The sequence below is a fragment of the Delphinapterus leucas genome, chromosome 12 (assembly GCF_059928025.1).
Source record: "Delphinapterus leucas isolate spDelLeu-1000000601 "Yukka" chromosome 12, BTC_Dleu_Yukka2, whole genome shotgun sequence".
In the NCBI taxonomy this organism is placed as follows: domain Eukaryota; kingdom Metazoa; phylum Chordata; class Mammalia; order Artiodactyla; family Monodontidae; genus Delphinapterus; species Delphinapterus leucas.
This window is the reverse complement of record NC_143140.1, coordinates 15,965,344-17,118,776: the sequence shown is the minus strand read 5'-3', so window position 1 is coordinate 17,118,776 and position 1,153,433 is coordinate 15,965,344. Positions and strand designations below refer to the sequence as shown.

Below are 1,153,433 nucleotides of genomic sequence, written 5' to 3'. Positions count from 1 at the left end.
CTGTTTTTAAGTGTAAGTTGTACAAATTTATTTAATTTTTTACAACGTACACTTAATTATTTTGCTTTGCCACAATACATGTATGTAATTTTGGGAGCTCTGTTTTTAAGTGTAAGTTGTACAAAATATTTGACATTGACAATGTTGGGCTTCAGAACACCTGAGTTTTAAGTCGTGCCATTAATTATTTGTGACTTTATAACTTAAAGTCTCAAGATTGGGATAAATTTCCTCCGAATTGTTTTCCACCTCCAAAAATCCTATGATTTGGTTAGCATTTCTCAAAATATAGTTTGAGAAACACTGGTCCTCAAGATGTTTCTTCAAAATAAAAAATTTAGTATCTAAATAACTTTGGGAGATCCTGTAAAACTCTCCCCATCTTCATCTTATCCCTTAAAGATTCCTTATAGATGTGATCATATTAAAAGCCATGAGAAATTTTATAAAGAAGGAAGAGAGGAAAAACATGATTAGCTTTGCTTGGTTCACCATTTCCTAAATGAATTTGGCCTAAGAAGTCTTTCACTAAACTCTACCTTTTGATTGTCCATGGAACATACGTTGAGAAACATTGTTCAATATATTAGCAAATATGTTGAGAGTAGAAAATTATTCTCAAGAAAGTGAAGTTGTTAAAAGTTGGAAGGAGGTAGACATTTATAGGTAATGTGTAAATAAATGGGGAAAGATCTAGCATTTTTTGAACCAAAGTCAGTGCTAATCAAGTTAAACTGTCTCAAGTGGATATCTTGATGAAGTATTAAACTATTAATTGGGATCACACACACCTGAAACTGGAAGGACTGGCTGGGAAGGGAGGAGAATTTCTATGAGATAACCCAGCCACTTTCTACTCTGCGGTTAGCAGTTAGCTAAGCTCTGTGGTTTGACTGACCCCCTGTACATAATACCTTCAGACCATATAAAGCCAGATGCAAGTCAGACTTTCTAAACTCAGTAAAAGCCTTAGCAGATATTAGTTTTCTAGGGCTACTGCAACAAAATGCCACAAACTGGGTGAATTAAAACAACAGAAATTTATTGTCACAATTCTGGATACTAGAAGTCTAAATCAAGGTGTTGATAGGGCCATGCTCCCTCTGAAACCAGTAGGGGAATATAAAATGCCTCCCCCTAGCTTCTGGTGGTTCGACAGCAACCTTTGAGGTTTCTTGGCTTGTAGTTCCATCACTCTAGTCCTCCATCTTCACATGGTGATCTCTCTGTGTCTCTTTCTTCACAAGGCTGTAAGGACATATTGAATAAGGGACCCATCTTACTCCCATATGACCTCATCTTTAATTATATTTACAACAATTCTATTACCAAATGGGCTTACATTCTAAGACCTGGGTGTTTAGACTTCAATATATCTTTTGGGGAGACACAATTCAATCTATAACAAGACTCTAGGACTTGCTCATAAAGGTCTTAGATCTTCTTATGAAAGGTTTTCCCAAGACCTCTAGTCTTTTACTTATGGTATTTATTGTCTTCTAAGCCTATTTATATATAATTATATTGCAAGTTATTGACTTAGACTCTCATCTAGATTATGATGCACCTTACATTCTACTGATTGTGAGAGCAACTAAGTTTACCACCTTTTTGTTCACTAAGCAATAAAGCACCTTATATTTTCCATATTGACTTTCTACACCTAGAAATTATGAAAAGACTTGAAGGGAGTAGCAAGAAAGGACATGGAATGCCTTTGCTTTTGCTATGCGCTTAAGTAACCATCTTCTGAATTATATTAAACTGGGAATGTTCGGATGAGAGATAAAGCTTGTGCTGCAAAGCTTCAATAAGGACCCAAAGAGAAGAGAAAAATTCAAAAAGCTTTCTAAACCTGTGATTTTATGCTGAGTCACAGGATGTAAACATCTAGCCTATCATAGCCAACATTACTGAAATGAACAATTGAGCACAGAGCACCAGGACAGGAATGATTACCACAGAGCAAATGCAGAACTGGCACCGCCCTTTTGCTCTGAATGCACTTTTGCCATTTGTTTTAGTCTTGTATTGCTGCATAACAAATCACCACAAACTCTGTGGCTAAAAGCAACACAAACATCTTATCTCACAGTTTCTGTTGGTCAGGAATCCAGGAAAGGCATAGCTGTATTCTTTGCTCAGGACTTCACTAGGTTGAAATCCAGATGTCAGCCAGGGCTACAGTCCTCACCTACAGGATCCTCTTCTAAGTTCATTAGTTGTTGGCAGAATTCATTTCCTTATAGTTGTAGGGTTGATAGCCCAATTTCCTGATAGCTGTTAGTTAGGGATGATTCCCACCTCCCAGAGGTCACCCCTGTTCCTTACCATGTGGCCACCATTGGCACTTCACAACATAGGTGTTTACTTTCTTCCAAGCCATTCAGAGCACTTCTCTCTGACTCCCTACTCTTTAGCCAGTCAACGAAAACCCTCTGCTTTTACTGGGCTCACATGATTAGGTCAGGTCCGCTCAGCATAGTCTTCCTTTTGCCATATAACATAACCTAATCTTGAGTGTGATATCTCATAACACTCAGAGGCTCCACCCACACTCAGAGGTGAGGGGGCACACCTCTTTTAATTATACTTTGCAGATGCTGTATTTTTTACAAATTGAGGATTTGTGGCCATCCTGCATCAAGCAAGTCTATTGGCACCATTTTTCCAACAGCATTTGCTCACTTTGTGTCTCTGTGTCACATTTTGGTAATTCTCACAGTATTTCAAAACTTTTTCAATATTATTTTATTTGTTATGGTATCTGTGGTCAGTGATTTTTGGTGTTACTATTGTTATAAGTTTTGGGGTACCATGAACAACACCCATATAAAATGGTGAACTTAATTGATAAATGTTGTGTGTTCTGACTGCTTCACCAACTGGCCATTCCTTCATCTCTCTCCCTCTCCTCAGGCCTCCCTCTTCCCTAAGCCACAGTAAAATTGAAATTAAGTTAATTAATAACACTACAATAGCCTCTAAGTGTTCAAGTGAAAGAAAAATCCCACATTTCTTATTTTAAATCAAAACCTAGAGAAGATTAACCTTAGTGAGGAAGGCAGGTCAAAAACTGAGACGGGCAGAAAACTAGGCCTCTCATGCCAAACAGACAACTTGTGGATACACAGGAAAAGTTCTTGAAGGAAATTAAAAGTTCTACTCCAGTGAACTCATGAATGATAAGAAAGCAAAACAGCCTTCTTGCTGATATGGAGAAAGTTTTAGTGGTCTGGATAGAAGATCAAACCAGCCACAACATTCCCTTAAGCTGAAGCCAAAACTAGTGCAATGCCCTAATTCTCTCCTGAGAGAGAAGGCTGAGAGAGATTAGGAAGCTGCAGAAGAAAAGTCTGAAGGCAGCAGAGGCTGGTCCATGTGGTTTAAGGAAAGAAGCCATCTCCATCACACAAAAATGCAAGGTGAAGCAGCAAGTGTTCATCTAGAAGTTACAGCAAATTATCCAGAAGATCTAGCTAAGATTATTAATGGTGGCTACACGAAGCAACAGATTTTCAATGTAAATGAAACAGCCTTCTATTGGAAGAAGATGCCAACTAGGACTCTCATAGCTAGAGAGGAGAAGTTAATGCCTGGCTTCAAAACTTCAAAGGACAGGCTGACTCTCTGATTAGGGGTTAATGCAGCTGGTGACTTTAAGCGGAAGCCAATGCTCATTTACCATTCCAAAAATCCTAGGGCCCTTAATTATGCTAAATCTACTCTGCCTATGCTCTATAAATGAACAACAAAGCCTGAATGACAGCACATCTGTTTACAACATGATTTACTGAATATTTTAGCTCACTGTTGAAACCTACTGCTCACAGAAAAAGATTTCTTTCAAAATATTACTGCTCATTGACAATGCACTTGGCCCCAAGAATTCTGATAGATATACAGTGAGATTAATGTTGTTACCAGGCCTGTGAACTCAAATCCATTCTGCAGCCCATGAATCAGGAAGTAATTTCCTAGATAGCCTCATCCAGCAGAAGGCAGACAGCAGAAACAAGAAGAACTACAATCCTGCAGCCCATGGAACAAAAACCACATACACACAAAGATAGACAAGATGAAAAGGCAGAGGGCTATGTACCAGATTAAGGAAAAAGATAACACCCCAGAAAAACAACTAAATGAAGTCGAGATAGGCAACCTTCCAGAAAATGAATTTAGAATAACGATAGTGGAGATGATCCAGGACCTAAGAAAAAGAATGGAGGCAAAGATCAAGAAGATGCAAGAAATGTATAACAAAGACCTAGAAGAATTGAAGAACAAACAAACAGAGATGAACAATACAATAACTGAAATGAAAACTACATTAGAAGGAATCAATAGCAGACTAACTGAGGCACAAGAACAGATAAGTGACCTGGAAGACAGAATGGAGGAATTCACTGCTGCAGAACAGAATAAAGAAAAAAGAATGAAAATAAATGAAGACAGACTAAGAGACCTCTGGGACAACATTAAACACAACAACATTCGTGTTATAGTGGTACCAGAAGGATAAGAGAGAGAGAAAGGACCCAAGAAAATATTTGAAGACATTATAGTCGAAAACTTCCCTAACATGGGAAAGGAAATAGCCACCCAACTCCAGGAACTGGAGAGAGTCCCATACAGGATAAACCCAAGGAGAAACATGCAGAGACACATAATAATCAAATTGGCAAAAGTTAAAGACAAAGAAAAATTATCGAAAGCAGCAAGGGGAAAATGATAGATAACATACAAGGGAATTTCCATAAGGTTAACAGCTGATTTCTCAACAGAAACTCTACAAGCCAGAAGGAAGTGGCATGATATACTTAAAGTGATGAAAGGGAAGAACCTACAACAAAGATTACTCTACCCGGCAAGGATCTCATTCAGATTTGATGGAGAAATCAAAAGCTTTACAGACAAGCAAAAGCTAAGAGAATTCAGCACCACCAAACCAGCTCCACAACAAATGCTAAAGGAACTTCTCTAAGTGGGAAACACAAGAGAAGAAAAGGACCTACATAAACAAACCCCAAACAATTAAGAAAATGGTCATAGGAACATACATATCGATAATTACCTTAAATGTGAGTGGATTAAATGCTCCAACCACAAGACACAGGCTTGCTGAATGGATACAAAAACAAGACTCATCTATATGCTGTCTACAAGAGACCCACTTCAGACCTAGGGACACATACAGACTGAAAGTGAGGGGATGGAAAAAGATAATCCATGCAAATGGAAATCAAAAGAAAGCTGGAGTAGCAATACTCATATCAGATAAAATAGACTTTAAAATAAAGAATGTTACAGGAGACAAAGAAGGACTCTACATAATGATCAAGGGATCAATCCAAGAAGATATAATAATTATAAATATATATGCACCCAACATAGGAGCACCTCAATACATAAGGCAACTGCTAACAGCTATAAAAGAGGAAATTGACAGTAAACAATAATAGTGGGGAGCTTTAACACCTCATTTACACCAATGGACAGATCACCCATAATGAAAATAAATAAGGAAACACTAACTCTAAATGACACAATAGACCAGATAGATTTAATTGATATTTATAGGGCATTCCATCCAAAAACAGCAGATTACACTTTCTTCTCGAGTGCTCATGGAACATTCTTCAGGATAGATCACATCTTGGCTCACAAATCAAGCCTCAGTAAATTTAAGAAAATTGAAATCATATCAAGGATCTTTTCTGACCACAATGCTATGAGATTAGAAATGAATTACAGGGGAAAAACGTAAAAAAAATACAAACACATGGAGGCTAAATATTACCTTACTAAATAACCAAGAGAACACTGAAGAAATCAAAGAGGAAATCAAAAAATACCTAGAGACAAATGATAATGAAAACACGATGATCCAAAACCTATGGGATGCAGCAAAAGCAGTTCTAAGAGGGAAGTTTATAGCTATACAAGACTACCTCAAGAAACAAGAAAAATTGCAAATAAACAATCTAATCTTACACCTAAAGGAACTAGAGAAAGAAGAGCAAACAAAACCCAAAGTTAGCAGAAGGAAAGAAATCATAAAGATTACAGCAGAAATAAATGAAATAGAAACAAAGAAAACAATAGCAAACATCAATAAAACTAAAAGCTGGTTCTATGAGAAGATAAAATTGATAAACCATTAGCCAGACTCATTAAGAAAAAGAGGGAGAGGACTCAAATAAATAAAATTAGAAATGAAAAAGGAGTAGTTACAACAGACACTGCAGAAATACAAAGCATTCTAAGAGACTACTACAAGCAACTCTATGCCAATAAAATGGACAACCTGGAAGAAATGGACAAATTCTTACAAAGGTACAACCTTCCAAGACTGAACCAGGAAGAAATAGAAAATATGAACAGACAAATCACAAGTAATTAAATTGAAACTGTGATTAAAAATCTTCCAACAAACAAAAGTCGAGGACCAGATGGCTTCACATGTGAATTCTATCAAACATTTATAGAAGAGCTAACACCCATCCTTCTCAAACTCTTCCAAAAAATTGCAGAGTAAGGAACACTCCCACACTCATTCTATGAGGCCACCATCACCCTGATACCAAAACCAGACAAAGATACTACAAAGAAAGAAAATTACAGACCAATATCACTGATGAATATAGTTGCAAAAATCCTCAACAAGATACTAGCAACCAGAATCCAACAACACATTAAAAGGATCATACACCATGGTCAAGTGAGATTTACCCCAGGGATGCAAGGATTTTTCAATATATGCAAATCAATCAATGTGATACACCATAAAATGACAGGAAACAATATTTTATGCATGTACACATTATCTATGATAAACTTCTTATATCTAGGAATAAATATTTGTTATTTACAGTGTGCTTCTATACTATCTCTTGATCCATGAAATACCACCACCAAAGTTCTCAGCTAAATGGACTTTACATTCTGCTAGTTCAAAATTCCATCTTCCAGACTCTAGACCCCTTCCTCCCACCCAAGGCCCTGACATTCACAAAAGTTGAAAGTAGAAGTTTACCAGTCCTAGGACTCAAAACCAATGAGCACAAGCCCTGTAATTTGGACTTTGAAACAAAAATATCACATCAGAGTCAGAAAAAGTATTAGGTGCTACAAAAGACAAATGTTGGCAAGGATGTGGAGAAAAGGGAACTCTTGTACACTGTTGGTGGGAATGTAAATTGGTGTAACCACTGTGGAAAACAGTATGGAGTTTTCTTAAAAAACTAAAAATAGAACTACCATATGACCCAGCAATTCCACTCTTGGGTATTTATCCAAAAAAAAAGGAAAACACTAATTCGAAAAGATACATGCACCTCAATATTCATAGCAGCACTATTACAATACACAAGATATGGAAGCAATCTAAGTGTCCATTGACATACGAATGAATAAATAAAATGTGGTATATTACACAATAGAATATTACTGAGCCGTAAAAAGAATGAAATTTTGCGAGTTGCAGCAACATGAATGGATTTGGAGGGCATTATGCTAAGAGAAATGAGTCAGACAGAAAAATACATATAATGTATAATATCATTTATATGTGGAATCTAAAACATACAACAAACTAGTGAATATAACAAAAAAGAAACAGACTCACAGATTTAGAGAACAAACTAGTGGTTATCAGTGGGGAGAGGGAAGGGGGAGGGGCAAAATAGGGAAAGGGGATTAAGAGGCACAAGCTATTATGTATAAAGTAAATAAGTAACAAGGATATATAGTACAACACAGGGAATATACTCAATATTGTATAACTATTAAAGGAATATAACCTCTAAAAATTTGAATCACTCTGTTGTACACCAGAAATTTATATAATATTGTACATCAACCATACCATACCATAAAAAAAAAGCATTAGGTGCTGCATACCAAGTTCTGAAAACATATCAGAAGAAAATACAATTCCTCCTATTAATAAAGATAGTGATACAAATAAACATGCTTTATTATGTATTTTAACATTACATTTTGTTTATGTCAGCAGTTGCTATGTGATTAAAACAAGGTTTTGGAACACCATTCTGATTTGCATTATTCTGAGACAGAGGTTCTAGAATACTACCCAAAACATTTTCCCACAAAACCAGTCTTACCTACAAGCACAGTGGGGTATCCAAAGAAGAAGTGAAAATATGGTGAAAAGGTAAAAGTTCATGTATTTGGACTTGTGTTGGCTAGCTGACATTTTATTTGTGATAAAAACTTACTAAGCGTATTAAATCAAGATGGAGATTGAAGGAAACATGCTTTAATTTACTTATTAGATAGACTTGGTTTCATTTGGAATCTATTTGGCTGCAGTTAATAGAATACACAATTCATGGTGGCTTAAACTGTAAGGATATTTACTATTTACCCTACAACTCATTGGCCAAAAGTCTCTCCCATTCCAACCAAGCTGCTTAAATTTCATCCATTTTTAAATGTATTTCCTAGATGTTATTTTGGAAAAATTAAAAAGGGTGGAGGTTTTGCTACTAAATGTCACTGTCAAATTGAGGCTTCTTGTTCATACTAAAAGAATGAATAGGGGTACCCACCTGCCTGAATGATTTACTTTTCACAGATTGAAAAGAGGTTGGCTTCTTGAATTTGCTCCCAAACATTTGTTCCCTACACTCTGAACAGCTTTTAATGGAGGCAGGGCTATGGGAAAAGAAACTGCAAGATAGCCCTGGTTCCTGCCAAGAGTTAATTTAGGACAAGCTTCTGGCTCCATCCTCCAAATCAACTCTAGAGAAATTATAGATGCTTGAGGGGAACACAGATTGCACCAATTAATAACAAATAAAAAGTTAAGAAAACCCAGAGACTGAAGCCCAACATAAACTGACTTGTGTGAGAGTTGGGTAGCTGAAGCCCAGGGGCCAGTAATGAAAGAATAGGCAGGAGGAAAGCCTTTTAAATTCTGCTCTTGCCTTACTCCAATTTGTCTTGAGAGACTCTGAGCAATCGCTGAGGCCATTTGTGATCACCAAGAGGAAATATCAGAGCAGCACACAAACCCAGATGGGGTAAAGAAGTTTGTAAAAAACATAGCACCACACATCCTAAATTCTTCAAAGCCCAGGGTTGTGGATTATAATCCAGGAGGCTGTCTCCTCTGATGCTGCTTCTCCCCATGGGCTTCAAGATAAGTTCCTGACTAGACAGTGGGTAAGAGGATGGAGCAAGCAAGAATTATCAGCTAGGGCTCTGTAGTTCCTGGTCTCCTCCCCTCCCCTCTCCCTAGTCTGTTGCTACTGGCACTGACTAGGGACTTACCCTCATCCCCTCCCCAACATTCATTACCATAAAGAACAGCTGGTAGTCCCAGAGGAGCAAGGACACACAGGCTCAAATGGAAAACAAGGCATCTGAGAAGTATAACATCTATTTTTTTAAGTGAACAAACTGGAAAGAGATCTTCCTCTACCACTCAAAGAAGAATTACTGGAACAAACAAATCAAGATTTTAAATTAGACATGATAGATATTCTTTAGGAGATAAAGGAAGAGTAAAATGAAACAAGGAAAGAAAAAAAATTTTAAACAGCCCAATGGAAATATTACACATGAAGATAAAGTAGTCAAAATAAAGAATGTAGTGGATTGGGGTAATAGGAGGCAAATACTTTAAAGATGAATTATAAGAAAACTTAGTTAAGGCAATCCCCCAAAAAGGATAAAATGAGAAAAACTGAGACATGAAAGGCTAAAGTAGAAGTAGCAACATCCACATAGCCTTAAAAGGAAATTTTAAAATGAAAAGATTAGAACTTCCAATTTTTAACTGGAAGAAATAATGGAGATAAATGTCTTAGTATCAAAGAAAGATGAAAGACCTCATATTGAAAGGGGCAATTCTGTGCAAACAGAAGAAACCAGAAAACCACACATTGATATGCAAATGAAATTAGGATATTAAAAACAGATAAAACTTTTAGAGATTCCAGTAAGAGCAGATCACCTACAAAGGAGCAAGATTCATATTGACATCAAATTTCTCAATAGAAGCGAATAGTAATGTCATTTCTTAAAGTATTGGAGCAAAAGATTTGAACCTGGAATTTTATATTGTCAAAATGTCATTCAAAATATTTTAGTGTTGGTGTTCCTGTTTCAATGTCAGCATCTTGGTGGCATAATACATCCCTCCTTTTTTCCCCCTTCTTAACAACTAATTCTGCATCCATCCATGAATAAAAGTACATCTGTGGTAGTTGTAGGATACAGCACCTTGTGGCAAGAGACCCAGGAGGAGTCTTACTCACCTGTGCATCAGGCAATAAACAGACTGACCCCAGTCGGGACTGCATGTGGAACCAGCAGGAGCTTGCAAACTAACCAGAGCCTCTCTTAGTCATGGCCAGGAAAAATTAGAAGAGTGGTGATTTTGGTAGACACCCCTAGATGAAAGAGCTTTTGTAGAAGTCCAGCCTTCCAGAGGGGAGATACCACCATTCCACTGGAGAAAAATATATGAGTTTGGATGCATTGGAGAGAGAAAAAGGAACTTAGCCAAAGGCAGTGCAGTGTGGGGCTGAACCAGCCAGAGGAACCCCATCCTACAGGAGAAAGGGAGAGTGGTGACTGAGTGTGCAGCTACCCAGCTGTGCAGGACAATGTTGGAGAAACCTGTTTCTCTCTCCCAGCAGCACCCAGAGAGTTGAGGTGGGAACTCCATAATGAAGGGAAGGGAGGAGATAAGGAAAGGAGCAGATAAGAATGTCAAAAGGCATTAAAAGGACACGGTTTCTGCTAACTCCAGCAGGAAGCCCACCCACAAGCCACTGAGCAAATCTCACACAAGGATCCCCCTACCTAACCTGTGGGCATCCCCGATGACCCAAGTGCTAAAACCACATCTCCTTCCCCACTGTTCTGCCAGCTCCTTCTGCAGCTCCTGAGTACAAAGGCCATAGTGAGTTCCAGTAAACAGGGAGTCATTTCTGGAAACAGGCCAAGATCTGTGGACAAGGGAGAATCCACAAGCTTTGAGATATAGTGCCCTGTTCCAGAATACAAAAGAGATTTACAGCACCAGACTGGAAAGTTGTAAGAACCAGAGAAAACATACATGCCTAGGAATTCTGCCACAGCAGAGAGAAGACATACAGAGCAAATATATCCATGCAACGTTGGAGAAAGTACCAGATACAAGAAGGACGAATGAAAAATATCTTCCACCCAAAGACAGCAAGTAAAGATTTCAGGAGGTATCTGCTGCTTCAAATGAGAAGACACCTGTGCAAAACTCCAAGGAACATGAAGAAACGAGGAAACATATCATCACCAAAAGATAACAATAATCCTCTAATAACTGAATTCAGAGCTGTGGAGTTTTGAGATTTAGTTGATAAAGAATCAAAATAGGGCTTCCCTGGTGGCACAGTGGTTGAGAGTCCGCCTGCCGATGCAGGGGACACGGGTTCGTGCCCCGGTCTGGGAAGATCCCACATGCCACAGAGCGGCTGGGCCCATGAGCCATGGCCACTGAGCCTGTGTGTCCGGAGTCTGTGCTACACAGGGGACGAGGCCACAACAGTGAGGGTCCCACATACCGCAAAAAAAAGAAAAGAAAAGAAAAAAAGAATCAAAATAGCTGTTTTAAGGAAACTCAAAGAGCTATAAGAAAACACAAAGACAAAGAAATCAGAGAAGCAATTCATGAACAAAATGAGAAATTTCACAAAGAGATGGAAATAATTTTAAAAAAAGAACCAAACAGAAATTTTGGAGCTTAAAAATTCAGTGAATAAAATTTTTAAATGCAACAGAAATAATCTATAGCAGAATCAACCTAACAGAAGATAGAATCAGTGAGTTAGAGGATAGAAACTTTGAAATAACCCAGGCAGAGAAAAACAAAGAAAAAATAATGAAAAAGAGCAAAGAAAGTCAATATGATCCCATAAAAGATACAAATATTTGAATAGTTGGAATTCCACAAAAAGAAGAGGGGGAAAAGGGCACAGTGAGTCTATTTAATGAAATAATGCCTGGGAACTTCCCAAACCTGGGGAGAGCTATGGATGTCAGTGTTCATGAAGCTAATAGATCACTCCATTATTTCAATGAAAAGCTACCTTCTTGGGTTTCCCTGGTGGCGCAGTGGTTAAGAATCCACCTACCAATGCAGGGAATATGGGTTTGAGCCCTGGTCTGGGAAGATCCCACATGCCACGGAGCATCTAAGCCCATGCACCACAACTACTGAGGCTGCGCTCTACAGCCTGTGAGCCACAACTACTGAGCCCATGTGCCACAACTACTAAAGTCCACCCACTTAGAGCCCATGCTCTGCGATAGAGAAACCACCACAATGAGAAGACTGAGCACCTCAACAAAGAGTAGCCCACATTCACGCAGCAACAAAGACACAACACAGCCAAAAATAAATAAATAAAATAAATTAATTTTTTTAAAAAACTACCTTTTCCAGTACATATGATAATGAAACTGTTAAAATCAAAAACAAAGAGAGAATCCTAAAAGAAGCAAGAGAATAAAAGAAGCAAGAGAATAAAAGACGGGAGAAATAAACAATAATACAATAACAGTAGGGAACTTCAATACCTCACTTTCTTCAATAGATAGATCATCTAGACAGAAAATCAACAAGGAAACATTGGACTTAAACTATACCTTAGACCAAATGGACATAATAGACATGTACAGAACATTCCATCCAACAACAGAAAAATATACATTCTTCTTAAATGAGCCAGGGACATTCTCCAGGATGTATCATATGATAGGCTACAAAACCAGTTTTAGCAAATTCAAGAAAGTTGAAATCATACCAAGTATATTTTCCAACCACAATGGTATGAACCTAGAAATCAACAAGAAGAAAACTGGACATTTTTCAAGCATGTGGAAACTAAACAACACACTCCTGAACAACCAGTAGATGAAAGAAGATATCTAAAAGGAAATCGAAAATATATCAAAACAAATGAAAATGGAAACAACACACAAAAACCTATGGAATGTTTAAAAAGGAGTTCTTAGAATCTCATAAGATAAATACATATATTAAGAAAATAGAAATATCTCAAATAAACAACCTAACTTTGCACTCAAAGAACTAGGAAAAGGAGAAGAAAATGAAGATCAAAGTTAGCAGAGAGAAGGAATTAACAAAGATGAGAGAGGAAATTAATAAAATAGAGACCAGAAAAACAATAGATAAGATCGACTAAACTAAGAGCTGGGTTTTTGTAAAAGATAAAATTGACAAAACTTTAGTTAGAATAGCTAATAAATAAAGAGAGAAGGCTCAAATAAATAAAATCAGAAATGAAAGATACCATAGACATATATAGGATCATAGGTGTCTACTATAAATAATTTATTCCAATAAGTCGGATAACCTGAAAGAAATGGATAAATTCCTAGAAACATACAACCTAACAAGACTGAATCATGAAGAAATAAAAAATCTAGACAGACCAATAACAAGTAAGGAGATTGAATCAGTAATCATTTATCTCCAAACACAGAAAATCCCAGGACAAGACGGCTTCACTGATGAATTCTACAAAACATTTAAAGAAGAATTAACACCAATCCTTCTCAAACTCTTCCAAAATTTGAACCAATCTCAATTTGAACCAAAATTTGAACCAATCTCAGTTTGAACCAATCTCACTCCCAAACTCATTTTTTGAAGACAGCATTACCCTATTATCAAAGCCAGTTAAAGACACTACAAGACAAAAAACTACAGACCAGTAAACCCTGATTAATATAGACGCAAAAATTCGTAACAAGATATTGACAAACAGAATTCAACAGCACATTACAGAGATTATACACTATGATCAGGAGAGATTCATTCCTGAGATGCAAGGATTGTTCAACATATGCAAATCAATAAGTGTGATATACCACATTAACAAAATGAAGGATAAAAATCACATAATCATCTCAATAAATGCAGAAAAAGCATCTGACAAAATTCAACATCCTTTCATGATAAAAACCCTCAACAAATTGGGTATAGAAGGAACATACCTTCACATAATAAAAGCCGTATATGATAAACACACGGCTAACATTATATTCAACAGTGAAAGTTTGAAATCTTTTCCTCTGAGATCAAGAACAACTCGAGGTGGCCTATTCTCACAACTCTTATTCAACATTGGACTGAAAGTCCTGGGCAGAGCAATCAGGCAAGGAAAAGGAATAAAATACATCCAAATCAGAAAGAAAGAAGTGAAATTGCCTTTGTTTGGAGATGACATAATCTTATTTATAGAAAACCCTAAAAATCAACCCCAAAAAGTATTAGAACTAAAACACAAATTCAGTAAGTTGCATAATACAAAATCAACATACAAAACTCAGTTGCATTTCTACACACTAACAATAAACTATCTGAAAAAGAAACCAAGAAAACATCCCACTTACAACAGCATCAAAAACAATATAATTCTAAGAATAAAACTTAAAACACTAATTTGAAAAGATACATACACCCCAGTCTTCATAGCAGCATTATTTGCAATAGCCAAGATATGGAAACAACCTAAGTGTCCACTTACAGAAGAAAGGATAAAGAAAATTGGAGATACATATATATGTGAAATATTATTTAGCCATAAAAAAGAAGAAAATCTTGCCATTTATGACAATATGGATGAACCTTGAGGGCATTACACTCAGTGAAATGTCAGACAGAAAGAGAAATACTGTATGCTCTCACTTATATGTGAAATCTTAAAAAGTTGAACTCACAGACAAAATAGATTGGTGGTTGTCAGAGGGCTGGAGTTGGGAGAAATGGAGAGTTGTTGATCAAACTTTCACTTATAAGATGAATAAGTTCTGAGAACCTATCATTTGTACAGCATGGTGACTATCATTAACAATACTGTACTGTATGCTTGAGAGTTGCCAAGAGTAAATCTTAAATGTTCTCACCACACAACAAAAAAAAGGTAACTATGTGAGGTGATGGATGTAAAAGTATCCTTCTTCTAGTAATCATTTCAAAAAATAAATGAGTCAAATCATCATGTTGTATATTTAAACAATAATATTTATCAATTATATCTCAATAAAGTTGGAAAAACAAAACAAGACAAAATCATTCAATATAAGTTTTCCTGGGGCCTTTAAATTTTCTAGGTCAGTGTTTTATCCCCCTAGATTGTCTTAGTTACTTCCATTGGTTGTAGCTGTGTTTTAGTAACATGAAGCTATATATTTCTTTTTTTGCACTGTTTTAGTTTTGAATTTTAAAATAATTGTTTACACTCTTTTACTATTTTCTGGAACAACTTCTATTAATGCAGAATTTAATAATTCACTGAAAGTTTGGTATAACTCACATACTCTATTTGGGCTTGTTTTTTCTTTCCCATTTTTTTTTTTTTTTTTGAGGCATGGAGGAGTGGGGCAGAAGGAACATCTTTGACTATATTTTCAGATTCTTTAACTTAATGCTCTTTGGTTTATTCCAGTTTTCTATTTCTTCTTGCAGCTATTTTGACATCTTAAATTTTTCTAGCAATTTAACATTTTTATCTAGGTTCTCAAGTATATTAATATATAATTGTTCATAAAATTTTTTACTTCCAAAGTTTCTATAGTCTCCATTTTTCATTCTGGATTTTATTTGCATAACTTTTTTTTCTTAAGTCTTGCTAGAAGTTGGTCAACCTTACTAATCTGCTTAAAGAATCAGCTTTTGGTTTTATTACTTTTCTCATTATTTAATATTTGTTCTCTATTTTACTGATTTTTATTGCTGTCTTTATTATTTCTTTCTTTCTTTCTCCTTTAAGTTTACTCTGTGGCTCCTTCCTCAATGTCTTGAGTCAAATGGTTCACTAATTTATTTTTAATCTTTTTTTGTTTCCTAATAAATGTATTTAAAGTTAAATCTCCTTTTAACTCTTTTAATTATATCTCACAGAGTTTGAAAACAGGGTTTTCATTATCAATCAATTCTAAATATTTCTTGATTTTCTCTTTAACGCAAGGATAATTTGGGAACATATATTTCCAAACAGATGAGATTTTAAAATAGCTATTTGTTTGTTATTAGTCTCTAATTTTATGTTATTATTTTAGAAGATTCAGTATGTAGAATATTGTACTGTGGAATGTGTTCAATATTCCATTATGGCTGAATATAAGATTTAACTTTTTAAATGTTTATTGTATACTTGTAAATGTTGAATATTCTGTTAGGTGAAAAGTTCTCTATGTATCTAACAGCTGGAGCTTATTATTTATATTGTTTAGGTCATAGATATTACTGCATATTTTTTCCCTGCTTGACATGTAAACATCTGAGAGGGTCTGTTAAAATCTACAGTTAAAATTGCTGATTACTCAATTTCCCCTTATAGTACACTCATTTGTTGATTGATGTATTTCTCAATTATTCTAGGGGTCTTTTATAAGTAACATTTTTCTTTGTCCCTTGTGATAGTTTTATCTTACATTTTTTAGATATTATGTTTACCATCCCATCTTTCTTATGTCATACTTATCTGTATATCTGTCTCATCCTTTCCTTTTCAATTTTTCTGTACCTTATTGTTCTTCATACAATTCTTATAGACAAAAATAAAGTATTTTTTTCACTAACATTTTTAGGATCATATTTTATTTTCTTTAGATAGTTTGCCTTTTGTTGCAATCTGTTGCATATTGGCTGAGTGAAGCTTTTCCCATAAATTTTGCACATGCATATGCACTAAATTGATTGGCTGTCTATCAGTGACAGGCGAGAAGATGTTCCACTGAATGTTCAGTTGTTCCCAGGGGCTTCCTGGGCTGTTGCCAGGATTCTGTAGTCTGTAATCTTGTTGGTTATCCCTTTGTAAATGTACATATAACTCAATCAAAATAAATATATAGTATTTTTAAAATTCAACCTAGGAGTCCTGCCTTTTTATTTGGTAACTTTAACCATTTCCATTTATTGTAATTATTGTTATATTAGGTCTTTATTCTATTATCTTGTCTCATATTTTCTGTTTACTTTTCTTTCACAGCGTTCTCTCTCTTTTTTTTTTTTTCTTTTTTCCTGCTTTCCTGTTTTTAATCAGATTGGTCAAGTCTTCTTCTTCTGGTTAAAAAAATTATATATTTTATTTTTATTCTGACATTGATTTTCCTTAACATAAGACTCATCCTCATATTTATTAATTCCTATTAAACTTAAACTTACCACTACATTTATCTTCCCCTGTTGGTGCTTGTTAAGTACTCATGAACTCAGATCTATTTGATTTTCAATCTCTTTTCTTCTGTATCTTTCTCCAGATGTAAATATTTTCTAGAATTTTAATTTTTTATATTTTTTATTTTTGGCTGCTTTGGGTCTTCGATGCTGCACATGGGCTTTCTCTACTTTCAGCGAAAAGGGGCTCCTCTTCGTTGCAATGCACAGACTTCTCATTGCCGTGGCTTCTCTTGTTGCAGCACACAGGTTCTAGACATGTGGGCTTCAGTAGTAACAGCATGCAGGCTCAGTAGTTTTGGCACGTGGGCCCTAGAGCGTGCAGGCTTCAGTAGTTGCGATGCATGGGCTCAGTAGTTGTGACGCGTGGGCTTAGTTGCTCCGTGGCATGTGGGATCTTCCAGGACCAGGGATCAAACCTGTGTCCCCTGCATTGGCAGGTGGATTCTTAACCACTGCACCACCAGAGAAGTCCCTAGAATTTTAGTTCCTTGTTTTAATGATTATATTTTCTCTTTTTCTTTTCTTGGTTTTAGTTTTTTTTTTTAGATGACTCTTACTTCCCTTATTTCTTGTAACAACTCCTGTATTTTTTTTCTCTTTCATTTGAGAACTTCTTAAAATGTTTGCAGTGGAAATCTTTAGATGGAAAATTTTTTCAGACTTTTGTGACAGAGCTTTTTTAAGATACAAAATATTTTGATTGAGATGTAACTGACATATAATGTTGTGCAAGTTAAAGGTGTACTATGTGTTGATTTTATATATTACATTTTGAGATTAGATTATCACCATAGTAGCATTAGCTAACACCTCTATCACTTCACATAATTATGATTTCTTTTTTTGTGGTGATAACAATTAAGATCTAGTCTCCTAGCTACTTTGAAGTTTATAATGTAATAATGTTGGCTATAATTACTACACTGTGCATTAGGTTTTCAGAACTTAGTTATCTACTAATTGTTAAGTTTATACCCTTAAACAACATCTCCCCAATTCCTCCAACCTCAGCGCCTGGCAATCATCATCCTACTCTGTTTCTATTAAGTCATTTTTTTTTGACTCCACATATCATACAGTATTTGTTTTTCTCTAACTCACTTATTTCACTTAGCATAATGCCCTCAAGGTCCATCCATGTTGTCACAAGTGGCAAGATTTCCTTCGTTTTCAAGGTTGAATAATATTCCATTGTGTATATATATACCACTTCTCCTTCATCCATTCATCCACTGTTGGATGCTTAGCTTGTTTCTGTGTATTGGCTATTGTGAATAATGTTGTAATAAACAAGGGAGTGAAGATATCTTTTCAATTTTTCATTTCCTTTGGATATATACCAAGAACTGGGATTGCTGGATCATGTGGTAGTTTTTTGTTTTTTTTTTTTTTTTGAGGAAACTCCAACTGTTTTCCATAGTGGCTCAATCAATTCACATTCCCACCAACAGTGTACAAGTTTTACCTTTTCTCCACACTCTTGCCAACACTTGTTGGCTCTTGTCTTTTTGATGAGAGCCATTCTAACAGGTGTGAGGTTATATCTCTTTTTGGTTTTATTTACATTTACCTGATGATTAGTGATGCTGAGCACCTTTTCATGCGCCTGTTGGCTATTTGTTCATCTTCTTTGGAAAAATGTCTATTCAGATACTTTGCCCATTTTTTAACTGAATTGTTTGGGGATTTTTCCTATTGATCTGTAGTTCTTCATATACTTTGTGTATTAACCCCTATCACATATATGGTTTGCAAATATTTTCACCTTTTTATTTTTTTGATTTTTTCTTCTGCTGTGCAGGAACATTTTATATTGATGTAATTCCATTTGTTTATTTTTGCTTTTGTTGCTCATGCTGTTGGTGGCATATCCCAAAAACCATCACCAAGACCAAATTCAAGTAGCTTTTTCCCTATTTTCCTCTAGGAGTTTTTATGGTATCAAGACTTATGTTTAAGTCTCTAATCCATTTGATTAATTTTTGTGAGTGGTGTAAGACAGGGGTCTGATTTCATTTTATTGCATGTAGCTGTCCGATTTTCCCAACCCAATTTATTGAAGAGACTGTCCTTTCACCAGTGAGTATTCTTGGCTCCCTTGTCGAATATTTATTAACTGTACATGTAGGGGTTATTTCTGGGCTCTCTATTCTATTTCATTGATGTATGTGTCTGTTATTATGGCAGGACCATACTCTTTTAATTACTATAGCTTTGTAATATAGCTTGAAATCAGCCACTGGCTGTGCTCCATTTTGGTGAGCTTTTTGTCCAGTCTCCCTGGTCAGGCAAGGCCTCCAGCTATACCCCATGGTTGGATGGGGCTGGAGGCTGTGCTTCATGTTTGGGTGGGGTTGCTCTTCAGGCTCCCTGGTCAGATAGGGGCACAGGCTGTGCCCTGGAATTGGCCATTGTCACGGGCTGGGCTACATCTCTGGGTGTGCTCAGCAATCAAGTAGGGCTGTAGGCTGGGCTCTACAGCAGGGCAATACTACAGGCTTTGTTCCAAGGCTACTCAGTCACTATTCAGTTTCCCTGGTCAGGCATGGCCAGAGTTTATGCTCCACAGTTGGGCAGAGTTGATGACTAAGTTTTCTGCCTGAGTGGTGTTGTAGGATAGGCTCCATGGCTGCCAGAATCTCTGGCCAGCCTTTCTGGTCAGATGGGACTGGGGACTATGCTCAGCAGTTGGGTGGGGCTGCTAAATTACTACCCTGTACAAATGGGGTCATAGAATGGGCTCCACAGCCAGTATGACCCATTGGCTGAGAGCCCAAACAGGCTGAATCAAGCTCCTTGAATCAAGTTCCTTGGACAGACAGGGCCACTATCTCAGCTCTGCAGATGGGCAGAGCCACTGACAGGAATCTATGCTCAGGCACCACTGCCAGCAGGAACGTAATCTACCAAGATCTGTAGGCTGATTGCTATAGGCTCCTCCTCACTTCTCTACCTCTGTCTAATCTCCAGTGGTCCAGCCCAACCACTTCCCTCAGTGGTCCCTGTGAGGCCAGACCCAAGTGAGTTTCCCAGAAAGCATGCAGGGGAAACTGAATGTCCACTTTAGGATCCTTTTACCCTCAGAGAAACCACAAGCCCAGGGAGGGCTTCTCCATGTGGAGCTGGTCCATCCTGCAGGAGGAACAGTGCAGTCAAAGTGAAAATGCTCTTATTACCCTTCCTAATGCAGACCTTGGTCTCTGTGGTCCATGGTACTTCAGTCTCATCCCCAGGCTCTGGAATTTTCACAAAGGTGTCGGGCATGGACAGTTGCTAGTTCATCTTTCTGTGAAGGAGACTGAAGTTGAAAACCACCTGTTCTACCATTTTGCTGAAGTCCTATGCTTTGCTAATTTAAGAATATCATAAAATTATTGAAAATACCAGTAGCCATTCATATCTGTAGGCAAATCATACAGCTATATTGTTTTGATTTGATGGACATTGAAATGACATTATATAAGAAATATCACCTCAACAACTGTGTAATTCTAGGTAAGTGGAATAACTAATTTTAAGCATTTTGTTACACAGAAGGATAGCATACAGCTAACATATATAAGTGAAAGGATTGGTTTGTTATACTCATTCCACTTATTCCAACACCATCCATTTTCCATGGGGTAAAATCCAAGGAAAAGAAATGTGGAAGGGTAACTGAGAGGTGTAGGCTTTGTTCCCAGCAAGACTGGATGCTACAGCAAGGTCAGCAGTCCTGACTAGGTCCCTGGAGTGACAATCCTGCTGACTTTGCTGTAGACTGACCCTGCTCATGTTCCAGAAATATTAATCCACTAAAATGCATTCATCACCTTCTACCAAAATAGCTACTGGGGGCCAAGATGTGCTTAATGTCAGGACTTTTTTTTTTATCCTACTCAGTCTGAGTAATTCTGGTTTTTAAGGAAAAGAGAAGGCAGTTTTCTAAGAAGTCATTCCATAACAAAGAAGCTTTATAAGTCCCTTCACTCCATCCAGAAAAAAAAGTGGGGCCTGTACTTAGATTAAGTATCAGACCACATCCTGTATCACATGGAGTGGTATGGAGTAGTGCTTGATCACTGGCACTGAATGGTAACTCTTTGGAAAAGAGTCTTATTCATTTGTCCTTTTGGGAGGGAGTAATTAAAAATCTAATGAAGGTAATTCTTCAAGAAAGAAGGCCAAAACCAATCTATCCTGCCAGGCACACAAAGATGAATTTCTCATCCACCCTCTATCCACCCTCTAGACACACACACACACACACACACACACACACACACACACACACACACACACTAGACCACAGAGGCTGTACCAGAGCACGCTGCTGGCACAGTCCCAAAGCCACACAGCACAGAGCCCAGAAGGCACCAAGGTTTGGGACTGCTAAACCACATCTCAGGATTTTCTAGTTTATTCTCCAGTTTCTTTCTGCCTTTCAGGTGGAGGCCAAGGGAAGAGCACTCTTTAGTTGGATGATGTTTCTCACTAGGAGCACCATTGCCAGGACAAATCAACTCTACCCCTCACCTGGGTAGGAAAAAAATATATTTTTCCCTAAAGCTTATAAGGAGTTTGTGTTCCCTTGTAAAAAGATGAGGCAAGAATTAGAAAATCCTAATAAAATGAATCAATGGCAATCTTAAACCATTGTAAACCGATTTCATTCTCATTTCCTCAAATTTGTTTTTACAAAGATCAATACAATTTTTACATAAATCTTAAAATCCATACATTTATATGGCAGGAAGAAGTCCAAATCAGGATATTTTATAAATAAGTAAGCTGCAGGAAGACTCATAACAAGTTCCCGTTTTGGGGGGCAGAGCCAGGACTTGAACCCACATGTTCTAACCACCAGTCCAGAATTTTTCCCACTCAGCTACTTTGCTTTTCTGATAATGATGCATATGCATATTCTGAAGATAAGTTTTTAAAGGAAATCTCATTAAAGTCATCATGTTTTAATTCACAAAGAAATAATTTTGTTGAGCAATTAGAACACATCTGTGTCTCCCTATAAAATCATCTATGGTGTTTACAGATTTACTTAAATAAACACCGAGGAATAAATGAAGTTAACTAATCAGAATTTCCTGCCTGGGATTTGTACTGTATAAGCCAATATTTTTTCTTTTATTTAGAGAAAATTCAATTTAATGCTTATTAAGATTTAGAAGCATAAGAAAGATGAAAATTTATTTTCTTATATGGTAAAGGTAATATGTTATAGAGAAAGTAGAAAAGACCTGTTATCTAATCAAATTGATTACCTATGTCCAGAGACCTTCCATCTAAGTTAGACAGTATATAGCATCTTCATTTGTCATGTTGCTATCACAATCCACAATGATGCCACTGTAAATGTTTTTTCAACTACTCTGTTCACTAAGCATTGTCATTGTTTTGTTTATTCATTGTGGTGGATTTAAAAAGAGGAGGGGTAAAATATCTGCATCTATAAATGAAGCATTAGCCTTCCACTGTCTTCTACTTCAAATTCTTCTGTTAGCACACTTACCAAACCTAGTGCCAGTGCCAAGATAATAAACAGATAAAAGAAAAGCAATGGCCTGTGCCTGGAAAGGAGAGCAGAAACAATGTATTCTTTGACTTAGAGGCATGAGTTCTGATTAAAACAAATGATTTTTTAAAAATCTTCTAGTTTAGCACAAATTTCCCAGTATGCTTCGATTAGCCAACTTATGTCATCAACTAGAATCTAAATTAAAGGAAAATTCCTGTATTGACTAGACAGCTGTCTATTCAATAATGAAAGCTGTTGGAAATTGCCTCCTATCTCATATTCCCTGTAAGCTCTTCCTATAAATAACTGAGCTATAATCAGCTCATCAATTGACATGCTTCACAATGGCTTAAAAGGATGCCTTATTTTTTCTAAAGAAATGTTTTAACGTGTCTGTTTATATGCATGTACCATACTCTCTCTGCTCTTTCTTGTTTCCTCTTACAAAGAGCTCACAAAATTAGAGAGACCCCTTGAGACCATCAGTCCTCCAACTATGCCACTTGACTGTTGAGAAAACTGAGATAAAGGAGTCTTAAACCTGGTCCTTTTTTTGTTCCCTGATGTTATATTGCTTTTACCCATTCTCATAACCACAATAATTTGTGGTCATCCAGCAGTAACGTAATAGGAACCGTAATAAAAATATAGCTCAAGTTTCATTACCCTACAAAAAATTAGACTTAAGCAGTTCCAGCGCTTAACCAAATGCTCCAATTCTAAATAAATATTTAATAATAAAATTTTAAATACACAAAATATTTGGATGTCTCCTTATAGCTAATTGATATTGCATGTAATTCATTTGTTTATTTATTCAACCACCACTTTTTGAGTACCAGGTATTGTTCTAGGAGTTGGCAACCTTACTATGAACAAGAAAGTAGAACACTAAGGTAAGTAAATTAATAAAGGAATTTGTATCATTTCATCTAATGACAAAGACCACATAGAAATAAAGTAACAATGCAACAGAAAGGGATTGCTTCAGAGATGTGGAAGAGAGAAGTCGCTGTGGGGGGCAGGGAAGGGCTGGGCAGTGCAGGCTGAGTGAGGGCAGGAGCCGGGCCAGACCCAGAGCCAGGACTGGAGTCGTGGTCACAGCCAGAGCAGGTTGCACAGCATGTCAGGAGGTGAGCACTTCCAAGCTTGCAGCATGCGGGAACTTTCCTGACCAGGGCTCGAACCTGTGGACCCTGCAGTGGAAGTGCGGAGTCTTAATCACTGGACCACCAGGAAAGCCCCTTAAAACAGGGGGCTATTATTATTATTCAGGTATAAATATATATACATAAAAGTGCACAGACAAGTCCTTCCCATCAGGAAGCTTGGACAACCCTCTTAGATAGGGTTCCTTAGATAGCCTCAGCCACCAGAGGACACAGAGCAGAAGCAAGAAAATCTACAATCCTGCAGCCTGTGGAATGAAAACCACATTCACAGAAAGACAGACAAAATGAAAAGGCAGAGGGCTATGTACCAGATGAAGGAACAAGATAAAACCCCAGAAAAACAACTAAATGAAGTGGAGATAGGCAACCTTTCAGAAGAAGAATTCAGAATAATGATAGTGAAGATGATCCAGTACGTCAGGAAAAGAATGGAGGCAAAGATCAAGAAGATGCAAGAAATGTTTAACAAAGACCTACAAGAATTAAAGAACAAACAAACAGAGATGAACAATACAATAACTGAAATGAAAAATACACTAGAAGGAATCAATAGCAGAATAACTGAGGCAGAGGAACAGATAAGGGACCTGGAAGACAGAATGGTGGAATTCACTGCCACAGTACAGAATAAAGAAAAAAGAATGAAAAGAAATGAACACAGCCTAAGAGACATCTGGGACAACATTAAACACACCAGCATTCACATTAAAGGGTCCCAGAAGGAGAAAAGAGAGAGAAAGGACCCGAGAATATATTTGAAGAGATTATAGTCGAAAACTTCCCTAACGTGGGAAAGGAAATAGCCACCCAAGTCCAGGAACCTAAGAGAGTCCCAGGCAGGATAAACCTAAGGAGAAACAGGCAGAGACACATAGTAATCAAACTGACAAAAATCAAAGAAAAATTATTAAAAGCAATAAGGGAAAAATGACAAATAACATACAAGGGAACTCCCATAAGGTTAACAGCTGATTTCTCAGCAGAAACTCTACAAGCCAGGAGGGAGTGGCACGATATATTTGAAGTGATGAAAGGGAAGAACCTACAACAAAGATTACTCTACCCAGCAAGGATCTCATTCAGATTCGACAGAGAAATCAAAAGCTTTACAGACAAGAAAAAGCTAAGAGAATTCAGCACCACCAAAACAGCTCTACAACAAATGTTAAAGGAACTTCTCTAAGTGACAAACACAAGAGAAGAAAAGGACCTACAAAAACAAACCCAAAACAATTAAGAAAATGGTAATAGGCCTCAACTTAATAAAGGCCATATATGACAAGCCCACAGCAAGCATCATACTCAATGGTGAAAAACTGAAAGCATTTCCACTAAGATCAGAAACAAGACAAGGATGTCCACTCTAGCCACATTTATTCAACATAGTTTTAAAAGTCCTACCCACAGCAATCAGAGAAGAAAAAGAAATAAAAGAAATAAAAATTGGAAGAGAAGAAGTAAAACAGTCACTGTTTTCTGATGACATGATACTATAAATAGAAAATCCTAAAGATGTCACCAGAAAACTACTAGAACTAATCAATGAATTTGGTAAGGTTGCAGGATACAAAATTAATGCACAGAAATTCTGGCTTTCCTATACACCAACAATGAAAAATCAGAAAGAGAAATTAAAGAAACACTCTGTTTTACCATTGCAAAAAGAATAAAATACCTAGGAATAAACCTGCCTAAAGAGGTAAAAGGCTTATACTCAGAAAACTATAAAACACTTATGAAAGAAATCAAAGATGACACAAACAGATGGAGAGACATACCATGTTCTTGGATTGGAAGAATCAGTATTGTGAAAATGACTATACTACCCAAAACAATCTACAGAGTCAATGCAATCCCTATCAAATTACCAATGGCATTTTTTACAGAACTAGAACAAAAAATCTTAACATTTGTACAGAGACACAAAAGACCCTGAATAGCCAAAGCAATCTTGAAAAAGAAAAACGAGGCTGGAGGAATCAGACTCCCTGACTTCAGACTATACTACAAAGCTACAGTAATCAAGACAATATGGTACTGGCACAAAAACAGAAATATAGATCAATGGAACAAGACAGAATGCCCAAAGATAAACCCACACACCTATGGTCAACTAATCTATGACAAAGGAGGCAAGGATATACAATGGAGAAAACACAGTCTCTTCAATAAGTGGTGCTTGGAAAACTGGACAGCTACATGTAAAAGAATGAAATTAGAACACTCCCTAACACCATACACAAAAATAAAGTCAAAATGGATTAGAGACCTAAATATAAGACTGGACACTATAAAACTCTTAGAGGAAAACATAGGAAGAACATATGTTTGACATAAATCACAGCAAGACCTTTTGTGACCCACCTCCTAGAGTAATGGAAATAAAAATAAACAAATGGGACATAATGAAACTTCAAAGCTTTTGCACAGCAAAGGAAACTATAAACAAGATGAAAAGACAACCCTCAGAATGGGAGAAAATATTTGCAAACGAATCAACAGACAAAGGATTAATCTCCAAAATATATTAACAGCTCATGCAGCTCAATATTAAAAAAACAAACAACCCAATCAAAAAATGGTCAGAAGATCTAAATAGACATTTCTCCAAAGAAGACATACAGATGGCCAAGAAGCACATGAAAAGCTGCTCAACATCACCAATTATTAGAGAAATGCAAACCAAAATTACAATGAGGTATCACCTCACACCAGTTAAAATGGGTATCATCAGAAAAGCTACAAACAACAAATGCTGGAGAGGGTGTGGAGAAAAGGGAACCTCTTGCACTGTTGGTGGGAATGTAAATTGGTGCAGCCACTGTGAAGAACAGTATGGAGGTTCCTTAAAAAACTAAAAATAGAGCCATCATATGATCCAGCAATCCTACTTCTGGGCATATACCCTGAGAAAACCATAATTCAAAAACACACATGCACCCCAATGTTCATTGCAGCGCTATTTACAATAACCAGGTCATGGAAGCAACCTAAATGCCCATCGACAGACGAATGGATAAAGAAGATGTGGCACATATATACAATGGAATATTACTCAGCCACAAAAAGGAACGAAACTGAGTTATTTATAGAGACGTGGATGGATCTAGAGACTGTCATACAGAGTGAAGTAAGTCCAAAAGAGAAAAACAAATATCGTATATTACTGTATATATGTGGAATCTAGAAAAACGGTACAAATGAACCAGTTTGCAGGGCAGAGATAGAGACACAGATGTAGAGGACAAACATATGGACACCAAGGGAGAAAGCGGGGGTGGGAGGGTGGTGGTGTGATGAATTGGGAGATTGGGCTTGACATGTATGCACTAACATGTATGAAAAAGACAACTAATAAGAACCTGCTGTATAAATAAATTAATTAATAAAATAAAACTCAAAAAAAAAAAAAAAGAGTTGTAGAGGATGGGACAACCTCAGATTGAATGGACAGGGAAAGCCTTTCAGAGAAATGACATTGAGCCCAGACCTGAATGATAAAATGCAGGCAAGATGAGCATTCCAGAAGAGGCAGCAGGGCAGAGTGACCTGTGAGACGGTACACATGCCCTTCTCTCTAAGGAGCTCTTCTCCAAACTGCCGAATGTGAGGCAAACTCTCTACCTCCAGGCCTGCTTCTGGGCAAAATTAGATGTAGGCAAAATTTGTCTTGGGAGTCTGAAGTCCTTCTACCCATCCTTCTGTTCCCTCTTTACCCTTTATTTATGCCTAAGGTTGTATCCCCAAATCACTCATGGTCACCATCCTCTTCCCACCACCCAGCAAGCCCTGCAGGTAAAGTTATATTACTATGCAGGGCTTTGCAAACTACTCCACTGAAAACCGCACTGCAGAGGGGTGTGAACTCATGCACATGGGGCTCTGCATGTGCCTGATCTGTGCTGTATCCATCAAGGCATATATGGAAAACATAATTAACAGATCAGGCTCTCCAGAAATGTAGAGTCTGACTAGGAAGACTCAGTGCACAAATAACCATCAGAGGATCCTCAAGAAGATGTGCCTTAATCATGTGGTAGAGACCAACTACATGGTTAAGTCACATTAATGGGATCTCCTAAAAAGGAAACATCACCACAGATACGCAGTGGCTGTATTAACTTAAACACATTAATTTGACCATGTGTTTTTCAGTTGTGCCTTCCTTCCTCAAAGATGAGAATCACATCTAATATGTCTAACTTATCACATCTAATAAGTTACATAATAACTTTAAGCTCCTCTTAGCATTTTAAACATCCCGGAGGCTCTTATTTCTTACTAACTAAATAATTTTGAGAAAAATTCTAACTTGCCATCATAAAGGTTATCCAAGAACTTCCTTAGTTTCATATAAGAGCCATAATTGATCTTATTATCTCATTATCATTATTATCCCATTTTACAGAGATGGGAACTAAGACTTAGAGAAATCTGGTAATGGCCCAAGATAAAGGGCAGACACAGATTTTGTTCTGAGCTTGTTTTTCATACCAAACTGAAGCATGACTTATTGCAACTTCTCTTTCTAGGTATAATATATGCAGTGTTAGTTAACATAACATCAGATAACCTCTAAAAGCAGTTGCTAAGTGTGAGTTGGGGAAAACACATTATAAGATTGAACCAAGAAGAATTAGGATGAGACCTCAGAGGCAGAGAGTCAGAGCTACAAAGACTTGCAGACAGCATACACAGCTCATAACGCAGCCTGAAGAGGCCGATTTTATAATTTTCCAACTTACTTTAAAGCATTATTGAAATTATCAACCATACCAACTGAAGGGTTACCAAACAAGGTTACAATGGGTTGTGTAACCACTAACAAGACACTTAATTGCCTCCAGAGTTTCATTATAGAATGCGCAAGGTGGACTGATTGATCACCGAATTCAATTTTAGCTCCATAATTGTATGATCAATCAGTTTAGCACAACTGAATGCAATACTGTTCCCCTTAAAAAAAAAAGGTAGAAAATAAGTGGGAACTGCGTTTTTCAAATGCATTAAATGTACCAGAAGTTGATAAACCAATAAGTGAGTCATAAATACTTGTGATGCTAGGATTACACATGATCTACTTTTCCTTCTCTTTCTTCTTATTCTTTCTCCTCATCATTTTCTTTGTTTTCTATATTTTAATAATAGACACATTACTTTTATAATACTAACATGTTTTTAAAAATACAGGCTTTGTTGATGAGTATGTGTGGCAATAAGGGTAAGACCCCTCCCCCCCAAGATCCATTGTTCTTTGAGCCTCATGAAAGACCAGAGTTACCGGAGGTGCCCACTTTTACCAGGAAGGCTGTTCACCTCAAGTCCAATTTCCTCTCTGGCTTTTTAAGACAAGCTCGCTAGTTGCACAATTTCAAAGCTATCTGAGTTATTCCTGCTTAAAAAAAAAAAAAAAAAAAAAAAACACATACTGGAAAACGCAATAATTAATAAACATGGGGGTAAAATGTTTACACAGAAAGCATTAAGTGAAACTATCAAAACCGGCTGTTTGGGGAGGGGGTTGAGGAGGAAGAGAAGCTGATGGTGTCATTGCTTTCCCTGCAGGAGGTCAAGGGCTCCGAACAGCGCAATGTGAACCATGTGAACTGCGCACTCCAAGCAGAGCATTTAAACTTGTTTACAAGTGCCTGGTAAGGAACTGGACTTTGAAAGAGCCTTTGATGAAACTTGGCTTGCCTTTCTCAGGTCTGAGAGAGTGGCATCTGGGGCTTGTTTACACGGATTGGGAAAAGGAGCTATTTACATTTCAAATACATATTTGCTTTTGAGAGAATCAACTTCAGATGGTTTGGAGGTTTCATTTGGAGACCCAGCCAAAGAAGCACTCCCGTCCCTCAGTTTTGACTGGCACAAGACAGTGGTGTTTCCATAGGTGTCCCAGGGTCACACAAGGCACCAAATATCATGCAAGGGACAACTGCACACAACCAAGAATTGTTCCACCCAAAATGCCAATGTCCTGAGTAAAATAAACCAGTCACAAGAAGACAAATACTTATGATTCCACTTATATGAGATGCCTAGAGAAGTTAAATCCATAGAGACAGAAAGCAGAATTGTGGTTGCCAGATGGTAAAAATACAGAAGAATAAGGAATTATTATTTAATAGATACAGAGTTTAAGTTTTGCAGAATGAAGAGTTCTGGAGGTGGACAGTGGTGACAGTTGTACAACCATGTAAATGTATTCAATACCACTGAGCTGTACACTTAGAAATGGTTAAGATGGTAAATTTATGCTACATATATTTTACCGCAATTAAAAATAATTGTTAAAAATGCAGTGGCACCTCCAACTGAGATACATTAAATCCCAGCCCAATCCTGAATCTGCCAAATTGAACGTCAAAGTCAAAGAAGAGGCTCCGTTCTCTTGATCACTCAGCACTGACCAGGGGTAGAGTTCTAGCAGCTCACCCCATGCAGGACCCAGGGCCAAAGAGGCTAACATCCCATGAAATACAAACAATAACGATCCAATGCAACTCACATCCTGTGAGATATATGAAGAGACTTCATTCCATTTGGTTTAAGAACTCAGAGAACACCTCATTTGGTTCCAAATGTGATGGCCTGTATAAAACTTCTTTTTAAATTGTAAAACAGTATATAAATAAGGTATTGTACTTCTTATTCAGTACAGACTCTCTATCCTGTTCCTCGGAATTAAGACATTCTACCATGAACAGAATTGGAAGGGCTTTATCTAGAAGGGCCTAAGTTTCTCAGGACACAGTAGTTACTGTACATTAAAGAGGAGAAAACACATTCACTTTGCATGATAGCATGCACTATCAAAAATGTAGACCTTTACACATTAGTAAGGAAAATATGACATGCCTACAGGAAAATAGGAAGGTACTTGAACAAGCAATTTCTAAAGATATACAACTGGGCAGACAAATGTATGGAAATGTGTTCAATTTCATTAGTAATCCAAAAAGTGCTAATTAAATAATTAAGATATTTAGGTTTACTGACAAGATTAGAAATGATGTGACTGGACTAGTGACCCTCTTCTTCAGATGAAAACAGAGAATAAACTTGTTGACTAAGAAAAGTCTTTGTTGAAACTGTCGTCTCACAGATTACCTTTGTATCTGCAAAAAAAGAGACAGAAAAGGGCATGTAGATACTTTCTTACTCCTGCAGTCCCTAAAGTATGTTGATCTGGAGACAGGAATAAATATAATACTGTTCTGCACACACAGACAAACAGCCTGCAAATTATAAGACAAAAAAATAATTTTATCTTCTTTAGGAGTTTAGACTATCCAGTGCTTGAGAATTAAAGCTTAACATTGGGAGACATGGGAGTACTTGCTGGGTTTCACAGGAGTAATGGAGAGACAATCAGGCCACCCCCACCCACCGTCCATCACAAAAGACGCAAGGCTGGAGAAAGGGTCTCCCCACCCACCCTTGACCCACTGAGAGAGACTTGTGCTCCAAACCTTCTCAGGAAGAAGGCCTTAACCTCTTTCTAACTACTTGCAGTTTGAACTTTAGAGAAAGTCTTACAAAGTACATTATTTTACTTTCCCCTTCCTTTGATTAAATTCCCTTTTTCAAATTGCCTGGGCCCTTTAATAAAGTTGCAAATAGCTAGTTCGTTAGGGTTTGTGGAGACTGAGGCACAGGATATACAAAAACGGTCTCCACTGAAGGCTTTGGGGGTTAGGTATGGGGGTCAGCAGCCTGTCAAAGGGATCGTGTCCTAAAGGTCCAGCCAATGGCAGACAGTAGGGAGGCCCAACTGACATTGCAAATTTCCTCTTGGCAGGGACTAGAGCCTCTTCATTCCTGTACCTTCCTCAGTGTTAGACCCAAAGCCTTATCTGTAAGCATGGCTCAGTTCTTCCTCAGGCCCACTTTGGTGGTAACTATGAAGTGACATTTTCCTTTAAATAACGTAAAAAACGAATCTTGTTTTCCTCCGGATGTTTCCCTTCTAACTAGGACTTTAGTAAATCACTTTATTAACTAAAATACTCAGTGATGGAGGCAGAGTCAAGATGATGGTGTGGGAAGATGCAGAGTTAGCGTCTCCCCACAACTAGGGTGCCTGCCAGCCACTGATGGGGGACTCTAATGCCCAAGGAGATGGGAGGAACCCCAAAGTGAACCGGTAGGACATAGGGGGACCAAGAGGGAGGAGAAATGGAGGTCAGACAGGATCGGCATCCCAAGGCCAGGGGGATCAGGAGAGGCTGGTGGGAGGGACTCTCTGGGAAGAGCGGGAGAGAAGCAGAGGGTGATCGCCTGCCCCACTCGGGCCGGGGAGCCTGCTGAGCTCCCAAGCTGGTACCCACCCCCGCCCCAAAGCCCCATCCAGGCCGTGTAGGTACTGGGGGCATAGGAGGGAGGCGGGGGAGATCAGGAGAGGCAGGCAGGAGGGGCCCTCCAGGAGGAGTGGGAGAGGAGTGGAGGGTGATTGTCCCACCCACTCTGGCCCAGGGAACCTGCTGAGCTCCCAGGCTGATCCCCTGCCCTCCAAAGCCACCTCCAGGCTCCATAGGTCCTTGGGGGCATAGGTGGGAGGCTGGGGAGATCAGGAGAGGAAGGGCGGAGGGGCCCTCCCAGACCGGAGGAGCAGAAGAGGAGAGGAAAGCATTTGCCCCACCCACTCGAGCCCAGGAAGCCTGCTGGGCTCCCAGGTGAGGTCCCCTGCCCTCGGAGACCAGAGGCGGAAGGCACACCTGGGCCCCTTCTGTTCCTTGAGCCTAAGCCTCACCCTCCACAGCCCCCAGGGCCTTTTCCAGCCCTGTGGGTCATGAGCATTGGCCCCACCCACTGCCCAAATCTTGCCCTCGCTTAGGCCCTGCCCTCCACAGCCAAGGCCTTCCTCCGCCTTTTATTCTTTTCTTTTCCCTCCTCCTTTCTTTTTTACTATTGTACTCATGTACCTTCTGGTTGTTGATTCATCTATATTTTTATTTTTATATTCTTCCTAACATATCTGTTAGTTTCCTAGTCTAATTTTATTTTCTTACTTTGTTATTGTTCTCCTTTTTCTTTTTTTTGGCTGCCCCAGGCAGCTTGTGGGATCTTGGTTCACAAGCCCAGGACGGAGCCAAAGCTCCTGCAGTGGGAACCCCGAGTCTGAACCACTGGACTAATAGAGAACCTCAGATCCCAGGGAATATTCATCAGAGTGAGGTCTCACAGACTTCCTTATCTCAGCACCAAGACCCAGCTCTACCTAATAGTCTACAAATGCCAGTGTTGGAAGCCTCAGGCCAAAGAACCAGTAAGACAGGAACACAATCCTCCTCAAAAAAAAAAAAAAATGAGACAGCAAAAATATGTATCACAGATGAAGGAACAAGGTAAAATTCTACAAGACCAAATAAATGAAGAGGGAATAGGCAATCTACCTGAAAAAGAATTCAGAGTAATGATAGTAAAGCTGAACCAGAATCTCAGAAATAGAATGGAGGCACGGATTGAGAAAATACAAGAAATGTTTAACAACTATCTAGAGGAACTAAAGAACAAACAAACAGAGATGAACAACACAATAACTGAAATGAAAAATATGCTACAAGGAATCAGTAACAGAATAACTGAGGCAGAGGAATGGATAAGTGACCTGGAAGACAAAATGGTGGAAATAACAGCTAAGGAGCAGTATAAAGAAAAAAGAATCATAAGAATTGAAGACAATCTCAGAGACTTCTGGGACAACACTTAATGCACCAACATTCGACTTATAGGGGTCCCAGAAGAAGAAGAGAAAAGAAAGGGTCTGAGGAAATATTTGAAGAGATTATAGTGGAAAACTTCCCTAACATGGGAAAGGAAATAGTCACCCAAGTCCAGGAAGCACACAGAGTCCCATACGGGAAAAAACTTAGGAAAAACACACCAAGACACATATTAATCAAACTAATAAAAATTAAATTCAAAGAAAAAAATATTAAAAGCAGCAAGGGAAAAACAAAAAATAACATACAAAGGAATCCCCATAAGGTTATCAGCTGATTTTTCAGCAGAAACTCTGAAGGCCAGAAGGGAGTGGAAGGATATACTTAAAGTGATGAAAGAGAAAAACCTACAACCAAGATTACTCTATCCAGCAAGGATCTCATTCAGATTTGATGGAGAAGTCAAATGCTTTTCAGACAAGCAAAAGCTAACAGAATTCAGCACCACCAAACCAGCTTTACAGCAAATGCTAAAGAAACTTCTCTAAGCAGGAAACACAAGAAAACAAAAAGACCCACAAAAACAAACCCAAAACATTAAGAAAATGGTAATAAGAACATACATGTCAATAATAACCTTGAATGTAAATGGATTAAATGCCCCAACCAAAAGACACAGACTGGCTGACTGGATACAAAGACAAGAACCATATATATACTGTCTACAAAAGACCCACTTCAGACCTAGGGACACACACAGACTGACAATGAGGGGATAGAAAAAGATATTCCATGCAAATGGAAATCAATAGAAAGCTGGAGTATCAATGCTCATAACAGATAAAATCGATTTTAAAATAAAGACTGTTACAAGAGATAAGGAGGGACACTACATAATGATCAAAGGATCAATCCAAGAAGATATAACAACTATAAATGATTATGCACCCAAACATAGGAGCACCTCAATACATAACGCAAATCCTAACAACCATGAAAGGAGAAATCAACAGTAACACAATAATAGTAGGGGATTTTAACACCCCACTTACACCAATGGACAGATCATCCAAACAGAAAATAAATAAGGGAACACAAGCTTTAAATGACATAATAGTCCAGAGAGACCTAATTGATATTTATAGAACATTCCAACCAAAAGTGGCAGAATACACTTTCTCCTCAAGTGCACGTGGAATATTCTCCAGGATAGATCACATCCTGGGTCACAAATCAAGTCTTGGAAAATTTAAGAAACTTGAAATCATACCAAGCATCTTTTCTGACCACAATGCTATGAAATTGGAAATCAATAACAGGAAAAAAAACTGTAAAAAACACAAATACATGGAGGTTAAACAGTGCACTAATAAATAACCAATAGATCACTGAAGAAATCAAAGAACAAATTAAAAAAAAAACATAGAAACAAATGACAATGAAAACACGATGACCCAAAACCTATGGGATGCAGCAAAAGCAGTTCTAAGAGGGAAGTTTACAGCAATCCAATCTCACCTCAAGAAACAAAAAAATGTCTCAAATAAACAAACTAACCCTACAATTAAAACAACTAGAGAAACAAGAACAAAGAAAACCCAGTCAGTAGAAAGAAAGAAATCACAAAGATCACAGCAGAAATAAATGAAATATAAACAAAGAAAACAATAGCAAAGATCAGTAAAGCTAAAAGCTGGTTCTTTGAGAAGATAAAAAAATTGATAAACCTTTAGCCAGACTCATGAAGAAAAAAAGGGAGAGGATGCAAATCAATAAAATTAGAAATGAAAAACAGGAAATCACAACTGACACTGCAGAAATACAAAGGATTATAAGAGACTACTACAAACAACTATATGCCAATAAAATGGACAACCACAAAGAAATGGGCAAATTCTTGGAAAGGTACAATTTTCCAAGACTGAACCAGGAAGATTTAGAAAATATAAACAAACCTATCACAAGTAATTAATTTAAACCATAATTAAAAATCTTCCAACAAACAAAAGTACAGGACCAGATGGCTTCACAGGTGACTTTTATCAAATATTTAGAGTAGAGCTAACACCCATCTTTCTCAAACTCTTCAAAAAAATTGCAGAGGGAGAAACATTCCCAAATTCATTCTACAAAACCAACATCACCCTGATACCAAAAGCAGAAAAAGATATCACAAAAAAAGAAAATTATAGACCAATATCACTGATGAATATGGATGCAAAAATCCTCAGCAATATATTAGCAAACAGAATCCTACAGCACATTAAAATAATAATACACCATGATCAACTGGGATTTATCCCAGAGATGCAAGGATTCTTCAACATATGCAAGTCACCCAAGGTAATACACCACATTAACAAATTAAGGAATAAAAACCACATGATCATTTCAATAGATGCAGAAAAAGCTTTTGACGAAATTCAACACCATTTATGATAAATTTCTCTAGAAAGTGGGCAAAAAGGGAAACTACCTCAACATAATAAAGGTCATATATGACAAATCCACAGCAAACAACATAGTCAATGGTGAAAAACTGAAAGCATTTCCTCTAAGATCAGGAGCAAGACAAGGATATTAACTCTTGCCACTCTTAATCAACATAGTTTTGGAAGTCCTAGTCACAGCCATCAGAGAAGAAAAAGAAATAAAAGGAATCGAAATTGGAAAAGAAGAAGTAAAACTGTCACTGTTTGCAGATGACATGATACTATACATCGATAATCCTAAAGATGCCACCAGAAAACTACTAGAGCTCATCAATGAATTTGGTAAAGTTGCAGTTTTCAAAATTAATGCACAGAACTTGCTAGCATTCCTATACACTAACAATGAAAGATCAGAAAGAGAAATTAAGGAAACAATCCCATTCACCATTGCAACAAAAAGAATAAAATACCTAGGAATAAACCTACCTGAGGAGGTAAAAGACCTGTACTCAGAAAACTATAAGACATTGATTAAAGAAATCAAAGATGACACAAACAGATGGAGAGATATACCATGTTCTTGGATTGGAAGAATCAATATTGTGAAAATGACTATACTACCCAAAACAATCTACAGATTCGATGCAAGCCCTATCAAATTACCAATGGCATTTTTTACAGAACTAGAACAAAAAAATCTTAAAATTTGTATGGAGACCAAAAGACCCCAGATAGCCAAAGCAATTTTGAGGGAGAAAAACGGAGCTGGAGGAATCAGATTCCCTGACTTCAGACTATACTACAAAGCTACAGTAATCAAGACAATATGGTACTGGCTCAAAAACAGAAATATAGATCAATGGAACAGGATAGACAACCCAGAGATAAACCCACGCACCTATGGTCAACTAATCTATGACAAAGGAGGCAAAGATATACAATGGAGAAAACACAGTCTCTTCAATAAGTCGTGCTGTGAAAACTGGGCAGCTACATGTAAAAGAATGAAATTAGAACAGTCCTTAACACCACACACAAAAATAAACTCCAAATGGATTAAAGACCTAAATGTAAGACCGGACACTATAAAACTCTTAGAGGAAAACATAGGAAAAACACTCTTTGACATAAATCACAACAAGATCTTTTGTGACCCACCTCCTAGAGTAATGGAAATAAAAATAAACAAATGGGACTTAATTAAACTTAAAAGCTTTTGCACTGCAAAGGAAACCATAAACAAGACAAAAAGGCAACCCTTAGAATGGGAGAAAATATTTGCCAATGAAACAACAGACAAAGGATTAATCTCCAAATGTACAAACAGTTCATGGAGCTCAGTATCAAAAAAACAAAAATTCCAGTTAAGAAATGGGCAGAATACCTAAATACACATTTCACCAAGGAAGACATGCAGATGGCCAAGAGGCACATGAAAAGATGCTCAGCAACACTAATTATTAGAGAAATGCAAATCAAAACTACAATGAGGTATCATCTCATGCTGGTCAGAATGGCCATTATCAAAAAATCTAGAAACAATAAATGCTGGAAAGGGTGTGGTGAAAAGGGAACCATCCTGCACTGTTGGTGGGAAGGTAAATTGATACACACAGTATGGAGGTTCCTTAAGCAACTAAAAATTGAACTACCATATGACCCAGCAATCCCACTACTGGGCATATACCCTGAGAAAACCATAATTCAAAAAGAGTCATGTACCACAATGTTGATTCAGCACTATTTACAATAGCCAGGACATGGAACCAACCTAAATGTCCATCAACAAATGTATGGATAAAGAAGATGTGGCACATATATACAATGGAATATTACTCAGCTGTAAAAAGAAACGAAATTGAGTTATTTGTAGTGAGGTGGATGGACATAGTGTCTATCATACAGAGTGAAGTAAGTCAGAAAGAGAGAAACAAATACTGTATGCTAATGCATATATATGGAATCTAAAAAAAAAAATGGTACTGATGAACCTAGTTGCAGGGCAGGAATAAAGAGGCAGACGTAGAGAATGGACTTGAGGACATGGGGTGGGAGGGTGAAGCTGGGGCAAAGTGAGAGTTACATCATCATATATACACTACCAAATGTAAAATAGTTGGCTGGTGGGAAGCAGCTGAATAGCACAGGGAGGTCGGCTCAGTGCTTTGCGATGACCTAGAGAGGTGGGATAGGGAGGGTGGGAGGGAGGGGATATGGGGACATGTGTGTGCATATGGCTGATTCACTTTGTTGTGAAACAGAATCTAACACAGTATTGTGAAGCAATTATACTCCAATAAAGATCTATTTTTAAAAAAAATACTCAGTGATGAGTTACAAATGGCCCTGGGTACAGAAGTGGGAAAATCCCTTGAGACAAAAACATCCCATCCCCATTTCTTCTGGAGTGAATTGCATGCTGCCCAGTTTCGGCCAAGATACTTCACAGCACTTATGGATTGTAAGGCTGCAATTCATTAGGAGATGGCTGGGAATTTATGTCTATCTGGATTCTGGTCAAGTTCTAAAAGCCAAGTGCTGACAGTGGGTGAGACACTTCATGCCCAGCTCTCCTGGAATGAAAGAAAACAGCTGTGTCTAAAGAAAACAGGTGGACATCATTAACATGATAGCCAAATATTCATTGGATAAAAAGTAACTTCTCTCCTTTCACAGGAGGCAGGAGATGAGTCTGTCAGGGAATGCTCTTTAAATTAGGGCTTAGAAATTTGGAGAAATTGCAAAATTCTCTTCATTACTACAACCTCTCTAGATTCCACAAGACCATTTAACAATGACACATCTAGTGGCTTCGGTGTCATCTGGTTTTGAGAAATACATGGAATCCCCTGATGTAATACTTTCCTTTATTTAAAATGTTAGCTATTTGTCAAGAGCGCTGTCTTAGCACCAGATGTCTAGAATTACCTTCAGGATGGATCATATCTCAGGCCAGGAGGGCATCATTCAACTACTGAGAGGGAAAACAGACACGCATTCCAATTGTACATCAGAAGAGCTCAGGCATGCTAACAATCTTCCATGACATCTGTTATAACCACTCCACTGCCACCTCATAAATGTTTCTCCTTTGACCCCCTAGGCGATGTGCCCTAACCCCATCGACAGCCTTAGGGCAGAGAGAAGGGGATGAAGAGTGTTCCTAAGTCTACAATCGCAACTGCTCTGCAGGATTTGGGGGTCTCACTGAGCCTGGCACCTATCCATTCTCATTACTGAAAATGTCTCAAAAATATGTCCTCTGTCCCTGCCACCTCCCTGGCCAGCATTATTGGAATAGCCTCCAAAAAGTTCTGTATCCACTCTAAATCAACCCACATACCACCTTTGCCCATATTTGTAAAAAGAAAAAAATGTACACAGTTCATTTTGACACTCTCCAGCTCAATAATAAATAATGTATTAACTAATTAATTCAATAGACAACAACAATAAAAACACTACTTATAAAGTCCAAGTGCCTCACCACAATACCCAGTTGAGCCCCAGCCTTTGTTTCCTAAAAGCCTGCCCACAAGATACTAGGGTTGGATCACCGCACGGAACTCATTTCAATGCAGCTGAGCACAGACACAGTTTGGCCTGGACAGCATGAAGTGGGATTGGGTCTCTTTAGGCACTGGTGGGCTATTGCCTCAGTAAAGGTGAGGGTCTTCAGCAAACCCGGCCTTGAGCAAAATGAGGGGTGAATAAGAAGCAACATGAGGAAGGCTGTGAGCCACTTGGGCAAGAATGTGGGGTTTCCAGTTTGAAATCAAACTGGGGATGGGCTGAGACAAATGAGAGGTGAGCCCTCAGAGGCAGCCTCAAGAACAACTGCCGAACTTGACCTTAAACTTGTGCGTCCGAGGGAACCTGCAGTGGGACGAGGGGGTTGTGCCATAGGTGTGTCAGCAGAAGCCAGTGAGCCTCAAAGGCAGGATGCGGTGAGGATTCAGTTATAGGTTAGAATCGATTCTCACCCAGTCCTTTAGCCTGTTGTGTATCTCAGCCAGGTCTGCAAGGCAGCAGGGTTCTACGTGTGCTGCTGAGAACCCTCATGTTTTGGATCTAAGTCTTTAGTGCCAGAACTAAGTCAGCAGCCCTGGACTGGCTGCACAGAATGTCATTTTGCATTTTGAAGAAGGGAGCTGTAGCATGACCAACCACAGTTTGTCAATATGTCTGCAGTCACCCACTAGCAAGGGCTAGCAAGTGGATTTTGAACGTAATTACACATGAGAAAGAAGCCTTCCCCAGGAGGCGGGTTTTACAAGCCTAAGTAATTCCGCATGAAGAGGCAGTGGAAACAGCCCCTGGAGCACAGGACCAAAATGTCCGCACACAAGGGAAGGTGGTGGGGCTGCCACCACCGCAAATTTCTAAACTTTGCTAGAAGACAGCAATATCTTAGGTACCACTTTCTACGAGTGGAAATAAGATGGATTTTTTTCCCTCAAACAAACCTGGTGAGAAATTTCTCCCAGTTGACCTTATGTTCATTCATTGTTGTTTCTGGACAGCTGGTATTAATTGGTATCCTGGAGAAACTAAAACCAAGTTTTTGTTACTGTTGTTTGGTTGGTTGGTTAGTTGGTATTGTTTTCTTTTGTTTCATCTATACTCCTTGCATCAGACACTATTGGGTTTCTTCCACAACCTTTGTCCACACTACCCACTGGGTTCTGAGAACAAAATTTCGCCTAGGTTACTTGCTAAAGTTGTTAAGGGCAGTGCTATAAGGCTGTGTTGACCCGTTGGACTCGTTTTGCAAGGGAAGTTTGTCAGAGACTTGGCATCGGATTTTCCAAAGCCCTGAACCAACTGTACTCATTCATGTGAGTGACACATAAGGTCTAGGTGTCTACGCGGGGGCCAAGAACCTCTGAGGAGGAGTCAGATGAGAAATGGGAAGGACGGTAGTTTCTTTATACTTTTAACTCACAAAGCCAGGAGAATCTAATTTTGGACTTTAATGTCTTTTGATATGGGTCTTTAATTTCAGGGAATTTTATAATTGCAGGAGTTTAAATTCAGATTTTGGACATCTCTACATGGTTGTGGAAAGAACAAAATTAATACCTGCTTTAGAGGCAAAGCCTTTATTATTGGATTTATTTAAAAGTCTTATTTAATCCCCCTGAAAGCTCGATAGATGATGATGGACCACACAGCTGGATATAGGTTAAAAAGGGAATAAGAAGAGGAAATGATTTTCACCCTTGGACACAAAGTTGTCTGTTTATTTAGTTAATATATATTTTAACCCACTTCTGTACCTTCTGGGTCAAAACTTTATATTGCCCACCAGTGGTCCCAGAATAAAACCTAAAAGAACAGCAGTTGGTCCTAAGGGGTGGCTAGGTGAAGGTGGAATCAGGACTGCCCTGAAAGACAGCAGACTGTCTCAGTTAAGGGGGATAGCTATGCCCCCAGTGGACCCTGAGCTCAATGGCTAAGCCCACTAATGAAGAGAACACAAAGCAAAGGGATGCTAGAAGGGGCATTTCCTCCATACTCCTGTTTCCTCCCAGGTGGAGGCAGCACCACTGGGAGGACACTTCTGACCCCTCGCTGCCCCTTCCATCTCTCAAAGCAAGGGAGATGCAGTGACTTACAGCAGCTTGGGGGAGCATGCCCAGCTCAGTCCTTTCCTCCTCCTAAAACATAAGCCATCTGTGGACATCATCCATTGTGCTGGTCCTACAGGAATCAGTTAGCAGAGCTTTTGGATCTCACAGTAAACTAGAATCTGGAATGTAGTCATTATCGGAAATGAAGATGCAGTCTTGGTTCGTCCTCTGTTTATTTCTGTTTGTTCACCACTGAGACAGGGAGGAGGCAGCACTATTTACTGAGATTCCCACAACCTCTCTAACACAGCCTGCCTGCTAGAGCCACGCTTGTTGTTGATTCCACTCTCAGCTTCCAGTTCTTCAAGATACAACAGCCCCATAAGTCCCTCCCTAAGTATCCCTACCCCCAGTACCCTGCCTAACTGCCACTCCAGCATTCGTATTAATGCAGACCTATTTCACATGGCTTTATCTTATTTTCCCAGGATGTCTAGCTCCTGAGCAACTGAAATCCTGCTTACATTTATTTGTAATTCCTCTATCTTTGTGGCACCCAACATAATGGATGCATGTTGAAAGTACGTGATCAATTATTTTTAAATAAATGAGTACTGTCTTTGCAATTCTCTGACATCTAAACCATGCTGAGAGGTTTCCTTTCTATTTGAACAGAGTACAGTAATTTCAGAAATCTGAATGTTTGGGCTACAAAAGGCAGAATTTCTTAGGAGTGTATTGCTCTTTGTAACATGTATAAATTGTGTGTGGAAAACCAAAGCCATTATATATTTCCACAAACTGAACCTCAGAAAAATGTTGGTGTTCATTAAGTACTTGTCAACTGAGCACCTACTATATGCCTAGCCCCATTCTAAGTAAAGGGGACACAAAGAAGGCAATTAGAGCCTGGCTCTCAGGGAGATCACCCTTGAGATGAATGAGCTCTCAAAGTGTGGCCCAAAGAGGTCTCATCAGAATCCCCTGCTGTTGAGCACTGAGACTCCCAGGTCTCAGGCCCTACTGGATCAGGATTTCTGTGAGCAGACCCAGTAATCTCTTACTAACCGAGTTCCCCGGGGTTCTCAGGCACACGGAGAACCCCTGCCAAAGACCGAGACAGGGACCAGTAAGTGCTGTGACTGAGGGATGAGCCCAGTACTGACCTAGATGGCACTTGAGGAGAGGCAGAGGATCTTCTGGAGAAAAGTGATGTCTGAGCAGAGGTTGATAATGCACGATGAGTTAATTGAACGACAAAAGGGGGTACGTAGTTCCAGCAATCAGTAGAGTTTGTGTTGTTTTTTTTTTTTTAATTTTAGTCTGCAATGTTTCCTACTCAGAATAAATTCACCCAGCAGGACATTGTTGCTGGGACTGTTGTGACAGTTCCATTTAATTCTCACAACAACCCCTCAAAACAAGCAGAGCTAATATTTTAAAACCTATTTTATACATAAAGAAACAGAAGCGAGTAGTTTGTGTACAATCATACACCTGAAAAAATGCCAAAGCTGGGATGGGAACAGAGCTACCCCTGTTCTGATTTCAATACCTGTGACTTGTATTTCTCCATGGCATGCTATCCCTTACGGAATGTATACCAACTTCAAAACACACGTTACCATCCAGTCTCCCCCTCCCATTAAGGATTCAAAGGGATTTATACATGCTAGGTTATCTTTGATGTCCACCCAAGCACTAAAATTCCACAGATCTGTGAAAAAGTTTAAACCTTGTTAAAGTAAGAATTAAGGTCACCACTAACAGATTCATTCATGCGACACTGCCCTTAGTTTTCAAGCATGTGTTTATTTTCAGGCGAAAGCCATGGTCGAATTGGGAAACACCAGCTGGAAAAAACATCAAAAATTAATGTTATGATTCAAATAAGAATGCAAAGATAAAAGGAAAAGGCCACCATGACTGAATATTGTGACATGACAGGATGTCATATGAATATTATTCAAATACCTGTAAATTTTTAAAAGGAAACTTGTAGAATGGGTTCTGGTTTTGGAATCATTTGCTGGAATTAAGACACATCCTTTATTATTTTGACCTTTTTCAATCTGACAAATGAATAGCGTAGAAGACACACCCAGGTCTGTCTTTCAAAGAGCATTGGTATTTACATCAGGTGTGAATATTTTTAATTTGTGTCCACTTTTAATTTTTAATAATTTTATTTGTTTCAATAAAGTGATCTTAAGGTTGGGGGTGGGAGGAAGAAAGCAGGATAAGGCATATCATTCAGTATGCTTTCAACTAAAGTATCCTCCTCCTAACTTTGAAAATCACCAGCATTGACCCCTGGGCTGGATACGGGTCCTGCCCCTTCCGAGGCGCATAGTCCTGCGGTGGATGGATCCTGGAAGGAAATCAGTGTTCTGCTGGGTAGGCAGCATTGTTCGTTCTTGTTTTGCAGTGAGACCATTAAGAGAAGGAGAATACTGGAAGCAATTCAAGATATACTTTCTTCCTGAGCTCTTAGATTCACACACCATGTCTTACACAGTCTTTACGTGACTTCATAACCATCGGCACTTCAGACGTGGTACAAGGTTCTAGTCAAATGAAATGATGGAAGGAAGATACTTTTGGCATCTTCAGTAGGTTAATTCTCTATTTTGTGGGACTATTTCATGCACTGCAGGCCATTTAACATCCCTGATCTTCCTTGTTTAAATTCCAGAGCTTCTCCCATCCCAAAGACAGCTTAAAAATGCTTCTTCACACTTAGTCCCTCCTGTTTTGTCAAGAATGATAATTACCAGTGCCCTGCTTAGTTGTGAAACAGAAAGTTATGCTCATCCCTGAATTGCTACAAGGGAAGTATATATTTATCCATGAGTGCCAACTTTTTTCCATTAAAACCAACAAAGCACTGTGAGAGTTGGCTATGGAATTTGGAATACACCTGACTGACAATAGGGGCTGGGCTGAACAGAAGCAGTAGGATGGGGAAGCTACACCTGGCTGGCAGAACTAACAAATCTTGTTCTGGTTTATGGCGTGGGAGAACAGGTCCTAAACTCTGCCAGTTCTCTTTGTTTTCCTTTTCTGCAACTGTTCTGTCTCTTGAATTGAGCCCTGGGTTATACTGATGAAAGATTCTACTTTATGAAAATGAAATCATATTGTCTTTAAATATTTGAAATCTGGTCATGATTAGAGATAAGACATTTCTCTATGGCTCCAATGAATTGGACCAGGATATGTGGGTAAAAGCTATAAGGAGATCATTTTCTAGCAGTCAGAGTTTTCTAAAGATGGAATGATAAGCCTTGGGTAAGAATGGGGGTGTAGGTTTGGCAACCTGTGTCAGACAGAGTTAAAGAATTTTGGACTAGATGATCTTTAAGGTGCTAGGGGCCTTCTGGCCCAGTGATTAAGTGGCTTAATGAAAAACTTGCTTTGGGGAACCAGTTCTCACTTCCCACTCCCTGGTCCCGTACTTCACAGTGGATTTCATCAGAGTTCTTCAGTCCGAATCCAAAAGATAATGCTAATTTATATCACCTTAAAGAACTAGTACAAAGATAGAAATAGACCCACAGACATAGAAAGCAAACTTAATGGTTACCAAAGCGGAAGGGGGGGGATAAATTAGGAGTTTGGGATAAACATATACACACTATTATATATAAAATAGATAACCAACAAGGGCCTACTGTATAGCACAGGGAACTCTACTCAATATTTTGTAATAACCTATAAGGGAAAAGAATCTGAAAAAGAATATATATATGTGTATATATGTGTGTGTGTGCATATATATATATATAAAACTGAATCACGGTGCTGCACACCTGAAACTAACACAACATTATAAATCAACTATACTTCAATAAAATAGTAAAATAAAGAACAAGGACATTGTAGTTGTCTACAAATTTTTTAGCTGTATAAAGAGAAAGGGGTGCTTAGAATGTCTTGCTCGTATTTAACTAGTGCTCAAGCAACTTTCACTACTACATGATAAATACATAACTGAATAATATGTTAAGAAAACTTTTCACAAATCAAATCCAAATTTGTTCAAATACTCTGTCTAGTGCAGACTTTGGGAACCCATCCAAAAGTCTTCTGAATCACATGCAGCTCCAAAGTGTCTGTCTTTTACAGTCTTCAGTAATTTTTGGCATCTCTGGTCAATTATTAAAAGCATCACTTCATATATTTGGAACACTCCAGTAAAAAGTTAGATATTTCACATTTCAATATATCTTTCTGTCCTACACACACATAGATGCGTAGATATATGTGATATTTCTTCTAAAATGATTAAGTGACTTTTTAGTGCTCCAGTTAGAAAAATATGACATAAAAATCATGCTTCTCTGGGATAGTTTTACTAACTACTTACAAATTGATTTATCCCTTTTCTGTTTAAGAGGAATAGATCTTAAATAATATTCTCTTTCCTAAGGACTCACACATCACAGAAGAAAAATATAATAAGTGTTTTCAGGAAAAGTAGATGAGATTCATGTTACCAAGGCCAAGTATTTATTATTTAGTGAAACTGAGAAATATTTTTAGATACCAATTTACTTGATCAACACTTCAACTATAAAAAAATATATCTGGAAGTTTCATCTATTTCAAAAAATGGCATTTGTCAAAAAAGTTTCACCTTTAATAAAAATCTATTACATAATGCTTCAAAAATACTCCTACTGAATTCATCATTTAAAAAGAAATCAAAAATAAACCAGTCACAAAAAGACAAAAACTATATGATTCCACCTACATGAGGTACTAAGAGCAGTCATATTCATAGAGACAGAGACTAGAACGGTGGTTTCCAGGGGCTGGAGGAACAGGGGAATGAGGAGTTCTTGTTTAATGGATAGTTTCAGTCTCGCAAAATGAGAAGAGTTCTGGAGATTTCAACACTACTCAACTGTACACTTAAAGATGTTTCAAATGGTAAATATTATGTGTATTTTACCACAATTAATAATTTATAAATTTAAAAAAAGAAAGAAATCCATTTCTAACCCTGTCTGCTGAAAAGGTCTAGAAGCCAAGCCATCCCCAGTCAGGGCACATCTGACACACAGATCTTGCTTTCTAAATGCCACTTCCAGCTAAAAGAAGAGAGGCTGAATCCAGGGAAAGTGACAAGTTGAATCTGAAACATATTATTAAGCAAGGTAGGGCTCAAAAACTGATAAGAACATATCAGAAGGACATAGGAGCCAGCCTAACAGGGTTCCCAGTGCCCAAACTTTAAATAATTTTTTAGCACCAACATGAATCATGAAAGCCATGGATTATAGCACATCAAATAAAAAAAATCCATGACTTCATACCAATACCAAAACAAACAACAAATTAATGAAGAGACTATGTTCTTTAAAGTAGAAAGCGAACTAACAAATGTACAGGGAATAATAGAGCTAGAATGTTACTTTTTTTGCAATCTTTAAACCAACAACTGGTTCAGGCAAGAACCATCACTGGATGCTAAAATCATTGGTTGCAACTTTGTGTGGAACAGATTATTTGCACAATCTTAAAATATCTCCCCACAGACAATATATTAATTGCAAAGGGAGCAAATTATAATTTCATAATGGAAAAATCTGGAAGATACCACCCTAACCTAATGATCAAATATCATTAATAAAAAAACATAATGGAAAAGAATCTGAAAAAGAATATATATATTGTATATATGTAAAACTGAATCACTTTGCTGTACACCAGAAACTAACACATTTTTTTCATAATGAAGAGCATACAGTTTTATTTCATTTTGTTTTACTTAAGAAAAACTGTTCCCATCACCAGAATAATTTTTATTATGATTTTTAATAGATATTTATAAATCAACTATACTTCAATAAAAAATAAATAAAATAAATCTTGAAAGAATAATAATATGACAAGCTGACATTAGGTACTTCCTGTATAATGCAGTGAGGACACAGCACCATTTACATAGTAGTACCGCTGCAAAGGATGCATAACCTGAATAAAAATGCAGGTCAGACAAACCCAAACTGAGGGATATTCTGGAAAATCACTGGCCTGTCTTCTCCCGAAATGTCAGTCATAAATGACCAAAAAAAAGCAGAAAATATTCCACATTAAAGGAGATATGGCATGCTACAAATGATAATACTGGCACAGTGGCAAATTTTGAATAAGGCTATATTTAGATAATATAATGATTTTAACTTTTCTTAATTTGATTATACTTATTTTTTTAGAACTATCGTTGACTTTAGGGGGAAGTACAGAATGAAGACTGAGCTTTAAAATATTGATAAAGCTTCAAATTGTTTTATTTACTTCAATGCACAAGTTCTATTTTGAATAATTGTAGGGAAATGACTTTTGTTCTGAAAATTTTCCCCAGCTTTACTGAGATATGACTGACAAATAAAAATTATACAGATTTAAAATAAAATGATTATATACATATATATACATTGTGAAATAATTATATAATCAAGATAATTAACATATCCATCACCTCACATAGTTACCATTATCTTTTGTGGTGAGAACATTTGAGACATACTCTCAGCAAATTTCAAGTCAGAACAATACATTCCGTTTTGAAATTTTTTTAAAAATTAAGATATCTAACAGGAAAAAAAACAAGAAAATAACAGAATTAAACGTTCTCTTTCTCTCTTTCTTTCTTTCGTCAGTTTACATCATTGTTTCTCAAATGGCGATTATGGTTATGTAAAGAATTCCTTGTTCTGGGAATTTCCTGGTGGTCCAGTGATTAGGACTCCGTGCTCTCACTGTTGAGGGCCTGGCTGTGCACAGCACAGCCAAAAAAAAAAAAAAAAAAAGAACTCCTTGTCCTTAGGAGGCCAAGAAAATAAGTAAACATAAAACATATACATACATACATATTGAGAGAAGAGAGAAAGAAAATGGGCGAAATGTTAACAAATGGTGAATTTACAATGAAGGGTATGCACGAATTCATTGTTCTATTCTTGCAAGGTTTGAAATTTTTTCAAAATAAGAAGTTTAAAAGTCTAAAATCTGATAACAAAGTCACAAGACTTGATACAAGGCTCAAGCTGCTCATTTCTAAAATACGACTTCAAAATCAGTACAACTTTAGGTGGACTTTCTAAGAGCACTTTAAGAATATGAACACCGCTTCTTGTTACTTTTTAATTATTAAAAGTTTATCTTGAAAAAATAACTATAACTTTATTATTTAGAGCAAATACTATATAATCTTTAGGCTGTCCTTCTGTATAAAATTCAAATTTTATAGTTCCAGTTTTGTGGAACCCCAGTTATACCTGTAATGTGAGCTAACTAACTAATGGTTTTTGACTATATTCGTGTTGTTATATTTCAGGAAATATGACAGAAACAAAAGTATATCTAAATAAAGATAAAGAGATACTACAGATTCCATAATGTTCTGAAAACTTAACTCCAAAGGGCATTCTATATAATAACTACATGTGATGTTATACGTGCCAAAAGAAAATTCAAATAATCACCCAACTCTTTCAAAAAGACCAAGCACTGGGAATCACAAATTTAGTTCAGTGTTCTGCCCAGGGTATGCCCTCCACATGTGTGCACCAGGGCTTCTCCACCTCAGTGCTGTGGATGTTTTGGGCCAGATAATTCTTTGCTGTGGAGGACTGTTTTATATGCTATAAGATGTTTAGCTGCATCCCTGGCCTCCACCCACTAGATGCCAGTAGCACATACCCTCCACCCTTCCTAGTTATGACAACCAAACACATCTCCAGGCATTGCCAAGCGTCCTCTGGGAAGGAAGACAAAAAAAATCACTCTATTTGAGAGCTAATGATATAGACTGACTACAAAAAAAGAAAAGAAAGACAAGTGTTTGTTTGCTAATTCTCGACGATTTTCTTGGTTTTACCTAGAAAAATCCTGATTTTTTAAAATTTCAAAACACAATGTACTGCAGACTTGAAATTTGCCAAGAGAGTATATCTCAAGTGTTCCCACCACAAAAGAAAAAAAAGTAGTAACTATGTGAGGCGATGGTATGTTTTGTTTTGTTTTGTTCACGGTCCTTTTTTTTTAACATCTTTATTGGAGTATAATTGCTTTACAATGTTGTGTTAGTTTCTGCTGTATAACAAAGTGAATCAGCTATATGAATACATATATCCCCATATCCCCTCCCTCTTGCATCTCCCTCCCACCCTCCCTATTGCACCCCTCTAGGTGGTCACGAAGCACCGAGCTGATCTCCACGTGCTATGCGGCTGCTTCCCACTAGCTAGAGGTGATGGTATGTTAATTAGCTTGACTGTGTAATCATTTCATAATGTGTATGCATATCAAAACATCACCTTAAATATATATCATTGTACACCTTTAAATATATACATTTATCACTTTAAATGTATATATATTTGTCACAGTTTTTGTTTATCGACCATACCTCAATAAATCTGGGGGAAATTTTTCAGAACAAAAGTCAGATTTCTACAATTATTCAAAGTAGAATTTGTACATTGAAGTAAATGAAAACAATTTGAAGCTTTACAATCTTCCTAAAGCCCAGCCCTCATTCCATACTTCCCCTAATCAAAATTCAACAATAATTTCTACCAAAATAAGTTTAAAATCCTAGTCTTGTATTTGAGACTCAACACAATTTCATACCAACCTAACTCTCTAGGCTTATCCTGAAAAGCACCTGCTTGATCAAATCATCCTAGAAGGGGCACTCAGATGCCATATTCAATCCCAAATCCCCAAACCAGTAACTTTGCAGCGTGAAATGGTACTTCTTCTCCTCTGGGTGGTGTAGGTAGCCCTGCAATTCCAGCAAGGGATAAAAATAATTACAGAGATGGTGAAGAAATTAATCACATAGTATTGATTTGGAGAGGTGGAATAAGTACTGGTATTCATAAGTTTTGTAACCATTGTATTACTTTGTGTATATCTCATTATTTAAAGATTTTTTTTTAAATACCAAACATGATCTGATACACCTAGTATGTGAAAATTTTAAATTTGGTTTACAATATTTATTAGATACTTATAAACCTACTGTAAATTTATATTTATAAGATAGCTTGTGCTTTTTAAATGTATATCTTGCACATGGAAATTGTAGCATGTGCTATTTAGAAAGGGATATCTCATTTGGGAAATGGGACTGAAAGATTCCCTTTCCTAGATAATAGAAATGGAAATATTTGCTCTAAAGTGGAAGACATTCTTTAATTTGGGCTTAGTCTACTGTAGAGTTTCTCATAATTGAAATGTGTAGAGCAAACTCTATTCCTTACTTTTTCCACATAAAAAGTAAAGAAACTTCATAAAGTAGATGGGTAATAAAATTAGAATTAATGCACTCCGAGCAAAACATTTTATTTTACTTGCATTGGAGCACTAATTTCATTTCCAAAGTTCCAATTATTGAGAATAATTCACAATATTTCCCACTCTGATATCATTCACAAGCTCTGGGAACTAAAGAAGACAAATATAAATCTGACAAAGACTCTTTCCTAGAACTTGAAAAGCATACATTCAGTACAATGAAAAGAGACATAAGGGACTTTCCTGGTGGCACAGTGGTTAAGAATCCGCCTGCCAATGCAGGGGACACAGGTTCGAGCCCTGGTCCGGGAAGATCCCACATGCCACGGAGCAACTAAGCCCTTGCGCCACAACTACTGAGCCCACGAGCCACAACCACTGAAGCCCACGTGCCTAGAGCCCGTGCTCTGCAACTAGAAAAGCCACGGTAATGATAAGCCTGTGAACCGCAATGAAGAGCAGCCCTAGCCCTTGCCGCAACTAGAGAAAGCCGGAGCACAGCAACGAAGACCCAATGCAGCAAAAAATAAATAAATAAATTTATTTTTTAAAAAAAACACAGAATCATGTTATTTAAAAAAAAGAGACACAGCTGGAGAAGAATGAGATATGATTTCTCCCTTAATTATTCTGATATAACTGACTTTCCTCATTTGGAAAGTGCATAATGGTCAGTACCCTAATGTACAATGACTTGCATATTATGGAAATTGCTCTTCATAAAAAATTTAAATAATCAAATATAGAATTTGGAAAATATGCACTTGATTATGTTTGCCTTGATAACAGCCTATGCACCTTTTTTCTCCTTAATGCATGGAACTAAGAGGCACATTATTTGTCTCCAGAAGCAACATCTAGAAGCAGTATGATTTATCGTAATTACTATAGGATTGTAACCATCCTTCAAAAGGCAAGTATTCTATTTCAAATGCTCATCTTATGACCCTGGTTGAATAGTTCTATATTCGGTTGTAATATTAGGGAGTCTACATGGCATAAGAAGGGCCATCTCTGCAGGTGTGAGCTCACTAACCTCTTCAATCATCTACAACATCTCACAATCCTATAGAAGGCAAAATGAACACTTAGGGCAAACTTGGAGGAGAAAATGAATAACAAGGAGAAGCATAAGAGAAGGGCAGAGTCAGAAAAGGAAAGGGGAAGTCCCACGCATGTTTTGTGGATTATTTTATGGTAACACCTGGAAGAATCCACTGCTTCAGGGCATCTCTGCCCAGCCACGGTCCCCACCCACCACGTCACTTTGATACTACCCATTAATGCATTTTATTGAGCACTTCGTTTTAGATAATATTCCTGCAGGTACCAACTATAAAGGAAACAAACCCTCATCTAAGCCTCTCTGTTACACCGCTTCCCTTAGGATGTCAGTCGGTGAGCCAAACACTATCGTTATCTAAACATTTCCAATCTTCTATGGAAAACATAACCTCCCTTATTCATACCTGATTCCAACTTCTGCTCATATCCTGAATGTAAGGTACATCCATAGATTTCCAATATCCTCTTTATAATTCCAGCTTACAGAAGCCTTAATGGAAATGAAGACTAACTGTTGCCCTGTCACATTCCTATTACCTTAAAAACCCAGAAACCCACCTAGTCTGCTAAGTAGACACTAGTTGATCGGTGGTAGGTAGAAGGAAAAAAGCACAGTAGAATCAGTGGATTGGCAAGTCCAAATAAAAGTCAGAGGGAAGAATATGGAAAGCATTTGAGCCAAGAATTTTGGAGATGGAAACACCAAATGACGATACTAGATTCAAAAACAAAGTCAGAAATACACGTAAGACCACAGCAGAGGTCTCCAGAGCACCCTAAGGTTGACTGTGAAAGGCAATGGCGGCTAACTCACATCAGTTCTGCGTGCCATGTGTTGTCACTCATGCAGATCTCACAGGTGTCTTTACTTAGGTAGAATTCACCATAAAAAAATTGTTTGGTATTCTGATATTATTCATTCTCCTCACATTTCTTGCTCATGAAAGTCAACCTTCTATGATTGTTATTTCAAAAAGCTAAAGTTCTTGCCTCCCATATTCATTGCTGGAAATTATAAGGCTAGTCTCTTCTCCTTCAGCATATCGCCCAAAACCAACTAGGAGAATGAAGAACAGAGAGTTAAGCTCCACTTTTAATAAAATTCAGAGACTTTTATAATTCCAAAACATGGTACATGAGAATGGGCTGCCAAATACATTGAAAGTCAGAGGTATGGGAAGACACCCAGCGACGAAGTATTTAGCTAAAGATCTCAAACAAGGCTGTCAGAGCACAGGTCTCCAGGGCCAGTAGGACAACCTGAGACGGTGTGAAACCTGTGTCCAAGAGAAACAGGGAAGGTAGGGGTAAACCAGGAATTAGTCACATTTTTAGGAAGCTTTCAAAAAGCAAGGCAGAGTAGAGCACATTATGGACAGTGTTGTCCATAAGAAATGGATTAGACAAAACTGTGACTAGAACACTGGAGAGAACCAAGAAATCCATTCTCTAGCATCTCCCTCATTCTTCCTCTTTAGTGAAGTCCTAGTTTATGTCTCCTCTGTTTGGGAGAACAGCCAACTGTCTAGAATCTCCTGGTCTCAGAGATTTGAGAAGGGACCTATTGGCCCATATTTGCCCAATCAGCTGTGAAAGCAAAGACATGTTGTGTGAACTTGGCTGTCCCCACTATCACTTGAATGGGGGCTGGGTGTTGGCAGGGAAAAGGGGGCAAAGGGCAAGGGTTACCAAAGAAAGGGAAGTACTGTGAGCTGGGCAGTCAACCACGGGGATGTGCACCACAAGTCCACACACATATGTAGCTTTTTCTGCTTCTCCAACTTCCTCTTTTTCTCTCCCCACCCCTTGCTTCTACTGACACCCACTTACTTCAAGACTCTCATACTTGCCACACTCTCTGACCCATCATACACGCCTTAAGTAAAACGCTTTATGTTGGGGATGAATTTACCTGTCTCAGACCTCTTTTACCAAGGGTCCTGCCTCACTTTCTGCACCTAGAAGCAACTTGTTTGGCTATAACAACACAGTAAGTTAATACACGGTCCTTCTGGGATGACCTTTCAGAGGACTTTCTGGATATAATACTTTATTTCTCTATTCCATTAACAAGTATTTAAGGTACACAGTTTTCTACACCCCTCAAATCGTGCCATGTGGAAAAAGTGACATCAGCAAGTGAGTTTGACAAAGAATTCATAAGGATACTTGTAGGGCCAAAATGTTATAAATTTTAAAGTATATATGTATAAATAATTTTTACTGAAAATATCTATCATAGTGCTATATAAATTCCATTATTAAAGTGAAAGAATAAGACTTCAAAGTAGTAAAACATGTATTATTAACTACAGAAAAAATGGTTTCCATAGAAAAAGAAACTAAAACAATACAAATCGCACAGAGGAAAGAGTTTGAGCAAATCAAAGCCAGATGACGAGAGCTAAATACTGAAGAAAGAAGGAATGGCACACAGATGGTTCAGAGCAGAACAGAATTAGCAAAACAAAATTCAGGAACACAGAGACCAAATTTATCCTGCTCCCAAATTTTCAGGAAAGCTAACTAGTTGGAAAGATGTCCATCCTGAACTGCAAACCAGCCAACTAGGGCACTGATATAACTCAGTGGCAAAGAATGTGGGCACTAGAGTCATAGTGTTGGCTTTGAAGAAGCTGTATAACATTGGGAAATTACACAGTAACCCTAAATTCATCTTTAAACCCAGGACAATAGTAGTACATTTGATTGCTGTGTGGATTAAGAGGTAATACGTGTAAAGCATTTGCTTTACCTTTAGTTAAGTACTAAATAATATTTCAATAAACATTAGCTGTATTACTTGAAAATAGTATTAATTAGTCAAATTTAGGAAATGACACTCCAGTTCACATTATTCTTGAGTACGTACCAGAGTGATCTTTTCATTAAACTCCAGTTTTTACTATGGATTGCTCTCCCAAACAAGAGTAACTTCCATGTATGCGATCACACCAGAACCTAAGGGATTGTGAATAAAATCTGGGTCCGTAGGGCTCTGTGGAAGTCAGGTGAATGCTAGCAGGGGGCAGGGTGGTGTAGAAGTTAGGAGCCCACGCTCTGGAACCAGCTTGCTAGAATGTGAGCTAGGCTCTCCACCTACTATAATGTGATGTATACTAAACTCTATTTTGTCAGGGTCTTCATCTGTAGAGTGCACCTATCTTACAAGGCATATGGAAGGATTACCTGCCGTAAAACATAGGCGAGTAATCGATGTTAACTGCTGCTCGGGACACGGGCTGCCCCAGGCAGCTCCCTGCTGGAGCGAGGCCAGGAACATGGACAGTGCCACACAATGGTTTGTCTTTTCACAGGAACACGTGACGTCAATAATCTGTGATTACTAAGTAATCGTCATCAACATCTTGGCGTCTCTTTCCCAGGAGATAAAGTGCACTGGGGAGGAGAACATGGAATGTCTAGATATTTCTGTTCAATGCCTCTTTGTTTGGAACTGAGATGACATCTTTTGTTCACATCTGACTAACAATAAAGAGGACTTTGCCCTTCAGTGTACCATACAAAGAGAAAGGGTAACGATTTGATGTCACACACACACACACACACTCACACACACACACTCTGAAGCACTCACCTTGTCACACCCTCGGGCTTGGCTGTGGCGCTAGCAGGAGAATCTTTCTATGTCTGGTCCTTCACCCAATGACCCACACAGCTCAGGGTCCCAGAGTCCTTGAAAATATTCCTCTTTCCACACAGGGCTGCAGACTACACAGTTAATGTCTTATACTGTTTAGCACTGTCTTGGGTAGAAAATAAAGAGCTAGTAGAAACCTTTAGTGACTTGTCTCTGTTTCCCAGTATCCTGCAACTTCTGTCTCATTGAAGAGGAACACTTGGCCAAGAAAATGGGATCCTCCCTACTTGGGTCAGTGTCAAAACAACTTGGACTCAGGAAACTGTAGTTTTAGCCCTCACACCGACTTCAACGCTGTGACTTTGGGGGCATCATTTAATCTCTCAGAACCAATTTTTGGTTTCCTCACCTGAAAACAGTTGGGTGAGGCAGTCAGCTCTGAGTTGATAGTAAGTAAAGATAAATCACCTACATGATCTTCTCGGCCTAATAATTGAGAGATTTGAGAGAACTTTGTCAAGGGCGAAGCTCTGAGGGTAGCTCTCTGCAGCATTTTGTGTGGGAAGAAAACCCCACCGTCCCCTCTTTCCTCATGTCCTATTCTGAGTGAGAGAACTCCATCAGCCTTCTCAGTGGCAACGAACAAGGACTCTGGTGCGGAGGGAGGGCTAGTCCTGTGACCCTGACATTCAAATTCCTGCTTTCAGTGTCTCATCTATGAAGGTTACCACTTCCACACGGCCTCACAGGGAGGCATGGCTCTCACCTGAAGGTTTAACTCTTCCTTAAATTCCCTTCAACTGAAATAAGGCCAAAACGTTTATAAACCACTAATATCTAAGAGAGAACAGGAGGAGAATAAATGGGCAACTAGATACTCCAGTTTATGTGGTATAATTCACGCATCTTCAGCCCCCTCCCTGCCTCCCAGCCTTCCCCTCAAGCATGTCCAAACACCCCCAAGTCCAGCCCAGGAAAACACTACCCAAAGAAAGGCAGGAGCCCCCTCCTGCACCTCCTGATTTCTGTCTTGCTGTCTGAGGACCCACAACTTGCCCAGATTACGGCCCAGGGGATGACTGCCACCTTTGAGGAGACGCAACCCTCCTCTAGGACTTTCCTCACCAGGAAAATTTTCTCAGAGACAAGCATGCACTTTAGGGAAAGGAAGAAGAGAGGGGGTGGTCCCCGTAGAGGGAAGGTCCCTCCATTACCATATCAGACCCAGTAATGCACTTCCCTATTAGACAATCCTCCCAGACGAGGATTCTCATAAGACATTTTTATACAGATAAGCTAGTCCAGAACAAAGAAGAGTATGGTGGGGTCTGGTGCTCTAAGCAAAGACAGGCTTTGAGAAGCCGACCAGGCAACCAAACCTCCACTAGCAAGTCCATTTTGCTGTCTTTTCAGTTATATTTGTTCTTCTCCAACGGTGATTATAAAAGAAGAAACATTGAAAGGAAAAAACATACTTCAAGCACAAAGCAAAACTAGGCAGGAAAAGATCGTAATAAATATACGTTAGAGGATTAATGGAGACCCTTTCATTCCATTAGGAGATTAAAATTCCACAGATTCTAGGTCAAGCTTTACTTATGGTAACAGTATCTCTTTCTGAACTGTCAAAAGACTAATGAGCTCTCAGGTTTTGAAAATCAGGATTTACTTTTATAAAATCAAAACGGAGCTCCCAGTCTGGATATGCTTTTCACTCTAAAAACAAAAAATTTTTCTCCATAAATTATGTACATACCAAAATAAGCATCCTTCTATGGTAATAGAAGTAAAAAAAATTTTAATACCTTTATTATCTGTTTGCACAGAAAGGAGAAAAAGCTCTCAGATCTCATTTCATTTTCTGTACATAAAAAGAATTTTTTAATTGGGCAGCAATTTGGGGGAGGTTTCCCTTTGCTCCGATCCTCTTCTGCCCCCTAGTGGCAGCATATTTTATGTAAATTTTTTCCAGCTTTATGGAGGCACTGATAAATACAAACTGCGTGTATTTGAGGCAGCGGTCCCCAAACTTTTGGGCACCAGGGACAGGTTTCGTGGAACACAATTTTTCCGCGGGTGGGATGGTCCAGGAGGAGTGGCGGATGAAGCTTCACTCCCTCACCTGCTGTTCATCTCCCGCTGTGTGGCCCGGTTCCTAACAGGTCACGGACCGGTACCGGTCCTCGGCCCCAGGGGTTGGGGACCCCTGATTTAAGGTGTGCATTCTGATGATTTGATATATGTATACATTGTGAAGTAATTACCATAGCCAACTTATTATAGTTACCTTCTTTTTTTGGGGGTGGTGGGAACACAAGATCTACTGTCTTAGCAAACATCAAGTATACAGTACAATATTAACTATAGTCACCATGCTGTATATTAGATTCCCAGAAATTATTTATCTTACAACTGAAAGGTTGTACCCTTTGACTAACATCTCCCCATTTTCCCAACCCCCAGCCCCTGGAAACCACTGTTCCACTCTCTGGTGCTATGAGTTTTGGGGGGAGTTTTTGTTTTTGTTTTGTTTTGGTTTTTGCCTTTAGGAATATTTGGTGGTTATATTTCCACCATTAGAGTAACTCTACTGTATTTTATGCCTATTATAAACCTTACAATCAACTTGATAAACACATTTGACTGTGTGATAAACTGCATGGTTATTTCAGAATTTAAATACTGTGTTTTAACCTACAACAGCTCTACCCAAAATACTTTCCCTGGAAAACCACCAGAGAGAAATATTCTATGAAAAGGACATTAATGTGCTGGTCTAAAAGTTTGGAAAGTGGAGAATATCATGTCCTCCTTCTAGAATTTAAAATATGCATTACCATGTTAAAGATCCATTCCACAGTAGTGACGGTTTTTGTGATTTTCTAAACTTTGCCATTGAACACTTTTTTCACATTAGACCTGCTGGCGTTCTGTAAATTCACCTTGGGAAGTGTTGGCATGTAGGCATTGTTCCCAACCCATTGTTTTCTCCTGAGAATGGCTAAAAATTTCCTTCCTTGTTATTCTTCTTCCTTTATCACACTTATTATTCCCCATCATACTGACTTCAGTTATTTCATCTGATTATATCAGGTTGGCAAGGTGATGTACACTCCAACCTAAGACTCCAGCAGGCTCTCAAAACCAAATCTTGGGACCCTGTTCAGCCGTAAGAGGGAATGAACATTGATACACGTGACAACTTGGATGGTCTGAAGGGCATTATGCTGAATGGAAAAAAGAAACCTCAAAAGGCCACATACGGTATGATTCCATTTGTATTACACTCTCAAGGTGACAATTATAGAGATAGTTGCCAGGAATTAAGGGAAGAGAAAAAGGCTGTCACAGTAAAGCAGTGGGGAGAGTTCCTTCGTGGTGATGAAAGGGACTTGTATTTTGATTACAATAGTGGTTATTCAGTTCTACAGGTCTTAGTCCCTTTGGGCTGCTCTAACGAAATACCACTGATTGGGTGGCTTATAAACAGCAAACATTTATTTTTCATAGTTCTGGAGGCTGGGAAGTCCGAGATCAAGGCACCCGTAGATTTGGTGGCTGGTAAGAGCCTGCTTCCTGGTTCATAGATGGCAGGTTTTTCTCTGTAACTTCACAGGGGGGATGAGGGTAAGGGAGCTCTCTCGGACTTCTGAGATAAGGGCGCTAATCCCATTCGTAAGGGCTCTGTCCTCCAGTCTAATCACCTCCCACAGGTACCACCTCCAAATACCTTGGGGGTTAGGTTTCATCACAGGAATCCTGCGGGGACAAATTCAGACCATATACGTGCGATAAGATGTCCTAGATTTATACACAAAGACATATAACAAAATGAATGCATGTGAAACGATCATGAAAACAAAGTCTGTACCCTAGTTAATTGTGTCGTGCCCATCAGCATCCTGGCTTCCAAAGTGCACTACAGTCACTTAAGATGTTACCGCAGGGGAAGCAAGGGGAGGGGCATATAGGACCTCTGTGTACTATTTTACAACTTCTTGAGAGTCTATCATTATTTCAAAATTAAAAGGTTTTTTTCATCAAATCCTATGGTCCACACCAAGGAGTTTGCTATATGAATTCTGTAGGAGAGCAGAATATGACACCCCAACATATGTCTCTTTGGCATATTAATTATTTTAAGCTGGTTATTTTCTAAGAAACAGTAAACATGGAGAAGACCCTGATAACGGAGTATAAGTTACCCTTTTGTAAGAAACGTTTACATTTATTTGTAAGGGTATCATCCTCTATACCAGAAAGAGGTGGATGACCAAATCTCTAGAAATGCTTATCAATGGAGAAAGCAACTGACTTAAATCTGCATAACAACTTTACCCTTGTTTACTGTGTTTTTCCTGGTCACCTCCCATAGCTGTCCCCACCTTTAACATCCTCTTTTTTTTTTTTTTTTTTTTTTGCGGTACGGGGGCCTCTCACCGTTGTGGCCTCTCCCGTTGCGGAGCACAGGCTCTGGATGTGCAGGCTCAGCGGCCATGGCTCACGGGCCCAGCCGCTCCGCGGCATGTGGGATCTTCCCGGACCGGGGCACGAACCCACGTCTCCTGCATCGGAAGGCGGACTCTCAACCCCTGCGCCACCAGGGAAGCCCTCAACATCCTGTTTTGTCTCTAGCTGAGGTTGGTATTTAAGGTGAGGGTTTCAGCAATTTTGGTGAGTTAGTGAGTTTTCCTGGGTCTCTCCCATGTACACATGCCATTAAACTTTTGTTTCACTTTCTCCTATTAATCTGTTTCATGTCAATATAATTCTTAGACCAGACAGAAGAACCTAGAATGGTAGAGGGAAATTTCTTCCTCTCCAGCAATTCCTTTGAGTTTTCTAAGTTCCTCTAGATTACAAACAAAAGCAAAAGCAAGAGCAGAGCATTGTATAGGAAAAATTAGGTAATGTTTTGTTATTCTTTGCATTGGCAGATTAGTTGAGGGTCATAACTATATGTTGTTTCTCTTCACTGAGAATTCAATGAGATAAAATGACCCAAGTGGAATACTTGACAAACACACACACACACACACACACACACACACACACACTTTCTCTTTCTCCAGTCTTTCTTCTTTGTCTCAATAAATGCCTCTGCTTCATCTCACAGATTGTTTTAATTTTTATTTTTTTATTGAAGTACAGTTGATTTACAATGTTTCAGGTGTACAACAAAGTGATTCAGATATATATATATGTAATATATATATATTTTTTTCAGATTCTTTTCTGTTGTAGGTTATTACAAGATATTGAATAAATTTCCCTGTGCTATACAGTAGCTCCTTGTTGTTTATCTATTTTGTATATAGTCGTGTGTATCTGTTAATCCCAAACTCCTAACTTACCTCCTCCATCCTAGTTTTTGACTCATCTTTTCCTCACTTCCCACATTTAATCTATTCTGAAGTCTTCCTGATACTGTCTCCAAAATACCTCAAGTCTGCATTTTAAAAATATACTGAGGGAGGGCTTCCCTGGTGACGCAGTGGTTGAGAGTCCGCCTGCCGATGCAGGGAAACGGGTTCGTGCCCCGGTCCGGGAAGATCCCACATGCCGCGGAGTGGCTGGGCCCGTGAGCCATGGCCGCTGAGCCTGCGTGTCCGGAGCCTGTGCTCCGCAACGGGAAAGGCCACAGCAGTGAGAGGCCCGCGTACCGCAAAAACAACAAAAAAAGGACATCTATAGATGGAACAATTCCCACAGAGCACCTGCTGAACACTAGCAGAGGACCTCAGACACCTAAATGGACAAGAAAGATTTCCACATAACTGGGTCGAATGAAAGAAAGAAGAAGGGAAAAGGAAGAGGAGAGGAAGCGGGACAGGACCTGCACCCCCAGCGGGGAGCTGAAGGTGAGGAGAGGTTTCCGCATGTGGGGAAGCCCCCTCACCAGTGGGGAAATCAGCTGGGACAGAAGGGGAGTTTCAGGGGCTCACAGGAGACCTCAGCAAACAGTCTGTGGCAGGCAGGGCAGAGCTGAAATCTCTCCTCACGGCTGGCAAGCCTCAGAGTTACACCTCCACTGAAAGCTTCCTAAATTCAGCACCTGCAAAACATCTGAAAGGACAAGTGCTCCTTTAGCTGGGACGGGTCTGGCTTTAACAGCTGTGGGCTTTGTGGGCACGTACACATGGGGGTGGGGCCAGGCCAGAGTCTGAGCTGCCTCCACAGCTCCCACAGCAGGTCCACGTGCATGACTGCTGCAGTCCTGGGACGTGATCTCAGTGGATCTGCACTGGTGGCCTGGTGAAAACAATACCTGAGAGTCACCAGCGCCAATTGCCAGTGTACCCACAGTTAAGGTGGGACCAAGAGCAGAGCCAACAACAGTGTACTTTGTGAGCCCACACAACGGGTGAAAGGGAACACAACAGAGCACATTCACAGCTGAACATCTCCAGAGGAAGAATACTCAGTGGCTTCTCTCCCAGTGGGAAGGCCCCAGTCCCACATACCTCACATCAGAGACCAGAAACACAGCTAAGAAACAGATCTGGAGGCCTCTGCTCCAACAACTAGGGAGCAGACCCTGCCCCTCACAGAGCAGTGACAACCACAAAGCAAAGGGGAAGCCCTGCTCAATATCCAGGCAGGCTCTGATCACCACAACAGCAATCAAACCCCCTATCAAGAAGATAATGCCACAAGCCTCTGGACCAACCTCACCCAGCAGGGGGCAGACACCAGAAGCAAGAGGAACTATGATCCTGCAGCCTATGGAAAGGAGACCACAAACACAGTAAGTTAGACAAAATGAGGCAACAAAGAAATATGTTGCAGACAAAGGAGCAAGATAAAAACTTACAAAAACAACTAAATGAAGAGGAGATAGGCAACCTAACTGAAAAAGAATTTGGAGTAATGATAGTAAAGATGATCCAAGATCTTGGAAAAAGAATGGAGGCACAGATTGAGAAGGTAAAAGAAATGTTAAACAAAGATCTAGAAGAACTAAAGAACAAAAAAACACAGATGAACAATACAATAACTGAAATGAAAAATACACTACAAGGAATCAATAGCAGAATAACTGAGAGAGAAGAACAGATAAGTAACCTAGAAGACAGAATGGTGGAATTCACTGCCACAGGACGGAATAAAGAAAAAAGAATGAAAAGAAATGAGGGCAGTCTTGGAGACTTCTGGAACAACATGAAATGCACCAACATTCCAATTATAGGGTTCCCAGAAGAAGAAGAAGAAGAAGAGAAAGGGCCTGAGAAAATATTTGAAGAGATTATAGTCAAAAACTTCCCTAACATGAAAAGGAAATAGTCACCCAAGTCCAGGAAGTGCAGAGAGTCCCATAGAGGATAAACCCAAGGAGGAACATGCTGAGACACATATTAATCAAACTAACAAAAATTAATTACAAAGAAAATTATTAAAAGCAACAAGGGGAAAGCAACAAATAATATACAAGGGATTTCCCATAAGGTTATCAGCTGATTTTTCAGCAGAAACTCTGCAGGCCAGAAGGGAGTGGCATAATATATTTAAAATGATGAAAGGGAAAAACCTACAACCAAGAATACTCTACCCAGTGAGACTCTCATTCAGACACACATTCAGAGAAATCAAAATCTTTACAGACAAGCAAAAGATAAGAAAATTCAGCACCACCAGAACACCATTGCAACAAATGCTAAAGGAACTTCTCTAGGCAGGGGGGAAAAAAAGAGGCCACAACTAGAAACAAGAAAATCACTAATGGGAATGCTCGCTGGTAAAGGCAAACATACAGTAAAAGCAGGAAATATGATATCAAATATGATATCAAAACCAGCAACTGTGAAAAGAGGAGAGTACAAATGCAGTAAATGTGAATTACATTTGAAATTAAGAGACCAGCAACTTAAAACAAGCTTGTATATATATAGACTGCTTTATCAAAATCTCATGGGAACTGCAAACCAAAAAACTACAGTAGCTACACACACAGAAAATGCAAGCCAAACACAACACTAAAGATGGTCATCAAAGCACAAGAGGAGAGAACAAAAGAGGAAGGGAAGAAAAAAGAGCTACAAAAAAAAAAAAACAATTAAGAAAATGGCAAAATGAACTTACATATTGATAATTACCTTAAATGTAAATGGACTAAATACTCCAATCAAAAGACACAGACTAGGGGCTTCCCTGGTGGCGCAGTGGTTGAGAGTCCGCCTGCCGATGCAGGGGACATGGGTTCGTGCCCCGGTGCGGGAAGATCCCACATGCCGCGAAGCGGCTGGGCCCATGAGCCATGGCTGCTGAGCCTGCGTGTCCAGAGCCTGTGCTGCACAGCGGGAGAGGCCACAACTGTGAGAGGCCCGCGTACCGCAAAAAAAAAAAAAAAAAAAAAACACAGACTGGCTGAATGGATATAAAAACAAGACACATATAAATGCTGTCCACAAGAGACCCACATCAGACCTAGGGACACATATAGACTGAAAGTGAGGGGATGGAAAAAGATATTCCATGCAAATGGAAATCAAAAGAAAGCTGGAGTAACAATACTCATATCAGACAAAATAGACTGTAAAATAAAGATTGTTAAAAGAGACAAGGAAGGACACTACATACTGATCGTGGGATGAATCCAAGAAGAAGATATAACAATTGTAAATATATATGCAACCAACATAGGAGCACCTCAATATATAAGGCAAATGCTAACAGTCATAAAAGGGGAAATCAACATTAACACAATAAGAGTAGGGGACTTTAACACCCCACTTACACCAATGGACAGATCATCCAAACAGAAAATTAATAAGGAAACACAAGCCTTAAATGACACACTAGACCAGATGGACTTAATTGATATCTATAGGACATTCCATCCAAAAGCAGCAGAATACACTTTCTTCTCAAGTGCACATGGAACATCCTCCTGGACAGATCACATCTTGAGTCACAAATCAAGCCTTGGTAAATTTAAGAAAATTGAAATCATATCAAGCAACTTTTCCAACAACAACACTATGAGATAAGAAGTCAATTACAGAAAAAAACTGTAAAAAACACATACACATGGAGGTTAAACAATATGTTACTAAATAATCAATGGATCACTAAAGAAAGCAAAGAGGAAATCATAAAATACCTAGAGACAAATGACAATGAAAACACGAGGACAAAACTTATGGGAAGCAGCAAAAGCAGTTCTAAGAGAGAAGTTTATAGCAATACACTCTTACTTCAAGAAACAAGAAAAATCTCAAATAAACAACCTAACCTTACACCTAAAGCAACAAGAGAAAGAAGAACACAGGAAACTCAAAGTTGGTAGAAGGAAAGAAATCATAAAGATCAGAGCAGAAATAAATGAAATAGAGATGAAGAAAACAATAACAAAGATCAATCAAACTAAAAACTGGTTCTTTGAGAAGATAAACAAAATTGATAAAACTTTGGCCAGACTCATCAAGATACAAGAAGGAGAGGACTCAAATCAATAAAATTAGAAATGAAAAAGGAGAAGTTACAACTGTCACCACAGAAATACAAAGGATCATAAGAGACTACTACAAGCAACTATACACCAGTAAAATGGACAATCTAGAAGAAATGGACAAATACTTAGAAAGGTACAACCTTTGAAGACTAAACCAGGAAGAAATAGAAAATATGAACAGACCAATCACAAGTACTTAAATTGAAACTGTGATTAAGAAACTTCCAACAAATAAAAGTCCAGGGCCAGGTGGCCTTCTCTAAATTCTTTCAAACATTTAGAGAAGAGTTAACACTTATCCTTCTGAAACTCTTCCAAAAAACTGCAGAGAGAAGAACACTCCCAAGCTCATTTTATGAGGCCACCATAACCCTGATACCAAAACCAGACAAAGATATCACAAAAAAAGAAAATTACAGGCCAATATCACTGATGAACACAGATGCAAAAATCCTCTAAAAAATACTAGCAAACTGAATCCAACAACACATTAAAAGGATCATACACCATGATCAAGTGGGATTTATCCTAGGGATGCAAAGGTTCTTCAGTATACACAAATCAATCAATCAATGTGATACACCACATTAACACACAAAGAATAAAGATCATATGATCATCTCATTAGATGCAGAAAAAGCTTTTGACAGCATTCAATATGCATTTATGATTAAAATGTCTCCAGAAAGTGAGAATAGAGGGAACCTACCTCAACATAATAAAGGCCATATACAACAAACCCATAGCAAATATCATTCTCAATGGTGAAAAACTGAAAGCATTTCCTCTAAGATCAGGAACAAGACAAGGATGTCCACTCTTGCCACTATAATTCAACATAGTTCTGGAAGTCCTAGCCATGGCAAGCAGAGAAGAAAAATAAATAAAAGTAATCCAAATTGGAAAAGAAGAAGTAAAACTGTCACTCTTTGCAGATGACATGATACTCTACACAGAAAACCCTAAAAATGCTACCAGAAAACTACTAGACCTCATCAATGAATTTGGTAAAGTTGCAGGATACAAAATTAATACACAGAAATGTCTTGCATTCCTATATACTAACAATGAAAGATCAGAAAGAGAAATCAAGGAAACAATCCCATTTACCATCACATCAAAAAGAATAAAATACCTAGGAATAAACCTGTCTAAGGAAGCAAAAGACCTGTACTCAGAAAAGTATAAGATACTGATGAGGACTTCCCTGGTGGTGCAGTGGTTGAGAGTCCTCCTGCCGATGCAGGGGACGCGGGTTCATGCCTCGGTCCAGGAAGATCCCACATGCTGGGCCTGTGAGCCATGGCCGCTGGGCCTGCGCGTCTGGAGCCTGTGCTCTGCAACGCGAGAGGCCACAGCAGTGAGAGGCCCATGTACCACAAAAAAAAAAAAAAAGATACTGATGAAAGAAATCAAAGATGACACAAACAGATGGAGCGATATAAAATGTTCTTGAATTGGAAGAATCAATGTTGTGAAAATGACTATACTACCCAAAGCAATCTACAGATTCAATGCAATCCCTATCAAATTACCAATGGCATTTTTCACAGGATTAGAACAAAAATTTTACAATTTGTATGGAAACACAAATAGCCAAACCAATCTTGAGAAAGAAAAACGGAGATAGAGGAATCAGGCTCCCCAACTTCACACTATACTACAAAGCTACAGTCATCAAAACAGTATCATACTGGCACAAAAACAGAAATATAGCTCAAATGGAACAGGATGAAAGTCCACGTACCTATGTTCACCTAACCTATAACAAAGGAGGAAAGAATATACAATGGAGAAAAGACAGTCTCTTCAATAAGTGGTGCTGGGAAAGCTGGACAGCTACATGTAAACAAATGAAATTAGAACACTCCCTAACACCATACACAAAAATAAACTCAAAATGGATTAAAGGCCCAAATGTAAGGCCAGATACTATGAAACTTTTCGAGGAAAACATAAGCAGAACACTCTTTGACATAAACCGCAGCAAGATCTTTTTCAATCCACCTCCTAGAGTAATAAAAATAAAAACAAAAATAAACAAATGGGATATAATTAAACTTAAAAGGTTTTGCACAGCAAAGGAAACCATAAACAAAACAACAAGACAACTCTCTCAGAATGGGAGAAAATATTTGCAAATGAAGCAACCGACAAGGGATTAATCTCCAAAATATACAAACAACTTATAGAGCTCAATATCAAAAAAAACAAACAACCCAATCAAAAAATGGGTGGACGATATAAATAGACATTTCTCCAAAGAAGACACAGATGACTAAAAAGCACATGGAAAGCTACTCAACATCACTGATCATTAGGGAAATGCAAATCAAAACTAGAATCACCTCACACTGGTCAGAATGGTCATCATCAAAAAATCTACAAACAATAAATGCTGGAGAGGGTGTGGATTAAAGGGAACCCTCTTGCAGTGCTGGTGGGAATGTAAATTGATACAGCCACTATGGAGAACAGTATGAAGGTCCCTTAAAAAACTAAAATTAGAACTACCATATGACCCAGTAATCCCAGTACTGGGCATATACCCAGAGAAAAACATAATTCAAAAAGACACATGCACCCCAATGTTCATTGCAGCACTATTTACAATAGCCAGGACATGGAAGCAACCTAAATGTCCATTAACAGAGGAATGGATAAAGAAGGTGTGGTACATATATACAATGGAATATTACTCGGCCATAAAAAGGAATGAAATTGGGTCTTTTGTAGAGACATGGATGGACCTAGAGACTGTCATACAGAGTGAAGTAAGTCAGAAAAAGAAAAACAAATATCATATATTAACTCATATATGTGGAATCTGAAAAACATGGTATAGATGATCTTATTTACAAAGGAGAAATAGAGACACAGACGTAGAGAATTAAACGTATGGATACCAAGGGGGAAAGGGGGTCGGTGGGATGAACTGGGAGATTGGGATTGATATATATACACTACCGATACTTTGTATAAAATAGACAACTAATGAGAACCTACTGTATAACACAGGGAACTCTACTCAGTGCTCTGTGGTGACCTAAATGGGAAGGAAATTCAAAAAATAAGGGGATATATGTATATGTATAGCTGAATCACTTTGCTGTACAATAGAGACTAACACAATATTGTAAAGCAACTATATTCCAGTAAAAAAAAATTTTTAAAGAGCGAAAATAAAATATCTGTAGTGTTTGGGAATCAGCTGAAATTCTCCGAATCCCCTAACTGAAATTTAATAAGGGACACAATGTTTATGCTCAGAACAATTCCATATTTCTCCATCTCCTGCATTTCTTTCTTTCCAACCTTTCCCCCTTTACTTCCTCTAACTCTAGTCCTATATCTTTCATGTGGAGACATTCTTAATTGCAGGTACTTCAAATTCTATCATTCAGTTAAACATTTGTGAATACTTAGAGAGTTAAAAGTAGTGTTAGGGGCTGTGAGAGATAAAGCATGAGTGTGATATCATCCAAAGTGTCAAAAAAACCCTGCTCACCTCTGAAACCAGTAGACGAACGCTTGCTTGCCTCTTTCCAGCTTGTAGACTGTTGGCAATCTTTGGCATTCCTAGGCTTGCAGCCGTGTAACTCAAATCTCTGCCCTTGTCATTACGTGGCGTCCTCCCTGTGTGCCTCTGTCTTCACGTAGCTGTCTTCTCATTATGCAACAACCCTATTTCCAAATAAGGTCACATTCTAAAGTACCGAGGGTTAGGACGTCCACATATCTTTTGCGGAACATCATTCAATCTGTAACAGGGGCTCAACTAGAAAACCTCTTAACCCCTACTATTTTTACCAATTTAAAAAGTGTCAGTCCCTAATGATCATGCGCCTTGCTTAACAACTCTAGGGACCATGTAGTCACCAGCATCTGAGTTAGGGATGTTCTATTTGATTCCCCTTGATATTGTGCCAAAGTCTACCCACTTGTAACAATTCTACAACATAAGCTTGAAGCTGGCAACCTCTGGGAAACTGGAAGAAAAGTGTTAGAGTCTACATGGTTTCTTTCACCAGCTATGTGTCCCCCGCATCCGTTCATCTTTCATCCTGACACCCTTGTGGCTTCTCTGCCCCATATGGACTCCAGTTGGTCTTCCTTCTTAAACTGTGACATTGGTAACCGGGCAAAACACCCTGAAACGTGTAGGCTCTACTGAAGCGAATCACCTCCCTTGTTGAGAAACTGGAGGCATTTCTTCTCTCTTGCCACTGACTCATACTTTGTTTAGCCATCAGGGCTTTTTCACGTGTTCTGCCAGTTAATGTCTCCCTCATCCTAAACTCATGCCGTTGTCTAAACTTCGAGAAGATTGAGGTAACAAAAGGGAATAAAAGCCAGCTACCAATCAGAGCAGAGAATCTTCCAAAGTCCTCTCATCACTCCTCCACCCTGGGGACGTGACCTCAGAGCAGAACAGACGGAAGAGAGAAAGCTCTGACTGCCAGCTCATGGGAGAAAAAGAGGAAGCTGAACGCAAAAGGAGAGCTATAGTACTTGCTAATTCCTGAGGGGGAGTCCCTGACAGACAAAGTGGAGATGGTGGGAACGTCAGAATGGAGAACAGAGATGAAAGGCTGCAGAAGAAGAGGGAGATGCCCTAAAGAGAGCCTCGGGGATCCAGCCACGAGTTGCTCCGCCAGCACAGGAAGTGTCCTCGTGGGGACAATGCAAAGTCTGGGAGGTGGTGCCTCTCCTTCCTGTACAGCCTGATGGGACAACGTAACTAGATCAAGGGGCACAATTCCCCCATATCTGAATCTCCATAATCTGGATTCGACACTGGTAATCTTGAATACATTGTTACTTGAACCTTCTTCGAGGCCCCATTTTGAATCGCCTTAGCAGAAATGATGACCAAGCAGGAGCAGAAAGGAGAAGAGAACCCATCAATCCCAGCCAAGCACTCCCTCCGGTCCACTGTGAGCATCAGAAATGATATCAGAGCAGGCTGTGGGCTTCAGAGGGACCCACCCAGAGGCAACAACTCGGCTGGAGAATCCTCTTCCTTCCTACCCAAAGTTATGCATGTAAATACAGCCAAAGCTATCCACTGACACATACAGACGTAGAGTCACGACCATAACTTATTAAGCACCTCATACATACCAGATATTGCAAAACCTGCCCAAGATCACACTCTTGGTACAGGTGCTGGGGTCTCTGGGAATGCAATACATAGCATCCTTCATCGCCATTTGGTGGGGACAAAAGTCAGCCGATGAAGGAACAAAAATATCCACTCTATCCCTGATAAAGTTCAAGTTGGAGGACACAGCTTGGTGCAAGAATCGAGTGGACTTGCCCAAGGAAGACCATTTCTGGCTGGACTTCCTCCCCCATCCCAGGCAGGACTGGGCCCTGCAAGACGTGGTCAGTGCAAGGGAACCAAGCAGGGTGTCCGTGTGGGACCCCAGATGGAGAAGCGGTGGGCTGCATCCACTGTGGCCGGTGCACTCTTCCTAACATGACAGATCAGAAAGATCTCTGTCTCCTTTGGGGTGGAGTGAGTTTAGGGAAAGAGAGAACCTGAGAACATTTAGGGAAAATTCCACCCCACAAACACCAGAGGGGAAGAGAGTCTCCCCTCTGACAAGAGGCAAAGCCAAGATTGGAGCCCAGGTCTGCCTGGCACCAAAGCCCATGCTCTTAACCACTGTGTATCTATATCTGAATGTGTCTAACAAACTACTTCAGGGAGGGCTACCAGGAGTCCATTTGCTTGAAGATTTGGGGGAGATGAGAGAAAGAGATTGTGTATGTCAGAAGGAAGGTACGTTGGGAGGAGAGTATGGTGTCTGTACCTCACGGCGTGCAGCCCAGCCGCCTGGACTTACGTTTGAGCCAGAGAGTGAGAAAGAGAGGCAGCTACAAGCAGACATTGAAAGAACAGCTTCTACTGAACACTCTGTGAGCTCAGCGCCACAAGCAGACCCTCTCTGTCCAAGGGACAAAGTATAGCACAGAGTCAGGGAGAAAAACTCCCCACTTCAGTGTGGAAATGAGTGTAGCTTTGGAGCAATGAGGACTCCAGAGAACACAGCTCCTCTTTGGTTCAGTGACAGAAGTGGCAGGGGCAATGGAGGCGTGCTGGGCACCAGGGCCAACACCACCATGCTCACAGCCCCTGAACTGCAGAGAAGATGGCGACACCAGGTGTACCAGTAAGGAAGAAGTTGGCTGAATATAATAGAATTAACTTACTTTAAAACTTGTGTATTAGTTTTCTATTGCTGTGCAGCCAATTACCATAAACTTTAGTGGCTTCAAACAGCACACATTTGTTCTCAGCTTCTGTGAGTCAAGAGTCTGGGCACTTAGCAGGACTCACTGTCTAGTCTCACATGGCTATAATCAAAGCATCAGCTGGGGCTGCAATCTCTACTAAGGCTCAACTGGAGAAGGACCCACTTCTGTGTGTAGAACTCAGGTCCTTACAGCTATAGAGGCTTCATTCTCTTGCTGGCTGGAGGCTGGAGGTTGCCCTCAGCTCCTAAAAGCTGCTCTCAGTTCCTTGGTGTCTGGGCCTCCCACCATCACAGCCCACAACATGGCAGCTCACATCTTCAGAAAAGGCAGGAGAGACTCCAGCTAAAGGGGCACTACCGTCTCATAGACATCCTGTCGCCTTTGCCATATTCTGTTGGCTTGAAGCAAGTCACAAGTCACATTCACACTAAAGGGTAGAAGGTCCACAATGGCATGAAAACCACTACATATTCCGGTGGTTCCCAGCCTGAAATGATTATCAATGAGGGGGAGTTCAACAATCCGATTCAGAACCTAATCCTACACCTACTGAATTAGGATTTCCTAGAAGACCAAGGTTTTTTGGTTAAACCAAGTCCTTTAGGGGAGTCTGATAATCATTCAAGTTTGGAAACTACTGTTATAGACATTTTCAAAAAAATAGTTACTACATCTTTCCCCAGTCTCCAACCTAAGTTTCCTAGGGTTGAGATAACAGATTTGTTAATATCTGCCCAGTGATTCCAATGACTTTTTGTTTAAGGATGTCATTAAATTAATCATATTAAATTAACTGACATTACCAGGTGATGTAGAAGTGCCCATCCAGCATCATTTAGCCAAGGAGTTTCACAACCTCGGAACTATTGATATTTTGCCCCTGTTGATACTTGGCCTTTGCTGTGGGTGTGCACCGTAGGATGTCTAGCAGAATTCTTGGTCTCTACCCACTAGATGCCAGTAGCACTACCTCCAGCTGTGACAACGAAAGCTACCTCCAATCACTGCCAAGTGTCACCTGGGGTCAAAATCAGCCCCAACTGAGAACCACCATACTATCCTTAACATTTCACAGAAGCTCAGAAAGTTCATGGCAGGAAAAGTGTTAACAGTAGAAAATCAAGAAAATATACCTGAAAGGTTAGGCTGTGGTTACAAGAGTCCATGCCTCCATTCTCCTGGGTACACAAACTGTGCATTCTATATTTCTGTACAATTTCCAGAAGTTGAGTGGGCCCCTCACCTCACATGTTTCATTTGTGTATCATTTACCTCTCCACCAAACCCACTCCAACACCAAACACAAAGAATGAGGAAGGAGGGTCTTCCCTGGTGGTCCAGTGGTTAAGAATCTGCGCTGCCAATGCAGGGGGCGTGGGTTCAATCCCTGGTCGGGGAACTAGGATCCCACATGCCGCGTGGCCAAAAGATAAAAAAAATAATAATAATAGGGGAAATAATAGGTGTGGCGTATACGGAAACTCTGTAGTATTTTCACAACATTTCTGTAAATCTAAATCTATTCTGAAATTTAAAGCTTCTTTAAAAAACACAAAAGTGAGGCAGCGGCTGGTGGTCAAGCTTCTCTCCTCTCACTCATGTCAAACTCTTGAACACAATAATCCCTCCTCAAACCCACCCTCAGACATCCCATGCCTCACCATTAAATAGGTTTAGGTAAAGGAGATGTGCTACAGATGTGATTTAAGCTAAAATAAGAACAACACTGGCAGTAATCGATGGAAATTTTCATTTTTATTGATAAACCATGATTTCCTATTTAACAGATCATCAAGTACAATTAACAACAACACTTTAACATTTAAAATTTAAACATTCAGAATCACCCTGGTTCAATATACAAAGCTTTAGTTTCTGGGAAAATGATGTTTTATTTCAACAGTATCCTTCTTATATGCAAAACAGCTTCTCAAAATAGAAGATTTGTGAATAAAATCTTATAAAGCTTCCTGTGTACAAAAGAAATCAACTCTACTGTATCAACTGCACCTTAGTAAAAGTCCAAAACATAAAGGCTTGAAGGACCAGAACAGAGCCACATTCTATTAAATCTATCAAAGACAAATCTTAATGATCTATAAATGGAACATGGAACTATCCTATACCACGGATTCAATACCCTGGCAGAAGAGTGGTAAACCGTGGCCTCGTGACAACATGGACAGAATTATTCTTAAATATGTAGTAACATATATATCAATATCATCCCTATTACAAAGACACACACATACCAATGTGTAAATGTCCTGTGAAGTGCGAAACTCGGAAATCATCTAGGAAATATGTTTTCCTGTATTACAACCACTGAAATGAAATGGCAACATTTTAGTGAATGATGCAATGTGGCACTGTCTTTTGACGAGGCACGTGAAAACACAACTCAATGGCTAGAAATAGTTTTGAAACAAGCCTACTCACAACCAATATACACTTAATTACAAATGTATATTTACTGTTTAGTTTCCTAAAGAAAGTGGTATAACGGTTCTTTATTCAAAGTAGTGATAAAAAAAAAATTGTACCTCGAATTACTCCCAATACAACTTAAGATATTTAACATTAACACGAATATCATTTGAATAGATGATAGGAAATTTTTAAGTTCTTAAAGGTGCTATGCTTTACTGGAACTTGAAAAAAAAATCAGAATATTCTTCTGTCTAACAGAAGACTCTACTGAGACTACGTAAAGTCCTGAATCTTATCCAAGAGTCAGTCCACTTACTGTGTCTCAGATTTTAGAAGCGCAAGTAAATGATGCAGCCAAGAAGATGTAATGGCACCTGGACCCATGGGAGCCACTTGATGAACACCAAATTAAGTACTGTCCTTACGTTAAGGAACCTTGTCAAGGAGGTATTTACAACATATTTTTATAGAAAACAGTATTAAACTTCAATGAAGCAAATTAGAAAAAGTGAGGCTGTTAAAAAGAACTCCAGATTACATGCTGGAAGGCTAATAATGGCTCCTTTAAAGAATGACGAAGAAACATCATAGCTCCAATTGTCATAGGACAGCCAGAAATGCTGAATGATATCAAATTGAATTATATCAAAATAATTGAATTGTATCAAAATAAAGATAACTAGCATTATATTGCCAGAATATTTATAACTAAATTTAACATAAAAAGAAATTACAGTTAAATACAACTTTTAAAAAAAATAATGACACCCAGACTCAAAAAAAATGGGAGCAGGGGGAATTACGCTATGTACGATTCTGAAAATTCCCACGTGTGGAACACAGCATTGCATATATAAGTAACAAACTGTTAGGCAATAAGCGTATATCTGGATTTTATATTAACACAATGCTCCACAGATTATAATATAACCAAAATACTAAACCAAAGATGTTATTGTTAGAATATTTTAAAAAAACATAAAGTATAATAGGACCACACAATAAAAGGAAGCATTTCATTGACCCAGCGTATTTTAATGGGCTTTAACTTCTTTTTTAGAATTATAACTGAAGGCAATAAGATGGTGAAACCAAATATAATAGCGTTGCTCTGTCCTTGAAGTACGTGGCTACTAGTTATTCCTAAAGTTCCGTGTCTGGAATCATTGGCCAGTCAAAACTGGAAGTCACACATGCTGCTGTCTTAATGAGGTTCCCACTCAGTGGAAAAGAAGTGGGGACTTTAAATTAGTTCATATCAGAAAGTGAAATTGATGGCATTCTAAAGGGAAAGTTTCAACATCAGCAAACTTAAAGGTAAAAAGAGATTTTTAGTATTATTACTCGTAGCATGTGAAGAAAAAAAGTCGATACTGTCAATTATTACTACTATGTGTCCTCCTTTCCCCCTAATGCCTGTGGCTTTTTCGTCCCTTTTAATCCAAGCGCACTGCTGCAGCAGAGCCAGCGCTCTGAGAGGCGTGACAGAGGAAGACGCCTGCGTCCGCAATGCCCCATGCACCTCCAGCTGCGCTGACCCTCTCCCCCTTCCTTCTTCTCTTCTTCCTCAATCCCTTCCTTCTCCTCTCTTTTAATACATTTATAATAAAAAGAGATGCATTACAACATGAGTTACAAGGTGAATTTTTCATCTGAAATAATTCACAAAAACTATTAGAGTTCTAGTTTTTAAATGAGGAAATATGGTTTAAAAAAGCTACAAACATGGTTTAAAAAACCTACAAACTGTCTTCCAATAGCTTTCCATTCTGGTGTTTCCTAAAATATTACACTAGAAGTCCGGTATGAACAGAATATAAGCTACGGAATATAAACTATTTACGGTTAGTCTGAGGCTCTCTGGGCAGCGAGGGGGTATCCCTTGCCAACACACTCCTCCAACTTCGTTCTAAGATACTTTCATCTCCAAACAAGTCCTAAGCATATAAAAGCCGAAACCCCGCACAGGAAAGCCCAAACCCGAGTTCCTTTTTCAGATCGGATTGTTTCAAAGGTGTAACACAATGAAAAACTTTTCCCCACTTGAAAGTAAATACAAGAAAATTATGTGTTTGATATTCAACTGCTCTCTCTCCATAGACCACCCTCTGAGGATCTATTTTCTACATTTAGGTTTCAAGCTTTAAAAACCTGAATGTTAGTCATTCCTACCTTTGTGTCCAAAATATCCATAAGCATTCCATGAACATCCACTCCACTGTAATTTAAGTTTACTAAAATAAAAACATTCTTTTTAAAATTTACTTTAAAATATATTATTTGCATACTTTATTTTTGGATTTATTTTTAAACAGTTGAAAATACTGCAATGCAGCTTCTTTGGAGCCCATGGTGATTACGTTTCTACATCCCCTTGAGAGAAATGCGGAGTTCAGGAGTGAAATTAAACCAATTTTTAGATTTAGTAAAAAATCTTTAAATTTTTTGGATATATCTAAAATATTTCAATGTATTTCAAATGAAAAGAAGAAAGGAAGAAGGGGAGGGAAGGCAGGATGAAACAAAGGTGAGAAAAGAGGAAAAACAGGGAAGGGGGAAGAAAGGAATCTTTCCTTACAACTTCACCCAGATAAATGAATATTATCCTTCCGAATACAGGGTAACCCATGACACAGGGGCTCAAAATTCAAGAATCTTCTATAAGATTCAGAGCAAGCGTTAGATGTCACTGGACAGCTGCTGGTCTGACACTCAGACACCTGAATCTAGAAGGTTCCACAGGACCCTGGCCAACACCGTACAGTACTTCACATCTCTCTGATCCCTGTCAAACCCCAGCTTCTTTCCCAGACCATGGGGAGGTCCAGTCTGCTACACCTCATACAGGATTTTGTTGTGCCCCTGGCTTAGCATCCCCCATGACTCACATGTGCCTCCTGGTCTAGGATCTTCTGGTCCAAGTCACGTAAGGCACGTGTTGCAATGCCCTCTGACCCCCAGCCTGAACAGAGCCCACATGTGGGGCTGAGGACGCAGAGGAGGGCACCCGGGGCCTCTCTTGGTACTTCCCAGCAACCTCAACCTCTGAGCCGCCGGCAACACAGCGAAGCCGGTCTCTCTCTGCTTCTCTCCAGAGGGAAAACAGAGGAAGAGTAAGGGCTGGGGTGTGTGACTACATCTGGAGTGGAACAACACCATTTCCCTTTAAAAGAAAAAAAATCACCACCTCCATCCTAAAGAAAGAAATTATATCTGATTAAGAAGGATGTACTGAGACCACTGGGATGGGTGGTGTAGGTGGAGGGTTAGGGCGGATACAGAAGGGACAGAACAAGCTCCTCCCATGGGTTTGTTTCCTCCCAGTTCCCAGGAAATCCATCGTTAATACTAAAGTAGACACTGATGTATAGCAGTGCTTAAGAACCCAGGCTCATTTCCTCTAGAAAATGAAAAGAATCATCTAAAATAACACATTTATTCTGGAGAAAATAACACCTCCAAAAGAATCCTAAAAGATTTTAAGAGGGGGAAATAAAAGAATACAGCTGCAATAATTCTGATTTTTTGTTCCACACAGAAGTCAGGGGAAGAACTCCATGCAGCTACACATACAAGGACCAGTTGTACACCCCCATCCCATCCCATAAAAAGAAAAACATTAATTTTCAAAACAGAGGCAATATTTGCTTATGAAAACAAGACAATCACATGTGACTTCTAGAAATGAAAGTGTTACGCGGAGTCTTTAAAAAAATAAATCACAGCCAACACTGCAAAGAGAACAGAAGCATGAAGCAGACAAGGAGACAGGCGTTAGGGTGAGAAAGGGAGGCCGAGGCCGCGCTGTCACAGGGGCCGCAGGCATGTGCGTCCCCACAGAGGTCACAGGAGGACAGCTGTGCTCTGGAGTTGTAGCTTCTCACCGCTTGCCGCCCTGTTCAAAGAAGCAGATGTTGGTTTACATGCCTCCTTTGTTTAGAAGCATTTACTTTGCCAAAACTTAAGAGCATTTCGATACACTTTTCTGAGTTTTCCGTTCTTCACATAATTATATTTTTCTTTACAAGAAACAACTGAAATACTCAAGAGGGGCCCAAACTACCAAGTCCAAGAGAGAAACAATGCTTTGAGTCCAGTTTCTGTACCTCCAGCAGCTGGCCAGCATTAAAAGAGAGAAAATAGACCACAGCTGCATGCCGCAGTTCAACCGCAACCTGAAACTCTTCCTGGAACAGGAAAGACTGTAAATTGAGGATGTTTTAACCCCCTTGAGAATTTATTTTAGGGTGACATTTTCTATGCATTCAAGTAAGGTTCTACTCATTGGAACTACTGAAGAGAAATATTTACCATGGACTTCATTTTAAAATGCAGAAGTGTGAAGAGAACTCTACCTATGTGATGCCTTGTTTCAGTGTTTTAAAACGTTAAGCTCTCTAAAACTATTCAACTTGGGTAAATTTTATAGTACGAGCTAATATTTTTTAAAAACTATATAAAGCACCAATAGCACTACAGTAACCTTACTATAAAGCATAAATGATTTTTATTTTTACAATTTTTAAAAATTGTAAAAAATTTGTAAAAAATACAATTGTATTTTTTTACAAAAAATTGTAAAAAATACAATTTCTATTTTCAAATTTCTTCACAATTTTTCATTGACTTTTTTAATATTTTAAGTACGTTTTCTAACTCTAGGGTTCTTCAAAATGGGTTGGTTGGTTTATTCTGACCTTTCCCATGTTTTCATTTTAAATGCACCCCCTCATACATAGGTTGTCTTCCACAAAAAAATCTCAGAGACTGAATCTTTTTTGCTTTTCAAATGTTTAAAATGTTCTCCATACACCTAAGAAACATAAATTGGAGAATGTTTCAACAATCATGTAACGAAGTTGGATAACTAGGTACTGTCACTGAGTCTCCACAGTGGATCTTATCCTTCCACCAGAAAAAAAGTGCTGCATCAGTGTGTCCCCAAAATGTCCCACAAGAACTGGGGGTGAACTCCAACAGGAGGCAAAAGATGAGAGGAACTGGCTTGTTGACTTAGAAGGAGAGCTGGTGCTACCGTTGTCTTGCATGAATACTCCACCAAACACTCCCAACCACGAGGACAGGTTCCGCGTACTTTAAAGTGTAATTATCTACAACTACCTACGACATGAAAATGTTAATGATTCTCATGTGTTCTGATGATTCTGAGCCCCAGGAGTGCTTATTCAGGATGAATGTGATGACAAGTAGAAACATTAGCCTGAAGATCACACACCGACAAAAAGTCACTCTGTGATTGAACAGAGATTCGTCCTGATCAACTTAGATGATCTCCGGACTAGATCTCTACTTTCACATCCTAAATTTCTAACATTTTATAAAGTAAAAAATTACCAGTAAAGTCAAAGAAGCTCAAGTTATTTTCCAAACAGACTATAGTTTTCTTGAAATGATCAAAAAAAATCTGTTACAATAAATAAATTTTAGCAAAACAAGACTCCCTCAGTGAAGAAACAGCTAAACCCAACTGAGGCTCATCCACTGCAGACGCTGTTCATGTTCTCTCCTGAAGAAGCCCTGTTTTAAAACCAGAACCTGATAGAGTGGGTGCTTGGAATAGGAGCAGAACCTTGGAAATTGAACAAGGTGCCACTTTTTCTTTGTAAAGTTTGTAGCTGGGAGTTAAAAACCTAAAATATTATGAGCAAAAACATCATTTTTTAATATTTTAATATATTTTTAATATATGCTAAATGCTACCATGTGATTATTTTTTTGTAAATTATCAATTGTCTTCGTTTAAACGTAAAGCTCACCTTCTGCTCCGCCACCTCTTTCACTACCCCAAACAACACCCGCCCCCCACAAAGCCAATCCAGCAGACGACCACTCTGAATGAAGGAATGAATGAATGAGTGAATGAATGAATGAATGCCTGGTGTAACTCCCAAAGTCTCACGAACCCCAGGACACACTTACTTGGTTCATAGTAATCCATTATGGACACTGAAGCATCTTGTGTATTTGACACTCTAAAGTTTCTCACAGAAGGAATATCAACACAGAACTGGGTTTCATTTACCTTGAAAAATACAAAAGACTTTTAAGGGTGTGGCAAATTATGTGTTCAAGAGAAAGTAAAAGACATTTCTATCTCTTATCCTTTTATCAAACAGCTATAGAAATGAACACTTAGGGAGCGTTTCTACACACCCGGTACTGGGGTAAGCACTGTATAGAAATTACATCATTTATCTTGTAAAACAGTCCTTGCATGATCGGTATTGTCCTTACTTCCATTTTACTGAAATGGATACTGAGAATTAGAGTGGTGAAGTAAGCAGAGCCCAGAAGTGCATGTCCCTGGCCCTGGTGCTTCACCAAAATCCCCCGTCTCAGCTTTGCACCCCATCCTGGTTGCTACTACTGACTCACACCAGCCCCCTTCTCTGGAGAATCACCCTCAGCTCATGCGAGTCACCTCATCCAGTAAGTGAAGTAACCTCAGAGTGGGAGGTGTGGCCCACAACCAATAACTGACTGATATGGGCACACAAGGCCAGCCTCCTTGCCTCCAGGAAGGACACTTAATGCCAATCTGGCAAATAATACTGGTTAAGGAATCTGAAATTGATAAATTCCTTTAAACATTCCATTACATACCAATTAGCAGTAAGTGAAAAGACAAATTAGTCAGTCAAAATGTAATGGACACTCCAAACCTAATTACATTATTTTAAAAAACCTTAAATGTATTTTTCAAACCCCAAATTAGGCCCATGGCTATCAAACAGTATTTAATATATGAAAATCACTGAACAGCAAAAGAATCTAGAAACTTTGAATTAGTTTTAACAGCTTTTTAACCAAAGTGGTTTTTGAAGTCTTAAAACAAAAAGAACATTAAGGAACTAGATTTTTCAAAGTAGATTCACTGCTGAAACAATATGATTGATTCACACTTGGCAAAACTGGAATAAGAAACATACATATTCCCCCCATGTAACATGAAATCCTAAGAACACTTAGAATTCAATTTTGATTCCACATATGAATTTCATATAGATGTCAGGAGAATAAACTTACATACCAGCAGTTTTGAGACATAACAAGTAGAGTCTTAAATTCCACACTAACCTTTCTCTCACATATTTTATGCACCTTATTCTTGGATCAGTAGCTTTCACACAGTAATGGGAAGAGTACATGAAAATTACATAATAATTTTGTGTAAGGACCAAACCTCTGAGAATATTCTATGATTTAAGCACCTAACTTTTCAATGCAGGAATATTAACCCTTTAGGGATATATTAAAAGCCTTTTTTTATGAAAGCATTTTAAAACATGTAATTAAAGCTTTCACCGTCAGCATTTTTTTTTTCATCAGCAGCATTTACACAAACATGTTTAGCAATTCCCTGAAGCTAAGGAGTTCTCCAGTTGACATCTGGACTGCATTTTGGAAATTATATCACAGCAATTCTCTTTGTTGAACATCTGGTATGAAATAATAATTTTGTTATCAAGACTTTCATCAGGCTCACCATTCATAGTAATTCTCCTTAAACTAATTTTATAATAATGTCTTTTTAGTGAGGACAACAGAGAGTTGCCATGTGAAAGCTGTTCAGGGACACAAAAAGCCAAAATAATGACGTAAAGAAAACGTTTAAAGTAAAGGTAAATTTGAACACAATAAATAGTGGCTTTGTCAGTGGTTACCAATGCGAAACTTAGGTTTTACTACTTACAGAGTCTAAGTAGAGGTTGAGTTTTCCATGGTCGTGTTCTACTTTTTTCACGGTCTCACTCAGGGAAATGGCATCTGAGGACACGGTAAAACCACTGAGGAGGTTAATTTCCATAAGGGCCATGCCACTTCTACCTGGGCCTAGAAACCTAAATCAAAGAGGAGAGGATAGAAGAGAACCCTTTAGGAAAAACCTAAAGCTGTTGGCAAACTATCTTCATATAAATATTAAAACCGCCAAGTGTTATTCCAAATATTTACCGTTTCCTTGAAATAAAAAATTACTACAGAAAACTGTAAAAAGGTAATCCTTTCCTTACAGGTCTGAAATTCTTATAACTTTCAACCACATGAGGAATAGAACAACGGGTCCATTTGTCAGTCAGCATGAAATGCCTGCAATGCAGCAGACCTGGGCCCCTGGGTTTAAGAAAGGCAAACTTTGCCCCTTCGGTGGGCAAATCTGTTTTCTAGTGGCTGATACCAAACGACATTGCATTTTTCATTTTCCCAAAAGCTGATGGCACTAAGCTCTCCAACTCAAAGCTAGGAAACGAAAAAGAGGCATCGCTTGACCGCTTAGCAGGAGACAGCGGCCAAGTCATCAACAACCTCTTCTTCATCGGGTTTTAGAAAAAAGAAGACCAGTAGGCAAGGTCCTTCCCTTTCTTCTCCCACATACTTGGAGCACATTTTGTGTTTGCTTTAGCCACCTCGGGAGAATGACAAGCCTTGGAAAGCTTTATCACACTGCTCGTTCTTTAACCCTGTTGTACACGTCGTGAATATCAAAGCATCTGGGCACCAACAACATTTTGTCTCCTTTAAACTAATTATTTTTCTAAAATCAATAGATGGCAAGAGCTTTTTGTTTGGATCTGAAACAGCCCAATGTCAGTATGGAAAGGAGTTTGTCTCCAACATGAAAGTCTCTTAGCATCGTTCAGTTGGTTCCTGTTGTCCTTTAAATGGCAAAAGCAACAAGGGCACGTAGAAAATCTTGCTTTTTTTGGGGGGGGGGGGTTACGCGGGCCTCTCACTGTTGTGGCCTCTCCCGCTGCGGAGCACAGGCTCCGGACGCACCGGCTCAGCGGCCATGGCTCACGGGCCCAGCCGCTCCGCGGCACGTGGGATCCTCCCGGACCGGGGCACGAACCGGGGTCCCCTGCATCGGCAGGCGGACTCTCAACCACTGCGCCACCAGGGAAGCCCAAAATCTTGCTTTTTAAAGTAGCAAACTGATGCCTGCCAAACGCGATTGAAAAGCCACACAGTACAAGTGCAGACTGCAGTGGGCTCGGTGATCCCGGGCAGCTGAAACCATCTGCTGGTGAGGCACTCAGCCAGAAGAGATGCTATTGAAAACCAATACGGGCATTAAAACTAGAGGGGTTTTAGAGATGAGAAAAACAGCCCACCTGCTTAGATATGATGACTTTAGTGCCTCATCAGAAGTGCTTTGGTTGACCTGGTCTTTCCACCAGCCAGGGCAGAATTTGTTAAATTACTAGGCCACAGAGAAACGTTTTCTGAGGTGAGTAAGGGCTTGGACCCTACTGATGATAATAAAGTACCTGAAACACCAGCTATTCTTTTTATAAAGTGCCACTGAAAGAATTCATTTAAAATGTAGTTTGTATTTCATAGCAGATTTTTCTCAGAAAACTAGTAGCAACATCTAAATCCTTTTTATAAAGCCCCCAACCCTGACATTAAAACACTTCCCTTCTCCAGGTCCTCCAAAAAAAGAAAGAAAGAAAAAGATATAGATGTCCTCTACCTAGCAAAGTCTATTGCCTGTCTGATTCCCTGATGCTGGATTAAGATTTGGAATCCTGCATCTTTACATGAGCCCCTATAAACAGTGAAACCCCATTATGGTCTGAATCTCAGTTTCACCTCATTTTCCTCCTCTGTGTCTTTACCTGACCTCCCTAAGAGGTAAAATCCTTCTCATTGCTCCATAAGGCTATTCTTCTTTGCCCTTTTCAAAAGTAGAATTTTAGACTTGTTATAAGCAGCTATTTGCAGGAAACCACTCTCACAAGGAAACCCCTTTTCCTGCCACATTAGCAAAGCTACATTGTAACTAACCTTAAACCAGGTGCCCCCGTGCTCTACTCATCTCCAGCCCAAGCACACTTTTCAAATCTTTTGATCACACAATACCTTGCCTAACCTGTTGGTTCTTTCTGTAGATCAAAAAAGTAGAAATGAAGAATAAGTAATTAACAGATGACCAGATCTCTTCCCCAGCTTCCCCTTTAGTAATTATATACACAAACTGTGTGAACAAGGTAACATCTAAAGAAAGATCACAAGAAGTCCACAAGCCTGCAAACGGGGGCCGGGGGGGGGGGATGGCAATGGCTCTGACCCCCCATCTCAACGATTAACTGAGATTACTCCCTTTTTTCCCTTTAAAAACTGTCACAGCTGGACTGAATCTTCAGAGTTGATCTCAGGACATGAGTCCACCTTCTCCCCAGATTGCCGGCTTTCCTGATTAAAGCATCTTTCCTTTCTACCAACAACTGCCTCTCAGTTATTGACTTTCAAGCGGCAAGCAGCCAGACCTCAGTTCGGTAACGTTGTTTTCAGGATTTATTTTTACTAATTTCTGTCTCCTCTTCCAAATAGTAAGTTCTGTGAAGACAAGGTTGTGTCTTTTTGGCTAACCATTATATTCCAGATCCTGACACTGTGTCTGGCACATAATGGAGACTAAACCAATATTTACTGAGCGAATGAATGACTGAAGGAGTAAATGAGAAAAGCAGGGATAACGATAGCCCTTACTTTACAGAGTAATTCTAAGGATTAAATAAGACATGTGTGCAAGTCATTGATACAATGCCTGGCATGTAAGTTTGTGATAAATGTAGGTGGTTGTTGTTTAAATAATAATAACCTGATGTTGTTATTCTGGAACAGAGCCCAGTTGCAATCTTAGTAAAGTATAATGGGAGTCCTACTTTCTTCTCAGCTGAAAAGGAAGCTACTGCAGAGATTCTAATATCCCCAAGTTGCTGGTTCAAAATGCCCAAACAGGTGAGGAAAGGGGCAAACACATTGACAATTTATACCAAAATCAGGAACAGGAAGGCCCTGAGACTTCCCTGGTGGTCCAGTGGGTAAGACTCCACACTCCCAATGCAGGAGGCCCAGGTTCAATCCCTGGTCGGGGAACTAGATCCCACATGCATGCCGCAACTAAGAAGTTCACATGCTGCAACCAAGAAGTCCGCATGCTGCAACTAAGAGCCCACATGCCTCAAAGAAGATCCCGCATGCCGCAACTAAGACCTGGCGTGGCCAAAATAAATAATATTTTTAAAAATACTTTCCAAAAAACAAAAGGAACAAAAAGGCCCAAGATAGGAGGGATGGTAGCAGCAATGGAGGAGACTGGGTTCAGGCAATGGCTAAGAAGGTTGACCATCTGGAGAAACACCTACAGATGACCTTGGGAGGATCTGGCAGCTCAGGGCCACATCAGTGACCTCCAGCCCAACAACAGCCCAAGGTCAACCAGACGCTACGGGATATTTAAAAAGGGCAGGCAGCAGCTCCCCAATATCAGTGCATCTTGCAGTAACACCCAGCTGAACACCAAATCATGCAGAGCTAAGAGGGGAGATTGACAAGGAAGAAATTTTAGTCTCTTGCTTCAAGAACTTTCTGAAGGACTTGCTCTCAAACTTATGTGTGCATTAGAATAAGCAAGAAAGCTGAAGGCGGCTTCACAGACCCTGAATCTATGAAGTCAGTAGTCTTGAAACGGATACCTTTTTCTTATGACTTAACAAGATCCTCAGATGCTCTGGACACAGAGCAAATTTAATAGCCACCTTATTAAGTACTCCCAGAAGCTGTTAAGTGCCTAATTATCCAATGCAAGGATCTTCTAAACTGGAATATTTTCACTGTGTCTAAAAAAAAAACTATGCTCGTCACTGAACTTGCACACGCTTATGAAGTTTTGAGTTAAGTGCACAAAACTAAACGTTAAATATGAACCTGGAATAATTACTTCACAGAAAAATGAGCAACAAAAAGAAATAATCAACTTTGCAGTATTAAACATGATTCGTTAAAGTTTTTCTAAATTAAACCTGAGTTTTATTAAACTTTTATATTCAAACTTGTTATAAATACAAGGAAAACTTGTAAGTAAGTTGGGCATGCTGAGAAATGCTTAAATACAATCAGCAGTATTTCTAGTTTGTAATCTGAAGTGTAATGCATAACTGAAATCTTTGTTAAATGTAACGCCTTACATTGATATAGTTCAATAACTATACAGAGTTATATTGAATATAATTAAATATATAAACAACCATATATATTTAATTAAATCTTCAAATCTAATTTTTCAGGAGAAGGAGAAAAAGGAGGGACTTAGATACTAACCTTGTGCACACATTCAAATTCAAGTGATTGATATCATCTTTATCATCTTTTACAGCAATGTCTAAATCAAAGGCTTCTTGATCTTGGATAGATCTTTGGATTATGGAAGATCTGGAATCTTTCACATTATAAATAACATTAAGCTGTAATAAATAACAAATAAGCATAAATAATAAGTTACTAGCAATAAATTGCCTTCATTATGTATCCTAAATATTAGGTAATGATTCTCTTTGGGATAAACCCAACTAGATTGGTAATCTTCAACCTAAAAAAGAATTAGTTTTACTAGCTAACGAAGTATCATTAACAAATATAATTATAAAAGTTTATAAACGATGATGTTTAAAATTGAGAAAATTGTTAGGTAATATTCCAAGTATCAGAGACCATCGTGGACAATATTCATGTGCATTTTTTTTTCAAATAATGTAAAACATTCCCTTGAGGGAAAAAGTTAAACTATTGCCAAGTTTCCTGAAAGCATCCACTAATTTCTAAGCTCTGCTGCCCAACTGGAGTTATTTTTCACAAACTGGAACTATCAGTAAGATAAATCAAAATGTTTTCACCCAAGAGCCTTGGTGGAACAAAAACCTATTCAACTGCTAAGGCTTCTTTTTCGATCACACCATGTTTTTCAAAGAGGATGAAATAAATGATGGATTTCAAGTCAACTGGGTCTTTTTCAGCATATACTCTGTGCCCACCACCAATGTGAATGGCGCTGTGGGGACCCTGAGGAGGTGTGAGGACCAGTGTTTCCCTCGAAGGGACCCTAATATCAGAAGCTTGGGAATGTCCTCTAAATTTCCTAGGCCTGCCTCATGTCAAGTCGAATGGGATCTATTTAAATTCTTCACCCCTTCCGCTTTTTTTGATACTAAGGTTCATAAACCTTACTATTATATGTAATACTGTATTTTTCTTTGCTAATACTTAAATCTCACACACACATACACACACACACACACACACACACACACACATGCCCCTCTGACCTAAACGTGTAGTATCCACTGTGGATTTACATACTTAAAAAAAAAATCCTCTCTCTAAGCCTTCATCTTTCAAATCATCTTTCAAACCTAAGAGTTCCAACTTTTTATTCTGCCACACCTACATCATATAATCCTTCCTCCCCTTGATCATTCTGGAATATCTCAGTCTGGACATTCTCCAACTTTTTCTTAAACTACAATTAAAAGTGTAGAGTGTTCTTGGAGCAGCTGAAGAACGGTTCCATCGATTGGAGAGATAGTCTCCGTGATTTTCATTACCCCCTTTCCCGTGGCACGCATTTTCCTTTAGAGACCAATCTCATCACAGAACAAACACGACTACTAGATTTGTCCCCTGGGTCATAATTAATATTCATCTATAACTAAGTGTTAGCATTTATATTTGGTCCACAACAGAGTTGAACTGCTCACTCAGAGAACGTCAAGAAATCTTGCAGTTTATTTCCAATAGCTTTGCTTTTTATCATTTATTGCAAACCTGAGAGTTTTCCTTGCCCTCCTTTTTCCAGAGCACTTACAAAAATATCAACTAAAGGAAATGTCAATACCTATTTCTGGGTGACCAGCTTTTTTGCAAACTTTTTCTCCATTACAAGAAGTACCTATTGGTCCCTACGTTTCATTTTCTGCATGTTAATGCAACATAGGACTGGTGAACATTCTGACCACTAGGTACCATATTTACTGCTGTGTCCTTCAAATCTCAAATAAAAATCATCTGACTTCAGTAACTTATCTACATTTGGTTTATCAAGAATGAGTTCCAACCAATTTGGTGGTTTAAGTACATAAAATTTTTCAATCGTATCTAAAATATCTTATGTATTTACTTTTGGATTTACTCTTCACATAAAAAGACAGCTTGAGGGTGAGAATTTTCACATGGTCTTTGTTAGTAAAGACCAATACAAAGGGACTTCCCTGGCGGTCCGGTAGTTAAGCCTTCGCCTTCCAACACAGGGGGTACGGGTTTGATCCCTGGTTGGGGAGTTAAGATCTCACGTGCCTCATGATCAAAAAGCCAAAACATAAAATAGAAGCAATATTGTAACAAATTCAACAAAGACTTTTTTTTAAAAAAAAAAAAGACCGATACAAATTATTCACTCTTGTCTTTCTATCCTTTTCATTGAATACTGTTCTTTTTAACTGTGATTTTTCCTTGATTTTAAAAAACATTTACTGTGTTTTGAGTATCGTACAAAATAATCTTCACATTATTTCTAAGTTTCCAAATTATACCTGACCATGTACCCTTCACATTGTGCCTTAGAAAGTACATCTGTTCTCTCAACTAGAATAGTTGTACTGGTTTTTGAAAAAGTACTTTTTCTCTATAATAGCCTTTTTTTTTTAACTTTCTCAGTAAATCTTTCAGGGTTTGTTTGGTTTGTTTTTTCTAACCAAGCACATAATCTTTTTTAGTACTATCACGTATTATTTTGCATCCCAATAACATGGTTTTAGGTCCCCATGATTTTCATGTATTATTAAGCATAATAACGTCCATTCAGTATTTTATATACTACTTCCATGTTATTGTATCCCAACTACACCATAAAGGGTAGATTTCTTTAGATTTTCTTCCTAGAGCAGAGCACTGAACATCTCATGCTCTAATTGTTTTATTTACTATAATATAAAATTTTACAGCAAAGGGACACATTTCCTATCTTCAAGTCAATTACTTATAATACCATGTTGACCTTTATATTGTTAAATGAATATTAAGAAATGGTAAGTAAAATGCTATATGGTTATCAGGTCACAGTAGAAACTCTACCCAGTATTACAATTTCTAAGCTGTATTTTTACAAAAAAAGGTGGGAGTTCCCAACAATTCACATGAATCATATTGGAGGATTTTAATCCTTACTTCAAAAAGCATATAATACTCAAGAAATATTATCAAACTATAGATTATCAAACTATATAGTTGCTGTCTACTCACTAGTTAGTAACATCTCCGACACTCTTTGTTAAAGATAGTGATTTACCTTGTCTAAGTCATAGAAATAAATCATTACGAATTTTATATCATCTAAGTTAAAGATTTAGCAGTGCCCCAAACCAAAGAATTAGTATAGCAAGTCCTATTTAACAAAACAAAAATAAACATTATTACATACCTGACAAATAGCAAATCCAAAACCGCTTGCAGAAATATTAACTGCAGTTGGCTGTACCACAGCAAGCTGAATAAAGGCGGAAAAAGGTGAATAAGGCTAATTGTCCATATCTACGTCCTTCCAGCCGGCACGAGAGACCGCTGTTATCCCTCACTGGGAGTGTAAGCTGTGTGCGCTGTGAAGTTCTAAGAACTTTACATGCCTCACATGTCAAAAGTTATGGGTCAACCAGATAAGGGGGGTGAAGGCTGAGGAAGTACACGTTAGTGCTGTGGACAGGTCTGCCCTTCTGTAGGGGCTGTAGCATGAAAGACAAGAAATGGAAGTCATTCCTCCCTCCTCAAGCCTCCCTCAGCATCCAAGTCGCTGGCCTTCCTGAGAACACAATGGCACACCATCACTGACTGGAACCAACACTCCTTCTTTTTCCTTTGCCATCAACCCTCTCCCTCAGGTTCTAGCCTTAAAGTTACCGCTTTCACCCATTACCCTCAACTTCCTACAAAGTTAACCAAGGGAAAAAAGTTAGGGTTTAGCATAGCCCTTCATTCCATTTTAAAGAAAGAGTTCTACTACTGGTTCTATCAATTCACCTAAGAGGACATGTGGTGCAGCCTAAAGGAACATGGTCTTCGAAATCATGGGTTCAAATCCTAGCTCTACTGTTACTAGCACCATGATCTTGGGAGAGTTAGCTAAACTCTCTTAGCCTCAGTTTTATAATATGTACAGTGGGGATAAAGGTACTTGGTCTGAGAAGTAAATGCAATAAATAGCACATGTAAAGAAATCTGGCACAGGGCCTGCAAAGAATAGGAGCTCAACGGGTATTCATTCCTCTCCCAGTAAGACAGGGCCCACGTTTCCTCCTTTTCCAAATCTGTCCAAAGTTCTCAACCCCTCCTCCCTTCCCCAGCTCGGCAAATTCAACCAAAGGAGGGTACTCCTTCCTGCCAGCACAGAGCTCTGGGAACAAGTCTTTGTTGAAGTCAACAGAAAGGAAATAAAGCAGTACTCCAGCAGAAGGAAGCATCTACACAGACATTCGGAGAGGCACGCCCTTGTCCACACCTCAGCCGTCTGGAGGAGAAAGCGGTTCTGTGGGCTAATCACAAAATTCACAGGACTCAGTGAACCGGACCCCACCACGGTCACTTGGATATTTGTCTCTTCTGTGTTCATTAGGGCTGCAAACTCAGACAGGGCCTTCAAGGCCACAATGGTGTCCTGTTGGGAAAAGAAAAAGATGTGTGCACATAAGGCTATATTAAGGCCGCCAAAGAGTAAAGGATACCACGTTTAGGATACCACTGCATACTCATCCACCTTCCTTGGGAGTGGAACTCTCCTCGATTCACCTTTGAATCTGCTTGACCTGGAGTCCAGGGAAGACTCAGAAAACATCTGCTGACTAGAACTGAGCTCCTATTGTACCGGGTACCAGAGACGACAAACGGCTAGTGAGACAGGGAACTAATTTATCCCACATGGGTATCAGATACGATGTTTATATCAAAGATGAGGAAAAATTAAAATTAGTAACTTAAACCTTTGATTTAAGTTACTAAACTTTTTAACTGCCGTGTAATTTTATGAAGTCATGAAATAAAGCAACCACATATATAGAGAGAGAGAGAGATTTAATTTTACGAATAGTTTTACATATATAATTATTTTTATAAAGAAATTTAAAGTGCTCACCACTCACCTGGGTAGAGGCAAAACCTCCCAAGCTATTTCTCTGCCTGCTTAGCCACCTCATAATCGGGATTCCCTCAGAAATCTGATGCTGCAGGAAGTGTGAGAGCAGTGCATAGGCCGCAACTTCAATATCCAGGGAGCTTGGTTGCCAGGATTCAGAAAGTCTGGACACTGGTGACACCCAGAATTGCATGTCTCCTGCGGGAGAAAAGTAGTAATGGTCTGGCCAAATACAGAAAAATTACACTTGATACCATTAAACATTCCTACACTGGTCCAAGTTCTCCTTGACTAGCATAAAAGTATACATATTTCTATGTATAAAAATAAATGAGGGACCCTGGCCACCCTAACAACCTTCCTAGAGATATTCCTGCTAGCCCCCAGATGAACATGCTATGTGGTACCCCCCCCCATTCTCTCAAATATTACTATTTAGATGATGACTGCACTTCAGTGGAATGTGAAATAACTACCACTCAGCCAAGCAGAGAAGCAGAAATGTCAAGGACTACTTCAGCCTCGATGCAGTAATCTTCTAGTCCCCAGCACTGCAACAGGTAAAAAGGATGTAAGCTAACTTACTGCTAATAATAACACACTCTTTTTTACAGTCTCAGAAGTCTCTAAGCACTTTCCATAATCACCCCTTCTTGAATTAACAGAGCTTTAAATAAACTGACATGACCTAAAACTCTTTCTGCCCACCCAGCCCTTCTGCCACACAGAGGCCATTTGGAAAGTAATAACACCTGTACTTTTTGTCCTGTTGTAGCCCATAAGCAGCTGTATGATTAAAAAATCACAGTGCCCATTCCAAAACTGTAAAAAAAATCATACAGCTCACTAACAGCATTTTTTGACATTTGCATTTCTGTTAGCATTTTAATTCACATTTTCGAACACCTACGACGTGGTAAGTAAGCCCTGCACCTTATCTCATTTAATCCTCACAGCAACCCTAAAGCAGCTGTTACTTCCATTTTAAGACAGGGAAACTGAAGCTCCTAAAGGTAACTAATGGAACCAGAATTTGAGCCCAAGTCTCTCCAAAAACCAAGGCCTTCATGATCACTCAAGGCCACCAAACCAGAAATGGCATCAGACAATTCAAAGGGTAACTGACACATGGCAGAACATATCTAAAAGAAGGAAAAACCCAAGGCCCCAAGTTCTCTAGAAAACTCTTGGGGAGAGTAGCAGCAGAATGGCCATGTCAACCCTTCCTGATCTTACTTGCATCTCATTTTCATCCCATTCAGAAGACATAAATGTAATCAACTTCGCACCTGGTGTAGAAAACTTTCTCATACCATTTACACATTTCATAACGCAGAACGGGTTGCACACGTTACCTTCTTGTTCTGCTCTCCAAGTCAGCATATTCAAAGCGTCCTTGGCTTTAGGGCTTCTCACAGATGACAGAGCATAAGTTACAAGAGCCAGGGTGTAATTGTCTGAAATTCCTCTATCGAATTCGGACTCCAAAAAGTTGATAGACTCCTGCACATCACTATTAGGCTGGAAAGAAAAAATATATATTTTACTATTCAGAATAACCTGTCACCAACATATTTAAATAAAAAGTATTTTCAAACATTCATTCAAAAACCATTTCAGTGTCTATTAAGCACCGCCTTTGTCCTAGGCAATGGGAATCACCCCTGATCACTGACGTTTAATGATCTGCCATGTATTTTAAAAATAACATTGCTTTTCAGGTTCTACAAGCAAACAGGCACCCCGTAGAGGGAATAAAAAATAAGAAGTGCAGCTTTTGCTAGTGTTTTTCCCATTGGCTATCACGAACTAAGATGAGGGCATAAAATATAGCCTGAGAAAGATACCTCTCTTATATGACCTCAGGTGTTGAAGCTCTAAATTGAGGGGAAAGTATATATTCTCAGCTCTTGGGATGTGGCCACAGATGCAAAGCAGAAGAGTACTCAAATTCGAGACTTCAGATGTGATGGAATATTGCAAAATCCTTTAAGTTTCCAGACATGTATTTGACCCATCAACACCTACCTTCCTTGTGATTTTCCACCCATTATTTATTAAAGATTAAATACCTGATACTTTTTATATCCCAGGAGAGAAGTCACAATATAAGCCGTAAGGGTTACTGGACTTTTATTGCCACCTTGAAGCTCGCTGTGGATCACTCTTCCTGGCTCCCAAAATTCACCATTGGATTTTTGATGTCCTTTGAGCCAAGTATATGCTCTGTGTAACACATTCTGGTCAATATCTATGTAAGGATCAGCTTCGAGGAAACATCTTAAAACAAAAGCTGACAACCTTGGTGAAAAGGGGGGAAAAATTACATAAAATACACTTTATACAGTCCTCCAAATTACACTGAGCAATAAAACACCAGCAATAACAACCCTTTTCCCCCATCAGAAGATTCACCAAAGGGCCAATCACTGAAGATAGAACAAAAGGAAGAAAGACGGCAAAGAGACAACAAAGTGAACAACTCAGCTGGGCCAGTGGGCACGGCTTCCCCTTGGGTGTGGCTGGGAAATTCCAGGTCAACTCACAAAAGAGCAGAGTTGGTAAGAACTTGGAAATCATCTAATCCCGCCTCTTGATTTTAAAGGTTGAGAATTCGAAACTCAGAGAGAGTTAAATAAACTGTCCAAGGTTATTCATCTTTGGACTGTTCCGGGTATTTACCAAGGAAGATCTCATCACACACTTAGCTCAACCCTAAAGCAGTGGATGAAGTATGTTTAGTTCACAATCAAACTGTCGTGCTTTTGAGTAGAAGAACTGGATATTTTCTCTCCTATAGGACAGGAATCAGCAAATTACAGCCTGTAGGCCAAATCTGTCTGTGCCAAACACAGCCCACAGTCTGTTTATATGTGCCTCTCCCCACTGCACAGCCCCCAACCTCCACCTAAGAACAGTTTTTAAACAGAGAAAAATAGTGAGGGTGGGGACTTCCCCAGTGGTGCAGTGGTTAAGAATCTGCTTGCCAATGCAAGGGACATGGGTTCGATCCCTGGCGCAGGAAGATCCCACATGCCGCAGAGCAACTAAGCCCGTGAGCCACAGCTACTGAGCCTGCGCTCTAGAGCCCATGAGCCACAACTACTGAGCCCGTGTGCCACAACTACTGAAGCCCACACGCCTAGAGCCCATGCTCCGCAACAAGAGAAGCCACTGCAATGAGAAGCCCGCGCACCGCAACGAAGAGTAGCCCCAGCTCGCCACAACTAGAGAAAGCCCGCGTGCAGCAACGAAGACCCAACGCAGCCAAAAATAAATAAATACATTTATTTTTTTAAAAAAAGAAAGAAAGAAAGAAAGGGTGGAGGGAAAAAGGGAAAATATGCAACAGAGCCTCTATGGGGCCTGCAATGCCTAACATATTTACTATCTGACCCTTTAAAGAAAAAGTATGTCAATGTCTGCTACAGAACATTAAATACTGAGGTGAAAAGAACATCAGGCAATAAAACACTGAAACCTTTCTATTTATGGATCTACATCCTGACTCGTGCCAAAAGAAAATATGAAGCAGATCTGTTTCATCCTATAAAAGATTTAGTGTGGCAAACATTACTAATATTCAATATGATGCAGTTCTCTTTCACTTTGGGTACGCAGAAGAATTCACTTCCTTGCCCACTTGAAGTTAGGCATGGCCATGGGGCCAGCTCCCGTCATGGTAAAGTGATAAGAAATCTTATACCGGGCTGAAGCTTCTAACTGCCACTGCTAGATACTCCAGCCCTCTGTCCCCAGGCTGCAGCAAGCCTAGAGGCTCAGGGTGAGTTGGTGGCTGAAACAAAGACTGCAGAGCCCCCTGCTGAGCCACAGTGGAAGTGCAGCATGAGCACAACCTTTGTTAATAAACCACTGAGATTTAGAGGGTTGTTACCACGGCACACCTTATCTAACCCTACTGACACAATTAGCCAATCTTTTTCTGAGCGAAAAATGAACTGAAGATAATACAAGGAGAGAGTAATCATCCAAAATCAGCCATGTGGAGATTTCATTCTGGAGGAAACTCTGGAGGTTCATTACTTAACCTCATCACTGTTTTTTCACAAAAAATAACCTTAAAGAAACTACATTGGGGCTTCCCTGGTGGCGCAGTGGTTGAGAATCTGCCTGCTAATGCAGGGGACACGGGTTCGAGCCCTGGTCTGGGAGGATCCCATATGCCGCGGAGCAACTGGGTCCGTGAGCCACGGCCGCTGAGCCTGCGCGTCAGCTACTGAGCCTGTGCGTCTGGAGCCTGTGCTCTGCAACAAGAGAGGCCGTGATAATGAGAGGCCCGCGCACCGCAATGAAGAGTGGCTCCCGCTCGCCGCAACTAGAGAAAGCCCTCGCACAGAAATGAAGACCCAACACAGCAAAAATAAATAAATTAATAAACTCCTATCCCCAACATCTTCAAAAAAAAAAAAAAAACAAGAAACCACATTGACTGTATTAATACAAAATTAGTGTTGATTGTGTCCGATTAAAAAAAGACCTATGTCGGGCTTCCCTGGTGGCGCAGTGGTTCAGAGTCCACCTGCCGATGTAGGGGACGCGGGTTCGTGCCCGGGTCCGGGAAGATCCCACATGCCGCGGAGTGGCTGGGCCCGTGAGCCATGGCCGCTGAGCCTGCGCGTCCGGAGCCTGTGCTCCGCAACGGGAGAGGCCACAGCAGTGAGAGGCCCGTGTACGGCAAAAAAAAAAAAAAAAAAGACCTATGTCACAATACTCCATATTTCTAACCAATTTTTCTTACCAGCTGCACCATCATATTTTATTGCTGCTTTTCCCACCAAAAAAGAGGGGGATTTATGACTTATCTTTTCTAAATAAAAACGTCTGATGTACTAGTGTTTTAAAACCATATTTAAAAAGGAGAATCTCTTTTAAAGCCAGGCTATGGAAAAAGCAGCCTCCAAGCTGATACAGAGACACATCTGTCAATTTCATGGCCATCGTGACCTAGTTAGAGCCCATTCGGTGACATGGATTTGTTCCATTAGCAAAAACACTTACCAAGTGCTCCCAGAAGGGTCATCATTCCCAAAAGCACTGAAAGAGCCATCTTCCCTCTGATAGAGAAGTTCTCTCTGGTAACCTGAAGACACCAAAATAGACAGATAATCAACGTAATCAAGTTGCAATGAATGGAAGTTTCTAATCATGACTTCATATTGAGGAAACATGGGCAGAGAATGGGAAAGAAGACATGAAATCAACTAACGTTGAATATTTTCTATATCATGTGCTGTGGGAGATTAAGAACATCAGGACTTTTCAAGTAGAATGCATAAAATAAGAACCGCGATAGCCCCAAACTGGAATAAAGTCAGAAGAATACCATCACACAGACAACAATTCTATCCATTCAAAAGCAAGTAAATTAAAAAGCGGAGTATTTAACTCTGTAGTGTAAACTACAATGGTTTCAATGCTTAGTCATCTAAAATTGTTTGCTACCTAAGAAAAATACTAGCTACAGTATCATAATTAAAATTTAAAGCTAAAACGAGAAGTAAAAATACTTTCTACTCTTAGACCACCAGCAGAAGGGAGAAAATTGCTAAATAATCTAACACAGTGGCTCTAGAATTTTTTGGTCATGACCAACTGAGGTAAACCCCCAAACTGACCTGTCCGCCCAAACGTCAACTCTAAGTTCTCACTAAATAAAAAGACCATGTTGGTGGTAATGAAGTCTCAGTATAGAACTAAATTGGGGAGGGCTTATGGCTCACAGATCTGCTTTAATAAAAGCAGATGTTTCATATTTGCAAATAAATGGTTGCAAATAGAGGCAGATGTTTCATATTTGCAAAGCAATGCGTGCAGGTCTCAAAGTCCAGTGACTGAGAAATCATAGGCCAAACACTGAAAGAGTCACCAGACAAGCCCAACAAACCAACTCGCTAAAAATGATATTAGCCATAATTTATCAATAAAAAGTAAGCAGAAGCAGAAGCCAGAAACATTTCCAACTCAAGGCTTTATCAGTGATCCTCTGATAACCAAGAATTCTTCCTGAAAACTACAGGATTCTACTACAGGAGGGGAGGGCACACAAAATGAACCCAGCAGCATGGCCATGTAGTGCCTGGCAAACATACTCACTGGTGAAATGTTGAATTCAATCCCCAATAAACTCTAGTAACAAAAACATTTTACTTTATGAATACCACATTTTAGAAGCATCAATAACTATAATTAATTATTCATATTTGACTAAGAAAATATGAGTATTAGTCATTTAAAATTCGTGAATTTGCTCTTGCCAGGTCCCAAACTTTTCTCATTGAGCCTTTCCACAAGAAACCCCAGCCAGATCTGAGTATCTGATTTAAGCTACAGTAAGACAAAATGCATAAAAAAACAAGACACTGTTTCACGGTGATCTTTAAGACCTATGGTAAAAGAGATGTAAACAGCATTTAAGTGATGAGAGAGTTTTCTTAATTTGAAGAAGGGAGCGTTAGGTTATACTCTTTAAGTTTAAAACTGAAATATTACAGCATGGTAACTAACCAGCCAACTTTTATCCAACTGTGACTAGGTGTCAGGAACTGGTCAAAGCCCTTTTCGGGTATTGACTCAGGTAATTCCACAACTCTATGATGTAGAGGCTGTCTGCTTTTTAGAGATGAAGAGAACTGAACTTGGAATATATCACGTGCAAGGTCACACAGCTCATAGGAACTGAAATTAGGCATTAGCCAAGGTCAATCTGTCTCCAAAGCTGCTGCTTCCTACTAATTCATAGAGCCCTTTCAATGATTAATATATGAAAAGTTCTTCACACAGTACCTTTTACATTCTCTCAGTAAACAACAGATATCACTCCGTAACTCAGGTGTAGAAAAAGACTTTCTAACCACCAAACTTTTAAGAAAAGATAACTGACTACAAAAAAATTGTTTCAAACCTTTCCATGGCAAAACACTATAAACAAAGTTGAAAAACAGATGACAAATTAAAGGAAAATATTTGCAACATATAAGATGGATAAATGGCTAATCCTCCTAACATTAATACTATACAAGTCTATGTATATGTTTTTATACATTAATACTATATATCTTCACATACAGATTATATAAAGAATTTTTTTAATTTAGAGGAAAAGATAAAAACTCCTATAGAGAAAAAATGGACAAAAGACAAGTACAGACATTTCACAAAAAACAAAGAGAGAAAGACAGACCTTAAGACAGGAAGAAATGTTCAACTTCATAATAGGTGAAATGCAAATGAAAACTACATATTGAGATACCATTTCTTACCCATCACTTTAGCAAAGATTCAAAAGCTTGACCATTCATCCTGTTGGGGAGGCTGTAAGGAAACCAGTACTCATCCATTGCTAGAGGGAATTCCAAATGGTACAACTCCTGTGCAGTAGAATGTCTATACCTTTTGACCCAGTAATCCTACTTCTTCTAAGGATATATCTGAAGATATACCTCCAACAACACAAAAATATATATGCAGAAGACTACTGATTGCAGCGTTATTTGTAATTGCAAAAACATTGCAAACTACCTAAATGCCACCAAATTGGAGACGGGTTGAATAAACTGTGGTACATGTGTACAATGGAGTACTATGCAGCTGTGGAAAAGAATGAGGACTCTCTCTGAACTGATGAAGAGCAATTTCCTGAATATACTGTTAAGTGAAAAAGGCAAAGTCTAAAATAGCACACATAGTGTACTACCCTTTGTGTAAGAAAAAGAGAAAATAAAAAAACATACGTTAATTTCTGCTAAGAGAGAAAAAGAAAGAGAGAGAGAGAGAAGCTAAACAAGAAAGTAACGCAGAACGTTACCCCCAGAGGGTAGGGAGAAGGGATCCGAGAGGGAAAGATACCCCTTTGCATACACCTTTTAGAATAAGTTTGACTTTTGGAAGCATGTTAATGTTTTACATATTCAAAAAGTAAAATAAACAAGAATGGAAAAAATTCAATGACAGGCACTATTAACACAACCTTAGTTCACTCTAACATGTTTTAGTTAACCTTGAAGAAAACTGAACATATCATCTCTTCCTTTGTCAGAGCTGGTCAAGGATCACAGAGAAGCAGAGTAATTTTCTAATATTCACAAAGGAAGTGAGCAAAAGAGGCCAAGACATTCTCCCTCAATTTCCAATTCAGGAGTAAATCTACCAGGTAGCAGAGCTGACGTGTGAACTCAATCTGATATAGGAGGAAGGGAAGGGAAGGGGAGGGGAGAGGAGGGGAGGGGAGGGGAGGGGAGGGGACGGGAGGTGAGGGAAGCTCCAGGTCCCCCCATCACTAGAGGAGGTACTTCTGTGGGAAGATGGACCAACCTCAGGTGAGGACCAAGTGCCTCCAAGGCCCTGAATCATATCAACAATGGCAGTTCCAAGTATGAGTTATTGTAAAACCTTCAGAGAGATGAGATCATGGAGATGAGATCAGTGTTTATGGAAATTACCCTTCAGGTGGCTGCCCTCCAAGAGTTGCCATTAATATCAACAATTAGCACAGTTCTTCCATCAGGAGCAACGAGCCCAGAGAAGGGGACTTGCAGACACAGTCTCCAGGTATGGAGTACATTTCCTGAGCTGGTTTAGATGAAACTGAAAATCCAAACCTCCAGCTCTGCTCCCTAGGCAAAACAGGAGGGAACCCAAACCAAGTAGGTCTCCTGTGAGGTGTCCTTCCTTGTCTTAAGCCAGACATGCATCATTAGAGAACCCTCGGCTGCATCATGATAGATGAGATAGGCAAAAAGATGGTTTTCTCCAAAAGTTTATGAGGAAATTAGAGTACTGCCTTCAAGTTCATAGTCTTATGAATAGCTCCTGAGTTACAAAGTAACAGCATAATCAGAATTAACAGACACTTCTAAAATTTAAAATAATGATTCATGAAATGTTGTTTATAAAGAGTCGGACAAGATACATACTTAGTGGGTGGTGAATTTTCTTTGAAATAGCCATGAATGGAAAATATTTACAATTTATCATAATAAAGGGGCAAGTAGCACTCATAGAAACACATAGAAAACTAACATTCTAAACATAATTTGACTTAGTTTACCACAAGTGTCAAAATTGCATACAAATAAATTAAGTAAAATTGGCTGCCCAGTCACTTTCTCTGGTTAAAAGCTGATAAAAATATTCTCTGTACTAAAAGAAGAGTGTTTGTTATCAACTTCCTTACTCCCTCTGACATGAATGGAAAGTGAGGACTTCACCAACGTTTTCTCTTTTAGCATCTTCACTATTGCCTCTAGCCATTCTTGTGATGGCCAAATGCAGCATCAGAATTCTGAAACCTACTTTTTTCCTGTTTTTATTCCAATAGAGAAAATATAATGTGTTTTCAGCTAAGTTTGGTCTGAGTCTCACTTGAAAAACTGAGCCACATGCACTGCAATTTAAATATTTGAGAAAAACAAGTGGTTTAAAATCTCCAGGTAACAGGTCTGGGATTTCCAGTCCTTGTCAAAAACAGTTTCCATGTTACGGTTCTATTTTTCTTTTTGACGGTGAAAGACACTTCATTCAATGATGTAGCTATTGTTTTGACCAGAAAAACAGTAAGTTAGGTTACTGGGCTCCTGGGCCAAGCATGATTTAAGGAAAACCATGTGCTGTTCACAACTGACATTTAAGTAATATAAATCATGACTTGTGCCAAAGCCACTTTAATTCCTTAAAAAATAAAAACAATTACAGTATATTTGAAAAAAAAAAAACTTTGGCAAATGTGATAGCAAAAGAAAAAACAGAGTCTCTGAAATGAGACACTGATTTCATAATGAAAATCATTACACTGAGAAGTTTTTGTCCACTACTTTGAAATATAATTTAGTCCCGCATGTGAAAAGATACATTTTGAGGAGCTCATTGGACTGATTCCCATCAGCCATTTCACCAGCTCAAAAGGTAACACGTTGAAACCTCAGGTCACATTTCCTAGCTCATGAAAACGTGCCAAAGCCAGGGAGAAACTTTGGTGTTTAGAGAAAAAACCATGCATCGTGGAAACAGAGGAGAGATCTTCTAGACCCGATCTCCACATTAGGACGATCAACCTACAGCCCAAAGAAGTTAATATTGATACGAATGCATTCACCCATTCTTCACTTACTGAGGGGCCCATATGGTGATCCCATGGAGAAGGGATTCAACACAGTCCCCTCTGTCAGGGCGCTTACCTTCTAGGGCAGGAGACAGTCAGATAACAGAAAAACAAGAACATTTTAAATACTGTTAAGTGTGGTGAGGAATATACGATGGAATAATTTAAGTGAGAGCTGCTAAAAGGTCAGGGAAGGCCACTTTGAGGAAAACACCACCTGGATGATGAGAAGGAACCAGCCCTGGGAAGATCTGGGGGGAGAGTATCCAGCAAGCAGGACAGGTGGAAAGGCCCTCAGCGCCATGGAGCTGAGAGCACGCCAGACGCAGGCTGACAGAGCCCTGAGGGGGCGGCTTCAGGTGAGGTGACAGATGGGGCCTGGCATTCACTCAGGGCTTTGCAGGCCCAGGCAAGGAACCCACTGGAGAATTTAAGGAAGTGATGTGATGATTCTGACATTATCAAAAGATCCCTTTTATTATAAAATATGCAGAGACTATATTGAAGGAGGGTGAGTATATCGGCAAAGGGTCTATTTAGGAAGCTGCTGCAGTAGCCAGGCCAGCAATGGCAGGTCAGGGTAGATCCATCAGCCTGGGATGGAGAGAGTGGGGAAGTGTCACACTTGTTTTTAGAGATAGAATGGACAGAATTTACTTGCTGACTTTAGACCCTATCTCCCTAGTTAGATGCCACTAACTATATTACAGCTGACAGTTCCTGGGCGTTTACTATGCATTAAAATACCTCATTTAGTCTTCAAAACAGCCCTAAGAAGTGGCTACTTATTTACCCATGTCTTATGGGTGGAAAGAAGAGGCTGGGGAAACCAGCCCAGAGCAGGAGGCAGGGTTCAGAGCCCAGGCTTCATGGTCTCCACCGCCGGTGCTGTAACCACGGCTCTACCTCTCCCCTGGTGGGAATCGCCCACCTCACGGCTGCAGTGCTCTTCATTCTGCCACAAAGCTTTTTCTGCCCTCTGGCTGCCCTGTGCCTTCTAACAACCAGCAAATGTGACGAAGGCTCCCAAGCAATGCAGGGCTGCTTTGAAATTGCACTGTGGCACCTACCTCGCCAGGATGGGCCGGGGGACCAGCGCTCCTTTTAAAGAAAACAGATACTGAGGATTTGGACTGTTCATTTTTTAGGGCATCTACTAACCCAGAGCAAAGTGTCTAGGACAGAAACTCAAATTATTTTTAAGGCATGAATTATTGTTCCTTAAACGGTTCAAACTATAAAATTTATTCTGTCTCTTTAAAGCATTGATATTTGATTAGCCAACAATATAGTTCATAAAGCATATAAAATATGCAATCAATGGCATTTTCTAAAATATTTTACTTTATTTTATTAAAATATCCCAAAGGATGTGCATCAAGTTATAAAGCACCAGTCTAGGTCCTACATACTCCCTACCTGAAACTAGCCAACCTAAATTTCAAATACAAGTCAGAATCTTGTCTTAAAAAGGTGCTGAATTAAACTGTGAAAATATTTTTTACTCATCTCTTTAAATATATGGCAGTGTGCAAAGATCTCACCTGATTTTAGCGTGGCACACACCATACCAAACAGAGCCCCTGGTACCACTGCTTAAACTTAATTATAACCAAACCTGGAAAAAGCAGCTCTTGTATTTACATACTTAAAATATGACTGATTCGCTTTAATAATCGGTAGATTTTATCAAGCAAGCATAGTTCACAGTTCATGAAGACCATTCCAGGAAGAGGACATGCAAAGATGCATTATATGAAGACATGAGTACCTGGAAATCACAGGGGAAGTATCTTAGTATATAAGTACCATTTTTCTTGAAAAATTAATAACGTATGTTTTCTACGAATATGATAAAACATCTGATTTTTTACCATTCTCTTTAAATAAATTAATAGCTAAACTGAAAAATAAATGACCGATTCACAAACACACGAATAATTTTTAATGGGCATCTCAGTATAGAAAGTACTGATTGCTAGATCTTTGAGAATTTCCTAGAGGACTTAAGGACCTGGGCCTGAGATGTCATAAATGCCTGCAGGGCCTGGCTCTAATCCGAGGGAAACTATACCACTATCTCCTACACAGCAGAACTCGGGTCACACCCAGCCCTGATCCCAACACTGGCCTCCCACACAGCAGGCGAGTCCTGACTCACAGCTCCCTTACTTGCACTCAGCCCTTGTCTGCCAGCCTAGCCCAGGGGGCACTCAGGACACTGACTGCAGCTCAGCCCCTTGGACCCAACATCTTACAGCTCCCTCTGGTCTAACCTGACACCCAGATTCTAACGTCTGGTTTCTCCTTCCCTACAGGACCCATGGTCCTCTCTTACTATTTTATCAGAACACCCATTGAGACCTCTTGCACCTTGGTCACACTGAAGCATCTTGGCCCAATTCCGACTCCTCCTACATCCTCCCCTATTGCTTCCAACAACCTAAGAACGTTGCAAAGTAACGCTATCTCGTGGCGTTCTGAGCATGGACTACAGAGTCAGACCACCAGGGGAACCATGGGTAAGTTATTTAGCCTCCCTGTGCCTCAGTTTCCTCACCTGCAAAAGGGAAATAATAACAGCACACCTAGCTCCAAGGGTTTTTGTGAGAATTAAATGAAAACATTTGTACAACAATAGGGTTAGTTATTATCATTATTACATAGAATTTAGTTTAGGATAATGAGGGAACCTAGAAAAAAAGCCCACGTTAAAATAATGTCTTTACTAAGTCTTCTCATTCTTAACTGTGGAAAAGTTAGCCAAACCACTAACAGCTTGCCTCTATTGGCATTTAACCCATTCGTTGTAAAAATAAATAAATAAAACAAAATTAAAAGTTAGGGTGGAAGGTGTTGATTCGATTTGTAGATTATACTGAACAAGCATTTTCCTATTATATTGCCTGAACCGTTCTAATCTTTATCAGTTTGATGGAGAGCAGGTACCCCAGACTGTGCAGAATGATAAACTCAGCCACACAGAGATCTTGCTAGAGGTCCCCTAATGGAAGCACAAAGCTTCCAAACTGTGACTTTGGGTGGCTGGCTTTTGGAGTATTCGAGGAAATCAAGTCTACATTATTATTATTAAAAATGCCTCACAACTGTCCATTTTCTCCGAAGTATGGACACAGATAGAGCATGGACTCTGGGGCCAGAGAGTGAGTTCAAATCCCAGCTCTGCCATCACTTGCTATGTGACCCTAGCAAGTTAGGTACCTTTTCTGTGCCTGAGTTGCTTCATCTGTAAAAATAGGAGGATGATAAGCATATACTGATTGCGACCAGTAAGTGAGATATTATGGGAGGTGCTTAGAACATTGCCTGCCTCACAGTAAGCAGCCACCGATGTTATCTGTTGTTATTAGCAACTTGTAGACACAGAGCCTGGCGTCTGCAAACAGTATCAGCCTCTCCAGGAGCCAGGGCAGAGTCCTCACCGGTGTGGCGTTTCCCGAGTGGCCAGCAGGGGCCCCCATACACACCCTTCTCTCCTAACCCCCCAACTACTTGAAATGTTAAACGCGCTGAGAAGGTCCCCACCACAGGAAGCCTCGTGTGTTTACCAGTGGACTTTCTCCACTGAACAGGGACTTCTCTGGGAGGAAAGGCCTGACTTCCTGCTTCCTCAGCACTGGAAGTGACCCTGACCCTAAGAGATGCTCTAGAAATGTGGAATGAATACTCATTCCTTCAGATCTTTAAGTGGCTTTAAATTTCCAATCCCTTAGGAAAATACAAACCCCTCCAGGAACAAAATTCTTAAACATCTTAGCAGCAATCAGTGAGCCCTGAGCTGAGGACGAGTGGCGACAACGTCCCACTGCTCACACATCTAGCACATGCCACACCATCTAGTGCCACAATCACAGAGCAAAGACAAAATCTGTCTATGTTGAAATACGGTCTAGAGTCAACTCTGACCGAAAAAAAAAAAAAGAAAAGAATAAATGTATTTTTACAAATAAAAGTATGTTTCTAAAATGCTTACCTTGCCTCATAAATGAAAGGGCTTTTTCTTTTAAATTCTCAGTCAGTTGTTTCTTTTTAGTCAGGTAATCCAAAACGTAAATATTTGGAGCAAAATTTATCATGTTCTGTTCGCCACAGCCATAAGGCATTCGAATCAGTGAGGCTAAGCCACTGATGGAAGAACCAAGAATATCTCCTGAAAGCACAAGATATTCATTACATTCAGCAAATCCTCAGTAACTGTACCTCCTGGTGGCAGAGAGGTGTCCTCTGAGAGCAGAAAGCATCTGAAGCAATATTACTATTCCACTGCGTGGAGCATAGTATTTATAGAAACTTTACATCAAGCTTTTAGGAAGACTGGTCAAATAAATGACAATACAGTGGTACTGAACTTGTAGATTATGTGACAAATTAGGAGACTCTTAGCTCAAAGATACAGTACAGATAAGCAAAAACCAAGTTTAAAATAAAATTTCGGAACAAAAATGTCAGGAATTGCATTAGGAAACCATCGTTCTTACATGGGAAAGAAATGTTTTATTATTAATATTCTTCACATAAATAGAACTTTATTTTGATTTCCTTACTAATACACTACAAATTCTTGAGAAATGATGCTTTTCAGGGCAGGGTTGTGGTATTTTTCAATGTGCTCTATTTGTCAACAACAAAGTAGAACTAACAAGGATAAGCATTTCAATAAATCTCAGGATCAAAAGGGTTAAAAATATCCTTCAAAGTTAGTAATATAAAGTGAAACAAAACACACGCTTACCCACATTCCTCTAACCACAGTCTAACACCATAACTCAAGAAAATAAGTAAGAATTTAGAAATGTAAAGGCTGAGTTCTAATTCTGACCTCACTATGGTTGAACTGTAGAGGGAAGAATATTCGTCAATGTGGTTTATTTTAGAAACTTACACCATTCCAAGCCCAAATACCTAGTAAAAATCTGCTCCCAAAAAGATGAATCCAAAAAAGAGAGGAAGATCTTCAGGTGGCTAGGCTGCAGCCATGCTAGCGTATGATGTCTCAAACTTTAGATATTAACACAGAGAAATAAATACCACTGCGGGTTATGTTTTTTATTTTTATTACTACTGTAGGTTATGTTTTTAATATTCAAAGTGAACATCAACTTAGACTCTCAAAATCCAAAGAAGCAAGCTAATATTCACACATCTGGGCTACCAAATAGGTTTTTTTTAAATATATAAATACCATATAAAAATAACACTTGAGGGGCTTCCCTGGTGGCGCAGTGGTTGGGAGTCCGCCTGCCGATGCAGGGGACGCGGGTTCGTGCCCCGGTCCTGGCACTGTGGGAGATTCTTAGGCAGAATGTATTCCCCTAAATAGAAAGCTTATTTAATTCTTTTTAAGAATTATATCTAAGTCTCCCAAAAAACGTCCTCTCTAGAGGAACTGGTTGTTTGAGGTTGTAATAAAAAGCATTACACTTGCAAGGGAGATTTAAAAGAACCTCTGAAAAAGTGCCTTAGGTCCTGACACCTCAAAGATCTAAACTATTGGGTTGGCCAAAAAGTTTCATAACATCTTATAGAGAAACCCTAACGAACCTTTTGGCCAACCCGATATTTAGATGTCATTCATCTAAATATTTCTTTCAGTTATTTGCAAAGCACAACCACATAAATAAACCATTTGTGTGGAAGCTCTGTCTAATAGTTGAAAGGACTTTGGGGTTACCAGAAGGTGACTAGGAGAGGGTGACTTAGTCAGTGAGTAGCTTCAAACTGTAAAGGGTACTTGTGTCTGCACAGGGAACTGCTAGAGGCAGTGGCCCTCAACCTCTGGTTACCAGAAGCACTCGTGGAACCTTTTCAAAACATACATGCCCTAGCCACAGCCCAAGAGATTCTGACTGAGTAGCTCGAGAGTGGATCCCAGATATTTGTGTATTTCCAAAGCTCCACGGAAGGGATATTCACCAGTGGTCGAGAGCCACAGAGGCAGAACAACCATACGACAGTGTGGTCTGGCTACTCAAAAGAGTGGTCTGCACAACAGCAGCATCGGCATCACCTGGGAGCTTGTTAGAAATGCAGAATCCAAGGCCCCACCCCAGGCCTACCAAGCCAGAATCTGCCTTCACACAAGCTCCCCAGGTGATTCACGTGCACCTTGAAGACAGAAGAACTGGTCCAGGACGCACATCTCACTTGCCTTCCCACAGTAATCAGTGGTTGGCACCAACTAAAAACTTTTCGCAACTTCTTCTCATTAGGATTAAATAAGAAAATGCACCTAAATAAGGACCTAATTATAGCACAGGGAACTATATTCAATATCTTGTAATAAACTATAAACTATTTTGTAATAAACTACTCTCTTTCAGAAAAGAATCTGAAAGAGAATATATATACCTATATGTATAACTGAATCACTTCGCTGTATACCTGAAACAATGTAAACCAACGATACTTCAACTTTAAAAAGTAATTAAGAAAAGAAAATATACCTACAAATAAATGAAAAATATATAGTATCATATACAAATAAACCAGTAGCGACGGTGATACGATCTGTTCTTACCAACTGCGGTGATCTGAACTCTCTCACTACCACTCACTATATGAGGAGGAAAGGAGAAACTCAAAGTTTTCAGGGGAGTTTGTAGCTTGCTGTCAGTCAAGTCTAATAAGACGGATTGTGAATATGATTTTTCTATTCCTTCAGCCTGTTGATAAAAAGGAACACAATTAACATGGTCCTTACAGAGAACTACATGCAGATAATAAGTCAATCACCTGGCCTGTATATGGTTAGGTAAGTACCTACAGTGTCTTGATTATTGCTTCAAATCTGTTAACAAATGTTTCCTTTCTCATTAAATTAGTCAAAACATTTCATAGAATGGCAATGGAAATGATAAAGGACAAGATGAAAAGGCCATGAGAAACCCTCTGAGGTAGGTCCTTTTATTATCCAAAGACAGAGGTTAAGTACCTTGTGCAAAGGCACCCTTGACAAAGGTGGGATGAAACCCAGAGCTGTCTTACTCCGGAACGCAAGTGCTTATCTACTGTGCTGAGTTGTCTTTTTGTGCATACTGTCTTCTCTGAAAAAACCTACCAAATCTCTTCTACCTGTACTGAGGAATTCCAAAATTCAAACTCTACGTATCAACTTGGCATGATTTAATAGGATCCCAATGTCACACAGGCTGTAAATGTAACTTGCCTTATAGTCGTACTATAAATTTAAAGAAGATGTTGGCAATTACCTTTAAAAACATACGTGATATATTTTTACATTCAGATGAGAAAACCATTAGGCATTACCAGGAGGGTGGAAAAGATGACCTAGTCAGTCTTGAAAACAAATTTAACCAAGAGAAAAACCACCTTCTGTTTCCTTTTCAATTATATATTTCCATTCTATTTATTTAGACTTCAAGTATTTACCTTCACTAAAATCCTCTGGGTGACAGCATCGGAAGCAGCAGGTGAAACAGCTGTGACTGTGATGGGCATTTCCCCCAGATGTGTTGGCCTGACCGGGAAAAGAACAGTTGCCCCATCCTCACTGGGAACCAGAACTGTCTGCTGGTGCCCTGTGACATTTATTTCATTCGAAGCCATTAGAATATCAAACACGTCACTTTTCTCAATGATTACCTTAACCTGGAAGAAAAAATCATCAAAGGTCTTGTATAATAAATTGCTCCCCAGTAAAATGTTGCTCTAAGTGCAGATAAATCTATGAGGCCTGAAACTAGAGAAAAATAAGACAGAAAGGTTCAGCCAAGGAGAGGGTGAAAGGGTGTCAGGAAAAACCTAGTTTCTTTCCTATGCTTTCTCCACCTACCTCAAGACATGTGGGGAAATGGCATTCTTCAGTTCCATTTCTAACATTAAACTCCCACTAACATTAAATTCTCTCATTTGTCAAAGCTGAGTGGTAAGGGTGTACCCAAAAAGGTTATTTCATGCCATGGTACTGCCACCAGCCTGACTCATCTAAGTCATCCTGGGACACTAGTCCCATCAGAAAAGCCTGAGGCAAACAGGATGAAATGTTATTACATTCATTGAGAGCCTCTGCTAAAATTATTCCAAGAAAAGTATGACTCAGACACTAGTCCTGAAACACATGTCGGTTGTAAACTTTCATAAAATGTGTCAAAGTTGCCAGGCTCATCAAGAATCCCATTTCTCTGGGTCTTAGATTTTATGAATTGTTTTCCCATTTATTTTCTCATCTGTTTCTCAAAATATTTCCTACCTGACAGATGAGTAAACTGCAATTAAGTTATTTGCTGGTAAGTGGAGGACCTGGACATTGAATGTGGGTCTCCTGACTTTTGCTCTTTACACTGGACCATGTTGAAAAGATTAAAAAGTAAAATTAGGGCTTCCCTGGTGGCGCAGTGGTTGAGAGTCCACCTGCCGATGCAGGGGACATGGGTTCTTGCCGCGGTCCGGGAAGATCCCACGTGCCGCGGAGCGGCTGGGCCCGTGAGCCACGGCCGCTGGGCCTGCACGTCCGGAGCCTGTGCTCCGCAACGGGAGAGGCCACAACAGTGAGAGGCCCGCGTACCGCAAAAAAAATAAAGATTAAAAAAAAAGGAAAATAAGAAAGTTTACTCTCTAGACATAGTGCTTAAAGAGATTATGGCATTTTCAGGTAATAAGGTTAATTACAATCCCTCCCTACTCCCATTTCGTTAACACTACTGCAGGCACAGCACAAACAGTGGGCCTACCCCTGCCTTACAGGGAACTGACTTGGCTAAGGAGACACCGGGCCGTGACTCAAAAGACAAAGCCTTGAAAACAGAATATAAACACAGGGATAAGCACAACGGCATGGGTGAGATTCCTCAGGAAAGACACCTTAGTTTCAAAGCGGGTCTTGAAAGGAATCCATTCTTGCCACCTGCAGTGGGTACAGAACAGCAGTGAGAAGCGGCAACACATTGTAGATGTGGGAGGAGAGTAGGGGGAAAATGCAGGGGGGCGGGCAGGAAAGAGGAAGACATGCCACAGAGATGAAGTTGCATGACTAAAGCAGAGAACCCGTGCTAGAAATTAAGGCAAGGATGCTTGGGCATGCTAGCAATATCCTTCGACATTAACAAGCAGAAGAAATTGTGGGCAAAGTATGGCTATTGTCAATCTCCCAGAAATGTATAGAACGCTTAGATGCCCAAACACTACGTAACCCAATCCCCGCATGTTTTCTTCATTTTGTCCTGAAGTATAAATGATGACTAGTATATTACCTCAGTGGCATCTTTCAAATAATTGAATATGGTTACTTCCAAAGCAAATTCTTCACCTCTGATAACAGAGTAGGGAAGATTCAAAAAAATGAAAAACGGTTGGAAGGACTGGAGCTGAAAAGAATACAATGGATACAGATTTTGTTCAAGTCCAAGTGCTTCACGCTTTACGCAATTAAAAGCAAATCTCACAAAACCTGTGATGCTTATGACTAACTTCACATAGAAATGTCCACTTGCCTACCAACAGAAAGCAAACAGCAACCTACCCCAAACGAACGGGGGCACACTGATTTATGTTATTTAACACAGTAACCACTACATTTTATGAAATGGCTACTAGGAACCAGGGACTTTACACAAATTATTTCATTTAGTCATTACACCTATGTAGGCAGGTGTTTTGATCCTATTTTACAGAAAAGAAATCTGAAGCTCAGACATCTCTGTAACCGGTACAAGTTCACACTGCTGCAAAGTGTAGGAGCCTGAACTGGATCCCAGCATGTCTGAGGCCACAGCTAAGTCTCTCTTCCTCTACTCTGCCATGTTGATTCTACCATTCTTCTTCTAAAGCCACTGGCCGAATGAAACAGCATCTGTTTTAGACTCATGTGAAAAGTCTAAATGATGGTTTGCCTGCTACCCTGTAATATATAGATACACATACTCGTGCTTCCTCATTGGTCACCCAACTCTGACAGCATCGGCGGAGCTTCTCACTGACAGCAGTTAATCCCCGCTTAGAGGTTTATCTGGACATTTGTGGAAGTGTCAGACTGTCACCATAGGGTGCTCTTGGCACTTAGTGGGTGAAGGTCTGCGTGCTCAGGACAGTCCCAGAAAAGGAAGAATTGTTCCGTGTCCCTCATGATTCTTGAATGTTCCTTCATGTAGATAAAGTGCCTGCTTATAATGACCTGGGCTTACAACTAATTCCAACATATATATAAACCCAAAACACCTGTCAATGTACAACTATTTTGTAAATCAAGAGGAAACTACACTTTGTTTTGGAACTTCATCAAAACTTGTTCACTATTTCAAAACTTTACATCACCTCAGGCAGCACCACTCAAGGTTTTTGAGTTGCGAAAACAATACACGTATATCAAACTGGATGTACAACTGTTACACACAGGGTGATTCTATGCACGGTGTAAATATTCACATATGTTACTATGCCTTCTAGTGCAACTAGGCCTGGTCACTTACATACTGAAATATTATTTTATTGTACATTACTTTCCTTTGATTTCTCCTCACTATTTCACTTAGGGCATCTTATTGATTTTTTAAAAATTGAGTGTGCAGCTATATTATATTTTCTATGCATTTCATTTTGCATAGATGGTAGAGGGATGAAAAGCACAGCTGTTATAAAAAGCTGGCTTCAGGTATGACAGAGGTGAAAGCTACTGGTCTAAGACCAGTCATGGTCATTACATTCCCCTTGTCAGTGACGGGTTTAGGAAGCGACATGAGATGTAATTTGACCAAAGAGGTGTGAAGAAATGTTTGCTAGGGGACATTTTGAGAAGTTCTGCTTGTCCTTAAAGAGGGATGCACGGAAATATTCTCTCTGTTCTTGGCCTCTGGAAGGGGTTGGACTCAGTCAATAATAAACTTTGTATCCAAATCTTAATACAGAGCTAGCATGTTTAGCAGTTTAATACAGCTCACATTCTAAAGTGTAAAACAGATGAAAAACAAGAAGGAAACGCCAAGGAATCTCTATACTGTGATCTGCGTCATCAGCAATCACTTTTTTTAAATCCGTCGAGGAGCTGACACTGTCTTTGCTTCGCGGCACTGTACCATTTATCAGCAGCCCTTTAATACACTACCTCCACTGGAGTAATTGTTAGTCCAAGACCTAAATCCTCAGAGATCACAAAAGCAGTTGCAACCCAAGAAGTGATAGAATCAGGTACAGTAACTTCGAATTCTTGGTAAGTCCTGGAACTGAAGCCAAGATAAACATAAAAGTCACAGAACCGAGAACTGACACATTGCAAAATTGGCCAACATAACCGAAAACCATGGTTAGGAAGAATTTTAATTTTCCAAATCATTTACATATCGAAATTTTTTTAAAGGTTTAAGCCTAAAACAGTAGACCCCAAGTTCTCAAGGAATAGGTCATAACAAGGTCATAACACTGCAGACTGATCCATATTCCAATAAAATCTTTCTACAATGTTTATACCTTCAGAATAAACATCATTTTTCATAAATTTTGTATAGATAATAAATATACTTTTTCAAACTTAACTCCAACTTGTTTCTCTCAATATGCATAAAAGTTTCCCTCTGTATCCTAGTCTACGCTGTTATTTGTTTTTTGAGGTTTGACTTATTTCGAGTTTCTGTAAATAGTTGACTCACGATATGTGTAGATTTCATGATTTACCTGCTCAGTCATCACGCCAGGTAGCACAGAGTTTGTCAGCTAAGCTGAATTCCTTTCAACACCCACACCCCTTATTCCTGTGGCTCACAGGGATGTTTTATGAGGAGCCACAAGGCAGGGGGAATAATCATGAGCGCTTCCCATCCCAAGGCAACAAAGGAATTCTCAGCAATCTTTCCCCAGTGAGAACCACAGGACTTCAGGGAAGTTAAAATCACCCTTCATTAGCAAAAGGCCAGTCTTCTCCATGATGGTACTCTTACTGCCACAATTCACATGCAGCTTTATTAAGTACTATATTTAAATACAATAAATATCGTTCTAAAAAAAAACTCTTGGTCCATTCAGTTCTTTACCACTCTATGTTTGTACTTAAGCATCAGAAACAGGGCAAAACTTACTTAAAACTAAGGCCACACAAAATATATATGGGCAAAGAACTTTATAAACTTTTACCCCATGCTGGTGTCTAGCCAAATCCAAGTCTCTGGAAAATGCTTTCTGACACGTGGACTGCTACCTGAAGAGAAGTCATGAAAATCTACCAAGTATCCTTCATTTTCCTCCAAAAACGCTATACGGTCATCTAAAAATAAACACAGACAACTGTCAGGAAAAAGTCACTGTAGACAATGTTCATAAACCCAGTCCACAGAATCACAGCACCTCTCAGCTGACGGGGCCTTTAGAGTTTGTCTTGTCCAATCTTCTCGTTTTACAGAGGCACCTGAGACCCACAGAAGTCACGTGACTTACCCTAGTCACGTGGCCACTATGAAAGAGCCAGAAAAAAAAAAAAAGTTTGATGGCCCTAGAACCAATACCTGAAAAACTACAGTTCAGCTGCTAAAAAATAACCTAAATCACATTTTTAAAGTTATCTCCAATTCTGCTACTCTCCTCTTCTTAGATCCCCAGTGCTGATTGCCTTTGGCTACACCATCCACAAGACGCTAAAATCATCCAGTTTATTAGCTTCTTTCTTATAAAAGAGGCAGGCTGACATATAGACATACCTATCTCTATTCTTTCAACTTTTCTATAAGCTTAAATTATTTCAAAATAAAGTGTAAAAAAAAATTATACTGTAGAAGGTACCAAAGATACCAAGATGAAAGTGATGAGCTCCACCCATTGTCTATAGAGGAGGTGGACAAATACATGCTAAGAGTGATAGCGCACATAGGCCAAATGTCCACCGTGCAGAGAACAGGTGATTTTACAGCCTCTGCACAGTGGACAGGGTACGGCTAGGGGAGAAAACCCATTCTGCGCTGTCTTCTACATTCCATTTCCTTACGCCTCCGCATAAAGAGTATCTCATACAAGAGAAAAAAAATAAGCTAAGTACCAAGGCATGTCCGGAATATGACAATGTGTGTTAGGGAAGAGTGGCATAAAATGAGAAGAGAACAAACGCTTGGGTCCAGATTTTTAAAATATCAGTTATCCCACGCTGAAGGATTTGGACTTGATCGTTTAAGTAATGATGGCCTACTGAAGGTTTTGAAACGAATTAGAAGCACGATCTAACCCATGTTTTATAATGGTAACTCTGGTCTCAGTGCGAACAGTGGTTTAGAGCTGGGGGAATGAGGCAGGAGAAACAGGGGGCTCCCGCAGCACCCAAGGAGGCATGCTGATGAGCGAGAGGAGAGGAAGGACAGCCTTGAGAAACGACCCTGCTCTGCCTCCCAGCTGGATGGCCTCTGTGTGCACCCACGGGCAGGCTGTACCTCAGCATACTCCTCTGTGTGCTGGCTTGCCCCACTAGACCAAGCTGTAATCTCCATTGCCTCCTACACGTCAGGCATGCAATTAATATCATCTACTGAATAATGAATGAACAAACTGGATCTGAGGGATAAGACAATAGGTAATTGCAGACTTGTGAGTGCCAAACATGTGCTACGTATTTTACATCCTTTTGGATGTAAACTCCTAACAACCCTGTAATATAGGTAATATTATTATTCCTCTAATTCAGGGAGAAACCTGAGGTTTAGGGACCTTAATGAATTTTCTCAGGATCACAAAGCCAGAATTCAAAGTCAGAAGTATTTAATGGCAAGTTCCTTTCTTAACCACTCTGCTGTTCCACATCTGACAGAGAGAGGAAAGAATTAAAGATGAGTTCCAGGTTTCTGATGCAGACATGTGGGTAGATGATAATTTCATTAACAGAGATGTGGAATCATATCAACTCAAGAGCTCATATATCAGCCAAATCATATTAGGGAAAAGTGATGCTTTGTGACATATCAAAGTTAAGGTTATTTTGGGGGCACCAGGGTGCAGAAACAGGGGTAAGGTAAACAGTCAGGATGTTCCAGAGTTGAGTTTAATGGGAAAGGTGTCATGCAAGGACAAGGAACTAGAGAAGAATTCAATCACTTGAAGGTTTCTAGCAACATAATATGCTAGTAAGAGTATCAGGCTTCTTCTGTTACAGTGAGAAGGTAGAAGGGTCTCAGAAAAGGTAAAGATTACAATAAGTATTACTAACAATAGAATGAGTGGGAACATGTGACAGAAACGGGGAATTCATGGATAGAAACTATGATAGTTCTGTGGCCTTTCAAGATGATTTCGTATGATTTTACCTGAAAGAAAAGAGAACAACTTCTAGAATTAATCATCCTCATTTATACATTTCCTTCAGTCAAAATGTTTTACGACTTCTTCCTAAAAGCACACTTCTTTTAATTAGTTGGGTGGTCAACTCTATTTAGCAATCCAGGGAACTAGGATGTACAGATGTGACTCTGCCCGCAAAGAACTCAGATTGAGGAGACAAGTGCGTGCGTGCGTGCGTGCGTGTGTATGTGTGTGTGTGTATTGACAGCACACTTTATGACATCTGGGCTATTTTCTAGGTGAACAATAAAAAGCTAGAGAACAAAAATGTTTCAAAACTACATTGTCCCTTTTAACTGATTCCAAAATAACACCACAGTTTACAACACAAATTGGAGGCATAAGATCTTCCAATATGTCCAAAAATATAACCATGTCAAAAAATTACAGAGAGCAAATGGAAAGCATTCATTACAAAGATCTAGACAGGAGGTGAAAAACACTCCATGTCATGGTCCAGATGTACTTTCAAGTACATTAAACTGCGAACACTGTAGGATAAGAGAACAGAAAATGAAAATTACAATATTCATGTTCAGCCAGAAAGTATTCATACTTACATAAGTAACGATAAACACTTGAGATGAAAGACTTAGTTACTTTAAAAGCACTTTGTCAGATTTCACTTACAAACATCAATGAAATCCTTCACAAGGTTTGCATCTGTCAACACCCAGAGGCCACACTCCTAGAAAGAATAATTTTAATTTTCTTTTAAAATAAAAGTTTAAATGTCCTCTAAATTGTCAGACTCCCATACTCCTAACTCACCCTTGCTCATCTGTTTTTGTGTAGCATGTGAAAGTAGTTCCCTTTTTTTTTTAACTCCTGCTCATTTTTGAGCGTTTAGGTACATACATGAGTATACATTCTCTCTCTCATACCCAGACACAGACATACACACACACACACACACACACACACACACACACATACACACATACTCTCTCTCTCACATGAAAAAAGAGACATTTCCAGGTCAAGGAAAGTGATATAAAAGAAAGAAATTATAATGACAAATTCCATTATTTCTCTAATGGTGAATTTATTCATTTGCTTTTAAAACTAGAAGGGTGACTATCTTTCCATTTCAAATTACACTTATATAACACACTTAATAAAAGGTTAAATTAAATAAATTGAATAAGAGGCTAACATTTCAAAATTTAGATAATTAATTCTGAAATTAACTTTGCAGCAGTAAAATATATTAATATCTTTTCAAATTATATAGCAAACTAAACATACCTGAAAGACTGCAAAAGAATTCATGAACATGCCTAAATAATATCCTGTGTTATAAAGTTCCAGTTCATGGACCACCTAAGGAAAGATAAAATATACGGAATGAATGCACTCGTATCAACGTGTTCTGCCCTCTCAACAGTTCTGATATATACCTTAGGTAAGAGACAGCCCATATGCTTATCAAATTTGAAAATGACACAAATGGAGGAATAATGAATATGCAAGTGCCATGTTCATAATTCAATCAGCCAAAATTACACTTCTTTTTTAAACTTATTTTTATTCTGTTCAGCATTCCAGAATGCCTAAGAAGTGTGGGCTTGTTGACAAGACCAACACGTAGAGATCAGCATTAAAAATGACTCATACTTTTGACAAAGATAAATGGGTTCAATTGGATAGCTAACGTAAGTTCTAAAAAAATGTCAGTTAGGGACTTCCCTCGTGGCACAGTGGTTAAGAATCCGCCTACCAATGCAGGGGACACAGGTTTGAGCCTTGGTCCAGGAAGATCCCACATGCCATGCAGCACCTAAGCCCGTGTGCCACAGCTACTGAGCCTGCACTCTAGAGCCCATGAGCCACAACTACTGAGCCTGCGTGCCACAACTACTGAAGCCCTCGCACCTAGAGCCCGTGCTCCACCACAAGAGAAGCCACCGCAATGAGAAGTCCACGCACCACAACGAAAAGTAGCCCCCGCTCGCTGCAACTAGAGAAACCCCGCACACAGCAACGAAGACCCAATGCAGCCAAAAATAAATAAATAAATTCATTTTTTTTAAGTCAGTTAACTAAATTCTTTAAAATAACACAAAGAGACAACTCACAAAAGAGGAAACGCAAATTATGAATAAGCAGAAAAATATTCAACCTTATTGATAATCAAAGTGATGCAAATTACATCAATGAGATAGCTCTTCAATAACGAGATATTTGCATGTATCTGATTAGCAATGCTACTTTTTAAGAACAGTACTCATTGCTAGCAAGAGTGAGTAAAACAGGCTAAAAGAGTGAGTAAAATTGGTACATATAAACACAGAATAAGAATATGACCCAGCAATTCCAATCCTACATATATACCCAAAAGAACTGAAAACAGGGACTCAAAGAGATATCTGTACACCAGTGTTCATTGCAGCATTAGTTACAATAGCCAAAAGGTAGAAACAACCTAAGCATCATCAATAGAAGAATAAACAAACAAAATGTGGCATATATACACAATGGAATATTATTCAGCCATAAGAAGAAATAAAGTTCTGATACATGCTGCAACATGGATGCACCTTGAAAACATTGTGCTCAGTGAAATAAGGCAAACACAAAAGGACAAATATTGTATGATTCCACTTATATGAAATATCTAGAATAAGCAAATTCAGAAAATCAGAAGTAGATTAGCGGTTACCAGGGTTGCTAATGGAAGGGGGTGATGGAAAGTTATTGCTTCATGGTCACAGAGTCTCTGTTTAGAGTGATGAAAGTTTTGGAAATGACAGTTATGATGGTTGTACAATATTATGAATGTAATTAATGCCACTGAACTGTACTTCTGAAAATGGTTAAAGAGGCAAATTTTATGTTATATATATTTTACTATGGTAAAAAAAAGTTAAGATATTATATGCTTTTTGGTAACTATTTTGATACATTTCCCTTATTTGCATTAGCATTAAGACTGACAGACTAAGACAAAGACAGGGGGAAAATTACTAAAGGTTCTAAGTGTAAGTTTAAAAACACACCAAGTTTAAAATTAAACACCCAAACCACTGCTTCTGCTATACTAACAACACCACTGCTACATCCATGTTAAGTAAACATGGTGCTAGAACAAGTACCAAGGAGAAAATAACGGAATGAGAAAACAGAAAATTTCATAATATCTCAACAAGCTAGCCAATATAGTTAGCTCAACTATAGACAACGGAGCCAGAGCCAGATAGGATGGAGAGAAAAGGTTTTCGTTCCATAACTCCAACTCTGCCACAGAACACCAATATGTGCAAGATGTCCTTCTGCTGACACTCAGGTGCAAATCTATGGAATTATCTAGGAAGAAGCATCTCTTGCATAAAGAAGTCCTCCTTTTCTCACTGGCTCAGTGAAAGGCACTGTCAAAGCTGCAGCAAGAGAAGTCTGGTATCTGAAAATTAGTCCTGGAAGATCTAGGACACTTAAATTATTCCAAGGCATTCAAGAGTCTCTGGGTATCACCTATAAATTTAACAAGAATGAACGAAACCAAAACAGTCTATTACCATAGGCTCTTGACTCCCTCCTCCAGAGCCAACTCTGGAGAAACAATAAAAGCAAGCAAGAAACTTGGATGAGTAGAACAAGAAAGCCCGCAGGAGAGGGAAGGGTATCTCGATTTGGAGTGCTGGAGGAAGCAGATGGCAGAAAGCTGCTACAAATAGCAGTCAGGTGACGGTTGGAGGGAGGTTTTTAAATTCTGCTCGTGCTTCTCTTCAGAAGGTAGCCTCAGGACAATCATTCCTTGCAATTTCACTGCCAAAACCAGCAGCCAGCAGGCAGGCAGTGTGGCCAGGATAATACCAGGTGAGCACCTCTGCCCTTCTGGTGTGAGAGGGTGAGGAAACGTGAACAGACCTCTGGCCTTCAAGCACTCACTCTTCCTCCTCTACTCCTCCAAACTCTCAGAGCTGGGGTCATCACCTCAGGAGACCACGGCTTCCTGGGCTGCTTTTCCCTAAGAGCTTAAAAGTGAACTGCTGAGTGGAAGGGGACAGCACACTGGGAGGATCAAGAGTAGTTCTCAAGTCCCTGAAGTTCAACCTCTCGCCTCTCTTTAAATTCACAAGACATACATAGATTGGAACCTGGTGTTCAGCCTTCCCCAACAGACATTATCAGAGTAGCAGCCAAATCAACTAGCCATCCAATGAGTATAATTTCCGTAAAAGACATCCAACTGGACAACGTACAACGTGTGAAGCAGAATACTGAAAAGTCAGCTCAAGAATTTAAAATAAACATAGTAAATATAGGTAAGATAAAATATTAGCAATATAAAACAAGAAAAAATATAAGAACCAAATGAAAATAATACACATTAAAAGTATAACAGCTGATATAAAAGTAGGATATCCATCAAAGTAGGATAGATACAGCTGATGAATAATCAGTGAGCAGAAAGAGTCAACTGAGGAACTCTCCCAAAGAAATAAATAAAAGACAAAAGAGACAAAAAACAAAAAGCTAAGAGATACAGAGAAAAAAAGTAGAAGTGCCAATCTCTGAAAAGGAGAAGAAATGGAGAGAAAAGAACTATAGGAAGAAATAATGGATGTAAATTTCCAGAATCAAAAAATGAAGGGAGAGTATATATTGAAAGGGCAATTCATCATGACAAAGAACAAAAATTCTGTACAACAGCAACATGATCTGGCCAGGGTTGGGGAAGGAGGTGCAGACAGGGAGACACAAAAAGAATGCATAAGAATATGAGAGCACACTAAAATGCTTGCCTTCTCAGATGAAGATACAAATATTGATAATCTTAAGAAATCAATAAGGATAAATAAATATAAGCACAATTCATGAGTTAAGGGCATCTATCATGGAAATAAAAATAGAATCTGTAACTTCCAAAACCACAGAAAGAATAAAAAGAAACAAAAAGGAACTAGTCTAAATTTTAAAATATGAAATAAAAAAGCAGAAATAAGTCTTAATTAGAGCAAGGACTGATTTGTAAATGGGTTAAATAAGCTTATTAAAAGACACTATCAGATTAGATTAAAAAAAACAAAAGCAAAATATAATAATATGCTATCTACAAGATATAGGTAAAACAAAAACTTACAAAAGGTTGAAAATAAAAAGATGGAAAAATATACCAGCCAAGTATATTTGAATCAAAAGAAAGCTGGGATAGCAATCTTAATATCTGACAAAATTTAATGTAAACGTACAGTGAGATATAGAGACAGAGACAAAGAGAGCATGTGTGTGTGTGTATTTGTGTGTGTACACATATATATAGAAGGAAAAATGAAATAATATATTTATTAAGATATTTAGCAAGCTGTAAAATGAAGGATGCTATATTCACTTAAATCAAATGCAAAATGCTACAGACTTTTTAGAATATAATGTGAATTTAAGTGAAGGCAAGAGAAAAAAAGTGACCAATTGGTTTTAAAGGAGTTTTTTTAAAAAAGGAATGAGAAAAATTTGCTGCATAGACTGAAGAAAAATGTATAATTTTTCTCAAATGGATTGATTTTACAACAAGATGACCAAATTAGCCTATACATATATATCTTTCTTTCTGACGTGTTGTTAATCACTGTAGTTAATCAATCAGTGGATGTGGGTTATACAGTCTAGATTTCACTGACAAGTACATATAAAGAACTTACAGAGATTGGTTAAAAATGGCAGAGTAGAAAGACGTGCGCTCACCCCCTCTTGTGAGAGCACCAGAATCACAAGTAACTGCTGAACAATCATTGACAGGAAGACACTGGAACTCACCAAGAAAGATACCCCACATCCAAAGACAAAGGAGAAGCCACAATGAGATGGTAGGAGGGGCACAATCAAAATAAAATCAAATCCCATGACTGCTGGGTGGGTGACTCACAAACTGGAGAACAGTTATATCACAGAAGTCCACCCACTGGAGTGAAGGTTCTGAGCCACACATTCGGCTTCGCAACCTGGGGATCCAGCAATGGGAGGAGGAATTCCCAGAGAGTCAGACTTTGAAGGCTAGCGGGATTTGATTGCAGGAATTCAACAGGACTGGGGGAAACAGCGACTCCATTCTTGGAGGGCACACACAAAGTAGTGTGCACATCAGGACCCAGGGGGAAGGAACAGTGACCCCATAGGAGACTGAATGAGACCTACCTGCAAATGTTGGAGGGTCTCCTGCAAAGGCGGGGGATGGCTGTGGCTCACCGCTGGGACAAGGACACTGGCAGCAGAAGTTCTGGGAAGTACTCCTTGGCAAGGGTCCTCGCAGAGTCCACCATTAACCCCACCAAAGAGCCTGTAGCCTCCAGTGCTGGGTCACCCAGATCAAACAACCAATGGTGAGGAAACTCAGCCCCACCCATCAGCAGACAAGCAGGTTAAAGTTTTATTGAGCTCTGCCCAACAGAGCAACACCAAGCTCTAGCTACCACCAGGTGCTCCCATCAGGAAGCCTGCACAACCCTCTTAGATAGCCTCATCCACCAGACAGCAGACAGCAGAAGCAAGAATAACTACAATCTTGCAGCCTGTCAGGAGGAACTACAGTCCTGCAGCCTGTGGAATGAAAACGATATTCACAGAAAGACAGACAAAATGAAAAGAAAGAGGACAGTGTACCAGATGAAGGAACAAGATAAAACCCCAGAAAACAACTAAATGAAGTGGAGATAGGCAACCTTCCAGAAAGAATTCAGAATAATGATAGTGAAGATGATCCAGGATCTCAGAAAAAGAATGGAGGCAAAAACTGAGAAGATGCAAGAAATGTTTAACAAAGACCGAGAAGAATTAAAGAACAAACACCTAGAAGAATTAAAGAACAAACAAACAGAGATGAACAATACAATAACTGAATTGAAAAATGCACTAGAAGGAATCAATAGCAGAATAACTGCGGCAGAAGAACAGATAAGTGACCTGGAAGACAGAATGGTGGAAATCACTGGAGCAGAACAGAATAAAGAAAAATAATGAAAAGAAATGAAGACAGACTAAGAGACAACATTAGACGCACCAACATTTGCATTATATGGGTCCCAGAAGGAGAATAGAGAGAGAAAGGACCCAAGAAAATATCTGAAGAGATTATAGTCAAAAACTTCCCTAACATGGGAAAGGAAATAGCCACCCAAGTCCAGGAAGCACAGAGAGTCCCAGGCAGGGTAAACCCAAGAAGAAACATGCCAAGACACAGGGTAATCAAACTGACAAAAATCAAAGACAAAGAAAAGTTATTAAAAGCAACAAGGGAAAAATGACAAATAACATACAAGAGAACTCCCATAAGGTTAACAGCTGATTTCTCAACAGAAACTCTACAAGCCAGAAGGGCGTGGCATGATATATTTAAAGTGATGAAAGGGAAGAACCTACAACCAAGACTACTCTACCCAGCAAAGATCTCATTCAGATTCAACAGAGAAATCAAAAGCTTTACAGGCAAGCAAAAGCTAAGAGAGTTCAGCACCACCAAACCAGCTCAAAAAATGCTAAAGGAACAACAAATGCTAAAGGAACTTCTCTAAGTGGGAAACACAAGAGAAGAAAAGGACCTACAAAAACAAACCCAAAACAAGTAAGAAAATGGTAATAGGAACATACATATCAATAATTACCTTAAATGCGAATGGATTACATGTTCCAACCAAAAGACACAGGCTCCTAAATGGATACAAAAACAAGACCCTTATATATGCTGTCTACAAGAGACCCACTTCAAACCTAGGGACAAATACAGACTGAAAGTGAGGGGATGGAAAAAGATATTCCATGCAAATGGAAATCACAAGAAAGCTGGAGTACCAATACTCATACCAGACAAAATAGACTTTAAAATAAAGAATGTTACAAGAGACAAGGAAGGACACTACATAATGATCAAGGGATCAATCCAAGAAGAAGATATAACAATTATAAATATATATACACCCAACATAGGAGCACCTCAATACATAAGGCAAATGCTAACAGCTATAAAAAAGGAAATCAACAGTAACATAGTAATACTGGGGGATTTTAACACCTCATTTACACCAATGGACAGATCATCCAGACAGAAAATTAATAAGGAAACACAAGCTCTAAATGACACAACAGACCAGATAGATTTAGTTGATATTTATAGGACATTCAATCTGAAAACAGCAGATTACATTTTCTTCTCAAGTGCACACAGAACATTCTCCAGGATAGATCACACCTTGGGTCACAAATCAAGCCTCAGTAAATTTAAGAAAATTGAAATCATATAAAGCATCTTTTTCAACCACAACGCTATGAGATTAGAAATAAATTACAGGGAAAACAATGTAAAAAACACAAACACATGAAAGCTAAACAATACGTAACTAAATAAGCAAGAGATCACTGAAGAAATCAAAGAGGAAATTAAAAAATACCTAGAAACAAATAACAATGAAAACACTATGGTCCAAAATCTATGGGAGGCAGCAAAAGCAGTTCTAAAAGGGAAGATTACAGCGATACAATCCTACCTCAAGAAACAAGAAAAATCTCCAATAAACAATCTAACCTTACACCTAAAGGAACTAGAGAAAGAAGAACAAACAAAACCCAAAGTTAGTAGAAGGAAAGAAATCATAAAGATCAGAGCAGAAATAAGTGAAATAGAAACAAAGAAAACAATAGCAAAGATCAATAACACTAAAAGATTGTTCTTTGAGAAGATAAACAAAATATATAAACCTTTAGCCAGACTTATCAGAAAAAGAGGGAGAGGATTCAAATCAAAAAATCAGAAATGAAAAAGGAGAAGTTACAACAGACACCACAGAAATACAAAGCATCATAAGAGACGACTACAAGCAACTCTATGCCAATAAAATGGACAACCTGGAAGAAATGGACAAATTCTTAGAAAGGTATAACCTTCCAAGACTGAACCAGGAAGAAATAGAAAATATGAACAGACCAATCACAAGTAATGAAATTGACACTGTGATTAAAAATCTTCCAGCAAACAAAAGTCCAGGACCAGATGGCTTCACAGGTGAATTCTATCAAACATTTAGAGAAGAGCTAACACCCATCTTTCTCAAACTCTTCCAAAAACTTGCAGAGGAAAAAAAACAGAAGAAAAAAAATTGCAGAGGAAGGAACACTCCCAAACGCATTCTATGAGGCCACCATCACCTTGATACTAAACCAGACAAAGATACCACAAAAAAAGAAAATTACAGACCAATATCGCTGATGAATATAGATGCAAAAATCCTCAACAAAATACTAGGAAACAGAATCCAACAACACATTAAAAGGATCATACATCATGATCAAGTGGGATTTTTCCCAGGGATGCAAGGATTCTTCCATATACGCCAATCCATCAATGTGATACACCATTTCAATTAACAAATTGAAAAATAAAAACCATATGATCATCTCAATAGATGCAGAAAAGCTTTTAACAAAATTCAACACCCATTTATGATAAAAACTCTCCAGGAAGTGGGCAAAGAGGGAAGCTACCTCAACATAATAAAGCCCATATATGACAGACCCACAGCAAACATCATTCTCAATGGTGAAGAACTGAAAGCATTTCATCTAAGATCAGGAACAAGACAAGGATGTCCACTCTCACCACTATTACTCAACAAAGTTTTGGAAGTCCTAGCCACGGCAATCAGAGAAGAAAAAGAAATAAAAGGAATCCAAACTGGAAAAGAAGAAGTAAAACTGTCACTGTTTGCAGATGACGTGATACTATACCTAGAGAATCCTAAAGATGCCACCAGAAAACTACTAGACCCTATCAATGAATTTGGTAAAGGTGCAGCATACAAAATTAATGCACAGAAATCTCTTGCATTCCTATACACTAAAAACAAAAGATCAGAAAGAGAAATTAAGGAAATAATCCCATTCCCCATTGCAACAGAAAGAATAAAATACCTAGAAATAAACCTACCTGAGGAGGTAAAAGACCTGTACTCAGAAAACTATAAGACACTGATGAAAGAAATCAAAGATGACACAAACAGATGGAGAGATACACCATGTTGTTGGACTGGAAGAATAAATGTTGTGAAAATGACTATACTACCCAAAGCAATCTACAGATTCAATGCAATCCCTATCAAATTACCAATGGCATTTTTTACAGAACTAGAACAAAAAATCTTAAAATTTGTATGGAGACACAAAAGACTCCGAATAGCCAAGGCAATCTTGAGGGAAAAAAAATGGAGCTGGATGAATCAGACTCCCTGAGTTCAGAATATACTATAAAGCTACAATAATGAACACAATATGGTACTGGCACAAAAACAGAAATATAGATGAATGGAACAGCATAGAAAAGTCCAGAGACAAACCCACGCATCTATGGTCAACTAATCTATGACAAAGGAGGTAAGGATATACAATGGAGAAAAGACAGTCTCTTCAATAAGTCGTGCTGGGAAAACTGGACAGCTACATGTAAAAGCATGAAATTAGAGCATTCCCTGACACCATACACAAAAATATACTCAAAATAGATTAAAGCCCTAAATGTAAGACCAGACACTATAAGACTCTTAGAGGAAAACATAAGAACACTCTTTGACATAAGTCACAGGAAGACCTTTTTTGACCTACCTCCTAGAGTAACGGAAATATAAAATAAACAAATGGGACCTAATGAAACTTAAAAGATTTTGCACAGCAAAGGAAACTATAAACAAGATGAAAAGACAACCCTCAGAATGGGAGAAAATATTTGCAAATGAATCAATGGACAAAGGATTAATCTCCAAAATATATAAACAGCTCATGTAGCTACATATTAAAAAAACAAACAACCCAATCAAAAAATGGGCAGAAGACCTAAATAGACAATTCTCCAAAGACGACATACAGATGGCCAAGAAGCACATGAAAAGCTGCTCAACATCACTAATTATTAGAGAAATGCAAATCAAAACTACAATGAGGTATCACCTCACACCAGTTAGAATGGCCATCATCAGAAAATCTACAAACAACAAATGCTGGAGAGGGTGTGGAGAAAAGGGAACCCTCTTGCACAGTTGGTAGGAATGTAAATTGATATAGCCACTATGGAGAACAGTATGGAGGTTCCTAATAAACTGAAAATAGAATTACCATATGACCCAGCAATCCCACTCCTGGGCATATACCCAGAGAAAACAGTAATTCAAAAAGACACATGCTGGGAGGCAGACGCAAGAGGGAGGAGATATGGGGACATATGTATACATATAGCTGATTCACTTTGTAATACAGCAGAAACTAATACAACATTGTAAAGAAATTATACTCCAATAAAGATGTTAAAAAAAAAAGACACATGCACCCCAATGTTCATTGCAGCACTATTTACAATAGCCAGGTCATAGAAGCAATGTAAATGCCCATCGACAGACGAATGGATAAAGAAGATGTGGTACATGTATACAATGGAATATTAGCCACAAAAAGGAACAAAATTGGATCATTTGTAGAGACATGGATGGACCTAGAGACTGTCATACAGAGTTAAGTTAGTCAGAAGGAGAAAAACAAATGTCACATATTAACGCATATACGTGGAATCTAGAAAAATGGTACAGATGAACCGGTGTGCAAGGCAGAAATAGAGACACAGATGTAGAGAACAAACATGTGGACACCAAGGGGGGAAAGCGGGGGGTTGGGAGGGAGGGATGAATTGGGAGATTAGGATTGACATATATACACTAATATGTGTAAAATAGGTAACTAATAAGGACCTGCTGTATAAAAATAAAATGAAATTCAAAACAAAAGAGCTTACAAATAAAAATGAAATGACTAAGGAATAGGTGATTAGTTTATATAACACTAGATGTTCATATATTTCTTGGTTTGTAAGTTTTCTGCAGGTTAACATGATTTTTCACTCCCTCAATATACTGCAAATTCCTGATTCAATGGGGACTGTAATTATTTATAACCATTATGTACAACCAAAATAGAAAGTACTTCATAATTACCTAAAGCTCTCTCCAATGTCATTCAGAATTGTGCAAGTCCATCTCCTAGTACTTTCCCAAGAGTCTTCAGTTAAAATACAGTATGAAAATGAGGGAAGACTCTAAGTGGCATTTCTCATGTAAGACAGCAAAGACACTTGACCACAATAGCCTCTTTCCAACATTAACAACTGGAATGCAGATCCTTTTCATTCAGAAGTTTTACTGATTTACTGACTTATACTTGAAAAGGAACTAATGAAATTTCCTTTAGATACCTGAAGTAACACAAAGTTTCTTTTTTTTTTTTTTTTTTGCGGTATGCGAGCCTTTCACTGTTGTGGCCTCTCCCATTGCGGAGCACAGGCTCCAGACGCACAGGCTCAGCGGCCATGGCTCACGGGCCCAGCCACTCCGCGGCATGTGGGATCTTCCCGGACCGGGACACGAACCCGTGTCCCCTGCCTTGGCAGGCGGACTCTCAACCACTGCGCCACCAGGGAAGCCCCCACTTTTTTTCTCTTTTAATGTGTATTTTTGTAATGAAAAAATAGCTAAACTCACATTTTCCATTGTAATATCGTTTGAGACATTCATCAGATTCACACTTTTGTCGACAGCTACAATTCCAACTATTGAGTTTGGCTGCGTCACAGTGATCCTAAGAGAGACTCTCTCAGATGGTTCAGCATCGGCTTTACTCCAAAATAGCTGTATCTAAGAAAGGGAGAAAACAGGATTGATACATTACACTTTTTCAAAGCATTTCTTACGTCTTACCAATAGCAGATCAATGACAAAATCTAGCAAAGATTCTACATTTACCTTGGCCCGGGGACCATTCTAAAACCATACACAAGCCTTCTCCAGGGAAAGGAGTGAAAAGAAACCTCAGCCCCACAGTGTCGGCCAGTCATGGAACCTCTCACTGGGGCATAAATCAGAGTTTTCCTTCACTTCTCTACCCTTTCTCCACCTCCCACCCCACAGCCGCCAGCCAGTGCTGAAGTGAAGACACTGTCTGGCGTACGTGAGGAGGGCCAGTATTCAAGAGGGGGGACAGGAAAGAGGAAAGAAGCTGCCAGTGCCTGCACACTGGCCTCCTGGACTCAGAAGTGAGTGCGTGCAAGTGAGAGCCCCGGGGACTCCCAGAACTGGCTGGGCTGCGCAGGGGTGTCTTTCCCCAGGACGAGGCCATCAGACCAACACCAGTCAGGCCCCATGCTCTGTGCCTCCGTGGCTGCCTGAACTTCCTCTGTCATTACACTCAGCAAAGCACAGTCCTACCTGTACTTCTTAAAGAGCAACCATCCTCTCATCCCGGCTGAACCCAATGGCTTTGTTACAAGGCCTCTTCCTACTAGGAATGTTCATCTTGCCCAGCTCTGTTTCAACAGTCCCTCGCCCCAGTGACTGTACCACCTGATCAAGATGGCCTTCATGTCCCCCTCAGCTTGCCTGAACTTTAGAAACAGGCTTCTTCCTGACATTAAGCACCTAATTTCCCTTTTCTTAAAAAATTTGCAATTGTTAATGTTTTCTCTGTCCCTTTGAGATGTAAATCTTCTCCCGGCTTCCAGCCAGTTTTACTAGCAGGAATGTCTCTCTCAAAGACCTGGGAGCCATCCTTTTGAAGTATAATCATCAAGAAAGAGCCCTGATTGATCTCCCAGTCTCTGTAGATGAATAGAAGCCTAACTTATAAACTCCAGTTACCAAACCACATGGCCTAATCACGCTGACCAACCCCTCCCCCAGGGTCTCCCAGTACTTTTCCATTAACTCACACCAGTGCTTAAAAACCCTCCTGCCTTTTGTTTCAGTGGAGTTGAGTTCAGTCTCTCTCCCCTATTGCAAATGTCTTGAACAAAGTCTTCCTTGCCTGTTTAGCTTGTCTGATGCCATCTTTCTTTCACATGCCTCTTGAGCCATTGTATCTAGTTTACTCTTCTCCACTTATATCTTAAACAAGTTAAACAGAAAGAATACCTTTCCTTACCCCTTGTTTAAGGTAACTCACAGTTTGCATCATATGCAAACTTTGCACTTCTCATTCTTTTTTCTGCACGTCAGTGACCCCCTGGCTCCAACCTGCACTTCTGTGTGGATGATTTCTAAAACTACATCTCTTGCCCCTTCCACATCTCATTCATTTATTCCACAGTCATTACTGAACATCAACGAAGATTCATTAATGTTCTTGTGTTGAAACATATTTTATTTCCAAATATGCAGTTTCTTTCAGAGTAAATGTGGTAAACATTATCATATAAAAATGGAAGACTTATCTTTGCAAACACAACTGAAACTAATTTCTTATCTCTCATATCTAAGAAATTTCTTGGAAGTTATTTATACAGTCTGCTTCCTCAAAGCCTTTACACAGCAACTTTTTTTAGAACCTGCTCTCACTTTCAGAGATGTCTGCCTCTATGTTTAAGCCTTACTCCTACTTTAAAATTCACCTTTCTCAGACAAATACCGTATGCTAACACATATATATGGAATTTAAGAAAAAAAAATGTCATGAAGAACCTAGGGGTAAGACAGGAATAAAGACACAGACCTACTAGAGAACGGACTTGAGGATATGGGGAGGGGGAAGGGTGAGCTGTGACAAAGCGAGAGAGAGGCATGGACATATATACACTACCAAACGTAAGGTAGATAGCTAGTGGGAAGCAGCTGCATGGCACAGGGATATCGGCTTGGTGCTTTGTGACCGCCTGGAGGGGTGGGATAGGGAGGGTGGGAGGGAGGGAGACGCAAGAGGGAAGAGATATGGGAACATATGTATATGTATAACTGATTCACTTTGTTATAAAGCAGAAACTAACACACCATTGTAAAGCAATTATACTCCAATAAAGATGTTAAAAAAAAAATTCACCTTTCTCAGGGAATTAATGGAGTCACTAGAAGTCAAAAACTGTGCTCTGAAACTGACAGAATACAGCACTGCCTTTTAAAAAATTCTTTTCATAAGACAGAAAATAGAAGTCTGTATTATATTTTGACAGTCAAAGTTAGAGTTAACAGTTCTCTATAAAAAAGGCATGGATGACAACTGTTACTTCTTAAAATTTTAACAAATTCAGGGGGAAAATGCTACCAGAAGAACTGTATTCTACAAATCACTACTTTAAAATAATGATTATTGGGGACGTCCCTGGTGGCGCAGTGGATAAGACTCTGCGCTCCCAATGCAGGGGGCCCGGGTTCGATCCCTGGTCAGGAAACTAGACCCCACATGCATGCTGCAACTAAGAGTTTGCATGCCACAACTAAACAGCCCATGTGCTGCAACTAAGAAGCCAGTGAGCCACAACTAATGAGCCCTGGAGCTGCAACCAAGGAGCCCACCTGCCACAACTAAGACCCGGCGCAACCAAATAAATATTAAAAATAATAGTAATAATAATAATGATTATTTTGCTTCAGAGGTCCTGAGACGGCAGCAGCCTTTAGTGAGAACAATGGCTCATTTTAATATGTATGAGATAATTGAGCTCCACCTGTCAATCTTGCAATCTGGTTACTTCTCAGAATTGGGGCCCAGGAGTGTTTCCTACACAAGCTACACACCTTAGGTTACAAAAATCACTGCTGTGTGTGGAGACAAAACTCCACAGAGATCTCCACACGCAAAGCAGCCAAGCTCATTGTAAATTTGTCCTGGGTTAGTTTCCAGACTGATGAAATGGATAAACCAAAGCCCAGCTCTGCTTCCACACATCACTGCAGATGCCTCACTCCCTCCTACACCCCTCACTTCACTCCCACACAAATAACAACACCACACATATATTGCCATTGGAATTCCATGCCAGAGCAATATTGACTCCCCCATTTGGGAAATCCTGAAAGAGCTTGGATTTGAATTAAAGTCTTAAAGCCAAGAACCATGACTTACAAAGAAGACGCACAGTGTCCAATAATTCCACAGGTGAAAACAGATACACAGTAATTAAATATGAAGAGGTTTATCCATAGTTCTAGAAATGAATATAAATTTCTAACCAATTTGGTTTCATGACACTTTTCTAAAGAAATATTACATTTCTCAGACTTTGCTAATATGAAGTTTTCTTTTAAACATCGTTACCTTAAATCTTACCTTATTTTTAAAAACAAGCTGAACAGGAACTTTCAGAACATCATTTATAATTTCCCCATCATCTTCAATATAATACACAATGATACAGGCTTTTGGAGCCCAAGAATTTTCTGGTGTTAAGGAAAAAGTTGTTGCATTTTGCTTGCCTACAGCCACTAGCTGTCCCCTGGACACTACCTGAAAAGAAGAGTACATGAGTTTTATTTTATGTTAAAGCTAGTGAGAATCTCAATGGCAGCTATGTTTATCATAATTTTAAGCATACATGCAAATTCTTGACTTAAAGCAACTTCAAATCCTTTTTGAACACACACACACACAAAAGTAAACCTCCCTGACCAACACAGAGAGTACACACTGGTAATTAGAAAAGGATAAGATAAAGCAACCGTGACTGAGCCAACAGCAGCTTGATGGTCAAGAATCTATTTCTGAGTGGAAGGAATGCAGAGCACCACTGAGAGAGCTAGATTAGCAAAACTACAATTTATGGGGAGCATTTTTATTTGTTTTTGTTTTCCTTATGTTTTATAATTTTCTATAATGAACATACGTGGCTTATCTCATAGAATTTTAAATTTTAAACATAATGCAAGATTTCATTATTCATCTTAAACTGGAAATGCAAATATGGGTGAAGAAAGAAAAAAAGAGTTTGATTTCAATATGAAAAGGACAGCTTAAAAAGGCGTGAGGCTGATTTGTAGCAACATGGATGGACCTAGTATGATAATATACTAAGTGAAGTAAGTCAGAAAGAGAAATTCAAATACCATATGATATCACTTATATGTGGAATCTAAAATACGACACGAACTTATCTACAAAACAGAAACAGACTCACAGACACAGAGAACAGACTTGTGGTTGTCAGTGGGGAAGGTAGAGGAGGGATGAATTGGGATTAGCAGATGCAAACTATATATATATAGGATGGATAAACAACAATGTCCCACTATATATAGCACAGGGAACTATATTCAATGTCCTATAATAATCCATTGTGGTAAAGGAAAAAAATGTAAAATTTTGCAAAGTAAATTTATATATAACTTAGATATAAAAAACTCTGTAAGAGGGACTTCCCTGGTGGCACAGTTGTTAAGAATCCGCCTGCCAATCCAGGGGACACGGGTTCAAGCCCTTGTCCGGGAAGATCTCACATGCTGCGGAGCTACTAAGCCCGTGCGCCACAACCACTGAGCCTGCGCTCTAGAGCCTGTGAGCCACAACTTCTGAGCCTGTGTGCCACAACTACTGAAGCCTGCGCACCTAGAGCCCATGCTCCGCAACAAGAGAAGCCACCGCAATGAGAAGCCCATGCACCGCAACGAAGTGTAGCCCTTGCTCGCTGCAACTAGAGAAAGCCCGTGCCCAGCAACAAAGACCCAACGCAGCCAAAAATAAATAAATTTATAAAAGAAGAAAAAGAAAACTCTGTAAGAACGTATGTAAATATTACATATTGTGCATGTATAACATACAATACATTAAAATATAATAGTTTCTTTTAAGTGTGAGGCTGAATTTTAAAAATCAGTAAGTTCAGTTTCAAATTAAGGTAGACATTATTTCAGACGATTCTACAATATATCATAAATTTAGATTCTGTAAGAGATTACCATATAGCTAAACTCCTTCAACTGCTTGTTGCCACTAAGCACCAACTCAAAAGGTGATCCCACCTAGAAAAAAAATATTTTAATTAATATATACGTATCAGTGGCAAGACAGTCCAATTATAATTAACAAGTGATTGTAATCATTACCTTTATATTTTCATCTCTTGTTTTTAGCTGGATGTACGTTTTACTAGGAGACTTAAACATATCATGAACAGCCATGCTACTCACAGTATCAAGAAAAGAGGCCTACAACAAAAGAAAAGGCAACCATAAAGTTTCATCTTTAGAAACACCTTGATAAAGGATGTTACCTGCTGGACAATCAGTGAAAGGCAAATTCACTTTCACTTTTCTTCACGCAGGAAACAATACATTCCCCAGACATTGCCTCTTCATCATTTTACAGCTTATACTATAAAGAAGGTGATAGCTGTAAACGTGTAAAATGGTCTTCATCATCATAATCTAAGAGGAAAAAAGTATGGACGGTCCTAACTTAATTCCAAAACAAAGGTGTATTATCAGGAAACACTGAGAAGAAAGAAGGAAATGGAAAAGGAATCCTTTCCCCCACAATACAGAACTCAACTATAAGCAAGAAATCATATCAGCTCACTCAATCTGCCACTGGTGAGAGAAAAACTCAGAGGCCACACTGACAGGGCTGAGTGACCACGAGAAAGGGGGCCTCAGTCCAGCAAAGGAGTGTAAATGTAAAAAACATATTCCCCTTTGGTCTCAGCTCCTGCCAAAACACCATTTCAAATGACTGAAAATCACCTAGACTGGGAGTTTGGGGGCTTCTCCGTCATCTCTTCGGATCACTATTTTACTTTGCTCTTCAAAATGAATTTACAAGGAAGCATTCAGTCTAATTCTCAGCTACTATCATTAAATCACTTTTTAACCCTTTCCCCCCTTCTTTTAAAATAAAAATGTGTCCACTTCCTGTGTACCAAAGTGACCTCCCAACAGGTTGAGTGCCTACCACAAGATGACAATTTTAAGGTTGCTGCGGTAACATAATGATGGGAAACAGATGGCACCTTCAACTGTAGCTCGCTGGAATCGTCCAGGATTGGGAATTCAATCTTGAAGATTCCATTTGGGGGGACAGTATGATTTACGATCTGGACAGCCCCTATGTCCTGATTTCTACCATCCCATCTGTTCCAGTACTCGGTATAGCTTCTCTGCGTCACCGTCATGACTACATTATTTCTTCTTTCTTCAGGAGTCAGTTGATTGCCATCAGAACGGGTTACCTTCACCTAATTGTCAAAAGAAAACATTTTGAAATCAGGCAAACAAGAGAAGCAAAGGATTCAAGTTTCGTTGAATCCAGTTTCCATCTGTGCTGTTCCCATGAAACTGAACTCTCAAAAATCATTGGCAGCCCCCTAACCTCCAGGTTCCGTGGTCTCTCTGGGCGGCCTCCCCTCCCGTCTGGCTGTTATGCCTCCTGTTGCCTTCCACGGCTCCACAATCACCTCTTTCACTGCATACCCCTCTTCCTACATCCTCTCGGTGTCCTTTTTTATCCCACTTCCCTCTCCCTAAATGTGGGAATTTGTCAAAGCCTCATTATCATTTACCCTCAAAGGTCTCAGCACTCCTGCTACCATCCTGATCTGGCTCTGGAGCTCATACTCAACACCTCCAACCCCCTGCAGGAAATTTCTACTTGTACATCCCTGTCATCTCAAATTCAGTACATCTAAAGGTGAGAAACCGCCTCGCCTTTCCTATTTTTGCTAATCCCACAATTCCGTCAGACTTAACATCTCTGAATTTCCCTTCCCTCTCCCCACCTTCCAAATCCAATGCACACCAAGTCTTACATCTCTTACATGCTCTCCACCCAGAGTCAGCTGCGCAAGCCTCCTGCTGGCCTCGTTCCCGGGCTGCTGCCCCACTCCTGCACACAGACCCCACCAGTCCCCCTGGAACGCTGCTTTCGCCACACCCCTCCCACGTTCATAAGGACCAAGATCTTCACTGCTTAGAGCATGTGAGACACGGAGGACCCTCTGCAATCCCCAAGCTTCGCCTCCTGCTTTCTCTCTGACCTTTCCTGGACACGAGCTCTCTGCTGTCACTGCCCTGGTCCAGTCACTGTCACCTGAAGGCACCCTGGCTTGCCAACCAAAGCTCTCGCCTTGTGTAGACGTCTCAGCTCATCTCGTTCCCCACCCACACGTCCCAACACTGAAAATGCTGCAGATCTTGTAACAAATAACCTAAATCTTCTGCTTCTCCATAAAGCATCCCTGAGTGACCCCCATCCCTGTCCTACAGCCAGTTCCTCCTCCCGGAACTCTCTTTGTTTCCCTCTATTCATTTGCAAGTTACCATTTGCAGATTCCTGGGGGTTTTCTTAACTACCTTTTCAAACTGTCTAAATTATAAGATTATTAAAATCAGAAGCTATCTAAAACTTTTTTTTCTCACTAGATCACTGGTTTATTGTAAAAAAGATATTGAGCGAGATGGAAGAGATGTTTAGGGCGAGGTATCAGGACAGGACCCTCTCTGAGCGCATCCCTGCCCCCCAAATCTCCACATAGCCACCAACCTAGAAACTCTAAAACTTCTCTTGATCTATTCAACAAGAAGTGACCCTCCTTTCTTTAAAGCAGGGGCCAGAGACTATGACAGGCAGGGAGGCCAAATCCAGTCTCTTTGGAAGGAAGTTTTTATTGGAACGTGACCACCCTCGCTTGGTTACCAAGGGGCTGTGGCCGCTTTCATGCTACAACGTCAGAGTCACACAGTTGTGACTCAGACCATATGGCCCTCAAAGCTAAAAATATATACTATCTAGCCCTTTGCAGACAAAGTTTGCCAACACCTGTTTTAAATCCCTACAGGAATGTGTTCATGACACTGATTTATCCTGCCTTGAATTACAGTTATGTGTATATTTTCTTGTCACCATCACAAACACTGTGACTCCAGGGTAGAGACTGGGTCCTTCTTAGGTCTGTAAGCCCCACTTATTGACTCAGTCAATAAATGTTAATTCAGTATTCTCTCAAAAAATTGAGTAGATTAGTTGATACTTTTTAATGCTACATCTTTGCTAGGACTAAAATCAGTCATTATAAAAATCAAATTGAAATTGAAATTTTTTGACTACCATCTAATTCCTTCAATTAATTTATAAAAACTTCAACGTCGCAATTCAAATCTAACTTGAATTACTTATTAAATATATTTTGAGGAAAAATTTTTTGGAAACTACTTTTTTAAATAAATTAGATAAAGGTCATTTGGAAACAATTCTGTGTGCCTCATATATCTAAAGGGGAAAAGTAATCTACCCACCTTGGGCTTAAATTTTTTAAAAAGCATTGCAAGTACTATTTCCCATTCTGTTTCACTAAACTGAACTTACTGCTTTAGACAATTAATAAATATGCCAACTTACAGTGGCTGTGAAGTTGAGAGATGGCTTTAAGACAGTAGCATAATCAAAAAATTCAATGATGTAATCGTGTTGCTTGAAAAATACATTGGAGCTTGCATTTCTTGAGATACCTGTTTTGGAAATTGCACCATTTAGAAAGTAAAAGTAATATATCACCAACAGCTTCTATCCACCAAATCTCTCCATCTGAGCTACTTCCCAAAGGGGTTAGGGTATCAGGACACAGAAGCCTCTTTGGCTTGGCCACAAAGAGGACCATACATGTCCTCTGCGGATCCCTTCTGAGCACCATTAGTGTCCCCCAATCAATGACATGTGCACCAGAGATCAGGCCACTGACAGAATAGTCTTTTTGCACTTTCGGGGATTGGTGAAAGCCATTAAAAAACAGCCACCGAAAGATCCAAGTAATTAACCTTTATTTTATTATTAAAAGAGAAAACTGTCTAGGAGCAGGTGAGATTTCAGAAGATGTTATTTAAAAAAAAAAAAAAAAAAGGAGGATGGTTAGTCAGCTGAAAAGGTAGCCCTTCCATATAGTTTTCAGTTTGGAAAAAAAAAAATAGAGATGGAAAAAATTATAAATACCTATCACAGGTGGTTGAGGTACATCCTTTCAAAGAAAATAAGTTTCCCCTTCATTACGAAAACATTCTGCAAGCTAGACTAATAGTCATGACAATCTCAGCATTAACTAGCATCCTTAGGCAACAGTGCCCTCAAATGAACTTACCGATTATAATAAGAGATGACAGAGCAGCACAACAGAAATAGCTTTACCTTCACTTCAAAGTCTACAAACCTGTAAGTGATTCTGTCACTGTGGCTAAAATTTCTACCGGCCCAGGAGAAGACAGATTCATGTGTTCAGAAAGGCCATCCGAAAAATCCATTACCTTTTTCATCTCTTCATCGTTAAAAGAGAAGTTTGCAGATCCATTTATCTGTTTTGTTAAAAAAATTTTCAATGTCATTCTTCACTTCGGCACTTCAAATTTTAGAAATAAAACCCAAACTAAGTCACAACAATACAATGGTTCTGTTTCCACTTTAATCATTTTTTTAAAAAAGGGTAAATTCTCATTTGTTCAATGATAGAAAGCTCTTGATTTTCTCATGCTCAACTTTTGGTTAATTCAGTATAAAATCTTATTTCTAGAGAAAGTACACTTACAGTTTTTCCCCATTACAAGTTATAAGATATTTGCAAAAGTTACCTTAAATGTTTTTGTAATATTTTTCTTCACACCCCAAAAGGATAAAGGTAAAAATGTAAGTGTTAGGTCTCCTTTCACTGGCTTCCCATATGTATACCTGAAAAATAATACACGAGGCCTAACTTAAAAGAATTGTATTAAAAACATACTCTTACTACAAATTTCTAAAACTAAAACATAGTTAGGAATGTGCTTAATAAATGGTGTCCTTGATATTAAGTCTCCAAAATGAGAAGACTTTTAACTACAATACCTCAAAAACGGTTCATAATACACACTTTACCCAGCCTCTGGAGACTCCACAGAAAATCTGATCATAATTGGAAGTGACAGTTTCCCATCAAAAGATTTTTAAAAGGTTATGAAAATCTTTTATTCTTAGAAATCTGGACTGGCCCATTAACTGCATGCCCAGGAGACTTTGTAGCTTTTGAATATTTTTAAATGTTAGTTGAAATTGCATTTGCCGTGGCGAATTTTATTTATTTTAATGAGGTGGGAATAGTGAGCAGACGTTCACATCAAAGCTAATAAACAAATGCAGATTTTTATTCATCTCAGTTAAAGATTTCAAAACTAAAATGAGCGTGTTAACCTTATTCTCCAGGAAATTTCCAGTAATCTTCTGCACATTAACTATGCCTTCATGGGACAGATGGCTACTAGCAAAAGTAACCAAAATTGTTATCATCTACTCACAGAGATGACCATAATAGCTAATACAAATAAATATTTAAAATCATATCTATAACTTAATAACAACCATCCAAGTGATAAGACAACAGAATTCATCTCTCAAAGTACACCCAAAGAACAACTGGATTTCAAGTCCTACTCTTTACCCCCAATTCCATGACAAGACCAAAACTATTGCCCATACACCTTAATTTGGTTCACTCAAAGTAACAGGCTTTTGATTGCGTACGGAGGACTCTGCTTTGCTACACACAGCTTGAAACTGAAATCTTAGGAGTTACGTTGCTTATCCATTTGTTCTTTTCAATAAGCATTTATTGGAAGCCCACTCCATGACTGGCACTGTGCTAGGCACCCAGGTGCGGTAGTAACCATGACACAGACACAACCTCAAAAGGGTGGAACAGCCATGTTTTTAGTGCTTTGAGAGCTATAAGGATAGAGGGTTAGGGGCAAGCAGCCACGCCTTGAAATTGCCTATGTAAAGGCCTCTTGGTCAGAAAAAGCATTCTGCATTCTTGGAAGCACAAGTAAGATCTGGCAGGAGACTTTGGGAGGGTAGATGAGGGGCTGGGTGAGGTGTTTCAAAAGACATGAAGCTAGAAAAGAACTCTGTAAGATACACTAAAAATTTTGAACTTCACCCTCAAGGCAATGGTCTGAAAGAAGAAGGCAGAAGGGGGTGTGGAGGGGGTGGTTAGGATGAGGTGGAGAAGAAAGAGAGAAGGCGGAGAAGGCCAACAAGAAGAGGAAACAACAAGACGTCTGGATCCAAAGTAAAGGGAAGATTGGATGTGGTAAAAATAGAGGCAGGAAAAAGTTTTAAGAAACTACAACCGTAGCTGAAGAGGTGACATTCCTGAATCAAGGAGGTGGCGGTGGAGAAAGGTAGATGGATTATTTGAGAGATATTAAGGAGAGAGACCCAACAGCACTGGAGGTTGACTGGCTATGGGGATTGAGGGAGTCAGACAAGCACAGCTGACTTCAGCTAAAGAGAGTGTGCTGCAGTCCACCCAAGAGAGGGATGCAGAGAACCAGGTTTGGGGAAGACGACTGATTAAAATATCTGTGGGAGGGCTTCCCTGGTGGCGCAGTGGTTGAGGGTCCGCCTGCCGATGCGGGGGACGCGGGTTCGCGCCCCGGCCCTGGAAGATCCCACATGCAAAAAAAAAATATATATATATATATATATCTGTGGGATATCCAGTGGGCAATGTCCAGTGGGCAGCGAGACATGGGGATCTGACTGTAAAGCTAGAAATGTGGGCTGGCGATACGGATTTAGGTTTCATCAAATTATAAACAGCAGAAACCCTGGCCATGGAGAAGAAAACTCCGAGTAAATGTGTAAAAAGAGAAAAGAGAGCCAAAGATGGAACTCTAAGAACAAGAACGTTTACAATGTGATCAGAAGAGAGTTGTCTGCAAAGAGTCTCAAAGGAGCAGCCTAAGGGAAAGGAGAAAAACCAGAAAGGAAATGGGAGAGGACAGCAATGTCCGATGCTGCAAAGGGAGAAAAAAGTTGTAAAAGCCTAAGAAAGTACACACAAGGCGAGGCAAGAAGGAGGTCTTTGTGCCGTGGTGAAAGCAGTTTCCATATCACGGTGAGCGAGAAAGGAAGAACGCAGGGGGCTAAAGAACGAACAGGATGTGAAGAAGGGGAAAAGGCAGCTCCAACTCTTCAAAGAGGCGAGAGACAGGGCAGCAGCTAGGAGGAGGCATGAAGGTCAGGGAGGGTTCGTTTCCTTTAATGACAGAAACGTTTGAACGCAGAGATAAAGAGCAAAAGGTTAAAGATACCAAATGGAAGAAATCAAGACACAGGTAGAGGGGAAGTGGGCCTGGGATTCTCCCGACAGAAGAGTGAATCCAAGGCCCAACTGGAAGGATCAGCCTGAAGGGAGGAGAGACATAGACAGACCCTCACCATCATCACTTCCATCTTCTCCAGGACACGGTATTTATAGAATAGGTCTCCACCGATTTTTAGAGACTGATAAGAGACCTTGCTAGTCAAAAGATTTCCTGAATCTGTTGCAAAGTTGTAAATTATATCCACAATCTGAATTTAAAAAGACCCTCCTGGGACTTCCCTGCTGGCGCAGTGGTTGAGAGTCCGCCTGCCAATGCAGGGGACACGCGTTCGTGCCCCGGTCCGGGAAGATCCCACATGCCGCGGAGCGGCTGGGCCCGTGAGCCATGGCCGCTGAGCCTGCGCGTCCGGAGCCTGTGCTCCGCAACGGGAGAGGCCACAACAGTGAGAGGCCCGCGTACCGCAAAAAAAAACAAAAAAAAACAAAAAAAAGACCCTCCTGAAATGCACTGATAGGCCCAGAACTCATGAACGCTGGGGTGGAGGAGGCCTCTGGGGAAAGGGCCTCGGCCCTGTCGGGATCTGCTCATCTGAATTCACGCTGCCCTGGGACAGAACCGCCTTACTTTGCTCCCAAAGCGGACATCATCCCTAGGCAACTGAAACCTGAAGGAAGAAGATTTAATAGGAAGGAAATACTCGGAACGGACTACAGGCAGACCTCGTTTTATTGTGCTTTGCACAGTAAACACACAGATACTGTGTTTTTTACAAATTGAAGGTTTGTGGCAATCTTGCGATGAGCAAGTCTATTGATGCCCTTTTTCCAAGAGCATTTGCTCACTTCATGTCTCTGTAACACATTTTGGTAATTCTCACAATATTTCAAGCTTTTTCATTACTATTATATTTGCTGTGGTGATCTGTGATCAGCAATCTTTGAGTTTACTATTGCAAAAAAAAATCACAGTTCACTAAAGGCTCAGATGGTGGTGAGCCTTTTTTAGGAATAAAGTATTTTCTAATCATTGTAGGTACATTGGTTTTTTAGACATAACTCTACTGAAGCCGAGCAGGACCCTGTGGGACTCCCGGGCACAAAAGCCTTTCTGTGTTCCCTTCACTGAGTTCCAAAGGACAGGTTCAAACAGTTGCTAATCAGGGAAGGGAGGGGCTGCAGAGACAAGGGAGGAGCCGCCAAGAAACAATAGTGCAGCCTTGGGGCAGGGTCCTGGTTCCCCGCACCCCCCCCCCACCCCCACCCCCCCCCAAAGTATACAAATAACAGTATCTTTGAGCTCTTCTGCAGAACTAAAACCCCCAGCAAATGGAAGATGTTAAGTACTCGATGAAGCACGCTTCATTCCAGAGAAGGTCACAGTTCACCCATCATCACCTGGTGCCAGATGACCCCTGCATTGAAGGAATGCAAGCCCTGCATGCACCCTGATCCTTTTCAGCAACCCCGCCCCTTGACTATAAAACTCCTCACAAACGCCCCTGGGTTCGGACACACAGTTCTGAGGGCATTAGCCCACTTGACCCCCTTTGCCTGGCAAAGGAATAAAGCTATTCTTTTTTACTTCACCCATAACTCTGTCTCCGAGAATTAATTTCGGTGCCGGGGCACAGAGGCCGGATTCGGCTTTACTATTGCACACTTAATAGACTACAATCTAGAATAAAATAACTTCTATACACATTGGGAAACCGAAAAAACTTCACGTGACTCTCTTTACTGCAATATTTTCTTTATTGCAGTGGCCTGGGACTGAACCCACAATCTCCAAGGTATGCCTGTACTATGAGAACTAGCCATGTCTGAGAACTTTAATTGGCAACAATTGTCTCACTACCTAGAACAGACAAACCAAACGCTTAGATGGGCTTTCTGATGTGTCTAGGCTAACGTCCCCAGTCACTTAATCAAACACTCTAGGTGTCAAGGTGAAGGTATCTCATAGGTGTGATTAAAGTCTATAGTCGGTTGGTTTTAAGTAGAGGAGATTATCCTAGATCATCTGATCAGCCTGATCTAATCAGTTGAAAAGCCTTAACGCAGAGCTGAGAATTCCCTAAAGAGGAAGAAATCCTGCCTGTGAACAGAAACGTCAGCCTGTACCTGAGAGCTCTAGCTGCCCTTCCTGACAACCTGCCTTACAGATTTTGGATTTCCCTAGTTAGTCCCCCCAGTCAAATAAGCCAACTCCTTGCAGTAAATCTCTTAATATATGCCTCCTGCTGCTTCTACTTCTCTGGCTATAGCTCGACTGATACACATACTAAAGAAAATGACGAGAATACAACCTGTGGAGCCCTAAAGAACTGCCTGGGGACCGTCACAATTGCCATGTCATTCTCAGCCATTAGCATCTCAAAGGGGCTCCACAAATGAGAATCAGGATGACACTGCGGGGTTGGTGGGAAGAGGTTGTCAATGTTGTTGCTTCAAGGGATCCACACCCCCTGAAAATGTACAATAAATTCCCTAGATGACAATAAATTTCCTAGAGAGTTACCAAAGTTTAAGAACCACTGTTTTAACTGGTTGTGCTAAATCCCTGGCACACCCCTGAAAACTAAAAACAGAAAAAAAGAAGGTATCAATTTTCAACCTAATCCATGTGGACACTGATGGTTTATGCGGATTTGAAGTCACTAAGTTTTATAAGCGTTAGTCAAAGAACTCAAAATAAAACGCAGACAGAATGCCTGACCTTCAGCTAAGATCAAGGGCAGGAAAATAATTATGACAAAGCGGGCATTTATGTGTTTTCCAAACCATAAATTCAGCCACAGAACCCAGATTCACATGGTAAGCTACCTCTTAGTTGAACTAACTTGGTATACAAATGGTAGACACATTTTTGCCTTTATGTCACATGGGTGTCACATGATTTGTTTGCCAAAAGAATCTAAAGCAGGAGTCCTCAGACGTTTTGGTGCGTGGACTCACTGCCCATTGACTGCCACTGCCACAAACCCTCACCAGGAGAGGAATGTTGCGATGAGTGGTGAAATGGGGTCCAGTTTTTACCAGCTATTACAAATAAATTCTGAAGCTAAATAAATTTCACAAACAGCACAGATATTGACACATCAAAAATAAATGCTACAGGGCCTCCCTGGTGGCACAGTGGTTGAGAGTCCGCCTGCCAAGGCAGGGGACACGGGTTCGTGGCCCGGTCCGGGAAGATCCCACATGCCGCGGAGCGGCTGGGCCCGTGAGCCATGGCCGCTGAGCCTGCGCGTCCGGAGCCTGTGCTCCGCGACGGGAGAGGCCACAGCAGTGAGAGGCCCGCGTACCGAAAAAATTAATTAATTAATTAATTTTAAAAAATAAATGCTACAAGGCACACCCATCCTGGGGAAGGAAAGGCAAGCACCTCTCCATAAGGGCTGCGGAGGTCACGGGGAGCGTGCTGAGGTTTACTGGGGCCCACAGCAAGACCTTCTCTGGTTGGAAGAGGCGCAAGTGACACCAAGGAGGGACAGCTGAGCAGGGAAAGGGCACCGCGATGCTCCACGAGGTCCTGGCCCCTTAGAGGATTAGGTTGGCACCCAGCCCGCACACAGGCTGCTTTCCTGAGGAGGCCTAGTCACCCAGGCCAACTCCAGCCCACTGACAGGTCCCGGCCGAGGAGGGACGTGCGTCACAGGTGTCACCGCATCCAAGTCCTAGCAAACCCCGGGGGATGGGGAGGGATAAAAAATTTTTTTTTAAAATTTAAAATGCTACAAGAAATCGGTCCTGGAATTACTTGAGGGCACTCCCAGCCTATACGTTTGAGAGCCAGTGGTCTGGAACTCTGAAGACGCTTTTTGCCTCAGCAAAACAAAATGCTGTGATGTTCGAGCCATTGGATCAAAATCATGAAAGCCACCAGACAGCAGTTACACGGGGCGGGGCTGGAAGTCCCCTGTATCCAAAAGCTGAAATGGATGATGAATGTAGATCACTGACTCATCTGTGAATTGCAATAAAGCAACCAAACCCCTCCCCCAAGTCTCAACCTCCATTATAGACAGCTGAATGAGGACTAAATAAAGCTTTTTTTTCAATCTGGCACAATCTATCAGGTAAATCCCTTGAGTAGCCTTAGAAAGACACTAGCCTATGGGGAATATTTTAGGACTGGATCAGCTTGGAAGCAGAGACATGGGTGCAAAGACCTGTGCAGACATGTTCCGTGCTTAATTATTTATTATAAACATTTGTTTCCTGCCCATTGGGGTATTTTAATAAACAACATATTGTGCTAATGTTCTGGAGTATATAATGAGCTCTTTGTCATACAGTTTCAGAACAGTTTAAGGTCATAGAAAGCAATATGATACTTACTTTGCTGTGACGGTACCATTTAAACTCACAGAATTTAAAGAACAGTATAATGGTGTCTGCAAAGTGACTTCAAATTTTGGTAATACTGGAAAAGAAAAGCAAGGATATTTTAAACAATCCATTTACCTCTCATTTTACAACTTAACAAACTAGAGAACAGAACTGCTTTAAAGGAGTTGATAAATGGTACCATTGGCACTTAGATTCACTAGGCTCCAAGTACACATTAACACATAGATAAAAGTACTTCATTCCACTCAAAATCAGAAACCCTACAAGGCTGGTAACTAGACAGCGATGGGGATGGGGGAGTTGCTATGGACACTCGGGTCTGTGAAGCCTCCCACCGGTAGAATCTAAACTGTATCCACATGCAAAGCCATCTGAGTGCTAGAAGGCCAGGGTTTTCACTCACCCGTCACCCACCAGTGTGCACTTACTGCTTGTTAAAATACTTCCATATCACTCGGTAAATAGCTACTTCTGAGCAGCCCCTTCCCTAGGACTTTTTTCCAATTTGGTTACGAAAAGCACATCCTGAGACCCCAAGACTCTCCTTTTTCTTCAGGGTGACACACATGCAGTCACAGAGAATCCATGTCCTTTGAGACCATCAAAGGTAAATGTGGTGACAGTCTAACACGATGGATTACTACGAAGTTGTGTCCTAGGATTTCTAGTTAATAACTAAGATATGGCTACAAAGTAATGATGCTTTTCTTGTGCAACAGGTACTGGTTCCCGAAGGTAACCCTAAAATTAGAAACCCCTACTTTGGTTGGCTTTATATAATTAGGCTATGAAATATTTTATAAATAGTAATATTATTTAATATAAAACACCTCACTGGAGTAAAAAAAAATTTCATTTCCTTCCAATCTATAGAAATATTCCTCTTCTCTAACTTCACTGACCAATGAAATAGATCCGTCTCATAACAAGGCATCTCACCATTCAGTTAACGCAAGAGAAGAATCAAGACGACCAATAAGTCAGCAGAACAGGACAGACCTCCAGCTCCAGGCTAAAGACCCTTGGAGTGCCAAGATGCTCTGAGGCCCGAGACCACTCCAGGACTCTGACCCTCCTCCAATGTCCTGGCCACTCAGAGGTGGAATTTTCTTAGACCAAGGAAATTTAAATGTCCCCTCCTCAAACATCACAGGTTGGCAATCAATTGCCCCTCCACTACATACCCCCTTCAACAACATACAGCCACCCAGCACCGCCTCTGTGTGAAATAAAAACAGCCTATAGAAGCCTCAGCCACCTCTGATTTACTCCTCTAGATCGGGGCTGTCCAAAAGAAACAAAATCTGAGCCACATGGTGTAGTTTTAAATTTCTAGTAGCCACATTTAAAAAGGAAAAAGAAGCAGGTGAAATTAATTTTTGTAATATTTTTACCTAAAGCCATATATCCAAAATATTATCATTTCAATATGTAATCAATATAAGTAATTATTATTAATGAGCTATTTTTCTTTCTTTTTTTATACCGTCTTCAAAATTTCGCATTCTACATGCTTAGAGCACATCTCCATTTAGACCAGCCACACTTCAAGTGTTCAGCAGCCAACGTGGTGAGTGACCCTGAACCGGACAACACAGCTCCAGATGGGGGAGTCAGTAAACAATGACCAGCATGAGCTAAGAATGGGTTTTGCATTTCCAATTGGTTGGAAACCATCAAAAGAAGACTACTTCACGACATGGGAAAATTATATGAAATCCAAATTTCCACATCCATAAATAAAACTGCATTGGATCACAACCACTTTCACTTACATATTATCTACGGCTGCTTCGTGCTACAACCGCAAAGTTGAGTAGTTAAGACAGAGCCGTGTGGCCCACAGAGCATAAAGTTTACTATCTGGCAATTCACAGGAAAAAGCTTTGCTGCTCCCTGTTCTAGGTGATCATGAGGCTGAGCTGTGACAGTGCTGTATGGGATTCATGGACCAGAGCCACAAAGGTGCAAGCAAACGACTTTCCAGAGAATTTCTACTGCCTGAATGAGACACAATCTCAAAAAGTAACACAAATCAGATGAAAACGCTTGTGTGCAACCTCAAAGCAGCTGTTCAAAGTACAACTAATTGTGGGGTCCTATGCCTTCACTCTCCGATTTCCTTCCTCTCCATCCACCAACAAAACACTGGGGTCGCACATTGCTTACATCTACGTGTTTCCAAATGCGATATTACAAATGGGGCACCTGCAGGAAGAGGATTTACCCAAGTTAAACCCTGTCTTCACCAGTGCTGACCAAATGAAAGATATGGGAAATGACTGTGGTTATGCTTTAAAAAAAAAACACCGTACAAAATTTTAAATATGTTATGATCACAGCAAAGTAGAAAAACAGAATAACTATACATACAAAGAGCAGGATAATGGGACTACAGCCAATCTTATTCCTACTTTACTCTTTATAAAGAAAAAATGTTCAGACCTATAGGAAATACTAGGATTTTACCTGGTAAAAATCCACTGGGATTTTTACTTTAAATAATACATCTCTTAGAAATTTCTCTTATCTCTGTGGAAAGTAATAAATGTGTTTTCCATCAAAATAAGTTGAAGAACTCTTACCATATTCTGAAACCTGAAATGACTGATAATATGTCTGGTCCTATTGGGAAGAAGAAGAAAAAGACAAGAAAATATATGAGTTCTTATTTAATTACTTTGCTTGCTTGCTTACCTCACAAAAACATTTAGAAAACATTTTTAATTACATTTATAATTATTTAACGAACGAAACAATTTGTTTTAACTCCGTAGAAGTTTATTTTCAGTTATCTGCAACATGCAGTCTGTGAATTTCATGAGTTTTTCTTAACAATCCACTAACATAACAAGGTGACCTGTCTCTTTAATTCACTGCAGGTCATTGAAACAAACCGCTTAACCTGACTTCCCTCATTTGTGAAATGAGAACAAGATTAAATTGGGTAATTTAGGAGTTTATCAAGCAAGGGTAACACATGTCAAACTAACAGGAAATGACTTCAAATTTGGTTTGTCTATCCCTATCAAAGCAAACCAATGAAGAATATATAAAAGAGTCAAGAATGCAAAATCACCATGGACCACCACCCTTTATCTTCCTAATTCCTTGAAGTATTTTCTACTGTAACCCTTAAATCAGTACACTCTACCCTATTTTTTTTTTTTTTTTTTTTTTGCGGTACGCGGGCCTCTCACTGTTGTGGCCTCTCCCGTTGCAGAGCACAGGCTCCGGACGCGCAGGCTCAGCGGCCATGGCTCACGGGCCCAGCCGCTCTGTGGCATGTGGGATCTTCCCGGACCGGGGCACGAACCCGCGCCCCCTGCATCGGCAGGCGGACTCTCAACCACTGCGCCACCAGGGAAGCCCACTCTACCCTATTTTAACAGATACTGTTAATTATTTCCTTTTCCAGTGTCAACAAGAAAACGTGTGGCCTAGAATATCTTTTTTTCTCCAACTCCTCATATTTCTATTTCTCCATTCCTAGTCATACGTAACACATTAAATAGAACCACTTCAAGATAGCTAAGAAATTCCACCAATGAAATGTGTATTCCAATTCTGATTCCCTAAGTTTATCAAAGCAAATACACAGATGCAGCTACAAGATATTGGCTTTTTTTTTTAAATCATATTTGTTTAACCTAAAGTAACTGTACATCACCTAAACTAACATGATAGTATAAATCAACTATACCTCGATAAAAAGTAAATAAAATTTTAATAAATAAACTGTACACCAGCAAACTATTTTTTAATCCTAAAAGAAGGATACAGTTCATTTCAAAGTATAAGACAAATATAACTACTTATATGCCAACAAAATAATTGTCTAAAACCTGGCTTCAGTGTTGGCATTTAAAGTAGATCCCAAAGAACTTGTGTTGATCAGTCTTTAAGAATCTCCACATTTGTCACTTCTATCTTAAAGTGTTTTCATGTCATATAAAGGAATGTTATAAATTACATGTCTTTGATTCATTTATAAGTTCTGATTTGTCATCCTCAAAAATTAAATCAAGAAGGCAATCTACCTTTAGTACCTGTTTTACTGATAACATAAGAATTCTAGTCGTGGGACTTCCCTGGTGGTCCAGTGGTTAAGAATCTGCCTTCCAATGCAGGGGACGCAGGTTCAATCCCTGGTCGGGGAGCTAAGATCCCACATGACACAGGGCAAGTAAGCCCACGCACCGCAACTACTGAGCCTGCGTGCTCTGGAGCCCACGCATGACAACAAAAAGATGTCGCAACTAAGACCCGACGTAACCCAATGAATAAATACATAAAAATAAAATAAATATTAAAAAAAGAATTCTAGTCTTTAAATTACTTTTTGCTTCACAAGTGAGGTAAGGCACAGGTAAGGCTGTGGAATAAGCAATTTAACAACGATGATGTCTGTTCCTCAAGTTAAGTTCATATAGCAAACACCAAGTGAGTACTACATGTAAAACACCACGTGAGGCTCTGTAAAGGTTAACTACAGTTCTCAGCACCAGAAGTTCAGTCTAGAGATGGAGCAGACACATTCCAGTGCAATACTGCAAGGCTGACAGTGCCCTGGAGTTTCATGCACTGTGCTTCTTCTCTCACTCTCCCCTATACTTGACTTACACACACTTCCACCTCTGCCCATCTTCCAAGACTTGGCTCAAATATTACTGCTTCTCTGGATCCCCAATCTAAAAGTAATCTCTATGCCTCCATGCACTGTAGTCCTCCTTTCTTTGTCACTTTTCACCCTGTATCCTGAATATTTAGGTACATGGCTTATCTTGCTGTAAGTTCTTTGAGAGCCAGGTCCATGTTACACCGTGTTTTTATCCTTCATAGTTTATCTCTTGAGTTGCCAACCTAAAAGACTGCCTGATACCAAAAAAGTTCTCAAATAACATGTATTAGACTGAATAAAAAGTGCTAGCTTTGGCAAACGTGGAAAATCAACTAATTTGTTTGGGCCTCCTTTCAACAGCCTTGAAACCAACTTTTAGGCAATTATTTAACAAACAAGTAGTTACATTAGTTTACATTTGAAATAAAATTCTCCCTTCCTGCCTCCTACATTACCAGTCATCCCTGACAATTCCTGGATTTTCCATCTCTCTGGTTAGTCTCCTCCCCTTCATTCAGTCTGTAAACACTGTCACATCTTCTGTTCTCCTGGTACTCTTATCTTTCTGACTTGTTGCGTTAACGGTCCTTTCTTTTCTGATCTTGAAGTGTTGGCCCTTCTCATCCTGAACCCAATGCTCTTGATAAGTGAGCTCATCAAGGCTCATGGTGTTAACTGTCATCTCCACGCTAAACACTCCTAAACCTTTATCTCTGGCCATCCCTCAAGCTGGAGATTCAGACTCAAATCCACCTTCGGGACACCTCCACCAGAACATCCTGGACTCCTTTATCTGGGTTCAGCCTCCACCAGGGACCTTTTCTTGATCGCCTCTCCCCGTGCTGGGTTAGAGCCCCTTCTCTCCCATAATACCCTGTGTATAACTCTATCACTTTACTTAACACAGTATACTATAATTATCTGCTTTGTGCCCATCACCGGAAACAGACTATGAAGTCATTGGGGGCACAGCACCTAATTCAGCATGCCTTCAAGGTTTGTTGAATGAATGTATGTATTAATGAATGAACGCATTGAATTTTGTCCCCGGGCTGGTTCTGATACCGGAGGCTCATCAGATTAGCCTCAGTTATTGTACAGCATCTCCTGCAAGAAATTGAAATAACCTTCAGACTACCCTGAGGAGGCACAGCCATTTGTCAAGTGACCCATGGTTTAAGTTAATTAAGTAAGGAGGCCATTGGACTGATGGGGCTCTCATGCCGTGGGTGCCCTACGTAAACAAACCAGGATCTAAGCCTGTGAATGCCTCACGGCTATGAAATCAAAATGCTAAGGACAACCAATCAGAAACAGTCACCTAGGCTTTAAGCTATGGTCAATCTATGATTTCCTTTCTTTGCTTCCACCTTTTCTCTATAAAGTCTCTCCACCTCTCGTCTGAGGGGACTCTCCAACCACTTCCAGTTTGGCACTGCCAATTCCAATCGATTTCTCCTCAAATAAACTCAAATTTTTTAATATGCTTCAGTATATCTTTTGAGATTTTGAGGTTTCCAGCGTGGTCGTTGGGAGACTGTAAGGTTTTTGAGAAAGCAGGATAAAAAAGCCCGTGAAGAGATCAAGGTTTTGGTCTTAGATATGAAGAATTACATCTTTTCTGTAAAAGAAAAGGATAAGCATGAGATGGGTGCAGACAAGGTAGATCTGTAAATGTGGCAGAGAAATTTAAAGAAACTCCTATCTGATGACATGTGTTTTCTTTACAAAGTAGAAAGGGAGGTTATCTACCAAGAGTGAGGATGGAGAAACCAGAATCTCCCCAGAAGACAGCATTTTCCTGAATCCCTTCCCTCATTAGAAAGAATCACAAATATTCTGGTACCCATCAAGACTGGAGCTAAACATCCGAAGAACTGAAGTTGTTCTATACCCGATAATTACTCATAGTGAGAGGGCTTGGGAAGAATGGATCTAACCAACAACCAAGACACAGACTATATTGTCTGTGACACAGGGCTCCAGGTGGAAGGAGCCTGGTGCAGGCATCCTATACCACAAGAACATTCACACCCTAAGAAGTTTCACCATTTGCACCAAATACATTATGCTGTACAAGGGACAAACTGGTTTCCTTAGTAGAAAAGTACGAACTAGAAGCATGCTCTCTTTAAAAACAAACAAAAATCACTCATTTAACCCTCTCTGTTGCTACTGAAAGTGCAAAGAATTGAGGTCTTCAAAGACATGCAACATGACCAGCCTTCTTGGGCACCAAACTCAAGCAAGAGGAAAAAGCAGAAGTGTAGCTACAGCTTTGTACTGAATGGGAAAGGCACCCTTGAGGCAAAATAATTCCATTTGCTGCTCATTTCTCCTTTTCTTACTCCACCCAGCGCCTCAGTACTCATTTCAGGCTCCACCTTGGTACCCAGTGTGCTGCCGCCAGCAGTTGGAGTCCAGTGAGTTACAGATCTCCTCTATGTCACTGACAAGTAAGCATCGTACAGGACTACACACACATCACATGAGTATCAAGTTGCTGCCTTTGAGGTTGTACAATAATAAGATAAAATAATTGGGTCCACTGCATAAAGGGTATCCAGGACCTCTCTGCACTTTCTGTGAATCTACCTCAAACAAAAATTTCTTTAAAAAATTAATCTTCTTACAGATTCACAGACATAGAAAGCAAACTTATTGTTACCAAAGGGGAAAATGGGGGGGGGATAAATTAGGAGTTCATGATTAACAGATACACACTACTATATATAAAATAGATAAACAACAAGGATCTACTATATAGCACAGGGAAATATATTCAATATTTTGTAATAGCCTATAATGGAAAAGAATCTGCAAAAATGGATATATACGTATACATAACTGAATCACTATGCTGACACCTGAAACAAACACAGCATTGTAAATCAACTATACTTCAATTTAAAAAAAAGAGATGCAACTCTAAAAAAAAAAATTAAAGTCATAGAATTAAAAAAAAATTAATCTTATGGCTCATAATACCAAGATCATAGAGTCTGCCAGGTGACAGCGAGCTAATCCTTAGTAAATACACTAATGAATACTACATAGTTCCCTACCAGGCAACGCATATGCTGTAACATGAGTCTCCTAGGCTCAAACCCTCAATTCAAAGTCCTGGCTGTTGTGTTCAGAATCTGAGACATTTTGAAAACAATGCAATGTATGAGGGAGTGACACGTGTGGCACCCGAAAATCATGTGACAGAGGTGGGCACCCTCCCCACCAATGCATCCAGACAGCCCTGTTGGCATCTATGTTCAACCAAAAAAGTGACTGCCTTAAAACAGCAATTGCAGCACATATTAAATAATTTAACGTTATAGAGCTGAAAAGTATCAGGAAATCTAGCTTCTAGCCCTGACCCTACCATAACACCACCTGAGCCCAACCAGGTCACTAAGAGTCTTCCTCCATCAAAGGAGGAGATGAGTCTGGGTTACCACTAAGATCCTCTCCAGCCCCAAAACCCTGTGAGATGCGCTGACGGACTTCTCAGACTCCCCATTTCACTGATGATCAGGACACGCTAAAATCCGATCCCAAAGTTTTCTGACTGAAGAGAGGGGTCGGTAAGGGACATGTGAAAGGAAGGGCAGCCCTAGGGTAGCTTCTGGAGAGAAAGAACAAGACAAGGAACTCCTGACATATATTAGCTTGGAGCCAGAATTTAATTAAATGTGCGCCCCCAGGGACTGACAATTAGCAGATCAAACGACCTAATAAAGTCACAGGAATAATACGGCACAAAACTTGTGCGTGCATCTTGAATTTCACAAGAGACCAGGATATTCAGTTCTTGACTGAAATCTTTTTTAATCTTCAAAGTCAGAAAGTCCAGAATATTAATCCAAAAGGGCTGTTTCCTACTGGCTCACAGGTGCACCAAGTACACAGCTATATATTGCACGTAACCTCAGAATGAAAATATAGGAACATATCTCTACTAAGTTGTAGTCTCATATAGAAGACTGGGACTATAGGTCATAGAGCATCACAAAGGATAATGACCAGTAGCAACAGTCTAGGAGAAACCGTTCAATCACTCCGTTCACTCATTCTTTCACCCCACAAGCATAACTGAGTTCCTACAACAGGACAGAATAAATGTGGAAATTAATCACACAGAACTCTTGTCTTACGGACGCACCCCAAGTGCCCATCAACAGATGACTGGCTTAAGAAGATGTGATACGTGTGTGTGTGTGTGTGTGTGTGTATAAAACGGAATACTACTTAGCTGTAAAAAAGAACGAAATTTTGCCACTTTCAGTAAAGTGGATGGACCTAGAGAATATTATGCTTAGTGAACTAGGCCAGAGAAAGATAAATACTATGATATCACTCGTATGTGGAATCTGAAAAATAATACAAATGAATCTATATACAAAACAGAAACACACTCACAGACATAGAAAACAAACTTATGGCTACCAAAGGGGAAAGGTGGAGGGAGGAGGGATAAATTAGGAGTATGGGATTAACAGACACAAACTACTACATACAAAATAGACAAACAGGGCTTCCCTGATGGCGCAGTGGTTGAGAGTCCGCCTCCCAATGCAGGGGACATGGGTTCGTGCCCTGGTCCAGGAAGATCCCACATGCCGCGGAGCGGCTGGGCCCGTGAGCCGTGGCCGCTGAGCCTGCGCGTCCAGAGCCTGTGCTCCACAGCGGGAGAGGCCACAGCAGTGAGAGGCCCACGTACCGCACCAAAAAAGAAATAATAATAGACAAGCAACAAGGATTTACTGTATATCACAGGAAATTTTACCCAATAACTTGAAATAACCTATAATGGAATATAATCTGAAAAAAAGACAAATCACTATGCTGCACACCTGAAATTAACACAATATTATAAATCAACTATACTTCAATTAAAAAAAAAGAACTTGAGTCTTCCAGGAACTCACAGTCTAACAAGTAAGGCAGTCATATTCTGTTAAGCTACACTAATCACAGTTTGGAAAGATGAAACAAATTCTGGAAATTGATGGCGGTGATGTTTGTACAACAATGTGAATGTACTTGATGCTACTGAACTACACACTTAAAAATGGCTAAGACGGTAAATTTCATGTATACCTTAACACACCAAAAAAAAGGAAAGAAAAGCCTACACGGATCAGTAAGTGCTGTAGAGGTGCTGGGTAGAAGGACCTATGGAAGAACGGAGAATGAAGTGCTAGCCTCCACCAGCTGACATGCTCTAAAAAATCCAAATTCTAAAACTAACTCCTCCTTCCTTTCTTCACTGCACATGCAAGCAAGAACTTACGGTCTTTCCCCCCAAAAGCAGCCTTCTTTCAAGCAGAGGCTAGCAAAAGGATTTTGGAAGCCACATCCACATTCCAGAGAAGATGGACTGTTTGCTGACCTGACACAGGTGGCTCCATGCTCTGTTCAGCCGTCATCACCAGCTAGGGGATCACCAGATGCCACTTGTGGAGCGTTCCAAGCTCAAGAACTGTCCAAACGAATGTGTGCTCTTTTGCAAAGGACGATGGCTTCAGAAAAACCCTGACAGCAGAAGCAAACTGACCAGGGAACAGCTGAGCAGAAAGATAGATAAGGAGCATCTGAAAGGCTATAAAAAGCCACGCAGTGCCCCTCTACCTGACGTTCCACAACAACTAGCTCAGGAGAAGGGAGACGTCATCGTTACAAACAAAGGAACAATTCAGTGCAGACTGCCTATGAACTACACAACAATTTTACACCCACATACTAGCACACAGGGCTCCAAAAAGGTGATCTCAGGCCTCGGGGCTATCACGCTTTCTACCTTCTATTTCTTGTCTGCCAGCCCAACACTGGCCTAAGATCAAAACAAGGGCTGAGAAACTGTGGTCAGTTGCAGCCAGAAGAGGCTGAGAGGTCGTCTGGTTCAGGGGTTCCTACGCAGGCTGTGTATCCAGGTCTCCAAAAGGGCTGCTGTAAAAATTGAGACAGTGACCCCAAATCTGCTTTAGAAAGTCTAGGCTGCCAGGGGGCCGTGCGGAGCTACTCACCTAGAGGGGTCAAGTAAGTAGCCCCGTCTCACCACCAGGGAGTTCCAAGAACGAATCAGGGGGCGTGCCTTTTCCACTACCCACCACCGCCTCTCACTGGAAGAGACAGAACCCGAAGATGCCTAGCTGTGGGCACACAGCAGCACTTCTCAAATCGTGGTCCTGAAAACAAATAGGATTTCCTAGAGTGCTAATGTAAAATGCAAACTCCTGGGTCGCTGCCTGCGATACTGACTTGCCGTCTGGGGGCGGGGCGCTGGGCTGCGCAACTTGAACGACAGCTGCCATCGCTGGGTTCCCAGGCACACGGGTGCGTGGGAACCACGGCTAAGTCCCAGCAGTGGGAGCTGTACCAGCCACTCTGGGAGGAAAGACACGCTGTCTGCTCCCAAGGAAGGAAGGTGCAGGGCTGCGATATCCAGAAGCTGGGCTCTCTCAGTGCTCTTCCTTCGGGTCCTCAGAGGAATGTGGCACCGATGCTTGAGTCGCCCAGAGACCTGAAACTCTGGGCCAGCCGAGGCTGCCCAAGGGAGAGGGCAGTGTGGTAAGATCCCTCCTGCCTCCTGGGAGCCTGGTGCTCAGACACCAGCGCCAGCCTCCCTTTTAAAGAACCTCTAAAACTGCCTTCTAGTAACCTGGAATACAATTTATCATCAAAGATGCCAGAAAATTTGCAACTAAATCCGGAATATACACACAACAGAAGATGCGTCAGCCTTAAAAAGGGAAGGAAATTCTGACGCATGCTATAACCTGGATGAGCCTTGAAGACGTTAAACTAAGTGGAATAAAGTCACAAAAAGACATACACTCTATGAGTCCACTTCTATGAGGTACTTAGAGTAGTCAAAATCATACAGACAGAAAGTAGAACGATGGGTGCCGGGGACGTGAGGGCAGGGCTGGAAGGAGGGAAATGCGCAGTTATTGCTTCATGGGTACAGAGTTTCCGTTTTGCAAGATGACAAGAGTTCTGGAGATACCACTGAACTGTACCCTTTAAAATAGTTAAGACAGTAAATCTCCTGTTATGTATATTTTGCCACAATTTTAAAAAATAGGGAGAAAAAAAAAAACATTTGCAACTATTTGGGAGAACCAAGGATACCAGTCAAGAGATAAAGGCAACTAGAGAAATACTACAAAAAACAAAAATACAAGCGATGCCTGACTTTTAAAACAAATCATCTCCCCAAGGTGTATTTGTAAGATGATTATCAACTTAGAGCACATTCCCCCACTTGACCTATAATGTACATGATGTATCACAACTCGGTAAAACACGTGTCTGTGGAGGGGTATATTATGGCTAAAATAAACCCCTTCCCTCTGCGGGGAGGGTCTGGTGCTCCAGAAAGTTAAGGACTCTGATTACCTGCACGTCACTACAAATCAAATCCCTGGTAAGTCCTGTATACATTGTCCTTCAGTAGTAATACGAAAATCAGGCCATATTTTTTCTAGAGACTAAATGGGATTTCAAAACAGTCTCCTGAAAATAATTATTTTCCCCTCCCTAAAATTTATACTAAGCATGGTCACTGCCTTGGGAAAATAAAACTATGGTCTATAATGGTGGATAGTTTAAATGATAAATATATTTCCTCCATAATAATTATTCACAGCTAAAAGGAAAAGAGTTTAATAATAAGCAATACAGAGTCCTTGAATGCTGTGCAGGAGTCAAGGAAAGATAAACCAGAGACCAAGGCTGGATCCAGTTTGCTTGTCATAACATTTCTTTGACTATACTGACCTCTGGTGGCCATTGGAGGAGTCTTTTTTTTTTTTTTTAATAACGGGGCTTATTTTCCCTTAGTTGTGTGCCTTCACATTGTATCACCTAGGGGGGCTCCTTTTACAATGTATATGTATATTAAATCATCACGTTGTACACTTTAAATATCTTACAATTTTATTTGTCAATTATATCTCAGTAAAGCTGGAAGGAAAAAACATGATATCACCACTAATAGGTTCCTGATCAATATGCCTGTCTTCAAAAAGATAAAGATGTTTATAGAATGTGGAAAAGGGGACATTATATTTAGTTCAAGACCAATGACTATGGTACAGCTTTCACGCATTCATTTAACAAGTACTGACTTCTACCTTGTGCAAAGAACCGCGCTAAGTCTCCAAGACACAGGGGAACAAGACTCTGCCTACAGACCTCATACGGACTCTGCATATCAGGTCCTGCCAATCAAGCGACAGCAATGGACCAAGAGAAGTACAGTGTGCTACGCTAACTTCCAGAGGCGCTAGGCCATCAAAGATAATGCCTGAGGACAAAAGCAAGGAGCTAGAAAAACAGCAGAAAAACAGGGTTCCAGGCAGAGGGAGCAGCCTGCGTGGAAGGCTCTGGGACAGGACGGACTGGTGAGTTTAAGAAACTTAAGGAATGATACATCTAAAGCATAGAGTTCAAGGATAAGGGTGGCCCTTAACAAGGCCAAAGAGGTGGGCAACGACCAGATTTTGTGAGTGTTTTTTTTAATTTTTCAAGCACTTGAATTTCCTCAAGAGCATTTATCTTTTTTTCCTATTAAAGCAATCGGACAGGTCAAGTCCACAAACAACTACATGAGAAATCCGGTAATTCTTTCACCCTACAGTCTCACATCTCCCAGCCTTTCTCCACTATTCTAGTCTCCTCTCTCCCCTGGTACATATTCTGTGTACCACTCACTGAACAAAGGAATCCCAGAGAGGCTGCTACCCACAAGGCTGAGACCTGGTCACTGTGCAGAGGTGGCCTCAGAATGGGCCAGCGATGGACATCTGACCCAGTGACCCATCCGCAGGCTGCCAGCCACCCATGCAGAGGCTTGCTTGTAGTACTCTGAGGACATGGTTATTAGGCTAAGCCAGTGCGCTCAGTCCAGATCTGGACCAGAGAACACCCTAGAGGCTGGAGAGAAGCGAGGGGAATGGGGCCGACCACAAGGACAGAGGAAGCCGCTGGCCCCAAAGCACAGGCGCTCATGCTGACAACAGACCATCTTTATCCCCAGGCGGCCTGAGTGAGACTCGCTCCTTGGAGGCACCTGACAGGCCTCACTGACTGAGCGCCTCACAAGTCCTCTGCTATTGCACCACCTCGTGTTCTTCTGTCACCCTTGTGTCACTTAACTTTGTCATAATTGTCATCTCCCCACAATAGTCTTTGAAGACAGAGATCAGATGTTAGGCTTCCTGGTATCCTATCACCGCACTATAAGCCCTCAACACATATTTAATGGAGGATGCTAGATGGATGGATGGACGGGTGGACGGATGAATGGATAGATGGATGGGTGGACAAACAGCTGATTCCTGGGGAAATGATAATGAAACCAAAACGTGGGAACAGAGAATAAAGTCCTAACTCCTTAAAATTCACAACATGACTCGTAATCTGCACCTCCCAGCATCCTCGACGTGCTCCAGTCCCTCCGTTCTCCCCAGCCCCCAGACCCCGGGGCTCTCCTCCACCTTCCCTGCCTCGACACAAGCCCTCCTCTCTCCTACGTCTCACCAACACCTACTCTGTCCGCCTTTTCTACAAGCTCCAATGTCTGGTCCCCCCGGCGTTCATCACCCCCGCTCTCAGCCCCCATAACTCCTTGTACGCTGTCTCACTTCCTCTGTGGCACAAACTCTCCACGAGCCCAGCGTGATCCTCGTCTTCATGCAGACGCTCAAAAAACATGTGCTAAGGGGACCTAGTTCTGCTTTTAAAATGTGGCCCCCGAAAATGCTAACTAAAGGAAAAATTTTTAAGTTTTAATTTATTAGGTACTTGGTACTTTTATCTTACCTCAGGCCACCCTCTAATGAATGACTAAGTGGCTCTCGAAGGAGGAGGGAGAGGACATTTTTCGAAGGGGACATTTGGTGACATCTGGAGACATCTCTGGTTGTCACGACTTGGAGGGAGGGGACAGCTGCTACTGGCATTTAGTGGGTTAAGGTCAGAGATGCTGCTAAACGTCCCACAGTGCACAGGACATCCCCGCAACAAAGAATTTTTTACCGTAATGTCAAAAGTGAGAAGCCCTGTTCTAATAGAATTTTTAAAGCTCTCATGTATATACATTTTAATAAATTCCAAAAAAAAAAACTTAGAAATATTCAATGAATCTTCAAACACCACAGAGTGATGCACCAGAGAAAACCCGAGGCAGAGACACGGAGGGCGTTCTAGTGCCCCTGCCCTGTTAGACCTCGGAGCCATGGGAGTTGGCAGCAAATACAAGAAGTAAGCGGGGGAGCTGGGCAGAACGAAGCATAGGGGAGCAGAAGACTGATGTAGCTGTTACGGTCACTAGAGTTTTGGTTTTGTTTTTGCTTTTGCTTTTAACATCTTTATTGGAGTATAATTGCTTTACAATGGTGTGTTAGTTTCTGCTGTATAACAAAGTGAACCAGCTATACATATATCCCCATATCTCTTTCCTCTTGCGTCTCCCTCCCACCCTCCCTATCCCACCCCTCTAGGTGGTCACAAAGCACCGAGCTGATCTCCCTGTGCTACGCGGCTGCTTCCCACTAGCTATCTATTTTACATTTGGTAGTGTGTATATGTCCATGCCACTCTGCCACTTTGTCCCAGCTTACCCTTCCCCCTCCCCATGTCCTCAAGTCCATTCTCTACATCTGTGTCTTTATTCCTGCCCCGCCCCTAGGTTCGTCAGAACCATTTTTTTTTTTTTAGATTCCATATATATGTGTTAGCATATGGTATTTGTTTTTCTCTTTCTGACTTACTTCACTCTTTATGACAGACTCTAGGTCCATCCACCCTACTACAAATAACCCAATTTCATTTCTTTTTATGGCTGAGTAATATTCCACTGTATATATGTGCCACATCTTCTTTATCCATTCATCTGTTGATGGACGTTTAGGTTGCTTCCATGTCCTGGCTATTGTACATAGAGCTGCAATGAACATTGTGGTACATGACTCTTTTTGAATTATGGTTTTCTCAGGGTATATGCCCAGTATTGGGACTGCTGGATCATATGGTAATTCTATTTTTAGTTTTTTAAGGAACTCCATACTGTTCTCCATAGTGGCTGTATCAATTTACACTCCCACCAACAGTGCAAGAGGCTTCCCTTTTTTCCACACCCTCTCCAGCATTTATTGTTTGTAGATTTTTTGATGATGGCCATTCTGACCAGCGTGAGGTGATACCTCATTGTGGTTTTGATTTGCATTTCTCTAATGATTAGCGATGTGAGCATTCTTTCATGTGTTTGTTGGCTGCATGAGCTGCTTGTATATTTGGGAGATTAATCCTATGTCCGTTGATTCGTTTGCAAATATTTTCTCCCATTTTGAGGGTTGTGTTTTCATCTTGTTTATGGTTTCCTTTGCTGTGCAAAAGCTTTTAAGTTTTATTAGGTCCCATTTGTTTATTTTTGGTTTTATTTCCATTACTCTAGGAGGTGGGTCAAAAAGCATCTTGCTGTGATTTATGTCATAGAGTTTTCTGCCTATGTTTTCCTCTAAGAGTTTTATAGTGTCTGGCCTTATGAAATTAGAACACTCCCTAACACCATATACTAAAATAAACTCAAAATGGATTAAAGACCTAAAGGTCACTAGAGTTTTTAAAACAAAGATAAAGTAGGTTAGACCAATCTCTCATCAGAAGTCATTACTCTGAGACATAAGATTTGCCAAATAATTGCTATGTACTCATTACTTAGTTTTAAAATACTCAATGTGTGCAATAACTAAATACAATAAATATTTAATCAGCTTTATACTAAAATGTGAAATGTCTTAACCTTCAAACGTTACATTATATAAAAAGACAACAATGATTAGAACTCTAATATGTTATAACACAGGCTAACCCATTGCTAACAAAAGTAAATTAAAAATAAAACCACTTAAATTATCTAGATACTCAGATTAACGTTTTTCTGTTCACTAAATAAATGACTTCAGAGATATTTTCCCCACCGGACCTATTTAAAACATTTTAACATTCCCCCTCAAAATGTATTTATACTCACATTCACTTGAACTTGGATGGACCAGTCACCAAGCATTGGATGGGAAGATAACTGGAAAGTTTTGGAAACGACTCCAAGGTCACTTTGTTCTGACAACCACTGTTGGATCAAATTTGACTTGGGATCCTACAACGAAAACCATGCATGTTAACGACATAAAACCCCCTGTCTGATGTGGATCCAACCTGGTTACGAATACAGCCCTGCAGTACTCCCAGGCGCATGCAAAGTGTGGGACAGAGGGAGTTCTTGGAAAATGTCAGCTCTATACTACCAAAGATGATGAATAAAAATTACTTCTTTTCTCATATTCTCCTGAGAGCATCTTTACTCTGCTCCACCTTTTAAATCTTGGCACGTACTTCCTACAACGTGTACCTCACCAAACCTATGCTGCTGCTGGTGGTGCTGCTGAGAGAAAACCCCGCTGTAGGGATAACAGGCCCCTGTAACAAAGGCACTCTGCCGTATCACCACCACTCACACGTCACTCAGTCACTATGATTCCCCTACAGCACAGGGTTAGCCTCCCATTACAGCTGAGGAAACGGGCGCCCAGAGGGGTTAGGTAAGCCCTCAACCACAAACAGCTGGTCCAATATCACAGCACCAACACATGATGGAGCTCAGGATTCAAACCCACGTGTCTTTTGACTCAACAAAAGTTGTGTCACAGGGGTGCTTAACCAAGGGGATGCATGAAGAACACCTGAGTCTTCCCAGGCTCTCCCAGAGCACGCTGCCTCCATCCAATCCCATCCCAGCCCTGTCAACTCTGTCCCTCTAACATCTCACGTCCAGCCACCATTTTCTAACTATCGCAACTAGCCTCTCTCCTCCAGTCTTGCCCCTCCAACACATCTTCCCCACTGCCAAACGCAAACCTGTGGTTGAGGCAAAGTGGCTGAAGCACCAGACACCGTTCCTGGCAAATTACAAGCAATGAGTAAACACTCGCTATGACCAGTATATCAGACCACCAGGTGACAATGACTTCTGTTTGCCAACAGAATGAGGTCTACACTCCTCTGTGTAGCTTACAAGACTTAGCTGACCCCATCTACATTTCTACGCACATCTTCCTCCAAACAGACAGACTTGTTTGCAGTTCGCCCCAAACGCCCATGCACCTAGGCCTCTACCATTGCTGCATGGAAGACCCTTCCTTCCTTGTCCAGATGGTGAAATAAGCTCCAACTTCCTGCCTTCTACACATGCCTCCAAGAGGCAGGAGTGGCCACTCCCTGGAGAAACCCCAATGCGCCTGGAGTTTCCCCCCTAACATATACTACTGTTTAAGGTTATCATTTGTTATCTGGGTTTTTTGGTGTTTTTTGTCATTGTTACTTTTTTTTTTTTTTTTTTTTTTCAGTACGCGGGCCTCTCACCGCTGTGGCCTCTCCCGTTGCGGAGCACAGGCTCTGGACACGCAGGCTCAGCGGCCATGGCTCACGGGCCCAGCCGCTCCGCGGCATGTGGGATCCTCCCGGACCGGGGCACGAACCCACGTCCCCTGCATCGGCAGGTGGACTCTCAACCACTGCGCCACCAGGGAAGCCCCACTGTTACTTTTTGGTTTTGGTGTTTCTTTGTTCCCTGGATTATGAACTCTGGGATCAAATTTTTTCCCTGATTCTTTTTTTTTTTGAATTTTATTTTATTTATTTTTTTACACAGCAGGTTCTTATTAGTTATCCATTTTATACATATTAGTGTATACATGTCCATCCCAGTCTCCCAGTTCATCCCACCACCATCCCTGATTCCTAATCTCTATCCTCTGACTCAAGGTAGCGGGTTGGCCTGGTTATTAGAAGCCAGAGGAAACCTCCCTCCGCAAGCGGGGGAGACTGTGTAAGTCGGGGTAAGTACAGTCCTGAGAACTGAGTAGGAAGTGGTCTAGGAAGGCAGAAACTAATTGTTAAAACCAAAGACCGGGGGGCTACCCTGGTGGCGCAGTGGTTAAGAATCCGCCTGCCAATGCAGCGCACACGGGTTCCATCCCTGATCCGGGAAGATCCCACATGCCGCGGAGCAACTAAGCCCGTGCACCACAACTACTGAGCCTGCGCTCTAGAGCCCGTGAGCCACAACTACGGAACCTGAAAGCCACAACTACTGAGCCCATGCACCTACAGCCCGTGCTCCGCAACAAGAGAAGCCACCGCAATGAGAAGCCCGCGCGCCGCAACAAAGAGTAGCCCCCGCTCGCCTCAACTAGAGAAAGCCCGCGTGCAGCAACTAAGACCCAACTCAGCCAAAAATAAATAAATAAATTTTTTAAAAAACCAAAGACCACAAGTGGGTCAAGAATAAGCGGGTCACCATCCTTGGCAAGCCCTGGGGCAGGCAGTGCAGTCAGAGCTGGCTCTCCTGCCCCTGTCAAGACTGGGATGGCTACGGAGCTCAAAGGACCAAAAACAAATGAAGAAATACAAAGAGCTAATAAATATATGCTGTCTAAGAATTAAGGGAATGCAAATGAAAACAATGAAAGGCCATTTTTCTTCCATCACACTGACAAAAATAAAAAATGATAATAATAATTCCCAGTGTCACTTAAAATGTAGGGAGAGAAATGTACATAGTCCGCCGATGTATTATTTTGGTGAAGGTACACATTTCTCCCACAACCCTACAAACAAAGGAAATCCAAACTGAAGTCTTCGACGACCTGGAGGATATGCAGGGCTGGGAGTGAATGAGATAAATCCCTCGTTTCCCAAGCCTGTCTTGGACCTGGGCATATCACCCACAAGGAAGAGACAGAGAATGTAGAAATGCCAGAAGTCCTTACAGAGCACATGAGGATTTGAACAGGGGACGCACGGTGGCATCACAGCAGAGCCCAGCATTTGCGTGTGGTCACCTGCTACTGGGATGCACACAGGACAGCCAAGTATGATATGAACAGTGCCCCTGTCACAGCCTGAACAGCCACATGGCTGGAGACACTGGGAAGGTGGCCCCTCGTGCTCTTTGAGTCACCTCTACACAGCCTGGGCTCTATATCAGGTGCCTGTGACAGCCACCTCAAGCAATAAACTCCCTGGCTGGAGAAGGCAAATATTTCTGCCAGTCCCCAGAGTCCTGGATTATGCACAAGGTGTGTGCCTAGCATGTAGAATTAAAGACATCGAATCACTTAAATGAGGTGCCACCACTGCTCCAGGCCAAAGTGTCAGAGCACAGGCACAGGGCAGACCCCAAGCGAGCAGCTGTGCCCACAAGATCACTCACCTATACCAGGAGCAACAACTTCTCAGGAAGGGCAGCCAGGGTAGAAAACAGCGTGCCAGCTGACATCACACGTTGGAGACACTTACTTCCGTAGTGTAAGGACAGACTGGCTGCAGAAAGCCAGAATTAGGGGAAGAGGTTTATTCCACCATAAAAAGGTCCCTGAAGCCCCTTTGCTTCCTGAGAAGGTCAGTTACTGGGTCAGGGAAAACACCCAATGATCCAAAAAAAAACACTGAACATGTCTGAACATGCTATGATGATCAATATTTTAGCCACATCCTACAGTCAGTCATTCTTGGCTGGGCAAGATGGGCCCCAAAAAGCAGGCCTCCTGTAGTTCCCAGATGCCTTCTCCACACTTGCCTGCAGGTGGTGCTGTGCTAGAGAGTACAATTTCGTGCAAGTCAGGGGCTCTCGTTACACTACAGTCCCACTTTTCTCTGGGAAGTTTTTCTAAGAAACCACCCGTCCCATACTGAAAGATGTAGAAAAAGAAAACATCACAGTCTGGTGAACCCTGGCCCAAAGGGCTCTTTTCAGATGGAGGAGTACAGGGTGTGGGCATTCACATCAATGCTCTGACCCATGAGTACTGTGGTGAGTACGGCACCCACATGTGCCTTCACTCACTGGTCCCAAACACAGTGGGTTCCGAGTAGAACTCTCCTGCCCTGGCCAAGGGGACCACCCAGCCGCCATGCCAGCGGGATCCCTCAGGACCAGAAACAGCAAGAGGAAGGGCTCTCTGTGCACTTCTGGGAAAGCCAAATGTGACAGGCGAAGTCCAAAATCGGAGAGAGGAACCCAAAGAATCCACAAATCACAATCAGCAGGGTTCATTCTGGGTTAACGCTTACAACAGACAATTGATCCAGGGCTGATTTTTATTCGCCTGAGACGGAAAGAGGCAGATCGATTGTAAACAACCAGACACAGGCAGACAGTCACTTCTAAATCCTCCATTTACACATAGCATCTAGTAAGTTCTCAGTATTTGTGGATAAATGTTGAAGGACCGTATGAATGGCATCCCTAAACTGCTCAGAGAGTTACATGAATTTAGAAATGCTATTCACTATGGCGACCTGCTTTATTCCAACACAGCAAAGGCAGATGTTCACAGAGCTGCTGACTCTGAAATAATACCAGTTCCATTCAAGAAACATGCCAACCAATGTGATATTTGCTATAAACGCATCTTGGCTTGAAGTTATATGTACACATGTTTGCTTGATTTTTGTTTGTGTGTTTGTTTAGCCCATAACAACAACAAAAACTAAGAATAGGAAGATACTGAACTAAAAAGCCTAAATTTGCCTTCCATTCTGTTATTCCTCAGAAAATTTTTTTTTCCTGTGCCACATCTTTTTTTTTTTAACATCTTTATTGGAGTATAATTGCTTTACAATGGTGTGTTAGTTTCTGCTGTATAACAAAGTGAATCAACTATACATATACATACATCCCCATATCTCCTCCCTCTTGCGTCTCCCTCCCACCCTCCCTATCCCACCCCTCTAGGTGGTCACAAAGCACCAAGCTGATCTCCCTGTGCTATGTGGCTGCTTCCCACCAGCTATCTATTTTACATTTGGTAGTGTATGTATGTCCATGCCAACCAATGTCCTGGGACTGAGGGGATTTTCCAGTACTAAAATCAAGAGAGTCTCAGCAAACTGGTCACCCTATCTCTATGTCATTGGTCAAAGGTCTAATACTCTCCTCAGCTTAAACGTAGAAAACCAGGTCCAGCCAGATGTCAGTTGCCTCCAGCTTGGCCCTCACTGGAAGCACTCAGTCTGCCAACCATGCTGCCTCCAGAGCCCAGAGTACTCAGGCAGAGCAGGCCAAAAGATTTCCTGCCAGAGGGGTTCCTAGTACAACAATAGCTAATGTTTAGTGAGCATGTTCTATGTGCCAGGCACAGTTCTAAATGCTTTACTTGAATCATATCACATAATCCTCACAAAAACCTTTACAAGGTATTATTTTTACACATTTTACAAATAAGGAAACCGAGGCTCAGAGAGGTTGATTAATTTCCTCAAGGTCACAGAGCTAGCACCTATTCTTCTTAGAGCAGAGAGTGATCCTTTTAAAATGTTAACTCAGATCACATCATGCCTCTCCTCAGAATTCTCCAGTGAATTTTCATTTCACTCACAGTAAAATCCAAAGTCCATATCATAGCCGAGAAAATCCTGTATAGCCCTCATCCAGCTGACCTACCTGTACCTGACCTTATCTCCCTAATATCTGTCACCTCACTTCCTGGGCAACAGTGCACTGCAAGCTTGTTCCCCCAATGCACCTAACAAGTTCCCACCTCAGGGCCTTTGCATATGCTATTCCCTCTGTTTGTGGAGGCTCATTCTTTTATTTCCTATAGGTCTCTGTTCAAATAGGACTTCTCTAACAACCCTATAGAAAACAGCAAACACAAACACTCTGTCTCTCTCTCTCTCACACACACACACACACACACACACACACACACATACACACACACACACACTCTTTTTTTATATATCTGTATGTTTATTTATTGTCTGTCCACTACCCACTGGAATGAAAAGTCGATTTAAGCAGGGACTCACCTTCTGTATCGAGGACACAGAAGTTTAATAAATGTTCGACAAATGAATTAATCAATGAAGAAGCCAGGACCGGAACCCAAGCAGGCTTGACTCTGGAGCCTAAGCCCTTAACCCAGTGCTGTACCATCCCCCTTCCTAGAGAAACCATCCCACTTTGGGAGGGAAGCTTAGCCACGTGAATCCTAAGACATCCCAGTACCAACAATGTGAGCAGAACTTCCAAGAGAGCTTCAGTGAGACGGCTTTGAACCCCCAGCTTTATTTCTGTCTGGCACTCACCTTAATTAGAATGTTTAAAGAGGTTTTGTAAGGCTTAAAATCTGAGAAGAGTGTAACAACACGAAACTTCACTTCTTGCTTTGGTTTATACAGGGGCTTGTCTGTTTGAATGAAGACAGTCATTCTCTTGGTCTCAAATGATAAGCGCGTACTATTCGAGAATAAAATCTCATCCTGGGCACGTCCAGTGACACGGAGCTCATAAATCTCATCACCACTGTTCAGAGGTAGCTGGGGGAAAAAGAGACATCAGATGTATCAAAGTCTCATTGTTTTACCTCAAAAATGTTTGTAACTGTAAGTGAGAATTGAAATTTTAAATACATAGCATTATCAAAAGTAATCGCGACGTTGAAAAATGCATCCCTCCTCCTAACCACCAAAATTAAACAATTTGTTTTCTCTCTTTCGACATCCTGGAGTTTGCTCTCCAGTTAAACCACAGGGTTCCTGGACTGCAGGAACCACGTCCCACAGCTCTGTCAGCAATCACCTTGTCACTTCCTATCCCAAGCACAAACTCTTCCGCACTGACAGTCACTGTGGGTCACAATACCCTTCTCCTCCGTGCCTCGGGTGAAAGGCACATTTGCACAGGCTTTGTTTTCTTGCCATACCCTCTCCAGGACCTCTCACCTGTTCTAGGATGCACTCTCTTCCTGCATCTTGTGCATCGTGTCACAGTCCTGGTAAGTTTGATGGCGCCGTTGTTTTACTGTTTCTATCACTAGTGGAAATCCTCCCTTCTAGCATGAACAGACCAGAAGCCACACTCAGCCTACACACACCGTGTCATTCTACCCCACAACAATCCTTCCGGTGGGTGCTCTAACTAATACCAGCTTACACACCAGGAACCTGGGGCTTGGAAGAGTAAAGGAAGTTGCTCCAGGTCACTGGCTGAGATTCAAACCCGGGATGAACTATATACTACTCTAACAAGAGTAGTATAAATATGTGATGGTTTTAAAATATGTCCAAAATTTCTCTGACCCTCCTCCCTTCAAAAGTCAGAGCCCCTCTCCTGGGCATATACCCAGAGAAAACCACGATTCACAAAGACACACGCACCCCAATGTTCATTGCAGCACTATTTACTATAGCCAGGTCATAGAAGCAACCTAAATGCCCAGCGACAGATGAACGGATAAAGAAGATGTGGCACGTATATACAGTGGAATATTACTCAGCCATAAAAAGTAAAAAAAAATTGGGTCATTTGTAGAGATGTGCATGGACCTAGAGACTGTCATAAAGAGTGAAGTAAGTCAGAAAGAGAAAAACAAATATCGTATATTAACACATACATGTGGAATCTGAAAAAATTGGTATAGATGATCTTATTTACAAAGCAGAAATAGAGACAGATGTAGAGAACAAATGTGTGGATCCCAAGGGGGAAAGGGCGGAGGTGGGATGAATTGGGAGATGGGGATTGACATATATACACTGTTGATACTATGTATAAAATAGATAACCAATGAGAACCTACTGTATAGCACAGGAAACCCTACTCAGTGCTCTATGGTGACCTAAATGGGAAGGAAATCTAAAAAAGAGGATATATGTATACGTACAGCTGAGTCACTTTGCTGTACAGTAGAAACTAACACAACATTGTAAAGCAACTATACTCCAATAAAAATTAATTTAAAAAGAAAAAAAAAGGTAGAGCATAATTTCCCAGCGACTCGCCTCTCAAGAGTAGAATGAGGCTGTGTCATTAACAGGATAGCTTCTGCCTGGTTCTCTCTTTCTTGGATTCCTCACTCTTGGGGACGTCAGCTGCCATGTGATAAGGACACTCAAGAGGCCTGTGAGAGGCCTGCAGTGGGAGGAACAGAAGTCAATAGCCACCACCCACCTGCCAGCCACGTGAAGAGCAATCTTACTGAGGACCCCCAGGCCTGGTGAAGCCTTCAGATGACATCGGCAGCTCAGAACTGCTCGACGACATGGCTCGCAAATTCCTGACCCACAGAAACTGTGGGAAATAATAAAAGTTTATGGTTGCTTCACACCAGAGTTTGGGGATAACAGGTTCCACAAGAATCGATCACTAGCACACCTGAATTTTAGTTCATTTTCATATTCATAAACCTGAGATTCTGAAACTAATGTTCTGCCTCCTTTTTTTGCAAATAGGAGTTGTCCACAGAGAGCTCCAAGGAGATTTTCCAGAAATAGCAGCCACCAAAAAGCCAGCAACATGGATAAGAATATGAAGGAAACGTAACAAACCACCAATACAGTGGTTAGCAGGAAATAGGGAGAAGAATACTGGTGTTTGCAATTTACTTGGAAATACATTTTAAAAATAAGCTCAATTAATGGACGGAGAGATGATTAGATGCATAAATATGCAATTGAGCAAGTGTGGTAAAATGTTAACAGTAGATTCTAAGTGGTGGTTATAGGAGTGTTCCCTATGAAACTCTTTCAGGTTTTTTGGATATTTGATACTTTCATAATAAACTGTTAGGAGAAACAATCAGTAACATCACCTTCAAATGACCTCTAGTACTGATGTTTGCTTTCCTTTAATAAATAAACATTCACTGAGCACCTTCGAGCTCCAGGTTGCTCTAGGTGCTTGGGATTCAACATGAACCAAAGATGTACGCCCTAGAGGGCTGAGAATCTAGCCTGGAACTTGCATCCTTATATTCTATTCTCTCAAATGATGCTTCAGTCCTCAGATTCTTTTAAACAGAGTCCTTAATACCGCAAGCAGGAAAATATATATGCCAGGAACCAGCATATCATTTGCTTGTATACAGCACAGATTTATAAATAGTTCATGCTTAAAAAATATATTAGATGGAATTTCTCTCTATGATTTGGATATCGTTGGATCATTTTTAGTGGCACAGAGGCCCCAGAACAGAGAGTAGATTGAAGACTGACATCAAATTAATGATGCAGAGGTCTGAAACTAAAGAGACCTATTAACCACGAGGAGGTCAAAGAGTTAGAAAATTAGAATTAACACAAAAGTGTCCAAAACATTTTACTCTGTCCCCCACTCCATCCTCCTTCAGGGAGTTGACACAAGAGGAGATGGTACTGACTATCTTTCTGCTCCTTTCACTTACCCTAATTCTAGTTTTCAACACTCCCCTGTTAGAAACCCCACCTCTCCCAATGTAAAATTTAGGTGATTTGGGATCCTCAGAGCCTCGGTGCTAATCCTAGAGCTGGAAAGTCTAGGGTGACGATATGGACTTGTCAGAGTGGACCTGGTGCGCCCCCATGAACGATGAGGCATCGCCGCACGGCTTAGGGTGTCACCATGGACTCTGGCTGTCAGTAGAGACCTTGGTCATCCATTGGGAACAGTAGAGGGACATAATGAGAAGGAGACTGGAGAAAATACTGGGGATGTTAAGCAACCTTTATGAAAGATTCTCTCTGTGCCAGACCTGCAGTGGGTTGTAACCTGCTTCCCACAGTGGAGAGGACCCAGAAGGTAATATAAGCTCCTGAATCTCTGCTGGTAAATTGCTTCCCACCTTCTTGGGGGACACAATTACCAAAAAGGATTCCCAGAATTAGTAATAAAGGGGTTCCCTAATGAGAGACTTCCTTATGTCTTACATAAGAACCAATTATTTAGCCACAGAGGTTTTGGATCCTACGTGTTGAACTGAGGTCACGGGGCTGGGAAAAGATGTAGTTCCCATATACAGACACTGTCCAGCAGCAGAATAAGAGTCTGGGGGTATACGATACCCAGGGCTTAGATCAACAAAATATCAACGAGCATCTGAGTTGAGCACGGTTGATTCTCAGTTAGGCTAAGTCTATTTTGTGTATACATAAACGCAAACTCTCCGGGTAGATGATAGAGGCATGTTCAGAAAGGCTCTTGATGGACAATAAATGGATTCCTTATTCTAATTCGGGCCGTCTGAAACCATCTTCTCTGAAAGATCAACTGTCTTAAGGAAACAAACAACACAATAGTATTTATCCTACTTTATTTCACTAATAACTCCAGTTACCAAAAGTAATGGTAATTTCAAATAACTTTCAAAATAAAACTGAGAAATTTAAGATGATAGTTTCTATTTTAAAATATATTAGTAATTAAACTTTAAAAGCATTCTAATTTTATTAGGAGGTTTGGATTAACATATATACACTACTATACATAAAATGGACAATCAACAAGGACCTACTGTATAGGACAGGGAACTATACTCAATATTCTGTAATAACCTATATGGGAAAAGAATCTAAAAAAGAATAGATATATGTATAACTGATTCACTTTGCTGTATACCTAAAACTAACACAGCATTGTAAATCAACTATATTCCAATATAAAATTTTAAAAAATTTTTTAGGCATGCTAATTTTAAAAACCACTCCCTCGTTTTAAGTTGGATTTACTTACAAAGAGAATAAAAAGAAACTTTTTCTAGCACGTTTTGTACAATCAATAATCTTTATGTTAAGTGTAAATTCTGTTTTTTATTTACTTCTTATTGAAGGCTGATTTTACTGTATCAAAAACAGAAACAATGAGCTAGTCAGATATTAAAAACATATTTGTTTTAATACAGCCAATATATTCATATTTTATAGCAAAACTTCAGGAGGACGTTAAAAAATAATTTAAAATATTACATCTACAAGCATCAGAATGCAAGAGCACTTGGAAAGATGGGTCTATTTTCATTGAACACTCATAAAAATGCAGAACCTTCTATTTTTGCCAAGAGTTATTAAATTTTCCCAGACACTTTATGACTAAGCCTTTAAAATTTTGTTTTACTAAAAAGGGATCTAGTCCTAAATATAACTCCTGGTAAATCTTTCAATAAATAATTGCTATATCTACATACAATAGAAATGGCATAATATTAAAGACAAATATAAGACGTTGGGATTAGTATTCCACATGGTTAAGACTTTAAGGCTAATAGTAGCCAAATTTGTAGCTAATTGGGACAAGTACAGCTTATAGGCACATTACGGGAATCAGCCAGAGTGCCCTCGTCCGCCCACATGCGTCCGCCCACATGCCTGCCCCTTCCAGACTTGCTACACTCCAGGCCATGCCACTGCAGACGTCTTTGAGGAAAGCAGACAGTTATTATGCATTGAGCTGTGATTCCTGAACTGAAATCTCAACCCCTTCTGCTATCAGACAATTATATTACACAGGATTTATTTTAATCTTCTCACTGTAATACTTTTTCAACAGAGTTATGGACACAGACACCGGTGGGCCAGCACCTAATGTCTGAGGTCACATTAATGCAGCCTAACATCTTATTGTCACTAAGATTGGGTTTTTTTCCCCACGTCTGTCTGCTCAGGGCTTCCCTCCCCCCAACCCCACTTTCTATTATTACAACAGTATATTTGTTAGTAAGGTAAGTACAAACATAATAATAAGTAAGAAACAGGGACTTCCCTGGTGGTCCAGTGGCTAAGACTCCGTGCTCCCAATGCAAAGGGACTGGGTTTGATCCCTGGTCACGGAACTAGATCCCACATGCCACAACTAAAGATCCCACATGCCACAACTAAAGATCCCACATGCCGCAACTAAAAGATCCCACGCTGGGACTTCCCTGGTGGTCCAGTGGTAAAGAATCCGCCTTCCAATGAAGGGGATGCAGGTTCAATCCCTGGTCAGGGATCCCACATGCCACGGGGCAACTAAGCCCATGTGCCACAACTAGAGAGAGAAAACCCACATGCCACAACTAGAGAGAAGCCTGTGCGCCACAACAAAAGATCCTGCATGCCACAATGAAGATCCCGCGTGCCTCAACTAAGACCCAATGCAGCCAAAAATTTTTTAAAGATTAAATAAAATAAATATCAAAAAATAAAATAAAAAGACACTGGAAGAACACAGTTAATTTTTTAAAAAATAAAAAATAAATAAAAGATCCCGCATGCTGCAGCTAGGACCCGATGCAGCCAAGTAAATAAATCAATATTTTTTAAAAATAGGTAAGAAACATAATAGTTATAGAATGTAAGTAATTTTTATAAAGGACAGTTTGGGAGCACTATATTCTCTAAGAACCCCAAAATGAATGTGGTTTCTGAATGTGCTTGATAAGTAACCTTCAAGAGTTAACGGGGAACCTGGCTCATCGGGAAATGTCAACCTTACATAAGTGTCAGGGTCAAAGTCATCAGTCATCTAGTCCCAGAAAAGTACACCAAATTGTCCTCTTGGTGGATGCTATGTTCTATTCGACTGTATATTAAATGTGTGAAGCTCCAAAACAAAACAGTAATAAAAGCACAAACTTCCAAATTAAAGCCATGAGACACAGGACTAGTTCACAAACAATATTTAATAAACAGGTTTTATGAGTCTCTCAACAAAATAATAACCCTTTCCACTTCTGTAGCAGATGCTACAGCGTGTTCACATCTCATTTCACCTCCAAGGTAACCCCTATGAAACAGACTATACCTTTATCCCCTCCTCCAGGACCGGGACCATGGTGAGGTGAGCCAGGCACTTGTCTCAACTGCAAAATTTAAGAGCGTGCCAAAAAAACTCAGTAATCAACAGTTAAAGTTTTTGAATATTTTCAATAGTTTTAAATAGCAAACGTGATGCAAAAATTAAATTATGAAACAAAAGATCAAAATTTTAAACAAAGACAGGGTCAGTATCAATTACTGTTGTTTTATTTTGCCTCAGGGTACAGTTCAGCTCAGTGAAGCACTGCCCTTTTCCAGAACAAAGAAACTGGGATGGAGCATTAAGTACACACCCAAGACTGGAAGGCTTGTTAAGGCAGAAGCGGGACCAAACCCGCCCAGGTACCTATGTTAACAGTCCAGGCCAGTCCCCCTCAGTGAAGTTCTCCATTTTACGAGAGGAAAATCTCCACTGTGAGTTTGAAGAGGCTAATATCCAAGCTCCCTGAAGTAATATTATTCTTAAATAATCTGAAGGTGGAACTGAACTCCATCAAACTCACAAGGAATGTAAATTAATATAAAAGCCAATAAAATACTAATTCATTTATTTCACGGACGCAATGTATATTTCTGAAACCAAATCTTTTAATAAATACTTACGGGTGGAAGAGTAAGTGTCTTGAAAGAGCCTAAAAGGAAAACGGGGAAGAAAACAGTCATAATTCAAATACAGTGATATAATACAAAACTTGTAAGACTCTCTTAATAGTCTTTCAGATGTAGAGGGAATCAGACTTACAGAATCACAAACTTATTTAGCCAAACCTAAACAATTTTATTAAATCCCAGAACACCTGAGAGATTATTACGTATCCTTGTGCCAAAGAATTAAGACTTAAAAGGCGATCAGTGGGTAAACCTCTCCCAAAAAATTAGTTACATTCTGCTTCTCTTTTCCATGTGTAAGTTGCTACTGCTCTTGTTACCCTTTTAAGGCTGTACATGTTTGAGGGACACTCCATACAGTGTACAGAGGGAAGCTGAGGTTCATTTCTAATGTTCATTTCTCATACACTCATGATAAAGGGAAAAAAGGAAGGCATTAGTCACATCAGGGGTTGGCTGGGACTCGTAACTGACCATTGGTATTAAAATGATGCAGACATTTTTCATGTTAAGTTCCTAAAAAAGACTGCTAATTTAACCCATGCCAATTTCTCATCAACTCTATTTATTGCAAGGGAAAAAATGTTTCAAGTTAAAAATAAAAGAGTACTTATTCAAAGTTCCCATTTAAGGGACATGAATTCAGAGGTGGTGACAGGCCCTCGGTTCCTTCATTCATTGAAGAAACACTTATAAGGGTACCACAGTGAACAAGACAGACATGGTCCCTCTCCTCCTGGAGGCCACATGTGCCCACCCCATGGGAACAGACAGGTACGGTATGGAGCGGGGGTTAAGCAAGTGGCCTCTGCAATCAGACCACATAGGTTCTATCCCAAATCAGCCACATACTAGTCCTGTCCTTGAACATGTTACCTGATTCTCCAGGTTCAATTTTTTCACCCACAAAATGAAGGCAATCACACAAGGTGGCTGTAAGGAATAAGTAAGCCAATCCCTGTAAACGGTACAGAACAGTGGCTGGCATGTAGGAAACACTTGATAAATATGTCATTACACTGCCAGAAAGCTTGAAGAGTCACCCACTGGCATGTCAGTGTGCCTCTATGGCAGTGGGCTTCAGATGTTTACGATGGAGTACTCAATCAACACGAATATTGGTGCATGGTACCATGTCAAGTTAGATTTATAAAGTTATATACATGCACTTTCTCAACCAAAATATAAATATTAGAAAACCTGACTTTCTTAGTTTTTCTCAATAAAATAATGGAAATAAAAGTTAGTATATTTTCTACCTACTCCCTTATAAATGGTCTTGTGACTCCCAGATGTGTGCACCCCACTTTGACCACTGCCCCAATGGGCCTCAGTGAACTACAAGTATGTTCTCAGAAGCAGATAAGCAACTCATCAAGTCACTGATCACACAGCACAGATCAGTTTATCTAATAGCTGTCACCCTAGGAAGCAAGGAGCAGTGCTCTTCAATAATTAGGACACAGGACAAAGAATGTCTTGAAAAGGTGAAGGAGGAAGAACAATTGAACAGATATAGGTCCACACGGAACGGCTGCAATAGGGGCGGGGGAGGGCACTTCAGAGGGGCCACGGGAGGCGCCTAGAGGAAATGATGCAGTCTAGGGCTGTAGGATAAGGAAAAACGAGCCAGGTGAGAATGCAGGGGACCAGTTTCCAGGCAGAGCAGCAACAAGTGCAAAGGCATGGAGTCTACTGAAGAGAAGAGCTGTGTGAGACACGACCAGAGGCAGGGGAGGCAGTAGAGATGAGGCTGGACCAGACCACAAAAGGCCTTTCAGACAGGCGAGCCCTCACCAGAATGGTCTGGGTCACACTGTTATCCCCACATTCTGATTGAGTATTTGTCCCGGATCTTTTTTTGGTTTAGCAAAATATTAATATGAGATGGGTTTAACCTGCACAAGATTTAACTTTGAAATTGTATAATCATGCTTTGAGAACATCTCCATTTGTGGGAAGAAACTTCTGTTCAGCATATTCTATACTGAATTGAAGGGAAATTGAGAAGCCCCATAATGGTGCAGCAACTAAACTTGATGAAACACTCAAAAGAACCATAAATAGAGACAACTAACAAGTTCTGTCTTGTAAAAATATTTGTTGAGAAGAGGCATAGGCAGACCCTGCAAAATATTTGGGCTGAAACACATAAACAGTTCAATATGGGAAAAAATTGAAATTGAGAATACCCTCCACACATCAGAATTTTCTCTGATTTTACCGGGTAGCTCAGCACTTGTGGACAGAGTGTTTTCTCAGCTAAAAATATTATGGTCACTGTATACCAACAATGAACAAGTGGAACCTGAAGTTAAATTACAAGGTCCGCTTACATTAGCACCAAAAAAAAAGAAATAGGCATAAATCTAACAAAACGTGTACAAGATCTAGATGAGGAAAACTACAAAACTCTGATAAGTGAAATCAAAGAGCTAAATAAATGGAGAGATATTCAATGTTCATAAATAGAGAAACTTAGTTGTCAATACATCAGTTCTTCGCAACTCGATCTTTAGATTCAATGCAATCCTAAATCCTAATCAAAACCCCAGCAAGTTATTTCATGGATGTCAACAAACTGATTCTAAAGTTTACCTGGAGAAGCAAAAGACCCAGAATAGCTAACGTAATACTGAAGGAGAACAAAGTTGGAAGGATAATGCTACCTGACTTCAAGACTTACTAGAAAGCTACAGTAATCAAGACCATGTGATACTGGCAAAAGAACAGACAAATATATCAATGGAACAGAATAGACAGCCCAGAAATAGATGCTATAAATACTGTCAACTGATCTCTGACAGGCAGAACATAGGGTAATTTTAGGGCAGTGAAAATACTCTGTGTGATATTATGATGATGGACATATGTCATTACACATTCATCAGAACCCACAGAATTCACAACACCTAGAGTGAACCCTCACATGAACCATGAACTCTGGGTGATTATGATGCATCATTGCAGGTTCATCCTTGGTTAAAAAAAAAAAAAAAAAGTGCCATTCTTGCGGGTGATGTTGATAATAGGGAAGGCTATCCATGCATGTGGACAGGGAAAACATGGGAAATCTGAAAAAAATATTTTTAATTATTTGAACGTTCAAGTTGAACATTATTATGATAATGGTCAGATAACTTGAACATTCAAATAAATAATGGACTATAACCTACTGAATAAAATAAGAGTATGAGTTTGTGCTGATATATAATTTAATAGATGACTAAATGAAGGAGAAGAAAAAGGGGTTTTTTTTACAATTTTTAATGTATTTTATTGAAGTAGAGTTGATTTACAATGTTGTGTTAGTTTCTGCTGTACAGCAAACAGATTCACTTCTACATATATATATATATATATATTCAGAAAAAGTTATTCTTTACCATAGAATTCCAATAAATAAACGTATAGGGAATGATGGAATTAGAAAATTCCACAACAATAATGGTAATAACTGATTCAGGCGAATAATCATCAAACTTGTGTGTACAAGTGGACTGAGTGAGACTCATAAGAAATAATAAACCATTGCTGTTTGAAGCTACTAAGTGTTGGGAGGTTCATTCATAGCAAAAGATAACTGGAACACGTTTGAAATAAAAAAGATTAACTAGCAATATTAAGTATTATTATCCTTATTTTACAAATGAGAACCTGAATCACAGAGCTATTAAGTGACTTCCCCAGGGTCACACAGGAAAGAAGTAACGGAGCTAAGATTCTAAGCCACTGCCTCTCAGTAGAAGAACGGCAGCTGTACTTTTGTTCTTGCATTCTACCCACCTTTGATTATTATAAAAGTTGCACAGCCTGTGTAGCCTCTTTGTGTATGTTGACACCCTTATTGCCTCAGTCACACAGGTTCAACATCGCAATCCCCTTGGACTCCGGGCTCTCCTCAGCTCTAGGTTAGTCATCACCAGAACCTAGATCCTTCTTCCACAATGTTTCTCCCAGCCCTCAGTTACACTATAGGCGCTGCAATGGTGGAGCTAATTGAAACAATTCGTGTTATACAAGAACTTCTGGAAAGGATATAAAAGCTAGAAAATTTCTTAACTCTTTTTATCAGTTCTTCACACTACACCGTTTTCATACATTTGAAGCTAATTTCAAGATCGGAAAAACCCATCTTCAAAGGAAACAAGAACCACACGTGTCTACGGTCGGGTTCCCTGGGAAGCCGACTCGGACACGGTGATTCAAGCGCAGGACGAGAGCCTGGGACCAGCACCTAGAGAAGGGGAGGGATGCAGAGGCAGGACTGGGGATGAGGGGAGGGGAAGAGCCTCAACACAGGCTCGAGCCGCGTCCACGGGGCGCCCTCAGAAGCAGCGCTGACCCCTGAGACTTGTCCTGAGTTGGGGGGAGGGGCTGGACCTCCACCCAAGGAGGAGTTCCCCTGGGGCAGGGTGAGTCTCCCTAGCGATGCAGCCCCCAGGAAGCTGGCTTGGAGGGCGGTGGGCTGCAACATTCCCAGCAGCTTCAGGGAATGAGTCTTCATCCCCGACAGGCTGGTTCCGGGTGGTAGAGCATGGTACCCACCACAACGTCGCACAGTGGAATAAAATGAGAAATACTAAACTGCAGGGAGCTGGGCCCCAGCAAAACAGCGCCCTCGATTATTGAGAGTCACTGATTTTTTGTGACTTTAGGATAAACCATCGGGCTTGACTATTTTCTCAGCCCAGTGACTGGAGGAAACAATGTGCTTCCTTTGGGCCTGACATACTGGCTACCTCCCATCACCGGCAATCTCACCAAGACTAAAGGCTGCGTGTGTGTCTGTGTGTCTCTGTGTGTGTGTCTGCGTGTGTGTCTGTGTGTGTCTGTCTGTGAGTCTGTGTGTGTGTTGGGGAAGGGGGCGTAATTTATTTTTATCTAAGTGACACTAAGCAAGGAGAAAGTAAAAAACAGCTTCGAGTCTCCAATCCAAATAAACCTAGTAGGTTGATCAACTGAAGGGCGAGCATTTCAGCGATTCAAAGCCAGCTACCCAGATGTGAAGTGCGGAGATCCCATTCACAGAACTTCTATTTTTAATGGGACTCTTCATAGAGTCAAAGCTTTGAGGGGTTTTCTCATTAAAGAGAAATTGGAAGAGGGGGTAGACTGCATGCCTGGGTCTCACTGCTCTGACATGTGACCGTGTCCATCACAGACCCAAGAAACACACAGCTGCCCCCAGAAGCTGGGGTGCAGGAGCAGAGAGGCTCCCACAAACCCCTAATTTTTGCTGGATTCAGGGGGTGACTCAAAGGATGTGCAGAGAGATCCAATTTAAAGTCCACTCACTTGTCTCACGTGTCCTTATTAAAAGGTCGACTTGAAGTACTTGACATTTTTTGCAACTTGTCTTCCCTCTAAATTGACAAGGGCAGCTTGGAATTTCCTAGGCACTTAGTAAAGTCTTATTTGAACGCCCTAACATTCTAGCAGTAATTTACGGCACCAAAATATAAAATCGGGGGCAGGGTGGTAGGAGTGCAGATGAGAAATAGTCATCTCATTCTCAGTGGTTGCTAGGTTGGGGATGAAATCGATTGTATTTGCAAATTGTTGTGAACATTTTTTTCTCCCTTTTGCCGGAGCTCCTGGCTCTACGCAGACAAGGGAAATAGTCACCACCTCTTCAAATGCTGCACGACATTCTTAATCACTGACTAAAGACGCACTCTGTTCTGTGAAGTCCTTCTCAATGTTACTGCAGATAATCTCTGTAAAACTCAGATCATTTTTGTGTATAACCAGAGAAAGTAGATCTTAAAATTCCTGCAGTGCTTTCTCCTTCCCAATGCCACCAAATCCACTCAAAAGAAACCTTGTTTTAAAGCTTCACACTTGGCACAGGCCTGAGAGCTGGCCGTCATTTGATTTACAAATAGAGTCAAAGCTATTTTTAAATTGTGTAATAAGCATACACAAAAACTAACCTTTCCTTAACTTTTTAAACACACTCCATAATGCCATATGCTGCCTCTTCTGACATCTGTGCTCACCAGACAGCTCTGCAGAAAATCCCTGAAGGGAAGGAGAGTGTGTAATTGGAAATCCAACTAGGTCCAGAAGTATTCTCTATCGGGAAAAAAAAGGATTTTCCACCATATATGTACCTGGCTTAGTATTTACTGGTTAATTACTTTTGGCAACTCTCTGCTGTTCGGTAATGTACAATAATGAACTTAAGGAAATCACTTTTGCAACTAAAAGTTTCGACCTCTTTACCAAGTTATTAAATATTCTTTCATCAATACCCTCATTATTCAGCATTTTCTTCGATCACAGATGGACAAAGTGGGGAATGGGGTTTCCACCACAGATCCATGGAAGACAAAACCTTAAAATATGTTTCTGCTTCGTGGTTTAATGTCATTTTTAAGCCAAGGAACTCTTCAGTGAATTTAATCCATACAGAAAACATAAGTATTTCAAACAAACCAAAACAAAAAAGTTTCCTTTGGTCCCTACATACTCCTTTAAGTTTTTTCTCTCCTGCTTCCCCTTGCTTACAAATATCTCAATAAATAACAGTTTCATAAAAACGTTTTGTTCCATTTAGACCACTGAGTATAAAATAGGTCAAATGAAAACCCACTAAAAGTAAAATAAATAAAATGGTACAATATAAACTAAATGTTAGGGCTTCCCTGGTGGCGCAGTGGTTGGGAGTCCGCCTGCCGATGCAGGGGTCACGAGTTCGTGCCCCGGTCCGGGAGGATCCCACATGCCGCGGAGCGGCTGGGCCCGTGAGCCATGGTCGCTGAGCCTGCGCGTCCGGAGCCTGTGCTCCGCAACGGGAGAGGCCACAGCAGTGAGAGGCCCGCGTACCGCAAAAAGTAAAATAAATACGATACAATAAAAATAAAATAAATAAAAATTTAAAAAGAGTGGGCTACACTTTCTGATTATATTTCCTCACCACCTATTTATTACTGAAAACTTGGCTCCCAACAATCAACTGAAAAGCATTCAGTTGAGGATCTCCAGTGCCCTTTTTCCTGTCCTCTTCTCTTCTCTGACCTTCTGGGACACTACATACTGTCAAGACCTAACTTCCTGGTCTTCTTCCTTCCCTTGGCTTCTGAGACGTCTCAGCGTCTCCAATCCATCCCTGCTTCGGTTGCTCACGGGCCAGGAGCTTCAATGACTTCTTTCCCTCCTCGCAAGCTCCTGTCATCAGGCTTGTTCTTTCCATAAGCGCTGCCTCCTGTACATCCCACGCCTTCCCACCAAGACTTCGAATACTGTCTGCCTCTATGAAAACAACGCCTTCAACTCTACCCCTAGTTACAATTTCAAACTCATCTGCTGCGTATCTCCACCTGGGTGCCTCCCCACACTTACATCTAAAGCAGAATGTAACATCTTTTCAGAAAACACACACACACACACACACACACACACACACACACACACACACGAAGCTCTGTCTCCTTCTCTTGTCTGCCACTCCCAGCCCTGGGCTCTTTTCCTCTGGCACACCCTTCCCTTCTCTCGTATGTGAAGTAACTGTTCCCACAAAATGCCAAATACATCAGCAGAGGTGGACCACTCATGAATGGACATCTGTACAGCTCTGGGTGTAAAAGGTACCAGTACCAGGCACAGGGTCACACAAAAGCAGCACTATTTACCAACCACACTGAATTTTCGACACAAACAAGAAATAAAAACTCTCCAGCCTCTGCACTTTTAACATTATACTTATCCTTCTGAAACCTCTGAACCTTCTCTAATGCCTTCCTTCCTCTTCTGTCACACCCCCCCATTCATTCATGTGTCACATACCGCAAATAATCAATAGATAATAAATTAATGGGGGGAAACGTCATCCGGGAAACAAGGAGTTCCAGCATTGTAAATCCTTCTTAACAACATAATGGATCAAACAGCAACCCCGCCCAGATTCTTACAGGATCTGATTTCTGCTCCCACCACAAGCCCTCAGTGACTCATTCCCCTTTAGAAGAGCAGCGGTACATGTTTAGCTTGGAGTTTGAAGAATCGGTCTGTTCACTTTCAACTTCACTCCATCACTGATTGATAATCAAACCCCAAGACCTGTTTCTCCACTGCTTTACATTAACACCAACGTTTAGAGCTAGGGGCCACTTGAAAGGCAAATACGGAAATCTGGGCGGGACCTTCAGCTGTCTTGAATCATCACAGAACTTGCAAAGGCTTGCCTCTCACCCTCAGGTTTTCCGGTGCTTGGTCGGAACAATCCATGAGAGTCCTTCTAACCGAAGGGCAGTTGTTCTCACAGCTGAGAATCACTTGTGATGACTGCTTAAAATAAAGTTTAGATTCCCAGACCTTACCCATGTCTAGAGAGGGTGACCATGAATCTGCATTTTGAATAAGTATGACTCACATTTTGAGAAACACAGCAACAGAATTTAGTTTTAGAAAAGATCTGAGGTGCCTAGCCACCCACTCCCACCCCTTGCAGAACGATTAGTCCATAAAGAGCAACTCCACCTTGAGCTGAAACAAGAAACTGGCACAAAAATGCAGGTAAGCATTTCTAAACTCCTTAGTTAGCCTTATTTTCTTCCGTATCAGATAAAGCAACATTCGCAAATATACCCTAAGCCTCACACAGAGTTCCCCATATGTTCGGAGAGTTTCCTAGAGTGTAACGGAAGTAGCTTCGGCTGCAAATGTGGGTGCCTGTGATCTGTTTCCAGCTCTACCACCAAAAGGCGTTTCACCCTGGGCAAGTCACCAGACACCACCCCTCAGTCTCCTCAGCCATAAACTAGCTGATTGATTTGGCTTATCTCTGAGACCCCGACCAGCTCCAAAATTCTACGAAGCCCAAACTAAATTAGGAGGAGAGCTGGCATTGCAACTTGCAACTCTCAGATCCAGATTAGATTTCATGAGATCCAGCTCTGAACTACCACAAGCAAACGAGAAAATGATTTTCAAGGAAGACTGATACCACACTGCATCAATATCGCAAACAAAAAGTATTTCATGCTCTTTCAGGCAGTGGAAAACCTTCAACTTCAGAACCATCCGTACCAACAGAACCAACTTCACATTCAGGCTATACCATTTAATGTGTTATCCCAGGAAAACTATTCTCTCTTAGCCTCAGTTTTCTTATCTCTAAAATGAAGATAATAGTGCATTCCTCCAAGGGTTATTGAAGTTAAAAATTGTGCATAAAGTCCCTGGCACTATAAGGACACTCAAAATTTAATATGTTACGTTCCTTCCCATCCCCTCCTAGTGAGGTGCCTTTTATAGAGTCCCCAGTTCGAGATCATCCCAACAGGTGACTAAGAATTGCCTCTGACATAACTGTCGGCATCATCTTCTAATGACAACAGGTACCAATTTCTTGAGTAAAGTCCTATGGGCTTAAGTGCTTTAAACGTTACCTCATTTCACCCTCACATTAACCGTATAACTGTACAAGGCGGAAACCACTGCTCTTCAGATGATTAAACTGAAGCCTGGTGAGAAGGTGACAGCCCACAGACACACAACCACTGATGGAAGGGCATCAGGTAGCCTGGCTTCAGAGCCCACGCTCACCGTGACTACACTCTGGCCCTTTATCCTCAGGTCCCACCTTCTTACTAATATATACTACACACAATACCAAAGACATGTGAAAGAAGAACCTACACCCTTTAAAAATAATTCTCATGTCACTGCAAGTTCAAAATGAGCTCTACTGGCACAGCTGCCCGTGCAGACCTTCCCTGGGAGACCTGCACGCAGAGCATACTAATTCATCTACGCTCATAAAAACCAGTTACTGATTTTGATCTACAAGCCATGAAATGTATGTCAGGAGCTTTGTTTCCACCAGAAAGCCATCCAAACTGAATTGGATGAGTTTTTTAAGTTCTTCAGCTAATATTTCCAATTATGAAATACTGACTTCCCATCCTTGCTGAATCAAGATAGAAAATAAAGTACCCCCATAGTCAATGGGAGAGAGATAAAAAGACAATAAAGACAAAGAAGAATGTTTCATTCTTAAAGAATAGAAGGTAAACACCCTATTAGCTCTCCAAGATTTTAGGGCAAGAAGAAAAGGCAAGTTATACAAGGATACAGACATACACATAGAGTTCACCTCACCCAAACCCTTCAGTGGAAAGATGGAAGCAGGCTCGGCGCCATAAATAAATAAGAAGAGCCTCCAGGCCAGGAGATGCCCTGCCTTGCACCCAAGTTTGCAGCTGAGATTTTCTGTTTAGGTTTTTTTCTTTTTTTCTTTTTTTTTTTTTTTTGCCGGGGGTGGGGGGGAGAATTTTTTTTTACATTATATTGAAATGCAAATCAAAACTACAATGAGGTATCACCTCACACCAGTCAGAATGGCCATCATCAAAAAAGATATTGAAGTATTGTTGATTAACAATGTTGTGTTAGTTTCAGGTGTACAGCCAAGTGACTCAGTTATACATATACAGGTATCTATTCTTTTTCAAATTCTTTCCCCACTTAAGTTATTACAGAATGTTGAGCAGAGTTCCCTGTGCTATCAAAAAGTCTACAAGCAATAAATGTTGGAGAGGTTGTGGAGAAAAGGAAACCTTCCTACACTGCTGGTGGGAATGTAAATTGGTGCAGCCACTATGGAGAACAGTATGGTGGTTCCTTAGGTTTTTATCTTATATCAGGTATATGTGAAACCAGCGACAAAGAATTCATCAGTGGAGGAAAGGGGTGTATTCTTTATTATTTGAAGTACATTTCATTCAGGAAAAACAATGAAAGTTTACAAATGAACATTTCAAATTGTAAAAAGAGATCGGGAAATAAAGCAGAAATTATGGTTTCCAGGATATCAGAAATGATTCAATTCCTTCACACACTTTAAAAGATGAGAAGAGGGCTTCCCTGGTGGCGCAGTAGTTGAGAGTCCGCCTGCCGATGCAGGGGACATGGGTTCGTGCCCCGGTCCAGGAAGATCCCACATGCCACGGAGCGGCTGGGCCTGTAGAGCCATGGCCGCTGAGCCCGCGTGTCCGGAGCCTGTGCTCCGCAATGGGAGAGGCCCGCGTACCACAAAAAAAAAAAAAAGATGAGAAGATAGGTCTCATTTATGACCTGTGAATTCCAATGTTCTACAGTTTTTTTCTTGATTTGGCATGGAACTCCAGGGCACCATCACAGTAAAGGAAGAGGTAAACGCCAGGAAGCTAAGAAATAAGGGGACAGACTCACTCTCCAACCAACAGACAGTCTGACTTGATTTCAAACGCCAGTAGATGCTCCATCTTCTCTGGTAATTACTACCTGCTGAATTTTGTCAATTACATTTACTTAACTAACTCTTCTGTACAACGGAAGATAAGATTCACCATAGAAGATGAAGAGAGTGGTGTTCGTAACAATGACAAGTACACTTCAGTATCTGAATGTCACCACTAAAAACGCGTTAATATACCCTTAGGGAACTCCTCAAAGTTTATTAGAAACACTTTTTCTCAAGGGCTATTGTTCACCCAAAAATAAATAAATAAAAATTAATTGATCCCAATAAATATAAAATTAATATATTTAAACATGAATAAACTAACTGTCATGCAATCCATGCTACTGGCCTCAAGGATGGGAATGTAAACAAAATTTTTCCCATATCTGCCAAACAAATAAATGAACTTTTCCTTGAGGACAAGCCATACTTTTCTGCCTTTATTAAGGAAGGTATATGCTGCAATTCTAATGCTTTAGCTATTACTATTTCTGACACAAATTAAGCTAGAAAGGCATTCTGGTTATGGTGAAACACCGCCCTGCCCCAGGAATTTCTAAGAACAGCAGGACTGCTAGAAACAGCCACTCAGAAACAATCCCCCTCCTTACCCAGCTCTGCTAGCAGGCAGACCTTTATTAAAACCAATCTTTCCTTGGCAGGACCTCTTGGAGTCCATCATAAGAAAATGATGAAATAATCAGACCTAAAATGTATTTATTTGCTTGTGTTTATGTGGCAAGGAAAAAGTGAATCCTAGGAAGATCCAGACCCCACTAATTTAGAAAGTCCTCCTTTATCTACATATTGTTACACCTGGAGAAATCAGATAAAGCAAAGGATGTAAGGACAGGGAGGGAGAAATGTCTTGGTCCTTAAGTCCTAACTTTACAGGAAGCATCTGCTCTGAGAACAATGACCCACAGCCCCTGATAACAAAGTTAACATTCTCCTTTGAAAGAGGGAGAAGGGTTGCAATGGTATTTTCAATGAAACTGTATGTCAACTGCGTCCAAAACAGCCCCTAAAAGTAGTGCATTTTCTCTCTTTCTTTTTCAAAGATCCATTAAGCTCCCAGGATAGTGTCGTCTGACCCACTTCAGCCTTACCCAAAAGCATGACGAACTTTCCTCCCAAAGGCAAAATCTAAGAATAAAGTTTAAAACCAAGCCACAGTAACAAGCACCTCAGTGTTCGTACTATTTGCAGAAAAAAAGAAACAAGACTGACGAAGGAGACTGCAGAAAAGACAACATAGGAGAAATTCTAGAATAAGCACACGCAAATGTCCGAGCAAAGCCCAAGTATTTATCAAGATCATCCTTGTTATTCTGGACCTTTGCATTGTAGTAAAACTGTCACACTAGTAGAGCCAAAATGATAATTCTTAATGAATAAATAATGAATGTGGAACTACCTTAAGTGTGGTCTGCTGTGACTTAGTATTTCAATATTTTCTTTAGCCATTATCACAAGACCAAGATTCATTCATTTTCAGAATAAGTAGTTCAATAATAAAAGTAAGAGATCTGCCCCCATGTAAAAAGGAAATGATGCTTCCTGCATCTTCTTCAATAGTATTCCTATTTACAATATTAACAGCTACTGTTTATTGAGTGCCTAATAGGTACTAGATACTGATTTTAACTTTATAACTGCCCTGGGAAGTACATTATCCCCGTTTTATAGATGAGGAAATTGAAGCCCAGAGCATTTAAGTAACCTGCCCAAGATCACACAGCTAGTGCTAAGACGCAGTCTCAGATCTTAAGCGCTAACTGCATTGCTTCTCCAGGGAAACAAGGCCTCCCGCTTTCCTGACACTACTCCTATGAAAGACAAAGTGGCCTGGCCCCTGCACACATCACCTCTTCCTGACTCCAAACTTACCCACCCAGTCAGTCAACTTCCCAACGGAGAAAGAACCTCGGATGTAGATAAACTTTGATTTTATCTCATTTCATGATGGTGTTAATTTCTCTATGCTGGTAAAGGATAAACATTTATATAATGAGCTACTGTGGAATCTCATCCACCCTTCATTTTGTGCCCTTAAATGATTCTTTTAAAGGATAACTCAACATTATAGGAAGTTATGCCTCAATTTCTGGCCTCTGACTGAACATCTAAACATGCTTCTAGTTAACAGTGTTTACAGTTGGGTGGTAGGATTACAGGTAGGATTTTGGTTTATTCCCTTTACTTCCAGTATTTGCCAGGTTGCTAGCACTGAGTATATATTACTCTTTCAATTAGAAAAATATTAAATGTTCATTTTAATGTGAAAGAAAGTTTACCTATTTAACTATTTACCCCCCAAATTATTCTGCCCTTAGTATTGAAAAAGAAGACATTCACTGACCCAATTTAATCCTGGGCCTGGTTAGAACCCAAATTTAAAACAAGATATGTGGGTTCTTTTACAAATGCCTCCGACTTCTTTTACATTATTTTTCTCTTTTTTCCTGTTACTTAAAAAACTAAAAAATATTCCATAAAACTAGATTTTAACTTTAGTTCTTCTTTTCCTACCCACAGGCCTACTTAGTAAAATCCTCTGCATCCAGTAAATATGGTCATACCTGGTTTGCATAAACCATACGTGAATATGGTTTTGTGCCAGACTGTTAACTACGCCCATTTCCTCTTCTGGGCACACACTGTCCTACATGCCCAGCCTCCTGTGCAGCTAAACGTGGCCATCAGAGGAGGGAGGAATGATATGAGCCACGTCCAGGCCTGGCCCATAAAGACCTCCCACAGGAGACACTCCACGCTCTTCCCCTGCAGATTAGAAGCCACGTACTGGTGACGACAGAGCCACAAAGGGGAAAGAACCCGGGCCTCACAATCTCCACCTGGAAGAGCATCCCAGGAACATCATTTTGGACTCCACATGAGTAAGAAATAAAAGGGTATTGTGTAAGCCACTGAAAATGGGGGGCTTCTCCACTACATCACATAGCACGTGGCTTTATTAACATACTCCAATTATTACTGCAGATGAGTTAAGACTCTGCTGTTATCTTACCTTTTTCAAAGACTCCTTCTGCTTCCAGGACAGAGACGGCAAGGTTCGCGGCTATCTTGACCAGCTCCGCCTTCACAGTGACCTGTGAGGGGCTGTGTTCCAGAAGCTCCACCCCAATGGTCACATTTCCCCCCGGCCTGATGATCCCAGGGGCTGTCACCAGAAACTTGGGCCTAAAGAGTTCCCAACAACAAGGGAAAAACAAAGTTTCTTACCGTCACATCTCCATTCTTTTGAGATCCTCAAATTTCATAGGCTCCCTATACTGTGCCAGTTGCAACTGTTCCAATTAATATTGCCTCACTGCTCCATTTAGCAACTGCACTGAAATGCTATTGAAACAACAATAATCCCCATAAATCCATTTTTTATCCAGTTTTATTGAGATATAATTGATTTGACCTTCATGCACCATGAGATGATTATCACAATAAGTTTAGTGAACATTCAACATCTCATATAGATACGAAATTAAAGAAATAGAAAAAATACATATTTTTCCTTGTGGTCAGAACTCTAAGGATTTACTCTCTTCATGACTTTCATATATAACATACAGCAGTGTTCATTATATTTATCACGTTTTAGTGATACATTCCCATAAGTCAATTTTAATGCGGTAATCCATGCACTGTTAGAGGACTGGCCTGTGTTATTATTTCCATTTTATAAACCACAAATGGCACAGGATGGCTTACACTGGGACACGCAGAAGTTATTGGCAAAGTATCAATACAAGCCTCTAAACTCCTTTACAGAAGACATCATCCCAGCGTAATTTTTTGTTCTTGGCTTAAAGACACACCACACACACACACATACACACACACACACACACACACACACACACACACGGATTTTGCTTGTTTCTTATTGAAACCTTTATGTTTGGGCATCTACCCAAGAAAACATCATCTAATCAACACCACTGATTAAAATATACCGTCTGAAATTAAACTATCAGTGCTGACATTTCCAGGTAGAGCAGAGCATAAAAATCGCTGAAACAGCACTTTCCCTGCCCAAGCTAGGGATTAGGGCTCAAGGGCAAAAACCTCTGGGGGGAAGCGGGGGAGTGCTTTCCACTACTTAGGTGTCTCACTCGTTATCTTCCCACGATGTCTGCACCTAAACCCATACTTCAGCTACCTTGTCATTGCCTTGTCATTGCCAAAGTTGAGGCATCTTGTTTAGAAAAAATATATATATATATGTCTTTAAAAGAAAAAGTCACATTATTTGGGAGCTAAAAGTTGAGAAGAACGCAGAGGCAACGTGGACTAAAAATAAAATGCTGTCTTTAGAAAGTAGTTACGGCCAGAGGCGCTTAAACAACCTCGCGGGTGGAGAGAGCAACTGTCCCGCGAAGAACCGAGGGGAAGCGATGCATGATCAAATCTCCAGGCCGGGGTCCGGCTGGGGATCGCCGCCGCCCCGCGCCCGCCGCCCCGCGCCCGCCGTCCCGCGCTCCTACCTGGGGGCGGCGGCCAGCGCCGCGCTCCACACGCAGAAGAGGCGGGCGGCGGTCCCGAGCCGCGGGCCCCGCATCTCGGCGGCGTCTGCCCGGCGACCGCGGGCTCCGGAGGAAATTCGCGGGCAGCGCGGGGTGTGGCCTTCCACCTCCTCCCGGATCTCCCCGACTCCAGGCTTAGCAGTTTGCACTGGGCGCGCCTGCGAGCGGAGCGAGGGCTCTACATTGAGCCGGATCGCGGCGGCGCCACCCCTCCCGCCGCATCGCAATGGCGCTGCTCGGCGCCCCGGGCCGCACCGCAAACCCCGGGCGGCAGCCCTGCTGCCCTGGCCACCCGGCTCCTCGGGCTGTTTATGCTAGCGCTGTACCGCCCGTGCCCGGGGTGCATGAACAGGCCCATCCTTGTACGGAGATGTTCATAGCAACCTTGTGAGGTGGAAAAAAATCAGTCATTGTCGTCCAGACGATGAGTCAGAATTTTAGAGAAACGGCAAACACGCACACACACACGCCAAACAGGGGTGTATTTTCTGGTAGTTGTTCAATATATACGAATGAATAGGCACAAGAGAAAAACTTCTTTCCCTTGAAACAAAAACTCACGTATATCGTTTACCTCTCCAGGAAAAATGTGGTTTCTCCGTTTAAAAAAAGAAAAGGAATGGGCTTCCCTGGTGGCGCAGTGGTTGAGAGTCTGCCTGCCGATGCAGGGGACACGGGTTCGTGCCCCGGTCCGGGAGGATCTCACATGCTGCGGAGCGGCTGGGCCCGTGAGCCATGGCCGTTGAGCCTGCGCGTCTGGAGCCTGTGCTCCGCAACGGGAGAGGCCGCAACAGTGAGAGGCCCGCGTACCGCCAAAAAAAAAAAAAAGAAGAGGAGGAAAATTCTGGCACATGCGGAAGTTAGGTGTTGCTCCTCAGAACTCTGAGAAACAACTGTCGGGGGAGATGCTTTATGCTGTGGGCTATCGCTAAGCACTTCTGCTACAGAAGGTATTCATTAGCACTGTGAAGCCTGGAGCAATTTGTGTAAACACGTTAGAATTCGGGTGGCTCTCCTATCCTTAGGAAGACCAGCGGCCCAGGGTGCCCAGCAGTTGCTGAGCTCCAGCTCCTGCGTCCTGGCTTGTCTGTAGCTCCTTCCCCACTGATTGGTGCTGTCACCATGTTCAGATGACTCAGGTTTCACCATGGCTACACCATAAAACAGGGAACTGCCAGCAACTGTTGGAAAACAGGCACATTCAGTCCCTAACAGCTTAAAGTTTCTAATTCATGGAGAAAAGTTTTGGATGGTCACATTTTAATACGGGACAAAATGCAAAAAGAAAAGAGGTCAGCCAAGGGTGTCTCCTCACAAAGCTATGTGCTAAATAAGGGGGAAAGTAGCACCTAGACCAACTGTGGTTTTGGAGTCCAGGAACTCGCTTTCCTCCCTTTCCTGTTCCACCCTTTTTCACCCTGCTGAACAGCTAGCAGACGTCCCTATGTCCTCCTGTCTCCTCCGCACTCCTATCTTTAGTGGCCGACTTCCTGTGCAGGCAGGGCTTGGGTAAAGTGAAAAGGGTCCAAGTGGGTCTTTGGGTGCACATCCTGTGTCCCTGACACAGCTGTTACTGCCTGTCTGGTCTCCTCACCTCTGTTGTTCAGGGTCAAGTGTGGGCTCTGTCAAAGTCTAAATCAGCGCGTCTCTAACTCTAATGTGTATGAGAATCACAGTGAAATGCAGGTGCTGATTCAGCAGGTCCAGGACAGGGGCTGAAATTCTGCCTCATGTCAACATACTGTGGGCCACAGAGGGTCTACAGGTAAACTCTCTCTTTGATGAGAAAAGGAAGTTGGAAACCTGGAGAAAATTCTTTCCAAGCTTCACTTCGTAAGATAGATCAATAAATTCAGGTTTATTCTAGAGGCAGGAAAATGTAAAAAGCACTCCAAAAGATTAGTTGATAATGTTGCATTCCAAGAAGTCTTCTAGAAAGGTTTAGAACCACCTAGTTGTTTCGTAAAATGACATCTGTGCAGATTTTAAATTGATGCAGCCTCCCTGTTTATGCCTTCCTTCTCGCAATACACAAGAAAAACTTAACCATGTAGATTTGCACAGAGATGAGGCACAGAGTAGCCACTCAGGAAAACTGCTTAAAAGGATTAATAAAAAATCTCCTGGGCTTCCCTGGTGGCGCAGTGGTTGAGAGTCCGCCTGCCAATGCAGGGGACACGGATTCGTGCCCCCGTCCGGGAGGATCCCACATGCCGCGGAGCGGCTGGGCCCGTGAGCCATGGCCGCTGAGCCTGCGCGTCCGGAGCCTGTGCTCTGCAGCGGGAGAGACCACAACAGTGAGAGGCCCGCGTACCGCAAAAAAAAAAAAAAAAAAATCTTCTTCCTAGATTTTTTTTTTAAGTAAGAAAAACTTAAAGTTGTCTGATAGTAACAATAAGAGATGGGGTTAAATAAATTATGGTATGCCTATGCAACAGAATACTGTGAAGCAATTTAAAATTACGTTCTTGAATTGGAGACTTTATTATTTTGTTTGTTTTGGAGACTATTTAATTATCTAAAGATAAATATTCCTGATGCTGGTGGGGGGAGTCTTTTATAAAACAGAATTTAAATGATTCCATTTTTATAAAAATAAATTGTGTTTATGTATACATATACATTATAGATATATGCATTGAAGGAAAACTGGAAGGGTATTCAGCAAAATGTTATCAGTATCCAGGTAATTACCTGGATTTGCCAAGTTTTCTACAATGAACATATATATAATAATTTTTCTTTTAAAAAGAAAACAATAAAAATGATATTGTTTTAGCAAGTAGTCTTTAAGGGAGCATCTTAGAAACTCTTTGGAATAAAATTCATGAGTTTTGATACAAAAAAATTATATATGTTCCCCCTATGAAAACTGAATGGCCTTTGGCATAAGAACCCTACACTGTTCCCGTGTCCCTTCTGGACATGTCTTAGGGTGTGGTTCATTGAGAAAAGAGGAATCTGTAGGAGATAGATCCTATGCGATTGTGGGAGCAGCCATTGACTCTGCACCTAGAGTTGAGTCTAAGTCACTCTAAGACAGCCAGGGCAGAAAAGCTACATGTGGACCAGAACAAGGAAGCAAGAGGGCAAGAGACATGGAACCCATGTCTCTATTAACACCTCCAACTCGGACGTCATGGGCAACCTGCAGGAGAAGCCGGCTGCATATGCACTTAGCCCAGGATTCAGAAAAGCTCAAGGAGGAGATCCCCTGAGAACTGGAGGGGCTACGGGACCCACTGCCGCCCCACACCCACAAGTCAACTAACACAGCAGCAGCAATCTGGGCTAGTGGCCAACGCCTAGAGCCCTGCACTGACCTTCAGAGAGTGAAAAATATGACTTCGGTTTCACTGCTGGCTTCCAAATTCATATAAAGTATCTCTTGTGGCCAACACTAACTCATAACCATACAGGGAGGGGAATTCTAGGAAATTTAGCTTCATCTTAGATAAGTCGGCACAGTACAAAGCTACCAAAGTCCATGCGTCATCAACTAGGCCTCTGTATATACCCCTTTTAACCATACTTAACGTCAACAAAAAACAGAAAAATCATGCTTTCCCCAACATGAAGCAATTATCCCTCATCTAACGGAAAACAAACTTTCCTGTCTGCAAAAGAGTATATAAAATCCCTCAAGTATCTTTGAACGTTATTCGTGCCTCTTTTCCACCCTCTGTTCTCAGATCAGTGAGGCTGGTTTTGGGAGAAGCATTGAGAGAAACATTACTTGCTGATTTAGAGCACAGTCCGTATCCTCAAGTCTGTTGTTTGATTTTTTACACATTCAAACTGTATAAAATTTCAGAAATATTATGTATGAAATGAACGTCTACTTAAATTTATCATCTATTTGAGACCTATTTAGACAGAGTCCTGCACAGAACGCCAGAATCTTTTTTACCCAGAACAGAGGAGGAAACCCCTGTCCACTGGAAGACAAGGAATGATACTGAAATTAACTAGGAATAATAATAACAAGGCTTGTCCTTAACTTTCTGTATGAGTGTCCAAAATTTAAAATTAGAATTCTCTGTCCAACCAAATTATCAAACAAGAATGACGATAGAATTAAAATGTTTTCAGAAATGGAACGCCTCAGAAACTTTGCCTTCAACAAACTCTTTTTAGGAAGTTACTTTTGGAGGACATATTTAGCAAACAAATGAAATAATCCAAGAAAAAGGAAGACATGAGATTCAGGAAAAAGTATATATAACCCCAGAGAGCAATGAAGACAGAAGTTCCAACAGGAAGAATTCCAGGAATAAGGCCTCAAGGGGAAAAAAGGACCTTAGTAGAAAAGATAAATGTAATGGAAAACTGGGGGAGAAAATTGAGACTATGGTAATATAAAATTGTGTAATGAAGGGAAGGAAATTTAGAAACTCTAGAGAAAAGAAAAATAAATAGATTTAAAAAAGGGACTTCCTTGGTGGTGCAGTGGTTAAGAATCCGCCTGCCAATGTTCCAACAGGAAGAATTCCAGGAATAAGGCCTCGAAGGGAAAAAAGGACCTTAGTAGAAAAGATAAATGTAATGGAAAACTGGAGGAGAAAATTGAGACTATGGTAATATAAAATTGTGTAATGAAGGGAAGGAAATTTAGAAACTCTAGAGAAAAGAAAACTAAATAGATAGATTAAAAAAAGGGACTTCCTTGGTGGTGCAGTGGTTAAGAATCTGCCTGCCAATGCAGGGGACATGGGTTCGAGCTCTGGTCCAGGAAGATCCCACGTGCTGCAGGGCAACTGAACCCATGCGTCACAACTACTGAGCCTGGGCTCTAGAGCCAGCAAGCCACAACTACTGAGCCTGCGCTCTAGAGCTCGTGACCCACAACTACTGAGCTCGTGCACCACAACTACTGAAGCCCGTGCACCTAGAGCCCGTGCTACACAACAAGAGAAGCCACCGCAATGAGAAGCCCACGCACCACAATGAAGAGTAGCCCCCGCTCGCCACAACTAGAAAAAGCCTGCGGACAGAAACGAAGACCCAACGCAGCCAACAGTAAATAAATGAACAAATGTTTTTTTAAAATAGATAAAAATGGAAGTGTAACCATAATTCATTAGTTGGCTCTGTAGTGAACAATAATTATATAATGTTGACGTAAGCATGGTTTACTTATTTATAACTGATAGAATCAATCTCGTTAAAGGGAAAGTATTCAACTCTATCCTGTCTTTCCTACATGAACTGTATCACTGGTAAGCAAATAGTAGGTACGGGGAAATGTCTCTTTTTAGAAGTTTTCCAGCTAGTAAAATGTAAAATAAATGTTAGAATCAGAATAGCACCATATCACAACCCTTGGTGAATTAATAGATCTAGACCAGTGCTGTCCAATAGAACTTTCTGTAAGGATGGAAGTGTTCCATATCCACCCTAATACAGTAGCCATGGGCAACATGAGGCTGTTGAGTACTGGACATGTGGTCAGTACATCCAAGACACTGAATTTGTTATTATTTCATTTGAATTAACTTAAATTTAAATAGCAACATGTGACTACCATATTGGATTATGCAGACCGAAACAATGATCATAAAGGACTGCTAGGAAACATACAGATACTCTAAGTCTCCTTAGAGAAGAACCCAGAACCACCTAAAAGACTGAACCTGAATCTGATTCAAATTTGCAAGGAGGGCTTCCCTGGTGGCGCAGTGGTTGAGAGTCCGCCTGCCGATGCAGGGGACACGGGTTTGTGCCCCGGTCTGGGAAGATCCCACATGCCGCAGAGCACGTCCGGAGCCTGTGCTCCACAACAGGAGAGGCCACAACAGTGAGAGGCCCACATACTGCAAAATAAAAAATTTTAAAAATTAAAAAATTTGCAAGGAAATACAGTATAGGAAAAAAAATAAAAGGACAAAAAAAATGCAAGGAAATTAATAAATGCATATTAAATACCACAGGGATGTATTAGCAAAATCTAGACTGTGGAATACTTTATCCAGCAATCAAATTTCTTCAACAACTAAATTGCAAGGAAAAATAAAGAGAATTGAAAGAAACTACAGGTATTTTTTCTTTAAATTGGGTTATAATTGCTTTACAATGTTGTGTTAGTTTCTGCTGTACAACGAAGTGAATCAGCTATATGTACACATATATCCCCTCCCTCTTGGACCTCCGTCCCACCACACCCCCCACCCCACCCATCTAGGTCATCACAGAGGACCAAGCTGAGCTCCCTGTGCTATACAGCTGGTCCCCACTAGATATCAATTTTACACATGGGAATGTAGTCAATCCTGATCTCCCAATTCATCCCAACCTCCCTTCAACCCCTGTATCTACACATCCATTTTCTACATCTCCATCTCTATTCCTGCCTTGCAAGTAGGTTCATCTCCACCATTTTTCTAGATTTCACATATATGCATTAATATATGATATTTGTTTTCTTCTTTCTGACCTACTTCACTGTGTATGAGAGACTCTGGGTCCACCCACATCTCTACAAATGACCCAATTTCTTTCCTTTTTATGGCTGAGTAATATTCCATTGTATATATGTGCCACATCTTCTTTATCCATTCATCTGTCGATGGACATTGAGGTCATTTCCATAACCTGGCTATTGTAAATAGAGCTGCAATGAACATTGCAGTACATGTGTCTTTTTGAATTATGGTTTTCTCAGGGTATATGCCCACTAGTGGGATTGCTGGGTCATATGCTTGTTCTATTTTTGGTTTTTTAAGGAGACTCCATACTGTTCTCCACAGTGGCTGTATCAGTTTACATTCCCACAAACAATGCAAGAGGGTTCCCTTAGCCCCACACCCTCGCCAGCTTTATTGTTTCTAGATTTTGTGATAATGGCCATTCTGACCAGTGTGAAGTGCTACCTCATTGTAGTTTTGATTTGCATTTCTCCAATAATTAGTGATGTTGAGCATCTTTTCATGTGCCTCTTGACCATATGTATGTCTTCTTTGGATAAATGTCTATTTAGGTCTTCTGCCCATTTTGGGGTTGGGTTGTTTGTTTTTTTGATATTGGGCTACCTGAGCTGCTTGTATATTTTAGAGATTAATCCTTTGTCAGTTGCTTTGCTTTGTCAGTTTGCAAATATTTTCTCCCTTTCTGAGGGTTTTCTTTTCATCTTGTTTATGGTTTCCTTTGCTGTGCAAAAGCTTTTAAGTTTCATTAGGTCCCATTTGTTTATTTTTGTTTTTATTTCCATTACTCCAGGAGGTGGGTCAAAAAGGATCTTGCTGTGATTTATGTCATAGTGTGTTCTGCCTGTGTTTTCCTCTAAGAGTTTTATACTGTCTAGCCTTACATTTAGGTCTTTAATCCATTTTGAGTTTATTTTTTGTGTATGGTGTAAGGGAGTGTTCTAATTTCATTCTTTTACATGTAGCTATACAGTTTTCCCAGCACCACTTGTTGAAGAGACAGTCTTTTCTCCATTTTATATTCTTGCCTCCTTTTTCATAGATTAGATGACCATAGATGTGTGGGTTTATCTCTGGGCTTTCTATCCTGTTCCGTTGATCTATATTTCTGTGTTAGTGCCAGTACCATACTATCTTGATTACTGTAGCTTTGTAGTACAGTCTGAAGTCTGGGAGCCAGATTCCTCCAGCTCTGTTTTTTCTTTCTCAAGATTGCTTTTGCTATTTGGGCTATTTTGTGTTTCCATACAAATTATAAAATTCTTGTTCTAATTCTGTGAAAAATGGCATTGGTAATTTGATAGGGATTGCGTTGAATCTGTAGATTGCTTTGGGTAGTAGAATCATTTTCACAATATTTATTCTTCCAATCCAACAACACAGTATATCTCTCCATCTGATTGTGTCATCTTTGATTTCTTTCATGAGTGTTTTATAATTTTCTGAGTACAGGTCTTTTGCCTCCTTAAGTAGGTTTATTCCCAGGTATTTTATTCTTTTTGTTGCAATTGTAAATGGTGTTTCCTTAATTTCTGTTTCTGATCTTTTGTTGTTAGTGTATAGGAATGCAAGAGATTTCTGTGCATTAATTTTGAATCCTGCAACTTTACCAGATTCATAGATTAGCTCTAATAGTTTTCTGGTGGCATCTTTAAGATTTTCTACAAATAGTATCATGTCATCTGCAAACAGTTATGGTTTTACTTCTTCTTTTCCAATTTGTATTCCTTTTATTTCTTTTTCTTCTCTGCTTGCCGTGGCTAGGACTTCCAGAGCTATGTTGAATAATAGTGGAGAGAATGGACATCCTTGTCTAGTTCCTGATCTTAGAGGAAATGCGTTCAGTTTTTCACCATTGAAAATGATGTTTGCTGTTGGTCTGTCATATAAGGCCTTTATTTTGTTGAGGTAGGTTCCTTCTATGCCCACTTTCTGGAGAGGTTTTATCATAAATGGGTGTTGACTTTTGTCAAACTCTTTTTCTGCATCTTTTCAGATGATCATATGGATTTTATTCTTTAGTTTGTTAATATGGTGAATCACATTGATTGACTTGTGTATATACTGGGATAAATCCCACTTGATCATGGTGTATGATCCTTTTAATATGTTGTTGGATTCTGTTTGCTAGTATTTTGTTGAGGATTTTTGCATCTATATTTATCAATGATATTGGTCTGTAATTTTCTTTTGGGGGGATATCTTTGTCTGGTTTTGGTATCAGGGTGATGGTGGCCTCATAGAACAAGTTTGGCAGTGTTCCTCGATCTGCAGTTTTTTGGAAGAGTTTGAGAAGGATAGGTGTTAGCATTTCTCTAAATGTTTGATAGAATTTGCCTGTGAAGCCATCTGGTCCTGGACTTTTGTTTGTTGGAAGATTTTTAATTACAGTTTCAATTTCATTACTTGTGGTTTGTCTGTTCATATTTTCTATTTCTTCCTGGTTCAATTTGCCCATTTCTTCCAGGTTGTCCATTTTATTGGCATATAGTTGCTTGTAGTAATCTCTTATGATCCTTTGTATTTCTGTGGTGATGATTGTAATTTCTCCTTTTTCATTTCTAATTTTATTGATTTGAATCCTCTCCACTTTTTCTTGATGAATCTGGCCAAAGGTTTATCAATTTTCTTTATCTTCTCAAAGAACTAACTTTTAGTTGTATTGATCTTTGCTATTGTTTTCTTCATTTCTATTTCATTTATTTCTGTTCTGATCTTTATGACTTCTTTTCTTCCACTAACTTTGGGTTTCCATTGTTGTTCTTCTTTCTCTAGTTGCTTTAGGTACAATGTTAGATTGTTTATTTAAGATTTTTCTTGTTTCTTGAGGTGAGATTGAATTGCTATAAACTTCCCTCTTAGAACTGCTTTTGCTGCATCTCATAGGTTTTGGGTTGTTGTGTTTTCACTGTCATTTGTTTCTATGTATTTCTTTATTTCCTGTTTGATTTCTTGAGTGATTTCTTGGTTATTTAGTAGTGCACTGTTTAGCGTCCATGTGTTTGTGTTTTTTACAGTTCTTTTTCCTGTAATGGATTTCTAATCTCATGGTGTTGTTGTTGGAAAAGTTGCTTGATATGACTTCAATTTTCTTAAATTTTCCAAGGCTTGATTTGTGACCCAGGATGTGATCTATCCAGGAGAATGTTCCGTGTGCACTTGAGAAAAAAAGTGTATTCTGCTGCTTTCAGGTAGAATGTCCTATAAATATCAATTAAGTCTACCTGGTCTATTGTGTCATTTAAAGCTTGTGTTTCCTTATTTATTTTCTGTCTGGATGACCTGTCCATTGGTGTAAGTGGGATGTTAAAATCCCCCACTATTATTGTGTTACTGTCAATTTCCCCTTTTATGGCTGTTAGCATTTGCCTTATGTATTGAGGTGCTCCCATAGTGGGTGCATAAATATTTATAATTGTTATTTCTTCTTCTTGGATTGATCCCTTGATCATTATGCAGTGTTCTTCCTTGTCTCTTGTCACATTCTTCATTTTAAAGTCTATTTTATCTGATATGACTATTGCTACTCCAGATTTCTTATGATTTCCATTTGCATGGAACATCTTTTTCCACCCCCTCACTTTCAGTCTGTATGCGTCCCTAGGTCTGAAGTGGGTCTCTTGTAGACAGCATATATACAGGTCTTGTTTTTGTATCCATTCAGCCAGTCTGTGTCTTTTGGTTGGAGCATTTAATCCATTTACATTCAAGTTGATTATCAATATGTATGTTCCTATTACCATTGTCTTAATTGTTTTGTGTTTGTTCTGTGGGTCTTTTTCTTCTCTTGTGTTTCCCACTGAGAGAAGTTCCTTTAGCATTTGTTGTAATGCTGGTTTGTGGTGCTGAATTCTCATAGCTTTTGCTTGTCTGTAAAGCTTTTGATTTCTCCGTCAAATCTGAATGAGATCCTTGCTGGGTAGAGTAATCCTGGTGGTAGATTTTTCCCTTTCATCACTTTAAATACATCCTGCCACTCCCTTCTAGCCTGCAGAGTTTTGCTGAAAAATCAGCTGATAACCTTATGCGGATTCTGCTGTGTGTTATTTTTTGCTTTTCCCTTGCTGCTTTTAATATTTTTTCTTTGAATTTAATTTCTGTTAGTTTGATTAATATGTGTCTCAGCATGTTTCTCCTTGGGTTTATCCCGTATGGGACTTTCTGTGCTTCCTGGACTTGGGTGGCTATTGCCTTTCCCATGTTAGAGAAATTTTCGACTATAATCTCTTCAAATGTTTTCTCAGACCCTTTTTGTTTCTCTTCTTCCTCTGGGACCCTTATAATTTGAATGTTGGCACATTTAATGTTGTCCCAGAGGTCTCTGACACAGTCCTCATTTATTTTCATTCCTTTTTCTTTATTCTGTTCCACGGCAGTGAATTCCACCATTCTGTCTTCCAGGTCACTTATCTTCTGCCTCAGTTATTCTGCTACTGATTCCTTCTACTGTATTTTTCATTTCAGTTATTGTGTTGTTCTTATTCTTCTGCCTCAGTTATTCTGCTACTGATTCCTTCTACTGCATTTTTCATTTCAGTTATTGTGTTGTTCTTATTCTTATTCTTCTGCCTCAGTTATTCTGCTACTGATTCCTTCTACTGCATTTTTCATTTCAGTTATTGTGTTGTTCTTATTCTTATTCTTCTGCCTCAGTTATTCTGCTACTGATTCCTTCTACTGCATTTTTCATTTCAGTTATTGTGTTGTTCCTATTCTTATTCTTCTGCCTCAGTTATTCTGCTACTGATTCCTTCTACTGCATTTTTCATTTCAGTTATTGTGTTGTTCCTATTCTTATTCTTCTGCCTCAGTTATTCTGCTACTGATTCCTTCTACTACATTTTTCATTTCAGTTATTGTGTTGTTCATCACTGGTTGTTTGTTCTTTAGTTCTTCTGGGTCTTTGTTAAACATTTCTTGTATTTTCTCAATCTGTGCCTCCATTTGATTTCTGAGATTTTTGATCATCTTTACTATCATTACTCTGAATTTTTTCTGGTAGGTTGCTTATTTCCTCTCCATTTATTTAGTCCTTTGGGTTTTTACCTTGCTCCTTCATCTCTACCATATATTTTGTCATCTAATTTTTTTTGATGGGTGGAGCTGTGTTCCTGTCTCACTGCTTGTTTGGCCGAAGGCGTCCAGCACTAGAAGTTGCAGGCAGTTGGGTGGAGTCGGGTCTTGGTGCAGAGACGAGGAGAGCTCACACATTCATATTCCCTGGGGCCTGAAGTTCTCTGCTAGTCCAGTGGCTTTAGACTAAGCGTTCCCACCACAGGAGCTCAAGCCTCATCCCCAGCCTTTCTTTCTTTTCCTTTGTGCTTCGTGTAGTTTCACTTGTCCACAGGGTACTGCGTGCAGAGGCCTTGACCCCAGCACTTGAAGACCAGAGTTCCTGGTGAGACATGGCTGTACCAACACTGCAGCGGGGGGACCGTGTCTGAAACTATAGGTTTAAAGAGACTTAAAAGACAACAATTAGTAGCATTGTTGGCTCCTGATCCAAACAGAACCCTGGATTGTTCCATTTCTAAACAGTTGAAATTGTGCATGCTGATTGGGTGTTTGATGATATTAAAGAATTTTTATTAATTCTTTAGGCTGGAGTTATACTTTTTGAAAGGGTTTTTATCTTTTAGAGATACATACTGAAATAATTGTGGGTAAAATTTATGATGTCTGGGATTTGCTTCAAAACAATACAGGAGGGTCTTCCCTGGTGGCACAGTGGTTGAGAGTCCGCCTGCCGATGCAGGAGACACGGGTTTGTGCCCCGGTCCGGGAAGATCCCACATGCTGCGGAGCAGCTGGGCCATTGAGCCTGCGCATCCAGAGCCTGTGCTCCGCAACGGAAGAGGCCACAACAGTGAGAGGCCTGCGTACCGCAAAAAAAATAATAATAATACAGGAACCAGTTCAGACCCATTAGGATAGCTATTATCAAATGAATAAATAAATAAACCACAGAAAATAATAAGCATTAGAAAGGGTGTGGAGAAATTGAAACTCTTGTGTATTGCTGGTAGGAATGTTAAATGGTGCAGCCATGGTGAAAAGCTGCATGGCAGTTCCTCAAAAAATTAAACATAGAATTACCATATGATTCAGCAATTCCACGTTTGGGTACACACCCAAAACAACTGAAAGCAGGGGCTCAAACATATATTTGTACACCCTTGTTCGTAGAAACCTTATTCATAATAGCCAAAAGGGGAATGCAATGTAAGTGTTCCTTGATGAATTAATGGATAAACAAAATGTGACATATTTGTACAACTGGGATATTATTCAGAAAGGAAATTCTGACATGTGCTGCAACATGTTTGAACCTTGGCAGCATTATGCTAAGTGGAATAAACAAGTCACAACAGGACAAATATTGTGTGATTCCACTTATTTGAGGTACCCAGAGTAGTCAAATTCATAGAGATAGAAAGTACATTTTACTGGTGGTTGCCAGGGGCTGGGGAGAGTGGGGCATGGAGATTTATTGTTTAATGGGTAGGGAGTTTCAGTTTGAGAAGATTCAAAACTTCTAGAGATGGATGGTGGTGATGGTTACACAACAGTATGAAAGTATTTAATGCCACAGGACTGTACACTTAAAAGTGGTTAAAGTGGCAAATTTTATGTTATGTATATTTTACTATAAATAATAATAAAATTCAACACCCATTTATGATAAAAACTCTGCACAAAGTGGGCTTAGAGGGAACCTACCTCAACATAATAAAGGCCATATACAGCAAACATCATTCTCAATGCTGAAAAACTGAAAGCATTTCCTCTAAGATCAGGAACAAGACAAGGATGCCCACTCTCACCACTATTATTCAACATAGTTTTGGAAGTCCTAGCCACGGCAATCAGAGAAGAAAATGAAATAAAAGGAATACAAATTGGAAAAGAAGAAGTAAAACCATAACTGTTTGCTGATGACTTGATACTACACGTAGAAAATCTTAAAGGTGCCACCAGAAAACTACTAGAACTAATCTATGAATTTGGTAAGGTTTCAGGATACCCTTCAAGTTTTCCTTCAGGATACAAAATTAATGCACAGAAATCTCTTGCATTCCTATACACTAAGAACAAAAGATCAGAAAGAGAAATTAAGGAAACAATCCCATTTACCATCGCAACAAAAAGAATAAAATACCTAGGAATAAACCTACCTAAGGAGGCAAAAAACCTGTACTCAGAAAACTATAAAATACTGGTGAAAGAAATCAAAGATGACATAAACAGTTAGAGAGATATACCATGCTCCTGGATTGGAAGAATCAATATTATGGAAATGAGGTATCACCTCACACTGGTCAGAATAGCCATCATCAAAAAATCTAGAAACAATAAATGCTGGAGAGAGTGTAAAGAAAAGGGAACCCTCTCGCACTGTTGGTGGGAATGTAAGTTGATACAGCCACTGTGGAGAACAGTAGGCCATTTCCTTAAAAAACCTAAAATAGAGCTACCATATGACCCAGAAATCCCACTACTGGGCATATACCCTGAGAAAACCATAATTCAAAAAATACATGTACCACAGTGCTCATTGCAGCACTGTTTACAATAACCAGGACATGGAAGCAACCTAAGTGTCCATCAACAGATGAATGGATAAAGAAGATGTGGCACATGTATACAATGGAATATTACTCAGCTATAAAGAGGAACGAAATTGAGTCATTTGTAATGAGGTGGATGGACCTGGAGTCTGTCATACAGAGTGAAGTAAGTCAGAAAGAGAAAAACAAATATCATATGTTAACGCATATATATGGAATCTAAAAGAACTGTACTGATGGACCTAGTGACAGGGCAGGAATAAAGACGCAGACGTAGAGGACAGACTTGAGGACACAGGGGAGGAAGGGGAAGCTGGGACAAAGTGAGAGAATAGCATTAACATATATACACTCCCAAATGTGAAATGGTTGGCTAGTGGGAAGCAGCCGCATAGCACAGGGAGATCAGCTCAGTGCTTTGTGACCACCTAGAGGGGTGGGATAGGGAGGGTGGGAGGGAGGCTCAAGAGGGAGGGGATATGGGGATATAGGTATGCATATAGCTGATTCACTTTGTTGTACAGCGGAAACTAACACAACATTGTAAAGCAATTATACTCCAATAAAGATGTGAAAATTTTTTTAAATAATAAATTGCATTATCTAATGCATTCCTGACGGTATAAAAAATACAATTAACTTTTGTATGTTGATCTTGGATTCACCAACCCTGCAAAACTCTTACTAGTTCCAAGAGTCTTCTGGAGAATCTCTTGAATTTTCCATTAAAAGTTGTTCCCCCTACACCTGAAACTAACACAACATGGTAAATCAACTATATTTCAATTTTAAAAAGTATTTTTAAGTTGGCCCTCCATATCTGCAAGTTCTGCACCCACATATTCAACCAACCACAGATTGAAAATACTGGAAAACATTTTCCAGAAAGTTCCAAAACACAAAACATGAATTTGCCAGGAACTGGCAACTACTTAATAGGAAGTACATTGTATTTACAACTATGTACATAATATTTACATTGTATTGGGTATTGTAAGTAATCTAGGAGCGATTTAATGTGTATAAGGGCGGATGTACATAGGTTATATGCAAATACTATGCCAGTTTATATAAGGGCATCCCCAGATTTTGATATGGGGGTGCCTGGAACCAATCCCCAATGGAACCGAGGGACAATTATAATTAGTTTCCATCAAGCAACCACAGGGACATGAAAAAGTAGCGTTTAACTGACTTGATGGTGACAGCATCAGAGCCTTGAAACAGGTTTAGAATAGTATAGGCAAGAAGTTCAGGTGCTAGTAGTAGAGCCTGATCAGTAATGTGGTGATAGGACTAACAAGGCAGAGCTGGAATTCTGAGTAAGGATACAAGCTGGAACACCCCAGGGGGCGTGCTAGCACTAGAGCCACATGTAGGGTCTGAAAATGGAGCTGAGGCGGAGTGGGGAAGGTAGCACGAGGTCTGGAGTAACTCAGGCGTCAGAGGCAGTAACTGAACCAGACAAAAACATCACTCCCGTGAAGGTCATTTAATGCAGACAGGTTTGAGCAAAAACTAGATTTTGTCAAATCTGAAGAAACATGGGGACAAAGTTGCTTTGTTTTGGTTGAGACACTGAGCGCCAGTAGGCACTACCACTTCAGAGCAGGAAAGAGTACAATGAGAGAGAAAAGACCTGGATCCCCACCAGCGGTGGAGCCCTGAATGCCAATTTAGACTGAAACTTTTTGACTTCTCATAACCACTGAAAAAGGAGGTAATTTTGTCGAGTTATGTCTCTCCAGGGACTGTAGTTAATAAACCCTTCTTTTTGTAAATTCCCATCACCACTTCTGGGTTCTTTGGTGTTTTTTGTTGTTGTTTGTTTATAAATTTATTTATTTATTTTGACTGCATTGGGTCTTCGTTGCTGTGCGCGGGCTTTCTCTAGTTGCAGCAAGCGGGGGCTACTCTTCGTTGCGGTGCACAGACTTCTCACTGCGGTGGCTTCTCTTTGTTGTGGAGCATGAGCTCTAGGCGTGCGGGCTTCAGTAGTTGTGGCTCGTGGGCTCAGTAGTTGTGGTGCGTGGGCTCAGTAGTTGTGGCTCACGGGCTCTAGAGCGCAGGCTCAGTAGTTGTGTCGCATGGGCTTAGTTGCTCCGTGGCATGTGGGATCTTCCCGGACCAGGGCTCGAACCCTTGTCCCCTAAATTGGCAGGCAGATTCTTAACCACTGCACCACCAAGGAAGTCCTCTTTGGTGTTTTTTGTTTTTGTTTTGTTTTGTTTTGTTTTTTGCGGTACGCGGGCCTCCCACTGCTGTGGCCTCTCCCGTTGCGGAGCACAGGCTCCGGACGCGCAGGCTCAGCGGCCATGGCTCACGGGCCCAGCCACTCCGCGGCATGTGGGATCTTCCCGGACCGGGGCATGAACCCGTGTCCCCTGCATCGGCAGGCGGACTCTGAACCACTGCGCCACCAGGGAAGCCCTCTTTGGTGTTTTTTAAGTTTGCTTTACAGGACTCAAAATTTTAGAGTGTGACCCCTCTGAGTTCTAGATGTCTATTTAAGAGGGCCCTAGGGTCACATCACGATAGTATGGAAATAACTCTTTTACCTGGAATAGGATGCTTAGTCTTTTGTGTTTGAAGGCCTAAAAGCAGAAATGAGGAGGAATGGTAATTGGGGTGATAGGTCCATAAGGCGACAGAGGCTTGAATTCATCCAGCTTGCATTCTGAATCCAGGAAAAGCCTACTTGCCCCTCTGGCCAGAGAAGAAGCCAGACAGACATTGAGTACTGTCCAGTTTCCCAGGGCGATGTCACTCTGCATCAGCCTGCCACCTAATGGTCATAACAATTGATGCAACATATTACTGGTATCACCACATGATCTGAATAGTATGACCTCATCTTTTTCTGTGCCTCAGAGTAAATGCTTTCTGGGTCAAACCGAGGAGGCGAGGAAAGTAAACGTTCCTGTTACAAAGTGACAATGGCAAAAAAATTACTGATAAAAATTCTTATGAAAAGATAAGAAATGTAATTCTTCTATTTGTTATAATTAGGAGTGTACCTAAGACAAGTGTTTCAATGTCACTTGCTTAAACTTCATAGAAATGGACCATCAAAAGCCTCAGCTTGGGGCTTCCCTGGTGGCGCAGTGGTTGGGAGTCCGCCTGCCGATGCAGGGGACACGGGTTCGTGCCCCGGTCCGGGAAGAACCCACATGCCGCGGAGCGGCTGGGCCCGTGAGCCATGGCCGCTGAGCCTGCGCGTCCGGAGCCCGTGCTCCGCAACAGGAGAGGCCACAACAGTGAGAGGACCGCATACCGCAAAAAAAAAAAAAAAAAAAAGAGTGGAAGAGGAAAATGCACATTAAGGGGGCATCTCTCCTCTCCATGATCTAAGGGGGAAAGAAAGGAAGCAAATAAACATTCCTGGGACACTACAATGCTCCAGGAATGTTGCCATCTTGTATGTTATTTAAAGTTTGAATAAAAACTTGTGAATTGGTCAAGATCCCCTACACCATCTATATCCTTGAGTAAATTGCTTACATCTCCAAGCCTCAAGATCCTTGTCTGTCAAGTGGATATAATACCTTGGAGGGGGGCCATAAGGATTAAATGAGAAAAAGAACCTAGCACAGAATAAACTGTAGTAGCTATAAAATTGAAGACAGCTGTTAATCCCATTCTACAGGGGATAAAAATATCAGTTGTAAATTCTTGTAAGCTCACTACAACTTTTTTAAAAAGCCAAGAAGAATACATCAAAAATCTACAGTTAGAGCCATATCCAGAAACTAACATCTGTTGTTCCATTGATTACTATGGAAAATAAAATGAAATGCTAGTGAGTTTCCAAAGTCTATTTTCAGGTGACCCAGATTGTTGGTTTTCACACATATTGGGTTTATAATGAACTATTAGAAAGGAAAAGATTTATATTTTCTCTGCCTTTCCCCAGCTCCTGTCAGAAAGTTTTAAAGGTTTCTAAAGTTTGAGGAGATAATTGCTAGTGTGATCTTGTTACCTCAGGATACCTGAAACTATCTCCAGCAATTCCATTCACTCCCAAGTAAGGATCCAGTTATAGAAATGCAGAGTTTCCTTAGACAACACTAAAGTCCCAAGTATTTATCTGTACTAAATGCTTTGGCACTACTTTCATAACGTTTTGAACTTATGCAGGGTCTGAATGATTAAATCGTTAATTAATTAATTAATATACATCAACCCTGGTTAGGAGACAGCAGACTGCACTGATTCCCTCATTTGAAACGGGGTAAAGAACTTAAGAGACCCCCTTATGTGTAGGAGTGGGTCTGAACAGCACGAGCAGTTTTGCCTAGACTGAAGGATAGTTTCCAGAAATACATCTCGATAAAAAGTTGTCAATCCCCAAAAATATATACGACACGGGAAGTTTAGTGATAACAATATGCATTATGTTTTATGGTCTTCACTAAATGAAATCCTTATTTTTTAAAGTAGTTTGTTGCTTCCAAACAAATAAAATGTGTATTTTTAAAAAACACAAGAAATCTGTTCCTTAATAACTCAATTTTCAATCTGTTATGTACATAGGTCCAAAGATCACCAACAACACTGACAATACCTTCCACATTACCATTTAAAACACAGAAATTAAGGAGTAATAAGCCATAGGGTTGCAGACCCTTCACTTAAAAAAAATTCTATTTGTCAAGAGACATTGTTGCTTCAAGGGACAGGAAATATCATGGCCAAGACATCAACTGTAAGCCAGAAAGTAAGATGCTTTGATAGAACCCCCTTGAATCTATTGTAAATCAGACATTTCCCTTGAGTTCTCATTATTCCTGAAGAGAGCTACAACATGGCTTCTCCAAAATGGATACTGGGCCTAAAGCATTTTTAGAAAATTATATTTTCAAAACGTCTTTTGACATGCACTAAAAGTCCTAGAAACAGACACCATTGAAAAGAATTGAAAAGCCTTAACTCTGCATTGGCCAGAGGTTTTTTTAACCCTAGCAGTTAATATAAAATCAGATAAATTATACAAAAAGAAAACTGTCATCTGAAATGTGTGAGGGATTCCAAAAGAACATAATGCCTGTCTATCCCTTGTAGGCATTATATTTTAAAACATTAAATTGAACTGTCAGTATGTAAAATATAGTAGAATCTTAAGGTCTTTCCATCCAATAGGATCTTTTGTGTGTGTTCTCTTTCAAACATGAAGATGAAACTAAACCTATATCCAAAAGGCATGTACTTCACACATCATGATCCTGTCAGAATGTGAAAATTCTACAACATAAATGGTCTGGTTTCTTTAACAAAGAACACCCCTTGTTTGTGTTCTTAATTTTTTTATTTAAGTATCGTTGATTTAAAATACTGTGTTAGTTTCAGGTGTACAACATAGTAACTCAGTGTACTTTTTTGTAAATTATATATTCCATTATAGGTTATTACAAGATATGGGGTGTAATTCCCTGTGCTATACAGTAAAGCCTTGATTTTATGTATGATAGTTTATATTTGTTAATCCCATACTCCTAATTTGTCCCTCCCCACCTCTCCACCCCAATCCTGTTTGGTAACGATGTTCGTTTTCTATGTCCGTGAGTCTGTTTCTATTTTGTTTATAGCTTCATTTGTATTATTTTTTGAAGATTCCACATATAAGTGATATAAGTGATACAGTGTTTGTCTTTCTCTGTCTGACTTATTTCACTAACCACAGTATTCTCTGGGTCCATCCATGTTGCTGCAAACGGCAATATTTCATTCTTTCATATGGCTGAGTAATATTCCATTATATATAATGGAATATATATGTGGCATATACGTATAGGTATATACGTATATGCCACATATTCTTAAGCCAATTGTCTGTTGATGGGCACTTAGGTTGCTTCCGTGTCTTGGCTATTGTAAATAGTGCTGCTATGAACACTCAGGTGCATGTATCTTTTCTAAATAGGGTTTTTGTTTTTTTCAGATATATACCCATATATATCTGGGTAGAATTGCTGGATCCACCAGCAATTTTAGATTCTATTCCCATGTAGGTCTTTACAGAGTACTGAGTAGAGTTCCCTGTGCTATACAGTAGGTCCTGGTTGATTATCTATTTTATATATGGTAGTATGTATGTTTCAATCCCAATCTCCCAATTTATTCCTGCCCCACCCCCACCCCCTTGGTAACCATAGTTTGTTTTCTACATCTGTGACTCTATTTCTATTTTGTAAATAGGTTCATTTGTACCATTTTTTAAGATGCCACATATAAGTGATATCATATGTTACTTGTCTTTCTCTGTCTGACTTACTTCACTTAGTATGATAATCTCTAGGTCCATCCATGTTGCTGCAAATCGCATTATTTTGTTCTTTTTTAATTTTTTTTTTAAGTAAAAGCATTTTTTTCTTGGCTGCACTGCACAGCTTGGGGGATCTTAGTTCCCTGACCAAGGATTGAACTTGGGCCCATGGCAGTGAAAGTGCAGAGTCCTAACCACTGGACCGCCAGGGAAGTCCCATATTATTTGTAGACTTTTTGATGATAGCCATGCTGATTGGTGTGAGGCGATACCTCATTGTAGTTTTGATTTGCGTTTTTCTAATAATTAATAATGATGAGCATCTTTTCATGTACCTGTTGGCCATCTGTATGTCTTCTTTGGAAAAATGTCTATTTAGGTCTTCTGCCTATTTTGTGATTGGGTTGTTTGGTTTTTTGATATTGAGCTGTATGAGTTCTTTGTATATTTTGGATCTTAATCCCTTGTCTGTTGCATCGTTTGCAAATATTTTCTCCCACTCCATTAGGTTGTTTCATCTTGTTTATGGTTTCCTTTGCTGTGCAAAAGCTTAACTTTGATTAGATCCCATTTGTTTATTTTGGGGGTTTTTTGCCTTGGGAAACTGATCCAAAAAAATATTGCTACAATTTATGTCAATGAGTGTTCTGCCTCTGTTCTCTTCTAGGAGTTTTATGGAGTCATGTGTTACATTTACGTCTTTAAACAAGTTTGAGTTTATTTTTGTATATGGTGTGAGGGAGTGTTCTAATTTCATTGATTTCCATGTAGCTGTCCAGCTTTCCCAGCACCACTTGTTGAAGAGACTGTCTTTTCCCCACTGTATATTCTTGCTTCCTTTGTCTTAGATTAACTGACCATAGGTGCGTGAATTTATTTCCGGGCTCTCTATTCTGTGCCATTGATCTATGGAGACAACCAATTTTAGTTTAACCTATTTGGGAAAAAGACAACTGGGAGAATTTATATATGGATGAGTATTAGATGATATTATTATTGGAATACTGTGCTTTTGGTGTGATAATGGCATCATTATTTTTTTAATGGTTTTTTTGTTTGTTTTGGTTTTTTGGGGTTTTTTCAATAAATTTATTTATTTATTTATTTTTGACCACATTGGGTCTTCATTGTGGTGTGCAGGCTTCTCATTGCAGTGGCTTCTCTTGTTGTGGATCACGGGCTCTAAGCACGTGGGCTTCAGTAGTTGTGGCATGCAGGCTCAGTAGTCGTGGCACACGGGCTTAGTTGCTCCGTGGCATGTGGGATCTTCCCAGACCAGGGCTCAAACTCGTGTCCTGTGCATTGGCAGGCAGATTCTTAACCACTGCACCGCCAGGGAAGTCCCAGCATCATCATTTTTTAAGCTTTTACCTGAAATGTACGAAATGATGTCTGGTAATTGGTTTAAAATAGTCTGGTGATGGCTATGGAGTAAGGGGGGAACCAGGGTGACACAAGTTAGTTGAATGGGAGATAGATGAAACAAACATGGCAAAATACTGATAGTCATCAGAATCAAGTTAATTGTCAATAGTAGTTTATTATTCTATTCTCTCTACTTTCATGCATGTTTGAAATTTTTCATAAAGAAACATTTATTCTAAGGCATGTACTTTGAAATGTTTTTTAAGGATTGTTCTGATCTGTTTCCCTCATGACCAAAGGGCATAACAAAGTAGATTAGAACGTAGGCTGGGTTTTCAGTTTAGGACTACCTGCTGCACAGCCATGAAGGGGGACTGTATGGGGACGACTGAGCCTTAGCTAAGCAGTAACTGGAATTCATTTTCAAGCTTAATGTATTGGCAGTCTAATCCAAAAGTAGAGTAATTTCCTTAAACCTGCATCATAGCACTCAATTTATACATTCCCTTGCTTAAGTAATCAGAAAAAAGCCAACAATGACTCAGACACGACTGAAGCTAGCCTTGAAAGTCTCTTCCAAGCTTTACAAAGGTAGGATAGCGTTCATTTTTTTAAACCTGCATCAAAGCATTTTATTTACTCATTCCTATGCCTAAGTAATCAGAAAATGCCAATAAGGAAAACGATGACTGAAACACAATGAAAGCTCTCAGAAGTAATGAGGTCAGCAGCCAGGAACCCTACCCCAGTCCAAACGTGCACCACTTTTGGACAGCCCGCCAAGTGCAGACTGAGTTTTGTTTTCAAAATTGTCCTTCCCGGGCCATTTGGTGTGTTTTAAGACGAAATGTCATCAAAAGCTCTTTTATCCTTGTTTTTTGGCATCCTGTGTCTACCTGCCTTCTAACCCTCTTGGAGTTCCCTTTGCCAGCCCCTTGGACTTGATGGAATCTGGCCTCCTCAGTGCTAACCCTATGCGCTCTCTAGCACACCAATTACCCCTCATCCTCAGACCCTTCCCCTTGATGGTGGGTTCAGATAATGCACTAACACCCAAGCCAAGAAAACTTTAGCACCCTGTGAATGAAGAATTACATAGGTGATCTACTGGATAGCAGCATGGAAAGAACATGGGATTTGGAGTAAGACAGACATACATTCTCTCTACAACCATACCACCCCGAACACCCTTGATCTTGAAAGCTGAGCCGGGTCAGGCCCAGACAGGCAACAGACACATTCTAATCTTTGTGCTTAAGCAATGTCACTCTCTCTGAGTTCAGCTTTCCTTAGTTATGAAGTGAGAATAATGATACCTAGACCTATAGATGCTTTCAGGATTAAATAATATGCATTAGTGCTTACCATGGTGCCTGACACATAACAGGTACTGAGTCCAGTGTATCCTATTACATTGGATCAAAGTGGTAATGGGGGGGGTTACCACATGAGTTGCAGCACACAAGCACTGTTGGTGCAGAGATATTCTAGGAGGTTAATAACCTTAGTTTTTGACCTTAATCTGATCATCTCTTCTCCCTCAGATAAGTCCTCCCTACAGCTCCACCTTGCAGTCCCAATAAAAGACCGTGTCTTCCTATCAACTCACTGATACTCTTCTCCACAGAAAGCGTTGTATGGGGTCCACCTCTGCGGACATCACTGTGGCTTAGCTGTCAGCTTGGCTACTTGAGAGACAATAGTGTGACAATGAAACAATAGACTATTGGGATTTTTTTTTCAAATAAACACAAATTAATGTAAAAGAGAACACAAGTTTTAACAGATTAAATGCCTTTTCTCCAATTCTCTATCCCTCAAAATACTTTTGGAACTTTCTTTGTAAAACTCTAGTAAGAGCCATTTCTTCACTCCTTCATACAATCTCGTTATTTTATAGCCACATCTTGTAAGTTAAAACTGTGACCTACTTTGACTGCTTTCATTTATATGTAAGGATGTCACTACATAGCATTATTAATTATGTCTCTTGATGTTGGTTTTTACTTGGAGTTGGAGGGATTAATCAATCACTAAAACTCTGAGTTTCAGTTTTGCTTTAGTTGTTTGGATTTTTGTCCTTTGGTGCTTGCTTGTTTGTAGACAAACCAAAAGGGGTCTATTGATGGAGACTGGTAACACCTCACCAACTGATGTAACCAGTTCTGATGGAATTTTTTAAACACAGAAAGGATTAAATTTTAATATTGTGTTTTATTAGCATTCTAACTAGTGAGTTGTAAGATTGCGATTTTTATTCCTGAGCAACTCAATTAGAAAGATAAGCCCAACATAACTGCATTTTTCTTTTTACTTAAATTACTGGTACAGAAAACAACTATAAATGTGTCCTATTAAAAAGAATACCTGAGGGTTTCTCTGGTGGCGCAGTGGTTGAGAATCTGCCTGCTAATGCAGGGGACACGAGTTCGAGCCCTGGTCTGGGAAGATCCCACATGCCGCGGAGCAACTAGGTCCGTGAGCCACAACTATTGAGACTGCGCGTCTGGAGCCTGTGCTCCGCGACAAGAGAAGCCATGATAGAGAAAGGCCGTGATAGAGAGTGGCCCCCGCTTGCCACAACTAGAGAAAGCCCTCGCACAGAAACGAAGACCCAACACAGCAAAAATAAATTAATTAATTAATAACTCCTACCCCCAACATCTAAAAAAAAGAATACCTGGGACTTCCCTGGTGGCGCAGTGGTTAAGAATCCACCTGCCAATGCAGGGGACAGTGGTTCAAGCCCTGGTCTGGGAAGATCCTACATGCCACGGAGCAACTAAGCCCACGAGTCACAACTACTGAGTCCACAAGCCGCAACTACTGAAGCCCACGCACCTAGAGCCCGTGTTCCGCAACAAGAGAAGCCACTGCAATGAGAATCCCACACACCTCAATGAAGAGTAGCCCCCGCTTGCTGCAACTAGAGAAAGCCCACGAACAGCAACAAAGACCCAACGCAGCCAAAAAAAAAAAGAAAACCTAAAGAATGAAAATTCAGCTATCCCTCTACAAAAGGATTGATCAGAGCTTCTCTAAAAAGCAGCAAATTCTCATGTGTCATCTTAAATATGGTTGAATTTATATAAAACTTTTAGGAATACAACCATCAGAAAAATAAGTTGCTTCTGTGTTAATTAGCAGGTTATAGTGATGTTGTAACATTTTCTACTATCCAGATCCCATTATCTCAGATTATTTTTTCTGTTATAAAACAACAACAATTAGTTTCTAAGCCAGTATATCCTTCATTAGTCAGGAAATAGGAACGGATATGTGGAGAGAATTCTGACCGAGAGGGATTATCAGGAGGACTGACTCAACAGCACTGTGGCTTCAAGTACTAGTTAGAAGAACAGATTTGAACCTTAATCTTCTAATCTGCCTGAGTCATTCAATTTTGAGTTGCTTTGCACGCAGTTTTAGCTTAGTTCTGAAGGTCATCCTGTTTCTTCTTCTTCTTGTGTGATTTTCCCAGTTGATTCACTGTCTGCTTCACTGATAATTCACAACATTTGCAAAAATTGATGTATTTTAAATTCCCTGAAGTTGAAGAGATAAAACTACGACATATCTTCTAAATTTTTCAGTGTATTTAAATTTTACGTATCGGTCTTTTCCAGGCTTTTCACAGAGGCAAAAGTACTTATATCTCTTTTTTAAGTGACTGCTTTTTCAGCTTCTCTATAGCAAATCAGTGAAAGGAAACTGACAAAGAAAATGCCATATAATTTATAATCAGCAACTAACTTTACATATCATATACCTATCATTGAAATGACTTCCAAGACTAAGCCAAATTGTACTCAAAAGTTTTAAGATGCAAGGGTAACACAGGAGATGTAGAAAATCAAGAAAATTATGAAGAAGCACCATCCTCGGGTTTGAATTCTAGAAAAGGCAATAAATCTGAATTGTAATAGTGGCTCTCACTGATCTTGGACAAATCATTTCATTCAATTGCCATGCACTAGTTAAAATAGTTATAATTCCCACGTGTCTGTGGGTATATTACAATAATTACTCAATTGTTAGGTTGAAAAGCACTGAGGAAATTTAAACTCTGCTATAAAAATAATTGAGTGCACGCTTTCACGTAAACATGACGAAAAACTGTTCACATTTACCTGCCTTATTTTGTTTATATTTCGATCACTGCCCGAGGACATCTGTCAGTACAGCCGCCTGAAGTAAACAGGATATGGGAAAGTACGCCCAGACTGTTCGTTTTTGAAATTCCTTTCTAAAAATATTATCACTCATCCTCTCGAATACATTAATCATATACCACTGGCTCTCTAGAACATATAAATTAAAAATATGTCCTCTAACTTTCATAATTGTTAGAGAAATATTTATACTTCCCTTGGACAGTAATTAAGAAATATTTCCTTCAAGGTACATTTTACTTATAAACTCCTTGGAGGCAGAAATCATGTTTATTCATCTCATACACTCTCATAGCACCCAGGACAGGCCCTCACACATAATACGAAGCTCCGTAAATATTTCTTAAGCTGTTCTGTCTGCTTAGAGCTAGAATGGGAGATAAGTAAGTCAAGGTCCCTGTTCTCAAGGAATGACTCACACACTATAAACCGTCTTAGATAACACTATGTGCTATAATAAAGGTATGGACAACACACACGAGAGCAAGAAAAAAGGAGAGATTGTCAAGAGATCTTTAAAAAAATGTGACATTTTAGTCTAAGGACAAATAAGAACTCACCATGCACAAAAGAAGCAAACAAGGAAAACATGGTGTGCAGTCCAATGTGTAAAGCACCAAGCGGGTGCAGGAAGTGTGGAAGATAAATGGATACTGGTGCCAGTCTGTAAGGATCTTGTGTTCTCCACCAAAGAATTTGCATTTTATCTTCTAGACAAGTAGTCTCCAAAGTGGGGTGCACTCACTCCGGAGCATATGCAAACCAATTCAGGAAAAAACCAGAACATCTATTTGTATTTATATTTTCTCATCCTTTTTAATTTTGAGTGTTTGTTGAGTGTAATGTGTGTATGTGTGTGTGTGTCTGTGTGTGTGTGTAATTTATAAAGAAAAAGACACAAGTTGGGTCCATATTCAGAATTTTTACTGATGGAGTACACAATCAAAAACGTGAAGACCCAGGCAATAAGCTACCATTGAAGGGTTTTTAAAAGGGGTAACAGTATCAGACCTATATTATGCAGAGATAGCACTAAGGTACATGTAGATGATACTTAACCAGGGAATGGAGAAATATTTTTTCCAGCTTTGTTGAGACATTGACATACAACTTATGTAAGCTTTTAAGGTATACAATGTGATGATTTAACATATGTATATATTACAAAATGATACCACAGTAAGGTTAGTTAACACCTCCGTCCCCTCGTATAATTGTCTCTCTGTGTGCACGAGTGTGGTGATGACATTTAAGATTTCCTCTCTTAACTTTCAAATACATAATACAGTGTTGTTAATTATAGTCACCATGCTATACATTAGATCCCTTGAACTTATTGATCTTGTAACTGGGAGTTTGTACCCTTTGACTGACATCGTTCCCATTTTCCTCACCCCACCCCCAGCCCTTGGCAACAAGCATCCTACTCTCTATTTCCGAGTTCAGCTTTTTTAGATTTCACATATAAGTGAGAACATACAATGTTTGTCTTTCTCTGTCTGACATTTTACTTAGCATAATGTCCTCGAGGTCCATCTATGTTGTCACAAGAGGCAAAATTTCCTTTTTTATATAGGTGAATGATATTCCATCATATTTTCTTCATCCATTCATTTGTTAATGGACACTTAGGTTGTTTCCATATCTCGGCTACTGTGAACAATGCCGCAGTGAACATGGGAGTGCAGGTATTTCTTTGAGATCCTGACTCCACTTCCTTCAGATATATATCCAGAAGTGGAACTGCTGGATCATATGGTAGTTCTATTTTTAATTTCTTGAGGAACCTCCATATTGTTTTCCATAGTGGCTGCACCAATTTACATTCCCACCAACAGTGCACAAGGGTCCCCTTTTCTCCACAGCTTCACCAACATTTGCTAACTTTTGTCTTTTTGATAATAGCCATTCTAACAGGTGTGAGGTGATACCTCATGATTTTGATTTGCATTTCCCTGATGATTAGTGATGCTGAGCATCTTTTCATGTACCTGTTTGGCCATTCATATGTCTTCTTTGGAAAAGAAGTCTATTCAAGTCCTTCACCCATTTTTTAATCAGACCATTTGGTTTTTATCTAGTTGAATTCTATGCGTTCCTTTAGGTATGTTAGGATATTAACCCCTTATCAGACAGATGGTTTGCAAATATTTTCTCCCATTCTTTTTATTCTGATGATTGTTTCTTTTGCTATGCAGAAGCTTTTTAGTTTGACGTAGCTCCACTTAGTTTTTATTTTGTTGCTTGTGCTTTCAGTGTCATATCCAAAAAATCATTGCCATGACCAATGTCAAGGAGCTTTTTTCCTATGTTTTCTTCTAAGGGGTTTTACAATTTCAGGTCTCCGATTTAAGTCTTTAATGCATTTTGAGTTGATTTTTGTAAATGATATAAGATAGAGGTCCGATTTCACACTTCTACATGTAGTTGTCCAGTTTTCCCAACACCAGTTATTGAAGACGCTAACCTTGACCCAGTGAATATTATTGGCACCCTTGTCAAATATTAGTTGACCTTATAAGTGTGGGTATTTCTGGGCTCTCAATTCTGTTCCATTGGTCTATGTAACCATTTTTATGCCAGTACTGTTTCAATTACTATAGCTTTGTAATAAAGTTTGAAATCAGAATTGTGATGCCTGTATTATAAGGAAAATATATTAGAGAGAAACCTTAGACTTAATAGAAATTTTCCTACCAATCCTATCCTTTTAAAATATTTTTACACTCTTTCTTAAATAATTACATTAGGTAGTTGTTTTAAGTCAGGCTGATCTGTGGTACTTAAAGTTTTAGTGTTTCTCCTTTGCAAAACTCTATTTTCTGAGCAAATATTTTGACTAATATTCTATATAAGTTACAAAGATAATTTGAGGAAAAAAATGATCAGTGGAATTTAACTCACAGAATTCTATGAGGAAAAGGTCTCCAAATGGTGAAATGTTTCTTCATACAAAATAATATGACACAATTTAAAGAAAATAGTTGCTAAATCCTAGAGATTCAAAACCATAAAATGACAAAGAATTCTGAAATTAATCCGAAAAAATCAACTCTCTGATGATCAACTGTCAAGTTTGGCGAAAAAAAATAAATTAAAACATTGAAAAAAATATCTCAATAACCATTATATCTCAATAATCATTATCATTTGTGATTATAACTATTTACTTTAGAGGAAAATCTGGGATAAAGGATGATTTTATAGGGCCACACTGTTCATCCAAAAATTCCTTTACCGACTTTATTTCTAAATTTAGTGATTCAAATATTTGTCTCTCCATTGAGTTTTTTAATCCCTATATATTCCTACCTACTTGAAATTCTCACCTTGGTAGTTTCACCATGGCCAACATGATAAGGCACTGTGAAACATGATAAGCACAGTGAAAGAAACATGGTTAGGAACTTCTCAGCTCACAGAGATAAATGAGACTTGGTACCAGCTCCTAGGACACCTACAGTCATAAAAAGGAACTAAAACAGCTGCACAGCCAACTACTAACCATGTAATTCCAGATAGAATGTGATGCGTGTTTTAAAAGAGGTATAAGGAAAATCAAAAGGGAGTTCCTCTACACTGTTGGTGGGAATGTAAACTGGTACAGCCACTATGGAGAACAGTATGGAGATTCCTTAAAAAAGTAAAAATACAGCTACCATATGACCCAGCAATTCCACTCCTGGGCATATGTCCGGGAAAAACCATAATTTGAAAAGATACATGCATTGCAGCACTGTTTACAATAGCCAAGACATGGAAGCAATCTAAATGTCCATCGACAAATGAATGAATAAAGAAGATGTGGTATATAAATACAATTGAATACTACTCAGCCACAAAAAAAAATGAAATAATGCCAATTGCAGCAACATGGATGGACCTAGGGATTATCATACCAGGTGAAGTAAGTCAGAAAGAGAAAGATAAACATTATATGCTATCACTTATATGTGAAATCTAAAATATGACGCAAGTGAAGTTAGTTACAAAACAGAAACAGACTCACAGATATAGAAAATAAATTTATCGTTGCAAAGAGGAAAGGGGGTGGGGGGAGGGATAAATTGGGATTCTGGGATTAGCAGGTACAAACTTCTATATATAAAACAGATAAACAACAAGGGAACTATATTCAATATCCTGTAATAAACCGTAATGGAAAAGAATATGAAAAAGAATATGTGTGTGTGTGTGTGTGTGTGTGTGTGTATAACTGAATCACTTTGCTGTACACCAGAAACTAGCACAACATTGCAAATGAACTATATTTCAAAATAAATAAAGTTCTTAAGATGGGTGAGCTCATTTTCCAAAACAAACTTAATAAAAATGATAATAGCTAACACATATTGAGACTACCCATCATATACCATGATTTGCATGCATTATCTTATTTATTCCTCATAATAACTCTATGAGTTGTTTACCAATAATAGTTGTTTCTATTATAATCTTCATTTTATAGAGGAAATAAACAGCTAGATTCTTTTGAACTAGGCACTGCTCAGAAGACACTCTTTTCCCATGTAAACACAGGATTTGGGGGAAAAAAAATAAGTCCTCACATGGTCTACAACTGTGCTGTCCAAAATGGTAGCCCAAGCCACGTGTGGTCATTAAACACTTGAAATGTGACTGGTCTTAATGAAGATGTGCTGTAAGTATAAAATACACACCAGGTTTTGAAGAATTAGCACTGAAAAAAAGAATGTAACATATCTTATTAAGTGTTTTATACTGATTAGATGTTGAATTGGTAACATTTTTGGTATATTGGGTTAAAGAATGTATATTATAGAGTTAATTTCACCTTTTTTTTGTTTCTTAAGTTTTTAATGAGGCTACTAGAAAATGTTAAATTACATATATGTCTTGAGTTATATTTCTATTGAACAGTACTGGTTTAGAGTGTTGTTAAAGAAAGGAATTACTAACCAAAAAATAAATAACATCAACAACAATCTTCTATGGTAGTGAGCAGGAATTAAATGCCAGAAATAAGGAAGAAAAAGGTGTTATCTTACACTTTTCTTTTTTAATCCTCTTGAGAAGATTATAAAAGAAAACAATAACAAAAAATTGGGCCTGGGGCTTCCCTGGTGGCGCAGTGGTTGAGAGTCCGCCTGCCGATGCAGGGGACATGGGTTCGTGCCCTGGTCCGGGAGGATCCCACGTGCCGCGGAGCGGCTGGGCCTGTGAGCCATGGCCGCTGGGCCTGTGCGTCCAGAACCTGTGCTCCGCAACGGGAGAGGCCACAGCAGTGAGAGGCCCGCGTACCGCAAAAAAAAAAAAAAAAATTGGGCCTGGAATCAATGTAACAAGAAGTACACCCAGCACCCATCTTGGTTTCTAATATCATTCACCTTGGAGAAATGGCAGGAGCAGAGACTATACAGGATGAGCTGGGACAGCTTGTAATACCAGAAAGTAAGGTAGTGCTCAAAAAACACAGCAGGGGCATATAAAAGGGGCACAGGAGCCAACTGAAAGAGCTCCCAATTACCAAAGCTGGAACGATTTGAGTAATAAAATAAATAACAAAGTGTTGGATTATAACCCAAAGTATAAGATAAATAACCATGAGTCCATACTAATACAAATAAATGATTGAATAAATAAACAAATGGGGGTGGGAGGGAGGGAGAGATTGGGAGTTCAGGATTGTCATGTACACACTGCTATATTCAAAACAGATAACCATGGGAGTTCCCTGGAGGTCCGGTGATTAGGACTCTGTGCTTTCACTGCCATGACCCAGGTTCAATTCCTGGTCGGGGAACTAAGATCCTGCAAGCCGCACATCATAGCCAAAAAAACCCGATAACCAACAAGGACCTACTGTATAGCACAGGGAACTCTGCTCAATCCTCTGTAATAACCTAAATGGGAAAAGAATTTGCAAAAGAAGAGATACATGTATATGTATAACTGAATCACTTTGCTGTACACCTGAAACTAACCCAATATTGTTAATAAACTATACTCCAATAGTAAATAAAAATGTAAAAATACATAAATAAGAGTCCCTAATTTTAAAAAATATATAAAATAAACAAATGGTGGGAAACAGACACTTCTCCCATACAAAACAATTCTGCCCCTCAAACCGGTGAAGCATAAAGTCCCTACCCCTCAAGTAGAGGCTGCACATACTGAGTGAAAAGAATGGAACGGGAGGGGGAAAAAAAGAGGAACTTGAGGAAAAACCTGACAAACACCATCTCAGGCATGTGATGAAGTTTAACACCACCAGCGATAACCATCGGTGATAAGTTATGTTGACAGCATATTCCCTTGAAATTATGTGGTGAGGATGGCACTTTACCTCTGTGGTCTTTAACCCCATAACCCCAGTCTAATTATAATAAAAACATCGAACAAAGTCAAATCGGGAGCCTTTCTACAAAACCTACCAGTACTCTACAAAACTTTCAAGATCAGTAAAAACAAGGAAGGTCTGAGAAACTGTCAGTCTACAGGAGTCCAATGAGACACAATGCCTAAATACAATATAATGTGGCATCCTGGATGGAATCCTGGGACAGAAAAAGAACATTAGGTAAAAACTAAATAAATCTGAATATAAAGTATGAACTTCCATTAACAATCTATCAGGGCTTCCCTGGCCGCGCAGTGGTTAAGAATCCACCTGCTAATGCAGGGGTCACAGGTTCGAGCCCTGGTCCAGGAAGATCCCGCATGCCGTGGAGCAACTAAGCCCGTGCACCACAACTACTGAGCCCATGAGTCACAACTACTGAAGCCTGCGCGCCTAGAGCCCGTGCTCCGCAACAAGAGAAGCCACCACAACGAGGAGGCTGCGCACCGCAACGAAGAGTAGCCCCCGCTCAGTGCAACTAGAGAAAGCCCACGTGCAGCAACAAAGACCCAATGCAGCCAAAAATAAATAAATTTATAAAGAAAAAAAACAAAACAATAATCTATCAGGGACTTCCCTGGTGGCACAGTGGTTAGCAATCCGCCTGCCAGTGCAAGGGACATGGGTTCGAGCCCTGGACTGGGAAGATCCCACACGCCACAGAGCAACTGGGCCCATGCACCGCAACTACTGAGCCCGCATGCCACAACTACTGAAGCCCATGCCTAGAGCTCGTGCTCTGCAACAAGAGAAGCCACCGCAATGAGAAGCCCACGCACCACAAAAAAGAGTAGCCCCAGCTCGCAGCAATTAGAGAAAGCCCGCGTGCAGCAATGAAGACCCAATGCAGTCAAAAATAAATAAATAAATGTATTTTTAAAAAATCTATTAATATTGGCTAATTAGTTGTGATCAATGTATCATACTAATGTAAGACCTCAGCAACAGGTCAAACAAGGCAAAGGGTATGAAAAACTCTCTGGACTATCTCTACAACTTTTCTGTAAACTTAAAACTTCTAAAATAAAAAGTGTGGGTTGTTTGTTTTTTTTAAAGGACCTCCTGTGGTTTGAAATATTTCAAGTCTGTTGGAATCTTTATTCCCTGGTTCAAGTCTTTTATAACCTTGCTATTCAAACTGTGGTCACCTGTGAGCTTCCTAACAATACAGAATCTCAGGCCCATCCCAGATATACTAGCCAGGGTCCACCAGAGAAACAGAACCAATAGTGTGTGTGTGTGCGTGCAGGACATAATAAGAATTATAAGGAAATGGCTAGAAAGAATTATAAGGAAATGGCTTGTGCAATTATGAAGGCTGGCCAGCCTAAATCTGCGTGTAGCCTGGCAGCCTAGAGACCCATGGTGCAAATGAAGTCTGAAAGCAATCTGCTAGACAATCCCGCCCCCCCGCCCCCGTGCTCAGAGGGTAGGTCTTCTATTCAGGCCTTAGATTAATGGAATAAGGTCTACTCACATTACAGAGGGCAATCTGCTTTACCCAGAGTTCACCAATTTAAAGGTTAACCTCATCCAAAAGCACCCTCCAAGTAGATACATAAAATTAACTGTCACCAAATACTGTTATCACTTATATGTGGAATCTAAAGAATAAAACAAATGAATATAACAAAACAGAAGTAGACTCACAGATATAGAGAACAAACTAGTGGTTCCCAGTGGGAAGAGGGAAGGGCAGAGGGACAAGATAGAGGTAGGGGTTAAGAGATACTAACTACTCTGTATAATATAAATAAGCTACAAGGATACATTGTACAGCATAGGGAATATAAGCAATATTTTATAATAACTTTAAATGGAGTATAATCTATAAAAATTTTGAATCACTATGTTGTATACGTGAAACTAATATATTGTAAATCAATTAAACCTCAATTTTTTTAGAAATCAATGTAATTTATATTAACAAATAAAAACCAAACTATTTTTTTTAAATTTTTAATTAATTGTCATACCACACCTGATAAACCTGAACGTGAATTTTAAAAGGAACTGCCTGGTGATTTCCTACATTCAAGTTTAAGGGGCATTGCTCTACAAGATTCCTGAAGGGCCAGAATCCTCCTCGGACAGTTTAAATCTCATACAGGATAATTTCAGTAACTCAGAATCAAGGCTTGATTTGTCCTCCTTGTAACGTGATGACCTTACTAGCATTTACCGATCTGGAGGTTAGGGATGCCTCCAGCAGTCGCTGCCACCCTCCCCTCCGGACAAGGCTGACCCTCTCATTTGTTCCCACCTGGACCTCACCAAGCCTCTGACCTGGCTGATTTAACTGTTGACTTGTGGGTTCCTTCCCTGCTGCAATGAACTCCCCAAGGGCACCTACCATCTCCAGTTCTTTATGACCCACAGAGAACTGCCTGTGGTCGGAAGAGGTATGTCCCACTCCCACCCCCTCCCCGCAAGGCAAGCTAGTGCATTTTCCTAGCGCTTCTACCTTAGAGTCAGCAAATGCCAGGAGAGCCTGTTCGATTTAGACCTGTGGAGACATACGTCACATGATTCTACAGGGTGAACCATATGAAACTGCTGATACTGGGTTATTTTGACCTACGAAGTAGGCAATTACATAGGACTCAACAATATGTTTCTATTGCCTGGTTTTCCGCCTCAAAGGGTATCCTAGAGACAATATGCTGTCACGGGCAGATAGTACCAGGGTTGCTAATATTCACGGCAATTTACTACTATAACTGAACGTCAAATACAAAACATCCACTCCAAGTTCGGTCCAAGCCCTCCCCTCAATTATGCACGATTTAAGCCCCTGCCGCCCGCCTCAAGGTTCCCAGTCACCCCTGCTCCCTGAGCTCCTTGTAAAGGGAGCGCCAGGGAGGGGAACGCTGTTCCTTAGAACACCAGCGACCCGGCGGGCCAGCTACCTAGGCGCCAACCGCGCCGCAGCAAGCCCAGACGCCCGAAGCCCGCCGTCCCCCCTACTACCGGTTGCCGAGTTGCCGGAACCCAAGATGGCGGCAGGGGCGGAGTCTGCGTAACTGCCCCTGGGCGGGGCCCGAGGCAAGACGTGGCCGAGGGGCGGTGCCAGGCCGGGGGCGGTGCCAGCGGCCCAGCTCGGCCTGGCCACCGCGGCCCGGGGGGTCTTCGGCTGTTCAGTCTGAGTTTTCTTTTCCGCTGGGTGGTCGGCGCTGCCGCTCCTTGGAGGCGTCATGAAGTCCCCGGTTCCGGATCTTGCCCCGAGCGACGGCGAGGAGGGCGAGGACCGCACGCCGCTCTTGCAGCGCGCCCCGCGGGCGGAAACCGGTGAGCAGCTGAGAGAACCAGGGTCTTCGGGCGGGAGGCGGTCCCAAGGTAGAGGGTGTCCAGAGCTGCTTAAGCTCGAGGGGACTAAGAACGCGGAGCCCATTTAGGACCCCACTCAGCCCCCGCCTTCTCGGGTGCCCAGAAGCAGCTCTGGGGCCCAGGAGGCGGGCTGGACCGTGAGGCCGGGCCGGGTCGGGCGGAGGCTCGGGCGGGACTTCTGCAGGGGCAGCCCCAGGGACCTCGGCAGGTGCAGCCCCGGGGGCCTCGGCAGGTGCAGCAGGCGGGCCCGGGCGGGGAGCTGCTGGGCGCTGGCGGCGCTGGGCTCCCGGCGATTTTCGGTAGTTTTGAGCCGGGGTCCCTGTGGAAGAACGAACTTGGGGAGAATCTTGACATCAATGGGCAGAGGGCGGAGGGGAGGACCCCGTAGAAGAGCGAACTGGGGAGAAATCTGCAATTGAAGGATAGAGGACGGGACGGAGCCGCGGGCTCTTCCTCCGTGTCACTGCCAGGTTGCCACAGCTCTTCGCCCTCCAGCACGTGATCTGGTAGCTAGCTCCCTGGGCATGAAGAGGAGACACAAAAGAGGACTGAGGTTAACATTTGTGAGTATGCGGAGGAAAATTATTGGATAACCCAGCGAATATCTTGAAATTGTGCGGTAAGAGATTAAAAGTACTGCATACATTTTTCCCCCCGTATAGCTGTCTACGATTAAGTCTCAGCAGTCTACGACTTAAGTTAGGAAACAGGTTATCCTCAAGATAGGTTATCGATAGAGCACTAAGGTAATTTGCACAAAGTCTTGCAACAAATGGAAAAGGAGTTACTTCACAATGCATCTTCCCTGAATTTGGGGAAATTAAAATATTTTGCTATACTTCTTTAAAAGAAATTAAAACTAAAGAATAAATCAGTTTGCATGCATTCTATAGTGTCAAAGATGTGTGCATGAGAAACAGAGTTGAATTCGAAATTTGACTTTTCCTGACCAAGAACAGTACAATCCTGTGGTATCTTCTAAATTTGTTTTTATCATTACCAGATGGTGGCAGTAGAGGTGGTAACATTATAGCTCTATCTGGCAACTGGGAGCTTATTTTTGTGGGCGCTCAATGTAAACACTGTACCATAATGCCGTTTTACCTGGAAGTCAGACTTAGTTCCATAAACTGATCTTTTTCTATAGCATATGAGTTAGATTTCTATAATCCTCTTCTGCAAAATAATCTAGTTTGGAAATACAGAAATAATAAAGATATTCCCTAGAGACTACTATATTCTGTTGCAATTGGGAGACATATATATAAATATAATCAAATTTTAGCTCAAATGTTAAATGTCAGTAGTTGTCAGGAAAATGCAGATTAAAACCGCAATGAGCCGTTACACACTTACTAGAATGGCTAAAGTTAAAATGGCTGAAGATACCAAATATTGGCCAACATACAGAATAACTAGAACTCTCATATTTTGCTTGTAAGAGTGTAAAATGGTACAACTACTTTGGAAAACTGGCAATCTATTTTAAAGTTAAACATACATTACCATAATACCAAACAATGTTTATAACAGCTTTAATTCATAAAAGTAAAAAACTGGAAACAACGTATCCATCAGTTCATCAGCAGGTGAATGGATAAACAAATTGTGGTATATTCATGCATACTCGGTGGTATTATAAAAAGAAATTCCTGATACACATAACAACGTGGGTAAGTCTCAGACACAAAAGAAACCACCATATTAATGTATGACTCCATCAGTATGACGTTCTAAACAAGCAGAACTAATCTGTAATAACAGGAAGCAGATCAGTGGTTGCCTGGAAGCTACAGGCAGGAAGGAATTGCCTGCAGAGGCACTAGGGTACTTTTTAGGGTACAAGATGCAGATGGGAAAGTTCTGCAGCTTGACTGGGATTCACAGATGTATACATTTGTCAAAATTCACCAAACTGTACACTTGAAATGGGAGCATTTTATTGTATGTAAAATATACCTCAATAAAGTAGATTGAAAAAGAAAAAAATTAATTCATTCCTTTTAAGAACAATCCCTGCTTGATTCATGGGTTGAGTGTATAGATCTTAGCCCTGTTCCTCATGCCTTGAGGCGGCTGTCTTCATTATAACCATTTTCCTTCTTATTTTTACTCTTTACATACCACTGGAGAGCAAAAGTGAAGTAAGAAGAGCAGCAACACATTTTGTTTTGCTATTTAAAATATGATAAGGGTTTTAGAGAAGAGGCGCCTACTGTTATAGGGTATTGCATTAGTCAACAATATTTTAATTTCTTTTTTTTTTTTTTTTTTGCGGTACGCGGGCCTCTCACTGTTGTGGCCTCTCCCATCGCGGAGCACAGGCTCCGGACGCGCAGGCTCAGCAGCCATGGTTCTCGGGCCCCGCCACTCCGCGGCATGTGGGATCTTCCTGGACCGGGGCATGAACCCGCGTCCCCTGCATCGGCAGGCGGACTCTCAATCACTGCGCCACCAGGGAAGCCCATCAACAATATTTTAAATGAAGCTCTGTGTCTGGGGTGCTGCGAGCAGGACAGGAGAGGGGCACCAGGAGAAGGGATGGAAAAGACAAAGATGGATGTAACCGCTTTATAAGAGGCACCAGGTATTACCTCATTTTCTCGCAGTAGTGCCCTTTGTCCTAGCTTTAGTCATACTATCTACCATGTACAGCTAATAGGAGAAACACGATGCCCGTTAGTTATATTTTTTAAGTTATGTTCTGTATGTTTACTTTGCACATTCCAGAAAGTGTAGGTGTTTAAAAAAAAAACAAAAAAAACCTTTCATCCAGAATTGGTTTTTTTTCACTTTTGGTGCCTGAAGACCTTCAGCAGACCTTAAAACCTCTCTTTTTGTATGTTTGCATATGTTTTACTTATCTTTTATGTTTGTTTCTGGAACAAACCTCTATGAAATTAGCTGTACCTTATCTATGCCTATGTGTATAGTTTTATTTTTCAGAAGAGAAAAACTGATAAAATGTTCGTCGTAAAATTTTACAGCGGTTAAAAGACCTTAGAGACTAACTCCTATCAAGTGGGCATCATTTTATATGTAAACAGCTGAGGGCCAGAGAGGTTAAGGTCCCACTATTGCTGTAGCCATATTAAGGACTAACCACAGTTCTTCCAGTTTTTAGTCCCATCCTTCTTCCTCGTCACAACACTGCCACATTTGTGTTACGTTGGAGAAATTCCTGTTTGCAAAATGCTTAATCATTTTTGTTGAATCCTTCACAAATTTGAAAGTTCCCTGCTCCGTCATGAATAAGAGGACATGGTTTTGTGTTATGCGTAGTGCTGCTTTATTGAGAGAGCTAAAATTAAAGTATGTTTCTGTAGTGTTAAGACCAATGCAGGGGACAGAGGTTCAAGCCCTGGTCCGGGAAGATCTTACATGCCGTGGAGCAACTAAGGCCGTGTGCCACAACTACTGAGCCTGCGCTCTAGAGCCTGCGAGCCACAGCTACTGAGCCCGTGTGCTACAACTACTGCAGCCCACGTGCCTAGAGCCCGTGCTCCACAACAAAGACAAGCCACCACAATGAGAAGCCTGTGCACTGCAATGAAGAGTAGCCCCCAGTTGCCGCAACTCGAGAAAGCCTGTACACAGCAACAAAGACCCAACGCAGCCAAAAATAAATAAATAAATTTATTTAAAAAAAAAAAAAAGAATATGTCTCAGGTTGACAGAACACAACAGAATTCTCAGTAACCTGTCAGCAATCTGACTGGTTTGCTTTTCAAGCATTTGCTTTTACGTAGTCAGGTAGATTTCAGAGATGCACACCAAAGTGATGGGGGACATCCATGTTGCTGCAAATGACATTATTTCATTCTTTTTTATGGCTGAGTAATATTCCATTGTATATATGTACCACATCTTCTTTATCAATTCATCTATCGATGGACATTTAGGTTGCTTCCATGTCCTGCCTATTGTAAATAGTGCTACAATGAACACTGGGTGCATATGTCTTTTCTAATTATGGTTTTCCCCAAATATATGCCCAGGAGTGGGATTGCTGGATCATATGATAGCTCTATTTTTAGTTTTTTAAGGAACCTCCATACGGTTCTCCACAGTGGCTGTACCAGTTTACATTCCTACCTACCAACAGTGTAGGAGGGTTCCCTTTTCTCCACACCCTCTCCAGCATTCATTGTTTGTAGGCTTTTTGATGATGGCTATTCTGACTGGTGTGAGGTGATACCTCATTGTAGTTTTGATTTGCATTTCTCTAATAATTAGTGATGTTGAGCATGTTTTCATGTGCTTCTTGGCCATCTGTATGTCTTCTTTGGAGAAATATCTATTTAGATCTTCTGCCCATTTTTTGATTGAGTTGTTTATTTTTTTGATATTGAGCTGCATAAGCTATTTGTATATTTTGGAGATTAATCCCTTGTTGGTTGCTTTGTTTGCAAATATTTTCTCCCATTTTGAGGATTGTCTTTTCATTTTGTTTATGGTTTCCTTTGCTGTGCAAAATCTTTTAAGTTTAATTAGGTCCCCTTTGTTTTCTTTGTTTTTATTTTCATTGCTCTAGGAGGTGGATCAAAAAAGATATTGCTGCGATTTATGTCAAAGAGTGTTCTGCCTATGTTTTCCTCTAAGAGTTTTATTGTGTCCAGCCTTACATCTAGGTCTTTAATCCTTTTTTTTTTTTTCGGTATGCTGGCCTCTCACTGTTGTGGCCTCTCCCGTTGCGGAGCACAGGCTCCGGACGCGCAGGCTCAGCGGCCATGGCTCACGGGCCCAGCCGCTCTGCGTCATGTGGGATCTTCCCGGACCGGGGCACGAACCCGTGTCCCCTGCATCGGCAGGCAGACCCTCAACCACTGCACCACCAGGGAAGCCCTTTAATCCATTTTGAGTTTATTTTTGTGTATGGTGTGAAGGAGTGTTCTAATTTCATTCTTTTACCTGTAGCTGTTCAGTTTTCCTAGCACCAGTTATTGAAGAGACTGTCTTTTCTCCATTATATATTCTTGCTTCCTTTGTCATAGATTAGGTGACCATAGGTGTGTGGGTTTATCTCTGGACTTTCTATCCTATTCCATTGATCTATATTTCTGTTTTTGTGCCAGTACCATACTGTCTTGATTACTGTAGCTTTGTAGTATAGTCTGAAGTCAGGGAGCCTGATTCCTTCAGCCTAGAGATTGTCATACTGAGTGAAGTAAGTCAGAGAAAGACGAATATGATATGATGTTGCTCATATGTGGAATCTTAAAAAAAGGGGGGGTACAAATGAACTTATCTACAAAACAGTAATAGAGTCACAGATGTAGAAAACAAACTTATGGTTACAAGGGGTAAGGGGGAGAGGGATAAATTGGAAGATTGAGATTGACATATACACACTACTATATATAAAATAGATAACCAATAAGGACCTACTGTATAGCACAGGGAACTCTGCTTAGTGCTCTGTAATGGCCTATATGGGAAAAGAATCTTAAAAAGAATGGATATATGTATATAACAGATTCACATTGCTGTACACCTGAAAATAACACATTATTGATCAACTATACTCCAATAAAAATTAAAAACAAAACAACAAAGTGATGGGGGAAGGGCGGCTCAATACTGGTAAACCACAGGAAGTGTATAGATTCTTCTGCCTAATTTAGGTAGGAGGGAGGAGGGAATTAGGCACACACATAAAAATTCCATTCCTCACACTTTCCACCAGTTGAAGGTTTACTTTTGTATGAATGAGATGTGTCTTGTATTTGATTAAATGGATTTTCAACATACTGTTGCACCAAAATGTGCTCATTCACGTTATGAAAAATCAGTTTTAGGTCTCCTAAGACATTTCTTTGTGTTTAAAGGCAGAACATGGGTCTGGAGGCAGGGTGCCTAATGGCCAATCGTAGTTCTGCTGCCTAACCTAACCTCTCTGTGCCTGTAAATCAGGGAAAATGATACACCTAATTTATAGGGTTATTGTGAGGATTAAATAAGCTAATAGAAAGTGCTTGGAATAGAGTTTGGCATATTGTCAGTGTTAATTATTATCATTATTATCACCATCAGTGAAGACTGGATTTTGCATTCCTCAGAGAAGCTGGCACCACAGAATAAGGGCCCCATTCTTCATGTCACACTCTGTTGGAACTTGTGATTTTCTAGCTATAATGGCACATCCTCTGCTTTATTTCATTTTTTGTTTTGTTTTTTACCTCTACTATTTTGGTGTGGGAGGCAGAGGGTTACATTCAAGGTTCAGTTACATAAGCGTTGTGTTTCACAAACGTAATTTGTGTGTAAATATAGTCTTAAATATAAGGTATGGAGCGCTGGTAGACAGCAACCATGTTACAGAAGGAAGGGAAATGGCCTTGGGTCATGTGATAATCAATGTTAATATTAAAGTAACTGAGTCCATTTTAATGGAATTTGGTGTTTTCTTGTAAATGGGTATTAATTTGGGAGCTAAGAATACATAAGGATTTATCAGGAATGAACTACCCATAAGGCAGGCTAAGACCAGTTAAATGTTACCCTGTTTAAAAGCCAAACTTGTTTTATCCATTTAGATAGGAAATGTTTTTTTTGTTTTTTTTGTTTTTTTTTTTTTGCGGTACGCGGGCCTCTGACTGCCGTGGCCTCCTCCGTTGCGGAGCACCGGCTCCAGACGCGCAGGCTCAGCGGCCATGGCTCACGGGCCCAGCCGCCCTGGGGCACGTGGGATCCTCCCGGACCAGGGCACAAACCCGCGTCCCCTGCACCGGCAGGCGGACCCCCAACCACTGAGCCACCAGGGAAGCCCCAGGAAATCTTTTTTAATGCAGTCCCCTGGTCGGGGGGCTCACCAGTCCAGGCCCCCTCCTCTAGAGAAAGTCATCGTCTTTGCATAGGTCAGTGCCCCCGACCGTGGATTTCTGCCTCAGTCTCAGCCCCTCACTGCTCAATACTTCCTTGCCCCTCAGCCAGGCCTGCTTCTCCCCACTGCCAGACCCTCCCACAATGAAGAAAGGCTGGACATCCTCAGCTTTTCAGCAGCCTTCCCTCACCTCAGGCACCTCCTTGCTGCAGCAGAAACCTGGCCTTCTGGGCACACCACTCCTCCCTGCTGTCTCACGGGGTGATTTTCTGTTATCTTGTAGTAGTTGGTGGGATCAACTCTTCCTTACTCCACATTGATGCTTCCAGACAATCACCCCTCCACTCGCAACGCCATTAGGCTAGGCTCCTTTCCCCTACGTGGTTTTCTCCTCTGCCCACTTCCCAGCACTTTGCTTCAGTCATCATAGGCTTTACCACCTCACACACCTCCATCTTCTACACTCTAATTCCCACCGTGATCTTGAGTGGCACCTCATCCAGCACCACGTCCCCTCAACTTCTCAGACTCCTATGTGTCTGATGACTTCCTTCCCTCCTCAGTCACCCCTTGGGCCTTGTCATCTCCCATGACTACTTTAACGACAACCAGAATTCCTTCCTACCTGCCTGTGTAACTGCTCCACTTTGACCACTCTCACTTCATCTGGACCTTCCACCCACTGACCGCTCATCTTTTTATGGAAGAGTTCACACATATACAAAAGTAGAGAGAAGATCTCTGTTTCATCTATCGTCAAGAGAACTTCATAGGTAGAATTGTGAAGTTCCATCAGGAAATTTCCATCAGGAAACACCTCTCTGCTTTTAAGCCCCCTAAATATTCGTATGCCAACTCTCCCAGGCACTGCTCTAGGCATTGAAGGTGTACAGCAGTGAACAAAACAGAACAGAAGCTCCTGCCCTCCCTGAGATTTTATATTCCAGTGTGCCTTTTCCTAAACCATTATCCCTCTCCATTTCACTTGCTTCTTGGGTCAGAATCACAGTCCAACACTTTATTTTCTTGTCAGCACTCTAAATTCCCTGCTTTGTCACCACACCACCTCAGTGCCAGCTGTCTGCTTACCTGGTGCTTGCCTCTGCGTACAGGCAAGTCGTGCTTCAAGGTCACACGCGAGGGCAGGTTGCGCCCACCAGTTCCGGGTGGGTGTCCACTCGCTCAGCAATTCTGCATGTTTCACTGGGAACTAAACACCCGCTTCAACAGCTTCTTAACTTCTTTTTTCAACTTCTGATTTCTCACAAATGAGAAATAACCTTGATCCGTAACAAATTACCTCAATTCCTAATGTCCAGGAAGAGCAATAATAATAACAACAATTCACAGTTATTTGAAGGCATATTATGTGCTAAGCACTGTTCTGAGTATATTACATGTACCCCACCTCAGCTAATCTTTATAACCCTAATACAGGCAAAACACTTAGGCTGATATCGAGCACATCGGGCTCAATAACTATTACCTATTGGGTTTTTTTTTAACATCTTTATTGGAGTATAACTGCTTTACAATGGTGTGTTAGTTTCTGCTTCATAACAAAGCGAATCAGTTATACATATACATATATCCCCATATCTCTTCCCTCTTGCGTCTTCCTCCCTCCCACCCTCCCTATCCCACCCCTCTAGGTGGTCACAAAGCACCGAGCTGATCTCCCTGTGCTATGTGGCTGCTTCCCACCAGCTATCTATTTTACATGTGGTAGTGACTATATGTCCATGCCACTCTCTCACTTCGTCCCAGCTTACCCTTCCCCCTCCCCGTGTCCTCAAGTCCATTCTCTACGTCTTTATTCCTGTCCTGCCCCTATTACCTATTGTTCTTGTTATTAAATTCAGTGCCCAGTGTCCCACTCTGAGCTATGCAGCACCATAGTTCAGCCCCATAAGATCGTTTGCTGTTTCCTGCTCCTTCTGGCTTGCTTTCCATACTTCTGTACCTGCCGCTGCCTCTGCTTGCATCGCTCTCCTTCCTCGAACCTGGTTATTGATGAAGGTTCAGTGCAAGTGTTCTTTCTCCCAGAGGCCTTCCTTGACCATCCCCTACCCCACACACAGCACATTTATGTCAGTCTTTTGTCCCGTGTTACACACATATGTGTATCGTAGCCGTTTATCTCGTTGGTATAACTTTTTCCAGGATAAACGGGAAAGGAGCTCACTTTTACTGACTGCCCTTCAGTATTTCATCTAATGCACACACAACCCAGTGAGGTGGGTGGCGGTCACCTCATTTGGGAGCTGAGAAACCTGATAATGAAAGCTATTAACTAACTTCCCCAAAGACATACAGCCAGTGAAAATCAGAGCTGAGCTCCGTCACCAGGTCGGCTTCAATCTAAATCAGCCTCTGTTCTTTCAGCTCCGCCCACTCCACATTCCTAAGTTTAAACCATGTTTTAGAAGCTGATGTTTGTTTTGATGGGTGCTCCGTTGGTTACGCAAGCATGGCTTTGTTCTGAACTTGATTTCAGTGTGGCGGGCGCCGGATGAATGTTCTCTCCCCTCGTCACGCAAGCACGCTTTTCTTGGACCAATTTCAAACACTGGCCAAATTCACAGGCACATTTTGCGCTGTCACCATACTTTCTTGAAACAAAATCTTTCTGACTGATTTGTAATCGACAATCATTTTTGAAAACTAGTAACCCCTTATTTGTAATGTTCTTAAAATCTCATAGTCGTATACTTTGTGACTCCTGTGTTGGCTTTTTCTTTTCTGATTATTGACTCGGTGCCCCCAAAAGTTAACGTTGCCAGGTCCATAACTTCTAGGTCAGATTTCCAAGTAGTATCACTAGGAATTTGAAATCATTTTACTCACCTTTCCTCCACTTCCCAAGCTTCTACCCCTACATGATATTCACACGGTAAGGTATATCATACTCCTAGTCAGTTATCGTGTGGGGAGAAACTGATAACATACGGTTAAAATACGGCAACTCAAGGAGAGAATGGAGTGATAACATTACAAGCCAGAGTAGCAAAAAGTAAAGTTGTTCAGAGTAAGAGCATCGCTGGTAACTGTGTCCCTCCCTTCCACTAACCCCCGTGTCCAGTGTGTTGGCAGTGTGTTGGCAAGGCCTGTCAGTTCTGCCTTTAAAGTTATCTCAAATCCACGCATTTCTCTCCATTGCCTGGGCTTTACTCTACTTTAAGCCACCATCACCTCTTTCCTGGAAACTGCCAATAATCCCTTGAGTGATCTCCCTGTGTCTACATCCCTCACCACTTCTGCCCCTTTGTCATCTCCACACAGCAACCAGAGAAGCTCTTTAAACCGTAAGTCACATCTTCTCACTCCTCTGCTGAAGCGGATAATGAACTTTGTATATGGTACCTTGGCAAAGCAGACAGTACATTAATCTGGGTATTTCCTGCTCCAAATTACCCAGAGTAACACATCTTAATTGCCCAAATTTGGAAAGATTATGAGCCCCACCCCCATCCAGACTTCTCTGTATATTCTCGTCCAACACAGAGCAATGATAAAGAAAATGTGCTCTCCTATAAAACATGCCTTGCATCCTGCAACTGTCCTTAACCAGACAGCTGCCTTTTTGCTTGGGGCAGAGAGCCAGTGTGTCTAGATTCAGGTAACAGAGGCAGCGTGAATGAAGCTTTAGAAATATAGTTTTCACAGGTCTGGATCGAACTGTGGCAGCAGTGCCATCGCTCTAATGCCAGCTGTACTCCTGAAAAGGGAGGCAAGAATGCCAAATGAAAAGTTGTCTGTTAAAAGATGTCAATCTTGCACAGAGGAAAAAGTGATAGCAGTTGTTAAGTGTATGAGTGCTTGTAGAAAAGTGAGTTGGATCACAGTATATTAACATACACGTAAATACGGTTATGCTGTATTCATTAAAGCTTCGATCTGAATCTGTACCAAGACCGTTGTACTCTGAAAAATGTATCCTTGTGTGAGGTTAGGTCAATGAAAACACCAGGATTCCTGAGTAGGGAAAAACAGACACGTGTGTGTGTGTGTGTGTGTGTGTGTGTGTAATGCTAATAAGTCATTGCCAAATAAAAGCACACATATATTCATATATACGTACTTAACTTTAACTTGTCATTAGCAGATGAAACAGATGTTCGTATCTTTCAACAGATACTTATCAAACACTCAGTGTTGACCAAACTTAAGTTGTAAAAACCTGGATTAGCCACTTCCTCGTTGTCGCTCGGGGTCAGTCACCCTTAAGTCAGCTTCCTGCATTCTCATCCCCCCTCCAGTTCTGCAACTCAGTAAAAGAAGAAAAAAGAGAAAATATGTGCATACGCCTATAGAGTAAAAAACTAGGTCAGACTCCTCCTGTCACATGATCGTCCTTTCATTGGTTCCTTCAACCCACTCTGCCTTCCTTTTTTTTTTTTTTAAATCATTGTGGTACATTCACTAATTGTGCTTTTTACTGTGGGCCCTTTAAGGGAGACCAACTGAACAACTGTCACAGGGGCTGCAACTGTCATAGATTCTGCAAGTTTGCTTCTGGGCTCTTAAATGCATTTAGTTTAGGAGAGCCTTAAGTATTAATCATGGCTTCTGATTCAAACCCAGCCTCTGAGGATACTTTTCAAGGTAAGAAATTATCAGGAGGGGTTTCCTGCCCTGGCCTTGGCAGTAAATTTTTTTGTGCTGAGATAACGTTTATGATGAGAGGGTTACTGACCCGTAGTCAGTAATGTACGTGCCACGCTGAACGCTCGAGGACTTATTGGCCATGTTTGAGACATGTTTTTCAGAAATAGTGATGCCGTTAAACCCGCTTACCTGCTTTTCTCTTCTCTTGCCAGCTGACAGGGATTGGGGGTTTGGTTTTGACTCCGGAATGCAGATTTTTCTGAGCAAAGTTGTTGCCTCCATGTTTTAAGCAACCGTCTTACAGTTCAGGCTCTCATATGTTAAATCTTTATCAAAACTACAGGTACTGGGAACAAATTCTCTTTGGTACATGTTTTTAGATATGCTTCATCTGAGAATATTCTCAGAAAAACATTCATGATTTATTCATTTGTGTACATCTAAGAAGTGACCTCTTTTGTGATTTAGACAGTATCATCTAAGTTACTCTTTAAATGAAAGTTTTTCCACCAATCTTTATTTCAGCTCCAGTGTGCCGCTCTGCTCGTTACAACCTAGCATTTTTGGCCTTTTTTGGTTTCTTCGTTCTCTATTCATTACGGGTGAATCTGAGTGTGGCGTTAGTGGATATGGTGGATTCCAACACGACTACAGCAGATAATAGAACTGCCAACGAATGTGCAGAGCATTCCACTCCCATAAAAGTTCTTCACAACCAAACGGTCAGTGCTGGTTTTCAAGCAAATGATCTTAATCCCAAAATACTTCCGAGTAAAAATATTGAAAAATATTGAATTTATTCATCCTACAGAAACACAGACACTTTCTTCATGTAAACTCTGAATCATTTTCTTTTGTGTTTTCCCAGTAACTGGTTAGACAGTTAACTTATAACTGTAGCTGCTGCTGTTGTGCCCTGATCTGTTTGAAAAGCAGTCTTTCAGTTTCCTCCATAAACATACTGTCCTTGAAGAGAATTTGGAAAAACCTGTCTGGCGTATTAGAAAATTAGGTTGTTTTAGATGTTGCTAAATAGTTTTTGTGGGACCATTATTTAATAGCTGTACTACTTAAAGGGTTCTGTTGCAGGAGGATTAAGCTAATCTCAACTACAGGATGAAAAATAAGAATGGGTCAGTTTCAAAAAAAAAAATCTATACATGCCTCACCTAAGCTACTGATGTCATTTCGCCTCCCTCATATTATACTGGAATTGATAAGTGCATGTTCATCATTTGTTCAGAATTGAGTTTTACACACTTTCAACATTTTCTTTTGTCTCACATGGGGAGACAATACAGGCGGGAAAGGCTGGTGTCCTTTTTTGTGTGTGTAGCCACACTGTGCGACATGTGGGATTTTAGTCCCCGGACCAGGGATTGAACCTGCACCCCCGGCAGTGGAAGCTCACAGTCTTAACCACTGGACCGCCAGGGAAGTCCCAGGTGTCCTTTTTTTTTTGCGGCACGCGGGCCTCTCACTCTTGTGGCCTCTCCTGTTGCGGAGCACAGGCTCCGGACACGCAGGCTCAGCGGCCATGGCTCACGGGCCCAGCCGCTCCGCGGCACGTGGGATTCTCCCAGACCGGGGCACGAACCCGCGTCCCCCGCATCGGCAGGCGGACTCCCAACTACTGCGCCACCAGGGAAGCCCCTGTCCTTTTTTGTAAGTGTATTTTCATGCATCTTCAGTGCTCACAAAGGAGCCAAATCCCATGTAGGTGAGTCTCTCCTGCCATTTACAGACAGGATCACTCCAACAGGGAAGAGGGTTTCTGCCCAAACAAGCACATGTACAAAATAATGACTTATCAAAAATCTTTACATTGGACTTCAATAATGTTGCCGAATATGTATTTGGGTACACATCACCCACTTTCCCCACCTCAACCTGTAATTGCTGGACACTTCATGAAGCCCTGGAATTCTACAGAGAAGCTGTAGATTGGTACTCGAAACAAGGATAATTAGGGCTTTGCTTTGTGTCTTTACTTTTGATAAGTGCTTTTCATGATCCACCTACTTATTTGCCCTACATCGACAGTAAAAAGAAATCCTGAATGGTTCTTAACACGTGGGTAGGTTACAGGGCTATGTGTGCTAAAGATGTCAGATACTCAGTCACCAGATCTTCATTTTCACCTTACTGTGTACTGCTAATTAAAAGACATTTCCTACTCACGTGAAGTTTCTGGCTTGGTTTAAATTCCTGCACTTTTGTATCGCTCTATGTCCTTGTTGAAGTGCTTGGTCTGAAATGGTCTATTAATTAATGGCCTCTTAATTATCTATATTTTTGCATACTAGTAGCCAACATTAAGTGAATATTTAGTGTGTGTCAGGCCTTATTTTATGGGCCTTTTTCATTTACTCTTCCCAGATCACAAATCCAGTAAGTAACAGAGCTAGGCTTGAACCCAGGCCGGGCTCCAAAGCCTAGCCTGACCACTGCAGTTTCCTGTTCGTAGCTTTCTGGATTAAACCTGTACCTTTTTTGAGCCTTCTTTGTCATGGTCATTACAAAATACCTACAATTCATCCCATAGTCTAGTTTCATAAGACAGCAAGCCTTCCTGAACATTATGACTTTCAATGATTTTCGATTCACTTCTAGAATCTGCATGTCTGTATCACGGTGACTCACCTACCCAGTAGAAAGTCTGCATGTTCTTCAGTCTAAAACAATGGTTCTGGGGAGTTTCCTGGCAGTCCAGTGGGTAGGACTCGGCGCTTTCACTGCTGTGGCCCAGGTTCAACCCCTGGTCGGGGAACTAAGACCCCACAAGCCTCACGGCCAAAAAAACAAAAACAGTGGTTCAAAATTACATTTATATGTACTCACATGCCAGTAAGAGAAAGGAGCCGTTTCATCAAGGTCTTAAAAGGCTGTTCTTTTTCCTCCTACTCTCTACAGGGTAAAAAGTACCGATGGGATGCAGAAACTCAAGGATGGATTCTCGGGTCTTTTTTTTATGGCTACATCATCACGCAGATTCCTGCAGGATATGTTGCCAGCAGAAGTGGGGGGAAACTGCTGCTGGGATTTGGGGTCCTTGGCACCTCTGTCTTCACCCTGTTCACTCCCCTCGCTGCAGATTTCGGAGTTGGAGCCCTCATTGCACTCAGGGCCCTAGAAGGACTAGGAGAGGTAATTTTTTTTCTCTTTTGTTATTCTTCTTACCCTATATCACTTTCTTGTCTCCTTAAAGATATCATTCTTGGGCTTCCCTGGTGGCGCAGTGGTTGAGAGTCCGCCTGCCGATGCAGGGGACATGGGTTCTTGCCCCGGTCCGGGAAGATCCCACATGCCGCGGAGCGGCTGGGCCCGTGAGCCATGGCCGCTGAGCCTGCGCGTCCGGAGCCTGTGCTCCGCAGCAGGAGAGGCCACAACAGTGAGAGGCCCATGTATCGAAAAAAAAAAAAGATATCATTCTACCATAGAAAAATGATTCATTTCATTGGCATATAGAAAGACATTGAATGCTAGAGCTGAACACATTTTACATGTATAACAATAGTTAATAAAATTTATTAAATTTTCAAAAATTATAAAAAAGAAAAACGGATAGTAATAATTTGTTTCTTATTTAGGCAAAAAGAGACAAAAAGACAAGGTTAATACAGTCATAATAGTAGCTGATAATTATTGATCACTACCTACGAGCCAAGTACTAATCCAAGCACCCCACATGTAATTAATTATGTTTAACGGGCTTCCCTGGTGGCGCAGTGGTTGAGAGTCCGCCTGCCTATGCAGGGGACACGGGTTCGTGCCCCGGTCCGGGAAGATCCCACATGCCGCGGAGCGGCTGGGCCCATGAGCCATGGCCGCTGAGCCTGCGCGTCCAGAGCCTGTGCTCTGCAACGGGAGAGGCCACAACAGTGAGAGGCCCACGTACCGCCAAAAAAAATTAAAATAAAAGATATTATTCTTTGATATGAATATGAACCAGAAAAAATGACACTGGAAGATAATAGGGGTTTATTTTTTAGTTAGAAACTGATTGACTATGAAATAACATGAGTAGATTTCACTTGTGGTCAGTGAGGTCTTGAGTGGGGGCACTCCAAAATTAGAAGCTTTACTCAAAGACTAGAGAAAACATTTTCTAGGGGAATACTTCATAGCTTCCCCTACTCCCTCCTACTGAGGAGATAAGAAACCACTATTAAAACCATGAGGACAGACCATCCTAGTTCTTGAACTTTTGCCACTGTTTACCTCTGCTCCATCATTGATTGCCCAGGTCTAAAACATATTTTACCCAATAGACTATCAAATTGCCTTGTTTTCCTTTAAATTTGTTGTTTTTCATAGAACTTCTTCTTTATCATTTGTTCTTTCTTCTGGTCCTCTAACTTAGAGACAAATAATTTATCGTTTTATGTAGCTACCTTTTTTTTAGTCCTGTGATTCTTCTGGCCTCTCTGCTGCTTTTAAAATTGTTATTATTAATTTTTATCTTTCTTTTCCTCTCCTCCTAAGATTTCGATCATTTTTTAATTATTTTAAAAATTTAATTTCTTATTTTTTTTCCTTTCCACTTCTCTTTTGCATTTCGTCATGTGTACCTCCATCTTTAAATAATGATCTCGTTTCATTTCTAACTTTGAACTTCTCAAGGCATAGGTTTATTTCGCTCTCTCTTAACATTTCTTTAACCAAGCAAGATAGTGGCCTCTGGGTTTAGCATACAGCTTAAAGGTTATTCTGTATCATGCTGTGTAGGAAAACCACTGACTGGAGTAGGAAAATCAGAGTTTGAATAATAACTCCACTGTATCTAATGGTAGAACCATAGGTTTTAATATAAATATCATACAAATACAATATATAATATAAATCAAATATATTAAATACCTGCCCCATCCTCAGTCACAGCTCAGATGTGATAATAACTGCTAGAAAACTTTGGAAATTGCCAAGTGCTTTCTAAATGTAAGCTTTGGTCACTCATCTGGACATTCTTATTTTGTCCTTATCGAATAGGGGTGTACCAAATAAACCCTTCCTGACTACAAAATAAAATTACCCCCCCCCACTAACAGGTTCCTTTTCTCCTTATCTAAGTAAAATATATACAGGTCCCTTTTCTCCTTCTCTAAGTAGAAAACTAAACCCTCCTTGACTACAAAATAAAATTACCCCCCTACTAACAGGTTCCTTTTCTCCTCATCTAAGTAAAATATATGTTTTACAGATAAACTGAAGTTCTAAGAGGTTAACTGATCTTTCTGAGGCTACACAGCTAGTGAATGGCCAAGGAGAGCTGTGAATCGACTGCTGCAAATCTACCAGAATCTATTCCTTCCTGTTCCCTTGTAGCATCTCCTCCTCTCCCAAGCCTCTGTGAGCCTCCCTGCCTTCACTGTCTTGTTGCTTCTCCATTACCAGTAATTAGTATTTTTTTAAATTGAGGTATAGTAGATGTCCAATATTATATAAATTTCAGGTGTATAACAATTCAAAATTTTTATGTATTATACTCCATTTATAGTTATTATAAAACATTGGTTATATTCCCTGTGCTGTATAATATATCATTATAGCTTATTTATTTTATACATAGTAGTTTGCACCTCTTAATCCCCCACTCCTACCTTGCCCCTCCCCTAATTGGCATTTACTAGGCTAATTATCACCAGAAAAGAAAAAAATACCGGTAAGCACTCTAATTGAGTGTTTTTTGATAGTACCATTTTTTGGTAGGACCATTTTTCCTGTTGAGTAAGGTGAATCTGAATTTTCTTCTAGTATCCCACAGTATTAGCTCAGTATTTTTAAAAGTTACGTATTGATAACATTCCCATTGCATTCAGGCCATAAATAAAGTAAATGAGGGTTTCCCTGGTGGCACAGTGGTTAAGAATCCGCCTGTCAATGCAGGGGACACAGGTTCAAGCCCCCATCTGGGAAGATCCCACATGCTGCGGAGCAGCTAAGCCCGTGTGCCACAACTAATGAGCCTGCGCTCTACAGCCTGTGCTCTAGAGCCCATAAGCCACAACTACTACTGGGCCTGCGTGCCACAACTACTGAAGCCCGCGCGCCTAGAGTCCGAGCTCCGCAACAAGAGAAGCCACGCAATAAGAAGCCTGTGCACCACAACGAAAGAGTAGCCCTGGCTTGTCACAACTAGAGAAAGCCCTCGCACAGCAATGAAGACCCAACACAGCCAAAAATAAATAAATAAATAAATTTATAAAAAATAATAATAATAAAGTAAATGAGTGAAATTCACTGTGGGAGGGTACCTTTATATCCTCATTCAGTACATTCTTTTACATTTTTTGTAACCCTTGCCTTGCAGTCCTCAAATCAGTTGACAGAGTCCACAAATCTTTGTTCAGATTTTGAAAGTACTTCATTATGAGGTATTTGCACTCAGCACTGTAAAGACATCTCACTCCATGAAACCTGATTCTAGCGTGAGTCTTATCCAGAAACTTCTCTTGCAACAAAATACTCAACTGAATTTAAAACATGAACAAAACTACCTTGTATTTCGTCAGAAATATCTTTTTCCCTTCCCAGGGTGTCACATTTCCCGCCATGCATGCCATGTGGTCTTCGTGGGCTCCTCCTCTTGAAAGAAGCAAGCTTCTCAGCATTTCATATGCAGGTGAGATAACTGTTCTTGTGAAGGTTTTCGCTACAATGTGTTATCTGTATATCAACCTTGGGGGAAGGGCGCAAAGCAGAATCATGCAATGTCAGGTGCTTTCTTTGGGGAAAACTTAAGTTGCAGGGGTATAACTTTATTCTTAATGTTCTTCTTTGGCTCACCAGCATATAGCAAAGTGGCTCCATTGACTACTGTCATTTTCTCCGTCTGCCATCATTTATTTCAAAACATGTTGCCTTTTCAGATGTTGATATAGAGAATGCTTCAACAAAACAAAGCCAAAAAAAAAAAAGCTGGAAAATAAAACACTTTTGTCCTTAAATTGTGATTTGATTTGATCATCTGATAAGCTGGTCATGACTTTCAACCCCTCCTTTCAGACACCTTGTTTTCTGTGCATTTATTTGCTATCATTTGGTGTGTAGGTAAGATAGCATGAGCTTTATATGTGAATTATAATTTCTCCAGCTCACACACTGAATGAAAACTTTTCATTTATGTTTTTGGCACATAGTGCCTGGCATGGAACAGATATTCAGTAACTATTCAACCCGGTTTTCTAGCCTTCCTACTCCTTGCCTTCACCCAATTGAAGTTCCCCAACCCACTTTCTGCTTCCCTACTTCCATTCATTTGCTCACCCTGTTACACCTGCCTCTATATCTTCTTTCTTATGGGACCAGATCTTGCCCATCTTTTCAAAGTCCCACTGCTGCTTCTTACATCTTTTCCTGATCTCTAGAGGTCAGAGGTAATCTGTCTTACATTTGAACTTCCATATTGCTCTGTGACACTCAACACTTTCTAACGTGTAATAATTATTTGTTTATATTTACTTCCTATATAAGACTAAAATTTGAGACCAGAAACAATGTCTGATTATTTTAGCTCCCACTGTACCTTCTAAGATGTCTTCTGTTTGGTGGTTAAAATGAATTTTATCACTTATTTATCCGAAACAATTGTGTGTAATATATTTGGGGCAAATTAGACTACCAAAAGCTTCGTTCTTTTTTCTCCAGGTGTGCTGCAGTAGGCTATGTTTAGAGACCATCTTTGAGCCTTTCCCCAAACACTTGGCTTTCTAACACATTTACTAGTAATGTGGCATTTACTGGCTCATATTATAATAGGTCTTCTATTGACTGATGCCTTCTAATTCATCAGTAGCTACATAATTGTAACTAATATAACTACATATTAATGTATACATTTTACATATTGTGGGTTTTCTAGTAAATGATCCCTTAAGAGAATGGGTTGTTTATATTTACATGTGACTAACTCAACTCCTATAGGATCTGAATCACTCTTTTCTCTGTTGTCTGTTATCCGTCTTCTTTAGGCTGTAGACCTGTGTCCCCTCTTTGTTCATTTTTCTCCAAAGTTTACAAAGTCTTTGTTGTTATTCTAGGAGCACAGCTTGGGACAGTAGTTTCTCTTCCTCTTTCTGGTATAGTTTGCTTCTATATGAATTGGACTTACGTCTTCTACCTCTTTGGTAAGTTTATTCAAAAATGTAACCTAAATTATAATGTGATAGATCCAAAATGTAATAGTGATCTAATAATTGGTTAAAATATGTATATTCCAATTCACTGAAGTACCCATCTCCTAGGCCACAAAGCTCTGAAACATTTACTGACAACCTGTTTTTCAAGTTTATGTGGTTAAAATGATCCAGCTGAGTTGTGACCTGATGTTAATTCTGGAATATTTGTTCAATAGAAACTGCTGTTGAATCCAGGACTTAAATGCTATACTTACTATAAAAACTGCTGTGTTGTTTATTATAAAAGATGTATATTTTGAAAATATTTCTTCTCAAACAAAGTAGGATGCTCTCACTTGGTAGTTTTAATCTTTTTTGTTTCTTTGTTTAGTCCCAGGACCTTTCATTTCTCAATCTCAATAGCAGGACAATACACATATTTAATAAATTAGATTGCCATGTAAACATTTATGCAGGAAATATATCTGCAATCAAAACAAAAATCAATAAACAAAAGCAGATACCTGTGGAAATAATAGATTGTAAACTTTTATTTTTTAAAAGGTTTGTCTGGTAGGCCCTGATAGGCAGAGTCATGTGGTTAAAAGTTGTTCTCTTCAGGTGCAAACTTCCCATTACAAAATAAATAAGTCATGGGGATGTAATGTACAGCACAGTGATACTGCGGTACATACTTTTTTCTTTTTTTTTTTTGGCTGCATTGGGTCTTCGTTGCTGTAGTGGGCTTTCTCTTGTTGCGGCGAATGAGGGCTACTCTTCGTTGCGGTGCACGGGCTTCTCCTTGCGGTGGCTTCTCTTGTTGTGGAGCACGGGCTCTAGGCGCACAGGTTTCAGTAGTTGTGGCATGCGGGCTCAGTAGTTGTGGCTCGTGGGCTCTAGAGCGCAGGCTCAGTAGTTGTGGCACACGGGCTTAGTTGCTCCACGGCATGTGGGATCTTCCCAGACCAGGGATCAAACCGGTGTCCCCTGTATTGGCAGGCGGATTCTTAATCATGGCACCACCAGGGAAGTCCCTGTGGTACATACTTGAAAGTTGCCAAGAGAATAAATCCTAAAAGTTCTCATCACAAGAAAAAAAAATGTTTGTAATTTTGTATGGTGATAGATGGTAGCCAGATATATTGTGGTAATTATTTCGCAGTGTATATAAATATCAAATCACTGTGTTGTACACTTGAAATTAATGTAATGTTATATGTCAGTTATACTGAAATTTTTTTTAAAGTTTTTCCCCTTAAAAATTTATAGGAGATAATACAAATAGCAGTTATCCCATTAAAGAATTATGAGGAACTTGAAAACAAAGCTGAAACCAATTTTTCATTAAGTTTATAATTACATAATTTTTTCAAGACAGAAAAATTGCTGTTGGTGCATACTAATTTCATTTACCTCTTATTTTTCTATTTTAAGGTATAGTTGGAATCATTTGGTTTATTTTATGGATCTGGTTAGTTAGTGATACACCAGAAACTCACAAGACAATCTCCCCCTATGAAAAGGAATACATTCTTTCATCATTAAGAAATCAGGTAAGGACTTTGGCACATTTTAAAAATAATTTCAGAACCTTTTTTTTTCTTCAGAATTAAGATACCAGTTTTTTTAATAGATATTTCTGTTGTGAACACTCTAGGCAAAATAGAGCAGGCAAATTAAATAAATGTACAAAGTACTGTTTTGTCCAAGAAATGTCAATTCTTTCTAGTTTAAATCTATGAAATTTAAAATCTAGAAATTTACTTAAATCTAGTTTAAATCTATGAAAAATTACTTTTCTAAGTAATTTTAAACCTTCTAGAGTAATGATTATCAAGTGAGTCTCCTCTGTCTTCTTAATTAGTAGAGAATAAGATGTGTTATTTACAAAAGGAATCTTATAGCTATACCCTAAATGTTAGTTGTTAGAAAACTAGTGTGTTTTTATCTGTATTTTAAACGAGTGTGATTTAACAAGGACAGCACATTTATTGTGATATATAATAATATAATATGATATACACCTGTCTGCTCCTCTAGGGTAGCCCTTCAGGAAAAATTTATACTTAACTAAAGTAAGATTTGTTTCACTTAATTGAGCACAATAGCAAGTCAGAAATAAAAGTCTATCATAATTTAATAGTCTGTCATAATTTAATTTATGATAAATTATTTATCATAATTTAATACATACTTTATCATAAATTCTCAAGCCATGGAGGCAAAATATTTGCCTTTTGGTGGGAATAAAAGAAGAACATGAAAACGTTAGGAAAATTAAAATATATACAGTCTTTTCTTTAGCATTGTTAATTGCTTCATAGTCACTTTATTGGTTTAAGAACATAAAATATTTCGTGTAAGAGTTTTCTTGCCCACTAAGTTATTATTACTGATATTTTCAATGTTTATATATAGTAAACCAGGCAGTAATTAAACATTTACTCACTCACGTTTCTTTTTTTTTTTGGCTGCTCTGGGTCTTTGTCGCTGCTCACAGGCTTTCTCTAGTTGCGGCGAGCAGGGGCTGCTCTTTGTTGTGGTGCGCAGGCTTCTCATTATGGTGGCTTCTCTTGCTGCGGAGCACGGGCTCTAGGCACACAGGCTCCGTAGTTGTGGCTCACAGGCTTAGTTGCTCCGCGGCATGTGGGATCTTCCCGGACCAGGGCTCAAACCCATGTCCCCTGCATTGGCAGGCAGATTCTTAACCACTGTGCCACGAGGGAAGTCCCGCATTTCTTTTCAAGTTTTACAATTTGCTACAAAGGTCTCTATAAACTGCTGAATTTTAAGAAATACGGCATCGCTTGGTCTTTGCCAAAGGTTGACAAAAATCTGGAAGAAATCACCAATGTAATAAAGAAAGTTACTTTGAGATCTCAGTGTTCTCTGAGATGTTAATCAAATGAATCACCCACTTTTTCTCACTAAGGAACAGATTAAAAGACTTAATGCATTGTAAATGGGTCTTGCCACGTAAAACTTGATATATCTTATATATACAATGGAATATTACTTGGCCATAAAAAAGAATAAAATTTTGCCATTTGCAGCAACATGGATGGACCTGGAGGGTATTATGCTTAGTGAAATAAGTCAGACAGAGAAAGACAAATACTATGTCTTTTCTTTTATATGTGGAATCTAAAAAATAAAACAAATGAACAAATATTAAACAGAATCAGGCTCATAGATACAGAGAACAAACTAGTGGTTACCAGAGGGAAAGGGGTCAGGGCAGAGGCAAGATAGGTGAAGGGGATTAAGTGGTACAAACTATCAGGTAAAATAAGTAAGTTACAAGGATGTAATGTACAGCACAGGAATGTAGTCAACATTTTATAATAACTTTGTATGGACCATAAGCTATAAAAATACTGAATTACTCTTTTGTACACCTGAAACTAATATAATATTGTAAGTCAACTATACTTCAATTTTTTTAGAAACTTGATATGTTTTCTCACATTTTCTCAGCATTGATGATTAACAATTTGCTTCTTCTAAAACTTCATTTTTATCATTCTTTTTATGGACTTACGAAACCTTTTAGTTTATATAGATTTTTTTTAAAGCTAGTTTAATATGTGCCTAAATCTGTCCATTATCCAAACCTAAGGTTAATCTGTTTTTCCATATGCTTCAGAAATTGAAATATTCAGAAGCAAGAGGAATTAGGGGAATTAGATTTCATAGAACTCCAAACTGCATTCTTAAACCAGATGACATTGTCGTTGAAAATGTCATAAAATACTGTGTTACATGAAGCTCCACTTTTAAATCTTGGATCCAAGAAATGTTCGGCATCTGCTGTACTTCATTCATTTCTTAAACATTTTTTGAAAGCTTACTGTGTCCTAGGTTCTTTGTCAGGTACTGAGGACTAAAAAATTAATCAAAGAGAGGGAATGAACAAGACATGGTTCCTGTGGGACCTGTGATCTCCAGAGGGATGAACAGAATTTCAATCTAATACAGGCTGAACAGTGCTGTGTTACAGGTTACACAGTACATCTTTGATACAGAGAAGGCAGGGGTCTTCAGCCAGCCTAGGAACAGATCGGAAAAGCTCTGGTGTTGATGGTCTCTGGCCAAAGACTGTCAGCAACATACCTGTAGTTGAACAAAGGGGTTTCTTTCTTTCTTCCTTTTTTTTTTTTCTTTTTAAGTGTGGAACGCTTCATGAATTTGCGTGTCATCCTTGTGCAGGGGCCATGCTAATCTTCTCTGTATTGTTCCAGTTTTAGTACATGTGCTGCCCGTGTGAACACGGCGTTTCTTGTTTTGCTGCAGTGAAGAAAGCACACCATGAGGAACCACAGGGCATCCCAGCGAGAGAGTAGAGGGCAGCTTGTTATAGCTTAGACTTGTGTTAGGAAGCAGTAGTCACTCACATTAGCCGGGAGAGGAAGGTTTTGCGCCTTTGTGTGGTTCATACCTTCTTGTTTTGTTGTTGTTGTTGTTTTGTTTTTGGGGGGGGTGTTTTTTTTTTTTTGACCACACTGAGCGGCATGCGGGATCTTAGTTCCCTGACCAGGGATCGAAACTATGCCACCTGCATTGGGAGCCCAGAGCCTTAACCACTGGACCTCCAGGGAAGTCCCCATAGATTTTGTTTTTGTCTGTGCTCAGAGGTGATTAAGGAGTGGCCTATTTGTCTCATTCCATCATTCTCTTTTTTTTTTTTCTTTTTTTTTTTTTTTTTTTGCGGTACGCTGGCCTCTCACTGTTGTGGCCTCTACCGCCGCGGAGCACAGGCTCCGGACGCTCAGGCCCAGCGGCCATGGCTCACGGGCCCAGCCACTCCGCGGCATGTGGGATCTTCCCGGACCAGGGCACAAACCCGTGTGCCCTGCATCGGCAGGCGGACTCTCAACCACTGCGCCACCAGGGAAGCCCCATCATTCTTATAGAGTGACTTTGTTCACAGTCAATGGAGCACACTGTGGCCCAGCTGTTAGAAGCAGGCCAGCTCAGGTAAAGGCTGTATCTGAACAATCTTGAAAGAGAAGTTGGAGTTAACCAGGCAAATTGGGAGAGTGAGAGATGTGCGGACATCCCAGGCCAAAGATGTGGTATAAGCTGAGACAGAGGAGAGAGAGTGATACCTGCCAGGATAGTGCCAGAGTCAGGTATTGCTGCAGGTAAAAGGCAAAGGTAGATAGTGGCAGGAGATTGTAGGGCGTGGGCAGAAGCCTGATCATGGAGCGTCCGGTACACCCCGCTGAAGAGCTTAGACTTTATCCTTTAGGCACTGGCATGCCATGAACTGTTTGTAAGCTTGAGGTGACAGAGTGAAGTTTGAGTTTTATAAAGCTTACGCTAACAGCTGTGTGGAGAGAAGGTCTGAGCCAGACAAGCAGGGGCTCCAGTTATAATGCTCTCTCAGTTATCCAGCTAAGAAAAGCCTGTACTTATAGGCAGAAATGTGATTTCATTCTTGCAATAAGTAGATTCTACATTTATGACAGCATGTATAGTTCTGATTTTGATTCAGAAATGTTACAAGAGGAATAAAATCTTCAGGGCACTCTGCAGGTAAACTCAGAAGGCCAGCTCATGACTAGCTCATGGATAGACTGCCTATAGTAAGTAACTAGTGAGTGCTTTAAGATCATCAACTACTGCTCTGTGTTGAAGATGTCCCTTTTTTTTTTTTTCAGATGTAGAAGGAAGGATCTATTATTACTTGCAATGAGTAAGGAGAACGCCGGGGATTTTCCCCAAAGCAATGCCTCTCTCTCTTTTTTTTTTTAAATTGAAGTATAGTTGATGTATAGTATTATGTAAGTTACAGGTATACAATATAATGATTCACAATTTTTAAAGGTTATGCTCCATTTATAGTTATTATAAAACATTGGCTATATTCCCCATGTTGTACAATGTATCCTTGTAACTTATTTTATACCTAATAGTTTGTACCTCTTTATCCCCTACCCTTATGATGCCCCTCCCCCTTCCCTCTCCCCACTGATAACCATTAGTTTTTTCTCTATATCTGTGAGTCTGCTTCTTTTTTGTTATCTTCACTAGTTTGTTGGGTTTTTTTTAGATTCCACAAGTAAATGATATCATACAGTATTTGTCTTCCTCTGTCTGACTTATTTCACTTAGCATAATGCCCTCCAAGTCCATCCATGGTGCTACAAATGGCAAAATTTCATTCTTTTTTACAGCTGAGTAGTACCCCATTGTATATATGTACCATATCTTCTTTATCCATTCCTCTGTCGATGGACATTTAGGTTGCTTCCATGTCTTGGCTATTGTAAACAGTGCTGCAATGAACATTGGGGTGCATGTATCCTTTCGGACCATGTTTTTCTCCAGATATATGCCCAGGAGTGGGATTGCAGAGTCACATGGTAGCTCTATTTTTAGTTTTTTAAGGAACCTCCATACTGTTCTCCATAGTGGCTGCACCAATTTACATTCCCAACAACAGTGCAAGAGGGTTCTCATCTCTCCACACCTTCTCCAGCATTTATTGCTTGTGGATTTTTTGATGATAGCCATTTTGACTGGTGTGAGGTGTATCTCATTGTAGTTTTTTTTAATATTTATTATTTATTTGGCTGCACTGGATCTTAGTTGCAGCACGTGAGGTCTTCGTTGCTGCACGCAGGATCTTCATGCGGGATCTTCATTGCAGTGTGCAGCATCTTTAGTTGTGGCATGAAGGATCTTTAGTTGCAGCATGCAGGATCTTTTTTTTTTTTTTTGGTTGCAGCATGCAGAATATTTAGCTGCAACATACGGGATCTTTTAGTTGTGGCATGCAGACTCTTAGTTGCGGTATGTGAGATCTAGTTCCCTGACCAGGGATCAATCCCAGGCCCCCTGCATTGGGAGCACGGAGTCTTACCTGCTGGACCACCAGGGAAGTCCTCTCATTGTAGTTTTGATTTGCATTTCTCTAATATTTAGCAATGTCGAACATCTTTTCATGTGCCTCTTGGCCATCTGTATGTCTTCTTTGGAGAAGTGTCTATTTAGGTCTTCTTTCCATTTTTTATTGGATTGTTTGTTTTTTTGATGTTGAGTTGTATGAGCTGTGTATATATGTTGGATATTAACCCCTTATCAGTCATATCATTTGCAAATATATTCTCTCATTCAGTAGGTTGTCTTTTCGTTTTGTTGATGGTTTCCTTTGCTGTGCAAAAGCTTTTAAGTTTCATTAGGTCCCATTTGTTTATTTTTGCTTTTATTTACTTGGCTTTAGAAAACAGATCCAAGAAAATATTTCTACAATTTATGTCAGAGGGTGTTCTGCCTATGTTTTCCTCTAGGAATTTTATGGTATCCAGTCTTATGTTTAGGTCTTTAATCCATTTTTAGTTATTATTTTTGTGTTTGGTGTTACAGAATGTTATAATTTTTTCTTTTACATGTAGCTGTCCAGTTTTCCCAGCACCGCTTATTTAAGAGACTGTCTTTTCTCCATTGTATATTCTTGCCCCCATTGTTATAGATTAATTGGCCATAAGTGCCTGGATTTATTTCTGGGCTTTCTATCAGTTCCATTAATCTATGTGTCTGTTTTTGTACCAGTACCCTACTGTTTTGATTACTATAGCTTTATAATATAGTCTGAAGTCAGGAGCACATTCCTCCAGCTCTGTTCTTCTTTCTCAAGATTGTTTTGGATATTTGAGGTCTTTTACGTTTCCATACAAATTTTAAAATTATTTGTTCTGGTTCTGTGCAAAAAAGCCATTGGTATTCTGATAGGGAGTGCATTGAATCTGTAGATTGCCTTGGGAAGTATGGTCATTTTAACAATATTAATTCTTCCAATCCAAGAACACATTATATGAAGGTCTCTTTTTAAAAAAATTTTTAAGACATTACCACTTTACCCATTGAAGTTTTCTTTTCTCAAGAGATCTCGTATTGGTTTTTTTCTTTTCTTAAGTCTTTTTTTAAAAACATTTATTTATTTGGCTGAGCTGGGTCTTAGTTGCAGCATGCAGGATCTTCGATCTTCGTTGCAGCATGCAGGTTCTTTAGTTGCAGCATGTGGACTCTTAGTTGTGGCATGTGGGAGTAGATCTGCTTTTGGTTTTTTTCTTTTCTTAAGTCTTTTTTTAAAAATATTTATTTATTTGTTTGTCCGTGCCGGGTCTTAGTTGCAGCACGCAGGATCTTCAGTCTTCACTGCAGCATGCAGGTTCTTTAATTGCAGCATGTGGACTCTTAGTTGCGGCATGTGGGATCTAGTTCCCTGACCAGGGATCAAATGCAGGCCCCCTGCATTGGGAGCATGGAGTCTTAGACACTGGACCACCAGGGAAGTCCCTTTACTTAAGTCTTGAGAACAGCATGTTTTATAACTGTTTTGCTTCTCTTTTATACCTTTTAGAAAGAGTGTACAATTTTGCAGCCTTAAGCAAATGAGGGCTCTGGCTTGAATATTTAGTTGACCTAACTTAAGAACATGTATTGCATGCAGCTTTTTCTAAACCAATTTGCTTTTATTTGCATTTGACAGGAAGACCTTTTTTTTGTGAAGTTGCATATAGAAGATACTCAAATGTTGTTGAATATCCTTACCCTTCCTTTATAGTCTAGAAGAATTTGCTCATCTGACAACAAATACATTTTTGTTTTGTCCTTTCCTGCTTCAACTTGTATGAAAAAAAAGCTGTATGGGCTATTATTGCTAATTTAATGATACATTCTCTATACAAGATCCAAGACCTCATTGATTGTTCCTTCAGAAATTCCCTTACTCTAATATCTAAAGAAAATTTGCTCCCAGCCAAGAGGGGCTAGAGCTGGTTCACAGGCTACTTCAGGGTTCACAGCTGGGAGCAAGATCTGTATGTCTTTTACATAACACACAGGCATGCGTGACTCCTGCCAGGTCCCTTGACATGTTTCTAGATCCCTCTGCCCCCAGAAAGGCACTTTTGCCCGTGGATGGATGCCAAATTGTTGCTGGGGGTAGAGGACAATGGATACCAGTAGGGGACATATTATTTGGCCATCTTGCTGACGTCACTCTCCACATATAGCTGGTTATGGTTGAGTGATTCTCCGGAAACATCAGATTATCAAAAATTCAATTGATATACTGCAAAAATATTCCAGTATGGCTCAGTTTGCTTCAGTTTTGCTTCATTTGTACAAGCAAGATTATGCCTAAATACTGGTGAAGAGCTACAAAAGCTATTATCAGAGCTTCTAAAACATCACCATCAGTAAGTGTAAATACATGCAGCGTGAGTCTTAAAATTATTACATATTTCACATTAAAGTTTATATTTCCAGGAGGGGGGAATACATTATTCAGAATATATTTAGTTTTCAGAGATCAGATACATTTAAGCTCGTATCTTTCAACACAGAAGTGTGATTTCGTTTCCTTTGTGAGTTTCACAGCCATGTAAAAAGAGCTATATTCCAAATTCCTTTAAACTCTAAAATCTCTAGACTGGTTTTTTCCTTCCTCTTTGTCCTAAGATTTTCAAGCAAGGGGTGGCAGAGGGCAGGGGGGAGGTTGCAGAATTCTTTAATTACTACAGCAGAGGATCCCAAAGTTTGCTACACTTTGAAATCACCTGGGGATCTTTAAAAAATACAGCCACCTACCTCCTACACACCTCCCAACCTGATTTAATTGGTCTCGGTGTAATATTGGCCCTGGAGTGTTTTAAGCTCCCCCGGTGATTCTAATGTGCAGCAAAGTTTGGGAACCACTGCTGTGTTGAATCACCAGGGAAGCTTTTTAAAATACATGCCTTGCTCTAGAGCCCACGAGCCACAACCACTGAAGCCTCCACGCCTAGAGCCCGTGCTCCGCAAGACAAGCCACCGCAATGAGAACCCCGCACACCGCAACAAAGAGTAGCCCCTGCTCACCGCAGCTAGAGAAAGCCCGCATGCAGCAACGAAAACCCAGTGCAGCCAAAACTAAATAAGCAACAAATAAATAAATAAAAGAAAAATGAATCCCTGATTGATAGATAAATAAATAAATAAATAAATAAAATATATGCCTTGGCCCTCCACTCAGAAGTTTGGCTTTGGCTTTGATTCAGCAGGTCTGGGGTAGAACACAGCCATCTGTAATTTTGAAGTGTCAAAGGTGATTCTGAAGCGTAGCTGGAATCGAGAACCACTGCTATGTAAGAATAAATGTCCCCTCTCCTTGTCTGCTCCCACATCCCCTACATCTTTGACATAGTGGAGAACACAAGAGCATATCTACCAAGTCACAACAAAAGTCCCTAGAAAAAGGCCACAAGAAGGTTAATACTGGTTCTTCCTCTTTTTGAAATAATAGTGAACCCTGGAGGTAGAAACATAGATTGCTCTAGCTTTTGAGGAAGACACAGCAGAGCCTCAGGATATAGGAAATGTAAGGAACTGATTTCCCAGGCCAGTGGTCTTCAGGCTTTACTTAATCATGCATCAATAAAGCAATGGGGACAGGGGCTTAACAACCTGAATATATGCATGTTTTTACAGTTATCTACATGCACTGCTGTACGTATGGATGTTATAAAAATTAAATAAAGATAAGCTCTTTAAAGGGTGAGTAAGGTGAAATAAACAGTATGTACATCAGTTTTGAATTTTAATAGGAGAAACCTTTTTATCACTTAAAATTAGTAATGATATGTTGTTTAATGGGAGCAGTGTGTTTGAATACGGTGTCTTTTTTTAAATAAATTTATTTATTTATTTATTGGCTGCATTGGGTCTTTGTTGCTGTGCACAGGCTTTCTCTAGTTGCGGCGAGTGGGGGCTACTCTTTGTTGTGGTGTGCAGGCTTCTCATTGCGGTGGCTTCTCTTGTTGCGGAGCACAGGCTCCAGACGCACAGGCTCAGTAGTTGTGGCGCACGGGCTTAGTTGCTCCGTGGCATGTGGGATCTTCCCAGGCCAGGACTTGAACCCATGTCCCCTGCACTGGCAGGCAGATTCTTAATCACTGTGCCACCAGGGAAGTCCCAATACGGTGTATTTGATGAGCCTGCCATTATTTCGCTTGGTGAGGTAGCTGACAAAGGACTCAAGGGGAAAAGTGTCAATTTTACTGTTTTCTTGGTGTTCACTCGTGCTTACATTATTAGACTTCTATTTACTTTCTCCTTAAGAATCTTTTGAAGACATTGTTGATTTTGTAGATTTGTTTTAATTAAAACTGGCTAATAAAATTCATAAATCCATTTTAAAAGGCAGGTGTAAACTGTAACATGCTGTAATATGACACCGAGGGCAGATCAACAAGTAAGGATGCCATTAACCCCTTTTAATTGGGGAGATCATGCAACATGTGATGGTCTGACATATTCCAGGGCCAACCTATTTGTTAAATATTAATAGAGCTTAATTTCTCTTTGTACAATAAAGGTGAGTATAGATAGAAGATCTGTTATGTCTCTCCACACCATGGTGGATTATCTTGCTACCGCTGGGGTGCTTACATCCTGCTTTGAAGACCGTTACTCCAGATGGCTACATAAAAAACCTTCTGTTGCACAGTTCTCATAGATCATTGTAAATGAATAAAGATTGGAGAATGAAATATGAATTCTAATAGGACTTCCAATCTCTTTCCTTTGCCCTTATGTCAGCCTCTGAATTTGATTATTAAACTGTCCTCTGTTTTTTAGGTGGAGAAAGTAATATTGCAGGTGACTTCTGACATTCATAAGGAGTATTTAGTTTGACATTTTAGCTCTAAGATTACATTTCTGTTTTTTCTTCAGATCTGAATCATGGAGTTTCTATTGCTGTTTAATATTTTAAAAGAGTTGTTTAAAAATCTGGGATTTAGTAATCAAGGTTGATAACGTATTCTAGATGGAATTTTAGCTGATCGGATACAGATCTAAACATAGCATGAACATAGCTGTAGCTTATCCTAATTATGCCTGTTTTTGTTTTTTTTTTCTTTTTCAGCTCTCTTCACAGAAGTCAGTGCCATGGGTACCTATGCTGAAATCACTAGCACTTTGGGCTATTGTAGTTGCACATTTTTCTTACAACTGGACTTTTTATACTTTATTGACCTTATTGCCTACTTATATGAAGGAGGTCCTAAGGTTCAATATTCAAGAGGTAAGAAAACATAAGTATCTGCTTCTTATAGAGAGTATACAGAATTTGTTTTTAATCTATGTGAGACTCAGTTATTTTGCATCTTCCATTTTACTCTGATATACTAAATTCTAGAGACTGCTCTTTTTAGCCTTGCTTGTTCCTTTCCTCTGTGTGTGTTAACTCTTGATTCAGAGTATCTTGGCTGGTATCCCCTTTAACTGTGAAGGTCTTACTAGTCCCCAGGAACATGCCAGGATCTCAGATGATAAATGCAGGTGGTACCATATTCCCTTGGGATGGTAGCCCGACTCTGCTGGGAGTCAAGAGGGGTGTTGGGAGACACAAGGTTCTTGTACAGAAACCGCTCTGCAGTGTTATCCAGGTGTTGGCAGAGCTATAGTTGCAAAGCTGTGTAAGACAGACCCCTCACTAAAACTGCCAGTTCCTTCTGAACTCATCAAACTGAGGCAATTCCTATTATCTCTATGTTGACGGATTTTGTCTTTAAAGAGATTGAAGAAAAACATAAAGAGAAAGAGGCACAGTTTGTAAGTAACTTTGGTCGTGTTTTTGCCTTCAAAATGAAGGATAAATCAAAGATGTGAATGTTAGCAGCTAAAATGATAAAACTCTTAGAAGTGTCCATCTTTGTGACTTTGGGCTGGGCAACAGTTTCTTACATATGACACCAAAAGCACACAATGACCAAAGGAAAATATAGATAAATTGGGCTTCATCAAATTGAAAACTTCTGTGCCTCAAAGGACACTATCAAGAATAAAAACCCACTGAATGGGAGAAAATATTTGCAAATCATATATCTGATAAATATATAAAGAATTTATACAACTCAATAATAGAAGGATAAATAACCCAATTTTTTAAATGGGCAAAGGATGTGAATAGACATTTCTTCAAAGATATGCAAGTGACCAATAAGCCCAGGTAATGATGCTCAACATCATTACTCAGTGGTTTGCACAGCAAAGGAAACCATAAACAGGATGAAAAGACAACCCTCAGAATGGGAGAAAATATTTGCAAACGAAGCAACTGACAAAGGATTAATCTCCAAAATACACAAGCAGCTCATGCAGCTCAATATCAAAAAAACAAGCAAGGGTCTTCCCTGGTGGCGTAGTGGTTAAGAATCTTCCTGCTAATGCAGGGGACACAGGTTTGAGCCCTGGTCCGGAAAGATCCCACGTGCCGCGGAACAACTAAGCCTGTGCACCACAACTACTGAGTCTGCACGCTAGAGCCTGCAAGCCAAAACTACTGAGCCCGCATGCCACAACTACTGAAGCCCGTGTGCCTAGAGCCCATGCTCCACAATAAGAGAAGCCACTTCAATGAGAAGCCCATGTACCACAACAAAGAGTAGCCCCCACTTGCCACAGCTAGAGAAAGCCTGCGCACAGCAACGAAGACCCAACACAGCCAAAGCTAATAAATTAATTAATTAATTTTTTAAAAAAAATAAGCAACCCAATCCAAAAATGGGCAGAAGACCTAAATAGACATTTCTCCAAAGAAAATATACGGATTGCCAACAAACACATGAAAGCATGCTCAACGTCACTAATCATTAGAGAAATGCAAATCAAAACTACAGTGAGGTACCACCTCACACCGGTCAGAATGGCCATCATCAAAAAATCTATAAACAATAAATGCTGGAGAGGGTGTGGAGAAAAGGGATCCCTCTTGCACTGTTGGTGGGAATGTAAATTGATACAGCCACTATGGAGAACAGTATGGAGGTTCCTTAAAAAACTAAAAATGGAATTACCATATGATCCAGCAATCCCACTACTGGGCATATACCAGAGAAAACCATAATTCCAAAAGAGTCATGTACCACAATGTTCATTGCAGCTCTATTTACAACAGCCAGGACATGGAAGCAACCTAAGTGTCCATCGACAGATGCATGGATAAAGAAGATGTGGCACATATATACAATGGAATATTACTCAGCCATAAAAAGAAACAAAACTGAGTTATTTGTAGTGAGGTGGATGGACCTAGTGTCTGTCATACAGAGTGAAGTAAGTCAGAAAGAGAGAAACAAATACCGTGTGCTAACACATATATATGGAATCTAAAAAAAAAAAAGGTTCTGATGAACCTAGGGGAAGTACAGGAATAAAGACGCAGACGTCGAGAATGGTGTTGAGGACACAGGGAGGAGGAAAGGTAAGCTGGCAGGACGAAGTGAGAGAGTAGCATTGACTATGCTGGTATATACACTAGCAAATGTAAAATAGATAGCTAGTGGGAAGCAGCTGCACTGCACAGGGAGATCAGCTCAGTGCTTTGTGACCACCTAGAGGGGTGGGATAGGGAGGGTGGGAGGGAGACGCAAGAGGAAGGGGATATGGGGATATATGTATACACATAGCTGATTCACTTTGTTATACAGTAGAAACTAACACACCATTGTAAAGCAATTATACTCCAATAAAGATGCTAAAAAATAAATAAAATAAAATTCGTTTGCCAAAATAAATATATATATATACAGAAATGGAACACAAAACCATAATGAAATACCACTTCACACCTATTAGAATCAGAAAACCAAAAAATAACAAGTGTTGGTGAGGATGTAGAGGAAACGGAACCCTCATACATTGCTGGTGGGGATGTGAAGTGGTGTCGCCATTATGGAAAACAGTTCGGCAATTCCTCAAAAAGTTAAACATAAAGTTATTATTATGACCCAGAAATTCCATTCCTGGGTCTATACCCAAGAGAACTGAAAACGTGTGCACACAAAAACATGTACAGGTACATGTACACAAAAGTTCATAACATTATTCGTAATGATGAAAATGTGGAAACAACCCAAATATGTATCAGCTGGTGAATAGATAAACAAAATATGGTATATTCCACAGTGGACTGTTACTTAGCCACAGAGTGGAAGCCCTGGAAGTAAAGCAGAAGCCTGGGTGGTGAATGTGATGATTGCAAGGCTGACTGCACAACTGCATTGGTCACAAGGACTTAGAGCTGTCAACAGTGTTAAAGTGAACTGTTCCATCACCTCACTTCCAAGGCATGCTGAAAACATTGGCCACATGGACCGAACCTTAAACGTCACCCAAACAGCCAAGCTGTGAAGAACTCCTCTAGTTACTTTTGCAAAAAGAGATCCTATATACTTGAAATATATCCACCAATTGCATTGACAGAAGTTAAACTGAAATAAGGCTTTACCAATAGCATGGGACGGATTTGTTGCAAGCAACCTTGCTTTTCCTAAGCTCTCTGTTAACAGAGCCTGTCTCCTACTGTAGTGACAAATTGCATGCAAATTTAAAGATCATTCCACTAATGCTTCTATTTGCAATTTTCCCAGGAGAACTATAGAAAGAATGAAATATCAATAGCTTACTGGTAATTAGTATATGTACTTAATTGCCTTCATTTATTTATTATTATTATTTTTTTTTTTTTTTTTTTTTTGTGGTACGCGGGCCTCTCACCGTTGTGGCCTCTCCCGTTGCGGAGCACAGGTTCCGGACGCGCAGGCTCAGCGGCCATGGCTTATGGGCCCAGCCGCTCCGCGGCATGTGGGATCTTCCCGGACCGGGGCACGAACCCATGTCCCCTGCATCGGCAGGCGGACTCTCAACCACTGCGCCACCAGGAAGCCCACGTTTGTTTTTTTTTAACTGCATCTTGATTTTGCATACTTTCATTTCGGAACAAAATAAACAAAAAAAACCACAATACACAACCTTCAAACCCCATGTCAAATGTGGAAAGGGATAGGACTTGAGGCCCTTGTATCCTGCCTTAGACAGAAGGACAAAAATAAAACCACTAGACGTCAGCAGAGGGAGCCAGGTGGGCCAGGGCCACTGGGGCTGCCGCTGGGGGAGCCATGGGGACACTCTACGGAGGGAACAAAGTCTGCAGGTAGCGCTGTCACTTCATCCTCATCAGTGCCCGGGCCCAGCTCGATCATGCAGTAGAGGCGGTTGGAGCAGGTCTGGGGATCCTCAAGCGAGAAGCCGGAAGAGAGCAGTACAGTTTCGAGCAGCACCTAGACGGTGCTCACTTTAGAATAATTCATTAAGCTATACATTTGACTTATGTGCTTTTCTCTATCTGAATTTTATTTTATAATAAAAAATATTTTTAAAGTAAATAAATAAATGAAAACTGTCCCGTGGGGGAAAATCTATAGGCTAATAGGAGGACATCTTCTCTCACTGAAGCTACAGCCCAAGTCCCAAAATAACATTCAAGATTACCCTGAGCATACTGCACTATGGGAGCTCTGGTTCCCTCTGAGACAGGCTCCCTGGGACTGCATTGAACTGAATCCCATAATCCTTAGAAAAATCAGACTTATTTGCTGTATTATATAAAAATTAACAGAATACTGCTCTGTATCTCCTTTGCTTTCATATGGTGGTGGATGTGTGTGTGTGTATATGTTGTTTTGGTTCTTCCTCCCTCCATAATTAATTCCGGATCTTCTTATTCCTTCCAGAATGGGTTTTTATCTGCAGTCCCTTATTTAGGCTGTTGGTTATGTATGATCCTGTCTGGTCAGGCCGCTGACAATTTAAGGGCAAAATGGAATTTTTCAACTCTATGTGTTCGAAGAGTTTTTAGCCTTATAGGTAGGTAAAAATGAATCAGGTTTGGTTTTGGTTTACAATTATTTACTGTGTTTACAAGGCAAGGCAAAATAAAAATGATAATAGTAGTCATTTGTTCACATATTAAAACAATATATTTTAATGCATGTAGTGCATGTCTATACAAGATGGTTCTTTTTGAACGATGCATTTTGAGAATTAAGATTTGTAATATCCTATTATATCTACCATACTCTTGTAACTATAAAAAAATGGCATGCTTTGCTGAATATCTTTCCCAGAATTTTTTTTTAATTTATTTATTTTATTTATTTATTATTGGCTGTGTTGGGTCTTTGTTGCTGCGCGCGGGCTTTCTCTAGTTGCAGTATGCGGGGGCCGCTCTTTGTTGTGGTGTGCGGGCTTCTCATTGCGGTGGCTTCTCTTGTTGCGGAGCACGGGTTCTAGGTGTGCAGGCTTCAGTAGTTGTGGCCCACGGGCTCTAGAGCGCAGGCTCAGTAGTTGTAGCACACGGGCTTAGTTGCTCCGCAGCATGTGGGATCTTCCCGGACCAGGGCTCGAACCCGTGTCCCTTGCCTTGGCAGGCAGATTCTTATCCACTGCGCCACCAGGGAAGCCCATCTTCCCCAGAATTTTAAAAACCACTTTGTTTTCAACTCTAAGTTTGCAATGAAAATAAGATTTTTAAGTCTCCATCCCTTTTCTATTTTAAATTTCAATCAAAAATGTATACTAACATTATTATATCAAATGAGGAGCTATAAATCAAAGCTGTAACTCAAAGGAAGCTTAAATAATCATGTGTTTCAGAGTCTGATTTCAGAAAAGTGAATTTTAAAACTGTAGGACAGGGACTTCCCTGGCAGTCCAGTGGCTTCCGCTGCAGGGGGCACGGGTTTGATCCCTGGTCTGGGAACTAAGATCCCACATGCCATGTGGCGTGGCCAGGAAATAAATTTTTAAAAAAACACAAAAACCCGTGTAGGATAATTATTCAAGTAAGTAGAGACCCTCAAAGTCACTGATGACTGTACTTCCATAATTACATTGTAAAGGGACCCTATTCAATGTGATTCTGAAAACACCTTCTGAGCACCTGCAGCTACAATGTGCTGTCCAGTCCCACTGCTTACTGACCTCGACTCTGGAGAAATTTTTGCACATCTACAAGTGAAATAAATCCCTTTAGATTTAATTTGATTTTTTCTTTTTTGGCTTTCTGTGGACCTGCTCTGTCTTGTACAGTAGCCACTAGCCATATGTGGCTGATTAAATGTAATTGAAATTTAAAAATAAGTTCCTTGGTTGCAGTATATACAAATACAACATTTCCATCATCACAGAGGGTTGTTGGATGGCACTGCTATTGACACAGAGAGAAAACAGCAGCCCACTCGTTAGGTCCCTTCCTGTATTACTTGTATTTTATGCTTAACTGCCTGTAATAAGTTCCACGTATCGTTTTCAGTTGTCAAAACCTAGATGGAGTGTTTTTCTAACTTTATCCAGCAAAGTTTATTATTTAGTTTATCTTCTTTGGTTATGTGAACTTTGAATCACATTCTGTATCAACTATTGCTTCTCTCTAGAACCATATTTTTCAGTCATTCTCTTGTTCTTTTCTTAAACATTGTAGAACTTTGAGTCCTGGTCACACGTAGATTTAATAACATTGCATAGTGAGATTTTTTTTTTTTACGTTTTATAATAGTTGCATTAATCCTATATGTTTTCCAGCAAATTTTTTTTTCATGAAACTAATTTAAACTGAGTCTTCTAGGCAGTATACTGTTTCTACAGTAGATGGCAGTAATATCAAATCTCAGATTTATACTATATTAAAGAGCAAGCAAATATTAATGCTGGGGCTTCCTTTTTTTCTTTTTATAATTTTTTCACTCCAGGAATGATTGGACCTGCAGTATTCCTGGTAGCCGCTGGATTTATAGGTTGTGATTATTCTTTGGCCGTTGCGTTCCTAACCATATCCACAACACTGGGAGGCTTTTGCTCCTCTGGATTTAGCATCAACCATCTGGACATTGCTCCTTCGTGAGTACTGATATATAAAGATTCGTTCTGACTGACTTGAAACTATTTTCTTTAAGTGTGGTAAAATATATATAACATAAAATTTGCCATTTTTAAGTGTATAGTTCTGTGGCATTAAGTACATCCATTCACATTATTATGCAACCATCACCATGATCCATTCCAGAACATTTTTATCTTCCCACACTGAAACCCTGGACCCATTAAACACTAACTCCCATTCCCCCCGCTCACGCCCCAGCCCCTGGCAACTGCCATTCTACTACTTTCTCTCTCTATGCATTTGACTACTCTAGGAATGACACCACACAGCTAGTAAATGATAGAGCCACAACTTCCCCCTAAAATCTTACTTTTAATCCCAGAATTCTTTCTACAGCTATTTCTCTGGAAATATTCTTTGGGCCTGTGCCAGTTGACAAGGTAGAGGAGGGGATTATGTAAATATTTTAACCCAGGGGATTTGATGCACTTAATTTTTTTTTTTTTTTTTTTTTTTAATTTTTTTTTAAATAATGAATATGAATTTATTTTTGGAGAAAAGACCAGTGGTCTCCTGCCACCTTTCCCCTACCCCCAGTTCTTCCCACCTAGACTACCACAGAATCTTCTGATTTCTGTTAATCCTTGTCTCCCATCCCTTCAATAAATACTTCTAAATAAGCTCCAACAAACTGATGCTCACAGAGCTTGAGTGGACCTTTGAAATCATTCTAATCCAGTCTCTCGTTTTATATAAGAAGTCCAGGAAGGCTCCATAGCATCGGAGATGCTTAACTCTGGGCGGAGTCCTATCTGCCGCTCCATAATGCTACAGGGGCTCATTCTCGGCCTGTGGTCCACTGCCATTTCCTCTCCATCCATCTGAATCCTTTCCAGTTCATATCCCAGTTCTTCATTAAGCCTTTCCAGGCCATTGTGCTTTTTTCTCTTCCTTTTCTCAATTTACAATTTTATGCTGGATACCATACCTTAATTTGTAATTATTTCTAAATGTAACTCTTCTCTTTCTTACCTCCCCAATTTGCATGTAAGCTTCCTCAGACTGAGACATCCTGTATATCCATATCACAGCTTCTGCAGAAGGAGAGGCACCCCCAGTCCATACTTGCTGAGTGGTTGATTTATCTGAACATACTAAGCAAATAGGAGCTTCAGTGCTACATACCCTTAACAGTGGGGAACCAAAGAAAGAAAACCATTTGAAACAAAATGTAGCCTAAGCAAAAGCTCTAGGGCTATAATCTTTGAGAGTTCAGGGCCCAAGTCTGTCTTATTAACCCCAGCAGTACCAGCACCTGGCCCTGTGCTGGGCCATGGTCAGTGCTCAGTCAATCAATTACATGAATGGAAGAATGAAAATAGACTTTCATATTCAGTACCATGTCAAAATTCTTTCTAAAACGCTATTTGTGTGTTGACCTTACTGTGTGTCAGTCAACACTTTTCTTTAAAGCTCTTTCTTATGAGAAATAAGAAATAAGGGAAGAATTTTGTGAACTTTACAAGGTGGAAAATGTTTGTTAAGTATACATATTGGTGAGTTAAGAACTGAAGGAGTTTCGGACTTCCCCGGCGGTCCAGTGGTTAAGACTCTGCGCCTGCAATGCAGGGGCATGGGTTCAATCCCTGTTCAAGGAACTAAGATCCCATATGCCGTGCAGCACAGCCAAAAAAAAAAAGAAGAACTGAAGGAGTTTAACATAAGGAAAGAGAAGAAGAATAGTAAATTAACTTGGAAAGTAAATTAATTAATTTTTTTTTAAAAAGTAAATTAATTTAATTTACTTGGAAAGTAAATTAATCTCAAGAGAACTTTGTTAAATGTAGTGAAAGTTTGAAAGATTGAATACAAACCTAACTGAAATAATAAAGAGCCCATTGAAGCGGAAGGAGTAAAGGTGTAAGATGCCATTTCCGTGGGGACCAGGGCAAGCCCACTGCCCTAAACAAATCTCTGCTCGGGCTTGAGACTTGGACTTGAGATTTACAAAGTAGAGAAAAGGATTCAAGGAATAGGAAATAATTAAAGGACTGTTCCTTTACGCTACTGATTAGAAAAGGAATCTGGAAAGGATTTCCCTTGAAATAAGTTAAGCAAATGGCATTGTTCTTATAAACTATGAGTGTGTGGTTTATAGAATCATAGAAAGTTAGAAGTGGGAAGGATTTAGAGTATTCTTGTCTCTTACTATACCGACTGTGGTCCACGGAGCAGCGGCATGATTGTGCAAAATGCAGATCCTCAGGCATCTCCCCAGACTTACTGAACTAGAATCTGCATCTTTAGATCCTCAGGGATCTAGGGGATCCTTTAGATCCCTTGTACCTTTGAGCGTGAGACCCTGGTCTGGTCCAGTTCTCTGATGCATACAACAAACGTTTAGAGAGTACCTGCTATACCTTCAGTCCTCCACGTGGTGCTACAGAAAATAAAACCCAGCTCCTGCTCGCAAGGAGATTAGTCTAGTTAGGAAAGAAACAATAAAAAATAAACAATTGTAATATATTATGATGCTAATTAATTCTTTCAAAAAGTAATTATCAAATGCCTACCAGCTACCAGCCAAAGCAGCACAACTGTGGCCTGTGGAGCTCTTAGTCTAGGGTGGTGGACACGAAAGAAATAAAAACCAACTTTTTGAAGAGAAAGTTGAGAGAATATAGTAGGGGGATATAATGCAGATCAGGGAGCAAGGGAAGGTCTCTGTGAGGAAGTGATATTTAAGCTAAAGCCTGAAGAATGAGTAAGAAGTTAGGCAAAAAGGAAGTAGTATTCCCGACAGAGGAATTTACATGACAGGAAGAAGAAACTGGTGTGTGTCTTAGTCTGCTTGGACTGACAGAACAAAATACCATAGACTGGGTACCTTAATCAACAGAAATTTTCTCACAGTTCTAGAGGCTAGAATTCCAAGATCAAGGTGCCAACACAATTGTTTTCTGGTGAGGAGTCTTCCTGGTTTGCAGAAGAGCTGACCCCTTGCTGTGTGCTTACTCGGCCTTTCTTCAGGTATGCGTGCATGGGTGTGTGCAGAGAGGGCAAGAGCTCTGGTGTCTCTTACTCTTCTTATAAGGGCACCAGCCCTGTCAGATTAGGGCCCCACCCTTGTGATCTCATTTAACCTTTATCACCTCGTAAAGACCCTGTCTCCAAATGCAATCACACTGAGGGTTAGGGCTTCAACATATGAATTTTGAAAGCACGCACTCAGTCCAGAACAGTGTATTTCACGTAACTGAGAGAAGATCATTTGTGGCTGAGATGCAGGGAAGAAAGCCACTGGGGAGTAAGCAGGAGCCTATAGTAAGCGTTTTATATTGTATCCAAAGCAAGTAAGAAGTGACATTCTCTGTATTTTAAGGCCACTCTGTGAGGACGAATACAAGCGGAGAAAGCCAATTAGGAAGCTATTGTAGTAATCCATATAGGAGGTGATGATGGCCTGGAATGGGGATAGGAGATGTAAAGAAGTAGATAGATTTGAGGTCTTTGTGATTACAGGAGGTGGGACTTGACAGTAGATTAGACCTGAAGAGCGAGGAAGATATCAAGGATGATGTATTTTGTATTTTGCGTGGGCAGACAGTTGTGCCGCTGACTGAAACTGGGATGTCTGGAGGAAGAAGAGTCTTGGGGTAAGATAAAAAATTTCACAGGTTGGGGCTTCCCTGGTGGCGCAGTGGTTGAGAGTCCGCCCGCCGATACGGGGGGCGTGGGTTCGTGCCCCGGTCCGGGAGGATCCCGCGTGCCACAGAGCAGCTGGGCCCGTGAGCTGTAGCCACTGGGCCTGGGCGTCCAGAGCCTGTGCTCCGCGGCGGGAGAGGCCACGGCAGTGAGAGGCCCGCGTACCGCAAAAAAAAAAAAAAAAAATCACAGATTAAAAATTTTTTTTTAATATTTATTTATTTAGCTGCGCTGGGTCTTAGTTGCAGCATGTGGGATCTTCGCTGCAGCGTGCGGGATCTTTAGTTGAGGCATGCAGGATCTAGTTCCCCGACCAGGGATCAAACCCAGGCCCCCTGCATTGCAAGCGCAGAGTCTTAACCCCTGGACCGCCAGGGAAGTCCCTTAAATTTTAGATATTTGTGAAAAACGTTTAGAAAATAGTAGTTGTAGGCAGTTTGACATTTGGATCTGGAACTCAGAAAATCAGTCTGACCAGAAATGAAAATTAGGGAATAGTAATCCACATTTCAGAGTTTTTAAAGACAAGGATTGCCTGGTGAGAGACAGTAGAATGACAAGATGAGTGATCCCCAGGACTGGGTCTTGACAAATATGTAGAGACCAGAAAGAGGGGAAATAACCAGACAAGGAGACCAAAAAGGAGCAACCAGGGAGACAGAAGGAAAATCAAGAATGTGGTGTCAAGGAAGCCAAGACTATCCAGTCTTCAGTTCAAGAATGAGAGCTGAACAAGAGATAAAGGTGTAGGAGTGGTCAACATATGAGTAGTAGATGAAACCGTGGGCTTGGATAAAATTACTCAGCAAACTGTGACGAGAACCTTGGGAATCCATTAAGAGAAAGAAGAGCCTGATGCAGAGATAACTGAGAAGGGGGCTTCCCTGGGCTTCCCTGATGGCGCAGTGGTTAAGAATCTGCCTGCCAATGCAGGGGACACAGGTTCGAGCCCTGGTCCAGGAAGACCCCACATTGCGTGGAGCAACTAAGCCCGTGCACCACAACTACTGAGCCTGCGCTCTAGAGCCTGCGAGCCACAACTACTGAAGCCCGCGTGCCACAACTACTGAAGCCCGTGCACCTAGAGCCCGTGCTCCTCAACAAGAGAAGCCACCGCAATGAGAAGCCCGCAACGAGGAGTAGTTGCTCACCACAACTAGAGAAAGCCCGCACGCAGCAAGGAGGACCCAATGCAGCCAAAAGTAAAATAAACTTATTAAAAAAAAAAAAGACTTACATTTTCATTATAAAAAAAAAAAGATAACTGAGAAGAAGCAACAGGAGAAGGATAAGGAAAAATTAGTAGAGATTAGGATCCCCAAAGGGAAAGCTTGATCAACAATGTCAGATGCGCCAGAGAAGCCAAGTAAAATAAGAACGAACGTGTTCCTTGGATTGGACAACCAGATGGAGAAGTTCATTAAAGATCTTGGTGACAGTGCTTCCATGGAGGAAGGAGAAGGAAGCTAGGCTGAAGGCAGCATACAGCAGTGGTTTCAGAGTGTGATCCTTAACCCATCCACATCAAAATCAGCAGGAGTGCTTGCTGAAAACAAAGCAGAATTGTTGATCACAGAACTAGGAATCTGCATTTTGTTGCCCCTCCGTGTTGTCCTCATGGACATTAAAATTTGAGAACCATTGCCAATAAACAGCTGTTTCAAAACTATTAACCATGAAGGGAAGGAAAAGAAGCTAAAGATGGACACATGCTGCTGGAGGATTTTGAGACCGAAGTATGTTAATATGCTGAGAAAAGAAGGCCAGTAAAGGATGAGAGATTAAAAGTTAAAAGAAAGAAGTAAAAATGACAGGCTGGTAGAACGCAGGAAGGAATGACATCCAGTGCCCAGTGGAAGGGATGAGCTTTCAACTGAGAAAAGAAGGAAAGCAGTAAGTTGGGTTCAGTTGAAGAAAAGTTTTCAGGTGAGTTGAGAAGCCAAGGATTGTGGTTTTAAAATACCTCCATAGGGGCTTCCCTGGCGGCGCAGTGGTTGGGAGTCTGCCTGCCGATGCAGAGGACACGGGTTCGTGCCCTGGTCTGGGAAGACCCCGCATGCCGCGGAGCGGCTGGGCCTGTGAGCCATGGCCGCTGAGCCTGTGCCTCCGGAGCCTGTGCTCCGCAACGGGAGAGGCCACGACAGTGAGAGGCCCGCGTACCGCAAATAAATAAATAAATAAATAAATAATACATAAATAAAATAAAATACCTCCATGGGACTTCCCTGGTGGTGCAGTGGTTAAGAATCCGCCTGCCAATGCAGGGGATACGGGTTCGAGCCCTGGTCTGGGAAGATCCTACATGCCACGGAGCAACTAAGCCTGTGCACCACAACTACTGAGCCTGCGCTCTAGAGCCCGTGAGCCACAACTACTGAGCCGCGCGCCTCAACTACTGAAGCCCACGCGCCTAGAGCCCATGCTCCGCAACAAGAGAAGCCACCGCGGTGAGAAGCCTGCACACCACGACAAAGAGTAGCCCCCACTCGCCGCAACTAGAGAAATCCCACGTGCAGCAATGAAGACCCAACGCTGCCAAAAGTAAAAGAATTAATTAATTTTTTTTAAAAAAGATTCTGGTTCAAAAGATAAAATGCATATACAAAGCTTTAAAAAAAATAACTCCACAAGTTCTTCAACACTCTTCCCTTCAAAAGGTGGAGCCTGTGTCCCCTCCCTTTGCGTGTGGGCTGGGTTTAGTGACCTGTTTCTAAGGAGTAGAATCCAGCAGAAGTGATGGTGTCTGACTGGGTCCCAGGAGGCAGCGTAGCACCTTGCTTGCTCTTTCTGTCTCAGATGACTCACACTGGGGGTGCCAGCTGCCGCATGGTGAGGACACTCAGAACCCAGTACAAGGCCCAGTGGGGAGGAACGAGGCCTCCAGCCAGCAGCCACATGAGTGGGATCAGAAGCTGGTCCTCCAGCCCCAGGCAGACCTTCAGATGACCGCGGCCCCGGCCAGCAGCGTCACTGAAACCTCCTGAGAGATTCTGAGCCAGAATCGCCCGGCTGAGGCCCTCCTACATTCCTGACCCACAGAAACTGTCAGATGACAGATATTTGTTATCTGAAGCTGCTGCCTTTGGAGGTAATTTATTATGTGGCAGTAAATAACTGATTAAAAAATCTTAAGTGTTTTTGATTTTCTCTGTGACATGGGAGTCAGGTTCATTGCTGAGACTAAGAAAAAAATAGAGTAAAAGACTTGAGAATGGGCTTCCCTGGTGGCACAGTGGTTGAGGATCCGCCTGCCGATGCAGGGGACGCGGGTTCGTGCCCCGGTCCAGGGAAGATCCCACATGCCGCGGAGCGGCTGGGCCCGTGAGCCATGGCCGCTGAGCCTGCGCATCCGGATCCTGAGAAAAATAGTCACTGAGAACTCATAGAAGGGATCTGGGCTTTGGTGAGGATCACCTCAGGTTGGACAGGACTCGTGTACTCTCCCTAGTTTACAAGGTGGTTTTTCCTTTGAGTGCTGTTCGGCAGCCCAAGTGTAGGACTGAAAATGTGCTGTTGACTTGATCTAGGCTTGAGATTTCAACAAGCTGAGTCAAAGGGATCTGGGAATTGGGAGTTTGGGCACAAAAGAGGCCCAGGCTGTGTTATCTCTCAGACACTTTTAGTTGAAGGAATGGAAATCCTAATTCAAGCTGGCTAAACATCATAATGTATTAGTGAAAAGTCCAGAGACGGGAGGCTTCAAGCAGGAGCTGATATCCAGCTGTCCACTAATCTCACCCAAGACTCGTTTCTTTTCCACTCTCTACTCTGCCTTTCATACCAGTTTTATCCTAAAGCTGGATCTGCGAATAAAATCATACAGTGAAATGATTACCAGTAACAACGAGGGTTACATGCTTCTTTTTTTTTTTTTTTTTTTTTTGCAGTACGCGGGCCTCTCACTGTTGTGGCCCCTCCCGCTGCGGAGCACAGGCTCCGGACGCCCAGGCTCAGTGGCCATGGCTCACGGTCCCAGCCGCTCCGCGGCATGTGGGATCTTCCCGGACCGGGGCACGAACCCGTGTCCCCTGCATCGGCAGGCAGACTCTCAACCACTGCGCCACCAGGGAAGCCCTACATGCTTCTTCATTCACATGAAGCAAGAAAGAAAATGATCTTTTCCTCTTTCCATCATGGAAATACAGGCTTCATTTGGAACCAGACTGAGTCACATATCCACGCCTGAACCAACCCCCATGGCCAAGGGAATGCCATTAGACTTCAGCACAATCAGCACCCGCCCCTAAAGTTAGAGGTGAAGGAGTCAGTGCCCCTAAGCCTCATGGGAATGGATGCCGAGGGAGCCATTGGTGACGTCCACACAACACGTCAAGATATGAGCACAAAGAAAAGAACTCATTTGGAAGATGAAGAAACTCGGGCACAGAGGAGCTGTGTGACTTGCAAAGTCACAGTTAGCAAACGGCAGACCGAAGGCTTGAATCCAGGTCTTCTAGCTCTGTGGTCCCAGGATCTTTCTGCTACATCAAGGTGCCTCTCAATGACTTATTTAAAAGATCTTACAAATTGGTCATTGAAGAGGCACTAGCAGTTATTTTGAAAACTCAGGAAAAAGAATTCATTGCAGAGAACAGATAACGTACTTTGGTTGCCTCAGTTAATGCGATTTTATTACAAAACTAAGTAAAAACTGAACCGTTAAATAGAAATTGGAGCTATTGTCAAAAGAAGATGAAAATGCATGCCAGGGCTTCCCTGGTGGCGCAGTGGTTGGGAGTCCGCCTGCCAATGCAGGGGACACGGGTTCGTGCCCCAGTCCGGGAAGATCCCACATGCCGCGGAGCAGCTCAGCCCGTGTGCCGCAACTACTGAGTCTGCACTCTAGAGCCTGCGAGCCACAACTACTGAAGCCTGTACACCTACAGCCTCTGCTCCGCAACAAGAGAAGCCACTGCAATGGGAAGCCCACGCACTGCAACAAAGAGTAGCCCCCACTCACCGCAACTAGAGAAAGCCCGCGTGCAGCAACGAAGACTCAACACAGCCAAAAATAAAAATAAAATAAAATAAATAAATTTTTTAAAAAAAGAAAATGCATGCTAGAGAAGGAAAAAACAAATATCCATGGTACCTACCTTATAAAATTGTTTTGAGGATTAAATAGAGCACAGAGAGAGAGAGAGAGAACACTTCGCTCATAATGTAATAAATGCATTTGCACATAATGCGATAAACTTCATTATTATTTTCTGGCAAACTTTGAGTCAGGTACCATGATCAGGGTCACAAATCAATCCAAGCAGAATACTAAAGGGATGATTGGTGAGCTCTTGGAAAAGAAAATACTGATCACTAAGGAGCCACCACTGGGTCACTAAGCCCCAAAATAGCAAATTTCTCAACATCATTTTCGACCGTGTATACACAGTATATTTGGTATATCAGGATTTCAGCAAGGTCTCCCATGATGTCCTTTTAGACAGGATGGAGAGAGATGAACTGGATGTGCAATTAGGTGGATTTGTCATCACTAAACTTCAGTGTCATAGCATGCTGATTCATGGACCTAGTCATTAAGCAAGCACTGTGCCAAGCACCGTAGCAGACGTTGAAGACATAAACATGAAACCCTGCTTGCACCTGGGTAAGCTTCTGCTGGCTTGGAGGGTGATATGGTGTTGTCCTGAAGCATTTACTGGACAGCCTGCAGGCAGTATCCTGGAACTGGGCTTCAAGCATCAGCTGGGTTGGTTGAACTCTCGGTCTGAAAGACCCTGGTCCAGCCCTGACATTTTATGAGTCCTTTATTTATTTATTTATTTTGCTGTTAAAATGACAGTAATTTTATTAAAGTTCCATATAGTACAAATCAGTAAAACAGACTAGAAATAAAATAATACTTGGAATTCAAAATAATACAAGAATAACATAGTTATTCCATGTAAACCACAAAACAAACCTTGTATGGCTGAAATAAGGGATCTAATTTTTATTTGACTTGAGAGATTACACTAGCTGTGACACACGACTTCACACCAGTCTCACTGCAAATCATCTGGCTTTTATAACCTCGACTTTTCTCACACATATTAAATCATATAGAAGAAAACCTTTATGAAACAAAGACCTTCCACCAATATCACATCTTAATATAGTACTGATTATAAATGTTTCAAGTGCACAGTTTGTTTTAGAAAAATAAGCTAAAAACCAATGAACGATCACAGAAAACAGTAGAGCTTCTGAACATCAAAGGCATATTTCAGGAATGCAGTGGGCACGTGGTTGCCTTTAAACTTAGAACAGAAAGTAATACAGTGAAAGAAAGTTTGGGAAGATACTAACAGGCTACAGTTCCTAGGCCTCATCAGAGTTCAAATCTCAAGCTAAACGGCTGAAAATGAGGGGAAATTGGGCAAGCCCAGCAATTCCCATGTCTGGACGTGCCGCGTGGGCCCTTGTCCTGTTACTTTGACAGCTGCCGAGACTTCACACGTTTTCATCCCCTCCCTGTACTTTCTCTGCGCCCACTCGTCTCTTACAGCCAAACTCGAGCACTACTTCCTCTAAGAAGCTTTTCCTGAGGCATCCCCTCCCTGGTCCCCTCAAATGGCCCCCGCCCACACAGAGGATTGATTAAGGCCCCGCCTCTGTGCTTCTATAAACCCTGGTATGAATCACTAACATAGTTTGATTTTTCAGGCTACTAGGTTTTATTCCATTATTGGCCCATAATCTTTCTCATTAAGTAAACTGTGAGCTCCTTGAGAACAAGAACTATGTTTAATTCATTGTTGGACACCAGAGTCTTCCATAGTGGTTGACACAAGTGACATACTTAAGAATTGTTTGTTAAATGAACGAATGGATGGGTGGGTGAGAGCAATAACTGGTATTTACTATTAAAATGGTTTGAACCATTGGCTCTCCTTCGTGCATTATAATTATAATTGGTTGGAAACTGTGATGAGAATTGGCTGTATCCAAGTGAGGCGGTGGGGTGAGGGGTGTATTTCTTGCACATTTGAGGAGTATCTTCATAATCAACAATTTGGTTTGGTTCATCCTTTTCGTCCCTTACTCTGAGAATAGTAGATAAATTGCAGGAAAATAAAACATTATTTTAAAAAATCTATTCAACAGATATTAACTGAGCATCTACTATCCAAAGTGGTATGTGTCCTATCCTCAAGGAGACTATAGTTTATTTTTTTTTATTTTTATTGGAATATAGTTGATTTACAATGTTGTGTTAGTTTCATGTGAGTCGGTTATACATATACATATATCCACTCTTTTTTATTTTTTTAATATTTATTTATTTATTTGGTTGCACCGGGTCTTAGTTGCTGCAGGCAGGCTCCTTAGTTGTGGCATGTGAACTCTTAGTCGCGGCATGCATGTGGGCTCTAGCTCCCTGACCAGGTATCGAACCCGGGCCCCCCTGCATTGGGAGCGTGGAGTCTTAGCCACTGCGCCACCAGGGAACTCCCTATCCACTCTTTTTTAGATTCTTTTCCCATATAGGTCATTACAGAGTATTGAGTAGAGTTCCCTGTGCTGTACGGTAGGTCCTTATTGGTTACCTATTTATATATAGTAGTGCGTATATGTCAGTCCCAATCTCCCAATTTATCCCTCCTCCCCCCTTACCCCCTGGTAACCATAAGTTTGTTTTCTACATGTGTGACTCTATTTCTGTTTTGTAAATAGTTTATTTGTACCATTTTTTTTAGATTCCACATATAAGCGATATATGCTATTTGTCTTTTCTGTGTCTGACTTACTTCACTCAGTGTGACAATCTCTGGGTCCATCCATGTTGCTGCAAATGGCATTATTTCACTCTGTTTTATGGCTGATTAACACTTCATTGTATATATGTGTAGCACATCTTCTTTATCCACTCATCTGTTGATGGACATTTTATATATCCATAATGCTGCCTTATTGAAAACGGTCGTCACTGAGTTCAGTCTGTAGGAAAGATCAGTTTTCTCTTGCTTACTTTTTCACCACAAGCCCCAGCATTATCGATATAACATCCCAATATTAAGTACGGATTTGGAATCAGGCAAATTGGGTAACGTTTTATAGTCTCTCTTTCTTACCTATAGAATGAAGATAGATAATAATCCCTACCTCCTGGGGTTCACTTTACTATTAAAGTGGGATAAATTATATAAAATACTTAGAACCCTGCCTGACATAAGGTGTTTCAGTAGGCAGTCAGTATTCCTCTTAGCATATAAATATATGTCTACATGGTATTTTTCTAAGCCTTTTCTTCTGTAGACTAAAATAGATATTTTCTGTGGATAATTTTGTTGCCCAGATTCAAGGGATTTGGATAGATTTTTAACCATTAATCCCACAGAATTCGAGGACTCCAATAGCACAGAATCCAGACTGAGTCCATACAACATGTTCTTTTTTTCCAGGCTCTCATCAATCTTTCATGGCCTTTCCTGGCCAAGTGTAATATAAATACTTGAATGAGCTTCTTGGTGCTGACATTTAGAAGTTCACAGCATTCATCTGCACTTAATATTTGTCACTGAAAAGGCCTGGCAACATTGCGGTCGGTTCCTCCTACTGCCAAGGTGTTAATGGTTTTAAAAAAAAAAAAAGGACAGGTTCTGCCAAGCTTGGTTAATTTAAGATCAGCTCCCTAAAGGGCATAAGCCAAAAAGATCTGTGCCACGTGGTTTTGTTATTGTACCCTGTATACACGTATTTCCAACATAAAAATTTGTGATGTTTATAGATAACTGAATTCGGTTCAGCAGGATATATTATTTAGGCACTGTGTCAATCAACTCAGGATGCCATACAAAATACCATGTGGCTGAGTAGCTTAAAAAACAGGAATTGATTTTCTCACAGTTCTGGAGGCTAGAAGTCCGTGGTCAGGGTGCCAGCAGGGGTAGGTTCTGGTGAAGGCTCTCTTCCTCGTTTGCAGACAGTCACCTTTTCACTGTGTCCTCGCGCGTGGCCTTTCCTTCATATATGCTCACAGAGACAGAGAGCCCGATCTCTCTTTCTTCCTCTTCTTGGCAGGCCACCAATCCTATTAGGTTGAGACCCTACCTTTATGACCTCATTTAACCTTAACTAATTCCTAAAAGCCCTGTCTCCAAATACAGTCACGTGGGAGGTATGGATTGGGGGAGGACACAGTTCAGTCCATTGCAGGCACTTTTCCATGTCTAAAATGGGGAGAGGAATTTCAGATAAGTAGTCTGCAACCAAGGTATTGAGGATCCTAAACCCTAATAGAAATAGTATTTTCCCACAATAAGACTATATGGTCTAATAAACATCAAGTTTCTTTCATTTTGACCACAATTTTATAATACTGATTATCTCATTAAACAATTAAAAGCTCTAATTGGACTTTGAATATACCTAGGTGCTAAGTTAATAAATGCCATTTACTTGCTTAACTAATTTTTTTTTAATAAATTTATTTATTTTTGGCTGCCTTGGGTCCCTGTCGCTGCACGCGGGCTTTCTCTAGTTGTGGCAAGCGGGGGCTACTCTTCGTTGCGGTGCGCGGGCTTCTCGTTGTGGTGGCTTCTCTTGTTGCGGAGCACAGGCTCTAGGCGCACGGGCTTCAGTAGTTGTGGCTCACGGGCTCAGTAGTTGTGGCTCGCGGGCTCTAGAGCGCAGGCTCAGTAGTTGTGGTGCACAGGCTTAGTTGCTCTGCGGCATGTGGGATCTTCCCGGACCAGGGCCCGAACCCGTGTCCCCTGCATTGGCAGGCAGATTCCCAACCACTGTGCCACCAGGGAAGTCCGTGCTTAACTAGTTTTTAACTCCACCACCACCGTTAAGTTTTCTTGCTAAAAATATCAAACGTAAATCTAATGAACCCTTTAGGATCTCGAGTCTAGATACTACCAGTGTGCAGGAAATACAGGGGACATAACTCTATGTTAAATGATGCCTCAGTCTACAAACTCCAGAATGTAGGTCCATCTACGGGACAAAATCCCAGGTTCTTCAATTGACACACACAACTATCGATACACACAACAACTTAAAATAATGTTCAGCGACCCTAGCATGTAATCCGAAATGTTGCATACTGTACGATCCTTTGGCGCCAAAGCGCAGAAGGGGTGCTGGTCTCCATGGGACAAGCTTCAGCAGTCATTGCAGTGCAGCCTCACAGGACCACGCGTGGGCCTGAACACCTGTGGGTCACACGCACTTCTGTGGTCAGCACATATTGAATGAGCATAGATGTTGCACTGGCTACTGGAAATAATAAAGGGGAATAAAACATGAGTTTTCAGGGAGACTATGGAGTCAGAATTAGCAAACTTGAATTAGAGAACGAGTACCTCTTAAAACACAAAGTACTAGCTTTGAGGACAGTAAAGATTCTGAAAAGACAGAGTTCAAAATGCATTTTTGTCATACACTACAATATATATAAACCCAACTTGTCTATTTCTGGGACAGTGTGCAAGGATTTAGCGACAAGAAGATACATAATAAGTTGAACAGGTAAGTTGTGAAATTGTGTGTTCAGTATGATCTCATTTCTATAATATATTAAAAATATATACAGAAAAAAATAATTAGGATATTTACCAAAATATTAATGTTGATTATCTCTATATAGAAGGATTATAAGTAATTTTACTTTCTTTGTAATATTTTTAAAAAATTTTTAACAATGACATAAATTTTGTAATCAGGAAATAAATTCCCTTTTTTTTTTTTTGCGGTACGCGGGCCTCTCACCGCTGCGGCCTCTCCCGTTGCGGAGCACAGGCTCCGGACGCGCAGGCCCAGTGGCCATGGCTCACGGGCCCAGCCACTCCACGGCATGTGGGATCCTCCTGGACGGGGGCACGAACCCGTGTCCCCTACTCCGGCAGGTGGACTCTCAACCACTGCGCCACCAGGGAAGCCCTAAATTCTCTTTTTAACTTAAAAAATTTTAAGGCACATGAAGCTTCCTATCTAGATACAGCCTTGTATGAAAATCATATCTCAGCACTTTTCTATTTCACTGTAAAAGGGATCATTTCAATGGCTGTGTTTCTCTATATGATGTTAGAACTATTGAAATGTAAGTTTTTCACTCCCCAAATATTTAGTCCTATTTCAATAAGACGTTTCATTTAGACATAAAATTTCACAAGAATACAGCCTGGGAATGGTCTAGCTATCTATGGACAGAAGCTATTTAAATGTGTGATGCAGGGAATTCCCTGGCGGTCCAGTGGTTAGGATTCCACGCTTCCATTGCAGGGGGCATGGATTCGATCCCTGGTTGGCAAACTAAGATCCCACAAGCTGCGCGGTGCCCCCCGCCCCCCAAAAAAATGTGTAACACAATTATAAACCCCTATGAAAATGTTTCTGCAGGTATGCTGGTATCCTCCTGGGCATCACAAATACCTTTGCCACTATACCTGGAATGATTGGGCCCATCATTGCTAGAAGTCTGACCCCTGAGGTAAGTAGATAATTTGCCTATAAACTGAAAAGCTCTAAACAGTTCATTTGAAGGTACACACCTGTGTCAAAGTTGAGTATATTTTAATTAAGGATAAAATTCTGAATGTCTATTCTTATGCAATTATTTACAGCAACAAAAAGCTAAATACCGTAATAGGTAGGAAAGTATATTTTCAAAGAACACTTTCAATTTTAGACAGAACAACAGAACTAAGTTAAATGAAGATCTTGTAACTGAAACCACACAAGTACTTAAAAGTTGTGATATTATACCAGATAAATAACTTGTATCTTTGGTTTGAACAAATAAAAATTGGCAATGTAGAATTATTCCAGAAATGGAACCACGAAAGTGTCAGGAAATCAGGTGAGAATGAATAAGAACAGTTGAAATAATCAAGAACGTTTAGAAGAGCAGAATACTTAGGAGGACGTATAGGTGTCTTCACAGATTTGAAAGATGGTGACTTATTCTCGGTAGTTCCACAAAGCCAGATGGAGAGAAGGTACGAGGAGACAATAGGCAAGTTTTCTGTTTAGAGCTGTTACTGTGTGGAACGGGCTGCCCTTTGAGTTAGTGAGCCCTGAAACGGTCAAACATGTATTCAACTGGCATTTCTTGAGTGCTTATTACTGTGACAGATACTAAGGATTCAAAGGCAAAATTATAAGATTCTACACTTGATAAATTCATTATTTAGATATTATATGTAAAAGGACTTCCCTGGTGGCGCAGTGGTTGAGAGTCCGCCTGCCGACGCAGGGGACACGGGTTCGTGCCCTGGTCCGGGAAGATCCCACATGCCGTGGAGCGGCTGGGCCCGTGAGCCATGGCCGCTGAGCCTGCGCGTCCGGAGCCTGTGCTCCGCAACGGAGAGGCCACAACAGTGAGAGGCCCGAGTACCGCAAAAAAAAAAAAAAAAAAAAATAGAGATTATATGTAATGAAAGTACAGTGTGACAAAGCTGCAGAAAAATGTATGCTCTTGCTGTGGACACAGAGGAGGGAACAACCAGTTTGCGGAGAAGGAGCCTGGAGGAGTGAGCCAGGGTGTGGGAAGGGCTGGTATCCGGCCTGTGTCAGGGCACTGAGGCCCCGGAAACACGGTGGGCCTGGGGCTGTGTGGCCTGAAGCAGAGACACTGAGTTATATTGTGTAAGAAATCAAATTCAGCGACCTCAAAGGCCCTTTCCAACTCCAGTTTTCTACTGCTTAAGAAAATCTAAAGGACTAGTGAAATGTGTTCTTCAAGAGGCTGACTTAAACCTCTAAAAGAGACTTAATTTTCTCTGTTTTGTCTCTGTGATGAAATTAACACTATCTAATCCTTAGAATTTCAGTATATGCCTACAAATTGTCTTATTACCAAATACTCTGACTTCAGACACAGGGGTGTTCACTGCAGGTGGTGCTCTACCATTTCTAATTCCTTACTCAAGTGAATCAGTGCCTCCTTGTTACCGTTTTCTCTCACTTAACAGAAAGGGATGTTGGGACCGCTCGGTATGTCCCATCACAGATGTTTACCCTTATCTTCATGGAGCATTGTGGCAACACAGGAACCTAAGTCAGCACACTACCACGAGTAATTTCATTCATTATCACTAGTCCTGGCACTTCTGCTGGGAAGATCTGGACTCCTGAATTCAAGTCTTGAATGTTTGTAAAGTAGGAACTGAACTGGATTTCAGATCTATTGTTACAGCATTTGTTTAATGTTATTAAAAAAGGCCATTATTTTTAAAAAGGAGAAACACATTTACCTGTACAATTGTAATTGCTTACAATTAAAGTTTACCGCACTTTATAATTTATAATTTATTTGTTATAAATAAATAATGAAATAGGGAGTCCCTGGCAGTCCAGTGGTTAGGATTTGTCGCTTTCACTGCCATGGCTCAGATTCAGTCCCTGGTCGGGGAACTGAGATCCCACAAGCTTCGCAGTGTGGCCAAATAATAATAATAATAATAATGAAATAAAGGTCAAAGTGTGTCTGAGGTTCAATTCCGTTACAGACACAACAGCATTCTCTAAAAACTGGTGGAGTTTTTGTTAAAAAACAAACCAGGAGCTTTGTGCGATTTCTGGTACAGTTGATTGATTTTAAGTCACCCGTTGCCTCCAGGTAACACTGGGGTATTATTTTATCCTGCAGGTCACACAGAGCAGCTTTTTCTTAGAATCCTAAGAAGCTGTCTTAAACCTGTCTCTCGGGTATATCATGTAATTAGTAATTACTGACCGACTTCTGCTCTAGGATGGTAACACGTTGTTAGCAAGCATATCTAAATAGTCCCTAAAATTTAAGATGGTTTCTAAGATTTTTTTTTCCACCAGAATACATTCATCTCAGATAAGTATAATTGACCACAGAGTACTCCTTTCTTTCTCCGTGTTTTTCCTTTTTTCCTAAATAAATGACTTCATGCCAACTTGCTGGTGCCTTTCCTTTTTCTTCCTCATTGCCAAATCAGCTACTTGGTTTCTTCTTTTCTAACTGCTGCAAATGAAGCACTCTGGTTACATTGAAGTTGTGAAAATCCAAACAAAAACGTTGTTAAAGATAGTCACACGACCCAGAGGTTTAGATAACTACTGGATATTTTTACACCACTGGATTACACACTGTGTCTTGTTGATCTCTTACGGACAGATCCCATCTATGTTCTGTGTTGTGTGCCAGTCAAGAGCCCTGCAGGATCTTTCAGGCCAGGCTGAACCTGTGTCCATCTTACCTCATCCTTACTTGATCTGCCCCCGACACCCCATACCTGAGAACTTGGGAGATGATGTGCAGGCATAATACTAACACTTTCCTAGTAACGCATGAGTTGAGGACATGCCAATGTTTTACTTTTAGCAAACTTTTTTATTGAAGTGTAACATGCATTTTTTAAATGCACAAATCCTAAGTACACAAGCTGGACAGATTTTCAGAAAGTACATCTGTGTGACCAGTGCCCACCCAATCAAGAAACAGCACGTTATCTCCCTCACAAAGCCTCCAGGTAGCCCTTCCTTTCTCTTTCACCCCCACCAAGAGGAACCACTCTCCTTTTTGACACCGTAGATTATTTTTGTCTGATTATGGGCTTTATGTCAGTGGAGTCGTTCAGTGTGCACTCTTTGTGAGGCGTATCGATGTTGTTGTGGGCCATTCGTTGTCGTTGCTGTAAGTAGTCCATGGAACACATATGCCACCATCTCACTGTTGATGGACATTTGGGTTGTTTCCAGTTTTTATGAATAATGCTACTGCCATATAAAAATAATCTTGTGACACCACCTTTTTTTAAAGTGGATTACAAACAAAATCCTTTTTCATTTGCATTTTTTCTTTCCTTCTCTGCAGAACACTGTTGGAGAATGGCAAACTGTTTTCTGCCTTGCTGCTGCTGTCAACGTATTTGGTGCCATTTTCTTCACATTGTTCTCCAAAGGTGAAGTACAAAACTGGGCTGTTAGGGATCACGGTGAACCCAGAAACTGAAGGAACCAATAAATAATCCTGTCTCGATGTATTTTTGTTTATCATGTAACCTAGCAGTGCCTTTGATATTTTAATGTGTAAGCAATCTATATATAAGAAAAAATTGTACTGTATTAAATTTTTAAGGCCTGTAATCATGAAATGTCACTAGTTGCCAGATTAGTAAAATTAGCTGTTTTTAATTATTAATAACACATTTGCTGGAACTTACAATTCAGGGTCACATACCTGGCTGCAAGTCAGGCAGTCTGAAAGAGGGGAGTTCTGTTTATTTTTAAGACCATACTTAAAGGGACGAGCAGAAACGGACCCCTCTATACCTTTGCTTAAGCTGGATAATAATTCTCAGGTCTTGGTAAACACCTTTTTCTGTACACTTTCCTCAAAAACTTATCTGTCATCAACATTCCCTGACACTTAGATCTCAAACTTCAGCATCTCCACGGAGCTGCCAGCCACTGTATCATTCAGCCTGGCAACTTCACTGAGGGAAGCGTGCCCAGGCCGCTGCCAGGCGTTCCCTCTCTGGCTTCAGGGACAGTGCCCAGCACTTACCAGAGGCAGCATCCAAGACCAGGGTCAGCGCCAAGGCTTTGGATGGTGTCATTCCCCTGGGGCTGTTAACGAGTGGCCGAAGCCCTGAGCCGGCAGGGACAGCGCAGTCCGCAGCCATGGCTTCCATGCCCCTCACCCTTCCCTTTCCAGAACGCTGGAAGACTGACTGGCATGTAACCTGCAAAAGAAAGTATGATGCCCAATTAGCCACAAGTAACATCATCCCACCTTCGTGTGGGATCAGAGTATACATTTTCAAGTCCTGTGTTCTGTGAGCTCCACCAGGATAATTAAATTTAAAAGAAGCACTCTCACATGTTTTCTCTCTGTCTTACGTGTCAGTGTCTGGTCGCAGCTCAAGGTTAGGGTGACTCTTACTTCTGCAGCACCTGCAACCAGTGGGGTGACCGTCTTTACTGCTGGTCTCTGAAAGCTCATTCTGCCAGTTTTTCCTGGGCCATCGTCCAGTGGTTTTTGAGCGTGCTTCGAGGGCATTTATGTGGTTTGGAACTTGATTTACGTTTTGTTGTGTATGTTCAACACTACCTGTAACATCTTAACTAAAGCTATTTAATGTAATATGACGTGTACACATTTCTGTAAATTTATTTTTAAATCTGTAAATAACTTTAAGTTGCTATGGTGATTTTTCTTTTATAAATTATCAAAATAAACCTTTTTGGATTGATTATTTTTGGATCTGACAGCCCTGTGACACCTTCTAGTAGCCACAGTGGCTATTTTATATCTTCTCTTTCATCCTCCTCAACCACTGATCTACCTCTACCCACATCTCTGCCACCATTCAGCCAGGATACATAGGTCCTCTAAGTGATGCAGCATCAGAAACCTCTACTGCCATCAGCCTGCCCTTCCTGACTCTGAAATGGGTCCACTCCTCCCGCTAAAGCATATGCCTGCATCCCTGATTATGTCCTCTCACCTCCTCCAGACCTTGCTGCAGTAACTCCTCTTGCACAGTCTCCACCTCTCTTCTTGTTCTTTCCCTTCTGTCTCAAAGACACACAAGCCTTCTAGCCTTTAAAAAAACAAAAATACCTAACCCTCCTGGGGGCATGAAAACACACACATCCCCTGGTGGCCCAGGGGTTAGGACTCGGGGCTTTCACTTCCATGGCCCAGGTTCAGTCCCCGGCTGGGGAGCTAAGATCCCACAAGCCGCACGGCGCGGCACGCACACACAAAACATATGTATGTAATATTTCTAGAATGATCCTCAAGAAACTGGAAACAGTGGTTCCTTCTAGAGAGAAAAAATAGGCAACCAGGGCTGGGACGGGGAATTCATTTTCACCTTGCCAAATGTGACGGTATAACCTATTCAAATAAAAACATCATTTAAAAAAACAAGACACCTGCTGCTCAAGCTACTACTGTGTGATCACCCCCAGGCTTTCCACTGCACGACGGACATGCCCAGCGAGCTGTCTTCACTGCATCTGAGAAGTTTAAATCCAGCCTCACACTCTCACCCTCACCCCTCACCCCCAATAAAACCAGCTCTTCTGTCCAGCTTCCCACCTGTGCTGGGTCATTGGTCCAAGTACAATGCATCCCCTCTCCCGGATCAGGATGCTCCCCCGAGGTGAACCCGCTCCCCGCACCTCCCTTTGCCCACCCGGGAATCAATCCCTTAGCCCAGCAGCCTGCCCTGCTCACTCCTAGGCTCGGTCCGCTCCATCCTCATCTCCCACACCTGTTTCAGCTACATCCGGGGACTTCCCGCACTCTCCATTTTCCCCTCCCCCTCCATAGCTTTACGAACGTCCTTCCCTGATCCTGGAAGTTTGCACTTCATCTGCTTCAGGACCCTCGATTTCTTCTACCCTCTGTGATCTAGATGTGGTCTCTTCCTTTGATCCACTAAAACACCATATTATTTATTAATTTTGAGTTTTTTGCTTTGTTTTAAACTTGAGGACTCAGGCTCAGTGATGAAGAAAGGATCATTCATTCATTCAACAAACATGAATATCTACTCTTTGCTCGGCTGTAAGGATACACAGATATGTGTTTGACACAGTCCTCTTCCTCCTGGAAGTCTCCCTGGAACTGTCAGCCTCCCGGATCTCCCAGGTCCTCCCCAGCATTCTCTGTACAATACACAGGAACACATGTCTGTGTCTGTCTCCCTGTTAGATTCACCACAAGCATCTTTTTATTTATTTTATTTATTTATTTTTGGCTGTGTTGGGTCTTTGTCACTGCGTGCAGGCTTTCTCTAGTTGCAGCGAGCGGGGGCTGCTCTTCATTGCAGTGCGCGGGCTTCTCATTGCGGTGGCTTCTCTTGTTGCGGAGCACGGGCTCTAGGTGCGCGGGCTTCAGTAGCTGTGGCTCACGGTCTCGGTAGTTGTGGCTCACGGGCTCTAGAGCGCCGGCTCAGTAGTTGTGGCGCACTGGCTTAGTTGCTCCGTGGCGTGTGGGATCTTCCCGGACCAGGGATTGAACCCATGTCCCCTGCATCGGCAGCTGGATTCTTAACCACTGCGCCACAAGGGAAGTCCCACACCACAAGCATCTTGAGGGTGATGTCCATTTGATTAATCTCAGCATGATCTTCCTCATAACAATATGTGTTGTCTTAACATTTTAGTTGCTTAACAAATATTTACTAAATAACCCTTTGTTAAATGAATGGAATTTTTAAAATCTCATATATTGTTTTTTTCAATAGGTTGTTTTCTTCTCAAAAAAGTAGTTTAAATGTGCAACACCTTTTAACATATTAATGATATGCTCACCTCAAAGTAAGTTATGAGTGGCGGTTATTGGTAAATGGTTTTGAAAGTATTTGAGAATAGCTCAGTTCAATATAGGCAAAGTACTTCTCCTCTCAGTTATGCAACAAATTTCTACCGCACATTCATCAGGGGCCAGGCTTGGTTCTTGTACCTGGGATACAGCGTGAGAAAAGCAAACCCCTTTTCCCATGGAGCTCACACTCTGATTTATTGAACACTTTCCCTCACAGGGTCCAGCCTTTGAAACCTGCCTTGTAGAATGTCATTATCCACCTAACAATCAAATCCAGGGGGAATGAGCATGCCAACTGACCCTGGGAACCAGAGTTATGAAAGAAACAGAGGCAAACGCTGGAGTCTGCAGTTTGGATTAACTATTTTAATGTCCTTCTTACTTCAGCCTTTGTTTCATTTTCAAGGAATCAGAAATAGAGATGTTTGAATTTAGACCCTATTGCAAAGTAACTAATTTCCCTGAGGGTAGTTTATCACTGCTCAAAATAAAATTCACCCAGTAGAAAAATATTGATAGAGTATTTAGATTTGAAGGCAGGAAGAACACTGCAGGAAATGGCCTGGTTCCTCTTCCTCTCAGGAAAAGCATGTCACTGCCTCAGATGACTAGATATGGGGTGAATGTCTAATTTCAGTTTAAAGAATAAATTATCTTTCTCATAGAAATGCAAACTGAGGTGGTTCACATAGCCTTTTCAGATGCCTCTGCCTCTTAGAGCGACCATAAGCAGAAAAGCCAGTTATAAAAGTTTGTGCTTTAAGAGAGCCATATAGAAACTACTTTCGGGACTTCCCTGGTGGCGCAGTGGTCAAGAATCCGCCTGCCTTTGCAGGGGACACGGGTTCGAGCCCTGGTCCGGGAAGATCCCACATGCCGCGGAGCAAGAAAGCCCGTGCGCCACAGCTACTGAGCCTGCGCTCTAGAGCCCACGAGCCACAACTACTGAGCCTACATGCTGCAACTACTGAGCCCACGTGCCACAACTACTGAAGCCCATGTGCCTAGAGCCCATGCTCTGCAGCAAGAGAAGCCACCGCAATAAGAAGCCCATGCACTGTGATGAAGAGTAGTCCCTGGGCTTCCCTGGTGGCGCAGTGGTTGAGAGTCCGCCTGCCGATGCAGGGGACACGGGTTCGTGCCCCGGTCTAGGAAGATCCCACATGCCGCAGAGCGGCTGGGCCCGTGAGCCATGGCTGCTGAGCCTGTGCGTCCGGAGCCTGTGCTCCGCAACGGGAGAGGCCACAACAGCGAGAGGCCCGCGTACAGCGAAAAAAAAAAAAAAAAAAAAAGAGTAGTCCCCACTTGCTACAACTAGCGAAAGCCCGCGTGCAGCAACGAAGACCCAATGCAGCCAAAAAAATAAATAAAATAAAAAATTAATTAATTTTAAAAAAAAATTTTTTTAAGAAGAAACTACTTTCTAGGGGCTCTGCTATGGATAGCTTTGAGTACAGGAAATACTGAACCCAAATGAAATGTGACCAATTTTCTACCATGTGCCTTGATGAGGAAGAACACCAGTAATTTTCCGAGTGCCTGCTTGCTTTCACTTTATCTTGATGTTGGGAAGGAGGAAACTTTGACGGCCCGGCACTGCCAGTCCTGTGCTTCTAAGTGAGAAGCCCTGATTGTACAACTGAGCTGGAAAAGTATTTAAGCAACCTGTTTCCCTCACACAGCCTTCCTGCTGTGATAGGCTGCACCTGGGACAGAGCGATTCCCCCTTCCAGCCTAGCCGTATTAAGCTTTCTTCCTGGCGTGCCCTCCTCAGCAGAAACCACTGAAATACGCTAGCCCTTCCGACAGACACCGCCGCTCGGGGATCAAGTGTGCATGCTGGCCTCGTCTTGCATTACAGCCACAAATAGCCCCTCGTTTTGAGCATTTCACAACTTCACACTCACCCCACAGCCTGAAACTTGAGCTTCCCACAGAAGTTTGGTTGGGATTGAAAGTGATCGGGCTGGGATATATAGTCTGTTTCTTTTAACGCTCAAGAACTGTTTTACATGAAGTATTGGGATGCTGTCAGAGGAACTTCCAATGGGTATATTGTATAAATTACCTACACAGTATGTATGATAATGCACCTTTTTTTTTTCGCACCAACAAACTACTTCAGGTGTCTGCTGTGCTTTGATTTGTTCCGTCATCAGTGGCAGGAAGTTTAGCCTGGGGCGTTCACAGGGGTCTCTTCTGGATCATAATCAGCTACAGAGAAGCACACGATAGGTGACAGCATGTCTATACCACTGTCACATAGATTACCTCACTTAATACTCATAAGTACCCCTGAATGTGCAGGCAACAAGACCTCGTTAAAGCTGGGATGAGAGATACACGCTCTGTTAAAGGAGTGGTCTTCGGCCCTTACAGGGACCCCGCCAGCAATCTTGGTTCCCAGTGCCAACTTCAACCAAATAAGCCCACTGACTCAAAACTAGTACATTGGTTGGGAATTTGTTGTATCACTATCTTAGCTCCATGTATGATATTAGGGAATATTTTTTCTATGTTTATTCTATAGTACTATGAATCTTTTTAACGTTTTCTGTAAACCTAAGCATGCCAGTATGATTCAGTTGCTTCTATGGAAAGAACTTTAACTCATTATTTCTATTACTGTACCGGTTTGAAATTTTCAACAATTTAGGACACTATGGGGTGGGGCAAAAGACCAACCCTCCCACTCTGTGCTGTTCCTGAAAAATAAACTCCCTCTAGGAGAGCTGTAGACATTCCATTCTTGGTGCATGGACTTTGTTATTTCAAATCATGGGATGGGAAGCAAGGATTTGGGGGGCAAAGATCTCAGTTCCCACTGGGAAGTGAAAGTTCAGAATGTAGGAGAAAAACAAGTCCAGAAGCCTCCGCCTGTGTTTTCCGTACTTCCCCTTCCACATCTTCCTCACTGCTGGCCTCTGACAGGGTCCCCTCACAGATGGCAGGCTCTAACCATCACCCGTCTTTGCTGGTAGCAGGAACGATAGTGCAGAGTCACTGTCGGTGTGCCTGGCTCTTCTGTCCTTTCCAGGAGGCTTCCTCAGCCACCAGTCCCTCTTTCGGCCCTTTCTTTTTAACTTACAAGTAAAATGGAGCCCAATAGGCTGATTTCCTTCACCAGGTTTATACTGGCAGAGGTGCAGGCAGGCATGGGGTGCACAGTGCTGTTAAGTCTTCTGAGTCCCCATCCTTCCGCTATGACCCTGAGGACGCTGGAAAGAACAGGAAGATGGTGGAAGGGATGGAATGGAACCAGGACTATCTGAGGCTGTCAACGGAACAAAAACTAAAGCAGACGAGGAAATAGCAAAGACATGTTCAGAATTGGATGTAGTGGTACCTAGAATTATTATGTGCTAAATAACAACATTTATAGGAATTCCCTGGCCATCCATTGGTTAGGACTTGGCGTCTTCACTGCGGTGGTCAGGGTTCGATCCCTGGTCAGGGAACTAAGATCCTGCAAGCCATGTGGCACAGCCAAAAAAAAAAAATTAAAATTAAAAACAATATTTATAAATTTCTCAGAGTAGAGAGTTAGTGCCAGGTAGTGTACAAGGGCTCTACATTTAACGTTTATTTAATTCTCTCCACACCCCTACCCCACGTTTTACAGATGAGGAAACTGAGAAAGTCACACAACTAAGAGGCAGAGGCAAGATTCAAACCAGGTCTCTCTGATGTTACAGCAGAATCTCCTTAGTCCTAACTATACTGTCTCCATTAAAAATCATGTTTGAAAAAAATAATAATAAAAATCATGTTTGATTCGCACCTATTTATGATAAAAACCCTCCAGAAAGTGGGCATAGAAGAAACATACCTCAACATAACAAAAGCCATATATGACAAACCCACAGCTAACATCATACTCAATGGTGAAAAGCTGAAAGCATTTCCTCTAAGGTCAGGAACAAGACAAGGATGCACTCTCACCACTATTATACAACATAGTTTTGGAAGTCCTAGCCATGGCAATCAGAGAAGAAAAAGAAATAAAAGGGATCCAAATTGGAAAAGAAGAAGTAAAACTGTCACTGTTTGCAGATGACATGATTCTATATGTAGAAAATCCTAAAGACTGCAGCAGAAAACTACTAGAGCTCATCAATGAATTCAGTAAAGTTGCAGGATACAAAATTAATGCACAGAAATCTCTTGCATTCCTATACACTAACAAGGAAAGACTAGAAAGAGAAATTAAGGAAACAATCCCATTTACTATCTCATCAAAAAGAATACCTAGGAATAAACCTATCTAAGGAGGCAAAAGGCCTGTACTCAGAAAATTATAAGATGCTGATGAAAGAAATTGAAGATGACAAAAAAAAGATGGAAAGGTATACCATGTTCTTGGATTGGAAGAATCAATATTGTCAAAATGCCTGTACAACTCAAGGCAATCTACAGAGTCATTGCAATCCCTATTAATTTACCAATGGCATTTTTCAAGAACCATAACAAAAAAATCTTAAAATCTGTATAGAGACAAAAAAGACCTCAAAGAGCAAAGCAATCTTGAGAAAGAAAAACAGAGCTGGAGGAATCAGGCTCCCTGAATTCAGACTATACTACAAAGCTGTAGTCATTAAAACAGTATGGTACTGGCACAAAGACAGACTTATAGATCAATGGAATAGGCTAGAAAGTCCAGAAATAAATCCACACACCTCACCTAATCTATGACAAAGGAGGCAAGAATATACAATAGAGAAAAGACAGTCTCTTCAATAAGTGGTGCTGGGAAAACTGAACAGCTACAGGTAAAAGAATGAAATTAGAACATTCTCTAACACCATACAAAAAAATAAACTCAAAATGAATTAAAGGCCTAAATGTAAGACTGGAGACTATAAAACTCTTAGAGGAAAACATAGGCAGAACACTCTCTGACATAAATTACAGCAATGTCTTTTTGCATCCACCTCCTAGAGTAATGAAAATAAAAACAAAAATAAACAAATGGGACCTAATGAAACTTAAAAGATTTTGCACAGCAAAGGAAACCATAAAAAAAATGAAAAGACAACCCTCATAATAGGAGAAAATATTTGCAAATGAAGCAACTGACAAGGGATTAATCTCCAAAATATACAAACAGCTCATGCAGCTCAATATCAAAAAAAACAAACAACCCAATCAAAAAATGGGCAGAAAACCTAAATAGACATTCCTCCAAAGAAGACATACAGATGGCCAAGAAGCACATGAAAACATCCTCGACATCACTAATTATTAGAGAAATGCAAATCAAAACCACAATGAGGTATCACCTCACACCAGTCAGAATGGTCATCATTGAAAAGTCTACAAACAATAAATGCTGGAGAGGGTGTGGAGAAAAGGGAACCCATCTACACTGTTGGTGGGAATGTAAGTTGGTACAGCCACTATGGAGAATAGTACAGAGGTTCCTTAAAAAAACTAAAAATAGAGCCACCATATGATCCAGCAATCCCACTCCTGGGCATATATGTGGGGAAAACCATAATTCGAAAATATATATACACCTCAATGTTCATTGCAGCACTATTTACAGTAGCAAAGACACAGAAGCAACTTAAATGTCCATCAACAGAGGAATGGTTAAAGAAGATGTGGTACTATATATACAATGTAACTTTACTCAGCCATTAAAAAGAAGGAACTAATGCAATTTGCAGCAACATGCAGGAATCTAGAGAGTAGCACACTAAGTGAAGTAAGTCAGACAGAGAAAGACAAATCTCATATGTTATTGCTTATATTTGGAATCTAAAATAAATGATACAAATGAACTTATTTACAAAATAGAAAGAGACTCAGACTTTGAAAACAAATTTATGGTTACCAAAGGGGAAAGGTGGAGGGGGAGGGATAAATTAGGATTTGTGATTAACACATACACACTACTATATGTAAAATAGATAATCAACAAGGACCTCCTGGGGACTTCCCTGGTGGCACGGTGGTTAAGAATCCGCCTGCCAATGCAGGGGACACGGGTTCAAGCCCTGGTCCGGGAAGATCCCACACGCCGCAGAGCAACTAAGCCCGTGAGCCACAACTTCTGAGCCCCCATGCCACAACTACTGAAGCCTGTGCACCTAGAGCCGCAACAAGAGAAGCCACTGCAGTGAGAAGCCCGTGCACCACAACGAAGAGTAGCCCCTGCTCGCTGCAACTAGAGAAAGCCCACGTGCAGCAACAAAAACCCGACGCAGCCAATAATTAATTAATTAATTTTTAAAAACCAAGGACCTACTGTATAGCACAGGAAACTCTACTCGATATTCTATAATAACCTATATTGGAAAAGAATCTGAAAACGAATGTATATATGTATATGTATAACTGAATCACTTTGCTGTACACCTGAAACTAACACAGCTTTGTAAATCAACTATACTCCAATATAAAATAAAAATTAAATTAAATTAAAAACCAAAAAAAATACAAACCATGTTTGGTTCCTCTCTGGGCTTGGACCTAGTTTGAGGCGATGTGGCTAAATGCACCCGGAAGGTCAGGACCATCGTCAATACAGGAAGATGTCAACATAGTGCCTCCCACAGGAAGATCATGAAGAAAATCAGCCCACACGCCAAGGACACCTACTCCTTCTGTGGCAAAACCCAGATGAAGAGACGAGCTGCAGTTCATGCATCAAAATGGTGGCCGGTGGTGCCTGGGCCACACCACCACTACCCTCACAGTGAAGTCGCCATCAGAGACTGAAGGAATTGAGAGACCAGTAAAAGTACCACCATTGGAAACATTGCTAGCCTATAATAATTGGGTTAATTTATGTAACAACTACAACAGCAGCAAATCATGTTTGAACACTGTTGATGGGAATACAAATCACTGCAACATTTTTGGAGAGTAATTTGTCAGTAAGTCAAAATTAAATACAGTCATTGAACCAGCAATTCTGCCTATGGTAATCTAGCCTAAAAATACTTGAACAAGCACCAGGCATTTTTTAGAGTACTGTCAATTTTCTGTGAGTAAGGAAATTGTTAAAGAAGTTATGGTGCATTCATAGAGGAGAATACTATGCAGCCATTAAAAAGTAAGAAGATCTGAAATAGACACATAGGAGAATGTCCATACAATTTGTTGGAGGATGAAAAAGAGTTACCTAACAATATACATTGTTTTATCGTATTTTTAACAAACAAATTATGGATGTATTGATACATACATGGAAAAAGGTCTGTTAATAGTAGCAATGTAGGGACTTCCCTGGTGGTCCAGTGGTTAAGAATCCACCTTCCGAAGCAGGGAACATGGGTTCAATCCCTGGTCGGGGAACTAAGATCCCACATGCTGCAGGGCAACTAAGCCCAGGTGCTGCAACTAGAGAGCCAATGCACTCTGGAGCCCGTGTGCCGCAACTAAGACTCAACGCAGCCATAAATAAATAAATAAATACTTTAAAAAAATAGTAGTAATGTAAAATTAGAAAGTGAATAGCAAAAAACATTGGAAAATATCTTTAGCACCTCGGAGTAGGGGGGAAATTAAATGGATTTCACTACATTAAATTAAATACTTCCGTTCAGCAAAACATACCAAACAAAGTTAACAGATGTCAGACTAGAGGAGACTGCAACATCTTGTCAGTAGAAGAGGTTCAGTATCTAGATTTTTCAGAGCTCCTGCAGATCAACAAGAAAAAGTGAGAAAACCCAACAGAAAAAATGAGCAACGAATAGACAGTTCAGTTAACAGAACACCAGATGTCAAACAAGCATATGAAGAAGTGATTAAATTCCCTAGTAATTAGAGAAACAAAAAGAAACGCAAACTAAAGGTCAAACGAGATATTACTTTCAACCCATCAAACTAATAAAAATTAGAAAGTTTGATGCTACCAAGTGTTGGCAAAGGATGTGGTGTGGGGAGATGAAAATTATTGTCCACAGGGGGAAGAAGAGAATATAAACTGGCGTATCCATTCCAGAAAGTGAATGATTGTATTTAAATTAAATAAGAATATGTCCTTTGCCGCGGTATACTGCCCCATACCTGGGTATTTGTCGCAGAGTGATAGATCCGAAGATCCCACTCAAGTCCTTAAGGGAGCATATACACCACACTGTTCACTGTGACAGAGCTGGAGGCGAGCCAGGTGTCCCTCATTAGGGAAACAGACAAGCTAAATATGGTGAATTTTACTATGGAATAATATTGCCCAAGAACATGCAGAGGCCTCAGAATGTGCTGTGTAAAAAGAATTAATAGCACAATAACCACTTCCGAAAATTAAAAACCCATACAAAAACATGATATTTTCCAGGGATACTTGCATAATTTAGAACATGTAACAAACACATTAGAGTGAGTGGCAACAAAGGGGAGAATGAAAGCAGAGTTGGGGGGAAGAGGAAAATTAAAAATAAAACAAGGCAGTGGGCTTGCACTGAAACTGAAGGCTCTATGAACAGAAGAGTATGAGATAAAAATAATTTTTAAGCAGGTACTCGGAAGGTGTTGAAGTTGGGCAGGGGGAGAAATACTTCACTTTCTTCTGTTCGCTCTTCTGCATTATTTAATTTTTTTTTAGAATGAATGTGCATTACTTTGATAATTGAAAACAGAAATATTACAGAAGAGTAGTTATTAGGAATATTAGGGAAATGTCCATAATATATTACTGGGTATAGTGAGATTATATCTGCTTTTGTTTTAATAACAGCTTTTTTGAGATATAATTCACGTACCATAAAATTCATCTTTTTTAAAGTGTACAATCCAGTCGTTTTTAGTACATTCACAGAGTTGCACAACTATCACATATGTAATTCCAGAACATTTCATCACCCCAAAAAGAAACCTCATTTCCCCCAGCCCCTGCCAGCCGCTAATCTAGTTTCTGTCTCTCTATATATGCCTATTCTGTACGTTTCATAAAAATGGAATCACATAACATGCTGTCTGTGTGTCTGGCTTCTTTTTAGCATACTGTTCACCCACGTTGCCGCATGTATCGGCATTTCATTCTTTTTTGTCCCAAATAATATTCCATTAAATGGACAGACCACTTTTTGTTGATCCACTCATCAGCTGATGGGCATATCTGAATTGTTTCCACTTTTTGGCAGTTAGGAATAATGCTGCTGTGAACATTCGTGCACAGGTGTATTTTGTGTGGGCATGTTTTCAATTCTCTTGAATACAGCGATTCCATTTTTGTTTCAATAAAATATGCATTAAAAAGAAAAAACAGGGCTTCCCTGGTGGCGCAGTGGTTGAGAGTCCGCCTGCCGATGCAGGGGACACGGGTTCGTGCCCCGGTCCGGGAAGATCCCACATGCCGCGGAGCGGCTGGGCCCGTGAGCCATGGCCGCTGAGCCTGCGCGTCCGGAGCCTGTGCTCCGCAACGGGAGAGGCCACAACAGTGAGAGGCCCGCGTACCACAAAAAAAAAAAAAAACAACAAACAAAAAAAAAAAACCACACGCACACACACCAAAATGTTAATTTCTGGACAGTGGAATAATAGGTAATTCATTTTTTTTCTCCTTTGAGCTTTTTTATTTAATTTCAATTTTCGAAAATAAAAACTGATTTTTTTAATCAGGAAAAAACACATCGTTTAAAAAAAAACCCAGAAACTCAGGGTCAGCCCCAGAACTGGTCCCCTTATCTTTCCAAAACCAAACCCAGAGTCTCTGGCCCTGGAGCTCTTATTGGAAAGAGCCACCCCCCGGCGTCATCGCCTTCAAAAATTATACCTCACCCTGGGCGTAAAGTGGCTTCTGTGGCCTACAAAGGTGGCCCCTGTCGATATCCCTGTCAGCCCACAGGCCATGCCAAACGACCCGTATTTACTTGCCCCCCAAAAACCCCCACAAGATACCGTGGAGGATGCCATTCAGCTCTGCTATCTTCGTCGTTCCTATATCCCAGTATAATGTCCACCGTTTCCACCGTAACAATTTCATAAAGAACTGACGATTAAGGAGCTTGTGCGCGCACGCGCCCCCTCCTCGCACACACACACACACACACACCCCGCAGCAGCTCGGCCTACACTGCAGCTTCACTGCCCTAAAAACCACTCACGGCGCGCAGATCGGTTTTGCCCTGGACACCAAAGAAATCCTCCAGATTTGAGCCACTTGGTGGCGAAACACGAACTGTTGGCACTTCCCATCAGGGTGGGGCGGAGCAGATATTTCTAGCTCTCAGGAAACTGGAGTTTAACTCATATAGTTTAGCTGACTCGTGCATCGGAACTCTCAAAGACTAGATTTCTTTCGTCTGAGGAAAGAAGATGCCTCTTAGAGCAACCATCTGTGCGCGCTCGCGGAGAGAAAACACAAAGAGAAGCATTTAGAACGAGTCAGCCCGGGCCGCGCGAACAATGGAGAGTCACAGCGGGGCCTCCTAGCTGGGCCTCCCAGCCAGCCGCGGCGGCGTCTACACCCGCTCCGGGCACCAGGGACGCTTCCAAAAAGTAAAAGTGACTGTTACTTAACCTTCTTTTCTTGCTTTTTTGCCTAAGATGCAGAACTAGCTTTTACGATTACAATATAATGATGCTATTTTGTAAAACTCACAGGAGTCGTGGGATCTCATTCCCAGAGGCCAGGGTCGCTGCGGCGCGGGAAAAAAAACGCCCGGAGACCCCAAATCGACTCCCACGCGAACCCCGGGGGTGGGCAGGACCCTGTACATGTTCTCCTCACTTACCAAAAACTATCCTGAAAAAAGGCGCAAGGGCCCAGATCACAGCCTCGGCTTCCAGGCCAGGGGTGAAGGCTTGCCTCTCGCGGGGGACGAACTCGCCCTTCGGCGGGAACAGACACTGGGGGAAGAAGCTAGCCCAGGCCCTGGTGGTTAGGAGCTCTTTTCTGGAAAAAGCAATCGTCTACTACAAACGTGTTGAGCTTGGGGTTTCTTGTCCGGGACTCAGTGTCTCTCGAGGAATCTGGCAGCTGCAGCCAAGATTCCAAAATCAATAGAATGTGTTTCATACCCTGATTGATGTCGTCGGCCCGTTTGCCAGTGCGCAGGATGAAAAGCGGTGCTGGCAGGGGCGGGCACTCTTCAGTGTCCCGGGGGGGGGGGAGGGGGGAGCCCCAGCAGGGCCCTCGAGCTGGCCGGGCGCGCCCCCAGCCTCACCCCACACCCAGCCGCCCGTGCAGCCCAAGGGGCTCCTGCGCGCTGCGCCCTGGCTCGGCGAGCCCCGGAGCAGAGTGAGGTCGCGAAGGACGCGCCGCGCTGGGGGAGAAGCATCGCCTCCGCGTCCCACTCAGGCTAGCTGGCCCCCTGTGCTCTGCCCAGGACAGCTTCCTGCCAGCCCAAAAGCCCAGGATGCCATCCCCACCCATGCATTGCCCCCGCCCCCCAGATCTCCCTCCCAGTCTCCAAGAACACACGAATCCCCATACTCTGATACCCCCAATCCCTGACACACTAGCACATGAAGAGTCCCTCTCATTTTCCTGTAGATGAGCTAACCATATGGTTTATTATCCAAACCAAGACTTCTAAGAGGTGCAACTAGAGATGATCACACTAAATGAAGTAAGTCAGAGAAGGACAAATACCACATGATATCACTTATATGTGGAATCTAAAATATGACACAAATGAACCTGTTTTTGAAACAGGGACATAGAGAATAGACCGGTGGTTGCCAAGGGATGGGGGCGTGGGAGAGGGATGGATTGGGAGTTTGGGATTAGCAGATGCAAACTGGTATATATAGAATGGATAAACAAGGTCCTTCCATATAGCACAGGAAACTATATTTAGTATCCTGTGATAAAGCATAATGGAAAAGAATATGAAAAATAATGTGTATAGATGTATAACTGAGTCACTTTGCTGTACAGCAGTAATTAATACAAATTGTAAATAAGCTATACTTCAATAAAAAATATTAAATTTTTTAAAAAAGATAACCAATGATCAAATGTCATTCAATATTCCCACACAGAAACTTTCCACTGGTGTCAATATCTCATTTACTCAACACCCTGTCAGACAAGAGTCATAGAGAACTACAATGCTAAATTTTATGGATCAGTTCAAACCTGAACTTTAGTAGTTACCACAAAGCTTGAGAAAAAAGGTCATCTCAGAATCTCATGAGATTAGGAAATGGTTAACAACAAAATAAAAAACTATAAAAGTAAAAAGGGAAATATCCATATTCTACCTGACATGAATCATACATTGTTTAATTTTTACAGAATGAAGGTAAATCCCCAATTGTTTTATATATATATACATATACATATATATGTATATATATATGGTAAAAATAGGTAAATTCAAAATGTGCTTTTTAACAAACATTCTAAGGATATCCAGATTACTTGATAGATTACAGTAATATAAATACATACAATATTGGGTTGACCGATTTGAATAATAGCAGATTTCTACTTATTTCTTGTGTTCTCTTTAAATTGTCTGAAGAGACTTTCTCTTTAAATAATAAATAAAAATCAATACAGAAACAAACAAACAAACAAAAAAAGACTTCTAAAAGGGAAAGGGATATGTTAATGAGTCACATGGACGAAGGCCAAAAACCCATCTGGGGCAAACCAGGATACTAGGGTCACCTTGGGGGATTTGAGCAATTTATCTGAATTCAGAAAACACTCCTTACCCCTCACGCTCCCAGTGAAAAAGAAGGAGGAGGGAGGGAAGCAGGTGGAGATGCAGTTTAAAAAGAAAAGAAAGCCCAATTCAGCACTGCATTTTGAAAAATATCCTATTTCGTTAAGAACTCTTAGACCTGGGCTTCCCTGGTGGCGCAGCGGTTGAGAGTCCGCCTGCCAATGCAGGGGACACGGGGTCATGCCCCGATCCGGGAAGATCCCACATGCCGCGGAGCGGCTGGGCCCATGAGCCATGGCCGCTGAGCCTGCGCGTCCGGAGCCTGTGCTCCGCAGCGGGGGAGGGGGCACAGCAGTGAGAGGCCCGCGTACCGCAAAAAAAAAAAAAAAAAAAGAACTCTTAGACCTAGTTCGTGTATTTTGCACCGCTTTTGTTAAATACTTGGAGATTTATTTGTGAACTCTGCAACAATTTCTGTGGATATCAGCAAAGCAAGGTTAGCAAATGTGGAAGCGGATGTGGAACTAGCCTGACTGTGCTGACCTGACAAGGGTATTTCTTCCTGGGGATTCTCTTTGTGCATTATCTTTATCTACACATGATTATTACTTACCTATATACAGGGACTTCCCTGGTGGTGCAGTGGTTAAGAATCCGCCTGCCAATGCAGGGGACACGGGTTCAAGCCCTGGTCCAGGAAGATCCCACACGCCGCGGAGCAGCTATGCCCGTGCGCCACAACTACTGAGCCTGCGCTCTAGAGCCCGCGAGCCACAACTACTGAGCCCGTGAGCTGCAACTACTGAAGCCCACGCGCCTAGAGCCCGTGCTCCACAACAAGAGAAGCCACTGCAATGAGAAGCCCGTGCACCACAACGAAGAGTAGCCCCCGCTCGCCGCAACTAGAGAAAGCCTGGGTGCGGCAACAAAGACCCAATGCAGCCAGAAAAAAAAAAGAAAAAAAAATTACCTACCTATAGACAAATTTTGAAAAAAATAGAGTTTTTTTTAGCGATAAAAAAATAGAGGGTTTTTTTAGCATCCTAGCTCTGTGTAGTCAGCACTAGCCAACCAGTTGTCTTTTTAACAAATTCACGGCACGTACTATGTGCACGTGCTGTGTGCTCTAAGAACTTGAACTCATTTAATCCTCACAATAACGCTATGAGGTAAGTATATTGCTATCATTCACATTATACAAATAGGGAAACTGAGGCAAAGAGAGGTTAAGTAAATTGTCCAAAATCTCACCTCTAATAAATTGCACAGGTAGGATTAGAACCCAGGCAGTCCATGCCAGAGTTCACACATCCAGACACTAATCTGACCTGTGAATGCTTCATAAGGGCAGTAGACATGTGAACTGGCTTAATTAAGCGCATTGGCTAAAGATGTGTTAGCAAAACTGTGTTCAACTGCTGCCCATACCTCTCTAACAGGTGTTCCCATCAGCCATCCTAAAATAAATCTGCTACTAAGGTTCACCCCGGCGGTGTAAGGCCTTCAGCAGTGTGACCCAGTCTTTTCTCTTTAACCCCCCGCTTCAGCTAGATGAAAATTCCAATTCATACTTTCCTGCCTCAGCATTGTCTCTGTGCTTTTCCCTCCACCTAGAAGGCCCCCAAGGCAATTCTCCCCAGTTGACTTCTTTCTTTGCAGCCCCATCTACTTCAAGGCCCAGATCAAACTGGCATTCCATTGTCACACTGGACAGAAACTCTCCAAAGTCTGAAATCCCACAACCTCTATTATCTGCGCCACTCACATGCCTGCGTATCTTACCTCCCCTGCTGAGTCAGCATTTTCTCTCCCCACAGCCCTTAGCGCAGCACATTTTCACGTAAGTAGTTCTCTGAATGTACAGTCCACACTGTTTGCCCTTCATTCATCCTCTCTGCTAAATATTGGCAAATATATATATATAATTATATAGATTTATATATACATATGTATCATTGCAAAAGGAAAGTTCCTCCTTCTAAAAGAACCACGATTTTATTCAGGTATCTTTCCATCTCCAGTTCTGAAAGTAGACCCTTGTTTCTTCTAAGCCAGTACTACCCAATAGAAATAGAAAGTGAGTCGCATGTGTAATTTAAAATTTTCTAGTAGCCACATTAAGAAAGTAAAAATAAAAAGGAGAAATTAATTTTAATAATAAATATCATTTAACCCAATAAACCCAAAACATGTTAACATTTCAACATGTAATCAATATAAAAAAACATTAAATCAATATTTTACTTGTGTGTGAGAGATAGTGAAAGAGACAGAGACAGAGAGAGGAGAGACAGAGAGAAGTCTGGGGAATCTGAGGAGTATTTTATGCTTAGAGCCTCTCTTAATTCAGACTGGACACATTTCAAGTGCCCAATGGCCACATGTGGCTAGTAGCTTCCATATTGGATAAGGCAGATCTGAGCCCATCAACAGGGCATTCCCATGACAACCCATATTAGGTCCAGAATGGAAACCCAAGTTGGGCTGATCAGACTGAAGCAGAGGATTTACAGTCCATGTTTGGGAGAGGTTTCTGCCTGCTAGTAGTGACTGGGGAAGCCTCTAGCTCTGTTCGCCTGGCAGTCTTAGTGAGAATCAACTTGGAACCATGAAGGGGAACTGGCAGGCCTGGTGTTAGGATGTCACCAACACTGAGCATAAAGGGATTGGGGAGACAGAAAGAATCCTGGCTCCTAAAATGACATCACTGAGCCACTGATCCCACAAGGCCTGGAGCTCATCCTACTTCTGGTTATAAAAAATAATAAATTTCCTTTTTTTTTAAGCCAGACTGAGTCAGAGTCTTCTGTAACATCCCAACATCTGAGCCAACCCTAAGATCCAGGTCCGCAGACTTCTCCGGGACCAAGCTTCTCCATCAGGATGCTTTTCAAGAATGATTTTTAGGGGCTTTCCTGGTGGCACAGTGGTTTGGAGTCTGCCTGCCGATGCAGGGGACACGGGTTCGTGCCCCGGTCCGGGAAGATCCCATATGCCGCGGAGCGGCTGGGCCCGTGACCATGGCCACTGAGCCTGTGCTCTGCAACGGGAGAGGCCACAGCAGTGAGAGGCCCGTGTACCGCAAAAAAAAGAAGAAAGAATGATTTTTAGCTAATTTTTCTGGATCCCGCTTAGATTCTTTCAATGGCCCGATGGTGGCAACTGCCAATGGCTTGAAGGTAAAGATCTCCAAAGATGCTGGTGCTTGTGAAGACGTCACCCAGCAGGTGGGTCAGTGCATGTACAACGTCATCAGGGGCACAGAGTCCCTTCTCAGGGCAGCCGCTGACAACACTGCATTCTCAAGCTGGCCCGCGCTTGCTCCATCTGCCAGGGCAGGCATTTGTCACAGAACTTCATCACCTCTCTTGGAACCCATAGACCCTGGCGCCGGCCCAAAGCTGGACAGGCAAGAGCCTTTTGCCAGGAGGCAGCTCAGGAAGCCACACTTTCCACCGGGATATGGTAGCTTTTTCTGGCAGGGTGCGGAAAACAGGATCAGGTGCCCTAGGCCAACTGCTGGCGCAAGGAATTTAGAAGAAAGATCAGAAAGATGGACAGAGCCCTGACAGCTGCAGGGCCATAAACTGAAGAGCAGCAACAATAAGAAAAATGGGCAGAAAAGATGCCAGCACGGGAGGGAGAAAAAATTACTCGTAAGCGCGTAGTTGACAAGCAGCAGTAGCATGTGAACGAAACTGCTGCGAGGCAAACAGACTTTAGGGTTCACTGCAGTGCACAGGTCTTACAGCCCCACACTAGGGGAGAGAGAGCCACAAATTTGCCCAGCCTTCCACCCATGTGTCTTGGAGAACACATTTTGGGCACCAGTTGGTAAAAAACCGGCAACGTTGTAGAGTGAGAAGAATGTGGCTTCAGGACTAGAGAACTGCCAATCAGTGTGGTGACCGGTGGGCAAGGCCTCCATGAGGTTCAATTTCCTAGTCTCCAAAATGAACATTATTATCTTAATCTCACAGCTCTAAGAAGCTTAAGTTCTAAAATGCACATGAGAGGACTTCTCTGGTGGTCCAGCGGTAAAGAATCTGCCTTCCAGTGCGGGGGACTCAGGTTCAATCTCTGGTCGGGGAACTAAGATCCCACATGCCGAGGGGCAACTAAGCCCGACTGCCACAACTAGTGAGCTTGCTCACCTCAATGAGAGAGACCGCGTGCCGCCAACTACAGAGCCCAGGCGCTCTGGAGCCCACGTGACACAACTAGAGAAGAGAAAACCCACACACCACAACTAGAGAGAAGCCCGCGCACCACAACGAAGACCCAATGCAGCCAAAAAAATAAAGAAAATAAATATTTCTTTAAAAATTCTTTTAAATTAAATGCATGTGAAACCCCTTGTAAGCTATAAGTGCTATATATGTCACTGTTATGATTTCTTTTTTTTTTTTTTTTGCAGTATGCAGGCCTCTCACTGTTGTGGCCTCTCCCATTGCGCAAGGAGCACAGGCTCCGGACGCGCAGGCTCAGTGGCCATGGCTCACGGGCCCAGCCGCTCCGCCGCATGTGGGCTCTTCCCAGACCGGGACACAAACCCGTGTCCCCTGCATCGGCAGGCGGACTCTCAACCACTGCGCCACCAGGGAAGCCCCATGATTTCTTTTTAAGGAAAAAAAATACCTCTGATGGATTTTTCATGCCCAGAAGCCACTACCTACTTATTAATGCTACTTCTGAAGAACAAATGACAAATATAAGTGTTTTTAATAAAATCATATGTTCTTACAGCATTTATTCCTATCAGCTTACTCTCTCTGTGCCTCTGGTTCCTGGTTTACAAAATGAGACCTCAAATACTTGTCCTGCTGGGGACTGGAGTGGTGGCCGGATGAGATTACAGATCTGAAAGATTTACTGAGATTTAGAGCTTATACATTAGGTGTCACCCCCAAAACATTTACAGCATCTAATTGCAAAAGAGCTTGCCAGTGTGCAGAATCCAACTCCAGTTTTATGAAACATTTCAGACATTGAAAAGTATAGAAAATAAATGACACCCTTATTACCATCTGTTAAAGCTGGATGATAGTCATACGGGTGTCATATTATTGCCTGAAATGTTTTAAATGTTTGAAACATTTCATAAAACAACTTTTTAAATTATAATTTTTCAAAAGACCTAAGTCAAGGGAATTCCCTGGCGGTCCAGAGATTAGGACTCCGTGCTTCCCCTGCCAGGGACCTGGGTTCAATCCCTGGTCGGGGAGCTAAGATCTCCCAAGCCTTGTGGTATGGCCAAAAAATAAATAAAATAAAATAAATTTTTAAAAAGATCTAAGTCAAGTATCAGCAACTTCTCTTGGATGCATTTTTTGCCTCCTAACCCTCCATACACTCCATCCCCAATGTTGAGTTAGATGTTGTTTCTCTGTGGCTCTCTGAGGTGACTTCTGTTTAAATCACTTATCACGCGTCATTGTAACTTCTTATTACCTCAGGTTTTGAGCCCTTTGAGAGCACGACCAGGCCTTCATCTCTGTTTCATCATCAAGACTCATGCCTGGTATGTTGTGGGGCTCAGTAAATGTCTCATAAATGTTAACTAAGTACGTTAATATCAGTGGAAGACTCTGGTTTCTCTCGAAGTCTTCACCAACAACCAGAACCTTCTTTCTCCTGCAAGACTATTTCTCCTCTCCCTTTCTCTTTTGTACCAGACATAAGTTTCTCTGAATGTTGTAACTACGTGTCTTAAGAAAAATCTCATAGCCACGTATCAGAGAAGCACTATGCTTTGGTTAAAATTGATTTAGATATTGCTATAGACTGAACGTTTGTGTACCCCCAAAACGTTGAAACCTAATCCCCAGTGTGATGGCATTTGGAGGTGGGCCTTTGGGAAGCGACTAGGTCATGAGGGAAGAGCCCATAAATGGTATTAATGACTTTAGAAAAGAGACCCTGCAGAGTTCCTTTGCCCCTTCTGCTGTATGAGGACTCAGGGGCATGACAGCTATCTCTGAACCAGGAAAAAGGCTTTCACCAGACACGAAATCAGCCAGTCTTGTACTTGGACTTCCCAGCCTCCAGAACTGTGAGAAATAATTGTTGTATATCAGCCATCCAGTCTATGGTATTCTATTAGAGCAGCTCAAATGTAGATAAGATACATGTACCAAAAATGCAAAAGAAGAGGCAAACAATTAAACATCACTCTTTCTCTAGCTGTTCAAGGCTGTAAATACAAATTTAAAAATATGAGAACTTCTTAACATTGATAATCCAACAAATCAGTTCCAAGGCATGGTTCCTCGGCTCAGAGGACGAAATGTGTACGGACTTGGAGAAGTTTTATACTGTTTGGTCCATAGGAATGAACTCATTTTGATGATTCTTTTCTTTTTCTCATTATACGCGTAATACTCAAATAGCATGACTGAACTAAGGTAGTAAAGTTTATCTACCACCATCCTACAGAGTACTGAGTGTTTTTCTTTTTTTCATATTTATTTATTTATTTGGCTGTGCCGGGTCTTAGTTGCGGCACTTGGGATCTTCGCTACGGGATCTAGTTCCCTGACCAGGGATCATACCCGGGCCCCCTGCATTGGGAGCACGGAGTGTTAAGCACTGGACCACCAGGGAAGTCCTGAGTATTGAGTGTTTTTGGTCACCTAAACTGCCCTTCCTAATACACATTTAACTGAATACTTTTTCTCGGTTTCCTTATAAAGAAACGCATTGTCTTTAAGGTTAATATTGATATGTTATAAACTCCACAATTAGTTATCTCACACTTCCTGAAATTTTCCTACTTTATATTTAACCAATCTGTTCCAAATGCTATTATCCAGAACAAAAGCTGGTATAACTGGTTACAAGTGCAATTGCTTTTTTCGATGTCCTTGCTTATCTTTCTGTCCCGTCTGCTGCCACTTCCTTGCCACACCCTGGAGGCAACCATACGAAGTCATTCTCTTTCTGGTCTCCTTGCCTTTACAGGTACTGTTTCTTTGGCATAAATTAGAATGTCTCCACTCATCCTCCAAGACTCAGGTCCACTGCCACCTCCTCTGGGGATCTGCTCTGAGCACTCTGTACTCCACCAGCCATTATACAGACCTCTATTTCAATATTCACATCCTTGCTGGAATCCCCTGCTTCCTTGTCTTGTCTCCTCTAGTACCCTGAATGCCCCTAGTGGTCTAAAACGATCACTTGCTCATCTTCGTAGTTCTAATGCCCAGTGTGGCACCTGACACTGAATCAATGTTTAGTGAATGAATGGCTGAGACTGAACAGATGAATGAATGAATGCATATGATGCAACGAAGCTGCATTTACTCAGCAGCTCTAGGGTAAAGACCCTTAGCCATACCGTGGTCATCCTGGATTGCATAGAATTTGGAACCAGGAATGCCCAGCTGGCCTATTGCATTCCCAGTCATTGCAAGAACCCACTTTCTTCCTCCGCGCACAATCCTTAATCTAAACGCTGCCAGTCCCACCCGCTTTCCCACCTCTCCCCAGCTTCACTTCACTCACTCGCTCGTCTTCCAATTTACAGTCATGCCACCAACCTCTAAGCCATGTCGAGATAATACGTGTAACAGATAAATGATGCAAACTGAAGCGCTACTTGTGTACTTTTTACCCTGTTCTCTTATGCAACCTCAAATTGCCACCAAGCAGGGTGAGCACGGGCCACCTGACTCCTTCCGCGAGCCCAGAACAGGCCAGGGACACCTAAGGAAGCTCCCTATCCCAGGAATCCTTGGCTCCCTTGCGGTAATAGGAAATCAAATTACACAAAGCAATCGTAGCTTGTGTTTTAAATATTTTATGAAAATATTGCCCTTTGCAACAATTAAAATATTTCTCATGTTTTAAAAATATTTTAAAATATTTTTCATGCTTTCTTTTACTACCTTAGCCTGAGGTTGATGCTGTGAAATAGGTTTTGAAAAATCAGGAATTATCATTATTTTTAAAGTTAAAAAATAAAGGTTTGATGAGTCTCATGATTTCCACAGGCTTAGCTGAGAGGGAGCTGCGTTAGATCGGATGGTTGTTGCTGAGGCCTTAAGGCACCAATCCCCAGAGGGAACTTGGCATCCTTTGGATATATTTGTTTCTGTTTGAGTGCATCCTCCACAAACACATTTAATCATGTAACAACCCACGTCCCCAGTTCATCAAACTAATTCAATGGGGCTTCCCTGGTGGCGCCGTGGTTGAGAATCTGCCTACCAGTGCAGGGGACACGGGTTCGAGCCCTGGTCCGGGAAGATCCCACATGCCACGAAGCAACTAAGCCCCGTGCACTACAACTACTGAGCCTGCGCTCTACAGTCCGTGAGCCACAACTACTGAAGCCCTCACGCCTAGAGCCCGTGCTCTGCAACAAGAGAAGCCACCACAATGAGAAGCCCGCACACTGCAATGAAGAGTAGCCCCCGCTCGCCGCAACTAGAGAAAGCCAGCGCACAGCAACGAAGACCCAATGCAGCCAAAAATAAATAATTTTTTTTAAAAAGAGTGTATAGCTGCAAACTCCAGTGTCTTCAAATTAGAGAGCATTAAAGTCTTCCTTGAATTTGCCTAATGATTAAAAAGCAAATTAGAAAGTAGTCAAATGGCACATTTCCTTGCAGAGTATCTTTGGGGAGGACTGCAGGCTGCATCATCTTATTTACAACTATTCTAGCATTTGCAAAAATGTTTTAGCAAAGTATCTGAGCTACTATCTCTCAAAACTTCCCAGCAGCAGTGCTTCAGGCCAATTCCTAGTAGCATAGACATTCCTGCTTGTCAGGAACCCCGTTTTCTGTCTGCAAATCTTAAAATGGAGGCTGGAGATGGGAAGTTGGTACTCGCTAATGCGATTATCCTCCTGTTGATCAGATTTATTAAAAATGCTATGGCAGGGACTTCCCTGGTGGTCCAGTGGTTAAGAATTCGCCTTCCTGGGCTTCCCTGGTGGCACAGTGGTTGAGAGTCCGTCTGCTGATGGAGGGGACACGGGTTCGTGCTCCGGTCCAGGAAGATCCCACATGCCGTGGAGCGGCTGGGCCCGTGAGCCATGGCCGCTGAGCCTGCGTGTCCGGAGCCTGTGCTCCGCAGCGGGAGAGACCACAGCAGTGAGAGGCCCGCGTACCACAAAAAAAAAAAAAAAAAAAAAAGAATTCGCCTTCCAATGCAGGGGACACAGGTTCGATCCCTGGTAGGGGAACTAAGATCCCACATGCAACTAAGCCTGTGCTTTGGAGCCCACGTGCCACAACTAGAGAGCCCACTCGCCGCAACTAGAGAGAAGCCCATGCACCGCAACCAAGACCCAATGCAGCCCCCCCCAAAAAAAAAGCCATGGCAAAACACACTTTAAAATAACCAGTGCAGAGTTGCATGTTAACTTGGGTATGGTGTCCTATTCTCTGCATATTTATATGCAGGAATCCCAGAGGCCCGGGTCAGGAATGTGTGGCTGCCTGTGCACAGTTAAAAGGCAAACATTCTTTACATGTCTGCGGACCCTGTCCCTCCCCACTCCGTCTCCTAATCTTACACCAGCCAATGTCCTGGTCCCCAGACTTGCCCTCCACCAAGCCTTAACGCATAACAGCACACGCCTCTTATACTTGAATGTGCAAACAAATCATTTGAAATCTTGCTAAAATGCAGATTTGGATTCAGCAGCTCTGGCGTCGGGACTGAGATTGCGCCTTTCTAACAGATTCCCGGATAATACTCCTTGCTCCTGGTCTACAGACCACATTTTGAGCTGCAAACTCTGCAGCAGGGTCAGAAGACTTTTTGTAAAGGGACAGGTAATAAAATTTTAGGCTTCGTGGGCAATAGGGCCCCTGTCCAGCTACTCGAGTCTGCCATTGTAGAATGAAATCAGGCAGATGACATGTGGGTTGTGGGGTGTGGCTAAGCTCCAATAAAACTTTATTTATGGGTCTTGAAATGTGAATTTCATAGAATTTTCACAAGTTAGGAAATTTTACTTTTCTTTTGATTTTTTTCTAACCTTTAAAAATGTAAATGCCATTCTTACCCCGAGGGCTGTAGAAAAACCGGTTGGACTTGGCTGGTACACCAAAGTTCGTCAACCTCTGCTCTAAAGTGCAAACTTCAGAGGCACAGGCCCAAATGTGGGCCCTACCTCAGCCTTATACTAACTCTGCTGCTCACTCAGTCACCTGACCTCTCAGAGTCTCATTTTACAAAGTTTTAAATGGAAGCAATAATTCTTATCCTCTTAGGGCTGTTGGTCAAGTGCCTGGCACAAATCAGGGTTTCAATAGAAAGAAATCAGTATTACTATTCGCTCGTCCAGGCTAACTTCCTTAGACATTATTTTCCTCAGGTTATTCACCCTATACAATCTCCTGTGGGGACTTCCCTGGTGGCACAGTGGTTAAGAATCCGCCTGCCAATGCAGGGGACACGGGTTCAAGCCCTGGTCCGAAAAGATCCCACATGCCACGGAGCAACTAAGCCTGCGAGCCACAACTACTGAGCCCACGTGCCACAACTACTGAAGCCCATGCACTTAGAGCCCATGCTCCACAACAAGCGAAGCCACCGCAATGAGAAGCCTGCGCACCACAACGAAGAGCAGCCCCCGCTCACCACAGCTAGAGAAAGCCCACGTGCCGCAACAAAGACCCAACACAGCCAAAAATAAATTTATTTTAAAAAATTATTTATTTAAAAAATAAATTTATTTTTTAAAAAAAGAATACATTTGTTGTAAAAAGCCCCAAAAGATTGATCAATGTTCTTGAAAAATGGGATGATTCCTCCAGAAGGGAGTGGATTCCCTGTTAATGGAGGCATTCCAAAGTAAGCTGGACAGTCAGCTGGCCAGGATGATGGAGGTAGATGAATAGTATTGATTTAACTGAATAGATTTAAGGTCCCAACTAAGATTTACGTATTCTGTTTTATGATACTTCTATAGTCATACTCTGGGGACAAATAAGAAAATACCTGATGATGCTTACATAATCATAGATATGAATTTTTGAGAATAGATACTAAATTCCCATAACTATAGGGACTTCCCTGGTGGCCGAGTGGTTAAGAATCCGCCTGCCAGTACAGGGAACACGGGTTCAATCCCTGGTCTGGGAAGATCCCACATGCCGCGGAGCAACTAAGCCCGTGCGCCACAACTACTGAGCCTGCGCTCTAGAGCCCGTGAGCCACAACTACTGAAGCCCGTGCACCTAGAGCCCGCACTCTGCAACGAGAGAAGCCACCGCAATGAGAAGCCCGCGCACCACAACGAAGAGTAGCCCCTGCTCGCCGCAACTAGAAAAAGCCCGTGCCCAGCAACGAAGGCCCAACGCAGCCAAAAATAAATAAATTAAATAAATAAATTTAAATAAATAAATAAATAGATTCCCACAACTATAATGTCCAGGAGCAGAAATCCAAGTCCTTTCTTGCATTATACATCCCCTCAAAAAAAGAAAAGAAGGGCTTCCCTGGTGGCGCAGTGGTTGAGAGTCCGCCTGCCGATGCAGGGGACATGGGTTCGTGCCCCCGTCTGGGAAGATCCCACATGCCGCCGAGCGGCTGGGCCCGTGAGCCATGGCCGCTGAGCCTGCGCGTCCGGAGCCTGTGCTCCTCAACGGGAGAGGCCACAACAGCGAGAGGCCCGCGTACCGCAAAAAAAAAAAAAAGAAAAGATCCTAGTGAGAATGAGATCCTGTTCATTCTGTTTGGGGAATAGTCAGGCCATGGCAAGGGAACAGGATAAATTCTTTGCTTGCCCATTCCCTAACCACCTTCTGGTAAGATCAGTAAGGCCGCTGCCCCTGAAGTGTTCCCATGTAGGTCCAAATTGGTTCCTAGATAGTCATGCACTATGATCTCTCTGAAAATTTCCACTGGCAGGTGAACAATATTGTGGGCATCATTATTTTCTAAGTAGCAATGATAGTTTTCCAATTATGAAGGGGCATTTGTCAAATACATGGGGTCATGGTTAAAAATTAATCTTCCATGATTTAGAAAATTCTAAACCTACAGATAAAACTTCAACTATAAGCATTGATATTTAGTTGTTGAACATTTCCCTCTGAAGCACAACAGAAGGAGATAACGGAGTGATGGGATTAGGGTATTTCCTAAAATTTTGATTCCTAGATACTCGAACTTGACTTTTTGTTTCCTGTAAGGCATTTTTAAATTTGCACAAGGAATTGTAGAACTATAATTATCATATATAAAATTTGACTTTGTTCATTTAAATGAGGGGAATAGGGTTAGAAACTGGGTGGCAGGAGGGAGGGCTGCTCCATAATTTGTATCCCAGAAACTGGATTTGGGAGAGGAATTAGAAGAATAGAAGTGAGAAGTGAGAGTCCTTTGGATTTGGCTTTTCTTTTTTTTTTTTTGGCTGCACCCCCCCCCCAAAAAAACAACCAGAGATCGAAGAACCCGTGCCCCCTGCAGTGGAAGCATGGAGTCTTAACCACTGGACCCCCAGGAAAGTCCCGTGGTTTCTATTACGGTTATAGCAGTGGTGATTAGCAATTATAAAAGAGGTAGAAAATTCTGGAACCTGCTCACTCTCTCATTTCACCTTTGGGTGCCTGATTGTCTCCATTTCTGTCTGTTGACAAAGCACACTCTCACCCACAATGACCAGAGTTTTCTTGTTAAAGTCAAAATAACTCCCTAAGCATTTCATGTGGGTGCTTAGATACAAGAGTTACTCAAGGAAGAAGTATTCTCCCTCTTTGATGACAGGATGGTATGAAAACACAAAGCAAAAGAGGGCAAGAGATTGAATAATTTAAAGGTTAAGCAATTTAAAAACAAAAGGAAACAGATGCGGGTTCCCTGGTGGCCCAGGGGTTAGGATTCCGGGCTTTCACTGCCATGACCCGGGTTCCATCCCTGGCTGGGGAACTGAAATCCCACAAGCCACAAGGCTCAGCCAAAAAAGAAAAAGAAAAAGAGAAAGAAATAGATGGATTTTTGTCACAGGTACTATTTGTTAAACAAACCTGGCCATTATTGTAGTGGTAAAGGTCCAGGACTAACAATCAAAGACTTGCACTGGGGATTCCCTGGTGGTGCAGTGGTTGAGAGTCCGCCTGCCGATTCAGGGGACATGGGTTCGTGCCCCGGTCCGGGAAGATCCCACATGCCGCTGAGCGGCTGGGCCCGTAAGCCATGGCCGATGAGCCTGCGCATCCGGAGCAGTCACCTCAACCCTCTGGGCCTTGGCTCCCTGGTATTTAAAATGAGGAACAATAGCACCTACCTCACAGAATTTTCTAGACCAAGTACCAGGTAATGTTTTTTAAAAAACCCTTGAAGTTCTAAATTCTTGTGGGCTTTCCCTTTTTTCTGTGATGAAGCTGAAGCAGGAGGGAAGGGCGCAGGGCACAACCTTTGAAAGAATGACATAGCTCGAGGACATGACATAAACTGATTAGAACCAAATGGGTCCAAGATGGCGGACAAGTGAACTTCCCCTAGACCCTGAGCCTCAGTATCCGCTCACCGTAACACATCAGCAAGCTAAAGACACGCCCACAGGCGCCAGGACAGTTCCAAGGCCGACCACAAAAGGTCAAAAAGTGGGCGGTGGCCTAATTCCTGGAAATCCCCACCCCTTCCTCAAAATAGCTGGAATACTCCTACTCATTAGCCTATGAAATTACCCACCTCTGTAAAAATTAACAACCCCATACCCTGGTGCCTCTCTCGCTTTCCAAGCTCTGTCTATGGAGTGTGTTTCTCCCTGAATAAACTTTCTTTCACTTTACAATGGCTCCCTCTTGAATTATTTCCTGCATGAAGCCAAGAACCCACACTTGGCGGCCATCCCAAGGACTCGCCTGAGACCTGGGACATGACCATCCTCTCAAGCCCCACTCTCTTTCCTGCAACAAGAGCACTAAGCTAGGCCATGACTGGGCTCAGGACTAGATATCCTCTGTCCTGGGTGACCTCTCTTCCCTAAGGTTCCCAGAAATCGCCTATTTGGGAGCGGAAGTGAAACCGTACACCTCAGATTGGGGCTTGAACCCACTGTCTTTTAACCGAGATTGCACACCTGGCCTCAGGACTTGCTGAAGTTCAGGTTCTTTATGTCTCAATGCAGAAGAAATTCAGTGAGAGGTAAAGTGATAGATAAGAAGTAGATTGAGAGAGAAAGTTTCCATAGACAGAACGCAGTCCGTCTCAAAAGGTGAGAACGGCCCTGAGAGAGACACACTCTACAGACAGAGCGTGGGCCATCACAGAAGGCGAGAGGCCCCAAAATACAAGGTGGTTAGCTTTTATGGGCTGGGTAATTTCATAGGCTAATGAGTGGGAGGATTATTCCAACTATTTTGGAGAAGGGGCGGAGACTTCCAGGAATTGGGCCACCGCCCACTTTTTGGCCTTTTATGGTCAGCCTTGGAACTGTCATGGCACTTGTGGATGTATCATTTAGCATATGCTAATCTATTACAATGAGAGTATAATGAAGCTCAAGGTCCACTGGAAGTCGCATCTTCCTCCACCTTGGATGTAATCAGTTCTAATCAGTTTTTGTCGCATCCTGAACAGCTATGTATGTCATTCTTCTTTTTTTTTTTTTTTTGTTTTTTTTTTTGCCGTACGCGGGCCTCTCCCTGCTGTGGCCTCTCCCGTTGCGGAGCACAGGCTCCGGACGCACAGGCTCAGCGGCCATGGCTCACCGGCCCAGCCGCTCCGCGGCATGTGGGATCTTCCCGGACCGGGGCACGAACCCGTGTCCCCTGCATCGGCAGGCGGACCCCCAACCACTGCGTCACAAGGGAAGCCCTGTATATCATTCTTTTAAAGGTTGTGCCCTGCCCCCTTCCCTCCTATTTCAGAAGCATGCAGTGGGTCTGTTAATACCACACTAAAATACTTACCACTTCCATGCTTGTCACCTCCAGCGCCCCCAACCGATCCCACAGCACTCCTGAAAGTTAAAGACCTGGTCTTTTGTGTTTCAGGATCACTAATGCTAAGAACACTGCTTGGGACATAATGGGTGGCTCAACGTAGTTGGTAATCATTCATTGGAACGCTGGAGCGTTCACGGGCTATTTTTTAAGTTCTTCTAATTGGAAAAAGTCAGTATATATGTTACTGTCGATTCTAGACTCTGGTCTCATGTAGGTTTTTTCTCAGGTATAAATGTAGCAGCAATCAGTGAGATTCCAAATCTGTTTGCTTTTGGTTTATATTTATACTGGACAACTCAAGTTAAAAGATTCCTGTCAGCCTAAAACCCTGTTTAAAACTTCTTAATTTCCACGTCTCACTGAAATCTCACCCACTAGCTTATTTTTAGGCTCTAGTGTAAAAAAGTAACCCCAAATCAAAAGGAAGTGGAGGGGCTTCCCTGGTGGCGCAGTCATTAAGAATCCGCCTGCCAATGCAGGGGACACGGGTTCGAGCCCTGATCCGGGAAGATCCCACGTGCCGCGGGGCAACTAAGCCCATGAGCCACAACGACTGAGCCTGTGTTCTGGAGCCCACAAGCCACAACTACTGAGCCCACAAGCCACAACTACTGAGCCCACATGCCACAACTACTTGAAGCCCGCGTGCCTAGAGCCCGTGTTCCCCAACAAGAGAAGCCACTGCAATGAGAAGCCTGCGCACCGCATCGAAGAGTAGCCCCCCCTCGCCGCAACTAAAGAAAGCCCGGTCACAGCAACAAAGACCCAACCCAACCAAAAATAAAATAAGTGAAATAAATAAATTTATATAAAAAAAAAGAAAGTGGAGAGCAGGTGTGGTTGAAGTCGGCCCTTAGTAGCTTTATAAAGGGTGAGCCCTTTATAAACTGATAACAACTATAAATATGAGTGTACCACGATGTAAGTGTGGCACTTACGTTGTGAAATTACCTAAAATTATTTTCCCATTTTTCTGCAGAGTCAAGGGACTTCTGCTGTTAGTACTAGTTTAAACTATTTAAATGAGGCTTTCACACTTCTAAGAAAAACTCAGGCTGGAGATAGCTAAAACAATCCCCATATTCCTAAAAATGAGCACTGCGTTGGGAGTTCAAATTAATTTTTCAATTAGTGAGAAGGGCGCAGCCGAGGCTGTCGTGCTTGTGTTCAGTTCTTAGCTCTCTGGTCTCGGCAGCGAGGGCAGCCAGGAACCTCCTGGAAGCAGCTGTGGCAGCTGGCCCAGCTCAGCCAGTCTTCTCCAGGGGCTGATTTAGCTTCTCCCTCTGTACTCAGAGGGCAATTATAGCGCAGTTTCAAGTACAGACTGAGAAATTAACAGCCTCTAGAGTAATGAGGGAAATGATCAAGGCCACTTGGCCTGGGGATTGAAAGCCTGGAGCACCTGTCGCCAGTTTCTTTTGCCTTTGCCAATGTGCTAGGCTGTTCGCTTTCTGGGGCTTCCTCCATTCTCACCCAGGGACAAAGCCCAGTGATGCTGCAGAGGCTACAAATGATGATAAGCTCCTTCCCCAAATACAAGTCAATGTACACATGTTCAGTCTTTCTCTGTGGCCTTTTAAGAACTAAGTGGTCTGGTTTCTTTAGGAGTATGGAAAGACTTTCTAAACTGTCTGTGGATGATTTCTTCACCTCTGTATCGTTTGTTCAGGGGGGAAAACAGAGATTTCGAAAACTTGTGACCAGCTCAAAGATAAAGGGACTGGCTTTCTCCTTGCCCTCTAGAGATGTTAAAAATAGCAGTGGAGTTATAAAGAGGAATCTCAACCCTCCAGGAGGAAGAGGCTATACATGAACGCAGTGTGGTTTATACTTACACAGCAAGACCAGACAGTGGCTCTTTCATTCCAGCAAGTGTCATCCAACTGCTTCCCCAACAGAGAATTGAAAGTTGGAGAGAGAAGATAGAATCAGCAAGAGAAAGAGAAAATTGGGGCAGATGGGGGAAAAAAACCCCTAGAGAAACAGTTCTAATTTTCCTTTACTATTTTCAAAAAGTACACCTAACAGGTGAAGAAGCACAGATATAAAGTAATGAGTCTTGGAAAACATAGGCAGAACACTCTTTGACATAAATTGCAGCAAGATTTTTTTTGATCCACCTCCTAAAGTAATGAAAATAAAAACAAAAATAAACAAATGGGACCTAACTGAACTTAAAAGATTTGCACAGCAAAGGAAACCATAAACAAAATGAAAAGACAAACTTCAGAATGGGAGAAAATATTTGCAAATGAAGCAACCGACAAGGGATTAATCTCCAAAATATACAAACAGCTCATGCAGCTCAATATCAAAAAACACAAACAACGCAATCAAAAAATGGGCAGGGGCTTCCCTGGTGGCGCAGTGGTTGAGAGTCCACCTGCCGATGCAGGGGACACAAGTTCATGCCCCGGTCCGGGAAGATCCCACATGCCGCAGAGCGGCTAGGCCCGTGAGCCATGGCCACCAAGCCTGTGCGTCCGGAGCCTGTGCTCTGCAACGGGAGAGGCCACAACAGTGAGAGGCCAGCATACAGCTAAAAAAAAAAAAGAGAAATGGGCAGAAGATCTAAATAGACATTTCTCCAAAGAAGACATGCAGATGGCCAAGAAGCACATGAAAAGACGCTCAACATCACTAATTATTAGAGAAATGCAAATCAAAACTAAAATGAGATATCACCTCACACAGGTCAGAATGGCCGTCATTGAAAAGTCTACAAACAGGACTTCCCTGCTGGAGCAGTGGTTAAGAATCCGCCTGCCAATGCAGGGGACACGGGTTCAAGCCCTGGTCCAGGAAGATCCCGCGTGCTGCGGAGCAACTAAGCCCATGCGCCACAACTACTGATCCGGCGCTCTAGAGCCCGTGAGCCACAACTACTGAGCCCACGTGCCACAACTACTGAAGCCCGCGCGCCTGGAGCCCGTGCTCCGCAACACGAGAAGACACCTCAGTGAGAAGCCTATGCGCCCAACGAAGAGTAGCCCCCGCTTGCCAGAACTAGAGAAAGCCCACACGCAGCAATGAAGACCCAATGCAGCCAAAAATAAATAAATAAATAAATTTTTTTAAATTAAAAAAAAAAGAAAAGTCTACAAACAATAAAGGGAGCCCTTCTACATTTTTGGTGGGAATGTAAATTGGTGCAGCCACTATGGAGAACAGTATGGAGGTTCCTTAAAAAACTAAAAATAGAGCTACCATATGACCCTGCAATCCCTGGGCAAATAGCCAGAGAAAACCATAATTCAAAAAGAGTCATGTACCACAATGTTCATTGCAGCACTATTTACAATAGCCAGGTCATGGAAGCAACCTACATGCCCGCCAACAGAGAAATGGACAAAGAAGATGTGGTACATATATACAATGGAATATTATTCAGCCATAAAAATGAATGAAATAATGCCATTTGCAGCAACATGGATGGACCTAGAGATTGTCATACTGAGCGAGGTAAGTCAGGCAGAGAAAGACAAATACCATATGATACTGCTTATATGTGGAATCTTAAGAAAAAAAAAATGGTACAAATGAACTCATTTCCAAAACAGAAATAGAGTCACAGATGTAGAAAACTTATGGTAACCAAGGGGGAAGCAGGGGGATAAACTGGGAGATTGGATTGACATATACACACAACTATATATAAAATAGATGACTGATAAGAACCTACTGTACAGCACAGGGAAATCTACTCAATACTCTGTAATGGCCTATATGGGAAAAGAAGCTAAAAAAGAGTGGATAAATATATGTATAACTGATTCACTTTGCTGTATAGCAGAAACTAACACAACATTGTAAATCAACTATAGTCCAATAAAAATTAATTAAAAATAAAAATTAAAAAAAAGTAATGAGTCTTGCCCTACTCTCCCTTCTTCTAAGTTAGCCAGTGGATGGGGTTCTTCCTTCCACAGATTTCTCCATTCTCATACACAGGTTTTAAGTTTACTGACTGACTTAACCACTGGCAAGCCTGAAAGTAGAAAGTAGGGGGAAATAGGACAAAAATCACCTACTCACAGCCCTATCAACTAGAGACAATCACTGTTAACATTTTAGTGTATCAGTTTCTAGCATTTGTCATACTAGAGAGGAAAAACAGATAGAAAAGAGAAAGGAAAATAAGAGAAAAAGAAAGGGGAGAGAGGGATGGAAAACATTTACATCATCTATAGCACTATGCAGTGCTGAAAGCTTCTTGCACTATATTTGTAGGAAGGCCAAGTTCATTCACCTCTCAGAGGAGCCACCTGAAGCAATGGAAGGCGAAATCTAGGGAGTTGTATCTATTTGTGTTTAAAAGGGAACCTTAATTCCTAACTCCTGTGATTGATATTACTTGCATTTCTAACCTAGAAACTCTTGTTTCCGTAAACAAATAGGGTAGGGGGTCCCTAAAGGAAAAGAACCAGATATAGCTTTTTGACACAAGAGAAGCCGTTTTACACGGAAGCCATTTTGTGATCTAAGCCCAGCCACACTGCTAGCCTTTGCACATGTCTCAGTAATTATGATCTTAAGGGAGCAAAAGAACAAATGACTGTTATCAGGCAAGAGGAGTAACAATAGCAAAGAAAATAAATCAGTTGTAAAGACTCCCAGTTCTGTTTCACAGGTAAAGACTAGCCTGAAGCGCTTTCTTGAGCTGTTTTGCAGAATTTAAACCCCCCTCTGGGAATTCTCTCACGGTCCTGTGGTTAGGATTCCACGCATTCACTGACGAGGGCCTGGGTTCAATCCCTGAAGGATTGCAGCCAAAAAAAGTAAAAATAAACCCCCCTCAAGTGCTCAACCTCCAGATCAACTGAAACCTAAGGGATGGTGATTTTGACCTTTTCTGACCCTCATGACTTCAATCTACTAAAGCTTGGACTCTGTCAACCTTTGCCCCAGTTCTCTGCTGAATTCTCCTGTTCAAGCCGCTTTATGAATATGCATGTATTCTTAGCTTAAAACTTTCCCAACTTTGCTGTTCAGGGAGACGCTGCTTTGGGAAACACCCCCAGTCTTCTCCTCACTTGCTGGAACTAATAAATCCTTCCTTCTCCTGATTTTTGACTTGGTTGTGTCTTTTGACACCCACCAAGAGGGGAACCCGGTTTCCAGGTAAGACTGCCTCTAACAATTTGGAGCTCAAGGCTGCCCACAAAGCTCCATTAAAGTGAAGCGATCGATTTTGAGGGTTCTTGGCGGCAGCAGCTGGAAAGCAAGAGTTTAAGAAGTGTGGATGGAGAATTGAAAAATACCAACTGTTTTTTCATGCTTGAATATACACAGAATTGCTTGAGGAGCTGGTTAAATGGGCAGATTTCCAGGCCCCTCCCCAGAGATTTTGATCCAGTTGACCCGGGGCTGGGCAGGGTCACCACATTTGCATTGTTAGCCTGGGTCCTGGGTCATTCTAATGCAAATTGGTCACGGACCACACTTTGAGAAACACTGCCTGGCATGAAAACTTAGCAATCACTTAAGTGTGAGGAAGAATATATTTTAAATGAATGGGGAAGAGGTTTTACATTTCTTGCTAAACATAATGATGTGGCGGTAAAAGGCTTTGGAATCAGTCAGATCTGGATCAAGACTTGCCTCTCCTTCATAACTAGCTGTAGGTCAGTAAAAAGTTAATCTTTGTGTCCTCACAGGCAAACTGGAGATAAAAATACCTATTAGGCTTCCAGGCGCTTTTGTGAAGATTAAATGATACAGCATTTGTAAAGCACCTGGGATACAGTAAATAAATGTTAATTTCCACTTATCAAATTAAAGAAAGTTAGGAAAACGTTAGGTACTACAATAAGGACTTTATTTTTTGGTGATTAAACTTTTTTTTCTAATAAATTTATTTATTTTATTTTATTTTTGGCTGTGTTGGGTCTTCGCTGCTGTGCACAGGCTTTTCTCTGGTTGAGGCGAGCGGGGGCTACTCTTGGTTGCCATGAGCAGGCTTCTCATTGCGGTGGCTTCTCTTGCTGCAGAGCATGGGCTCTAGGCATGCAGGCTTCAGTAGTTGTGGCTCGTGGGCTCAGTAGTTGTGGCACGTGGGCTCACTAGTTGTGGCTCGCGGGCTCTAGAGCACAGGTTCAGTAGTTGTGGCGCACGGGCTTCGTTGCTCCGCGGCATGTGGGATCTTCCCGAACCAGGACTCGAACCCGTGTGCCCTGCATTGGAAGGTGGATTCTTAACCGCTACGCCACCAGGGAAGCCCAGCGATTAAACTTTTATTTCTTTTAAGTTGAGATATCAAAAGAGAAATGAGATGGGAGGGAATGTTTGGGTTTTACATTTATGACATTAGAATGTTTCTGCTATAACGTTATTCCTTTTCTTCTTATTATAATGCCTCAGTAGTTTAAAAATGTAAATAATGGATTTTTTTTTTTTTTTTTTTTTGGCCACACCGTGAGGCTTGTGGGATTTTAGTTCCCTGACCAGGGATCGAGCCCAGGCCCCTGGCAATGAGAGCACTGAGCCCTAACCACTGGACTGCCAGGGAATTCCCGATAATGGAATTTTTTAATGGCCTGTATTTTACAGGTGAATTTGAAAAAATTTTACTGCACTACAATGTGAATAAAATTGAAACTACAATTTTAGGAGTTTCATTTCCACGTGAGAACAAATATTGATTATTTAGGTTTACACATAGGGTAGTTAACTTCTTGGGTAACTTCCAAGGTTTTTACTTCTAACAATAAAAGGCTAGTAGGATTTCACGGGGCTTACAAAAAGCACTGCTGGGGAAAGGAGGAAGAATAGTTAAGATGGCATTAAAAGATTTTTTAAACTGTATTTTAGAATAATTTTAGATTTACAGAAGATTTGCAAAGTAGTGCAGAGAGTTCCCATATACTCTCATTTAGTAGAAGATTTATTTAAAAAAATAACCTAAGTACTTTGTTATACATGAATATTAATCCCAACATCCGGTAACGTAATCCTGAAGACTTGTCCGTTTTGCTGGCCACCCTAGGCTAGCTTCTGTTCCACCTCACTGTACCTCAGGACAAAGCTCTTCAGGGGATGGTAACGTTCTCTAAACCCTCCATTCTAAGTCCTAGGAGTTTTGGCGCCAAGCACAAGGCACACTGGTTGAATACCTTGGGGAAAGCTCAGCCTTGACCCTTCGATGACACTATTAACGCTGATCAGCATGGCCTCAATTAAAGGAGCTAACACTCTTTAAAAAAATATCTAAACAGGAGTCATTCTGGTTTCTTCCCATTCTTCCTTAAAGAAAACTTTTGTCACATCTTCTGGGGACTGACTTAAACGATGTCTGCAAACAGGACAGGCATCCTATCACTATGTCTACCTCCCTTGATAGATTCTAGCACTGTAGCTCTATATAAAACTGAAATTAAATTTAGAGTAAGTGTTTTTAATTTTAGTTTAAATATGTTTCCTTTACAGCATTCAGCCCCATACAAAGCACACTCTTGTGGATCGGGCTGTCTCACCAGCATGGCCTTTTTGCCCAAGCACAGTATTCTCATTATATTGATTCTAGCAATAACCACTATTATAGGTCATTGAATTAGGAAGTTAAAAAGTTATTTTTCCCATGTAAATTCTTTATTTCCTTAAAGGAGAAGACTGGACTAGATGATCTGAGTGGTAGAGGAGGGAAAAGAATTTGCCTTGGAGTCAGACAAATACCTGTGAATTGCCACCTTGAGCAACTTTCTTAATTTCTCATAGCCCCAGTTTCCTCTTGTGAAGTGGTTACAGTATCTTATTTAATAGCTGTAAGTGAAGGGTTCAGAACACGCTACCTACAAAATATGGCACTTTGGCATACGGAATATTTCAAACTGAAGGAATTTGAGAAAAAGCAGGTCCAGGAAGGACTCTCTGATCTCCCCCTTCACCCCTGAAGCAGGTCATAAGAGCCTCTTGTGAGAGGTGCGGTCCCTAAACTTGGAGGAAAGGAGCATCTTTATCTCCAAAGACAGAGAGATGCTGAGAGGAATCCAAGTGCACAGGCCTCCTAAGCTTCCCCACTTTGCTGCCTTTAGCTCATACTCTTTGGTCCTACCACGTTTTCCCATGACTTTCTACCGTTCATCAAACCTAGTATAAACACACTCGGGTTTAACTGTTTTTTCGCGTCTTCATTTCCTTATGAAGGTCCCTGTGTCACATAAAATTATGTTGTAAAAATCTAATACTTTTCTCCTGTTAATCTGCCTTTTGTTAGTCCAACTGATGAAGCTCCAGCCTGAAAACCTAGGAGGGTAGTAGGAAAAAGAATTTTTCCCTCTTCTGCATTAGGACTAACTGATACAATACACAATACAGTGACTTGTAGCAAGTGGGAGTTCTCAGTGAATTAATTAATGAATTCATTATGGTTTCTTGTACATTCGTGTTGTCTTCCCCACTGAATGGTAAGCTCCTCAAAGGTAGGGAGTTCTTTTATGTCTCCACGGAACCTAGCACAGCACCAACAGGGGGTACACACGTTCTCATCCTCCTGGCTACCAACTGGTTTGAATTTTGATGAAAGCTACACATGAAGTGATATTGACTCACCAAACTCTTATAGTTGCAACATAAGCCACGCAAATTGAGTAATGTTTCAGCTTAAAAAAAAGCAACAACAAAAACCTTACTTATTTAATGAGGTTATTACAAAACTATTCTTCCTGAACAGGAATAGTTCAACATGGATGAAGATAACATTAGAAAGTGATTAAGGGCTTCCCTGGTGGCGCAGTGGTTGAGAGTCCGCCTGCCGATGCAGGGGACGCGGGTTCGTGCCCCGGTCCGGGAAGATCCCACGTGCCGCGGAGCGGCTGGGCCCATAAGCCATGGCCGCTGAGCCTGCGCGTCTGGAGCCTGTGCTCTGCAACGGGAGGGGCCACAACGGTGAGAGGCCCGTGTACCGCAAAAAAAAAAAAAAAAAGTGATTAAGTGGGACGAACTGTGAATGAATTTGGGAGGTATAGTGGAGGAGATCATGCCTAACGTGTGACCAGCAGTGTGGGTAACTTCAAAAAGAGCTGCTGGAAGGAATTCCCTGGTCGCCCAGTGGTTAGGACTCAACGCTTTCACTGCTGTGGGTCCGGGTTCCATCCCTGGTCATCCCGAAAGCCGCAAGGTGGTGGCCAAAAAAAAAAAAAATCCACTGGAAAGGAATAATTAGCAACTAGCTAGGTTGTTATTCAAAGTGTAGCTTATAGTACTATCTTTTTTTTTTTTGGCTTGGATTTTCATTGCTGCACGCGGGCTTTCTCTGGTTGCGTTGAGCAGGGGCTACTCTTCGTTGCGGTGCGTGGACTTCTCATTGTGGTGGCTTCTCTTGTTGCGGAGCATGAGCTCTAGGTGCACGGGCTTCAGTAGTTGTGGCCCAAGGGCTTAGTTTCCCCGGGGCATGTGGGATCTTCCCAGACCAGGGATCGAACCTGTGCCCCCTGCACTGGCAGGCAGATTCTTAACCACTGGACCACCAGGGGAGTCCTGTAGTACTATCTTAGAGTAATAACTTGTTAGCCTGAGTAAGATATTTATTATTATTATTATTATTATTATTATTATTGGCCGCACCACAAGTGCAGGGATCTTAGTTCCCCGAACCTGGGCCCTCGGCAGTGAAAGCACGGAGTCCTAACCACTGGACCGCCAAGGAATTCCCAAGATCTTGTTTTTTGATCAGTACTTTCACTGTTCAAACCTGAGCGGGACTTGACACTTTAAAGAAATGTTAAGATGTTTCACACACTGTGAAACTCAATGGACCTCAATAAGCTATAAAGGCTCAGTGCAAACAAATATATTCATAGAGAGCAGAGGTAGTGATCCCACTTCGGCCCAGCAGGCTGGACCCCCTCCCTGTTTTTGTTGGGCCTGAGAGCTGAGAAAAGTTTTGACATTTTTAAAGAGTTGAAAACAAATCAAAAGAAGAATAAAATTGCATGACTTGTGAAAATTATGTGAAAACCTAGTTTCAGTATCCTTAAATGAAGTCACATTGAGATACAACCACACTCATCGTTTACGTATCATCTATGGACGCTGGGACCACACCGGGAGTTAGACAGACACCACGTGACCAGCAAAGGAGAAAATATTCACTATCTGGTCTTTTATAGGAAAAGATTGCCAAGGCCTGGTATTGGTTACAAAAGAAGTTTAAGCTGACCTTAGTAAATGACCTTACATAAAAATTTCATCATATCAAGAAGGATTCTGCGTTTTCCTGCACGGCCGTCAGGGAGGAGGTGCCTGCAGCCTGTCACCGGGCTCTTCAAGGTGCGACAGGGTCTATGAGATATATGAAGAAGGTCGTACTGATTAGATGTTTTCCAAAAATTTGTCATATGGCTGTGAAAAACCACAGGGAGCACAACCTCCTGTGAGAGCGGTTGTACATAACGAGCATATAAGCGGCTGCATGATGAATATTTAAGTCCTGAGCTATGTGTTTAAAAATTCTTCACTGCTTCTGTGCGCAGAGTCTTAGCCACTGGACCACCAGGGAAGTCCCAAGTATGATATTCTAAACATGATTATTACAGGATTATTATTATTTATATATTTATTCACTCAAGTATTCTGTAACTTTCTCATTTGGGGTTTGCTCGAATTACCAATTAGATACACCAAACTGAAAGATGTATTACAAACTCACTTTAAGATGCTGAATTTTTCCTCATTGTTTTTAGTTCCCTAATGTTTGCCTTGTATATTTTAAGAAATTATATTAGGTGCATACAGATTTTAAGTTATCTTCCTAGTTAATTTATCATGTGTGTTGGACATACTTATATCTAATAATGTTTTTGCTTCAAAGTCTATTTTGTCTAATATTAAAATATCTATTTAGCTTCAAAAAAAATTTCTTTACTGCCTCAAGCGTGGCATGCAACGTTTTGAAGAATTGGTCAAGAAGATATGAACAGAGGCAAATGATGAAAATTAATATTTTATTTGACACTGATCACCTAATGTAAGAAAAAAAGTTTTCTGTATGACACATTGTTTTCATATGATTTGGTGTCTGAAGACAAGCTCCCATTTTCCATTACTCTCACACTACATTTCTTTCACTTCTGACACCAGATGTGTGGGTTTTCCTGACGCCAGCTGAGTGTCCTACCATTCAATTCAGTTCTGGCGCTATCTACCCTGGAGTTAGTGTCAGATCCCACAAGATAAGGGCTCAGTCCCACAAGACTGCTCTCGACCTCAGATGCCGATCTCAAGTCCAGGTTGTCACTTCTGACCAGCCAGCCAGGAGGGTTCCCATAACCCCCTCCTTTAGTCTGATAATTTGTTAGAATGGTTCACAGAACTCAGAACTGACTTATGTTTACTAGTTTATTATCAAGGATATAATAAAGGATACAGGTGCACAGCCAGATGAAGAGATGCTTAGAGCACAGTATTGGGGAAAGGGCAAGGAGCTTCCCAACCTCCTCAGACTTGCCACCCTCCCAGCACTTCCAAGTGTTCAGCAACCCAGAAGCTCTCCAAACCAAGTTCTTCGTGGATATTTACGAAGATTCATCATGATAATGGATGATGGATCATTGACTCAATCTCCAGCCCCTCTCCCCCTCCTGGAGGATGAGGGTTAGGGGCTGAAAGTTCCAAGTTTCCAAACATGGCTTGGTCTTTCTGGTTACCAGCTCCACCCTGAAGCCATCCAGGAGCCTAGCAAGTAGCCTCATTAGACAAAAGACAGGGTTTCCCTGGTGGCGCAGTGGTTGAGAATCCGCCTGCCAGTGTAGGGCACACGGGTTCGATCCCTGGTCCGGGGAGATCCCACATGCCGCGGAGCAACTAGGCCCGTGTGCCACAACTACTGAGCCTGTTATCTAGAGTCCATGAACCACAACTACTGAGCCCGTGTGCCACAACTACTGAAGCCCATGCTCCTAGAGCCCGTGCTCCGCTACAGGAGAAGCCACCGCAATGAGAAGCCCGCGCACAGCAACCAAGACCCAACGTAGCCAAATTTAAATAAATAAATAAATTGATTAAAAAGAAAAAAAAGACAATCCTATCCCCCAGGAAATGCCAAAGGATTTAAGAGCTATGTCAGGAAATAGGATTGAAGGCCAAATGTTAGAACAAAAGGTCCTCCTAATGCTCTTATCACTTAGGAAATACACGGGTTTTAGGAGCCCTGTGCCAGGAATGGGGGCAGAGAACAATACAGAGATTTTCTGTTATTTCACACTTGGTATTGTCCATTAGCTCTTTACATGCTCGTGTGATTAACTCTCCATCCTGCAGCCTACAATGTAGTGTGTATCTCATGCACAGTCATATCGCCAGCATGTAGATCAGAATATACTTTATAAAAGGCTGGGTGAGAGTCCGATTTATCCCTAATGATAAAGTAACTTAAAATGCCTTTCTGAACAGCTTTAAAATTTAACTTTAGTTTAAGCATGTAGTATTAAAAATGCTCTCTCTGGTAGAAAAAGTAGAGGTTACCAGGGCATAGGGAGAGGAGGAGAAAGGGGAATTATTGCTTAATGGGGACAGAGGATGATGTTGGGGATAATGAAAAACTTTTTTTTTTTTTTTAAGAAGATGTTGGGGGTAGGAGTTTATTAATTTATTTATTTTTGGCTGCGTTGGGTCTTCGTTTCTGTGCGAGGGCTTTCTCTAGTTGTGGCAAGTGGGGGCCACTCTTCATCGCGGTGCACGGGCCTCTCACTATCGCGGCCTCTCTTGTCGCGGAGCACAGGCTCCAGACGCGCAGGCTCAGTGGTTGTGGCTCACGGGCCCAGTCTCTCCGCGGCATGTGGGATCTTCCCAGACCAGGGCTCGAACCCGTGTCCCCTGCATCGGCAGGCGGACTCTCAACCACTGCGCCACCAGGGAAGGGAAACCCCAATAATGAAAAACTTTTAGGTACAGATACTGATAATGGTTACCCAACACTGCGGATGTATTTAATATCATTGAACTGTGCAGTTATGAATGGCTAAAATGAAAAATATGATGTTATATATATTTTATCACAGTAAACCTTATATCCCCCCCCCAAAAAAAGCTCTCTCTGGGTTATTTCAAATAATTTGATAATTTTCTACAAGAAAATTACCTGACCTTATGCTTTGTGTACAGTACAGAAGGAAAAAAAGATATTTGGCGCCTTCAGGATCATTCTTTAAGGTTATTCTTTTTTTTTTTTTTTTAAGGTTATTCTTACTCTATATTGAGACAGTAATCAACTCCAATAAACTTCGAAACCACAAAAACAAATCAATACAAGGACAAAAAAAACCACACAGTAAATAAATCAGGAACTTGGACAAGTAAGGTAGTGATGAGAGGAATGTGAATGATGCCTCCTTGTTTCTACTGGATTCCAAGAACTTCTTTTCCACCATAGGTTATTAGAAAGAAGTTGTTTCATCTTTTGGGCTTGAAAACTGATAATGTGATTTCTAGCAACATAGTCATTATTTCAGATGTCACTAAAACGCAACTGGATACCCAATGGGTTAAATAAAATTAAGGGTGTATGTGTGGTTAGTTTGTTTTGTGCACGCATTGTCAAAGATAAACAAAGCCAGACACAAATTAAAGTGGTAAGGGCAGGTTTTGATTAGTAATATACTATTGCAATAAGGAAGAGCCCAGTGTGAACTGAACTCAACTTCAATTTGTACAGAGGTGACTGGGGGTTTCAAAGGGAAAATGAAGGAATACGGAGGGAGGTGAGTGAGGGCTCAGTAGAGCCAGGGAAGTGAAAATCACAAAAAGTAGGAAGCAAAGGTTGGTCCCTGTGAAACCCACCTGTGTTTGTTAACTGGCCCTTATGGAAGTTAGGCTTCTCCCCTCCCACAGAGGCTGGGAGACAGGGGCCCTATCTCCAGGTGTGGGCTGGAACAAACCAACCATAAATTCTTCTGGCAGTCTTGAGTTTTCTCAGGCAGGCACTTTAAGAGGAGATTGGGCCATTGGGTCATCCTACGGACCGGCCTTGAACTGTTAGAAATAATTTCATTAGTGTTTTGCTCAAGTTTTTATAGGCCACAGTTGAGGTCTAATTGACAAGAGGGCCCAGATGAGAGTGGCTAGAGTGTGGTCAAGAATCTTAGTCAATATAAATGCATGGTAACTTAGTGACCTGAGGGACTTTTGGAAAGGAATTTGAGATTTTTTTTTTTTAACATTTATTTATTTATTTGGCTGCGTCAGTCTTAGTTGCTGCGTGCGGGCTGTTCGTTGCAGCACGCAGGCTTCTCTCTATTTGTGGCCTGCAGGCTCTAGAGCGCGCGGGCTCAGTAGCTGCAGCCCACGGGCTCCAGAGCACGTGGGCTATGTTGTTGCAGAGAGTGGGCTTAGTTGCCCTGCAGCATGTGGGATCTTAGTTCCCACTCTAGGGATTGAACCCGCATCCCCTGCATTGGAAGGCGGATTCTTAACCGTTGGACCACCAGGGAAGTCCCGGAATCTGATATTTTAACAGTATCCTGCCAAATAAATTACAAGGATTTGGGAAGAGAGATGAGTAGTTGAGACAATTGCATTTTAAAAAACACCTTTATTGATAAATAATTTACATATCATAAAATTTACTTTTTTTTTTTGGCCGCACCGTGTGGCATGCAGGATGTCAGTTCACTTGCTGATCAGGGATCAAACTCATGCCCCCTACAGTGGAAGCTCGGAGTCGTAACAACTGGACTGCCAGGGAATTCCCTAAACTTTACTCAGTTTTTTAACTGAAGTATAGTTAATTTACAATGTTGTGTTAGTTTCAAGCATACTTGAAAATATATTCTTTTTCAGATTCTTTTCCATTGATATTGAGTAGAGTCCCCTGTGCTATACAGTAGGTCCTTGTTTACCTATTTTATTTTATTTTTTATTTATTTATTTTTTTAAATTCAGACTCTTTTTTTTTTTATAAATTTATTTATTTTTGCTGTGTTGGGTCTTCGTTTCTGTGCGCGGGCTTTCTCTAGTTGTGGCAAGCGGGGGCCACTCTTCATCGCAGTGCGCGGGCCTCTCACTGTCGCGGCCTCTCTTGCTGTGGAACACAGGCTCCAGACACACAGGCTCAGTAGTTATGGCTTACAGGCCCAGTTGCTCCGCGGCATGTGGGATCCTCCCAGACCAGGGCTCGAACCCGTGTCCTCTGCATTGGCAGGCGGATTCTCAACCACTGCGCCACCAGGGAAGCCCCTGTTTACCTATTTTATATATAGTAGTGTGTATTTGTTAATCCCAAACTCCTAATTTATCCCTCCCCCACCCCCCATGCTATCCCCTTTGGTAAAGCATAAGTTTGTTTTATATGTCTGAAAATTCACTCATTTTTAAGGGTAGGTTTCAATGACTTTCAGTAAATGTGCTAAATTATGCGATCATCACCATAGTCCAATTTTAGAACATTTCCATCAGAGACTATCCCTCAAGTGAACTTAGTGCTGGAAGATCATAATAGAGTGGAAAGGCCCTGAGCTCTGGAGGTGAGACTCTGGCTGCAGACCCACCTCAGCCCCTTACGAGCCACAAGGCATTGGGTCATCGCTTCATCTCTGTCTCCCCTTGAAAAAGTGAATGATCTTACCGAATGGGAATATTCTGAGGATCACATGAGAAAATGGGTAAAAGAAACATTTTTCATACGAATGTTGTGGCTTAGTTGCTGGTGTTGTAAAATTCTATACAGAAACAAATATTTCATTCATTCATCTTTCAAAAAATAATTGGGAAAGAAAATAATAATTGGGGACCTACTATGCTTCATAGGATATGAGACACTGAGGGTACAGAAACAACCATATAGAAGACAGCATGCACACAAAATACACACCATTCACACATATGACCTCATAGATTTTATAATCTATTGGGGCACAGGAAAGTAAACTATTTTAAGGGATGAGGTAATGGTTTATTAATATTCAGTTAAACATGGCCTATAAGTAGTATTCAAAATATGAAACTCAGTAAGTTGTTATATTAGTGAGGTCAGGCTGCCATAACAGAATACCATAGATTAGGTGGCTTATAAACGACAGAAATTTATTTCTCACAGTTCTGGAGGCTGGGAAGTCCAAGATCAAGGCGCTGGCAAACTAGTGAGGACCCACTTCCTTGTTCATAGATGGCTGTCTTCTGTCTGTGTCCTCACAAGACCAAAGGAGTGAGGGAGCTCTCTGGGGTCTCTTGTAAGGTCACTAATCCCATTCATGAGGGCTCCACCCTCATGACCCCCTCCCAAAGGTCCCACCTCCAAATACCATAACACTGGGGATTAGGTTTCAGCATGTGAATTTTAGGGGCACACAAACATTCAGTCTATAGCAGTTGTCAAACATTTTCAGGCTTTTCTTTCCATCCATTTATCCATCCACAAGAAGAAATAAATACGAACCTTATTACAGTGTGCTGAAAAATCATCATTAGTACGGGCAGCCATACCTTACATTTGCCTAACACTTTTATTTTTTTTTTTTGCGGTACGCGGGCCTCTGACTGTGGTGGCCTCTCCCGTTGCGGAGCACAGGCTCCGGAGCGGCCATGGCTCACGGGCCCAGCCGCTCCGCGGCACGTGGGATCTTCCCGGACCGGGGCGCGAACCCGCGTCCCCTACATCGGCAGGCGGACTCTCAACCACTGAGCCACCAGGGAGGCCCTGCCTAACACTTTTAACACAGACCACATCACTCTTCTGCTCAAAATCCTTTCCTGGCTCTCTGCCTCATTTGGGGTAAAAATCAAAGTTCTTACCTTAGCCATCAAAACCTGTAAGATCTTTTTCTCCCCTCCCCTCCATTCCAGCCACTCTGGCCCCCTTGCCATTTTTCAAACACACCAAGTACGTGCTTACCTCAGGGCTCCCACTTTCTGTTCTCTGACTGGGATGCACTGCTCTTCCCTGCATGGCTTGATCCTTTAGGCCTCTGTTTACATGTCACATTATCAGACAAGCATTCCCTGGACATCCTATATAACACGCTCTACTCCACTGATTCTCAGAGTATGGTCCCCGGACCCCAGCATCAGCATCATCTGGGAACTTGTTAAAAATACAAATTCTCGGTTTTCCCCGGTGGTGCAGTGGTTGAGAGTCCGCCTGCCGATGCAAGGGACACGGGTTCGTGCCCCGGTCCGGGAAGATACCACATGCCGCGGAGCGGCTGGGCCCGTGAGCCATGGCCGCTGAGCCTGCGCGTCCAGAGCCTGTGCTCCGCGGCGGGAGAGGCCGCAGCAGTGAGAGGCCCGCGTACCGCAAAAAACCAAAACAAACAAAAAACAAATTCTCAAGCCCCCCACCTCAGACCTACTGGATCAGAAAGTCTAGGATAGTGTGCAGCAATTTGTATTTTAACAAGTGCCTCACTCCCAGGTTATTCTAATGCCAGTCATGTCTGAGAGCTCCCTCCCCCTCACCCCGCGGCCCATATTCCCCTCTTCTTCATAGCCCTCATCTCCACCTGCCAGACTCCACTGGACTTCTTTACTGTTTGCCTCCCTCCACTAGAATGTAACCTCCAGGAGGGCAGGGACTTGTCTGGGTTCCCTGCTGGGCCCGTGGCACCTGAACAGCACCTAGCCTGGGCACATGGTAGGTGCTCAATAAATCTGTCAAATAAATGAGTGAACTAGTTAGTGGGAGAGTCTGGAATAGCTGACTCTGGGGCCCCAGCTCTTTTCATTAGATCAACATGTTTTATTTATGAAAATGTGACTCCTGACCTCAACAAGAGCAAGGATTCTGTTGTAGTCCTAATGAAGGCTTTGGACCTTGTTGAGGAGGAATGTAGGGGTGGGAGAGAGATGTAAGAATGTGTGCAAATTGGGATGTACACAGACTGGCAGCAATGCGTGGGAAGCACTTTATCATTCCAAACTTGTTTTTCCTAATTAATCAGTATAAGTCTTTCTTTCAGGGAACAAAGACCTGCTGGAAAAGAACAGAAAATTAAAATTCAATCTAGTTTAGCATTTATTTTTGCTGTGTATTGCCCTGTACTTATGGACCTTGCTCCCTGACCTGCCTATAACAAATGACCCAAACATATTTTCTTCTCCTGATGAAGGCTGAGTTGTCAGTGTTGACTCTGAGAAGAGCCTGTTTTCTTTGAAAGCTCTTATTCTTCAGCCCCCCAAAGTGTGAGGGCTCCTACGAGAGATCCTTCCCTTCCCACCTTCCAAAGTCCTACCGCGCTGCCTGTGTGCCTCACTTGCTCAGTCCAAGCTTCCAGTCAGATTCTGTATTTGTACGTCGTTTTTCCCAGATTAATCCAGTGTCAACGCTTCCTTTCTGGGAACACACTGATAATTCAAAAGAATGTAAGACTTACCTGTCAGCATCAGGCTAATAGTCCTTCCAGCCTGGTGTTTATTTAGGACAGTAACACTTGAACAATTTTGTCAGAAACCATGGTAACAATCTCAAAAAGACTGAGAAGAACATTGGGTGACCGCCATCCAGAAACGTATCTAGACTCTTCTCAAATCCACTCATAGCTTTACATCTTGGCCACGCTGCATTTATCAGCTGACCAGCTGCTGGCTGACCAGCAGCAAGGAAATGGGACCTCAGGTGTTTTTTTTTTTTTTTTTGGTTGCATTGGGTCTTTGTTGCTGCGTGAGGACTTTCTCTAGCTGCGGCGAGCAGGGGCTACTCTTCATCGTGGTGCCCGGACTTCTCATCGTGGTGGCTTCTCTTGTTGCAGAGCATGGCTCAAGGCTCGTGGGCTTCAGTAGTTGCGGCACGTGGGCTCAGTAGTTGCAGCTCACGATCTCTAGAGCGCAGGCTCAGTAGTTGTGGCATCCGGGCTTAGTTGCTCCGCGGCATGTGGGATCTTCCCAAACCAGGCCTTGAACCCGTGTCCCCTGCACTGGCAGGAGGATTCTTTTTTATTTTTTTAATTAATTAATTAATTTATTTTTGGATACGTTGGGTCTTTGTTGCTGCACACGGGCTTTCTCTAGTTGAGGCGAGTGGGGGCTACTCTTCATTACGGTGCGTGGGCTTCTCATTGCGGTGGCTTCTCTTGTTGCAGAGCATAGGCTCTAGGTGCGCGGGTTTCAGTAGTTTTGGTACGTGGGCTCAGTAGTTGTGGCACATGGGCTCTAGAGCGCAGGCTCAGTAGTTGTGGTGCATGGGCTTAGTTGCTCCGCGGCATGTGGGATCTTCCTGGAACAGGGCTCGAACCAGTGACCCCTGCATTAGCAGGCAGATTCTTAACCACTGTGACACCAGGGAAGTCCCCCAATTTCCATTCTTATAGCAGCAATTTTTTATGTTCTCCCACCTTCCTGTCACATAACGGATGTGCCCACATCTGAAGAGAGTTTCTCTAGGCAACTTTTGCTTCAGGTTAAGAATCTAATAATAGGTTCCTTCTGCCATCTGGCTCTCATTTGCTTCGTTTATTGTTAAAGTTTAGTATCAGAGTAAATGTTTTCGAACATAGGAAGACTTTACTAGAGACCAACTTAATTTTGTAGAAGATGCTACTTTTTTTTCTTTGTTGTTTATTTAGAGACTTACTTAGGGGAGCATTTTTTGCTTCCTTTGGGCTGTTGCAGATTTTTTCCCCATTTATTTCCTTAAAATATAATGATAATTATGAATTTGTTGTTAGTACCAACAGAAATGTAAAATTTTAAAAAGTCTTTTCTCATCAGTTAGTTGTTATATGATTTTATTTATTTATTTTTTTTTTGCGGTCCGCGGGCCTCTCACTGCTGTGGCCTCTCCCGTCGCGGAGCACAGGCTCCAGACGCGCAGGCTCAGCGGCCATGGCTCACGGGCCCAGCCGCTCCGCGGCATGTGGGATCCTCCCGGACTGGGGCACGAATCCGTGTCCCTTGCATCGGCAGGCGGACTCTCAACCACTGCGCCACCAGGGAAACCCGCTATATGACATTTTTAAGAAGATATATGAATTAACCTTTTACATTATTAATGGTGATGATGATGATAACTACCATCTATTTGACCTTCACTGTGTGCCAGGCTCTGTGCTAAGCATTTCACATGATGTTATTTTATTTAATCCATTAAGTATTATACTCCTGTTGCAGGTGAAGGAACTGAAGCTCAATACATAAAGTTAAGAAACTTGCCTAAGGACACACAGTAAATGTCAGAGGAAAGAATAATTCACGGATATTTGGTTCTAAAACTAAGATTTCAACATGCTGATTGGTAACGATATATCATTAAGTAGGGTAATATTAGTAAATGGGATAATGCTTACATTAAACATTGATGAGCCTGTTCAGAAAGAAACAATGGAATGACTGGAGTAAAGTACATATTAAGTAATTGTTATCAGGAAATGATAATTCCACCAAACAGTATTTGCCAAGTCCATTATAATCAGTTAAGTCTTTTTCTTTGGTCGTGCCACTCGGCTTGTGGGATCTCAGTTCCCCACCAGGGATCGAACCTGCACCCCCTGCAGTAGAAGCGCAGAGGCCTAACCACTGGACTGCCAGGGAATTCCCCCATTAACATTTATTGTAATTATTGAGATAGTTGGATTTAGGTCTACCGTTTTACTACTTGTTTTTTGTTTTTTTTTTGTCCCTTCTGCTTTTTGTTCCTCTTCTTTTGGATTGTTTAGACATTCTTTAGAATTCCATTTTATCTAATGGCTTTTTAGCTATATCTCTTTGCCTTATGTTTTTAGTGTTTGCCCTAAGGTTTACAATATACATCCTTAACTTTTCACAATCTATCAATACTTAGAACTGATATCGGCTTTTTGTACAACATAGAAGCCTTGCAACTCAATTGGCCCATTCACCTTCCACACCTGTCCTTTAAGTTATAATTGTTATATGCATTCACTCCACATATATTACGAACCCTGTAAGACAATGTGACAATTTTTGCTTTAAAAAGTCATAAATTTAAAGAAATTAGGAGAAAGGTGAGCCTTTTATATTTACCTAGATATTTATCATTTCTAGTTTATTCCATTCTGAAGATTTGAGTTTCAATTTGGTATTGTTTCTCTTCAGCTTGGAGAATAACTTGCAGCATTTCTTTTTTTTTTTTTTTTTTTTTTTTTTGCAGTACGCGGGCCTCTCACTGCCGTGGCCTCTCCCTTTGCAGAGCACAGGCTCCGCACGCGCAGGCTCAGCTGCCATGGCTCACGGGCCTAGCTGCTCCGTGGCATGTGGGGTCTTCCCGGACCGGGGCAAGAACCCGTGTCCCCTGCATCGGCAGGCGGACTCTCAACCCCTGCGCCACCAGGGAAGCCCCGCAGCATTTCTTATAGTGCAAGTCTGCAGGCAACAAATTCTCTTAGTTTTCTTTTATCCAAAAATGTATCTGTTTTGCTTTCATTTTTTTTTTGTTTTCTCTATTTTTCCTAATTTTATTCGGGTATGATTGTCATATGATAAACTGCGTACCTTTAAAATATACAATCTGATAAGTTTTCACATATGTATACACTCATGAAACTATCACCACAATCAAAATAATGAACATGTTCATCACCTGCAAAAGCTTCCTCACCCCTCTTTGTAATTCCCTCTTCTCTCTCCTCCCCACCTCCCTCCCTATTCCCTAGCAACCATTAGTGCGCTATCACTACAGATTAATTTTCATTTTCTAGAATTTTATACCAATGAAGAATTATTCAATATGTATTCTTTTTTGTATAGTTTCCTTAATCAGCACAATCATTTTGAATGTCATTCATGTTGTTGCATCTATCAATAGTTTATTCCTTCTTATTGTTTTCTGTTGTATGGGTATACCATCATCTGTTTATCCAGTCACCTGTTGATGGACATTTGGGTTATTTTCAGTTTTCGGTGATTACAATTAAACCTGCTACGAAAATCTGGCCTCCAGTCTTTGGAAACATGCTTTCATTTCTCTTGAGTAAACACCTAGAAGGAGTCATATGGTAGTACGAGTTTAACTTTTTAAGAAACTGCTAAACATTTTCCATAAAAGATTATACCACTTTACATTTTCACCAGCTATGTGAGAGCACCAAAAAATTGGTACTGTCAGTCTTTTTAATTTTAGCCATTTTAGTGGATGTGTGATAATATCTCATTGTGATTTTATCACCGTCATTCAGGAAGGATATTTTCACAAGATATAGAATTCTGGGTTAACAGGTTTGATTTTTTTTTTCTCAGCACTTTAAGATAAACAATATTTCATCTATCTCTTTGCCTCCATGTTTCTCATGATTTGTCCACAGCCGTTTCAATCGTTGCTCCCCTATATGTACTCCCCTGTTTTTCTCTGAGCACATTCAGTTTTTACCTTTATCTCTGGTTTTCAGCAGTTTGACTATGATGTACCTGAGAGGGGTCTTATTGTTTTCCTTGTGTTTCACTGAACAGATTGACTCTGTCATTTACCAAATTTGGAAAGTGTTCAGCCATTATTGTTGCATATCATATTAATTAATGTAGACCAAAAAAAATTGTTTAAGTAGCTTTACCTATAGCTTTTACATACTTCCTATAACTAAAAATATCTTTTACAGAAACCTTTTTAGAGTAAGTTAGTCAATGATGGCATGGGGATACAGCTTATCCTTTATCCATTCACTGACTCATTTAATACACAATTATTGAGCAGGTACTGTTTTAGGTGCTGAGGATAGAATAATTTAAAAAACAGACAAAGTGATAATAGTTAACACTTAGAGAATGTAAGGAACATTAAAACTATACATTAACTGGGAATTCCCTGGTGGTCCAGTGCTTTCACTGCTGGGGGCCTGGGTTCGATCCCTGGTTGATCCGACCAGCCGCGCAGCTTGGCAAGCAAGCAAGCAAACAAAACAAACGAACAAAAAACATTAACTTATTTAATTCTCATAACAACTCTATAAGTAACATCATTATCCCCATTTTACAGATGAAGAAACAGACTTAAAGAGGTTGAGTAATATGTCAAAGGTCACACAGCTAAATAAATATCCGAGCTGGACTTTGAACCTAACTAGTCTGGCTCTGGGATGTGCACTTTAAATCCCTGCCACTTTACCACTGAAGGCAAAAAATGGAGGCCATAAAGATGGGCAGCCGTTATCTTTAGCCTCACGAGCACAAGGCAAATCAGGAGTAAACACTTGGGAATTCCCTGGTGGCCCAGTGGTTAGGGCTCTGCACTCTCGCTGCTGAGGGGCCCATGTTCAACCCCTAGTCGGGGCACTAAAATCCCACAGGCTGTGCAGCGTGGCCAAAAAAAAAAAAAAAAAAAGAAAAAAAAAAAAGAGAAACTCTCTTCCAGCTTGGAGAGTTTATTATTGTAGACCTTGATAGCAAAGGCCAGTACAGCTTAGCCGGAATTAATGAAATCAAGTGAGGAAACAACACAGTACTATACAAAAAAGGACAGTAGTAGTCATGCTGCTGTGGATCCACAGGTGGCAGATATACAGATTCATGGAGAGGGACTTCCCTGGTGGCGCAGTGGTTAGGAATCCGCCTGCCAATGCAGGGGACGTGGGTTTGATCCCTGGTCCAGGAAGATCTCACGTGCCGCGGATCGACTAAGCCCTGGTGCCACAACTACTGAAGCCCGCACGCCTAGAGCCCATGCTCTGAAACAAGAGAAGCCACCGCAGTGAGAAGCCCGCGCACTGCAACTAGAGAAAGCCCACACGCAGCAACGAAGATCCAACGCAGCCAAAAATTAATTAATTAATTAATTAAAACAAATTCATGGAGAGATTGTTAACAGCTCTATTCACACGATGGCTTTCAGATTCTTTTTTCATTTTGAATGAGTGTGTTCTAAAAAAAACGATGATCTAATAGCTTACCATAGTGGTCCCCCAGTTATTGAGACTTGGTTTTCCCTTTTCAGTGATGACTGTGTAACATGCTGTTTCCCAAACAATCATTACATGTAAGATTGCTGGGTGTTTTTAAAAAATAAGGCTCTAAAGTTCTTTTTGCAGCAAGAACAGCTTTTGCCAGTAGATATATGGAAAGCAGATAGTACTGGAAAAACAGAGGTGATGACAGAGCAGCAAGTCAAAAGATACTATATTAAAATTTTTTTTTTTTTTTTTTTTTGCGGTACGCGGGCCTCTCGCTGTTGTGGCCTCTCCCGTTGCGGAGCACAGGCTTCGGACGCGCAGGCGCAGCGGCCACGGCTCACGGGCCCAGCCGCTCCGCGGCATGCGGGATCTTCCCGGACCGGGGCACGAACCCGCGTCCCCTAGCATCGGCCAGCGGACTCTCAACCACTGCGCCACCAGAGAAGCCCTAAAATACTTTTAAAAAAAGATACAGGGCATTTAATCTTAGAAAGTACAAGGATGTGACAGGACTTTAGAATTAGTGGTGACTGTTTAAGCTGCCTTTAATTTTTAAAAATCCTAGTTTAAAAAAAACTGTTTTCTTTGACATTTCTAACTTTACAATATTTAAAACATAGCATCTTCAAGATTCTGAAAATGGATCTGATAGGGAAATTAATAACCAAATCTAAAATGCAGGGATGTTAAACACAGAGCTCAAAGCAAGGTCACTGTGGCATCTTCTTAGTAAAGAAACTTCATTCTGTGACAAGATTCCAGCTAACGAGGACTCTCAAATAACAAAAAACAGAGTAACAAACAACAATTTAGATTTGTTGATGCTTACCAGGTGCCAGGCATTGGGTTAAGTACTTTACATTGTCTTTAATCTTCCCCACAATCTTCCAGGGTAGAGATTATTTATTATCTCCACTTTATAGATGTGAAAACTGAGGCTTAGAAAGGTTAAATCACTTGCCTAACATAGGTTAAATCACTTGCCTAACATCCCATCGCTAGCTGTGGTGGCACCAACAGGGATTTGAGTGAAGGCTTTCTGACAGCAGAGCTGCCTCACTTTAAAAGGGCTATACAATACACACACCAGGTAAAAACAAAAAAAATTCCCTGCCAATTATTGTTCTAACTTGGTGCAAAAAACCACACTCAGGACTTGAGAGATTCTTATCTAATTCCTATAGCAACCTTATGCGGTAGGTACTAGCATCCTCTTTTTATAGAGGAGGGAGCTGAAGCTTACAGGCCGAAAAACTTGCCCAGAGACACACATTCGGTAAGTGATAGATGCGAGACTTGGACCCAGGTCCGTTTGTCTCTGAAGCCCCGGTGTTCTTCACAGGTTCTTTGGGGGCCTCAGTGAATACCCCAGATAGATCTTGCTCTCTGTTCCTATCTGTGGAGGAGCAAACTCTCCTCACCTTCTTTTCTAGGGCAATCATCGAAAACACCCACCCACCATGGTCTCCTTCCACTGGCCGACTCCCACAGTTCCTACCCGACCAGGTGAGACCCTCTCTACTCTGAGCAGCTCTCTGGTCTGCTGTCCTTATCCACTCCCCCAGTCTGGGTCCCTCCTGACTGCTCAAAAGCACCCTAGGCTTACCTGGTTCCAGCACTCACGCCCCCCTGCAGGCATCTGCTTACTGTTTGTGTCCCTTCTCCCTACCTCTCCAGGGCTCTGCCACAGACACCATGTAACAGTGATTGTTTTCTGTCCCCTCAGTGTCTAGCTAAGCATCTGGCGCACAGTAGATGCTCAATTAATGTTTTTTGTTTGTTTGTGGCTGTGCAGAGCTTGCGGGATTTTAGTTCTCTGATGAGGGATCGAACGTGGGCCACAGCAGTGAAAGTGCCGAGTGCTAAGTACTGGACTGCCAGAGAATTCCCTCAATTAATGTCTGATGGATGGATGAATAAATACTGACCTCTGAGGTCCTATACAATTAGCATATCATGCTGAACGCCATAATTTGAAAGTCTCTGCCATTTATGGAACACACACACACACACACACACACGCACAAGCACAGTCACACAGTCACATGTATTGGTGAATCTATAGTTCTAATACTTACAAGAAATGGATTAAAGTACTCATTATTAGGATGAATAATGACAATTGGTAGAGTAAATTTCTCTATGTTTTGAACAGATTTTTCTTGCTTTTTGAAAGAGCTAACAATTATTTTCTAAGTATAAAGAGCACTAACGTTTGTAAAAATGGTGTGCATCTTCAGGTACATTATCTCATTTAATCGTATGATCATTTCTGTAAAATAGGTGTTATTAGATATTTTACAGTAGGATAATGAGCTCAAGGGTGATTCTTTCCAAGATTACACAGCTAATAAATAAAATTGCTGGGAACAGCCTCCAGCTCTTCTCTTAATCCAGTGTTCTTTCCATGTTATCTATGAAGACATAGAAATACTAAAAACGAATATTGCCTATAAAATGTGGATTCACAAAAAGTAGTGAGGGAAGATTATTTATCCTTTCTTTCATACCAAATGAGAAAGCATATATCCTGGTAGGCATTGTATTCGGAATCATGAGAGCAGTAGCAGAAATATCCTTAGTTTCCTTAATTTTCCTGGAATATTTTTTACACTTTCTCTAAACCGCTAAAAAGAGAGTAACAGGGCTTCCCTGGTGGCGCAGTGGTTGAAAGTCCGCCTGCTGATGCAGGGGACACGGGTTCGTGCCCCGGTCCGGGAAGATCCCACATGCCGCGGAGCGGCTGAGCCCGTGAGCCATGGCCGCTGAGCCTGCGCGTCCGGAGCCTGTGCTCCTCAACGGGAGAGGCCACAGCAGTGAGAGGCCCGCGTACCACACACACAAAAAAAAAAGTAACATTTCACTATATAACTTCTGTACAATTTTTTACTATGTACCTATTTCAAAATTTTTACAAATAAAAAGATACCAATGAGTTTTTCTCTACTGAATCAAGTTAGCGTCACAAGGCATACCAACTGAGGGAAGGTGTTCTCCAAAAAGCCTGTAGAAATGCGATAATTGAATGCCCGTGGCGATACCGTTTCACGTCATTTCATATTAGGTGAACAGAGTTGTGAGGTAGGTACTAAGTAAGAGTAATGAGCAGACCCCTGTAACAGATGCCTTGAAAAGCCAAGAATGCTGCCTATCACAGATCTGTAAGCAGCAGATGGAGGACTGAGTCCCTCGACCTAATTGCCACTGCTATTTTCATTAGACCTGCTGGTAAAAGTTTGGACTAGCTCTCCCGTCGGACCATGTGGGTTTCAACGCTGCTCTGCTGGGCCCCAGTGTTCTCACAGAAAAGATCTCCAATATGTAATCAGTGAAAAAAAGCAAGGTGTATTTCACCGCTTTTGTGGGAAGAAGAGTGAAACTTTAAAAAAGAGTTTATGTCTGCATTTGCTTATTACACATAAACTACCAGTTGCCTACGGGCTCTCCATCTGTGAAATGTGGGTGCCGGGATTACATCAACTATTGCAAATAGTAGAACAGTGCCTGGCACACTGAAGTACCATTTTACTTGGATTCTCAATCCAAATAATTCCCTGGCAAAATCATGTTCTAAAATACCCTTTTAAAAATCATCTTCAATTGGCAGAGGCAAGATGAAAATGTGGCAGGCCACAGCAAAATGTTAATTACTTAAAGCAGCTCTAAATTAGGCCCAAAGCAGAGAGATCAGCCAATGCTGAAAGATGCTCGGTGAATCACAATTACTGTACGGATACCAAAGCACTGTTCACCCTTTTACTAAGTAAATTTATTTGGTTATTACCAAGATCTTTTTTTTTTTCTTCCCCTAAAAGGGGTCGCGAAGATGTTTACTACAATGTATTTTAACAGTTTGCTACTCTAAATGGCACAAGCAACTTTAAGGAAAATCTTAAACAAAATATGACCTTAGATTACGATCCCAAAACACATTTACAAGTCTCAACAATGTTACTGTTACCGGTTTAACGTCTAAGTTAGTAAAAAGCACACTGTAACTGCTGTAACGTCATGGGAAAAAAATGCTCTAGGATTACGTTCCAAACATAGGGTCTGGGGAACCTTTTAGAGGCCACGCCACGGTGACGAAAACCATCCCCCACCCCAAGCCACGTGGGGTTTTCGGCCTCCTCTCGGGCGCTTCCTTCCGCAGTCGGCGGACCAAAGGGAGTGACCTCAAGGACGGGGAGTGGCCGGGGGCGGGGCGACTTCGGCCCCCAGTGAGCTGAGCCCGCCCGCCGCCGTCGCTGCAGCCGCAGCCAGCCCGGCAGGCCCACAGGTGTCGGAGCGCGCACGGAGCAAGGACGGCACGGGCGCGGGCGCGGGCGCGGGCGCGGGGGAAGGACGGCGCGAGCTCGGCCCGCAGTGCAGGCTCCGCCGCTGCCGTCTTTCCTCGCCACACGAGTGCGCCCCGAGCCGCGCCGGGCTTCCCTGCGACGCGCGTTCCCGCCGCGCTCCCGTCCCACCGAGAGCACAAATGTGAACATTGCCCGGGGAAAAGGCTTGTGGCCACCGGCTGACCCTAACGCACTGTATGGCTCGAGATCCCTCCAGTCCCCAAGAGTCTCGGCCGTTATCGCAACATGAGTAAGAGCACCCCGTCAGTGGTGCTCAGGAGGTTACTTACGTACGAATCAAGGAGTGATGTAGAATTTTGCTGTTCCGTAGGTGCTGTTTGGAAAAAGGATTCTCCATAAGGTATTTTAAGTGTATACGCTTATCTGCAGGCAGAGGGCCTTGGGGACAACGTTCAATGAATTGTGTGTATTTTACAGAGATCACTTCTCTCACTTTCTTCTAAACATGGGATGCTTTCCTCTTACCAACATCCGTTTTCATTTTGACTTTTTCTTTCTTAGGGTAGGTGTTAACTACAATTCTGGATTTCATGTCGAACTTTGAAATATTCAAATCTTGGTTTCTTTGGGTTTTGCTTCTTTCCCTCCTGTCACTAAATAACTGGTTCAGTTTTCAAAATGTTGCCAGTCCTGTTAGTATTATCTCCAATAATGTACAAACCTAAACCATTTGAGGTGTATGGAAAGAAAGCATGGTAAAGAAGCATGGAAAATAATAAAACTAGTGTGGCACCCTATGCAGTTAATATTACTGTGATATACAGATTTGGCTGATTGTGGGAATCTAGTTCCAAGAGATTAGCCACTAATTAATATTTCAAAGTTAATAAGAGATGAGGTAATTTGCATTGTTCTATTGCTAGTGATTGATTTTCACTGGTACTTCTTACATCTTTATCTTACTACAAACATGGACTTGCATATCAAGATAATCTCATTCCACATGTGTATGACTGGGTAAGGGCACTAGGAAAATGCATTGTGAAAAAAGAATTTGTGAAAGGAGAAAAGCTAGAAATATAGACCTTATAGAAAAGGCTTGGACTTCCCTGGTGGCGCAGTGGTTGAGAATCTGCCTGCCAGTGCGGGAGACACGGGTTCGAGCCCCGGTCTGGGAAGATTCCACATGCCGTGAAGCAACTAAGCCCGTGCACCACAACTACTGAGCCTGCGCTCTAGAGCCTGTGAGCCACAACTACTGAAGCCCGTGCTCCGCAACAAGAGAAGCCACCGCAGTGAGAAGCCTATGCACCGCAACGAAGAGTAGCCCTCGCTCGCCGCAACTAGAGAAAGCCGCGTGCAGCAACGAAGACCCAACACAGCCAAAAATAAATTAAATAAATTTAAAAAGAAAAGGCTTTTGTTGCTAGAAAAAGATTAGTTATATGTATTTCTATGGAAACTTTATATAGCCTAGTTTCTTTCATGAAAACTATCTCAAAACAAGGCTACAAAAAAAAAAACAACAAGGCTACAAACTCCTAATGAAGAAAGAAAAACTTAATTTTAGACGTTTGTATCTACAAAGGATGGTAAAACAAGATATAGGAAGGCTATAACAAAAGACTTTCTTTTAAAAAGAAAATAAGGGCATTTGGGCTGTGAGAAGTGACTGAAAGCTAGGACTGGAAGAAGTATATTCTACAATAAAATAGAAAGTAAGTAAGCACCTTACAAATTTGCCTTTAACTGCTTCCCACTGTTTTATATATTAGTTTTCCTCTTCCAGTTTGATTGTGGGTTCCTGTCCAAAAGGTGGTATTTCTTTTGCACAAGCCACAGTTCTTCACTTAGCCCTGTACACATAGTAGGTTCTCAAATATTTGTTAACAGATTGGCTCAAAAAGTTGCCGTGATGTTCTACACGTGGAAGAAGAGACATAATTATCTAGTAATTAAGCTCATTAAAAATAAAGGTTCTTCTTCCTTCAGGAGTATTTCTGAGTCTGTCTGCCCTGATTGCCAAAGCGAAAAGGCCTTATCCAGTCTCACCCTAGATTTATGCCTAAATGCAGTTATAATCAATAGGATGATGGGAAATGAAGCTATTTATTTGAATGGGGTAGGCCATTTTTGAGAAGCAGTGATTCACAGCAAGTGTTGGGGATAGTAAACTGGCTGGATAAGCTTGCTGATGCTTGTGGATCTTTGTCTCTACATGAGATCACGTGGAAAGGCTGAATTTGAGAAATTCTTTTTAGGTTTTTCATGCTTGCAATCAAATGAATGTACACTGGAAAAAATGTACCAGGAGAGTAGACACACACTCAGGGTCTCGTTAATGTAATAACACTAGAGTTGGAAGTAAAGCAAACTGTAGCACTGAAGTCTATTCTAAACTGAAAAACTGGACGTCTGATGTACCACATGGTATGAATGTGTGATACGAACTTCGAATAAAAGCTTTGGACGGAGAAAGCCAAGAGAACAGCCCAGGAGCATATTCGGCGGGCTCTTGGTCTCGGAACTGAACCACTCGCGGATTCCCGGGCCAAAGACGGGCCTTGAACTCCTCTCCAGACGAAAGGGGCGCGGAGGGCAGGGGCGGGGGAGAAGCCAGCCCCGGCAGAGAAAGCGGCTCGAGGGGCTGGCCCCGGACCTGCGAGACGGCAAGTCTGAGGACTGGAGATGAACTGCGGGGTGAAGGAATACTCCAACCTCGGTCCGCCTATCCAGTTAAACCAGGAACGGTACAGGGAAGATTCTGGACGTGCCCGCCGGGGTGCCTCCTTGCCGCTCCACCCCCCCCCCCCCCCAGCTGTGCTGAGAGTAATTCATACAAAAGGAGGACTCGCCTCTGCCCGGGGGAATCCCAGGGACCGTCGATAAACTCCCACGAACCTGGAGCCGAGGGAGCGCTCGTCCCCGCCCCCCCCCCACACACTCTCGTCATCCTCTGGGTCAAGAGGAGCATGCGCGAGACACCGTGTGCTCGTCAGTGGGCTGAGCGCACATCGCCCACGGTCCCCGAGAAATGGGGGGAGGGGACGGCGATCGAATGGGTGCCTGGTGGAGGTGGCGCAGGGTAAACTGGGAAAGTGGTGTCATGTGCTGGCTCCGCCCTTTTCCCGAGGGTGGGGGAGGACCATATATAAGTGCCGTAGGCCCCGTGAACGTTCTTTTTCGCAACGGGTTTGCCGCCAGGATACAGGTGAGTTCCGGGTGTGGCTTCCGTGGGCCTGGCCTCGGCGGGCGGCCGCGGCCTTTGCGTGCCTTTCTCTCCCGCCGGGCTCTTGGGCCCCCTCCCCATGTTCTTGAAGCCGAATTTTGGGTGCGGGTAGTGTTCGAGGCCTTGGCGGTTTTTCGAAACCCCTTGGCCTCGTGCTTCGGTGGAGGCCTGGCAGGGACGTTGTGGCAGCTGTATGGGGATCCCGCCGCGCCTTCTCGCCTGCCTCGTTCGCCCCCGCTATTTAACTTAAGCGGCCGCGGATTTTTTCTGTTCTGTGCGGTTCAGCCGAGGCCGGCCGGGGTCTGACAGGCTTTTCGGCGCTTGTCGGTTTCGGGGGGGGGGGGGCGCCGAGAGGCGCGGAGGGCGGCGGGCCCGCCTGGCCGGCGCACATGCCGGCGCAGCCTCGTTGGGGCGAGGCGGGCCCCGCGAGCCGCGGCGGCAGGGAGAGCCGAGCGCCGCCCCGCCCGGCACCAGTTGCGTGCGCGGAAAGATGGCCGCTCCCCGGCCCCGCTGCACGGCCTCAAAATGGAGGACGCGGCGGCCCGGGAGGGAGCGGCGGGTGAGTCACCACACAAAGGCATCGGGCCGATGCCTGCCCGGCGCTGCTTCCTGTGATCTCGCGGCGGACGGGTGCTGTCCTGGCACCTCGGTTCCTCGCGGCTCCAGGGGCGCCCTTCCTCGCGATGGGGGAGTGTTCCCGCCACGTTCGATGGTTGGAGACCAGAGTTGGGTCAACTTGGCGCCGGTTATAATACTGCTTGCAGTTGGCATCGTGGCTTCTCCCCGAGTCTCCGGGACAGTGATCTGAAGGGTTCGCTCCCCCCCCCCCAATTTAGGTGTCGTGAAAACCACCGCTAAACCTAAGCAAAAATGGGAAAGGAGAAGACGCACATCAACATCGTTGTCATTGGACACGTAGATTCGGGGAAGTCCACCACTACTGGCCATCTGATCTACAAATGTGGTGGGATCGACAAGAGAACCATTGAAAAGTTCGAGAAGGAGGCTGCCGAGGTAGGTGAAACAGGATGGCGTAAGGAGTTTGTCAGCAAGTATGTTAAGTGGTAATTTTCCAGAAACTGGCCCCTGGTCTAGATCCGACTTGCACTAGTTAAGGTACGTTCGGGAGTTTGCGGTCAAGTCATGGAACGCGAACTTCAAGAAAAAGGCGGATGCGCCCAAGTTTAGCAATACTAAGTGCAATGCAGCATTTCTTCGGAATAAGTGGGGGGAAGGGATTTCATGCTGGAGTTTGGTCGTGTTTTAGTTACCAAGTAACCATCCTTAATCCTTTCAGATGGGGAAGGGCTCCTTTAAGTATGCCTGGGTCTTGGACAAACTGAAAGCTGAACGTGAGCGTGGTATCACCATTGATATATCCCTATGGAAATTCGAGACCAGCAAGTACTATGTGACCATCATTGATGCCCCAGGACACAGAGACTTCATCAAGAACATGATTACAGGCACATCCCAGGTTTGTAGGATTAAAAACTTTTGAAAATAATTGGGCCTGTTTTCTGCATTGGCAAAGCCGTGAGTTTCTCCATTTGAAGAGCTTTTGTTTAACAGGATGTGGCCTTGTTTTCTTTCAAAGGCTGACTGTGCTGTCCTGATTGTTGCTGCTGGTGTTGGTGAATTTGAAGCAGGTATTTCCAAGAATGGGCAGACCCGTGAGCATGCCCTTCTGGCCTACACTCTGGGTGTGAAACAACTAATTGTTGGAGTTAACAAAATGGATTCCACCGAGCCACCATACAGCCAGAAGAGATACGAGGAAATTGTAAAGGAAGTCAGCACCTACATTAAGAAAATTGGCTACAACCCCGACACGGTAGCATTTGTGCCAATTTCTGGCTGGAATGGTGACAACATGCTGGAGCCAAGTGCTAACGTAAGTGATTTTCAAGAGTTTTAGGATTGTCCTGGAAAGGCGCGTTTGATGGTAGCCCTGACTGTCTTGTGTTTTAGATGCCGTGGTTCAAGGGATGGAAAGTCACCCGCAAAGATGGCAATGCCAGTGGAACCACACTGCTTGAAGCTCTGGATTGCATCCTGCCACCAACTCGCCCAACTGACAAACCCTTGCGTTTGCCCCTCCAGGACGTCTACAAAATTGGTGGTAAGTTGAACGTAACGATTAGAACCTGTTTGGGTTGCTATGACGTCTTGTCTTTTCATACGAGGTATTTATTATTTGCTGTAAACATTTTAGGTATTGGCACTGTCCCTGTGGGTCGAGTGGAGACCGGTGTTCTCAAACCTGGCATGGTGGTCACCTTTGCTCCAGTCAATGTGACAACTGAAGTGAAGTCTGTTGAAATGCACCACGAAGCTTTGAGTGAAGCCCTTCCTGGGGACAATGTGGGCTTCAATGTCAAGAACGTGTCTGTCAAAGATGTTCGTCGTGGCAATGTAGCTGGTGACAGCAAAAATGACCCACCGATGGAAGCAGCTGGCTTCACAGCTCAGGTAACACTGAAGTGACAGGTTTTATTTACTGCTGTAAATCTTTAAGTGTCTTTGAGACTCACTAAATGCAAGTCTTCTCTCCAGGTGATTATCTTGAACCATCCAGGCCAAATCAGTGCTGGCTATGCACCTGTGCTGGATTGTCACACAGCTCACATTGCCTGCAAGTTTGCTGAGCTGAAGGAGAAGATTGATCGTCGTTCTGGGAAAAAGCTGGAAGATGGCCCCAAATTCTTGAAATCTGGTGATGCTGCCATCGTTGATATGGTTCCTGGCAAACCCATGTGTGTTGAGAGCTTCTCTGACTATCCTCCTCTGGGTAAGGATGCTTTTTTGGTGTAATTAAAAATTTTTCTCTAAAGGTTTGGGGGGGGAAAAGTGTTTCTAATGGTAATATTTGTTTTAATAGGCCGCTTTGCTGTTCGTGACATGAGACAGACGGTTGCTGTGGGTGTCATCAAAGCAGTGGACAAGAAGGCAGCTGGAGCTGGCAAGGTCACCAAGTCTGCCCAGAAAGCTCAGAGGGCTAAATGAATATTATCCCCAGTATCTGCCACCCCGGTCTTAATCAGTGGTGGAAGAACGGTCTCAGAACTGTTTGTCTCAATTGGCCATTTAAGTTTAATAGCAAAAGACTGGTTAATGATAACAATGCATCGTAAAACCTTCAGAAGGAAAGGAGAATGTGTTGTGGACCATTTGTTTTGTGTGTGGCAGTTTTAAGTTATTAGTTTTTAAAATCAGTACTTTTTAATGGAAACAACTTGACCAAAAATCTGTCACAGAATTTGAGACCCATTAAAAAAGTTTAATGAGAAGCCTGTGTTTTCTTTTGGTCAACACTGTAACTTCCTGTAGTACTAACTACTTAGGTAAGAGTTGTCCATAATCTATTTCTGGTATTAAGTCTGCTGAAAAAATGAATTTTATATTTATGGGTTGGAGCTTCAGGTTTCTTACCCTTGTGTAAGGAGAATTCACCTGTTGAAGTACGTCATAGAAACGCGTTGGTACAACACAGGACAGATAAGCAAAGTAACTGTTACGTAAGTTAGTTTGTAAGAAGGTCAAATTCTATAATATGAAAGTTCATGTTGCATATAAAATTTTGTATGGTTACATAAGTATTGAGTAAATAAGTTACATCAAACTTAAGTTCCCAGTTATGGGAAAGTGCATTCACATTTACAATATTCAAGTAATTAACCTAAAATGTGAAGCCTAAGTAGTATTGAGCACTGCCCTGCTAGAGTTATTGTATCCAGATTCTAGGAAAAAATAAAAGATGCTGGAAGCTAAGTGTGTTTCCTGTCACTTAAATAGAAATTCACTTTCTATAGGAACTTTCATCTAATGAGCAAGGTTGGGTAAAGAGAAGAATATTGCCACCCTGGAGATTAAAACAGTTTAAAGAGGTATGATCGTAAATACTAAGGTCTGTGTGGGACTGAGTGTAGGAGAAGCTTAAATTCTAGTTTGAAAATGTTTTATGAAGTTAAGTTCCATTTTAAAAACTACTTACTGGCAAGGAACATTGGAAGATTACAATTTGAAAGTCGCTGAAATTTGACATTTGGTCAGGGTGAAAATAGCTCTTAACTATAATAATTTGGTAACCTGTAAATCGCAAGGGACTGGTCACAAAGGGGAAAAACTAGGTGGTCGCAGTTAATAGTAATTGATCTAGGGTATAACTGACAACTGTCTGATGTAAATACCTGGTTTTGATATTTGGTGAATCTAAACACTTGTGCATTTGAGGAAAGTCTAATTCTGTGTTTGATATCTTGGCTTTTAGGGTATGAAAGGGAAATTAAGGTAGCTGGAACTGGTGAAATCACCAGATACATATCCTATAGGCTTTTTTGGCTAATAGAAAGCATCCTGTAAGGTGTACACAGGTGAATTAACTGCAATTGGAGCATTTTTTTCTTCAATTTTCCTGGGTAAAATGCTTTGTCACTTATACATGAGGCCCTTGGTAAGGGCCGTAAATGATTAAAAGATTTTGTTCCCAGCTTGCCCCTTAATGTTTTGACAAGTAATGGTGTTTACTATGAAGATTAGAGGCAAGAATAGGAGTTTTAAGCATTGTTGGCTAGTATAAATGGTAGCTGATAGACACCAATCTAACAGCTGTAGGACTTACCAAGGGATTTGACTTCCCCACAATGAAGGTTTGACTTCCCCACAATGAAGGTTTGACTTCCCCACAATGAAGGTTTCACTGCAGAAAATTGCTTTTCATTAAGTGGAAGAGTTGGAATGGGAGAGTAGGGCAGTTTGCATACTACATGGATTCTAGTCTGTATGTAATTTCTTTGAGCACCACCTACTGGTAACTACAGTTTGAAACATGGATTTCTAGGTTCTGGATAAAGGAGTGTTTTGCTCACTTGAATTTTTTCCACTAATTGCCTTTCCATGTATATGAGCTGATTAACCAGCAGATTTATAAAACAAACTGGTGCTTGACCTTAAACCACATTTTATTTTTTTAAATATTTGGCTGCTCTTGGTCTTAGTTGGGGCATGCAGGATCTTCAGTTGCTGCATGCGGAATCTTTGGTTGTGGCACGTTGCACCCCCTACGCTGGGAGCGCATGAGTCTCAACCACTGGACCACCAGAGAAGTCCCTAAACCACATTCTACATTGGCCAGCTGTTGAAATAACAGTGTAAGGACTCTCAGATGGAATCTTGTTGAAATTTGTTGCCAGGAATTCTGGTGTGATTTCAGAATATGGAAAGTGAGAAAGGCATTTTGGTTCAGGAGTTTAACAGATTGCCAGTAATGTGTCTCATTTTCAAAAAAGTATTGTGAATACTCACCTTTATTCCCAGAATAGTCTAGAATAAGTGAGTTTTGGCTAGGTCAGAACTCAATAATTTTATGCTTATAATTTTCCTACAGTTAATTGTTGATAATTTATCTCACAAATCTCAGATGCATCAAGAGCTCAGCTATCTGGATGACACAACTTACTCTGAACTAATCTGTTTCAGTGTGGTAATTTCAAAATGTTTTAACTGGAGACTCGTGTAAATATTCCCTTGTAGCCCTCAACAACTGAAATCACCTTAGTTTTTTGAATATTTGTTTTAAATGTTCTTTTTTTTAGACAAAAGTGTAAATTGACTACGCCTTACAAATCTTGTTGGAAAGTGTCAATAAATTGCCAAATTAGGAGGCTGACTTTGAGGTCTGATGTTAGATGCAGTTTCTGAAGATGCAGCTTTTTCAAGAGCAAGAGCAATTCATCTGGTTATTTGAGTTCTGTCTGATCTGCACAACAAAGGCTAACTGCCTAAGTGGTGAAGAGCTCTTGATTTTCAGTAATTTGCAGAATGCGGTGTAAAAATCTTGAATATTATCGGGACAGGACTATGGGTTTTCTTTTTATTAAAATGTATTTACCTTAGTTAATTTTTCCACTGAGTTGAGCACTGAGCTCAAGAAGAAGCTGTTCTGGCTGTATATTCACAGTTCCTGAAATGGGCAACTCTAGAAAAGGGGTGACAATTAGTTTCTTATGTCAAGATGCCCTTTCATGTTATTCATTGATAGATGCTAGATGCTTGTCATTGTGAAATGCTGCAGAAATAAGTATAGTAAGTTGAGAATTAAAGTTACATTACAGTTAGGAACTGTGTCTTGAAGGGAGTGAACAGCATGAGTGCTCAATCCTGTGATTGGGGGAAAACATGCACTTTCATGAGACAGAGGGAAGAATAAGATGTATTTTCCTTTTTTTTTTTGTTTTAATCTTCCTGAAATTTTCTTTTCCTGATCTGGTTTTACATTTCATGACTTGTGTTCTTTTTTCACTTCATCGGAGTCCTCTGTTATTTGCCAGCCTCTGGGAACTTCCATGACTAGTTAAGACTACAATTGAAGTTTGACATTGCTTGCTCAGTTGATAGTGATTTAGAAAACAGAAAACTTTGTTAGGAAATTGCTACATGGCTCCTGAAAGGTCACTGACCTCTGATCCAGTGGAAACCTTGAAAAGGTCATATGGCTTTGTCCTTTTCTAAATAGAAGGTTATGCTGTAGTCCTGCAGTCATCAGAAATGAGTGAAATAAGTAGTGAAATTGTCATTTACCTTGGACAGCCCTCAGCAGGCCCGTGGATCTCTTAAGCGTTTAGAGCTCAGTTTGTGGTCTCCGTGGGAAAGACATCATGACAACAAAGATACTGTTAAATTAATGTTACAATAATTACAAGTAAGCAAGAGTATTAGAAAACTGTTAATGTTACAATAATTACAAGTAAGCAAAGAGTTATTAGGAAACTTAGTAAGCAAGAGATTTAGAAGTTTTCCCCATTTTTTTATTGAGGTAACAACACTAAAATTCACCCTTTTAAAGTATGTAGTTCTGCAAGTTTTGATAAATGCAGTTCACAATCAAGGTATAGAGTACTTCCATCACCCCTCCCCTCCCCCAAATTCCCCTGTGCCCCTTTGTAGTCAGCCCCTCTTCTCTTCCTCTAACCCTTGGTAACCACTGACATATATTCTGTGCCTATAATTTTGTTTTGCAGCCATGTCACATACCTGGATTCATACAGTATGTAGCCTTTTGAGTGGTTTCTTTGATTTAGCATGATGCATTTGAGATTAATCTGTTTGGCATATATCAGTAATCTGTTCCTTTTTAATGACTGTAAGTTTGTTTATAGCTGAGGGATGTTGGTTGTTTCCAGTTTTGGATTAATTACGAATAAACTGCTATAAATATGCACATATAGGTTTGTGTGTGACTATAGGTTTTCATTTTACTTGTTTAAATACTTAGGAGTGGGATTGCTTAGTTGTTGGCAAGCATATACCTTAACTTTGTAAGAAACTGCTGAACTGTTTTGCAAAGTGGATGAACTGTAATAGATTAAGTGAAATTTTATATTTTTTATTTATATTTAATTTTTTAAAATTTTTGGCTGTGTTGGGTCTTCGTTTCTGTGCGAGGGCTTTCTCCAGTTGCGGCAAGCAGGGGCCACTCTTCATCGCGGTGCACGGGCCACTCACTGTCGCGGCCTCTCTTGTTGCGGAGCACAGGCTCCAGATGCGCAGGCTCGCTAATTGTATCTCACGGGCCTAGTTGCTCCGCGGCATGTGGGATCTTCCCAGACCAGGGCTCGAACCCGTGTCCCGTGCATTGGCAGGCAGATTCTCAACCATTGCGCCACGAGGGAAGCCCCTAAATTTTATTTTGGTATTAATTTTTCAAGGAAGAAAGTTAATTTGACTAAATGAGTGTTACACTGAGATTCTGTAGGACACTTGTGCCTAGTGTTGTGAACAAAATGGACACAGTTCTTGCCCTTTGAGTTTATATAATAAACTGGGGGAGCTGGGTACTAATTGAGTTCTGGTGATGCTCTGAAGGGAAAGAGGATACTATGAGGGAGGAGAGTGAAAGGGACATAATTTAGGTTGGCTAAAGACGGTATTTGTCAGAAATAGCTGAGATCTGAAGGATAAGTAGAAGCTACTGAATTAGAGAATATGAAAACACTGCATTACTTCTTAGACATCTCTATATGAGGCTTATCTTGGCCTCATAACAATTACATAGAATCAGAAAAGTCTAAGAAAACCTAAAAGCCTTTTAATGTAAACTACTCGGATCAACTTTGAATATATTCATTGAAATGTTTGCTTGATTACTTTATCAGTGCATGTGGTTGTCATATTGGAGGGCAGAGACATCTCATTGAATCCTCACAACATTCTTTGTAGGGGCTGATACTATACTCCTATTACAGATGACAGACTGAGGGATGGAGAGGCTCCTAAATCATCCCATTGCTGGATGAAATTTTTTCTTGATATTTACTTAAACTTGACTGCTGGTAATTAAAAATCATACTTATAAGACCCGAAGCAGCCAAAAAAAAAGAAAAAAATCATACCTAGGCTATTCTTTTGGAATAACTAAACAGTGTCATTCCCTTTTCTGTAAGAACCAGTAATTTACTTGAGGACACCAATGAATACTTAGTCACATCTGAGCTAAACACTTGGAGTTCCTACAGCTGTTTCTTTTTTTTAAATTGTAGTTGATTTACAACTGTTGTGTTAGTTTCAGGTGTACAGCAAAGTGATTCAGTTATATCCTTTTTCAGACTTTTACAGGTTGTTACAAAATATTGAGGTTCCCTGTGCTATACAGTAGGTCCTTGTTGGTTATCTGTTTGTTTTTTTTTGTTTTTGTTTTTGGCCTCACCACGTAGCATGCGGGATCTTAATTCCCTGACAAGGGATTGAACCTGCACGGCGGCCCCTGCAGTGGAAGCGCGGGGGAAGGAAGTCCCTGGGTATCTATTTTTCTTTTTTTTGTATGATCCCATTTATATGAAATGTCTAGACTAAACAGAGCCATAGAGAAAGCAGTGATTAAAAATCACTTTTAAATTTAATTAAAAATTAAAAAGCAGTTGTAAAATTTAGTGATGGTTACACAACAGTGGATGTACTCAAAAACATTGACTTGTATACTTTAAAGAGGTGAATGTTGGGCTTCCATAGTGGCGCAGTGGTTAAGAATCTGCCTGCCAACGCAGGGGACACGGGTTTGAGCCAGAGATCCCACATGCTGCAGAGCAGCTAAGCCTGTGCACCACAACTACTGAGCCCATGAGCCACAACTACCGAGCCCATGTGCCTCGAGCCTGTGCTCTACAACAAGAGACGCCACCATAATGAGAAGCCCACACACCGCAACAAAGAGTAGCCCCTGCTTGCCGCAACTAGAGAAAGCCCGTGTGCAGCGACGGAGACCCAATGCAGCCAAAAAAAACAATTTTTTTTAAAAGAGGTGAATGTTATAGTATATGAATTATATCTCAAGCCTTTTTAAAAATGTCAGGGATCAGGAGAGCCCTGTGTCCTGTGAGCAAGTGTCCATCATGGGTTGATTCTGCTGTCTTGTCTTTGATCAACACACTATAAAAGGCTGTTGCTACAAAATGTTGAAGTCTTTCCTGGCCGTGGTAGAGACCTCTCTGTGCACAGTCGGGAGGCCTCAATTTCCCTGAATAGGCTGATACTGGTCGGGGAGTGCGGTTGTGTATGTGGGAATATGGCTTGTGAACAAAAGTGGCTTGGAGTAGCATCACTTGTGTAGCAGGCCCTGGCTGGCTTCAGGTGTGTGTGAGCGGGGACATGATGGAAGGTGTCCCAGTTTTCTATGCTAAATGTCTATTACCCCAAGAATTATCATCTCATGGTTCGGGGGGTCCCCTGGGCTCAGCTAGAGCAGTTCTTGCTCAGGATTTCTCAGTTGCAGTCCGACCATGATAGGGCCTGGAGCTATCTAGAAGGCTTTCTCACACATTTGTCTGGCAATCGATGCTGGCTGGGACCTCAGCTGGAACTGTCAGCTGGAACACCTACCCCTGACCGTTCCATGTGGCCTGGGCTTTGTAGCATGGCGGCTAGGTTCCAAGAGTGAGTATCCCAAGGGAACCAGGTAGAAGCCTTATTACCATTTATAGGACTCAGCTTTGGAATTCATATAACGTCACTTCTGCTGTAGTCACTGGCTCATGCCATAGACCCCCAACTCTAGGTGAGAGGAGTGTCACCATCATGTTGTAGTAAGAGCATGGGGGAGGGGGGATGTTACGGTGACCATGTTTGGAAAATACCCTATTTTTTATGTAAAAGTGTGTGTATGTTAACACCAAACTCCTAACTTTTTCCCCTACCTCCTACCCCTGTGGTAACCATACGCTTGTTTTCTATCTGTGGGTCTTATTTCTGTTTTGTACATGGATTCATTGGTATCATTTTTTTTTTAGATTCCACATATGAGGGATATCATGATACTTGTCTTTGACTTATATGATAATCTCTAGGTCCATCCATGTTGCTGCAAATGGCTTTTTTTTTTTTTTAATGTCTGAGTAGTAGTCCATTGTGTATATATACCGTTATCTTCTTTATCCAGTCATCTGCTGAAGGACATTTAGGTTGCTTCCGTGTCTTGGCTGTTGTAAGTAGTGCTGTTATGAACGTAGGGGTGCATGTATCTTTTTGGATTACAGTTCCCTCCAGATACATGCGCAGTAGTGGGATTGCTGGGTCATGTGACAACTCTGTTTTTAGTTTTTTGAGGAACCTCCATACTGTTCTTCATAGTGGCTGTATCAGTTTACGTTCCCACCAGCAGTGCAAGAGGGTTCCCTTTTCTCCACACCCTCTCCAGCATTTGTCGTCTGTAGATTTTTTGATGATGCCCATTCTAACTGGTGTGAGGTGACACCTCATTGTAGTTTTGATTTGCATTTCTCTAATAATTAGTGATGTTGAGAAGCTTTTCATGTGCCTCTTGGCCATCTGTATGTCTTCTTTGGAGAAATGTCTATTTAGGTCTTCTGCCCATTTTTGGATTGGGTTGTTTCTTTAATATTGAGCTGCATGAGCTGTTTATATATTTTGGAGATTAATCCTTTGTCCGTTGATTCGTTTGCAAATATTTTCTCCCACTCTGAGGGTTGTCTTTCCGTCTTGTTTATGGTTTCCTTTGCTGTGCAAAAGCTTTTAAGTTTCATTAGGTCCCATTTGTTTGTTTACATTTCCATTACTCTAGGAGGTGGATCAAAAAAGATCTTGCTGTGATTTATGTCAAAGAGTGTTCTTCCTATGTTTTCCTCTAAGAGTTTTATAGTGTCTGGTCTTACATTTAGGTCTCGAACCCATCTTGAGTTGATTTTTGTGTATGGTGTTAGGGAGTGTAACACCCTAATTTCATTCTTTTACATGTAGCTGTCCAGTTTTCCCAGCACGACTTATTGAAGAGACTGTCTTTTCTCCATTGTATATCCTTGCCTCCTTTGTCATAGATTAATTGACCATATGTGCGTGGGTTTATCTCTGGGCTTTCTATGTTGTTCCGTTGATCTATGTTTCTGTTTTTGTGCCACTACCATATTATCTTGATTACTGTAGCTTTGTAGTATAACCTGAAGTCAGGGAGTCTGATTCCTCCAGCTCCGTTTTGTTCCCTCAAGACTGCTTTGGCTATTCGAGGTCATTTGTGTCTCCATACAAATTTTAAGATTTTTTTGTTCTAGTTCTGTAAAAAATGCCATTGGTAATTTGATAGGGATTGCATTGAATCTGTACATTGCTTTGGGTAGTACAGTCATTTTCACAATATTGATTCTTCCAATCCAAGAACGTGGTATAGCTCTCCATCTGTTGGTATCATCTTTAATTTCTTTCATCAGTGTCTTATAGTTTTCTGCATACAGATCTTTTGTCTCCCTAGGTGGGTTTACACCTAGGTATTTTATTCTTTTTGTTGCATTGGTAAATGGGAGTGTTTCCTTAATTTCTCTTTCAGATTTTTCATCATTAGTGTATAGGAATGCAAGAGATTTCTGTGCATTAATTTTGTATCCTTGAACTTTACCAATTCATTGATGAGCTCTAGTAGTTTTCTGGTGGCATCTTTAGGATTCTCTATGTAGAGGATCATGTCATCTGCAAACAGAGACAGCATTACTTCTTTTCCAGTTTGTATTCCTTTTATTTCTTTTATTCTCTGATTGCTGTGGTTAGGAAACTATGTTGAATAGGTTGAATATTCAGCTATGTTGAATAATAGGGGTGAGAGTGGACATCTTAGAGGAAATGCTTTCAGTTTTTCACCATTAAGAATAATGTTTGCTGTGGGTTTGTCATATATGGCCTTTATTATGTTGAGGTAGGTACCCTCTATGCCCACTTTCTGGAGAGTTTTCATCATAAATGGGTGTTGAATTTTGTCAAAAGCTTTTTCTGCATCTATTGAGATGATCATATGGCTTTTATTCTTCAACTTGTTAATATGGTGTATCACATTGATTTGCATATATTGAAGAATCCTTGCATCCCTGGGATAAATCCCACTTGATCATGGTGTATGATCCTTTTAATGTGTTGTTGGATTCTGTTTGCTAGTATTTTGTTGAGGATTTTTGCATCTATATTCATGAGTGATATTGGTCTGTAATTTTTTTTGTAGTATCTTTGTCTGGTTTTGGTATCAGGGTGATGGTGGCTTCATAGAATGAGTTTGGGAGTGTTCCTTCCTCTGCAATTTTTGGGAAGAGTTTGAGAAGGATGGGTGTTAGCTCTTCTCTAAATGTTTGATAGAATTCACCTGTGAAGCCATCTGGTCCAGGACTTTTGTTTGTTGGAAGATTTTTAATCACAGTTTCAATTTCATTACATGTGATTGGTCTGTTCATATTTTCTGTTTCTTCCTGGCTCAGTCTTGGAAGGTTATACCTTTCTAAGAATTTGTCCATTTCTTCCAGGTTGTCCAATTTATTGGCATAGAGTTGCTTGTAGTAGTCTCTTAGGATGCTTTGTATTTCTGCAGTGTCTGTTGTAACTTCTCCTTTTTCATTTCTAATTTTATTGATTTGAGTCTTCTCCCTCTTTTACTTGATGAGTGGCTAATGGTTTATCAATTTTGTTTATCTTCTCAAAGAAGCAGCTTTTAGTTTTATTGATCCTTGCTATTGTTTTCTTTGTTTCTATTTCATTTATTTCTGCTCTGATCTTTATGATTTCTTTCCTTCTGCTAACTTTGGGTTTTGTTTTTCTTTCTCTAGTTCCTTTAGGTGTAAGATTAGATTGTTTGAGATTTTTCTTGTTTCTTGAGGTAGTCTTGTATAGCTATAAACTTCCCTCTTAGAACTGCTTTTGCTGCATCCCATAGGTTTTGAATCATCCTGTTTTCATTGTCATTTGTCTCTAGGTATTTTTTGATTTCCTCTTTGATTTCTTGAGTGATCTCGTTTATTTAGTAACGTATTGTTTAGCCTCCATGTGTTTGTGTTTTTTACCTTTTTTTCCCCTGTAATTCATTTCTAATCTCATAGCATTGTGGTCAGAAAAGATGCTTGATATGATTTCAATTTTCTTAAATTTACTGAGGCTTGATTTGTGACCCAAGATGTGATCCATCGTGGAGAATGTTCCATGCGCACTTGAGAAGAAGGTGTAATCTGCTGTTTTTGGATGGAATGCCCTATAAATATCAAGTCTATCTGGTCTATTGTGACATTTAAAGCTTGTGTTTCCTTATTTATTTTCATTTTGGATGATCTGTCCATTGGTGTAAGTGAGGTGTTCAAGTCCACCACTATTGTGTTACTGTCGATTTCGTCTTTTACAGCTGTTAGCAGTTGCCTTATGTATTGAGTGCTCCTATGTTGGGTGCATATATATTTATAATTGTTATATCTTCTTCTTGGATTGATCCCTTGATCATTATGTAGTGTCCTTCCTTGTCTCTTGTAACATTCTTTATTTTGAATCTGAGTATTGCTACTCCAGCTTTCTTTTGATTTCCATTTGCATGGAATATCTTTTTCCATCCCCTCACTTTCAGTCTGTGTGTGTCCCTAGGTCTGAGGTGGGTCTCTTGTAGACAGCTTATATATGGGTCTTCTTTTGTATCCATTCAGTAAGCCTGTGTCTTTTGGTTGGAGCACTGAATCCATTCACGTTGAAGGTAGTTATCGATACGTATGTTCCTGTGACCATTTTCTTAATTGTTTTGGGTTTGCTTTTGTAGGTCCTTTTCTTCTCTTGTGTTTCCCACTTAGAGAAGTTCCTTTAGCATTTGTTGTAGAGCTCGTTTGTTGGTGCTGAATTCTTGTAGCTTTTGCTTGTCTGTAAAGCTTTTGATCTCTCCATCGAATCTGAATGAGATCCTTGCCGGGTAGAGTAATCTTGGTTGTAGGTTCTTCCCTTTCATCACTTTAAGTATATCATGCCCCTCCCTTCTGGCTTGTAGAGTTTCTGCTGAGAAATCAGTGGTTAACCTTATGGGAGTTCCCTTGTATGTTATTTGTCATTTTTCCCTTGCTGCTTTCAATAATTTTTCTTTGTCTTTAATTTTTGCCAGTTTGATTACTATGTGTCTCGGCGTGTTTCTCTTGGAAACTATCCTGTATGGGACTCGCTGTGCTTCCTGGACTTGGGTAGCTATTTCCTTTCCCATGTTAGGGAAGTTTTCGACTATAATCTCTTCAAATATTTTCTCTGGTCCTTTCTCTCTCTCTTCTCCTTCTGGGACCCCTATATGTGAATGTTGTTGCGTTTAATGTTGTCCCAGAGGTCTCTTAGGCTGTCTTCATTTCTTTTCATTCTTTTTTCTTTATTCTGTTCCGCAGCAGTGAATCCCACCATTGTGTCTTCCAGGTCACTTATCCGTTCTTCTGCCTCAGTTATTCTGCTATTGATTCCTTCTAGTGTATTTTTTATTTCAGTTATTGTATTCATCTCTGTTTGTTTGTTCTTTAATTCTTCTAGGTCTTTGTTAAACATTTCTTGCATCTTCTCGTTCTTTGCCTCCGTTTTTTTCTGAGGTCCTGGATCATCTTCACTATCATTATTCTGAACTCTTTTTCTGGAAGTTTGCCTGTCTCCACTTCATTTAGTTGTTTTTCTGGGGTTTTATCTTGTTCCTTCATCTGGTACATAGCCCTCTGCCTTTCATCTTGTCTGTCTTTCTGTGAATGTGGTGTTTGTTCCACAGGCTGCAGGATTGTAGTTCTTCTTGCTTCTGCTGTCTGTCCTCTGGTGGATGAAGCTATCTAAGAGGCTTGTGCAGGTTTCCTGATGGGAGGGACTGGTCATAGGCTACAGCTGTTTCTTGACGTAGATTCTTCCCATGCCATTCTCCCTCACAGACAGTTTATAGCTTTAAAGTGTTTGCACCAAAATTAAACATATTATGGCTGCCCAAGAGATAAAGTCACCTTGTTTCCTAAATTTCCTAGTTTCCTTAATTGATACATTTGGACTAGATGATCAGAGTACTGCAAACGGAGAAATGTTGTCCCTTTCTTCATCTAGCCAGTGGGCACGATACTGTCTATCTCGTAAGATTGTTGTGAGGATGCAGCGAGTTAGTGGATTGGCCTACTGTAAGCAGCCAATAAAAGGTAACTTTTAAAATTATTATTTTTAATGTATTTATTTTTGGCTGCATTGGGTCTTCGTTGCCGTGCACAGTCTTTCTCTAGTTGCGGTGAGCGGGGGCTACTCTTCATTGCAGTGTGCGCAGGCTTCTCGTTGCGGTGGCTTCTCTTGTTGCAGAGCACAGGCTCTAGGCACGTGTGCTTCCGCACTTTTGGCACGGGGGCTCAGTAGTTGTGGCTCACGGGCTCTAGAGCACAGGCTCAGTAGTTGTGGTGCACAGGCTTAGTTGCTCCATGGCATGTGGGATATTCCAGGACCAGGGCTCCAAGCCATGTCCTCTGCATTGGCAGGCAGATTCTTATCCACTGTATCACCAGGGAAGTCCCAAAAGGGAACTTTTATTATTACAGTTGTTTGGAAGATCACAGTTACTTTCAGCAACTGCATTGTACTTGTGGATTATGGTAAACAAACATTACCTGATAAATATATATATATATATATATTTTTGGTATGACTCCATTTATATGATATGTCTAGAATGGGCAGATCCATAGAGACAAAGTTGATTGGTATTTGCCAGAGGCTGGCAGAGGGGGGAATAGGGAGTAACCTTTAATTAAGGGGTATGGGCTTTTTTTGGGGGGGAGTGATGATAATGTTCTGGAATTAAATAGTGATGGTAGTTGTGCAACCTTGTGAATTTACTAAAAACCACTGAATTGTACATTTTAAAAGGGTAAATTATATTATGAAAAAGAAAACGTATATATATGTACATATATATGTGAATATATAAAATGGCAGAAAACAGGAGTGACAGCCAGAGTCACTGTTACTAGGCACCATCCTCAGCCCTGCCCCTGCCTGGGCACAGCGGTGGGACACCCCTGCCCTCACTCTCACCAGCCATGAGAACTGAGTCATTACCTGATTTTTTAAATATAAAATATATTTTAGGAATATCTCCTTTAAACTGTATTGCATCGTGATGTTTTCTTTTTTTACAAATAAACCTTTATTTTGGAATAACTTTAGATTTATAGAAAAGTTGTGAAGATAGGTAAGAGTTCCCATCTATGCCTCACCTAGTTTGTTTCCCCTGATGTTATCATCCTGCATTACCACAGAACATTTATCAAAACTAAGAAACCAACATTGGTTGTTATGGTTAATCTCCAGACTTTATTCAGATTTCGCCAGTTTTTTCTACTAATGGCCTTTTTTCTGTCCCAGGACCCAATCCAAGACACTGCTGTGTGATTAATTTTAAAAACTCAATTGTTGGGAGTTTATATTTACATCTCTGGTATACTTCATCATTTTGTTGAGATAATTCTGAATTTGGAGGCTGCTACCTAGCATGTTAAATAAAAGTGTGGGCTTTGTCATTTACACATCTAATATTTTATGTTTCTGTAGTTTTACTTAAATTATTGATAAGTACTAAACAAACCAGGTCCCAAAACAGGGGACTGTGGTATTGCACTAGAGAACTGCTGTGTAATTTTGATGGTCTCGACAATTGCAAATTCACTTAATAATACTATAACCTATGCCATACTTTACCATTTTAATCACAAGGTAGTCATAATGAAAATTGTTATCAAATGTTTGGTTAAAGCAAGGTGAAGTAGATGATAGCTTTAAATTTACTTACCCTTTTTGAGCACATACAAAAAATTTGCTATGCCACTTAATAAAGTCACGGTGGGAGTAAAGTCTTTGTGTAAGGAATTTACATTTTCTATTTTAACCAATCATGGTTTCCCTAAGAGAGTTCAGGTACTTTTGGCTTTCTGTCAAACTTTACAACATATACAGTTTGGATACTGCCTTTGGCACAATCTCTTTTGAGACATTGTGTAAAGTGTAGGTTATTGCTTGTGTAAAGCCAAATAGATTTTAAAATAGACTTTGTCAAAAGTAGGTAGTTTTGTTTATTCTAGTGAGAGTAACTGGTAGCAAAAGCCAAGACAAGACTTTTCGTACTACGAGCGTAGTATGATCCTGCAACTGTGGTTTCCATAATTTAAGCAATGGATGGCTACTTAAAAAAAAAAAAAAATCCACTTGGTTAAATTTTCAGTAAAATCATGTGGTTGCGAGAATACCCTAGTTGGTGTTGCACTAGTAGGGTTACCACATAAGCAGTCTGAGTTTGAGTTCCAGTGCTGTCTGGAACCACCCAAGCTGAGGATGTGGTCCTCTCAGCCTGCTGGTGAGGGCATCTGCAACATTTTATGAGGCCTAGGTTGTAACCATTTAGATGTAAGGGGTGCAGCTATGTCATGGCAACAAAGCAAGGGCCTGACCCAGACTTGACCTGTAGCGCCTCACTTTAGCTATTGTCCTACCTTCCTGATTGACCCTTTGGACTTCTCTGTTTAGCCCTCCTACAGGATTCTGTGTAGAAACTGGCAACTCAGTAAACGTCTAATGATAAATGATGTGGTTTTTATTCAGTCATGGTTGGGTGTAGAAAACATTTTCTCATACTGTATTTATGTTGAGGTTAGGGAATGCATCTCTTGGAACTCAGTTTCTCATATTTTATATAACTCCTTATGGGTGTTGTTCTTCAAAGCTCTGATAACTCTCTCTGAAGTGTGTTAAACTGCCCCCCCCGCCCCTGCTTGAGGTGGTTCTGTGTGAAATTGGAAATAACATCTGTAAGTGTTTCTTTTCATTGTTTGAAACACTGCATGCCTGCACACACGCACACAGTCTGATCTTGTATTAAATACAGTATAATCTAGAAATGTTTCCTTTTAAAGTTAGGCAGTGTGTTTTTATGTATATTTATGCATTTTAAAATTTCAATTGGCCATGTATTAACAGGGTATAGACCAACTCTAAAAGAGAATTCAAAGAGCAACCAACATAAGACTAAAAATGAATGAATTATGAGGCACTGGATTTTAAAAAAGTTGTTTAGTCTAGCAAACACTTGAAAAGCATAGCATCTCCATAAATGCTTAGCATGAAATGGTCAACAAAGGGTGGGAGTGGGAACTGAAGGTTAAGCCAAAAGAAACAGATTGTTTAGAAGGGATGGAGACACTTTTTATCCCGTGTAGGACCTCTGGGTAAGGAAAGGAGGACCTTTCCTTAGGAGGAAAAAACCCACTTGACAGAAAGGCATTGGGAAGTCAGAATACCTGAGATCCATGCTGAACAGCAACTTGGAGTTACACTTTAATCACATCACTTAAGTTACAGCATAGGAAGAGACCAATAAGACTTGTTTTTAAAAGCTTTTTAGAAAATTTACTTTGAGGAATACACAGATGTAAAGGAATCCTAAAGTATTGGAGGCTTTCCCATCAGGGAGTAGTGCTATTCAAACAGATTAGTCTTTTCCAAACTTTTTTGGTTAGGACCCACAGTAAGAAATATATTTTCTGTTGTAATACAGTACAAACACACATCGTATTTCATTGCGCCTAAGATGTTTTAAATTGGAAGTCACAAATGCTGCCAATTATGACTGTAAGATATTATTGATTATAGGACACACCAATTTAGAGATGATAAATATAGAAAAAATATACATCTTAAAATTGATGAAGTATAATGTGTATATGAATTACTGAAACAAAAGTTTCAGAGAATAGTACTTCGTATGACAAAAAATTAATTTCATGACCTGATAATGAATTGCAACCAGCAGTTTGAAAAATGTTGATCTAGGTCAGAAACGGTCAAAAGTGAGGTTCTAGGACTTCCCTGGTGGTGGTTCAGTGGTTAAGACTCCGCACTCCCAACTCGGGGCACAGGTTCGAACCCTGGTCAAGCAAGATGCTGCATGCTGCGTGGCTCGGCCAAAAAAAAAAAAAAAATGATGTTCTAGATCAAAAGAGTTGCATTCTTTTCTTTTTTTTAAATAAATTTATTTATTTTTTGGCTGCATTGGGTCTTCGTTGCTGCACGCGGGCTTTCTCTAGTTGTGGCAAGCAGGGGCTACTCTTTGTTGCGGTGAACGGGCTACTCATTGCGGTGGCTTCTCGTTGCGGAGCACGGGCTCTAGGTGCACAGCCTTCAGTAGTTGTGGCACACGGGCTCAGTCGTTGTGGCTCGCAGGCTCTAGAGCGCAGGCTGAGTAGTTGTGGCGCGCAGGCTTAGTTGTTCTGTGGCATGTGGGATCTTCCCGGACCAGGGCTTGAACCCGTGTCCCCTGCATTGGCAGGCGGATTCTTAACCACTGCGCCACCAGGGAAGCCCCGAGAGTTGCATTCTTTCTCTATGGCATAAAAGTATAGGATCTCAGTCTATATACTTGTCCACAGGCATTCACGTAGGCCTAAAGTTTACATTTGAAAAGCATTTGGTCTTGCCCACAAATCGTCATAGTTCACCTCTCATTGGAAGTTGGAATCGCTTTTAGACTTGAATTTCCGTAACAGAATGAGTTCACTTTTCCGCACAACTGAACTGCTCTAGTACTTCAACAATACAAATTTTTTGTATTCTAGGTTCGTGAGCCAGCACACACTGTAAAATTAATTACAGCTTTGTTTCTACCACAAGCCACTGAGACAATGGATATTTATGAAGGATATTTATGAAGGCAAGGCAAGCTCAGTTGGCTGAGCATCAGAATAACCTACGGAGCTTGTTAAACATAGATGCCAAGACATTTCCAGGGCAACTGAATCAGAATTGCTTGTGATGAAGCTTGGCTTTTACAAGCTCTACTGGGAATTCTGATGTCCAACTAGGTTTAAGAATCATTGTTCAGGGACTTCCCTGGTGGTGCAGTGGTTAAGAATCCACCTGCCGGGCTTCCCTGGTGGCGCAGTGGTTAAGAATCCGCCTGCCAATGCAGGGGACAAGGGTTCGAGCCCTGGTCCGGGAAGATCCCACATGCCGCGGAGCAGCTAAGCCCGTGCGCCACAGCTACTGAGCCTGCGCTCTAGAGCCCGCAAGCCACAACTACTGAAGCCCGCGCGCCTAGAGCCTGTGCTCCGCAACAAAAGAAGCCACCACGATGAGAAGCCCGCGCACTGCCATGAAGGGTAGCCCCCACTCGACGCAACTAGAGAAAGCCCGAGCGCAGCAACGAAGACCCAATGTAGCCAAAAATAAATAAAGAAAAAAAAAAGAAGAAAAAAAAGAATCTACCTGCTAATGCAGAGGGTATGGGTTCAAGCCCTGGTCTGGGAAGATCCACATTCCACGGAGCAACTAAGCCCGTGCACCACAACTACTGAGCCCGTGTGCCACAACTACGGAAGCTCACGCACCTAGAGCCTGTGCTCCGCAACAAGAGAAGCCACTGCAATGAGAAGCCTGTGCACCGCAACAAAGAGTAGCCCCCGCCCGCCGCAACTAGAGAAAGCCGGAACGCAGCAATGAAGACCCAACGCAGCCAAAAATAAATAATAAATTGTTATAAAATTTAACATCTTAACCATTTTTAAGTGTAAAGTGGCATTAAATACACTCACATTGTTGTGCAACCATTAACACCATCCTCCTCCAGAACTCTTCTTCATTTTGCGAAACTGAAACTGCCTATCAAACAATAACTCCCCATTCCTCCGTCCCCCCAACTTCTGGCAACTTCCTTTCTAGTTTGTAAATTTGACCAGTAGTAGAGTGGAATCATACACTTAGCATAATGTCCTCAAAGTTCGTCCAAGTTGGAGTGTGTCAGAATTTGCTTCCTTTTAAAGGCTGAAAAATATTCCATTGTATTTATATACATTGTTTATCCATACATCTGTTGATGGACACTTAGGTTGCTTCCACCTTTGGCTGTTGTGAATAATGCTACTATGAACATGACCCTTGAACTTGTCTTCAACCCTGCTTTCAATTCTTTTGAATATATACCTAGGCGTGGAATTTCTGGATCATATGGTAACTCTACTTTTTATTTTGGGGGGAACTGTCATACTGTTTTCCAAAGTGGCTACACTATTTTACGTTTCCACCAGCAGTTCCAAGTGTTCTAATTTCTCCACAGCGTTCTCAACATTTGCTATTTTCTGATCATTTGTTAACAGCTATCCTAACAGGTGTGAGATGGTATCTCATTGTGTTTTTTGTTTTGTTTCGTTTTTTGGCCACACTGTGCCGCATGTGAGATCTTAGTTCCCCGACCAGGGATTGAACTCGTGCCCCCTGCAGTGGAAGCATGGTGCCCTAGCCACTGGACTGCCAGGGAAGTCCCTCATTGTGGTTTTGATTTGCAATTTCCTAATGACTACTGATGTTGAGCACCTTTTCACGTGGTTACTGGCCATTTGCATATCTTCTTTGGAGCAATGTCTATTCAAGTCTTTTTCCCATTTTACTTTTAAATTTTCATTATGTTTTTTCTACATCGAGTGGCTTTCAGGACCAGGGATCGAACCCAGGCCCTGGCAATGAAAGCGCTGAGCCCTACCTAACCACTGGACTGTCAGGGAATTCCCTCGATTGTGTCTTTAATCTGGCTTTTAAAGTAGGAAATACTAAATTTCTGCTTAATAAATAAAATGAATGTAAAAAAATAAGCTTTAATATATTAGGAGCAGTGAAAAGCAGGAATAACAGTACAGAAAGAGAGAGGAAATGAAGCTGAAGAGAATGTGAAGAAAGAAGAGTGAGGGAGACAGAATTGCAAACGCAAAAGTATGCAGTTCTTAGTTTGTGTCAAATCTTTTTTATATATATTTTATTTATTTTTTTGGCTGTGTTGGGTCTTTTTAATTTATTTAATTAATTAATTTATTTTTTGGCTGTGTTGGGTCTTTGTTGCTGCGCGCGGGCTTTCTCTAATTGTAGCGAGCAGGGGCTACTCTTCGTTGTGGTACGCGGGCTTCTCATTGCAGTGGCTTTTCGTTGCGGAGCATGGGCTCCAGGCATGTGGGCTTCAGTAGTTGTGGCTCACGAGCTCCAGAGCACAGGCTCAGTAGTTGTGGTGCAAGGGCTTCATTGCTCCGCAGCACGTGGGATCTTCCTGGACCAGGGCTCGAACCCGTGTCCCGTGCATTGGCAGGCAGATTCTTAACCACTGCGCCACCAGGGAAGTCCTAGGAGTTGAAATCTCTGAAGGGGAAAAGCCATGGCTATTCCAATCGAGGCTGAAATTCAAAAATGACTATATATATATATATATATATATATATATATTTTTTTTTTTTTTTTTTTTTTTTTTTTTTGCGGTACGCGGGCCTCTCACTGCTGTGGCCTCTCCCGTTGCAGAGCACAGGCTCCGGACGCGCAGGCTCAGCGGCCATGGCTCATGGGCCCAGCCGCTCCACGGCACGTGGGATCTTCCCAGACCGGGGCACGAACCCGTGTCCCCTGCATCGGCAGGCGGACTCGCAACCACTGCGCCACCAGGGAAGCCCTGTTTTATTTTTATTTATTTATTTATTTTTTGATGTGGACCATTTTAAAAAGTCTTTGTTACAATATTGCTTCTGTTTTATGTTTTTTTGGCCTCAAGGCATGTGGGATCTTAGCTCCCCGACCAGGCATCAAACCCGCACCCCCTGCGTTGGAAGGCGAAGTGTTAACAACTGGACCGTTAGGGAAGTCCCTGACAAAATATTTGAAAACAATCAGTAATAAAATTAAAACTCTTGGTTGGCTATTAGGTAGCTTCATAACTCAAGGCCGTGATGGTTTAATTTAGCATAGGTCTCTTATCTTCATCTTCCCTCCCTCCCCCTCAACCAATGATTTGACAGAGGCTTAGTGTTTATCATTTCCTCTTTTTAATTGTTGTGTTCCTGTTGAAATGAACTTTAGTATATGCCCAGCTTTTCAGACTACCAGGCAGTGTGGTCTGTAGTGGGTGTTGGGAATCACAAGGCCGACCGCTGTTGGAGGCTGACTATTATCATTGTTGGGGGATTTCTATGAAGTAACTGTACTGAGTAAGGTTACATTTTTAGCTGATTTTTCCTAGGGTGTCATAGTCTGTAGTGCTTCTGGCTGGCAGCGCCAGGAGGTAGGCTGTTTTGAAATATTCCTTTAAGTGAGATAATTTTGTATAGTCCTTATTTTTTAAATAATTTAATTCAGTTGGCTGCACCGCGCGGCTTGCGGGATCTTAGTTCCCTGACCAGAGATCCAACCCAGGCCCACTGCAGTGGAAGGTGCAGAGTCCTAACCACGGGACCGCCAGGGAATTCCCGACAGAGGCCTTAGCTGCAGGCTGAGATTTTCTTCTCAGGTTTAGTTTTAGTTCCACCATATCTCTCTTTGATGAACACTGCCCAAACTTATATTAATAGTATTAGAGCACCTGAAAGAGCATAAATCAAGAGTTTATAACTATTTTTTCAGATACACAAAAAGCAGTTATAATCTCTCTCCTATTCATAAATTAATGACAAAGCTATAATAACCTAATAAGATTAACAGGTGCTAAATAGAAATACATCTTGGAGCAGAGCCGCCGCCTTGACGACGTGCTGGGATGGCTGCGAGGACCCCGCTGCTCGTGGCTCGCTGGCCCCAGGAGGGGGATTTAGGGGGACATTCCTAGCAGCTGTCGAAACCATTTGTTTCGGGGCTCCTCCCTGTTTGTCCCCTGCTCGGCACTGGCTGCCAATAGTACGCTTTTCCTTGGTGGAACGGAAAGATGCCTCCAAACGAGCTGACGAGCTCCAAGACCGAGTCTACCGGTGTGCACCCGGCAAACTACTTTTTTGAGCATGAAGTGCTATTTGGGCATTTTGCCAATTGGTTCTGACATGTGTCTGACATTGAGGACCGTTTGTGTTGGGAAGTGCACTTAGAGGAAGCTAGCTTGATGAAATACTGTTTTCAGAATTCTGACCCTGAGAGAACAAAAATATGCCTAGGAGAAAGCTTGAAGTTAACTCTTATCATGTCCTTAAAATACAAAGCCCGCCTTGCCTGAGACTTCAGCCTTGGGTTAATTAGTGGAACTTCAGAAGATGTTTGGGTTTATTAAACACGTATCTTGTACCACATTAAAGAGAAATTATGCTATGAGAAAGATGTTAAGTTTTTAGAGGTTATGGAATATGTTCATAAGTTTGCCAGTCAGTAAATGCTGGTATAAGTTCAATTACTTGTTTCTTCATTTTGTTAAGGCTTTTAAGGGTTAAAAATTGTAATATGCAATTAAAGCTACTAAAAATGATAAGGGAAGCATTTCACTGTGTAAAGCAAGTAGGATATGTGTTGTCGGCAAGGGAAGGTATAAAGAATGGAGTTGGGGCTTCCCTGGTGGCGCAGTGGTTGAGAGTCTGCCTGCCGATGCAGGGGACACGGGTTCGTGCCCCGGTCCGGGAGGATCCCACATGCCGTGGAGCGGCTGGGCCCGTGAGCCATGGCCGCTGAGCCTGCGCGTCCGGAGCCTGTGCTCCGCAACGGGAGAGGCCACAACAGTGAGAGGCCCGCGTACCGCAAAAAAAAAAAAAAATGGAGTTTTTAAAAAAATTTATTTATTTTACTTATTTTTATCTTTGGCTGCATTGTGTCTTTCTTACTGTGCATGGGCTTTCCCTAGTTGCCGCAAGCAGGGGCTACTCTTGGTTGCGGTGTGCGGGCTTCTCATTGTGGTGGTTTCTCTTGTTGCAGAGCACGGGCTCTAGGTGCACGGGCTTCAGTAGTTGTGGCACACGGGCTCAGTAGTTGTGGCGTACGGGCTTAGTTGCTCCGCGGTATGTGGGATCTTCCCAGACCAGGGCTTGAACCTGTGTCCCCTGCATTGGCAGGCGGATTCTTAGCCACTGCGCCACCAAGGAAGCCCAAGAATGGAGATATTTTTGTTGAGGAAAAATGATGGTAATAATTTTGTCCTAGAGCTGTTTGTTTCTGGATGGGGCAAACTAAGGGACAAATCATATGGATATAAAAAGTGATAAAACATTTGTGAAAAAAGGGAACTTTGAGAAAAGAATTTTGTACATTGTCAGGAGCGATTAAGATTAGATTGGATTTAATTAGGTAAATAAACTTTGTTACTAATAGTAAGCTAAAAAAAAATACATCTTATCTCCTATCTATACTCTTGTATTGATTAAAAGTCTTCTATGAATAGAAAGCTATAACTGCCTATCTTCAAGTTTGTCTGTATTACATAAATGTTGATCAGTTTTGGGCAATCTATCCATAGCTGCCTGTCTTTGCTGAGTGGTCTTCACAAATCTGAGCAGATTGATGATGGCAGCAGGTGTCACTCCAGGTATACGACTGGCAGCCCCAATCTAGGAATTAAAAACCACAAGAGAAACATAAATAAGCTATGTCAATTATAAGCAAATCTATTTTCCTCCTGCTAACAATCTGTATGTTACAGTTTATGAAATATTTTTAAAACTATTATCTTAATGTATCTTCAAAATAACTCAGAAAGTAGATAAAAGAAATGTGGTTATTATTAATATCTTCATTTTACAAACGGGAAACTGAGGCTCACAGACATTAAGATGAGTTGTCCAAGATCTTGTAACTAACAGATGGTAGAGTACCTAACCTTTTCTCTTCATTAAACTAATCTAACGTCACTAGCAGTGTGTTGGGTAGCACTCTATAATTAATCTCAGTAATAGTTCTGTGGTGTATTTTTACAGTGAAATGTATGAATTATTCACTCCAAGTGGTATAAAGACCTCATATCAGTTCAGGTCTGTTTTGCCACCAAATGAGTCTGTAGCAGGCATTTGTCAGAGCTTTTTGTATTTTAGAATTTTGGATAAGAGGTGAACTCCGATGACCAGTTCTGTGCAATCCAATTTTCTGTGATAATGTAAATTTTCTATAACATTTGCACAGTAAAAATGCACTGCCCAATATGGTAGCCAATAGCCTATTGTAGCTACTGAGCACTTGAAATGTGGCTAGTATGACTGAAGAGTTGAATTTTTAATTTAATTTTAATTAATGTCAATGGTCGCATTTGGCTAACGGCTATCATACTGGGCAGTGCAGCCCAGTGAGTATCCACAGAAACATAACCCAATATGAATAGGATACAGTTATAAAACTTAGAGCCTCTCCGCCCACTTTCCACAATGACTTTTACTAAGAACACCATGTTAAGTTCATGAACACCATGAAATCACTCCTCCCTTTAAAAACTATTTTTTTAAAAAATTTTTGCAGACTATGGTTAAGTGCCCCTTTATTTTTATGAACCATTACCAAAACCAAAACAAACACAACCCACTGCCCATTAAACTATGATACATCATCAATTTTTAAGATACAACCCAGTTTCAGAGATGTTAAAATGTGTGTCTCAGAATCAATAAATACAGCCTACCAGTCTTTAAATATTTCTTGTTACAAGTCCAATATTATATACTATAAAGTTTTTACCAGATGTTTACAGCTGGGTGCACATGCACTCACGCAAATGCAAAACACACATAGACACACACACGCACACAAGCAGGAGCATGGGGTGGGGGGCCTCTTTGGCCCCCTTATTCCTCCTAGTGGCTCCCAACACACCACTATGGAATCCCTAGGGCGGGGATCCAAGTAATGATTTGAAAACTACTGATATATATTCTATTTTAACCTAAAGTAGTTTCTTTTAAGTCATGCATATATACAAGTTTGCACTGACAGTTTAGCGCAAGGTTGGGACTAGAGGATAATTATAATCAACCCAATTCTTGACTTCCAGTTACTTATTTAGACTAAGCTTTTTCATCTCATAAAAACATACTGACATCTGTCATACAAAGAGAATATGAAAATAAGAGATTAAGCTTTTTATGATGAAATAAAAGTTAGTTATGTGGCCACTGTAAATCCAGGTTTTAAAAATTAAAGCTCTGGCTCTTTATAAACCGTTCCTATCCACTGCCTGTTTTCTTACCGTCTGTGGGCGACTGAAATGTAGCTTCTCTCGAACTTCATGGGACAAAGACACATCCCTGAGAGTCAAATAATCTAGGTCTTTTGGCAGTTGGAGAGCTTCATCTCGCTGAACTTCCTTTATTTCTTGTTGCTGATGGAACAATACTGATTCATATGTGGCTGGTGAACAAAATTAATTATGATATGCAGATTACATTAACAACTTACATTTTTAGTTTTTTACAATTTAGAGAGCTTTTGCATACATGATCTCAGTACCATGAGACAGGTGGCGTAGGTGTTCCCTTTCACAGATGAGGACATTGAGGCTAAAATAAAGAGAGGGAGTATCTTGCGTATTAACTACAACATTCTGTATGGTAGTTTATTCCATGTTCTTTTCATTTCAAAAATCTAGAAAATTAAAAGTAAAAAAAGAAATTGCTTTCCTTCTCAGTACAAATTTTGGTGGAACGTTTCCTTCAATAGGCCGTAGGTTTGAATTTTAAGTCCTAAAGATGTTTCTCCAAGGGCTTCCCTGGTGGTGCAGTGGTTAAGAATCCGCCTGCCAATGCAGGGGACACGGGTTCGAGCCCTGGTCCGGGAAGATCCCACAGGTCGTGGAGCAACTAAGCCCGTGAGCCACAACTACTGAGCCTGCGCTCTAGAGCCCGTGAGCCACAACTACTGAAGCCCATGCGCCTACAGCCCGTGCTCCGCAACAAGAGGAGCCACCGCAATGAGAAGTCCGCGCACCGCAACTAAGAGTAGCCCCCGCTCGCCACAACTAGAGAAAGCCCGCACGCAGCAACAAAGACCCAACACAGCCATAAATAAATAAATAAATAAATATTTTTTAAAAAGACGTTTCTCCAAGAAGATGGTTTTCTAAATTATGTCCATATAAAGCTATAATTTAAAAAAGAAGATCTTCTTAGGTGATAACGTAATTTAAATAATTTAAGGTGTTATTCAGAAGTCAGGAAGATAATTCAGCAATTATTTTGTAATTAAAGCATTCTGTTCTTAGAAAAGTAAATCCAAAACCTGTTTTAAAACCTAAATTGAGGTGGTCATTCTGTCCTGTTTAAGAAAGCAAGTCTTCCCTAAAGGTTCTGGCAGTATCTGCTTCCATCACTCGACTGGCAGCCAGAAAATCTCAGCTCTGAGCCTGGCTCTGCCAGTAAACTACCCTCTAACTATGGACACATCATTATCCTTCTGGGCCTCAGCTGCTTTATCTAGAAATGTTAAGGGATGACCCGGAGGACTTATGATGGTCTTTATGACAACAAAGGATAGTTGCGAGGTGCACAGGCCTCATAGTCAGACATGCTAGGTTCAAATCCCAGCTCTGCCACTCACCAATTGTGTGATGCTGGGCAAGTTATCACTTACTTATCTCTAAAATTAAGACATAATGCTAGTAGCTATCCTTCATAGGACACTTTCAAGTATCAAATGAAATAAGGCATGTGATTAATACAATATATAACAAATTAGTACAACAAATTGGAATGAAATTTTATGACTCATGAATAGACTCTTTATAGGATCACAGAATATAAATGAAGAGGTAATGTATATGCTAAAGACATATTTAATCTTTCAAATATGTATACAGCAAAACATGAGAGATAACTATAAAAAAGAATCAAACTAATTTCTGCCTCGCAGTTTCTTGAAGAAACTTGTCTAGTGGAGGATCCAAGGCAGTGATTTGAAAACCACTGATATGTGTTACTTTTTAACTTAGTGTAGTTTCTTTTAAGCCATGGATAGAAATTAGACTCTATATATATGCCAGAGTCTTTAAAGAACAAGGCAAAACAGTAGCTACTCCGTGGCTGAAGTCAGGGTTTCCTATAAACAAGTTAAAGATAATTATTCTGGATGACTTATTGGACAAAACAAAACTGCAAACCAAGTTTAAAGTATAACAGCCAGATGCTAACAGCCTAAATGTTCAATAAAGTAATTTTTACTCAATAGAAAGGTCATGGTGTTGAGATAAAAGGTTAACAATATTTCTTACACATTAGCAAATGACTAGGGTCTGGTCATTTGGAAGAATGATAGGTAGAGCTTGGGTCATCCTATATATGCAGCCAAAGTACAGCAAGGTGACCTCTCTGGAACTGAAAGAAAATTATCACTGCTAGAAGGAATGCAGCATTCTTACCACCTTCGCTGGTCCCCAAGGAGCCTGAAGTCCTTTCCTGTTTGAACAATCCATCATTATCCTGCTTTTCCTACCCTTCTCCCCCATCTCATTCTGTTCCCTGCCTTTTTCTCCACATAATTTTCCACTGGAGGAAAAAAATCTATCACAATGCAGAAGCTAATGTTATTCTCAATATTTGTTTATCTTTGAAATTTTTTTAAATAAAGAAAAACTTTAAAAGAATTCAGTGCAACTCCAAAAGTCACATGTGACCTTGATGGTCAATATATTGACAAAGAGTATGAGAGCACACCAAATGTTATAATAATGTACAAGGGCAGACTGTGGATTTCTTTGCCTGATACAAAGTAAGTATTTGTTAATGGAAGAGTATTTCAATATATTGTCAAAGCCAAAGATAGCATTATTTTTCTCATTATTAGAACATTAAAATGGGGAAAATGTAGGGACTACCCTGGTGGTCCAGTGGGTAAGACACTGCACTCCCAATGCAGGGGGCCCGGGTTCGATCCCTGGTTGGGTAACTAGATCCCGCATGCATGCCGCAACTTAGAGTTCACATGCTGCAACTAAAGAATTCCACATGCTGCAACTAGAGATCCCGCATGCCACAACTAAGACCTGGTGCAGCCAAAATAAGTGAATTAATAATAAATTAATTAATAAATATAAAAAAATAATAAAGATTACTTTCTTACAACAGGCAAGTTTACAAGTCTGGAACACACCTTGATCACGTTTGCGTTAGATCTTATAATTTAGCAGCAGGGTGGAGGAGGGAAAAAAAAATCTAAAGAAAAAGGGTGGGGGGAATGTTAAAAAAAAAGTTCAAAAGAAAAAAAAAGGGGGGGTTTTGTTGTTTTTTTTAAAGGAGAGCTCTACAGTAGCACTTCCCAAACATGAAATATACACACAAATCATGGAGGGATCTTGTTAAAAAGCAGATGCTCACTCAGTGGGTCTGGGGTGGAGCCTGAGATTTTGCATCCCTAGCATGCCCCCACATGTTGCAATGCTATCTGGGAACCCCACTCTGAGTGGTTAGAGCCTAAGATGATGCTGGTCCTATGGTAATAATGGCTCCTCTTGACAGAGAGCTCTTTGTGGATCTGCCATCCATTCACAATTTGCACGAAAGGGAAGGAGAACATACAGACATCCTAAGTAAAAAAGTATTTTCTACCTTCTATTTTCAGTCTTTCGGCTAGCTCTCTACATTTGGTGTACTTCCTCAAGGGCTCTGGAACAGCCTTGGACAACAACTCTATGTCAACTTCCTCATACTTCAGAACATCGAGAGCTCTACAAATACATAAAAGTTTCATTAACACAGGGGTCCATATTATATCAAGCAGATTAAGAACAAGATACCCTGAAAATAATACAAATCTCAGAATAAATAATATCAATATATTTCTAATTCTTCCCAAGTACAGTGAGCAAACGCAGCAGCAACTGCAACACAGTAGGACCTCAAGAAGATTAGCATGTGATTCTCCTCAACTCCCTTCCTTTATCATGAGGGATAAGTTGCTGGTAGCACTGCAATAATCTACTTGTCCTCCCTTTCTTGTAAGGACAGAATATCCTCTGATAACAAGCGTTTGATTGAACTCCACAAGAATTTACATCTAAGTCACATTAAGCCCACGTCCTGTGAATGTGTTTGCACGTGTGCTCGGAACCAGCTGAAGATCTCCTGGCTTGCTCTCCAAGACTGCAAAATATCCACTGTTTCCTTCTCATTTTGTTTGGTTCTCACAAGGCCTCACTGATCTGTACAGTTTCCCTTAATTTTATTTTTGTTTACGTTGATCTTTCCCTCTTTTAATAGATTGCTTTTTTGATCAACTCTGTCCACCCAAAACCAATTAAACCAATTAATTATCTAGGCAACAGAAAGTGAGCTCTGCCCATCCTTGGGTCCCAAGTTCTTCCAGGCCTCCCAGATGCCTTCTTTACAGCTCATCCTATCACCAGGGTCATGCCTCACCACCCTCTACAGATGCCTGACTCATCTCTTCCTCAGACGGCCTAGGAAAGGCTAGACCCTCTCTCCACAAGGAGCTGTCAACTTTGTTGTGCTCCACGAGATGAATTATGTCAACTAATTTCAGAGGCCTCATCAGATAAGCTAGAATGAAACCAAATAACCCTAAACTCCGAAAGGAAAGGGGTTGTCCTTTCAGAAATGATAGAACATGCTGGAACACACCTCCTAACGACTAACTGAAAAAACAGCTACCATGGAATCTTGCAGGATAGTGACCTCAAAGAAAAGCCTGTGACCATTTAACTTTTAAAAAGGTTTTAAATAATTTGTTTATAAGGCTTGGAGCTGTTTGCAGGCCCAAACTTCAAGACCAGCTTTGAATGAAGCCTAAGCCTCAGAGTGCAGAGGTCTGGCACAGAAGGACAAGCTAGCACACTTCCACAGAACACAAGAGACAGCTTCTGCGCTACCTGGCAGGTCAATGCGTTTCCCTGTAATCATGACAGGAGATGTGTATGCACATGCACCTGTGGATCTCTTCTGTCAAAATGCCAGCTCGAAGTCCAGTTCAACTTCTCAGGCCGGCACAGAGCCCACCACGTGTGCCGTAGATGCAACACATGTCCTTTGCCCAAGTTTCTTTTTAGCTTTACATATCTAGGAACTGATAAAGTGGGTTCTTTTAGGGAGGCTGAACCCTAGACTATAAATATTCTGCTGAAATCAAATGAGGCCCGGTCACTGTCACCACTTCCTTCTGAAATGAAAGACACCTGAATAAACAAGGAAAGCATTTGGCCAAATTACTGGTTTTTAAAAGTATCACCTTAACAAAATGGCTACTCATGGGATTAGTTAGGTAAAAACATAAAACTGACAGCCTCCTTTTTCATATTTTTATTCATCAATTCGCATTTTAAACTGTGTTGAAAAAAATCACTTCCCATGCTCTCACTATGACCTCAATCCACGTTAGTCACATTGAATGTAAATTCTAATTATACAAAATTTGAAATAGTGCAATATTTGATCTAAACAAAGCATAATGTTATAAATTCTTTTGCAAAGTTTGAAATAATGTGAACCCTCTTAAATTTACACAAACAAATAGCTGGACAACTGAGCGAATTATAAAACTATGTTTATACTACTACCATCTCCCGGTACCACTTAGCTGGTAAACAAATACATCCAGCACCCTTATTTGTGAACCAGGCTGTCTTTCCTGTGAATGAGATCCCCTGGTTTGGGTGACTACTACACAGGTTATTTATTACTTACTATTACTATAACTAAAAACCTGCTTACTATCCTCTAACCATGGTGCCGGTGCTTTGGGAAATTCCCGTGAAAATGAAAATCTGGGAACAGAAATTGTAAACAATAAAACACTGTGATGACATGAAAGCCAAACAAAGGCATGCTATGTCTGGCTGTTAGTTAAGGGGAGAGCACTTGGAAAGATTAGAGATAATAAAAAGTAGCATTAAAATGGGTATACCTTTAAGTTCACAGAATCCCTCACAAGGAAAACAGGGGTTGGAAATAAAGGAAAACTATAAAGGAAAAACATACTGGAGACACAGTTGCAAGATCAAGCCAGCATGTGTGCTTCTAAGATACGATGATTGTAGATTTATGCCTTCTGAGCATCCCACACCCCCGATTAGCTTACATTTTTTAAATGGGAAAAAGCAGTGGTGAAAGACGCAGATTTTGAATTATGCAAGGTTTTTAGGAACATACCTCTGAAGCAAAAAAGCTCTATATTAATGCCCTTTAGACTTAGAGTCCATATAACCAGAATGGTAAAAACAAGGACAAAACCCTAAAATGTAGCAAGGGACTCTTCAATTAAGTCCAAAGAATTTATAACACTATGCTTAATCAAAGTTTCCCTGCTATACCTCACAGGCAAGATGAGACCACTCCAATTGCTCCCTGCCTAAAAAAGAAAGCAGATCACTCTATTTCTTGGTTTGTACCCCCTAAATCTTAGGCAAGCCAGAAGAACTCAGTGGGAGCCACAGAGAAATTAAATAAAAAATGAAAATAATTTAGAATCGTATATACTATCATTAATGAATAAAGAGATAAGTTACATCTAAAGGATCCTGAAAAGAAGCAAATGTAATAGCTGCATTCATTTAAAACGTGCAGGTAGGGAATTTATAGGTAATATCTCTCTGAAATGATTTCATTTTTCTTTAAAAAGTAAGAAAGGCGCTTCCCTGGTGGCACAGTGGTTGAGAGTCCGCCTGCCGATGCAGGGGACACGGGTTCGTGCCCCGGTCCGGGAAGATCCCACATGCCGCGGAGCAGCTGGGCCCGTGAGCCATGGCCGCTGAGCCTGTGCTCCGCAACGGGAGAGGCCACAACACTGAGAGGCCTGCGTACCGCAAAAAAAAAACAGTAAGAAAGGTCTACATTAAAAATGCATACCTGAGAGGTAGACTTTTACCAATACTTATAGAAGCCTCTGGGATTAAGTTTTTCCATTTAGAACTTGGAAACTCAATGGATTTTAGCACAGAAATGCCTTCTTCTAAAGAAGACTTCATCCAAGTAGCTCTTTCATATCGTTGTTGGGACACACAACCAGCTTCCTTGTACCCTAGAAGAGGGAGGGAGAGACTATAATGAAAGAGGTCTTAAAGGAGAGGAAATCTGGTTGCAAGACTCAGTGAAGAGTTACCTCGGAACGTGAGCCTGCTGTCGGCGTTATCAGGACGCAATGACAAGCGGAACTCAGCTCGGCTGGTAAACATGCGGTATGGTTCGTTGGTACCCAGCGTGGTGAGGTCATCAATCAAGACTCCTATGTAGCCTTCTGTTCGGCTAATGACAAAAGGAGGCTTGTGTCTGACCCGAAGACTTGCATTGATTCCAGCTATCACACCCTACAAGAGGACTGAAATGTTTAAAAGGCCATTATGAACTGAACAAAGAGCTATCCTATTCAGATACTACCTGGAAAAAATGGCTCAGGAAGTGAGAAAGCAGGCCCTGCCCAGCAGGGATAGAACAAAGACAGAAAATGTGGTCCATATTCAGAAACAGAATATGGGTAATGTACCAGTTTAGAATGCTATGATTCATTGTTTTAAAAAATATCTAATATTCCTAATAAACCTAGGTGGGCTAATCTTTTTTTTAAAAATCCACTTGTAAGACTCTTTTTAGCCTTTTCCTACTTACAAGTAACAATGACATAGCTTTCTGCTTAAAAAGGAATAATAGGGCTTCCCTGGTGGCGCAGTGGTTGAGAGTCCACCTGCCGATGCAGGGGACACGGGTTCATGCCCCGGTCCGGGAAGACCCCACGTGCCGTGGAGCGGCTGGGCCCGTGAGCCATGGCTGCTGAGCATGCACGTCCGGAGCCTGTCCTCCACAACGGGAGAAGCCACAACAGTGAGAGGCCCGCGTACCGCAAAAAAAAAAAAAAAAGGAATAATAATAGGGTAATTTTCAATAAAGTTAGTTTAAAAGAACTAAATTTTCTTTTTTTTTAAATTTCAGAAGCAATATAATAAATCTAATCGAAATATGCTATTGGATCTAGGAGCTCAGAAAAGAGTAATAAAGGCACAGTGGTTTTAAAATCCTGTTGTAGACTCTGAAACAGAGTAAGTCTTCTATTGTAGTTCTGAGTTGTATCTAAGCTCTATACAGCTATCATAACAGACATCAAGAGGAGGAACACCAGTTAAATAGTCCTTTTCTGTTCAGTAACATCTGAACAACCTCTTACTTGAGCTGCAGCTTCCTCATAACCAGTAGTGCCATTTATCTGTCCAGCAAAGAAGAGCCGCTGCACCAAATGAGTCTCGAGAGAAGGAGTGATCTGACGGGGGTCCAAGTAATCATACTGAACACCATAGCCTGGCCAAAGAATAAATGGTAAAAAATAATAAAAACAGTGCTGGATTTGCCTCAAGGTAGAGATGCAAAGATTATCATTAAATGCTCTTTAAAAACGAAGACTATTTTAAATGCACAGATGTTGGGCTTTGTGTTCTGAGGCTCTAAGCAATCATGACTGTGGCTAAGATCTCCTCACCGTCTGCTAAGCAGTGCTGAGCTCAGACTGAAGGGCAGCTGGCATTCTCTTTACCTGGCTGAATCATTTTAGCTTTCTCCAAGCCTCTGATGCACGTGATCATTTTCTCTTGTAATTCAGCTGGCAGTGTCACAGATAACCCTTGCGGGTAGATGAGGTCAGAATCCATTCCTTCAGGTTCCAACCAAACCTGATGCAGACGGTTTGGAAAGCGCAAAACCTTTGATTCAATGGAGGGACAGTATCTAGAAAAGGACATTGAAATTTAAAAATTTAATGAAACAAACAAAAGAGGGTTGACATTGTTCCTTACAGTAATTGAGCACTGATATTTTGTCCTTACCGGGGTCCTTTTGTAGTTTCCTTAATGTGACAGTTAAGGTGAAGGTTCTCAAGGACAATCTCATCCACTTGAGGGTTGGTGTGAGTCAAGTAACATGGCAGCTGATCTTCTGGCTAAAACACAGGAACTAGTTACAACATTGTTTTGCCTCTCTATTAGTTTGCCTCTCATTCAAATAAATGCCACACACGATATGCACTTACTTTTATAGATATTAAATCTATGCACAATGCCAAATGCTAATGGTGAAGTATGCTTGTTAAAAACAACCCAAAAGATGAGCCTAAATTTTCGCAAGCCTCCAGATCAACAGTTTACGGGAAATACAGAGGATGCAGGAACATGTTTAAGGCACCAGAGGGTTGAAATCAGACAAATCTAGAATGTAGGAAACTTCAGAAAAGAAATGACTCGGTTTCTTCCACATATAAATGTAAAAAAAAAAAAAAAAAAAGAGGGGAACTATTATAAGCATATTATCCAAAGTCCAAAGTCATTTGGTTCTTGGTTCAAATAAAACAACTGTAAAAAAAAAACATTTAAAATAAACATTTAAAAACAACTATAAAAACTAGGGAAAACTGAGCACTGAATATCAGACGATGTTAAGAAACTATGTTCTGCTACGTGTGATAATAGTACTGTGTCGATTTTTACAAAGTCCTTATTTGTTAAAGACATGTACCAAAGTGTATCTGAGTGAAATGATGTGATGTCTGGGATTGTTGCTTTAAAACTAATCAAGAACAAAGTATTGAGGAAAGTGAACCAGGAATGTCAAAACAGGGAATTCCTTAGTGGTCCAGTGGTTAGGACTCCACACTGCCACTGCAGGAGGCACGGGTTCAATCCCCGGTCAGGGAACTGAGATCCCACACGCTGTGTGGCGTGGCCAAAAATAAAATATAAAACTAAAAAACAAAAAGTTTGGGCTTCCCTGGTGGCGCAGTGGTTGAGAGTCTGCCTGCCGATGCAGGGGACACGGGTTCGTGCCCTGGTCCGGGAAGATCCCACATGCCGCGGAGCAGCTAGGCTAGGCCTGTGAGCCATGGCCGCTGAGCCTGCACGTCCGGAGCCTGTGCTCCGCAACGGGAGAGGCCACAACAGTGAGAGGCCCGCGTAATGCAAAAACAGAAACAACAAAAAAAAAAGTTTAAAAATATACACACTAGGAAAGTATCATCATGATTTACATTTTACCAAAGTGAAAATATAAAAGTCACTTGCTCAAAATAACACTTGGAGCCACTCATCAGGGTAACACTCACCAGAAACTAGGACCATCAAATATTAGCCCTTAATTCTAAACACAAAATATACATTTTTTTGTGTTTTAAATTCAAAGGATAGGTAGAAGTAGCCTGTATCTTCAAAAGTATCAGTGCCATTAAAGACTGAGGAACTGGGACTTCCCTGGCGGCGCAGTGGTTAAGAATCCGCCTGCCTGTGCAGGGGACATGGGTTCGAGCCCTGTTCCGGGAAGATCCCACATGCCGCGGAGCAACTAAGTCCGTGCGCCACTACTGAACCTGCGCTCTAGAGCCCATGAGCCACAACTACTGAAGCCCGCGAGCCACAACTACTGAAGCCCGCACGCCAAGAGCCCGTGCTCCACAAGAGAAGCCACTGCAATATGAAGCCCGTGCATTGCAACGAAGAGTAGCCCTTGCTCGCTGCAACTAAAGAAAACCTGTGTGCAGCAACGAAGACCCAACGCAGACAAAAATAAATGAATAAATAAATTTATTTAAAAAAAAAAGACTGAGGAACTGTTCCAGATTAAAGAGAAATGACAATTAAATGCAATATGTGATCCTAGATTGGAAAAAAAAAATGTTGGGACAAAAAAGTATTGGGACAATCAACAAAATCTATGGATTTTGTATTAGATAACAGCACTGTGTCAATGTTAAATTCCCCAAATTTCATCACTGCACTGAGGTTATAAAAGAGGATGTCTATTAAAAAAAAAAAAAAGAGGATGTCTTTGAGCTTAGTTGAGATGCAGACTGAAGTATTTCGAGGTAAAGGGTCATAATCTCTGTAACTTTTAAATGTTTCTGGAAAAGAAAAAAGAGTAAAAATAAATGTGGGGGGCTCCCCTGGTGGCGCAGTGGTTAAGAATCCGCCTGCCGATGCAGGGGACACGGGTTCGTGCCCTGATCCGGGAAGATCCCACATGCCGCGGAGCAACTCAGCCCGTGTGCCACAACTACTGAGCTCGCGCACCCTAGAGCCCGTGCTCTGCAACGAGAAGCCACCGCAATGAGAAACCCGCACACCTCAACAAAGAGTAGCCCCCGCTCGCCGCAACTAGAGCAAGCCCGTGCGCAGCAACAAAGACCCAATGCAACCAAAAATAAATAAATTTAAAATAAATAAATGTGTATATTACTGTTTTATACATTAAATATATACATGTATCTATGTCTCTATATATGGAGAGAGGGCAAAATATTAACAATGGGTGAATTTCAATGGTTTATAGGAGTTTCACAGTCTTACAACTTTTCTGAAACTATTTCAAAAAGTTTAAATAGGCAAAGTTATCAAAGTAATGAAATTTAAGAATTTATGGGGAAATACCCAAGTAGCCAAATCAGCTAATCCTTTTAAAGATCCCTTTTTTGCACACTAATAGTGAAGAAAAGTGAATTGCTATCAAAAAAAAAAAGAAAGAAAAAAAAGGTTAGTCTATATCCTCTGTTTAAAGCCAGATTTTCATAAATGATCTCACCTTGATCCACACTGTCTCATTGATAAAGCTGAACGGTATGGATGGATTATCTGGTGTCTGCTTGTTTAGAATGCTGAAATTAATGGATTCTTTGGCGATCCGGGGCGGAGTCCCAGTCTTCAATCTTCCCACCACAAACCCCAACTTCTCCAGAGTCTGAGCCAACCCTATGGAAGGCTGATCCCCTAAACGTCCTGCTGGATGCATCTCCAATCCAATTACAATCATGCCTCTCAGAAACGTCCCAGTAGTTAGAACCACACTCTCCGCATACACTGTACTTCCATTCACTAAAGGATAGGAAACAAAATAAAACTCAGGTTCTAATTGTTACCATGGATCAAATTGGAACGTGACTATTTTGTAGTAAAACTACGGAAAAATTTTGTCTTCAGAAACTTGAAAAAGATTTTAAATCAGTAAGAAGCCTATATGTTATCAATCTCAAGAATCCGAGAAAGCTGGGATGGAGAGCATAATGTATTCTCACCGATACACATGTTCCTAAAACCTTGTCAGCACTGAATAGTCTCAGATAATTTTTTTTTTTTTTTACAAGCTGTTAATGAAAATAAGCCTTATTACATCGAGTAATAAATAAAAAGATGCAAACAGTTCCATTTTCTTCCAGATGTTTGGATCAACTTACAGGAAAGGCAGAACTGAAATCTACATACAGTCTCAGAAAAAATTTCGGGATCCTTGTTAGGTTTGGTTTGGGAGGTTGCTCTTTCTTCTGTATTTATAACTTGTGTATTTTTTTTTTTTTTTTTTTTTTTTGCGGTACGCGGGCCTCTCACTGTTGTGGCCTCTCCCGTTGCGGAGCACAGGCTCCGGACATGCAGGCTCAGCGGCCATGGCTCACGGGCCTAGCCGCTCCGCGGCATGTGGGATCTTCCCGGACCGGGGCACGAACCTGTGTCCCCTGAATCGGCAGGCGGACTCTCAACCACTGCGCCACCAGGGAAGCCCTCAGGTTCAGTCTTTTGACAAGACCATTTAGGTGGTTCTGGCTTCTAAAATTGGGTTTTAAAATTGACTTCAAAGCACTAATAGTCATGCAAATGCTTAAGCAAAAAAGAAATTACATTAAGCAGAATCTATAGTGTATGGGAAACGAGGGGACCAGCTACTAGTTAAGTGTGCTGTCAAGTCCGCACTACAAAAAAAACCCCTTCGAGTTGTATCAGCTTACGAAAAGGAACAAAGAACAATGCGGGTAACATAAATGTATTCAAAAGAGGAGAATGAGACACTGGTATCTTGGAGGCAAACTAGTTTGCTGTAAGACAGGTAATTTTTACGTGCCTCTTTTGAATCAATGCTTTGAGAAACAACAACAAACACCTGGGTAGTTCCTCACTATTTAAAATGTAACTCCCCATTGGGCTTCCCTGGTGGCGCAGTGGTTGAGAGTACGCCTGCCGATGCAGGGGACACGGGTTCGGGACACGGATTTGTGCCCCCGGTCCGGGAAGATCCCACATGCCGCGGAGAGGCTGGGCCCGTGAGCCATGGCCGCTGGGCCTGCGTGTCCGGAGCCTGTGCTCTGCAACGGGAGAGGCCACAGCAGTGAGCGGCCCGCGTACCGCAAAAAAAAAAAAAAAAAAAAAGATGTTAAAATGTAACTCCCCAACAACCACAAAATCTTTCCTCAATCTTACAGGCTGTAGATTCGGAGCCTGGTGAACCACGGGAGAGGCGCGGGGGGAGGAGAAACAAAACTGTTACCATTTTGAAAGCAAAGTTTCATCCTAACGGGAGAGGAACTACTGTAACTTCTCCTCTCGGAAGAAGACAGAAAACCTTCCAGGCTCACGACGCAGCTAGGACCCGGCCTTCCGTTCCGTTTCTGCCAAGCACTCCCGCACCAACCCTCGTGCGTGGATGATGCCGCGTTTCAGGGTCTCCATCGCGCTCCAGCTGCCCGCGGAGAGGGGTCTGACCTCTCTCCCCAGCTCTGCGATGATGGCCAGCAGCTCCGCGTATTTGCTCTGGGGCACCGGGCTCTTCCCAGTTTCCTGGGCGGAGCCCAGAGATGGTGGCCCGTAGTCACTCAGCAGCTGGCGGTACTGGGAAGACGTCGCCATACTGGTGGAGGGCGGGTGGACGCTCCCAGAGGCGCTGACGGAGGCGGCGGGCATGTGCGCGGTCAAGTTCGGGCTGTGAGACATGCCCCCCGAGCGGCGGGACGCGGCGGGGCGCAGCGGGGCCTGGCCCCGGCGTCCGCGCACCCGCCCAGCTCCCACGCACTTTTTGTTGTTCTCAGTTAATTTTTTAAATTAATTAATTTTAGACTTCTGGTTAAATATGACAGACCACCTCACATGATTTCTTCTCCCTCTTGAAACTCCAAGAAAATGAAATAAAGGGGCAAAAAAGATATAAAACCACAGGACAAGTAATGGGAAAGAATTTGTCAAAAGATGAGAAATTTCAAAATATTTTCAGAAGATAGAAAGCGGTTGCAGTGGGGAGGGAGTTTGGGATTAATATATTCACACTACATATAAACTAGATAATCAACAAGGACCTACTGTATAGTATAGCACATGGAACTCTACTCAATATTCTGTAATAACCTACAGGGGAAAAGAATCTGAAAAAGAATGGATATATGTATATGTATAACTGAATCACTTTGCTGTACCCCTAAAACTAACACAATATTGTAAATCAACTATACTCCAATATAAAATTAAATTTAAAAAAAGTGGTTGGAAGAGTGATAACTGATTTAGCAGAGGGGAGAAGGCCTTAACTCAAGAACCTCAAGAGAACATACTGATGACAATGAAGCAACTTGCCGTGCAAAGGCTCAGAAACTGGAGGACTGAATATAAGAAATGTAGGAATGAAGCTAGGGGGTGGAAAATGAGAGAAAGAGTTGAAATCTGCATATGAAGGTTTGCCTGCAGACAGATCTACCTTACACTAATCAAACAATATAATCATCAAATCTGGAGGGGAAAGGACGCAGGGGAGAGAAGGGGAAATGAAAATAAAACTAGTAACTGTTCAACAGAGGGAAGTCAGTAAACACTGACAGAAGAAAGAGAAGATTAAGTATATTATACAAAATCATAGTTACTAAGGTAATATACAGAACAAAAACATGAACTTTTAAGAAAGAAACATAGCTCCCTAAAGCAAAGGAAACCAAACACAGGATTAAGTGGTTGGAAAGAAAAATAAAGTACAGAATAGTGTGTACAATATGCCACTGCTATGTGTGTTGGGGGGAAATATAAACACACACACAGAAAGATCACACCAGAGACGAGCAATACTCCCGAGGAAGGAAACTGGCTGCCTGGGGCACAAGATGACAGTCCACCTTTTCATTCTACCTTCTTTCATCTCCTTTAAACCGTTTACCGTTATATGTATTCCCCATTCAAAAAAAACTAATAAATGTATAATAAAAATTAATTTTAAAACAGGGAAAATAAGTTAATCTCTGTATTTTAAATGATTGAGAGTCTTCAGCACAGCCCCTCCTACCATTTTGTTCCTAGAATGCTAGCAGGCGCCAACAGTCCAGTCCCCTGGCAGAAGATGGATTCTTCGCCTGAGGACTAAGAGACACAGATGTTTGGGAGTTCCCAACAAAAAGGCCAGTTCAATCCCTAATCACCAGACTATAGAGTTGCCCAAGCAATAAAATTAACTGTGCACACACAAGTCTTCCCATCACTGTTTTAAGTGGTTAAGTCTGTAGAGGGAGATAATAGAAATTGTTTTTACATACAAATTTAAATTCTATTTGATTTTTGTAAAAATTACATGCATGTGTTATTTTAATTTAAAAATTAATACAAAAGTCAAATAAAAAACATATATAATAATCCTGTAAAATATAAATTTTAAATATTTAAAGTCAGAAATAAGAAACACCAGGAGGAAAATACACAATTATGCAGGCTACAGAGTCCCAAAATAAGATGGTACAGAATGTGAGCCTCGTTGTCAAAATGAAAGGAGAAGTATGATTTTTTATACAGTTTTCCTCATGTATGAACAGAAAACACAACAATTTCCTAGAATAAGCAAAACCTCTCCATACTCTGCTCAAAATCAATTTCTCACATGGAGTTTGATACTATTATTATCATCTATAAGCAGTACATACCCAAAACAACACCACTGACGCGATATTTCCCAGTGTGCTCAGGCTCTGGTTCTGCAAGAATGAGATCTTCTACAGCTCCCTCCTGAACGGTAAGCAGCGGTGTATTTAGGATTTCTTTCTGTCAAAACAGAAAGCAAGCTGAAACATAACAGTTAAACAATCACTACAATCTTTCCTGTTTTCATGCCCTGTTCTTACCTGCATGTTCTGTTTATAAAGTTTCCTATCAATTTGAGCTCTCAGACCCCAAACAGCTGGTCCCTTGCGCCGGTTTAATACTTTGTAATGTACACCAGACTGGTCACAGATTCGAGAACACAGGCCATCCAAGGCATCAACTTCTCTCATTAAATGCCCCTTTCCAATGCCACCAAAGGAAGGATTACAGGACATCTGACCTAAAGAGAACGGACATAAACAAAATAAATATATTAGTATCTTGCATATAGTGAGTCTTGATAAAATAAAAGAACTTGAAGCAAACACTAAAAATGCTGGAGTTCCAACAGGATGCAAGAGTTATTCAGGGTGGGACTTCCTGGTGGCACAGTGGTTAAGAATCCCCCTGCATTCGAGCCCTGGTCTGGGAAGATCCCACGTGCCGCAGAGCAACTAAGTCCGTGCACCACAACTACTGAGCCTGTGCTCTAGAGCCTGCAAGGCACAACTACTGAAGCCCGCGCGCCTAGAGCCGTGCTCTGCAACAAGAGAAGCCACCACAACGAGAAGCCCGTGCACCACAAGGAAGAGTAGCCCCCACTCTCTGCAACTGGAGAAGGCCTGCGCGCAGCAACAAAGACCCAACACAGCCCAAAATAAATAAAATTTATAAAGAGAAAAAGTTATGCAGGGCATCCTGGAAGACAAGCCATTGTTGAAAGTTTCTTTTGAATCTTTCCCTTGTACACATTCATTACGTTGCCTTTTCTTCTTCCTTTTCAATGTGACCTTGAAATTCTTACCTCAGGAAACCTTCCTAAATCAAGCATAATTTTAAGAAGTCCCTTTGCACTGGTTCACAGTTATAATCAAGTATGTCTTCCATAAATGCCATCTGCTGTTTTCTTTATGCTTATTTTGCAGAAGTAATTAAATTATAAGCTTCCTGAAAGTAGAATTCACATTTTATACCTTCTCTTTAAATCCCCCAAGTCTTATGGGAGGTAGAGAGTGGGAAAGCTATGTCAACAATCTGCTGATCCACTGTGGCCAGCTACAAGCCCTCCAAAAGTTTTCATGGTCTCCAGAGGGAGGCTGAATCGTGCTGTGATTAGGAGCATGGGTTAGGAGTGAGCAAGAGATCTGGCTCAGTTCCTAGATTTACCACTTATAAGCTCCATGTGTTCTTGGCAAGTTATCTAATATTCTGTACCTCAGCGTCCCTACTCTAAAATCAGGGATGACAGCTGCAGTAGATTATTTCCCTCCTTCCTTTGACACAGAATCACTATTTACTTAGGTAAACACTATTCCCTATGAGGCATTGTTTGGGCAGTATGACCTAAATTCAGTTTAGGGGTAAACCTTTATTGATCTAAAGTAATCATGGTAATCCTACTTGCCAGTGTCTGATTTAGTGTCAGAAGACTTTTCTCTTTTGTCATGAATGCCAAAAAATAGTTTGTCGAAAAGCATTATTTTCCAGGTCAGTATAAAAGATTTTCTGTCTCTGACTTCATTATTTGCATATGATATGATTGAATTGAAAGAGGACAATTCCTGCATTCTGTATTCTTATGGAAGTTCAGCTTTCTCAGCCAAAGCTATCTTTCTGAGGACAGAAATACTTGATACTCTACTACATCCAATTACCTTAAAAAAATGAGACTTTGATTTTAAGATAGAATTGTCATTTATTAAGCTCATCTATTAATATAAGAGTTATTAAAATATCTCTGAAATCTATTTATTTAAAAAGAACCTTTAGGTCATATTATATTGGTAAAAATACAATGGGTATTTTTATAGGATATTAATGACTACTTAATGAATATGGGTTTTGATGGGAATTCCTTTATCCTTGACAGAACTACATTACTTATACTATTTAATGATCATCTTAGTTCAATACTTTTTTGTTCATTAGATTTTTTAAATTGTTATTCCTGGTTTTTACCTGGGTGATCATACAGCCTCTCTCCAAAAGAATCGCTGTTAACAGTGCATATTTCTCCACAGTTATGAGCTGAATGGTTGTTTTAAAAAGTATTTCACTACACAAAGCACAGTTAACATTTCAGTTACTATTCACTCTTAAGCAAAATGCAAGAGGAAAGACATAGGCATGCATAATTTACAGGATAATGTCCTAGCTAGTATCTAAGATGATGCTAGAGAGGAGTCTTGTTTAAATTATGGCCGTCCAACCACAGCCTGTAAGTGCATAAAAGCACTGTCGGGTCGTCCTAAGCACAAAACTGGGGAATAAACATTCAGTAGGAATACAGAATGCAATAAAAAAGTACCCTCATTCTTCAAAAGGGCTTCACAAAATCTCGAGAAAAACACAATGGTCATTTAGTAAACGAGTACTAATAATTTTAATTCACTTTTTTAAAAAATAAATTTATTTATTTATACATTTTTATTTTTGGCTGCGTTGGGTCCTGGTTGCTGCGCATGGATGGGCTTTCTCTAGTTGCGGTGCGCGGGCTTCTCACTGCGGTGGCTTCTCTTGTTGCGGAGCACGGGCTCTAGGCGCGGGGGCTTCAGTAGTTGTGTTTCACGGGCGCCAGAGCGCAGGCTCAGTGGCACTTGGGCTCAGTAGTTGTGGCTCACGGGCTTAGTTGCTCCGCGGCATGTGGGATCTTCCCAGACCAGGGATCCAACAGTGTCCCCTGCATGGGCAGGCAGATTTTTAACCACTGCGCCACCAGGGAAGTCCTAATTCACTCTTTAACCAAAGCAACAAGCTAGTAAAGGGCAAATGGCAACAATGAAATAAGGTATCAGCCAGTATTCCTACAGTTTGCCCTTTTCTCAAGGCACCCCCTCTCCCCAACCCCCAGCCCCCCGCACCCTCCCCACTAATTACTTTTCAGCAGCAGCTCAATCCACGGTCCACAGAATAGCCCCTAGTCTTAGAGCTCTGGCCCGGGCCCGCTTGATCTGCGAAACACAAATCAGGCTAAAACCACAGTCGGCAGGATTCTCACCAGCCTTAAGGGAGGGAAAAGGTTGCCCACATCCCAGGCACTGGGAGGGGGCGGAGGAGGACACTGGCTGCTTGCGTCCTAGGCAAGCCCCACACCGCGCTACTCACCGATGGTGTCCACTCGGTGCGTGAGCAGCAGAGTCCGGGAGCCGCACCGAGCGGCGGCGGCAGCGGCTTCGGTCCCCGCATGTCCTCCGCCGATGACTACCACGTCGAAGTGCGGAGTCCAGGGCGCCGCGCTGTCACCGCTGAACCGGGAAGACGGATGGTGCTGTTTGGTGAGTGAAGCCGCGACCCAGCGACCACAGCCTCGGAAGGAGAACATGGTTGGAGAAAGGCCGAGTCTTTAACTCCGAGCCTGACACGAGCGAAGGGCAAACATCTAGGAGAAAAAAGTCTTCAGGGAGCAGCCATCTTTGTTCTGATGTCACAGCGTAGCGCGTCTACGTCCAGCGTCGCCGCTGATTGGCAGTTTGGCGAAACTTTACTGATGAAACAAGACCCGGCAGCTGTGCAGGTGGTCAGCGAGGTGTGTGCCTCCTTTCTTGGTCGGCGCACGCTGTTTGATTCCATATGGTTCTGGACTGGGGGGACTCCTACTCAGTCATCTTTTGTCCTTTTCAGCGAATTGCTGCCCTGACCACCAGGTGGCCACCTACAAACAAGAATTTGAATGACTGCTTTATCAGATTCTTTGAAATTTCTGGGGCAGCTATCACCTTGACTTCTGTTTATGAAGACTGGAGTCTGAATAGGAATCGATTTCAAAGGCCTTCAAATGTATTTGTGGATGAAAGATTCATGATGGCTAATTAGGTGAATGGAAGGGTTGAAGGTTAAATGTCCAGCCTTTTGCAGTTGGTATTTTTAAAACCTTCTGTATGATTAGGCCGCTGGAGGTAGCTGTTCTCTTGCTCTCTATACATCCCCTGCTTAACCGGTTCCTGCCTCACCTACACCCGACTGACATGACTGACCTTCCTACATACTTGCCCCAGGCCCTAGCTAGTGATAGCTTAGCAAAGGGCTGGCGAGGGGGCGTGGCCCTCGGCTGGTTTCCCTGGTAATGAGTCGACCTGTAGTTACTTACCCCTATAATTGCTAACCTCCCTCTGCCCCTGGGAGCAAAGACTGCCCTGTGTCCTGCCCGCCCTCCGCCGTACACAGTGGGGTGTCACTCTAGGACCTTGATTCAGACAGGTAAGCTCCCCCTATCCATTAAACCATTGATGTCTCTGTTGCTGACTCCGGGCTCTTTCTTCGGTCTTGAAGCTGGGCAAGTAGAGGCCTTGCAGGCATGGGGGAGCAGACAAACACCTTTCTTAGAGAGGAAACTTTTGACTGGTTAGATAGTGAAACAGCCCATGTGGCAGTTTAATTGTTCTGATTATTAACATCTATCGAATGCATAATTTTTTTCTTATTACATTACTAATAAGCATTCTTTATACACAATTTAAAGCTTCCAGAAATACAAAACTTTGAGAGTTAAGGAAACCGTAACTTCCATCAGGCCTTCCGGCCCTCATCTCCATAATAATTGTCAGCATTTTGTTGCTAATGCCTCCTAGTGTTTCATACTTATACTAATGCTACTATTATTTTGCATGTATAATACTGATTATATTGCTTTTCAGTTTGCTTCTTTTTTAAACGATGTATTTTTTTACTATCTCTATGCCAGTATATGTGAATCTATCTCACTTTTTAGTATTATAGTCAGTTGTTTATGTGAACCATAGTTTATTTAATTAACTCCAATTACTGAGCATTTGGATTGTTTCTGTTGACTGAAAAAAAATGCACAATCCAAAAGTTGAGAGTTATGTTTTATTTAGCAGACATTCTGAGGACTTCAAGCCTGGGAGACAGCATCTCAGATAACTCTGAGAGACTGCTCCATAGAGGTGGGCGTGGGGGAAGCCAGGATATATAGGAGTTTTTGCAACCAAGGGCAGGTACAAGTTGGAACATCAAAAGATTATTGTTAATTAAAGAAAGCCAGACATCTCAGGTTACTAAAATTAGCACTTTTCTATGTATGGGAAGATGCAAAGTCTTGGATCACTGAAATCATTCCTTAGATATTCACCTCAGCTATCTGGGGCCAGTATTCTGTGTTTTCTCATCCTGAGTCTCCTCAGCGTGCACCGTTGCGGGGTGCGTGGCTGCAGCAGTTGACTGCTAGGTTGTGGGCATTCCTGGTTTCCATCCTGAATTCCCTCAGGGCTCACTGTCTGGGCTTGTGGGCTTGATGGCTGCAACATCCTTTGTTTACCAATATGGCAGGCAGCATTCTTAGTTCACGTTTCTAATTTTTTGATATTATGATCATCCTTGTACATATATCTTTTTAAAATTATGGAACTCTATATTTTTGGCTGCGTTGGGTCTTCTTTGCTGTGTGCGGGCTTTCTCTAGTTGCGGACAGCGGGGGCTACTCTTCATTTCGGTGCGCGGGCTTCTCATTGCGGTGGCTTCTCTTGCTGCAGGGCACGGTCTCTAGGCCCACGGGCTTCAGTAGTTGTGGCTCGTGGGCTCTAGAGCTAGGGCTCAGTAGTTGTGGCGCACGGGCTTAGTTGCTCCCCGGCATGTGGGATCTTCCTGGACCAGGGCTCGAACCCGTGTCCCCTGCATTGCCAGGCAGATTCTTAACCACTGTGCCACCAGGGAATTACCGACTCTTCAATGTTTAAATTTTTGATAACTGCTAAATTAACTTTCTAAAAACTTTGTATCAGGTTGTACGAACTGTGTAAGCTTATTTCATCACACTGTAGCCAGCACTGGATTTTAAGTTTTAATTTTAAATATATTTTCATTATTTTTTAATGAAAATGTGATCATACTATCTATGACCTATATACATTGTATTGTGATCTGCTTTTTACATAATAGATTATCATGGACATTTTTCTATGCTAACAAATATAGGTTTATGTCTTTTTTTTTTTTTTTTTCCTCAGTACGCGGGCCTCTCACTGTTGTGGCCTCTCCCGTTGCGGAGCACAGGCTCCGGACGCACAGGCTCAGCGGCCATGGCTCACGGGCCCAGCCGCTCCGCGGCACATGGGATCTTCCCAGACCGGGGCACGAACCCGTGTCCCCTGCATCGGCAGGCGGACTCTCAACCACTGCGCCACCAGGGAAGCCCTCATTCTTTTTTTTATGGCTGAGCGATATTCCATTGTGTATATATACACCACATCTTCTTTATCCATTCATCTGTTGATGGACATTTCGGTTGCTTCCATGTCTTGTTCACAGCCATTTCTTGATTCACTTTCTTATCTTCTAAGACATCAATATTTTCTGGTTTTCCTCCTATTTTTCTGGTCTCTCCTTCTCATTTTGCTGGTTCTTCCTCCTCGAGCACTGCACTCTAGCCCAAGGGCACAACCAAACCAATCCCCAAATCCCATCTTTAGGGTTTTATCTCCTGGGACCACTCCCAGTTCCAATTCTGTAGCAGTCTGGGTCCAATCAGGAGATAGAAATCACTCAGTAGATTAAACAGGAGATGTTTAATATAATAATAATTAACTATAACAAAAGAATAACTATATATATAAGGAAACTATATATGGTACCCTAGGGCTGAGGGAGAGTACCCAAGGAAGAATAAACTAAGAAGGGATTCAGGGCTTCCCTGGTGGCGCAGTGGTTGAGAGTCCGCCTGCCGATGGAGGGGACACGGGTTCGTGCCCCGGTCCGGGAAGATCCCACGTGCCGCAGAGCGGCTGGGCCCGTGAGCCGTGGCCGCTGAGCCTGCGCATCCGGAGCCTGTGCTCCGCAACGGGAGAGGCCACAGCAGTGAGAGGCCCGCGTACCGCAGGAAAATAAAAAAAAAAGAAAAGGGATTCAGATCTCAAGGGCAGGAGGCCTTTAGAGAGCATGGGCTACATAACATAGGGGTCTTGCAGAAGGATCAAATGCCTGGTATGGGACCCTGTGGATCACAGGCAGCTGTATGTAGGTCAGGCAAGAATCCTGGTTTCCCTGCCTAGTATGCTTTAGATAGGTTATGGCCAGGCCAAGGCTGCAAGGTCCCAGAGGGATCACTTTGCAGGCTTTACCAGATGTTCTCACACCCACAAGTCTGACCTTCACCCTGTCAATCCCCTTCCACTCCCTCTGTTATGTTGGAGATTGCAGGAAACCTCTTTCTCCTGCAATGTTCCTCCAGCAACTTCTACTGAGAAAAGTTAACATAGTGGGCACTTTAAAAGAGAAATGCTTAAAGGAATTCTGTTGTTTATCAGAAAGCATTTATTGAAGGGTTTGTTTGGAACTGAGAGGCAGTAAGTTGATAACCCACACATCACCTCAAAGTTCATAAGCTCCAGCTACACTGGTTGTTGTTTGAACAACTAGGCATAGTCCCACTTTAGGTCCTTTGCATTAACTTTTCCTTCTTCTGGAACACTCTTCCCCTGGGTATCCCCTCCTTTAAATCTTTGCTCAAATGTCATTCTCTCACTATTTTAGTATTGTACCATTCCTCACTCCTGCTTATTCCTGCACTATTTTTTCCTTTTTCAATATAGCTCATCCTTTTTTACTATATGGGATAATTTACATATGTATTATGTTTATTGTCTGTTTCTCCCTGCCAGAATGCAAGCTCCAGAAAGACAAGGATCTTTGTTTATCAATATATCCCAAGAGCCTAGAACTGAGCTTGGCACATAGTATTTGTGCCAAATATTTGTTGAGTGACTAAGTGAATTACTGAGACAAACATGAGATATAAAGGGGAAGATATAAAATCATCTAGTTAAAATATATACCCACATCTCTTGTTTTTCCCTACTAGATAAAATCCAAACTCGTTATCAAGATTCAACTAAAAAGTCATTCCTTCTATAATTTGGACACTGATTGCTGCTGCAAGATTGAGCAAGAAACAAGTTTTCCTCCTTTGACGGGTCAGCAGAAGAGGTATTTGATTCTGGTCTGGTTGATTGCTGCCTGCGCGTTTTTGGTTAAGCTAACACCAGTGCACTTTAGAAGACTTTGGAAACAGCTGGAAGTCAGCATTAAGCCAGCTATAGAGGCATTTACAGGATTCCATGACAAGCATGGAGCCCTTGGAGAACAAAAATAGACCCATAGAGCAGAGGTCTTCAGTCTGGAGCAGGCATACTCCTGCACATCCTGGAAGACAGCCCAAGTACACCTGCAGTTTTAAGGAAACGGCTTTCCACATTTCAACTTACATTTCCCTGAAATTGGTCTGCTTGACAACAAGTCTGAATACACAATAGTCCTCCTTCCATTTACAAAAGAAAAACGTCTCTTACATCACAGTTCAAAGAGAAGGACATAGCAAAATACTGGTTTCAAAGAAAACTTTTGAAAAAGTAATCAAGGCAGTTTTGTCCATTGACAGATGAATGGAAAACAAAATGTGGTACATACGTACAATGAAATTATTCAGCCTTAAAAAGGAAGGCTGACAACAGCTCCAACATAAATAAACCTTGAGGACTTTATATTAAGTGAATAAGCCCATCACAAAAGGACAAATACTGTATGACTCCACTTACATGAGGTACCCAGAGTGTCAAATTCAGAGACAGAAAATAGAACGGCTCTTACCAGAAGCCGGAGAGAGCAGGGGGAATGGGGTGTTATGATTTAGTGGGTAGAGTTTCTGTTTTTCAAGATGAAGAGTTCTGAGATGGATAGTGGAGATGGTTTCACACAGAACTGTACACTTAAAAATGGTTAGGATGGTTAAAAAGAAAAGTACCAGGCACGTTAAACCTAGGGGCTTCCTGTCAAATACGTATTTCTGTAAACGATTTGGCTTTAGATAGCGATACTTGAAAGCCTGTATTGAGATACTCTTGAATCACAACGCCAAAGCAGTATGGATTATTTAAAATGCAAGTGCCATTTTTTTGATGGGCTTTTGAGAACCAGTGGCTAAAACTCACCAATAGGAACTTCACAGTTTAAGATTGTGCGTGCTTTTACAAAATCAAATAATATGAAATATTTATTCCAATTACAGTCAATCCACATCTCATTCCATCTAGTAAAAATTTTATTTTCTATTTCCCTTTAATAAAAAATGCTTTATTTAAACTTACACTGAAAAAGTTTCTCTGTCAACTTCAATGTGCGAGAAGGTGTTATAATTTCCCCCAAATTTTGTAGGCGCTACGCCGGCAAATGCGTCTGGCTTTCAAAGCTCGCGAAGGTGTTGTGCGCTGCCCTGGGTTCGGTTTTGCGCTGTTCCCAAGCCGCCGGCACCACTCCACGCGAAGGCGAGAAAGTGGGCGACTGCGGGAGCGCCGTGGGCCCGCCCCTCCGCGGCGGGGGCGTGGCTCCCCGTGGCCACCTGGCTCTGGGCTCTTCTTCCGCGCAGCGTTTGCTGAGTTCCCGCCACATGTTGAAGTTTCACTTCCAATCGCCACTGCTGGCTCCTCCTCCCAAGGCCTTTTTCCGAAGCCGAGTCTTCTCCCTCTGGGGAGCCGAGAGCGCCAGCCATGGCCCCGCGGCGCGGAAAGGCGACGGGAGCAGCTTCGGAGGCGGAAGCCGCCGCCCCCAGGGTCTCGGCGCCGCGTGTGAAGGGCGTCCCGACCGAGCCTAGAGAGTCCCCGGCTGTCCGTGACGCCGCCCGGCCCAGCGCGCGGAGGTGCGGCCCCGCCAGGCCGTCGGGATCCCGGAGGGAGAAGAGCGGCCCGGACCCCCAGGAGAAGCGGCAGGTACGCTCGCGGGCTGCCCGCGCCGAGGACCGGGTGGAGGGTCCGCCTGCTCGGACCGAAGGGGTGATGCCTCCCGCGGCCCCAGGGCCGCCCCTTCCCAGGCGTGCATCTCGCCGCGAGGGCACCGCGCGCTCCGCTCGGGAGCGGAGACCCCAGCCGGGGCCCACGGAGGTCCCCGAACCGCTGGTCCCAGTCCCCAGTCTCGGGCGCGGGAAGGAGGCGCCCGGCTCCTGGAAGCCCCGGGCGGTACTGGAGAAGTTGAGGCTGAGCCGCCAGGAAATCTCTGAGGCGGCGGAGGTGGTGAACAGACTCATGGACCACCTGCTGCGGAGACTGCAGAGCTGTGAGTCCGAGTTCAAAGGCGTCGCGCTGCTGCGCACCGGGAGCTACTACGAGCGCGTGAAGGTGAGCTGCGCCGCCCCTCCGCTGCAGTTCCCGCGTACTCCTGCAGTTCCTGCATACTCACCTCCTACGCGCCCCTCACTTCCCTTCGGAAGTAACTCAGACTCGTGTTCTTTTGTGGTCTGTGACATAGCTGTTTTGTTTTGGCTTCCCATCTAGATTGCAAGCTCCATTGTCACAGAACGTTTTGCACAACTTTGAACCCTTATACGGCTGCTCATTTTATTGCTATGGACTCAGTGATATTTGTTTATTGCAGAAAGATGGTGTTATGTATCGGTCTTTGGATCTTAAAACTCTTTTAGCACTGAAGACCACTCATATAATTCCATCTAAAGCTTCTTGAAAGCCAAGTGAGCAAAACTTGCATCAGACTAATCTGCCTGGAGCATGATTCTTACTACATAAATGTCGATCAGTTCTATTATGTGGAGGGTCCAAAGGGAAGAGAAAGTTATTAGTTAGAACTGGAGAACGAGAAGACAGAGAACAGTCTCCCAAGAGAACCACTCTCCTTTTTATTTATTTATTTTTTAAAACTTTTTATTTCGTTTTGGAGTATAGTTGATTAACAATGTTGTGTTAGTTTCGGGAGTACAGAAAAGTGATTCAGTTATACATATACATGTATCTATTCTTTAACAAATTCTTTTCCTGTTTAGGTTGTTACTTTATATTGAGCAGAGTTCCCTGTGCTATACAGTAGGTCCTTGTTGGTTATCCACTTTAAATATAGCAGTACCCCTCTCCTTTTGAAAATCAAGCTGATGGAAGGAAATTCAGTGAAATTTGTTTTATCTAAAACATGTATTGCTTTTAAAAAACTGATTATAAAAGGTATATACGTGTTCATTGTAGAGTTGACCCACTGCCTGCCCTCAGTAGGTTCCCACAGCACAACAGTACTCCTGCTCCATACCTCTTTCCTCAGCCTCTCCCGTATTTGCCCCTGTTCCGTGTTGATGTCCCTGGAAATTTCAGAAAAGCAAATAGAAGAACAGTATTATTCCTGTTTGTTTTATTCACGGTTATTTTGGTGTATTTTCTTCTGTTATGCATACACTTAAATTTCAAAGCTGGATTCCAAACTTTATAATTGGTAAAGGGATAGACAAAAGACACTTCTCATTAACTCTTTTATTTGGATTCATATTGACGCATTTCCATTCATGTATTTTATTGTAATATTATCAAATTCTAGGTGAAAATCTGGAAGTTTTCTTGTAGAAATTCCCTGTGGGATTTCCAGTTTATAATGTTCTTTTTGTCCATCCCCAGCAGCTCACCCCCGCCTCCCTCTAAGCCACCATCATCTTTCACCTGAATTTTGCCTTTCCAATCTCCTTATTTGCCTTCTTCTAATATCTCCACAGAGGCCAGAGTAAATTTTTAAAAATACAAAGCTAAAACCTGGCTTCTCAATGAACATGATGGAATAAAATCTGAACTCCTTTCCAGGATCTACAGGTCCTCGCAGAATCTGGGCCCCGGCCTCCGCTTCAACTTCATTTCATGTCACTCTTCCCCTTGTCCACATGGACTGATTTTTGTTCCTTGAGCTAAAATTTTAAAAGACTTGACAATTCCAAGTTTGGAGGAGATGTGGAGCAACTGAAACTCCCTTGCATTGATGCTGGGAGGATAAATTGGTACTACGTCTTGAAAACTGACATTTTTTTTCTAAAGTTCAAGATTTGCCTGTCCTGTGGTCCAACAGCCCCACTCCTGGGCACATATACAATAGCAACGGGTGCTCATGGCCGCCCAAAGGCATATGTAAGAATGCTCAGAACAACTTTGTAACAGTTAAACTCAGAACTATCAGTAGTAGTTAAAAACTGGAAACAAACCAAATACTCAACAATAGAATAAGTAAATCTATTTTGGTATATTCCATTAATTCAGTGGAATACTACACAGAATGAAAAAGAACAAACTACCACTATAGACAGAACGATATAGATGAATCTCACAGTGTTAAATGAAAGAAGTCAGGTCTAAAGGGTACCTACTATATGATTCAGTTTATATGATGTTCCCAAACAGGCAAACCTAACCTATGGTATTAGAAGTCGGAGTTCTGGCTGCTCTTGGTGGAGGGTTTCTGGTCAGGAGTGGGAATGCTGCTGGGGATGGGAAAAGGGCAATTTAGGGTGCCCTCAAGGCTTACTGTCCTTACTGGGATTCAACCTTTTTTTTTTTTTTTTTTTTTTTTTTTTTGCGGTACGCGGGCCTCTCACTGTTGTGGCCTCTCCCGTTGCGGAGCACAGGCTCCGGACGCGCAGGCTCAGCGGCCATGGCTCACGGACCCAGCCGCTCCGCGGCATGTGGGATCTTCCCGGACCGGGGCACGAACCCATGTCCCCTGCATCAGCAGGCGGACTCTCAACCACTGCGCCACCAGGGAAGCCCTCGACCATTTTTCTTGAATAAATCCTCCTTGGATTGTTGCAAGCCTTTGGTTAATTTACAGAGACCTGAAAAAGTTGAATTTGACCTTTTCTGCCCATGTTCTTGTTACTTTTATGGAAAAGTGGATTTTCAGAGGCTTCTACTTCATTCCCACTGATGGCACTTCACGTGTTTGTTTCACCCCCATAGTATGTCCTAGTCAGCTTGGGCTGCCATAATAAAATATCATAGACTGAGTGGCTTAAACAACAGACATTTATTTTCTCATAGTTCTGGAGGCTGGAAGTCCATGATCAGGGTGCCAGAACGGTTAGGTTCTGGTGAGGGCTGTCGTCCTGGTTTGCAGATAGCAGCCTTCTCCCTGTGTCCTCGCTGTGTTTCTCAGAGCATGTGTGCAGAGACACAGCAACCGATCTCACTTCATCTAAGTCCACCAGTCCTATCAACTAGGACCCTACCCTCATGATCTCATTTAACCTTCATTATTTCCTAAAAGCCCTGTCTCCAAGTACAGTTACATTGGGGGTTAGGGCATCAGTATATGAATTTTGAGAGGACACGGTTCACTGCACAGCATGGTACATCTCAGTTTGGACTAGCCACGTTCACATGGTCAAAAGACATAGGGCAGGGCTTCCCCGGTGGCGCAGTGGTTAAGAATCCGCCTGCCAATGCAGGGGACACGGGTTTGAGCCCTGGTCTGGGAAGATCCCACATGCCGCGGAGCAACTAAACCCGCGCGCCACAACTACTGAGCCTGCGCTCTAGAGCCCGAGAGCCACAACTACTGAAGCCTGCGGGCCTAGAGCCCGTGCTCCACAACAAGAGAAGCCACCACAATGAGAAGCCCGCGTACCACAATGAAGAGTAGCCCCCGCTCGCCGCAACTAGAGAAAGCCCGCGTGCAGCAACAAAGACCCAACACAGCCAAAAATAAATAAATAAATAAAATAATTAAAAAAAAAAAAGACACAGGGCCACCAGATACTGTGTTGAATAGTACGGTCCAATAGCTGTACTTGAAGCATACTCCTAATGAGTAAAAGACTTGTGCATTTTTAATATAGGAAAATAATCATTTATTATAATTGCTGTAATTATTATTGTGGTGATGAAGAAGATTCTTTGAAGTTCTTATTTATTTATTTTTGGCCACGCTGCACGGCTCGTGGGACCTTAGCTCCCTGACCAGGGATGGAACCCATGCCCTTGGCAGTGAAAGCATGGAGTCCTAACCACTGGACCGCCAGGGAATTCCCTGAAGCTCTTAAAATGCTGTGGTTCAAAGACATTAATGTAGTTAGTGTATGACTTGGAGCTCATACTCATTTGGCTGACTGTTAGCTGTAAGGAGAGGGCCCTTGCTCAACTAGCCAGGAGGTAACTACACATATTTTTGAGACCAGTGACAGGGGGCTGGCTCAGTGTGTAGCTTTGTAACTTAAAAGGTAGCACTTTAAATTTCTTTAATTTTATCAATCTTTAATCTCAGGAAAAAACTGGTACAGATTTTTAAAGCTTGCATATTATTTTTAATTGTTTTTAAGAAAATGCGTATAGAACCTACAAACTGAAGCCAATACTCTTCACCTAGCTCCCTTAGTCTCACTCCCAGAGGGTATAAATATTAGAAATCTTGCTTTTCATGGTAGGATTTTAAGTGGAAATTTTAAGAAAAAAAATTTTAGTTGGTTGGAAAATATTCACAAGCAAACACATCGGTGCTATTTTTACTGTTTCTTAGATTTCTGCTCCTAATGAATTTGACGTTATGTTCAAACTGGAGGTCCCCCGAATTCAGCTAGAAGAATATTACAACAGTGGTGCTCACTACTTTGTGAAGTTCAAAAGAAATCCCAAAGGAAATCCTCTGGGTCAGTTTTTAGAAGGGGAAATATTATCAGCTTCTAAGATGCTGTCCAAGTTTAGGAAAATCATTAAGGAAGAAATTAAAAATATTGAAGGTAAGATCTTTGACTTTTGATTCTTAAAGATCTAATCATGTCTACTAATTGCCTCTCCTGATCTTTCTTGATCTCCCTGCAGCAGACTGTTGACTACTACCTCCTAGAAACAACTCTTTGCTCTTGATTTTAGTCTACTATATTTTCTTGGTATTCTCCCTAAATGTTGATTGACTCTATTTTGTTTGTTTTTTTGGTTTTTTTTTTTTTGCAATGCATGCTTTGAAGGGAGTGAACTGGGAGAAGTGGTAGCAGTTGGGGGCACGAACCCGTGTCCCCCGCATCGGCAGGCGGACTCTCAACCACTGCGCCACCAGGGAAGCCCTAACTCTGTACTCTTTGATGAACATCTTCCCACTTCTCCCACCTCCCCGCCCCTGGTAACCTCCATTCTACAGTCTGCTTCTCTGTGTTTGACTTTCTTAGCTTCTCCATATAAATGAGTTCATGCACTTTGCTTAGCACAACGACCTCCAGGTTCATCCATATTGTCATAAATGGCAGGATTTCCTTCCTTGTTAAGGCTGAATAATATTCCATTGTCTATATATGCCACAACCTCTTTACCCATTCATTCATCGGAGGACACCTAGGTTGTCTCAAGCATCTTGGCTGTTGTGAATAATGCTGCAGTGAGCAGTGCTTGCTCCCTGGGTCCTGGTGCTCACTGCCTCTCTGTATGACACGCCTCCACCCTCCGGGCTGGGCTGTTGCTGTTTTGTTTTTTTCAATTTGGCTGTGCCACACAGCTTGCAGGTTCTTAGTTCCCCGACGAGGGCTTGAACCCGTGCCCTCGGCAGCAAAAGCGTGGAGTCCTAACCACTGGACCGCCAGGGAATTCCCGCTGAGGTCTTCTGAATCACCTCTCTCCTCCCTGCTGCTCATCTGGCCTCTTATGTAGGCTTCCCTCCAAACCACCATACACAAATTTAAATGAAAATTTAATCACAGCACTCCCAAACCCCAAAGTCTTTGGGGGCTACTCGTTTTATATACCAGACAGAATCTTGATAATATACCCCATAATGGGTATCATCAATAAATACTGGCTCAATGAGTAAAAAACTGCCTTGTGGGGTCATTTTCTTCTTTAGAACTAATTTTCATCTTACACTTAGTACTTATGGATCTCCAATTATAGCTATGTTATTTTCCCTGTGTTTTTAGAGAAAAGTGGATTGATAAGCCCTTTCTTCTTTATTAATATGTTTAAACAGATACAGACGTCATGGTGGAGAGGAAGAGAAGAGGGAGCCCTGCAGTAACACTTCTGGTTAGAAAACCTAAAGAAATATCTGTCGATATAATCCTGGCTTTGGAATCCAAAAGCAGCTGGCCTGCTAGCACCATGGGAGGCCTGCCCATCAGTAACTGGCTTGGAGCAAAAGTTAGGAACAGTTTAAGACGACAGCCATTTTACCTGGTACCCAAGCATGCAAAGGAAGGAAGTGGTTTTCAAGGTATCTTGACTATGAAGGTTAACTTAAAAGACGTCCATATAAAGGAGTCGTTAATGTTACATACTAGGGCAGTGAAAGATCAACTCGTGCTATTGGCATTTCAAGAGCCATTAGGCTAAATAGGCTACAAGATGGGAGTTTAGTGATAGATGGAATTGAAAAGGGCATAACTGTAATAGTAATATCAAGTACTCAGCTTTAAAATGTCTACTAGCCCATGTTTGAATGTTGTTTTTGTTTGTTTGTTTTTAATAAAGAAAAGCAAGTACTGGCCTTGGAGTCAGACTGCCCTGGGTCTGAATCCTGAGGCTTCTTCCCTTACTAGCTGTGTGATCTGGGGCTAGTTATCGAGCCCTGCTAAACCTGTTTGCTCATCTGTATATGTTTTTATTACACTAAAAAATATACAAATTCCTTCAAACTTGTAATCATCCATAGTTTACTTTATCTAACATAGGAGATTGAATGTCAACTAAGTACAAGTATCGTTACACATAAAGTAAACCTAGAAGGTATGTCTTTGCATTGAAGTTCATTTTCAGAATGATACTTTATGAGCATGGCAGGGACTGTATACACATTTCATCATATTTCTCAATACCTCATGTCAAAGCATAGATACAATAAGTGCTAAAATAGAAAAAAAAAATCAATAAAACTACAATATTCCCAGATATCTAAACTATCTGCCCAGCATTTTAAATTTATTTAAATATTTTAAAAAGTTATTCATCAATTTCAATGTTGACATTCCAATCAATGAACATGCAAAGCTTTATTTAAAAAAATAATAATTCATACACTGTTGATGGACGTGTAATACGGTACGATCCCTTTGAGAAAAGGTCTGGCAGTTTCTTAAAAGGTTAAACATATATCTTCCCTAATCCAGCATTAAGTCCATAACACATTTATATAAGAATATATGTACTAGCCCAAATCTGGAAAGAGCCCAGAAGTCCATCAAAAGATAATGGATAAACAAACTGTAGTACATTCGTAAAATGGAATGCTACTCAACAACAAAAAACAATGAACCACTGATAAGAGGATGGATGAATACTAAAAACATTAAGACAGGTGAAAGAAAACAGAAACAAAGGGTCCATACTGTATGATCTCAATTATAGTAAGTTCTAGAACAAGCAGAATTTATCTATGGTTTTTTTAAAAAATTAGAGCAGAGGTTGCCTGAGGTGCTGGGGATTGATTAGGAAGGGACAGGAGAGAACTTTCTGGGGTGATGATAACTTTTTGATGGGGGTTTAGAAAGATCCCACATGCCACAACTAAAAATCCTGCTTGCCTCAAGGAAGATGCCGCACGAGGCAACAAAGAACACATGTGTGGCAGCAAAGAACCCACGTGCCATAACTAAGACCCAACACAACCAAATAAATAAATTAAAGAAAACGAAAAACAAATGACACAGGTGTAGTCATTTGTCAAAACTCATCAAATGCTACATTTAAGATGTGTGCATTTCACTGTTTGCAAATCTTACCTAAAAAATCACACACGCAAATAAATATTGAACTCCAGTTCATAATATTCATGCTGAAGTGTTTATGGGTAAAGTATTCTAATTAGTTCCAAAACTTGTTTTTTTAATTTTTTAAACAAATATTTATTTATTTATCTGGCCGCGTCAGGTCTTCACAGAATCTTTGTTGTGGCATGCAGGATCTTTGGCTGTGGTGTGCAGGCTCCAGAGCACACGGGCTCAGTAGTGGTGGTGTGTGGGCTTAGTTGCCTGGCGGCATGTGGGATCTTAATTCCCCGACCAGGGATCGAACCCGCATCCGCTGCATTGGAAGGTGGATTCTTAACCACTGGACCACGAGGGAAGTCCCCATCCACAACTTGTTTAAAAATAACAGTTTTCTTAAAAAAAAAGAATTTATGGATGGATAGATAAATATGTGATAAAGCAAGTATAGCAAAACATTAATTGTAGAATGTAGGTGGTAGGCATGTGAATGTTTACTATAAAATTCTTTCAACTTTTTCTGTATATTTTTGAAGGATTTCAAAATACTAAGTTTAAACCCACTTGAAAAAATTCCTCCAGGTGGTTAAGCTACCCAACTCAGTATGCTTAAATTCATTGTTTTCATTATTGTTTCTAATTTTAGGTATTGGAATTAAATTTTAATTTAGCTTTGTTTCATAAATTTATAAAGCATTCACATGGTTCTAAAGTCAAAGCTACAGAAAAAAGTATTCTTAGGGAAACATAGCTTCCCTTTATGTTTCCTCTACACTCTTCTTTCCTTCCCTGATTGGAAGCCCTATAATTGTTTTCAGTTCACCTTTCATTTTTAAAAAGTACAAGTAAGTACATATATATATATATATATATATGTATATATATTCATATGCAACACCCCCTCTTTAAAAAGTACTTTTCTATTTTCACTTAATAAGATATCTAGGTTATCACTCCATAGCTCTGTGTAGAGATAGCACTCGTTCCTTTTTTTAAAAAAATTCTATACTGTTTTTAAACGTTACTTTCCATTTACAGTTACTACAAAATATTAGCTGTACTTCCCGTGTTGTACACTACACCCTTGTAGCCTCTCTTATATCCAGTAGTTTGTATCTGCCCCTCCCCCCCACTGATTACCACTCATTTGTTCTCTGTATCTGTGAGCCGTCTTCTTTTTTGTTATCTTCACTAGTTTGTTTTATTTTTTAGATTCTACATGTAAATTACATCATACAGTATTAGTCTTTCTCTGTCTGACTTATTTCACTTAGCATAATGCCCTCCAAGTCCATCCATGTTGCTGCAAATGGCAAAATTTCGTTCTTTTTTATGGCTGAGTAGTATTCCACTGTATATATATACCGCATCTTCTTTATCCATTCATCTGTTGATGGACACTTAGGTTGCTTCTGTATCTTGGCAATTGTGAATAATGCTGCTGTGAACATTGAGGTGCATGTTATCTTTTCGAATTAGTGTTTTTGTTTTTTTGAGCACCCATTCCTTTTTATAGTCTGTTTTTACAGCTGGTCAAGGAATAGTAAATCCATATCTAATTTTGCTGGTATTGCCAAAATCACCTCCATACAGAATTCACCAATTTGCATTCCCACAGAAGTGTATGAGGGTACCCATTTCACCCTCAGCTTTAACAACAGAACTCATTAAACCCTTTGGAATTTTTGCCAATAATCCAAAAAGAGAGAAATGATACTTCAACATAGTTGTTTAAAATAAACTTTTAATTTTAGAATAGTTTAAGATTTGCAGAAAAAGTACAAAGATGATACAGAGAGTTGCTATATACCGCATACCTATTTCCCATTATTAGCATCTTACATTAATATGACACATTTGTCATAATTAATGAACCAATATTGGTATAGTCTTGTTAATTAAAGTCCATACTTTACTCAGATTTCCTTGATTTTTACCTAATGTCCTTTTTCTGTTCCAAGATCCCATCTAGGATACCACATTGCATTTAGTTGCCACATCTCCTTAGCCTCCTCTTGACTGTGACAGTTTCACAGTCTTGCCTTGTATTTGATGACCTTGACAGTTTTGAGGAGTACCAGTCAGATATTCTGTGGAACGTCCCTCGTTTGGCATGTGTCTCATGCTTTTCTTGTGGGTTAGACTGGAGTTCTGAGTTTGGTGGAGGAGGACCGCAGAGTTGAAATGCCATTCTCATCATATTACATGAAGGGTACATCGTGAGTATGACTTAGCACTGCTGGTGTGGACCTCGATCACCTGGCTGAGGGAGTGTTTGCCAGGTTTCCCCACTGTTAATATCCTCTCTTTCCCTCTTTTCATACTGTGCTATTTGGAAGGAAGTCACTGTGCACAGCTCACACTTAAGCTCACCTCTTTATTTTTTTTTAAATTATTTATTTTTATTCGTTTGTGCCAGGTCTTAGTTGTGGCTCACGTGCTCCTTAGTTGCGGCATGTGAACTTTTAGTTGCGGCATGCATGTGGGATCTAGTTCCCTGAGCAGGGATCACACCCAGGCCCCCTGCATTGGGAGTGTGGAGTCTTAACCACTGTACCACCAGGGAAGTCCCTAAGCTCACCTCTTCAAGAGCAGAGTATTTACACAAATTATTTGATATTCTGCATTGGAGATTTATCTCTTCTCTCCCATTTCTTTTCGGTACACGGGCCTCTCACTGTTGTGGCCTCTCCCGTTGAGGAGCACAGGCTCCAGACGAGCAGGCTCAGCGGCCATGGCTCATGGGCCCAGACACTCCGCGGCATGTGGGATCCTCCCGGACCGGGGCACGAACCCGTGTCCCCTGCATCGGCAGGCGGACTCTCAACCACTGCGCCACCAGGGAAGCCCTCTTCTCTCCCATTTATTTATATGGACTCATGGATATTTGTCTCATATTTTGGGCTATAATTCAATACTGCTTTCATTTTTTTGCTTAAATTGTTCCAGCTTTGGCCTTGAGGAGGCTCTTTCATTTGGCTCCTGTGTCCTTTTGACAAACGTCCCATAATTGTGGGTTTTGTTTTGTTTTCAGCACTAACTCACTTTCTGGTACTACAAGATGCTCCAGGCTCATCTTGTGTATTTCTTGCTTCAGTCCTAGAATCAGCCATTTCTCCAAGGAACACTGTAACCTTTTATTGGAGAGTGTACTAGAGCCATGACCTGGGTGCTATGTGTGCTCTGCTGGAGTAGCAGAGGAAATATATGTATGATTACTAACCGCAGCATATGCACAGCTCTATAGGTATTTCCGTGTGTCACCACCTGTATCTGTTTTAAGTGGTACATGAGTTCACACTGATGTCTCGAACTGTAATCTGTTATCACGTGGATCATTCTACCTTCTCTCCTTGCTCTCTGTAACCTCTCATCCCAACAGCGAGAAACCTGGCTCCCACCATCTGCCACCCACCTACTCCATTGTTCCTTGTTCAGTTCCAATCCACATGTATGGATGGTTCGGAATTGTAAATCCATTCCCCTGTGTGCACAGCGCATGTGTACAGTTCCTTTTGCCTTCAGTCTTACAGACCCCATTTCCAAAGTAACTTAGGTCATCACCTTTTGCCCCCATGCCGTTCAGGGAGTTTGTGTCATACATTCGTAATACAGTTAGATCCCTTTTCACAGTCTGCATTACTTCTTGAGATCCCTTGACCTTCTAAGTGACCTTTTAACAGTTTGTGTATGTTAAGGTTCACTCTCTGTGCCATGAAGTTCTGTTGGTTTTGACAAATGCATTGCATCGTGTATCTACCATTACATGATACCAACAGTTTCACTTCCCTAAAAAGTCCCTGTGCTTCACTTATTCAACCCTCTGCATCCCAAACCTCTGGCAACCGCTGACCTGTTTACCATCTCTATAGTTGGCCTTTTTCAGAATGGCATAAATGGATGCTGTACATGGATTTATACAGCAGCTATGAGCACACCTATCTCTGTGCCACCTTCCCCATATATTTATTGTCTGTATATTGTGTAGGCTTTACTATACTCTTTATTCTGTCCCCCCAAAATCTTTGTCTGTCCTTGAGCTATACCATATTGTCATATATGACTTTATAAGTCTTGATATCTGCTCTCCCACTTTGTCCTTCTTAAAGAGTGATTTAGATATTCTTGACCCTTTTATTTTCATAAAAATGCTGGTATCATCTTGTCAAGGTCTACAGAAACATTGTTTTTGGAGTTTTGATTGTGAGTGCGTTGACTCTATAGATGAATTTGGGGAGACTTGATATATTTACAATAATGAGTCTTCTAATTTATGTGCAGGTGCACATCTCCATTTATTTAGATTTCCTCTAATACTTTCCAGTGAAGTTTTTTCTGGGTTTTGTGTTGTTTTTTTTTTTTGAGGTACGCGGGCCTCTCTCTGTTGTGGCCTCTCCCGTTGCGGAGCACAGGCTCCGGACGCGCAGGCGCAGCGGCCATGGCTCACGGGCCCAGACGCTCCGCGGCCTGTGGGATCTTCCCGGACCGGGGCACGAACCCGTGTCCCCTGCATCGGCAGGCGGACTCTCAACCACTGCACCACCAGGGAAGCCCATCAGTGAACTTTTTGAATTTTCTCCACAGAAAGTTTATATGTCTTTTGTTAGATTTACTCATAGGCAATTGTAACGTTTTATTATGAAAAATTTTAAACCAATAGAAAAGTAGACTGAAGAATATATTGAACTCATGCATACCTGTCACCCAGCTTCTTTTGTATTTTCTACATATACAGTTATATCATCTATCAGTAATGATGGCTTTATTTTTCCTTCTCTTACTGTGCTTGCTAGGTTAGCCAATGCATGTTGAACAGAAATAGGGATAGCACACAGCCTGCCTTCCTGATTTCAAAGAAAAAACTTCTACATTTTACATTAGATTATCATGTTGCTGTGGTTTTTTTTTTATAATCTACCTGTTATTAGATCAAGTTTCCATCCACATTTAACTTACTGAGAGGTGTTTTCTTTTAATGATGAATGAATGTTAAATTTTATTAGCTGTACTTTCTGCTTCTGTTGAGTTGATCATATGTTTTTCCCCTGTTCTGTTAATGTGACAGATTATATTGATTGATTTTTAAAATTATAAACCAATTTCTGTTTAAAACAAGATAGTGATAGGATGGTCAGAGCTTAAAAGAGCTATCCATGGTTAAAACTTGGGGAGAAGGGGGAGATCATTCTATTCTTACATAAACTCGCAAAAAATAGAAAAAAAGGAAATGTTCCCTGGTTCATTTTACGTGAATACCCAAACTTGCAAGGATGGTATAAAAGGATAAACAAAAAACTTCAATCAATCAATTCAAATTATTATTGAAACAAAACGTCAACAGACTGTATTTAGAAATATATGAAAGGTAATACGTCTTACCATGGCTAAATGTATTAAGCCCTGAGTTCTCCCCCCAATTTTTTTTCTATCTTGGCACATTGTTTGCTTGTTCAAATCACTTGTTTTAATATGTAATCACGTTATTTATCTGTTCACTTCTTTTGGTCTATCTCCTCCTAGAAATTTTTCAGGATGATATTTTAATGAAGGAAATCGTTTAAATATTGTGTTGTTTATATTGTTTGTTTTTGGTAAAGTGCTTTTCTATTTTTCTTTTGGAAATTAAGAAGAAACATGGCGTCTGTCCTTCTCTCACATTGAAAAGGAAATTTTGAAAAATCACGGACAATCTAAAACATGCTGTGAAATTGATGGAGTGAAATGTTGCAGGTAACCTCCTTATTTTGTGAAATGACAGATTATCAATAGAATGCTTAGTTCTTTGTTGACTCCATAGTTTAAACCTGAAGATGATCATTGCTGGGTTGAGTCCTGGGGGCAGTGCATGGTTGGATTGACCTGGGGTATTAGAGTGTAAGAATGAAACCAAGGAAGCCAGGTCCAAGGGACTAAGGAAGAGTGTTGTTAGAAGGCAATGGTGGGACTTCCCTGGTGGTCCAGTGGTTAAGACTCTAAGCTCCCAACACAGGGGGCCTGGGTTTGATCCCTGGTCAGGGAACTAGATCCCGCATGCCACAACTAAAGGATCCCGCACGCGGCAACGAAGATCCCGCGTGCATGCCACAACTAAGACCCAGCACAGCCAAACAAATAAATAATAAAAATTAAAATTAAAAAAAAAAAAAAAAAAAGAAGGCAGTGCTGGGGAGCACAGTCCTGAGCCTGGATTATATGGATGTAGATGTATGAAAGTAGGACAGAGTGAAGGGTGTGAACACTAGTCATGACTAGCTGTGACAACTGGATTTGTCTTAGTGTTCTGGTTGCTTCAAGGTAATGAATATTAATGTTGCATAATGGGAGGAGACCAAAGGACCACTCTTATTGGATGCTGGTGCTTGCTTTGAGGTGGTTTGGCTGTGTTGAAGGCCAGGGACTGACCAGGTAAATTTGAAACAACACTGAGAGATGGGTAATTATTTTTCTTGGTAGCACAGACACCATAAAGAACTGAGCTTGAAAAGGAATCATTCATTTGAGTTTCTAAAGTTGTCTGGAATAAGGATCACAAAAGTTAAAAGGTTAAAACAAGAATGCCCAATGTGCAGGCACAGGAAGTTCTTTAAGGCTTCCTATGCAGGCTTTGAAGCAAGCATTAAGAAAAATATATTGTTGATTAGGCTTAGTAATTTTATAAACATTAAGTTTTGTCAACTGCTAAATAACTGGATGATTAATGTAAACCAAAATAAGACAAAATCATTTTATAAAAATTAAAACAAGATTTTTCTAGGTACTAAATAACTGGATGAATAATATAACTATACGCCGGTTTCGTGTAGTTGAATTAATCCTAATAGAATAAAACATTTAAGCCAGGAACGGGGAAGAGGAAAGGAAAAAATAGGTTCTTGAAACTTTAAAGCATGTATTTGAAAAAATAATTAGGTTTTAGAATGACTCTGTAATTGTATGATTTATATATATCGGGTTGGCCAAAAGGTTCGTTCAGTTTTTTCCGTAAGATGGCTCTAGTAGCACTTAGTTGTCTTTAACATCATTTGAAACAATTTTGTTAGATTGTATTGACAGCTGTCATATCAATGTGCATTAAAAAAAACTTATCAAAATCGGTGAATTTTTGTGTATCCATTTTAATATTGAAGATGGAAGGAAAAAAGCAACATTTTTGGCATATCATGCTTTATTATTTCAAGAAAGGTAAAAACGCCAACTGTGAAACGCAAAAGAAGATTTGTGCAGTGTGTGGAGAAGGTGCTGTGACTGATCGAACATGTCAGTAGTGGTTTGTGAAGTCTCATGCTGGAGATTGCGCGCTGGACAATGCTCCACGGTTGGGTGGACTAGTTGAAGTTGATAGTGATCAAATCGAGACATTAATTGAGAACAATGAACGTTATAGCACGCAGGAGATAGCCGACATGCTCAAAATATCCAAATCAAACACTGAAAATCATTTGCATCAGCTTGGTTATGTTCACTGCTTTGGTGTTTAACTTATGGGTTCCACATAAGTTAAGTGAAAAAACCTTCTTGACCATATTTCCGCATGCGATTCTCTATTGAAATGTAACGAAAACGTTCCGTTTTTAAAACAAATTTGTGACGGGTGATGAAAAGTGGATACTGTACAATAATGTGGAACGGAGGAGATCGTGGGGCAAGCAAAGTGAACCACCACCAACCACACCAAAGGCTGGTCTTCATCCAAAGAAGGTGATGTTGTGTATATGGTGGGATTGGAACAGAGTCCCCTATTACGAGCTCCTTCTGGAAAACCAAACAATTCCAACAGTACAGCTCCCAATTAGACCAACTGAAAGCAGCACTGATGAAAAGCGTCCAGAATTACTCAACAGGATATGCATAATCTTCCATCAGGATAATGCAAGACCTCATATTTCTTTGATGACCAGGCGAAAACTGTTACAGCTTGGCCGGGAAGTTCTGATTCATCCGCCATATTCAGCAGACATTGCACCTGTGGATTTCCATTTATTTCGGTCTTTACGAAATTCTCTTAACGGAAAAAATTTCGATTCCCTGGAAGACTGTAACAGTTCTGGGACCTGGAACAGTTCTTTGCTCAAAAAGATAAAAAGTTTTGGGAAGATGGAATTACGAAGTTGCCTGAAAAATGGCAGAAGGTAGTGGAGCAAAACAGTGAATACGTTGTTCAATAAAGTTCTTGGTGAAAACGAAAAATGTGTCTTTTATTTTTACTTAAAAACCAAAGGAACTTTTTGGCCAACCCAATATCTTTATTGTTTTTTGTATCTATATGTATTATAATATCTGTATTGTTTACTATATCTCTATGTTTTTCCTGTAAGATACCTAAAGTTCTTTGTGGAATGAAACAGGTTGTAAAGAAGTAAAAATAAACGGTTTTCTTTTTTATTCAACAGGAAAGAGTGTTTAAAACTAATGAAATATCTTTTAGAACAACTGAAAAAAAAGTTTGGAAACCGAAAGGAACTGGATAAGTTCTGTTCTTATCATGTGAAAACTGCCTTCTTTCACGTCTGTACCCAGGACCCAGATGACAGTCAGTGGCACTCCAAGGATTTGGAGCTCTGCTTTGATAACTGTGTGACATACTTTCTTCAGTGCCTCAAGACAGAACAACTTGAGCATTATTTCATTCCTGAATTCAATCTCTTCTCTCGAGACCATATTGACAAGCTAAGTAAAGAATTTCTGTCAAAGCAAATTGAATATGAAAGAAACAATGGATTTCCAGTTTTTGGTGAATTTTGAAATTATATTTTTAAAAAGAATCAAGAATTAGAGTGACTTTATAATCATTGAAATGCGTCACAGCAATGATTGACTAAAATGATTATTCAGCTCTCTTTCTCTTCATAAACTCTAATCAATATAAAAGGATGGATTATCCTAGGAAACAGATTATTCAAGGAATAAGAAGCAAAGGAGTATTTAAAATGTAAAAGCCTTACCAGAGTGGCATGAAAAGAAGGACAAAATACATATCACCTCAATTAAATTCATCAAGCACTGACTGAACACCACCTCTCACCTAGCACAGATGTGTGGAAGGAGGCAAGGTCATTGCCTCCACGAACTGGTAGGTTTTGTTTAACATACAAATATGTTTGGAAGCCATGTCCTGTCCTATGTGTTAGGATAGGTAAGAAGGAAATGAAAAAAACAGGCTCTGTGTGTCCTGGGAAATTCTTAATCTTTCATAGAAAAATAGAGGATACTTTTCTACACATGGCTAAATATAAAACATAACTTTCTTTTAAGTAACACTTTTATATGTATTTCTGAAAAGGCAATACACACATGGTAGAAAACTCAAAGAAAAGGGTATGGGGATGAAATGCCATCCTCTCTCCTCTGCACTTAGGCAGCATTCAACTTGAGGCAGTTGCTGTCTGTTAACTTTTCCCTATTCAGATATTTTGCACATTTTCTTACTGGCTTTTTTAAAGTGTGTTGTCATTCTCATATCACGAATAACTTCTGTGTAGACTGTCTATACCAATTTTTGTGTCTTCTAGTGAGAAAGGTTTTAAAATTAAAATTTTGAATGTATCAGTCTTCTTTATGCTTGTGCATTTTATGTTATCTTCAACAACCTAATGTGTTTGAACGTACTAAAAGCTGGACATTTGGAGGAGAGTTTTGGGGACAGCGTATGATAAATAAATAGAAACTTAGGCAAACAAAAAAATCCAAGCTACTTTTAACTCCAGGAAAAAATGAATGTGTGAAGAAAACTAATCATAGTCTAATTTGAGAATATTACTCAACTGTAAGTATTTGTGAAGTCAAAGTAATATTATAACTATTGACTATTAACCTTATCAGGATTATGGAGAGGATAGGGCCTGAGTGCTTGTGAGTGACGGTGGTAGAGGGGGTTGGACTATGTTCGTTTCCTACTGCTGTATAACAACTCACCACAAACTTCGTGGCTTAAAACAGTACACATTTATTATCTCACAGTTTCTGTGGATCAGGATTCTGGGCATGGTTCTGCACAGGGTCTCACAGGGCTTCAGTCAAGGTGTCAGTTGGGGCTGCAGTCTTATCTGAGGCTTGACTGGAGAAAGATCCACTTTTATTGGCAGTATTCAGTTTCTTACAGTTTTAAGACTGAGAATTTCAGTTACTGTTGGCCAGAGATTGCCCTCAGCTGCTAGAAACTGCTTTCAGTTCCCTGCCATGTAAACTCCCAGCATTGGCAGCCCATAACATGGCAGCACTTCAAAGCTGGGGGAGAGGGAGAGACTCCAGCAAGAGGGTGCAACAGTCTTATTTAACATAATTACATACACATGATCATGTACATCCCATAACCTTTACCATATAGTTGGTTGGAAGCAACTCATTGGTCCCCCCCCCATGCTCAAGGGGAGGGGAATCACTTAAGAGTGTTATGTCAGTGTAAACAACTGTATAGTTGGGGGAAAACACTACCCACAAGACTACTCTCACTTCTGACATCAATTGCAGTTTCAGGAGATTCTCCAAATCATTCCCAGGTTTGATAATTCACTAGGAAGACAGAACTCAACTGAAACCAGTATACTCATGGTTACAGTTTACTACAGGGTAAGGATATAGGTTAAAATTAGCTAAGGGAAAAAGCACATAAAGCATAGTCCATGAGGGTACCAAACACAGGCGTTCTATTCTTTTTTCCCTGGGGAGCCATGGATATGTTTTATCTCTTGGCATCAATGTATAACAATACACATGGAATACTGCCGACCAGAGAAGCTCACCTAAGCTGCAGTGTTCACAGTTTTTATTGGAGCTCAGTGGTTGGCTTGATTTAATGCTGTTTTTCAGTTTTGATATCAGTTATCTTAGCTTTATGAGTTGAAGAGTTTTTCAACTTTTCATCTTTTATTTCCAGAGGGTATGCCAGATTTACCCTCTTGAAATCCCTTGATTACTTTTCCTGTTTCTTCTGTTTTATCTATTCAGCTTAACTACCTGAGTTAATTTTACTAATTTAGGAAAATATAGTCACACTTGTGAATTCATATTTGACATTACAGTGTTCTTACTAAAGAATCAGCTGTTGGTTTTCACTGAACACTGTATTTTCTAATTTGTTAATTTCTGCTTTTACCTTTCTTCCTTCCTTTTCTCCTATCAGTCCTCCTATCAGTAACACCAGGAAATTATTAGTGCATAAATGAATAACGTAGGATTAGGTGATAAGGGCCTAACTAATTATACACAAATATAAATACTAAATGTTAATATGAGTAATTATCATATAGGGAACAGAAAACTGTACACAAAACTATAAGGGGAGGTAGGGAAACATGATTAGTCAAAGAAGCTTTCATGGAAATCAATTTACCTAGGATTTATTTTAGCATGGAGCGCTACGCTAAAATGTAAGAAACAGCTGTCGTGTATTTTTGTCCCATCAATTCCTTTTACTGTTTCATTTCAAAGTAGGTTAAGTATAAGAAAAGTACCAAGGGACTTCCCTGGTAGTCCGGTGGTTAAGAATCTGCCTTCCAATGCACAGGATGCGGGTTCAATCCCTGGTTGGGGAACTGGGATCCCATATACAGGGCAACTAAGCCTGTACGCCGCAACTACTGAGCCTGCGGGCCTCAACTAGAGAGCCTGTATGCCACAAACTACAGAGCCCATGCGCCCTGGAGCCCACGCACTGCAACAAAGACCCCTCGTGCTCTGGAGCCCACGCCATAACTAGAGAGAGGCCTGCACACCACAACAAAGACCCTGCTCACCACAAGAGCCTGCTCACCACAAGAGCCTGCATGCCGCAACGAAGATCGCGTGGGCCGCAACTGAGACCCGATGCAGCCAAAAATAAATAAATAAAATACATAAATATTTTTAAAAGTACCAAATAAAATACTATTTGATAACCACAAAATTAAAGGGCTACTGAGAAAGACACATCAGCTTGTCTTTTATCATAGAAACAAATTTACTGTGTTAACAGCATCTTTTTCACTACTATGACAACATCTGAACAAGCTTTAAATGCTTTAAAGACTGACCTTAATATAGCAACATTATAGGAGACAAAATTTATTTTTATTTCTTTAAATAAAGATAGTAAAAAGTGAACTTTTAATGCTACAGTCCTTAAGATCCACACAAAATTTTCAACTGAAAGTTATATTTGATTTTATGAAAGTATAGAATATTGAATTCTACATTAAAAAAATTTTTTTAACATCTTTATTGGAGTATAATTGCTTTACAATGGTGTGTTAGTTTCTGCTTTATAACAAAGTGAATCAGCTACATATATATACATATATCGCCACATCTCCTCCCTCTTGTGTCTCCCTCCCACCCTCCCTATCCCATCCCTCTAGGTGGTCACAAAGCACCGAGCTGATCTCCCTGTGCTATGCAGCTGCTTCCCACTAGCTATTTTACATTTGGTAGTGTATATATGTCCATGCCACTCTCTGACTTTGTCCCACCTTACACTTCCGCCTCCCCATGTCCTCAAGTCATTCTCTATGTCTGCGTCTTTATTCGTGTTCTGCCCCTAGGTTCTTCAGAACCTTTTTTTTTTTTTTTAAGATTCCATATATATATGTGTTAGCATACGGTATTCTTTTTCTCTTTCTGACTTACTTCACTCTGTATGACAGACTCTAGGTCCATCCACCTCACTACAAATAACTCAATTTCGTTTCTTTCTATGGCTGAGTAATATTCCATTGTATATATGTGCCACATCTTTATCCATTCATCTGTCGATGTGCACTTAGGTGGCTTCCATGTCCTGGCAATTGTATATAGAGCTGCAGTGAACATTGTGTTACATGACTCTTTTTAAATTATGGTTTTTTCAGGGTATATGCCCAGTACTGGGATTGCTGGGTCAAATGGCAGTTCTATTTTTAGTTTTTTAGGGAACCTCAATAGTAATGAAAAAGGAGAAGTTACAACAGACACTGCAGAAATACAAAGCATCCTAAGAGACTACTACAAGCAACTCTATGCCAATAAAATGAACAACTTGGAAGAAATGGACAAATTCTTAGAAAGGTATAACCTTCCAAGACTGAACCAGGAAGAAGTAGAAAATATGAACAGACCAATCACAAGTAATGAAATTGAAACTGTGATTAAAAATCTTCCAACAAACAAAAGTCCAGGACCAGATGGCTTCACAGGTGAATTCTATCAAACATTTAGAGAAGAGCTAACACCCATCCTTCTCAAACTCTTCCAAAAAATTGCAGAGGAAGGAACACTCCCAAACTCATGCTATGAGGCCACCATCACCCTGATACCAAAACCAGACAAAGATACTACAAAAAAAGAAAATTACAGACCAATATCACTGATGAATATAGATGCAAAAATCCTCAACAGGGGTTTCCCTGGTCGCGGAGTGGTTGAGAATCTGCCTGCCAATGCACGGGACACGGGTTCGAGCCCTGGTCTGGGAAGATCCCACATGCCGCGGAGCAGCTAGGCCCGTGAGCCACAGCTACTGAGCCTGCGCGTCTGGAGCCTGTGCTCTGCAACAAGAGAGGCCACAACAGTGAGAGGCCCGCGCACCGCGATGAAGAGTGGCCCCCACTCACCGCAACTAGAGAAAGCCCTTGCACAGAAACGAAGACCCAACCCAGCCAAAAATAAATAAATATTTAAAAACAAAAAATCCTCAACAAAATACTAGCAAACAGAATCCAACAAGACATTAAAAGGATCATACTCCATGATCAAGTGGGATTTACCCCAAGGATGCAAGGATTCTGCAATATATGCAAATCAATCAATGTGATACACCATATTAAGAAATTGAAGAAGAAAAACCATATGATCATCTCAGTAGATCCAGAAAAAGCTTTTGAAAAAATTCAACACCCATTTGTGATTAAAACTCTCCAGAAAGTGGGCACAGAGGGAACCTACCTCAACATAATAAAGGCCATATATGACAAACCCACAGCAAACATTATTCTCAATGGTGAAAAACTGAAAGCATTTCCTCTAAGATCAAGAACAAGACAAGGATGTCCACTCTCGCCACTATTATTCACCATAGTTGCATATTCAACATATTCAGCATAGTTTCCTAGCAACAGCAATCAGAGAAGAAAAAGAAATAAAAGGAATACAAATTGGAAAAGAAGAAGTAAAAATGTCACTGTTTGCAGATGACATGACACTATGCGCATAGAGAATCCTAAAGATGCCACCAGAAAACTACTACAGCTAATCAATGAATTTGGTAAAGTTGCAGGATACAAAATTAATGCACAGGCTTCCCTGGTGGCGCAGTGGTTGAGAGTCCGCCTGCCGATGCAGGGGACGCGGGTTCGTGCCCCGGTCCGGGAAGATCCCACATGCCGCGGAGCAGCTGGGCCCATGAGCCATGGCCGCTGAGCCTGCGTGTCCGGAGCCTGTGCTCCGCAACGGGAGAGGCCACAACAGTGAGAGGCCCACATAACACACACACACAAAAAAAAATTAATGCACAGAAATCTCTTGCATTCCTATACACTAACAAGGAAAGATCTGAAAGAGAAATTAAGGAAACAATCCCATTCACCATGGCAACAAAAAGAATAAAATACCTAGGAATAAACCTACCTAAGGAGGTAAAAGACTTGTACTCAGAAAACTATAAGACACTGATGAAAGAAATCAAAGATGACAGAAACAGATGGAGAGATATACCACGTTGTTGGATAGGGAGAATAAGTATTAGGAAAATGACTATACTACCCAGAGCAATCTACAAATTCAATGCAATCCCTATCAAATTACCAATGGCATTTTTTACAGAAGTAGAACAAAAAATCTTAAAATTTGTATAGAGACACAAAAGACCCTGAATAGCCAAAGCAATCTTGAGGGGAAAAAGAGGGAGGTAGAGGAATCAGACTCCCTGACTTCAGACTGTGCTACAAGGCTACAGTAATCAAGACAATATGGTACTGGCACAAAAATGGAAATATAGATCAATGGAACAGGATAGAAAGCCCAGAGATAAAACCATGCACCTACGGTCAACTAATCTATGACAAAGGAGGCAAGAATATACAATGGAGAAAAGACAGTCTTTTCAGTAAGTGGTGCTGGGAAACTGGACAGCTACATGTAAAAGAATGAAATTAGAGCACTCCCTAATACCATACACAAAAATAAACTCCAAATGGATTAAAGACCTAAATGTAAGACCAGACACTATAAAACTCTTAGAGGAAAACATAGGAAGAATACTCTTTGACATAAATCACAGCAAGATCTTTTTTGACCCACCTTGTAGAGTAATGGAAATAAAAACAAAAATAAACAAATGGGACCTAATGAAAACTTGAAAGCTTTTGCACAGCAAAGGAAACCATAAACAAGGTGAAAAGACAACCCTCAGAGTGGGAGAAAATATTTGCAAACAACTCAACAGACAAAGGATTAATCTCCAGAATATATAAACAGCTCATGCAGCTCAATATTAAAAAAAACAATCCAATCAAAAAATGGGCAGAAGACCTAAGTAGACATTTCTCCACAGAAGACATACAAATGGCCAAGAGGCACATGAAAAGATGCTCAACATCACTAATCATTAGAGAAATGCACATCAAAACTACAATGAGGTGTCACCTCACACCAGTTAGAATGGGCATCATCAGAAAATCTACCAACAACAAATGCTGGAGAGGGTGTGGAGGAAAGGGAACCCTCTTGCACTGTTGCTGGGAATGTACTGTGATACAGCCACTATGGAGAACAGTATGGAGGTTCCTTAAAAAACTAAAAATAGAATTACCATATGACCCAGCAATTCCCTCTACTGGGCATATACCGAGAGAAAACCATAATCCAAAAAGATACATGCACCCCAATGTTCATTGCAGCACTATTTACAATAGCCAGGTCATGGAAGCAACCTAAATGCCCATCAACAGACGAATGGATAAAGAAGGTGTGGTACACATATACAGTGGAATATTACTCAGCCATAAAAAGAAAAAAAATTGGGTCATTTGTAGAGATGTGGATGGATCTAGAGAGTGTCATACAGAGTGAAGTAAGTCAGAAAGAGAAAAACAAATATTGTATATTAACGCATATATGTGGAATCTCGAAAAATGGTACAGATGAACCGGTTTGCAGGGCAGAAATAGAGACACAGATGTAGAGAACAAACGTATGGACACCAAGGCGGGGTGGGTGGGTGGTGGGATGAACTGGGAGATTGGGATTGACATGTATATACTAATATGTATAAAATAGATAACTAATAAGAATCTGCTGTATAAAAAATAATAAAATTAAATTAAAAAAAATAAAATGTCAGGTATGATGATGGAAAAAAATTGTTTTGTTGGACCGCTCTATAAATTTCTAATGCCTTTTTTTTTTTTTTTTTTTGGCCTCTCCATGCAGCTTAAGGGCTCTTAGTTCCCTGAACAGGGATCGAACCTTGGGCCCAGCAGTGAAATCCCTGAGTCCTAACCACTGGATTACCAGGAAACGGCCTCTAATGCTTTTTCAGTAAAATTTTTATTTAGTTTAGCAGAATGTTCCATATTTCAACAGAATGTTTTTAGAAAAGTTTAAGCTAATAATAAATCAAGCATTATAATATGGTTAGTGAAAATGCCCCAATCTCAAAAATTGTATAAGAGAGATTTATTCAATATATTTAAAAGGTAATACAAAAAAAGATGGTAGGGAACTTCCCTGGTGGCGCAGTGATTAAGAATCCTCCTGGTAATGCAGGGGACATGGGTTCAAGCCCTGGTCCGGGAAGATCCCACATGCCGCGGAGCAACTAAGCCCGTGCACCACAACTACTGAGCCTGCACTCTAGAGCCCACGAGTCACAACTACTGATCCCCTGTGCCACAACTACTGAAGCCCGCAGGCCTAGAACCCATGCTCCGCAACAAGAGAAGCCACTGCAACGAGAAGCCCGCACACTGCAACGAAGAGTAGCCCCTGCTTGCCGCAACTGGAGGAAGCCTGCACGCAGCAACGAAGACCCAACACAGACAAAAATAATAAATTTATATATATATAAAAGATGCTATCTTATTAATCCAGAATTTGCTACAATATATTATGTGTTCAAGTGTCAACTAACCACTTTGGCCAGAATTATACATTTTAACAATGAGAACAAATCATATCACATTTAAAAGGTATAATCTGTTCTTAACTTTTTGGTGTATTGAACATATTACTGAATACCTAATCCCATTTCCTGAAACTTATGTTTTATTCTCTACAGGCATATTAGGTATAGCACACCTGACACCAGTGAGCAGCGTGAAGGTTTCAGGTAACAACTTCCAGAAGTGCAGATTCCCTGGGCCTAATTCCCTAGGGGCTGAGTTCCTCCTGGAATAGGTGCGGCCTTGTCGTCGCCTAGGGTAGATGCTGCTGGCTTGGTGGAAATCGCATGGTGGGCTCAGGGTTGTGTGAGGGGTCACCCTTAGAAATCTACCCAGAGGTACCCTTAGTCCAAGTACTAGAATGCCGCAGGCCAAGCACGAAGCTGAGCAGGGACACAGCCCCATCCATCAGCCGTCAGCTGCCCTCAGACCCTCTAAGCCCACAGCTGCCCCCGGACTTGGCTCCCAACCACCAGAAGCCCCAGGACCAGGCTCCACCCACCAGTGCGCAGGAACTGGATCCACGGCCCCCAGGACCCTCCAGCCAGAGACCCTGGTTCCCAGCTCCACCCACCAGTGGGCAGGCACCAGCCCCAGAATCCCTGGCCTCTCGCACAAGTGAGACCGCTCCAGCCTCGGGAACAGACTCACCCATCGGCACGTGGTCACCACCCAGGGATGGGCTGGAGCTTGGCCCTACACAACAGCAAACGTGCTCTAGCCTTGGCACCAGCCTCACAGACCAAGAGGGCAGGCACCAGTCCCAGATACACCGCTGTCTAACAGCCTGTGGAACCCGCCCACGCACTAGAAGGCCAGAACAAGTCCTAAGACTGGCTGGGCCCTGGAGCTAACCACCACTGAGCCTGCTCGAGCTGCACACCAGCCTCACCCCCCCGTGGACAGACAGCAGTCCGAGGACTACCACAGCCCAGCAGTCCACGGACCCAGCCCAAACACCAGCAGGCAAGGACCAACTATGGACTCGGCTGGGTCCTGACCCTGCACATCAGAATGCCGGCACAAGATTCGGGACACCCTGGACCCCGCAGCCAGCCGTGCCCAGAACAGTGGTGTGATACCAGCTCTGGTTCCCCTGGTCCCTGCAAGCAGAACCCAGGACCTGACTCTGCCTGCCTGTGGGCCAGGAGAGCCCCAGGACTTGGCTTTACATGCCAGTGGTTGGGCACCAGCCCTGGCATCTCCTGGACCCCAACTTCACCCACAAGCAAGCCAGCGCTAGTCTTGATGTCACCCACGGTTGTCTAGCCAGCTGCCTTATTCTCTCCCATCGAGCAGCACTGACAGCCTCCAAGCAAGGCAGAGCCTGGCAAACAAGCAGCCTGGGGGCAGCCAAGCCTACTAGACCACCTACAGTAGTCAGCCCGCCGCAACAGAAGAGCCCAGGCAGCCCACATAGGGGGTACACCTAGAGCACGTAGTTCTAGTGACCAGGGGAGAGTGGGCAGCTGGGACACATAGGACATCTCCTACAAAAGGCCACTTCTCCAAGGTCAGGAAATGTAACTAACCTACCAGATACACAGCAATAAAAACTGTTAAGAAAAAGGAGGTGACAGAGAAACACTATCCAAATGAAGGAACAACATAACCCAGAAAAAGAAAATCTAAATGAAATGGAAATAGCCAATCTATTCAAGAAAGAGTTCAAGGTCATGACTGTAAAGATAATCAAAGAACTCAGGAGAAAAATGGACAACCAGAGCAAGACGTTAGAAGTTTGTGGGGGTTTTTAAGTCTTTTATTGAATTTGGTACAATATGGCTTCTACTTTGTGTTTTGGTTTTTTGGCCGCGAGGCATGTGGGATGTTAGCTCCCTGACCAGGGATTGAACGCGCACCCCCTGCATTGGAAGGCAAAGTCTTAACCACTGGACCATGAGGGAAGTCCCTTAGAAGTTTTTTAAAAAGGTGATCTAGGGGCTTCCCTGGTGGCACAGTGGTTAAGAATCTGCCTGCCGGGACTTCCCTGGTGGTACAGTGGTTAAGAATTCGCCTGCCAATGCTGCAGGGGACACGGGTTCGAGCCCTGGCCCGGGAAGATCCCAAATGCCACGGAACAACTAAGCCCATGCGCCACAACTACTGCGCCTGCGCTCTAGAGCCCATGAGCCACAACTGAAGCCTGCGTGCCACAACTACTGAAGCCCGCACGCCTAGAGCCCGTGCTCTGCAACAAGAGAAGCCACCGCAGTGAGAAGCTGGCACGCTGCAGCGAAGAGTAGATCCCGCTCGCCGCAACTAGAGAAAGCCCGCGCAGCAACAAAGACCCAATGCAGCCATAAATGAATGAATGAAAAGAATCTGCCTGCCAATGCAGGGGACATGGGTTCGAGCCCCGGTCCGGGAAGATCCTGCATGCCTCGGAGCAACTAAGCCCGTGTGCCACAACTACTGAGCCTGTGCTCTAGAGCCCACGAGCCACAACTACTGAGCCTGTGTGCCACAACTACTGAAGCCCGCACGCCTAGAGCCAGTGCTCCCAAGAAGAGAAGCCACCACAATGAGAAGCCTGCACACCACAACGAAGAGTAGCCCCCACTCACTGCAACCAGAGAAAAGCCCACATGCAGCAACGAAGACCCAACGCAGCCAAAAATAAAATAAAATAAAATAACTTTATTAAAAAATAATAATAAATAAACAATGGGACCTAATGAAACTTAAAAGCTTTTGCAAAGCAAAGGAAACTCTAAACAAGATGAAAAGACAACCCTCAGAATGGGAGAAAATACTTGCAAACGAATCAACAGACAAGCTTGGAGCTTGGCAGCAAGAGAAGCCACCACAATGAGAAGCCCACGCACCGCAACAAAGAGTAGGCCCCGCTTGCCGCAACTAGAGAAAGCCGGCACGCAGCAACGCAGCCAAAAGTAAATAAATTTATAAAAAAGGTGATCTTAAAGGACAACCAAACAGAGATGAGGAATACAATAACTGAAAGGAAACAACTGCAGATGAAATGATGAGAGGAACAAATCAGAAACCTGGAGGACAGAGTACTGGAAATCACTGAAGATGAACAGAAAAAACAGGATAAAAAGAAATGAGGACAGTTTGTCTGAAACAACATCAAGCGTACTAACATTTGTGGTCCCAGAAGGGAAAGGGAAAGAGAAAGGGGCAGAGAACATACTTAAAGGCATAAAAGCTGAAAACGTCAGCCCAGAAAACAGACATCCAAGTCCAGTAAACACAGTAAGCCCCAAACAGGATCAACCCAAAGAGAACCACACCGAGACTCTATTAAAAGGCGCAAAGGAAAAGCAGTCAGTTACATAAGTGGGAGCTTGCATAAGGTTATCACCTGGCTTTTCAGGATAAACTCTGCAGGCCAGAAGGAATGGCATGGTATATTTAAAGTGATAAAAGGGAAAATCCTATAACCAAATTTACTCTACCCAGCAAGGCTCTCCTTCAGATTTGCTGGAGAGATCTAAAGTTTTACAGAAAAGCAAAACTACTGTCAGTTGTCCCAGACCCAGCCCTGTCCACCCGTGGTCAGCAGGCTGGAGGCTGGGTCCCCACTGTCCTTGGAGGACTCGGCTGGGGAAAGGGGGAAGAAAGTGTCAAACATTTTATTTTTTGCAAAATGTGATTTGGACAGGAAGGATATGTCCTACCTGCAGACACTGCTTCTGTAAAGTGCATCCTGCACGTGAGCTAATGTGGGGTGGGGCATGCATCCCTCCACAGGCCCTGGAGGAGCGCAGACACGTTTCATGCTCTCCTCCAGGAGGTGGTTGCCCCCAGGTCTCCTCCCAGAAGCCTCTCGTTGCCCCCCGACCCTTTGCTCTGGGACATTTGCCTGCACCTGTGTCCCCTCCGGGAGCCTCGAGCACACCCAGCCCTGAGCAGGTGGCTCCCTGCTGAGTTTCGTCAGCATCCATCCCAGGACCAGGCGCCAAGCTGGGCTTTAAAGATGCTTCCTGTGAAGTGACGGGCACCGACCGACAGGAGCACATGTGACGATGTGGAGCTATTTTATCTATGAAGCACGGTCCACTCTCAGCTGACTGGCACTGCCTGGCCAGGGGGTGGCAGTTGCTCTCATGGGTCACTGGGTGGATGGCCAGGGAGCTTCTCACGGGCTTCTCCCCTTCTGCAGGCTGAGACCCCTGAGCACTGGCCCAGGGAGAGGCAAGAAGATTTGGTTTTATGTTCAAGATGAATTAGAAGACATTGAAAGAGGCGTGTAGGCATTTCACAGGATGGACCTCTGTAGATGTCGTTTGCATAACAAGGGCCTAAATCATCAAAACTAGGGAAAATAACGACACTTGAGGACAAGCAGAGGTACCCCAGAAGCAAAGGCCTTTCAGCACGTATTTCAGGTTTATGACAATGCCCTTGAGTTTGGGGTTCTTGAAAGGTGATGGGGAAGGAAGTGGGAAGCAGCCTTGGGTCAGCTGGGGTTTGGGGCTGATCCACACCTTGGGGGGCCTAAAACGTAGAACTATATAGTTTTGGGTGATTTTTTAAAGAGAAAGAACCCAGAATTATGTTGGGATCAAAGAAGAGGCTGAACAAGTGAGGACCCTGTGGTTTCAGCCTCCATAGCTTCCCAGGAAACCTGCCTCTGGTGATGAGTCAAACCCAGGGATTTGGTAAGAAAACTTTGCCCGCGTGTCTGCTCTGCCCCAGTAGGCTGCGTGACCTTGACTCGGAACCTCTCCCTCAGATGGTGCATTGGACACAATGGGCTGTATGACCTTGACCTGGCCACCTCTCCTCTCTTGCCTCCCCCCCCCCCCGCAACCCTGCCCAACGATGGGGCATTTGAAGGCCCTGTACATGTGTAAGAACAAGACAGCGACAGCACTGAGGACTTCCTCTCCAGGGAGAGATGAAAGGCGTGAGGCTGTCTAGAGGCTATACGTGATTTAAATGCTGTTGTGGCTCACACTCGCATTAAGCTACTTCTTACCCGCCCAATGTGTCTCTTATTTTTGTTTCAAAGCTCATTGTGTATCATGCAAAGCTACCAGTAACATGGGAAAACCTCCCATCTGATGGAAGCAGCCCTCCTCTCTGTTGGCTGCAGTCCCCCCATCCCCATCATGATCCCCACTATCCTGGCCTGGACTGTGTGTGCCCACGTGCCCGTGAGTGCATGTGTGCCGGGGTGGGCAGGCACACTCTTGGGGTTTCTCTTTCTGGAGCCCTCCGCCCTCCTTAGTTTGTGCTGAACACACGGACACACACAAGCCTCGCTGCCCAAGCTGGTGCCTTGCTGTGATGGCTTTGGTCCCAGCTCCACTGTGGCCCACCCCCATCAAAATCAAGTCAGCTTCAGGTCCAGCTTGACCCAAGGCATCAAATTATGACATCAGGAGTCACCTTATCTCTGGTTTCCATGCTGGCCTTACTCTCTGGCCTGTTAGCTACATGCAGTGGCCCTGGCAGCCCCCCAGAGGGGAGAGAGCTTCTCATTCACAATAGTTCTGTGTAAGTCCTGGCATGGGTTTGCTGGGACCAGGTCACATGCCCACCTTCAAACAGGTTACTGAAACAAAGGAGATGAAATCTGTTGATTGGCCAGATTTAGGTTATATGCTCACCTTTTGATTCTGGTATTATAGAGGGTTAACTTCCCCAAACCACATGGACCAGGAAAGGCTGGTGGCAGGCGGTGGGGGGGTCTTCGCGGAAAAAAGAGGTACTATTGCCATACGATGAGGAGAGATAGAGCTGGCAGGAAAGGTAGTCACAGATGCCCACTACCCCACGCAGGGCAGTGGAGCATCCTGGGATCTGAAGGGATGAGTTCACCCCACACCTAGTGGAAAACCCAACTCAGAACCCCCAAGAACCACACATGCATCAGGAGTTACAGAGCCTGGAGTTGACAGCCAGATGGAGACAGGGCCGGAGACAAGCAGAGCGGAAACAAGCACAGGCTGTGCTACTGGGGATGCTGCCTGGGAGGCTGAGGTCTGCGCAGAGACACAGGTGCCCAGGGGCTGGGTCAGTATGGAGCCCAGACACCGACGGGAAAGAGCAGGCAGGATGACGTGCTCTGGGGGAGTCCTCCAGGGAGCTTGTTAGGAATGCAGCAACTCAGGCCCCACTCCAGACCTCCCGTATCAGAATCTGAATTATAATCAGATCCTCAGATGATTCATGTACACTGCTCATCTAAAGACTCACCTCTTGTCTCATAGCCCTCACAGTCAGGGGTGGTGGGACTTATGTTAGGTCTTCGGTCAGACTTTCTGGAGTGCAGTGTGGCCGTGTTTATGAAGAAGCCTTAAACATACTCATGCTCTATCATAGAGCCAATATTTCTACTTCTGAGACATTACTGAACAAAATCACCAGAGGCAGGGACAAAGGATGTTATGCACGGAGATGTTCACTGCAGTATTATTTATAATCAGAAACTACTGCATATGCACAAACAGAAAAGAATGAAGTCAAGTATGGCACCTTATCCACATTGACTGTTATGTTACCACTTGAAATATTGTTTTAAAAGTAATCTATAGGGAATGGGCAAGGAATATAGTGATAAACAAGACAGATCCAGTGTCTGCCCTCTTGGAGTTGACATCCTATGGGGGAAGACAGACAATAAGCAAGTGGACAAATGTGACAAGTACACAGAAGGAAGAAGGGGTAATGTGATAGAGAACCATGGGTGGGTTGGGGAGGTTACTTAGATGGGGAAACAGCAAAAGCATGTTCTAGGAGCTGGCATTTAAAATGAAATCCAAAAGTTGAGATGGAGCCAGCCAACTGAACAGCCAAGCAAAGACTTTCCAGGCAAAGGGAACAGGAACTACCATGATGCTGGGATGAAGGAGCTTGGCTGTGAGAGGGAAGTAATGGAAGGTGTGTGGCTGCAGCAGGATACCAGAGGAAGCTGGAAGCTGAGGAGGCTGAAGAGGTGAGCAGGGCCAGACCCCTCAGGCCTCCTGGGCTGTGAGTGAAGTTTGGGTTTTGTTCTAAGGGCTGAGTGTTACAAGAGTGCATGGAGAGGGGGAGTGATACCATAAGATGGCAGAATAGGAGGTTCCGGCCCTCATTCCCCCGCAGAAACACTGATGGTCTGACAACCATCTACAGACAAAAATACCTGTGTGAGGGCTCTGAAGTCCAGCTGAGAGGTTGCAGCACCCCAGTGGACCACAAAATGCAAGGTCAGCCATACTGTAAGGGTAGAAAAAGCAGTGTCACTTGATCTGCAACACCCCTCTCCCAGGCTGACAAAACTCAGAATGAAGAGAGATCCCCCAGCCCACGATTTCTCCCACAGGATAAAGAGAGAACAGGTGAGGGTCTTGCTCCCCAGCCTTCTGGGGCAATGTCTAAAAGCTCTGCTTATCTTGATGCATCCGGAACATTGAAGAAATCAGTATGGCTGGATTGTCTGGGAGAGCTAAGAACAAAGAAAATGGTGGAGGCTCATAGCAACCACCATATACACCCCCAAAGCAACAATTCCCCAAAGATGGTGCCCCACACACTCCCACAGACGGTACATGAAACTCAGCAGCCAGTGAAGATCTCAGCAACCAACTTGACTCTGCAGGACTGGGGGAAGGTACACAACCGTGAGACACTATTTATGTCCATAATGGGACTCAACGTGAAGCTAAGAGCTTGGTGCCAGAGAGAAATAAAAGCTGGCAGGCTGAGGGCTACAAGGCTGCTGAGAAAGGTGCTTTCCATTGCATTGCAAATGTGTAATTTAATTTTTAAAAAAAATCAGTGCCCTGGATGATAACAATTTGCCCTTTAAGGCCGGAATTGGCCACCTGACCCCTGGGCCCCCCTCGATTCCGGGACGTGATCGTCTGGGCACTGGGGGGCCTTACCTGGGCCTGCTGTCCTCTCAGTCATGGGCGCATCTGCCCACATGTGCACCCATGGACTGTGGTCCCTAGGGGTCAGGGCACTCCTGATGCCAGGCACTGGAGGCTCAGGTCATAAGGAAGGAATGACACGTCTGTGGGGTCACCTGTGTGCCCTCTGCAGGGATGAGCATTGCGTGCGTAGAGAAGAGCCCTGCCGGTCCCCCTCCATCCCCGTCCCTCGGGCTCCTGGCAGGCATCCTGGCGGGGGGATGGGGAGGCGCCCCCCTCTGAAGTCATAAAGGGGATGATGGGTTGGGATCCCACGCGCCCCCCCAACTCACCGGCGAGCCCCTCACGTCTAGCCTCGGTTTTCTCCTCTGTAAACCAGAACCCGGTCACCCTCGTCCTCAGACATGGGGGCACCCTGTGTATTTCAGGCGTCCTGGGGTGTAGGGGCCCCGAGGCCGGGCAGGGGGCAGGTGGGAGAGGAGAGGAGAGGAGAGGTGTGGGTGGAGCAGGTGTGACAACAGAGCTGTCTAAGAACCGGCTGAGTGTGTGTGCTCTGACATCCAGAAAAAGGCAGCTGCCACTCGCAAACCCATTCATTAAGGCCACGTTTACTCTCTTGTCAGTTACAATCGTCTGTTTGAACAGAGGCCTCTGGAGTCTGTTAGCGACATCACTGCCCGTCACAGAATGGCTCTGCTCAGCTCCTAAGTACAGGGGCCTCCACACACCGCGATTTCCCATGTGTTCCTGTCTTCGGTCTCTTGCTCAGCGCCTCTCAGCAGCTCCCCGTTGCCCACGGCCTGCCCTGCTCCAGGCGTAAAAGGTCATATGAGGCCCTGCCCACCCTCCCCACCTGTGCTGTGTTCCTGCAGCAATGAACCCCCGGGGATCTGAGCCCCCAGGTCGTGCCCTGCACCTCTGGCTGTACCGCTCCTCTGCTCTCCTGTCCCCTTTTCCTGTCTTTCAGCCCTCAGCTCCCTTGTCCATTTCTTCTTTATGGCAGGACGGTGTTGGTTGCTCACCCAGGGGCCTTTGCCCAGCCCACCCAGCCTTCTTCCTGTGGATGCTCAGTGTGGAGGAATCACGGTTGGTCCAACTCTGTCATGGCAACCACTTCCTGGCTAGTGATTGGTCAGGACAAGGGCTCGTGGCCCAGTTCTGGCCAGTGAGATCCTAGAGTTAGTCTACAGGGGCTTCTGGGAGAGATTTTCCTTCCTGAAAAGAAAAAGATGGGCAGGGAAGAAGGTGCCCCTTGCTTCTGGATGGAGGGTTAACTATGCAGAGGTGATGGCTGGAGTGGAGGCAGCCACCCTGCATCCACGAGGGATGATGCCAACATTCTAGTGATGGTGGAGTAGAGGGGTGAGTGGCATCCGATGACACTGTTGGGCCACCAGACCCATCTCTGGACCTCCCATCTCTCACATTGTCTTTAAACATTAAATGTTAGACGCCTATGTAGTTTAAGTCACTCTCGGTAGGGATTTCTGTCAGCCAAACACACAACTAACTGATACAGCCTTCAAGTCTCAGTTGAAAATTCTCTGTCCTTAGCCAGTTCCCCAGCAGACTTGGGTCTCTGCCTCTGTCCCCACACCCTTCACCCGTGAAAGCAGCTCAGGCACTAAGGTGCCCTGTCTGCCTGTCTGGCTCATCCATATGTGGTCTGTGAACACCTCCGGGGCAGGCCTCTGCCTTCTCTTCTCTGTGCACCCTGAGCCTGCACACAGTGGGCTTTCAGAGCCTCAGGGACCTCACCCCACCCCACCATGGCCAGAAGCCTCCAGCCATCAAAACGCCTGTGGAGTCACTTTGGCCCAAGCAGTGCTGGGTGCCTCAGCCCTGTCACAAGAACAGGCCACACCATGTGGCTTCCCAGAGTTCAAGCAGCAGGATCTGGGGGATCTGTCTGGCTCCACACTTCCTCACCGTAGCTCAGTCACCTCCCTTCTCTGAGCCGCAGTCTTATCCTCTAAAATGGGGACATCGATTGCTACCTTAATAGGACTAATTCCGTGAGGACTAATTTGGGTAATCCTAGAATTAACAGCTGGCCCTAAGAGATACTGCTTGAACCCATTCGGATCTCCAGATTAAACAAGAGTCTCGCGGTGTTATCTGGAATTTCTTCCCTGAAGCTAGCCAAAACCCACACAGCTGTAGTTCCAGGGTCTCCACTTAGCCAGCTGGACAGAAAACCCAAAGTGGCTCAAACAGGCTAACAAACAAGACGGGAGGGAATGACTTACGTACCTAAGACCACAGGCAGCGGGCTTCCGGCAGGGCTGCACCTGGAGCTCAGGGACGTCAGCAGGGTCCATCTCTCCCGACCTCTGGGCTCCGCTTACTGGCGTCCTCCTCACGCAGGTGGCCCTGCCCTGATGGGAGCAAGGCGGCCACCAACGGCCACAGGCTGAGGTCACTTCCCCTCCACTCCCAACTGAGAGCTTCTCTTCCCCAGGATTTCAGCAGGAGGCCCCACCCTTGGTCCTGATTGGCCACTAGCCCAGCCCTGAGCCAATCACGGTGTCCAGGGAGGATGGAACATGCTGATTGGCCATGTGGAAGTCATGGGACCATCCTCTCCTGGAAACTCGTGAGCGGGTCACCGTCGCGGAGAGCAGGCATGAGGGTCCAGCAGCTGCGTCCTCTGTGCTTCGTTTCCTGGGATGTGCCTTCTCACATCCTCTTCCCACAACCGCATCGCCCTCTGTTTACAAAAGAACTCAGGACCCACCTCTTCCCTTCCCAAGCCCCGTTTCACCCACCCACACCAAAAAGGAGCAAGCCCTCCTCTCTGAAGACAGGATGGGGGACCCCTCCCAGGCTCACGGCTGGCGTTTAGTGTCTGATTACAGTCGTTTATTCAGTCAACAAACATCCACTGAGCGCCACCACGCGCTGCTGTGGGTTCTCAGGACTGTTAGCTGTTCTGAGTACTGGGCATCGCCCAGGGGCCTCGCAAAGGGAGTGAATTTAGTCTGAGGAAGCACCTGGGATACTGATTCACTGAATCACTTTGCTATACACCTGAAACTAACACAACATTGTAAATCAACTCTACCTCAATTTAAGAAAAAAGATAGTCTGTCATTGAAAATTGTTCTGAAAGTTGTAAAGTTTTCCGTTTCAAACGTAGATTCTTAATGCGTCTGTAATTGGCTTGGTGGTGTTTTGTGAAGTAGGCATCTTAGTTTCCCATATGGATACCAAATTGTCCCGGCACAATTTGCTAACTGGGCCTCCTTTCTCCGTTTACATATTAAGAAGCCTTTTTAAAAATCCTAAGTATTAAGGACCTCAGGTCTTTGGTAATTTGTAGAGCACTTGAAGTCATGCTTCCTGTCTGTGTCTTCTCCCTTCTTTTTTTTTTTTTTTTTTTTTTTTTTTTTTTTGCGGTACACGGGCTTCTCACTGTTGTGGTCTTTCCCGTTGCGGAGCACAGGCTCCGGATGCACAGGCTCAGCGGCCATGGCTTATGGGCCCAGCCGCTCCGCGGCACGTGGGATCTTCCCGGACCGGGGCACGAACCCGTGTACCCTGCATCGGCAGGGGGACCCTCAACCACTGCGCCACCAGGGAAGCACTCTCCCCTCTTTTTACTGTTGCAATTTCTGGTACGCACAAGTGCCCCAGAAAGCCCATGGATGCTTCTGTGAGGACAGGGGATGTGAGCATGGACGAGGGGCTCAGTCCATAATGACCATGTGACCGTGCTGAGCGACCCCAACATGGAGTCTGGCTGGGACTTCCTAAGGCAGGGTCTGCGTTTCTTCCTCTTGGTGTCTGGCTGTGCACCATAGGGCTGGTGGATTGGGACCTGGGTCTCTGGGGCCAGCAGTGGAGAGATTAGACCCCATCGCCTGCTTTTCCATTCATTTCCCTCCCATGGGCTCCACTGAGCTGGTGTGGAGACATTTCGGACACATTTTTCCTAAAGGCCTGAGAGGTGCTCGCTGCTTTGTCTCTCCTTGTGTCTTTATTTTTATTTTTTTGAATATAGTTGATTTTCAATGTTGTGTTAGTCCTTGTGTCATTTTGACAATAAGGCATCTGTGGTTTAACAGACTCCCCCACTCTCACTCCTGCCAGCTCCTTGCCTTGTAGGGAGATGGAGAGCTCTTGGAGCAGCACCCCATCACACTTGAGCCTGGACCAGAGAGACACGTTCCCGCCAGGAAGCCTCCATCCCTGCTATGGGGGTTTGGAGTTATGGCTTCTGATCATGCATCCCCCCGGGCCCTTGGCACAGGCCCCACTCTGAGGTCTAGAAAGGAGGTGGCCTCCCCTCCCTGACTCACAACCAGTAGCGAGCACTTGGTCCAGCCCCCTGGCATTTCTGCCCTGCTTCTCGTCCAGCCCCATCTGGCTCCTAGGCTCCACCCTTGACCCCTGCCCACAGGGTCAGCAGGACCCAGTTCCAGGACAGTTTCACACCAGGAGAGGCTATTGGAGGCCCTCCCAGCCCCTGGTCTAAATAAGCCTTTCCTTGGAGCCTCACAACCCTGTGAGGAGGTACTGGTTTTGTGCCCATTTTCCAGTTAAGAAAGATGAGGCTCAGAGCCTTATGTGATTTGCCCAGGGTCACTCAGCAGGTCAGTGAGGGAGCTGGCATTTGAGCCCAGGCTGTGTGGCCCCGGAATCCATGTCTCAGACTCCATGACTCAGTGCACAGGTCTTTCAGCTCCTCGGTTAAGTTTATTTCAAGGTATTTTATTATTTTTCATGCAGTCGTAAATGGGATTATTTTCTTTGTTTCTCTTTCTAATGGCTTATTATTAGCGTAGAGAAATGCGACAGATTTTTGTATACTGAGTTCATATCCTGCAACCTTGTTGAATTTGTTTATTAGTTCTAATAGTTATTTTGAGGGGGAGTTTTCAGGGTTTCATGTAATATCGCGTCATAATCAGTGACAGCTTTACTTATTTCTGTTCCAGTTTGGATGCCTTTTATTTCCTTTTCTTGCCTAACTACTCTGGGTAGGACTTCCAATGCTATGTTGAATAAAACTGGTGAGAGTGGGCATCCTTGTCTTAGTCCTGATTGTTCAGGAAGAACTTTCAGCTTTTCACCACTGAGTATGATGTCAGCTGTGGGCTTGTCTTATATGGCCTTTAGTATATTCCATGTATAGCCACTTTGTTGAGAGTTGACTTCAGAAATAGATGTTGCATTTTGTCAAAAGTTTTGTCTGCATCTATGGAGATGGTCGTATGATTTTTGTCCTTCGTTTTGTTCATGTGGTGCATCACACGGATTGATCTGCAGATATTAAATCATTCTTGCATCCCTAGAATAAATTCCACTTGATCATGGTGTATGATTCTTTTAATGTATGCTTGAATTTGGTTTGCTAATATTCTGTTGAGGGTTTTTGCGTCCATGTACATCAGGGTCCTTCTTGACATTCTTAAAATCCAAATTTAAAATGTTGTCTCAGTGAAAAATTACAGTTAAATGCAAAAATATCAAGAAAGTGAAAGTCCTTAGAAGTAAATGGTAATAAGGCATAACAGATGAAAGGAACAAGGACTCCAAATAACTTACTTTTCATAAGAATGTTAGCTCTCCAGAGGAATTCTCATTAAAATAAATTTAAAAGGCACGCTTTAGGTTAAAATTTAAAACTTTTTTTGGCACTATATTTCTATGGTGAGACTGAAACATGTAATTTATGTATAAGATATTAAGGAATACTATGCAGCTATTAAAATCATATTTTCAAAAAGTTTTAATGACATGGATAAGTACTAATATAAAGTGAAAAAGGAACCAGGAATATAGGATGATCCCATCTAGTTTAGATGAAAGTATAGATATGTTGAGTGACAGTTTTCAAATTTTAAAGAATGGTTTAGTGTTAATATAATCGGAAGGATTCCATAAATATACTTTGGTTTGATATTCCGTTTTCTTTCAACCCGACACACAGAGCTGTGATGCAGACCAGGTATTACCAACACTCCAACCCCACCCGCTGTGGGTCCTGAGAGGCATTGACTTTCTGTCCTGGAGCCCACTGCCTGACTCGGGGGCTCCATAAATGCTCCCTGATATACTGCACTTGGGAAGAAGCCTATTTTTCCATAGTGTGAAATAACAAGACAATTGCTTCCACTAGAAGATCCCCCGAAAACACTGAATCTTACAAATTTGGTTTTATCTACCTGCAATCCTGTGAAGATGTCTGAGTTTAGATGTGGCTTCTTTTGCCACAGAACCAGGAAACCCTGAGCACTCCTGCCATTTCTCAGGTGACCATCAGAGGGCAGTGTGTGGCTATTTGTGACAATCACACAGTCCCTAGTTAATCTTCCTCAGAACATGTTTTATATATATCCTTAGAGGATTTCTTTAAGAATTATTTAATTTCCTTTTATTCTTCAATCCTTTGGAATCTAATGAAAACTCCTTACAAATAACAACTAAAGGTAATGCACTGAATGGGCGGTGCCCCTCCTTACGCATACAGACACATAAAATTATGAGTGTCTGAATGATGGTGGAACCTTGCCTGACATAAAATTTAAAAACTCGTGGCTAAGACTCTGCGCTCTCAATGCAGGCGGCCCGGGTTGGATCCCTGGTCAGGGAACTAGATCCCACATGCTGCAACTAAAAATCCCACACGCAGCAACAAAGATCCTGAGTGCCCCAACTAAGACCCAGCACAGCCAAACAAACAAACAAATAAATAAATAAACTCATCCAAAATGGATCAAAGACCTAAATTTAGGAGCTAAAACTATAAACTTATAGAAGATGACATAGGAGCAAATCTTCACTTTGGGTTTGGCATCAGTGTCTTAAACATGACATCAAGTCAAAGAAAATTAAAACAGATACATCGGATAAAGGGTCACCAACATGACTGCTTTCCAGCTGGCTCTTAAGGTACCCCTGGCACCAGATGAGAATTACACGAGGCATTTCTCCAGCAATTCTCCCAAAACCCATTAAGCAGCTTGCAGTTGTTTTCTCCATTTTAGAGATGGGGCCACCGAGGCTCACAGCCTTGCTGGGATCACCCAGCTAAGAGGAGGCTGAGCAGGGACCAGACTGCACTCTCTCTGCCTTTGGACCCCGTGCTCCTTCCACACGGCTCCTCCCTGGATTCTTCCAGAGATCGGATCCCCAGGCCTTGGGAACTCACTGAGCTCTGGGGCAGTGTCACCACCTACGCCTGAGGCTGGACTCCTTGGCCAGGAGTGGCCTGCCCTGGCCACTGGGGGCCCTCCCAGGCCCAGGATCACCCGATATCTGGGCAGAAGATGGTTTCCTCTATGAGCTCAAGAATAAAGGTTCCTGTATCCTCAGAGCTGAGAGGTCCCCCTGGGGCATCTGGTCCTAGCCTGCTTGTCAGGTGCGCCCTGCAGGCATCTACTTAACACTGGGCTCAAATCCTGCCTTGGCCAGTCTGTGGGGCAGAAAAGAGGGCAGTTTCTTTAAGCTCCATTTCCTCGTCAGTCAACAGGGACAGTGTTTCTACCTTCTACCTGGAGTTGTTAAGAGATTCAATGAGATGGGTCAGGTCTGGAAAAGAGACCCAGGTAAGGACTCCTTAGCTGTACCTGCTGATATGACCTCCCTGCAAGCCCACTGCTGACCTGGGCTCCCTGCCTCTGCCCACTCTGTTCCCTCTGCTGAGGGCCCAGCTCCCTCAGACTCAGATGATTCTCCAGGAAGACTTTTTCTCACTCCCATTGGCTGGGGTGTCCCTTGGCCGGCGGTGGGGAACAGCCCTGGGGCTCACGCCATCAGACCCAGGCATCCCTGGAGATGGACATGAGCCTGTGCCTGAGGACGATGAGTTTCTGAGTGTGCAGAGCTGACCCTGGAGCTCCGTGCATAGGTGCCGTCTCCTCCTCGGACCACAGGCCGGGGCGCCCGGGAAAGGGGCTCCCTCCTTCCAAGCAGCCACAGTGAGCTGCGCTGAGCTCCCTGGGGTGCCTCCCACCTCCCCTGTGCCTCGCCCCGAGACAGCATCTCAGGGTCCCGCAGCCACCGGGGGCGGGGGGCAGTGTCTTCTCGCGGGTCGATATTGAAAGTCAGTTTCTGGAGAAGATGTTAGTCTTTAATGGAAACAACACTGGGAAGAATCCAGGCCCCTTCGTACTAACCAACACCGAGCCTGAGCCCGTAACCGTGACGGCACTGCCCGCGCCGTGGGGACTCTGCCCCGGGGTCCTCACTGCTCTCCACTCCTGTCCCATCAGGCGCGTCCCCCTCTTACCCTCAGGGGAGCCCTGAGTGTCCTCCCTGTGAAGGTCTGTGTTCTGTGCATGGGGACCCATCTCTTGGCCGAGGAGAGGGAGGTCGCTGACCCGCAGCCGCAGATAGAGCGCCCTCTGTCCTTACCTTGAGGGAGGTGAAGGCTCCCCCCTTTTCCTCACCTGGCATCTTGGGCGGGAAGCCGAACCCCACCCCACGCAGAAGCTGAATGTGAGGGGTACCAGGGCTGGGGGCTGGCGCAGGGCCGAGCCAGGGGTCACTGCTGGGGGAGCCCGAGGGGTGCTTAGGGGCTGTGCCGCCTCCAGGGCTGGGTGTGTCACTGGACTGGACGGGCTGAGATGAGCTCCGGGAAACGGAGTTGGGGGGTGTGGTGGGAAACCTGGGCCAGGGGACTGGAGCAGACCCTCCCTGCTCCGCGGGTCACTCTCAGGCACCCTGACGGCCTCCACTGCCCACTCGGCCATCTCCCTGCCTCAGGTGGAGTCCCGGGCTCTCGGGAGCCCCTGCTTTCCCAAACAAGGCGCAAACTTGATGAAGAGACACAGACAGTGGAAACTGCAGCCAACACCTAAAAATGCGCACGAATTGTGTTCCCCAAATTCCACTTTATAGGAACCAGTCCTAAAAAAATACAGATTGATGGATGCAGATACACAGTAAAATTAGGAGTGAAAAACTGGGAATGGCAAGTTTGACGATTATAGTACAATATCGTTGTCTATATTCACTGTACTACACATTAGATCAGATCTTTAAAATCTAAAAAAGAAACCACACGAAACTTCTAATTTTTCAATGTTGATACATTTAGAAAACCAAAAGTTGAAAACCGAAGTTTTCAACAGTTTGTTGGCCAAAACAAAGCATTTCTAAAGCTGGATTTGTCTGGATGTGAGGGCCTCTAGATTTTTACTTAGCACTAAACACTGTTGCAAAGTATGTAAATTGCAGGTGTTATCTTTTCTCTTGGTTTAATCACATGGAATGTTTAAACCACATTTGAAAACCCAAAGCATCTAACGAGTCTATTAATGGCAACTCAGCTCAGGAGACAGGCTACATATAAGGACTCTGGGGTTAGAAGTCCAGCCCCAGGGGCTGAAACTGATTTATTCGGTGACCTTGAAGAAGGTCATTAACCAGGAGTTCACCTCAGCATCTGGGTCTGCTGTGAGAAGAGCTAACAGAAGGGATTTAAAACATTTAACTCCCTCCCAACAAGTGCTTCAAGAATTCATGATGCTCTCTGTAATTTTAAAGTGCTCTCTGTAATTTTAAAGTCTGTCACATTTGGACAGTTCCCGTGAATTTTGCCAAAATTATCAGCATACTGTGAAGCCCCAAAACGACAGCTAAGCACTGTCAGCTGAATGCAAGCTTTCGCAACATTGTAAAAAAAAACAATAACAAATATTCCTTTTGTAAATTACAACATGTTTTCCAGGAAAAAATAGTTCTAAATCAGTATTTTTTTTCTCAACCCCCTAGGCTCTGAAACTACCTACCTTATAAAGCACAGTAGAAAAATGAAAACGTATTCAGTATTTTAAGGCTCAGAAGCAAATAAATTGGTGGAAGAAGCTAATATTTACTTCTCTGCTTATTCACTCATATCTGTGTATGATCCTTGAGTCAAGGCTGTGAAGAGTGCTAATTTACATTTTTCATTATTAGGAGAATGCACTCAGCAAATGTAATATTCTTATGCTGTATTTTATAGACCTAGATGTGTACTGCACAGATATGCACAATAATTATCATCTTAACAGGGTCAGTCCAATTAATAAATTTTACATACTCCAGAATTATTGTGTGGTATAGGGAACCATACTTTCCCTCTTCATCAGTATGAAATTCTCTTTCCCTCTGATATGGTTTGCTGTGGGTGTTTACTAACGCCCCCAATCTCATCCAACCTATCGGTGGCATTAAAAACTAACGCTTATGTTTCTCATTTGTGACCTTTGTGGGTTTCCTTCAGCATGAAAAGTGACTTGATCGCCCTTCTGGAACCCCTATAGTTACTTTCTCTAAAGAACATACAGCATCGATCTTACGAAATCACTGTGCACCCTTCACTTTCGTGCATGGTCAGTATCGTGATGTGTTCCCTCCCTCATCCTCACCGTTCGCCTCTGCCCCTTCCTCTTCAGCCACACATCACCTGCTCCGACAGTTCTGCCCTTGTTTGCTACATGCCTATCTGCTGCCTTTTCTTGGCCTTCCCAGCTTCACGCAGACCTGACTCGTGTGGCATCTGTGTGCGTTTCTGGCCCTGCAGCCTCCTACACGAGGCTCATGCACTGCTCTGCCCAAGCCCCTCCTCTGCTGCAGGCTTTGTCTCCCCCGCCCGCTCCACAAAACCCACCCCTGTGCTCTATTGTCCTTTATGTTCAGGACGGCCTCCCACGAACATTCATACACCTCCTTACTATGCTGCCCCAGATCATTTCTCCAGAAGGGCTTCCTAGCCTGCAAGCGTACCCGCTCCTGTGCCTGCAAGTCACTCTCAGCTGTTCCTGCCCTGTTTTTTAGCAATTCACTTTTCTCCCTGAAAGGTTTTATTTGGAGCCTTAATTTTTTTCTGGACACTTTCTTTACAGAAATAATCAGAGAAACTGCAGCAGTATATGTTAAACATACATAATACTTTTTTTTTTTTTTTTTTTTTTGCGGTACGCGGGCCTCTCACTGCCGTGGCCTCTCCCAACACGGAGCACAGGCTCCGGACGCGCAGGCCCAGCGGCCATGGCTCACGGGCCCAGCCGCTCCGCGGCATGTGGGATCTTCCCGGACCGGGGCACGAACCCGTGTCCCCTGCATCGGCAGGCGTACCCCCAACCACTGCGCCACCGGGGAAGCCCCATAATACTTATTTTTAAGTAAATTATGCAAATGTTACTGAGTCCAAGCTCGCTCTGCTCCCCACAAGACAGGCCAATAAATCGGGAGACGAGGTGTTGACGCAAGGAATAGGGACTTTATTCCGAAAGCCGGCAGACCGAGAAGATGGTGGACTAGGGTCCCCAACAAAACATCTTACCGGGGTCTGGATGCCAGTTTCTTGTATAGAACAGAGACGGGGAGGAGGCGAGGAAGTAAAGTAAAAAGGCCTTTAGTTTTGCCTGGCTTGGCCAGCGTCGGGGAAGGGATGTGTTAATTTCTTCTTTTCTGCAGCCATTCACAGGTGGGCAGGGTCAGATTGTCTCCGTGTGAACTGAACAAAGGCACTTTAGTTTAACATTCACGTAGAGGGGCAGGGTTCCCTGAGGCAGGCCATTATGTACAATTATAATAACAAAAGCAATGAAAAGCAAAGGTTAAAGTCAAAGAAACAGATCTAATGTGGGGTCAGAGTTGGCTCTTCCCTGTTACACAAACACATGGCAGGAGCAATTCTATTGCCTGACAGTCTTACAGACCAGTGAGAGCAGAACCAAAATTGCTTCTCACACATGAGACACTTACATCTTTGCTATATAGTATTTTAATAACCACTACTTTCAGGAACTTTTAAATAAAAATGCCAGGTCAACATTTAGAATGTTTGTTAAAATGTTTAATGTTTGTTAAAAAGGCTTTTTAAAACTGCCTTTATTGTAGATGTAAGAAAGCATGATTCTCAGAATCTTTGAGTAGTTTCTGTATAGTATAGAAGGCTTGAATTGAATGAAAATGTGTGCCTCTAAATATCTTTGAAAGAAAACACTAATATTATGTCTTTTTCAACTAGAGTGATTTACTAAACTAGCTTTTGGAGGAATCATTTTGTCACCTCCTTGCTGCAATAAAACTTCATGCAGTTTCCAAAAACTGAAATTCTGTATCTGTCTACATTCCCTGTGACCAGATATGAACTGATACAAAAATAATAATAATCAATAGCGATTACAAGCTTTGAAGTCACTGCACTAAGTTCGTAGGGCAGGCTGCCCAGCCTCTCTTCATGTGATAGCTTCCAGTCCTGGAAAAGGCCAATGCTAAATAAATTGTTCACTGGCTTGCCCAAAGGCTCACAAAATGCCCTTTGTCCTCAACTATAAAAGTCATGAAAAGAAAATGTGAAGACTCAAGGTCTTCATCTAGTTTCCTCCAAACAATCCATCAAGCACAATCTCCCTTCTCTTGAAACTTCTGTTGCACTTACACTCTGTGTCACTCACTCTCACAGTAAACCATACCGTCTTTCCATTCTCTGTGTTTGTCTTCCTGCCATAGTCTCCTGTGTTATTGCTAGCGGCAGGGACCATAGACTACACTCTCTTTGCTTTCCTTTTCAGCTCTTGGTGCGATGTGAACGGGAGGAACATGAATTCATTCAACAAACATCTACTGCATATCTACCATGCTCCAGGCACTGTAACTAGAGATACAATGGTAAACGAGAAAAGAGATTCCAGAGAACTGAAATCTCGAGGGAGAGAGACAGGCAAGCAAACAGGCAGGTACCATCAAATGTGATGCGTGGTACTTGAAGCCAGCAGTGGGGACATGAGAGCACATTTGGCGGGATTCGAGCTGGTTGTAAAGAGTCCAGGATGAGCTCTGGACGAAGTGACTTCTAACAACCAACCTGGAGGTGCGTAGGACTCAGCACAGTGAACAAGGGTTGAGGGAGCTGAGGAGTTTTCCGCAGTTTAAGTTGCATCCCAGAGGTGAGAAAGAGCAGAGCACATTAAAGGGCAAGAAATGCGTCAGTAGACTTGGAGTTTACAGTCGTGGTGAGGATTGGAGATGGAAGATGAAGCTCTAAAAATGAGCCGAGACCAAGAGACACGGGAGGATATTTGGTCTTGCATCTTCAGGGTAACGGAGGTCTGGGGAAGGTGCTGAGCGAGCGTGTGACTGATGGTGGCTGGTCTTCGGGAAGGTCTTTCTGGCTGCGCTGCGGAGAGATGGCGGGAGGGGGGCTGCGGGGCAGATCCAGGTGAGGGCGGGGCTGCGGCGGAGGTCCAGGTGAGAGCTGGACTGTGGCGGATCCGGATGAGGGCCGGGCTGTGGCGGAGATCCAGGTGAGGGCGGGGCTGCGGCGGGGATCCGGGCGAGGGCGGGGCTGCGCTGGACCGGGGCGGGGGATGCGGAGGGGTTGCACTGGCTTCCGATTTGCAGGTGGAGTAAATGGGAAAGACTAGGTGGTGATTGTTCTGGAGGCTGTAGGAGAAGGAGGAAAGGCAGGAGGATACCCGTGTTTCCAGGTTAGTCAGCTGCATGTAGGCTAGTAACTCTAGAGCAAGACTGCGGTCCTCAGGATGTGGGCCAGCAGCGTTCGCACCACCCGAGAACTGATGAAAAAAGCAAATTCCCCAGCTCCACCCCGGACCCAGTTAGTGAGAAATGTCCGCGGAGGAGACCGGCGACCTGCGTTTTAACCACCTTCCAGGGATTTTGGAGCGTACTTAAGCTTATAAACCAATGCTTTAGCTCGTGGGTCGTCCAACTGTTTTGCTCAGGACCCTAAAATATGTTTGAAAAAATATGTACAATTCACACGTTTTAAATTTGACATCCAAACATTTTATTTTTACATATAAACAGTTGCAAAGGATGTAAGTTCTAGCATATTAAATACTGTGCCTTTTAAATACAGTCCATGAAATCAAAATACTCTAGCAATTTGGTACCCACCATTGCACACTGAGAAGATAAACAAGCTCTCTCTCTTTTTTTTTTAACAGTTTAGCAATTCCAAAATGTCCCTTCATTCCTTGAACATTCACATCCTTTTAATTTCCATAACTGAATTTTATACTATATTCTATTAATCAACCCACCATACTTATTTGCAACAAAAATATGAATGTAATAAAATATTCATACTCAATTTAGATATAATTATTTTAGTATATAATTGATAAAATAGCATAACTTTTATAATTTTGATAATAACTATTAAACATAAAAAGTAAAATTTCTTTTTCCTCGTCCCCTCCCAAAAGTAAAATATTATTGAAATATATCTCCTAATGAGATGAGTAGGGCTTTTAAAATTTAATTCACGTATCTGTGGATAAATATTACATATTAATAAAATAAGACAAGCTTCAGCATCAGTTCTATTCATATTTTTCTTTTTGTAATTCAAATTTAAAAAAAAACAACCAAACACCCCGCTCATATAATAAGTAGAGGGAATGAAAGGAGTTTTATTATAGCAATTCTACCTAATTCTCTGAACTCCTAGGATATATGCCAAAATATTATAGAATCACCCATCATAAAAATGTTTAGTAATCTAGGGACTTCCCTGGTGGTCCAGTGGTTAAGACTCCACACTTCCAATGCAAGGGACGCGGGTCTGATCCCTGGTCGGGGAACTAAGATCCCACGTGCTGCACGGCCAAAAAAAAAAAAAAAAAACCAAAGCTATTTAGTAATCTAGATTGCCCCTGCTATCTAGATTGAAAGCAAAGAAGTAGAAATTACCCAACTTGCAGTGGAATTTACTGCTCAGTCTTCGGAATTATCAGAATTTTTCATGAGATACTGAATACACAGACAATGGCCAGATCATATTTGACAACAGTCTCTGACCCACAACCTCTGCACAATTGGCCCAGAACAGTCAGGACTTGTCAGTGGTCGGTGACGGCAGCTTCCCTCTTCCTGCTCATCTGTTTTGCCTTTCAACCCAGGACCAGCCAGAGTCAAACACAGGCATACCCTGGAGATACTGTGGATTCCGTTCCAGACCACATGAATAAAGCAAAAAATAAAGCGAGTCACACAAAGTTTTTGGTTTCCCAGTGCATATAAAAGTTATGTTTAGATTATACTGTAGTCTATTAAATGTGCAATACATTATGTCTAAAACAAATGTACATTAATTTTTTTTTTTTTTTTTGCGGTACGCGGGCCTCTCACTGTTGTGGCCTCTCCCGTTGAGGCAGAGCACAGGTTCCAGACGCGCAGGCTCAGCGGCCATGGCTCACGGGCCCAGCTGCTCCGTGGCATGTGGGATCTTTCCCGGACCGGGGCACGAACCCGCGTCCCCTGCATCGGCAGGCGGACTCTCAACCACTGCGCCACCAGGGAAGCCCCATGGTAAACATTTTTTAAGTGTACTTTTAAGTCCTCTAAATTGCAACCTTTGAGCATCCAAGATGCTATCCAGAAAATAAAGAGCCCACAGAATGGAAGAAAATGTGTCTACATTTTATACCCGGTAAGAGTCTGTTCTTCAAAATATATCCAGAACTTTTACCGCCTATCGACAAAAAGACAAACAACCCAATTTTTTAAATGGAAAAGACTTGCATGGACACATTCTCCAGACAAGACATACAGATGGTCAACAAGTACATGAAAAGACGTCAAACATCAGTAGTCAAGATGGAAATGCAAATTAAAACTACAATGTGATACCCCTTCATACACACTAGAATGCTTACATGAGAAAAAAACTAAAAATAACAAATGTTGGCAACAATGTAAAGAAATTAGAAACCTTCAACATTACTTGTGTAAATGTAAAATGGTGCAATCTATGTGTACAATACCTTGGCATTTTCTCAAAAACATAAGCATGCAATTATCATATGGTTCAACAACTCCACTCCTAGATAAACACCCACAAAATGGAAAAAAAAAAGTGTTCAAACAAAAACTTGTACACCAATATTCATAGCAGCACTGTTCACAATAGCCCAAGGTAGAAACAATTAAAATGTCCATCAGTGAGATAAGCAAAATAGGGTAATCCATAAGCTGCATTATTCTGCCACATAAAGGAATAAAGCAAGATGGTGCAGCCACTGTGGAAAACAGTATGGCAGATCCTCAGAAACTTAAACATAGAATTAATGAATAATCTGTCAATTCCTTTCCACAGTCTATATCCAAAATATTTCAAAGCAGGGACTGGAAGAGATATTTGTACACTCATATTCATAGCAGCATTATTCACAATAGCCAAAAAGTTGAAGCAACACAAGTGTCCTTTGGCAGATGAATAGATAAACAAAATGTGGTACATACACAACGGAACAAGATTCAGCCTTAAAAACTAAGGAAATTCTGACACTGCTACAAAGTGGGTAAACTATGAAGTCATTATGCTCAGTGAAACAAGCCAGACACAAGAGGACAAACATTCTATGAGGTGTCCAGATAAGTCAAATTCAAAGACAAAGTAGAATAAGATTGCCAGGGGTTGAGGGCGGTTAGTGTTTAATGGTTACAGTCTCACTTGGGGAAAATGAAAAGGGTCTGGAGATGAATGGTGAGGATATTGTTACAACAATGTGAATGTAGTTAATGCCATAGCACTGTGTACTTAAAATGGCTTAAATGGTAAATGTCATCTGTTTTTAATCACCATGAAAAAAATGAAGAACTGTTACATGATACAACACGGATATACATTGAAAACATCCTAAGTGAAAGAAGCCCTACAGAAAAGACCACCCAGATTGGACTCATGCTGTGTGCTTTAAATCCATGAAGGTTTTGAAAATGAGGGAAAGTCTCAGTAACTGTTCCAAACGAAACCAAAACCAAAACCAAAAAACTGGATCAGGATGGAAAAAGTCATTTCCACACAGCTGAGGCAGCTGGTGAAAGTTGAGGTGGGCCTGTGGATTGGATTATGACGTGGAAACCATAATGATTCCTCATTTGGGGGTTATGTGCTGGTTCCCTGGGAAGGTATCCCAGTTTGGGGTGAAACACGCTGCGGTATTTCGTGTGAATGTGGAAAACTTTGTACTGCTGCTGTTTAAAGTTTTTTATACTTTTGAAATTTACTAGAAAATTATTTTTCAAAACAACCATGTCAGTACCACACCAGAAAAACAGAAAAGACATCAAAGTTTGTCACAGAGGCCAAGCCCTACCCAGATCCAGTTCACCTACAAGTGATGAGACTAATCACCCTTGAAGGAGTCCACATGTTACTAAGAGCCACTACGTCTTGGGTGCTATGGATGGCCTGGATGTAGTCGAAACAGTGGGATATCTGAATTCTAGTTTTCCACATCCAACCACCAAAAAACTGTTAGAACTAATAAATGAATTCAATAAAGCTGCAGGATACAAAAATCAACACACAAAAATCAGTTGTGATTCTATACACTAACGAATCATCCAAGAGAGAAATTAGGAAAACGATCCCATTTACAATTGCATCCAAAAAAATAACTAGGAATAACTTTAACCTCTGATGTGAAGGACCTGCACACTGAAAACTGTAAGATGCTGATGAAAGAAACTGAACAGACACAAATAAATAGAAAGATACCCTGTGCTCATGGGTGAAAAGAATATTATTAAAACGTCCATTCTACCCAGAGCAATGTACACATTCATGCAGTCACTACCAAGATTCCAATGACATTTTTCACAGAAACAGAACAATCCTAACACTTGCATGGAGCCACAAAGTACCCCAAATAGCCAAAGCGACCCTGAGGAAGGAGAACAGGCTGGAGGCATCTCACTCCCTGATTTCACACTATGTTACGAAGGCTACAGTCACCAAAAAAGTGTGGAATTGGCACAAAAACAGGCACACAGACCAGAGGAACAGAGCAGAGAGCCCAGGAATCAACCTACAGGTATGTGGTCGGTTAACTGACAAGAAAGGAGCCGAGAACATACGCCAGGGAAAGGACAGTCCTCTCAATATACGGTGCTGGGAAAACCGGACGCCACACGCCAAAGAACAACACTGCACTCTGTCTGCACCACACACAATAGTGAATAAAACCCCACAGCTTTCCATATCAAGCCCTTCCTCTCCTGGGTCCTCTGAAGACAGACACCCTCAGTGGTCAGCCACGCACAGGAACCTTCTCCCCACTCTTCCTCACCTTTTCCCTCAGCGGCATCACCTCCCGGCAGGTCCTGAGGAGACTCGGCTCCTCTCAGCATGAACTGGACCCCACAGTGTCCCAAAGCTGAAGCCCCAGCGGGTCCTGACGAGACCCGGCTTCCGTTAGTGTGGACTTGACCCCGGCTTGTCCCGAAGCCCCAGCATTCAGTATGGACTCAGCCCCGTGTGTTCCAGAAGCCAAAGCCCCAGTGGGTCCTGAGGAGACGGGGCTCCCGACAGGGTTGAGCGGAGCCAAGTCGGCGGGCAGAACCCACGTTCCCGGGGCGGGTCAGGGAGGCGGGCTCACGTTCCCTGCCAGCCAATGGGAACGTGCAGACCAAGCTGCCCTCACAGTTCATGGAGGCCCCGCCCCCGAGGGCAGTTCTGCTGAATCCATTAAACTGCAGAAATTCAAATTGAAATAGAGCCAAATATCCCATGACTTCTCCTAAATAGTTAAGGAACAATTCATTGGAAACCATATGGAATTAAAAAAAAAAAAAAAAACGAAAGATTTATACGATCTGAAGAGAAACCAGAGTATACCATATGGAATAAAACATAGACTCCAACTTTAAAACTTACACCAGGGGCTTCCCTGGTGGCGCAGTGGTTAAGAATCCGCCTGCCAATGCAGGGGACACGGGTTCGAGCCCTGGTCCAGGAAGATCCCACATGCCGCGGAGCAGCTAAGCCCATGCGCCACAACTACTGCCTGTGCTCTAGAGCCCGCAAGCCACAACTACGTGCCACAACTACCAAAGCCCGCGAGCTTAGAGCCCGTGCTCCGCAACCAGAGAAGCCATTGCAATAAGAAGCCCGCACACCACAACAAAGAGTAGCCCCCGCTCGCTGCAACTAGAGAAAGCCCACGCATAGCAACGAAGACCCAACGCAGTCAAAATTTTTTTTAAAAATTTTAAAAAGTACACCAAATTCACTCAAATTTATTAACAAACATTTAAAATGTAAAACTCTCAAAATTATAGAGATAAATAGGGAGGAAAATCTACATGACCTTGGGTTAGGTCTATAGATCATGAGCTTTGAGTTTTAGCACACAGCACAGAAAGTCAACCCAGAAAAGAAAAAATGTAGTATTGTAGACTTCATAAAATTAAAGATTTCTACTCTGAAAAATCTTATTCAGAAAACCAAAAGACAAGCCACAAACTGGAGGAAAAATATTTGCAAAACACATATCTGATAAAGGATTTGGACTTAAAATATACTCAATATACTCAATACAAAGAACTATAAAATACCTCCATAAAAAATGGGTAAACATTATATACGACGTTTAATAATATCATATATGCTCAACATCATATACGATCAGGGAATTACAAATTAAAATCATGATAAAGACACAGACCTACTAGAGAATGGACTTGAGGATATGGGGAGGGGGAAGGGTAAGCTGTGACAAAGCGAGAGAGTGGCATGGACATATACGCACTACCAAACGTAAAATAGATTGCTAGTGGGAAGCAGCCGCGTAGCACAGGGAGATCAGCTCGGTGCTTTGTGACCACCTAGAGGGGTGGGATAGGGAGGGTGGGAGGGAGGGAGACACAAGAGGGAAGAGATATGGGAACATATGTATATGTATAACTGATTCACTTTGTTATAAAGCAGAAGCTAGCACACCATTGTAAAGCAATTATACTCCAATAAAGATGTAAAAAATAAAATAAAATAAAATCATGAGGCATCACACCACACCTATTAGGACTGCTAAACTCCAAATATATCCATTGCTGGAGAATGAGGAACAACAGGGGCTCTCCCTCATTGCTGGTGGGATGCATCTACAGCCACTTTGTGAGACAGTTTGGCAGTTTTTCCCAAAGCTAAACAGGTCTCACCTTGGGATCCAACAATCGTGCTTCCAGGATTTAGGCAACTGCTTTGAAGATCTATGTCCAAGTGCAAACAAGGATGCAATTATACACAGCAGCGCTACTCATAATGGCTTAAAACTTGAAAAAAATGAAGATGTCCTTCAATAGATGAATGCATAAGCAAATTGGGGTACATCCTTGTCAAGGGGAGCAGAATATGCCACCCCAAAATATGTCTCTTTGGCATAAGGATTATTTTGGTCTGATTAAAATAAAAAAAGAAAAACTGGGACTTCCCTGGTGGTGCAGCGGTTAAGACCCCGAGCCCCCAGTGCAGGGGGCCTGGGTTCAATCCCTGGTCAGGGAACTAGATCATCCCACATGCATGCCACAACTAAGAGTTCACATGGTGCAACTAAGGAGCCCGTGAGCCACAACTAAGGAGCCCGCCGGCTGCAACCAAGAGCCGGCACAACCAAATAAATAAATAAAATAAATAAAATTTTTAAAAAAAGAAAAGAAAAACTGAGTAGAGGTTTCCCTTTTGTGAAGTACATTTATATTTATTAGGGAAATCTCCATGTGTAAGGGTGTGTCCCTCTTTGTACCGGAAACAGAAGGATGATTAAATCTCAAGAGAGTCTTACCAGTGGAGAAGTCTTGACTTCAATCCACATAACAACCATACCCTTGTTTACTGTGCTTTGTGTGATAACCTGCCATCACTGGCTTCTCCCCTCCCCCAAGGTCCTTCATTTGTTTTTAGCTGAAGATGGTATGTAAGGTGATGGCTTTGGCCATTTCAGGGAATGACTCAGTTTTCCTGGGTATCTCTCATATATTCAGGAGGTACGCATGCTATTAAAATTCTTACAGGGGAATCTCAGTCAAGAGCCTACAAGGGTAGAGGGAAAATTGGTTTTCCTCCGATACACAGGCAATGGAATACTGCTCAGCAACAGAAAGAAATGAGCCATCAACCCATGGGAAGACGTGGATGGATCTTAGGTGCATATGGCTGAGCAGAAGAGTCCATTCTGAGGAGGCTGCACACAGTATGACCTCATTTGTATGACATTCTGGAAAAGACAAAACTACCTTTACAGGGCTTCCCTGGTGGCGCAGTGGTTGAGTGTCCGCCTGCCGATGCAAGGGACACGGGTTTGTGCCCCGGTCCGGGAAGATCCCACATGCCGCGGAGCGGCTGGGCCCGTGAGCCATGGCCGCTGAGCCTGCGCGTCCGGAGCCTGTGCTCCGCAACGGGAGAGGCCACAATAGTGAGAGGCCCGCGTACCACAAAAAAAACACACAAAAAAACCCCCCTACATTTACCCACAGATGATAAGCAAATCATGGGGTGGGGCGGGTTTGAAGTATTCCACGTGATATTTTAGGAAGGATACCTGTCACTATGCATTTGTCTAAGCCCACAGATGTGTATAGCCCAAGGGTTCAATCATAATCTATTCAAATTTAGTTATTTAGGATGTAGGAGTGCTGCAGGATGGAATACACAATGTGACAGAATCCAACTATATTAGAAATGTATGGAAGGTGCTGACCTAAGTTAACTTTGGAAATGAATGGAATCTGTAGACTAAAGGCAAAATGGACCATACATAAGCAGTGGGCTTTATTTTATGCAGTTCTTTCCGGGGTGTCGTCGTTAACAATTCTGAAACCTCTGCACGTAGATAAATGGCACATGGTGGGCGTCAGGCTCCTCGTTTTGGTGAGGCTGGAGATAGATGGGCTCCAGGTTAGGCACTTACAACTGGCCTCCTGTTTACATTTCTTGGAGCAGAAAAAAGTGGGCTTCAGGCCGGACACTTACAGCTAGCCTCCTGTTTGCATTTCCTGAGACAGGAGGTAGGTGGGCTCCAGGTTAGGCATTTACAGTCAGCCTCCTGTTTGCTCTCCAAAACGAAGTAACAACAGAAACAGGGTAAATGGCCAAGCTTTGTCTCCTGAGGACACTTTGAGATAGCAGTCATGTCATGTGTCCATCTTGGCTGAGAGGTGCCTTCGCACCTAGGGGGCGAAGGAATGTGTAGACATTCCTACCCTAAGGAAAGGTCCCACCTTGCCCCCAGCTGCATTCCACCTCAAAGAATGGGGTCAGGGGCTTCCGTGGTGGCTCAGTGGTTAAGAACCCGCCTGCCAATGCAGGGGACACAGGTTTGAGCCCTGGTCAGGGAAGATCCCACATGCCGCGGAGCAACTAAGCCCGTGCACCACAACTACTGAGCCTGAGCTCTAGAGCCCGCGAGCCACAACTACTGAGCCCGTGAGCTGCAACTACTGAAGCCCACGCGCCTAGAGCCCGTGCTCCACAACAAGAGAAGCCACTGCAATGAGAAGCCCGCGCACCACAACGAAGAGTAGCCCCCGCTCGCCGCAACTAGAGAAAGCCTGCGTGCAGCAACGAAGACCCAACGCAGCCAAAAGAATAAATAAATAAAATTTAAAAATGGGGTCCACTTTACCCCTCCTAACCATAAACTTGGCAACAGTTTGTAATAAAATGAAAGGAACACAGAGGCACCCTGAAGCACCATGCGTCCCCAGGCATGACCTTGAGCTCACCTGTGCTTCAGTTCAGCCACCTCGCTCGTTAACAGGGACAGGGCTGCGAATGGCAGGGCCACAGAGCTGTGTCTGTTCAAGTTAGGGTCACCTGAATGACCCGTGTGAAAGGCTGAAGTCTGACCCACAGAGCAAGTGTGTTTCGTGAGCATTTAGATTCTAAGACAACATCACATTTCCCACCAGGACTTTGGAACCTTGGTCTTCAATGATAGGCTCCTTCTGTTCTCCCCTCCCATTCATTTTGCAAAACTCAACTGACTGCCTTCCCAGCCGTTACTTGCAACCTGGAGTCCTGCAGGTTGGGTCTCTGTCCCTGAGAGCCAGGCTGGCCTTGGGAACCTCTGCTCAGGGGCAAGGTCTTGAGGATGTGAGGGCAGCCCCCTGCAGGCTGGGTTCCCGCTCTGCGGAAAGTGAACGAGCACCAGGCGGGTCAGGAGGGCGAGAGGCTGGTCCAGGTGATGCCACGGTGCTCGGGCAAGTCTTTTTGAATTTCAGTTTCCCCATCTCTAAAAATCAATGACCGGGCAACGGCAACCTTAAAGGACTTTCCAGCTTGAAAATATGGCCCTTCTCTAACACTGAGACATGTGGTTTCCCCAAGTTCCTAAGCTTTGTTTTCTCCATAAAAACGTGTGAAGTACTTGCAGGAACATTAAGGTACAAGCCTTCAGGGGCCACGTAACCTTTAAACTCCACACAGATCATATTTTAAAATCTTCTCGCTAAAACTTTTCTTATGTGAAGTGAGCCTCAGTTTTTGTGATGCAAGTAGAGCACTAAGGCCTCATCTGTTTTGAGGTCTTTCTTAGCAGCCTGATAGCACTCCCTCCTCCATCAGCTTTAGCAACAGCTAGGGAGTATAACCAGGCTGACGGGGTTTCCTCAACATCTCCAACAAGGAACCAAGTGGAACAATACTCAGGGGGAAGGACAGCCAGGACACCAAAGTGTCTATTTGCTAGCTGCTCCTTCTAAAGACCAACACTGTGACCTGGAGCAGTGCCAGCAATTAACCTGGCTCCCACTGGCCAGAGACTAAGACGGAAATTACAGAGAACATAGAAAAGCCAGAGGTTTACAAAGATGGAACAAGGGACTTCCCTGGTGGTGCAGTGGTTAAGAGTCCACCTGCCAATGCAGGGGACACGGGTTCGATCCCTGGTCTGGGAAGATCCCACATGCTGCGGAGCAAGTAAGCCTGTGCTCCACAACTACTGAGCCCACGTGCCACAACTACTGAAGCCCGCGCACCTAGAGCCCACGCTCCACAACAAGAGAAGCCACCGCGATGAGAAGCCCCCGCTCGCCGCAACTAGGGAAACCCCACGCGCAGCAACGAAGACCCAACACAGCCAAAAATAAATAAATAAATAAATAACATTATATTGAAAAAAAACAAAAACAAAGATAGAACAGGCTTTCCTAGGAGGCAGTAAGTTCTCTGTCCTCAGAGGTGTTTAAGCCCAGGCTGCTCAAACCCCGGGTGGCAGGTTGTGGGCAGAATGTCTGGACCAGGTGGCTAAAAGGCCCCTTATCAACTGTTACATCTTGTCATTGTAATGCCTGAGAGCTTTCAGGTGATTTCCATGCAGCAACAACTCTGGGATCCACGGTCGGGCCCCTGAGTTAGCTCCCTCCCCTACTTCCTCCTTTCTAACAGGCAGGTGCCCTGCAAGAAAGCAGCAAAAATTCCCACAAAATAAACAGCTGAAATGCCAAGGTTAGATGCAGCATTCTAACTGCAAACAATTATTAACATCTGCTCCCTGGAAGACTAGCTGTGCCTATTTAGCGGAGACAGGAACATCTAACAACTTGGCAGCTGTACCACATAAGTGAAATTCCTCTTCCTTTTACACCACTGGTCTTGAATCCCTTGGCTGCAATCTTTCAAGGGGTTCAGCTATGATCTTTCTCACATGCTGTTGCCAACCTAAGAGTTTGTTCATTGAAATAAGAAGTCTGTCCGTTTGTTTTTTAAAACACCTTAAAATGAAGCCACACGAATGGCAAGATGTGACACCCTTCAGGGCGTATGAAAGAAGCACAGCAGGCCGGAACCGAGGCAGCAGCCGTGCTCTCTAAGAAGACAACGCCAGTTCTGGATGGCACATGCCAGTTTTGCCCAGGAGCACCAAGCGGAGAGAAGGCAGTGTTGCAACCTTACAGGTGGAGACAAGCGCAAGTCCTTGACAGGTGGTTTAAAAATGCAGACAGCCACGGTGAGGGCTGCTTTCCCCAAGCACCACTGCTCCCCAAAGCCAGACCGGGTTGCTTTAGAGGGTCAGCCACCTCTAAGAGGCAGAAGCCTCCTGCCCCAGATCCAGCTGTGGGAAACTGCAGAAGAGGCTAAGGCACGTGGCTTAGTGATCTGATGAAAGAACAGATTTCTGCACCCAAGAAAAACATGAGTTCAGAGAGCTTTGTCTCTCCTTTCACCGGACATGCTTTCAGAGGTTGAAAAGACACACACAACCTCCGCTTTCCAAAGGACCTCTCCTTAGAGGAAAAACAGCATGGGACTGCGTGTGCACAGCATCTGGCTGAGGGTGAGAAGTGTCCCAGGCTTCCCGTGGGAATGAAAGCGCTCTTCCAGACACACCTGAACAGATAGAGCCTAACACCACAGCTTCTTGTCCAGGGTCTCTCAACTGGGAACACAGATCTGCTGTTGAAGAGACGGTGACATGACCTACACATCCACAATTGTGGCTCAAACATCTGACAGCTACATTTTTTTTCCTCAATAGTATGTGGATATTTCCAGGGAGCAGGTTACCAATGCCTTAACCCCATCTGCCCCCAAACTCCAGCCTGGTAACAAAACACTCCCCTTGACAAAGGGGGTTTGGTGTTTGATTCCTTCAAACCCTTTCTAAACTCAGCTTCTTAGGAAAAACCTACATAAGCCACATACTTTAGAGCCTTCTTGGTGCCTCCATATCAACAGCCTTCAGCTGTGGGCAGTGAGACGCTCTCTGAATACGCACTGAATCTGCACGACTGCAAACACAGAGAGCACCCCGACGTGCCAACCATGGTCAGGTGTATGAAAATACGATCCCCTCAGAGTCTAGAGGATGCTCTCTGTACATTCAATTATGCATATTTTAAAAGGCTGCAATCTGCTAGACATGCATCGTGAGCACTGGTGAAAGCGTGGCTGCCACGGACACACCACGTTTTATTTAGTAAGAGTGGCGTCCTTGTCCACGGAAAGCACGCTCCATGGAACCGAGAACTTTGGCCCCTCCACCTCCCTGCTTGCGGGGGGTCTGTTCTGACTTCTCTGGGTGGATGCTCAGATGAATCCATCCGTGAGACACTAAAACGCTCCACCAGGCCAGGTTGTCCACTGCTGCTTTTATTCTTTGAGGCTTAAGAAAGAACTCAGAATTAAAACTGAGTAAGGGGCTTCCCTGGTGGCGCAGTGTTTGGGAGTCCGCCTGCCGATGCAGGGGACACGGGTTCGTGCCCCGGTCCGGGAGGATCCCACATGCCGCGGAGCGGCTGGACCTGTGAGCCGTGGCCGCTGGGCCTGCGCGTCCGGAGCCTGTGCTCCGCAGCGGGAGAGGCCGCAGCGGTGAGGGCCCCGTGTACCGCAAAACAAAAACAAAAACAAACAAAACAAACAAACAAAAAAAACTAAGAAGGTGATACCTTTGAACACAATATATGTCAAGATGGTCAGAAATTAGAATTCAAGTCCTTTCTTCTCTTTCCTTCCTACTCCCTGTTCACACTCCGCTCCCCCAACACACTGACTAGAAGATGTTGCAAAAGCTTACTTCTGGATATAAAGCTTTATTTTCAAAGGATACTTTGGTTCTGATAGAATTAGATATAGGGATCTGAGTGTTTGAACATAAAGAAAAAATCAGGTAATTGTTAATAGTTAAAAAAGTTGTGTTAGCAATCGTTCCCCCTGAAAGAGAGGCAAAGTGCTCACAAGAACGAGCATCAGATGGCACCGGCCTGTGTTGCTCAAAGCCGTGCTTCGTTGCCGACCCCCCAGTGCAGAAGGTCAAGGCTGGTCAGAATTTCCACCCCAGGGCTGGACTCGGGGGCAGGAACCACACAGTCCTTGGCAGCTTTCTTGTGGCTCTCAATTAAGGATTAGTACTTCTGAAAACATGAGCCCCAAACCACTACATGCATCCATTTGTCAAAGCATTTCTGGCCCAGGAGAACGGCTGAGGTCGTAACACGTAACTCTGCCCGCAGAATGAAGCGTGGATGGGAGGACCAGGGGCCGCGGCTCCCGGGAGGGGCTCTGCATGTGTGTTTCTGGACCCTCCACAATACGGCTGGGCGCATGGGACTGCCTGAAACCTCGCCTGACCTGAAACCTCCTGTTGGTGCATCAGGGTTTCCTCTACTACGTGTGCTGAGCAACAGAAACGGCAGGGGTCTCGGCGCCTGGAGCTGGGGACCAGATGTGACAAGTCTGGCACTGTAGTGACAGCTCGATCAGCCAGCAGATGCCGCCTGAGTGCCTACTGTGTGCCAGGCACAGGGCCGGCGAGGGACCCGCGTCAAACGGACTTGCTGACAAGCGACAAAGCTGGCAGCAAAGCGGGGGTCTGTGTCCCCAGCAGACGGGTCTGCTCACGCAGGTCCGCCTCCAGCCGCAGGCTGCTGGTGCAGGGCTACACCTCGCGTGAGGCAGCGTGGGATCACACAGTGACTGCCAAGATTGCTGTCACCCACACTTGCAGGAGAACTGACTTCATGCTTCGCTGATGAGGCCGTACATTGTTTTCCTTTCATTCTTTTTCTGATCATGCTTTTTCTTGCCTTTTTTTTTTTTTTTAGTCCAGTAGTTGGCTTAAAAGTCTGCATGTAAACATGCTGCATCAGGAGGATGTAATCCTCCTGACCTAAAAGATTTACCGTATTCATCAAGCTTTTCATTTACAGTAAAATTGAACAGCCTTCATGGGCTTAAATGCAGCCGACATCCCTGTGCATTAAGCACTGCACTTACCCATTGAAGATGTGCTCCAGCCTCACTGGAGCCGCTTGCTGCCCCTCATTTCTGGTCCGGTGTGTGCGCTGTGGTCACTCTTCACCGGGTAGAAAAGTAAGGAGGGTCTCGTTTTCACTCACAGGTCTGTGCCTGAAGCCTTGGCTGATGGTTTCTGCTCACTGGGGCTTACTGAAGCCTGGCCTGCTCTGCAGTTTGTAGTGTCCTCCGTAACGTCGGACAGTGTTCACCTGAGGCTCCTGTCCACGTGCAGCTGGACCTTCTTCTGCGAGATGCTCTTCTGGACTCTCTTGCTGAAAGATGTGATGCCCATGGGCCGGGGCAGCAGCGGGGCGGGCCTTGAACCGGCAGCAACCAGCCCACGGGACCCGGCAGCCCCTGGCTGCATCCCGAGCCCCTCAGCCCCGGGGCTGCCCTCCCCACACTCCCCAGCGTGTTCTGATTGTGGTCTTTTATAACCAGATGTCCAGTTTTCCCAGCACCACTTACTGAAGAGACTGTCTTTTGTCCCCATTGTGTATTCTTTTTATGTTTCATTCTGCACTTTTAGGGAAAGATGGGCTCCTAGCTGTTAGCCTAGCCCAGCTTCGCTGAAAACCTGTCAGTAGCCCAAATTAATGTTAGTATTTCACTAATTTTAATGCATTTTCACGTAATGAAACTTATTACAAAAATTTATTCTCATTACATACACCTTTTGGTGGGTGTTTGTGGTTCTTGTATCATGAACATATTTCCTCACTACTATACAACTTCCGATAGATGATAACATGGTATAAGTAATTATCATGCAGGGAATAGAAAACTACACAAAACTATAAGGGAAAGTAGGGGCCATGATTAGTCAAAGAAGCTTTCGGGGAAATGAATTTACCCAGGATTTACTTGATCCTCGAGCACTAGGCTAAAATTTAACAAACAGCTGTTGCATAGTTTGGCCCCATGAAATCTTTTTACTGTTTCATTTCAAAGTAGATAAAGTAGTAAGAAAAGTACCACCAAATAAAACACTATGTGGTAAACACAAAATTACAGGGCTATTGAGAAAGACGGATCAGCTTGTCTTTTTATCACAGAAAATAATTTATTGTGTTAACAGCATTTTCCCTGCTATGACAACATCTGAACAAGCTTGAAACCCTTTAAAGATTGACCTTAATACAGCAACATTATACGAGACAAAATTTACGTTTATTTCTTTTTTTAAAATAAAGATAGCAAGTGAAATTTTAATGCTACATTCCTTAATATCGATAAAAAATGTTCAACTCAAGGTTAAATACTTTTGATCTTATTAAAGTATAAAATACTGAATTCTACATTTTAAACACTATTATTTTAAGACTCAGTCATCTCTTCATACTGCCAGCGTGCTTCCAGTACTTCCACAGTATCTTAAATAAATATATCTCAAAAAAAATCTTGAATTCTGAAAAATAAGCAGGAAAACCCATCAATTGATGTACTGCGCCATTCTCACAGGGGTGAGGTGATCTTTGACTCCCCTAGTGATTAGTGAAGCTAAGCATCTTTAACTTGTTGGACACTTATATGTCTTTGGAGAAATGTCTATTCAAGTCCTTTGCCCATTTTCTAATCAGGTTGTTTTTGTTCAGTGTTAGGAGTTTCCTATGTCATAGGCATTAGGCCCTTATATGATATGATTTTCTCCATAGTTTATTCATATGGCTCCCTACTGGACATTTATGTCCAGAGGAATTGCTGGATCAAAAGGTATATGTGGGCTTCCCTGGTGGCGCAGTGGTTGAGAGTCCGCCTGCCGATGCAGGGGACACGGGTTCGTGCCCCGGTCCGGGAAGATCCCACATGCCGCGGAGCGGCTGGGCCCGTGAGCCATGGCCGCTGCGCCTGCGCGTCCGGAGCCTGTGCTCCGCAACGGGAGAGGCCACAACAGTGAGAGGCCCGTGTACCGGAAAAAAAAAAAAAGGTATATGTATTTACAATTGATACATTACCACCTGATTGCTCAGAAGGTTATACCAATTTACACCTACACCAATTCTATTGTATTCCATTATACTCTTACGACTGTACAACTTAAAGTTTTTTTCTCATCTCTGAATTAATACTTCTAAGATATATATATATATATATTTTTTAAACATCTTTATTGGAGTATAATTGCTTTACAATGGTGTGTTTGTTTCTGCTTTATAACAAAGTGAATCAGTTCTAAGATATATTAACTAGAATTTAGGTAACAGATAAAGAATAAGATCTCATTTATTATGTTAGTGACTCTTAGAGATAATGCTGATTGTAATAAACACACTAACAGAGCCTAGTTAAGGAAACCAGGTGTTTGAAAGTTCATGTGTTATTCAAATTTTACCTCTTTTAAGTAGGCTGGTACCACTTTTCAATATAGACGTTAATAATAAAACATCTTGGGTTTTCCTTGGGGTCTTTCCCATTTATTTTCCATTTCTTTTTTCAGTTTATTTGCTTTATATCTCTCAGCCATCACCACAAGATCCTCTGGGACACTCTGAAGCCATTAAACGTGTTATTAGGATTGAGGTGATTCTCACTATATAACAGCTTTTCTACAATCTTCAGAGAATCTCCACAACTGATTACATGACATCATCCAAACAGAATGGAACGTGTCCCTCTGCATATGCAACACCGAATCTTCAAGGTATAAAAACCAGCCTAGTCTTAAAAAACCCCGTCAGTAAGTACGTGGCCCTCCTGCTGGCATGGCCTTTCAGTTGCTTCCTGGTGCCTTTGCCTGGTGTCACTTTCTCACCTCGAGGCCTGAGTGTGTCCTCGGCTCCCTCTGCTCTCTGCAACCTCCACCCCACTGGGCTCTTCCTCAGCAGGGTTCAGTGACGCTCACCGTCAGATCAGGTTCCCCACTTATATACTATAGTGCTCATCTTTGCCATGCTACAGCCCTCATAACACGCTTAATTGCTTGTTTAATATCTGTATTTCCTGACAGGCAGTAAAGCCCCAGTACTTGGAATAAATGAAATTTGAACCTTAGAAAACAGAGTTACATATTCTCACCTGATTTGCTCTTTCCAGAATATTAATTAATTCACCGGCAATCTTCCAATCATTTCTAGTGATAAGGGTAACAGATATCCCGGTCCTCCTTCAAGGCGGAAAAAAGTCAATTTAATTTCATTTGTAATTTATATTCATGATTCAGCTAGCAAAATAGAACAAAAACAGCAGCAGCAAAACCTCAACTCTTTCACAAGCCCAACTACGTATGATACGTTAAGATTTAGCCATTCAGGGACTTCTCTGGTGGCGCAACGGTTAAGAATCCGCCTGCCAATGCAGGGGACACAGGTTCGAGCCCTGGTCCAGGAAGATCCCACATGCCGCGGAGCAATGAAGCCCATGCACCACAACTACTAAGCCTGTGCTCTGGAGCCTGTGAGCCACAGCTACTGAGACCACACACCACAGCTACTGAGCCCACGCGCCTAGAGCCTGTGCTCCGCAACAAGAGAAGCCACCGCAATGAGAAGCCCGCGCACCACAACGAAGAGTAGCCCCCGCTCGCCGCAACTAGAGAAAGCCTGCACACAGCAACATAGACCCAACGCAGCCAAAAAATTAATTAATTAATTAAAAAAAAGATTTAGCCATTCATATAAGGAAGATGTGGTACATATACACAGTGGAATACTACTCAGCCATAAAAAAGAACAAAATAATGCTGTTTGTAGCAACATGGATGCCACCAGAGATTATCATACTAAGTGAAGTAAGCCAGACAGAGAAAGACAAATATCATATGATATCATTTATATGTGGAATCTAAAATATGACACAAGGGACTTCCCTGGCGGTCCAGTGGTTAAGACTTCGCCTTCCAATACAGGGGGTGAGGGTTCCACCCCTGGTCGGGGAGCTAAGATCCCACATGCCTCATGGCCAAAAAACCAAAACAGAAGCAATACTGTAAAAAATTCAGTAAAGACTTTAAAAATGGTCCACATCAAAAAAAAAATCTAAAAAATAAAAAATAAATAAAATATGACACAAATGAACCTATCTATGGAACAGAAACAGAATCATGGACGTAGAGAACAGGCCTGTGGTTGCCAACGGGGAAGGGGTTGGGGGAGGGATGGAGTGGGAAGTTGGGGTGAGCAGATATAAACTTTTATATATAGAATGGATAGACAACAAGGTCCTCCTGTATAGCACAGGGAACTATATTCAATATCCTTTGATAAACCATAATGGGAAAGAATATTAAAAAAATAGAATGTATACATATATGTATACATATATGTATAACTGAATCACTTTGCTGTACAGCAGTAATTAACACAACACTGTAAATCAACTATACTTCGATTAAAAAAAAAAGATTTAGCCATTCAAACAGCAATTTGGAACCTAATCTGCAGTTGTTTAAACAGCATGTTATGGGGATTTTATGATAGTGCTCTCAGAGGGGAAAAAGGTCCTTTTTGCGAAGAGAATGGGGAGCCAGGCTGGATGGACCGACTTACCCTGCTCTCCCGGTGCGCCCTACTCTGTGCACATATTCTTCGATGTTCCGGGGAAAATCGTAATTATAGACGTGTGTGACATCATGGACATCGAGACCACGAGATGCTAAATCGGTAGCAATCAGTATTCGCACTTCCCCTAAAGAGTAAAGCCAAAAGAATACAGACACATGCTGGTACAAATCAACCCAAGACATATCCGTCCCCTAATATCTGATCAGGTGAACTATCCTTGCTTTTAATATTAAAACTCTTTTAAGGACAGTGAAGACGGGAAAGGGTTACTTAGCCTTTTTTTAACTGCTGGCAAGTTACAACACAATAGATTCCAAAATTCAAAGGGTCCATGAACCATGGCAGAGATATATGCCTCTCAAGTAAATTAAGATAACACCCTCACTGCAAATTACTGCCTTGATATCCAGGTTTTAAACATTAGCTTGAGATAGTTCTGAGAATCTGATGAATATTTAGAACAAGTATAGTTCTGGGATCTGCAAGCTGAGGGCAGATCTTAGACATGGGTTCCATGAAAAGGTGCCAACACTCAAGCAAGTCCAGGCACTGGACACTTTTTTTTTTTTTTTTTTTTTGCGGTACGCGGGCCTCTCACTGCTGTGGCCTCTCCCGTTGCGGAGCACAGGCTCCGGACACGCAGGCTCAGCGGCCATGGCTCACGGGCCCAGCCGCTCAGTGGCATGTGGGATCTTCCCGGACCGGGGCACGAACCCGCGTCCCCTGCATCGACAGGCGGACTCTCAACCACTGCGCCACCAGGGAAGCCCCAGGCACTAGACACTTTTAAACTGCAATACTAATTGTATAAATGTACCTGTTCTAAAGTTTTTTAATGCTGTCTCTCGATCACTCTGTTCTCTGTTGCCATGCAGAGACTCTACTGATATATGCCGGATACTCAGGTCACTTGCTAAATGATCAGCCCTGAAGCAAAAGATAAAGTCAGTGGTCTAAGTGCTTACTCTCATACCACCATCAATTCATTACTGTTACTTCCACTGGCAAGAGTCTGAAGTAATGTGCATATTGTAAGACATACACACACCCCCATATGAAATGCGTATACACATAGAAACAATGCCCAAACAAACCATGACTGATGATTTGAATGTAAAAAAAATATACTCACACAGCTTTCCGGCTAACAAATATTATGACTTTGTCTTTGGGAGACAGGCTCTCGATGAAAGTTTGGATATGCGATTGTTTCTCGTCTTCTGTGGTGACAATTATATTTTGTTTCACGGTACTTACAGCCTAAAGGACTCAGAGATCATAGTTCATCAGTATTAATGGGCAAACCCCATATATTGGCTCGAAATCCATCTTATTTCTATCATTGGTTAAATGTTCTAATAAACTGCTAGCAGGAAAAATGGCAGGTCCTTACAAAATCACCGGTTCCTACCCAAGGATTTATGGCTCAGTCTTTCACTTTTTACCAGTGAGTCACCTATGCTAAGCTGGGAACTCTCGAATCCATGGTAGTGTGTTGAAAGCAGCTGGTTACTATTGTTGAAAAAGGAATAGCCACGGTTTGAGGCCAAGCTTACAAAACTATCGCCATGAATTTGGATATAGCCTTTGCAATAAAGATGTTCAGCTGATGGCACAAAGAGTTTCCGTTCAATAAGTATTTTGACAACACAAAATTTCAAAGTATCGCTGGTACCATTTTATTGACCCAGAGATGAAATAGATTCTGAAGCATTTATCCTGTCTCTCGTGAAATCTCATGAAATGAGCCTAGGGCAATGACCCATTATTAATTACCAGTGATTTAAGCAAAATGTCAATTTTCATTAATGATTAGTTGAAAGGCCAATCTCAATTATGAAGTGAAAGGCCAGAGAGCTTTCAATGGCAAAACATTTCCATAATTAATAAGATATAAATAGTAATTAAAAACAAGCTTACAACTAGATCCAAAGTACCAACATACACAATCATGGGCTCTTTCAAATAAGATTGTGCGAGTCTACGGACAGCACATGGCCACGTTGCACTGGAGATAAAACGTAATACACAAACATTAAACATTTATTATAAAGCAAACATTACTAAATTTCCCTAAGAATGCTATGAACAAAATTACTCATGAGAGACAAACTTAGTACTTTTTAATGAGGCCAATTTCACAGAAGACATTTGCTTCACAATGAATTGCCCAACGAAGCTACTAGATTAAACCTTTAAATAAGTTTAATAGGTTTGTAAGCAAAAGGTGAAGAAGAGCTATACCTTTCTAATCTATGAAAAGGTACAATGAATTCAGGTGTTAGTTTTCTCTCGGCCTTTATAAATAAGGCAAAAAACCCCAGTATTTTTCATGCATTGTTAGCAGGCAAAACCAAATGCTCATGCCAAATAAAAACATTTTAACTGTACCGATGATTGGATATGTAAATTCAGTTGTTTCTTCAACCATATATTATGAGAGTAGCCACCTTCTGTACTTTCACACTAATTACAAAGATGGGAAGTTTAGTAAGAAAACAAAATGAATAAATCTAGTCTACTTCCCCAATCACATACTCTTCCGCTGCCTCAGCTTTATCTTTGCCAAAAAGTATTCTGGACAGGTGATTACTTTTTCCAATCTGAGACCCCCCCCTGTGAAACAGTCTCCCCTGCATTTTTTTACAGAAATCTTATTCTTTTTCAAACATTTAGTTAGTTACTTAGGCTGTGTCAGGTCTTAGTTGCAGCACGTGGGATCTTCGTTGCGGCATGTGGGATCTAGTTCTCTGACTAGGGATCGAACCCGGGCTCCCTGCATTGGGAGTGTGGAGTCTTAACTGCTGTACCACCAGGGAAGTCCCTAGAAATCTTATTTTTAATTCAGGAAACCCAATAGTCATTGCTAAACTGTTACACTGAGTTGCTCTACTAAGTGGTGATATATCTTTCACCAAAGGATCTCAAAATACTTTTAAGAAAGGCTCTAAAATCAAATGGATTTGGTTCCACTGATTTCTACTTTGCAGACTAGCAAATTAAACATACACCTACCTTGTCATAACTGTCTGCCTGTCTGGGCGTACATCTAATAAAATCTTCATTATCTGGGGTTCAAATCCCATATCCAGCATCTTGTCAGCTTCATCTAATACCTGCATTAAAAATGATTAGATTAGGGGAATTCCCTGGTGGTCCAGTGGTTAGGACTCCGCGCTTTCACTGCTGAGGGCCCGGGTTCCACCCCTGGTCAGGGAACTAAGATCCCGCGAGCCGTGCAGTACAGCCAAAAAAAAAAAAAAGATGGCTAGATTAGGTATGGAAGGTAGCTAATATGTATGCTCTGCCTTTATGAATACTAAGGTAATTTTTTCACTTCCTCCATTACCTAAGCTATCTGTAGTTGCAACACAGACTGAGTTAAGTTTGCCAACTAACAGTTTCTAAATCTATTTAATGAAAAAAAACAATTTAAGTGTCTAAAATATTCATGTGGAATTCTTTTGTACTTACCTACATTTTCTAATATTTATATAATACTAAAATGGAATGATCTTAAAATCTGTATTTTAACAAACTAGAGGGAATGAGAAACATTCCTAGGATTTAAAACCATTATGAAATGGAGAGCCATTCTAAAGAGTTTGATAAAGAGTTCAGTTCTTCCTCCCACAACCCTGAACCCCTGCTCCACGATTACCAGGTAGGTTATGCTCTTCAGGTGCACAAAGTTATTCATTTGTAGATCGTGGAGTCTTCCGGGAGTGGCAATAATGATATCGACACCTTTCGCTAAGTCTTTTATTTGTCCATCTCTATCGCCACCACCATATATACAAACACTTAAAAAAAAATACAGAGGTTCATGTTCACGTGGGGAATATCCCATCACAATTCAAAATCCCAACCAACCTAAGCATTTGGGGTATAAAATAAAAAGCACATCAATCAGAAGTCTCGGGTAGTACAGTATTGGCCCCTTTCTGAGAACCATCCATACCCACCAATCCACAGGGACGTGTCCTGTGACAGCCACATTCGCATCCTTGTTATCTGACCCCACCACCCAGGTTACAGTCGATGTGGATCAGGGGTAAGTAAGCCTGACCCACGCTGAGCCAATCAGCTTCTCAGGATGTGTGAAAATAATGGGGAGGATGTCGACAGCTACAAATGGTTAGAAGGCTGATGCAGGAATGGTCAAAGAAAAGACTCACCTTTTAAGACCTTTATATGAATATTTACGGCACTCGGCTTCCACTTGCAGAGCTAGTTCTCGAGTCGGGGTGAGGATTAACATGCCCGGCCCATTCCTGGCTCTTTGGAGAGAAAACACGTTAGTAAAGTACCCATCTCAGATACACAGGACCTTCATTCAGTGCTTGCAATGAGGGAATTCCCTGGCGGTCCACTGATTAGGACTCCGAGCTTTCATCTGCTGAGGGCCTGGGTTCAATCCCTGGTCAGGGAACTAAGATCCCATAAGCCTCGAGGTACGGCCAAAAAAAAAAAAAAAAAAAAAGGCAGCAATGAGTGTCAAAGCCACAAACAAGCACCACACATAAAAAGTGGAGAAATAAAGAAAAACAGTCCAACAAAAAAATCCTAGGGTCCAGACACCAGCCTTTTCATTAAACAGGGCCAGAGCTTTCCTGTGTCAGACACTCTCACAGAATTGTACTGGACACGGTAATTTAAACAATTTGTTTCCAGTGTTTCGCTATTAAGACTTTTGGTGGATACTACCTATTGCTTCCTAAAAACGTTCTGTCCATTTATAGCTTACCAGAACAACACAAGTGCATTTGCCCGAGACTAGGCGTTACCTTTTGACCAAGGCAATCGAAGAAACTTTCATTGCATTTTTGGAATCCATATCTGTTAGACCCCTAAAGGGAACCCAGATGTAATCATTCTTACAGAGGTTGTGAGTCAATATGAATAAATCCAGGCATTAAGTAGGTCAATGTCTTCCCCGTTCCAGTCTGAGCTACTCCTATAAGATCTACTCCTTGTAGAATGATTGGCCATGCCTGTGACTGAAACAGAACGAGAAATATTAAAATAAAAAGTGCATTTCTTTCTGTCAAGTATTCCTTCCTCCTCGCCCAGCCCCAAACTTCTCAGCATTTTGAGTGCTAGGCAGTGGTGGAGGTGCTGGGGGGGACACTTATAAGAGACAGCTGCTCCCTGGTGTTATAACTTCTAACGACCAGAAACTGAGGGGAGAAAGTCGATGAAATGTTAGAATTAAAGAAAGCATACCTGAATTGGTGTGGGCCTTTGAAAACCTGCCTTTTGAAGGTTTCTCATAACTTCAGGATAACAGTGAAATGCATCCTCAAAATTACCAATAGGGTTGGGAAGAGGACGTTTCTCACCACCTTTCAAGTCATCACACATTATATTATAATTTTCTCTCCTTTAAGGAAAAACAGAACAAGGATTAGCGGCTTTGGTCACTTTACTCCCCAAGCAAGAAATTTTTTCCAACATTAGTTCAGGTCATATCTAGAAATTCATCTGCAACTGATTAAAATTAGACTGCTGGTTAAGTTATAGTAAAACGTAATAAGAAATAGAAGCAAGCCCATCTTTTTTTACCAGAATAGTTCCAGAGAAGGAAAAAAATTACACTGTATGCATGAATGGGCCAATGAAAATTTCATGGAAAGGTTAAGAATAGAACCTGAAAATTACATGCTTCATGAATCAAAGTCAGATTTGGCAAATGCCTGAGGGCCTATAATGTTTCACACACATTTCCTTAATTAATCCTCAACGATACTTTGAAGTGGGAATTATTCTCATTCGACAGGTGATCTTTAGTCACTTGTCCATGCTCAGGGCCCTACCCCAATCCTAGAATAACTGCTCTGTCTGCTATACCGTACTATCTTAGTTTTATAACAGATGTTAATAGAAAAAATGTTGCCATTATGATCTATAATTCCAGATAATAAGGACCAAAGAGTAAGAAATTTTTCTAATATTCAGATATCAGATCAATTTCTCATGATTTTCAACACTTGTAGAAATAATTCTCAAAGACTGCTAATACAGCAGGCACCAACCACGTGTCTCTTTAAATTTAAAATTTCAAATTCAGTTCTTCAATTATATTAGCTACATTTTAAGTGTTTAATAGCCACATATGTATAGTAACTACTCTAGACACAAATATAGCCCATTTCCCTCTTCGCCAAAAGTTTTATTGGACAGCAATGCTCTAATGTATATGATGTAGGGTGCAACCAAGTTTTCTTTTGAATAGGAAGCTACAGTTTTAAATGCAATCATTTCAAATCTTTTCCTATGGGTTAATTTACCAGCAAACCTCTACAAATACTCAATAAAAAGTAGTAAAACTATTCACCTCCAATTGTCTGCTTGGTCTTGTGACATTGAACTTGTTGTTTCTGACTCCACGTAAAAGTTTTTCTTAATTGGAGGTAAACCTGGGACAAAAACTAAAATTTTAACTTGGGTGATTAATGAGCACTTACATTTCATTGACATTTATTCAAAGCAACAGAAATCAAACTAAAATATGTATCAGGTTCACCTTGCACAGATAATAGTTCTAGACAGCTGTCCCACACTTTGCCAGCCAAGCTTCTGCCAGCCTCTAAGAGATCTCCATTTTTGCTTTGTCTTTCAATTACATTTTTCACCCAAGAAAGAGATCTTTAATAATTAAATATAAAATAAAAGAAACCATGCTTCACAAGACACACAGCCATCACAAGTGACGAATCTTCTCTCATAGTAAGCTAACTTTCTTTTCTTTGAGAGTCCATCCCATTACTGTTTAGGAATAAAATATTTATCCTTATTCTATCCTCTACTTTGAAGCTACTTTGTTTTCTTTTCTTTTTTTTTTTTTTTTGAGGTACGCGGGCCTCTCACTGCTGTGGCCTCTCCCGTTGCAGAGCACAGGCTCCAGACGCGCAGGCTCAGCGGCCATGGCTCACGGGCCCAGCCGCTCCGCGGCATGTGGGATCCTCCCAGACCGGGGCACGAACCCATGTCCCCTGCATCGGCAGGTGGACTCTCAACCACTGCACCACCAGGGAAGCCCTGTTTTCTTTTTTAAATGCTTATCATACTTCCACCAAACTTAAATCCTTTTTCTGTTCCCCACCTCCACCCAAATCTCCCAACACATGTTGTTGAGATGGCATGGGATAGGCTGACCACCAGAGTGGAATGAATCCTTGTTAATATTTGTCACATGGTAGTGTTCACCGTTTAACTTTAAATAAATGATGTCGTCCCACTGCCTCATTCTGATCAAATTAATGCCTGAATTTACTCTGAAATTCAGTGAATAATGTAGAGCATTATACTCCATATATAATTCCAAGTGAGAATTTAAAAAACCCATTTCTTCAAGAACTATATGATCTTATTAAATGTTTTTCCCTTTTTATTTTGCCCTTCTTGGCCAGGACACTCCAAGATCAATTTTTGCTCAGTCATAGCAAAATGTTAACTCCTGGTTGGCATGTTTACTCACTGTACCATCAATTTCCCTTTTGGCCCAATTTTCTATTTTTATTAAACTTGTGCAGCTAGTTACCTCAAATAAGACAAGGTATAAATAAGTTTTAACTTTCCATTTGTAACGTAAACTGCAACACAGACATAGAAATATCATGTCCTAGAGACTAATTGCAGCATTTCAAATTCTACTGTCATTTTGCATATAGATTTCATTACTAAGAGCAACACATTTTTTATAGAGGCTAAAACCTCAATTACTAGGAACAACAATACCACATATAAGTGTTGGGATACAGCACTAACCTGCCCACTTTTTTTTGCTCCATTTCAAAATATTTTCTCGGCACTTATCCCAATCAACCAATTTCTGATTTCCTGAAACATCTTTCCTTGCATCTTTTCCATCCGAAGGTTGGACAACAGCAACATCTGTTAAAAATATTCCAAATTAGTTTCCAAACAAATCCTACCAGTATAAAATCCAAAACAATTTTATTATTTTCTGTTTTCATAATCCAACAATAATAATGCTTGAAACATTAAATTTAGGAATTTAGTTCAACAGTGCCATGACAATTCTGGTCACGGTTTGCCAGTTATTTACTTCAGATTTCGGAAATGCAAAAAAAAAATTACTGGAGCAGTTAAAAAGCATGAGAGACTAGTGTCTGATAATAAATAGCACATCGCTTATCATTACAATAATTCTGTGTGGCAGATGTTACCCCAGGGAAACAGAAGAAACAGTGTCTTAGAGGCTTTTTAGAGGTTCTTTCCCAAGAAACACTAAGAGGCAATGCTGCCATCTGAACCCAAGACTCTTCTCCTTGTTGCTTCTGGAAATAGTTCTCTAGTCTAAGTAGATCTGAGATTTTTTTAAATATCAAATAATTAGGCAGTTTTCAAAATCAGTCACATTCCAGGGAAGGGACCATAGACAGGAGGCCAGGACTAATCCTTGCTGTACCATCAATAGTGAAGTGTATTAAAAGGTTACTTTGTTTTTACTCAAAAGTAAAACTGCTAGGCTTAACAGCAGATATTAAGCGTCTTGGTTTGAGGAAAAGTATCCTGAATTTCATAGAAAAAAAATTCTGTAACAGACTAGATTTAATGACGGCAAGCCAAAGCTTTGTTATCAGGAAAAGCAGTTATAATAGGGCTTATAACACTGAATAAAACATTTAAAATTTTACAGGGCTTTAGTGGGCAAAAATTACTTACCAACTTTGGGTTCTGTTTTGTAGTCTTCTTGTTTTTGAACAAGATTATCTATCGCTGTTTTCGCTTTGCTCTGCATTGCCTTGGTGCCAAAAATTCTTACTTCCGCTTCAGGGTACCCTTTTATTATCTAGATACAAGGGGGGAAATAGGTGAGATAAGTCCCTTCACCGTCCCCCCCCCCCCCGCCCTCAACCTCAAAAAGAATAAAAGTGTAAAGGAAATACAGGATTGCTATCAATCAGCATCTAAGATATAATGAATGGACTACAGCTTAGGTGAGTTCTTAAAAAGAAGTATGAAGAGCTTTGGCAACTTACCTAAGTTACAACAGTATGTTAATAATTGAAGAGAAATTAGAGTTAAGAATGAACCATAGTTCATCCTCTTTAAGGATTTAAGAACCCGAATAATTTACCTGTATTTTGGTGTATGTTGAGCTCTGGATCTCTTTTATTTTTGACCCACCACGCCCTGTTTTTAAACATAAAGGAATTTTTTAAAAAAAATTGAAATCAATTATGGGGAACCCACTACCGACTTTGCTCAAAGCCTTCTCTAGTTCTTCCCAAATCATCTAAACAAAGCCTCCTACGGTTCAGTAATCACTTTCAGTTTGGAAAAAGGGAAGCAGGCGCTTTCTATTCCAAATTGTGGTGGGTGGTAGGAGGTTCCTTTCCCAGAGGTAGTTACTAAGGATTCACCACCAGACCAAGGAGAGACTAATTGGATCCAAAGTGTTGGCAAGGATGTGAAGAAATTGGAACCCTTACACACAACTCAACCAAAAAAGTCCAATTAAAAAATGGCCAAAGGTCTTGAATAGACCTTTCTTCGAAGACATATTTATGACCAACAGGTGTATATGAAAAGATGATGAAATCATCAGAGATATGCAAATCAAAACCACAATGAGATATCACCTGTTAGAATGGCTCTCATCAAAAAGACAAGGGATATGGGGCTTCCCTAGTGGCGCAGTGGTTAAGAATCCGCCTGCTAATGCAGGGAACACGGGTTGGAGCCCTGGTCCGGGAAGATCCCACATGCCGCGGAGCAACTAAGCCTGTGCACCACAACTACTGAGCCTGTGCTCTAGAGCCCGCACACGACAATGAGAAGCCCACGCACTGCAACGAAGAGTAGTACCCACTCACCACAATTAGAGAAAGCCCGGGCACAGCAACGAAGACCCAATACAGCCAAAAATAAAAACAAATAAATAAATAACTTTATTAAAAAAAAGACAAGGGATAACAAGTTGGCGAGGATGTGGAGAAAGGGAACCCTTATGCGCTGTGAATGGGAATGTAAATTGGTGCAGTCACTATGGAAACGGTATGCAGAGTCCTTTAAAAACTAAAAATAGAACTACCGTGTGATCCAGCAATCCCACTTCTGGGAACTTATACACAAGAATTGAAACTAGGATCTCAGAAAGATATCTGCATTCCCATATTCATCATTATTCACAATAGCTAAGAGGTGGAAATCACCTAAATATTTGTCAACAGATGACTGGATGAAAAAAATGTGGCATATGCATACAATGCAAGTTTTCAGCCTTAAAAGGAAATCCTGCCATTTGTGACAACACATATAAACCCTAAGGACATTACACTGAGATAAGCCAATCACCAAAAACTGCAGATTCCACTTCTATGAGGTGTCTGGTGGCTGCCAGGGATGGGCGAATGGGGAAATGAGTTGTTGAGAGGTAGATTCAGTCGTGCAATATGAAAACCTTCTCCAGATCTACCACACAACGTTGTTCTTAGGGTCAACAATCCTGTAAATGTATGTTGTTTACCACAATTTTAAAAGGGGGGCAAACCTTACTTCCAATCATTTCCAAATGCTTTTCAAAAACGAATTTGTAAGACTCACGCTATACTAAGAAAAATAACACTTTTTCCGGCAGATTAATCATATTCAAGTAACAGAAACTAAGTGCAAGGTATGGCTAATGTTCCGAGCAGCCCTTTAATACCCTACGCCTTCTTATCTTGGGTTAATGGCTCTCCCCGGTGCTCAAACGGACTGACTCCTTTGTTGTTCATTTTGGGGTAAGCTGCCAAAGCTCTGACCTTTCATCCCAAAGATTTCTTAAGTCTAAGAGTTGGCTCTCCCAAAACATCGTCTCTATAAACTATACAGAGGTGCATTAAACACCATCACTCTAGCACCAAAGCGTATCAGAAAGGTCCGGTGGGGGCCCGAGCCGCCCCAGTGGCCGCTGATTGGAGGCGAGGCGGGCGGGGCGGGGATGCCACAGGCCCCGCCCCGCCTCACCCACCCCGGCCCGCCCGCGCAGGCTCTCCGCTCTCACCGATCACCGCGCCCACCCAGTCGTTCTTCAGGCTGAAGGAGAGCGGCGGCTCCTGGAAACCAGCGCCCACGGGCTGCTGGACGCCGGAGTGGCCCCTCCAGCCGCCACCTCCGCCGGTCTTCTGGCCTCCGCGACCGCCTTGGCTCGGCTCCTGCTCCGGGCTCCTTTCCGGAGCCCGAGGCAGCGCCGCGCCCCGCCGAGAAGCAACAACCCAGGAAGAGGCGTTGGCGCCGGTTTCCGGCCGAGACATGGCTCCGCGAACAGTATCCGGCACCTCCGACGTCTTCCGGCAGGCCCTGCACACACGAGACGCCGTCGAAGGCTGGTCCACGAGGGCGGCCACGCAGCCGCTGCTCAAGGCGCCCGCGCGCCGACGCCCCGCCCAGGCCGCTGCCCATTGGCGGACGCGGCGCTGTGAGCGGGGCTGGTCCAATGGGCTGCCTCCATCCTGCACTCCTTGCATCCCGCCGGCGCGCTTGAGTGAGTCCTTGCGCGGGCCTTGTCGTTCTCTACTGTGGGTTGTGCGGACCTCTCTGTGCTTTCCGGCTACACACCCGCTCCTGGGACCCGCATCTCAGGGGCGCAGAAAGCGCAGTCACGTTTAACAGCCGGACCCGATACAGTCGTTAAAAATTTGAAACAAAAGGTTGACAGTAGCATTCACCATTGCTGTGTGAGCAACACTTTGATATGGTTAAGCGTATGTTAGGTTTTAAAATGGTGGTTGTCATAACTGGAAAAGATACATGTACCCCAACACTCATAGCAGCACTATTGTAATAGCCAAGACATGGAAGCAACCCAGGTGTTCATCCACAGATGAATGGATAAAGAAGATGTGATATGTATACACAATGGAATACTACTAAGACATAAAAAAAGAATGAAATAATGCCATTTGCAGCAAAATGATTTGACCTAGAGATTATCATACTAAGTGAAGTAAGCCAAAGATAAATATACGATATTGCTTATATGTGGAATCCAAAAAAAAAAATGATACCAATGAACTTATTTCCAAAACAAAATAGGCTCACAGACATAGAAAAGAAACTTATAGTTACGAAAAGGGAGGCAGAGGGAGGGATAAATTAGGAGTTTGGGATTAAAATATATACACTACCATTTGTAAAATAGATAACAACAAACTACTGTATAGCACGGGGAACTATACTCAACACTTGACCCAAATGCTTGCTGTAATTCAAGGGCTAATGAAATAAATTGAATAAATGCCTGAAGCACTCCCATTTTTGCAGGCTGGCTCTGTGGCTGCACATATTATTCCAAGGATGCAATCCAGATGGGAGTGCCCCTACTTTGATTAGGATCTTCAAATTCTCTGAAGAGATCTCTGTTTGATCATGTGTTAATCAAACATAGTACACATCTATTATAATGCTGGGTACTGTGGTCTGTGCCCAGTATTGAAAAAAAAAAAAAAAGTACTACTCACATTCCATCCTGGGTTGAATGGGTTAACATGGAATTAACTATAACTCTTAATGCAATAAACCCTGGACTTAATCAGATTACAATGTTATTGCAGCACCCAGGAAACACATAAAAAGATTAATGTTTTATGTATTTAGTTTCCTTTCTCTAATCCTTACTCTGAAGTGGGTTGTGTTAATGATCTTTAAAAAGAAGTTTTGATGGATTAGATTTGCTAATATTTTGTTGAGGGCATTTGCATCTGTGTTCATGAGAAATAGCTCTGTGCCTTTCTGGCAATGTCTTTGTCTGGTTTTGGTATTAGGGCCATGCTGGCCTCACAGAATGAGTTAGGAAGTTTTCCCTCTTCTTCTATTTTCTGGAAGATTTTGTACAAAGTTAGTATAATTTCTTTCTTAACTGTGTGATAATTCATCAGTGAACACATCTGGACCTGGTGCTTTCTGTTTCACAAGCTATTAATTATTGATTTAATTTATTTAATAAATGTAGGCCTATTCAATTTGTCTTTTTCTTCTTTTTTTTGAATTTTTGAACTTTATTTTATTTATTTTTTATACAGCAGGTTCTCATTAGTCATCCATTTTATCCATATTAGTGTATACATGTCAACCCCAATCTCCCAGTTTATCCCACCCCCACCCCCACCCCGCCACTTACCCCTCTTGGTGTCCATACGTTTGTTCTCTACATCTGTGTCTCTATTTCTGCCCTGCAAACCGGTTCATCTGTACCATTTTTCTAGGTTCCTCATATATGCATTAATATACAATATTTGTTTTTCTCTTTGTGACTTACTTCACTCTGTATGACAGTGTCTAGATCCATCCACATCTCTACAGATGACCCAATTTCGTTCCTTTTTATGGCTGAGTAATATTCCATTGTATATATGTACCACAACTTCTTTATCCATTTGTCTGTCGATGGGCATTTAGGTTGCTTCCATGACCTGGCTACTGTAAATAGTGCTGCAATGAACATTGGGGTGCATGTGTCTTTTTGAATTATGGTTTTCTCTGGGTATATACCCAGTAGTGGGATTGCTGGGTCATATGGTAATTCTATTTTTAGTTTTTTAAGAAACCTCCATACTGTTCTCCATAGTGACTGTATCAATTTACATTCCCACCAACAGTGCAGGAGGATTCCCTTTTCTCTACACGCTCTCCAGCATTTGTTGTTTGTAGATTTTCTGATGATGCCCATTCTAACTGGTGTGAGGTGATACCTCATTGTAGTTTTGATTTGCATTTCTCTAATGATTAGTGATGTTGAGCAGCTTTTCATGTGCTTCTTGGCCATCTGTATGTCTTCTTTGGAGAAACGTCTATTTAGGTCTTCTGCCCATTTTTTGATTGGGTTGTTTGTTTTTAATATTGAGCTGCATGAGCTGTTTATATATTTTGGAACTTATTCATTTGTCTGTTGATTCGTTTGCAAGTATTTTCTCCCATTCTGAGGGTTGTCTTTTCATCTTGTTTAGAGTTTCCTTTGCTTTGCAAAAGCTTTTAAGTTTCATTAGGTCCCATTGTTTATTTATTATTATTTTTTAATAAAGTTATTTTATTTTATTTATTTTATTTTTGGCTGCGTTGGGTCTTCGTTGCTGCATGTGGGCTTTTCTCTGGTTGCAGTGAGTGGGGGCTACTCTTCGTTGTGGTGTGCAGGCTTCTCATTGTGGTGGCTTCTCTTCTTGGGAGCACTGGCTCTAGGCATGCAGGCTTCAGTAGTTGTGGCACACAGGCTCAGTAGTTGTGGTGCGCAGGCTTAGTTGTTCCGCAGCATGTGGAATCTTTCCGGACCAGGGCTCAGACCCATGTCTCCTGCATTGGGAGGCAGATTCTTAACCACTGTGCCACCACGGAAGCCCTTATTTTTATTTCCATTACTCTAGGAGGTGAGTCAAAAAAGATCTTGCTGTGATTTATGTCAAAGAGTGTTCTTCCTATGTTTTCCTCTAAGAGTTTTATAGTGTCCAGTCTTACATTTAGGTCTCTAATCCATTTTGAGTGTATTTTTGTGTATGGTGTTAGGGAGTGTTCTAATTTCATTCTTTTACATGTAGCTGTCCAGTTTCCCCAGCAGCACTTATTGAAGAAGTTGTCTTTTCTCCATTGTATATCCTTGCCTCCTTTGTCGTAGATTAGTTGACCATAGGTGTGTGGGTTTATCTCTGGGCGTTCTACCCTGTTCCATTGATCTATATTTCTGTTTTTGTGCCAGTACCATACTGTCTTGATTGCTGTAGCTTTGTAGTATAGTCTGAACCCAGGAAGTCTGATTCCTCCAGCTCCATTGTTTTCCCTCAAGATTGCTCTGGCTATTTGGGGTCTTTTGTGTCTCCATAAACATTTTAAGATTTTTTTGTTCTAGTTCTGTAAAAAATGCCACTGGTAATTTGATAGGGATTGCACTGAATCTGTAGATTGCTTTGGGTAGTAGAGTCATTTTCACAATACTGATTCTTCCAATCCAAGAACATGGTATATCTCTCCATCTGTTTGTGTCATCTTTGATTTCTTTCATCAGTGTCTTATAGTTTTCTGCATACAGGTGTTTTGTCTCCCTAGGTAGGTTTATTCCTAGGTATTTTATTCTTTTTGTTGCCATCATGAATGGGATTGTTTCCTTAATTTCTCTTTCTGATCATTTGTTGTTAGTGTATAGGAATGCAAGAGATTTCTGTGCATTAATTTTGCATCCTGCAACTTTGCCAAATTCATTGTTTAGCTTTAGTAGTTCTCTGGTAGCATCTTTGGGATTCTCTATGTATAGTATCATGCTATCTGCAAACAGTGACAGTTTTACTTCTTCTTTTCCAATTTGTATTCCTTTTACCTCTTTTCCTCTCTGATTGCCGTGGCTAGGACTTCCAAAACTATGTTGAATAATAGTGGCGAGAGTGGACATCCTTGTCTTGTTCCTGATCTTAGAGGAAATGCTTACAGTTTTTCACCATTGAGAATGATGTTTGCTGTGGGTTTGTCGTATATGGCATTTATTATGTTGAGGTAAGTTCCCTTTATGCCCACTTTCTGGAGAGTTTTTATCATAAATGGGTGTTGAATTTTGTCAAAAGCTTTTTCTGCATCTATTGAGATGATCATATGGTTTTTCTTCTTCAATTTGTTAATATGGTGTATCACATTGATTGATTTGCGTATATTGAAGAATCCTTGCATCCCTGGGATAAATCCCACTTTATCATGGTGTATGATCCTTTTAATGTATTGCTGGATTCTGTTTGCTAGTATTTTGCTGAGGATTTTTGCATCTACATTCATCAGTGATATTGGTCTGTAATTTTCTTTTTTTGTAGTATCTTTGTCTGGTTTTAGTATCAGGGTGATTGTGGCCTCATAGCATGAGTTTGGGAGTGTTCCTTCCTCCGCAGTTTTTTGGAAGGGTTTGAGAAGGATGGGTGTTAGCTCTTCTCTAAATGTTTGATAGAATTCACCTGTGAAGCCATCTGGTCCTAGACTTTTGTTTGTTGGAAGATTTTTAATCACAGTTTCAATTTCATTACTTGTGATTGGTCTGGTCATATTTTCTGTTTCTTCCTGGTTCAGTCTTGGAAGGTTATACCTTTCTAAGAATTTGTCCATTTCTTCCAGGTTATCCATTTTATTGGCATAGAGTTGCTTGTAGCAGTCTCTTAGGATGCTTTGTATTTCTGAAGTGTCCATTGTAACTTCTCCTCATTTCTCCTCTTTCATTTCTAATTTTATTGATTTGAGTCCTCTCCCTCTTTTTCTTGATGAGTCTGGCTAAAAGTTTATCAATTTTGTTTATCTTCTGAAAGAACCAGCCTTTAGTTTTATTGATCTTTGCTATTTTTTTTGTTTCTATTTCATTTATTTCTGCTCTGATCTTTATGATTTCTTTCCTTCTACCAACTTTGGGTTTTGTTTGTTCTTCATTCTCTAGTTCCTTTAGGTGTAAGGTTAGATTGTTTATTTGAGATTTTTCTTGTTTCTTGAGGTAGGCTTGTATTGCTATAAACTTCCCTCTTAGAAGTGCTTTTGCTGTGTCCCATAGGTTTAGGATCATCGTGTTTTCATTGTAATTTGTCTCTAGGTATTTTTTGATTTCCTCTTTGATTTCTTTGGTGATCTCTTGGTTATTTAGTAATGTATTGTTTAGCCTCCATGTGTTTGTGTCTTTTTACATTTTTTCCCTGTAATTGATTTCTAATCTCATAGCGTTGTGGTCAGAAAAGGTGCTTGTTATGATTTCAATTTTCTTAAATTTACTGAGGCTTGATTTGTGACCCAAGATGTGATCTATCCTGGAGAATGTTCCATGCACACTTGAGAAGAAACTGTAATCTGCTGTTTTTGGATGGAACGTCCTATAAATATCAGTTAAATCTATCTGGTCTGTTGTGTTATTTAAAGCTTCTGTTTCCTCAATAATTTTCTGTTTGGATGATCTGTCCATTGGTGTAAGTGAGGTGTTAAAGTCCCCCACTATTATTGTGTTACTGTCGGTTTCCTCTTTTATAGCTGTTAGCAGTTGCCTTATGTATAGAGTTGCTCCTCTGTTGGCTGCATATATATTTATAATTGTTATATCTTCTTCTTGGATTGATCCCTTGATCATTATGTAGTGTCCTTCCTTGTCTCTTGTAACATTCTTTATTTTAAAGTCTATTTTATCTGATATGAGTATTGCTACTCCAGCTTTCTTTTGATTTCCACTTGCATCGAATGTCTATTTCCATCCCCTTACTTTCAGTCTGTATGTGTCCCTAGGTCTGAAATGGGTCTCTTGTAGACAGCATATATATGGGTATTGTTTTTGAATCCATTCAGTGAGCCTGTGTCTTTTGGTTGGAGCATCTACTCCATTCACGTTTAAAGTAATTATCGAGATGTATGTTCCTGTTACCATTTTCTTAATTGTTTTGGGTTTGTTTTTGTAGGTCCTTTTCTTCTCTTGTGTTTCCCACTTAGAGATGTTCCTTTAGCATTTGTTGTAGAGCTGGTTTGGTGGTGCTGAATTCTCTTAGCTTTTGCTTGTCTGTAAAGCTTTTGATTTCTCCGTCGAATCCGAATGAGATCCTTGCTGGGTAGAGTAATCTTGGTTGTAGGTACTTCCCTTTCATCACTTTAAATATATCGTGCCACTCCCTTCTGGCTTGTAGAGTTTCTGCTGAGAAATCAGCTGTTAACCTTATGGGAGTTCCGTTGTAAGTTATTTGTCGTTTTTCCCTTGTTGCTTTCAATAATTTTTCTTTGTCTTCAAGTTTTGTCAGTTTGATTACTATGTGTCTCTGCGTGTTTCTCCTTGGGTTTATCCTGCCTGGGACTCTCTGTGCATCCTGGACTTGGGTAGCTATTTCCTTTCCCCTGTTAGGGAAGTTTTCAACTATAATCTCTTCAATATTTTTCTTGGGTCATTTCCCTCTCTCTTCTCCTTCTGGGACCCCTATAATGCAAAATGGTGTTGCGTTTAATGTTGTCCTAGAGGTCTCTTAGGCTGTCTTCGTTTCCTTTCATTCTTTTTTCTTTATTCTGTTCTGTGGCAGTGAATTCCACCATTCTGTCTTCCAGGTCACTTATACATTTTTCTGCCTCAGTTATTCTGCTATTGATTCATTCTAGTGTATTTTTCATTTCAGTTATTGTATTGTTCATCTCTGTTTGTTTGTTCTTTAATTCTCCTAGGTCTTTGTTAAACATTTCTTGCATCTTCTCGATCTTTGCCTCCTTTCTTTTTCCGAGGTCCTGGATCATCTTCACTCTCATTATTCTGAATTTTTTTTCTGGAAGGTTGCCTAGCTCCACTTCATTTAGTTGTTTTTCTGGGGTTTTATCTTTTTCCTTCATCTGGTACAAATTCCTCTGCCTTTTCATTTTGTCTATCTTTCTGTGAATGTGGTTTTCCTTCCACAGGCTGCAGAATTGTAATTCTTCTTGCTTCTGCTGTCTGCCCTCTGTCTATTTCTTTTTATGTGAGTTTTGCCAGATTGTGTCTTTCAAGGAATTGGTCCATTTCACCTAAATTATCAAACTTGTGGACATAGACTTATTCATAATATTCCTTTGTTATCTTTTTAAAATCCATGGGATCTGTAGTGATGTCCCATCTTTTATTTCTGATATTAGTAATTTGTATCTTCTCTCTTTTTTTCCCTAGTTACCTTGACTAGAGGTTTATTGATTTTATTGTTTTTTTTCCAAAGAACCAGCTTTTGGTTTCATTGATCTTCTCTATTGATTTCTTGTTTTCAATTTCACTGATTTCTGCTCTAATGTTTATTATTTCTTTTCTTTTGCTTACTGTGGATTTAAGTTGCTCCTCTTTTTCTAATTTCCTAAGGTGGAGACTTAGATGACTGATTCTAGATCTTTCTTCTTTTCTAATATATGCATTCAAGGCTCTATATCAATACTTCCCTCTAAGCAGTTTCCACTGTATTCCACAAATATTAGGTTGTGTTTTCATTTTCATTTAGTTCAAACTATTGTTATGAAACCAAACTTGGGCCCACTCTCCTGCCACACAGCAAAGCCAATCTGTTGACACCAGGTTATGGTGGAGGAAATTACAGTGTTTATTTGTGGGGCACCAAGTAAGGAGAACAGGCAGCTCATGCTCAAAAGACCTGAACTCCCTGATGACTTTCAGGGCAGAGTTTTTAAAGGCATTATTTGGGGTGAGGGCTGCAGCTTGTGAAATTTCTGGTTGGTGGTGAGGTAACAGGGTGTTTTGGGAATCCTAGTCATAACCTTGTTCCAACCAGTCCGGGATCTATATGTGTTCAGCATATCATCACCATCCTCCACCTGGGTGGGGGTCTTGGTTTCTGCATAACAACCCAAAGATACGTTTCAGACTGTTATGTATATCCCTTGAGGAGGAAATAGGACTGTTTTATGGCTGAACAATTGTTCAGGCTATTTTGCTTAACTTCCGGTTCGGGTCTTGCTTAACCAAGGTCCTGGTTCCTCCTCAAGGAACATAACAATACACCTTTGAGTTCTTCTGGAGGGACTAAGGCCCCCACCCAGGTGGAGGATGGTAACTTCAAGATGAGCACTAGATTCCTGGAGCACCACCCTGATAACTTACTACCAATAAATCAGAAGAAAGTCACACACCCTGCAATCCTCACTCCAAATTTTGCCTTTAAAACATTTCCCCAAAACCATGGGAGGAGTTTGGGTGTTCTGAGCACAAGCCACTCATTCGTCTTGCTTGGCTGTTGCAATAAAGCTTTCTTTGCTCCAAACTGACATTTTGGTTTGTTTAGCCTCACTGTGCGTTGGGCACACAAACTTGGATTTGGCAACTTACGTATGCCTTTATATTTAAAATAGGCTTCTTGTAGACAATATATCGTTGGGTCTTGTTTCTTGATCTCTCACTTTTAAATGGTATACTTTGACCATTAACATTAAAGTGATTACAGAAATAGTTGGTTAATATCTTCCATATTTGTTACTGTTTTCTATTTGTTGCCCCTGTTCTTTACTCCTGCTTTTGTCTTTCACTCTTTTCAACCTTTTGTGGTTTTAATTGTACAAATTGATTCTATTTCCTCTCCTATCTTATAACAATTATTTTGCTTATTTTTAAAAATATTTATTTATTTATTTGGTTGCACCAGGCCTTAGTTGCGGCAGGCAGGCTCCTTAGTTGTGGCACACAGGTTCCTTAGTTGTGGCACACAGGCTCCTTAGTTGTGGCATGCGAACTCTTAGTTGTAGCAGGCATGTGGGATCTAGTTCCCTGACCAGGGATCGAACCTGGGCCCCCTTCATTGGGAACCTGGAGTCTTATCCACTGCGCCACCAGGGAAGTCCCTATTTTGCTTATTTCTTAATTGGTTATTTTATTATTCAGTTTTAAGCATTCATTGTATATTTGTATACAAATCCTTTATTAGAAGTGTGTTTTGCAAATAGTTTCTTCAAGTCTGTGGCTTGTCTTTTTATTCTTTTAACAGTGTCTTTCACAAAGCAGAAGTTTTTAATTTTTTAATTTTTTAATTTTTTTTTTTTTTTTTTTTGCTGTTCCACGCGGCTTGCAGCATCTTAGTTCCCCAGGGATCAAACCTGGGCCCCAGCGGTGAAAGTGCTGACGCCTAACCACTGGACCGCCAGGGAATTCCCAGAAGCTTTTAATTTTGATTAATGATTGTCCTACTTTCTGAAGGATTTCTTTCCTTTACTTTATTCTGGCATATAAAGATGAATTCTACCAAACATTTAAAAAAGAAATTGTATCAATGCTCTAACATCTCTTCCAGAAAATAGAAGAAGGGGGAATACTTTCTAACTTTTTCTGTGAGGCCAAAATTACCCTTACACCAATATAGTGAACACTAAGATAAACTACGGACTTTGAGTGGTAATGATGTGCAGATGTGTGTTCATCATAATAACAAATGCACCAGTATGGTGAGGGATATTGATGGTGAGGGAGGTCCTGTGTTGGGGGTGGATGGTAGGGGATAATGAGGAGTATATAGGAAGCCTCTGCACTTGCTGCTCAATTTTGCTGTTCACGTAAAAAAAAAAAAAAAAGACATTATAGAGCAGTTTTAAGTGGAGAGGTGATGAAGAAAGACACATCTAACATGCTAATTCCAAGTAATATGAATCCTTGTCTTTTTCTTGTACTTGTATTTTAAATTATTCATAAAACAGAACAAAATGCATCCCTGCCCCATCTGTGACACTAACACTTTTGCAATAACCAACCAACTTCTCTGTTTATAATTTGTCTTTTGACTTCATATTTTAGAGATGGGGCACAGGGGAATTTTTTTTCCCAATTAAAGAAGTTTTAATTCTAATTTAGTAAAAACTATTACTGTTCTTTTATAGTGCCAGATTTTGGAGCCATGATCTGGAAGTTTCTCTTTACCCTCAAATTATATAAACATTGATCTATATATTCTTCCAGCACTGATTTTTTAAAAAAGTTTTTATTTTAAATTGGAGTATAGTTGATGTACAATGTTGTGTTAGTTTCAGGTGCACAGCAAAGTGATTCAGATACATATGTATAAATATTCTTTTTCAGATTATTTTCCCATATAGGTTTTCGCAGAGTTCTCTGTCCTTGTTGATTATCTATTCTATATATAGCAGTGTATATATGTTAATCCGAACTTCCTAATTTATCCCTCCCCCCCACCCCTGCATCTTTCCCCTTTGGTAACCATAAGCTTTTCTCTAAGTCTGTGAGTCTGTTTCTGTTTTGTAAATAAGTATATACATACTTATACATACTTTTTCTGGGCATATATCTGCAGAAAACCATACTTCGAAAAGATACATGCACCCCAATGTTCACTGCAGCACTATTTACAATAGCCAAGACATGGAAGCAACGTAAATGTCCAGATGAATGGATAAAGAAGCTGTGGTACATATATACAATGGAATATTACTCAGCCATAAAAAAGAATGAAATAATGCCATTTGTAGCAACATGGATGGACCTAGAGATTATCATACAAAGTGAAGTCAGGCAGAGAAAGACAAATATCATGTGATATGACTTATATGTGGAATCTAAAAAAATATACAAATGAACTTATTTACAAAACAGAAACAGATTCCTGCACTGCTTTTCCAAAGAGGCAAAATGTTTACACACTTTCTGGAAAAAAACCTTATGTGTATATCAGATAGGCATCCACATTTATTTTCAAAATGTCCCAGCACTGTTTTTGAAATAACAGTTTCATTATATGCCATATACACACACATACATGTTTCTGTATTTCTGTGCTTCCTATTCTGTTCCACAAGGGCAAGGACACTGACATGAACTTGTATTTTCAAAGGATGACTTTGGCTGCTATATGGAGAATATACTTTAAGGGGGAAAAGTTTTTTTATATTTATTTATTTATTTATTTATTTATTTGGCTGTGCTGGGTCTTAGTTGCGGCACACGGGATCTTCAGTTGCAGCATGCAGGCTCTAGTTTCCTGACCAGGATTCGAACCCAGGCCCCCTGCATTGGGAGGCGGAGTCTGAACCACTGGACCACCAGGGCAGTCCCTAAGGGAGAAAAGATTTTGATCTGATGGGAAAGTTGTAACTTAAGCTTCTGTAAGGCTACAAGGAAGCTCTTACAGAGGCAAAGGATGGTGATAGCGCAGACTGGTTTCTTAGCAATGGAGGTCGTGAGAAGCAGTCCTATTTGAGGTTTATTTTGAAAGCAGAGCTGACAGGATTTGTTTATAGGTGTGAAATGTGACAGAAAGGGAGGATTCAACCCGGTGAAAGATAGTGGCCTTTACTGGAAGGGAGAAAACTAGGGAAGGACAGGTGTTGGGAGCAGGTTAAATGAGAAATACCTGTTATAGTGCAGGTGCCAGGTAGAGAGTTGGATTTAGTAAATGTTTGACTTCCCTATGATTCTCTGTAGTTTGATACAAATAAAGCTGCAAAAGAAAAAAAGCAGTCTCTAAAGAGAATAGAATGTGTTTGTGACCGTTGAACTAGTGATTCCACATCTGGGGTTCTTCCATTTCTAACGGAAATGTTCATAACATGTACAGACGCCGACCTGTGGGCTGAGAGGACACCAGTAGCTGGAAAGCCGCCCGGCGCTGGAAGAGCGCTGCCTGACATCCGAGAGGCCTTCGGTACCTCGCGCCGCCCGCAGCAGGAGCGCCCTCCGCGGGTCCCGGCCGCCTGGGCCCGGGTCTGACCCCATACTGGGCTTCGGGGTTGGGCCGCCCCGCAGCGCGGCTCAAGCCCTGGACCAAAAAACCCAGGGGCCGCCCGAGGGCTTCCCGGGCTTCGACGGGCTGTGGCGTCCAGCTTCTACCAGGACACTGAGGGGGCCTCGCCCCAGGAGGAGAAAGAGGGGAGGATTTGCCTGTATTCACGCGACGGGCACTCATCGACCTGCGCATCCTTCTCTACTGGTTCCAAGGGGAGCACCTGCAAACCCGTAGAGCGTGTGGAAAAGATCCTAGGTGAGTGCTTGGCGGGGGCGCGCTCCACCCGCCGGCACGGGCGAGCTCCTTCTCCCGCGCGCGCGGCCGGGGTTACAGTCTTGCCCCTGCGCCCGGAGCAGCCCGGCCTGCCCCTCCGGCGCCCCCTTCCCGCCGCGCTCACAACCCAGGCACCAAATCGTGCACTTCGAGCAACTGATCGAGATCCTGCTGCAAGTGCAAACTCTCGACCCGAAAGGCCTGGCCAGGATCTCGGTTTTCCGGCCCCTGGAGAAGAACAGGCTCAGTCCATCGTCCTTTGCAGAAGGCAACTGCTCGTCCGCGAGTCGCCGGAGAGTGGGAAGGCCCACTGCGGGCTCCGGGCCGCCGGGCGGGTCCGAGGATGACAGCGGGTGGGGTGGAGACAGACCGGGGCTGCGGCCTGGGTTGGAGAGCCTTGTTTGCCTCTCTGCAAGGTCTCGGGAGCTTTCCGGAGCCCGCGAATGCAGCCCGCTCTGCCGGGCGAGACCACCTCCACAAGGGCGCTGAAGACCTAGCAGCGAGGTGAGAGGGAAGGGGAGAGATCGGTGTGTCCCTCTGCCCCCTCCCACCCTCTTTATACGAGATTGCGGAGATTTAAGGGAACGACTTGTCTGTCTTGTTCCCCTGTGAGCCTGGTGTCCCAGATGCTCCTGGATCCCCTCCTCCGGGCGGCGAGGGCGGAGGGCTCAACCTGTCTCGCGGCTGGAAGGAGGCGGGGGAGGAGCGCTGGCCCCGCCCGATCCTCGCATTCGTCTGCGGTCGGTGTGTTTTCCAAACTTTTCTGGTTCGCGTCCAGGAGTTTTCCGGCTATGCAGACAGAATCCGGTGCCTGTGAGGCCTCCGGGTTTCAAGAGAGGCCCGGACCACTTCGGGCAAGGCCGGGCTCGGGAGCCATGGCGGGTCGCCAGGGCCCGCAGAGCTGAGGTTACAACTTGCACTTCCAGCTGCAGGGCATCTGGAGAAATTCCCGATCGTGGTCTGGGAGCGGCCCCAGTCCAGCCGAAGTAGTCCCGAGCCTCCGAAGGGTCTCAACACAGAGGATCCCTGCCCATGATCGTGCGCCCCAGGGATGCCTCAGGGCCGCTGTGGGATGCTGGGGCGGGGGGAGGTGTGAACACGGCGTCAATCTAGGGCCAGGAGTGGCATCCCCACCACCCCGCTACTTGGAGCCGGTGTGTAAAATGAGGAACCCATTAAACCCGGGTCGTGGTGACTGGGCAAGTCTACCATCTGTCTCCCACCCTGCCCACAACCTCTAGGGAAACGGCTTTGCCTCCAGCCCATCAACATGTTAAGTGCGCTTCTTTGTTTTAACTCTCCAGATTAGTGGGGATCCGTGAAGTAAATCGATTTGTATCAAGAAACAAGGAAAGCCAAAGCAAGGAGGGGACCTGCGAACACTTCTCTCCAACTTACTGGGCCTGAACAGTTAGACCTTGGACTTGCAGCCCCCAGCCCAGTTTCGCCTGGCAGGGGGCCGGCGGTTTTGCCGGTGCGTCAGCAACTAGATTCAGTTCGTCCCAGCGCCAGTCTCGAGGAGGTCTGAGCTACCCGCACAGGAGAGAAAAGCCGCCAAATTAGAATCAGAAGCGTGTGACAAGAATTTTAAAATAGGCACGTGACCACCGCGGCCCTCAAGCTGGCGAGGCCCGGCTCCCCCCACCTGCGGAACTCAGTCCACACTCTGGATGTACTGACAATGAATGATCGTCCCAAAGATTTAGAGGCTCAGGAGTCAGGTTTAGGGGCTTTCCCGAAGGGACGGGAAGGGGATGGAGAAACCTCCCTTCCCACACAAACATACTTGCGCAGAGGGCCCCGCCCGCCCAAGCCTCTCTCTTGGGTCCTGGCGGCATCGGTGCCACTCGACCAACACCTGGATAAATCCATTGTGTCCTTCCCTCGAGTAGCATCGTCCGTAGACTGTGATCTCCAAGGGGTCTTCGAAGCACCTTGGATCTCCTCGGGTCAGTGTTGAACCAGCGTTCTGTTTGGGGGAGGAGATCCGCACTCCGGCCTGCGCGGGGAGAGGGTGCTCAGGTCCGGAGAGCTGGGTCCCGGTGCCTGCGAGGCCGGGAGGCTGTTTTGCTGAAAGCCTTACTTTCGGTTGCAAGGTTCGTAGGACTCGCTGGCAAAATAACCACTCTACACTCAGTTAAACAAGAATCTAGCCAGAGTCTGTTGAATTAACAATGATTACAGTATACTAATTAAGAAGAGAACAGTATAACTAACAGAAAGAATAGTAAAGACAGAGGTTTATACGTCACCGAACTGGGGAAGCACCTACATCCAGATCCAAGCAGCGCTGGGAAGTCCCTGGAACGGCGACCTGGAGTCCCGATTGGAAGGTCTCTGGCGGTGCGTCCACCCCACGGCTGAGACTAGAGTACTGCTCAAAGGAGTCCTGCTTCTAATGCCAAGCCGCAAGCCGATAGTCAGCAGCTTACGCGCAAATGTGCAGCTCTGGCTATTATCTGAAATGCTTTGCTCTCTAGTCGTTAAGTCTCAGAATATTCGCTGATCCCTGGGAAGCGGCCAGATTCCCAAGGCTCAGGAAGCTTCCTGACTTATTCCCTCCCTTATCTGTTGGTGCTCAGGCTTGCTAGCGCCGTTTCTGCTGACCTACATAGTACAAGACTATTACCTTCCCCAGCAGAGGCAGGAGCCAGCGGCGCTCGGAGGAGGCCCCAGCCGCAGGAGGGGCTGCGGCCCGGAGGGAGCATGCTGCCAGCCTGGAGTGCTCGCGCCCCGGGCACGCAAGCGGCTCACTCACCAAGTGCGGCATCCACCAGCTCAGCCTCTTGGTTCAGACGTGGACCGGAAGCTTGGTCTTAAGTCTTCCGGCTAGAAAGAGCTCTGCGTAGTATCTCTCGGCTCCCTCCGCGCTCCCGCCGCACGACCCCTGCGACCCGGAGAAGCAACCGGACGGGAGGCCAGGTGTTTGGCGGCGCCCAGCCTCCACCTCCAGGCTCGGCGGAAACTGCCCGCCCTCCCGAGGCCGCCGGTCCCTCCGAGTCACCGCCCCGCAAAAGCGGTCAGCGTTTGGGGAGGTGGAAAGCGAAGACACAGCGGGCCTCCCGCAGGCCTGGGAGGCAATCGAGGCCTCTCCAAGCATGATTCCGGTCCCGCACGGCCCAAGGGCGGTCCCGTCGGGAGAACAGCGGCCGAGGGCAGCAGCGAGCGGAGCAGGTGGCCTGCGCGGGAGACGGCTGCGGGTCCAGCGCGCGCAGATTACCTGGGGCCTCGTCGCTGAGGACTACCCATGCAACAGCTCACTAGGACACTGAATGGGGAGAAGTTAGTCAACAGAGCTGCCTGTCGTTCAGACCACACCCACGAGAAGGATTCAGTGGAAGTGTGTAACTCTCGCCGGGGCAGAGAGTTGACAGAGCCTCTCTGAAACCCCAGTCCCAGGTGACCCTGGAGGGCTTGGCAACATGCTTTCCACTATTCGGGGCTTTTTCCTACCTCATGTTTAATTCTCTTGCTCAATATTCATTTTATTTTACTTTTCCGTAGTCATCAGCTCTTGGTGTAATACAAATGTTCGACCATTTAACGTTTCATTTACAGAAATTATTTATGCCCTATTTTACTTTGTCTTGGGAGTTGGGAGTTGCTCTTTTCCTAACAGCATGTGTTCACTTCATGGTTCCTTTATTTCCTCCAATTTTTAAAGGCTGAAAGCATTTAACATAGAACTCTAGAGTGCAAGATATACCATTGGATATAGGTCATTAGCTTTTTTAAAAAAAAAAACAGAATTAGTGTGATTTATGTTTTATTTACTTTTATTTTAAAAATATTTATTTTTCTTTTTTTTTTTGGCTGCATCGGGTCTTAGTTGTCGCATGACGTGGCGTCTTCAGTTGAGGTGCCGGGGATCTTTCTTTGCGGTGCTGGCTTGTCTCTAGTTGTGTGTGGGTTTTCTCTCTCTAGTTGTGGCGCTTGGGCTCCAGAATGCATGGACTCTGTAGATTGCAGCACGAAGGCTCTCTTGCCAGCTCAGCAGTTGTGGGGCGTGGGCTTAGTTCCCCCACCAGGGATCGAACCCGCGTCCCCTGCATTGGAAGGCAGATTCTTTACCACTGGACCACCAGGAAAGTCCCTCATTAGCTTTATATGTAAAATATAATTTAAATATTATTTAAACTTTAAATTCTATACCCAAACTATTCATCAACTATAAGGGAAAGTTAAAAATATTAAACATGGGGCTTCCCTGGTGGCGCAGTGGTTGGGAGTCCGCCTGCCGATGCAGGGGACACGGGTTCGTGCCCCGGTCCGGGAAGATCCCATATGCCACGGAACGGCTAGGCCCGTGAGCCATGGCCGCTGAGCCTGCGCGTCCGGAGTCTGTGCTCCGCAACGGGAGAGGCCAGAACAGTGAGAGGCCCGCGTACCGCAAAAAAAAAATAAATAAATAAACATGAAAAACCTTAAAAACATGGCAGATTTAAACACGCGGCATTCATCAAACACCCTGCCAAAATCCCTCTAAAAAAGAGATTATTAAAAGACATAAATGCACAAGGGTAAAGGATGGGTGTGTACACACACACTCACACATGCTGCAAGCTAAAAAGCAGGTGAGAATGTGATACTTGCTTTAGACCCAGAGAAACTGGAAAACTAAGCCTTGAAGAAGGCTGATTTGTTCTGTAGGATCCCAATCTGCTTCAGAAATGAGAGGCGTCAAGTTCCTCTCAAAGTGGGGATGAGGGTTCAAGAATCATGTGAATGAAAAATACCGCTGCCCTACCAGTAAACAAAGGATGTTGCAGTCATCAGTCCATCACATTACAGCTGCCCGGACCGCCTGGATGGTGAGCCCTGAGGGGACTCAGGATGGAAACAGGATGCCCGCCATCAAACTCGCAGCCACTGCAGCCACATTCAGTGGTGCACCCTGAAGGACTCAGGGTGGGAAAGCACAGGATACTGGCCCCAGATAGCTGAGGTGCATATCAAAGGAACGATTTCAGCGAGCCCAGACTCTTGCATCTTCCCGTACACAGAAAAGCGCTAAATTCCTTAACTTGAGATGTCTGGTTTTCTTAACAGTAATCTTTTGATGCTCTGACTAGTCTTTGTTGCAAAAATTCCTATATATCCTGGCTCCTCCCTAACCTCTTCAGAGCAGTCCCTCAGAGCTATCTGAGATGCTGCCTCCCAGGCTTGAAGTCCTCAGAAAGTCTGCCCGATAAAACGTAATTCTCAACTTTTAGAGGGTGCATTTTTTTCAGTCGACATCAGCAACCCTTAGGAACAAGGCCCTGCTCTAGAGACAGGGAGGGGTGGTGAGCCAGTAGTCGATGTCTTAACTTGCCCTCCAGGTAATTTTGTTGTAGCTCAAGTTTACAAACTATTGAGATATGTTATTTTACAATGAAACCCTTGAATCAACAAGACTAACCTTCTCCTTACAAAGCTGCCAATCAAGAGTTTGAGATCAACTCTTAAACAGGAACAGGCATATGTAATGAGCAGATTCTCCAAGGAAACCTCTAACAGAAAAGAGACAAAAGAGAAGAAAAAAAATCTGTGAAAGCAGAAACAATGTAGTAAACAGAAGAAGAATTCAAAAGGCTAATTCGGGGGACTTCCTTGGTGGTGCAGTGGTTAAGAATCCATCTGCCAATGTGCGGGACACGGGTTCAATCCCCGGTCTGGGAAGATTCCACATGCCATGGAGCAACTAAGCCCACGTGCCACAACTACTGAGCCCGCATACTGCAACTACTGAAGCCCACACGCCTAGAGCCCGAGCTCTGCAACAAGACATGCCACCGCAATGAGAAGCTCGCGCACTGCAACCAAGAGTAGCCCCTGCTCGCTGCAACTAGAGAAAGACCGCGTGCAAAAATGAAGGCCCAACGTAGCCAAAAAAAGAAGGCTAATTCACATATCTTCTGGAAGATATTACATTCATGAAATAAGAACAGATTATATTAAAAAACTAAGTTTCATAAAATAGGAAAGAAAAATTAAGAAAAATATAAGAACAGTCTAGAAGATCCATCATAGCAACTAACAGAGATTTCAGAAAATAAAAGCAGAGAAAATGTTGGGAAGGGAATTAAGAAATAGTTTGAGAAATTTCTCACAATTGAAATGGCCTGTGTTTTCAGATAGAGAAGGCACACTGACTGAGTAACAGAAAATTACACCAGCACATCATCAGGACACTAAAGGACACACAGAAGATCCAAAACACATGATTTTGGGGGGCCATTGGGGTGGGGTGGCTTGAAGCAGGACCTCGGTCCTCATCTTCTTTGAAGAAAGAATTCAACAGAGAGACCGATTGTAAAGCAGATAGAGTGTTTATTAGAAAGCGAAGTACTGTGCAAGGTTAACGTGCAGGCTCAGAGTGGGATGCGCCCCAAAGGGGGAGCTTCAGTCACTTACAAGGCGGCAGTTTTCCGGGTTCCCTGGCCAGTTGCCATACTTGTGTCCGTATTTGGTGTGACTCAGGGCCCTCCCCACGTGGATGTGCATCTTTCAGCCAAGATGGATTTCAGTGCAAGGGTTTCTGGGAGGTTGACAGGATATATTATGTGCTGGTGCCCCTTCCCTTCTTTGACCCCTGAGGAGACTTCCATGCATGTGTGTGGTCTGGGAGGTCTCCTTGACCACAAGAATGAGAAAGATGTGTCTGCCTTATCTCTTGCCCAGGCAGGGGCCAGCTCCTCTCTGTTCCTGCCTTTATCCTTGTCTCAGAGTGTCAGCAGAAGACAAGTTCTAGCTGCTCAGCCTGGGGCCCAGCTATTTCCTGCCTCTCACCTACAGAGACAGAAGAAAATGACACAGAAAAGGAATGGGAACCTATTCTGTGTGACCCTGTAACAGTGGATATTACACATTTGCTAAAATCCATAGAATGGTCAACATCAAGAGTGAAGGGTAATGTATTAAGTATGGACTTTGGGTGACAATGAAGAGTCAGGGTAGGTTCACTGATTGTGTACAAATGCCTCACTCTGGTGGGATATTGACAGCAGGGGGGGCTGTGATGTGTGAGGGGGAAGATGGTGTGAGATAGGAACTCAGAGCTTAGTTTTGCTGTGATCCTAAAACTGCTCTAAAAAAGTCTGTATTTATTATTATTTTTTTAATAAATTTATTTATTTTATTTATTTATTTTTGGCTGCATTGGGTCCTTATTGCTGCGCATGGGCTTTCTCTAGCTGCGGCCAGCGGGGCTACTCTTCATTGCAGTGCACAGGCTTCTCATTGTGGTGGCTTCTCCTGTTGCGGAGCACAGGCTCTAGGTGCGTGGGCCTCAGTAGCTGTGGCTTGCGGGCTCCACAGCACAGGCTCAGTGGTTGTGGCGCATGGGCTTAGTTGCTCCGCGGCATGTGGGATCTTCCCGGACCAGGGCTCGAACCCACGTCCCTTGCATTGGCAGGTGGATTCTCAACCACTGCGCCACCATGGAAGTCCTAAAAAATAAAGTCTTTAAAAAAAAAAGGAATAGGAATCAGAATGGCATCTCGGTTCTCTAGCAATGTTAGAGGCCAGAAGACAGTGGAGAATTGCTGTAAAAATTCTGAAGGAAAATTACTTAAGACGAGGATAATATAACCCAGCCAAATTATGGACAGATGGAGAATTTAAAACATTTTCAGACATCCAAGTGTCAACATCAAGGCACTTCTCGCCCAAGAACAGGAGAATGTATCCTACCCAAAGCAGTCAATTGATGACAGACTCCATTCAGAGGACACGCAAGCAAAGCACCGTAGTCTCTGCAGGGAGCACTGGGGCTGAGCCCCCAGCCCCCATGTCAAGCGCTTTTGAATATTTACATTCCTAGGTCTCTGTCAGAGGCCTTGGGGAGAGCTCTTCTCCAGGAGCTCAGGAGCCTCTGTGGAGGCATCCTCATGGGGTGGGGAGAAGGGGGAACCGGGAAGACACCTCCCCACTCTGGCTCAGTATCTGGTACTTTTCCACTCCGAGACCTTCCTCTTTCCCTCCTCTTCTGCCCCCCACCCATCCCAGGATCGTAAAACTGCCAGAGCCTTTTGTTTTCCCTCAATTGTGAGACACCTCTGTGCTGATCTACCCGACCTTGTTCCGTGAGGGAAGATGGAACAGGGGGCAACACTTCCTCAGGTTTAGCCTTTTACCTTGTTGCTTTAATCAGCTATCCTGACTCTTGGCAGCCCCATTCTCTCTCCCAGCTCAGCTGAGCCCGACAGCCTCCTTTCCTCGACATCCCTAACTGCAAAAGCCATTTCATGTAATTTTGCATGAGTGACCTAGACAAGCTCTTGGTTTTTTTTTTTTTTTTTTGCGGTACGCGGGCCTCTCACTGTTGTGGCCTCTCCCGTTGCGGAGCACAGGCTCCGGACGCGCAGGCTCAGCGGCCGTGGCTCACGGGCCCAGCCGCTCCGCGGCATGTGGGATCTTCCCGGACCGGGGCACAAACCCACGTCCCCTGCATCAGTAGTTGGACTCGCAACCACTGCGCCACCAGGGAAGCCCCAAACAAACCATTTTAACCAAAGTTATGATCCTATCTAAGCCTCCAAACGATAAATTATTAACATAAAAGGATGTTATAAAATATCAACATTTAGCCCCCAATTTTGAAAAGGAAGAACGGGAAAAGCTGGTTGTACCCTCTGCTCAGGTAATCTCTGGCCCTCTCAAGATGGCACTTGGTGGCTCCAGATGATTTCAAATGGCTATTTGCTAAATTTCTCCATGAAACTACCCATCATGGAAAAGACAAATTGGTTATTATCGTAAATCAACATTGATGGAGAAACTTTAGAAAGAAAACTAAGGCTGTTTTCAGATTATGTGCCACCTGTCAACACCATAAGACTGAAAAAAACATAAAGGTGGGACATTGCCAGGAAGCAAAGCCTCAAGGGCCCTATGAAGACCTTCAGATGGGCTATCCAGCTTTCACCCTTCATGGGACTTGAGTATGTTTAGTTATTGTATGTCTATTTCCAGAATGAGTTGAAGCATTTTCTTGCTGAAAAGCTACACCCTTTCTAGTCACTAGAAAGCTGCTTGATTTTGTGTTTCCAACGTGGGGCATCCCAACCTTTATATCAAGTGATTGAGGCACACACTTTACAGAAACCTTTATAAAAGAACTTTGTAAGGTGTCATCTCTTATTCAAAAACTACAGTTTCTGGAAAGGTCAAAAGGAGGAATTGACATCCTTAAATTAAAATTAGCACAACCTTCACAAACTCTTCGAGTTCACTTGGCCAGAGGTACTCCCACTAGCCCTTATGGCCATGCTGTCCTCTCCCTCAGGCACGTACCGCTTATCCTCCAATGAGCTGGTACCTGGGAGGCACGTATTTAGAGACTGCATTTCTGACACTAGACTCTGCCGACTGCACGCAGACAGGGCAAAACGCGGCAAGGGACTCACGTACTGTGCCCAGTCCTATCACAAGAGGTCAATCAAGACCACCCTCCCATAGAGCCTTCCTAAACAGCCTCTTCATGATCCTCAGCAGGAGATTCCAGTAACAGGAAGAGATATCAGAGGAAAACTGCTCTTGAATCTCGCTGGAAGGGCCTTCATCAGGTACTGTTAACACCAGGGAAACAGTGAAACCCCAGGCAGTCAATATTTCGGGTTCATGCCTCTCAACTAAAAAGTCAATTCACAATTGCACACAATTGGAAAACTACTCCAATATGGGACCTCAAACTCAGTACTCTCGGAGATCTTCCAGAAGCCAATCTCGGGAAGCAGACAGCTAGCCCAGACCTCTGGAACAAATAGAGGACCACAGATAGATCTTGGTCTGCTGTCTGACTAAGAGACCTATCTAATTGCTGTTTTCTGTTTTGTCTGCTTGTTTATAATCATTCTTCTCATTTTCTAAAGACCCCTTGCTGTCATCCACCCGTAATGGACGCTTTTCTCTTTTCCCTCCTTATTGTAACTGTTAGGTCAGAACACACTCATTCTAATGCTATCCTCAGATTATCCTGAACAGTAACCACTGCCCTCAGTCTTACTGACTGCTGGATATGCTGTCCATCACCGACCCCCATGATAAAGACATCAGAATTACAGCTGACGGTGCTTCCATTTGCGCCTATGTGGACAACTGACCTTAAGTCAATCTGTGACCCTGCTAGTGTCCCTCTCTCCCAGAAGAAGAACCAATTATTACAAGCTACTGATTGACCCAAGGTAATTCTAAATTTAGATTCAACAATCTTCACAGCGCGATGGGCCAAATATCACTTGGAAGAGACTAAGAGAGATCCAGATATGTCACCCAGCTAATGTAAGGCCCTGGCTCCAACTCCATGTCGTGAACTCCCTTTTTTCCTGGATTTCCACGTCCCTACTGGATACTGCTTCCTTTGTGGCCATATTGCCTGGTCCTGTTTGCCTCAGACTAACATTTCATGCACTTCAGGAATAGTATTATGAGACCTGTCTGTATACAGAGACCCTAATTCTATAAATCACCAAGGCTGGAAATCCTGACCCAGACATGGGTGCCAAAATGAGGCCATTCTTGATTATTCAGGCACACAGCCTAGGGGAATTACTGACTGATTATTTATGAGAACAGTCAGAGCAGTGTCCCCATCGGTAGGAACCATACAAATAGAAAAGATGGGAAGAAACCTATCACAAACTTTGACAGAAGTTATTAATGATACCAGATGGAACAGAGATCAGTCTCAACACATTGGCATGAGTAACAATGGACAACTGCCTTGCTGTAGATTCCTTACTGGCTAGCCATGGTGCTGTCTGTGTCATTGCTTATACTTCTTGTTGCACCTGGATCAATGAAATAGGCAAGGTGGAACAAGCTATGTATCACCTTAAGGAAAAGGCACATGACTCTCATGTTCTATTGGATTTGTTCTCTTGGCCTAGGTGGAGCAGTTAGGATAACTGGTTCCAAAGCATTTTACAGGGATTATTAATTCTTGTTTTTGTCATAGTTAAAGAGAAACCAAAATGGAAGCCACAGTTTGAATACAGACCTAGACCAAACACTTAGAGTCATCTAATCAAAACTTAAAGCTGTCCTGATTTCCCTGAAATGATGACTCTGACCTTAAACAAAACTTAAGCTTTCTTCATGTCAGCATAACCTAGCAAATCAGCTACAGTAAAAAAGTAAGTTTATGTAATACTACCGCTCTAAAAGGAACGTAAGTTTCTGGCAGCCAATTAGAATCACAATACAAAACAATGTACCTCCTCATGCTTTGTAAGCTGAGCTGTAAGTGCTCAGCGTGGAGCTTTAAGCCACTTTTGGTTTGGAAGTCTCCCTGTTTGTGAAGGGTTTGTTTCTCACTTAATAAAATATTCATCTCAAGTAAAGCTCTCTGAATTTTCTTTTGACACATTCTATCCAGAGTCTTAAATGCTTCTACATTCGTTCTCTCATCAGTTATCTCCATGATGATACAACAAAAAGGGCAAGAAGATCTTGCAATGCAGTTGACCATGCAGACAGCTGAGCCATCTCCAAGCAGTGAAGACCTGGATCTTTGGCCTTCCCTGAATTCGTCAACCTCCAGCAAATGAGAGAATTGTCAAAAACAGGGGCCAAGTAACTGAATATACAGACAATGGCCAGACTAAACATAAAAATAGAACTCTGCGCCACCATCTTCAGCATGCAGTCCAGGAAGCCAAACAACCCCTATGGCAGCAACACAAGATGTCCAGGACTTGATTAATAACTGACAGCTTTGCTAATTTTTGCCCTTGATGTCAACTGAGGACCAACCAACTGGGAAAGCCAGATACGCGCCCCCTAACCAATCACATACGATGCCCCGCTTCTAGTAAGCCCACCTATAGTTTCCCCAGGCCGACACCTACCCCTTCAGGCACACCTTTTTTCCACTTTATAGAAAGTTTTCCTGCTCCTCTGCCTGCTTCTGACACTCCGCCAAACACAAGTGATGGTGGCTGACTCCCTTTTACTATAGCAAGCTCTGAATAAAGAGCCTTCGCTTGTCCCCACTTGGGTGATCTTTGTTTATTTCCACACAAGATAATCCATGAGTTGATACTTTTTGAAGTTGTATATAGGATGAGTATATTGGTCATTCATTTATACTGTCTTCTCTACCTTTGTATGTTTGAAATTTTCCACAATAAAAAATTTAAAATATTTCAAAAATGTCAATGTCATTAAACAATAATAACAGCAACAGAGAATGACTCTATATTAGCTATACATTATTGGAAAAATTGGGGAAAATGAAATTGGATCATATATTGGACAACCGTATTAGACCAACGTTAAATTTCCTGAGTGAATAATTTCGTTTGGTTATAGAGGAGAATGTCCTTGTTTTTAGGAGATAATGCTGAAGTACTTGAGATAAAGTGTCATGATGCCTGCAACTTACAAACAGTTCATGAAAAAGGATGTGTAGGTAGAGAAAATAAACGAAGCAAAACGTTAACAACTGGTGAAACTAAATGAAAGGTACTAAGTGTAAATTTAATGTTCTTACAATTTTTCCATTGGTTTAGAGTTTTTCAAAATAAAAAAGTTGGTGCAAAAAGAGCACAATAAAATACCTGTAATATTACAAAAAAAATAAAAGCAAAAAACTCCCAGATCCTTATCTATACATTTTTTTAATGGAAGGATAACTCAAAAAAACTAATAATAGTTAACTATATCAGGGAGGAGCAGACAGGATGGATGAGAGGGGATTGAAAACTAGATTCTTCAGAATGTACACTGTCCATAATGTTTTAAAAAGGTACTTTGTAAATTACTGTTATATTCCAAATAGCCTGTCAGTGATGATTTTCATTTCTTGCTTTACTTATTATTTAGTAGTGTGGTATAATATCTCCTTATTTATTAGTTTACCCATCCATCCATCCACCCAGGGGAACTGGTATACAGTTACTGTTTGTAAATGCACCTAAACATTACAAGATTGTCCTCTATTCAGAATACAGCTTTTATTGTATTCTTTTTCTGCATAATTGCTCATCATCTGACAGTGATTTAATATCTCCTTACTAGTTTATTTTCCTCATTTTGACCACTTTTCTCTAACTATCTGTGACGTACTCTTTGATGTTATTCTTTGGTACAAAACAACTGGGTTCATTATGCTTTGTAACATTTTTCATTGTATAGAGATGTCATCTTAGGAACTGAAGATTACAAGAAGTGAAGTGATGAAGAACAAAGATTCTCAATGAGAAATTACAAAACCAGTTCACTCATATACTATTGACTGAACCCAAATACCCTCAGACTGGTTCTTCGAGGGCTAAGCAGATAAAATGAAAGCAAGCGATCCCCTGGAAGTCTTCTTGCTAGTATTTTAAAATGTTTTATGGGGTGCAGAAATAACTTGCATTCTGTCACACACTTGAGATAAAGTGTCATGATGCCTGCAACTTACAAACAGTTCATGAAAAACGATGTGTAGGTAGAGAAAATAAACGAAGCAAAACGTTAACAACTGGTGAAACTAAACGAAAGGTACTAGAAAATGCTGGAGCCAGTATTCAGATCATGCCTCAGTTCCACCAATCAGAGTCAAAGCAGGAAGCCTTGGAGGTACAGAGTGACAAAACTGATTCATCTTGGCAGATTCTGCTAAAGCCTAAAAACCTTACAATTCTGTTTTGAAGCCAGCATGGGTCAGCTAATACAACTCAAGGCTTGCCAAGTGTAGGAAACTTAACATGGGGGTCTCTGCATAAGACCCCAAATGACTACACTTCCAAAACAAAACTGAATCGGAAATAAACTTTGCCATCCAGATGAGAATGCCAAAGGAACTTTTCTTGACCTTGCCTTTCTCACATATGTCTTGATCTAATGATGAACTACCACAAACCAGCCTTGTGGCCAACTCATGCTACATGCAGGAGTCTGAAATTTTTCAAGGATGTAATTTGAAGAGGCTTCAAGTTGGATGCATCCTGAAGAGAATGGCTCAAGGAAAAAATTACCAGTTTATAAAAGGATGAAATCATATCCCTACATTATGCCCGATTTAAAAAATTAACCCCAGGTGGTTCAAGAATTCAAACGTTATGATGGAAACTTCAGAAGTATAGTGAATGTCTTTAGACCTCAGGGCGGGAAAGAATTTCTTAAGCAAGACACAGAATGTACTTACCCTAAAGACTGATAAATCTGACTATACTAAAATTAAGAATTGTATTCATCAAAAGAAACCTTAAAGAAGGCGAAATGACAATTTAAACTAAAAAGATATTCACAGTATACACCATTGAAAAAGAATTAGTAAGAGATTAAGGGAGAATATATGAGAGACCTTTCATACACTACCTTATATCCTCAAGACTTTTTTTTTACAATATGCATGTATTATTATGTTGACTTTTTAAATTAAATTGAATAAAAATGTCCACAAGTTAGATTCAATATCTCCTCTCAGACAACTGCTGAGGCCTAGATGATGCAGATGAGGGAATTCAGTACATTAGTACCATCCCCCTTATGTAAATAATCGACACTTTCCGTGAAAAAGATTTAAAAAACAAACACTTCGTAACTAATTGTAAGAACAAAGTCGTTTGTACAGCAGACGCTGTCTATTCTAAAACAACTACCAAACTTGTAGAAATGCGCTAGGAGAAGTATAAGAACACGCACGGGTGACACACCGATTTCAGGACATGATTTCCTGCGGCGAGGGAAGGAAAGGTCTTCACCGACATCTGTTTTAAAGGTGAGAGAGCGGGGCAAATGTGGGAAATATTAACATCTTGTTAAATGGGGGGTAGGGGGGTACATGAGTGTTTGTTATACTTTTTTAAATGTGTGAAATCTTTCACAATTTAAACTTTTAACTAAAATTAAGAACATTGGGAAGAAATGTGCATCAACACTCGTCGTCTCTGAATTTTGGAAATAAACGAGATTTGTCTCCACTTGCTACGTTTCTAGAATGCCCACGTCTGACGTCTGTATTTTAAACACGACACACTTGTTTGAATGATTCTGAAGCGGTAATGAACCAGAGGCAGGAGATGAAAGAGAAGATGCACATTCCACGAGCCCGCCCTCGGCCTCACCCGCCTCGGGCGGAACCTTTGAACCTGGACCGGGCCTGGACGTGACCCAGCTCCAGCCAACCACACCGTCCATCAACCCTGGCGCCTCGGGGCCGGGCGTTACCTGACCGGGCGGCGTCTCCGAGAGCCGCCGGGTTCCAGGCGGAGGAGAAAGTGGGGCGACGCCTCGGCTCGCGGTACGAAGAGCCCCCAGAGCCCGCGCCCACAGGGCCGCCCGGGAGCAGGGCGCAGGCGCACCGGAGGGGGCGGAACCGGCCGCAAGCCGTAAAGGGCCCAACTTCGCGCCTCCACAAATCCCGCGAGAGCTGCTTGCCCCTTACCCGCTAGCTGCCGGTTCGAGCATGGTCGACGACGCGGGCGCCGCCGAGGCCCGGGGGGACGGGCTACTGGGGTTCCCACTTACGCCGCCACGGATTCGCTCCCGGCCGTGGTGGTTTCCTGTGCAGGAGCTGAGGAACCCGCTGGTGTTTTCTTTGGAGGCGTGGCTGGCCGACTCGATCTTCGGTGCGCGACCGGGGGGGTGGTGGTGGCCCCCCAGTCGGGAGAGGCCGCCGAGCCGCGCTCCGCAGCCCTTTCCGGACGCGCGGGCAGCGTGTGATGCGCGGTGCCCGGCTTCCTGCCCTGCCCGTCCCATCCCCTTCGGGCCAGCTCCTCCTGCCCTTCGCCGTGCCCTGCTCAGTCTCTCCTTTCGCGTTCAGGCCCGGACCGAGCCGTGGTTCCGGAAATGGAGTGGATGAGCCAGGCCCTGCTGACGGTGGACGCAGTTCACGCCGGGAAGTTGGTGGAAATCACCGTCTTCGGGCGGCCAGCTGTCCAGCGCCGGGTGAAGAGCGTGCTCCTGAGCCTGGCGTCGGGTCACCGGGAGCAGCGCGCCCGAGGTGAGGGGCATGGAAAACGTGCGTGGGGAGGGAGCCACGGGGGAGCCACCTGGCCATACCTGGTCTGCTCGCAGCCTCCGTCTTCCCAAAACTCCCAGTATGCTACATGTGGTCCCTGGGCATCCCTTGTGAGTGGAGTCCAAGCAGGACCCTGGGAAGGTAGGCTGAGATGGGATGCATTCAGGCCCCTCACTGCCCGTGCCAGCCTCCGCTTGGTCGCGCCACTGTTTCCAGGTCCTAGGTTCAGAGCTTCCACCCCGAAAAATGATACTGCCAGCACACATCCACCCCCATGAAGGAGTAGTTTGAAACAGTGAGCATTTTTCCTTCTCCAGCTGAGAAGATGGAACAACTCGAGGAGTTCTTGAAGGCCCAGGCACCAGGTCCCCAGGTCCCCCAGAGTCCTGTTGCATAAGTGCTCTCCGGGGCATGAGAACAGTCCTCCTTCCGCTACTAAAGTTCAGGAGAAGCAAATATCCTTAAATCTGTGCATTTATTTTTTTCCTGTATCTTGATGGACAGTGGTTTGATTCTTTTGCTGCAAACGTGAGTTTGTAGTGCCATTCTAGTAAATAAATGGATTTCCTTTTTTCCAATGGCATAAAGATCTTGGCTCACTCAAAATTAAGCAAATTTATAAAAGATTGACTCTGTTCATTCATATCTTGATGTGAGAGGCTGATAGGTGGAGGGTTTATTTTTGTTTTTTTCTTAGTTTCTATCGTTTTGAAACTACTAACCCTTTTATGATTTTATGGTCAGAGTCAGGCCCTCATGCACAGGCGGCAGAAATGCAGGGTCAGTCTGCTTTGGGTTTCTTTTGCATCATTTGTTCTCAAACTTTAATGTGTGTAAGGATCACCTTGAGAGCTTGCTAAAACACAGTTTCTTAGCCCCTTTTCCACTGATTCTGATTCAGTACATTGAGCCCATGAATATGCATTTCTAACAAGCTGTTAGGTAATGCCAGCGCTTCTTCTCTGAGCCTCTCATTTTTAAGCAGGTGTTTGGTTCCTGAGTAGCAACCAGTGGGCCCGTGTGTTTTCTTGGAGTGGAGTCTCTGACCGTGAACGTGGGTGGGCATTCCAACATGCAAGCTGAGGCAATCAGCATTCATTCTGCTGGTGCTGTGATTTACCAGAAGGAGCCACGGTAATGGGCAGCTTGTGCATTGGCAGGTGGCCTTCCAGCCGGCTGTCTCCTCTGTCCCCCTCCCCAAGCAGGTGTCCTGCATGGGCTGGGTTGTTTTTCCATTACCCTTTACAATGCTATGACCAATCTGTGCAAAACAGTTCCAATCCCATGGTGCTTCCACTTTCAGGAAGCAGAATTCTTGGAGGAATGATTGCCAAGAGCTCTGTGGCGTTAGACACAAAGTTGGAGTTGATTTAACTCATACGGTTTCTTCACCCCTTAGCAGTAATGGATTCTAGCCGTTTGCAAGGATTTTAAACACACAGATACACAAATCTTTGATTACAAGGGATATTGAACGTTATTCTACTTCACATTTCTGTTAAACGCTTTTATACATTTTTCTTTATTCATTTCTGTCATTCTTTCAACTCTGAAGATAAGGATTTTTATTATCTGTAAAAGCTTTTGTAACAAATAATGGTCCGTTACACCCAATACTGTCTACCCCTTTGCTTCTCAAATTTTTTGCATACGAAAAATTTTTATTGTATGTAGTTAAACCAATTACTGTTTTCTGTGTGATTTTTTTTCCCCTCATCCTCTGTTTTACATTTAAGCTTAGAGTGCCTACTTTTTCTCCTTTTGTAGAAATTTGATGAATATTACTACAGGTTTTTCCTGGTGGGATTTTTACAAAATCATGGAATATTTTTGACTGTTCAACATTTGGAGGAAGAGGATTATGCTTAATACTTGTCCAGTTTTCCAAAAATTATTCAAAACTAAGTTAGTAAATGATCCTGTTCTCTATCCTTTATACATGTTAACATATTGAAGTCTTAACCCGCAGTACCCCAGAATGTGACTGTATTTGGAAATAGGGTCTTTAAAGAGGTAATTAAGGTAAAATGAGGTCATGTGGGTGGGCCAGTATGACTTTTTTTAATAAGAAGAGGAATATAGACACAGGTATGTGCATACACAGAGGAAAGACCAGGTGAGGACACAGCAAGAATACGGCTATCTCTGCAAGCCAAAGAGAGAGGCCTCAGAAGAAACCAAACCTGCTGACACCTTGATCTTGGACTTCTAGCCTCCAGAACTTTTAGAAAATAAAAATCTGTCGTTTAAACCACCCAGTTAATTATTTTGTTACAGTAGCCCTAGCAAACTAATGCAACATTTAATATCTAAAAAAGGTAGTTGCTCTGTCATTCTAACTTTCAGAATTTGGGAGTAATATTAGCTGTATATTTATTGATAAGAGCTTGTATCACATACCAGGCCCTTGAGCTAAGCACCGAAGTAGGATTCTTAGAGCCTAAGTAAATTGCTGAGATCACAGAGCTAGGACTTCAGGGTGGGTGAGATTTGAACCAAAATGCTGAGTCTAGGATCTTACCTCTATAATATACTTTCCCACGTGCTTTTATTTTTCTCCACAGCTGAATTTCAGCTTATTCTCTGTGTGTGTGTGTGTGTGTGTGTAAGTGTGTGTAAGAGGAATTAGAATACACTTAATTTGTTAAGACTCCACAGTATTTGTTATTCTATTGAGGGACAAGACAATGTTTTTTTTCCCTAACAAGTTGCTAAGGTAGAAGTATCTACTAGTACCACACTGAAAAATAGCATTGTTGATTTTTCTGATGATAAACATACTTACATCCTCAATATTTTTAAATAAGGCAATATAAAAAGTATTAAAGTAATTACTCAAAAAATCTCACTGCTCATATGGTCCTTTCAAGTAGCTTTCCATTACTCCAAATATTTCTCTATAATTTTAGTAAACATTTATGTATAGCATTCCATTCATACCAAAACCATGTACATCCACAGTGTGAAAAGATTCATCAAACAATACAAAGGGGACACGTGCATGTTACCAGCAGCCAGAGAAGAAAAGATATTACCAGCACTCCAGAAGCCCCCATTTTTGCATCCTCCCCAAGGATAACTACTGTTGTGACTTAACTATAAATGGACTCAATCTAAGATTTGTCCATGTCGCCAGCAGTTGTAGTTCCATTGTATGAATAAACCTTAATTTAGTTTTCCATCCTGTTGACGTGCATTTTGATTGTTTCCTATTTGGACTTATAATGAATAGGGGTACTATGAAAATTGTCGTACATGACTTGGTGCATGCATATGTGCATTTCTCTTGAGTATATGTCTGGGATTGGAATTGCTGGGTTATAGGACGTGCATAAGTTCAAGTTGCTAAGGTGACTGAACCAGTTGACTTTCAGCAGTGTATGGGACTTCGAGTTGCTCTACATCTTCGTCAACAGTCGATTTTTATTTTGGAGAATTTAGGTATTAGTGCTATTGCACTGCAGTTTTTAAAAATCTAGTCACTTAATTGGTTCCATAATATGAAATTGTGAGTGTACAGTTCGCTTTCTTTTTTAGTAAACTTATGAGTTGTGCCACCATCAGCAGAGAGCAGTTTGGGAACATTTCCATCACTTCACAAAGTTCCCTTATGCCTGTTTGCAGACCATCTGCTGGCTGTCTCCACAAAGTTGCCTTTTCTGAACATTTGAGATAGGTAGAATAATATTCAATGTAGTCTTTTACATCTGACTTCTTTATCTAGGTGGACTGTCTCTGCTTTTTGATTGGGGGATTTAATGCGTTCTAATTTAATCATCAGTATGATTGGATTTCTGTCTGCCATTTTGCTTTGTTTCCCATCATGTCTTTTGGTTTTTTTCCTCCATTTTATGTTAGATAAATTTTTATATACACTTTTTATTTTTTAAGATTTAATGTTATTTATTTTTGACTGCGTTGGGTCTTCGTTGCTGCGCATGGGCTTTCTCTAGTTATGGCGAGCGGAGGCTACTCTTAGTTGCAGAGCGTGGGCTTCTCATTGCGGGAGCTTCTCTTGTGGAGCATGGGCTCTAGAGCACAGGCTTAATAGTTGTGGCACACGGGCTTAGTTGCTCCGCGGCATGTGGGATCTTCCCGGACCAGGGCTCGAGCCCATGTCCCCTGCGTTGGTGGGCGGATTCTTATCCACTGCGCCACCAGGGAAGTCCCTGTGTACACTTTTAAAGTGATTTTTTTTCACCTTTGTTTTGCCTTAGGGATTATAAAAAACTCATTACATTCCGCTTCAGATTAGTGAAAAGGAGGGAAGGAGGAAGGAAAAACAGTTGAATAAGTGGAGACACCATGTTCTTAGATAGCAAAGTCAAGTGTTGCATGTTTGTGGTCTGTTCTTCCCAGAACTCAGTGCAATTCCAATTATAGTCACAACCAATTTTTAGGGGCTGAGGCTGTAGGATGAGAGTCCTTAAAGTCTGATTTTACATGTGATTCAGAGGGACCCAAAAAGGCTATAATAAAGGTTTTTTGGTTTTTTGCGGTTTTTTTTAAATAAATTTATTTATTTTTGGCTGCGTTGGGTCTTTGTTGCTGTGTGCGGGCTTTCTCCAGTTGCAGTGAGCAGGGTCTACTCTTTATTGCGGTGCACAGGCTTCTCATTTCAGTGACTTCTCTTGTTGCAGAGCACAGGCTCTAGGCACGCGGGCTCAGTAGTTGTGGCTCGTAGGCTCTAGGCACGCGGGCTCAGTAGTTGTGGCTCGTAGGCTCTAGGCACGCGGGCTCAGTAGTTGTGGCTCGTGGGCTCTCGGAGCGCAAGCTCCAGTAGTTGTGGAGCATGGGCTTCGTTGCTCGGCGGCATGTGGGATCTTCCTGGACAGGGCTCGAGCCCGTGTCCCCAGCATTGGCAGGCAGATTCTAAACCACTGCACCACCAGGGAAGTTCTATAATAAGGTTTTAACTAGGGTCTAGTAAAATATTCTGATTAGGTAAATAGGGCAGATGTGTATTAACTAAACCGAAGTACGCAGGTGGACATAACAGAAATAGCCTGTCACTTATGCTCCACAGCTATGTTCCCAAGATTTCCAGAGAACCCATAAACAGCTGAAATTGTATTCTTTGATACCTTTAGTGAGCACACTCAAAGACACTGTCCACACTAAATTATTTGCTGCCAACCAGTTTACCCCGCCCCCAAAACGTGTAGACAGGATTCGCTCTTCTCAAACTGCCTGCGGTCTTCTTTCTTGCTTACAAATCCTGCTCTTATTTTTTGATGTTTCCTCATGGTTAGATCTAAGTTACATATTTTTGGCAAAAATACTGGGTAAATCATATTGTGTCTTTCTCAGAGCATCACATCAGGAGGCACATGGTTTGTTTTGTTTTTTTCCCACTCTTAAGTGATATTTTAAAAGGCCTTGTTTTGCTTAGAAGTGTGGAGTTGAGAAATTCTGATGAGGGAAATAGTGCCAACCTGGTGTAACTACAGTGGAGTGGCAGGAGGACCTGGGGCAGACTGTCAGCGTGTGCTCCACAGCTGAGCCCAGACGTTTTCCACACAGTCTGTCAACAGTGAACCTTTTTCTTTGGTGCCTCTAGTCAGCCTATTCAAAAACTGTTCAGACTGGGGCTTACCTGGTGGTGCAGTAGTTAAGAATCTGCCTGCCAATGCAGGGGACACATGCACGTAGAAATTCAAGACAGCAGTTTGTAATTGAGTAATTGGAGAAACAAACTAATCAACCACTAAGGGAAGGGCTAAATCAAACGGTACCCATCCTGAGAAAAATCAAGCTGCTAGAAGAAGGGGAAAAAAGGTGTATACTATTACGTAAAAGTGCAAGTTAAACTGTTACTTCCATAAGACAGTAAGCTTGAAACGGCAGATAGGAAAGTCTGGGGACTTTGATCTGGGTGAGAACTTGGATGTCACTGGTCCATGCCCTGCTTGGAGAGGAAACTAGTAAGGTTTTTTGGTTTTGTTTTGTTTTTTAAATCAACACTTTATAGGCATAAGGAATTTTACCTAAGTGTTATCACATCTAAATGCTTTTATTTAAAGTTCAGTCTCCTTTTCTTGGCTCATCTCCAACCAAGGATGTTTACTGTATCTTACCATTTTCTTTCATAAAATCATCTCAGACATGTCTATGTGTGTATATATAGGGTATTTTAAACCTAGTTTCAGGATAGTCACAGAGACTCCTAAATGTTCCATTGGTTTGCTACCTGCTGTTCAGTAATCTTTCTTATAAAGGACAGAATTTGATGTTCTGGTCATGTGAGTACTACTTAGAGGGGGAAAAAAAAATCAAGATTGAGTCTTAATTCTACTCTGATGCAGCCTCAATTGAAACTTTGAGTCTGCATTGATTTTGAGTCTAAATGTTTAAGGTTCACTCAGCCTTGCCTCTTCTGAAAATAGTTAATAGCCTATTTGTAAATTCAGCTTTGCATCTTTATTTCCCTTGTTATAAACTAAAGGCTTATTCAAAATTGGAGTGATCATTACTGGTGACCAAAGGGTCTACAATAGACATACCACTCCCTGCTCTTTAAAATTAGGTTTCCTAGGATTTTTAAAATGAAAATTTTCATAGCACTAAATTGACTTGTGCTATTTAAAAAAAAAGAAATCCTAACACCCAGCTGTTAACAGTTTACTTCTAAGCCAGGGCACCAGCACTTGGAGATGACAGCTGCGCTGTCCTGGCCATTTCAGTTTTCCCCTAGTCGCCAGCAGCTGCCTGAGCTGGGAAGTCTCTGCTTGCAGCGCTATGATGCGCCCACCCGTGAGGCCCGTTGAAACCAAGTTTTCGCATCCCTTGTCTCTGAGTAGAAATATCTCAGGCGTGGAAAGGTTTCCCATGAGGACAGACTCGACGGCCCGAGAGGTCCCTCACCTTGCAAAGCCAGATACGCGCGGTGAAGGAGCACAGGGGAAGCACCTGCCCGAGGCGCGAGAGACTGCGGCCCCCGGCGGCTAGAAAGCCAAAAGCTCTCACCTGCCTCTGGGTAGAAAGCCACCTGGAGCAGATAATGGCTGCTGGAGCGATGTGCCTGTCTCTCCCCTTCCCCCTGCCAATTAACGGACGTTAGGGAAATTCGATGCTTTATTAGAACTCTTTAGATTCGTGTTTGCAAACGTTTAACAGGGAGTGGCGGGGAGCGGGGAAACCAAGAACAACCCACACCATTCTTTTCTCAGCTTCTGCAGCAGAATAGGGTTCCAGGAGGGGCTTCCACTTTGACCTTGCCTGGCTCTCTTGCTCCTGGGCCCGAAACGCGTTTAGAACCTGGTAACCGGACCCTGGATAGCTTCGGGGAAGCTCTGGGTGGCCGCCTCTCGGGCTGCGCCGGGGGACCGCTGGGTGGCCGCCTCCCGGGCAGCGCCGGGGGACCGCTGGGTGGCCGCCTCCCGGGCAGCGCCGGGGGACCGCTGGGTGGCCGCCTCCCGGGCAGCGCCGGGGGACCGCTGGGTGGCCGCCTCCCGGGCAGCGCCGGGGGACCGCTGGGTGGCCGCCTCCCGGGCAGCGCCGGGGGACCGCTGGGTGGCCGCCTCCCGGGCAGCGCCGGGGGACCGCTGGGTCGCCGCCTCCCGGGCCGCGCCGGGGGACCGCTGGGTCGCCGCCTCCCGGGCCGCGCCGGGGGACCGCTGGGTCGCCGCCTCCCGGGCCGCGCCGGGGGACCTCTGGGTCGCCGCCTGCCGGACCGCGCAGGGGGACCGCTGCGTGGCCGCCTGCCGGACCGCGCAGGGGGATCGCTGGGTCCCGGCATCCCGGGCTTCGCCGGGGCACAGATGGGTTGCCGCCTGTCGGACTGCACTGGGGGACCGCTGGGTCGCCGCCTCCCGGGCAGGAGGCTTCTCAGAGCCTGGAAGAAGAGCAAAGACAGGAGGTCGCACCTGTGTCCCACATACTCTCCACATAAGGAGTTACCCCTTCGGGCTGCGGGGGTTGGAGCCCGGAATCTGAGAGAACGAGGTCAATTTGCTCCTCTGGATCCCTTGCAAAGAGGAAACCTTCTTCCAGTCGAATTAAGAGGATGAGACCGCTGCCCCGGCACAGCCAGGACGCACCAGAATCCCTCCCAAGGAACCCAGGGCCTGCCTAGGTACCTTTCATTGTTCCCGGCCCCGTAATTTGCGCCCGGAGTTGGCGGTGATAGTCAGCCAAGTTCATGATCATCGTGTATACATCCTTCTGGTAATAAGGCCGTCCAAATATCAAGATCTCAGCCTCGCCGTCCGGGTCCCACTGATTAACGTGAAGCAGGGTCTGCGACACACACTCGACATGTGGGATGTGCTCTCCGCCCAGGCCTGCGCAGGAAGCAACGAGGTGGTGAGCAGTGGGGCCTGGGAGGGGAGGCAGCGGGGGCCCGGATGCGAGCCAGAGCCGCGAAGAGGCTGCCTGGGCGGGGCCAGCCTGCGGTGAGGGGCGGCCTCGGCCTCACCGCTCGGGCCCGCTCACCGAAGATTGCTTCCACCAGCCAGGCCTCCAGGTGAACTGCCCTCGGACTCTTCAGGTACTCGGAGTGAAACCAGTAGGGCCGCTTGGTGAGGTTACCGAGCACCTCGAAGAGCGTCCCTTCTCGCTGCTCCAGCTGAACAAGCGTCGGAAACCGCTTGGGGGCGGCCATGCCGCGGCGAGCCTCGCAGGGGGCTGTGGGTCCGCTGCCAACCGCCGGCCGCGCGTGAGACCCGCCGCCGCAAGGGTCCCCCGGTCTTATATCCAGGGCTTTCGGCAAGCCCCTCCCCCACCCGCGCCCTCCTCATTGGACTCCAGGCCTCGCCTCCGAAGCCCGCAGCCGGGGCTCCTTCCCCGCAAGGCGCAGCTGCGCTGGGGCGCGCGCCCAGGGCGCTCTCGCTGGGCGGTAGCATCTGGATCCTGCCGCTTCCCCGAGCGCCAGGCTAGAGGCCACAACCGGGAAGCTGCGGAAGCCTTAACTGTGGACGCTGGGCGGCCAGGACAGCCCCGGAGACGTAGGGAAGATCCAACGTCGGGCCGACAACTTTCAGAGGAGCGAATCGGTATTTGCAGAGACCCGGGTGCCTTTCAGACAGTTCTAATGGGACCAGTTTAGCGTTCCCGAGGCGTTGGAATAAATTTTAATGGAAAATCTAAGTACGTCGGAAAAACGAACGCTCAAGGAGCAGAAAAAGGTATTCGGAGGCCAAAGTAAGCCCCTCCCCACTTCCTCCTGAACCCTGACCACTGAGCACCCTCCCCAGATGCCACTGCATTTCACGCTTCGGCCTTAACCTGTTAGAGACGGCTGCGCACACCCAACAGCGCCTGGTCCGTGTGGTTTGCACCCCAGAGGGAAATCCCTTGAAAGTAACACGATTATAGCTCCATTTCCTGATTTTTCTGTGCAGCTGAAAGCATTGCCTATTAACTGCGGCCCAGGAAGATGAAGGTACATAGCTCTCCCACCAGTGGTTGGCGTATCATGCCCAGATCCAGCGGCCAGAGAGCCTCGGAATTCAGTCAGGCTCCTTCTTGTTTGCTCTGTGGCCAAAGAAGTGCATGAGAAATTTGCAGGTGTCTGACAGGGTTAAGTCTTCAGACCTAAGCAGAATTTGAATTAGGAGCCAAAGAAGGGCTCCATTCAAAGGATCCATTCAAAGCCTCACGGATGGGATAGACATATAAACGTCCGTGGGTAGACAGAACCATTAGGAGAGTGTATAACTGAAACCCAAGGATCTGGGCTCCGTCACCACCTCCCCTGTAGGTTCTGGGGGCCACTAACATAGCAACTAGAAATTGACATGTGAGGCCCCATCAGTGTCACCAACGAGAATCCAATTCAGGAAGCATCCCCATGAAAATCTCCAGTCTGAAATCTGTTTCTTATATCAAAATGATATAGGATGATTTTTTTTTTCCTTTGGCCACACAGCATGCTGGATCTTAGTTCCTCCACCAGGGATCAAGCCCTGCTCCCTGCAATGGAAGCACAGAGTCCTAACCACTGGACCCAGGGAATTCCCTAGACGATGATATTTTTGTTCCTTGGTTGGCCTAAGAGGATACTGGCAGTTCTATGCGTGTTAATGTCATTTGTGTGTGTGTGTGTGTGTGTGTGTGTGTGTGTGTAGATCCTTTACTTCACTGAAGTTTCAAAATTGGGTAAAGAAATGCTTAAGAGAATTAAAACCATAGTATTAGTAATTGTGTTAAAAAAGAATCTGTCATTTATGTAAAATCCTAGAATATGCAAACTGATCTGTAGTGATAGAAATCAGGGAGTGATTGTCTGGAGATGGGGTGGAGAGAGGAAGGGAGTGGAAAAAGGCACTAGGATACTCTCGGGGGATGATGGAAATGTGCATTATCTTGATTACAGTGGTGGTTTCGCTGGATGTGTCTATATGTCAAAACTGGTCAAATTGTACACATTTTAGTATAAGCAGTTTATTGTACTTTAGATATTCTCCAAAGTGGTTTAAAAAAAGAAAGAAATCCATATACGCGGTGTTTTAGGTTCCTGTAATATTTTAGATAATTCAACATATTAGAGAGACAGTTTTGCAACTCCAATTGAAAATACATAATTAAGTAATGGATTTAGATGTGTGACTTTAAGATGAAATCCTAGTTTATATTCAATACTGGATCACTGAAGAGAACTTCGGGTTCAACGTATTAATGTTTCATTTATTTGGTTTGAAGGTATTAGTAATTGGGAAGTTCTTATTTGTTATTTGATTAAAGTACTTTGCAATCTTTTTGCCATGTGTGAGGATGTTTAGTTAATTAAATATGTCAGTGGGACCTTGTGTCATTCAGAGGCCATTAAACATAATTGTTAAAACTTTCTAGGCTTATGAATAGCATAGTAAGATTTGAAAGTAAAACTTGAAAGCTTAAGGGAGGACTGGTGGTTTGGTTTTTATAATTTGAGAAAATAAAATATTAATTTTCCAAGAAGTCTCTAAACACTCTTTTGAGTGCACAGAATTCACTCTCACAGAAATCATTCTCAACATCTTTCACTGTCTTCCTCCAGCTTACCTAGACTCATGAGACCTGGTATCTTCCCAGTTCAGTTATACAATTTTGTTAGACCAGTATTCAAGTTTATACTATTGTGGTCTTGTAAACAATATTCATAGCTGCATATAGTTTACTATGATTTCTTGCACAAACTTTTGTTTTTCTTGATGTTATAAATTCCTTCTTTGTTCAAATACTACTTTTTATTTTTTCAAATGCTTATTTGTCTATGTACTCCTTCATTCGCAGACTCTCCCCAAATGTGTAAATGTCTCTCCAGGACTTCCAGTGGCACGGCAGGCTCTTTATCAGTTCATCCTCACAGTATTGCTCCTGCAGTCTTTTATTTCTTTTTTAATTGAAGTATAGTCGAGGTACAATATATAAATTCCAGGTGTACAATATAGTGATTCACAATTTTTAAAGTTATACTCTAGCTCCTGCAGATGTAACTGCTTTTATCTAAGCCAGCTACTCTCTGGGACCCCCTGTGGATTACTAGAGCCTTTTCTAGTAAGGCTCTCTGGATGCCATGACTTACTTTTTATTCTTGCTTGTTTTTTTTTTTAAGTTTATTTATTGTATTTTTTAATTTTTTTGGCTGCGTTGGGTCTTCGTTGCTGCGCGCAGGCTTTCTCTAGTTGCGGCAAGCGGGGGCTACTCTTCGATGTGGTGCGTGAGCTTCTCGTTGCAGTGGCTTCCCTTGTTGCGGAGCACAGGCTCTAGGTACGTGGGCTTCAGTAGCTGTGGCACACGGGCTTAGTTGCTCCACAGCCTGTGGGATCTTCCCGGACCAGGGCTCGAACCTGCGTCCCCTGCATTGGAAGGCGGATTCTTAACCACTGCGCCACCAGGGAAGCCCGCTTGTTTTGTTTTTTATATTTTGGAGTAGTGGTGATAGCATTCAGGCAAAAATTATTAAATTGATACAGGTATAATCATGTTCAAGATGATCCTCGTGGTTTCTAGTGTAACTTATCTTTCCTACTTTCTTTCTTTCTTTTTTTCTTTTTTTTTTTTCCTGCTTTGTTTCTGATTAGCTTCCAGGAAGCTGGGAATGAACTAACTGAATTCCAGGAAGGAAGCAGAAAATTAGAAGCAGAATTGCAGGAAAAATTGGTACAGGCTGAAGAAAGAAATAGACACTTGCAGGCTGATAACCAGACTGAAATATGAAGTGGAAGCATTCAAGGTAATTGTGGTAGTAGAAGCTGGTGTCTACTGTGCTGGGTTGATGAAAATGAGAAGTACATTTTTTCAGGTGGAGCTTAAGAGCAGTGGGCAACAAAAAAAAAATGTAAAAGCAGGTTGCAAGTGAATTTTTGAAATAAAATGTTTTATTTCGTGGAACCAAGGGAAAGGTGGTTTAGAGTTTAGAAGTTCACTTGGAAACCTCATAGCTGTCAGTTTTCTAGCTATAATGTTTCTAGGTATAATATTGTATCCCTGTAATTTTCAAAGGCTGTCTGATTATTTGACAATAGATTGCTTCATTCTATAGTACTTGAAAATTGTACATATATGTGAAATATGCATTTATTTCATCGTTGTTCGTTATCTCCTCAGTTTTGGAGTCTAGTTTGGGTTAAAATATTAGCTTTAAAATGGAATTTTCAACAGTAAAAGGATTAATCCCTTTCTTTGCACTTCACTACCTGCCTTAGCCAAATGCTTGGGAGTGTTTCTGTGTCCAGGGAGTGGGTGGGTTTGGGGAAGGTGGGGAGGTCCGGTAAGGATAGGGAATTTGGACTCTGAGTGGTAGTCTACCCTGGGCTTACCCATGCTGCATCTAGCCTGAGAACCCAGAGGTTCCCACACCAAGTTCAGGGTTTTTGAGGCAATGCTTTCATTATTTTACTTCTCTTCAGAGAGAGACTTCCTTTCATTTTGATGAAGCCAGTCCTCTGTCATTTCCTAAGGAAGAATGCATGTCTGAAAATATTTTCATTCTATTTGCACAGCTAATTGGACATTTGGCTATAGATTCTTGACTAGAAATAATTTTCCCCTCAAAATTTCATGGTTTGCTTCAGTGTCCCCTAGCTTCCAGTGATGCTTTTGAGAAGTTTAAGCCTTTCTGATTTTAACCTCTGGGAAATGTTCTAAAATTAGTTTGTTCATCATTTTTTCGCATCTGTTTTGTCTTACCTTTTTCTAGAATTCCTGTTTATTCAAAAGTTGGCCTCTGCATCCATATTCTTCCTTTTTAAAAATTTTTCACCTCTTTGCTTTATGCTGTTTGGGGTTGTCTGGTAAGCACTAAAGCTTGGGAACTAAGTGGAAGCTGGAGCATGGGGGTTTGTCTGCACCAGACATGGGCTGAGGGCGGTGTGCAGTCTCTTAGGTTTTCCCGCCAGGTTCTCCACTGGGTTGGCCGTCCCTGGAGAGGTTGCAGGCCCATCTCTGCGTTCCTTGCAGCTGTCCTGCTGCCCACAGTTCGTCCCTGCACTTGGAGCTGGTGTCCCAGACCACTTTGCAGGCGAGAGTGAAGACAGGCCTGTGTATTTATGACCGTTAGCTTGGCCAGCTCTCTAGCCCCCATGTCCCACACAGAGCGGGCTGGGCGAAGGGAGGGAGGGGCCAGGAAGGGATCCCCAGCCTGGATCCCCTTGCCTCCCGTCCCCCCAGCCGGAGCCCACCCCAATCCCTCACAAGACCGAAGGCCAGAAGCGGGTCCCCCGAGTCCCAGATGGTCCCCTGGGCAGGACACCGCTGGGCACACAAGACTGAGGGCCTGGTCCTGGATCCCATGATGCTTCTGCCCCGGGAGTGTGGCCAGTGAGTATTCTCACTGCTTCTCCAACTCTGAAAACGGGCCCTCAGGCACATACATTTATTTCCCTCCTTGTCTGAGCCTGGAGGAAACACTTCTTTGTTAAGTTTTGTACTGCTTGGACAGGACGCGATTTCTCTTACCTCAGCAGGAGAACCAGCCTTGAGTGGGTGGAGACATCACACAGTCCAAGGTCGCAGGGAGGGTGGACTTTCACTGAACTTGGGAGATACCATTTGAAAGAAGCTTTCTGCTGCACAAAGTGTATTACAATTCTTGTATATTTAAATACACGATACCTTTAGCCCACTCACTCACAAGTGGGACAGCTTGTCCTAAGAAAAATTCAAGAGAAAGACACGGATAAACAGCTCCGAATACTTTGAATATTTCAAAGAATCTAAATATTTACCATTTAGGAGACTTGGTAATAATGATATAGATCTACATTTATGGATATGTAAAAATGTATGTTCGCAGTCTATTCAGTGAAAAAAGGAAGCTGTGAAACAAAACGTATACTATTACTGATGTTAAATAGACATAGTTAATGCAGATAATTAAGAAAAACCAAAACAAACTCTAATGCTTCCCCACTCCTTTTGGTTTCCTTTCAAGTGCAAGGCTCTATAAAGCATTCTCAGAACACAGTATTAGTGAGTAACTCTCACTCCTCTGTTCCCCTTTACCCCATTTTCCCCCTACATTTAGTGATCTGTTGTCTCTTTACTGCTACTAAAACCTTGAATTCCACAGGAATGAACATTTTGGTTCTCTTGTCCCTGCTGTGTCCCCAGCGCAGAGTAGGCACTCAAATACAAGCACCACGAAGACAGGAATTTTTGTTTGTTGGTTCCCCAGTGCATCCTCAACATCTAGAATAGCATCGGCACCTAGGAGGCACTCAGTATATATTTGTTGAAGAACGTCCATCATAACTGGCAGCTTCCTCAGAATCTGGTGTGTAGCATCCATCACGAACAGGACTTCTGTGAGTGGAGAGGAGATCTAACTATTTGTACTAGGTTAAATGCCAAGGGTATTTATACTACTTATATAAGTCTTAATATTCCTTGAAAACTAAATTACTGCTTCCATAGCTATTAAAATAGAACTTATGGATTTAGCAAAGTGTTATTGAACCTTTAAATGCCTTAACATTGATAAACGTATTCAAATATTCATGGATTCTTCATTAAAATGTCAAGTTTAATATAAATTTGCTTCCAATGCTTAAAAAAAACAAATTACAAACAAATCAGGATGGTTATAAGAATTATTATCCCAACTACACTTAAATAGGGTACAAAAACTGATATTACCATGGATTTAAACTTTCTTATTTATCTATATTTTATTCCAAATTAATTATTGTACACTCCTTGTGTATGTATTTTTTTGAGATACTTATCTTTCTAGCACTATGATAATCTCATCAGACCCAAAAGGGGAAGGAAGGAAGACTTCATTTTAGACTCTGCAGGTTGTCAATGCATAATATAACATATGGCTTTTAAAGTATCTTGAATGGATAATATACATGGTCCAAAGGCTATACAATGAAGTCTCTTTTCCTCATTTAAACACTGTATCTTTTCAAAGGTCTTCTATGCAAATACAAAGATATATGTACATATATGCTTTTAAACACAAATGGTAGCATACAGTACACAGTTTGCAGTATTTTTTCACTTAACAATGTATCTTGAGGATGGTTGCATATTGAACCTGACTTCACCTGAGATACTACAAATTTACTTCTATTTTTCTTTCTCATGCTACAATAGAAATTTCATGAGGATGAGGACTTTTGTCTTTTTCACTGCTTTTTATTTTTTAGGGCTTCCTACATTGTAAATATGTATTTATCTTGTTCATGAATCTTTACCTTGTATTCTGTGTTTTGCTTTGATCAGACATGCTGTTGCAATATATATCCTTGTACATGTGGGAGTATATCTATAGGATAAAATTCTAAATGCAGACCTGCTGGGTTAAAGAGTTTTAACATTTCAATGGATAAGATGTTGCCAAATGGTGCCCCACTGAGATTGAACCATTTTTACAGCATTATACCATTGAAACGTATTTTTAGAGAAAACCAGTACATATACATTGTGTTCCTTCTTCAAAAGACATCATTGACAACAAGGACCTACTGTATGACACAGGGACTCTGCTCAATACTCTGTAATAACCTAAATGGGAAAAGAATTTGCAAAAGAATAGATACATGTATGTGTATAGCTGAGTCATTTTGCTTTACACCTGAAACTAACACAACATTGTTAATCAACTCTACAACAGTATAAAATAAAAATTTTAAAAATCATTGATGGAAAATGCAGGGGGTGGGGTGGAGGTGGGAAGCAGAGCACGTGAGATGGTGAGACTTCCTAGGACATCACGTAGGATGATGCTTGCTTCAACCCAGCCCTGCAGCAGCAATGACCTTTAACATTCGGTTATAAGATTTTCTCAAAATGATGTATTGAAATAACTCAAGTGTTCAAGGTTTTAACCTTCCAGAGTTTGACTTAACCAACACTGAAATTCTGCCCTTCCATATCCTAACAAAAATCCGCTTTTGCAAGAGGATATTGAGGAATGTTGGAGAAGTAGCCACTTTAAAAAGAAGCGGAAATCGAGCTTCCCTGGTGGCGCAGTGGTTAAGAATCTGCCTGCCAATGCAGGGCACCCGGGTTCGAGCCCTGGTGCGGGAAGATCCCACATGCCGTGGAGCAACTGAGCCCGTGCGCCGCAACTACTGAAGCCTGCGCGCCTAGGGCCTGTGCTCCACACCAAGAAAAGCCACCGCAATGAGAAGCCTGCGCACCGCAACGAAGAGTAGCCCCTGCTCTCCACAACGAGAGAAAGCCTGCGCGCAGCAACGAAGACCCAAACCAGCCAAAAATAAATAAATTTATTAAAAAAAAAAAAAAAGCAGAAATCATGCTACCATAGAGGTGGGCAGTGGGAAGGCGGCATCTGTGGGGCGCCGAGTGGTACCCGGCTGGAGAAGAGGAAGACACTCAGCCCCGAGTGGAGGAGGATTGGGTTTTATCCGGGGTCGCGCGGGGGGCACAAAACTGGAGGCTCGAGCCAGGCTTCCACATCCAGCGCTTACCAAGGACTGCACAGTCCTACTCCCTCTGGCAAGAGTGTCTCCGGTTATTAGAAGTCTTCCAAGGAGACTAAGTTCCTCCCTTGGGGGAAATCTGCACTTGGCAAATTGTCTTAGTGAATACATGTTGTTATGTTCCTTACGGAGCGGGGGAGGGTTTTAAAAAGGCAGAATGCAGCAACATAAAGGGGCTCAATGAAGGGGGAGAACGTGAGGTTAGCTGCTGCTCGTTCCAGGAATTGCTGAGTTGAGGCTGACATCTTCGCTTCTAGGGGCCGCGTGGCTGGGCTTCATTACCAGTGGCTCCACTGGGAGGTCCCCGGGGACAGCGACAAGACCCTGGAGAAACGAGGGGACGGGAACCCGCGGGACCCCGACCGCGCGCAGAGCCGCCCCAGGGTTGGGTGGGGGCGACTCCGGGCCGGTGCTCTGGCGCCCCTGGGACCTGAGCTCGCTCTGGACTGCAGGTGGGTTGAAGGAAAAACTGGGGCCACGTGTCTCTTGGGCGGGGTGTTTCCCCGTGAAGACGCCGAAGACCCTCGACTCTTCCCCGGAATCGTCCTAGTGGCAGGAACCGAAGTGGCGTCTTATGAAGGGAGATGAGGCTTCTAGCCTCATCCGATTTAAAACGCGATCTCCTGAGCAGCTCTGTTCCGGGAAGAGTGTGCGTTTCAGGATTCCTTTCTAAGGTCCGGAGTTTGGAGAGAAAGTGATTAGATCTGGGCAGACACCGCCCCGACCCCGACAGTTCCTGGCGCCCAGTTCCTGGGGGCCGGAGTCGCGCGCCGTCCAGCGCACCCTGTGACCGGCTAAGAGCGTGGAAGGACGCAGGGGAGGAGGGGCGTCGGGGCCCACAGGGTCTCTTTCTCCGTCTCCGTGTCTGCTCGGACCCTGTGGGTCACCTGGCTCGCGCTGCGGGCGGCGGCGCTGGCGGCCGGACCTCTGACTTCCCGGGTGGCAATCGCGACCCTACCCTGAGGTCTCAGGTTCTCAAGGTCCGGACTGGGCTGGGACTTGGGGCGGGACAGAAAGGTGTCCTGTTCAGGATCCGGTCCCACGAGGGCTGGGGCAAGTCGCCTTACTTGGTGTGAGCAGGAAAAAGGAAGAGCGGGAGCCAGGCCCTCCCCTCCCCGTCACCTCCCCGCACCCCCTACAAAGACCCGAGGGACAGGCTCCCCATCTTCTCTCGCAATCGCTACCACTTATCCCCTCGGTGGTCTTTGCAGTCTCCTGGCTTTAAATCACATGGCTATGCCAACGACGCCGGACTCACTTTCCCAGCCCCTCAGGCTTCCCTGTAATTAATCATCAAGTTGCCCTCACCGCGCTGTGAGCACACCTGCTACTCCTGTGGTCTTCTCCACATCAGTTCACAGCAATGCCATCTTTCAGAGTTTCCAGCACCAAACCTTGGAGTCCTTCTAAGATTTCTCTTTCTCTATATATTTTTTTAACCCAACCCTTCAACAAATCCCCGTAGGTGGAACTTCAGGGTGTATCCAAAGTCTAGTCACTTCTCACCAGCTCCCTGCTACCACGTGGTCCAAGCCGCTCCCAGCTCTCCTCTGGGCACTGCAGCATCCCCCTGTCTGCCCTCATCCCCCTTAGGTCTCTTCTCCAACACAAGGGCCAGAGGAATTCCATCGAAGGGAAATTAAACTGAGTCACTTAAACACTGAAAGTCTGCCTGTTTTTCTCTGAGTACAGGCTGAAAGTTTTACAGCGGGATCCCCGCCCTCTTTGATGTGTCCCCACTTTTTCTAGTCCCAGCGCCAGTTCCTTAGACAGTACCCCTACCCCCCATGCTCTAGCTTCAGGGCCCTTGAACTGTCCCTCTTCCCTCATGGGTGTGTAGCTCGGGCCCCTTCCAGTCCCCACACCACCACTAGTATCTTCATGACTTGTACCTGGTTCTCAGGGAGACCTTCCATGTGCTCCGGCTTTGAAATCACAACTTCACCCTCCTGACTTGCTTTCATTTCTTCCAAATTACACCCTTATCCAACCAGGTATGTATTTTACTTAGTCTGGCGTACGTGTCTGTTTCCTCATCACCAGCACTACTACCACTAGACTATGAACACGGGGATTTATTTTTCTGGGGTTTTTTTTGGCTGTGCCAGGGGGCATGTGGGTTCTTAGTCCCCTGACCAGGGATCAAACCCGCACCCCCTGCAGTGGAAGCGCAGAGTCTTAACCACTGGACCACCAGGGAAGTCCCCAGGTTGTTGCTTCTGCCAGTGGTTTCTTTTTCTTGCTGAATAATAGTCCATGGTATAAATGTACCACAGTTTGTTTATCCGTTCACTTGTTGACGCGAATGTGTTGTTTCCAGCTTTCGGCTATTACAGGTAAAGCTGCTGTGAACATTGATGTGCAGGGTTTTGTGTGCAAATACGTTTTCATTTCTCTTGGGTGTATAGCTAGGGGAGGAATTGCTGGGTCATATGGTAACGATATGTTTAATCATTGGAGAAACTATCAGATTGTCTCTCAAGTTGTTGTACCATTTTCCTTTCCACCAGCAATGTATGGATGAGTGACCTAGTTCTCTGAATCCTCACCAGCTCTGGGGTTGGCCCTGATTTTTATTGTAGTCACCCTGATAGTTGTATACTGTTTTAATTTATGTTTCCCTAATAGCAAATGATGAATATTTTTTCCTGTGTTTATTAGCCATCTGTGTATCCTCTTCACTGAAGTGTCTTTTGCTTATTTTCTAATTGCATTGATTTTTTTCACTCTTTGAGTTTCGAGAGTTCTTCATATATTCTTGATATTAGTCCTTTGTTGAATATAGGATTCGGAAATATTCTCTCCCAATTGTAGTTTGCCTTTATTTTTTTTTCTTTTTTTGCTGCACGTGGGATGTTAGTTCCCTGACCAGGTATCGAACCTGTGCTCTCGGCAGTGAAAGTGCGGAGTCCTAGCAACTGAACCACCAGAAAATGCCCATGCCTTTTCATATTATTAACAGGCTTTTCCACAAAACCTTTAGGTGAGGTCCAATTGATCAATTTTTTCTCTTATGGATCAACCGTTTGGTGACAAGTCTAGGGACTCTTAGCTTAACCCTGGTTCCCAAAGATTTACTCCTATGTTTTCCTGTAAAGGTTTTATAGGTATACATTTTACATTTAATCTGCCAACACTGCACAGTCTTGATTACTATAGCTGTATAATAATAATTAAATTTAGGCACACTGATCTTTTTTTTTTCAAAATTGTTTTAGCTATTCAAGTTCCTTTATATTTTCATGTAAATGTTAAAATAATCTAGCCTATATCTATGACAGAACCTTGCTGGCACTCTAATAGGAATTGCATTAAGCCTGTATATCAACTTGGAGAGAGTTGATGGAGAACAAGATGGAAGCAAAGCGGGTTCTGTGCCCCTGAAGGCTGGGGAGAATCTGGGATAGAGAGGAAGCAGTGAGGGATTAGACCTGAGGCGTCACACAGGTTTGGAAGCACACTGTTTCTCATAGGCTGAGGATACAGGTGTACCTGGAAGGAACAGCACACTTTGGAGGTTGCTAACCAGTTTCCACAGGCCTAGTGATTCTTTTTTTTTTTTTAAATACTTTATTTTATAAATTTCTTTATTTTTATTACCATTATTTTTGGGGCTGCATCGGGTCTTCCTTGCTTCATGTGGGCTTTCTCTAGTTGCGGCGAGCGGGGTCTACTCTTTGTTGCGGTGTGTGGGCTTCTCACTGCGGTGGCTTCTCTTTTTGCAGAGCACAGGCTCTAGGTGCCTGGGCTTCAATAGTTGTGACACGCGGGCTCAGTAGTTGTGTGTCGAGGGCTCTAGAGCGCAGGCTCAGTAGTTGTGGCACACGGGCTTAGTTGCTCCGCAGCATGTGGGATCTTCCTGGACCAGGGCTCGAATCCGTGTCCCCTGCATCGGCAGTGGATTCTTAACCATTGCGCCACCAGGGAATCCCAGGCCTAGTGATTCTTACAGGTATTTTGTTTTACCCACACCATTTTTTTCTTCTACCTTTTAAAAAAAATTATTTTATATTGGAATATATTTGATTTACAATTTGTGTTAGTTTCAGGTTCTACCTTCTGAATCAGGTGCCAACATTATAAAATTGGGAAATTTCGCATAAAAATCAGAATATCTGGGCTCACGTGCCGGCGTGGCAACTGGCCAATGGCAATGGATAATCCTCTTTCTACTTGGGGACCTGGAGGAGGGACCTGGTGGGGGGCTGGAGGGTAAGGCAGGCTATTTAACGGATTCCCTCCTGTTGAAAATGGACGGCGGCCAGCACATGCTGTTATACAGAGCTTGAGAGAGCGTGCACTAGATAACCTGCTAATTACCTCACACTTTTCTATCCGCTGGTTTTTACATTCTAGACGTGGTTTTAGGTAGATCGTGGAGGTATCAATAACCTTGCTACTCAAAATGTGATCCATTAACTAGCAGCACGAGCATTACCCAAGAAACCGAAAAATGAGGAATCTTAGGCCTGCCCCAGACCTACTGAACCTGCATTTTAAAATTTTTATTTATTTTATATTTTATTATTTTTTTTGCGGTACGCAGGCCTCTCACTGTTGTGGCCTCTCCCGTTGCGGAGCACGGGCTCCAGACGCACAGGCTCAGCGGCCATGGCTCACGGGCCCAGCCGCTCTGCGGCACGTGGGATCTTCCTGGACCGGGGCACGAACCCGCGTCCCCCGCATTGGCAGGCGGACCCTCAACCACTGCGCCACCAGGGAAGTCCTAATCAAGTGATTTTTTTTTTCAGGTGTTCAAGGGACATTTTTTGAAAAGCAGTAGGTCAATAAATAGCCAGGGTATTAAAAATTCTCCTGTCTTTATCTCTAATTCTTTCTGTGTCCTTTTATCTATAAAGGAAGCACTCGCAAATAGGTTTAATGAGCCTAATGGTTTATTCTGATTTGTTCAGGGCAGTAGATAAATGGAAGCCAACAAAATCGGATAGTAAATTTGGACTGAGTATCATAGATAGAGCCGTAATAGAAGCAACTTAAAATCGTTTGTAAATAAGATACAGAGTTCGACATATTCTACTGGAGAGTTCTCACTATACTCTCTCTCAGGTCGTCCCCTCCCTCAGGCTTCAGGATTCAGACGCACTGTGCCCCCTCCCTCGCGGGTTACACTGAGACCTAAGAAATGGGAAGTCCCCACAGTCGTGCAGGGCTGGAAGCGGCCGCGAGAGGCCGCTGTGGCAAGAGGGTGGCTCAGTGAGTGTCCCTGCTCATTGTTCCTGGCCCTAAGGCAGCCTGAGATCAGCTGCCTGGCTAGGCCTCCAGGAAGGGCGGGGTCGCGCTGAGACTGTGCGCCAGGCTCGCTCATCGGCCCTTGGGGGTCCCCAGAGCCCCGTGGAAAGAGCTCATCCTTTCCGCCCACCGCAGCCTGCACGTGGCCGAAACCGAAGCGGAGCAAGTGGAAATGGAAGAGTGCGTCGGCCTCCCGGGCTTCCACTGCCGCGGAGGCCTGGCAGGCGCGGGTGGTGGCCGGAGCCCGCAGGCGCTCGGGGCCGCCGGGGACGCACGTCGAGGTGTCGCTGCTTGGACCCGTCTTCGGAGAGAGTCGGGCCGGGGACTTGACAGGCGGTGGGCCTCGCGCCTGGGTCCCTGGTCGCCGTCCTTGCTGGAGTGTGCGCTGCGCTTAGGGCCGGGCTTGCGGGCTCCACTCCGCCCGGCGTGACCCCCACTCGCCACCCTCCCTCCGACGGCGCTTTGCGGGGCGCGGCTCCGCGCCCGCTGTCCTCTCCTCAGGCTCCTCCCGAGGGGGAACCAGGGACTTCTGGACTCGGCAGTGCCCCACGCGCTGGGCGAAGCGAGGTCTCGATCCTCGGCGCCCGTGGAAGGAAGGGCGCGGCCCAAGGGTCCGCAGGTTCCGGCCGCAGGCGCCCTCACAGTCGCTTCCGGAGCTCCTCCACCCCCGGCCCCGCCGTTCCGTCTCCCCCGGACTCTCGGTTCGGGCACTGCCGCAGTCTTCGGGAGCTCCGGAGCCAGAGCCAGAGCCGGGAAGCACGTCCCCGGACGTGTCTCCACGAGCGGCGTCGCGGGAACCGGACGCTGGAGGCCTGGGCGTTCCCGGTGCTGGGCTCTTGGGAGACGAGGTGCAGGCGTTGGGCGGGTCGCGTCCGGAGACTGGAGAAGCTGAGGCCGCTCGGGTGCCGGCGGTGGGTGTGTTTCCAGACCCAAGCGCGAAGCTCGTGGGGGTCGTGCCCGCTCCCCCCGCGCAAACCTTGGATCGGACCCAAGTGATGGGCTAGAATCTTCGCACAGGGCCGAAGGAGGGGGAAGACGGACTGCTCATGGAGATCTGGGCTGCGGTGACTGCTCTGGGCCTGGGGGAGCACTTCCTGGAAACTCCGGTAAAATCCAGCGCCCGTGGCAGGGCGGAGGGTCGCTGGCCAAAGAGATGCTGGCCCTCTTGGTGGCCTTTTCCTCAGAAAGAGGAGGGAGGAATGGGTGTCGCCGGGACTGCCTTTACTGGGGCAGCGTTCCTGGGATTCTGCAGCCTTCTCTCAGTTTTGCCCTGCCCCAGGGGCCCTGGGTCAGTTCCTGAGTGATGGTCCAGATGAAAGGCCTCTGTGTGTCCTCGGGCTGCAAGGCGTGACCCTCTGGGGACCGTGCCCAGCCATGCGCTCGGGGGTCCCCTCGGGCTCACACTGACACGCCAAGGGGTGGATGACTGGAACTCCAGGTGTGGCTGACCAGGAGGTGCCCTGAGTTTTCCAGAAGGCCTAGAGGAAGAGCCCTGGCTGCCTCTGGCACCTCTGGTTCAGTGCACCTGGCACTTACCTGCCTGACCTCTGAGTTCCGTGGTGGGGGACATCGTGAGCTCCCTGCCAACTGCCCACTTTCCATGTTCCCTGCCCAGCAGTCTATGTACTCAGAGTGGGAGAGAGGGGGCATCCCCTCCCTCTGGCTGAACCTGAAGTTCCCACCTGCTTCAAATGAAAAGCTGCTGGCAGGTAATATTTGGGATTGAGAGTGAATTTTAAGTGGTTTCGCCTCATGTGTACTCACAGAGCCAGGCTCGGAAGCTAAAGGTGGGCCTGGAGACACAGAAACAACTGCTTCCTGGGGATAAAAAAAATTAAGATAGGAATCCCTATCCCCCAAGCAGGAAGGAGTTGGTGGCACCTTTTTGAGGAGGGTTCAGGGAAGGGGGAATCTAACTCCCCTTAGTAAATCACACTACTCTCCTACCGGCAATTTGAATCTGCAATTCTAGGTTCAACATCCGTTAATGAAAAATCAATCCAGAGTCACTTCTTCCAGTGGCAAGGCAAACAGCTGAGAATCCTGGATAGGGGTGGGGAAATGGGTGCTTATAAACTGCTCATGTGCCACACCTGGGCTGATTCTAAGCGTACACAAACTCCTTAGAAAGGATGTTAGTCATTAGTATACAAATTTGTTTGATAGTCATACTTTTTGAGCCTGTAATTTAAGTCCTGGTTGTTTATTGTATAAGTTTGTACAGTGTTACAAGTTTGAAATAAGTGTGTATAATTACGCAGGCTCCTCTCTAATACTCTTAAGTTGGACGCAATTCCTGTGCTCATCTATCTGCTTCTTTAAATACCATATCGAGGGACTTCCTTGGTGGTGCAGTGGTTAAGAACCTGCTTGCCAGCTCAGGGGACATGGGTTTGATCCGTGGTCTGGGAAGATTCTGCATGCTGCCAAGCAGCTAAGCCCGTGCGTCACAACTACTGAGCCTGTGCTCTAGAGCCCGTGCGCCACAACTACTGAAGCCCATGCGCCTAGAGTCAGTGCTCCGCAACAAGAGAAGCCACCGCAACGAGAAGCAAGTGCACAGCAAGGAAGAGTAGCTCCGGCTCGCCATAACTAGAGAAAGCCCGTGCACAGCAATGAAGACCCAAGACAGCCAAAAATAAATAAATAAATACCATGTTGAACTTCCAGCCAAAGAAATGGTGTGTATATGGGGGGTGAGGGTATTTAGAAACCATGATAAAGGAAGTCCTCACTAGGGGATGGCTTACACTTTATTTTTCCCTCAGAAGAGTTACTTTTTATTAGCTACCTGACACATTAGTACTTTATTTCCCTTTCATTGAAATTGAGAACTACGGAAGAGTAGAAAGAATTCTGTATATCCTTCACTGAGAACCAACTGTTGATATTTGTCACATTGATTCCCTCCCTCCCTCTCTCTCTCTCTCTCTCTCTCTCTCTCTCTATATATATATATATGTATATATATATAATTTGGGGGCTCATTTTTGGGGGGTGCTGAACTATTTGTAAGTGAATTGTAGATATCAACACTTTACATATTTCAACATGTTTCTTGTTAGAACAAGGACCTTTTCTTACATAATAAAGGCACCACACTCTAGAAATTGTATATTATAGAACATACAATCAAATACTATTTTACAATATAGCCCATGTTAAAATTTCCTCCACTGTCCTGAAATGGTCTTTCTCTGTCTTTGATTCAGGGTTTGAATCATGCATAGCACTTGGGTGTCTCTTGATTAATAAGATGATCTTCTGCTTTTTTGTTTTCATGGCTTTGACAAACCAGTAGTCCATTGGTCCCATTGTTGGCGATGCTAATTGTGGTCTTTGGTTAAGGTGGCATCTGCCCTCCAAGTCGCTATTGTGAAGGAATATTTTCTCCTTTGTAATTCATAATCTATGGGCTAGGCTTTCCAGAACTCTTCAATATCCAGTTAATAACCTTTCATTTGATAGCCATTGATTATTATCTGAATTGATGACACTGGTGGCTGCAAAAGAACAAGCAACCCACAGGTTTTGACTGCAGGTGAAGAGGTCTGCCCTAATAAGTGGCCATGAAGGCTGCTGAGGGGACATTAGATGTTATCAGAACATGGTCTTGGGAAAAGCCAGCTTCATCTCTGTCTGTGAAGCCCTAAACATTGAAACACACCCCCATCGGATAGATCTAGTGCAGTGTTTACAGCAATCTGTTTTTTAAATGAATAAAACAAGTTTGTTTAGGGCCTGAAGGCCGGACTACATACTTTAGGCCACGTGAGCTTCGAAATCCAGGTAGATTCAAAAGTTCCAGACTCGGGGGCTTCATGGAACGTGAACCGTGGGGCACTTCAGAGCCCCCATCAGGACCCTGGAAGAAAATGAATATCGGAATCTCGTTTTCCTCTTTGTTAATTGGCAGGAGTGACCCCTCAGTCCCTTGAAGTTGCAGGAGTCGCCCTGCAGTGAAGTCCCGAGGTCCGGCTCCCTTAGGCCAAGGGAAGACACACCCTCCTTTGGAACGTGGAAGGCAGGGACTCGATTTGGCAGCTGGGTGGCCGTCGCACCCCCAAACTTGTACTGCTTTCCGAGGTTCAGGCCCAGCCACTGTTTCTAGAATAACAAGGGTTTCTAGCGCCGTCTCCCCACTCACTCCCAAGGTGAAGGGATTTTGGTGCAGAGGAAACGAGTCAAAGCAGGTGGGAGCCCGAGTCAACTCGGAGACAGCTGGGCCCACCCGCACTCGAGAGCCTAGACAGTCAACCCGAGACCAAGGCGGCCCGGGGCGTGCGGGGCGTGGCGAGTGCGGAATTGCGCAGCCGGGCCGGGGGCGGACCGGGGGCGTGGCCTGGATGGGGCGGGGGCGTGGCCTGGATGGGGGTTGGCCAGGGGCGCGTGGCGTGGCTCGCCCAGGTTCTTAACTTTCCGCCGGAGGCGTCGTCCTGCCCAGTGTAAGTCCGAGCTCCCAGCAGGGCTGGTTTAGACGTCCAGAAGATGGGGAAGCTGCCCGAGCAGAACGACATCCCACCTTGGGTGGGGACTCCCGAAGTCTTGAAGGAGCCCGGGGTGTTCCAGGTCCAGACGGGGCTGCTGGAAGCCGTGTTCGGTGAGTGAACCCAGTGCTGACCCGGGTGCCCCGGCCCTCCTGGGCCCGAGCGCTCATCTTCTCCCCTAAACAGGCCCCGACGGATCTCGAATCCCATTCGTCGAGGAGGTGAGCAAAGTCATGCTCCAGATGAAGGGTCTGGAAGCTTCGGACCTCGCCGAAGTCATGGTTTACGGCTCTTACTTGTTCAACTTTCAGACCAAGTGGATGCTCCAGTCCGTGGCCTAGCGGCACCGCCAGCGGCACAAACAGGTTGAGAGGCCTCATGACCAGGTGCCCTGGACCTTCCTGTGCAGGCGGCCTGGCTCCCGCCCCTCCAGCCCTCCTCACCCCTCCCTAACTATCCCCTCCGGGCAAACACCAACAGCACCCACCCGGGGAGGCCTCTGTGTCCAGGCTGTGCCCCAGACTCCTTGGCAGTGCCGGCCCTTGGCCCTAGGGACCCTGGAGTAAGGCTGTGAGAGGTGGCCAGGGCTGGCCTCCTGGGGCGGGGCCTCCCCACCCGCCATGTTGGAATGAGCCCAGTTGGCCCCAGGTTCTGAGGTTCCCGAGAATCCCAGGCCCAGGACGCCTAACTGGGAAGTCCCAGAGAGGAACCTTGGAAAGAGGCAGAGAACTGTTCAGGCTCTTACCCTCTCCGCTCACACTTGCCTGCTGTGGCTTTCTGGTGCAGGGATGCTGCAACCTGAGGAAGCCATGAATTCGCTCGACCTAGCTCCTCGGATGAAGGGAAGCCAGTTTGCAGCCAGACCAACCTGGGACGGCGAGGTAGAGCGGAGGCCGCAGCCGGGGCTGCCCGGGGTCTCGTTTAGACTCTGCTCCAGCCTGACAAGGAACACCCAGCTGGCTTCTGGTCTCTGCCTTTAAGTCCTCCTGTCCTTCCCCCCAAGCTTGCTAATTACACAATAAAATTTTAAAACGTTTCTTGATGTGTCTTGCTGTGTAGTTGAGGTATTGAAGATAACATCACAGGTGAGGTGGCCCTGGGAGCTTAACTCTTAGTGAAACCCCTAAGGCTAGAAAGAGGTCCCAGAGCACAGGGGGAAAAGGGTCTGGAGAGAAAAGGAAAAGGAAAAGGAAAGGGTCTGGAGAGAAAAGGAAAAGGAAAGGGTCTGGAGAGAAAAGGAAAAGGAAAAGAATCTGGGAGTCAAGTTCTGAGATGCAGCTCTGACCAAAAAATCAGACAACCTAGGAGAGACGTGATATTCTGGCACTGAGAGTTTCATATCCTTGTAAACTAAATTGGAGACCGCTGTCTGGGTTCTCATTTGCATTCAGCCTACTGCTACACATTATTTAGGTTGGAGTGTGAAGAAAATTCAGCCTTACAGATAGATATACAGGAAAGGAGAACCTCACACAGACTCCTTGAAATGGTCTCTGGAATTCTCCACCACACTTACAGGAGGCCCTGGCCTCCGAAGGGTAAGTGGGATTAGGGTGGATGAAGCATTACCATAGGTGGGGCTCACTCCTGAGGGTAGAGGGGCCATCAGAACGGGGGCTACATTTTTCCCTAGTAGAGACCAGCCTGGTAGTTCACAAGCTGGAATGAATCCCCTCAGGGAGCTTTCTGGCCCTATGACGTTAGCCACATTCACCCTCCTACCCCCTCTCTCTGCTCAGGTTCTAAACTGAAGATAATAGCCTCTGACCTCAGGCGAAGTTGTGAGATTTACGTAGGGTACTTAGAGCAAGCGTCACACCAGAAACAAGTGTTGACTATCTTTTGGAGCAATTGAACAAAAATGGGGGAGAAAAACTAGCAAGGAGCCATTTTCTGCAAGAGGCGCGTGGCCTGTCCACCAGACAGCTGCTCTTGTTCTCGCTCAGTAAATGAATGGCACCAGCATTTTGGGCCAGTGGTTCAGGCCCCAAACTAGAAGCCGTCCCCGATGCCTGACCACCGAAAAGGACTCCCTGCTCAAGCCCACTCAACTTGACTTCCAACCTGAGCCCTTCCTGCACCTGTACCCGGTCCAGCTGCCCACCCCACCCCGACGCCAACCTGCCTTGCCAGAACTACTGAAAGAGGCTCCTATCAGGTCTCAGGGGGTTCTCTTTTGGGCATCTCACAGTCGGCTTCTCTGCCAGACTTAATTCTTACAACGTTAATCAGACGGCCCCTCCTCCAAAAGGAACTCCAAAATTCTCCAAAGTTTTCCAGCCAACCTAACCCAAGCTCCTGGCCCTGACCTAGAACACCCTGTGTAATGTGCCACCTGCCTGCATCTCTGCTGCAGATCCGTATCCTTTTGCTGCCCCTCAAACAAACTGTCTTGTTACCACTTCAGGGCTTTTATTTTTGCTCTTCTGCCAAGAACACTTCTCACTTGTTTTTATTAAATTTTTTGGCCACACCAGGTGGCTTGCAGGATCTTAGTTCCCCAACCAGGGTTTGAACCCGTGCCCCCTGCAATGGAAGTGCGGAGTCCTAACCACTGGAACACCAGGGAATTCCCTTTCATTTTTTGGGAATGATTCTGTTCCCTTCTTCCCGGTGGTCCATGTTCCCTCCAGAGGTCCTCTCCTTCCCCACTGTCTCTGCTTGACCTACTTTAGTTTTGTTCATGGCATTTTAAACATGACTGACAAGCTAACCGTTCATTTTCCTCCTCTGCCCCACTGGAATGTAAACTCTAGAAAAGTTGAGATTTTTAAAAAATAGTATGGAATGTAAACTCTAGAAAAGTTGAGATTTTTAAAAAATAGTACGAGATTTTTAAAAAATGGTATGAGATTTTAAAAAAATAGTATGGGGCTTCCCTGGTGGCGCAGTGGTTGAGAGTCCGCCTGCCGATGCAGGGGACACGGGTTTGTGTCCTGGTCCGGGAATATCCCACATGCCGCGGAGCGGCTGGGCCCGTGAGCCATGGCCGCTGAGCCTGCGCGTCCGGAGCCTGTGCTCCACAACGGGAGAGGCTACAACGGTGAGAGGCCCGCGTACCGCAAAAAAAACAAAAAAAAAACAAAAAAAATAGACAGTATGTAATATTAAATGTTGAGGACAGTTTTCTAAGACAAGGACACCAGCTTGGCTGCTTGGGTTTGGATCTTGGCTTAGCCTCTTTAGCGATGGAACCACGAGCCTTGTGCTTTTGTTCCCCGTCTGTAATAGGATAAGATCCGTCGCATGGGTTGTAGTGAGGATATCAAGTCTTAGAACAATGTCTGACACCATGGGCAGTCAAATATGATTTCTTTAATGTATGAAGGACAGGGTGCAGGACTGGAGCTGGATTGCTCCCTCCCAGGCTTATGGAGGAGGGACTCTAGCCTCCAGCCCCTGTTCTCACATTGAAGGCTTAGTGAGGGGAGCTGGGGAGTCGTTTGTCAAGGGCGCTGTCCTGCCTCCTGGAAATGCAGGATGGTGTGTGTTTTTCCTGGGGTCTTTGGAGGCCATACAGCCTTTAGGTCACCAGGAAGCAAAGGTACATTTTGGCATGCTACTGAAGTTCATTTAGAGGAGAGGAAGAGACTAGGCAGGCACCCTATGGGCATCCTGACACCCTCCCTTCCAACCTTTGAGATTTGCACCAGTACTCTGGCCTGGAAGTCATGGACCACTCAGCACAGCTCCTGCCCAGGATTTTGGAGGAGAAATCAGTCCCACTTTTCCCACATCCCCAAGAAATGATGATTGTTAAAACCATTTGCCCTCGGATTTTGAAGAACTAGACACACCTAAATGACTTTCCTCCTGTTTGGAGGGTCAGGAGGGACAGTTGGCTCAACTCTGTGTGGAAAGAGGCCAAGAGTATCTACAAAGGTTGAACTGCCTTGCAGATTTGTTCCTTCCCGGTAAGAAGAGCTGATAGGCTCTCATGGGACAATCATTGGGTGTCAGGATAGGAGGCTATTGCAGGGCCCAAGATGCTACAGATCAGGGAGGGGCTCGTGTTGGGATCAGGTGGGGTCTGGGCGGGGGGCATCTCGGTTTCCAGGGAAGAGACTGCCTCTGATCCTGGTCACCTCAAGGGGGTCCCTTGTGGCTTTGGGCACATTTTGAATGCAAGGGCATTGGCAAGATACTTCTGGATACCTGTTAACAGTTGCAACAGTTCCCTACAATCTCACCCAGGGACGCCTGCAAACTTTTTCTTTTCTGATCTGTTAGGTGAACCGTCTCCCTTTTGTACTTCTTGCTTGAGTCTCCTTATGGACCAACAGTTGTGGCCCCCAAATTAGCCTCAGCCAGTGCACCCTTTAAAGAATCAGTTGGCAGTGAATGATTGTGTGTGGGCATATAAACTGTAGAGTTATGAACCCCAATTTTGCAGTGTAGAGGGGGCATAAAAAACTGCCCTTGCCCCTAAGCCTAGAAATTCCCTAAGGGCAGTGCTTCTAAATGTAGAAAACAGCTTTACGTTAGTTAATCTGTGTCAAAAGTATCAAGCTTGGAAATTTAAGACTGTGCTATAAATTCCATGCATGCCATGGACTGAAGATTTTTCAGCACTAAAGAGATAAAAATCCTAAGCAACACAAGACTTTGAGCAAATACACAGAACAGTTTTGGAAATAGTAACCTGAAGGTTAAAAAAAAAAGAAATGGTTGTCTTGTGGTGGTCCTTTTTTTTTTTGAGTTTGAAGCTCTTGATCAATTTTCCGCCAAGGGTAAGCGAAAGGGCAGCACAACCACTGCAGTGGGTGTGGGTTCGATCCCTGGTGGGGGAAGTAAGACCCCACATGTTGCATGGTGCAGCCAAAAAAATAAAACTAAAAGGAAAAAAAGTCAAGCCACAGTTATATGTTTTTTTTTGACACAGGGCTGTACATCAAATGAGAGTATTATAGAGAGTTTACACAATCCAGATCTACAGGCCATGTGACTCCCTTACGGAGATCAAGAAGGAATGTTATCTTCTAAAGAGTCGTCCCAGTAATCTTGGGAGAATGTTGCTCTGCCGATGGGGGAGCTTGGCCAATGCATATTGCTGATACACGATGCACAGCAGAAGGGAGAGAGGAGGCCAAAGGGCAGAGAAAATGTTTTTGTGTTTAAATTTCTCTTGTCTTGCAATGAAATGCAAATTTCATTTCACAACAGTTAAGGTGCATATCAACGCAATAATTCCAGTGAGCCCAGGCTCTTGCATCTTCCCATTCAGAGAAAAGCACTAATATCGTTAACTTGAGATGTCTGGGTTTTTTTTTTGTTTGTTTGTTTTTTTGCGGTACGCGGGCCTCTCACTGTTGTGGTCTCTCCCATTGCGGAGCACAGGCTCCGGGCGCGCAGGCTCAGCGGCCATGGCTCAGGGGCCCAGCCGATGCACGGCATGTGGGATCTTCCCGGACCAGGGCACGAACCCGTGTCCCCTGCATCGGCAGGCGGACTCTCAACCACTGCGCCACCAGGGAAGTCCGAGATGTCTGTTTTTTGTTATTAGTGGTAGTCTTCTGATGCTCAACTACATTTTTTTTTTAGCAAAAACTCCTATATGTCCTGTCTTCTCCAATACCTCTTTGGAGAAGTTCCTCACAGCTCTCTGAGAGGCTGTTTCTGGGCTACAGTCCTCAGCAATGCCCCAAATAAAACATAATTCTTAACTTTTAGGTTGTGCTTTTTTTTTTTTTTTTTCAGGAGACATCTCCATCAAATCTCTATCAATGGTCAAGCTTCTCTTCTAGAACTTCAAGGTGGGCAATGGGCTGAGAGTTGCCTCACTCCCACCCCCGCTCCTAAGACTCTTTATGTTTTAGAAGAGTTTAGGTTCACAGATAAATTGAGCAGAAAGTACAGAGAGTTCCCATAAACCCCCTGCCACACACTTGCCCAGCCTCCCTAACTACAAACATCCTTTCCCAGAGTGCCAGCTACCAACTGGCACTGCCGTCTGCCTCTGCAGTCATGAGCCACTGCAGCCGCTGACCTTCAACACCCCCTGAAAGGAGTTCAGGGTGGAGATCAGGGGTGAAGCCCTCTGTGCTCTGGGAAAAAACTGGCAGAACAGGCCTTCAAATAGTTAGATATTTTTAGGAGAAGATTTCATGAGCCCAGTTCTTGCATCTCTTCATATCTAGAAAAGCACTGAAATCATTAACAGTGACGTCTGCTCCTTGGGGCCAGCAGCCAGCCTCTGTCTAAATGTGTGCCTGACTGCACGTGCCCCCTTCATTAAAATCACATACATACTGCCCTTCCCCCCAGCTCTTCCAAGCAGCTCCTCAGAGCTACCCGGGAGGCTGTCTCCCGGGCTGTAGTTCTCATTTGCCCCGAATACAACTTCACTCACACCTCTCACGTTGTGCTTTTTTTTTTTTTTTTCAGTCAACCAGAGAGGTAATCTGTTAGAAAGAGATGAGTCTACATCAGGGTTCACTCTTGGGGTTTTGACAAATGTATAGTGACATGGATCCACCCTTATAGTGTCGTACAGAACAGCTTCACTGCCCTAAACATCTCTGAGCTCAGCCTACTCATCCCTCCCTCACCCTTAACCCCTGGCAACCACTGATTTTTCTACTCTCTCGTAGTTTTGCCCTTTCCAGAATGTCGTATGGTTGGAATCATATACTACGTAACCTTTCCAGATTGGCTTCTTTTACTTAGTAAATGCATTTAAGTTTCCTCTGTTGACAAAGAATGTTATTTCAGTAAACAAAGGATGCAGTGGCCGTCAAGCTATTGGCCACTGCAGCTGCCCTGAAGACACACCCTGAAGGGGTTAAAGAGACAGCACACTGGCCCTACTAGGTAGTTAGTCAAATATGAGTGCGTCCTTGCCCCGTCCTGGACAGGGTCATCTTTCCCTCCCCCACCGGACAGTGGTGATCAGAAAAGATCATCCCTTTTGTGGTCAAGGACTGCTATGTTTCTAGCCTTATTAGGACCAGGCAAGATAAATCTGCCAGCACAGGTTGGCTCAGGCACACCAACACCTAAACAGTGGCTCAAAGTAACCCGGGGTCCATTATACTGTATTGGTAATAAATTAGCATTGAGGTTTTTGCCCCCCTCCACCATGGGTATCACCTGGGTGCTTATGGGTAAGTGCCTGCACACTAGGAAAACAGTTATACAGCCTAAAGCTGTCAATCAAATTGTCAGTCAAATGACACAGTACACAGGGAGGGACCACCACTCTAAAACACCCAAACCTACCCCCACTGCGGGGCAGACAGAGGCTCTTGCATTTTCCCATACATAGAAAAGTGCTAAATTCATTAATTTGAGATACCTGGTTTTCCTTTAATTACCAGTAATCTTTTGATGTTCCACTGCCTGGTTTTTTGTGTTTTTTTTTTTGGCGGGGGGAAGGTGGGGATTTTTTGTTGTTTGGGGTTTTTTTTGCAAAATCTCCGATACATCCTGACTCCTCCTTAAGTCTTCAGAATAGTCCCTCAGAGCCATCTGAGAAGCTGTATCTTGGGCGCAAGTCCTCAGTAAGTCTGCTGAATAAAACATAATTCTCAACCTTTAGGTTGTGCATTTTTTTCTGTCGACACCTCCATGTCTTTTTGTGGCTTGATAGCTCATTTCCATGATCTAGATGGACCACTGTTTATTTATCTGTTCACCTACTGAAAGACAACTTGGTTGCTTTCAAGTTTGGGGAATTATGAATAAAGTTGCTATAAATATCTGTGTGCAGGCTTTTGTGTGGACATGTGTTTCCAAGTCCTTTGGGGAAAATACTAAGGAATGAAACTCTTAAATTGTGGGGTAAGAGTATGTTTAGTTTTGTAAAGAACTGTCAAACTGTCTTTCAAAGTGCCTGGACCCCTTTCTATTTCCATCAGCAGTGAATGAGAGTTCCTGCTGCCCCACATCCTCGCTAGCGTTTGGCATCACCAACGTTTAGATTTTGGTCATTCTAGTAGGTGTGTGGTGGTATCTCGCTGCTGTTTTAATTTGCATTTCCCTAATGATATATGATGTGGAATGACATATGAAGCATATTTTCATATGCTTATTTGCCATCTTTATATCTCCTTTGGTGAAATGTCTATTCAGATCTTTTTTCTCTTTTTAAAATCTGTTGTTTTCTTGTTGTTGCATTTTAAGAGTTATTTGTATGTTTTGGATAACAGTCCTCTATCAGATATGTCTTCTGCAAATGTTTTCTTCTCATCTATAGCTTTTCTTTTCATTTCCTTCACAGTGTCTTTCACAGAGCAGAAATTTAAAATTTTAATGGAGTTCAGCTTATCAACTCTTTCTTTCATGGATCGTGCCATTGGTGTTGCATCTAGAAAGTCATCATCAATACATACAATGAAATACTGTCAGCCATAAAACATAATGGAAGCTTGCCAATTACGACAATACAGATGGCCCTTGAGGACATTATGCTGAGTGAAATAAGTGAGACTGAGAAAGACAAATACCATATGATCTCACTCATATGTGGAATCTGAAAAAAAAAAATCACAAAAGCCAAGCTCGGGCTTCCCTGGTGGCGCAGCTCGTCCGCGGCCTCCTCGGGGATGGGGCCCGGATCCAGGTGCCCTGAGGTTTCCTGGAATCCTAGACTATCCAGGGGCCACTGACCCCGAGGGCCCCTTTGCTCCGTGACAGGAACCTCGTTTCCCCTCCCGCGGCTCAGCGCCCCTTCCCTCCCAGGCCAGGGCAGCGAGATGCTGGTGGCCTTCTACAGTTCGTTCAGGGTCTCACTCGTGGTCAGCGCGGTCCCAGGATGCGGAGTCGGGATCTTCCTTATCGGATCGCCCTTTTGCCAGGATGTGAGGACGCTCTTCATTGTGGCAATGTCTTTCCAGGATCGAGGTGAGTGAGGGGTTTCATGGGCCCTGGCAGGGAACCCGTCCTTGGCCCAGGGGTCCGGGAAGGCGGGCTTGGGTCTCTGCATCTTTCTGGTTCACTCCAGTTCCTTAGTCTGAGGTCCTGGGACAGCTCTGAAAACAACCACTCAGTCTAAAAACCCCCGCTGTGGGTCCCGGCTCCTGAGTTTGGGAAGGAGTCTTGGCGAGACCCACAGGGGAAAATCTAGCGTATCTGTGACTCCAGATGAGGGTCCCCGGGGAGTCCTTGGAGCAGCATCTTGAGGGGACGTCTTCCACCGAATCCCTTCTGTGGGCCTGCCTATCACTTAGATATTCCAGGACAGGGGATTTCAAAGTATAGCCCCGGACCAGCAGAATCAGCTTCACCTGGGAACTTTCTTGAAATGCAAACTGGCGCCCACCCAGACCCGGAGAACCGGAAACCCTGGGGGTGGGATGCGGAGATTTCGGTTTTAACAAGCCCTTCAGGTGATTCTGATGCATCTCCACAAAGCCGCCACCTGACCAGCTGCTTTCTTTTTATCCAGAGCTCAGACCCAGCGGCTGCTAAATTCCGCGTGGGCCTGGAGGCGCTCGGTTTCAGGCTGGGGTCGGTCCGGAATCCCTCATCCAGATGACCGCTCTTGACGGGCCCAGGACGGGGATGGCGTTGCTTGCGGCGGGTGCTGACCTGGAGGTCGGGAGGCTAAGGCTCCATCCAGCTGTTTGTGCCGTGAAAGGTGAGGATGGAAGTGGGGCAGCTCTTCTCAATTCTTTCACGTTCAAGTGACTGCAAGCTCGACCTCTTAAGGAAAGTTTCCGTGGTTTTATAACAAAATGATCCTTATTGGTTTTGCCTTGATCAGTGTTCTTTCCAGGTTATGATGGGGGAGAGAAAACAATTTCAGAAAGTGTTTTCAGCTCCTCGCTGTGATGGGGGGGCCTGTGTGGGATTTCTGGAGGAGTCCCCAGCCCCTCCCCCGCCCCCTTCCCGGCTCTGGAATCCTTTCCTGCCGGGGTCCCTACCGGGAAGAGTGGGGAGCTTCAGGGAGGGAGGTCCTGCTGTGGGAATGCTGCCCGGCAGCCCTGGCAGGTGAGACAAACAACTGTTCCTTGGCTTGTGTACCTCAGGCTCTCGGCTAGCTTTTGCAGGAGCTGCGAGGTCTTAGAAGCAGGTATGGCGTGGATTGAAACGCGTTTGGGGTCTGTCTGGTAGACGTGTTTGGTAAGCAGGACCCATGCTCCTGGATGGTTAAATCTGGGCAATTTTTGTTGAGGTGGGAACACAGAAATACTTGGCAACGGGGAGTGCGTTGGGTCAGGAGTGAGTTTATGGCCTGCTGTAGGAAAGGGCCAGATGGACGGCTGGGGTTGAGGCTGGGGAGGGAGAGGCTACCCCCTCTAGGGCCAGGTGGGGATATAGAGGCCTTCAAGCCCTTGTGAAAGCCGGAGGGATGCAACCCAGAGCCCTGGAGGGGGTCCAGCTTCTGGGAGGAGGGGTGTGTGAGCAGGAGACCTCAGGGAGCTTTGTGGAGAGGTTGCTTCTGCCTGAAGAGATAGAATACCCACTCTTACTCGTACCTTCTTTGATCTGACTACTTAATCTATGACCATTAACCAATGCTTCTCTAACAAAAAACACTAAATTCTTGTTTCTACTTTCATAACTAATAAGCCCACACTTATGCTTTAACAAATGTCATTAGCTCTTTTTTTTTTTTTTTGCGGTATGCGGGCCTCTCACTGTTGTGGCCTCTCCCGTTGCAGAGCACAGGCTCCAGACGCGCAGGCTCAGCGGCCATGGCTCACGGGCCCAGCCGCTCCGCGGCATGTGGGATCTTCCCGGACCGGGGCACGAACCCGTGTCCCCTGAATCGGCAGGCGGACTCCCAACCACTGCGCCACCAGGGAAGCCCATTAGCTTATATTTTTAAGTGATTGAATATGTGAATGAAACTTGTAATGTTTAAATAAATGACAAATTTAATATATTAGATTCTCTTAGATGCCAAAAACGTTTGAACGTAGCTAGAACATTTAAAAAATAGATTTGCTAACATCTGAGAGCTTAAGGGCCAGGTCCTGTTCTGCTTGAGATGTGTGATATTATCAGTATTCAAAACAATGACATAAGGTAGGTCTTCTGATTATTTTCTTGAAACTCAGACACAGGGGAACCAAGCAACCTGTTCATGGTCACACAGGCAGTGAGTGGCAGAGCTGGGATTGGAATCTAGGCTCTCATGCCACCTGCCCCTTTATCATTATGGTGACCACAAAATAGACGATAACAGTTTCATTAAAACTGGTTAGAGAAATGCTAATATTATGACTTTAAAATTAGTTTCTTCAGGGGCTTCCCCGGTGGCGCAGTGGTTGAGAGTCCGCCTGCCTATGCAGGCGACACAGGTTCGTGCCCCGGTCCGGGAAGATCCCACGTGCCACGGAGCGGCTGGGCCCGTGAGCCATGGCCGCTGAGCCTGCGCGTCCGGAGCCTGTGCTCCTCAACGGGAGAGGCCACAGCAGTGAGAGGCCCGCGTACCGCAAAAAAAAAAAAAAAAAAAAAAAAATTAGTTTCTTCATTACTTCTAAACTTTTTTTTTTAAAACCCTAGTGGGAAACAATTTATTATATATATTCCCAGAGTTGCCATAATATTATCAGGAAATACATTCATGCTTTCATTGGATTTCAGTCATTTTTATGACCTGAAAAAAAAAAAAAAAAAACTATCCCAGACCACAAATATTGGTGACAGACGGATTCTGGAAGGAACCTGGACCTCCTTTCACAATCCTGTGAAACCTCAGCCAATCATTAGGCTGAGAGCCTTTTTATACCGAAGACTGGCAAAAGCTGCTTATGGGGTCTGCAACTTCACAGAGACTGTACTTAAAAGTTTAGTTTGGGAAATGTAGAACCCATGTCCATGGTTGAAAATTCAGAAGATGCAAAAGTGTACGTGGAGAAGGGTAAGCCTCAGTCATCCAGCCTCTACTCAGATTTTATCTTTGTCTATATGTATATATTTTATATGTACATATATGGATGAATTGTAATGTGTGGCAGGATATTTCATACATTGTTCTATACCTTTGTTTTTTATTTCGAACTAATTTTAGACTTACAAAAGCATTGCGAAAATAGTACTGGGCCAATATACTTTTCCCTCAACTTCCACTTATGTTACCATCGTATGTAACCATAGGACATATTTGAAAACTACAAAGTCGTTTGTATTGTAACGGGTTTTCCAGTAACGTCGTTTTCCTGTTCGAGGATCCAGTTCTGGGTCTCCTCATATTTAGTCATCGTGTCTCCTTAGTTTCTTCCCACCTTTGATGGTTCTCCAGTCTTTCCTTCTCTTTTGTGACCTTGACTTAGGTGAATCATTTTGTAGAGTATCCCTCAGTTGGGACTTGTCTGATGCGTTTTCATGATTAGATGGCAATGCAGCATTGAGAAGGAGGCCACAGTGATGTGATCATGTGTCCTCATTACATCATATCAGGGGATGCAGGCCGTCCATCTGAGCTGCTGGTGGTGATCGTAACCTTGACCACTTGGCTAAGTAATCATTTGCCTCGATTCTCCACTGTGTGCTTACTATTTTCCCCCTTGTAATTATTAAATACAAGATAGAGTTCTTCCAGGTTGGATCCTTCGGTGTGTCCTTTCAAACATATATATCCTTTAAAAATCTGTGAGCACTTCCTTACTTTTTGGTACCACAAGATGCTAAAACATCCAAATACATGTTTATATATGCATATTTTATTTAGGCATATGTATATTTCTTATCATAGGTGGCAATATATTTCACACATTGGTCTGTTTATTTTAAACCTAATTTTGTCTTGGAGATTATTCCGTATCAGTACATATACAAATAAACCATTTAAAAATGCTAACTAGTGTTCCAGTTTATAGATGTTGTATGGCCTATTTTACTGGTCTTCGTTGATGGGCATTTAAGCAACTTTTAATTCTTTTTTTAAAGGTCGCAGGCATTTATTTACTTTTTTTTTAACTTATTATTTTTTTGGCTGCATTGGGTTTTTGTTGCCGCGTGTGAACTTTCTCTAGTTGTGGCCAGTGGGGACTACTCTTCGCGTTGCAGTGCGTGGCTTCACTTGTTGCGGAGCACGGGCTCTAGGCATGCGGCCTTCAGTAGTTGAGGCGTATAGCTTAGTAGTTGTGGCTTGTGGGCTCTAGAGCGCAGGCTCAGTAGTTGTGATGCCCGGGCTTAGTTGCTCCGCGGCATGTAGGATCTTCCCGGACCGGGGATTGAACCTGTGTTCCCTGCATTGGCAGGCGTATTCTTAACCACTGCGTCACTAGGGAAGTCACAACTTTTAATCTTTTGCTACGATAAGCAATGTATGTGAGAGAATATTTGTAGGATGAATTCCTTCCTAGCAAAATGTTTGTTTGCTTTTTTTTAAATTATTGGTCATTCCAGGAAATATCACAATTTTTTAAAATTGTGAAATGTAATACACAAGTAGGAAAGTGCACAAAACATGAATGTAGAGGTCAGTAAATATCACAATATGATTATCCATGTAACAAGCATCGAGGTTTTAAAAAAAAAAATGCCATTGTCCACAGGCACCTGGGGTCCCCCTTGTGACCTTCCCAGTTGCTCCTTCCTTAACAGAATTTCTCTTATGGTAATCACTTCCTTGTTTTCATTTGTATTTATCATCTAAGCATTCATTCCTAAACATTATGTGTAAGTTTTACTTCATTTATGAAAAAGTAGAAAAATACATATTGTGTGATTAGATGTCCAGCATTATTGATTCAGCATTGTTTGTGAGATTTATCCATTTTGTTGCCTGTAGCTATGTTTCATTCATTTTCCTTGTTGTATAGCATTTCATTGTATAAATATATACCACAAGTCATTTATCCATTCTAATATTGATGAACTTTTTTTCCCCCCAGGTTTTGGCTATTATAATGAAGGCTAGAGTGCATATTCTTGTATATGTGTCTGTACCTATCAGCTCAGGCTACCATAACAAAATAGCACAGGCTGGGTATTTAAACAACAAATTCATTTTCTCACAATTCTGGAGTCTACAAGTCCAAGTTCCAAAGTGCCCTTGGCCTGGATGGCTGCTTTGTCTCTGGATCCAAATGGTCTTTCCTTGGATGAGCTGGGAGAGGGGAGAGGACAGGGGAGGGGGATGAAAGCACTGCTGGTGTCTCTTCCTATAAGGATGCCAGTCTTATCAGATTAGGGCTCCACCCTTATGACTCCACTTATCTCTAGATGCAGTCACATTGAGGGTGGGGCTTCAACATAGGAACCTTTGGGAGGGACACAGTTCATTCCAGAACAGTCTCCCAGTACACCCATGAGGTGTTTTGACTTTTGCCTTTAGTATAAAATTAACAGGAATACCTTGTTTTATTGTGCTTTGCTTTATTGCGCTTCGAAGATACTGTTTCTTTACAAACTGAAGGTTTGGGGCAACACCGCGTGGTCGGGTGATGATTAGCATTTTTTAGCAAGAAAGTATTTTTAAGTTAAGGTACGTACATTTTTTTAGACATTGCTAGTGCAACTTTCAGACTATAGTGAAGTATAAACAGAACTTTTACATGTACCGGGAAACCAAAAAATAAAAAACGTTTGTGTGCCTTGATTTATGGTGGTATTTGCTTTATTACAGTGGTCTGGAACTGAGCTCACAATAGTTCTGAGGTCTACTTGTACCTAGACTTTAATAGAAAATTTTATTGTTTTAATTATAGATTCTCATGCACTTTTTTTTTTTTTTTTTGCGGTACGCGGGCCTCTCACTGCTGTGGCCTCTCCTGTTGCGGAGCACAGGCTCCAGACACCCAGGCTCAGCGGCCATGGCTCACGGGCCCAGCCGCTCCGTGGCACGTGGGATCTTCCCAGACCGGGGCACGAACCCGCGTCCCATGCATCGGCAGGCGGACTCTCAACCACTGCGCCACCAGGGAAGCCCTCTCATGCACATTTAAGAGTAATACAGAAAGGGTCTTTGTACAATTTTCCCCAGGCTTGCAGGGATAGGAAGCACCAATTACTCATGTGGGTCACTTGGACAGGGCATGTCACCTTCCCCTCTTTGCTCCACAACCCTATGTTCTACCTGCTGGTGACAGAGCACCTCATAAATGCCATTGTGGTGGGTATAGACAGCTTCCTGGAGGAAGGCATGTCATCTCGTAGCTATCTCTGAGCCGGCACTTGGGCTGCGATCATGCTGTCGCTGTGTGTGTCTGGCAGCTCCCTGGTGCTGTGGCATCTGATGGGACTGGAGATCCCTGGCCACGTGTCCCTTCTGCTCCTCCTGTGCTATAAAGTGGGTCCCTGAGTCTGAGGTGATATTATGTGGGATCCTGTGTTGGTGATGCTGGCCGAGGTCCCGTGGACAAACTCGTGTATGGAAAATGTGTCTCTTCCTGTCAAAATTACTTGCTGCCCCTTTCAGAGGAGAGGGGGGTCCAAGGTACTCAGCTTTCCCCTAAGTGACTGGGTGGTCTTCTAGGGGACGGCGCCGTAGTGGGGACCTAGTTTTGCTCTGCTGCTGGCAGGACTGGTGCTCAGCAGTGGCAGGCGCTAGACCAGCCTGGGTGACTGAGAGCCGAGGCCACGGGTCCACACACAGGATCCCTCCCTTCACCGTGGCTGATGCCTTCACGTGCCCACGGTGCATGGTGCATGCTCTGGTGGCCAATGACAGAGACCGGCCAACATCGGCTCCCAAGTCGGTTAGTCTACCTGGCCTGATGGGTGGTTAACTCACACCAGAAAAACACTTGGACCTCATGCCTACACCTGAATGGATCCAAACACCTGCCTCTACCCAGACCTCCTAGTTTCTTGTTGCCCTTTGGTGGTGGGACGGACTCTCTCGCAGTTAATAGGGAGTACGCTGCCTCTGCACATGAGGCTGTATGTGTTTTAACTTCGGGTCCCTCTCCACACAGCGGATGACCAGGGGCACCATCTGAAGCCCTTCCCGTGGGGGGATTCCCCACCCCCACTGTCTTTCCCAGCCCCCCCCCATGCAGCCAGAGGCGTGAGCTGAGGGCAGGGCTGGTGCAGCAGTGGTGGGTGATGGGGTCTCTTCATGCAGCTCCTTGTGCCCTCGGGTCCTGCTTTGGTGACGCCCCGGCTGCACCACTTCCGTCTCATGACGGACTGCTGCTTGGCCCACCTGATCTAGCGACTTGGTGGTTCTGACAGGACCCAGCTCAGGGATTCTGGATGTGGCTGTACAGTCACGTGGTGCCCTGTGGCAGGAGTGCTTTTCCAAAGGTGTGTGAATCTCCATTGCAGATGACTGTGGCCTTCCTCCAGGGCCTCAGGGTCTGCATTATGACTCTCCCATGGGGGTATGCTGTAAATTCCACATGGCATTATTTTCCCACCACTGATACCCCTCAGACTATAGGATGTGCAGGATCACTTAGCCCAAAAGACGGGGCTTGCCGTTGGCACAGCCTGGACCCGCCAGTGTCCTTTTCTGCTCCCAAGTCCACTAAAGCCTGTTAGAGATGCAAGTTCTCAGAACGCACCCCAGACCTACTGAAGTCTGGGGGTCAGGTGCATTCATCTGAGTTTTAACCTTCTTGGGGTCCAGCTCTGGTGCTGGGGTCGTGCCAGCCTCAAGTATGAACATTCCAATCATACGCTGGGAAATGGGAGCTGGGAGATGACCACCAAGTGGGTATAGATCCAGTGGACCCCGGTGGGCCAGGACTCCATTTATCACCTGACTGCCACAGGTCGCACTCCAGCAGGGGGCCACGATGATGCCCCAAGCCCATAGGTATCCACGTCAACTACGACCTTGTGTCCAGTTGCCTACGATGCTTGAGTAATTCTCTTTTTCCAGTGTACATTACCTGTGTAAGTGACTCTAGGTTCCTGGATGTGAAGGACTCCGGAATCATTACCATGTACAGTTGCCACAATACTGCCAGCTCCTTCCTCCTGCAGGTCACTGAGTTTCAGGTTTGGAAACTGGCCTCCATCGGGAGGCTGGGCCACAGCAGAACTTTTTACTGTGGCTGCTGCCCTCAGCCTCCTGACCATCCAGCTTGATTTTTTATGTACAGACTAAGTAGTACCCCTATTGGCTACCCAGACATTTTTCCCCTAGAGATGCCATGTTCCATTAACCCCTGTGAGAGTGACCCTTGCACCTGGCCACTCACGATTGCATCTTCCTGGCTTTGGAGGGTTCAGTGGCGTCACTGGGCCTCTTGTTTGGAGAAGGGTGGTCATCACCCCGACTGCTCTCAGAGACCCTAGTTTAGCATGCAACCTGTGCCACTGCAGTGATAGTTAGCACCTCCATCACATTACGCAATTATCCTTTTTTTTTTTTTTTTGGCTGAGCCACATGGCTCGTGGGATCTCTGTTCCCCGACCAGGGATTGAACCTGGGCCACTCCTAATCCTTTCTTTTTACCAATCCTTTCTTTCTTTTCTTTTTTTTTTTTTTTTTTGTGGTACGCGGGCCTCTCACCGCCGTGGCCTCTCCCGTTGCAGAGCACAGGCTCCGGACGCGCAGGCTCAGCGGCCATGGCTCACGGGCCCAGCCGCTCCGCGGCATGTGGGATCTTCCCGGACCAGGGCACGAACCTGCGTCCCCTGCATCGGCAGGCGGACTCCCAACCACTGTGCCACCAGGGAAGCCCCAATCCTTTCTTTTTAAAGTTCTAGTCTCTTAGAAAATTTGATTATAGTACAGTATTGTTGTCTATATTCATTATACTATGCGTTAGATCTCTATAGCTTATTTACTACTTATTGTAAGTTTGTGCCGTTAAACTACATCTCTCTTATCCCCCGACCCCCTGGCCTCTGGTAACCACCATTTCACTCTGTTTGTACGAGTTTGGCTTTTTAAAATTCCACGTGTAAGTGATACCATACTTGATTTGTCTTTCTCTGTCTGACTTAGCACTGTGTACTCAGGGTCCATCCGTGTTGCTGCCAGTGGCAGGATGCCCTCCCTTCTCTGGCTGAATAATATTCCACTGTGTGTATACACACCTTAGCTTCTTTGTCCTCATCCGTTGATGGGCAGTGTGGTTGCTTCCATATCTTGGCTATTGTGAATAATGCTGCAGCAGACATGGGAGTGTAGCTGTCTCTCTGAAAGGACTGTGTTCTTTTTAAAGGCTGAATAACATTCCGCCGTCTGACTTTGAGCCTTTAAATGCATTCTTCCACCTTTTGCTACGTGCCAACATTTCTGCTTCACTAGTGTGGGCTACGGTTTTCTCTGTTTCTGGGAGCCATCCTAGTGGTGAGATTGCCTCATCTCGGGATCCTTGTCAGGTATTAAACTCTCTGTCTGTCGAAAGTGCTCACAAGATGGATAACCTCCCCCTTGTCCAACCTTATGTTCTGCCTGCTCTTCATCAAGTACCACCAGCATCTGGTCCTTGCATCCTCTCCAGGTTCCTGCTGGCACAAGCTGGCTAGCTTCGGCAGCAACTTAACAGGGCAGCACACACCCAGCCAGCCTGTGGTTAGTTATTGGCCTAAAAGCCCGTGGAGCAGATCCTGGGGCGTTTGGGGGAGGCACATGTTGTGTCTGTATTGTCTTCAAGCAAGCAGGGGATGTTAGTTTTTTGTTTTTTTTCTTAAATTATTTTACTTATTTATTTATTGGCTGCGTTGGGTCTTTGTTGCTGTGCACAGGCTTTCTCTAGTTGTGGCGAGCGGGGACTACTCTTCTTTGTGGTGCACGGGCTTCTCATTGCGGTGGCTTCTCTTGTTGCGGAACACAGGCTCTAGGTGCGTGGGCTTCAGTAGTTGTGGCGCGCGGGCTTAGTAGTTGTGGCTCATGGGTTTAGTTGCTCTGCGGCATGTGGGATCTTCCCGGACCAGGGCTCGAACCGTGTCCCCCTGCACTGGCAGGCGTATTCTTAACCACTGCGCCACCAGGGAAGCCCCGGGATGTTAGCTTTTAACAGGGAGGTCTGGGCCACTCCTGCAGTCTTGGAGGGATTTGGGAACAAAGATTTTCAGGGGCATCAACCCAGACAGCAGGGTCCCAACCTTTTCCAATCTTGTCAGAGCCGTCCTTCTTTCAACGGGAGCTTCACTCTGGAGCTCACTGCTCTCTGTGGGTGAAGGCCTGGGCCTCAGCATTCTCTGCTCTCCGGCAGGAAGTGAGAACTTCTTTTCTAGCAATGAGGTTCTGGCTTTCACACTTGTCTATAATTGTGTTAACTGCACTCAGCCTTTCATTGAGATTTTCTAGGCAGTGGTTCTCAAGGTGTGGTCCCCCAAAGCAGTATCAGCATCACCTGGGAACTTGTGAGAGATGTAAATTCTCAGAACTCGCCCCGGAGTGACCAGAAAATCTGGGCTTGGGGTGCAACAATCTATTCTAACCAGCCCATGGGGTGACTCATGCCTTCTAAACTCGAGAATTACTGTTCTCCTTCAGAACTTCAGCCAAGCTTAACAAAGCCGCCTAATTCCTCTGTTGTCCAATTTCCTTGACATTATACACTAAGTTGACTAGTGATGGAAGTTCCCACGTGGATCGTGACCTTGTGCCCGAGGCTGTCTGTGCTCCACCAGACACTTGTGTGGGCTCCAGGCAGTAGGGCTTCAGCACCAAAATCCACCTTTTTGCCCGTTTTGGGGGAGACCACTCCTGACGTAATTATCGCAAGTTTAGTTTTTCGGGAAGCAGAGGTTTTTTTTTTTGCGGTATGCAGGCCTCTCACTGCTGTGCCCCCTCTCCCGTTGCGGAGCACAGGCTCCGGACGCGCAGGCTCAGCGGCCATGGCTCACGGGCCCAGCCGCTCCGCGGCATGTGGGATCCTCCCGGACCGGGGCACGAACCCGTGTCCCCTGCATCGGCAGGCGGACCCTCAACCACTGCGCCACCAGGGAAGCCTGGGAAGCAGATTTTGAGATGGTAATATGTGCAGATGCTCCTTAGGGAGCGCTCTTGGGTCCGGCAGGTGCGGAGGGGAAAGGAGGGAAGCGGACCCGGCAGAGGGGGACGTGGGCCTCAGACGCAGGACAGGTGCCAGGACAGGTGTTAGGCGGCCCCCAGCCTTCCACCTCCACCTGGTCAGGCGTCCGGATGTGGGAAACCACGCGGGGCGGGGACGCGGACGCCTGGGGGGCGGGGGCGGGGGCCGCGGGAGGGGGACACCGTGAGAGGGGAGGATGCACGCAGGGCGCCTCTGTTCAGCTGAGGTCTGGCCTGGGTGCCGACAGGTGAGGCCTTTGTGCCTCTCCCTCTCCCGCAGCCGGGGTCGTTCTGGAAGGCCGGGAGGGCTGACACGCCCGGAGCTCAGCGCCCACCGAGGTTCCTGCCTTCACGAGGACGAAGCCTGGTGAGCTGGCGTTAAGGGAGCCTAGTGAGTCGGGCGTGTGCGGGGCCGTGGCGGAGGTTGGGTGCAGGAGGAAGCCCGTGTGTCCCGTGATGTGTGAGCGCGGCCGCTCATGTGAGCACCGCTTCCTCAGCAGGTAGACGAGCGCAGCTCTCCGTGCCTTGACTGATAAATGAAGAGGTGGTCTTGAGAGTGACTGTGCATTGCAGGTTCAGGTGAGGCAGGAATGTGTCTTCATCATCGACCTCTTTCCCTTCCTCGTTCTGAGTTTCCATGTTGTCCAAGGAAAGACATTCTCAAGAGCAGAGGGTGGGTTATTATCCAGTTCTCGCCAATGTCCTCTCATGTCGACTATTCCGAGGACTCTTCTGGACATCCCTTTTGATAGATTTCTGTCAGAGTTCTGAATTTTTCCTTCGCTGAATAACAAACGAACTAACGAATCCATTTAGGACTAAACAAGGACCAGGGTCTCCCTCAGGAGACATTCTGGGGGCTCTGGCTTCGGGGCAAGGCTGGGGGCAGGTGTGGAATTCTCACCGGCTACTCACAGGGGTTATAAGTCTCAGCTTCTTTTTTTTTTTTTTTTTTAATATTTATTTATTTAGGCTGCCCTGGGTCTTAGTTGTGGCATGTGATCTTTCTGGTTGCAGCACGCGGACTCTTAGTTGCGGCATGCACACGGCATATGGGATCTAGTTCCCTGACCAGGGATCGAACCAGGGCCCCCTTCATCAGGAGCCTGGCCTTACACACTGAACCACCAGGGAAGTCCCAAGTCTTGAATAGATGGTTTTGGTGAATGATGTGGATAAATAAGCTTATTTATTTTTCCTTTTACCTATTCCCTTTATAAATATGATTATGTACAGGAAATTTAAACATTTAGAGTGCTTTGGGAAACCGGTAAAACTCTGAGGCAAGAGGCCTTTTGTGTTACTTTTACAGAACTAGCCGGATGTGTAATTGATAAGATGGTCCTCCATCTGGTGGCTAACTCTGGGATCAGCTCTCGGGACTAGGAATTGACCACATTTGGAAATGCCATACTTCTCTTAAAAATAATAGGGGGGTGGGGGGGCTTCCCTGGTGGTGCAGTGGTTGAGAGTCCGCCTGCCAATGCAGGGGACATGGGTTCGTGCCCCAGTCTGGGAAGATCCCACATGCCGCGGAGCGGCTGGGCCCGTGAGCCATGGCCGCATGGGCCTGCGCGTCCGGAGCCTGTGCTCCGCAACGGGAGAGGCCACAGCAGTGAGAGGCCCGGCGTACCGCAAAAAAAAAAAAAAAAAAGTAACTCGTTGTCTTTCTATGGCAAAGCAAGCCCCATGGACATTTAAAGGGAGTGGGATGTTTATATAATGCAAAGCATCCTTGAAGAGGTCTGTCAGGAGGGTGGAGCAGCTCACATCCCTAGAGAAACGGCAGCCATGGGAGCAGGCTTGGAGTCTCACACCCAAGCCTAGCAGTGTTTCCAGAGCCCTGGAGAGGATGCCTGGGTGGGTGGAGGGAGCTGGGGAGGAAACTTGCTGACCCCTTCTCATACTACAGTTATCAGAAAGAATGAAACAAATGAGGTAAGTGTTCAACTCCCAAAATTAGAGAAAACAGAATCATCTTAAGGAAACAACAACTAAGGAAATAAAGCGGTTTGAGCAGAAACCCGTGGAATACAAAACACTAGGAAAAGCAAAGCCAGAAGCTGGTTCTTTAAAAATATTAGTGAGACATGGGTCCATATTGATACAAATAAATGACTGAATAAATAAGCCAGGGAGAATAGACAAACTTCCCATGCAGAAAAATTCTAAGTAATTCATGCAGATACTCTGCCCTCCAGGAGGTGGAGCCTGACTCCTTGTGTTTTAATTAGGTGTGGGCTACACAGAGTGACATGGAAGGGTGTTTGAGTGTAGCTTTCCAGTGCAGAAACCTGACAAGCCTACCTTGGCTACAGTGATCAAGGTCACCATGGAGAGTGAAGTCAGGTTGATTGTACACACCTTTGATATGACGGGATGGCACATCACCTCTCCAGCTTCTTTCCCCAAACTCAAAACTCCAGTCTAATCATGAGGAAAGAATCAGACGCATGTCAATAGAGGGGCATCTTATAACATACCTGACCAGTGCTCCTTAAAATTGTCAAGGTAAAAAGCAAGGAAAGTCTAAGGAACTACAACAGCCAAGAGGGGCCTACGGTGACATGATGATTAAACGTAATACAGGACCCCAGAACAGGAAAAGAACAGTAGGTGAAAACTAAGGAAATCCGAATCAAGTGTGGACTTTAGTTCCTAGTGATTATAGATATTGGTTCATCAATGTGTTAAAAGATGAACTGACACTAACAACAAACTATCCAAAAGAGGAATTAAAGAAACAATCTCACAGTCGCATTGAAAAGAATAAAATACCTAGGAATAACCCTACCTAAGGAGATAAAAGACCTGTACTTGGAAATCTATAATACCCTGATGACATTGAAGATGACACAAACAGATGGAAAAATATACCGTGTTCATGGTGTGGAAGAATTAATATCGTTAAAATGACCATACTAAACCAAGACAGTCTACAGATTTAATACAATTCCTATCAAAGTACCCAGGACTTTTTTCACAGAACTAGAACAAGTAATCCTAAAATTTGCTTTGTGTATACTGAAGAATCCTTGCATTGCTGGGATAAAACCCTGCTTGATCATGGCGTATGATCCTTTTAATGTGCTGTTGGATTCTGTTTGCTAGTGTTTTGTTGAGGATTTTTGCATCTATATTCATCAGTGTTACTGACCTGTAATTTTCTTTCTTTGTAGTATCTTTGTCTGGTTTTGGTATCAGGGTGATGGTGGCTTCATAGAACGAGTTTGGGAGTGTTCCTTCCTCTGCAATTTTTTGGAAGAGTTTGAGAAGGATGGGTGTTAGCTCTTCTCTAAATGTTTGTTAGAATTCACCTGTGAAGCCATCTGGTCCTGGACTTTTGTTTGTTGGAAGATTTTTAATTGCAGTTTCAATTTCATTACTTCTGATTGGTCTGTTCATATTTTCTATTTCTTCCTGGTTCAGTCTTGGAAGGTTATACCTTTCTAAGAATTTGTCTGTTTCTTCCCAAACCTGCTTTCTTGAGTAATCATTAACTTACAGGGGTGTCCCATACTTCTTTCTTTACTTACAGTCCCCTAGTGGGATTGACTACTTAATCAACTACTTTGTCCCTTTACTCTGTCCCTATCACATAGAGTAACCCATGCATCTAGGAAACCACTTCTGACTGTGGACTCTGCCATATTGCACGCTTACAGTTCTAAGTAGTACAGAGGACTTCTATGATGTGTCCAGTTTTATCATCAATAGGTGTAAGCAAGCTTCCCCAAATAGCCACCTATTCAGACTCCACATGATTGGAAACTTGGAAATTTACTCTTTTGAAAGAGACTGAACTTTCAAAAATCAGGAGAAAAACTATCACTGCCTTGATTGAAAGGATTTTATTGGGAAACGTTACCACATCCTTATGTATCGTCCAGAAGTAAATGACCTTTGGAAGAGAACTACCAGCCCAAGAGCTTCAGGTCAAGCCAATGATGGTGCTAGAGAGGGGAGATTTCCCCTTCTATCCCTCTTGAGTTCTTGTGGCTGGACTAATAATAAAATCGACACAAGACATAATAACAGAAGAAAAAGAAACACATTTTAATTGTGCCACTGAGGTCTCGTAGAAACGGGACCTCGGCAGTGGCCAGAGAGGCAGCTTTTATAATTTTTAGACAAAGAAACAATAACTCTGTGAGAAATTGACAGAGAAAAGAAAGCTTTGGGTGCTCAGTTAGTGAAGAATCTAAACAGAGTTTGGGTTTGGGTAGTAAAGGAGCAACAAGGTGTGTTTATACAGGTTTCTCGGACCCCAGTTCCCCATCGCTGGTGATAAGGGTGCCCTTCTACCCCGCAGGCAAGGAATCCACCTCTCACAGGGGAGATTTGTTTCCTGTTTCCAGGGAGACAGGAGGGTCAAAATTTCCCTCTTGCCTCAGCTCTTTCTTAAATTACTTTAATTCAGAATAGTCAACATGCCATGATGGCATATTTTGTCCCACCCTGAACCCAACAGTGACATGAAGTAGTTAACTTCAACTCCAGACAAGAAAACAAGATACATCTTTGGTAACAGCGCCAGCCTTTTTCATTTTGCTCTATTGTCATTGTCCTTTGGTGCCCCCTAGTGGTGAACGGAAAGGTTTCACGACTCTTTCACAGATCTACAGGCACACCTCCGAGATATTGGGGGTTTGGGTTCAGACCGCTGCAATAAAGTGAATATCGCAGTAAAACGTCACGTGAATATTTTCGCTTCCCAGTGCATATAAAAGTTATGTTTAGACTACACTGTAGTCTATTAAGTGTGCAATAGCATTATATCTAAAAAAATGTACACCCCTTAATTAAAAATACTAAATTGCTAAAAACTGCTAACATCATCCCAGCCTTCAATGAGTCTTAATCTTTTTGCTGGTAGAAGGTCCTGCCTCCATGCTGGTGGCTGCTGACTGATCAGGGTGATGGCTGCCAAAGGTCGGGGCAGCTGGGGCAGTTTCTAAAATAAGACCACGGTGACGTTTGCCTCATGGATTGACTCTTCCTTTCAGGAACAGTTTCTTTGTAGCATGCAGCGCTGTTTGATAGCATCTCACCCATAGTAGAACTTCTTTCAAAATTGGAGTCGTTTCTCTCAAGTTCTACCACTGCTTTATCAACACAGTTTATGTTGATAAAGCATTAAAAAAAATCTCATTTGAAATCTTTTGTTGTCATTTCAGCGATCTTCACAGCATCTTCACCAGGAGTAGATTCCATCTCAAGAATCCATTTTCTCTGCTCATCCATAAGAAGCAACTCCGCATCCATTCAGGTTTTATCCTGAGACTGCAGCAATTCAGTCACATCTTCAGTCTCCACTTCTGAGTCTAGCTCTCCTGCTGTTTCCACCACATCTGTAGTTCCTTCCTCCACTGGAGTCTGAACCCCTCCATGTCATCCATGAGGGATGGAATCAACTTCTTCCAAACTCTTGTTAATGTTGGTTAGTGTGATTCTTCCCATGAATCACAAATGTTCTGTTCTTAATGGCATCTAGGATGGAGAATACTTTCCAGAAGTTTTTCAATTGACTTTGTTCAGATTCATCAGAGGAATCACTATCTATGGCATCTGTAGCCTTGCGAAAGGTATTTCTTTTCTTTTTTTAAATTAATTAATTTATTTTTGGCTGTGTTGGGTCTTCGTCGCTGTGTGTGTGCTTTCTCTAGTTGCGGCGAGCGGGGGCTACTCTTCGTTGCGGTGTGGGGCTTCTCATTGTGGTGGCTTCTCTTGTTGCGGAGCACGGGCTCTAGGCACGCGGGCTTCAGTAGTTGCGGCTCGTGGGCTCAGTAGTTGTGGCGCATGGGCTTAGTTGCTCCACGGCCTGAGGGATCTTCCTGGACCAGGGCTCAAACCCGTGTCCCCTGCATTGGCAGGTGGATTCTTAACCACTGCGCCACCAGGGAAGCCCAGTGAAATGTATTTCTTAAATAATGAGACTTAAAATCAAATGACTCCTTGATCCGTGGGCTGCAGAATGGATGTTATATTACCAGGCATGAAAACGACATGAATCTCATTGTCCGTCTCCATCAGAGCTCTGGGGTGACCAGGTGCATTGTCAGCGAGCAGTAATATATTGAAAGGAATCTTTTTGTCTGAGCAGTAGGTCTCAACAGTGAGCTTACAATATTTAGTAAATCATATTGTAAACAGATGTGCTGTCATGCAGGCTTTTTTGTCCCATTTAGAGAGCACAGGCAGAGGAGATTTAGCATAATTCTTAAGGGCTCTAGGATTTTCAGATGGTCAATGAGCATTGGCTTCCACTTAAAGTCGCCAGCTGCATTAGCTCCTAACAGGAGAGTCAGCCTGCCCTCTGAAGCTTCACAGCCTGGCAGTGACTTCTCCTCTCCATCTATGAAAGTCCTAGATGGCATCTTCTTCCAGTAGAAGGCTGTTTCGTCTACCTGGAAAATCTGTTCACCTTCATGAATTATCTCAGCCGGATCTTCTGGATAACTTGCTGCAGCTTCTCCATCAGCACGTGCTGCTTCCCCTTGCACTTTGTTCTTATGGAGACGGCTCCTTTCCTTCAGCCTCATGGACCAGCCTCTGCTGGCTTCAGACTTTGCTTCTGCAGCTTCCTCATCTCTCTCAGCCTTCAGGGAGTTAAAGGGAGTTAGAGCCTTGCTCTGGATTAGGCTTTGGCTTAAGGGAATGTTGTGGCTGGTTTGATCTTCTGTCCAGACACTAAAACTTCCTCCATATCAGCCATAAGGCTGTTTCTCTTCCTTATCATCCGTGTGTTCACTGGAGCAGCATTTTAAATTTCCTTCAGGAACTTGTCCTTTACATTCACAACGTGGCTGTTTGGTGCAAAAGGCCCAGCTTTCAGCCTGTCTCGGCTTTCCTCACTAAGCTTCATCATTTCTAGCTTTTGATGTATACTGAGAGACGTGCAACTCTTCCATTCACTTGAACACTTGGAAGCCATTGTAGGGAGATTAATGGGCCTAATTTCAATATTGTGTGTCTCAGGGGACAGGGAGGCCCGAGGAGAGGGAGGGAGATGTAGGAATGGCCGGTCGACGGAGCAGCCAGAACACACACAACATTTATTAAGTTTGCCAGCTCATGTGAGTGCGGTTCTTGGAGCCCCGAAATAATGATAGATTAGAGGTCACTGCAACAAATATAATAGTAATGAAAAAATTTGGAATGTTGTGAAAATTGCTGAAGAGTGACGCAGAGACACAAAGTGAGCAAATGCTGTTGGAAGAATGGTGCCGGCAGACTTGACCCACGCAGAGTTGCCACAGACCTTCAATTCGTAGAAAATGCAATATCTGAGAAGCTCAATAAAGTGAAGTGTCATGAAGCGGGGGTCACCTATACGCATTTAAACTTAATCCTCTGTAGGGTGTGGAGAAGAGGGAACCTTCTACACTGTTGGTGGGAATGTAAATTGGTGCATCCAGTATGGAGAACAGCGTGGAGGTTCCTCAGAAAACTAAAAACAGAATTACCATATGACCCAGTAATCCCACTCCTAGGCATGTATCTGGAGAAAACTCTAATTTGAAAAGATACATGCACCCCTATGTTCATAGCAGCACTATTTACAACAGCCAGGACATGGAAACAACTTAAACGTCCATCGACAGATGAGTGGATAAAGATGTGGTACATATATATACAATGGAATATTACTCAGCCGTAAAAAAGAATGAAATAATGCCATTTGCAGCAACATGGATGGACCTGGAGATGCTCATACTAAGTGAAGTAAGTCAGACAGAGAAAGACAAATATCATATGACATCGCTTATATGAGGAATCGAAAATATGAATCAAATGAACTTATCTATGAAACAGAAACAGACTCCCAGACATAGAGAACAGACATGTGGTTGCCAAGGGGGAGGGGGGAGGGGGGATGGAGTGGGAGTCTGGGGTTAGCAGATGCAAAGTATCATACATAGGATGGATCAACAACAAGGTCCTGCTGTAGAGCACAGGGAACTCTATTCAATACCCTGTGATAAACCATAACGGAAAAGAATATGCAAAAGAATGTATAGGCAGGTCCCAGCAGCTGGGGTTGGGGCGTAGGAGGAGTGGCAGCGGCCAGCAGCCCTACTTACCGAAGGCTCTCTTGGCACCACGCCCGCCAGCAGGCACCCCTCAGGCGCGCGCCCCCCGACCAGCACGCCCAAGAGCAAGGTCAGCTCCCCCAGGGGGCGGCGAAGGAGATCGGTGAGGTTGTCAGCTAAACCGGCTCCTGCAAAAGTGGAACCAAAGCCAAAAAGGGCGGCGGGAAAGGATAAATCTTCAGACAAGAAAGTGCAAACAAAAGGGAAAAGGGGAGCAAAGGGAAAACAGGCCGAAGTGGCTAACCAGGAGACTAAAGAAGACTTACCTGCAGAAAACGTTGGAACTAAAAACGATGACAGCCCGGCCTCTGACGAAGCACGAGGGAAAGAAGCCCAGTCTGATTAATACCACACACCCGGTCCTATCAGCGGTCCCTGTCTCCCTTCTTGCACGATCCAGAGGAAGATTTTTAGCAACTAGTTTGTAAATGCAAGCTTATTAGGAGCTCTAGAAACGTTTTTTAAAAGGAGGCTATCCCACCCCATCCCATTTTTTTAAGTGTAAATGCTTTTTTTAACGAGGTGAAATCATTTGCTGGTTGTTTATTTTTTGGTACAACCAGAAAAGAGTGGGATATTTAATACGGGAGGCTTTGATTGTCTTGGGTGTCAGCCTAACATTCCATAGATGGGCGGTAGCTTTTATATCCTATAATACAAAGCATACTAAATGGCAATGTGGAGTCAGTTATGCATTTAATGTCTTGGACACTTTATATTGCTTCGCTTCCCGTGTTGTTTTTGGTAGAATTGTTTCCTAAAGCAAACCGCTCACTCCTTGACTTTGGCCCTCCTGGGCAGAATTCTGTGCACTCTGTAACATCTTTGGTCCTGGTAGTCCACCTTTCCTAGTAACTTTGTTAATGTGCTGCGAACAATTGACACGTTGAGTATGCAGTGTGTATGATATTAACTTGTGTATTAGTGAGATTTATGATGTAACGGTGTATCCATATTTGAAGATATTGGTACTTGATATCCTGTTAAGGAAAATTTGCTTCCAAATTTTAAGCTGGAAAGTCACTGGAATAACTGTTCAGAAAAGAATCACAACTACGTGATTTTTTAGATTTTTCATACCTATGTTAAGTATTGTCTACAGATTGAAATGTCTGGGACTTCCCTGGTGGTCCAGTGGTTAAGACTCTACGCTTCCACTGCAGGGGGCGTGGGTTCCATCCCTTGTCAGGGAACCTAAGATCCCGCGTGCCGCGCAGCATGGCCAAAAAATTAAAAACAAAACAAAACAAACAAAAAATCCAACAAATTGAAATGTCTGTGTACTGATCAATAAAATCTCAATTATGAAAGAAAATAATGTATATATGTATAACTGAATCCTGGGTCGTATGGTAGCTCTATTTTTAGTTTTTTAAGAAACCTCCATCCTGTTCTCCCCAGTGGCTGTATAAGGTACTCCTTTTATGTGGACAACAGGACTTCACCTGATTATTATTATTTTTTTTAAAAAATAAATTTATTTATTTATTTTTGGGTGTGTTGGGTCTTCGTTTCTGTGCGAGGGCCCTCTCTAGTTGCGACGAGCGGGGGCCACTCTTCACTGCGGTGCGTGGGCCTCTCACTATCGCGGGATCTCCCGTTGTGGAGCACAGGCTCCGGACGCGCATGCTCAGCGGCCATGGCTCACGGGCCTAGCCGCTCCGCGGCATGTGGGATCCTCCCGGACCAGGGCTCGAACCCATGTCCCCTGCATCGGTAGGCGGACTCCCAACCACTGCGCCACCCAGCAAGCCCCCAGGACTTCACCTGATTATTACCAAAACCTATCTTGCGTATATAGAGTAACGTTTAGAAACTTTCCAATTTTAAAACACCTACTCCTACAGAAAACTGCTTCTCTGAGAAAGATACTCAGAGACGCAAAACGAGGGAAGAATGGCCTCTTCAGCAGAGCTTGCAGGAGACCTGGCCAGATAACCAAGTCCCTCTTCACCTCCGTTCTGGCTGCTCCCATTCCAGTGGTAGAAATAACCTAACTAGAAGAGGTGGTCCAAACTTTGTCTCCGGTTATGGATAATTACGCATTTTTTGTTTGTTTCCTTTCCTTTGTTTCCTTCTTGGCCAGCTAAGAACTTCGTTTGTTAGCAAACATTGCTTGCTACCCTGGTTCACTATTGGTCAGGGAGAATCATTTGTGGTTGGTTAAAAGGAAAGATGACCTGGCTTTCTAGAACAGATTCGGATGGAATAGGACCCGATTTCATGGCCTGGTTTTGAAATCTAGGCTCTTTCCTTGGCAGCCTATGAATACGATTGATAATCACTTTGTTTCTAGTAATTATCTGTATCCTGTCCAGTCTTAAGTGCTACTGTGCAGTCATGATCTTTTTAAATTTTAATTATTATTATTATTTTGGCCGTGCTGTGCGGCTTTGTGGGCTCTTAGTTCCCCGACCGGGGATTGAACCCGTGCCCCCTGCAGTGGAAGCGTGGAGCCCTAACCACTGGACTGCCAGGGAATTCCCTCATGATCTTTTTAAATGATTCATCACCTCATCTTGCAACCAAAGGCACATGGAACTAACTGTAGTGGAGATGCAGACCATGTTCTCCAAATAACCGTGTGATGGATGGATTTTGATGATGGGATGGTGGGTCTGAACCCTGTAGATGAATGTCCTTTGTCTTCTGTCTTTTTGCCTTAGGCCGAAAAGGGAGACTGAAAAGTGAAAAAACAGACCCACAAGTTGCAGCAGGAAGCTGGCAGATAAACTCTAACAAACATTTCTTGCCAAACATAAACATCTCTTGCAGAACATTTTCACTAGTCAAGACCACTCCGTGATTGTGATGGAACAGATGGGGAAAGAGCACTTACTCTGTAACTAGGTTTGAAACCAGGCAGAGACAATGACACTCTGCAATCAAGACGAATTAATCTGGGAATTCCCTGGTGGCCCAGTGGTTAGGGTTTTTACTGCCAAGGACCTGGGTTCAATCTCTGGTTGGGGAACTACGATCCCACTAGCCATGTGGCAGGGCTAAAAAAAAAAAAAAAAAGACCAATTGATATCCTTGCCTCCTCAGAATTGCCAAGATAACCACAAATTGTCCCATTTTTTTTAAAAAAATTGTTTATTGGGCTTCCCTGGTGGCACAGTGGTTGAGAGTCCGCCTGCCAATGCAGGGGACACGGGTTCGTGCCCTGGTCTGGGAAGATCCCACATGCCGCAGAGCAGCTGGGCCCGTGAGCCATGGCCGCTGAGCCTGCGTGTCCGGAGCCTGTGCTCCACAGCGGGAGAGGCCACAACAGTGAGAGGCCCATGTACCGCAAAAAAAAAAAAAATTATTTATTTATTTTGGCTGCGCTGGGTCTTAGTTGCGGCATGCGGGCTCTTAGTTGTGGCATGCGTGTGGGATCTAGTTCCCCGACCAGGGATGGAACCTGAGCCCCCTGCCCTGGGAGCGTGGAGTCTTACCCACTGGGCCACCAGGAAGTCCCACAAATTGCCCCATTTTTACAAAACTGGCCTCTGCTTCTCTAAACACTCCTTAGACTCATGCAGCCAAATCCTGTGATAGGCTCCCTCCCACCCATCCCATAAAGAGGCTCTGTGTTCCTCTCTCTTGATGCAGGAGAATAAACGTGGCTACTGTGTGGTCGGCAGGCGGCACCCTACGGTCTGAAGGTTTGTGCACCCACAAGGCCTACGCTGAGTTCCAAACCCCCGAGGCGATGGTCTCAGAGGTGAGGCTTTGGAAGGGAGCCTCATCATGAAGGTGATGAGTGTCCTTCTAAAAGAGGCCCTGGAGAGCTTGCGCTCCCCTTTAGCCACGTCAGGACACAGCCGAAAGGAGGCTGCCTGCGAACCAGGGAGATCTCACCAGACGCCAGATCTGCTGGTGCCTTGGTCTTGGACTTTCCGCCTCCAGGACTGTGAGAAAGCCCACAGCCCGTGGGATTTTGTTACGGCAGTGCCTGTCTGAACCAGCGAGGCCACTTGGAAACCCCTATTCCAGAACCTTCCACCCCACAACTCCAGGCCTGGTTCACGGCCGGCAGATCTGCTCCAAGATCTGTTCAGACTAGAATGAAGAAATTTTTTTTTTAAATTTATTTTTCTTCTTCTTTTTATTTATTTAATTTTTGGCTGCATCCGGTCTTAGTTGCGGATTGCTCTGTAGTTTGCATCTCTAGTTGTGGTGCACGGGCTTATCTGCCCTGCAGCATGTGGGATCTTAGTTCCCCCACCAGGGATCCAACCCGCATCCCTTGCATTGGAAGGCGGATTCTCAACCACTGGATCGCCAGGGAAGTGCCTAGAATGAAGATACTTCTGAATTCCTGGGCATCAGGGAGGCAAACACGGATCAGATAATCCAATTTGGATGAAGGGATTGGTGAAGAACAGATAATTAGTTGGAGTGGATTTTCTTGAGAGCAGCTGCAGGGCCAGGTCACCCCTCCCTAGGGTGGGTTGTGTAGAGGCATTATTTAGGCAGACCCTGGGCCTTTCCATGTTTCCCTAAGTCCTGCTGGGATAAGTTCCTGGACTTGGCCCTATTCAGAGTCGGCTGGGAGCAGTTGGATGCGGAGATAAAGCCGTGGTGGACGGTGCCCGAAAACTTTACCTTTCCTCTGGAATTTTACATAGAAGAGGGCCAGGGGAAGCTCATGTTTGGTGAGTGGTCCCAGCCCATTCCCCGCCCCTCACCTCCCTGCACTGGTCCTCCTGGCCCGCCTCGCAGGGGCCACCTGGCCCGGACCTGGCCCGCATCATCGAGGTGCAGAGCCAGACCCTCATCCGGCTGGAGGCGCGCTTCACGGCCACGGGCCTGACACGCGTCCTCGTCGTGGGGCCGGCTGAGTCCAGGCAGCGGCTGTTCCTTAGGATCTGGAGGCTTGGGAGCTGGGACCCCCAAAGCCGGGCCCGAGGTGGGCGACCTCAGAGGACTTGATGGTAGAGTCGCTGGCATCTCGGCTTCCTGAAGGATCACCGGCCTGGCTGGGCGTCCGGGCGCTCCCCCAGCTCTGGAGAAGGGGGCGCCCTCGGGGAGTGAGGGGAGACCCCGGGAGACGCGTTTGGGGCAGGGGAGGCCCGGGCTGCGGTGACTGCCCTGGGGTCCCAGTGTCCCCCCGCCCTCTCCCTGCAGACGCGAGATGCTGCGGTTTGCGCAGAAGCTGCCCCTGAGCCCACCCGACCTGGCCGCCCCACCACCCATCGCGCTGGACCCGCCGGGCCTGTTTTCGTCCCGCTGGAGAGGGAGCCACCGTCTCCCTTCGGCCTTCTCAGGCTTCCACTTATGAAATGTTTGGCTCTAGACGCTTTAGATTTCGCTCTGGCAGTAAAAGGATTTTGCTCTCCCAGGGCAGTCGAGACGTGAGGGGAGTTTTGGGTCCGCATCGGTAAAAAGACCTGAAGGGCATTGACACGAGGTGGCATTTGTGGCCCAGTCTTATCCCTCAAAGGCCATAAGTCCCCCGGGGTGTAAGAAAGTGGTCCACCAGCAAAGATCCGCTAGAACAAGTGGCCCAATGTGCAAAGCCTTTGGTGCACTGCTCCTTCCTCTGGATGAACTTCTCTGGCCCATGAGGGGCTTCTGGGCCAGCGAAGGAGAAGCAAACGGGAAGGACAGCTGCTTCTCTTAGACCTGGAGCTTCCTCAGGCTGCTCTGGGTTGAATGAAAACAGGGGCTTCTAGGAAAGGTCCTCTCCTAGAAGCCCAGGGTCCCCTTGGACCTTAAAGGGCAGACAAGAGGAGAAAGGTGGGAGTCCAGGTGGAGGCAGAAAGTGGTCCCCCACCAGCGGCCTGGGAGGTGGGCGCTCGGGCCTTGTCCTCAGATTGCCAGCCGTAGGGGCTGGGATTGGTCGTGGTGGGTGTTTCCGGGAGCAAAGGGTCCTGAGGTCTCTCAAGTCATGAATAACTTGACTAGTAAGGCTCTTAACCCTCCATTCCAGAACCTCCCTGGCTGCCAGATCCTCTACCCGGCAGGAGACTCCAAAGAGGGGGGTGTGAATGGTTTAAGCCAATCATGGTGCGACTGCTACCAGGTTCCGGAGTGAGCGTGTGACCTGCATTAGTCTAATCAGGGGCCGGCAAAGGATTTACATCCCGCTGGGCTGGCGCCCCTCCGCCCCCAAGAGGTAATCAAGGCGCTTGTGGTGGCACCTTGTGGACAGCGAGAGGATCCGCCAGTACCTTCCTCCAGACCAGGGGGAAAGCAGGCAGGATGGAACCCCGACATCACTGAACAAATGGCTCTGTCTGGAGCCACCCTGAACTTAAGTTATGCTGGATAATAGAACGTCCTCGGGTTTTCTTTTTTTTTCTTTCTTTTTTTTTTTTTTTTTTTGCGGTACGCGGGCCTCTCACTGTTGTGGCCTCTCCCGTTGCGGAGCACAGGCTCCGGACGCACAGGCTCAGCGGCCATGGCTCACGGGCCCAGCCGCTCCGCGGCATGTGGGATCCTCCCGGACCGGGGCACGAACCCGTATCCCCGCATTGGCAGGCGGACTCTCAACCACTGCGCCACCAGGGAAGCCCTGTCCTCGGGTTTTCTTATACCCGCAGCCAAATCCATCCTAACCGATAGGTTACCTGTGGTCAGGTGGTGAGGATTAAATTCGGTAACACCTGGGAAAGCCCTTATTGGCTCAGCACTGGGCAGTCACTCAGCATGAGTTGCTACTTTTTAAGCTTGTTTTGGAAGTTTACGTGATTTACAAGGTTGTGTTAGTTTCAGGTGCTCAGCAAAGTGATTCAGTTACACATATATATGTGTTCTTTTTCAGATTCTTTTCCCCTATAGGTTAGTACAAACATTGAGTAGAGTTCCCTGTGCTCTACCGTAGGTCCTTGTTGGTTACCTGTTTTATATATAGTAGTGTGTTCATGAGTTACTTTAAAGTCTGGGATCCACAGACTGTAGGCCAGCTCTGGCTATGGGCTTGGCATTGGTAGGGTATAAAGAGGGCTGGGGAGCTGGAGTGTGGTTTCATGGGGCTCAGGGAGCAGGGAAGGGAGACGAAACCCCCTTTTCTCCTTGGAGCTCCAGGGAAGTGTGAGCAATCAGGCCTCCGGGTGAATGGGCAAAATCTAGGCCTGGGTACCATCCGTGGGGTCTGAGGCAGTGTATTCGTCAGTGGAGGAGGGACAGAGGCGAAGGATGCTGAGGCCTGGGGGGGTGGTGAGGGGGCTTCTTCTCCCAGTCCTATTTGGCATTCATTAATTCCATTAATTTCTTTCCCTTTGGAAAAGCCCAGAGACCTTTGGGAGAAGTAGCCGATCAAATCTGTGACACAGTGTGAACGAGGCTGAGGGTCACATCCTCCTTGAGAGAAAGACCTCTGAAGTGAGGGGTTGGAAGCTGCTGAAACTGAGTAAAAGGCCAGAGAGACCAGGACACTTTCACCCATTCAGGGTTCTTGAGCGCCTTCTGCCTGTGTGGCCTGGCGGGAGACGCTTGGGGGATATTGTGACATGTCCCCCTCAAGAAGTTTGTCTGGGACGTCCGACCGAGGTGACTTCGGGCCCAAGGGAGACATTCAGAGCTGATGCTGAGGGCTGGAGACCCCTGATTGGGTGGGACCCCAGCGTTAGTAGCTGAGGTCACGGGTGGAGCCACCAGGGGAGGGTGTGAGGGGAGGAGAGAAGGGTGGGATCTGGAGCACTGACCGCAAAGCAAGGAAAGTAAGGAGCTTGGGACAGTGAATAGAGAGGACTGATCCAGAGAAGCAGGGACAAGCGGGGGTGGGGGGTCAGTTTTAAAAGGAAGGCAGGCTGTTCACAGCGTTGGCGGCCCCAGAGAAGCCAAGAGGGATGCTGACTGCATGTGTTTCCGGGAGGTCAGCATGTGCTCCCGGGAGGTCATGCTGAAGGGCTGGAGCTGGTTGTCTGGGGGGTGGGTAGGCGTGGGCCTGACTGTCTTGCTGGCTGGTGGACGGATGCTGGGGAAACAGAAGTACCTTATACAACGTACGCTATAAATCGTTGGTTCTAAAGAAGGTGAGATGTGGAAAGAAAGAAAGAGGAAGGTGAGCTCTTGCCGTGCTGGTCATGGGAGAGGCTCACTTCTGTTACTGAGTGGGAGATGCCGCAGATATGGGGAAGGAGGGGGTCGGGATCCAGAGCAGGAGAATTAGTCGTCCCTAAGGGAAGAGCTCCCCCGGGGAGGGGCCGACGCATTTCCTCCCCCGAGTCCTGGAAGCAGGAGGTGGTGTTGCATGTGGCCCGGAGGCCTCGGCGAGGAGATGCAGATACGCAGAAGCATCTGTTGACCTGGGCTGCGTGTGATGTGCTGCCTTGAGCACGGGGGCTGCCCCCAGGGGAAGGTGCGGGTACCTAGTTCCTGGGGTCACGGGCTGGGCAGGGTTTGGCAGTGCTGGAAGGTAGGCACACCACTGTAGGCAAAGGAAAGGGGAAGGAGAAGCAAGTAATGGAAAGAGATGGGCCTCACTAAAAAAAAAAAAAAAAAAATTGCAAGCAGGTGAGAAGTTGAGAAAGTCGGTGACGGTGTGTGGGAAGCCTGGACCCCGGTGATTAGCCCGGAGCGCACTGGACTTGAACTAGGCAACAAAACCATGATAGGCGTGAACGGGCCATGGGAACGGGCAAAGAAATCTATCACACCAATGTGCCTTCGGGTTTTCTATTTATTTATCGCAACAGAAAAATTGCCCTTCACCAGTCTTGTGGTGCTGTGATTTCAGGGCAGTGCGTAATCTGTAGTTTGCACGTAGCGTATCTGATACATTTCTGCTTGGAAATGTAGTAAAAACCTCAATAACCTGGAGTTAGGTAGGCCAGAGGGTGAAGTCTTATTGTAACTAATTAAAACTTTTTAAAAATTAAAGAAGCAATTTTTACTTGTACCAGGTGCTTGAAGTAGTCGAAAGCAGGATGATGAAAGTGGGCACTTCAAGGTCTGGGAACCTGCTTGTACCCATGATGAGGGTAGACTAATTGTCCGTATATTTTGCTTTTAAAGGCGGGACTGGGAGGGGCTGTAAGGTAGGTGCGGAAGCGTTTGGAAGCTGTTTACGTTTTTGAGTTGGTCAAAGCAAGCACGTTCCAAGTTTGCTGATTATTTTCACTCGTCGTCTCCGGAAGGTGACAGGACAGGCAGGGAGACCTGGGTGCGCTCCTCAGAGACACGGGGGGAGGCCCCTCACGCGACAGCCCCTCACCCTTGCTCCTGCGTCTAAGGCGGCTCTCTCAGGGCTTTGTTGCTTTGCATTCCAGAGCTCTAACACTCTGAGCCTCCTTTCAAATAATTCCACTGCGGTTACCGATGTACACCGTGCAAAACTGCTAGTGGAACAGAAGGAGGGGGCGGTTCTAGGGCAGAAGGGGAAGATCCCTTTTGGAGCAGAAGCCCCCTGGTTGGGCAGCGCTGGGTAGGTGCTACAAATGGTCATTCTGAGCAGCCAGGGGTTCCAGCATTTGGGGACCTGCTGGTCCCCACTTCTTATCACTCGTTTAGCAAACCCTTTTATTATAGCTGACACAAGGCTCATATGCGCTGGCATCTGTTTTGATATATCAAATTAAAAACATATAAAAATAAATATTCAGTATAATATCAAGTTAATTTTTCTTATGATACCCTCAACAACATTTGCAAATCATCTCTCCTCTTCCCCAGTTACCAATGGTTTCTTCAGCAACACTGGAAAAAGGTAATTTTTAATTTCAACCCCAAGTCTGTATACGATCAGTTTCATCGACTGGGACCCAGTTAGTTCAGAACAAACCAGTTAGGACGAGATGAAAGCAGTCACACTAGCTGTTTATAGACATCTTTTTAATGTTTTACTTTAAAACAAATAATCCCAGTAAAAGAGAGCAAAGGAAATTACATTTGAATGGTAGCTTGAAATGGATATGATATTCCTGATTTATTTGTTTTCAGGAAACAGACAACTGCATTGTCATACACGACTTCCAGAACTGCTCACTTAAATGCACATAATTATATTAAATTAAGTTTCTCTTACAAAAACACAACCATGTCATTTTAAGGCAAAAAATAGCTTCTGGGGAGATAAGTTAACATTTATGGTATTTTTTTCAATCTGGATGAAGTGACCTATTCACTTAGTTGCTCACTTGCATCATTCCTTATAGTTTGCTTTGCAAACAGGCATGAGAATTAGTCACTTTGTGCCTGATTTCCTCCTCTCTTAGACTTTACTGGCAAATTAAGAATGTTCAGAATCACTGAGCCAAGGGGAGGCAAGAAAGGCACCTTAGAACAGGAGATAAAGACTTAAAAACTCAGTCAAGTGTCTTCTTTAAACGAAACTTGCAATCTACACGTGTTAATTTAGTTGAACAAAATGCAAACATTTAGATCAGACAGAGCAAAATTTCTCAGTTCACCTCCTAGAAGGGATGTTTGCCAGGAAGCGGTGGCTTTATCAGCCCCACGAACTGCAGAAGGCAGACGAACACGGACCCCAGAAAGCCGGCGGCTGATCAGCGCTCAGCTAACTTGTGCTTCGAGACGCCGTCTGGGGTTGACCGAAGGGACTTTGCTAAGTGTAAGTGGGAGGCCTCTCTCGGCTCCGCCGAGAGGAACAGAGCAGACACAACCCTCCAGTTTTCACACAAGACAACCGGCTTTCGACATCCAGGACTTTTTGCGCTATAGAGTAAGAAAGACAGACACAAAATGGTCATGGCTTGGATGTATGAAAGCTTTTCCTAACATGATTTACCACGCGGGGCTGTGGGTAACCCTCAGTGATGGGCTTAGGTTTGTTTCTGAATCTTCCGTCTTCAGCAACGCCCGATGAACTGTACTATGTGTGAGGCCTAAAGGGGCCAAAGGAGGGGTCCCCCGTACATTCAGAGCTCCTGCTGCCAGTGGGGTTTGACCCAGACAGAGCGTGTCCAAGACTCAGTGCTACCCGAAAGCTGCTCTCTCCTGCCTCTTCCTCGGCTGATACCTGGAGAGGCCTGCCGTGCGTGGCGGGGGTCTGGCTTCGGGTCAGTGGAGGGGTGTGTGTGTGTGTGTGTGTGTGTGTGTGTGTGTGTGTGTGTGTGTTTGTTCTTGTGTACAACCTCCTTGGGAGGATGGATCACAACTTTGAGTGGAGACATGGGTAGATGAAACATTGCATTTAATACTTTTTACTAACACTCTATGTTTCGAAAATGAAAATAATGGCTTCGAAAGCTTGAGAACCTCTTCTTAACTGGAGTGTAAAATTTAGACTCTCTTCTGCATATCTCCAGCACCCAAGCACACTCTGAATGACACGCTCCGGGGGAGTGTGCTAGGATCCCGGTGGGGCGAGAAGAGGAATGTTGCCAAATTTCAGTGTTTATCAAAAAGGACAGGGTCTTAAAAGGCTGAGAAGCGCATTTTCGGTGAGTGGAGAAGCGGTTTACTTGGGGATGTCGGCTGGTGAAGTCCAGAAGGGAACTTGTGGCAGGGAGTCCATAAGCCTGTGGAGAAGAAAAGTCGCGGGGGGAGTCTGGGGTGGAGAAACCCGGCTGGGGAGAGAGTTGGGAGGGACTTGGCGGGTGTCAGGGCATCTTCTGGCCTCTGGGCGGCCGGCGACAGCCCTGCTTGGTCCTCCTGGCCGCTGGGAAAGTTTTCCCGGAGGCAGCACTACCGCCAAGGAAAAAACTCTTCCTTTTTAAGTCCTTCTGTGGTGAGAGTTTAACCAGAGTTCTCTCGCTTCTCCTGGCCCTTTGGGTGCCGTTACCTTGGCTGAAGTTCTGACGGTCTGGGCTAGCGAGGCTGGTTTCTAACAAGCGGTCAACTTTGCTTGCTTTCTGGTACATACATTTCTCCTTTGGTGTCCCTTGGTCTTTTTGCTGCCATGCTATATTATTAAGTGCTTTGATTCGCAGACCCTGCCAGTGTTACCTGACTTTGAACCATAAAATGTTTGTACCAGGAAACTGAGCCAGTAATTTCAGATTGGGGGCAACATTCTTGGGAAGAATAGAAAATGTGCACTACAGTATAAAAAGTAAAGGACGTTTAGTTTTAGCCTTCCATATGCAAAATGTACTACCTAATAGCAAAAGACATTCAGGGCATATTAAAAAATAAATGCCTTTCAAAATTCTCTGCTTATATATAAGAATAAGGGATGTTTAGGTAGTTGAATTCCTTAGCAATATTCGTTTTCTAAAAAATCAAGGTCTTCCCTTTTGGTTTGTTTCCCTCCGTCTCACGGCCCTGGAGGGGGAAGTCATTTTCTTGAGCTCACTTGTTTCCCGGTGTCGTGTCTGGATTCTTTTCAAGCCTTTTCCATCCCCGTCTCACTCACACGTCTGCTCCCAGGATCCTGCGTGTGTATCAGCCGTGGGAAGAGCCTCTCGCACTTGCCTGCAGTGGAGAGCGCTGCAGGACACACGGATCAGCCCTGCCCGGCCGGCTGTCCGCTTCTCAGGACTTGGTTTGCTTGTGTAACAGCTGATGGAGCGAGCCGTCAGGGAATACGTTTCCACTGAAGTCAGATGTGTCCGAGTCAGCCTATTTGCCCCACTGGCCTTGACTTTCACTGTTTGCCCATTTTCTAACCGAAGAACATTCTCATCATAAAGAACATGAAAATGACGTGCAAAGCTGCTGGCCACAGCGTTAAGTCACCAAAAGCATACGAACTGACATTCAAATTACATTAATAATAAAATGCCTGAATAGGAGCGGGTTGGCAAGTACGTCTTGGACAGGCAGCCGTTTCTGTGATTCCCCAATTCTGCTTTACTGGACACCCTATCGGCCGCTGATACTATGTTTACGTGTACGCACGTCATGGCCTAATTCTGAAACTGTATTCTGTGTTTTACCACAAAGCAGAAATGCCTGAAATTTGAAGGCGCTTACTCCCATCATTTCAAAAGACAGAGTCCAATCTTATAAACGACCTGACCTTGACATTTTCACACACACCACAGCACCAGCAGTGTTGATTTCTCAGGAGTTTTAACGCGAGGTACCTTCCTGAATGAGGGGTAATGTTGTCCTACCTGGGAAGTTCAGCCGTCCCCTGAACATGCATTGTCATGCAATTAAAAGGTAACGGGCTTGGACACTGCCTTTCCTGCTCTTCCTGATTCTTGGGCATTCAACTTTTGAGAAGGGCTTCCCGAAGAGTTCATGCAGCGACGTGTATGGCTGAGAGGCTGCGGGGCAAGGGAAGCGAGCGAGGGCCTCATTTCAGCCTGGCATGGGCCCGGCCGAGGGCCTCCGTGGCTCCTGCGCTCCGAGATGATCGGGACCGTCCAGTCCTGAGACAGTCCGACGCCAGGGCGGGTTCCCGGGCCGGCGGCCCCGCGTGCAAGGCGTCCGACCCGGTCTCCTCCTGACCCGCCTCTTCATCAGTTATAAACAATTTGGATTCCCTCCATTTGGGGTAAAAATCTTGGCTGCCCCTGGAGCCGCTGGACTCGCTCCCCGACAGCGGCACGTCCAGGTCCTCCGCGGACCGGATCAGGTTCTGCACCGACGCCGACTTGCCCCGGTCCTGGGCCGCCGCGGGCCGGACAGATAGCAGGGCCGCGCCGTCCAGGTCGAGGCTCTGGCGCAGCGCGCGCTCCTTGGCGGCCTCGAGGCGGGCGGAGACGTCGGGGAGGCCTTCGTGCGGGCCCGCGGGGCCGGGGGCCAGGGCCCCCAGGGCGGGCAGCGGGGCCGGGATCTGCAGGGTGGCGGGAGCCACCGGCCGGGCCGCGCCCACCCCCGCCGCTGCCGGGCCGTCCTCCGGGCTCCCGGGCCCCTGGGCCGCCGGGGGGCTCAGCGCGTACAAGGTCTGCGCGCCCAGCTCGCCAGGCGTGAGGATGAGCTGCAGGCCCCGAGCCAGGCCCGCGCTGGCGGAGCGGGGCAGGCGGCCGCCGGGCGGGGCCAGGCTCTGATAGTCCGAGGTCTGCTGACAGTCGAAAGGCGGGGTCTGCAGGGGGGCCAGTGCGAGGGCCGACGCGGAGCCTTTCCGCAGGGCCTGCTGGTAGATGTCCAGCAGGCAGTCCAGCTTGGCCTCGATGGACTGGACCTGAAAGAGGGGAAAACGTACACCTGTTGATAAGAATGTAGAAAGAAGTCCGGCTGTGCCTGCACAGTGAAGTCCGGAGAGGCAAGTCGTACGCAGTCCTGACTGGGCACCAGCTCAGGATGCCCCTTCCAGCCGTGAGGGCGGGAACGGACGGCTGAGAGGCAGGACGCTCCGCCGTCCGTCCGCCTGGTCTCCACTGGCGCCCTTCTGCCTCCCCAGCCTTTAAAATTGATTTTCAGGGGCTGCCCTGGTGGCGCAGTGGTTAAGAATCCGCCTGCCAATGCAGGGGACACGGGTTCGAGCCCTGGTCCGGGAGGATCCCACATGCCACAGAGCAGCTAAGCCCATGCGCCACAACTATTGAGCCTCCACTCTAGAGCCCACAAGTCACAACTACTGAAGCCCGCGAGCCACAGCTACTGAAGCCCGTGAACCACAACTACTGAAGCCCGCGCACCTAGAGCCCGTGCTCCGCAACAAGAGAAGCCACCGCAATGAGCCCTCGCACCGCAACGAAGAGTAGCCCCCGCTCGACACAACTAGAGAAAGGCCCGCGCACAGCAATGAAGACCCAACGCAAAGATAAAATAAAATAAATTATAAAAAAAATAAGATAAAATTGATGTTTCAAAAACCATATAAGCGCTGTACAAAGCAACTTCCAGACCCTCCTCCCCGATCAGGTTGCCCTTCCTCAGCCTCTTCTCTGAAGACATTCTGGGACTTTACTGCTGCCTAGCAGGGAACTGATTCTGTAAGAAATCAAGACCCTAGATACTGGGACTTCCCTGATGGTCCAGTGGTTAAGACTCTGCGCTTCCACCGCAGGAGGCCCGGGTTCCATCCCTGGTCAGGGAACTAGATCCCACAAGCTGTGCGGTACAGACAAAAAAACAAAAAAAAGACCCTAGATATCAATCTAGGCGATTCTAAATTTAAAAATAAAGGTATAAAATGCTTGGAATATTTATAATTAAATTGGGGGAGCATTTTGATTTCTAAAAACTGTCTTTGTATGAGATGATACACTCTCAGGGTCAACAAACATTCAGTGCACTACCATAGTTATTATGCTTTTGTTTTTTAATTGACATAAGAGAGACAATGAAAATAACCAAAACACAAATAAAAACTAGATCTTTGTTATTCTACTCTTGGAAGTCTATAGTTGTTTGCAGTTCGAGTATTAATTGATGAGAGGAAATTTTCTATTTCTTATATGGAAATCCAGGTGTTTTAGAGAAACACTGTCTATGCATAAAGAAAATTTAATTTATTTGCTCTTTCTTGATTTTATTCCTTTTAAAATCTATTACTCACTAAAATACATCCAACTGCCTATAATCAGTTTTGATTAAAAAAAAATTCTGGCTACTTCACTCCTATTAGAATGGCCGTCATCAAAAAGATAAGAGATAACAAATGCTGATGTGGGTGTGGAGAAAAGGGAGCCCTCCTGCACTGTTGGTGGGAATGTCAACTGGTGCAGCCACTGTGGAAAACTGTATGGAGGTTCCTCAGGAAATTAAACATAGAGCTACCACATGATCCAGCACTTCCACTGTTGGGACTATATCCAGAGGGAACAAAAATTAACTCAGAAAGATGTCTGCAACCCCATGTTCATAGCCAAGACTCAGAGACAAGTGTCCACTGCAGATCAATGGATAAATAAGTTGTGGTGTGTGTATATATAAATATACACAATGGAATATTACTCAGCCATAAAAAAACGAGGAAATCCAGCTATTTGCAACAACAGGGATGGACCTGGAGAGCATAATGCTAAGTCAAATAGGTCAGGCAGAGAAACACGAATACTGTATGATCTCACTTATGTGGAATTTACGACAAAAAACAACCCCCTTCCCAAACACATAGAAAAAGGATCAGATTCATGGTGACCAGAGGCAGCGGGTGGAGGGAGGGGACCGGAGGCAGGTGGCCGGAAGGTACCGATTCCTAGTTATAGATAAACAAGTGCTGGGGGTGCGATGCACAAGGGGATGACTATAGCTAATACTGCTGCGTGGTACCCAGGAAGGTGTTAACAGAGTGGATCCTAAGGGTTCTCATCACAAGGAAAACAAGTTGTTTTCTTTTTGTGCTTTCCTTTTTATTGTGTCTCTATGAGATGATGGAGGCTAAGCTTACTGTGGTCATCATTCACAGTATATGGAGGTCAGACCATTATGTCGTATGCCTTGAACTTATACAGCGATATGCGTCAATTATATCTCAATAAAACTGGAAAAAAATCTGGCTAAGAAGTTAAGCAGTTTAGTTGAGCTGTACCTGTTTTTCAACCTTGACCACTCGGCCGAGCATGCTGAGGTCATCTGTGGTCTCATGTTCTGCGGTTATTTTCTCTCTGCTCTTCTTATCTGATGTGATTTGCCCTTTCCCAAGAATTTGATCCACACTAGCAGAGAAAGAGATCTGATTATGAGTGCTGAAGGTGGACACTGCCCTAGGCTGGAAGGAAGGGTTTTGAAAAGAAAAATACAATCATCTCTATTTACGTAAGAGGAAATAAAAATGAACTTCTTCCAGCTGACGTGCTTATTTTCTTCACATGAAAATTACACAAGGTTAATTTTCTCATTATTCTAGTCCATGATGAAATCACTTATGGCTGATCTTCTGGAGGCAAAAATGTCCTAAACTACCAAGTAATTCGTCTGTTTCCACCCCTGACCAGGTGTTTCTTGAATTCAACCACTTAAAAATGACAAAATCATAATTATGACTATTTCATGTTAATAATAGAACAGATTTTTCAGTGACCATTTATCATACATCTGACATATGGAAGATAAGCAGATAAGAAAGCTGTAGTCTCCATCTCAGGATTTCTAGTTGGACAGTATACACACAGCACATAGGCAAGAAACTCCAGATTAGTTCCGCAAATTCTGCAGCAGTTGAACTTTATAGAAACATTGGGAGGGAACTATACTCAATATTTTGCAATAACCTATAAGGGGAAAGAATCTGAAAAAAAAAAAGATATAAATGCACGTATAACTGAATCACTTTGCTGTACACCTGAAACTAACACAACATCGTGAATCAACTATACGTCAATAAAAACAAAGAAACAACAAAACCAATTGAACAAACATATGTTAAATGAAAAAATCCTGTTTGTAATGTTATGGCATTCTCTCCAGGTCAATTGATTTCTGGAAATTATCAGTTTAGTTTAAAGGTATCTTACTTTAAAAAACATTAATTCCTTCACCCTCAGAAAAATAAAACTTTATCAGAAAATCATAAATAATCATAGGAATAAATACAGGATCCTAATTTACATTTAACCTTTGTTTTAAATGATTAAATGGACACTATTTATGTAAACTATTTCTACAATGCAGCATGAAATAAAATTTAAATTGCAGATTTTACAGTGTATTTTAACTAGTGACCCTATCACTATGAAGAAAAATAAAAGAAGACCAATTACATTTGTAATAAACAAACAAGCAAACAAAAACGTTGGGAGCCTTAGGTAGTTCTGTGAAAGGACTTGGAAAACCTTGGCTACCTGCGCAGAGACTGTAACAGGATCACAGGTGATTTAAAACAATTTCCAAGGAGACCTAGTCAGCCTAAATTGGACACTTACTCTCCTCGTTTTTGTGTGTTTTAGAACTGAATTATAAGGAATATTGACTCAACTTTCCAGTTTACTTTGTGTGCACAGGGGTACAGGCAGTCATGACATCTAATCCATTCAACTGCCACTCTACAAGGACTGGGTCATTTGTTCATCTCTGGGTGCCCAGGGTGCCCAGCACACATTGCAGGTTCAATACTTACCTGCTGAATGAAATGAACCAAAAAAACCCGTGATTTCTGTAACTAATGTTATAGAAATCAACAGGTATTTTACCAAGGGCCTAGTATATGCCTCACCCTGGGCTAAGTGTGCTCTGGGCATAGACAAACATTGAAGACTCAGTCCTTGTGTTTTAAGAACTGTTCAATCGAATGCTGGTAGTTGGGGCCTGATAGTGAAGCAAGGCTGTTAAAAAAAATGAAACTGACTAAATATTTTGGCTTCAAGATGACACAATCAAACACATGTTTGAAATAACATACCGAACTCATTCCTTTCAACCACTAGAGAAGATGCTCCCTGGCAAGACGGTGTGTATCTAGCCCCGTGCAGGACAGGCATGAAGGGAAGGGCCCAGACTGGGTCCAGGGCCAGGGGAACAAGCTTCCCACAGGGCAGCAGTATAAGAGTCAACCCTGGGTCCTCAGTTTGACTCTCCGGCACAGTGTTCCAAGGTGAGCCGCGCTTTTACTCCCTGCAGTGGACTCTAGTCGCTTTAGGGGCTCAGAGGAGGGACAGGTCTGTCTTTGTGGGCTGGATGGTGGGTCAAGTTTAACGAAGGAGAAAGACTAGCTTTCCTCTGAAGGATGGTTAGGATTCAGGCGATAACGGAAATGACAGCAGCACCAACCATTAACACTCCCCGAGCACTCGGTGACCCTGCATTAACTCATTCAATCCTCACCAAGACCCTAGGCAGCCACTGCCAATACCCCATTTTCACAGGTGAGACACTGAGACACTGTCGATACATTGAGGCTTTTAATGACTGATTTACTTTTAAATAAAATCTACGTTTCAACGCAAAAGTCCAGCTGTTCACTAAAAAAAGAGTTAGAAACATGGAATTCAAGAGTTTTCTCTACTAGGGAGACGTTCCTCTCAGACAGTTTCTGTGCCTGTTCCTGTAAAACAAGTAACCCTCGCGTTGCTCACCGTGTTTGCAGGCTTTTAATTCTGCACAGCATGTCCAGGTGACCAGCAGAATACTGTTCGATGACGTCTTTTACGTCATACGGGCGTAATGTTTCCTTAAACTTCCGTTTTGCGACGTGAAACTTCATAATTCTGTAAGAGCAACATACTACATATGAATCTTCATAACTTCACTAAAACACCCAAATGGCTCACTAGTATATAGAGGAAACTCTGGGGGAAAAACATCATGCATCAAATTATTTTAAGCTCCTGCAGAAATGCAACATGAAAGCCCGAGGTTACAGTGGACAATTTAAGAATATCTCCTGTAAGGCACAGCTTGAATGTAGAAAAACACACTAAAAAAGAGACTAAACATTAATAAGTCTTGCACCTTTTTAATGTCCATTGAAACCCTAAATTAAAATCAAAGTCAAAATGCAATTCTACCTTTTCCATGTAACCCCAAGAAGTCCAAGATCAACACCCAGTGAATGCATCCCTATAAAAATATAAAAGTTGGGCTTCCCTGGTGGCACAGTGGTTGAGAGTCCGCCTGCTGATGCAGGGGACATGGGTTCGTGCACCGGTCTTGAAAGATCCCACATGCCCCGGAGCGGCTGGGCCTGGGAGCCATGGACGCTGAGCCTGCGCGTCTGGAGCCTGTGCTCCGCAACGGCAGAGGTCGCAGCAGTGAGAGGCCCGCGTACGCAAAAAAAAAAAAAAAAAAAAAAAGTTGTTAAAATGGTCTTTTATGTAACTATATACATTTTTGAGATGCAGATGTGCTACGAAACTCTCATTCTCTTTAGGGAAATGTACATTTGTATAGAAATTTATGAAAAATTTCATAAATTATTTCTGCAGAATACTGCTCAATTAGGTACCCAAGGGTTTATTTTTGTTTTTTTTCAAACATAACACACTCATCAACTAAGCTGGATGTCTAAACTCTTCAGAGCCAGAGATTTTATTTATTTATTTGGTCGCACCGAGTGGCATATGGGATCTTAGTTCCCCGACCAGGGATCGAACCCATGTCCCCTGACGTGGAAGCATGGAGTCTTAACCACTGGACCGCCAGGGAAGTCCCTCCTTTGCCCACCAGAGGTCTTTTTAATTACAATGTCTCCCCCAACATGGACTCCGTGTTTTAAAACAGTACTTCGTCAATAAATTTCATGATGTCATGAACAGCGAAGCTGCTTAAGATAACCAGTTACTGCAATAACTTGATATAATTCCTGGGGAAAGCAAAGCAGCACAGCATTTTAATGAATCTGTCCAGCCTTACTGCAGGTAAATGTTAAACTTGTTGGTGTTTATTCAACTATTAATTGGCTCATAGACTCTTATTATCACGCTCATGGGTCCCAGGCTGCAGATCAGTCAACTAGGCTCTATGAACCAAAACTTACTGTTCCTTGGAGGAAAGTGGGAAGATTAGGGACAAAAGTAGCGTTTAAGTGGAAAATTTCCTATCCTAAGCGATAGCTGATTGCAACTGGTTATAAAGCCCCAAACTCAATCCTGGAATTGTTAACTTCAATCTGACTGTCTCCTAATCATGCCTGAACCATTTGTCCTTAATATTCTTACCCCCTTTCTCTACCACATTGGTTTTCCCTGGCCTACGGGGTGAGCATCACGTTCCCTAGCACATCCTGCAAGGCCGTGGGTGGCCTGGCCTCTGCCCGCCCCCTCACCTCATCCTCGTTCACTTCCTCCTTGGAACTCGAGGGCTTTCCTCTTCCTGAAGTCCTACAGGATACTTAAGACTCGGTTCTAACGTCGCTGTTTTAATGGAAATTTCTGCAGTTCTTTCCAAGCAGTTAGTCACTTGTCTATTAACCTTCGTTTTAGTAACTAACATGCTACACTGTGATTACTTGCTTATATAAGGCCTCCACCAGGCTGTAGGAGGTCCTTGACTGCAGGGCTGTCTCTGTCGGTCTGGAGGCTCCGCCTGGCTAGGGAAGGGGGTGACGGGCGGAGGTAGCGCCCCTCTTCTCCCCAGGCGATCGTCCATCTCCACCTGCTCTTCTGCCTGCAGCCCCACACCAGCCCTTCCAGATTCTCTCGTCATCAAAGTGCTCATTTCTCAGAGGTCTGTCTTGGCACACTACCCGAAATGCTAACTGTTCAGGTTCAGCTCAAGCACGGACCTCTCCAGGAGATTCACTGAGGTCAGAAGCTGTGTTTTTCATCCCAGCAGCTCATAAGCTCCCTGGCAAGGATCAGCGATTCAGTACATGCTCGCTGAAGAAACGGATGTGAACGAGCTCCTCTCTGGTCACCCAAAGCTGTTCATGCTGTTCTGTGCCAAGGCAGACTCCTGACACCTTCTGAACGGAACAGATCTGAGCTCTTCGAGGCGCATTTCAGGGAGACCATAAGACTCTGACTCTCTTTTGTGAATACCAAAAACTTTCTAAAGTAAAACAAATTTGTGTATTCATTAATGATTAGGACCCTGCCTGATTCAGAAAAGAATCCGTTAAATAGAGATGCTTCTGAAAACCATGAAAATATAGTATTCTTTTTCCTCAAATTACTAACATAATTTGGATTTCACAGAACAACTAAATCACAAATTATAAGATATCATTATGAGAAAGTAAGGAGAAAGGAAAAAACATTGAAAGTCAAGGAATAAATGACACCATAACCCAGTAAGTACCAAATGTAAAGAAAGTGCTAACAGCAAAACGAAACCATCCAAGGTGGGGAGGGGAGGGCCTGGTGGGAAAGTAATTCAACTGCTGAATGAGTTTTATATATCACAGGACCATCAAGAACACAGGGATGAACACATGTGGTTAAAGTCTAAACAGAGTATAAGCTTAGTTTTCTGTTCCTAAGAGACTGCTGTAGATGCTTCCAAAACTCCTGTGTGCCAGGCCTGCTCCAGGAGGGCAAGGATGGGAGGCGTGCTCCCTGACCATCTTGGCCACTGTATGATGACCCTTCTGAGCCAAGACCCCGGTCATCAGGGCTGGGCGATTCGAGATGGTTATACCATCCAGTCACCTCCGCTTCCCTCCCTCCACCCAATCCCCTCGCCTTTCCAGGGACTGCACTCGGTTTTCATGGTTGAAATCAGAAGGTAGAGAGTGGAAGATCTGGGAGACTAAGCTAAGCCCCCTCACTTCCCTGGTCCCGCTGGATGTCTAGAATGGCTTCTGTCTCTGCCCACAACGAGCTTGACCCGAGTACTCAGGATCCTTGTCCTGGACACGGAGCTGGCGGTGGGAGGTGAAGTCCTCGTCCTCCCACCCCACCGCCTCCCTTGGGGTGGGTCTCCCATCACTGTGCCCTTGCTGAACAGCTGGCCCTGCCCTGAGCCCTTTGCCTCCATTATGTCAACATGAAGCCCTAAGAGTTTTCCACCTTTGATATCTGGGTCTAGCGAGGGCTCTGGAGGTCGGGTAACCTGTCCAAGGTCACACAGCTAGTACAAGGCCCGTGTTGCTGATACCCCACTAAGCTCGCACCACAGGACAGCTCTTGGGCAGGCACACTTGTAAAGGTTCAGGGGAATGTCCAGCTGTCCGCTGACCTCCTCCTGTCTCCTCTGTGTGCCCTCTGACCCTCACACAAGTAAACCCGAGGCCACGTTAGTCTATTCATCTCACTGCCAGCTCTGTCTTCCCAGGGGGTCCAGTGCACTCTGCCCTTGAACTGGCCCCCTTCCTTCCCTCCAAGGCCCCTCCCAAGAATCAGGCCTGGGCCAATGTGGGTTCCCCACCCCTAATAACTGTAATGTTTCCCCTTTTGTCGCAAATTCTAGGGGTCCTCTGCTTACTTTACCCAAGTTGTAGGATATACACATTGGTCTCATTGGTCATCGGTTTGCTTTACTGTGTACGTTTCCCAGCTACCAGCTGCCCATGATGCACTTAGCTTCTGCGAAGTGGAGTGAGTAGGCCGTTTTCTGCTTATCTGCAGGAAGAAATGAAGCCCAGGGTTCAATAATTCTAGATTTCAGGAAAGACATGAAGATGATGACAATTGAGGAAAATGTCCAAAGTGGCTATTAGACTATGAATTTGAAAGGCCTTTTAATTCTTCGACTTTTTTTTTCTCTCCCAGACCATTCCATGTCAGGTACTAAGCCTTCCGACTATGCGGTGAAGGGAAAAGGTGAGAGCTGGCGTTGGAGAGCCCCGAGTTGGGAGGAAGCTTGGTTCACACAGGCAATCCTGAATGTTATGTATCTCTGCCCTCCTAACGCAGCTGGATGTAAATCAGAGGGACCCAAAGTCTAGACAAGGGGTTGGAAGTTCTTTGTGTAAAGGGCCAGGCTGTAGGTCACATGATCTCTACTGAAGCCACCCGTGTCTGCACTGTAGCATGAGAGCAGCCACAGGCAGTACGTACACGAGAGAATGTAGATGTGTTCCAGTAAAACTTTATTTACAAACACAGCATTGGGTTGGCTTTGGCGCCACCCTGTCGTTTGCTGGTGACCTCTGGTGTAGACACAAGGAAATGCCTTGAGGCCAGGCAGAAAAAGAGGCAGAAAACTTTAATGGACGCTTATAAAAGAAGTTTAATATGATCTGTGTATTGCCTGGTAGAAAGGAGTGTTTGGGCAAATCATTCCGGAGTAAAATTCAGACCTTTAGAGTACATTTAGTGATTAAAATGACAACACTGCCAGGCGGCACTTGGCAGTATAGTCTGCGAGATGGGGACTCTTGTCGGCCCCAATCTGCAGATAAGGAAACTGAGGCCAAGAACGGTTAAGTAAGTCGCCTGAGGTTACACAGCTGGTAAGCGTGGGATCTGAGCCAGTGTGGCTCCAGTGCTGAGCTCTTAATCACAATGTTTACTATTGTCTTAATGCTAAGATGTTAATATTTTAACAGAAAATAACAGCACAGAAGAGACTTTGGTATGGAAGGGCTCTTTTTGCTCACACGCCTGGCACATAGTGAATGGCTTGTCCTTACTGGTGCTGTTGGAAGGACCTTCGGTGGAGGACAGAAGGCGGGGCAGTAGGTTGCACTCTCACTGTCTTTTCCTCATGAGGGCAAACTGCACCCCTGGAGCTCATACAGCAGCAAAGGGCAAAAGACCCTGAAGCCAGTCTCCTCCGATGCTACGGGTACCTAAGAGGCTAGGAATCCCGGAGGAGACCTACGCTCGAAACAGACATGCTCCGCTGTGACCACTAGAGGGGGCCAGAGATTCGCCACAAACCTCAACTGGCAACTGGCTGGAAACGGAAGAAATCTGCTCAAGCGATTTTCTGAGCGCGAAGAACTAACCACAGCAAAGTTCAACCCCGGGTGGAATATAGGCTATATATACACACAACACATGTGCACTTATAAGGAAGTGTAGGTGCATTTGTTGTGCTGCCACGAGTTACAGAATCTTGCAAAAGTCTTGTCCCAGGCCTCTGAGTCAGGGTAAAAACCCTGCATACGAATATGCAGAGATAAGAACGACTAGAAAACAGAAGCGGCGGTGACTGTGCCACCACCAGACGGACGGACAGGCGGCCGACAGCCAGACCTCGTGCGGGCGGAGGGCTCAGCCGGCTGGACCAGGGAGGCGGCTTGATGGGCTTTACGTAAAGGCAGAGTCCCCAGGCCCCCGCTGCCCCTTGCCATCAGCCAGGGAGCCTAAAACACGCCGATGCCTGGGTCCCACCTCCAGAAACGTCATTTAATTGATCCAGAGGCTTTATAAACCTCCTCGGGTGACTGGAACCCGCAGCCCAGGCTGAGAACGACTGACAGGCGGTGGGACTGGGGTGGGACTGGGCTGGGTTAGGAAGGAGTGACGGCGGGTCCGTGTCGTCTTCCGAGTCACACAAATCGTGCCCACGAGGCAGCGCGTCCGTGTGCCTGGGTGTCAGACCCCCAGTCACACACAGCCCAGTGCTTTCTGCCCCCGCTTCCGGAGTAAGACCCGAAGTTCCGCGCGAGAGCCAGCTAACAAGTCCCATTAGCTTCTCAAGGACTGCCTTGGACGGGGAAGCAAGTGCCAGGTGACGGGTCCATTCATTCTTTCAATAAATAGTCATCGAGCTCCTCCTACCACGGTGTGTGTGTGGGCCCTGGCTGTGCTGGGAAAGAGCTGAAGAAGCCTCCAGGGACCACGTGGCAGCCGTCGGTCCCTCTGCGGCGACCTGGTGGGAGGAACAGTCCCCTCGCCAGGAGCTCTAACAGGACTCGAGAGCCCATGTGCCCAGATCCTGGGGCCCTGGACGAGCTCAGGGTGGTTGCTTCCCTGCGTGATGCTGGAAAGAGGGACCGAATCAGTCACTCGTCACACATTCACCGAGCGCCTACGACGTGCCAGGCTCGGTGCTGGAGGCCGGGGATCGGTCAGGAGGGCAGGCAGACAAGCAGGAGAGGAGTGTGTACCCCAGACTTCTCCCACATGCACCCCCATCTCGGGAGAGATGACCAAATTCCTCAGGGCTCAGAAATGGCCGCCTGATGTCCCAGACCTCATGTTTTTGGTGTGGATGCGCCCCACTTCATGTCGCTGCGTCGTGTCCGTCACCTCTACTGAGAAGCGTTCCATACCCACCTCTTTCGCTGTTCAGCAAATTCAATCCCCTGATTCTGACTTCCCCAGGAGAGATACAGCATCTGTCCGCCTGAAGAGGAGGGGCCCGGGGCTCGTCCTGCAAGTGACCCAGGGCCTCTGGTCGCTGACCCTCTCCCGAGGCAGCCCTCTCGAGCCTTTTAGAGTTCAGTCAAGGGGCGCTGCTGATCACGGGGCAGATTCGGCAGCCAACCAGGCTCAGAACTTGATAATGTGGGTCACCAACAAAGGCGTGCGGATCACTAGTTGCGTGATTCATTAATGTTATTTTCCTGTTAATACATAATCATGACCCAGTAATACAGGTCTGCATTTGTGTATACGGTATCTAGGCTTTGAGACTCTTCGAAACTAGTTATAGAATCGCATACCGAGACTCCTTTACCATCCTGTCATCTCAGACTGGGCTACTAGCCAGCGACTAAGGAACCCCAGGGCTGCCCGGATGCGCTGGCCAGTCTCATTTTCTTGCTTTCAGCTCTTGATAGAGACGTAAATTAGCCCCACTGTATACAATCTACCAGGTGTCCTCACGAAAGGGGCAGGCAGATACCTCCCTTGGCTGACTTAGGGGTCGGGAAAGTTCTGTGGTCACATTGTTCCCATCACTGGGAGTAGGGTTTTTCTTCTAATGCTTAATATTGGTTTAGATTCAGGATTTAGTAAGTTCTTCTGTTCATTCTGTTTGGTCTTCTTTTAAAGAGATAAGAGTAGTAAAATGCAAGTAAGAACTTCTGGATACAAGCAAGTCTACAAATGGGTAACTTTCCTTCCTAGGATTTTTGTGAGCACTAATACGGTAACACATTTGGGCATTTTATTTTCCTAGGAGTGTAAAATCCTGTGTAAATTTTAAAGTGTGAAACAAATAAGTAAATAAAGTGCCCATACATGCTGATTGCTCCTTAACAGTTTTTGTCTCAGCAATGAATAGGAGATTCAGTTTAAATTATACCCAAATAAAAGGTTAAAAATTAGATGCTGCAAAGTAAGTGCGTTTTTCGTGAACACACTGGTTTAATGCAGCCTCAGGGCAAAATGCGGTCACAAGCAATTATCCTCAAAACAGAAACAAACAAAAAGAATATTCCAGGGCTTCCCTGGTGGCGCAGTGGTTGGGAATCCGCCTGCCAATGCAGGGGACATGGGTTCGATCCCAGGTCTTGGAAGATCCCACGTGCTGAAGAACAACTAAGCCTGGGAGCCACAACTACTGAGCCCACGTGTCACAACTACTGAGCCCGCGTGCCTAGAGCCCGTGCTCCGCAACGAGAAGCCTGCGCACCGCAACCAAGAGTAGCGCCCGCTCGCTGCAACTAGAGAAAGCCCGCGCGCAGCAACGAAGACCCGATGCAGCCAAAACTAACTAAATTTATATATATAAAAAGAATATTCCAGGGAGTATATTAGCTGATTTAAAAAATCTCATAAGTGGTCCATAAAATGTTCCCCAGCAGCGTCCTGTACTGTCACGTGTCACAGACTTGGCTGTCCAGAATGACTTTATAGCAACTTGCAAACTCACCATCTCTGCTAAAACAGCAGAGACGCCATCAGCAAAGTTAGGGACTGGTGATGATTAAACAGCTTGCGGATTTAACAAAAACCCACAGTGGCAAACATGTGCCTCTTCTTCTCTATTTGCGGGGTATTCTTGCCTGAAGTGAGGTTTAAGAAGGATGCAGAGCTGAAAATACATTTTAGAGGAGAACGTGCACGCCTCCTGGAGTAGGTGGAGCACAGGGCGAGAAAACCCGAAAACCTCAGCACTCGCTCCGGGTGACGGCAAGGCCCGCTTTGCACACCCTCAGAAGCTGACAAGTCATCGGTGGCTCTTCGCTTGGCTGATCAGACCCGAGCGATTTTAGACGAGCCCATGTTGAGTCTTTGCTAGATATAAAGAAATTCTTGACGCCTCACCTATGTTCCTATTAGCGTGAAAGATTCTCATAGGTAATTTGAAAAAATGGCTTTACAATCTGGCTTCAGCCTTTTTTTTTTTGTAATTTATTTATTTATGTTTGGCCGTGTTGGGTCTTCGTTTCTGTGCGAGGGCTTTCTCTAGTTGCGGCGAGCGGGGGCCACTCTTCATCGCGGTGCGCGGGCCTCTCACTGCTGTGGCCTCTCTTGTTGCGGAGCACAGGCTCAGTAGCTGTGGCTCACGGGCCCAGTTTCTCCGCGGCATGTAGGATCCTCCCAGACCAGGGCTCAAACCCGTGTCCCCTGCATTGGCAGGCGGACTCTCAACCACTGCGCCACCAGGGAAGTCCCTTGGCTTCAACCTTTTTTGCCTCTACTGAGTTTTTCTCCAAAGCTCCCGGTGACTTCCTTGGTGCCGCTTCCCAGGGACCTCCTGGAAAGGAGTAGGTCCCCTTTCTCTTCTTGACCTCCAGCAGCCTTTCATACGGTGGACCCGCCTTCCGCTCCCAACGCTGCCCCGGCTCGTCCTCCGCGTCTCCTGGTTCCTTCTGTCTGGCTGCCCTGGGTCCCTCTGGATCAGCGCCTTCTCTCTTCCGCAGCTCCTCACGGTTCCTGAGCCGGAGATTCTGTGAGGACCACCGTCTCTCTTGCCTCCACGCTCTCCAGGGGACGCTTCTGGAAACCATCCACGTCTGTGCTGACGACCACCAAGGATGTCCTGGTTCCAGGCATCTCTCCTGGGCTTCAGATCCAGGGCTCCACCTGCCTGCTGGGCGGCCCCTCCAATGGCACTCGCAACAGTGCGCCGTCTCTACCCGCCCCCCTGCCCCAGTGCCCGGGCGCCTATCTCACCCTCGATTCCTCCGCTCCATCCTCTCCAACCATTGAAGTCCAAACCCTGGCATCATCCCTGCTTCCCTTCACCGTGACTGCGTGGCCCCGGCCCCCGCAGATCCAGGGCTTGTGACAACGAGTGTCCCCCTCTTCCCAGCCCGCTCGCGCGCTGCAGTCAGAGTCACCGTCCTGAGTGCGGGAGCGCAGCGCCAGCCTGGAGGAGTGACTTCCGCACGTGCGCCCTCCGGCTCTCTGGCCCGGCGCCGGCTCCCCTCGGCCTGGCCTCTTCTCCCCCGTCCCCTCCCCGCCCCCTGGCTCTAGGTCACTGCAGCCGCCTAGACACACACGCGGGGCCCCCACGACGGCCCCTCCCGGCTCCAAGCAGGGGCCCCCTCCTCCTTACTGTTTGCCCCTGTGCCCAGCGCACGGGAGAAGTGATACAGCTTGTTTCAGCGCAGGATCCGACCCCCTGGGAGGGTCTTTAAAGGGCGTCCTGAGGCCTGTGTGGATGGGGGCGGCAGAAGAGAGTCATGCCCACCTCTCAGGCCCACTGGACTTCGTGGGACGGCCCTGCGCCGCAGCGAGTCACCCACAGCGGCTGTGGGGACACTGCCTCGTGCTGGGTGAAGAAACAGCCCTTCCAGCCCCTAATGGCGGCGGTGCTCTGGGCGAGTGCTCAGCGCAGGGCCTGGTGAGGAGGAAACTGCAAGGGGAGACATTGGGCGCTTCCTGGGGGAGGGGGTGGGTGCAGGCAGGCAGGGGCCCCAGGTGCGAAAAAGGAGCGCTCCTTTCACGTGGGCCGCGACGGCAGGGGGAGCTCAGAGAGGAGGGGTCTGGCCTGAGCGGAGGATGGGCAGGAGGGGGCCCAGAGCTCTGGGTTCCCATTGTGCCCCGCACTCGGCGCTCTGCACACGGTAACCCGTGAAATCCTCACCGCAGCAAAGGTCAGCACCATCCCCGTCCCCACGTCACGATGAGGAAACGCCACAGAGAGGCGATGTGAGTTGCCCCAGGTCGCACAGCGGCACGTTGGGTTTCTTGGACCACCTTCCTGAGCAGCCCTGGGGGGGCAGGGGGGCAGGAAAAATTAGCCAGTGAGGCCTTGTCAAGTCAGGCTGCAGCTTCAAGGAAGGATTGGGAGTCTGGGGTTAGCAGGTGCAAACCGTTACCTATAGAATGGATAAACAACAGGTCCTACTGTAGATCACAGGGAACTATATTCAGTATCCTGAGATAAACCACAGTGGAAAAGAGTGTGAGAAAGAAAGTATATATGTGTATAACCGAGTCACTGTGCTGTAAAACAGAAATTAACACATTGTAAATCAACTATACTTCAATAAAAAAAAAAATGAACATTAGAAAATAAGATTCTCTGAGTTTTCACCCCAGACCTCATTATTCATCTGATTCCCTGGAAGGCTGGGTGTGCCCCGGGGGATAAGAGGTCGCGTCCAGGGAGACACAGCAGGGGAGCACGGAGATTGTAGCGCAGGGCTACCAGGAGATGTTAAGGAACAGGATACACCCCACAGCTTCTGGGCCCGCTCTCCTCCACATACTGAGTAATCTCCACCGCCTGGTTTCGGTTCTCCTCACAAGGAGAACAGGTTGCACCGTATTCTGATTCATTTCTTGCCAACTGACAGAAAACGCAGTTACGTTAAGGAGAGCCACTGTTGCTGAGGATCTCGTTAGGAGTGGCCCTGACCCTAGACGTAGCGATTCTATGAAAAAATACTGGTGAGAAGCAGGCGAGCTTCGCCCACAAGGTTCACACAGACCAAGCTGTTTCCCCAGCCGCCCAGGCCTGTACACAGCCCTCGTGTGCTGTCCTGCTGTGCACAGCCGAGAACTTATCCAGCCCTTGCCGTGTGGTGGGAAAACAAACACAAACATCTCTTCTGTATTTTAAAAAGTGATTATTCCAAGACCCTTTTATAAACGTAGAGTTGTATTGACTATGACCTTTAAAATTTATTATTTCAAATACATGAGCATATCTTAATTTTTGCGTGAAAATTTGCCCAAGACTCACACTTCGTGTTTCCACAGTGCCAAGTGGAAGCTTGAAAGGCAAGCCAGTCAGCCTCTTCAGATATTCCCGGATGTCTGATACCGCGAAGGATTATCCGGGTAACTGATGGGCTTAGTTTTAATCTGAAAAATTTGATATTGTGCCTGGGAAAATATTTTTCGAACAGTGATAGAAAAATTGGTGTCTTGCCATGTGTTATGGGCTGAATTGTGTCCCCCCCCCAAATTCATATGTTGAAGCCCCAGGACCTCAGAATGCTACTGGCTTTGGAGATGGGGCCTTCAAAGAGGAGAATAAGTTAATGTGAGATGTTAGCACAGACCCTAACCCACTCCGACTGCTGTCTTTATAAGAAGGGAAATTTGGACATAGACACATACAGAGGAAGGACCACGTGAGGACACAGTGAGAAGGTGGCTGTCTGCAGGCCTAGGAGAGAGGCCTCAGAAGGAACCAGCCCTGTGAACGCCTTGATCTTTGACTTTGATCCTCCAGAACTGTGAGAAAATAAACCTTTGGTGGTTAAGGTTAAACCAGTTGGTGGTATTTTGTTATGGCAGCCCGAGCAAGTGAATACACCATAATACAGGGGACCCTGGAACAACACGGGTTTGAACTGCTTGGGTCCGTTTATATGTGCATTTTTTTCAGTAAATATATTGGAAAAATTGTTGGAGATTTGTGACAATTTGAAAAGACAAACGAACTGTGTAGCTAGACATGCTGAAAAAATTAAGAAAAAGTTAGGTATGTCATACATAAAATATATGTAGATACTAGTTGATCTTTACCTCAGCATGAGTGATATTTAATATAAAATTAATAATGTGTTAGTTTTCTTACTGTTTTATGACTTTGCTTTCAAAGAATTTCATTACTGTACAGCATGCCTCTCTCTTTCTCATAAAGGGAGAAACTGCATATCAGCCTATCATCACAGGGAAGTGTTTTTTTAAAAAGTCTAACACTGTTTCAATACTGTATTATGGATGTAACTGTGATACTGTGTGCAGTAAAATTTTTAATAACAATTCATTCATTAGTGTACAAGCTAAGCTACCATGAAGCAATCATACTGCTGCTTCTTCATTATCAGTGCATGAACCGTTATACCTGTAAATAAATATGTACTTCTTTTTCATGTTATCTTTTCGTTTTTGATGTCTGGTGTTAGGAACACATATAACATCTATAGTGTTTTGTATCGTATAAGACAATTTTGATGTAGGTACTGATAGATGATTCATCTTGTAAGCATACTTCTGTATCAATAAACACAGTACAATACTGTAAATGTATTTTCTCTTCCTTGTGATTTTCTTAATAACATTTTCTTTTCTCTAGCTTAATTTTTAGTAAGAATACAGTATATACTACATATAACATACAAAATATGTGTTAATTGACTGTTTATGTTATCGGGAAGCCTCTGGTCAACAGTAGGCTATTGGTAGTTACGTTTGGGGGAAGTCATAAGTTACATGCAGATTTTCTACTGCATGGAGGGTCGGGGCCCCTAACTCCTGCATTGGTCAAGGGTCAACTGTATAGTGGGAGTTGGGTGTGTAGAATGTTCAAGAGTTTATCAGTTTGCTTGTCAATCTGTTTACTTCCCTGCTAACTTCATCTTTCTATTTAGAAATTAATTTGTATGAGTGGATGAAAAGAAATTTAACATGGTTTGAATTAAATCATTAACAAGATAGATAGAACTCTTGTTAAAAACAAGTTCAATTTTCACCCCCAGAGATGAGTTTGAAAACACATTTTCAACAACTTCACGCACTCCAATTAAATAATATTTTGAAAAAAATCTGTGGTAATCCTGGAGGCACTATACAGAACTAAGTATTCTTCTGTCTTTTAAGGCATAGTTTGGAAATATCTAAGAATAGCTGTTGTTCGCTACTATAAAAAGTGATGTCATTCATTAAAAAAACAAGTCTCGGTGAATTTGGGTAATAGAATCCAGATGAATTCAGAGAATGACCTTAATCATCTTATTGCCCGAGAATATTTATTCTCAAAAATAACTAGAAAATGTCAGATGCTGAATAAATATTAATAACTGAAAATAAGAATTCCTACTTTGCTCTTGTGAATGTAATCATATTATTTTCCATGCTGTCATCTCATACATATTTTCTGTTACACATTTTAATTTTAATTTGCCCCTTTGGAGAAAACTATTATTATTGTCAGCGCTACTGGAAGACAAAAGGCATGTTCAGGTAGTCATATTAAATAATCAAACAACCAAAAGAGAACAAGGAAAATGCCAAAAACAAAGTCGCCATTTTAGAGTTGAGTAATAGATGGTTCACACTTGCCATCAGTGACATACACAGAAAATCCTGTTTAAGGTGCGCTGTGGGTGGTGGGCATGTTCTGGCAAAAGCACTCTAGTCAATTGATGTTCAGTTTGTTATGTAATTAAACTCATGAAAAGGACACTTTTGCATATGAGTTAGGGACTTATACCTGCAAATCCTTTTCAGAAGTGCTAACTGCGGTGGTTGGTCCTTTAATGTTTAGACATTAAGTTCTATCATGAGTCAAAGATTTCCAATTAAGTTATTAACTACTGAGTGTAGCTATTATGTTTTTACAGAATCCAACAATTTTAAATGAAACTTAGAAGTGATTAAAAAAAAAAAAAACGCACCAAGCAGAATCAGGATACAGGGAAGAAAAACACTCCATCAAGAGTTATGAAGTAGCAAGCAGAAAGCTTCCAAAATCCACAAAAAGGAGAGACGTGTAAATAACAAAGTTCCTGTTAAAAATAAGAACCAAGAAAGAATTCTGAAGAGCAAGGGAATTCTGCAAGGGACTTTACAAAAATCAGTCAAGTTGCCAGAGGAAGGGATAATAGCAAAGTAAATCGCAAGCTGCTGCTCAAGTGCTGAGCTGGCAGAATAAACCTATTTCATTTTCTTTCTTGCAGCTCAGGATTCTTTGTGCAGGTTGTGAGGCAAAAGCAGAAAGCTTCAGAAGCTCTCGGGAAATGACACAACTTGGGTTAAGTATGACTTTTAGGAAACTTAATCTGGTCCCTTAGATAAGATTTTACTGTACTTGCTGCAAATTAGACCAGGGGTCTCTGCTGGCTGTAAGGAACGGATGGAAAGAATGTTGAGGTCACTTTGGGGCCAGCAATGCCCCCATAGAGCTTCCTGCCATGATGGAAATGTACTATGTCTTCTCTGCCCAACACAGAAGTCACTGGCTATGCGTGACCACCGAGCACTTTAAATGTGGCCGTGCCACTGATGAACTGAACTTTACATTTTATTCCGTTTTAATTAATTCAAATTTGAATCGCCTGGTGTGACCAGTGGCTACAGTGTTGGACGGCGCAGGACAGATCCTTTCCATCCCTTTAACTGAAGGCTGTAGACCTCATTTTACTATGTATCCTTGGGTTTTCTGGGATTAAATATTACCCAAGGCTTCTGGGACCCCCCCCCCCGGGGCAGGGCGATCATATCATCGTCCAAACTGGGAGACTTTGAGAAGGACATGGAGTGTCAGTAACAGTCATGATGAGACGAGAGGCCCAGGACACACAGGACGGGACGGGACGCTCCCCCATCCACAGGGTTGTTGCTCGCAGGTTCTAGAGGGAAGTAACTAGGCTTGACTTCACTTCTGTTTAGGTGGCTGCTACAGATAATGTTTAAGTACCTTCTGGGCACACATTTTCATCATATCATGATTTTCTTTGCCCCCGTAAACATTTACCAAAGTCTTTATAACTCACCTCTACTCTCCCAGTGACCCCCGACCACAGAGTACAGCAATGTCTAACAGGATGCTCAGACCGGAAGTACATAATCCATTATACTGATGTCTGAGCTTAGACTGAGTATCTGGGTAGCTAAACTGGGTTGGATATTTTCAGCTTTCCTCAGGCTTTCTGGTAAGAGGCAGGAAAAGCCAAGAAGAGCAGAGGCATTTCTTTGCAGTCACTCTGCATTCCCTGACAGATACACGTTCTCCCAAAGGGATGACACAGGGCAGGCTGAACAGCAGCAGTTCATTTAGTCCTGATCCTGGATTGTTTGGGGGAGTGGATCCTGGAAATACGAGTTGCTTGGGACCCTCTCAGTTTTCTGCCATCAGCAGAGGCAGTGTATTACAGTCAGACTTTACAATTATATTTCAGCAACCCCCTGCAGAACACACAGGCTTCCCATGGTCAGAAGTCAACCTGCTTTGAAATAGCAAAGACGGACTCTTCTTCGACACGAAATACAGAACATGGATTGAAGCACCAAGACGTACAAATAATTTAAAAAATATAGTTGTATCTATACGCAGAGGTCCTTAAAGCAACAAATTCACACAACAAGCCAATTCTCATGTAATCTGTCCGGTATGGCCTGGCTTTTCAAATCCCACCCACCTTTTATAACCCACCTCGTGTTGAACACAGTCAAGTTTTGTATTAAAAAAAATACTTCAAAATTTAATAGGCGTGTGGATGAACAGGAAAAGAGAAAGGAATTATTGCGGGAGATTTACCTGCAGGAAAGAGAATTTAGCAACATTGTGATTCAGATAATCAGGGGGAGGTTTCAGAATCATTTTGTCAGAGGTTTTCACCAACCTGATCGCCCGAATGACAGTTTTCAGTGGTGGGGTGAGGTCCTCCACGGACACGTCACACTGGCATCCTTTGTCATCATACACGTCGTCGGTGCCAAGCGCCGTGTCAGCTGCAAGAGAAAAGGGCCAGTTAGGTAGCAGCATAGCGGCAATTTAAAACTTGTTACCGATTTGGTCTTACGTAGGGATGGCGGGGAATTCACAGACTCGGCTTATAAATCAACACGTATAAGGTCGGCCAATTGTTTTTCCCAGTATTATTCTTTCCCCTTTTCCTGCAACCTAACCGATTTCACGTGGTTTGACATGACTGCCTTTCTGAGCTGTTTTCCATGGGGAAATGGGGCTGCTGACACACTTTCTTCCCGGTAGAGGTGATGGATTTGTGTCGATTCACTCATGCTCTTTTGCCCAGTTCTTTTGAAACTGACAGCCAGGGTTTAAGTAACAGCTGTTTGGAGTTAGGAAAGCAGTTTTTGGATATTTAATGAACTGGCCTGTATATAGAGAGCTTGGAGCCCATGCCACTGACCCCAGTCGTCCCACACCCTGAACGAGTGTGCTAAGCGTTCGGATCCAAGTACACGGACTCCTTCTCGGTTACTGGACATGGGCAGCCCAGGACAGAGCTTGCTGGTGACAGCACTGCCAAGGCCGAGGGCAGATTCTCAGACTGGATAAGAAAATCAGTTTCCCGTAAACCGAGCAAAATAACTTTCGGCTTAAATGCAAAGTTTGACAAAAAGGCAGGGTTACAATAAACACCAAATTACTAAGAATTTATAAAATTAATAAGGAATAAGCATATCATTGCAACTTGGTTTTCAGTAACAGAATATTGAAAGCAGGTTAAAATTCCTGTAACGAGGAAAAGGTTAAATAAGTACTGGTAGGTTTATTTAATGGAATATTGAGAATCTGTTAAAAATGATGACTAATGACTGGAAAACTGTCACAATATATTATTAAAGAAACAATCTATATCTGGGATTAAGAATGATTTTATTTTTTTCTGCTTGGCTATATTTTCTAAAATCTCTGCAATGAACATATATGATCCTGGTAATAAAGTAACAAAAGTGTACTCAGGAGAAAAGAGTTACGTAGCCTCCAAATACTACTTGAACCTCTTTATTTATTATTTTGGCCGCACAGCTTGCGGGATCTCAGTTCCCTGCCGGAATCCTAACCAGTAGGCCACCTGGGAACTCCCCTATTTGAGCCTCTTTAAATGTTGACGTAACGAAGGGACTAAAACTACTTTCTGTCTCCTGCCCTGATTAGTGATCATCTACTACGTCATAAACGAAGGAGACTTTGCCATGGGCTGTCCTGGTTGGGTTACAGGTCCTGAAACGCCGGAGGAGGCCCGTGCACTGGAGCAGGGCTCACATCCGGGATGCAGTTGGTGCATCGCTCAATTCAACGATTCACTGTGTGTTTACTCGGTTTATGGTGTGCTGGGAACAGGGGTGGTGTGGGGAAGAGATACAGATGGGTCTTCACAGCTCTTTGTCATGGTCGCTCTGGCCTTCTGACCCCAAGCCTCCTAAGTGGGTTCTCGAGAACCACCAACTCACAATAACAATCATGACAGCAACCACTCGCTGAAATGAGTGCCAGGCGCTTAGACAAAGCTTCTGCACATACTAGTTTTCTTATTTACAGCAACTGTACAGGTTGGTGATGCTACGCCTGGTTTTTAGACGCTGATACGGAGGCTCCGAGAAGGTAAGCATAATAATTAAACAGCATAAAAGTCAGGGCCCTTTTATTGTTGTGAGGTTAGTGGAAAACTTTTTCCGCAGGTAGGTGCTGTCACGATAAGCACAAAAGTAAAGACAGTGAAACTACAATGTTCGCAAGTGGAGCGGGGAACGTCCCAAACGGCGACAAGACAGTTTTCTCCCTGCCCCCGTCCTGCACCCCAGTAAGACCTTCTGTCTCTCTGTCGCGGTTAGCATTAGGCTGGGCAGAGAATGGGAGACATTGTATCCAAAGCCATTTTATTAGGGACTTTCATTATACCACTTATAACTTGATTATTCAAGGCATAAATCAAGCTCTCAGTCTTTAAAAAAAGCTTTTTCTTTTTGTAAGTTTGGTCAGGGCGAACTAATAGGAAATACATCTTTGCTGCCATGTGTTGAAGCAAGGGCTGAGTTAGAGAATTTTCCCCCTTATTCCAAAGCCACAAAAATGGGGTAAATGCCATCTTTCTGTTTTATATGTATCTTGAGATGTCCATATTCTTTCCAGTGAGGTTAATGACAATTAAATGTTCTTCTCATGATTCCTAGAGGCTTAAAACCCGCGTGACCTCTGAGGCACCTGGGCGGGGCTGAGCTTCCAGCCAAGGCTGGCTCTGTGCTCTCTGCTCTCCGATCACACTGCTGGCCCTCTGCCCTGGCATTTGCAGAATGTGGGTCATGGGAACAGGAGCTCACGTGAGCACCAATCTGCAAAAACCCAGTCCTGAAGGGCTGCGTGCCAGTGGCGCGCAGTGCTCCCCGAGCCGTGCTCCACATGGGCGAGCCTCTGTGTCTGGTGGGCCTGCCCTGTGCGCGCCCCGTCTGTGCTGGGAAGAAAGGAAGCTGAAAATACAGCCCTCTGTCTCCCCCAAGCCTCTCTGTCTCCTAGTAATTAGCTGTGTTCAAGATTTGCTTTCAAATACTTTGTTCCCCCAGGTTTTGGAAACTCTATTCCATAGTTTTTGCAAAGAACCACCTGGACCTTACATGATAGAGAGGAGGGAAAGAGAAGATTCTGGAAACTTCTGCTATGTCCAAAGACCGTCTTCCTGTTCCCACTATAAATTTTGCCATCAAGATGCAGGTGTTTTCGAGAAAAAGGACAGGCAGTTTCTGGTTGTTTCTCTTTGTCACCTGCTCTTACAGATTAGATTTCTTGACGAAATGATTACAATGGTTTTCAGCCTTGGCTGCATGTTAGAATCACACCTCAGTACTCAGGATGGGCTGGAACCCAGGCCTCAGAGTGTTTATAAAAGCTCCCCAGAGGTGTCCATGTGCAGCCAAGAAGGACCACTGACTGGAAGTGGAAAACAGTGCCCCTGGGTTCCCCCAGTTGGAGCCGAGGCATGTGTGTGTGTGACCAGTCTGCCATCGGACTTGGGCTCGTCCCCATGTTTCCCCTCGCATCACCAGTGTATTTTGCACAGTTTGAGACAATACAGGTGCTTCCCAAGACAAAAGGAAATAATCACATCATAAAAAACAGAAAAAGAAATCCCTTACAAGCTGGTGACCTGGGAACAGGTCTCATCACCTTCCTGTTCAGCCTGGAGGCCTCGGCTTTCTGAATTCCAGCCACTGTTTTCCACCCCTCAGCCACCTGAGACCCGCTCTGCAGGCCGTGACCCTGTTCTCTTTCAACGGAGTCACTACTGTTCTTACACACAAGAGACTCACATGTTCAGAGACAAAAATAGAATCAAACTGTCAAAACCTAGCAGAAAACATTTGTTTGTCTGTGGAGGAAACGGTAATGGCCTGATGTTTGGTCACTAAGAGGAATTATAAAGGAGACAGCTGACCGCCTTGGTCATGAAGACAGAAAATGTTACCACCTGAAATGACCAAATTATAATGCAAAGAAAAGTCCTGATTAGGAAAAAACTGAAAGGTATAAAAAAGCTTAATATTTATAATGTATAAGAAGCTTATTTGAATGGATCACAATCCAAAATATTAATGTAGTATACAAATAAGTCAGTCAGGAAAGACCACCAGTAGCAAAAAATGATAGAAAACTTTTCAACCTAACTAGAAATTAAAAAAAAATTAAAATTATTTGAAAGTATGGACTTATACTTATTTAGTAGCAAAAGAATAATAACTAATACTAACAAAATTGAGGTGACTCTGGTATACTTTGACATTGCTAGTGACAATGTAAATCAGAACAAAGTTTTATGGCAAGAAAAAGTTTAAAAAAATTTAAAATCAACAATCTTATAATTTTATACCAGAAAAGTTATCTTTGGAAAATAATTTCAAAAAGAAAATAAAGATAGCTTAATGTAATAATTTTTATTGCATCATTGCTTATTGTAGAGAGATAGTTATATAAATTTCAATGTCCCAAAGTAGGAAACTGTAAATTATAGTATTTGACCATGCTGATGTACTACACAGCTACAAAAATGATAATTATGAAGAGTACATGGTAGTATGAAAGTATTTTTAAGTGTTCAGTAAAATTAAAATATGAAACCAAATACTCACGTTGATTAGAACTATATACCATGATATATAAAAAGAAAAGCAGCTAGAAGTAGAAAACCAGCAAGAAGTGAATATATAAAAATGAAATTAGCTGTATCAGGGCACGAGACTATAGATGATTTACATTACTTTTATTGGGTTGGCCAAAAAGTTCGTTCAGGTTTTTCCGTAAGATGTTCCTTAAGGAATTTAAAGATTTTTTTCCATCACACAAAAATATGTTTTTTGAAATAGAGTATTTGAAAAATAGGAAAACAAGTAGAACGAAGAAAATAAAATCTTCCCAAGTTGCACAACTTAAAGAACTACTGTAATATGTTTCTTATAGTAAAAATGTGAAAGCAAGAAGTTCGCAATACATTTTAGGCATTTAAATGGACCACGTAATGATTCTTTCTATTCCACTGTGCTATAAGGAACACACATTGAAAAGTCCACTATCAATGGTGGTGATAACTAATTTATTACAACCTGTTATGAAGTATAATTGATTTTCCAATTCTGCTGCTGCTTGTCTTTCAATTACCTTTTCCCCACTATCATTTCCGATACCTTTAAATATCATCTTAAATTTACAGTCTCCACTTCAGCCACGTGCTAGTTCAAAGGCATCTCCTTTAATCCAGCTGAGTTTAGAATAACTGCCTGGGTCCTGATGCAGCAGCACGATATTATTTTGCTACGGCCTTGTTTGGGGACTTTCCTTCTGTTCTGTGCTGGGTGCTGCTGTGTCCTCAAGACACTAATAAGAAACCCAGAAAAATACTCCAGATAATATATTTTTTGTTCTAGACTTTTGCCTTTTCAAATAGCTTTTATTTTAACTTTGTTTTTCTCTCATTATGACAGTAATGCATGCTTCTCCTAGAAATTCTGAAAATTCAAATTTTAAATTAAATCATGGAGAAGGAGTAAAGGTTTTTGTACTTCTAACACTCGGGCAAATCCTATTAAATTTCGGCCTCTTCCCTTCCAGTATCTTTCTTTGCACCAACTGATGTTTCTAACGTCAAAGTCAATTTCTCAACACCGATTAGAAGTTGTACATCTCTGGTTGCCACGGGGGGGACTTTGCTTTGATAGCTCAAAAGCCCTTATTCAGCCTCATCTTATTATATGGCTGTTTCATCTCATGCTCCAGCTACACCGGACGACGAACAGTTCCTCAAGGTGCTGTCTAAGCATTATTACCTTTGGCTACTCTCCCAAGGGCTACACTCTACACATCCCCTTTCCATTTTTTTTTTTCCTTTCTTTTTGGCTGGCGATCCGCGGGTGCTGAATTTGCAGCAGACAGACGATTATATGCATAGAGCGCCACAAAAGCAAGAGCACCCCAAAATGAGAACATCGGAATCTTTCCAACAAATCACCTCCATTTCAGCATGCGTATAACTCTTGCGCCGTGTTGAAAACCAGAATTTTATTTTGTGGTTTAGTAATTCCTGTTGATTTTGAGTTATCCAAAGCCAAGAGCATGAGGGCAGTAGGACAGAGTTCAGAGCCTCAGATCCAGCTTTCCAGACACAAGCCTTTTGAGTCTGTGGCCTCCGGAAAATGCAGCCTGGCCCCCAAGACTGACTCAGCCCTGTCCTCCTGTTCTGCATACGTATCTCTTATATTTGTTGTTTACAACCCCTTTCCTTGGCAGACAGTGAGCTGCGAGGGCAGGGACCACATCCTTCATCCACGCATCCATATCCCCTGTATCTCCTCATGCATGGACCTACCACCCCCAGAGCCCTGACGGTGCACGTTTGCTTCGTGAGTGGAGCATTTCCCTTTGACTTCAATAAAGTCTGGATGTAGGATTTTAGGACTGGATGTAGGACCTTCGTTCATTCAGTCCTTGTGTGAGAGATGGCTTACAAAGATGAGCTTTACTTTAAAATATTACACTGCCAGGCTGGAAATACTGTGCTCATTTTACACAAATGAAAGAGCTGCAGCTCGGAGTGAAAAATGACGTAAGTGGGGCTTTTAAAATGGGGCCAGAGCAGCCATCCCGGAGGAACTGCCTTGCATCCTGTTTTCTGACCCTGTGAACTGGGCCAAACTGCCAACATCCCAAGAAGTCAGCAAGAATGAGAAGACCGTGTTGAAGGGACTGATGAAAATGAACCTTTACCTGGTGACCACTTTGCCGGACTCGTCAGTGAAGTGCAAATCCAATAGCTTTACTTATCAGCACCAGTGGACTCTTCTTAAGAGCAACGTCTCATCTTCCTCTTACTTGTTTCATTAAAAACCCTGATTCCCTCTCCTGTAATAGGGACACTATTTGTGTTTCTACCCCAATACATGTACCCCAAATTGCAATTCTTTGATCCCAAATAAATGCTTTTGCCCCTTGAATTGGTTTCCTGTTTTTTTTTTTAGGTTGATATCAGTGAGCTTAGAGGACCTGCCCAAGATACAGGGTTATTAGGGTACAGCAGTCCTTTGAACACTGAGATCGCGCCTCCCTGTGCACAAATCTCCCCGTGTTTTGCAGAGTAAAAGCTCGAGTCTTCAGAAGGCCTGCAGGGCCCCGTGTGCCGCCCCTTCTCCCACCTTCCCATCAGGGCTCCCCCCTCTCTGTTCCCTCCAGGCCCCCCGGCTGCTCTGCGTGCCGTGCACCCCTCTCCCTAGGGCTCCCTCTGGGGATGCTCCCTTCCAGACGGCCTGTGGGCTCCGTAGCTGCTGAGGCCTCTGCTCAGTGTCTGTTTTCCAAGAGAGCCACCAGGACTCCCTTACCCAAGGCCAAGAGTGTCATCTTGTTCTCTGATGTATCTCAAGCGCCTGGAACAGAGTGCCTGGAACAGGGTGAGCAAACTAGTATTTACTCAGGGAACCAGTCAGGGTGAGTGATACCCGTCCACTCCATCTCTCTGATCGATCACAAAGTTTAATGCACTAGCTAACCTCTGGATTTGGCCTTATCGTTTTCTCTTTTACCGTTTTTTTGTTTTGTTGTTGTTTGTATGTTTTGGTGATCTTTCATGACTAGATATATACTTTGAGACCTTACTGTGGAAAAAAGATTCAATTTTTCCTCAAAGTGTTTAATTTTTATAGGATTTAAACATAGGATTTCCCCCCAGTGGTCCATGAAAATATTTAAGAGGCAAAATAAGTTTAAAGTAAAAGCATGAATAACTTCTACAGTAGAACTCAGGAAATACTTGTTGAATAAATATGGTACACTGCACTTTTACTTTTAGGTTGACATGCAACCTGTAGGTCGACTTTAAATTCTTGAGTCTATAAGTTTACAATCAGTAAATAATAGAAGAATTTTAACATCAGTACAAGAGCAGGGGGGCTCTCTACCCACATCCTCCTATAAATATAATAAAGAAGCCCATCCTGACTTACTTTCCTCTTCAAGAACAATGTATACTAATGGAAATGTAAGTATATTACAGTGAGATACAGTGTAACTTCATAAATCACTTTTGGATACTCACTCCCCTGTGCGTTTCCAAATGCGACCTTTAATCCAGTGCTTTACAGTGTTAGCACAGCAGGGACAAAGGGTGAGATTTCAGTCATGTGACCATTGTTCACTCAGTTCTGAATCTTAGAAGGTTTGGAGGAAACAGCTTAAAAGTGAGTTCTCATTAAGAATCAGGAAATCATCTCACTGAATTCTGATAAAAATAAAATATAATGCTATAAGGAAATTTTTGATCCATCTGTGAACGTTTTCTCATGAATTTTTTTTCTAGGCTGTAGAATGAAATGCTATAGTACTAGGGAAAAAATTCTGAAAAATAAATATTTGTTTTTATTGAAAAAAAGTCCCAGCATTCATATCTGTGGCCTCTACTGGTTTCAAAATAAAACATCCTTTTGAGTTTTTAAAGCAATATTCTAGTTAAAGAGCTACTTTTAATATTTTGGATGGGTAATTGCATTTTCCTGTGTATTTTTACCAAAATAGATGCAAATGTTAGCACAATTGAAGATTACAGATTGATAGAGACTGCATAACTCAGCTGTGCTTGCTGTTTATTTTATTTTTTGGTGTTGTGACATTCTCTATGTGGAGCAGAAAATTTGGGACCCAAAATACAGTCGTGGTACCCATAACAGAAATGAAGAGGTACAATCAAATACACTATCAGGGGAAGTGCAGCTGACCTTTTTTTTTTTTTCCAAAAAAGAGTTAGATCTAGATTATCCTGTGACTACCACATTCTGAAAAAGTGGCTCTATATACCATGAAAACTCCCTCAGCTCCTTAGAAGACTTTCACAGTAAAGAGAAAATACAACTGGCCTTTGACTGGACTTGACAGCTTTGCTGTTGGCATGGCCTAGCATCAGTTTCCAGATCTGCTTGACTTTTAGACACAATAAGATATACACTTGCTACTGTGATCTAGCGTGCGCGCGCGCGCACACACACACACACACACACACGATAGAAGCTGCCCTGTAGGTTAAGACGGTAGAATGAACATACACATCTAATCTTGATACCTCTGAAAAGCTCACTAAAACTATAGTGATGATACGTTTTAAAAAGACTTAAACACATAAAAGGATAGAACAGGAGGGGAGGCATAATCTTGAAAGTAGGAAAGCAGCTGGGCAAGTGAGGTAGCCGACTGGCTGGCACCAGAGAGAAAACCCGAAGCCAAGGCTGGGAAAAGCTGAGAAACAACAAAATTCACACTTCAGACAAGTCAGGGCAGCACTCGGTCCCTGCGGGGTGACTCACTGGAGGGAGGTTGTGTGCACCCTGCCTGCAGCCTTGGGCAGGACTCCGCTCCTTTTCCAGCAGGGTTCTGGCTGGGGGGCTTCGGACGAGGGGTCCTCAGGCATGGGTTCCAAGTGACCATATACAGCTTGAATGCTGAGAACCCACTAGCGCCCAGTCACCATCTCAACAATGGCAGCAGGACCTGTACCTCCAGGTAGGAGTCTGGAGAAGACCTCTCTGGGAGTCTGACCAGCCCAAGAAGAAACAGCTGAAGGTCCTGACCCCAGAGGTTTCCCAGGAAACGGCTGACCCAGATCCACCCATGGAGAAGGTCAAGCTGACCGCCCCGGCCACGTGCTCAGAAGTTCCAGTCACCCTTGTCGGATCCCACACTTCTCTGCGAGGAGACACCCAAAGTTTACTAAATGCCTGAGGAAATCGTCCAGTACAAAGAGATCAAGATCAACCCAAAATGAAGCAAAAGAAAACACTGTTATTAACATCTTCACAGAGATAAAGCAAGGTCCTACATCTGTGCAGCAAAAACAGGAGGCTAAAATAGAGGGACACAGTAAACAATCACAACAACAATAAAGGGCCTTAGAAATGATAGGTTTGGATGATAAAGTTGGCCAGAACTCCCCCAAAACAGAACAAAAAGGCAAAGAGGTAGAAAATGGGAGAAAAAAGAAAGTCAGATGGCCGGTCCCCAAGTCCTGCCTCTAAATAATGAATTTCCATGAGACAACAGAGAAAATGAAGGGAGGAGGTCATTTAAAAAAAAAACACAACAAAACATTCTAGAACAGAAGGTCACAAATTACCAGTTTGAAATGACCCCTTGAGTCCCCACTACAGTAGATAAAACTACATCTGTGCCCAGGAAAATCATTATGAAAATTCAGAACACTGGGGACAAAAGTGGATCCTACAAAGTTCCAAACGTAGGACAGGCAGCATCACACCGTTGGTTACGTACAAACATCAGAATGGCTTTGGACTTAACAATCCTGAAAACAAGCACACCAGGGTACAATGCTTTCAAAATTCCAAAGTGACGTGATTTCTGGCCTAAAATTGTACACCAAGCCAACCTATCAGGCAGCATGAAGATGGAAAAAAGCCATTTTCTGCCATGCAAGATCTCCAAAAAAATTTGCTATCCTTGTACTCTTCCTCAGGAGTGTTCTGGAGGACGCACCCCATCAAAATGGGGATGTAAATCAAGAGAGAGGATGACTCGGCGCAGGAGACACGGCTCAGGATGAGGGTGAAGGAAACCCCGGGTGGTCGCCGTGCGCCAGGCGGAGACGCTTCCGTCCATGTAGGACCGGCGTGATCCACGCGCAGGCAGGTTGCTGGAGGTCAGCAATATGCCTTCCATCACAGGGGCTAGATCAAGAAAGACAAAACCATATGCCCCTGTAGGCTGGGAAGGCAATCTAGAACATCAAAAGGAAGCCAGAAGCTGACGTCTGTGCAGCAGGCTTGCTGAGCAGCCGGCCCGGCTGAAAGGAGGGGGGCGTCTCCAAGAAACACCACCACGGAACTGGATCATTGAACTGACACAAATGACCTTGTGAACAGTTTTACTGACAGATTATTGCAAGATGTGGGAAGAATTATGAAAGCAACAACAGCAAAAAATAGGCATTTATTTACTGCCGTTAAAACAAACAGTAGTAGTACAATAATAATACGTATAGGTATAATGTAGACCCTGAATTCTGACTTATCAAAAAATTACAAAACCTAGATTGGAAGGATGGGAGGGTCTGCAGAAGGTAAACAGTGAAAAAAGAGCTAAATCTTCATTTACTAGAATTTTAAGTTAATAGAAAATGTTCAGAATTGATTAATCAGAAGTTAGCTGTATGCACATACTATTGAAAAAATATGGACATTGGTTAAGTATCAGAAGAAACAACAGAAAAATAGAAATGGTTGCTTCTGGAAAGAAATCCTGGGGGGCAGAGTGCGAGAGCTGAGGCAGGGAAACATCATATTCTGATATAAAGAGTTCATATTATTTCACTTTTTATTTATTATTTAAAATTAAACTTTCAGTTTTGTTAGTTGTAGCTACAAATTCAAATTTGTAATTGTGGAATCATATGCAGTTGCAAGAAATAATACCGGGGTCCTGTGTACCCTTTATTCAGCTTCCCCCAGTGATAATACCTTGCAAAGCTACAGCACAGTGTCACGGCCAGGGTGTTAACACTGATACAGCCCAGATACGGAATGTTTCCATCACCCCCAGGAGTTCCCATGTTGTCCTTTTACAGCCACACTCCTTCCTCCCATCCCCTACCCGCCATGACTCCTGGCAACCACTAATCTCATTTCCATTTCTATAATTTTGTCATTTGGAGAATGTTATATAAATGGAATCATATAGTATGCAACCTTTTCAAATTGGCTTCTTTTCCACTCAGCATAATTCCCTCAAGATTCAGCCAAGCTGTGCATATCAACAGCTTGTTCACCTTTGTTGCTGAATAGTACCCCTGGTACATGTGTACCAGAGCCTGTCTAACCAGTTCACCAACTGAATGACATCTGGGTTGTTTCCAGTTTCTAGTTATTACGAATAAAAGATGCTATGAACACTTGTGTACAGGTTTTCTATGAACGAAAATTTTCATTTCTCTGGGATAAATGCCCAAGAATACGATTTCTTAGTCATGCTTAGTTTTATAAGAAACCACCAAACTGTTTTCCCGACTGACTGTATTATTCTACATTCCCACCAGCAACGGATAAGAAATCGTTTCTCTGCATTCTCCCCAGCATTTTGTGTTGTCATTGCTTTTTATTTTGGTTATTCTGATAGGTGTGTAGTGATATCTCCTGTGGTATCAGTTGGCATTTTCCTAATAGCAAATGAATTTAAACATCTTTTCATGTGCTTACTTGACATCTGTGTACCCTCTCCAGTGAAATGTCTGTTTTTATCTTTTGACCATTTTCTAATTCAAATTTTTTTTTTTTTTTTAACTCTTGAGTCTTGAGTGTTATCTTTGTTGGACATGTGGTTTGCAGACCTTTTCCCTCAGCCTGCAACTTGTCTTTTCATCCTCTTAACAAGGTACTTTGCAGAGCGGACGTTTTAAATTTTCATGAAGTCCACTTTGTCAATTTTCCTTTCATGGATCGTGCCCTTGGTGCTGAATCTAAGAACTTTTTGCTTAGCTCCGGATCCTGAAGATTTTCTCTTACGTTTTTTCTAAAAGTTTTATAGCTTTATGTTTTTACATCTATGATTCATTTTGTGTTCATCTTTATTATTTGACTTTTAAAACTAGGCAAATGTATTACTTTGGTAAAATACGAATTCTTTGAAAAAAATCTAAAAGGCTCATGAAATAATCCTGACTCCCACTACTTGTGATGCAGTCTGTTTCCTATTCTGTCCTGCCTCATCCCATCTACCCCACGCCTCCCACCTTGTGAGTTTGGTTTCACGACACTCTACTGTAGATTGAAAAGGACTATAGACAGTCTCTTCTGCCTGGTGCAACCCCCATTTTTACTTCTCTTCATTATTTCTTCTTTTCTAACTTCTCCATCATCAGTTCTCTCTCAGATGTTTAAAAAAATCACCCACTGCTCTTTGGCACGAAAGATAAAAACTCTTTTTTTGTCCCTTTCACGCCCTTCCCCGCCAGGTGGCACACAGAAATGCGCGTAGTCTGCAGCCCACGTCTCATAAGGGCGGGCAGTGGGTGGGCTCCACGCCGGCTGAGATAAGTTACAGCCTGGGAAAACGAGGGTTACTCTCATCGCTTTCTCTTTGAAGTTTCTAAGTCACCTCAGAAATAGAACACTGCATCCGTATTCTTCACCAAACTACATCCTTGATAACTTCCTAAAATATGATTTATCTCAAATTTCAGTGCAAACGTAGCACACGGCTGACTACTCCCAGGCAGGTAAAATATACCACGCACAGTGCCTGCCGACCACGGGAAACTTGGTTGTTGGAATTCAGTCAAAATGGTAATCTAACCGTGTTTAGCAAACACACTAACCAGCACGCTCGCAATTTGGAAAACCAGATTTTTATTGTTTTTGTTCTCAGGCTTGCTAATTAGCAACATTCAGAAATACTAATTCACCCTAATGAGGGATCTATTATGTAAGACACTACTGCACTTGAGCACTTTCTCTGTAAGACCAAAGACCCCACTCACGCTGATTGAGGAGATAATTCATGCATTATCAGCATCTTAAATTATGTTAATTATGATGTGAATTTCTCTAAGATTCTCTATTAGGGATTGTCAATTAACCTTAGTTACTGGCTAGCAGAAATGCTGGCAAAAATTCATGGATAGTTCCTGACACTTAATTAAAAGGAGTCTTTCTGTTTTGAGTGATGATACCAAGCATTGGAGAGTGTTCAAAAATAACTGACATGGTCTCTATGCTAAAATTGCTGATCACACCATAACAATGCCTAGTAACTGCCTAGTAAAATACTTAAAAAATTATTTTGAATCGCACAGGTTACTATTGATATATTCACCATCTTTATTCAAAAGAGAACATTGGAGTATGTTTTCTACTTCTTTTAAAATTATTGCAACAATAAGGCAATACAGGAGTTTAATTATCTTCTTAAAAACCACTCAAATATCCAGTTTATTGACTAGCTCAACATTCAGTGATTCAGCAATAAACACTTTTAATAATATCACACTCTGGGCTTCAGTGATGCATCTCATTTGTGTGGGGGGCTTTTTACAATCCCAAAGCAATTTCTATAAAGAGGTGCAATGAACTGACTCCTAACTAAATAAATATTAAATCATTTATTTGGTCATTATCTGTTAATTATCCATTTGCGATAAATATTTTGTAAGCAACTATTATGTGCCATGTACTGTGCTGTCATATAGTAAATCAATGCCTCTCTTCCAGAACAAATGCATTATTTCTGTCATCTTTAATAAAGGCAATGATCCATGATAAAAAATAGTCTGAGATATAATAAGGATAACTTTATTCTTTCTGTGATTATATAAACTATTTACCAGGAAGACCCCTAAAACTCACTCTAAGGAATAAAGAAATAAAGTTTGTGTGAACATATAGCTTTTAAACTTCCATTTACCGTTGACAGAAATTGCCATCAAGTGCTGGAAGAAAGGAAGATGAAAACATGCAAATTAATCAAGCCCAGGGCTTTAACTCATTAAAATTAATGCAGAAATTAGCATTAATAAATTAACAAATAATAACAATACATTCAATGTACTGAGTACCTATTCTGTGTCAGGCAAGAATATTACACACATTACATCTCACTAGTGCACAAACAATCCTATTAGGGAGGTTTTATTCCTGCTACTTTATTCTATTTTATTTCTTTGGCCGCATGGCAAGGCTTGTGGGATCGTAGTCCCCTAACCAGGGGTCGAACCCGGGCCCTCAGCAGTGAAAGCGCGGAGTCGAGTCCCAAGCACTGGACCGCCAGGGAATTCCCTCCTGCTACTTTAGGAAGAGAGAAGGAACTCAAGCACAATGAGGTTAGGTCACTTGCCTCCTCCCCAACTACCTTGTGGGGGAAGTGGGATTTGAAACAAGCTCCCTTTTATTCCCAAACTGTGTTTTTAACCACTGTGTTGGATTAATTTAATTTTCATAAAAAATTTCTTGAGAACTCACCATACTGAATTGAAAACAAATACATAAATAGTCACAGCTTTGTGAAAACATTTTTTTTTTTACTCATAGACACAGAGATCGACTTTTGTAGACTTTCATAGTTCTGCTGGTAAGTGATCTCAGTGCGTGCAATAAAAGCAAGGCAAATTCATAGTCCAGCAGGACTGCCTTTATTAGAACGAACGTTCCGGTAATCCTAGCACAGCCAAGTGATTATAAGAAAGCAAAGGCCAACCACTGAGACAACCGCGGGTCCAGCCTGCCGGCACCACCCCAGCTGGCCTCCTCGTACAGTAAAATAACGGAACCAGGTCAAATTGGAAGAGGCTGATGGATGGCTCCTGCTATTCTAGACTAAGACAGACAGTACGTCACCTTAGGGAGAAACATTCTGAAACATGGCAAAGTGACTTAAAACAACTTACTGAATCTTATCTCCAAAAAGATGAGCTCTGTCTCCTTTGAACCATATTCAGAGACATCTGACCACAGTCAAACAGTCATGATTTGCAGTGGCCCAACAAACTGTAGAATTACAAATCTGCATTATTCATTAAACAATTCTGTTGGGGAGTTCAAAATAGATCTTGTAAACTATTCCCCAACTTTCAATTCTTATTAGGCTAGCAGCGATACTGCCAGGAAATGACAACGTGTTGACATTGGTACCATTTGGGTGAGCTTGGCCAGAGATGGCAACGTTTAAGAGTGGCCTTTCAAAAAATAATGGGAATTACTGATGTGTTACCTTGATGCTTGAAGGGGTGGGAAACAATACTTATAGATTATGTAATGACTAAGGGAGCATGGCTTGAGCAGACAGGCCATATTAATTGGAAAAGAAGATAACAAATCGTTTGACTAACACTACACTTATAGCTGATTTATTCCACATTTCATGCATTCACTCATTCGTGATGTGATGTATGTGAAAGACATCTGCTAAGCAGCATGGTAGGACAAGAAGAGCTTTGGAATCATGCCTGAGCGCGATTCCAAACCCCAGCTCTGTATTTAGATTGAGCTACGTGGGCAAGTTATTTACATTTTCTGGGTCTCAATTTTTTTATCTGCAAAACAGCTGTGTGGGTGTTGAAGGAGCTAACAGATGGAAAATGCCTAGATGATTGGAATAGTATTGCCGATCGCTGGAACAAAGCTGGAGCCGTCCATAGGGGTGAATGGGGGACCGCTGACGCCAGAAATAACAGTCTCCTACACTGCTGTTGCAACAATATTCTTTAACAGTGGACTATCATTACCTACAGAGGAGCTGACAAGTGCTTTGGTGCATAGAAAACTACATCTTTTTATTCAGATCTTTACACTTGCATTCTTCCCAGGAGCAACATGGCTTTTTCTTCAGCTTTTGTCAATCACACCCATTAATGAATGCTTTTTAAAAGGGTTGCAGACAGTAGGTTGCATGCCTCCCCCTGCGTCTTCTGCAGTGATTTTAACGATGGCAGTTGGTGGAAAAGAGCCACGCGGCTGATAGGGTCTTGGTGCTCCAGCTGGGTGTCAGGACTGTGCCTCTGAGGTCGGAGAGCCGAGTTCTGGACATTGGTTCACCAGAGACCTCCTGGCTCCACATAATGTCAAACGGTGAAAGCTCTCCCAGAGATCTCCATCTCAACGCTAAGACACAGCTCCACTCAACGACCAGAAAGCTACAGTGCTGGACACCCTAAGCCAAACAACTAGCAAGACAGGAACACAACCCCACCCATTAGCAGAGAGGCTGCCTAAAATCATAATAAGATCACAGACACCCCAAACACACCACCAGACGTGGGCCTGCCCACCAGAAAGACAAGATCCAACCTCATCCACCAGAAAGCAGGCACTAGTCCCTTCCACCAGGAAGCCTACACAGCCCACTGAACCAATCTTAGCCACTGGGGGCAAACACCAAAAACAACAGGAACTACGAACCTGCAGCCTGCGAAACGGAGACCCCAAACACAGTAAGTTAAGCCAAGTGAGAAGACAGAGAAACACACAGCAGATGAAGGAGCAAGGTAAAAACCCACCAGACCAAACAAGTGAAGAGGAAATAGGCAGTCTACCTGAAAAAGAATTCAGAGTAATGATAAAGATGATCCAAAATCTTGGAAATAGAATGGAGAAAATTCAAGAAACGTTTAACAAGGACCTAGAAGAACTAAAGAGCAAACAAACAATGATGAACAACACAATAAATGAAATTAAAAATTCTCTAGAAGGAATCAATAACAGAATAACTGAGGCAGAAGAATGGATAAGTGACCTGGGAGATAAAATAGTGGAAATAACTACTGCAGAGCAGAAAAAAGAAAAAAGAATGAAAAGAATTGAGAACAGTCTCAGAGACCTCTGGGATAACATTAAATGCACCAACATTCAAATTATAGGGGTCCCAGAAGAAGAAGAGAGAAAGAAAGGGACTGAGAAAATATTTGAAGAGATTATAGTTGAAAACTTCCCTAATATGAGAAAGGAAATAGTTAACTAAGTCCAGGAAGTGCAGAAAGTCCCATACAGGATAAATACAAGGAGAAACACGCCAAGACACATATTAATCAAACTATCAAAAATTAAATACAAAGAAAAATTATTAAAATCAGCAAGGGAAAAACAACAAATAACATACAAGGGAATCCCCATAAGGTTAACAGCTGATCTTTCAGCAGAAACTCTGCAAGCCAGAAGGGAGTGGCAGGACATAGTTAACGTGATGAAAGGGAAAAACCTACAACCAAGATTACTCTACCCAGCAAGGATCTCATTCAGAGTCGATGGAGCAATTAAAACCTTTACAGACAAGCAAAAGCTAAGAGAATTCAGTGCCACCAAATCAGCTTTACAACAAATGCTAAAGGAACTTCTCTAAGCAGGAAACACAAGAGAAGGAAAAGACCTACAATAACAAACCCAAAACAATTAAGAAAATGGTAATAGGAACACACGTATCAATGACTACCTTAAATGTAAATGCATTAAACGCTCCCACCAAAAGACATAGACTGGCTGATGGATACAAAAACAAGACCCGTATATAGGTTGTCTACAAGAGACCCACTTCAGACCTAGGGACACGTACAGACTGAAAGTGAGGGGATGGAAAAAGATATTCTATGCAAATGAAAATCAAAAGAAAGCTGAAGTAGCAATTCTCGTATTAGACAAAATAGACTTTAAAATAAAGACTATTACAAGAGACAAAGAAGGACACTACATAATGATCGAGGGATCAATCCAAGAAGAAGATATAACAATTGTAAATATTTATACACCCAACATAGGAGCACCTGAATACATAACACAAATGCTAACAGCCATAGAAGGGGAAAACGACAGTAACACAATCAGTAGGGGACTTTAACACCCCACTTTCACCAATGGACAGATCATCCAAAATGAAAATAAATAAGGAAACACAAGCTTTAAATGATACATTAAACAAAATGGACTTAACTGATATTTATAGGACATTCCATCCAGAAACAACAGAACACACTTTCTTCTCAAGTGCTCATGGAACATTCTCCAGGATAGTTCATATCTTGGGTCACAAATCAAGACTTGGTAAATTGAAGAAAACTGAAATCATATCGAGTATCTTTTCTGACCACAACACTATGAGACTAGATATCAATTATAGGAAAAAAATCTGTAAAAAATATAACACATGGAGGCTAAATAATACACTACTTAATAACCAAGAGATCACTGAAGAAATCAAAGAGGAAATAAAAAAATACCTAGAAACAATTGACAATGAAAACAAGATGATCCAAAACCTGTGGGATACAGTGAAAGCAGTTCTAAGAGGGAAGTTTATAGCAATACAATTCTACCTCAAGAAACAAGAAACAACTCAAATAAACAACCTAACGTTACACGTAAAGCAATTAGAGAAAGAAGAACAAAAAACCCCCCAAAATTAGCAGAAGGAAAGAAATCATTAAGAACAGATCAGAAATAAATGAAAAAGAAATGAAGGAAACAATAGCAAAGATCAATAAAACTAAAAGCTGGTTCTTTGAGAAGATAAACAAAATTGATAAACCATTAGCCAGACTCATCAAGAAAAAAAAGAAGACTCAAATCAATAGAATTAGAAATGAAAACAGAGAAGTAACAACTGACACTGCAGAAATACAAAGGATCATGAGAGATTACTACAAGCAACTATATGCCAATACAATGGACAACCTGGAAGAAATGGACAAATTCTTAGAAGTGCACAAGCTTCCAAGACTGAACCAGAAAGAAGTAGAAAATATAAACAGACCAATCACAAGCACTGAAATTGAAACTGTGATTAAAAATCTTCCAACAGGGTTTCCTGGTGGCGCAGTGGTTGAGAGTCCGCCTGCCGATGCAGGGGCCACAGGTTCGTGCCCCGGTTTGGGAAGATGCTACATGCCGCGGAGCGGCTGTGCCCATGAGCCATGGCCGCTGAGCCTGTGCGTCCAGAGCCTGTGCTCCACAACAGGAGAGGCCACAACAGTGAGAGGCCTGCGTACCGCAAAAAAAAAAAAAAAAAAAGAAACTTCCAACAAACAAAAGCTGAGGACCAGATGGCTTCACAGGTGAATTCTATCGAACATTTAGAGAAGAGCTAACACCTATCCTTCTCAAACTCTTCGAAAATATAGAAGAGGCAGGAACACTCCCAAACTCATTCTACGAGGCCACAATCACCCTGATACCAAAACCAGATGAAGATGTCACAAAGAAAGAGAACTACAGGCCAATATCACTGACTAACATAGATGCAAAAATCCTCAACAAAATACTAGCAAACAGAATCCAACAACACATTAAAAGGATCATACACCATGATCAAGTGGGGTTTATCTCAGGAATACAAGGATTCTTCAGTATAAACAAGTCAATCAATGTGATAAACCATAGTAACACATTGAAGGAGAAAAACCATATGATCAACTCAATAGATGCAGAAAAAGCTTCTGACAAAATACAACACCCATTTATGATAAAAACCCTCCAGAAAGTAGGCATAGAGGGAACTTACCTCAACATAATAAAGGCCATATATGACAAACCCACAGCCAACATCGTTCTCAATGGTGAAAAACTGAAACCATTTTCACTAAGATCAGGAACAAGACAAGGTTGTCCACTCTCACCACTATTATTCAACATAGTTTTGGAAGTTTTAGCCACAGCAATCAGAGAAGAAAAAGAAATAAAAGCAATACAAATCGGAAAAGAAGAAGTAAAGCTGTCAGTGTTTGCAGATGACATGGTACTATACACAGAGAATCCTAAAGATGGTACCAGAAAACTACTAGAGCTAATCAATGAATTTGGTAATGTAGCATGATACAAAATGAATGCACAGAAATCTCTGGCGTTCCTATACACTAATGATGAAAAATCTGAAAGAGAAATTAAGGAAACACTCTCATTTACCACTGCAACAAAAAGAATAAAATACCTAGGAATAAACCTACCTATGGAGACAGAAGACCTGTATGCAGAAAACTATAAGAAACTGATGAAAGAAATTAAAGATGATACAAACAGATGGAGAGGTAAACCATGTTCTTGGATTGGAAGAATCAACACTGTGAAAATGATTATACTACCCAAAGCAATCTACAGATTCAATGCAATCCCTATCAAACTACCAATGGTATATTTCACAGAACTAGACCAAAACATTTCACAATTTGTATGGAAACACAAAGGACCCCAAATAGCCAAAGCAATCTTGAGAAAGAAAAATGGAGCTGGAGGAATCAGGCTCCTGGACTTCAGAGTACACTACAAAGCTACAGTAATTAAGACAGTATGGTAGTGGCAGAAAAACATGGTCACCTTATTTTTGATAAAAGAGGCAAGAATATACAATGGAGAAAAGACAGCCTCTTCAGTAAGTGGTGCTGGGAAAACTGGACAGCTACATGTAAAAGAATGAAATTAGAACACTCCATAACACCGTACACAAAAATAAACTCAACATCACTAATCATTAGAGAAATGCAAGTCAAAACTACAATGGCCATCATCAGAAAATCTACAAACAATAAATGCTGGAGAGCGTGTGGAGAAAAGCGAACCCTCTTGCACTGTTGGTGGGAATGTAAATTGATACAGCCACTATGGAGAACAGTATTGTGGTTCCTTAAAAAACTAATAATAGAACTACCATACGACCCAGCAATCCCACTATTGGGCATATACCCTGAGAAAACCATAATTCAAAAAGAGTCATTTACCACAATGTTCATTGCAGCTCTATTTACAATAGCCAGGACATGGAAGCAACCTAAGTGCCCATCAACAGATGAATGGATAAAGAAGATGTGGCACATATGTACAATGGAATATTACTCAGCCATAAAATGAAACGAAATTGAGTTATTTGTAGTGAGGTGGATGGACCTAGAGCCTGTCACACAGAGTGAAGTAAGTTAGAAAGAGAAAAACAAATACCGTATGCTAACACATATATATGGAATCTAAAAAAAAAAAAGTTTATGAAGAACCTAGGGGTAAGACAGGAATAAAAAAGCAGGCATAGAAAATGTAATTGAGGACACAGGGAGGGGGAAGGGTAAGCTGGGATGAAGTGAGAGAGTGGCATGGACTTATATACACTACCAAATGTAAAATAGATAGCTAGTGGGAAGCAGCCTCATAGCACAGGGAGATCAGCTCAGTGCTTTGTGACCACCTAGAGGGGTGCGATAGGGAGGGTGGGAGGGAGACGCTAGAGGGAGGTGATATGGGGATATATGTATATGTATAGCAGGTTCACTTTGTTATATAGCAGAAACTAACACACCATTGTAAAGCAATTATACTCCAATAAAGATGTTAAAAAAATAAAATAAAATAAAAAAGAAAATGCCTAGACAACTCCTGTCATATATTAGATGCTAACAACGTTGTCTTCCCTCCCTTTCCTTCTGAGGCTCTGGAAGTGAAAGAAACCATGGGGAGAAACACAAAGCGATCATCCATCGACACCGTGTCCGCAGAACCAACTGCACATAATAAGAGTAAGCTAAAGTGGCGGGTGTGGGTTGGGACAGTGGAGTCCCCACTTCACGTTAGGCCATCCCCATGATTTGCTGTGACCCTCAGGATGCAGTGACTGTCACTCTGTGAGCACTTGAGCCGAGGCATCAGCAGACCTTGCAGGTTCCGCTTCTACTCTTTTAACAGAGAAGAACAAGCTTGACTCCATACTGGATCTGCTTCTTTTACTTTAACCTTTGTATTCTACTCCTTTTGCTTCCAGTTAAGAATGTTGCCTCTAGCCTGAAATATACAGAACAACCCATTCTCAAGGCTCTGACCTTTAAGGGTATAACACCGTTTACATTCATATAGAGATAACAAAGTTGCAGAACAGAGAATAACATTTGTCTTGTTGGAGGTTTACAGGAACATTGTGACCCAACCGCGACAGCCGACAGCCGCAAGAGCAAAGGATGCTACACAAAGAAGTTTGCAACAAGTAACCACAGCCCTTCCCTCATCTGGCCTTTGAAGATGCTTCAGGGAGTTCGGGGGTTTTTGGGGCCCGAGCCACCTGTTCTTCTTGCTCGGCCCTGCAATAAACCTTTCTCTGCTCCAAACACCGATGTTTCGGTATTGTTTGGCCTCACTGTGCGTCAGGCACACGGACTTGCATTTGGTAACACTCTCTTAGGAACCTACCACCACGAGAATCTGCCCGACCTGCTGGAGTCTGGGAGACTGCACCGAGCGGAGATGGCTTTGCCCAGCAGCTGGTCACAGGTGTACAGGTGAGTCCAGCCAAGGCCCGAAGAACTGCCAACAGAAGTGCAGGCTGAAAAAGGGTTGCTGTTTTAAGCCACTAAATCTGGGGGGAGGGGACAGCTTTGTCTGAACAGGTAACTGATACAAATACAAGACAACGTGAGGTCATGACTTTTTTCAACCAAAACACAAAATCATGGGAACACAGGTTCAGTTTGGGGAAAGCTTACTCACTGGCTCTGACACAATGATGTAGTACATCAGTTGCTACTGCATAAGATTAATGAAAGATGGAAATCTCTCACCAGGGGGAATTCAGGGTTTCATGTGCAAATGAATCTTTGTGACTAGAGGTACAGGGATTAATTTTCCCCAGGCAATATTCTTCTGAGCTTTCTATATTTTCAGAGTTTAGGAACTGTTGTTATGCATTGTACATGGCAACAGACGAAAGAGATGGCAAGAGAAGAAAAGCTGGGAAAAATCAGACGTTGAAAATAAAAGGAATTTAGAACAATTTGAGCTTCATACTGCAGATAACAGAAAGCAAAGCCTGGGTAACTTGGCTTTGTCCTGGGTCAGCCATTGAAAGGATCCTGGCCTTTTTTTCTTCTTTCTTTCTTTCTTTTTTACCCAGTAGAACACTCCATGAGAGCAATTAAATATAACTTAAAAATTGTGTCCTATTGGTTTCTCTTTGTGGAACAGAGAACTAAGTGTGCCTTTGAAGGAAATAGCTTGAAATATATGAATGAAAAATCACCATGCAGCTGAAAAGTGCTCCCCTTATATAGGGGCTAAATTCTGTGATCTGTGTAATAGCTGACTTTGTGCTTATTTCGTGGAAAGTGTGAAGGCTGCACAGTGAGGAAGATGCGTCCCCACTCCCCAGGGCCAATCAACCCGGTCACTGGGGTGGGGCTGGTGGTAAAGCTTACAGACAAATGGGTCATGTCTACTCACCTGGCCCCTCTAGTGCCAGAAAAATGCTGGCCCTGGGCAGTCCCCCCACATTCGGTGACTTGAATGGGAGCCCACCAGTTGAAGGGAATTCATGGTCCTGTGAAGGCTCCACTCTGGAGAGCTCACGTGCGCACGCGCACACACGCACACGCACACGCACAGGCACACACATGTCAGGGTAGGCGGGGCACAGAGGACACACTTCTCAGGAGATTCAGGGCTGCAGCCGACAGTGGAAGGGAGGAGGAAGAGTGGGGCTCATGAGAGGTAAGAGGCCACACAAAGCACTTTTCTCTGCATCCGAGGAGGTGAGGGCAGGTCAGAGCAGCATCCCTCAGCCGGTCATCCCCTCGTCCTCTGCTTTTCAGGGGGCATAAGAGGTGATGGTTGAGGAGCAGCCAGAAGAACAGTTGCAGAATGTGGGGTGAGAAGATCTCTCTGGGGCTGTCTGGCTTGACCTCCTCGGGGGCTGGAGCCCCTGAGTGTTGATGATCCAGGTTTGGGGTGAAGGCATCCAGGGATGGGCTCTTCCATTGGTGCGGGGTCTCTCATTGCTAGACTGTCCTGATACTGAGTTAAAAGCTGGTATTCACACTGGGTTCTCGTGCTGCTCTTTGAAGTGACCAAGAACATCCCTTCAACCTCTTGAAGCAGCTAAAGGTGGGCCACACATTACAACAGAAAGAACTCTGGGGTGGAGGTCAGCACGCTTTGGTTTTGCTCCTGACTAGCTGGCTTCCTGCTTCCTCATGTTCTTTTATTTCTTGTTACACTAATCAAATGCTCCATATGACTTTTGAAAGGCTGCACTAAGACTGCAACACAGAAGTCTAGCCGTCATGTGATCAAGGCTGACCAGGATGTGCTGGGGTTTTTCTGAAATATAATACGTAGGATTCTGGACGTGACATGGTTAGACTGGAGACCCCAAGCCCAAATGCTTCTAGAGGGAGGCAGGTAATGGAGACAATTGAAAGGGATGGGAAGCTGGTGGTTGGGGTTCCTGGAAAGACAAGAGGCAGTGGTGGAAACCTGTCACTTAAAAGACCTGCCAGTGCAACAGCATCCGTGTAGCTAGCCATTGAGATGGTCCCCAGTGAGTCCACTTCCAGGTACCCACCGCTCTGTGCAGTCCCCTTTACATTGTCCCAGGGTTGGTCTGTGTGACCCTGAGGTGGAGGAGGTGATGAGATGTTAGGCTATAAAGGACTGCAGCAGAGGTAGAGAAAAGGACATGACCTCACCTCTTACGAAAACACCAAAATCACAACCAACTGCTGGACAGCCATCACCAAGAAAACTGCTGGAACATACTAAAAGAGATATCCTACATCCAATGACAAAGAAGAAGCCACAACGAGACAGTAGGAGGGGCACAATCACAGTAAAATCAAATCCCATATCCTCTGGGTGGGCGACCCACAAACTGGAAAGTAATTATACCACAGAAGTTCTCCCACAAGAGTGAAAGTTCTGAGCCCCTAGCCTGGGGGCCTGGCAATGGGAGGAGGAGCCCCCAGAGAATCTGGGTTTGAAGGCCAGGACTGGGGGAATCAGGAACTCCACCCTTGGAGGGCACATACAAGGTCTCGTGTGCACCAGGACCCAGGGAAAAAAAGTGGTGATCTCATGAGGGCCTGGGAAAGACCTACCTATTGGTATTAGAGGGTCTCCTGCAGAGGCTGGGGGCAGCTGTGGCTCACTGTGGGGACAAAGACACTGGCAGCAGCAATTCTGGGAAGTACTCACTGGCGTGAGCCCTCCTGGAAGCCACCTTTTCTCCCCAAGACCCGGCCCCACCCAACAGCCTGTAGGCTCCAGTGCTGGGACGTCTTGGGCCAAACAACCAACAGGGCAGGAACACAGCCTCAGCCAACAGCAGACGGGCTGCTTAAAGTCTTCCTGAGCCCACAGCAGCCTGCTAAACAAACCCCTTGACACGGCCCTGCCTGCCAGAGGGACAAGACCCAGCTCCAACCACAGTGGGCAGAAGCCAGTCCCTCCCACCAGGAAGCCTGCACAAGCCTCTTAGACAGCCTCACTCGCCAGGGAGCAGACAGCAGAAGGAAGAAGAACCACAGCCCTGCAGCCCATGGAAGGGAAACTGCAATCACAGAAAGTTAGCCAAAATGAGATGGCAGAGGAATATTTCCCAGATGAAGGAACAAGATAAAACCCCAGAAGAACAATTAAGTGAAGTGGATATAGGCAATCTTCCCAAAAAAGAATTCACAGTGATGATGGTAGAGATGATCAAGGCCTTGGAAAAAGAAGGGAGGCACAGATCGAGAAGATACAAGAAATGTTTGACAAAGACCTAGAAGAACTAAAGAACAAACAAACAGAGATGAATAATACAATAACTTAAATGAAAAATACATGAGAAGGAATCAATAGCAGAGTAACTGAGGTAGACGAATGCATAAGTGAGCTGGAAGACAGAATGGTGGAAATCATTTGCCATGGAACAGGGCAAAGAAAAAAGAATGAAAAGAAATGAGGTCTAAGAGACCTCTGGGACAACATTAAATGCACCAACATTTGCATTATAGGGGCCCCAGAGGGAGAAGAGAGAGAGAAAGGACCTGAGAAAATATTTGAAGAGATAATAGCTGAAAACTTCCCTAACATGGGAAAGGAAGTAGTCACCCAAGTCCAGGAAGTGCAGAGAGTCCCAGGCAGGATAAACTGAAGGAAGAACACACTGAGACACATAGTAATCAAACTGACAAAAATTAAAGACAAAATAAAAATACTAAGAGCAACAAGGGAAAAGCAACAAATAACATACAAGGGAACTCCCATAAGGTTATCAGCTGATTTCTCAGCAGAAACTCTGCAAGCCAGAAGGGAGTGGCAGGATATATTTAAAGTGATGAAAGGGAAAAACCTACAACCAAGATTACTCTACCCAGCAAGGATCTCATTCAGATTCGATGGAGAAATCAAAAGCTTTACAGACAAGCAAAAGCTAAGAGAATTCAGCATCACCGAACCAGCTTTGCAACAAATGGTAAAGAAACTTCTCTAGGCAGAAAAGAAAAGGCCACAACTAGAAACAAGAAAATTACAAATGGAAATGCTCACTGGTAAAGGCAAACATACAATAAAGGTAGGAAATCATCCACACACAAATATGATATCAAAACCAGCAATCATGAGAAGAGGGAAGTACAAATGCAGGATATTGGAAATGTATTTGAAATTAAAAGACCAGCAACTCAAAACAACCTTGTTTATATATAGACTGCTATACCAAAACCTCATGGTAACCGCAAACCAAAAATCTACAATAGATACATACACACAGAAAGAAAAAGCAATCCAAATACCATTCTAAAGTTAGTTAGCAAATCACAAGAGAAGGGAACAAAAGAGGAATGGAAGAAAAAAGACCTACAAAAACAAATCCAAAACAATTAACAAAATGGCAATAAGAACATACATATTGATAATTACCTTAAATGTAAATGGATTAAATATTCCAACCAAAAGATGTAGACTGGCTGAATGGATACAAAAACAAGACCCATATATATGCTGTCTACAAGAGAACCACTTCAGATCTAGAGACACACACAGACTGAAAGTGAGGGGATGGAAAAAGGTATTCCATGCAAATGGAAATCAAAAGAAAGCTGGAGTAGCAATACTCATATCAGGCAAAGTAGACTTTAAAGACTGCCACAGAGACAAAGAAGGATACTACACAATGATCAAGGGATCAATCCAAGAAGAAGATATAACAAGTTTAAATATATATGCACCCAGCGTAGGAGCACCTCAATACATAAGGCAAATACTAACAGCCATGAAAGGGGAAATCGACAGTAACACAGTAACAGTGGGAGACTTTAACACCCCATTTACACCAATGGACAGATCATCCAGACAGAAAATCAACAAGGAAACACAGGCTTTAAATGACCCATTAGACCAGATGGACTTAACTGATATTTATAGAGCGTTCCATCTAAAAGCAGAATCCACATTCTTCTCAAGTGCACATGGAACATTCTCCAGGATGGATCACATGCTAGGCCACAAAGTGAGCCTCAGTACATTTAAGAAAACAAGTCATATCAAGCATTTTTTCTGACCACAACACTATGAGATGAGAAATCAGCGACAAGAAAAAAACTGTAAAAAACACAGACACGTGGAGGCTAAACAATATGCCGCTAAACAGCCAATGGATTGCTGATGAAAACAAAGAGGAAATCAAAACCACCTAGAGGGAAACGAAAATGAAAGCACGATGATCCAAGACCTACGGGACACAGCAGAAACAGTTCTAAGCGGGAAGTTTACAGCAAACAATCTTACCTCAGGAAAGAAGAAAAATCTCAAACAAACGACCTAACCTTACACCTAAAGCAACTAGGGAAACAGGAACAAAACCCCAAGTTAGTAGAAGGAAAGAAATCAGAAAGATCAGAGCAGAAATAAATGAAACAGAGATGAAGCAAACAACAGAAAAGATCAACGAAACTAAAAGCTGGTTCTTTGAAAAGACGGCAGCCTCTGTCTTGGGTACTCTCTCCCTCTCTTGAGCGTGTACTGTCTCTGCGGCTGAACCTCACGAGGACGTCCAGGCAACGAATGAAGGGGCCGATGTGAGGAGGGAATGAGACCTGCCAGCAAGTGCTGCAGTGAGCTGAGAATGGACCCCCCACCCCCTACCCTCCCCGCTGAGCCTTGAGATGACATTGGGCCCAGCGAGAGCCTGACTCTGAGCCAGAATCACCCAGCCAAATCACTGCAGGACTCCTGACCTCAGAGACTGTGAGAGTGTAAGTGTCCATAAGTAACAGATAACGAATACAGCATTCTAATTCATTTTTTTTTTTTTTTTTTTTTTGGGTACACGGGCCTCTCACTGTTGTGGCGTCTCCCGTTGCGGAGCATAGGCTCTGGAGGCGCAGGCTCAGCGGCCATGGCCCACGGGCCCAGCCGCTCCGCGGCACGTGGGATCCTCCCGGACCGGGGCACGAACCCATGTCCCCTGCATCGGCAGGCGGACTCTCAACCACTGCGCCACCAGGGAAGCCCTCTAATTCATTTTAAAGCACCCACGTACACATGCACACACACTTTGCTGTGCTGGAGAAACAAAATTCAGAGCTCCAAATTACACAACCCTGCAATTCTCAATAAAACCTGGATCCGCAGAAGGTGGAAAGACATGGCGTAAGGCTGTACTCAGAGGTCACCTGGCATCTTAGATTCTGCCAGAAGAAAGGAGGTAGAATCCATTCAAAACTCAGATCTAAAGCAGGGAGCTATTTTTCCCCCACCACGAGAAACCAAACATAATTTTCCCTATCACTGTAGGGTGACAACAAACATTGGGGAAGAACCTAGAGAAATCTGGACAGAAATCTTGTTCCGTGATACAGAGTACTTGGATTAGAATAGAAAGCCATGGCAATCTCCAGTTCAATCAAAATAGAAACGCATTTCCCCAGTAATTAAAAACGAGGAACAGGCATTTCACGAAAAGTATTGGAAAAAGCAATCATTTACCGGAAATACGATAAATACTTAGTCTCTTAGAGTCTATAACCAGAGACTGAAAGGTCTCTTCTCCCCAACACCCCATAGGGATAAGAACCCTGGGACACAAGAGCAGATGCTGGGGGACAGGGAGGGTGCAGGACACCCAGGAGAGGAGCAGGACCCGTCCCTGGGCTCCCCAGTCAGGGGTCCCTTCCAGGGTCCAGCTGAAGCCCTGAGGGAACACAGCCTTCACAAGAACTAAATCTGTCAACACGACGCAGAGTCATCATCAGGTAATTTCATAAAGTGCCAGGAAGTAACATGTACTGTGGAAAACGATAATCAGAGTCTGGCTGAAGCTGGATCAACAGTGCAGGAAGTCAGGAAAAACGCTAAGTGCAGTGCTGTGCTTGGCATTTTGTGGAAACACCAAAAATGTCAACTGGAGAGACTGAGAAAAACACGAGGGAAGCAGATGCCATTGGAAAAGAAGCGCAGAAGAGGCCCAGCACCAGATGAAAGGGCCGTGTGTGCGGCTGGGTGAAATATGAAATGCTGGTAGCTTGCGATCTATGCTGCTTGGAGGAGGATACCCCGTTGTGGGTACAGGAGTCTGTTAGTTGAGGCTGGTTGCAAAACCACTGCGCTAAAGTGCTTCGCTTTTGCCAGTGTTCCCGTTGACCTACTGACAATCTCAAACAAGATGTTTACGAGACGGCGGGCCGGGGACCCAGAGGACAGAGGTTAAAGAAGAGAGGAAGGGGATGGACGTTCTACCTTCTAGAGGAGTTGAGGGTTCCGGCATCCTGGGCTGTGCATTTCTTCTCTTTTGCTCATTTCAGGTGAGACCCAGTCGGCTGTCGTTCACCCAAAGGTAAGATGGGGTACCAGGCAAGCAGCCTGAGGCACGGGGTGTCTGGGGCCGTGAGGAGGTGCTGAGGAAGGCGGCTGCCCCAGTTTTCCGCTGGTGGCCGTGGTGATAGGAAGCCCACAATCTGGGCCGACTGCATGTGAGGACAGGTTGTATTATCTCAATCCGAATTCATTTATTTTTCCCTAGGTTTTCCTTTACCCGCTTTGTCCTTTTTAAATACAAGGAGTTAGGCCAGTCTGCGGTCACGGTCTCATGGAGATTCGGTGATGAAAGAAAGGAGGAAAAAAAAAAAGATAATGGTAAACAAGAAATAAACCAAAAACATGCCTCAATCTGGCTTTCAGACGCTCAGAGGAACAGAAATGACGTGTGGACAGAATACTGGGGAGGAAGCATGTTTAAGGGCATTCTTCCCCGCCACCTTCACGACGAAGCAGGGAAGATTTCTTGGCTATGTCAGACACCACTGGAGGTTTTCTCCCAAGAGCTGATCCCCAAACAGAAACCCTCACATCTCTCCAGTCACAACCCCTGCCCCGTCCCCTGACCTACTCGCCGTGGAGGAGTCTGGCCGCAGACCAGGTGCTGGATGCCGACTGGCAACTCCAGCGCCTGCTCTCCTCACCAGTGGTCATTTCAGGCGTGAGACCCAGTTGTGCCACGTAAGACGTGAGTGGACCGTTTTCCTCACAACCTAGGGTGGTCCCCCCTTTGCCTCTCAAAGCGCTGTGTGTGGGGAAGATGCTCATAGCCATCCGGCTGCCAGCCTGGAGGAAGCAGCACACAGACCACAGCTGGGCAGAGTGGAAGGAGAGAGCCGAGAGCAGGGGAGCCAGGGCGCCTGCCTCCTGGCTGGGAGCTGTCCCGCCTCTGACCTTCTCTTCACGAAGTGTTGATGATACTTTTCACTACTGGTTAAGGTAGTGGAGCCTGCTTCTCTTGTGCCCCGCAGCCAAAGGCACCCTAGCGGGTACCCTGGCTGGAGGAGAAAGGCAAAGAAGAGAAGTGAAGAGAGAAGAGCTCCTTGCAGTGCCTGGAACAAGGGAACGGGCCTCAGGGACCCCCATGATCGGCAGGCATTTCGCCTCTTTACCCCCCAGCCTCTGCTCGGGGACCCCTGCACCCAAGGCTGCTAGTCTTTATCATGAACTAGAGCAGCCAGCACGAGCCCTGAGGGCTTCCCACAAGAACTGATGCGTTTCCTAGAGCAGCAACAATGTTACACATGTTAAGACATGCACGTTACATGCAGTATTCGAGACAGATTTTTTTTTTTTTTTCACGCTCTACAGGGTAGAGCCACCTCCAGCTACTGCCTTATCTCTGTCGAGATTTTCGTGCTCTTTGATGCAACTCTGAAAGGCATTCCCGGTACAGCAGGGTCCGTTACGACAGCCTCTTTGATAGCAACCTAACTAGTCACCAGAAACCTCGGCTTGCCCCTAGCTCTTCCTAATTTCATCCTTTGGGCTCTGCTGCCTGGCATTCCTTGGACTTGCTTCCACCACGTTCCATGTGCTTGTCTGTGCTGACGGCTGTCCATCTCCTGATACCACCTTCTGTATGTGGAAACAGACCTCAGATGGCCTCACGGTTTGCCTCCCTCCTTGGGTAACGGATGCAGGCCAGATGGCTGTGATCCTGAGCCTCTGCCGGGTGCTTGATCGACACAGAGACGGGTCATCTAAAGGCCGTTTCCCAATTTGCCGAATCTTCCACTCTCTTTTTTTTTTTTGCGTTACGCGGGCCTCTCACTGTTGTGGCCTCTCCCACTGTGGAGCACAGGCTCCGGACACGCAGGCTCAGTGGCCATGGTTCACGGGCCCAGCCACTCTGCGGCATGTGGGATCCTCCCAGACCGGGGCACTAACCCGTGTCCCCTGCACTGGCAGGCGGACTCTCAACCACTGTGCCACCAGGGAAGCCCCGAACCTTCCACTCTTTGAAGACAATGCAGTTCAGAGGTTTGGCAGCTGAGGTTGGGAGAAGGAGGGGTGGGCCAGTGGCAAAGTCGAATGGTTTCTAAGGGAGGGGGATCTGGCCAACTGAAGATGGAAGAGCAACAGTGTGAAAAAGGAGAAATGAAAGATGCTTAAAGGGAAACCGATACGACATCTGAGGGCGCAGCTTTGAACGTGTCCTCCAGGAGGGCTGGGAAATCAGATGGTCTGGGTGTGCACCAAGGCTGCCCTGCTCACGGCTCTTAGGTCTGGGCAGCTCTCAGCTCCCTCATTCACAAGATGGGGATCACGACTTGCCTCCCTCATAGGGTTATTGGAAGAATTAAATGAAATCATCGAAGTAAAGCATTCAGAACAGTGCCAGCCAATAAATGTTACTTTCATCATTATTATTCTTGTATATTAAAATACAAATATTTTTAAGCCACCTAATTTATTTTTATTTTACTTTTAAAATGAAAATTGTACATATTTAAAGTGTACACCATGATGGCTTGATATACACATACATATAGTGAAATGAAATTGTGGTATAAATTATACAATGGAGTATTACTCATCCTTGAAAAAGAAAGATATCCTGCCATTTGCAACAAGATGGATGAACGTGGAGGCCATTATGCCAACTGAAATAAGCCAGACACAGAAGGACACAAAATGCATGATCAGACCCTCATTACATATGGAATCTAAAAAAGTCATATCCTACCTAAATTCTGAGATTGTATGAAGAGGCTTAAATACTATTGATTGACTAGTGGAACATTTCTATCTCTTATTATTATTATCTCTTATTATTAGATTTATAAACTAAAACTACTATTCATATCATATTGGTCAAAATCAGTTTGCTATGGCAGGCAACACCACCCTAGTCCCTTACAGTTTACTTTCTTCCTTTTGCTCTTTGTAAATTTCTGGTGACAACATCTGTCTGTTACTTTCCACTTCTCTGGTACACATGGATGTGGAATTTAAAATTGTGTCCTTTAAAATGTAACATGTAAATTTCATCAAAAATGATAGCAAATAAAAACAACATGCAATACTTAATACCCTTTTGTAAGAGTCATTAAATTATAACAATAATACCATCTGTAGTAAAGGCTATCAGATTTGGGAAGAATCATTAAAATTTACAGATTAACCTTAAATTTCTTTTGTTTTCCTATTATGGTGTCTTTTAGTTAACAGGCTCATTATTTTCCAAATGTAAGTTAGTTATTAACCTCAAGGCCAGTCTGAATTTCTATTTTTCTTTCCGCTATTCATCCACTCTCCCTGAGCTGTTAATGGGCATTGAAATGCCTAAAATACGTAAAGGGAAAACAGAAGTAGAAAAAAAAGAGCCCCAGAAGCGAATGAGCAAATAGATCCAGAATAATTGGGAGTTGGATGCGGTATTATACATTATTTTCTATGGGTAATAAGTGGATTTTAGACATACTTAAAACATATAGAGGCACTATATATAAAAATGTATAAATTGAAATCTACATTTATTTGATAGCTACTTCAGTTTTTTTTCCTATAAAAAGTGAACTTCTGTTTTCCCAACATCTAACCATGAGGTAACTCAGAGGTCAAGGTTCTGGGCTACTGTACAGAGCAAGGAGTCAGGAGTCATGGTCTCTTGCGGGTGGGCGGCCAACAAAGCTACTTCAACAGGACAGCAGTCGGCCTCCTGTCACTTGGGGGACTCAGAACCAATTCAGACAGGTATCAACCAGGGAAAAGCAATTCCCTTCTAACCAAAGAGAACTGCACGTGTACGAGATGATGTAGAAAATGCACGGTAGGAGACCTTTCCAGTTTGTGGTTTGGAAGAGAACAGGACTTCTGTTTCTATTTGTCTGACCTCTGAGACATCTTTGCAGTAACTGAAAAGAGTGTGATGGATAGTGCTGACTCTAGGAGTCTTTGAAAAATGCTTCCCCTCTGGCCAAACATACAAGTAGAATTCATTTTCCATATTCAGAATCTGGATTCTCTTTTATATTTAGATGTGCTCAGCCAACCGTAAGGACCTCACAGCACGGAAGCGACGCTTTCTGAAGCCCACGTTGGAAGGGTAAGGACCCGCTGTGGCAATACATGCGTTTCCAGTGTGTGTGGACCCAGGGTGAGGGTTGGAGCTGTGTGCACCCCCGGGGATGCTGTGCTGTGAGTTTGCAGGGGCTCCGGTATGGGCTGAATGGCATCCCAACAAATTCCATGTGCTGAAGTCCCGGCCCTCAGTCCCTGAGAATTCAGAGACAGGGTCTTGAAAGAGATAATGAAGTTAAAATGAGGTCATCTGTGTGGGTTCTAATCCAATATGACTGGTGTCCTTATAAGAGGAGGAAATCTGGACACAGACATGCACAGAGGGAAGAAGTGGAGACACAGGGAGAAGGTGGCCGTCTGTGACCCAAGGAGATCTCAGACTTGTAGCCTCTGGAACCGTGAGAAAATAAGTTTCCGTTGTTTAAGCCACCCAGTCTGTGGTACTTTGTTACGGCAGCCCTGGAGCCTAATACAGTTCTATTCGTAGTAGGAGCTGTCAAACCTCATTAGACAGTCCACGTCTGCCCTCGGTGAAGGCTAGTCCCTGGCACCGAGACCAGGAGGAACGCCACCTAAGGAGAGGGGTTTGGTGGCCACCAGTTAGACCAAGGGCCCCCAGAGTGAGGGAGAGGAAAAGGGCAGTGTCTGAGAGGAGGATCTGATTTTTTAATAGAAAATCCTCTTCTGCATTTTTATCACAAAAGCTTTACATGTTCATTGTAGAAATAATAGGAAATACAGATGAACAACATGAAGAAACAAAATATAACTCTGATCTTACCTCTTGGAGGTAACTGTTCATTCATTGTTATAAATCTTTCCAGAACTTTTACTATAAATATATGAATTTATACACACATCCACACACAGCCAAGATGGAATAATTTACTTTTTGTGGGCCTTTATCTATTTCAATAATTTTAGACTTATACCATCTTTTCTAACGTCTGCTACCTCATTATATCGACTGTATCCTAGAAATGGAATTGGTGGGTGGGAAGCGTCCAAGCTCAGGCAGATGTAAAGGCCTCTTGATATCTGTTGCCAGCTTGCCTTCCAGAAATCATGTGTCCATTTATGTCTGGCGAGTCTCTTTTGAGTGCTGCACAAGCCTTGTAACTGCTAGCTCTTGACTCAGCTGTTCATGGGCTTTCAGCCAATCCCTAGGGAGGAGAGTGCGGAGACCAGAGGACACTGACATCTGTGCCGCCGGTGACTCGGGACACTGGGGGCTTGGTGTAGGGCCGGGAGGGGTGTCCGGTGCTGGGGGGAGCACTTCCCACCTTAGCACAGCGGCAGGAGGAAGGCACCTGGCGGGTCAAGTGTGCAGCCCAGATGGCAGCTGCGAGCTCCACCAGGAGGGCCTGTGCTGGGTCAGCCGCTGGGCGCTGCTGGGAGAGCCCGACGTTCCCGGGTGTGAAGGGTGGGAAGTGTGAGGAGGGAACTCCGGGGGCGTCCCTGAGAGTGGGGGGCGGCCCCACGAGCTCTGAATGGGCTGGGAGGGCCGGGGGCCGAGGGAGCCTGAGGTCACTGTGGGCCCGGGTTGTTAATTTTATCCCGCTGCCTGGGAGAATGCAGGTTCTGCTCGGGAGTGCGCACAGCGGGGCTGACGGCCTTTGCGGGCTTTTCCGTGTTAATGGAAGATGCGATTTGACTTTGGTTCTTTGCCCAGGATAAGAGATCCTGGGGGGCGTTCTTAAAAGGAAAGCCAAGCTAATCTTAAATGAAAAACAAAATGTTTTACTTCATAAACCTTGAAATTATATGGCACTCAATAAGACGTGTTGGCAAGTAAGCTTCTGCCACAAAATCTGATAAATAAAATAGGTTAATGCCTCTCAGGAGAAGAACCTGAATTCCACTTATCATTAGATAAGAACTTTCAGTGAGAACCTCTCTAACAGAGATGAGCAATGGTCTCTGATTTAGGGGAGAACAGAGCCTAGCAGAAAAGGAACCGCATCCTCACTGGGTCCAGAAAGGCTCCGGCCCCTTCTCCCTGTGTCTCAAGGTTCCTGAGCACCTGGCCATCTTCGGGCCTTTGCAGGTCAGACACGTCCTGTGCATCTGAAGCACAGTCCTGTTGACCTGATACGCACCTCGCCTGAGAACGATATGCTGGAGATATGAGTGAAGAATTAACAACACTGTGTCTGACTTCCCTGAAACATAGACTTAGCTGTCAAAGTTGCTTCCAAAATTAAACTTCTGTACACTCGCCCAAAGCAGGGAATAAATTTCCAAGAAAACAAACAAACAGTTCTTCCCCTGGGGTTGTCTCCTTCTCTCTGCGATTGGCGCCGAGGAGAATTAACCACTCATCATCTCGAGCATACAGTGAAACGGTTATGGAGAAAAGGGAGGGGCTTACCATCTGCCACCGGCTTGGGCTGGGAGCTCTTGAGCCGCAGCGAGGGCCGGAAGCGGGTGCGGTCGTTGAAGCTCCAGCTCTTCTGCACTTTGGTGGGGCTGCCCTCGGTGGTGATGTCCGTGCTGGGGGACCGCCTGTCGCCCAGCGAGGCCTGCCTGCTCTTGACGCTCTGGCCCCGTGGGCTCGCCATGCGTACGCGCTCCTTGAAGCTGAGCTTCTGGCTGCGGGCGGAGCACAGGGCAGCGTTAGCGCGTTTCGGGCAGTGCCGTCCACCCACGTGGGTAAATGCTCGGATGAAACTGCATACGGCCATGTACTTCAATACACAGAATGTTCTTAGCAAGTAGGGGCACAGCGATAGTTTTCCCTTATTGCAAATTTGAGCTTTATTGAACCTCTCTGTTTGCATTCAAGTCCGTCTCATTCCACAGTTTTGCACACCCTTCCTGGATTCAACGAAGCCTGAGACCAAGCACAGCGGTTTGTGCACAATGACACTGGAAAGCCCAGAGAACTGGTTTGGTGTTCGCCTTAGAAACAGATTTTAGATTTAACCTAAACTTTTGAGACCTAAAAAAAAAGGTTTTGTTTTTTTCTGCGGGGGGGGGGGGAGCACATCTCTTTGTAATTTCTAAAACATTTGTACGGGAGAATGGGGATGACAGTTACACATGCACATGTATCGCATGCATTTTATACTCCAGGCAAGATTACGATTTCCGGATCCATGCAGTCTCAGAGCGGCTGGCGGCACTGCAGACAATATTAAACATACAACACTTAACACCACGTTCATTCTGGTGAGACAAAAACCACACAAGGTAGAACGAACACAGCTTATAATGAACGAGATGACTGACTGATGGAATGAGATGCTGTGTTCACCAGCAGTTTCCTGATATTCGACAGGTTATTGATTTGCTGTGGCAGCTCCTGGTAAATTATATTTGTTCACGTTCAGTTCTCAGACACCAGCTAGGCCTGAACTGAGGTCGGTTGATAAAGGAAGTGTTAACAAGGCAGCAAAACACAGAGTGCACCTCCGGGCCCTCCTGAGCACGGGTCGGGTGTGAAGGGCCGGGAAGGGCAGACTGCAATCAGAGACCTGGATTTGGAGGCCTCGCCTCTAGCTTGGAGATAAAAATAGCAACATAGCTGAGGGACTTTTGTGGGCATCAGATGAACTGTATGAAGCTTTGTGGACCCAGTCTGTTCGTGTTCTTGTTCATTTATAAACTACAGTGCTATTCATTAGAAAGTGATGCCATGGGGGGAGGGATAAATTGGGATATTAACACACACACACTACTATATGTGGAGCCCTACGTCAAGGACACAGGACAAAAACGCCGGAATTAACCGAGCGCCCATAGCAACTGTTGCCACGGTCTCTCCTAATCTAAACTGGACAGCCCCCTGGCTCCATACTAGGCAAAATAATCACCATGTAGTAACCTTGTATCCTCCTGACCAATCACCTAATGCCATCCTGCCAGCAGGAATTTTCTTTGTCCTGAGGCTATAAAGGTTGGCTACTAGCCCACAAACGGGGTCAGCTCTCCCTGGTCTCTCAGGGAGTGGGCCCGCGGGATTCGCAGCGCCCCTCACCATCTCTGCTGTTTGTTCTCAATAAACTCACTCTTTTCTAAAATTCTTCAGGTCTGGACATTCTTCTTCCAACCCGCGCTCGGACCACGACATTTTGGTGGCCTGTACGGGGCCATCTCCTCCCCCACCTCCTCTCCTCATTTCTTGGGACCCTCTGTGAACAGGCAAGCTTCCGTGAAAGCAACAGAGGAACTCTGGCCAGGGCCACACCCTGGTGTGTTCCGAAGGCTCCACGGCTCGCTTTGCCCCAGTAACTGCCACCCAGAACGGGGGAGGGTCCCTCTGTCTTCCTCCTGACTGCGGACTAGGCCGATTGATATTATGCGGGCACAGGTCAGGCATTTAAAAGCCATTAGGGCGCTTGCCGCTTTAAGACTCCCGTGAAAGGATATGGGGGGTCAGGGAACAGACCAGGCTGTTAGCGCATCTGCCCCCAGCAAGAAAACTTCCGTGCACCGTGAGGCACGTATTGGTTCAAGCAGAACACTGAGCCCCCTCCCCTTGGCCGCCGCCTTCCCGGCAGGACTACAAAGCCGATTCCTCAGCCTGTCTTCTCTGTTACACTTTCACCTTTTTCTCCGTCCAGATTGACTTACAGGAGCCTAAGTGTTGCCTCTGAGCCATCCCAGGAGTGCTTTTCACATTTCAGGGCATGGCCAAGCGGTGAGTCACCCGGTGGGTCCCGGGAATTTCTCTCTCTTTTCTTTCTTCCCTGCCCGAGTCGCATGGTGCCTCAGTCGCACGCTCAGGGGTCACCTCTCACGGTCAGACGCGACTGTTGGGACAGTCGGCCCATTTTGTGCCTTAGTCACATGGAGAGATCACCGGGACAAAGGGGACGCCTCTCTGTCAGCTGGTGACTCTCAGTACCCCCTTTCTACGGCGTACAGGCTAAGAATGGGTTCTGCTATGTGTCGGGAGCCTCCCTCAGACTCACCCGTCGGCTGTATCCTCAGAAACGGGAAAAATTTGACCCTGAAAATCTCAAATAGAAGAGGCTCATTTTCTTTTGTAACATAGCTTGGCCCCAGTATAAACTGGGGGACCGAGAACAATGGCCTCCTAACGGCACACTAAATTATAACACGATCCTCCAACTTGATCTCTTTTGGCGGAAACAAGGAGAGGACTCAGAGGTTCCTTACGTCCAGACCTTTATGGCCTGTAGTCAGCATCCGGAGCCGAGGGACTCATGCCGCATGTGTCTTTCTGTTGCCGCCTTATCCCCCCGGCCCCCCCTGTCTCCCTCTCCAGCAGATCTCTTAGATGACCCTCTACTCGACCTCTCCTGTCCCCCACCCCATGAACCCCCTGCTTCAGCCCCCGACTCCATCTCAACCCACAGCTCCCCATCAGCCACCCCCTTATCAGGGCGAAAGCCCCTCTCCCCTCCCCACACAAGATCCAGGCCTGCCCAATGCCAGGAAGTAGCAAATGGAGACATGGGCACTATTAGAGTCCATGTTCCCTTTCCCATCGCTGACATTTCCCAAATTCAAAACAAGTTAGGTTCCTTCAGTCAGGATGGCCACAATATTCTTTAGACTCCAGAGAAAACTGGTTAAGATAAAAATTTTTTGAGATTGCAAAAGGGGTTTCTTTTTGCATGTGCAGTTAGAAAAGCTAGTCTGTTGAAATAGTTTTTTCAGAATCCTGACCCTGAGAGAACAAAAATATGCCTAGGAAAAAGTCAGAAGTTAACTCTTATCATGTCCTTGAGCTACAAACACAGCCCACTTTGCCTGAGACTTCAGCCTTGGGTTAATTAGTAGAACTTCAAGCCAAGGGTTAAAAAAAAAAAAAGAGACATTTTAAATCTCAAGTGGAAACTATGAGATCTCTGACGGCCTGGATATATGTTTATGTCTCAGTATGTGTCTGTGTCTTTGGATAATATTGCTGAGGTTAATTTGTAAATGAGCTCCATTTAATTGGCTTAAGAGAAAAGTAAGCACTTACAAATAAAACAATTCTAAAACAAGAAAAATTAAGCTAAATTTCAGGTTCACGTGAACTGGGAAATAGTCAATATTAAATTAATACCTGGTGTTAATGTTTTTGTTTGTTGATCTAATTAATATAGACATGTCTTGAGCCATCAACATTAAGTATAATACTTTTATTGTGACTAGGTTTAATATAAACTAAATAAGATCTTATTATATCTGTTGCAAATTTGTCAGCAATGAAAATAACTCAATGTGAAGAAACTTTTTTTTTTTTTTTTTTGCAGTACGTGGGCCTCTCACTGTTGTGGCCTCTCCCATTGCGGAGCACAGGCTCCGGATGCGCAGGCTCAGCGGCCATGGCTCACGGGCCCAGCCACTCCGTGGCATGTGGGATCTTCCCGGACCGGGGCACGAACCCGTGTCCCCTGCACTGGCAGGTGGACTCTCAACCACTGCGCCACCAGGGAAGCCCAATGTGAAGAAACTTTTAAGAAAAGAAAATACAAATGAGATAAGAGTTTTGGGTGAACATTTTAGGAATAATTATGTTTTAGAAATGTCTACTTAAGAATAATCTCTCCAGATATTCGACAACTTAAAACATTTAGAGTTGTGCTAAATTAAGTGAAAGGAAGTTTATTAAATAACTAGGCCATTTCCAAATAAAATAAGATACTGAAACATTAATTACTGAACATTGGCTTCCTTTTACAGAGAAACAAAAGGTTTGGAACTATTAAAAAATTGTGTTTGGTGCCACACTGAGATATTTTCTATAAGAAAGCACATTCTTAAAAAATTATTATTTGGATGTATGTTTACCAATCTACAGAGTGCTGACATAAAGGACAGTTCATGGTTGCTTAAGGAAAGTAGGATGTATGTTTTTAGTAAAAAAAGGTATGAGGAATGGAATTACATTTTATTAAGAAAAAAGGAAGTAGGTCTAATTTAGAGTTGACTGCTCCTGAATGGAAAAATAAAGTGAGAGATACAGAAAGTGATAGAAAGTTTTGTGAAAAGTGGCCCCTGAGGAAAGAGTTTTATGCATGGTCAGGACTGACTAAGTTTATAATGAATTTAATTAAGTAAATGAATTTTAAAAGTAAGCTGGTGCAAAACTTGAATTTGGCTTTTCTTTCTGTTAAGAGGACAAGTTTTCTTAAAATGTTGAACTGCCTCTGATAACAGACTTTAAATTTCTTTACCTCTTAAGTGATCTGTTCTGTACTTGCCTTTGAAATCTTTTATTGTCACCTTGGCTAAGTAAATAACTATTGCTTCCTTAAGTGCTGTGTTCCACAACAGTAACCAAGTTACTTTGTTAATTTTATTGTGATCAGATTTTAAACGTGCCTTCTTACCATGCCTTCATAAGTCTTTTGTCATTATAGACACTTACAGTTTCACTCTAATGCCTTTGCAAAAATGCTTCCTCTTCAAGAAGATTTATAAAAAGGACTTTTGAATAAATACAAGTTTCTGACTTTCAGACTATAATGCCAAACTTGGTCAGAAACTGAAGAATTCTAATGAAAAACCTGATGGCTTCATAAAGCTGTTAACAAAAAGGATTCATTAGCAAGGACTGAATGAACTGGTAAATGTGGTTATAATCTTCTATAATTATAGAAAATTTGCATTCTATCGGAAAAGTTACTGGTTTGCATCTGTGTTTTCCAGGTGTAAGGAAAACCTACCCCTCAAACGAATTCTGACTTATAGTAATTTGGTGAATTATACCTTTGTGAGCAAAATAGAAACATTTACCTCTTGCCTCTGTCTGCTTCCTCCAGAGATGGGAAACTCTTAGGTTCCCAGGAGCTTTATCAGATAAATTAGGAATGCTACCTCACTAACAGGTACAGAAATCTCAAGGTATTTTGGGAACCTTGAAAAGGGAGGAATTCACCTAGATCTGGTAAGCGAAATCTGTGACAGGCCCTTGGTGTAAATTTCCTAGCCCTGAGAGGTCTTTTAAAAGTTCAGTCTGAGACTCCTTATAAAAATTTCTGCATGCAGAAAGCCTATATGATCAATTACAGTTATATAAATCATCAGGCCAAGCTTAGTGAGACCAGGCTGAAATATCGTTCTCTCTCTGTGTAGAGAACAAAGTTTTCTTGGAGTGTTGCTTTTAATAACAGACTATGTAAATTTCTTTGCCTTTAAGCAATTTGTATTTACTTTTAAAATCTTTTGTTACTTTGGTAAATAAATATTATTTCAAAATGATCTATGAAGATCTTGGCACACATAGATAAAGTTCATTCTGCTTCTACAAAAGTCAACCCCTCACTGCCAGACTTTTGCCATCCTGATGTCCTTAAAACATGGCAACAGTCTATTCCTAAATCAGGGAATTTAAAATGGGTAAACAATAGCTGTCAATCAGTCAGGGCTATGGAAAATCCAAGAGGGCTGCTTGGCTTTTTCCAGCTCCCTGACAAACCTCGTTTTTCATTTGATGGGGTAAAGCCTTCCCTGGCTGCAGGGTTAATGCCCTCACAGTGAGAAAAAAAAATTACGTTTCACTGAATATTAAATTCTAGTTTTGTTAATTAAGGTCTGTGTTACCGAGACTCACTTCCCAGATAGTTCCTTGATGTTATGTTATATTGCTAAAAAGTTTAATTGAATTATTAAAGGACACTCTAGTTTGTTTCTAAAGCTTATCTCAGTAATCTATTTTCGGATGAAGATCAGATGCCCCAGACCTACAATCAGGGGATTATGCATACTGGAAAAGACATAATTTAAAGGACTGTCTGCAAGCTGGATGGATGGGGACCCGTTTTGGGCTGGCTAAATGGCTTTCTTTGTAACTATACCCTCAATTTTAATCAGACTAGCCTGGAGTGGGGTCCCTGGTCAGAGGAGGATGAATATGATGTATTGCATGAAGGTAATTTCACTTTATGTTGGGGAAATTCAAGGAAAAATGCGACTAAGAAATATATTAATGAAGACCATATCCCCATAAATAGCTTGGCATTGGGAACTAAATATGTGGGGATTGGTGTGACCACCAGACGCTTACTTAGTTTAACCTCCCGACAAGACTCTCCTCCAAAATATAACATAATTCAACTAACATTCAGGAGTTTGTTATGCCAATCCCCCGGTCACACTCATAATCATTCAGAGCCCGGATTCTCCCCTTTATGTATAGATGATTACTTCCTTGGAGTTTGGCCTTCCCAATCTAATCCTAGGCCGTGGGACCCCAGTCTATTTCCAGAGGAAAACTCCCAAAAGGTCAGGGCCTGGCTCTGGGGACCCACACGGGGGTATCCTTGAGGGGCACCGGATTTTCATCTCTATGCAGTAACGGGGTCTATCTGGGTCTTCCCACACTTTGGAGGGGCCCCTGCACAATGACTGCTGTGGTCCCAGAGGCGACCATTATGACTACAAAGGATTTAGCTTCCTCAGGAGGGGCTCCCAACTTGGGTCCTTCCTCGAGGAGGCCTTAAGACCTGTCCCAGAGAGACAAAAACGAGCCACGGATTGGGGGGGAGGGGAATGCTTATGATAATCCAATTCTTGATCAGCCCGAAATAATATGTAGCATCTTTAGAGGGCTCTCCTGGTTTGCAGGCATACCCCTCTTAGAGAGGAGTGTTCTCCATCTCACCATCACGGTCCAGGAACCTTGGAAGGCTGAGGTACTAAGGAACAGCAGTCAGCCCCAGGCTCTCTGGCCGAGGGGGTTTTACAAAACAGGAGGGCCCTTAGTGTTATAACAGCTGAGGCCGGGGGGTGTCTGTGCCCTACTAAACGAGACAGGCTGCTTCTATATTAATACCTCCAGCCAGGCTGAAGAGGACCTTCAGATTCTAAAGAAAAACATCAAATTAATAGAAGATTTAAAAGAGAGAGCAGGACAGGGCCCCAGCTGGCTTTCCAGCCTCCTCCTCTCCTCTCTGGGGATCCAGATATGGACGTGGCTATTGCCCTTGTTGGGACCATTAATCCTGATAGCCTCTGTTTTGTTGCTTGGCCCCTGTATTATTAACACATTATCTAAGTTCGTCTCCCGACAGGTTCAAAAGATTCAATTCCAGACGGTGCTACAACAAGGATACCAGCCAGCTGGCACAAGGACTACGTTGGAACAAGCCGCCTTATCATTCCACGGACTCTCATCTCCCTCCGTAAATACACCCTGACAGAGAGCGGGCACTGGGCCTCAGGGCCCCATGGCGCCCCGGCCAGCAGGAAGAAGCTAGGAACGGCCATCGCCCCTTTCCCCAGTGACCTGGGCTCCCATGGCCCGAGATGGGGATAGGCAGATTACTCATGAGCAGGGTGTTAAGGGGCCAAAGATCTGGCCCACAAATAAAAAGAGGGGGGAATGTAGAGCCCTACATCAAGGACACAGGACAAAAACTCCGGAATTAACCGAGCCCCCATAGCAACTGTTGCCATGGTCTCTCCTAATCTAAACTGGACAGCACCCACCCCACCCCGACTCCATACTAGGCAAAATATTCCCCATGTAGTAACCTTGTATCCTCCTGACCAGTCACCTAATGCCATCCTGCCAGCAGGAATTTTCTTTGTCTTGAGGCTATAAAGGTTGGCTACTAGCCCACAAAGGGGGTCGGCTCTCCCTGGTCTCTCAGGAAGTGGGCCCACTGGATTCACAGCGCCCCTCACCATCTCTGCTGTTTGTTCTCAATAAACTCACTCTCTTCTAAAATACCTCATGTCTGGAAATTCTTTTTCCAACCCGTGCTCGGACCACAACACTATACATGAAATAGACAGCTAATAAGAACCTACTGTACAGCACAGGGAACTCTACTCAATACTCTGTAATAACCTATATAGGAAAAGAATCTAAAAGAGTGGATATATGTATAGGTATAACTAATTCACTTTGCTGTACACCTGAAACTAACACAATATCGTAAATCAACTCTACTCCAACAAAAATATTAAAAAATCCATTTCCATTTTTATGCCAAAAAAATAGTGATGCTGCTACAGAGTGAGGGGCCCAGGGTTCTCCAGGCCTGAAGCGGTGGACAGGAAGGGTCTGAGGCCCACAGTCTGGCTGCAGCCTTTGTGGGACATGGAGGCAGCATTCTCACAGATACGGATTATCCGAGACCAAGTGGAGGCCCTTTCTCTTCCACTTTCCGCCACGTCCACTGTCCCCAACTGCAGTGTGCAAACAGCAGATGTGTTGAGTGGATCTGTGCTGTGTAGGTAACAAGAACAGTAACGCTGACTCTTCCATGCCTAGTTGCTTAACAAATGATGTTCTAAAAAGACACCACGTGTGTGTGTGTTTACGTGAAAACACATCAAAAAATGAACTGTGCTGGTCAGCAGGTCCTGGTAATGACATAAACACTCTTGCCATGCAGCTGACAGCTCCGATCCGAAGGGCAGACACAGCTGAGCGGCCGGACTGAAGGCACATGCAGAGAGCAGGCAGGCGGGTTGACACGGGAGTCAGCAGTTCAGGGCTCTTAAGACAATCCCATCAGGCAAGGCTTTCTCTGTACTTGACCAATGTGTGATTACATGGTGGATTCACTCAGCAATAGCAATAATAACATCATAATGCTGCATCTTCTTATTCCCAGGCTAGGTTCTCCATGTCATCCAAAACTCACAACATCTAAACAAATCCTCAAAGGGATGGTGCTCAAAGTGTCTACTCTTTTCAAGCTTGTTTTTCTAATAGTAAAAATGTCAAACCTCTTTTCAGTTTCGGCCAATCTGTTCCATTATTTAAATTTATGATGGTCTGGTTCAGGAACACACCGCTGCACCTTTATTTAGAATAACGAATGGCTCGTCAACAGAGCTGCCATTACAAGTGTTCTTACTATACTTTAATCCATTACCTTTTCTGGAACTAACAGATGCTAATTACTATAGAAGGTTGGGTTTGGTTAATATCAAATTACTTCTCAAGCTTTCAAGATATCTCTCTTTCCTTTGCCAACTGAATGAAGAGGAAACTGATAAAAACGTCATAAAACCATTTAACGTGAGATTTAGTTTTCGCTCTTTTAAAAATTTCCATTGCTAAAAAAGTTAAAAAAATCTAAAATAGGTATCAGCATTAAATCCACCATGGTTTATTTACAGTAACAAAATATTTAAAAACAATTGCTCCTATAAGAATATTTTTAAAAATTGCCCCTATAAAACATTTAATATTGTCTTTAAGAATTAATGGAAAGTGGAAATAATATTATTTTCTGAATATTAGTACAATTTAAGGCACTTAAGTTGATATAAATGAGTTCCAGGTGCCTCTTCCCCTTTTGTCCTTCTAAAGTACATGAATGTTTGCCAATGTCTAATGTTAAAAAAATTCTCTAGAACTATTTTAAAGTGAACTCAACATAGTACACACTAAATTAGAAAAAAAAAAGATGTAATGTTTTCAGTCTTTGTTCTGACATAATTGTATGACAGTTAAGAATAACATCCTAATCCAGAACTTTTTAGCCAAACAAAATTTCCTTTTCCAAGGAAAGGAAAGCCAAACAGGCAAAGATCTGTTCTTGTGTCCTCCTACAAAAAAGTCACTTTCATTTATGTTTCTAGTTCGCTTCCCCTTTGGAAATCAACAGAGTATCTTGATTAGATGACTATTAAATGGATTAGGTGGTTGTTACTGAAAACACACATTGATTACAAATATAGACTCTTCACCAGTCCACTGAACTTTTCATTATTTTTTGGCTTTTTTTGGTGATACCTATGAACATGATTTTTGAGGAAGGTTTACGTAACAGTGTTTTTAGGTAGATTGCCAAAGATTATCCCCAAGAGACAACAAAGAGGTCTCTCTTTGGAGAAAGTAACCAAAACGTTGCTGTGGTCATTGATGGTGTGCAGCCCCTTGTCAAGTTCAAATGGCTGGGAAGCAGCCGACCACTGGATGATCCCTGCCAGGGACTGGGCGGCATCATGGCATCCCCATGGGAATCCTCTCGGACTCAGAACCCTGGAGTTACTGGTACGCTTAATTAGGGCTTTACCCCTTCACAGGATTAGCATCCTACAAATTCTCGCCTCTGGCACAATATGCCTATGGAACCAGGACAACCCAGTGCGTGCACAGCGCTGCATCGTCCCACCACCAGGAGGCGCTGCGCGGACCTGCCTGTTTGTCCCCAGGGCTGAGAGGGTCCAAGCAGGCAACAGGCAGCAGGGGAATTACGAGCGGGTTGGAAACCTCATTCAAGAGTCCTTAGAAGAGTGAGTCTGAGCAGGGCTCAGTAGGGTGGCAGAGTAACCTGGTCATGCACCTGAGGTTAGTTGGCATTCTCAGATCTCATGTCAGTAGCCGGGATGCTGGTACCTCTGCTTCCATGAGGTGTGTATTCTGAAGAGCTTCTGCTTATGACTACAGACCTTACTAGGAGTGAGGAGACACAGCAGCAGTTACTAGGTGGTCACCACCAGGAAAGTGCTCAGGGGTTTGTGGTCTTTCTTGAAAAACAAAGCCATTTGGCTTCATTGTTTCTCATATGTTAGTACAAGGACTAGTTAAACACTAAGGACAAACTGTGTAGTTTAATTGTGCTGCTCAAAACAGATCCAGTGCTCTTAATGGTTAAGTAGAAATAATCAGATTTGACATAGGCATTCCAAACGATGGTAGTCTATGTCTTAGCATCTGTTTCACATGAAAATAAGAATATAAATATTTTAGGATATAGCAACCTTTGTAGTAAATAACAATGCAACATAGTATAAATGATGGAGGAGTAAAATATTCAAGAACTTTTAAAGATAAATACTTATAGGAATCAATGAAATAAATAACATTAATTGCTTTGAAATTAAAAAAATTCTTGATTTGTATGAAGCCTGCACTTGTAGTTAAGATACATAACCAGTTGTAAGAATGCATGTGCCAAAAGACAGAAGAAAATATTCTAGGTTGAATATAAGAAAAAAAGCATTTTTCTTGTATTAAGTCTTACTGTGTGTTTTTAAAAGACTAAATCCTTTCCCTCTATCAATAAAGGTGAACAGAAGGAGAGACCATTTAAAAAAAATGTTTTTGAAACAACCTAGCCTTTTGCCAATAAGGATACAAGCTGACTACACTGAGAAAAGAAAAACGGTCTTGTCTTACTGAGCTTAGTTTAACAACACATGTAGATCATTCCCTGTACACAGAAGAAAGAAAATGTAAACAGTGGAAAATAAATGCAGAAGAAATATGAGCACACAATGTTTTCCATCAGTGTTCTAGATTCTCTCCCAAGACTCACACTTCTCAGAACCTAATAAAGGCAAGCACACAGGAGCAGTTCCGGCAAAGCACCTGGTGGATCACAGCACAGGATGAAATGTAATAAAAGAGTATCACTTATGCTTTAACTTTTAAGATACCCGTCTTTGTAACAGCCTCACAAGTACCTGTTAAAGCAACTTCAGAGAGTCTACTAGGAAGTCCAGCAGGGTTCTCTTAGTGCCTCATAAAGTGCCTTAAGGCAGTTTAACTACAAAGCAGGCACATAGCCACCAAGTGTTGATTAAGGAGACAGAGTAAAGCAGAAGCAATGAGATTTACAGATAATCCCCAAATCTCTGATGTATGATCTATACCTGTAGCAATAAAAACTTAACAGGTAGGAAGAAGTAAAAGCTTTCTCGTACCAGCGTGATGACTAACAACCTAATCAACCTTGTCAAGGAGGAAGAGAAAAAGGTGAGGATACCGGCTGAATCCAGCTGGATGGGTTTACAGGTGATTCTCTTCTCAGAAAGTGACAATTTATACCCAAACAGAGAACCATCTAGCTTAAAAAATGAGTTGGAAAAATTACTTAATGGAATGATTAATTAAAATAAATCAATAGACACCATTTACCACCACATATGAGATTAGAACTGTTTTAGTGGGAAGATAGAGGGAAACAAGTGAATGGTGAAATGATGCCCAAGAAGCTGTGTTTACGGCTTCAGCTGAGGAACAAAGTGGCCTCAGTTGAGACGAACGGGGATTCACACCTGACCCTGTACCGATGTTCACTCTTTTGGAACTTTAAGAGCTCTTTTGGAGACTGATGAGTTGGATTTTTTTCTTTTTTGGCTGCACTGCGTGGCATTCGGGATCTTAGCTCCATGACCAGGGATTGAATCCATGCCCCTGCAGTGGAAGTCCTAACCACTGGACCTCCAGGGAATTCCCTGACGAGTTGCATTTTTAAAGAAAAATTTTGCATCTGTCACAAACAACATGTAACCAGCTTGACGCTGCGTGTCTTTCCTTAGCCCAAGATGCTGTACATGAATTTTTAGAAAACATATCCTAACCTCAGTGTAGAAAGACAAAATCTAACAAGAATGTCCCGAAGCAGGGAACCCAGTACCCCAGGGGTGTACGTGAGCGTGTGCAGTGCTCACTCCATCCTGCAGAGAGAGGCCTGATCTACAATCCTGGCCCCTCAGTCAGAGGGCGCCAGTGCCAGAGGGGCACTGGCCCTGTATTAGACTCTTCTACATCTGGGACCCTCCAAGCTCTCAGAACAGAGAAACCGGCTCCCCGCCGCGCCCCCCCCCCCCCCAGCGCCACCTCCCGAGGAAGTATTTAGGAGATTCCAGGCTCTGGAGGACAACAGAGTTGGCTGCAGCACATCTACGCTGGTCTATCTGAATCACATCAATACAGCCTTGGCCCAAGCAGTAAAGGCTCTGCACTTGGACTGTGCTGGTCAGTCCATCTGAACTTGGGTCCAGCACCCACCGGCAATATTCTGGACCCAGAGCTGCTTCTTCCAAGGGGGAATTCTCATTAGGATGAACTTCCTTTGAGCAGATTCGCTGGAGTGCCGGCAACTTTGTTATTTCCTGAGATGTTGCTATTGTTGTTACAACATACTGCATCCATTAGGCAGTCTTGTTCATTTCAGGGCCACAGCAGGGGGGAAGAAAAGGTAACATTCAAGCGGGGCTGCAGCTTATTTCCTTCAGATTATTGACATGTTTTTAATTTTTCATTTTCTCTCTTTTTATATTCCTCCTCTTTATCTCTCTTCGCATAAAGTACTGGAGGTCAGGGGCATTTTATTACTCCATCCAAGGGGTATTTATTGAGCACATGCCCTGTCATAGCTTCACACACGGTGACGTGATGCGTAACCAGAAGGCAGCAGACCCGAGTGTGTGTGGGTGAAGCGTGAAGTAAGGCACGCGTGCCACGCACGAACACACGGTGTGTTCGTGGTGATTTCTGCCAAATGTCCAATGACCACAGAGAAGCCAGAAATCTCTGTGTGATTCTCTGAGTCAATAGCGCAGCTCAGTGGTTCCATGTATATTCCATGTATACCTGCCGACAGGGGAGTGATCTTTGACAGCCTCAGTCCCAAGCATGCAGAACAGATTTTAACATCGTGACATTTAAAACGTTTGGTTGTAGTCTTTTTGGTTCGTGTTTGGCCCGAGGGGCGGCAGCTAGACCACCTGGGTTCTGCCTGTGCTCTCTGCTTTGGTGACCTTGGAAGAAGTGCAGCATCACCGCCAGCCCAAGGTGGCCCCTCACGCAGCGCCGCCATGGAGGCTGTGCTGAAGCAAACACCTCAACACGACTTGCAAATGTCCCCTCTGGAGGATGAAACCGAGACAGGTGACCTGATTCTCAGGTAGCTGCAGAGTCCCTGCCAAAGAGGGTCTCTGCCCTTAGGACTTGGAGATAGGTTCCTCTTTTTTTTTTTATTTATTTTTTTAACATTAACTGTAAATTGATAGGTTCCTCTTTGAGATAGTCTGTAAATGGATAGCTCCCAAGACAAGGAAGACTTCAAATGTCCCCAAAGAGACTAAAACAGCTTATAATGGCTATCATTTATTTTGTTGAACTTTCTTTGAGTAGTTTCCACACAGAAGGAGGGTGGGGTTTGCGTGGAGTCTACACAAAGGAGGACCAGAGAATCAGGGCTATTCAGCCTGCCTCTTCCAGGGTCTAATGCCCAGAACCTCTCTTTGGGCACAAATCTCTCTAAAATGGAGAAGAGCAACTCTTCAAGCTATTAAAACTTTCTGGAAATACCACCCAGGAATAGCCCATGCCTTCTGCTCTCTATCTGCCACGTAAGAGAAGGGTCTCTAGCACCACCCCCTGTGTAGGCTTCCCTACCCTGGAGGAGTGGGTACATCTGACCATGCCCGCCTCCCATCATAAACGAATGCGTTTATGTTTCGGTTCATACGCGTTTTAAGTGTTAACTGAGATAATGCAAAAATGGATGACCCAGAGACTCATCACCTCAAGAGAACTCTCAAAACTGATTTCAGGACATGAAGAAATGTATCATTAGTATATCAGTACCGAGCTAAAGGAACAACCCCTGCCCAGGGCTGGCCAGGGGTTGCCTGTGTTTCCGCATTACTAGAACGGGTGTCAATGACAAGAAAAGCCTTGTGTCCCTTGTGGAGAGGAATTCCAGGTGTCTGGGACTCCCTGCTGGTTCTGCCTCTGTCCCCCGTCACCCCACCTGTGCTGGGACCCGCCTGTTCTGTCCTCCAGGGCTCTGCTCCCAAACCCAGACCTTCCCTGGCACTCAGGAACCCAGATTAAAATGTTCTCTTTCAGCTCCTTTTCCCTCTGGGTCTAGTTTTCTGCTATTCAGTCTGATACAGCATTTATTTCCTTCTAAGGCACGAAAGAATGACCATACAGTGTAGCTGATCTGGTGAAGTGTCCAGGAGGATTACCTTCTTCCTAAAGGAAGGGAGACTATTCGTTTGGATCAGATCACCTGAGTAGACCTCAGCTCTGAATGAGCGGGAGATGTTGCACAGAGAGTGTTCTTACCTCCTGGACACAGTGTTCATTTTGTCCCTCACTCCTACCCCCTCCCCATACCATACTGTTTCTCACTGTAAAAGAAGGACCCTGGTGAAGGGGAGTATATCTTATCCTGCTTCATGGGATTTGAATACTTGGGTAAGACTTCTGTCTGGGAAAACAGTAGCAAGGAACAACCAAAGACCATAATTATTATGTTTACCCCAAACATCCCATGCTCTGCAGATTGTAAAAAGCAGTGAGTGAGTTAGGGAAAGACACTTATGCTCCCAAGGGGGGAAAAAAATCAACAAAACAGCAACCTTTGCAGGCAATCTTGTGAAAGGTCCCTTTTAACCACCTCGTATTTGTTGATTTTGCTCACACGATACGCAGTTAAAACATCTGTTAGGCATCAGATTTATCAACAAACATGAAGCAGAACAGAAATCACAAACCTGCTTGATGCTTCCCCTTGTTCTTTCCTCCAGGTGCGTGCAGACAGAAGAAAAATGACGATAAATGGTGAATACATTTTATAGCGCTTGATAATGACCAAATTGGAGACTGGGGAATGAAGTACCTTAATTAATCCTTTCTGAGCAAGAGCCATACAAGCAAGACACTTTATCATGAACGTACCCAACTTTCTGACATATAGCCTTGGTGGTACAGACCCGAGACAGCACAGCACCAATACTGCCCGCATGTGACCCAAAACTATAGACTCTTCACCAGCCTAAGTTATCCATGGTTTAGGCAAAGTGGTTCTGGTCTAACCGGCATCAGCAGAGACCGTTAGAAGGGCGGTGCGGGTTGTGCTGAAGCTGGAGTCCCTGTGGTTCAGGTAGACTCAATCTGGGTTAGTTCATCTGTGACCGTGGTCTTGTGTCTCCGTCACTTGTTGGGGCAGATTTTGTTTTTGTGCTGTACAAAGTATGAATGCCCTTGCAGGACATCAGGCACACAGACAACCTAGCTCAGTGTTGGGTGGTCTGTCTAATAAGCCACTTGGGCACGTTCGGGTCTACGCAACATGGCATGGGGTCCCCGCTCTTGGCAAATGCGCTGTGTCCTTGGGCGGGAGTCTTGCTTTCTTGTGGGTCTCGGTGCTCTTATGAATAAACTGAAGGCGCTGGAGTTGGTAATCTCTGAATTCTAACCCTAAGGTACCACGTGGCACCCTAGGAGCCTGACGACTCCCTGAAGCTTCACAGACGATCTGACTCATTTCCCAGAATAGCACATTTACCTGTGCTTCACCCCTGCATAGCCTTCACTCCCTTTGATATGAAAATCAAGAAGTGAGTTCCTTCTCTAAATCCTTCTGTTGTTAAAACAAAACTTGGAAATAGCAACTGCTAAGACCTCCAAAGTGCACGTGAGAGACGAACTGGACCAGAAAGGAGAGTGTCCAGCAGGTCTGAGCAGCATGGCCTCTCGCACCCCGCACGGCTGTCACACCACCCTATTCCCTGGGATGAGCACGTGCAGTCAGTGCACCCCACTGTATCTCTAAACTGGGGGGACGAGAGCACGGGTGGGTGTTTTTACTGATAATGTCAATGATGCTGCTGCTGCTTTTGGTAATACAATCTCTTCCCTGACCAGCTGTTTAAAATTGCAGCCCCGAACGCTCCCCCAATTCCTTCCCTACTTTACTCTTCTCTTTAGCACTTACCATCATCTATTCTATTATATATTTTGCTTATTTATTTTTACTGTCTCTTCCTATTATATCTTGAATATACGCTCCCCGAGGCCCGGGACTCTGTTGGTTTTTCTCCTCCACTGCTGCATTCCCTGTGCCTGGAACAGTGCTGTGCACACAGTCGGTGCTGTAGGGGAGCAGAATGTGGCACCCCAAAAATCTGGCACCCCAAAGTGTGTCTCTTTGGCATGAGAATAAATTCAGGCTAATTATTTTTAAGAGACAGAAGTCTCAGGAAGTTTTTCTTATCTCTCCCTTAACTGCCTAAAAGAATTGAGATGAAGTGCCTGTTGCCCCTGAATAGAGCTGTCACCAGAGAGGTCTGTAAAGAATACGGGCCAGGCGTGGTAGGGACTCAGCAGGGCCTGGAGGTGAGAGTGTCTCCATCGGAGGGACTCCGTCCCTTGTCTCTTCTGGCCCAGGAAACACCAGCTTCCTCATCCCCGTGTGAACTGCCCTTTTCCCCTCTGAGTCCCAAACTAGCACCCGCAACATCCTCCTTTGTCTTTAGCTGAAGATGGTGTTTAACGGGAGGGTTTTGCCCATTTGGGGGAATTGCTCAGTTTTCCTGGGATTCTCCCGTGTATACCTGTTATCAAACTCTTGTTTGATTTTCTCCTGTTCATCTGTCTCATGTCAATTTAATTCTTAGACCAGAGAGAAGAACCCAGAAGGGCAGAGGGAAAATTTTCGTCTCTGACTGTTCTCAATGAGCGCTGACTGCACGAACGCACGGATGAGTGAACGATCTTTCCCTTCAGAAGTTCTTCAACCCCGAACGTTATAGGAAATACACGATGTAAGGAAGAAGTTTTGGTCTATTTCTTACTGTATCACCCTGCACTCGCTAAGCCAGTTAGTTATAAATGTAAAACGAACCCTCTAAGTCACTGTAAATTATTCTCCTCACAAACCTACACATTTGATTAAAGCGGGATTGCTTCCAGAGCAAAGGTTCTGAACTTGGCTTCAGGGAGTTTGTGAATACATTAAAATTTGTAGGCAGAGTTTTGATTTTTTATGCGTTGAATATTTTTCTTGGGAAAGAGTCCATAATTACCACCATGTTCTTAATGGTTTAACAAAGAACAACGAAGATTAAGAATCACTGCGGTTTGGAACAGCAAACTATGGCTGAAGGGAGAGGTGCAGGGACACTGCTTGTCACGCCTGGGCAAACAGCCGTGTTCCTCAGTAAACAAGGCCGAGACCCAGAGGCTAAGCAGGGCGCAGGGAGAGGCCTGGTAGCTACAGAGGGACAGGATGGAGGCAGGTGTCCGCATACACGTTCCTCCACCCCCGTCCCCAGTAGAAACAGGGAAAACAACAGAGAAAAGAGAGAATTACGGGAGTAAAATAATAGTTTATGCACTGGGAGAATCTGACTCATTATTGAATAGTTTTTCCAGGCTGCAGGATGACTTTTAATCCAAAAATTGCAGGAAGTGGGAAGCCAAATAATCACATATAATAAAATAATAGCCCACGCTCTCCTGTCACTTGGGAACTTTCTTTGTTTGTTTTTTTTTTCCCACTAGCCTTTTTACACATTACCTAGCAACCTTCATAAAGACGAGACGTACAATTTCCATACAGTTCCCGTTTTTGATTCATACCCTCAAGGAACAGATGGCACACGAGTTATATTCCCTTTTTGTTTTAAAATACTACACCTTAGAGTCTAATTCTCAAAAAGGGAATTTCCCTACATTATAAGCTCTAAATGAAAGCGACTTCTCATCCACATGTAACTAGGCCGCACCCGCTCTAACACCCTGGGGTCAATGAATCTCTGTCGTAGGTGCTGGCGCAGGTTTGACCCTGACCTCTAGGAGGTGTGTCCCACAGGGTCAGAACTGACCTTGGCCAGCTCTGGTCCTTCGCCTTGTGGATGGGAAGCCAAGGCCCAGGGCTGGGCAGGGAAGGAAAATGACAGATCCCGTGAGTTCACGATGGCCCCGCAGGCCTCCTTGGAGGTGGCGGCTCCGGAGAACCGGCCGTGAGGGCCTCTCCGGCTGGTTCTCTTGCACTTTGGTAAGAAGAGGTTTCTCTGAGTCACACTAGTCAGCTGCCTGCAATCCCGTGAAGCCACTGGGACTAAGGCCTTGATGGGCTCTTAAAGGAAACAGCAGGTGCTCAAACGCACGAAGTCAGCTGAGCCGTCTGAGAACTCTGCACAACCCGGGGGACCGACTACTAGTCCAGAGGATGACTCACGGGGGGCCGCCCCTGGCTTACTTGCTTTTCGTGTTTTACTGAGGATTTCTTTCATTAAATGGTGATTACGGTTTAGTCTGCGAGCTGAACTGGAGTCCAGGCTTCTGGGACTAAGGACTGTTTGGGAATTAAAGATGCTGCGGCAATCATCAGGCCTGTGCACGACCTTTCCAGCCCCCTCCCCTCTAGGCACAGGGGGGCTGCACCTCCCTCCCGGTCCCCCCAACTCCCCCCGAGCTGAAGCACGGCTGGGTGACCTGCTTCGGCCAATGAAACGTGAATGGAAGTAACATCTCTTTAACATTTTGAATGTTAATTCCAAGCTGTACTCTGAGTGGTCCTGTCACCTCACTGTACTGCACCCCTTCTCTCCTTTCGCTGCTGATGTTGGTTTGATCTGCAAGTGAAAGCTAAAGGCCCATCCTGTAAGGGGATGCCGAGGAGAAATGACCTTGAGGGACTTAAATGTGCAGACGTGATGCTCCCCAAGCAGCCCTGCCTGGGGTCAGGGGATGGCGGGGAGTTTTAAACAGTCATTGTTTTTCAAGAACCAAGGCACTTACCTGAGGAATTCTGGTGGGCTTTATGAAATGACATATTAGAAAATAAGCATGAAATAGTAAAAATAAATCTCTATAGAGTTCAGATTCTTTTCATATTTAAGCCCAGTCTGTGGATGGTGAGGAATGATACAGAATCCATTTAGTTTTGCACCTGAGCTCTTACCAAACAGCTTTGAATCTTTCAAAGAGCAACAGAGAATAAGACAAGCCCCGAATCGACACCTGTGCATGCGTGTGTGTGTGTGTGTGTGTGCATGTGTGGTTTGCTTTACAAACTTAAGGAAACGCGACTACAGCCCCGACTGTCACACTGACACCTACTTGGTGGGGCTGCAGGTGTGCAAGGCCTTCAGGTGCGGCTTCCAGGTTGCAATGGAGACAGATTTCTCGTCGGCTGCATAACTACGCCAAACGCACTGCACGCGGCATACGCAGGGACATAAGAAAGAAAAACAAAAGAGAGGAGGAGAGAGAATGCAATGAAAAGGGAGATTAGTAAATTAATACAGATTAAGCATCTTTTCCTTGCCATGTTCAGCCCTGATAAATGTCCGAAGGGTGAAGAGGCTTGGGTGTTTTCGCCTGGCTGTGAAATATGCTCCACCACATCCACAGAACTGCTTTTCAAAATAACTCACATCAGAAGCAGAAGTACCACAAAGCATAACACAGAGGAGTTTTGGGATTGGTTAGGGAAAGACGTGGGAGGTGAGCTACCCGAGTGGGACTGACTGTGCATCCCGGGAGCCACTGTGTGCCCTTAATCACCACTTGTAAGATAGAGGCAAAGGACCCTGGAAATCCATGAGGCGACTAGTAAATTAGCTAGTAAACTGATGACCACCAGGGCATGTTAATGATGTAGTGAAATCCCCTGCGGTTGAACCATGTGGTACTTCTAAGGCTAACCATGAAGGTGGAGATAAGAGGCAGGCCTAAAACAGGGTGGGGAAACGTATTCTCAGGAATACGATTGGAAAGCACGTAAGAATTTAATGCTGGGGTCTAAGAACACGTTTGTAGCTCTTTGATGCGAAACACAAGCTCTGTGTACTTCATATAATTATACCTGATATATATATATAACACAAAGTGTTTTCATGTAATCCCCACAGTGTGGATTAAGGCCCTTATGACCCTTATTGTGTAGAAGAGAAACTAAAGGCTCAGATACATTAAGAGGTTAACACAAGGCTGGCAGAGGTGAGACACCACCTCAGGTTGCCTGGCTCTTGGTCTTAGAATCCCTCCACGGTCCTTTGCTGAGTGACCGTTGTTGGAACAGCTTCCCTCTGAACTGTCCATTTCAGAGGTTGCCTGAACTTACTTTCCATTGAGATTTTGGTGAATCTCTTCCTTTGCAATAGGTCCGCAAACATCTCTAGGGACCAAGTGTTTATGCCACTCTCCTGAGAGGAACATTTTTATTATAATTCATAAATCAAAACATTCTATTTTGTGTGACTATTTCATATAAACAGGTCATGCCCCTGCTGTCTTACTATCATTCATGATTTTGAAATCTACAATGAAGAAAACAGTGACCTAATAATATTCCTTTTCCTGACAATATCATTGAATATGCGTGTGCAGAAAAAAGAGTTAAAAATTGACATAATTAATTTGGAAAACTTTGGCTGTATCTATTAAAGCTGAAGTATATATACCCTATGATACAGCTACACACTCCTGCATGTATACTCAACAAATATGCTTACACAAGCTCATCAAAAGATGTGTACTATAATGTTCAAAACAGCACTACTCTGTTTTTAAAATCTTAACATGAATTTTCTTACTTGTTTACTTATTGAAGTACAGTTGGTGTACAATATAAGTTACAGGTATACAATAAAGTGATTCACAATTTTTAAAGGTTATACTCCATTTACAGTTATATTGGCTATAATCCCCATGTTGTACAATATATTTTTGTAGCTTATTTATTTTATACATAATAGTTTGCACCTCTTAATCCCTGACCCCTACCTTGCCCCTCCCTCTTCCCTCTCTCCACTGGTAACCACTAAGTTGTTCTCTCCATCTGTGAGTCTAAACAGCACTACCCCCTTTTTTTTTTTAATATTGGAGTCTAGTTGATTTACAATGTTGTGTTTGTTTCAGGTGTACAGCAAAGTGATTCCGTTCTACATATACATATATCTATTCTTTTTCAGACTCTTTTCCCGCATAGGCCATTACAGAGTATTGAGTAGAGTTCCCTGTGCTCTACAGTAGGTCCTTGTTGGTTATTTTATATATAGTAGTGTGTACATGTTAATACCAAACTCCTAATTTATCCCTCCCCTGTACCTTTCCCCTTTGGTAACCATAGGTTTGTTTTCTGTGTCTAAACAGCAGTACTCCTAATAAACCAAAGTTGGAAATGCTCGAGCAGCCGTCCGCAGGCCCATACATGGGTGAGCTGTGGACTGCTAGCACAGTGGATCAGCACACAGGCACGATGCACTGTAACTACACCCAACAGTGTGGACGACCTTTACACGGATACTGCTGCGTGAGAGGGACAAGACACAAAAGAGTGCCTGTGGTGTGACTCCACTTCCACAAAGGACAAAAGCAGGGAAACCAATCCCCGCAGTCAGAAGGCAGCAGGGCGGCTCCCCCAGGGGCAGAGGTGGAGTGAGGGTGCATGGGGTGCTGACCACCATCTGCTTCTTTCTCCGGCTGCTGGCGACAACGGGTCACCAGCCGGAGTTTTCTAGGGTCTGCGCTGCATTCCCTACGCACCTTATACTTCAATAAGGTGTTCAAGAAGTGATATAAAAAACTAGGAGGATATATGGTAGGACCTGAAGGTTTTTATATTATTAAGGAAGGTTTAACTAATTGAAGCCAGCCTCCTTGCCTGGAGCCTTCATCACACGGCTCACGTTGGCTGAACCTACAAATCCCTCAGAACGTACGCTAAGCATCTTGGCATCTTACAGAGAGCAAAGCGGTTGTCATCGTATCATCCTGAAATGTTAGTTTTGGCAAGTGCTGTGCACTCGCAATCTACAGAGTGATTCAGAGTAATCAATAAAGACACATGGGTTTATTATCGCAGCTTCTTCTGTAGTGAAGGCCAGAGCCCCGCCAGTGCTGCTTTAATTAAACAACTTTAATAGAAGGCATCAGATGTATGTGGACTTGGATACTGTGGAAGCAGGACTCACGTAGAAGTGAGAAGCACACAGCAGGCCTGGGCGTTATTAGATATCAGTGGAAAAAAATCCCAAACAACAATACGACAAAAAATGGGACCAAGACATTACCTGCCAAAGTTATAAAGAACGGGGGGCAGAAGTGGCCACGCTTAGAAAATTGAAAATTTTCTTAACCATGAGATCTGGCTTCGTGCTCTTTTTCTATCACATTGATCTCAACAGCTAAGCTCTTATTCCCTTCATTAGGAGCAGAGGGCAAGTGGCATCTCCCTCGGGGCTGATACCAGTCCGCAGTCGAGTGGCAGTGGAGCAGGTACCTATTATTCTCACCCTCTAATCACTCTGTCCTGGCCTCAGCTCTCCCTCAGCTTCTGGAAGCTGAACCCAAGGCCACAACCATGTGATCGAGGAGCCGACGTTCCTCTACTTGAAGCTAAAATCACACAGTGGTTGGCAAGAGAAAGTGCCCAGAGGGATTTAATTTACATGGTACACACACTCCCAAGGAAAAGTCACCAAAAAGCAACAGGAAAGCCGAATTCACCATTTACTCTGCGACCCTGGTGCTCAAGGTAGCCGAACAAGTTCACACTTTGGTCTAGAGCTATAAGCGCAATGTCAGTATAGTTACGTTTCAGGGAGTATTTAGTCTGCATTGTCTGGAGCATTACAGCTATGGCGCACTTGACCCTTTCTGGAAACCTTAATTCCAGCTGAGCATCCAAAGGTATCATCAACATGGAATGATTTCTTTCAAGGTATAGAATTTAAGAAGCCAGAGAATGAAAAGGTTTAGGGTGAAAACCAGTAATATCGCTTTCCCCACTTTACTTCTCACTCATTTTTGTTCCTCAGTGGCAACCCCTTCAACTTTTATAGCTTCTGTTTCTAATTTTAAGAATCCTTATTTTTAAGGATTGTTCTCATATTTCTTTGGGGTTTTTCATTTTCTTACCATGGAAGATAGTGACATAGCCATGTACACACCTTCCCCTGATCTCATCCTACCAACAGTTTTTAGTTAATTTTAGTTAACTTTTAGTTAGTGAACACTACTTAGTGTTTGCATTACTTTGACCCCGTAACTACTGTTCCCAGCTCAGCAATGTGATGTGTACCATTGACTACATTTTTCTTTCCCGTGTAATTTATTTTGGTTTTTCTTGGAGCTGGTATTGCCCTATTTTAATGTCTTGATTTGCCTTTATGTACCTAGGAGGAAAACATTCCTGAACTCTCCAACAGAACTCTAAAATCCCATTTGTCAGATACATCACGAAAGGTGTGTCTCCTTGCCGCCCTCCCTCCGGCTCTCTGCTCTCCGGCCCTGGAACTGCCCCTCAGCAACAGCCTGGAGGTCCCCTCACTCCTCCCTGGGTGGGATCTCTTGCTCCCGGGACACCACGTCTCCTTCCTTTCTGGGTTCATCTCCTTGTTTTGGAGGATTAATTCTACCCAAGTAGCTTCTCCTGTTTTTCTTTTTCTTTTTTTTTCCATTTCAGCTTTATTGAGGTATAACTGACCTATATACAGTTGTGAGATCTTCTAAGCTTACATCATGGTGATTTAATATATGTACACATTATGAAAGGCTTCCCCCCATCTAGGTAATTAACACATCCATCACCTCAGGTATTTATTTGCTTGTTTGTTTTTTGGTGTGAGAACATTTTGCTTGCTTGTTTTGGGTTTTTTTTTTGAAATGCATTGTTAAAGACTTTTTATTTTATTTTATGTTGGAGTATAGTTGATTAACAATGTTGTGATGGTGTCAGGTGTACAGCAAAGTGATTCAGTTCTACATATACATGTATCTATTCTTGGTGTGAGCACATTTAAGTTCTACAGTCTTAGCAGATTTCAATTATACAACACTGTTATCAACTATAGTCACCACGTTTCACATTACAGCCTCAGGGCATATTCATCTCATAGTGAAAGTTTGTACCCTTTTACCCTATTTCCCCCACCTTCCAGCTCCTGGCAACCAGTTTTTGCTTCTGTTTCTAGGAGGATGACTTAAAAATTTTTTTTAGATTCTACATTAAGTGAGACCATGCAATAGTCGTCTGTCTCTGTCTGGTTCTCTCACTCTGCATAATAACAAGGTCCATCCGTGTGTTGCAAATAGCAACTTTTTCTTTCTCATGGTTGAATAATATTCCACTGTGTATATATACTGCAAAGGGAAACAGTATGGAGGCGCCTCAGAAAATTACAAATAGAACAGCCATATAATCCAGCAGTCCCACTTCTGGGTATATATCCAAAGGAAATGAAAACAAGATATCTGCACCCCCATGACCACTGCAGCATGATTCACAACAGCCAAGATACGGAAGCAACCCAAGTGCCCATCGGTAGACGCATTGATAAAGAAGATGTGATATTAGCTTCCTGAGTATGGGGAAATGGTAGGTAAAGTTTTGAGGTTTTGCACATCTGAAAGAGTCTTCATGTTACTCCCATACGCCATGAATAATTTGGCTGAATGTAGAATTCTAGATTGGAGATAATTTTCCTCCATAATTTTGAAAGTATTGTTCCACTGTCTTCTTCTAATTTTAAGGTTACTAATGAGAAATCCATGCAATCCAGATTCTGGACCCTTTGGGTATGTTCTGCTCAGAAAGCATTTAGGATCCCCTTTCTTGCAGGAGTTCTCATATTTCACAAGGGCATCCTCAGTGTGAAGCTTTTTGTTCACAGTGCTGGGTCCTTGGGGGGCCTTTTACTGTGGCCCCTCCTGCCCTTCATTTTTGGGGAACCAGAATATAATATTTATTTGATAAAATTCCACACTTAGTTTCCCTGTATTCTTTTTGAGGTACTTCTGTGGGCTGAATATTTGATCTCCTGGAAGTGTCATCCAATTTTCCTACTGTTTTTTGTTTTATTTTCCATCTCTGTCTTTTTTTTCTATTTTGGGGGAGATTTTCACAGTTTTATCTCCTTTTCTGTTTTCTTCCTTTTCTGCTCTCATGTTTTCCACATCTAGGCATTTTTTTTTTCTGAATCTGTCCTTATTCATGATTAAAGCATTACTACAAAGGCTGTATAAGCTCTGTATATGTGGCTTGAGTTTATTTTAGTGGCCTCACTTTGGAAGGCTCAGTTCTTTCACTAGAGGAAGCTGAAGTTTCAATACATAATTTGTTTTTCTTTTGGGCCAACTAATTTCCCCAGAGCAGCATCTTCTACTCTCTTCCCTCAGGAAAATAAGCCCACCTGTCAGCATTCATTTCACACACTTGTACTTAATTCCCCTGTTTCTGTTTCCAATAAAGCACCTTGGCTCCACCCTGAACTGGACCAACCTCTCTAGAAGGAAACCGCTCACACAGAACTTCTGAAGGATCTTGAAATGCTAATCCCCAGGCTTCAGTGATGTATATATGAGGCTTCCAGTGCTGGATTCAGATTCTGACACCAGGGACCTGAGTCCTACCTCTTGCCAAGTCCCTAGGCTTGTCCTGGGGATCAAGTGACATAATGTAGCAGAAACACTCTGCACACTTGTGAATAGAAGCACTTCGCAAGTCTTAGGCTTTATTAATAAAAGTGGTGACATTGGGGAAGAATCCAAAACGTTACTGAGGGCTGCTTTCTTTTCCTAGACTGCTCCGCTTGAAAGGAAAAGTTAATTTAAATGAATCATGCAAAGATGTTGACACAACTGAGTTTACTGCAAGCTGCTGGGGTTTCAAACTTTTCCCTAAAACCCTGAAATGCTGGTTAATTTAGTTGTCTCACCGACTGAACGACAAAGCAGTCTGGGCATCTCCAGCACCCTTTACAAAGACAGCAGCTCTGGCTCCAAACAAACAAGACTGGTCTTGGTCTTGATGCTTTGTGTGATCAGCTAACCAAGGCAGTTTTATTGGGTAAGAAAATGCATAGATCAGCAAATGAGGCTTGTTGTTTAATCTAAAGCATCCTTAAAGTAAACATCTACAATCTATAATCTAAAGCTTAAAGCCCTGACTTCTGGCTATGGGATACAGCAAGGAAAAACAATGAATACATTTAATAATTATATCATTATTCTTATGTCTAATAAATTACATTTGGACAGAGGAACAGTCACTTTTTAAATTGGTAATTAATGAAACTATGATTAGATTTAAAGGTATTCTTGAACGCTTCAAGCCTTTCATTTTATATTCTTTTTTGTTCAGAACAACACATAAGTTAGAGTTTTAAGTAAAAAAAAAATTAATGATTTCACTCCACAGTTACCTACCTTGGTACAAGTTCAATTATTGATCACAATATATATTACATAACTCAGTTCCCTAAAATAAAAATCTAGATCTTTAAGTAAACTTTACAATCAGCCTTTTCACTTTTTACGGCTCAGAAAGGCCTTGCCTTGCTTTGGCTGTTGGCCAAAGGCTGTTGGTATAAATGCCTCTGGTCCAAAGACTGCCTGGAGGAATGGTAATCTGTTTTCACGTTCAATTGGAAATTTTTTTTTTTTGGCACAATTTGGTAGTTAATAATGATGAGATAGATCAGAAAGTCCCTCCTATTATTCTCTGTATCTGTCTTGTGCAGTATGATAGCCAGTAGCCGTGTACGGCTACTGAACACCTGAGACGTGGCTGGTGCCTCCCAGGAACTGAATTTCTAAACGTAAACAGCCACCTGCAGCCCTTGGCAACTGTTTTGGGCAGCAGAGCTGGAAGCTCTGTGTCATCACAAGGGATCCACGCCTCAGAAATTCCTCAAAGGGCTCACTTTCCAACAGGTTGGCCGATGGTCTAAGATTTTTTTGATGCAGTCCCGTTTTATACCCAGAAATATCAAGATCTGTACACAGAAGTGGTTGTACTTTGAGTACATGCTGATTGAGAAAACATACAATACAAAAAGCTAGTAAATAATTTCGCGAGGACATTAAATAAGTTTGAACTTTATCCATGCCAACAGCACGGCCACGCTCCTGAGAGCAGGCAGCCTAGGTATGTGTAAGGTGTACCACTGGTTCCCTGTGTGGACGGGGCTTGCTGCCCGAATGGATGCAAGGAACCCAGGGAGTAGCTCTGCATTCACAGGCTGGAAAGCATTCTTCCAGAACTGAAAGATGAATACGTTAAAGAGCAACTGAAAGATCAAAATAGAAGTATGGGGACACCTCATAAGCAGTTAAGAAGCGCCAAAGGGTGGAGGCTCTCTTTTGGGGCATTTTGTGTGCACCCCGGCATGCGTGACGTCCCTTTTCATCATGGCCCTGTCATTTGGCCTCAGATCTTAAACTCCTACGACTCAGGGATCTTTCCTTCAGGAAAACAAAGTTTACTTTATCTTTGGCGCCCCTTTAAAACCCGGAAATTTTAAAACAAGAGCCTCTCGGTGGTGTGCATTACACGTGATGCGCAATGGTCAGGAGTCACGGAACAGTTTGCTCTAAACACTAACACCCTCATTTAGTCACAGATACAAAGGGGTCTCCTTCCCGATGTAGCCCCTCCCCGCCTCCCCCCACCCTGTGGCCACAGGCAGAGGCTGCGGAGTCTTGTGTCGTGGTTGCTGCCCTCCACCCCCGACTGGAACCTGCAAGGTGCGTGGGAACAACGGGCCTGCTACTGTAGCAGGAACCTCAGTCACCGCCCTGAGCCCTCTGGTTCTGCAGGTCTGGGGCATCCCGCTGCCTGGCATGGGGGGATGTTACATAATCATCTTGTCTATAATTAAATACGAACTCACAGCATGGATCTAGAGGAAAACATATTTTGTGATTCTAGGGTGGCTCTACTCCCAAAAGGTATGGATGACAGAAGGAGAAGCGTTCCTTTTACTGCTGAAGCAAATCCTGAGTTACTGAAACAAAGATTAAATGCTGAACAACCTATGTATTATGAGTTAGCTTCAAACAATATGCTTACTACTTCATACGCTCAAACATCGATGTATTCCATAATTCCAGCTCTTAAAATAAGAATTTCCAGTTATTGCTCTAGGTGGCATTAAAAGTGATTCCACGAGTACTAAACCCTGACATTCTAAGCAAATACGTTGTTCCTCAGAACGGCGGCACACATCGGGCAGCAGGCGGTAACTGCAAGGCGGGCACCGATACTGTGTTCTGCTCTATCACTGAACGAGTAATGATCTTTCACCAAGTAATGCATGACACATACTAGGTCATCCCAGGAGCGACGCGACTGCTGACCCCGGCATGGCTCTGCTGCTGCCGTTAGTTAATCCGAACAAAGTGTGGACCACTGGCTGAAAATACATAGTATTTTTTTCTGTTTGGGAGTGGGGAGCACTTGACCAAATCTAAGACTGTACATTAAGTTCCAGCTTCGCTTTTAAAAACAAAACCAAAGAGCAGCTCCCTTAAGCAAGGGCACAGAGGGACGGGCCCACGACCCGGCGCCTGCAGAAACAGGTGTTGCCGTCTTCCCGGTACACTGACGTTTACCTGGATGAGGCTGGCGGCTGGGTTCCTTCTTTTCTCAAAGTGCTTCTGGCGGTGCTGTTCTTGTACTTTTAATGCAAAACCTGAGCCAAGAATGCCCTGCAACAAAATACGGAAATAGCGCTGAAAACTTCTTTCCCCCAAACACCATTAAGTAATACAAGTATTTTAAAAAACCCTCTAAGAAGAGTCTGTGAAAAGGCGAACAGTAGGCAACCTGTCCCTAAACTCATTAAAACAAACACGATTTCCTCTACTGTAACACGTCGGCCAATGGCAAGCAGCTGGGCAGGAAGCAGAAGGACGTCTGCCCTTCCGGAAGTCACCAGGCCCCACGGTCTCCCATGGGGTAGGAGGAGTCACCACAATTCCAAATAAAAATCACCATTTAAAAAAATGTTTTTGCGTGGCCTTCTCTGTGGCATTTCTTTACGCCTAAGTCAGAGAGAGTGTTCCTATCCAGTGGCGGACAGAGGGGGATTAGAACTTGGGGCTGTTACTGTCTCGTGGATGTGGACATGGGAGCTTTCCTAGCACTTTGACGACACTACCTGATTTTATACTTTCCATTCACGAAACGGTGGGGGAGGGAGTGCTTAAGGTTAATCCTCAGCGATGCTATAATTCTACACCTACCAAAGGAAAGTAACAGTGGGGGAGGACAGCTGTCCAGATGAGACACACACTCAGTTTTGGAAACGTCGAAGGTTTGCCATTTTGCGTGTCTGTCCAGTAAAGACAAGAGCACAGGTCGATGCAAAGCACCTTCCTGTCTACCTGAGTCTTAACGGCACACTCTGAGCCTGGCTTGCCTTCCTGGCTCTGGCTCACCTGTCAGATCTGGGGGTTGGTAGATGAGCAGTCCCTTCTGGGTTTATGCTAGCTTTTGCTGGTTTGCTTCCTTCTGCTGTCTCCATCTGCCAAAATTCCGGCTCTCTGATATGGCTGGCCCCTCTTTTCAGTTTGCTTTGGTCTAAATTTGTGGAATCAAGATGCTTCGTCTCACCCTTGAGTTGAGGCTGGCTTTGGAGTTTGCTCAGTTCAGTCTCTGGGCTTTGTCTCTAAGCCTCCACTTTATTGGTGTGGGACGCGGAGCCCCTCTGCTTTCAAGTCTGGGATTTTAGTTGCTAGCTATAAATTATTAGCTTCTTATTAAACTTCAAGGAGTCTAACCCTTAGGCTACATACAGCCGGGCATTTTATAAGCTCTAAGTCAGTATTTGCCACAGGTAAGGACCGCCTATTTTCCTTTTCTTCACATGTTTGAAGTCACTCAAAGATAGTACAGGCTGCTCAAGGGGGTGATGGGTCTAGTCCTTGGGAGGTGTTAGGTCTCAGTGGATGAAAACTTGGCGAGGACATTTTGGGGCTCTAGGTAACCTTTAACCTTCCTTCTCATCCTGAGATTCCACAATTCTGAGTACCTCTGTGACAATGACCAGGTAATAAATAACACAATTCTGTTTAAAATGCAGTTACACGACGACAGTCTTGTTATTAGTGAGCAGTGACCGACTCCCCCATCGGTCAGGATGAGGGGCTGCGCCGTGAGATGAGGGATGGCGTCTGAGGTCTGTTCCATCTCACTCCCTTAGTGACTGTGCTGTGCAGCCTGAGGTCCTCACCTCATCCAGGCTGTGACTGAACATACCAAGCTCTACGAAAACCTGGTCTGTAGGATCTTATGTGTAGATTTAGACAACATCTCCCTCCATTCAGAGGTTATAAAAATGGCCTTCTGTTTGCAAATCCAAATCAACTCTTAGTTACATATAACTCCTAAATTTCTTGCTGCTCCTTAAGAGCATTAAGGAAAAGTTTAAGTATTTTCCTTTTAATGTCATTTTTCATGAAGTTTAAACATGCAAGAGACTATGAAACAGCAGAATTTATAGCATATATTTATATTATGTATATTATGTATTCATATTATATGCATAGATGTGTATAATCCACTCATAGGAAGCATAATTTAGATTTTGTAGGCATTGAATTAGCAGCAATAGTTACCATTTTTGAGCATTCATTATGTAAACGTGAAGTTCACAGTTAGATCCCTTTTGGAAAATGAAGACAGGCCAGGCCCTACATAGCACAAACTTAGCACCTGCCAAACATATTAAATGTGGTGAAAATCACGTTGGCAGTGCTTAGAAACATTCGCTAGTAGATGGCAAATGTCGGCTGCATGTCTCCTGAGCCAGACTGTCCATTACAGCAGTCACTGCACTAGCTCTGCTCGTCGTCTTCTTACGGCTGCTGTCCAAGCCTGCCCCACCTCCCTCCGTCCCCAGCTCAGAAACAGAAACACAAGGCTGGTAAAATAAAGCCTGTTATGTTACATATAAATATATCCTGTAAGTTATGTAAGTATATACATGTAAATATAACTTATGTGCTATTCCTTCCAGTATCCATACCGATAGATACAAAGTCTCAGAAATTGATTTTTGTCTTAATTCATTTCCTAAGATCAGATAACAAATTTTGAGGTTTTAAGTTTTAGAAGTGCTACATAAACACCAAATAAAAAGGAAACACGTATTGGTCAGTATTTAAAATATTTATCCCTTGTTTAATTATAGTTAAAATATGCTCCCTTCCAGATTTGAAGAGCCTATCTGTACCCCCCACTCCTGCACTTGGCAAACAGTCTAGACAGAAAGATCCTCTCAGCAGGAGGTAAGGGGCTTCCGCAGGTGGAGAAAGGCCTGCCCTGCAGGGCGAGGTTGGGCAGGGGTCTCAGGGAAGGGGACCCCTGGTGGAGTTGCTGGTCTGTGTGACTCTGTGATGTGTGCGAGAGTCCTTCTGCCTTGAGGAAAAGATGGGGAAAGGAGCTTCTCTTTCTTGGTCCTCTGTTTCCTGGGTAGAAGGACCTCAAACAGGGATGGGCCACAATCCACCTCTGACTTTTCTTAGCAAAATGCCAACGTGTTCTCCTAATTTCAATCCGACACCCCTGCCAGCCCGCGGGTGCACAAGACATAACGGCATTTCCAGCCACCTTGTTTTATTTAAAAGTGTGCGGGAGCCACTGAGTCTTTCATTCAAGTAAGAACTCAGTACCTAACGTGAGGCTGCAGTAAAAAGATCCATGGTGAAGTCTACTTTGCTTGGCACTGTTAGGGCGTGTTCTATGCAAGCAAGATGTTCAGATCTCCAACATGTATTAATTTAATTTGCATATAAAATTGTAATCACTTTATTGGGAAACCTTTACAAGAATGGCCACTTAGTCTCTGACCCTTAACCTAAGAGCCACACAGCTGAACCTCCTGTGATGGTCCATGGTCTCAGGATGGAGTCAGGGGGTCTCGCTGAGGTGGGCTGACCTTCAGGCCAAGTGGCCCAGGTCTTTTCACCTTTGAACACTTATGTCTGCTCACTTCTTACCCTTTTCTTTTCCCTCCCTTGCTGTTACCTCTTCCTGATCTAATGTGTGTTCTATCACCGTACTTCTACATTGCTGTCTATAATCCTCAGAGGTGTGAAAGCACAGACCTCACTTTACCAGACTTTTCTCTAAATTAAGCACAGGTTATGAACGAGCCTCGAGGCTGTCCTGGGAGGACGGCACATACACGGGTGCCCATGGGAACAGCCCAGAGCGGGGAACAGCGCAGAGGGGGCCTCCTTCCCTGCCTGTAGTTCTTCGAGGGATCACACAGGTTGTTATACGTGTGGCCTCAGGATAAGTATAAACACAACAGAGGCAGATCTTTTGTGCCATTATTTTGGGAAAAGAGCACAAGACTACGTTTTACTGTTTCTAAAGGTATTCTCCTGTAGGGAATCTGGTTATTGAGTTGGTCTCTGCCCACTGAATTGCTGGGCAGAGAACTGAATTCTGGTCTGAATTGCTGAGGTTGCCAGATTCAGCAGACTCTGGATAAGTGAGACGCTTTTTGGACTCTGCTTCATTTTGTCACAGCAGGAAACAAACACATCATGAAAATTTTCTTTGTGACAAGCACCTGACTTACGTCATTGGTCTTAACAGATTTTCTCTGGGTGTGATAATTTTTCCTACCTGATATTGATAAAGAAATGTACTCAGGGTTTCTCTTACAGGCTGACTTGTGTCCAAAATTCATAGGCTGTAGTCCTAATCACCAGGACCTCAGATGTAACCTTATTTGGAGAAAAGGTCTTTACGAAGGTAATCAAGTTACAGTGAGCTCATTAGAGTGGGCCCTAACCTAGTATGTCTGGTGTCCTTTTTATAAAATTAATTAATTAATTAATTTGTTTATTTTTGGCTGCGTTGGGTCTTCCTTGCTGCACGTGGGCTTTCTCTAGTTGCAGTGACGGGGGGCTACTCTTCCTCGCGGTGCGCAGGCTTCTCATTGCGGTGGCTTCTCTTGTTGCGGAGCACGGGCTCTAGGCTTCAGTGGTTGTGCACGTGGGCTCAGTAGTTGCGGCGCACGGGCTTAGCTGCCTCGCGGCATGTGGGATCTTCCCGGACCAGGGCTCGAACCTGTGTTCCCTGCACTGGCAGGCGGATTCTTAACTCCTGAGCCACCAGGGGAGCCCCCCTGGTGTCCTTTTAAGAGGAAACCTGGACACAGACATGGGCAGAGGGAAGACGATGTGAAGACACAGTGCTCAGACGGCCGTCTACGAGCCCTGGAAGAGGCCGGGCCACATCCTCCCTTGCAGCCCTCAGGAAGAACCGGCCCTGCCAGCTCCGTGATCCTGGACTTTCAGCCTCCAGAACTACGAGACAATAAAGTTCTGTTGTTTAAGTCAAGCCAACCAGTCCGTGATGCCTTGTTACAGCAGCCCTAGCAAACCAACACATTCACACGTGGGCAGCACATGACAAACCCGGATTCAAAGTGGGGTCTGATGCCCGTGCTCTCGCGTGGTCTCTTGGGACCCTTCTCTGACCTTGCATGGTCCGGGGTGCAACCAGCTGGTCAGTCTGGAGCTGAGCTCTGGCCACGGGAAGGACAAGGGGTCCCAGGCAGAGGCGGAGCCCCGGCAGCTACAGGCTGTGGTGCTGAAGGCCCCACCCCCTTGGCTCCTGGGAGGGCTGCCCTGGGGCCTCTGCAGCAGAGGCTGTGACGTGAGCCAGCCTGTGTCTGGGGCAAGACCGAGGCTGCTGTTCCCTAAGCGGGACGGCGGCCACGGCTCTCACAGTCCTGCTTGTTGGCTCCTCTCCAACAAGGGGAAGCCAAAAGCGAGCTCTTGGGGAGGGGGGCAAGTGGTAGTACTCTGACCAAGTGCCTTTGAAGACACAAGAGGATAAAACAATCAGAAAGGAAGGCTTCATCCAGTATGGAGAAAATACTCAGAAGCTTAAGAGAAGGGAAGTGTGTTCTTCATTCTGATAGGAAACTGGTTGTTAGCAAAAATCAATGATGACACAAGGAATAAATCATCTGACACATTAATAAAAACCCTTTAAATCTGTACGCTTTTCACTCAAGTGGACCTGAGAGGTAGCTACTCCACGTGGGCACATGCATCTCTTCAGGAGTGCACACCTTATGCACCTAATGGGAGCCATCAGTTTAAGAGGAGGATATCTTTAAATCTTTACACATACTTTCAATGTATTAGTAACCTGTTGACTGAGAGGTGGTGTTGCCTGAATTATCATTTGGTCCTAAAGCCTCAGCTGGTATAAGACTCTCGGGTTAAGCGACTCCGAGGGAAGACCGTATTTTGTAAATTATCCAACTAGATACATATAGAAAAGTCAACATTACATCAGAAAAATGGTATTAGTGAACGATAGAGCTGTGTTCTAGGGCATACCGTTTTGTGAAAGCTCGTGCTAATAAACCTCCAAGATCCAACTGAAAGTGCTTAAGTTTTGCAAAGATACTCACAGCAGGAAGTGCAAAGAAAGAAATGCCCAGGAGTGCAAAGCCCGCAGAGAGCAGCCTTCCCAGCCAGGTCAGGGGGGTTTTGTCTCCATAGCCGATTGTGGTCAGTGTTATCTAAAAACAAAATAAATAGGACGTGCAGCTTAAGTACTTGAGAGGAAAGTCAGGACCCATGAACAGGGGGCAAAGCAACCTTTCCACTGAATCATCATTCAACCAGTCTGGTTGGTGCATTTTATTACTGTGCTTTAATTTTCCATGACGCATAACAGAACTTCTCGTTGTTTAAGGAAGGGAATAGCCTACATACTTGTTCCTCCCTTATAACACAGTTTTCCATCTTTTCTAAGTGCATTCAAAGAAAGGCTATATTATATAGTAAGTGGATAACCATCAATGATACAGAAACAACAGCACTATGGATTTAGGACTGGATCAGTACACAAAACAATAGTTTATGTTAATTCAGGCTGTCCATTTATTTCTTTGGCGGGCATTTCCTGAAGGTCTGGTGTGTGCAAGGTATGTGTTTTGATTAGTAGTGGAACAAAAATGAGAGGTACATAGTTCCTGTCCTGAGATATTTATGGCATAAGAGGGGAGATATGTCCCACAAATCATTAAAACGCAAAATAGGGCAAGACAGGTATTATGATGAATGCACAAAATAATCTGCTGCTCAAATTCAAAGAAGAGATTATTACCAGCTTGGGGTGTTGAAGCAGCTTTGTTGGGAAGATGTCATCATACCCAGGCTTTGAAGGAGGGGTAATATTTTGAGAGGCAGAAATGATAGAGTGATCTAGGGAGGGGAAACAGGTGACCAGCTGCACAGCAGTGAAATAAACAGGGTGGGTTCTGGAACGTGTGTTCAGTTGGGCCGGAGCACGGTGGGTCTGAAGAGGAGGCTAACCAGCTACGCTGAAGCTGGACCAGGGAGTGTCTTTGAAAAATGACCCCTGAGTCGTGTCTCCCCGATGGTCAAGTGCTCCAGGGGCTGCCCATGTGCCTTAGAACAAAGCCCTGGCTCCGCTCCAGGACCGATGAGGTTCTGCCTGATCTGGTAGAATGATGGGGCAGCTGAATCGCAACAGCGGGAGTGGGGCAGTACAGGGTGGAGAGTAAAGAGATGAGCTGAGGAAGTTCAATAGAAGCGTGTCTGAGAGGAAGGGGAAGATGAAATCTACATGACTGGAAAGTTTCAGCTGGGAAGATGATTGCCCCATAAATAGAAATATGATAATGAGAAAGAGGAGGGTTTGGAGCAAAGAAGAAGAGTGGCTTTCAAATGAGAGTTTTTAAACTATCAGTATGACGCTGATCTAGAAATGTCTGAGCAACGAATTAAGAAGGAGAGCTTGAGTCTTGAGAGAGATTGAGGTTGGCATGAAATCTGGGTTTTGGAATAGGACGCCAAGTGACTCTTTAAGCTCTGTGAAGAAATGAGGTTGCAAAGGGTGCAAAGGGGGGGCCAAGGGCACCTCCTCAGGAGACACAGACATGTAAGGGATGGAGGGGAAAGGAAAGTCAGAGGAGAATACAGACTTTCAAAAGTAGGAGGACTGGGAATGGGTTATAGAAACAGAAACTCAATGAAGAGAGTTTCACAGAGGACCAGGTGAGCCCTGATGCCACAGGCTCAGGGAGAACAAGGAGAATGAGGACTGAGAAAAGATGTGGACACAGAGACAGGGGTCACTGGTGATTTCTAACAGCAGCGGTTTGGGGCAGGCTGTCCTCCCCGGGCTCTGAAGGAGGGCCAATAAGTTGAGAGGTAGAAACGGTGGAAGAAGAGGCGCTCTGTGATGGAGACCCTCCGGAAGCGCTCGACTCAGCTGGCCACTGCTCCCTAGACCCTCTCCTCTCTCCTCGCTTCTGTGCTTCTCCTTTTACATCTTTAGCGGCTCCTTTTATGTGGCTCCTCCTACCCCAGCCCACCTCCAAATACTGGATTCTTAAGCGTTGCTTCTGGGTCTTTTTCTCTTTTAAAAATTCAGTTCTATTCGAGACTTCCCTGGTGGCGCAGTGGTTGAGAATCCGCCTGCCGATGCAGGGGACACGGGTTCGAGCCCTGGTCCGGGAAGGTCCCACCTGCTGTGGAGCAACTAAGCCTGTGTGCCGCAACTACTGAGCCTGCGCTCTAGAGCCTGCGAGCCACAACTACTGAGCCCGCGAGCCACAACTACTGACCCCGTGTGCCACAACTACTGAAGCCTGTGTGCCGCGAGTACTGCAGCCCGTGCACCTACAGCCCATGCTCCGCAACGAGAAGCCACTGCAATGAGAAGCCTGCGCACCGCAATGAAGACCCAACGCAGCCAAAAATAAGTAAATGAAATAACTATATAAAAAAATTAAAATTCTATTCTTCTGTAACTTTCCTTTCCCTCTCTCCCCTCCTTTCTCTCTCTTCCCCAGCGACGTGAAACACTCTCATGGGTATAAATACCATTTTTATGCTGAACACACTGAGTTTCTACCTCCAGGCCAGACCACTCTTCTGAGCTCTGGATTCACACATCTGCAGCGGGTATTCTGTTGGGATGCTGCACAGTCATTTAAATTGAACATGTCTAGGGACTTCCCTGGTGGTCCAGCGGTTAAGACTCCACGCTTCTGCTGCAGGGGGCGCGGGTTGGATCCCTGGTCGGGGAACTAGGATCTCGCATGCTGCGTGGCCAAAAAAATAAATAAAGTAAAATAAAATAAAAGCAGGTGTTGTGAATTAAAGGATGTGAAACAAATAAAAAAATAAACTGAACATGTTTAAAACGGAAATTGTATCATCCTAAACAAGCCGCTCCCCCGATGACACCCCCTCCTGGTCGACAGCCCCACTGACCACCGTGCTGCTCAATCAGAAGCCTTGGGGCACTGCTGCCTCTCCCTCCCCACAGGTGTCTCTCTGAATACCTCAGCAGGTTCCGCTGCTTTGATCTCCCCAATCCCACTGCCTTCTCTCTGTCATCACGGCCACCACTGAAGACGGGGCTGCTAGAGCAGCCTCTTTTTTTTCTTAGACGATAATTATTCCAGTTTTATTAAGGAATGGTTGACATACATCACTGTTTAAGGTGTACGGCATGACGGTGTGATTGACACGTACTGTGAAATGACGACCACAGCAGGGTTGGTGAACATCCATTATCTCATAGAGATGCAGAGAAAGAAAAGAGTGATGAGAACTTTTAGGCTTTACTCTCTGAGCTTTCCTGTATATCACATGGGAATGTCAACTACAGTCACCATGTGGTACTAACATCCCTGGTACTAGTTTACCTTATAACTGGAAGTTGGTGCCTTTTGACCACCTTCCTCCACTCCCCGCCCCTCTCGTAACCACAAATACCATCTCTTTCCGTGGTTTTTTTTGGTAAGCTTCCACATATAAGTGAGATCACACAGTGTCTGTCTTTGTCTGCCTTGTTTCACTTAGCACTCAAGGTCCATGCACGTGGTCGCGGATGACAGGGTTTCCTCGTTTTCGTGGCTAAGTAGCACCGTCGTGTATACACCACACCTGCCTGCACACTCGTCACCGTGCACCCTGAGGCTGCCCCTGTCCTGGCTCATGTGCATCACGAGCCACCGTCTCTCAGTTGCTCTTTCTACTTTTGCTCTGGCCTCTCTCAGTTCCTTCTCTGCACACCTGCAAGGGCTGTTATTTTCTTCCTCCTATCTAAAAACCCTGCAATGCCTATTCACCAAATTCAGAATAAATTCTAAGCTCCTAGCTACGGACCTCGTGACCTGGTCTCTGCCCAAGTCTCCAAGGTCCCCCTGGTCCCCCCCTGCTCACTGCACTTTAACTACAGTGTCCTTTCAGCTCCTCCGATGGGCCAGGCTATCCTGCCTCAGGGCCTTTGCACACTCTGCTCCCTCAGCCCCCAGTCTTTCCGGGGCTCCTTCTCATCCTTCAGGTGTTATCCAAAACACTCTGTCCTCAGAGAGGCCTCCCCTGGCCACTGTCCACAGGCGGCCTCTGGTCTCTCTCTGTCCTCCTTGTTTCCTGTCAGCACGTATCATGAGGGGTAGTGTACTGCTGCTCTACTTTCCTCTGGGGAGGGGTCCTTATTTCCTCTACTAGAAGGAGGGACCGTGCCTTTCCTCTTTGTTGTCTCTCTAACATCCAGCATGATGTTTGCCTCCAGAGTAAGAGGAACTCAATAAATATTTAGTAAATAAATAAAGAATTCTTTCCAGAACATTGGCGACAGAGTGAGAAACATGGGGCCGGAACTCCTGGAAATCTCTGATGTGAGTGGGTGCTTTCTAGGATGTGCTTGTGCCTGTCTGCAGAGAGGCCGAGGCTGAGGAGGGGAGGGTGGCAGCTTTATGATGGGGGGGTACCCGAGGAGGAGGGACATAGGGTGAAGGACACGTTGGAGGGTTGGCCTTGGCCGTGTGAGAGGAAGGCAGGGCTGGAAAGCTCAGGCTAGTTCCCGTCAACAGTGAAGGACAAAGGAGGGTCACCTGTGCGGAGCAAAGGGCCTGGAACAGGAAAGGCCCAGGCTGTGAGGCTGTGAGAGGGAACTGGCAGTAGAACCCAGCAGCCAAGTGAATCAGATGCCACCAGCAGTATGGGTAGAGGATTCTCAAAGGAATTCCTTGAGATTGCAGAAACAGCATTCCTGGCTCCATTTTATTACAGGTTCCTAATTTTAAATACGTGGGAAAGATTTTAATCTATTATACCTGTTCTGCTTAATCTTAATTAAGATTAATCTTAATCTTAATTAAGATAGCTTAATCCTTTCCAGTAGTTTATGAATAATAATAAAGGGAAGGAGAAATGTCATGGTTTGGTCACAGCAATAACTTTGCACTTCTCCGTCTGCTTTCCATTCCGATCACACATCTGAGCTGTTCTCCTTGTGGCTCAGTGCTCAGAGTGGTTTTTTTTTTTTTTTTTTTTGCGGTACGTGGGCCTCTCACTGTTGTGGTCTCTCCCGTTGCGGAGCACAGGCTCCGGACGCGCAGGGTCAGCGGCCATGGCTCACAGGCCCAGCCGCTCCTCAGCATGTAGGATCTTCCTGGACCGGGGCATGAACCCGTGTCCCCTGCATCGGCAGGCGGACTCTCAACCACTGCGCCACCAGGGAAGCCCAGTCTTAATGTTTTTGAGGAACCTCTATACTGGTTTCCATAGTGGCTTCACCAATTTACCTTCCCACCAACAGTGCATGAAGGTTCCTAAGGGGGTCCTTTAAGGGAAGAAGATTCATGTTGACAGTTGTCAACAATCTCCTTCCCCCCTCCCCTCCCCTCCCCTTCCCCTTCCCCCCTCCCCTCCCCTTCCCCTTCCCCCCTCCCCTCCCCTTCCCCTTCCCTCCTCTTTGCTCTTTTTCTCGTCTTTCGAGTCTCTTTTCTTCCCTTCTCTTCTCTTTGGGCCACTTCCTGAGCATACGGTTTCAGATAGTGGGTAGTCACAGAATCTGCACAGTCAATTTTGAAATTTGGTCACCTTGAACTAGTACATCAGAAAGAGTTTTGATCTCCAAACATCAGAAACTCCTGTGTTGGTGGCATCATAAAATTTGGGTTCTGCTGTGGCAGGGAGCTCAGGGCATTAGCATTCCATACTGGTCTTCCAGGACTGTGGTCAAATATGTAGTAATAGTGGTGACTAACATCTGTCTAGTGCTTGATAAAGTACATCTACATGTCCTAATCTCACTTAATACACACAGCAACTTTGTGTTTGGGTACTATTCTTTTCTCAGTTTTACAGAGATATTAAATAATTGATTAATATCACACCTCCACTAACAATGGGGCTGGAACCCTGGTCTCCTGACTGTAATACATTTTTTTTTTTCAATACAGCACGTGCTCAGTGCTTATGGAGTAATACTGAGCAAAAGTGTCCAGAGTCGCATGTGCGGTGACAATTTTCAAGGAACAGACATCTTAGGAAAGAGTTCCCCACAGAGACTTATAACCAGTATGGCCCATAAATGCCCTTAAGGTAGGCGTGGCACTTGGAGGGGTTACTAACCACTCGGCTGTTTTGGGGGGTAATGGCTGGGGTATGTGTGTCTCAGTTTTCACTTGGTCGTTAATAATCTTGAATGGTTAGAAGTAAAGTAAGGCTTGGATACCATCAGGTAATGCATTGGTAAGAAACACAACTTTAATTAACTGTACCAGCAGATACAGTTAATTATCCGACTCAGATAAGTCAGAAAGCAACAGCTTATATGAAGTGGAAGAAAACATTTTGTCCTGGTGAACCTGATGGGAGGAGGGTTGATTCTCAGAAGGGTAACAGATGTTATCAGTGACAAGGGTATCTTAGCTCTTTCCACAAATGTGCACCATTTCCTATTCTTAGACTTTGCAGGGGGAGGAAACTCATGGCATATATTTGGGCTGTACAACCTGTTGAATGCAGAGCCTCCCATACTGATGCTTGGAGAAAGATTGTCTGGTTTTTAGCATGAATTCTGGGACTAACTCTGGCCGACATCAAATCCTCTACATGTCTGAAGGAATCATCTCAGGCACAGGTCTCAGGTGGAGGCTGTACTTTTCAGATGCTTTCTCAAGAGTAGATTTATACCATCTGCTGTTGTTTGCGTCTTTAAAAAAACCCGTAACACTGTCTTCGTCACAGGAATAGTGGTAAATAGGAAGAGGACAAACTGGCCTTCAAGAATAGGTCATTACCAGGAAAAATTACTTCAGGAGGATGGGATCTTAAGTTGTTTCAGCCAATCAAAAGGAAGAAAATAATAACAGGAAAGAAGGAGATCATAATAAAACATAACTGCGGGAAAACCTGTTTTTAAATTACTTCAGAATAAACCTAAAGCAACTGGAAAGGAGGATAATAATAATAGGAAATAACATTAAATGGAACTCCGCCCAGCAACCAGAAGGTCCTCTTGTCCCGGAGCCGCAGCTAGGGCCTCAGCCTCCCCTCTCCCCCGGCACGTCCACTGTCATCAACGCCTCTTCAGTTGCTCCTTCAGAAGCCAGAACATCTTTTCAGCGAAACCCCAGTTCCCACGCCCCTTCTGCGCTTAAGCTGTGGGTGTGCCAGGAAGGTACCGCTCTGTGTTCCTTGGCTGTAGTGGTTCTCCCACCTCACATCCACGGCAGCCGCATCTGTGGCTGGGTACCTGCCATGCGCTAGGACCAGCCTTTTGTATCGATTATCCCACTTACTCAGTGGGCCGAGTACTGTTGTTCGCTAGTATGGAATTGTTTTCAGGTATCAAAGTTCTCCGAGTTGTTACTGGCTCTAAGCAGTGCTGATGGCACTATGTGTCCCTCCTGCAGTTGGTTTGGGTACAGCCCTCAGCACCTTCTTAATGGAAGGGCTTTCGTATTTAATATTTAGAATTCACTGGGACACTGGATCCATAGCCTACAAATGGCATTTTAATGTCGATACTTCGGGCATTTTTTTTTTTTTTTAAGAAATTAGGATTTCCTTTTTTTTTTTGTTTTTTCACCAAAGCCTAGCATTAAGAAACACTCCAGTGCAGGATGCTTTCATTTCCCTAGGTATTCTGGATATTTCCTTAGTTAGCAAGGTGTCCATTACATGCAACATGGACAATTTTATCTTTATTTTTTTTAACATCTTTAGTGGAGTATAATTGTTTTGCACTGGTGTGCACTGGTGTGTTAGTTTCTGTTGTATAACAAAGTGAATCAGCTATATGTATACATAACATCCCCATATCTCTTCCCTCTTGCGTCTCCCTCCCTCCCATCCTCCCTATTCCATCCCTCCAGGCGGTCACAAAGCACCAAGCTGATCTCCCTGTGCGATGCACCTGCTTCCCACTAGCTATCTAGTTTACATTTGGTAGTGTATTTATGTCCATGCCACTCTCTCACTTCAAACATGGACAATTTTAACTAAAAAGTAACCAGACATAGATTTCATTAAGGTCTTCATTAACATATAATAAAAGGTACATTCAGTATTTTAAATTTGTTTTACTTCACACTGGAGACCTAGTATGTTCTTATAAGGAATAGAACTAATAAGTTCTCTTGTTTGCTTTTTGTGGCTTCAGACGATTTCATGAATGAATCAGTTAATATCAACAAACCCACTGTGGACCAACAAGGCCTTTTTTATTCCTAGAAGCTCAACACCTTAGAAAATTTTTATTCTTGTATTCAAGGCTAGACTTTTTTTTTTCTTTAAAGAGACATAATTAGGCCATTCAAAGATCCTGTTAAGTACAGGTTAAACTTCAGTCAAATAGCACTACTGGAATGAAATCAATGAATAGATGTTGCTTTTCCCTGAAACGAACAGAGATGAACCTTTGGAAACCTGCTCCATGGGTTGTTCCGGCAAAAGAAACAAGCTGGTGACTAAGTGAGAGGCACATTCAGAGCTTCCCACACACTGTTCAACACACAGCGCAGCGATTCTGATTAGTAGGAAGGAGAAAGGAAGACGGAAGGCCAGAAGGCCAGAGAGCTGCCAGGTGGACCCACCAACAGATGCACCTCAGAGAAGGGGCTTCTGAGTGTCCCATCACTCACGCACGTTAGAATTATCACAGAGGCGCAAAATCTAAACTTCCAATTCAAATCGCTGCTTTGAAGCCTGGGATAATCAGTTGTCTTCCCCCTGCTGGCTAGAAAAGCCTCCTGTTTGCTCAGTTTACACAGTTTATCCCACCGCGAGTCATAGATATTCATCTGTTCTCTACACATAAGAAGTGTTTTAAGAATGTCAGATGACTGCTCTCTTCTGGGTTTTCCACTTTCCTCCTTTCAAAGTGGCCATTATTGTTTGCGGGGTAGGGGAAGGAGTTGGAAACCAAATTGTTAAACCAACAGAATGCTTTGTTATCAGTGGCACAATCTTGGAGACATTTAACTCTGATAATTTAAGGAAAAAAAAATCTTAATCTTCAGATGAATATATTTTTGATTTTTATTCATATTACTGCTGCTATGCAACCCACAAACATACCAAGTTCTGCTTACTACAGGCCCTGCCGAGTTATCCACGTCCTTGACAAGAGATCTAGTTCTCGCTGAGGAGCTTCTGACAAATAGCGGAACAATGCAACAACTGGGAACTTAAAAATCTGTGCTCCACAAAGCAAACCGGCAAACGAACTTACCAATGTTTTAATCACAGTTTAAGAAGATGACAGATTTTTATTTTGGCGACAATCTAGCACTCAAGAATTATTGCCGATGATTTAGAAGAGAACAAATTTGTTGGACCAAAGAGACAGGGAAAGTCTTCAAACAACTATAACTGCTCTTGTATTTTCACCCTTTTGGAATGCCTTAAGGAAGAGAATTTAAAAAATGTAGTTTACACATTGCATAAAGCACTCCTTTATCCTATGACATTCTTAATAGGGTACACGTTTCATTGACAGTTTTATAGATTCTTTACACTGTAAAGACAATTTTTGCTTTGATGGAAAACTATGTGTTGTTTAGAGTACGCTCTTCCAGGTTCTCAGTTCCTGCTTTTATGGGGCGGGCTCTGCACCTTTCAGGCCTTTGAGCTATTTTAGGACTACATAAGTTGTAGCAGCAATGCAAAATAATTCTTGTTTACAGACGTGTAGGTACATTCTGTCTGGTGCGGGTTCCTCTGACTTTCCTCTTTCACTGTGGAAGAAGCCAGGTGTGCCTCTGTTTGCACATTCGTTTGAATACTTAAAAGTTTAAATAAAATCTTGAGGACATGTTTATTTTCTACCTGTATGAGAGTCGTGATTTTACTTTTATTTGTTTGGAAAACTATCCTTTAACAACAATATAAAGGAAAAAGAGTTTTATGAGTGGAAAGTTTTGAAATTCAGGGTCTATAGTCTCTGATCTCAGAGATGGTTACCACTCTTCTCTTTCTCCCTTTTTGTACCATAATTTTACTTTTCTTTCATTCAGCTAGTACTCCTTTTTTCCTTTTTTATTTTAAACCTCAGATAAACTTTTTGACAAGTGGCCAAACAATGCAACCATTTGTACTTTAAAGCTGTGCTCCACAGTTAAAACGAACAAGCCCATGAACATTTTAATCGCGGTTAAAAAATTACTTGTCTTTATTGTGGCAACAGTGTAGCATGCAAGAAATACTACTGATGATTTGTTAGAGAACTTAACTTTGTTGGATTTAACAGGGGAAACTCTTTAGATAATTATAAGCGCTGTACATTTTCACTTAACTCCCTTTTGGAAGTTCATCGTTTTATTGGGACCACCCATGGGAATCCCTACACTACATTCAAAGGAAACATCTCACAGCATCCAATAAACACAAGCAGGCGCTCACACTCACCGTGCCCCACCAGAGCGCGTCCGCGTAGGTGGAGAATTCCTTATTGGCGTCCTTTTCCACCAGGTAGACAAGGAAAGACGAAAAAATCAGAACCAAAAATCCTATGTACCAAGCTGTGATTAATTCCTAGATATAAAAGGAATGAGAGATTTTTAGAGGTGAAAAATCTTTGAAAAAGGGAAAAAAAAATACAAGCATGATTCCATGCGTTTGACTACTGCTTGGATACTTATGATGACTTTCACATAATCCACTACACCTTGTGTCCCACATTGCTTTAACCAATTACTGAAAAGATTAAGTTTGCTTTCGATGGGTTTAGTAAATATCATGGCAGCAAGGGAAGAAGTTAAGAACACCCTGCCCGCACCTGGGCGAGGGCACCCCCACCTTGCTGTGCGCGTAGACCACGGAGCCCAGCAGCTTCCAGGTGCCGCCGCGCCTGTCCATGCGCACCATGCGCAGGATCTGCAGGAAGCGCAGGCTGCGCAGCGCCGACGTGGCGAAGATGTTACCCTGAGTTTTGGCAGAAACTACCGCTATGGAGGCGATGAGAACGATGGTATCTGAAAGAAAGAGGGTGAAGCAGCCGTAAGTAGCACGACCGGGAGGTTTTAGTTTCCAAAACAGGATTTCAGAAAGGGTCCTTTTGACCTGTTTGGGGCCCAGGGAACTGCTCTTGAGCCCTAGGCCGGCATGCGCCACGCGGGCTCTGTGATCGCCGAGGAGTGGAAGGCGGAGGACGTGGCCTCCTGCGCCTGCTGCCCCGGTCTGACCCTCGGCCGTTCTCTGCTTTAGCCACGCAGGTTTGGACCACAAGCCGTTTAACCTTCAAAGGCCTGGACACCGCCTTCGGAAGGTCCGGTGCTCGGAGGGCTTCGGGCTGGCGCAGCGTCCCCACGGCAGTCCTGGCGGCACGGGTGGTCCTGCCTGTAGGAAGGGGCTTCTGCCTCTGCCCCTGCCCAAGCACCGCGGCCTGCTGGCTGATGCCACAGAGAGTACATAGCCTGTCCAGATGCGAAAGGGCTACTTCGCATAATCATGTCTCCTGTTTTCTTGCCGAAGAAGCTGGTAGCTCTGTTCTGCAGAAAATTCACTTGTGTTGTGGAGTCTGCACCTTTGCAGCCTCTTAGACAAAGGCCCCAACTGAGCGGACCGCTCTAAGCGTTCTGCTCTGAGTGCTTTGTACGGCGCCAGTCAGTTCTGGGTAAGTTCTGTACACAAGTTAATTAACATTCCATTTATTACAATAGAGGAGGTGATCATACATACCACGCACTGCATGGGAATGGATATTTAATGTTTGACATATTGACGTCTGGCTTAAATCATATCTGCCCTTTTGTCAGCTAAAAAGAGAAAAAGAGCAGCTAAGGAGAGCATAGAAAAGATGAATGACTTAATCGCTCCAAGGGTAAACATCTGAGCGAGGGAAGGTAGGCTTTGAAGTGGGAGAGGTGAAGTGGGATGAATGGCTTCCAATGGAGATTTTACAGTAGGTTAGCTTGACCTGATCATCCTCAGTAAGATGTCCTTCCTGCTGCGAGTGGGCTGTGCATGACCAGGTGGCCACACTCCAAAGAAGAGCTCCACCTCAGGGGGTCGCAGTTACTGATGTTTCTGGGAGCCTCAGGGGTAACTGCTGTGTGAATGTGTATCCTCTGCCCAGCCCAGTCGTGCCTGCATTCAGGAAGGCCTGGCCTCTGGCGTGCACTAACAGCATCCTTAGACTCACTCTCCTGGTGCCCTTTTGGGTCAGGACTTGGAGAGGGTCAGGGGCTGGCAGGACGTGGGTGAGCCAAAGGGATTCCTCCAGTCGCATCTGCACGCTGCGGGAGCTTGTGGCTGGGTGCACAGCCAGCCACAAATGCATCCTTTTCTCTCGCTCCATAGCTGTCGGAGATGAGAAGGAACTACCTACGTTGATACGGACATCAAAGACGTTAAGCGAGTAAAGTCAGTCGCAAAGCAGTATGTACAATGTACTCTTATTTAATAACACATATATTATACACCTAGGAAAGACATGTGAGAATAGACACAGAATATTACTATGAATTCTCTCTGGGGTAGAGAGTTGTGGTGAGTATGTGGATAAAGGGACTTTCTAAGTTATTAATTTTGGTAATGTTGGAGTTTTATAACAATGAAAATGTCTTTTGAAGTCAGGAAAAAACTTTAAAAAAGAGTTAAATGTGAAAACATCTCTTGGTTTTCATCATTTGGAGGGACTTACTTCCAAGACAAGTGGTCTACAGACAAAGGGACACTCCTTATATGGCCCTGATGGATATACATTTTGCTTCTATTTCTCATTGTAGGCCTGCTTCCTCACAAGTGTACAAAGGAAAGAAAAAGGTACAATATTAGAAAAAATTGAAGTAAGTAAATGACCAGTAGGGGTGCAGAAAGCACAGACTTAAAATTTACTTTGTGCCAGGCACTTCCTTTAGTTCTATGTCTTTTACAAATGTTATATTATTTTAATTCTTATAACACCCCGTGTTGGTTAGGTATTCCACAGATGAAAAAAGCGAGACACAAAAAACATATATTGTATTAGTTTTAAAAAATCAGCTATAGGCCTGTTACACTACAGCACAAAAAGTATGCTATAAAGTCAGTTCATTAGAGAAAACCTAGAAAAAGGAACCCTGTAGGTTTGAGAAAATTTCAAAAATTATGCACACAGTGAATCATAATCTAAAGGTTTTAAGTCACATAATATGTAAAGGTAACCACAGATTAGATTTAATACGCTCATTTTAATTCAGATCAGAAAGTCAGAGTTCAATGAAGTGAAGTCATAAATGAGCAACCACATGGCACACAATGAATGCACCCACAAAAATGTTTCTTGTTGGATTACAGTCATCCACGGGAATTTTGCTGTCAGTACCACCTAGATATTTCCCAGCTTAATATTTTAGAAGTTATGAGTACTCTTGACTTTCATTTTTATTTATGTATTTATTATTTTTGTAGACCATTACTTAGCACAAGGTTGGATACTTGTATCCGAAGTATCTAGAACAGTGCCTGAAACATGGTAGGCACTCAATAAATGTTTATAGAATAAACTTAGGTTAATAAACATTTAAAGGTAGCTTGAGCTTTGTTCTCTTACCACATCAGTGGCTTAATAACTGGAACATCAATCTAAAATACCTGTAAGTTAATCAAACCAGCACAGAATTCTACAGCAATATAATAATTCACAGCCGTCAGCCACTGATGTTTATAAAAAGGAAATCTCCCTAAGATTTACCTTTTATGACAGTGGGCAGCCGTGGTCTTTAAAGATGGCATCATAGGAGACCCCTGAACCACCGCCCTCCCAAAGACACACCAAATGAACAGCTACACACGCAGTAATTCCCTCGGCAGGAAATCCAGAAACTAGCCAAGGGGCTCCTATGCACTGGGAGAATGAGAAAACGCTCACATCAAAACGGCAGGAGAGGCTGAGATGCACTCGCCATAAACCCCAGTCCTAGCACACAGCAGGGACCTCCAACTCCCAGCTTTTCCCTGGGAGACTAAGGGTTTGAACCCCATTTTTAGTGCCCCAATTTTTAAGACTCCCACCAGAGGGATGGCCCCCCCCCCCCGAACACCTAGCTCTGAAAGCCGCGGGGCTTGCATCTGTGAGCCCCACACACTACAGCAAACACAAAAGCAGGTATTAGCGGGCGTGAGCACTGGGCCTCTGCTCACCCACCACCCGTGTCCAGGCAGAAACGCCAGTGTCCCCGATCTTTCCTGAAAGGGTTCTACTTGCGTACTTTAAAAGCTGCTGCCTGCCAGTCAGGCCTCTAATTTTTAGCATCCAACTAGGGAGTGACTGCAGTTCTCTCCTGAGACCACAGAAGCCGGTGGACGCCTCCCCTGGCCTCTCCCTCTGGCCTGCTCCAGTTTGCCAGTATCTCCCTCAGGAAGCTTTTATACACATCTGGTGCCCCAGCTTTTGAGGCTGCTGCTTGACAGAAGAACCCCTGGGTCACCTGGCTCTGACAGCCAGTGGGGCTTTCATTCAGGAGTCCCACAGGCCTGTAGCAAAGAAAGAAGTTCATAATGGGTTCCGGACCCCATAGCCCCCTCCCCCACTCCATGGCTGTATAACCGGGCCCAGTAGAGAGGGGACAGGTGAAATGCCCACCTCCCAGTTTCTCCTTGGATGGGGTCTAATGACACACTTTCCCCACTGCTCCTAAACTGGACCCTGTATCTAGGAGCTGACTGTGACCCTCCCCCTGGGACACTGATCGGTCTGGGCACATATTCAACCACTGGGCGCCACTAAAAACAGGGAAAGTGATTAGACAATCACATAGGTTTTAGAGACAACCAGAAGCCAAGGCTGGGCTGATTGATGACGTTCATCTCCCACACAAGATCAGTCTGTCAAGACTGGGGTAGGAGGCTGTTCATCTAACACACAGAAACCCACACAAAGAGTCAAGGAAAATGAAGAAACAAAGTAATATGTTCCAAACAAAAGAACAAGATAAACTACCAGCAGCAGATCTTAATGAAACAGACAACCTAGAAGAAATAGTTAAATTACTAGAAACATACAACCTACCAAGGCTAAATCAGGGAGAAATAGAAAAGCTGAACAGACCAATTACTAATAAAGAGATAGAATCAGTAATCAAAAACCTCCTAACAAACAAAAAAGTCCAGGACCAGAAGGCTTCACTGGTGAATTACACCAACATTTAAAGAGTAAGTGCCAATCCTTCTCAAACTCTTCCATAAAAAGAACAGAAGAGGAGGAAACACTTCCAAACTCATTTTATGAGGTCAGCATTACCCTGATATCAAAACCAGATAAGGACACCACAAGAAAATAAAAGTACATATGCCTGATGAATGTAAATGTAAAAGTCCTTAATGAAATCCCAGCAAACTGAATTCAACAGTACATTAAAAGGATCATACACCATGATCAAGTAGGATTTATTCCAGGGATGCAAGGACGGTTCAACATCTGCAAATCAATCAATGTGATGCACCACATGAACAAAAGGAAGGATAAAAATTATATGATCATCTCAATAGATATAGAAAAAGCACTTGACAAAATACACACACTTTCATGATAACAACTCTCAACAAAGTGGATATAGAGGGAATGCACCTCAACGTAATAAAGGCCACAAAACAAGCCCATAGGTAACATCATACTCAGTGGTAAAAAACTGAAAACTTTCCCTTTGTTTTGTTTCCCAGGAACAAATTATGATGCCCACTCTTGCCAGTTTTATTCACCTTAGTATTGGAAGTCTTAGCCATAGCAATTAGGCAAGAAAGAGAAATAAAAGTCATCCAAATCAGAAAGGAAGAAGTAAAACTGTCACTATTTGCAGATGACATATTATATATAGAAAACTCTAAAGACTCCACCAAAAACTGTTGGAAATAATAAATGAATTAAGCAAAGTTGCAGGACACAAAATAAATATTCAAAAATCAGTTGTGTTTCTATATACTAACAACAATTTATCAGAAAGAGATATTAAGGAAAAAATCCCATTTACAATAGCATCAAAAAGAATAAAATATTTAGGAAGGAGTTTGATCAAGGAGGTGAAAGATCTGTTCGGTGAAAACTATAAAACATTGATGAAAGAAAGTGAAGAAGACACTAATAAATGGAAAGATATTCTATGCTGATGGATTGGAAGAATTTGTATTGTTAAAATGTCCATACTACCCAAAGCAATCTACAGATTCAGTGCAATCTCTATCAAATTCCAGTGCTGTTTTTCACAGAAAAAGAACAGTCCCAAACTCGTATGGAATCACAAAGACCCTGAATAGCCAAAACAATCTTGAGAAGGAAGAACAAAACTAGAAACATCACACTTTCTCATTTCAAATTATATTACAAAGTTATAGTAATCAAAACAGTATGATGTTGGCATAAAAACAGACACATAGGTCAATGGAACAGAATAGAGAGCCCAGAAATAAACCCACACATATCTGGTGAGTTAATTAATGACAAAGGAGCCAAGAATATACAACGGGGAAAGGACAGGCTCTTCAATAAACGGTGTTGGGAAAACTGGGCAGTCACACGCAAAAGAATGAAACTGGACCACTATCTTACACCACTCACAATAATTAACTCAAAATGGATTAAAGACAAATGTAACACCTGAAACTATAAAACTCCTAGAAGAACATGGGGGTAAGCTTCTTGACATTTGCCTTGGCAATGATTTTTTGGATTTGACACCAAAAGCAAAGGCAAGAAAAGCAAAAATTAACAAGTGAAACTACAGCAAACTGAAAAGCTTCTGTACAGCAAAGGAAACCATCAACAAAATGAAAAGGCAATGAAAGAGAGAAAATATTTTCAAATCACATAGCTGATAAGGAGTTAATATCCAAAATATACAAATAACTAATACAAATTCAATAGTAAATAAGAAAAAAGAATCCAAAACCCCAAACAATCAAATTAAAAATCAGGCAGTGGATCTGAACAGACATTTTCCCAAAGACGACATACAAATGGCCAACATGTATTGAAAAGGTGCTCAATATCACTAATCATTAGGGAATGCAAATCAAAACCTCATACCTGTTAAAATGCTATATCAGAAAGGCAGGAGATAAACGTTGGAGAGGATGTGGAGAAATGGGAACCCTCCTACACGGTTGGTGGGAATGTAAATTGGTACAGCCACTATGGAAAACAGTATGGAGGTTCCTCAAAAAATTAAAAATAGAACTATCACAGGACACAGCAATCCTATTTCTGGGTGTATATCCAAAGATAATTAAAACAGGATCTTGAAAGATGTCTGCACATCCGTGTTCACTGCAGCATTATTCTCAATAGCCAAGATATGGAAACAACCTAAGTGTCCATCAATGAATGGATGAATGGGTAAAGAAGAGCTATCTATCTATCTGCCTACCTATCTATCAAAATATTGTACATCCATGAGAAAGAAGGAAATCCTAATGTCTACAAAAATGCGGATGGACCTCGAGGGCATTAAGCTAAGTGAAATAAGCCAGACAGAGAAAGACAGATACTGTATATCACTCATATGTGGAACCTAAAAAAGTAAAACTCATAGAAACCAAGACTAGAATCATGTTTACCAGGGTGTATGGGGTGGGGAGAAATGGGGAGATGTTGGTGAAAGACTGCAAACTTCCAGTTATAAGACGAATAAGTTCTGGGGAACCTAATGTACAGCATGGTGATTATAGTTAATAATACTGTATTATATATTTGAAAGTTGCTAAGAGAGTGAATCTTAAATATTTTCGCCACAAAAAAGAAATGGTAATTATGCGACGTGATGGAGTTGTTATCTCACAATCATTTTGCAGTATGTAAGTGTATCAAATCGACAGATTGTACGCAAACTTACACCATGTTTTTGTCAAGTACATTTCAATAAAGCTGGGGAAAAACTGGGTAGAACAGCTTAAGCTGCTCTAATAACAATTTAACTAATAACAATTAGTTATTTGTCCAAAATGTTTTTTGCAACATAGGAGCATTTGTTTTAAGTGAAGACAGCACCTGTAGGAATTACAGGTAGCCCTCAAGGCTCATTGGCTTCAGATTCATTTGTTCATCTGTTCGTGTATGAAGAAGTTAATTGAGGGTCAAGCATTGTATTAGACACTTGCATTAGAAATGAATATTCACTCATCAATCTGATCATCAATCTATTGCAAATGTTTATCAAGTCCCTACTGTGTACCAGGCATTGTGCCAAATGCTTTATGTGCACCAGTGGTTGTCAGTAGGGACAATTTTGCCCCCCGGGGGCATTTGGCAACGTCTGGAGACATATTTGGTTGTCATAACTGGGAAGGGGGTTGCTGCTGGCATCTAGTGGTGGAGGCCAGGGTTGCTTCAAAACATCCTACAATGCCGAGAACAGCCCTCTGAAAAAAGAATTACCAGTCCCCAGTGTTAGTAGTGCCAAGACTGGGAAACCCTGAAGTCCATCATTTCATTTAGTCCTCCCAACAGCCCTATGAGGGAGACAGTATCATTCCTTTCTCCTCCTTACAAATGAAGAACTGAGGCTTGCGGGGGTCAACTAGCCATACCTACAAGTGGCTGAGCTGGCCCTTACCTGACTCCAAAGCTGTGCCCTTAAGAGTCATGGTACCCCATTCCTTGGATAAAGGAAATCTAGAGTGACATGGGCTGGGGGGTAGTGGTGGCGGGGAGGGTGAAAGGGATAGGCTGTAAAAGCAGGTGGAAACTAAAGCAAGAATAAATTGTTACGATAAAGCATTGACGAAAGAAAGAAGTGCAGGGAGAATAAAGCAGAAATAAAATGGCACTAAAACAGATGGTACCTTTACGGATACATCCAGAGACAGTGGGGTTAGAGAAAGAAACACAACTGCTAATAAACAAGGAGGAGCTCCAAGCTGCATGAAGGAAAAAAAAAAAAGTGTAATCTGGAGCTCTTAAATGCCCTCCCAACGGAAACAGTGAGGAACAAGTCAGGAAGCAGGGAAGAAACAGTTACTGATGACAGGCAGCCCATTAGGGATGTGGAATATAGGCTTATAAGCTATTAGGAAGTAGGCTCACATATCCACTGAGTCACTTAGAATGTTTTATGGATGAATTCTTGAGACTTGAGGAGACTGCAAAGATGTGAATGAAGTAAATACTGTGATATTTAAGACACGTAGGGTGTGTATGAGGTTATAATTAGACCCCTCTGGAACTTTGCTCCAGGATTAGTCAGCAAAATCAATACAAATTGATCACCCCGGATGCTGAGTAAAAGGGATTAGTCACTGAAATACTGAAAAGCCCTCATTATAAGGTGGATTCACATCCAAGGTTACCCTATCATGGACCTAAGATTGGGTTAAAGCAGGGTCAATTGTATATCTGAACTTGGCGGGCGGTGTTTTGTTGCTACAATTACGTGACGCAATGCATCTATCAGAAAGTATATTTTAGTATGCTTGGCCTAATTTAAAATCATAAAGGGAAGAACTAAATCACATGGATTAAACAAAGCACAGCTGAACACTTTTATACTAGTAATTGTTAGGAGAGATAAGTTTTCTAGAGGTGAACCACAAAGGGGGTACATCTTGACATCTAGAAACTGTCTGGAGACTTCAGGTTTTAAGAATTTTTGTAAATTATGTTAGAGTCTCAGAAAGATTCCCCTAATAGCTAACATAAATTTCCCTCTTGCACTTTAAGGTCATTTCATCTTCTTGCCTCTGGGCAAAACAGAAGTGCAACAATTACTACATTCCTGGTGATTCTACCCTCTCCCACCTCCATTTTTGTTCTAATTCCTTGAGCTCTTTTCAGTGACTTCACTATAAGCTAAAATTTGGATAATTTTAATGAAATATCTGTTTTAAAATTATAAAAGTAATAGCTGCTATAAAAGGTCAAAACCTTAGACATACGTATAAGAAGTAAATTTATTTAATTAGCTAATTCTTTACTAAGGAGCTGTAAGTTCTTTAATTTTGGCTATTAAAATGATGCTGAAATGAATAGCCTTGTACACAAATTTTTGTAGGTATTCTCTTTAAGGATACATTCCTGGAGATTGGATTGCTGGGTTGAAGGCTGGCACATTTTGAGTTTCGATATCAAAGTGCCCTCCAAACGGTGGTAACAATGTATGAAAGTACTTATCTCTCCTTGCTAATAAAAAGCAATGCTAATAAAATAACGATAGTGATAATAATAGCTAAAATTTACTGTTTACTGTGTAATACTGTTCTAAGCAGTTTCAAGTATTACGTGGAATATTATAAATTTGTAATCTTTGCTAATATGATAGACAAAACATCACCTTTTTTTTTTTTTAACAGATTCATGTCATGAAGAAGTCATAGAAGGCAAGTCATCAAGAAGGCCTTTGCCCAAGATTATGAAACTACTTTCCTAGATTCTGCCTGGTGTACTTAGCTGCTCATTTAGTTAACATATGTACTCTGTTTGGCATGTCCTTTGTGGCAACGGTAGCTAGCTGTCCTCCACAGATACATGCTTATCTTCTGAGGCACAGAACTACCCCTGGGAAGCGGCTGCCTACCAGGGACGTCATTTCCCAGGTCCGCTCGCCTCTGGGTGGGGGAATGTGACCCGTCCTAGCCGATGGAAGGTGAGTGGAGATGGTGTGTGCCTCTTCCGGGCTGAGGGGAAGCAGATGGCCTTAGGGGCTGTCTTTTCCCGTCTGCCAGCTCATGTGGGCCTTCAGGATGTTCTTAGGGGCCAGATGCTGAAGATGGCGGGGCCTTGTCAGCCAGGTCCTGAGTGACCGCATGCAGCAGGGCTTCTACCACACACCCTAGCCCCAGCGAGAAGCACCTTCATTGGACTCTCAAATGCAAGGAAGAAATGAACTTCTAATTTGAGAAGTTACTGGAATTTGAGGATTTGTATGTTATAACAATTGGCATTACTCTAACTGAGACATCCTTAACTTTTATGAAATTTATGTTTGTCTCTGTGGTGAAGTAGAGAACTAATCTTTCTTTTTATCCTATGTGATAGCCAGTTTTTCCAATACCACCTACATAAAAAGCCTATTCTTTTCCAAATGTCTCCATATACTCATAGAGAGGTCTATTTCTAGATTCTTTCTGTTCTATTCCCTATGCGTCATCAGTATGACACTAGATATTAGACAGGGTAATATCCCTTCAATGTTACTCCTTTGTAAAAAAAGATTATGAATTATTCTAAACCTATTTATTTCTCCAGGTAAATTTCAGAATAAATGTACCCGTTAAAACCCCAGCATCCTGATACAGACTGCACGTTTGATTTTAGGTGAGCATCTTCTCTACTGCTTCCTTCATCTCACATCCAGCGAGCTGTGTACTTCTGCTGCTTCTGCTCCAAATATCTCCCCTCTCTCCCTCCTCCCACTGGTCCTGTGTCCCCCGGCTAAGGGCGAGGCTCCCTCTCTCCCGGCCACGCCACAGACTCCAAACAGCTCTTCTCACTCCTGTCTTTGCTTTCTCTAAACTCTTGTGTATTTTTTTGCCAGATTAAAATGTTAAAGTGATAACATTACTTCTCTGATCAAAAAAAGTTTGTTTTTCTTTTCCAATACTTAGAACAAAGATCAAATTCTGCTTCCCAGCTTCAAAGTGCTCTACAGAATGCTGCTCTTTCTGGAAAGCCCTTCCCCTTCCCCGTGTGGCCACCTCTCAGCTGCTGCTAGGGCTCAGCCCAGGTGCCAACTTGTCAAGGAGGCTGCCCTCACGCACTGGTGCCCGGGGCTCTGGGTGCACTCCTGTCACTCTTACGACCACTGTCAGTACCATCTGCTTGCCTGCCGGTCTCTCCCAGGAACTGTAAGACACTGAAGGCAGTCAAAACACTTATTTTTCCGTGTAACCTCAGTGCCTGCTCAGTACCTGCCATGGTAAGATGTTCAGTACTGATCTGACGGGTTATTTGCTTATAGTGAGCACAGAGACAGAACACTTTATAATTTCAAGGGTCTTAGAAACAATACAGTTAAAGAGCCATCATTTTGCAGTTGAGAAGCACGAATATACAAAATATATACAAGTAAAAAAATGTTAAAAAAGACCTTCAAGATGGCAGAGGGGTAAAACGTGGAGATCACCTTCCTCCCCACAGATACACCAGAAATACATCTACATGTGGAACGACTCCTACAGAACACCTACTGAACGCCGGCAGAAGGCCTCAGACCTCCCAAAAGGCAAGAAACTCCCCACGTACCTAGGTAGGGCAAAAGAAAAAAGAATAAACAGAGACAAAAGGATAGGGCCGGGACCTGCACCAGAGGGAGGGAGCCGTGAAGGAGGAAAGGTTTCCACACACTAGGAGCCCCTTCGTGGGCGGAGACTGTGGGTGGCGGAGCGGGGAAGCTTCGCAGCTGCGGGGGAGAGCGCAGCAACAGGGGTGCGGAGGGCAAAGTGGAGAAGTTCCCGCACAGAGGATCGGTGCCGACCGGCACTCACCAGCCCGAGAGGCTTGTCTGCTCATCCGCTGGGGCGGGCGGGGCTGCGAGCTGAGGCTCGGGCTTCGGTCGGAGCGCAGGGAGAGGACTGGGGTTGGCTGCGTGAACAGAGCCTGCAGGGGGTTAGTACGACACGGCTGGCCGGGAGGGAGTCCGGGGAAAAGTCTGGACCTGCCGAAGAGGCAAGGGACTTTTTCTTCCCTTTGTTTCCTGGTGCGTGAGGAGAGGGGCTTAAGAGCGCTGCTTAAAGGAGCTCCAGAGACGGGCGCGAGCTGCGGCTAAAAGCGTGGACCCCAGAAACGGGCACGAGCCGTGGCCATCAGCGCGGACCCCAGAGACGGGCGTGAGCTGCGCCTATCAGTGCGGACCCCAGAGACGGGCATGAGATGCTAAGGCTGCTGCTGCCGCCACCAAGAAGCCTGTGTGTGAGCGCAGGTCACTATCCACACCTCCCTTCCCGGGAGCCTGTGCAGCCCACCACTGCTAGGGTCCCGGGATCCAGGGACAACTTACCCGGGAGAACGCACGGCGTGCCTCAGGCTAGTGCAACGTCACGCCGGCCTCTGCCACTGCAGGCTCGCCCCGCACTCTGTGCCCCTCCCTCCCCCCCCCGAGTGAGCCAGAGCCCCCGAATCAGCGGCTCCTTTAACCCCGTCCTGTCTGAGTGGGAACAGACGCCCTCAGGTGACCTACACGCAGAGGCGGGGCCAAATCCAAAGCTGAGCCTCGGGAGCTGTGCAAACAAACGGAAAGGGAAATCTCTCCCAGCAGCCTCAGGAGGAGCGCATTAAATCTCCACAATCAACTTGATGTACCCTGCATCTGTGGAATACATGAATAGACAACGAATCATCCGAAAATTGAGGCGGTGGACTTTGGGAGCAACTGTAGACTTGGGGTTTGCTTTCTGCATCTAATTTGTTCCTGGTTTTATGTTTATCTTAGTTTAGTATCTAGAGTTTATTATCATTGGTAGATTTGTTTATTGATTTGGTTGCTTTCTTACTTTTTTCTTTATTTATAGATATATATATATTTTTCCTTTTTCTCTTTTCGTCAGGGTATGTGTATCCTTTTTTGTATGATTTTGTCTGTTTAGCTTTGCTTTTACCATTTGTCCCAGAGTTCTGTCTGTTCCTTTTTTATTCTGTTTTTTATTACTTTTTACTTTTTAAATTTTAAATAATTTTTTTATTTTAATAACTTTATTTTCCTTCCTTCCTTCCTTCCTCCCTTCCTCCCTTTTCTTTCTTTCTTCCTTTCTTTCTTTTTTTCTCCCTTTTCTTCTGAACCGTGTGGCTGACAGGGTCTTCGTGCTCCGGCCGGGTGTCAGGCCTGTGCTTCTGAGGTGGGGGAGCCGAGTTCTGGACACTGGTCCACCAGAAACCTCCCGGCTCCACAAAATAACAAATGGCGAAAGCTCTCCCAGAGATCTCCATCTCAATGCTAAGACCAGCTCCACTCAATGATCAGCAAACTCCAGTGTTGGACACCCTATGCCAAACAACTAGCAAGACAGGAACACAGCCCCATCCATTAGCAGAGAGGCTGCCTAAAATCATAATAAGGTCACAGACACCCCAAAACACACCACGGGATGTGGTCCTGCCCACCGGAAAGACGAGATCCAGCCTCATCTACCAGAAAGTAGGCATTAGTCCCCTCCACCAGGAAGCCTACACAACCCACTGAACCAACCTACTGGGGGAAGACACCAAAAACAACGGGAACTACGAACTACGAACCTGCAGCCTGCGAAAAGGAGACACCAAACACAGTAAGTTAAGCAAAATGAGAACACAGAGAAACACACAGCAGATGAAGGAACAAGACAAAAAACCCACCAGACCAAACAAATGAAGAGGAAATAGGCAGTCTACCTGAAAAAGAATTCAGAGTAATGATAGTAAAGGTGATCCAAAATCTTGGAAATAGAATGGAGAAAATAAACATTTAACAAGGACCTAGAAGAACTAAAGAGCAAACAAACAATGATGAACAACACAATAAATGAAATTAAAAATTCTCTAGTAGGAATCAATAGCAGAATAACTGAGGCAGAAGAACAGGTAAGTGACCTGGAAGAAAAAGAGTGGAAATAACTGCCACAGAGCAGAATAAAGAAAAAAGAATGAAAAGAATTGAGGATACTCTCAGAGACATCTAGGACAACATTAAATGCACTAATACTCAAATTATAGGGGTCCCAGAAGCAGAAGAGAAAAAGACAGGGACTGAGAAAACATTTGAAGAGATTATAGTTGAAAACTTCCCTAATATGGGAAAGGATTAGTCAATCGAGTCCAAGAAGTGCAGAGAGTCCCATACAGGATAAATGCAAGGAGAAACATGCCAAGATACATATTAATCAAACTATCAAAAGTTAAATACAAAGAAAACACATTAAAAGCAGTAAGGGAAAAGAAACAACATACGCGGGAATCGCCATAAGGTTAACAGCTGATCTTTCAGCAGAAACTCTGCAAGCCAGAAGGGAGTAGCAGGACATATTTAAAGTGGTGAAAGAGAAAAACCTACAACCAAGATTACTCCACCCAGCTAGCATCTCATTCAGATTCTGCAGAGAAATTAAAACCTTTACAGACAAGCAAAAGATAAGAGAATTCAGCACCACCAAACCAGCTTAACAACAAATGCTAAAGGAATTTCTCTAGGCAGGAAATACAAAAGAAGGAAAAGACCTACAATAACAAACCCAAAACAATTAAGAAAATGGTAATAGGAACATACATATCGATAACTACCTTAAATGTAAATGGATTAAATGCTCCAACCAAAAGACATAGACTGGGTGAATTGATAGAACAAAAAGATCCGTATATATGCTGTCTACAAGAGAACCACTTCAGACCTAGGGACATATACAGACTGAAAGTGAGGGGATGGAAAAAGATGTTCCATGCAAATGGAAATCAAAAGAAAGCTGGAGTAGCAATTCTCATATCAGACAAAATAGACTTTAAAATAAAGACTATTACAAGAGAGAAAGAAGGACACATAATGATCAAAGGATCAATCCAAGAAGAAGATATAACAATTGTAAATATTTATGCACCCAACACAGGAGCACCTCAATACATAAGGCAAATGCTAACAGCCATGAAAGGGGAAATTGACAGTAACACAGTCATAGTAGGGGACATTAAGACCTTATTTTCACCAATGGAGAGATCATCCAAAATGAAAATAAATAAGGAAACACAAACTTTAAATGATACATTAAACACGATAGACTTAATTGATATTTATAGGACATTCCATCCAAAAAAAATAGAATACACTTTTTTCTCAAGTGCTCCTGGAACATTCTCCAGGATAGATCATATCTTGGGTCACAAATCAAGCCTTGGTAAATTGAAGAAAACTGAAATTGTATCGAGTATCTTTTCTGAGCACAATGCTATGAGACTAGATATCAATTACAGGAAAAAAATCTGTAAAAAATACAAGCACATGAAGGTTAAACAGTACACTACTAAATAACCAAGAGATCACTGAAGAAATCAAAGAGGAAAATAAAAAACCTAGAAACAAATGATAATGAAAACACGACGACCCAAAACCTATGGGATGCAGCAAAAGAGGTTCTAAGAGGAAAGTTTATAGCAATACAATCCTACCTCAAGAAACAAGAAACATCTCAAATAAACAACCTAACCTTACACCTAAAGCAATTAGAGAAAGAAGACCAAAAAACCCCCCAAAGTTAGCAGAAGGTAAGGAATCATAAAGATCAGATCAGAAATAAATGAAAAAGAAATGAAGGGAACAATAGCAAAGATCAATAAAACTAAAAGCTGGTTCTTTGAGAAGATAAAGTTGATAAACCATTAGCCAGACTCATCAAGAAAAAAAGGGAGAAGACTCAAATCAATGGAATTAGAAATGGAAAAGAAGTAACAACTGACACTGCAGAAATACAAAGAATCATGAGACATTACTACAAGCAACTATATGCCAATACAATGGACAAACTGGAAGAAATGGACAAATTCTTAGAAAAGCACAACCTTATGAGACTGAACCAGAAAGAAACAGAAAATATAAACAGACCAATCACAAGCACTGAAATTGAAACTGTGATTAAAAATCTTCCAACAAACAAAAGCCAAGGACCAGATGGCTCCACAGGCGAATTGTATCAAACATTTAGAGAAGAGCTAACACCCATCCTTCTCAAACTCTTCCAAAATATAGCAGAGGGAGGAACACTCCCAAACTCATTCTACGAGGCCACCACCACCCTGACACCAAAACCAGATGAAGATGTCACAAAGAAAGAAAACTACAGGCCAATATTACTGATGAACATAGATGCAAAAATGCTCAACAAAATACTAGCAAACAGAATCCAAGAGCACACAAAAAGGATCATACACCGTGATCAAGTGGGGTTTATCCCAGGAATACAAGGATTCTTCAATATACACAAGTCAATCAATGTGATAAACCATATTAACAAATTGAAGGAGAAAAACTGTACGATCATCTCAATAGATGCAGAAAAAGCTTTTGACAAAACTCAACACCCATTTATGATAAAAACCCTCCAGAAAGTAGGCATAGAGGGAACTTACCTCAACATAATAGAGGCCATATATGACAAACCCACAGCCAACATCGTTCTCAATGGTGAAAAACTGAAACCATTTTCACTAAGATCAGGAACAAGACAAGGTTGTCCACTCTCACCACTATTATTCAACATAGTTTTGGAAGTTTTAGCCACAGCAATCAGAGAAGAAAAAGAAATAAAAGGAATCCAAATAGGAAAAGAAGAAGTAAAGCTGTCACTGTTTGCAGATGACATAATACTATACTTAGAGAATCCTAAAGATACTACCAGAAAACTACTAGAGCTAATCAATGAATCTGATAAAGTAGCAGGATACAAAATTAAGGCACAGAAATCTCTGGCATTCCTATACACTAATGATGAAAAATCTGAAAGAGAAATCAAGTAAACACTCCCACTTACCACTGCAACAAAAAGAATAAAATACCTAGGAATAAACCTACCTATGGAGACAAAAGACCTGTATGCAGAAAACTATAGGACAATGATGAAAGAAATTAAAGATGATACAAACAGATGGAGCGGTAAACGATATTCTTGGATTGGAAGAATGAACATTGTGAAAATGCCTATACTACCCAAAGCAATCTACAGATTCAATGCAATCCCTATCAAACTACCAGTGGCATATTTCACAGAACTAGACCAAAGAATTTCACAATTTGTACGGCAACATAAAAGACCCCGAATAGCTAAAGCAATCATGAGAGAGAAAAACGGAGCTGGACGAAGCAGGCTCCTGGACTCCAGACTATACTACAAAGCTACAGTAATTATGACAGTACGGTAGTGGCACAAAACAGAAATATAGATCAATGGAACAGGATAGAAAGCCCAGAGGTAAACCCACGCACATATGGTCACCTTATTTTTGATAAAGGAGTCAAGAATATACAATGGAGAAAAGACAGCCTCTTCAATAAGTGGTGCTGGGAAACTGGACAGCTACATGTAAAAGAATGAAATTAGAACACTCCCTAACACCATACACAAAAATAAACTCAAAATGGATTAAAGACCTAAATGTAAGGCCAGACACAGAGGAAAACATAGGCAGAACACTCCATGACATAAATCAGAGCAAGATGCTTTTTGACCCACCTCCTAGAGAAATGGAAATAAAGACAAAAATAAACAAATGGGACCTAAAAAAAAAAAACAAAACACATAGATTGAAACGCAAAAAAAAACTTCAAAGAAATATTCGCAACACATATGATCATGGACAAAGGATTAATATCATTAATATATAAAAATAAACTAATAAGAAAACATGCTGGTAGAAAATTGGACAGAAGGCATAAATATAAATTTAACCCTAAGAAGAAGTAAAAATGGCCAATAAGTATATGGAAAGAAGTTCTTTATAATTTCTAGTTTTTAAATTTAAGATAGTAGCAAGGTACCATTTTAATCTATCAAACTAACAAAGTTTAAAAAACAAATAGTGAATATTGCCAAGGAGGAGGAGAAAAAGGTCTTTCATGAAGGTTTTATTTAACAATAAAATGGTTTAATTTTGGGAGGAGGGGCCTTTTGCATCATAGGCCAAAAGTATTAACTATTTGAAACCTATTATTTAAGTAATTTTACTTCTAGGAATTTAACCTAGTGAAAAAATTGTAATGTCAATAAAGGTTTGCAGAAGAAGGCTTATTATACTATTATTAAATAATATAAAAATTAGATCTAGGGACTTCCCTGGTGGCACAGTGGTTAAGAATCTGCCTGTCAAGAAAGGGGACACGGGTTCGAGCCCTGGTCTGGGAAGGTCCCACATGACGCGGAGCAACTAAGCCCGTGCGCCACAATTACTGGGCCTGCGCTCTAGAGCCCGCGAGCCACAACTACTGAAGCCCGTGCACCTAGAGCCCATGCTCTGCAACAAGAGAAGCCACGACAAGGAGAAGCCCGTGCACTGCAACGAAGACTAGACCCCGCTCACCGCAACTAGAGAAAGCCTGAGCGCGGCAATGAAGACCCAACACAGCCATCAATGAATGAATGAATGAATAAATTAATTAAAAAAAGATCTAATTCAAATCTCTAACAAAAATGGATTCATCAAAAACAATCCAGTCCATCTATTCTGGAGCATGGACTATGGAATCCATCTGCCTGAGTTCCAACCCTGGCTCTGCCTCTTATTAGCTGCGTTACCCGGGTTAAGTTAGTGAACCTCTCTCTCTGTGCTTCTATTTCTTTATCTGTAAAATGAGAATCATACAAGTGTCTCTATCATAGAGACGTTGTGATAACTAAATAAGTTAGCACATTCGAAAGATCTTAGTACAGTGCTAGCCCATAATAAATTTTATCTAATTTATTATCATTAGTAGTAATAGTACCATGGATAATACTACTCCAATACATCATTATGCAAAGAACTGCTTACACAGCAGGATTCAAAGGTTGATACCAACATTGCCCCCAAAGAATTACGTGTTGTTATAGTACACATAAAACTAAATACTATAAGTACCTATGCTGCATGCTAACAGTGACTCTCTTTGGGTGGTGGGATTATGTGTAAAGTTTAGTTTCTTTATGCACATCTCTTTTGTCCAAATGATCTATAATAAGCCTGTGTTCCTTCTGTAATGAGAAAAGGGAGCATTATTATTTACTTAAAATAAGAAGCTATGGCCCAGGGAGGCTAGCACGTTGGCCAAGGAAGTTTATCGAGTCAGTGGTGGGAAAGAGAAGGGAAAAGGCATTCACTGAGTGTCCCTGGTGTATGGGGCTATGCCAGGTGCTCAGCACACAGGCTCTATTCCAGCGCTTCTCCATACCGGCCCTCTGAGGAGGCACAGGGCTGTGAGTGTGGACCTACTGCGAGAGAGCCCAGGTCCTCCTAGCTGTGGAACCTCAGGCCTACTAATCTAGATGAGTCTTGGAGTGTTCTCTTGTAAGGAGACGGAACCATTCCTCACAGGGCTGCTGTGAGGATTCAGTGAGATAATACACAGAAAGCCCTTAGTCTGCCTCACTGTGCCTGTCACGATGTTAACATCTCTGCTTAAAAAAATATTTTACACACACACACTTTTACAGATCAGTAAATTGATACCAAGGAATTTCAGGAATCTTATCCAAGGCCTTTTAGCTAGTAAATGGGGCCAACTATCAAGTCCATATCTGCCTGGTTCTAAAGTGCTTTCATTTTATTCCATACTTCTTTTTTGATAACATTTCTTTTGTAAAAAGACCAGTAAACAGGGATGTAGGCAAGTCTTACATGCTGAAATATAAATCTCCACAGAGTAAAAGATTATGAAGGACAGGGAATACAACTACTTGCAAATGGTCTACATTCAGGGAAATTTAGCAGAAATCTTATAACTACCCAATTTTTATATTTTAGGTTGTCTCAATGGGATGCAGCCTATGACAGTGTACTGGTCAGCCTGTCTTGTCTACGTGGGACCATTTCTGCATGAATTGGTGAATTTTCAGTGTACCACGTATGTCATGTGCCAGATGCTTTAGTGCCAACAGAACAGCAAGACAGGAGGAATTGCAATTTTGTGGTCCCACTGTATTTTCCTACAAATACAAAATTGTAACCTCTCAAAAAGAACAGAGATACAAAGTGTGGAAGCAGGAGCTTGAGCTGTCCTGGTCCAACCATCAGTTCCCTTAGGGCTGGTTTCCGTATCTTCAAGAGTGAGATGGACTAAACTGGAAAGGGTCCAAGATGCTTCCTGACTCTGTTCCTAGAATTCTAAGTGGTACATTCTTTATTTGGAGACTAAGTGGTTCAATGACGAGCCATCAGCAGGAGTTTTTGGAAATGATTTTTCTCGTGTTAAGTGTTAAGGCAATTCATTCATTCATGCAGTAGTTCACTCAACAAATGCTTTCAGTGCACGTCTGCTGTGCGCTGAGCACAGTGGAGAGAGCAGTGAAGAAAACAGAAGCTTTTCTGCCCTCAAGGAGCTAACGTTCTATAACACAGTGTATTGTAGACTGACGTTACACAAATGAGTAAGTACAGAATTCAAGGTCAGGTAGTGACACAGACTCTTGAGAAATAACAAGCAGGGCAAGGGGTGGGGCCGCAGGGTAACAGGCGGTGCTCTTGGGGCAGGTGGTCTGGGAGGACGTCCTGAGGTGATGATGCAGGAGCCCAGGTCTAGTGAGGTGATGGGGTGACCGTGGCCCCGTCTGGGGGAGCTGTCCCAGGCAGGAGGTGTGAAGACCCTGAGGTGGAGCAGGTCGTGTGCACAAGGGCAGGTGAGGAGGCCAGTGTAGCTTGAGAGGAGCAGTGGGGACTCGGGCCCCACCACGGCGGCTCTGGAAAGAGCTTCAGCTGTCCTTCCAGGCGTGGTGGGTTTGGGGCAGAAGAGTGCAGGATCAGATTTGTATTTTCCAAGGTCCATTTTGGTTGCCTTTGGGAACCAGATCAGGAGGGGCTGGAAAACATGAGCGGAGGTCACAGGCCAAGGAAGAAGCTACTGCCGGCGTCTGGACCGAGGGTGAGAGCAGCTTCAGCGGAGCCAGGTCGAAGTGAGGAGGACGCAGGGAGGGGGTGCACTGGGGACACGTGAGGGGAAGGTGTCAAGGCTCGCTGAAGGTTTGATGGTGGGGTGCGACACAAAGAAGGGGCTCGAAGGGTGGCTTCAGGACTTCTGGCCTGAGCCATTTGGTGAATAAAGGCTGTCTGTTGAGATGCGGGACTAGTGCGCTTGCGGGGGGGGGGGGCAGAAAGGAGGGCTGTTTGAGGGGTAAAAGCAGCAGTTCGGTTTTGGCCGTATCAAGTTTGAGACGCCCTCTCGACATCTGGGAGACAGTGGGTAAGGCTGAAGTTCGGGAAGAGGTCAGGGTTGCAGAGTCAGGCAGCAGGTGTGCGCGTGCGGTGTGCGTGCACGTCTGGTGCACGCGCGTGTGCATGTGGTGCCACAGGACTAATCTCCAGTATCAGTAACACACTGAAACTTTTGCTTCTGGGTGTGATTACAGACCTTTAACTTCAGATGCGGTACAGGCTGCAGGATGTGAGGAAGCTGTTTCTTTCCTTGTGAAACAGCGAGGAGGCATTTGTCCTCTGAGAGCCGCGGTGAACGAGTGGGAGGCAAACACATCCTATTTAAGGCACACCCTGGTACCCTGAGTGAATTACCTAGGTGTAACCCCATCAGTCCTCGATAAATCAAAAGGATGGAAAGACAGGGGCATTTCTGGATGATTCAGAACATGTTTTAGGGCCATGACAAGTTGGCTTTATATTATGTTTCTTTATATAGAAAGTACAAGAATGGCTTTGAGAAGCAGCAGTTTTGCACACATCTGAGGAAGATGTTTAAAATTTTCACCTAGCGCCTATTTTCATACACACCAAACGGCAAACCTGCAGTCACTTTCAACTCAGCAGAGCCCCACATCAGTATTTGACTACACGGCTAAAAAAAGATTTGGATTCCCACCAGCGAATGCTCACAACTTCCACTGGAAATCCCCTAATATCCTACGATGAAATCTAATGCTTAGATGTCTTGTTCAGTGCGCTGACCTGAGTGCTTATCCACCAAGAGTGAAACAGTGATGTCATTACAGGTATAACTTTACAGAGTAAAAACAAAATATCTAGCTTTCGATACTACTTTTTGGTACTTACTCCAAGCAGTTACTTGACACTGATTCTTTGAATCTTCGCGGGCAGTTGTGTTTACTAGTATTGGGATAGGTACTTTCTCTTTGAGAAGCTTGATACTTATTTTCAGATGACATGCAGGTTTTGATTAATCATCGCCTACTACTAAAAGCTTTTGAAAGGATATCTTCAGAAGTTCTTTGAATAGACTGTGCTATTTGCATTTTGCAGGTGGAGACGCCTTTTCAGCTAAAATGTCAGTAACCAAAGGACACCTGTGGGTGGGAATTGACTCTGTCATTTGGGGATTTTGAGAATTACCTGGTACACCTGGTTCTCAGTCTTTTTCAAGACACAATTTCTTATTTTTAGAAATAAGAAATAGATACAGTTTAGGCTTCTGGATAATCCTTAGGGATAAACCCTGGGGTGTGAAAACGGACTTTTCCTTCTGTGAAGAATGAAAAGATAGTGCTTTAAAAGAGGGAATTTGAGTAAATACAGGCCACAAATGAATACCTGACACTCGTTATAATTTTGAAATTCCTACTTGTTGCCATGTGCAGATCTATTATATCCTTCTATCTATACTTTTTGGGGGATTATTAATCAAACAGATCACGATTAATTACACACCTAAGCTCCACCTTTAATAATCATATCTGTGGCAAAATTCGTCCTCATTGGCACTAGATAAAGGGCAGTTTTTAGAGCTTTCTAATTTCAATTTTGCTTTTATGTGTTGCTGTTGTCGAACTCTACAAAGTATATTGCTGTTCTTATCTGTGCTTACAAGGAAAGAAATAGAGTCCCAGAGAGGCTTGTACAAGATGATAGAATAAGTTACTTCCAGAGACAGCATTAGAACTCATGGGAACCAACATGAGCCTGCAGCTCAGACTGTGGGATGTCTCACGACAAATCCTAAAGCCACGATGACAGATCCCACTCTGGGCTCACTTTCTTTTCATTATCAATCCCTTTCCTACTGTCACAAGATTTTTGAATAAGACACGCTCTGTTTAGAGGAGAACAAAAAAACAAGGTTTATTGGAAGCATGTGGTGATACAACCTGGGGACGCTTTGCAAAGAGCTGGAGACTGCCCCTCAGGGCAGCCCCATCGGGGCAGGGTATGTCCCCACAAACTAAGTGTGGAGAGGCAGCAAGAAAGCATAATTCAAAACAGTTTCAGTTTTAATGTTATGATCAGTAAATATTCCAGAGAACCACAGAAACTTGATAAGAGATGGATTCTGAAGTCACATGATGGCAAACGTCCTGAGGATTAGCTACACTACTTTGATCTCCACATTCCAAATACAGATTTGGAGTCTGTGGTAGGAGCTAAAATCAAATATTTAAAACATTTTGCAAAAGGCAGAAGTAAAAAAATTGAGAAAAAAGTAGCAGAAGAGCGTCCTGTAAAAGAGCCTGCAATTACCAGCATGCAAATAAGTACTGATACTTTATTTAACAAGATCATCACATTCACATGACCAAATTAAAGTAGGGAACTGAAGCAATTGGATTAAAAAAATTCAGGCAAAAATTATTCTTCTGAAAACTCCTGATAACTGAGGTAAAGGTGTTACTTTTTATCTTGCATTGCTTGGATAATTGCCACATTTTTCTTCATTTCTTCATATTGTGTTTACCTTGTGTACATAGAGGATGCAATGCAGGGGTGAGGTTCTGCAGGTGAATGCCTACTAGCTTGCCATTTTTTTTGAATTTTTTTTCACTCAATACACATTTATTGTGGCCAGAAATTGCTAGGACCTGGGCTTTTAAGAGTAAAGGGCATGGACAGGGCATGGATGGGTGGACGAGTCCGATACCCACGCAGAGGTGAAAGGACGGCTGGCAAGATGGACGGAAGGGAGTGACCACGACCAGGGTGATACCTGTTCAGATGGCAGAATCGAGGAGCAGGGCAGGCCCAGGTAACCTGGTTAAGGGCCAAGGAAGCCCCTCTGGGAGAAACGTGGGTTAAGCCATAGTGAACAGCCAGTCAAAAACAAAGCTACAAAACCCCTCTGCACATACGTTAGGGACCATAACACAACCATTTCTGAAATGACCACATCTAAAGAGCTCTAGACTCAGAAAGTACCTTGAGTGGTTCCTTTCCCCACTCCTCCTCTTTTAAAATAAAATGTATTCTTATTTAAGACACATGGACTCTTAAATTCAAGGAATTTAGTACTGAGGGAGATAATTTAAGAAAACATACCAAGAGGTCTTACTGAGCTGATAACTCTTTTCTGATTGTATTTGTTGATTCTAGGATTGTTCACTTCGTTCCTACTTATTATCTTCATGTGAACATGTTATTCTTAAAAAATTTTTTTTTTTACAAATAAAAGCAATGTGAATATATACTCTTATTTTTGTCTTTTCTTACACAAAAAGTAGCACACTTTTTATGTATATATGTAGTATTGCAGCATCCTTTTTCTTTTATTTAATACATCTTGGATCCTTCTGTATCTAACCAAAAGGTCTTCTTCATTGTGTTCACAGTTTATTCAGCTGTATTTACTGCTTACTACAAATTGATGCAACTATCAGGAAGGAGAGTAAATGCTGTGTAATTTTGGTAGTAGTGACACTTTTCCATAAGGGTGACACCATTTTGCACTCCTGTTTCCTCACAGTCTCAGTAAAAAAGTAAGTGATCAGACTTTGGAATTTGCCCATCTGACAGGTGAGAAAATGCTGCCTTTTGTGTATCTTTCTTATGAGTGAGATTGAGTGTGTTTAAGAGATGCATGTGTATTTCTTTTGCTGTGAACTCTCTGTTCACGTTCATTTCCTATCTTTTATTTTCCACTGGGTTGTTGGATTTTTCTTCTAGATTTCTAGAGCTCCTTATAGTTTAAGATGGTTAACTTTTTGTCTCTAAGAGATGTTGTAAATATTTTCCTACATTTGTCTTTTTGCTTGTTTTGTTTTATCATGTGGTATTCTTTGACTTTATACAACCTAATCATATATTTAAAAAATCTTACGTAGCCTAAATTTATCAATATTTTCTTCTATGGTTTCTGTATTTTTCGTTATAGTTAAAAAGGCCTTCCTGGTTCCAAGGTTACAAGAGAATTTATTCATTTCTGCCATCCAGTATTTATGGGTTTTATTTAATTTAAATCCTTGATTTATTTGTAGTTTATCTTGAAATATGGTAAGACAGATAAGGATCCAACCTGATCTTCTCCCAAATGAGTAATTAGTTGTTCTAACATTGCTTAAAACCGTGACGATGGAGTTGAAATTCATGAACTTGTGGGGTTGTTACTAACTTTTGAGAAAATGACTTTTCTTGTTGATTATGATGGAAGATTCATTGGAAGATATTGAGGGGGTTTTGAAGATTTTAAGAATAGGGGGATTTTTAGAGCTACCATAAGATCCTGAAATCTCACTCCTGGGCAAATATCTGGAGAAAACTCTAATTCAAAAAGATACATGTACCCCAGTGTTCATTGCAGCACTGTTTACAATAGCCAGGACATGGAAGCAACCTAAATGTCCATCAACAGATGAATAGATAAGAAGATGTGGGAAATATATACAGTGGAATATTACTCAGCCATAAAAAAGAATAAAATAATACCATTTGCAGCGACATGGATGGACCTAGAGATTATCATACGAAGTGAAGTCAGACAGAGAAAGACAAAAATCATATGGTACTACTTATATGTGGAATCTGAAAAAATGATATAAAACAGAAATAGACTTATTTATAAAACAGAAATAGACTCACAGTCATAGAAAACAAACTTATGGTTACCAAAGGGGAAAGGGAGGAGGGATAAATTAGGAATTTGGGATTAACATATACACACCAGTATATATAAAATAAACAACAATGACCTACTGTATAGCATAGGGAACTATATTCAATATCTCATAGTAACCTGTAATGGAAAAGAATCTGAAAAACTACCTATATATATATGTAAATTGAATATATATAAATTGAATCACTTTGCTGTACACCTGAAACACAACATTGTAAATTAAATATACTTCAATAAAAATGGTTAAAAAAGAAGAAGAGGGGCGATTTTTGAAAGGTGGGGGATTAGGGAGAACAAATGACCTCTTTTTAGAGCACATCAGGACTATGATTATTGGGTCCAACTTGCTATAAAGCACCATTGGGGCTTGGTGACAATTTTAAACATTGTATTCTGTGGGAGTTGACCTTTGAGGCTCTGATGTGATTATATGTATCCTTTAGCAGGCAGGTGTAATTAGTATTGGTCTCAGTAAAGTGTGCTTGAATAAGGACTTCCTACAAAGTAAAGTTAGATTTAAGTAATGGTCCTTCAGGAAGTTGTGGTATTGGCTTTTTACATTAATTAGTCTCTCAACACTTCATCTATGTAAACATCAAATTTACATTCATTTACCAGAGCATGAAGAACTGCTCCTTATTGGGCTATATTTTCATTTGTTTCTTGACCCAAGTAGTTAAATATGAATTTCAGAAACTTCTGCTTATTAAAATAATTTTCATAGAACAACAGAAGAGCAGAAACACATTTTCTATGAAAGTAATAAATGTCACTGAAGTCAACATGGATGTAATTTACTGCCATGAAGTATTTTAGGCATGTCTATATTTTAAAAGGAATAGTCAAACTCTGGGAACAGTTTGGCAGCTTCCGATAAAGTTAAACAAACATCATATGACCCAGTAACCCCACTTGTGGGTATTTACCCTAAAGAAATAAAAACTTAGGTTCATAATAATAAATGACATAATACATCTACATAAATGTTCATAGCAGTGTGATGTATAATAGAAACTACCCAAATGATCTTTAACAGGTAAACAGATAAACGAACTGTATAATCCATATCATGGAATACTAGTCAGAAATAAAAAGGACTGAACTACTTTTACATGCAATGACTTGGCTGGATCTCAAGAGCATTATGCTGAGTGAAAAAAACCAGACAACTTCAAAAGATTGAATTTTTGACTATGTGATTGCATTTACAGAACACTGTAAAAATGACTGAATTACAGTGATGGAGAACATACTAATGATTCCCAGGAGTTAGGATTGGGGCTGGGAGTGACTCTAAAGGGATAGCACCCCAAGTTTCTTTAGGGGGATGTGAAGGTTCTGTATCTTGATGGTGGTGATGGTAAAATTAGCCTGTACATGTGATAAAATTTCATTGAGGGCAAGCAAAAACTGGTGAAATCTGAATAAGGTTTGCAATTTAGTAACACAGGCAATCAACTTCCTGGTTTTGATAACTGCACTAAACTCACGAGAGATGTTATCATTGGGTGAAGGATACTTGGGTACAAGGCAACCCTCTCTATTCTTTTTTTTTTTAATTTAATTTATTTTTTTATACAGAAGGTTCTTATTAGTCATCCATTTTATGCACATCAGTGTATACATGTCAATCCCAATCACACAATTCATCACACCCCCCCCACCACCACCCTGCGGCTTTCCCCCCTTGGTGTCCATACGTTTGTTCTCTACATCTGTGTCTCAACTTCTGCCCTGCAAACGGGTTCATCTGTACCATTTTTCTAGGTTCCACATACATGCGTTAATATACAATATTAGTTTTTCCCTTTCTGACTTACTGCACTCTGTATGACACTCTCCAGATCCATCCATGTCTCAACAAACGACCCAATTTCGTTCCTTTTTATGGCTGAGTAATATTCCATTGTATATATGTCCCACATCTTCTTTATCCATTTGTCTGCTGATGGGCATTTAGGTTGCTTCCATGACCTGGCTATTGTAAATAGTGCTGCAATGAACATTGGGGTGTGTGTGTGTCTTTTTGAACTATGGTTTTCTCTGGGTATATGCCCAGTAGTGGGATTGCTGGATCATATGGTAATTCTATTTTTAGTTTTTTAAGGAACCTCCATACTGTTCTCCATAGTGGCTGTATCAATTTACATTCCCAGCAGCAGTGCAAGAGAGTTCCCTTTTCTCCACACCCTCTCCAGCATTTGTTGTTGGTAGATTTTCTGATGATGCCCATTCTAACTGGTGTGAGGTAATACCTCATTGTAGTTTTGATTTGCATTTCTCTAATGATTAGTGATGTTAAGCAGCTTTCCATGTGCTTCTTGGCCATCTGTATGTCTTCTTTGGAGAAATGTCTATTTAGATCTTCTGCCCATTTTTTTTTTTTCTTTGTTTTTTGTTTTTGCGGTACGCGGGCCTCTCCCGTTGCAGAGCACAGGCTCTAGACGCGCAGGCTCAGCGGCCATGGCTCACGGGCCCAGCCGCTCCTCGGCATGTGGGGAATCTTCCCGGACGGGGGCACGAACCCGCGTCCCCTGCATCAGCAGGCGGACTCTCAACCACTGCGCCACCTGGGAAGCCCTCTTCTGCCCATTTTTTGATTGGGTTGTTTGTTTTATTAATATTGAGCTGCATGAGCTGTCTATATATTTTGGAGATTAATCCTTTGTCTGTTGATTGGTTTGCAAATATTTTCTCCCATTCAGAGGGTAGTCTTTTCAACTTCTTTATGGTTTCCTTTGCTGTGCAAAAGCTTTGAGGTTTCATTAGGTCCCATTTGTTTATTTTTGTTTTTATTTCCATTACTCTAGGAGGTGGATCAAAAAAGATCTTGCTGTGATTTATGTCAAAGAGTGTTCTTCCTATGTTTTCCTCTAAGAGTTTTATAGTGTCCGGTCTTACATTTAGGTCTCTAATCCATTTTGAGTTTATTTTTGTGTATGGTGTTAGGGAGTGTTAAATTGCATTCTTTTACATGTAGCTGTCCAGTTTTCCCAGCACCACTTATTGAAGAGACTGACTTTTCTCCATTGTATATCCTTGCCTCCTTTGTCATAGATTAGTTGACCATAGGTGTGTGGGTTTATCTCTGGGCTTTCTATGTTTTTCCATTGATCTATGTTTCTGTTTTGTGCCAGTACCATATTGTCTTGATTACTGTAGCTTTGTAGTAAAGTCTGAAGTCAAGGAGTCTGATTCCTCCAGCTCCGTTTTTTTCCCTCATGACTGTTTTGGCTATTTGCGGTCTTTTGTGTTTCCATACAAATTTTAAGATTTTTTGTTCTAGTTCTGTAAAAAATTCCATTGGCAATTTGATAGGGATTCCATTGAATCTGTAGATTGCTTTGGGTAGTATAGTCATTTTCACAATGTTGATTCTTCCAATCCAAGAACACGGTACCTCTTCATCTGTTGGTATCATCTTTACTTTCTTTCATCAGTGTCTTATACTTTTCTGCATACAGGTCTTTTGTCTCCCTAGGTAGGTTTATTCCTAGGTATTTTATTCTTTTTGTTGCAATGGTAAATGGGAGTGTTTCCTTAATTTCTCTTTCAGATCTTTCATCATTAGTGTATAGGAATGCAAGAGATTTCTGTGCATTCATTTTGTATCCTGCAACATTACCAAATTCATTGATTAGCTCTGGTAGCTTCTAGTGGCATCTTTAGGATTCTCTATGTATACTATCATGTCATCTGCAAACAGTGACAGTTTTACTTCTTTTCCAATTTGTATTCCTTTTATTTCTTTTTCTTCTCTGATTACTGTGGCTAGGACTTCCAAAACTATGTTGAATAGTAGTGGTGAGAGTGGGCAACCTTCTTTGTAGTATCTTTGGGCAACCTTCTTTGTAGTATCTTTGGGCAACTTTCTTTGTAGTATCTTTGGTTTTGGTATCAGGGTGATCGTGGCCTCATAGAATGAGTTTGGGAGTGTTCCTTCCTCTGCAATTTTTGGAAGAGTTTGAGAAGGATGGGTGTTAGCTCTTCTCTAAATGTTTGAAAAAATTCACCTGTGAAGCCGTCTGGTTCTGGACTTTTGTTTGTTGGAAGAATTTTAATCACAGTGTCAATTTCATTATTTGTGATTGGTCTGTTCATATTTTCTATTTCTTCCTAGTTCAGTCTTGGGAAGTTATATCTTTCTAAGAATTTGTCCATTTCTTCCAGGTTGTCCATTTTATTGGCATAGAGTTGCTTGTAGTAGTCTCTTAGGAAGCTTTGTATTTCTGCGGTGTCTGTTGTAACTTCTCCTTTTTCATTTCTAATTTTATTGATTTGAGTCCTCTCCCTCTTTTCTTGATGAGTCTGGCTAATGGTTTATCACTTTTGTTTATCCTCTCAAAGAACCAGCTTTTAGTTTTATTGATCTTTGCTACTGTTTTCTTTGTTTCTATTTCATTTATTTCTGCTCTGATCTTTATGATTTCTTTCCTTCTGCTAACTTTGGGTTTCATTTGTTCTTCTTTCTCTAGTTCCCTTAGGTGTAAGGTTAGATTGTTTATTTGAGATTTTTCTTGTTTCTTGAGGTAGGCTTGTATAGCTATAAACTTCCCTCTTAGAACTGCTTTTGCTGCATCTCATAGGTTTTGGATTGTCCTGATTTCATTGTCATTTGTCTCTAGGTATTTTTTTTTTTTTTTTTTTTTTTTTGCCGTAATCGGGCCTCCCACTGTTGTGGCCTCTCCCAGTGCGGAACACAGGCTCTGGACGCGCAGGCTCAGCGGCCATCGCTCACGGGCCCAGCCGCTCCGCGGCATGTGGGATCCTCCCGGACCGGGCACGAACCCATGTCCCCTGCATCTGCAGGCGGACTCTCAACCACTGCGCCACCAGGGAAGCCCAGTCTCTAGGTAGTTTTTGATTTCCTCTTTGATTTCTTCAGTGATCTCTTGGTTAATTAGTAACGTATTGTTTAGCCTCCATGTGTTTGTGTTTTTTACGTTTTTTTTCCCTGTAATTAATTTCTAATCTCGTAGCGTTGTGGTCAGAGAAGATGCTTGATATGATTTCAATTTTCTTAAATTTACTGAGGCTTGATTTGTGACCCAAGATGTGATCTATCCTGGAGAATGTTCCATGTACACTTGAGAAGAAAGTGTAATCTGCTGTTTTGGGATGGAATGTCCTATAAATATCAATTAAATCTTTCTGGTCTATTGTGTCATTTAAAGCTTGTGTTTCCTTATTAATTTTCTTTTTGGATGATCTGTCCGTTGGTGTAAGTGAGGTGTTAAAGTCCCCCACTATTATTGTGTTACTGTCGATTTCCTCTTTTATAGCTGTTAGCAGTTGCCTTATGTACAGAGGTGGTCCTATGTTGGGTGCATATATATTTATAATTGTCATATCTTCTTCTTGGATTGATCCCTTGATCATTATGTAGTGTCCTTCCTTGTCTCTTGTAACATTCTTTATTTTAAAGTCTATTTTATCTGATATGAGTATTGCTACTCCAGCTCTCTTCTGATTCCCATTTGCATGGAATATCTTTTTCCATCCCCTCACTTTCAGTCTGTGTGTGTCCCTAGGTCTGAGGTGGGTCTCTTGTAGAGAGCATGTATATGTGCCTTGTTTTTGTATCCATTCAGCAAGCCTGTTTCTTTTGGTTGGAGCATTTAAACCATTCACGTTTAAGGTAATTATCAATACGTATGTTCCTATGACCATTTTCTTAATTGTTTTTGTAGGTCCTTTTCTTCTCTTGTGTTTCCCACTTAGAGAAGTTCCTTTAGCATTTGTTGTAGAGGTGGTTTGGTGGTGCTGAGTTCTCTTAGCTTTTGCTTGTCTGTTAAGCTTTTCATCTCTCCATGGAATCTGAATGAAATCCTTGCCGGTTACAGTAATCTTGGTTGTAGGTTCTTCCCTTTCATCACTTTAAGTATATCATGCCACTCCTTTCTGGCTTGTAAGGTTTCTGCTGAAAAATAAGCTGTTAACCTTATGGGCGTTCCCTAGTATGTTATTTGTCCTTTTTCCCTTGCTGCTTTCAATAATTTTTCTTTGTCTTTAATTTTTGTCAATTTGATTAGTATGTGTCTCGGCATGTTTCTCCTTGGGTTTATGGGACTCGCTGTGCTTCCTGGACTTGGGTGGCTATTTCCTTTCCCATGTTAGGGAAGTTTTCGCCTATCATCTCTTCAAATATTTTCTCTGGTCCTTTCTCTCTCTCTTTTCCTCTGGGACCCCTATGATGCAAATGTTGTTGTGTTTAATGTTGTCCCAGAGGTCTCTTCTGCTGTCTTCATTTCTTTTCATTCTTTTTTCTTTATTCTGTTCTGCAGCAGTGAATTCCACCATTCTGTCTTCCAGGTCACTTATCCGTTCTTCTGCCTCAGTTATTCTGCTATTGTTACCTTCTAGTGTAGTTTTCATTTCAGTTATTGTATTGTTCATCTCTGTTTGTTTGTTCTTTAATTCTTCTATGTCTTTGTTAAACATTTCTTGCATCTTCTCAATCTTTACCTCCATTCATTTTCTGAGGTCCTGGATCATCTTCACTATCATTATTCTGAATTCTTTTTCTGGAAGGTTTCCTATCTCCACTTCATTTAGTTGTTTTTCTGGGGTTTTATCTTGTTCCTTCATCTGGTACATAGCCCTCTGCCTTTTCATCTTGTCTATCTTTCTGTGAATGTGCCTCTCTATTCTTTTTGCAACTTTTAAGTAAGTCTAAAGTTACTTCAAAATTAAAAGTTGTAATGAAGGGCCAGATCTTAGGAAGATGACTGTTGGGAAAAGGAACAAACATCTATTTTCTCTCAGACTTCACATTAACCAGTGTCTCTTGTGGGGTGGGGAAGATCTTGGGATGGAACTCAGACTGTCACATGGTTTATTGATTTGCTCCTGCGGTGCCATACATGAGTGATGCAGGGAGACGACATGGTGTCACAGAAGGATGTTGGGACTTGACGTGAACACATCTCTCTTTTTTTGTTGACTCTTTTGCTTATGCAGTGTGACCCTTGATAAGGCCCTTGATCCAAGTCTCAGTTTTTCAAAATATAAAATGGGAATCCTCATCTTTTTCAGTTTCAGTAAGATTGCTATGGGGGTTACATGGGATAGTTTGTAAATACGATTTATACTTTAAATCATGAAATTTTATTCCTGTTCGTGTAACACCAAGTGCCCAAATCCTAACCTCCTGTTATAGTCAGCATCAAAGGAAGATTTCTTATCTAAATATAGCCCTAAACTGTTGTCCATTTTCTAATACGTGTGCAGTAAAGAAGCCATAAATGGTCCAGCAAGTTCACAGCCACTGTGGATTAGCAGAAAAGTAATCAAAATTCAAAAATGAAGCAAAGGCTCACTCATCTCTTGTTTCAAGGAAGGCTGTGAGTTGAGCATTTAATTCAATGTGGTTCTTTCTTTTTACCCAGAAGGAGTGCAGAGGGGAACTACGTACTCTTTTTTCTCTTATTATTACTATTGTTATTTTTTAAAAATCAGGGAGTTTTATTTCTGAAAAAATGGTGATTCTGCAGCATTTTCCAGTGGAACATTTACTTATATTTCAAAGTGAGAAAAATCAAGCAGTCCTTTGCCAGTTGCGGCCCGTGGAATCAGGATAATCTCTCATGGCAACGGACACCACCTAGAACACGCTGACAAGAAAGTTGCTAATCTATGTCACATGGTCTCCCACCAACCTGTTAATAAATTCCTTTTTCCTGCTCCCTCGTTATTCTTGCATGTGGAGATTAAATGGACTATATGGTAATTAAATTTGACTCTCAAGAGGTAGTGCTTTAGAGCTGTGAGCCACAGGAAGCTGGCTTTCTGCTCTAGCTCCACTGCTGACTTGGGGGCTGAGCACGGAGCACCCGCCCTGTGCCAGGCCTCAATTTTTCTGTCTACAGAGTGAGAGAAGCAATGTCTCAGAGGGACACGGTGCTGCTTTACGAGCTCTATGTTCTAACTGAGCTCCAAATTGCGTTACAGAAAGGTATTCTTTGATGAATTAAAGATGCATTTATACTGTTGTTGAGATTCTTAGTAGGAATGAAAGAAGCTTTAAGATCTAATTTTAAAAGACTCCCACTGCACAGCACATTATCCAGCTCTCAAATGCTGCACACAGTTGTGCATGGAGCGCTCTGTGGTATTTATTAAAAATAGGACACAAACCCTGCAAAGAGGTGCCGGGAATATCTCCACAGCACGTACAGGTGCTGAACTGCTTGACTTCCACTGAGGCTATGGGGGCTCCTACTGGCAAATTCCAAGCACCACTCAGAAGAATGACCCCCGAGAGACAGCTTAATGCTTCCTACTGATCGCGAGTCTTCAGAGAACATCTCAAGGCAGAAAGGGACAATTTCTCAAAGGAAGTAGATAACCTTTAATGAAACAAATCTGTGTCGCGGCCATCACTAAGTATATGCCACAGAGTCTTTTGCTAAGAGGCCCTTGGGAATTGCTTCCTGATGATAGTTTCCAAGGGGAATGGGAGAGCTCTCATCACCTTCTCCTAATTCCTGCTGCTCATGGGAAATACCACGTTTCTTTTCAGTTTTCAGTTTGGACATTTCATGTTTCTAAGGGTAGATATATAGATGAGTGGAAAAGTCTGAGGGACAGGTTTATATCTTTCTGGATGGGTAATGATTTGTATATTCCGATATGAAGTTCAGACAGGTATAGATAGATGACCAAGAGACCCAGAGCCTTATGTAGCCATACTTTTTGTTGCCTGATCAAAAAATTTTTTAACCCAAATATTTAGCATTAGGCCCACCAGCAATCTATTGGACCTTTGCCTGGTGGCCCATCCTAGATGCTGCCTTGTCTCAGGCAACTATACGCCCTCACGCAGCCCCCACGGGTGGCTGTCCGTCCATCACCTCCCACTTCTCACTGAGCTCCAGCCGCAACGGCCATGTGTCTCTTCCTGGTACCAACCAAGTTCATTGGGTCTCAAGAACCTTTGCAATGCCTGCTCCCTGGCCTGGAGAGATCTGTGCCCACATCTTCTCACTGTGGCTTCTCTAATACTCAAATTGACTTGAGTGTCCCACTCCTTAGAAAGACCCCCTTGGGCCACCTGATCTAAAGAAGCCCCCAATCTCTCTGTTTATATCCTTCATAATGCTATCTCTAGTTGACATTATCTTGTTTCTAAAAAATATGTTTGCATATTATTTTTCTCTGTCCACTGGAATATTAGCTTGACAGGAAGGAGGACACTGCCCATTTAGAGCCACACAGCATCCCTGGCATGTAGAACCGTGCTTGGACATGGTGGACACTGTGTAGATGTTTGCTGGGTGACTGAGCTCAGAGTGCAGGGGATCTTTCACTCCTCTGCTAAGTCGGTCATGATGTTCTACACCTTTCTGTCCAGACTACTACCTCCATCACGTTTGCTCTGAATCAACATAATTAGTGTCCCTCCTTCTCCACGGGCATGGGAGACCATACTCTTACAGGCAGGGATCATGTTTTACCCATCTTTGGGTCCTTTGCACTAAGGTCATGTTTGGCACATAATAAGTGCTCTGTCTGTGAATGAATTTTCTCACATAACATTTGAAAGTTCAGAATATTAGTACAATATATCGTAGTACGCCATTGAAGTTTATAGAAGGAGTGGGAAATAATCTTTAGCTATGCATTTCCTCTGAAGCGTATTCTCTATATGGTCAAGTCTTACCAGCTGATCAAACTATATTATAAGTTCAAATTTGTGCACCAGGTCAACAGTGACCTAAACAGGTCTCCAAGGGTCTACTAACGTGAACAAACATGTGAAGGCATTTCTGGGAGTGATATCACTTATCCGGAGATGCCTCCAATTAGGAAATACCCAAGGACCTCATGATAACATTGTTCAAAAGGGTATGCAGTCCTATATGAGGCAAGTAAGTCTACTTTAGGGCTTAATTTCTTCTTTAGGTTGGAGAGCAGCACAGGTAACCTGATCTAGTTGAAATAATAAGGCTAATATTTAAGGCTGATACTGCAATTAATGTCATTTTGTGAAGTCTGGCTTCTCATTCGAAGATTTCAGATTAGAAATGATAATATTTATATACAAATAATGAATATTACAAATGTAAGTTGATGACAATGGACAAGGTTAACTAAATTTAATTGAAAAGTACTAATGAACAGTAAGCGCCATCTTCTCACAGTTGGGTAGTGTGGTACTCTGGGAAGTAGATACTTGCTCATTGTTCTGGGTTCCTTGCACACGCTCCTGAACCTTGGAATCTCTGGCATGACAAGTGCCTTTTGTACAATAACGAGGTGGCTGGGGGTCCCTAGAGAGCTTCAAGATGGGGGGCTGGTGACCAGAAAGACAAAGGCGTGATGAGAGGAGGGCCAGCCCCACCCTGGACCTCTGGGGAGGGAAAGGAGCCTGGAGATGGAGTTCCATCACCAGTAGCCAATGATTTAATCACTTGTGTCTTTGGAGTAAAAGCTCCATGAAAATCTCTAAACCATGGGTACTGGAGAGTGTCCGGGTTGGTAAACATATGGGTGCTGGGAGGCGGGGCGCCTGGTGAGGGCACGGCAACTGCATGTTACCCAGTCCTTGGCCCCAAACACCTGCCCTGTGTGCCTCCTCCATTTGGCTGCTGTTCTTGGATTATAGCTATAATATTAGTATAATATAATAGAAGGTACAGCACTTTCTTGAGTGCTGTGTCATTCTAGTGAGGTGGGGAGTTAGTTACTGGAGCCCCCAAACTGTGGTCAGCCAGGCAGAAGTGTGTTAGCCTGGGCACCTCACTGTGGCTGGCATCTGATGTCGAGGAGGGAAAGTCCCGTGGGATCAAGCCCTGAACCTGTGGGGTCTGTGCTAATGCCAGTTGTTAGTGTCAGGACTGGACTGAGCTGTTGAACGCCAAGCTGGTGTTCGGAAAGTTGGCGAATTGGCTGGCGCGAGGAAAAACCGCCACACGTTAAGTGTCAGAAGTGCTGTGAGTGAAAACAGCGCATCAGGTAGGCAGATTTTCCTAGACTGAAATCCCGGTTCTTTCATTCACCATCTTTCTAACTTTGGACAAGTTTCTTAAGCCTTAGCTTACTTCCTCATCCTTAAGAAGGATATTATAAAACTCACGTAGGATTAAATAAGACAATATTTATAGAGTTCAAGAGCAGTACCCATCATGTAGCAAGTCTCAATAAATATCAGCTCTTATTAATTAGAAGGATTGAAATGGCTCTAATGTTCTGTGGTCAATCAACCCAGCAGGGTTCAAGGGTCCTCAGATGGTCCAGTTAATCACATGGAGGCGACCACACGCACCGGAGTTTGAATACTTAGATGGAAAGAGAAACAGCAGAAGAGTATAAGACTGACAGGAAATAACCCAAGAGAACATAACTTCTACTAAAGGGCAGAGGAGGTTAGAAGGTGTAGAAAATGACACAGTTGAAGAGTATGTCTCTTGGAACCAAAGAGGGAGAACCTGGAGAGGTAGAAAAATGGTGTCTCAATCTTCAGTTCAGAGCCAGTGGCAGTCTGAGAGTCTCTGATACAGCTTTCCAACACATTAGCAGCTGAAGCCGCCTTTTAACAGGATGAACTCACAGATATATGAGAGTGGCCTTGGCTGTGTGGTTGATTTTAATAAAGGCTGCAATTTTGTTTTAGCCAAAGAAGACACTGGTTATTTTCTTCTCATTAAAAAAAATACACTTGTTGGCATTTTCAGGAGTGACTGTTATCTCATGTCAAAGGCATATATGTTCCATTCAGGGCGAAATATCCGTGCTGAGGTTTGCCTCTTTCGTCCTCTTGGGGAAATACTACACTGAAGGAGAACTGCTAAAATAGCAATTAAAAACCGACTTATATTTAGCATCAAATACAGATCCACGATTAACCACAGGCTGGTGTTTTCTGCTTCCCTGAAATGCACTGCAAGACTGAGAAGTATGGCCCTGTTACATATGTCTCTAGACAGAGTCACTGGGGCATCCAGAAAAGCCGCAGCTACAGGAAATTGGTTGGCCTCCTGACCGATCAGGCTCATCCTCGTGATCTAGGCACCAGTCTTTGGTACGGTTTGCAACTTTCAGGTAGGTCATTTATGGAAGTTAGAAAAGGAGTGACTGTGAACTCAGTCTTCGAGGTTATTTCACACGTTCTCAATACTGAGGTCACGAGTGAATGAGTTGTGTTTGAATGTAGAGAAATCGGAAAGCAGCCAGTCCAGGTAAATGAGGGCAGCTCGTTAGATATCTCCAAATGTACTTGACTCTCCCAGTCGTAGGGCAGCGATTATGGCCCCCAGATGTATGTAGAAATGTTATTTCAACAGCATCTTAGGGGAGAGATGTAAATTGAATGCATAGGTATAAGGAAGAATTTTGTAATTCAAGATAAGCTTTTACCAATTTTCAAAGCAAACTCCTCAAATCAAGCAGAGATAAATCAACATGGTAATGAAAGAGAGCATCCAATTAAAAAACAATTGAATAGATTTTTTTTCTTCCCTTAGGTTACAGTTGTTTAAAATATGTTTTTCAAACCTAAGAATATAATGATTTTATGATTTCTCAAATCAACAATATTTGGAAATGCCCTGGTTCTGGCTCCAGTGCAGGGGTGGAGGGGTGGGCAGGTCAGGAGGGGAAGTTCTGCAGTCTTTGGGAATCAGCTCGTGGGCCTCTATCACCTTGTGTCCAAATACTAACAGTTGGTCTGCAGGGCTCGCTAGGTGACGGCTGTAGAAGCTTTGGTCTCTTTCAGCTGGAGAGAGCTACACAGGGGTGCTTCCAGAAAGCACTCCCTGTGCTGCAGGCACAGCCAGGCTACCAGTCTTCTCTGGATCCTTTCTTGAATGCTCAAGCCTTCTAAAAGTGTTTGGTGTGTATTTGGCATGTTCAGAGTAACCAAATCTTACAGATACATAGAGTCTTGAGAGAGGTTAGCTACATTTCCAAACTCATAACAGTTGTCACGGACAGATGAGGGAAATGCTACTTCTTTGTCCACTTTGCCATGGTAAATTAGGCAAAACGAGGGAAATCCAGGGTTCACTTTACATTTTGCTTTATCATTTAACCCCTGACATCAATCATTTTTTTATGGGCCTATTAAGCAGGCCTAGAAAGGGCCCCAGCAGCCACGTGCTACAGCCTGCTGCCGTCAGGCAGGTGACCTCGGTTCCTCTGTGTAGGTTACATCTTACTGACCTCATCCTCAAGATCCACGTTTGAACACGTTTCACTATTTCATTGCTTCATCTGGACCATGAATCAAACCATTACACGTACCTCAAAAAAAAGACTGAAAAGTGCATAGTTATCCTAAATGTAAGTACAAATCTTGTTTTTGTTCTAATGGGGATTCATGATATATTTATCCGTGAAATTTTCTTCCAAAGCAATAGATTCACTAGAGGTCAAATATCCAAACGAAGAAAAGGCCTGAAGAGGTAACTAAACTCCAGCCACACCTAAACCATGTCACACTAAATCTGTAAGGTCACAGTTGACAGGCTCAGAGGTGGCTAAGTTACAGACGACGACGACAACGTAGTCTTCAGAACCATGCGTTACACCAAGACCTGAACGGATCCGAGACAGGAAGAGAAAGATTAAAGGACTGAGTTATGCTGATGTATCCGTAGCTGAGAACAGCTATCAAAGGGCAGCAGGCGTCTGGGAAAGAATCTGCTTTTTAGCTTAGAAGCCAGAAATACATTGGCATTGCCTCTGGAATTGGAATAAAACCAATTTTAAATTGGTTTTAAAGCCTGGAATGGAACGTTCCTGCAGTCATCCGTGAACCAACCTTATCCTGTAGAAGCTGAGTGAGCCCTGGCCAAACCATCTGCCTTGTGAATGGTTTTGTTTGGGTCCCTCATAGGACAGGAAGTTCTTGTGCCATAATTCCACATCGAGTTACAGTGTTTTGTGGTGTAGCCTGAGCAGGGAATTAAAAAAGAGGAAAAACCTCCAGAGGAAAATCAAGTGCCTTCACTGATGCACCCGAGGGGCTGGGTGGACCCGCAGAGCTGGGTGGGCGCGCCTGGGGGTTGGGTGGACCTGCAAGGCTGGGCGTTGGCGCCCACTTTCCTCCACGCCTCTCTGGCAGAAGAGGGGCAGCTGGACAAACAGACTGCGTTAGTGAAGGCCAAACAAGATGTTTCAAGGTTGATGTAACTTAGAATCGCACTAGATTCACTGTGGTAACCGCAGGGCTTCACGCACAGCCCCATGTCCATAACGTGTGGTTGAAGGAATGGTGGCTCCGGAAACGTGCATGCGTGTGGGGAGCCCTCCCGCTTCCCTGTGCCCAGGACGTGCGCCACTCACATCGCACTGGGAAGAAAGATGGGCCAAAGGGTTCCTCTTACAGTCCCCGTGGAGGGGGTTTCTCTACTTCTTCCTTAAGGAACAGGGGTTAGGGAGGAAACTAAAGGTGCTCAACAATTCCCAACTCCTGAAACAAAACGGCAAGCCAGCTGCTGATGAAGAGCTCAGTCTAAACTAGCTTGTAAATAAAAACCCCACTTTCTCAGATTGGAAATAGTTGAAATAAGTAAACCTCACCTAGAACTTTCAGCATTTGGATTTGAATGGCTACCAAAGAAGTGGGAAGGAAAAAAGAGCAAGAAAACCAAACGTAGCTGCTGAGTAACAGCAGCAACTACAACAGCAACAACCACCACAAGCTTTTGTATACAGGGTTTTCTTTTTCTTTCCCCAAAGGAATAACGTTCTATTGCTTAAAAATAGGCCAAATTCTTCAAAAATGTCAGTGCTGGGAAAGACGGAGAAAGGCTGACGAACGGTTCTAGACGAATGAGACCAAAGAAGCGTGATGACCAGACAGAGTTGTGACCCAGCCTGGGTCCCGCCCTGGAGGGAAAATGCTACAAATGACATTATTGGGTCAACTGGCAAAACCGCGATACAACCAGCAGATTAGTTAAGGTATTGTGTTAATGTCCAATTTATGGAAGGTTAGGTAAAAGAATGTCCTTATTTTGGAAAACCCACACTGAAATATTTAGGGATAAAGGGCCATGATGTAGACAACTTACTTAAAAACTTAATCGATTAATTGAAAATTGAGATACAATTGACTAAGGTTTTCAATTTTATGATCCACTTTTAAGTATATTACTTGGAGGTGCCAGATCTTAACTCTGGAATGTTTTATAATTTCAGGCTGGTACCCAGGTGAATGGAATCTCTTTGAAAGGACAGCAGCCAGGGAGCTGCAGGGATGTGATATTGATCCGGGGACTCACATTTCAGAGGATAAACACTTTATCAGGTCTAACAGTTACAGTGCATACACGTACTTGTAGTTATTCTTGAGGCATGCTCATTAACAGGCTTTACCCGGACAACTAACACTTGTACGCCCCAGCAGAGCAAGAGCATAGAAGGCGTGCTGCTTACACTGTAGAGCAAAAAGGGTCTTTACACTTAGTGAAACCAATGCTCCCAAACTCAGGGCGACACTCGAGAACCATGTATTTCATCATAACTCAACCTGACACAAATGGGTATTTTAGAGCCAGACCATCTGGCTCAAATCCCAGCTCCACCACTAACCACCTGCATGACTTTTAGCAACTCACTTCACCTCTCTGTGCCCCAATTTCTTCCTCTTAAAATGGGGCTAATAAAAATACCTACCTCATCATGTTATGAAGAGGATTAAATGAGTCAGCACTTTCAAAACACAAGACTGCTGGCCCATGGTGAATAATCCATGAATGTTAGCTTTTAACATTAACTAAATGCTGCGATACCGGAAACAGATGAAGAAAAGGATGCGGTGGCATAAATCTAGGTATCCAGGACTTTGATATTCACCTATAACACAGAAGGGCTTCCGGGCAAATCTCAGTCTTCCTTGCCATCCTCTGTACCGGCAACAGCAGCCTGCAGACCAGATTCGAATGATGAACTCCAAACCAAAGACAACGATCATCACAAACTCCTAAAACATCAAATGAGGCACATGTCAGAGAGAGGTATTACGGATCAAACCACAGCAGCAAGCTCTGTGGATATTTCCGGACATGCAGGCACTTCATCTAAAATATCTGGTTGTTAAAGTCTGAAGTTAACATCGCCTTTTCTCCAAATCAAGCTAAACCCGGAGAACATCGGAATTGTATTTCCTATCATGCATGTTGTATTTCCTATCATGGACATTGTATTTCCTATCATGGAATGCTATTGTACTTCCTATCATGCACATTGTATTTCCTATCAAGGAATGCTATTCCCCTTCAAGTCTCTAAAGCTTTGCAAGTTTAGGAGTCTGTTTTAATTCTAAATATGCAGGCTGAATTACGGATCCCCTTGTCTGGAATACACAGTCCCTTGAGATTGGTTCCAGGACCCCATGGACACCAAAATCCTCAGATGTTCAAGCCCCTTATATAAAATGGAGTAGTGTTTACATAAAACCTACACACATCCTTCCATATACTTTAAGTCATTTCTAGATTACTCATAATACCTAATACAATGTAAATGATTTGTAAATAGTTGCTGGCATGCAGTTCGAGTTTTGTTTCTTGGAACTTTCTGGAATTTTTTTTTCAAATATTTCGATCTACGGTTGGTTGCATCTGTGGTGTGGAACCTGCAGGTAAGGAGAGCTGACTGTATAGTGCTATTGACCTTAGAACCCGGTAACATGTGAAATATCTGAAATGAAAGAGCAAACCCTGAAAACACAGCTTCACAGTTTTACAGAAAACAGACCCTCATTTTGCTGCAAGGAGTGACATAATCCCTGAGCCCTTAAGAGTTGTTCTCAGAGAAGTTAGTATTTAGGAGGATACTGAGTTCTTTTGTTACGATGTCAAAATCTCCTTATAAGACAGCAAGTTTTGACAGTGTTATTGTGTGTGGCACATACATCCTTTGCCAGAAATGAGACCCTGAAGCCTCTGGATCTGATGCTTGTTAATTATTAGGTTGCCCTTTAGTGAGAGCTGCCTTGAAAATAACACTTGCTCCAGCAGGAGGGCTTTGAGATTATCTAGGAAGAGTTGTGAGTGAACCCTGGAGAAGGCCAACTAAAGAGGCTCATTAAATGTGGGTCACAGACTGAGAAACCACCGGACTCTGTCAGAAGAAAGCACCTCTGGAGCAGACCTGTCACAGTCACCTTGTTGCCCCTCTATAGGGGCAGGCACTGAGTTTATCACATTTGATTTGTTTTCCTTTAAACATATTTCCCTCTCTTGGGCTTCCCTGGTGGCGCAGTGGTTGAGAGTCTGCCTGCCGATGCAGGGGACATGGGTTCATGCCCCGGTCCAGGAAGATCCCATATACCGCGGAGTGGCTGGGCCCGTGAGCCATGGCCGCTGAGCCTGCGTGTCCAGAGCCTGTGCTCCACAACGGGAGAGGCCACAGCAGTGAGAGGCCCGCGTATCACAGAAAAAAAAAAAAAAATTCCCTCTCTTGTTTTGTTTTTTTAAAAATCTCTCTCTTGTTTTTAAACAACGGTTGAGTCAGCATTTATGATGTAGAACAATATTTATTACTTGATTTTTGTTATAACTGCTTAATTATAAAAGTGATACATGGTTTTTATTAAAGTCTCTAAACATCACAGACGTGTTGAGTGTACAAAGTAGTCCTAAGCCACTCCCCATCCTCCCACGTCCCAAGATAAAAACTGTTATCAAATTTAGAAAAATGGCATTTTTGTTGCAAGTTTCAGGCAAATGTGTTTCTTCAGTTAGAGCATGTGATGATATATTGCACTTTTGAAATGCCTAGTAGAGATACATCATTCTCTCCTTCTGTTATTTTGCACTAAGTAACCCACAAATATTTCTCATCATGGGAAATAAATCTCCAATATCATGGCTGCTTACTTACAGTGACTTAAAACTACCCGTGGGCTAAATCTCCGCAGATGACTTTATGCAGATAACTAAAGCCATGGTCAACGCACACTCATTCATGATATCAGGGTTTTGTTTTGTTTTGCTTTTAGTTTTGAGTATATATCTAGGTAGTTGAGTTTATTCATTCATTAAGGTGGCTGAAGTGCCACGTTAGGAAGAGCTGGGAGTGAACCCTGGGGAGGCCAGGCTTGTTTTAATCCTTCTCTTTCCTCATACAGAGCCTGCTGAGGCCCCAGGTGCCCAGCAGCCGTGTGTCCAGTGCACATTTAATGGCAGGGCCATTTTATCCCGGCCGCCACCTCCTACTTGAGCCAGGAAGTCCGGCACTCCACTTGTGGGGTCCTATTATCAGGGATAGCTAAGAAAATCCCAAATGTGGCCTGAGCAACTGGCACTACAGTAGAATGATTTTACTTTTTCATGGGAATAGCTGCTACCAGCCAATGTATGGCCAATAATCTTTAGATATTGAATAAAGAATATTAGAATAAAGTAATATCCTATTACTTTAGGAAGGCAGGTCCTCACTGCATCATTTCTATGTCATATCCTGAGGCAGATAAATTACATCTACAAATTCTTTATTCAGGGTCCCTTGTTCAGGAATATTGCCTCTTGAATTTTTTTTTTTTTTAATTATGTTGGGAAAAATCCTTCATTTCCAAATAAAGCAAGAGGAAGTTGTAATTGGATTTCACTACAGGGTCACAGTTTCTGCCTCGGAGAAGTAAGACTAGGGTCAGAATTCTCTCCTACTAGAGCATTCCTTAGTATTCTTTATGAGGGCCTCGTTTTAGACTTAGTGAGCGATAACCTCAAACTCTCTGGTCACCGAGTGAGCAGCAGGGAGGTGTCTGTGCAGCATTTCCCTCAGGCCCGGAGCTATAGGACATGGGGATGCTCCCTCCCAAGACTTGAGCTGATTCGATTGGGAGCAAAAGCATGAAAACCACTTTGACCAGATTCTGTCTCTTTGTTTCCTGAAATTTCCATCTTATTTCAATTAAAAGGAACAAAGTTCTATTGAGAAAGAGGGGGGAAAGGATTCCAAATCTGACAGTCAGACCTGGTGGGGAATGGAATTGTGAGAAGAGCACCTTTTCTCTTTTTTCATTTTCCCACTTTGTTGAGGTATAATTGACAAATAAAAGTTCTGTATATGTGAGCTGTACCATGCGATGTTTTGATGTACATAGACATTGTGAAGTGTTTACCATAATCAAGCTAATTAACATATCCATCACCTCACATAGGTAACTTTTTTTTTTTTTTTTTTTGGTGAGAACACTTAAAATTTAATTGCTTAGCAAATTTCCAGGACACGCTAACACTACTGTTAACTGTAGTCACCAGGCTGTATGTTAGGTCTCCAGGACTTATTCATCCTGCATAATTGAAACTTGGTGCCCTTTGTCCAGTATCTCTCCTTCCTGCCCACCTTCCAGTCCCTGGCAATCATTCTACTTTCTGTTTTTATGAGTTTGACTTTTTAGATTCCACATGTAAGTGAGAACATGCAGTATTTGTGTTTCTCTGTCAGACTTATTTCACTTAGCATAACGTCATCCAAATTCATCCATGTTATTGCAAATGGCAGGATTTCTTTTTTAAGGCTGACTAATACTCCCGTCTCTGTCTGTCTACCTATCTATCTATCTCACATCTCCTTTATTCGTTTGTCCACTGATGGACACTAAGGTTGTTTCCACATCTTGGCTATTGTGAATAATGCTGCAGTGAACATGAGGGTGCAGATATCTCTTTGAGATCCTGACCTCACTTCCTTTGGATATAGGACCAGAAGTGGGTTGCTGGTAGCTCTATTTTTAATTTCCTGAGGAATCTCCATACTGTTCTTCGTAGTGGCTGCATCAATTTACATTCCCACCAACAGTGCACGAGGGTTCCCTTTTCTCCACACCCTCTCCAGCACTTGTTATCTTTTGTCTTTTTGATAATAGCCATTCTAACACATATGAGGTGATACCTCATTGTGCTTTTTTTTCTTAATTAATTTTTAGTTGCTTTACAATGTTGTGTTAGTTTCAGGTGTACAGCAAAGCGAATCAGTTATACATGTACATATATCCACTCTTTCAGATTCTTTTCCCGTATAGGTCATTACAGAGTTTTGAGTAGAGTTCCCTGTGCTACACAGTAGGTTCTTATTAGTTATCTATTTTACACATAGTAGTGTGTATATGTCAATCCCAATCTTCATGGTTTTGATTTACATTTCTGAGGATTAGTGATGTTGGACACCTTTTCATAATACCTGCTGCCCATTTTTAAATCAGGTTATTTTATTTTTTGCTATTGAGTTATGGAAGGTCCGTATATGTTTGGATATTAACTTCTTATCAGATGTTTGGTGTGAAAATGTCTTCTCCCATCCCAGAGGTTAGGTCTTCACTCTGTTGATCATTTCCTTTTATGTACAGAAGATTTTAAGTTAGATGCAATCCCACGTATTTATTTTTGTTTTTGTTATCTGTGATTTTGGAGTCATATAAAAAAACCCAAAAGACAAATTCTGTATGATATCACTTATAAGTGGAATCTGAAAAATAAAACTAACTAGTGGATATAACAATAAACAGACTCACCAATATAGAGAACAAACTAGTGGTTACCAATGAGGAGAGGGATGCGGGGAGGGACAAGATAGGGGTACGGGATTAAGAGGCACAAAATACTAAGTATAAAATAAATAACCTACCAGGATATACAGTACAACACAGGGAATAGAGCCAATATTTTATAATAACTATAAAGGGAATATAACCTTCAAAATTGTGAATCATTATGTTGTACACCTGAAATTTATATAATATTGTACATCAACTGTACCTTAATTAAAAAACAAAAAAAACATTGCCCAGACCAATGTCAAGAAGCTTCTTCTCTATGTCAGACAGAGAAAGACAAATATCATGTGATATCACTTATATGTGGACTCTAAAAAAAGGGTACAAATGAACTTTATCTTAGAACAGAAATAGAGCTACAGATGTAGAAAATAAACTTATGGTTACCCAGGGGTAAGGGGGTGGGGAGGGATAAACTGGAAGAATTGGGATTGACATATACACACTACTATATATAAGATAACCAATAAGGACCTACTGTATAGCACAGGGAACTCTACTCAGTACTCTGTAATGGCCTATATGGGAAAAGAGCCTTAAAAAGAGTGGATATATGTATATGTATAATAGATTCACTTTGCTGTACACTTAAAACTAACACAATGTTGTAAATCAACTATACTCAATAAAAATTAAAAAAAAAAAGAAGTTCCTTCCCTATATTTTCTTCTAATAGTATTATAGTTTCAGGCCTTACGTTTAAGTCTTTCGTCCATTTTGAGTTGACTTTTGTATGTGGTGTGAGATAAGGGTCCAATTTCATTCTTCTGCATATGGATATTCAATTTTCCCATTCATGGTAAAAACTCTCAGCAAGTCAGAAATAGAGGTTTACTATCTCAAATTGATAAATAGAATCTACAAAACCCTTACAGCTAATGTCATACTTAATGATGAAAGACTGAAAGCTTTTCTCCAAAAATCAAGAACACAGAAAGATGTTAGTTTCATCACTCTTATTCAACATAGTTGCGTAATATAGTCACTGCAATAAGGCAAGTAAAAGAAATAAAAGGCATACAACTGGAAAGACAGACATAAAATAGTCTATATTTGCAGATGCATGATTGTCTACAGAGAAAAATCTCAAGGAATCTACCAAAAGACTCTTAGAAATAATCAGTGAGTTCAGTAAGGTTGCAAGATACAAGATCAATATACAAAAACCAATCAGCTGTCTGCATACTAACAGTAAGGATGTGGAAGCCAAAATTAAAAGCACAATATTATTTACGATCATTCCAAAGAAATTAAATGTTTAGTTATGCACTTAACAAACCTGTACAGGGTACGCAGGCTGAAAATTTAAAAATGTTAGTTAAAGAAAGCAGACGAGACCTAAGTAAATGGCAATACCGTGTTCATGAATTGGAAGACTGAACATAATAAAGATGTCAGCTATTCCCAAATTGATGTGTAGGTTTAATGAAATTCCTATTAAACTCCTAGCAAGTTTTTTCTTTTTTTTTGTAGACATAAAGAAACTTATTCTAAAGTTGATGTGGAAAGGCACAGGCCCTAGAATAGCTAAAAATAATCCTGAAAAAAGAGACTGAAGTGGGAGGAATCACTGTATCTGATATTAAGGCCCACTATGTAGCTCTAATAATCAGGACTGTGTGGTCTTGGCAGAGGGACAGACACATAGAGAATGATGGAGCACAACATAGAACCTAGAAATACACTCAGACAAACATGCTCAATGGATTATTTGATAAAGGTACATAAGTAATTCAAAGGAAGAAGAAATAGCCCTTCAATAATCAGTGCTGGGACAACTGGACATCCATACACAATAAAATGAACCTCTATCTATATCTCACACTTTATACAAAAATTGATTCAAAATGGATCATGGGCTTAAGTGTTAAAACTATACAACTTTTAGTAAAAAACATAAGAGAAAAATTTTAGAAATTGAGCTAAGAGTTCTTTGACTTCACACCAAAAGCATAAGTAAGGAAAGGAAAAATTGATAAACTGGACTTCATCAAAATTAGAGAGGATTACTCCCTCTTGCGAGAGCACAAGAATCACAACTAACTGCTGAACGATCATTGACAGGAAGACACTGGAACTCACCAAAAAGGACACCCCACATCCAAAGACAAAGGAGCAGCCACTATGAGATGGTAGGAGGGGTGCAATCACAATAAAATCAAATCTCATAACTGCTGGGTGGGTGACTCACAGACTGGAGAACACTCATACCACAGAAGTCCACCCCCAGGAGCAAGGGTTCTGAGCCCCGTGTCAGGTTTCCAAACCTGGGGGTCCAGCAACGGGAGGAGGAATTCCTAGAGAATCAGACTTTGAAGGCTGATGGGATTTGATTGCAGGACTTCGACAGGACTGTGGGAAACAGAGACTCCACTCATGGAGGGCACACACAAAGTTGTCTGCACATCGGGACCCAGTGGAAGGAGCAGTGACCCCAGGGGAGACTGAACCAGACGTACCTGCTAGTGTTGGAGGGTCTCCTGCAGAGGTGGGGGGTGGCTCTGTCTCACCATGAGGACAAGAACACTGGCAGCAGCAGTTCTGGTAAGTACTTGGCATGAGCCCTCCCAGAGTCCTCCATTAGCCCCACCAAAGAGCCTGGGTAGGCTCCAGTGTTGGGTCGCCTCAGACCAAACAACCAACAGGGAGGGAACTCAGCCCCACCCATCAGCAGGCAAACAGATTAAAGTTTTACTGAGCTGTGCCCACCAGAGCAACACCCAGCTCTACCCACCACCAGTCCCTCCCATCAGGAAACTTGCACAAGCCCCTTAGATAGCCTCATCCACCAGAGGGCAGACAGCAGGAGCAAGAAGAACTACAATCCTGCAGCCTGTGGAACAAAAACCACATTCACAGAAAGACAGACAGGATGATAAGGCAGAGGGCTATGTACCAGATGAAGGAACAAGATAAAACCCCAGAAAAACAACTAAATGAAGTGGAGATAGACAACCTTCCAGAAAAAGAGTTCAGAATAATGACAGTGAAGATGTTCCAGGACCTTGGAAAAAGAATGGAGGCAAAGATGGAATAGATGCAAGAAATGTTTAACAAAGACCTAGAAGAATTAAAGAACAAACAAAGAGAGATGAACAATACAACAACTGAAATGAAAACTACACTAGAAGAAATCAATAGCAGAAATACCTGAGGCAGAAGAACGGATAAGTGACCTGGAAGACAGAATGGTGGAATTCACTGCTGCGAAAAGAAAAAAAAAAAAAGAATGAAAAGAAATGAAGACAGCGTAAGAGACCACTGGGACAACACTAAATGCAAAAACATTCGCATTATAGGGGTCCCAGAAGGAGAAGAGAGAGAGAAAGGACCCGAGAAAATACTTGAAGAGATTACAGTTGAAAACTTCCCTAACATGGGAAAGGAAATGGCCACCTAATCCAGGAAGTGCAGAGAGTCCCAGGCAGTATAAACCCAAGGAGAAACACGCCGAAACACACAGTAATCAAATTGGCAAAAATTAAAGACAAAGAAAAATTATTGAAAGCAGCAAGAGAGAAATGACAAATAGCATAGAAGGGAACTCCCATAAGGTTAACAGCTGATTTCTCAGCAGAAACTCTACAAGCCAGAAGGGAGTGGCATGATATACTTCAAGTGGGGAAAGGGAAGAACCTACAACCAAGATTACTCCACCCGGCAAGGATCTCATTCAGATTCCATGGAGAAATCAAAAGCTTTACAGACAAGCAAAAGCTAAGAGAATTCAGCACCAACAAACCAGCTCTACAACAAATGCTAAACGAAGTTCTCTAAGTGGGAAACACAAGAGAAGAAAAGGACCTACAAAAACAAGCCCAAAATTGAGAAAATGGTCATAGGAACATACATATCGATAATTACCTTAAACGTGAATGGAGGAAATGCTCCAACCAAAAGACACAGGCTTGCTGAATGGATACAAAAACAAGACACATATATATGCTGTCTACAAGAGACCCACTTCAGACCTAGGGACACACACAGACTGAAAGTAAAGGGATGGAAAAAGATATTCCACGCAAATGGAAATCAAAAGAAAGCTGGAGTAGCAATACCCATATCAGATAAAATAGACTTTAAAATAAAGAATGTTACAAGAGACAAGGAAGGACACTAAATAATGATCAAGGGATCAATCTAAGAAGAAGATGTAACAATTATAAATATATGCACCCAACAGAGGAGCACCTCAATACATAAGGCAACTGCTAACAGCTCTAAAAGAGGAAACCAACAATAACACAGTAATAGTGGGGGACTTTAACACCCCACTTACACCAATGGACAGATCATCCAAAATGAAAATTAATAAGGAAACACAAGCTTTAAATGACACAATAGACCAAAAAGATTTAATTGACATTTATATGACATTCCATCCAAAACAGCAGATTACACTTTCTACTCAAGTGCGCATGGAACATTCTCCAGGATAGATCACATCTTGGGTCACAAATCAAGCCTCAGTAAATTTAAGAAAATTGAAATCATATCAAGCATCTTCTCTGACCACAACGCTATGAGATTAGAAATGAATTACAGGGAATAAACATAAAAAACACAAACAAATGGAGGGTAAACAATACGTTACTAAATAACCAAGAGATCACAGAAGAAATCAAAGAGGAAATAAAAAAATACCTAGAGACAAATGACAATGAAAACAGGACGAGTCAAAACCTATGGGATGCAGCAAAAGCAGTTCTAAGAGGGAAGTTTATAGCAATACAAGCCTACCTCAAGAAACAAGAAACATCTCAAATAAACAATCTAACCTTACACCTAAAGGAACTAGAGAAAGAAGAACAAACAACATAAAGTTAGTAGAAGGAAAGAAATCATAAAGATCAGAGCAGAAATAAATGAAATAGAAACAAAGAAAACAATACCAAAGATCAATAAAACTAAAAGTTGGTCCTTTGAGACGATAAACAAAATTGATAAACCTTTAGTCAGACTCATCAAGAAAAAGTAGGAGAGAACTCAAATCAATAAAATTGGAAATGAAAAAGGAGAAGTTACAACAGACACCGCAGAAAAAGGAGAAGTTACAACAGACACCGCAGAAATACAAAGCTTCCTAAGAGACTACTACAAGCAACTCTATGCCAATAAAATGGACAACCTGGAAGAAATGGACAAATTCTTAGAAAGGTATAAGCTTCCAAGACTGAACTAGGAAGAAATAGAAAATATGAACAGACCAATCATAAGTAATGAAATTGAAACTGTGATTAAAAATCTTCCAACAAACAAAAGTCCAGGACCAGATGGCTTCACAGGTGAATTCTATTAAACATTTAGAGAAGAGCTAACACCCATCCTTCTCAAACTCTTCTAAAAAATTGCAGAGGAAAGAACACTCCCAAACTCATTCTATGAGGCCACCATCACTCTGATATCAAAACCAGACAAAAATACTTCAAACAAAGAAAATTACAGACCAATATCACTGATGAATATACATGCAAAAATCCTCAACAAAATACTAAGAAAATCCAACAACACATTAAAAGCATCATACACCATGATCAAGTGGGATTTATCCCACGTGATCAAGGATTCTTCAATATATGCAAATCAATCAATGTGATAAACCATATTAACAAATTGAAGAATAAAAACCACATGATCATATCAATAGATGCAGAAAAAGCTTTTGACAAAATTCAACACCCATTTATGATAAAAGCTCTCCAGAAAGTGGGCAAAGAGGGAACCTACCTCAACATAATAAAGGCCATATATGACAAACCCACAGCAAACATCATTCCCAATGGTGAAAAACTGAAAGCATTTCCTCTAAGATCAGGAACAAGTCAAGGATGTCCACTATCACTACTATTATTCAACATAGTTTTGGAAGCCCTAGCCATGGCAAGCAGAGAAGAAAAAGAAATTAAAGCAATACAAATTGGAAAAGAAGTAAAACTGTCACTGTTTGCAGGTGACATGATACTACACATAGATAATCCTAAAGATGGTACCAGAAAACTACTGGAGCTAATCAATGAATTTGGTAAAGTTGCAGGGTATAAAATTAACGCACAGAAATCCCTTGCATTCGTATATACTAACGATGAAAAATCTGAAAGAGAAATTAAGGAAACCCTCCCATTTACCACTGCAACAATAAGAATAAAATACCTAGGAATAAACCTACCTAGGGAGACAAAACACCTGTATGCAGAAAACTATAAGACACTGATGAAAGAAAGTAAAGATGATACAAACAGATGGAGAGATATACCATTGTCTTAGATTGGAAGAATCAATATTGTGAAAATGACTATACTACCCAAAGCAATCTACAGATTCAATGCACTCCCTATCAAATTACCAATGGCATTTTTTTACAGAACTAGAACAAAAAATCTTAAAATCTGTATGGAGACACAAAAGACTCCAAATAGCCAAAGCAGTCTTGAGGGAGAAAAGCGGAGCTGGAGGAATCAGGTGCCCAGACTTCAGACTATACTACAAAGATACAGTAATCAACACAATATGGTACTGGCACAAAACAGAAATATAGATCAATGGAACAAGACAAAGAGCCCAGACATAAACCCATGCACCTGTGGTCAACTAATCTATTACAAAGGAGGCAGGATATACAATGGAGAAAAGACAGTCTCTTCAATAAGTGGTGCTGGGAAAACTGGACAGCTACATGTAAAAGAATGAAATTAGAACACTCCCTAACACTATACACAAAAATAAACTCAAAATGGATTAGAGACTTAAATGTAAGACCGGACACTATAAAACTCTTAGAGGAAAACATAGGAAGAAAACTCTTTGACATAAATCACAGCAAGATCTTTTTTGATCCACCTCCTAGAATAATGGAAATAAAAACAAAAATAAACAAATGGGACCTAATGAAACTTAAAAGCTTTTGCACAGCAAAGGAAACCATAAAAAAGATGAAAAGACACCTCTCAGAATGGGAGAAAATATTTGCAAACAAATCAATGGACAAAGGATTAATCCTCAAAATATATAAACAGCTCATGTAGCTCAATATTAAAAAAACAAACAACCCAATCCAAAAATGGGCAGAAGACCTAAATAGACATTTCTCCAAAGAAGACATACAGATGGCCAAGAAGCACATGAAAAGCTGCTTAACATCACTAATTATTAGAGAAATGCGAATCAAAACTACAATGAGGTATCACCTCACACCAGTTACAATGGGCATCCTCAGAAAATCTACCAACAACAAATGCTGGAGAGGGTGTGGAGAAAAGGGAACCCTCTTGCACTGTTGGTGGGAATGTAAATTGATACAGCCACTATGGAGAACAGTACGGAGGTTCCTTAAAAAACTAAAAATATAACTACCATATGATCCAGCAATTCCATTCCTGGGCATATACCCACAGAAAACCATAATTCAAAAAGACACATGCACCCCAATGTTCATTGCAGCACTATTTACAACAGCCAGGTCATGGAAGCAACCTAAATGCCCATCAACAGACGAATGGATAAAGAAGTTGTGGCACATATATACAATGGAATATTACTCAGCCATGAAAAGGAATGAAATTGGGTCATTTGTAGAGACGTGAATGGATCTAGAGACTGTTATACAGAATGAAGTAAGTCAGAAAGAGAAAAACAAATATCATATATTAACGCATATATGTGGAACCCAGGAAAATGGTACAGATGAACTGGTTTGCAGGGCAGAAATTGAGACACAGATGTATAGAATAAACGTATGGACACCAAGGGGGGAAAGGGGCGGGGGTGATGGTGGTGGGGGGGATGAATTGGGTGATTGGGATTGACATGTATACACTGATGTGTATAAAATGGATGATTAATAAGAATAAAAAAAAAGTAGAGAGGATGAAAAGACAAACTATAGACTGAGAGAAAATATTCTCAAAGCACAGATACGACAAAGGACTAGTATCTAGAAAATATTAAAACTCTCAAAACTCAACAGTAAAAAACAATTCAACTAGAAAATGAGCAAAAGACATGAACAGCCATTTCACTAAAGAGGAAAATGGATGGGAAACAAGCCCATGAAAAAATATTCAACATCATCAGCCATGTAGGAAATTCAAATTAAAACACAAGATAACACCACATACCTATCAGAATAGCTAAAATTAAAAATAGTGCCAACACAAAATGCTGGAGAGAATGTGCAGAAACTAGATTTCTTGTGCATTGTTGGTGAGAATGTAAAATGATGTAGCCACTCTGGAAAACAGCTTGATAGTTTCTTATAAAATTAAACATGCAGTTACTATATGACTCAATAATTGTAATCTTGGGCATTCGTGCCAGAGAAATGAAAACTTATGTTTATACAAACACCTGTACACGAATGTTCATAGTGGATTTATTCATAATGACCAAAACCCGGAAACAGCCCAGATGTCCTGACCACGTGAATGGTTAAACAAGCTGTGGTTCATCCATATCGTGGACTACTACTCAACAGTAAAAATGAACAAACCATTGACACACACAACAATCTGGATGAATCTCTGGGGCATTATGCTGAGGGGAAAAAGGCAATCCCAAAGGTTACATACCATGTTATTCCATCTACAAAATATTTTTAAACTGAAAAATTTTAGAAATGCAGAACAGCTTAGAGGTTGCTGGAAGTCGGGGACGGAGGGAGGAGGGGTGTTTGGGTGAGAGGAGCATGTGGGAAGCTTCCCTTGAGTCTGGTGCCTTAGACCACTCGGCCATCCTGACACCCTAAGGAGCATGTGGGTGCAGGTATTGAAGGACAACCTGAGAAATCCTGTGGTGATGGAACTGTTTGGTGTCTTGACTGTGACCAGAGATATATGAGCCTCCACAGGTGTTAAAATTGTATAGAACTAAATACCAACATACAAACACATACATGTCCACATATAAATACCCCACGCAAAACTGGGGAAATCTGAATAAGATCTGTGGATTGTATCAGTGTTATTATCCTGGTCGTGATATTACACTATAGTTTCACAAAATGTTATCATTTGGGGAAACTGGGTAAAGTGTACATAGCATATCTCCATATTATTTCTTACAACTACATGTGGGCCTACAATTACCTCACAAAAAATACAATTAAAAAAAGTAATTCCCCATCATCTAGCCCAGTGGGGTCACCTCCAAAGAGGAAACATTCTTCTTCATGTCCAGTTACTGGATCTGAGCTCAGTGTGTTTTGGTTTCATGGTTCCAAATGACCCTTTGGATGGGTCTCCTTATTTTATCTTCCAATCAGCTAAAAATACAAACATCTGTTATGCTCATTTGAAATGACTTCTATTTGGGAAGAAGTTCTCCTGACCCTTCCTGGGCAGCCGAGACACAGGTTCTGCTGCCTTTGCTGCTGTACCTCAGGATCAATCAGCTCATTTTCTCTCGCTTTTTTTTTTTTTTAAACATCTTTATTGGAGTATAACTGCTTTACACTGGTGTGTTAGTTTCTGCAGTATAACAAAGTGAATCAGCTATATGTATACATACATCCTCATATCTCCTCCCTCTTGCGTCTCCCTCCCACCCTCACTATCCCACTCCTCTAGGTGGTCACAAAGCACCGAGCTGATCTCCCTGTGCTATGCACCTGCTTCCCACTAGCTATCTATCTTACATTTGGTAGTGCATGTATGTCCATGCCACTCTCTCACTTCGTCCCAGATTACCCTTTCCCCTCCCTGTGCTCTCAAGTCCATTCTCTATGTCTGCATCCTTATTCCTGTCTTGTCAGAACCTTTTTTTTTTTTTTTTTAAGATTACATATATATGTGTTGGCATACGGTATTTGTTTTTCTCTTTCTGACTTACTTCACTAAGGATGACGGTCTCTAGGTGAATCCACCTCACTACAAATAACTCAATTTCGTTTCTTTTCATGGCTAATATTCCATTGTATATATGTGCCATATCTTCTTTACCAATCCATCTGTTGATGGACGCTTAGGTTGCCTCCCTGTTCTGGCTATTGTAAATAGAGCTGCAATGAACATTGTGGTACATGACTCTTCTTGAAGTATGGTTTTCTCAGGGTATATGTCCAGTAGTGGGATTGCTGGGTTGTATGGTAGTTCTCTTTTTAGTTGGTTTTTTTTTTTTTTTTTTTTGCGGTATGCTGGCCTCTCACTGTTGTGGCCTCTCCCATTGTGGAGCACAGGCTCCAGACGCACAGGCTCAGCGGCCATGGCTCACGGGCCTAGCTGCTCTGCAGCATGTGGGATCTTCCCAGACCGGGGCACGAACCTGCGTCCCCTGCATCGGCAGGTGGGCTCTCAACCACTGCGCCACCAGGGAAGCCCCTGTTTGTACATTTTTTGATGTTGGCCATTCACACTGGTGTGAGGTGACACCTCATTGTAGTTTTGATTTGCATTACTCTAATGATTAGTGATGTTGAGCATCCTTTCATGTGTTTGTTGGCAATCTGTATATCTTCTTTGGAGAAATGTCTGTTTAGATCTTCTGCCCATTTTTGGATTGGGTTGTTTGTTTTTTTGATATTGAGCTGCATGAGCTGCTTTTATATTTTGGAGATTAATCCTTTGTCACCTGCTCTGTTTGCAAATATTTTCTCCCATTCTAATGCCCTTTATTTATTCAAATGGTTGCTAAAGAGATTAGTGAATAATAATCAGAGTACTTGACCTACTAGGAGGAAAGCTGTAACGTAAAGCTGGTGTTATTAACTATGGTTCTGTATTTCTTCTTTTAAGAGCCTGGAAGCTTGGCTTTGACATCTCTCCACAGAACTAAAGGCAATGTTTATTATTTTAATCACCTGTCTTGAAGGAGTTGTAGTGTTTCCTCACTTGTCCTCATAGAACTTTGATAAAACATAGAGTACCTTTCCTATTCTTCCTAAAGACTTAGGAAGCACATATAGAAATTAAGAAACCAAAGAGGTGGACTTCCCTGGTGGCACAGTGGTTAAGAATCCACCTGCCAATGCAGAGGACATGGTTTCGAGCCTTGGTCTGGGAGGATCCCACATGCCGCGGAGCAACTAAGCCCGTGTGCCACAACCACTGAGCCTGTGCTCTAGAGCGCGCGAGCCACAACTACTAAGCCACACGCCGCAACTACTGAAGCCCATGCGTCTAGAGCCCGTGCTCTGAAACAAGAGAAGCGACCGCAATTACAAGCCTGCGCACCGCAACGAAGAGTAGCCCCGCTCGCCGCAACTAAAAAGAAAGCCCGCATGCAGCAACGAAGACCCAACGCAGCCAAAAAAAAAAGAAAGAAAGAAAGAAAGAAAGAAAGAAAAAGAGGCAGGGGAGAGCTAGTCCTCTGTTCTGTTCTGAATATCCATTGAGAATACTAACCAGCATTAACCCTCTTTTCATCTTCATATGATGCTATTTCATTGATATGTATAACTTTGCTGTATAACTTCAGATTTAAACTCTATTCTTGCAGTTATCTTGTTTTTGAGTTACTCAAAGAGGTTTTAGGCACAGACTGATTTTTTGGTACAAATTCACAAGCCTAACAGCTCATGTTCTGGTTGTTTTCTCATTAATTAACAGCACTGTTCATTAAAACACAGTGACCTTTGTCTAATCTACAAGCTGTCTGCTGTGACCATTAATTTTTTCTGTTTTCATGCCAGCAAATAGCATTTTTGTGAAGATGAGATGCTGACATTGTAAACCCCATGACATTTGCACCAATTCTTGAAGAGCTGTGGCTAATTAAACGTACAAAATTGGAAGTACTGTCCTTACTCAGAAAATCAGCATAATCAGTTTCCAGCTATCTTTGCTCCTTTTTTTGTATGTATACTTAAAGTACCACAGGGGTAGCAGGCCAGCATGCCTCCTCGCATAACCCCTGCAGGGAAAGGATTTGTGACATAAACTGAGCCGTGAATCACAAAGAAAGGCATCAGTCACAGGGGTTGCAGTTATAATTCTTTGTAATTTGGAAAATTCTATTAGTATAATACATACTGAGGAAATAAAGTTAAGATCTAGAAATGGCACAACGCTTAAATCAGAATGTGGAAATAAAAATACAAAAGTAAATCATTTGATTTTTGTCTCTTCGAAGGACAGGAAAAGACCCCAACACATGCTTACTAACTGTTACCTAGAGGCCATCACACACCATCATCAACCTGGCTTGACTTCACATTCTTTTTATTTGGGGGGATGGTATATTAACTGTTAGTGAATTGGAAGAGAATTTGAGGAAATGAATGTTTTCACCAAAGGGATGGAGTCGAGGACAGGATCATGCTGGTACTGAGGGTGGTGGTGAGGGTGTGACAGCATTTACTAAGTGGACACTGAGTGGGGTGATCAGAGGGTGGGGCGTGGAAGTGGGGTGAGGATGGGGCACCAGTGCTCCCACCTTCGTAAACCATGGTTGAGATGGTTCTGAAGCCAGTAACTGGGTTGCCCCAGTGGCTGGAAGGCTTAGGAAGACACTGGTAGAAGAATTCGTCTCAGGAGCACCAGGAAAATTTAGATTTCCTCCTTACTGGTTGGTCGATTCCCCAAATATCTCTATAAATAATTTGTCCTTTCAAGTTTTACACACCATTAAAATGTAAATCTCCCTCTGAAAAATAATTCATTTAACCACATTTATATTATGAGGTTCATTTATCCAGAGGTTTCTCAGAGGGGCACAGAGAAGGGAGTGGTTTGAAAATGTCCCATCCCGAATGACTGAGTCACACTTTGTTACCTAAGAAGGACTAGGGGAAGGTTTTCATCAGGTGTTGGGGCCACAGGGGCAGGAGGTAGGTGACCCCTCGGCAGGCAGACAGGACCGGAGGATGTTCCTGGCTTCCCCACAGTGCAGCCTAGGGGATCCCATATGTCCTAGTTGCTGGGGGGAGGCCCCAGTAGTGAATTTAGACACTGAGGTATGGGTTGGTTGTTGTCAAGTGCTGTCATGATCACCTGATGTGAGGGAGCCACCAGACGATCCCTCTGTGTTCATGTGTCACCTTCTTAAAGTCGCATTGACATCAGGGCAAAGGATGGCTTAGACCTTTCCCTCCGCCAGCCCGGGAAGGAGGGTGGGGTCGGTCCACAGGACCCAAAGCAGCAGTGCTCTCTGATGAGGTGCCCAGGTTGTCGGTGCACCTGGCAGGAACAGAAGGCAGGCTCACCAAGTGCCTCTTGGTCCCCCACCCCTAACCAAATTACACCTTCATTGGTTTAAGGTTTGTGTACAGGTGTGTCTGCATGCAGCCATGTGGGTGTATAGCTGGGGATAGAACAAAAACACTGAGGCATTAACTCCAAGCCAGAAAAATAAAAAACAGCTTGCCGCACCTTGAGCTGAACTTGATATTCATTCTGTTAAGGTTTTGCCAAATAATCACAAAAGAACCAGTGCAACTTGGAACTGAAGCTAGAAGTCCCAAATCAGATCAAAGTGGGAACACCAAGAGAGTCTTCCAAATGAGTGAAATCAAACCAAGTTTTCATTTGATTAGGGTTGCTAACTTGTCAATTTCTCATCATCCTACAGGCTTTTCTTTCTCTCAAGAACTATAGTAGCTTGTTCCCAAAGAATTTAAAATTTAAATTTAAAATGAACCTTAATTCAACACCCATATATGATGAAAACTCTCCAGAAAGTGAGCATAGTGGAAACCTACCTCAACATAATAAAGGCCATATATGACAAACCCACAGCAAACATCGTTCTCAATGGTGAAAAACTGAAAGCATTTCCTCTAAGATCAGGAACACAACAAGAGTGTCCACTCTTGCCACTATTATTCAACAGTTTTGGAAGTCCTAGCCATGGCAATCAGAGAAGAAAAAGAAATAAAAGGAATACAAATTGGAAAAGAAGAAGTTAAACTGTCACTGTCTGCAGATAACATGATACTATACATAGGAAACCCTAAAGATGCTACCAGAAAACTACTAGAGCTCATCAAGGAATTTGGTAAAATTGCAGGATACAAAATTAATGCACAGAAATCTCTTGCATTCCTATACACTAATAATGAAAACTTGGAAAGAGAAATTAAAGAAACAATCCCATGTACCATCGCATCAAAAAGAATAAAATACCTAGGAATAAACCTACCTAAGGAGGCAAAAGACCTATACTCAGAAAACTATAAGATACTGATGAAAGAAACAAAAGATGACACAGAAAGATGGAGAGATATACCGTGGTCTTGGATTGGAAGAATCAATATTTTCAAAAGGACTATACTACTCAAAGCAATCTACAGATTCAATACAATCCCTATCAAATTACAATGGCACTTTTCACAGAATTAGAACAAAAAATTTTACAATTTGGAAACACAAAAGTCCACAGACAGCCAAAGCCATCTTGAGAAAGAAAAACAGAGCTAGAGGACTCAGGCTCCCTGACTTCAGACTATACTGCAAAGCTACAGCAATCAAAACAGTATGGTACTGGCACAAAAACAGAAATATAGATCAATGGAACAGGATAGAAAGTCCAGAGATAAACCCACACACCTACGGTCACCTAATCTATGACAAAAGAGACAAGAATATACAATGGAGAAAAGACAGTCTCTTCAATAAGTGGTGCTGGGAAAACTAAACAGCTACATGTAAAAGAATGAAATTAGAACACTCTCTAATACCATACACAAAAATAAGCTCAACGGATTAAAGACCTAACTGTAAGGCCGGATACTATAAAAGTCTTAGAAGAAAACATAGGCAGAACGCTCTTTGACATAAATTACAGCAAGATCTTTTTTGACCCACCTCCTAGAGTAATGAAAATAAAAATAAACAAATGGGACCTAATTAAACTTAAGAGCTTTTGCACAGCAAAGGAAATATAAACAAAATGAAAAGACAACCTTCAGAAGGGGAGAAAATATTTGCTAATGAAGCAACTGACAAGGGATTAATCTCCAAAATATACAAACAGCTTATGCAGCTCAATATCATAAAAAACAATTAACCCAATCAAAAAATGGGTGGAAGATCTAAATAGACATTTCTCCAAAGAAGACATACAGATGGCCAACAAACACTTGAAAAGATGCTCAGCATCACTAATTGTTAGAGAAATGCAAATCAAAACTATAATGAGGTATCACCTCACACCAGTTAGAATGGGCATCATCAGAAAACCTACAAACAATAAATGCTGGAGAAGGAGTAGAGAAAAGGGAACCCTCCTCCACTGTTGGTGGCAATGTAAATTGGTACAACCATTATGGAGAACAGTATGGCGGTTCCTTAAAAAAGTAAAAATTGAGCTACCATATGATCCAGCAATCCCACTCCTGGGCATATATCTGGAGAAAACCATAATTTGAAAAGACATATGCACCCCAATGTTCATTGCAGCACTATTTACAATAGCCAGGACATGGAAGCAACCTAAATGTTAAAGGAATGAAATAATGCCATATGCAGCAACATGGATGGACCTAGAGATTGTCATACTGAGTGAAGTAAGTCAGACAGAGAAAGACAAATATCATATGATATCGCTTACTTGAGGAATCTAAAAAAAGGGGGTACAAACGAACTTATCTACAAAACAGAAATAGAGTCACAGATGTAGAAAACAAACTTATGGTTACCAGGGTGGGGGGGAGGGATAAATTGGGAGATTGGGATTGACATATACACACTACTATATATAAAACAGACAAACAACAAGGACCTGATGTATAGCACAGGGAACTCTACTCAATCCTCTGTAATGACCTCTATGGGAAAAGAATCTAAAAAAGAGTGCATGTATGTATACATAAAACTGATTCACTTTGCTGTACACCTGAAACTAACACAACATTGCAAATCAACTATACTCCAATAAAAATTTTGTAAAAGTGAACACTGCTACTGGAAATAAAATGAGGCCATTCTATTAGTTTTATAATAAGAAAATATGCAAGGGCAATGGGTTTTTCTTACTTATAAAATTTTAAATAAAATTCCGCAAAACAAAGGAACAATGTATTTCAGTGAAGAGAGAGCCCTCCCTTAAGAAGCGGGTAAATGTCAGCCAAGCTGACCATACAGCAAATGTTACGTTGCCCTTGGTGGCATTTCTCCTGTGGGTGGAGTGATGCCCGTGACAAGGCAGCCATTGGGAAGCAGTGTGATGGACTGAACGCCCCTGTGCGGAAGCCCTGAGCCCCGTGTGGTGGTGTGAGGAGGTGGGGAGGCGCAGTTGAGGTCATGGGTGTGGGTCTCCCGGATGGGATTAGCGCCCTCAAATGGAGAGGAAGAGAGACCGGGGGACATAGTGAGAAGGCTGCCTGCCACCTACAAGCGAGGAAGAAGGCTCTCGCCGGGGGCCTGAATCAGCCAGCACATTGATCTTGGACTTCCAGCCCCCAGAACTGAGAGGCAAACACACCCAGCCTGCGGTATTTTGTTCTAACAGCAGGGCTGACTGAGCGGCCGGTTTCTGTGCTACTGAGAGGCTGGGGGTCAGGCAGGACCAAGCACGTGGGCTCTTGGAAAGCTTTCAGGATTTTGCTTTTCTTACTGAGGAGTTACAGCTCTGCCTTACACATGCCTGGGCTTGGACCAAAGAAACTGCTCTTGTACTGGGAGATGCCCTGCCTTCCAGAAGATCTTCCCCTTCCCTCTTTTTTGGGGGTATTTGCGTTGTTTAGTACAATAACTGCTCTGTAACACCTACTTCATTTGTACGTTTCATGAGTCACTTGACAAACGTATACTGAAGACCGTGGTGGGGCAGGACATCAAGGGGAGCAGTGTGTCTGCCCCCCGGAGGAGGAGGTGACCGTCTGTTTGGGAAGATAAGGCACATGCACTAGAGAACTCACACAGTGAGGTGCCGTGAGGTCCCTTGGGAAGCTCCTCACCCACTGTGGTAACTCCCTCACTAAATGCTCCTTGAAGTATTCTTCAGTTCAAAACTTCAGGTTCAGCGAGAACTAATTAGCATACTGCTTTGTCAATCCATTAAAATCAAAGTTCTGAAAAAGAGCTAGCTGAAAGAAGAAAAATTGGGTGAGCTAATTGGCCGATAGTGTTTTTCCTAAGTTGCCTATTCAGCATTGTTGACACTAATTGCGATTGGTGAGCAAGATGTCTGGTGTCAGCGTGCTTGTTTTGATGAATCTAAGCTAGAGGACAGTAACAGTAATTACCAATTTCACTCCTATGACTTAGAACAATCTTGTTTTCATTGGGGGTCATGTGATGAGATCTCTCCTCTTTTACTATTTCACTGGAACAATAGGACTTTCCTCCATTGGTTAAGAAAGGTTCTTAAGACAGGCTGGGAAAAGAAAGAGAAAGGGACAGTTTATTCCTTTTATCTGAGCATGTTTTAGGCAGACTCCCCAAAGGTTTTGGTCTTTGAAAGATGTGGAACTTCAGGGTGGAGCTGAAGTGTCTCCTGAAAGCCCAGGAGAAGCAGCCAGGGTTTTATTTTCTCAGTGATGGCAGAGGCTGTGCTGATGGAAGGAGGAGCCCTGAGACCCTCACAGGCGAGCTGTCCGGGGTGGGGACACTGCTCGGCTGTCGGTGGGTTGTGAGAACGGGGCAGGGCAATGGGAGTCCAGCAGGAATCAGATACCGCTATCCTTCCACATGCCGCCACTAACAGAAGGTGTGTACCAGCTTTCTGTGCAATGTCCAATAAACGCAAAATGTTAGCTATCCCCAAAGTATTAATACGTTAATCAGTGGCATTGTAACACTTCCTGAACTGAAGAAAAATTTGAAGTTTTCGGCCCTTTTGAACATTTAGATCATCAAGAAAAATCAAACCTATGCAAAATCATTTATTTTACTAGTTTCAATTTTATTAACCATGTGAATCTTCACACTGCATCCTTTAAAAAACCTTTCATGATTCTGGGATGTTTATTTACATCTCTATTATCCATCAGAATCATTCAAGACCAGTCATGCTGTAGATCAGGATATTCTTAAATTGGGAAGGTGAAGGGCCTGTTCATTGATCAACCTGAATTAATTTAATGAGCTCCTCTGCCTGTTGTTTATTTGAATCATTGAACAATAGAGTAAGAATGAATATGTCTTCTATACCCCTGGTCTAAGAAAAACTGAGATGAGGATAAAAACAAGAAAAGTACTTGGGAGATTTCCAACTGTTTCAGAACACCAACTTTTATGATTCCTAAGCACACGACATGGCACAGGGCAAATACTCATCGATTTGATTTAACGGCAAGTTATCCTGACAGCTGATTCCAAGGAATCCTTGGGGGTCTCCCCTGTTTCTATCACAGTTCATTTCTCTGCTGTGTCATTCATCAGGCCATGTTCTGATCCAATTTGTTCTTCTGAAGTCTCCCTGCCAGAGAGAAAACGCCTCCTCTTGCTGTGTCTAGCGTTCATCTTAGACAGAGACAGCTCCTACTGTACAAAAGCCATCACTCTTACTTGCCCATAATGTTATTTTTGTTGAATGTCTCTGTTCTGGTCATCAATGTATCTTGATTAACACACCACTGCCTGCTGGTCCCCTGTCACGCACACCTACTACACAACCTCTGACAGGCGATGCCCTCCGTTCACAGGACACATGGCTATCACTCAGACTGATCTGGAAAATCACTTAGTGTAGGAGGGACCTGATCTGTCATAGTAACTTGAAACCTTGCTCTGCTCTCTTGCTCTTTTCTTTGGTTGTAGACTCATTCCTCCCTGGCCACAGGACACTTGATGGGAGACTACGGTAGTAATTGAACCACATATGAGAGGACCGATTCACAATTTGAACTAATAAAGCATCCTGCACACAATTAGGGACCAAAGCTGCGGAAATACGGACCCATTGACTCGGCAGGACATTAACAAAAAGTAGGCTCTGAGCAAAAATAACTGTCCATTCGGAAGTTAAGGCTCTGCCCCGAAAAGAATGGTCTGGAGAAAACGCCCTCCTTGCCACTTCGTGGGCAGCATGGAAGCCTGAAGAGAGGGAACGTTACTCAGTTGTCCGTGAGTCCTCCGTAGAAGCCGGACAGAAGTCGAGCAGCAAGGAGTGTGAGAGCACGTTTACTCAGAGTGAGGGCTGTGGTCTGGGGGCTTGGCTGGAGGGGAGGGCTGAAGCAAGGAGGACCTGCCGGTTCCCTGGCTGCCATGGAAACAGCTCTCTCCTCCTCTGGTCTGCATCCCCTTTTCATCCTTGCTCACCCTCCAGGTAGGCCCACGAAGCCTCCAGAGAGGAAGGGCCATCTGGCCCCTCAAGGCAGCCTCACTGGGCAGCCCTGGTCACGGCTGAAGCCGCACGGGCGCCGTCTGCAGGTGTGGATGTGGAGGACTGACCTGCCGCTCCCCCACCTCGACAGGCAGGGGGTAGAACTGCATTCCGCAGGGGATTCGCACTCCCCTGCCCCATAATGAAGACTATCTAAGAGTCACCAAAGGCACAGGTTTCAAAGACTAGCTGCTATACCCCAAATTAGTACCTTATCAGAGAGCGTAAACTGTTTATACTGTTGAGAGTTCCTATCTTCACTTCTTCCACTTCATTTACTGCTTGTTTGCACAGTAAATGCAGATCCAGTGGAATCTTACCTTCCTCAAGAGCATAAATACAGTTCATCACTTCCATTCACACTCCACTAATTCAAAACTTGTGAGAATTCTGCTAGAGTGTGGGTACCATTTTTAAAAGGGGATTTACTAGGCAAATTAAGAACAGAAATGAGAGGATAAGAGAAAAGGTTTAACATATTTAAGAGGAAATAGTTTTCAAGATCCTTAGTAACACTTATTTGTATTTAAACAATTAATGGAATAGTTACAAGCAAGCCATGTCATTAATTAAAGAAAACCCAGCAGGACCTTTATTTGGCAACAGTTTGTTAGCAGAGATTCTCTGTTGGTCAGTATCGACTCGATGGCGAGTGGTAAGAAATATGCCTGCTCCCAATTCTAATCACCCCCTTTCAATCATTGTGACTGTTTCCCAAACACGGAGGCGATCACTCCAACCAGCGACAGCCAGCTGCATACATCAGCGTGCGAACGCGTGTCACCTGTCCCACACGTGCTCTGGGTCCCTGTGGTGGCTGGAAGCAGCCCCCGGCCCAGGAGACGCAGGACCAGGAGGGTCAGAAGGAGGGTCTACGGTTGACCCCAGGGCTTGAGACCCATTTCCCCAGCCCTGTGTCCCCCGCTCCTTGCTCTGCATCTGCGTGCTCTGCTCTGATCCTTTCGTATCTCTCCGTGACCCGCCCCAGTAGACGGCCTACTGCCTTTCTCTCCCTGATCACCAGGCCCTGGAAACCCAATGGGCTGCACGCTTCCCTTCCAGGGAAGCAGCACGGTGCCTTGACTAGGTCACTGTCAAACACTGGGATCACTCATGTGGCCACAGGAGGACGTTTAGGACAAAGCTTAGAAAATGGAGATTCCACCATGCTTCATTCATTCATTTGGCGGAGAGCGTGGGTTAGAAGCATGGAGGGGCCCTGCCATGTGCCAGCTGCGTGACTTTGGACAATTTAACTTAACCTCACTGAATCTCACTTTTCTTTTCTGTAAAATGGAGATAAAACTCCTTCTTTAAAGGGTTGTTAACAGGGTTTAAATGACTTAATACTTGTACAGCGCTTACGACAGTGTCTGATACAGAGAAATCCCTCTTATAACTACTAAGTAAAATAATGCATTCATTCAATATTTATTGAGTGCTTCCTATGTGCCAGGTGGTATTCTAGATGCTGGAGATACAGAAGTGACCCAAGACTCAAAAATCCCTGCCTGCTTCAAGCTTCCAGTGACGAACGCAGACAGTAACTCTGATAAATAAGAGCTCTTTATCTCCGCGCGGAGGCGAGAGCGGCAGAGGCCAGGAAAGGAGGACGACAGTGCCGGGAGGCTGTGCAGGCACCCAGCCTTGAGCAAGAGAGCCCGTGGGCCTTTCAGAGGGACTGCCAGGCAGTGAGCTCAGCTGAGGTGTGGATGGGGAGCTGGAGATACGGGGCTGACAGGTGGGAACCGAGGGCGGGACTGCGGAGGGCCCTTCAGGGCACTGCAAGAACCCCGGCTTTACTCGGAGAAGGGGGGCTGCTCCAGAATGAGGGCCTCAGGAAGAACGGGCCGAGCCGTGTGTCCCCTCACACAGCTGCTCGGGCCGTGTGCTGGGTTTGGGAGGGATGGGAGGGCTCCCTGAGAGGAACCGGGCACCCGCAGAGGGTCCAGGAGCAGGAATGAACACTGGGGCAGGACCCATGTGTGTCTCTTCCAGGCAAGAGGAGAGGAATGAGACGCCAGGCCAAGAAGAAGGCTCCCCCTGACACCTGCTGAAGTGGAAGCCTGAAGCTGCAAACATGTCACGTCCTCAGAGGCGGTTTCTCACAATGATCAGAATCTCCAAGGGGCTGCTGTTCTGCCCACACTTCCTCACTCTTAGTGTTCAATGTGGCCCTGAACTGAAAAGCTTCCAAGGGCGGCTCTCAGGCGGTGAGAAACAATGTGAGATTTGACATTTACTGGCAGTAAAGGAAAGAAAAGCAGCAGGAAGAAAGAATCATCTTATATTTGAGTTTTATACTTTCCAAGGGAAATTTAAACAGAAATTCAAAACACATGAAATGTTTTAATTAATTAATTATTCGGTTATTTACTTAATATTTTAATTGAAGTATAACTAGCTTACAATATTAGTTTGAGGTTACAACATAGTGATTTGATATTTTACACATTATGAAATGACCACTGTCACCATACAAAGTTATTACAATATTATTGACTCTATACCCTATGCTGTACTTTATATCTCTGTGACTTATTTTATAACTGGAACTCTATACCTCTTAATCTCCCTCACCTATTTCACTCACCCCCCAACTCCCTCCCCAGTTTATCCCCTGCATCTATGAGTCTGTTTCTGTTTTGTTATGTTTATTCATCTTTGTTTGTTTTGTTTTTAGATTCCACATATAAGTGAAATCATATGGTATTTATCTTTCTGTGTGACTTATTTCACTTAGCATAATACCCTCTAGGTCCATCCATGTTGTTGCAAACAGCAGTTTCATTCCTTTTAAAGGCTAAGTAATATTCCATTGTGTGTGTTTATCTATCTATTTATCTATCTCACATATATATCCATTCATCTATCAGTGAACATTTGGTTGCTTCCATATCTTGGCTATTGTAAACAATACTGCAATTAAAAATGAATATAGGGATGCATATATATTTTTGGATTAGTGGGTTGGTGTTTTTCCCCCCTTTGGAAAAATATGCAGAAGTGGAATTGCTTGATTGCATGGTAGCTCTATTTTTCAATTTTTTGAGGAAAAAAATACTGTTCTCCACAGTGGCTGCACCAATTACCATTCCCAACAGTGCAGGAGGATTCCCTTTTCTCCACACCCGCTCCAGCATTTGTTGCTTGTAGATTTTCTGATGATGCCCATTCTAACCGGTTTGAGGTGAAAACCTCATTGTAGTTTTGATTTGCATTTCTCTAATAATTAGTGACGTTGAGCAGCTTTTCATGTGCTTCTTGGCCATCTATCTTCTTTGGAGAATGTCTATTTAGGTCTTCTGCCCATTTTTGGATTGGGTTGTTATTTTAATATTGAGCTGCATGAGCTGTTTATATATTTTGGAAATTAATCCTTTGTCCGTTGATTCATTTGCAAATATTTTCTCCCATTCTGAGGGTTGTCTTTTCATCTTGTTTGTAGTTTCCTTTGCTTTCCAAAAGATTTTAAGCTTCATTAGGTCCAGCTGGTTTATTTTTGTTTTTATTCCTGTTACTCTAGGAGGTGGATCAAGAAAGATCTTGCTGTGATTTACGTCAAAGAGTTTTCTTCCTATGCTTTCCTCTAAGAGTTTTGTAAGTGTCTGGTCTTATCTTTAGGTTTCTAACCCATTTTGAATTTATTTTTCTGTATGGTGTTAGGGAGTGTTCTAATTTCATTCCTTTACATGTAGCTGTCCAGTTTTCCCAGCACCACTTATTGAAGAGACTGTCTTTTCTCCATTGTATATCCTTGTCTCCTTTGTCATAGGTTAGTTGACCATAGGTGTGTGGGTATATCTCTGGGCTTTCTATCCTGTTCCATTGATCTATATTTCTGTTTTTGTGCCACTACCATACTGTCTTGGTTACTGTAGCTTTGTAGTATAGTCTGAAGTCAGGGAGTCTGATTCCTCCAGCTCCGTTTTTTTCCCTCATGACTGCTTTGGCTGTTCGGGGTCTTTTGTGTCTCCATACAAATTTTAAGATTTTTTTTCTAGCTCTGTAAAAAAATGCCATTAGTAATTTCATAGGGATTGCATTGAATCTGTACATTGCTTTGGGTAGTATAGTCATTTTCACAATTTTGATTCTTCCAGTCCAAGAACATGGTATGTATCTCCATCGGTTTGTATCATCTTTACTTTCTTCCATCACTGTCTTATAGTTTTCTGCATACAAGTCTTTTGTCTCCCCGGGTAGGTTTATTCCTAGGTATTTTATTCTTTTTGTTGCAAAGGTAAATGGAAGTGTTTCCTTAATTTCTCTTTCAGATTTTTCATCATTAGTGCATAGGAATGCAAGAGATTTCTGTGCATTCATTTTGTATCCTGCAACTTTACCAAATTCATTGATTAGCTCCAGTAGTTTCCTGGTGGCATCTTTAGGATTCTCTATGCATACTATCATGTCATCTGCAAACAGTGACAGTTTTACTTCGTCTTTTCCAATTCGTATTCCTTTTATTCTTTTTCTTCTCTGATTGCTGTGGCTAGGACTTCCAAATCTATGTTGAATAAGAGTGGTGAAAGTGGACATCCTTGTCTTGTTCCTAATCTTAGAGGGAATGCTTTCAGTTTTTCACCATTGAGAATGATGTTGGCTGTGGGTTTGTCACATATGGCCTTTATTATGTTGAGGTAGCTTCCCTCTATGCCCACTTTCTGGAGACCTTTTATCATAAATGGATGTTGAATGTTGTCAAAAGCTTTTTCTGCATCTATTGAGATGATCATATGGTTTTTATTCTTCAGTTTGTTAATATGGTGTATCACATTGATTGATTTGCATATATTGAAGAATCCTTGCATCCCTGGGATAAATCCCACTTGATCATGGTGTATGATCCTTTTAATGTGTTGTTGGATTCTGTTTGCTAGTATTTTGTTGAGGATTTTTGCATCTATATTCATGAGTGATATTGGTCTGTAATTTTCTTTTTTTGTATTATCTTTGTTTGGGTTTCATATCAGGGTGATGGTGGCCTCATAGAATGAGTTTGGGAGTGCTCTTTCCTCTGCAATTATTTGGAAGAGTTTGAGAAGGATGGGTGTTAGCTCTTCTCTAAATGTTTGATAGAATTCACCTGTGAAGCCGTCTGATCCTGGACTTGTTTGTTGGAAGATTTTTAATCACAGTGTCAATTTCATTACTTGTGATTGGTCTGTTCATATTTTTTATTTCTTCCTAGTTCAGTCTTGGAAGGTTATACCTTTCTAAGAATTTGTCCATTTCTTCCAGGTTGTCCATTTTATTGGCATAAAGTTGCTTGTAGTAGTCTCTTAGGATGCTTTGTATTTCGGCCATGTCTGTTGTAACTTCTCCTTTTTCATTTCCAATTTTATTGATTTGAGTCCTCTCTCTCTCTTCCTTGATGAGTCTGGCTAAAGGTTTATCAATTTTGTTTATCTTCTCAAAGAACCACCTTTTGGTTTTATTGATCTTTGGTATTGTTTTCTTTTTTTCTATTTCATTTATTTCTGCTCTGATCTTTATGATTTCTTTCCTTCTGCTAACTTTGTGTTTTGTTTGTTCTTCTTTCTCTAGTTCCTTTAGGCATAAGGTTAGATTGTTTATTTGAGATGTTTCTTGTTTCTTGAGGTAAGCTTGTATTGCTATAAACTTCCCTCTTAGAACTGCTTTTGCTGCACCACATAGGTTAGGATCATCATGTTTTTGTTGTCATTTGTCTCTAGGTATTTTTTGATTTCCTCTTTTATTTCTTCAGTGATCTCTTCGTTATTTAGTAATGTGTTGTTTAGCCTCTATGTGTTTGTGTTTTTTACGTTTTTTTCCCTGTAACTGATTTCTGATCTCATAGTGTTCTGGTCAGAAAAGATATTTGATATAATTTCCATTTTCTTAGATTTACTGAGGCTTGATTTGTGACCCAAGATGTGATCTATCCTGGAGAATGTTCTGTGTACATCTGAGAAGAAAGTGTAACCTGTTGTTTTTGGATGGAATGTCCTATAAATATCAATTAAATCTTTCTGGTCTATTGTGTCATTTAAAGCTTGTGTTTCCTTATTAATTTTCATTTTGGATGATCTGTCCATTGGTGTAAGTGAGGTGTTAAAGTCCCCCACTATTACTGTGTTATTGTTGGTTTCCTCTTTTAGAGCTGTTCGCAGTTGCCTTATGTATTGAGGTGCTCCTATGTTGGGTGCATATATATTTATAATGGTCATATATTCTTCTTGGATTGATCGCTTGATCATTATGTAGTGTCCTTCCTTGTCTCTTGTAACATTCTTTATTTTAAAGTCTATTTTATCTGATATGAGTATTGCTACTCCAGCTTTCTTTTGATTTCCATTTGCATGGAATATCTTTTTCCATCCCCTCACTTTCAGTCTGTGTGTGTCCCTAGGTCTGAGGTGGGTCTATTGTAGACAGCATATATATGGGTCTTATTGTTGCATCCATTCAGTGAGTCTGTGTCTTTTGGTTGGAGCATTTAATCTATTCACGTTTAAGGTAATTATCAATATGTATGTTCCTATTACCATTTTCTCAATTGTTATGGGCTTGTTTTTGTAGGTCCTTTTCTTCTCTTGTGTTTCCCACTTAGAGAAGTTCCTTTAGTATTTGTTGTAGAGGTGGTTTGGTGGTGTTGAATTCTCTTAGCTTTTGCTTGTCTGTAAAGCTTTTGATTTCTCCATCAAATCTGAATGAGATCCTTGCCAGGTAGGGTAATCTTGGTTGTAGGTTCTTCCCTTTCATCACTAAATATGTCATGCCACTCCCTTCCGGCTTGTAGAGTTTCTGCTGAGAAATCAGCTGTTAACCTTATGGGAGTTCCCTTCTATGCTATTTGTCATTTCTCTCTTGCTGCTTTCAATAATTTTTCTTTGTCTTTAATTTTTGTCAATTTGATTACTATATGTCTTGGCATGTTTCTCCTTGGGTTTATCCTGTATGGGACTTTCCGTGCTTCCTGGACTTGGGTGGCTATTTCCTTTCCCATGTTAGGGAAGTTTTCGACTATAATGTCTTCAAATATTTTCTCAGGTCCTTTCTCTCTCTCTTCTCCTTCTGGAACCCCTATAATGCGAAATTTGTTGCATTTAAGGTTGTCCCAGAGGCCTCTTAGGCTGTCTTCATTTCTTTTCATTCTTTTTTCTTTATTCTGTTCCTCAGCAATGAATTCCACCATTCTGTCTTCCAGGTCACTTATCCGTTCTTCTGCCTCAGTTAGTCTGCTATTGATTCCTTCTAGTGGAGCTTTCATATCAGTTATTGTATTGTTCATCTCTGTTTGTTTGTTCTTTAATTCTTCTAGGTCTCTGTTAAACATTTCTTGCATCTTCTTGATCTTTGCCTCCATTCTGTTTCCAAGATCCTGGATCATCTTCACTATCATTATTCTGGAAGGTTTCCTATCTCCACTTCATTTAGTTGTTTTTCTGGGGTTTTATCTTGTTCCTTCATCTGGTACATAGCCCTCTGACTTTTCATCTTGTCTTTCTGTGAATGTGGTGTTTGTTCCACAGGCTGCAGAATTGTAGTTCTTCTTGCTTCTGCTGTCTGCCCTCTGGTGGATGAGGCTATCTAAGAGGCTTGTGCAAGTTTCCTGATGGGAGGGACTGGTGGTGGGTAGAGCTGGGTGTTGCTCTGTAGGGCAGAGCTCAGTAAACTTTAATCTGCTTGACCACTGATGGGTGGGGCTGGGTTCCCTCCCTGTTGGTTGTTTGACCTGAGGCAACCCAACACTGGATCCTACCGGCTATTTGGTGGGGCTAATGACGGACTCTGGGAAGGCTCACACCAAGGAGTACTTCCCAGAACTTCTGCTGTCAGTGTCCTTGTCCCCGTGGCGAGTTACAGCCTTCCCCCGCCTCTGCAGGAGACCCTCCAACACTAGCAGTTGGTCTGGTTCAGTCTCCTATGGCGTCACTGCTCCTTCCCCTGGGTCCCAATGCGCACACTACTTTGTGTGTGCCCTCCAAGAGTGGAGTCTCTGTTTCCCCCAGTCCTGTCGAAGTCCTGCAATCAAATCCCACCAGGCTTCAAAGTCTGATTCTCTAGGAATTCCTCCTCCCGTTGCCAGACCCCCAGTTTGGGAAGCCTTGATGTGGGGCTCAGAACCTTCACTCCAGTGGGTGGTCTTCTGTGGTATGTGTTCTACAGTTTGTGAGTCACCCACCCAGAAGTTATGGGATTTGATTTTATTGTGATTGCACCCCCCCACCATCTCTTTGTGACTTCTCTTTTGTCCTTGGATGTGGGGTATGTTTTTTTGGTGAGTTCCAGTGTCTTCCTGTTGATGATTGTTCAGCAGTTAGTTGTGATACTGGTGTTCTTGCAAGAGGGAGTGCACGTCCTTCCACTCCGCCATCTTGAACCAATCCTGCACTTTCATTCTGTTGATTGTTTCCTTCACTGTGCAGAAGCTTTTTTAGTCTGATGTAGCACTTGTTTATTTTTGTTTTTATTTCCCTTGCCAGAGGAGACATATCCAAATAAACATTGCTAATATGAATGTCAAAGAGCGCACTGCATATGTTTTCTTCTAGGAGTTTTATGGTTTCAGGTCTGACATTTAATCTTTCATCCATTTTGAGTTTATTTTTCCATATGGTGTGAGAAAGTAGTTCAGTCTGATTCTTTTGCATGTAGCTGTCCAGTTTTCCCAACACCATTTACTGAAGATGCTGTCTTCTTCCCATTGTATATTCTTGGGTTTTTTGTTGTAGATTAATTGACCCCATAAGTGTGGGTTCATTTCTGGGCTCTCTATTCTGTTCCATTGATCTATGTGTCTGTTTCTTTGCTGGTACCATACTGTTTGCTTACTGTAGCTTTGCAGTATAGTTTGAAATGAGGGAGCATGATACCTCCAACTTTGTTTTTCTTTCTCAAAATTGTTTTGGCTACTCAGAGTCTTTTGTGTTTTCATACAAATTTTAGAATTATCTGCTGTAATTCTGTGAAACATGCCATTGGAATTTTGATAGTGATTTCACTGAATCTGTAGACTGCCTTGTGTAGTCTGGGCATTTTAACAAATTAATTCTTTCAATCCATGAGCAAGGTGTATGTTTCCATTTGTTTCTGTCATCTGAAGTTTCTTCCATCAATTCTTATAGTTTCCTAGTACAGGTCTGTTATCTCCTTGGTTAGATTTATTCCTAGGTATTTTATTATTTTAGATGCTATCGTAAATGGGGTTGTTTTCTTAGTTGTTCTTTCTGATAGTTCGTTGCTAGTGTATAGAAATACAAAAGATTTCTGTACCTTAATTTGTATCCTGCAACTTTACTGAGCTCACTGAGTAATTTTAATAGTTTTTTTGATGGCCTCTTTAGAATATTCTAATTATAGTATCATGTTATCTGTAAATAGTGACAGTTTTGCTTTTCCTTCTAATTTGGATTCCTTTTATTTCTTTTTCTTGCCAGATTGTTGTGGCTTGGAGTGCCAATAATATGTTGAATAAAAGTGGTGAGAGTGGGCATCCTTGTCTTGTTCCTGATCTTAGAGGAAATGCTTTTAGCATGCTGAAAGCTGTGGGTTTGATGCTGGTTTACATGGCCTTTATTATGTTGAGGTACATTGCTTCTTGTTTCATGAGGTAGGTTTGTATAAAATTCCCTCTTAAAACTGCTTTTGCTGTATCCTATAGATTTTGAATCACTGTGTTACCATTTTCCTTTGTCTCCAGGTATTTTCTGATTTCCTCTTTGATTTCTTCAGTGACACATTAGTTGTTCAGTAGTATTGTTTAGCCTCCATGTGTTTGTATTTTTTGCATTTTTTTTCTTATAGTTGATTTCTATTCTCGTACCATTGTGGTTGGGAAAGATGCTTGATATGATTTCAGTTCTCCTAAATTTACTGAGACATGCCTAGCTTGTGATCTATCTTGGAGAATGTTCCATACACACTTGAAAAGAATGTGTATTTTGCTGCTTTTGGTCGAATGTTCTACATATGTATCTATCAAGCCTGTGTGGCCTAATGTGTCATTAAAGGTCAACGTTTCCTTATTAGTTTTCTGTCTGAATGATCTGTCCATTGATGTAAGTGTGGTGTTAATGTCCCCTACTATTATTGTGTTACTGTCAATTTCTCCCTTTATGTTTGTTGGTATTTGCTTTATGTAATCAGTTGCTCCTTTCTTGGGTGCATATATATTTATAATTGTTACAGCTTCTTGTTGGATTGATCCCTTTATCATTATGTAATGTCCATCTTTGTCTCTTGTTACAGTCTTTATTTTAAAGTCTATTTTGTCTGATATGAGTATTGCTTTCTTTTTGTTTCCATTTGCATGGAGTACATTTTTCCATCCCCTTCACTTTCAGTCTGTGTGCATCTTTAGAGCTGACGTGAGTCTCCTGAAGGCAGCATATATATGGGTCTTGTTTTGTATCCATTCAGTCACTCTTTGTCTTCTGATTGTAGCATTTAGTCCATTTACATTTAAAGTAATACTGATAGCTATGTACTTATTTCCATTTTGTTCATGGTTTTTTGGTTGTTTCGTAGTTCTTGTTTTTTTCCTTTCTTCTTCTTTTGCTCTCTTGTGATTTAATGACTATCTTTAGTTATGTTTGGATTCCCTTCTCTCTCACTCTCTCTCTTTTTTGCATGTGTATCAGTTATAGACTATTGGTTTGTGGTTACTGTGGGGTTCATATGTAACTACATCTATATCTATATAGACATATATGATTATGTGGGTGATCTCTTAAGTTCGAATGCTTTCTAAAACCCTGCAATTTTACCCCCTCTGTGGCTGCATGGACCTTTCTTTTGTTGCCGATCAACTGCTGTGGGTATGCTGGTGTGCAGGGGCTCGTTCTCATCCCTTCTGGCTGCAAGGCCCTGCCTCCTGCCTTAAGCCTCTGACATCAAATCTGTTCAAATACCTGAGCAGCAAATATCACTATAAGAGTTCAGTCACTGGCATCCACATTTACATCATTAGGACAGAGTAATTTCAAAGGAAAATAATTATTTTAAAAATAGTTTAAAGTTTTAGGTTACCTAAATATGTGTGCTTCCATTTTGTCATCAAATGATAGTTGGGGATTATAAAAACCAAATTTTGGGATTGTCTGGTGGTGAGATGAGGAAAGCCAAAGAGAAGAATTAATTGCTTGGGAAAATCTCCAGGAAAAATCCATCTGAAATGAGGGATTACTTTTTCTCTTGACTCAGTAATATTCAGAAATATAGGGGCATGAAATAAAATTTCAACAAGATTTGACCCTAGCCAGAGCCAGAATTCATTTTTATGTTTCCATTGATGGCCAACAATTTTTAAAAAATTGTAAGATGGAAATTTCTAACAACTGTGGTGACTAGGCACTTTTTATAAGACTGGTATTTCAGATGAACAAAACCATTATTTAAATAGGTTCTCTTTCCATCAGACAGGAAAAATCATCAAAGCAAATAACCACACTCAACTTGTGTGAAGCATGCCCCAGCCTGAGGATGCTAAGTTGGCAGAAGCACCCTGCATACCCAGGTGTCACCCACCACCTCCTCTGCACAGCTCAGCACTGCTTGAAACAGTCTCCTCGATGCTCAAAGATTTCAACATTTAAGTCACAGTATCAACATATACTTTTATTAACATCTGGAGCACTCAGCATTTGGTTGAGAGATGGGGTTGATAGCATTATTTTATCCCTAAACTCTTTAATAATATTCTCACTTTATGGTCACTCCTTTACACACAGATCTGTCCCCCACTCCTCCTTCCCTATTCCAGTTATCCTCCAAGGTGCAGTCCGAATTAGCTTTCTCAAAACCAAATTTGATAAGGTCATTGTGCTGCTTAAAGGCCTCTTATGATTTTCATCACTTACAGCATAAAATCCAAATGACTTTACTTTAGAAAACCAGGCTCTTCTCTGTTTGGTTCCAACCCTCCTCTGAGTCTCTGTCAACCTGAATCCCCTACAATTGAGCCAGACTGACCTAGACCTTTGTGACTCTAGACCCTGCTCAAAGGTCCCCACATCGGGAGCCTTCCTCATTTTGCAGTGGAGAATCAGTCACTTCCTCTGTTGTAACCAATTGTTCTTTTTACCCATTTCTATTTTACCATCATATTGATGGATCACATAATTTCTAATTCTACTTACTTTTGGTTCTCTCACTCACTTTTGGTTCTTTCTCTCTCCAGGCAAGAAACTTGGTCTTTTAATTCAGAAAATTATTTGAAATTTTACTTTAGGTTAAAAATGGGAAAAGATAGTTAGAATAATCCAAATGAGATGAGGGAGGAGGCTAGGGCGTACAGCCTAGAACATAATAGGTACTAAAGAAATGCTGGTTTAGTGCAGGGTTTAAAGCAAAATTTTGCGTCAAAGTGAAATATAGATAACGGATTGCGTGAGATCTAGGAGACAGTGATGACTACATCTTAGGTTAGGTGCAGTTGACCTAAAACACCACCATAGGAAGCTGTTTGAAGGTATTAGTCCCTACTGCTTTTGCCTCTAGAGATCATTAGTGAAGGAGTCAGTCATTGCTAAATGACTTTGTAATTAAAATATATTAGTGTTGAATAACTGGTCACTGCAGTAACTCTTGTTTTTGTTTTTGGTGGGGGGGACATGGGCCTCTCACTGTTGTGGCCTCTCCCTCCACGGAGCACAGGCTCCGGACACGCAGACTCAGCGGCCATGGCTCACGGGCCCAGCCGCTCCGCGGCATGTGAGATCTTCCTGGACCGGGGCATGAACCCGCGTCCCCTGCATCAGCAGGCAGACTCTTAACCACTGTGCCACCAGAGAAGCCCCTCTCTCTTGTTTTATGATCCTATTCATTTTTAATGTTGGCTACAAACTCACGTTTTATGTTAATGATCAGCCTGCTTTGATATTACGTAAGAGTATTTGCTTTAATAACATAAATATTTGATGATCCCAGATTCAGAAGGGTAGTTGAAGCTCAGGAGAAAACGAGGATGAGTGGGGAAAAAAAAGAGGCAAAAGTTAGCAAATAGTCATTTTATTTTAGATCTTGAAACTTGTGCTCAACACCACTTGATTATACTTGCCTTTACAGATCTTCCAAAGGATGAAAAATTGTTTTTGGAATTTTATACTGCTAAAATTAAAAGATTGATTGGAGCCAGAGTACTTTAATGTCTCCATGCAAGCACTGAATTTATACGCTAATATCTGCATCTACTCATTCGTTTCGCACAGCTGATAGCTTTATTTTGCACCTCTGTTCTCCCAGGCATTGAGTACCTGTTTTGTTCCAGACATTGGGGTGGGAGTGGTGAATAGAACAAGGCCCACTCTTAAGGAGTTTGCATTCTGGGGACAGAAACCAATAATGAAAAACAGTCACAAGTATGAAAAAAAATAAATAAAATCGTGATAATGCCATAGAGCTGAAAAAACAAGACTGCATGTGGAGTATGTAACCGGATTGGGTTACTTTGGATTGGCGGGCTGGGTCATTTAGTTTATTTGCACGTTTTTTGAGCATCCACTACTTGCTAGGCAGTGTGGTACAAACTAGGAAATACAGAGACCACTAACACGTAGTTCCGATTCTTAGATGGTTTTCAGTCTAGCAGAAATAAAACGTTTGGAAATCAGTGATCATACTGGAACACGGTGAACACTGTTATCAACCACCCATTGCTACAGACCACCCCCTGGGAGCTGTGCTGGACCCCAGAACACAGAGGAAGGGAGTGTAACAGCTCCTGGGGGGTCGGTGAAAACTTCCAGGGAGAGGGGGGCATGAGACTTAACAAACGAGTAAGAATTACCACGGTGGTGAAGGGAAGTGGTAGCGCCAGGCTTTCAAATAGAAGAATTACCATTTGTGAAAACACAGAGGCAGTGTTCCTGGAAAGTGTGAATGATTTGCTACTGCTGTAGTGTAAAGTGTGACTGTGAGTATGTGAGTGTGTGTGTACACATGTGCACACAGGTATGCATACACCCACTGCTACCTGTGTGGGCACCTTTAAGGGAAACTGGTGCAGAAATAAGCCTAGAGAAACAGGAAGCACCAGAGAGATGTGAGAAGGCTGTGTGCGGCAAGGTTAAGAACTGCATCTTCTAAGTCTGAAAATTATTTGGAATTTTACTTTAAGTTAAAAGCAGGAAAAGATAGAGTAATCCAAATGTTACAGATTTTATGTACTGAGAAGATGTCAAAATTCATAGAGTTAAGGCGAAAAATGAAGTTTACGATTATTAAATCAACTTATATTTTAAATAAAACATTCTCAATTTGCTCTATTATAACAGTCTTAAAATTTGTTTCAACCTGCAGCAACATTATTTTTCTATCTAAACTGCATAAAAGTTTCCTTTATTAAAATTTTGGCTAATTAAAAAAATTTTGAACCTTTGATGAATAGGTTTGTAAGGCTTAAAGATTTCTTTAACATAGCTTGATAAAAAGGAGAGTAGAAAAATTTGGATGAAGGATACACTAAACCATCATCTGACACAGGTTTTTATCCCTGTGATTTATTTGACCTAAGAATGACACCTCCCATGTCATCCTTATGACCTAAGGATGCTCTGATGCCTTTCACTTGAAAAGCCCATATTATCGAGCAGAAAGCAGCATGTGCTTCTGAATTGGCAGAACGGATAAACTCGAACCCACTTATACCAGCTTTCCTACTACAGTGCAAGAAATGCATTGATGAAATGCTGGAGAGGGTGTGGAGAAAAGGCAACCCCCCTACACTGTTGGTGAGAATGTAAATTGGTGCAGCTACTGTGGAAACAGTATGAAGGTTCCTTAAAAAAACTAAAAAGTAGAGTTACCATATGATCTTGCAATCCCACTCTGAGCCTATATTTGGAGAAAACTATAATTCAAAAAGATACATGCATTCCAATGTTTATAGCAGCATTGTTTACATACAATAGCCAAGGCATGGAAACAACCTAAATGTCCATCAACAGATGAATGGGTAAAGAAGATGTGGTACATATATACAATGGAGTATTACTCAGCCATAAAAAGAATGAAATAATGCCATTTGCAGCAACATGGACGGACCTAGAGATTATCATACTAGGTGAAGTAAGTCAGAAAGAGAAAGACAAATACCATATGATATCACTTATATGTGGAATCTGAAAAATGATACAAATGAACTTATTTACAAAACAGAAACAGACTCACAGACAGAAAACAAACTTATGGTTACAAAGGGGAAAAGGGGCAAGGGATAAATTGGGAATTTGGGATTAACAGACACAAACTACTATATATAAAATAGATAAATATCAAGTTCCTACTGTATAGCACAAGGAACTATATTCAATATCCTATAATAAACCATAATGGAAAAGAATATGAAGAATATCTATCTATATCTGAATCACTTTGCTGTACACTTGAAACTAACACAACATTGTAAATCAACTCTACTTCAATTAAAAATAAATAAATAAATGCATCGATAAAAAGCCAGGTTTTAGGTAAGATTGCTCAGTAAAAAGATCAGGGCTTATGATAAAAATAGAGAAATAGAGTTAGGGCAAACCACTCTGAGCCTATGGAACTTTCTAAACAGAAACCTAACATAAACAACAATCCTAATAAGATATTAGTACAGTTAAAAAGAGATGTTGAGTTCTAACAGGGAGCTGCTTCAGCAATCTTGGCCGTCACCTACATCAATGTGGAGAGAGCCTGATGGGGTGTGTCGGGAGGGTGCAGGCCGCTGGGTTTGGAGACAAGGGCCCCGCATCACACGTCACAGGTAGAGAGGCGCAGTTTGCACAAAATACAGTGGTGCTAAAGATGTATCGCTTTACATTTGTGTCATTTGCACAGGTTGGGAAGAATCGTCCCATAGGCACTTGCAAGGCAGAGTGAGTTTCCAAAGTAAAGAAGGCGCCATGGCGGTGTGCGCACCTTCAGGCTTGCTGCGTTCAGCCAGGTGGATGTGCTTTATGCTCAGCCGCTGCCGTTTGGGAAAAATCATCTTTAACTTCCCTGTTACGTTGACATCATTACCCAATTGAGCATCACATATGAGGCAATTTGCATTACGGAATTGTGAAGAAAGAGAATTGCATTTGCATAATACTCAAAATTCTCCACCTGATTTAAGTAGAAAAATGGTTTTGAGGAACTATGACAGGCAGGGATAGGGAAGGTATGAGTGTCAGTGTACAGCTGGTGTGTATTGTGGGCAGGGCCTCTGGCTCACACATCCCTGATAGGTGCTTAGTGAATATTCGATGAGTGAATAAATGAATGAATGAATCGATGAGCAGCTCAAGGTAAAAGATATCCTTCAGGCTGCAGAGAGGACTCGAGGAAGCACTTGTCCTCTGAATGTCCCCTCTGATGCTTCCCCTTTCTGACCGCAGCCCGGAGCTCTTTCTTGGGCTCTATAAGCAGACAAGCTTCCCAACCTGGTCACACACTTGCCTGCCTGAGCGGTGGGATGCCCATCCCTGCCCGCCTACAGTGACCCTGAGCATGCAAGCTCCACTGTGGGAGACCCCAGGGCAAACCCAGCGAGTGACCCAGGAAGCAGCTTGCAGGAGACACGCAGATGGGTTGGCCAAGTGGGGCAGAACCCTGCAGCCCCCGTCAGATTCACAGGTGTGTCATCAGGTCACATGTTCGCCCATTATTAGCACCATCCATGAAGTCAAAGAGGCCAAAGAGGCAGGATGCCCGCCCCCCCCCCCCCACTCCCCGCACCGTGCAGAACACCCTCTGGCCAGGCTGGATTTGTTCTTTTCTTTGAAGGCTGCACTTGATGTCGATTTGTACTTGATGCCACCTGATTTAAGGAAGTGAAGTTCAGGAGAGTTAGGGGTGCGCAGTGGGGGCCAGAGTGAGTCCCCCCTCCTGCCTGCACACCCAGGGCTGGTGCTCCTCCACTCCCGGCCTCACCCTAGGGTGTCTTGGTTGACGCTGCTCTGTTTCCGGAGGGGGCTGTCCAGGGTTTCTCCGGATGCGCAGGTCTTGCAGCACCGATACGCCTGTGGTCTCCAGTAGCCACAGCTGGAGGGCCGGCTGGCCACACTCGCAAGTCTCCATTCTGTTCTCCATTTTCCAGTGTGTTCTGTGGGTTCATTATGATTTCCAGGCCCAGAGGAAGCCAGGCCTGCAGCATTCTCCTGGAATCCAGCCTGTAATGTTGTTTGTCAAGCTGCCATTTACAGCTTGGCAATTTTTTCTCTACTTTGCAGAAGTATGATGTGTCTTTTCACCTTAATCGTGACCCCTGATATAGGCCTGCACGGGGAACAGGGACCCCCACATTCCAACCCAATAGTCAATATCTGAGCATGAGGTAGGCCTGAGGGGAACAGGGAACCCCCATATTTCAACCCAATATTCAATATCTGAGCATGAGGTAGGCCTGAGGGGAACAGGGAACCCCCATATTTCAACCCAATATTCAATATCTGAGCATGAGGTAGGCCTGCAGGGGAACAGGGCCCCCACCATAGTCCAACCCAGTATTCGATATCTGAGGGTGACACAGGCCTGCACAGGAACAGGGGCCACCCCATCACTTCCACCTTTGCCTTTATATAGTTCCAACCCCAAATTCCCTATACAAGCGTGATCAGTAGTACCTATATTGAAAATAGATTTTGGTAATCTTATCCATAGTTTTCATGAGAAATCAATGACTTGAGGTAGGTTTATTCTCTCTGTCCATATATGTTAAAGTGGGAATTAAAATGTCAAATTAACCCATTTGACTAACCCATTAAAATGTCAAACTAACCCATTTTTCTTTCATCTCCTAATTTCATAATTTATTCTCTATAAACGCATGATTTCAAGGCTTTCCATTTTTTTCTGTGTCAGAGCCTGTAGACAGGAATGTGCTCTAGATCTGCTTCCAGAGCAGGACAGTGCCTTACTCATATCTGGGGCTCCAGTCCCCGGCACAGGGGCTGGAAGGTAGGAGGCACTTCATGTAAATTGAGTTAAAACTGCAGCGAATTAAGGCCCGGAGCCCGGGGAATTAGGAGAGGGGGAATGACATCGACTGCCCCCTGAGGGCTGCACCAGTGACTCCCTACTCAGGTCCATTCTAAGTCAGGCACTGCATTGGGGCTTAATTGTGGTGCCATATCTATGATACTGTGAACATTTCAATACTAATGCTGTGCAATTAAACCACTGGCCGTCTTGGTGTCTTCTTTCATCAAATTTCTTGATAATTTGCCACCAGCTCCCACTGTACGAAGTGCTGCTGCTGAGTCAGCTTTGGATCCTGTGCTCCAGGGCTGTACAGTCCGAGCCATGCCTCACTTTCCTCCGCCCCCTCTGGCTTCCTCTCCCTCCATCATCCTGGTCCTCTGGTCCTTCCGAGGCTTTTAGCCTGGATGCTCCATCTGCCTGGTACGTTCTTTCCTCTAATCGCTGCACGGCGGGTTGCCCCACCTCACTAAAGTCTCTGCTAGGAGCTACGCTATCCGGTGGACCTCTCTGAACACACGATGGAAACACCCAGTTATCTATTCCTTTTTCCTGCTTTACTTTTTTTTGTTTTGTTTTTTTTTTGCGGCACGCGGGCCTCTCACTGTTGTGGCCTCTCCTGTTGTAGAGCACAGGCTCCGGACGCGCAGGCTTAGCGGCCACGGCTCACGGGCCCAGCCGCTCCGCGGCATGTGGGTTCTTCCCGGACCGGGGCACGAACCCGTGTCCACTGTATCGGCAGTCGGACTCTCAACCACTGCGCCACCAGGGAAGCCCCTTCCTGCTTTACTTTTAACACTTGACTGGTTCATTTGTTTACTCTTATGTCTTCCCAACACAAATGTGCGTTCCACCAGGACAGAGTTTTGCCTGCTTTGCTCATTGCCGTGTCCTCAGCGTCCCCCCAAAAGCCTCACGGACACTGGGAGCCACTGAAATGCTGTGGAGTAAACGAAGAAGGGAGGAGATTCACCGTCAAGCGGCTGCTGCTGAGGGAAGCCGAGGGAAGAGCCAGTTCATTCCAGGCAGAAGCAGGTGTCTGAGCAGGTGTCAAACGGTGGAAATTACTTAAACCTGGAAAGGTGGTAAGGGAAGGGCGTTCTTCCTTCTGCTGCAACCCCTCTTGGACTCTATCATTTTCTAGCAACCCTCTACCACCACCTTGTCGCTCTCTTTCCCTCTCGGCTGAATATGCCTTTGTGGCGTCAAAGGGCACAGCGGGTCAGCGTCAGTGTGGGCCTGGCTGAGGGCTGCTCATCATGTCCTGGCACAGAACCGTGCAGAGTGGTTCTGTGACACATACTGGACCACCCGGTGAGACACCGGTGCTCATGTCGGAAGTGCGGAAGTTCTTCGCTTCCTTACTTGTGGATAGAGACATGGTCTTGTTCAGGCATAATTCCATTATCTTCAACTTGAACAACTCTTCCCTCTGAATCTGAAGTACTCTTCACAGAGCAACTCCCCTACTATATTATTATCTCTCGGTTAAGATTCAGTGTAGGTGCAAACTGCTCCTGCATCTTCTTTTCAGTCATCAGCAGATTGATGAGGGTCGTTAGCCTCCATGAATCATTTTAAAGTTTATTTGTAATTGCCTTTATGAAAGACAAGCAAAGGAAAATAACGGCAGTTTTCAGTGTTGGTTGGGATATTGTGAGCGCTTTCTGCAGGAAATTACAGGGGTGTGATGAAGAGACAGGAGCACTGCTCATTCCTCAGTTCTGATCACTTCACATCTCCTACCCATGGAAGACTGAAGATCCTCGAACGGAACCTTGTCCTGACATTCTGTTATCCTGCCTTACGATGTTCATGCCAGAGCTTTAAACGTAAAGATCTCATGTAATCTTCTACATCAAATCCGTATAATTTTATGCACAAGCCTTTCTACTTTGCAAGGATGGGTAAATGTGTCTGTGGCTGATTCCCCACTCTGCCAATACTGACAGATGGGAAATGGTTAACAACCTGTCTAATTCTTCAATACCGTGTGACATAATAGGTAGTGTACAGCAATTAAAAAAAACAACACAAAACCCCGTGTGTAAGCACATTAGAAAAAGAAAACAAACATGGAACATATATTAATTATGTAGTTATTAGCTTTTCAGGGGGGACTCTACACTTAACAAAAGAATGCACTACAGATTTTCTTTAAATAGTAAGCTACACTAGTGCATTGAAGGTATAATTAGATCTGCCTAAGTTGGATTTGTACACATTTCAGGAACTGATTCATTGTGCACAGAAACAGCAAACCCATGTTTGCTTTGCTACACGAAGCAAAACCAGCAAATATGCATAAACTCTATTCAGAAGGTGCCAAACAGCTAAGATGTTTGGGAAAACCTGGATCTCTGACCATGTGTTTGAGTCTCGTCCAGATGTTTAGCACAATCCACTTGTGGTTGGGAGCCCTTCTAACACAGCAGGGCAGGGGAGCAAACACGCTGAGATACTCTCTTCTTGCTAGAACTGATAACGACATTCCTTTTACTGCTTGTGGGCAGGCAATTTTAGAAATGACCACCTTCAGTGAAAATTTTGCAAATGCTATACACCATTTTCATTAAGAGGAGAAGTCATCAGGTGAAGATTTGTCACCGGAAATATGTACAAATCATCATGTTGGACAATCTACATTTAAAGGCCAAAATGAATACTTTAAATAAAATTAATCTGGAAGACAAGAAGATATCCAATACAAAGGAAATGCACTCCAAAACAGCACTGCTGTTAAGAAGGTGGGATATGAAATGCAGAAACATACAACATCAGGCTCATGAAATCAAAACAAACTGAAACAAAACTTTCCACAATAGTTTAACTGGAGCTAGGAGCGCTCCCTTCACCAGCACGGTGCTCAGCTCACCTGCACAAAGCAAGCTGGGACTGTTTACCCCACAGATCGGGCTGTTGATTGTTTACAAAATCAGATTTGGAATTTTTTTTGGGGGGGAGTGGTACGCGGGCCTCTCACTGTTGTGGCCTCTCCCGTTGCGGAGCACAGGTTCCGGACGCGCAGGCTCAGCGGCCATGGCTCATGGGCCCAGCCGCTCCGCGGCATGTGGGATCTTCCCGGACCGGGGCACGAACCCGTGTCCCCTGCATCGGCAGGCGTACTCTCAACCACTGCACCACCAGGGAAGCCCTGGAATTGTTGATACAAAGAACTGCTAGTGGTGTGAAGGGATACACCCATTTGTGATAACTTTGTAGATGGACTCTGTAAGAAAAAAGAAACTAACAATCTAAATGAGAGGGTCGCGGGCATCACTTGGCATATACAGAACCACAAGGAAGCCTCAGCCGGCAGAGCTTCCCTGAGCCCTGGAAACACACTGGGGAGACCCATCGGTCTCGACTGAGGTGCAGGAGGGTGCGAGGCGGCAGCCAGGCCTGGGACGCAGCCTGGCTCTTGTACAACGTGGTACGGTAAAATGGGAGGAATAATACTTACATAGCAAGGTTTTTTTGGTTTCTTTTGTTTTAATAAGAAATCAAGGAGTCTGATATGTGAAAGGTACTTAAAAAAATGCTAGTTCCCTTACAGTTCTGAAGAATTTACAAAACCTAGGAAATCAACACCAGCTTTTCACTGTCCCTGGCACTTGGGCACACGGCTTTGCATTGTCCTCTCGAGTTCATAAATTCTGTGCCCAGAGTGAGCTGAGCAAGCCGCTCTGTTAGATCCTGGGCTATCCCTCAGCAGGGCTCCACCCAGACAGCTGACACTGAGGGAAGAGCTTTGAAAGCCATGAGCATGGTCATCAGATGCATTTACCAGAAAACTACAAGAGTAGAAATCTGTTTCCTTAGTCACCCAACATAAGAGGTTATTGTGCACATGAGCCATGCACTGAATGCGTGCCAATGAGTCACTTCTGATTAGATGGACACGCCTGTGTGAAGAGCTGCCGTAATTTACAGTGTTTGTGGTGAGATACTTGTTTTCTATTACAAAAGTACGATATGATCTCAAATGCAGCCTTTTCAAATACCCCCGGTTCACTGGCCTTGTGCCCCCATTAGGTTCCAGTGTATATGGAAGAGCCAGTGACTGTAATATTTGACGCATTCTCTGTGCTGAGCCCAGGGCTAAGCACTGGGATTTAATCCTCGCAACTTTATGAAGTAGCAGGTATTACTACCCACTCTTAACAGATGAGAAAACCAAGACACAGAGAAGTGGTTTCCTGAACTCACTAGCAGGGGGAGTGCAGTTCTGGATGAGAACGATGAGAGTCTCCCCTTGGGGTGGGGGACAGAAAGCGGAGGACTCCGTGGGGACCCCAGGAAGCGAGGAGGCACGTGCACCTAACATGCTGGTGCGCTCAAGGAAACAAGTGGAAAGCGCGAGTATCAAGGAGGTGAGTACCCTGGAAGCTTGTCCAGGGGCCGGTCTGCCTAAAGGCGCTCCCTGTCGGAAGCGTGGGTGTCTTCTACTTGCCAGAAATAGAATTAGTTAGAATGTGAGAATATCTTTTAAAATGTTTAAAAAACCCTCAAATGGACAGGCTTTTGAAAACATATGCAACTGTGATATGTGATTTACACATAAGTCTTCAAAATTTACACCTGTGCTGTATTTGCGACCAAAAGTGTACAAAAGTGACTTCACTGTAAATTGCTGCAGACATTTAAAAGCCATTCCTATTACTATTGGATGGCAATTCTTTAGATATGCTTCATCTTGGGAACTAAAGACAATGCTAGTCAGAATTGTGTTCTATGTATTCTGTTTGGTTAAATTCAGAGGATAGACAGACTCTGAAATCAGATTAACTGTTTCAAAAACACATGGTAAAAGAATAAATACAATAGTCCCTAAATAATTAAGATTTCTCTTGGCTTTTTCCAGTATTCTACAACTGATTGAACTTTTATAATTAACTATATGAACTGATAGTGAAAAGAATTAAAATACACATGCTTTTCCAGTTTATTACTAAATAAGAAAAAGAAAAAAAACAAAGGCTATACTTGATCTTTTTTCGTCCAAATAAAACACAACAGTCTTTGGAGAAAACACTGATGAAAAGAGTAACATCAGTAAAACCTTAGACCCGCAACACAGTCCAAATATTTTTAGGTAGGTTTTAAGATTACACTTTGGGTTAAAACATACACCTTGACAATTTATCCCTATAGCAAAAAACAGGAGGATACGCAAACTCTCTCCCTACAGAAAGCCGTGTAGCAACGGCTTTCAGAGACCATCCATCTGCAGCACTTACTACACTGCTTAATACAAAGGCCTCACTTGCATAAAAGGACTGGTTTCTACTTTGCTAAATCTAAAGGCATTCAAGACTGAGGGATACTCCTACATTGTTGGTAGGAATGTAAATTGGTACTGCCAATTTATGGAGGTTCCTTAAAAAACTAAAAATAGAGCTACCATATGATCCAGCAATCCCACTCCTGGGCATATATCCAGAGAAAACTCTATTTTGAAAAGACACACGCACCCCAATGTTCACAGCAGCACTATACACAATAGCCAAGACATGGAAGCAACCTAAATGTCCATCAACAGATGAATGGATAAAGAAAATGTGGTACATATATACAATGGGATATTACTCAGCCATAAAAAAAGAATGAAATAATGCCATTAGCAGCAACATGGATGGACCTAGAGATTATCATATTAAGTGAAGTAAACGAGAAAAAGACAAGAAACATATGATAGCGCTTATATGTGGAATCTAAGAAATGATACAAATGAACTTATTTACAAAACAGAAACAAACTCACAGGCACAGAAAAACAAACTTATGGTTACCAAAGGGGAAGGAGGGGTGAGGGATAAATTAGGAGTTTGAGATTAACCTATAAATACTACTATATATAAAATAGATAAACAACAAGGTCCTACTGTATAGCACAGGGAACTATACTCAATATCCTATAATAAACCATAATGAAAAAGTATATACATATATATATATATGAATCATTTTGCTGCACACCTGAAACTAACACAACATTGCAAATCAACTATACTTCAATTAAAAAATATACAAATAAATATCAAAATTATTATGTTGAGTAAAAGAAGCCAAACACAAGACTATCTCTATGATATCTAATTCTTTCACTCAACATAATAATGTATATAATTATCATATATATGACATATATGAAATATATATGATATATACAGTGGTACTTTTGTTACAGTAGCCCTAAGAAACTAATACACATGACAATATGTGTTTCTAAAAACTCATGAAACTATACACTTAAAATGGATGATGCTTATTCTATGTAAATTGTATCTCAATAGACCTGATTAAAAACAAGGGCATTAGAGGAAAAAAAAAAGACTGAGGGGTAAAAGAAGACTTACAGATGGCCAACGGGTATATGAAAAGAACTCAACATCACTAGTCATCAGGGAAACGCAAATCAGTACCACAATAAGATATCACCTCACACCTGTTAGAATGGCTATTATTAAAAAGTGAGAGAGAAGTGTTGGCCAGAATGTGGAGAAAAGGGAACCCTCCTACACTGTTGGTGGGAATGTAAATTGGTGCAGCCACTATGGAGAACAGTATGGAGGTTCCTCAAAATATAAAAAATAAAACTACCACATGATCCTGCGATCCCACTCCTGGGCAAACATCCCTAGAAAACTATAATTCGAAAAGCTGCACGCATGCCGATGTTCACAGCAGCACTATTTACAGTAGATAAGACATGGAGACAATTGAAGTGTCCACGGACAGATGAAGGGATAAAGAAGATGTGATGTGATATATATATCACACACACATTGGAATAATATTCAGCCATAAAAAGAACAAAATCTAGCCATTTGTGACAACATGGATGGCTCTTGAGGGCATTATGTTTAGTGAAATAAGTGAGATAGCGAAAGACAAATACCGTATGATTTCACTTATGTGGGACCCCTGAACTCGCAGAAACACAGTAGATTGGTGGTTGTGCAGGTGTGGGTGGAGGAAATGGGTGAAGGTGGTCAAAGTGTACAAGCTCCCAGTTATAAGACAAATGAGTTCTGAGGATCTAATGTGCAGCACGGTGCCTATAGCTAACAGTACTGAACTGTCCACTTGACCATTTTGCTAAAAGAGTAGATCTTAGGAGTTCTCACCACACACACACACACACACACACACACACACGCACACACACCACACACACATGCACACACACACATCACACACACAATGGCAACCATGTGAGGTGATGAACTGTTAACTAACTTCACTGTGGTAGTCATTTTGCAATATGTATGTATATAAAATTGTCACGTTACACATTTTAACTTTCACAATATCATATGTCAATTATATCTCAATAAAGCTGGCAAAATAAAAAAGATGAGTGATGTGTAAAACGTCTACATTTTTATCTGCTCACATGCACTCTAGTTACTGAACTCTGGTCAGTTGTCCACTGCTCAGGAAGTTTTAAAAATCATGATATTAACCAGCTTTGGGCTTTTGAATAACGTGAGTTTCTCTGGATTATTTAGAAACTCATTAGCAGTGACTGAATTTATATTTCAGAGATTTGGAGGATGTAAACCTCATATTTTGGATTCTTGACCTGGTTATAAAAGAAACCTTTTTACAAGATTCTTAATGCTTGATTTACTCATAATATATATCATTGGTCATGCAGTAAATCCAGTTTTTCATGCTCCCAGGTCTAAAAATCAGATTTATATTTTCGATCTAAAATTCCTAGCTGTAGTTCTGTATATGTACCCCAAAGACAGCTCTGCCTTAGACCTTGGCTCAGACCATTTGTTGTTATCAAAGGGGTGCATGAGGCTAAAAGCCCACTTGCTACCCGAATGGAACCTTGTAAATGGAACAAATCTCCAGTGGGCTCTTCGGTCTATCTGTTTTCTATCTTGGGTTTCAACATAGTAACCTTGACATTAGCAATATACCGCTGAGCACGATTTGTATGGAGACGAATTGGGACAGATTTGTTCCAGGTTCAAAAGTGATTTCTCCCTGTCACAGGGCAGAGACTTGATGAAGTCTTGGCACTCTAAGCACAAACCAGCCTCTGCGAGCATAGGGGAAAGAGCAGCTGCCCAGGTTGTACGGGCTGACATCCTTCACTTCCCACCTTCAAGGTAAGAATACTTTCCTTGTATTAAATGCTCACTGCTGTGCATAACCAATTTCTATTTATTAAGGCACATGGCCATCTTACCCCACCCACTCGTTCTCTCTTTTCCTCTCTAGTCAAGCAGGTTTTATGGAAAAAGTGAGTTGTTCCAATTTATAGTTCATTCAGACAGTCCTGAGACTGTCAAGTTTGATTTTTGGAACCGAGTGGGTCAAAATGGATGTAAATGAACCAAACTTTCAATCAGATGTGATTTGAGTATACAGCGCTATAGTTCAGTTGTAATAGAAAGTATAAGAGTTTAAAAGGCCCAGAATAATTCAGACTAAAATATCTTGGGGTATTTTTCCATTTTAAAATGAACTGAGCAATTCTCTGTGGTTGAGGATTGACAGCATAATGGAAACAGAGCAAACTGCAGAACTTCTCACCAGGTAACTTCATTAGCAGCAAAATTCATAATGCAGTCTGCTGGCTGAAAAGAGCATGAAGCCTTCTGTTTTCTTAGGAGGTGCCATATGCTCATGGTTCTTGGCCGACTATACATAGTTACTGCTAAATTGTGGTTACTGGAAAACACTCTCTACCCTGTAACTTTTAGCAATATTGTAAGAGACCTCAGAGATGCTGATTCTTCTTGTAATTTATTACCATAGAGAAACATAATTAAACCTGCTTCCAAGTATTGCCTTCTACTTACGATGCAACTATAACACATGATACTGCTAAGTAATAGCAATCTAGACTATTTCTATGTATTCTTGGGGATTGACTAAAGGTTAAAACGGCAGGCAAATGTTTCAGTGACCTTTGAAACTTTTACACTTCACAGAAACTCTCTTCTTACTAGAGATAACTTTTCGTGGGACTAAATGCATTGCATAAATATTATAGACAATTCTTGTATTATGTAAACTTTATGTACATTTTGGTTCATATGTTTCACTTACCAGAATCAAGAGGCAACTTGAGGCCAACTTTGTGTGCTCGGGAATGGTGGAAAACACTGACAAAATCAAGCAACCAAAGACAAGGAGAAAACTGTAAAACAACAGAAAAAGAGAAATTTGATGAGAAACTTGCCTTAGCATGACAGACTTAAGTTCTTATTTCTAATGGCTAAAGCACCAGATCCATTTGAATTGGCACTGATTAAATCATAACAGCCCTAAAAGGGACTAGCCATTTTGAATATCAAAATACAATGTGATGTCCAGTGCAAATGGGGCTCCTTTGCAACTTTACTGATGAGAAGGATGAATGTGTGTGTGCATGTGTATGTATGCGTGTGTGTTGCGTGCTGTACTTAAATGTCCACAGCTAAGAATCTGCAAATTTCCTATAAAGGGCTTTCCCAAGCAGGGGTCCTGAAAGGCCCAGATGTGTTTTGTTCTCCTGTTCGGGACCATAAGTGGTAGCTGCTCTCCTGTCAAAGGAGCAGACTCATGCCCCCGTTCGGCAGCTTTGGTGAACTGTCAAGGGTTCTAAGTGCTTACTAAGCTACTGGCTCCTTTTCAGAGTCTAATGTTGTTCCTGGATTCTCATCTGCCATTTCTTTATAGTAATAATAAGAATAGAAAATGACTTCCTCTGCTACCCATGTGCTTTCCATTCCCTTCCGGTCAAATCCCTAGAGAAATGCCCCCAGCCCTACTTGTGCTGCAGTGACAGAGAGCATTTTCCACTAGTCCATCTACAGACATTTTTATTCCTCGAAATACGGAACTTCTGGAGTCCAGTGGGGGGGTGGAGCCGAGTTCCCAAAGTAAACGTCTAATAAAAAGGGCAGGCTCAGTTTTAAAGTTGAAGTTACTTATCCTGCAATTCAAAAAAAAAAAAAAACCCAATATCTGAGCTATTTTCCCTAAAAGTCACATTTCTTACTTTTACTCACATCGTACCCATCTCACTTTTTACTCTACAATCTCCTATAAAACATCAGCTCTGTGTTCTTTAGTACAGCTGGCCTCTGCCTCCTCTTGACCTGCCCTGATGAATCTGCACGTCTTTCTACCACCAAGGGCTGATAGCCAGGGATTGGTGACTTATGGCCTGGGGACAAATCTGACCAATAAAGTGGTTGTTTTTTTTGGTACGCGGGCCTCTCACTGTTGTGGCCTCTCCCGTTGCGGAGCACAGGCTCCGGACGCGCAGGGTCAGCAGCCATGGCTCACGGGCCCAGCTGCTCCACGGCATGTGGGATCTTCCTGGACCGGGGCACGAACCCGTGTCCCCTGCATCGGCAGGCGGACTCTCAACCACTGCGCCACCAGGGAAGCCCAAGGCCAATAAAGTTTTATTGGCACACAGCCACACCCGTTCACCCGTGTATTCCCTATGGCTGCGCTCACAAAAGAACCGCAGAACTGAGACTTGTGCTCTAAGCACAAGACTGAAATATTTACTCTCTGGCCTTTAGAGGAAAGTTTGCTGACTCCTGATTGATACCATGTATTCCTTATTTCTTTATATCTATTTCAGCACAGAACCCGAAGTGGATATGCTGATAATTACTCACATTCGGAGGGTTTCGTATAAGCGAGATACTGAGCTAAGCCCCTTTCACATGCACTATCCACATTATCCTCTCAAATGTACGCAGTAGAAATCTCATTGTTCCCATTTTGCAGATATGGAAACTGAGAATTAAGAACATATTGTGACTCGTCCCTGGCTGCTTGGCAGGAAGAGGGGTTCAAGCACTGTGTGTCCTTGAGTTGCCACATGGTGTCGCTGAGGAGCACAGAGGAGGACGGCAGTGATGTTCTTGGCTCAGCAAGACTTCTGGGGGTACTTCTCTATCTCTTCCAACTGAGAGGGAGGTAGTTATTCTGAACAGCAGAAGCCTTCAGGAGGAAGGACTCTACTAGGGAGAAAACCTGGTACGTGAGTTAATAACAACTCATCATACTTTTGTCTCATGTACCTGATGATTCAGGATTGTTTGGACTATATTTTAAATTGGCCCTAGCAGACTGGGAATTGTAAACTAGACATCAAATTCCAGCGCACCTACAGACCCCCGAACTACTCACGAGAAAGTGAAATCCAGGGATCACTGAGGGAGTTTGGAGGATGAAGTGGCATCAAGTAAAGAGTGACAGATGTTTGCCTCCAGTGAGCGGCTGTTATCTGTAGATGCCTCCTGAGTCCAGGTTCAGCAGAAAACATTCAGAGAAGCAAGCAGGGGATGACTCAGTCACTAAGACACCTTCTTCCAAGGGCATCCCAACGGCGGCCTCATGATCTCCGTGTTTGCTCAAAACAGACCTACAGAGGCTTCCCTGGTGGCACAGTGGTTGAGAGTCTGCCTGCTAATGCACGGGACACGGGTTCGAGCCCTAGTCTGGGAGGATCCCACATGCTGCAGAGCAACTGGGCCCGTGAGCCACAACTACTGAGCCTGCACGTCTGGAGACTGTGCTCCGCAACAAGAGAGGCCGTGATGGTGAGAGGCCTGTGCACCGCGATGAAGAGTGGCCCCTGCTCGCCACAACTGGAGAAAGCCCTCGCACAGAAATGAAGACCCAACACAGCCCTAAATAAATAAATTAATTAAAAAAAGCAGTAAATCCTATTTAAAAACAAAAAACAAAAACAATAAAAACCAAAAAGACCTACATCACAAGCCCTTTTGCTAGCGGCTTCTTCATTAACATTTGCGTGTTGCTTAATCTTTTCCCTTCATGTCACTACTTTGCCCATTTTCTTCCTTGAGCTGATCTTACCCTCCCCTTTCTGGTAAGAGTAGCTTCTGTGCTAGAATTCTGTTATTTCTATGGGGACCCACCTGACTACAGCAAGCCAAATACCTGCACTGCCCTGGCTGCCTGAGGGGCTTTGATGAACAAATACATTCATTAATGAATTCCTTCCTTTCCTCAACCATTCATCCACTTGTCCAATCAGCAAATATTGATTAAGCATATAATACCAGGCTGAGCCACAGGGATATAACAATAAAAAAGATTTTCTTTTCTTGCCTTCTCAGAGTTCAGGATCTGTTGAGGCATACAGGGTAGTAAACAGATGTAAAAAGAAAATTAAAGTTCTGCGTGATGATTCCAAGGACAGGGAAGGTACAGGGGACGCCAGGAACACACAAGGGGGGAGGGATTAGGCGGGACTGGTTACTTCGCTTGTGGAGTTGAGTGCAAAGTGAAAACGTGAGGGCCCTTTGTTTAAAAAGTATTAAGAATTTCAAGATGGTGACAGCAGAGCATGACACCAAGTGTGGCACCTTTCAAAGTTCTGGGCTCCATAGGACTGCACAGGTGGAATGTCCACGAAGCCCAACTTGGGGTTTGGGAAGACTTCCTGAAGCACGTATGGACCAAAATGAGCCCTGAAGGCCCAGGAGGAGTTGGTCAGCACAACGGCTGGGTGGCTGGGGAGAAGGACACTCTAGGCCATTCATCTGTGTAGGTGAAGGCCAGGTGCAAGTACAGTGTCACCAAAATTCACTAAGTAATCAACAGGGTAGAGTGAGTGAACACCTGCTAGCTAGCTTATCCTCTGGTGGTTCATGAAAAACGTAAGGCAGGTCATTCCTGCAAGTTCATTTTTTGCATAGGAATCATCTTGGTTCCACTGAAAACATGTCCGCAAAAGATGTCATGCCAAGCACAACCGAGGGACGAGCGTAAATCAAAGCAGCCCCTACCTGTAAGGAACCAGTGCCGTGTGTGAGGTGAACACACAGGGTCATCATAAAGGGTAGAGACAGACGTGCTAGGAGAAATGCCCCAGTGCCTGAAAGTGGGGAGGGGTTCTCTTCAGTTGGGAATCATGGAAGCACATCAAGACAATCTCCAAATATGGGCGTTGCTGGAGCTGGTCTTTGAAGGAACGGTTGGGTTTCAACAAGAGAAGTTTCTGGAGAAACACATTCCAGAAAGAGGGTATCACAGGAGAAAGGCAACACGGCAGAATATGAATGAGATAAAGTATGTGCTCCCTGTTTCAGGGAACAAAAAGTTATCGAGCTTAACTGTAGCACAGGATGAGACAGGTGGCTGAATTGGGAGTCTGGGGCCATGGTGGGTAAGTCAGGGTCTGTCCTTAGTTCAGGAGACAGTGGGAACCACTGAACATTTTTGAACAGGAAGCTAATATCATCAGAGTTGCTCTGCGGGAAAATAAGTCGGCAGGCGTGTGTGTTAGGATGTCTCTGAGTACCCGAGAAGCAGGGCTGGGAGTGGCGGTGACCAGGTTACGTTGTGAACTCACTGGCAGAAATGAGGGTAGGACAGAGAGGCAGGCTGGATGCTGTGAACACAGGAGCTTCCTGACTTGGTAACTCTTGGGCTCAGGGGTAGAGGCTGGGAAGGGAGGGGGTGCTGCGAAGTCTGAGGTGTCTGTCCATAGTTATTGGTGATGCTCTTAACAAGCCAGGAGGGGAAAAGTCAGGAGAGTGAGGAGGAAAAACCGATTTTGAGGAGAAGAGGACAAATCCAGTCTTGGACATCCACGTGGAATTGTGCATCTGAACCCTGGGCACAAAGTCTGGCTGGAATATGGAAGTGCTTTTCTCCTGGAGGAAGTGAATGTGTAGACAGAGAATAGAAGAAAGTGCAGACGGAGCACAGAAGGTTTGGGTAAGTGGCATAAAGGATATCTGGGGACACTTCCTCATCTTGGAGAGTGACACCATGGAGAAGGACGGACTCACGCTGCTGTGAAGTGGCTCTTGGTGGCCCTGTCAGAGACAGACTCCCTGGCTGGAGAAGCACCGGGCTGACAGCATCATCTCTGAGGGGACAGCCTGCACCGCTGGGTCTGAGTGTGGCTCTGCTGATCTCCATGCTCCTGAGGGGCCCACACCTGTGTGCGTACTCTCAATGCCCTCTCTCCACCTGTCTGTGGGCTGAACAGAAGTGGGAGCAGAGGCAACAATCACTGGACAAGGGGTGTCTTAATCCAGGGCCCACAGGCCTCCAAGAGGTCTGCGGAATTTTGAGGGGCTGTGAAAGTTGATGGGGAAAAATTACGTCTTTGTCACAAACCATGGCAAAAACCATGATGGCGTCAGCAGGACGCATGACTCTGTCACTCAGAGAAATCACTGATATTTTCATATACCATTTTACAGCTGTAGATGAAACAGTTATGTTTCATCTTAAATATTGATTTTGCCGCATCACTGTTGCAAGATTATGGTAGTTATTAGACCCACTGCTGGGAGTTGTTTTTTTAACGCATTAATAAAGAAGCACATGTATTACTATATCAGAAACTTTTAAAATATTTTAACAATAGCATTTCAATATAATTTTTTTCTTTTGTAATCACCTGTATTTTATGCATTTAAAAACATTATGCTGAGGAATGGTTCACAGGCTTTACCAGACTGATGATGGGCCCATGGCTCACAAAAAATTAGAAGCCTGTGGTGGGAGATATCTGAGGAGGCCAGGGGCTGGGAGCTGCAAAATGGCCCATTTGGCGGAGGTCACCAACTTAGGTAAGGTTTTTGTTTTTTTTTTTTCGATCCTAGAGCATTTTAGATATTTATTTCCGCATATTTAATCCTAATTGTTTATTTTCCCCCTAGAGGTAGGTTTTAAAATAATTTTGAAAAAATATGAATATTCTTTTATACATTAATCCTGAGATATCATAAAATCTGTATTCCTGCAAAATTATTCTGTAACAGCTACTGGCTTTTATTTTGCCTGAAGCAATCATTTATATTTCGTTTCTGAGGAAATTCACTTTGATGTAGACCTTTAGTCCTTTAGAAAGCAGAGATTATTCTAAGAGGAGAAGAAGGGCATTTATGATGCAAAATACTATCAGTTCAAAGCCTTCTATGTTTATTCCAGAAAACTACCATCAGGGCTTCCCTGGTGGCGCAGTGGTTGCGAGCCCGCCTGCCGATGCAGGGGACACGGGTTCGTGCCCCGGTCCGGGAAGATCTCACGTGCCGCGGAGCGGCTAGGCCCGTGAGCCATGGCTGCTGAGCCTGTGCGTCCGGAGCCTGTGCTCCACAACGGGAGAGGCCACAACAGCGAGAGGCCCGCGTACCGCAAAAACAAAAAACAAAAAACAAAACTACCATCAGCTTTTGTGGGCTAATTAAGAACCAATTTGCCAGATTTACTTTGGTAGAAAGCTCTACTTGGAAATATCATGGGGGCTTGTGCAACAGATGATGTCCATGACTTGGGAAGCCAAGGTCATGCTTCGAGCAGGGGTTCATTTTGCAAGAATTAAAGTGATATGAAAATAAAGCAAGTTACGCAACGTCATTCACACACACACACACACACACACCCCAGCCCCGCAGGAGCCACTGTGAACTATGCCGTGGAGAAGGGAGACGCAGGGCTGATGCCGCCCGTGGGCTCTCAGCGCGCTGAGCTCAGCTGGCAGGCAGACTCACAGCACGGGCTTTGTGGGCTGCCGTAAACACACAGTCCCACCTAGAAGGTGCTCTTGGCAAGTCTGTTGGGGGACAATGCGCTTTCCATGTGTAACCGTCCACGTGAGTCAACTGGTCGGAAAACTCTGGGGGAGGGGAGATCTCAAGTGTCTTAAATGGATTGGAATCATGGGATTAAAATAAAGAAGACTAACAGGAAGTAGATAGGAAGTTTTTAAAGAAAACAACTCTTCAGAAATAACTTCCCGAGGAAATTCAACCCTAGCTCTGACTTCTCATAAATTTTTCAGTATTGCTTTGATAGAGTGTGTATTTTTTTGTTTTTGTTTTTTGTTTTTGGCTGAGCCCTGTGGCTTGCGGGATCTTGGTTCCCAACCAGGGATTGAACTCGGGCCCTTGGCAGTGAAAGCGCAGACTCCTAACCACTGGACCACCAGAGAAATCTTAGTAAAGTGCGTATTTGAGGCAAGACCTCACAGGTGCCATTGTGAATGATGACCCACAGACGACCCACCGGCTGCCCCCGCACTTGCCTGAGGACATACTCCCTAAGAAATCAAAACCTCACCACAAGAGAAATGGCTGGAGACCATTTTTTTTCTTCCAGCATCCTAAATTTGCCTTTATTTCTAAACTTGGCACTTTGCAAAATGTCCTTTCTGCATAATTTTTCCATAAAAGGGCATTTTGCACATGAAATCTATCCACTGCATGCCCTAGCTTCCACTGCAAAGCAGCAAAAATTAAATACGACATTTTTGGTGTCTTTAAAGGTGAGCTGGAATATTTGATTAAAAACACTGCACAGTATTGCTTTTCAGGTGCAATGAGCCCTACACATTAATAAAGACCCCGAGAAATAAATACTAGCACCGTAACCTCTGTGAAGTTGCAAAAATAGGTCATCAGCCAAGAGTTTCAAAAAGAGAAACGCTGCCTTTTACACCTGTGTGGGGTGAAAAGGAGATCAGAGGATCCAGAAAAGGGCGGTTTCTGCTTGCACGGCGAGTTTCTGCAGAGGGCCAGGCTGATGCCAGCGAATGAAAACAAGAAAGAGACCCAGAGCGGTACAAGAGCCCCCCTCAGAGCAGAAGCATCGGGCCTGCTTCTCACCCAGGAGCAGGAATCCCAGTGGCGAGAAGGGATCTGACCGTGCTCCCTCTCGAGCCAGGGGCTGTTGTAAAGACGTCTCTGGTGGACGACTGTGCAGGCCCAGCTCCTGAGCCCCCGGCACTTAGAGAAGCACAGGCCTGTGACAGACACTCCTGCTGGAGCCAGGTGTCCTGCTCCGGGGTCCCTCCTCACCTCACCCTCCTCTCCAGGGTCTGGACCCCGAGGACGCGCCCCTCCCTCCATGCTTGTTCTGCAGACACTGTAGGCAGCTTTACCACAGCTCCCCGTCAGCCCTCAGATCACACGCCCCCGCGTGTGAAGCAGCGCCCATGTCTGTCTCCTAGTCACTGCTGTTTAAAAGCACATCCCGTTCGTTCCCGCATCCCTCAAGTTTGACTCAGGCCCATCATTATCCTCCAGTCTCAGCAAAAGATGGAGCATTTAGTCATCAGCATGAAATACTTGCACTCAGTTCTTGCCAGGGAGTCCACATCCAAACTTCCCACTGCCCAGCTATCAGCAAAAGTCTGCTTTCAAAAAAGACTGTCTTGAAGATACGCACTTGCTCACTTTCCTGTATTTTTCCTGCCACGTCACAGGGCATGGAGCAAACGTGGCCACTGACAACCTGTGTACTCGGACCTCATTACCTTGATTGCTCATAGAACTATTTTCACGAAACTATGTTTGCTTTTTTGCTGTTTTCTTGAGGAGTAAAAAGCCTTTAATCAATTTACTATATTTTAAGAGTCCCTCTGTACTTCACCTTGTATTTGTTCAATGAGGTATCAGGTAAGAAATTTCTCAGGATTTTATCACAAGAAACATCTTCTTGCAAAATGATGGGCAAACTGTTGGCCATTTTTAATGATTTTATGTTGCTGGGTCCAGATTTATTATGTTATAAGGCATCAAAGTGTTTGTGGATGAAACTGAAAAACTTTTATGGATAAACGTTAATAAATCTTAAAAAATGTAATAGATCCTAAATGACTAAAGAGAGGAAAATATTCTGAGTGTCACAAAAAAAGAGTAAAGTAGGGCACCTTGGACTTTGTATATTGATAAGCTCAATCACAACTCCTAGAAATATCCCAGATAGAATATAAGCAAATGAATTTTAATAAATTCAAGAAAACAGCTATGATTACCAGAAAGCAACACAGGTTCACTAACAGTAAGAAACACTAAACTGTGCTTATTTCCTGTTTTGATTGGTTTCCCAGCTTGCTATATCAGGGGCATAGAGTATAGATAAAAAGTCTTGATTTCAGCAAAGCACTGGTAAGTGCTTTATAATATCCTTGAAGAAAAGAAGTGGAAATTCAGGCAGGATAGACACTACAACTCTTGGGAGGACATGTACCTGGTGAGAGGTCTGGAGAGCTGAGCCACGGGGTTTGTAAGAAAACTCTGAACACTTGTGTCTTGAACACAGGTGAAATCCTATGATCCATCAAGCCAAAGCACTATCCGTTGCTTCTGGGAAAAACAATGGGGTTTTACTTTATGGAGGCAGCGATCTTTTAACATAGTTGTCTCCTTGCCTTGGCTGCTAGGAAGCTCGGCAGTGAATTTGTGACTCGTTTATAACAGTGCAGATCCCTCTGTTAGCAGCCTCAAGTCCTTTCTGAATGATACAGGGTATCTGGGGTATACCTGATGAAGGCCTGATTTTGTCTGTAACTCCTCTTTCCTTGAAGTAGGAGTATTTATGCAGCCTAAAGTTGCACTCTTTTAAAGAAGCAAATGACACCATTGGGTCAAATTTAACAATGTAAACTAAACCTAAACTCCTCTCACTTAAGTTTCTGAAAAGCTGTTTACATTTGTTGCTTTTACATTTTATTATGTTAATCTTGATTCATTTATTCCTAGCATGAACTACCAACTCCTTACTCCAAGAGTCCCCAGATGTTCTGTGCTTGTCTTCAGAGGCAACAGAACACTATTTCCTAAAGGGCCCGAGGTCTGCAATTCAGAAACCCACCAGTCAGGTCCTTGCCTCTGCAAGCTGTTTCTCTGTCCTTTCCAGGAAACATCACTGAGACTGAAAACCAGCGTATATGGTTCAGAGACAACAAGTTTAAAATAAAAAACAAAACCAGTTTTCCTACTGTCCTATAGTCAATGTATGCAACAGGAGAGCTTTCTATTTGATATTTTATATCTTTGTTACCCTGTTATATCTTCCTCTGAGCAAACGGCGTCATCTGGGATTCTTATCTGCTTGTTTATTTTAGTCTCTTCTGTTAGAATGTAAGCTCCACGAGGACAGGAACAGATTATCTCTCTTGTTTGCCACTTTATTACCAGTAACCAGAATCAAGCCTTGTACTAGCAAATTCATTTATTCATGTAACATATACTACTCAGGGCCTGCCATGTACCAGGCACTGTTCTTGGTGCTGAAGGCATAGTAATGAATAAGACAGACAAAAATCTGTGCCTTACATTCTAGTAGGAGAGTTGGGACATAAGCAATGTAAATAAATAAAATGTATACGTTAGAGAGCAATAACTGCTAAATAAAGGACAGGATGCAGACACTCAGGGATTTGAAAGTTTGGACAGAGTGCCCGGGAAGGTCTTACTAAGAAGGTGACATCTGTTGAATTTTGAATTGCAGAAGTGAAATCCCATGACCTATCAAGCCAAAGCAATGGTGCATTTGGGATTCAGCTGGCACAGGCCTTCTCGGCTCTGCTCCCTAAAGCACTGCTCTTATCATGCCAATTCCCTGTTTTAAAAGTTATGGTTCCTTTCTTTTGCTGTCACATCCAAACTCCTTGGCCTGGGTTTTAACATCCCCACCGGAACATTAATTCCTCCATTCTCCCAGAGAGACCCTCTGGGCAGCCCCATCTGCTCTATTTTCTGCACAATACCATATGGGTGTGATATGATAACGGGATATAATAACGGAACTTCACCCTTCCATGTGCTGCTCCTCTGAGCCAGTAAGTCATACGGCAGCTGGTACCCACACTCCTGCTTTCTGGCCCATCCAGCCCCCTGTCCACATACCTCACTGCCTCTCCCCTAGAGCTGTTTTAAAGACTAAATGAGGCAGCATCAAACTCAGAATTTGCGTTTTAACATAACAAATAAGTATATAAATACCAAATTGAGTTAAAAATGCCAACTGAGCATCACACTGACACATAATTGCTACATAATTTCTACAAGTTTTAACAAGGATAAAATCATGAAAGAATTAAAGTGACTTATAATCTAAAACCTCTGCTTATAAAGCAGGACATTTGAAAATGTAAAACATGGGACAGTGCCCAGCAGGGTCTGAGGTGCTCACGTAACCTCATGGTGTGTCTAGGCAAACCCACGTGAACGACAACGTGGTAAGACAGTTGGGTTGGAAGGTGTGACCACGTTCCCCAGGCTGACTAGTTGCAGTGCAGTCCTGACAAACAGCAGCCTTGGCCTGCTGGACCTCAGCGTCCAGTCCCTTGCTACTCCAGCTTCTGGAAAGGACTCGAGGCTGCTCTGAATTAATAGGTGGCAGCACCGAGAAGCTGCCGGGCTGCAGTCTGTACGTGGAAAGGAGTCTCGGTTGAAGTGACCAGGCAGAGACTCACCCTTAAAATGAGCACTAAGGACTGCTGACCAAGGCTGCCTTGCTGATCAACAGGCCACATGCAGTTCCCCGACTGAGAAAGGGGCCCCAGCAGAAAAGCGTGTTAACCACAGCCATGAATGAAATAAAAGCTGTCTGCAAAGGCTGAGGAAGAGACAACATTGTACAATCTATGTGAATGTTCCTTTTAAAGGCATCTTTTCAAGAGGTAATTTTGGTGCTGACACCATGAAAAATAATCCAGTCTAATAGTTTTGATAATATGAACCCATGTGGATTAAGTTTTCCATGCTTTGTTTCAAAAGGTCTGTTTATTCAAGAAAGTGAGCTATGGCAAAGGTTGAAAACATATGTTAAAAGACGTTTGACAATAGTTGTCTGGCCTGAATGATTTTTCCATAAAAGATGGTCAATTTATTAGGCAAATAATAACTTAATCATTGCTATTTTCTATGAATATATGATAATAACCATTACATTATCTGAAAATGAAAAACAGAAATTCTGAAGTAATTTACTTAAATTTTTTTTGGAAGAAAAGTAAAAGGGGATAAAAGTAGGCTTAAAGTTTTAAGCAAAAAGCTATTTGAAAGTCCTATATTTGGTAATAAAAAATCAATTATGAATTTGTTTCATAAGTGGATCCATATGATCCACTTACTTTAAAAATAGGTTTTCCTTAAAAGGTTTCCTGAGAGCAGTCGCACTACATGGGAAATCTCGGTGCAGCTCTTTGTTACACATATGCCAGGAGGACCCATCACTTCTCGTGAAATGAGACTTTTAAGTCTCACAGAATAAAAACTTTCAACCCAATGGAGTCAGGTTATGCTATGGGGGCTATGGAGTGGGTAACTGCTACTGATTTTCTCTATTTGGCCTACAGAAATAAAGTAGTAAAGTGACTAAAACAGCAGAAAACAAAATCTTTGCAAGTAAAGTACTCTTGGCAGTAGACTTTATGATGTGGTACAACATCAGAAAAAAATAAACCCAGAAAACAGATGTCTCCAGATAGTAATAACCATAAACTCTGAAACTACTACACATGTAAGTACCTGCCCAAGGGATAAAAGGAAGATGCATGTTTCTTTTGGGGACTGACCTACAATGGCACTTGTTGCTCTTGGTGACCTGAGCTGAATGGAAGCTGAAAGCCGGCATCACACTGAGTGGAGCCACTGAATAGCTTATGGACCAGCAAAGCTGGCAAGCATAGACAGACACTAGACAGAACGTATTTCCCACCTCTAAAAATATACTGTAGTCAGTTTAAAAAACTGTAGACACTCCTCCAGGGCCCGGTAAGTAAGTAAAAGGGTCTGCTTTCTCTTGCTGCTGCTATGTAGATAGATATCAAGAATATTTTGTGTTTGTTTCCAAAACAGTGAAGTTGGTGATTCCATGTATATAATAAACACAACTGAGGTGGGCGTGGCTACCGTGGTGGGGCAGGAAGAGGCTGAGCTCACTCCCTCCCATGGGTACACCAAAATTACAGCTACCTACAGAGCAACCGTCTACAGGAGCCCCCTGCAGACTAGCAGAAAAGATTTCCCACAACTAAAGATATAAAGAAAAAACCACAACGAGATGGGTAGGAGGGGCAGAGCCATGGTTTAGTCAAGACCTACATCCCTAGGTACGTGACCAACGAACAGGAGGAGAACCACAACTGCAGAGGTTCTGAGTCCCACACTGGGCTCCCAATCACAGGGGTCTTGCACTGGAAACATGAGCCCCCACCCCAGAGCAGCTGGCAGTAAAGGCCAGCAGGGCTTAGGTACAAGAGCCAGAGGACTGGGGGAAACAGAGACTCCACTCTGAAAGGGAGTGCACAAAGTCTCACAAGCTCCGAGCGCAGAGGCAGTAATCTGAAAGAAGCCTGAGTCAGACCTACTTGCTGATCTCAGAAAGACGCCCAGAGAGGCAGGAGGCAACGGGGACTTCCGCTGGGGACACAGATGCTGGAAGCAGCCATCTGGGGGCTCATTTTATCAGGAGGACATTGGTGCAGTCAAGCACCAGCTTGGGGTTCTTCTTCCAGCCTAGTAGTGCTGGGGGCTTACCTGCCTATCAGCACGTCAGCGGCAAACCTGGGCTCCCTGGGCCCCACAGCCAGCCACGCTGGGATCTGGCCCTGCAAACCAGTGTACCAGCAGCCGCTGCACAAGGCAGCACCTGGCAGCCAATGGGGACGGGGGCCAACCTGCCTACCAGCACATCCACAATAGTCAGCCCGCCACAAGAGAAGGGCCCACAGAGCCCACACAGGGGGCACCCCTAGAGCATATAGCTCAGGTGACAGGTGGGGTGTGTGCTGTGGGTCCCATAGGACATCTCCTACATAAGACCACTTCTCCAAGATGGGAAATGGAACCAACCCACCTAATACACAGAAATAAGCACAGAGAACTTGGCAAAATAAGGAGATAAGGGAATATGTTCCAAACAAAGGAACAAGAGAAAACCCCAGAAAAAGAACTAAGCAAAGTAGAGATAAGCAACATAGCCAATAAAGGGTTCAAGGTAATGATCAAAAAGATGCTCAATGAACTTGGGAGAAGAATGGAGGAACACAGTGTGAAGTTTAAGAAAGAGTTAGAAACATAAAGGAAAAAACAGAGCTGAAGAATACAGTAACTGAAATTTCTAAAAAAACTAGAAGAAATCAACATTAGATTAGATGATACAGAGGAACAGATCAGCAAGCTGGAAGATAGAATAGTGGAAATCATCCAAGCTCAACAGAAAATAGAAAACAGAATGAAAAAAAAGAGGATAGTTTAAGAGACTTCTGAGAGAACATCAATGTTATAGCGGTCCCAGGAGAAGAGAAAGAGAAAGGGACAGAGAACTTATTTGAAGATATATAGCTGAAAACTTTCCTTACCTGGGGAAGGAAACAGACATCCAGGTACATGAAACACAGAGAGTCCTAAACCAAATGAACCCAAAGAGGTCCACACCAAGACATACTATAATTAAAATGGCAAAAAGTAAAGTTAAAGAGAGACTCTTAAAAGCAGCAAGAGAAAAGCAACTACTTACATACAAGGGAACTCCCATACGACAATCAGCTGAGCTTTCAGCAGAAACTTCAAGGCCAGAAGGGAGTGGCATGATATATTCAAAATGATGAGAGGAAAAACCTACAATATGAAGAACCTAGGGGCAGGACAGGAATAAAGATGCAGATGAAGAGAATGGACTTGAGGACACGGGGAGGGGGAAGGGTAAGCTGGGACGAAGTGAGAGAGTGGCATGGACTTATATATACTACTAAATGTAAAATAGCTAGTGGGAAGCAGCCTCATAGCACAGGGAGATCAATTCAGTGTTTTGTGACCACCTAGAGGGGTGGGATAGGGAGGGTGGGAGGGAGACGCAACAGGAAGGAGATATGGGGATTATGTTTATGTATAGCTGATTCACTTTGTCATGAAGCAGAAACTAACACACCATTGTAAAGCAATTATACTCTGATTAAAAGGTTTAAAAAAAAAAAAAAGAATATTCTACCCAGTAAGGCTCTCATTCAGATTTGATGGAGAGCTCAAAAGCTTTAAAGACAAGCAAAAGCTAAAAGAGTCCAGCGCCACTAAACCAGCAAAATTGTTAAAGGGACTTCTTTAAGCTGAAAAAAAACAAACCCAGATCACAACTAGAAATATGAACATTTTGAAAGGAAAAATCTCACTGGTAAAGGCAAACACACAGTAAAGGTAGTAGATCAACCACTTATAAAGCTAGTGGGAGGGTTGAAAGACAAAGTAGTAAAATCATCTATATCCACAATAAGTAGTTAAGGGATACACAGAATAAAAATTTATAAAATATGTTAAAAACATTAAATGTGCAAGGGGAGGAGGAAAAATGCAGAGTTGTTAGAATACATTCAAACTTAAGAGATCATCAACTTAAAATAATCTCAACTTTATATATATGTGTGTGTGTGGTATATATATATACATACTAATATATGAACTTCATGGTAATCACAAACCAAAAATCCATAACAAATACACACACACAAAACAGAAAGGAATCCAAACCTAACAATAAAGACAGTCACCAAATCACAAGAGTAGAGAATAAAGGATACCAAGACCAAAGACACCACAAAAAAAAAAAGAAAATTATGGGCCAATATCACTGATAAACATAGATGCAAAAATCCTTAACATAATATTGAAAAGCCAAATTCAACAGTACACTAAAAGGATTATATACCACGATCAAGTGGGATTTATCCTAGGGATGCATGACTAAATATCCATAAATCAATTGACATAATACACCACACTAACAAACTGAAGAACAGAAATCATATCATCTCAATAGATGCAGAAAATGCTTTTGACAAAATTCAACATACTTTCACGATAAAGACTCTTAACAGTGAGTATGAAAAACATACCTCAACATAGTAAGCGTCGTATGTGACAAGCCTACAACCAACATCACACTCAACAGTGAAAAGCCGGAAGCATTTCCTCTAACATCAGGAACAAAACAGTGATGCCCACTCTTGCCACTTCTATTTAACATAGTACTGGAAGTCTTAGCCACATCAATCAGGTAAGAAAAAGAACTAAAAGGCATCCTAACTGGAAGGGAAGAAGTAAAACTGGCACTGTTTGCACATAATATTTTATTTAGAAAACCCTAAAGTCTCCACCCAAAAACTGTTAGAAATTATAAATGAATTCAGCAAAGTTGCAGGATACAAGATTAATATACAGAAATCTGTTGTGTTCCTATCCACTAATAGTGAAATATCAGAAATAGAAAGTAAAAAAAAAATCCCATTTAAAATCTCATCAAAAAGAATAAAATACCTAGGAATAAACTTAAGCAAGGTGACAGACCTGTACTCTGAAAACTATAAAACACTGATGAAGGAAGTAGAGGATAATACAACAAAATGGAAAGATATCTCACACTCTTGGACTGGAAGAATTAATGTTAAAATGTCCATAATATCGAAAGTGCTCTACAGATTTGATGCAATCCCTATCAAAATACCTGTGATATTCTTCATAGAACTAGAACAAACAATCCTATGGAACAACAAAAGACCCTGAATTTCCAAAGCAATCTTGAGAAAAAAGAACAAATCTAGAGGTATCACTCTCCTAGACTTCAGACTATACTACAAAGCTATAGTAATCAAAACAGAATGGTACTGGCACAAAAACAGACACATAGATCAATGGAACAGAATAGAGAGCCTGGAAATAAACCCACGCACACATGGTCAATTAATCCATGACAAAGGAGGCAAGAATATACAGTGGAGAAAAGACATTCTCTTCAGTAAGTGGTGCAGGGAAAACTGGACAGCTACGTATAAAACAATGAGATTAGAACATTTCCTCACACCATAAAAAAAAAGTAAACTCGAAATGGATTAAAGACTTAAATGTCAGACCTGAAACTGTAAAACTCCTAGAAGAAAATATAGGCAGGAAGCTCTTTGACATCGGTCTCAGCAACACTTTTTGAATGTTTCCTCCAGCAAGGGAAACCCGAACAAAGATAAATACTGGGACTACATCAAACAGTGAAGAAAACTATCAACAAAACAAAAAGGCAGCCTACTGAATGAAAGAAGATATTTACAAATGGTATACCTGATAAGGGGTTAATATCCAAAAATATTAAAAAAAACTCATACAACATAAAAAAAAATTCCCAAACAACCCTATTAAAGATGGGCAGAGGACCTGAATAGAAATTTTTCAAAGAAGACAAACAGATGGCCAACATGAAAAGATACTCAACATTACTAATCATTAGGGAAATGAAATTCAAAACCACAGTGAGATATTACCTCACACCTGTCAGAATGGCTATCAACAAGAAAATGACAAATAAGTGTTGGCAAGGATGTGGAGCAAAGGGAACCCTTGTGCACTGTTGGTGGGAATGTAAATTGGTTGAGCTACTATAAAAACCAGTATGGAGACTCCTCAAAAAATCAAAAATAAGCTACCATATGATTCAGCAATGCCACTTCTTGATACTTTTCCAAGAAAAAACCCACTAATTTGAAAAGATATACAGCCCTATTTTCATGCAGTGCTATTTACAATCGGAATGATATGGAAGCAACCTCAGTGTCCACTGACAGAAGAATGGATAAATAAGATGTGGTATACATATACAATGGAATATTACTCAGCCATAAAAAAGAATGCAGTCGTACCATTTTGACAACATGGATGGACCTAGAAGATATCATGCTAAGTGAAGTGGGATGGAGAAAGATACGTACTGTATAATTTCATTTATATTTGGAATCTAAAAAATGATACAAACAAACATAATAGAACAGAAATAGACTCATAGATACAGAGAAAAAACTGGTGGTTGTCAGAGGGGAGGGAGTGGGGCAATGAGTGAAATAGAAGAGGGAGATTAAGAGGTACAAGCTTCCAGTTATGAAATAAATCATGGGGATGTAATGTACAACACATGGAATATAGTTGATAATACTGTAATAACTTTGTATGGTGACAAATGGTAACTAGACTTATCACGGTGATCATTTTGCAATGTATAAAGATACTGAATCACTAGGTCGTACACCTGAAACTAATATAATATTGTAAGGCAGTTATAGTCCAAAGAAGAGAAACCCAAAAAACCCATAAACGAACAAAAAAAGTGAGGCAAAATGTGGCTGTATTTAATTTAATATTATACCCTTCGCTGACAATTTTAGAGATGTTTACTTAAATTCTGTTGTTGTTTCAGGTACATAATTGAAACTAAAACATATTAAGCGGTGATGGAAAATATAAAAGTTGAAAGTGGTAATTGTTGAGTTTTGCTCCAGATCTTCGGTTTTCATAGGCACCCAATCCTCTAAAAATATCTCAGTTTTCTCACTAGTAAAGTGACAGGGATGCACTAAATAAACCCTAGCATCCGCATCAATTAAAAATTCAGTTGTTTCTGCGTACTCTGATGTTTCTGCTTCTGACCAGACAGCAGTGGCAGCAAGGCTGTGTTACTGAAGAGCCAGAACTGGCTTCTGATTCCTGGGCCCTTCAAAAGGCACGAGGCCGGCAGGGACCCAGAAGTATCACCTGCACTGTCTAGCGAGAAAATGCATTATTTCCCCTTCTTGCCGTATGAGAGTCTAGGCTATGTCTTTTCCCACTAGTTATTGCCTTCTGCAGGAGAGAAAGGGAAAGGACAAAGATTTACAGTAGAGATTGGCAAACTTTTCCTGTAAAAGGCCAGATCATAAATATTTTAGACTACGTGAGCCATATAGTCTCTCTTGGAGTTACTCAGGTCTGCAGTTGTAGCTAAATGAATGGTGTGGCTGTGTTCTAATAAAATTTTATTTACAAAAACAGGCAGTGGACCAGATTTGATCCACAGACTGTAGTTCCTTGATTTAGAGCTGAGGGGCAACAGTGTGATTTCCGCTCTCAGTTGGCTTGGCTAGTGTAATTCTCCTGCCCTGGAGTTTGTCCCCCAGAAAGGTTTTCAGTTTGTCTCCTGCTACTCAAGCCCTTGTGATAAAGGGCAATCATGAGTGGCTCAGAATTTGTTTCAGATTTAAACGTTATCATTCAAAATAAATTTAAAATATAGGGAAAATTTTATGTACAGTATTAAATGCTTTTTGCCTCATTAAATACAAGAATAACCAAAATACAAATAGATGAAAGCAAAATGATGTCATATACCTTGAAATTATTTTGGCAGAACTAAATTCAATACTATTTTGTGATTGACAGAAGTAAGAGAAAAGCAATTTCCCTTCTTTATTATTCCTGTTTTACCATTTGTATTAGCTGAGTACCAGCCAATCAGAAAAGTATGGGTTCTTTGTCTTCTCTGTTTAATACTGCTTGGTGGAAAACCGTAACTGAGAGAAAAGCAATAGGAAATTAACCAGGTACTATGATCTGTAATAGGTTTCAGGCAACTTTTCCATTTTAAGAGCTTGAAAAGTTTTCCAGAGCATCTATCTTTGCCACGAAGCTTTGGGAAATAAAAAGTTAGTTAACATTCTCAAATTTCAAAACGATTTTCCATAATAATTCAGTCTTTTAAAGGATTTCTACAAAAACCTTACCCTCCAATAAAAAAAAGCAAATGCTTGAATGCACATACATACACACATACTTAAAAAAAGCATCTGAGAATAACTCTCCAACATTAAATTCTTGAAAAAAATCCACGGCATCTCCAAAAATTACTGTGGACCCCAAGGTTTTAACATTTTCTTTCCACTGAGTAAAGTAAAAAATTTTCAAACATGGATTTTCTTTTTATAACTAAAAAGTTTATAGCCCTATAAATATGGTATGACTGTGATAAACAATCTGTGGCCACAAAATATTAACTGAGGGCCACGTGTTGTTGAAAGTGGGACACTTTTTTCTATTCGTTTGGGGCATCAGTGAATGAATAAGTGGATACTGCTTTCTTCCTTTTGCCGAGATGTTTCCTTTTCAGTTTGATTTTGTGAGCCAGGGAGGTTTGGTGGAACTAGCGTTGGATTAGGCATTAGAAAGCCTGGATTTTAGTTTAGCTTCACTACTTCCTAGCTTGGAACCTGTGATGGTTAATTTTATGTGTCAACTTGACTGGTCACTGGGTGTCCAGGTTGAAAACATTATACCTGGGTGTGTCTGTGAGCCTGTCTCCAGGTGAGATTAGCATTTGAACTGGTGGACCAGTAAAGTAGACGGCCCTCTCCACTGTGGGTGGGCACCATCCAATCTGATGATGGCCTAAACAGAACAAAACGTGGGGAAAGGAGGAATTCACCCTCTCTTCCTGCCTCACTGCTTGAGCTAGGACAATACATCTCATCTCATCTTCTCCTCCCCCTGTGCTGGGGTTTATGCCGTCAGCTCCCCTGGTTCTCAGGCCTTAGGACTGAACCACACCACTGGCTTTCCTGAGTCTCCAGCTTGCAGATGGCAGACTGTGGGACTTCTCAACCTCCATATTCACATGAGCCAATTCCTCATAGTAAATATCCTTTATATATATATATATATATATATCTCCTCTTGGTCTGTTTCTCTGGATAGCCCTAACACAGAACTCTTTTTTTTTTAACATCTTTATTGGAGTATAATTGCTTTACAATGGTGTGTTAGTTTCTGCTTTATAACAAAGTGAATCAGCTATACATAAACATATATCCCATCTCTCTTCCCTCTTGCGTCTCCCTCCCTCCCACCCTCCCTATCCCACCCCTCTAGGTGGTCACAAAGCACCGAGCTGATCTCCCCTAACACAGAACTCTTGGCCAAATCTCTTGCTTCCTTTGTGCTTTGGTTTCCTCATTTGTAAAATGAGAAGTCTAATATCTGCCGCACGTAGGATCTGATTATATGTGTGATGAAATGAAAGTATTACACAAACGCATGGTACTCTTGTGAGAGGATTATGAAGTCTTTGAAAGCAAGCCTTTGTCTTACTTCTTGGAGTTTAAGAAAAATTCACTGAACACCTACTAGGCACCAGCATTAACCACCACAGCCTTATACAAAGAAGCCACTCAAAAATTCATTGACTTGTACTAGTTAAATGCTATATTTAATAGCAAAGAGAGATTAATCTATTCACTAGTGAAAAAAACAAAGGTCCTTCTAAGACTACATTAGATTTCTGAAAGGGGGGATCTGAAAACCAGCTCTGGCACAGCAGCTTGCATTCAAATTGACAGTAGTTAGCTGAGGTAGAAGCTGTGACAAATAGTTACGGTTAGAGAACTTCTTTACCAGTAGCTAGGAAGGCACTGCAGCCTTTGACGGCAGGCAAAAGCCATGGCAAACAACTGTTCCTGTTTCTATGAAAAAATGTCTGTCACAAACCTCATTAGATTATATTTAGCACCTCCTATAAAGTCTAATTCTCCTCAACTCGGTAATTAGATTTGATATTACTGAAACCACATGTGGAGAAAACCCACTGCCATTTTCTATTTTCAGATCATAGTGTCGATATTGTATACATGCGCATATGTATTACACACATGGTGGTAATCCATGGAAGCTGGTAGTTATCCTGACTTACAATCAAAGTGGGGGCCAATGGAGAATGAAATATAGGGGACAAAATAGAAATAGGTGTGCTTGAATTGGGGGTGAATATTTTCTTGAGAGCATCTGTCCTAGAGCCAGTCGTCTACTCAGGCCTTTAGAACTCCTGCCAAGCAATTCGGTAGAGACATTAGGTAATCAGAGGCTGTAATATCTGGACAGAGTCCTCTCAGGTATCTGATTTCTGGGATCTTCTAGATGCTCTTAGAGAACAACAAGAGTCATAGAAACAGGGACAGATGACAGAGAAAGAGCAACAATAGTTGACTCAGTCTGTGTCTGTGATACTGAACTCAACACAGGAAATGGCTCCGCCTTTAAGGATGGCTATAAGTAATCAGCCCGATAAATAATATTTAGGAGACAGCACGATACAGAGTAGAATGACCTGGAAGTGGAGGAGGCCAGAAAAGTTCTGACCCAAACTGGGAATGTGACAGGAGTCAAAATGCCCTCCACCCTCCAAACACAACTGGCAAATTGTCTACCCAAGTGAGGAGATGGGTATGGAGTGAGCAAAACTATTAGGTTTAAATTTACAGATTTACAGTGAAATTGCCATTATCTGACTTCAGAAACAACCCAATTTCAGCAGTTTTACATGGTCCAATCTTACATGTTATTCCTATTATCCTTATACTTCGTTGCATATATATGTATATACATTTATATACACTCAACACAGAAGTTCATATATATCATTTTCCCAGATTTAAAAAATCCCCTTAACAATAATATCTTAGGGCAACGAAGGGAAAAATGGCTTTCCAAGCAGACAATATTTATAAAATACTTCCTGTGTCTCGAGGGTTTTCTCTTCAGTTACTTTCAAACTTGGTTGTGTTTTCAGATCAAAAACACGTAGGCATAAGTAGCTAATTAAATATTAAAGAATACTTTAAAATGAGATATACTTAAAAAAAGATACGATGAAATTAAGGAGCAATGACAAAGTTCAAGTTGGCTATTTTTAGCTTGCTCCTCAGTTGATTAGTATCAGGTTGATTAGTTCATGATTGGACAGGCAGCCAAAAGGGAACCTTAGTTAGGAGTCCACACTGTTTATTCTCATCCCTGGAGCCAGCACACTTGCGGGAGGAATGAACAGGTGCCACCTATGCTTGCAACACAGGTTGACCTTGGTGTCTCAACTTCTTTTTTGGGCCAAGATAGTGTATTTGTACACCTGCTTGTAAATACTACACACACACACACACACACATAAAATCATGTAAGTAAAGATCTATTCACATTATTAGTTCTTCTGATAGGTAAGCCTTAGTGAGTTTAGGAAAACATCTGATTATAAGAACAAATCATTGTCTCATGGAATAAACACTGTTAAAAACAAGCACACAGGGCTTCCCTGGTGGTGCAGGGGTTAAGAGTTCGCCTGCCGATGCAGGGGACACGGGTTCGTGCCCCGGTCCAGGAAGATCCCACATGCCGCGGAGCAGCTGGGCCCGTGAGCCATGGCCGCTGAGCCTGCACGTCCGGAGCCTGTGCTCCGCAACGGGAGAGGCCGCAGCAGCGAGAGGCCCGCGTTCCGAAGGAAAAAAAAAAAAAACAAGCACACAAATAACACAGAAATGTGTAACTTAGACCAAGTTCCTAGTAATAATCACTGTCCGCACATTTGCCCATTCCCCACCCCCGCCCCCCCCCCCCCCCCAGCAAATGAGCAACGTCACCACTTCGGGAGCTAGAACCTGAGTTTTACCTTCCTCGCCTCAGTATTCCGCTTTTTTTTTCCAGCCACACTTTTCTTTTAAAGTCCAACCTCCTGAGGTTCTTCTCTTCAGCAGCCTACAGCACACTGACCTTTCCCTTCTCCACACTTACAGGGCTGAGTTCACACTCACACGTTACCTGTAAAACGTTTTCGGAGGCTCCCGAATTCGGAATTTCCCAAACCTTTTCCCACAAAACACCACTGTCCCAAGAGACTCCCATTGGCCTTACCGTGGAAACCGCTCCTCTGTGAAGACACGGGGGAAAGCTGGCTCCCAGGGCAGCACCGGGGTTCTTTATCGCGAGACTTGGGGGAATGCGGGGCCCAGCGGCAGCACCTGGGGCTCTTTATCGCGAGACTTGGGGGAATGCTGGGTCTAGCGGCAGCACCTGGGGCTCTTTATCGCGAGACTTGGGGGAATGCTGAGCCCAGCGGCAGCACCTGAGGTTTTTATCGCGAGACTTGGGGGAACGCTGGGTCCAGCGGCAGCACCCGGGATTCTTTACCTCGAGACTTGGGACAGTTTAACATGTAGCGTGAATGGTGCGGCTGGGGGAAGCTTTCAGTGTCCCTGTGTCTAAAACTGATCAAGGAACCCCGTGTTACCCATCCTCCTGTTGATATCCTAAGTGACGCTTGTATCTCGTAGAACCTGGTGTGGCAAACATCACATTCTTGACAGCAGGGAATATGTTCTTTTTTCCTTTCTACACCTTATAGTGCATAGCATGGCCTGAAGATATCAAATTACCCCCAAATTATTTGTTGATTGCTTCATAGGGATGAAGGAAAATAAGAAGAAAGGAATGAAAAATACATCAAAAGATAAATATGTGCTAAAGGCTTTCACCATACTTTTTTTCTTATTTACTTATTTTTAATTAAAGGGATGCCTTCTGTTTTAGACGTACCTCTTAAGATTCCATAACGCCATTACCTTTCACTGTGCTGACCAAAAGTCACCACAGAGGAAGGGGACAAGGACTGGCTATCATCTCTTAGAGAACTTGAAAAATGTATTGACTAAAATTTTTACGGGGCTAGGAATGTGTTTCTATCCTGAAGAGGGTAATAAAAAGGAGGAAATAAAACCCTAAAATTAATATCATTAGGTTTATGGCATTTCATTTCCTATGTGTGAAAGGAGACTTTCATCTTAACTGTGGACTTTCTCCCTTGTCACTGCTGAAGGGAGCCAGGGCTGAAATTTTGCTCCATGCAATAAAATGTACAGTAGGAGGACATACTGTACCTTAAGTATATCCCTGTCCTTGTATATCTTCCTCTGACTGCTACAAGGCATAAAACAAATCCGTTCTCATTCTTTAATTTCTTCAACTCCTTCCAAAAACAGTTCTTCAAGGCATAATCAAATGGGTTTTATTGAAATCAGCTGTTAGTAGACCGTGCCAATCACCAGACTGTGCCAATCACCTGTGCTGGTTACTGAGTCACAGCGCGGGAGCTCTGGGCTCCCAAACACCGTCTGTACTGAGTAAATTCTTCTCAAAACATTTCTTTGCAGTGTTGTCCATGATGCCTCCCAGCTTGACCCGCTCAGCATCCAGTCATGGGTTTCAAACTGAACACAGCTGAGTTTCTGTTTTCCTAATGAAAGTTCAGCTTTGGTATGAGTATTTGAGTGTCATCACAAACTAATAGAAGGGTACCTTTCAAAATATTGCTTGCTTTCTTAAAATGAAAAGATAACATTTCTGATCTAAGTTAATTGGGAATACCTGACTTCTAATCACAAAATGTGCTTAACATAATGAGGAAGAAAAGTAATATGTTTACGAGCTAACAACAGGAAGTTCCCTTGGGGCTTGGGATGACAACTCAAAGTAGTAAAAATGTCTTCTCTCTTGTGTAATTGGCCTCAGGACTCACAGGAAGGGTGATCTGATGGGGCGGACGTACTCACAGGATTCCCAGCTCTGCCCCAGAATGTGGCTTTGGGCAGACACCCTAACCTCCTTGGGCTTGGCACTTCCCTTCTGTGAAACCAGAGGATGATCTGCATAAGCTCAAGCATCACTTTCAGCTAAAAACAAATCCATGACACTATTGCTCCATGAGAAAGCATGCTCTTGCCCCTCTCAGATATAAAGAGAGTTACTATCTCTTTACATAAGGCACTCTGCTAGGTGTTGCCATACGACTCTATTGTACTGACCCCATTTATAAGCATTTTCTAAAAATTTAAATGATGATGAAACCAAGCAGGACCCTGTGGAGCTCCTGGGTACAGAAGACTTTGTGTCCCCCATTCCTTATTTGTAGGGAACAGACTCCAGCCTCCATGACCTTCCATGAGTCCCAAAGGGCAGATTCAAACATTTGCTAATCAGGGAAGGGAAGGGATGCAGAGACAAGGGAGGAGTTGTCAAGAAACCACCTGAGGCCAGATTGAAGGAGCACAGGCCCTGCACACGCCCTAATCTTATCAGCAACCCTACCCTGAACTATTGCTATAAAATTCCTCACCAGAGCTTCCCTGGTGGCGCAGTGGTTGAGAGTCTGCCTGCCGATGTAGGGGAGACGGGTTCGTGCCCTGGTCCGGGAAGATCCCACATGCTGTGGAGCGCCTGGGCCCGTGAGCCATGGCCGCTGAGCCTGCGCTCCACAACGGGAGGGGCCACAACAGTGAAAGGCCCGCGTACCAAAAAAAAAAAAAACAATTCCTCACCAAATCTTCCCCAGTTGGGACACACAGTTTTGAGGGCATTACCCCACTGTGTCCCCCTTTGCCTCGCAAAGCAATAAAGCTATTCTTTTCTACTTCACCCAAAACTCTGTCTCTGAGATTCGATTCGGCACCAGTGAACAGAGACTGAGTTTTTGGCATCAGTGGTGTCTACACCTAATAAGTTAAAGTTCAATAGCAGCCTGATTGCTGAAATTTGGGTTTAAAAATATATGAGAGGGCTTCCCTGGTGGCGCAGTGGTTGAGAGTCCGCCTGCCGATGCAGGGGACACGGGTTCGTGCCCCGGTCCGGGAAGATCCCACATGCCGCGGAGCGGCTGGGCCCGTGAGCCATGGCCGCTGAGCCTGCGCGTCCGGAGCCTGTGCTCCGCAACGGGAGAGGCCACAGCGGTGAGAAGCCCGCGTACCGCAAAAAAAAAAAAGGCTCCAATGAGACATCTGACATTCTCAACCTCCCATAATGGCTCTTGAAGAAATGCCTGGTAGGTCGCTTCTAGGAAAGAAAAAACCAGGATGGTCAACTCCTGTTGTTTGTGGTAGTGGTATGTTCTGTAAAGTTGCTTTGAACTCTGGGTTAGTGAGTCCTGAACCAGGGAAAGTAGAGTAAGACTCCTGGAGCTGTGGTCACACGAGTCTTTTCTACCATTCAATACATACCCTTGTTTTATGTGTGTTTCTGTTTCAAGACATCCTACTTAGTGTGTGTTGTTTATTCGTTAACATTGAACTCCGGGCCAGTAGCAGCGTAACTGATGCCTGAAAGAAGCTTATCTCACTCACGCCCTTTCTCCAGAAGGCGCATCACAGCTCTCTTGTTTTAGGACACTAGACAGCACTTCAGCACCAGCTTGGGGACCATTTTAAATAGTGAAATCATCAACAAAAGGCATGAAAATGTGAAAAATGTGACAGTAAATAGACCATGAAAAGAATACTTGTTTACAATATGGGAGCTGAAACAAGGCAGAGCAGAGCCACATCCAATCTCAGCTGGAAACACACACATCGGAGACTAAAATCCTTCCTGCTCAACCAGTGAATACAGAAGGGCCACAGGGATTGACTTTCGTCTCACAAATAAATGTTGGTTAGCAAATCTGTAAATAGGGACCTCATGAATAATGAGGATTGATTGGGTAAGCTGCATAGAAATTCAAAATATGTAAATATATAAATATAACTTCCCTTATTTAACAAGCAAATAACGGTATTATTGTTATCAACTCATGTAAAATGAGCTTAAAAGAATACTGTCTTATAAATATAGAGTATACGAAATCAATAAAATGCTTATAGTTCACATAGAAATCAAATCTTTCTGTACTCTAAAGCCTATTTTCACTGTGGATGAAGGTTTTAGAATGAACAACTAAACAGAAGTTACAACATGAAACACTGTGGCAGCTGCAAAGACTCAGGAACTGGAGAGTAATTAGGCTTCCTCTTACTACTGACACGAATCATTTGGCCACGTGCTTACAATAATCCACCTAGAGTTGTAAAGGGCAGAGAGAGGTGTAAAATGAGCAGCTTAGATGATGCAGTTGTTCTTAATGTTTCACAGTTTACACTTAAAAGTCTATCAGGGCACAATTACAATGACTGAGTCCATTGATTGAAGTGCAGAGCTGCCAAGGCAGTCACTCCAACTTGAGAATGAAAGTGGTAAAAGGGCCAAGACAACATCACTGTAATCTATTTAAGTGGATGTCCATTCTTTTTAATTTTCCCAAACAATAGATAATTGTGGGAACTAAAACATGGCACCAAAACTCATCATGACCGACTCGACAAGGAATATAAGCTTGCCATCTTAAAAATAAGAGCTGTGATGAATAGCTACCACAGTCTAATTGGAGGTTTCAAACTCAGTCTTTAGCATGAGTGCTTTCTACTCTCATTTAAGTGCTGTGTATTTGTTAAGCAAGATTCCTTTTAGATTTTAGGCATTTTCATGCTATTAAAAATGCAGATGTCAACTGGTTTTCTGTGGCATTTAGTAGGAAAGAATAATCATATTAAAATAAATAATAAGTTTAGTTCCAGCAAGACTACAGTTTTTTCTGTGAAAAACAGGAGTTAAAATATATTAGTTAAGTCATATTTTCACTCACTCATATATTAGTTAAGTCATATTTTCACTTTAAATTGATCATTCACAAATATGAATTCCATGTATGTAGCCCATGTATTGCATTGTGGTCCAGCAAACAGGTTTTTTTCCCATCTCCACAGGATAACTTTCCACCTTTTAATAAACAAAGGTAAGAAGTCTTTCTAAAATATTTTACTTTAGCTCTGCAGTTCAAACCAATGTCACTGCCTCCAAAGGAGACTGACTCCAAAATGTCTGAAAATATCTCCAGTCACTGAAACTCAACCAGCTACAGAATGCTTTTCTTTTGCAAACAGGTAAGTTAACCTTTATTTGCGATTAATGTGTGTAATGTTTTAGCTTGTAAATGTTAGAACTTGGCTGAAACTGTTTCTTCCTCAGAAAAGTGTAAGCTGTAAATCTCATCACTTTAGAGGAAAAAAATAATATTTTTACAATGAATCTAATTACTCAGGTGACAAAATTTGTAAATGCAAGATAGTTGTTGAATGTAGTTGGGCACTACATAGTTACACAGTTACAGTCCCTTGCAGGGGACAGTGTGTGGCCCCAAGAAGCAATAGAATTGGCTCCAGACCCTCACAGCTGCTGCCACCAGCTTCTTATTAGTCTCTTGTGCTCCACGTTTCCTCTGCTGCCATGCAGTCTACAAATCCTCCTCTGATCAGTTCGCTCTCCCCTTCCTTCCAACAGCCTTCAGGGGCTCCCGTTGGTCTTGAACCCAACAAGGTTCTGCCTGCCTCCCAAGGTCATCATAAGTGACCGGACTTGGTCTTTCCGTTCTCTGTCAACCACTGCCCTCCACGTGAACGATGCTTTGGGCTGGTCTCCCCAGTTTCGTGCTCTTTTGGCGTCTTTTCTCAAGTTCATACCTGAAACACTTTATCCCGTCATCTCAGCCCACCCCACTCCATTTTCCCCGACATCAAATCACCTGCTATAATGCCCGTGGTCTTGCCCAGTTTGACACGTGATTGTATATGCGTGTGTGTTGTCATCTAACTTTTCATTTAGATCATTCTTGTCCACAAGTAGGTGATGAGGGTCAGCATCACCATGTTCAATACTTTTTGGTTCACCAAATTGTATCAGCTTTAGAAGTGAATTAGTTAAATTATTAATTAAATTAATAAGGATAGTCACTATTTTGTTTCAAATAATGCTTCTGTATAAAAATAACTTATCTGGGGGCATTGAAACATAGACTATTGGGGAAACACTTAAATATTCATTAAAAAGTTTAGAAAGTAAAAAAATAGAGAAGTAGTTGATAAATAAATTTTTTTTTTGGTCGTGCCTCATGGCATGTGAGATCTTAGTTCCCTGACCAGGGATCGAACCTGTGCCCCCTGCAGTGGAAGCGCGGGGTCCTAACCACTGGACCGCCAGGGAATTCCCAAAGAAATATTTTTATAAATTGACATCATAGGTAAAGATTGTCTTAATGGCCTACTATCAGATCCTTCTGTAGGTCCATTTGTCACCCCCCCTCCCCGTGTTGTCAGGCTTCTTTCATTGTGATCCCATCTATCACAGATGGAAACTCAGTGCACACAAAATCATGTGCATCAAAGCATTCCTTTTCACTCTGGTCTATGGTTGGCAGGCTTTCAAAAATCCTCACCAGCACAAAATCACTCTATATTACATTTATTGGTTTTGGAGTGTTAGATGAAAAGAGCTACTGCTGAAAGTTTAGTTAAAAAATTAAACACACTCAAGACACTTCCCATAGTTTTGTGCTCTGGGATGTCACTCCTGTAATTAAATTTGAATTGTATTGTGAGTCTCCTAGATCCTCAAGTTTATAACTAAACTTTAATTCACCAACAATTTCAGTCTGAGTTTTCTCCCAAAGCAATGGAAGAATGATAAAACTATTGCTTGTATTATAAACTCTGAAATAAGAAAGTGTGATTTATTCATTTCCCCTCATTTATGGGGAAGTATTCTTGTTTTCCTTAACATTTCTGAATTTCAGGGCTGCCCAGAATATTATATAACCAAAATAAAGTTGCTCGCTGCTCTTTAGATTCAGATATGCTGTGCTAACTAAATCTTGTCTCCCAAAATATTTTCATGGCATCCTTAATTGGTAGCACAATTCTAGAATCAAGGATCTGTGTTGAATGTCTTTGTAGTAATCCGTATATATGCATGTTTTCTAAAAATACGGAAACCTGAAACTTGATTGGGAGCTTTGTTCCTCAACTCCAGCAATTTGTAAGCATCTTCCTTTTCTTGCCCAAATAGGATAGTGTTAGTTTGATGCATATAAATTAAATAGCAAATATGAGACAGCAAAAATGAGAGCCAGAAGGCCCTGGGCAAGGTTCCCAGGCAGAGAATCTAGAATTCTACCTCTGATTTGCAGGATCATTACTGCCCAGACCTCACCTGAAAGTTAAATGCATTTTATTTTGCTTATCCATGCAGGCTCTGCCTCATAACAACACCAGAGATTTCTAAATTCATTTTCTCCTGCAAAAAATCTGATTTAAAGTTCACATTTTCAAATGGGAAAGCAAAGAGTACTACCTGGCCGGCAACATCCTAAGTGTTACAATATAACTCAGGAATACATAGGAGAAAAGAGGAGGAGAAGCAGGTTCTAAACCCAACTCTTCACTTTTCCTGCAGTAAACAGGCTTCCATGAAGTTTGTTATCTGTTTGTTGTTATTAGTAAAATGGGTCCCAGCTGTGATTCAGGAACATTAACATATCTGTCTAATGTGGTACTGATGGATGATCACCACATGTTTTCCTGTTTTCAGATAACATTTTATTACACTTTAAAAATGTCAGAAATCACATTTCAATAGTGCTACTTCCGTAATGGCAATGGAATTGTTACCTATTCTTGACTTTAATGTAAGGCCTGTAACACCAGTCTAACACATCTTTATTATGTGTCCTCACATAATATGGTTTTCATATTTTGTTGTACCTTAATATATCAGCATAAAAATAGCTAAATTCCCTTACCATGCTGTTTAATAAAGAGGCAGTGTTTGGCTTAACAGCTGACAAACAACTGAAAGTGAGCACGTTTGGGGGACTTCCCTAGCGGTCCAGCAGTTTAGACTTTGCATTTCCACTGCCGGGGCGTGGGTTCGATCCCTGGTCGGGGACCTAACATCCCGGCTGCTGCACGGTGCAGCACAAAAAAAAATTTAAAAAATAAAATAAATAAAACGTACCTTTGAAAAAACAAAAAGAAAGAAAGTGAGGACGTTTTAATAGAGGAGAGTGTTTTGCTGTGCCCCTGGATGTGTTGGGAGAAAGTGTAGATTTCTGGGGTTAGACCTCACATGAAAAGTGTGCATAAATGGAACACAACAACGGTTTTGTGTTTCTACTAAATCTCTGTTATGAATAGGATATTTGAGACAATGTCTATCCTTGATACTATGATTCCATCAAATCAACCACTCATCTTCCCAACTGGTAAACTTGAGATGACGGTGGGGAAACTCTAGCTCTGAGTCCCTCAATGGCCCGTTTGTTTTATGTTCCGTTCAGACTGTTCTCTGATCGTGGGTAGTGGAGCCTTCATGAGGGAACCGTATTCATGTAACACTATTCAGAACTCAAGATTCCATTGGCTAAACTGGAAGGCTTTCATTTATGAAGAAAAAATATGGAGCACTCCTTAGGTGTCAAGTACTCTGTGTTAGGCCCTGGGTACCTATCAGCTCATATGGCATATAAGGCCCTCAGGAATCTAGTAAAATACTGTAGTCATTCTGAAAGGGGACTCAGAAGTTTTCTTTTTCACAGTCTGTGAGACTTAGCATTTAAGAATGATTGATAGGGGCTTCCCTGGTGGCACAGTGGTTGAGAGTCCACCTGCCGATGCAGGGGACACGGGTTCGTGTCCCGGTCCAGGAAGATCCCACTTGCCGCAGAGTGGCTGGGCCCGTGAGCCGTGGCCGCTGAGCCTGCGCGTCCGGAGCCTGTGCTCTGCAACGGGAGAGGCCCACGTACCGCAGGAAAAAAAAAAAAGAATGATTGATAGAAAACATTGAAATGACCTGGAAAAGGAAGATGAGGACAAGAATGCAGTATTTTTCTGGGGAGCCCCTTAGGCTGTCAGCCTTTCTTGCAGGTTTTCTGTGGGAAAGGCCGATTATGTGATTGAGTAATGTGGACACTAGGAGAGTGAAAGTTTTAAAAATGAACCTTCCTTCAGTTCCCGATGCTCTGGAACAGGATGGCTGAGACAGTTCAGAACGTACTAGTTAGCATCTCGGTAACAAGACAACCGTGGATCCAGACATGGAAGGTCAAGGCGCTGGTGGTTCTACAGCCGGGCTGCACGTTAAATAGTAGAATTCCAATAAACCTCTATGATTCACATGCTAAGTATTAGTCTATATTTTCTATTAATCTTACTTTCTGTGATGAGTCACTGTAACACAAAACATGGGAATCAAACGACATACCTTCCTTAAGCCTCCACTCTCAAGGGAAGCAGAATCATAAGGATAGAAGTAAAGGTCCTCGACACAGAAAGCAAATTATGGTTACCAAAGGGGCAAGGGGCAAGGGATAAATTAGGAGTTTGGGATTAACATATACACACTACTATATAAAATAGATAATCAACAAGGACCTACTGTATAGCACAGGGAACTCTACTCAATATTCTGTAACAACTTATATAGGAAAAGAATCTGAAAAAGAAGAGGTACATGTATATGTATAACTAAATCGCTTTGCTGTACACCTGAAACTAACACAGCATTGTAAATCAACTATACCCCAATGTAAAATAACATTTTTTTCAATTGCAAAAAAAAAAAGAATGTCCTCATTAGCATTTCAATGGGTTTAGAAATCAAGATCATTGGGGCCGCCCATTAGAATCATCTGGGGAGTGTTTAAACACCTTCACGTTCAGGCTTCATCCAAAGATGAAAGCAGACTGGACTCCCTGGGGGTGGGGCCTAGGGTACTGATGTTTGTAAAGCACTTCATACACACATGCAGCCGGGATAGAGATCCACTGCTCTAGGTCAGCCCTCACTCACCTCCAAGCTTAGGAAACCCAGGTGCCCGAGGCTAAGTGAGGTGCTTGAGATCACACTGTTGAGCAGAGGCAGAGCGGAGCCTCACACTCATTTCTGGATGCTGTGATGCAAGGGGTCTGAACACTGCGTGCTCCACACATCTGCTTTTGCCCACGCTGACTGTTGAGGAAACTTCGGGTGGTCTACCAACAGTAATTCTATTACACATTCAAAACGTCTGACATCCCTTAAAGTGTTGAGATGTCAAAAGCTCACCTTGGCGGGAGGGGGGAAAGCAAGACTTTTAGGGGTCCAGCCTGCCCTGCCCCTCCTCCAATCAGAGTATCTCAGTTTTTATCTGTTTAATATACAGGTTTTCCCTGTAAGCTTTCATGTCAGGAAAAAAGCTAAAAAGGACCTTAAAAAAACACCAAAGTCTCCTCCATAACCTCCAGGAATACGATAACTTGTGTTCATGTTTAGATATTGTTTAAATTATGCCCATTATCCTTGAAAGAGTATTTATGCATGCGGGAGGGCTAGACATTAAAGATAATATAATTACGAGGTTGTTAAATAGTTTGGCCCTGGTTTGGAACTCTTCTCTGATGATTGACTTGCTGCGTGGATTTGAGCAACCTCTCTGAGCCACGGTGTTGTTTCGTATGTAAAATAAAGATATTGTTACTGGGTTATTGCCAAGTATTACATGAAATGCTAAATGCAGTAAAGGATTTAGCACAAAAAAAACATAGTAAAACACAGAATGTCACATTCAACATAAATGCTGCAGAGGGTGTGGAGAAAAGGGAACCCTCCTACACTGTAGGTGGGAATGTAAATTGGTGGAGCCACTATGGACAACAGTATGGAGGTTCCTTAAAAAAGTAGAAATAGACCTACCATATGATCCAGCAATCCCACTCCTGGGCATATATCCAGAGAAAACTAATTTGAAAAGATGCATGCACCCCAATGTTCACTGCAGCTCTATTTACAATAGCCAAGACACAGAAGCAACCCAAATGTCCACTGACAGATGAATGGATAAAGAAGATGTGGTACATATACACAATGGAATATTACTCAGCCATAAAAGAGAATGAAATAATGCTATTAGCAGCAACATGCATGGACCTAGAGATTATCATACTAAGTGAAGTAAATAAGACAGAGAAGGACAAATACCATATGATATCACTTATACGTGGAATCTAAAAGAAAACGATACAAATGAACTTATTTAAAAAACAGAAATGATTAGAGAAATGCAAATCAAAACTACAATGAGATATCATCTCACACCAGTCAGAATGGCCATCATCAAAAGATCTAGAAACAATAAATGCTGGAGAGGGTGTGGAGAAAAGGAACACTCTTGCACTGCTGGTGGGAATGTGAATTGGTTCAGCCACTATGGAGAACAGTATGGAGGTTCCTTAAAAAACTACAAACAGCACTACCATATGACCCAGCAATCCCACTACTGGGCATATACCCTGAGAAAACCAAAATTCAGAAAGAGTCATGTACCAAAATGTTCATTGCAGCTCTATTTACAATAGCCCAGAGATGGAAACAACCTAAGAGCCCATCAGCGGATGAATGGATAAAGAAGATGTGGCACATATATACAATGGAATATTACTCAGCCATAAAAAGAAACGAAATTGAGCTATTTGTAATGAGGTGGATAGACCTAGAGTCTGTCATACAGAGTGAAGTAAGTCAGAAAGAGAAAGACAAATACCATATGCTAACACATATATATGTGTTATATATTATATGGAATTTAAGAAAAAAAAATGTCATGAAGAACCTAGGAGTAAGACAGGAATAAAGACACAGACCTACTGGAGAACAGACTTGAGGATATGGGGAGGGGGAAGGGTGAGCTGTGACAAAGCGAGAGAGAGGCGTGGACATATATACACTACCAAACGTAAGGTAGATAGCTAGTGGGAAGCAGCCGCATAGCACAGGGAGATCAGCTCGGTACTTTGTGACCACCTGGAGGGGTGGGATAGGGAGGGTGGGAGGGAGGGAGACGCAAGAGGGAAGAGATATGGGAACATATGTATATGTATAACTGATTCACTTTGTTATAAAGCAGAAACTAACACACCATTGTAAAGCAATTATACCCCAATAAAGATGTTAAAAAAAACAGAAATGGACTCACAGACATAAAAAACAGATTTGTGGTTACCAAAGGGAAAGAGCGGGAAGGATAGATTAGGAGTTTGGGATTAGCAGATACAAACTACTACATATAAAGTAAATAAACAGCAAGGTCCTACTGTGTAGCACAGGGAACTATATTCAATATCTTGTAATAAACCATAATGGAAAAGAATATGAAAAAGAACGGGAAACTAATACAACATTGTAAATCAACTCTATTTTAATTAAAAAACAAACAAAAAAAACCCCATGAAGTGCGCGTTCAACATTTATCAGCTTCATTCCCTTCTCTGCTCTTGTAGTTGACAGCAAAGGAAAAGTTTCTGTTAAGTGGTAACATAGGATAATGGTTAAAGAGCTTAGCACATAAAAAATTTTAAGGGTGGCCTTATTTTGATAACTATTGTTTTTGCATAGTATCTTTAGAAATTATAAGCTTAAGAAGACCCATTTTTATGGTACTTTGGTGCATCACAGTGCTTCCAAATTACAAAAAGCAAAATAATTCAGTTTCAAGACCAATGCTATCTGAGATGTTATTCAAGAACCAAGTCCTAATTTCTTCTCCATCAGTCCATGCCACTCCCCAAGGAACCCAACCACCTAAGGTGGATTAAATCACCTATGATATATGTTGCCTTTGTTTTATTATAGGCACACATTTCTTACTTGTAGTTATAACAGATTACAGTAAGCATGAATTTTGGCAACACTCAAAGCAATTAAAAATGATTTAAAAGGCAAAAGGACAAAATTACCCGACATGAAATACATCAAAGTAATCTAGTTGTTCAGTATTTTATTTAATCAATGGCCTCCATTTGACTTTTTGTATTAACTTTAAAGAAGTGTAAACCGAACAATTCAGAAGGACTTTGGATGATCTATTCATGTTCTGTCATCATGTTTATGTTTCCAATTTAAATTTAAATTTCACAACTGCTCAGACTACACAATGATAAGAATGGACAAGGGGCTCCCTTGAGGAGTGACACTTGTGAGTGACTCTGCTCAGCGCTAAAATAAAGGGATGAAAAATTGTGGAACAGCTGCCTGTGAAAATAACCTAAACTAATGTTTAGATCTGCCCTAGTCCGCGACTGGCTGCCAAATTTCCATGATGCTACTAACTTCTTCACTGCCTTTGAGGAACTCTGCCAAGAGGCTTCTCCTATCTGGAGGAAGAAAACAAAGGGAGACTTTTCCATGAGCTCAGAACAAATCTCAAGTTAACAGCATCCAGATAACAAGGTTGTAACAGCTGACAAGACTGGGAAAGCGTGTGAGATGATGTAATTGCGTACACACACACACACACACACACACACACACACACACACGGCGTCATGGCCCCAGATTCCCTCACGTACAACACCAAGCTTTGCCCTTCCTTCCAAGCACTGTGTTCATTAAGCAGACGTCAGACACCATCTCACCACACTTGTGAAACCAACCATTCACACCAACTTACTGTGCTAAGTTTTTCTGGGGGGGGGGAAGGGCTGCATTTCTAGAAAAGCACATTTTGTCACCATGTCATACTTTCAGCTTAAATTCCTGCTACGCTTTACTATAGAGGAATATTTTCTATAACCAATGACAGATTAACAAACAAAGCTTATTCTAAGTTTACCAGAAGTGAGAGTTTTCTCAACACACACACATACACACACAGTCTTGAAAAATCTTCTGAGAATACAATTAGACCCTACTTCCTCGTTCACAAAAGTATAACTGCATGAATAACCCTTCTTTAAGTGGATACACTTTCATAAGAAAGAAATCTTGGTTTATAGCCAGTTGGCTGCAAGTCAGGCTGAAGTCCACTTAGGAAAATGTTAACCGATCAAAGTTTTAATACAAATATATGTGTCTCTACTGGATAAAGGTGTGTCAGGGGTTCTTATTATGAAATCTCATCACTGGACTGGAAGACCTGTGGGGGCAGGTTTCCCTCACCCAGTCATTCCAAGTCCAGACTTCGCCTGGCACACACTAGCTCTCAACACACAGCCACTGAGTGAATGAATGACAGGATCTTGTGGACCAGCCCCCCCTGCAGGGCGGTCCCTAAGCAATTATTCATTTGGGAGCACATTCCTGGGTCCCCAGAAGAAAGAGAAAAAGCAGGTAAGAGAACAGATGCCCGTTTCTGGAATTTACAATCTAGATGTAGCATGTGAGTTTATTATGACTTTTGACTTAAAACAATAAATATTTTAAGGGAAAAAAAGCCTCAGTTAAGGAACAATTTGTCAGGATGATAAAAAGGGAACGAATGGTAGAGAAAATTCCTGAGACAGTGCTCCAAGAGCTTTGCTAATTAGAAAATTACTAAGAAGGAACGAATTACCATTGAGTGGAAAAGAGAATTTCAAAGAAGGTGAAATCTGATAATCTGGCTTTGAGTCTCACAATGTCTGACTCCAGTTCAAGCTGGAAAATAATTTACAAAATGGACTTAGGTTTAGAACTCAGCATTGTTGTAAGGGGCTAATATATTTTTATCAAATTTCCAACTTTATTAAGGGGATTTCTCATCACTATAAAAATATGTTCTTTCTAAAATTTTGCAGTTGCAAGACACAGATTCTAGAATACTGAGTTCTAGGAGGAGAAGTTCTATGTACGTTAAAAGAAGTATACAATGCAAGGTCTTAGACTGCATCTAGCATCACGTCCAATAGAGTTTCTTTCCAACGATGCACCTGTACTTGGTGTTTGCGTTGGCTTTGTGTGTATCTGCGTACATGCACGTGCATGTTTTCTTGGAAGGTTTCCTTTGGAGTCAAACTTTCAAGTTGACGCTTCATGTAACATAGCAACTGTCCTTATTCAAAAATACTTTCCTAATCTCACTGAATCCTTCCTCTTTGCCTGCATTTCACCGCCCACCCTTCTAACTTACTTCATCTTGGCAGACTTACAATGGCCATTTTCTTTTCCACAGGGACAAATTTCTCCTAGGTAATGACTTCGGTTGTCAGGCACAGACACTATCTTTTCGTATCTAGCCCCAGTTACACAAGCCAAACTACTTAATTCCAGAGATATGGCCAGCATTTTATTTGGTGAAATGTTAACTACTTTTCCATCCAGTTCCTTCAATCTCTCTTTTAATTTAATGGATTTGGAGAGAATATGAAGTCCTAAAATTACATTCCTCTACACTCTTCAGAAATGAGATCAGCCTTGTCATGTGTTAAGAACTAAACTTTGCCCTTTGTTCTAGGTGCATCGTCCCCTTCCCTAAGAGGTATTTGCTGCCCGGGATGTTCTACGGGAAATGGCTGTGGATTAGGATAAAATCAAAACACCATCACCAGGTAAAAAGTGAGCACAGTTATATCTTTTCCTGATTACTGACAGGTTACATGTCTTAGAGGAGGATAGGTTTCTATTTGAGAAGGCTGAGGGATTAAATTAAAGAAGAATTAAGAAAAGAGGATATCAGAAGAACGAGAGAGCTGAAACTTCAGATCATGGGGAGAATGTCCCTCTCTTGCTCCAAGTTCAAATGCTTCTTCTGCTCCTGAAAATATTCAAATTTTCAAGACTGGTTTTCAGAATGTGGGGAGCAGCATGTTTCAGGACCTGTAAACCAGGCTCAAAGTTTCCAGAAAAGCAATCTACATTCTCAGATCTAAGAAGCAGCCACAGAACAGGCTAGAGAAGATTGCTTTAAGGTCTTGGGGTTGGATATCTAATCTAATCAGCAATAGGAACCTGATTTCACAGGACCTTTCTTAGAGCACAAATAGTTTTACATGTGGATGATTAATCCCGATGACATCACCACAGGCAGAAAGAGTCAATATGTAAGTTTCCTCTTCCACGATATGGCCGTTCTCCAAGCTCCAACATACTTTTAGAATTCAAGACGGACCATGCCAGCCTGGGATCGCTCTACCGCCCCAGCCCTTGGAATTCTCTCTCCCTCGATGGGCTCTGAAGCACACACAGCTGTGGACCGACTGCCCACTTGGTGTGGTGAGCGCTGCCACAGGCATGGGTATCTTCTTAGTTATCACCGCCAGTAGGTGATACAGGGCACGCAGCTGGCTCAGCCCTGGGACAGGAAGGACCTGGTGCCACCTCGGTTCCTGTGACTCACAGACGGAGACCAGACACTTAGAGCCTCTCACCATCCAGTGGGCTTTTCTTTCATGCATCTCACAGGTTGGCAATAATCGCTGAGGAATTTCTGCCCGATTTTTGGATAACGATTTTAATTTTCTTTCTTGCAAATCTATAGCCTCATCAACTCCACTCAGTGACACCAACGGTGCCCTGACTCCAAACAAGTGAATCCGCGGAGAGGATGATGACATTCTGGGTGACAGATCATCTTTTAATCAGTTTGTTTACTAAAATTGGCTGCTAGTGGCGTTTCATGAAAAAGTGATATTGGATACTCTATTGAATACAAATGGCTATCAAGACAGACTTTGAATAACAGCCATAAGGGAACAAATTTGTAGAGCCTTTGAGGGCACAATTTTTAGTTTTCTTAGCTATTCTTGATTTTTAGTAATCTGACTTACCAGGATAGTTGTTGAAAAAATTCGAGAGAAATATCTGTGTCATTCTTATACCAGTTCTGCTCCTGCAAGAACAAAAGCAAATTTCTTGCATCTCCTTTGGGAATTTTAAAAAGGGAGACGTTTTGAATACAAAGATTGTTCATGACAGTTTTGAATAAAAAGCAATCTGAGAGGATAAGAGCTTTTTGAAAAAAGAGAAAGAAGTCTTGTTCTTCCCTTATGATTAAATATAGCATTAAACTGGTAATCATTTTTCAAAATAAATTTAGTTTATTGGGGAGGGGGCAGGACAAGGCAAATTTTACTCTTGCTTCCCAGGGTAACTTTGGTGAGAGTAGCAGGTAGACTTATTCCAATTATGATTTATGAAAAAATGGCAAGAATCACTGCTGAAATGTCCATTTACAGTCCACTGAACAAAAGTGCCAAAATCAGATACGATAAAGTACTGACTTGAAGCATAAGTGAAAATGAGTACAATATGAATACTTCTAAAGCTATACCAGTGTATCAGTAGTTAAATTTCTTCTGTACAGTTTGTAATACTGACACTATAAAAGCACATGGCATATAAACTCAGGAAAATCTCACATTGCCTAATATTGACGCTTCATTATCAGTTTTAAGGAAACGAGAGAGACATAAAAGCACAAGGGTATTTACAGCTGCCCTTGCCCATCAAGACACCCGGGAGGCTCTGCTCCACTTGGCAAGGTTGGAAATACTATTTGCCACATGTAATTCTATTCTGCATCATTGGACTCCAGACCATGAAAAACAAGTGCCACAGTATCTCCAAGAGAGGAAACGATACTTCTACTCTTCATATTTCCTGAGAGACAGCACAGGCAGATGACTTGTATAATGTTGTAGAGAATTAATATTAAATGCCAGCTAGGGCTTAACTTTCCAAACTGGAGTGCCCTTGTGAGAGGGCCAAGACCCGCGTCTGCATTTTATCTTAATTGTCCCGAGTTAAAAATATGTGTTCCTTTCTGCTTTTTCCTGAGTCAATATAAGTAAATACAAACACTGCCAAGGAGCAATTCTGATCCGTTTAGCAACACGAACGAGAAAAGAGTAAAAAAGTAGTAAAATAGAAAAGTGGTGAGGGGGGTGGTGATTTGAATGAGACTGTGTACGTGCATTTGTTTGCTGTTGAAAACTTCCTTAGGGCCACATATCTGCTATTATTCCCTCCTACGGAATTGCAAGAAGATAACGTTGTTAACATTGATTATTACAGTAACTGCATATAAAATCTTCATCTTCTCTTGATGAGACTTAGTCTCTTTCAGGTCTTTTCTGAATCTATTTAAAGAAAACTAAAATGAACTGTTAGCATGTGTTAATCTATTAGTGTAAGTAACCTAAATACCGAAACATATATAGACAATAACTTAAGGGAATATTTTTCATAAATATAAAAACATACATTACTTGGGGGTAGATGCAGCCTTAAGATAACTGAGAATCTTAGTAACTGGCAAGGGTATAAGGAAAATATAAAATTAATCTCCATTTTCTCTTTTCTCCTAATACATACCTTGAGAGGAAAAATTGGTACTGACTATAAATCCATTAAAGAGAAAAAAGGGTTTTTCCTTCCGTGTCAGAAAGGAAGCCAAAACCTAATCAAACACCATTTGTATGCTAATCAGAGAAGCCGCTCTCTGCTCTTGCCCTGTGGGTAGGCAGCCAGCGGATTCAGAACAAGCTGTTCTCATGATTCTTGACTGTGAAGTATGGTAACGACAAGGTCAGTTGAATTCATAAGCCAGCTGGTTTTAGAAAGGTCCTGGCTGTTTGTGAAGTCAATCCATTTTTGTCTCTTTAATCTCACAAGAATGACCTCAAGGAACCTTAACAATTTTCCTTCAAATGTGTGGTATTGGCAATCGAAGTTCAGTCCAACAATTTTTTTAAATTAAGGATCTGATCACCATGAGATTTGACCCTGATATAGAGGGGAAAGTTGATAATTACTTTTTAAACTAATGATTTGAAATTAATTGATTGTTTTTTGGTGTTCTGGGAAAACCCCAGCATGTTGGTACCTCTTTATAACATCATATAATTGGACCCTCAGGACTTTTATGAAGCTTTTAAAAACCGGTTGTTTATATTCTTACCGTATCGAAATTGAAAAGAAGCCAAAGTTCTAGTTAAAGAATTATACTGTAAGACAAAAGTAACTACAAAGTATCTCCCTGTGACTTATCTGTATAACTTTCCAAGTAGACCTGTCCTCTGAAGCTGCCATGATAAATCTCGTTATTTAATATTTGACAAACAAATGTGGCTATTACAGATAGACAGATAGACTGATAGAGACCTATGCCACGTGGCCTCTTTATAAGATACATCACATTTTTTGCTTTTTGAAGTACAGACAGATAAACAGATAACGTTTCTGGATGAGGCGCAATTGTATCTATTAGGATTTTATACTAAGACTGAGAAACTCTTTAGTACTTTCATTGGTGTTTCATTAGAGACACTCCCCTGACCTTGGACACCCCAAATCAGTACAGAATAGGTTCATGACCTATTAAACACACAAGAAGTCTTGTATCTCAGTTACGTTTACCAGGCCAAACCCTGCAGTTCCACTATGAAACACAGTGTGTAATAAATATTATTTGATGATGGTGACAGCTTTAGATGCTCCAAACTTTCCCTCCCAACTTAGGGTCAAAAGAGTAAATTAAAAAGTGCCTGACCTCAGATTTGCAGTGTGAACCTACTCATATTTTATGTTCAAAGCTCAGGAGAAATACTTATCCAATGGAGTATATTTATTAGTTTCAAAATTTTACCTTTTTTCTCTGGACATCATCATTATCAATTAGGATCCATGAGGACCTATGTACAAGGCCCTGGCAGCTCACTGACATGTTGCAGTTACTGAGGTTCAAAGGCTATTGTGGATGTTTGTCATCTGGGGATATTGTTAAAATAATCACTTGTGGGAAAGCAAAGTGCATAACCCAGGGATACGAAGAGTCATGAAACCCTGCCTGACTGAGGCCACCAGGCCACACCAGGCTCCAAGTCTAGACACTGGGCGTGGTGACACAGCTCACCACGGGGCTCTGGATAAACCTGGCCGTGCTTCATGTTCACGTGGAGAAAAAGAGAAGGGAAACTTCCTCCTCCATATGTTGTAAGTGAGACAAATGTATTTTAGATACTTTAAGATTTCCATATGCAAATAGTTCTAGAATTGAAATATAATTAACAGCAAGATCAAGCACTTTGCCAATCAACAAGTACCATACTTATTTCCTTTTCTCCTTGCTTGGCCAATTAAATTTTATAGACATTTAGGTAAGGAAAAAACAAATGTGTTTGGTTTCTTAGAAGGACTAGCTAAATTCAAAGTCATACAAGATCTCTGTAGCCTTCTGATGTGTTTCCAACTCTTTCTACAAATGGATACAAAAATGTTCCAAATCAGTACATTTCTATTGAAGTTAAAATGGCTCATGACCTATTAAATAAGCAACAAGTCTTGCTTTGCTTGAATCTCAGTTATGTTTTCCAGTCCAAACTCTGCTCTTCTAGGAATTACAGTGAAATATTATTTGATGATGACGATGTTGACTTTAAAAGGTGCATCATAACATGAACGGGAAACGTGCTCGCCTCATCTATGCCAATTACATTACTTGTATTCCTTTTAATGGATCATCAGGTGATTAGTTAAAAAGGTAGCACTTCATTAACTGACTTAAAATAGTTGTGGATGGCTATTAACTCAGTGTTCTTTTGAGGGATCACATGCAAGCATGTAGAGATGATTCTTCCTGCTAATATTGATGTGATATATGTGACACCATAAAAGACAGTTCAGAACCTCTTTCTCCTTTGCACGGCACTGGTCTTGTAATCATAGGTATGATCTCTGCTCAAGTGAAATACTGTGATTTCACAGAAGAGACCTGGCCTTTGGATACCGCGGGTCTAAGCCTGATTCTGCTACTGCAGTGAACTTGGACAGATCCACGGCTTTCCTGAATCTCTATTTTCATGTGGTTAAATGAGGATTAAATGTACTTACTTCCAGAGTTGTTGTGACAGTTAAAGGAGATTATTATGTATTATGTTAAATTTCTGAGTACTCAATGTACATAAGCTTCCTTTCTCCCCTGTCATATCTTAAGGATAGATCATCAGAACTGCAGAATAAAGAAACACTCACGTTCCTCCCTTAAATTTTTAGGGGACTAAATTTCCTATAAGCTCATTAATTTCCCTCCAAATATAAAATGACTAAAGAAGTACCTTGAATAATAATATTGTTATAATAATGAGTTGTTTTTCCTTGTATAGTCAAAGGACATCATCTGATATGATAAGCCTTCACTACTTCACTAATATAAGTAATCATTTCACACGAAATTGATGGTAGCAGAATATGGAAAAATAAAAAACGAAAAAACCAAGTGCAGGAGGGAAACAAGGGAACAAGATGAGCCTCAAATTCTGTTCTCAGGACTTTGAAACCCTCAGCTTCTGTTTTGGAACTCCAATGGCTTTTCTCCAGCAGTGATGGGAAGAAAGGGCCAACCTGTGAGCCACCCGCTCATGGCTGCCGGAGAGAAACACGGCCAGTGCGTTCTCCCCCTGTGGATGCGGTTCTCAGAGATCCTGAAATGCCTTTTCTTTCCTTTGATTAAGAAAAATTTTACTGGAGTACAGTAGATTTACGATGTTGTGTTAGTTTCAGGTGTACAGCAGAATGATTCAGTTATACATGTACATACATCCACTCTTTTTTAGATTCTTTAGGTCATTACAGAGTATTGAGCAGAGTTCCCTCACTCCCCACCCCGCCCCCGGTAATTGTAAGTTTGTTTTCTATATATGTGACTCTATTTCTGTTTTGTAACTAAGTTCATTTGTACCATTTGTTTAGATTGCACATATAAGTGAAATCAAAACTGCAATGAAGTATCACCTCACATAGGGCAGAATGGCCATCATCAAAAAATCTACAAACAATAAATGCTGGAGAGGGTGTGGAGAAAAGGGAACCCTCTTGCACTGTTGGTGGGAATGTAAATAGATACAGTCACTATAGAGAACAGTATGGACGCTCCTTAAAAAACTAAAAATAGAACTACCATGTGATCTGGCAATCCCACTCCTGGGCATATACCCAGAGGAAACCATAATTTGAAAAGATACATGCACCCCAATGTTCACTGCAGCAGTGTTTACAATAGCCAGGACATGGAAGCAACCCAAGTGTTCATCTACAGAGGAGTGGATAAAGAAGATGTGGTAATATACACAATGGAATATTACTCAGCCATAAAAAAGAATGAAATAATGCCATTTGCAGCAACATGGACGGACCTAGAGATTGTCATACTGAGTGATGTAAGTCAGACAGAGAAAGACAAATATCATATGGTATCGCTTATAGGTGGAATCTTTAATGCCTTTTCTTAAGTGCATGGGGGAAAAGCCTGTGACACAGCGGACTGTGGCCTGTGTGATGCATCACCCTGCTAAAGTCCCAAATGCTTAACCATGGAAGATTTCAGTTTTAGTCGAGGTGCTGCTTCCCAGAATTAAAGGTTCTAGTTGGAATTGAGTCAAGGACAAAGTGAGGTAAGCTCTGTGACAGCCAGGACCCTCACTGTCTTGTTCTCTGCTGAATGCCCTAAAATAGGTACCGGAATATTGCCAGGCATATAGTAGGTGCCTTATTGCACAAACAATTATTTGTAGAAAAAAAATGAATGAATGATTAAAAAATATTGACCTTGACTGTTTCACACTCTGATGTATGAAATTATAGAAACAAGAAATGTTTGATGCCTTTTAGTATATGTTGACCGCAAGATAACCTTACCAAATCCCACAAAACATAGCTAACTACGGTGTAAAAAAAATAAAATTTTAGTGGGCTGTGATATATTTAATGCAATAAAAGAGACTGCATATAGTAAGATAAGGTTTATAATTTTTAGAAACCAGTAATAGTAATTAGCGCTCACTTAATGTTTACTAGAACCACACCAGTCTAAGCGGTTTATATAATGTATGTCATCTCATTAAGTTATAGCCCTATACTGATGTGTGCATCAGGCATCGTAGGGTAGTGGCTGAGGACAGACGTCGAGGGTAGACAGCCTGGGTCTAAATCCAGACCCTGGTACTAAGCTGCCTCTGGGCAAATTGCATTACTTCTTGGTTTCTCAGTTTTCTTAGCTGTGAAAAGAAGAAAATAATAGTGCTTATTTCATATGGTTGTTGTGAAGATTACATGCATGACTGATCCCAGATCAGTATGAGGCATGTGATATGTATCCACCAGCTCTCTGTCTCTCTCTCTTTTCCTGTCTGTCTGTCTGTCTCTCTCACGTGCACAGAACAGTGCCTGGCACAAAGAAGGAGCTGTGTAAATGTTAGCAATCATTGTGTATTGTTATCAGTCCCATTTTACAAAGGAGGAAACGGAGGCACGGAGAAGTACCTTGCCCAGGATCACAGAGCTGGTAGGTATCGAAACGAACGTTGGAAGCAGCTAATCTCATGCTAGAGCTTGTGCCCTTAACCTTTATGCTAAAGCATCGCCCCAAATGAATGTACTGAAAATGTAGTAAGTTCATTCTGAGTAGTAAACTGTTCCTAGAATTTATTCAATAATTTTCAAATGATACTTTGACACTCCTTAACTAGCATATCATTCTGAAGATTTCTGATAAATAAGTACAAGTGTTTCTGTAGGTTATTAATAAAAACACGCTAGTGTTAACGGTTGCCTGATTAACTTAAGAGCCAGCACACTAGGAAATGATTGCTGTTTTCTGTAATTTAGTCTTCAAAAATTGGCAGTAACTGAAAATAAACCTTATCTCGGTGAGACCAGCTTTATATTCATTTGACACTAAAAATCCCTCAATGTTCATTCCCATCTGAGGCGATGGATTCCCCACAAGAACTGTAGTTTAGGTCGTATTCAGGCAGATTCCACATGGCACAAGGAGGGGCAGGTTATCGTTCAGTGACTGTGTAAGGGACTGGTGCTTTTGAAAACAACTGAACCGCACTCATTTTTTTTTAATGACCATGGTTAAAGATTTGATGAAAGTTCATAATAATGCAATTGACAAGGAAATTTAGTTATTTCTGAGATATACATTTTAAAGTAATAACTAGAATTATGACTTATTACATTATACCAGAACATATAAGATTTTTAGAAATTTCATGTAATGTCTGAAACATTTATATTAACATATTTCCATACAAATAACCCAAAGAAAGTTTAGTATTAGTTGGATTTTTTTCTTTCTTTGTTTTTTTATAGTGCAGGGGTTCTTATTAGTCATCCATTTTATACACATCAGTGTATACATGTCAATCCCAATCACCCAATTCAGCACACCGCCATCCCCACCCCACCCCCACCGCTTTCCCCCTTTGGTGTCCATACGTTTGTTCTCTACATCTGTGTCTCAACTTCTGCCCTGCAAACCGGTTCATCTGTACCATTTTTCTAGGTTCCACATGCGTTAATATACGATATTCGTTTTACTCTTTCTGACTTACTTCACTCTGTATGACAGTCTCTAGATCCATCCACGTCTCTACTGTAGTTGAGGTTGTATTCAGGCAGATTCCATACGACACAAGGAGGGGCAGGTTATCTTTCAGTGACTGTGTAAGGGACTGGTGCTTTTGAAAACAACTGAACCACAGTTTTACTAAAAAAAAAAAAAAATGTGGAACAGTAACATACATTACTAACAATGCAGAGTATATTTAAGATTGAAGGAGAAGATATTGTGTTTGTCTAAATGTCGTGTTGCCTCTTGGGTTGCACCCATGGCATGATTATGCAAAAGATAAAAAATATAGATGATCTAATTTCCAAATCTCCTTTTAGAGTAGTTTAACCTTGTAAGTTTAAGCAGCCTGTGAAACCCGGCATCAAACACATTATTTATAAAGAGAAAGACTGAAGCTTCAAAAAGGTTATTTTCCATTAAAAATGACAGCGATTTTCCTTCCTGAAATCAGCCAGATATGCATCCACACAGCAATGCAGGCCAAGGCCGAAGTGATGAGCTTTTTGGCTGATTTAAGTGGTCGTTTCAGGGCTACATGCTGCCTCTGCTGTGCATGTTCCACGTCACCTGGGAGCCCCTGCAGAAGCACAGTGAACATTCGAGGAAAAATTAAAGAAACCTGTCTTTCTACTTGGAAAACTCAGGGGTAATTCTGAAACTTCAAATCTCTATTCAAAATTTCCCCCAATAATCTGAAAAGTTAGAAGGCAATTAGTATACCGAAAGCAGAATCTCTCTGCAACTGAGGTTATGATTTCTTTAACTCTATTATCTGTCAATCTCTTTAATTTTTTTATCTGTGAAATAGATTTTTCAGCCTCTTCTGGATGTCTACCTGACAGCTACGGAGCTGAGGTGTCAAGGGAGGCTCCATGTCTCGATTTTTATAACCGTAAAATCCTCGATGAATATTTGGCGATGTGGGGGGTAATTATTGATAATTATATTAGCACAGGTTTATGTAGAACAAGAGAAATCAGTTTAATTTTAATACTCCAGGTCAATTAGTGAATGAATATACGTATTTTAAAATGAATGATTCTGTAAGTGGAAAAGAAATAAGTCACAAGATACTGTTTGGTTATCAGCAAGGCAAAGTGACTTTTTGCTAGATACTGTGATATTTTCCCCAATATCTTTCCAGTGCATCACTGGAAAGAGAAGAGAACAAATGAAGGGAGGGAGACAGGACACAAAGAAAGGAAATACAAAGAAAGAAAAGAAAGTAAAGGGAATGCAATTAAAGATATAGGGTAGGGGACAGGAACCAGTACTTAGAGGAGACCTACCTTAGTCTAGTCACTTGAGAAGCATCTCAGTTTGGCCTCATGACAACCATACAAAACAGAATGTCGCTCTGTAAGACCCCACCCAACGCCAGTGCCCCTTGCGTAAGACCGCGTTTTCTTTGCCCATCAAAATGTCCTTTTCTCTGTGGCTTGATTTTAAGTTTTCTCCACATGCAGGTACAACACAGATAACTATCACAGAGTGTTTATCACGTGCCAGGTACTTTTCTGAAAACTTTGCACAGACTACCTCCTTTCATCCTACAAACAGCCCTGTTATTATTCCCATTTACCAAGGCTGAGAGTCACAGAAGCCACGACTCCAGCCCTGGAAGAACAGACTCAGAGCGCATGTGCTGATCACGGTCTCCGACTGCCCCTTCGTGTGCAGCAGACGCGTGACTTGTCTCAGTGTCTATGTTTCTGGCCCAAATGGTTTAGCTGGACATCCACACTGACCCCCTCTGTGGATGCCGCCTGACAGATGGAAGTGTCACAGAGTCCTGGTCACACCTGGTCACGCCTGGCCTGTCTTCCCAGTGGCCCAAGGACCATGCCACCAAGGAGTGGACGTGAACACTACGGCCCCAGGGGGCGGCGAGGGATGGACACACGCTGTGGTCAGACAAGATTCTGGCCAGACTGCATGACCCCCTCCTGGACATGGAAACAGACAGGGCTGGGCAAAGAAATTGTTCTTGCTGAAACTTGAATAATTTGACTGAAATGATAACCATTTCAATCATAACACGCAAATAATTCCGCCAGATAAAAGGGGTCTTCTGCTAGGTGAGGGAGTTGTTAAGCCTTGTTTTGGGGGAAAGTCAGGCCCACGTGGTTCTTCTTCAAACCTGCACTTCTCCTCACGAAGCTAAGGGCTGAATTTTGGGGTATGTTTCAGAGTGTCAAAGAGTGTTTAAGCTCAAAGAGGATTTAAATCCAAGGAGGTCATGAATCCACCCCCCTGATTTTATAATAGAGAATACTGAGGCCCAGAGGACAGTTTAAGAAGAATGAATATTTCCTTCAAACCTTAAAATGACCCAGAGGGAAAGACACCACGGACGATAAACATTTTTCACGAACTGCACTCACATTTAGTTACAAACTTGAGAAAACCAGTAAGTAAATGACTGTTGCTTTTACTCGTTTTAGTCATTTCTGCAGAAGTGAGTATAAAGAAAGGCCCACCTCTCTCTGCTAAGGGAGCTTGTGCTGATGGAGTTGCTGGGGCCCAAGCACAAGGGGCTCAGCTGGGAGATGTCCACGGGCTCATATGGTTTAGTGCCAGAGACATCACCTGACTGTATAGGATTTCATCAGCTTTCACTGGGTAAGAAAGCCTAGTAAATGCTTGTTGGGCAGATGAGGGAACACACGACCTGGTCAGCAAGCACCTGTGGGCCTCCTCCGCATGGCGTGGGTGGCTCAGGCTGGAAGGACATGACGCCCGGCGGCTGTTCAGGAGCGGACACTGCAGAGAGCTCTCTCTCTAAGGGGCACTCGTCTAAGTGGAAAAGGAGATCGGGGGCGAAGGAGTTAAACTAGGACAACTGCTGGAAATACAAGAAAACTTGGAAGACCTGGGATCCAACTTCAAACCCAGAGCAAGGGAGTCCTTTCCATATTCCTAAGGCAGAAAAGTGTCTCTGGATACAGACAGTGCCGCCTGGAATCCCGCCTCCTCCTTCCAAGTGGAGCAGAGCTCCTGGCCGGGGTGCGTCTGGGGTTGCCACTCACCCAGGCCCTTCTGTTCCGCCTGTTCTGTGATGTTGTAAATGCAAATTCTACAATTATTAGCACCTTTACAGAATTGTGTAACCATCATCACAATCTTATTTCAGATCACTTCCATCACACTCAAGGGTCTTCACGCCCACCCCACCCACTGTCCCACAACCACGAATCCTCTCTCTGCCCAGTTCGTTCTTAAAGTCCAGTGCCTGAGGAAACGCTGGGCGCCTACTAGGAGCTCAGTAAAAGTTTGTTCGATCAAGGTCTTATGAACATATCATCGGGGTCCTCGGGACAGGGCACTTTTTGCCAAGGAAATCCAACTTTTCGTTTGTCCACCAAGTACTTGAATATGGACTCACACTTTATCAGAACAACTCAGGAAGTGGTCAGCGCGGGGTGACGCTTTCTGAGGACGACAGACAGATCTAGAGAGGATGAATGGTGTGGTCTCATCGCCCGTTGCAGGTGACAGTGCTGTGCCTTTGACTCCACAGCCCGTGTTCACTCCATCCCCGTCAAAAGAGGTGACAGAATATTGAGAAAACTTGGCTTCTACGTAAATATATTTGGAATTTTGCTTAAAAGAAAAACTCTCACTATTTTTAACCTTGAATTTGTTTGAAGGAGTACAACAGCAAAAAATATTTTTACCTTAAAACGAGGTTTACGAGGGCAAAATAACATGGAGAATGGAAGAAATTATTTAGGGTTTCTAACAACACACATTTCTTCTGTCATTTGGCTAATTCAAGCGTGCACAGCCCCCCTCTTCACCCCACGCCCCTGGGACCTTTTGGGTGGCTGGCAGTCCAACCTTGCCCTTCATTTTGGGCAAAGAGGCTCACCTCTGCCTTTACCACCACAATGACATGGGAAAGAATTATGAAATGGTGTACAAAAGAAAAGGAAATTGCTTTTTGTTAAAAACATACTTTTTAAACTTGACCAAAATTATCTTCTTTTCCTGCGTGCTGTATTTTACAGATGTATGATTCTGTGTCAGAAACAAGCATAACTTCCTTTAAATGTGGTCTGCCTGCTGCCTGCCTGTAGAGGTTTGCTCTCCTGTCCCTCAGGGCAGATCCTAGGTGATTCAAGCAAAGGATGACATAGCTCCTTGCCCCAAGAGCCTCAGGCTTCACATGACTGCTGAATGTCTCCTGAGCTCACAGACGATCTCCCAGGACCTTCAAGTCCTGCTGCCTGAATATCCCCCAAAACGAGGGGAGGGTGAGCTTCTCTGGACACCTGAACCCCTATATCCCCCTTTGTAGAGCATTATGACAAATTACTACAATAAAATTTTACCTCACTCTCTTAAAATCCCAGCTTATCTGTATACTTTACTAATATGAATAGTTATTCTTATGAGCTGGCTGATTTTGTGTGTGCTCTCAGCTCCTCGGAGGACATTTCACAGCTCCAGTTACAGCTACAGTTTTATCCTAATTATGGAAAATGCACAATTGAAAGTGTAGAGAAAAAAACCTAAAAGCTGGTTCTTTGAGAAGATAAACAATATTGATAAATCATTACCCGACTCATCAAGAAAAAGAGAGAGAGGACTCAAATCAATAAAATTAGAAATGAAAAAGGAGAAGTTACAACAGACACCACAGAAATACAAAGCATCCTAAGAGACTACTACAAGCAACTCTATGCCAATAAAATGGACAGCCTGGAAGAAATGGACAAATTCTTAGAAAAGCACAACCTTATGAGACTGAACCAGAAAGAAACAGAAAATATAAACAGACCAATCACAAGCACTGAAATTGAAACTGTGATTAAAAATCTTCCAACAAACAAAAGTCCAGGACCCGATGGCGTCACAGGTGAATTTTTTCAAACATTTAGAGAAGAGCTAACACCCATCATTCTCAAACTCTTCCCAAAAACTGCAGAGGAAGGAACACTCCCAAACTCATTCTATGAGGCCACCACCACCCTGATACCAAAACCAAAGATACTACAAAGAAAGAAAATTACACACCAATATCACAGATGAATATAGTTGCAAATATCCTCAACAAAATACTAGCAAACAGAATCCAACAACACATTAAAAGGATCATACACCATGATCAAGTGGGATTTATCCCAGGGATGCAAGGATTCTTCAATATACACAAATCAGTCAATGTGATACACCATATTAAGAAACTGAAGAAGAAAAACCATATGATCATCTCAATAGATGCAGAAAAAGCTTTTGACAAAATTCAACACGCATTTATGATAAAAACTATCGAGAAGTTGGGCATAGAGGGAAGCTACCTCAACATAATAGAGGCCATATATGACAAACCTACAGCAAGCATCATTCTCAATGGTGAAAAACTGAAAGCATTTCCTCTAAGATCAGGAACAAGACAAGGATGTCCACTCTCACCACCATTATTCAACATATTTTTGGAAGTCCTAGCCATGGCAGTCAGAGAAGAAAAAGAAATAAAGGGAATACAAATTAGAAAAGAAGAAGTGAAGCCTTCACTGTTTGCAGATGACATGATAGTATACATAGAGTCCTAAAGATGTCACCAGAAAACTACTAGAGCTAATCAATGAATTTGGTAAAGTTGCAGGATACAAAATTAATGCACAGAAATCTCTTGCATTCCTATACATTAACGATGAAAAATCTGAAAGAGAAATTAAGGAAACACTGCCATTTACCATTGCAACAAAAAGAATAAAATAACTAGGAATAGGGCTTCCCTGGTGGCGCAGTGGTTGAGAGTCCGCCTGCCGATGCAGGGGACGTGGGTTCGTGCCCCGGTCCGGGAAGATCCCACATGCCGCGGAGCGGCTGGGCCTGTGAGCCATGGCCGCTGAGCCTGCGTGTCCGGAGCCTGTGCTCCGCAATAGGAGAGACCACAACAGTGAGAGGCCTGCATACCGCAGAAAAAAAACAAAAAAAAACCTAGGAATAAACCTACCTAGGGAGACAAAAGACCTGCATGCAGAAAACTATAAGACAGTGATGGAAGAAAGTAAAGATGATACAAACAGATGGAGAGAGATACCATGTTCTTGGATTGGAAGAATCAATACTGTGAAAATGACTATACTACCCAGAGCAATCTACAGATTCAATGCAATCCCTATCAAATTACCAATGGCATTTTTTACAGAACTAGAAAAAAAACTTAAGATTTGTATGGAGACACAAAAGACCCCGAATAGCCAAGGCAGTCATGAGGGATAAAATGGAGCTGGAGGAGTCAGATTCCCTGACTTCAGACTACACTACAAAGCTACAGCAATCAAGACAATATGGTACTGGCACAAAAATAGAAGTATAAATCAATGGAACAGGAGAGAAAGCCCAGAGATAAACCCACACACCGATGGTCAACTAATCTATGACCAAAGAGGCCAGGATATACAATGGAGAAAAGACAGTGCCTTCAATAAGTGGTGCTGGGAAAACTGGACAGCTATATGTAAAAGAATGAAATTAGAACACTCCCTAACACCATATACAAAAATAAACTCAAAATGGATTAGAGACTTAAATGTAAGACTGGACACTATAAAACTCCTAGAGGAAAACATAGGAAGAACACTCTTTGACATAAATCACAGCAAGATCTTTTTTGATCCACCTCCTAGAGTAATGGAAATAAAAATGAAAATAAACAAATGGGACCTAATGAAACTTAAAAGCTTTTGCAAAGCAATGGAAAAAAAACAAGAGAAAAGACAACCCTCAGAATGGGAGAAAATATTTGCAAATGAATCAACGGAAAAATGATTAATTTCCAGAATATATAAACAGCTTATGCAGCTCAATATTACAAAAACAAACAACCCAATCAAAAAATGGGCAGAAGACCTAAATAGACATTCCTCCAAAGAAGACATACAGATGGCCAAGAAGCACATGAAAAGCTGCTCAACATCACTAATTATTAGAGAAATGCAAATCATAACTACAGTGAGGTATCACCTCACACCAGTTAGAATGGGCATCATCAGAAAATCTACAAACAACAAATGCTGGAGAGCGTGTGGAGAAAAGGGAACCTCTTGCACTGTTGGTGGGAATGTAATTTGATACAGCCACTATGGAGAACAATATGGGGCTTCCTTAAAAAACTAAAAATAGAATTACCATATGACCTAGCAATCCCACTGCTGGGCATATACCCAGATAAAACCATAATTCAAGAAAACACATGCACCCCAATGTTTATTGCAGCACTATTTACAATAGCCAGGTCATGGAAGCAACCTAAATGCCCATCAACAGACGAATGGATAAAGAAGATGTGGTACACATATACAATGAAGTTTTACTCAGCCATAAAAAGGAACGAAATTGGGTCATTTGCAGAGACGTGGATGGATCTAGAGACTGTCATACAGAGTGAAGTAAGTCAGAAGGAGAAAAACAAATATCGTATATTAATGCATATATGTGGAACCTAGAAAAATGGTATAGATGAACCGGTTTGCAGGGCAGAAATAGAGACACAGATGTAGAGAACAAACATATGGACACTGAGGGGGGAAAGTGGCCGGGGGGTGTGGTGTGGTGGGATGAATTGGGAGATTGGGATTGACATGTATACACTAATATGTATAAAATGGATAATTAATAAGAACTGCTGTATAAAAAAATTAATAAAATAAAATTCAAAACTTCAAAAAAAAAAAAAGAAAATGTGGCGAAATTACGGAGACAAGCAAACACGTGAGCACATTTGTAGGATGGTAATGTTAAGACAGAGTCAGAGAATTTGAAAGCTGGAAGTCACCAAGTCCAAGGATGAGGAAACTAAGGTCTAGAGAGATTAAATAACATGTAGGATTTGAAGTCCAGCAGCCGAGAGGCAAGAAGGCGGTTTTGACCAAAGCTAAGAATTTGCTACAGAATTTATAATTTAATGAGTTATGTAGATTTATTAATTAAAAACCAGATTATATATTTGACTGAATTATATATACTTTATATATTTTATAAATTATAATAAAAATATAATATCTGCCATGGTTGAAATATCAGTTGTGAGAGGTTGGAAAAATGATACATTTATCAGTTCAAAATTGTGCACGTGACTCATTTAGTACAACATGGTACTTTCTCTTATTCTAGGAAAACCCCTCAGGTAGATTTCTGAGTTAAATTTATGGTTAAAGTTGAAATGTCTACTCTTTCATTCATTGATTGATTTTACAAAAAATATTTACTGAATGTCAGCTATGAACCAAGCGTTTCTCTGTGCTCTGGGACTAAAGCCAGAATAAGTCAGACAGGTTCCCCGGCCTTTTGGAGCTTACATTTTAGTGAGGAGGCAAATCATGCACCAAAAAATCAATGAGTGAGTGAGAATTCCTGATTAGCGACATGCAAAACCGAGGGGAAAAAAAAGGCAACAGGACAGAGAGTGCCTGGGGAAGTTATTTTAGATCAGACCGTCAGGGGAATCCTCTGTATGGAGGGGATATTTGAGTTAAGACCTGAATGGAGAAGACGGTTCTCAGAGCAGTAAGGAGGGAAGGGCCCTCCCTGTGGAGGGATCAGCAAGTGCAAAGGCCCTGGGGCAGAAACAAACTTAATGTGTTTGAGGAACAGGAAGATGAGGCAGCTGGAAAGCAGTGAGGGGAGGAAAAGTGGTGGAGGAATATGAAGAAGTAGTCAGGGGCCACCACGCTGAGAAGCTGGAATTTTATTTTAAGGGCAAAAGAAAGTAAGGAGGGTTTTAAACAAAACAGAGCCAAAATCTGATTTACACTTTTAACACAGGTTATTTTGACTGCCGTTTGGAGATTGGATTATAGGGTGCAGCCTTGGAAGCAGGGGAGTCATTAGTAAGCTATTGCAAAAACCCAGGCTAACAAGACATGGAAATAACCTAAGTGTCCATTGACAGATGAATAGATAAAGAAGATGTGGTACATACATACAATGGGGTGTTACTCAGGCATAAAAAAGAATGAGGTGAGTCAGACAGAGAAAGATAAATATCACATGATATCACTTAATATATGGAATCTAAAAAATAATACAAGTGATTCTATATACTAAACAGAAAAAGACTCAGACATAGAGAACAGACTTTGGGTTGCCAAGGGGAAGGTGGGTGGGGAAGGGATGGAGTGGGAGTTTGGGATTAGCAGATGCAAACTAGTATGTATAGGATGGATAAACAGCAAGGTCCTACTCTGTAGCACAGGGAACTATATTCAATATCCTATAATAAACCATAGTGGAAAAGCATATGAAAAAGAATGTATATAGGTATAACTGAGCCACTTTGCTGTACAGCAGAAATTAACACAATATTGCGAATCTACTCTACTTCAATAAAATAAATGAAAAAATATAACCCAGGCTAACAAGATGGGAGCTTGTAATGGCAGTGGGGAGGGGAGAAGTAAGAGAGTTGGAGAAAGGGACAGATGCGAAATATTTGAGGAGAATGGACAAGACTTGCTGATAAACTGGTTGTGAAACAAGGAAACGGGAAGAATCAGGAATGCTTGCTGTCAGCATAAGCAACTGAGTGGAAAGCGCCAGTTACTGAGACGTGCATCTCTAGAAGAGGCATCACCGTTTTGGGGGTGACATCAAGAGTTCTGTGCCTGCGCTAAGTTCAAGGTGACCCTCAGACACATAAGTGGAAATGTCAAGGAGCCTTCTAGTTGTGTGAGTCTGGAGATCAGGCGAGAGATACGGCAGCCAATAAAAGACGGGCGTTATCCTCCTAGAGATGGGATTTGAAGACACAGCATCCATGGGAAATTTGAAACTAAAGGCGGCCCCGTGCAGAGTCCTGGGACAATCCCAAGTGTAGAAGACAGTTAGAGAAGAGAAGCCACTGAAGAGGCTGAGAAGGGTCCTTCCAGGAGGGAGGAGAAAACCAGGAGAGTGTGGAATCTCAGAATGCAGGAGAGGACGGTTTCTAGGAGGCTGGTCATCTGCATGGAATCCTGCCCTGAGGCGAGAGCAGGGGGCACAGAGGATTCTGAACTTGGCAAAAGCAGAGGCAGAAGCTCATCTGCAATGAACTAGAGTGAACGGAGGCTAAGGAGAGGAGGCAGCAAGTGCAGACCATTCCCTTGGGGAGTTTTGCTGTGAAGAGGAACAGACAAGGAGGCGAAAGTGAACAGGGGTAGGGGATCGAAGGTGTTTATTTTGTTTTGCTTTTGTTCTTATTTTTAACAGGAGATATTAATCGCGCTTTACTGCTGATAAGAATGTTGCAGTAGAAAGGAAACAACTAAACCTGCAAAGGAGAGAAAGTTTGATGCCGCTGTCTCCGTAGCAGGGTTGTGAGGACCCGGTTGAGACAAATGGCCAGCAGAAACTTGTGGGACTTTCTCAAGGGCAGTTTAGTTCCTCAGACATGGGATAAGAGGAGGCCAATATTTGGGTTTAGTCAAAGCTTGGGGTTTTCTGGAGAGAGGGGCTTGCAAGGGAATGTCATAGTGAAGATACATGGAATTTACATTAGTTAAAAGAAGGAAGCGAGCACACAAGGGTGGAGATGGTAGTGAAAAGTGTCAGGGTCACTGGATTGGAGGTTCCAGTGGGCTGGAGATTTATGGCATTGGGGAAAAGAAAATAAGTGCTGCAAAGGTAGGAAGTGAGATCCTTGGAATCAAGTTTTCAGAGTTGGTGACCCTGTTGATTGGTGGAGTGAGATGATACAGCTGAGCCAGGCAGGTGATGAGAACCCAGACGGAAGGGGCTGGGTTCTGGTCATCAAACTGAAGTCGAGGGTCCTTCAACAGACGATGGGTTCCCTGACTCCTGCAAGTACTGACAGAGTGCTTTACAGGGGATCGCTGTAAAGACATGCCAATTCTCTAGGAGCTCCTCTAAAATAACAGCCCAAGGGCCAAAATTCAGGTCACCTTCTAAATCTCATCCTTATTAAATATTGTGGTTTGGGCGTGTATCATCCACTAATTGTGTGACCATGGCATTTAATTTAGTTCTGTTGAGCTTCTTTTATAAAAGAAGCTCATCACCATCACCACCACCACCACCACCATCATCACCACCACATCATCCTCACCATTGTCATCGTCATCACCACCATCATCTTCCTTCACCTTCTCCTCCTCCTCACCAGTATCACTGACATCACCATCACCATTATCATCATTATCATTATCGCCTGTATACAGGTTGCTATCATTTATTTAGGGCCTTTCCATTGGCTCTGCATGGAATACTCTGTCCCCAAATGTCACCTCCTCAGAGAATCCCAATCACTCAAACTAAAGGAGGACCTTCTGACACTCTATTCCTAAACACCCCGCTTTATTCCTTACGGTATTTATGACTATTTGCAATTATCTTTTTAATGGGAGATCTAATACATTTACTTGTTTACTTATTTATTGTTTGTATTGCCTCTTTCAAGAAAAATTTCTATGAGATCAGACACATTGCCTAAAGATTACAGCAATGCCTTATTTATAGTAACAGTGAATGAAAAGGTAAACTGTAAAATCCTCTACAGTTATTGTTATTATTGGGAGGAGATGTGCGACCTCAGTACAACCAGTTTAAAGAAAGAAATAGTTTGTAACACAAAGAGAACGCACTTGATTTAGACATTGTGTTTTTGAAGCATGTTTCGTATATATTTATTTTTGAGAAAACTTTCAACACTTAAGAGTTATGGAGTAGAAGACAAGTACTGGTCAACCTATCAGACCTAGATTGAAATAATCAAGTAGAGTCAATTACCTGTGACCCAAGACAGAAGATCATTAATGTGGTCAGAGGCAAGGTAGAATCTCCAGAAGGATAAGCGTGCTGCTGCCATTCCCCCTCCGACACCCACTCCCACAAACTGGGACAATCATCCTAGAAGTACCCTGGACCAGTAGCAAAGGCATCATCCTTCAACAGATGACAGAAACTTACCTGACATAGAGATAAAACATTCTGGCCAGGAAAGGTTAATCTCCTAACTTCCTTTGACTCTCATTTATAGTTTTCATAATACCTCACAAGGTAAACCCTAATCTAATTAAGACTTTTACCTTAAATTCTTAAAATTCTTAACATAGTAAATTCAGTGCAGAATTCTTTCCAGTCTGAGCATCTGAAGGTGGCTTTCATTTAACATACTCCTAAATATATTGGCTCATAAAAAGTCAGGGTTTTTGCTTCTTGCTGCTTTATTGAGGATGGTTACTCCAGAGTAGCACTGCGTTTGTTTTTTCATGATCAAACATGTTTTAAAGCAGTATAATTAATTTGTGTTTCATATAAATCATAGTCAACTGACAGGCATATTCTTAGGAAAAACAATGTTATACATTGGTTCATGAGAATTAAAAAAACACATTTCCTAGGCATTTTACAAAGAAGTTTTAGTGTAAAATAAAGTACAAAAAACCTGTAATGCTAACAAATAAACCATATAGGAAATGAATTCCTTGAAGCAATAATAATTTAAAATGCAAATTTATAAAAATTCTCTTAAAATTTATACCACATATAATTTATATTTAATGTAGGATATTTGATATGACGAAGGATGGGGCTTCTCTACATAGTAACTCCTAGTGCTACGTGGATCTTAAGATGAGAATCGAGAGGCTATATATGAAAATGAGCTATAAAGGACAAACTGGGAATTGGTAAAGAAAGAATAGCGGCTTTTTCTTACTTTCTTTAATGTTTGCTTTTAAAATGAGAACTATTTAAGCACCTCTTATAATTTTAAATTTAGGCTTCTTTAAAAGAAATCAAGGTGATACATGCATGCGTTTGAGAGATTCAGATAATTTCCTGCTCCCAAACCAACTGCTTTCAAGTCTGATAAAAAATAATCTAAATAAGATGCTCCTTTGCTGCTTCTTGGCTTTTCAGACGTTATCTATTGACTTTCTCTTACTAGGATGAGGAATTAGCTCCCTTTCTCCTCATTTCCCTGCACTCTTACCACAAACACACACACACACACACACACACACACATTTTCTGTGCCCCAGCTCTCCCTCTGCCAACAGAGTTGGGACACATTTGGTAGGATCCGTGTTTAGAGAGCCTATTCCACCCACACTGTCCCATCCTCTGGAGGGAGCCTACGAGCTGACAGGAGCTCCGTGGGCTGGTGGGCCTGTCCGTGGGCACTACTCCCCTATCCGTCACCTCTATGGAATCGAATTTTCCTTCCCAGGCTATGGAAATTCCCCAGGGAAGGCGTCCGCAGTGTTGGGATGGGGGTGCAGTCCTCTTGGAAATGGTTTTGGATGTGCTAACCGCCTTCCCTGCCTGTTCTCAGCACAGTATCCACCCACCCCCGTACCCCGTGGCGCTGGCACCATGGTCTGCATCTCTCCAGTGTCTGTCAGGCTGGGGGAGGGTGAGCTACCCGACGTGTGGAGTTGGGGGTGTCTCTGGGGTCTAAGGGCCTCTTTAACAAACTTACAAGAAGCCTTTTGTTTTAGCCCCTCCATTCCTCTTCCAGGAGACCTTTCCTTGGCAACATAGTATAATCACCCTACTGCTGGTTCAGGATTTCACTCTCTATGCTCTGTTCAGTCATTTCCCACTTGCCCCATACGCTTTCCAGCCGTGTTGTGTTTTTTCTTTTATTTCCTGTGTCCTAGTGAGTTAGGACCTTTTAAAAACCTCTTTACACTCATTTTATTGGGATTTCAGAAAGGGATCAGAGGCAAATGCACATATTCTATCCACCATCTTTATCCAAACATCCTGAAGTTTGATTCTTCACAAAGGTGATTTAAACAGCATTTAAGAAAAACATAGGTTTTTATATGAGATATTACAGTAGGAAGGTATTAGCACAGTATATTAGCCAAAATGATGCAGACCGTGGGATGGAATAAAACTGATGGAATAAAATAGTCAACTTTTGCTTTAATAAAAGATGAGTTCTATTATTTAAAAAATGTCATTTGTCTATAGGAATCACCTCTCTAAGCCCAAACTGTAGTATCCAATTAAAACTGGGCCATGGGAACTATATTCAATATCTTGTAATGGAAAAGAGTCTGAAAAAGAATAGATATATGTATGTATACCTGAATCACTTTGCTATACACCTGAAAATAATACGACATTGTAAATTAACTATACTTCAATATAAAAAAAAGTGGGCCAAATATAAGTTGGGGCAGCCACTATGGAGAACAGTATGGAAGTTCCTTAAAAAACTAAAAATAGAACTACCATATGATCCAGCAATCCCACTCCTGGGCATATATCTGGAGAAAACTATACTTCGAAAAGATACACGCACCTCTATGTTCATAGCAGCACTATATACAGTAGCCAAGACATGGAAACAACCTAAATGTCCATTGACAGATGAATGGATAAAGAAGATGTGGTACATATATACAATGGAATATTACTCAGCCATAAAAAAGAATGAAATAATGCCATTTGCAGCAAAATGGATGGACCTAGAGGTGATCATACTAAGTGAAGTAAGTCAGACAGAGAAAGACAAATACCATATGATATCACTTATATGTGGAATCTAAAAAAGTGATACAGATGAACTTATTTACAAAACAGAAACAGACTCACAGACATAGAAAACAGACTTATGGTTACCAAAGGGGAAAGGCAGGGGAGGGATAAATTAGGAGTTTGGGATTAACATATACATGCTACTATATATAAAATAGATAAACAGCAAGGACCTACTGCACAGCACAGGGAACTATACTCAATATTTTGTAATAACCTATGTGGGAAAAGAATCTGAAAAAGTATATGTATATATGTATAACTGAATCACTTTGCTGTACACCTGAAACTAACACAACATTGTAAATCAATTATACTTCAATAAAAATAAAGAATATTGGGCATGACATAGTTTGTCTATTTCTGTATAAGGACCAGGTGTATGTCTGACTGTATGAAAAGTACAGATCAATTCTGCCACAATAATAGTAAACCGCAGTCAATGATCACCCAATTAACTACAGAGAGAAAAAGATAGCAAACAAATGTAGAGGTTCATGACTCTATTACTTAAGCAGGTATGACTAAACAGTGATTACAACTGGATTAACAAGAGCATTGCTTGCCGAGTATCTTTTCTAATGTATTAAGACACAGGACGGCCTGAGACGGCAGATTTAATTTAAACAAGTAAACCAGTGGTTTACTTTATCGTCTGCAATCACTTCCACAGCTGATATGAACATTTGTTAAGTTACAAACGAACAGAAGCCAAGAGTGTGCGGCAGAAATTAACTTATGAAAGCAATTAATGTAAGCAACATGTGAATGAACATTCTCATGCGGTAGTGCATATGGTTAATTACAGTTTAACATAAACTAGATCTACTTAACCTTATTTCAAGGACCATTGGCACAGTTGTTTTTTTTTTTTGGTAAAATGCCCGTATATCTTAACTAAGGTGATTAACTGCATTTTAGTAATGACCTCCAAAAATTAGCCAAAGCCTCATTCATTCCTTAGTTAGCAGCAAACACGGCTCAAATGCTCTGTTTGTTTTCAAGATGATTCCAAAAGCCAAGACTGGATAAAATACATAAAAGCCAAATCAAGGGATCAGTCTTTCTGGAAATAACTGATATATTTTCTATTTAAAGAACAACTTCCCTTTGTAAATTGTAAGGTTAGAAAATATACCATAATTGCTTCTCCCAGATGCACTTGAATTGTTTTAAGTACATTGTTTGATGTCTCTTTCTCTTTATTTACTTTACATGACTCCACCAATAAATTAATACTTAATGTGGCAAAGACGTGTTATGCTACTATACGTAAAGAACTCTGTCAACTCTGCGATACGTAGGTACGTATTTTTTCTTATCGTGTACACCTTTTTGCAAAGATGATTTAAGACAGCTTATAAAAATGGCCACACTTTCAAATGAGTTCAGCGCAGAATAAGAAAATCAGATGCAAGCACAGGAGGGCAGCACAGATGTTCACTAGCTGCTACGACCATGCATCAAATTTGACACTAAACTTCTTGACATTCAGGGAACCCCCCCCACAAAAACAAAAACAAAGTTGATTACATACATTTCATCTAAAAAAAAGAATCAGATGTGGTTCTTGCCCTTGGTATTTCCTGTCACAAGGCTGTGTCTAATATGCATATCTACCAAATGTTTTCTTCATGTCATTTCTCAACAATTTTGTCAATGTTCATACTTTGTCAAAAATTATATTTAACAAATGGTGCACACTTGGAATTATCCTAGATGAAATGAACATTTTTGATGCTTTGGATTTTGCATATTCTTTCTTTTTTTTTTGTGGTACGCGGGCCTCTCACTGTTGTGGCCTCTCCCGTTGCGGAGCACAGGCTCCGGACGCGCAGGCTGAGCGGCCATGGCTCATAGGCCCAGCCGCTCCGTGGCATGTGGGATCTTCCCAGACCGGGGCACGAACCCGCGTCCCCTGCATCGGTAGGCGGACTCTCAACCACTGCGCCACCAGGGAAGTCCGGATTTTGCATATTCTTATCCTGAGCCATTTTCCTATGCCCTATTAAATGTCTGTTTTAATCTAATGGATCCTATATACATTCAGCACAACCCAGGGTTTGTAAATGGACAGCTTTGCAGTTTAAAATCTCATGAAACACGTGGAGTTGGTTTTGCAACTCCAAAAGATAAGTTTCTTAACTCGTATACTCCAGATTTTAATAAACAAGACACTCTGCCAGAGATTTCCTCACACCCAGACAAATGAAAGTGCCTTTCGTGGCGGTGACTTTCTGTGCAGGTGGGCGGCTTGAGAGGGTGGGCAGTTCACGCTGTGCATTTGGTCTTCTCCCACTGAATATTTATTTTCTCTTTCCTTTGATTAACTGACACAAGCTTTTATCCCTCCTCTCTGCATCCACATCAATGTGGCATTCGATCAACCGTCATCCTCAGCTACATCCTATAAACACAGACGGGACCTCAGTTTCAGCATCACATTCTACACTTCAAACCTCTCAGGTCATTGGGAGGAGAAAGGACTTGTTTATTGCTCTACAACTACTTAAACAGCCTCAGTTATGAGTCAGCATTTATGAAATTAGGGCTTTAAAATATCGCTTCTGGGCTTTCCTGGTGGCGCAGTGGTTGAGAGTCCGCCTGTCGATGCAGGGGACACGGGTTCGTGCCCCGGTCCGGGAAGATCCCACATGCCGCGGAGCGGCTGGGCCCGTGAGCCATGGTCTCTGAGCCTGCGGGTCCGGAGCCTGTGCTCCGCAACGGGAGAGGCCACAGCAGTGAGAGGCCTGTGTAACGCAAAAAAAAAAAAAATCACTTCCGTAACTGATGAATTATGTAATCATAACGGCCCTCCTAAACTCACATACACGTGACCCTCCTATAGTCCCATACGCAGGACTGAGAATCAGGAGCTCACCTTAGCATGCTCTGTGAGCCTCTGAATGCAGCAACCAAGTCTCACTTATCTCCAGAACTGAGTGAAAGTGCCTGGCATGTTCAGTAAATGTTGGTTGATTGAGTAAGAAATTAATAAACGAAAAATCAAAACCTTATTGGAACCTGCCGAGTAGGGAACTTTGTTGGGGGTATTACCAGTTCATCCTAATGTCTAATTTCCACGGCAATTAGACTAAATTTCTTCGCTGATACACGTGTAGACAGAAATTAGGGTTTACTCTCTGTCTCTATTATATGTCTATCTAGGAATTTCTTTTTTCTAAATTAAGGCTTATTTGAAAATAAAATGAAGGCTTCTCATGCTACCGCAGATCTAAAACATATCAGGCCTTCGGTTTATTTTCTCTGATATTAAAATTAATTTAAGTGAAGTTTCTTCAAAATTTTATAGAATGAGGTGGTTAAAGGATAACAGAAAATTACTGAATGCTAAGATTCTTCCTATGGAAAGAAGATATGAATATAAATGTAACCCACAGAGCAGTTATAAAGCATACTCTGTGGAATCTCCAAGGTTTCTCCGAGTTTTTTTGGCATGGGTTCTTTCAACTGTATATAGTTCTCATAACATTGAATGTTTGGGCACATTTTAGATCATCTTCTTCCCTAAATTCAGTGAAACAGCCAATAAAATATTTGCCCAAGCAAACTGCCTAAAAGCACGGTTGTATTTCCGATTTAGCCGGTTAAATGAGAACATCTCAAACCAAGAACTTTGCAATCTTTTGTGTATCTAAGGACTTGATGCATGTTAGAAAGATTGACATGAAAGCTTTAGTTTCTTCTCAGGTAACCTTACCTACCTGCATTTTTCCTCAATTATACTGAGATACCACTGACATAAAACATTGCATTAGTTTAAGGTATACAACATAATGATTTGATATACATATATATTGCAAAATGATCCCCGCAGTAAGTTTAGTTAACATCCATCACCTCACATAACAATTTTTTTTCTTATTATGAGAACTTTTAAGATCTACTCTCTTAGCACCTTTCAAATATACATTTAATAGAAAGAATTTTGTGGCTTAAAGAGTTCTAAGCAGTATACATTTTTTACCATGTAATTTTTGTATTCTTACTCCTTTTCATGTATTTATTCCCTGAACTAAAATTTTCAAGATCATATTTTTCTTCCTTTGATGCTTTGAAGTTCTCAGGTACAGGAATGGGAATGAAGGTTTGTTGAACAGCTGTTACGATCAGGAACAGTGCCTAGAGGTCTGTGAGTCCAGAATTAACCAGTGCAAAAATAGGTGGAAAAACACACCTGCATTGGTCACCTATAAATGACTGTAAATTAATATCAATATGTTTAATTAAAATAAGACAAATTCACTGGGTTCCAGTTCAAGATGGCAAGGTAGGGAGATCCTGAACTCACCTCTTCTCATGGACGTGCTGAAACCTATACCTACACATGGAACGGTTTCCTCCTTAAAAAAACTAACTTCTGGCTGAGTTGACGACTACACATGGGGCGATAGACAAGAAAACCACATCGGCGGTTAGGAGAGACTGGGGCACAGTTTTGCCATAAACCACACCTCTGGCTTGGGGACCGGAGCTTCTCCCTGGGGGGTGAAGCATTGGAGCCCCAGACCGGGCATCTTGGCTTTTAAGACCTGCGCCTGAGAGATGAGCCCCCAAAATATCTAACTCTGAAAGCCTACGAGGCTTCGCTCCTGAGACCCACGAGACAAATCATTTGAAAAACAGCTTTGAAAGGGCTTGTGTGCTTGGACTCAGTGGCCCCAGGGCCCAGCTCAAAGGTGATCACGCCCCGGGCGAAGGAGGCTCAGCTGCTGATAGCAAAAAAGGCCCGGGGCTGGCACCTGACCCAGCACACACGCAGGAGCCTGCCGGCCGCTCTCCGGGATGGAGACAGGAGGGCACCAGCCTCGTGCTGTCCCTTTGCTGTGCTCCCGAGAGAGCGTCCACATGCCTGGTGCCCTGATGGTTGTGGCCACCACCCAGGGGACACCTCTCGACTGTCTGGCCCTACGGGCCAGGGTATCTTGCCTTCCTGCTCCCATGAGACTCTCATAGTTGGTGGCTCCCGGAAAGGCATGCGTACTCCTCTCTGGTGTCCTGAGTTCTGTGGCTGCTGCCAGGAGACACCTCTACACTGCCTGGCCCTGGCAGCCAGCAGGGTCCCGCAGGACCGCAAGCAATGGCAAGATTTCTTAAATGGCTATCGCCCCTAGAGCACAGCAGGAGGAAACAGACGCAGGAGCTTGGTCTTCCAGTCAAGGAGGCCTATTTGTTAATCGTCATGCCTGTGGCCTGAGGGGCAGGCTTCCAATTAAACACCATCTGGGGCTGACCGTAGTCCCTTCCTGAGACATCAGAAGGTGGGTGCTATCTTCACCCTCTCCCTCTGCTGGGCCCCAGTGTCTCCTGGGGGGAAGCTTTACCGGTATCTCGGGCCCTGGTTTTTACATATGGTGCCCCAGTTTTTGTGGCTGCACCCATGGGATGCCCTTTGGTCGCCCGGCTTTAGTGGCCGGGGTGCTTGCATCTCCTGGTCCCACGGAACTGTGGCCATCAGAGATGTTTCTCAACAGGTCCCCCTGGCAGGGCACTGCACAGACAGCAGACCGAGCCCCCGCCCCCCACCAGTCTTTTTGTGAAGGAGGCCTCTTTGGCATCCTGGCGCTTCGGCCTGAGGGGCAGGCTTCAGGTTTGGTGCACATCTGGTGGCTGACAGAGTGGATCTCAGGAAGGCAGGCTGTGGATGCTACCTGGCCGCCCACCCTCTGCCTTGCTTCAGACTGCTGGTTTCTATCAGAAGAGAGCTTATGCACCCCTCTGGAGCCCCAGGTTTTTGCAATTGCCAGCCAGGGACACCTGCATATCTCCTGGCTCTCCTGGTGGCCAGTATACTTGCAGTCCCACAGGACTGTATATACGTGCACACTTTAAAAAGTTGCTGCCTGAGGGTCTGACTTCCAATCAGCCTGAATCTAGGTGCTGAGATCCTCTCCTTAGGGACCTGACAGGTCTTGCAACACCCTCAACCACTGTGAACGATTGAGAATGTAATAGGCTCTTGGAAAATCACAGAGGTTTGAGAGAAAACAAACAGCTGAGGCAGGATTGAGTGACAAGGTTCATCTCCTACACGAGGCCACTGCTGCAAGACTGGAAGAGGTGGCTGTCTCAACTACTGTATGGAAACCAACACAAAGGCCCAAGTACAATGAAGAAGCAGAGAAATATGTTCCAAATGAAAGAATAATATAAAACCTCAAGAGAATACTTTAATGAAAGCGATAGGTAATTTACCTAAAAAAGAATTCAAGGTAATGGTCAGAAAGATGCGCACCAATCTGGGGAGAAGAATGGATGAACTTCAACAAAGAGATGGAAAATATATGAAAGTACCAAATGGAAGTCACAGAGCTAAAGAATATGTTAATTGAACTGAAAAATACACCAGAAAGATTTAACAGCAGACCAGATGCAGCGGAGGAAAGGATCAGTCAACTAGAAGACAAGGCCGTGGAACTCATTCAATCAGAGCAGCAGAAAGAAAAAAGAATGAAAAAACGTGAAGTTAGATTCAGAGACTTACGGTGCAGCATCAAATGGACATTCATATCATGGGGCTCCCAGATGAACAGAGGGAGAAAGGAACAGAAATTTTATGTGAGGAAGGAATGCTGAAAACTTCCTTAACCTGGGGAAGGAAACAGACATCCAGATACAGGAAGCCCAGAAAGTTGTTGATAATATGAACCCAAAGAGACCCACAGCAAGACACATTGCAATCAAAAATTCAAAAGTTAAAGACGAGGAGGGAATATTAAAAGCAGCAAGAGAAAAACAACTCCTTATGTACAAAGGAACCGCCATAAGACTGTCAGCGGCTCTTCAGCAGAAACTTTGCAGTCCAGAAGAGAGGCATGATATATTCAAAGTGTTGAAAGAAAAAAAAATCAAAACCTTCCAACCAAGAATATTCTACCCAGCAAACTTATCATTCAGAATTGAAGGAGAGATAAAGAGTTTTCCAGACAAGCAAAAGCTAAAGGAGTTCACTGCCAGTGAATTAGCCTTACAAGAAATATTAAAGGGACTTTTTTTAGCTGAAAGGCAAGGGTGCTAATTAGGAACAAGAAAACACTGGAAAGGTAAATATACAGTAATAAAGTAGTGGATTAGTCACTTAAAAGCTAGTATGAATGTTAATAGACAAAAGTAATAAAAATAACTAGGGTTATAATAATTAGTTAAGGGATATATATGAAACAAGAAGATGTAAAATGTGACATTAAAAACATAAGATGTACTGGAAGGAGTAAAACGTTGAGCTTTAGAGTAATAAATTGATAAATGCAGTGCAATCCTACATAGAAAATTCAATTAAGGAAAGCAATAATGTATGCAATATTAATGACAGGTACAGGGCATGGTTGGGTTGGTATCTGCACCATGATCCTTAAATATTTTCTTTGCTAATAGGTACAAACTAACCAGATTCTCCTCCCTCCCTCCCAAGTCATTTTATCATTTCTCTAGACTGAAATGATCGTATTTTTTGAGACACTGAACTTATTTGAAATGCTTACTGAGTTGGTCTCATTGTCAGCTACATTGGGCTAAAAGTCTTTGTTTGTGGAAACCTCTCAGCTCACCGGGGTCAAAGGAGGACACATGGAAAAACAAGTCATTATAAAATAAGAGATCACTCGCTTCTCTGATTTGTAGTATAAACAAATTAAACGTCTTCCGGAGTGAGATATGAACAAATCGTATTTTCTGAAACAGATTTAAGCTTGTCATAGTTGACATATCTGAGGATCTCAGTGGGACTGAATCCAGGTATATCTGACACATTAAAACTACAGAATTCTGGGTTGTAAAAGTTTTAGCATTTCTACATGGCTAATAAAGAACCACTAAGTACTACTGAAACTACTACAAAATGTCCTGCTGTGAGACCAAAGTTAGCCAGTTTTGTAGATTTTAATTCCTTGTGTCAGTGTTTTCTGAGGCTTAGATTTTTATTTTTTAAACGAAACCTCGGAGGCTTGACTCTGTCTTAACGTTTACCAAGTAGTAAAAATGATCTGTTGAACTTAAAAAATAAGAAGTGGCTATGGTCACAGAAACTTGTTGGAGCACATCATTTGTCCCTAGATATTTTCAATAAAAATATTTCCCTTAAAGATGCTATATGAAGAGGATTTTGAATTTGCACAATGAGAAGTGTCCCCCAACCCTTCCCAAAGAATTAAATGGAAAATTCTAAGGACCATTAGGGCTGTTGGCAGCTTATATATTTCTCATTGTCTTTTAATATAATTTGGGGCTTAGGGAGTCCTTAGATACCATTGCTTACATAACTACCTACATGACCAGAAGTAATCATGGTAGTTAAAAATATACTGACTTCCAAAAACCAGGATACGATGCCAAAGAGAAAGGAGAGAAAGGGAAGAAATCATGCCTCAGCAGACACTGTGGACAGATGTTTCCCATAAACAATGTAAGCATGTTAGTTTTTAATTCAGTGTCGCTTTTCACGAGCTGGTAATTTCTTGCAGCAGTAATATTAATTAATCTTTTTCTATCCAGTTCTGTGGGGCAGAGCGGTTTATCATCCTCCCCCACAGTTAATGGAATGAATGAAGGTGGATTCCCGAAGGCAAAACAGTGAGCAAGGAGACACTCCGTCTGTGCTCCATCTGTGCATTCTCTCCTGCCTGAAGGGAACCCTGCAGGACCGCTCCTGGGTCCACCACGTGGCCGAGATACAGCCTCTTTTGGCTTCCTGCCGTTTCTCTTGCCTTTCCATGCCTCTTTTCACCATGAGAGATGGCGTAATCTTTATCCAACATCCAGGGAACCACATATCTAAGCACCAAACTGTCAAATCCATAGCTGGCTTCTCACTACATTTCATATAAAATGTAAAGTCTCTGCCTCAGCTCACAAGGCTCTGTGTGGTCAACGGCTGTCACCTGCAGCAGAGTCTTGCCTTCATCTGCAAGGCTCGGGCTGGAGCTTCCCCCATGGGTTCCTTGAACTACTGAGCAAGCTCCTCCCTCCCACAAACTGCTCTCTGCCCAGAATCCTCCTTCACCCCTGCCTGGATGATGCCGCCTTCAGATTTCAACAAGGCCACCTGTTTTCTTCTCCCTGTTGTCATTCCCATTTATTTTCCTCTGAAGTCCATATTGTGAGCTCTAATTATATATCTATTGGGTATTTGTTTTTTGTTCTATACCCTAGTGTCATATAAACTCCATGAGGCCAAGCACCAAGGCTGTTTTGGCTGGAACATGCCGGAAGAGCAACTGGCACACAGTAGGTGCTCAATTAAAAAAATGGTTGGGTGCATAAGGGGATGATTATTTATTTGTTGGATGATTATTCTGATGGATGTTGGTCTCTTAGGAATGTAACTGCAGTATACAAAAGAACTATCTGTGTTATAAAGCATTTAATTAATTTATTCAGATACGAGACAGCTGTTTCGAGTGATTTTTTTTTTCTTTTTTGCGGTACGTGGGCCTCTCACTGTTGTGGCCTCTCCCGTTGCGGAGCACAGGCTCCGGATGCGCAGACTCAGCGGCCATGGCTTACGGGCCTAGCCGCTCCGCGGCATGTGGGATCTTCCTGGACCGGGGCACGAACCCGTGTCCCCTGCATTGGCAGGCGGACTCTCAACCACTGCACCATCAGAGAAGCCCTCGAGTGATTTTTGTAAACATCTTTACTGAGTTGACAGATTTGGACTGAAGATCTCCATTTGGGGAGATCTCATGGAGATGTCCAAAGCTCCACATATGTTTGCCACTTTTTCCTTCTCACCTTTTCCCAGGAAGCTACATGACCTCCTTATCCATGATGTGGGGCATACTTATGTATACAGTTTTCTGGAAAAAAAAATCGTTACAATTACTCCCTTTATTAAGAGTTGCTAATGCTTCACTAAAAGATAACTTTCAATGGTAGGTTCATCCATTTCTGCTACATACTATCAAATGAAAATAAACACTTCCATGGTTTATAAAATGGGTTCAGAGGATCATTCCCCAAAACGATACATTATGAGAATAAATGAACAGTAAAAGCACCCTCTCTTCCTTTTTCATGTACTTGAGGGAAGAAAAAGAATTAAAAGAAGAAAGTGAGGGACTTTCCTCAGGGACACTCCCCACTTCTCTCCTTACCGCCCCTTGCCTATATGACCAGCCGTCCTGGTTCTAGCTGGAAATTCCACATCCCAGGACACCCTTCAGTTGCAGGCAAACTGGGATAGCAGTTGCTCACCCTACAAGGGAGGTCAACGGGGTGACGCTGTGTGTGGGGTGGAGGCAGGGAGGCACCTGTCCCCTGAGGAAGGCTTTGAGCTTGAAGAGTCGATTTCCAAAGAACCCACCGAGCTCATCACGGAGTTGGCGAGGTACTGTGGGTGGCGATCAGACCGGGGTCAGGGGGTCTGGAAGGACAGGATGATACCCATAACCAAGGTGGGGATGGGGACTGATGGGGTTGAGGACATGCTACCCCAGAGTATGGCACCTGGTATACTGAAGAGTTTAAGCCGAAGGAGTTTGAGAAAACAGCAGAAGCAGGAAGGCCATTCCAACTCCTTCCCTAAAACAGGTCATAAAGCCCTCCTATGGGAGGTGTCCTCTTTGTACCAGGAGGAGAGGATTCCTCCTCTCCTCTCCTTTACCCCTGAGGACAAAGGGACCAAGAAGAGTCCAAACCAACAGCCGTTCACTGCGATGACCTTGTACCCCTTAGCCTGTCACTGTCCTCCACGACTGTCCTCTCCTTATCAACCCCAGCAGGACAAGACACATGAATAACTGCTTCCTGGAGTCTTCATTTCCTTATGAAGGATCCTGGGTCCTGTAAAATTTATATTAAAGAAATTTGCGTGCTTTTGTCTTGTTAATCAGTCTTTGTCAGTTTCTTTTTCGGACCCAGCTGGGGACTCTAAGAGGACTGATGAAAACTTTTCTCTCCCCTACAGGACTCACCCCAAAAGACAATTTATCTCACTTGGAAGACCTTACTAAAAGCTTTGACTTTTATATAATTACTGACTCCACATTTCCAGTATTAACTGCTGCTCAGAAACAATTGCTAATTCTGCTTTATGGTTTCAAAAAAACCTGTCATGAATTCATATCTCAGCTACATCGGAAGTTGTTTTGAAAATGATTGGTAAGTCTCAGAAGAGCATGATAGGGCACGTAATAATTAGAAGATGAGCTACAAGAAAAAGAAAAAGCCAAACTTGTTTAGAAAAAGGAACGAAAATAGAAAACAGTATAAATATCTCCCAAGTTGAATGTTATTGATGTTACCTGTGAAGTATTAAAAATTGTTCTAATTTAGTAAACTGAGATTGAATTATTTTAATATCTTTTTCCAAACTCATCTTGACCTGAAAAGGAAACCGTTGTGTTCAAAATCATCCCCAAAGACGAAAACTGTGTTTCCAGGTCTCTTTTATTTGAAGATCATATAAAGAAGTAGAATAGTAAATACTACGTAACTAAAGCACGCGTAGAAAATGGTGCTCTTCTGTTAAGTAACCTACTAGCATTGACAGCATTTGCTATATGCTTAGAACACTTAGGAAGTTCATACATAAAATAAGGCCACCAAAACGAAGTCAGTCATAACACAGAATTGGGGCTGGCACCTCTGATACCTTCTGAGTGAATTACTAAACCATTGCCACTGTTTTGTAAGCTGTAAGTAGTTGGATTTTTCTGGCATTTTTCCCCTGCAAACTCTCCCCAACCTAGCCCCTTTTGGAGGAACATCCTTTGACAGTATCAAGAATTTCAAGCTGAGGAGCCATACGTCTTAAACTTTTCTTTACATCCTTAACTGACAAAGTTACTACACGTATAAGGGTCACAAAGCCAACTTAGGCTCAGCGAGTCAATGAGTTCTGAATCATTGATTCCCAGTTCTGATTTGCTCCACTGGGAAACTGTCAATGAGGATGTTCAATTCAAGGCTCCCTAGGATGAAAGATAAGCTAACAGATTTTGAGTATTAGTAATAAATACTTACTAAGTACTTATTAAGAATTTAACGTGGTTTAGCTCACGTAATTCTTAGTACAACCCAGTGAAAGAGTCTCTTACGTTTCCCATTTTGCAGACGAAGAAACGGAAGCGCAAAGAGATTCTCGTGAGCCAGTGCGGTTGTGTGTTCAGCAAGAAGCGGAGCCAGGGGGGCTTCCCTGGTGGCGCAGTGGTTGAGAGTCCGCCTGCCGATGCAGGGGACACGGGTTCGTGCCCCGGTCCGGGAGGATCCCACATGCCGCAGAGCGACTGGGCCCGTGAGCCATGGCCGCTGAGCCTGTGCGTCCGGAGCCTGTGCTCTGCGACGGGAGAGGCCACAGCAGTGAGGGGCCCGCGTACCGCAAAAAAAAAAAAAAAAAAAAAAAGAAGCGGAACCAGGACTCAAACCCTGACCCCAGCTGCACTGTCCTGCTCTTTACCACTCACTGCACACCCGGACCTCTAGAAGCGCCCCAGCCCCCCCTATTTCCGGCACGTCCTCCACACCTAACGTGCTCTCGACCCCAATCACACCACTTTCTAAACGTACTCCATAAGCGTCTTTGCTCCTACGTTTGACCACTGGTTAAAGGAGATGCTTGATCCAAATTTTCGTGTGTAGCAAAACCACTGCGTTTAAAAAAAATCAGACTAAATGTAAACATAAAAAGGATTGGCTAAGATTTAGTAAGAAAAGTATTTCTAGAAGACAGACTGGAATTGGGTAAGGGATTGGAACCATTAACATTATTCTGAGCAAAAATGTAGAAAGTAGAAAAAGGAAAGGGCATCCGGCGGGCTGTTTCTTCGCTGAAATGAACGTCAGGGAAATGTTAAAGGTTAGGGTTTCTGGATTCGGAAATAACACCCGAGGGGCAGAAAAGTCATCAGGAAGCAGCTCTCTTGGCCACCGAATCAGCAATGGAACAAGTGAGGGAGGGTGGTGATGTAAACTACCTGCACAAATCACAGCTGGTCTGAGGTGTGGGGTGTCACACCTGTTATACTTAAAGGGATCTGACTTTCTTTTGATTAATCAATGGATAAGGGAGACATGGGTCACGACACAGGCAGACAGGATGGTGACGACTGGTCCCCATGCACTGGACACAAGCTGAGTGCTGGAAATGACCAGTGAGCACACCCATCCTGGGCATGGAAATTCCAACACAAGCTACAGGGCGGATCTGCCACCACTGGCAAGTCCCTTTTAATGCTGGCTGATGCTTTTTATGAAAAACCAGCCTTCCCAGAACAGTTTGACAAATTCTAGGCATCTAACTGCCTAAAGTTATTTCACTTTCTGATTTTTTTTTTTTTTTTTCCAGAGAGGGAGCTCAGCAGAGTAACTAAAAGACCGAGTCAGATGCCTGGGCTGGATTCCTGGTTCCATCATTTACTAGCTGCTTGGTTTTGGGAACTTCTTCTCTGGTTCCCTGTTTCCTCACCTGTAAAATGGGAAGAATAAAGATATCTACCTCACAGGTTTGTTATGAGAATTAAATGAGCAAGTGACCGAAAAGCATTTGGAAAAACATCAGACATACATAGACTTATTAGCACGACCACTCAACACATGCTAGTTGTTATCGTGATGAAGATTTACGTCGGTACAGTTGGAAACTAAGCACAACAATGGGTTGTAAGAGCTATGTTTTGGGGTTCCTGTGTCACCCATAACCTCTCTCTTTAAGAGCTGCCTTGGCCCTTACAGCCTGCAGAGGGGGCAGGTTGAGGTGACCCTATAAATATTCTGTACCTGCCCTCTCTTCCCCTGGCTGTGAGGTCACTAGACCAGGGGCGAACACCCAATCCAGGGCCAACTATTCCATTGGGTGACCGTGGATACTCAAGTCAGTTGGGAAAAGGTCTTATAGAATTAGGGCCGACATCAGGCCAAAGTCGTGCCAACTGAAGTTGTAGGAATGGAAACAGTGAGGAAGCAGAGGCCTGTCCATGGAGAGGAAGATGGAGTAGCCATCTTGACAAATCAGGGGGAGGGGGAATATGGGGGAAGGAAGGGAAGCCAAGACAAGAGACAAGCAGGGAAGAGGGGACTGCAGACCTTGAGGTGTTCCCAGACCCCAGCTCTGGGCTCCAGGAATTCTTTCTGGACCTCATGCATCTTTTCTTTTCAATGCTTGCGGAGTGTCGACTTGAGCCTGTCAACATAAGTTTTGTTCTTTCCCTGTAACCTACTACAATGGCCCGATGAATAGACAGGACCCCCAAGTTTTCCTTGGTAGCTATTTGGACCAGGTACTGTGATGTATCCCCCTCTCATTGCCTTCATTTGTTTGGTTGGATGCTTGGGGGGAAGGGAATGTAGGGCAGCCAGCATCCAGTGTCCTTGGAAGCTCTGATCGGGAACTTGACAGATGGTCTTCTCCTCTTCTCTGTTGCTCTGACTGCCCCCCGCCAGTTCTCAAGGCTCTGGGAGGAATAGAATTTGCCTCTCCTCATAAAATGACCTCTCTCTCATGACTCTGAAACATATTCACAAAAATGGTTCATTTCATGTTTGGAGATTTTTCATCACAGGAGCCATTAAAATAATAACAGAAATTGTCCTCTCTACTAGGGTCTGTCAGTCAAAGCCCATCCAAAATGCCTTTCAAGGATGACCAGCTTCACAAAATACCGACAGATATTAGTGGAAAACAGCGGTACCATCCTTAACTAGATTTGGCTTGGGTTTAAACAAAGCCAAGCAGGACCGAGAGATTTTAGGATGCTACTGTGCTCTAGGAATCTTTAAGACATCATTTTTTCATGCATGATGGTGACACAAGGAACCCAGTTTGGAAAGTTGAATCTAGACCAATGGTGCTCAATCAGAGATCATTTTGTCCACCCACGTCTCCCACCCTCCCTGGGGACATCTGGCAATGCCTGGAGACATTTTTGGTTGTCACGACTTGGGGAGTGGGGACGTTATTATTGCATCGAGTGGGCAAAGGCCAGCGACGCTGCTCAACATGCTACAAAGTGCAGGGCAGGCACCTACGACAAAGAATATCTGCCCCCAAATGTCAATAGCGCTGAGATGGAGAAATCCCGGTCTAGATCAGAGTAACTTGATCTAGTAGCATTAGCAGTGACTTGAGGGGTGGCCTCACCTGCCCACAGCCTTCCTTCCCTGGGAAGAACACCTTGTGAAAAGCTCTCCAGTCTCCCTGAAGTTGTACCAGAATAAGTTCTCTGCAGGTCCCCAATGTTCCCAGTTCAACAAAGAGCTTTCTCATGTCTCTCAGTCCTATTCTATTCATTCTTTTAAAAATATTTCAAATTTACAACATAAGAGGGAAAGTAAGGGTGAAATTGGTATTGGTGGTTTTTTCCTGGCCTCATGCTTTCTCAAGGTTTGCTCAGTCTAATTTATTTCTACAGCGTGCCCTGGGCGATAAGCGGCAGAGACGTCGCTGGTGACCCCTGCCAGGAGATTTTGAGGACTGTCCCCTCCTCACCGTCTTCCTGGGCCCACTCTTGCCTCAGTGCCCTGGGCCCCTCTGGGGTCACCCTGCCTCTCTTCCCAGACGGGAACCCGTTCATGTGAGCGTGTAAGGGCACAAGCGTGTGACCGCTCCATGCCGGGGGCGTCTGTTCCTGGTGCAGAGAGACGAGGGAATGAACATTCCAGCGAAAACACTCGGCGTCTGTACTTCTGTGCAGGGTCTGCGGAGCGCCTCCCAAGTCTGTCCTGTAGGTGACTGGAGAACTTGAGACTTCTGACATTTGAGGGTGCCTTTCAGAGGTATCATTCATCATAAGGAAACATCATCACCAAAGGCAGAAACGGCCCATCTGAGCGCCCTCGGGACACTCCCCCTGCGCCCTCTCTGTACCATGTCTCCCTGAGCACCGTGGAGGTCCCCAGTGTGTCCTGGGGTGGTGGCACCCTAAGAATCCTGAGATGCTTGGGAAAGGCATCCTCATGGGGCCACTGTAACCCCTGCCCATCTCTCCCGGCCCTTTGCAGGGAGACAGTTGCTTTCTCTGGCTGACCACCGGAGCTGGCCTGCTGTGTACAGAAAAGCTGTGTTCCCATAGCTCAGACGGCTCTTGAGAGGTATTAAGCATTAGATATTTCTCCCATTTTCTTCAAGCTTAAATGAAATAAAGCTCTCCAATCTGCTTCTTAATAGGCCATTGTTAATACAATTATGTATTAAGATCAATCTTTTCTTTTCGGTAAATAAAAGCAAAATTATTCAATCAAATCTTGCAGGAGACTGTAGTCATGTAGGAAAACTTCTGATTTATGGAACGGTAAGGTACTAAAGGGAAGACTCCACTTCCATCACAGAGGAACTGACCACAGGAACATGGTTTCCCTTTCAGACTGGAGAAGGCTGACAGCTAAGACCAACAGCTGGAGAACGAAAGCTGGACGCGGGCTTGTTCCTGTCCCCGAGTGCTAGGGAAGCAGTGGATCCACAGAGCTGTCCTACGGAGGGGGAGGGGACCCTGTGCCTTGGCCCCCGAGTAGCCATCCCCTCCCCCAAATCATCCTGCAGCCCCTATCCTGTGTCCCCGCTGGCTCACTGAGATCCCCCCTGGAAGGTCTAGGCCAGCGTGTGCTAATATCAGTTCCATCTTAAGTATTTCCAGGCAGGCACAATATCTAGAAGTTATTGGGTTATAGCTGTATAATGCTCAGGGCGAAACCTGAATTGTGTTTGCTTTGTATTAGGAATTAATACCCGTCACTAATCCTGTGTAAATAATAAAGTGGCTGGAAAAAAGACATAAACTGAGAAATTGCTGCTGTAGAGACTGCCAACTATTCTGTTTTGTCACTGTAGTTTTTGGAGTTGTGTGAAAGAGCTCAGGTTTAATAATTTAACATTAAAAAACAAATGACTTGCCTTCAAACAACTGATTCCATAGCTGTGTCTCAGTTCCCCAAGATTATCTCTCAGGGATAAAACCAAAGTCACTTAATAGCCACAGGCTAAGGAGTGGTTCAATTAGCTAATTCGTGTGTGGGGCTCTGTTTGCACTCAAATTTCTGTACAAGTTCAGGCTTAGGTGAGAACCCTGGTACTGACTATGATTTTTAGTAGTATCTATGCATTTCATAGGTCTTACATTTCAAGCCAGATTCATGTCTATGTGTTAATAGCCAAGCAAGATCTTATATAAATAATTATACAAGGTTAGATAGGAAAGCAGAAGTACAATGAATGAATTTGTCATTTTTCTAATGGTTAGAGAATTTTTAAAGCACTTAAAATTTAGTCAGTGTGCCTGTGTGTGATTATGGGTGTGTGTGTGTGTGATTATGCGCGTGTGTGTGATTATGGGTGTGTGTGTGTGCTTATGGGTGTGTGTGTGTGTGTGTGTGTGTGTGTGTGTGTGTACCGGTGAAGCACATCACACAGAAAACGTTCTGCTGTTCATCTTCTTTACCCTTTCACTCTTCAAGCCCTTAGCACAGACACATACATTTCTTATTTTAAAGAAATAAGGTTTTCTAAAATTTAAATACTTAGATAGAATCTCCTATTTTCAGGGAGATTTAAGGAATATTTAGTTTAGGGGAATTCAGGAAAATTACTCAATATGGAGGCCATTTGATCAATTTTTCTGATTCTTTGTGGTCATTTTTTTAGACAAACAAAAGCAAAAAATTAGGACCTTTTTATTTGCGAGCAAAGAAGCAATGGTTATTTAATCTTTTTAAAGTAAGAGGCAAAACATCTTTGAAGCCAGACTGTATCATCATCAGGCAAGCTCTACACCCCTTTTAATTAGAACAGACACCCCTGTAAGCCTAGAAGTTCTTCCTCGTGTCTAACCTAAATATATGTCGGTAAAAAAAATAGATCTGCATTTTTGCTGCTACATATATATATACATATATATATATACATATATATATATATACATATATATATATAATTTTTTTTTTTACTAAAGGCAAAGCCTTTACTAAGTCATTCCTTTGGCATCTCCTGTCTTGACTAAATAACCTCAGCTCCTCTACCTTTTCTAAATTAATAGGTTCTATTTTCTGGTTCTTGTGCTATCCTTGTAAGTCTCCTTCCCACATCTTCCTGTGAAAAGGCAGAGCCGTGGAAAAGGCAACGTTCTCCACCAAGTGGGGCGAGCAAGCCAGGGACAGCCGGCCAGGAGGGTTGATTTGGTTTGGGTTTTGCATATTTCCTTTGACCACGAGACCTGCTGAGCTTCACCCTCCAGAGGTTCCCCGCCCTGTGAAGGTACAAGAAATCCAGAGCTGCCCAGGTCAGGGCAGGGAGTTAGCCGGGTTCTTGTGGAGCCACAGCTGCCCTCACCTCCACGACGTAGCCTCATAAAACCCTCTCCTCCGTCAAGAAACCAAGATTGAGCCCTCAGCTCTTTTGGGCTTTCTTTTACCATTGCATTGGAAGTTTTCCTGTTTTATTTTACTTTTTTGAAACCTGCTTTTACTGTGCTTTATATTTGTATTTTCATGCTTCAAATGGGGAAAAGAGAGCCCTATGGGCTAGCAGATGTGTCAGTGGGAAGCTGGGGTCGCAAAACGCGAGACCCGCTGTGCGCCCCCCTTCTCCCCCCATCAGCACCGGCAGGTGGAGTCACACAGGTGACCTAGCCCTGGAACATGGCCCCTCTGCTGAGCCTTGACAATGCCGTCCCTGAAGCACCTGCTTGTGGTGATAAAACAAATGAACACATTTGTAGGCTAAAAAATTACCCTCTTTCACTTTCCCTTACCAAGAAAACAAGCCCATGGATCTTTCCTAGGTTTTCTCTAGTATGTTTATTTTATTTTTTAAAATTTTTATTTTATATTGGAGCATCGTTGATTAACCATGTTGTGTTAGTTTCAGGTGTACAACAAGGTGATTCAGCTATATTACATATACATGTATCTATTTTTTCTCAGATTCTTTTCCCATTTGGGTTACTACAGAACATTGAGCAGAGTTCCCTGTGCTATACAGTAGGTCCTTGTTGGTTATTTAGTTTAAATATAGCCGTGTTCTAGTATGTTTATTATTCTATTTTATAAAGTTCCTCCTTGCCACCTTCCCCAGCTTGGAGTTGGTGAGTAACCTCTCCAGATGCCACCTGGACAGGCTATAGTTTCTCTTTTCCAGGTTGCTACATTCCAAGTCCTTGACCTTCGGGTACAAGGACCCCATTTAAAGGGCTCTATAGGAAGGCAGCTGTACTTTATGCAGCTGTGAGTTGAGAAAACACAGGACAAAACTACTCACATTCAGTACGGCTTTTGAATGAGCTTTTCTAATCACAATAGCATCTGGACGCCTTTGAAAACATCTGTAGACATACATGGGATACCTAATATTGATTTTCCAGCCACAGCACTTAGACCCGTGGGCACACACACTTCTTGCACATACAGTGGGGGCCCTGCTCCAGGAAATAGTCAAGTTGGCATATATTCCTCAGCTCTCATGATGCTCTGGTGACCTTGAGATAAAGTTCAAGTCTGAATTTCTATACTTTCACTGCAGGGAATGAAGTAAGAGTTTCCCAAGTTTGTCAGGCATCAACACCACCACTGATCAAGGTCTAACTGGAATCTACTGGTGGGGAGAAAAGAGAAAGTGGAAAAAGACACATGGAATTTCAGAGTGCAGCTTACATCCCAAACATTTCCATTAGTATTTCATCCAAATTAAATTAAGGTTGAAGTCTAGATCATAAATGAATAAGGCAGAAATAGAACAGCAGATTCAGAAAAGTTTGACAACTGGTGCGTGGTTGCCAAGCTGAAGGTCCCATGATTTGAATGTACACCCGAATCAGTGTAATGACGAAGGCCGAGCATTTTGCATCACATGAGGCTACAAACTTCTCCAATAAATTCGGCATAAAGAAACACTTGTTGCCAGTCTGGGAAATCACAGACAGCTCTGAAACTAAGCAAGAGGGACCCTGGATTAACAAGGAGGCAGAAATCTCTATTTCTTAGTGGAATATCTATAAACTTAGTAAACAGATCTAATCCATTTATGCTCATTATAAAAAAGTTATGCATTAATAAACCCATCAAATCTTTTTCATTTGCCTTCTATGTGCATAGCCCTGTGTTGCCAGCAACATGTAATTCCCCCAAGTCATGATTTTCAGTGATGATGAATATTTTGGATCTTATCCAAACTTAATCTATCGACATTCGGGATGCGAATGCCACCGATGAATAAAAATACTCTGTGAGAACTGCCAGGTGTGCATCCGCTTACTCTCTCATGTTTGTTCTCCAGTCTCTCCCTCTTCTAGATGATAATAACTAGAAATCTTATGTGTCTGAACCTTGCTGTGAAGAAAGAAAGAAAAAATGTGCACTTCCAAATGGGAAGAAGAAAATGCATGGGCGAGCCTTCCAAAGCACAGACGCCGTCAGCAACACTGCCAGCTCAGAAGTAATGCAACTTTAGTGGTAAAAGAGTGCAACCTCTCTAAGGAAAGGAAACTGCCAGAAAGGAAATGCTTTTCCATCAAACAAAACAGAAAACTTCCTTTGCCCTGGATTCAGCACGCAACATAAATACACAGGAGGTCCTTAGGTTTGCAGACTTGTATCAGACACTTCATCCTAAGGCAGACTCGACGACCAGCCACCATGCTGGCTGGTAAACCCCTCTCTCGCCTGGATTTCTGCATCAGCACCAGGGCTGTTCTCTCCACCACCACACACTCAGGACTCATTGATGGATCCCCTCTTATTGGCCACGCACCATTCTAGGCACCTGACTCACCACTCATACCTTGGACCTGTCTTTCTCCATCCTTCACGTTAAAGCCGGAATGAGTTTTCTAAAACCTAAACCTGGTCATTTTCCTGCTGTACACTCTTCCTTGGCTTTCCTTTGCCCTCAGGATAAAGTTCAAACCTCCTTAGTCAGTGTAGCTAACAACACTGTTCACGCCTGAACTTGGCCCCATCTAGAGTCACAGGTGCAGGTCTTCCCTCCTCAGGCCTCTCCCACACAGTCCCCCTGCAAACGTCTAAGACAATGTGTACCTTCCATCTTCGGCTTCTTGGGGGGATCAGGTGATACGAAGTTGATGGATCTCCATACCTGCGTCAGTCTCCATCATGCAGTGAGCACTAGTTCACACTCAGGTTCACCACTTTGTATGTGTTTTACTCACGTTAATCAGCTTCTCCTGTAGGAAGCTGTCTGGAGACTCAGAACATTCAAATTTAGAGATCAAGGGTGTTTGAGTAAGAAAACTAGTAGGACCAGGGAGAAGGTGGAGGAGCATGCATGGGGGAACAGGACACAGGGAATAATGACTTACCAGCCTCAAAGAGACAAAAGGATGCTTTCCATTCTATAAAAGTGATTGCCAAGGAAAGCGTTTCAACTTAAGGATGTCTACACATTAACCAGCTAATCAGCTGAAGAATGATAGGTGAGACAATGCTTCCCGGGTGATAGTAATAAAATTCGATACTCAGTATGTAAGCACTGTGTTTACTGGCAGATGGTTTCTTTTTCTATCTCTGTCACTCTGTAACACTGAGTGCGGACTTAACCTTTATGGTTTTATTTCCCCAACTGTAAGATGAGAAGCTTAAAAGAAGTGAACTTTAATGTCATGTCCAGCTCATTCAATACTTTCATTGGCATTTTCTTAGAACTGTGTAAGAAATAAAAATATAATGGAGAGGAAGGAGGCCGGGGGAGAACAGGAGAGGCAGGCAGGAGGGGCCCTCCAGGACCACAGGAGCAGGAGAGCGTGGAGGGCGTCGGCCCCACCCACTCAGGCCCTGGAAGCCTGCTAAGCTCCCAGGCCGGGTCCCCTGCCCTCCAAGACCAGAGACACACCTGGGCCCCTTCTGTTGCATTGAGCCTAAGCCCCACGCCCACCACACCCAGGGCCTTTTCCAGCCCTGTGGGTCCTAAGCATAGGCCCCGCCCACCGACTAAACTCTGCCCCGGCCTAAGCCTCACCGCCAAAGCCAAGGACTTTTCTGCCTTTTTAAAAATTATTTTATTTTATTTTTTTCTCCTCCTTTTTACTATTGTTCTGTTTTCCCTTCGGGCTGTTGTTTCATCTATACTTTTATTTTTATATTCTTTCTAACATATCTGTTAGTTTCCTAGTCTAATTATATTTTTTACTCTGTTATTGTTCTGCTCCTTTTTATCTTTTTTTTTTTTCTGCCACCCTACACAGCCTGTGGGATCTTGGTTCATGAGCCGGGGGTCAGGCCAAAGCTCCTGCGGTGGGAGCTCTGAGTCTGAACCACTGAACTAACAGAGAACCTCAGACCCCAGGGAATATTCATTGGAGTGAGGTCTCCTAGAGGTCTTCTTCTTGGCACCAAGACCAAGTTCTACCCAACAGCCTACCAACTCCGGTGCTGGAAGCCCCAGGCCTAACAACAAGTAAGATAGGAACACAATCCCACCCATCAAAAAAAAAAAAAAAATATGAGACAGCAAAAAAATATGTCACAGATGAAGGAGCAAGGTAATAACCTACAAGACCAAATTAATGAAGAGGACATAGGCAATCTACCTGAAAAAGAACTCAGTAATGATAGTAAAGATAATCCAGAATCTCGGAAATAGAATGGAGGCACGGATTGAGAAAATACAAGAAATGTTTAACAGAGATCTAGAAGAACTAAAGAACAACACAATAACTGAAATGAAAAATACACTAGAAGGAGTCAATAACAGAATAACTGAGGCAGAAGAATGAATAAGTGAGCTGGAAAACAGAATGGTGGAAATAACTGCTGAGGAGCAGAATAAAGAAAAAAGAATGAAAAGAACTGAAGACAGCCTAAGAGACCTCTGGGACAACATTAAACACAACAACATTCGAATTATAGGGGTCCCAGAAGAAGAAGAGAAAAAGAAAGGGTCTGAAAAATATTTGAAGAGATTATAGTGGAAAATTTCCCTAACATGGGAAAGGAAATAGTCACTCAAGTCCATGAAGCGCAGAGAGTCCCATAAAGGATAAAACCTAGGAGAAACACACCAAGACACATATTAATCAAACTAACAAAAATTAAATTCAAAGGAAAATATTAAAAGCAGCAAGGGAAAAGCAAAAAATAACATACAAAGGAATCCCCTTAAGGTTATCAGCTGATTTTTCAGCAGAAACTCTGCAAGCCAGAAGGGAGTGGCAGGACATATTTAAAGTGATGAAAGGGAAAAACCTACAACCAAGATTACTCTATGCATCTAGAATCTCATTCAGATTTTACAGAGAAATCAAAAGTTTTCAGACAAGCAAAAGCTAAGAGAATTCAGCACCACCAAATCAGCTTTACAACAAATGTTAAAGGAACTTCTTTAGGTGGGAAAAACAAGAGAAGAAAAACACCCACAAAAACCAACCCAAAACAAATTAGAAAATGGTAATAAGAGCATACATATCAATAATAACCTTGAATGTAAATGGATTAAATGCTCCAACCAAAAGACACAGACTGGCTGAATGGATACAAAAACAAAACCCATATATATGCTGTGTATAAGAGACCCACTTCAGACCTAGGGACACATACAGACGGAAAGTGAAGGGATAGAAAAACATATCCCATGCAAATGGAAATCAAAAGGAAGCTGAAGTAGCAATACTCGTATTAGATAAAATAGACTTTAAAATAAAGACTGTTACAAGAGATAAGGAAGGACACTTAGATAATGATCAAGGGATCAATCCAAGAAGAAGTTATAACAATTATAAATGTTTATGCACCCAACATAGGAGCACCTCAATACATAAGGCAAATGCTAACAACCATGAAAGGGGAAATTGACAGTAACGCAATAATAGTAGGGGACCTTAACACCCACTTACACCAATGGACAGATCATCCAAACAGAAAATAAATAAGGAAACACAAGGCTTAAATGACACAAAAGACCAGAGAGATTTAATTGATATTTATAGGACATTCCACCTGAAAGTGGCAGAATACACTTTCTTCTCAAGTGCACATGGAACATTTTTCAGGATAGATCATATCTTGGGTCAAAAGTCAAGCCTTGGAAAATTTAAGAAAATTGAAATCGTATCATACAACTTTTCTGACCACAGTGCTATGAGATTGGAAATTAATTACATGAAAAAAAAACTAAAAAACACAAATACATGGAGGCTAAACAGTGCACTACTAAATAATCAAGAAATCACTGAAGAAATCAAAGAAGAAATAAAAAATACATAGAAACAAATGACAATGAAAACATGATGGCCCAAAACCTATGGAACACAGCAAAAGCAGTTCTAAGAGGGAAGTTTATAGCAATTCAATCTCACCTCAAGAAACAAGACAAATCTCAAATAAACAATCTAACCATACACCCAAAGCAACCAGAGATAGAAGAAGAAAGAAAACCCAATGTTAGTAGAAGGAAAGAAATCATAAAGATCAGAGCAGAAATAAATGAAACAGAAATGAAGAAAACAATAGCAAAGATCAATAAAACTAAAAGGTCATTCTTTGAGAAGACAAACAAAATTGATAAAACCTTAGCAGACTCATCAAGAAAAAAAGGGAGATGACGCAAATCAATAAAATTAGAGATGAAAAAGGAGAAATCACAGCTGACACTGCAGAACTACAAATGATGAGGAACAAGACAAGGATGTCCACTCTTGCCCCTCTTATTCAACATAGTTCTGGAAGTCCTAGCCATGGCAATCAGAGAAGAAAAAGAAATAAAAGGGATACAAATTGGAAAAGAAGAAGTAAAACTGTCACTGTTTGCAGCTGAGCTGTTGCTAATCATAGAAAATCCTAAAGGTGCCACCAGAAAACTACCAGAGCTAATCAATGAATTTGGTAAGGTTGCAGGATACAAAGTTAATGCACAGAAATCTCTTGCATTACTATACACTAAGAACGAAAAATCAGAAAGAGAAATTAAGAAAACAATCCCATTTACCATCGCAACAAAAAGAATAAAATACGTAGGAATAAACCTACCTAAGGAGGCGTAAGACTTGTACTCAGAAAACTATAAAAGACTGATGAATGAAATCAAAGATGACATAAAGAGTTGGAGAAATATACCATATTCTTGGATTGGAAGAATCAATATTGTGAAAATGACTATACCACCCAAAGCAATCTACAGATTCAATGCAATCCCTATCAAACTACCAATGGCATTTTTCACAGATTTAGAGCAAAAATGTTTACAATTTGTATGACAACACAAAAGATCCCAAATAGCCAAAGCAATCTTGAGAAAGAAAAATGGAGCTGGAGGAATCAGGCTCCCTGACTTCACACTATACTATAAAGCTACAGTTATCAAGACAGTATGGTACTGGCACAAAAAAAGAAATATAGATCAATGGTACAGTATAAAAAGCCCAAAGATAAACCCATGCACACATGGTCACCTAATTTAAAACAAAGGAGTCAAGAACATACAATGGAGAAAAGAGAGCCACTTCAATAAATTGTGCTGGGAAAACTGGACAGCTACATGTAAAAGAATGAAATTAGAACACTCCCTAACACCATACACACAAATAAACTCCAAACGGATTAAAGAACTAAATGTAAGACCAGACACTATAAAACTTTAGAGGAAAACATAGGAAAAACACTCTTTGACATAAACCACTGCAAGATCTTTTATGACCCACCTCCTAGGGTAAAGAAAATAAAAACAAAGATAAACAAATGGGACCTAATTAAATTTAAAACCTTTTGCACAGCAAACGAAACCATAAGCAAGATGAAAAGACAGCCCTCAGGATGGGAGAAAATATTTGCAAATGAAACAGTGGACAAAGGATTAATCTCCAAAATATAGAAACAATGCATGGAGCTCAATATCAAAGAAAGAAAAAACCCAATTAAAAAATGGGTTGAAGACCTAAACAGACATTTCACCAAAGAAGACATACAGGTGGCCAAGAAGCATATGAAAAGCTGCTCAACATCACTATTAGAGAAATGAAAATCAAAACAATGAGATATCACCTCAAGCCAGTCAGAAAATGGCCATTATCAAAAAATCTACAAACAACAAATGCTGTAGAGGGTGTGGAGAAAAGGGAACCCTCCTACACTGCTGGTGGGAATGTAAATTGATACAGCCACTATGGAGAACAGTATGGAGGTTCCTTAAAAAACTACAAATAGAACTACCATATGACCCAGCAATCCCACTACTTGGCATATACCCTGAGAAAACCATAATTCAAAAAGAATCATGTACCACAATGTTTATTGCAGCTCTATTTACAATAGCCAGGACATGGAAGCAACCTGAGTGTCCATCAATAGATGAATGGATAAAGAAGATGTGGCACATATATACAATGGAATATTACTCAGCCATAAAAAGAAACGAAATTGAGTTATTTGTAGTGAGGTGGATGGACCTAGAGTCTGTCATACAGAGTGAAGTACGTCAGGAAGAGAAAAACAAATACTGTATGCTAACACATATATATGGAATCAAAAAAAAAAAAAAAAGGTCATGAAGAACCTAGGGGCAAGATGGGAATAAAGACACAGACCTACTAGAGAATGGACTTGAGGATATGGGGAGGGGGAAGGGTAAGCTGTGACAAAGTGAAAGAGTGGCATGGACATATATACACTACTAAACGTAAAATAGCTAGCTAGTGGGAAGCAGCCGTATATCACAGGGAGATCAGCTTGGTGCTTTGTGACCACCTAGAGGGGTGGGATAGGGAGAGTGGGAGGGAGGGAGATGCAAGAGGGAAGAGATATGGGAACATATGTATATGTATAACTGATTCACTTTGTTATAAAGCAGAAACTAACACACCATTGTAAAGCAATTATACTCCAATAAAGATGTTAAAAAATACCCCCCCCCAAAACCCAAAAAGAGACATGTACCCCAAGGTTCATTGCAGTACTATTTACAATAGCCAGGACATGAAAGCAACCTTAATATCCATTGACAGATGAATGGATAAAGAAGATGAGGCACATATATACTATGGAATATTACTCAGCCATAAAAAGAAATGAAATTGAGTTACTTGTAGTGAGGTGGATGGACATAGAGTCTTTCATACACAGTGAAGTAAGTCAGAAAGAGAAAAACAAATACCATATGCTAACACATATATATGGAATCTAAAAAAATTGGTATTGATGAACCTAATGGCAGGGCAGGAATAAAGATGCAAACACAGAGAATGGACTTGAGGACATGGGGTAGGGAAGGGAAAGCTGGGTGAAGTAAGAGTAGCATTGACATATATACACTACCAAATGTAAAATAGATAGCTAGGGTGAAGCAGCAGCATAGCACAGGGAGATTAGCTCGGTGCTTTGCAAAGACCTAGAGGGGTGGGAATGGGATGGTGGGAGGGAGACACAAGAGGGAGGGTATATGGAGATATATGTATGCATATGGCTGATTCACTTTGTTGTACAACATAACTAGTACAGCATTGTGAAGAAATTATACTCCAATAAAGATGTATATAAAGAAATATATAGGATCTGAGCAAAGAAAAAAAACAAAATAACCCAAAGCACATGTGTTTAAAAAAAAAGCCATAATGATTCCTAGCGCTTAATGTCACAAACAGTGATCAGATTACCTTTATTGTTAAATAGTATTCCTGCAATTCAGGTGTATTTCCATCAGGTGGCAGTAATGTGCTGTATCATGCAATTCAAGTATTTAAGAAACTGATTTGTATTTGATAAAGGGATTCATATATTTGCTTACATTTTATTATCAAAGATATAACTCTGCATTAAAGAAATTCAGTAACATTTAACACTATGGAACAACCTGGGATTGTTCTCACTGATGATCACCTTTTACTGTATCCACTGAATATGAGCTTGATATTTGAAGTTCTGATGGAATGTCTTAAATCTTTGATCTTACTGAATGGCAGTTGTTCAGTTCGGAACTTTTTATTTTCTGTATTAGCCACAGTAAGTCTACTTAGAAAATCCCAGATATTTCTGTAGGTATCTTAGCTTTAAATTGTCTGTCTTCTATACTGGGGAAGCTAAGAAACCTCCAAATACGTGTGACCTTCACATAGGAGTGCTGGCTCTTGCCATGGTCCTAAGGACCCCAGCCCTGGATTAGTCACAGTGCAGGCTGGTCGTCTACCCACCTAAGGTGTCTCAGCCCCTATTCACGAAAACAATCTGCTGGTGGCCAAAGATCACCATTCACACTTTGGAAAAATTTACACTGAGTGCTTTAATGTTCCATCAGATTGATCAAGGAAAAAGCTTGGCATCCCTTACATACTATCCTCTGGTTTAATCTTCTCTTTAATTTTGTTCTTTCTCTGCTGTTACTGTTTGTTCCTTTATTTCTAAAACCTCACTCTGTATCACACCTCATTTCTCTTCTGTCTGCCCCAAAGCCATTTTCTCTAGAGAACACTATCAGTTTTTGTCTATTTCTCACAACCATTAAATCTTATGACCTGTAACTTTCTCCCTTACACCTACGTTTTTCTTTCAAGTGATTTAAGATCTGACTATGCCTCAATAGTTTTGTCTTTTTTTTGAAAACCTCCCCACTGAAACATTATAGCTTTAATTTTAAAATATGCACAGATTTAAAATATCACAAAGATGCTTGCAGGTCAGGTCTGCTTAGGATTTTTCTATTTTATATATTCAATTCCATAAGAATGTTAAATTATATGTATATAATTTAAATTGCAGACCGTGAGGAATATTTGTGAAGTTAGATGCATTTTTCTAAACTTATAAAAAGAATGTTGAACATCAGAGTAGAGCACAGGTGCTATATTCAAATTAGCAGATACGTTTTAATTTTTAAAAGGATGATAGAAAGATTTGTAAGAATTTCTTCAATTCACTGATTCTCATCCATGCCCCCAAATTAAATAATCTTTAATATCGTCATATGTTAACTTACAGAATTTTGGTTCTAAAGCATGAAATTGTTTCCTCCACTCCTTTGATCTCCTGTTTTTGAATAATTCCCTATGGCTTGCTGCATTCAGTGCTAGAAAAAGTCTCTTCAAGTTCCAAAAAGCTTTTCTTAATTTTAGAAAGTCCATATGCTTAGCTTCTGTTGATAAGTGCTTTCTGGAGACATGGTTAAATGGAAATGGATATGAAAAATCTGCTGCAGATAAACTATATTCCTTCACATATTTTTAAATGTCTAGGGGAAAATAAAGATGATAGAAAAGTTGAACAAATGTATATACTAGGTAAAGGCACTTGTGGAAGAAAATGTCTTTGCTTGTCATCACATTTCTATTAACACTGCTGGCTCAGACTGGGCTGTGTGGTACTTTTGTTTCCAATACAAGAAAATACACGTATCTATGCTGAATGAGGATGAAGAGCTACTATGACTCTGTCTCAATGAGCCAAGGGAACAATGGCATGGAAACGTACAAAAGCTGTGAGGGCAGGGTTGAGAGGGTAATTAATGGTGTTCAGGAGGTGTGGACTCAAGCTCTGGCTTTGCCAGCGGTGGCTCCGGCTGTCTGAGCTGGTCTCTCACCGGAATTCTCCATCCTCACCCTCCAGCGGTAAGATGCAAGGTCGGCTCTCAGGCAGCTTTAGAACTAATCTGAAGGCTAACAATTTTCACGATATGTGTTATTGAAAAGATTAAGTAGAAAGCAATTTAGGAGACTTGTCTAAAAATAATACAGTGGCAATGTTCCTATATATTAAAATTTCAAGGATCACAATAATTACTTGTCGTGGTTCACTGTATATACTAATCACTTAGGAAAAGAAAAGCCTCCATCTCCACTGGTGTCACGGCGTGAAAGGTGCTTAGAAATAACTAAAGAAGAGAGGCACTGCTAAGCCTTTATTCTCTAATGATGTGGGTTTCAAGCACTACGTCTTTTAAGTGACTTCCTCTTAAAACTCACTTTTTATGAAAAGTTTTCACTTGATTGCTTAGAGCCCTGAACTAACCTATTTTGTATATAAAGGTTGAAGCTCAGAATCTCTACTCCAAGTGAAGCAGAATAATTTAACCTGACTTGTCACAAACTGCTCTGAACGTTTATATTTTTATCAAAATATAAAGTATAAGATGGTCTGCAACGTCATGAGAATACATACACATATCAAAGAAGTAAAAGAAATAGCCCAGAATGAAATATACACAAAGGTCATTTTGCTTATAATGAAGGAAATATACTGGAGAAGGGAAAGATTAATAAATTGTAGGACAAGTGGTTATTTACAAAGAAAAAATAATCTTAAATCTTTGTCTCACACCGTTCACCAACAAAAGGAAATTCCATATATATTGGGACTAGCTGTAAATAATAAAGCCCAAAACATTCTAAAATACATAAAAATAGCAATTATTAATATAGAAAATCAATATGAGGGTGCACTTTTAAAAGCATGTACAAAATAACACAGTAGAATGGTCATCACCAAAAAGTCTAGAAATAATAAATGCTGGAGAGGGTGTGGAGAAAAAGAAAGCCTCCTACACTGTTGCTGGGAATGTAAATTTGTAGAGCCACTGGGAACAGTATGGAGGTTCCTCAAATAACTAAAAACAGAATTGCCATATGATCCAGCAATCCCACTCCTGGGCATATATCCAGAGAAAACTCTAATTTGAAAAGGTACATGCACCCCTATGTTCATTGCAGCACTATTCACAGTAGCCAAGACATGGAAACAAGAAGATGTGGTACATATATACAACAGAATACTACTCAGCCATAAAAAGGAATGAAATAATGCCATTTGCAGCAATGAGGATGGACCTAGAAAATATTATGCTTAGTGAAATAAGTCAAACAGAGAACGACAAACACTATATATCACTTGTATGTGGAATCTAAAAAATAATACAAATGAATCTATATACAAAGTAGAAATAGACTCACAAACATAGAAGACAAATTTATGGTTTCCAAAGGAGAAGGAGGGGGCACAAATTAGGATTATAGGATTAACAGATACAAATTACTCTACACAGCATAGATAAACAACAAGGATTTACTATATAGCACAGTGAGAAATTATACCCAATATCTTGCAATAACCTATAATGGAAAAGAATCTGCATAAAACCAAATCACTATGCTGTACACCTGAAACTAACACAATGTTGTAAATCAACTATACTTCAATAAAAAAACATTAAATTTCTGTGTGATCCAAAAGAGTACATTGAAATCAAAAAGGTAGATCACAATCAGGCTGGAAAATATATAGTACTGTTAATAATATGTGACAGCCATAGACTACAAAACTCTTTCAAAAAAAAAAACAAACAAAAAAACTCTTTCAAACCTTTAAGAAAAACATTATGATCCCAATTAGTAAAGAGGCAGTAACACAAATAACAAACTGACAGGTAAATAAGTTTGACTCAACTAGTAATCAGTGATGTAAATTTAGAAAAATAATGTATTTTGTTATCAAAATAATAAAACATGATAAACAATTTTACACTCTGCAGAATATGTGTAAATAGTACAAGTCTATTTTCAAAGTAATTTGGAAATATGTATCATGTTGCCTCAAAAATACTCCTGTCGCTTGACCCAGTAATTTACTATTATGAATGTAGTCTCAGCAAACATTTGGAATAAGGAAAAGCCTTATGCACAGCAATATTCATTTCAATATTATGTATAAGAGAAAAAGAATCGTAAGTGTCTCAAGGAAGCATGATGGTTGCTGAGAAATTTCGGGACAGGTTAAATTGAAATAGTATATGGTTATTAAAAATAACTTTTTTTTTTTTTTGCGGTACGCGGGCCTCTCACTGCTGTGGCCTCTTCCATTGTGGAGCACAGGCTCCAGACGCGCAGGCTCAGCGGCCATGGCTCACGGGCCCAGCCGCTCCGCGGCACGTGGGATCTTCCCGGACCGGGGCACGAACCCGTGTCCCTTGCATCGGCAGGCGGACTCTCAACCATTGCGCCACCAGGGAAGCCCTTAAAAATGACTTTTGAGAGAAACATGAACTATCAGGAGAAAATGCTTTCGTTAGAATGTAAGTGAAAAATCAGGACACAAAATTATTTGCTCAATAATACATACATAAGGAGACAGACATTTCCCCTCATTGTCATTATTCATTAATGCACAAAAACATACTTGGCACACATTTTAAATTAAATAGCAAATTCTTAGTACTTTTAAATTTCTCATTGAAGAACAAAATATTCCAGGAAAATATTCCTACCTTGCCCTATACTGGTAGTATGGTCAGAAGAAACAGGGTTTTTGAAGTGTAGACAGGACAGACACAGCCTCAGCCTTTAAATAAGGGTGTTATCAGGTAAAAACATTGCCTAGGAAGGTCATTTAATCTTAAAATTAGTCTTCAAAAAGTTTCCACCCAACCCCTGCTGCCCGCATGAACATTCCGCTGTGACCCTAGACCTCCTCACGTTTCCAGGGCCTGTCCTGCTGCAGCCCCAGCTGGCTCGCAACCATTTAGTTCTTCCTCTCTTCCTTTTTCCTTCTCTTTTTCTACCTCTTCTCTTGGTTCTATTTTTGTTGAACCCCATAACTCTCAAAATGGTTCCCAGCCTTCCTTGTTTACCAAGTATTTCATACATATTCTCTTAGTTAACCAAGAAAAAAGAAACTAATGGTTTCAGCTCTCACTGGCCCTCATTTTCTTACAAAAATCTGCAATAACTCCCATGACAGGCACAGTGAAATTCCAATTCTTTTCCCCATTATCTTGGGCCCCAAAGTGAACCAATGTTATGCTTTCACCCTCTTCTTCTCCTCCTGGAATAGTTTGCTTTTCTCACTGTTGCCCAACTGTGTTCTGCTTTCTGCATTGGGTGTCTTATTCTTCCTTCCATTTTACTTGGAATGACCTTCTAAGATGACTGTCATACCAGAATATGGGGGTTAAGAAATTACTGGACGGCTTCCCTGGTGGTGCAGTGGTTGAGAGTCCGCCTGCCGGTGCAGGGGACACGGGTTCGTGCCCCGGTCCGGGAAGATCCCACATGCCGCGGAGCGGCTGGGCCCGTGAGCCATGGCCGCTGAGCCTGCGCGTCCGGAGCCTGTGCTCCGCAACGGGAGAGGCCACAACAGTGAGAGGCCCGCGTACCGCAAAAAAAAAAAAAAAAGAAATTACTGGAAAAAAAAGTGCTCAGAATTGCTCAGCCACAGAACACCAAACGGGCCTTCCTTCAGAGTGGCTTCTACAGAACTTCTGAAATGCTACAGCACTTTCTGTACGTTTCTGAGAGGTGCCTCAGTGACCAGCACACAGCTGAGGGTACCAGTGACTACTGGGGTGGGGCGGGGACATGCCTAAGAATTCTAGCAGCGTCACTTCTTACCTCTTGGAGAGTTTAGGAAATTTTGGGCACTCTAAACTCCAGCTGACCATAATTTAGCGTTCAAACTAGCACACTGAGAATAGAAGTGGGTGTTATTAAAAATTATACAAGGATAACAAGTGAAAAGCAGAACGGTTTTGGACAAACTTTTACTGCCTCTGTGTATTTGTTAAAAATAGAGGCTCCTGGATTTCTGACGTTCTGAGTATGAGTCTTATAATCTGCATTTAAAAAAGGCTCCTTAGTTGCTTATTAATTTAGATTTGAGAACCGCTACTCTAAAGGTTGTTTTTGTTCCTCCAATACCTAGGTATTTCTTTGTGATCGTCTTCAAGAATCTTCCTCTAACATATAATGGAGATCATCATCAACGCATTTTATTGAGTAAGTGCTCTGTACAGAGTGCCTTTAGGGTACAGTACACATACAAACTTAAAACTGGCTTTCAGTCTGGTATTTCCAACAATGCTTTTATACCCACTATAGGTATTCAATTTAAAAGCTTGGTTTAAATACTAGAATTATACAAGTATGTTTTTCTACTATCTTTCAGGGCAATTATATTACATTTCAATTACAATGTGACCTTTAAAATTCTTATTGGGTATGTTATTGTAACTTACAAATAACATGGTTACAGTTTAATAGGCTTGGTAAGAAATGAACCTTTGGAACTCAACTCATGTCTATATTGAGACCATTAAGTTTGGTAACTCAAGCCCACTGTTTGAAAATAAAAGAAAACTTTCTGCACTGTCCAACTCTTTGGAGTTTGGAATTTGTCCAACTCATCTAGTAAAGATCTTACTGAATTTTCTAGTAAGTGAGTAGTTTTCTGGAGTAGATGCAAAAAGTTTGAGTCGTAACACTTTATAAATCCTTTGAGAATGAAGGATTGTTTTGGATGTAAGAGAACAGCCTTTAAAGTCTTTTTTTCCATTTTTTAAAAAGACTAACAACTTCAATATACATAGTTAAACATTAGATAAATGCGTTAGGCCTATTACAGGTAGGTTATAAATACATCATCAGTGGTTGAATAACATGTAAATTGAGTGCATTATATTGTACATGTAATTAATAATTCAAAGTATCAGTTACTGTCCCAACTGCCTTTGGTTTTGTATTTGCTTAGAGAACCTTCATAACTGCATGCTGTCTTTTTCCTCTTCAAAAAGTCCTGCTCTTCCCCTGCTACCCCACACAAAAAAGCAGGCTCTCGATGGCATGCATCTGAATAGCTCATAAGCAGCACAGGCAGTATCCCTGTCCTTCTGCAGCCCAAGACCTCCTGTAAAACACAGGGAACTGTACTCAATATTTTTGAATAACCTATAAGGGAAAAGAATCTGAAAAAGATTATTTTTATATATAAAGAGAATATATATACATAACTGAGTCACTTCGCTGTATACCTGAAACTAACACAACATTGCGAATCAACTATACTTCAGTTTAAAAAATACATTAATTACCTATATTAGAAAAAAAATACAAACTCTGGACCCCCACCATAAACCTACTGAGGCCTACATGTGTGTGTTCTCATGGGCACCCCAGGTGATGAGCACCGCCTGCCCTTCTTCACGAAGAAGGAAACCGCTGATGGCTATGACTGTGGCTTAGCTGACAGTATCTGATGGCTTTAGAGTTTGGGCTTTAGTTTCCAGGGAAAGATCCAATTCAAATCCCTATCTGAACACGTGATAGTTGTGTGAACATGTTATTTACTCTCCGAGATTAATTCCTACTCTGAGGTTATCATACCGAATTCAAAATATTATTTTTGGTAATCAATATAAGACAACCAACCTAAAGTACCAGAATTTCCTTCTATGTAAAACAAATTTTCTTCTTTAGCATCTAACAGGAATTATTTTGTGTGAATAATATTCTTTATATCGTTTTGCTAGTTTTCACTTCATCTGACAGATCTGACACTCTCCATGAAAAATCATAAAAACAATCCACGTTATCACAGAAGAATTGTCAACCAAGACAAAGCTGGAGGGAAATTCATTTCACCAACTCTTAACATTTGATTTATAAAGAAATTTGTCTTTTCTTGCTTTCAGAAAAAAACCTTGAGACGTAATCTCTTGGAGTAATTTGCATATCGTTTCTAACAAAGATGTTATGACCATCTCACAAAGCTCAGTGCCACTCAAGCTGCTGTGCAGGACCCAAATTATCTGAGGTTAGGGTGACAGCTGTTGGGCTGAATGCCAGCAGAGAAACAGGAAAACATCAAGGCGCTGGGTAACTGTGTCCTCATGGCTGTTTTCTAAATCACTTCCTCTTTAAATGTGATATATTGATCCAACGGGAGGGGGAGGCATGTAAAACATACATGTTTCCTAGGAAGCATCAAAGGCAAAATTTCAAGTGTCAGAATAATTGTTTTGACTCATTTGAGTCAAGAGAATACAAATGTTCAAGCAACCCTGCTTCTGCCTGGAAACTCTTCCTTCAGATATTAATATTTGCATGGATTCCTTCCTCACTGCTTTTTCAAGTCTTAGTTCAGATATTTCCATTTCAGCAAGACTGCTTGCTGTGATCTCCTACTTAAAACTGTAATCCCTTGTTTGCTCAGGGACTTTCCAACTCTCTAGCCTTTTAAAATATTTCCACAGTACTTACCACTTTCTAATGTCCTTTAGAAGTCACTTGTGTATTGTGTTCATTGCCTGTATCCTCCTACACACATGCAGACATATGCACAGACACAAAGAATGTGGCTCCATGCAGGCAGGGATTTTCCTCCTTTTGCCCACTGCTGTATCCCCAGTGCCTGCAAAAGGGTGTCTTGCAGTAGTTTGCTCAACAAATATTGAATGATAGGTGATAGATGGGTGAATGAAGGATGCTCTAGGAATGCAATGTGGCAGGAAAGCAGAGCATCCCTGTAAATGGCCAGACCATGGACATTGCCAAGGCTAGGTTGAGCAGGAAACTGTTATCATCTGGGAACACCTGAGAGAACTAATGCCACGTTACGTGGATTGACAGTGGTTTTCGGGTTTGCTGTCACTAAGTCAGCGTCCCCCACTCCTGAGACCACAAACACTTATGGTTCATCATCAATCCAGCCTGGGGCACCGCGCTCAGGCCACCTGAGCGTGACTGACCTCAAATCAAAATCTGATCATGACACTCATCTGCTTAACGTCCTTCACTGGTCCCACTTGTTTCAGGATAAAGTCTAACAAAGCACATAAAACTGCTACTTGTGGTCCTTTGCTTTCTCCTCGATACAGCCTGCCCTGTGTGCACTGAGTCACACCCAGGTACTTGCAGTTTTTCAAAAATGCTATGTTCTCTGTGTCTGTGCAGTTGTTTTCTGTTATCAGTTTTATCCTACTTATCTGGCCAACATCTGGGATCCTTTGAGGCCCAGCACAGAATCTTCCTTCCTTCCCTAAAGCTTCCCAGAATTGCCGAGGATGCATTGTTACTCTTGACTTCTTAGCAGTTTGGATTTGTCCATTTCTTCTTGTAGTTCTGAAAAAAATTTTTCAATGTTTTATTTTGTGCATCAACCCTCTTTATCTCTCACAACCTTTTTTGTTTTAAAATCTATTTTGACTGCCTTTACTATAATTGCAACAACCTCCTTCTGTTTAGTTTTCTTGGTATATATTTTCTCATAATTTTCTTCTCAATATTACTGTGTTACGTTTCTAACTGGGTTTCTTATACTTATAGTGAATTTAAAAAATCTGTCAATATTTGTCTTTTAATTGGAGCCTGTAGTCTGTTTTCAAATTATTAGGTTAGCAACTTAGTTGTTTTATTTTGTTTCTTCTAATGTTTCTACTTTCAGACTTTTTGAATTAATTAGATTATTTTTCTTGTCTACTAGCTTTGGAATTGTACTCTTGAATTCTTTTATTCTGGTGCTTACATTAACTTCTGCTATGCGTATTTAACTTAAAAGTTTAAATTTAATCAATATATTTACCCTCCTTTGGAATCATACAAGGACCTTTGAGCACCTTACCGCTGATCACCGCCACCACCAACAGCAACTGATATGCTTGTTGCCCAGGTTTTAAGTGATTTTATTTAACATGCAAATTAAATAGTATGTTCAATCATTTGTAGTCGAAGTTTGTTTAGATTTATCTACATGTTTACTCTTCTTTGCTAACCATTCTTTCTTGCATCCTAGATGTTCCTTTGAAGAAAATTTTCCCACTTCTTTGAAACAACTTTATTTTGATAATCCCATCAAAATGTATTTGCTGTTGTCTTTCAGTAGTATTTTTTAAAATTTTATTTGTTATTTTTTATACAGCAGGTTCTTATTACTTATCCATTTTATACACATTAGTGTATAAATGTCAATCCCAATCCCCCAATTCATCCCACCACCATCCCCCAATTTCCCCCCTTGGTGTCCATACGTTTGTTCTTTGCATCTGTGTCTCTATTTCTGCCCTGCAAACCGGTTCATCTGTACCATTTTTCTAGGTTCCACATATATGCGTTAATATACGATATTTGTTTTTCTCTTTCTGACTTCACTCTGTATGACAGTCTCTAGATCCATCCACATCTCTACAAATGACCCAATTTCATTCCTTTTTATGGCTGAGTAATATTCCATTGTATATACGTACCACATCTTCTTTATCCATTCGTCTGTCGATGGGCATTTAGGTTGCTTCCATGACCTGGCTATTGTAAATAGTGCTGCAATGAACATTGGGGTACATGTGTCTTTTTCAATTATGGTTTTCTCTGGGTATATGCCCAGTAGTTAGATGCTGGGTCATATAGAAATCCGATTTTTAGTTTTTTAAGGAACCTCTATATTGTTCTCCATAGTGACTGTATCAATTTACATTCCCACCAACAGTGCAAGAGGGTTCCCTTTTCTCCACACCGTCTCCAGCATTTGTTGTTGGTAGATTTTCTGATGATGCCCATTCTAACTGGTGTGAGGTGATACCTCATTGTGGTTTTGATTTGCATTTCTCTAATGATTAGTGATGTTGAGCAGCTTTTCATGTGCTTCTTGGCCATCTGTATGTCTTCTTTGGAGAAATGTCTATTTAGGTCTTCTGCCCATGTATTGATTGGGTTGTTTGTTTTTTTAATATTGAGCTGCATGAGCTGTTTATATATTTTGGACATTAATCCTTTGTCCATTGATTCATTTGGAAATATTTTCTCCCATTCGGAGGGTTGTCTTTTCGACTAGTTTGTGGTTTCCTTTTAAGTTTCATTAGGTCCCATTTGTTTATTTTTATTTCCATTTCTCTAGGAGGTGGGTCAAAAAAGATCCTGCTGTGATTTATGTCAAAGAGTGTTCTTCCTATGTTTTCCTCTAAGAGTTTTATAGTGTCCGGTCTTACATTTAGGTCTCTAATCCATTTTGAGTTTATTTTTGTGTATGGTGTTAGGGAGTGTTCTAATTTCATTCTTTTACATGTAGCTGTCCAGTTTTCCCAGCACCACTTATTGAAGAGAATGTCTTTTCTCCATTGTATATCCTTGCCTCCTTTGCCATATATTAGTTGACCATAGGTGTGTGGGTTTATCTCTGGGCTTTCTATCCTCTTCCATTGATCTATATCTCTGTTTTTGTGCCAGTACCATATTGTCTTGATTACTGTAGCTTTGTGGTATAGTCTGAAGTCAGGGAGTCTGATTCCTCCAGCTCCGTTTTTTTCCCTCAAGACTGTTTAGACTATTTGGGGCCTTTTGTGTCCCCAAACAAATTTTAAGATGTTTTGTTCTAGTTCTGTAAAAAATGCCATTGGTAATTTCATAGGGATTGCATTGAATCTGTAGGTTGCTTTGGATAGTATAGTCATTTTCACAATATTGATACTTCCAATCCAAGAACACGGTATATCTCTCCATCTGTTTGTATCACCTTTAATCACTTTCATCAGTGTCTTATACTTTTCTGCATACAGGTCTTTTGTCTCCCTAGGTAGCTTTATTCCTAGGTATTTTATTCTTTTTGTTGCAGTGGTAAATGGGAGTGTTTCCTTAATTCCTCTTTCAGGTTTTTCATCATTAGTGTACAGGAATGCAAGAGATTTCTGTGCATTAATTTTGTATCCTGCAACTTTACCAAATTCATAGATTAGCTCTAGTAGTTTTCTGGTGGCATCTTTAGGATTCTCTATGTGCAGTATCATATCATCTGCAAACAGTGACAGTTTTACTTCTTCTTTTCCAATTTGTATTCCATTTATTTCTTTTTCTTCTCTGATTGCTGTGGCTAGGACTTCCAAAACTATGTTGAAAAATAGTGGTGAGAGTTCACTTGTCTTGTTCCTGATCTTTGAGGAAATGCTTTCAGATTTCCACCATTGAGAATGATGTTTGCTGTGGGTTTGTCATATATGGCCTTTATTGTGTTGAGGTAGGTTCCCTCTATGCCCACTTTCTAGAGAGTTTTTATCATAAATGGTGTTGAATTTTGCAAAAGCTTTTTCTGGGCTTCCCTGGTGGCGCAGTGGTTGAGAGTCCGCCTGCCGATGCAGGGGACACGGGTTCATGCCCTGGTCCAGGAAGATCCCACATGTCATGGAGCGGCTGGGCCCGTGAGCCACGGCTGCTGAGCCTGTTTGTCCGGAGCCTGTGCTCCACAATGGGAGAGGCCACAGCAGTGAGAGGCCCGCGTACCGAGGGAAAAAAAAAAAAAAGCTTTATCTGCATCTATTGAGATGATCATATGGTTTTTATTCTTCAATTTGTTAATATGGTGTATGACATTGATTGATTTGCGTATATTGAAGAATCCTTGCATCCTTGGGATAAATCCCACTTGATCATGGTGTATCATGCTTTTAATGTGTTGTTGGATTCTGTTTGCTAGTATTTTGTTGAGGATATTTGCAACTATATTCATCAGGGATATTGGTGTGTAATTTTCTTATTTTGTAGTATCTTTGTCTGGTTTTGGTATCAGGGTGATGGTGGCCTCATAGAATGAGTTTGGGAGTGTTCCTTCCTCTGCAATGTTTTGGAAGAGTTTGAGAAGGTTAGATGTTAGCTCTTCTCTAAATGTTTGAAAAAATTCACCTGTGAAGACATCTGGTCCTGGACTTTTGTTTACTGGAAGATGTTTAATCACAGTGTCAATTTCATTACTTGTGATTGGTCTGTTCATATTTTCTAGTTCTTCCTGGTTCAGTCTTGGAAGCTTATACCTTTCTAAGAATTTGTCCATTTCTTCCAGGTTGTCCATTTTATTGGCATAGAGTTGCTTGTAGTAGTCTCTTAGGATGCTTTGTATTTCTGCGGTGTCTGTTGTAACTTCTCCTTTTTTCATTTCTAGTTTTATTGATTTGAGTCCTCTCCCTCTCTTTCTTGATGAGTCTGGCTAACGTTTTATCAATTTTGTTTATCTTCTCAACAAACCAGCTTTTAGTTTTATTGATATTTGCTGTTGTTTCTCTGTTTCTATTTCATTTATTTCTACTCTGATCTTTATGATTTCTTTCCTTAACTTTGGGTTTTGTTTGTTCTTCTTTCTCTAGTTCCTTTAGGTGTAAAGTTAGATTGTTTATTTGAGATCTTTCTTGTTTCTTGAGGTATAGCTTGTATAGCTATAAATTTCCCTCTTAGAACTGCTTTTGCTGCATCCCATAGGTTTTGGATCATCGTGTTTTCATTGTCATTTGTCTCTAGGTATTTTTTGATTTGCTCTTTGATTTCTTCAGTGATCAATTGTTTATTTAGTAAGGTATTGTTTAGCCTCCATGTGTTTCTGTTTTTAAATTTTTTTCCCCTGTAATTGATTTCTAATCTCAAAGCATTGTGGTCTGAAAAGATGCTTGATATGATTTCAATTTTCTTAAATTTACTGAGACTTGATTTGTGACCCCAGATGTGATCTATCCTGGAGAATGTGCCATGCGCACTTGAGAAGAAAGTGTAATCTGCTGTTTTTGGATGGAATGTCCCATAAATAAAAATTAAATCTTTCTAGTCTATTGTGTCATTTAAAGCTTGTGTTTCCTTATTAATTTTCTGTTTAGATGATCTGTCCATTGGTGTGAGGTGTTAAAGTCCCCCACTATTATTGTGTTACTGTCGATTTCCCTTTTATAGCTGTTAGCAGTTGCCTTATGTATTGAGGTGCTCCTATGTTGGGAGCATATATGTTTATAATTGTTATATCTTCTTCTTGGATTGATCTCTTGATCATTATGTAGTGTCCTTCCTTGTCTCTTGTAACAGTCTTTATTTTAAAGTCTGTTTTATCTGATATGAGTATAGCTACTCCAGCTTTCTTTTGATTTCCATTTGCATGGAATATCTTTTTCCATCCCCTCACTTTCAGTCTGTATGTGTCCCTAGGTCTGAAGTGGTCTCTTGTAGACAGCATGTACATGGGTCTTGTTTTTGTATCCATTCAGTGAGCCTGTGTCTTTTGGTGGGAGCATTTAATCCATTCATATTTAAGGTAATTATCAATATGTAAATTCCTGTTACCATTTTCTTAATTGTTTTGGGTTTGTCTCTGTAGGTCTTTTTCTTCTCTTGTGCTTCCCACTTAGAGAACTTCCTTTAGCATTTGTTGTAGAGCTGGTTTGTTGGTGCTGAATTCTTTTAGCTTTTGCTTGTCTGTAAAGCTTTTGATTTCTCCATGGAATCTGAATGAGATCCTTGCCGGGTAGAGTAATCTTGGTTGTAGGTTCTTCCCTTTCATCTCTTTAAATATGTCATGCCACTCCCTTCTGGATTGTAGAGTTTCTGCTGAGATATCAGCTCTTAACCTTATGGAAGTTCCCTTGTATGTTATTTGTTGTTTTTCCCTTGCTGCTTTCAATAATTTTTCTTTTTCTTTAGTTTTTGCCAATTTGATTAATATGTGTCTTTGTGTGTTTCTTCTTGGGTTTATCCTGTATTGGGTTCTCTGTGCTTACTGGATTTGGGTGGCTATTTCCTTTCCCATGTTAGAGACCTTTCCGATTATAATGTCTTCAAATATTTTCTCAGGTCCTTTTTCTCTCTATTCTCCTTCTGGGACCCTTATAATGCGAATGTTGTTGCATTTAATGTTGTCCCAGAGGTCTCTTAGGCTGTCTTCATTTATTTTCATTCTTTTTTCTTTATTCTGTTCCGCAGCAATGAATCCCACCATTGTGTCTTCCAGGTCACTTTTCCGTTCTTCTGCCTCAGTTAGTCTGCTATTGATTACTTCTAGTGTAGTTTTCATTTCATTATTGTAATCTTCTTCTCTGTTTGTTTGTTCTTTAATTCTTCTAGGCCTCTGTTAAACATTTCTTGCATCTTCTCAATCCTTGCCTCCATTCTTTTTCCAAGGTCCTGGATCATCTTCACTATCATTATTCTGAATTTTTTTCCTGGAAGGTTGCCTATCTCCATTTAGTTGTTTTTCTGTGGTTTTAACTTGTTCCTTCATCTGGTGCATAGCCCTCTGCCTTTTCATCTTGTCTATCTTTCTGTGACTGTGGTTTTTGTTCCACAGGCTGCAGGACTATAGTTTTTCTTGCCTCTGCTGTCTGCCCTCTGATGGATGAGGCTATCTAAGAGGCTTGAGCAAGTTTCCTGATGGGAGTGACTGGTGGTGGGTAGAGCTGTTTTCAATAGTTTTTAACACTATTAAAATTAGCTTTTTTTGCATTTATTTGCTTATCTTTGCCTAATTATGCTCACCATTCTTTTCTTTCAGGCAAGGTATTTCTTCTGGGATCATTTGCCTTTTTAGTTAAGTACAAATACTTAACACTTAATACTTTTAGACAAATGCATGTGTGAGTGTGTCCTTTAAGAAATTCTTTTGTTTTTGTTTTTGTTTTTTTTTTGGCGGTACGCAGGCCTCTCACTGTTGTGGCCTCTCTTGTTGCAGAGTACAGGCTCCGGATGCGCAGGCTCAGCGTCCATGGCTCACGGGCCCAGGCGCTTCGTGGCATGTGGGAATCTTCCTGGACCGGGGCACAAACCCGTGTCCCCTGCATCGGCAGGCAGACTCTCAACCACTGCGCCACAAGGGAAGCCCTGTTTTAGGTTTTTGCATTTATTTTTTGGAATGACTAATAATAAATTTGTTTTGCCTTTGTTCTTGAAAGACATACAATTATACTTGTCAGTAATTTATCCCTTGGAACTTCAAAATCATTATTCTACTGCTTCTGTATTGCATTGTTGTCATTGAGAAGTTATATTCTAAGTGTCATTCTTTCTTTGGTTATTTACCTTCCTCTTGGTCTGGGCTTCTTATAAGAATCTTTTGTGTTGTACAGTTTGCCTATGATGTGTATGTATTTCTTTGTGTTTATCCACTTTGGGATAAATGTGGCTACCTAAATCAGAAAATTGGCATCTTTAATTCTAGAAATTTCTTAACAATCATGTTCGGGAATATTCCCTCTTCCCCATTATTTTTTATTCTTTATGGAAGTCTGATGAAATGTACCTCAACCCTTCTTTCTAAATTGTTCACACTTTTCTCCTTTGTATTGCATTCTTGGTAATTTCTTCATATTTATATTGTACTTCACTAATTCTCTCTTCAGCTGTATCTAAAATGCTATCTCATGGTTATTACACACACACACACACACACACACACACACACTCATATGCAGGCACACCATACATATCCAGAAATTCTATTCATTCTTCTTTGAAATATGATGACTGGTTATCTCTAATGTTCCTTAGTAATATCTGTGTAATCCTCTTATTTCTTAATACAGTATCTACAATCTTTGAGGGTCTGATTCTGACATCTGTTTCTCTTGCTGAACCTCACTAGTGTCAGCTCACATTCACTGGGTATATAATGTGAGAATTCTTGGAGTTCTGAACAGAGGTTTTCTTTTGCTTATGTTAGGTGAGTACTTAGGTTTTGGGAGAACACATGAGTAACATGACATCACATGAGTAACATGACATCAAGTCCACACTTCCCATAAAGGCTGGCTTGTCGTTCTCAGCACAGACTTTTTCCTCCCTCAAGTGAGACCCATTGCTGAAAGAAATTAATTTCTTTAGTCTCTCACTTTGCAGAGTAGCTGTCCCACCCCAGTCTACTGTTTCTCTGTGGTGGTTGTCCTCACAGAGTTCTTTCTTTACTCGGGACACTCCTACCACACCCCTGGGATCTGCCTCCTTTCCCCCAAGTATATGTGATCTAAGCTCTACGCCTCTGAGCATTGGCAGAAGCACATGGCAGATGCCAACTACCTTCTCTCTGTAGGCATGATTTCCCCTTAATCTTGGCCTTTGAGGAGCTCCCTTACTTTCTTGCCCGTTCAGTTACGGGCTCTTTAAGTGATATTTTAAGAGGATTTCAGGGTACATGTTCCATTATATTGTTAGAAAGGTAAGTCCCACTTTCAGTACTCTGAATTGCTCATTTGATAGCATCTAGTACATTCTTTTATAAATGTCAATTAACTGTTTTATCTATTGCAGTTGATCAAGCTCATCCTGGGGGCAGGAACGGTTTCTTTCCATGTACTAATTTATCCAGTCAGGAAGTATTATTCAGTTTCTATTAGTAACTCTGCACTGATGTGTTGTTAGTTGTTGTATATAAAAAGGTGGTCTAAATTGAAATGGTCTGACAATATAAAAATAATAAAAGCTAATGTTTGTTGAATCATTTCTAGTTCAACAAATGGCCAGTTTTTCTGATAAGTGTTTTATGTTTATTGTCTCATATTAATCTTCACAATTACCCAATGAGTTTGCCATTATTGCTATTGAATATTTCCTTCCAAAGATGAGAAAATGGAGGGTTAAAAGAGACTTGAATATAATAAGAGAGTGCTGATTATTAGATAAGCTGGTCATGCCACAGATTTTAAAATTTAAAATAATCTTTCTATTGAATTCTTTTAATGGTTGCCTGGTGCTGGAGACTCACCATTATACACAGTTTCAGAGGTTCACTTGAACTCATGTAAAGTGCGGAGGCATCCTTGAGGTGGACCCAGTCGTAGGCTCTAGATTATATCCTGGATCAAAGAGTAAGTAACTCCAGGCAAGAGCACCATTCCAATCATAGCATGAAACCTTTTGCAAAAAGGATCAAACCTCGGTTATTTTACATGTATCAGAATTTTTAACTGAGTCATATCTTTGGACACCTACTTGATTTATCTCATCATATAAATTCTGAGAAAATGAAGAAGACATATTGGTTATGCCATTAATGGTATGGGTTCTTCATACATATCATGCAGTGACAATAAATCTCTATGCAGTATGTAGTTGCATGTAATTTTATTAACAACATCCTTTCAGCAGCAACTTGTACTTTGTTCAGCCTCACTTGTGGTTCACATTTAAAGGCCTCCCACTCCTCTTAGTCTACCTTATTTTAGGTTCTAACCTCTTTCATCCTTTGTTTTTTGCACTTGCTTATCTTTCTTGGCAGCTGAGACAACTACCTGGCCGCCTGTTATTCTCACTCATGGCCTGCTGTGTGATGAGCTGCAGCATGAGAAGTTCCTGGGGGTAGCAATGGGAAATTTTCCATTCCATTTTCCAGCACCCCTGGCCGCTAGGCATACACAACACTCTCTTTCTGACGTTATCCTTCCCTGTTGCTTGTAAATGCTCTATTCTGATGATTTCTTTTTTTTTTTCTGAGTCAGTTCCATCCCAAGTGTATTTGTTTCATATTGGATTCCTCCTTCTTTTTTCTTTTTCTTTCTTTTACTAAACACTTTAAAAAGTTTTGGCTGTGAATTTTCAAGAGTAGTCTATAAAACCCAACTATGGATGCTTCAGGGATTTTTAGTAGAGCATGAGCTCAGCAGGAAAAGTAATCTTATCAGGATGTTTCATGTTATAATTTCTCACTTTGTTTTAGAAAGACAGTACACCCAGGAAAAAACACATTGTTCATTTGCAAACGGAGCCATCAGCTGTTCTAGAAGGAAATTATGGTACAAGTAAATAGACAAAAAGAGTGTCAGAGGAAAAGTCACCCTGAGGAACATTTTGAGGAGTGCAGAGAGCACAGATGCTGTTCTGACTTTCATCAGCTCTGATCAGACAGTGATTCCCGCACACCTTGATGGCAGAGAAGGAAGCCTGGTGTGCCCAAGGCTCACAACTGCTGGAAATCCCACAGAAGAGTGGGTTTTGGATGGATCTTAGGCTTGTGATAATTACAGACTGACAACTGCATGAGTCATAACTTCTTAGTCACATTAAAACTCCATCTAAGTCAAGTTGAAAATAAAAGAAAGCTCTATTTTTCCCACATGAAAAAGTAAAAGTGGTTTCCAACATTAACGACCATATAGCTCCTACAATGATGCATAGGCTGTTGTCAGGCTTCTCTCAATTCTTCAGAAAAACATCTCACAATCAACGTAAAACCAACAGAATGCAGAGAAATGAGTTAAACCATCCCTAGAATATGTGCAGTGTGTGCTGAAGAGAGAAGAAAAGAATAATAGGAATATGCCCAATATGCACGATTACTCCAATACTGTCAAAAGTGAATTTTAAAAGTACTGGTCTTTAGAAACATGAATACCTGAAAGTTAAAGAAAAGCCAAGTAAAAAGTATCAACATTTCTGAGTATTTAAATCTGATTCTTTTAACAGCTTTATGCAGTATCAGTGCCTTTTGCTTTCCTTGAAGACATTACTGATGGATTCTCTCATTTCACTCCACAACCTCTGACAGCATTTTTCTTTATTTTTATGATGTCCTATGTATTTAAAAGAAGTTCACCAAAGATTTCCTTGTGCAAATTCAGGCCTCTTGAAAAAGAGTATGTCCTAGTTACTGCCTGTGCACTGCTCTGCATTAGTAATAATTATGCAAATGAACTTTAGAACCACCCACATCCACTTCTAACATGAAACTCTCTCTGTACAGTAGGACTAAAATTCAGAGATTAAATATATCTGTACTAGTGCTGGACTTTTAAAATTTAAATTGGGATATTTTGGCTTTTGAAGTGGCAATCATATATTTTATAAAAGTATTACTTAGTGGGATGGTATACTGTCTTTTATTTTCCTATTCTCTTCATTAAAAATATTAAATGCATGGGCAAGCCTCCATAGAAATTCACCTGTCTCTATCCTTTTCCCTCTTTTATCAGTGACCATACAATCAAAAAGCCGAAAAGTAAAGAATGAATTGCAGAATCACCAGCTGGAATGTGTCTTAAAGGTAACTGAATTTATTCCTGGCTTTTATCCCAAGTAGCATTTTGCTTACATTTTTATTTGTAACAATTCTTTTATTCTGCCTGAAATTATGGTTAGTTTCATCCTCATTTATCTGCTTCAGTATACTGAAATCTCATTGAGGAAATTGGGTTTTTAGCTGTTTTTGAATGTCTTCTCATGCTTAGCACATAATTGATGCTCAAGAATTATTTGTCAAGTGAAATCTAAGGAACATCGGTTTTGATCCTGTTTTTTAAAAACTTCCAGAGAAAATAATCAGAAACAAACCCAAGAAAGGAGTGAAAATGATTTTAAAGTGATTTATGCTGGAGTTGCCCATTACCTCTATTCCTGTCCTTCTTAGAACTAAAGAAATTAGCTGATGGTCTGGTGTTGAGGATTCTAAGCCTGGATTTGTGTCCTGTATCCACCAATCCCTAGCTGTCCCACCATGAGCAAGTCACTAAACTTCTCTAGGACCCATTGTTTGCACCCCTAAGATGGTGATAATAATAGTTACCTTCCTCATATGTTTTCCTAATGATTGAATATGATGCAAACACAAAGTATTTAGCAGTGTTTGAGATGTAGTAACACTCACTCATTAATTGTTGGCTATCATCATTACCATCATCATTATCATCATCATTACCATCAAACTGGATTACCACAATCAATAGTTTCAAATATAATATTTAATTCCTTAATTCCTTTCTGTTCCATTAACCTTGAATCAAACCATGTTTTTGTTTTGTTCTTGTCACTTGCCCTTTGAATGCTATTAATCCTACCATTTAACATTGTACTGGAGGTGGTAGCCAAAGCAATAAGGCAAGAAATTGAGTTGGAAAGGTAGAGAAAAAAGTTGACATGACTGATGGATTTGATCATCTATAAACAATAAATCCAAGATAATATAAAACTATCTATTAAAACTAATTAGGAAATTCAGCAAGGTGGCAGGATATAAGACCAATATATAAAAAGTAGTAGTGTTTCTATTCAGCAGCAATAGCTAAATACAAAATGAAATAGAAAAAAGACACTATGGCAACAAAACATTTAAGTTTCCAGGCATAAATATAACAAAACATGCAGGTGTCTGTGATATTTATTGTTATTCTCAGGAGACCAGAATGAATGGCAAGTTAGGTCAAATGCATGGATAGGAAAACACAGTATTATTCAGATAATAGTTCTTTCAAATTTTAAAATAAATTTTGTTAATTTCCAAGCAAACTATAAGTGGTTTTTATTGGAGAGGGGGTAGATTAAGAGAGTGCTTTAATTATCTTATAGAAGAGTACCAGTGCCAAGACTACTAGAAAAAAGAAAACAAAGGAGGGAAGAGTTGCCTTACCAGATGTTTTAAATATACAGTAATCAAGAATATTGGTGGGCACAAGGATAGACAAAAAGTAGATCTGTACAAAAGCACAGAGAGCCCAGAAGCCTACTCATAGGTATATACACACATGGATCTTGTTACATCATGAGGAGGCATTACAAATTAGCAAGGAAAATAGGAAAATGGACAGTGATGATATTGGGAGTATTGGGACAACTTCCTTTGCAGATAAAAACAACATAAAATTCCTTGAAAATGTAGAGTATCCTTATTATATCAGAGCAAGAAAGGGTTTTTTGTATAAGACACAGAACATAGACGATAAAAAATTAATGAATTCACTATATCAAAATATGAAACTTCTTTACAATAAAAGACATCACAATGCTAAAAGTAAAGTACCTGAAACATATATATGTTAGCAAATATAATGTGGTAAATATTTAGAATATATAACATCATTTAGAAAAATAAATACGAGAAATGGGTAAGGATGAGGACAGGAAATTCCCTAAGCAGGAAGCCTGAATGGCAATTAATGATGCTTATGAAAAGATGCTCAATTTTGTAACCAAGGCAGTGAAGCAAAACAAGGAAGCAGAGCCATTTCCTGTGATCAGAAGTGGAAAAAAATTAAAACATTTGACAACGTCAAGTGTTGGTAAGAATGAGAGGAAATTGAAAATCTTATATGTCCCTGGTGGAAGTGAAAATTGTCAACCCAGTTTGAAGTGCAACTTATCAATATCTAGTAAAGTTAAAAGTGAAGCGTGAATAACCTAATAATTACACTTCTAGATACAGACCTTAGAGAAACTCCAGCACCTGGTAGCAGAGACATGTTTAAGAATATTTGTTTACAGCATTGTCTCTAATAGTGAAAAAATTAGAAACACTAAATCTCATGGATAAATAATGGTATAGTCATATTAGGAACCACTATGTATGTAAGGTATCTATCTATTTATACTGTATAAATACATATAGTGTAGCTATATATGGAAAGACCTCAAAAACATATTTATCCAAAAGAGACTGTAAAGTAATGCTTTATCTAAAGAAAGAGAAGACCCAGTTGCAGCTGAGATTGATACAGGAGCTAGCAAATCACATCTAGTTAGACAAAGGTTAGATATGCTCATAACTTAATCATATAATCTGATATAGCTTATATGACATTTTCAAACTGGTGAAATAATGGTAGTATGAAAGGGAAAAAAGAGACAAGGCATTTTACCTCAGAACACAGATATTAAACAGACCTTAGTAAAATTGAATTTAAAGGTAAAATGAATTTCATGCAGTTCACATAAACTTCAAAAAATGTCTCTGCCAGCTCTGTTAAAATGCCACCGTGTCTTCCTCCAGTCCTCATAAATCACAATCTGATGTGCACCCCTGATACCCAGATTTTGGCCTCTTTTTTCCATAAAAGGAACCAGGGCTCCTTGAAGAGGAATTGACTCCCTGTGACAGGGTAGGGAAGATAAAGTTGTACTTGAAATGTGTAGCTCTTACCAGAGAGTGAGAATGCTTTCAAAGATGTCTGCAGACAGTACTATGGAGGAAAGTGCCTTCAGGGGTTGTGACAATCAGAGGACAAGAAAAGAAAATAAAGGCACAAGTTTATAATATAATTACTCAAAATAGACATAAGTATATAGAAACAGAGGCATCTATGGGTTTCCAACAATGTCTACAGAAAATAGGTATATCAACAGAAACTATGTAAGTATATTGTATTTTATTTTCATCGGTCCCACTAGGAAAAATCAGAGGGTAAAAATTTAAGGAGGAAGCTTTTGTCAAAAAGTTGAGTATGAGATGCTAAGAAAAAATGGGTAAGGGTGACCATTAAGAAATGCCCATGGGGGCTTCCCTGGTGGCGCAGCGGCTGAGAGTCCGCCTGCTGATGCAGGGGACATAGGTTTGTGCCCCGGTCCGGGAAGATCTCACATGCCGCGGAGCGGCTGGGCCTGTGAGCCATGGCCACTGAGCCTGCGTGTCCAGAGCCTGTGCTCCGCAACGGGAGAGGCCACAGCAGTGAGGGGCCTGCGTACTGCAAAAAAAAAAAAAAAGAAAGAAATGTCCATGGGATGCATTGTGAGAAAGCTTTTCTCAGTAACAGGCCAATTGACACCTAGCAGCAGACCCCGTCCCAATAATCACTGGCTCTGTGGGACCATATAAGAAGGAACATTTAAGTTCCTATGTTTTGGTCTCAAATTTCTGGCTAATAATCTAAATCTATAAACATATTGAGGTCCTAATTCTATTGGTACAATCTGTAAACTTAATCTCTAACCAAATAGCCACCTTGAGATGGTCATTTTGTTTCCTTGACAAATAAATTATGCAGATGATAAAGAAACAAACCAGGGCTTCCCTGGTGGCACGGTGGCAGGGGACAGGGGTTTAAGCCCTGATCTGGGAAGATCCCACATGCCTCAGAGCAACTAAGCCTGTGAGCCACAGCTATTGGGCCTGCACTCTACAGCCCATGAGCCATAACTACTGAGTCTGTGTGTCACAACTACTGAAGACTGCGTGCCTACCGCAGTGAGAAGCCTGAGCGCCACAACGAAGAGTAGCCCCTGCTCACCGCAACCAGAGAAAAGCCCACACGCAGCAATGAAGACCCAACACGGCCAAAAAAAAAAAGAAACCAAATTCAGCATCAATTTTATATTCAGTGCAAGTGTAGTAATTACTTGTAATCGCTTTGTTAATGTGTATCTGTGCTGCTTTTTAAAGGGTAGCATGTAAAGCAGGGGTCCCCAACCCCCTGGCCTCGGACTGGTACCAGCTGGTGGCCTGTTAGGAGCCGGGCCGAACAGCGGGAGGTGAGCAGCAGGTGAGCAAGCGAAACTTCATCTGCCGCTCCCCATTGCTCACATTACCACCTGAACCACACCACACTCCCCAGGTCTGTGGAAAAGTTGTCTTCCACGAAATTGGTTCCTGGTGCCAAAAAGTTTGGGGACCGCTGATGTAAAGGAATCTGACAAAAAGGATTTGAGATTTTAATTGAAATACTCAGGAATTTTTAACTTAACTTTACGATCAATATTTAGATGCTCAAGGCAATCTGACTTCTTAGAACCATGCATTTAGATTTATTGTATGTATAAGCAACATTTGAGTGCTTGGGAAGATTTTTTTTTTGGATTCCTTATGAGTATTTGAAAGTCTGACTTCCTGGATATTTTAAAGTGCTAGAAAGAATCAGCTATATCATATTTGTGGTTTTATTTAAAAACATTTAGGACAGTTTGCTTAAATTTTCTGTAAATATTTTAAAGTATTTACTGTACCAAATGCATAAATAAATTGAATATTAATTCAGGACCAAATACAGGCTAGTATTTTAATTTATTCACAAAATTGCTGGTTTTAGAAAATAGATTTATAAATTTACTTTGTAATCTTATGAAAAGCTAGGCTTTAAAATTAACTCTATTAAACAGGATATTAATTTAAAGTCTGTGTACAAAAGCCACTTCCCCACAAGATATTAAAAAGTCAATTGACTAGGTTAAATGAAAAAAGCAAGTTATAGAAAATAATATACCTTATGATGTAATTTTTATAAATGAAGAAAAATTAAAAATTTCATGTATTATACATGGATTACCATACAGAGAGCAATAAAAACTATGAAAATGTGAACTGAAGAGTGGAATACAGCAGACATCAAATTTTAGTGAGATTTAAATTGTCAAAAAATCTAAGATGATCATAACAACATGTTAATATTTATTTATTTGTGGCATTTATGTTGGTAATTATTTTACTATCCATTGTGTTTTTAATTTTTCTCAATTAAAATATCTCTAATGTAAAGATTCAAGTCATATTACACTAAGAACCCAAGGGACAAATAATATAGTGAATTGGACAGAAACTTGGGCTATTTAAGTAGATTAATTGTGAGGATAATGACTGAATAATTAAAATTATAAAAGAAAACATTTGCATTTAAAACAAAACAACTTAAGGCTGAAAGAAGCAAAATTTGAATGAAAAAAAAGAGAAAAGAATGAAGTTTCTGCCAAGATGTCTCACACATTGTGACTGATCTGAACAAACAACCTGAGATTTGTTGTGTTCTTTCAAGTAAAGTAGACAAAATAATGTGCATTTGAGGAGAATAATAGTTGGTGATGGAATATGTTTCCAATAAAACCTGGAAATAAATCATAAAAGTCTGCAGTAGAAACTCCAACAAGGAGAAAAGTTTATTTGCCAAAATCTAAGTGAAATGGTTGTTGATGTATTTCTGTGATATCGATGACATTATTCATGGAGAATTCGTAGTATTGGGTAAAATACTCAATTAAATTCATTGTGATGAGAAATCATGATGCATCTGAAAGATTCTGTGTAAAACAAAACCAGGGGATTGCGGGGTGTGTGTGTGTGTGTGTGTGTGTGTGTGTGTGTCTGCCTTCACTACGCTGACGTTGTCCTATGGTCTTTTGGTAAAAGAGTTTCTGTGCAAATGTTGTAGTATCTGCCTTAATCTCCCACCTTATGCATAAAACAAGGTTCTGAAAGCTTTCAAGGCTGCTTCTAAACGTGAAATCCATCTCTAATGGACAAGGACTTTCCATCAATGAAGACTGTCAAGGGAATGTGCAATTCCAGCGCCAGGTCCCCCAGGACTTTCACAGATGGCAGCATTATTGGCAGAACTATACATAGCGCTATTTAAAGAAAATACAAATTGACTGTAAGCCCTGCTATGTTTTTTTGAGAAATCTGTGATTCTGTTTTGCACAAATATGATATGATGTTTTCTTTTGGTAAACTTTTTTTTTTTTAAAGATTGCTCTAGAACTATTTTACATCCTTATTTGTTTTGATACTGACACACTTCTTTTTGTATTTTTATTTTATTTCTTTTGGCCCTGCCTTGCTGCATGTGGGATCTTAGTTCCCCAACCAGGGATCGAACCCGAGCCCCCTGAAGTGGAAGCGTGGAGTCTTACCCACTGGACCACCAGGGAAGTCCCCTTTTTGCTACACTTTTAAAGACAAATATTTCAGGAGAGTATATAACTTAATGAAGCACCTGGGCTATGAATTCAGCTAGGAGTTGAATTCGTGTTCTGCCCACTAAGTGGTATATGAGACTTAGTTTCTGCGTCTGCAGCGGGGATGAGCGGACCTCAGTGGGAGGCGAGGCAGGATACATCACAGTGTCTGGTCTGTGGCAGACGCTCAGAGGTAGCTATTATGATTACGATGGCTATTTTTTATGACAGTATTCATTTGACAAAAAGCCTGTCAACTTTTTTCTTCTCATTAACTTACTCCTATTAGACTTGAGAAATGATATACTTTTCTGTCTTGAGTTGGGTTATTTTAGTGACTGAAGTAAAAATACATTTCCTTGAAAAATCTCATCGTATGATTACTAAGTCCCAGAATTATATTCCCCACCATTTCTATATACAACACAATCACTCTACTTAGTCAAAGATACTCAATGTGATGTTGATATCGAATTCTTCCAGGTGAATAAGTGTGTTCACTTATTATTTTTTCTAAAACAACAACAGTCAAACCTGTATTTAGCTTATCTAATTTGGTTAAATTAATGATACGATTTTCCAGAAAACTAAAACTAGGATCCTCCTTTATTTTTCTTTTCTGAATATAGCAAAGATGAATTATGTTTTATGTTATTTTTAAGGAATTTTTAAATTGAAGGATAGTTGATTTACAATGTTGTGTTAGTTTCAGGTGTACAGCACAGTGATTTGGTCCATATATATATATGTGTGTGTGTGTGTGTGTGTGTGTGTGTATACATGTATATATGTGTATATATATATCTATTCTTTTTCAGACACTTTTCCCTTATAGGTTATTACAAAATACTGAGTAGAGTTCCCTGTGCTATATAGTAGGTTCGTGTTGTTTACCTATTTTATATATAGTAGCTTCCATGTGTTCATCCCAAACTCCTAATTTATCTGCCCCCCTTCCGCTTTGGTAACCGTAAGTTTTATGTTATTAAGATATTTCTCCTACTAGGTTGGAGGACGCATTCTCATTTGGGTTAAATAACTATGATTTTTAATGCTTCAGTGATATTACAATTAAGACACTAAGTATAATATCTGCTGGTTTTAGGTTTACTCACATGTAAAATGTGGAGCTTTAATCGAAATATACATGTTCAGAGTCTATTCATCACCGAGTATCATGGTTTGTACAGTCTTCTCCCACCTCGTGCTATCAGTATACTCACTGACGTCATCAGAGTTTTCGTGAAGGAGATACACGTACGTAATTTGGGGAAGCACTTCAAAATATACACGTGTGCCTGTTAAAATGACTACTTAGACTGTTTCTGGTGGATGGACCTTAGCTCATCTCACTGTCTAAGATTATTCATAATATACTAAAAACACTACTCTTATTGAGATACTTTGGGAATGTAGTTAAATACCAAGATGACTACTAATGTGATTAAGGCGAAAGAACAGCTAGTCTTTTCTAAGCCAGTTAAAGCCATTGGGCCTGCTGCTTACTCAGTAACAAATCACATCTGATATCTGGAAGCAGAAATACCAGGTAAGCATTTCTGTTCTAGTCCTGTCCATAAAAGGTTGGAAGATTGTATTAGAATAAGATTTCTGATGGAGTCAAATGAAGTCTCACCCAGATTGTGCAGGTACCTGCAGAACTGCTTTCTTTAGGGGAGTTTGAGATTGTTTTGCAAAATTGATGCTATACTTTAGGGAGGGCACATCATGTTTCTGGTGGATATAACAGAGAACCACGGACTACAACCATTGCTAAATTGCCTGAGCTGAAGAGCATAACTTACAAGTTACAATAAGTAAGTGCAGCAAACAACAACAAAAACGCCATTAAATTTAAATATCACCTCCAATTGGTACATTTTATTTTAGGTTTAGTAATATTAATGCCAGAGATAAAAGAGGAATAGAAAAATTATCTGAATATAAACTATCAGAGAGAATGAAAATCTGATCTCTTTGAAGAGAAATTGAAAGCTATACTAGTTCTAGGAAGGTTTAGATTAAAAGGAAAGGAGATTCTTCCTCTAAGCATGTAAGGGTCTCAAGAAAAACGTGAGTACTGTCATTTCTGGAGACTTAAAGCAGAAGAGTCATGCATATCTTTCCGATTTTGTTTTAGTAGAACAGCTATTTGTTGTCTACAAGGATTACATAGGCTTTCCAAAACCGATATGAATGAATGACTGATTCCATATCAAAATGATTTAATGTAAAATAAGGACACCAATTTCAAGATTTTTTTTTCAATTTTGGTCACATGATACACACTTTGAATACTTGCCCAAGATGGTAGCAATGAGGAGCATTTCATTAGGGGAGCTTTGAATGCAGACCCCCCCAGAAAAGCAAAGGCTCTGGTGCTGGACAGCTTGGGTTCAGGTCGTGACTCTACCAATTCCTAACTGCGTGACCTTGGTCTAGTTACTCAACCACACTGGGCTGTAAGATAGGGGTAATAATACCTGCCTAAGAAAGTTCTCGAGAGTAGTAAGTGAAATAATTCACGCTAAGCCCTTGGAAAACTGGCTGGCACAGAGAACTCAATAAACATCAGTTATGATTGCTATTTCAGAGCAGTAACCCCTAACATTTTGTTTTTGCTGAGACGCACAAGACAGAGAATGTCCACAGATGTCACACACCCTGTGGGTCCAACTTCTACAAAGCAGACTTCCTCACTCTCTCATGGCAAATATCGTATTGGAATGCAAATAAGCAAGAGTGACATCATTACAGAGATAACCCTGAATCTGTTCTAACTTTAAGAAATAATTTAAAAACCTTAGCACTTGATTTTAGTAACAGGCTAATAAGAACACACGTCCCAGTAGACTAAGACACAGTTAGTTCTTCTGAGAACATTTCTTTTAGGAAATAAAGGGAAGGGAGAGGTCCTGAGGTCATGATTTTGGATAAAGCCATTCAGTGATCATTAATTATGATCAGTTTCTTTTCCATCTGTCCATCCATCCACCTGTCTCTCCATCCATCCATCCATCTACCCAACCATTCTTCTATTCATCAAATATTTATAGAAAATCAACATGGGGCTGAAAATACTGAAGAAACTTTGTCTAGAAGCTTGTATGCTTCCCTGGAGTTCTAGGTTTCTTTGCTTTGCTGTTGTTTTTGGTTTTGTTTTTTACCCTTTAGGGGGGACTTCCTATTTGGCAGAAGGAAGGAGAGTAAAATTTCTCCTAAAAGGCTCAAAATGAATTATCTTTCTGAGTTTTCTTGTGGCTTGTTGAATTTCTTCCTAACAGCTGTTTTAAATTCTTATCACTTAGAGCACTAAATTCAAGGCTCTGTCTGAGAAAAAAAATCTGAGGCTGCAGATGAATGCCAGCCCAATCCCAGACTCTGCTAGACGGAAAGTATTCTTGAGCAGACATTCAGAGCAATGGGAGGGAAAGGAAGAGGCATCTTTAGTACAGAACCAGAGTACCTTACATGGTACTTATGGCAGTGTCTTTGGTTTTCTTCCAGCTTTTATTATTCTGTATTTAGTGAACCAACAAGGTAGCTTTTGGTTTACATTTAGGTTAAATATCGTTCTTTGTGGATTAATATGGCAAGTATAATTTAGAATATTGTTTGTTTAATTTAGCTTGTTACTGCTACAAGGGAGTTATTATACTCAAAGTAAAATCAATCTTTAACTTCAGTGGGTAGCTACTTCTTTAGCGATTGGTTCTAGCACACGTTTGTTTATTTAACACGTTAAAGGACAAAGAAGCTGCGGCCATATCCTCACACTATTTCCTACATACAGATGTAAATATACCACAAAGAGGGGGATAGAAGAAAAAGGAAAAAGTTAAGAACCTACCTCTCTTTGTTGCCCAGAGTTTCCTACCAGGTTTTCCATAATCAGTAACAGTATGTTACATGGTCAAACAAAAAAGTTAGAAGTTAAACCACAGAAGGGATACATACTGAAATTACCCATAAATTTTCTTTAAAATGTGTGGTGATGATTAGGAAGACAGGGGTCGGGTACCTAGGACGCTGCTCTTGGTACAGGAGACCCTCAGTGGCCGTAGCTATGACTGCTTGTAAAGGCAGCAGGCAGACCAACCCGGGGCCGATGTGTGTGAGTTCTCAGGGCATCCACTTGGAAACTAGGAAATCTGTTCTTTTCAACAGTATAGATCTCAAGTGGTTAACATAGAAAAGGAAAAATAAACACAAGAGAAAATTGAAGCAGCAGAGAAATAACCATCATCCTCTTCTGTTGAGTATTTGACTTTAAAAAATCTGTGTAATACAAATAAAATAAATCATAATCATTATGATGATATACACAACAAGTGTGCATTACTGGATTATTTGTGTAATGTATAACATTTCCCCCAGGTATAAAATTTTCACCTGCTTACATCTTAGATAAAAGGGCATTCAGAGAAATAATATAATATTTTCGAGACAATAAAGTGATGATTAGTTGGTCTAATAAATATTTGGATGCATTTTAAAAACAATGAGGAATTTATTATATTTTTTGCCAGGCTTCCAGAGCATATGAGCATGGAGTAGCAGGCTTATCCTGATGTCATGGTGGTCACAACAGAAATCCAGTTATCTGACTCTATAATGCAATAATTACACCAGGATTCCAAATTTCAACATTTTAAAAAAAGTAGTCTAGAAAGTTATAATCAAAATGCCAGCAACTCAGAAATAGTTGTACTTTCCAGAAGGAGCATATGCAGGTGAAATTTTGATGTGGCCAATTTGATGCTGTGGACTATTTTTTTTCTTAACATCTTTATTAGAGTATAATTGCTTTACAATCGTGTGTTAGTTTCTGATTTATAACAAAGTGAATCAGTTATACATATACATATATACCCATATATCCTCCCTCTTGCATCTCTCTCCCACCCTCCCTATCCCACCCCTCTAGGTGGTCACAAAGCACCGAGCTGATCTCCCTGTGCTATGCAGCTGCTTCCCACTAGCTATCTGTTTTACGTTTGGTAGTGTGGATATGTCCATGCCACTCTCTCACTTCGTCCCAGCTGACCCTTCCCCCTCCCCGTGTCCTCAAGTCCATTCTCTACACCTGTGTCTTTATTCCTGTCCTGCCCCAAGGTTCTTCAGAACCATTATTATTATTACTTTGATTCCATATATATGTGTTAGCATATGGTATTTACTTTTCTATTTCTGACTTACTTCACTCTGTATGACAGACTCTAGGTCCATCCACCTCACTACAAATAACTCAATTTCGTTTCTTTTTATGGCTGAGTAATATTCCATTGTATATGTGTGCCACATCTTCTTTATCCATCCATCTCTTGATGGACACTTAGGTTGCTTCCATGTCCTGGCTATTGTAAATAGAGATGCAATGAGCACTGTGGTACATGACTCTTTTTGAATTATGGTTTTCTCAGGGTATATGCCCAGTAGTGGGATTGCTCGGTGGTATGGTAGTTCTATTTTTAGTTTTTTAAGGAACCTCCATAATGTTCTCCATAGTGGCTATATCAATTTACATTCCCACCAGCACTGCAAGAGGGTTCCTTTTTATCCACACCCTCTCCAGCATTTATTGTTTGTACATTTTTTGATGATGGTCATTCTGACTGGTGTGAGGTGATACCTCATTGTAGCTTTGATTTACATTTCTCTAAGGATTAGTTATGTTGAGAATCCTTTCATGTGTTTGTTGGCAATCTGTATATCTTCTTTGGAGAAATATCTATTCAGGTCTTCTGCCCATTTTTGGATTGGGTTGTTTGTTTTTTTGAAATTGAGCTGCATGAGCCGCTTGTATATTTTGGAGATTAATCCTGTGTCAGTTGCTTCATTTGCAAATATTTTCTCGCATTCTGAGGGTTGTCTTTTCGTCTTGTTTATGGTTTCCTTTGCTGTGCAAAAGGTTTTAATTTTCATTAGGTCCCATTTGATTATTTTTGTTTTTATTTCCATTTCTCTAGGTGGTGGGTCAAAAGGGATCTTGTTGTGATTTATGTCATAGAGTGTTTTGCCTATGTTTTCCTCTAAGAATTTTATAGTGTCTGGCCTTACATTTAGGTCTTTAATCCATTTTGAGTGTATTTTTGTGTATGGTGTTAGGGAGTGCTCTAATTTCATTCTTTTACATGCAGCTGTCCAGTTTTCACAGCACCACTTATTGAAGAGGCTGGCTTTTCTCCATTGTATACTCATGCCTCCTTTATCAAAGATAAGGTGATTGTATGTGCGTGGGTTTATCTCTGGGCTTTCTATCCTGTTCCATTGATCTGTATTTCTGTTTTTGTGCCAGTACCATACTGTCTTCGTTACTGTAGCTTTGTAGTATAGTCTGAAGTCAGGGAGCCTGATTCCACCAGCTCCGTTTTTCTTTCCCAAAATTGCTTTGGCTATTCAGGTTCTTTTGTGTTTCCAAATTGTGAATTATTTTGTTCTAGTTCTGTGAAAAATGCCATTGGTAGTTTGATAGGGATTGCATTGAATCTGTAGATTCCTTTGGATAGTATTTCGTGGTCTTTTGTGTTTCCATACAAATTGTGAAATTTTTTGTTCTAGTTCTCTGAAAAATGCCATTGGTAGTTTGATAGGGTTTGCATTGAATCTGTAGATTCCTTTGGATAGTATAGTCATTTTCACAATGTTGATTCTTCCAATCCAAGAACAGGGTATATCTCTCCATCTGTTTGTATCATCTTTAGGTAATTTCAGCAGTGTTTATAGTTTTCTGCATACAGGTCTTTTGCCTCCTTAGGTAGGTTTATTCCTAGGTATTTTATTCTTTTTGTTGCAATGGTAAATGGTAGTGTTTCTTTAATTTCTCTTTCAGATTTTTCATCATTAGTGTATAGGAATGCAAGAGATTTCTGTGCATTAATTTTGTATCCTGCTAATTTACCAAATTCATTGATTAGCTCTAGTAGTTTTTTGGTAGCATCTTTAGGATTCTGTTTGTATACTATCATGTCATCTGCAAACAGTGACAGCTTTACTTCTTCTTTTCCTATTTGGATTCCTTTTATTTCTTTTTCTTCCCTGATTGCTGAGGTAAAACTTCCAAAACTAAGTGGAATAATAGTAGTGAGAGTGGACAACTTTGTCTTGTTCCTGATCTTAGAGGAAATGGTTTCAGTTTTTCCCCATTGAGAACGATGTTGGCTGTGGGTTTGTCATACATGGTCTTTATTATGTTGAGGTAAGCTCCCTCTATGCCTACTTTCTGGAGGGTTTTTGTCATAAATGGATGTTGAATTTTGTCGAAAGCTTTTTCTGCATCTATTGAGATGATCATACAGTTTTTCTCCTTCAATTTGTTAATATGGTTTATCACATTGATTGATTTGCATATATTGAAGAATCCTTGCATCCCTGGGATAAACCCCACTTGATCATGGTGTATGATCCTTTTAATGTGCTGTTGGATTCTGTTTGCTAGTATTTTGTTGAGGATTTTTGCATCTATGTTCATCAGTGACACTGGCCTGTAGTTTTCTTTCTTTGTGACATCTTTTTCTGTTTTCGGTATCAGGGTGATGGTGGCCTTATAGAATGAGTTTGGGAGTGTTCCTCCCTTTGCTATATTTTGGAAGAGTTTGAGAAGGAAGGATTTAGCTCTTCTCTAAATGTTTGATAGAATTCACCTGTGAAGCCATTTGGTCCTGGCCTTTTGTTTGTTGGAAGATTTTTAATCACACTCTCAATTTCAGTGCTTGTGATTGGTCTGTTTATAATCTCTATTTCTTCCTGGTTCAGTCTCAGAACGTTGTGCTCTTCTAAGAACTTGTCCATTTCTTCCAGGTGATCCATGTTGTTAGCATATAGTTGCTTATATTAATCTCTCATGATCCTTTGTATTTCTGCAGTGTCAGTTGTTACTTCTCCTTTTTCATTTCTAAGTCTATTGATTTGAGTCTTCTCCCTTTTTTTCTTGATGAGTCTGGCTAATGGTTTATCAATTTTGTTTATCTTCTCAAAGAACCAGCTTTTAGTTATATTGATCTTTGCTATCGTTTCCTTCATTTCTTTTTCATTTATTTCTGATCTGATCTTTATGATTTCTTTCCTTCTGCTAACTTTGGGGTTTTTTGTTCTTAATTGTCTAATTGCTTTAGGTTTACGGTTAGGTTGTTTATTCGAGATATTTCTTTTTTCTTGAGGTAGGGTTGTATTGCTATAAACTTCCCTCTTAGAACTGCTTTTGCTGCAACCCACAGGATGCTACTGTGATTGTGTTATTGTTGATTTCCCCATTTATGGCTGTTAGCATTTGCCTTATGTATTGAGGTGCTCCTATTTTGGGTGCATAAATATTTACAATTGTTATATCTTCTTTGTGGATTGATCCTTTGATCATTTTGTAGTGTCCCTCTTCGTCTTTTGTAATAGTCCTTATTTTAAAGTCTATTTTGTCTGATATGAGAATTGTTACTCTAGCTTTCTTTTGATTTCCATTTGCATGGAATATCTTTTTCCATCCCCTCACTTTCAGTCTGTATGTATCCCTAGGTCTGAAGTGAGTCTCTTGTAGACAGCATATATATGGCCTTCTTTTTGTATCCATTCAGCCAGTCTATGTCTTTTGGTTGGAGCATTTAATCCATTTGCATTTGAGGTAATTATCGATGTGTATGTTCCTATTATCATTTTCTTAATTGTTTTGGGTTTGTTATTGTAGGTCTTTCCCTTCTCTTGGGTTTCTTGCCTAGAGAATTTCCTTTAGCATTTGTTGTAAAGCTGGTCTGGTGGTGCTGAATTCTCTTAGCTTTTGCTTGTGTGTAAAGTTTCTAATTTCTCCGTTGAACCTGAATGAGATCCTTGCTGAGTAAAGTAGTCTTGGCTGTAGGCTTTTCCCTTTCATCACTTGAAATATGTACTCCCACTCCCTTCTGGCTTGTACAGTTTCTGCTGAAAGGTCAGCCGTTATTCTTATGGGGATTTACTTATATGTTATTTGTGGTTTTTCTCTTGATGCTTTTAATATTTTTTCTTTGTATTTAATTTTTGATAGTTTGATTAATATGTGTCTTGGCGTGCCTCTCCTTGGGTTTATACTGTATGGGACTCTCTGGGCTTCCTGGACTTGGTTAACGATTTCCTTTCCCATATTAGGGAAGTTTTCAACTATAATGTCTTCAAAGTTTTCTCAGTCCCTTTCTTTTTCTCTTCTTCTTCTGGGACCCCTGTAATTCGTATGTTGGTACGTTCAATATTGTCTCAGAGGTCTCTGAGACTGTCCTCAATTCTTTTCATTCTTTTTTCTTTTTTCTGCTCTGCAGTAGTTATTTCCACTATTTTATCTTCCAGGTCATTTATCCGTTCTTCTGCCTTAGTTATTCTGCTATTGATTCCTTCTAGAGAATTTTTAATTTCATTTATTGTGTTGTTCATCATTGTTTGTTTGCTCTTTAGTTCTTCTAGGTCCTTGTTAAACGTTTCTTGAATTTTCTCCATTCTATTTCCAAGATTTTGGATCATCTTTACTATCATTACTCTGAATTCTTTTTCAGGTAGACTGCCTATTTCCTCTTCACTTGTTTGGTCTGGTGGGTTTTTACCTTGCTCCTTCATCTGCTGTGTATTTCTCTGTCTTCTCACTTGGCTTAACTTACTGTATTTGGGGTCTCCGTTTCGCAGGCTGCAGGTTCGTAGTTCCTGTTGTTTTTGGTGTTTGCCCCCAGTGGCTAAGATTGGTTCAGTGGGTTGTGTAGGCTTCCTGGTGGAAGGGACTAGTGCCTGCTTTCTGGTGGATGAGGTTGGATCTTGTCTTTCTGGTGGGCAGGCCCACGTCTGGTGGTGTGTTTGGGGTGTCTGTGATCTTATTATGATTTTAGGCAGCCTCTCTGCTAATGGGTGAGGTTGTGTTCCTGTCTTACTAGTTGTTTGCCATAGGGTGTCCAGCACTGGAACTTGCTGGTCATTGAGTGGATCTGGGTCTTAGCATTGAGATGGAGATCTCTGGGAGAGCTTCTGCCATTTGATATTACGTGGAGCTGGGAGGTCTCGGGTGGATCAATGTCCTGAACTTGGCTCTCCCACCTCAGAGGCACAGGCCTGACACCCGGCCGGATAACCAAGACCCTGTCAGCCACACAGCAAAAGAGAAAATGGAAAAACATGTATATCATTTTCCCCAAAGTCCACTGTCTGAATGTTGGGAGGATTCGTTGTCTGTTCATGTATTACACAGAAGAAGGGTACATCACGTTGATTGTGGAGATTTAATCCGCTGCTCCTGAGGCTGCTGGAGAGATTTCCCTTTCTCTTCTTTGTTCGCACAGCTCCCAGGGCTCAGCTTTGGATTTGGCCCCGCCTCTGCGTGTAGGTCGCCAGAGGGCGTCTGTTCTTCCGTAAGACAGGACGGGGTTAAAGGAGCCGCTGATTCTGGGGCTCTGGCTCACTCAGGCCGGGGGGGAGGGAGGGGCATGGAGTGCGGGGCGAGCCTGCGGCGGCAGAGGCCAGCGTGACGTTGCACCAGCCTGAGGCGCACCGTGCGTTCTCCCTGGGAAATTGTCCCTGGATCCCAGGACCCTGGCAGTGGCGGGCTGCACAGGCTCCCCGGAAGGGAGGTGTGGAGAGTGACCTGTGCTCGCACACAGGCTTCTTGGTGGTGGCAGTAGCAGCCTTAGCGTCTCATGCCCGTCTCTGAGGTCCGCGCTGATCGGCGCGGCTGGCTCGCGCCCGTCTCTGGAGATTGTTTAGGCGGCGCTCTGAATCCCCTCTCCTTGCGCACCCCACAACAATGGTCTCTTGTCTGTTCGGCAGCTCCAGACTTTTCCCCGAACTCCCTCTCGGCTAGCCGTGGCGCACTAACCCCCTGCAGGCTGTGTTCACACCGCCAACCCCAGTCCTCTCCCTGCGCTCCGACCGAATCCCGAGCCTCAGCTCCCAGCCCCGCCCGCCCCGGCAGGTGAGCAGACAAGCCTCTCGGGCTGGTGAGTGCCGGTCGGCACCGATCCTCTGTGGGGGAATCTCTCCGCTTTGCCCTTCGCACCCCCGTTGCTGTGCTCTTCTCTGCGGCTCCGAAGCTTCCCCCCGCTCTGCCACCCGCAGTCTCCGCCTGCGAAGGGGCTCCTAGTGTGTGGAAGCCTTTCCTCCTTCACGGCTCCCTCCCACTGGTGCAGGTCCCATCCCTATTCTTTGTCTCTGGTTTTTATTGCCCTACCCAGGTACGTGGGGAGTTTCTTGCCTTTGGGAGGTCTGAGGTCTTCTGCCAGCATCCAGTTGGTGTTCTGTAGGATTTGTTCCACGTGTAGGTGTATTTCTGATGTATTTGTAGGGAGGAAGGTGATCTCCAACTCTTACTCCTCCGTCATCTTGAAGGTCTCCCTGTGGACTTTTCAATGCAGCAGTTTTGGCAAGGGAACATTTGACATGCCCTAAAGGCAAACCATTAAATTCTCATCCTCTTGAGATGCCAAGTTCTTTGCACAAAAGTCATCTGCATTCTTCCCTGATTCTCATCACATCCCTGGCGCTTGAACTGTGTGGAGGCACATGGAGCCCATGTCCAGCTTGACCTTGACCTTGGGCCTCACTCACCCTGTGGAGGGTATCGTGAAGGATGCATGTCTTATGCCCACTTGAAAACATCACCCCCCTCCATATTTTTTTTAAAAAAATCTTACATCTCGAAATGACTGTCAAAAAGACTGTGCCAAAAGGTTCTGTCTTCAGAAGTGGTATGCTCGTCAAAGATGAGAGAGGAAACCTGCAGAAGAAAAGGCCCTCGTGAATTTACCTAAAGTACCTGCAAAAATGGAAAAACGAAGTGCAAGCGAGTCCATATATTATTACAGAATCAGAGGGCTTCAGGACTGGGAAATACCTGGAGAGCCTGCAGTCTGGACAGTGACCCCACACCTGAGTTACCCACAGGTGGCCTGGTCCCTGGGCTCCCCAGGGTGCTCCCACTCCAGATAAGAGTCCCTGACGCTCCCCCATCACAAATCCTGTTCCACTGTGAGTACGAATGCTAAACTGGGCATTTTCCTACAGCCGAGACTAAGTCCTGGCCAGAAACTTGCTCCTGACACAGTTTCTTGTGCTTGAATCTCTATTTTCGTCATTTTCTTAGGAAATGGGGGCTGTCCCCCTCTCCCCATGTCCCTCGTAACACCACCTTAGTACAGTTTTTAATTTAAAAATTTATTTTTATATTTTATGTATTTACTTTGTTAGTAAACTCATCCTTCATCTCACGTAATTCTCTTGCTGTTATTGTTGTCACGGTGAAAATATTTATGATTTACTCTCTCGGAGGCTTTCAAGTACACCACACTGTGTTGTACATTAGATCCCATGACTTTGTCCCGTCCCAGCTGGATGTTTGTGCCATTTGACCAACACGGCCCTCATCCCCCAGCCCCCAACCCGCAGAAACCACAGTTCTACTCTGCATCCACGGGCTCAGCTTTTTCAGATCCCACGTACAAGTGCCATCACGTGGTTTCTGTCTTTCTCTGTCTGGCTCATTTCACTTAGTATAACGCCCTCAAGGCTCATACATGCTGTTGAAAATGGCAGCATTTCCTTGTTTGTATGGCTGAGTAATAGTCCATTGTATTCACTTACCACATCTACTCTAGCCGTTGATCTGTAGATAGACACTTAGGTTGTTTTCGTGCCTTGGCAATTGTGAATAGTGCGGCAATGAATGAAGGAGGACAGAGACTGCTTCAAGATTCTGATTTCATTTCCTCTGGCTATATGCCCAGAAGTGGAATGGCTGGGTCTTACGGGAGTCCTAGCTTTAATTTCCTGAGGAACCTTCATGCTGTTTTCCATAGTGGTTGCACCAGTTTACGTTCCACGCACAAGGGCTTCCTTTTCTCCACACCCTCACTGGCACTAGAAAGCTCTATGGGAGATTTGCCAACTCCAAACGTCATCTTTCTGATGTCGATGTACATCCATTCGGCCGTATCTCTGGAGCTTCCTGGCTCCTGTCTCTCCGGGGACCATGCTGCAGCTGTCTGTCACCTGTGCAGGGCAGGCCACCTGCTGCCTGTTACAGGGCTCACTGAATGCAGCCTGGCACCTGCCTGAATCCGTTCCCTCCTGTGCAGTGAGGCCCACTCTCTCAACAACCACTGCCAGTGTCGGAAGAGAGGCTCAGGTCCTGGCTTTCCCAGATGGCCTTGGTGCACGCACCTCTCAGCATCTCAACTAGAACGTAATTTCTACTAAGTGGTCATTCAATTGACAGAGTCTGCGAGGTCTGAGGACGCACTAGTTTTTGAGGAAGTACATTTTATCTTACGAAAACCAATGACTAACAGAAGTGTTCTTATTATATGAACTTGGAATCAGGGCCTACATAACACACACAGTGATTTTGTGCAAAGTGGAAGAAGTTCCCTCTCCAGACATACCAATTTCAAAAAAGGCCTCTGCATCCCACAGCCTAATCCAGGCCATAGGGCTGAGCCATGAGTGTGGACAGAATTTCAGTCCTGACCCCTTGGCTGGGTGCCCTTGAGTAAAACAAGCCCAGGCAATGCTACACGGTGGTCTGTGGAATGGTCCAGGTTCTGCCTCTTTGAGTCTCAAATAACAGGTTTAAATGGCTCTTCCAGGGAAGAGATAGGGGAACATATGTATAACTGATTCACTTTGTTATAAAGCAGAAACTAACACACCATTGTAAAGCAATTATACTTTAATAAAGATATAAAAATAAATAAAAAATTAAAATAAAAAAAATAAAAATACGGGCTTCCCTGGTGGCGCAGTGGTTGAGAGTCCGCCTGCCGATGCAGGGGATGCGGGTTCGTGCCCCGGTCCGGGAAGATCCCACATGCCGCAGAGCGGCTGGGCCCATGAGCCATGGCCGCTGAGCCTGCGCGTCCGCAGCCTGTGCTCTGCAACAGGAGAGGCCACAGCGGTGAGAGGCCCGCCTACCGCAAAAAAACGAAATAACAAAATAAAAAAAAAAAATAAAAAAAATAAAAATAAATGGCTCTTTCATACAAGAATTCTCCAATTATTGGGAAACAGCTATTCTATTTGCTCTGCAACTTCTCTTCTTTGGGTTAAACATCTCTACTTCCTTCAATTATTCTTCTTCACAAATGTTTCAAATCCCTTCACTTCGCTGTTGGCTTTGTTTGGAACATGCTTCCTTTTATCTGTATTTTTCTTCAAGTGCACTATAAACCAAACACAACAGGACTGCAGGTTGGTTTCACCAAAATGGAGTGGAGTGGGGTTCTAATTCCTCTTGTTCTACAATGTTCTCTGTTTCTCTGAAATCAGCCTAAGATGGCAGCAAGTTGAAAGAGGCTGGCAAGAGAGACTCTGACCTTTAAATACCAAGTATTCTAAGGTAAATAAGTAACGAACAGAACAAAACCAAAGTTATATTTTCTTAAGATCATTTCTCAAAAAGGAATATAAAGTTGTGAGTTACTCTGAGAAAGCAAGAGCTCGTCTGGTTTCATGTGAGAAATCTGATTAGGTTAAGGTTTAGCAGCTTATTTCCCTCCATAAAGCAAATACTGATTTATGTACATATTTTCACACTCTCTTCCTTCAAGTCCATGTACACACATATATTTACCAATTATTAAAATAATATGCAGTCTGTGCTTCGTATCAGTGGTCACGCTGTCAGAGCTTAACAGGTTAGAATAATTTCATAAAGACTAGACAGAAGAAAAAGGGGGCAGAGAACATATGTGAAGACACAATAGCTGGAAATTTCCCTAACCTATGAAAGGAAACAGACATCCAGGTACAGGAAGAACAGACCGTCCCAAACAGGATCAACCCAAAGAGATCCACACCAAGACACAATGTAATTAGGATGGCAAAAATTAAATAAAGAGAGGTTCTTAAAAGCAGCAAGGGAAAAGCAACAAGTTACATACAAGTTTTGAGCTATTATGAATAAAACTGCTATGACACCCTTTCTAGAGAGATGTTTTAATTTCTCTTATTTAAATTCCTAGGAATGGAACTGCTGAGTAACAGGGTAGATGTATGCTTCAACTTTTTTGAGATTCCTCCAAATAGTTCTCCAAGGTGGTTGTATCATTTTCACTCCCATTAACACTGTAAGAGATTTACAGTCATTCTGTATCCTCTCCAATGTTTGGTATTTTAGTTTTAAAAATTTTATCTGTTTAAGAATATGTGTATTGTTATCCATTGTGGTTTTAATTTGCAGGTCCCTTAACATTAACAATATTGAGCACCTTTTCATGTATTTATTGATCAGTCTCACAGCTTCTTTGGTGAATTATGTCTTTCGAAGTCTTTTGCCCATTTTCAATTGTATTGTCAGTTTATTATTAATTTGTAGAATTTCTTTATAGGAACTATATTTATAAGTCCTTTATCAGATATATGCTTTCAAATATTTTCTTTTAGTCTGTGGCTTCCTTATCATTTTCTTAACATCTTTTTGAGGAAAATATTTCAATTTTGATATATACAATTTGTTGATTTTTTAAATGGTTAGTACTCTGTGTTCTAAGAAATCTTTACAATTTTAGCTCTTACATTTAATTCTGTAATCCATGTAAAGTTAATTTTTCTGTATGGTGTAGTATGGGTCATGGTTTAATTCTTTTCTATACGCTATATCCAGTTAGATCAGCAGTATTGTTAAAAGACCCCTTTTACCATTCAAGTAAAAAATAGTGTTTTCAAAAAAAAAGACTAGACAGAAAAAAATTAAACGTATTTTGGGAGTATATTTCATTCAGAAAAAGGGGAAATGGAAAAAATGAAGAGATTTTTGTAGTTTTCCATATTAAGAAAGGATCTTCTAATTTAGTGGTATTGAAGAGTTAATGATAGAGGTCATGAAGTTCAAGGTCTGTAGGCAGTGTATTAAATCACAGTGCTGTCTGAATCCTGAAACTGTTTTCATGCTTTTAAAGTCATCGACTGATTGTTGGATGCATGGCAATGGTTGAACTACCTAAATGGTCTGACAAAAATGTGGTTCAGAGGCAGACCTATGTGTCCAGTTGTTGACACACATGTGCATCACCTTTTGGGGCTTTTCCTGGAGATCAGACTAAGATCCTCACAGAAGAGGCCCAAGAGGGAGATGCATGAAATAAAGAGGGTGACAGGAAGGGAAATGGGCATGACAGGGAGATTCCGAGGTGGCATAACAAAGCTGTAAACATATTTATAGTTCTGTCATTTTATACCGTGTGACATCTGGCCACATTACCTAATATATCTAAATCCTAGTATTTGTATTTGTGAAACAGGGTTAATAATAGCTATTTTGAAGCACTTTTGGAAGAATTAATTAAGATTTTATTATTTAAATATATATACATATATTATATAAAGCTCCCGAGATATACTAATATGTTCAATATGCTAACATTTTAATATGTTCAATATACCAGGATATACTGATATGTTCAATAAAATGTTTATCTCCCAGGAAAGTTGACACAGGCAATATGGTACCAGGAGCTGTCTAAAGGAGGGTCTAGCTGGGTTTAGATATTTAATTCATAATTTTTCTTTGGTTCCAATGCTGTTTAGAAACCCTGGGTTTTATTCTTTCACTTTAAAGGGATGTGCTGTGCAGTTTCCATTAGCACACACAGAAGAGCTGTGTACAGCAGCCCTTCTCTGCAGAAAACCAGTATTTCTTTCCCCATTGCCCCACTTTAAAGATTCTGGGGACCTAAAAGCTCCTTAAAATCAGGAGTTAAATGACTTCTACAGACTGAGCTGATGACTTGGAACCCTCCTGGATGAGGCTCTGTACGAGCAGAAGTATTAGTGATCTCCAGTTGTCAGTTGTGAAGGCTGTAGCCAGGAACCAAGTAAATGATATGTCCTAATTTCAACACACTGTTGGCTTTGGAATCAGGGACAAGTTTTCATGTCATGTCTCCAGCTGGCATCCCAGTAGTGCTGGTTTTCTGGTTGGGAAAACATCCTGTCCAGGACCCCTTATGATCAAAAGAACTCAGCATGAGGATTAGCCTGTCAAAGAGATAATGCACTGAATCCTACACGGAGTAGGGTTGTGACAGGACCATTGTGTGACTCTGAGACGGGGTCAGTACTTTGTATTGAATCCACTAATTCCACTTGATTCCTTTAATTATGGTGGATGAGGGAGATTATATCTATGAGATAGTTTGCCTATTAATTTTCTGTATTTTGGCCAAGACTGTCTTTCAGCATACTTTTTCACGATGACTTTTAGACATACCTGCACTTGAATGACAACACAGTAAGGAGTGACAACACAATGGCATGAAAGAACTTGGAGTCAGATCCAGTGGGGTTCAGGTTAGGTTTGCATAGAGATTTTGTAGGTTTCAAGGCAAAGTCACTTCCCTACTTTAGCCTTCAGATTCCTCATCGACAGAGAAGGGGTTACAATATCCACCTCCAAAGATGCTGTAAGGGTCACACAAAGGAATATAAGTAATGTAACAGAGACCGTAAAGGTAGAACGTTCTCAACAAGTGTTTCCTGAATCAAAGGCATGAAATATTTCTCATGGGTGGTTCTCCAAATAGCAGAAACTGTATGAGCTGCTAATTGAAACAATGTTCAAATATTGGTTCAGAAGTGAAAAGCCCTGTGTGACCCTTAGGATTCTGGTTTTTTAATTTACATGGAATACCTATCAGATCCTCTGACTGAAGGTGTCAAGCATCTGAAACAAAAGAAAAATCAAAACTAGAACTTATTATTCAAAATTTATAAAAATACATAAATGAAAAAGAAACCTAAGTAATTAAACTTTCAAAAGATGTTTTCTGTAACTTTGTAGCATTTATATTTCTAAGCTAATGAAGCCTAAAAGTCATGAGAATGTTTGGCACCCTGTGTGTGTGTGAAACTAATTTATGTACAGTTGTTATTACTGATAGAAAATAGTATTTTCAGATAATTCTGCATGGCTTCCTAAAGTCAAATTCATTCAAGCTTTGGCTACTGCCAACATTTTTATGTTTAATAAATGTTACCTTATGAGACTATCAGGTTATTTTGCAAATAACCAGGCTGACACCTCAGGAAAAGAAAAAAAACAGATAAAGGAAAGACAAGTGGCTTAATTATGGTCAGGTTCTGACCTAGATTTTCTTAGTGAGCAAACATTGCTTCCGGGGAAAGAGTTTGGTATTTTGGAATTGGCATTAAGTTACTACAGCTACTAGGATAATACTTACTAGGACAGTACTTTGTAGTTTATTATATATATGTACTAAGTAGCGTTGTGTCCTGAGTAGTACTGATGGTCTATTAATATCTTATTGATTATAGAAAGCAGCACAGAGAGGCAGACAGCCCTGGAAGCAGCCCTCGTGGGACACAGATGTGGCCAAAGCACGCACTGCACCACAAGCCGGTTTCAAGTACAAGGTAAAGGGCACAGGAACAAGGAAAGTGTAAGTAAAAGTAAAGCATATGGGGGGGTAGAGGCAACATGGTGGTGGGGGAGGATGTAGCGTTTGCCTCTCCCCTCAGCTAGGGCACCTGCAGACACTGGTGGGGGGAACTTGACACCCAAGGAGATGGAAGGAACCCCCAAGGGACTGGGTAGGACGTGGGGGGAGTGAGGGGGGAGGAGAAATGGAGGCTGGATAGGACTGGCGCCCCCCCAAAGGGGCTGGGAGGGGGGAAGGTTTCCCATGCCTGGAGGGACCCTTGGGGGCTTGGAGGATCGGCGGGGAGTGTGCCTAGCATTTCCCAACCCAATCGGGGCCCGGGAAGCCTGCAGGGCTCCCTGGCCAGGTCCCTCACTCTCCAAGGACCCTCTGGGCCGCGTTGGTCCTAGGGGCGTAAGAGGGAGGCGGGGTGAGAAGAGGAGAGGTAGATGGAGAGGGATCGGAGGATCAGGGGAGGTGCGGCAGCCGTTTCCCCCACCTGCTTGGCCCCGGGAAGCCTACTGGGCTTCGGGTCTGGTACCCTGCCTTCAGGGGCCCCCACTGGCTGCGTGGGTCCTAGGAGCATGGAGTGGGGAAGAAGAAGAGAGGCCAACAGGGAGGGGCCCTCTGGAATCAGAGGATCAGGGGCAACGAGCCCAGCATTTTCCCCTGCCCTTCGGGCCCAGTGAGCCTGCTGGGGTCCTGGACCTGGTCCTCGTTCTCCAAGGCCAGAGGCTCCTGGGCCCCTTCCCCTGAGCCTAAGCCCCACCCCCCACTCCCCAGAGCCTTTTCTGGCCCAGTTGGTCCTAAGCATAGGCCCTGCCCACTGCCTAAACCCGGCCCCTGCCTAAGCCCCACACCCCACAGCCAACGCCTTTTCTGGGTTTTTTTTTTTCTCCTCTTTTTTTATTTGTGGTTCTGTTTTACCTTCCAGTTATTGTTTCATCTATATATATCTTTTGTTATTCTTTCTAACATATCTGTTAGTTTTCTAATCTTATTTTATTTTTTACTCTTTGTTATAGATCTGCTCCTTTTTTCTTTTTTTTGCCATGCCGTACAGCTTGCAGGATCTTGGTTCACAAGCCAGGAGTTGGGCCAGAGGTCCTGAGGTGGGAGCTCCGAGTCTGAAACACTGGACTGACAGAGAACCTCAGACCACAGGAAATATTCATCAGAGTGAGGTCTCCCAGAGGTCCTCATCTCGGCACCAAGACCCAGCTCTACCCAACAGCCTACATACTCCAGTGCTGGAAGCCTCAGACCTAAGAACAAGTAAGACAGAAGCACAATCCCACCCATCAAAAAAGAAAATGAGACAACAAAAAAATATGTCACAGATGAAGGAGCAGGTAAAAACCTACAAGAGCAAATAAATGAAGAGGAAATAGGCAACCTACCAGAAAAAGAATTCAGAGTAATGATAGTAAAGATGATCCAGAATCTCAGAAATAGAATGGAGGCACAGATTGAGAAAATACAAGAAATGCTTAATAGAGGTCTAGAAGAACTAAAGAACAAACAGAGATGAACAACACAATAAATGAAATGAAAAATACACTAGAAGGAGTCAATAACATAATAACTGAGGCAGAAGAACGAATAAGTGAGCTGGAAGAGAGAATGCCAGAAATAACTGCTGAGGAGCAGAATAAAGAAAAAAGAATGAAAAGAATTGAAGACAATCTCAGAGACCACTGGGACAACATTCAATGCACCAACATTCGAATTATAGGGGTCCCAGAAGAAGAAGAGAAAAACAAAGGGTCTGAGAAAATATTTGAAGAGATTATAGTGGGAAACTTCCCTAACATGGGAAAGGAATCAGTTACTCAAGTCGGGAAGCACAGAGAGTCCCATACAAGATAAACCCTAGGAGAAACACACCAAGACACATACTAATCAAACTAACAAAAATTAAATTCAAAGAAAAATATTAAAAGCAGCAAGGGAAAAGCAAAAAATAACATACAAAGGAATCCCCATAAGGTTATCAGCTGACTTTTCAGCAGAAACTCTGCAAGCCAGAAGGGATTGGTAGGACATATTTAACGTGATGAAAGAGAAAAATCTACAACCAAGATTACTCTACCCAGCAAGGATCTCATTCAGATTCAACAAAGAAATCAAAAGCTTTATAGACAAGGAAAAGCTAAGAGAATTCAGCATCACCAAACCAGCTTTACAACAAATGCTAAAGGAACTTCTCTAGGTGGGAAACATGAGAAGAAAAAGACCCACAAAAACAAATCCAAAACAATTAAGAAAATGGTAATAGGAAAATACATATCAATAATAACCTTGAATGTAAATTGATTAAATGCTCCAACCAAAAGACACAGACTGACTGACTGGATACAGAAACAACACCCATATAAAAAGAGACACACTTCAGCCCTAGGGACACATACAGACTGAAAGTGAAGGGATGGAAAAAGATATTCCATGCAAATGGAAATCGAAAGATGGAGTAGCCATACTCATATCAGATAAAATGGACTTTAAAATAAAGACTATTGCAAGAGATAAGGAAGGGCACTACATAACGATCAAGGGATTAATCCAAAAAGAAGATATAACAATTATAAATGTTTATGCACCCAACATAGGAGCACCTCAATACACAAGGCAAATGCTAACAACCATGAAAAGGGGAATTGACAGTAACACAATAATAGTAGGTGACTTTAACACCCCACTTACACCAATGGACAGATCATCCAAACAGAAAATAAAGAAACACAAGCTTTAAATGACACAATAGACCGATAGATCTAATTGATATTTATAGGACATTCCACCCAAAAGTGGCAGAATACACTTTCTCAAGTGCACATGGAACATTCTCCAGGATAGATCACATCTTGGGTCACAAATCAAGCCCTGGAAAATTTAAGTAAATTGAAATCGTATCAAGCATCTTTTCTGACCACAACACTATGAGATTGGAAATCAATTACAGGAAAAAAACTGTAAAAACCACAAATACATGGAGGCTAAACAGTGCACTACTAAATAACCAAGAGATCACTGAAAAAATCAAAAACAAAAATACATAGAAACAAATGACAATGAAAACACGACAACCCGGGCTTCCCTGGTGGCACAGTGGTTGAGAGTCCGCCTGCTGATGCAGGGAACATGGGGTCGAGGCCTGGTCGATCCCACATGCCGTGGAGCAGCTGGGCCCGTGAGCCATGGCTGCTGAACCTGCGTGTCCAGAGCCTCTGCTCTGCAACGGGAGACGCCACAACAGTGAGAATCCCGTGTACCAAAACAAACAAACAAACAAAAAAACATGACAACCCACAACCTATGGGACACATCAAAAGAGTTCTATAGCAATTCAATCTCACCTCAACAAACAAGAAAAATCTCAAATAAAGAATCCAACCTTACACCTAAAGCAACTAGAGAAAGAAGAAAAAAGAAAACAAAGTCAGTAGAAAGAAAGAAATCAAAGATCAGAGGAGAAATAAATGAAATAGAAATGAAGAAAACAATAGCAAAGATCAATAAAACTAAAAGTTGGTTCTTTGAGAAGATAAACAAAATTGATAAACACTTAGCCAGACTAATCAAGAAAAAACAGGAGAGGATGCAAATCTATAAAATTAGAGATGAAAAAGGAGAAATCATAACTGACACCACAGAAATACAAAGGAGTATAAGAGATTACTACAAACAACTATATGCCAATGTAACGGACAATGACGAAGAAATGGACAAATTCTTGGAAAGGTACAATTTTCCAAGACTGAACCAGGAAGAATTAGAAAATATAAACAGACCTATCACAAGTAATGAAATTGAAACTGTAATTAAAAATGTGGACAGGTACATGTAAAAGTATGAGATTAGATCACTCCCTAACACCATACACAAAAATAAGCTCAAAATGGATTAAAGACCTAAATGTAAGGCCAGAAACTATCAAACTCTTAGAGGAAAACATAGGCAGAACACTCTATGACATAAATCACAGCAAGATCCTTTTTGACCCACCTCCTATAGAAATGGAAATAAAAACAAAAATAAACAAATGGGACCTAATGAAACTTCAAAGCTTTGGCACTGCAAAGGAAACCATAAACAAGACCAAAAGACAGCCCTCATAATGGGATAAAATATTTGCAAATGAAGCAACTGACAAAGGATTCATTTCCAAAATTTACAAGCAGCTCATGCAGCTCCATAACAAAAAAACAAACAACCCAATCAAAAAATGGGCAGAAGACCTAAACAGACATTCCTCCAAAGAAGGTATACAGACTGCCAACAAACACATGAAAGAATGCTCAACATCATTAATCATTTGAGAAATGCAAATCAAAACTACAATGAGATATCATCTCACACCAGTCAGAATGGCCATCATCAAAAAATCTACAAACAATAAATGCTGGAGAGGGTGTGGAGAAAAGGGAACACTCTTGCACTGCTGGTGGGGATGTGAATTGGTACAGCCACTATGGAGAACAGTATGGAGGTTCCTTAAAAAACTAAAAATAGAACTACCATATGACCCAGCAATCCCACTACTGGGCATATACCCTGAGAAAACCATAATTCAAAAAGAGTCATGTACCAAAATATTCATTCCAGCTCTATTTACAATAGCCTGGAGATGGAAACAACCTAAGTGCCCATCATCGGATGAATGGATAAAGAAGGTGTGGCACATATATACAATGGAATATTACTCAGCCGTAAAAAGAAACGAAATTGAGCTATTTGTAATGAGGTGGATAGACCTAGAGCCTGTCATACAGAGTGAAGTAAGTCAGAAAGAGAAAGACGAATACAGTATGCTAACACACATATATGGAATTTAAGAAAAAAAAATGTCACGAAGAACCTAGGGGTAAGACAGGAATAAAGACACAGACCTACTAGAGAATGGACTTGAGGATATGGGGAGGGGGAAGGGTGAGCTGTGACAAAACGAGAGAGAGGCATGGACATATATACACTACCAAACGTAAGGTAGATAGCTAGTGGGAAGCAGTCGCATCGCACAGGGAGATCAGCTCGGTGCCTTGTGACCGCCTGGAGGGGTGGGATAGGGAGGGTGGGAGGGAGGGAGATGCAAGAGGGAAGAGATATGGGAACATATTTATATGTATAACTGATTCACTTTGTTATAAAGCAGAAACTAACACACCATTGTAAAGCGATTATACCCCAATAAAGATGTTAAAAAAAAAAAAAGTTTCAACAAACAAAAGTCAGGATCAGATGGCTTCACAGGTGAACTCTATGAAACATTTAGAGAATAGTTAACACCGATCCTTCTCAAACTCTTGCAAAAAATTGCAGAGGGAAGAACACTCCCAAACTCATTCTACGAGGCCACCATTACCCTGATACCAAAATCAGACAAAGTTGTCACAAAAAGAGAAACAAACTAGAGGCCAATATCACTGATGAACATAGATGCAAAAATCCTCAACAAAATAGTAGCAAACAGAATCCAACAACACATTGAAAGGATCACACACCACGATCAAGTGGGATTTATCCCAGGAATGCAATGATTCTTCAATATGTGCAAATCAATCAATGTGATACGCCATACTAACAAATTAAGGAATAAGAACCATATGATCGTCTCAATAGATGCAGAAAAAGCTTTTGACAAAATTCAACACCCATTTATGATAAAAACTCTCCAGAAAATGGGTATAGAGGGAAGCTACCTCAACATAATAAAGGTCATACATGACAAACCCACAGCAAACATCATACTCAATGGTGAAAAACTGGAAGCATTTCCTCTAAGATCAGGAACAAGACAAGGATGTCCATTCTCGCCACACTTATTCAACAGTTTTGGAAGTCCTAGCCATTGCAATCAGTAAAGGAAAAGAAATAAAAGGAATCCAAATTGGAAAAGACAATAAAACTGTCACTGTTTTCAGATGACATGATGCTATACATGCCACCAGAAAACTACTAGAACTAATCAATGAATTTGGTAAGGTTGCAGGATACAAAATTAATGCACAGAAATCTCTGGCATTCCTATACAACAACAAAAAATCATAAAGAGAAATTAAAGAATCAATCCCATTTACCATCGCAGAAAAAAGAATAAAATACTTAGGAACAAACCTACCTAAGGAAGCAAAATACTTGTACTCAGAAAACTATAAAACACTGGTGAAAGAAATCAAAGATGACATAAACAGATGGAGAGATGTACCATGTTCTTGGATTGGAAGAATCAATATTGTGAAAATGACTATATTGCCCAAAGACATTTACAGATTCAATGCAATCCCTATCGAACTACCAATGGCATTCTTCACAGAATTTGAACAAAAAATTTTACAATTTGTATGGAAACACAAAAGACCCTGATTAGCCAAAGCAATCTTGAGAAAGAAAAACGGGGCTGGAGGAATCAGACAACCTGACTTCAAATTATGCTACAAAGCTACAGTAATCAAGACAGTATGATACTGGCACAAAACAGAAATATAGATCAATGGAACAGGATAGAAAGCCCAGAGATAAACCCACACACATATGGTCCACTAAATTATGACAAAGGAAGCAAGAACATACAATGAAGAAAAGACAATATCTTCAATAAGTGGTGCTGGGAAAACTGGACAGCTACTTGTAAAAGAATGAAATTAGATCACTACCTAACACCATACACAAAAATAAACTCAAAATGGATTAAGGCCTAAATGTAAGACCAGACACTATAAAACTCTTAGAGGAAAACATAGGAAAAACACTCTTTGACATAAAACACCACAAGATCTTTTTTGACCCACCTCCTAGAGTAATGAAAATAGAAACAAAAATAAAGCAATGGGACCTAATTAAAATTAAAAGCTTTTGCACACAAAGGAAACTGTAAACAAGACAAAAAGCAGGCCTCAGAATGGGAGAAAATATGTGCAAATGAAGCAATGCACAAAGGAGTAATCTCCAAAATATACAAACAACTCATGGAGCTCAATATCAAAAAAACAAGAAACCAAATTAAAAAATGGGCAGAAGACCTAAATAAACATTTCACCAAAGAATACATACAGATGGCCAAGAGGCACATGAAGAGATGCTCAACATCACTAATTATTAGAGATATGCAAATCAAAACTACAATGAAGTATCACCTCACACCCCGTTGGAATGGCCATCATCAAAAATTTACAAACAATAAATTCTGGAGAGGGTGTGGAGAAAAGGGAACCCTCTTGCACTGTTAGTGGGAATGTAAATTGATACAGCCACTATGGAGAACAGTATGGAGGTTCCTTAAAAAACTAAAAATAAAACTACCATACGACCCAGCAATCCCACTACTGGGTATATACCCTGAGAAAACCATAACTCAAAAAGACACATGCACCCCAATGTTCACTGCAGCACTGTTTACAATAGCCAGGTCATGGAAGCAACCTAAATGCCCACTGACAGACAAATGGTTAAAGAAGATGTGGTACATATGTGCAATGGAATATTACTCAGCCATAAAAAAGGAACGAAATTAGGTCATTTGTAGAGGTGTGGATGGACCTAGGGTCCACACAGTAGACTCCACACAGTGTGAAGTAAGCCAGAAAGAGAAAAACAAAAATCATATACTAATGCATATATGTGGAATCTGGAAAAATGGTACAGATGAACCTATTTGTAGGGCAGGAATGGAGACATAGACGTAGAGAATGGACATGTGGACACAGGTGGGGAAGGGGAGGGTGGGATGAATTGGAAGATTACGATTGATGTAAATACACTACCATGTGTAAAACTGATAACTAGCGGGAAGCTGCTGTATAGCACAGGGAGATCAGCTCGGTGCTCTATGATGACCTAGATAGGTGTGGTGGGGGGGTGGGAGGGAGGTCTAAGAGGGAGGGGATATTTGTACACATATAGCTGATTCACTTCATTGTACAGCAGAACCTAACACAAGACTGTAAAGCAATTTTACCCCATTAAAAAAAAAAAACTCAAGCGGAAAAACTGGAAAATCAAAAACAGTAAAGCGTGTGGGATGAGAGTGGTATGTTGAGATACAAGCATTTATGCACCTGGGCAGCAGCGTGTGGACCCACTTTTGATATCTGAGTGTTTTATTGAGGGTGCAATCCCTCTGCAGTAGACAGAGAAACAGTCAGTCCCCTGGTAGGAGAAAGTGGTGATCAAAAGAAATTCACACTTTACACTTACAACACACAATGCTTATGTTTGTGCAATATGAATTTAAATATCTGATATTTCCAGCTGTAATTTTTACACTACCATATTCAGCCATAGTTTGAAAGAAATTTAATTTTTGAATAAACAAAACACCCTAACAAAATTTAAAAAATCATACCTTAAAGAAGTATTTGTTACAGAAATACCTGTATCTGATGAAACTAATGGCCTACTTTGTTGTTCAGATAGAATTTAACCAGTCTTCTTTGGGTGTACCTAGTCCACCTTACCTACCATTGAGCTATTTTCAAATATTAGTTTTTTTTTTTTTAAATTTTTAATTTTAATTTAATTTATTTATTTTTGGCTGCATTGGGTCTTCGTTGCTGTGCGCGGGCTTTCTCTAGTTGCGGCGACTGGGGGCTACTCTTTGCCGCGGCGCACGGGCCTCTCACTGCAGTGGCCTCCCCTGTTGCGGAACACGGGCTCCAGGCACGTGGGCTTCGGCAGGTGGAGCATGCGGGCTCAGCAGTTGTGGCTCACAGGCTCTAGAGCGCAGGCTCAGTAGTTGTGGCACACGGGCTTAGTTGCTCCATGGCATGTGGGATCTTCCCGGACCAGGGATCGAACCCGTGTGCCCTGCATTGGCAGGCGGATTCTTAACCACTGCGCCACCAGGGAAGCCCCAAATATTAGTTTTTATTGGTTCTCAGAATGGTTGTGCAGCTGGCTGTCTTAGCGGAGAAATTTGCCCTTCCCTAAGTCCTTTAGAGTCTTTTCAATAAAATGCGTTGGGTTTAACGAGAAAAATATTGTGCAGTCATATGCAAAAACAGGAATCTACAAATGTAAGTTTCAGGAACTGCATTATTGAGAAAACACAAAGAAATATTTATTTCTAAAGAGGGTATGACTTTTGGTGTTAGGCTGACAAGTCTCGCCTCCTGAGGACAGACTTGTTTGACCCGGTTTGTGTTGAGCTCTCTGGTGACTTTTTTGTAAGGATTAATATATAAAGGAGGGGCTGGAAAACCTGTAGTCTCTCTGTGGGTAAACAATACGGGCGTGCACACAGAGAGACCAGGAAAGGCTGATTTTTCTGGAAGTCTGGGATTGTGCCTGTGCTATATCCCCATCCACCACATTTCAGACACGCCTGCTTGCTGAGAAATGCATTCTCTGCACATGACACATGATAGAGTGTGTTCACACACACAAAATCAAGTGAGTCCATGAGCTGCCGTAAGCCACGTGCAGTTTTTCAGCCTGTGTTCTCCAGAAAATAACACCATTTCTCTTTTTTGGCTGTGTGCCTATGAATAACAGGGCAAAGGTATTTCGCTGAGAGAAAAACAAACAAGTGTTACTATCTTTAGATATAAAAAGGCATCGGTTGAGTTTTTCCCTAGTGTAACAGAGTTGCTGGAAGGCTGCTCTAACACTGGAATGAGCTCATGAGATACTCTGCAAATTAGCACAAACGTTTTTTGAAAGCTGTTTGTTGAGAGTCTGGAAAATGATTAAAAATCTAAACAGAGAGACTGCAGGAAAGCAGAGGTGAATAACAGGGAGAAAGCCGGCCACGCGCTACTGGGCTTCCTCATCCAGCCATCAGTGTGTCCTAAGTAGATTCACTACGCTGAGTCAACTTCCTTTTTAGATACGGTAGACGTGACATTCCTGCCAACCCACCGGCTCCTCCTTAGAGACATCGCCTTCCCTCCCCCAAGATAGGCGCCCCTCCCCCAGGACAGGCCCCTGCCGCCCAGTCTCAGCTGATGGGATCCGGGTGACCAGTGGCCAGGGCTGGACTGTCGGCCCCTCTCTGAGGAATCTGGAATCGAAGCCTACGGACAGGCGTCAGTTATTTGCCTGCAGGGGTTTGATTTGAAAGTACCTGCAGAGTAGAAGCCGAACTTCCCACCAGTGTAGCCCACAGGCCAGCCCAGGCCAGGATCGCACGGTGGCCGGGGAGGCCAGAGCGGCAGGACAGGGGTGCAGAGGGAGGGAGGAATGGCGGGGGGGACACAGAATAAAGACCCCACGAGAGATGAGCCCCTCGAGTTGGTTTAACTGAGTTTCTCGACTTGACAACGGGGGTGGGAGTGGATCCATGTTTTGTGGGTCCTGAAACATAGCACCATTTGGGGAGCCTTCTTTCAGAAGATTTCACAGTCACCATACAAAACTCGGCGCAGGGCCCCAAAGCTCAAGCCCAGTTATCCTACAGGTACCCTGGCTTTATGATCGAGAGGTTTCTGACCAAGGCGGCCAGGACCACACCAAGGGCCCAGTGGGAATCAGTGCAAGTCCCTTACTTTGGCCACTCCAAATCTGGAAGCCTTGTGTGCTCCCGGGACCCCGAGGGCAACAGCCACTAATTCATCTCTGCCCACCCCACACACACACATATCTCTGGTCCTCTGACTATTTCAATTTTGCTGCTAGCCCTCTGGGAATTTACTTGTGTTTTAAATTATCCTTTAAAGGGATCTCTGATGTTTATTTTCTGTATTTGCAATTTCGCTGGTTGGTCCGCATAGTTAAGACCACGTGTTTTCTTCTGGAGTCATTATTAAGAAAAAGGGAAAGTTTATGAGGTACATGCTGTGTCCCTGTTTGGCTGGACTTCTCCATCTGGGCACATCCTAGAAAGATTTCAAATGGCTTTGTGGCCACTCTTTTCATCCTGTGAGCCTGGGAATACTTTAGGAGACTGGGTAGTAACACTTATGCTGCTGTTTGAAAAGGTGAGCTCTTTACATCAAGCTACACAGGAGGCTTCAGATAAAGCTTCTAATGTTGTGTATGTCAATACCAAGCTCCATGAAATGTACAGAAAATACAACCAAAGGGAAAACCACTCAGAATGGACAGTGATCCCTCTTCCCTCCCTCTGTCCCCCCAAAATACACACACACACACGTGCACACACACACACATCCAGATTTTAGAGCCCTAAAGGGCAGCAGTGAGCGAGAAATACATTAACAGTAAGACAAAAAAGAAATAAAGATCACGGGAATTAAATCCATACCCCAATGTATGAAACACAATACTGTCATGTTTTGAAGGAAGAACTCTACCTGGAATGAATGGGTTTTACAGGGAAAGTGGATACTGCTGGATTAACTTTCTGACAGTAGAGAATGAATAAACTGATTCTCTATGCCAGGGTTTTTAAAAACCATTTTCCCCCAAGAAAGACCAAGCACTTTGCAAAGTTCTTGTCTAAATGATCAGCCAGGACTGAAGTTTGAAGACGACTGGGTCTCAGGTATAATATTTGTGACATTCTGCTACCTTGCAGTGGCACTTCAGAGGGAGACAAGAGAGAACAGAAATGGGGGTGGGCCTGGGGAAGTGTCACCATGTGTGTGACACATAGCATGGTAAACCTCGAATCATTTTATCTGAGGACTTGTCTTTCTTCTCTCTCCCCTGGGCTTTGGCTTTTCAGAAAAGGGCACTGTCTTCTCCCTGGTGTCCTGTCCAGTCTCTGACACAGAGAAGAAGGTCAATAATCACTTACTGAGGGCAGAGATTACAAGAGGAAAAAAGAGATTTTTTTTGATCAGTAAGATTACAAAATTATAATGAAATAACAGAAGAGGAGGACAAACAGGTATTTTAAAATCAGGAGTAAGTAAAGGAGACAGCCACAAAGATACAAGAATAAAATGAGCACAGAGCTTAGATATTTTAGGAGAAGCAAAGATAAAATCATATTGGAAGAAGTGATGAATGATGAGTAAACTTGAAAGAAAAATTTTAAAATGTGGGGAAAACAATTATAAATTATTTGTCAGTGATTTCTACACATTGGATTAAAGTTAATTATACCCATGTTTAAAAAAACCCAGTATTATTTCTACCATTAGATTTTTAAAATGCCATTGATGGGATTTTCTTCTTGTAGTTAAAAGGAACACTTTATTATTATTATTATTATAGGACTCCATTACAATGAAACATTATTATCATAAGAGAGCCTTGAAATTTTTTAATGAGAAAGTTTATACACTCTTTGAGTACATAAACCTCTTAAATTTACATGGCACAAATGTGCCCAGTCTGAAGAAAGATGGGAATGAGAGAACACCTTAAAATTTTAAAAATTTTGAAATAAGTATAGACTTACAGAATTTGCAGAAATAGTATTGAGAGGTCCCAGGTACCCTTCACTAAGCTTCTCCCAATGGTAATGTCTTAAGTAACTATGATACTTTATCAAAACTAAATTGGCATTGACACAATGCAAATAACTAAACTAAGACCTTTCTCAGATTTCACCAGTTTTCATGCTGTTTTGAATCTGTGTGTATAATTTTATGAAATTGTATTACATGCACAGATGTGTGCCACTAACACCACAGTCAAGATGGAGAACTGGAGAGCACCTTTTAAAATGAGAGATCAGATAATAGAGAGATGCCTCATATAAGAAAACTATTCTAAGAAAGACAAATCAATGGGATAACAGGCCAGAAATATTAAAAGGAAAAAATTGGAAAAATTAAATATAAAAGAAAAAATATAAAAAACTGAAAATATAAAGGTTGGGGTGTAATGATATAAAAATCACATTTTGAAGGTTACTACCTTCAGAAGACCTGGGAAATATAAACATATCATATATGAGACACATTGCACAACGAAGGGGTCAAACCCAATAAAAATTTAACATGTCAGGAAAACAGCCTTTTTTCTTGCAAAAAGGGTGTGAAGTGATAGAAACATAGGAACATCTGATCTTACTGAGGAAATGCAAATTAATTTTTGAAACAAATTTCTATGGACACAGAGATATAGATACTAAGAAAAAAATGTTGTCAATAAGATCATTACTCAAAACAAATGGGTGATACAGACTACAGCTATAAAATGAGAATTTTTAAAAGGCTCACAGAATCATACATTTTCATAGTTGTTAAAAATGTGTATGCATAAACAGCAAGGCCCTACTGTACAGCACAGGGAACTACATTCAATATCCTGGGATAAACCATAATGGAAAAGAATATGAAAAAGAATATATATGTATAACTGAGTCACTTTGCTGTACAGTAGAAATTAACACATTGTAAATCAAATATACTTCAATAAAATAAATTTTAAAATGTGTACACCAAGCTGCAAACAGTGTCCACAAGCTAAACTTGCTTCCTCAACCTTCTTTGCAGCTGGTCCACGGACATACAATCCAATTCTGGCTGATAGAAGTGAAAGGAAAGTGTGCTAGAGAGCATTCCAGGAAAGAATTTCTTCCTGGATTAAGAAAGGAGAGAAAGAGACTGAGAAACAGGAAAAAGAGATAAGAAGCCCTCTCTCCCTTCCTGCTGTTGATGTTCTATGAGGACAAGATGTTCTATGAGGACAAGATGGATATGCTGCAGCCATCTTGCCCCATGAGGTGAGGACAGGAGAGTCCCAGAGAAGCTGAACCATAGTTCTGTCTACTGAACTAACTCTGGCTATAGTCTGTCTCTGGACTTCTTTTTATTTGATCAAAGAAAACCCTATTGTTTTGGTCAAGTATGGCCAGACTCGTACTTGAGGCCAAAGCACCCTGACTGATTCAGTCACTAAGATCCAGCAGAAATGCAGCAGTCACTTACTAAACACTTTAACATGTGCCAACACGACACTACGTCCTTTATTCAATATCGCCTCCAACAGATTACCTATGAATACATGGACTGTAAATGACTGAAAGCCCAGAATGGGCCAACGAATAGCCCATCCATTTATCTTGGAGATGGAAAAGAATCCATAAGGAAGCTTTGTTTTTTTTACACCAAGGAATTTATGATTTTGGGGGTGCTGGTGGTGAAGGCAGATATGAAAAGGGAACTGAAATACTAAAAAAGAAAAATGTAAATGTGCATCTGAAGACCGTTCCTTGGTAAATATATTCAATGGCTAAATATATTTTTCAACCATAGAACCTGGAAGTATGAGATTGCCTGGCAAGACAAAGGCCATTTTCTGGCTTTATGGTTATGAATGATTCGGTCTGTATGCTACACGTCTATAAAAACATCCATATTATGTGGGTTTGTGATGTCTCCTCTCCCCCAAAAGGAGAAAAAGAGGACAGGAAATTCTTTATATGTAGGAAAATCACTACATTTGGATGAGCAATGATATTTCTCTCCAGGAATGCCATTGTCTCAGTTACCAAAAGTTTGCACTCATTTGCGAAAGAAGTTGAATGTATTGAGAAAGGATGGTTTAAGCCATTAACCTTAGATGACGCCTGTAGGAAGGGAAGGACTCATCCAACAGAAATCACTTTCTCCACTGGCTGTCGTGCACCAAATAAGCAGAGAGAATTTCACGACAGCTGCCTCCCTGGCAAAGCTGCCTTTGTATGGTTTAGCAGAAATATAGAAAATCGTAAACTACAGATCAGTATCTGAAAGATTTTTCTATTCATAAATGAATTTTTCAAAGCCAAAGAATATTTTAAAGTTAAGTGCCATAGGAAAAATCTAGAATAATTTTGTTCCAATGTCTCCTCCATACATAGTTCTACTGGTCATGATCAGCTCAAAGTCTTCTTTCTGCAATGACTTTCCCCAGCCTCTCAGGTCCTTACTGTCTGGTCTCCTTTCTGGATCCACATTATTGTCCACTTAACTACACTTTCCTCACGCATTGGTGCAGGATGCAAGTTCTCTGAGGCAGAGTTTTGTGCATTTTGTCCTCTTATGTAGCCCAAGAATCTGCCCAGTGCCAGGCCCACAGTCAGCTTCCAGATGTTTATTGAATACATTAAGGAATATAGTTTACCCTCTAAACTGCAAACTCTTTGAGAGTAGGGTCCATGTCATTCTGTATCGTCTCCTGCATACATAGTGGGTTCTGAAGAAATAATTGTTAATAAACAGGTTGGATGATGTAAAACATGTCAAGAGAATTCCCATTATTTCAGGTCACAGGTCAGTGTCCTGGGTCAACAAAGCCACCATTGTTTTCTCTCTCTGGGCTTGTAAATATGCGATAACCACAAATTATTTCACTGGGCAAATGCTCATTTATACTCTAAAGTCATTTGGTTTTATGCTTAAACCAAAAGGTAGATTAATGGGGACAATTGCAAAGGTTTCATCTTGTAAACTTGCTCGGTACTTAAAGTGGAAGATGCCAGCATCGGTGCAGGCTGCGAAATCACAGCTGAAGCCATGCAAAGTGACCTGAATAACCAAGGGAAAATTACGACTGACCGTGATATTTCAACATTTTTGTCAAAACATTCAAAATTCTCTGATTGTTGGTTATAAAGGTATAGGGAAAGAAAAAAAGGGTGAAACAAATATATTTTTTTAGTATAACTTAAAACCTTAGAAACATGAATTAAAGTGTTTTACTTCATTGTAAAAAGAACATGAGCAGTTTGAATAGTGCTTTCTTCCTGTTTCTGTTGGGAAACACCGTCACGCCAGCTTCTGATTGGTACATGGGCTCTTAATAGGAGTGGCCTTGGCAATGAACACATCCATCACCTTACAGAGGTAATGGGGTGGCGTGTGTGTGTGTGTGTGCGGTGAGAATGCTTAAGACCTACTCAATAAAGTGAAAAAAATCATAGAGTGGCCAGAGACCCCGACACCTCCTCACTGGGAGATGAAGACCCCCCAGGCCTTTGGAGGGAACATCTTTCCCTGGTCCTTTTTACTCCAGCTCGAAGTGGGGTGTGTCAGCCCCACCGCCTTAGGCAGCATGGACACTGCCTGTGGGAACTGATGCATCGCAAGGGGCTGGGCCTTGTGCACATTCTCTCCTCTTGCTGCAAGTAAATGCTGTGCCACTTACACCTGGTGTGTGCCTTGTCTGTTCTCAGGGACCTTGAAACCTGCACCGGTCCTTCCCTGGGTGGCACTTACCTGCCTTTTAACCTTGGCCACACAGCCTGGCCACCCAGTGGATGGTGAAACATGCACGATATGGAAAAAGCATCTTCTCCGTGGCTTGGAAAATTGTCACCCTGCTTTCTAGGTTTGGATTAGCTGCCAACATTTTGTCCTTTGCACTTTTATGGGATGAAATATCTCTGAGATTTCCTTTAATGTGAATTTTTCTGTCACTTTCTCTGGGACGTCTTCATCCTTTCTATCCCCCTGCCCCGCCTTCCTCGCGTATGTCACTAGGTTTGCTTCCCTCAAGTTCCCATGGAATGGGGGAGGTGTCAGCATTTCCACAGTCAGCTACTTCTTCCATAATTCCATTTACATTTGATTTAAATTTCACTTCTGGCGTTATTACTCTTTGTTTCTTTGCTGCATTTTCATTTTTGTTGGCATTTTCATTGTTCAGTTTTGTGAATATATGCACACAGCACATATGTATATATAGTAAATGTTTTGTTGTCAAGGATTTGGTGAAATTACAATTGGCCTACTTTTATTATTAATTTTTCTTAAATCATACATCTTCCAACTATGTAAGAACCTTTGTCTAAGAGACTAAACTCCAGGTAGGGAATCTTTGAACCTTTTAAGGCAGCGGTCCTCAACCCCGGGCCACGGACAAGTACCCCGGCTGCACAGCAGGAGGTGAGCGGAGTGGGGGGGGTGGTGGCGACCGAAGCTTCATCTGCGCTCCCCTCGCTCCGCAACGCTCGCATCACCGCCTGACCATCCCCCCCACACCCCGTCTGTGGGAAAACTGTCTTCCATGAAACCAGTCCCTGGTGCCAAAAAGGGACCGCTGTTTTAAGGGAAGACGCTCCCCCAAATGATGTCACTGTCAACTGCAAGCGTTATTGTAACAAACAAACAAACAAATCAGCAAGTAAATACATGTCAGGCAGTCTGTGATCTAAGCCAAAGTTCCACGTGTGTGCTGACTTTTCAGAAGACGTCTCTTTAGAATCCCTGAAGATGAGGAAAAAGTCAAAGACAGAAATGATAGACTCTGTAACGGAAAAGAGCCAAAACAGGAACACCAGGGCATCCCTGGTGGCGCAGTGGTTGAGAGACCACCTGCCAATGCAGGGGACGCAGGTTCGTGCCCCGGTCCGGGAAGATCCCACATGCCGCGGAGCGGCTGGGCCCGTGAGCCATGGCCGCTGAGCCCGCGCGTCCGGATCCTGTGCTCCGCAATGGGAGAGGCCACAACGGTGAGAGGCCCGCGTACCGCAAAAGAAATAAAAAATAAAAAAAATAGAAACACCATTTGTATGCAACTGTATCTAATAAAACATATTTAAAGATGCTCATTCAAAATCCAAACAGTAGGAGTGTATATGTTCCTCAATTCATAAAGAACAAAATCCCTCATTTTAGCTTCTCTTGGGAGGGATAGATATGAATTACATACTTTAAACAGGATCCTGTCTTGTACTTCTTGGTTGATCAAATCTCAAGGTAAACTCAGATACACTGACAAATTCAAAGCAACATTTTAAGTTAAGCTTTCCAGAAGATAGGTCTTTAGCTCAAATTTAATTTAATTTCTCATCTATACCAGAGGCTGAACTCTGCATGGTGAATTTTATCTCTCAGATGGTAGGGCTCATTATTTCTACAGCTTAATATGCTCCTGACTCATAAACCACTTACTTCCAAGTCCTTGGTTTCCATAATAGTGCTTATTTGCCCCAGTCTAACATTAGCTAAAATTTCACCAGAGTGCCTTTCCAAACCACATTAGCCATATGAATATCATTTCCTTGGTGTCATGTTGGAATAACTGAAAATACTTTAAAAAGCTGAATAACATGTTTGTATTCTTGCCGTGTCTAGACCGTGGTATATAAAATTAACACCTACTTACTTTTGCATGAATTTTGTGTGTATGTGTTTACACTCATAAAGTCAGAAACAAAGATTACCTGTCCTTATTTGAATTGCTATTTGTTTTAATAAGTCTTTACTTCTAAAACCCAGTATTTTAATAAAATAATGCATTTAATGACTTGACGAGCATTTTTCTAGCTTCTAGCAAATTTATATCGGCCACTTTACGTTCCTGAAAAATAAACTTTTAAATTTAAATAGTCTTAATTTATCTTAAAATGCTAGATCTGTTAAAAGATAATTTGGTATCCCATGGCATAGTTTCTTATCTTCCTATCCAAAGCATGAATTTAATTTGAATGTTTAATCCTGATGAGGCTTAGTGAGAACCTAATAATTTGCACTGGGTGAGGCTTGGTGCTGTTTCTTTTCTAATGTGTGAAAATTGATGATAAAACAATGGCCATGGATGAGTGAGTGCTTGTATGGCACTTCTTGTTCCTCTGAATGAAGGAAGAGTATCATTATCCACGGGACAAAATGTCAATATCAAGAGCCGTTTGCTCAATGAGGCCAGGCCATGGACGTTGAAAATGATAATTATGTCTTTTCTTCCACAAGGCCATGCAATTACAACAGGAAAATTGTGAATCCATAAATGACACTTCTCGTCTGCCATGATAAAATTAATCTCCTTGCTCTGATCGTCCATGTGACATGGTCTTTTGTATGTATATATTTCTATATCTATATAGATATACATACACATATGTATTCTTTCTGTTACCAACTTCTTATCAAGTCATTTAGATAGAATTTCTGCATGCTTTGACACTATAAAAAGTTTGGATAGAAAATATAGCCCCGTAGAGGACGGAAGTACGATAAAAGAATCCTTTAATTTTTATTCACACAATTCTTCTCTCTTTAAAGAATTAATGACAGGGCTTCCCTGGTGGCGCAGTGGTTGAGAGTCCGCCTGCCGATGCAGGGGACACGGGCTCGTGCCCTGGTCTGGGAAGATCCCACATGCCCCAGAGCGGCTGGGCCCGTGAGCCATGGCCACTGAGCCTGCGCGTCCGGAGCCTGTGCTCCGAAACGGGAGAGGCCAAAACAGTGAGGGGCCCGTGTACCGCAAAAAAAAAAAAAAAAGAATTAATGACAGATATTGGAAACTTCTTTGGATTACTCAAAAAAAGACTTTGACAGAATGTTAGAGTACTATTGAATGTTTTTTACATGTATGAACATATATTAATAGTAAAAAGAAACATTTCCATCAATTAAAGCTGAGTAATCTTGTAAGGGTTTTGCCACCATGAACAATATTCTGATCATCCCATATTTAGTGCTGTCTCAGTAAAGTGTGATTATAAATATTCTGAATGTAACATTAGTTGGTTAATTTGAAATTTCAATACAACCAGATTGAAAGACATGATTTACTGACATTCATACACCTTTTTCCCCCTCTTTTTCTAACTTTACTAGTTGGGACAGGAATGTTTTTCTACTACACTGTAAAAAATCTGTATTATATTTTAGAAGGAGAACTCATTTAAGAATCCAATTTAAGGACACAACCTAAATGTCTACCAACAGATGAATGAATAAAGAAGATGTGGTACACACATACAATGGAATATTACTCAGCCATAAAAAAGAATGAAATTATGCCATTTGCAGCAATATGGATGCAACTAGAGATTATTATACTAAGTGAAGTAAGTCAGAAAGTGAAAAACCACATGATATCACTTATATGTGGAATCTAAGATATGGCACAAATGAACATATCTACAAAACAGAAACACATAGAGAACAGACTTGTGGTTGCCAAGGGGGAGGGGGGTGGGGGAGGGATGGAGTGGGAGGCTGGGTTTAGCAGATGCAAACAATTATATATGGGATGGATAAACAACAAGGTCCTACTGTACAGCACAGAGAACTACATTCAATATCCTGTGATAAACCATAATGGAAAAGAATATAGAAAAAGAATGTCTATATGTGTATAACTGAGTCACTTTGCTGTACAGCAGAAATTAACACAACATCGTAAATCAACTCTACTTCAATAAAAAAAGAACCCAATTTAAATCCTGAATGTAATGTTGCATTCAGATTTTCAAAAAGCACTCTTGTTGTGTTTCTATTTATCAGGTCATTGAAACCTCACTGCACAGACAGCTCACTACAAAGTAGGCATTGGCATGATCAGGTCTGTGTGATCCCTGCTGGAAGTGGGTTACACAAAAGACAAACTGATTCCATCCAGGAAGTGTACAGTAAGTCGTACGTGTAAGTTTGGCTTTAAGATTTCAGTGTATATATTAATCATGCAAGTACACATTTCTCGAAATGTCTATCTCTGTTTTACAAGAAACAGGATAATATACTACAAAATAAAAATGAATAGAAACTGAATTGTGAGGGCTCAGGGCACTGCTGGAAAGGGCTACTCATGTGTCACTTCGATGAGCTACATCTAGATCGAGAACCTCCCAAGGTTGCTCTTTTCAGTGAATGCTGACCAATCTTCGTTTCTGCCACTGGACACAAGGGCAAGCTGTCTGAGCAGCTTGCACGTCAGCCGGGGCTGCCCCACTGAAGGGTGCAAAAATGATCCGCCAACCTACACCTGAAGTACATTTTTCAGTGTTGCCTAAGGTCCTATCTGACGTTCAAGTTAGAAAGGTGGCTTAGAATCATCAAATCTCAGAGCACTTTTGACAGATTGGAAGACACAATATTGTTCTTTCCTCATTTTCACTAAAGTCTATGAGAAGGAGAAGGATAAAATGAGATGAAGAATCATTAGAATTAGATATTCACCCAGTAATTTAGTTAGGATAGGCCAAGGGCAAGCTAGTAAATGTTTTATTAACCAACTCTCTAGTGAAAGAAACCCTGATCTATAGGATGTGCTGATTTCCGAGGTGTAAATACCCCACCCTGGACACTTTCAAGCTACCGCCTTGATGTCACTGGATGTGAAGTCAGGAACAGATTAGCTCAGGACCAAAACCCCTTCACAGGGACACAATAAGGAACTTAGACCACACACAAGAAAATTAGGGTTGGATGAGGTTTGAGTATTTATTAATTTTGGTTTAAATGTACTTTATTTATGTATAAATTCATGTAGTTAAAATTTAATGATACGTGTTTGCCAACTGGTTCCCAAAATTCCTGAAAATTTAACATTCAGCTCCTACAAGCTGCTGTGAGCCACGCTTAGCACATTGCTGGGTAGGGAGACTTTTATCATTTTATTTTTTACGAATATAGCGAAGCATGTCCTACTTATGCTTAAATTATTGTTTGTGTTCTCTTTAGTTTTGTTACAGAGTTAATTTTAAACATTATTAGAAAGGCCACAAAGAAACTTGCTGTTTGCTAATTAACTGTTCTTGAAGAAGAACGGGAAATGAAAGGGATGGTTTATTATCCACAAATACTACGTATATGTCTATTTATATATGTAGTGAAATACCTCCATCTCACTATAGCTATAGTCTATCATCTATCTACTATCGAGATACATAGATTAATATTGTGAGAGATCTATCTCTATTGATCTACATATGAATATAAACTATGCTCTGGAAAAAGCATCTCAATTATTTCCAAGAAAAATAACTCTACAAAATATGATTTTACAAAACTATTCATAAATATTCTTAAGTTTATTAACATGTATAGATACCTTTTAAAAAGTATTAATTTTCCCCTACAGTATTTACAGAATAATTTCTATTTTATGCAAACAACTATGGTGGGTGGAAAAAAATTAGTGAACTCGAATTGATAGAGTATGTATCAAAAATCTAAATAACCTGCCATCTACCTTAGGTAAGAGTTTATATTTTGTCATGTACATGCCAATTTCCTCAAAAGGTGGCATTTTCAGTAAATTGCAAGCAATGGCAATAATGACGTAGAAGTGAAGAAAGCAAATGGGAATAAAGCTTTACCCAGAGAAATATGACGTACTGTGAATTGAAGAACCAGTAGCCAGACTTGATTAGCTTATAGGAGTCTTTGTTGAGTTGGTCCCAGATTAACAGCTGGAAACGAGCTGGGTCCATGACTGCTGCGTGCTAATTAATACCGCTCACTGTCGACACTCATTACAAGGGGCACAAAACTGTATTTTTCAAAAAGTGTCATTGAGCTAATAATTTCAGATGGATACTGACAATTTTAAGTAGCAGAGGTTTTTGGCAACTTAAAAAATGCATTTGCAAAATATTCAGCAAGTCTATTAAAAAACCTGCATATGAATTGTTTTCTAATGTTTGAACTACTTGAAAAGGTGATAACAATATGGTCTTTAATCTGATAATGCATCATTTTAATGCTATAACTTCTTCAATTGTTATGGAATTCAATAGGACTTTAAAAATTATTTATTTTAATTATATATGGACCAACTTCTAAGCACTCAATTACTTTTGGGTTTTGAACATCTTTGAAAAGATCTTCATGAACATAAGGAATATCTGTTAGCCAAGAAGAAAGTGGTTTTTTTTTTCCTAATGCATAATGAATCATGAAAATTTGAGGCACTTTACTTGAACAAAAGAGATTAGGAGACTTTTAGTCCATGTAAAATACAATTTGATCTTTGTAGCCATATCTTCTATTGGGCAATGAGTCATTGGACATGTATTAATGAAAGGCACATCAGCTATCTCAGAATGAAACAGCACCCAACCAGGAAAACTTGGCTTATTAGAGAAGCTACAGACGCGGGCTGTGGCCTGGAAAGGCTGCACACTTCTGTGTTTACATAACCCGTGAGTCTGAGGATTTCGCGTACTTCACAAACATGCACTTGTCAATTTTCACAGCGTCTCCAGGAACCAGACAGTGTGAAAGATGATTTTTCTCACAGGAGAGTTGGGGGCAAGGGCCGTACAGGAGATGAGTTTGCCAGGAGTCACAATGAAATGGATAGAGCGATTCTGCCATGCATGCAGTAGGTGCTCAATAAATACCAGTAACAGAGCTGAATCACAGCCTGAGCTAAGTAGTCTGCCTCTTCTCCCTCCCTTTTTCTTATTTTCACACTATGATAGTTAATCTTATTTGTTCAATGGCTATTGCAAGCATTAAACCAAGTGTGGCCTTTGATTCTGTGAGGAAACCAGCAAAAGTTCGTATCTTCAAAAAACATACTCAGTAAACCAATACATCAAGATGCAGAAAAATGTTCTTAAACATCAGAGTGTTTAAAATTCTGAGCCTTTATTATAAATTCCGGGATGTAGAGGCTCTGGGGTTGTTTGTAACTCACTGGAAGTAAATCTCCCATGGGCGGGGATGGGGAAATTCCTGAGTGGGCAGGGAGGACACGGCGGGGTCAGCGGTAGGTCCCTGGATTCTCCCACTGCTGAAGAAGGGCTCTCTCAACAGCCATGGAAACGTGGTTGAACCATTTGAGTTTGGAATTGCTGGAATCTTCGTGCTCTCTCTCCTCAGCCCCTTTCCTCAGAACCTGTCTGGTGGCATTCGGTGTAAACTCCTGTTCACATGCCAGTATGGAGCCTCATGGCACAAGCTCATGACTCACCTGTATTTCCCACAGACCTGTTTACGGACACTGACTCTGGAGGAACCTGGAAGTGTCTGCCTCATCTTCTTACGCATTTTAACAACACTGATCCTGGATCATTGCTTTTCCATTTACTTGAGTATTTAATGATTGCTTTGGGAACATTTAGATTTCATAATTCAAATTTCAAATTCTGTTGGATATGTGGCTAGTTAAACTGGACTACCCTTCTTTTCTCTTTCAGTCAATACATGGTTGGCTGTCTTATAGCGGAGCAGACTCAGATAAACATGTTTAACCTTGTCTACCAGGTATCTGAAGTCAGAAAGGATGTTTTTATAAGCTGCCTGCCAACCATTTTCCTTTGGGGTTAGATCGACTTTGAGGGATGGGTGAAGGGTTATTTGAGTTACAAAGCCAGATCACAATACCCTTTTCTTCCTTCCAAATTGCACAAGAAAACATTAATTTTAATCTTGTTAACTAAGTACATGTGTGATGAATGAATCAGCGTTGATCCATGTAAATGTTTATCAGTATTACAATCTTTTTCACTAGTAAATCTTATCAATATTAAAAGGCCGTCCTGAGAGCTTTTCATGAAGACATTATACCGGGAGGCCACACTGGCGCTTCAAGTGCTCAGCAAATGTCACAGCCCCAGTATCCTTGGCCCCTTCCAGACACGGGCTAGACTACTTTCAGATACTTCCTTGAAAGCAGATGATTTTCACCAGGGGTTGTCTTTCCTGCCTTTTCTGGATAGAGATACAGTGCCAGAAATTCATGGTTCTCTTCAGATAGTTGCTGCTTGTGATGTATTATTCTGGTTATACAAGGAAGTTTAATTTAAATTTCTATAGCCATTTCTAAGCTATCTCTCTCTCTAAGGAAGGAGCTCTGCAGCGCAGAGGTGGCTTACAAGTCTCCGTTGATTCACTGGTGCAGAAAGTGGGTACAGGGGATAGAGGCGTTCCTCGGTGGCAGAATTCGGCTGCTTTCTCCTTCTCTAAAAGTTTCTCGCGTGATGCAAACACTAGCGGATAATCACATGGCAAACTGCCATTAGCTAGTACCTTTCTGACATCTGGCGTAAACAAGAATTGAGATGCGGGGAGAAATGGGGATGCCGTCTCATTGGGAGTTGAAATCAGGGGAGCCTGATGGGGGCACCTCATAGGGGTTCAAAAATCAAACTTTCTACTTCTAAGTTTTGCCTAAGACCCATTCCCTATTGCTGGTAAAATCTTTCACTCCCACTTTTTTACTAAATTGTTGTCTCCTGCCCTCCTACCATCACCATTAAGACTCAGACGGAGGGCAAGGAATTTTCCCAGGGACCTCAATCTTGTAACATCCTGGAAGGAAAAAAATGAGTAGCTATCCTCCTCTCTCTCTACTCCATCTCTTGTTTTCTAGAGGTTTTCAACTTGGATTTTAAAAGAATGAGGCCCATTTCTGCTCTTCTTGAATAACTCATTTATCCAGATAAGTAGGATCCCCATCAGGGCTTCCAACTTAGCGGACTAAACCTTTAGAGCAATGCCTGTGTTACTCAGAATGACTTTGGAAGTGATTAAAATAAACTACGACAGAATCCCTAAGAATACTTTGCCTCTTGGCATGTTTTCACCCTTGGAAGATGGATTTGACTCTTTTTACAGCCAAATGTCATCCAGAGCCAGCTCTGGTGAGGAATGTGCATGATCATGCAGGCTGAGCCTCTTTGGTTGAGACATAAGGGGGGGATATAAAGCGATTAGGCTAAGTCGTGTGCATTTGTGGCTTATACACTGAGTCTGAAGTCAGCCTAGAAGGAGAGTGCCACAACTGTTTGGAGAATTGGTGGTGCCATTAGTACAAGATGAGAATCCCAGGGGCCTATTCTGAACCTGTATGCAAATGAAACCAACGGGGTGTAGCATTTGTTGGACAACAAGCCTCATTACTTTACTGTCATACATATTCTACTGCAGTTTGATGTCTTCCTCTAAGCAGTGGAGGATCATTCATTTATTTATTTGCTCATTGAACAAGGATGTATTCATCCATGTCGTGTTGGTGTTAAGAGAAAGGCCCAGAGGCAGACTGGCTGGCTCCAGATACAACTCTGATACTTTGTACTGTGTCACCTTGGGCTATAGGTTACCTAACCTCACTGACCGTCAGTCTCTTCATCTGGGCAGAATGGGTATGATGTTAGCGCTGTTGGTGACTCAGTGATCAATGCACACACTGCCTGACACCCACGGGCATGACGCGTACCTGACAGTCATCAACAAAGTTTTACTGAAAACTCACGGTGCCACTCACTGTGCTGCTGAAACTCTTGGTTTGGGATTGAAAGGAACCATAACAATAATTGAGAACTTAAATACATGCCAATAAAATAATATTGAAATAAACAACATCACTTTCACCTGATTATTTATTTAAAATTGCACAAATACAAAATTCTCTAAAGATACTTCCAGAAGACTGATCTGGGTAATTGCACCAGTGACCAAAACATGACTTGTTATGACAATGGTAGCTACATGATAGTTATTTTAAATTCATATATGCAAATGGCCCTGAAAAATCCTCATTAAAAGCAACTGATGTTTTCATCTCTTAGCATTTAAACTGGACAAAGAATTTACCTGCATGTAACGATATTTGAAGTATGAGCTGTAGAGAAATGTTCTGCATAAAACCCCATTACGGTATTATTCTTCTAGCGATATCGCACATTTACAAAGATGCAAGAGTTTGGGGATCAGAGAGTAAGTGAGACAGTATTCTAATAAGGCCTCTCCCAGGGATGCTGAGAGCTGAACTGCCACAGCCAGAACCACATCTGACTCATGGAAATGGGATGCTCCATTGTGGAATTCAGTAGGACAAGACTGGAGTCTTTCTCCTTAGTTACAGAGGACTGATGCTCACAGCCATTCTTTTCCCTTGTATGTGCTTCTACATTTATTGCATACGCTCCCTGCATATAAACAGTGCGTCTGCATTGCTCACCAAGTGGGCAGTGTTAGAAGTGGCCTTCTGTTTAAGAGGATGTTGAAGAATAATAAAGCCTTTCCATAAGGCTTTCCAAACAATAGTTTTAGTTTAAGATTGATCCCACCAAAGGTATGATTTCCCAGTTATTTTGGCAGTTGCAATTATAGTTCCTTGGGCTTAAACACTTAATTAGGAGCCTTTGGAAAGTTTCATGTCAAGCTAAAAATATTTCTAATGTACACTCTCTGCTTATTCAAAGCTGTGTGGAGCTGTAATTTACAAAGGAAACTTGTTCCCTTAATTGTCGCGTCAGTCAGCAAAAGCACAGGGGGCAGCCCAATATAGTCTGTTTATATTTAGCTGTGCCAGTGGCCATGAAATGTCACAACCTTCATGTAATTTAAGGAAAGGTTAGGGACATTATTTCTATACAACTGATTGCTTCACAATTTGTTTTTCTATTTTTTTAAGTATGTACTTGGCAGGATTTTTTTTGTAGGGCCTTACATCTTTTTCTTTTTTTTGAAATATGGTTGATTTACAATGTTGTGTTCGTTTCAGCAAAGTGATTCAGTTATACGTATAAATCTATTCTTTTACAGGTTCTTTTCTATTATAGGTTATTACAAGATATTGAGTATAGTTCCCTGTGCTATACAGTAGGAGGTTGCTGTGTATCTATTTTATATATAGTAGTATGTATCTGCTAATCCCAAACTCCTAATTTATCCCTTCCCCCCTTCCCCTTTGGTAACCATAAGTTTGTTTTCTATGTTGAGGACCTTTACTTCTATCCTTACAATTTTGCATCCCTTGAAAGTGGCGACTTGAGGAAAGTTTATCAGTTGATCCCCATGTTTTCTGTTACAGTGAATCATCACAGAAAGTTAGAATAATAGAAAATATAGACTAATATGTAGTGTGTGAATTATAAAGGTTTATTTTATCTGAATTCCACTATTTTTATACTGTCTTCAGTTTCTGAAGAGTATGTTTCATTTTGGAATAGATTTAGAGATGAATAAATTGAAGAGAAGTGCACATTTTCAGGATGACTCACCTATTTACCAAGTGCGAGGAGAGAAAAGGGGAAAAACAAAGACAAATAAGCAAACAAGAAGGAACGATGCTTTGCGCCTCCACAGGATTCTCTGGAAGGCTTTTCACATCCATGATGCAATCTTTCCAGGGAGAGCTCACAAGGTCTGTTCTCTTTGGATGAGCTCATCCCCCCAAAGTGTAGGGGCCTGAGTCACATCCGTGCCTGAGACTTAGGTGGCTGTACGCTGTCATCCCAGCTCTGCCACCTCTGTCAGCGTGGCCTTGGATGAACTACACAATGTCTCTGAGGGTCGGGTTCTTCCTCTGAAAATGTGGATGATGATAATTGTTTACAGGTTGCCCAGCCACACAAATGGGCCGGTGTCTGCAGGGGGCACCCACTCAATGGATCACAGTTGTTAATTCTTCTTGTGATCATGGCTATTGCTACCTAGCCCCAAAGGCAGAGGGAATACTTTCCAGCTATCTTGTCAATGAACTTACAAAGAGAGAAAGCTGTTTCACTCTCTTTCTGGAAATCCCTTCAATAGATGATGTCCACGCCTCATGTCAGGCTCAATTCTACACCCCAGTAACTTCCAAGTGTCATTTCTTAGAGTTGACCCTCCCGCTCAGGAAACTTTTCAGCCTGATCTCTAATGAACCCTTGCTTTATGATGTGTGGTAATCTCCAGTTCATGGAATCTAATTTATTCTATTCTTGAGTTAGTTGTGATTAAAATTATTTTTGTACTCAAAAAACTAAAAATAGAAATACCAAAAGACCCAGCAATTCCACTCCTGGGTATATATACAAAAACCAAAACCACCAATTTGAAAAGATACAGGTAGCCCAATACTCATAGCAGCCCTATTTACAATAGCTGAGATATGGGAGCAGCCTAAGTGTCCATCAACAGATGAATGGATAAAGAAGATGTATACATATATATATATATATATATATACATACATATATATAATGGAATATTACTCAGCCATAAAAAGAATGAAATAATGCCATTTGCTGCAACATGGATGGAGTTGGAGGGCATTATGCTAAGTGAAATAAGTCTGAGAAAGACAAATACTGTATATTATCACTTATACGTGGAATCTAAAAAATACAACAAACTAGTGAATATAATAAAAAAGAAGCAGACTCACAGATACGGAGAACAAACTAGGTTACCGGGGGGAGGGTAGGGGAGGGGCATTATAGTAGTTGAGGATTAAGAGGTACAAACTATTGGGTATAAAATTAATAAGCTACGGGCTTCCCTGGTGGCGCAGTGGTTGAGAGTCTGCCTGCCGATGCAGGGGACACGGGTCCGTGCCCCGGTCCGGGAAGATCCCACATGCTGTGGAGCGGCTAGGCCAGTGAGCCATGGCCGCTGAGCCTGCGCGTCCGGAGCCTGTGTTCCGCAACGGGAGAGGCCACAGCAGTGAGAGGCCCGCGTACCGCAAAAAAAAAAAAAAAAAATTAATAAGCTACAAGAATATATTGTACAACACAGGGAACATAGCCAATATTTTATAATAACTATAAATGGAGTATAACCTTTAAAAAGTTTGAATCACTATATTATAGACCTGTAACATATATTGTACATCAACTATACTTCAACAAAAAAAACTAAAAAAATATTTTTTTACTTTGTGTGCATTAATCAAGAGGTACTATGATAGCAAGTAGGGACCTCTTGACAACCAAGAGCCAAAAACAATCTTCTAAAAGAATTTAATTTCAGCATCTTTTTAATACATTTACTTTATGCTGTATTTAATTTGAATATCCCTTAAATGTTTCATAGTAATTGCAGTAATGTATAGAGTTAACCTGTTATCAAAACAAGTGGGCATATGAGTTTTACATCATTTAGGAACTAAGTACTGGGATTCAGTGCTTAATTAACATCCAGTATATAAATGAAAGAAGGAGCATTTTCATACTTATGTGGTTTTGAAGGAATAATCAGGGGTAATATTCGCAGAGAAAGAGCTACGGGTTTATGGTGAATAAAGACCACATGTAAGAGATATGGCACTACAGTTCTGGGAGGAATAAAAATAAGGAAGAATGTAGACTCACTTCACTCCATACAACAGTCTCTAGGTCCATCCACCTCACTACAAATAACTCAATTTCATTTCTTTTTATGGCTGAGTAATATTCCATTGTACACATGCGCCACATCTTCTTTCTCCGTTCGTCTGTAGATGGACATTTAGGTTGCTTCCATGTCCTGGCTATTGTAAATAGTGCTGCAGTGAACATTGGGGTGCATGTTTCTTTTTGAATTATGGTTTCCTCAGGGTACATGCCCAGTAGTGGGATTGCTGGGTCATATGGTAGTTCTATTTGTAGTTTTTTAAGGAACCTACATACTGTTCTCCATAGTGGCTGCACCAATTTACATTCCCACCAACAGTGCAAGAGGGTTCCCTTTTCTCCACACCCTCTCCAGCAGAAAGAGAAAAACAAATATCATATAATATGGTTTATATGTGGAATCTAGAAAAATGATACAGATGAACTAATTTGAAAAGCAGAAATAGAGACACATGTAGAGAACAAACGTATGGATACCTAGGAGGGGGTGGGTTGGATGAATTGGGAGATTGGGATTGACATATATACACTACTATGTATAAAATAGATAACAAATGAGAACCTACTGTATAGCACAGGGAATTCTACTCAGTACTCTGTGGTGACCTAAATGGGAAGGAAATCCAAAAAAGAGAGAATACATGTATACGATATAGCTGATTCACTTCTCTGTTCAGCAGAAACTAACACAATATTGTAAAGGAACTATACTCCAATAAAAATGAATTTAAAAAAGTAAAGAATATGATATAAAGTGATAAAAAAACAGAACAAATAAACAAAAAGAATGTAGAAATCTAGAGGTATTTCTTTCAATAGCCCAAGTGTTTTGTTACAAAGATCTGGATAGAGAGTGACATGGTGTATCTATGACAGAATAAGGATGAGGGCCTGTTCATAACATAGTAGTAAAGAAAGTTGGAAGAAGGGATAAATGCAGTTTAAGAGGGTCTTTTCAAGATAGATAGAAGTTTTGACTCAAGTGATAAGTACCTGGCTGGTCTTCGTCATCAGATGTTCACAATCACAAGACTGTTTTTACAAAACGAATGGGAATTATGATACTTTTATAGAAATTAATCAGTGAACACTATGCTGGGACACGCAGCCAGCCAGCTTAAGTTAGATTTTCTCAGCAATCCTATAGTAAGCATTGCGATGGATTATTTGGAAAGTGATGGAAAAACTCTCTCTGCAGTTACTTGGGATCGCAGTTGACTTCCCAGCCGTCTGGGTGTTTTAGGTAAGTATTTCAGTGAAGGTAAGGACCAGGGACAAAAGTAAGACCTAGCCTTAGAGTTTGTGTAAAATGTCACCTATACGCTCACTGGTATGACGGTGTCAAAGTAACCTTGTGCTTGCGACATAACATGCTTGTACTCTCAGGGTTGCTACAGACAGACGGCTGTAACTGCGTGACCCTCAGGGAGGCGTGTGAATCACAGCCTTCCTGAATTTATATGTTATGGCAATGCTTCTGGTAAATGGCAGTAAAATGTTTTGTTCCATAAAGTCAATATAGGCGTTTCCCCTTCTCGTAGGAGGAACAAGGTCCTAATCGAACCTTTTACAAATAACTATAAATTCTGATCAAAATACAAAAAGAACAACTACCTGCAGACTCTGAAGAGTGAACGAAAGTAAGAATCTTTTGAAGGGAGTAAAGACTTGGAGGAAGCAACTAGAATGGGCTGAGTTTCAGGTTTTTGAGGTTTTACTTTTTTTTTTTTTTTGGTCCACGGGCCTCTCACTGTTGTGGCCTCTCCCGTTGCGGAGCACAGGCTCCGGACGCGCAGGCTCAGCGGCCATGGCACACGGGCCCAGCCGCTCCGCGGCACGTGGGATCTTCCCGGACCGGGGCACGAACCCGTGTCCCCTGCATCGGCAGGCGGACTCTCAACCACTGCGCCACCAGGGAAGCCCCGAGGTTTTACTTTGAGTGTCACTGGGGCCACTGGTGGAAGGAGCCACTGGAGACAAAGGGAGGGTCTGAGAAGGGGATCCCAAGGTGTGTGTAGATTCTTCCCAGACTCTTCATAAGCCCTGAAGCTGCGTGTGCAGGACACACTCGGAGCAAAGTGGGCTGCCAGGACTGTAGGCGAGACAGCTGGCAGTGTGTGGCTAACCCAGAGAATCACCTGCTGACAAAACCCTCAGCGCCCTTTGGAGGAACATGATGGAATCCGGAGCCTCTGCAACATAATACTCATGAGGTCCCAGATACAACTCAAAATTATGTAAGAAAAAGCAAGGAAAGCACGACCCATTTCCAAGGGGAAAATAGTCAACAGATGTCAACCCCGAGATGACCGAAATGTTGAGATTGCAAGACGAGGATTTTAAAGCAGTTATTATAAAACGCTCAAGGTGACAAAACAAAATATGCCTGTAAAGAAAAAAATGATATAAAATCTCAGTAGGGAAAATTTAAAAAGAAAACCAGTATATTACAATGATTTCTAAACATGGGGAAAAAGTATCTGGAGGAAAGTGTGTCTTTTATTGCACAAGGCATTGGGTGGACGATCCATCAAATCCATCTTCCTGGAAAATACCTAAAGCTTGCTCCTCTTGGAAGGCCATAAAATAGTTAAAACTCACCCAGAAAAATTACTTTTAAGTCCTTGGAATCAGCCTCATATAAAAAGTGAGCTAAAACATAATTTAGCAATGCTAGGTGAGAACTAAAACATGCAAAATTTCCAGTCAGCTTCATATTCTAACAAACTTCCAATAAATAGAATATAGAACAACATTTATAAAGAGAATACCAGCTATATAAAGTGGTATGAAGTTAATTTCTCACAAATTTTTGGTCTATAACTATCCTTTTTCAAATGTTGGTGTTTTTTCTTAGGTTGTAAAATAAAAATATACACTAAAAAGTATAATTCATGAAAAATGAAATAATTTGTGTGCAATATTATTATAAGTTATGTTATTAAGTTATGGTTTGTGTCCTTAGTCACAGCAAAGGTGGTAGAGAATATTTCTAAATGATTACAGAATTTATTCACTGATTTCCTCTTACAGAGTATTGTTTTGTTTATTTCTGTAGGGAATACAGAGTTCTATTTTATGAACTGATTTGATGAGAACCTTCTAGTATACTGCATAAGAAGCATTAGAAACAAAGGAGTTCAATCAATCGTGTCCACGGGAGAAGAGTTAATGGGGTGTTCGATACTGATGCCTTATTCAGAGAACTGGTGTTTGGAGAAATGGTCAGGAGCTCTCAGAGAACTTGCTGTCTCTGATATGTATGATCAGTTTCTACTTAGCACATTAATCCAATCTATAGTGTATTCTCCAAATATTACAGGTAGCAACAAAACTTATATGATGACTTCTCACATTTGCTTTGTCAGGACAATAAACATGAATGTTTTAGACTGGCAAAAGGAAATTGTATTGTAAAGGAAAGCCAGTAATATAAACTGAGAGGCAAGCTCTTTATTTCTGCATTTTATATGTGGTGTCTTTGGAGGGCTCAATGGATATATACCCATTTTTTAGTGTAACCATTCCCATGGGTCTTTTCTCCAATGAGGCTGAAAGTTCTTCAGCATTCATAACTGTGTTACATGTGTCTCTGACGTTCCACACTGCATCTAGCACAGGTGTTAAATACAAAAGCTTAGAATTAAGAAACATTTATCTGGAATTAGATCTGGACAAGTAACTTGAACTGTCCAAACAAGAGTTTTCTCATTTTTTAAATGAGAATAATCACATCTACTTCATAAAGTTGTTGCACATTGTGTATAAGACAGAGCAGGTAAAGTGCATATATTAGGACCTAAAATATAGTAAGAGGTCGTTATTATGTTTATATTATTATTATACTTGGTAAAAAATTCATTGAACGAATGAACAAATTAATGAATAATTTGAAAATTTTGTCTTATATTGACATCCAAGAAGTGCTACATTGTTCATTTGAAAATTCACATAAAAAGTGAACTAGGGGGGCTTCCCTGGTGGCACAGTGGTTGAGAGTCCACCTGCCGATGCGGGGGACGTGGGTTCGTGCCCCGGCCCGGGAAGATCCCGCATGCCGTGGAGCGGCTGGGCCCGTGAGCCATGGCCGCTGGGCCTGCGCGTCCAGAGCCTGTGCTCCGCCACGGGAGAGGCCACGGCAGTGAAAGGCCCGCGTACCGCAAAAAAAAAAAAGTGAACTAGGGCTTCCCTGGTGGCACAGTGGTTAAGAGTCCGCCTGCCGATGCGGGGGACATGGGTTCATGCCCTGGTCCGGGAGGATCCCACATGCCGCGGAGCAGCTGGGCCCGTGAGCCATGGCCGCTGAGCCTGCACGTCCAGAGCCTGTGCTCCGCAACGGGAGAGGCCACTACAGTGAGAGGCCTGCGTACCACACACACACAAAAAAAGTGAACTAAACACTATTTGGCAACCCTAGGTGAGAAATAAAATATGCAAATTTTCCACTTAGTTCCATATTCTAGCAGACTTCCAGGATATAGAATATATAACAGAATTTATAAAGAGAATACCTGCCATGAATCTTAAGACCAGATAAATTTCACAATTATTTATCAGCACCTACAAACTTCAACACATTATCCCAAGACAAAAGGGTAGAATAGGAGGATGGAAATATAAAGATAAAAAGACATGGCCCTGGGTGGGATGAATTGGGAGATTGGGATTGACATATGTCCACTATTAATACTGTGTATAAAATAGATAACTAGAGAACCTACTGTATAGCACAGGGAATTCTACTTAATGCACTGTGGTGACCTAAATGGGAAGGAAATCCATAAAAGAGGGGATATGTGTCTACGTATAGCTGATTCACTTTGCTGTACAGTATAAACTAACACAATATTGTAAAGCAACTATACTCCAATAAATATTTTTAAAAAAAGACATGGCCCTGTTTTGAAAAACTTTCACTTAGTAATTGAAACAATAGATTATCTGGTATGGACAGTGGTCCCAGACACTGGGGGTAGCTAGAGATTATAAAATACATCATCATGCTTGTATAAAAATGGATATATACATAAAAATGTATATATAGATACACACACAAAAAAGTGCAAGTCTCCTCTAGTTTTGCTCTAATAAATACACTCTAAATTTCAGATACTTACCTGAGAGTCATATAATCATCAGTTTATGTCCAGAAGACCCATTTTCTATTTTCCTATTTGTCATCTAATGCGTATTCTGTTCTTAAAATTCAGGGTCGTTTCGTTAGTAACATTGTAATGAGACCCATCACTCTTCTCACTTTCCGATTAGACACATCCACCCAAATCTCAACTCACTCCAAATTATGTGAATAGTGAGGAACCCAATGGAGCCCAAAACAACAACAAACACAACATGAACACGCCCACCAGTGTGGTCAGTGGTGCGTGTTTAACAACTGGCTCTCAGACAAAACACAACTAAACAGAACCCTGCTTGGTAGCATTTGTCATTTTCCGTGGCGTAAACTCTCCATCCATGGCTGACTGCAAGCTACCTATGTAATGCCCCTGAATGCAGAGCTGGGGAGAAAAGTGCAGCAATACACTGTTATACTGTCTGTCCACCAGAAAGGCAAGACGGATGTAAATAACATCGAGAATTATAATAGTAAGTTGTAGTACATAATTAGGACGTGGTGGACTCTGAGTATTTATTGCCTTTATTTTTAATGTAATTTACTTAATTTTAAGTTTATATAATTTAATTTTTAATAGTGGCCAAAGTACAAAATTCCTGAAAATTCTTTGGTGGGCTCTTGTGAGCTAATACGAGAAGGCAGCACACCCTGAGTGCAGTGCAGTTGTTCGAGTGCAGTGCAGTTGTTCAAAAGTTGTTCAAATGCAGGGCACACAGACTGAGGCTGGACCTCCAGGCATTACTGGTCAAATAACCTAACCTCCCTAAACCTCAGTGTTCTCATCTGTGTAGTTACAGTACTTACTTCACAGAGATGTTGCAAAGATAAAGTGAGGAAATACCTGTATGACACTTAGCACAATGTCAGAAACATAATAATAATTCACTCAGGGTATTGTTATAAATTGTTACTACCACAATACTTTGTTGGTAAAATTACTTTGTTCACACTGGAAAAAAACACTGAAATTTTATTGATGAGAAAATATATTTCTTATTTTGTGATCTATGAAGAGACAGCAGTTTTGCTTCCTAGACAGCAGATGGTAATCTGCTACTAGAAACTGAAAGGGGAAAAGAAAGTCTCAACCATACGACGGAAGCAGTGCTTTATGAGCTGGATGGTGAAGCAGAAAGGAATTCCCTACATTCTGGAATCGTTACACCTGCAGTAAGAGGTTTCATCTCATGTAATAATTCTGGTTAACTGAGCATCAGACTGAAGTTGAATGTTGGGAGGATTCTGAGGTTGCCTCCATGCTTGCTGGAGAGAGCATTTTAATATATAAACAAACGATAGTCATTGTAGTTAATGATGGAGAGGAAAGAAACCACAACGTGTACTTTAACACCCTTGACCTATGTCTATGCCTACAATGCTTGTAGAAAATTTATATTGCATGCTACTTGCAAAAGAAAGGAAAAAAAAAACATTTAACATGGTCCTGAGTTTGGGGGGTATTTACATATTTGAAATTGAGGTTGACTGAAATATGGTGATGACTTTATAAAAAATTTACACAATTTATAGTCATAGAGCAAGAAGACAAAACTGGCTCAGTTCAACAGTTTTTTGGGAGAGGGGCAGCTGGAAAATGATATAAAGCAAATGGGACTTGGAATCAACAGAAAACTCAACATTTTTCTTCATTCCATTCAAGAGCCATTCACAAAAAATAGTGATGCTGAAGTATTATTGGGTAAATGTGTTAATGGAAGTTATACATGCATTTCAAGAAAAGATTATAAGGTTTGCTTTGGCTTTCCACACAGTAGGACAATCCTATTTCCACATAAAAAAAGCAAGGACAGTGGGGTCTTGCAGCAGAAGGTCAATTCCAAACTTTCCTTAAGTGAAGAGGGTAGAATTTAATTGTGTCTTGGCCATTTTACCAAGAGGTAGTTTATGTTCTGTGGGGTGATTTGTGTAGAACCCTTGACAGGTACCATGTTACCTAGAACCAGGTTCCTTAAATCATAAACATCAATGCCTAGGTCCTCCAAACATCTTCCAGAGCATTCTCTTTAGAATCTCTACTTTAAAAAAACAAGTCTTTTATCCTAGGAACAAGACAAGGATGCCCACTCTCACTACTTTTGCACAACATAGTTTTGGAAGTCCTAGCCACAGCTATGAGACAAGAAAAAGAAATGAAATGTATCTGAACTGGAAAAGAAGAAGTGAAACTGTCACTCATTGCAGGTGACATGACAAAATTAATATACAGAAATCTGTTGCACTCCTATACACTAACAGTGAAAGATCAAAAAGAGAAATTGAGGAAACAATCCCATTTACCATTGCATCAAAAGAATAAAATAACTAGGAATAAACCCACCTAAGGAGGCAAAAGAACTGTACTCTGAAAACTAAAAGACACTGATGAAAGAAATCAAAGATGACACAAACAGATGGAAAGATATTCCGTGTTCTTGGATTGGCAGAATCAATATAGTTAAAATGACCATACTACCCAAGGCAATCTATAGATTCAATGCAATCCTTATCATAACACCAATGGCATTTTTCACAGAACTAGAACAAAAATCTTAAAAATTGTATGGAAACACAAAAGACCCCAAATAGACAAAACAATCTTGATAAAGAGGAATGGAGTTGGAGAAATCAGGCTTCCTGACTTCAAACTATACTAAAAAGCTACAGTAATCAAAACAGTATGGTACTGGCACAAAAACAGACACATATAGCAATGAAACAGGATAGACAGCCCAGAAATAAACCCATATACCTATGATCAATTAATCTATGACAAAGGAGGCAAGAATATACAATGGAGAAAAGACGGTCTCTTCATAGAGCAAGAAGACAAAACTGGCTCAGTTAAACAGTTTTTTTGCAAGAGGGGCAGCTGGAGAATGATATAAAGCAAATGGGACTTGGAATCAACATAAAAATCATGTATACACTACTATATATAAAATAGATAATCAACAAGGAGACACATTTACAAAAATGACATCCCAGTATACAGGCTAGTTGTCAAGGGGTTCATGAATATTTTGACTCTTTCACATTTCCTTATCCTAATTTGATCACAATGAATTAAGAAGGCATCTATTGAGGAGAGTTACCAAAATAAAATCTTATTTCCAAGTGCAGAATCACTAGGAGCCTGGGCAATGCACTGGTGATCAGGCAAGGGGATCTTCAGCAGGAAGCACACAGATGTGCTCTTCATTTACCTTGTACATCTGTGAACACACTGGACGAATGTGACCACGTGTGAACTCCTTCCTGGTCTCCCTCGGTGGTTTTACATACACGCGTTAAACTGGAATTACTTGAAAAAAGATGGGTGTTTGCTTGCTTTTGTGTAAACTATTTGGTACAAAACTGGCATTCATTTTTTTTACTTTTATACACCAATATTTATATAATTTGCTATTAATAACTCCTAAGAATCCAATATAAAATGAAGCAGCAGCATTATTCACAATGATCCCAAAGTGGAAATAGCCCAGAAGTCTATCGACACATGAATATACACACAAAATGTGGAATATACCTACAACGGAATAGTATTCAGACACAAAAAATAACGAGATTCTGATACATGTTGCAAATGGATGAACCTTGAAAACATATGCCAAGTGAAACAAGCCAGACACAATAGGACAAATACTGTATGATTCCACTTATATGAGGTCCCTGGAATAGCCAAGTTTATAGTGACAGAAAGTAGAACAATGACAACATTACTATCAACTATACTTCAACAAAAAATAAATTAAAAATAAAAGAAAGTAGAACAATGAGTAGCAGGGAGGTGGGGAAGGGAACAATGGGAGTTACGAAGTAACGGGTACAGAATTCCAGCTTGCGGTGATGAAGAGGTTCTAGAACTGGACGGTGGTGATAGTTGTCCAACACTGTGAATGTACTTAATGCCACTGAATTGTACACTTAGAATGACACACTTTATGTCATATATTGTCATCAAAATAAAAAAGAAAAAATCAAGTAATTCTAAATGGTCTATATAAAACTGGCATTCTTACATTGAGTATTCAGTTTTGTTTTTTGTTGTTTTTTTTTCAGAGAAACATGAGGGAAGAGTTGGAGGCCCTGGTAGGAGAGTTTGTTTGCTTCTGAAAGGATTTCTATTTTTCACTTCTTATAGGAGATGAGAGCCTTTGAGAGACAGTGTTTGTCTGACTAGACAAGATGTTGAAGGGATTTTCCCTTGGAAAACACAGAGCAGGGTTTTTCAACCTCTGCACTACTGACATTTTGGTCCAGATAACTCTGCTGTGGGGTCGTCCTGTGTGCTGCAGGATGCCCACCAGCTTCCCTGGGCTCGCCCAGGAGCATCACACACCGCCCCGCCCCTGAGCTTTTAACAAAATCCTCGACCTGGTTGAGAACTGCTGGTGTAGAGTCACCTAAAACAGAAACAATAGTAAAATCTAGGGCTGGTCATTAAAATGTGGGTAAAAGCTATCAAGAATCTGCTCAGTTATTCTCTTTGCTCTCATTCTTTCAAATATCACCTCATCAGTTGATACACGAATCGTAAGTCCCCCAACCCACATCTGGGGCTGTCCACAATCTGTCCACCAATCTTCCTAGATCTCACATAAACATGAAAACTTGCCTTGTCTCAAACACCTCTTCACTCTCTCACTTGTGTGCTTTTCATCACGTCTTCCCTTTTCCTAGAATTCCCACGCCTTCTCCTCCCACGACTGGGCTTCTACTTATCTTTGATGATCTCGCTGCTGGTTCAGATAGATGCCACCTCCTTCCAGAATGCTCCCCTGATCCTTTGGACCAGAGCATCCTTTCTCCCTGGAACCCCATGGCATCTTCAGAGTGGCCTAAACTATTCACGTGGCAAATCCATACTGCAGAATTTGGGATATGTGGCTTATGCCTTGAAGCGTGTCCCGCAGTTCCTAGCACCGGGCCTTCCACGTAGAATGTGCGTGTTGGATGGATGGAAGAAGGCGTTAAAAGGGAGAGGAAGAGCAAGGCCTTCACGACTATTGTCAAGTCATTTGCAAGCGGAATCAAGAAGGCTCCTTTGCCTGGTGTGTACTGCAAAAACGCCTTGGGCCCAAAACAACTCATCTATCTAATTGCTGCATGAAGCTCCACTTTCGAAAATAAATTCCTTTGTTGTCTTGAGTTTTTTTTTTCAGATTTTAAGAATTATTGAAATCAGCAGAGGCTAGTTGATAAGGATCTCTCCGTAAGAGGTCCTGCTGCAGACTGTTTTTGGGTCCCTGGGGATGAGAGCCACGGTTCAGGGGGAGGATAAACGAGCCAGCGACAGCGGATGCAGGACACATCACAGCCGAACTGGTTTACCACGAGTGCATCATATATATATATATGCCAACATACTTGTGTGTACAAGTATATACCTAGAAATGCATACATATACGTGTATGTGTGTATATGTACCTTACTACATATTATACAACCCACATTTATTTTGTGGGTTGGATTAAAATCAGGAATATATATATATATTTTTAATTTAAGATCATAGTGGGGACACTGAAGAGATAATATGAAAGATAAATATGCTTATATTTAGGCAGATAGGCATGCAAGAGAGCTGAAATAAAAGTCATTTTCTTCCCAGTTAGAAGCAGATTATATTTCTTTCTATTCATTATTTCTTATGATGTTCTTGTAGCTTCTGAAGCGAAAGGCTGGTAGACAGACACCAACTTTCACTATTTCTAAGCGACAGAAAATGACTTGTTTCTAAATTTAGCTCATTATAATTATCTGTTTTTTCCCCAAACCTGCCTGCTTCACCTGATTGGGCTAACCACGGGGTCTAATGACTGATCTCAGAAGAAGGACGGCTGGTGACTAATGTATTCCCAGTGTCATATACGAGTATATGTCTCTTCTGATGGTTAGAGCAGATTAAACTCGCATCTTGACCCTGCAGGTGAGCAGTTCTGCAGACACACCCTGAACTGCTGTGTGTAAATTACAGTCCCCAGAGCAGGAGCTCCTGGCCGGGGTGGGGCTATGACAGCAAAGAGAGGGGAGCAGCGCCCCAGAATCAGACGGGCTCTTCAGCCCGGGAGCTTGTGACGCGCGCTGGCACAGCACCACGTTTGACCCCGTGAAGGCAGGTGTGATCGGACACCTGTGCTGGGGCCTCCCAGACTCCAAACAGCCCTCCTTTACTTACTGACTCGGCCTGATGGAGCCTTTCCCTCCACAATTAAGGATAAAGCTTTTCCACAACATCGATGGACTTTAACGTAAAAGTGGCTGGTGTCATCCATCTATTATTCATTCGTTCGAACGTTCCTTCATTCACTGGAAAAATGCGGTGCCCCGCGTGTGCCGGTGTGGGTAGACAGACAGGAGTGACCCTCACAACTTTCTTCAGGTCACCCGGGAAGGAGGAGCCTGGGCTGAGGGGCTGCCCCAGACTCAGCTGATCATGGGCCCCGAGGGTCCACATGTTATGCTACGGGGCCCCATGGGCTTCCGTAAAGGGCTGATCCCTGCGGCCAGACTGTTGGTGACTCTAACTCAAGCTGTATTTGCCTGGCTCGTCAGATGCCTCCCTCTGGCCTCTGAGAAGGAGAGACCCACCCCCGCCGCCGTCCAGGGGAGCCCCCCGCTGATGCTCCTGCCCCCAGACTGCACTCGGCCACTCCTGCCGGCCTTGACCGTGACCTTTGCTAGCACAATTCCGGTTGCTGGGGAGACACGTACAAAACAGACAGAAAGCCTGACCCTCGAGGATCGGACATTCCGGCGGGGCAGCCAGGCGACAGACACGTGACATGTATAGTACGTCCCAAAGTGGTCGGCGTGGTGGGAAAAGCACCAAACAGGAGATGGGGGCAGAGTGTCGGGCGTAGGGGCGAAGTCATCATCTCTTTGCAGAGCAGATCTGGAGGGGGAAGGGGAGAAACAGCCTGAAGGCCTGGAACCTTTGAAGGTGGGGGGCGAACATTACAGCAGGAGAAAAAGGGAAAAGCACGTCAGGGAGCACCGGGGTGCGCCAGGCCAGCGTGGGTGTTTTGCTTTTTGTTTCTCCCCAGGCTGCTCTTAAAACAAAGCTCACCTGGCAGTTACAAGACAACATTGCCTAGGCGTCCTCCGAGACGCTGCAGCTTGGAGAGGGATCTTCATGTGTCAAGATGGGGCTATCCCTGTCCCTCCCGCCTGCCTCTCAGGGATGCTGTGAGGATCAAAGGAGAGAGGGCTGCAAAGGAGCTTTGAAAACAAGGCACGCTCTCCACGCCGGCATGGGAACATTACTGCAGAATCGTGGTAGAAATGAGTGGGGTGATGGTGCCTGGATCCGAACATTACTAACTGCAGCAGAAAGATGAGAGACAGAGATGGAGAGATGAAACACGGGCTTGGTCCCTCCTGACCTGAGTACCAAGCTGTCAGCTGACTTTCTCCACCCACCCCTGCAGAGCACAGCTCGCTTCTTCTTGAATAATTGGCTCCTGGCCATTTGACTGCAAAGCCCATGCTCCATTCTAGGACAAAAATATTGACTTTACCCTATTAAGTAAATGTGTAAACTGAAAGGCAGGCTAACTTTGCCACGTCTCAACTGACTCAGGCAATAGAACATTACAACAACTGCCAACGAGTAAAGAGGAACACAGATGAGAAAAAGATGTCTTTTAAGAACACATAGCGAATGTCGAGATTAATTAATAACTTGATACAAGAAACAAAACTAATAATTTCTTAGTTACCACTTTTGTTCTCTTTTTAAAAAGTCAAATTTTTCCTATTTCATAGACTCCCCTCTGAATTCATGAGATCAAGAGTTGATAAATTTGAAGACCATTTGTGTTGTGCAAATACTTCTAAAATAGTAGGTAGGGAGCTTGCAATTAGTTTATGACTCATAATCTTCAAATACTAATTTTCTGAAACAACATGGGAGACAAACCTCTAATGTTTAATTTTTATCTCATTGGAATACAGTGATCCTTTTTTAAGTAAGAATTACAGATAAGAAAGTTAAACATGGTACTTATTAACATAAATAATTTGGAAAAATTAAAATGAATCTAACAAAAACACATGAAAGTATTCTATGTATTGCGTACTATAGAGGAAAAGTAATCATAAGTGTCCATCAACAGATGAATGGATAAAGGAGATGTACACACACACACACACACACACACTGGAACACTACTCAGCCATAAAAAAGAATGAAATATTGCCATTTACAGCAACATGGATGGACCTAGAGATTATCAAACTACATGAAGTAAATCAGACAGAGAAAGACAAATGTCATATGATATCACTTATCTGTCAAATCTAAAAAAACGATACAAATGAACTTATTTACAAAACAGAAATAGATTCATAGACATAGAAAACAAACTTATGGTTACCAAAGGGGATCGAGGAGGGTGAGGGGTGGCAGGCAGAGATAAATTAGGAGTTTGGGATTAATAGATACACACTACTATACATAAAATAGGTAAACAACAAGGATCTACTGTAGAGCACAGGAACCTATACTCAATATCTTGTAATAGCCTGTAAGGGAAATATATATATATATATATATATATATATGTATGTATATATACATATGTATATAACTGAATTACTGTGCTGTACACCTGAAACTAATGTAACATTGTAAATCAACTGTATCTAAATAAAAAATTTTTAAAAAGAAAATTAATCATAGACAAATGTGGATGAGGTAGATCAAAGCAATTGATCAGAAGGTGGCCAGGCTTCACCAGATGAAATGCATTTGGATATATTGTCCTCACCATCCACAGTCTACCAATTATATTTGGCTTACAAAGTTAATTAGAGGTTTTGGGACTTCCCTGGTGGCACAGTGGTTAAGAATCAGCCTGCCAATGCAGGGGCCACGGGAGCCACGGGTTTGATCCCTGGCCTGGGAAGATCCCACCTGCCGCGGAGCAACTGAGCCCACGTGCTGCAGCTACCGAGCCTGCAGGCCTAGAGCCCGTGCTCCGCAACAAGAGAAGCTGGTGCACTGCAACAAAGAGTAGCCCCCGCTCGCCGCAACTAGAGAAAGCCCGCGTGCTGTAGCGAAGACCCAACGCAGCTGCAAAAAAAAAAAAAAAAAAAAGTTAATTAAAGGTTTTTTCATTCCCATGTTCTCTATTTTTCAGGCCTTGAGCCAGCATGTGGTTTGGTCCACAGGGTGCAGCCTTCGAGGTGCAGCAGCCTCAGAAGTGGCTCAGCACATGATTCTACAACTTTATCAAGCAGTAAAACCCTAAGTGTCTTTTACAAACATCCTTTGTGGCTCCTTGAGAGTCTGCAGATGTGCAGTCACCCAGATGACCATGCATCCAAGCCGGAGCTGACCAGGTGATATGGACTGACTGTGTGTCCCTTCAGACATACGCAGAAGCCCTAACCCCAATGTAATGGTGTTTGGAGGCGGGGTCTCCCCAAGTTGGTCAGGAAATGGTGTACGCAGGAGATATATTTTGCAGGAGGGTGGCGTAGAGCATGCTCTCTGCCTCGGTCCTAGGCGATGAGACTGATCAGGAACTCAACAGCCTTCCTGAGACTAGCAGAGAAAAGGCGGAAGTCATACAATGGGGCAGTCCAGGTGTGATGAGAGCCTGGATGCAGGGACTGAGTTCTCGGTCTTGGTTTATTAGGCAATAAGAAGCACTGCAAGAGGTGTGGAGGGAAAAACTAGAAACCATCAGAGTTGCGTGAGTGCAGTTTCGGCAGCACGGGTACGAGCGTCCCAGACCCCGAGAAACACAATAACTGGAGTATGATGTCCAGGTAGGAAATAACCGGTTTTTAATAAAAGTAGAAGCAAAGCAGATGGAGGGATGATTTGAGAGAAGCATGATGTCAGAACTCAGCAGCCGACTGGAGACGTGGAGGAGATTGTAATACATTTTTTAAAATCCCTTGAAACTTCATGAGTGGAGACGCTGCAATAAACACCCTTCATAAGGAGAGATAAATGGCTGTGGCATTTCAGTTGCGATGGAAGATTTAGCTCCAAATGTCTCTCACGGTGTCAGGACATAATCTATGAAACTCAGTGGAAGGCAACTGGAGAGGAAGACAAGTACATCTGTCTTTCATTTATACGCATGCTGCAGTCGGGCACAAGGGAAAGGGCAATGTGTCTAAGTGTGCAAATGTCAGAGAAGAGAATTAGAACCCAGGACTGAGCCCTGGTGTTTCTTCCTGGCGTGGCTGTAAGGGGTGGGTTGGAGCTGGGAGGGTGTGTGGAACAGAAACTGTAGTAAAGAGCACCTTTTGTGGACAGGTTATGAATTGTCTGGAACACGCATGTTCCGTAACTCTGCGGAATATTTTCACCACCATTTACAAAATGCAGCTGCAAGCCTGCCACGCTGCTGACACAGGTCCCAGCGTTACTAGAAGCTTATCCGTCTCTTCGTCTCAACATCCTCGCGTCCTCATCACAGCACAGCCATCCACACAAGCACTGGTGGGACCCGTCGCTCTTCTTTATCTGCCCTAGTGCTGTCACAACGTGCACATTCACTCTCTAGCAGCTCCGCTACCCCAGTTGTCCGGCTAAAAGTCCAGTGATGTAATTTAATGCAGCTTCTGCACATTTATGAACGTGCTCACGCCTTACCCCAGCAGTCACAAGATGCACAGGCCAGACGCTACTTGGAAAACGAGGATTCTTACATCGCTTCTATAAAACGCTACCTTCATAAACACTAGTGTCCAGCTCTGAGGCTCCCCTGGTAGATCCTCAGGACAGATGAAAGGGTACAGCTCGGTGATATCTCCAGGGTGGCCTATGTCTTCTTTGTGAGTCTGTCTTTGATTTGCTGCCAGAAAGAGCAAAACTGCCATTTTCTCTGAATGTTTCCCCCAGGCCTGCTCTGTTTTTCTGTTTGCAATGCACTTCATTCTCCCTACTATAGGGAAATGAGATATTCAAATAGATGACTTCTTACAGAACACACCTACTTTTTGGAATGTATGCATAAGTTCACAACCTATGAAAACTACTTAAAAAGGGGAAGGGAAGGCCCTGCTGGTGATCTGTAATGGGTTGGTAGTTAGTTAGTGGTCTCCACAGTATTCTACCCTCCCACTTACCCTCAAAGGGTAAGTTAAGGGCTTAAGGCCCCGCACTTGGACTCTGACCCCCTGCTTTCGAATCTCAGCCCTACTTCTCACCACCCAGTGGCCTGTCTTACCCTCCCTACACCTCGATTGTCCCCATCTCTTCAGGTAAGGGGGGGGGAGGCGATCAAAATGGCAGAGGTGTAAGACATGGAGCTCATCTCCTCCCACATATACAGGTGATGAGAACTGTACTTTGGCCCTCAAATGGGAACCATGACCTCCTCTATTTGGTCAACCTGAACTTCCACACGCTACAATACAGGGAGTTGACAGGTGTCCCCCCGCAAAACCTAAAGGGAGACTCGATTATGAGGTGACCCAATGGGCCTTTGTTGGTGTAAGGGAAGGGGCCCTGGGGGCTTGGATGTGCATAGTAGCGGTGAGGGAGGGGTGCAGTGCTGGCTGCAGGGGCCTCTGTAAAGGGAACCTGTAAAGCACAGGGCAGAGGACAGGGTGGGAGCAGAGGTACCAGAGAGGAAGCAGAGAGAGGGCCCAGGAGCAGGACCCAAGTGTGGGGCTGCCCACCTCCCTGGCATCAGATGCCCAGGGGTTCGAAATCAGGAGCCACTGCAACAGGCAGACAGAGGGTAAGCACAGGTCACCTTCAGAGAAGCCCCAGAGGCGCTGGGCCAGAGCTGAGCTGGCAAAACCCAATAGGTGAGAAGTTAGTCCGCCAAGTAAACTCTCCAGACAAGTGTGATGGTTCACCCAGTGGATCCACCACAGAGGCCTGGGCATTGGGCTGGAGGGGGGCAGTGGGGTGACAAGGGGGACAGTCTTTCCTGGAGCAACAGGACCGTCCACAGGGCCCCAGCAGTTTTACTGAGTATTCGTCTGCGCTGGTCCTCACTGGGGTTGCTTTTGGAATATTAGATAATTCTTACTTTTAAATACTCTTGGAAGAAACACCAAACAGCTTTGATTTGAGTAGTGATTTTATAAAAAAGAACTTCAAACTATGAAGAAATATGAACCCAGTGATGCGATATCATGATTTCATTTTAAGTCCTGGTATTTTATTAACAGATTTACTGGGGTTTTTTTTTAGCAGCTTTATCACCAGATGAATATTAATTCCTTGTATCTATTGCACATATTACTAACTTCTCAAGTTTTCAAATCATGAAATATTGGACATCAATTGTCATAAGAGCTTTTTGCTGCAAAATGAATGAATGAACAGACATTAACTCTCTTTCAGAGCGTATGTCATATCTAAGCACACACACATTTCCAACTGGAGTATTACTGTGAAATAGGGAAAAAGTCAACTAATTCTGTTATTAAAGATTCCAAAATACCTCTAAAATAATTGCTAACACATCAGGGTCAAGAGACTCACCCACATGGTTTACTATTGGTTTGGCCAAAAGGTTCATTCATTTTTTCCCGTAAGATGGCTCTAGTAGCACTTAGTTGTCTTTAACTTCATTCGAAACAATTTTGTTAGACTGTATGTGACAGCTGTCATGTCAGCATGTGTTTAAAAAAAGACTTATCAGAATTGATGAATTTTGTGTAGCCATTTTAATATTGAAGATGGAAGAAAAAAGCATCATTTTCAGCATATTATGCTTTCTTATTTCAAGAAAGGTAAAAACGCAACCAAAATGCAAAAAAAAGATTTGTGCAGTGTATGGAGAAGGTGCTGTGACTGATTGAACATGTCAAAACTGGTTTGCAAAATTTCATGCTGGAGATTTCTCGCTGGACGATGCTCCACGGTTGGGTAGACCAGTTGAAGTTGATAACGATCAAATTGAGACATTAATTGAGAACAATCAACGTTATACCACGCAGGAGGTAGCCGACATACTCAAAATATTCAAATCAAGTGTTGAAAATCATTTGCACCAGCTTGGTTACGTTCATCACTTTGATGTTTGGGTTCCACATGAGTTAAGCAAAAAAAACCTTGACTGTATTTCTGCACGCGATTCTCTACTTAAACATAATGAAAATGTTCCATTTTTAAAACAAATTGTGATGAGCTGTGGAAAGTGGATACTGTACAATAATGTGGAACAGAAGAGATCGTGGGGCAAGCAAAATGAACCACCACCAATCACACCAAAGGCCGGCCTTCATCTAAAGAAGGTGATGGTGTGTATATTGTGGGATTGGGAGTCCTCTATTATGAGCGCCTTCCGGAAAACCAAACGATTTATTCCAAAAAGTACTGCTCCCAGCTAGACCAACTGAAAGCAGCACTCGATGGAAAGCGTCCAGAATTAGTCAACAGAAAACGCATAATCTTCCATCAGGATAACGCAAGACCGCATGTTTCTTTGATGACCAGGCAAAAACTGTTATAGCTTAGCTGGGAAGTTCTGATTCATCCGCTGTATTCACCGGACATTGCACCTTCGGATTTCCATTTATTTCAGTCTTTACAAAATTCTCTTAATGGAAAAAAATTCAATTCCCTGGAAGACTGTAAAAGGCACCTGGAACAGTTCTTTGCTCAAGATGGAATTATGAAGTTGCCTGAAAAATGGCAGAAGGTAATGGAACAAAAGGGTGAATACGTTGTGCAATAAGGTTCTTGGTGAAAATGAAAACTGTGTCTTTTATTTTTACTTAAAAACCGGAGACACTTTTTGGCCAACCCAATATTTATACTTCTGTAAAATACAACTCCAATATAACACACCCATTTTAAGTAATGCATAGATTTTAGTTAAATATTAATGGAAATGTTCACGTAAATTTCAAATTCGCTGATCTTAGCTTTCATAAAACCAATATTCAAAACAGTCACATATGCACTGTGAACACAACTAAAATGTATATAACTAAGAAAAATACCCTTCCTAGCTGTTTTCTCTGTGCAATATGCTCACTTTGAATAATAAACAAATACAGATTCTTAAAATTCTAAAAATCTCTTTTAACAGTACCAAAAATAATGCAGTCTGCATTAATTAGTGTCCATAAAATTTATTGAACTATGAGATGACGATTTTAGTAAACAGAGAAAGCAAGTTAATTTTTAAAACCATGCTGAAAATAACAATTTCTCAAGGGATTTATTTTCATTAATCAGCATTTCTTCACACTCAGTACAAGTTTAAATAAGTCTGTGTGAATGCTTATTCACAAATTCTTTTAACTCTTGTGATGAAATGGGCTAATTCTATTGCTTGTGAGTTAAGCTTCATTCAGACTGAGCTTAGATATCTTTTCAGAAATTAACTGATGAATGTAAAACTATAAAATGTGTCAATTTAATGTACCCTACTGATTTATTATCTGCATCATTTAATGGGGTCTCAGGCACCTCGGGCCTCTCTTCCCTCAATTATAAAGCCAGGACGCTGTCAGAAGAGCCTCCAAGCTCCCGTCCAGCTTTAATTATGGCTCCATGTTTGGGCTGAGTGGGACTTTCTTCCACTTGTGCTCAATTCTGATGCATTTTTCTGGAGTATTATCTCTACTTTTATGCTATATTTTTAGCTGCCTTCGTACTTGTGCTCTAGCCACATGTTTCACATTTTTTAGAATCTAATTTTGAGCAATGTATACCTAAGTAAATCCTTGAATTTGGGGGGTGTAGTTATTTAAAACGAACCTACTATGACCATATTTTGTCAGGAATTGAGTCATTGTTAAGCTAGGATAAATTGTACCTTATCCCTACTATTTCTCGATTAGATATACAGTGGCAAGTGGGAAGATACGTTGTCACCATTTCTATTAAAGCTGACAACATTAATAATAATAACCACGTTTTATATATACATATATAGATAGATAGATACGCACACACACACACAATGGAATATTACTGAGCTATAAAAAAGAATGTAATAATGCCATTTGCAGCAACATGGATGGACCTAGAGATTATCATACTAAGTGAAATAAGTCAGATAGGGAAACACAAATATCATAGGATATCACTCGTGTGGAATCTAAAATATGACACAAATGAACTTATCTATGAACCAGAAACAGACTCACAGACATAGAGAACAGACTTGTGGTTGCCAAGGGGGAGGGGAGCAGGGGGAGGGATGGAGTGGGAGTTTGGGATTAGCCGATGCAAATGATTATATATGGGATGGATAAACAACAAGGTCTTACTGTACAGCACAGGGAGCTATATTCAATATCCTGTGATAAACCACAATGGAAAAGAATAAAAAAAAGAATGTACACATATATATGCATAACTGAATCAGTTTTCCATACAGCAAAAGTAACATAAGAGTGTAAATCTTAACACTGTAAACTGTACTTCAAAAAAAAAAATAATAACCACATTGATTATAACATTTGAATGTGATTTCAAGATAGAGGCTTCTCTAAATCCCTTCTTGGTTGTAGAAGTAGACAAATCTTTATTATATCTTCCCTAATATTTTACTCTGAAGCAATTCTAACTCAGCATTGGCAATAAACACATCCTAGCAGCTCCTGGACGATATCCCAAATATCCTTCTGTACTTCTCAAATCCGTGACATACTTGTGTAGGCTCCTATCTTTTAGACACAAGGCAGGTTTTAGGAGGACTGTTGCTCCCGGCCCCTTGCTGAAGGCAGTACTGAGTCTGGGTTCTTCTTCCATCTCGAGGAGCCCTTGCGAAGAGATACTCAGTCTGTTTCTCTGATGTTTCTAAGAAACGGCCATGGAAGGAGGACGGTAACAAAGAGATAAGGTCATTCGTCCATGGGAAGACCAGCCACCTTCCTCGGGCAAGCGCAGGGCGGGACCCAAACACGGCTCCTCCAGCCCTGGGGCTGTTCTCACGGCCAGTTCCGAGCAGCTGGGGAGACACATTCATCCATAACCTGTGAACAGTAATCTACATGCGCAATGTGGAGCTCGTAAAATTGGAACCTATCAGTCACGTCCTTGGTCTCATATGTTACCTCTTGCTTTGAGATCTTTCACTCCTCACCATTAGTTTTCAAAATGAATCCCTTACGATGTATGGGGGACTTTCTTTCAGTTTATAGATCTGTTGCAGTCTTCCTGTCCTTACAAAGTTACTCTCATTTTACAATTGCCCTCGATGGCCAGGCGAGGTTGGTGACTTCCAAGGGAGCGGAGTTAAATAATTCTATCACTTTCCTCGCAACATCCTGATAAAATCTTCCGTGCTCATTGCTTCCACTTCCTCACCACACACCCCTCCTTAACCCTGCAGTGTGGCTTTGGCCATCATGGCTCTTCTGCCCTCATGAAAGGTCACCACTCAGCGTCTATTCTCAGGTCCCGTATTTATTCGCGACACTAAAATTCTTGTCGGCACTTTTCTTTCTGACACTTTCTCCCCCTGCAGCTTCCTCGACACGCCAAGGTCTTCACGCCATCATCTTGCCATTGCATTTTTGTGTGGCCTTGCTCTGTATTGCAGTGTCCGTCAAGGAGTTGCCCTTAGTCTCCTGTTCTCAGGCACTTTCTCCCTTGGCAGTTAATTCCAAGGCTTCAGTTATCTTCTGTCTGTGCATGATCTGCCCACTGAAAGTCTCTCTCATGAATATCCTGCCAGCACCTTGGTTAAACTCACCCTCTCCCCTGTCAAGCCAGCTCTTCCTTCTTGGGCTGTCCGGCTCTGCTAATGGCACCATCGTCTGTCACTATGAGCTCAAAATGAATCATATCAATGTCATCTTCCAAATGCACTTGTCCCCTCCTTCCTATGCTCATTACCAGATGCTTCAACTCTCACCCCTATTGTATTCAATACTGGAAACCTACTGATTCATTTAAATAACTCATCCTCCCGAAGCCCAGCTCTGATCCGGTCATTACCCTGCTCTGACGTCTCCCCTGGGTCCTCATTGCCTAGAGAATCAGGTCTAAGTTTCCAAGCCTAACTTTCAAGGTCCTGATTGGCCAGGAGCCAAACTACTTTTCGACCTCCTTTCTCACCACTTCCCTTTCCTCAAAGAAACTGCCTACAGTTATGCCCACGTGTCCTGAATCTTTCCACCTCACTGCCTTTGCTGGTGTGTCCTCCGCCCACAAGGCCGTGCAGTGAGGACCTGGCCCAGGTGCTCACCCCCCACGACTTTCCCTCTTCTCTCTGTAGAATTTTACATCTCTCTCAGGTAACCTATAAAAACTTGGTTGTAACTTTTTACTATATTTTCTCATTTTGTTGTGTTCTGGGGATAAAAAGTGAGCAATTCAGAGTTCCCACGTCCCAGGTACATGTTAGGCTCTGGGCATGTGAAGTTCCCATGTACGTGTCATGTGTCACCTACCTGACTCTAGAAGCTTCTTGAGAGTGAAAACTGTGATTCTTTTCTGCATCTTCTGAAACATCGAGCACTGGAACACCACCCATGCACACATCATTTAAATGGATGATCAAACACTGAGTCTCAAGCTTCCTGACCATGGTCCCCTCTCCCACCTCTGTCCTGTGCACTTCTCTGCTTGATATCTGCTCTTGGATTTCAGAATTCAGTTGACAAGGTTTATGTGAAAATCCATGCAAAATTATGAATATCATACCAAATTGTTCCCTGCTTAAAACTCTAAAAAAGGGTTCTATTCTGCTTTACAAGAAATGCATACAAAACCAGCCAAGGAAAAGTTGCACTTCTTGTTGTTGCTGGGGCCTTGACTGGTAGCATCCTTGTACCTTTGCCAACTTACAAGATAAAGGAAGGGACGCCTCCACTTTGAGGCGTTCCACATGAGGATACCTCTGGATTTAGATTTTAAAATCAATTTACTCCAAAGGGTTTGGTAAGGAAACAAAGACCCTCGCAAATGCTATTGGTGGAAGAAAGCCACATAGAAAGAAGGTAAAGGGTTCAACAGCAGGTCCTTGGAGTTCAACAGACAGCACGACGCCAAAATGCTGTCTCCGGCTCAGGTGTTGCTCTTCACAGGGGAGAGCCAGGGCATTTTCTAAGATCGAAGTAACCTTTTCAGGAATCTCTGAGGTTGGTAATGATTTTACATCTATTTTATAAGGAAGACACAGGGGCGAGGAGAGCTTGAGGCATCCTCGTAAGGTGGCACCATCGGTAGGTTGCAGAGTGGGGGGTCTGAAGCCAGGCAGCCCGAGCACAGGTTGAGGGGTGAACGGCCCCGCAGCTGAGAACCGAGGGTTGCGGTGGGATGTCGCTAGTCCGCCCTATTCTCAGAGGGTCCACGTTCCCCACAGGCAGGCTCTGCCATCCTCCACTGGGAACTGGCCCTTTCCTGCCCCTTTTGCTGTACGACGCTTTGTGGTCCACTCCCCGAGCTTTCCTTCCATTCGGGTCCCCGCCCTGCTGTGTATCAGTGGCCCTGGGCCGGGCACGGGGCTGGCCGGGCAGCAGCAGCCCTGGTGCCCTCATCCTGCCTGGCCCCATGAGCCCTGGGTGACCGTGGCACAAGCCCGGGCTCAGGACAGTCAGTGGTCCCGGGATCCCATCCCCAGCCCCAACCCAGCGCCCACTGCTAAACGCCTGATCCAAGGGGCACAGTTCGGTGATTTAATGAGAGCCTTCACTTAAAAAGGTGGTATGTGAGGTGCCGTGAGATACAGTAACGTCTGTAATTGTGAGAAGCAGAGGCTCACGTGGATAAAGGTTTTCTCTCTTCCCAGGTACAAGGGCATGCAAGTAAACCACTGGAAAACCTTGTAACCGCCTATGACTGTTACCCAGCACTAAGCAGCCTTCAAACATCACTGTCTCCCCAGGGGGCCGACCTCATTCTCAGGGTGAGAGCTTCATGCTGGGGCGGAGGCGGGGGAGTCCTAGAAGCAAGCCTCTGCAAAGAAGCCTATTTAAAAGTTTTCTTTGTTTTAAATATATATTGCTCAGACCGCTCACTTCAGTCGAAGGTAGCTGATAAAAACAAATACGATGAACCACAAAAATTAAGTAAATGAAATGTCACAGTTCCTTACTGATGAATAAATAGCATTTTTATGCAAACTATTATATATAGGGTGGATAAACAACAAGGGCCTACTTTACAGCACAGGGAACTATATTCAATATCCTGGGATAAACCATAATGGAAACGAATATGAAAAAGAATGTATATCTATGTGTATAACTGAATCACTTTGCTGTACAGCAGAAACTAACACAACATTGCAAATCAACTCTACTTCAATAAAAAAAAAAAATAGCATCTCTAGGTAAGAAATACAAAAGAAAAAGACAGACAAACCCCAGAATGCTTGATTTCACCAGGAAAGGGATCACATTTAGAATGTTTCCAAAAGTTTCACTATATTGTAACACTAGCTTAGAAGTAAATTCTCAATATGTTGTAAGTCACCTAGGGAAAGATGCATTTTGGTTAATTTAAATAAAAACAAATTTTCTAAATAAAAATGCCACTCCCTTGACCCAGCAATTCTCATGACAAAGGTCCTGGGCTCAGCCCTGGCCTGCGGCTTATTTTGTAATTTGCTCTCGCTTGTTCCTGAAACCTGTGCAATGTTTCCGTGCAGTTAGAAGTGAAGCTTGGGTGCACATACTGTGCCATTCTTGGTAGTCGTGCCCCGGAAGCCAGTCCAAGCAGCCTCACTCCATTCTGTGCGAAGCTAACCAGCCTCCCAGCCTCCATCCCGGGCCAGGAGTGACATTCCTCATGCCAAGTGGCTTTTTAGCTCTTCCTCATGATTTTTATCACGACAGTTCCAAGTTAACTCTGTACACAATTTAAGCAGCAGGCCCGTGACAGAGTATGAAGGGGTTTTGTCATTAAATGAATTCTGACAATGGATAAAGAAGACGTGGCACATATATACAATGGAATATTACTCAGCCATAAAAAGAAACGAAATTGAGTTGCTTGTAGTGAGGCGGATGGACCTAGAGGCTGTCATACAGAGTGAAGTAAGTCAGAAAGAGAAGAACAAATACCGTATGCTAACACATACATATGGAATCTAAAAAAACAAAAAGGTCATGAAGAACCTAGGGGCAGGACATGAATAAAGACGCAGACCTACTAGAGAATGGACTTGAGGATATGGGGAGGGGGAAGGGTAAGCTGTGACAAAGTGAGACAGTGGCATGGACATATATACACTACCAAGCGTAAAATGGTTAGCTAGTGGGAAGCAGCTGCATAGCACAGGGAGATCAGCTCGGTGCTTTGTGACCACCTAAAGGGGTGGGATAGGGAGGGTGGGAGGGAGGGAGATGCAAGAGGGAAGAGGTATAGGGATATATGTATACGTATAACTGATTCACTCTGTTATAAAGCAGAAACTAACACACCATTGTAAAGCAATTATACTGCAATAAATATGTGAGAAAAAAAAAAAGAATTCTGACAGCAAATGTTTTTCAGCAGAGTATGAATGATGCTCCTGTGGGGTCCCTGTTCAATGTGATCTCATTCAGTAAACAAGACTTAAGCACCTCCTACGGGCAACGTGCTCTGTGCATCGTAGTGGGGAGTCCGGGGAGTGGGTTCCAGGGGTGAGGGGCCCTGGAACTTAGCAGCCACAGGTTTATCATCCAGCAGAGAAGGACTTATCCCTTCAATAACCCTACTACATGCCGACCACAGGACGTGCCATGGGAATGCAGAAGAGTAATTCTGAGAAGTCCTTAAGAAAACTGCTGGTGGAAGAGAGTGTCCTTTTTTAGTAGGAAAGAGATACCCACACCTATCATTTACAGTATATTTATGCACAAATGCAGGAAAAATAAATTATGATCCTTTCCTAAAAGAGGATGCATAGAATCTGAGTGGTTGATGACATTCAAATGAGCCTTCATGAAATTCTCTAGTATTCAGAATTTATTAAACTTTCTTGGATTCAGGAAGCATGAGCACAGGATTCTTCTGAGAAGAGGAGGAAAGAAAAAAAAATCTCCCTCCATGAGTATTCCTTTCTACCAGAAGTACGCTTTCCAGAATTGACCATCTGAAGAATTTTCCTTTGCTTCAGACTTAGCCCAGGGAAGCATCGTGGAAGTTTGGTGGCAATGGTGGCAGCTTATTTTGCCCTTGGGCTCCAACCCTGCACTCTGAAACAACCTGGTGAGGTCTGGGCTTAAGCAAAGCCATGCGCAGTGATGCCCGGCCTGACCTTTAGGCAAGAAGTGGTTTTCTGGTCCTTGAATATACGCGTGGAAACGAACCTCATCCACTTATGCAAGTGAATACCCTGTACCAAGGACAGTCCAGGTTAGCTGGCGTAAAAATGTTACTGTGTTGCTTTAGAAAATAGATGAAAAGACACTAACCCTTCTGAACTGTAGCTGTGGAAAATAATATTAACTCTACATGTCAGGATGAAAAACACGTATTTACGTTTCAGATATTTTTGTTTCCCCGTCTCCAGTCTTAACCCCCAAATAACGCGTAAGCATGTCCAAAGAAGCACTTCATTTTTATAGCCGTGCTTACAGAAAGCCAACAGCACCTGGATGACTTCTCCCCTCTAATTGCTTACGGCCGTAATTTCTAGCACGTTGTAGTAGCTGGGGCTGTCTGCAATAGCAAAGCACTTCCTTTTTCATTTCAAGCACAGCAAAAAAAAAAAAAAAAAAAACGTTCCCTGCAGAGCTGGACGGTGAGAAAGTTTGGTACTCTCACCGCTCCTACGATAGGAAAGGAAAAGAGATTTCTAGTCTGGTCAGATAACTAGAAATCTTGGTTCTCCAATTCCCAGGGGAACTCTATGGCCAGCAAACCAGAATATCCTAGACTGTGCATTCTGTGACATAAGATACCACAGCAGGTCGGGGTTTAGACCTGTGTGCTGGGTGGTTTCCACCTCCTACTTCTCTGAAAAGGATTCCTTTACTCACCAGGTCAAAGGATATGGTTGGCAAAGTTTACTAAAGAATTCAGAAAGCAAACCAAAATACTTCTGGAGGAAGCAGGCATGAATGATGTGGCGTCCTTGTGAAGGGACATCTAGCTGTAGAAACCCAGAGGACTGATTCGCTATTTCAGACCCAGGGGAACGTGGTGCAGAGAGTAACATCTACGAGCTGGGAGCTTGTTTAATGACATGTTAGCTCGAGCCTAAAGTGTAGTAAACGTTCACTGCCCAGAGTATATAATGAAGCGGTGGGCAATGCCTTTTATCAGATGTTTCTTAATCATTCGGGGCCCATTAACAGTCACAACAGAGGCAAACAGAAACTGTGACATGTGCCTCTAAAAATACTGCTTATTGGCAACTGCTCCCTGGAAGAGGTATTTTGTGTTCATTGGAAGCATAAGTGTGTGAGTGAAATTTTCCAGCAGTTCACAAAAATACCCGGACCACATCAAGGGCACGTCTGTGAACTCCAGAAAAAAGTGAAAGTCCCGGGAAGCATTAGAAACCCGCGTTATCTCCTATGGGGCAGATTGACCATCACTAAACAGCTCCTTTTGTCTTGACATAATAAGGATTAAACGGTAGGGAAGTGATCCACGTGCAAATTTGCATCCAACGCGGTTTGCCTCCAGCCCACGCGGGTTACTGTTTTCACATGTGCTCTTCTGTGTGCAAGGTTTTGCCCGGTCCACACGGCTGTGACTCAACACATGTGGTGTCGCTCTTGCGGTCATTTTCACTCCCCACAGGCTTGGGAAAGGCTCCTCTGTCATTCCAAGGCACAAGACATGACAATAGCAGACAAAAAGGGTCTTTGGTTTTTCTAGCTTTAAAGTGATTTATTTTAGGTGGACACAGTGGACCATTGGGATGACTAACGCAAGAAATCAAGTGACAGCTAATCCAAAGGTCACGTGGTTTTGGTGACCATCACCCCTCCCCCAGTGACGCGGAGGCCTAACAAGTGTGTGTTTTATTTGGCGGATGTAGATGCCTTCCCTGAATATTCCAGACCAGACAAAGAGACATCAATTTAGCTGTTGCTTCTTTATGTGGCTCGGCCGCCTTTGCCCACCCCAGGGTGGATGCTCTTCCTGTTTCCTGCCTTACCCGTGCATTCGATTGTTTGAAGTCGAAAATTCAAAATTCCATGCAACCACTTCTTCCTTAGATTTTCCTAAGAATCTCTCAAATCAGCCCACTTCTGTCCACTAACCCAGATAAGGTTACCATCGACTCTCCTCCAATTTCTTCCCCGGCAAACTCTTCTTATTGCTGCCAGAAGAAGGATCTTTGTAAGACAAGCATTTGGTTACATGAATCTCCCGCTAGCTCTTCTTTACCAACTTATTACTGTCAGGATAAAGCCCAAAGTATCAACACTCTTTTTTTTTTTTTTTTTTTGCGGTACGCGGGCCTCTCACTGTTGCGGCCTCTCCCGTTGCGGAACACAGGCTCCGGACACACAGGCTCAGCGGCCATGGCTCATGCGCCCAGCCACTCCGCAGCATGTGGGATCTTCCCAGACCGGGGCACGAACCCGCGTCCCCTGGACTCTCAACCACTGCGCCACCAGAGAAGCCCTCAACACTCTTACTTCCTACTCCCTCCCTACTTCCCTTTTTCCATAGGGAACTTCTTCCACTTACCCCCAAAGAACTTGCACTGGCCTTTGCACTTGCGGCTTCCTCTGCCTGGAATGCTCTACTGCTCAGAGTAACTCCTCCCATCCTGCAGGTCCCACCCCGCATGTCACTTCTCCTGGGGGGCTGGTCTTGGTGGGGGCCAAGGGAGGGGTATGTTGGCTGCACAGCCCGCTAAGCCATGTAGAAGCGTAAAGCGTAACAATGTACCTCCGTGGTCTGTAAGCTCTAGGGGGCCTCGCAATTGCCTGAGCCCCATGGGCAGTAGGTTTGGGGTGTGTCCTGGACATCAATTTGACAAACTCTCCCAGGTGGCTGTGTTTCACGCCAAACTTCAAGGAGCAGTGCTTCAGCTCAAAAGTCATCAGGGTAGAAGATAATATGTAGAGAAAAATAATTTCAAAGTACAAAAGATGTTCATCTTAGATGATAATTTATAGATTATAATTTAATAGATTTTGTCTCCCCTTGAGAGAGAGAATGACTACTGTGTAAATCAATTATACCTTGAAACATCTATTCTATTGCTATATATGACAATACATAGTAAATAGTAAATAAACCTGACGAGGTAATAATGAAAATTTGTTGAGTGCTTATTACGAACCAAGTCCTATAGTATAAATATCGTATGTAGTAGAAAGAGGTAGCTGGTACCTGAACCCAGATATTCTGACATCAAAACCTGCAATGTTTCAACACTTACTGTGTTGACTGATTTAAAGAATTCAACTGTAGGATTTCCCAATATCAAATATAAACAAACACACAGAAAAATAAATAATTGGAATCAAAGCACTGTACCACACGGATTGAGACAATTCTCACTGGCAAATCTCCTGAGAAATGAGACACACCTATAATAAATAAGAAGAAAGAAAATGCTACTTATGGTGTGGAATATTTACTTTGTGTTGAAAAGAGATTTTCAAACTGTAAAGCCATCTATAGATTTATTCCCATACATTGGAAAATAAAAATTAACAAATACAATTAAAAAGAAGAAAATGATTCACCCTCAAAAAGATGAGGTAAGGCGTTAGAGTCAATTCAACAAAAGCATTGAGGACCAAAACCGGAGGAAAAACATAGCAACAGAGAAAGTAAAACAGTAAGCATAGACTCATAACACTTAAGCATCCTCAAGAGGTCATCTGGCAATGACCTGTATGAGAAAAAAACTTTGCCTGAAAATTCCAAGACTCCAAGCTATCTGGCCGATGCCTCTATAACTAAGGAATTAAATGTTTGTCCTGCATTTCCCATACTGTTAATCTGGCTAGTAAGTTTATTACTGGGTTCCCGCTACTATTTCCTCAAAGCAGTCCCGTTTTTGCTCCCTGCACTAAAAGCCACTGCACTGGAGCTCACAAGATCTTCCTCCAAGTTCATCCAAAGCATTTAAGGGCAAAAGCAGCATGTGAAACATGATGACTAGCTATGGATGAAAATAAAAGGAGAAAAAAACCCACAAACACATACTCTGTCCTGCGCTTTAAGAGTCTTAGAAAAGCCACACACTCATTAAGAGGAAACAAACAACCGACAGCAAACAAGATGAAAAAGGGCTACTTCTCATTAGTCTGTACGGAATTCTTTCAGTTTCTAAGTGCTTATATCCAAGAATATAATGATGTAATTCAGTAATGATAATCAGTGGTACCTGACAATTAAGTCCTCTTTTAATATTAACATTTCCATATTTAATCTCGTGTCACCGTGAAAGGGCACACCACATACCACGTTACCAAAGAGCTCTTATGTAAATGCTTTTCAAAATTCACATTTACATTCGTACTTGAAAACCTACCCCTCGTCTGCTGCACAAATGGATTTCATAATTAAGACTTTGATAAAAGGAGTGGCGAAAGGGTAAATTATACATTGCTTACAACCCTTTGTTTTTTTAACGTGTGTGGAGATAGTCTTATGAACCATTAATACCGCTTCTAGAAATCTATCCCAAAGAAATAATCTGAGATACACACACACACACACACACACACACACACACACACACTATGGTATTAATACAAAGGTGTTCACCATTGTAAACTTGTAATGGTGAAAAATTGGAAATAAACAAAATGTTAATCAATAGGGAAATTCCACGTGATGAATTATTACCAAGCCATTAAAATGAGTTTTGTGAAGCATTTTTCAAGAAAACAGATAAATGATTATGTTGCAAAGTTAAGTGAATATGAGTAGAATATATAGTATGACCCAAAATGGTCCAAACACATACATTCTAAAAAGATCAGAAGAAAATATAGCAGCATGTTAGAAGTAGTGGTACTCAGCATAGTGGGATTATTAGCAAATTTTATTCCTTCTATTTTTCCTAGTTTTCTAATTTTACCCAGTAAATGTATATCACTTTTTCAGCCAGTAAGATAAGGCAGCAGCCCTATTTTTAAGGGCATTACACAGATGGTGACCAACTCTTTTCCTCATGGGTGAAGGTTGTATCACCTTTTGCACTTTTGCCTGTTTTATTTCTTTCGTCAACTGGCTCCACGAACATTGTTGGGAATGATGACTGTGTCTCCTTTTATGATTAAAAAGATAGTTAAGAAATTAGCACTATCTGGCAAGGATCCCCGTCAATGCCAAGAAAGAAAAAAGAGAAAACAGTCTTGGAAGCTTCAGTTTGTCTAGGCACATGGAATTGTTTACCATCACGAAAGTCGGTAAGTGCAAACTACAGCATACTGTCAAAGAAAGAGTCGAAATCACAGCCCAAGATATTTCTGGGCTCCACTTCTGCCCTGATTTCTGCTTCAGGTCACCAGCTGCCTCGCAGTAGATTTTAGGCACCAGCAAGAAGTAATGTGCCCTATGAAGCATTTCTCAAAAATCCAGAGCAGTGACACGTACGGTCCTATGAATGTGACTAATAAATGCTTTTGCTTTTATTCAAGAGTCTAAGTTTTATAAATGCTATGCTTTTCTCATCTCCTAAAATGCGTCTACTTAGAGCTGAGAAAGTTATCAAGGAATGATTACTGCTTACATTTCTCACAAACAAAAGTATTATTTCTAAGAATAAAGAAGACTCTTTCTTCAGGGATCTCTGAAAAACCACTTCAGGAGAATACAGAAGATGGGAAGGACTGTAGAATCAAGCATTTGGTCAAGGAATCAATTAAATAAAATTGTCTGTTGACAACAAGTAGAACCAATACTTGCCAGTGACTACTGTCTGTGAACATATTAGGAATATCTTTTTCTTTTTCTTTTTTGCAAGCATATAAAACATTTAGAGCGTTAACACAATGCAGCCAAAGCTCCAGAATTTGGGAGGGGAATATGGTATGAGACTAATTTATAGGGCAGATGGAATGCCTGTAGGGACTTTCTGTTGTGGATACATGGGTCAGACCTCAGTTGGTACAGATAACAAGCTCTACTTTTGGAAACTGAAACCGTTAAGCATAAACTCTTGGAAAAGCCTATGACAGTTAGATCCTTGCAGAAATGCACAAGCTTGGCAGTTCCCACCCCAGACGTGGGGGGCATGAAAGCAGCGAGGAGGCAGTATGGGGGCTCTTCCCCCAGGACGCGTCTGTTCCTTGCCCCAATTTTATCTTCGGTCCACTGCATGGATTTGGATACGCAAACCTTAAAGTGTTGAGAACGAACCTGTGCATAATGCCAGTCTCCACCCACTCCACGTCGGACATGAAGTTTCTTTTGAAGCAGAGGGGTCAGTGGGAGCAGAAACATAGGAACAGAGTATGCCCAAGACAAATATGGAGCGTCACTGGCCTAAGACTGGCCTCAAGGAGATGGTCAGGGGACTTCCTGGGTGGTCCAGGGGTTGGGACTCCAAACTTGGTTCCACCCCTGGTCATTAGGGAGCTAAGATCCTGCAGGCCACGCAGCCAAAATTAAAGAAAAGAAAAGAAAAAAAGGAGAAGAAGGCCAGGTTCTGCTGTTAGAGGCAGAGCAGATGCCCTGGGGAAATCCCTCAAAACCGCTCCCTGATTGTCTCTGGGGAGCTGAATGCTGGTGCAGTCTGGAGGGTGACAGAGCTGGGGCAGACACCTGAGGAAACAGGGTCATTGACTCATACAGCGTCCTCAGGGTTAGCGCAGAGATGCACATTCAGGGAAGGAGCTTACAAGGAGGGCTTTCACCGGACTGAGCTCTAAGAGGGCAGAGGGCAGTGTCACTGGCTGGGCTGCAGCCGGGGCTCTGAATCCGTCCGTGCCCTATTTCTAAGCAGCGTGGGAAGTGGGCCCTTGGACCTTATTAACAGGAGCCTGCTCTAGGAACCCTGAGGCTCTTTCTAAACCAAATACTTTTTAAAAACAAAACAAAACCATAAACTAATACATTTATTAAAAGTAGCTTGTTCAATGGTGAAGAAAGGAAGATTTAAAAATTATCTAATCAACATAAACCAAATACTTTGTTTCAGAAGTACACAAAAAGCCCATCTTCAGAAGTATGTCTTTATTGATCTTCATGACTGAAACTATAGGTAATATCAATAGAATTTATAAGTTAAAATAATGTGATGAGCTCGAGTTTTGCTTTGCCTGCCTGAGGGACCCGTGCTTAACTTCATCAGCACGTTAAGTTTGAAGAGGATGGTTTATTTTGTTGAATGAAATGCTTGAGTTTGGGATAAAGAGATTAAATAAGATTTTATTAAGAAGCTTATGGCTTGGGACTTCCCTGGCGGTCCAGTGGTTAAGATGCTGCACTTCCACTGCTGGGGCCCAGGTTCCATCCCTGGTCGGGGCACTAAGATCCTGCATACCACAGGGCGTGGCCAAAAATAAACAAACAAATAAATAAAATTAAATGCACTAAAGCTTAAAAAAATAAAAAGTGTGTGGCTTTACTTGTTGAAACTCCAACTGTAACTCGGGGAGTGTAGCTGGGGGTGGGACTGAAGGCGGGCTGTCTCTGGTAATGATTTGTTAGTCTGGTTATTAAGATCACGTGATCTAAAGCGCTCATGATAAGGTGCTAATAATCAAAGTAAATCGTTGTTCACCTCCCTCCCCCAGCTTTAATCTGAATTATTCTGAATGGCCCTAAAATGCAGTAATTATGAAGTTTGGATATAACAAGTATAGATAAATAAAATCAGAAATACATTTTTTCAAAGGAGACTTGATACTTCTTCAGCATCACCTGGGGGCCACAAACCTAAATCTCGGTTCTGCCTAGTGGGCGAGTCTGACAAGGCTGCCGTGAGAGGTGAGTGGGGACCTGCTCAGGGAAGGCTGGTTTTCATTCTCATTCAAGAGCAGGATGCTGGGCAGACCCGAGTCAGGACTCTCATGCCACCGACTCTCACGCAGGGCCGTGCCTGCCTCACAGCCAATTTATTTCTCACTCCAGTCCTGGAGCCGGTACATGTGATCTCTGGACGATGTCACCAGACTGCACTGTACAGAACAGAGACTCTGCTTTCTTCGTGAGTCGAAATGGTTAACTTAGTTAAATGCACAAGTCTATTTTCTTGTTGAAGCTATGCACGTAATTTAAGTTAATAAAGTTACTGGTGCAGCCACTATGGAACACAGTATGGAGGTTCCTTAAAATACTAAAAATAGAGCTACCATATGATCCAGCAATCCCACTCCTGGGCATAAATCCAGAGAAGATGAAAGTGCTAATTTGAAAAGATTCATGCACCCCAATGTTCACAGCAGCACTATTTACAATAGCCAGGACATGGAAGCAGCCTAGATGTCCATCGACAGATGAATGGATAAAGAAGATGTGGTACATATATACAATGGGGTACTACTCAGCCATAAAAAGGAATGAAATAATGCCATTTGCAACAACATGGGTGGACCTAGAGATGATCATACTAAGTGAAGTAAGTGAGACAGAGAAAGACAAATACCATATGATATTACCTGTATGTGGAATCTAAGAAAAACAATACAAATGAACTTATTTACAAAAAAGAAACAAACTCACAGACATAGAAAACAAATTTATGGTTACCAAAGGGGAAGTGGGGGAGGGATAAATTAGGACTTTAGGATTAACATATACACACTACTATATATAAAATAGATAAACAAGAACCTACTATATAGCACAGGGAACTGTACTTAATGTCTTGTAATAACTTGTAACAGAAAAGAATCTGAAAAAGTATATATATATATATATATATATACACATATATATAATGGAATCATTTTGCTGTTCACTTGAAACATTGTAAATCAACTATACTTCAGTTAAAAAATAAAAAATGAATACAAAGTAAAGTTACTTGACAGGGTGAGAGAGATCTTCCTCAGTAGAACAGGACACCAGAAAGCCAGGTGTGAAGGCTAGCTTTATGTGTTGACTTGCCTAAACTATAGGACTCAGTTATCAATCAAACACTAGTCCAGGCACTGCTGTGAAGGTATTTTGTAGACATGCTTAACATCTACAATTGGTTGACTTTAAGGAAAGGAGATTATCTTGATGAGATGGGTGGGCCTCATCTAATCAGTTGAAAGGCCTGAAGAACAAAGCTGAGATTTCCCTGAGGAAGAAGTAATTCTCCCTCAAGACTGCAGCATCGGCTCCTGTTGGGGGTGTCCATCCTGTCCAGCTTGGCCTGCAGACTTTAGAGCTGCCAGTTCATACAACCCAGTTCTTTGAAATGAATCTCTCTCTCTCTCTAAATATCCTGTGGGTTCTGTTTCTCTGGAGAACCCCAACTAATACACCATGCCCTTCCATTTGTGTAAATAACTGTTTGTAAGTTTAAAAACACATCCCACACATTATTATATGTTGTGTGTACATATGTATACATGTTTGTGTATATAGGTACATAAATATGAAAGTCTTACATTAAATATACACAAAGAGGGGCCTATGTGGGAAAATGGGATTGAAAACAGGAGATGAAGTAGAAAAATGCAATGAAAAAATTGAGTATTCTATATTAAAGCAAGGCAGTCTTTGGACTAACAATACCAGTGTACCACAAACTGAGGGCTTCAATAGTCCCTTTCTGTGCCCGCCTGAGAATATTCACATTTATAAATCACATTGTGTGTAATATCATGTCTTAATGAAACCTCATGCCCGAAACTGAAATATCAGCTTAAAAGATATTTTCAAAAATGTAGACTGACTACATCTAAGGGACTATTAGGATAAGAGGTATCTGGACATAATTGTGAACTTTCAAACACATTCCACTAATATGAATTCTATTCATCTCTCAAGGCTCAAGTCCCATAATAGTCCTGCTCTGTTTTTCAATGAATAGAGCATTCACTCTCCAAATCACTCAATGGGTATCACAGAATGATTTACACTGTTGTTATTTTAAGAATTCCATGACTTGCATCCCATCTAGCCTGTAAATTCCTTGAGATCAATGATGTTTATATTTATTTGTTTCCCCATAGTGACTGGTTTAATGTCTTGCACATGGTGACATTCTTATTTTAGGTACTCAAGAACTGATCCATGGTAACTAATAATGAAGATAGGCAGTAACTAACAATGAAGATAGGAAGTATAATTCTAAGAAAGAATTAATAAGAGTTTTAAAAATTATAAATAGAATCCTAATAACTTAATATGTTGATTTTTTCCTGCCAAAAATACTAGCCAAACTTTGATTTTTATTTTATTATTTATTTACACCATAAATCTATGTTGCAGCTAATGAGGTAAGTCCCGATTCTATAAAACTTTAACAAAATTTCTTAATATGTAATAAAGCAGATTCACACAATTAAAATCTCAACTGAACTAAATAATACCATTATAATAACCTATTAAACATATCATTAACTTAATTGGCTAACCTCTGACAGCATACTGGGATATTTGCCGATGTAACTATAACAAATAGTATCTATGCTTAAGATTTTTTAAATTAATTAATTAATTATTTTTTGCTGCGTTGGGTCTTGGTTGCTGCACACGGGCTTTCTCTAGTTGCGGCGAGTGGGGGCTACTCTTCGTTGCCGTGTGCGTGCTTCTCATTGCGGTGGCTTCTCTTGTTGCGGAGCACGGGCTCTAGGTGCACGGGCTTCAGTAGTTGCGGCCCGCAGGCTCAGTAGTTGCGGCCCGCAGGCTCAGTAGTTGTGGCGCACGGGCTTAGTTGCTCCGCGGCATGTAGGATCTTCCCAGACGAGGGCTCGAACCTGTGTCCCCTGCATTGGCAGGCGGATTCTCTACCACTGCGCCACCAGGGAAGTCCCTATGCTTAAGATTTTAATAAATAAAAACACTGACATAGTTCAGAGTCATTATGAGTTTTATTTGATATGCTATTCTGATGAACTAGAATAGCTAATAAATAGTTAATAAAGGTAAACTTAGGATTAAATACAAATTGAGTTACTTCCATGAGGCTTTGCTGAGATTCTATGATAATTGTTTCTGTTGTCAAAAGCAAAATCAGGATTAAACTATATCAACACTATCATGTCTGCTCTGTCTCTTCATTTTCCTGTTTAAGCTAAGGACACATCTGCCTGAGAATAATCTCATTACAGTCAATGAACAGATTCACCACTGGCTCTTCTTGCCCTCTAATCCTATTACAGTTTCTGTCTGCGTTTCAATTTTTGACCTTTGCAAAATGTAAAATCAGTATTTCCTGCAAAATCTAATATTACTGTTTTTAATATGATGAAGACACCTAATTATGTTGAAACCTTAAATAAACTTTCGCGGGTCAGCAAAAATCAGTTGGATACCTTCCCCATCCTTTCAGAATTTCCACGTGAGAGGGAAACGCCCCTGGAATGAAGAGTCTGCCGGCTCAGGAGGGAGGGTGTGCAGACGTGCTTAAAAGGGCTGGATGCTCTGTGTTACTCTCTCCACATCCTTCAAGCCCGGTTTCCCCTAATGACAATGACAGCGCCAGTCTGTGGTCTCAGATCCAGGGTGCTCCAGGTATCCCAGAGGTAGGAACCCTGACCTCCACAAGCTCTAATGAACTGAGGGACCAGCTGCAGACAAAAACGGTGCCTTTTGCTCCCTGCAGTCCTGGCTAGCTTTGAAATATGACACCCGCTTCACATTAAAGTTAGAGTTGGAAGAATTTGTCCATTGGGGGTTCATTTTCTATTCTTTTTAAAGGTGTACGTTTTCTGAAATGAACATATATACAGTTACAGAATGATTATTTCTGCTAACAAAGAGGGCATACCAGCGGTGCTTATCTGCAATAATGAGGAGAGATAGTGATCAGAGGGAGCAAGGATATAAAGAAGAAAAAGTCAGAATTACTCTTCAATAAACATCTTAGACTGACTAACAAGTTATGATAATAATAAAACTTTAGAAATGATAAACATAGCTGGGAAATGAAAATGATAGGATTTAAAAAAAATTATTTTATGCAAGATTTTGGTAATAATCCCTGTAGTCTACTTAGGTGCCATTCCTGAAATATCTTTGGGATATACACTGAATGCTTTTAATAAAATTCTGATTCATATTTTACATCACTCCTCTCAAGCGCTTTGCACTGCTGGAAGGTAACCAGCTCTCACAATTAGCAAGACTCGATTTAAAGATGAGCGAATCCTCAAAAATTACTTAAATTGATGGTTTTCAACTACATAATTTACAAAGTCTCTTTCAGTTCTAAAATTCTGTCATTCCCTAACTGTGCATTCTTACATCTCAAAAGGAAGATGAACAAAATTAGGATTTATGTAACTGTCATATAAGTAAAACAGATTTTCTCAATATCTGGCTCTTCCTCCGGGGTTGGGCTGTCATCCGTTGGAGGACATGCAATCTCATCTCCTCAGATTTCAGTGCATTTGGCACAAGTTCTGCTGGAGCTGACACCCCTCCTTCTCTGAAGGCACATAACCTTGGCCCGGCAGCCAGCATCTTCCCTCCACCCCCGGTGCACAGTATTTGTTTCATGGGAATGTTGCCTGAATTCGTTCAATAAGACACACACTTTTTTTTTTTTAAGTTTTTGGAAAAAGGACATTTCACTCTGCTTGGATAAGGAAAATTTAGGCAGGATGATTCTGTCAATGACATGTTGAAAAAGTCTACTCTGGAGTGAAGTCAATTCAGAGGAAGCACAGCAGAGTCCAGAAATGGAAAGACAGACAGACACCAAGCCAATAGCATTTGAGTCCTTGTATCCAGCTATGCTGGAAGCAAAGAAGACCCTAGGACTTTTCAGTTAAGCAAGCTAGCACACGCTCCTTTGTGCTTAAACCAGTTTTGCTTGGGTTTCTACAACTTCTAACCAAAGGGAACCTAAGAAAGAGGGGTTTATAAAGATTGATGCTGGGCATCTTCGGTTTCATCGCAGTGGCTGCCACGTGCCACCTTTTCAGCATAGGTATCCTCTGTCTCAAAGTCAGCCCTTCCTACGCTGTTTTATTCCTTCTTAAGACAATATTCTGGTCAGTAAAAAACAAGATGCACGGATACACACACCTCATTAAGCATCAACCTCTAGCCTTACCTTCGCATTTTTAGAAGAAAGCAACCTGTCACCTACTCAAAATTATAATATGTTTAAGTTGACATCTCTGAAATGTTATATACTAAAGTAATCTTCGATGCTCAAAAATGCCTAGGCAATCTCTGTGTATCAGAAAGGTCCTCTTTCGTCAGTCTTTCAAAACTATATCAACCAACAAAGGAGGAGAAGTACTGAATTCTGATAAGGTTTAAGTTTCATACAGTGCTTTTAAAAAATAATTTTGTCAGATTTATGACTGCCATTTCTCCCGGTCTCAGCCTCTTTTCTCTCTCTCTCTCTCTCTTTTTTTTTTTTTTTCACTTTCTGGTTCACTTTAGAAATTTAAATTTTTTTGTACTTTCTAAATGCCTGGGAGTTGGCTTAGTGGAGACACCAATCTTGAAACAACTCCACAGCTAAAAGTAGGTATAAACATATGTGTAGCATTTCAGTGTTCATTTATCACGGGTGGATGTGTCCCGGAAGCTATAAATAGGGAACGCGGCACTGGGTGTGCACTGACATTCATATGCATGTGAATTCCTGCCTGCGTCTACTAAGATCTTTTTTCAAATTTTATGAGGAGACTCCTTGGTGAAAATTTCATTAGCTACCATAAATCAGGCACTGAGACCGTCACTTATTTAAATAATTTGAACGCCCCAGCGATGTCAAGAATAGTCATCTATTCAGTTCCTCCCATTCTCTGCTCTCCACATGCCAAGCAGATAGCTCCAAACAGGCCATGCCGGGGCCAGAAGACCCAAAGCACACCTGGCAGTTCTCAGCATCGGGCAGAGAAACGAGATCATGCATCTGATGGGCTGGGTGCAGTGCCTGACACACAGTAGGAGCCGAAATCAAGGCCAACTCTCCCACCTGTTTTTCCTGCCTTTTCTTCCTTTGCACTAAAGTGCAGGCGTGAGGCATCCCCCTTCTCCGGAAGGAGCGATGTGTTTTAGAGGAATTGTCCTCAACTTTATCTCACCTAACTCTCCTTTAAAGACATAATTACTTTATAAGGCCCTGCTAATACCTTGAAATGAAAATCACAGATAAAATAATTTGCCTAAACACAGAATAACCCCCAACCCTAACATAAAGGAAACACGTAAGGAAAGGAATTCATAATAAAAATATATTTCCATAGGTAAATGTTTGGGCATGACACACTTGATTAGAAGACACCATTAAATGTCAGGTGGTGGCACCTAGACACAGAACCCTCATGACGGCAGCTGTTGTAAATGTATAACCATTCAGGAATGTTTTGTTGGCAACTCCAATGCCCAAAGGTGTGCTGCCATCAATGGCATATATTTTTTTTTTTTTGGAAATAATAACCACCTCTTTGTAAAGTTCCAAATAAAACTAATGACAGTCGTCTCTTGATTTACACAGTAGTTGAATTCCTGCAAAATCTGGTGATAAAATTGTGCAAAATTACTTTTGCATTTATTGGCAAAATGCAAGTAGGCTCTGAATATAGCTCAGACAACTATAAACAGGCTTCTTACCTCCATAAATGTCCATCAGGATTTCAAAGTGCAAATGCCCTCTGCATTGCAGACAGGCAGCATTTCTGATCTCTGCCCAGACATTGTGACAACCCAAAAGCATCTCACCCATTTAAAAAACTCTCCTTAAGGCGGCGATTCTAACCCCGTTGAGACTTTTTAGAGTGACACATTTTATTTCAAACCACATCTTTAATTATAATAAAATATTTGCAACACATGATAACGTTTTCTGGCGTTGTTGTCCATTGCAATGAAGACATCACTGGTGCTTCCTCTGCATTCCTGTATATGTATGGAGAGTCTCTGGGTTTTGAGTTTGCTGAAATGGTCTTGAAATAGAGACATTAATTACATGCTTAGTTGGAGACAATGTAATAAACTTCCTTTGACAGAGTAATTGGAACCCTGCAGTTATGTTTTCCGGTTATTATACAGTAGCAACAAGTTTTTAGGCACATAAAACACCAGAGGCAGGTTGAATTGTAACAGCATCTCAAAGTCAAGTGAAAAAAATTCTAAATTAAGATAAAAAAACCTACATGACCAGTCACTGAAATGCTCTGATTCATGACTCTGTGATTACCAGAACATAGCCATTTTAAGAGCCATGTTTATTTAAAGATCTATTTCATTCAAGAGCTGATTTACTTGCAAGGCACCTAGAAAAACATTGATTCCAAAATACTGTACAAGAAAATATCTCGAATGTTTATTTTATTGTGCTTCAAAAGAAAAACATGGCAAGATTTTCCCCATCAAAGCAGAAAAAATGGCCAAAAGAAACTCGAATTTAAAATGAGATTTTGCAAAGGTTTCGTGAACAGTGATTTTGGGAAATAAGTGGAAATGGCAAAAAAAAAGGACTCTGAGACATTAAAAAAAGAACAAAAGAAACAAAATTTAAAGACTTTTCGAATGTAAAACCTAGCTTTTTCCATAGAGTCACAAACGTATTCAACAATTTGACTTGCCACCATGACTAAGAAATGAAAGTCAAAACAGGGTTTAATACTCATGTATCCAAAGAAGATTATTTGCGGAAGTTTTAATATAGACAGTATATCATATTAGTTCCTTTGTCCCATGAAAATATAGAGACCTTCTTTTGCTGGATGCTAGCCTTTGAAAATGAATGACTTCCAAATCGTTGAACTTACAGAAGCTGCCCCCTCAACCAAGCATAGACAGGCGTCATTTGCTCCGATTTTCTGAACTAGAGACAGCGATGCACCTTTCTGGATGTCGATATTTTAACTCTTTTCGCAAGTTACATGTGTGCGTTTGAGGTGGAGGGAGAGAATGGTGGGACTTAGAACACCTCAAAGTACGACATCAAGGGAATTTTTCCATCCTGATTTCTAGAGAGTAGTCTAGCTGATGTCACACTGTCATAATTCAGAGTGTGTGTGTGTGTGTGTGTGTGCATGCACTAGCGCTTGTGCACATGCACACACACAGACACACACACACTATTAGGGATGGTGGCGCCCCCTCCTTCCTCTTGTATGTAAAGTGGTCACATAGGGCATTTACATAAACCACTTCCTCTGCCCAAAACGCTCGGCCACCAACTTGTCAGGTGGGTGGTTCTCAGCCCTCAGATGTCACCTCTTCAGAGAAACCCTCCCTGTATGTAAAGACGCCATTCTCACCCACCACCAGTCATTTTCCTTTATGGCATTTAAAAAGCCTCAATGCACATGGATGGACCTAGAGATGATCAGACTAAGTGAAGTAAGTCAGACAGAGAAAGACAAACACCATATGATATCACTTACATGTGGAATCAAAAATATGACACAGATGAACTTATCTACAAAACAGAAACACTCACAGACATAGAGAACAGACTTGTGCAGGGCTGGGGGAGGGGTGAATTGGGAGTTTGGGATTAGTTGATGCAAACTATTATATATAGGATGGATAAACAACAAGGTCTTACTGGATAGCACTGGGAACCATATTCAGTATCCTGAGATAAACCATCATGGAAAAGAATTTTTTAAAAAGGCTGCACTGATCTTGTTACTGTCTGTTCACTGATCATTTCCCCCTCCTGGAATGTAAGATGCTGGAGGGCAAGGTCCCTGTCTGTTTTGTTGACCATTCTTACTTTCAGACCTAGAACAATTCCCGGCATTTCGAAGATACTCAAAAAAATCTTTGTTGAATACGCAAACATTGAATATAATTCTTTAGATCTAAAAGTTCTGTCCTTAACCTTCACTTTAGCTTTCCCAAATAGGTTTAACCTCCACAGAGATAAATAACTAAACAAGTTATTTTTGTATATTTAATCTGTGGCTCAAACTGATGCAGGAGCCACTAGACACACCGTCTCATGTACATAGAGGACCTGTCCTACCCTGGGACTTGTCATTTCTTGTGACAACTCTCATTCTATAGAGAGCAAAAGATCTAGACTTGAAGGAAGCATAAAGAAAAGCTCGTTAGTATAACTTTTTAAGCACTAAAGGTATTGCTTTCAGAAACTGTTAATGTTTAAATCAACATTTTAATGAGACAAGTAGGTTCAACATTTATCTTGACGAGTTGAGTCTAGATCTGATTCTATTTGGACACCAAGATCCCCTCAAAGCCATACAAGTCTGTTCTCCTGGACTGGGACCCATCCAAGTTCATTGTTAACATGGCTTTTGTGAAATGTAAGCACAACTTGCTCACACCCGTTTTCCATGGGGCGTTTCCATCCAGTGCCCCAAAAGAAAACAGAAGAAAAAGACGCCCACATACTTAATTTATCAGAGAAATAGCCCTATAAAATCGTCCTGAGATGCCTTACATGATTTCTGAGTACAACCTGGAACGATTAGGCATAGCCTGTAAAATTTATAAGTTCACCTTTTCATGCATCTTTCTCTAGTTTTCTAACTAAAGAGAATTTTGCCATACAGTTAATGAAATGACCAAATAAATTGAGATAATAATGCCTGCTGGGGAAAAAAAAAAAAACCCCCAAAGTTGAAGAATTGTACAAATATAAGATTCTATTTTTGGAAAAAGAACAGAAAGACAGGACTGCGTCCTCTGATTTGGGTTTGTTTCCTGACTTGTCCATTCACCATCTGTGAGACCTCAGGCAAGTCTATTGACGTTTCTGTGTATCAATTTCCTCATTTTAAAAATGGGAGCAGTAGTAGTCACCTCACAAAACAGACCCAATGACTAAAGAGTCACCATACGAAATACATAAACGGTACTTAACTGAACTAAGAAATGAATGGAACATATATACCTTAATGCTTGTATCACTGTTCCTCTCTTGATATCCATACATTTCAGTTAATTTAAGCATTATCCCATACAGTGAGGTTTTTGCACGCATCAAGAAAACTGCATATCCTAAGTTCTGTGTTTGGGAATAGCTTGGGTACTGGTCTGGAGGAGAAAAAACTGGGATTCAGCTCCAGTTCAGCCAAGGGGCACTGGGCCAATCATTTAACCTCTGGGCTACATCTCCCCTCATGTGTATACACAGAGGGTGGGGCAGATCAGTGGCTCCTGAGCCTGGCCGCACCCTGGTGTCATCTGGAAGATTGAAAACGGGTGATGCCTGACTCCACCCTCAGATCTGGGGCCGGGCAGAGCCGGGCACTGGGATTCTAAAGTATCTCCTCAGGTGATTATGACACAGCTGTACAGAAACAGGTCAGGGGCCAGATCCCAGTCCATGGAGGTGACACCAAGGCACCTGGCATGCCTCATGGCAAATGCACTGGGATTCTCAATTTTCTCCACCAATCTCAGAATCTTGTCACTAGTATCAGGATTCTGAAGTAAATCAACTTTAGGACTTGGAACAAATCAGGTTTTTCTGAATCTATGAGGCTGAGATCTAGACTCTGGGGGATGGTAAAGTCACTTAGATAAGCGTCTACTTTTGGGGAACAGACTAGGGGGGCCGGGGGCTTTCCCTCATTATCACATGCCACAAACTTGTATATCAGACCCTTATCAGGCATAATTTGCAAGTTTTATAATAAATCATTATTTATGCTCTAGGGCAGCACTGTCTCACGTGGCAGCCATTGGCCACATGTAGCTCTGGTGGCTGTTCTGAACTCAGATATGCCATAAGCATAAAATACACGTGGGACTCTGAAGGTTCAGTGTGCAAAAAAGAATGTAAAATATCTAATTAATATTTTTATATGGAACAATAATGATCATGTCAAATAATATTATGTCAATATGATATTGAGATAAAATTTAATAAATATTATTTAGACCAATAATTTTTTGAGATATTAGTTTAAATGAAATATATTGTTAAAATTAATTTCACCTTTTTTTTTTTTTTTTTTTTTTACCTTTTTGAATGTGATTACTGGAAAATTTAAAAGTACCTGTGGGGCTCACTTCAGTTGGGTAGTGCTGCATTAGGGCAGGGGCTTAACTGCACTAAACCCAGAGCTTCGGTAGAGCTCAGAGCATGATGGACTCCACATCGCAGCCTGCTGGGGAAGGGTGCTGCCCTGAATTGGGGGGACACCAGCTGTCACGGGTGCAGAGGGGAGTGACTCAGACCGCCATGGAGGAGAGATGCAAGCAGACCCCGAGGAGGGGGGTAATGCACTGGAAGGCTAAATTAATCAGGGGCCGAAGAGGAAGAGAGATGAGAAAAAGCAGAAGAAAAAGTTTCCCTGCCCCAGTTTTTTTACTCACTCCCTTGCCCTGCCATGGTTTCTGCTCACTGGATTAGCTCTACAGCATCTCCAGCCTTTGCCACCAGCAACTCTGACCTAGACCAAAGGAGCACGCAGTGTACGGGGACTTGGCCCCCAACCTTCCGGGAGAGAACATTGCCTTTGTAAGTTATAAAACATTGTCATCCTGTTTGTCCTTTAGCAGTGTGAGAATAGAAACATTTTACAAGATGGAAACATAAAGCAGACAAACTCTAGAGCACTTGGTCAATGGCCTTTGCTTACTGTCCTCTTTCCTGGATGATGTGCACCTCTCTATCTGACGGCCTTTGATCGTTAGAACTCCTGCTTCACTTTGCACAGTTTGGCACTCAGAGATACAGGTGCACTTCAGAAACAGTGCAGGTTTGGTCCCAGACAACTGCAATAAAGCATGTCAGCTGAATACTCTTTTTCTGTGTGCAAATAAAAGTTATGTTTATACTATTCTGTGGTCTATCGGTTGTGCAGTAGCATTATGTCTAAAAAACAATGTAGGAGACCTTCAAGATGGCGGAGGAGTAAGACGTGGAGATCACCTTTCTCCCCACAAATACATCAGAAATACATCTACACGTGGAACAACTCCTACAGACACATACTGAACGCTGGCAGAAGACCTCAGACCTCCCAAAAGGCAAGAAACTCCCCACGTACCTGGATAGGGCAAAAGAAACAAAAATAAACAGAGACAAAAGGATAGGGACGGGACCTGCACCAGTGGGAGGGAGCTGTGAAGGAGGAAAGGTTTCCACACACTAGGAGCCCCTTCATTGGTGGAGATGGGGGGTGCGGGGGGGAAGCTTCAGAGCCGCGGAGGAGAGCTCAGCAACAGGGGTGCGGAGGGCAAAGCGGAGAGATTCCCGCACAGGGGATTGGGGCCGACCGGCACTCACCAGCCCGAGAGGCTTGTCTGCTCACCTGCCGGGGCGGGCGGGACTGGGAGCTGAGGCTCGGGCTTTGGTCGGAGCACAGGGAGAGGACTGGGGTTGGCGGCGTGAACACAGCCTGCAGGGGTTAGTGCACCACGGCTAGCGGGGCGGGGGGGTCCGGGAAAAAGTGTGGAGCTGCCGAAGAGACAAGAGACCATTGTTTCAGGGCGCGCGAGGAGGGGGATTCAGAGCACTGCTTAAAGGAGCTCCAGAGATGGGCGCGAGCCATGGCTAACAGCGCGAACCCCAGAGACGGGCATGAGACGCTAAGGCAGCTGCTGCCGCCACCAAGAAGCCTGTGTGCGAGCACAGGTCACTATCCACACCCCACTTCCGGGGAGCCTGTGCAGCCCGCCACTGCCAGGGTCCCGGGATCCAGGGACAACTTCCCCGGGAGAACGCACGGCGCACCTCAGGCTGGTGCAACGTCACGCTGGCCTCTGCCGCCGCAGACTCGCCCTGCACTCTGTGCCCCTCCCTCTCCCCAGCCTGAGTGAGCCAGAGCCCCCGAATCAGCGGCTCCTTTAACCTCGTCCTGTCTGAGCGAAGAACAGACGCCCTCAGGAGACCTACACGCAGAGGCGGGGCCAAATCCAAAGCTGAGCCCCTGGGAGCTGGGCGAACAAAGAAGAGAAAGGGAAATCTCTCCCAGCAGCCTCAGAAGCAGCGGATTAAAGCTCCACAGTCAACCTGATGTACCTGCATCTCTGGAATACCTGAAGAGACAACGAATCATCCCAAATGGAGGCGGTGGACTTTGGGAGCAACTGAAGACTTGGGGTTTGCTTTCTGCATCTAATTTGTTTCAGGTTTTATGTTTATCTTACTTCAGTATTTAGAGCTTATTATCATTGGTAGATTTGTTTATTGATTTGGTTGCTCTCTTCCTTTTTACATTTTTCATATATATATATTTCCATTTTCTGTGAGTGTGTATGTGTATGCTCCTCTGTGTGATATGTCCTTTTTTTTTTTTTTAGTATAGTGTTTAGCACTTGTTAGCATTCGTGGATTTGTTTTTTGGTTTGCTTGCTTTCTTCTTTCTATCTATCTTTCTTTTTTTATTACTTTTTTATTTTTAATATTTTTTTCTATTTTAATAACTTTATTTTATTTATTTATCTTTTTCTTTCTTTCCTTCTTTTTTTTCCCCCTTTTCTTCTGAGTCGTGTGGCTGACAGGATCTTGGTGCTCTGGACAGATGTCAGGCCTGAGTCTCTGAGGTGGGAGAGCCGAGTTCAGGACCTTGGTCTACCAGAGACCTCCCAGCCTCATGTAATATCAAACAGCGAAAGCTCTCCCAGAGATCTCCATCTCAATGCTAAGACACAGATCCACTCAACGACCAGCAAGCTACAGTGCTGGACACCCTATGCCAAACAACTAGCAGGACAGGAATACAAATCCACCCATTAGCACAGAGGCTGCCTAAAATCATAATAACTTCACAGACACCCCAAAACACATGACAGGACATGGTTCTGCTGAACAGAATGACAAAATCCAGCCTGATCCACCAGAACAAAGGCACCAGATCCCTCCACCAGGAAGCCTACACAACCCATTGAACCAACCTTACCCACTGGAAGCAGACACCAAAAACAATGGGAACTACGAACTTGCAGACTGTGGAACAGAGACCCCCAAACAGTAAGTTAAGCAAAATGAGAAGACAGAGAAATACACAGCAGATGAAGGAGCAAGGTAAAAACCCACCAGACCAAACAAATGAAGAGGAAATAGGCAGTCTACCTGAAAAAGAATTCAGAGTAATAATCGTAAAGATGATCCAAAATCTTGGAAACAGAATGGAGAAAATACAAGAAATGTTTAACAAGGACCTGGGAGAACTAAAGAGCAAGTAAATAATGATGAACAACACAATAAATGAAATTAAAAATTCTCTAGAAGGAATCAATAGGAGAATAAGTGAGGCAGAAGAACGGATAAGTGACCTGGAATATAAAAGAGTGGAAATAACTACTGCGGAGCGGAATATAGAAAAAAGAACGAAAATAATAAAGGACAATCTCAGAGACCTCTGGGACAATAAACGCACCAACATTCATATTATAAGGGTCCCAGAAGAAGAAAAAGAGAAAAAAAAATGGACTGAGAAAATATTTGAAGAGATTATAGTTGAAAACATCCCTACTATGGGTAAGGAAATAGTTAATCAAGTCCAGGAAGCCCAGAGAGTCCCATACAGGATAAACCCAAGGAGAAACACACAAGACACATATTAATCAAACTATCAAAAATTAAATACAAGAAAAAATATTAAAAGCAGCAAGGGAAAGCAACAAATAACATACAAGGGAATTCCCATAAGGTTAACAGCTGATCTTTCAGCAAAAACTCTGCAAGCCAGAATGGGGTGGCAGGACAAATTTAAAGTGATGAAAGGGAAAAACCTACAACCAATATGACTCTACTGAGCAAGGATCTCATTCAGATTCGATGGAGAAATTAAAACCTTTACAGACAAGCAAAAGATAAGAGAATTCAGCACCACCAAACCAGCTCTACAGAAAATGCTAAAGGAACTTCTCTAGGCAGGAGACACAAGAGAAAGAAAACACTTACAATAACACACCCCAAACAATCAAGCAAATGGTAATAGGAACATCCATATCGATAATTACCTTAAATGTAAATGGTTTAAATGCTCCCACCAAAAGACACAGACTGGGTGAGTGGATACAAAAACAAGACCTGTACATACACTGTATACAACAGACCCACTTCAGACCAAGGGACATATACAGACTGAAAGTGAGGGGATGGAAAAAGATATTCCCTGCAAATGGAAATCAAAAGAGAGCTGGAGTAGCAATTCTCATATCAAATAAAATAGACTTTAAAATAAAGACTATTACAAGAGAAAAAGAAGGACACTACATAATGATCAAGGGATCAATCCAAGAAGAAGATATAACAATTGTAAATATTTATGCACCCAACATAGGAGCACCTGAATACATAAGGCAAATGCTAACAGCCATAAAAGGGGAAATTGATAGTAACACAATCACAGTAGAGGACTTTAACACCTCACTTTCACCAATGGACAGATCATCCAAAATGAAAATAAGGAAAAACAAGCTGTAAACAATACATTAAACAAGATGGAGTTAATTGATATTTATAAGACATTCCATCCAAAAACAGCAGATTACACTTCTTCTTAGGTGCTCATGGAACATTCTGCAGGATAGATCACATCTTGGGTCCAAATCAAGCCTTGGTAAATTCAAGAAAATTGAAGTTGTATCGAGTATCTTTTCTGACCACAGCGCTGTGAGACTAGATATCAATTACAGGAAAAAAACTGTAAAAAATACAAACACATGGAGGATAAACTCTACTAAATAACCAAGAGATCACTGAAGAAATCAAAGAGGAAATCAAAAAATACATAAAACAAGTGACAATGAAAACATGACGACTCAAAACCTATGGGATGCAGCAAAAGCAGTTCTAAGTGAGAAGTTTATAGCAATACAAGCCTACCTCAAGAAACAAGAAAAATCTCAAATAAACTACCTAACCTTACACCTAAAGCAATTAAGAGAAAGACGAACAAAAAAGCCCCCGAAGTTAGCAGAAGGAAAGAAATCATAAGGATCAGATCAGAAATAAATGAAAAAGAAATGAAAGAAGTGATAGCAAAGATCAATAAACCTAAAAGCTGGTTCTTTGAGAAGATAAACAAAATAGATAAACCATTAGCCAGACTCATCAAGAAAAAAAGGGAGAAGACTCAAATCAATAGAATTAGAAATGAAAAAGGAGAAGTAACAACTGACACTGCAGAAATACAAAGGATCATGAGAGATTACTACAAGCAACTATATGCCAATACAATGGACAACCTGGAAGAAATGGACAAATTCTTAGAAAAGCACAACCTTCTGAGACTGAACCAGGAAGAAATAGAAAACATAAACAGACCAATCACAAGCACTGAAATTGAAACTGTGATTAAAAATCTTCCAACAAACAAAAGTCCAGGACCAGATGGCTTCACAGTTGAATTCTATCAAACATTTAGGGAAGAGCTAACACCTATCCTTCTCAATCTCTTCCAAAATATAGCAGAGGAAGGAACACTCCCAAACCCATTCTATGAGGCCACCGTCACCCCGATACCAAAATCAGACAAAGTTGCCACAAAAAAAGAAAACTACAGGCCAAGATCACTGATGAGCATAGATGCAAAAATCCTCAACAAAATACTAGCAAACAGAATCCAACAGCACATTAAAAGGATCATACACCATGATCAAGTGGGGTTTATTCCAGGAATTCAAGGATTCTTCAATATATGGAAATCAATCAACGTGATACACCATATTAACAAATTGAAGGAGAAAAACCATATGATCATCTCAATAGATGCAGAAAAAGCTTTCCACAAAATTCAACATGCATTTATGACAAAAACCCTCCAGAAAGTAGGCATAGAGGGAACTTAGCTCAACATAATAAAGGCCATAAGACAAACCCACAGCCAACATCGTTCTCAATGGTGAAAAACTGAAACCATTTCCTCTAAGATCAGGAACAAGACAAGGTTGTCCACTGTCATCACTGTTATTCAACATAGTTTTGGAAGTTTTAGCCACAGCAATCAGAGAAGAAAAAGGAATCCAAATCGGAAAAGAAGTAAAACTGTCACTGTTTGCAGATGACATGATACCATACATAGAGAATCCTAAAGATACTACCAGAAAACTACTAGAGCTAATCAATAAATTTGGAAAAGTAGCAGGATACAAAATTAATACACAGAAGTCTCTTGCATTCTTATACACTGATGATGAAAAATCTGAAAGAGAAATTAAGGAAACACTCCCATTTACCACTGCAACAAAAGAAATAAAATACCTAGGAATAAGCCTACCTAAGGAGACAAAAGACCTGTATGCAGAAAACTATAAGACACTGATGAAAGAAATTAAAGATGATACAAACAGATGGAGAGATAAACCATGCTCTTGGATTGGAAAAATCAACATTGTGAAAATGACTCTACTACCCGAAGCAATCTACAGATTCAGTGCAATCCCTATCAAACTACCAATGGCATATTTCACAGACTAGAACAAAAAATTTCACCATTTGTATGGAAACACAAAAGACCCCGAATAGCCAAAGCAATCTTGAGAAAGAAAAATGGAGCTGGAGGAATCAGGCTCCTGGACTTCAGACTATACTACAAAGCTACAGTAATCAAGACAGTATGGTAGTGGCACAAAAACAGAAATATAGACCAATGGAACAGGATAGAAAGCCCAGAGGTAAACCCATGCACATATGGTCACTTTATTTTTAATAAAGGAGGCAAGGATATACAATGGAGAAAAGACAGCCTCTTCAATAAGTGGTGCTGGGAAAACTGTACAGCTACATATAAAAGAATGAAATTAGAACACTCCCTAACTCCGTACACAAGAATAAACTCAAAATGGATTAAAGACCTAAATGTAATGCCAGACACTATAAAACTCATAGAGGAAATCATAGGCAGAACACTCCATGACATAAATCACAGCAAGATCCTTTTTGACCCACCTCCTAGAGTAATGGAAATAAAAACAAAAATAAACAAGACGAAAAGACAACCCTCAGAATGGGAGAAAATATTTGCAAATGAAGCAACTGACAAAGGATTAATATCCAAAATATAAAATCATCTCATGCAGCTCAATATCAAAAAGAACAAACAACCCAACCCAATAATGGGCAGAAGACCTAAATAGATATTTCTCCAAAGAAAATGTACAGATTGCCAACAAACACATGAAAGGATGCTCAACATCACTAATCATTAGAGAAATGCAAATCAAAACTACAATGAGGTATCACCTCACACCAGTCAGACTGGCCATCATCAAAAAATCTACAAACAATAAATGCTGGAGAGGGTGTGGAGAAAAGGGAACCCTCTTGCACTGTTGGTGGGAATGTAAATTGATATAGCCACTATGGAGAACACTATGGAGGTTCTTTGAAAAATTATGGATAGACCTACCATACGACCCAGCAATCCCACTGCTGGGCATATACCCTGAGAAAACCATAATTCAAAAAGAGTCATGTACCACAATGTTCATTGCAGCTCTATGTACAACAACCAGGACATGGAAGCTAGCTAAGTGTCCATGGACAGATGAATGGATAAAGAAGATGTGGCACATATATACAATGGACTATTACTCAGCTATAAAAAGAAACAAAATTGAGTTATTTGTAGTGAGGTGGATGGACCTAGAGTCTGTCATACAGAGTGAAGTAAGTCAGAAAGAAAAAAACAAATACTCTAGGCTAATACATATATATGGACTCTAAAAAAAAAAAAGTTTCTGAAGAACCTAGGGACAGGACAGGAATAAAGATGCAGATGTACAGAATGGACTTGAGGACACAGGGAAGGGTAAGGGTAAGCTGGGACGAAGTGAGATAGTGGCATGGACAAATATACACTACCAAATGTAAAATAGATAGCTAGTGGGAAGCAGCCGCATAGCATAGGGAGATCAGCTCAGTGCTCTGTGACCACCTAGAGGGGTGGGATAGGGAGGGTGGGAGGGAGACGCCAGAGAGAGGAGATGTGGGGATATATGTATATGTACAGCTGATTCAGTTTGTTATACAGCAGCCACTAACACATCATTGTAAAGCAATTATACTCCAATAATAATGTTTAAAAAATGTATAACCTTAATTTTAAAATATTTAATTGGTAAGAAATACTAACCATCATCTGAGCCTTCAGCCAGTCATGGTAGTAACGTCAAAGACCACTGATCACAAATAACAAGGTCCTACTGCATAGCACATGGAACTATATTCAATATCTTGTAATAAGCTATAATGGAAAATAATTTGAAAATGAATATACATATGCATATAACTGAATCACTTTGCTGTACAGCAGAAACTAACACAACATTGTAAAGCAACTATACTTCAATAAAAAGGTCACTGATCACAGATCACTATAACAAATATAATAATAATGAGAAAGTTTCAAATATTGAGAGAATTATCAAACTCTGACGCAGAGACACGAAGTGAGCAAACGCTATTGGAAAAATGGCACTAATAGACTTGCTGAAGGCAGGGTTGCCAACAATCTTCACTTTGCAAAAAACGCAATAAAATGAAGTGCAATAAAAGAAGGTCTGCTGAATTATTTTCCTTGTAGTGTGTGCTAGTTTGGCCTTGATCCACTGTGGTTGATTCAACACCTATTACCACCCACTTCTGTCTGCCCTAGATGTTGGAAAACTAAGTCCCCAAGCTCTCCGTCTCCCTTGCACATAAGGGTTACCATGTAACTCAGTTCTGGCCAAAGGCACATGGGTAGAAATCCCTGGAGAAGGATCTTTTCCCTTTAAAAGGTCAAACCTTGTTAGGAGGCCCTAGGGCTCTTTGCCACTTGACTGGAATGCAGCTGTGAGGTTGGAGGTGAAGCAGCCATCTTGCGACCATGAGAGGACAAACATGAGGCTGACAGACTGAGGATGGTGGGGCAGACAGAGCCCAGTCCTTAATGACACTGTGGAGGCTTGACTTCCTCCAGACTTCTTGTTGTGTGAGAAAAACAAATCCTGAACCTGATAGGCCACTGTTAGCCCAATTTCTATTACCTGCAGATAATATAATCTTAACTAACACAGTAACGATTATTTATAGCGATATCATAATAAGTCTTTTTTTTGTTCATTTGTTTCCTGGAAGTCTCTCAATGACTGTGCCTCTCTCACATCTTCCACCCCTTTGCCTCTCTCCTCCCTATCACGTCTTACCTCAGCAGGTTCCAAACTCCCAGGAAATGTAGCATAAAGGAGAAACACAGTGCCCTGAACTCTATCACACGCGACACAACACATGCGACACCAAGCCCCCGGCCCCCATTGCTCTCCTCCACACCCCGCCCAAAGCAAAGTGTCCATCAGAACACTTGTGAGTTGGGGCCTTGGACGGAGGGTGAAGTTACCACCAGTGCTACAGACGCAGGGAGGGTGGTGGTGGCAGCTGCCCGGTTGGCATGCTCATCGTATTTCCCCATCTGGTGAGCCCTCGGGCACTACAGGACAGACTTCAACACATTTCAGTTCTTCACGGCGACACAGGCTTTTGTGTTATGTGGTAAACCCACACGAGCCCTGTCAGCCCCGCAAAGCCATGAGGCTCCAGTTAGAAAAGCATTCCTTCCCACAGATAAGGAAAAGGAGTCTCGAATCCAAAAACAGCCAAGTCAACAAAGGAAAATTGAAAAGATGCCCAGACAACAGCACGGAGACATATTAACTCAGAAAAGGAAAATGTCTTTTTCCCCTGGAGCTGTTTATTCAGAACTTTCTAACGTAACCAGGTGACACTGGGTAATGTTGATACAGCTATGGTCTCCACTTTTCCTTCAACACGGTGACATGCTTTCTTTCCCCAATTTCTTCACCTGGCAATACATACCTAGGTTGTTTCTGGTGAAATAAGCCTCTCTTGTTTCCTATAAAAAGCCACATAGGATCAGATGGAGAGAGAAAGGCAAAGGCATATCCCCAAGCCAGGTGCCTTGACCCGAATACTTGCCTGAAAGTGTTTTGCACATTTCAGCTCAGTTATTTTATTTCAAAGTCCAAATAGCTTTTTTCCAGCCTGTTATTTCACTGTGCACCACTCCTATGTTATGATGCCATTATACATGAAGTATATACATACACATAGGATTTCAAAGTGCATATTTTTTTATAAAGCCCCAGGAAATGGTACTTGGGAATCCAGCAGTTCTTTGTGAGAGTCTCATTTACTTGTCACATTTTATAGGCCAGCGTTAGAAATGCTCAGCTTCCATCCCCGTTCCCCACCCCTCCATACACCTGCCCAAAGGACACTGATTTAGGACGTGCCCTGTTGTCCCTGGCTCACTGCTGCCTTGGGCCCCGGCTCAGGGCGCCTCCCTCCTGTGTCTCTACAGATCCTGAAGCCAAGCCCTTCCCAACACGACGCAAGATTCTGCCCAGGTCCCCACTAAAGACCCTGCTTCTACTCCTCTGTCTCCAATGACCCGGCTTCGCTCTCTCCATCCTTGCCCTGTGGTTCCCGGGAGCCTGCCCTGCAGCAGGGACTCAGTCACTGAGCAGATCCTTGAGCAGCACCAGGCACAGTGCTCGGCTCCATAGAGGATGCACCAAGGAAGATGAGTCAGAGTCTGTAAGTCCGGACAGACAGAAAATAGACCAATGAATAAATTAAGGAACGAGAAAACTCAGGTGAGTGTTATGATCAAATAAACAGAGCTCCCCAAGGAGCAGCTATTTCAGCTGGGATCTGAAGGTCAAGAAGAACCTGCTCAGCACTGAACTTAGGATCTGCAGTCTGTGCTGTGATATTACTAATTCATCAAAACAACTGCAAGAACCTTGCAAGAATGGGTTTTAACAGGGAAGTGGTACCTGCTCTGTTACTGTGTATTTGGTTTCTGGAGAACAGGGCTGTTATTAACCTCCATATGTACACACAGCTCACAATACTCTCGCTCACTGGAAAGCATGAAATGAACAGTATCGTCTGGAGTCAGGGTAGCAGGTGCAGAGAAGAGAAGATGCTCCGAGCACAACTGCTCAAGTCACCACGTCTCTCTCAGTACCATCAGGCTGCACCTCCAGCTCTTCTGGGAGGGTGTGTGTGTGTGTGCACACGCAAGTATGTGTGTATGCGTGTGTGCACGTATGTGTGTTGCGTGCACGTGTGTGTGTGTGTAGGTGTCTCTGTGACAGATGCGTCGGCGTAGGCGGCCCCAGAAAACCTCAAATACACTTGCATCCAGCTTTTCTCTGTGAAAAATGGATGGTAAACAGAACCAATCCCAGAGCATTTGTGAAATAGGTAACCAATATACGCGACACGTCAACAAGAAAATGGCTTGCAGAGAAAAAGATAAACGATGTTAAAGTTAAGTCCATGCCACGGTATTCGTAGAAATTAAAACGATTTTAACTCCTTTTGTTACATAGGAGTGACATGCCACTTCTGTCTGGCCAGCTCTGAAATTCTATGATGCACCGTTGCAGAAACTCGGTCTTTCAAATACGATGTGAAAAGACTCCCTTTGTGTTTGATTGCTTAACATTGCTTATCAGGGGCTTGGGAAACAGCTCCTGATACTTCCAGTCTTGAAGAAGACCAGGCTGCGGTCAACTCCTGGGTTGAAGCAAAAGTCAAGCCTGAAGCAGGCTTGAGCACTTTCATACCCTGTTACAAGCACCAGAGGTTGATGTTTTGGGTATAAAGTAAACCCTAACCTCGTGTTATTGCCAGGCTAGGGTAAAAAAAGAATTCTGTCTTTGGAGCCCCAAATATTTAAAGTGTGGCAACAAGAGAAGGTGAAAGCACGACTCGCCCCAGGGAATCCAAATGAGGTTAGTCTATTGGGCAAATGGCCAGAGACGTAATAAAGATGGCGGCCTGAGGAGAGCCTCGGTCATGAAGGATTTTTCCTTCCGAAACCATGCACTTAATTGGACACAATAATATACATATATATCGTTATATTATATATTATAATTATGTTTTATATAATAATTATATGTGATTTTAATGTACACATATATAATATATGTATATTATAATTATATATATAGTATATATAAATATATACTATAATTATATGTTGCTATATACTTATATTAATATAATTAACTATATTAATAATATGTTATGATATTATAATATTATGTATATAATTGTGCCCAAATAAGTGCATATATATATATATATATATATATATATGGGAATGTAGCTGTAAGCAGAACTTTAACTTGAGCACAGAAAGGTGTTGTGCTTGTTTCCTAGGGCTGCTGTAACAAATTACCACTAACGTTTAGGCTTAAAACAACAGAAATTTAGACTTTCACAGTCTGGAGCTAGAAGGTTGAAACCCGGCTGTCAGCAGGGAGACGCTACCACGGAAGGTTCTAGGGATCGACTCGTCCGTGTCGCTCCCTGGCATCTGTGGGGCTGGCAATCCCTCTTCGTCCCCGGCTTTGAGCCGAGTCATCCCAAGCCGTTTCCATTCTCATTCTTCTCCGCATGTCCTTTCCTCTCCTTACAAGGACACTGGTCACTGGAGTTAGGTGAGGTCATGCTTAACCACTAATTACATCTGCAAAGACCCTGGTTCCAAGCAGGATCACATTCTGAGGCTCTAGATAGATGTAAAGGTTATGGGGGACACCAGTCAGCTCACGACAGGCGTCATGAGATCCATGTTTAGATATCAACAGGGAAACTATGAAAAATCAGGAAACCCTGGCTCAGATCTAGGACCCGGGGCTGGTCCTCGCTTCCCCACCCCCATTGCTGTGTCTTTTATCTAAGGTCACTGCATCAGGCCCCCCAGCAAGATTCCTGCCTCAGCCAACCCGCCTGTGTCCAGGTTCTGCCTCTACTACATTTTAGCTTTGAGACCCTGGCAAGTTACTTAACCCATGAGTGCCTTGGTTTCCTCACAGGTGAGATAGGAATAATTATACTCACTCACGGGGTTTCTAGGATGATCTCATCACGGAATCTGTGTCCATCACTCACACAGTGCCTGACCCGGAGTAAGTGACAGCTTATCATTCTAATAGTTATCAGTCTCTCCGTTGTATAATCCATCTCGCCTGTTCCTGGCAGGGTCATGTTTCTAAAACTGAAATCTGATATCATCTCTTCTGTAAGACCTTACATGTTCTCCGGCTGATTCCCAGATAAAGGAAGTTCTCAGCCCACTCAACGCCTGTAATATCGGTCCCATATCTCACCCAACCCTCCCACCCCACTCTCCACAGTTGCCCTGTTTCCCAGAAGCACTGAGCAAAAATCAGCCCCCTCCTTATGGCTTCTTGCTTTGGCACTCACAGCCCCCGAGCGTAGAACATACCCCTCCGCATCCACCCGGTGACCACTGCCCGTGTGGCTCAGGTATCAGCCTGGAGGGAGGACCCTTCCTTGAAGCGCAGTGATAGGCCCCTCTTCCACGCTGGGCACGGCAGTCCCTCACATTCGCTTGAGATCATTTATTGACATAACTTCTTTTTTTCCCTAAGATTTCCTATTGGTTTTTATTTTTCTTTCAACCCTCAATTGGTTCCTTTTCATGCCTTTTTTTGGTTGTTGTTCCATTTCTACCTGTTTTTACCTAACATTTCCTGCTATTTTTTAAAAATGTATTTTATTGACGTATAGTTGATTTACAATGTGGGTTAATTTCTGCTATACAGTAAAGTGATTCAGTTATACATACATATATTCTTTTTCATATTCTTTTCTGTTATGGTTTATCACGGGATATTGAATATAGTTCTCTGTGCTATACAGTAGGAGCTTGTTGTTTATCCATTCTATATGTAATGGCTTGCATCTGCTAACCCCAAACTCCCAATCCATCCCTTCCCCCTTGGCAACCACAAGTCTGTTCTCTATGTCTGTGAGTCTGTTTCTGTTTTGTAGATAAATTCATTTGTGTCATATTTTAGGTTCCACATATAAGTGATATCATATGGTATTTGTCTTTCTCTGACTTACTTCACTTAGTATGACAACCTCTAGGTTCATTCATGTTGCTGCAAATGGCATTATTCCATTCTTTTTTATGGCTGAGTAATATTCCAGTGTATATATGTACCACATCTTCTTTACCCATTCACCTGTCGATGGACATTTAGGTTGTTTCCATTTGACATAACTTCTGTTGTGGACTACCAGTTCCCTGAGGCTAGGCAAAATGTCATATCGATTCTTAAAGATTCTTAAAGATCAATTCTGACTCCTTGCGAGGAAGTCGAGTGTTTTGGTGAACAGCACAGGGTTTGGTGTTGATGCTCCGCCTTTTTACCAGCTGTGCAAACTTGGAGAAGTTTCTTAACTCGTAAATCGGGGTAATAAATATACCCACCTACTGGGGTTTAGGTAATGTTTGCAATGCATAAAGTCAATAATTTATTAAGGGATACTTAATAAAAGCCTTTTAAAAAATTCTGTTAGCTTGGTACAACTGAAAAAAATCATACAAGCTTGCAGATCATTGTGTCAGACATTGAGTCTCCCATCTTAACAGCCTCAGTTTAGTCTTTTTATTTTAATCCTCAGTAATTCCCTTACCCCTACGCCTTCATCTTCCTCCAAATCCTCTCTGTTTTCCCAGGACTCTACTTAACTTCATTCTCAGCGGATGAATCTACCTCCTACTAGAAAAACTAAATAAGCAAATAAAGTCTGCAACATGATCTTCAGCCCCCTACTGCCCCACCACCCTTTCTGGGACACACACACACACACACACACACACACACACACACACACACATCTATATATTCATTTCCCTCCCCTCCCTCCCTCCCTTCCCTCCCTCCAGAGAAGGAGATATTCCCTCACTGCTGGAGGGCAGCCCCTCCTTCTGTGTGTCCCTCACCCTGGTCTCTCCTGCCTCTGCCAGGGCTCTGCCTTATCACAATCTCTCTCCCCATTACCTGCCTTCCTAGTGGGCATGTTTCTGTACAGCCTACAAATAAACTACACATCTCATCCCCAATAAAACAGACGGCAGCCAAAGAGTCTCCCTCGGCTCTGCCTCTAGACTTTTCTTGCCTTTCTCCTTTCACCCTCACCCAAACCTTCCCAGAACAGCCCAGAAAAGCAAGTCCCCTTGTTTTCATCACCCACCTCACTGCAGTTAAGGATGACCACTCCACCGAAACCTCTGCCACTAAAGTCAACCCATGTCCTCTGCATTGCCGGATTCAATGAATACCTTTGGGTATACTGTTTCTACTGACTCTTTTTCTAAATTCAGGACCATCGATCACTCTCTCCTGAAAACTATCAAACTTCTACGCTCTGGGATACAACTCTCTTCTAGTTTTCCCGGTAGACTTTTTACTATTTCCTTTGAAACTTCCACTGAAGACTCTTCTTCTGTTCCAAATGCTGTGACCTGGCCTCCTTGGCCTGCCCTTCTTTCCACAGCTCTTCTCCATGAGAAATGGCATTACTTTCATGGTTTTTTTTTTCCTCACCGTAACTTATGACTCTCACATGGGTATGTCTTCCCTGGATTTCAGACATGATTTTCCTACCGCTTTTTGAAGTTCTCTAACTGAATGCTCTCAGGTATTTTAAATTTTGCTTGTTTAAAGCTAAAGTCATTATCTTTTCTCCTAATCCTCTTTCCATTTTCTGTCTTTACAGGCAGGTCAGTCATCTGGTCACCACAGCCTAACACAGGATGCATCAGGGCAGGGATTCAAGGCAGTGCTTCTTTCGGGGTACACTTCAAATTTAGGGTGGGCTCTCTGTAGCCTCGGAGTGAAGACAAAAGCCTTGGAAGCAAATCCTCTTGGGTCTGCAGAGAATCACCTTGATGTTTTCTCTTGATTCTGTGAATACAGGGCAAGAAGGCCCCTCTCGTCCCAGGATGAGTTTTATTGTTGTTGCTGTTTGTTTTCTTTCAAATGTCTGTCAAACTGCTTCTCTTGCTTGTCTTCAGAGCTGTTTCCTGGCCAGAGGTGGACAAGTGGGCCCAAGGGGCTTGGGGATTGTCTGTGCTCCTTGACATCTTCCAGAGACGATGAGGGTCGGTCAGCACCTTCATCCATCCCCCTCCCCACTCACCCCACCCACCCAATTAATCATCAATCACTTTTCTTCAACATTTCTTTTTTGTGTGGTTTATCTTTTTTAACTTTTAATTTTATACTGGAGTATAGTTAACGATGTTGTGTTCATTTCAGTTGTACATCAAAGGGATTCAGTTTTACCTACACGTGTATCTATGCTTTTTCAAATTCTTTTCCCATTTAGGTTGTTACATAATATTGAGCAGAGTTCCCTGTGCTACAGAGTAGGTCCTTGTTGGTTATGCATTGTAAATACACCAGTGTGTGCATATACTGAATGCACCCCCTTCTCTCCACACGCACCATCTTCCTAAACCAGCCCTTTGCCGTCTGTCTCTTGAGTTCTGTAGTCACCTCTCGGAGAGAGTTCCCAGTAATTAGTCTTGTCCTCAGATCTGTTCTCCACAAAGCCATCCGAGCGACCCCAAATTCAAAATCGTTCAATAACTTTCCACTTCTTGTAGGATAAAGACTCAGCTCATTAAATGGCACGAACCCTCCCCCAGCCGAGAATTCACAGTTTGCCCCTGCTTCTTGCCTGCACTAGTCAGTAACAGCAGGAAGCACAGAGTTTCCTGTATGACACCTTACTCACCTCTTTGCATTTGGCTCATGTAATCAGCTCTGCTCAGAATACCTGTCCCCGGCCTCCTCACCTGTCTAATCCTGCCACCTTCCCAAGGCTCAAGTGATGCCCCGCTGTGTCAGGTGACCTGCTCCTCCGTTGTCATGGCACCTGTACTCCCGTCCACCCGCTGGCTGCCACCCCTGCCCCTGCCTCGTCCTCCTGAGGGAGAAAGTCTTACTCATTTGTATATCCCAAGCACCCATCACAGCACTTGAAACATAATAAATACTCAGTAAATACTTGTTCAAGTGAACAAGTAAATTCCAGCTCTCCTGCCAACCTATGATGACCTTGGGCAAGTCCAAACTCTCTGGCACTCAGTTATTTCATGTAACGTGAAGGAGCCGAGCTAATCTCTTAAACGTTCCTTTCATTCCAATGCTCTATGATGCTACTATTATGTTTGTTGAAAGAGTGTACTGGAGTGAAAACTTATTTTTAATAGTCTGTCATTAAATGTCAAAAACATTTCCTCTTTCATCACTCTGTTCTTTTGCATGAAGTTTAACACTTGAAGTGTTTAACTGAAAATATCTCTGAGTGAGTTATAGCACAGAAAGCTCCCACCTTCATGTGTTGAAGTAAACAAGAAATTCACATTCATAAAGTTCAATCACTAGAAATGCCTTCAGACTCGGAGAGGAGGCAACTTGGTACTGGGTTATAAAATTAGTCATTGTTGCCTACTTTTGTATTTCCTTTTTGTTAATAACTTGATTCCGCAGGGTATGCTTCCTAGTTTAGGACCCAGTGCTTCTTATGTGGGTTATTTTTCTTTTAAATAAACTTTTTATTTTGTAATAATTTTCTTTTCTCTTTTTTTAAGTTGAAGTATAGTTGATTTACAATGTTGTGTTAATTTTTGCTGTACAGTAAAGTGATTCAGTTTTATATATATATCCTTTTTCAGATTCTTTTCCATTACGGTTTATCACAGGATATTAAATATAGTTCTCTATGCTTTACAGTAGGACCTTGTTGTTTACCCATCATATATACAATAGTTTGCATCTGCTAATCCCAAACTCCCACTTCATCCCTCCCTCAACTCCCTCCCCCTTGGCAGCCACAAGTCTGTTCTCTATGTCCGTGATTCTGTTTCTGTTTCACAGATAAGTTCATTTGTGTCCTATTTTAGATTCCACATACATGTAATAACATACAATATTTGTGTTTCTCAGTCTGAGCTACTTCACTTAGTAGGATAATCTCCAGGTCTACCCTTGTTGCTGCAAATGGCGTTATTTCATTCTTTTTTATGGCTGAGTAATATTCCATTGTGTGTATTTATATATATACACACCACATCTTCTTTATTCATTCACCTGTTGATGGGACATTTAGGTTGTTTCCATGTAATAATTTTAGATTTACAGGAAAGCTGCCAAGATAGTACATAGAGTCCTGTTTCCTTTATTTTTAACATGTTACAGTAGTAGAGTATGTTTGTCATAATTAATGAATGAATATTGATAGACTATTATTAAAGCCCATGCTTTTATTCACATTTCCGTAGTTTTTACCTCATATCCTTCTTTTCATCCAGGTACCACATGACGTTTAGACGTTACATCTCCTAGGCTCTTCCTGGCTCTGATATTTTCTCAGACTTGCCTTGTTTTTGATGACTTTGACAGTTTTGAGGAGTCCTGGTCGGCTGTTTTGTGGAATGACCCTCAATTTGGGCTTGTTTTGTGTTTTTTCGTGATTAGAGTGGGGTTATAGGCTTTTGGAGGCGGACCACAGAGGTAAAGCATTATTCTTATCTCATTGTATTGTGCGTACACACTGTCAACATGAGTATCGGTGATGACGTTGACCTTGATCACCTGCTAAGGCAGGGTTCGTCAGGTTTCCACACTGTGAGGTCACACTTTTCCTTCCTTTCCATACAGCACTCTGGAAGGAAATCACTGTGCTCAGCCTACCCCTGGAGGGGGGCGGGTCCTGGTCCACCTCCTTGAGGGTGGAATATCTACACAGATCATTGGAATTCTTCTGCAGGGGAGCTGTGTCTCTTCTCTCCCATCTATTAATTTATTCAACATTTATTCTTATCATCATGGACTTATAGATTGTGGGTTATTTTTGGAACATCAAACTTACATTAAATAGAAGTAAAAGGAGAACAAAATAAACACGAAGCAAGGAAGGGGACAGAGAGCCCTGGGGCATCGCCTTCTGTTATCCTTAGACTAATCTAATGCTCTGCAACTGAGTCAAGCCTGTACAGCACACCACAGTGGAGTGCACACCTACACGCACACTGCAGTTAATCCCCACAAACTGGACAAACGGATGACACCGGTCCCTTGTTCAAGAAACAGAACGTCACCAGCCCCCAGGCCCCTCCACGTGCTAAATCCCCTCAGTCACTGTGTTCTCCACCCCAGGATAACCAGGAACTTCAGTTCCAACAGCACATATCAGTTCTGCCTGTTTCTGAACATCATACAAATGGAATCGTATCACATGTATTCTATTGGTGTCTGGCTTTTCTCACTCACTATTTTTTTGGAGGGTGGCGCTGGGGAGGCGTTCAGCCACATTTTGCATATAGTTGTAGATTATTCTTACTGCTACTTACTAGGAAAATATATTGAGCGGGTACACCACGACGCAGTTCCTTGTGTGTAGTTGTAGGGCTTTCTCAGTGCTGTAACCATGGTGTGACTAAACCACATGCATTTAAGTTCTCCGGTTGATGTGGTTTGGGTAGTTTCCAGCTTGTGATGGTTAAGGAGAGTGTCACTGGGGACATTCAGGTACGCGTCTTTTAGTTGAACATATTGGGCGGGTTTATGTTGATTTTATAGCAAAGAATAGAATTGTTGGGTCACAGGATGTACCTATGATTACATCAAGTAGATAGTCCAGTTTTCCAAAGGGATCACACCCCATTTACACTCTCCCCAGAGGATGTGAGAGGCCCATCCGTCCTGCGTCCTTGACAACACTTAGGGTTGCCCACCTTTTAAATCTGTGTCTACATAGTAGAATATTATTGAAGCTTTACTTTTTTATTTTCCTGATAACTAATGAGGCTGAGAAATTTTCATACGTTTATTGGCCATTTGTATATTAACTTTTGTGGCATTCCTTTTGTAAAACTTTCATTCAAGAATTTCTTGCCTTTTTTTCTATTGGGTTGTCTTTTTTTAAAAGAATCTATTTATTGGGGTGTGTGGGTGTGTGTGGGCATGTGCATTTATATTTTCTGGATATGAATCCTTTGTTGAATATATGTATTTTGAAGATTTTCTTCTACTCTGTGGGATGCCTTTCACAATCTTAACAGTGACTTTTGATGACTGGATTTAAAAATTTAAATGTAGTCTTATTTATCAAATTTTTATTTTTTGTTACCACCTTTTGTGTTCAGTTTAAGAAATCTTTGCTTACTCCAGGTCAGAAAGATGTTTAGAACAGACGTTGGGAAACCATGGCCTGCAAGCCAAATCTGTTTTTGTAAATAAAGTTTTATTGGCGCACAGACAGGCTCATTCACTTCTGTGTGATTCACAGCTGCTTTCTCTCTTCAACGACAGAAAGCTGAGTAGTCGCAACACAGACTGTATAATCTGTGAAGCCTAAAATATGTACTATCTGGCCCTTTAAGGAGAGTTTGCCAACCCTTATTCTAGAAGCTTTTTTTTTTTGACTTTACATTTAGATATGCAATTTATCTAGATTTGATTTCTATGTATGTTGTGATAAGGGGTAAAGATTTGTTTTTTTCTTTTTTTCCATAAGGCTATCCAATTCACCTTGCAGATCTTATTAGGAAAAACAATCCTTTCCCCACTGCACCACAAAGTTGTCTTTGTCATAAATCAGAGGACCTGTATGTGTGAGTATGTTTCTGGACTCTATTCTGTTCCATTGATTTATTGCTGTCTGTCCTTACACTAATACTGCACTATCTTAAATGCTATGGTTTTATAACAGGTCTTATACTTTGTAATGCAAACCCCCCAAAAGACCTTGGCTATTTTGGTCCTTTGCAGTTTCACGTGCATTTTAGAAAGTTTGATATTGATTTTTGCCATATATTTTGATTGCTGAGGAAGTGGAAAAAAAGGTTTCCCTTTTAAAAATATAACTTTCAGATATGAAAAGGAAGCTTCAAACAGACGTGAATTTGAAATTTAAAAACATTGAGACTAGTGAATAGTTTCTATATGTTATTACTTTTGTTTATTGATATATTCAATAGTGTGCATTTAAAAAAGTAATATTGAGAAGCTAAAATCTAGATTATCTGTAACATTGAAATAAAAGATATCCTTGGCAATTTAGTTCAATTTTAAAATGTCCTGTTTGAGACCTGTAAAGTAACCATCACAATTCAGGTGTGGTGGGTGTGCAGACCTTATATTTCCAATAAAGACCACTTTTGGGGTAACTTCAGTATTCTCAGGAGAAAAGCTCTACCTGAACATTTCTCAGCGTTTCTTTTTTTTGGGGGGGGGGCGGTTGGAGTGCATTGGTTTTTTTTTTTCTGAATGCTGCAGTTCAGTGAAGTTTGCTTTAAAAGTAGTATTGTCTTCTTACCCCAAAAGCAACAGTTAATATGTTAAGAATTTTCACTTCTACAAAGCCCATTTATTTTACTAGGATAAAAAGGAAGTTCATAGGGTAAACTATCTCAAGATATATCATTCACTAATTTAGGGCCAAATTTTAGAGTGCAGTATATTTGACAAACTTGGAATAGTAAGGATATGAATTAGTGAAACGTCTGTATCATAAGTTATGTAAAATAAGTTCCTGTAGATCTCAGCCTTTTTGGAGATATGAATAATTTTAGAATTTGTTGAAAACTACAGACTATCTCCCCAGAAAACACACACACACACACACACACACACACACACACACACACGCAAATTATTTGTATACAACAGTTCAGGAACTCTCAGTGACGTTGTTCCTTATCCATAAATTCCCTGCCAGTAGATCCCATCCTCTGCTCCCTTGTACCTGCCTCCCCAGTTTCTCAGACCACAAGAACGGTTACATAAATCTGTTATCAAAACCACAGAAGTCTGTTTAATGAAGGCTGAACAAAAGTTCCTAATTATGAATCACTCCACCATCAACAGCCATTTATCAACTACTGTAAACTAGTTGGGTCTCCTAATGGTTTAAACATCGCATTCTTCAAGCCCTTTATTCCAAAAAGTAAGTTTGATTGAATGGAAAGAAATATAGTGTTAATTTCTTGCGTTGGAATAAATGAACGCATGCGCATCTCACCGGAACGTTGACACCTGCGTCCGCATCCCCCACCCAAGAATTCCTTCCTGGCGCGCAGCCTGTATCCCTCCGCCTCTTCTCGCTTCCACTCCCCACTCACCTTCCCAGGAAGGCTGCCCTCTCCTTTACCTACTCCTCCTCTAGGTGCCCAAGAACTTCTTTCAGTGCCTCGCAGTCCTTGCCTTTCTTGGATGTAATCCCTCTCCCGTCTCTCATCTCTGGACCAAGGGTTCCGTGAAGGCTGAGATTTCATGTTTCTTTATATACATCTGAAAGCCTGAGACAGCATTTAGCACATTTATTCGCACAAACAATAAAAGTTTGTGGATGAATACATGAATGAAGGAATCTTTTCTGTATTTGTACATTTACCTAAAATATTTTTTTAGTGTGATAAGAACACAGCATGGGGATCTACTCTCTACATCGCAATAGGGTATTGTGAACTACAGGCACAAAGCTCCCTCAGGGGCTAACCTTTGCTAATTTATGATTGTAAGCACAAAGGAGCCCTCAAGTACCTGTTTTCAGTTTATTCTATGATATTTACATGGAAGGACTGAATGAATCGCAGTAATAGACAAAGAACTGTAATATTTAAGTCTGCATGCAACAGAGCACCCCAAAGGCATGGAAAATGAAGTGGACCCACATATATGATTTATGGTTCCTTTCTACTTGGGATAATTATTGATTTCACACTGGAATGTTCTTGATTTAAATATAATTCAGGTCATCTCACAGGTGTTAAAAACAAAACTAACCTTTTTTTTCAGAGTGTAGTGTATTTTATTCCTTTCAAAGACAGCAATATTACGTTTCATTGTATTTCTTTCCTTTCAAACTTCTTCCTTAGACTCCAAGTCATCATAGAAACTTCTCTCAAGTGTCTGCTGATGCTTTTGTGTCTTCAGCACAAAAGCAGAAGAACAGGTGAGAAGTCTGCCGAGTCCTCTGTGCTAATACCTGCTGGTCACCTGGAGAACAAGACCCAGCCATCCTGCCTCTTTCCTCTCCTCTCATTGCTTCTCTTCTGGGAACTATTGATAATAGAATAATTTCACCTGATATAACTAACATTCTCTAGAATTTATTTCTTCTGAAAAAAAATTTTTGCAATCAAATCAGCCAGTAAAATCGATCTTTAAACCATATCCTCCATTTGCCCTTCCTCATCCAGTTGCTCACGATGGTACTGAGAGGGTTTCTGCGCTTCTGGGTCTGTTCACAGATTTACAGGATTCTGTTTCTTTTATTGAACATGATTTAAAAACTTGTACATACTCTAGGCAAGCCCTTGCCAGCAGGGTGTGACAAAAGGGGTCACCTGTCAGCACAGTGCCTAAAATAGTTGTTAAATAATCTGCTGACTTCCCGCTTCAATCTAATTAACAGCTGTTGAGTCCTTTGCATCTCCCAAGTCTGTTGAACTTTTTCTTCTATTTCCCCATCTTGAAACCAGGAGAAAACCCCAAGTTAGCTTCTTGTCCTTTATACACACTGTTTTCAGACAAAGCTATGAAGTAAGAAGTTTCTGAAGGTGTAGGACTACATTTTAGTGGCGTTTCTTTTCCCCTTCTGTATGTCTTTTTTTTTTTTTTTTTTTCTGGTACGCGGGCGTCTCACTGTTGTGGCCTCTCCCGTTGCGGAGCACAGGCTCCGGACGCGCAGGCTCAGCGGCCATGGCTCACGGGCGCAGCGGCATGTGGGATCTTCCCGGACCGGGGCACGAACCCGTGTCCCCTGCATTGGCAGGCGGACTCTCAACCACTGCGCCACCAGGGAAGCCCCTGTATGTCTTAATAGGCAGTTTGCAGTGACCAGGACACAGTTCATGATAAAGACTGTGCATTTCTAGTAGGCATTCTCAATGTTCAGTACAATGGTCCTCAACTCTCCCCTACATGGAATCATCTGGAGAGCTTTAAAAAAAAAATAGTGCTTAAGACTCACAGATACAGAGAACAAACCAGTGGTTATCAGTGTCGGGGGAGGGGCAGGTACAAACCACTGGGTGTAAGACAGGCTCAAGGATGTATTGTACAACATGGGGAATAGAGCCAGTAATTTGTAATAACTGTAAATGGAAAGCAACCCTTAAAAATTATATAAAAATTTTAAAAAATTGATGCTTAGATCTCCATCCAGAATTCTGATTTAACTGATCTGTGGTGAAACTTAGGCATTGGTATTGTATTTAAAAACCCCACCAGATGATTCTAAAGATTGAAAAATACAGATAGCTTTTTACAATTCATGGTGTATGAATTTGCATTTGATTGTGCTTAGATATATTTTGATACTTCAAAATTCTATCAAACAACCCAAAACACAACTGTTACCTTAAAGGCTGTATTTTTATTATGCACACAGCATTAAACATTATAACATTGATTTTATTCCCATCTTACTTTCGAAAATCCCAAATGACTTCTGAAAAGATGAACAAAACAGAGAATACATGCACTTGTTCTTTGCTCATGTGTTGGTATGCCACAGTATTTCTGTTTTACTTTAAAATTATTCTGCTCTGTTCTTCTACTGGTAGTTCATCCTTTTCTGATCACTGCATGAATGAAAATAGGAAAAGAGGAGAATTTGGGGAAAGAGGACAATTTGGGGAGTTCCTGGCTGGGGTCAGTTTTAGGGAGACCTGCTATCTGGGGAGCTATCCTTCTGCACATGGTGAAATGCTCTCCACTCCTCCACGGCAAGAATTGTTGGCTGAAGCCCAATAGAGAGCTCCAGGAGTGAATCGGCCAGTGAAATATTTATGCCTGTAAACCTTGTGAGATGGCCCCAGACTGGGACATGATGAAAGGGAACCCAAAATTGGGTTTTACAACTGAAATAAATTTCACACACATACACACACACACACACACACACACACACACACACATACACACACAATGTTTTTAAAACAACGTAGCTACAAAGAAGCCCACAAACCTCATGAACTAGACTGTGGTATGCTTACTGGGACCACTCATTTGTACCCACTCTATCTGCCTTCCTTCCAATCATGTTGGATAAAGTATTCCAACCCTTATCCAGGGTGCATCCCTTTTCCTCACAGGCTACAAATCCCATCTTCTCTCAGAGACTTTCTCTCGTAATTATCCTGTATCTCTCGTAGCATCAATTTCTCCTTCTGTACTAGAAGAATCACGTCAGAGAGCAAAGTTGCTTTAAAATAAAAGAAAACAAAGCAAAACAAAAAGCAGCAAAATCACCAGGCCTAAACCCAGCTCCAGTCCCATCTCTCCACCCACGTTCAAAGCAAAATTTCTTGCAGAAGCTATAAGTCATTATCTCCCCCCCCCCACCTCCTTTGCTCTTCCCCAGCTGGTCCTTCCCCCTCAACTCCACCAGGAAGGCTCTTCACCACCTGCTGCCAGGTTGCCAAACACAACAGTCCATTTTCTGGTCTCTCTGAATTCATCCTCTTTGCAGCATCTGGCCCAGCTGACCATCCCCTCTTTCTAGAAACTCATTCTTTCCAGCTCCTGTGACAATGCATTTCACTAGCTTTCCTTCCAGGACACTGCCTGCTGCTTTGCTGCTCTGCTTTTTCTCCTTTAATTAACTAATATTTTGGTAACAGTTTTACCAATATATAAGTCACATACCATATAGTCACTCATTTCAAGTGTATAATTCAGTGTTTTTTTGTGTGTGTATTCAGAGTTGTGCAAGCATCGCTACAATCAATTTTAGAACATTTCATCACTTCAAAATGAAACCTTATACCTTTTAGCAGTCATTCTTCATTTCCTTTTAATCATCTCCCTCCCACCAGCCTTTGGCAATCACTAACCTACCTGCAGGAACAGGTACTGGATTTTTTCAAGTTCTTTTTCTACTTATGATATAATCATGTGATTTTTTTCTTCTTTAAGCCTATTGATGTGATGAATTGCATTAACTGATTTTTGAATGTTGAAGCAGCCTTGTATATCTGGGATGCCTGGTTGTGGTGTATAATTCTTTTTACACATTATAGGACTGGCCTTGCTAATATTTTATTGGAGAATTTTGCATCTGTGTTCATGAGAGATATTGGTCTGTAGTTCTCTTGTCTTGCAATATTTTTGTCTGGTTTTGGTATTAGGGTAATGATGGCCTCATAGAATGAGTTAGGAAGTATCCCTCCTGCTTCTACCCTCTGAAAAAGATTGTAGATAATTGCTATAACTTCTTTCTGAAATACCTGGAATTCACAAGTGAACCCATCTATGCCTGGTGCTTTCTGTTTTAAGGTTAGTAATTGTTGATTTCATTAATAGATATGGGCCTATTCACATTTACTATTTCTTCTTGTGTGAGTTTTGGCAGATGTGTCTTTCAAGGAATTGGTCCATTTCTCCTACTTTAACAAATTTATGGACATAGGGCTGTTCACAATATTCTGTTATTATCCTGCAATGTTCATGGGATCTGTAGTGATGTCTCTCTTTCACTTCTGATATTTGTAATTGTGTCCTCTCATTTTTTCTCTTACAGATTTTGACTGTTTTAAATAACCAGTTTTTGGTTTCATTGATTTTCTCTATTGATTTCTGCTCTAATTCATATTATTCCTTGTCTTCTCTCATTTCCATTCTGTCTCTCTAGATTTGCCTATTCCGGATATTTTATATAAATGAAATCATTGTGATCCCATTTTCAAAGTTCACCCATGTTGTAGCATGTATTAGTACTTCATTCCTTTTGAATTGCTGAATTATGCCACATTTTACACCACCTTTTATTTATCCATGCATTAGCTGGTGGACATTTGGGTTGCTTCTGCTTTAGGACTATTATGAATAATGCTACTATGAACATTCATATTCAAGTTTTTGTGTGGACATACATTTTCATTTTTCTTGGGTATATATCTAGAAGTGGAATTACTGGGTTATATGGTGAATCTATGTTTAACCCTTTGAGGAACTGCAAGACTGTTTTCCGGAGTCAGTGCACTATTTTATATTCCCATTAGCAGTGTATGACGGCTCCAATTTCTCCATATCCTCCCCAGCACTTACTGTCAACCATCTTTTTTATTAGAGCCATCCTAGTTGAAGTGAAGTGGTATCTTATTTTTGTTTGGTTTGCATTTCCCTGATGGCTAATGGTGTCAAACCATTACTAGTACATTTCATGTACTAATTGGTCATTTATATATCTTCTTTGGAGAACTGTCTATTCAGATCCTTTATTCATTTTAAAAATTGGGTTATTTGTCCTTTTATTACTCAGTTGTAAGAGTTCTTTATATATTCTGGGCACTAGACCCTTATCGAATATATGATTTGCAAATAGTTTCTCCTATTTTATGGGTTTTCTTTTTATTTTCTTGATGGTACCTTTTGAAGTACAAAAGTTTAAAATTTTGATGCAGTCCAATTAATTTATTTTTTCTTCTGCTGTTCATGATTTTGGTGTCATATCTAAGAATCCTTTGCCAAATCCCAAATCTTGATGATTTACCCCTAAGTTTTCTTTTAAGAACTTTATAGTTTTAGCTCTTACCTTTAGGTCTTGATCCATTTTGAGTTATTTTGTATATGGTGTGAGATCAGGGCTCAACTTCGTTCTTTTGCATGTGGCTATCAAGTTGTCCTAGCACCACTGGCTGATGTCACCGCCTCCTTGTTTTAAATACCTATTGCATATTAACAAGTCCATCCACATGCGTAGCAGGTATCTCCAATTGAACATGCAAGAAGAGAATTCTCGAGTTTTCCTTACTAACTTATCACTGCTCCTTCTCCAGTCTTCCCCAACTCAGTGAATGATATCATTACAGACACTTGTTCAAGCCAGTAATTTATCCTTGTCTTCTTTACCTGATCCATCAGCAAGTTCTCTTAGCTCTATCTTCAAAACACATATTAAATCCATTCTCTTGATCATCTCTTCTCTTTTCTATCTATCTTCACTTTCCAGGTGATTTCACCTAGTTCCATGGCTTAAATACTATCTATATGCTATACACACTGTGATAACACAAATTCCTATCCCTAGTTTCATCTCCTACACTGAACTTCAGTCTTATATATATACAACTGTCCAGTAGACAACTCCGCGTGGATATTTAACAGGCATCTTGAACTTAACATGTCCAAAAGAAAGCACTTGGTTCCCACCCCACCACCACCACTGCTCCGTACATTCCATATTTTCTCGCTCCCATCTCCAGCAAATGGTACCACCATTCACCTATTTGTTCAGGATAAAAGCCTTGGCATTTTCTTGGCTCCTTTGCTATCACACCCAATATCCAATTGTTTCGCAAATCCTGCAGGCTCTCCCTTCGAATTACATCCAGAACATGACCACTTCTTACTACTTACAACGCTACCAACATTGGCCAAGCCGCCATCATCTTTTAGTCTCCAAACAGTCCCTCTGCTTCTTTTCTACCTCCCCACACCCATTGCCTTTTTTTTTATACAGCCACCAGAGCGATTCTTTTAAAATATAGACTCTCTCTCCAGAAGCTTCCAATGGCTTTTCATACAATTCAGAACAAGATCCACAGTCCTCACTGTGGCCTACCTGGCTGTGCACCATCCTGCCCTCGCCTCCTCCCAGCTTGCTGCTGTGGTCACTCTCGAGCACACCCCACCCCGGGGTCCTCTGGCTGGCCCTGTGCCCGTGTCCTCCTTTTCCAGACACCGCAGTGCTGGTCCCTAACTTCACTTATGTCAGATCGGAGGGCTTCCTTCACCAGCCCACCTGATACAGGTCCACCTCCCATTGGTCCCCTCCACTGGCAATATTCTCCACTGAATATAGACTACATGAGGACAGCTTCTTTGCATTGGATCCTTACTGCATGTCCAGTGCCCAGAACAGGATTGGGCACCCAATATTGCTATCAATAAATACTGTTGAACGAAAGAATGAATAAACCAACGTCTTTATTACGACCTTCCTAGTTTAAGCCACTGTGGTCTCTGCCTGACAATTCAGTAATTGCCTAACGGGTCTTCTGGCTTCCACTTTGCCTCTCTTGGTCCAAGCCATCACACAACGCAGTCCCAATACAACACAATCCATCCACTGCACTTGTGCGCTACATCCAGACCCCTTCCACATAGCATAGGAGGCACACAGGAGCTGTCTCCTGCCCAAGTGTCATCATCCAGGTCCACACTTCCACCTTGATCAGTAGTAACTCCAGTCAGACGGACCCTCAAACACCCCCAGCTCGCTTCCCTCTCAGGGTCTTCTTTTGTGCTAACTTGTCCTTCTTCATGGAACACTCATACCCCAGGCTTCACAGGGCTGGCTTGTTTTTGGTCACTGAGACTTCAGTTTAAATATCACCTCATCAGAAGGGACTTTCCTAACCACCTAGTGCAATGCAAACACCAGTCGCTCTGACTCACTGCTCTCTCCATAGCTCTTATTTTCTTTTAATTTAATTTTTTGTTGAAGGGTAGTTGATTTACAATGTCGTGTTAGTTTCAGGTGTACGGCAAAGTGATTCAGTTATACATATCCTTTTTCAGATTCTTTTCCCTTATGGATTATTTCAAGAGTTCCCTGTGCTCTACAGCAGGTCCTTGTTGTTTCCCTATTTTACTTATAGTAGTGTGTATACGTTAATCCCAACCTCCTAATTTGTCCTTCCCCCCAACCGTTCCGCTTTGAATGAATTTATATACAAAACAGAAATAGATCCACAGACACAGAAAACAAACATGGTTTCCATAGTCCTTATCTTGACCTAATATTCTTCTCTCTTACTGATGATTGCCCGCCTTGCCCCCTCCCAGTCCCAACTAGAATATAAGCTCCAAGAGATGAGGGATGATTGTGTTTTCCTTGTTCAACATAGTATCCCCAGCACCTACTACGGTCATCGGCACACACTTGATGCTTAATATTTATTTCTTGCATCAAATAGTTTGTAGTTTTTAATATTATCTGATTGCATACAGCTTTTCTGGTTAGAGGAGTATATTCTGGTAAATCCTGATACAGTTCTTTGTTTGTTTGTTTGCTTTTTTTGCCATTCATTCCAAATGAGCACAATTTTGAATCGGGACAAATTTTCCAATTAAACTAGCGGGTGTTTCCTCAGGATTAAGAGTCACAGATCGACAACATCTGCTTAGTGTTCTGAGTGGACCTTTCTAGTGACTTGGGTCACCTAGAGTTTCTCTTCCTCTTCTGGGGGGCTATAACCCACATAATGATCATAAGACCTTCTAGTTGTACAGTAACTTGGAGTCACAGAGTCACTTACAAAAGCAAGCTCTTGATCTGCCCCCAACCCTGTATTCATTAGGGTTGTATATTGAGATGGAGAGAAAGTGCAAAGAGATGAATGACTTTCCCAAGGACACAGGGCAAGGAGCTCTGTCCAGGTTTCTCTTCTCTCCCCACGTCTTGCTCTGTCCACAATAGCACATGATCACCTGTCAAGGGACTTTTTGGAAACATGGAATGTTAAAAATGCATCTTCCCCCTCTTCAGGTTTTCTCTCTCCTTACTTGCAAAACCTTTACTAGGATACTATGGAATTCATTAAAAATATATTTTTTAATTAATAAATGAAAAAGAATACCATGGAATTCAGAGGAAGTGCTGGCTGGACCCTTTCTTTTGTGACAGAAATTACCATAGAAGTCATGGACTTGAAATGAACACCTCTCCTCTGATAACATAATTTGTTCTGGTACTAAAATATTAGAATTACAAGAATTTATATTTTAATTACTCAGCCATAAAAGGGAATGAAATTCTGCCATCTGCAGCAACATGGATGGACCTAGAGAATATTATGCTTAGTGAGATGAGTCAGACAGAGAAAGACAAATACTGTATGATCTCACATATATGTAGAATCTAAAAAATAGTACAAATGAATATATATGCAAGACAGAAACAGACTCACAGACATAGGAAACAAACTTGTGGTTATCAAAGGGGAGGGAGGGCAAACTGACAAATTAGGGGCATGGGATTAACAATTACAAACTACTATGTATAAAACACAAGTAACAAGGATGTAGTGTACAGCACAGGGGATTATTGCCATTATCTTGTAATAACCTATAATGGAATATAATCTGCAAAAATACTGGATCACTACACTGTACACCTGAAACTACATGATACTGTAAATCAACTATACTTCGATAAAAAGTAATTTATATTTTAGGCTTTCCAATACGAAGAATCTTGACACAAGACAAGAAAGGGCACCAAACATGACTTGTAACTGACACTTTATTTATTTATTTAAAAGAAGGATTTATTGCAAAACACTGGAAATTTGCAAACTTTGGGGAAAGAATATGACAGGAGATGAGTAAATGTGTGGGAGAAAGACGAAAAATAGGTTCTTGAACCTGTAATTTAAACTCCCACTCTGTTTCTCCCATACGTCTCCACAGATACTGTTTATCATAACTCATCCCTTTCAAGCCGGCACAGCCTGCCTGGGGGGCTAATGACACCTGTTTAAAAAATAATTAAGGTAAGTTTGTTGATATTTTTCAATGTGCTGTGGAAGTGACACATCCAGGGACCAGGACACTAGCACTTTTCCAGAAAAATAAATAAGAAGATATTTCTTTATAAGAAGGATAATTTTAATGTTTGTAATACATGATATTGCATCGTTCGCCGTTCATAGGTAACGAAAATCTACCATTTATGGAACGAATTTTTATTGCTGTTATATGAAAACAGGTCTGATTCTGGATAGTAGCTCATCCATCTAATTGTGTAGGGTTGTTTTGTGTGTTTACTACAAGCACAACTAAAATGCTTCACTGCTACTCAATTAGCTTTATATCTTGGGAAGATGACATTAAATGTTTAAATCAGATTCAAATAACAATGAGAAGCCAATTTAGCAGAAAGCATAAAAGGCAAATTTCACTCAAATGGATGAGCGTGATATACTAACTTAAGTAATTCTCGAGACACAGCAGTGAATGTAATGTGTTCAAACAGCAGCAAACCATGTGTAGGATTACTTACTCATTTCATCACCACAGAGGGCCATCGTCTTCCTGTTTGGACAATAGGTTGTGTTTATTCTAGGATCTAGGAAAATTCGCCCAGCTTTGGATGCTAATCTAAATTGGATTCCTGGAGGATTCCAACAGTATCACATTTCTGGCCGTACTGCACTGCCTCTTGTTTCTGACATTCTCCAAATCCACCAGTGTCAAGCACTGGTTGCCCACCGTGAAAGCTCAAGTCTGATGAAAATGATGAACGATCTGATGTCACATCATTAAATGTGTCATCTTCGGTCAAGAGACGTGGAGCCTCTGAATTAAAAACATATTGACAAAAACACTCTAAGGTTACCCAGCTAGTCAGGGGCTAAGTCTTCTCCGCCTCTCTTCCCTGCACTTCCTCACTGAATTGAACCTTTACACACTGATACCTTTACCTCTGTCACGTTACAAAGAAAAGCCTTCTTCCTGATTGTGTTACCCTATTCTTTGTTTCCCCCCAGCATTTAATGTGATTTTATGAACTCTTCATATTTGATACGTTTGATTGGCCCCTCTAATGGGGTGCCTCTGGCTAAGAGCGAATACTTCCTGCAGGTGGGGCTGGGAAGAAGGAACATGTTTCCCGATCACGCCCCTGACCTGGCTCTAGCGATGAAGGGGGTGTGTGGGCCTCGCGGCCACTGTGGCGGGGAGGAAAAGGCCCTTCCAGAGCCTGGCTTTGGACACTCCAGATACCATCTCGGAATCTTGAGGCCTCCTGCTTATCAAAGGTATCCAACTGATCCTGCTGCTATTGGGGTAAGAATATCTTAAGTGTAACTCCACCGCACACTTGGGGAGAGCTAGCTGTCACATTTTAGATTACTGTCCCCTCTCCCCAGTCCTTATTCAAAGATGTAAATACTAAACAAGAAAATACGCATATTGCAGTACTGCAGAGAGGTCTCTGAGAACCAGAGGTCAAATTAGCCACATAAAGAAATGAAGTGACATTTGGAGAATATGTATATTATTTAATAATCCTGGAAGCATTGTGGAAAATTATGACTTTATAACCTTTCATGTTTATATTTGTGATGATTAAATCATACTTATATGGCTGTGTTTTGGTAGGTTATTAAGAAACACGTACATATGTTAATTTTTATTTATAGTGCAGCTTAGAAAACACATTATTAGGAAGAAGGCTAAGAGATACGGGGATATATGTTTATGTATAGCTGATTCACTTTGTTATACAGCAGAAACTAACACACCATTGTAAAGCAATTATACTCCAATAAAGATGTTAAAAAAAAAAAGAGACAGAAGGCTAAAGAGGGAAAGATAAAAGGAGAGAATAAAGCTGTAAAAATATTTTAGAGACTGTCAGTTAGTCATAAAATTAGTCACGATTTTTATCTACTGAAACTTCTGTGGAAATGACCGTACTCTTGCGTTTTGTAATCTTTAAAAATATTTAAGTTCTTCTTATCTCAGAATCTGTAAAATGATAGTGATTACAGCTAGTTATTTTGTTAAAGCTCTTTTCCCAAAAGGGCTATAATTCCAAGAGAAAAGAGACAAATAAATTGACCACTCCTGGCTCTTAATATTTTTTTGCAATTTTTATTTTCCATCTGAAAGTGAACAAAGTAAGACTGCCCAAGGGCCAATGTAACAATGTCATATTCCACACAGGCCTTATATACTTTAATTCTTTTATTTCCTAGGAATCAACAAAGGCATCCAAAAACAGGACCACCCCCCGACAGAATGTGACAACGTACAGAAGGGTGACTACTATCATTGCTAAATATATGGAACAAATAATACAATAAAATCTGGCCACGACCATGGACTCAAACTAGGAATTAGAAATTAGTTACAAAAACTAAAAGTATAAACACAGAATGTGAAACAAGGTAGATGTGTTTCTTTTTTTCCTGTTGAGCTGCCTTTGTGAACATCTTCTGTTGAGTAGAGTCACTGCTGTACTTTTCTTCCCTTCAGATGAGCAGACCAGATATGCAAGTGCCTTTAGGGTTTGGTTCATCAGTTCTGACAATAGGTAGAGTCTTATGTTATGAAGAAGAGTGATGTGTAAATGGGCAGAAGTATCCAACCAATAACTGGTGAAGAAATAACACCCGCCCCCTGTAGCCCAGAGGGTTTCCATGGGAATCCTGTCTATATTAGCTTTGGCAGAGAGGAGCGGCTATTTTTAGAGGATTTGAAAGCAACTAAGAATGCCTTTCACTTTTATTCCAAAGCTGATTTGGTATCTACAGTTATGAACCCTCAGCCCGCATACACATACCACACACACACACACACACCACTACACACACTCCTGAAAAAAGTGATTGTATTCAATTTGAACTTGGGTGCAGCCTGAAATCCAAAGCCAGTCACTTGGTCTCTTTTTCCACATCATTCAGGGGCTGACAAGCCTGCCTTTTTAATTAGCTCTAATTGCTCCTAAAGATTTACTCAGGAGATTAGACCTAAATCTGGAGGCCAGCGCTGCACTCGCAACAGGCCCTTGCCCGGTGCAGCCGGACTGACAGACCTGGTTGATCAATGAAAGTTACTGACTGCGGACGAAGCCCAATAGGATGAAGGGAAAGCCTGTCACCCGGAAAGGGGCTCCTTTCCCCCATGATTGTCTGCTCCAGGAGCCCAGGGTCATCGTCTGCTCTGCCCAGAAACAGGGGCCCCCAACCCTTGCAGTGAGGGCCCTCTCATCTGCACATCTTTTCTACTTTCTTCCTTTTCTTCTCACCATGCTTTTAAGTCTCACAGGCACTTGGATTAAAAAAAGACTGGAGTGTGTGTGTGGGTGTGAAGCTTTGTCCCTTTGTTTGTATTGTGCTTCTTTTACTTTAGTTTATTTATTTAATTTTAACTTTTTTTAACGTGACTATTAAATGTACGACGTTTACCTTTCAGCAGTATTTAGCAGTATCTCTGTGGGTGTGTTTAGCTGGTAGTTTCCCCTCTAGGGAGGGGCTTTCTCTGGAGGGAACGCCTGTTAGCAGGGTGACCTGCGGTTTTATATTTCCATCCAAACCATATTTTGAGAATGGAAGAGGCATAAACTGGGACTGTTCCAGGTAAACTGGGAGGCACGGTTACCTCCCCACGGGGAAACAGTCCTCTGTTTATGTACAGGTTAAGACCTGGGCGATGCCTTCACTGGAAACAATTGTTCCCAAATCCTCAGCTACTGGATCACCGTTCTCTGGGGCGGCACAGAGGTGGGAAGAGGCAGACCATTCTCACAGGAAGCCGAGACTGGATACGCTCCTCCTTCAACGTCAGCCAAGATCAGCTTGAACTGATCTCTCTTCCTTCTGCTGTAATATGTTTTTTGCGCTTATAACTGAAATGGGAAAGCGACTGAAAGCCTAGGAGAAAAGGGACTTTGTTTGCTAAGATTTATGTCTTTTGACCTCAGACTCACAGCACCAAAATTTATGGATCAGTTTTAGGACTGAGACACATCTCCACATCTCTTCCTTCTTAGAGAGGAATCGTAATGAGGAGATGACGTCTCTCCTAAGGATTTGATGCACTTCTGATCACTACCCAGCAGTGGTTTGGGGCCGGACAGCCAGGTTCACCTGAAATAAGAAGGATCACGTGGTGCCTTTGACTGTCTTTTGGCTTTAAAGTGTTTTGTCCAACAGAAGCTTCTTGAAAGTCAAAGATATCCTTTCCCCACTTATTCAACCTCTAGTTTCAATAGATTCTCTCTCATAATTACTCATGGTGAAATTTCTGGCCATTCTGGGCAATGTTAATAACCTCTTCTTAACACACTTTCATTCCTGTGGTTGTACTTTTAGGTCAACAGGGCCTTGCTCTGACACGCCTCCTTCTTATAGATGCGTAACTTCCTATTTTTTTTTTTATAATGGTAAGCTAACGGAAAAATTAAAATGTAAATAAATATGCAGCACAGAGGGTGCACTGTAAATAACCGCCAACTGGTAATGTCAAAGGCGTCTTGCTATATCCTGGCCATCAGTTCAGGCTTCAGCTCTGCCTAGAAGTCTGCTTTGACCTAAGCTCCTTGTAGTTGGGTAGCTGGTGAAGACACAAAGAGTACATTTACACCTGTCCTCCCGAACCCTTCTGGGTTATCTGTGACTACAGATTTGATAAAGCATGCTTTTTCACACAAATTAATAAAGTTGTCTAGTAAAAAATGTCTTAAGATCCTGAAAAGTGATATAAAATAAAGACACAGGAAAAATTAAAATAACAATACTTCTAAAATAGCATAGCTTTAAAGTGCCCTCACATGAACAGCAAAACAGAAAGGTCACTGCTGATGGGAGAAACGAGGGCTGGGGTGACGCATGTGGGTCACTCGTAGAATTCCACGTTCTTATAGAAAACTTAGGAAGCTCAGCTTTGAGGTCATAATCCTCTGAACAGTGTCCTGGGCTGAGAAGCGGGGATTATGTTCTTCCTGCAGCATCGCCATCCTGCAGTGTCTGCATCCTGCTTTCCTCCCTGGGCTGCGTGGGGACCTCTGGGCATCCTGACTCAGTGTGAGACTCGCGCAGTCCTTGTGGCTCGGTCTGTGCTGAGCTTCCTTCACCCGCTGACCAGACCAGAAGCCACTTGAGAGCAGAGACTACGCTACCGCGGTGGATGAATGACCTGGTCTGTGCCTGGCAAATAAATATTTCTTGATTTACTCTGAATCAAAAGCTAAGCCCCTCAAAGTCCAAAAAGAGCTAATTGACATGCCTTGTAATGTCATAATTAACTTTGTTCATTTTCTTTTATTCTTAGAAATGGATTTAAACAAGTGTTAATTCCCCAATTACATTAATTTTTCATGGTGGAAAATTCTAAAAAGGAAACCAACAAAGGTATGTGCACAAAAGATGTATATATTTCCCTTAAAAGACGCCTTCGATGCACACTGACCAGGCAATGTCACGTGAATAGCGTTTTCCTAGGGTGCCTTACTCAACAAAATTTGCTTTATCTCTCACTCCTGCTATGATTTAATCTGATCGCATTTTCTAAAGGGCTAACGTAGAAGTATGCTGCATGAAAAACTCAATTTGTATAATAATGTTAAATTTCTTCACAACAGCCCAGCATAAATGAAAATAATATTATTTCATGGACATTAACATTATTCTTTATATTTGAATTGCTATATTAATTCCATACACCTAGTAGGCGGCTTTCACTATGCAGAAGCTGGTGTTGCTTCTGATATAATAACGTGTAAGCATTTCAAGAGAATCATGAAACTTTGTTTTCTTGTATGCAGTCCAGGTTCAAAGGAATTAAAAATAACTATAGTTTTATTAATAGATTTAATTTACTTTTATCAAGTATGTATATTTAAATTATTTGAGTACATATGAACAGGGAATGCTAAATATGTTCTAGAGATCAGTTGGCTATTAATCTTACATATAAAATTTATAGGAATTAAAATAAGTACAATGTAATAAATAGGAATTAAAATAAGTACAATGTAATAAATAGGAATTTAGGCAGATCACAAGGTGAATCTCATCACAGCCGTCACCCCCAAATGCTCCTCAACCTTGAGGCATGGAATTTATAGCACTTTCACAATTACTGCTTTTGGGGAAATGATTCTAATGCTTATGTAGAACTATATCCTTTGGGGTCATGATAAATAATCTCTAAAATCAAAAACCCCACAAGGAACTAATAATATACTTCTGAATAATTAACAACTAAGATAAGAAAAGATGCTCCCAGCAATATAGGCTCCATTCTAAAACACATGTAAAATGGAGTTCCAAAATGCTTTGAGCCATTTCAAACCCAGAATCTGTTAACACTTGTGTTTGTCTAAGAGGTGGAAAGGGGAGGTCCACTTCAACAGAGGAGGTAGAGGACGCCGAAAACCACAAGATGAAGCTCCCCTTCTTCAAAGACCAAAGCCAGAAGATGCACAAAATTTCAACTTCTCTTGAGCCCCTGAGGTGCAAGGCAACCAAGTAGACTGAACTCCAAAAAGTGACAGGCCCACCTAAGGGGAGCGCACAAGTGTCTCATCTTTGGAAAAGTGTGAGAGGAAGAGGGGGCCTCCCTACAGAGGGGCAATAAGAAATTAGATAATATTCTAGTGAATTTGTAAGGAAGAAGCATGGACTAATACGTCAGTTTGAAATAGCCGGGGACTCCACACATAGGGAGTCCACACTGGCTCATCAACTCTTGTCCCTGGGCCCCCACCCGGTGCCCGTGGAAAGGTGGGAGGGTCCCTGTCTAGGCATAAGCTTGCAGGTGACCAGCTGGGGGACAGGCATGGACTTAGCAGCCCTGTGGCACAAGAAAAGTTAAAGGAAGTTCTTCAGACAGAGCGCACGTGATACCAGATGGCAACCTGGAGCTATCCAAAGAAATAAATAGCACTGGAGATGGCAAAAAGAAAGTCCATATGAAAGGTATCTTTTCTCACTTTTAAAGATAATATGATTGCCTAAAGCAAAAATAGTAACAATGTATTGTGAGGTTTATCTAGAGAAGTGAAACAGGTGATAAGAATAGCACAAAGGATGGGAAGGAGTAAATGCAGTATGTGGTGAAGGTTCTCAAATTACAGATGAAATACTATAAAGCTATTTGAAGGTAGACTGTGATAAGTTAAAGATGTATATTGTAAAATCTAGAACAAGTAAAAAATTTTAAAAGAACAACTACTCATAGGCCAATAATGGAGATAAAACAGAAGAATAAAAAAACATTTAATTCAAAGATAGGAAAAGAAGAAAAAGGAAGAAAGAGCACGTGGAATTGATAGAAAACTACTAGCAACATGGTAGATTTAAGTCCACTATACCAACAATCACATTAAATATAAAGGAGCAGGATACAAAATTAATGCACAGAAATCTCTTGCATTCCTATACACTAATGATGAAAAATCTGAAAGAGAAATTAAGGAAACACTCCCAATTACCACTGCAACAAAAAGAATAAAATACCTAGGAATAAACCTCCCTAAGGAGACAAAAGACCTGTATGCAGAAAACTATAAGACACTGATGAAAGAAATTAAAGATGATACAAACAGATGGACAGATATACCATGTTCTTGGATTAGAAGAATCAACATTGTGAAAATTACTATACCACCCAAAGCAATCTACAGATTCAATGCAATCCCTATCAAACTACCACTGGCATTTTTCACAGAACTAGAACAAAAAATTTCACAATTTGTATGGAAACACAAAAGACCCCGAATAGCCAAAGCAATCTTGAGAAAGAAAAATGGAGCTGGAGGAATCAGGCTCCTGGACTTCAGACTATACTACAAAGCTACAGTAATCAAGACAGTATGGTACTGGCACAAAAACAGAAATATAGATCAATGGAACAGGATAGAAAGCCCAGAGGTAAACCCATGCACATATGTTCACCTTACTTTTGATAAAGGAGGCAAGAATATACAATGGAGAAAAGACAGCCTCTTCAATAAGTGGTGCTGGGAAAACTGGACAGCTACAGGTAAAAGAATGAAATTAGAACACTCCCTAACACCATACACAAAAATAAACTCAAAATGGATTAAAGACCAAAATGTAAGGCCAGACACTATGAAACTCTTAGAGGAAAGCATAGGCAGAACACTCTGTGACATAAATCACAGCAAGATCCTTTTTGACCCACCTCCTAGAGAAATGGAAATAAATACAAAAATAAACAAATGGGACCTAATGAAACTTCAAAGCTTTTGCACAGCAAAGGAAACCATAAACAAGATGAAAAGACAACCCTCAGAATGGGAGAAAATATTTGAAAATGAAGTAACTGACAAAGGATTAATCTCCAAAATATACAAGCAGCTCATGCAGCTCACTTTCAAAAAAACAAACAACCCAACCCAATAATGGGCAGAAGACCTAAATAGACATTTCTCCAAAGAAGATATACATATTGACAACAAACACATGAAAAGTTGCTCAACATCACTAATTAGAGAAATGCAAATCAAAGCTACAATGAGGTATCACCTCACACCAGTCAGGATGGCCATCATCAAAATATCTACAAACAGTAAATGCTGGAGAGCGTGTGGAGGAAAGGGAACCCTCTTGTACTGTTGGTGGGAATGTAAACTGATACAGCCACTGTGGAGAACACTATGGAGGTTCCTTAAAAAACTAATAATAGAACTACCATATGACCCAGCAATCCCACTACTGGGCATATACCCTGAGAAAACCATAATTCAAAAAGAGTCATGTACCACAGTGCTCATTGCAGCTCTATTTACAGTAGCCAGAACATGGAAGCAACCTAAGTATCCATCGACAGATGAATGGATAAAGGAGATATGGCACATATATACAATAGATTTTTTACTCCACCATAAAAATAAACAAAACTGAGTTATTTGTAGTGAGGTGGATGGACCCAGAGTCTGTCATACAGAGTGAAATAAGGCAGAAAGAGAAAAGCAAATACCGTATGTTAACACATATATATGTTATCTACAAAAAAAAAACTAACAAAAAAATGGTTCTGAAGAACCTAGGGACAAGACAGGAATAAAGACGCAGACATAGAGAATGGACTTGAGGACATGGGGAGGGGGAAGGGTAAGCTGGGACAAAGTGAGAGAGTGGCATGGACATATATACACTACCAAACGTAAAACAGATAGCTAGCAGGAAGCAGCCGCATAGCACAGGGAGATCAGCTCGGTGCTTTGTGACCACCTAGACGTGTGGGATAGGGAGGGTGGGAGGGAGACGCAAGAGGGAGGAGATGTGGGGATATATGTATATGTATATGTATAGCTGATTCACTTTGTTATACAGTAGAAACTAACACACCATCGTAAAGCAATTATACTCCAATAAAGATGTTAAAAAAAAAGACGTTAAAAAAATGTAAATGCTCTAAACACTGTAATTCGGAGACAGAGACTGTCAACTTGGATTAAAGAAGGTCTCACCTAGAGGATGTGTGCAGAAGCACACTTTATAGAGACATGGATAGGTTAACAATCAAAGGATGAAAAATATGCCACATAAACACTAATCAAAAGAAAGCTGGGGCTTCCCTGGTGGTGCAGTGGTTGAGAGTCCGCCTGCTGATGCAGGGGACACGGGTTCATGCCCCGGTCCGGGAAGATCCCACATGCCGCGGAGCGGCTGGGCCCGTGAGCCATGGCCGCTGAGTCTGCCCGTCAGGAGCCTGTGCTCTGCAACGGGAGAGGCCACAACAGTGAGAGGCCTGCATACCGCAAAAAAAATAAAGGAAGCTGGATGACTATATAAAAGAAAGTAGACTCTGGAACAAGGAATATTACTAAGAAGGACATTATGCAATGATAAAGAGGTCAATTTTTCAAGAATTTATAAAAGCCTGAAAGTACCCAACAATCGAGCTTCAGAATCTGTGAAGCAAAGCTGACAGAGCTGAAAGGGGAGGTGACAGGCTCACAGTTGCAGGTGGAGACAGCAGCACCCTTTGCTCAGCCATCCACAGAGCAAGGAGGGGAAAGATTCAGCCACGCTGTGGAGGCTTTAACAACACCATCAACCAACCTGACGGAACTGACATTTAACAGCAGCCCCTTGACATCAAGAGAATGCACATTCTTTTCACATGTACACTGAACGTTCACTAAGATAGTCATATTCTGGGCCATAAAACATATGTGGACAAATTTCAAAGATTTGGAATACTGTAAGGCAGGATGTCTCGAACTTGTCAGCATCGACATTTGGGGCCAGATAATTTTTTTGTTATTGGGAGCTTTCCTGTTCAATTTAGAGGGTTTAGCAGCATCCCCAGCCTCTACTCACTAGATGCCAGTAGCAAATCATCCTCCTTTTCCTAGTTGTGACAACCAAACACGTCTGCAGACATTGTCAAAGGTCCCCTGGGAAGCAAAACTGTCCCCAGTTAAGAATCGCTGATGTAAAAGATGTTCTCAAAACACAACAAAAATCCAGTGGTACAGAAAAAAGATAATATATTATGCCAAAGTGCTTTTCTCCTGGAAATGCAGGATTGAGTCAATATTTGGCGACTGACAACAGCTGCGCTAATAATAATATAATCATCTCAGTGGATATGGAAACAGCATTTGACAAAATTCAGGATCCTTTATAATAAAAACCCTCAGGAAACTAGGAGTAGAAAGGAACTTCCTCAACTCGATAAAGGGCACCCACAACAAACCCACAATTAACACCACACTTAATGATGGAAGAATGAAGGCTGTCACCTAAGATCAGGAACATGGTAAGGCTGCTTCCACTACTCCTATTCAGCCTCATAGTAGAGATCTTAGCCAATGCAATAAAGTATAAAAAAGGAGTAAGAGGTACATGGATCAGAAAGGAATAAATAAAACTGTCTTTTATTTGCAGACCACATGACGTCTATGTAGGAAAGCTCGAAGAATCTACATAACTTAAAAATAGACTGCTAAGAAAATGAGAAGCCATAGATTCTGAGAAAAAATTGGCAAAACATTTAATTAAAAACCCTTCTATTCAGAATTTATAAAGAACTCTTACAATCAATAATGAAAAACAAAGAACCCATTTTAAAAATGGGAGAAATATTTTAAAAGACACTTCACCTAAGCAGAGAAATGGGTGGCAAGTAACATGCAAAGATGCTCACCCCCGGCAGGTATTAGAGAAATGCAAATTAATGCTACAATAAGACACCACTATAAGACAACTTGAAGGACTACAATTTCAAAAACTGCCTCTGCCATGTGCTGGTCTAGATACTGAGTGAGTGAAACTCTCACCCTGATGACTGGAATGCAGGGTGATAGAGCCACTTTGGAAAAATAGTTCGCAGTTTCCTATAAAGTTATCATACAACCCAGGATTATCTCTTCTACATATTTATCCACAAAAAATACCCCACAAAGACCTCTCTGAGAATGTTTATAGCAGTTTTATTCATAGTCACCAAAACCTAGAAATACATTAGTATTGGACTTGTGTTTTGTGGAACATTCAGAGGGCAAAGGTCTCTAAATGAAGCCAACAGTATATAAAGGGGCTGGAGTATGAATTCTGCTCTGTTCAGGAATTCAGTACCAGAATAAAGAAAGGATTGAAAAGTAACAAAAAACCAGATTGACTCCACAATTTCTTCCCCTACATCTCACAGTTTTCTCCTATTAGCCTACATATTTTAAGTTAGTATTTGACATCTTTTGTCTGTTTTAATAACAAATAAATTAAAAGCTTTCTTATATGAAAGCAAATTTTCCATCTTCTTAGCAAGTAAGGAATTGCATTGTATTTTAATTATTAATTTATAAATAACATTCCAACATTCACAGTGGGCACAGTTTTCCTGTCTCTTCAAAAACCCTTCTTCTAGAATGTAGAAGAACCTATAGCAATTGATTCTTCCCTTCCTGCCCTTTGTCACAGCATGCTGTACCCTGTTTCTGATAAAACCACTTATTCAAGTGACAGCAGTGTAAGGACCAGAAACACAGTGTCACAGATTACTAGGACAGAAACAGAGCTTCGGAATAATCTCATCTAGTTTCCTACTTGACACGTACTGGCTGTCCCAGTTTGTCAGTATAAACTGTGTGCCTAGTAGGAGGGAGAAAATTCCAGCGGGTGTGGCGATCCTGTTTGCGTGATGGACCGCGGTGGTGCTGAGGCTGACGTTGGCGCCCATGTCAGTGGGTGAGGCGGGGCCAGGGTGAAACTAGTATGTTCTTAACACCCTGGCTTTTACTGCCCAGCTCATCTGCCTTGAGATAGAGCTATTTTTTGAAGAAAGCAAAAATAGGAAAAAGCTATTTTCTTTGCCTAAAATCCTCTTATCTTTTTTTTTTTTATTTTGGCGGTACGCGGGCCCCTCACTGTTGTGGCCCCTCCCGTTGCGGAGCACAGGCTCCAGACGCGCAGGCTCAGCGGCCACGGCTCACGGGCCCAGCCGCTCCGCGGCATGTGGGATCTTCCCGGACCAGGGCATGAACCCATGTCCCCTGCATCGGCAGGCGGACTCTCAACCACTGCGCCACCAGGAAAGCCCCTCTTATCTTTTTTACTTGTTAACGCCTACTCAACCTCAGGTCTTAGCTTAAACGCCCGAGGCCATTCTTCCTGCCCTGGCATCAAGATCCTCCTCTTAAGCACTTTATACTCACCTGTACTCTGAATTGTAGCACACAGCTTGATTTGAGAGAAGCAATTAGTTTGTAATTAGTGTCTTTTAAAAAATCTGTCTCCCAGTACAAATAATTTAAAATCTGTTTCCCAACTCAAATATAAACTCCACAAGTAAAAGGACAATGTCTTTCTTGGTGACCGCTGTTCACCCAGGACCTGATTCTGTGTGTAATTCAGGACATATGCTCAACACACCCATGATTTTTCACTAAGGAATCGCTGGCCATGCTGCAGAAATAGCTTAGCCCCCGTATGCAGCAAAAATCAAAGCCCAAGTCCCAAACAAAAAGCAAAAGATGTAACCCTGAAATCGAACACTATCACTTACTTGCTAATGATTTTGGGAAACTTAATAAACATTCTCACCATAATTAATCCTTTATAGGAATCTAGCACCAGGTAATGAATAGAGGTATGTGATATGTGTGCTCAGGACATAGAAGGTGGTCAAAAAAAGTATAGAATCAATCCAGTGCTTTTCACTAAAGCACAGTGATGCCTCACTCAATCTTAATTACATTACATTTTAAGAACGTCTTTTCACAAAACAAGTTAAAGACAAAATACACATTTCTGGTTCAAGAATGAATTTATAAGGTGAAAACTAATGATATTTGACAATTACTGATTTTCAAAACTGGTAACTTCAAGTGATCCAAGCTATTTGATGATTTTGTATTCCAAGTATGCATATTTTCTCTACATTTATCCTTGTTATAACCAATGTGAATACGATCTGATGAAAGAAAAACTCACCAAACATACTTTCACGGTCCCCATTACCAATAGGAATAGTCTTAACTCCACAGCGTGTTGTTAAGCTGTCTCAAATCTGGCTTCAACCTACATTTTCATACATATTTTCTAGTCCCCTTTTCCACTCTGAGCCCAAATCCTACCAGACGATTCATTACCTGAATGCACCCTGGACTTTCCTGAGTCTGTGCCTTGGCTCACACGGACCCACTCCTTGGAAGTGTCTTCCAACATTTCTATCAAAAGCACTGTCTATCCCTTAAGATCCAGTTCAAATGTTTCTTACTCCTCGTCTATGCCTTTCCCTCCCCCACCACTGCCTTGCATAAACCTTGTGGTTTTTTGTTTTGTTTTTGTTTTAAAGTGGAGTTTATTGTTTATTTTTTTACCCTTCTGGTTTTAAAGCTAGTTTTGGACAGGTTTTTTATTGAGCCAAATTGTGGGCTTCTTAATGGTAGGAACAACATGTCAGCCAGTTTTTGGCGCTCACTGCCAGCTCTGTCCAAATGAACATCTAGAATAATATCTTTGGTCAACCAGCGTACTCTGAAGGTGTATATTTTCGAGTGATACAAATTGGTGCAAGTCACTAAATACATGTTGAAGGGATGGAAGTGGGAGGATGTAACAGTACAGTCTGTTTTAGGATATTATAATCAGGTGAAAGGACTGATCTTGGGCACATTACACTTGGCATCATTGTCGCTTTGCTTACAAGATACAAGATCAGTCTAAGTGTGACCAGTGGCTCAGGCTTTTAAGAACTATGTATCTATTTAATTCAGAGCTTTTTAATTTCAAATTCAGTGATTTTAATATATCAAATGTATCCTTGATCATAGCGTGGCTTTACATTCTGAATTATCGGTGTTGTGGCTTTTTTAACCAAGTGGACTTAGAAAGCACCGTATTGTGGCAATATGAAAAAATCACTTCAACTGAAAAAAAAAAGCTCATTGCTTTTCTATAGCTCAGCCTGTGACCAAAATCTGCCATCATCTGGTTTTATTGTTCATAAAATATTCCCAAAGTACATTGGTAATTCACTGGGGGTTATCTGACCTGAGTAAACTTTAAGTTGTGCTGTTTCCAAACCTGTGTGTTGAAATGGAATATTTTCTCTTTTGAAAGCTAAATCTAAAATGACACTGCACTTGGTTTCTAGTAAGTCTTTATTATTAAATAATGAATACTTAATCATCAGACTTCATAGATTATTTATTTCCAGGACTTTCTTTCACTCTGGATATACGTAGTGCATGTGAACCCTCAAAACACTCTTTTAGGAGATGCATTTGGGAGTTTCTTTCCAACGTTTGTGAATGACTCACATTGAGGCCAGGCTATTTCCTTCTTTGTCACTTAAGTGTCCCCATTTATAAAAAGCATGTAGAATTTGCCATGTGTTATTCTGAATAGCATTTTGATAGCAAGATATACAGACCAAGGTTTTATGGAATTTAAATTCCATGTTATTTGCACTTCAATTTAAAAATTATGAATAATGAAGTAATTATGGGTTTTAAAAAAGGTTTTGTTTTTTTGGATAGTATTGTCATTGTAATTATAACCAGACCATGAATGGCGAGTACTTCCTTGACAGGCTATATTAATTTATATGTTTGCTTTTAATTAGATAATGCTTTCTGAAGAAACAAATAAAGAAATATTCTATGAAAAGAAAAACCAAAGGCCTCAATGGTATGTCAAAACAACCCTAAGTTGATTACATAAATGGAAATGAAAATATTTTGAAAAACTGTCAGTGACTCTTGAGGGCTTGATTATTCTGTGTGGGCTTTTGTGCCTTGTAGTTTTCCATCCACCTACCTATGTTGAGACCATTTCCCTGCCCATTTTCTGCGGAATGGAAAGCAGAGCATGGCAGGAGAAATAAATCGTAATGACATTCAAATCCTTCCTTTTGGCTACTTGTAAGCAGCTGGAGGAAGTGGCTGAGGGCGAGTTTTAACAGCAGGGACTAAAGTTTGCAGAATATTAATGGTTTTAATTTGTCCACACCATTCCATGAACGGGGGTAGCTGAAGATTAACTGAATGACCAATGGCATCTAAAGAATATTTCTGAATGAGAATAATGCCTACCCTCGACTAAAAAAATAAGTGAAAACACCTCACAACCAGGTGGCTTTAGGGTATAAACAAAAATCCGTCTCTCTAATTGGCTGGAGAAGTTGGTATTCTGTTTGAACTTTTCACAAAACCTCAACCTAAATATCAGAGCCAGGACCTGCCTTTGAAAGAAAACACTTTGGAGCACTAAGAATTCCTTTTGTAGTTCATTCAAACTTCTCTGAATTGTAAGGTTCTGTCATGGCAATGAGCAAGGAGGAGAAATATGAGGAGGAAGAAAATAAATCCGTAATTGAGAATTTGTTCTAGATCCAAGAGTTAACTCCCTTTTATTCAAGAGAGTTGAGTCATGGGCAAACCACAGGTGGTCAGGGGGTGGGTGAACCATGACACATCTGTTTCTCATAGAGCCAGACTGTGCCACTCTAGAGCTTTGACTTTTTCTGAATGAAATACATTCATGTGTGAACATGTCAGAGCTGGTGCGGGAAAAGCATGAGTTTTCTCTGGCACACTAGACACTTCTGATTTGCTTCAGTGCAACACTGGGGCCCACTTGTTCCCACTGAGCTCTCCTGGCAAGTCTGTGGTGTTGACAGGGGTTGGTTTCTCTAATCCACTGTGCTCTCCATTATGAAAATCTGTTTACAGGCTCTTCTAGAACTTTTGCCTGACTTCATGAGATTTTCACCCAAAGTAATTAGTAAAAGCATTCTTATTAGTCAGGGGCCTCATATCTCTCGACAAAGGTATAAACAGTTGCTAAAAAAAAAAAACAAAACAATTGAAGAGAAAGTGTAGGAATTTAGTCATCTCTCAGGTATAGTCAAGTCATCAGTACTTCTCAAAATTTAACGTGTATTCAGACCACTTAAGGATCTTGTTAAAATGCAGATTCTTTTTTTAAATTTTTATTATTTAAAATGTACTGAAGTACAGTTGATTCACAATGTCGTGTTAATTTCTGCTGTACAGCAAAGTGCCTCAGTTATACATAACTATATATTCTTTTTCATATTCTTTTCCAGTATGGTTTATCGCACGATACTGAATAGAGTTCCCTGTGCTCTACAGTAGGACCTTGTTGTTTATCCATTCTCTATATAACAGTTTGCTTAAAATGGAGATTCTGATTCAGTAGATTCGGGATGGGTTCAAGATCCTCATTGATAACAGGCTGCCAAGGAAAGCTCCCTGAACTAGGGACAGGTAAATATAAGAATTATACAGTGGGCTTCCCTGGTGGCGCAGTGGTTGAGAGTCCGCCTGCCGGTGCAGGGGACACGGGTTCGTGCCCCGGTCCGGGAGGATCCCACATGCCGCGGAGCGGCTGGGCCCGTGAGCCATGGCCGCTGAGCCTGCCCGTCCGGAGGCTGTGCTCCGCAACGGGAGAGGCCGCAGCAGCGAGAGGCCCACGTACCGCAAAAAAAAAAAGAATTATACAGTAATATAACCCTTAAGAGCCCTCAAAATTCATATCCATGTCTCCTCCTAGGCAGGATTACATTACAACTCATCATATTTCATTACTATAATTGAAAGGGTTTGCAGTTCTGCTAGATAGAATCAAGTCATTTCACTCCTGTGGGCAATCACTACATTAGTATATACAATGTACGGCATATATCACTTTAACATAGTAACATAGTTTAATATAAAATGATGCTCTTGGGTCTCAATTTACAGTCATCCCGTCTCATCCTCAAAGGATACTTTCCAAGACCCCCAACGGACGGCTGAAACCATGGGTAGTACTGAACCCTATATGTACTATGTTTTTTCCTATAAATACATACCTATGATAAAGTTTAACTTATAAATTAGGCAGATGAAGGTAAACAACAATAGCTAATAACATAATAGAATAATTATAACAATAAACGGTAATAAAAGTTATGCACAAAAGATACAAAATATCTTATTGTGCTGTACTCAGCCTTCCTGTGCTGATGTGAGAGGATAAAATGCCTGCGTGTTGAGGTGAAGTGAGTGAATGACGTCGGCATTGTGACCTAGTGTCAGGCTACTGCTGACCTTCTGATGAGAAGCCAGAAGGACCATCTGCTTCAGGTGATGCTGGACCAGGGAGCCAGGACGATGTCGACGGTTGCAGATCCCGGGCGCGACGGGATGAGATTTCCTCACGCTGCTTAGAACTGGGGTGCAATTTAAGATGATAAATTGTTTATTTCTGGAATTTTCCAATTAATACTTTCAAACCACAGTTTACCTTAGGTAACTGAAACTGAAGAAAGGGAAACTGTGGATAAGGGGGAACTACTCTATTATCCGGATCTACTGAGTCTCAATTTATTATCCTAAACGGAATTTTCTAACTACTTTCCTGATTCCTATATGCAAAATTATATTAATGTTACTCTGAATGAAAAGATAGTGCTCCAAGATTTTGCTTCGATTTTAAAAAAGAAGTGTTTAGCTAATTGTATCCAATAAAAGTTGAAAAGCAAGAGGGAAAAGCAATTCGAAGTATCTTCGCTCAGTGTAATGCAAGCCTTGTTTTCCTTTACCACTGCTTCAGATTTAGTTCAATGACAGCTACCCTTAGCATCTGTCAGCAGATCCCAGAAATGGAGGTCGGGGGGGAAGAATGACTCACCCTTTATCACTGGCATGTCTCCTCTGGTTCATTTGAACTGCCTCCGATGCTTTCAAAAAGGAAGGTGAAAGTTTGACAAGTCTCACCGAGAAAATCATGAGAAAGAGAAGAACTGCTACCAAGGAACTGGGTCTTAGGGCAACTAAAAAATGCTGCAGAATTTTAAATAAAGTGGCAATCAGAAGCACGGGGAATCTCCTTAATGAAATTAGTCTAAGTCATGGATTTTGGGGCTGGGAGAGGGGGCATTCCACAGGGTAAGCAGTGTGCCACAGATTACAGAAAGTTTCAATAATGCCATTGTTGTGCATTGAACTGTGTCCCTCCAAAAGATGTTGAAATGCTAACCTTTCGTACCTGTCAATGTGATCTTGCTTGGAAATAGTCTTTGCAGATGTAATATAGTTCAGATGAGGTCACAGTGGGCTTTCAGTCAAATGGCTGGTGTCCTCAGAAGAAGAGAAAAAATTTAAAGACAGAGACACAGAGATACACAGAGGAGACAAAGGGAGAGGGAGAAGAGCCATGTGATGACAGAGGCAGAGGCTGGAGTGATGTGCTACAAGCCAAGGAATGCTGAGGATTGATGGGAATCCCCAGAAGCTGGGCAGAGGCAAGGAAAGATTCTTCTCTGGAGCCTTCAGAGGAAACATGACCTTCCCACACCTTGACTTCAGAATTCTGGCCTCAGAACTGTGAGGGAATACAATTCTGTTGTTTTAAGCCACCCAATTTGTGGTAATTTGTTATGGTGGCGCAGTGGTTGAGAGTCCGCCTGCCGATGCAGGGGACGCGGGTCCCCTGGAGAGAACAAACACAGCCACATCCTTTAAGAAGAGTTGGACATTCACTATGACAAGCATCAAGTCAGCACCTAGTTTTTATCTCCAAATAGCAAAGTATTAACTCAGTTTAAAGAGAGCACGGCTGCAATTCTCCCATTAATAGAGGCTAAAATGTAGTAAAACTAAGGAAAAGTTGCAAGTACCCTGACCAATCCTGGCCTTGATTGCTGAACCCTGGGGGGAGTGTCCCGAGACTGTAGAGTGTGACAGTTACACCTAGTTGACTGAAGCACTCAGTCCAGTCTTTTGTTGATCTGATACTATGATGCATTGCTAAGTTTAGACAGCACAATTCAAGCAATTAAGATCAGAGGCAACAGGGGCTTCCCTGGTGGCACAGTGGTTAAGAATCCGCCTGCCAATGCAGGGGACACAGGTCCAAGCCCTGGTCCGGGAAGATCCCACATGCTGCAGAGCAACTAAGCCCATGCGCCACAACTACTGAGACTGCGCTCTAGAGCCCGCGAGCCACAACTACTGGAGCCTGCGGGCCTAGAGCCCGTGCTCCGCAACAAGAGAAGCCACCGCAATGAGAAGCCCGCGCACCACAACGAAGAGTAGCCCACACTTGCTGCAACTAGAGAAAGCCCGCACACAGCAACGAAGACCTGATGCAGCCAAAAATAAAATAAATACAATACATTTATTTAAATTAAAAAAAAAGATCAAAGGCGACAAAAGTATGAAGGAGCCAATGATTCCTCACTGGATCTTTCCAGCTTTAAGGAGCCACTGTGCACATAGAAATAGACACACTTTCCAAAATCCCTCTCACTGCTAGGCTTTTAAATGGCAAAGCAATAAGGCAAAGTGCAGGAGAAACGGAGACAGAAAAGCTGAGTCACTAGAGTAAAGGGTACTGATATTTTAGCAAAAACAACATAAATGTGCTCATTAAGAATAGCCCAGAAATCAGAATTTCTGTATTGAATTTTTCTTCTCTGTATTTTAGTTCATCCTTTCCTCTCCGTAAATCCATATCCCTCACATTTTTCAATATCCAGTTCTTAACTGGTGTTTCTCTGAAAATCTTCCCCAGTCTCGCTATAGGATGCCTTAGCAAGTACAGTGACCCTCTGTCTTTCTTACTATTTTTTCTAATATATACGTATATATATTTCTAGTATATATATAACATATATATTATAACACATTTCTAGTATATATAATATACATTAATATGTGTATATAATATACATTAATGTACATTATATATAATATATATTTTCAATATTTATTTCTAGTATATCTATAATATATATATTTCTAGTATATTATATATATATCTAGTCTATATATTTATATATATAGACTAGATATATATATAATATATATATCTAGTGTATATATATATACAAAATGTTCCTAATATAAATAATATGTTTCTAGTGTATATATATATATTTTTTTAATATATAAACATAAAATATTCCTTATATATTATATATATTTTTCTAGTATATTTTATATATATAACATACATATAATGTTCCTAATAACTGTGTATATGTCTCAAAAAATGTATCCTGATCTTTATTTATTTTATATGAGAGCATCTCCTCTTCTCAAATCTTGGGTGCACATATACACAATTCAGAGTAAAAAGTTACATAATGGTCCTCCCTACCATTGCAAGACAAACCTAATTTCTTCACTCAATCCAAGTCAGGATGAACAAGCTCCAGTTCCAGGATAAAATACCTGCAATAATCATTAGGGCCCATCACTGGTCACAGGTGTGCCTGACCCCCTCCTTCCAGGCCTCCGGTGGACCAGACTTCTCCACTCCCTGTAAAGTGCGATGTGGCCTTGGACTTGCTTTGGCCAATTAACATGAGCAGAGTCGGTGGTGTGTCCTGTCTGGCAGGGAGGCTTAATCGCCAGGACATAATTGCTGGCAGCCGCCCCTCGGCTGGTGGTTGTGGAAGCACAGGTTGGCTGGAGCATCCATTGGCCTGGGCCTCGCAGGGCGTAAGGAGCCGACCAGGCTCCTGCAGACCAGCAGGAGAGAGGGAAACAAACATCTGCTCTTCAGGCCACTGAGATATGGGGCTTTCATTTTCTTTTGTTATTGCAGCAAAACCTGGCTTATCACGAGGGCAGCAATAATAACAATTCATACTACATCCAATACTTTATTTTCATTTCAGTTAGGACTTGTCCATGAGATGGGCAGGGTTCACTAGATAGAAGGTTAAGACTCCAGCCCTGGTAAGAATACAAAGCAGAAAGCTGCATCCAGCTCCAGCCTTCTCTCCTTTATAAGCTGCTTGTATTAGATACAGAGTGAACACAAGCGTAGTCCTAATAGATCCCTAATGGTATCTGGATTTTACAAGGGCACATGTTTATTGCAGTATAACATTGGTATGGTCACTACTAGAGACGTTAATGCATTGAATTTATGAAATTTTCATTATGCTCTGTTTTCATCCATTATATTCTATAATGAAAAATGAAAATAAAATGGGCTGTATTTACAACAAATTTATTTTAAAATTCAAATTATGAAGCTGCGTGGTAATGTTAAATTAAATTCCATTAAAATTCTATTAACATAATTAAATTACATTTTAATGACTAAAATCATGAAGAATACTTAATGAAATACATTATTTATCTTATGAAGGAGTTCATTAATTAGATTTAATAACATTTGGACTCATCACCAGTAGAGAAAAACTATAGCTTACTTATTAATGCTTTAATGTATGTAGCTACATTTCTACTGCTACTTCATACGTTGATCTTTAATTTTTCTAAGTATTTAATGATTGCTGCTACATGACCTGAGGTCGAGACTGCATTTTAGATCAAGTTACACCTAAAGTGGTCTAAACGATCAAAGGTTTTTGAAGAGTCTTATGCAGAAGCTAGACAGAGTAGCCTTCAACGTGAACAATTTTAAGATGAAAATGTTACAGGTTGGTTTTGCCCGTGAAAGTGTTTTCTATCCCAGCTTTTGTTGACTGAGATTTTTCTCACAGAAGCAAGAATACTTCAGCTTTCTTTTAGTCACAGTGTAAGGGGCATGAAAAGAAGCAGAAGCCCACACTCCCTAGTTTTGAAAGACATAAGAGCAGACTTGAGGCACATCAGACAGCTGCACCTATTGGGTACGTATGCTCACTTCTGCATCTGTACTTGACCGAAGTCTCTCACAGAAATTCCAGCTCAAGGGCATGGCCTCAAAAGACCTCCACTGGGCTTGTTTCTGAATGTCCCTGTAGTGTTTAAACTCAGCTTACCTGCTCACTGAGAATAGTAAAGTTTTTAATAAAATCATTGCGGTAAGGCATAATGGTTATTGAATTGTATATGAAAAGTATTAACTTATATAAGTAACAAAGCATATCACTGACAAATCATAAATCTAAGTAAGCAGATATCAGTTATGTTACCTGGCAATCTTGAGCAGATCATACTTAAGAGAACTGTGGTTATTTATATCCGATGCTGTGAAGAAAGCTGATCTCCCGAAGGACAGCTGATATAAATAGCAGTAGAAAGAAAAGCCCGACAAGTCACATTTGTATACGTGAGCAGATCAAGTAGAACTTCTGCAGCCCTTACGAACTTTGAAAACTATTTCTACGACAGTATTACCACGGCGTCTGTTATACAAGGGAAGTTTTGCCACATTACGTTCTAAGAGAAACACAAATTCTTTGGTGACCTTTGAGTTGCATTGCATTAATATTCAAATGACCTCTTACAAGAAAGGATACTGAAGCTATTTTCTAACCAGCCTTCCATCATTATTCTCCCCCAGGGAGATTTCACACTCACCATCCTGCCTCCACCAAATCGCTCTATGAATATTTGACAACCTAAAATTCATCCACAAGCCAGGAACCTTCAGTTGCTTCCCTACTCTATGGAAGCAACTGAGAGCCAGTATGTGGGAACAGGATGGGTCATGGGGGGCGTGGAGCTGGAATTAAGTGGCCCCTAAAATTTCAGCCAGAAGATCATATCCTTCAGAGTCAGCGGATAATGGAGTTTAATTTCTCTACCTCTCCAGCCACTGCCAGAATTCTTGTCCTTTGCCGATGCCCTCTCTAGAGACTCGCTTCAGCAAACTATATTTGCTTGGGTTTTGTCTTTTCCTCACTGATCTGTGAGTCTTCCGGAAGAGTTCTTAAATTCTCACTTCAGCTGCATGGGATAAGCCAAGTCTCCTCTAATTCTGTGACTTTATAGTGTATGTAGACCCTAATCATGTCTTCTAAGGTACGTTTTCCCTATTCTATAGCTCCCAAGGTTTGCTACTTCAAGTGAGGTCTGCAGATCACCTGGGAATGTGTTAGAAATGCAAATTCTCACCACTCCACCTGCCTCTCCTACTACATCAGGACCTGCATTTTAACAAGATGCCCAGGGGATGCATATGAGCATATAGATTTGAGAAATGATGCCCTAAGAGACATCTGGACTCTTGCTTCCCCATCTGAGAGACTGAGTGTCATTCACCCTGGAGGCTCTTTCTTACAGGCTGCCTCGTAAAGGGGGTAGAAAGTTGAAGGGTGCCATCCTTTCAATGAAGTCAGTCTTCTTGGTGATCCATTACTGTTAGAAAGGCAACAGAAAAGGAAACATTGCAGGATCTCCTGTGACACTTGAGACCTTAGCCTTGGAGCTCCCTCTGGGAGCCCGTTTACTGGGCAATGTTACATTCAGGCGGCAACTAAAGTTCAATTCATTCCCAATTCAACGTTCTTCGACATCCCCTTAAGGAAAGGACGAGCGCGTCGACTGCCCCACCCAAACTCCCATCACAGACCCTCTTCCCTAACCGATAGAAGATCCAATGCCAGCTTCACATTTTCAAGCCCTTCTGGAAGGAAGCACCTCCACCTGTTGCTCCTGCTACAGGGTTCATCACACTGCAAGCCTGGGAATGCAAGCTCCTCAGTCAGGAACATAATCTCCAACATAACATCATCCCAGAACAATTCCCAGGTCTGCCTCCCCAGAGATGCCCAATTCTGGCATCAATCAAGTCGTGCTTAGAGGACAGGGGAAAGGGCTGGAGGAGGACATGAGAGCTGACAGGATGCAGCAGTTAAGATCCCAGGGTTCTAGAAGAGTCCAAGGTACCAGACGGGACCACTATTTTGTTGATACTTTCAGCATACAGTTCTCCTTCCTAAGACTTTCCTTCCATCTGTGTAACTGTGCTCGGAAAAGTCTTCATTCACCTTCGATCCTCTATGCAGAATATCCTCCCCCTCGTGGGCTGGGAAACATGAGTACGTTCCAACAATAACATTGTCATGAAGCTGCTCCTTGCACTGGGTCTTTCACTGAGAATCTCATCTGAGCCCTTCAGCCTTGGAACGGTCCTTGTCGACTCAGATGACCTTGGCAGGCTGCTTTGTAGTCTCCGGATACAGCAGCTGCCCATGGCAAATCTATCCTTAGCAGAGGATGCCCAGTTATTCACTAGTAGGGAAGTTTCGCTCAAGACAAACTGATCCTGGCAACCACTCTGAGTCTCTTTCCTCCTCTCAAAACGATTCAGACTTGGCCTCCCTTCATGTCCCTCCCACAACCTGCTTCACTACAAGACCACTCATTCCCTATGATCAGGTCCTCTTATTCATCTGTGTCCAGTGCCTTGAACTGGCAAATAAGAGGCACTCAGTAAATATTTGTGAACCAAAGGCAATTGGAATGGAAAAACTAGAGTGGGTCTCTGTAGATGCTACTCTATCCAGGGCAGAAATTCAAACTTTTTGAGAAGGCTATGGGATTACTGTAATAAACATTGGGAAAAGCTATTTCTTTGGTAAATACTTCAGTATTTTGGTGGCCCACGACTGCCTTTCAGTCTGGTGAGACCCGGATCTGAGAACCCAGAGAAGCTGTGCACAGACATCTTGTGACCCACAGAAACTGAGATCATGAACTCACATTGCCTTGAGCCCCTACGTTTGGGGTAATCTGTTACACAGCAATAGATAACTAATACAATAGCCTAAGCTTATAGCACTGTAAGTATTCTTAAAATGCAAGAGAATTTTATTTTCTCATTTTATAGATTTATAGTGTATGAAGCTGACTCAGAATGACATCAATTCCTGGGACCATAAAATAGCAGAAGAGCTGCTGTGAGAATTAATAGCTTCTCAGGTCCAAGTTCTCGGCTCACTGAGCACACCATCTGCAGCTCCATTGCCTCCTCTGAGAGAGGAACAAATTATTTAGGGGATTTGATGTTCTTTAAATGTTGTGCTTGTAAGAGTGGCGTCTTTATTATCATTTCTAAGGAAGAATAGGTTTTAAAATGAAATTTAGTGGAGCGCAAAACTCCGAGTTGCCGTTATGAAATGAAAGAAGTTCAGAATCAATAGAGACCAAACAGAGGAACACCAAATGAGCCGTGAGTGGAAAGGTCATTGAACAGGTTGTGGTAAGATTTAAACTTTTCCTTCTGTCTTATTTTTTGGTCCCATGTAACACATCACAAATGGTGGCATCTGTCCTTTGGATGCAGCATTACTCTCGGCATTTTTCAGCAGTTACTCCATGGAAGCGCCCACCGGAGAACAGGTGTCTACAATTCCCCACGACCGCAACCTTTTCACAATTCTTATCTTAATCCCTAATTTCTTTTTTAAAAAGTGTTTTAAATAGACTTTATTTTTAGAGCTGTTTTAGGTTCACAGCAAAGTTGAGTAGAAAAGCAGAGATTTCCCATGTAGGCTTTGCTCTCACCCATGGACAGCCTTCTCCACTGTCACCATCCCCACCAGGTGGCCCATTTGTTACAACTGATGGACCTACACTGACATGTCATGGTCACCTAAAGTCCATAGTTTACATCAGAATTCACCCTTGGTGTTGTGCATTCTGTGGGTTTGGACAAATGTTTAGTGACTTGCATCCACCATTATAGCATCATACAAAGTTGTTTCACTGCCCTAAAGATCCTCTGGGCTCCACCAGCCTCTGACACCACTGACCTCTTTACTGCCTCCATAGTTTTGCCTTTTCCAAAATGTCATATAGTTGGAATCATACAGTGTGTAGCCTTTTCAGATTAGCTTCTTTTACTTGGTAATAGGCACTGCAGTTTCCTCCATGTTTTTCTATTGCTTGATAGCTCAGTTCTTTTCAGTGCTGAATAATATTCCAGTGTCTGCACGTACCACCATTTATTTCTGCATTCTCCTACTGAAAGACATCTTGGTTGCCCTAATTCCTTTTAAAACTCTTTTTTCTTCTGTGCTACCATGCAATTTCTTGTAATTTACCATGGAAAGTAATATAATAAAGTCAATATAACAGCAGAACCAAAAATAACTAAGAAAAGTAAGGTTGTCCCTGGACTATGTGAATTGAAAGTCTTACTAGTTTATTTGTATATAGTTTGGGATATACTGAGAAATATTGAATGGCTACAGTTGAGAACCTGAAATGTAATGTAATATTTTGGTATATTTATAGTTATTTACAGAATAACATTATTTCACACACCAGAATATCTGGATCCTGGATGGAGTCTCTGAGAAGTGAAAGCAGGCTCTGGTCCCTCCTCCAGGCGAGGGGAGGGCTCTTTGGAGTCTGAGGGACCTAGACGTCAATGTCCTTAGGCCTCGCTCATTGACAGATTATGTTTGCCCTCTAAGGCAGCATTTTTCAAATGTTCTTCACCCAGATTGTAAGTAGTACATTTAATATTCTCCATCTCCACCCCCCAACACAAAACTGAGACAAGTTTCATGAAACAATAGTTACCTATAGGTATTGTGATAAAGTAAAAACTTAATAAAGTCAATATTAAATGTGATTTCATTCATATTTAAATAAAAGAGAAAAAGGACCCCAGTTCAATAATACAAAAACAAACAAGCAGAAACAATCATGCTGTTGTTTATGCACTAAATCTACAGCAATCCCGTCTACAAGAGCCACAGGATGAAACCCCTCCAGAGCCCACCCAAGCTCCCCATCAGGAAGCTGCTCCCAACTGTGGCCAGTCTGGTGGCTTCCAAAGAGAAAACACCATCACCTGTATTTTCTGGAAGCCCTTTGAATCCAAAGGCAGAGACTACGTCTTAACCCTCTTTGTGAGCCTTGTACAAACTGTGCCCTTATATTTTAACTAATTACTGAGATGCTTCAGTTCTAAAGAAGAAAAAGAGAACATGAGGTTCAATTCCTCCTGAAAACATTTTAGAGTTACAACTGCAAGCCCAAAGCAGTGATTTCCAGCTCAGACTTGGCTCAACACTAAGTTGCCTAAAGTGATCCTAAAAGGTGAAAAAATAATCAGACTTTACTCACTTTATTCACTTATTATCCCTCTAGGTGTTTTCCTTGCCCCCTCTCAATACACTTAGAGGAGGAAATTTTACAAGAATGTTTACTGGTCCTGTCAGGGACCAGAAGTTGCCTCCCTGGAATCCATTCTCCCATCCTCCTTAGTAACAGAATCTCTGTTTTCTTGAGAGCAGCCCCTTGTACAGATAAGCATGGGATGAAGTGAAAAAGAGTAGGGCTTCTGAAAGGTCTTAGAAGAGGGTTGGATCAGCTTGGGGGCACACACTTTTGCCCTTTTCTTTGTTCTCATGCCTGAAAAGTGCATGTTGGCAGGAGCTTTGGCCGCCATCTTGAACCATGAGGCCAACTTGACGATGGAAATCACACACTACGAATAGTAGCAGAAGAAGCAATAAGGACCCTGGATCACTGATGTTTATGGAATTATCCCACCAATGTTGGAGTGCCAACACCCAGAACGTATGTACAAGAGAGAGAAATAAACCTCTATCTTGTTGAAACTCACTGTTATTTGGGAGTGCTGTTATATGCAGCCTAGCCTAATTGACACAAATTCTTAAATCCATTTCCTTTTTGCTCCTAAATGACAACTATTCTGTCTTCCAGGGCCTTTCTATGTACATTGTGCTTCGCCTGGTGGCTTTCGCTGGATAGGATGACAACAGCTAGTTAACGCCCAGTATGCCATACCTTCCCAACTATCCCTCATTTTCACTTAAAACTTTTGTCTGCTTTCTTACAACGTTATCTGTCTGTTTGTACTAATCCTTCAGGAATCTGGATGTAGAGCCAGGGTTAAAACAGCTCCCTTCCTTCTCAGTGTCACATACGCTAAGCCATAAGAGGAATCTGAAAGAAAAGTACTTAATGAGAAATATGCAAGAACCATATGAAGGAAACTTTCTTTAAAAAGGCTTCTAAAGGACATAAAAGACAATCAGAAACACATACTATGTTCTTGGATAGAAAAACTCACTCTAAAGACATTTGTCTTCTCAAAGCTAATTTGTAAATGTAACTGCACCCAAAAGAAGTCAGTATTTTTTTTCCCTAGAACACAGTAAGTTCATTATAAGGTTTATATAGAAAAATAAATAAACAAGAACATCCAGGAAAATTCAGGAAACGAGCAATGAGGAAACGAGCAATAACTCTACCACATAAGACACACCTTAAAGCCTCAGTCATTAAACCAACATGGAAAGATGGCATGCCTGAGTCGAGATGGAAAATTTTAAAAAAGGTTCAGAAGTAGACACCAAAATATATAGAATTTTGGTATATGATAAAAGTAGCATTTCATATCTGTGGAGAAAAAATGGACTATACAACAGGTGGTGTAGACAACTGGGTAGCCATATAGAAAAGAGCTGGGCCTCTATCTTACACATACACCAGAACAAGTTCTAAAAGGATCAGAGACTAAATGTAACAAAACAAACGAAACAATAAAATTACAAGAAGAAATGTACATGAGAATTCTTTTTATCAACTTAGAGAAAGGTTTTTCTATTACACAAAACCTAGAAGGCGCAAAAGAAAAATTGATAAATTAGGCCACATATTAAAGAAAAACAAATAAAATTCTAAATAGTCTTTTTAAAAAAACTATAAGCAAAGGACTAATTTCCTTGATATATATGCAGCTCCTCAGTCAATATCTACCGAAGGCAGTTAGAAAAAATCCAACAGCTCAGTGGAATTTGGTCTCAGTCTAAGAACAGGTAATATGTTTTAAAAAATACAAATAGCTCTTAAATACATGAAATAAATTCTTCCTCATTTATAATAAAAGAAATGCAAATTCACTTTTCAGTTAGGAAATTGGCCACATTTCCAGAAAGGCTGTAAATACAGAGGCTCTCCCTATATTGTTGGTGGGAGTAATATTGTTAGAAATACCATCAAAGGCAATTTGGTAGTTTCTTTCAAAATCATAAACTCATAAACACTTTGACTCAACATTTCCACTTTTGGATTTTTTTTCCTGCAAATATGCTCACCAGTGTGTAAAAAGACTTATATATGATTATTCATTGCCACGTTATCTGTCACAGCAAAACACTCAGAACACACTAACTGTCCTTTAATGCAGGACTGATTTAAAATTACGGTTAAAAAATAAATAAATAAGTAAACAAATAAATAAGATTATGTATATTCATTCAATGGAATAATACACAGCTCTAAAAAACAATAAGGGAGCTCTTTGTGTACTGATACGGAAAAATCTGTAAGATATGTTAACCGGAAAAAAGAACATTGCAAAGCACCTTTAGTATAACACAATACTATTTTCTGTTTAAAATAAAGAGAGGAAAAATGGAAATATATTGGGAAGTAGATTGTTCACGTTACATCTCTGTATACTTTTTTATTACTTTTATTGAAGTATAGTTGATTTACAATGTGTTAATTTCTGCTGTACAACCAAGTGATTCGGTTATACATATATACATTCTTTTTCGTATTCTTTTCCATTATGGTTTATCACAGGATATTGAATATAGTTCCCTGTGCTAAACAGTAGGACCTTGTTGTGTATACATCTTTGTATACTTTTTGATGTTTGGGCCATTAAAATATATCACCTAGTCAAAGAGCTAAATAATACAACAAACAAGTGAATATAACAAAAAAAGAAGCAGACTCACAGATATAGAGAGGAAACTGGTGGTTACCAGTTGGGAGAGGGAACGGGGGAGGGGCAGTATACAGGTGGGGAAACTAAGAGGTACAAACTATTGGGTATAAAATAAGCTACAAGGACATATTGTACAACACAGGGAATACAGTCAATATTTTATAATAACTCTAAATGGAGTATAACCTTTAAAAATTGTGAATCACTATATTGCACACCTGTAACTTATATAATATTGTACATCAACTGTACCTCAATTAAAAAAATAATAAAATAATTTTTTCTCATAAAATAAAGGAAAGAATATATGTACATATTACTGAGAACTTTACAAATCTGGAGACCTATGTGCTGTCATATTAAAGAAGCATAAAAAATGTCAAAAATAAATCGAAAGGAAAACTTTTTTCTTTCCTTGTCTTGAAAATCCTGATGGCTTCTGAATATGTTCACCAAGACAATAGCTGATACAACCTCCTTTCTTACCTGGCTATTCCCCAGGGAGCAGCATCAGTACCTCAAGGGGTCAAGGGATATTCCCCTCCTCCAGGGTAGGGAGACCCAGTCACACTGGTCCAGAAGGATTTCAGAACTGCTAGAGACCAGTGACCACTCCATGCCTCTCACTGTCTCCTTGTGAATGCAGTGTCACTGTGACTGTCCTGTCTGTGTTTCACAATTGTGTGTTGGGAGTGTAGGGGTCGGGGGGGGGTGGAGGAGGAGATGCATCGAGAACTGATCTAAATTATACAGTTCTGGACTTTGAACCTGATTCCGTAAGTTAATGATAATTCTGGGATTTGGTGGAAAGCAGATTATTAGAATGAAGGTGTTTCGTGTGTGGAAGGCTTGTGCCTAACTGTGATCTAGAAAGTGGACTGCACTGCTGTTCCCTATGCTGCCTGCTTTTCCAGAGCTGCGCCATGTGCTGCGTGACTGTGCAGATACAGAATCAATGCACATTTTCTTTTCTCACTGATGTGCAGCCACGTGACTTGCTCTGGCAGTGAACTGTGGACAGACGTACACAAGCAGAGGGTTAAATGTTCTTCCTGGTTGGCCTCTGGCACGTGAGAAGACTAGGCTTCATGTGGCTTCTGGTCCAAGGAGGATGAAAGATAGGTGCAGCCAACCTGGAACAAACTTGCAATCTAAAGCCGAGTCCAGCCGAGGCAGCCTAGATCAGCCAAATTTCAACCCACCCAACACTCATGAGAAGAAGAAATAAATGCTTCTTGAATGCCCCTGGGTTTACACCGTCTACTATCCAGTATTACTGTGGTAACTGCTAGCTAATACACCAAGCAGGAATCGGAAGAATTATTGAAGGAGTAACAGTTGTTTGATATTGATTCCAACTTATTTCAGGGGCAACTGTTGCTAAGTCATCGCTATCTGGAATATGTCTACAGAAGTCCAGAAAGATCCAGAACATTATGAAACCAAGTGGCTGCTTCTCAGAAAATAATGGAGATAGTCTCTGAGAGGGAGGGACACTGAGGACATAAATGCTGTAACTGAATTGAAACATGAAAACATTTTCATTTAACATGAAGAACAATGTTTATTATGAAATAAAAGTCTTAAATGGAAACTGGAAATCATGATCTCAGAGATGCAGTTGACGTTTTCTGCACTTATTATGAATTTTGATCCAGATGAAAAGTAGAAATCTCCAGCCCAGGAGCTAAAAGTGACTCTGCGAAGAGCTGCTGCTCAGAACAGCTCTGGGCTCATCCAACTGCCCTCAGGACAAGGACCCTGCTGTGCTACATGGGGACCGAGGGTTTCATCGGCCGACTTGAAGAAAACGTTTCCATCTGTGAGAACTGCATTGCTATGGCAGTTAACCAGCTGATGACTATTCTGAGAAGAGTCACTTTTCCTGCGTGCCTAAGTGTGAGCTCACACCACAGAGCTCCAGCCTACCTTTTGTCTCCCTGATGTTAATCCCTCTTTCTCCATCTCCGTCAGCTCCGGCTGCCATAACGAGTCACCAAGGACTGGGTGGGTCACACACAGATGTTTGTTTCTCACGGTTTGGAGGCTGGAAGTCCAAGATCAAGGTGCATAAGTCTAGAGGGCCTGCCTCCTGGCCCTCAGATGGTCATCCTCTCGTGTTTCCTCATAGGGTGGGGGGCAGGAGGCCAGGGACCACCCTCTGTCCACTCTCCGAGGGCACTGATTCCATTCCGAGTGCCTCACCCACATGACCTGACCTCCCCACCTCCACCCTGTACCACCACGTGGGGGGCTAGGATTGCAACATATGTATTTGGGGAAGACACAGACATTCCACCTACAACATTCTCTAACTTTCATTCCTCACTGTTCTTCCTTTCCTTCAACCACAGCACAGACTTTAAAAGGGTATTATCTATTTTCTGTGTTTATTCAACAACATTTCATAATCTATTCTCCACTTAACTTTGCTTTCTAATCGCCTTATCATCTCCCCATGTTTGCAACCCCTGCATTGGCCAGTCACCTTTGACAAGAATTTAAAAGGTGCCCTCTTTATTTTTAACATTGAAACTTATGAAAAGGAGTCATTTGTTGTGAGAAGGTGATAATATTGAAAAATTCTGGGATAAATGTAAGGGATCATGCTATTATTATTAAGCAAACATTTTCTTATCAAATTTCTGCTTATTTTAGACTATGTGAAATGAGAACTTTTATGTACAATGAAATCCATGTGGTCTGCATGTAACTGACTTTGGGAGTAAGGCATTTTTGGAAACTGTACTATCTAAGACATGATGATGATGCATACATTTTTGCTTTTAAATAAGCTATCTGATGAATGTATGTCTGATTTTATAAATTATTTTCACTGGAAAATTCAAGCACTTTAAACCAAAATGGATTCTTGCTAAGAATAAAAATAACTAGGTTATACTATCTTTAGTGATTAAAAATAATTCTTATAGGAATTATTTTTCCTACTATACTTATTAAAGAAAAGTCATGTCTCACCACATATACTACTTTTAAATTGATCAGTGAAATTCCTTCCCCAAACTAGCAATCAATATGATCCATCTGTTTTGGGGAAACTTGTGTAAGCATAGGAAAAATGATTGCTACTTGACTTTCATTAAATATATTAAGAATTTATACATTTTTAGAATATATGTTTATATATTAAGAGTTGAATGCAACTCAGTGTTATTTTGTCATCAATTAGATTATCATATAATTTGACACTTCATTAAAAAGACTATTTGAAAGGATAACATGGTTCCTCTATTAGCTGATTTTTTAAATAAATCATGTCTAGGGGGGAAAATCACTATTTTAGTATACAAATCAATTTTTAACATATTCTTTAGGATAGTTTGTTAATTTCTTCATGGGTGAACTAACACATTATTAGGATTATATTGAGTTGTTTAAATTTGTTGTGTCCTAATGCAACCATGTCTTAAGTAGAACAGCTTGTATTTCTGCTCTGAAGTCTATGGTAAGTTAAACTATATATTTTCTATTTGACGTCAAATGCCTCTTTTTAGCTGAAGGACCTACACTGAGTGGGCACAGACAGACATTCTGTGCAAACATGAGCTGTTGCCTGTTCATAAACCACAGGTCATCAAGTCCATAAAGTAACAGGGGCCTTGTTCAGCCCCGCCTCTCACTTCTCAGCGGTGGCTCTCATGCCTGGTGGTCAAACAGGAAGATGCAGGTATACATCTCTCAACTCAGCAAACGTTTTCCACTTTATCAAATGACTTCTTCATTTCTCATTTTACATCCACCTCTGGGGCGTGTGAGTGAGTCCAGGGTCAGACTGCCTCCCTAGAGCAAAAGGAACAGTTCTCCAAGACACTGGGCTACCAGGCAAGGCTTCCAGGAAAAGCCTGCAGCCTCTTTTGTATTCTAGCAAGAACACGCAAAGACAGACTGTCCCACAGGTTTTAGGGGAAATTCCCAGTTGCCTTTTAGGTAAATTTAATCCCCTATATTATTTACAAAATTAAGTCTTTCTTTGAATAATAGAGGCCAAAGGAAAAAGAAGAGAGTTAATCTTTCTTTGCTTTAAAAATAACAAATGACAAGGGGTGAGTTCTGAGACATCTACTTAGTACATTTGAGTATACTTATTCTTTTCCTTTATAAAAATTAGTTCCATTTTCCCTAGCATTCTTGTATCAAATTTCCTTGGTGATATGGAGCTATTTATAAAATAAATAAAAATGACTAATTCCAAGTCTCTCTAAAACAATTAGAGGGCAACCAAGGAGAAAATATCTATACAAATTATATACACATGTATAGAGACAAAAGACTTGCAAATAAGCCTGAGTTTCTAAATAAGAAATCACATCAAAAGAAACTCAGTTACTTAAAAATCATATTACAACATTAGCAGACAAAGGAAGTGCAGAAGATGTAATAGACCTTAATTTCAGCATAGGAGCTCGGGAACTTGCATTTGAAACATGAATTCAAATAAGCTGGGATAGGAGAGCTCTCATCCCTACCAAAATAACAGGAAGGGCTGTAACAGGAAGGTAATGATGAATGGCAATGTACTGAATCACAGATTTTATCTTTTTTTTTTTCAAAAATGATTCTAAAATCGAATGTATTCAAAGTACTTAAAATACCAAAGGATTCATATGATCACCTGAGATAAAAGAAAGAGAAGGGAGGAAGAAAGGAAAGAAGCCAGAACAGGACGGAGAGAGGCAGGCTCACTGTGGTTGGAGCATCGCTCTGTGCTCCATAACGCACGTGGTTGCAAAGCACGGCATCGGGTATTAGATAGATTCTCAGGTTTCTTCCTCCCGTGTCTCATATTATTGCCATATAAAGTAACAGGGATATCAAGATTTATATTATGGAGTAAGAAGTAAAAAGAAAATTAAATACTGATTAACATGGTTACCATGTACTCAACTCTTACTATATTCCAGGTGCTGTGCTAAGACTTTAAATTCATCATCTTACTTATTCCTGAAAACCAGTTTTAAGAGGTAAATACCATTATCATTCCCATTGTACAGATGAAAACACTCAATTCCTTTTTCTTAAATTTTTACTTTATATTGGAGTATAGTTAATTTACAATGTTGTGTTAGTTTCAGGTGTACAGCAAAGTGATTCAGTTATACATATACATATTTATCTATTCTTTTTCAGATTCTTTTCCATTGTAGGTTATTACAGCGTACTGAGTAGAGTTCTCTGTGCTACACAGCAGGTCCTTGGTGTTTATCTATTTTATGTATAGCAGTGTGTATATGTTAATCCCAAACTCCTAATTTATCCCTCCCTCCACCTTTCCCCTTTGGTAACCAAAAGTCTATTTCTTTTCTTTTGAGACAGCCAGTAAGTTGTGGCGCTAGAACTGAAACAGTCTGACGCTCCTTTCTTTATATCACTTTGCTATTATTATTGTTGTTGTTATTATTGTTGTTGATTGATTGAATGATTGGTCATCACGCTCACTTTCATGGAGTTAGCAGGTAGAGAAACAAAAACACAAACACATTAAAATATAAACAACGTGGTTGAGTAGCTCTTCAAGGCAACAGTCAGAGATCTACTGAGAGGTAATTCACAGGGTCCCCAGCACATGCAGGGTCCTTATTCTGATTCAGCCAGTTCACTTCTACGTGGAGCATCTCTCAACTTCACAGCCCTACAAGGTTGATTACAACAAAGACACTGAGATAGAGAGTTAAGAAACTTCTCCAAGGTTAGAATCAGGATTTAAACCCAGGTTCTCTGATTTGAGAGATTTTTGCACTGACCACTCCTGGGTGGAGATTTTCATAACTGGACACACAGATCCCAAATGCCTTAGGACTCCAGAGAAGGGAAAGTCTCTCTTGGATGGGAGGATAGAGGAAGGCTGTTGAAAAAATAGGAGAAAGGATTTATTCAGAGTTTTGAAAAATTAGCTGAACTGACAGATGAAGGAGAACAAAAAAAAGGGTGTGCCTGCAGGAGGAAAGTGAGTAGAGCTCAGAGATGCGAGAGCACAGGCCAGTCCAGGGAAAGTGCAGGGACCAGAGACAGAGGAGTGAGGGCATGAAAAGAGAGGCACTTGGAAAAATAAAAGGATTGGTCTTCTATTGCTGCTATAACAAATTACCACAAACTTACTGGCTTAAAACAGCACAAATCTGTGTTTTATAGTGCTGGAGGTCATAAGTCAAAATCCGTCTCACTGGGCTGAAGTTGAGGTGTCAGCAGGGCTGGTTCCCTCTGGGGCTTGGAGGGGAGAATTGTTTCCTCTGCTTTTTCAGCTACTATAAGCTGCATGCCTTCCTCGGCTCAGGACCCCTTCCTGCCACCACTCCCGTCTCCTGCTTCTGTCCTGACTTACTCACTGGTCCCCCTGCCTCTCCCAGGTAAAGACCCTCGTGATTACACAGGCCCACGCGGACGACCGGACAATCTCCCCATCGCAAGGTCCCTCATATAAGCACACCTGCAAAGTCCCTTTGCCATGTAAAGTACCCTATTTCCAGTTTCTGGATATGAGGACATGGACATCTGTTTTTAATTGGAGTATAGTTGATTTACAATGTTGTGTTAGTTTCAGGTGTACGGCAAAGTGAATAAGTTTTATATATATATATATATATATATATATATGTGTTCTCTTTCTTTTTTCAGATTCGTTACCATTATAGGTTATTACAGAATACTGAGTATAATTCCCTGTGCTGTACAGTAGGTCCTTGTTGTTTATCTATTTTATATATAGTCGTGTGTGTCTGTTAATACCAAACTCCTAATTTACCGCCCCCCTCCCGCCACTATTGCCCTTTGGCAACCATAAGTTTGTTTTCTATGTCTGTATGTTTCTGTTTTGTAAATTAGTTCATTTGTATCAATTTTTTAGACCCCACAGGCAAGTGATATCATATAATATGTCTTTCTCTGACTTACTTCACTTAGTATCATAATCCGTAGGTCCATCCACTGTGCTGCAAATGGCAATATTTCATTTTTTTAATGGCTAAGTAGTATTCTGTTGTATATATATACCATATCCTTTTTTTCCTTATTTTGTGAATGATTTTTTATTCTCTTTGTTCATTTTTCTTCTTTTTTAAATAGATCTTTATTGAGTGTAATTGCTTTACAATATTGTGTTAGTTTCTGCTGTATAACAAAGTGAATCAGCTATACGTATACATATATCCCCATATCCCCTCTCTCTTGCGTCTCCCTCCCTCCCACCCTCCCTATCCCACCCCTCTAGGTGGTCACAAAGCACCGAGCTGATCTCCCTGTGCTATGCGGCTGCTTCCCACTAGCTATCTATTTTACATTTGGTAGTGTATATATGTCGATAAAGACACAGACATAGAGAATGGACTTGAGGACATGGGGGAGGGGGAAGCTGGGGCGAAGTGAGAGTACCACATCTTCTTTATCCATTCATCTGCTGATGGACATTTAGGTCGCTTCCATGTCCTGGCTATTGTAAACAGTGGTGCAATGAACATTGTGGTACATGACTCTTTTTGAATTATGGTTTTCTCCAGATATATGCCCAGGAGTGGGACTGCTGGGTCATAGGTAATTCTTTTTGTAGTTTTTTAAGGAACCTCCATACTGTTCTCCATAGTGGCTGTATCAATTTACATTCCCACCAACAGTGCAGGAGGGCTCCCTTTTCTCCACACCCTCTCCAGCATTTATTGTTTGTAGGTTTTTGATGATTGCCATTCTGACTGGTGTGAGATGATACTTTGCTTTGCATTTCTCTAATAATTAGTGACGTTGAGCATCTTTTCATGTGCCTGTTGGCCATCTGTAGGACATGGGCATCTTTGAGGGGACAGTTTTCAGCCTATCCCACAACTATACAGTCAGGTTCACACAACCTGATAGTGGATGACCCTCTCGGCCAAACTGGAGATTAGTGAGAATTGTTGAAGGTTATTCAAACAAGGAAGTAACAGGATTAAAGCAATAGTTTAGGTCTAGGAATCTGGCATTTAGATTGATTCATCTATAGCAGTGGTTCTCAAAAATTAGAGTGCATAAAAATCACATTTTGAGTTTGTCATAAAATAGAGATTTCTAGGTCCCCTCATTGCTAGAGATTCCTATTTATTAAGTGGGCTGTGCAACCCAGGAATCTTCCTTTGAAAAAAGAAACCCCACAGGTGATTCTGATGCAGGTGATCTAAGAGATGCTTTGAGAGATGCTGGTCTATGACACTTACACACCTTCATAAAGCTACACCCACTCCGTCACTCCATGCAGGGATCAGATCAGGATTAAAAAAACATGTAAGCCACAAAAATCAAATGCATATTTTCATCTATTTACAAATTTATTTGTAAGATTTATCAAAAACCTAAAATCACAGCAATACAATAAAAAGTCACTATTTTAAGCATAAAGGGGGAAAAAGTTACCTGTTTCTGATAAAGGGGAAGAGGACATCTCAGAATTATTTTGTGTCTCACTTACTATGGGTCGGGTACTATTCTAAGCATTACACGGTGTCCAGTCGTTTACTTCTCTCTTCATGGTTAGTATTTACGTCATGTCACGGACAAGAAAACGGAAGTTTAGCGGTTCTGAATAGCTGGTCCAATATCACACAGCTAGAAAAATGACGGAATTACTGTTTTGTCATTGGCTGTGTGGCTTCTAAATTCATACACTCCTTGCTTTGCTCCTTTGTTTTCTGAAGGATGCTACCTCACTGGAGATTAACTACTCCGCTCACAAATGTAAATATAAATCTGCAAATCACTTAGTAGATATCCCTGATTCTTTTTAAGAAGGGAGAGATAGAAGAGTGGAAAGAGGCGGAAGCAGTGACTAAGAAGCAGAGGTTAGGGTCTCATACTGGTGCTGGGCCACCATCCCTGGGCCGTGAACAAAGCCCTTCATCTCTGTGGTCTGTGTCTTCGCAATCTGAAAATAAGAGGACCAGACAAAGCAATCTCTAAAATCCCTTCCTACTTGACATGTCCAGGAGTTTTATGATGGTAACAATTACGGATCACATCAAACATCACCCATCGCTCCACACTGATTCCATCATGGTTTCCTCGAAGAAAGACTTCTATGTATTAGCAGAAACCTCTCTGGCTGAAAAATGACTAAATAAGAAAGAAATGGAAGAAAATTCCATGCTCAACCTTGCCTAGAATTGGTGGGAACAAAGGGAAAAGAAAATATCCTTTACCACATACTTATTCCAAGGGTGCAGCAACACAAATAATAGAATACAGCTGATAGCCTCAGAGGCAGCACCTTCCTCGGAACAGGCGACAATGAACTCGGTAGATTCAGAAACCTAAGCAAATGCAGAGAAGCCCTTCCCTGGGAGTCCTGTCATCTCTCTTCTTAGATACAGTGTGAAAAAGCGTGAGTTCCACTGCCGATTAAAAGCAGCAAACCTGACAGAAGCCTGGGCAAATACAGCAGAAAAAGCAATGGAGGGGAAAGTAAACCTATAAAAGGCTGACACAGTGACTCAAAGGCCTGGGTCCAAAGCCCCTGAGTGACTGTGGGACAAAGGTCACTGCAGAGGGCAGTGGTAGAATGATGATCGGCACTGTCTCAGAAGCCAGACAGACAGATGGCTTGGGATCTCGTGTCTAACGCTGACTCAATTGCATTGAGTCATCCCCGGAGTCTGGTTTACAGGAGGCCAGGAAGGATGGGCATGAGGGGGAATATGAGATTCTTGCCTGGTCCTTCAGGCTCCCTGGGGTTCGCCAGGAGGCCTGAGTCCAGATGTCCTTTAGGAGGAGCCTTGGGAGAGGTCTAGACGGCTCCCGGCACGAGAGGGCCCTGGGGACGTGAAGAGGACCCTTGCACCGTCCATCCTGAGGACCTTGGAGGGGGTGAGGGGAGGAACCAGACAGAGAAGAGGAACCTACGAGAGCTGCTCCATCCTCAGCTCGCATCACTACTTGAGAAGCTCGGAGTGCACGCTGAGGAACCCACGTTCCTCAGAGCCCAGGGCCCGGAGGGGCACCGCACGTCTGCAGGGACCCCCGCCTCTGCCGTCCACACAGGACAATTCATCCTGAGGCTTTTAAAATACTTCTCAGAGCGAAGAAAGAATAACACTTTCTATCCGAAAACCTAGCAGAGCGTGGGTGTGAAAATCCGAGTGGGAGTTCAGATTCCTGCTGGTTTGGGGCAAGATTACAGTTCTTCCATCCAGGCTGCGTGTTTTAGGGGAGTCCAGTTATGTTTTGTTCATCTCTGTATGCCCCACAGATCCTAACAGACAGCAGATGCTCAACAAACAGTCTTTGAAAGAAGGAATGAATGAATGAATGAACACTGGATGAGCACTCCCTCCTCTGATGCCAGTAGCACCTTTTTTTCCCCCCATTGACTGTAATTTACATCCACGTTTGAGCTATTTCTCAGGAGCCATTTTTAGAAAACAAAGCTAGAATATTTTTACATTTCAACACAAAAGGAGCAACGGATAAAATACAAGCACCTACAAAAGCAGGCCTACAATGGGACTTCTACTGGGCAGCAGGGAGCAAACGGTCATTTGTTTTTTGTCCTTCCTTGCCTGGGTACCCCCTCAAAAATGTGAAAGAATTTCAAATGAGAAAGAGCAGAAGGGAAGAGTCTCAAGGCCTGGCTTAGCTCCCGAATCTCCAAGTGAAAAAAAAGACAAGAAACAGATAAGGTAGCTGCTGTGTAATGCCACCAACTGCTGATGGAAAACTGGCGAGCGAAGCGGGCAGACCAGCAAAGGAGGCCTACCTCTGTAACACAATTAACTATTCAAACCCTCTCAGAGATCACTTCCGAGGAACTCCTTTATAAGATCACGGATCTCAAAAGGAACTGAGAAAAAGTAAATGCCGGCTGCCAGGGCAACCTCAGTTTCTCAGGAAAGCCTCCCACGGGAAATTGTTAGCTGCTCTTCACAGCTCTTCCCCAAAGCCAGTTTGTAAAAACGTAAGGCTACTCCATGCACGAGGCGCGTGCGTGCCCTGGGGTGGCTGTGGTGAGTAGCGGGGTGCACGAAACACAACCTTTGCCCTCCAGAGACTTAGGGCTCAGGACTGGCCGTGTGGTGTTTGGTGGAGAGAGTCATGAAGTCGTGCAGGGAAAGGCTCCAGGGCAGGGCTCCAGCTTCTGCTGGTGCTACTGTGCGGTCAAAGCTGAGTGAAGATCGACTCAACAAATGGACTTGAAAAAAATAAAGGAATTTTTCAAACGCCTCCTTAATGTTAGGGATATTGTTCATGCTTTTACGGAAGCTTATACGTGAACACATAAACAAAAGTATTCACCCAGTTTTTATTTCTGTGGCTTAGATCGATGTTACAAAATCCAGAGGCATCCTTGTGGAGGCTGCCTTAGTGATGCTGTGCCCATCAGCCTTTCAACATGTGGGTGATGCTGAGACAAAGAGCCCAGCCCTCATTAAAGATTGTACCAGAAACGGGTTCCGACACTGACCCTTCACACGTGTATTTTCTGAAAGCCTATGTCACCCAAGATCCTTCTCCCGTAACACATGGTTTGGTAACTCCTGGCAAATCCAAGGTGGGCAGCCATGGGATTGCAACAGGCCATTTACAGCACCAGGGAAAGAAGGATGAGTGTCAGGCATCCGGATTGTCTGGATTTGTTCAGAGCTCCCTTCTGTGATGTAGTTCATGAAGCTCATCAAATTATGCCCGTGAGACCCCACTGCACTGGGCTCCTTACTCACATTTTGTCAATAATCAGAAACAGTGCTCACAAATAACTTACAATATCCTTGAGAATCCCCATCTTCCACTAGAATACAGACTCCTCGGGAGCTGTGTTTTCTTTAAGGCTATTTTCCCAGTCCCTACAACACTCTTTGGTGCATAGTAGGTGCTTAATAAACATGGTGTTGATCAAATGCATAAATGAATTTAAATTGCTTCTTTCAAATGGCACAGGGGAAACAGCGGCTAAAGAAAATAAGAGGTTTATATGTCACTTTATGAATAAGTATCCCTGAAATCTCCTCTTGAAAGATTGCTTTTGTGAAAACACAATTTTCTCTCTTGTCTCTCCAAAGTTGAACACTTCTCTCAAATGCCAGGAAACCTAAGCATGACAAGGTACGTGTCTGACAGCAGACATTAGCCCCATAGACAGTAACTGAACGCTTACTGTATCCTGGGTACTCTGACAGCCACACACCAGTGAACCAAACAGATGTGGGCTTATTCATGTCATAAGAACATGAAAATAAATTTAATCTTGTGGTATTGAACCAGATTTTACAAAATGTGGTGCCCAGGATTAGAAAGTAAAGCTTCTGCTGAAACTAACAATTAAAACTACATATAAAATAGATAACCAACAAGGACATACTGTATAGCACAGGGAACTATACTCAATATTTTGTAATAACCGATAAGGGAAAAGAATCTGAAAAAGAATATATCTATATCTATCTATCTGTCTATCTATCTATCTATCTATCTGTCTACCTATCTATCTATAACTGAATCACTGTGATATACACCCGAAACTATCTATCTATCTATCTATCTATCAACTGTAACTGAATCACTGTGATATACACCCAAAACTAACACAACATTGTAAATCAACTATACTTCAATTTTTAAAAATAATAAAATAAAATTTTAAAAGTAACAGTTAAAGACCACGGAAGCGTCTCTGATGGAGGGTCTCACCTCCCTCATTGCAAAACCGGAATGAATATTCAACGAAGCAAAAAACCCTAAAACAAAATTACAAAGGTTTTAAAAGCCTCCTTAATGCTAAGAACAGTTTTTTGTGCTATTATGGTAATGCATTCATAAGTAAGTAAATGAATAAAAACATATGACTGCACATACCTTATCTTACACACCCAAATGATTGTTTTCCTTTATAAAACAGTTACCGCGTGAGACACGGGTTTATTTCCATGAATAGCCAATTAAGTATGTCAAAGTCACTTTCTAATTTTCTTTGGAACTATGTCCCATTCTTTAAAATACAAAAATTATAAATTTTATTTGGGGAGCCTGTAAAAGGTCACTTGGAGTTTCCTGTGACAAACAATATAAATAATCAAGGTGGGTAATGACATTTGGGAACAAGATGCAACTATAACATATTAGGGACCTTTTTATATAGTTAATAAGCTAGTCATAAAGGCAAATCCAGAAGAGGAGTTCTAAAATAATTGTGAATAATAGCAGTATTATTGGAGTACGTGGAAAGTTTATTATGGTGACTATTGTTAAGATCAGCTCCCATTGTCTTATTTAAATGTATGTGTTCTTGAATCTCAGTATGTTTTTTATTGATGTACAATGTTGTGTGAATTTCTGCTGTATAGCAAATTGATTCAGTCATATATATCTATATCTATATATCTATATATCTATCTATATCTATCTATATATCTATATCTATCTATCTATCTATCTACATATATATATTCTTTTAAAGTGTTTTTCCCATTATGGTTTATCACATGATATTGAATAGAGTTCCCTGGGCTATACAGTAGGACCTTGTTGTTTATCCATCCCATATATAATAGTTTGCAACTGCTAATCCCAACCTCCCAATCCATCCCTCCCTCACACCCCCTCCCCCTTGGCAACCACAAGTCTGTTCTTTGTCTGTGAGTCTGTTTCTGCTTCGCAGATAAGTTCATTTGTGTCATATTTTAGATTGAATCTCAGTATTTTATACTTACCTTTAAAGATGTGTTCCTAAAAGAATAATTATTTATTCATCACATTATTTTTTTTCCTCTAAAGAAATCACACATAGGACATGGCTGCAAACCTTTCAAAATTTCATACTTAAAAGTGAAAGATAAATTTAATAATAGGGCTAAAATAACCCATAAGCAGAGAAAATATATTAAAATTTAACATATAATAGAAACTATGTCCCCAAGAGGGTCTATAGGAAATGAAGATTTGGCCTGTGTTTGATCTGATCTGGTATTTTAAATTCAATTTAGGATTTTTTTCCCCCCAACCAGTTCTTTATATCATTTCCTTTAAGTTTTAGGCCTTTCTTCCAAACAGACATATATAGTTTGTTATCTGTTTATGTCAAATCCCAGAAAGTAAGGTTTCTTGGTGTTTTATTATCATTTAGAAGTTCTTTAGAATAAACAATTCATTAAATGACATTCATAAAATTATTGTCATAAGTTATTATAGTATGGTAGTGAATTTTCTTTAAATAGGTGTACATAAGTTATAAAATGTATTAAATGAAAGATCAGAAGGGATATGAAAAGTTAAAGAGTGCAAAAATTTTATGCTTGAGAACTAATGTGTGAGAAGATTAAAATAAACTTATCAGCTATCTTTTGTTATAAATCACATGAACTAAAAGTGTTCTATCTGAAACTGTCTACGTTTCAAAACAAAAGACCCTCCCATAAAATCCACTGCATTATTCTGTCTGATATACATAAATATCATGTTTCTGGAAGCAGACTCTAGTGTTATGAGGCAAATATTCTCTCACATTTGTATTTCATTTATTTCATCCTTAACAAACTGTACAAGAGTTCTCTTTGCCTTAAAATAGGGGCACAATTATAATCTCATATATTTTTATGATTTTACATGTAATGACATAAAAGTAATTATACCATAAACATCAGTCATGAACTTTTAAATTTTGATATACGTCATGGGGGAAGCTTATTTTAGTAGATGTACGATTTCACAAGGCAGATGAAAAACTGAGACAATACTAAAATATTCAGATATTGTGAAATAACTATCCTTAAGAACTCAGTATGAGAATATCATTATAATTTCATAATATTTTATTATTATCTGATTACCATTAAAATGCCGTAACCCAAACCAAATATTATTTTTAAGATATTTTATGAATGCCGTCTTATAAGTAATTTTCCTTTTTTAATTTAGATATGTCTACACATCAAAGTAAGCAGTTAAACAGGATGAATAAGTTCTAGAGACTTAATGTACAGCATGGTGACTATAATTAATAATACGGGTCTTCCTTGACTTATGCTGGGGTCTGTCCCAATAAACTCCTTGTAAGTTGAAAATGCTGCATCAAAAATGCATTGAATACACTTCACTTAGCCCAGCCTACCTTCAATGTTCCCAGAACACTTACATATGCCTACAGTTGGGCAAAATCATCAATACAAAACCTATTTTATAACAGAGTGTTGACTATCTCACGTAATTTACTGAAGACTGGACTGAAAGGATGGTTGTCAGCGTATGGGTGGTTCACCCTGTGATCCTGGGGCTGATGGGGAGCTGTGGATCTCTGCCCCTGCCCAGCATCGCGAGACAGTATTGGACCGCGTATCGCTAGCCTGGGAAAAGATCAAAGTTCAAAATTCGAAGTACGGTTTCTACTGAATGCACATTGCTTTTGCACCACTGTAAAGTCAAAGAGTTGAACCATTGTAAACCAGGGACCATCTGTACTCTGTTGCACACTGAAAATCTGCTAAGACAGTAGATCTCAGGTGTTTTCAATACACACACGCACAGGGAACTATGTGACCATGTGTAGTACATGCTGGTTAGTTTGACTACAGTATTCATTTCACTCTGTATGGTTGTTCCTTGGTATCCACAGGGAATTGGTTTCAGGACCCCGCACAGATACCCAAATCCACAGACACTTATATAAAATCCCTTATACCAAATGGCATAGTATTTGCATATAACCCATGTATATCCTGTTGTATACTTTAATTCCTCTCTAGATGACTTACAACACCTAATACAATGTAAATGCTATGTAAATAGCTGCTCGTGCACAGCAGGTTCACGTTTTGCTTTTTGAAACTTTCTGTAATTTTTCTTCACGGGTGGATTGAATCCGTAGATGGGAAACACGTGAATATAGAGGACTGACTGTGTATGTATACCAAAACATCATGTTATAGCCTTAAATATGTAAGACTTTTATTTTAAAAACAACAACAAAGTAAATTACATGTTCACAGCCTTGGCTGGGGGGAGGGTCCATCCTCTTTACCTATTAGGGGGGGACCAATTGAGAATTAGCTTCTTCTGCTTGGTCCTCTTTTCATCCTATGCTTCAGGGTCTCGTCTGAAACCTCTGTACCAAGTAAGCTTTTGTAATAATCAAAGGGCAAACACTTACTGGAAGCCTAGAGGTACAAGACTGGGATTAACAGTCACGGTTTGCAAGTGAAAGCCAGAGCCCTGGGGGCTTGGCCTGGGGATTTGGGATGGCTTGGGGGAATTCGATTGTACTTGAACACCCTGAGGGTGTGAGTGCATTCTTCAGTGATCGCACTGGTGGGTAGGTGGGTAGGTGGGTGGGTAGGTAGGTGGGTAGGTAGGTAGGTAGGTGGGTAGGCAGGTGGGTAGGTGGTAGGTAGGTAGGTGGATAGGTAGGTGAGTAGGTAGTTGGTGGGTAGGTAGGTAGGTGGGTGGATAGGTAGGTGAGTAGGTAGGTAGTAGGTGGGTAGGGCAGTAGGGCGGTAGGTAGGTGGAGTGAGTAGGTAGGTAGATAGGGGAATGGAGTTAATCTTCACACCCACCCTGCGATGACATGCCTAAAACTGACCACGTTAGGGACGAATCACATTCTCACTTACCTCAATCCAATTAAAAAAACTATTCACTAGTAAATTATTTGGCAAGTGCTTCTTGGTTATAAAACATTGAAACATCAGTTTTGGTCCCAATAGAAAGACAACTTATTTAATGATAGGAGCAAATACTATGTTATTTAGCTGAAGTGTATAATTTTAAAACTCTTGCCTACATTTATAAAGATCCATGTATTAATAGTTTCCAAAAGCAATTAATCTGTTCACCGAGACTATATTTTTCCTTCGTAACATGTATTTTTTTGTCCATTTCCTGTATTATCTTCTGTTAGAAAACTGTTTCTAGCATTAATTTGTTTATTCTAAATATAAAGACAAAAATCCATCAGATTTATAGCCCAGACTCCTTTGGTGCCCATGAATATGATCCTTAGGATATTAGGGGAAATCACATTTTTGCTATTTCCGAACTGCCTTGGCATTAGCGGATTCACTTAGGAACCAACGGAAATCAGCCAGTACGTGAAGGAGCTCTGACGTGTATCAGTCGGACAATTAAGCTCTGAATCTGACGGTCATTAGTGAAAGCACAGCAGCTATCAGATAACACCCGAGGCTACCACTACCCATATCGATCATAAAGAGATTTTTATGTCCTTTTGTCACCACACAGTATTAGGCATGAAGACACAGCAACTGCTCCTGGGCTCCATCAGAGAACGAAGGGAAGTACCAGCCATGTGGCCTAGAACATTGCATGAAGGTTCTTTTTCAGACCAGTGGAGGGTCCATCTCCATTGTGACTCTGAACACAGTGTGAGGCTTCCTAGAAAATGGGCTGTAAAAGCTCCTCTGTGGCTACTGCTCAGAGACACAGAGTGCCAGGGAAACAGAGCACAGCAGTTAGTGTTGCTGTAAGCCGAGGTGAGCACCCCCAGAGCACACTGAGGGAATCTGGGGATGCCTCAGAAATACACTATGATATGAAATTGAAATCTCACATAGGTAATCAGGTAGAAATTAAGCCTTAGTAATAAGAGGCCTTAAACAGAAAAAAAAGGACTTACCAAGCACATATGTTTCTAAGATGCTCAGAATCAACTCCCCAGCAAGTGTAAGTGCTTCTACAGAGGGGTGAACCGAGTCTGTGAGCAAACGGAAAAGGCTGAGTCCCGGCCCGGGGTGGCACGTGTGGCCTGACGGGTGAGCTGATACTTGAGTAGGGCTTCTACAAATGAATGGGATTTTATTACATTGCAAGAGGAGAGAGGCATTCACTCCAGTTAGAGGATTAAGATGATAAAAGGCAAACCCAGGATGCAAGTTCACACCCCTTCAAAACAACACGAGGAGCGATGTGGAGCGTCTGTGGTTAGGGTCTTGGGAATAGTCTGGAATGGAGCCAGAAAGGCAATAGAGTTTGGGGAGACCATCTTACGTTTCAGTCTCCTGTAAACAACAAGGTTGAACGTTTTTGTGAAGGGCAGTGGCGTGAGATCTCTGGTCTCTACGCCCTTCTTTCTATAAGACGAAGGGCCCCATGGGGGGCGTGGACAAGTCCTTGAGCCTCGAACAGACACGTGAAAGGAATTCAATGTTTATTTATTTATTTATTTATTTATTTATTTGCGGTACGCGGGCCTCTCGCTACAGGGCAGGGGCCCTGTAGTTTGGAAGGTGTAGTTTGGAAGGTGGATATAAGCCGGTAGAGCAGAATGAACAGGACTGGGTTGGGTATCTGAATGATACTCCTCATTTGAGGAGTTTATAACTCAAATGAGCAGGCAGATGGTGATGCTTCTTTCGAAGAGAAGAAAGGCCTTGAGGAGGAGGAGATGGGAGGGTTGGATGGTGGAGACACCTTGAGTCCAAAGAACCTGCTGGATCTTCAGGTGGAAACATCCAGCTTGGGGCTGGAGCTTAGCAGGAATTAGCTGGAGGCGTGAACAAGCCAAACTCTGCCTGGATTTCAAATGTGTTACTTAATCTCTGGCATTTCTCTTCAGATTAAACTGGAAACTCAATCAACAGTTTTATACCTACCTCCTGCCCTTAGGTTTAAGCATCTATTCACTCTCTAAATTACGGAGCACCTACAATGTGGAGGCGGAGTTTGGGAGCTGGGGGCGGAGCCAATGGTCCTGTCCTCAGGCAGATTATCTTTCAAGGGAAGAGTGACCCGAGACCAAATGAAGTAATAAACATATAATAACATTTCAAGTAGGAGAAGTGTGTTGAAGGAAAACAAAGCAGGGAGGAAGAGGGAGAAGTACTTGTTAAACTAAATATTTACAGCCTAAGGTTGAGATTTAAACCAAGCACTAATTAATGACTTTTCACCTTATTCTTTCCACTGCCGATAAGAACACGTAAAAGTCAAGTGGATTATCTGCCTCAAGGAAAAGGCCATTCAGGTGCGAAGGAAAGCTGCATCTCTGCTGAATATCCCGGATCGCTAGGTGGAGACCTTGACCCCAACTTAGATGGTCCCGAGGGCTCCACGGTGCTGCTCCAAGGAAGGGAATCTGTGTGACAGTAACTAGGATTTGAAGTATCCTCACAACCCTGGGAATTGAGTACAAAAGGTACCAAAATATCATTTTTTTTCCTCTGAATCAGTCTACCTTTTCTTTTCTAGAAGGTATACAGGTGGTGAAGTAAAATCACTTTTTCACCGCTCATCCAAATCTTAATCGTGACTCATCATGGGTTTTGCGTGAAGCTAATAGAGTCTTCGTGGTGCAGAAGTGGAGGGAAGCAGAGTGAAATCACAGGGGAGGGGAGGAGGAAACAAGGCACGTGGAAGTTTCATCACAGAGGAGACGCCACGTGAACTTGTCAAGAAAAGCTACTGGAATTCTATGACTTGAATACATCTTTTTGCAGCTGTCACTATAATCATAGTTTAATGCAAAGAATGATGATGAAATTATACCCGCCCAGGCTGGGAATGTGTCAGACATGAGTCTTCAAAGGTGGTTCCAGCGACTTCCCTGGTGGCGCAGTGGTTAAGAATCTGCCTGCCAATGCAGGGGACACGGGTTCGGGCCCTGGTCCGGGAAGACCCCACATGCCGCGGAGCAACTAAGCCTGTGCGCCACAACTACTGAGCCTGCGCTCTACAGCCTGCGAGCCACAACTACTGAGCCCACGTGCCATGACTACTGAGCCCGTGCCTAGAGCCCATGCTCTGCAACAAGAGAAGTCACGGCACTGAGAAGACCGCAAACCACAACAAAGTGTAGCCCCTGCTCGCCCGAACTAGAGGAAGCCCGTGTGCAGCAACGGAGACCCAACGCAGCCAAAAATAAATAAGTTTTAAAGTAAATAAATAAATAAACAAAACTAAAATTTCAAAAAACAAAAAGGTGGTTCCAGAAGACCATTATCTAAGGTAATTCTTACACCTAAGAAGTGAAATCTTCTCGGATTCAAAGATTGACAACAATGATAAATACGTTAAAGAATTTGAAAGCCTGTCTAGCTGTTAAGGTTGAGAAGTGTGCATTCATGTGCTGGACTTGCTGCTGCATGCCACTCATTGCAGAGACAGACTTGCCCTCTCCTAGGAAAACCCTCTTCCCTGGCTTCTTGAACTTCAGACTGTGCTGATTTCTTCCTCTCCCTCCCTGTTCCTTTGCTGCTTCTCTGTAAGTTCATCCTCTTCTACCCCACCTGTAAAGTGTTGGCATTCCTCAAGGTTCCATTCTAGACCTGTTTCTCTTTTCGTGTTAAATTTTCTCCTTAGGTAATCTACTCATTCATTCATTCATTCACTCAGCGAATGTGGACTGAGTGTCTCCTGTATGTCGGCAACGTTCCATGCACCTGGGACACATCAGTGAACAAAACAAAGAAGATCCCTCCCTGTCCACTGAGAACTTACATTGCAGCAGGTTTCAGTTACTCTTTGTATAGGCTGGTGACACCTGAGTTTATATCTCCAGCTTCCATCCGTTCTCTGAGCTCCAGATTCATCCACTGACCGATTCTCCACTTGGATGTTTTAGAAGCATCGCAAATTCAACATGTCCAGAATGGTAACTGGTCAGGTTTGGGGATCAAATTATGAGTCCAGTGTTCCCCACCTCAAGAATTGTATCAACTTCCTTCCATCTGCAAAACCCAGAAATGTGGGAGCAACCCCTGCCCTGTCGACTCTGTTCATAAATATCAGTCCCCTTTTCTGCATTATCACTGCCACCATTCCAGTCCAGCTACTTCATTTCTCAGGGGCCTCTGCAGTGGGTCTCTCTGACCCCACTGTTTCCCTGATCATGTCAGCCCCTACAAGACAGAGGCCAGAATCCTCGCCAAAGCCTACCAGGCCCTGTCTGATGTGACCCCCTCAGCCTCTTTCATGTCCCCACCAACTGCTTGCATCTTTGCTCTCAGAGCTTCAGCCACGGGGCTTTCTTTCAGGTTCCCAAACATGCTACATGCTTCCGAAGGTAGAGTGGTTACTGAACACAAGTCTGTGTGCCCTATGCACAGTGAGTCCAAATGAACCAAAACCTGGGAGTTTGGAGCACAGAAATGTTTATTGCAGGGCCAAGCAAGGAGACCGGGTGGCTCATGCCCCAAAACCCCTGAACTCACCGATGGTTTGGCAGGGAGAAGTTTGTTTTGGCAAAATTGAGGGTGAGGGCTTCAGGGTGTGTGATTTTCTTCTGACTGGTTGATGGCGAGGTAACAGGGCAGTGTTCTGGAAATCTTGCACTCAGCCTGAAGTTACCATCATCCACCTGGGTGGGGGCCTGAGTTCTGCAGAAGAACTCAAAGATATTGTTAGGTGTATCCCTTGAGGAGGAACCAGGACCCTGCCCCAAGACTGCACTATCATATCTTGACTGCCCCTCCTTTTTTTCTATATAGCATCACTTCCCTGATTAGCAACTGCTTGAATTTGCTCTTTATTATTCAGGAAGGTCCAGGAGGCTGAAGACTTTGTCTTGCAAATAAGGAAATGGGACCCAGAAGGGCTTTTGTACCCTGGAGGGCCCCATGGGGTCCTGCTTGGTTTCAGAGTCTCTGCACACACTGTCCCCTTATGCTTCATTCAAGTGGTTAACTCCTACTCATCCTTCAGCTTTCAGCCCAAAGTTCACATCCTCGGAGAAGTTGTATGACTCTGCTCTTGCTTCCATAGCAAAATGCTAAGGACTGGGTGGCTTAAACAAGAGAAATGCTTTCTCACAGCTGTGGAGGCTGGATGTCCAAATCCAGGTGAAGGCAGGTTTGGCTTCACCTGAGGCCTCTCCTTGGCCACCTTCCTGCTGCATCATCACATGGCCCGTTCTCTAGGTGCAAGGATCCCTGGTTTCTCTTCCTCTTCTTTAAGGACACCAGTCCTACTGGATTAGGGCCCCATCCTTCTGACCTCATTTAACTTTAATTACCTCTTTCAAGGCCTTATCTCTAAATAGAGTCAAACAGGGGGTTATGGCTTCAACATGGGAATTTGGGGACACAATCCAGTATCCAATAGAAGCCTCCCCTAAATCCCCAAGTCAGGATAGGCTCCCACTTATCTGTACCTGTAACACCTTTCATTTGTTACAAAGCACTTTCCTCAGTTTGTAATAACTGAACCTGTTCGCCATGCATGAGATCCGGCCCCTTCCTGCCTCTCCCACCTCATCCCCTCTGCTCCCGCCACTGGTCCTCTAGGATGTCAGACACTTCCTGCCTGGAATCCTCCTCCCATGGCTCTTTCCCCCTCTTCATCCTGGTCTCTAACAGCCCCTGGAGGGGCCGTCCCTGACCCCTGTGTCTCTAAACATATTACCCCAACTCCCAATTCCTGTGCCCAGCCATGATAATACCTATTTTTTCATTCACTTACTATCTTATTTGCCTGCCAGATGTAGGCTAACTAGGTTTTGGCACTGTATCCTCCAAGTCTAGAACAGGTCTGGAACACTGGAGGCACCCAAGACACATTTTTTGAGTGAAAAAAATGAGTGTGTTTATTAATACGATTCTTTGATTCTTCTCTGTTTATCCCATCAGACTGTAATCTCTGTCAAACGGGAAGAATTCTGCTATGCTTACCAGTGACTGGGCACTCAAGACTAGTGGCTGGAAAATGGTACGTTCTTAGCAAATACTTGCCAAATGAATGAATAAAAAAATAAAAGCAAAAGTAGCAAAAGTTTATGGAAAACATCTTGAAACAATTTGCAGAACATGAAGAGAAGTTGTGGCATTTCTGGCTAGTTCACAATTCATTTTGATTCATCAGAGGTGCACCCTCAGTTTACACATGGCCTTTCTGGGCCAAATCTCTGTGAGGGGCCATGAAACTGCCATCAGAGTGCTATGAAAATTACAGCAGAAAGAGAATAACAGTATTTTTATTCCTAGAAATATTTCCTTTCCAAGGACCAAGCATAATCCAAGATTATTATTTACTTGGATGGTCTTTTTGTTCACCAATGAATGTGATTCCAGGACCAAATTATTTGGATATTTTGTACGGATTGAAATAAAGGTCTTAAAAACAAGGCAATACACATTTAGACTGACTCCTACTACAAACCAAGTAATTATTTTTAAAGTGAATATGTTCTTTATGCCTGTTTTATTTTTAGAGAATCTTAAGAGGAAGAAAAACAGATTAATATTTAGACAGTATATTACTTTGGAGTTTGTCAAAAGTAGGTGTAACTTAATAAAAGCTATATACATAATATTTGCAATTTCTTAGAGAACTGTGTTCTTTCTCCTCCAAAGTACCCTGGTAGGAGGAAACTGATTCCTCATTGAAAAGTATATGAACCAAAAAAGGAACTATATTTATCATCATTTTGATTTGTCCCTCCATCTAGAGGAAAGTTTGAAAAAAGTATTTGTTTAATAAGCTCAAATATAACTTTTTAATCCCTTTACAATAGGGTAAAATTCCAAAAAATTTCATGTCTTTAAGAACATCTTAAAGAATTCTCCCTTTTATATTTCAAAAATTTTTCCTAAATGTTTTTATGCCCTCACTCCCTTTAATTTCATATCTTAATACATATGAAATAGGTACTGATATGCACATTTGCAAAAAATCAAACTTTTGAATGCACTGACACTAAGTCATAATCAAAATTTAAATATCAAAAAACAATATTTTGGGGGGGGTGGAGGATGAGCAAAATAAGGGAAAGGGATTAAGAGGTACAAACTTCCAATTATAAAATAAGTCACAGGGATGTGATGTGCAGCATAGTAAATATAGTCAGTAATACTGTAATAACTTTATATGGTGATAGGAGATAACTACTTATCATGGTGATCATTTTGTAATTTATAAAGCTATCAAGTCACTATGTTGTACATCTGAAACTAATATATTGATAATATTGTAAGTCAATTATACTTCAATAAAACATAAGCTGACAACAACAACAACAACAACGACAATTGCAGGAGATAATATGAGCAAGAAAGGGTGAAGCGTCCTTGCATCCCTGGAATGAACCCTACTTGATCATAATGCATAATTCTTTTAATGTATTTTTGAATTCCATCTGCTAATATTTTGCTGAGGATTTTTACATTTATGTTCCTTAGGGATATTGACCTGTAATTTTCCTTTTTGTAATGTCTTTGTCTGGTTTTGGTATCAGGGTAGATTCATAAAATGAGTTTGGAAGTGTTTCTTCCTCTTCAATTTTTTGGAATAATTTGAGAAGGACAGGTGTGAGCTCTTCTTTTAGTGTTTGGTAGACTTCACCTGGAAAGCCATCTGGACAAGGACATTTGTTTGTTGGGACTTTTTTTTATTATTATTGTCTCAATTTCATTATTAGTAATCAGTCTATTCAGATTTTCTATTTCTTCATGATTCAGTCTTGGAAGATCATATGTATGTGTAGGAATTTATCCATTTCTTCTAGACTGTCTAATTTGTTGGCATATAATTTTTCATTTTAGTCTCTTGTGATCCTTTCTATTTCTGTGGTATTGCTTATAATTTCTCCTCTTTTATTTCTGATTTTATTGATTTGGGTCCTCTCTCTGTTTTTCTTGATGAGTCTGGCTAAAGGTTTGTCAAGTTTTGTTTATCTTTTCAAAGAACCAGCTCTTAGTTTTATTGATCTTTTCTATTGCTTTTTCAGTTTCTATTCCATTGATTTCCACTCTGATCTTTATTATTTCCTTCCTTCTAACTTCAAGCTTTGTTTTTCTTTTTCTAGTTCCTTTAAATGTAAAGTTAGATTGCTTATTTAAAATTTTACTTGTTTCTTGTAGGCCTGTATGCTATGAACTTCCTTCTTACAACTGCTTTGGCTGCATTCAATAGATTTTGGAGATTTTTGTTTCTATTTACATTTGTCTCTAGGTTTTTTTTTATTTCCTCTTTTATTACTTCAGTGACCCATTCGTTGTTTAGTAGTGTGTTGTTTAGTCTTCACGTGTTTTTTCCAGTTTTCTTGTAATTGATTTTTAGTTTCATACCCTTGTGGTTGGAAAACATGATAGATATAATTTCAATATTCTTAAATTTATTGAGACTTGTTTTGTGGCCTAACATGTGATCCAGCAATTCCCCTCTGGATATTTATATGAAGAAAATGAACACACTAATTTGAAAAGATATATGTGCTTCTATGTTCTTTATTTACAATAGCCAAGATATGGAAGCAACCTAAGTGTCCATTGATAGATGAATGTATAATGAAGGTGTGGTATATATACACAATGAAATATTGCTCAGCCATAACAAGCAATGAAGTCATGCCATTTCCAACAACATGTATGGACCTTGAGGACTAAGTGAAATAAGTCAGACAGAGAAAGACAAATACTATATGATTTCACTTATATGTGGAATCTAAAAAACAAAACAAATGAACAAACAAAACAAAAAAGAAACAGACTCATAGATACAGAGAACAAACTGCTGGTTGCCTGCAGGGGGAGTGTGCTGAGAGGGGTGGACAGGTGAAGTGGGTGAAGGGGATTAAGAGGTACAAACTTCCAGCTATAAGGTAACTAAGTCATGAGGATGTACTATACAATGTAGGGAACATAGCCAATAATATTGTAATAACTGTATGTTAACAAATGGTAACTAAACTTACTGTGGTGGTCAATTTGTAATGTATAAAAATATCAAATCACTATGTTATACACTGACACTAATATAATACTGTATGTCAATTACACTTCGGTGAAACAAAAATAAAGGGTAAAAGCCACTGAATAGCACAAAGAATAAATTTAGGAAGAAGAAAGCTGATATCAAAGGATGAAGGTGGTCCCCACCATATTTTGATAAATACAATGTAGACCCATTTTATCTTTGATTTTATTGCGTGGTAGCCATATGAGGATTTTAAGAACTAAGTTTCTAAGTCACCTCTGGATATCTCTGTAGTATTTATTTGATCTTCCATAAATAGTGGGAAGAAAAAGGAGAACTGCATATAATTGTGTCCCGTGACTGACTCCCTAGAGGTTCTTTCTTTTGAGGAAATACATAAAATCCTTGATTATTTACAGTCAGATGTAACATCTAGTTAAGCAGGATTTCTTAACTTCAGCACCACTGACACTGGGAGGTGGGGATAACTCATTGTTGTGCGGCTGTCCCCTGCACTGTAGGATGTTTAGTAGCATCCCTGGCTTCTGCCCCTTAGATGCCATAGGACCTCTCTCCTAATTGTGACAATCAGAAATGTCTTCAGACATTGCTGAACGTCTCCTGCTGTTCCCGGTTGAAAACCACTGACTTAAAGTTTCATAATGATCTTGGTAATCTACTCAATAAATGAGCATTCACTGAGTGCCTCAGAAGGTTTTTGTGTTCCACTAGGGATTAAGGGAAGAATAAGACCCAGCTCCTTCTCTTAAAAAGCTGAGTCCACGTTAAAGAGACAAAATCATCGGAGTAAAATAGAAAACACCAATCACTGAGGTCTAGATGGCTTGTACTGGCAATAAATATTTCAGTGATTTAGAGACTATGCAAAGTAGTGGAGAGTGATGGGGGAAGATTCTGGAAGGCATTCCTGGGCATGGGCTCTGAAGACTGGATGGGATGTGGAAGACAGAATTAAGAGGAAAGTACCTTTCACGGGTGTCATGGAAAACGCGTATTTGCAAGGGCCTAACGCAGAACTGGGTGAGGTGAGTGTGAGAGAAACCAGTGAAATAAAGGGTGAAGAGAATTCCCTAGGAGCTGACAGAAAGCAGTTCCTTTGGAAATATGATAGGATGTCAATGGAGGGAAAATGGAAGGTCTGGCTGCGAAGGAGGTGGGTTTCTTAAAAAGTGTGGCTGGAATTTGAGGAAGTGATGTGATTTCCTCAAACCTGGTCTAAAGTCCTGGCTGAGCAGTATGGGACTGCAGCTTTAGGACTGATCAACGAGGTGGAGGGGAAGGTCTGAATCTTAAACTGGGAAGAACTACAGTTTGGGAGCTGAGTTTAGGAAAAGGCCAGGTGAGAATCCCACTCTGACTGTCCTGGCTGATTAAGTAAATGCCAGCATGTCGCTGTGGATCCTGAACCCTTGTCCACTTGCTCTGGACAGCTCTTAGGAAAAAATCTTTTTGATTCAGATTTTATTAAGAAGTTCTACGGCTGCTGAACGATTAAACATGTTCATCTAAAAATGATAATTTGTATCTAGTTTCTATTCTGTCTTAAATTAACTATTATCAGGTTAATGAATAATTTAAATTCCAGGAGATTTCAGGATCATGGAATAAATTGAACATTCTCAAGCACTTTATCTTAGCTGTAATTTATCTCAATCACTATTATGGCTGTTTTTTCAATATTATTCATTTCAATTGACAAATACAAACTTTATTTCATTTCCTACTGAATCCAGATATACAATATAATAATGTCATTTATTCAAAACTCTGAAATGCACACACACGTGTACACACACATACACACATAATCAAAGGCTGGATAATGCCTGCTGGGGAAGGAAGAATGATCACATACAGGACACTTCTAATTTAATTAGGGCTTTCTGCCTTGATATTTTAAAATGTTTCAACACCGGTTCCCTAGTGAGATAGGCAACATCTGTGAGATTCCACAGTTCACATTTTGTAACAGAAACGGTCAATACTTTTAAAAAATCAGGGGGCTTTGTGAATATACACCCAAATCTAAAAACCACGTATGAAGTAGCTAGTTGCCATCCCTAGCTGGAAACCCTAGTTGGTACACATGTCTAAGTGGGTGTACCTACATGCACACACACTCATGGTCTGCGTGACTGTGATACTTAGACATCTCTGTCCCTAATGTGGAAACCAAGAAACAGCTAAGATAACAAATTTTCCCCCCAAATACCTTAAGTATAATACAGGTAGAATGATTATGTAAACGTGGGTGTCTTCATGTTTATGAATATGAGTGAAAATTAGTGCATGTGGTTCTAATTCCTGTTCTTTTGACAAGAAGGGAACAGATAAAGACGACACTTTATCATCACTAATGGTGTGGATTACTCTAGAAAAACTATTCTGTGCTTTTCTTTTTCTGAACATTTGCAGTAGTCACATTCTCCTTTTTTGGTTAAATTTTGCCTTGGTTTCAATTTAGATATTTTAGGAAGGCACCTTGATGCTTTCAAGGCCATCGTGACACCAATTTAGAATGTCACATTAGGAATCAGTTAAAATAAAGAATCTGTTGCCTTATGGAGTTGACGTGCTTTCTTATTTACTTAATCTAATAGCAAGAAGTGACTTGGGCAGGGGAAGAATATTAAATAGGTGGTTATGGTCCGATATTCATAAACTGATTAAAAACATGAATATGTGTATATTATACACCCATGCACACACATTCACATAGATGCTCAGATTTTTGCAATTATAGATATATGCATATATGTGAATATATTATAGCATATACAATCAATACTTTGGAACTGCCCCACAAGGCCATGGGCAAAAAAGGTCACTACCCTTGTGATTCTATTATATCCCATACAATCATCTACATAAGTTATTATTTCTGTTGTATTTGTTTGGTTACAAGTCTGTTACCCTCCCTCTTTTGAAAATCTCTGAGGAATGATAGTTATAATTCATCTCTTTATCCTGAGTGTCTACCACTGTGTCTGGCAAAGAGAAATCCCCAGGAAATGCCTGATGGATGAATGAATTTGCCTTTTTTTAATTCTTACCTTAGAAATATCTTTTAAATCTCAATTACAACAAGACTTTTTAAATACTAAATTTTTCAGAATTTCTCAGCTTATACAGAAACATTCTTTCCATTTCACAGTTTGTACTCAGAATATCTTAATGCTTCTGCTTTAATAAAAGGAAGGAGAATAATCACCAGATTTACAGTGGCCAATAAGATGCTTCTTTTTTGTTTTGTTTTGTTTTTTGCGGTACGCGGGCCTCTCACTGTTGTGGCCTCTCCCGTTGCGGAGCACAGGGTCTGGACGCACAGGCTCAGTGGCCATGGCTCACAGGCCTAGCTGCTCCGCGGCATGTGGGATCTTCCTGGACTGGGGCACGAACCTGTGTCCCCTGCATCGGCAGGCGGACTCTCAACCACTGCGCCACCAGGGAAGCCCTCGTTTTTGAACCACTCAATAACTCATTCTAAAAAGAAAATACAACTACACTTTGAGTGGCATTTTACCAAATTTAATTTTATAATGTTTAATATTTCTGATTTCTGCTGCCTCATTTTATCAAAATTCCAAGGTTAATTAACCAAGCCTTTTGTGCAGTTCACATTTGTCAAATACTGCAAAATAATTTATGCAAATGTAACACCCCATTTTCATAGTCAGTTTGCTATTTTTTTTGTTTTGTTTAACTTTTCCCACAAAATCCTCATTTTTTTTTAGTAGAACAGCAGTATCAAAAAGAAAAAAAAATTTATCTTATACTAGACTTATTTTGATCATTTATTTCAGGGAATTTGAGCCTGTCAACATTGTAACAATATAACAAATTAGCTCTCAAACTGAAGTAATTAAGGCATAAAATCTGACAGCTCTTTTCACGTTAAAAATTAGAAACGATAATTGCTTTGAAAATACCCCCTTACTTTTTAAAGGGACCACAAAATCCTGCAGGAGGAGAAATCGAGTTTTACAAATTTTCAATTCTCTTATTGGCTGTGCTTTATCTAAAAAAATACTTTGACAGTAAAACCTGTGGGCATATTTTAAAGAATAGTTGCACAATTAAAAGCACTTCAACATTTCAAACTGCACCTACTCAAACTGTTACTTTTAGGAAAACACGAAGTTCCCACAGAGAAGCAACTGGCATCTCTCTTACTGTATCGAGGCAATTCTACCATCTATCTCTCGACCAAGTATGTCTGTCCTATTCATACTTATTAAACACTGATAAAAGTAGTAAATAGATTCAATATGAAGACACAGGCTAGCTTGAGCTTCTACTGTTTAACTTTACTGATGATTGATAGACATGCAGTGAATTCTAATGACCCAGGAGACATCCTTCCAACTTAACCATTGAAATCAAGGTGGATAATTAGTTCTTTAGGACACCCCAGGGTGCCAGTAATAAGAAACTCACCACCTGTGTGGTCAAGGGAACTGATGTGGATGGGATTTAAATGGACTCAAAACAGAAGAAAGCACATCACGTAAAAGAAGTAGATTGGGCAAAGGCAGGGAAACAGGAAAGGAAGGAAATCATTGGAGAAACGCTGACTAATTCAGTTCATTTGGAGCCACGACACCAAGAGTGAAGTCAGAAATAACTTGAAAGCCCTCAGCCGTTGTGTAGGCAATGGAGGCCTCTCTTTGTTTCTGAACCGAGGGGTCAAAACAAAATCGACAACTGTCACATCTTCTCTGTAAAGAACTTTTATATTCAATGCAATAGCACGTAATCATCTTTTATTTATTTATTTGCGGTACGTGGGCCTCCCCGCGTCCCCTGCATCGGTAGGTGGACTCTCAACCGCTGCGCCACCAGGGAAGTCCATAATCATCTTTTAAATGCAATAAACTTAATGGAGTAGAGGAAGAAAAAGGGAAAGAAAAAGCATGTCTTACACAGTATCACCAAATTGAAAGCTTTGTAATGGACTAGAGCTGGAAGTAGGAGACACAAAGATCAAATAACAGCCTTCCATGTTTAGAAAGACTGCTAGTTACTGAAATTATAATTCTAAACAAAGAGGAAAATTTTTATATGAATGTAAATAACTTTTCAACACTTGCAACAATTATTTTTCAGAAAAACCAAGATTACCTTTGTTAAAAGCAAGAATAAGATGTATGAAAAATTTAAACTTATGTTTCCTTTTTCTTAGGAAGGAGCTTCTTAAACTCTAAAGTTGCTATTGGCATATCATTCCATATGTGACTTTATTTTTTAGAAAAATATTAAATATATCATACTAAGTAAAGAAAGTCATTGTTGCAATTGCCTAAAATAATTGATTGAGCATCTCTTACAGACACCTCTCCAGGCTTCTCAACAGATAATCTCTGAGAAATGAGAAACAGGGCAATTTATAAAGACACAGGAGAACATGCATGCTGTTAATGTATCATTTAAAGACTTAAATAATGAATCACTACGTTGTACACCTGAAACTAAAATAATATTATTTGTCAACTATACTTCAATCAAAAAAGAAAAAGAAAAAAATAAAGACTTAAGTAATAGACTTGCAAATACTTCAGTTTGGACTTTATGGGTATTAGAAAACAATATCTTTTATATACTTAACATGATTTTAATCATTCCATAAATATAGGAAGAAATATTTTTGAAAGATTTATGATGGATACGTAAAAGAAAACAGGAAATAATCTTTCCCCAAAACTAATTATGATATACCAAAAACATATCTAAAAATGCGAAGCTCAAACCTAGAATAGAAACTATTGACAGAATTTTAAAAACACAATTAACGTGCTATGTGCAGTTATCAGTATTCAGAGAGAAGTAAGATAGGATTCACTTTTATTTTCTCAGAATAGTATGGGTTGGCCATATTTTGTAAGGCACACAAAAATGTGGTACTAAATATTGGTATTTAAAACCAGCTACAATTACACCATTTATTGGATTTGCCCTATTTTAAAACCTTACTTTAAGAGAAAATCTCTCAGAATGAGTAGTTTTACAAGTTTCACAAGAAGAGCAAACATATCAGATATTCTCATTCTGGGTAATAACTTCCTTCGCAGGGCTGTGTACATTCTTGCAATGTAGCTGAAAATTAAGGCAAACATTACAAACAGAACTGGTTAAATGGAAAAAAATGCTGAAAAAAAATATCAGAACCAACGAAGAAATACTTAAAGACACTGACCACCTGAACCTGCTAGTTTGTAGACTGAGTCGGCTGCTTTGCAAATGCTTCTTTGCAAGAATATAAGGCTGTGTACCCTGGTTCTGGCCAAATAAAATACTTTTTTAGAAATGGTTTAACTCCGCGTTTTCAGCACTTCTGGTTTTGCTGGGTTCTGTGACACCGTTTTTATCCCCCCAAAGTTAACCTATGGGGGAGGCCGACTTACGAATAACGACAAAACAATGTGGAGGATGGTAAAGGGTCAAGCTCATTAGAGCTTGTCCTCTGTCTGCTGGTCCTGGGGGTTAGGGTAGGGGCCACTGCAGGGCGCCGGCAGGGCGTGACAGCAGCGGAGCTGCACCCTAAGTAGACAGACCACTCTGAAGCTTTTGGGAGGACAAGCCATCCAGCCGGGAGCCGGGCTGGAAAGTGCTGACCTGCAGCAGGTCAGGGGTGACAGGGATCAGAGGGGCAGGAAGACGCATCAGTACGTTGAAAGGAATCAAGACTGATTCCAAGGAGATGAAAAGGCTGAACACTTGGAACGATAATAAATAAGAATGACTGTTTTTCACTTGGATCTGTCCAAAGTACAGCTTTACGAAGCGAAATCTTACCGGAAAGTCACCATTTTTGTTTTCAATGGCAATGAAGTCTTGACAACGGGAGTCAGTGTTCTGCGTGAAGGGGTAACTTGCTGAGGACATGGGACCACGACAGCCAAACTCACCTGACACTGCACCCCGTCCTGGGACTGAGCCTTAAAGTGTTTCCACAGAGGGTGGGATAAAACAAAGGGAGATTTTGTTCCCTGAAATTCAAAAACGCATCTTTCTCTGCGTGAACCATGGCTATTTATTGCAACATTCCAGGAACTTAATACTTTTTTATTATCACCTGCAGAAACTACCTGTTTCCTAAACCCTGTTACGTACTCCTTTAAAAAGCAAAAAGGAAATCTGTATTTCTGTGAGCTTGGCCAGTACTTCAGGAATGCCCACCTTTATTTTCCTTGAGCCACATGAACGGGTGATTGCATTTGGCTTCTACCTTTTGTCCAAGTGGCGCTTCACACTGCTACGTAGGTTCTAGTATGTTACCTTTGCTCAACCCCACTCTCATTCTCATAGTATGTCTTCACTGAAAAGGCATTAGTTTGTGATTATTGGCTTCTCTCCGGAAGAGTGTTCTACAAATTAAGAAAAGCGGCCAAGAAAACAATACTGTATGTGCTTTGAATGAGTCTATAATTCTAACGCTCTAAATTAGTCTAGGAATAATTTAACACAGTTGAACATTCTCTTAGTGCTCATGTACAGTGATGTAACCCAGAGTTTGTTGACTACATCAAAAAACCCAGTCCATAATACTCTTTTTTTCCTTCTGTATGCATGAAACACAAAACAATTCTTAGCTATAGAATTTATAATACTGTCTATTTATAAAACTACCACATGTTAAATTAATTCCTGGATAATATTTATTTGCAAAACTGATATCAAAATATTTGGTATTTGCTTTTCAGAAGTAAAAAAGAAAAGGGTGGGCCTAGAGTAGCATCTTTTGAGGTTATACCAAGCCGAGTTTGTATCAGAGGGTCTAAAGTTGGGGTTTTGTAAACTTTAGTTCTTTATTGTACTATTTTACTATAATGAGTGAAATTACCTATGACACAGCTGTGGTTGAGAACCACAGAATTAGATATTGTCTTCTAAAAGTAGAAACTCCATCTAAATCAGATAAATATTTTAAAAAATAAGAAAACAAAAACTTGAATGGGAGAGGGCTGAATGGGTCTGAGCAGAGCTAGGACTGTGAGGAAGGTGATGAGGTTATTCAAGGCAGGATTTGTGTGAAGAATTTGGAGTATGTTACAGTAAAAAAAGAATTCGGTAGCTGTTTAGCTCTTTGAATGCAGATAGGGGACTGGGTTTGCTTCTCAGCTTCGCCAGCTCCTTGCTGTGTGAGCGACCAGCACATTTAAAAATGTCAGTAATAATACTGCTTATCTCATATGCCTGTTTTGGTTACCAAAATAGCTGATTTTAATATCTTACACTGAGCAAGTGCTTACTCTACTGTTCTGAGTGCTTTATGTAAATGAGCTTACTTAATTCTCAAACAAGCCTTTGAGATGGGTCTAGTTATTACCTCCACTTTACAGATGAAGACACAGAATAAGGAATAATTAATGATGCATGAAAAATCAGGTGTGATGCACAGAAAGTACGATGCCTGAAACACAGATTCAAAAATGTTAACTGTTTTGCTCACAGAAGTTTAATCTAACAGTGTAAGAAACAAGGAGCACCCCAGTATGAGAGTACTTAAGTCTACTCTACATTAAGTTTTCAAATTAACCAAAGGTCAAATTAGTCATTTCATCTCAACATAAACCAAACTAAGTGGCTAAGAATGAAATTTAAGTGGCTAAAGGGTTCTTATATTAAATAAAACTTCAACTCATCAAGTTGTAAATTCTCAAGATTAACAGAATCATCATTTGTTCTTCAAGTGTAATATTTATACAGCTCACAATGAAGTCGGGGGTTTGGCAGTCTTCTAATGACCTTGATGATACAGGCAGCCAAGGAGGATAATTTAAACTCTCATAGTAAGAAAAAAATTGAGCTAAATCATTCATTTGAGAGGTCAAGAGAAGAGCTAAGCAAAGTCTTCCTCAGCTATCATGAATAAAGGAATCGTTTCGATGCCTTTTTGGCCAGTGGAGCAATTTGCAAAACTCTAAATAGCAGTTTGTTAGCATTTCACCCCTGACCTCATTTTCAGACATTGTTAGTTTCAATCTGACACAGTCATCTGATAGATAATATTTCATACCACAAAGAAGACTAGAGCAAAACTTTCTCACTTCCTAATTTCCTCTCAATTTTCCAATTCTGAAATTCATCTTGGATTACAGTTCGCTTTGCTGCCCTCACCTGCTTTCTTTGCATATAGTGTAGAGAAAAATGTTCTTCCAGGAATAAGCCTTGGATCTGTGTTCCAAATTTCAGCAGCAGAAGCCGCGGAAATAAACACAGCTGTGACCCATCATGAATTATACTGGATCTGCTAACTACTCTACATGGCCCTTCCTCCCCAACCCCCCTGCATCCCACTGGCTCCCTCTTCACTTCAAATGGCACCCAGGAACGCATCATTGGCAAGAGCCAGGGAAATGAGGGAATATCTGAGCGGCCGGTAAAAACAACCATCCTAGTAGAGCTGCTGAATCAATACCCTGAAATACCGTTTCACAAGGAAAAGGTCACTCGGTGGTCCTTGAGCGGACTAAACCCACACAACTAAACCCTGCTTGATCACCAGATTTATAACATTTTCATTTTACAGAATGAAAAATGAAGAGAATATTCTATCAGCTTCCCAGTGATGAATGTGACAAGACGTGAAAATGAAGAATGAAACCACGACTGACGCAACTCTGAGGCTTGGAAGGGGCTGTAGGAACCTGCTTATCCTCTTCCTCAATGGAGTCTATCACCACAGTTACTAATGTGTGGACCAAAGTGTCAATCACTGATTAGTGCTAAAACTACTACCTTCCAAACTACGGACGTACCTTTCTTCCTTGTGCAATAGATGTGTTACTGAAGCATTGAAAATAAGGTTGGTACATCGAATCATACTTAAGATCCCATGAGTGTCCCTATGCAAAGATGTTTATAACTGTAAATCCTGGTATCCTTCTCTTTTAAGCCCATGTTTTTTTCTGTTTTCAATTAATTAATTAATTCATTTATTTATTTTTGGCTGAGTTGGGTCTTTGTTGCTGCGCGTGGGCTTTTCTCTAGTTGCGGCAAGCGGGGGCTACTCTTTGTTGCGGTGCGCGGGCTTCTCACTGTGGTGGCTTCTCTTGTTGTGGAGCACGGGCTCTAGGCTCAGTAGTTGTGGCGCTAGGGCTCAGTAGTCGTAGCTCGCGGGCTCTAGAGCGCAGGCTCAGTAGTTGTGGCGCACGAGCTTATTTACTCCACGGCATGTGGGATCTTCCCGGACCAGGGCTCGAACCCATGTCCCCTGCATTGGCAGGCGGATTCTGAACCACTGCACCACCAGAGAAGTCCAAGCCCATGTTTTAATATGCCAGATTTCTTAGAGCAGAAAAGCCTAAATAAGACTACTGTAAAGGACTTCTTTGACTGTGATGCACTAATAGCACAGAGTATACAGTATCCAGCAGAGAGACAGTATAAAGCTTTGCCCCCTGGCACTGCAGAAAAGCACTGGACTGCTCCTCCTACGCTCAGCCCCCCTCACTGAAGGCCACCACCAGCAAGAACTGGGGCATCTGAAGGCCACGGGTTTTGCCAACCGCGATGCCAATATTCAGATCGCAGGTGGAGACATCCACAATGCCCCTGACAGGCTGCCAGAGGTACCAGAGGCCTGGGTCTCACCAGCTGACACCCACAATATTAAGGACCCATCATGGAATAACTATGGTTTTGAGAAAGGTTGAAAGAAAAGTCTTAGAAACAGTGAATATAAATGTCTCTCTCCAAAGCAAATCTGTGGGGTCCTAGTTTTAAAACCCCTGCTTATTAGCTCAGAATTTGGATTCCACGTAAGGAATTAAAATATTCAGCTCTCTGAAATTCGTTAGGTGGTGTCCTGGCCCAGGGTGTGCAGTGTAAACACCAGTGCACCTGCATCCTGTGATAATTCTACGACGAGCGCTCCCTCGACGGGCATCAGTTTAGTTTCATTTTCCTGGAATCCTTCCTTTTTTTCCTCCAGAGAAAAACTTTTACTCCGTTAGGTTCCCTCACTTGTCCCCCCAGAAAATCCTTTTCTCCATTACTAACGAGGTTTTGTCTCTAACAGACGAGACCCTTTGAAGTGAACCCAACGTCCCTAAGGTTCAAATGACCTCCAGTTGCCAAGTCCACTGGTACTTCTGCAATTTCATCCTGCTTGGCTCTCGGCGGCATCCGGCACCCTTCGAGGCTCCTCTGTCTTCAACGGTCTACTCGCTCGGCTCCCAAACAGCCTCGTGGTTCTCAGCTTCCCCATCGCTCCTTCCCAAGTTTCCTCCTTTACCTCCAATCACAGACACTTCTAAAGAGTCCTTCCTTCCTTCCTTCCCTCCCATTCGTCTTTCTATTCTACCAGCTTTTCCTCTGTCCTCCCATCCACGGCTTTATTACCTGTTAGTTAGCAATACGTACATTTATTCCTCCAAGTCAGTCTGTCTCCTGAAAACCCAAACGCGATACATTCCCCATCTTGCTACTGGAATTATTCTCTTTTAAAAAAATGATCACACCTCTTCTCTTGAAACATATGATGACTTCTCTGCCTGGTGGACGAAGTCCAAATATCCTAGTCCCACAGACAAAGCCGCTACAGTGTGTCCTTATGTTCCTTCCTAGTCTCCATCCTTACTGACACTCACCCTACAGCTTGCCCCACACTGCCGCAGGGACTCAGCGGCGCTCCTTCATTCCTCTGTGTCTTTGCTACGTTGACCATATTTACAGGATCAACCGTGTCAGGGCATAAAGCCTGATAAGCAGGTTCTTACCCAGGTAAAAAGACTCATCTGAAGTTCAGCCTGTCTTAGGAAACAGAGACTGTTCCTGGCTGTGCCTACAGAGCTCTGTCCCCTCTTCATCTGTCATCTTAGAAAATGTCAACAACATCATGCTCACGTAGAATGTATTTGCAGAATCTTGGGTCGAGGAACCCAAATTCTAGACTCTCCACTCTGGGAGGAAGAATCTTCCCTAGTTATCTTCTTTAACCAACAAATTAGTTCCAGAAGTGGAGAGGAAGGAAAGAGACAGGCAGAGAAACAAACAGACCACTTGGATGAGCCTTGATAATCAAGGAAGTGACCTGCAGCCGGAAGATGCTTCTCACACGCCCACAAGATAAATCCGACTTAATCAGTGAACAGTCCTTCTGCATCTTTTGCATTCCTATAGCATCTAGTTCATGCCTTGATTATAGCTCATGGTATACTAATCTGTCGCCTCTTGATTCTATGTCCATTTTGCCAATCCATCTGTGACCCCTAGCACAGAGCAGATGCTGACAGAGTAACGAACGCACCCTTCAAGACGAGCAATGCCTTGGATACAATGAAGAAGCATCTTTAAGATTCTCTGCAATCATAGCAATGGCTATATTAAACCAGTACAATCTGGTCAAAGAAATTATGAATGCTGCTATAGACACATCCTGTGAAGTCTCTCTCATTAAACCAATATGTTCCAGAAACAATTTTCCAAATAACTTAAAGCAACTGTAATGGTGCAAGCTATTTGTGCTCGAAGATACAAGATTAAAAACTTGATCAGAATGGCCATCATCAAACAAATCTACAAACGATAAATGCTGCAGAGGGTGTGGAGAAAAGGGAACCCTCTTGAACTGTTGGTGGGAATGTAAATTGATACAGCCACTATGGAGAACAGTATGGAGGTTCCTTAAAAATCTAAAAATAGAACTACCATATGACCCAGCAATCCCACTACTGGGCATATACCCTGAGAAAACCATAATTCAAAAAGAGTCATGTACCACAATGTTCATTGCAGCTCTATTTACAGTAGCCAGGACATGGAAGCAACCTAAGTGTCCATCGACAGATGAATGGATAAAGGAGATGTGACACATGTGTACAATGAAATATTACTCAGCCATAAAAAGAAACGAAACTGAGTCATCCATAGTGAGGTGGATGGACCTAGAGTCTGTCATACAGAGTGAAGTAAGTCAGAAAGAGAAAAACAAATACCGTATGCTAACACATATATATGGAATCTAAAAAAAAAAATGGTTCTGACAAACCTAGGGGCAGGACAGGAATAAAGACACAGACGTAGAGAATGGACTTGGGGACATGGGGAAGGGAAGGGTGAGCTGTGACCAAGTGAGAGAGTGGCATGGACATATATACACTACCAAATGTAAAATAGATAGCTAGTGGGAAGCAGCTGCATAGCACAGGGAGATCAGCTCAGTGCTTTGTGACCGCCTGGAGGGGTGGGATAAGGAGGGTGGGAGGGAGACGCAAGAGGGAGCAGATATGGGGATATATGTATATGTATAGCTGATTCACTTTGCTATAAAGCAGAAACTAACACACCATTGTAAAGCAATTATACTCCAATAAAGATGTTAAAAAAAAAACTTGACAAATACCGCCCTATGCAATTCCATCAGAAGCTCTTTTGCATTCTTTCAAAATCCACTAAGAACCAATGACATACGTTTGTCTTACAAACGGAAGTCTTGCCCCAGCAAACGATGCTGATTCTCTAGCTATAAAGGAGGAAATGCAGAGCCCGCAGGAGGGTAGGACATCTGTCCAAAATGCCAGGTGGTGCCCAAGAAAGTGCTGATAGGAATTCGCTTTCTGATTTTCACCTCTCTCAAATTCCTCTTTTATATTCCTTCCCCAATATTTCACATTTATGGGAGTGCTCTCCTTGCAGTTTAGGTCTTTATTTAGCTCACAAAGTAGGCTTTATACTAAGGAGGTAGAGTATTCATCTTTTGGCGTCAGTACCGGTTGCCCTTAGTAACCACCACTTGAAGGGAAACCTTATTTTCATCTGGTGACTCGAAATAAGACTGAAGGGTCAACTGCAGAGCAACTGTGAAAGGCAGGTCTCAAACTGGCAAATCGCTCAGTACAAGCCCCTCTTTCATCTGGATCATTCCAAAGACACTGAGAGTTTTGTTCACAAATATTTCATAAATCACAGGGTTTAGACATTGGTTTCTAAACAATACTTGTAAAAATAGAACTATACAGTCCAACCTGAAATCTCACTATTATTGAGATTACGGCGAGAAACCATATAATTGACACAAGTCTAAGGCAAAAAGAGAGATAGGTAAAAGGAATACATATTCATTTCAGATATAGTATGTCAAGTACTCTGAAACTACACTCCTGTTGAATTTACTGATCTTTTAAAATTGAGTTCAAGAACCTATGCTAAGAAGCAAAGCCAGTTTGCTGTCTGTTATTAGTTTAGGCTAATAAATTCGATGATAGAACAGCTAGTGATTTTGGATATTTGTGAATCACTATTTGATATGTGACAATTGTTTACTTACTACTAAGGAAAAATAAGGGATAAATGTAATTTTCACTCTTTGAAGCCCACTTATATCCAATTCATGTATAGTACTCTAAATGATACTTAATATATATCCTTCTTATGAGTCAAAGAATGGAAAGATTAAAAATTTTATTTTTATGCAAAATAATAATAATACGCTTCCATTATTGGGGCTTAAGAAATCTAAACCCTCAGGCTGTTTGGATTTTTCAGCAAGAGGAAGACGCCTGGTCATTGCTAACATCAATGTTTTACACTGTTTAAGTGGATTCAACGCAACTACGTATGACAAGAAATTTTACTAGCGGTCTGTTCACAGCCTAAATAGGATGCAAGCATGTTTCATGAAACACAATTTAGCAGGGAGATAAGGCAAAGAGCAAATGGGAACTAAGGTGCATAGAATTGGAAGCAGGTCCAAAATTTAGGGAAGCGACTTGTAAATATGACTATGATGATGAAGTTATACTGATCAGCAGAAGAGTGTGTATTTCTGTACGGCAAAAGGATTCCATAGAAACAGCAGGGTTTCCCACTTTTGCAAGCTTTTCCAGCTAAATTCTGAAATTCACATGCTGCAAATTTAATCTTGTACTTTTTAACTCAATAACTCTTGAAATAGAAGCTAAATCAGTTACAGAAGAAGATACTGTCAACTTACTATTGAGTTTGGTTTTGTTTCTCATTTCTCCTTCAGCATCGAGGATGAATCAAAAATAGTTGTTTTCCAAACTTAGGGTTACCAAAGGGGAAAGGTGGGGGGAGGAATAAATTAGGAGTTTGGGATTAACATATACGCACTACTATACATGAAATAGATAATCAACAAGGACCTACTGCGGAGCACAGGGAGCTCTCCTCAGTACCCTGTAACGGCCTATGAGGGAAAAGAATCTGAAAAAGAGTGGATATATGTACATGTATAACTGAATCACATTGCTGTACACCTGAAACTAAGACAACATGGTAAATCAACTAGACTCCAATATAAAATAAAATTTTAAAAAGACACAGAGAATAAAACAGTATTCATAGAGCAAAAATGGTTGTTTTCAACTAAAAAAGCTAAATATAATTAAACTACTTAAAAAATCCACGGAATGTCTGAATTGTAGTGCATTTCTCATATGTGAACTTTTCCTCAATAACAATAACGAAAAACTTAACATAATTCACACAGATAAAGTTTGCTCAATACTTCGTAAGCATGAGTACATATATGGTCTTTGAATTCTTATTTGAACACCACTTCCGAGCTACTGCAAAGTCGGCCACCTCTGAAGTGTCTCTCTCCAAGGAGACTGCGGTCTCATGGTATGGACCTAGAGCAGTGCGTTTTACTCTGTGGTCAAGGATGCTGCTACCGACCCTCCACCCACCAGGATGCTCGCGGTCTTTCTGAGTGGACGCTCAGAGCCCTCACCCAGCCTCCCTTGTGATAAACGGTGAGGTCTGTGAGAGCCCTGGAGGAGCCCGGGGATGTTGTCTGAGACTGAAGCTCATCTCTTCGCGCTGTCCTGCTGTTCTGGCATGAAGGCCAACTCCATCGGCGGGGGAGCGGCCTCCTGACTTGAGGCCCACTGGTCACTGCTTCCTTGTCACTCGTTCTGTCCCGATGGCTGACATCAGAAACCTCCACACATTTGCAAAGTTTGTATCCCAACCAGGGGACTCCAGGGGCTGTCTCTGTGAAGCTTACTTTAAACCGCAAAACCAACTGTATAAGAGACCGTCAGAAAATTCAGTTCCCAATTTCCAGAACCTCGAAGGAGCAAAAGATGTTTAATGACTCAATGTGACATTTTTAATAGTCAAAACCCTTCAATTGTTTTTTATTGCTGCAATGCTTCTCTCATTCTAAAGAATTGTCTTCATTTTACATGTGATCTATTTTGACATGAAATATTTCTGCAGGTGATAAGTATTTACTAAGCTCCTATTTTTGGCAATTCAGGGACAGTGAGAAAATATGCCAAGAGACTGAAATTTTTAAAAACTCACCTTTTTTCAATCATAGGTAAGTTTCACTGTTGTATACCATTGAAACAAGTTAGACGGATAAATATGATAAAATGTAAATATTTTAATAGACAAATATAATGCAATTTTAAGAAAGGGTTTGAAAGCATGTCGTTAAATGTGTTCTGGAAAACTTTTGTACTTTACTTGTTATGTATGATCATACCTCACTTATCCCCAGATAACTTATCTAGAAACTTCAAGTGTATTGAATGTTGCCGAAAATTAACCATAATTTTCGTAACAGATTGGATGACAGATGTAGGAGGAACATCACACTGTTACAGGGCTCCTGTCACTTCTTTCAGGTGTAATTCTGACCAGCATCTTCACCTGTGTTCCCAAACCAGACATGGGAAGGAGAGCAAATGAGAAGGGGCAGAGAGAAAACGTGCTGGAGTTGACCCTCAGATCCCAATCCGGACTTGGACAATGGAGAAGACAGAAAACTTAAAAGAGTGACCTTCGTGACCCAAGTCACCCGGGAGGTCCCAAATGGCTCCAGAAAGGTTCTGTGCTGTGCAAAAGACATTCTTGATGGTATTTCTGCAATCCTTTTTTATTGCCCTGTTTTCTTTTTCATTCTATGTGTTTATTTGGTTTGGGCCTGATGTATAAACAACCGGAATGGAGGAGGAACAATGTCCTATGCCAAGAAACGCAGCCCAGAGGGAAATGTTTTAAAGCACCATGTTGACGAGGAACAGAGCGATGCCCCGAGTCTGACAATGATGCCCGGGGCAGAGGCAGGTCTGCTCAAAAAGACCCCGATGAAAGTTTTCGGAAGCTTTTACTGTCTGTCAGAGTGGACAGAGTTTCCCAGGCAACATGGTGAATTAAGTAACACGTTGGGCAGAAACCTAAATGCTTTGTCACTGCAGCCTCCCGGCCCACTGTGTGGATGTGCTTTAACGTGGGCGAGGGCCAGGGTCTCCTCTGTCAGGGACTCCAGGTGTCGGGGGAGCGGGGGATGTGGTCTCTGCTGATACAAAACAAGAGCTCCTGGACCTGACCGAGGAGCGAGACTTGTCCACAACGGGCTGGAGGTCGGGGGCTGGGAGAACCATGTGAGCGGAGCCGCCTTGCGAGAGTTGAGATCTGCATAGTCTGTGTGTTGACACAAACTCCCTAAGTCTCAGTTGCATTACTGGTAAAATAAAAGTACTAAAAGCTATCCTACTGGTAAGGTTTCCTCTGAGGATGGAAGTGATGATTTATGTGGATGTGTTAAAAAAAAAAAAAAAGCGAGTTGCCAAGAACAATTATAAAACTAAACTCCGGGCACTGTAAATCTGAATGTTTTGACATAGTCACTTGACTCATCATAATTAGGTAAGTTAACTGGTAAGCAGGTACACAGGCGGCCTAACCAGGGGCAGTTAAGAGACAGCCAAGCCCTGTTAAGATGAGCCGGGCGAGAGAAAAGGGGTACCCGTCCCATTGGAGCTTGTGTCAAGGTTCCCCTGGAGACCAGCGTCCAGGAGTGGATGGGATGTGTGGGGATTTCCCATTCCTCTGTCCACAGTTCTCTGACGATGGGGGTACCGAACGCCCGAGGAGGTCTGGAGGCATAAGGCTTGGCTTCAGCGCGAGGACCACTTTTAGCACTTTCCATCTGTGCGACCTCGAGTTGCCCTTCATTTCCCCACTTACAAGGCTGTGATAAAGACGCCCCACAGAACTGGTTGTAGACTGGAATGCAAATCAAATCAAACATGGAGAATCAAGCGTCTTCCATCCGCTGCATCAGGTCGAGGTGGACACTGTGAGGTCCCGGGTCAGATACGGTTGGGGGCAGAGCAGTCCCTAGAGGGGCTGCACACTCAGGAGGGGCGGAGCGGGGCATGTGGATGTGGGGCAGCCGTCAGCTCCTTCTGCAGCACAGAAACGACAGCCTCCTGGAGCTGGGGCCACGGCCTCTCCCTCCCGCTCTGTTCTCTTTGCCAAGGGTGAAAAATAAGCAGAAGTATCCCCGCAACACTCCCTTTGCCCTCACCACCCTGGCACCCCACCAGTTAAAGAATCACCCGCATTCATAAGTACTTCCCAGCCCACCCCTTTCCTAATAGCAAAGTAAGAGGTACCAGGGGTCATTCACTCTCAGTGTGAATCAGTTCAAACAGCTTATTTTCATGGTTCCTTAAAGAGACAGACAATTTAATGAACAGAGTAAAGTGGGGAGGGGGCCGTCTATGAGCAGTACTTTGGGGGCTGCGGCAAGGTACCAGGGAGGGATTGTCCCAGCCAAGAGCGTCAGGGGCACCGAAGGGAAGGGCAGTGAGCAGGGTGGAAGAAGCCAGGAGGGTCACATATTGGTGTCAAAAGAAAAAGGCGAGTCTTGTTCTGTAAACTGGAAATTATCAGAGAATCAGAGATAGCAGAGCCAGAAGTTTGGAAGACTGGGTCTTCTGGGGGGCTTCAGAAACGAATGTCTGCAAGGCTCAGGCAGAGAATATCAATCAAGGAAATGGGATGGATGTGACATAACAGCCACCAGAGGGAACTGTGGAGAGCCAGCAAGTGTGGCTTTCCTAGAGACAATGTAATTAACAATAGTAATAACGCTGAGCTGGACAAAAGGATTTGGCTGTGGAGGGATCGGTCCAGCCCCTTCAATGTTACCAACGGAATTGCTAAGCATGAAAATATATATAAAGAAATATTTTAGGATGTGACCTTGTACAGAAATAGCTCCATCAGGCTCTTTTCTCCAAGGACTTGAAAGTTGGGTCAGATTTGAAGATCTCATAAGAAGTGGATTAGTTTCCAGGAAACCCTCAAGCCCAGGAGAACCCCAGGAGTTTCCCAGTTCTCCCTTCAGGTGAAAACTCCTTTCCTCCTCCAAGACAACCCAGGAGCAAGTCCTGAGTACATTTAGAGACTCCTCAGAGGAAAATGAAAGCATTTTAGGGTGATACTCATATAAGTCAGAAGTGGGCACTGAAGTTATTGAAAGGGGAAGGTTCACAAGCTGATCTCATTAAAAGTCTATTGAACCTTCTCCTGAAGACCCTAAGGTCACAGCAGGAGGAATGACAGAGAGGAGTGTAGGGTCCAGGGCACAAGCAGGTGAGACGGGTTTATTTGCGGCACATATGCAGTGTCTGGAGCTCTTGGGCCACAGGATCCATGTTATCGTCAACATTATGGGTGTGTGACATAGTCTTAATATCAAACATTAATTACCCCTCTTTGACTAGTTCAAAGAGGCAGGCTTTGGATTTGGTCCAGCCTGTGTCTGAATTCCGCCTCCATCACTTATTAGTCACGGGACACAGGGACAGTCACCTCACTCTTCAGTGTCACACTTCCTCACCTGTAAAATGGTGATACTAAAACCTACTCTGGAGGTTGGGAAGTTGAGAGGTAAAATATAGATGCGAAGTACCCAGCAGATCGTAAGTATCCACTGCCATGATCACGACTCATCCTTGTGATTTTATCGTTGTATTAGTCACAGACAAGTGCCGTCACCCAGCAAGCCCTCACGCCTGCTTCTCACCCCTCATGCTGGGGTTTCCCAAACACGCAGGACCTGCGTGTTCCCTGGAAGGCCTGTGATAACTGCGCAGCTCACTCCACGCGCATCGTGCTTCGCAGAAGCAAGTAACGGGATGAGCAAAGCTTCACCGCCAGTCCACGTTTTTTTATTCAAGCTCCTTGGTACACAATTAGTCAGTGGTATTTCTAGAAGCTTGTGATTGGCAATAAGTAATTGTAGTCTAGAGCTCTTTCTTCTATTGCCACTTGCTAAACACCCACTTAAAGTATCGGATCACGAAACTCACTACAAATTGAAATTTATGTTTCCTTTTGGGTTATCTGGGAATAATCCAACAGGCAATGAAGGGAACATAACGCTAATTTCTACTCTTGGTTTCATAATACTACAGTGATTATTTTCAGACTTAATTTGGTAGGCAACAATTAAAAGATATATTTCCTCTATATTTTTGTTAATGTGGATTTTCGGGGGGGGGGTTCCAGCCAACGAATTTATACTACCAAACATCAGACAAAGTAAGGAAAAGCAAAATTAGCCTACTGAGGTGTTTTGGTAAGAAAACAAATTCTCCTGTTCTCTACTGCCTGAATAATGGAAGTCAGGGTTGTTCTTTCTAAAGGTATCTTCTTGTCATAGACTGTGATTTTGTTAATATGAAAGCAAAGGCAAGAGTGTTAATTCTTGTCCAGTTGGAAACTAGCATGGATTGCATTCCGGCTCCAGTCTTCAGATTTTAAGTATGAAAGACATATATGACCCAAACATCCATCAACTGACTGATAGATCAATAAAACGTCTATCCATACAGTGGAATATTATTCGGCAACAAAAAGGAATCAAGTACTAACCATGCCATACCACGGATGGACCTTGAAAACAGTATCAAATAAAAGAAGCCAGGCACAAAAGGCCACATATTGTATAATTCCATTTATGCTAAGTGCCCAGAATAAGCAAACCCACAGAGAGAGAAAGTGGATTGGAGGTGGCCCAGGGCTGCAGTGGTTGTGGAAGGGGTGGGGAGTGACTGCTAATGTGTGTGAGGTTTCTTTTTGGAATGACAGAAATGTTTTGGAATTACATAGTGATGATGGTTGTACGACTCTGTGCATATACTAAAAACCAATGAATTTTATACTTTAAAGGGATGAATCGTGTGGTATGTGAATTATATCTCAGTACTCTACGTAGAAAATTCTTCCCTGTCATCGTCATCATATTCCAAAGCAAATGTTCACTGCAAGCTTACCTTGTGAGGTTCAGTGAATTCTGCAGTGACATTGCATTAGCAACACAAGTTTAGAAATCCTTGTCTGTAAATCTCAAGTTCGTCTCCATAGTTTTATAAACAAAATTTCCTGCCAATTTTAAATTTTGAAAAAAATTGCCTTGGGTGATTCTTTCCTTTTCTTGGCTCTTCTCATAGGATAAAAGAAGGGCTTGCATTTCTTTTTTGTTTGTTGTTGTTTTTGGAATGAAGTGGAGTCAAGATGGAATTAAATAAGAATTATATTGTGTAGCTCCCTGAAAACAGCATAAGATCAAATATGGAACATACCCAAAGTGGGAGAGAAATAATTATTTAATAGAGCACATTAATAAACAAGATCTCACCAATTAAATGTTGTTCCAAAGACATCTGAAACACTTCCTGGAGCATCACACACACACATGTTGAGAAAAAGCCAAGTTTTATATTTTAGTCTTCTAGCAACTTAATGCAACGAAAATTTCCAGATAAACAGGAAGAAAAAGGTAATTTTCATTAAAAATGTACACACACATTCTGATCGCTGCTCCTTTTTCTTTTTTTTATTGAAGTATAGTTGATTTACAATGTGTTAATTTCTGCTGTACACAAAGTGATTCAGTTATACATATACACACATTCTTTTTCATATTCTTTTCCAGTACGGTTTATCCCAGGATATTGAACATAGTTCCCTGGGCTGTACAGTAGTACCTTGTTGTTTATCCATTCTCTATATAGTAGTTTGCATCTGCTAACCCCAGACTCCCACTCCATCCCTCCCCCACCTTTTCGTTTAGTTCTTACTGTAATGCATTTAGAGGTGCCACTAACACAAGGTTTCACATATAATGTGCAGGGACTTGGTGTTAAGAGGACAAGCCCTGGCGTCAGGCTGATTTGAATCCTGATGCCCCAACTTATGCCCTTGAGAAAGTCACTTAATTTCTCTAGTCCGCAGTTTCTCCATCTGTGAAATGAGGATGGGGATAGGGGGTTGAGAGAATTCAATGTGACGATACCTTCAAAGCGCTTAACGTGGTGCTGGGTTCAGGCTGAGCTGACGTGTTGTCGTCATCATTCTCATCTTGCTTTCAGCGTTGCTTAATGCCCTTTTATAGGGCCATTCCTTATTCCAGTGACATTTCTGATAGAATCCCCAGATTTCAGCCAGAGAAGAAAGGACACCCACCCATTCAGCCCTACAGGGAGACACTTTCCTCTGTTTCCCTCAAAATTTCAAATTGTAATTCCAAGAAACCACTCATCCTTTTTGCTAACACAATTTCATAAAAGGTCTTTTTTTTTCCATAAACAAAGCCAAACATAATATCTTGTACGTCTGATTCTACGCAGAGTAGCTGTTATCTGAGCACTGCCTCATCACACACGACAATGACAGTAATTACTAACCACCCGGATAAAAAAACACCTAAGGAAGACATGGGTCTCCATCCATGTAATGAAAACAAAAAGAGGCAAACAAGGCTGCTCGTCCCACTTTGTGTGTCCGTGTCTGATTTACAGTTCAGCAGCCTTATAGCAAGTCTACAAGTCACTCTTAGGTACCCACTGTGTTTTGAACACGGTAGGTGCCCAGAATAAATTTCTTCTTCACTTGAATTCCCTTGTACTGTGCCGGGTGTCATAGATACAAACGACAGTAAAAACCCGGTCCCTCCTCTAAACCTTACTCTGAAACGTGCTGTGTCTTCAGAACAAAAAATAGGAAGGTGTTTCAGTGACAAGGTAAGGTTTAGTCAAGGCAAGACAGGCATCAGTAAAATGTTCCAGCTGGATACATTTATTCTCTGTGACATCAGACACGGATCCCAGTCCCATATAAATTCAAGTAGTTTAGAAAAGTTCATGGTGTGACAAACAGCAAGGAATCTTTACCACAAAATGCCTCCCTGCCAAAAAATTATTTGATGTTATCCTAATATAAACATCCTCATTCCCGAGGCTCCCCAGTTCTCCGGAGACTATCCCACCTGTACCATTCCTGGAGAGCCTCTTATCAGGGGATCTTAAAGCAGAGGCTGGTGCTGGTGATTCTGGAGGGCAGCATCTGAATGGGAAACCAGTTACTCATGCGTCTGATGTGAGGAACCCCACTGGCCTGTCACATGCTACAGCTGGGGAGCAGGGCCATGGAGGGTTCAGAGTCTAGTGTGACGTGTGTGCACTTGATCCCGAGAACCAGGTTTTGGCTGGCCCGTTGTTAGGGAGACAAAACCAACTGAGACTACAATTACTGAACTAATTTGATCTGGTAGCCCAAGGAGAGAAGCCTTAAACATATCAAAGCTTGTTATGGAAACACAGACACACAGACACTACACAGACACACACACACACAAATTAACCAAAAAGCAAATTGTACCCAAGACCTAAGCCCTCCCAGGTATCCAAATAACTGCTTTGGATTTAGGCCAACAAGAACTCCTAGTCACTCCTAAATAAACTCCTAAATCACATGTGGTCCTATGTGATTCTCCATCAGGCTTTTGAAGGAAAACAAAGTGAAAGATTTAGACACATCAATTTCATCTCCAAATAAAGAGGTTTAGAAAGTCAGAATTTTATAAAGAATCAGGATAAATTTAGCATAACAAAGATTTCACTCAGATGTTACAGAAAACGTCAAATTTATGGGAAGACGCAAAAACAGGGTATTAAGTTGAGTGATAGAATTTTTTTAAAAGTCATGCTGGTCCATTAATATCACAACTGCAATATAAAGAAAGAAATAGCAAAGCTTCTTTCTAATTACCAGAGTCTTATTTTCTATCACGGCCACACAGACATCTTTATATTATTTTTTAATCTAGGAAAGTCTGAGATGCTTACTCCAAAAATTCACTTTGCAAAGTAGGGACATGGTTAACCACCTGCTTCCTGGACTCGGCATAAAACAGAAATATGCTGGTCCCTCCTACATCATCTGGGACTGTGCTCTGACTCAGTGTAATTGATTTGATAATGGAGTGAAATACTTTATAATGGGACTTTTATTCTATTATTCATGAGAGAGAAAAACAACATTTAAACCATCCAGGAAAAAAGAGGGAGAGGAACTTTTCCATATTTTGGGCGTATTGCACCCTGACACTCTTCTCCTATCCCTAGCTCATAGGCTTGGAGGTGTCTCTGGGCTCAAGAGAAGAGCAGGGAATAACTAGTCCTTTCCATGGAGTCTAAATGGGATAGACTAAAGCAAGGCAGGTTAGTCAGGTCCCATCAGTAACCTCCAAAGTCAGAGGGTCTTTGTTAAGGTTTAATGAAATCAGATCCTATAATCGTAGCTCCCATTTATGTAAACAGTTACATAAGGAGCAACACAGTTTCAAAATCAATAAGAGGCTCAGACTGGATACATTTTAAAAACAAAGGAAAGACTGTCCTAGTAAACTAGGTTAGAATGTCCAGCGATTCACTCCCTCAATTCTAAAGTGGATCAATTATTTGAAGCCACGGATATCATCATATAACATCACCACCCTGAAAACTGATAATATAAGGCGACAGGAATATACAACCCTACGGCTTAGTTTTAAAGAATCTATGGTGGAACAAGGGAGATGAATTCCACAAAGGCAGAGTGTCACCGAGGGTCATTCCAGAAAAGTATGACACAGACCTTCAGAAGCTGCCAGGAAAGTTCACAGTCATTACCTCACTGGGAATTCTCTCTACTGTCCAGTCATTCAATCTGAACCACCGACGGTCAATGTCAGATGGCCGCTGTCTGTCTGAGTAGAAAGCAAGGCTGCAGGACCAAGTGGGAGCAGACACGAGGGCCTGAACTGAGAATTGAATCAGTGGCCCACAGACTAAGACTGACTTTCCACGGCAGAATCAAAGGCACAGTGCTTTAACCTAGATATTACTTCAATTCCAAGATAAGTTCATACAACTTAGATCTCTTTCTCCAATTCTCCCTGGGAATTAAACTTTCAAGCTTATATGTGTACCAGATGACAATTTAATCATTTCTTTTAATGCCCTTGGATAAGAAGTATAATTAACTTGAAAATTTAACAAATAAGTTCATGACCAAGCTTTATGTGTCCTTAACAGTCTTTTAAAAGGTTTGTTTAGTTTGGGTTTGGGTTTTTGTCTCAGAAAGACCTGAGCAAAGCAAAAAATTATTACTGGATTTTTTAAGGATTGAACTACGGTGTCTTACACAGTGAACAATATAAAGTGCAACACAGAGAGAACGTTCTACAAAATAGTCCTTATGTAACAATCACTTAAAGAAAGAACTCTAGAAGCATCCATGTGGCTACACTCACACACATATTTACTCACTGATCAATAAAAAACATAGTGCTATGCTGTGAAGCAGAGGACCGGAATTAATTGATAGCAAAGCCTTACTTAGATTGTCAAAAGACAACTGGCCACACCTACTTCCTACCTTGTTAAGGACCCCTGTTTAGCATCTCTTGAATGAATCCATTCTTCAACCCATCTAGTTAAGAAATTTAACTCTAATTATTATAGGTAAAAAATAATCTCTCCTAAAAAACAAAAGAAAACACTGGAGATGATAGATAGATGGATAGATACATAAATATAGATAGGCAGACATACATAGATAGATAGATATAAATATGAAAATATAGCTACATAGATACATAGATAGATAGATTTTCCTTCTCGCTTCCAAAAAGGATCCGGAGTGACACTTACTATTCATTGCATCATGTCAATGTTCACATCTTCAAAGTTAGCTTATATGATAATGTTTCATTAGAATACAATAAATAATTGGTCAATCCCTGTCATGTCACATATTGTATGAAGACTGGTAGAAATTCTAGAAACAAAAAGCTGATTCACATTAAGCTCTTCCTACAGCTGAAGTGGAGAGCTGGTTTGTGAACATCTGGTTTGATCTCATGCAGATGAAACTGCTTTGTCACTGCTTCTGCCATCCAGAAAATAATGTCCAGTGGCTACTCAGGTGGCCCTCTCGAGTTATTGCCCCAAAGTAAAGGAATCAGAGGGCTGAACATCTGGACGAAGTCGTTAACCAGCTGGTTAACTTTCAAAGGCAGAAGATAAAGGCTAGCAATGCTGACTTCCACAGTCTAAATGGACAGCAGGTGTGCCCTTCGCTAAGCCTGCAGTAGCCTCACCCACCCCTCCTCCCCGAGGCTGGACCCTCCTCTGCCTGAGCCCCGCCCCCTCCAGGCTCCCGCCCCGCCCCACTCCGCCCCTTTTTCTCATCTTCTCCCCTAACTCCACCACTTTAAATGAATACAACTTCCCTTGGAAAGAAGTATGTTTTACTATTTACTGTCATCATTGAATACATTCTTTCCAATATTTTACAAGACAAACGGAACATTTGATTTTTCAAGGAGGGAAATACACTGCTGTGTTGTGTATTCAACGTGTGACTTTCTGTGTTGGTTTATTTTTCTACAGGTCAACAACCCTTACCAGGACAATCAGAAGTCCCCTTGCTCACTATCCCAACACCAGAGATTCACAGGGAGGCACACAGAACCCGCGCTCAAAGGGAGACCTGGGTCTGGGCATCTGGGTCCCCGACTCCAAGGCAAGGTCAGGGGTCCCCAGCCAATGGGACAGCTGCCACAAAAGCGGTCCCACAGCCTCCCGGAAGCCGGTTCTACTTTGCAGTGACTCTCACTGTTGCATGGTTGTTTTGTTTAATTCGCCTAAATAACTCATGCCTAACTTCCCCATTCTCACCGTTACCCACGCCCTGGAGGAGTTTTCACTGTTGCTTGGAGACAACTATTGGATTATCTACTGGCCTTCCCTTCCTCCCGCACAATCTCTACAAATCACTGAACCTTTTCACAAGTGCTTTTTCTTACTCCTATGACTTTTTTTAAAAAAATATTTATTTTTGGCTGTGTTGGGTCTTCATTGCTGCACACAGGCTTTCTCTAGTTGTGGTGAGCGGGGGCTACTCTTCGTTGCGGTGCAAGGGCTTCTCACTGCGATGGCTTCTCTTGTTGCGGAGCACGGGCTCCAGGTGCACGGGCTTCAGCAGTTGCGGCACGCGGGCTCAGTAGTTGTGGCTCACGGGCTCTAGAGCACAGGCTCAGTAGTTGCGGCACACGGGCTTAGTTGCTCTGCGGCATGTGGGATCTTCCCAGACCAGGGCTCAAACCCGTGTCCCCTGCACTGGCAGGTGGATTCTTAACCACTGAGCCACCAGGGAAGTCCCTCCTATGACTTTTTGACTGTAATACTAATACCTCTAGACTTTCACTACCTTTAACTATGAAACAAAAAAGTAATAAATATTAGAAAATAATCCCTATTATAGAAATGAAATAGTGAGGGAAATAAATGTAATGCTTTACAAAGCCCTCTCTTGGGCCGGATGTGTTCCGACCCTGACAAATCTGCAGGGTAGGTCTTGCACGGTGTATTGCTCCTGTTTTCCTCAGATGAGGAAACCGAAGCCCCAGGTGGTTGTCACTTCCCAAAGAATGTAGTGCCAAAGACTGACCTACAACATGGGACTTCTGACACCTAAACTCTTATACTTTATATTTCTAAAAATGCTAGGCTGCCTATTCATGCCAAAGCCTGTGATACACTCTTAGGGAATCTTTGGTCTTTCTTTTGTTAAAAAAAAATTATTACTATATCGGTATACATACATATATTGATACTGTTTATAATGTATATATCTCTAAATATGTCTGTATCTATATATTTATATATCACCACAAAGAAATATTTCCTGCTAAGGATCTGAGTGCCCACGTGCTCTGCCAGCATGGATTGGGTTGTGAGGAAGCTTGTTGTCATGGTTACTTTGATAATCCCCACACACTTTGTTATGTATAAAGGGGAAATTACTATATATTGTATGAAATTGATGCTATATCTTGAGTAAATAATATTAGAAAATTTAAACCCAAGAGGCAGCCCAATTCTAAACTGATGAATAAAAATGTGCTCACTGTCATTATCTTGTCTCTCTAGAAAACAAAATTCAAGAGCACAGAGGTATGAGGTCTGGAGATAAGGTTCAAGACCAGCCGAGCAATCCCAGCTACGGAGACTATCCAAACACTGGTGACAAAACTATGAGAAACCCCTGTGGCTATTCTGACAGTAAACACGTCTAAGCCTCGGCCCTGCAGGACCTCACTGTGGATTCCACTTGAAACTCCACAGCATCCCTCCTCCTCTCAGAACTGACTCACTCAGCTTTCTCAGCGTAAACATGGTCCACTCGTGTGGACTGAATGTTGTGTCTCCCTTAAATTCATCTGTTGAAGACCCCATCCCCAACGTGACTATATTTGGAGACAGGGTCTTTACATCTGTTAAGACAGATTCCTGGACCCAGAAGTGGGTACTACTGTAACAAATACCTAAAAGTGTGGAAGCAGCTTTGGACCTGGGTGACAGGTAGAGGCTGGAAGAGTTTTTGAGTGCAGGCTAGAGAAATACATGATGGCCATCAATGGACCGTTGGTACAACTGTGGTGTTAAAGGTAATTCTGGTGGGAGCTCGGAAAGAAAAGAGGAGAGCTAGAAGGAAAACTTTCATCTTCTTAGGGGATACATATCATAATGAACAGAATGTTGGTGGAAATTTGGATGTTAAAGGCCACTGTGGTGAGAGCTCAGACAGAAATGAGGGACAGGTTACTGGAAACTAGAAAAACGGCACCCTTGTTATAAAGTGGCAGAGAGCACGGCTGAACTGCAAACTAGTGTTTTGTGAAAAGGTAGAATTTGTGATTCATGAGGCTGGAGAGTTAACAGAAGAGATTTTTTCTTTTTATATATTTATTTATTTATTTATGGCTGCGTTGGGTCTTTGTTGCTGCGCTCGGACTTTCTCTAGTTGCGGCGAGCGGGGGCTACTCTTCGTTGTTGTGCTTGGGCTTCTCATTGCGGTGGCTTCCCTCATTGCAGAGCACGGGCTCTAGCGCACGGGCTTCAGTAGTTGTGGCGCACGGGCTTAGCTGCTCCGCGGCATGTGGGATCTTCCCGGACCAGGGCTCGAACCCGTGTCCCCTGCATTGGCAAGCAGACTCTTAACCACTGTGCCCCCAAGGAAGCCCAACAGAAGAGATTTTTATGCAAAGTATTGAAGGTGTGGCTTGAATCCTTCTGATTGCTTATAGCAAAATGTGAGAGGAGAGATGAACCCGAAGAAAGAACTGCTAGGTGGAAAGAAAGATCTGGAGGTTTGGAAAATTCTCAGCCTATCCAAGGAAACACTAGAGGTGTGGCACTTTTAGTGTGTCTGTCGGGAGACAGATAGGTTTCCAGCTGGAGAGGAATTTTGCCTCCAGATGAACCGTACTTTGAATCCTACCCACATCTGACTTAGACGATACATAGATGGGACTTTGGATTTCAGACTTAAAAGTTGGTTCTGGTCCAAGTGAAGACTTTTGAGACTGTTGGGACAGAATGAATGTATTTTGTATAAGAGAAGGACATGAATTTGGGAGGGCCAGGGGTGGAATGTTACAGACTGAATGTTTGTGTCCCCCCAGATTCATAAGTTGAAGCCCCAGCTCCCAGATTGTATCTGAAGACAGGGCCTCTATGGAGGTAGTAATGTTAAACAAGGTCATAAAGGTACAGCCCTGATCTGGCAGAGTTAAAGTCTTTTCTGCAGCACTATTTACAATAGTGAAGACTTGGAAGCAACCTAAGTGTCCATCGACAGATGAATGGATAAAGAAGATGCAGTATGTATATACAACGGAATACTACTCAGCCATAAAAAAGAATGAAATAATGTCATTTGCAGCAACATGGATGGACCTAGAGATGATCATACTAAGTGCAGTAAGTCAGAAAGAGAAAGACAAATATCATATGGTTTATCGCTTATATATGGAATCTAAAAAAATGATACAAATGAACTTATTTACAAAATGGACATAGACCCACAGACATAGAAAACAAACTTATGATTACCAAGGGGGAAAGGGGGGGGATAAATTAAGAGTTTGGGATTAACCTATACACACTGCTATATATAAAAGACATGAATAACAAGGACCTACTGTAGAGCACAGGGAACTCTACTCAATATTTTGTAACAACCTATAAGGGAAAAGAATCTGAAAAAGAACATATATATTACATGTATGTGTAGCTGGATATATATGTACGTATAACTGAATCACTGTGCTGTATACCTGAAACTAACACAACATTGTAAATCTACTATGCTTCAATTAAAAATAAAGATCATATCACCTGCAAATAAAGATAATTTTACTTCTCCTCCTCTCCCCAAAAAAGAGACAGGAGGGAGTCCCTGGTCTATGCCCTGAGGATTCAGTGAGAAGACGGCCAGCTCCAACCAGGAAGAGGGCTCCCACCAGGAACCCGACTGGCCAGCGCCTGATCTGGGAGTTCCAGCCCCCAGAACTGTGAGAAAATTCATTTCTATGGTTTTATCCACCCTATGGGATTTCCGAGCTGATGTACACAGCCAGGAGCTGCCTGGAGCCACGCAAGGAACATTCTCTGCTTCCACAAGTGGGGCGTCTCTTAGTCCCAAGTACCTGCACTTCCTTGCCATTCTTTATGCTGGTCTCTGAGCCTGGAATCCTTCTTCTCTATCTTCTGTCAAGATTCAACCTACTCTTCAAGTTCTAAATGTTATTACTCACAGAAAACTTTTCTAAACCTACCATGCCCAACAGACAAACACACGACGTGCGTGCACGCACACACACACACACACACATACACACACGCACGCTCGCGCCCACACACGCAGCCCCAAAAGGCCATCATCTCTGCCTCTTCCGTGTCAGCTCTCAAGCCACTTGCTTAATTTACTTTATTGCTCTCACCAAACTATAATTCTTTGAGCCAAGAAACTGTGTTTACCCATCACCCTATCTTCTGCAGTGCTCAGCACATAGTGGGTGCTCAGTAATTATGTTTAGTCCCTGCAACTGAATTGTACTCACGTGAACTGTCAGGTTTCCTTTTTAAAAAATAACTTATAAAATTTTGCATTCGTTCTAGACTTACGAAGAAGCAAAAATAGTACACAGAGTTCCTATATACCCTTCACCCGGCCTCCTCAGTGGCAGCGTCCCATGTAAACAGCACATTTATCAAAACGAAGAAATTAATACTAGTACATTCGTATAAATTAACTGCAGTTGTTTGATTCTTTGTTTTTAATTTCACCAGTTTTTCCTCTAATGTCTTAATTCTTTTTCAGGTCCAAACGAAGATCCCACATTGCACTTACTTGTTCTACCTTCCTAGCCCCCTTCAAGCTGGGACAGTTCTTCCTTCCCTTTCATGACCTTGGGACTTCTGAAGATTATTTGTCGGTTCTTTTGTAGACTATTCCTCGAGTTGGGTTTTTACGATATTTTCTTTTTGTTAGATTGAAGTTATGCATTATTAACAGGAAAGCCATCATACAAGTATATGTGATTTTAGTATGTCTGATTAGCATCCTTTTGGGAAACATGACACATATATCTTATTACTGCTGATGTTAGCTTTGATCATTTGGTTAAAGTGCTGCCTTCTGGGTTTCTCCACTATAATGTGACTATGTTTTAATACGTTTTGGGGGGGAATACTTTGAGACTATTCAAACATCCTGCTTCTCCTCCAACTTTCATTTACTCCTTTTAGCATCCATTGGCAGATCCTGCTAGAAACAATTGTTTCTGTAGCGTTCACCTAATGGTAATTCAAAATTTTCCTCATTCTTTTGATCTGTCAAGCTTCAAAACAAACTGATCAACTGCATTCCTCTGCAGAGGCACAAAAGGCAAAGGCCCGAGTTTCCCTGCATATGGAAGTAAGGGATCAAGTCAAATAAAAGGTCTAACGGCTCAACACAAGTACAATAGGGGCTTATGGGCATCCACGTCCAGAGCGGGGAAAGATACCAGGCGTAAGTAGCTTTGGTGGCTGCTTCAATTTGATAGATCAAGCCCATCACACCCTTTTCCTCTTCGTTTCATGGTAGGACCCCATTTTTGAGCTGAGTTAGCCTGAAGGCTTGTTGTGAACGCAACTGAAAACAGGTGGAGGGAGAGGGGGAGAAAAGGCATCAGACATCTTTCTCACCAGTAGCTGTTTCCTCTTTGAAAAAAACCAGTATTTCATTAGTTTCTTAATGAATATTTGCTAATGTTACAGTAGCACACATCTTTTTAAAGTTTTATTAATTGATCTGTTTGGTGATTGATCTTGGTCAATATTTTAGAAATGTTTATCGTGGTGTATCTATAAACAATGAAACATAAAATTGTGGAAGATGAAAACAGTAACCTAAAAATTGTACATTTAGTTCACCATCATATTACGACTTTACCTGATACTTTTCTTTGTGGACTTTCTGCTACTTTATTGTGAATTTTACAATAATGCATTTTAAAAGCTTTAAGCATAAATTTCATAATAAAATAATTATAAGGAAGTTATTGTAGTTAATTATTAAAATAAGTATGTCTCATGTTTTCATGTTAACATTTAATAAATCTGTATTTCAGATCACCTTCTAGTATATTTTGTAAATATTTAGAACGTTTTCATACACACGTATAATTTCAGTACTTTGTTATGTAAAAGAAATTAAATAATTTTAGGCCATATATGACAAACCCACAGCCAACATTGTCCTCAATGGTGAAAAACTGAAAACAATTCCACTAAGATCAGGAACAAGACAAGGTTGCCCACTCATACCACTCTTATTCAACATAGTTTTGGAAGTTTTAGCCACAGCAATCAGAGAAGAAAAGGAAACAAAAGGAATCCAAATCGGAAAAGAAGAGTAAAGCTGTCACTGTTCGCAGATGACATGATACTATACATAGAGAATCCTAAAGATGCCACCAGAAAACTACTAGAGCTAATCAATGAATCTGATAAAGTAGCAGGATACAAAATTAAGGCACAGAAATCTCTGGCATTCCTATACACTAATGATGAAAAATCTGAAAGAGAAATCAAGTAAACACTCCCACTTACCACTGCAACAAAAAGAATAAAATACCTAGGAATAAACCTACCTATGGAGACAAAAGACCTGTATGCAGAAAACTATAAGACACTGATGAAAGATGATACAAACAGATGGAGAGATATACCATGTTCTTAGATTGGAAGAATCAACATTGTGAAAATGACTCTACTACCCAAAGCAATCTACAGATTCAATGCAATCCCTATCTAACTACCACTGGCATTTTTCACAGAACTAGAACAAAAAATTTCACAATTTGTATGGAAACACAAAAGACCCTGAATAGCCAAAGCAATCTTGAGAATGAAAAACGAAGCTGGAGGAATCAGGCTCCCTGACTTCAGACGATACTACAAAGCTACAGTAATCAAGACAGTATGATACTGGCACAAAAACAGAAAGACAGATTAATGGAACAGGATAGAAAGCCCAAAGATAAACCCACACACATATGGTCACCTTATCTTTGATAAAGGAGGCAGGAATGTACAGTGGAGAAAGGACAGCCTCTTCAAAAAGTGGTGCTGGGAAAACTGGACAGGTACATGTAAAAGTATGAGATTAGATCACTCCCTAACACCATACACAAAAATAAGTTCAACATGGATTAAAGACCTAAATGTAAGGCCAGAAACTATCAAGCTCTTGGAGGAAAACATAGGTAGAACACTCTATAACATAAATCACAGCAAGATCCTTTTTGACCCACCTCCTAGAGAAATGGAAATAAAAACAAAAATAAACAAATGGGACCTAATGAAACTTCAAAGCTTTTGCACAGCAAAGGAAACCATAAACGAGACCAAAAGACAACCCTCAGAATGGGAGAAAATATTTGCAAATGAAGCAACTGACAAAGGATTAATCTCCAAAATTTATAAGCAGCTCATGCAGCTCAATAACAAAAAAACAAACAACCCAATCAAAAAATGGGCAGAAGACCTTAATAGACATTTCTCCAAAGAAGATATACAGACTGCCAACAAACACATGAAAGAATGCTCAACATCATTAATCATTAGAGAAATGCAAATCAAAACTACAATGAGATATCATCTCACACCGGTCAGAATGGCCATCATCAAAAAATCTAGAAACAATAAATGCTGGAGACGGTGTGGAGAAAAGGGAACACTCTTGCACTGCTGGTGGGAATGTGAATTGGTACAGCCACTATGGTGAACAGTATGGAGGTTCCTTAAAAAACTACAAATAGAACTACCATATGAGCCAGCAATCCCACTGCTGGCCATATACCCTGAGAAAACCATAATTCAAAAAGAGTCATGTACCAAAATGTACCAAAATGTTCATTGCAGCTCTATTTACAATAGCCCAGAGATGGAAACAACCTAAGTGTCCATCATCAGATGAATGGATAAAGAAGATGTGGCACATATATACAGTGGAATATCATAAGAAATGAAATTGAGCTATTTGTAATGAGGTGGATAGACCTAGAGTCTGTAATACAGAGTGAAGTAAGTCAGAAAGAGAAAGACGAATACAGTATGCTAACACATATATATGGAAAAAAAATGTCATGAAGAACCTAGGGGTAAGACAGGAATAAAGACACAGACCTACTAGAGAATGGACTTGAGGATATGGGGAGGGGGAAGGGTAAGCTGTGACAAAGCGAGAGAGAGGCATGAACATATATACACTACCAAATGTAAGGTAGATAGCTGGTGGGGAGCAGCCGCATAGCACAGGGAGATCAGCTCGGTGCTTTGTGACCGCCTGGAGGGGCGGGATAGGGAGGGTGGGAGGGAGGTAGACGCAAGAGGGAAGAGATATGGGAACATATGTATATGTATAACTGATTCACTTTGTTATAAAGCAGAAACTAACACACCATTGTAAAGCAATTATACTCCAATAAAGATGTAAAAAAAAAAAAGAAATTAAATAATTTTTAAAGGCATAAATAAAATTTAAACTTATGTATCTAAATTGATTCAAAATAAGAGTAAATCACTTATCAGCCTATTAAATTTGGTGAAAAATATTAAATTCTCCTTCATTTTTAAATGATTCTGTTTTACAACATTGACACTCATGACTTGATAATATCAAGAAGTTAAGGCTTGGCTTCCCCACAAATCAATAAGTAAACTTATTTCATTTGTTATACTCTCTATAATAGACTGATCAAATTAATAAATACAAGTTTAGAGGCGGAATTTTTAAATAATGACATTAAAGGCCTTTGATTCATAATATATGGCTCTATTTCTTTATTGTTATTAACTTCTGAAAAATGAATGATATTTCATTTTATTTTTTAAAGCATAGAAATAATCTCATCAAATCATTGAAGATTCTCATGTATATGAGGTGCAATCGTATGAGAAGCTGTAAAATTGTTTATTGTACTCCTACGGCTGACCCCATTTATGGAACTCCTGGTTTGGAATTGTTTCCTTTTATTTTGATTATGGAAACAAAGATGAAGTCATTAGAAGCCAAGAGTAGTGAGGAATTTGGAAGGTGGGTGGCAGGTTTGGGGTTTCATTCATGACCAGAAGCCAAATGATGACCGAAATCTTTCTGTGGTTCATTAAGTGACTGAAGGCAATTCCAGCCAGGCTGAAAATAGCTCCCCGTGATATAATCCACCAGTGGTATGGCCTCCTGGGGATGTCACCCCAAGGACAACGGGGTGGGGATACATAAGCCCTGGCTCAGTGTATCCACCCTCCCACAAACAGCTCTTGATAATGTGCACCAATGAGGGTAAACAAGGGGAAATTTGAAAAGGTGGGCTACCCATGAAAACTACAGTGAAATGGAAAGGAAGGAAGTCGTCTGATGGCTTTGGGCAGAGACACCATGCTTCTAAAGGCCTCAGAGGAGCTCTGATTCTGAAAGTGGATTCTTATGTAATGGCCAATCTACAATGTGAATAATCCACACTGAGCTAATTACAGGCTTAAGAAGATGCTACCGGCTCTCCTTCCAGAAATTCTTGGCAATTCTTGGGTGGATCTAAACGATGACAACACAGCCTTAGACTCTGGTAATTTGCAAACATTAGACTACACAAGTGGATTTTGTCCCCAAATTACAATCTTAGAATTGAACATTTTAATGGCTGCAATATGTACTATATGAATACTATCTTGTGAAAAGGGGAACATTTTTAAATTTATAGGCAAGACTTCGCTGTGAAAAGGCTCTGTTTTATTCTCAAAAACAATGCTTTTATCCTAAAATATATTTGCATATAGTAAACGACAGCCTGTCTACCTATCTGATAAAATATCTATGTTGCTAACCACTTCACGCTTTTAGCAATTCAGGGGAGATTCGTGAGATTAACGACAAACAGATTTAATGGTAACAGTGAAAGTAACAGTTTTAAATAACAAGCCTCATTTCTTTTTTATTTACTTAATTCACAGTATTCCAATTTTGATTCATGGCCTTAAATCAAAGGTTTGATCCCTTTATTTTCTCAGCCTGTCAATTCCTGAGTTCTAATTTTATTCTCCTTGCCTCTCACACAGATTTCCACACATTTACTAACATTGCATTTCATGAATATGAGCTGCACTTTTATAGGATACATTTTGTATTTCACCCCATAAAAGCTGAAAAAGATGTACCTTTGAAAGAAGGCTTTCTTTTCTTTTATTTTTATTTTTGGCCACGCCGGGCAGCTTGCGGGATCTTAGTTTCCCAACCAGAGATCGAACCCGCACACTCGGCGCTGAGACCTAACCGCTGTACTGCTAGGGAATTCCCAAGAAAACCTGATTTTAGAACTGAAGTATGCATTTTAAAAGCACCGCACCTTAGTGGGCAAGTCCCAGAATTAGTTCACTTCTCTGAACTCTCATTTCTTCACGGCAACTTATATTTGAGATCTTTTTGACATGGTAGGCCGGTTTCAGACTTATTCTTGGCTTACATCCTTAGAACCCAAATCTGAACATTACTTTGAGGAAATTCCACTTAATTTTAGACACGTGTGACATCCTAAGAACTTCAGGTTGGGTAAGGGAACTAGGGGTGTGACCTCAGAGCGTGCGCTCCTGTCCCACTCCCAGCCCTGGCCAACACTGCAGGTGGCTGAAGGCGTCGGAGATGGGGGAGCCCGAGGGCTCAGTCTGCTGCTGGAGGGTAACCCCAGACTTCATCAATTTCAGGACACTGATTATGAGCGTCAGAGACAAGACTGTGCTGTTCAGAGCTTATTTCTTAATGAGTTTCTTCACATTGGACTAGGGTTACGTTAAAGAACGAGGGAGAATTTATCACAGGACCATAAGGGGGGTCCAAAGATAGATCTCTCTTTGAGAGAAAAGGAATGCAAAATTATAAATATAAAATTGGGAAATTAAATTCAGAGGCTTGCAAGGGGCTGGGCGAGTGAGGGACTGTGAAACTTAAGGTTCATTTGCTTTGCAATAAACTCGCCTCTCTCTCTCTCTCTCTCTCTCTCTCTCTCTCTCTATATATATATATATATATATATATATGTACACACACACACCCCTTTGGAAAATGTAGACATTTTGTCTTTTTTTTTTCCCCACATCAGAAGTGTTCTTCCGCGAATTCTAGGGTGTGAGGTACCAGACCAACATATATTTGGGTCTTTTGTGTCAGCTCCATACAAGGTAACACGAGGACAAGTGTAACATTACTTGCCATGTGCTTCTCCTTGTTGGATCAACCCCTCACCTGCCCTGCTTCCCCAACGTCAGGGGCAGTGACGACGCACAAGGCTTTCTTCTCATTCCACTTTGTGGTGTGATGATGTAAGGCTGACCTCCGAGGAGGATGCTCTTAGATCTTTTGAAACCAGAGGAGAAATGTCCACGGAGTGAATTCTACAGAAACTGCACCACCTTGTTCACTACTGAGGGCCCTCCAAGGACCTGCTTGAAGGAGAAGGAGTTCGGGCAGGAGCTTCAGGGCCAGCCTGGAGGGAGGAGTATAGGACAAGCAGGGCTTGAACTAAAGTCAGCAAAGTGTCTGGTCCTGAAGGCCATGGACTCGCCTTCCTAAAACTGTCCCCTACTTTCTGGGTGGGGGTCAAAGTCCCCTCCACGCTCGGAGCAGCCACTGTGGAAGAAGGGACAGCCCAGGAGGGTGGACGGGAAACCCTGGAATGGGGAACGGGGGGACGAGGGCAGAGGAAGGGGGAGAGAGGCCCCGGGTGGGAAGCCTCAGCACCGCCCAGAGCCCTCATTTCTACACAGAAGAAAGAATAGTTTGAAACCCCTGACCCGAAAGGACGTCCCTCCAGAAGTGCGTTACGCTAAATACCAAGTATGACGATAACTGCAGTAGGTGATCTTCACATCTTATGACAAATCTTAATGAAATGAAACTTTAAGCCTCCTTGGAAACATGACTGTTTTCATGATCAGGCAACTCTACTGTACCTGCAAGAGTTCCCGGAAGACCTTTAAAATATTTCATCTTTCCTCTTGGCAGGTTCTTAAAAGAGCAACACGAAAACTCACCAGTATTACTCTCTATGCCTTTACAAGTTCAGAGGAAGTTTGGCAATGATTCTAGATCATCACTTGTTTTATGGGTTTTAGCTGTCAAAGCAGCCTTGTTTACTTTTCTTGTACCAATCATTAGGGTAGTTTGGACAAAACAGTAACAATAAAAAGGCAATCTAAAAGGATGAAGCATATGCCAGTTCTTAAGTTGCCCAAAACACTATGTTTGCTAAATGACACCGTGAGCCCTTTCTATGGGTAAGAGAAAAATACCCCGTTAGGTATACGTATAAAAAAACCTCCTTTCCCAGGAGGTAACCTGAGTTTTTGATCACTCACTTGTTTCAGTGTGATTATTTGTGAACATTATTTAATTTTTAATTTCTTTTTTGTCTCTCATGGGCTTAGTGTAATGTTATCTACCTGGTAGCTGCTCCACACCTGCCTTTCAATAAATAAAAACATTCCAGATGAAAGTTACTTATGTCATCACATCGCCCCCACCCTTCTTGAATGGCTATAAAGAACAAAATAGAAACTACAGATACATTTCTACACAGGGCAGGAACACGATTTCATTGACTTTTCCTCTTATTCCCGGAATATAAATATCTATTTTTCATGGGGGGGGGGCACTTTTAATCATTGAAAAGTATTAAACAGTAACTGCAAGTAAAGCAAATGTGCCTATTGGTTATAATTCTTCTCTGCTGCACCAAAAGGTTCAGGATGTAAACGTGCCTAGAGGAAAGAAGTGATAATAAACGTTGCTCTCAAAATAGGAGAGAAATTGGAAGACAGGTCTGAATGTGGCCCTTCTACAGGGTTAGGTGCTGTGATGTGATGGCTACAAATAAACCCATGACGTAGGAGCAGCCCACCCTTCATCTCATGAAGCTTATTCTAGCCCACAATGAGATAAATCCAGAAACAATGGCTGAGTATGTGTCAAGCAGTCTGTTACATGCCTTACAGACATGAAGCCATGAAGAGTACTAGTAGGAAGATTAAATAACTTGACCAAATACCAAAGTCTACACAGCTCGTTAGGTGCCAGGCCAGCCTTTAAGCCCAAGCCTTTCTGTCCCTAGAGCTCATCTGATCACTACACTAGTGACCCAAAATGGTATATGTGTCATCAAGAATACAGAACAATATTAAAATGATTTCCAAGCCTGAATCAAAACAAAAGCGTAAAGCCAAACAAATGGGAAATGAATGTAAAGAAAAACTGACTCCTATGGGAAAAAAATCATCCATGTGCTTTGAACTATGTTAGGGTAATTTGATAATATTACGGTTGGTGGGTTAACTTGTATTTTTCCAAGAGTAACTCTCAATTTAGGAATAGTAGCTCAAGGCAAGCATTCACTGTGTATTATTTTGATTTTATAATTGAGCACCAGTGATCATGCGACATGAGTTGATAAGCCTGCACGGTAAGACTAAAGAAAATTAAGTTTTAAAAGTATATTAGAATGGATAATCATGTCAATTTTATGTTGTACTCAATTCAGTAAATTCACAATGTGTGATTATTATAATTTAAATAGAAATATTAATCAATTATGCAGAATTTTAAGCATTTCTAAAACTATAGGGACTGAAGAACATATTAGTGGCTTAGTTCTTGGCAAGAGAGTTAGGTCTCACTACATATTATGAGTTTCCTTTGGACGGTCATTTAGACGTGGCTACATTAATAAATACTGGAAAAGAAGAAATATATTAGAACTGGGTAATGGATGATATTTACATTTGCTTAAGCTTCATGGAAAAATTCAGATGTGATTTCTAAAATTTTGTCACCCACACAAAAAAATGAGTCTCCAATACATTTTTAATGGTGCTTTTTATTATATGCCAATATTTAGGTTATAATGATTTTGGTTCCAATCATTATTAGTCTGATAAGATACAGTAACAGTAACACTACCCAACTGAACTAAAATTCTTCTTTATCTACAATTACATTTCTTTTAGTTCCTGCTAGTACCCATTAAAGAATGGAATTTATTCATGCATTTTTCTGAGAACAGCATTCATCACTTGTACTCACTTCTCACCTTAATGAACAATGATTTTAAAAACACAGGGATGGTGAAAAAGTCAAACTTAATAGCAGAATTTCAATGAGGACTAAACTGCAATATAAAGGTTAGAACTCAGCAGGGGTAGCTCAGCAAGAGACCAAAACACCAACACCACCGGCGCCATCAGTGTCAAGAGAAATACTGGGTGGTGACTGAGAGTGCCGCTGAGTACTTCTTAAATAAACAGGATGTTAAGATAAGAAACTTCATCACAAAGTTACCCTCCAAAATGTGTCACGTTATTGTTGGCGCTTTTCATCAACAAAAACGGATTATCAGATAAGTCTTGTTTATAACAACCATGCCACGCGAAGAGGTTACCAGGAATGAGAGGACTGAGCTTTGTTTTCTAGTGTCCGTGCTCCGAATCTGACTGCTTCAGTGCAAAGCAGAGCTCCGCCCCCTCGCTATCCGCGTGATCTTCAGAGAGTGGTTCCATCCTGCTTTAGCTCGGTTTTCTCACGGGTAAGACAGTGGTGATAATAAGAGATTGAGGTCAGGATAAAGTGAGAACAGGCATGCACGCTTTAGCACACGTCCAGCTACACAGTACGTGATCAACACAGATTAGCTTTGGTTATTACAATCGTGTGCACAACATGGCAGTGATGTCACTGGAGGGTTTTCAACAGAGGAAGCACACGCTCTAACTCAGGTTTTAGAAGGTTCACCTGAGCTTCGGTGCTGAGAACAGACTGGAGGGGACGGGAGCAGAAGCAGGAAAATGTACCTCAACAGCCACTGAATTAACTCCCAGCTCGAGGATGGAGCCCGTGGCACCAGAGACACTGGGAAGGACTGTCTGTCTCATCGACAGGGCCCGGGGCTTGAGGAAAAGAAGAGTCACGAGAGTTAAAATTGTCGATTTGGGGTTTTGGTTTTCGTGGAGGGGGTTATTTGCTTGTTTGCTGAGGGTCTTTCTTTGCTTTTGTCTGAGCGATTATGAGGACGGAGTCTGAAGCGGCGAGATACCAGGATGGGAATGCTTATGCAGCAGGTGCAGGTTGGGATGAGGACCACCAGAAATCTGGTTTGCACATGTTCAGGGAGCGATGCCCATCACACATCCACGTGGAGAGGCCAAGGAGACAGCGACATAAACAAGAGAAGAGGTCTGGGCTGAAGATTCAAATGTGGAGTCACCGCTGATTAAATTATATTGTCAGGACTGAGACTCAAATGTGAGATGACAAGTAGAAAGAAGGCAATCCCAAGTGGACAGTTAACCACAAGGTAAACTAATTTTTCACTCAATAGGAATTTTTTTTTAACCCTGAAATGATCTGAATAATCACTAAGCTGTGTGCATGACACACTGTGGTATTGTCTGGATGGTGTTAAATATGTCTGGAAATCTCACACTCTTTCAAAGCCACAGACGACTGTAAAAAAAAAAAAAATCACAATTCTAAGAAACATCTATCAGGAAACGTGCATATTTGAGTAAGAACACAGGAAGCGGCCGATACTCAGGAAAAAGAGTTCAGTCACCAGATCTCAACTGTTCATCCAAGGAACACTAATCATGGTTTAGTTACAAGATTCAAACACCAAAATAACTCTCCACAATTCAATTGGCAGTTGGCTGTCGTCCCTAAGAGCTTACAGCAATTATTCATTCAGCCAGACAGTCACTGGGAATAACGATGACAAGTCAAAGCTGGAGCCACGAGGAACCCAGTGAGGAGAAATCCCGTGCTTTCCACCCCAGGCTCTCAAGGTGTGCAGGAAGCACAGAGGTGGAGTCAGTCACTGAATCCATGCAGTCCTGGGAGCCTTCTGGGAGGAGGTGACTTTTCAGAAGGTGGAGCTTGCAGATTGAGAACATGGAGTGGAAGTAGATGCTAGAGGAGGGCGTGCACAAGGAAGAACTCGTGTCCATGGTGTCTGCTTTGGCCCCTGTAGCTGTCCTATCCTTATTTTTGAAACTGAACTGTCTTCACATCATTAAAAATGAAGCAACTGACTCTTAGAGTCGACAAAAGTAAATTACTGATTCACAGAACAAACTGGCTTTATTTTCAAAGGGTCCTATGTGGACATTTCTTCTTTCAAGACAGGTATTTTGGAAAGTAGATGGAGCCTTTGTCAAAGACCTAAGCACAGACAGGAAGGACTTCAGAAGTTCCAGGAAAGCTCCTTGGGTTTCCCATCTCACCTCCTGGCCTGCAGGTGCCCCAAATATCATTCTAGCCTGCGACTCATTTGAATCTAAGTGGTGGATAAAAATGCAAACTTCGCGAGAAGTCTGGTGATAGTTACATCTTAATGTCACTTGAGTGCTTCGGATTCTGAGGACCTTCCCAAGAAAAGTGAAGTTGGAGAGGTTGCTAGGTAAGAATAACAACTGAGATGGATAGATTTGGGAAAATTAAAGAGAAATTAATTTTGCTTTATAGGCTGCATTAAATTCTCTAGTAAAATCCTGACAATGATACAGGTTTGATATATATTTATATTTGTAAATGTAATCACAGAATCACTTGCAAATAAGCTATGAATTTCTACCAACAAAGGCCTTTGTTTGAGGGAACAGTTTCACAGCCTTGGCCATTCTGCAGTGTTGAGGAAACCACTACGCACCTCCTAGAAGCCCTGGGAGTGGACGACCCTGTTCTTCTCACAGGCGCTAACAGCCCATGAGGCAAACTCCAAAAGCTTTGGAAGTAAAATAAGTTATCTTTTGTTGTTCTAAGAAAGTACACTATAATACTTAAATCGACTTCACTGAGAAAGGCTCCAGTTATCAACCAGATGAGTTAAGGAGGAGACAGATTTTGAAAGAGGAAGAGAAAAAAATACTAAAAATCATACTACCTGCCTAAGACTTCTCCCAATTAAAAAATATGACTTGATTACTCACTGTATGTAAGTAGAGGCTAAAAAAAATTTGTGAAATGGATTTTTTATTCAGGGTCTTATTTTCTTTTTGCTCATTTCCGTCTCATTTTATTTGGCTCTAAATTGTCCTATGATTCATAGGATTTTGGTTAAAAAATAAAATAATATATTTTAGGATGCTGTGTAATAATGTCCTAAGGCACCTAGCGATGGAGCCAGATGTATCCCAGGCACACTGGTCAATGGGGGTGACAGGTCCAAGCCCAGAGCCTCATGGCCAGAGCTGAGGGGCTCAAGGTGGACACACACGTGCATGGTGGCGAATCCCTCATGGGGCACAAAGGTCAGGAAGATGAGTCTAGGATGTTCATTTGATTCATAAATGAAGAAAACTAAATTTGCTTTTCATTAGGTGAAAGGATGAGAAAAGCAAGGCCAAGAACAATTGGCTAATCATTTGAAAGCAGCTCTTTTGCCCTTTTTCTGTTTGCTCATTTCTGTTCCCCTCTAACATTAAAAGAACCTAATTATAGGAATGAGATCACTAAGCGATTGAAACTAACTCCTGACTTGCGCTCTCCTGAATGTACACCATGCCTTGTCTAACCTGTTGATTCTTTTTCTAGATTGAAAGAAGAATGAAGAATTAAGCAGTTAAAGAATGGCTAGTTCTCTACCGCTAACAGCCCCCTTAGCAATCCTGCAGGCAGATCACGCAGATAAGATAACATCTGAAAAAGAGTCAGCCAGTCTGCACACAATGGAGAATAACGCAGAACCCAACCCCTTGCCTCCATGATTCATTGAAATTCTTCCCCCATTTTCCCTTTAAAAACTTTCATTGCTGAGCAGCATCTTCAAAGTTGGTCTCAGGACATGAGTCCACCTTCTCCCAGGCTGCCGGCTTTTCTGATTAAAGCACCTTTCATTTCTACTGACACTTGTTTCTTGAACTGTTGGCTTATGAGCGGCAAGCAGCCGAACGTGGGTTCGGTTACACACTGATTCTTGTTTTACAGTTATTTGTGTTAGAAGTTTAAGTAGAATTAAACACATCTCAATATTGCAAAGATATAATAGGTGAATAAATAATATGATATCACTAACTAAAATGCTCTTTGTGAGAGATTATTCTCTTCACTGAGTAGGAGACTGAGATTCATGAAAAATAAATACAGCAATACATTTTCAAGCACACCAGTTTGCTCCTGATGGAGTACCAGGTAGAGCTGTATCTGAGGCCTGAACCCAGAGGGCAGACATGCGATGTCCAAGCCACAGTGGACGAGGGGAAGCAGCTGTCTTTCTAGAGTAATGAAGAAGCATCTCTAAAGCTCCTGGGGCAACCATACTGTCTTCTATGGTCCTGAACCCCTGGTGGAATTTGGCCATGTGAGGACCCAGGACACGCAGACGAGAGGCGGCAACTGACTTAAGGATCCACTTTCCTGGCCCAAGAAGGTGAGAAGAGCCCATTAATATAGAACAAAAGAGGTCTTCTACAGCCAAGGTAGCACAGCTCTGTCTGCACCAAATAACCGGGGGCAAAGTGGAAAATGAAGACAACCCTGCAGACGTGTGCTCTGCGGAATCCCACAGGAAATGTTCCCAGAGGCCTGCATCTCGGAAGACCCCAGTGGAGGGCCTTCCCTTTTCCTTCCATCCCGTTCAGGCTTCCGCAGACTGTGAGGCTACAACCATAGTTTCCAGCCGCTTCCTTCAGCCCCTCTGTCTTCACTGCAGAGCACAGCACGCACTGCAACCTGTCAGTCTTTAAACCTCTGCTCCAGCAATGTCCTTCCCCCGCTCAGGATCCAGCAAGGCCTCCTCACCACCCCCCAATGGGCCAGGAATTCCCCACACTGCACATTGGCACTTGGGGTGACCCCCTGCCGTCTGTTCCATCCCAATCTCCTAGCGCTGCCACTTTTATGTCCTTTCTCCTCCAGCCAACAGGATGCTCATCGCCCAGGAGTGCAGGGCACCGAGCCTGTCTCCACTCCTTGTTTACATGGCTCCTGGCTCTTCACTTCCCTCGAATTCACCTTCTCCAGGAGGCTATTCTTCCTCGCCCTCAACAAGGTGGGCTTTTTCTCCTTAGAACCTGCAGTCCTTTGGAAACGTCTCATGGTGACCCACATGCTCTCCTTTGTGTCAAGGTTATTTACATAATTGTCTCCTCACCCTTGAAGATTGTGAGCTTGTGGTTTGCTCAGAAATGGGCGGTCAGTACAGATTTGTTGCTTTGAGCTGAACCCAGCAGGATCAGAGTGCTCCTTTGGTGATGGGGTGTTGGCCTGTAGACATCAGACATAGTCCCTCACAGTGGATTCTGAAGACCTTTCCCCCACTTTCTTCTTCTGTTTGCACACAGTCACTGAGACAGAACATCTGGGTTTCTTTTTTTTTTTTCCTTTAAAAGAAAACCTGTGCTACTGCACATAACAAAAGAAGGAAAGCATTATTTAACGGAAATAGATCTGGTTTACTACAAACGACGCAGAAGATTGCAGAACTGAGCATTTTCGAGCCTTTGAGCAACGCACGTTCAGGATTCAGGCAAAAGCACATCCTTCACTGTTCGCTGAACAGCTGCTTCAATACCTTCACTTTCATGAAAACAATGATTTCATACTACAGAACGTAGACACGTGCAATCCTCTTCATCTGTAAATATGGTAGATACAAGCCAAGAATAGTCTATCTTTAGCTTCACTTTCTATCACTGTAACTTACAAGGATGATCCTAAACTCTAAAAACCATATTCGATGCCAATAGAAGTGAGGCTCCTGAACACGCATCGTTCTTGGAAGCCCTCTTCTCCCCTCACCCAGTGCTCTCGATGCATCTTCAGCCTCTTGCGCTGCTTCCTTGGAGGTTCCCTCCACTTACTTCTGCTCCCCTGTTTGTCATCCAGCAACTCTTCACGCCTGGCACAGTCATCCTCACCCCTCATTCCCCCAGAAAACTGACTCACAAACTCACACACTTCCCTCCCGGGTTTCTCCTGTAAGTGCAGCCTTTAGTACACCGTTGGCTCCCAATATATAACTCTTGGAAAAACAAGTAAATGACAACAACATAAAAGTTCTGTTCCAACCCGTGAGACGGTGACAGTGCATCTTCACCGCAGTGACCTTCTATCACTTCCAACTCAACAGATCCCAAACACAACTCAGTATTTCCTCTTCTCTCCCAGTCCCAGATCCCCATTTCCTTCTATTCCTATTTTTATATTACATGGTCCCAAAACATGGAGTCATCTCTGTTTATTTCATTCCTTTCTCCCCCTATCTAAAACATTGATTATTCCTATTGTTGTATCCCTAAGGCATTATTCTAGGCTTTGTTTATGGCATGAATTCAATCGTAATATCTACTATTGACTAAATACTTACCACCTGCCTCGCACTGAGTGGAGCTCTATATACAGTCTTTTTATTAATTTTCAAAGTTGCTCAATGAGAAGATGCTACTATTAGTTCTATTTTACAGATGAGAAAACAGTCTTTCAAATATTTACTGAGTACAAGTGCATGTAATTGTATATGAAACCGTCTGATTTCCAGATATATATAAGTTTCCAACACATGGTTAAATATGTTCATATCTATAATTTTATTTTTCCTAGAACATTTTCTCTAATAAACATTTGGAAATAGTTGTCTTGAAAAAATTATTAAGATAATGTCACTTGACTTGGATAAATAATTATCTTTAGCAAGAGAACCAACTGGGTACTTTTTTTTTACTTTTTTTTTAACATCTTTATTGGACTATAATTGCTTTACAGTGGTGCGTTAGCTTCTGCTGTATAACAAAGTGAGTCAGCTATACACATACACATATCCCCATATCCCCTCCCTCTGCGTCTTCCTCCCCCCACCACCCCACCCCTCTAGGTGGCTGATCTCTCTGTGCTATGCAGCCGCTTCCCACTAGCTATCTATTTTGTTTTGGTAGTGTATATACGTCCATGCCACTCTCTCACTTTGTCCCAGCTTACCCTTTTCATATCCACACTTAGCAACAGGAATTGTTATTTAATACATATTTGCACTGGCAAAATAAAATGCCATATTTGCAAATATGTTATTCAGAGATTGACATTAATGCAGTAATTCCAAATAACTATTTTTAATAAGCAGTATAATGACCACAGCTATAAAATAATGGAGTTGATAAAACTTGCCAAAATACAGTAAAAATGCAAAAAAGGCATTTTTTTTAAGCTCCTCTTTTGGGTACCATCCACTATCTTCTCCTCGCTAAACAGTACTGAAAGAAATGAACATCTATGAAACAAATTCATGGTTAGAGATGAAGATGAAATTATGTAAACAGACACTGATAATATACTCAAACCAAGGGAGTCCCTTAAAGCAACAACTGAAGCAGCAGGAGACTCATTCAGTGTATCTAAGAAACACAGTAAATGGCTTTTCCCAGTGATTCTGACAACCTGCAGGCTGGTTACCAAATACTGACACAAAGGCTTGAAGACGTGGAAGTTTCAGAAAGTGTGGCCGCCAAAGAAACCCCAAGGGAGAGGTTCTCTTCTGAAGCAAATTAAAACTACTCTCGTGGAATAAACAAATGCCAGTGGACACTTGCTGCCCTGATCCTTATCACCTGTGATGCCTGCAACTGGGGCCAGGGGGCCGGGAGCTCTGGGCACCAGCACAGAGGGAGGGACAGCGGGACCAGGCACTGGTTCCTGGAGCCACGAGACACTGGGCGAGGTCCTCCTGACCATCCTCGACTCACAGATGAGGGAACCGGGGCTGGAGGTCTCCCCCTTTAAGATCTACTCAGAGTATCCTGGGAAGCGGAACTGAACTCTGCCTTCTGACTAGGACTGTGCTCTGTTATCCCTAGCATAGAGCCTCTTTTCAGGGTTGAAACAGAATACGGCAATTATTTATTTGTTCATTCATTCATTCTTTTTCATGTTCTTTCCCATTATGGTTTATCACAGGATATTGAGTATATTGGGTTGGCCAAAAAGTTCGTTTGGGTTTTCATAACATCTTATGGGAAAACCCAAATGAACCTTTGGGTCAACCCAATAGTTCCCTTGTGCTGTATAGTACGACCTTGTTGTTTATCCATTCTATAGAACAGTTTGCATCTGCTAACCCCAAACTCCCTGTCTATCCCTCCCCCAGCTCCACCCCCTTGGCAACCACAAGTCTGTTCTCTGTCAGTGAGTCTGTTTCTGTTTCATAGATAAGTTCATTTGTGTCCTATTTTATTTTTTTATTTTTTTTTCATTACGCGGGCCTCTCACTGCCGTGGCCTCTCCCGTTGCGGAGCACAGGCTCCGGACGCGCAGGCTCAGCGGCCATGGCTCACGGGCCCAGCCGCTCCGCGGCATGTGGGATCTTCCCGGACCGGGGCACGAACCCGTGTCCCCTGCATCGGCAGGCGGACTCTCAACCACTGCGCCACCAGGGGAGCCCTGTGTCCTATTTTAGATTCCACATACAAGTGATAACATGTGATGTCTGTCTGACTTAGTATGAAAATCTCTAGGTCCAGCCATGTTGCTGCAAATGGCATTATTTCATTCTTTTTTAGGGCTGAGTAATAGAATACAGCCATTTTTATGTTAATCAGCATGCCTTCCCATGGGCAGGGTGAGGGGAGAGGTGAGCTGTGACAGGATCGGTGAAAGCCTGAAGGACCCAAGTGTAGACAAGTCCTCTTCCCGTCCTGAAGCCGCGCTTGAGACCCGGTGGGGAGAGGGCAGGGCTCAGCTCCATCCTGCTCCAGCTGAGGGGACCACGAGCTCTGGAGCTGGCAGCGGTGGGGACGTGCAGGAGGGAGTGGCGGGCAGTTAGAGGAGACGGACAGAGAAAAACAGAGCGGGGCTCCGAGGCACAGAGAATGGTTCAGAGGAGTTATTCTCCCCCTCTGCTGAGGAAGCACATCATTAAAACTTCTTCACCTTCTGAAACATCAGCTAAAAAAGACCCAAGACTCAAAAGCCTCTTTCTCCCTTCTTTGTTTTCTGCTTCTGTCTCAAGCACTTTTCAAGTTGCCTACACGTTACTGAATGTTTTATGTGTGATCTCCCTTTCATGTCCCGGTGAAAATCTGCAATGCTGCCCGAGTTATGTCTGGTGTGGTGGTGTGGACACATGGGTCCCATGAAAAATGAAAATAAAATGATGTGAGTGTCCATGTGAGTGTATGCATTGAGGTAGGATGAGAAGGTAATTAAAGGGGATGGAAGAAGCTTATAAAAACCTGTTTCTTACCCTATCCACCCCCATCCAAAAAACCTATAATTCATGAATAAAACATAATCTGAGTTCTACATCAGTATTATGAAGATTCTTACTGAGCATGAGTTTTTTAAAATGTTATTGTCTTATAAAATTTGATGGAAAATTTTTCTTTCCCTTAAAAATAAACCCAAATACCGCAGACATTTCCCCAAAATTCCAGCTGTCTGCTTGCTGTCCTTGTTTCTCCAGAGCTATTTTATTTTTCCTCCATGGGTAGTTTAAAGGTGTCTGCTTTGGTATGTCATACCATTTGAAAGAGTTTAACGGAATTAAGATTTTTTCCAATGTACTAAGCGGTTTATTTTCACATAACTGAGGTACACGTGGCAAAATTCGGGTTTTAATTGGAAAACTTTCTTTACTAGTTAAAAACTGTCATCTCAATGAAGGAATATACTTCAAAATCAAAGGAGAGTTTAGTCCAACAATTTAACAAGCATACCGGTGTATGCATGAGTGTGAAATTTTGGAAGGGCCAGGCATACGGGGAAATAATTTATAATTTGTAAAATCCAAGTCAAAATATTTTTATGTACTACCACACCCTTTGTATTGCATTTTTTTCTTCTGTGTTGTCTTTTCCACTGAAGTAATCATACCCCAAGTACATTTCTTTCTAAATACAAAGCATCCTTCCATGCATGCATGCATGCATCCATCCATCCATCCTTTCATTCATTCAATTAAACAAAAAGCATGCATTTTGTACCCACCAGGCACCTGGCCCTGTGCTAATCACTAGGAAACAGAGACGAATTAATACTGTTCCAATTCTAGAGAACTTTACAGAGCAGATTAAAGGGTAATCAGGTAATTATAGCACAGTGAGGGGGCAGCTCCATTAACTATACGGACAAAAGGTGTGAAAACAGGCTCTGGGAAGGCAGAAGCCTCACCTCTTCCTTCACCTCCACGCGCCAGGGACAATCTATGCTTCACGAACGCAGTTCACAACGTAATCTGTCCTGCCTTTGGCCTCTGTTCCCCATGGGATTATGAGGGATTATTTCACCCTCATAACACACTGCTGTTCCCTCGGGTTCCTCCTTAAAACTGTAACTACGTGAAGGCAGAACATTCGTATGACCAGTACTCATCACAGAAATGTGTGATCGATGGAAGAAGAAAGAAAATAACTACAAGCAAACAAGACCCCACATTAATACATGTCACTGTGCCCCCGAACACATATATACCATCCCCCCACTACGAAGAACTCCTGTTTTTTCCCCCTGTAACAGTAAGAATTTAAAATATTTTCTCTTTTAAATAGATTTTTCCCCCAGAGGGCAAACCACTCATTTATTCTCTTGGCAGAGAAAAATAGTACAGTGTCAAAATGTCTAAGGCAGTTTGAAAATATTCTGGAATTTCTGGTTTCTTTTCCTTGCTTTTTACACAGCTACATAAATGTGGACCTGTTCTGAAAGTCAGCTGGAAGCACACATTTCAAGGTATTTGCAGTCCTTTCTTTTTCCTTTTTGCATTTCATTTGGCTGGACGGTTGTTTAAAATGTGGTGTAGGGCTTCCCTGGTGGCGCAGTGGTTGAGAGTCCGCCTGCCGATGCAGGGGACGCGGGTTCGTGCGCCGGTCCGGGAGGATCCCACATGCCGCGGAGCGGCTGGGCCCGTGAGCCATGGCCGCTGAGCCTGCGCGTCCGGAGCCTGTGCTCCGCAACGGGAGAGGCCACGGCAGTGAGAGGCCCGCGTACCGCAAAAAAAAAAAAAAAAAAAAAAAAAAAAATGTGGTGTAACCAGACTGCACCTATTTATACTGGTTATTTCAAAATAGATGACTTGAGTCACTGGTTTTATATACTGTAGCTGGTCAGCCAGTTCAGAGGAAAAAAATGGTTAAAGTATTTGAACAACAATGACTAGATGAATTGCCTAAGAAAGAAGACAAGAAAAAGAAACTTAGTTTGTATCTCACTTAAGTGCATTTTAATTGTCCAATCAAACTAACAATCATGTAAATATTATTTCAGAAGAATGAGAAATGGATGTTATAAAAGAGTCATTAAGTATTTAAATCGTGAATTAAAATGTGTAACAGTCAGAAAAAAAAACATAGCCCTTGGGATGAGAGACTGTCTGTATTAAGCATATTTGGATACATCAGTCACTTGCAATATTTATTCAATGAACCCAGTTTCTGAGATTTTATTTCTGTTTGCCACCTAGTGAATAAAAATGTGTTAAGTTCACGCTGTCTGTGACCTTTTTACTAAAAATGTCATTCCTTAGTCACATTCTTCATTGGTGGTCAGAGTTAGATGCCAAGAATGCGCTTGTCATCTGAATTCGCTTTCCCATGCAATCCTTCGGCTGGATGATACCACCCAGATGAATGCACACAAGGTGGCATACGAGGTGACAGACAAGCTGAGGAATTTCCTATGCCTGGTAGCTTCGTTCTTTAAAGAACCGTTCAAGAATCATCACAGGACAATCAGAGCACGGACAGATTCTGTGCATTTGGGTCATTTGTGCTCCAAGGCGGTTAGCAGGGCGTCTAGGTCAACGCCTAGTGGCACAAACCCTTTCCTGAGTCTGCAGTCCAGAGTCCCGTGTCGTTACAGAAGCTGCAGCACAGTTGTGTTCGCTGGAGAATTTGACCAAATTTATCCAAGGCAATGTGTCTACCCATGAGGTCCTTAACCAAGGTTCTCAGATGCCATGGTCTCTGAGCGTCTGGAAATGGATGCAATCATGTGTTTATGGACGTACAGACGTGTGCATGTTTGTCTAAGGAGATGGCTCATAAGTTTTTTCATAATCTGGAAGAGGCCTTTGCCCCAAAACGTTTGGAACCTTAGCCTCTTAGTACATGCCACAGTCCCCAGAAGCCCTGTGCCCTGCCCGCCTGTGCTCAGCTGCCCACCTGCGGGCTGCACAGGGCCTGGGCTCAAATACGGCCGCCTCCAGGCTTCACTTATGAACTCTGACCACAGGACGTGGTGCCGTCACGCCATCACAAAGCGAATTTCACTCGCTCGACTAGTACGATTCAGCACATAAGAAAACTGAGGAACTCAGCTCAAACTGGGTCCTAATCTACATCACCCGGCCTGGGAGATGCCCTGAGTGTAACCATCCACGCTTCCTTTCTTTGGAATCGTTTTCGCTATAAACACACTCGGGCTTTTCTCCTTTTCTCTTCTGAGATGTTTCAAAAAGAAAAGGTCTGAGGCTAATAAAATAAATGTGCATGTTCCCAACATCCATTTTACTGTACTTCCTTCATGGTTAGGACTTGTTCTTTTCGTTTTTGTTTGTTTGTTTTTTTAAAGGAGAATTAAAATGTTAAGGTATAGTTGTAACCCAGCATATGCCTCTTCAATGCCATTTCCCGCCTTCCTTCCCCAGATTTACAAGCTATCCAGGTAGCTATCAATTCTAAACATTAAAAAATATATTCACACCACATATGCATGCTAGGCTAAGCAATATATAAGTATTGGTTTCATGGGGGTTTTTTTCTGATTCTTTTCCCTTATGGTTATTACAAAATACTGACTCTAGTTCCCTGTGCTATACAGCAGGTCCTTGTTGGTGATCTATTTTATGTTCAGTGGTGTGTGTACGTTTATCCTAAACTCCTAATTTATCTCTCCATATTTTCAAATACCATATAGTTGGTCTCATACTGTAAGAATGTTTTGCACCTTATTTTTGGCTCATTAGATTTGAGATCCATCAGTACTGACCCATGTAGCTCTAGTTCACTTCTTTCAGCTACTGGATGGTACTCTATTGTACGATTTACCCTTTCCTCCCTTTATGGACTCACCAGTGACGCTCACCTGCAGGACACCGCAGGACGGCTTCCCTGTCTCTAAAGCAGGGAGCAACTCCTCCTCCTTGCGGGCAGCAGGACCGTTCTTCCAAAGCCAAAGGCTCAGCCTCCCCCAGGTCAGTACCTGTGGTGCCTGGCACATGCGTCAGTGCATCCTGAGTCTGCTACGTATACTGACTCAATGACCTTTAATCACCACTGATTTCCCCATATGGCGGTTGTCGGTGTACCCAGTCCAATCTGCTTACAGGGTTGTGTAATTACGCTCCCCGGGAGTGGGTCTTGTTACATCATGTTCTCAACCATCAAACTGTCATTCACAAGTGCTTTATATTTAGTAGGTCCTCAATATTTACAGAATGGCTAAACTGATGAAATGAAAGGGGAAATGTTAATGTCATGAGGTGTGAGGTATCTTCACTGCAGACGACTTTACATTTCAGTTTTCTGTGAACACGGTTCTCGTCCACTACATCACACGACTGTTCCACCCAAGCAAATTTACTGGTGTTTATTGTCAACACTGGGACCTAAAGGGGGGATCTATTAGCATAGGAACTGAGAAATAAGGGAATTAAATTTGCCTCATGATGGACAAGCACACACTGGTCTCTCTTTTTCCAAATTTTTTATTCTCAACCAATTTTCAAAGGTTATACTTCATTTATAGCTATTTTAAAACACTGGCTCTATTCCCCATGTTGTACAATACATCCTTGAGCCTGTCTTACACCCAGTGGTTTGTACCTGCCCCTCCCCACCCCTATATTGCCCACCCCCCCCCATTGGTGACCATTAGTTTGTTCTCGACGTCTGTGAACCTGCTTCCATTTATTATATTCTCTAGTTTGCTTGCTGAATTTTTTAGATTCCATATATAAGTGATATCACACAGTATCTGTCTTTGTCTGACTTATTTCACTAAGTACAATGTCCTCCAAGTCCATCCATATTGCTGCAAATGGCAAAATCACTTTCTTTTTTATGGCTGAGTAGTATTCCATTTATATATATATATATACATACATACATACATATATCTCACGTCTTCTTTATCCATTCATCTGTGGATGGCCACTTAGGTTGTTTCCATGTCTTGGCTATTGTAAATAATGTTGCTCTGAACATTGGGGTGCATGTATCTTTTCGAAATAGTGGGATTTTTTTTTTTGGATATATACCCAGGAGTAGAATTGCTGGGTCATATGGTAGTTCTATTTTCAGTTTTTGAGAAACCTCCATGCTGTTCTCCATAGTGGCTGCACCAGTTTACATTCCCATCAACAGTGTAGGAGGGTTCCCTTTTCTCCACACCCTCTCCAGCAGTTGTAATTTGTAGACTTTTTGATGATGGCCATTCTGACAGGTATGAGATGATACCTTATTGTGGTTTTGATTTACATTTCCCTGATGATTAGTGATGTTGAGCATCTTTTCCTTTGCCTGCTGGCCATCTGCATTCCCGGTTTGGAAAAATGTCTATTCAGTTTTTCTGCCTACTTTTTAATGGGGTTATTTGGGGGTTTTATTATGTTGAGCTGTATGAGCACATAATGGTCTCTTTTAGTCCCTCTCTTAATTGAAGGAGAGCTCCTTGACTTTATACAGAGGCTTATGTGCCTGTACACATGGGCTGGACAGTTGTCAGAGACGCTGGGAGCTTGAAGAACGACCTAATCTTGGCCTGGGGATCTATAGTCATTCTCTCTCTCATCTCCTGGCATCTCTGCCTTCTCTGGCTCAGTTCTACACCCCTCTGTTTCCTGACCATGTTCTTTTCCTTAACCCATGGTTTCTGCTTCCCCATACCTTCACCTTGCACTCCCCCTGGCTGTGACCTGCACTCCAGCTAAGAGCATTCTTTCAATTGCAACTCTACTCACAACTGACTCCCCGTGTGTGTGTTTTCATCCCGTCTCCATAGTCACCTGCCAACAAGCCAAGGACACGTGATAGAAAACAGGGTTTTCTGGCCTAAGCCAGAGTGTAAACGTTTTCAGTTTCGTGGGCCATAAGGTCACTGTTGTGACTACTCAACTCAGCTGATATAGAGTGAAAACAATCATGGACAATACACAGGCAAATGTGCATGACGGTGCCCCAATAAGACTTTGTTTATGAAGACGGGTAGCAGGTCAGGTCTCACACCAGTCAGAATGGCCATCACCAAAAAGCCTATAAATAATAAATGCTGGAGAAGGTGCAGAGAAAAGGGAACACTCCTACACTGTTGGTGGGAATGTAAACTGGTGCAGCCACTATGAAGAACAGTATGGAGGTTCCTCAAGAAACTAAAAATAGAGCTACCGTATGATCCTGTGATCCCTCTCCTGGGCATATATCTGGAGAAAACCATAATGTGAAAAGATACGTGCACCCCAGTATTCATTGCAGCACTATTTACAATAGCCAGGACATGGAAGCCACCTAAATGTCCATTGACAGGGGCTTCCCTGGTGGCGCAGTGGTTAAGAATCCACCTGCCAATGCAGGGGACACGGGTTCGAGCCCTAGTCAGGGAAGATGCCACACACCACGGAGCAACTAAGCCCGTGTGCCACAACTACTGAGGCCGAGTGCCACAACTACTGAAGCCCGCGTGCCAATAGCCTGTGCTCCACAACAAGAGAAGCCACCGCAATGAGAAGCCCGCACACTGCAACGAAGAGTAGCCCCTGCTCACTGCAACTAGAGAAAGCCCGCGTGCAGCAACAAAGACCCAACACAGCCCAAAATAAATTTTAAAAAATAAAATAAATTTAAAAAAAGACAAAATCACTTATAATTCACTTATAGAAAAACATTTAAAAATAAATTTCCATTGACAGATGAATGCATAAAGAAGATGTGGTACATATACACAATGGAATATTACTCAGCAATAAAAACAGTGAAATAATGCCATGTGCAGCAACGTGAATGGACCTAGAGATTATCATACTAAGTGAAGTAAGCCAGACAGAGAAAGGCAAATATCATACAATATCACTTATAGGTGGAATCTGAAAAAAAAAAGATACAAATGAACTTACGGTTCAAAACAGAACTAAACCCACAGACATAGAAAACAAACTTATGGTTACCAAAGGGGAAAGAGGAAAGATGAATTAGAAGTTTGGGATTGACGTGTACACAGTACTGTATATAAAACAGATAACCAACAAGGACCTATTGTATAGCACAGGAAACTCAATATTTTGTAATAACCTATAAGGGAAAAGAATCTGAAAAAAATACATATATATGCATGTATAACTGAATCACTTTGCTGTACATCTGTAATTAACACAACATTGTAAATCAATTATACTCCAATAAAAAAAAAAAATTCAGGGGCTTCCCTGGTGGCGCAGTGGTTGAGAGTCCGCCTGCCGATGCAGGGGACACAGGTTCGTGCCCCGGTCCGCGAAGATCCCACATGCCGCGGAGCGGCTGGGCCCGTGAGCCATGGCCGCTGAGCCTGCGCGTCCGGAGCCTGTGCTCCACCACGGGAGAGGCCACAACAGTGAGAGGCCCGCGTACCACAAAAAAACAAACAAAAAACTTCAGGTAGCAGGCTGGATGTGGCCTGTGGTGTGCTACCCCTGGCCTAAGGAATGGTGGTCTCAGGAGGCAGGCATCTCTCCACATCCCTTATATAGAATCAGAATAGGAACAGGCAATGGTCCCTGGATCCACAGGACAGGACCAGCATGACTGTCCTGTGCCTATGCTCCCCGAGGCATCATCCGATGATGCTTTGGTGCTGCACCTGGTCTCTGCTTTCAGGAAGAGAATTGGATGGTTGTGTGCATCGGAGGAGTCTAAGTCATTTATCTGTAGTCCTTTATAGATTTATAGGGCTAGTAAACAAGAAGAACCCCTTCAAATGTGACTCAGGTGTACAAGGTCATGGTGGCTCAGACATCCGTGTTCGCCGACATGGCTGGATGGTGACATGTAAATGGGGCAAAGCACCGAGGGTGCGCGCTTCACCGTGGACGGCAGCATCACCTTGCAATGTACACTCACAGGACAAAGACACTAAACCAACCACAGAGAACTTGATCCCGGCGAGTTCCCAGCCAGAAGCATCCTCAGTAACTCCAGAAAGCCTTGGCCAGTGGAGCACACTGGTTCTGATCCAAAAAGGTCCATTTCATTTTACCAAAGGCTCCTATGTACAGATGCAGCTGTAAACGATGCAGACCACGAGGTGTCCAAATGCTTCTTCCTAAAAACCTGTGGTTTTACAGACACAGGATCTGCAGTAACTACAACCTGTTCTACTTGTGGGTAACTGTCATATTTGGTAAGAAAAATAAACACTTGATAAATCTTCCTATTTTGATTTTCAGAGGTCCACATATGAACAAAGTTTATTCTGAAAATAAACTTCACCATTTGTTGCCAAAGTTATTCTTTACAAGGCTGTTAACTTTTTTTTTTCAAACAAAGGGGTGTTTTTACACATTTTGATTATATACGTGTATAGGCATACAAACATTTTTAAAAGACAGTATTCTCAATGTTTGAGAAGAAATACAGTGATGGATGGAATCGATCCATCTGGCAGGAATCCAATTACACAGAAATCTGAATGACTTTAGGTTACAAACTAACGATGGACAGAGGGTAACAGCCCACGGGAGACCATTAATACTAATGAATCCCAAATATAATTGGATGTGTGCATGTCTTATACATCTTTTTCTTTACCCATTGTCAGCTCAGCTTCAGCATGCTTTTAACCAGTGTTACAATAAATCACAGGAAGTACCTGGGGGAAAGTGAAAATCTCCTGATTAATTAGGAAGAAAGTCTTTCAGGGAGGTTACTTTCTAGTCAGGCTTTCCATAGGTGGTAAAAGAAAAGAACACTGTGATACATGCAAGGAAGGAAACATTAGACAAAATTAAAGCTTTTCTCTCTTTTCTAAAGTTACAAGTTATGAATGGCAAGCCTTCAAAAATAATCCAAGAAACCAAGCACAGGAGCTGGGACAAGCCAGAAAAGGATGCTCTTGAGTTCTGGATGTCCTGGGGAAGGTGGAGACCAAACCTGGGGACTTGTCACCTCTTCTGCCACCAACGAGGTTGGGGGGAGAGACAGAAACTGGAATCTACTTGAAGGGAATTTCCACATGTGTGTCACATACAACTTGATAGCTGCCGTTACATCCTTAATATTAGTCAAGTTGTTTCCTACTTATTAAGCGTCCATTCAGAGAACCAGGTAAGAATTTAATTAAGCAAGAGTATTTGCAGAGTTCAAGTGCCCTGAAGTCTAGTCTTCCCAAGGTGCAGGGAGATGGGTAATATTCTGTAACACAAATTACCCAGAGAACTCATATTCGGAGTGTCACACTCAGCATTTGTAAAACGCTCTTCATTTGCAAAATTATATCGACCAACTTTGCAAAGAGCCTGATTCAGTGGGTATTCATTATGATAAATTTGGCTCCAATAAGATCTTGTCTGTAGATGTCTTCAGAAAATACACACTCCTCGTTGAGAGAACGGGGTGGCGGAAGTGGGACAGGAGGGAAGAAGACACAGAAGAAGGAGGTATGGGTTATGGACACAGTAAAAAAGCACGTGGGCCAGAGAGTGTGACCCTAGAAGGTGCACCTCCATCCTGTTCAACAGATCACTTCCTGGGAGCAGCTGCTTTCATCCTTTAATTTGTACGCACACATAAATGGGGGGGTGTGTGTGCATACATATATTGCCGATTCTCATGACTCACACTTTCTGTGTTTGCAGATCTGCCTGCCCCTAAAAGTTATTTGTAACTCCAGCATCAATGCTCACTGGGCATTCACGGTCATTTGCGGACATGCAAACGGGGGCCAAAAATTTAGTCTCCCTCCCAATGCCCACGCTCCCAGTTGCCACTGAACAAGGCGATTGTACGCGTTGTGATTTCAGCTCAGATTGTAAACAAGTGTCCATCTCAGGGTCTATTTAATGTCATGATTTTTGCATTTGTGTGCTTTGTGTGCTTTGTGTGTGTGTGTGTGTGTGTGTGTGTGTGTGAGAGAGAGAGAGTTTGCTGTTTAAAATGGGTCCACTGTAGTGCTGAAGCACTGTCCAGTGTTAAGTGCAAGAAAGCTGTGATGTGACTCCCAGGGGAAAAGACACGTAAGGTAAAAGCTTCATTCAGATGGAGTTACAGTGCTATCGGCTATGAGATCAATGTTAATGAATGCACTGGATCTAAAATAATGTGTCTTTAAACAGAAACACACATAAAACAAGGTTATGTATCAATCGGTTGATGGAAATGTGACCAAAAACTCCAAGGAGCCTATCCCCGTTTCTGCTAGGAGCAATGATTCTGTATTCGCTAATTCAGTGTTCGCAGTGAATTCATAGGCCCTAACTAGCATGGAAAATGAGAATCTACTGTGTGTGTGTGTGTTTTTAATTTACAAAAGTGGATCTTGTGTACACTACATATGGTGTGTTATACCTTGATTCTTTTTCACCTAATAATTCACTTTAGAAACCACGTCATGCATACTTCCTTCTTTCTTCTCAAAGGATGCACAGTTTTCCCTTGGACAAGTTTACCGTCATTGATTATCTAGTTGTTTCTGTACTTTTTTGAAAACAAAACAATGCTTCAGGGAAAATTCTTATGCATACACCTTTGCAAAGGACACAGATCTCTGAATGAAAGAAAATTCTGGCCTCTGTAACAAGCGAGTAACTACTGGGGCCATATTTAGGAGCCATCAAAGTTTTTTAAAAGACTGACAACACTACCTGGGGTGTGGATGTGGCCTGTGGGCTTGACGAGTGAGGATGTTTCACAAATGTCACAGGATCAGACTTTCTTTCATACAGACGGTCAGAGTTTATTAACTGCAGGGTCCCTTTATTTGAGGGCCAGGGTAAGTGCTTTGCATCTGTGTACAAATGGAGGCCTTTGTAAAGTGCTCTTTGCTTTGTGGCGCCAAAGCAACCCTCTTCTCTAAGGAAAAAAGCAACAGCCATGTGTCAAGGAGAATGGACCCTCCTCTCCATCTGTCCCCACCCCCATGCCCCGCTGGCTGTGCTGGGTCGTCCATGAAGCAGCTCTGCATCAGGACCACTAGGGAGGGGGTCTGACGCCCGAGAAAGGATGTCCTAGGTATTCAAAGATCACGGGAGTAACTTAAGGCATAAAGAATTGTTCATAAAATTAAATGAGAGCCCTTCATTTTCTCCAAGTCACTTCTCTGCCTCAGAATTTTCTTAGCTAAAAAGATGTCTGAAGAACCACCAATAGGACACGTCAACCTTGCAGTGAGTGTAGGTAGGTACATGACTCATGCAAAAATGGCCATCTTTAAGCCAGCAATTTAAACCCCACCCAAATTCCTCTCCCTCATAATTCGCTAATGAAACCATTAGTTTTCTAATGACAATATGAACTATAAAAAGCATATCAGATACGGACAAAGAAACACCAGGAGGGTGGAAACCAAGTTTAACTTAATTTTATCCACTCACATTAAAAAAGAAGACACTGTGCTTGCAAAGCTGGAGATGTGCCTCACCCCATGGACAGGGCAAGAATTTCCAGACATCAGGAGGGTGACCTCACCCTGCTACTCCTGCCTGGGTCTGACTGTCCGGGTCCAGGCCCTCCTGGGCATACAAGCAGGGCACTGGGTGCACCTATGTACAGATGTGTGAGTTCATCTGAATTTCTGGATGAACACATCTGCTTTCCCCTCATGAATTTATCAAGTGTAATTAGATCGTCTGTGAGTGTGTGTGTGTGTGTGTGTCTGTGTCTGTGAGAGAGAGACAGAGATAGAAACAGAGACAGACAGACAGAGAGACAGAGACACAGAATGAAAGAGGGGCTTTTGGATCCTCATATAATGTTTACATGTACTTTCTCCCACTCCCTCGAATTCTGGGGCTATCTCTCACAAAATTTTCCTATCTGGAAAGAAACCACAGTGTTGCAACCGTGGTTTACTGAATATTAATACTAAGGTGCTAAATACTACTTTGTTTCTTATTTGCTCTCTCCATTCATTGGCGCCTTTGAAAAGCAAGTCAATATATGTTTTAACCCCTAAAGAGACCCCTGCTTCAGAATTTGACTCCTTCAGAAGAAAGAAAAGTCATAAAAAATAATGTCTTGGGCTTCCCTGGTGGCGCAGTGGTTGAGAGTCAGTCTGCCAATGCAGGGGACACGGGTTCGTGCCCTGGTCTGGGAGGATCCCACGTGCCGCGGAGCGGCTAGGCCCGTGAGCCATGGCCGCTGAGCCTGCGCGTCCAGAGTCTGTGCTCTGCAACGGGAGAGGCCACAGCAGTGAGAGGCCCGTGTATCGCAAAAAAAAAAAAAAAAAAAAGGTGTAAAAATAATGTCTTTTACTGGCTTTTAGGAATTTGTAACGGAGAGGAATATTTTCGCTGTTAACATACAGAGAGAAAAGGTTCTAAACTGCTTTTTAAAAGAATATGCTTCGGGCTTCCCTGGTGGTGCAGTGGTTGAGAATCTGCCTACTAATGCAGGGGACACGGGTTCGAGCCCTGGTCTGGGATGATCCCGCGTGCCGTGGAGCGGCTGGGCCCGTGAGCCACAATTACTGAGCCTGCGCATCCAGAGCCTGTGCTCCGCAATAAAAGAAGCCGCGAAAGTGAGAGGCCCGCACACCGCGATGAAGACTGGCCCCTGCTTGCCACAACTAGAGAAAGCCCTCGCACAGAAACGAAGACCCAACACAGCCCAAAATAAATAAATAAATTTTAAAATAAATAAATAAATAAATACTCCTGTTCTCTGTTTAAAAAAAAAGAATATGCTTCACACAACCAGAGAAAGCCCGTGTGCAGCAACGAAGACCCAACACAGCCAAAAACAAAATAGATAAATTTATTAAAAGAAAAAAGAATATGCTTCATATAAGAGTTGAACAAACAATAGGATTTGAAATGTCACTACTTATTTTTCTGTTTTCGTTTTATTGATGTTTGATTTTACAATGTTGTGTTAGTTTCAGGTGTACAGCAAAGTAATTCAGTTTCATACACACACACCACACACCCCACACATATTCTTTTTCACATTCTTTTCCCCTACAGTTATTACAAGATACTGAGTAAAGTTCTCTGTGCTGTAGAGTACGTCCTTGTTGGTTATCTATTTTATATATAGTAGTGTGTACCTGTTAATCCCAAACTCCTAATTTGTCGCTCCCCACTTCTCATTGTATTAAAACCTCAGAGAACCTTCACTAGAGGGAGCGTAGGGCAGATCGCGAAGTCATCTCAGTAAGGCTGATGGGAGGCCCAGCCACCAGGGCTGCCCCTGGCAGTGTTTGATATGGAACAAGTCACTTGACTTTTCTGTAGCCACAGTTTTCCCAGCTAAGAAAGGACAGTGTAGGAATAGGTCACCAAAGGTCCTTGCAGCTCTGTGAACCTATTACTAAATGTGTCAAAGCGGTAGTCCCTGACAATCTTTCCAACTTTAAGCTTTAAGAATGTGCTTTTCTCTGTAGATTCAAAAATAGAGAGATTACAGAAAAATCTTTTTGTTCCAGTGCAGAGAGCTTCTAGAGACAACAGTAAATCTCTTGGTATGTAATCCTAGCGCCAAATACAATGCTACTGTAAAATAAGTAATGTGTTCATTGATTTATTCATTAAACGTGTTTTTCCATGTGCCTACTGTTACAGTAAGGTGCTTTCACACCTGCACATTTCCACATTTACCAGGTGTTCGGGCCCCAAGAAGCCGGGGACTTGCCCAAGGTCACCATGTCACTTCCAGAGCATCCCTCCTTCCCTTTACCTGGGAGGCAGCTGCCAGATCTGAGTTAGGGTCCCTACGCCTTTTAAATCTCGCCTGTGCACCACCGTCGGGGAGACCTCAGAATGTCACGTGCAGAGCCTTCTACCTGCATCAGGGCTGTCCAGAAGCCTTGTTAACCTACCTCCTGGGGCTTGCTTCTCACACCCAAAGCCACCATCCCAGACCTTCACTTACCATCTATCCCTAGCTCTCTTCCTCCAGCGTCTTGGTCCTCTCAATCACCTTCACCTTTCTCCACCTGGGGGGCCCTTCCCTAGGCTTTTATATTTGTGCAGTTTTCCAGCTGCCTGGAGAAATAAAGAAGCGCTTGGTTGTACTCTGTCGGTCCCTAATCTCCCGTTTCCCCGCCCTCTGCAGCAATTTAATTGTCAGTTACGCAGTCCAGTCTGTCTTCTCCTTCCTCTCCCAGCGCCGGCGCTGTATCACAGACTCTTTGGAACTGCCTTGCACTTACCCGTGTCTCTCTTTGGACTGCAAGGCTGCTCCCACACCAGACTTCCCTGTCTGCTCACAGAGGCTCTCTGGGCACCCCCATATCTCAGGATACACCTTCAGGACATCCCTTACACCTGCGGGATGCCTTCTGAATGCTGACTGCTGTGCTCCACATTGCCTGGTTGCTGGGTTACTTTGGCCCTTTTCCCAGGACGCAATTTCTTCCCTGTGACGCAGATGTCCTCGGAGCACGTGGGGCTGCAGACCTGTCCCCTCCTGGGTGGCCCCCCCCTTCCAGGTTCTGGCCGCCCCTGCTCTATGCTGCTTGTCTACATCACTGCCTCTTTTTACATCTACTCTTTTTTTTCCTCAAGAAATTAAGAAACTTCTGTCAGCAGCATTTTGTAATTATATTGAAGCATAGTTGATTTACAATGTTAATTATCAATGGTTTCAGGTGTGCAACACAGTGATTCAATATTTTTATAGATGATACTCAATGTAAAGTTATTGTAAACTATTGGCTCTATTCCCTGTGCTGCAGGTTACATCTTTGAATCTTATTGTATACCCAGTAGTTTGTACCTCTTAATCTCTTGCCCATCTCTTGCCCTTCCCCCACCCCCCGGCCCTCTCCCCACTGGTAACCACTAATTTGTTCTCATATCAATGAGTTTGTTTCTGTTTTGTTATACTCATTCTTTCTTTTTAGATACCACATGTAAGTCAAAACAATGTATTTGTTTTTCTTGGACTTAGTTCACTAAGCATAATACCCTCCATATCCATCCATGTTGTTGCAAATGGCAAAATTTCATTCTTTTTTATGGCTGAGTAATATTCCAGTGGGTGTGTGGGTGTGTGTATGTATCACATTTTCTTTATCCATTCACCTGTTCATGAACACTTATTTTTTTTTACATCTTTATTGGAGTATAATTGCTTTACAATGGTGTGTTAGTTTCTGCTTTATAACCAAGTGAATCAGTTATACATATACATATGTCCCCATATCTCTTCCCTCTTGCATCTCCCTCCCTCCCACCCTCCCTATCCCACCCCTCCAGGCGGTCACAAAGCACCGAGCTGATCTCCCTGTGCTATGCGGCTGCTTCCCACTAGCTATCTACCTTACGTTTGGTAGTGTATATATGTCCATGCCTCTCTAAATGTAACACAGGAAACAATAAAACTCCTAGAAGAAAACATAGGCAGTACACCCTTTGACATAAGTCTTAGCAATATTTTTTTGGATCTGTCTCCTCAGGCAAGGGAAACAAAAGCAAAAAAGCAAAAAAAAAAAAAAACAACCCAAATGGGACCTATTAAACTTAAAAGCTTTTGCGTAGTGAAGGAAACCATCAACAAAACAAAAAGACAACCTACTGAACGGGAGAAGATATTTGTAAATGATATGTCTCATAAGGGGTTAATATTCCAAGTATATACTGAGCTCACATAATTCAATATCTAGAAACAAACAGTCCAATTAAAACATGGGCAGATGACCTGAATACACAGGTTTCCTAAGAAGACATACAGATGGCCAACAGACACATAAAAACACGCTCAGCATCACTAACCATCAGAGAAATGCAAACTGAAACCATCACGACATATCACCTCACACCCGTCAGAATGGCCATCATCAAAAAGACAAGCAAAATAATAAATGTTGGCGAGGGTGTGGAGAAAAGGGAACCCTCCTACACTGTTGCTGGGAACGTAAATTGGTGCAGCCACTATGGAGAACAGTAGGGAGGGTCCTCAAAAAACTAAAAATAGAGCTACCATATGATCCAGCAATTCCACTCCTGGGCGTATATCCAAAGGAAAGGAAATCACTAATTAGAAAAGACATATATGGGGCTTCCCTGGTGGCGCGGTGGTTAAGAATCCGCCTGCCAGTGTAGGGTACACGGGTTCGAGCCCTGGTCCGGGAAGATCCCACATGCCAAGGAGCAACTAAGCCCATGCACCACAACTACTGAGCCTGCGCTCTAGAGCCCACGAACCACAACTACTGAGCCCGCGTGCCACAACTGCTGAAGCCCATGCATCTAGAGTCCATGTTCCACAACAAGAGAAGCCACCGCAATGAGAAGCCCACGCACCGCAACGAAGAGTAGCCCCTGCTCGCTGCAACTAGAGAAAGCCCGTGCGCAGCAACGAAGACCCAACGCAGCCAAAAATAAATACATTAATTAATTAATTAATTTGAAAATAAAAGAGGGAAAAAAGACAAGGCATATACACCCCAATGTTCAGAGCTTCATTTCTTTTCTTTATAATACTCTCAGCCCATTGCACTCCTTCTTTGAGACTTGGTCCCCCTGTGGATGCTGTGTTACCCTGTATCGAGTCCTTCTCTTCTCTGTCTCTTTCACAAGCCCCTTTTCTCCTCTTTTCTCCCCAAATGCCAGTATTCCCTAAACCTCTCTCCCTACATTCTTCTCCAACAGCTTTTTTGTTACCAGCACCTCTACATCACTAACTAATGACCCTCTCCTCCCTCTCCCAAAGCTCAAATAGGTTATATGCTCACCTGTGCATCCCGTCTCTCCCTAAAACAGAATTGAGCATCTTTGCTTAGTCACAGTCACATTTGCTTGAAACCGTGAAAACTCTGATTCTTTCATCTCTCTGTCTATCAAACGCCGATCCAGGGCTAGGAACTCTGGTTCTCCCTCTGAACTCTCTGCTGTCCTCCCCTCCTTCACCGTCCCATGGCTGATGCTCCAGGCCAGGCCCTCATGGTGCTGTGTTGCTGCACCCCCCTACACCCCACCCCCCAGACACTAACTCTGGCATAACCACCAGCTTCACATGCGGCTCTGCAAGCAAGTATGAAAAACACACACACGATAGATTTAACGTGACTACGTCTCTCCAGTGTATCGTCACGGGCTTTGGAAATCTATATTAAGGCTGCAACGTGGAAAGGGACTTTGGACCAATGACAAACAGAAAAAAATTCGGGTAATTGCCTTTCACCTTTTTTGGAGGAAAAAAGAATGCTCCCTCATTAATGACAATTGTGAATTATGGTACCTACCCTTGAATTAGATGAGTATTCTGTTTTCTCCGGTACAATGTGATAGTTTCTTAACTATTCCTGTTTATGGTTGTCTAAGCCACCTCCTTTGGTGCCATCTATAAATTTATTTGTATTATCCACTTCCTGCCCCAAAGCCTGGAATAAAACTCCATACCCACGAGCTCTGAAAAACAGCTCTCCACAGCATGACCCAACTAGTTTGGGAACAGTCATTTGTAAAGTAACTCATCAGGTCCAACATTGGAGGAAAACCTCTGGATCCATGTAAGGGAATCTTTCCTGCTAAAGATAACTTCCACTTTCAGTGGAATGACTACAGTCCCTTCCACTGAGAGACAGAATAACTGAAACGTGGTCCCACCAAACTGGTGGCCCGAGTGACCGTGCAGAAGTTAACACCATTGGCACAAATGTGACCTGCATACTTTTTCCTTTCCTCGTGTGTCTCCTGTCCTACCTTTGGAAGGTCTGCAGGGCCATCTCTGTGCCTAGCTGGTTCCTTTGTGCTGATTGTCAACCATCTCTTTCTAGTTATTCTTTGGTGGATCTGAATCTAAAGGACTTATCTGATTTTCTTCTACGGAAAAAAACTTGGGGGGCCAATGTGAATGTTCCAGCTTGGAGATAATGTTGCCCCTAAACAGAGTGACTGTCATTTCTTCCAGATGTCAAGGTCCACGTGATCTTATCTTGAAGGTTATAAATGAGTTCCCCCAAAGTCATTTGTATTGACATCCAACTTCCTCGCCTTTTCCATTTGATGGAGCAGAGCAGAACTAGAGGATCTAATCATCTGGCTCCGGTAAATTTAAAACCAGTTTAATGTCACCGTGTAATTCTGTCACCTGACTGCCCATCTAGTTCAGAAATACATCTGAAGGTTAGGCTGTAGTCTTAAGGAGATAGCCAAGTGCACCCTTAGGACTGCAGTGAACACACATTCTTACACTCAATGGCTTTATCTTCACTCTGAAGAGCCACTCTCTGGTTGAAGAAAAAGAGCCATTTCCCACATGCCTGGAGAAAGTCGATCAAATGGGAAAGAGTGTTTCCAAAGGGTTCCAAGGACATGACATGAGGTGGGCACTCAAATAGTGAATGAATGAAATAAAGAATGAATGAATTCCAGGCCCCATGGTAATATCTTCCCCCATGTACTAAAATAAAGTTAACAAGAGTATAAATTTAGCATATATACTGAAGATAAACAGGCATTTCATTTGATTAAAAAAAAAACTTTTGGTTTGCATTATTTTTTGTAAGTCATTTTGGGGAGAAAAAAAATAACATCCTCAAACAAGGTACTATGAAGCAGCACTGGTTTCTTTTCTATTTTTAAACACACTTGAGAGCAAATTAAACATACTCAGAATGTTGTATTAACTAGAACATTTAGTTTAACTAGTTTAATTACTGCTCTTTGGAAATTACTGTGATCAGTGGGAACTCCTGGGTCTGGTCTCTGTGTGGGAGGCACTGAACTGAATGCCCACCTGCATGGGCAGCTGGGTACCCAGCTTCCATGTTTCCCAAGGGGTCAAGAGAGCTGACAGTCAGCAGTTCTCTGTACGATAATCAGACTTTACCCTGAAAATCCCTTTAATAGGAGCAGTAGCTAAATGTCTCTGGAGAAAGGCCAACCTTTGCTTTCATCCTGTCAACTCAGAGAGGTGGTTTTTGTAACTTAGTAAACAGTAAACTCATACCCTTCTGGAGTAAAAATTCCTCGAAGGAATAGGCTGTGTCTTATTTCCGTTCAGTTTCTGTAGTTCTGGTGTAGTTCAGGTCCTTATACATAGCATGAGGTCACGTTATTGAACAAACAGTGAAGAATTATGTCTTAACTGTACAACTCAGAAAGCTGAGAAATGTATTCGATGACCCAAACATGGGAGAAGAACCCAAATTCTCAATCCCATCCAGTCCCAGATTCGTTCAGGTATGAGGGGAAACGGGTTTAGAGAAAAGGGAGCCCTAAACTTGGTACCTATTCCGTAAAAGATTGTGGGAATAGCTTTCACAAAGCCTACACTTTGGAAAAATTTCCAACTAGGAAAACATACAGGTGGTTTTCTCTCTCCTATGCACTCCCCCGACAACTTGCAGTTTGAGTCCATGCTTTAACCTCCAATTAAACAGGAGAACTGCAGCTCTCTGTTGCCAAATTATAGACCTATTTCCTGGCTCACTGAGAAAAGAATCTGCTAACAACTGTAAACAGTCTACATGATAAATTTTTTTTTTATGGAAGTATAGTTGACATCCAATACTATGTTAGTTTCAGGTGTACAGCAGGGCGATTTGACAATCAAATACATTACGAAATAAGCACCATGATAAGTCTAGAAACCGTCACCAGACAGAATTATTACCATGTTATAGACTATATATTGACTATATTCTCTATCCCATACATTAGATTCCTGTGACTGATTTATTTTATAACTGAAGGTTTGTGCCCTTTTAACCCCCCCTCATCTATTTTACCCAACCCCCTGCTCCCTCTGGCAACCACCAGTTTGCTCTCTGTATCTATAACTCTGTTTCTATTTTGTTTTGTTTGTTCACTTGTTTTGCTTTTTAGATTCCACATATAAGTGAGATCATGTGGTATTTGTCTTTCTCTGTCTGACTTATTTCACTCAACACAATGTCCTCAAGGTCCATCCTTGTTGTCACAACTGGCAAGATTTCGTTCTTTTTTATGGCTGAGTAATATTCCATCGTATATTTGTATCACATCTCCTTCATCCGTCTATTGATGGACATGCGATGAATGACTTTAAGTTACCTGCTATTTAACTCTACGTGACAGACATACTGACTTCTCCAATGTGCTTTTTTCTACAATAATTCCATCAGGAATAAAAATAATTTCTTTCTCAGCTATATAGAGTAGTCAACTTCCAAAATGGAAAGTATGATCTTTTAAAAGTTATTCACGGAATATCTGAGTACTCCCAGATTTCAGAAATAATAGGTAGATATTAGAAAGCATCAGAGAAATTGTAAGGCTTCACTCTCTTTTTTCCTAAGAAACCTGAGCCTAACTAAAACTCTCAGAAAAGTAGGGTTCTCTAACGCCCGCATCTTTCTGGAGGCCTCAGTGAATTACTGCAGAGCAATGTGTACATTAGGTGGCCAGGTCTGCTGATGCAGGACACTCTTGCAGCCTGTAAGCAATTACAGGGTCAGCCCATCTCCTGATTAAGAGCAGAGAGCTTTAAGAGGAAGAGAAATCAAATTACACAACCTGGTAAAAAGAAATAAAGAGAAAACTGATTTCAGAAATATAGATGCCCAGAGAGGAAGGAAAAAAAAAACTAGGAATAGTTTAGTTAGGGGGAAAGATGATGGGACAAACGAGAGAAAGAAAGGAAGAAACATCCAGGAAAAAATGTGTATGGGGGAGGGGAGAAGGAAGCATGGAGACCAAATGGAAGATATTTATGTTAGTGTGAAGAAAACATCAGTATTCTATTAGTTTAAAGAAAGAAAATCCGGTAAAATCAGTTTGGAGCAAGTGGTTCTGTGGTGCCTTCAGCCATTGTGAGACATAGATGAAGCAACTGGTGCTAGTTTCAATGAATCTTGGGCATTCTGCAGTGCAAGTATAAATTCAAAATTTAATGTTTACAAGAAATGCTATTAAGAAGTTATTATAGCGATTTGGGTCCTCAGTAAAAGCTGCTCCACAATTTAAACTAGTAGAACTTAAGGAAATTCCTGTTTGCAAAAAATAAAAAACTTATAGCATTCAAATAGTCCCCCTGGTAGCGACAGACTAGGTAAATTTTGATTAAAAACAAAGGATAAAAATCTGGGCTTGATGCCATAGGAGATACAAATAAAAAGGGTGCTTTGGTTTCTTTAGACACAAATTATTTTTGAAGAATTAGTTAAACGATCCAATTAGAAAGCAATGCAAGAATGTAATTAAGGGCTAAAATACATGGTCCAAATCATAAAAGCTCTGTGAGGTAAATAAAAGTAAGGAAATAACCCAGAGCTATCAAGAGAAACTTTATGGAAAAATTAAAACTTGAGCTGGTTAGAATTTGGAGACAGAAACTGTTAATAATACTTAATACTGTTAAGTTACATGTAATTCTCTGATACGAAGTTATAAGAGGTTTTAACCATCATTCATTTTTTTCAACAATATTTATTGTGCATATGCTATTTTGCTAAGAGCTATACCACGCCCCAAAGCATTAATTTTTATTTATGTTTTTAAATTAATTTTTATTGGCGTACAATTGCTTTACAATGTTGTGTTTGTTTCTGCTGTACAGCAAAGTGAATCAGCTGTACATACATATATATCCCCTCATTTTTGGATTTCCTTCCCATTTAGGTCACCACAGAGCACTGAGTAGAGTTCCCTGTGCTGTACAGTAGTTTCTTATTAGTTATCTATTTTATACATAGTATCAATAGTGTATATACGTCAATTCCATAGTTTCTTATTAGTTATCTATTTTATACATAGTATCAAGTGTATATATGGCAATTCCAATCTCCCAATTCATCCCACCCCACCCCGCAAAGCCGTTTTTATAAATGATGCCATCCATGTAATAGGAGGGGCCCTGGGCCCACAGGCATCGTCCACAATAGTGGTGATTACAGTGGTTAAGAACACGGGCTGCCAGCCAGCCTGCCCGGTTCAAAGCCCTGTTCTACCATTAAGTCGGTGGCTGGCTGACCATGGTCAGATCACTGACCCTCACCCTGCCTTAGCATCCTGGTCTGTTCACAGGAGATGATGATCCTAAACAGCACCTCTTAGGGCTGTTCTGAGATTAAAAGACTGAACGTGTGTAAGGCATTAAGAACAACGTCCAGCATATAATCAATAATTACAATGACTACCGTTGATGGTAAATAATCTTCTTTCCTACAAGTTCCCCTCCCTTGTTCTCCCCTTTAGTCTTGTGTTTCCTTCAAGCTAGAGTTCAGTCTCTCTTGTTAATATTCCCACTAAACTAACTGGATACAGGGCTCACGCTCACCGATTCCTCCCGTCACTTCCGATTCATTTCCCAGCGAACAGCATCCTGGCTTCTGCCCTAAGCGCTTCCTTCACTGACGCCTCCCATGCTGCCGTCAGATCCAGTGGTAACCACTGCCTATATTTCATAGTGGACTATTTCTTGAAACTCTCTCAGTACCCTTGGTTTCCACGACCTCCTGGCCATCCTTCTGTCCAGTGTTTCCTTCCATCTCGCTGTCTGCTCCATTTTATTCCCCTTTCTCTGCTCACCCTTACGTGTCGGTATTTTCCATGTTTCCATCCCTCTCTCTTTTATACACTCTCCTTGTGATTTTAAGCGCTGTCGGTACCTCCGTGTCTCTTAAACCTTCATCCACAGCTGCCAGACGTATATAGCGAGGAGCCCACAGTCACCGAAGGCTCAGCATCTTCAAACTAAACTCATCTATCACCCCCACATCGCCTGCAGCCTGCTGTCCCCCCTGTATTCTCAATCTCATTTAACGGCCCCCACTATGTAGCCCACCACCCAAACCAGGAACCAGGAAACAGCAAATCCATCCTTCTTCATCTTCCACGTTGACCCCTCTAATACATTGCAACTCTATCACTGTATTTTTTTTAATTTATTTATTTAATTTATTCATTTTTGGCTGCGTTGGGTCTTCGTTGCTGCACGCGGGCTTCCTCTAGTTGCGGCGAGCTGGGGCTACTCTTTGTTGTGGTGCGCGGGCTTCTCTTGTTGCGGAGCACGGGCTCTAGGCGCCGGGGCTTCAGTAGTTGTGGCTCGCGGGCTCCAGAGCGCAGGCTCAGTAGTTGTGGCGCACGGGCTTAGTTGCTCCGCAGCATGTGGGATCTTCCCGGACCCTGCATTGGCAGGCAGATTCTTAACCACTGCACCATCAGGGCCATATTTTCTTCTCCATCTCTGCTACCACTGCCCCCCCGTCCAAGTCCTAATTATTTCTTGCCTCAGTTGAAATCACAGTTTTGAAATGGATCTCCCGCCTCCTTTGTCCCCTTTAAGCCATCATTCCTAAAGCTGGCAGACGGGACAACCTACAGTGTAAATTCAATGACATTACCACCTGCCTAAAACCACCAAATTCAAAAACTGCCCAGCACCTACAGGAGAGCATCCTGGACCTGGACAGAGCAGTCCCTCCCTCCATCACATTGCCTCTGTATTTCTCTCCTGTTTCAATAATGACCATGTGCTCACTGGGATTATATGCATATATATTAGATACATATAAAATATCGCAATACACTGATGTAATATTATTGTTCCTGTTTTACAGGTTAAGTTGATGGTATTGGAAGCAACTTGCTCACAGTCACGAAATCAGTAAAGTTGATAACTGAATCCGAATCTAATCATATTGCCCTTTCCTTGAGGTCATGGTCCAGCATGGTTCCCCATTTTACACCACCAGCACCTAGAACATTCAGTGGTACACACAATGACTGTTAAGTATTCATCTGAATTGACTGTTAAAAAAAAAAGAGAGAAATTATAACATGATAATTATAGAAGATGATCCTGCCACTGACTGAAGATGGAACTGAGTTTCTAGAATTACTTCACAGGTACTACAAATGGAAGCAACAAAGACTATGAGTAAGTTTGTCAAAAGTGTTTTCTTCATACACAGTTAAATTTAAATATCTTTCAAGTTATGATATAATCTCCGTATGATCTTTTTATTTTCAATTGCATTCTAGTCAAATGTCTTATTTACTTTTAGAGGAGCAAAAATAAGGTAAACATAAATATTTGCACTAACAAGTTCTGTGCTAGGACACTATGTATGGAATACATGTGTGCATATAGACAGAGAGAAATACAGATATATAAAATGGAAAAAGCACAAAGTATTTTTCAGTTTATCAATAGATGACCTCAGTAACATTTCGGAAACTCACTACTTCCACAGACTGGTAACAAAGTACCAAAAGGATCACCTAAAACTCTGAGAGCCATCAAAGAATTTTAAAAATTATGAAACAATGCAGTCGTGTAGCCAATCTGTCTACCAGGTTGAAACCAAATAAAACTTCAAACAGCATCCTTGAAATGGTTGAAGGAAAAGGAAATCGAAGTGAAAACACCCACCCGTCGTTAAACACACCTAGAAGCTATGGCGGCCCAGCAATTGGGCCGTTTCAAGCACTTTCGCAGCAGTGGGCCGGGCGAAGACTCGCTCTGCTGGCGCTCTCAGTCACCAAAATAGCCATTTGCAATTAAAAATTAAAACTGGCACCTCTTCTTCACAAGCTATTATCAAAAGACGGCTGGCTACCTTCCTTGTTTATAGTGGTTCTTGTATCAAGACTTCATGCCATTTTGAAGTATCTTTTTCTTATGTTTCATTTCTCTTGGGCCATAATGTTCCCAGTGCTAAGAATTTTAACACTTTCAACATTTCTAATTGGAATATGATCCTCAAATACTACAGCATTGCTTCAATTTCTGAAAACAGATTGATTTGAGCATTTTATATGGAGCATTTTATGTTCCTAGATTAGCAGGGCAAAAAGCAGTATAACTTGTAGAAGCCCTCTCTGTATTTAAGGGAAATCATTGGTTTTGAAGGAGTGAAAATAAAATGCAAACATCACTTTCTATAGACAGAGATTTAGCTCTGAACAGAATATATATGTAAATAATAAGGTTGGTCATCACACAGGGAATGGCCAAGAGGGTCACATTCCATCTTCCACCAGGAAACCAGCAGTGTATTTTGGGGGATGAAGGGTGTGAATCAGTTTGCACGCATGGAGCATCTTCTACACGCCAGACCCTGGGCTGGGTGCTGGTGATACAGCAGAGAACCAGACAACAGCCCCTGCCCCTAAGAAGCCGGGTAGAGACGGCGATCAGCAGATCCTTTGTCCAACAGTGGAGTGCTGTGCTCTGTTTAACTCCTTAGAAAGACCCCCTTGGCTAATGTGTGGCCCACTGCCCCTCCCCAGGAGTTTGGAGTTAACGCGAACAATTAGGAGGTGGGCCCGCAGCTCGGGGCGGAGGAAGGGAAAGGATTAAGAGATCAGGTCACTAATTACAAATACTCCTTCCCCTTCCGATTACATTTCAGACCCTCCACAGCAGGCTCCATCACTGTGGCTGCATCACAAACACCTCTGTGCCTGTTTCACAGATAAGATTTGGAGACCCAGGAGGGGGAAGTAACTTATTCCGAGTCACAAAGCGAATTAGTGGGCAAGTTGGAAGCAAAGATCTCCTGCTTCTGGGCCCATACCCTCCTCTTCTAAATGAATCATCAGCATCTTACTTCTAAGCAAATCAAAAAGACTTGGTAATTTCTTCGGCTTTGCTTCACTCTGCAACTCCTGTATGGAAGGTTTCCAAGGAAAATGATTTACCTACTCATGCAGCAGGCATGTACGGAGGGTCTGCTCCATACAGGGCACCTTGCTAGGTGCTTGGGATTCAGAGATAAATAGGAGGATTTCTGTTCACCCTCCTGTGGGAGAGACAGACCAAGTGGCTCACAAGGACCGCAAGGTGGGGCAAGCACCAGGGTAATGTCGTTCCCGGGGGCCCATGGGAGCTGACATGAGAGGCACCTAAACTATCCTGGCAGCGGGAGATGTGCCCAAGAGGAGGCGACCCTTGAATTGTGTTTTGAAGAAACAGTAGGAGTTGTGCAGCTAGAATGCAAGGGGTGGGAAAAGCCCCAGAGAAGAGCGTGTGCAAATACTGTGTCCGGCGGCAGATACAGGATGGGGGGGCTCAGCAAGGCTGGGGCTCAGGAGTGTATTAGAGATGAGACAGGAAACATGGCAGAGGCCACGTCACGAGGGGTCTTTTGAGCCGGTCCAAGGAATCTGGAGTTAATCTACACTCCTGTCCCCTCCGTCCCAGCTCTCAGCCATCCTCAACCCACTTAAATCCCAGTCATGACACCATCCCACTGCTGCTGCTGCGGCAAAGGCCATCAGGGAACCTCCTTCGTCACCAACCAATGAAATCCTAGCACACCTCTTCTAGTTCTTTCTGCAGCACCGGAAATGCCGACGGCAGCTCCTTCCTGCACATGTCTTCCTGCCTTCGCTTTTACAAAGAGAAGGCCTCCTGGCTTTTCCCTGTGGCCTTGTGGTCACTGTCGAGGTTTCCCAGGTCCTTCTGTGATCTCTTACAGAGCTGCGTCCCCACTCTGTCCTCCGCCACGTTCTCACCCCACCCTGCACCTCTGGGCTACCTCACTTGTCCCACTCATTGCTTTCACCAGCACAAAACTGCTGGCAGCCTCCAAATCTGAATCTCTAATCGAGACATCTAGATTTTGCCCTCGATCTGTAAAGGCAGTCGTTCTTTGAAATATATTTTATTTTTGCTCTCTTTGCGACAGAAATGGTTCTAGCTGCCGATCCAAGACCCGACGGAGAGAGACCGTGCGTACCTGGTTCACTATTGTGTGTTTACCACTTACGATCTCTCCCTGAACCTCTGACAAACGTTTCAAACTGAACAAGTGCAAGTCGGAACTCATTATATCCCCTGAAAGCATGCCACTCGCCCTTTGTGCCGTATGTTAGTGAATGGTACTTCCATTCCCCACATCACCCAGCTCAGGGTCGTCTCTCTCACACCGCACGTGGGACTGGTGAAAACAATCTGCATGGTACCTACATAACTGCTCTCTAATTAAATCCCTCCATCTCATCCCTACGGTTACTGCCTAAGCTCCTCAGGCAATCGTCTCTCACCTTTCCAGAACAGTCCATGGCACAAAGGAGACAGTCGACAGACATCGTGGCACGAATTTATGGATAAAAGAATACAAGAAGGAGTGGAAAACTTGGACAGCTGCTGTCATCTCCTCGCAGGCCACACTGGTCCCATCTGGCACCCTTCAATCCATTCACCGAACTAAGGAAAGACACATCTTCCCAAAATACGTGTCTGATGACATTATCCCTCTTGATTATCACCATTCACTGACCAGTACCAGCTACAGGATAAAGACTAGATTCCATGGCCGGCGTCTGAAGCCACCCAAGGTCAGGCACATGTGCCTTTTGCTCTACCCTCTTTTCCTGAGGTCGTGCTCATACTGCAGATACTCACAGTACCCAGAATTACCATGTTGATTCCAGTGCCACGTCTTTGCCTAAGCTATTTTCTCCACCAAGATTGCTCACCCCCTCCTTGCTTTTACACTTGAAAATTTAGTCATTTGTCAAAGCTCAGCTCATACCTCTCTTCCTCTCGAAAGCCTGTGCCGACGTTTGTGCTCTCACCTCCACTTCCTCCTCTTTTCCCACATGACTCTGTACTCACGTCTACAACAGCAGCGTCTCAGTCCTGTTCACAGGCTTGCACTGGGGTCTTTTCCCTTCTTGAGAGTGGAGGCCTTCGCCTCATGAATTTGGGAATTAGCACACGTGAACACTCACATGTTTGCAGATGCATGGATGAGTGAACAGATGAGTAGATGGTAGAGAGTCATGGAAAGATTAGAGGCAAGGGGATATGATAAGATGTGCATTTGGGGAAAAACACTGTGGTGTCAGAGCAAAGAGCTGGAAGGCTGAGAACAGAAGCCGGAGACCATTATAAATAATCCAGTGGGGATGGATGGAGAAACAGAGAGGGAGGGTAGCAGTAGCAAAGGAGAGAAGGGAATGGATTTGAAAAATATTTATAGCGTGAACACACAGACTTGGGTGGACAGCGGGAGCGAGTCTGAGAAAAATGAAGGGATCAAGGATGACTGCCGGGCTGCTAACCTGGATGACTGGAGGATTTCTTCTACTTTAAAACATATATACATTCTGATCCATGGCATGATGCCTGGCAGAGATGCACCAGACACAGTGGCGAGTTACGTGTGTCTGCCACACTGTTGCCTTTGCTGTTTCTCGGAAACACATTTGTTCCATCGGCGCGAATTTATATATGGAGCCCATCGTGTGTTTCTCTATTACCACCATTTACTCTACACTTTTCCCGAAAAAGATGAGGGATTAAAAATGGACAAACAACATTCAAAGAAGTATGTCACCTCATATGCGAATAGCTCCTCCATTAAACTGAAGGACAGCTGAAAACAGGAGACATCCTAAAGAACGGTAAGAGAACAGACTCTCCTAATTTCCACCGATTTATAAAGATTGGAAGAAAGGATTTGCAGCAGGCCATCTCTTGTCCTTGCCAGCCATCTCATCAGTGGGCTGGGACACAAACACTTGAAACCACATTGTACACCATTAAAATACCATTATAATCATGGGTTTTGCATATTTAACAGAAATGTTTCATCACCTGAAACATAACTTCAAACATACTTTTCTTGCTTCTTGGCAAGGAAGCATGGGTCGACCAAGTAAATCCATCCCTGAAGTACCTCATTAATCACAGTGCACTTGTTCTTGGCAAGAGCCTTAATGTGCTACAAAACCTGTTATTAAAGTAAGATTTGGGGATTCCCAGGCTGGCAAAGAATTAGTTAGTTACACTGCTTTAGAAATGGTTTTCTTATAACTTCCTTTATTATTAATGGTCTTGTTAGACTTACAGCTCAAAGTAACTTTCCTTTATTAATTTAACGTGTGAAATCCAGCTACTCTAAAGCTTATTTAAAATCATAAGTAGCAATTGGCAAAGGTGGCCTGTCCCCCGCTACTGCATCCGCTGTAGTTGTGCAGATGCTCCTGTCTTTGTGCTAATGTGGGTCTAGCACCCCTACCGGATCGCTCAAGCATTACAGTTTCAGGCTCTAGAAATCAGTAACGCAAAACTTCACAGCAGCACGTGGCATTGACAAGAACATAATTTATTTTGTATCTACCACTAAAGACAATGATTGACCCATAAAGCCTGGTGAGTAGAGAATTATTCGAACTTGAACCTCTTCAAAAATGATTTGTCAAAAATTTAAGATTCTGTAAGGCCAGAAAAACCTATTCGACCCCAACATATTGAAAACAGAACGTTGCATGACAAGAAGTCCTCATTCATGTTCAAGGGCAACGCTTAGGAGATACAAAGCACAAGCACCAACCAAAGTTGTCTCTCACCCTTTCTGAATATACAATACATAAATTACCAAAAATTAAAGTCCGCTAAATAGCATCGTATTGTAAAATCAAAGCTATGAATGTTCTGAGCAAACTCTTGTGTAAAAAAACAAAAAACCAATTTCCATACAGTATATATTCTGCTGCCAAATTGAGCACAAATCATATTGCTAAATGTTTTAGTGGATCCTGACAGGTCAAAATAATTTTTCAGGCTCATTAGGTAATAGGATTCATTATATATCAACTCAGAGGGCATGAACGTGAAAAGTATCAGTAGCGTTTCTCTAAGTCTAGCATTTACTGCAATAACCACATCTAAGGCAACGTGAATCTTACACACATTATACCTTTTGATGTAATAATGATGCTACACAACACCCTCCTTGTGTACACTGTAAGATGGAAAGTTGGCTGGAATATTCCACCTCATGCTACAAGTTCACATCAATCTGGGGCTGTAAAATTTTCCAGACACCAGAGTCACACAGATTGTAGACTCCACCAATTTCCTGACTGCTATGTGGTCAAATTCCAGGCTCACCTATTTACCAAACCAGCCACTTCATCCATGTTATTTCAAAAAATGTTTCTGGAGTCGATGCCCATCCTCCATCCCAGGTGAGAGCTATGTTTGGATGACACGCCTCATTTCTAAAAGATACCTAATTCACGTGTTGCAAATCTTTTTACTAGGAAACAAGGAACCTGTCAGTGAGTGCCTTAAACTTTCTCTACTGGCCTCCTATGGCTGCTGTCTTTATATTTCATTTTAACATAAAAAAGCAAAAAAGGGGAACTAAAAAGAGAGGAGAAAAAGAAGAAGAAAAGATGATGGCGTAACGGCATAAAAACTACCTTAAAATGTCCACATAAACCTAACTCTAACAGGAGACTGAATGAATGGTCATTGCGGGAAAAATAGTAGTAAACTTCAAACGCACTGAAAGATTTCAAATGCCTAAGGGAAAAATAAACATTTGCTTCCAATCAGTTTCTCGTTAAGCATCCTCTACTAGATGATGAAGCCTCAACACACACGCTCTGACTCCAAGCCACCACTGCCTGCTTCACCCACTGCCTGATCCCGTCCCGGGCGGCGCGCCGGCCCTGCACCTCGGCCCGCGCCCCTGCGCGCTGGGCTCCCCGCCAGCCTCGGCTACTACGCCCGAGCGAGGATCCCCTCGCCCGGCCCTTCTCGCCCCCTCTGGGCCTCGGCCACCACTGTGGCAGGAAGGACTACGTGCACTGACAGACTTTCCGTTAGTGGCGGTTGAGGTAGCTGCGAGGCGTGTTTCCGGGCGCGCTGGAAACCTAGCTGCTGTTCCCCCCCACCACCCCGCCGCGAGCAGCAGGCCCCCCTCCAGCTCCGCCCCGGGGACCAGGACCCGGGCCTGCGTCTCTCCTCTCCCCGCCGCCTCTACCCCGCCATCACCTCCTAACCTTTCCAACACACTCTCCCGAGCCTCACGCGGGCGCTCCGCCTCCCTGAGCCTTGCCCAGCTCCCGGGCGCCCCCCACGGTTGGAGTGGACGTATCTCGGGACCTAATCGCTCCCAATTATCCGCGCAGCCGGGGTCCCGCGCCTGCCCGGCTCTACCCCCGGGCGCCCAGAGCGGCCGGGTGGCTCAGCGGGAGCGCCGACGGGAAGGCTCCTTCCGCAGAGGCGAGAGAGGTGGGGCTCAGGGAGCTGGGAGGCTCTAGGAGGAAGACCCTAAACACGTGCAAAGAAATAAAAGCCACCACGTGTGCGCACGCGAGTGTGTGTGCGCGTGTACGTGTGTGTGTGTGTGCATGCGCGCGCCCGGCCAGGGCGTCTGCGCCGGGCGTCCGGGGGACCAGGCAAGAGGGCCCCCGCCGCCGCGGTGGCGGGGGGCGCGCGGGGGGCGCGGGTACTCACACGAAAGCGTGGTAGACGAACGCCCAGCCGCGGGGTCTCTCCAGCACGTTGTACAGGTAGTTCTGCAGCCGCCGGTACTTGACGTTACGCCGGCAGCTCTGGCCGCTGCTGTAGGAGAGCGGCTTCCCCAGCAGGCTCATCCGGGCGCCCTGCTTGCCCCGCCGGCTCTCCCGCAGGCCGCCGCCGCCGCCGCCCAGCGCGGCCGCGCGGGTGCCCAGCAGCAGCAGCCCGTCGCCCCCGGCGGCCGCCGAGTTCAGCAGCGCCCTGGCCCGGCCCGACTCCACATCCTTCATGCCGCAGCCCGCGCGCCCCCAGCCCGCCGCCGCCGCCGCCGCCGCACCGCTCCTCACCCAGAGCCCGGCGGCGCCGCCCTCCTCTCCGCCCGCGTGCTGGCGGGGCATGGCATCACCGCGGGCACCGCGAGGGGGGCGCCGCCGGCGGGGGCCGCGGCCTCATGCGCGCCGGCCGCTTTCGAGGAGGCGGCGGCGGCGGACGGGGCGCCCGGCGGCCCTCGACCTGCGCGCCGGGGGAGGGGAAGCAGCGGGGGCGGAAGGGCGCGCGGACGAGACGGAGGAGTCCCGGGGTCGAGCAGCCTATAGCTTCGAATGCGTAATCAGGACGTGTCGGGGGCGTCACTCCAAGAGGGCTTCTCCGGCCCCTCCGTTCCCGTGGCGGATACTCCCTCCTGGCGAAGCGCCCCCGGGGCTGGAACGGGAGCTCCCCCGCGCGCACGCCCGGCCCCGGGCTCCCCACGCCAGAGGGGGCCGGGCCCCGAAGCCCCTCTCGGAGGCCGAGTTCGGCGTGTTCTCCCCGGCGCTTTGGAGGTGTCCGGAAGGTGCGGCCCGCCTTGTGCCCGGAGGAGGGACGGGAGAGGCAGGCGCCGTTCCCTCCCGCCGCTACGCCGCCGCGCGGGCTGGTCCCGCCGTCCTTCCGCGAGGGGTGTGCGCGGGAACGGCCCGGCCCTTCCCTCCAGGTACCAGCCAGTCCCCGGGCGCGCGGGCCGAGGCTCCGGGCGGGGGCGCTCGGGTCCCCGCGTTCAGGGTGCTGACCCGCAGGACACGGCCGCCGAGCCGGCGAGGTGGGCACCGGGCATCTCCCCGCCGCTCACTCCGGCTGGCGGGCTGTGACTGTCCATCCCGGCATCAGACCAGAGTAGCAGGACATCCCTCCCAGCCCGGGGGTGGAGTGTGGGGAGGGCGTCAAAACTCCAAAGTGGCTCCTCCGCGGTGAGCTAGCGGCCCCGAGCTGCGCCTGGCAGCCGCGCGAAGCAGGGGAGGACAAACCGGGTCCCTCCGTCAAGAAATTTTCATTTATGTCCGAGATAGTCATACAACGGCCGAGTCTCGGCAGTGGCGGCGGCGGCCCCAGAGGTTGGGGGGAAAATCCTGGAGGATGGAGAGCCCAGGACACCGGCTTCGCGGGGTCCCCTCCCCACCCCGGTCTGCCGCCACTTACGCGGTGAGAGACGCGTCGCGAGGGACGAGTGGCTGGATCTCCTGCCGCCCGCAAGCCCCCAGCCCGCGGGGAGGAGGGAGGCCGCGGGGTCCCTGGCTGCGCCTCTGGCCTAAAGCGAGCCCGCGTCAAAAACCGTAAGCCGCTCAACCTCGCAGTCAGCTGGGGACGCCGAAAGGAAGCCGGGCTTGGGAACTTCTTCCAACAGAGTGGAATCCCTCCCCCCCGCCCCCGAAATAGGAAGGAAAGGATCACAAGTTAAACTGAAGGAAGAACTGGGGTTCCACCACAAAGCCAGAGCAGACGCTTCCGAGGTAGTGCGTCCAAGTGCCTCTCCCTTTGAGAAGCCTAAAGTCGAGGCGCGAGTCCGGTGGCGGCTATCGCCGCCCCTCGGAGGGAGATGCTCTGCCGGCCCCGCTCTGGGCGCACACCCACGGCAGCTCCCGTCTGCCTTCGGCAGCCGCGGCACCTCCACGCTTTGCCCTTCCTTTTATTGTCGTCGCTGTGAGGCTTGCGCGGCCCTCTCGCCGGCTCCAGGCCGCCGGCGGGACCCCGCTTCCATCCCGCCTTGTCCCCAAGCCTGGCGGCGGCGGCGGACACTTCCCCGCGGCGCTCCGTGCAGCTGGCGGCGGCGCCACTTGACTGCTGAGCTCCGGCCCCCGGAGTCGCTCTCCGGTCCCCTAATTCACTTCCCACCCGCGCGCGTGGAGGGGCGAGGGGGACGCCCGGTGGCCCGATGTTCAGGTCGAGGCAGAGCGCATCCTGGAGCGAAGGCTGTCGTCCCCGAGCCGCGCGAGGACCCGGCCGAGGGCGGGGAGTTGGCCGTCGCTATATTTAGACACACCACACCACCCCCTCCCCGGAGTTTCTGCGCGGGGACTTTCAGGGTCAAAGCCCTAGAGGCCTAAAAGGAGTCGTGTGCACGCTTTAAACGTGAACATCTTGGCTTTTCTGCAGGCAGGAGAACGAAAACCATGTCCTCTTGACCAAGCGGGCTTTCCTTCTTGCAGACTTTGCCCCGCCCCACCACGAAGGTCAGGTCCCTTCCATCTCACGGGCGCACCGGGCCCACCTTGCAGGCAGGAAGGTTCGGGAAGGCGGGGCACGTTTCGCGGAAAAGAGCCAGTTGTCTGATGTCCCAGGGATGCGGGGTGACGGGGGTGCGGCAATGATATTAGTGAAGCCGTGGTGTTGATGAAGTAAATGCATGAAACTTTAAAACGGCATCAAAGGTGGTCATCGGCAGCGGTTTAGAGGTGGGAAGGACCAGACACCCCAGAGGGGACCGGACCAAGCGCTCACAGGTGGTTGGTATGAGGGTTACTAGGAACCCAACAACCTCGCCTCCCAGTTTAGTATCCCTTCTTCCCCGCCCCACCCCAGTGCTGGTTCCGCATCTTTAATAGGACATGTACAAAAGAGCATACGGTTGTATTTCACTGACTCTGCCTGCTACCTTGGGAAAGAGGGGTTCAGCCACAAACCCTAACACCCGGCCTGCGCATGCTCGGAAGGAAAGGCCACGTGAGGCTGCACGGCCTCTCACCCCGGATTCTTTGTGTGGACCTGGCTTCTTCACTGCCAGCTAACTCCCCTCAAAAGGCAAGAATTAACTGTGGGGAAAACAGAGTATTGTGATCATGCTTTTTCTCTATTTGTGCCTTTGAATACAGATGTTGCTAGGAAACTGCCTTTCATTCTTTTTGTTGAAATATTAAAACCTAATATCACAAGAGAGGGTGGCATATATAGCTCAAAGAGTAAAACAATACAGTAGTGTATATTATAACCATAATAATTACATTAAAACATTATAAAGAGGTTAAGGGGAAAAGATGACCACCGTTTTCAAAGCAAATGTTTATTTCTAGTATAGAGCATGTGAAATGATGTCCACTCCCCATTCTTTGAAGATGGGAGTGCTTTCAGTGCATTGTAAGATGCCTGCCTGAAATTTATGACCGTGGAAACTTTTATTCTCTGAGGTCTACCTGGAGATAGTTTCAACTGAAAATAGTTCCTAGAAATAGTTTACTTCAATGTGTTTTCTATCCCATTATATTTTTCATCTGAAGGGTACTCTAAAATAGCAACATGGAAAATTCTATACAAGAGCTAGACGTACCCAGGGAAGACTTTTAAGGCAGAGCTGGTTTCACAGAATGTCAGTGACCCCATGACTCTCTCCCTTTCCTTCTTGTCTGGGCCCCCCCGCCAGTTCCCCCTCTTCCACAGCGCTACCACTTCAACACACCTCCCATCAAGTCATTGTCATGGTTCTGATCATCTAGTGACTGATGGAAGTGCTACTTTTTAGAGATATGAATGCACTTTCACCCACTGTGAGTTGCTGGGTCAACCAGATGGTAATGACAAATAAATCCTCAAACCTTAGAGCAAAAGGGACATTAGCTGATGAAGAAATGGAAATCCACTGTAGGCTGCTGTTCAGCGACTTGTCCAAGACTTGGCTGTTGGCCTTTGGAGGAAGGACCGAAGTCCCCTAACTCTTGAGTGGAATGCCCTTTAAGCTATGCCACCCTTTCCCTTAGCTTTTATTTCCCTCCTATCGGATCATCACCAAACCCACAAGCATAGCAACTATAATTATGTTTCTCAGGTATCTTATTATAACCATTGATACACTACATACATTTACTTCCTCTTATTATTTTAAATGTATCAGCATTGTGTACCACGGGTATCATTTTTAGTCCATCGAGGATTCTCATCTAGGAGACATGATGCTGAGATTCTCAATGTGTTTCACCAACAAGTAGAAATTAGAGAACCCAGGGCAACATTAGAGATCGTAAGAGCCTGGCCAGACTACGTGAGGGTTCTAACACAGCAGCCCTGCCTTCAGTGGATGAGGCATGGCCCCTTCAGAACAGCCTCTGCCCAGGGATGCAGAAAAGGTACAGGTGTGAGTGGATGCAGGTGTGAAGAGAAGCTGCTCGGGGACCAGACACATAGTGTGGGAAGGGCTCAAAAATTCTCACCATTTTCATCCCAGGAACTATCAAAATTTACTTTCCTAGGAATTACTAAAATAATGTGTCAATCACCATTGTCAAAACAAAATAATAGCAAATATTTAGCACGTGGTTACTGTGCACTAGGCCCTGCGATTTCCAAGAATTATTTCACTTGATTCTGACAACAGCCTCTTAGGTGAGCACTGCAATCGTATCCAGTTCATAGGGAAAAAACTGAGGTGTGAACAAGTTAATAATTTTTAAGAACTAATAAGCAGTTGAGTCTGGATTCAAACTTACAGGTATTTAATGCAAAAACAGGACCAAACAAAACCCACAGAAACAAAAAAAAAAAACAGATTTTTAACTACGAAACTATATTAACTTTTGAAATGCAAAGCTTTAGCCTATTATTGTCTTAATAATTTTGACTGTTTTTCTTACCAGAAGAGAAGTGTTGGAAAGTTTCTAGTAGCTGTTGTACAACAGGACTTGGGGTTTTATTCTAAACACAGAAATAGATTTAATATTCCTGTTCACTTTTCCTGCAGAAATAGGGCTTCCCCGCATAGTTTTTTTTTGATTCAACATTTTAAAACAGTCCCAAATCGTGTAGTATCAATGTCTTGGAATTGTATTTACATGTTTAGCTTTTTCCTAACATTACCTTCAGTTGTATTCACAAAACCCTTTTTATCGTGCTTGGCTATGCCTGATTTCATTTTTCTTTTTCTGACGTGTTAGTACGGCAGCGCTACTGTTTTTCTTTCAGCCAACTGCTTAAACACTTCTTTCTGGAAATAATTTGAATACAGTTACTTGATCTTTCTAAGATACATATACTTAGAAACTGTGTGAAGAGGTTGATACAGAAGGCAAACCTCTCCTTTGAGCAAGTGGACGGGAAAATTCTGTTGTAATTCTGTGCCCCCTAGTGGCACTCACATTTTACCATCACCTTTTTCAAAGAGGAAATAAGAAAGCATCCTTTATGAATCTCCCTAAACCTATTCATCTCTTCAGCAAGCAATCATTAATCATTAGTGCTGTGCTAGCTGGAGTGGGTACAGAGAGGAAAAAGCGTCTTGATTCTTATGTTCCTGGGCTGGTGGGGGAGAGATAGATGAATAAGTAATGCTGACGTGGTGAGTTCCCAGAGGTTTGCACAGGACGTTATGGGAAGCTGCAGAGGGTTTTCTGAGGAACGTAATGCTGTGCTAAGTCTTAAGGAAAAGCTGGATTTCGGTGACATCAGGGCGGGGTGTTCAAAGAAAAAATACTTGAAAAACTGTGAAGGCTTGAGGGCTGATCATACATTGAGAATGGCAAGTGGTTGGATTCTCAAGGAGCCCAGGGCACTTCTGAAGGTGGGACTATGGCTCCACGGCTGAGGTCTCAGCAAGAATTCAGGATTCTGTTCTGACTTGAGCAGGGAGCCACTGAAGAATGTAAAGCAAGAGTATATATATATATATATATATACTTTCATATATATGATGAAAGTGATGGGTTGGGGTCAGATTGCCTGGGAAAATACATAGATTGGCTTAAAAAAGAAGAGGCATGAGGACCCAGCCTGAAGGTGGGAGCCTGAGCATTGAGGATTGGGAAGGAGGAAGGAGAAGAGGAGGCTGAATGATTACTGAGGACCACCGAGGACCACTGCCTCGACAGCCACAAAAGAAGCTTCAATAAGGAAATGCTGAACCGAGACCAGTTGAAATAAGAATTCGGGATTTGGCCACAGGAGGCCATTGGAAGAAGTTGTTACTGGGTTTTGCTTTCTTGCAGAATTTCTTGTAGAAAGAAAAATCAAGTCAGAGTGGGCAGGAAGGAATTCAAAGGTGAGGTAGTGAAGACGATGATTCTGGAGGGGAGGAGAGAGGGCGCTGCAGGCAGAGGCTCTGGGTTTGATGAAGGCTCTGAACATAACATAACACGATGCTGACTCAGGACACTTGAGTGGCTGGCCGTCGCAGCCAGGCTCACAGGTCCCCTGTCTGAGTCTGAGCTGCAATTACACTGACAATATTTCACTGCCAGCTGCTAGATCTCAGACAACTTGGACAACATCAGATTTTGCTCAGTACTTTTATAGCATTTTTAATTTAAGAAAAAACTGTCACGTTTTCATTTCTAACATTTTCCCCAAAGTTGAATTTAACACATACGCATTTTTCATGTTTAGTTTTATCTGGAAGGAAGATGCGTGTTGGATAAATGATACATTATTCTTTGATTTTATTTATAATGAAAGGCTGTGGAACTGACCAGATCATTCAGGAAAAACTATGCATACATCTCTAATATCTGTGAAATATTCAACACAGTTTTCAGGCAATGCTGCCGAGGGCCATGGGGAATGCCTGGGATATCTCAGACAGCTCAGGAAATGGCAGAGGTCCAGGCATCCAAGTTCCTTGAGTTTTAACCAGACATTTGTTTTTCTCCCTTTTTTTTTTCTTCTATTTTTTTTTTTTTTTTTTGCGATACGCGGGCCTCTCACTGCTGTGGCCTCTCCCGTTGCGGAGCACAGGCTCCGGACGCGCAGGCCCAGCGGCCATGGCTCACGGGCCCAGCTACTCCACGGCATGTGGGATCTTCCCGGACCGGGGCACGAACCCATGTCCCCTGTATCGGCAGGAGGACTCTCAACCACTGCGCCACCAGGGAAGCCCTCTTCTATTATTTTTAACATATTTATTGGAATAAAATTGCTTTACAATGGTGGGTCAGTTCCTGCTTTCTAACAAAGTGAATCAGCTATACGTATACATATATCCCCATATCTCCTCCCTCCTGCGTCTCCCTCCCATCCTCCCTATCCCACCCCTCTAGGTGGTCACAAAACACTGAGCTGATCTCCCTGTGCTATGCGACTGCTTCCCACTAGCTATCTGTTTTACATTTGGTAATATATATATGTCCATGGCACTCTATCACTTCGTTCCAGCTTACCCTTCCCCCTCCCCGTGTCCTCAAGTCCATTCTCTACATCTGCGTCTTTATCTCTGTCCCGCCCCTGGGTTCTTCAGAACCATTTTTTTTTTTTTTAGATTCCATATATATGTGTTAGCATACGGTATTTGTTTTTCTCTTTCTGACTTACTTTACTCTATATGACAGGCTCTAGGTCTATCCACCTCACTACAAATGACTCAATTTCGTTTCTTTTTATGGCTGAGTAATATTCCATTGTACATATGTACCATATCTTCTTTATCCATTCGTCTGTTGATGGACACTTAGGTTGCTTCCATATCCTGGCTATTGTAAATAGTGCTGCAATGAACATTGGGGTGCATGTGTCTTTTTGAATTATGGTTTTCTCAGGGTATATGCCCAGTAGTGCGATTGCTGGGTCGTATGGTAGTTCTATTTTTAGCTTTTTAAGGAACTTCCATACTGTTCTACGTAGTGGCTATATCAATTTACATTGCCACCAACAGTGCAGGAGGGCTCCCTTTTCTCCACACCCTCTCCAGCATTTATTGTTTGTAGATTTTTTTGAAGATGGCCATTCTGACTGGTGTGAGGTGATACCTCATTGCAGTTTTCATTTGCATTTCTCTAATGATTAGTGATGTTGAGCATCCTTTCATGTGTTTATTGGCAATCTGTATATGTTCTTTGGAGAAATGTCTATTTAGGTCTTCTGACCATTTTTGGATTGGGTTGTTTGGTTTTTGATATTGACTTGCATGAGCTACTTGTAAATTTTGGAGCTTAATCCTTTGTCAATTTCTTCATTTGCAAATATTTTCTCTCATTCTGAGGGTTGTCTTTTTGTCTTCTTTAGGGTTTCCTTTGCTGGGCAAAAGCTTTTAAGTTTCATTAGGTTCCATTTGTTTATTTTTGTTTTTATTTCTGTTTATCTAAGACGTGGGTCAAAAAGTATCTTGCTATGATTTATGTCATAGAGTGTTCTGCCTATATTTTCCTCTAAAAGTTTTATAGTGTCTGGCCTTACATTTAGGTCTTTAATCCATTTTGAGTTTATTTTTGTGTATGGTGTTAGGGAGTGTTCTAATTTCATTCTTTTACATGTAGCTGTCCAGTTTTCCCAGCACAACTTATTGGAGAAGCTGTCTTTTTTCCATTGTATATTCTTCTCTCCTTTATCAAAAATGAGGTGACTGTATGTGCGTAGGTTTATCTCTGGGCGTTATATCCGGTTCCATTGATCTATATTTCTGTTTTTGTGCCAGTACCATACTGTCTTGGTTACTGTAGCTTTGTAGTATAGTCTGAAGTCAGGGAGCCTGATTCCTCCAGCTCTGTTTTTCTTTCTCAAGATTGCTTTCACTATTTGGGGTCTTTTGTGTTTCCATACAAATTGTGAAATTTTTTGTTCTAGTTCTGTGAAAAATGCCAGGGGTAGTTTGATAGGGATTGCTTTGAGTTTGTAGATTGCTTTGGGTAGTATAGACATTTTCACAATGTTGATTCTTCCAATCCAAGAACATGGTATATCTCTCCATCTGTTTGTATCATCTTTCATCAGTGTTTTGTAGTTTTCTGCATACAGGTCTTTTGTCTCCTTAGGTAGGTTTATTGCTAGGTATTTTATTCTTTTTGTTGCAGTGGTAAATGGGAGTGTTTCCTTAATTTCTCTTTCAGATTTTTCATTATTAGTGTAAAGGAATGCAAGAGATTTCTGTGCATTAATTTTGCATCCTGTCACTTTACCAACTTCGTTGATTAGCTCTAGTAGTTTTCTGGTAACATGTTTAGGATTCTGTATGTATAATATCATGTCATCTGCAAACAGTGACAATTTTACTTCTTCTTTTCTGATTTGGATTCCTTTTATTTCTCTTTCCTCTCTGATTGCTGTGGCTAAAACTTCCAAAAGTATGTTGAATAATAGTGGTGAGAGTGGACAGCCTTGTCTTGTTCCTGATCTTAGTGGAAATGGTTTCAGTTTTTCACCATTGAGAATGATGCTGACTGTGGGTTTGTCATATATGGCCTTTATTATGTTGAGGTAAGGTCCCTCTGTGCCTACTTTCTGGAGGGTTTTTATCATAAATGGGTGTTGAATTTTGTCGAAAGCTTTCTCTGCATCTGTTGAGATGATCATATAGTTTTTCTCCTTCAATTTGTTAATATGGTGTATCACGTTGATTGATTTGCATATATTGAAAAATACTTGCATTCCTGGGATAAACCACACTTGATCATGGTGTATGATCCTTTTAATGTGCAGTTGGATTCTGTCTGCTAGTATTTAGTTAAGGATTTTTGCATCTATGTTCATCAGTGATATTGGCCTGGAGCTTTCTTTCTTTGTGACATCTTTGTCTGGTTTTGGTATCAGGGTGATGGTGGCCTTGTAGAATGAGTTTGGGAGTGTTCCTCCCTCTGTTATATTTTGGAAGAGTTTGAGAAGGATAGGTGTTAGCTCTTCCCTAAATGTTTGATAGAATTCACCTGTGAAGCCATCTGGTCCTGGATTTTTTTGTTGGAAGATTTCTAATCACAGTCTCAATTTCAGTGCTTGTGATTGGTCTGTTTATATTTTCTATTTCTTCCTGGTTCAGCCTCAGAAGGTTGTGTTTTTCTAAGAATGTGTCCATTTCTTCCAGGTTGTCCATTTTATTGGCATAGAGTTGCTTGTAGTAATCTCTCATGATCTTTTTTATTTCTGCAGTGTCAGTTGTTACTTCTCCTTTTTCATTTCTAATTCTATTGATTTGAGTCTTCTCCTTTTTTTCTGATGAGTCTGGCTAATGGTTTATCAATTTTGTTTACCTTCTTAAAGAACCAACTTTTAGTTTTATTGATCTTTGCTATCGTTTCCTTCATTTCTCTATCATTTATTTCTGATCTGATCTTTATGATTTCTTTCCTTCTGCTAACTTTGAGGTTATTTTTTCTTCTTTCTCTAATTGCTTTAGGTGCAAAGTTAGGTTGTTTATTTGAGATGTTTCCTCTTTCTTAAGGTAGGATTGTATTGCTATAAACTTCCCTCTTAGAACTGCTTTTGCTGCATCCCATAGGTTTTGGGTCATTGTGTCTCCATCGTCATTTGTTTCTAGGTATTTTTTGATTTCCTCTTTGATTTCTTCAGTGATCACTTGGTTATTAAGTAGTGTATTGTTTAGCATCCATTTGTTTGTATTTTTTACAGATCTCTTCCTGTAATTGCTATCTAGTCTCATAGCGTTGTGGTCGGAAAAGATACTTGATATGATTTCAATTTTCTTAAACTTACCAAGGCTTGATTTGTGACCCAAGATATGATCTATCCTGGAGAATGTTCCATGAGCACTTGAGAAAAATTTGTATTCTGTTGTTTTTGGATGGAATGTCCTATAAATATTAATTAAGTCCATCTTGTTTAATGTATCATTTAAAGCTTGTGTTTCCTTATTTATTTTCATTTTGGATGATCTGTTCATTGGTGAAAGTGGGGTGTTAAAGTCCCCTACTATGAATGTGTTACTGTCGATTTCCCCTTTTATGGCTGTTAGTATTTGCCTTATGTATTGAGGTGCTCCTATGTTGGGTACATAAATATTTACAATTGTTATATCTTCTTCTTGGATCAATCCCTTGATCATCCTGTACTGTCCTTCTTTGTCTCTTGTAATAGTCTTTATTTTAAAGTCTATTTTGTCTGATATGAGAATTGCTACTCCAGCTTTCTTTTGATTTCCATTTGCATAGAATATCTTTTTCCATCCCCTCACTTTCAGTCTGTATGTGTCCCTAGGTCTGAAGTGGGTCTCTTGTAGACAGCATATATATATGGGTCTTGTTTTTGTATCCATTCAGCCACTCTGTGTCTTTTGGTGGGAGCAATTTATCCATTTACATTTAAGGTAATTATCGATATGTATGTTCCTATTCCCATTTTCTTAATTGTTTTGGGTTTGTTATTGTAGGTCTTTTTCTTCTCTTGTGTTTCTTTCCTAGAGAAGTTACTTTAGCATTTGTTGTAAAGCTGGTTTGGTGGTGGTGAACTCTCTCAGCTTTTCCTTGTCTGTAAAGGTTTTAATTTCTCCATCAAATCTGAATGAGATCCTTGCTGGGTAGAGTAATCTTGGTTGTAGGTTTTTCTCCTTCATCATTTTAAATATGACCTGCCACTCCCTTCTGGATTGCAGAGCTTCTGCTGAAAGATCAGCTGTTAACCTTATGGGGATTCCCTTGTGTGTTATTTGTTGTTTTTCCCTTGCTGCTTTTAATATGTTTTCTTTGTATTTAATTTTTGATAGGTTGATTAATATGTGTCTTGGCGTGTTTCTCCTTGGATTTATCCTGTATGGGACTCTCTGTGTTTCCTGGACTTGATTAACTGTTTCCTTTCCCATATTAGGGATGTTTTCAACTATAATCCCTTCAAATATTTTCTCAGTCCCTTTCTTTTTCTCTTCTTCTTCTGGAACCCCTATAATTCGAATGTTGGTGCATTTAATGTTGTCCCAGAGGTCTCTGAGACTGTCCTCAGTTCCTTTCATTCTTTTTTCTTTATTCTGCTCTGCAGTAGTTATTTCCACTATTTTATCTTCCAGGTCACTTATTCGTTCTTCTGCCTCAGTTATTCTGCTATTGATCCCTTCTAGAGTATTTTTAATTTCATTTATTGTGTTGTTCATCATTGCTTGTTTCCTCTTTAGTTCTTCTAGGTTCTTATTAAATGTTTCTTGCATTTTGTCTTTTCTATTTCCAAGATTTTGGATCATCTTTACTATCATTATTCTGAATTCTTTTTCAGGTAGACTGCCTATTTCCTCTTCATTTGTTAGGTCTGGTGGGTTTTTATCTTGCTCCTTCATCTGCTGTGTGTTTTTCTGTCTTCTCATTTTACTTATCTTACTGTGTTTGGGGTCTCCTTTTTGCGGGCTGCAGGTTCTTAGTTCCCGTTATTTTTGGTGTCTGCCCCCAGTGGCTATGGTTGGTTCAGTGGGTTGTGTAGGCTTCCTGGTGGAAGGGACTAGTGCCTGTGTTCTGGTGGATGAGGCTGGATCTTGTCTTTCTGCTGGGCAGGTCCACATCTGGTGGTGTGTTTTGGGGTGTCTGTGGACTTATCATGATTTTAGGCAGCCTCTCTGCTAATAGGTGGGGTTGTGTTCCTGTCTTGCTAGTTGTTTGGCACAGGGTGTCCAGCACTGTAATTTGCTAGTCGTTGAGTGAAGCTGGGTGTTGGTGTTGAGATGGAGATCTCTAGGAGATTTTCGCCGTTTGATATTACATGGAGCTGGGAGGTCTCTTGTGTACCAGTGTCCTGAAGTTTGCTCTGCCACCTCAGAGGCACAGCACTGACTCCTGGCTGCAGCACCAAGAGCCTTTCATCCACACGGCTCAGAATAAAAGGGAGAAAAATTAGAAAGAAAGAGGATAAAAGAAAAGAAAAGAAAGTAAGATAAAATAAAGTTATTAAAATAAAAAATAATTATTAAGAAAAAAAATTTTTAAGTGAAAAAAAAAACAATGGACGGACAGAACCCTAGGACACATGGTGAAAGCAAAGCTATACAGACAAAATCTCACACAGAAGCATACACATAGACACTCACAAAAAAGAGGAAAAGGGGAAAAAATAATAAATCTTGCTCTCAAAGTTCACCTCC

At 42.1% G+C, this 1,153,433-nt stretch overlaps 10 protein-coding genes, 1 long non-coding RNA gene, 1 other non-coding gene and 1 pseudogene across 23 annotated transcripts; 5 read left to right on the top strand and 8 right to left on the bottom strand.

The window, feature by feature from the left end:
* Positions 1-77,129: 77,129 nt before the first annotated feature.
* CD109 (CD109 molecule) lies at positions 77,130-190,678 on the bottom strand. 3 transcript variants are annotated; one of them, XM_022590370.3, is made up of 33 exons: positions 189,857-190,678; positions 188,383-188,555; positions 174,116-174,144; positions 167,051-167,281; positions 160,932-161,057; positions 146,862-146,901; positions 144,265-144,349; positions 137,411-137,507; positions 136,996-137,137; positions 136,194-136,303; positions 133,810-134,034; positions 132,908-133,009; positions 132,761-132,823; positions 131,139-131,315; positions 127,586-127,738; positions 116,331-116,405; positions 115,713-115,770; positions 112,902-113,031; positions 111,880-111,997; positions 110,033-110,146; positions 108,213-108,431; positions 107,341-107,485; positions 104,797-104,973; positions 95,705-95,786; positions 92,758-92,986; positions 92,041-92,206; positions 90,693-90,883; positions 90,056-90,211; positions 88,985-89,050; positions 85,834-85,976; positions 81,422-81,569; positions 79,648-79,750; positions 77,130-77,602 (listed from the first exon to the last, which is right to left on the bottom strand). In XM_022590370.3, exons 1-33 carry the CDS (start codon positions 189,928-189,930, stop codon positions 77,427-77,429), a joined length of 4,323 nt encoding a protein of 1,440 aa, XP_022446078.1. In that variant the 5' UTR covers positions 189,931-190,678; the 3' UTR covers positions 77,130-77,426. The 3 variants fall into 3 exon arrangements, with proteins under 3 accessions (XP_022446078.1, XP_022446079.1, XP_089777870.1); XM_022590371.2 differs by lacking the exon at positions 189,857-190,678 and adding an exon at positions 173,499-173,556 and having other exon boundaries at positions 188,383-188,428; XM_089921744.1 differs by lacking the exons at positions 174,116-174,144; positions 189,857-190,678 and having other exon boundaries at positions 188,383-188,472.
* Positions 190,679-225,169: 34,491 nt separating this feature from the next.
* Positions 225,170-283,539, top strand: SLC17A5 (solute carrier family 17 member 5). Of its 3 annotated transcripts, none has more exons than XM_022590376.3 (11): positions 225,170-225,354; positions 237,350-237,546; positions 239,738-239,971; positions 243,359-243,446; positions 244,864-244,950; positions 246,376-246,494; positions 256,859-257,017; positions 261,510-261,642; positions 263,526-263,673; positions 278,708-278,798; positions 282,156-283,539. In XM_022590376.3, the coding sequence occupies exons 1-11, from the start codon at positions 225,261-225,263 to the stop codon at positions 282,291-282,293; spliced, it is 1,488 nt and encodes a 495-aa protein (XP_022446084.1). In that variant the 5' UTR covers positions 225,170-225,260; the 3' UTR covers positions 282,294-283,539. The 3 variants fall into 3 exon arrangements, with proteins under 3 accessions (XP_022446084.1, XP_089777869.1, XP_089777868.1); XM_089921742.1 differs by lacking the exon at positions 225,170-225,354 and adding an exon at positions 227,999-236,821; XM_089921743.1 differs by lacking the exon at positions 239,738-239,971.
* LOC115801819 (U6 spliceosomal RNA) lies at positions 249,106-249,212 on the bottom strand. The gene has a single exon (XR_004022173.1). It is a non-coding gene; the product is annotated as a U6 spliceosomal RNA (small nuclear RNA).
* Positions 283,540-344,255: 60,716 nt separating the features above from the next.
* EEF1A1 (eukaryotic translation elongation factor 1 alpha 1) lies at positions 344,256-351,616 on the top strand. Its single transcript, XM_022590382.2, has 8 exons — positions 344,256-344,375; positions 345,230-345,407; positions 345,691-345,870; positions 345,991-346,287; positions 346,365-346,515; positions 346,609-346,865; positions 346,950-347,184; positions 347,275-351,616. Exons 2-8 carry the CDS (start codon positions 345,264-345,266, stop codon positions 347,397-347,399), a joined length of 1,389 nt encoding a protein of 462 aa, XP_022446090.1. The 5' UTR covers positions 344,256-344,375; positions 345,230-345,263; the 3' UTR covers positions 347,400-351,616.
* An 18,078-nt stretch (positions 351,617-369,694) lies between these two features.
* On the bottom strand, positions 369,695-390,640 carry MTO1 (mitochondrial tRNA translation optimization 1). 2 transcript variants are annotated; one of them, XM_022590384.2, is made up of 13 exons: positions 390,295-390,410; positions 390,067-390,140; positions 387,231-387,430; positions 387,033-387,150; positions 382,901-383,190; positions 380,164-380,276; positions 379,875-380,065; positions 379,512-379,642; positions 378,456-378,660; positions 378,203-378,374; positions 374,951-375,069; positions 371,602-371,762; positions 369,695-369,979 (listed from the first exon to the last, which is right to left on the bottom strand). In XM_022590384.2, exons 3-13 carry the CDS (start codon positions 387,423-387,425, stop codon positions 369,818-369,820), a joined length of 1,857 nt encoding a protein of 618 aa, XP_022446092.1. In that variant the 5' UTR covers positions 387,426-387,430; positions 390,067-390,140; positions 390,295-390,410; the 3' UTR covers positions 369,695-369,817. The 2 variants fall into 2 exon arrangements, with proteins under 2 accessions (XP_022446092.1, XP_022446091.1); XM_022590383.3 differs by lacking the exon at positions 390,067-390,140 and having other exon boundaries at positions 390,295-390,640.
* Positions 383,202-387,026, bottom strand: LOC149747833 (cyclin-dependent kinase 2-associated protein 1 pseudogene; annotated as a pseudogene).
* Positions 390,641-396,414: 5,774 nt separating the features above from the next.
* Positions 396,415-414,175, top strand: CGAS (cyclic GMP-AMP synthase). Its single transcript, XM_022590386.3, has 5 exons — positions 396,415-397,307; positions 401,461-401,680; positions 402,898-403,140; positions 410,257-410,359; positions 413,020-414,175. Exons 1-5 carry the CDS (start codon positions 396,684-396,686, stop codon positions 413,369-413,371), a joined length of 1,542 nt encoding a protein of 513 aa, XP_022446094.1. The 5' UTR covers positions 396,415-396,683; the 3' UTR covers positions 413,372-414,175.
* Positions 414,176-457,724: 43,549 nt separating this feature from the next.
* On the bottom strand, positions 457,725-472,832 carry DDX43 (DEAD-box helicase 43). 3 transcript variants are annotated; one of them, XM_022590387.3, is made up of 17 exons: positions 472,567-472,831; positions 470,656-470,711; positions 470,241-470,367; positions 469,320-469,445; positions 467,887-467,980; positions 466,776-466,932; positions 466,431-466,549; positions 465,728-465,829; positions 465,211-465,352; positions 464,565-464,665; positions 463,470-463,557; positions 462,682-462,809; positions 462,367-462,476; positions 461,535-461,673; positions 460,066-460,153; positions 459,383-459,538; positions 457,725-458,458 (listed from the first exon to the last, which is right to left on the bottom strand). In XM_022590387.3, the coding sequence occupies exons 1-16, from the start codon at positions 472,814-472,816 to the stop codon at positions 459,422-459,424; spliced, it is 1,944 nt and encodes a 647-aa protein (XP_022446095.1). In that variant the 5' UTR covers positions 472,817-472,831; the 3' UTR covers positions 457,725-458,458; positions 459,383-459,421. The 3 variants fall into 3 exon arrangements, with proteins under 3 accessions (XP_022446095.1, XP_022446096.1, XP_022446097.1); XM_022590388.3 differs by having other exon boundaries at positions 457,726-458,458; positions 467,887-467,968; XM_022590389.3 differs by lacking the exons at positions 457,725-458,458; positions 461,535-461,673 and having other exon boundaries at positions 459,430-459,538; positions 472,567-472,832.
* Positions 472,833-481,630: 8,798 nt separating this feature from the next.
* Positions 481,631-488,012, bottom strand: LOC111183246 (uncharacterized). Of its 2 annotated transcripts, none has more exons than XR_016395124.1 (3): positions 486,780-488,012; positions 486,392-486,522; positions 481,631-486,068 (listed from the first exon to the last, which is right to left on the bottom strand). It is a non-coding gene; the product is annotated as an uncharacterized LOC111183246 (long non-coding RNA). The 2 variants fall into 2 exon arrangements; XR_016395123.1 differs by having other exon boundaries at positions 486,392-486,992; positions 487,266-488,012.
* Positions 488,013-500,332: 12,320 nt separating this feature from the next.
* OOEP (oocyte expressed protein) lies at positions 500,333-513,408 on the top strand. 4 transcript variants are annotated; one of them, XR_016395122.1, is made up of 4 exons: positions 500,338-500,535; positions 500,730-500,909; positions 501,245-502,061; positions 503,889-504,108. XR_016395122.1 is itself a non-coding variant. In XM_089921740.1 (3 exons), the coding sequence occupies exons 1-3, from the start codon at positions 500,373-500,375 to the stop codon at positions 501,322-501,324; spliced, it is 423 nt and encodes a 140-aa protein (XP_089777866.1). In that variant the 5' UTR covers positions 500,333-500,372; the 3' UTR covers positions 501,325-501,505. The 4 variants fall into 4 exon arrangements, 3 of the variants coding, with proteins under 3 accessions (XP_089777866.1, XP_089777864.1, XP_089777865.1); XM_089921740.1 differs by lacking the exon at positions 503,889-504,108 and having other exon boundaries at positions 500,333-500,535; positions 501,245-501,505; XM_089921738.1 differs by lacking the exons at positions 501,245-502,061; positions 503,889-504,108 and adding an exon at positions 512,933-513,408 and having other exon boundaries at positions 500,335-500,535.
* KHDC3L (KH domain containing 3 like, subcortical maternal complex member) lies at positions 507,696-509,637 on the bottom strand. Its single transcript, XM_089921741.1, has 3 exons — positions 509,361-509,637; positions 509,006-509,209; positions 507,696-508,761 (listed from the first exon to the last, which is right to left on the bottom strand). The coding sequence occupies exons 1-3, from the start codon at positions 509,527-509,529 to the stop codon at positions 508,178-508,180; spliced, it is 957 nt and encodes a 318-aa protein (XP_089777867.1). The 5' UTR covers positions 509,530-509,637; the 3' UTR covers positions 507,696-508,177.
* Positions 513,409-527,434: 14,026 nt separating the features above from the next.
* On the top strand, positions 527,435-528,550 carry DPPA5 (developmental pluripotency associated 5). Its single transcript, XM_022590393.2, is given in 3 exon segments — positions 527,435-527,654; positions 527,728-527,905; positions 528,326-528,550. Coding segments are annotated over 3 exon segments (486 nt in total). The 5' UTR covers positions 527,435-527,542; the 3' UTR covers positions 528,522-528,550.
* Positions 528,551-564,270: 35,720 nt separating this feature from the next.
* Positions 564,271-1,140,944, bottom strand: KCNQ5 (potassium voltage-gated channel subfamily Q member 5). The gene is made up of 13 exons (XM_022590395.3): positions 1,140,425-1,140,944; positions 764,454-764,544; positions 713,559-713,685; positions 672,166-672,341; positions 671,776-671,901; positions 661,500-661,610; positions 655,666-655,761; positions 646,387-646,481; positions 626,239-626,459; positions 590,171-590,279; positions 574,218-574,349; positions 571,736-571,862; positions 564,271-569,440 (listed from the first exon to the last, which is right to left on the bottom strand). Exons 1-13 carry the CDS (start codon positions 1,140,823-1,140,825, stop codon positions 568,610-568,612), a joined length of 2,643 nt encoding a protein of 880 aa, XP_022446103.2. The 5' UTR covers positions 1,140,826-1,140,944; the 3' UTR covers positions 564,271-568,609.
* Positions 1,140,945-1,153,433: the final 12,489 nt, after the last annotated feature.

What these genes read in the sequence shown, in the direction of transcription:
- CD109 (XM_022590370.3), bottom strand. Translation starts at nt 189,930, where the DNA reads ATGCGGGGCCCGCGGCTCGGGACCGCCGCCCGCCTCTTCTGCGTGTGG. An exon ending in TTCTCCTCCAGACGGCTGAG is followed by an intron (nt 89,051 to 90,055) that starts GTGTGGACAAGG and finishes GCCTTTATTCAG; the next exon opens with CTTGCTGTGGTACAGCCAAC. An exon ending in AATTTGAATGTGTGCACAAG is followed by an intron (nt 81,570 to 85,833) that starts GTTAGTATCTAA and finishes TCTTTGATTTAG; the next exon opens with GTTTCTAGGCCCAGGTAGAA.
- SLC17A5 (XM_022590376.3), top strand. Translation starts at nt 225,261, where the DNA reads ATGAAGTCCCCGGTTCCGGATCTTGCCCCGAGCGACGGCGAGGAGGGC. An exon ending in CGCCCCGCGGGCGGAAACCG is followed by an intron (nt 225,355 to 237,349) that starts GTGAGCAGCTGA and finishes TCTTTATTTCAG; the next exon opens with CTCCAGTGTGCCGCTCTGCT. An exon ending in TCTCAGCATTTCATATGCAG is followed by an intron (nt 243,447 to 244,863) that starts GTGAGATAACTG and finishes TTGTTATTCTAG; the next exon opens with GAGCACAGCTTGGGACAGTA.
- EEF1A1 (XM_022590382.2), top strand. Translation starts at nt 345,264, where the DNA reads ATGGGAAAGGAGAAGACGCACATCAACATCGTTGTCATTGGACACGTA. An exon ending in TCGAGAAGGAGGCTGCCGAG is followed by an intron (nt 345,408 to 345,690) that starts GTAGGTGAAACA and finishes TAATCCTTTCAG; the next exon opens with ATGGGGAAGGGCTCCTTTAA. An exon ending in TGATTACAGGCACATCCCAG is followed by an intron (nt 345,871 to 345,990) that starts GTTTGTAGGATT and finishes TTTCTTTCAAAG; the next exon opens with GCTGACTGTGCTGTCCTGAT.
- MTO1 (XM_022590383.3), bottom strand. Translation starts at nt 390,511, where the DNA reads ATGTTCTCCTTCCGAGGCTGTGGTCGCTGGGTCGCGGCTTCACTCACC. An exon ending in AGCTAAAATGATTCAGCCAG is followed by an intron (nt 379,643 to 379,874) that starts GTAAAGAGAATG and finishes TTCTTTGGCCAG; the next exon opens with GCTATGGTGTTCAGTATGAT. An exon ending in ATTTCAGTCGCCCACAGACG is followed by an intron (nt 369,980 to 371,601) that starts GTAAGAAAACAG and finishes TTTAATTCCTAG; the next exon opens with ATTGGGGCTGCCAGTCGTAT.
- CGAS (XM_022590386.3), top strand. Translation starts at nt 396,684, where the DNA reads ATGGCCCCGCGGCGCGGAAAGGCGACGGGAGCAGCTTCGGAGGCGGAA. An exon ending in GCTACTACGAGCGCGTGAAG is followed by an intron (nt 397,308 to 401,460) that starts GTGAGCTGCGCC and finishes ACTGTTTCTTAG; the next exon opens with ATTTCTGCTCCTAATGAATT. An exon ending in GGAAGGAAGTGGTTTTCAAG is followed by an intron (nt 403,141 to 410,256) that starts GTATCTTGACTA and finishes TTGGAAATTAAG; the next exon opens with AAGAAACATGGCGTCTGTCC.
- DDX43 (XM_022590387.3), bottom strand. Translation starts at nt 472,816, where the DNA reads ATGTCTCGGCCGGAAACCGGCGCCAACGCCTCTTCCTGGGTTGTTGCT. An exon ending in GACCAAGCAGACAATTGGAG is followed by an intron (nt 466,933 to 467,886) that starts GTGAATAGTTTT and finishes TTTTCCTTAAAG; the next exon opens with GAGAGAAAATTATAATATAA. An exon ending in AAAGGCCCACACCAATTCAG is followed by an intron (nt 466,550 to 466,775) that starts GTATGCTTTCTT and finishes GTTCTGTTTCAG; the next exon opens with TCACAGGCATGGCCAATCAT.
- OOEP (XM_089921740.1), top strand. Translation starts at nt 500,373, where the DNA reads ATGGTCGACGACGCGGGCGCCGCCGAGGCCCGGGGGGACGGGCTACTG. An exon ending in GCTGGCCGACTCGATCTTCG is followed by an intron (nt 500,536 to 500,729) that starts GTGCGCGACCGG and finishes TTTCGCGTTCAG; the next exon opens with GCCCGGACCGAGCCGTGGTT. An exon ending in CCGGGAGCAGCGCGCCCGAG is followed by an intron (nt 500,910 to 501,244) that starts GTGAGGGGCATG and finishes TTCCTTCTCCAG; the next exon opens with CTGAGAAGATGGAACAACTC.
- KHDC3L (XM_089921741.1), bottom strand. Translation starts at nt 509,529, where the DNA reads ATGGCCGCCCCCAAGCGGTTTCCGACGCTTGTTCAGCTGGAGCAGCGA. An exon ending in GCTGGTGGAAGCAATCTTCG is followed by an intron (nt 509,210 to 509,360) that starts GTGAGCGGGCCC and finishes CTTCCTGCGCAG; the next exon opens with GCCTGGGCGGAGAGCACATC. An exon ending in GGGGCCGGGAACAATGAAAG is followed by an intron (nt 508,762 to 509,005) that starts GTACCTAGGCAG and finishes CTCTTCTTCCAG; the next exon opens with GCTCTGAGAAGCCTCCTGCC.
- KCNQ5 (XM_022590395.3), bottom strand. Translation starts at nt 1,140,825, where the DNA reads ATGCCCCGCCAGCACGCGGGCGGAGAGGAGGGCGGCGCCGCCGGGCTC. An exon ending in TTCGTCTACCACGCTTTCGT is followed by an intron (nt 764,545 to 1,140,424) that starts GTGAGTACCCGC and finishes GTTGTTTTACAG; the next exon opens with TTTTCTCCTTGTCTTTGGTT. An exon ending in CAGCCGCCAGCCTCATCCAG is followed by an intron (nt 646,482 to 655,665) that starts GTAAACGTCAGT and finishes TGCCGCGTGCAG; the next exon opens with TGCGTTTGGCGTAGTTATGC.